We start from the raw sequence: 1,153,433 nt of genomic DNA, 5'->3' as shown, positions 1-1,153,433 counted from the left end.
ACACGAGCCAATTGATAACGAGCAAGCAGAGTTGCACAAACGGCCATCCGTGAACCTTCCCTATTCCAAGCAAATGTCGCACGCTGGTGAAATGATCACAGTTCGTCGCATTTGACAGTTCTAAAGGACGCTGACACGGATCATTATGATTAATGTGGAGTTCTTCCTGAGTGTGGAGAGTCACTAATGTCAAAAATATACTATTTAAGACGAAAAAAACCACTATCTTTCCGTGCTCTGTCCAGTAGCATCATTTTCTAGCGTCCGCAAGTCCACTCACTATCTCCAAATGACGAAATGACAGTACGCAAACTCAAATGGCAGTCGCGAACTACAAACAAAAATGACAATCGATAAATAAACCCATAGCAACTGTAATATCAACATGCAAGATAAAAACACTATGGAATTATGCACCAACCTAATATTTCTTCTTCTACCGCATTCTTTTGTCACTGCGGTAACGTTGCCAAAATATTTGACGCCAGTGGGGTTGTGCTCTCTAAAGTGTGCGCTTATCTCGCGCGCCGTCCAATTACTCCCCGGCTACATTAACCACTTCTGTTGTACCACACAGCACCACGGTCCTGTGTTGTCCCGTGTATCTAATTAATTCCGTTTATCTCTGATCGCCAGTTTAATGGTTGTGCTAACATCAAATAATTGCACTTAACTCTCCGTTCTGTGCATCAGTTTCAATATAATATTATAGAGGGATGGATCGCTTTAATCCACCGAATTATTCCAGGTAGCTGCACAATTTCATTGCGGAAAACGTAGTACAGACAGTATTGAATAGTGGTTGAAAAACGCCACAGTATTAAACTATAATAGAACTTTCGGTACGGAACACATACGCACACATTAAATATATACTAATAAAAGAGCAGTGAAATCATCCATAAATAGATTGTTTGTGATAGGAACCTATTGTCGAATCCTTTGATGTGCCTCAAATCTCTACTTTATCTGCCGGCCGGGGTGGCCGAGCGGTTCTAGGCGCTACAGTCTGGAACCGCGTGACCGCTACGGTCGCAGGTTCGAATCCTGCCTCGGGCATGGATGTGTGTGATGTCCTTAGGTTAGTTAGGTTTAAGTAGTTCTAAGTTCTAGGGGGCTGATGACCTCAGAAGTTAAGTCCCATAGTGCTCAGAGCCATTTTTTTCTACTTTATCGTGTCCGAGCGAGTTTTCAGCCATTATCTCTAATGCTCGTTATATCTTCTGAAACATTCGGCCCTGTATTGGTCGATGACAATAACTCATCGTTTCCTAGACGTAGATCTTTGAGGGTTCACCTCTGATACTACAATGTAATGAGTGTGCCATATTCTGCAGCTCACCTAAATCGCAGAAAATGTCGCTTTCAGTAGGTAGCTCCCCCCTTGTGCTGTTCAAACTTGTGCAGCCTTGCAAACATGTTACACATTGCATAATCTATTACCATTCTTACATTTTTTATCTTCTTCTCTCCGCTTGCTTCATCATCATACAGGCACTTCCTACAAAAATGTTAATACCTTACGATAAACTGATTTACCTCGAGGAATAACGTTAGTTATACATACATACATATGGCAGCGTCTAATGCACCTCTCTTGCTGTCGACAATTCTCTGCGATTCGATCCAAGAATTTAGATGAACTATGCGTGACTGTGGCTAAATGCATTTTGAACACCAGTTAATTTAAAGTATAAACGAAAATATCGATTTTCTTATATCTGAGAGAACACAAAGTATATTGAAAATTTAAAATCTAAGAATACTTTCTCTTTTCTCGTTGTTGTTGTTGTCTTCATTCCACAGACTGGTTTGATGCAGCTCTCCATCCTACTCTATCCTGTGCAAACTTCTTCATCACCCAATACCTACTGCAACCTACATCCTTCTGAATCTGTTTAGTGTATTCATCTCTTGGTGTTTCCTCGATAGCATATTGAAATCACATCCACTGTATTACATAGTGCGTTAACCTGTCCTTCCGTTTCGCGGCGCTAAACTCACCTTTGTACCTCTGTGCAGTAACAGGATTCTGCCACACGCGAATGACCCAGTAAACCTCAGTATTCTCGTACAGTGAGGTATCTCCCCACACTAGTATCCCATTTCCACAACCTTCCTCCCACACCACTGTCTTCATTTTCCTTTCAGAAGGGTGTCCCGTAGTTTTAATATGGCAGCTAAATTTTGGACTCTTCTGTGACGTACAGACTCTCTCTTGTATTGTGGTCTTTTGAATTCAATACAACTCATTGTGCAGTCAAGTTTTTATGCACGCAACTGAGCAGAACACGTAATTCTGGGCGTCTGAAACAAAGGCTTACTGCTCTGACTCTCCGATACAATGTTTGTCTGGTAGAACTACACCTTATACAGCTGTACCCTGTAGAGACGCTGTTAGACTCCATAGCACCTTTCAGGTAGGGTAACGGTGCTTCTGTATAGAGGTTGCACATGGCCGAATGTAGTGACCTAAGACCAATATTTTCTGTTTCCCCAAACCATCGGGAAAAAAACATGAAATGGTACTGTGGTACACCCCACGTTATTTTCACGTGCTTCAATGAATCCTTGGATTCTATTCAGCAAAACGAGTTTCGTAACACAACCTTGAGACTTCAAATCACAATTTTCACTGGCTTCTACTTTCCTCTCAACAGGAATCCTGACACCGCCAAAATAGTGTAACACTCAGAAGACGTGATTGGATTACTATGCTACTTAGTTCATCCACACACCTTCGATAGATACGTAAATGATTAGGGTTGTAGATCACTGTGAGAAGTAGAGTGGACACAAGAGCGCATTGTTATTGCTCGTGTTAGTGTTGTTACCAGGCCTGGTAAAGGCATCTACAGTATCAGGTGCTGAGTGATCGCACTGAACGATACGGAGAAGCAACGTACTCGTGTGAGACAGAGTTATCGCAACTTGACAGTTTGAAAGGAGAGCGATTGTGGGTCTCCATTTGGCCAGCTGGTCGAATCGTGCCGCATTCAGGTTTGTGGGGCATGCGGATGTGACAGACGCCTGATGGTGGACTGAATGGGGACGTGAAGGAAGACACATTCGTCGTCAAAGCTCCGGCCAACTACATCAGATTAGCAAAAGCAAGGGTAGCCGTCTTGTGCAGTGAGGACATCTCAATCCCCTCACAACTGCACCTGCCATCCAAGAACAACCAGGCAAATGCCTTTGAAAGGGTACAGCCCACTTCCTTCCCCACCCTTCCCTAATCCAATGGTACCGATGGCCTCGCTGTATGGTCCCCTCCGCCAAATCAACCAACCAACCTAGAACATGTATGGGACCAGCTCGAACGTCAACTCCATGCCAGTTCCAATATCCAGGATGTCAGGGACCACTCGCAGGTGTTGTGGCCCAGCTTGCATCAGGAGAGGCTACAATGACTTTATGGTGCCCTTCCCAACCGAAAGAGTGCGTGAGTCCAGGTCAGAGGGGATGCAACGCCATACTGATAAGTGGATCCTCAATACCAAGTTTGTAAATTCAACTCGATGTTGTGAGCACTGAAATGAAATTACATACCCTCTCAAACAGTGACGTTTCATTTCGTTTCCACCCACTCTGGGTTCCTCACTTTTTTGTCATTCATTGTAGATATAATTCGCTACTGTCAGCCAGGTGTTCTCATTTCGATACAGATCGCATCATTCCCCATTTTGAAGAGCTCTTGATGCTCAATTATAACATTTATGCAACTTCTTATGTTTCAATTTTTTCCTTATTATGCTTAATTTGGAGGACAACGGTGCATATCAGAGCCGCGAATTAACTACATCTAGATCTACATTTACGTGTTCAGGGTAGTCCATTGATCGCGACCGGGCCAAATATCTCACGAAATAAGCATCAAACGAAAAAACCACAAAGAACGAAACTTGTCTAGCATGAAGGGGGAAACCAGATGGCGCTATGGTTGGCCCTCTATATGGCGCAGCCATAGGTCTAACGGATATCAACTGCGTTTTTTTAAATAGGAACCCCCACATTTTATTACATATTCGTGTAGTACGTTAAGAAATATGAATGTTTTTGTTAGACCACTTTTTTCGCTTTGTGATAGATGGCGCTGTAATAGACAAACATATGGCTCACAATTTTAGACAAACAGGTGGTAACAGGTAGGTTTTTAAAATAAAAATACATAACGTAGGTACGTTTGAACATTTTATTTCGGTTGTTCCAATGTGATACATGTACCTTTGTGAACTTATCATTTCTGAGGACGCATGCTGTTACAGCGGGATTACCTGTAAATACCACATTAATGCAATAAATGCTCAAAATGATGTCCGTCAACCTCAATGTATTTGGCATTACGTGTAACGACATTCCTCTCAACAGCGAGTTGTTCGCCTTCCGTGATGTTCGCACATGCATTGACAATGCGCTGACGCATGTTTTCAGGCGTTGTCGGTGGATCTCGATATCAAATATCCTTCAACTTTTCCCACAGAAAGAAATCCAGGGACGTCAGATCCGCTGAACATGCGGGCCATGGTATGTATGGTGCTTCGACGACCAATCCACCTGCCGTGAGATGTGCTATTCAATACCCCTTCAACCACACGCGAGCTATGTGCCGGACATCCATCATGTTGGAAGTACATCGCCATTCTGTCATGGAGTGAAACATCTTGTAGTAACGTCGGTAGAACATTACGTAGGAAATTAGGATACACTGCACCATTTAGTTTGCCGTCGATAAAATGGGGGCCAAATATCCTTCCTCCCATAATGCCGCACCATACATTAACCCGTCAAGGTCGCTGCTGATGTTCCACTTGTCGCAGCCTTCGTGGATTTTCTGTTGCCCAATAGTGCGTATTATGCGGGTTTACGTTACCGCTGTTGGTGAATGACGCTTCGTCGCTAAATAGAACGCGTGCAAAAAATCTGCCATCGTCCCGTAATTTCTCTTGGGCCCAGTGGCAGAACTGTTCACGACGTTCCAAGTCGTCGCCATGCAATTCCCAGTGCATAGAAATATGGTTCAGGTGCAATCGATGATGATGTAGCATTCTCAACACCGACGTTTCTGATATTCCGATTCTCGCGCAATTTGTCTGCTACTGATGTGCGGATTAGCCGCGACAGCAGCTAAAACACCTACTTGGGCATCATCATGTGTTGCAGGTCGAGGTTGACGTTTCACATGTGGCTGAACACTTCCTGTTTCCTTAAATAACATAACTATCGGTCAAACTGTCCGGACACTTGGAAGATGTCGTCCAGGATACCGAGTCGCATACATAGCACACGACCGTGGGGCATTTTGATCACAATAGCCATACATGAACACAATATCGACCTTTTCCGCAGTTGGTAAACAGTCCATTTTAACACGGGAATTGTATCACGAAGCAAAGACCGTCCGCACTGGCGGAATGTTACGTGATATCACGTACTTATACGTTTGTGACTATTACAGCGCCATGTATCACAAAGCGCAAAAAGTGGTCCAACTAAAACATTCATATTTCTTTACGTGCTACACGAATATGTAATAAATATGGGGGTTCCTATTTTAAAAAAAACAACGCAGTTGACATCCGTTTGACCTATGGCAGCGCTATGTAGTGGGCCAACCATAGCGTCATCTGGTTTCTCCCTTCAAGCTAGACGAGTTTCGTTTTTGGTAGTTTTTTCGTTTGATGATTATTTCGTGAGATATTTGGCCCTGTCACTATCAATGGACCGACCTGTATAGTTCGCAAGCCACTGTGTGGTGTAAGGCGCAGTGTATCCTGTACCACTGTTATTCATATCCTGCCCCGTTCCAATCCAACAAACAGAGTGAGGGAAACTTGTCTATTCGCCTCCATACGAGACCTAAGTTATTTTATCGTCGTAGTCCCTAAGCTAAATTTACATTGACGGCAGTATACCCATTCTACAGTCATCTTCAAATGCTAGTTCTCATAATTTGCACCGCATCCGTACGAGACCTAACTTATCTTCGTAGACCTTAAGCGAAATGCATGTTGGTGGCAGGAGAGACGTTCTAGTAATTTGCACCGCCACTGCATTCCACGTTCTTCTTATTAAGCAGTACTCGTACATAAGAATAAGAAACGAAGTCACTGAGTACCGTAATCGACTACATGATGATAAAATCTCAAGACAACAAAGCTAAACTCGAAGATCCACCATGTCCTTTCCATCCCCGTGGAAATTTTCAGTACGGGAAGTCATTAACATGCAAATTCCAATGCGACTGTGAACCACCGTGCTAGAAGACCAGATTTTGCTGAAGGAGAAGAAGTTGAGGGACAGCAGATTCCTCAGCTATGTCCATATAACTGTGAAGAAAAATGGTCTGACTATACCGTCTTTCATCAGCGCACACCACACATTAATCTTTTTGCCGTCACTCACATACTTCGGAAAAATGTGGAGTTTGTCCAAATCCCAGATGCGAGTGCTCCACTCATTAACTTTCCCACTTGCATTGAGCTTACTTTATCCGAGAAAACAACATTTTCTATACAGTTGAGGTTTTCCCCAGTGCAGTCCAGTGCAGTCTCTGCGCTGCAAACAAAACAAAAGAAATCATTTAGACATATATTGATACCAATCTCTTTGAGTTGCTTAACATATCGCAGAATTTCAACAGCAAATTCGTGGCGAAGCTAAAAGTCGTTTCGCTTCAGTGATTTCACAAATTGAACTTTGCGAGCATACAGGAGAAGTCTTTGTAGGTAGCATCTTGTGAACTGTTGAGGAGGGACTGTCAGCTCCCACGATACTCGGAGAAAAGACTCTGATGGGCTTCTTAGGAAGCACTTCCGATCTCCTCTACCATCTCACCAGATACGTGTTTTAAACCACAACCTTACTGTTCGTTTACACATCCAGTAGCTGGAAGTATGTCATATCAAACCTTAATCGTGTTAATGCCCAGCTGCACGCTTTGCAATTCACGTTTGAAATTTCTGTTGTCAATGGGTGATTTCGTTTGTACATATCACACCACACATTGGGCTCTCTCTTGAGGTGTCTTCATTTCTGGAAATTATTTGTTACCCAAAACAAAACAAAAAAATGGAAATTTGTGGTAAGTTCCTATGGGACCAAACTGCTGAGGTCATAGGTCCCTAGGCTTATACATTATTTAATCTAACTTAAACTAATTTACGCTTAGGACAACACACACAACCATGCCTGAGGGAGGACTCTAACCTCCGATGGGGGGAGCAGCGCGAACCGTAGCAAGGCGCCTGAGACCGAGTAGCTACCCCGCGCGACAAACAAAACAAAAAATCATTTAAACATATATGTATACGAAACTTGTTGAGTTGCTTAACATATCCCACAAACCGCAGCTATCCCTGGCTCATATATATTTTTAAAACCGCATTTGGGAATCAAGAAGGTTTCAGGTGGACACATTGTACCCTAATGTAATTAATTTTTTTGGCTCATTCGTTCCTGAATCGAGACAATACAATGAATTACGGTAATGAATATCAAAAAATTGCATACAAACCCTCGGTGCTTGGGCATGGCTTTATTGTTAGAGGTCCGTTCATGTATTTTTAACCGTGTTTCTTCTCTGTGTGTTAAATCTGACTTCGTGGGAGTAAAAGCAGCACCCGAAGACGACGGTTGATGGCGCTGGACGAGTTTTTGCTTAAAAGTACGGAACCTTTTGCCATGGCAAGTCACCCAACAGTCTTACAATGACTTAAGATACAAAATAAAACATACATAGGTCAGTAATAACAGTATATTCTGAAATAAAAACACAGTTTAAAGTACACTTACATTATGGAATTACGAATTGATTGCAATTCGTGAATAAATGAAATAATGTAGTGTTAATGGCGGTGTGCCACATACGTCCGATCTGGACAAGACCTACAAAACAAAAGGTGACTCTTAGTCTAATGATATGACGATCAAAAATCTTGAAACGTTTCCAGCGGCTGCGTACAGTACTTTTACAGCCGTGGACTATATCTATGGCCCAAATTATTTTTTTATTTCGTTACTTATAATTACGTTTTCTGCTAGTAAAAGCTCAGCATGCAAATGTGCCTTTAAACTACTGTAACATGGATACTGCCGATCTTTCCCTGAGGGCTGTTCAGTCACGCAGAACACTGAAAAGTTGTTTTACATTTATCAGCATTAGTATATTCAGTTGTATTTCTACTCATTAATACAGAAACTTGAATCCGGGGGGATATGGACTTGCGTCGAACAAGGTGTTACTCGAATTAGGAAATTGTAAATTACAGAGAGAAGTTGGTCCATCGCGAGAGGATGATGTGTGTGGGAAGTTAATAAATTGCCGCGGCAGTCATTTAGCGTGTTAGAGCGTTCCGAGCGAACGCCGCGGGTGATCCATCAACACTGGAGCACCGCTTCCGACACTCCGCGGTTCCGTGCCCGTGACGTCACGCCCGCCTGCCCGTTCCGGAAGCGCTGCCCCTGCTGCCTGGATCGATGCCCTCTGTCCGCCCGCTTCCGATATCTGGAGCAGAAGATTGCCATCATATTTGCGTGAGAGGGCTTACATCGCCCTCGTGACTGCCCTGTCCGGGCAGAAACACGCTTTCCGCAATATGTGCGAAGACTCCGTCAGCAAACCTAGCCAGGAGATTTCTCCAGACTGCCAAAAGAGATCAGGGTAAACTTTCATCAACCACATATTACAGTCCGAACAGAATATTTGTTTGGTGTGCCTGCCGCCAGCTTTTCTCCTCCTGCCTTCTTTTGTTTGTTTCTGCTCTATCTCTCAACTACCCAAACGTCTTATTCACACTAGTGTGGTCAAACATACAACCGAATGGTGGGTTTACTACAGGATAAACGGAAACTGCAATGTTGATTTAAATTTGCTTTAGATTAAAAAAAAAAACAATATGATCACACCACAGTTTTCTGGTTAGATTTTTGTGTTATATTAACAGAATGTAAGGAAGGCCGTAAGGGTTTATATTTCTCGTGGTAACACAGTATTCGGATATAGAAAAATTTTGATTTTGGGCTTATCTGTAATTTTCCTTTTCATTTTGTTATTAAGGGGGGTAAGACGTCAAACGGTCCGATTTGGAGCAGGAGAGGCACCACAGAACATTTTAATTTCCACTGTCTATACTTTTACAAATAAATTCATAAAACTTTGAAAGCATGATCAGTAAGGATTCAGGATTCATACCCATAGCAGTGGAAGCTCAAACAAGTAACAAAATACATTTTTTTTACATGTGAAATTTCATCATTGTTCCACTTGCTACTGGCTGCATTTGTTGCTATAGGTACACTTTTCTTCCTACGTAAGAGAGATTCTTCGATGAATTTTGCACAGCATACAAACTATAGTTACATGTGTATGAAACTCTAGAGTTTATTTAATTTATGAAAAAATGAATGAAATGATACATTTTAAACTTCATGTTTACAAAAAACTCAAATTTTATAGTTAATTATCTCAATTTTTACCACAGTTTTTAATAGATTTGGAAAATTCTAGAGTTTCATACACCTGTAAGTTTTGCTTGTATGCTGTGCAAAATTAATCGAAGAATCTCTCTTACTTAGGAAGAAAAGTGTACCTATAGAAACAAATGCAGCCACTAGTAAGTGAAAAAAGGATGAAATTTCACATGTAAAAAAAAGGTATTTTGCTACGTTTTTGAGCTTCCACTGCTATGAGTGTGAGTCCTCAATCCTTCCTTCGTGCTGACAAAGTTTTATGAATTTATTTGTGAAAGTATAGACAGTAGAAATTAAAATGTCCCGTAGTGCCTCTGCTGCTCCAAGTCGGCCCGTTTGACGTCCTGCTCCCCGTAAGTAGTCATCAAGCACAAGCAGCTCAAGAGTTATGCATAGCTGATTAATTACAGGAAGAAGAAAGTATGCTATGTTTCCCAGTCACGCTTTAGTATTTACAATCAAGCTGGTACAGTGATATTGTCTTCAATAGCCCCCTTCATTAATGTTGTAGTCCATAATTTATAAACAGACTAGCGAATCCGGCAATGCTTCGCAATTGTTAAATATGTGTGGGCACTGGATGTACGTCCTAATCTCATCCTCCCCCCTCTCCCTGTATGCCTATCCTCCTTCCACCTCCCTTTGTGCGCCACCTTCTCCTCTTCCTAACTCTCTTGCGGTTGCTTCCTCGCTTCCCGAGCACGGGATCCCGGGTTAGATTCCCGGCGGGATCAGGAATTTTCACCTGCCTCTAGGTGACTGGGTGTTTTGTGCTGCCCTCATCATTTCATCATCATTCATGAAAGTGGAGAGATTGGAGTAGGTAATGGTTGGGAATTTGTACGGGCGCTGATAACCGCGCAGTTGAGCGCCCCACAAACCAAGCATCATGATCTTCCTAAATCTATCCATCACCTTCCTTCCGCTCTCTACACATTTATTACCCCACACTCTGTCAATCCATTTCCACTTCCCGTATCTTATCAGTCCATACACTCCTCCCCCTTCTTTATATTCAATTATTCACCATTCTCAGTCCACTTCTTCCTCCTCCTCTTCTGTTCTTATTGACCTAGATTGGCAACAGAAGTCAAAATGGATGGGTGTACCGGGTGGACTCATTAGCACACTGTATACGTGAGAGACCTTTCCACCTGCTGGATCTGTGGGGATAGTAGCTTCAATGGCCGGCATGTGTGGCCGAGCGGTTCTAGGTGCTTTAGTCTGGAACCGCGCGACCGCTACGGTCGTAGGTTTGAATCCTGCCTCGGGCATGGATGCGTGTGATGTCTTTAGGTTAGTTAGGTTTAAATAGTTCTAGGTTCTAGGAGACTGATGACCTAAGATGTTAAGTCCCATAGTGCTCAGAGCCATTTGAACCAGTACCTTTAGTGACAGTATTTCGCGTGGTTTTAATCTACGTACGTGTAGGATTATGAACTGAACAATAAACACAATTTTCCTGTTTTCTATTAAAATGACTCGAAAAGATTAACATGTTCTTTCTCGCAGCCAGTTCAACAGAAGTGCTTATTGTATAGTTCATAGTTCTCACACGATTGGCCCATCAGAGGCGTCTAGTCTCTGACAGTTTAATTTACTTGACAATAATATAGATGGTATGCGTCCCGTATACGCCAACCGATAATATAATGTCTCAGTGGCGGCATTTTCTCTGCAGATATAAATCAAGAAATGAGGTGAACACACTGAGTCAGCATGCACTGTCATCAACTCGATCTGTTGAACGCATTGCAGATGTGATAGTCATCAGTAACACTCTGAAAAATCGTTTTCAGTTGTATTCATTTTTTCGCAAAATATGAATATTCAATGCGAAATTTGTTGTTGTTATGAAAACATGCGACAGTAGAACTGTCAAACTGAACGTTACATTTTTTTAATGAAAACACGTGACAGCAAAACTGCCAGGCCGACCGTCACATTTCCTCATTAAGATTTTCAGACGAAAATTCCATCCAAATTTCCTACTTTTCCAGTGGATTTCCCAAAAACCTTCTTTCATACAAATCTTGTCCTCCCAATTACGAATACAACCAGAAAAAATCAGCCACGTCTGTCGATCCGTTCTTAAGTGATGATCTTTCATACATGCGGCAGTTCATTTTCATTTATATGGATGTACTGTACTTCACGACTACGATTAGAGTCGAGACAGTTTTGATATTGCAGAAAATCTCAAACGCATTTTACTAAGGATGTGTGCGTAAAGCGCCCTAAACATTCTTTTCGTCGTAATACTCAATCCAACGAATTGTACCGATTCGATGCAGATCATCATTCCTCACGTCTTTCTACCGTCTTCTTCATTTCCGAGTAGAGCTACAGCCGATATCTTTTATAACTTTATCTATATTCTTCAGGCATGATGTTCCTCTAGCTTTTTTCCACTGATACATTTTTGATTTACGGGCCCCATCACGTGTGAGTAGATGCCCAATAATCTGTACTCTTATTTTACAGTTGTGTTCCATAAACTCTTCTTCTGTCCCACAGTTATAACGGCTTAGTGAATACAAGAACAAAATGTACTTTTGTCCTATGTTTTCCCTGTAACATCTGTATGAAAATCTTATAACCTTTTGCATTCAGATGCAGAGAGCCGAAATGAAAATGACAGTTTTTCCTTATTATATCCGTTGTTCCTAATGTAGTGCCGGCCGCGGCGGCCGTGCGGTTCTAGGCGCTGCAGTTCGGAACCGCGGGACTACTACGGTCGCAGGTTCGAATCCTGCCTCGGGCATGGATGTGTGTGATGTCCTTAGGTCAGTTAGGTTTAAGTAGTTCTAAGTTCTAGGGGACTGATGACCTAAGATGTTAAGTCCCACAGTGCTCAGAGCCATTTGAACCATTTGAGCCTAATGTAGTATCTCGGCGACGTACGTCGGAGAGCTATTGTGGTTCGTCAAATGTAGAGATCCGGTTGTTCCCGGACTGGTTGCTAGATAAGCTTGTATAGCTCAGCAAGTAATAAAGGAAGTTCATGGTCTGACGTCCTATAAACGATGAGTTCGTAATATATGGACCATAAACTACGATATAGGATGTTTTCTTCTAAAAGAAGCAATTGCGACATACGGCTTAAACGATTTATGAAAACACTGATAAAGGTCACTTAATAAATGATTCTTTCGCTTTCAATGTTCTCTATTTTCCAAAGATGTAAACATGATTGATGCATGAATAGAACCGCAAACTCATCGAGTTTGCATAGTGGCCACCAGCTGGCGTTACGAATGCAGTGTCTTGGGAGAATGGCCAAGTAAGCAAAGAAAGAAATTTTATTTATTGGAATACGAGAGATGTTTATCTTTTACAATAGGGAAGTGTGCATTCGGAAGGAATTGTCGAAAATGACAGCCATGTAATCAGAGTACCGTGCGTTGGTATCGACAATTTAGGAGCACTGTTTGACTTTTCAGATCGACCGAGGGTGCCAGATGTAACAATGCTGTGGCCGAAGGAAAGTTTCCTACGAAGTCCGAACAAATCAATGGTCAGCTCAAGCCAAGAACTTAGGATACCGCAAGAGACTGTGTGTAAGATTTTGCGGTGGCGTTTACATTTCAAACCCCACTGTCTGTGGCTCTGGGCAAGAGCTGAAACGTAAGATTATGCCCGGCGCTTTCAATTTTGCATTACAAAGCGTGAAGATCTTGAGGATAAACATTTCGCCTCCAACTGGTATTCAGTGACGAAGCAACCTTCCGTGTTCCCAGAAATACAAATGAGGATAAATGAGCCAAATTCTCCGAAAGGTTATTTTTTTGCTTTGCAAGGTCACAGACCACTCCGTATAGGCCACTATGCGTCTGTAACAAGACTGTGACGGGTATCCCTCACATTGATATCTTGCAGTCGTGGTTAGTTCCACATCTGACTGCTGAGTATTAAAACTGGATTGGACGCAGCAGTGAATTTGATGTTGCTCTGTTTCCTTGGCCCCCAGGTCGCCTGACCTAACATCATGTGACTTCTTCGTTTGGGGGCGCATTAAAGATCGTGTTTACGTACCCCCAATGCCAAGAACACTTGAATCGCTCTGGTAATATACATAAATGATCTGGCGGAGATGGTCAGCAGCAATTTGTGCGGGAAAGTGTCGTCGTTGAGTGACTACAGGAAGATACAAGATGACTGAGACTGAATTTCTAGTTAGAGTGATGAATGACAGCTTGCTCTAAAAGTAGAAAAAAGTAAGTAAAATCAGACATAATGTTCCAGTTCAGCATTAATAGTGTGCTGCTCATCCAGTGATGTCGATTAAATATTTAGGCGTAACGTTGCCAAACGATATGAAATGGAATGCGCATGTAAGGATTGTAGTAAGGAAGGCGAATGGTGGACTTCTGTCTACTGGGAAAATTTTAGGGAAGCCTGGTTCACCTGCAAAGGAGGCCGCATACAGGACACTAGAGCGACCCATTATTGAGTACTGTTAGAGTGTCAGAGATCCACCCCAGGTCGGATTAAAGGAAGACATCGGATTCTATATTTGTAGCAGCAGGTTCAAACAACGCGTAAGTATTACGGAGATGCTTCGGGAAATGAAATGGGAATCCCAGGAGGGAAGGCGAGAAACACTGCTGAGAAAATTAAAGAACCGGCATTAGACTGCGACGTACCGTCGCCAACGTACGTTTCGCGTACGGACCACAAAGGTACGCTAAGAGAAACTGGGGCCCGTACGGAAGTATATAGATAGTGATTTTTCCCTCGGTCTGTTTGCGAGTGGGATAGGACTGGAAATGCTTAATGGTAGGACGGGGTACCCTCCGTCTCGAACGGTGTGGTGTTTTTTTGCGGAACTTGTATGTAGATGTAGATGTAGAAAACATCAGTGCTGCTGTAATGACCATTGACAAGATGTTGCTACGTAAGGTATGGAACGAACTGGACCACAGCAAAAAAATGGTTCAAATGGCTCTGAGCACTATGGGACTTTACATCTGAGGTCATGAGTCCCCTAGAACTTAGAACTACTTAAACCTAACTAACCTAAGGACATCACACACATCCATGCCCGAGGCAGCATTCGAACCTGCGACCGTAGCGGCCACGCGATTCCAGACTGAAGCGCCTAGAACCGCTCGGCCACACCGGCCGGCACCACAGCATGGACATTTGTCGTGTGACAAGAGGGGCACTCAGAGGACATTGGTAGAGTACAAATTGTCAACTTGGTGAGTTTACGGTCCTATTCACGTCTGAATCGTATTCGTAAATGAAATAGTTTAGAGAATTTAGAGCTTTAAAAACGAAAGATTCATTTGCAGTAGCCCTGTATTTTCCTTAAATATTCTAAACTTTTGTGGTCAACTTTCCGAATGGCTAGTCTTGTCTGCTAGAGTGCTAACTAGTGTAACCTTCCGAAGACTTTTAGCTGTTATTGTAGCGTAGCCTATACATTTGAAAATACTAATAAAATTACCATTTAACACTTTTGAGCACTTCTTTTTCTCATACAAATTTTTAATAGAAGTTAACCTTGTGTAAAATCCGTTTGATTATTCCAAAGGGTATCGTTGTGATACGGAACATAAAGTGGTTTTCAGGGGAGTCGTTATACGGGGTGAAGAGAAACTCACGCACTCGGACTTCGCAGCGTGATTCCCTACATAATGGAAACAGAAAAACGTCTCTGACAAAATTTCGTCCTGCGCATATTTCGGTTAGTAAATGGACGCTAAAGACTAGCAATGTGGCAACACTGTAATCACGTGTACGGTAACTACATCTGTAAGGATATAATACAAGTGCTGTGCAGCTGGACCAGGGGATAGAGTTTTGGGTAGGTATTCTGGGTAGAGGCTTCTTTATTTTATATGCTAAAAGTAGATTGCGTGGTAAGGTACATGGCGTCTTAATCGTCATACGGAGATTACAGTGGGTCTTCTACAAAACATTCGCTGTCACCTATTATGAACGCAGAAATGGAAGTACAATCGTTTTCACTGGCCAGCTTTTGGAAATGCTTTTTGCACGTCGTGGACGCGAATTGTTTCGCGCCACAGCATGTAATTGATTATAAACCTGTTTTCTGTGTACCCTCCCCCAATGGTCCCATCGAAATTGTTTGCAAAGCACTTCGCTAGCCCTACGTAGGGCTCTAACGAAATGTAGAGGTCCTGCACCTGGCAAGAAAAATGTAGATGTAGGTGTAGAAAACATCAGTGCTGCTGTAATGACCATTGACAAGATGTTGCTGCGTAAGGTATGGAACGAACTTGACCACAGCAAAAAAATGGTTCAAATGGCTCTGAGCACTATGGGACTTAACATCTGAGGTCATGAGTCCCCTAGGATAACTAACCTAGGGACATCACACACATCCATGCCCGAGGGGCATGCCCGACGGGACGGTTAGGAGAGGGTACACACAAAACAAGTTTGTAATCTCGTAAATGCAGAGATGTGAATCAATTCGCACCCACGACGTGTAAAAGTCTTCTTTAAAAGCTGACCATTGAAAACGATTGTATTTCCATTTCTGTGTTCATAGCATGTAATTGAAAATGATTTATAGAAGACCCACAGTAATGGCTATGTGACGATTAAGATACCAGATACCGGACGACGTAGGTTACTTTTAGCAAATAAAAAGAACTAAACCTCGACCTAGAATGGAACCTCGATCTTCTGTGTGATAACCCGAAACATTGTCCAGTGCACCAACCGCACAGCACTGCTCTCTTTACCGAACAAATACTAATCGTACATGTGATTACAGTGCTGGCAGATCGTCAATATTTAACGTGCACTTACTGCGCGAACTATGTGCTGGACGAAATTTCGTGACAAACGTTTTTGTATTGCCAGTATATATGGAATCGCGCTGCGAAGTCCGAGTGCGCGAATTATAAGGAATTAATTACTTTCCGACGCGCTCCAATGCTTATACTATCTGTCGTTTGGAAGACTCTGTATAGTCCACTAAACCGCAGTGCCAGTATGTTCAGCTGGTCCAGGTACTGTACGATTACTTTTTAACGCCCACGCTAAAATATTTCAAAGAATTATTCTTTTTTTTTTTTGGATATCCGACATTTAAATTCAAAAGAACAAGACTTTAATCATTCGTTGTCTTAATACCAGTGTACACTACTAAGAAAGACGAGCCCAATAGGCTACTCGTAGGGTACTTTGTTTTACCAAGCATATATTTTAGTTTCACTTGTCACTTCCGTACTTATACTTACTTTCCTCCGTCTGATCACAGTAGAAGCAACACGTAAGCTTTGTGTACTGTCCCCTAACGTAGTAGGAAGTTAAAAATTAATTATGTAACAGCGTTTAGCCAGCTCTGTGGCCGAGCAGTTCTAGGCGCTTCAGTCTGGTACCGCGCGACCGCTGCGGTTCGAATCCTGCCTCGATCGTGGATGTGTGTGGTGTTCTTATGTTAGTTAGGTTTAAGTATTTTTAAGTTCTAGGGGACTGATGACCTCAGATGTTAAGTCCCATAGTGCTCAGAGCCATTTGAACAATTTAACAGCGTTTAATTTCATAGTACCATGTGAAATACCTTATAGAATAACATTTTTGGATTACATATGCTTTTTATGATTATCGGAGGCCGTCTTCAAAGGGTTGGAGCTGGATTGTCCAGTGACCAAACAATTCGAGTTTCAATTGTGCTCCGTCGTTAATCATTCTGACAATAGGAAAACAACTTATCTTCGTCAACTTTGGAGCCATATTACATTAATTTATGCATATTTCATGAATTTTATTAAACTTCCACGATCGAGAGTGAATGAACAAAGACTACAGGTAACGAAATGCATTAGCCTGAAACGTTATTATTATATTTTTAATGTCGATAGGAATAACCATTACCGATTTAAAAAAATAAAAACCTTTTTAACTCAGTAAAGAATTCTTATAAAAGGCATTGATGCCGTTTATACGCATAAAGGGCATTCTCATAGTCGTTGAAGTTCGCCTTCTTGACGAGACAAAATACGCAAGCGAAACCTCTAAAGCATTCGCATTTTTCAGTATCGTTTAGCTGGAAGATTGTTCCTTTCAGAAACTTTCTCCATTGAGGGGGCCCCATTTCAAAACCAATACAGACTCACTTTGAGTATTTTCTTTCTGTAAATGAATACTAATATCTATAGAATTCTGTTGCCAGTTCTGAAGGGACAAATTTGGAGAACAGTCCTTTTCATTGAATGTGAAATCGTTATCGATTTGTTCTTAAGAGAATTCAAGTGGGATATAAATGAAACTTGCAAGACTTTTAATATTAATCACATTTCCAACCACAAAAAAAGCAGCTACTCAAATAGAAATGATGCTCACTGGGCGCTGTGTGTAGCACGCAGCTAGGAAGATAAATAGCAGTTCCCACGCAGTGTTTGGGTATAGTTGACGTAAGGTAAGTTCTCCACTAAGTTTATCGTTGTGCGTAAATATGGTGCATTTTAAGAGAGAAAGTCTGTGAATATTCTCCCGTAAACGGCTTTACTATCGCATAAAACGTTAGCACTGAAACACGCTGAACTCACTGGCATTGTCAGCCTCATTAAAACTGTTCGTTTCAAAATGTTATCTTTCGTACGAGAACTGCATAAAACTGTTACTTTTGTCCCGTGTGACATGACCAAAACAATGATAACTCTCCGAGGCACACAAATTTATTCCGGTTACCACAGGATCCTGGCCACTGCCGACCACCACCTCGCTCACACATATGGATAACAGTATTAGCTGTGAATTATTGTAGGTCATTTCATTATAACGGGCACACCACCGCAAGGCTATATTTAATGTCACTTTCATTACACGCAGTAGTGTATTTGTAGGAGAAACAGACCATAATTTATGAACAATAGGAAACTTTGACTATAGACGACTCAGTCATCTGGTGACACAGTCGCGAGATCTATCCTATCAACAGTTTTAACGATAAACGTAGAACCCAGTGCAGAACTATCTTTGATGCAGTTGCATAGCTTGTAGTAGATAATGTAACTGTTCCCTGTCCCGGTGTCTTCAATTTTTTTTTTTTTTGAAGACATCATAGGCAAGCTTCCTGGCCCGACCTATTACTGCACGTAAATATGTCAAAACCCAAAGTTATCCTTTACTGGAAGCTGCATATGGACGGCCAAGCTGGATAAACTGCAAGTAAGTGTAAATACTATCAGTCTGTCTTTGATGCTTCGCTGTTTGTGAAGAAGTCGGCTAACCTCGTATTTTCCATAGCTGACGTGTTGTCTCCATGGGATATTTCTTCGTAGGACACGGCTTCGAAAATTAATATTTTGATAGTGAAATTTGCTGTGCGTTTTGAGTTTGCCACTATAGCCACTGTAAAAGTGTTCCAAGTCTTTAATGGAAAAGGATAACACCTTATCTATTTGATCATTTTGTTGTCAATCCCTTGAGCCATTATTTCCATTATATGAACTGTGGAGTTGTCATTAGGGAAGGAGCATACGCTCGCTATGTTTCAAGAATGGGGAAGGAAATCGGCCGCGTCCTTTTAAGGAAATCAGCGTGGCGTTTGCCTGGAGTGATTTTCCGTACCAAAAGCAGCTACGCTAAAGACTTTGTCTTCGTCCTTTCGGTTTGTATCTTCGTCGATTTTTCGTCTCTGGTTCTGTGTGGATGTCGCATGACATCTTTGAAATTCCATCGATGAGGACCACAGTGAGTGGCCAAAGCCCTGATTAAACACGTTGAGCTACCGTGCCGGCAACAATCTGTCCATCGTGAGAGCCAGTCGAAATAAATAAATATAATGATTGCGGAACTGAGAATACTGTTTCGAACACCACAAACGTTAAACATAACTTCATTACTTCCAAGCTCAATTTTTTTTAGAGCAAATTAATGTTTCCCAGAACAAGATTATAAATTTTATCGCTAATATTTACTTACATGAAAACAAATAGTCTGTTTAACCATGAGTGGGAAGTATTCGCATCACTCTTGGTGGCTGATGACTCACCCGATAGAGATGAGAAAAGAACTCCGTACACTCGCTTTAAATTCGCCATCAGATCCTGTGACGTCTTCTCAGAACTCGCCGTAGCCGTGTGCCCGTGGACTCGACGAGTGAGTCAGTTGTCGGCTGCAAGTGGACTCGACTCTAAGGCAGGAGGTGAGTATACGAGTCCGCAAGTATAAGCACGGAGAGGCAGTTTTCCTTTAAACTGTAAATTACTATCCATTTATTTCACACCATCATGATTTCGGCTTTATAGACATTCTCAATTGCAAGTTGAAATATTACAAATCTCCGACATGCCTAATTGACAGAAGCATGTTATAAGCCACTGTTCGGTTAGCAGTGAATATTTTTCTGTTCATTCGTGTATATACATATACAGAACTTTTTCGAAGACTGCAGTACATTTATTTTAATATCTAATATCTATTCAGAGAATACATAACAATTACGTTGACGTACACACACAGTCGAGGTGTTAACGAGTCAGTAACGCCAATATCAGAAAAATGACGTGAGGATTCAATACTCTCTCTAAATGGTTATTAATTATTAAAATAAATTACATAAATGGATGATAACCTACACAACTCCACTTTATATAGATATTGCTTCCTTTTTGTTGAAAGGATGTAACAGTGGCGATGCTTTGTGTGCAGTTTTCGGATGACCTAGCGTCCTTATGACTGAAGTGGAAGAAACGAGAATGTAACAATTGTGTTCGCATTGAGCGAAATTTGTATGTTCTACGGTTGAAGCGTGAACTATCGCATGAAAGCTATTCCAGATACAACTCCTCCTCTAATGCAACACATGTTCAGTTGTGTACTTTGTATCAGTTAATTTTCGTGTTACACCCGCCACAGTCTCACAAATTACAACTTCGTTAAAGGTCATCTGATCGCGACAATCTGTCACTTCGCCTTGTCAGTGTGCTACCTTACAGCAGCAAAATACTGTACTCAGCTTCCACCCTACCAGTAAGTCACGACTAGCCTTACACTCCTGCACGCTTCAGTAATAGAGAACAATTGGACGACAATGAAGCCGCCGCAGCGCCACAGTTCTCGGACTCGTTATACTCGCGAAACTGCAGCGGCAGAGAAGGAAGCCCATTAGCATGTTACAGCGACGCCTTTATTTGTGAAGAATGCAAAAAAATAGCGCTGAGTACTATGTGACTTATCTTCTGTGGTCATCAGTCCCCTAGAACTTAGAGCTACTTAAACCCAACTAACCTAAGGACATCACAGACATCCATGTCCGAGGCAGAATTCGAACCTGCGACCGTAGCGGCCGCGAGGTTCCAGACTGTAGCGCATAGCACCGCTGGGCCACTCAGGCCGGCTGTGAAGAATGCAGCCCGAACGTTTGTAAGTTTACTGTAAAATTACTAACGCATGTTTGTGTGTGTCTAGTTGGTATCTGAAAAATTGGTAAAACTTATTTTGATATCGGAATACGTAAAATTCAGTGCAGGGCCATATAACTTTGTTAAAACTTAATTCTGAAGGGAAACAAGTGAAACTCACGCCACGCGATGAGAAATCCAGACTAGCCGGCAAGTGAATCAATTCGCCTGCGAGAAAGTAATCCGTTTTTCGACAGCCTATAGAAGGTAGAAAATGGCAATGCCTTAGCCGAGCTGTTATTTGTACTCAGGTCATCCGTGTGAATGACTGTTCAACATGATTCTTGCAGCACGACGCGAATTAACACACTCGGAACGCGGAATGATAGTTGGGGCTAGACGCATGAGATACTCCATTTCGCCAATCATTAGGGGATTCAGTGTTCCGCGATCCACAGTATCAAGAGTGTGCCCAGAATACCAAATATCAGGTATTACCTCTCATCACGGACAAGGCACTGGCCGACGGCCTCCACTTAACGACCGATTTCAGCGGTGTTTGCATAGAGTTGTCAGTGTTAACTGACAGGCAACACTGCATGAAATAGGAGTAGACATCGAAAATGTTCAAATGTGTGAGAAATCTTATGGGACTTAACTGCTAAGGTCATCAGTCCCTAAGCTCACACACTACTTAAGCTAAATTATCCGAAGGACAAACAGACACACCCATGCCCGAGGGATGACTCGAACCTCCGCCGGGAGCAGCCCAACAGTCCATGACTGCAGCGCCTCAGACCGCTCGGCCTAATCCAGCGCGACAGAGTAGACATCAATGTGCCACGTACGACTAACGTATCCGGTTAGGGTAGTGTGGCGAATGTGGCATTAAAGGTCACAGACGACCGACGAGAGTGTCTTTGCTAACAGCACGACATGGCTCACAGCGTCTCTCGTGGCTTCGTGACCATATCGGTAGGACATTGGACGAATGGAAAACCGTGGCCTGCTCATATGAGTCACGATTTCAGTTGGCAAGAGTTGATAGTAGGGTTGAGTGTGGCGCAGGTTCCACGAAGCCATGGACACAATGTTTCAACAAGGCACTGAATAACCTAGTGGTGGCTCCATAGTGCCGTGAGCTGTGCTTATATTGAATGATCTGCTTCCTCTGGTCCAACTCAACCGATAATTAACTGGAAATAGTTACGTTCGGCTACTCGCATCCATTCATCATGTTCCCAAACAACGATGTAATATTTATGAATGACAAAGCGCCGTTTCCCCGTCCAACAACTGTCCGCAAGTGGTTTGAAGAATGTTGTTGACAATGCATGTTAACGGCTGGGTAACCGTAGCCCTCGTCCTTGGACCTAAAGTCGATAAAGTTGCAGGGCTAGAAAATTTTAACAGCAGTGACGTCATCACTTATCGCACATTTCACATCGCAGAGACCATCCAACGCTTTGAGAACTATTTCATTATTCTTAGTTTGTAGTAAAATCCTAACATCCCAGCAGTTGGAGGTGAGCCGCCAGCAGTGGTATATATATGACTTTTGAACATTATTAAGGTAAATACATTGTTTGTTCTCTATTAAAATCTTTCATTTGCTAACTATGCCTATCAGTAGTTAGTGCCTTCAGTAGTAAGAATCTTATATTTAGCTGGCAGTATTGGTGCTCGCTGTATTGCAGTAGTTCGAGTAATGAAGATTTTTGTGAGGTAAGTGATTCATGAAAGGTAAACGTTATTGTTAGTCAGGGCCATTCTTTTGTAGGGATTATTAAAAGTCAGATTGCGTTGCGCTAAAAATATTGTGTGTCAGTTTAGTGATAATCAGAATAAGTAAAGAGAGAAATGTCTGAATACGTTGAGTTTTGCTCAGCAGCTTGAAAATCAAATAACGTAGGGCAGGGCTTCCCAACGTGTGGTCCGCCGACCCCTTAGGGTTATTGAATAAAAATGTGAAAATGAAATTCATCACAATTTCTTTTTCGTGTCAAAAACATGTGTACTTTTACTTCAGGTCGTATTCCCAAACTGCCTTTGCGGTTCCTAAGTGAGAACGCATACACAGTTTAGTGCCGGGGAATGCCGCTTCTCTGATCGACTGTTTCTCAATAATACGAGGCTCGTTTGTGTGGCAGCTCGCGGCGGTAGATGTGCTGAAACCTTTTACGCATGCGCGGAGCGAGCTTTGTCGACCAATCACAGCGCTCGCTGGCACGTATGCGGCCCCAGGCGTCATTATATCGATTTTTTAGCTTCAAGTTTTTTTCATTCATCTCTAAACCAAAGAGGGGGGTGTCATTGGGACCATGGAACGCATTAAGAAGCTTTCAGTTCCCATGGGTTTCGCTCTGAAATTTAAAGTTACTGTGCTCTTGACTGACTAGGGTTCCGCCATGGATTTTCGACTGAAGAAGAGGTCCACCAGCTGAAAAGAGTGGGAAGCCCTGGCGTAGGGGTTTATCAGCACAGTAATTCATTTATTTTTGTAAGGGGACGTTTCACAGTGACCGGGTGCAGCACGAGACGACGGTCAGTGACTTGCACCGTTGGCCCCCTCGTCTCCTGCTTCAGCTCTCCGCGGACTTTTTTTTTTATGGCTGCCACTAAAACCGGCGCCCGCTGCCAGTTCGGGCAGCGACAAGTCCCGGAAGATCAAAGTTTCAGTGTCGCGGCGAGTTCCGGCCGCCTCCGCTGGTGTCGCTGTCCTCCGCAGCGTGAATCCTGCGAGAGCGCCGCAGGTCTTAAAATTCGGCCCGCCAGGACCACTGCGGCTGCTGCATCGCTAAGCGGCTCGCGCGCCGCGCGCCGTGACGCCGTCTCGCGTTCCACCTGCCCCGTCGCAGACACTGCCCGCCGCTGCTCGCTTTCCTTCTGTCCGTCTGTCCGTCCTCTCTGACGGCTGCCGCGACCCTCCCAGCCAGGATCTGTCCCCTGAGTTACGGCGACACTGGTCGCGTAATTTAATTCCGCGGCGGAAGTGTGTGCGCCCTGGGGCCCAGTGCCGCCATGAAAAATGTAACGCGTGCGGCAGGTAGAGCACACCGCGGCGCTGGGGCTGCGCCGGTGATTTCTCGCCCGGCTGCGGCAGTAATTCTGCTTACCGGGAATAACGAGTGGCCCTCGCGGCCGGGTCGAGCGCCACGCCCACGCCCGCCTCCACGGCACTCCTTTATATCTGCAGGTGGCGCGCACTGATTCCTGCCCGGAGCTGTCAGAGCGCAGGGCAGCTTCCTACCTCCACTATTATCAGTCCCTGTTGCTCCATGGTGCACAGCAGATTCACATCACGCCAGCTAACCGAGGTACGTAAAGGGAGATGAAAATGTAAAACTCGTGAGGGACTGGAATGTGATAGTAGGGCAACGAGTAGGAGAAAGGGTTACCGGAGAATACAGGTTTGGTAGTAGAAATGACAGAGGAGACACGCTGACTGAGTTCTACAATAGATTTCAGTTAGCAATAGCGAATACTCTGTTTCAGAATCAGAAGAGAACGAGGTGTATTGGGAAAAGGACGGCAGATACGGGAAAACGCCTATTACACTACCGGCCATTAAATTTGCTGCACCATGAAGATGACGTGCTACAGACGCGAAATCTAACCAGCAGGAAGAAGATGCTGTGATATACAGATGATTAGCTTTTCAGAGCATTTGTAAGTTGGCTGTTCAGGTTTTTATGTTGGTAACGTCACGTAGCGCTATGTATGAAAATCACGGACTGTGCTTTGTGCAGTCTGTGGCTGGTTTGCATTGTTGGAATTTGCTATTGTAGTGTTGGGCTGTTGGATGTGAACAGCGCGTAGCGTTGCGCAGTTGGTGGTGAGCCGCCAGCAGTGGTGGATGTAGGGAGAGAGATGGCAGAATTTTGAGAGCGGACTATTTGGACGTGTGTCCATCAGAGACAGTAAATTTGTAAGACTGGATGTCATGAACTGCTATATATATTATGACTTTTGAACACCATTAAAGTAAATACATTGTTTGTTCTCTATCAAAATCTTTCATTTGCTAACTATGCCTATCGCTAGTTAGTGACTTCAATAGTTAGAATCGTTTATTTAGCTGATGGCGCTCGCTGTATTGCAGTAGTTCGAGTAATGAAGATTGTTGTGAGGTAAGTGATTCATGAAAGGTATAGGTTATTGGTAGTCAGTGCCATTCTTTTGTAGGGATTATTGAAAGTCAGATTGCGTTGCGCTAAAAATATTGTGTGTCAGTTTAGTGTTGATCAGAAAAGGTAAAGAGCGAAATGTCTGAGAACGTTCAGTTCTGCTCAGCTGTTTGAAAATCAAATAATGTAAGAGGATTATCAGCACAGTAATTCATTAATTTTTCTAAGGGGACATTTCATACATTCACACAACGTTGGAGCCGGTGCAACATCTACAGCGTGCTGACATGAGGAAAGTTTCCAGCCGATTTCTCACACACAAACAGCAGTTGACCGCCGTTGCCTGGTGAAACGTTGTTGTGTTGCCTCGTCCAAGGGGGAGAAATGCGTACCATCACGTTTCCGACTTTGATAAAGGTCGGATTGCAGCCTATCGCGACTGCGGTTTATCGTATCGCGGCATTGCTGCTCGCATTGGTCGAGATCCAATGACTGTTAGCAGAATGTGGAATCGGTGGGTTCAGGAGGGTAATACGGAACGCCGTGCTGGATCCCAACGGCCTCGTATCGCTAGCAATCGAGATGACAGGCATCTTAACCGCATGGCTGTAACGGATCGTGCAGCCACGTCTCGATCCCTGAGTCAACAGATGGGGACGTTTGCAAGACAACAACCATCTGCACGAACAGTTCGACGACGTTTGCAGCAGCATGGACTATCAGTTCGGAGACCGTCGCTGCGGTTACCCTCGACGCAGGCAGGAGCGCCTCCGATGCTGTACTCAACGACGAATCTGGGTGCACGAATGGCAAAACGTCATTTTTTGGGATGAATCCAGGTTCTGTTTACAGCATCATGATGGTCGCATCAGTGTTTGGCGACATCGCGGTGAACGCACATTGGAAGCGTGTATTCGTCATCGCCATACTGGCGTATCACCAGTCGTGATGGTATGGGGTGCCATTGGTTACATGTCTCGGTCACCTCTTGTTCGCATTGACGACACTTTGATCAGTGGACGTTACATTTCAGATGTGTTACGACCTGTGGCTCTACCCTTCATTCGATCCCTGTGAAACCCTACATTTCAGGAGGATAATGCACGATCGCATGTTTCAGGTCCTATACGGGCCTTTCTGGATACAGAAAATGTTCTACTGCTGCCCTGTCCAGCACATTCTTCAGATCTCTTACCAATTGAAAACGTCTGGTCAATGGTTGCCGAGCAACTGGCTCGTCACGATACGCCAGTCACTACTCTTGATGAACTGTGGTATCGTGTTGAAGCTGCATGGGCAGCTGTACCTCTACACACCATCCAAGCTCTGTTTGATTCAATGCCCAAGCGTATCAAAAACGTTATTACGGCCAGAGATGGTTGTTCTGGGTACTGATTTCTCAGGATGTATGCACCCTAATTGCGTGAAAATGTAATCACATGTCAGTTCTAGTATAATATATTTGTCCAATGAATACCCGTTTATCATCTGCATTTCTTCTTGGTGTAGCAATTTTAATGGCCAGTAGTACAGATTACATCATGGTTATTCAAAGATCCCGAAATCATATACTGGATTGTAAGGCTTACCCAGGAGCTGAAACAGACTCAGATCGCTCTGTAGAGCGATGAAAAACAGGCTGAAGTGTGGCTAGTCGTTAAGGATCAGTGCACAAGGAAGTGCTATACCGAAGTACTAAGGAATGAAGGCACACACTTGAAGATCTCTAAGGCTATAGGTACAGCGATAAGGAGTAGCTCATTAGGCAGTTCAGTTGAAGAGGAATGGACATCTCTAAAAAGGGTATTCACAGAAGTATGAAAGAAAAACATAGGTAGGAATAACTGCGAAAAAACCATGGGTAACAGGAGACATACTTCAGTTGATAGATGAAAGAGGGAAGTAAAAAATTTTCAGGGAACTTTAAGAAGACACAAATACAAGTCACTTAGGAATGAAATAAATAGGAAGTATGGGGGCGCTAAGACGATTTGGCTGCATGAAAAATGTGAAGAAATCGAAAAAAAAAGATTGTTGGAAGGACTAACTTTGCATAAAGGAAAGTAAAAGTAACCTTCGGTGACGTTAAAAAACTAGGGTGTTAACATTACGAGCGCAACGGGAATTCCACTGTTAATTGCTGAGGAGAGAGCAAATAAGTGGTAAGAATGCATTGAAAACCTCTATGAAGATCTATATGATGTGATAGAAGAGGAAGCAAGAGTTGATTTAGAAGAAATAGGGGATCCAGTATTAGAATCAAAATTTAAAAGAGTTCACAAAGACTTAAGATCAAATAAGCAGAATAGAGAGATAACTTTTCATCAGAAATTCTAATATCTTTTGGGGATGTGGCATCAAAACGACGATTTACGCTCTGTGTAGAATATATGAGTCTACCGATATACCATGAGACTCTCGGAAAACTATCATCCACACACTTCCGAAGACCTCAAGAGTTGACAAGTCCGAGAGTTACCGCACACTCAGCTTAAAAGATCATACATCCAATTTTATGACAAACAAATATACAGATGAATGGAAAAGATAATTGAGGATGTCTTAGACGACGATCAGTCTGGCTTTGGGAAAGATAAAGACACAAGAGAGACAGTTCTGAGTTTTCGGTTGACAATGGGACCAATACTAAAGAAAAATCAGTACTCTTTCATAGAATTTGTTGACCTGGAAAAAGCATTCGACAATGTAAAATGGTGCAAGATGTTCGAAATTCAGAGAAAAATAGGGGAAAGTTATAGAGAAAGTCGGGTAATCTGCAATATGTACAAGAATAAAAAGGGGATTAATAAGAGTGGAAGAACAAGAACGAAATGCTCGGATTAAAAAGGTGTCAGACAGGGATGTAGTATTTCGTCCCAACTCTTTTTATCTATATATTGAAGAAGCAATGACGGAAATGAAAGAAAGGTCCAAGGCTGGAAAATTTGGAAATTTGTCATAAGGTCTTATCGGACCAAACTGCTGAGGTCATCGGTCCCTAAGCTTACACATTACTTAATCTAACTTAAATTAACTTACACTAATAACAACACACACAACCATGCCCGAGGGAGGACTCTTACCTCCGACGGCGGTGAGCCGAGCGGACCATGACAAGGTGCCTTGGACAATGCGGCTACCCTGCGCGGATTACAAGCGTGGAATTAAAATTCAAGGTGAAAGGTTATCAATGATAAGATTCACTGATGACATTGCTATCCTCAGTGATAGTGAAGAATGGTTACACGCTCTGCTGAATGGAATGAACAGTGTAATGAGTACAGAATATGGACTGAGAGTAAATCGAAGAAAGACTAAAGTAATGAGAAGTAGCAGAAATGAGCGATAAGGATTGATGAGGTTAAGGACTCCTACCTAGGCAGTGAAATAACCTGTGGCGAACGCAACAAGGAGGACATAAAAGGCAGACTAGCACTAGCAAAAAGGGCATTCCTGGCAAGAGAAGTCTACTGGTATGACACAATGACCTCCATTTGAGGAAGAAATTTCTGAAAATATATGTTTGGATCTCACACTGTATATTATTGAAACATGGACTATGGGAAAACCGGAACAGAAGAGAATCAAAGCATTTGAGATGTGGTGCTACAGCAGATGTTAAAAATTAGGTGCGCTGAGAAGGTAAGGAATGAGGAGGGTGTCCCAGGATCGGCGGGGCAATAATATGGGGAAAACACTGACACGAAGAAGGGACAAGTTGGTAGGACATCTGTTAAAACATCAGGGAGTGACTTCCATAATACTAGAGGGAGCTGTAGATGGGGAAAAACTATACAGGAAGACAGAGATTGGAATAAATCCAGCAAATAAATGGGGACATAGGTTGCAAGTGCTGCTCTCAGATGAAAAAAAAGTTGCCACAGAAGAGGAAATCGTCGCGGGCACCACCAAACTAGTCAGAACACTGATGACTCAAAAGGCCCTAAAATGAAACAGCTGCTGTTCTCGATTTGATGTCGTTTACATCCCACAGACGTTCACATCAGTGGCCGATAACTATGAACTGGCTCCTCTAGAATACCGTAAAAGTGATGATGTGTCTGCAACCATCAACTACCAACTCAGATGGGATCGTATTTACGATTGGAGTTCACCCCCTCAGCGTCAGTTAAGCCCTGGAGATTGTGTTCTGAATCACAGAAACTGGCTGCAATATAATAACATCAAAACGGCGGCTGCAAATGTTGCTTTTTTTTACATCTCATGGGCACAGTCAAATAAAATTTATTACAAGACATCGTATTCGACTTTGACTTTATAAATTAATTAATTCATAATTGAAAATTCAGGCTTTTGTGTCATTTTCATGTGGTACTGCAACAGATTTTGCTTCAGCCCCTGTCATATTTCAAAATCCTCTAGGATGTATACATTTCATCATCTATTTTCTCTTCATTGTCATTTCATTCACCTCGCTCGATATGGGTTGGTGGTGATCTGTCATAGGATATATGTCACCGCTCTTCAACCATATGGGAGTAGAAGGTTTCAAATATTTTATAAAATTTGACGCAGCGATGGACAAAATGAATGTTGGGCGTATTGAAAGGTATAGATTCGGTTGCATAATTTAAAATATAAAAGGCGGATTTATTGGTTGAGTAAGACACTGACACTGATGAAATGGCAAAAGAATGTTTCAAAAAAGATAAAATACAGAGGAATGTTAATAAAGTAAAAAGCTGGTGTGTTGACTGATTAAGTTAGAGACAGACATAAGTGAAGTGACGAATGGGAGTAGATTAACACGGAGAGGGATATCCTGTGAACGTAGCAGTTTGGGTAATTTGTAGGAGGGCGTTGGTGTGGGCGGATGTTTGGGTTGATTTGGTTGATTTGGTGGAAGAGACCAAACAGCGAGGTCATCGGTCTCATTGGATTAGGGAAGGATGGGGAAGGAAGTCGGCAGTGCCCTTTTTAAAGGAACCATCCCAGCATTTGTCTGAAGCGATTTAGGGAAATCACGGAAAACCTATATCAGGATGGTTTTCCGTGATTTCCCTAAATCGCTTCAGGCAAATGCTGGGATGGTTCCTTTAAAAGGGCGGAAGTTTGGACGAGGATTTCTGGAGAGTGAATTGGGATACCGTTGCAGACGAAGCCTTATGGGTGGGTGGAGAGGAGTGCAGAGGAGGGGAACCCAGACCGGGAGACGTGGGGTGGGTTCTGTTTAGATCTGATAGGATGAGAATCGAACAGTCTCTCTCTGTTTGTCGGAACCAAACACACCGGGTCTGCTACCTGGGGCGTGACTTTGGATTGGACAGTCCACAATTTTTGGAGGGAAGCAACGGTATTTCTCATGCCTGGGAAGCGACAGTAGGTAACTTCCTCTTTGATGGGCGGACAGAAAGGCGAATTTCACGCTCAACCACCCTCAGGAGGAACCTGTGACGACCTCTGGCACCACGCCTTTGTCAAGTATATTAGCTCCAGAAATTATCCACACGATGCATTTAGGGACTCAGGATCATTTCCGCGTAAACCAGCTGCCACCTAGGAGGGCCTCGTTCTTTGCTATTGATATACCGTGAAAAGCCGTCTGCTGACCTTATGGTACTGCCAATCCGTCCAGACCCTCTGCTTTCTGGCGAGCAATCGTATACTTGCCACTCCCAGCAGAGTTTACCAAACTCACACAATTAATATTGCATAATCACGACAGAGCTGAAACAAAGTCGCAAAGCAATATGTGACAGTCACCTCAGAAAATGTATTTGCACATGAGGATACTATGGCACCAGAGTCTTGATCTCATGTCACATTGGCAGATAAAAGTAAACCACTCCTGCAATTGAAGAAAATAAAAGGAAATGATTGCTCATTCCGTCTATGACGGAATACATACTAATCTGCATGTAAGTAATTTCGTATGGCATGAGTGGCTGGAAGCCCCTCAAAAGCGATTTTCAGCTGCCTGTTTGCAGGTTCATTCAACTGGACGCTACTTCATCGACTTGAGCGCCTGTAACACTTCCCAGTAAATCTACTAGGGAAAAGGGACCTATAGTTTAACGGGGAATCAGAACCACGTGTCGCTGCTAGCATATCTTCAGGTCACAGGGAGGTGAAGGTTAGCTCAAAGGCAGGCTGAGGAATTACGGTGTCTGACCAGATTTCGATCCCGGGACCTTAAGGTCTCCCCTCTCTAGGGCTGCACTTTACCAACAAACCAGTCCGCCCCGATAGCTGAGTGGTCAGCGCGGCGGAATGCCACGCGAAGGGGCCTGGGTTCGATTCCCGGCTGGGTCGGAGGTTTTCTCCGTTCAGGGATTGGATGTTGTGCTCTCATCATCATCATCTCATCCCATCGACACGCAAGTCGCCGAAATGGCGTCAACTAAAAATACTTGCAACTGGCGACCGTTCTACCCGACGGGAGGCCCTAGCCCCACGACATTTCATTTCACCAACAAACCACCAAGCACAACTAAACTGGCCACTGAATACGTAGCGCAAACATCCCTTTCCTGTCTCATATATGTATATATCCCTAATCCATCGCGTGACAAATAGACGCTCGTGATAGATGAAAGGGTTAGGTTGCTCCATCTTGCAAAGGAGGATACTATAATTGATATAAGTAAATGTGTCTAACGTAAATTGTAGGATCCAAAAACGTATTTTAAGTCCTTTGGGAGGCTTCAGAAAAGAAGAATCATCACGAATCCATGAAATCTCAGCAAGTGAAGACCGTACGGAATTATGGCGTACAGAACCCAATAATTCTAACTAGACGGCGAATCTCTATGGAAACGAAAGTATCATCCTCAGGTAAGTGCAGCGTATCCGCAAGAATTTCAGTTTTAGAGATACCACATGTAATCAACAGCACTATTAATCTGTTTTCTACCAGGAACATCTGTAATGTATAAATGCAGGTTGAAGTGACAAATGAAAGTTTATACCAAGGCCGGGATTCGAAACAAGACTCCTGTTCACTAGGCAGGTCCGCTCCGCTAACCACTACACCACCCTGGCACAGTGGCTTTTCACAACTGCACGGACTAGCCTAGCACGTCTTCCTCTTCAATCTAAATGCCCAGTCACTCTTCATCCCACATGATATATCCCCTGAACTCGAATAAGCATTTCAGAGGCTTTTCAGCTGTATTGGAATAACACCTCAGCATGGAATAGAACGGGCACTGTGCCTGAAAGGCTGGCATAGATGCTTCTATCAAATGAAACTGTGTGGTTCCAGAGTTCTTTTCGAGTTTCAAAAATATATGACATATATAAGCAGACTGACGCGAGAAATACGTCTGAAGAGAATCTGCTATGCTGTTTGAGTATAGGGGGAATACCAAGCGGGCTGAGGCGTGAATGGGAATTTGGATTGAGGAGGGAGTCGTGGTAGGGTAGTCCGTGAAACTGTCCAAAGCCACTGTTATGTCTTATACTTCTGTGACAGTGCAACTTTTGTAGGAAGAAAAAAATTCCTTTGCAGTTTTTAGGAAGATATAAAGCAGCTGAAATTCCAATAAGCTCGGATTCTGTTGTAGCCATTTGCTGCAAACAGCATTCGCGCATTATTTCGCAGAACATTTGCCACCGAAAGCTCACAACACCTAATGCTGCAACTGCACTGTTGATAAGTTTTTCTCGTTGATCTAATGGCACTGTGGGTCACCTAAGCAATACAGAGTAAGTAAGGTGTCCGATGTGTACGAAATTCCGATGGTCGATCGTTGGGCACATACATGGTGTAACAGGTTTACTCTCTCTTACCAGTTAGGTATGGCGAGTTGTTATTTTGCGGACAATATTTGGTTTGCTACATTTGCTGATGAGCATTAATCAGGTACTACTGCTAACTCAGTAAGTGCATTTTCAAAATTTAATATTTGGTTACTATGGTCTGTCATTACTAAGCTACTAAACTCCCAAGTATGTGTTAGCTAGAAATGTTTCAGAAAGAGGCTTACGGGGCTATCTTTCCAATTTAATTCCTCTTAACCTTCTGCAGAGGTTATTGCTGTGTAGGTATATAAGAAAAGCTTTGGTGAAGTCTAAAGTGTTCAATGTTTCGAATAAGAAGAGTAGTATCTGGCAGTGATTGACAGTAACTCATGGAATAGCAGATGAAAAAGAGTTTACCAAAGGTAACGTAAGTAACCGAAAAAATAGGCACAAAGTTACAGTCAGACATGAAGTATCAACTCACCAAACATATTCACATTATCGTCATTTAGTTGAATATGTCAAGCTACAAGTACCTGATAATGTACAAATGGTCTTCGATAGCCCTGTGATGTAACACTGTTTATAGGCATAATTCTCGTGGATTAGTCGTCACTTAAAATGTTAACATTTCACATATATGAATAAAGGAAACCCACTGACGATGGCACAAAGATGTTGAAATATGTTTGGCTCTACATGAAAGAACAGTGTTTTCCACGACTAAAAACACGGCCAGTGTGAGAGCAGCAAATCTAAATGATGAATAAAAGTTTTGTTTTCGTTATCAGTCTGTTGAAAATTAAGACTCTTTCCAGCTGCCGCTGTTTGTAGCTCTTCCCGTTACTTCATTCGTGTTTCAGTTTTGCCTCTAAAGTGTTCAATAATCTCTTTGCATCTGTCAGCTGAGAAACATTAAGAATTTTAATGAAAAGCATTGCAGCGTACTCAGATTTTCTTTGATTATTCCGCAGCGAGTAGTCTCAAAGTTCTACACCACAGTAGTCGAACTCCCTTCAAAACTTGCCAATTCGTAACAGACTTCAGACAACGTAGTTAATTAAGAAAGTCCTTGAAACTTGCTTGCTACCCGGCTGTCGGTCCCCTGAAATATTTAGCTTACTTTCACAGCAACCAAAACCATCCACATGATGCACTGTTATTTAGAGTGTAGCGAATGGAGACTAGTTTATTCTCTCACAACACTCTGAAAGATATCCATGTATTAATATTCATTGGCTGTGGGTATACTGGCAGCTATTTGTCGTTACTCCACATTTTATTTATTTCTAAACTCTAAAATTGTTATTATAGGAGAACAGCAAAAAGGTTCCGTTCAGGGGTGTTGCTTCAATGTATATGCGACGTAGCACGACTCCGACGTGGGTATACAAGCACCGACATATAGGCAAGGGATTAGTCTGGCATTCGTGTTTTTCCGACATGGGTGCAGTAACTGCGGAAACACGAACTACAGCGAATTTATTACCAAAAGTGTCAAAACAGGTCAAACGGGCTGTTAATTTTTCTAGGCTGCCGCAGGACCAACACCGGAAAACATCCACGAGAGAATGACGAATGTGTTATGGATAGTGCAACTGTCGAAAAACACCGTTGTGGAATGGGGTGCCAAGTTCGTGTGATGAAACTTCCTGGCATATTAAAACTCCAGGAGTGCTAGTTCTGCAAGGTCCGCAGAAGAGCTTCTGTAAAGTTTGGAAGGTAGGAGACGAGGTACTGGCATAATTGAAGCTGTGAGGACGGCTCGTGAGTCGTGCTTAGGTAGCTCAGATGGTAGAGTACTTGCCCGTGAAAGGCAAAGGTCCTGAGTGGAAGTCTCGGTCGGGCACACAGTTTAAAATCTGCCAGGAAGTATCATATCAGCGCCCACTCCGCTGCAGAGTGAAAATTTCATTCTGGAGTTTCCGTGATGGTACTTCATGGTAACGCACGTCCCCGTATCACAAATGTTGTAATGCGGAAGTTACGCCAGCACAAGGGGGAGAGACAACAGCAACCCCCCTATAGTCTGGATCTCTCCCCATGCGATTATCACGTCGTCGGTCCGTTAAAAAAGACATTGTAGGGTCGACGATTCCTGCCAGACGAGGATGTGCAGTAGGCACTTATGGACTTCTTCACGCAGCAGGACAAGTTGTTTTACCAAACGGTTGTCTCCAACCTGATGCCTCAGTGGGATGATTGTCTGAGTGCTCATGGCGATTTTGCCTGATTGACAGTGGACTGTACGGCCTTTGAACGGAAACTTTTTAATCGCCCCTTATATTTATACTATAAAAACTTTCCTAAACATATACACAAATGTGCCAATATTAAACTGTACAGTGCATCACAGGGAATGTTATTTCGTTCTATGCTTAGTCATATGACGTAGTGTCATTAATTTCTAATGCAATGACATAGGATGTTTTCCATAATTGGGCCTCATTAATTACAATTTTAGTTAAATGCTTCATAGCTTGTTGCGTTTCTGGCACCCTAATATCTTATTTCGAGCCTGTGACAATGGGGAAGTGAAAACTTCTCTAAGTACGATTCACTAGAGCCAAGGGCAGCTTTATTTGGACTTATAATTAAAGCATATAGAACTGTCAGGTCAACTAAAAATGCATTTTACACACTACATAGTTGATCTGTTTTCGTAACCACGACCCAGTGGGCAGTTATATTTGTCACAAATAATCGACGGAACCTTTGTTCCACCAATAGTGAAATAATTTTATCACGCATTCTAAAGAGCTTTGTCCCATACTAGTAGCCCTATCAATACTGCAATCATGCACTGCAAACACCATTCACTATTTTGAAATGACGCATTTTACCATTTTCCTCTCACTTAAGTTCCTTCTGTGCATCGTGGTTTGGCATGAAATGCTCTTAATATTTATAAACACATATTCTGTTTCATGTATCATTTTCGCACTAACTTTTATGACGTACAAATATGAAACTAATGCCAACGAAGAAATGATGTAGTCAAGATGCGCCATCTGTTGATAGTGTTTACCTAACAGGCACAAAAGGCCGTGCCGAACATTCCATTTTAAGTTATGTCCATGTTAGGTCATCATATCTAGTTCCTGCTGCTTTTTTGTTTAACTTCATGGTTATCCTGACGATTTTTGACGTACTTATGAAATAAATTTCCTTTACGTCTATGGTTACAAATGTTTTGTCATCAGACTATCGGTTTGTGTCTGTAATTACCATCTTCAGATCCGCAGCAAAATATGAGAAAAAGATAAATACACTAGCTGATTGTTCTTCCCTTCCCGGCCCTCTTCGGCGCGCCCCCCCGCCCGTCTCTCCACTCCCCCTCTCTTCCGCCCTTTCCTCCCTCCCTCCCTCCCTACCCCATCTCCTTGCGCCTGGTAGATCCTCCGTTTTGTTCATCGTCATCAATGTGCTACGTCAGTGTTGTGTTTGGTGCTGTTCTCCTGTGCGCCGAGAGGTATGATTTTAACTGTGTGCTGGACTTGAACATTGTGTTACTGTCAGTGATTTTTATGTGCTACGCTCTCCGTCGATACTTTTATGATCCTGTCATACTTCGCCTTGTGTTCATTTAATTGTCCCAGTGTGTGATTTTATGTGTGCGTTACCTTTTTACGGTTTTTATCTCCATTTTAGAGTCGCCTCTTTTTTCTATTGTCTTCCATAATGTTTCCCACTTTTTTATATCTATGCACTCCGTATTTTCTCCATTATGCTATTTTTAAATGTCTTCGATTGCATGTTCTGTCTTTCGGCTGAAGAGCAGCGCATATGCTGCTGCCAGCCCGCCCCGATGGGGAATTGAAATACAATAAGGGAAAAAAAGCTCATGTCTACAGCTTAAAACAGTAAAATAGAGCATAATGAAAAGAACTACTGACATACATGTGCGTCTGTTGGCATAACTGGGCATACCTGTTTTATAAAAACATGTCCTAATGTACTGGAGCCATTGTGGCATCGTCAAATGGTAAACACAAAATCAGCACCAGCATCGTCAAATATATATATATATATATATATATATATATATATATATATATATATATATATATATAACGGCATATGCAAGAGTCCCCTTTTCAGCAGCACTACTGTCCAAAAAACCTGCCGTACAATAGCCACAAAATGTTTGTGTTGCAAGTTCACCAGATGTCGCTATTGCAGGTATACACATGTTCTTTAATGATTAAATGAACAACGTAAAATAAAGAGTGATACAGTCGGTAAAGTCTGCAATGGGCTTACAAGGTGTAAGAGGCATTACAGTAAAAAAAAAGGGATGAAATAAAACACGATAAAAGCTAGAGTGTTAAAACGGGGAAGAGTTAAGAGACAGTAATTGACATACGCTCAAGTCACAATATTATAAATAATGACATAAATAATAAACAGATATTAGAGTGCACAGAATATTATAAAAACTACAGAATAAGTAGCTAACCAAGCCACAATGAAAGAAAACAGACTGCCTCGCATAATCAGCACCCTCTGTTAGCATTAAAGCCAGAACGCCGCATAGGCGAGAAGTGGTAAGAGGAACATAACCGCTAGAGGGCCCCTCGTACCCTGCGGCACGCCGTTGCAAGAGAAGAATGATGAAAGTCCGTACAAGCGCAATAAGCGTATTATGCAAAGAGAGAAGGAACAAGGGGGGGGGGGGAGAAGCGAAACTCAATAAAGGAGGAATCGAAACTCAATAAAGGAAAAATAAATGAATAAAGTTGTGTTTTGTCAAACAAAGCAACGTAGGTAATGAACACGAAGCCTCTCAGCATTTAAGCAGTGTTATGGGTTTTGTTGTTTTAAGACTTATGAATGTCAAGCTGCTTTAACAAATTAACAGCACGGCCTTTTTGCGTCCTGTGGCGAGTAAGCATTCTATTGTCAATGTTTCATATAGAATGACCAGTGTCGGATAAGTGCTGTCTCAAAGCAGTCTTGTTCTGTGGCTGTGTATATTTTTAATCGTTAAGTTAAAAGAGCGGCTCGTTTCACCGATGTTAATAATTGTCACACTTACTGCAATGAATACTTTATACTCCAGAGGCATCAAATTTGTCGTACGTCCCTTTTATTTTATGTTTACTCGTAGTTTTAAGGTGTTGTTAAGCTGAAAGCCACATCTGATATCGGATTTCTTAAAAAAATTCTAATTATAGGGACATTTTGCCGTTACATTTCACAGCAATGGCTTTCGTTTCTTCCTTACTGGTTCTATTTTCTGTGTAAGTATATATGTGTGTGTGTGTGTGTGTGTGTGCCTGATGGTTGTTATACGTTTCTTTAGCCTACTGTAAGGGCGCGTGAAGTCAATTACAGAATAGCCGTTAGCTACTGCAATATGCTCTAATATGCTCAGTTCTTTACGTTCTTCGCTTTCAGCCAAAGGTAGACGACGGAGCTGGTGAATCATGGAGATGAAGAAGGTCTTTTTATATCGGGGAGGTTGACATGAACTGACATTGATGATACTGTATGTACAAGTAGGTTTTCTGAAAAGCTTATGTTTGTTGTCATCTTTCCTAATAGTAAGGCCAAGGTAGTTAATGGAGCTCTCTTTTTTAACTTCAGTAGTAAAAGTTATTTTTGGGTGCATGGTACCTGTTGCTTGGGCAAATGCTTTGACTTCGCTGGTGTCGCCTTCAATCAGTAATAAATTGTCGTCAACGTACCGTTTATAATAAATCGTTTTATCTTAGAGCTGTGGAAACTAGGCAAAAAATATCTGCTAAAGAACCACCAAGACCATTACCCATTCCAAGCACGTCTTTTTGATAATATATTTTGTCAATGAAGTTGAAAAAATTGTAAGTTAAGACAAATTCTAGAAATTCAATTAGTTCTATACACTCTGCAGTACTAACCTTGTTATGGGATAGGAGATTACTTCTGATAATGTCAATAGTTGCTTTTACTGGGACATTACTGTTGAGGTTTCTTACATTCAAGGATGCTAATGTCGCATTATTTGGTATATGTATGCCCTAGATAACACAACACAAACACGTATGTCTCTCCGCGCGATCTCTGATTTCCCTCATTTTATTACAATGATCTTTTCTCCCTTTGTAGGTCGGCTTCAAACATATATTTGCGCATTCGGAGGAGAAATTTGATGCAACCAGTGACTCCTAAAAACCAGCCCTACCAAAACTCAGGAAATAATTATAAGTCGAACCACCAGCAGTGTCCGTCCTAACGACTTTTGCCTTATCGTTTACGACCGTCCTGTCCAGTTAACTAATACACTAAAATCCCTGGGACTATCAAGTCACATCTACTAACCATTCAACAGAAAGCCCATAGTAGAAAAAATTACTAAAACTGCTAAGTAGCCTAACATGGCGATTACACACTTCCACAACCCTCCAAACCTGTAAAGCTCTGACCCGGCCCATCCTCTGTTATGTCAATGTGGCACGTACTTTGGCTCCTCCCTCCTTTAATCAGGCGCTACAAATCCTCGAGCGGCATGCAGTCAGCCAAGCCTTTCGGATCCGCTTACCTTTCCTCTCCCACATCCTCTAACGGCTTATAAAATTCCCCTGCCTACACTTCCATCTTGAACATCTCCAAATATCCTACGTTACCCGTAAACTCGACATTACCAACCCCCTAATTTACTCGCTGTCCACCGATCCCGGTACTCTGCCGCGCTTCTACCACCATATTCCCCCAACATTACACCTCCGCACCCTCCACATGCTCCCCAACGAAACTGTATTCGCATTCTCTTACGTGACCATAAAATCCGCCTTGATGTATACCCGTCCTACTAGATATAGAACATTCCTACCAACAACCCTTGTCAGGGCTCCTTTCCCTCCAATCCTTTCCCCCCACTTCCTAAGTCTGGGTTCGGAACCGCATCCCTCTCAACTCTTTCCCCATACCGCCTTCAAACACCCACCCACAAAACCCCCTCCAGTGCGCTACATTTAAATGCTCCATTCCCATGATACCCTCCACTCAACTAGGTATCTAATTTAGCCACTCACCACGTCGGTCTTTCCGTTTTACCTTATGCAACTGCCTATCTGTTTTTATATATTCGTGTGCGACACTCAGTTTCCATTCATCTGCGTCTATATTTTAATTAATCACCAAATTAATGTGTTATATTTTAAATTATGCAACTGACGATCCTTTTTTTAGTGCACATGACGTTAATTTTCGTCAATCGCCATGTCCAACTTTTATTTACGTTTTTAAAGTTTTGTTCTCATGTGGCTGAAGAGCGGTAACTAGTGTTCTCTGGCAGTCCACAGCTTGTCCATGAACGGCGGTGGATGGGGGAGGATGAAATAACAATAAAGAAAAAATGTAAACCATGTAACTTTATATTTATTACTGTATTTTTATCAGGTCATATGAAGATGGGCTGAGCTAATGGCGAATAAGATAAACGAGTCTAAAAATGTTCATGGTAAAAAAAAAAAAAAAAAATCCGCTCATTTGTAAAATACTTTATTCATCGAAATCTTTCAAGAAAGAAGTCGCTATACACTACCACGGTTTCAGGGTCTTAGCCCTATCATCAGGTGTTTCTGAAATTTAGCAGTTGTAGGACGTCATGTCCATGCCCTAACCACTAGCAGCCAAACATATACCGTAAGTGGGCATCAAACAACATTCAAAGTTGTTGAAGGTATTTTGCGATGACTTCAACAAATCTCATTTGTTTTTGTCGAAAAACTCGGGCTATTCTGTCGTCTCAATGCATGGAGGCTTGTCGATATCTTAGTTGTTCATTGATTTCTGATCGCGACGAATTGCATGTGGATGTTATGATGAGGTCAGGTCATCCATATTTTCACATGTAGATCTTGACATCTTGAGTGTACTCGTGCATGTGTCTCGCATTTCCTGTGCATGATGAGGGTAAGATTACCATTGTTCCAATGTCGTCAATGTTTCCGTCATTTATGATTACGACTCGAAGATGCATTTATTCTTCCGTGCATAGTTTCTTCTGATTCAGTCTTATGTAAAGCATGCGTTTCGTTTCTATTTTTTATTTCATATCTACCAGCAATTTTTGGAATAAACTGAAAGTGTTGTGAGAGTAATTTTATGTTCCATTGTCTCTGATCATTAAACGGTAACCATAGAACTTCTTGGAAGTGACTTTTTTGTTTGTCTCTAGACATGTTTCAGGTTGGACTTGTTTCATACTGAAATCATATCCGTCCTTTCCGTGCTGAAATATTAATGGATATTGGAGGCTATCATTAGAATGGTGTGTTTCTCCAATACGTTGCACTCCTCCTCTTTTCCCTTGTACAATTCTGTCACGGCTTGTGATTTCATTGTTCTCGATTCCGATGGCGACTTCGTCTATCTGCGGTTTATTAAATCGCCTTTCGTGTTCTCCAGGTGGTCTTTTGTCAGTTGGAATTATAATTTAATAGTTATTAGAAATTGTTCGGTCTAGTGCTTTTTTGAATATGTAAATCAGTTGACTGTGTTTGTGTAATATCCTTTGTACATCTTCGATTACTTCTCGTCTCAATCCAGTGATATTTTTGCATCGTTAATCAGTGTCTGTTTCTTCATTTCCGATGAAATACACTTGCAGAAATTTGTGGTCTTTGTTGGGTAGTGGTAGTAATAACCCCATGTTGTGATAAATTTGTCCTTGGATGGAAGAAACATTACCGATTTCGTCTCTGTTAGTAGTGATCGAAGTGACACCGAAAGAAGTCATTTAGAAGCAGGCGTTGCACGCAACAGAATACTGGTGATTCTCTAGTAAAGTCTCTCGCGTTGCAAAATTTTCAAATGTTTTCCATTTTTACTGATTACGACGTGTTATATTCTTATCCCTGATCGTAGTTGTTACGTTGTACTGTTTACTTGTCCTCTTCCGCATTTCTCGAAGGGCGACATTTTCGTGGACGCCTTGAGTTGTCAGTCTTTTTGTCAAGATTGTGTCGCTATCCTTGAGTCTTCAGTCAGTTAATTTCGTTGCTCTTCGATTTCTCTTCTTCTCACGGTGCTGACTGTCATTCATTGGGAACTGAAACTTGCTTCGCGGTCTTCGCCTGTTTCGTTTTTTCGCTCTTCTTTTTGTTTTCTCGTTTTGCATTAGAACTTCCAAGATCTCCTCCCCTTTTACCTTTGGCCATTGTCTAAAATATAAATCAAATCAACTTTTTACTAACAAATACATTTTGTACACTTTACACATTTTATTTTCGATTTATATTCAGTCCCTCTATCACTTTGACTAGTCACACTTCACTGTTGGTTTTTATTCACTCACTGCACTACTTTTTCGGTTCTTCCCTTCGTCATCGATAAGAAATTGACGGTCGAACTCACGACGGGTCTTGATCTACACAACTGGCCATTAAAATTGCTACACCTAGAAGAAATGCAGATGATAAACGGGTATTCATTGGACAAATATATAATACTAGAACTGACATTTGATTACAGTTTCACGCAATTAGGGTGCATACATCCTGAGAAATCAGTACCCAGAACAACCACCTCTGGCCGCAATAACGGCCTGGGCATTGAGTCAAACAGAGCTTGGATGGAGCGTACAGGTCCAAGTGCCCATGCAACTTTAACACGATACCACAGTGCATCAAGAGTAGTGACTGGCGTATTGTGACGAGCCAGTTGCTCGACCACCATTGACCAGACGTTTTCAGTTGGTGAGAGATCTGGAGAATGTGCTGGCCAGGGCTGCAATCGAACATTTTCTGTATCCAGAAAGGCCCGTACAGGACCTGAAACATGTGGTCGTGCATTATCCTGCTGAAATGTAGGGTTTCGCAAAGATCTAATGAAGGGTAGAGCCACGGGTCAAAACACGTCTGAAATGTAACATCCACTGTTCAAAGTGCAGTCAATGCGAACAAGAGATGACCGAGACGTGTAAACAATGGTATCCCATAGCATCACACCGGATGATACCCCAGTATGGCGATGACGAATACACGCTTCCAATGTGCGTTCACCGCGCTGTCGCCAAACATGGATGCGACCATCATGATGCTGTAAACAGAACCTGGACTCATCCGAAAAAATGGCGTTTTGCCATTCGTGCACCCAGGTTCGTCGTTGAGTACACCATCGCAGGCGCTCCTGTCTGTGATGCAGCGTCAAGGGTAACCGCAGACATGGTCTCCGAGCTGATAGTCCATGCTGCTGCAAGCGTCATCGAACTGTTGGTGCAGATGGTTGTTGTCTTGCAAACGTCCCCATCTGTTGACTCAGGGATCGGGACGTGGCTGCACTATCCGTTACAGCCATGCGGATAAGATGCCTGTCATCTCGACTGCTAGTGATACGAGGCCATTGGGATCCAGCACGGCGTTCCGTATTGCCCTCCTGAACCCACCGATTCCATATTCTGCTAACAGTCATTGGTTCAAAATGGTTCAAACGGCTCTGAGCACTGTGGGACTCAACTTCTGAGATCGTTAGTCCCCTAGAACTTAGAACTAGTTAAACCGAACTAACGTAAGGATATCACACACATCCATGCCCGAGGCAGGATTCGAACCTGCGACCGTAGCGGTCTCGCGGTTCCAGACTACAGCGCCTAGAACCGCACGACCACTTCGGCCGGCGAACAGTCATTGGATTTCGACCAACGCGAGGAGCAATGTTGCGATACGATAAACCGCAATCGTGATAGGCTACAATCCGACCTTTATCAAAGTCGGAAACGTTATGGTACACATTTCTCCTCCTTACACGAGGTATCACAACAACGTTTCACCAGGCAACGCCGGTCAACTGCTGTTTGTGTATGCGAAATCGGTTGGAAACTTTCCTCATGTCAGCACGTTGTAGGTGTCGCCACCGGCGCCAACCTTGTGTAATTGCTCTGAAAAGCTATTCATTTGCTTTTCTTCTTCCTGTCGGTTAAATTTCGCGTCTGTAGCACGTCACCTTCCAGTGGGTAGTCCCAGAAGTGGTTAATCCCAGAATATACCAAAAAGGCTACGAATGATCCACAATGTTTCACAACGTTCCAAAATATTCGAGAATGTTCTGTAATGTTCCACAATGATCTGTGATGTTCCAGATGTTCCCAAACATTCTGGAATCTTCCCGAATGTTCTAGACTATTTCCGAACGTTCGAGAACATCCCATATCATTGTGGAACACTCCGGAACGTTTTGGAATGTTGCGGAATGCTTTCAAATGTTCTCGAATACTCTCGAATGTTCTGGAATGTTCTAGAAATTTGTAGAGGGCGAAACTTCCCAGCCCTCGTATCTTCAAAAGCAGACCTTCCGGTAAAAAAGCGAACTTCTTCATGCATGGGGGATAGAGGGCTACCACACCATACAACTCCCTTGATCGTACCGGGACACGTCCCACAGTTATAGCGGCACGCACCTTGTCCTCTTACTTTTATGGTATTATTGAATGGTAAAACCTCGCTTAGAGTAGTGCATCAATACATCCTACGCAGAGCATCTGGCATAACAAGTCAATTGAATGTTGGCCGTTGTTCACATTATGGGAAAAATATCCCAATGATGTAAGACTCGTCCTTAGTGCGCTGTTTTCGCTGCCGGCCGTGCAGAGGCGGTGGAACTGGAGTACTAGGCTGTTGGTGCTCTCCGTCAGCGCCCGCACCCGAGCCGCTCTTCGTTATTTCGCCCTTCCTCGCCTGCTCCGTCTTTCCGTCATCGCTGCTGCAGCAGCAGCACTCACGTAGAACTAAAATTAGGCACCGTGCCGGTTGCTTATCGAGCAGCGCGCACCATTTCCCAGACGCTTAATTAAATCGGGTTTCAGCGGCTGAATTTATCGCGTCTATTCTTGTGTCGACACGGCGTGTCTACTTTACTCACGGGGCGCATCAACAACACGTTACTCCATGAATTCTTTCGAAGTGACTTACTACAATTCTTGTTCTCTTCCGCCTCGAAGTTTTTTGTGTTTTCTCTGTCCGACCTCAATTCTTCTCCAACACTGAGTGGAAAATAAAAAAAATAGCATAATTTATAGGAGCGTTTGACGAAAGACTTCGACGCAATTTGAAGGGAGCAAGGTTTATTGGAATAAGTGCCTGATTCTGTTGCGAAGAAGGGCTGAATGATGTATCAGGATGTGTGGTAATCTTATATAGAATCGCCTATAGTGTCTTCTTCTACGATAAAGACAGATGGGGCCGTGAGGATAGATTGGTCGATATTTCACAGTAGGTATGGATTCCGGACATATCGATACTTGAACTTTCCTTCTTGATTTAACCAATACTATACATTTGACTTTTTTGGATCATGTGTACAAAGATAATACCTTTTTAGGTTGAGCATAGTATTCTCAGCTAACGCCACTCCTACTACTCTCTTGTTTATATCCTTTTGACCACTTCTGCAAACATTCCATCTTGCCTTCACCAGACTCGTTAAGTGCTGTACGGCGTCCTCACTTGCAGAGCATTCTTGTAAACTGTGAGGCAAGTTACAGTTACTCAGCTGTAAATGGAACAAGGCAGGTAAAAATTCTCTCTATTCAGGTTGTATTATCCCGGATACGACGGCCACCGCTATCAGTATGTGTATCCCGCTCCCTTCAAGAAAGCCATGGTATGTGGATTGGACTAAAGTAGACGGCACATTCTGCCACAGAATATATGTCACAGACTTCCCATCTTGACCTTGTGACTCAAGAAAGGAATATTCGTTTCGTGCTATTGCTACCATCATAAGAAAGTCACTATTCGTATCTGGAAATATTAATTACCTACTGTTTCGCTATCAACCTCATCATCGCCGACGTTTAAGAGACGACATTGTGCGCATACAGAATGGTATGAAACCGTATGAAAAGCTTGTAAGAGTGTTGCAGTGTCGGTTGTGCTGAGAAATAATAAGAGAAAATTCTAGACATTGAACGTTTCCGTGTTATTTAGCGCTGAAGTTAGTTCAAATGGTTCTGAGCACTATGGGACTTAACATTGGAGGTCATGAGTCCCCTAGAACTTAGAACTACTTAAACCTAACTAACCTAGGACATCACACACATCCATGCCCGAGGCAGGATTCGAACCTGCGACCGTAGCGGTCGCGCAGTTCCAGACTCAAGCGGCTAGAACCCCTCGGCCACTCCGGCCGGCGCCATGTCAGTCAATCAGGCGTTGCGCGCGCAAATTCGACTGACCCACAAGAGCAGGTGTCGCCGAATGTATTCTTTGTTTGGTTTCCTAAAACCGAAGAAGAAAGCTATATAAAAACTGGACATGCGACGGTAGTAAGACAGAACTCGATCTAAAGGCGGAGCAGTCTCGTACGTTATGATGTACGCTATGAAAGCAAGCCTCCGCTGTGTTTTCGAGCGGCTCTAGGCGCTTCAGTCTGGTTAGTTAGGTTCAAGTAGTTCTAAGTTCTAGGGGACTGATGGCCTGAGATGTTAAGTCCCATAGTGCTCAGAGCCATTTGAACCATCTGAAAGCAACTGACACTAATTGTATCTAGCAGGCCGCTCGAAACGAACTGAGTGGCTACCTTCAGGGATAATTAACTCAGAAATTTCGCAATCTATCGAACTATTTCACTAACAGTTATTGGTCATTACAACCTACGCTGCAACCCCCTGACAAGCTTTTCAGACTGTTTCTGATCTGACTGTATAATAGAGAACTTTTCCATAATGAGAGTCTGTTCAGTGTGCTCCATAAACCCTTATTCTACTTCTTTTTTGTTAAGTCGTCAGCTGTAACGAATGAGTAATACGCCACTGGTTGCTTGTTATGTGCATCAAACGCCAAAAGAAAAAAATATTATAGAGTAAAGGAGATAACTAACACGGAATAATATGTTCCTCACTCTTAAATCAAATGTTGAAATACGACCATAACAGTCAAGAAAAACCTGTTTTGGAGGAACACTTATTATCTTAAAAATTGAAACAAATTGTTAGTCATTCAAAACGAAACGAAGCAGCAATTGTAAAATGAATATCGCTAAACGCATCTTACGCCATTGACTACGAAAGAAGATTTCGTCCCTATATGATCTCTGAGGTCCCAAAACCGCCGCTAGAGGGGCTTTCGTGTACGGTCACGTGACCACCGAGCAAGCCATTGCACACGTCGACCACCCACTGAAAACAGAGCAATGGAGACTTTAAAAGAAGTGCAAAGCAGTGTAGTGCGTTTCCCTACAGCGGAAGGAGCGCGGGGTACGCAAATTCATCGAAGAATGCCCCAAGTGTGCGGGAGAGCAGTGACTTCAGGTGCGATTCAGACGGTCAGTCCGGCCTCTGGGGGAATGGCTGCCGTCGTAACTGACGAGTCTTCAGTAATGACCTACTGGACAATGGTGCTGGTAATGCGGTGTGGCGCTCCACATCGTGGGCAATCGGCCAAACGACATCAGCCCTTCCTTGAATCGATAGTACCACACCTTCAACTTTGCAACGGGCAAGCTGTTCCTTCGTGCACTTGTGACGTTCTATGATGAAATGATGAAATTCCTTTCGTCGCACTCCGATCTCTGTCAGGAAACGAACTCCATCCCTTTGCTCTCCTTTTGAATCCTCCATTTCTCTGTTTTCAGCAAGACTGGGTGCAACAGACGATCGAAGCGTGCACGTTTCCGCGCTGTAGTCTCGTAACTATGGGCCCACGTCCCTCTAGCGGCGAGTCTAGGGCAACAGCGCTCTTACAGGGACCACATGTTCATCCGTAGGCATTGTAATTACGATCCCTTAGCGGTTTTCATTTTACGGTCACCAGCTCGTTTATTTTTGAACGGCCATGAGACATTGCAACGTGCACTTTCTGTAGTATATTTCAAAGCCGAATTTGCAAATACCAAGAAATAATATTTATTTCACCATATCCGTTTGGTTTTTTTCCTATGAAACATCGTCAGCCCTTGCACTTTTGTCCGCTTTCCGCTTTCATATGTTAAGTGTTTCCTCTGTACACATTTGCCATATATTCGTCCGTTTGGCACTAGTACCTTTGGCCTAGTTTCAATTTGGCTGGCAACAGTACAGGTATCCTGATGTGAAACACACAGACATACGTTAACCCAGGACGACATAAATAAACACTAGCGGTGCAATGTTTTGTCATGTTTTACGTCAGGAAATGGGTAGTACTGCGAGCCAAAACAACATTAAGTTAAAACACTGGTACCATACAAGTAAATACCTGGAAAATATTCGTGCAAGAAACATGTGCAGATGTGAGCGGAAATAAGATAAAAATGCAATTACTGGCGATGTTTTTAACGAACAGAACGAAACGCATGTGGCAAAATTAATAACCCGTGCTAATAGATGCAAAGACGGATTCCGTAATTGTACAGCGACTACCCATAATTGCTCAGACAATTGAATACTTTAGTTAACTATTCATGTGCATGGCTGCAGTCCATATATACCAAATCCTTCCCTTTTGTGCTGACGGAGAATTGTGATTTGCAGAGAAGAGAGTGTTCTTGGATCTCCTTGAAGACAGTCTGATATGATCGCCCAAAGAAAAGAAAAAGAAAAAAGAAAAAAATCCACCAGATGTGAATTACCGGAGCTACCGGAGACAGAATTCTGAGAGTACATGCAGAGAATGAAAAATGTCTTGGACCCCACACCCACGTCTCTAGCCAGCATGAATAGGTTGTCGATTGTAGCTTCTAAATTAGTCTGTTTTACTTCTAATAATTATTTTAAGGCTTTGGCTGGTACGAAGATCTTTATAATCCTCTTGCTAGCTTCCTTTCCTTAATTTAGCTTTTGGCTCTTCCACGATGGCAGGCGCACCTGCAGTGTGAACAATCAGTCAAATATAGTACTGTTCCGACGAAAAATTTCCCGATTTTTCATTTCTTTGCCATTTCCTGGCCACTGAAGCCATACAAACATACTCTGGCAATATCGTGCTGGAAATTTTAAGGACGGACATAGAGCAAAATGCATTTTGTACGCAAACATACATATCTCCAAAAATATTGCAGCTAAAATTGTAAAACTTGAGATTACTGTGTATAACATAAAGCTTGATACAATGTGCAATTTTTATTTGAAAATGCGCATCGACAAACATTTTATAAGAATTTGAAATTGTAATTACAATTCTCTCTATAATGTACCTTTTCTTGTAAACTAATCAAGCAATAAGACTGAAATTTCACAGTTTACATCTGCATAAAGGCTAATAACACGTGTGTGACAGATTTTTGCTTAAGTTCATAGCTGCATTGAAATTAATTTTTCAGTTTTTTGTTACCCGGAAGTGCCCTACTTTTCTCATATTTTAAAGGAGAACTTTCCTCACACAAAAGATAACGGAAAAGTGCTGCACAGGATTATTTAGCAACTAATTCTTGAGGACTATGCCAAATTTCAAGATGCTAGCTCTTATAATTCCTGAGAAAAAGTCAGTTTATGGCAGTCCACACAGTTTTTATTTCAATTGTTGACGATATTGCTATACCTCTCGTGACTAACGCTGCCCATACCACAATCTTTATTCTCTTCCTTGCCCTCCTAGAGTAATCTCTTCTCCTACATCCTTTGCCTAGCCAATTTTTCATTTTTCCTTCTACTGCCTGAGCTTTGTCCAGTGACGCTTCATCGATGCTTCTGAGTATCTTCAGTGTAAATGCACCTAGACGGAAGCCTAGTCGCTGCAGGCACTTAATTCTACCTATATTTCCACTACTGAGCACTAGACAGGCATCATATGCATTTATTTTCACAACAATCGCGGACACAAATACTGCTTTCGACAACGCCAATTCTGTCACTGTCATCATACAGCATAATGCCCTTTGATCCGCAGTTACCACATGCACATGAAACATTAATCACATGGGCAAGTATATCTTAGTCAGTTAACCTAAATCCACTGGAAAACTCGTCTTTGTCACTGTACACAGCATCATTAGTTCCTTCACTAATTTTCTTCTTCTATGAACTTAGTGACCTTATCAAAAATTGCTCTCCACCCTTAGAATCAGCGTATGTAACACTGTTATTTAAATTTTCTGTACCTTCTACACGTGAAATTCGACATTTACTCACATTTTTAATATAAGTCCACTGTAATGATCCATTTCGAGCAAAACAGGTTGATGTACGCAAAACTAAAAACCGAAAAGTTTGTAGCAGTAACTATTCAAATAAAATCACGTTGTAAACAAAGGAAAAAGCTAAGATAATGTTTCTCACAGCCTTCTAGACTTATCAGCAGTTCGTTTCGATTGTGGGATTGCAGCTTAGAAAGGCGGGGTTGGCAGGCGCAGATGCCCAAATACTGTTTTAAAATGTATTCTTAGCAGTAATTTGCTTATGAAACTTCGCGATGTTATTCTTGAAGAATCGGTCTAATTATTTACGCAATAAAAATACGGAATTTTATCGCAATTTTGGCTGCATTTGCCCTTAAAGGCGCGGAACTCACGAATACAGAATAGTTTCATAGGGACGATCAATATGTGCTGAGTCGCAAGACAATCACTTACCCGTTAACTTCCTCAGTCCTCATGTAGCATACATACTACATCCTACTTTTATTTTCTTTTTTGTAGCTCGGAGAATAAACAAATTCCAGTGTCCCTGATTGTACCATTTGCTCTACACCGTCTGCTTCCTGTAAATCGCCTGTTTTTCTTTCTGCATGTTCCCAGCAGGTGGAAAAATCTGCTTGAAAAAAAGTTACTTTCTGTTTGTATTTAATAATTTTTGATCATAATGTGTTAAGAATAGGTTGTAATTTACTAATGTACCTTGCTGTTTTGAATAAACTATTGTTTATTTCATCACAGCTATACAGCGATATATTTTTTCGACGTAACGCTGACACTATATTCGGCAACGATCTATACTTTCACCTTGGGGGGGGGGGGGAGGGGGGGGGCGGTTTTTTTCGTAATTTTACGGTGTCTGAAATTATGTCAGTTATTTTCCCGCATAGATCCTACAAATTTGTCGAATCACACTAATTTTTAAACTTAGTATTTGAGTTTTCATTTGTCCGAGCATAATACACTGACTACCAAGATAATCTCTTCATTCATAAGATATAAGCTCATGATTAAGGAGGTTAACAGATGGACCTATGCTGTTTTAAATTTTATTTGTCCTTTATTACGCAACTCGGTAGAATTTTTCCTTTCTTGTAATTTACTCCGAACTTCCGATTTTGTTTTTTATTTTGCAGTAGAAATCGTATTTAAATTTAGTAAGTACACATCCGGACAGTCAATACCAATAGCTGATCAAAGGGGTAATGTTACCCTCGAAGACGTTTTGGCTAAACAGCTGATTCACGAACCATCATGTACCACGCTCTTACGGAAGGAGAGATTCGTCGACATTGTTTATCACAGACTCACAAAGGCGGTCCATATTACGTACAAGACGGTCCGCATCCCCACTGGAGACTGTAAGATAGTGCCGCAAGCTGTGCAGATGTATGATACCGTTATCTTTAAGCGCTCCCTGGGTAGTGTATGGGCACACCTGTTGCACAAGCAGCGCTATAGAAATATTCTGAAACGAGTGCAGCTAAGGCTGGCCTGATCTTAAAATTGATCTCTTCCTCTCCTCAAGTGTCGATCCCTCATGGCAGGAACCGCTAATAAAGGACCATAGCCCAATTAAAAATTGGCAGCTGAATCACTCTTAATTTCATAGCTATAAAACCTTACTGCTGCCGCAAACTTCTGTCGCTTCTGTAGCCCTTTGGGGAAAGCTGTGTGCTTCATTTTTTTGTGAGTCGCTTAAACTTTGTTCTGTCTGTACTGTAACTGACGTCGCCCAGTGTTTTTGAGAAGGGGACAAGAAACTTTACCGGGCTAGCCTGGGAAATGGTACTTAGGAAAGCTGTTGCATTGAAACAACTGTCACTGTTATGGAATACGAACAACGCTTCTGCTCTAATTAGACTTGCCCTGATGGCTGTAACAGCCCAGCCAGACTGTATTCGGATGTGTACAACACCAGCCACACGTAGAACAGTTCTAAAGCTCACCGGACGCCTCTAAGATTGCGCTCTATCGTCGCTTCATCGTCGCTGCATCTGTTGTGATTTTAAGAAAATAGGGGATACTTTTCAGTAAAAGATATTTGAATTTTGTGTAACGCATGCCATATTTTATTGGGTGCTTTAAATCTTGCCACAACACAGTTAACACACACACAAATTATTGCACACCACAGTTAACACACGCACAAATTATTACACGCCATGTCACTCGTGTATATCAGTATTTGTCACTCGTGAATAATAATTTTGACCATAGATCATAACCAGGTAATTAACACCAATATGTTCTAAAAATTTTTCTGAGTACGGATTTGTGTATTCAGGTAACATTTTGGGAACATCAGCTGTAATAATTTTGTTCCAAACAGAGGAAAAATTATACATAAATAGTAATTAGATTAGCATTCAGAGACAGAGACTGAAAAGAGTGACAGAAGAAGCGTAATGTTTTGATTATACCAGAGCTGTTGATTTGTTAGGCTTGCATGTGTTACATATTACAACTAAGTAAATGTTGAAATAGTACGTTGCAAAGGAATTAAGGATATTTAGGTAGCTATAGTTTTATTAATATAAACAGATATGTGCAATAACATTCTGACATAGGATACAAACTGTTGGTTTTGGATGGATCTGCTGTATTTTGTGAGTTAGGTAAGTTAACGGTTCATTTGGAAAATGTCAAAGAAACATAAAAATAACTAGATAATTAATAGTAAATTTAAAGGGACGATGGAGATAATATGTGTGTGTGTGTGTGTGTGTGTGTGTGTGTGTGTGTTTGTGTGTGTGTATTCCAGCAATTCAGATATAGACGGTATGATGCTGATTTTTGTGTTGCTACCATGGACTTTTGTTTCATGCAAGTGGGTGGTATTGCTGACGTGTGGTATCATTTGTTTTTTAATACTGCCATGTATTCCTTGACTCTCATCTCATACGATCTACCTGCCTGGCCCACGTAGAAAAAGTCACAACCCCAAAAGTCACGTAGTTGGTTCCTTGTGTAGTTGTTCTGAGGTAACTTATGTCCTATCCTCCCGTCATTGGTGAAAGATACGTTTATGCCTTTTCGTTCGAAGGCACTGGCAATCTGGCGTTAAATATTACAAAGTAACACGTCACGGAACACGCATATGTCACATTAATACAAATAAATCCTCTTGATGATGCAGGTTTAAGCCTCTGAAAAGTGTAGTGGAAATAAATTATACAGTATCTCCTAACACTAAACTTGGTCTTTGCAATCGAATGAATTTCATCAATAAATGTTTTGACAAGTGAACAGATTTCTGCCTACAGAACGAACCTTTCGACTTCTCTCGGCTGCGAACTCCACCCGACTCTAACAGCTACCAATATAGGGCTTCCTTATCGTGCATTTCGACCAATACCAGCCAAGGGAAATCCTCGCTACATTCTATGGTAGCGAGGACGCTATTTACAAGTGGATCTTGACGACGTAACTTGTGGTCTAGAGGCCACCAAAATATTGTATCCATACAGTAGTTCCAGTAACATACCGCACAATATTACGGTTTATTAGGTGCAGTGTGGTAGAAATTTTACACACACATTCATTGTAGGTGGTTCTAGCAGCTCCGTATAGCAGTTTTCACATTAGTCCAGTGAACTGCTGTAGCGTACTGTTGGTCGCAAGGTAGTCTACTAACGTTAGTCGTTGCCAATAGGTCCTATCCCAACCCTATTTTTTTAGGATTTAGTCATCGATCTTCATCGAACCCTGGTTAACTCTGGTGAATGGGGAAAAAGAGAACGACATTGTAACAGTTGTACGAAGGCGTGCTGAAAAATATTCCTCCCGAATTTTTTATTCTGATCTCAATATAGGCTGAGGTATTACATGTCCTGTATATTACTCCTGTATATTACAGGTGAATGGCCTGAGGACTTTTTGACAACAGTAATGATTCCATTACCGAAAAAACAAGGACCCAATAAATGCAATGAGCACAGGACAATCAGCCTCATTTTACATGCAGCCATAGTGATGTTAAGAATAATTAATGAGAGACTTCAAACAGTAATGGAGGTAGAATTTTGTCGAAGAGCAGTTTGGCTTAAGACGGAATACGGGCACCAGAGATGCAGTAGGGCTGCTACGAATCTTGGGAGAAAGAAAAGGCGTTTGACAATGTGGCTTGGGACAAGCTGGGGACTATAATGAGGAAAAAGAGAGTGGAACGGAAAACCAGAATACTTGTAAACTTATTATATCTCAATCAAAAAGCCTCAGTTACAGTGAGAGGAGAAAGTATAAACTGGATTGGACTAGGAAAAGGAGTAAGACAAGGATGCTGTCTACCCTTTTCAACCTCTGCTTGGAAAATATGATTGACCAATGTTCATTAGATGACAAAGGAGTAGAAATTGGAGGGAGAAGAGCAGTGTGTGGGGGGTTTGTTGATGACATGGTCCTTCTGGCCACAGGGGAAAAGAATTACACGATTTTCTAGACACCATTAAAGCTAACGGAAAAATTACGGAATGAAAATTAACACAAAGGAAACAAAAGTATTGGCGCTAGGACGAAATAAAGAAATAAAAATTATGCTAAATGGAGAAATATTAGAACAGGTGCAAAATTTTAAGTATGTTGGAAGCAGGGTAGAAACCGACTGGAAGTGCAGCACAGAAATTAAAACAAGGACAGCAGTGAAAAGAGGCATTTTATAAGAAAAGGAGAATTTTCGGCAGCAATGTGGACAGAGAACTAAGACTCATAAGATGTTTTGTATGGAGTGGTCTTCTGTGTGGCGCTGAAACATGGAAGAAAGACGGTGAAAGGCTGGAGGCTTTTGAGATGTGGACATGGTGGAGGATGGAAAGAATAAGTTGGATGGACAGAGTAAAAAATGAAGAGGTACTGAGAAGAGTGGGAGAGAAAAGACAGTTACTAGATGTAATAAAATAAAGAAAAAGGAATTGGATTGGGCATATATTAAGAAAGAATGACGGTCTGATAAAAACAGTTTTAGAACGTTATTTAGAAGGCAAATGGAATCGAGTAATGAAGGGATTTCAGATACTGGATAACGTGATGGACGGTACAGCATACAGCAGCCTTAAGAAGGAAGCAATGGATCGCAGAAAATGGAGAGGCAAAGGACCTGCTAATGTTGCATGATGATGATGATGATAATGATATTACTCGGCCGAATTTTCCCCCTTCGCTGAGGTGAGTTGAAACCTCTGCCTAATTGTAGCCTGTAACATGGCGGTGTGCAACGCACTGCGTGAGAAACAGCGGGCTGTAATCGAATTATGAATTTGTGAAGTTAGTTCACACGTGGAGTCTCTCTCCTTCAGCATGACAGTACCTACCCATAACACACGAGCGCTCCGACATCTGGAACAAGCCGACTCCTCGGATACAAAGACATCGATCATCCTCGATAGAGTCTCCATCCGATTTTCATCTGTTTCCAAAACTTATAAAACGCCTTCGAGGACTTCACTTTGATAGAGATGAAGCGCAGCAAGCAGAGGAGAGTCTATGACTCCATCAATAAAGTCATAAATTCTACAGTGACGGCATCAACAAACTGGTCTCTCGTTGGGAGAAATGTGTTCGTCGCCAGAGTGAAAGAAATAATTAGACATGAAGACTGAAGACGTAGCATGTTAATTAAGTTAGTTTCATTTATAAAGATTTACGAGCTATAGCATGAAATATGCAGAGGTATTGCTCTTCAGCACGGCCTCGAACTCTGTCGGACTATCAAATAAGTTTTCGCTTAAGTGAAGAAGTTGACGCTTTAAATGCAGGTGTCAGGCTTTACACCTAAGGCGAGGATTAAAAAGGAATGCTTCATCTTCTGCTTCTCTCTTAACGCTTAACATTGTTGAGAAAGGCAAAGAGCGTAATTAATTACAAGCGTCACGACTTCGCAAGGTGTAAACAGCGCCTTCCTTTGGGTGCGAAAAGCTCGCCATTACTTCCACGGCTCTTTTTACCGCCCTAGCTAACTCTCCAAAACAGGAGCTGCTTACTTTAAATGCTTGCTCTAAATGAGCACTAATCCCTTGAGTACTCTTTGCATGCACGATTAGAGTGTTCAGCCTATTTTATAATTCTCAGGAAAATAAGACTTCCGGCAGTCTCTGACACTGGACGTACATAGGAAGATTTCCAGTCCGAATTATTTTCCTAATCAACTTCCTTTTCGACTCACTTTATATAGAATATGAGCTAATGTTCCTCCCAAACAACAATGCAATAAGGAAAGCACTGAATTTTTATGCCTGTACATCAGCGTATGCATGATTGCAGAATAATAAATGTGTAATAAACGTTGGCAACCTACGTTGCTGCTCACAGTATTCTCTTTCATACTTTCTATTCTGTCGCACGGGATCCGTTATATACTTCATTTTATCTTTGTGGCTTCATGCTATTTGTATCGTTACAGACATGAGTTAACCCAAGGTGGTAACGACATGTGCACCATTTACCTGAGGATCATGTCTGTTATCGTAACTTCATAGGCGGAGATCGGGAATTAGTTTAGCTTTTGCCTAAACTGGTATGGAAGACCGCCTAAAAATCACTATAAGAGAGTCCGGTGTAGCAGACCAACATTTTCTAACTCGACACGCATATTAGAAGCGAGTCTGGTTCACCTTCCTGCCTCGCTACACTAGAGTTGCAAATCTACTGTAGGCTGCCGTAGTTTATCATAATTAAGCGTGGACTAAGACAGTTTTTCTAGTATCTTTGGTCAAACAAGGACGTAGACGTGTTACCTGTAAGTTGGGTGTGTTGCATACCTATCAGGCGTTATCTCGTAAAGATCGCTTTGTTTACTTATACGATCACTGTGTTACCAGACTCCCAAGAAACCGGAAGCGGTGAACTGTCTAGGAACTAGTTGAGGATGTATACAGGGCCAGGTAATCTATGGATCGTAGTTGTTCTACATAGCTATCCTCTTGTCTGTTACATAAATGTAAACAGCACTTACAACAAAACTGAAATGATCAGTGTGTCTAATTTAAGTTTCATTCGAAAATTGTAGATATTGAACGTAAAGTATATACATATACAGGGTTATTACAAATGATTGAAGCGATTTCACAGCTCTACAATAACTTTATTATTTGAGAATTTTCACAATGCTTTGCACACACATACAAAAACTCAAAAGGTTTTTTTAGGCATTCACAAATGTTCGATATGTGCCCCTTTAGTGATTAGGCAGACATCAAGCCGATAATCAAGTTCCTCCCACACTCGGCGCAGCATGTCCCCATCAATGAGTTCGAAAGCATCGTTGATGCGAGCTCGCAGTTCTGGCACGTTTCTGGGTAGAGGAGGTTTAAACACTGAATCTTTCGCATAACTCCACAGAAAGAAATCGCATGGGGTTAAGTCGGGAGAGCGTGGAGGCCATGATATGAATTGCTGATCATGATCTCCACCACGACCGATCCATCGGTTTTCCAATCTCCTGTTTAAGAAATGCCGAACATCATGATGGAAGTGCGGTGGAGCACCATCCTGTTGAAACATGAAGTCGGCGCTGTCGGTCTAGAGTTGTGGCATGAGCCAATTTCCGCGGGCTACGCGTGAAACTTGCCCGCACGCGTTCAACCGTTTCTTCGCTCACTGCAGGCCGACCCGTTGATTTCCCCTTACAGAGGCATCCAGAATCTTTAAACTGCGCATACCATCGCCGAATGGAGTTAGCAGTTGGTGGATCTTTGTTGAACTTCGTCCTGAAGTGTCGTTGCACTGTTACGACTGACTGATGTGAGTGCATTTCAAGCACGACATACGCTTTCTCGGCTCCTGTCGCCATCTTGTCTCACTGCGCTCTCGAGCGCTCTGGCGGCAGAAACCTGAAGTGCGGCTTCAGCCGAACAAAACTTTATGAGTTTTTCTATGTATCTGTAGTGTGTCGTGACCATATGCCAATGAATGGAGCTACAGTGAATTTATGAAATCGCTTCATTAGGGCAACGGAATGCCTATAAGTGATATGAATCCGGATAAAGTTGGCTCCAAGGCGAGCCATGACTGTTTTAAAACTTGTGAGTACACAGCTCTCATTGAATATTTGGCGCTTTAAGATAGTACACATCTATTCCCAAGACATTGTGATTCTGTGGTGCCTTAATTTCTTGCACAGATCACTTTGAAATACATCTCTATTGATGCGAAACTGGTAACAGCTTTTCAATAAAAGTATTTTGACAGCCAGTGTGGAAGACTGCATTCAATAGTGAGAAAAGCGCCTACTGTGTAGTGGGGACTTGCGCCCTACCAAAACTACGGTTCGATAATCTTGATATTCTATAATGGGGTAATAAATAGTAGGATCACGGGTAGTATTAGTAGCAGTGGCAGAGGTGTTTATGCATGTTAACTTTTTTGCATCAGAAGTAATTACTTTGGTTACATCAAAGCGCAGAACCTACGCGGTCAACTAATTTTTATTACTTATAAAATGCAGTTTATAATTTTTATGGAACGAAATACACAATGAACTAACACTGAATGACCTACGGTTCTAATTCTGTGCAAAACAAACAAAACAAATAGAAGTTGTCGGCTTCTAGTTTCGCTCTTACTTGTACATTTCAGTTTCTTCCTCTGCCACTGCTACTAATACCACCCGTGATCCTACTATTTATTACCCCATTATAGAATATCAAGATTATCGAACCGTAGTTTTGGTAGGGCGCAAGTCCCCACTACACAGTAGGCGCTTTTCTCACTATTGAATGCAGTCTTCCACACTGGATGTCAAAATACTTGTATTGAAAAGCTGTTACCAGTTTCGCATCAATAGAGATGTATTTCAAAGTGATCTGTACAAGAAATTAAGGCACCACAGAATCACAATGTCTTGGGAATAGATGTGTACTATCTTAAAGCGCCAAATATTCAATGAGAGCTGTGTACTCACAAGTTTTAAAACAGTTACGGCTCGCCTTGGAGCTAACTTTATCCGAATTCATATCACTTATAGGCATTCCGTTGCCCTAATAATTTTCATCACTCACTACCGTTTTTAGCCTGCTATCTGCTTCTATCTTGACCATGAAGCAATCACTTTTCCGCGCCATGTCTACTTAAAAAAGCTGGCGATTACACAGCTCTCACGGACTATACGGTGTTTTGTGGTATTAAACATCTGTTCTCAACCTACTCAAATTTTGTAATGTCTTAATCTCTCGAACAGATCACCTGAAGTTGGCATGTCTCTTGAAGCGAAACAGATAGCGACTTATTAACAAAAGCATTTTAACAATAAGTGCGGAAGATTTCATTCACTATGTGGAATTATGACTACGCTTACCTGACCTATAAAGCAATATGCTCGCACTGAGGGGATACGACACACTACGCGAATCAAAATGTGGTGGAGCGCTTTGAAATGTTGTTGAAACTACTCATTGGTTCACACTGGGGCTACAGCAATCCAGCACTGACGCGGTCTTCAGTCGTATTGCTTGGCGCTACACGTGCTGGAGGAAGAGGAGATTAGCGTTTAACGTCTCATCGACAACGAGGTCATTGGAGACGGAGCACAAGCTCGGGATAGGGAAGGATGTGGACGGAAATCGGCCGTGCCCTTTCAAAGGAACCATCCCAGCATTTGCATTAAGCGATTTAGGTAATTTAAATCGGGCCGGTTGGACGCGGGTTTGAACCGTAGTCCTCCCGAAAGTGAGTCCAGTGTGCTAAACATTGCACCACCTAGCTCTGTAACACCTATTCCCGATTGATCCACGAAACTGTATTGGATGAAGCAGTTCTACATCCGTCTCTGTTGTTAGTTCCTTAGTAACACATTTACATTTACTTAAAAACTGAAAAACCATTTCTTTGGGATTCACGCTTAGTCACCGTCACGTAGTCTTTCTCATTCGATTTTGAGGAAATTATTGGGTAAAAAATGATTTTTTTTGCGTTTTACAGCCTGATGACTATCTGGTTTTACTTTCGGTATTGTACAAGATTATTGTGATATTTTGAACTATAGTAAAGCGCAGCGCTTATTTGGAAAAGTAAAAAATGGTGGTTGCTAGCCATTTTATGTCTGGTGCATTTTAGGTCATACAACGCTGAGTACCAGATGCAGCTAACATACTGAAATTGTTTTTATCGCTGGAAGGAAAGCCATACGTCTTTCCAATCTTGGATGAATACGAGACATATGTGGAGCTTCTCCACGGCGAGGCTGACAGCGATATGCCACATGCGAAGCTATTACTGCCTGCTCTGGCTTGTGGCTTGTCGTAATGCTCCTCTGGGAATACGAGTGTGACTCACATGATTGTCAGCGCTGAATGACCTGTAGGGCTGTCCATGAATCAGTAAGAGTACGAGGCGGGTGAAGATCTCTTCTGAACAGCACGTTACAAGGCATCCTCAATAATGTTCATGTCTGAGGAGTATGGTGGCCAGCGGTAGTGTTTAAACTCAGGGCAGTGTTCCTACAGCAACTCTTCAGCAATTCTGGACGTGTGGGGTGTCGCACTGTCTTGCTGGAATTGCCCAAGTCCGTCGGAATACACAGTGGACATGAATGGATGCAGGTGATCAGACACGATGCTTACGTACGTGTCACCTGCCAGAGTCGTGTCTAGACGTATCAGGGGTCCCATGTCACTCCAACTGCACACGTCCCACACCATTACCGAGCCTCCACCAGGTTGAACAGCCCCCTGCTGACATGCAGGGTCCATGGATTCATGAGGTTCTCTCCATACCCGTACATGTCCATTCACTCGATACAATTTGAAACGAGACTCGTCCAACCAGGCAACATGTTTCCAGTCATCAACAGTCCTAAGTCGGTGTTGACGGGCCCAGGAGAGGCGTAAAGCTTTGTGTCGTGCAGTTATCAACAGTACACAAGTGGGCCTTCGGCTCCGAAAGAACTTATCGATGATGTTTCATTGAATGATTTGCACGCTGACATTTACTGATTGCCCAGCACTGAATTCTGCAGCAATGTGCGGAAGGGTTGCCCTTCTGTCAAGCTGAACGATTCGCTTCAGTCGTGGTTGGTACCATTCTTGCAGGATCTTTTCCCGGCCTAAGCGATGTCGGAGATTAGATGTTTTACCAGAGTCCCGATATTCAAGGTACACTCGTGAAACGATCGTACACGAAAATCCCCACTTCGTTGCTACTTCGGAGATGCTGTGTCCCATCGCTCGTGCGCCAACTATAGCACCACGTTCAAAGTCATTTAAATCTTGATAACCTGCCATCGCAGCAGCAGCAACCGATCTAACAGCTGTGCCAGACACTTGTCTTAAATAGGCATTACCGACCGCTGAGTCGTATTCAGCCTGTTTTCATATCTCTGTATTTGAATACGCATGCCTATACCAATTTCTTTGGCGCTACAGTGTAAAACCATCGTGTCTGTTTGTGTGTTTATACTCATACACCATAACCTACAAAAATACTACACGTCATCACATTATCACAGGCAGCTTGATCGTGGCGTGGCGCAACATAAATGTCATGTTCCATCAAATTTGGGTAACAGAAATATAAATTTTTGTCCAAAATCGTCCGCTCAGCTTAGAAGTTCGGATGTTTAGTCACCCGAGTGTAGTACCAATACGCTACACCAAAGATCCAATAGATGATGTAACTTGTCTCTCGAAGTTGGAGACAGATGTCGCTTCGGGAGGTTACTTTAGTGCCAGACTAAATCATTGCAGTTATTTCTTTATGAACACGAACTAACAGCGAATTTACTTTGCTATGATATACGGATTTTCTGATTTCGCTTTGTGTATTAATAACGTAATGACAATGCTTTGATTGTTTCGGTAGGTTTCAGTTGAAACGTATTTAGTAATTTCGGTTTGTAATTTGGCTGCCTATTTTTTACATTTCGATTTAGTTTTGTTTACATAAAAAGTGAAAATAAAACGCTCCAGTATTTCTAAATACACCAAAGCTGCTAAAAGACAAAGGACTATACGGCCTCAAGGATCGAATGAAGCGAGACTTGGTGCAGTTCGACAATATCAGACTTTATCTCACTGTTTGCCAACTACTCATGAAAGCGAGGTGCGGCGTAAGTCTGATTGAGAGCGTCATTCATCATCTTGCTCCTCAGAACCCTTCACTCACAGAGACTTAAGGTTATTTTTCTCCGACGTAGTACCACAGAAGCGGAAATTCTGATGGGAAGTGGCAGAGGCGAGAGAGGTTTAATACCCGTATCGCACTAACACCTTCACTTTAAACGTGTACAATTCCCTCTGAACTTATGAGCATACACAAAGCGTGGCTCTCTTCCGTTTTAGTGAAACAAGCAAGCTCTACGTTCGTGCCCCCAGTCATACTACTTCAAACATTGGATAAAAAGAAATTTTGTCAGCCAAAAATAAATTCAATGTGTATGAAGTCTCTTCAGTGGTTTGGTCTGCCTTGTGGCGGGTCCATGTACGATACTTCACCACCCCTTCCAGTCCTATGCATTCCTCACTGACACTGTCCGTTAGAGGGTACCTTTTTCGTTATCTACCTGCCTTTCCCTTTATAATGCCTCGCATGTATCAGCCATAATCGCCCGGTGGTCTAGCAATAAGGCCCATGACCGGAAACCGAAAGGCCATGGGATTGATTCTGAGTCGGGCCACGGAAATTTTCAGTCTGTCCTTAATCTATCAGCACTCACTGACGTGGACAGTCGCCAGAGACAATACATGTTTTAGATTTAACGTTAAATCGTTGGTTCACTTTCCCCAGTTGAATAATTGGTATACGTTAGGGACACGCAAGTCGCTGAAGTGGCGTCCGGTGGAAAGACGTGCACTCATCCATTGGGATACTCGAAATTATTGTTATCATGACGTCAGCTACTTGATGAAGTAAGTTCTCTCGTTTCAAGATGTGGCCTAAAACCTACATTCTTCCTACTTGTGTAAGAGATTTCTGTCAGTTAGTCAGCTGAAGTATAGGACATGATTTATAAATTTATTTCGGATTTTAGGCACGTAATTCGTTGGAATCGATACAATTATTCTTAAAAATCGATGAATATATACTCACTATACAGTATACAGGTTATGAAAACGAGTTATACAAACAGAAAACAGGCAACATTGTCTTTCAAAACTGTTGTACGTACTTTGGTACCAGCAGCTGCTGCGTGCACCAACAAACTGTAGCCAACAATTGAACACCTACCTAATGGATATAGCAAAACCTTTCGACTTGATCATGATGTCGGAGAGGTCTGGTGTGGACACCACATGTCAATGCTCACATTTTGGATCAATCTTGATACATGGCCCCTCTGCCATCATGCACGGTCGACAGAGATGCTCACAGCTGAGACCGAAGTGGGTGTATCTAAGGCGAGACATTTCAGATTTCACTATGCGTGAATTCGAACAAACGAATGTACGTGGCTGAGATAACGGTATCTGCATCTATGCTTCAAGCGTCCAATGGAAATACGTAAGGATGCAATGGTACTTGCATTAGATTGGTGGTTTGGTATTCCATTGGTTCTAGAGGACATGATTCCTTAATGGTTCACATGGTAGACAGGAAAGAAGGATCCTTTATTGTATGATTATATGATAGCGGAACAAACACTGGTAGCAGTTACTTCTGTAAAATATCTGGGAGTATGCGTGCGGAACGATTTGAAGTGGAATGATCATATAAAATTAATTGTTGGTAAGGCGGGTACCAGGTTGAGATTCATTGGGAGAGTGCTTAGAAAATGTAGTCCATCAACAAAGGAGGTGGCTTACAAAACACTCGTTCGACCTACACTTGAGTATTGCTCATCAGTGTGGGATCCGTACCAGATCGGTCTGACGGAGGAGATAGAGAAGATCCAAAGAAGAGCGGCGCGTTTCGTCACAGGGTTATTTGGTAACCGTGATAGCGTTACGGAGATGTTTAATAAACTCAAGTGGCAGACTCTGCAAGAGAGGCGCTCTGCATCGCGGTGTAGCTTGCTCGCCAGGTTTCGAGAGGGTGCGTTTCTGGATGAGGTATCGAATATATTGCTTCCCCCTACTTATACCTCCCGAGGAGATCACGAATGTAAAATTAGATTAGAGCGCGCACGGAGGCTTTCAGACAGTCGTTCTTCCCGCGAACCATACGCGACTGGAACAGGAAAGGGAGGTAATGACAGTGGCACGTAAAGTGCCCTCCGCCACACACCGTTGGGTGGCTTGCGGAGTATCAATGTAGATGTAGATGTAGAAAAATTTTTCAGCATAGAGGACGTCGATTTTCATTCTCTCTTTTAGATGCATTTTGATTACCCACTATCTAAAAGATCATGAGGTACCATATAGGGGTCTGAAGATGGTCTGGTGTAATACCGAGATTCTGTACAAATACCTGTAAAATAATACCTGTAAAAACAGGTATTACTTAAAGACGTGGTAAAATCTCTCATCCCATGACCTACCAGAAGATGGTAGCATTGAGACGCTACGGAAAGCGGTTGAAGGACAGTGAAACCACTAGGAGCCGATCTCATAACAGAACCTGGAGGACGGAGGCTTATCCGCTCTGTAAAGAGAGATGAGAGGTGATCTGTGGCAAATACGACTATATAGTACAATGTTGGTGCCGGCCGTTGTGGCCGAGCTGTTCTAGGCGCTTCAGTCTGGAACCACGCTGCTGCTACGGTCGCAGCATGGATGTGTGAGATGTCCTTAAATTAGTTAGGTTTAAGTAGTTATAAGTCTAGGGGACTGATGACCTCACGTATTAAGTCACATAGTGTTCACAGCCATTTGAACTAATACAATGTTTCTGAGCACACAATTCAGTGTATTTTTGAACATGAGGCACCACACCGCAAGCGCAGTCCCCAAGGAGCAGTATTATACTAAGGGGAACATACACCCGGACTTCTGTTCAAATGGCTCTGAGCACTATGGGACTCAACATCTTAGGTCATAAGTCCCCTAGAACTTAGAACTACTTACACCTAACTAACCTAAGGACATCACACACACCCATGCCCGAGGCAGGATTCGAACCTGCGACCGTAGCAGTCCCGCGGTTTCGGACTGCAGCGCCAGAACCGCTAGACCACCGCGGCCGGCCCGGAATTCTGTGAAACCCATTGTAGTAACCAGTGGCAACTTAAAAGCTGTGCAAGACGTGAAAATTATGACAGACCATCTACATCCTGCCGTATTTAATGCCTTCGAACAAGACTGTTTCGTTGTTAATACTTAGCCTAATGCTTCCATGATGATGTCAATTGTTCTCATCCAAATTATTGTACACCCTGAAGGGTTATTGTATTCCACGTGCATTCCGTGGCTAAACTGATTCCATTTGCTGACGGTCCGCGCCCGGTAGCTGAATGGTCAGCGCGACAGAACGTCAATCCTAAGGATCCGGGTTCGATTCCCGGCTGGGGCGAAGATTTTCTCCGCTCAGGGACTGGGTGTTGTGTTGTCCTAATCATCATGATTTCATCCAAATCGACGCGCAAGTCACAGAAGTGGCGTCAAATCGAAAGATTTGCACCCGGCGAACAGTCGCCGGCACAGTAACTCAGCGCGTTCGGTCAGAGGGTTAGCTGCCCTCTGTAATAAAAAAAACCGAGTTAATCGATCAACGACGAACTTAAACGGGTGTCTTGCGACGTCCGCACCGAGCAGATACAACGAACAAAAATGAGACTACAAAAAAAAAAAAAAAATAAATAAATAAATAAATTAATTAATTAAATAAAATAAAAAAAACGGTCTACGCGACGGGAGGCCGTAGTCACACGACATTTACATTTTATTTGCTGACGAAGGCTAGTTAGTGCCACCGTAACTGTTTAATTACTTCGAAGCTCTCAGCATTTTCACGCGCGTCCTACAGTGACCACATGCAGTAGAAGTGTGTGGTATCTTGCATGACAGTCGTGACAACATTAGCTGAACATACAAATAGGATGTTCCAGGTCACATATCCATCCACGGGCAGCCGGGTGAGCATGGAGAAAGGTGGGCAGGGGTGGACAAATGGCAGACTAGTGGAAGGTCTTGCAGCAGAGCTACAGCATATGAAATCGAAATTCATCCGCAGAGCGCCCATGGGCTAGGGTGACCAAGCACCTCGAGCATATGCAGAATGCGTGCAACACGGCCATGTGGTGGCATGTCTACACTACCTGAACGTGCCCACGAGTGTGATGAGCTATGAGAAGGCTACCCTTGCCCCATGGGCCAGTGGTGGTATAGCCTTAGTAAATGAATGTAATTTAGTGAAACGGAATCCCAGCAAAATACAACCCAAAAAGGATAACAAATAACTAAATTTTATTTATAATAAATATAGAGTATAGTAGGCAGAATAAGTGATTAAATTTGTGGATGATTTTAGGTATAGTCGATGTGGAACTTATAACAAAATTTGCTGCTAAAATCTGGCACATCTCGCAAAAACAACAACTGCTTCAACTCCATGCAACAGTTCATCAGTGACAATGGGTGGCTAAAATTGGTTTGTTGGTCTCTCTGCAACCCATGACCAATTGTTTTCGATAGATGAGAGACCTGGAGTATGTGATGTTCCCGGCGCAGGGTGACCAGTCTGTGGCCTAACACTATCTTGTTGGAAAACAATGTCATAGAAGTCTCGTAGCCAGGGTACAGCAGCCAGCCCTAACGACTCAGAAACTGAAAATCTGCTGTCCAAGTTACCAGCTGTGCGAACAAGAGGTAAAAATGCTACGTATTTACTTGAACCATGTAAAATCACGTCAGATTATGGGCTACTCAACTAATATGATGATGGCGAATCTAATTTGACGACATTCGTTCTCCACGGAGCCTCTGCACAGACATGATTCCATCCTGGTGCTGTAAGCAGAACCAGATTTCATCTAAAAAGACAGAAAGATGTCACTCCTTTATCTAGTGTCGTCTTTGGCGCCCATTACTCTGCCGCATCAAGGTAACCTGAAACAATGGTCGTCATGCTGACAATCCGTGACACGCAGTACATCGTCACATTGTTCGTGTGTATACTTTCTTGGTGCGATCACGAGGGTACTATATTTGGATCGTACTGGTTAGTGTGGTATTACGTGAAGACGTATTTGTACCACTCTCAGGTGTACACTTCGTATACTGATATGAGAATGATACTCTAATACCCTTGCACAACATGGCTACACAGTTTTTTTTTTCTTCGTTGATGTTTGTACCTCACGCTTTAGCCGGTTCGTCGGATGGCGTGCGGCGGGGTGGGTTGAACACTCATTATCCTGCGAACAATACTATCACTTAAACAATCAGTCAACCTACCTAGATAGGTTACAGGTTATCTGCCCCTTCACTCTGCGATGGTAGATACTGATTTAGCCAACAAATGCAGCGTTGTCGAAAATTCGACTAAATATCTACTACGCAAAGTCCACATAACTACAGCTCATGGATAGTAGCTGAAAGTTAAACTATCGATCGTTCGGTATTCTTGCATGATTCGTTTGGAAAAAAAGCCTAAAATTTCCTTTAAGGTGATTTATTGTCTTTAAAACACGGAAAATGGCTATCAAGTCCGTATTTGATATCGCGACATCAGTTATCCAATCTTACTCTCTGTCTCTGTTAAAATTTCACACCCGAAAGCAGCCAGAAGATATTTAGTCCGATCCGATGTTTTGAACGTCCTAAACAGTCACTGACCAAGAAATACGTGCGAGGCAGCTCATTCAGTCGTTCAGTAAGCTTCTGGTAAAGAAGTGATCGCCATAATGTCTCGTAATCTGCTCCAAATACACCACGCGGAGTTTACGTACGACATGAAACGTTCAAACGCGAATATCACCTAAAATAAATCTCTCACAAAGCTCAAACTTTCATAAAATACTCAGTACTACAGTCGAATTTGGTCAATGACACGTGAACCGAGTTTCTTCATTTTGGTGCAAATTTGATCAGCGCGGATTATCATACATAGGTGTTTACCAGAAGACGGCTCGTTAGCGAATGTGTCGACTCTCGGAGCTAAGGCACAAACCCCTCTGCAAACGTGCGGGAAATGCTGAATTGCTATTGGCTGGTATATTAAGCAGCCAGTCAGATCATCTCGAGCACTTCTATAATCCCTGCATTTCTAATGTCACCCAATCAGATTTCCGCAAGTGATTTAGACTAGAAATCTCGCAATTCCGAAACTAAATAAAATTTAATGAAAACAGTATGCGATTCTTTTCCACAAAATGAATTACTAACAGATTTGATACTCAACGCCCCATCTGGATGACTTTTTACAAAATCAAGCTCACTCGGACGTACGTCACAAGTTCCCCCACTGCACAAAAACATTCTCACGCATACATTTACATAATTTTAATAAAATATCGCATTCTCACCTAACGTATGCCCTCCAGTCACTCTCTCAGTCTGTTAAAATCACACAACCAAAACACGACGAAATATAATTTTTAAAAAGACTTTTAATTACGTCAAAATCTGCGGTAATGAAACTAATGAAAAGTCCAGAAAATTAGAGTATATGAACCTATCCTCTTTTATGTAGTTTCAGTTTATACTATATGTGAACACATTACAGTCCCTAACTCAGTTTCACAATGCTAGCACGATTAATATGTATTTTCGGTAAGAAGTTATATTTCCTAAAGTATTGCAGTTTTTTTTTTTTTTTTTTTTACAATCGTATTGACCAACAAGGATCACGTTAACAGCATCAGTTCCTCTTCTTCCTTTGTTGTTGTTTCCTATTTTTCCAGTATTCCCTCATTTTCTCCCCATGAAGTCTCTTCTTTTTTTCTGTCCATGTTGTTCCCGATTTTTTATTTCTTCTGCTTTGAAAGCCTTCCAAATTTAGCATTTTGTTTTTAAAACGGTTTCTTTCTGCTATTTCTGATTCTTTGATGTTGTTTCTTTCAATATCTTTTCTTACTTCTGTAATCCATGCTATTATCGATTTCTTCTTCCAGAAATATAGGAGTATTTGTTTTGTTAGTCTATTTCCATCCATTCGGTAGAGATGTCCAAAAAAGGTTAATCTTCGTTCGGCCATTACTTCAGATATTTTCTCTATATTTTTGTAGATCTCCTCATTACTTCTTATTTTCGAACCATCTGCAGTTTTCATTGCACCCTTTATTTTTCTAATAATCCTTCTTTCCAGTACCTCTAATTTGTACATCTTATAGTTCATCGTTAGGCATTCAGATCCATATAAACATTCTGGTCGTACCATTGTGGTGTAGTGTCTTAGTTTTGTTTTTCTAGATATACATTTCTTGTTGTAGATATTTTTGGTCAAACCATATGAAGTTATTGATTTGAAATTTTAACAGTATGAATACGTTATACATAGAATTTGGTATATTGAGTATGAAAAAGATCGATTAATATTTAATAGTACTTCTTCGGATTCATAGAGAGTATGTGCAATGTATTGCACGCAGTAAGTACCCGGCTCATTGTGCACAGTAGCCAGCGTCAGTTGTGCCACAGTGAGAACCAAAATCTGCTCTCCTCCCGACTCCACGGCAAGCTATACTTTCAATGCAAGATGACAACTCGTAATAATTTGCTACGTTACAGGCGTTGTAGGTAGCCAAGTGTAATACATTTCTCTGCAGAACTTTAGGAAGAGATAGGTTAAGTTACATAACATATTAATAACTCAATGGAAATGAATGAAAGTGCAGGAGCATGTTGCGAAAGGCTTGTACAGAAAGCTGGAAGTCGGTTGGCGCAAGGTCGGCGTGACTGTAGTATCGAATGAGGCTTGGCTAGAACACAATGCCGTCGCCGGCCAAGGCGTGCCAAATTTCACGCGAGCCGGGTATGCTGGCCACTGTTCGCCTGTCTTGGCTTTGCTTAATCGTTTCCGGAAGTACTTGCTATAGCTCGAAAGTGCGTTTAATGCTGCACTGGAGCATTCTTAAGTCGGCACAACTCACTTCATTTCGACAAAATCGTGGTGTCAGCACTTTGTATCCTTTGCTGTTTGTTCATGGTATAGTGGACGGTCGTAGGTCAACGTCTGTACAAAATGAGACGAGTCTAGGGATCTATCGTCACAAGCCTTTAAAACGAATAGAAATGGCGGAAGTCAGGAATGAGAATTTTCTGTATTTGTTACACAGTTGCATGAGCCATGGGAACTGCAAATTTGCTATGAAACAATATTACAGTATCATGCAGAAAAAATTTAAAGATTTAGTTGTCAATGAAAGACCAAGAAATTACAACGATATACAGACGGGTTCGTTGTTCACTACATCAAGAAGCACTTTGTGATGAATTTGCAGGCATCCAGCACATGAAGAAATTGATGGTATGAAAACCAAAATTTCTGAAGTAGAATGTATTGTTCCACAACTCGCTATTGTTGAATTTATGGAGGAAAAAGTGGACAAGAACGAAAATTAGAACATCCCGAGTTGACTGCAAGCCTCGGATTTTAAGGGTTTTTGATTGCACGCTGCTCACAGTAAGACACTAAAAAGTACAATACAACTTCTTTCTGATTTGACGTTAACGCATTCAAAAAGAAAATCGCATTACAGAAGCGACACATCTGACAAAAACGGACAATTTCACTAAACTTATTGTCATTAAGGAAAACGCCAAGTCTGTATAGTTCATTGTGGCCTTGGAAGAATTAAAAGGATAGCTTCCTAAACGTTTAGGGACACTGTCAATATTAAATCTGTTTTCGAGCGTTCGCAGTTTCAGTTGAAAGCGCCCCTGTACATGTGCAGATGTTAGTGAGTGAACTGCACGGTAGATACCCTTTTAATGATGGTTTGCACAAGATAATAATTATATTATGTCTTCAGCGCACCAAAAATAAAATAAAAATAATACTGAAAACTTCTTTTGTTTGCGATCTGTTTTGTTGAGAAATGTCAAACATAAAACCAAGTCATATGCCGTGTTACTACAATGCAATTTAAATGCAGCGCGTTCTCGGTTTCTCCCCGCATATGCTCAGACAGTGTGTTGTGACGTGGCGGTAAGGGAAACGTGCAGCGAGGTTGAGCGCTTTGGCTCTCAAGCCAGGGCATGGCCCACGAGCCAAAATTTTGGCTTCTCTAGTATCTCTTCTCCTATCCTATTACATTCATACAATTACCCAGTTTTTAACACATTACAACGCAGCCTATTGGGGAAATAACAGTGTTTTATTATGTCTCTGTGTCCTTCTGGAATAGTGTTAACTATTCCAGAAGGACACAGAGACACTCGGTTTTAAAATAAAAGTTGTAACTACACATATGTTTCCTGCTCATGAAGTGTGTTGTACATGCTCAGACAGTTGATGCTCCTTAAATTTAATGTAAGTTTTTGCCAAAATTACATAATGACAATTTGCTCACGTAAGATTAAAAATTATGTATTAATATTGTTTTTGTAGTTACAGATAATAACACCATCGTTTAAATATGATTATTTCCATTGTTCTTCATGGTCTCAGACAAAAACTTCCACATAATTCTGAGTTTCTAAGGTAGGTAGCTTGTAGGGCATAAAACAGTATTTTATTAGATTGACTGTCTTTCAGGACAATATTCACTATTTCTTACCATATAAGTTTGTTGCTGACATCATAAATGTTTGATGCTTGTAGAGAATAGAATACAAACATCAACATTAGAATGGTTATAATTCAAATGCATGTTGTCTGTTAACAATATGTAATGAAATTAACAGATGTAAGCTAAAACTATTATGCCGTAATAGTTTGTGTATGACTGTGAGTAATTATACCTTCATGCAGAATCTAATTTTAGCACAAGAATTTTAATCTGATCTTACAACCAGCAGGTTTGACAACTTGTAACAGATAGTATACGACTAATGCTGTTATGTTTTATATACACTGGTACAGTTTTTGTCAATTTTTATATGTGACTAAGTGCATCTGAAGATTTTACTAGTAATTCTGAAGTACAAAATGAATTAAAAAATTGAAAACCGTCCTTGCAGCCAGAGGGAAATATTTGTACAATTGGAGATCATCACACTGCTGTGGTTTCACCGTTTACTATGATGAAAGTCAAAAGATGGATGTAGTTAAGGTGCAGAATTTCACTACGTTTGAAGGATATGCATCGGACAGGGAGTATCTGGTCGTTTGCACAATACAAAAAACAAAACAAAAAAAAATACACATAGAAAGTGGACTTCACTTTTAATCCGATGATAGCATAGGCCACATAGGGTATAGCAGATGAGCGATTATGGTTTCAACGTCGTCTGCCAACAGGTAGTGTAGTGGAATAACTATCACAGCCCCATCTGTGTGTTCCCTTTAATAGGGAACACTGCCCGCCCCTAGTAGCTGAGTGGTCAGGGCGACAGAATGTTAATCCTAAGGGCCCGGGTTCGCTTCCCGGCTGGATATGAGATTTTCTCCGCTCAGGGACTAGGTGTTGTGTTGTCCTAATCATCATCATTTCATCCCCATCGAGGCGCAAGTCGCCGAAGTGGCGTCAAGTCGAAAGACTTGCACCCGGCGAACTGTGTACCCGACGGGAGGCCCTAGTCACACGACATTTCTTAATAGGGAATACTGACAGCTAGAAGGATCACTTTCTGGGAGGAGGTGGACAGCATATTATTTCCCCTCATATACGTCTCGCACAGTAACCATGAAGAGAGAATTTGAGTAATTACAGCCAATCCATTGGCTAACCAAGAGTCATTTCCCCACGCTCTGTTCGTGAGTGGAACAGCGTTGGAGCCCTCAGTTAGTGGCAAAAAAAGTACCCTCCACCACACGCCATTAGGTTGCTTGCAGAGCATGTTGTAGATGTGGTGCAAACATGTGAAGCAAGCAGGCAACCACGCCATGGAAACGCACTTGTGCTTCACGCAGCCAACTGATCGAACTTGAAAGGCCTTCAGAGTGACGGGGTGGTCCTTTCGGAGAACTGCCAGACATGTTGGACGTGCTGCGTCAGTTGTGCAACGATGCTGCTACCGGTAGTCACATGAACATTCTCTCACCCACAGATAAGGGTCCGGGTGTCCACACAGCACAGACGCCGCGAGGGTCGTCGTACTGTAAGGGCGGCAGTGACCGTACAGCTTCCACAGCACAGATAAGAGGGCCAGACTAGTGAATATGAACCGTTGCAAACCGCTTATTAGCAGTGCGTTTACGGGCACGCACATCCTTAGCCCTGGCCTCGTGGGGTGCATTCATCCAAGACACACTGGCTCCGCCCCCATGCTTTTTGGCCTAGGGTGCGACGAGCTACAACTATCGTTCATCTTTGGTGTTTCTAGAGACGCAAGCGAGCGCTCGGTACATGTAGAATGTTGTTACATCAGTTCGTTAGCCGTTCTTGCAACAGGAAGGTGATGTGTTGTTTGAACAGGACAATGCTCGCAGACACACTGCCAGTGTAACTCAATGTGCTCTGAAAGGCGTGCGGCAACTTCTCTGGACGTGTCTCCAGTCGAACACGAGTGAAATATGATGGGATGAGAAGTGATTTGTGCGACTCGTCAGACAACACTTGCAGAAGTACGTTAACACGTCGAGGAAGCGTGGCATAACATATCCCAGGACAGTATTCGACGTCTGTACGATCAGCTGGATGCCATTTTCAGCGCTTGCAAATGCCACCCGTGGATGTTTCTGCATGGGTGCATATCCAGTGCCTCAGAACCGCTTGTGCTATTGTCCTGTAAATGTAATAATTTCATGTACTCAGTATGCACCGTTGCATCAATAAATCTTGAGTGAACTGGAAACCTCTAAAAGTTTACAAGTATTACTGTTGAATAAACTGCAATGTAGATTGTCGTTTATGGAAGCAGATAGCAGGTGAGAATTCTCTATTTTGGTCCCGGCGTATGTGCTGCTAAATTTCACTTCCGACAGCGGGAAAGAATGCACTTTTTTTGTGGGAGTTCAATTTTTTGTCATCTGAAGAAGACCGTAAGATAATATTTTTCGCAAACTCGCAGCTGTGATAAAAATGTTTTTTCGAGTTTTGAAAGGGTCAAAGTTTTCGTAATTCAACAATTTTACGCCATTCTGAGACTCTTAGCTAAAAAACTATTGAAAGCAAAATTCTCAAATAAAACTAAAAATGAAGGTAAGATCATATTTATTTTTGTAATTTAAATGTAATGTATGTTTCATCAGGTATATTTTTTCCGAAAAACACAATTTTAAGTGCTATGAAAATTATGTGATATTGTTTAGCATTTAATTTAAAAACAGCACGAGCAAATTTTGTATTGATATATTCAGTAGAGAGCTACAGAAAAATTAAACGAAAATTCAAACAATGGCAAAATCTATTATTCTTTTCGGGAGTTGTCGACAACCTGCTGTTTGTTTTACAGCAATCCAGCCCAAATATTTACTTTTTAAATTTTCTTTTTCACTTTTCAGATATGGTGCTCCATAAAAGTAAAAACTCAGATCAATGTGCAATAAAAATAGGTTCAAGCCTATGTCAGATAAATCTTTATAGAAACTGGGTTTGTGCGCAACACACGAATGAAAGCTTTTCAAAAAATATGTTAATTATTATTACGCTTCTGTTTCACAGCTTCACCAACAACAGACGTTCAGTTATTCAGTTTCAGAATGAAAAGTAGTTCACTGAAATCCGTCATAAGGTTATTGAGTTACACGGCAGATAAATTGTCGGTTCGGAAAACAAACCAAACGTCACTGAATTTTAATTCGAATACTAGCAATCCCTCAAGAGATACATTCATGAAAGTTTTACTATTTAAAAGAATTTTTATATGTAAAAATTATCAATTATTTAAAAAAAAAACAGGAGGTCAGTTTTCTCATTTTTCGTCTGATTTGAAATGGAATACCTCGTATGTGGCTACTCCATAGGGATGGTAACAGATTGCGACGACGATATTTTTCCTCTAGAGTCTAGATTATCATTGGTTATTTTCCTGTATGATAATTACATCGATGTTATGCTTCAACGATATCTTTTGTAGCATTTGGTATTTAGTTCCAGTAATACGTTCAACCTTCAATTAACGTAATATAGGGCCACGTTTTGTAGATGTTTGGCAGCGAAAAGGGCTTTTGACGTTTTGTTGGGTCTTCCCTTCTCAGTCCGTTTCATCTTTTTCGTATACCCAGGAGACTGTCCGAAAGCCAGTCAGGTTGCTTCCCAGGAGTCATGTGTAGGTGCATTGATGTTAACGCCTATGGACACGAACCAAGATTGTCTCCCAGGATGTAAATCGAACAACGTATGTAGGGCCCAATATTTCTGATCCCCCACTGTCACAGATGAAGCTTACTGAAAGACTCAGCTCCATGAGGTAGAAAGACAATGACATGGCGAAATGTGAAACCTCCCGTCATAATTCATCAGCGATATACTTTTAACGCGCGCCCCTAAAATATCTGATATTTACGTTCTGTGGATGGAGGACGGAAATTGCATTCTTGTGCCGCTTCTACGCGGAATTTAAATTAAACGGGGCTAACGTAAATATTTCTGTGACGGAGCCGGTGTCACTGTCCCCAATATGGAGCGCAGTCCAATAAACATTTTATTTTGAACTCGTAGCTCTACGCTGACAGCAAAAAAGGAATGAATTAATTTTATCATTGTGCTGTTTTATCTTCGTTGACCTGGGAGCTTAATATTCTTTTTTTCACGGCGTGCACGTACTGCTTCTGCTCTTAACTCCTCAGCCGAAGTTTTCGTACAAGAAAATCTCGTCGTTATGTGTTTTATGTGCAAGTCCTTAATCGAAATTTATAAAGAATTTATGACAAAACTAGGTAGCTGCGTGCCGCTATTTCCTTCTTTGTCGATTTTTATCACTATATCTTAATTAACTCTCCAGAGGAGGCTTTAATCTATAACTCGATTACCTGCTCGAGTCATATAATTACCCAACTTAATCTAAATTTTGTCACTTTTTCATTATGGGGAAACATGTCGCAACTGCTGATAATTACCGGTACTCTATAAATTAATTTTGTCGCTGTCTAACTTTAGCTCTTCCCGTGAATCTTGTCTTTCCAGGAAATTAAGCACCAGCACCTTTACATGACGTCGGCTGAAAAATCAAAGCACCATTATCTCCATTAATCTTTCCAAGGCAAAACTTTTCAATCAAGTAACACAACTAACTAGCTCTCCGATAGGGCTAATACCGTCCCCTGCGTAATACTTACTTTTTCGGAATCATTAGAGCCAAACAGGACAGCGAGAGTATTACACAGAATCACTTTTAATACCATCTGGAGAGATAGCAGCGACTGTGATATCTCTGTGGAAGACGTTTGACATATCTTTGCAAAGTAAAAAAATAATGTCCATTTTCCTTCTTATATCATATTAGCAGGCCTCTATTGGAAATAAAGGAAGAAAAAAATTTAGTATGGACTGCACGGCACATGATGGAGGCTATAAAGTTATAGTACAGTTATTCCATTCACATCCAGCAAATAAATCAGCACGTATTTCTTTATGTGCTCGAAACAAGTTGATTCAATCATCGTGATCTTTGAATAACAAGTGTGCAGGAAGGATTAGCGTGTCCTGGACTTCTCTGTAAAATGTAGCTGGCAAAATTTCAAGTCTTGTCCTTTCGAAATGCCATTTTAAATTCTTACTTTCTCCCAGTGGAATGTTTAAGTGTGAATTGCACTTGTGTTGTTTTGATCATTAATTTCGTATGTTGTAGTTCAGTAACACTTTCATTTCTTTGTGTACACCGATAAACATTCCAGCCGAGTAGCTTAAGTTAAAGGTTGGCTAATGACAAAGCGAACGGGAGAAAGAAAAACCTTTTGAACTTGGTGGTTGTAGCTTTTTGCCTCATTTAATGACAGCATACGTCTTCTGAGTAGACTACCATTTCACAGCCCTAGGTCAAACCGATTTCCTAACTTTTGAGAGAAGTGGGTTCATGGCACGTTAAGGAGTCACATATGTGGAAGGCGTAACACATTAAAGCAAGAAACAGTTTCAGATACTACTTGCTTGATGGAATCACCCATAAATAAATTAACGAGATCGGCGTTATAAATTGTTAGTAGCAGTAAGGGTATGAAACTACTGAATCCGTTCGAGTTAAATAACACCTGTTTCAGTTAAATAAGGTAAGTAATATCCTATTTCTGCCGTTGTCCCAACACATTTTCCCTCGTCTTTGTAATCTGTCTTCGAAACCTGTAAAATGTATTTAATTCACTTTGCTAACCATTTAGCACACTATGCATCATATAAATATCAATCTGATGGAGATTAAAATCTCTTGTCGTCTTCCCCTGTTTTTACTACAAAGTTCGGCAGTTGTGTTTTTCGGATCCTACGATTTGCAGTTTTGCAAATGTATATTATAATATAAAAAGTTAGTGTCACTTCTCCGCTGTTTGCTCACAACAAACACCGATCGACACGTTTCGTCTTACCTAGTACGGGCAGCAACAGTGCACGACCACATGTTACTGCACGAACACGTGCCTTTTGGTGTCACAGGATGTTAACCCTTTGCTCGGCTCGCCAGATCATCAGACTTGTAGCGAAAATTTGTGGAATATGGTGGACCGATGGGTGCAGCACTTTGACCCAATACCAACCACCACGGATGAACTTTGGAGCCAGGTGAATACAGCATGGCTGGTTATACCACAGGACGCCTTTCGAGTCTTACACGCGTCGATGCTATCACGCGCTAAATAAGTTATCAGAGTCCATGGCGGACCCGGTCCGGCTAGGCAACAGCACCAACGTTGTAACGAATTGACTGAAATCCTTATCATTTCTGCAAAACATACTAATCTACATGTCCTGTGAATGTGAGTGTATTGTTTCTAGTCGTTCGGAGTGTTCTGTTTTTTTTCTGAACATGAGTGTACTTCACTAAGATAGTCCCTCACACATGTTATCTAATACTTGTGTGTCAATAAATATTGGATAAGTCAGGCCAACAGTAAAGCACAGATTGGAAACCACGAATTTCGTATGCCCAGGTATTTAGAACTAAGGTATGACGAACGAATTAAATCATGCAATTAAAAGAAATTACATTTTGCAGTATGTAACATCTAAATTTACTTTAAATGTGATACAATATTAGTTTGCCAACGACATAAATTCTAATTGACAAAAGTTGGCTAGCGTCGGTTTTGTATTTACGACTGATTTTGTGCGTGATACTCATTAGAGAAGTGAATGCCATAGAATCTGAAGCACAACAAGATCTGAATGAATTCCACTATTAATATCAGAGGAGCAAATAACTTTCTTTCCACTTCCAAACTCAAACAAATTATCGTACACACAAACACTACAAATGCCTTCAAACCTTAAGTTTTCGATCATAATTCATATCTGTGTTATGTTTTTTTTTTTCACGACCAGAATATTGTCTCAACGCTTGACGTATTATTAAGCTTCGCCAATGTACCCGTTTTTTTTCGGCACGTTTGTCTTGACCATTGTTTTTCCAATTTCAGGTAAGCGTGGCAATGAGCAGCAGTGCCCTCGTGCAGCACGCGAAAGAGTGATCATGGGCGCCGTTGTGGAGCTTTTTCAGTGGCCACACAGATTCAGCAAGAAAAGGTAAAGTTGAAGACCTTATTCTGTTCTTTCTCGGCGGGAGCTATTCTACAGTGCGATCTTGTCATCACAAATGTCGAAAGAGGAAGAACATCAGACATGTCTTTTAGCATTTCTAAATATACGGACTTACAGATGTACAGGTTATAAGAGATGTTAGGCATCTTTTTATTTCTAGAGTTACTTAAGTTTATTTATAGCTTATTTATGACTGTAACGTCATCGACGCCACCATCTACATCTTTACTCCCGTGTAATAACCTCCTCACTCCAGAGCTTATAATCAGTAAATGAAAAGCTTGTAACAGTGGTCAATGTGTTGTTCTGGGACAAAAGACTAAAATACGAAATGCAAAAAAAACAAGAAAAAAAACAAAAAAAACAAAAAAACTGGAGATTATCCTATAAATTAGGTCATACAGCTTATGGGCTACATCAGGACTCAGATATGTTTTTTGTCTTAGTAATGATATGACTGTCGTGAACTCCTGCGATAAATTGTATTCATCAACTTAAAACTGAAATACATAAGTATTTTGATGTAATTAGCACTAAACATTATTTCATTATTATATTTTCCTTCCTTAAGGCCAGAAGCATAATATATATGTGTAATAACAACATGATTATTAGAGTAGATGCACCAAATAACTGTTTATAATAAGTAAACTTTATTTACGACGGACTGTTTCGGTTTTTTCGCCATTTTCAATTACTAGCAATGACAATTTTGGTGAGAACAGTTATGGATGCCATTGTCATTTATATTAAAGTGGCTGTGTTGTACTTACGTCTAGATTGATGTGACATCCATATTACATCGTTAGTGGACTGTTTTATAACTGTCACTGCCTTAATAAGATGGTAAATGACGTGAGGATGTGGAAAACAAAATGTTAATAACAGCGTGACAGCAGTCTGACACATCCACTCATACGACGCTCTATGTTTACAAAGACTGTGTATATGAACAGCGATATTATTTTATCAACTAAAATTTGTGACGATTGTCTTTCGTTGTTGCATATGTTACTTCCGATTTACCCATTTTCGTGTTCAAAAGTTGAATAAAGTGTTTGAGATAGTACTTGTGTCTAAATTCTGTATGTTAGTTTAATAGTTCTTGTGGGTGTTTTCTCTGGTACATATACACTCCTGGAAATTGAAATAAGAACACCGTGAATTCATATATAGAGGGCTAACCTTTGGATGAACTGTTAGATCTTTGATATACACGGTCGTGCAAATAAAAGTGACCTGGAGAACAGAGTTCCAGGATACAAAGAAACACAGCAGTTGAAAGGAAATACGGAACAAACCTGACTATAACAGATGTTGAAAGTGACCACCATTCATCGCTTGGGACTTCTGGGCCCTGGTGCAAGTTGCTGATGGTAGATCGAAGCTGATCTGCTGGAACTGCTGTAGTCTCATCCGAAATGTTCTGCTGCATTTCTTGAAGCTTGTGAGGGTTGTCGACATACAACTTAGGATTGAGGGCTCCGTACACGAACTAATCGCACACTGACAGATCAGGTGACCTGGGTGGGCAGTTAGGGCCGTAACCAAGCTGACCTCTGCTAACAACTTTGTCCGGCGTGAAGAGTGTGTAAAAGTGTCCCAGAGTTCGGCCGGCTGTGTGGGCAGTTGCTCCATCCTGTTGGAAGTAACTGTAGGTCCTTTCCTCCTCCGTTAATGATGCCACAAATGGTCCGGGTCACTTTTATTTGCCTCACTATCTACACTCCTGAAAATTGAAATAAGAACACCGTGAATTCATTGTCCCAGGAAGGGGAAACTTTATGGACACATTCCTGGGGTCAGATACATCACATGATCACACTGACAGAACCACAGGCACATAGACACAGGCAACAGAGCATGCACAATGTCGGCACTAGTACAGTGTATATCCACATTTCGCAGCAATGCAGGCTGCTATTCTCCCATGGAGACGATCGTAGAGATGCTGAATGTAGTCCTGTGGAACGGCTTGCCATGCCATTTCCACCTGGCGCCTCAGTTGGACCAGCGTTAGTGCTGGACGTGCAGACCGCGTGAAACGACGCTTCATCCAGTCCCAAACATGCTCAATGGGGGACAGATCCGGAGATCTTGCTGGCCAGGGTAGTTGACTTACACCTTCTAGAGCACGTTGGGTGGCACGGGATACATGCGGACGTGCATTGTCCTGTTGGAACAGCAAGTTCCCTTGCCGGTCTAGGAATGGTAGAACGATGGGTTCGATGACGGTTTGGATGTACCGTGCACTATTCAGTGTCCCCTCGACGATCACCAGAGGTGTACGGCCAGTGTAGGAGATCGCTCCCCACACCATGATGCCGGGTGTTGGCCCTGTGTGCCTCGGTCGTATGCAGTCCTGATTGTGGCGCTCACCTGCACGGCGCCAAACACGCATACGACCATCATTGGCACCAAGGCAGAAGCGACTCCCATCGCTGAAGACGACACGTCTCCATTCGTCCCTCCATTCACGCCTGTCGCGACACCTTTGGAGGCGGGCTGCACGATGTTGGGGCGTGAGCGGAAGACGGCCTAACGGTGTGCGGGACCGTAGCCCAGGTTCATGGAGACGGTTGCGAATGGTCCTCGCCGATACCCCAGGAGCAACAGTGTCCCTAATTTGCTGGGAAGTGGCGGTGCGGTCCCCTACGGCACTGCGTAGGATCCTACGGTCTTGGCGTGCATCCGTGCGTCGCTGCGGTCCGGTCCCAGGTCGACGGGCACGTGCACCTTCCGCCGACCACTGGCGACAACATCGATGTACTGTGGAGACCTCACGCCCCACGTGTTGAGCAATTCGGCGATACGTCCACCCGGCCTCCCGCATGCCCACTATACGCCCTCGCTCAAAGTCCGTCAACTGCACATACGGTTCACGTCCACGCTGTCTCGGCATGCTACCAGTGTTAAAGACTGCGATGGAGCTCCGTATGCCACGGCAAACTGGCTGACACTGACGGCGGCGGTGCACAAATGCTGCGCAGCTAGCGCCATTAGACGGCCAACACCGCGGTTCCTGGTGTGTCCGCTGTGCCGTGCGTGTGATCATTGCTTGTACAGCCCTCTCGCAGTGTCCGGAGCAAGTATGGTGGGTCTGACACACCGGTGTCAATGTGTTCTTTTTTCCATTTCCAGGAGTGTACATTTGTAATTGTTCAAAGACGTTCACTGCAAAATCTTTTAGTATCCTGTGCAGAATCTGTAGAGCATTTTAGATCCCAACAGCAGTGTGGTTTAGATTTTTCAAGAGTAGCAAGAAGCTCGACTGATCAGATTCCCTGTCTCTAATGTGTCCTTATATCTCACCTTAAAATTTCTTCCTGTTCGGCCGAAATAAAAGCTATTAGAGCTGCCACATTGATTTTATATATGCCTGGGTTATCATATCTCGATATTCTAGTGCTTACGAAACGTAATTTTATTGAAAGGTTGTTATTGGTTCGATAGACTAGTTAAATATTTGTGGCTTTAAAAAGTGGAGTAATTCTGTTAGAGATTTTATCGAGGTAGACTGCTGGTACGTATCTTATTTTCTGAGTCGACATTGTTTCTCGACTGATGCATATCCCGCTATGTATAATGTTATGCTATGGTGTTTTACATTTGTGGTATTATTTTGCGATTATGTTGGGGTCAAAATAATTTATGTAGGCTATATAACGAAGTATGTTAAGCTCTTTTTGAATTGCTGGATTTTCTAAAGGTAGGTTACTTAATCTATTAATCACTGAATGAGAAAATGCTAGCTTATGAGCCATTAGATGACAGGAATTGGTATTTATCATATTGTCAGAAGTGGTATAATTTCTACAGATATCAAATGTGTGGCGATTATTATTTTTGCCTATTATGAGGTTTAGATAGTTAATTGTGTTGCTTTTCTCAGTTTCGATAGTGAATTTAATATTAGGCTGTAGTTGGTCGAGTTTTTCGAGGATATTTTTGATATCTACGTGGCTGCCATCTACCTACATGACGGTATCGTACACGCACCATCAATAGTATGTAATTTGGTTGAGTTAAAGAATTTCTGTTCAAGAGATTTTAGGGAAGAGTCAACTAAAGTGTCTGCTACGCTATTATCCATGGCTACTCATTTCACTTCGGTAGTGTATAAATTTTGCTGTTAAATTATTATATTTGAAATACAATCTTGAAATTCTTCATCTGAGAGGATCTCAAAAACTAAGTTATACGTTATTACGGCAGGCCAACTAGCATTTATTCATTGCTCCGCTACACTTCATAGTAACGCAGATGAAGGATATTATTTTTCAGCATAGTCACCAAGTCTTTGTAAATAACGGACGGGAACGTTATACATTACGTTCTATTCCTCGAAGACAAAATCCGCTCCATCGTCACAGTGTCATTCGAGACGAAAATCGCCAGGAAATGGGCGACTACTGCGAATCACTTCCTCGATAGCCAAAATATTGTTGTTTGCGGTCGATGTCGACGTCATTGGCCGCCTTTACCGATCAGCATAGTCCACGACGATGCGTATTTGGTCAGCTGGCATCATTCCCCCACGTCTTGACGCGAAATTACGTTTAATCCATTTACTGTCAGAGTCTAATTTCGACGTTTTGCCCATTATAATCACATTTCGGAGTGCGTTTCCAGTTGCCGCGCAGTTTCAGTCCCATCCTGTGATGCACGTGTTATCGGTACCGTTGCAGAACAGTGTCTGCGGGACACCCAGAACACGTGTTCGTCTGACATGCATCACACTTTCTGTGCAATTATCTTAGCGTGGGAGTAAACTCATAACTTAGTTTTTCACATTACAACGAAAGTGCTCCATTCAAATATTTCTTACAGAATTTCAAAAAGCAGTTCCTTTTTCTTGTGAAACAAAGGTATACACTGAAGCACCAAAGATACTGGACAGGTATGCGTATTCAAATACACAGATACGTAAAGTGGCAGAATGCAGTACTGCGGTCAGCAACGCCTATATGAGACAACAAGTGTCTGGCGCACTTCTTAGATCGGTTGGTTACTGCTGCTACAGCCGCAGGTTATCAAGATTTAAGTGAGTTTGAACTTGGTGTTATAGTCGGCGCACGAGCGATGGGACACGGCATCTCCGAGGTAGCGATGAAGTGGGGAATTTCCCATACGACCATTTCACGAATGTACCGTGAAACATCAATTTTCCGACATCGCTGTGGTAGGAAAAAGATCGTACAAGAATGGGTCCAACGACAACTGAAGAGAATCGTTCAACGTGGCAGAAGCGCAACCCTTCCGCAGATTGCTGCACATTTCAATTCTGGGCCATCAACAAGTATCAGCGTGGGAACTATTTAACGAAACATCATCGATATAGTCTTTCGGAGCCGAAGCCTACATGTTCACCCCTGATGACTGCACGACACAAAGCCTGGGCCCGTTAACACCGACGTTGGACTGTTGATGTTGCATGTTGCATTGTCGTACGAGGCTCGTTTCAAATTGTATCGAGCGGATGGACGTCTACAGTTAAAGAGACAACCTCATGAATCCATAGACCCTGCATGTCGGCAGGGGACCGCTCAAGCTGATGGAGACTTTAATGGTATGGAGTGTGTGGAGTGGGAGTGATTTGAGACCTCTCATACGTCTAGATACGACTCTGACAAGTGACTCGTACGTAAGCATCCTGTCTGATCACCATAATCCATTCATGTCCATTGTGCACTCCGACGGACTTGGGAAAATCCAGCAGGACAATGCAACACCCCCAAACGTCCAGAATTGCTACAGAGTGGCTCCAGGAACACCCTTCTGACTTTAAACACTTCCGCTGGCCCCCAAACTCACCAGAAATGTACCTTATTGAACGTATCTGGGGTACCTTGCAACGCGCTGTTCGGAAGTGGTCTCCACCCCGTCGCACTCTTACGGATTTATGGGCAGCCCTTCAGTACTCAATGTGTCAGTTCCCTCCATCACTACCTCAGACATTAGTCGAGTCCTTGCCACGTCGTGTTGCAGCACTTCTGCGTGCTCGCGGAGGCCCTACACGATATTAGGCAGGAGTACTAGTGTCTTTGGGTCTTCAGTGTATCTTGCTGTTAGTGTACAGCATATATGTGAAACCCTTACATGCAGGCAACCCATATCTGAAACGACTTCTCTTATTTTTATTCATGGCGTGGAACATCCATGCTGGCACAGGCTATGACTTTCCAATGCGTTTCCTCATTCGAAATGCATCGTCTTTGTCATGATATTCCACGTCTTTTTCTTCACCCTTTTCATCTTCTTGTATTCTCTCTTCTGAGTGTGAAATTTAGGTCGTGGCCGAATGTGGCTAAATCGAAATAAATGGATCGCCGTATCGTTGTGAGGAAATAATCACTTTATTCGACAGCATTGGGCATATCAGCATGTTACATTCTACTGTAAACGCCTTCTAGTTCAAAGTTACATGGTGCCAGGATCAAGAGGACACAGAACTTCATGAGCTTTACATATGCCATACTAGTAATTATGTATTTGATGATAATTGCTCGTTGATAGTAGTTTATTTTAACGCACTAGGTTCAGGCGTTCGTTCATCATCCAGGGTATCTATAATACAAAAGACATACAAATTACTTTAAATACATTTTTGACAGCATATATAGATTTTTTATGAAAATGTCATTTTTCATGTCATTATAATTTGACTTGCCTTATATGTACAGCTTTTTTAGAGAGTACCAAAGACGATGTTTCGTAATAATAATACAATAATAGGGTTATACGATTTATATATGCATACTAGCTTAGCGCCTGCTACTTCGCTCTCGTTGACTGTATGAGCTGAAAAGCTGTTTTCCTTTTGTTGTTTTTCTGTAATCGAGTTTCTATATTGTTCACAAATTGCAACACATTCTAAGCTTTTCATGCTAACTAAGGCCATATCAGCATGGTCTTTTTCGAATATTCTTCTGACCAAAATACGATTCTGGTAGCTGGAGTCCAAAGCTGTTACTAATCATACCTTTTGCGTTCTTTTGGAGATGTTTCTGAAGCAACTTTCGTTCTCTGACAAATGTTTCTTTACCTCTAAGCAAGAAGTGAAATACCAATTCCATAAATTTAGCATAATTTTTTTAACGTAACGAAACATTTTCTTAAAAAGAATCCCCTATTGTACTAGCTTAGGGCCTGAGCTTCCAGAAACACTGAAACACGTATTTTTTTTTAATTTCTAACCGAGAAGCCAAATACCAATTGTCACAGATGTAGCGTTAAAATCCTTTAGTAGTTGTTTATTAATTGTTAATTTAAAAAAGCTTTCACCCACTATTTTACCCCTTTAGTGTTCCAAAAAATCATAAAACACATATTTTTAATTTTTTTTTTTTACGGAGAAGTCAACTACCTGTGTTCACGGATGTAGCCTTAAAATACTTTAGTAGTTCTTTACTAAAGATATAATTTCAAAAATTGCTTTCACCTGCTACCTCACCCTATAGTGTTAAATTTCCAAAAATGTTCATACTCGTATATCCTTATTTCTAACCGAGAACCCAAATACTAATTTTCGTAGGCCTAGCTTTGAAATTTCCTTAATAGCTACTTTTTCAAAAAATTCTTCGTCTCTTAGGGTTAGAATTTCGAAAAATCCCTACAGTGTAATATCGACATTTTCTCCATATTTCAAGTTTGTATTCTTAGTGGTCAGTCAGTCACTCAGAGGATTGCCTTTTATGTATAGAGATACATGCAATAAGCGTAAAAAGTTTTTTTTTATGAAGATGCGCAATAGGCGTAAAAAGTTTTTTTTTATGAAGATGCGCAGTTGACAACTGGCAACTGCTGTACATGCAAAGATCCATGGAGGTTAATATGCACATTACTTCAAAGTTTTTTGTCTCACGTATCAAATGTGTTTGTTATATAAAGAACACTACTAAAATTTTCAACATAAAAGACAAAGCTACAACGAAGACAATCATGCTGATTGATGGCCCCGTGACGGCTAAAGAACATTTGCTTGAAACAATTTCTAATTTGCATTTGGACAAACAGTTATTTAGGGTGGTCAAGATAAATGGGACACGATGTATAGCATAGAAATTCACAGATGCAGTGGGGGTCAGGCTGAAATACATAAAGATAAGCTGTATAACTATAGAGGTTTTAACCACAGGAAGAGCCTCGTCTAGCAGTATCAGACGTTCGTCTCCAGAGCAACAGGAATCTTCAGGTGGAAGTGAGTACGAACCATCTCGAGTCAAACTGTCAGGCCAGTATATTACAAGATATTGCTGACAACTTGCTGGAGAGCATGTATGAAGACTGTTACTGTTGTGGCTTCAACTTCTATAGCAGTGTTATATCCTGCAGAAGTATATCAGAAGTGGTATTAGATTATGTGACGACCAGAACATGAGCTCGAATGTTTTTGGCTTGTTATATCGATATTTCGTTTCTTTGCTCCTTGGGACTTCAATTGGTGTTCACTCAAACTTCTCTCGTGATAAGACGCGCAGTTTTCAACACCAGTGGCTCATACAGCGGTTTGATGCGTTAATGGATTTATATTGTCAAATTGTAAATACGACACAGACCAAATCTGAAAGGGGGGTCGACAGTTAAGTACAACAGGTAGCAATGGAAGCACTTTTATCACGAACACCGAAGTACAGACAGAGCAGAACTGAAGTCCTGGACGGATTGCGCAGCTTTTTATAGAAACATCGAGTATTCCGGAATATGCAAGCAGAAAAATAAGACTACTCTACATTACATGTAGCAGAGCTCGCCGCTATATTGTAAGGCATATTTTCGTGCTGTTCACAGCGCTCGCCGCCACGCATTGCCGTTCTGAGCAAAGAAAGATGGAAGTGAAACGAAGGAAGTGTGGCCAACCGAAAAGATAAGAGACTCAGGTGATTATGCTAATAAGTGTTTAGGGTGCTAAACGGTGAGTTCGTCAGCGCCCTTGCTTGAAGTAGATAGAGACGATGACGGTGAAAATCTGTCACAAAGTAACAACAAAATTGAAAACCAATTTCTATCTGCACGCAAGTGAGATTTATAAAAGGCCAAACACAAAATTTAGAAGAAACATAGCAGAATTACTGGGTAAAATCAACGATAAAATACCAGTACAGGTACTGGCAAAAAGGAGAGAGACGACTTTGGCCTGGTCACTACTTAGAAATAATGGGTGGCCGAGCATATATGCGGCACATAAAAATTTTGAAGAGAATATTTTGGGTAGAAATCCTGGCGTCGCATAAAGTTTTAAAACACGAACCGCACTCGCCTCATTATCAGTTAAAATACGGGGTAGGACGTGTGGGAGACCCAGATTTGCCCTCAGGTCATAATATAAAAAACACTCAGCTAAGATTATCCATTACGGATATTTTAGAATCCGTGACTGTCATCTGAATGTTAATAAGTTACATAAAACTGTAACCAGTCTCCTCTTTCATTAATTATGTTTTATTCCCTGAACCGGTTTCCGGACCTTTCCAGGTTAATCTTCAGATGGTTTCTGGAGGTTTTATTTTTCAGGAGGTTTATTATTTCTAGTATAACGTTGGGTGCTGGCTCTGTGACAAGAAGATGGAACACACTTTAATGTAACGCCATGACTACTGGTTATCTGCCAGTATGGACGTAAATTTAGTTTTTCACTTACCGCGATAATACAGGCGGCTTTTTCTGTCAGTGTCCATCCGTCTGCTTCCATTTTGATAGCCAGTTGGTATATTACTACCTGCACTTTTACACAATCTATATTAATTTACACTCTGGCAGAGTGTGTAAAGGTGTCTGAAGTGATATACCAACTGGTCATCAAACCGGAAGCAGACAGATGGACACTAATGGAAGAAAGCCACCCATACTGCCGCAGTAACTAAAAAAGTAAATTTAGATCCATATCGACAGATAAACAATAGTCATGGCGCTACATTAAAGCGTGTTCCATCTTCTCGTCATAGAGCCAGCACACAGCTTTATGCAAGAAATAATGACGTAACCTCCAGAAACCATCTGAAGATGAACTTGTAAAGGTTCGAAAACCGGTTCATGGAATAAAGGATAATTATTGACAAAAGTGACTGGTTGCATTTTAATGTAACTTATTTACACACTCAGTTCAAAACTGGTTCAAATGGCTCTGAGCACTATGGGACTTAACATCGGAGGTCATCAGTTACCTAGAACTTAGAACTAGTTAAACCTAACTAACCTAAGGGCAACACACACATCCACGCCCGAGGCAGGATTCGAACCTGCGGTCGTAGCGGTCGAGCGGTTCCAGACTGAAGCATCTAGAACCGCTCGGATACACCGGCCGGCCACACTCAGCTGAAATATGTTACATCGACAGCTGCGTTTCACACCTGTGAAACAGTAAGGGATCGTTGTGATGTTAGAGAAATCGATGTGTCAATGGGCAATGTCCCACTCTACAAAGTCTTGTTAGGGCTACTTCTACGGGTCGTCGTGGCCGAAAAGGGATAAGCCACGGTCGCACTGAATGTTTCACTGAAAACAGCTGCATTCCACGAAAGCCGTTCCTTAAATTCAGTTTAGTGAACCGTGCCTCGTTCCTTCGTGAGCGACCCATATAGTCCACATACCGGTCGCCCGAAGCTCTGTGCTCTTTCGTTTTGTGTAAGCAGTCCTCTTGCTGCACCAGCGAAACTTGGAGGAAGAGTCCCTCTCCAGCTACAAGTCCAGGGCCAGCAGAAAGCTACTGGTCGCAAGATATGCGGGCGGTCCCTTGGCCACACAGCCGCCTGGCCTGCGAACCTGCCCCGCCTGCGGGACAGCGATAACCGCACAATACGGACAGCCTCCGTCCGGGGGCACCACCACCACCACCAGCAGCAGCAGCAGCAGCAGTAGCCAGCCCCTGCAAGGCGGGGATCCGCAGCTGTCGCCCTTTGATCAACTTGGCCCTGCCTCGAGTCTCGGCAGAGCAGCCGCCCCCAGCCGCCCCCAGTCGTATTTCCCCCAGGCAGCCAGAGTCCAAGAAAGACGAGCCGGCCCCCGCGGCGAACGCCCCCGCCAAGCGGCCACATCAAAGTCTGGCTGCCAGCCGCGTGCGACGGCTCACCCTACAGCCCGGCTGCTTTGCTGTGCGATCAGCTCATTTCCTCTGGAAAGTCGGACTGACTGGTCTAATGTTCTCAGATACACGCGGCAAAGTTTTCTTGATGTGGAAACTGGAAGTTGATTCCCACTAAGCAACATTTTCGGCCAGTAACCTATTTAGGAGGAGTAAAAGGAATGAGGATTGGAGTTTTGCTTCCAGACGTCCTCAGAGAATGAGCGCTGGCTCTGTAGGAAACTTCCCTGCAGCGTATCCAGGGAAACCACTGTTAATTTTAAGTGCGATAGAAAAAACCACTTGAAGAGCAATGTCAGTAGCGCAGACTTTACCTGGAGAGGTAATCCGGTGAGGCTTCTGTAGGTGTCGGCTCAGTTTCAGAAAGAATTTATTAAACAACAGAAAAATAATAACAAAACAGAGCTTAATATTAAGAACGGAAGCACTTGTTAATGTTCTGTAAAGTTTATTTGGTGACCATATTTCTATCGACTTCTCATGCCATCTTCTGTGACCACTGAAATGTCACAAACACAGACGAACATGATGTGCTACTTACACAGATATTATTTGTACAAAAGAAACAAAATGACAACGTATATACATAGGGAAACGTTACAATAACTACATTAACGAAAAAAGAAGATGTTACAATGTTTCTACATTATGTGATCAAAAGTTACCAGACACCTGGCTGAAAAGTACTTACAACTTTGTGGCGCCCTCCATCGGTAATGCTGGAATATGGTGTTGGCCCACCCTTAGCGTTGATAACAGCTTGCACTCTCGCAGGCATACGGTCATGCGGGCGCTGGAATGTTTCTTGGGGAATGGCAGCCCATTCTTCACGGAGTGCAGCACTGAGCAGAGGTATCAATGCCTGGTACGAAGTCGGCGTTCCAAAACTTCCCAAAGGTCTGTAAGATTCAGATCATGACTCTGTGCCGGCCAGTCCATTACAGCGATGATACTGTCGTGTAACCACTCCGCCACATGCCGTGCATTATGAACAAGTGCTCGATCGTGTTGAAAGATGCAGTCGCCATCCCCGAAGTGCTCTTCAACAGTGGGAAGCAAGAAGGTGCTTAAAACATCAATTTAAACCTGTGCTGCCATAATTCTACGCAAAAAAACAAGGGGTGCGAGCCCCCTCCGTAAAAAACACTATCACACCATAGCACCACCGCCTCCGAATTTTACTGTTGGCATTGCAAACGCTGGCAGATGATGTTCACCCGGCATTCGCCATACCCACACCCTGCCATTGCATCGCCACATTGTGTACCGTGATTCGTCACTCCCACACCGTTTTTCCACTGTTCAATCGTCCAATGCTTCACCAAGCGAGGTGTCGTTTGGCATTTACCGGCGTGATGTGTGGCTTATAAGCAGCCGCTCGGCCATGAAATACAGATTTTCTCACCTCCCGCCTAACTGTCATAGTACTTGCAGTGGATGCTGATGCAGTTTGGAATTCCTATCAGATGGTCTGGATAGATGTCTGCCTGTTACACATTACAACCCTCTTCAACAGTCGGCGGCCTCTGTCAGTCAACAGACGAGGTCGGCCTGTACGCTTTTGTGATGTACGTGTCCTTCACGTTTCCACTTCACTATCACATCAGAAACAGTGGACCTAGGGATGTTTAGGAGAGTGGAAATCTCGCTCACAGACAAGTGACACCCGATCGTCTGACCGCGTTCGAAGTCCATGATTTCCGCGGAGCGCCCCATTCTGCTTTCTCATGATGTCTAATGACTACTGAGATCGATGATATGGAGTACCTGACAGTAGGTAGCAGCACAATGCACCTATAATGAAAGACGTATGTTTTTTTTGGGAATCCAGATACTCTTTTATCACATAGAGTATGTGGAGATACATTTAACAAATAAATTTAGTTTTTGCAACAAAAACTTAATTTAACATGGGGGAACTTGCAAATTGAGTCTGATCATTTAGTAGTAGGCTGGACATCCGTGTCACGTATTTATTGGTTCAAATGGTTCAAGTGGCTCTGAGCACTATGGGACTTAGCTTCTGAAGTGATCAGTCCCCTAGAACTAACTAACCTAAGGACATCACACACATCCATGCCCGAGGCAGGATTCGAATCTGTGACCGTAGCAGTCGCGCGGTTCCAGACTGTAGCGCCTAGAACCGCTCAGCCACTCCGGCCGGCCCACGTATTTGTTGTTTTCCAGTATTTCCGGTAAGGTCATCTTTCTGCTTTTCGTGGAGGAAGGTGAAATTTCACATTCCACTTCCCATGACTAGTTTCCTGCTAAAAGATGATCGGTAAGGTTCGATTATTTCTTCCTTAATCACCAGCTTCTCTCATATTCACGTAGGCTAATTTCCACAGCGCTGTCTAACTGACGTTTGCAACTGTTTCTATATGCAGCACTCTGTCCCAATGGTTGCAATTTGTCTTTACTGTTCAATAAAAATTTTGATATATTACTGGTATTATAAAGAGAAGGTTTGTAGCTGCGATACTTTTACTTTTTTGCAAGACCGTCTGAAATCTTGTTAATACATGAACTTTTGCGCCCAGCTTTGTTATTACATTGTAATTTCTGTGGGACAGCATACAGAAGTGGTGAATTTTATTTATCTTTTATTTACGTAGAATATTATCAATCAAAGCGGAGCTGGAAGTGATTAATTTGATGGTTTGTAGTACTGTTTCAAAGACTGATTCGGATAATGGAACTCGTATCAGGTGGTGCACAGTTGAATGGAAAGCCGCGTATTTGTGTCTGTGTGGATGCTGGGAGCTTCCAGGGATAACTTATCAGTAGCTACTTTTTTTCCTGTGAATGCTAAATACCTGTTATCTTGTACTAAATTCATCTTATTTCTCATTATCCGTTAAATGTATCTCCACATAAAAACGTTGTTTAGCCCCTTTTTTAGCTGATGTAATTATTGTAATGTTTTCATATGAAAACACTTCATCAATTTGGATCTTCTGGACAAGTAATGTCTGTATAAGTCAGACATAATTTTTTACCTGTGTTTGCGACATTTAGTTGTCACTTGAAAGATGGCGTGAAAAGCCGAAAGACGGTCTGTGACCAAATAAAATTAATTTTGGAGGACATTAGGAAGTGTTATCCTTTCTATGTTATTATAATTTTTTGCCAGGTACTGACGACGGAAAATTCTGTTAACGTATAAACAAGCTTAATTTATAGCTTGAATTCAAGCTGAAAAAGGGAATAACAACATAAAACATCTTTAGCACAATGAAAACAAAATTACAAAGGTTATCGCTACATCAGACAGAATCGGGCCTACAACAGTAACATTGTGCAAAGTCTCTCCCCTGGTCACAGGCAGGAAAATGACAAATTAGGTTCAGCAATTAACTATAGGATAAAGAACTACAAGACAGGTAATGAAGACTGCTTACATTAGCACTAAGCCGGTTATAGTTCTGTTGCCAGTCCCATCACTAAACAGCCACTAACACATAGCTAACCATCTACACGACTATATATACAAATTTGTCAGTACAGTTCCCTTTGCAGTATGACAAACAAAATAGTTCAGTCGAACAGAGCCAAATAGCAAGACAGTTTTCGGTAAAACGTCATACAGAAATCAGTCAATCTCACAGTGTAACAAGATGACCTTTAGAGGGTCATGTACAAAATCAGTCATGCTCAGTGCACGCGAATTGCAATATCAGTGTAGATTTCACTTCTTAGGAAAACCACACAACACACTGCACTGTACCCATGAATATTTGGTGGGAAATTATTTACTGATCATTCGATGCATCCAGTACACAGGCTGTACCCTCTACTGTACAGTATGTTCCAGCACTAGCCCTTTCAAAGTACGGCTGTCGTCCACTAAGGCACCCAGTTAGTGTTCCTCTTGTGAGCTGGAAGCCGCTGTTGTCTGCACCTTCACAGGAATCGCCGAACTCTTCCCCAGCGAAAGACACCAGCTGGATTGTTTGTGTCCAGGCAGCGAAATTAAAAAGCAAGGGTGCTAACATTAAGAGTGTAATAGGAATTCCACATAATTTTTTACCTGTGTTTGTGACATTTAGTTGTTACTCGAAGATGGCGTGAAAAGCAGAAAGCCGGTCTGTGACCAAATAAAATTAATTTTGCAGAACATTAGGAAGTGTTTTTCCTTTCTATATTATAATAATCTTCTGCCAGGTACTGACGGAAAATTCTGTTAATGTATAAACAAACTTAACTTACAGCTTGAATTCAGGCTGGAAAAGGGATTGACGGAGGACATCGAAAGGGTGCAAAAAAGGGCAGCCCGTTTTGTATTATCACGTAATAGGGGAGAGAGTGTGGCAGATATGATACGCGAGTTGGGATGGAAGTCATTAAAGCAAAGACGTTTTTCGTCGCGGCGAGATCTATTTACGAAATTTCAGTCACCAACTTTCTCTTCCGAATGCGAAAATAGTTTGGTGAGCCCAACCTACATAGGTAGGAATGATCATCAAAATAAAATAAGAGAAATCAGAGCTCGAACAGAAAGGTTTAGGTGTTCGCTTTTCCCGCGCGCTGTTCGGGAGTGGAATGGAAGAGAGATAGTATGATTGTGGTTCGATGAACCCTCTGCCAAGCACTTAAATGTGAATTGCAGAGTAGTCATGTAGATGTTGATGTAAATGCAGAGGAGAGAACTGGCAAGCGGAAGGAGTATACTGAAAGCCTCTACGAGGGGGAAGGATTATATGATGTGACAGAAGAAACAGGAGTCTACGGGGAAGAGATAGGGGATCCAGTATTAAAATATGGATTTAAAGAGATTTGGAAGACTTAGCATCAAATAAGACAGAAGGGATAGATAACATCCCTTCGGAATTTTCAAAATCATTTGGGGGAAGAGACAATAAAACAAATATTCATGTCGATGTGCAGAATGCTCTAGTCTGGCGATATAGCATCTGACTTTAAGAAAAACATCACCCACACAATTCCGAAGATTACTAGAGCCAAGAAGTGCAACAATTGCTGCACATTAAGCTTAACAGCTCATGCATGGAAGTTCCTGACAGGAATACTATATAGAAGAATGGAAAAGTAAACTGAGGAACTGTGAGATGATGATGAGTCTGGCTTTAGGAAGGACAATTCTGACGTTGAGGCTGATAACAGAAGAAAGACTGAGGAAAAATCAAGATACGTTCGCAGGATTTGTCGACCTGGAGCCGGCCGCTGTGGCCGAGTGGTTCTAGGCGCTTCAGTCCGGAACCACGCGGCTGCTACGATCGCAGATTCGAATCCTGCGTCGGGCATGGAAGTGTGTGATGTCCTTATGTTAGTTAGGTTTACGTAGGGGACTGATGATCTCAGATGTAAGTTCCATAGTGCTTACAGTAATTTGAACCATTTGTCGACCTGGGAAAAGCGTTCGCTAATGTCAAACTGCGCAAAATGTTCGAAATTCTGAGAAAATTAGGGATAAGCCTTAGGGGAGGACGGGTAACATACGGCGTGCAGAAGAGCCAAGAGGGATCAATAAGAGTGGAAGACCAAGAGCGATGTGCTCGGATTAAAAAGAATGTGGTACAGGAATACAGCCTGTCGCCCCTACTTTCTATTCTGTACAACGAAGAAGCAATGACGGAAATAAAAGACCGTTTCAAGAATGGAATTAAAATTCAAGGTGAAAGGCAACTAATGATGAGATTCACTGATGACGTTGATGTTCTCAGTGAAATTGAAGAAGACTTACACGATAAGCTGAATGGAATGAACACTCTAATGACTACAGTATATGGATTCAGAATAAATCGGAGAATGGCGAAGATATGGGAACAGCGAGAAACTTAACACTGGTCACAAAGTTGATGAAATTAAAAAATCCTGCTACCTAGGCACCAAAATAACCCATGGCGGATGGAGCAAGGAGGACATCAAAATCAGAGTAGCGCTGGCGAGAAGGGCGTTCCTGGCCAAGAGAAGACTGCCAGTATCAACAGATTTCCGAGAATATACGTTTGGAGCACAGCAATGAATGGTAGTGAAACATGGACTATAGGAGAAAAGGAAAAGAAGAGAATCGAAGCATTTCGTATATTTTGCTGGAGTCGAATACTGAAAAGTAGGTGGAATGATAAGGTAAGGAATGGGGGCGTTCTTCTCAGAATCGGCGAGGAAATGTATATATGGGAAACACTGACAAGAATAATGGATAGGATGATAGAAAATCTGTTAAAGACATCACGGAATTAACATCGAGGGTACAAGAGCGAGCAGCAGAATGAAAAACTGTGGTGTAAGACAGTGAGTGGAATACATCATGCAACGTGGGTTGAAGTGCTACTCTGAGATGAAGAGGTTGGCACAGGAGAGGAATTTGTGGTGAGCCGCAACGAATTAGAAGAGTGATACAAAAGTTTTATTCGTGGATCAGGCATTCTTCACTTGTGAGGTTGTTTTGATCTTCTGATGACTTTATTAGTCGATACACGACAGCGTCACCTGCAAACAACCGAAGACGGCTGCTCAGATTGTCTCCCAAATCGTTTATATAGATAAGGAACAGCTGAATTCAGCAAGCTGTCATCTGCGGATGGCATTCTGTGAATAGTTCTATCAGCAACAGGAAGTCAATACGCACTGTGCGCACCATTAGTATGACGCTAACTCGCATATCACCCGCGACTGTGGATATCAAGTTCGCTTTTGTATCAAGGTCTGGGCCGGAATATTGGGAAATAGGAATTTGGGTCCCTACTTGATGCTTGACCGCTTGACTGCACGGAGGAATCATGCATTCCACTCAATTTATTTGCCTGACGCACTGGAAGATGTTCCACTTCATGTTCGGCAGGGGTTATGGTTCCAACATGATGGTGCACCTCCAGACTTCGGTATTAGTGTGCCACGGTATTTAGAAAGAACATATCCAGGAAAATGGCTCGGACGTCCAGCGTCATATCATGGCCTCCGTTGTCCCATGCAACATTTGTACCACAAACTTTTCAGCTACTAACATACTTTCGGAGTTAGTATAGGTGGCAATAGTTAGTGACTCACCCTGTATATTTTGATAGTCGCAAAACCATTCATTAAAACCTGTACGCAAACTGTCCGTGTATGTATTGACCTTGGAAAAAATAGGTGTGCTTGAAAACCCAGCGATAGCGGAATCTAACCTCGGCCGGACAACGGATTTTTCAGTCTTCGTTTTTACCTAGCCTTCACCGCTCAAGTATGTGACGAGGCGCCAGAAACAACAAGTGGTTCGGATTCCTTCTTAACTATAGGTGTCGTTTTGCTGGTAGCATGACTCTGGTAGATTAGGGGCACGCAAGTCACCGAAGTGGCATCCAATAGAAAGAGTTGCACCAGGCCATTGAGCCACTCGAAATTAATACTATTGTTATTATCTATGTACATAATTAAGTTTGTACGAAAGCCTCACAGCGCGATTTCTACTCGCACTTGTCCTGTTCTTGTTTTTAGCGTAATACAGGTTTTCTCTGAAACTACGTATCCCAGAGCAATGAAATTCTAACAGTCAGTTGTGTTAGTACATGAGCATGAGGCGACATTTTTTAAAAATTCTAGCTGTGTTAGTAAAAGGACCATATCACTTTTGGAGGGTACTGTCTGGCTTTACTAAAATTACAGGTTCGAATCCTGCCTCGGGCATGGATGTTTGTGATGTCCTTAGGTTAGTTAGGTTTCAGTAGTTCTAAGTTCTAGGGGACTGATGACCTTAGAAGTTAAGTCCCATAGTGCTCAGAGCCATTTGAACATTTTTGAACTAAAATGACAGGGACAGAAACAGCACAATAAACGCAGTCAAGGTGCTGGCAACAGGGGGTTAAGAACACCGTTCTTTTGACTCCCTGAGTGAATCTAATAAAATAAAATCAATGTTGCGAACTGCGCAGGCGTGGAAAGAGGGAGGTGTCACGGCGTCTGCTTACATCCAAGTTAGCCTACTTCTACCGAGCCCAAAGCAATTATAGCAATGCAATTTGTGATGTCGTGTGTTCTTAATCTTTATCTTGTTGTTTCTTTTGTTTTCGTGTTACACTGTATAGCACGCACGAGGGAATGTCATTTTTGCTACTAGAATTCATCCACGAGACACACGAAATATCTGAAAGCAAAAATAGTATCAACGTTTTACCGTACCTGACCAAGGAAAATGTCTACGCTATGTCTAAATATGAACGTAAACAGACAAATGATTTTCACTGGAAATTATTTCAACGGTGAAAAACTGAGATTTGTTCTACAAGAAAAAATATGTTCGAGGTTTCTTGCAAAGGAAAAAGTACGAACGTCCCCTCACCGATTTGATTCATAATGGTAGAGTGTACACGACACGACACAACTCTCTACCGTTTTCGAGAAAATCGAGTTTGATAATTTTGGGCGTGGTTATATACGTCGTATGCAACGGCCTTGCCGCAGTGTATACACCGGTTCCCGTCAGATCACCGAAGTTAAGCGCTGTCGGGCGTGGCCGGCACTTGGATGGGTGACCATCCAGGCTGCCATGCGTTGTTGACTTTTTCGAGGTGTACTCAGCCTCGTGATGCCAATTGAGGAGCTACTCGACCGAATAGTAGCGGCTCTGGTCAAAGAAACCATCATAACGACCGGGAGAGCGGTGTGCTGATCAAACGCCCCTCCTAACCGCATCCTCATCTGAGGATGACACGGCGGTCGGAGGGTCCCGGTGGGCTGCATGTGGTCTGAAGATGGAGTGCTTTATATACGTCGTATGGTCGCTAGGATTCAAGCAGTACACAGCTGAACGAGTAAGCACTTTGCTTCATAAGCACGAGGTGTGTGGAGAGAATTTTTTTTTCCTCATTTCCGCGTAATTCTATCAATACAAATGCATTGTACGTCAGGAAATTACTGATAAACGAGAACCGTTTATGAATGTAAACCAAGTTGGTTTAGTAATACACACATTGAAAAAGCCATGCACATGCAAAACTTCGGCTGTAATAAAAAGTGCTGTAAGTTGCATTAATTATTGTATTCCATATTTCTGTGATCTATATCGTCCTGAGTCATGCAGTGACCCATAGGCTACACTTACATTTTTCGTAAACGTACATACGATAATATACATACAGTGACTATATGGATTTGACTGAAAGATATTGTGTATCTTGTTTTTACTTCCAGTCTCCTCAAGGAATTCTTTTCTCCGTTTTTCTGGAAAAATATAATGAAAATAATAAATATGTAATTAAATATTGATAATTTCAGAGTCGTAGTAAACCTGTTGTTAGAATTACTTGGCAATAAAAGAAAAAGAAGGGCTGGTAGGAAGGTTCAATCCAAAGACCTCGAGCTTTAGAAATTAAACCCCTTAGTCGCTCGGCTGCGAATTCCTTGAATACAAGCTACCACGCAAAGTAGAAATAGGTGAGGGGAAGTTCCTACCGTCCCCTTGTTAGCACTTAAAAACAAAATAAAATACAGAGAATAAAGTGGCCTTATCTGCTGCCTTCCAACTATTGTTTGCTGTGTTTGTAGGGGTCATTTTGTCTCGCAAGTAAACATAGATGTTTTGTAATCATTGGTCGACACTTTTTCGACTCACTCTTTCCGTAAAAACTTGTCAAAACATCCACTATGAATAATGTTTTCGTGGCTGTTGTTGGTTGTCCCTAAATTCTGTTAGAATTTTTCGAATTTATCATAAAATGGATGGTTCCCCATAATTTCATTTTCGCTGTTCGACTGTGAAACCGCACAGCAGAAAGCTCACGCAACGCTTGCTATTTGGTCGCCGACATGTAAGCGAAAACGGCCACTCGTGAAAGGCGAGATTCATTACAGGAATTAAACGCCACACGCGCTGTGTCAGACTCAGTTGCCTTAGTCGATTGAGACAAGATCTGGTGTTTGCACCCAAATCTTCCTGCTGTCTTCAGTCCCCATACTGGCGCGATTATTAACCGCTGTAGTTCAAAAATTGGCTCTGAGCACTATGGGACTTAACTGCTGAGGTCATCAGTCCCCTAGAACTTAGAACTACTTAAACCTAGCTAACCTAAGGACATCACACACATCCATGCCCGAGGCAGGATTCGAACCTGCGACCGTAGCAGTAGCGCGGTTCCAGACTGTAGTGCCTAGAACCGTTCGGTCACTCCGGCCGGCAACCGCTGTAGTGAACGGAAACTGAACCGTAGCGCTTGGTTCCGAGCTTACACTCCCCTCAAGCTGAGCTGCAACCTTACCGGATGTACTGTACATTACGAGCTGACGTCACGCGGGAAGCGGCCAAAAGTCAGGCAGCCGGCGCCCCTGGAAGGTCGTTATGGCTGTGGTGGCTACGCGGCCCGGAAATGGAGGATAGCCCAGGCACGTCGCACAGGAAACTAACCTGCTTTAATATGTATGCGGCGCTGCGGGCAGCACAGGCTCTCCATACGCGGAGCGAGGGACCGACAACCGTTTCCCAGCGGAGGAGGCAGTTAACAATGCGTTTCAAGTACAGCGTACGGCAGCGGCTGGAGCACTGCGCTCCACATGTGTTCGTGGCACTGGCGAGTAAAATCTGATGCCTGAGTAAATACGCTTATATCTGTGGCGGATCCTGTATGCAATGACCAACGCGATACGAGAGAAGGTTGACTAAAAGTATGGCAGTAACATTCACATTCGCTTCTTGCTCAGCTCGTGGAGAATGTTGATGTAGGTTAGACAACTGTAGTATAAGAAAATGACGCACCACGAAGGACTTAAGCAAACTTTTTTATTCCTACAGGTATTGACGGAAGATATAAAATTGTAAACTTTGGTAGCCGATGGGTGAATGTGTGACGCCGTAGCACAGTTTCGCCATGCAGTTCGCAAGGGCAGTCTACAGGGGACATGTTGATACCAGGGCATACAGTCTTCACTGAATTTTATTCGGTGTACTCAGTTGGACATTAACTATGCTTCGAAGACAGGTGCGTAAATAATATACGCATATGTAAGCAACTGAGAGAGGACATGCAGCTTAGTTCAAAGAAGTCGGCTAGAGTACTCGGCGAACCGCTGGACATTTGAGTAGGAACGATGGAACTACTCGACGGTGCTTGCAGGAATGGGTGAACCGTGGCTGAACACAGCGCCAGGAAGGAAGGTGTACACCTAGAGAGACGACAGAACGAGAGAAGCGAGCAGTTGTCAGCGTGACACTCAGATTCCCGGATAAATCATTATCGATCGGATGTGCAACTAGTGTTTCAGTGACCACAAGTACCATTAATAGGTCGCTCACAGAGAGAGGCTTAGCTCATGGCACCCCTTCCGCCGACTACCATTGACCTCTGTACACCAAAAAGCCCGTCTGCAGAGATGTTGACCACATTCGGCCTGGAATTGCATTGACTGTATGCCTCAGGAGGACATCCAACAACAGTGTCAGTGAGAGCTAAGCCAAATAACTACTTGCATAAGGGCCAGAGGTGGACCAACGCGTTAATAACCTTAAAGAAATCATCAGTTTTTTACGTAATTGTAAACATTTGTTTGTCTGTAATTGTGCATCAGAGCGGAGCTACCGATTTCCTTCCTGTTCAGATAATTCAATAGTAGTGCGTCAATTTTTTTTTTTTTTTTTTTTTTTTAATTCGTGAGAATAAAGGCCACAGCAATGTGTGCAGGTGAAGTGCAAGGTGATTTGTTGTTGTGTCTTCAGTCCTGAGACTGGTTTGATACAGCTTTCCATGCTACTCTATCCTGTGCAAGCCTCTTCATCTCCCAGTACCTACTGCAGCCTACATCCTTCTGAATCTGCTTAGTGTATCCATCTCTTGGTCTCCCTCTACGATGTTTACCCTCCACGCTGCTCTCCAATGCTGAATTTGTGATCCCTTGATGCCTCAGAACATATCCTACCAACCTATCCCTTCTTCTAGTCAAGTTGTTCCACAAACTTCTCCCCAATCCTATTCAATACCTCCTCATTAGTCATGTGATCTACCCATTTAATCTTCAGCATTCTTCGGTAGCACCACATTTAGAAAGCATTCTCTTCTTGTCCAAACAATTTATCGTCCATGTTTCACTTCCATACATGGCTACACTCCATACAAATACTTTCAGAGACGACTTCCTGACACTTAAATCTATACTCGATGTTAACAAATTTCCCTTTTTCGGAAACGCTTTCCTTGCCATTGTCAGTCTACATTTTATATCCTCTCTACTTCGGCCATCATCAGTTATTTTTCTCCCCAAATAGCTAAACTCCTTTACTACTTTAAGTGTCTCATTTCCTAATCTAATTCCCTCAGCATCACCCGACTTAATTCTACTACATTCCATTATCCTCGTTTTTCTTTTGTTGATGTTCATCTTATGTCCTCCTTTCAAGACACTGTCCATTCCGTTAAACTGCTCTTCCAAGTCCTTTGCTGTCTCTGACAGAATTACAATGTCATCGGCGAACCTCAAAGTTTTTATTTCGTCTCCGTGAATTTTAACACCTACTCCGAGTTTTTCTTATGTTTCCTTTACTGCTTGCTCAATATACAGATTGAATAACATCGGGGAGAAGCTACAACTCTGTCTCACTCCCTTCCCAACCACTCCTTCCCTTTCATGCCCCTCGACTCTGACAACTGCCATCTGGTTTCTGTACAAATTGTAAATAGCCTTTCGCTCTCTGTATTTCACCCCTGCCGCCTTCAGAATTTGAAAGAGAGTGTTCCAGTCAACATTGTCAAAAGCTTTCTCTAAGTCAACAAATGCCAGAAATGTAGGTTTGTCTTTCCTTAATCTATTTTCTAAGATAAGTCGTAGGGTCGGCATTGCCTCACGTGTTCCAACATTTCTGCGGAATCCAAACTGATCTTCCCCGAGGTCGGCTTCTACCAGTTTTTCCATTCGTCTGTAAAGAATTCTCATTAGTATTTTGCAACTATGACTTATTAAACTGATAGTTCGGTAATTTTCACATCTGTCAACACCTGCTTTCTTTGGGATTGGAATTATTATATTCTTCTTGAAGTCTGAGGGTATTTCGCCTGTCTCATACATCTTACTCAGCAGATGGTAGAGTTTTGTCAGGACTGGCTCTCCCAAGGCCGTCAGTAGTTCAAATGGGATGTTGTCTACTCCCGGGGCCTTGTTTCGACTCAGGTCTTTCAGTGCTCTGTCAAACTCTTCACACAGTATCGTATCTTCCATTTCATCTTCATCTACATCCTCTTCCATTTCCATAATATTGTCCTCAAGGTGATTTAATGGTATTAAATTGTCACCCAATGGCACCACAATTCCTCCCAACGCCACAGCGGACGTGTCACACAGTGGGAAGATCGCCACATCCCCGCTTACTCTCATTTCACCTATTCTCTGTACGATGGACGTCAGAATCGCGACACCCAGCATTGAAATCGCGCGGTCTGCAGAGACACCACGGATCAGAATTGACACGAAAGGCCTCAGGAGGTGGGATAGAAGGGGTAAATGAAACCACCGTTTCCACTGAGCCGTTAATTCCCACACATTTCGTGGTCGAAACTAACACTTCGCAGTCCGATCAGCAAAAGGACTACGTTCTTAACATTGTCTGACACGTGCAGGCACCCTCCGGACAATTCAACCCTTCTATATGGACATCGTGGGACTTAAACCCCAATGAAAGTAATCTGATCTCTTTGTGACGCGACCGAAATTTTTTCTCTGGTGCATAGGGTGAATCATTCGAGCAAACGGCAACTTGATCCCAAGCAGCAAAGCGATTTTATGCTATTTCAAACCCCCCCCTTTTCGGGGCCCCCTGTGACCCATCCACGGGTGGGATTGGGTGGGGGGCTGGGGTTGGAGTGGTGGTAGAATCGAAAAATACATGAATCAAACGGCGATTGTTGTAGGCACCTTTGAGCCAAAGTAGTAACTTCTGCATTGCAATGGGAGTCTATAACAGGGTTTCAAAAAATTGACCCTTTAACTCTGTTGTGTGTTTGATATCGAATAAAATGCCAGCATTAGCTGTACTTTTCTTATTATTTTAAAAACCGTGAGTGGTTTCAATATCTAATGCCATTAGCAGTGCTGTATGTCAAATGTCCAGCGAGCACAAAGAACAATTTTTGTCCTCACTGGATGTTTGTCGTATATCACTGGATGATGGACTTCCGGACCAAAACTGTGATTTTTTAAGATTAGATGTGTAACGGGTGCTTTCATTTTATTAAAAAATTATAGTACTCATGTGTTATGTGTACGTCACTAGGAGCGTAAAAACGCAGGCTTGTGATTATACACTCCTGGAAATGGAAAAAAGAACACATTGACACCGGTGTGTCAGACCCACCATACTTGCTCCGGACACTGCGAGAGGGCTGTACAAGCAATGATCACACGCGCGGCACAGCGGACACACCAGGAACCGCGGTGTTGGCCGTCGAATGGCGTTAGCTGCGCAGCATTTGTGCACCGCCGCCGTCAGTGTCAGCCAGTTTGCCGTGGCATACGGAGCTCCATCGCAGTCTTTAACACTGGTAGCATGCCGCGACAGCGTGGACGTGAACCGTATGTGCAGTTGACGGACTTTGAGCGAGGGCGTATAGTGGGCATGCGGGAGGCCGGGTGGACGTACCGCCGAATTGCTCAACACGTGGGGCATGAGGTCTCCACAGTACATCGATGTTGTCGCCAGTGGTCGGCGGAAGGTGCACGTGCCCGTCGACCTGGGACCGGACCACAGCGACGCACGGATGCACGCCAAGACCGTAGGATCCTACACAGTGCCGTAGGGGACCGCACCGCCACTTCCCAGCAAATTAGGGACACTGTTGCTCCTGGGGTATCGGCGAGGACCATTCGCAACCGTCTCCATGAAGCTGGGCTACGGTCCCGCACACCGTTAGGCCGTCTTCCGCTCACGCCCCAACATCGTGCAGCCCGCCTCCAGTGGTGTCGCGACAGGCGTGAATGGAGGGATGAATGGAGACATGTCGTCTTCAGCGATGAGAGTCGCTTCTGCCTTGGTGCCAATGATGGTCGTATGCGTGTTTGGCGCCGTTCAGGTGAGCGCCACAATCAGGACTGCATACGACCGAGGCACACAGGGCCAACACCCGGCATCATGGTGTGGGGAGCGATCTCCTACACTGGCCGTACACCACTGGTGATCGTCGAGGGGACACTGAATAGTGCACGGTACATCCAAACCGTCATCGAACCCATCGTTCTACCATTCCTAGACCGGCAAGGGAACTTGCTGTTCCAACAGGACAATGCACGTCCGCATGTATCCCGTGCCACCCAACGTGCTCTAGAAGGTGTAAGTCAACTACCCTGGCCAGCAAGATCTCCGGATCTGTCCCCCATTGAGCATGTTTGGGACTGGATGAAGCGTCGTCTCACGCGGTCTGCACGTCCAGCACGAACGCTGGTCCAACTGAGGCGCCAGGTGGAAATGGCATGGCAAGCCGTTCCACAGGACTACATCCAGCATCTCTACGATCGTCTCCATGGGAGAATAGCAGCCTGCATTGCTGCGAAAGGTGGATATACACTGTACTAGTGCCGACATTGTGCATGCTCTGTTGCCTGTGTCTATGTGCCTGTGGTTCTGTCAGTGTGATCATGTGATGTATCTGACCCCAGGAATGTGTCAATAAAGTTTCCCCTTCCTGGGACAATGAATTCACGGTGTTCTTATTTCAATTTCCAGGAGTGTATATCACATACTGAAGATGTAATGAGCTGTAATTTGTTAAGCTTAAGGCCACTGAAAGCCAGCAGTGGCAATCCAAGACAGGAAATCAGAGACACAATGCAGAGAGCAGGCAAAAGTGGTAGTTTCTAGATCACCAGAGGGCAACAGTAATGCCAGAGCTTTGCGAAATGCGGACGTTCTGAAGTTTCACTTCAGAGAATTAATTAGTAACTCCACCCGCCGAATAGACACTGTTCTAAGGCGTCGTAGCAGAAGATAGTCACAAAAGACACGCCTTAGCAGAAGCAGTTAGCTTGATACTTGCTCCTCACAACTGCAAAGACAGTGACTGTACACTTCTCAGAATGCTACATCAGCGGTACCCCTGGACGGGGCCAAATGATGTAACATATGTGGAGCACTGTTGTTGCTGGCCATAAGAGGAAGGTCAGTCACATTTAACTTTTAGCTGAACGCTGCTACGACCAAACTTGAAGTTTATTACTGTAAAGTTCAGAAACATTCCTGTTTATCAAGTAGGAGAAGGGGAGAATCCAGAATGTGGTTGCTCAGAGGCGCCCTAGAGGTGCAGGGCCACTCGTCTGAGTGGCTCAAGCCTTTAAAGTTCAGATGGATTTATTGGCCAACTATAGCAAGGGAGATATAGTGCGTCGTCACAGTTGATGGGATCTTCCGTCTGTGCTTGGAGGAAAGTTGGGGGCAATCATACATCCTCGCTTAACAAGTATTGGTGTGGAATGGTTAGGAATAGATTCTTTACCAGTGTAAGCTGACAGCATTATCAGATAAGCAAACATTTATCTTGCAGTTCATCTGTAACAATAGTTACAGAATAAAATTATTGTGTTCTTCCAGTGTGTCTGAAGGGACAGACCAAGGTCCCTGTGTACCCTTTACGAATAAGTTTGAGACTGAAATGGTCAAGGAATCAAGGATTGTGAAGTGTGAGTGACGAGTGAGCCCACCATTAAAAGAGAAAAAATCACAGCTTTATTTAACATAACAATTTGTATAATGCACACACTGGTAAAGTGAGCACATTTTATTGTTCAATCAAGCAAATGGAAATAATTACTAAACTGCCTACAATACAACAAGTACTATTAACATGAAAAAGGTGCCAATAAAAACATGTGTTAGTGTACCACCCAAATAAATATTTAAAATTATCACTAATTAAGCCAGCAACTCAACATCAAAATTGATTTAAAACCCCAAAGATATAAGGGTACAATTTGACATTAGATTATTTAAAAGGCAGCCAGTAGTTGGACCAGAAGTCACTGATATTAATTAAAAGAAGCTAATAAAAAGATAGTTTAGCTTTAAAAAACCTTAAGAAACCAAAGACGAAATTGAAAAATGTAATATCAAAATTTATTTTGCAAATGTCAACAGTTAGACCAAACACTGTACCGTCTCATGGATTGGAATTTGGTGCAAAGAGACTTAAAAAGCGGGAGATTAAATTTGAACCAGACCTTACGCTGATGAAGAACAGCAAGGCCTCGACCTGAAGACATTGCCTACAATGTGGCATTTACATTCTATGTCGGTTACAACAGGTTGTCCCACTAGTTTTGCGCGTTTGCAATTAAAGCAGTTTAGTTTTAAAGCTCCAAAACAGAAGAAAACTTTACCACTCATACAACAGCAACTTAAAAGAATTAAATGTCATCTAAGAGAGGAATAAGTTTAGCATCTTTCCTATCACTTAAAATATAAATGAATTTCGCAAATGAGTAATCAGTTAATAGATGGTCACTATGGCTGAATCTCACAAATTTAACCGAGTACAAGCACATGGGGTTAAGGGTCAAGCATCCTTTGACAGATTACCGTCAAGGAGCATAATAGTTACAAACGAAACACACCTAATCTACCACTCGCAGTGCCACTGTAATTTTGAATTAAAGGAAACATGAAAATTTGTTGCACCCGAACTCCCACAATAACCAAAACAGTAAGTCCGCGCTCCTTTATCTCACCTCAGTTATTTCGCAGTACAGCAGTCAGGAGCCCACCATTATAAGATAGTAATGCCTGTCGCACAGCCTAGTAGCAGGTACATCTCGATGAAGTATTTCGCGTGGAGGAATTGAAACCTGGATCATCAGCATTGACTAATCCACAACAGATGTGGAGATGGCTTGGAAGAAGAGATGATTTTTACATTTTGAAATTACGTGACGTTGTCAGTGTCGTAGGAGGCGATCTCTAAATACGAGTGTGGTGTTGTAGATTTCTTCACGAAAACTTTCTATTAGCCAAGACTGCAAGGAAGGGTACATCGATTATTAGTTTCACCCAGTTAAATGGCCACCTTTAAATCACATAATAGAAAACAGTGTCTACACCGGATACATGGTGATTCAACTGCCCGTATCGATGGATATTATCCGTCCACAATTCCTTCAAATACTGCACGCTACATTTTCGTATTCTTTCGCTTGCTGTATGCAAACTACCAGTCCAACGGATAAAATGAACCCTACCTTGTAGTAGAAAATTTACACTACTGGCCGTTAAAATAGCTACACCACGAAGGTGACATAAGCGAAATTTAAAAGACAGGAAGGAAATGCTGTGATATGCAAATAATTAGCTTTTCATAGCATTCACACAAGGTTGGCGCCAGTGGCGACACCTACAACGTGCTGTCATGAGGAAAGTTTCCAAGCGATTTTTTCATACACAAACAGCATTTGACCGGCGTTGCCTGGTGAAACGTTGTTGTGATGCCTCGTGTAAGGAGAAGAAATGCGTAACATCACGTTTCCGATTCTGATAAAGGTCGGATTGTAGACTTTCGCGATTGCGGTTTATCGTATCGCCACATTGCTGATCGCGTTGGTCGAAATCCAATGACTGTTAGCAGAATATGGAATCTGTGGGTTCAGGAGGGTAATACGGAACGCCGTGCTGGATCCCAACGGCCTCGTATCACTAGCAGTCGAGATGACAGGCATCTTATCCGCATGGCTGTAACGGATCGTGCAGCCACGTCTCGATCCCTGAGTCAACAGATGGGGACGTTTGCAAGACAACAACCATCTGCACGAACAGTTCGACGACGTTTATAGCAGCATGGACTGTCAGCTCGGAGACCATGACTGCGGTTACCCTTGACGCTGCATGGTGTACTCAACGACGAACCTGGGTGAACGAATGGCAAAACGTCATTTTGTCGGATGAATCCAGGTTCTGTTTACAGCATCATGATGGTCGCATCCGTGTTTGGCGACATCGCGGTGAACGCACATTGGACGCGTGTATTCGTCATGGCCATACTGGCGTATCACCCGGCGTGATGGTACGGGGTGCTATTGGTTACACGTCTTGCTCACCTCTTGTTCGCATTGACGGCACTTTGAACAGTGGTCGTTACATTTCAGATGTGTTACGACCTGTGGCTCTACCTTTCATTCGAACCCTGCGAAACCCTACATTTCAGCAGGATAATGCACGACCGCATGTTGCAGGTCTGGTACGGGCCTCTCTGGATACAGAAAATGTTCGACTGCTGCCCTGGCCAGCACATTCTCCAGGTCTCTCACCAACTGAAAATATCTGGTCAATGGTGGCCGAGCAACTGGCTTGTCACAATACGCCAGTCGCTACTCTTGATTAATTGTGATATCGTGTTGAAGCTGCATGGGCAGCTGTACCGGTACGCGCCATCCAAGCTCTGTTTGACTCAGTGCCCAGGCGTATCAAGGCCGTTATTACGGCCAGAGGTGGTTGTTCTGGGTACTGATTTCTCAGGATCTATGCACCCAAATTGCGTGAAAATGTAATCACTTGTGAGTTCTAGTATAATATATTTGTCCAATGAATACCCGTTTATCATCTGCATTTCTTGTTGGTGTAGCAGTTTTAATGGCCAGTAGTGTAATAGTGTGTGTACTGTGATATGATTTCACCCAAGGGGATGGTTTTCAAATGATTCAAGGAAACGTACAAAATTGAGAATAGCCCGAAATCTGTGACGTCCTCTTCATTTACCTGTAGGACTAACAGTTTCCACGAAGCAAGTGGGAGAATATGAAAATCTTGTGCGTGGTTTTTGAAGGCACTGTGGGTTGCATAAAACCCTTCGTTAGGGGCAGCTGAATCTCTTTCTGTTATGTGGTGTGAAGATGGGCATTTAATTGGCGGGAAATGACTGTATATTTATACAGCTGGATCAGGGTGAAACGAACGACAACAAGGAAAATGGGAAGCGCATACAGTTCAGTTTCGCTTTTATTCCGGATGGAACCACCAGCGATGCTTCCGAAAGAATAACACAGCAGCGCGAGCCGGAAACAAAACACGGACACTCTTGCGCTCCGTAACTAGATAGTGGCTGCGGTGTCGTTTGCAGGCCGCGCTCAGTTGTAAACGCGGCTCCGCTGGGCGGACGCTAATGCCAGCAAAACAACTCAATAAATTTCAGATTACGGATGAAGCGAGCGCCCGGGGTAAGCCGATCCGAAAGCGTCCCCTCGCGGGCCTGTCATAGCCTTTTAATTATCATCCAGCTTCATTAGAACTTAACGACGGCTGTTAATCAAGTCGGCGGATAATCCGCTCAACTCCCGTCCGGTGCCGGTACGCTGTCGCTCCCCGGAACTCCAACTGGACGTGTGACAGCGGCCGACACTCTAGGGTCGCTGCAAAGTGACTGAGTGCTCCAAGCGTCCACTCACCCCTCATTTTTCTGCCGGAGTCTTCCTTTCTCAAAAAAAAAAAAAAAAAAAAAAAATTGTAGCGTCATAGTTAATTTTTTAGGATTCGACTACTGTAGAGGGGTATCGTCTGTGAGTGGCGACAGTATGGGATCCATTATTCACATCTTCTGGCCCCATTATAAACATGGAACATTTTTCTCTCCACCTTTCATGCTAGAACTGCTGGTTGACAGATATAGTGGGTGGTAGAATGGGGTATCTGAGATTAGGATGCTGGCAGTCACCACCAACGAGGAATATCAGTAAGGCGGTGAGTGATGGATGGTAGATGTCTGTAGTGTCGGCAATAAAACATCACTGATAAACCACACACTTATTACTCTTCACAACAGTAGTCGTGTTGACGTCGAGCAAGGCAAATGACAGCAGTAAGTTAGCTGTACACAGCTGCTGCGGCAGGCGGTGTGGTCAACACGTGGCTCGGCGATGTCGCGCAGGTGAGGAAACGGTGACGCCAGTGGCAAGCCAAGGCCACTGACACCAGTACTTCAACGCCCCACTGCGGCAGCTCGTCCTGCCTAGAGGTGGCCAAGCAGCCTTGGATGACGCACGGCTTGCCGGGCAGATCACCACAGCAGACATTGCTGCAAGCAGCCACGAGTATTCCTGCCCAAACGATGGCATATGAGTGGTTGCACAACCCTTTACGAGTGCCAGGAACCTCCAAGGTGGAAGTCTGGCAACAGCTAGAGTAGGACCCGAAGTGGTCCAGCGAGTGGAGGGCTCAAAGTTCACAACGTCGGATGTGCCATCAGACATGGGGCTGCAGCTGACAGTGGCCGAATCTCGACAGAGGGCTGGCTGAGCCGCAGAAGTCTCGCAACAGCTAGAGTATGACCCCAAGTGGTCCAGCGAGTGGAGGGCTCAAAGTTCACAACGTCGGATGTGCCATCAGCCGTGGGGCTGCAGCTGACAGTGGCCGAATCTCGACAGAGGGCTGGCTGAGCCGCGGAAGTCTGGTAACAGCTGAAGCAGGACCCCAAGTGGTCCAGCGAGTGGAGGGCTCAAAGTTAACAACGTCGAATGTACCATCAGCCGTGGGTCTGCAGCTAAAAGTGGCGGAATCTCGCCAGAGGGCTGGCTAATCCGCGGAAGTCTGGCAACAGCTAGAGTATGACCCGAAGTGGTCCAGCGAGCGGAGGGCTCAAAGTTCACAACGTCGGATGTACCATCAGCAGTGGGGCTGTAGCTGGCAGCTGGCGGCCGGCCGAAGTAGCCGTGCGGTTAAAGGCGCTGCAGTCTGGAACCGCAAGACCGCTACGGTCGCAGGTTCGAATCCTGCCTCGGGCATGGATGTTTGTGATGTCCTTAGGTTAGTTAGGTTTAACTAGTTCTAAGTTCTAGGGGACTAATGACCTCAGCAGTTGAGTCCCATAGTGCTCAGAGCCATTTGAACCATTTGGCAGCTGGCAGGGCTGGTTGAGCCATCTAAACTCATAGACATATAAACGAAGGTCCATCCTCAGGACTGGTGCCCAGCGGGCTGCAGTACCTTTGATTAAACAGACCAGTATTTATACAGTATTCGCACATCACATTCCCGTTTTGTTACTACTTCTTGTATTATTACGTAAGTGGTGCAGGAAATTTATGCCAAAACTTATTAACAGCTTAATTAATAAATCACTATTAAAATTATACTACCAATTCAATTAAAATTGCAAGCTACACATGAAAATATGAATATAGCTGAAATAAACATGAACTTAATAAGTATTTCTTCATGTTATTTCTATACCGTGGTGAAACCTGTACGTAATTTTTTTGTGAGTCGAGTTCCCTTCCTGACCTCCAGAGCACGATGGCCACTTGGTTATAATATTAAATGTGTAGTAAAACTGTTTTCCAGCAAACGCCAGAGTCCCTGGCACGTATGCACTGAGCGGCAGCGCTGTTTGGGATAGAACTTGGTGTCCCAGTGACAAATACAGCAGGGCGCAGAAGGGAGAACTCGGCAACTTATGAAGTCATACTGTGAGTAGCAGTGAGAAGAGCGCCATCTAAAAAAGATAGGGAGCTGCAAGAGGATGGGATAGCATGAGACACTCGGAGCCGGAGTAACCTGATGGCCTGAAAGGAGGTTAGCATTAACTGAAGTGCAAGATTTGTAAGAAAAGCCCAGGATTGTCTCACCACAATTATTTTCGTGATGGGAACGGGAATTCACGAATGTCTATGTGCAGCCGCTATCATTGGCCGAAACGTGAAACCAACCATACAGTGGGAGAGAATTTTTGCTTCCTTCCCCAGTGTATGACAGAAATGTGCGTTACTGGTTACTCACAGCAGATTCTTAAATAAGAGGGAAATTGCTAATATTTTTTTACGAACTTTTCGGTGGATGGAACTTGTAAGATCCACAATGATTGGCTAACATCATAAGGCAGATGCTAAGGGTTTTGTTTCGAGTCTGATTTTTGCTTTTCTGAATTAATTCACCCTTCCAGCTAGTTGAACTAGACATCTGTTTAGGCAAGGGATCTAACTACTTATATGTAATTTTCTGGGACTTTCCTTTAATTTGTTACCTGATTTAGGAGTCAGCGGCAGTTTTTGAGGAGCCAGCTATTGTACATCATTATTATCATTTACTTTCCAATTCTATCCACCTGTCCCAATATGTTAATGTGTATGTTTAACAGTTCGCTTGAACCACTGTGTACTTAATAACTACTTGTGTTATCTATTCATTGCTTGTAGTCCACTCATTTTAGCAACTAATAGGACATTATGATGAACTTTTGTTTTCCTCCACAGCAAATATCTGTGTGAGATATGATACCCATATGTCATGTGTAACTGGGCTTCCTCTATTGATTCAAGAATCACGTAATTATCTGCTGTGCAACTTTCGCTTAATTGGGGTAGAAGCTTGTAATGGGACATCCTTTTTTAAAATAACCTTTTTTTTTAAAAAATAGAAATAACCGATACCATTTATCCTATCGATTCTTATACAGGTGAACATTACCTCAGCTGTTTAAGTAAAAAATTTCATATGATTTTGCATACGATGTATTATATTTCAGACTAAAATGTATAAAAAGAAATTGATTTGTTACACTTTGTATGTACAATTAAAATTCTTCTTCTTTTGGAAATACTTGAAATTAAGAAATTTCTGTCATATTTAAAATTCATATTATCAATTGCACAATGTATTGCGAATTATTAGATTTATTTCTGGACTCATTTACAAAACAATGATATATTTTGGCGAAGACTCTTCTTTTGTCAAGAAAGTGTGTAGACTCTTTTGCTATGTAAATTCTTTGGAATATTATGAGTCCTGCAGAATGGAAGGAGTAGTAGGCATGCCTCTGATGGATACAGACGAATTTCTAATATTGTCAGCAACAATGTGAATTTATGTTCTGAATTGGAAATTGTAAAGGCTGTGTGATATAGAAGAATTGGATAATATAACAGGAAATGGTCAGTTATTTAGTCACCTGGAACCCAGTAAGTCTAAATGTCAGTGCAAGAATGTACCCCTAGACGCAAGACTTGGAGCCAACAACAAGAAGATAAAATTAAGATAAGTAAAGAGTTTTTCTTTTGTATATCGTACGTCTCTCGGAGATTTTGGAAATAATGAAGAGACTAAGAGAAATTTAGTGGTTATGTGTAGAAGGGTAAGATTACAAGCTGAAGCAATGAATTAAGCTTATCCACTTATCGAGCATTAAGTTGACAAGCGTATGTCTCAGGGAAAATGTAATTCCATTTCGTTCAGTTATTAATATAACGATATGACGTGTTATCTGTTCACTGTGAAGGTCACCAGGTACAGATCTTAACAGTATTGCAGGTGTATGTTTAAAGTTCAACTGTAGTCCCACGTAATCCACGACAAATCTATGTCTCGGAAGTGAAATAGCCAGCCTGTCGCTCCTGTAATGGCTCTGCCATCCTGCTGCGCCACTGATATTTCCAATTCCGCTGCACACTGCGATGTGGTAACCACTTGGCGTTTTTCAGCAGCAGTCCCTCTGCAATAACCTCCCATCAGTTATGGTTCTATACGCTCATGCCGCTCCCTGTGTTAGCCTTGGCAGATGTCTTAATTTTTACTTAGCTGCATCTGATTAATTACTCGCAGGGCAAAAATAAAAACTATTTCTTGTTGCTTCAGCGACGATGTTGAAACATCGTTGCAGGTAGTTACACCATAAATGTTGCAGATTAGGTGAGACATTTATTACTTTTGGCACATTAGTGAAAAGTAATTACACATTAGCGTAACAGTTCACAAGCTAAAGATTCATACATGCATGCTTATGATGAAACATTGTCAGTAAATATTTAGAATGTTGCTATGATTTAAAAGTTGAATGTTGTAATGGTACAGTTTCCATTCATTTTTCTAGTCTCCAATATAATGTTAATTTCAAATGCGGAAAAGAGTTTAGTAGATCATAAACTGTTGTTGAAAGATGGGTGAAGGGCAATAAGTGTAAAAAATCTTTGGTTAATAATTTTAAAAACTTGTTCTTCAAATTCACTGATGAAGCGCTTACTTAATTAAATCGCCATCTGAAGCTAAGAAAAACTTTCAGTCTTTGTTTTACCATTCAATGTTCAGTTATTTGATTAATGGCTCACGTAGGGGCCGTAAAATTTTTTATGTACTTGAATGATATAATTAAGGGCCCCGGTTATGATTTTTACACTGGTAGCGTAATGGTTCCTGAGGATTTTATTTTAAACGCTATGCTGCTGTTGTTCACCCTTGCAAAATTATAAAACTAAATTACACACTACAGTTAATCTTCTGAATCGCTTCTGGGGGAACTTAATGCAAGCTGGATATCCTAATTAGCGAGAAATGTTATTATTATTACTAGCAAATTTTGCAATTGTTTGCAGATGCTAAATACAGGATGTCTATAATTAAAGTTCCAGGTCCAGAACGCTGTAGGAAGAAAACTGCTCAGAATGACATCAGAATTGAAAAGCGTATTTTTGTCGCAGGGGAAAACGTCATGGAAAGAGAAAAACATTAATCGAAAATTAGCGTTGTAAGCGTCATAATATGCACACCAACAGACGCGCGAAATACTGCTGTTCTCATTTGGCGACCCAGACGCCCAACATGAGTGTCCCCATGAAGATCCGAGAGCTGCTGATAAAAAACTTTTACAAGAAAGGTGACTGTGCACCATTGGCGTTGCAGAATATCCGGACACTCGAAGGTGTGAAAGAAGGCACTGGTCCGACGTATGCTGAGGGTCTGGAGACATTGGTTATAACATGCGAAAAGACAGGTTATTTCGAAGTGCTTTGCTGCAGGGGGAGAAAAGGAGTTGATCGGGCGTCTGTCGAAGATGTGGCCACAGCATTACAGGGGGGTCGCGGGGTGGTGTGCAAATATGCAGCGCACGGGAAATGATCCGTACGTTGGATGTGCCTGCGAGCACCATGCATAAAATCGTACTAAGCATCCTGCATTGCAATCCACATAAAACACTGAACAACAAATTTGAAGTGAAAGTGTGTAAATTGCATGATTTTGAGTTAGTTATGTTTACTTCAGTATAAAATGTTATAAAATCACCATCTTCATAAACACTTAGCTCCAGTTTTTTAAAAAATTAATCTACAATTTTGTATACAGAACTCAATAAATAAATATGCATTCATGTTCCAAGATTCATCATAACAAATTTTAAGTGAATAATTACTTGAATTATGTTATGTGTTATGCACTGATAAATTTCAGTTCCATTCTGGAGGTACCAAAGTAAAATAATAAGAAAAAATGAAGATAATATTACATGAATGAAAATCTTTTGTAAGTATACTTTGTACCAGAACTATGCAAACAACAAAAGAAAATATATAAATTAACAGGCCACAAACGTATATAAGGATTACAGATGTTGAATATTCGTGTCTACAGTATGTACAACTACCTATTTTGTTCAGAGATAAATTCAGAAGATGACCGTTTTCGCTTGGCTTGAGGTTACCCAGGAACATCCCTTATGACAATCCAGCAGTAATCTGCTAAAATAGTAGGATTCCACTTTTCGCCATACCTTTTCTCAAATGTGACAATATCTTGATGAAATCGCTCCCCCTGTTTCATCACTTACTGCACCACAATCGTTGGGGAAGAAGTCAAGATGACTATGTAATAAATGCATTTTCAATGACATGTTACAACCAACTTTTTCATAAGATGACAACATGTTATCTACAATTTCCTTGTAATTAATTGCGCGTTTGTTCCCTAATAATTGTAAACAGACAGTCTTAAAACTCTCCCTTGTATGATTCCATGAAAAGTATGACCTCCAAAAAGCTCTCGAATCTGTGGGCCTACAAAGATACACTGCAAAGAGCTTTGAACGTCCTTTCCCATGCATCCAATTCCTGAGGTTGCTGACACAAGTGTTGCAGATCACGTAGGGAGCCCTGATCACCTATTTTGCACCCAAAATAACAACTGTACGTTTTTTTATCAATGGAGTTATTTGCTGCTTTTGTGAAGCAGATGTCACTTCTCCACACACACGCAGCAGAATGTGACAGCACTGGTAACACAAACTTGTGGCATTTTTGTACACTTCAATAACAGTCAACTTGAACAACTGGCAGTTAATTTCGAAACAAATGTAAAAAAATTAATACATGCGTTAATAAAGTCATTGAAGTTGAAGAGGAGGGAGACAAAAAGAATCACTAAAATAGGTATCAAAATGTTTATATCCAAAATACAGCACACCAGTAAGACCAGGGATAATCACATCATCCAGTGTTACTAGTTATTATGAATTTGACAAACCATCATAATAATTGATTCTAAACTTAATATAAAACCCCGTATGTAATTATCTCATCGTAATAAAACAGTGTAAAATGAAAACTAGAGCTAATTTTGAAATGCGTTTGTGATATTTGTGATTAGCACCTTAGAATTGATAGGAATTGGCTATTTTCATTCGATTTAGATTTTCATTGTTGCACAGTGAAGTCAACCATGTTCAGAAGTTGCTTCCTGCTGACCTGTAAGCAAGAGAAACGTTCGCTCTGGAATTTCTTGCTCGCATGGAAGTGAACAATGAATGACCCTGGAGCATTCTGTGGAGAGGCGAAGGCGATTTCCATCTTCAAGAAATCCGGATGCAGATCAACTGGTACCACTTCATTTTTTAAAGATGACTTTGTGGTGCGGGTTGACTTCATCGTTTATCGTAGGGCCATGGTTTTCGAGATGAGCCTGCAGGTCCGGTTACGTGTACCATCAGTGGTAAACGATGTGAGAGTCTCTTGTGCACCAACGTCGTTCCAACCCTTCAACAGCGTGGATGTGTCGGTAGCATCATTTTTGTGGAAGATGGCGCTCTTCCGTACATTTAACAGCCAGTAAAGCAGCTGCTGCAAAGGCATTTTGGAAATGCTAGAAATATCAGCCGTCATTTCCCTACTGCCTGGCCATCCCAATCACCTGACCTCAATCCGTGTGGCTCCTGGCTGTATAGTTACCTGAAAGATGTGTTCAGTACTCCAATTACTAACGTAGCTGAAATGAATGCGACCATTGCGCAAAGCACTCTGAATGTGACTCTCGAGACATTCCGACTTGTTGCGGAACATACTGCTTCTCGATTTCAACTACTGACAAAAAACGGTGAACTGCGTACTGATGACGTCGTGCGCCAGTCTCAAGACATCTACAAACTGATGTCATTTGCTTTCTATGCGGTTTTTAGCTCCAGGATATTTAAAACCCAATGTCATTTTGCTTTTTATGTGTCTTTTGACCCCATAGCCATTACAAAGCGATGTCAGTGCGCCTATATGCAATTTGTTCCTCAGGACAATTAAAAACATATGTAGCCCATTCGACGTGGTATTACTTTGCCATGGTGGATGGGCTTATCTAGCTAACAGTGCACTTGTGCATTCATGCACATTAAACAGTACGGATGGTGTAACGTGCAATTCCAGCAATAGACATCGTACTGCGATTATTTTACATCTGCAGCTGACCCCATTTACGTCAAGACGATTACAGCCCGATCTGTTGATGAACTTTTTTCTTTTCCATGGCGTTTGCCCCTGCGTCAGTAATATGGTGTTCAAATGTTAAGTCATTCTGAGCAGTTGTTCTCTTCCTACTGCATTTTAAAACTGGAACTTTAATTGTGGACTTCCAGTATGTACAGAAATTTATAAACTTCCTAATCCCCTTCTCCACCCTTTCTCTGTTAATTTTCCTCTCCTCCTCTATCTGTCCGGCTCCTCAGGCTCGTCTCCTCTCTCTGTCCGTCAAAACCTCTCACTCTCTCTCTGCATCTCCTCCTGTCCTTCCCTTTGTCCATCTTCTCATACACCTTTCTATGCCTATTCCGCCCACCACCCCCTTCTCTATCCATCTACTTCCCTCTCCCACTCTGACCTTCAGTCTTGTTTATTATTATTATCAATTCAGATTCCGCAATGGTATTCCAGTGATGATCTCATAAGCCACAAATTTAACTTTTCTGTTTTCTGCGAAAAGCGACTGTGAGGAAGGAAACAATATAGCACATTGTTGTATATTCAGCTTTTACTTAAAAAGTTTAAGTAATGAGGAGGAATATGTATGGAAGAAACAATTTTTACAAAAGTTTAAATGCCATTTTATGGTATTAAACATTAACGCGAGTAGGAAACCAAAACCACATTTACTCACAGAAGACCGAAGTAAGCATTTTATTTCACGCAGTCGGTTTTAAAAGAAAAGCTAAACACCTTAGTTTAAAGCCATACATAGGCTCTGTCCATGTGAATGATTATTGCGGTGTCCTGTAAGAATTTGAACTAAATTAGCCCAGACCTTTTCGAGATTTTTGTTAACAGCTTTTCCCTATTATATAGTGTATAATTTATAATACACTTACATATTATATACATATTTAAACATATACAGCCTAAATCCGTCCATCCGAACGTTTATTGGAATAATGTGTAAAAATTTGAAGTTAATCTAAGAAGTTTTCGAGATTTGTGGTAACACTCTATTTTTACCAGTACAAATGTTGTAACTGCAATTTTAAAATGCGCAGCAAAGCTTTAAAACATAACATTTTAAGAAGTCTAAATTTCAAGTTCCCCCTCCCAACCCCCCCCCCCCCCTGCCCCCCTCCCCCCCCCCCACGCTTTTACACGCTCTTACGCTCTTGTTCTGGAACCACTTTTTTTTTTTTTTTTTTTTTTTTTCAAATGAAGCACGGTTTCCCGTAAGTTTTGGTAAACGATTCCCCTGTTATGTTAAATGTGTATTTTTATGTTATAAGATGGCCCACTAGTAGGAATATGAAAACGCACGCGTATTCGGATGCAACGTTGTTACAAAATTTCGAAGAAATCGGGCTGAACTTTAAGATTCAAAACTTTAAGATTTACATCAAACGAACAGTTACATTTTTATTTATATACATGGACGTCAGTAATATTGGATTTGTAAAAAGGAGTGTGAAGAGAAGGACGGAATATCTGTTTAAGTTTATCCATTATGGTTGCTTAAAAACCCGTGGATATTTACTCAATATAAACAGAGAAAACAGCAACCTATCACTTTTTTGAAATAGTAAGCTCTATGTAACCTCACGTCCACAACCTGAGGATGAGCTTGAAAAGTTTCGAAAACCGGTTCGTGGAACATATACCTACTACAAAATATAGACTGATTGCAGTTTTCTGAATTTACGTAACGAAGATAAGGCTTTAATTTTCCATCAACGATGGCGTCATTAGAGATGGACCACAGGTTCAGGCTTGGGAAGGATCGTCGATCTCTTTTCAGATAAACCGTCCGTGCGAGAAGTGCCACAACGAAACAGGTAAATATTTTAGTCTGTTGCTATGCTCCCTTCTCTGTATTTGGTATTCTGGAACCGGATAACGTAATTGCGTGCAACGTCGTGAAGACGTTTGTTTCAATTCTGCGGGGGGCCGGCCGCGGTGGTCTCGCGGTTCTAGGCGCGCAGTCCGGAACCGCGCGACTGCTACGGTCGCAGGTTCGAATCCTGCCTCGGGCATGGATGTGTGTGATGTCCTTAGGTTAGTTCGGTTTAAGTAGTTCTAAGTTCTAGGGGACTGATGACCACAGCTGTTAAGTCCCATAGTGCTCAGAGCCAATTCTGCGGGGTGAACTGGAATTCCACCATCAAAATTTCCGATGTTTCTCACGGCTACTTTCTGACTGTTTTGATATGAGAGGCTCATCGTCTCCGAAGACTTGTTGTAGGGCAAACCTTCAGCTAGAGGGCGTCAACGATAAATGTTTACGACCCACCGCTGTGGTGGCGGTGAAATCCGGACGAACAATTTGATATGAAACACCTTTGGGCTACCTAGCCGGGAAACTACCACATACTGGCCTACAAAAAAACCTCATATAGAGCTGCTACGTGTCGCACGAGATTCTGAATATCCTGTCGCCTATTATACTACAAGCTTAGGCCGTCAAATTCTGGATTTTTTTTTATTCCGTTAACAGTAGTAATTTAAACTTTCCCGTGAAGGTAATGAAAGAAGGAAAGTCTTTTGTAAACATTATGTAAAAACAAATTACATTTACAATTCGATCTAACAGTATCATTCAAAGGCACTGTATCGTGGTAAAGAGGCATAGGAATAAGACGAAATAATGGATTTTCTGACGCTGTTTAAAGAAACAAAAGATTGAGGCAAAATTAATGCAGACGTTAACTCTAAATTTTGTAAGTACTAGAATCAGGTGCGTATCAGTAGTGCTAGAAAAAGTAGTGTTCTTCAAACTGCAAATTGTAAGATTGCCTAAGCTGATGGCGTAAGAAGGCGAGAGGATTTAGTCTCACGTGGCGCTCATGCGCTGAGTATTACGTGGCATGCCTAGGGCCATTTGGGGTTGTTTCCCGGCATGTCAATTCATAATAAACCCGTATCAAACATTGGAGTCTTGTTGCGTTATTCCGTAGTTTGCGTTGTACGTATTGGTCATTGCATTTTACATGCTTTTTTACAGCTGTGGAGATATTCTCACAGAGTATCAAATAGTATATATTACGTTCTTCCATTGCAACGAGCCAACGGAGACCACGTGTCCGTAATTCCAATATACTCAGTAAACAACCGTGAACAAACTTCGAATTTCTCTCTTTGAATTGTTAGTTAACCCCGTACATGTTGTAGTTCGCGTATCATTGAAGTCGACACAGCAGTACTGCCAACGTTATCACTCAACCCTGACTCGTTTCACCTCAGCTCCGAGTAAACCTCTGACAACCTCACGAAGTTGTCCCCACAGGTACAGCAGCCCTACTATTTTCGAGATAGTTCCCAGTTTCTCTTAAACCTGAGACACGCTGGGTGTTGATGACTCCGTTTTAGACGCAGTAAGAAGACATCGCTGTGACAATAACTCGCGACATCCTGGCAGTCTATTCAATTTTTGCAGTTTGCAAAACGTAACGGCTTCTTCATAGCTTCCATCCTCAAGCCCGCAAGCCAGAAATGCTAAGCAAAAGGCTTCCCCTGAAACAGCTCGTAGCATGTTGAAATGCGGACTGTGCAGTCATTTTAATCTTACACTGTAAATGTGCAGACTCTGACGTTTCAGCCGAATTGTATCTGTGGTTCGACGCGGTGAGATTCATATCGAGTACAGTTTCTCTGGCTACAACGGTTCCTATTTTTTACGTTCTCATTTAGAGTGTAGCAAGCGCTTTAATTTCGTTTCTCCCTCTATTTTCTTCGTCCATCTGCTTTGCGGCTCCCCATAGAAATGACGGTGGAATAAATTCGAACTGATGCCGCGCTAAACAAATCGGAAAATGTATGCATTTTTATTCTTTTTAGTGAGACTGGTGCGGACTGACCTACATTGTCAAAGAAAAAAGATTCCAAGCGCTTCCTTCAGCAACTCTGGAAACACGTTATAATATCGCAAATTTTTTTAATCACGCTGTTAATGTTATTTCCGACCCTGTTTCGAAGTCCTTTTGTTAACGCAGATGAAATCCACTGCTGGAAGCAATCACCACCAACCTAGCTCACTGTGCAATACGTTTATGTGTAGAAGGATGAAAACTAATATCGGTGATCACGTGAACACCACAAGGCTTTGCTGGAGCGGATTTTGGACGATCAGCTTAGACAGTCGGTTTATCGTAAACATACCCATACCGAACAATATTTCAACGAACATAGCTCCTATAATCCTCCCTATCCTCCCGAAAGGATAACTGTGTTTAACACTCTTTCACTTTCAGTTGAAGCAAATCGTAAGAGAATCATCGCGGCACCGAATAAAGTTATGTAAGGTGTTAGGCAAATCCAACACCTTCCATGAAAACCCTGAAATGATAAGCAAATCCTGTAGTATGTCACATAGCTCCAAATAAATCGTGACATTAAATTTACCAAAGTAATACGAGTAACGAGTGAGCAAATGGAATACCACAGACTAACACAAGAATGCCTAAATGCATGTCGTACCTTCCCACCGTGAGACAGACGCAGTTCCGAGGGGAGAAACGAGACCAGAAGCCGAGAGCAGAACCGTGTTAAGCTAAAGGCCCTACGAAAGGGACGGACACTCACGTTGCCAGCTAACCGTTAGGACCACCCCCAGCCCATGTTAAAAGCTAGAGCCCTCCAGAAGAACAGTATAGATCTTACGATAACACAAAAAGGGCCACACCCAACCGCAAGTTTTAGCGTGAGACTTTTTCGCGTCTCCGTTACGTCAGGACCACGCCCAGCCCATGTTAAAAGATAGAGCCCTCCAGAAGAAAAGTATAGATCTTACAACACTAAAAGAACCACACCAGCGGCAAGTTTTAGCGTGAGACTTTTTCGCGTCTCTGTTACGATGCAAACTTTAAAAACATTGCCCCACCACGAAAAGTATAACGTTTCTCATTGGATAGACAGAATTTTTGTAGGTGGAGCTTAAGGTTACCATTGAGACTGGTCAGATGAAAACACAGCCAGATAGTTTTTTAAACCAATTTCGGTAAATTGTAGGCAGGAGAAGTTAGGAGAGAGTTGCTTCCGAGACGGCGAGGTGAGCGGAGCTGTGCTGACCGCCGCCCCTTGACGAACACCGACAAGGTAATGAACGCACACGATGCCGCATAACAGCGCATAAAGCTTCACTCAGAACTGCAGAAGTCTCATCTGTTACACCCCCTTTTTGCGTAATACTAGTATCGATCGTCAATTAAAGCTCATGGTGTTCACATTTGCCACTTGAAGTAAAAATCTGAAACGCGATGATTTTTCTGTTATATAGTTATTGAGAAGCCAGATCAGCCACTGTAATTTACGACAAGTTAGATAAGTAATTAAAGATAATTGAGGGTCACTGTAGACCATTTTGATAGTTTTCTCTTTTGTGAAACTTAATTTAAACCTAGATTATAGATGTCATCCTTCGATCCATTGTAGAACTTGGAAACCCACTCAGGGAATATTCGTTCACATTTTTGTTGAACGCAGTTGGTTTTTACCATCCTGTATTAAAACATTTCCTTTTATCAATAGTGCAATTTATAAACAATGTTTTGTGAGTAGAATAAAATTTCCAATGGTAAACTTAACTGCTTTTTCGACGTTATTTTACTAGCTAACTAAAATTAGGAAAGCCTTGAACCCCTTTCACTAAATTTAGCTAGTATTAAGATTCTTTTACAGGGAGTGCAGTGGAGCTGACGCTGAAACCATTAAGTATTTGGTCATATCATCGCTAGTCTCACTGAACTCTTCTGAATTCTACATGTCATGTGTGGTCTGGCGTCTCCTTACCAGCAACAGGTCCCAGGTTAAAACTAGTCAATTCCCTAAAAAACACGCTCAGAGCGTCGTTGCGCGAAAGTGGTAGGGAGACACGATATAGAACAAACAGACACCACGCAGAATGTTAGAGTTATATAGCCTCGATCTAAGTTAAAGGAGTCCCATACTGAGAAATGAGCGCAGGGGAGCAAGTGCAGAAATCACGCAAGGCCGTTCTGTGAAAGGTACAAGTCAAGATGGTTTGCCATTACCTTCCTCCGACCTGTTATATAGTGTCAAGTGTATATATGTTTTGGGTAGATGACTATGATGTGTACTTGCACACTGATCAGCCAGAACATTATGACAGCGTATGTCATAACTGGTATATCCACCTCTGGCACGGATAACAGCTGTGACCATCGTAGAATGGAAGCAGTGTGGCCTTGGTAGGTCCCCAGAGGGAGATGGTACCACACTCGCACGCACAGGTAACCTAATTCCCGTAAATTCCGGGGAGAGGGCTGATGATCTCTGACGCCATGTTCAATCACCTCCCAATGTGTTCCACCGAGTTCAGATATGGCGAGTTTGGGCGCTAGCACATCAATTGGAACTAGCCACTGTGTTTCTCGAACCACTCCATCACAATCCTGTTCTTGTGATATGGCGCATTATCCTGCTGAAAAATGCCACAGCCATCAGGAAACATGATCGTCAAGAAGGGATGTATGTGGTCTGCAACGAGTGTACGATACACCTTGGCCGTCATGGTACCTTGCATAAGCTCCTCTGGACCCATGGATACCAATGTGAATGTTCTCCAGAGCATAATGGAGCCCCCGCCAGGTTGTCTCTGTCCCGCACCACGAGTGTCAAGGAGCTGTATCCCCCTGAAGAATGGATTTCGCGCACTCATATTGGCATGATAAAGAAGGTATCAGGAGTCGTCAGGCCATGCAACGCTGTGCTGCTGCGCCAACGTCCAGTATCGATGGTCACGTGCCCATTTCAGTCGTAAATGCTGATGTCATGGTGTTAACATTGGCACTCACAAGGATCTTCGGTTGCGGAGACTCATCGTTAGGAGTGTTTGGTGCACTGTGTGTTCAGACATGCATGTACTCTGCACATCATTAAATTCTGGTGTTAATTCTGCCACATTTCGCTGCCGGTCCTGTTTTACCAGCCTACCCACCCTACAACGTTCGACATCTGTAATGGGGAGGGGGGGGGGAGGGAGGCCGCTCAATCATATGACTTCTGGACGTGGTTTCACCTTGATTTTGCCACGTATTGAAGACACTCACCATACCACTCCTCGAACACGCAACAAGTCGTACAATTTCTGAAATGATCGTTGTGAGCCTCTGGGCCGTCGCAATCTGCCCTCGGTGAAACAGGCACGTCTTCCCCATTCTACATACGGGCAGCCTGGTCATTGATACTGCATGCACTGGGTGTGTGTCTGACTAGCAGTCATTCCTCGCCAGGTGACGATGATACAGCCTGGATGGTTTGACATCGATAATAAGTTTGTAATCATCATGGTTTGAATGAGCAGTGCACAGTGTCTTAACGGAAATGGATTAAACCCGTATTTTGGAGGCCTAAGAAAATCCGAAATGTATTGAAGGGTAGTAATGGGCTCAAAACCTATGCAGTTTCACTATTTCGTGCGAATGTGGCAATCATTATACGAGACATTCTGTTCGAATCACTTATCAGCGATACATCGAACAACTGTGGCACATCAAGTGCAAAAATTTAGAAAATTCTGCTCTTGCCAAACACAGACCAACAACTAAGCCCAGAATCCTGTTTTAACAGGCAGAGAGTCAAGTGTAGGTTCAGAGTACTGTAACTCAGTCATTTAAGAAGCTGTGTAAATTACAATTCGTGTCAACATCTCTAATGTAGATACGGTCTCAGCAATCAGCAATGGGTAGAAGTGACCACTTAATGTCAAGAGATTGTACGGGGTTGCTTCTAGGATTATGCATCGTATTAGAAACAAGGACGCCACAGATGACGTTTCATTCTTGGCGCCAATGTAATGTGTGGTCGCAGATAGCACTGCAACATTATTTATAGCTGTGTGGTTACGCTACTTCTTCGAGAGTCCGCTGCTTTCGGGACGAACCTAAGAAATTTGTGTTGTCTGTCTGTCAATAAGTCGTTTTCTTCTAGTGAACTTAAAATGTTCAACGTGGTATATGTTTCAAGTTGCTACTGTATATAGTTATAAGTCATATGTGTCTGTAACTCTACGGATTACTCTTGTTTCCGTTGACCAGTACTGGTGCAGCTTTCCAGTCTTTAGGTACTGTAAATAAGCTATTTTGTCGGCTATTGTGTCAGCATTCTCTGTCTAACTGGTATACATCCCGGACCAGAAGACTTGACTTTATAAAGTTATTTAAGCTGCTTCACTACACCAAGGATATCTACTCCAGTTGCTGATCTTGGCAGCTGTCTTTGATTCGCATTTTGGGATATTTTCGTCGTCTGGTTTGGTGGAGGAACTTCGGAAAACTGTGTTTAGTAACTCTACCGTAGTGGCACTGTTATCGGTGATCTTATCATCGGTATCACGCAGTACAGATATTGATTGTGTCTTAGTCCGGGCTAAGTTTCAAGCGTCAGTAAAACATAAGACAACACAACCATATGACAAGTTAACTATGAAAACAGCCCTGAGAAGTAGACCTATGAATGCAGGTGCTCATATTTCATCCTAGGACCGATCGAGACTAGCCTCACGCTGCCAGTAGTCCGTTACAGGAATGCTGATGTTTCTAAAAATATCGAGAATTCGATATTACGTACTATACTATATCATTACCGGCCCTCGAAATCTTGAAGGAAGGAGTCTATACATCCATATATTGTCCGCCCCCGGTAGCTGAGTGGTCAGCGCTACAGAATGTCAATCTAAAGGACCCGCGTTGGATTCCCGGCTGCGTCGCAGATTTTTCTCCACTCAGGGACTGGGTGTTGTGTTTTCCTAATCATCATCATTTCATCCCCATCGACGTGCAAGTCGTCGAAGTGGCGTCAAATCGAAAGACTTGCAACCGGCGAACGGTCTACCCGACGGGAGGCCCTAGTCACACGACATTTACGTGTATATATCGACGAAAAAATGTCGACGTACTGATCTATAAAAATATCGGCTGCACATTGTAAATATACTGCCGGTCTTAGAGCTTCACATCAACAAGCTAGCAGCCCGCCTATCCCCCTCAGAGCAAGAAGGGAAAGGGATTTTCCGATAGGCCCGTCGTTCGGTTTCATCACATACCGGATTTGTTGGGAACACTTCATGTCGACTTCCCTCTCTCTTTCATGCTGCCAACGCAGGCTACATAGCAGTTGTAGTGTCAAAATTGCGTACTGCAACAAAACGTTGCAGTTTCTGTTGGTGGCACTGAGCGCCGATTACCTCAGCGGTTCCCTTCACACGTCTCCGTCCCCCGCAAAGACCAATTTTGTCTTTTAGACTTTTGATCGTCATTTTCAGCAGCTGTTTTTCCAAGAATGCCGATGTGAAGAAACAGCACTCTATTTGCGTTAAAAATGGTTTTTTAACGCGTCCGGTGCGCTATTTCTTCACATCGGAAATCTTGTTATTCCATTCACATCCCCATCCCCCAGTGCAATCGGACATTTTCTTTTGTGCCACCTATACCTGCTTCACACAGTCAAAGAGAAAGACTGGACGTGATGAAAGCTCAAAAGTAGTAATACTGCTTCACACAGAGAAAGTAAATGTATGTTCTCCTACAACTTCAAATATTTACCGAAAATTGCGGAACGAAATGTAATACAAAATAAAAATATCGGCACTCGATACGGCCATTCTGATGTCAATATATCTGTGAAGATGTATATCGATTTGTGTCTATATCGATATGTGTAGTAGAGGATGTCGATATATCGACATTTTACCAACAGCCCTAGTCCAGTACAGCACGCGGAGAGGAGAACCCACCCTCTTGGAAGGCCGGCTGGCAGCCATGTCCCTACACAGCTGCCTGCGTCGCATGCGATTCCACTCAGCCCGCCTCGCGGCCTACAAACCCCTGGGTAGCTGACGAGACGCACGCCAGCTGACGCCGCAACGCCTGCTGCCTCCCGCTCGCCGCTCCGGACTCACAAACAAATTAATTCGGGGAGGAACCGTGCAGGCGTGCCAACTTTCACTCGGCTCTCGTTTTCCATTCGGCCGAGCAGCCGTCCGACTGCACCCTCCTCCCCCCCTCCTCCCCCCTCCCCCAATAGTCGGTCGGCAGACTTTCCCCAGGAGAACCGCTGCTCCGGACGGGAGACTTGGAAAGGTACCAAAGCGAACTCGGCTCCAATCTTGCGGGCCCGCCAGGTCGTTACCGTTCATTTATTTCCCCATTAGCGAGTTTGCGTGAAGGAAGACGGAGGTGGTCGCTGCATTCCTGCGCGTCGGGACAATGGCCATTGTCTTAGGGGAGTGTTCACTGATGTACTGTTGTCACTGTTGCTATTTTTCTTCGTTTTTTGTTGCTTTAATCATCATTATCGTCTCCAAATGACCCACTTGAACTGAGAGTCTACTATAATTCTGAAAAAAATTGATTTATTGCATCTCAAATCATACAAAACACTTTGTAACTGTGCAGAGTTAAGTCCCTGATATTTTATTGTTCTCTCTCTGTGTTGTTTCAAGTTCCACTGCAGTTAATCAGTAGGCAACACAACACGTGCGTACCTTAATGGCAAATGTCTGATGCATTAGTACGTGCTGATATATACAGGAGCACATCAACATAAATTAATCACCACAATTTAGTTAAGCATGTACATATTCTCACAAATACGAGGGCCGTTCAGAAAGTAACCTCCGGTTGATTTAAAAAAATACACCAAGTTAAATAAAAATATTTTAATATATACATCTTACAACTACATCTTTGCACTATTTTTCTACATAGTCTCCATAGCGATTGAGGCACTTATCGTATCTCTTCACAAGCTTTGAAATTCCTTCTGCATAAAAATCACCCGCTTGTGCCTGGAGCCAGCCTGTGACCGCATCTTTGAGCTCTTCCTCGTCATCAAACCGCTGTGACCCGAGCCATTTCTTCAAATGCATGAAGAGGTGATAATCACTTGGTGCCAGGTATGGGCTGTAAGGTGGATGGTTGATAACGTCCCACTTGAAGGACTCAAGAAGGGCCGTTGTTCTGCGAGCAGAGTGAGGACGGGCGTTATCGTGCAAAAAAACGATACCGGAAGTCAGCATACCACGGCGTTTGTTCTGTATAGCCCGTCGTAACTTTTTTATTGTTTCACAGTACACGTCTTGATTAATGGTCGTACCACGTTCCATGAATTCAACCAATAACACCCCTTTGGCATCCCAAAACACCGTTGCCAACAGTTTTCTGGCAGAAAAATCTTGCGAGGCTTTTCTTGGTTTGGTAGGCGAATTTGAATGTGCCCACATCTTTGATTGTTCTTTTGTCTCAGGGTTCACGTACTTAATCCAGGTTTCGTCACCGGTCACGATTCTGTTTAACAATGGTTCTCCTTCGTCCTTATAACGTGACAGAAAGTCTAATGCAGAGGCCATTCTTTGAGTTTTGTGGTGGTCGGTAAGAATTTTGGGCACCCATCGTGCACAGAACTTACGGTAACCCAATCTTGCTGTCACTATCTCGTACAAGAGAGTCTTAGAAATCTGTGGAAAACCAGTAGACAACTCCGACATTGAGAAACGTCGATTTTCACGAACTTTTTGCATCAACTGTCTGAACGAGTTCGTCAGTCACCAATGATGGTCTACCACTCCTCTCTTCATCATGAACGTTTTCTCGTCCACTTTTAAATAAACGTACCCATTCACGGACAACTCCTTCACTCATAACTCTTGGTCCGTACACGGCACAAAGCTCACGATGAATAGCTGCTGCAGAATATCCTTTGGCTGTAAAAAACCTTATGGCAGCACGCGCTTCACATTTGGCGGGGTTTTCTATTGCAGCACACATTTCAAACTGCCACAAAAACTAAACTAGCGCAGGTACGACGTTCACTCGACCACGGCTTGATGCCGACTGACCTGTTGAGTGCGTGAACGCACAGATGGCGTCGCTACTCCCCCCACAACCCGCACTGTGACCAATCGTAGGTTACTTTCTGAACCGCCCTCGTATATACAAAAAAAATTATTTTTGTCTGCATCATTGTCACAGAACTAAATTAAAATACGAGTACGAGGGTAAGTCCTTAAGAATCTGCAACCAAGTCTTATAATTTATTACAACAAGAGTACAAAAATGTTTTATCACATTCTTCGATCATACTCACCCTGCTTTTCAGTGCAGTGTTCCACCACTGCACAAGCATTCCACTGAAAAAAAAAGTTTTTCGTTACACTGCTTCCTTGACCTATTGATCAGAGCTGAGCTGATGGCCTGTAAAGCATCGTTATGTGAACCTTCTCCAGTGATGACTCGATTGACAAACGTTTCAACATTGTTGGCATGGCGATGCAGTAGGTGGTGACAGATTTTCAGCACAGTTACGCTGGTGATCTTCATTGAGCTGTTTTTGAACCCATCTCACACATACTATTCAGGATGTTTCCGTAGCAGCGTGCAAAAATTTAGGAGGACGTAGAGGATGCTCCACTGAAGACTTTGAGGTAGGTAACCTGGGCTTGAAGAAGCCATCTTAAGGAGATAATAGGAATAAAATCACATTACTGTTACTTTTTATTTACATTTTTTACTGCAAATACCATCATTGACATAGTGAACGTACCATTTGTACTGTATCTCACAGAATGTGTTGAATCTGAAGGTCATCAACATCAGTGCCAGCATGAAATCGGCGAACAAGATTCTGACCTTCAGTCTGGAACCGCGCGACCGCTACAGTTGCAGGTTCGAATCCTTCCTCGGGCATGGATGTGTGTGATGTCCTTAGGTTAGTTAGGTTTAAGTAGTTCTAGGGGGCTGATGACTTCCGCTGTTAAGTCCCATAGTGCTCAGAGCCATATGAACCATTTGAAGATTCTGACGTGTCCTGACAAATATCCCTGGAGTGTTTAAAATCACATCACAGGCAGCTCCAATTCTGTGAACTAATTCCAACTCCGTATCCATTGGGGTCTCACAAGCAAGTGACTTTAAATATCCCCATAGAAAATAAACAAGACGATTCAGGTCAGGTGACCTCACAGGCCGTGGTGTACCGACAGCTCCTTCCAATCCAGCGACTAGGGAATACAGGATAGAGTTGGTTGTGGACATCCACACCGAAGTGAGGCGGTGCCCTTTCATGTTGTATTCACTTCCTCTCACGAACAGCCACGGGTACGTTCTCCAACGACTTAGGCAGAACTCCTTGCGCGAACTTCATGTGCAGGTGGCCATTCAGCTGGCTCGTCGTTCTTATGTCCTTGTAGGAAATAAATAATGTACATGCCAATAAATAGCACAGTACGTCCAAAGTTGTACTCATGTTAGTTGTAAATAAGTTGGAAAACAGTAATGTTAGGCACAGCAGTACACAAGTTTGCTTCCATACCTCCTTGAGCTGGCTTCACCGACCCCAAGTTCGCTACCTCAAATTATTCAGTGGAGCATCCTCAATGTCCTGTTAAATTTCTGCACGCTCTTACGGAAGCATCCTGTATGCAGCTTGTGCCTGTTATGGATGATTTCATATGTACAACCATGACTAATCTGCATATGGTTTGCCACACCATTAACAGTCTTTCATTTGTTATTCAGTATCGAGGCGCGGGCTTGTTCAATATTGGCATCAATTGGGCTGCAGCTGAGTGCACCACTGTTTCATCCATCATGCTCGTTCGGCCACTTCTGAAGTGTGTTGTCCATGGGAAACACTTCACTGTCACAAAACGTAGTACCCATATTGTGATAAAAGACTTTTATCAATCACCGCTCCTGGCACATCTTCAGACGACAGAAAACAGGTTACAGAACAGTGTTCTTTTATAGTGCATACAGAGATTGGGGTGACCATTTTTATATTGTAATAGCGCAAAGAAGACTGATGTCATAACTCTGCAATCAGCCACAGGCAAAGGCAAGGTTCCACCTAGCAGCTGGTGAGCACACAAAGCTGTATAGATAACATACCGACAGTTAGAGTGAAACTCCAGATATTTATTGACTTACCTTTGTGGCTCAAACTACTCATCCCGACCAAGGTCTCAGGGAGCTGTCCCTCTGTGGTCAATCGAATACTTAAACTGGAAATCGACTCCAATACATCCCCAATTGGAATCCTCTCAGCCCAGATACCAGCCTGAAGCGTTGAGAAACAATTTTGTAGCAAAAGAAGCCCTCAGTCAGATTCTGCCAAATTTCCATTCGGATTTAATGCTTACATTTTAACCATTAAACCCAGGGAATATTTCAAGTGGAAAGTATACAGGGCGCTCAGATCTGGACAAATGAACCTTTATTTAGAAAAGCAAATTTATTAAAACAAAATACAAATGAAAATGAAAATCTATTTACATACAAGCAGTGGTATCAATGAAGAGTAACATTGGTCGATGTAACCCGCTTCAACCGCACAGCGCTATCCATATTCACAAATGCCTCGTCTTTTTGGTAACTCTTTCGACTACGCTCCTAACATAATAGTCGAGGTGGTTCCAATCCGGGATATTCGGTGCCAGAACTGCTTTGACCAGAAGTTTTCAAGTCTCTGTATGTCCATCCCTTCATGGATGATTGTGGGACTCGGCTATTCGATAGAGGATGTCAAATTAAACACCTTCCAGCAGTCTAGTTTGCAAAGTTATTTTATTTGGCTATAAGTTTCAGCAATTTACTACGTCATCTTCAGGCTCCTGACCGACGAATAGGAAGATTCCACCTCGGTTCTGATCAAGACAGTGCCCAGAAATACTGGTATTATTAGGCTTCTGCTTGCTATAGCCTGAAGATAGCTTAGTAAATCACCGAAACTGGTAGCCACATAAAATAAGTTTGGAAACTAGATGGTTGAAGGTTGTTTAATTTGACATTGTTATCAGAGAGCCGGTTCTGGACTAAAGGGCTCGTAAGAGGTCGTCCTCTGCATCCCACGCATTGTTCGCTCGATGGCATTCAATACTGACGTCAATGTCCTCAGTAGTTGCTGCGCGTTCTCCGGAATCGGCGCCTGAGACTTTTCGATGACTGCCGCTGTTCGTGACAGGCGTTCCCTCGGATAAGGTTTCCTCAACGGGTTAGCAGAACCTTCCCCAGACTTCTCCGAAGTATTATACTTGGCCGCAATATCTTAAAAATTTGATCTCAGGTACACGAAGAATCGAACTATTTCAGTGGGCGGGAAATTCCAATTGAAATTTGTCCGCATTTAAGAGCCGCAGACTGTATGAATAGACGTCTAATGTGGCAGACCAACTGAAGGAAAACGTACTCTCGAGAACTGACACAACCGATGTTACAAATCTGTGTAAAGGGAGTTGAAATACGATTTTAAGAGCTCAAAAATGCGTAGAGAAACAGGGCTCCTATTTTTAGTGTGTACTGCAATTTTTAAATTATTATTATTGTTGGAATTATTAGAGGTGTTATCTGATTTTGAAAAAAATTATGATTTCCTATGAACGTACGTGCGTATTATTGAAACGGCACTGGTATTAACTTGGGCACACTGTACTACTGTATCCTGCATCTTACCGGCGGTGATGACGTAGACACGGGTGAAAGACAGGTATGGGGCTTTTTTCTGGCAGCCGTAAAGGCAGCGGCAGCACGGACATTGTTCACACCCGCTGACTGCCGGTCCGGGATGGAGTGAGAAAGCAGGAGGGAAGTGGCGCGCAAACGGCGGGGGAAATAAAGAGCAGAAACAAAGGGCCGAGTGGCGGTATCTGCGCGGCTAATGGCCGGCGAGGCGCTCTGAGTGCCGTCATTATGGGCTGCCAGTGCCCGGCTAACACTAACGACTCACCGCTGCCTGCAGACTAGCAATGCCTGTCCCAGCCTCCCGTGCCAGGGACGTCGTAGAAGGGCGGGGCACCTGCGGCGCTCTCCAGCACATCCGGGAGCGCCGCCTTAAGGTGCGAACCGAGCAGCTCGTGAGCCGACTGCGAGCACGTTGTTCGAAAGTGTGTACGTTCCTCGTGAGCAGCTCGTGAGAGACTGGGCCCGGTTCTTTGGCTGTCAAATTTTTCGGCGAGCACCAAGGGTTGCTAAGACACAGTGGTGGCGACACACTAGCGTGCTCACAATTGGGCACACGGTCGCGAGCAATTTTACTCACAGCATGCTAAGCGGAGGCTCTGCGCATCGGGTTCAGTTCCCCGAGGCCGTTCGTGAGCATGTCGCTCACAAGTGTATAAGGACTTTCACGTCCTAGTGTCTGCCTGCTACAAATGCGACGCGGCCGATATGTCATACATCGCCACTAGTAAGTACTAGAAGAAACATTTCCATATGTGTTCTTATACAATTATCATGCACGGTCCAGCCACAGTAATGTGATCACCGCCAGTGTCGACTTCAGCGCGCAGTAATCACTCAGAGCGTGTGGCAGCACTAGCAGTGGAGTATATATAAAGCATGCTGGATGCTGGGGGGGGGGGGGGGGGGGGAGGGTTGGATGCAGACAACAGTGCAGTCTTTGTAATGTGGAGTGATTTTTCTGACATTCACAAGAACATGAACTTTAGATTTCAGGCCAAGGTTGGAAGCATTTCCGTGTCAGATAAGTTTGTAAACTGTTCGCGAAGCAGTGTTAATACCGTGTATGGCAAAATGCTACATCTAAATCTGGTGCCGAGGCAACTGTGGTGGACCAGAGGTTATGGATGATATGTGTGAATGGCGTCTGCGAAGAAGTGAAGGGGGCAATAGACATGCAAGTACTGAGCAGCTGATTGCTCAGATGAACCAAGAGGCTACCAAGAGCGTCTCCTCAACGACCGTTCAGCATATGTTGCTGCGTATGGGCTTTCGCAGCAGGCGCCTGTTTCTTGCACTCATGCTGACTGCTGTTCATTTGGAAGCATGGCTAGAATTTGCCCACAAGTGCAGCAACAGGAGGTCCACTGGGTGGCCTCAGGTGACCTTTCCAGATGAATCACATTTTACGTTCCCTTGTACAGAGATGGTCGTTGGCATGTACGGCATGAAACGTCTGAAAGCAAACACACTGCAAGCGTTTAAAGGTGTGTCCACACTCCGTCCTTGGCCGAGACGCACCAGACTGGACCAGTGCACACCTGGATACCAAACCCATTGCTTTCAATACCGGGGTCACACTGGCGGTCGCACTGCATAGGCACCGTTCATAATGTTTATTCACCTCTGTCACTGTACCCTATTCGGCAGCAGCTATCGCTGTCAATGAAAAATAGTCCTTTTTTAAATTAAAAGACAAATTCCTTAACGTTTTAGTGGCGGAACAATTACAAGCATTAGTGATATACCAAAATAATTCCACCTTTGTGTGCTATCATTTAATGGAAAGCTTTCCCTGATATCTTGAACAGGTTATAATACGTTAGTATAGTTCGTGTTACATGAACCACTGTGAGTACTGTTCTTGCATAGATCAAGTGTGTGTGTGTGTGTGTGTGTGTGTGTGTGTGTGTGTGTGTGTGTGTATGTATGTGGCACGCCCCCCTCCCCTTCACAAGCATAAAAAATTAAATTTATGTGTGTGTGTGTGTGTGTGTGTGTGTGTATGTATGTATGTGGCACGCCCCCCTCCCCTTCACACACACACACACACACACACACACACACACACACACACACATAAATTTAATTTTTTATGCTTTCATGAATGCTATGCCTGATGGGATACATAAGCGAGGGAAAAGCATCCCAACCAGATGGCAAAGCGTGGTAAAGTGAGGCAGCAGCACATTAGCATAAACTTTTCTCTGTGACATATTGTCGCAAAGGCCTTACTTTAACGGATGTAGAACAACATACATATGAATTTAAGCTGTGTCCACCTGTTTGGAATCAGAGATAGAGCAAAACCCACAATTTTCAGCAATTTTCAGACTATGGAAAGAAGTGCATTTCAGATTGTAGACTCGAATGTAAATTATCACCCTTTGTAATTAGTTTTGTTTCATTTATATTGGACCGATACGCAGATATAATAAATTAGTAAATATTGTGAACCTCAAAATTATTGTTTAAGAGTTGTGGAATATATTTTAAGTTGTATTTGTAAATAAATATTCAAAAAACGAGATTCCGACTTCCTTTGCATATCAGCATTGTGACAAAATTGTTCAGCTTTAACGTTGCATCCTACCTGTCGATGGCTATATTAAAATGGCAAACGCACTTGGTTATGTGATGATGCATATCAATGGATGTTTCAGTTTTCTTCAGTGGTTTCCATGCATCTATCACTACGCCGAATGTGCAACGGACAACCTTTCTAGCTCTGGCATGCGTATTATTCGACACTCTGTTCTCGTTGTTCAAACGTATGCAAGGAAAAGGTCTTAACAGCATCTCTACAAATGGTTAAGTATCATGTTCCAGAATGACATATGGTGCTTCATGCCACATTTCTTGAAGTTCTCCATCGGTAAGCCTCTTCCTCTAAACACATTATTTGAACAACTTTCCATCGGAGTGATTACTGTAGACTCCGACATTTATGACTAAAAGTGTATCACCAACAGTTGCTTGGAGCGTAATTTAATAATATCATTTGTATTTGTAGAAATTGTTGCAGGAATCACTGGATTTGTAAGTATTTTTAGTACAGATATCACATGCAATTTAGGAAATCCTTTCTCCCATGCATTTGACTGTCAGTTTCTGTAAATAAGGAAGCACTCGGCGTTTCTAAAAGAAAAGGGGTGAGTGATTACCATATATCCATTCAGTCTTCTTTCACCACCAATGACACAACTGGATTTATATCGGGTAAGATGATGCTAGAGCATGACAGGATGTCCAAGTGGACAGACAAGTGAGATACAACTTGGTAAACTTGCTACTCGAACATGACGACATGAAAAGCTTTTTAACAGTTTTCATTACTTGTTCTAACAGGTATTTATTTAACCTAGTTTTCATACTTCTCTAGCAGTTGGGAACTAAAAAGCCTATTTCCTTACGCAGTTTTAATACTCTTTTAGTCCGCCTCTGGTAGCTGAGTGGTCAGCGCGACGGAATGTCATACCTAACGGTTCGGGTTCGATTCCCGGTGGAGTCGGAGATTTTCTCCGCTCAGGGACTGGGTGTTGTGTTGTCTTTATCATCATCATTTCATCCCCATCGACATGCAAGTCTCCGAAGTGGCGTCAACTCGAAAGATTTGCACCAGGTGAACGGTCAACCCGACGGGAGGCCATAGCCACACAGAATTTCCATTTCCATTACTCTTTCAGATAAAACAGCGAAATCTAAATGAAAACACCTTAGAGACAGCTATAGAGAAGAGCTGAAGAAACTTCGTAAGGTGAGATCAGGATATCCAGGAAAAAGATCACGGAAACGCAATTCCACTTGGCCTAGCTTTCACCTCATTCATTTTTAAAAATATGATATTTTAATTCTATAAGCAGAGGAAGTTCATTGTCATCAGAAATACACTCCTGGAAATGGAAAAAAGAACACATTGACACCGGTGTGTCAGACCCACCATACTTGCTCCGGACACTGCGAGAGGGCTGTACGAGCAATGATCACACGCACGGCACAGCGGACACACCAGGAACCGTGGTGTTGGCCGTCGAATGGCGCTAGCTGCGCAGCATTTGTGCACCGCCGCCGTCAGTGTCAGCCAGTTTGCCGTGGCATACGGAGCTCCATCGCAGTCTTTAACACTGGTAGCATGCCGCGACAGCGTGGACGTGAACCGTATGTGCAGTTGACGGACTTTGAGCGAGGGCGTATAGTGGGCATGCGGGAGGGCGGGTGGACGTACCGCCTAATTGCTCAACACGTGGGGCGTGAGGTCTCCACAGTACATCGATGTTGTCGCCAGTGGTCGGCGGAAGGTGCACGTGCCCGTCGACCTGGGACCGGACCGCAGCGACGCACGGATGCACGCCAAGACCGTAGGATCCTACGCAGTGCCGTAGGGGACCGCACCGCCACTTCCCAGCAAATTAGGGACACTGTTGCTCCTGGGGTATCGGCTAGGACCATTCGCAACCGTCTCCATGAAGCTGGGCTACGGTCCCGCACACCGTTAGGCCGTCTTCCGCTCACGCCCCAACATCGTGCAGCCCGCCTCCAGTGGTGTCGCGACAGGCGTGAATGGAGGGACGAATGGAGACGTGTCGTCTTCAGCGATGAGAGTCGCTTCTGCCTTGGTGCCAATGATGGTCGTATGCGTGTTTGGCGCCGTGCAGGTGAGTGCCACAATCAGGACTGCATACGACCGAGGCACACAGGGCCAACACCCGGCATCATGGTGTGGGGAGCGATCTCCTACACTGGCCGTATACCACTGGTGATCGTCGAGGGGACACTGAATAGTGCACGGTACATCCAAACCGTCATCGAAACCATCGTTCTACCATTCCTAGACCGGCAAGGGAACTTGCTGTTCCAACAGGACAATGCACGTCCGCATGTATCCCGTGCCACCCAACGTGCTCTAGAAGGTGTAAGCCAACTACCCTGGCCAGCAAGATCTCCGGATCTGTCCCCCATTGAGCATGTTTGGGACTGGATGAAGCGTCGTCTCACGCGGCCTACACGTCCAGCACGAACGCTGGTCCAACTGAGGCGCCAGGTGGAAATGGCATGGCAAGCCGTTCCACAGGACTACATCCAGCATCTCTACGATCGTCTCCATGCGAGAATAGCAGCCTGCATTGCTGCGAAAGGTGGATATACACTGTACTAGTGCCGACATTGTGCATGCTCTGTTGCCTGTGTCTAAGTGCCTGTTGTTCTGTCATTGTGATCATGTGATGTATCTGACCCCAGGAATGTGTCAATGAAGTTTCCCCTTCCTGGGACAATGAATTCACGGTGTTCTTATTTCAATTTCTAGGAGTGTACAATCCACGAGCCAAGCTGAATTGCTCAATAATTTTCTCCCTTCGATCTCTCTGGACTACATGATGAAGGAGATCAGTTTGAGATGTCATCATTAGCTGAAGTTGATGAACGCCCGCAAGGGCTAAGTACAGCATCACTAACAGAAAAGAAGAAAAGTAGTGGGCAAAATTCTGAAGAAGAATTTCTAAGGCCCGAAAAGGACAAATTAGTTGTAATGAAGCCACGCCAAGACATCTCCTATACTAACGATTCTTATCATCTCTTGCTGAGTCTCAGGAGTGCAATAAACTCCCTTCCAGTTCAGAGGCAAATGTTTGCAAAACTTAAAATTCAAGAGCTTGTGTATTACGAAATAGAGGCAGTGAGCCCACTACGAAGTTCTTCGAAAAAGTGAATGGGTACAAATTCAACTTACTCCGTCATTATAAACAACTTTGCTTCTTGGATTATTCTCCTTTGAAAATAGTTCTGTTTCTAAATTTTTGTGTTGAATGTTCTACAGCTGTTACGGAAATCTATTCTTGTCCTTTCTGCAATATGAATAAAAGTTTTTCATGGGAAGCTTTTTAGTTCTTGACGTAAAGAAAAGACTCTCCTAAATGTCAATCGATATCCACGGTGTGAGTCCGCACCCAATACACATTTCTTATGTGCTTCAGAATTCGACTAGTCATTATAATGTGAAAACAAAAGCAATAGGTCCATGAAACCATTACGATGTAAGATGACTATGGTTGGATGGCTGATAAACACTTCTGGGTTTACCTGTGTTATCTTCGACCTCAGCTGCTAAAGAGTGAGGATTCATTACAGTTGGGACCAAGTAAGGGCACAAACAACTACACGGACTCAGAAACATTGACACACCATTCTTCTTTAAACTGGTTTGAACTGCATGAGAATTTAACGCATCAAGTGACAGTAATTCATTTACCTGTGCTGTTTGGGGCAACGCTGAATGGCGTACTTTTATTTCATTTAAAGCAGAAAAATGGAAATGCAAGCATCTTATGAACAAAGAGAACTTGATAATTTTGTCATGGAATGATCGTGACAACGTCCATTGAAATGCAGTTATACTTAGAGTTGCTTCCATTACATTAATTTTCTAAGATGAATAGTAAATAAATTCGTAGCAACTATGAACACTTATTCGAAAGTCTAGACGGGGCAGATCTAAAGCATGAAATTTTGAGCACCTTATGGTACTACACACTGCCAGAAGTATAAAAGCGAATATATCGAAAATGAACATCTTGTGTATTAGTTAAAATGGGACATACAAACAACTATAAATTTAATTATTCTTTCTACCATCTGCTTTTTCCATCTCCAACTAAAAAGGCATTAAGCAGAATATTGGAATCTTACGTTATAGTCCAACCACAGCAAAGCCTCATCCTAATATATTCTTGTCTTCTATTTCTAAAGACAAAACGTTCGTTCTTCTAATTGTATGGCGTGGACCACAAATAGTTGTACCCCCATCGCTGACGGGAATATCGGTACATATTTGGATTTTTCTAGACATTGATCTTTAAAATAACAACAGGGACAGATACTAACAAATGGTTCAAATGGCTCTAAGCACTATCGGACTCAACATCTGAGATTATCAGTCTCCTAGACTTAGAACTACTTAAACCTAACTAACCTAAGGACACCACACACATCCACGCCCAAGGCAGGATTCTAACCTGCGACCGTAGCAACGCGGTTCCGGACTGATGCACCTAGAACCGCTCTGCCACAGCGGCCGGCAACAGAAGCTAGTCCAGCACTGATATATCATAATTTATTTTCTATGCTGCAATGTTCGCCACCACGCTAAGCCAAGCTAAACCAGCACGAACTCGGTAGGCTTGTGATGGCGGCATCGACGCCACTAAATAACTTGCATTTAGTTGTGAATGGAGACATCTGTCAGTGTCACAAGCATTTCAAAACCTTTTTTGTTGTTTTAGTTATATTTCATTCGCAATGATGTATGGTCTAAAACGTATCTGAGAGTAAGCTAACGATTGCCCGGCGCGCATTGTGAGTGCAGCCTTGGGGATTGTTTTAGTGGCATTCCTTGGATGATTTCTTCATTCAGGAAGGCACAATGTAATACCTATCTATCTGTTTATCTATCTATCAAGGCATCAATCCTTGGGGACTGTGTCCACTGCTATATGCCGTGTGTTTTTATTTGCATAATGGACTGGAGAAGACTGCAAGCAGGAGAAATGCAATTTCTCAGAGCAGTTAAGGGAAAAACAAGAATGGGCAGAGTAAGGAATGTAGAGATTAGAAGGACCTTAAACAAGGAAGTATGAGACAAGAAATTGAAAAAAAGAGATTAAGATGGTATGGGCATGTTAAGAGGATGCATGGGCAGAGACTCCCCAAAATTATGGAAGAACTAAAGATGGATGGGAAAAGACCTAGAGGGCGCCCAAGGACACGGTGGAAAATGGGAGTGAGATTAAGAATATCTATGGAAAGGAGAGGTGTGACGTGGCAGCAAGTGGAGGAAGTAAAGTGGTGGGAGGACCGAGCCAAATGGAGAGGACTCGTCAGCATCCAGACCCGGAAGTAGCTGGAGTGGGATCCGGATATAGATAGATGCCATTTGCAACATGCCACATAATTCGCACTATACGTACATAGTTCGAGGAGCGTCAGAAGGAGTTTGCCGTACTGCCATCACCAGCAAACTCCCTGGATATAAACTCAAGCAAGAATCTGTGGGACGAAATTGATCAGGCAGTTCGTGCCGTGGATCCTCAACCGAGAAACATAACGCTGCTGGCCACGGCACTTGTCGCAACGTGGCTCCACATCGTTGTCGGTACCTTCCAAAACCTCACTAGCGCTCTTCCTGCACATCAGCGCTGCAGAAGATTGTTATTGGGCTTTTGGAAAGTGGTCACAATAATGTGACATGACCGGTGTATAATATGCAGAAGAAGATGCAAATGTACAAATATCAGTGGTCTCTATCCCTGCATTGTCTTCTTAGCCACCCAGGTCCCCTCCCCGCCATCTTCCTCAACGACCTATACAACTAGCAGATGAAGAGCGGGAACGGAAGACTGTCCAAACTTCTTCATACAAGGTCACAGAGCGAAGTGGCGCAAACGCACTAGACTCGTATTCTGGGAGAGCCAGATGGATGAAACGCCCGTCCCTTCATTCAATTTAGGTTGGTTTCGCTAAACTGGCGATTGTCGAGATGGTTCCTCTGAATGGTCACAGCTGATTTCCTTAACATAATATCCCAATCCGAACTTGTGTTCATTTCTAAATGACCACTTTCCACCCGAATTGATGCAATGGTAAAATCATAGACTCGTTTGTGGTAGAACGATGGTTGATGCCTCGTCCGTCCATCCTGTGTTAGGTATCGTGTGATTTTAGTGAATCGGTGAAAGAAAATGCCGGGAAGATTGATTTGAAAGGGCCCTGTTGGATTGCTTAGGGCTTGCTGTCCGACTTTAATTACCTCATCGTCACTGGGCAGCGTAAATCTAAACTTCCGTCTTCCTCTGTAATGATGCAGTTGTCAACGGGACGTTTTCAAATGGTTCAAATGGCTCTAAGCACTGTGATACTTAACATCTGAGGTCATCAGTCCCCTAGACTTAGAACTACTTAACCCTAACTAACCTAAGGACATCGCACACATCCATGCTCGAGGCGGGATTCGAACCTGCGACCGTAGCAGCAGCGCGGTTCCAGACTGAAGCGTCTAGAACCGCTCGACCACAGCGGCCGGTTAGACGTTTTCCTTCCTATGTCGTTCATATTAGGCCGAAATTGTGTAATATTACTATAATTGTATTTACAGGAGATAAGTATTGGTGTTTATAAAGGAACCCATTTGACATGATTTGAAAAAAACACTATGTGCATGGTATACTGATCAGGGCACTTAACGCACTGTGTGGCAGTAGCCTGCATAATCCTGAACTGGTATGTGCCTGATTTACGGTAATCGCCAAGCAGCGGTATGCTCCTTCACGCCTGTGTCATCACTCCAACACAATTAATTGTACCAGCGCGACCTCTGCAAAAAATTAACCGTTCCTTCCGATATCGGAAAAGTTCGGCGGTGGCCTCTGCGCATTTTCGCCGCTACTAGTAGCATGACTGTAAGTACCTTAACGTTGCTATGCTACGTTTCTGTTGGTTTTATTAACAATTCTGCACTCCAAAGTACAAAAGATGTGTCTTAGCTCGATACACATGAGGAATGTAGGACCTGCATAGTGTAAAAACAAACTCGTGATTGTGTATTGGAGAAAAATCAAGTGACTGAAGAAAGTAAGATGTCCGTTTGCATTCTCGGTCAAACTTTCTCCAATGAACAACTGTCTCTTCAGATCTAGGGTACTGATTACTTTGTGGAAACCAAGCCTGTTGTGGACCTTTTCAACATCGAACGTAGCGTGAGTGTCGCTTGGTTTGCTCCACAATCGCTTTAAATAAACGTGTAGGCACTACGCCATGAGGGGGTCGCAGTTGCATGTGCCTAAACATCACCACCCACCTTGCAGGAAATGTTCTACCATGTGACTTAACAATTTGCCACAGATTAACTACTACCAGGTGCATCCGTTGCATGTAATAGCTATGCAGTGCCTGAGACCCGAAGTGGAAAAATTTATTTTTTTTTTGCTTAGTGCGTGAAACATTTCGTTGGTGTCTTACGGACAAATGAACCGATATGCCCAAAAGTCATTGAATGGCGCTACAGAAAACAAAGAAACTATATTAGGACTGAGCGGGGTGCTATTTTGAGCATGTTTCACATTCTTCAGAGTTCCAGTGAAATATCTCAAGCTCCTTATGCTTCAAATGGCTCTGAGCAGTATGGGACTTAACATTTAAGGTCATCAGTCCCCTAGAACTTAGAACTACTTAAACCTAACTAACCTAGGTACATCACACACATCCACGCCCGAGGCAGGATTCGAACCTGCGACCGTAGCCGTCGCGTGTTCCAGACTGAAGCGCCTAGAACCGCTCGGCCACACCGACGGCCAAGCTCCTTATGCATGTGTCAGTCTTTCCTACGTGCAGCTGAAGTGTAGAAGCCAAGTACCGGCCCAGTATCTACATTTGTTAGTGGAACTTGCAATCGGCCTTAATGGTAGAGCATCTTTATCGATTTTTGGTAAACCATACAGCCGAGGTGGTAGAGCATCTGTGTTGTGAGGATCCACTGAAAATTTGGCGAGAGAGATGGCGTCTTGATTAACCGATTCATATTCCAGGTCTGAGACAGAAGCCAACAGGCAACATGTCAACAAGAGCCACGGAGGCCTTAGCGTCAGTGGCCTCCGGTTGAGAACCGTTGCGTTGATAAATATATTTAATTTACTAGACCAGCGAGTTAAATACACGAAAATCATATAAATAAAAACTACATCTCCTTAGTGAAGCAGTTCCATATCAATTATTCTTAGGGAAACTGAAGAATTGTTTTATTCTTTTACGCTTAGAACCTACTATTTCTCTTGTTGCCAAAGAATTTCGAGTGCATCATGGATGAAATATGTTGGAGCGTGCGCTGATTTTCCTGAGAACGGTGTCGTAAATCCGTTGCGCCCTCTCCTGAGGTAGTCTGGTCCACAGCTGTTGTAACTGGTCCTTGATATCCTGTATACTGGCGCTCGGACGGAATCCACGTTCGCGCTTGTAGAGGAGCAACGTCGCCTTGAAATATGGCACCAAAATACTGTCGCATGAGAGGTAATACATGAGTAAACAGAATATCCGTGATGTACCGCCGTGCCGTTGGATTTCCTTCAAATAGTAGCTCCCATGACCTGAGGTCATACCCGATGGCTCGCAATACAATAATGCCATGAGTAACACCGCTTTACAACTTCAAAACACTGTAAGAATGGGAGTTCTCCCCAGTTCGTCACCATATTCCACGGATACGGTCATCCAGGGTAGTACAGAACTGCGATTCATCGTTTAACACAGTGGGACGGCATTCATCAGCAATCTATGCTTACCAGTGACGGCACCAACCCAAACGAAGCCGTTTCTGTTGTAGAGTTAACGGTAGCCTATGTATGGGACATGAATTCCCCATCCTGGCTCCTGCCAGTCGCCAACTAATGGTTATACATGATGAAGAATGTTCTTGTGAGTGCATTAATTGTTCTTGGGTGGCAAACCGATATATTACACTGCTGGCCATTAAAATTGCTACACAACGAAGATGACGTGCTACAGACGCGAAATTTAACCGACAGGAAGAACATGCTGTGATATGCAAATTATTAGCTTTTCAGAGCATTCACACAAGGTTGGCGCCGGTGGCGACACCTACAACGTGCTGACATGACGAAAGTTTCCAACCCATTTCTCATACACAAACAGCAGTTGACCGGCTTTGCCTGGTAAAACCTTGTTGTGATGCCTCGTGTCAGGAGGAGAAATGCATACCATCACGTTTCAGGAGGGTAATACGGAACGCCGTGCTGGATCCCAACGACCTCGTATCATTAGCAGTCGAGATGACAACCATCTTATCCTCATGGCTGTAACGGATCATGCAGCCACGTCTCGATCCCTGAGTCAACAGGTGGGGACGTTTGCAAGACAACCATCTGCCCGAACAGTTGGAGGACACTTGCAGCAGCATGGGCTATCAGCTCGGAGACCATGGCTGCTGTTACCCTTGACGCTGCATCACAAACAGGAGAGCCTGCGGTGGTGTACTCAACGACGAACCAGGGTGCACAAATGGCGAAACGTCATTTTTTCGGATGATCCAGGTTCTTTTTACAGAATCATGATGGTCGCATCCGTGTTTGGCGACATCGCGGTGAACGCACATTGGAAGCGTGTATTCGTCATCGCCATACTGGCGTATCACCCGGCGTGATGGTATGGGGTGCCATTGGTTACACGTCTCAGTCATCTCTCGTTCGCATTGACGGCACTTTCAACAGTGGACGTTACATTTCAGATGTGTTACGACCCGTGGTTTTACCCTTCATTCGATCCCTGCGAAACCCTACATTTCAGCAGGATAATGCATGACCGCATGTTGCAGGTCCTGTACGGGCCTTTCTGGATACAGAAAATGTTCGACTGCTGCCCTGGCCAACACACATGTTAGTTCTAGTATAATATATTTGTCGAATTAATATCCGTTTATCATCTGCATTTCTTCTTGGCGTAGCAATTTTAATGGCCAGTAGTGTATTCTAATTATTCTCGTATCAGTGACATACATACCGCACACAGTTATGACTGTATTACTTTTTATCTACAACTTGGCCACTTCCAATCTATTTTCTGTTGGTTGGTCAACTTCTTCTTCCGTGCAGGTGGCTGGAAACAGTCAGTATTGAAGCATATGATGAACAGTCAGGCCTTCTTCGAATTGAGAATCAATATAATCATGATCAGGGTAGCCCTGTCTTGCCAATTTCCGGTCCTGAGACAGGTGCCAACATGCGCTATGCCAACAGGTTCCACGAAAGCCTTAACAGTTTTGTTGGGATGTGATGTAAGTAATGAGTCATTCCTCCATTAGCCCTTACCCTGATCTGCCAATTACAGATCTCACTCTATTCAGGGACTTCAAAGTTATCCATTTCTCATCATGTTCAGAAACTCTTTTCCAGCCAGCTCTACTCAGGGACTTCAGAGTTGTCCATTTCTCGTTATAGCTATGATGTTAAGTTTCAGAAACACTTTTCCAGCCAGCTGAATGTAGTTCGTACGCCTCTACAGTTGTAACCTGAATTCTTCAGCATTGGTTCTAGCTGCTGTCTATGCTCTGAGAAAACTCGTTGGTCTCAGTCGTTATGGGTGCAGTTCTTGAACATACCGAGGATGGCTTATCTCCTGCTCCATTGTCTTTCTGTCCTCATTCGTGGCTATTTCTCTTTGAACCGGTGGTGGTGTTATTTCTGCGAGGTAGTAAAGCCTGACCACCCCAGTGTGACCCGTCCAGTTTCTGTAAAAGAAACGTTTGGCTTGCAGTTCTCGCAGTGCTTCCTGAAAGTAAGAAATCTGTAAAGTGTCACTCCTACATATTTTTGGAGGTTCAGAGTGTTCCAGGCATTTGACTATACTATCACTAATTGGCGACTAAGCTCTCTGTTACTCAAATGGGAAGCCTATGTGAAGAAAAAACAACGTGTTTAGAGTACAATATGGCGATCATCCTTCCTGGTGGTTACATGCAGTCTCCCGGAATGGTGACGACAAGTGTACCTTCCCCCATGTTCCCAAGCAGTCCAACATCGGGCCACTACCACTAAAATCTGGTTATTGCACGATTCGCCCAGCCGACCAAATAAGAACTTACAATGAGGCCCCACCAATCTGAATACTACACGATCCGATCTGCTGGCCAAGTGGAGACTCACATTGAGACCGCTTTCAGACTCTGCCAGGTACTGATATCGCTTTCTCACAGGAATACGCAGAATCTCCGTGTCCTTCACAATGAACACTCAGCATTTGATGCTGTTCATGCCCTTCATATACATCACCAGGCCTTGTAACATAACTTAACACGAAGGACACGAGCGTACTCGTATTATATTACAGAGAATTGCAACTCTACATCATTCACATATCCACGGATGGTATGAACGCGTACGAAATTACATTGGCATCTGACGACGCAATCTGGGTGCTTCACTTTTTTATCACGCAATGTATATCAGAAAATGAGTGCCACGCGGAGTAGCCGCGCGGTCTGGGGCGTCTTGCCACGGTTCGCGTGGCTCCCCCCGTGAGTGATTCGTGTCCTCCCTCGGGCACGGCTGTGTGTGTGTTGTCCTTAGCGTAAGTTAGTTCAAGTTAGATTAAGAAATGTGTAAGCCTAGGGACCGATGACCTCAGCAGTTTGGTCCCATAGGAACTCAAAACAATTTTCCAAATTAAAAAAAAAGAGTGAATGAAACAGTAGGTGGAGCAAATGACTTGACTGTGCAACGCCGATAATGGAAGATGTTCGCTGCAGTAGTTACGTTGTGATGTAAAAGTTAGCATTGCTTAGGGAACAATGCAAGACAGCGCAAAACTATCGAAAAAGTCAGATTTATAAAAACGGATACCGGTATGTTCTGTATTTACAAGAGATAAACGTTTGTAAAAGCAACTTTGACCCGGTGAATTCAAACCACATTACTAGTTTTCATTTCGATGGAGCAATGAACGATAAAGGACTTATAAAGAACGTCTTTAAACTCATTCTGCCCGAATAACTCCCGTAAACGCCCTGTGAACAGGACAATGTCCGTGTATATTCTTCCTGAGATTTCTGATGAGCTATTCAACACGTCAACTACGCTGATCAAGTCATTCACAAGTCCGACACTTCACCGAAGTGGGTAGTGAAGGACTATTGCTGGGACTGGTCTGCATTACCACCAAAGTCTCTCAACAAATACACGTGTGTAATGCGGTACACAGTCTCGCAAGATGACAACCGAAAACATCTGTGCAAGAGTATAGGTACGCATAATAGCAGACAAGGCTATATAACGTACAGATACTGTTGTTATAAACACGCTTCCTGAGTTACATGGACCTGTGCATGCTGTCATACAGAACAAAGAATTTGTATGCTATGCGAGTACAGCTTCGTTTATTTGGGACCGTTGTATCATTGTGTTCGTTTTCCACTTAGCTCCGGCATACGAGGGAGGAAGCAGTATGCTTCTAGATCCGTCTTTTAGCTTCAGTTCTCGTAATTTTAGTTATAACCCTCCATGTTTAATGTGAAGTATATCACGCGGCTTGACCAGCGAGTTTTTAACGTTTCTATGTCATGCTTATCCAGGCTTAAAAGCTAAAAAGATACGTGATTAATTGGTTACTCTTTGTAAGAGTATCTTTTCTTTTGTTACCTAACGTAAGCACCGTTTGTCAGTTTGTGGCAAATAGCAGTAAGATTAGATTTTTATTTTTCGATAGTGTTATTCGCAGACGAATCACACTTCATTGCTTTTCGGCTAATGACTCTGAGTTCTTTTCACACTAGTAGATTCTTGTCTTTAAGCCTTACGTTGCTGCCGTGAATTTGCCTCGTTATTTCGTGTTATATTTCAGTGCTGTATCGTTGATAGATCAGTCAAACATTATGTGCTCTTTTAGCCTCCTCACACGCATAACTCCGTATTTCATCCTTTAGTAGGTAATTTCCAATGTTGGCAGAATGTGCTGATTACCTTTAGGTCTTTTTCGTTTCGCAACAATTTTCTAACAACTTGATCTACTTGTATAGCACAACGTCAACCGCTAACAGTACACCACCGTTGTTACTAGCGCTTCTGAAACATATCCCCAATGATAAAATAGACTGAGGTCTGTTAGCTTAGAAATATGTAATTGTATACTTAGTCCGATATTCTAAAGTGCGTATTTTGTTTATAACACAACGTGAAGAATTTACCGTAAGACCTTTGTTACTAATTTAAAAAACATCTGTTTTGATTTGCAACAAAATAAATGCACTGGTATCCCCTTTCCAACTTGCTGGCTGTGTTGTTGACAGAATTAAGACAACTGAACTACCTGACTTTGTATTAGATGTATTAAATGCATTCTTCTGGTTTAGAGGAGACATTAGACTTTTCCCTTGTACGGAATGCTGCAACTTGCCGATGCAAATGTGAATCCCGCAATACTCACATATTTAGTGAGGTTCATATGATTTCTGATTTCTGTCTCAGTTAATCTGTTAACGCCGTAAGCTCATACATGCAAGAATTCAACGCAGACTCTACTAATTCCAACTCAGCTGTATATGATCACAAGTCGATATTATTTACAGACTCAGCAGAAACTTGATGATATGTGGTAATTATATTTTTCTTCCTTTTATAACTCGCTGATTTCTTTTTCTAATGGAATTTGATAGCTTTTGAGAAATAAAGTTCAGTGACAGAGATTTACGTACACAGTGAAATGTAACTCAACCGATAATAACATGGGAACAGGTTAAATGTCAATCCGAAAAGGCGTATATTTCCGTTTGAAACTGATGTAATTTCTTCAACATCCTGGTAGGAAAATAGCTCACTGGATTGCCCTCTGACTTCCATGCCTATTAGTTAGTAAATATTTTCGTAGTGCTCGTATCCAGAACAACTAGCGTTAAACTAAGGAAATGATATATGTCAGCCGGCCGGGGTGGCCAAGCGGTTCTAGGCGCTACAGTCTGGAACGGCGCGACCGCTACTGTCGCAGGTTCGAATCCTGCCTCGGGCATGGATGTGTGTGATGTCCTTAGGTTAGTTAGGTTTAAGTAGTTCTGAGTTCTAGGGGACTGATGACCTCAGCAGTTAAGTCCCATAGTGCTCAGAGCCATTTGAATCATTTGATATATGTCACACTCACTTTACATTAGTTTACAGTGTGGATACTGCGAACATATATGTTGTCAGTTTCCAAATTACGAACGAAACCGAAAATTTTTGTTACGACGTTTTTTTCGTAAATACTGCCAAGCCTCAGTGTTTTACTACTTGCAAACGGACGGTATTCGTAAAGCTGCCTACATTACGTTCTGGACACAGTGAATGAGACAAGAATTAGGATCCAGCACAGGCCAATGATTCAACATTCGAAGATTAGATTTTGGCATTTATTACCTAATGATACTTAGTGCTGCCTAACTGCACAGATTTGACTGCGAAAATTAATTTACAGAAAAGTAACAAACTTTACTTAAGTTTGTAATATTTTCTCGTTTTTTTTGTGTATTTGGCCTCAGTTATCGTTTACAATATATACCGCATTGTTACATTGGAAATTCAGGTTCATTTATTCTGTGATGGCCCCAAAGCCTTGTCTATGGGAACGGCTACACCTCGCAAAAATACTGCTGGCGCTTTGGCGCTTATAGTTTCTAAAGAACCACCGCTTCATTGTTGCCGATAGACGTGGGAGGCCGATCTGGGACGCACCATCCATCATCCGCCCAACTGATAGGTCCCGGGCGCCTGTCTCACTTAAAGCCCACGCCCGCCACCTCCTGACCTCATTGATCAGCTTTCCAAACACACCGGCTTCCATGGCGGGACCTATCCTGTAGCTACCGGCGCTGTTGATCGACGAGATGGGCATTGAAGCACTGCGGTGGTGGTTGGTGAAAGTCAAATTATGCTTAAAATTGTGAAATAAGAGACGAGATGACTTCAGTACATTTCCAATAACGTCATTTCGTCGTATATATTGGCCTTCGATGATGGCAAAGGTTTGCAAAAGAGATGTCTTTGACGTTGGTAAATGGTAGAGAGTTTGACATATTCATAGGCCACAGTAAACACACTATAAAATGAAGTAACATATTTCCCAATCGGTCGAGGACAAAGAACGCGTAAAATACAGCAGCAGTTGTAACCAAGGACGTTTGTACATATTGAACGTTTTTTAACCGCTGATCCAGAATATCGAGATAAAGGATGTTGTGACTTAGCAAGACAGCCAAGTCACAACGAGAGGAAGCCGAAAGGCACGCGTTAAGCTCACGCAGATTGGCGTGAGGTCTGGAACAGTTAAAAGGAAATGAGAACTTAGAAAATGGACGCAGTTGCTGTAATACTTAACTTTAATCCACATTTGTAGAACATCGCTGTTGATGATACATGCTTCACAATATTAATTATCAAAGCTATGGCGCCTTGCTAGGTCGTAGCAAATGTAGCTGAAGGCTATGCTAACTATCGTCTCGGAAATGAGAGTGTATTTGTCAGTGAACCATTGCTATGAACGTCGGCTGTACAACTGGGGCGAGTGCCAGTGCGTCTCTCTAGACCTGCCGTGTGGAGGCGCTCGGTCTGCTATCACTGACAGTGGCGACACGCGGGTCCGACGTATACTAACGGACCGCGGCCGATTTAAAGGCTACCACCTAGCAAGTGTGGTGTCTGGCGGTGACACCACAATGGAAATGGAGAATTTTGTAATAAAATTGTGGAATATGTCTTGTTACATTACTTTTATTTTGTAAAGGATGAGCCAGACAATAAGGGATTTTACTTTATTCTATGAACCTCCAACCGGTAACTTCATTTTTCCATTGCGGCCAAGCCAGTGTTAGCTGCCTGTAAATTCTTCCGTCCCACGGTCTAGTGACAGGAAGTCAGCACCGAGGAAGGGCACCTTGTTCACGCGCCTCTCTCATGTGCTGACGCGGTAACGCCAGCCCAGGCGTCGCTTAGCAGGCAACGCTCTGGAAGGTTCCATGCCGCCCACACGGTTTGCTCGGTCCTGACCAATCAGGGCGGAGGAAGCCGCGTGGTGCGTCGAACATACCCGGCCGCCCGTCGCCGGGCCCGCTCTCTTGTATTCTTGCTCACCCGCGAGTCGGATGCGCGCCCTGTAGCATCGAACATCTCCCGCTTCTCCCGGTGCTGCGGCACTGTGGACTTAGTTTTGGCAGACAACAACTTTCGATAGCTTCGCGAACAATGTTCGCTAAATTATAAGCTCTGGCTCACCCTCACCTCCCTAGGCCTATGTATCCCCTTTCGACATGTTTTAGCCAATAAATGGCCTTTCTCTAAAAATTACCCTATTATTCCACAACGCCCACCGCCTGCCCATACCCGCCATCCTGTACAACTGGTGTCAGAAGTGGGATTGAGTTCCCGTAGTGACTTTGTCGCTACACTAAATTTTTCCCGGCAAAACGCCGTACACTTCGCGCATGGAATGCGCCAACCGGCCGCCACGTTTGCTGCACGTGGGCCGTGGCTGCGCCAGTGAACACGCACAGGGCGCGCGCTGCAGCGAGGCAGCCCACGCTAGTCAGCCATGTGACCGGACGCCGCCCCGGTGCCCGCCGCCTGAGTTCGAGGGGCCTGCGCTGCGCTGCCCTGCGCTGCGCGACCGGCCGGGCCGCCGTCACCCGCCATCCTGCACAATTTATATATGTGTTTATTGGAAATGGTTTTAAAACGTCAAGTGCTCCTACGGATTTGAACCAGTCGTTAAAAGGCGACTGCCCGTTTCGCACGCTGGTTAGTTGGCATTTCACACATTTACCAGTCTTCTCTCTACGATATTGCACTGCCAGTATTATTCCGAATTACGATACAAAGCTAGTTCGGACATGCATGCATGTCTTTTATCTGGTGGATATGTTTACCTTTTCTCGAGTCCATCTGTTGCTGTTTATACTATTTATTCTTTTATTTAACTTTATGGCTTTCATTGGACCACTTTAGTCAATTATACAAAGTTGCAAACATGTTGTTATACAGGGATACAATTTGGCTCAACAATAACTTAATATGATATTTAGGTAATATAATTATTAGAGTCTATTCTTATATGAAAGGTGTTTTGCCCTTCTGTCTGCCCAATATTTCTTCATTCTTTCAGATATTTTCTTTCTTTCTTCATCTGAGACCACTCTTCCAGTACTCCTTTTATTGATTTTCATTTGTAGTCTGGTTTGCGGGTCTTGCAGTATTCTGGTTTTCTCTGTCTTGTTTTGTACGTCATCTACTGTAATTTGGAGTACTTTTATATCTTCCTTAATTTCTGTGATCGATTTAATGTCGCTCTTGCTATTCCACAATTTTTGCATTATTTTTTACTAATTCTATTTTCTGGAGTTCTCATCAGATGTCCAAAGAATGAGATTCGTTTGTACCTGATCGTGCTCATGACTGGTTCTATTTTCTTATATACTGTTTCATTTGATACTATTCTCCAATGTCCATTTATTTTATACTGTTTATTTATGCATGTCCTAATTATTCTTCTTTCTATTTTTAGTATTCTGTCAATTTCTGCTGTATTAGTAGTTTTGAAGATAGTTTCAGCTGCATACGTTATTTCTGGTGGTTTAACTGTTTTATAGTGTTTTAATTTTGCATCTATAGATAGGCTTTTTTGTTGAATGTAGTTTTGGTAATGTAATTTGCGTAGTTCAGTTTTTTTATTCTCTTCTGCGATGATGGCTTCTCATTTAGACTGTATGTTATTATTTCGCCTAAATATTTAAATTTATCAACAATTTTGATTTCCTGTTCTCCTATTGTAATTTTGTTTGCAAGTGGTGGATCACTTAGCATAATCTCCGTTTTTTCAAGTGGTGTTCTAAGGCCTACTTTCTCTGCTATTTCTTGTAGTGATTTCACTTGTTGCCTGGCTTCTTGAACGGTGTTGGCTAGGAGAGCAAGATCATCAGCGAATCCCAAGCAGTTTAAGCTAATATCATCTTTTGCCTTTCCAGTTCTTATCATCTTTGGATTGTCCTTGTACCATTCTGTCATTATGTACTCTAGTGCACAGCTGAACAGTAATGGTGATAGGCAGTCACCTTGCCATAAGCCTGTTTTTATGAGGAATGGTTCCGAAATTTCTCCTCTAAACTTCGCTTTTGATTTGGTGTTGGTTAGAGTGAGTCGTATTATTTTAATTAGTTTTGGATGGAGTCCTAGATTTCTTAACATTTTTAATACCGTAGGTCTGTGGAGACAGTCATATGCCTTCTTAAAATCTACAAATGTTATTGCCAGAGGTTTGTTCCGTTTGTTGTTGTATGCCATAATCAATTTTAAACAAATTATGTGCTCTGCACAGCTTCTCCATGGTCTGAAACCTCCCTGATATTCCCCTAACTCCTGTTCTAATTGCTCCTTGATTCTTTCATATAGGATCTTGGATAGAATTTTGTATGTGCAATCTAGGAGAGAGATTCCTCTGTAGTTGTGTGGGTTGCTCTATCTCCCTTTTTGTGTGGTTGGTGGATGATAGCTGTGGTCCAATGTTCGGGGAATCGTTCTGTTACCCAGATTTTTGTTAGAGCCATGTGTAAGGAGGTCTTGACTGTGTTACTTGCAAATTTCCACATTTCAACAAAAATCTGATCTTCTCCACATGTCTTATAATATTTTTGTTCTTTAAGAATTTTTTCTACTTCTTGGAACGTTGGAGGGTCTAGTTTGTTAGGTTTGGTTTTTATTGGGGTATTTATGTTGATTTGTAAGGGTTCTTTGGGTTCCTCGCAATTCAGAAGTTTGTTAAATGCTTTTGCAATGATTTCTGCATTTTCCTTGTCACTGTGTGTCAGTCTTCTATCTTCATCTTTCAGTATTAGTGTAGGGGCCTCATACTGTTGTAGTTGTTTCCCAAACATTTTACAGTAGTTCCTGGAGTTGTATTTATGATAATTACCTTCTATAGAGTTCATAATATCTTTATGGAATCCTCTCTTGAGTGAATTTTTTTGTTTCAATTTTTAGGTTAATGGCATTTTCTTCAGTTTTATGTGTTTGAAACTTTAGCCATGCTTGGTGTCTATCTTCATGGAATTTGTCACATTCTGATGTACACCATGCATGTTTCCTTCGTGGGTTCAAGGGAGCTAGATTCACTGCCTCTTTTTTTAAAATTAGGCACTAGTTGTTCTAGATCATCTGTTAATTTGATGGTTTGTGTTTTTTGTTGGTATTTATTATTTTTAATTACCAAGGTATGGGTCAAACCCCCTTTTTATTTTATTACTTTTTCCGGTCATCTTCTTTAGCAAAGTGAATTTGATTTTAATTTTAACTATATAATGGTCTGAGCCCCTGTCTACTCCTCTCAGTTCTTTAACAGTGTGGATGTCCTTATGAAAATGTTTGTCCATGCAGACATGGTCTAGCTGCCACTCCTCCTTCCTCCAGTCTGGATGTTTCCATGTTTTAAGTTTACTTGGCTTCCTCTTAAAGTATGTTGATTTAGATATAAGGTTGTGTTCTCTGCAGAGTTCTACAAGTCTTTGACCGTTTTTGTTCGTAAATTTATGTAGACTCCATTTTCCAATTATATCTTTATGTTTCCTTTCGTTTCCCAACTGAGCATTGAAATCTCCCAATAAGATTTTTACATTATTTTTATTTACTCTGTTCACAGTTTGTTCTAGAATGTCCCAAAATTTATCTACCGCTTCCTTTGTTTTTGTTAGACAATTTTTCTCATTTGTTGTATAGGTTTTATTTATTGCTTTAAAGCTTAGAGTCGCAGTTCTTGGTGATATTGCTTGGAAATCCGTTACTGAATCTATTATTTTTATGTTTACTAAAAACCCTGTTCCAAACTGGGGACATTGTTTCATTACACTATTATCATTCTGCGTACTGTTTAGTCTTATATTCGAAACTTTGTCAGTCGCTCTGCTCTAGTTTCCTCTCTACACAGTTCCTTCCGGCGCTAGTGAACTGTCACTGGCTGTAGAGGTCTAAGTCTTCATGGTAAGAATGATGCTCAAAGTGTGCCCATGTGTCCAGCCCAGTTGACAGTTCCAGTTTTACAAACAATGTAACGATATTTGATTTAATCACCTTCGTCGGTGAGGCAAGTATGCACATAAGAGCGCTAATTTCTGAAAGTGACGAAGAGCCTTACTTTAAAACTGAATTAGAAACAGTCTTAACGGTATAAAATATTGGTTGACATTAGTAATCAGTTTCGGTAAACCTTTGCCCATCTTCAAACATGGTAACGGCATAATGGCAGGCGGTGGCGCTGAGCGAAACAGTTATCGTGGCTCTACGAACGTCATCTGACAACAAAGAACGGCGGATCTTGTTTTCCATCATATTTTATCAGTCGACGGCTTAACCATGACTCCATTTTTTGGGTTCTTACAGGTATTTACCTAAGCCAACCAGAATGAGGCTTTCATCATGTCCGATGAGAAATAGCGTATTTAATTTATTTTAATAATCTTGTGAGTTGGTTGATAAACAGATTTTTCCCCTTCCGGTCGAAGTAACCGATCATACCGACATGAACCCCTTTCATTCCCTTTATTATTATTAATGTCTAAAAGGATCATACCCACGACGCACTGATCATGACTAATACCCTTCAGTCCCTTCCCAGTGCGTAGAGTTTATCATTGTACATCTGAGTTGGATGGGGCTATCTGCATATCGAAAGAGTTTACTCGATTCAGATTAAAGGCACAGTATATGTTTAGCCTCATCCCAGCAGCGCCTTGGAAATGTTATATTTAATTTAGAAAAGGTAATTTTCCTGACTTTAAATACTATGTATAGGGAACACTGGCTTCATTGATAATAGGGAGATCTTTGTAGTGTCAGTCAGTCAAAGATTCGGAAATCTGGTGAGCATGTGATACTTTTTGTTCGCTAAACTGCGTCGCATACAAACTCTCATGTGCGTATTAGGCTTATTCCCTAATACAATTTTACCAACAAGAAATGATGGAACGACTGTTACACATTCGTCGAAGTTCATTTTATTTACTAGTTATTGATTTTTTTCCCTTTTCACATCTGTTATTTTAACAGTCACACTGTCATAAGACAGGTCATTCGTTGTAACAACAACCAACCAATTCTTAACTTTGACTACGTTAAGAGTGTAGACGATGTCGTGAATTGGCGTACGCAGACAATAATTATATGGACAATAATTAGTTCATGTTCAGGTTGCTCTACACTACGATAGGTGGACAATTTCAGACTCTTAATCGCGCAACAACTGAGTTACGTAAAGGTTAGTTACCAGCAAAATGTTAAAGTACTACTGTTACATACAGTGGCCAAATTAATTGCGTGGTCGACTAAAAGGAGAACAGCAGTTACATAAACAGTTTGACAGTTGACTTCAGGGACAGAGGGACAGGTTAGCACACTGTCATGATTCTAATGGATGTCAGTATGAATCTCGACGTTTCACACCAACAGCGACAAGGCTAATGTGCCCACCAGTCCCCTAGACTTAGAACTACGAAAACCCAAGTAACCTAAGGACATCACACACATCAATGCCCGAGGCAGGATTCGAACCTGCGACCGTAGCAAAATGTAGTCAAAAATACGTGTTTAAAGCCGGCGGTAAGCATAAAATGTCGTCTGAAATTAAACTGAATGGTTTTTCAGAAAATTATTTTCGACAGTTAATTCGGGAGCCCATTCAAAGTTTAGATAGTTGCGAAAACATACATAACTTCTTAGCAATAAATACTCCTTGAGCAAAGGGGGAGCATAATGACCGATGCATTGATTAGTGACCACAAGGATCCTGTAGTGAGACTAATATCGTAACATCGAAATCTACCAAATATAACCGAAAATACATCTATATAAAAAAGCAGATAAAGTTAGCTGTAGGCGTTTCCATAAAACAGTCTTCACTCCTTCACGTCTGACTATGTGAGCCTAGACCAGATGTGGTTTGAATTCAGAATATGGTATCGACGGCATGAGAGAGATATTTACTAAATAAATTATAAGCCATAGTACTGATCTCCATGGTACAAAAAATAGTCAAAACACTGCTCCATAAGCAACGAAGAAAGCATGACAAATCTAAAAGAACGCAAAATCCACAGGATTGGCGAAGTTTAACAGAAACTCGAATTTAGCGCGAACTTCAATGCGACATCCATTAAATAGTTTCCACAACTGAACTCTCGGAATCTGGCAGAAAACCCAAAGAGATTCTTGTTACATGTAAAGTATATCAGCGGCAAGATGCAATCAATACCTCCCCTGCGCCATATCAATATTGATATAACTGATGACAGTACCACTAAAGCAGAGTTACTACTTCACCAAAGAAGACGAAGCAAATATTCCAGAATGCGAATAAAGAACAACTACCAACATGAGGAATTTAGAAGCAGTTTGTATCTCTTACTAAAGACAAGACCTCCGGTCCAGATTGTATACCAGGCAGTTTCTTTCAGAGTACACAGATACAATTGGTCCATACTTAACAATCATATATAATCACTCGCTCGTCGAAGGAGTCGCACTTAAAGTCTGGAAAGTTGTAGAACGAGCACACGAATAACCAATAACGGAAAGAGGAGCAGTCAAATGAATTACACACACGTATCACTTACTTCGACCCACAGTAGGAATTTAGAACATATGCCATGTTCAAAAATTATGCATTACCTCGAAGAAAACTGTCTATTGACAATATTGATAATATCGGTCCTGTGAAACACAACTAGCTCTCTACACTCACGAACTAATGAATACTATCGACAGGAGATCTAAAAATTGATTCCATGTTTATAAATTTCGAGAAGGCTTTTGCCACCGTTCCTCAAAAGATAATTCTAATCAAATTGCGTGCCTATGGAGCATCGCCTCAGTTGTGTGACTAGATTCGTGAGTTCTTATCATGGAGGTTAAGTTTCGTAGTAACTAACGGAAAGTCATCGACTATAACAGAAGTAATACCTGACGTTCCCTAAGGAAGTGTTATAGACCCTCTGCTATTACGGATTTACATAAACGATGTAGGACGCAATCTAAGGAGCCCTCTTAGATTGTTTACAGAGGACGTTGTTGCTTCCCGTCTTGTAAAGTCACAGAAGATCAAAATAAATTGCAGAATGATTTACACAAGATATCTGTATGGTGCGAAAAGTGACAGTTGACTCTACATAATGAAAACTGTGATGACATCCACCTGAGTATTACAAGAAATCCTAAAAGTTTCGATTACACGATAAATCACACAAATTTAATGGCTGTAACTTCAACGATATACATAGGGATTACAATTACGAGTAACTTAAATTGGAACTATCACATATGTGACGTCGAGGGGAAAGTAAACTAATGACTGAGCTTTATTCACAGAAGACTAATAAGATGCAAAAGGTCTGGTAAAGAGACTGCTTAGACCACGCTTGTCCGCCCTCTTCCGGAGTACTGCTCTGTGGTGTGAGAACTGCAAATAGCAGGACCTTCTCATGAAATTTCAATCACCAACTTTTTCCTCCGTATGCGAAAATATTTTGTTGGCTCCCACCTACTTAGGATGAAATGATGGTGATAAAATAAGGTAAATCAGAGCTAGTACAGAAAGATTTAGGAGCTTTATTTTTCTTCGCGGACCGTTATAGAGTGCAACGGTGGAGAAAGAGCTTGAAGATTGTTGGATGAACCCTCTGCCGGGTAATTAATTGCGAATTAAAGGGTAATCATGTAGATGTAGATGTAGGTTAGTGAAACGAGACACACACACTGCAGACAGGAAACAGAAGAGGACAAGGACAAACGTCCTCGCTGACAACGAGGCGCTAAGTGCTTCCCCACAACCATGACAACAAACCAACAAATCCTAGACACGAGCTAGGAGAGTAACCATGTGATAAGCAAGGTAGTTATCGAGCAGCCCTGGTACTGCCAAGCTGGATCTGACAAAACGAAGCGCGAGCGCTGAACAGACCATCTGTGCACTGTGCGGGTGCATGGAACGCTATTGGCCGCCATATTCACTGTGCGGCCGCAGTGACAACCAGAAGCCCATCTCCTTGGCGGGAATACAACCACCGCGACGCCTGACCCAGAGTCTCTCTTGTGCGGTCCGAGGTTAGTAGGCTATATGCCAGCAGTGGATTTCACTCTCTCCCTTATCTGATTATCATACAATTCAGAAATGACACTGCACTACACGCACACCCGTTTTAGTCATCTACACTTGTCAGATATACTTAACATGCGCGACTCACACTTCGCGAAGGAAAGATACCAATGTGCACGAAGTGTAAGGAAAACCTTTCCAATTAGGCTGGTGAACCTACCACTCTGACAGTCCCAACCAAGCATGCCACACAACTTTAATCTGCTTTTTACCTGTGCACCTCAGGAGCTTCCAGCTTGTTCATCATCATCATCAGATGTTAAAGGCCACGCCATCCTTCTCTGTCTCTGGCCATTTGCACCATTTGGTTGTTGTTGCTGCAGTACATTCCACTAATAACACACTGTAACACAGATGTTATGAACATGCATCTTGACCTTACCCCCGGAATTTTTCCCTCCAAAATGTTTTCTATTATGTGATTATGTCGAACATCATGTGCAGTTAATTTAGTTTTCTTCTCTGTATCATCCTGATTAATGTACTTTTCACTTTAAATTTATGATTATAGTTGTAGTCGTAGGTAAAAATACGAGGGCTAGTAGAAATCCTTGGGTAACAGAAGAAAAATTGAATTTAATTGATGAAAGGAGAAAGTATAAAAATGCAGTAAATGAAGCGGGCAAAAAGGAATACAAACGTCTCAAAAATGAGATCGACAGGAAGTGCAAAATAGCTAAGCAGGGACGGCTAGAGGACAAATGTAAGGATGTAGAGGCTTATCTCACTAGGGGTAAGATAGATACTGCCTACAGGAAAATTAAAGAGACCTTTGGAGATAAGAGAACGACTTGTATGAATATCAAGAGCTCAGATGGAAACCCAGTTCTAAGCAAAGAAGGGAAAGCAGAAAGGTGGAAGGAGTATATAGAGGGTCTATACAAGGGCGATGTGCTTGAGGACAATATTATGGAAATGGAAGAGGATGTAGATGAAGATGAAATGGGAGATACGATACTGCGTGAAGAGTTTGACACAGCACTGAAAGATCTGAGTCGAAACAAGGCCCCCGGAGTAGACAACATTCCATTGGAACTACTGACGGCCTTCGGAGAGCCAGTCCTGACAAAACTCTACCATCTGGTGAGCAAGATGTATGAAACAGGCGAAATTCCCTCAGACTTAAAGAAGAATATGATAATTCCAATCCCAAAGAAAGCAGGTGTTGACAGATGTGAAAATTACCGAACTATCAGTTTAATAAGTCACAGCTGCAAAATACAAACACGAATTCTTTACAGACGAATGGAAAAACTAGAAGAAGCCAACCTCGGGGAAGATCAGTTTGGATTCCGTAGAAACACTGGAACACGTGAGGCAATACTGAACTTACGACTTATCTTAGAAGAAAGATTAAGGAAAGGCAAACCTACGTTTCTAGCATTTGTAGACGTAGAGAAAGCTATTGACAATGTTGATTGGAATACTCTCTTTCAAATTCTAAAGGTGGCAGGGGTAAAATACAGAGAGCGAAAGGCTATTTACAATTTGTACAGAAACCAGATGGCAGTTATAAGAGTCGAGGGGCATGAAAGGGAAGCAGTGGTTGGGAAAGGAGTAAGACAGGGTTGTAGCCTCTACCCGATGTTGTTCAATCTGTATATGGAGCAAACAGTAAAGGAAACAAAAGAAAAATTCGGAGTAGGTATTAAAATTCATGGAGAAGAAATAAAAACTTTGAGGTTCGCCGATGACATTGTAATTCTGTCAGAGACAGCAAAGGACTTGGAAGAGCAGTTGAATGGAATGGATAGCGTCTTGAAAGGAGGATATAAGATGAACATCAACAAAAGCAAAACGAGGATAATGGAATGTAGTCGAATTAAGTCGGGTGATGCTGAGGGAATTAGATTAGGAAATGAGACACTTAAAGTAGTAAAGGAGTTTTGCTATTTGGGGAGCAAAATAACTGATGATGGTCGAAGTAGAAAGGATATAAAATGTAGACCGGTAATGGCAAGGAAAGCTTTTCTGAAGAAGAGAAATTTGTTAACATCGAGTATAGATTTAAGTGTCAGGAAGTCATTTCTGAAAGTATTTGTATGGAGTGTAGCCATGTATGGAAGTGAAACATGGACGATAAATAGTTTGGACAAGAAGAGAATAGAAGCATTCGAAATGTGGTGCAAAAGAAGAACGCTGAAGATTAGATGGGTAGATCACATAACTAATGAGGAAGTATTGAACAGGATTGGGGAGAAGAGAAGTTTGTGGCACAACTTGACCAGAAGACGGGATCGGTTGGTAGGCATCAAGGGATCACCAATTTAGTATTGGAGGGCAGCGTGGAGGGTAAAAATCGTAAAGGGAGACCAAGAGATTAATACACTAAGCAGATTCAGAAGGATGTAGGTTGTAGTAGGTACTTGGAAGCTTGCACAGGATAGAGTAGCATGGAGGGCTGCATCAAACCAGTCTCAGGACTGAAGACCACAGCAGCAGCAGCAGTTGATTTCAGTTCAGAATGTTTCTGACTCTGTTCCCCACACATACGTCTCTACGGTTTCTAATTTTTTCTTTGCTTGTTTCTTCAGAGTCCATCCTTCACAAATATAGCTTAAAATGATACAAAGAAATTTTTCTATTAGTTTCTTTCTTGTTGCTATATTACAGTGGTCGTCTGCTGGTAAATTATTTACATTTCTGAATGTCTGTTTGTGGCCGAGCGGTTCTAGGCGCTACATTCCGGAACCGCGCGACCGCTACGGTCGCAAGTCCGAATCCTGCCTCTGGCATGGATGTGTGTGCTGTCCATAGGTTAGTTAGGTTTGAGTAGTCCTACGTTCTAGGGGACTGATGACCTCAGAAGTTAAGTCCCATAGTGCTCTGAGCCATTTGAGCCATTTTGAATGTCTGTTTTAGTCACTAAAATTTTTCGTTTATTCCCATTATACTTTCGTTATCATTTGTTATTGTACTAGCCGAGCAACGAAATATATTTACTTACTTTAGAATTTTGTTTCCCATCTTAATTTTCCCTTATTTGTCTGTTCAGATTATATGCCACCATTATTGTTCAAATGGTTCAAATGGCTCTGAGCAGTATGGGACTTAACATCTATGGTCATCAGTCCCCTAGAACTTAGAACTACTTAAACCTAACTAACCTAAGGACATCACACAACACCCAGTCATCACGAGGCAGAGAAAATTCCTGACCCCGCCGGGAACCACCATTATTGTAGTATAGTTGGTGTTTATTATAAATTTGTGGTTAACCACTGGAACTATTTCAAGTAGAGTTCGGACGCATACTGAATGCTATCAGCACTGTGGAGCAGGGAGGGGGGGTGGGGAATTGGGGAGGGCTAGAACCACATAGCCTCTTTAGGAGCGGAGATGTAGGCAATAAAGTGTTTCATGACCCTGAAAAATAGGCTGTTCTGCATGGCGGGCATGTAGTGTGGATGTGTATGCATATGGCTAGACAAAGAGAGCGGGTGGAGGGGGGAAATGAATAGTGGGAGAGATGAAGGATAAGATGGATAAAAGAAAGATAGAGGAGGAGCTGAACAGACAGAGAGGGAAGAGGAGGCGATGGACAGATAGAGGGGTATGGGGGTGATGGTCAGAGAGAGAAGGAGCAAAGGGATGGGCAGCGAGAGAAAGGGAAGGAGGTGATGGATAGAGAGAGAGGGGAGGAGCCATATTTTGGAGGTGACATTACCAGGTGTTTAAGAGGTTACACATGCAAGTGTGGACACACAGATTTTGGGAAGAGGGTGGAGGTGGAGGGGTTGGGTAAAGAGAGAGGGGGGTAAATGAATAGTCAAAGAGGGTGGAGAGATGAACAGAGGAACAGTGGGATTAGAAGGAGAAGGAGGAGTAGGAGGGGGGAGTCACAGGTGGGTGTAGGAGATGAATGGAGAGGACCTGAAGGAGATGAGGAAGGAGGGGGGCAAGGATCGGTTGAAGATAGGTTCAGGATAAGATGCATAATGAATGGGGGGGAGAAGGAGACGATCAGAGACAGGACGAGGAGTAGCTGCTGGGTAGAGAGAGGGGTGAGGCTAGGGAGGTGCAACAGACAGTTACAACGTTAGAGCGGAAGTGGGGAGGTGAAAAAGGAAGAACGATGGGAAGGAGATGTACATATGGGGGGAACAAAGATTTGGTTGGAGAGAGGGGTGGGGGAGATGGACAAAACGAGGGGTGTGATAAGGCGAAGAGACAGAGGGATAAGGGGGAGGTGATGGAGAGGGAGAGGTGGGATGATAATTTGGACAGAGGAACCGGGAGGAAGAGGTGGTCACAGAGACGGGAAGGAAGAAGACGTTTGACTTACAGGAGAGTTTCCTCGGACACCTTTCCTTATCCTGGCCTCTTTCTTAATGCCCTAGATATCTATTTCTGTAACCTGGCTGCTGTGCAGACAGAGAATCAATCTACCACCCACAATATCGACAGCTGATGTGTTTTCCTGCTGAACCCAGTTATTCGTAGTAACGTCATTCACACTGACATTATAGATTACCTGGTTCCTCGATCTTCTCCTTCCTGAAACCAAATTGGTCCTCTCGCAGATGTTGGTAAATTTATCTCTTGGTCTTTCCTTAAAAATGCTGAGCGGAACTTTTAAAGCTTGAGTTATCAATATCATGCTTCTGTAATTTTAACCATTGCTGGTAGTTCCATACTTAGGTATCGTATTTGTTTTTGTTAACACCATTGTTAGTTGTACAGTGAAGACTACTTGGCTGGCCGGCCGCGGTGAAAGAAATTGTTTCATTCCTAACGTTTCGTCCAGAGATGCGCTGTAATCTTCTGAAGTGTCCATAGTTACAATGAGTGACGCCAGCTTACCGGAAACAGGAGCACCTGTGAAGAACGTCAGAGCACCTCTGGACAAAATGTTAGGAATTTGCAGAGTTTCGTGGACCACACCCATACAATCTAGAAGGTTCTCCCACTGTTAAAGTTTCATTCTCGTCGCAAGCACAGAGAAATTTGAACAATTGGTCCTTCGCCTTATCCCCAGCTTAGTTTAAAAACTGCACAGGAATTTAATCTGTACAAGTAACTCTGTTGTTATTAAAGTAGTTATTGTGAATCAGAGATAGAAAATTTCATAAGCAACATACTTTGTACCGTTTCTCCTCGGCGAGCAGCACAGCGAATGAAGATGCAGTGAAGATGGTCTCGCTTGCATTCGACAGGCGGTGTAGGGCCGCCACGCAATCGCCGCGCGGCTGCGTTTACTGCCTCGGCTCGCTCTGCACTGGCAACCGAACGCACTCGCTGTGACGCCAATTCGATACGCTGCTGGCACAAAGGACGCCGCTGTATCAAATCGCGTTTGGGCGCACCAGAGGGGCGCCTGTAAGAGGAGCCGATTCTCTACGCATCGTGTCGCCTGGGCCACAGGCAAAATGGCGAGCGGCCTGTGGTTCGGGGACGGTGCTACGTGACCCTGCCGCAGTGGGACGAGTTTCACTCAATTACAGCGTGCTGCCGTCGAGATAAATGGAGTTCAGTGCAGCGTTAGTGAACGGTAGTTCGTGCAGCATCCCTTTAGAAATACGTTATACCCCAGCTCCTCTTTACTCAGTTTTAATTTTGGTAGCTACCTGTTTATAGAATGACTTGTGGTGGTTTGTAAGTCATTCTCACCCTGCACACCCTGATGCAGAAGTGATATCGGGAGTAGCTTAAGGTAGAAGCGACAGGGCCATTGCTGTTCACATTATACACTGAAGCACCAAAGAAACTGATATAGGCATGAATATCAAATACAGCGATATGTAAACAGGCAACGTCTATATAACACAACAAGTATCTGGCTCAGTTGTTAGATCGGTAACTGCTGCTACAATGGCAGGTTATCATGATTTAAGTGAGTTTAAATGTGTTGTTACAGTCCGCGCACGAGCGATGGGACACAGAAGCTCCGAGGTAGCGATGAAGAGGAGATTTTGCCGTACGACCATCTCGCGAGTGTACCGTGAATATCAGGGATCGGGTGAAACATCAAATCTCTAACATCGCTGCGGCCGGAGAAGGATCCTGCAAGAACGGTGCCAACGACGACTGAACAGAATCGTTCAACGTGACAGAAAAGCAACCCTTCCGCAAATAGCTTCAGATTTCAATGCTGGGCCATCAACAAGTGTCAGCGATGCGAACCATTCAATGAAACATCATCGATATGGGATTTCGGAGACAAGGCCCACTCGTGTATCCTTGATGACTGCATGACACAAAGCTTTACTCTTCGCCTGGGCCCGTCAACATCGATATTGGACTGTTGATAACTGGAAACAGTCGGACGAGTCTGGTTTCAAATTGTTTCGAGCGGATGGACGTGTACGGGTGTGGACCCTGCATGTCAGCAAAGGACTGTTAAATTTGGTGGGGGCTCTGTAATGGTGTGGTGGTCTACAGTCAGAGTGGTATGTAAGCCCTGATACTATATACGACCCTGAACAGGTGACACGTACGTAAGCGTCCTGAATGATCACCTGCATGCATTGATATCCATTGTGCATTCCTACGGACTTGGGCAATTCCAGCAGGACAATGCGACACTCCACACGTCCAGAATTGCTATAGAGTGGCTCCAGGAACAGTCTTCTGAATTTAAGCACTTCTGCTGGCCACAAATCTCCCCAGACGTGAACGTTATTGAGTATGTGTGGGATGCCTTGCACCGTGCTGTTCGGAAGAGATCTCCACCCCTTCAAACTCTTACGAAATTGTTTAAAGCCCTGTAGAATTCATGGTGTCAGTTTCATCCAACAGTACTACAGACATTAATCGAGTCCATGCCGTGTCGTGTTGCAGCACTTCTGCGTGCTCGCGGGGCCCTACACGGTATTATGAAGTTGTACCAGTTTCTTTGGCTCTTCAGTGTATACAGGGAGTCTCAAACCTTTTGTGTCAAATTGAAACTGGTGACAGTGGGTCGACAAAGGATTATATTGGGACGGGTATCCAATGGTCGGAAAAGCATATTTATTGTGTTATAGGCGAACACAGCATACACCACATAACAACAATGTAGCTCACAGTAATTGTTTACAGAGACGACTGCTATTGTCAATGTTCCTGCGAGATGTGTTGCCACAGTTGTTTGAGACTACACCCCCTGTGGTCCGCGAAAGGATGTGATTTCAGCACGACAGTGCACGAGCCCACTTCCTTCTTAATTTCCGCGGGCACCTAAACAACACGTATCGTCATCGGTGGAATGGAAAGGGAGGCCCTCCCCATGGCTTGTACGATCACCGGAATTCAACTCTCTGGACTTTTTCCTCTGTGGTTAAGTCAAGTCGTTGGTGTATGACACCCCCGTAGAAGGCCGGCCGAAGTAGTCGAGCGGTTCTAGGCGCTACAGTCTGGAACCGCGCGACCGCTACGGACGTAAGTTCGAATCCTGCCTCGGGCATGGATGTGTGTAATGTGCTTAGGTTAGTTAGGTTTAAGTAGTTCTAAGTTCTAGGGAACTGATGACCTCAGAAGCTAAGTCCCATAGTGCTCAGAGCCATTTGAACCAACCCTCGTAGAACAGGATGAAGACTTTCTTGCTAGGGTTCCAGCTGTCTATCTCGTGTTGGAAAAGTCACCAGGAATCATTGAGAAAAGGCGGCTGAACTTCATGCGCCTTTAGCATGCATCCATTGAGACTGGCGGTCGTCGCTTTGGTCAATTACTATGAGCTACGTTATTGTTATGCGGTTTATGCTGTGTATGTCCATAATACAATGAATTTGTATTTCCGTCCATTGTTTTTCCATCTCAGTATAATCGGTAGTGGACCCACTATCACCTGTTTCAATTTTACCCAAAAGGCTTGAGACACCCTGTAGATGCACTGACATTTGTCTTGGTTGTTATCAATGTTTTCATTTTATTAAAAATACACGCTTCAACACGTTTCGACGATAGCCGTCATCAAAATCACTTTTAAATCTCGATATGCTGTGTTTCGACAGTTCACACGTACCATTACCATCACAGAACATGTGGACTGATGCAGTGTATCGAGATTTAAATGTGATTCTGAAGATGGCTATAGCCTAAACGCGTTGAGGTGTATACTTTTGATAAATAAATCTACTGATAGCGAACAAGGCGGACAGTTCTACAAAATAGTAATAATGATCGGGGCTCGTACAGTAACTTTATTTAATATGTGGACAGAAATGGGAATAGGTAGAGCAAACTTTGTAGTGATGTTTATTAAATAATGGATATTAAAATACTAAACTTTCATTCGATTCATAACTCATTTCCACCATCAGAGTGGAGTTTGACGACAACAGGTGAATTTATGGCGAATTGATTTCGGACGGTTGTCAGTCTTCCTTAGAGTATGTTCATACAGAGACACAAGTAAACAAATATTTCCAACCTTGCACAACCGAAATTCGTCAATCCAGTGCGAATACAAACCTATGACTGACTCATTTACAGTGTCATGTCGTATATCTTTTCCCATAAAACGTTTAGAAACATCTGCTGCCTGTGAAGGTTGCTTCACCGCTTTTTGTGACCATTATTCATGATCTCCATCCATTGACATCAGTTTCGCAATTAATCCTCTGGGTATGTGATGCTGAGTGACGGGTGAGAGCAGCGTCGCGAATGATTTTTTTATTTTTAAGTGCGTCGAGTAATACAAAAATGTCCACCTGTTTCTCGTTTTTCTATCGCTCAGCACTGGATGCATTCTTCATACACCCACTTTCGATTTAATTTAATACTATGAGGGAAATACTCACTGACTAAAACGTGCTCCGAAACGTGTTGAAAGCTGTTAAATCACTATGCGATAACACTAAAATTTGTGTAAGCGAGAAGTTATAGACTGTAAACCACGGACTAAAGCAAGTGCGGGGTCTCTCACCAATAAATAAACGTAAATTTATCAATGAAGTTCTAGAAGAATGAAATTCTAAAAACCGGAAGAAAGTAAATTCATTACCAATATTTTATTTGCAGACGAGCAGTTTCTCCTGCAAGATAGTGAAGAAAATGTGTTTCAAATGAATAACTCTTTACAAAACTGTCAAATAGCTCTATCTGTAAATAAAGCATAAGTCATAGCAGTGGAATGGAAAGACATAATAAGAGCAAAAAGAGATGTAAACAATAACAGAACACGTAAAATCGTTTAAGGGTTTCACGACAGAGGTACCAACATACAAAACTTACTTAGATGTGGTTCAAAGTATATAGAAATATAATGCTGTTGGTTCAAATGGCTCTGAGCACGATGCGACTTAACTTCTGAGGTCATCAGTCGCTAGAACTTAGAACTAATTAAACATAGCTAACCTAAGGACAATACACACATCCATGCCCGAGGCAGGATTCGAACCTTCGACCGTAGCGGTCGCTCGGTTCCAGACTATAGCGCCTAGAACCGCACGGCCACTCCGGTCGGCAATATAATGCTGTAAATTGTTGTATATGTAGTTATCTTGTTAAAAAACTAGAAAAGCTAACTAAGATTACACAGTGTGGTGGCTAGACCAGCACTGATGTGTGGTAGTGAAAAGTGGAACTAAAAACTGGATCCTACGACAAAACGATAAACTAAGAATTGAAGCAGCATAGATGAGGTTTCTGAAGTCACTTCTTGGACTAACGCTACGAGAGTGTAAAGTGAAGGTGTCAGACAACAACTAGAAGTAGACACACCAATGATAAAACACATTAGACACACCAAAAAATTTTGGACCATCATCAAAACCCGCCAACTGAGCGCCCGACGTGGCAAGTATTACATTTCAACCAGACTGGAGGACAGGATACAGGACGCCCAAAGAAGAGATGGAGACGACATTTTGTTGAATTCCCTGGAACGGGTCAGCGCTTACCTCTTTAAATGGAAGAGGAAAAAGAAGAAGAAGAAGGAGACGTAAGGGGGAATAAAAAAATCTGGTGTAACTGAAGCGCTAGGAGGTTTATGTTCTTAATGCCCTGTTGTCTGGCGACGTTTGTGTCGAAACGTGCAATGGCAAAAGAACTGGTCGCCTACTGACGTGATACGATCAGTAAGAGTAGTGTTTACCATTTCCCTGTCGATAGATCTCCGCTGCTAGACAGAGCTGCACGAGTTTGTCCGGATGTCGTTTAGCGGTGATGACCATCGTCAAAGCAGCGAGTCCGAGCGAGCACGGTGTAATCGCTGGATGTGAAAGCTGCGCGCGCGGGACTGGCTCCCGCTAATGACCGCCTAACTGCGCTGCAGCTTTTCACAACACCTACGACATTAATTTCGGCATCCAGCACCCTCGCAGAGCTGCAGCAGTTTACAGTTAATTACATCCAGCGCAACTTTTTCTTCGCGCCCGCGCGAATTAATCACCAGTGTTGTCCCAATCATTCGCACTCGTCGAAATCCCTAATGGCCGCGCCGACGTGAACACTGCATCAACACAAACCGTGGGCGGCGATCATGTTAACGGGCCCACATAATATGGCCGCTGTTTATCAGATACTCGTCAGCGCAGATTACAGCCGCAGATCACTCCAGCGGCGATGGCTGTTTCCGCGTATCATTTGGTCACACAACTGCAGCTGTTCACAGAAAGCCGACTTACACCAATGAGCCACAATATTATGACCACCTATCTACGATGGTCACTCCAAAAGGAATGCACACTATTTTTTTTTAAATCCCTCTTTTATTCTTCATGTTTGAAAGTTTTACAGTGTGTAGATACATCCTTTAAGAACAATATTTTCATTTCTCCACATAATTTGCATCCCTCTCAACTGCCTTACGCCATTTTGGAACCAGCGCCTGTATACCCGCACGGTAAAAGTCTGGACCAACCTGTTGGAGCCACTGTTTGGCAGCGTGCACAAGGGAATCATCATCTTCAAACCTTGTTCCACGAAGAGAATCTGTCAGTATCCCAAAGAGATGATAGTCACATGGAGCCAGGTCAGGACTGTAAGAAGGATGTTTCAGTGTTGTCCATCCGAGTTTTGTGATCGCTTCCATGGTTTTTTGACTGACATGTGGCCGTGCATTGTCGTGCAACATCAAAACATCCTGTTTTTGCCGATGTGGTCGAACACGACTCAGTCGAGCTTGAAGTTTCTTCAGTGTCGCCACATATGCATAAGAATTTGTGGTGCTTCCGCTTGGCATGGTGTCCACAAGCAAGAGTCCTTCAGAATCGAAAAACACCGTAGCCATACCTTTTCCAGTAGAAGATGTGGTTTTGAAATTTTTTTTTCTTCGCTGAATTTGCATGATGCCGCTGCATTGATTGCCTCTTCGTCTCTGGTGCAAAATGATGGAGCCATGTTTCATCACCTGTCACAATTCTTCCAAGAAATTCATCTCCACCATTCTCGTACTGTTCCAAAAGTTCGCTGCATACCGTTTTTCTTCTTTCTTTGTGAGCCACTGTAAACATCCTGGGAGCCCACCTGGCACAAACCTTTTCTAATGCCAACAATTTCAGTATCCTGCAAACACTTCCCTCCCCTATCCCAACGTAGCCTGACAATTTGTTCACTCTGATGCATCTGTCAGCAGCCACCAATTCGTTAACTCTCTGCACATTGTCTGGAGTGAGTGCAGTACGACGCCTGCCGCTGCGAGGACAATCCTCAATATTTCCGTGCCCGCTTTCATCATGTAATCTGCTTGCCCACCGACTAACTGTACTGCTATCGACAGCAGCATCTCCATACACCTTTTTCAACCTCTTGTGGATGTTTCCCGCTGTCTCGTTTTCACATCACAGGAATTCTATGACAGCAGGTTGCTTCTGACGAACGTCAAGTGCAGCAGCCATATTGAAGATATGCTGTGACGGCGCCAGTCACGGCAACAGGTTGAACTAAGTTTGAAAACATGCGGGAAGGATGTATCTACACACTGTGAAACCTTCACACATGCAGAATGAAAACTGTATTTTTACAAAAATAGTGAGAATTTCTTTTGGAGTGACCATCGTAATAACTTGATGTTCCACCTTTCAAACACAGTACCACAGCGATTCTGCTTGGCATGGATTCTACAAGTCCTTGATAGGGTTCCAAAATTATGTGGCATCAGATGTCTACCTAGAGGTCAAGCAATTCCCGCAAATTACTGGTGGTGGTTTACGGGCACGCAGCTGGAGCCCCATATGTGTTTCAGTGGTGTAAACTAGGCAGATGTGAGTTCACTATGATGCCCCTTAAACCACTGTAGCTGGATTCTGACCTTGCAAAATGGACGGTTATTTTGCTGGAGAATGTCATCGCCATAGGGGGAAACGTCAAGCATGAAACGATGCAGGTGGTCCTCAATAATGTTTACACAGTTCACTGCTGTCATGAAGCCTTCGATGACAACCACAGATCCTACGGAAGCCCAATTCAATGTACCCTCCAGCATAATTGCCCTCTACGGCCTGCATCTGTGGCGCGGTGTATGCTTCGTGCAGCCATTCACTTGGATGACCAGCCACCTGGTATAACAAATGCGATTCATATGACAAGTGACAGGTTTCTACTAATCCACGTGATGCTCTGTCCACTGCAATCATAACTGATGATGTCGTTGGGTCAACTCAGGATCACGTAGTGGTCATCTGATGTGGAGCTCCATATTCGACACTGGCTTTTGAACAGTGTACTCCGAGAGTGCCTGCACAAGCCTTGTACTCTGCCTTGAGATCCACCACAGATCACCACGTACCTGGATGACAATGTTAGTTTACCATCCTTCAACCACTTTCCATAGATCCTCACGACAGCAGTACGGCACAAAGTGACCATTTTCGCCGTTCCTAAGATTCTCATTTCCAGAAGCAGCTCCACAACAATGCAGCCTTTGTCAAAACCGCTTATACGAGTGGATTCATCTACATCTACATCTACATTGATACTCCGCAAGCCACCCAACGGTGTGTGGCGGAGGGCACTTCACGTGCTACTGTCATTACCTCCCTTTCCTGTTCCAGTCGCGTATGGTTCGCGGGAAGAACGACTGTCTGAAAGCCTCCGTGCTCGCTCTAATCTCTCTAATTTTACATTCGTGATCTCCTCGGGAGGTATAAGTAGGGGGAAGCAATATATTCGATACCTCATCCAGAAACGCACCCTCTCGAAACCTGGCGAGCAAGTTACACCGCGATGCAGAGCGCCTCTCTTGCAGAGTCTGCCACTTGAGTTTATTAAACATCTCCGTAACGCTATCACGGTTACCAAATAACCCGGTAACGAAACGCGCCGCTCTTCTTTGGATCTTCTCTATCTCTTCCGTCAACCCGACCTGGTACGGATCCCACACTGATGAGCAATACTCAAGTATAGGTCGAACGAGTGTTTTGTAAGCCACCTCCTTTGTTGATGGACTACATTTTCTAAGCACTCTCCCAATGAATCTCAACCTGGTACCCGCCTTACCAACAATTAATTTTATATGATCATTCGACTTCAAATCATTCCGCACGCATACTCCCAGATATTTTACAGACGTAACTGCTACCAGTGTTTGTTCCGCTATCATATAATCGTACAATAAAGGATCCTTCTTTCTATGTATTCGCAATACATTACATTTGTCTATGTTATGGGTCAGTTGCCACTCCCTGCACCGCATTTGCGGCCCGCATCTTCTATATAGTGACTGCCCATTCATCTCTCTCCCCCTTAAATTGTTTCTTTAGTGCATCACGTGCCCGCAACACAACCAGGAGGCATTCAACCTCGCGGTGGGCAATGATCATAAATTTTTTGGCTCATCGGTGTACGCCTTCTTTGGTTGCTATTCCTGACCGAATTGACGCAGCTAATACCCAGCAGATGTGGGAGGAAGTCGGAGCCATGTTATTTGGCGTTTATCGTTTAACCTCCTACAGTCTTCAAAAACCTATGCATATCATCGTCAGCCTACCAATAAATTTAATCTCGTGTGAAGTTTGTTGTGAAGAAAAGGGCACAATTTCAGAATGAAATGATCGTATGGCATTGTTGGCTGGGAGGCCCCATGCGGGGAAGTTCGGCCGCCTTATTGCAAGTCCTTTTAGTTGACGCCACTTCGGCGACTTGTGAGCCAGTGGTGATTAAATGATGATGAAGAACACACTACACTTAGTCATCACGAGGCAGAGAAAATCCCTGACCCATCCGGGAATCGAACACGGGACCCCGTGCGCGCGAAGCGAGAACGCTACCGCAAGACCACGAGCTGCGGACAATTTCAGAATAATAGTAGAGATCAGAAAACTAAAAATTGGAAAAAAATAGCTAGCGCTGTTAATAGCCCTTGCATAGAAAGGAGACACGAAAATAAGCAGCCGGAGAAAATGCAAAACATTTAAGGACTCTTTTCCTCGGAATCAGGGTATAAAACACTGTGTGTGTGTGTGTGTCTTGATTTTGTTACGTGAGAGTGACCCAATGAATAAGTCACATAAATTTCTCACCTGTAGGTATGTAGATTGCGACAGTACACGTCGCGTGGAGGTAGCCGATACACAGTATTTCGCGGGCAATGGTTAATAATCTGCAGTCAGATGAAGATGACAGGTGTGCTATGACTGTGTACCCAGTTAAGACAACGCTATTTTTATAAGCCGAGGAATGTCTGCAGAGTGCTTCCATAGACAAATCCGTGCTCTACCTGCATTACATGGAGATTTGTGTTCAACCTTATACATGAATTCAGCAAAGGACAAGAAAAAGTGACAAACAAGGAGCGTCCTGACCGACCTGTTTACCCAGCGATGGAACTTTGTTTCCATGTCTAGAGGTAATTTGCTACCCCCAAAGCGGGTTGCAGCAATTTAATTAACCAATTAAGATTATTGTATCCCGAAAGGCCACTCGGTAGATGTGGACGATGCCAAAATAATTCTACGCTGCGGACTTCTAACGCCTTGTCGAACGATGGGATAAGTGCTTAAGTTCACAAGTGGTGTATGTTGAAAATGAAAATAAATTTCTGGCTTATACATGCTGCTCTGATATTTCTACCCAATTTTGCGACTTATTTATTGACTCACCCTCGCATAAATTATTTTTACGTAGACGTGGATTTAGGATTCACATACATTTCGGACTGGTTTGTTCGTTTACTCTACAGTTTGGAATATACGTAATCTTCTTTAAATAGCTGTGGTTATTGAAATAATTTGCAAAACAAGATGGGAAAACGAGGTGGCGCACCACAGAAAGATTACGTCTGTACGTTAGATAACATCAGACGCAAAACAACAGCACATATCCTTTCAAGAAGGATACAGCGTTTTTTGAGAAGATATAAAGATACTGGATGCGAAGTTCCGAGTAAAGGGGAAGGAGAACTGGAGGCTATTGATGATGTCATGCTCTGATGGAGGAGATGATCTATGTAGTGATGGAATATGAAATTGAGAATAATACAGCAATAAAATAACTGAAGAAAGCATCAGTTCACATACATAGGAAACGATTTTACACCAGATAACTGAAAATATGTACAATCATGCGGATTAACGAATTTTTCTGTAGGAACATAGTGATAGTGGATTCAAATATTGATGTGGATTTAAATACTGATGTGCAACAGATGAAGTAGTGCTTGAAAATACCCGCCTGAAACACAATTTTTAAATTTTGTGTCACCCACTCCTTTTAAAACGTAATCTGAGTACATGACTGGTATAATTTCACTATCAATCTCCTGACAATATTTCCTTCATATACAATATTTTGCCTTTACTCATAAATGAATATCAAAGCAGTCAAGATTTTTATGAGATTTTCGCACGAAGAAACGACCTACATCGCGTCACAGTAAATATAGGGCATCCTCACAGTAAGTTTAAAGAAGACAAAATTACGTTCAATGTATTTAGTGCTTTCTAACTGGATATGAATTTGTATAACACCCTTTATTGTACGAAGCATGCTTGCAATGAAACTTCAGGCTGGAGAAGCTAACTACTCTACGTAAGAAGCATTAATCACACTGGTCATTTACAACATATTCAGGATCAGCGCACGTATCGAATTTCTCTGCAGCTTATATTAACATTATTCATGCTGTAATATGCATAAAATGTAATAACTGTGTAATCTCCCGATGGCAGATCGTGTAAACACTTATTCTGATGAAACTGGATCATACTCAGCTGAGTGTGCTGACTTCGGTTATGACCTTAGACAAAGAGTAAATGAGCACGTGAGAGCTGACCAAGACAGCATGACAAATTGTGAATGATTTCTAAATGAGAAATAATTAATAAGAAATAGATAAAGTGGTTGATCATTACTCAAGAAACACACTCGATATTCCGACAATAATTACAGAAATCCTCCACGGGTTCACGTGCGCACAATGATCACAAATTATCCATATGAGAACAAGACGAACCACCATATAATTCCTAATTCTTCTAGTAATAATAAATAACCGAGATAGTAATGTGAGTCACGACCTTTATTCGCAGATGAGTTAATGGGAGATAGATGTTGATATGGGTCTAAGTCTTTCGCTCTGAACAACAGATTTAGCTTCGCTCGCAAAGAAAGCACATCTATGAAGCTGGGAAGTAAGTAGAATACTACGCCAAAAAGTGCGAGCGCCCAACGTTATCACCACAAATTCTTGTGGGTTGGAGCGTAGAAGTGGCCGGCGAAGTGAATTTTAGACGAAGTCGACGAGTTTGCACCAGAAGAATCATGAAAGCGCAGGCATCAGCCACTCTATGCGTCTAGCTCCAGCGATACCGAAAACACATGGCTCTTTGTCTCACCTTGCACAAATGCGCCTCCAAAGTACAGCTTAAGGATGCGCTTGTGCAATGCGGGCAAAGACTGTGGAACTCCTAGCTGATGGAACTTGGGTATAGTGTCTTTGCATATTACCAGGAACGTCCTACCTCACGTAAATACAAATGACGTGGAAACGTTTTCTTAGAAATACTATTCAGCTTGGAATGTAAATCACGGAAAGTCTAGAGAATAATGAACTGAAGGATAGCTAAAAATTAAGTGGATATATAATTAATGAGACTTCAGGAAACTAAATAGAATAGGCGAGGAAAGATGCTGTGGGAATACGCTTTTCGAATGGAGGGACTGACTGTTAAAGGGACGGTGTTGTGTGATGGCCTTAGGTTAGTTAGGTTTAAGTAGTTCTAAGTTCTAGGGGACTGATGACCATAGATGTTAAGTCCCATAGTGCTCAGAGCCATTTGAACCATTTGTTAATGGGACATCCGTTACGGTATCTAGCGATAGTTCAGTTTTCACTTGAGGAAGCTCTAGATAGATATAAAGGCAGGCAAATTACACTGTAGGGGAATTTGGTTGTAATTTCCACGCTGGAACGCAAAGATTAAACAAAGAAGGAAAACTTGAGACGATGTTAGCAGACCAGTGAACGGTGAAAAAAGTGAAAACATTAGCAGTTGCCAATGAAGCTGTCGCACGCTGTTTCCATACTAACAAGGAAACGGCACAACCGTGGGGTCGGGCATTTGTCCGCAATTTTGTGTGGTGAAAGAGGACCCCTAACACATCACGTGGTTAAAATATTAGGACGCACTACTCGGAAAATCCCGGGAAAAATCGATCCTAAGTTTTTTAGGTGCCTTATGAGTATAAAATGTTAGTACACTGCCGAGCCGCCGACTGGCCTAGGTCTAATCGATCAACAAGGAACTTGAACGGATGTCTTACGAATATTTATTGAATAAAAAATTATTTTCTTTTTGTCCAACAACACAATTCATGGCGATGGTTTTTCCATTTTTCATTGTAAAGTATACGTGGAGAAACATTGCCTTTTTAATCAGAATAACAAAGTCTATTGGAAAACATTCAATTTTTATAGATATAATAATTATAAACAAGAACCCCAGTGGAAATTATCATGAAAACAAACAAAGCAATAATTTTTCCGACATCTTGCGCAACATACACTCCTGGAAATGGAAAAAAGAACACATTGACACCGGTGTGTCAGACCCACCATACTTGCTCCGGACACTGCGAGAGGGCTGTACAAGCAATGATCACACGCACGGCACAGCGGACACACCAGGAACCGCGGTGTTGGCCGTCGAATGGCGCTAGCTGCGCAGCATTTGTGCACCGCCGCCGTCAGTGTCAGCCAGTTTGCCGTGGCATACGGAGCTCCACCGAAGTCTTTAACACTGGTAGCATGCCGCGACAGCGTGGACGTGAACCGTATGTGCAGTTGACGGACTTTGAGCGAGGGCGTATAGTGGGCATGCGGGAGGCCGGGTGGACGTACCGCCGAATTGCTCAACACGTGGGGCGTGAGGTCTCCACAGTACATCGATGTTGTCGCCAGTGGTCGGCGGAAGGTGCACGTGCCCGTCGACCTGGGACCGGACCGCAGCGACGCACGGATGCACGCCAAGACCGTAGGATCCTACGCAGTGCCGTAGGGGACCGCACCGCCACTTCCCAGCAAATTAGGGACACTGTTGCTCCTGGGGTATCGGCGAGGACCATTCGCAACCGTCTCATTGAAGCTGGGCTACGGTCCCGCACACCGTTAGGCCGTCTTCCGCTCACGCCCCAACATCGTGCAGCCCGCCTCCAGTGGTGTCGCGACAGGCGTGTATGGAGGGACGAATGGAGACGTGTCGTCTTCAGCGATGAGAGTCGCTTCTGCCTTGGTGCCAATGATGGTCGTATGCGTGTTTGGCGCCGTGCAGGTGAGTGCCACAATCAGGACTGCATACGACCGAGGCACACAGGGCCAACACCCGGCATCATGGTGTGGGGAGCGATCTCCTACACTGGCCGTACACCACTGGTGATCGTCGAGGGGACACTGAATAGTGCACGGTACATCCAAACCGTCATCGAACCCATCGTTCTACCATTCCTAGACCGGCAAGGGAACTTGCTGTTCCAACAGGACAATGCACGTCCGAATGTATCCCGTGCCACCCAACGTGCTCTAGAAGGTGTAAGTCAACTACCCTGGCCAGCAAGATCTCCGGATCTGTCGCCCATTGAGCATGTTTGGGACTGGATGAAGCGTCGTCTCACGCGGTCTGCGCGTCCAGCACGAACGCTGGTCCAACTGAGGCGCCAGGTGGAAATGGCATGGCAAGCCGTTCCACAGGACTACATCCAGCATCTCTACGATCGTCTCCATGGGAGAATAGCAGCCTGCATTGCTGCGAAAGGTGGATATACACTGTACTAGTGCCGACATTGTGCATGCTCTGTTGCCTGTGTCTATGTGCCTGTGGTTCTGTCAGTGTGATCATGTGATGTATCTGACCCCAGGAATGTGTCAATAAAGTTTCCCCTTCCTGGGACAATGAATTCACGGTGTTCTTATTTCAAATTCCAGGAGTGTATAAAAGCAGATTTTTTAAAATCAGAGCGCGTTTGCAATAAATCTGTACAAAAACATGCCCCATTAACATTTACGAAAATTTTTCGAGTTTCTGACAATTTTGCCGCAAACCAGTCTTAGTGAATTATGTCTAGGAATATTGGTGACGATAATTGATGCTGAATTATAGAAGGAATTTTTGTACAATCTTCCCGGGAATTAATTTCACGATTCTCCTGTAACAATGCACTGCAATTTTGCAAACAACAGAAGAAAAAATAAAGTGCCGGAATAGGAATCGAACCCAAGACCTTTAGCGTAAGGGTCCGAGCGCTAACTGCGTAGGCCAAACGGCGGCTAGGTAGTTGACTAACATTTTATACTCCTAAGACTCCTAAGAAGTTTTGGGTCGATTTTTCTCGGGATTTTCCGAGTAGTGCGTCGTAATATTTTAACCACGTGAGGTTTTAGGGGTCCTCTTTCACCACACGAAACTGCGGACAAACCCCGACCCCACGGTCGTGCCGTCTCCTTGTAAGAGAAGATGCTGTCTGAAAAGCGTTGGAATTCGATTACACTACCATCGAAACAGACGCTGTCACGAAGAAACCTACAGTGTAGTCGCGGTGCAACTAGCAACTGAGAGGAAACTATTTTAATGCTACCCGACATATCATGAGCACATTTCTGGCAAAATTTCCATAACTGTCACTAAATTTCAGTAAATTCTTATTTCAAGGGATTAAATTCACTATCCTACCAGACGTGTCGTGATGCAAGTGCTCATTTCTGAAACTCTTACAACTACTTTCGCCACATTACAGTGGTAAATTATTTATAATTTCATTTGAATTTACAGTACAGTGAAGCATGTAATAAATAACACTTTCGCATCAAAACCAACTACAACATAAGAATCTGAACAGTAAATCCTATTATTGAACAAGATGTTCCTTTCCTAGTTCGTTATAGTTATATTTTTCACAGCTACAAAGTCCTGTTGGTAGAAATAGACAGCTTTGTGCAGTTACCAATCCACGTACACCTTCGTAGACACTATAACGTTTATTTAAGGAAATCGAAATTCGTCTCCCATCGACTAAGGGGACGGAGGAGGATGTTTGTCTTCTCAACAAAGAGCTGTGGTCCCTTTTCTCCTATTCTTCGCAGGCTTTCTTTAAGCTATCAGGAATTCCACTTTTTCTTAAGAAAACAGCCCAGTGTTTGGAGTCGTCTTATGGCCGAGAAGACGTGCCCATTTCCGGATAACTTGGGTGGGCCGCCATTGTGATCTTGGGAGGGGCGCAGAGCATTAAGGCTTTGCTGCCGTTCTGTGCTTATGAAATGAAAATAAGCGGAATCTTAATCCCAGTCTGTCGTCTCTCTACGTGGCTGCTGTGGAAGAAGATTCTCCTCGGGCACCACAGTGACAGGGCTTTTGTTATTCATTGTTAGTTCTACAATACAGATTTGTAACCTCTTTAGGTTATAACATTTTTCGTTGCATAATATGCAGAGATGACAGAATGCAGCTTCATATTCGTTTCCTATTTCGTATGATGTGTCTAGAGGGATCATTTTACCTCCAGATACATTCCAGTGCAGACCAGCGTCACCTTACGTGCGAATTAGGCCTTACCTGTTACGCTTACTCATAGAGATCAGTCTAAGTCCTTCAGTTTGCTTTTGGGTCTCCCTATATTTCTTCATTATGTCCGTTTATATTTCTACAGTTTGTTAATCTATCGTCTTCCATCCTAAGGATGTTCCCTCCCCATTTCCTTCAGTATTCTCGTTTTTATTACATTATTATGTTACTTTTTTGTCTGTCTGTCTGTTTGGTAAAAATATTTCAATTGAATTTCATATAACTTTCTGTTGAGCTAGATACCTGAAATTTTATACACAGCTCAGAACTGGATGACAAAGCAATATTAACTTGCTTGCTTGTTCGTCTGCTCTGTACGGGTTGGGATGGGTTGAAAAAGTTTGGCCAACACCTGAGAACTCGGCTGCCCTGCAGGACTGGCGCATTGTGTGTATAGTATTGCAATGCACTTGAGGTGATATGTGAGTGCATGAGATGGATATCGCTTCCCTGTCTGTCTGTCTGCCGGCCGAAGTGGCCGTGCGGTTAAAGGCGCTGCAGTCTGGAACCGCAAGACCGCTACGGTCGCAGGTTCGAATCCTGCCTCGGGCATGGATGTTTGTGATGTGCTTAGGTTAGTTCGGTTTAACTAGTTCTAAGTTCTAGGGGACTAATGACCTCAGCAGTTGAGTCCCATAGTGCTCAGAGCCATTTTTTGAACCCTGTCTGTCTGATACAGATTTTTCAATTGATATCAAATTAACTTCTCGATGAGCAAGGGTCTTGAAAGCTTAAACGTAGTTCATAAACGGATGACAATGCAATATTAAATCACTTTATTGTCTGGTGTGTGGCGGAAGCTACTTCGTGTACCACTGCCATGTGCCACTTTACCTGTTCCAGTCACAAATAGTTAGTGGGAAGAGAGTTTGCTGGTAATGCACCAAGTGAGGTCGAATCTATCTAGTTTTCACCTTTGCAGTCTTTCTGTAAGATATCCTTCTGTAAGATATCCTTAAAGAGGATGGTTGACTCAGGTGCAGAGAAACTGAAATAAATCCGAAATTTACCGCATGTTACTGTTAGAATCTCATCGAAGTGTTTGAAGTCAACTGAAAAATTTCGCACATAAGAGATTATAAGGCAGAAATTGTTATTTAAATAAAATATAATTTTTAATACACAACGCTTTTGAATCGTAATAAGAAGCACAAAATAATATCTCCTACACAAACACAAATTCCTAAACCTCTACAGATATTACTAAAGATATGTGTTATTGTGAATTTTTAATAGCAATGAAAATACTTGTAAGGTCTAAACTGAAAAATGTGGGGCACTTGCAGTAGTTAATAGTAAGAGATGAACTATTCATACACCAGTGAGAAATTCACGTTGTAATAAGGAGCTGAATTATTCGTGCATCAATGGTGTACTGCCTGTGCTCTACAACTTTTCGTTTTAAACTGGGAGTGACAGTGCTTTGTAATATCTAAGAAATCTACCTTTCCTTACGTTCCTCTGAAAGGTTCGTCTAACAGTGCCCTTATTGAATAACCTCCATCTAATGTCGGAAAATAAATTTCGAATTACGTGTTATATTGCACTGTAATTATTTAAAATTTGTTTGCTTGGTGTTTGTTTACTTGTTCTACAATATTTGGTTAATTGCAATTTTGGATATATGTTTTTGATTTTTGTCATAACATGCTGTACCTTTGTTTGTGTTTGATATCTGCCAATTATAAAAAGACAGGTTCTTGGTAGTAGATATGCTATTCATTGTACATTATTCTCTATCTGGTAACTTTAATTACCTGGTCACTTGCAAATAGCTGCATCAATATAGAGTCCGGATTTTTAAGATTAGAAGAGTGAAATGGTAGTTCATTATTCGTTCCATAATGATTACATAAGGCAGTAATTTGGACTTAACCTTATGTACATTTTGACACACCTGTCTTGTGATGACAGTAAACTGTTACGAGAGTGCCCAATGGATTTAGGTAGCCTTTGTAAGGATACGCAATAAAGTTATTTCGTTACGCAGTCTGCAGAGTAGTATGATGTAGATATAAACTAACTGGGTGAAAGTGTACGTAGTTAGTGGATAATGGGGTTGAAGGTGTCGAGTTTGCCAATAGAGTAGGATGTACGAAGGTATTCAACCATATCGCAATATATTGTTTTGCTGAAGGTCTAATTTGGGGGGAAAGTAAAGGGATGCCCAAGGCAAGCGGAGTGCACGACGTTCAAACAATTGGAGAGAGTGGTGGAACTCTTGTTGAGTATGCCGGGGAGGAAGTGTTAGAATGCTGACTGAGCAGGTGTTCAGAATACGGTGAAAGGGCACAGGATGGGACGGACCAGGTTTTTCTAACCTCATAAAGATCAGGGGTTGATCCATTTGATAACAAATATTAATTTGTCGCTGCGTGAGAATTTTACTCATAACCTAATTTCAAATACTCGGCGCTGTTAAAATTAGGACCCATATAAGTGTTATCAAATCATTTTTTCTGCAGATCTTATTTCACAGCTGACATATCTTCCCCCATCACATATACAAACATATCATAAATGTAATTCCATTGACACAAGCACAGTCTTTGTGCCAGATTGAAAAGTTTTCACCTCCTAATCGTTGTTGTGACAAGACAATTTTGTTCTATACATTTTGTAATTTTTTTCCTGTATGAGGAACAGGTACTACCATTCCGTTGAACATTGGAAATCATTGAACGCTGCCCTTCGACAGTTCTGCACGACGCTCCACAGTGGCAACTGAGACGTTCGAGGAACGTCTCTGCCTGTCGCTGTCACAGAAGGCTTGCTGTCAGTGCTGTTTGGCTGGTGTTATCTGTGGCCAAGGCTTTTGACAAGTTGCTCCATTGCAAGGTGTTAACGGAGGTACGAGTATATGGAATAAGTTCACAGGTATGCGAGTGGTTCGAAGACTTCTTAAATAATAGAACCTGGTATATTGTCCACGACGACGAGTGTTCATCAGAAAGGAGGGTATCGTCAGAAGTGCCCCAGAGAAGTGTGATAGGACCGCTGTTGCTCTTTATATACATAAATGAATTGACGGACAGGAAGAGCAGCAATTATCGATTGTTTTCTGATGGTGCCGTGGTGTATAGTAAGATGTTGAAGTTGAGTGACTCTAGGGAGATACAACACGACTTAGACAAAATTTCTAGTTTATATGATGAATGACGGCTAGCCTTAAATGGGGAAAAATGTAAGTTAATGTTGATAAATAGGAAGATCTAACCTATAATGTTCGGATACAGTCTTAGTAGTGTCCTGTTTGACATAGTCAATTCGTTTAAATATCTGAGCGTAACGTTGCAAAGCGATACCAGACGCAACGAGAACTGTGGTTGGGAAAGCAATTGGAGAATTTTAGGAATGAGTGGTTCACCTGTAAAGGAAACCGCTTGTATGACGCTGGTGCGACCTATCCTCGAGTACTGCTCGAGGGTTTGGGATCCGTACCAGGTCGGATTGAAGGAAGACATCGAACCAATTCAGAGGTGGACTGCTAGATTTGCTACCGGTATGTTTCAACAACACGCCGGTGTTATCGATATGCTTCGGGAACTCAAATGGGAATCCTTGGAGCGAAGGCAACTTTCATTTCGAGAAACATTTTTGAGAAAATTTATAGAAGCGACGTTCGAAGCTGATTGCGGAACGATTCTATTGCCGCCTACATACATTGCGCGTAAGGACCACGAAAATAAGATCGGAGAAATTAGGGCGCATACGAAGGCATAAAAACAATAGTTTTTCCCTCGCTCTATTTACTTGTGGAACAGGAATGAAACGACAAGCAGCGGTGCAGGGTTCCCTCCGCCATACACCGTATGGAGGCTTGCGGAGTATATATGTAGGTGTAAATGATGTGGAGCAGCGTCGGCTGGTGCGGAGTCTCGGCAAGCAGTTTGCTTGGCATTGAGAAGTAAACGCACTGTCTGTTGGAGTGGGCCGGCGAGCAGACTGTGTACCGCAGTTTCGGAGGTGCGACCGCTGAGAGACTTGGACAGTACCGAGTTACAGGAAACGAGAGCAGGCTCTCAGTCTGTTTCCCTTTCTCGCTGATGTGTACACGCCCTGGTGGATGCTGTGCATGTCACGCTCCTATAAGGGATGGATGCGGAAGTGACTTGATCATGCTTAGCGTGGTACCCAGTGGTGCTCGCAGCAGAACAAACACCGCCACGCCAGTGATCACCGTGGTTGGTTATCATCTGTTCGTAGTTCTTCCCCATACGGTCCGCTTTATTGGTGTACAATGACACAGCAGTGTGAGGGGGGCGTAAAGTGTGGTTCCTCAGTATATGAGAGACTTATTGGCAGACGTTATCGTTGATCACTATTAGCATGGGAAAATGGATATGAGAGAATGGCATCGGTGGCTGGGAGGCCCCTATTCGGGGAAGTTCGGCCGCCAAGTGCAAGTTTTGTTTCATTCGACGCCACACTGGGTGACTTGCGCCGCGGTGTTGAGAATAAAATGATGATGAGGACAACACAACACCCAGTCCATTAGCGGAGAAAATCTTCAACTCAGACGGGAATCGAACCAGGGCCCACTTGTCTGGGGGGGCGAGCACGTTACCACCGAGCTAAGCAGACGGACACTATTAGGATGACATCACTTGGCAGACATTATGACTGATCAGTGTAGCCGGCCGCTGTGGCCGAGCGGTTCTAGAAGCTTCAGTCCGGAACCGCACGACCGCTTCGGTCGCAGGGTCGAATCCTGCCTCGGGCGTGGATGTGTGATGTCCTTAGGTTAGTTAGGTTTTAGGTAGTTCTAAGTTCTAGGGGACTGATGACCTCAGATGTTAAGTCCCATAGTGCTCAGAGCCATTTGAGCCGTTTGATCAGTGTATGAGTGACATTGTTTTGACTGTCATCGTGATTAGCTGCGCCGTTGTCCTTTTAATTGTGTCCCCACTGCCAAGTTTGTGCCATTCGTTGGGTTGAGTTAATGTTGCCTCCTCGCGTGAGCTTGTGTCCTTGTATTTTAGTGCATTGGTCTCTGATATAAGTGAAGGGTTTGTTTTGAGCACCGAGTTTCTTTCCTGTTCACCCCCTGTTTTCAAATTACGTTACTCTTGTTTTTTGTTTACATACGCCTGTGGTTTTGTCTCTTTTAAGTTACGGAAAGAACTCTGGCGTTTCACTGAGAGGCTAATTATTGAAGCTTTACACCATCTGATTGTTTTTAAATATTTATTGCGCTGCTAGCGCCGAAAAAATGGCTCTGAGCACTATGGGATTCAACTGCTGAGGTCATTAGTCCCCTAGAACTTAGAACTAGTTAAACCTAACTAACCTAAAGACATCACAAACATCCATGCCCGAGGCAGGATTCGAACCTGCGACCGTAGCGGTCTTACGGTTCCAGACTGCAGCGCCTTTAACCGCACGGCCACTTCGGCCGGCCGCTAGCGCCGAGATGTGAAACTGTTGATCTAAGGTTGCCATCATTTATGTGTAAAATGATTGGCACAATGTCTGTTTATACATTGTCTGTATATTACATTACAATGTTCTTCAGACAAGCATGCATATCTGAAGGACATCGTAATGTGACATACAGACACTCTATAAACACAGACATTGAGCAATTTATTGCCATATATGTCTTTACAGTCTGAAACGACGGTAAGAAACATTTTTATCTCTCTATGTGGGAATCACAGAGTGCGACAGCAGAGCACATGGGATATATAGGAGATATGGAAGTTTGGGTCGGTCCAAGAGGCGTGCACGAATAGCGCAAGTGTTTAAGGTGCCCACTCGGGATGAGGGTGGAATATGGGTTCGAGTCCTGGTCCAGTACAAATTTTCATGCGTCGCTACTAAAAATGTTTGGCTGACGTCAAACCACATCCGCAGTATGCGCATCCATTTTGTAATTGTGAAAAGTGTAGTGCGCCAGTGGCACCAAGGTTATTTCAAGAGTTCAGTGTGTGGCAAGGTAATTGATTTATAATTGTCATGTATATTTTGGAGATGCCTCTGTCGAAGATATATTTTTAAAAAAATTGTTTGCTTGCAAATGACTTTCGTAATTCTTAAGCAGGAAGTACCATTGGCTGCAAACTTCCTGTTACATTACTTTTAAGTGCTTGCCGTGACATTTTTTATTAGATTATCCATCAGCATTCAGTTTTGCTATCACTTTGGTGAACAATTACGTCTTAATAATTCGAATGTGACATAGTATCGTTCCTGAAAGATTACATAAAAATATTTTTATTGGTACCTGTTATAACACGAAATATTTGTTTTCATATTTACAAAATGAGAAACAGTATGCTGATTGCTTTTCCTGGTGTAGGTGAAACGAAGCAGAAATTACGGTAATTGGGAGCGAATAATTTATTAACGAACTCTTTTTCGATATAAAAAACAAATCAAATTGTAAGTCTCTTTAATTACCGGCCGATGATTATGCTTTACTTCAATAAAGCGAAACGTTTCTGGTGAGAAAAACAGGCATTCTTTTGCAGCTGTAACTGCGGAACAGAAATACCATCATAAATATGTTTTTACGTTGGTTAGTACCTCCAAGTACACGTGGCAAGAGCAAACCATTAATGCTTATTTTCCGCTGAGCAGCAGGTCAGGTCTTGAAGCAGTGATATGTGATCGTAAAACTGATAGTTCTATATTGACACGCGTAGTCCACTTACTAGAGCAGTTGCCGTCATCCAGAAATCATCAGGTCGTATGGTTTGTGGCGCGACTGTGAGAAGAGTGTTCGATGCAGCGAAGAAACAACGTAGACACTGATGTGTGTGTATATGAAGGAACCACATATATCAATATCAATGAAATTCACCAACAACCGTGTAACTGAAGATGTTATTTTACTGTATTTTGAAGGCTACTAGTTTCAGCATTTCACTATGCCATCTTCACGCCCCATATGCATCTATCCAAATAAACGAAAATGTCATGTAGAGCTATAAATATCTGGAACTCGTGAATTCAATCGTTAGACTAATGATACATTTGAAGACTTGATAGTAACTCAAGTCCTCTAATGAAGCGCTAGTCTAACGATTGAATTTACGACACCCAGTGATTTATGGCTGTTTACGACACTTTCGTTTATTTGCTGAGAAGCATATGGGGTCTGAAGATGGCATACTGAAATACTTAAACTGGTAGCCTTCAAAATAAAATAACATCTTGAGTTACACAGGTATTGGTGAGCTTCATTGGCACTGAAAATTAGTTAACCAGCCGATTTTCTCTGTCCATGATGGGCCAAGAGAGATATAAAAATACACTACTGGCCATTAAAATTGCTACACCAAGAAGAAATGCAGATGATAAACGGATATTCATTGAACAAATGTATTATACTAGAACTGACATGTGATTACATTTTCACGCAATTTGGGTGCATAGTTCCCGAGGAATCAGTACCCAGAACAACCACCTCTGGCCGTAATAACGGCCTTGATGTGCCTGAGCATTGACTCAAACAGAGCTTGGATGGAGGTACAGCTGCCCATGCAGCTTCAACATGATACCACAGTTCGTCAAGAGTAGTCACTGGCATATTGTGACGAGCCAGTTGCTCGGCCACCATTGACCAGACGTTTCAAATTGGTGAGAGATCTGGAGAATGTGCTGGCCATGGCAGCAGTCGAACATTTTCTGTATCCAGAAAGGCCCGTATAGGACCTGCAACATGCCGTCGTGCATTATCCTGCTGAAATGAAGGGTTTCGCAGGGATCGAGGGCTCTGAGCACTATGGGACATAACATCTACGGTCATGAGTCCCCTAGAACTTAGAACTACTTAAACCTAACTAACCTAAGGACAGCACACAACACCCAGCCATCACGAGGCAGAGAAAATCCCTGACCCCGCTGGGAATCGAACCCGGGAACCAGGGCGTGGGAAGCGAGAACGCTACCGCACGACCACGAGATGCGAGCACAGGGGTCGAATGAAGGGTAGAACCACGGGTCGTAACACATCTTAAATGTAACGTCCACTGTTCAGAGTGCCGTCAATGCGAGCAAGAGGTGACCGAGACGTGTAACCAATGGCACCCCGTACCATCACACCGGGTGATACGCCAGTATGGCGATGACGCTTCCAATGTGCGTTCACCGCGATGTCGCCAAACACGGATGAGACCATCATGATGCTGTAAACAGAACCTGGATTCAACTGAAAAAATTGCGTTTTCCCATTCGTGCACCCAGGTTCGTCGTTGAGTACACCATCGCAGGCGCTCCTGTCTGTGATGCAGCGTCAAGGATAACCGCAGACATGGTCTCCGAGCTGATAGTCCATGCTGTTGCAAACGTCGTCGAACTGTTCGTGCAGATGGTTGTTGTCTTGCAAACGTCCCCATCTGCTGACCCAGGGATCGAGACGGGGCTGCACGATCCGTTACAGTCGATAAGATGCCTGTGATTTCGACTGCTAGTGATACGAGGCCGTTGGGATCCAGCACGGCGCTCCGATTTACCCTCCTGAACCCACCGATTCTATATTCTGCTAACAGTCATTGGATCTCGACCAACGCGAGCAGTAATGTCGCGATACGATAAACAGCAATCGCGATAGGCTACAATCCGACCCTTATCAAAGTCGGAAACGTGATGGTACGCATTTCTCCTCCTTACACGAGGCATCACAACAACGTTTCACCAGGCAACGTCGGTCAAATGCTGTTAGTGTATGAGAAATCGGTTTGAAAAGTTCCTCATGTCAGCACGTTGTAGGTGTCGCCACCTGGCGCCAACCTTGTGTGAATACTCTGAAAAGCTAATCATTTGCATATCTCAGCATCGTCATCGAGTCGGTTAAATTTCGCGTAATCTTCGTAGTGTAGCAATATTAATGGCCAGTAGTGTATCTGTTCTTATGCTTGCTACACCCGGTACATCTAGAGACTGAGCGTGTTGTGATCGTGTATAGCTGATGGCTCTTACAATGGAGCCTAAAGTTCAGATTGTGTTTTTACTAATAAACTAGAACCAACGCTCGTCTCCCTGTCGGCCACGCCCCCTGCCGGCACACAACCCCTCGCCATCCCCGTCGCACCTTACCGTGTTTTCTCCTCGACGCCTGCGCCTCCTGTGCCAGGCCGTAGCGCCGACTTAATTAGTTCCAGGCGGCCGCGTCTCCCAGTTCAATATAGCCGGAAAGAACTTAATTAATATCGTCCTCCCCACATTCGTACGGCACGGGGAGGGACGCAGAAGCGAAAGCAGCGCCGAACGGAAAACACGGTGGGTTCCTTCCTGCTCTTTTTTTTTTTTACCTATCTACGAGCTGGTAAAAACGTTAAAGGCGAGCCAACAGGGGAGCTCCTTTGCGGAGTTTCCGAACCTCGAGTGATTCTGGCACTGTTCCAGTGGCAATCCTCTCCCCGTGGAGGAATGAGAGGAAAGTAGACCGTCTGGGTTATAACAGACTGTTCCCTTGTCAGATTTCTGAGGCCCCATTTTTTCGAGATAACGAAGGAGTTTCGGTCGCCCAAGTTGCTGAAGATCAATGTATGCTTTTTAATAGATCTCTTATCTCCATTAAATTGTGAAAAATCACGCTGGTGAAATATGTCACTGTTAATTCTTTTCTACGTATCCACTTAATTCCTAGTTTCAGTTCAACATTTAATTACATTCATGTCCTTAGGGCCTAGTTGATCGAAGTTTGAGCTTTTGTACGTCACTGGTCTCTTTTAGATACTTTTCTTCCTCTATTCCGAATGGTAGACAAGATTGCTCGATGCCAATCACTTTGTACAGCCCCGTCCTTCTCAGCCAGTACTAGCCGAGGTGGGAGGTGACTTAAAGAGTCTCCATTAGGAATATTTTGAAGGGCTTTTCCAGATTCAGCTTTTCTCTTACAGCCAAGGGAGAGTTGCCGAGAAACCGCGAGCAAATTACAAATAATTTCTGGGAAAGTTGTCGCATCAAAAAGTATACGAGCGCTCTTACGTAGTGTTATGTTCACCACTAGACTTCACGAGACAAATCCATGCTAAATGCGTTCTGAGTGTTACATTTGCTTTTATTTCGGTTTTAACTACTATATGTAGAAGAAATTTAAATCACCTGGTACAATATCCTTTCCCCAAGTTAATTGCAATACTGTACTAATTCTCTCATGAATGAATGTGTATTGTACTGGGTGACTGAGCAGATAAAAAAATGAAAAAAAGAAACAAGAATATTATGAATGTTTGTGATTTTAATTGCAGGACTTTACCTAACAAAAGTCTTGTAGATTCTCTGAAAATAATAATAATTGTAATTATTAATTTTATGCCTCCTCATTTGATGGTGGAAAAATTCTTCTTCCGAATATCTATGATGTCGATCCCAGGACTCGACAGCTACGGCGCTCTACGATTTAGTATTGATGGTTCTGTACAACTCAAAGAAAAGCTAGAGGGGAATGAAAATGGCAGCAGATCGTTAATCGTTGTAGCGAGAATAAATCCACTTCCAGGCTACTGAATGTTACATTTGAGAAAAGACGGTAATGTCGCTCGTCGCTAGTTTTGATCCACGTTGTTATAAATTCGATACAGGCTCTTGAAATTGTTTCCGCCACATCATGTAAATCTTGCTAGTACAACTTAAAATAGATAATGTCCAATGTGAAATGCCGGGTTTTAAAAAGAATGAATTCTACCATTTCCTGTTTTGTTGTATTTGACGATGATTATATTCGCCGTTTATTCATCAAGATGATCACTTTCGAATTACAATGGTTTTTAATACTTCCACCTTTTCTATATAGACACCAAACATTAAAGTCAGAATTCTGATTGCAGGAGCGAACTATTCCTTTCATACAACAATATATACCTCTCTCTACTCCCCTAGGAGGACAACACAAAGCAAACAAAAATTAGAAATGGCATCCAAGTCGGCTAACAAAGCCACAGATATAATGTACAACAGTCTCTTTTTAGCATCGCTGCTGCCACTCGCAGCCACTGTATCTTTCAGTGTCAATATTTTTAGCAACCATATTTTTGTTTATTTCCACAAAAAAAGAACAAAATGATTAATGTAGAAGAAAATACAAGTATAATAACGTACATCATCTCTCTTTCAGGAATACGGGAGAAAAAAACTTTTTTTTCATTTAGATGGAATTGTTTAAGAAGAGAATGAGATTTTCACTCTGCAGCGGAGTGTGCGCTGATATGAAACTTCCTGGCAGATTAAAACTGTGTGCCCGACCGAGACTCGAACTCGGGACCTTTGCCTTTCGCGGGCAAGTGCTCTACCAACTTTTTTTTTAATCTCATTTTGTTCGCTTTGTCTGCTCGGGGCGGACGCCGTAAGGCATCCATTTATGTTCGCTGTTGATCGATTGACTCAGTTTTTTTATTACAGAGGGCAGGTAACCCTCTGACCGAACACGCTGAGCTACCGTGCCGGCTGACCAACTGAGCTACCGAAGCACGACTCACGCCCGGTACTCACAGCTGTACTTCTGCCAGTATCTCGTCTCTTACCTTCCAAACTTTACAGAAGCTCCTCTGCAAGGTTCGCAGAGGAGCTTCTGTAAAGTTTGGAAGGTAGGAGACGAGATACTGGCAGAAGTAAAGCTGTGAGTACCGGGCGTGAGTCGTGCTTCGGTAGCTCAGTTGGTAGAGCACTTGCCCGCGAAAGGCAAAGGTCCCGAGTTCGAGTCTCGGTCGGGCACACAGTTTTAATCTGCCAGGAAGTTTCATATCAGCGCACACTCCGCTGCAGAGTGAAAATCTCATTCTGGAAACATCCCCCAGGCTGTGGCTAAGCCATGTCTCCGCTGTATCCTTTCTTTCAGGAGTGCCAGTTCTGCAAGGTTCGCAGAGGAGCTTCTGTAAAGTTTGGAAGGTAGGAGACGAGATACTGGCAGAAGTAAAGCTGTGAGTACCGGGCGTGAGTCGTGCTTCGGTAGCTCAGTTGGTAGAGCACTTGCCCGCGAAAGGCAAAGGTCCCGAGTTCGAGTCTCGGTCGGGCACGCAGTTTTAATCTGCCAGGAAGTTTCATGTTTAAGAAGAATTTATTTTAATTATTTCATTAATTCAACTGAGGAAGCAATTGTTCATTTAATCCAGAAACGATTACGGTTTGATGAAAAATCAAGCATTCAGTTTATTGAAATTTTTCTATCTGTTAATCAAAACAATGCTTTGTACGCTGCGTTCAAGAAAAGCAATTGCTGCGAATCAGATGGAGTTTGTGTGTAAAACAGCTACAAACTTTGCCGACTTGCTACAGGAGCCTCTGCAGCAAAGGTAACTGTCCGCTAACAACTGAGTGTGAAATACTTTCCACTGCTTTTCAGAAAACATCGCTAACGCATTTTTAATCCACATGCCAACTGCCTCCAACCAAAAATAAGAACGAAAGTGCTGCTCTTCTCAAATATTTAAATGAGAAGAAAGAAGACACAGTCCACTTTGAAAATTGTTTGGAAGAGTTGTAGAAAGCATCACCACAAGAGACATGTTGATCAAATACCGTGGCTATGACTGTGAAAAAATTTCGCTCACTTCTCATTACAACTAACATTGGAGTTTCCCGAATCGCCACAGAGATAGAAGTGTTAAATGAAGACAGTCAATGCGGCTCTAGTTCGATAACGCTGGATTATAAAGAATTTTACGCTACATCCCTGCTCCCATCAGCACAATCGAGTCCACCAATGACATGCTTACAACACTTCTTAGTGATAACCAAACTTTTCATCCCAGGTCCTATTCTACATAAATCAAAAGCTATGCATATTGGGAAAGGGTAAATCTGAAGTAGGCTTTGAATTTCTCCTCGCCGTCCACTAAGTGGCTGATCATCTGTAAGATTAACACAACGTCATAACTTTCGGTTGAAAAACACATTGCTGACCTCTCTTCTGCGCTTCGCCTAAGTCTGAAGCGAAAACTCCTGTTTCCAATTTCTTTATTTTGGCTTTGGGTTACAAGCACCAAACAGCCAACAATGGTTATAAAGTGCCAATCAAGCGTAATGGCAAAAAAAAGAATAGCACAAAATTAAGAAGTCAGCGTACAAACACACATTTAAAGTAAAATAAAGGCTCAATTAAACAAATACCAGACAACCGGTGGCAGTTGTACGAATGACACTGGACCAGAATTATAAACAACAATATACAGCAACATTGTGAAAAATATGCGTATGCCCTTATAGTAAAAGACAAAACATTAAAGGGCAAACGCCGTACATCATGAAATAAGTACAACAATAGCTGAAGAACAAAATTTCAAATAATATCAGATAGCAGTGTAGAAGTGTAGCATACAGACAGACAGACGTAAAATAAAAGAAAAACCCGAAATGACAAACACAATACAATCAACGGTATGTATAATGGTGCCAGCAGAACAGTGACATAAAGTACACACGAGAGCAATAATGAAAATTTAATGTGCAAGTAGAGGTTTGTGCGCAAATTAAAATACAAAACAAAAAAATCCTCTTCTTCGTTTTTCACAGCTATCAGCAAACTCATGTGTTCTCTTTCTTCCTCCAATGCGATACAACAGTGCTTCACAGTACATTATAAAGTTTGGAGGGTAAGTAATCTATGAGGAAGGATCATGAGTCGTACTTATGTAGCTCGGTCTCAGGAGTAGCAAATCCAACGGTTCCAACTTCGTGTCCCGGTCCGGCGTACAGCTCTAATCTGCCTTGAAGAGAGATTCATTGGGTGTGTGAAATCTTATGGGACTTAACTGCTAAGGTCATCAGTCCCTAAGCTTACACACTACTTAACCTAAATTATCCTAAGCACCAACACACACACCCATGCCCGAAGGAGGACTCGAACCTCCGCCGAGACCAGCCGCACAGTCCAGGACTGCAGCACCCTCGACTGCTCGGCTAATCCCGCGCGGCCAGAGGTTCATTATATTCGCAGTTGGGTTAAATTAACTACACGTCGAACTATCTTCCCAGTCAACATTTGTTCCTCCATGAGATGCACAGCGCAGTGGACAATGGCGCTCAGGTTGATGCCGTGTACCTTGATTTCAGTAAGACATTTGACACCGTCCTTCACTGCCGTTTAATGAAGAAAATATGAGCTTACGGAGTATCGGAGCAGACCTATGATTGGATTCAAAACTTGCTTGCAGTTAGAACTCAGCACGTGGCTCTTAACGGAACTAAATCGACAGATGTAAAGGTAACATCCGGAGTAACACAGGGAAGCGTGATAGGATCGTTGCTGTTTACAGTAGATATAAATGATCCAGTAGAAACCGTCGGATACTCTGTAAGGCTATTCGCAGGTGATGCAGTTGTCTATACCAAAATAGCAACGCCAGAAGATAGTAAGAACTTGCAGAACGACCTGAAGAGAATTGACGAATCGTGCAGGCTCTGGCAGTTGATCCTGAACGTAAATAAATGTAGCATACTGCGCATACATAGGAAAAGAAATCCACTGCTGAACAGCTACACCATTGACGACAAACAGCTGGACACAGCGTCTGCCGTAAAATATCTAGGCGTGACTATCCAGAGGGACCTTAAGTGGAGTGGCCATATAAAACAGATAGGATTATAGTGGGAAAATCAGACACCAGACTCAGCTTCATCGGAAGAATCTTAAGGAAATGTAACTCATACACGAAAGAAGTGGCTTATAAGGTGCTTGTTCACCTGATTCTTTAGTATTGTTCATCTATCTGAGATCCCTATCACGTAGGACTGATAGTGGAGATAGAGAAAATCCAACGAATAGCGGCGCGTTTCGTCACGGGATCGCTTAGGTGGCGAGAGAGCGTTACGGAGATGCTACTCAAACTCCACTGGCAGATGCTCAAGAGAGGCGTTATGCATCACGGAGAATTTACTATTGAAATATCGGGACAGCGCTTTTCAGAAGTAGTCGGACAAAATATTACTTCCCGCCACATACATCCCGCTTACTGACCACGAGGAGAAAATTCGAGAAATTAGAGCCAATACAGATGCTTACCGACAATCATTCTTCCCACGTATTATTCGCGAGTGGAACAGGGTAGGAGGGATCAGATAGTGGTACCGAAAGTACCCTCCGCCACACACCATTAGGTGCCTTGCGGAGTATGAGGTAGATGTAGATGTAGAAATATTCAATATGTTTGCGATTTACTTTTCTGGGAAAACACAAGTGTGTGTCGTATTAAGTATTCTGTCCCTGCTGACGCAAAACACTGTGTTCCGCTGTAGCGGTGAAGAATTTGTGCTTCTAGGAACATCCGGCTGAAGGATAAGGGTCGACATTTTCACTGGAACCTTCTCGAGTACTCACTCTACAGTCCAGGCGTCGTACGCTGCAACTACTAACTTTTCTTGCACTTAAAACAATGTATTGGCAGACAGCCTTCTGTAGATGACAGGGAGCTCAGAAAAGCCTTTGTCATGTAGCTCAGTTCCCAAGCGGAGAACTTCAGTTCAGAGGGGCAGAAGAAACTAGTGGTTAGAAGCGACCGGCGATTCCGTTGGAAAGATGGAAGTTGAATTTGATTTTCAGAAATGTACATCATCACTGAAAGTTTTTGTAAAGAACAAAGTTTTTGATAAGACTGAACTGTGCTTAGTTTTCAGGACGTCTCGTACCCATGTGTCTGAAGGCGCTACCTTGATAGGGATGCAAATCATCTCAAAATTTATAAAAAATTCATTTTACCTTCCCTTTAGTAGTTAAATTTCATTTTCATGTAATATGGTCATAGGGGGTGGAAATGAGACTATTTAGTCAAATTTTACATTTCGTTCGTTCCCTGAAACTGAATTGGTTTTCATGTATATTGAGTGTATGTTTATTTTTCCAGATTGTGGTTTACTCTAAAAATTTAATATGTTGGAGAAGATCAATTACCTTGATGAAAGCTGACGAGGATATGTAATAAAATGTAATTTTTCTCCAAGTTTTATGGTTCTGACGTATTTTATTGCTGTCTGTAATAAAGTTAGATAATAATATTTGGCATCCTGTTTCATGAAACGTTCACAGGTGCAAATATAAACTCGTCCGAAGAACTTTCACGCCTGATCGATTTCATTGCAGAGAATTGCGGTTAACCTTGATTGATGAGACAGGCCTTTTCGCGATACATGGTCCAACATTTACAAAATAGTCCCCACACGCATTCGAGGAGCAGTTAGCGTGCGAGTAGCGATCGACCATTCGGCTGCCATGGGCGAGGGATCCCAACTCACGAGAAAGGTTGGAGCACTTTCGCGGAGAGGAGAACAAATGTATCATCCTTAACCGAAATGGGACCACTTCCACAAGATTCTGAAGCGAAATGCCCCGCCGATGGAAGAGAGGGAATTGGTATTGATGCCTACCTTGGACGTTCTTCAGCCCTTCTCACCAACACAGTACGTCAGTCGAACTCAAGGGGGCTTGCTGAATAGTAGCGGCTCCGGATTTCTTGTCTGGAAACGCTAAAGCTATTTAAATGAAGCAAACTTTATCAACAAACTGTGTCTTTATTCTTCAGTCATTGTTAGTCATTTGTGGACGTGGGACAGCGGCTGGTCAAATATTTAACAAAGAAATCCACCAAACAGCCGTGCAATTAAGAAGCTATTTTATTTTATTTTCGCTACCAATTTCGGCATTTCATCACGTCATCTTCAGGCCCCATACACACCTCTCGAAAATAACTAGATAACTCACGACATCCAGAAACATATGACTCCAGTATGCCAATATCGACTATTTTTGAGAGGTGCATATGGGGCCTGACCGTGGCAAAATGAATTAGCGAAACTGGTAGAGAAAAAATAAAATAATGTCTTAATTGCACTGCTGTTTTGCGAATTTATTTGAAAAAACTTTATTCTTCATGTATACATATTTTTTCCTGAACGCCGGCCGAAGTGGCCGTGCGGTTAAAGGCGCTGCAGTCCGGAACCGCAAGACCGCTACGGTCGCAGGTTCGAATCCTGCCTCGGGCATGGATGTTTGTGATGTCCTTAGGTTAGTTAGGTTTAACTAGTTCTAAGTTCTAGGGGACTAATGACCTCAGCAGTTGAGTCCCATAGTGCTCAGAGCCATTTGAACCATTTATTCCTGAACATAGTCACCTTGACGACAAACACATTTCTCTCAACGAGAGTCCAGTTCGTTGATACAGTCACTGTAGAATGTTTGACGTTGTTGACGGAGCCACAACTTCACCTCTGCTTGTACCGCTTCATAACTATCAGAGCGAAGTTCTAGAAGGTGTTCTTTAAATTCTGGAAACCGATGAAAACGTGATGGGGCCAAGTGGGGAATGTATGGAGGATGATCGATGACAGTGAACCAAAGGCCTGAGATTCTTGCACAAATCTCAGCGGTCGTATGTGGTCTGGCATTGACATGCTGTAGGAGAGGGAGTCCATGTGTGGACAAAAGCTTCATATTCGTGCTTCGTTTCCTGAGGGGTTTGCAGTACCTTGCAGAGTTAATGGTTGTGCCCTCAGGCATGAATTCCCAGTGATCCACACCTTGATCATCCCAGAACACCGTGATTTTTTCCGCATGCGAAGGTTTTGCTGCTGTTGGGATGCTCTCGAACTTTTTTGTGATCGATGATGGTTTGTGGCGGAGCTCCATTGATGCTCTCTCCTTTTCTGGGTCAAAATGGTGAACTCAGCACCAACAACCCAGTGTTGGAAGTAACTGATGTCGATACAATCATCGCTATACGCAACTTTCATTCTTCTATGGATTTTAATTGGAGGTACATTTTCTGCCGTTAGTAGTAATTAGATACCTTGGAGTACACACTGACGAACGACTAGCGTCAGTGAACACATACGACTAATAACGAACAAATCCGAATGTATGCTTCACAAACTAGCGACATTAAATTCGACACGATACGGACTACCACTCACACACATAAGAATGTACCACTGCGAGTCGGTATTCAGATTTGTAGCTAGTACATGCACACGTGAATAGGATCACTGTTATGCAGGGACAGAGGAGTGTGCTTGCTACTTAGAGTATCCGAGGCGTTTGGCACCACACCAGTCGATTCGGTGTATGTGGTACCCGAAATCGTTATAACCATCAGATATCGGCCTCAACAAACTGGTTGAAGGTGGGTAGACCTGAGAGTGTGTTGCAGATCACTGGGCAGCACTTATAAGATTGGCGCCAAATAAAACGTTACCGTGTGAACACTTGGCAAAAAGAGTGGGACGAGAGTGATAAGGGTAGTCGAATCAATGCATTTTTCCCCAGTAGCAGGGAGCGGTTGCGGTTGCGCCATGTCAACCCCAACCAGGGCATGGTTCATTTTGTGACTGGACATGGCCCTTACAACACGTAGTTGCAGCGCATGTCTCTTTCAGAAAGCAATCGTTGCACATGTGGTAAAATTGGTTCCCCAGAACACTTCCTTTTCGAATGCATTAGATACAAGCACCTACGTGACAACAGAACACATAACGGAAACAACACTATACGATGCACTAGGAACGCAGATACATGGACACAGCTGAAAGCAATCGCCAACAACATTTCAAAAGCAGAACATGACTTATACAAACAGACTTATAAATACAGGGCTATTACAAATGATTGAAGCGATTTCATAAATTTACTGTAGCTCCATTCATTGACATATGGTCACGACACACTACAGATACGTAGAAAAACTCATAAAGTTTTGTTTGGCTGAAGCCGCACTTCAGGTTTCTGCCGCCAGAGCGCTCGAGAGCGAAGTGAGACAAAATGGCGACAGGAGCCGAGAAAGCGTACGTCGTGCTTGAAATGCACTCACATCAGTCAGTCATAACAGTGCAACGACACTTCAATACGAAGTTCAACAAAGATCCACCAACTGCTAACTCCATTCGGCGATGGTATGCGCAGTTTAAAGCTTCTGGATGCCTCTGTAAGGGGATATCAACGGGTCTGCCTGCAGTGAGCGAAGAAACGGTTGAACGCGTGCGGGCAAGTTTCACGCGTAGCCCGCGGAAGTCGACGAATAAAGCAAACAGGGAGCTAAACGTACCACAGAATGGTGCTCCACCGCACTTCCATCACGATGTTCGGCATTTCTTAAACAGGAGATTGGAAAACCGATGGATCGGTCGTGGTGGAGATCATGATCAGCAATTCATGTCATGTCCTCCACGCTCTCCCGACTTAACCCCATGCAATTTCTTTCTGTGGGGTTATGTGAAAGATTCAGTGTTTAAACCTTCTCTACCAAGAAACGTACCAGAACTGCGAGCTCGCATCAACGATGCTTTCGAACTCATTGATGGGGACATGCTGCGCCGAGTGTGGGAGGAACTTGATTATCGGCTTAATGTCTGCCGAATCACTAAAGGGGCACATGTCGAACATTTGTGAATGCCTAAAAAAACTTTTTGAGTTTTTGTATGTGTGTGCAAAGCATTGTGAAAATATCTCAAATAATAAAGTTATTGTAGAGCTGTGAAAACGCTTCAATCATTTGTAATAACCCTGTACAGAAAGTGATGAGGACGAAGACAGGACGACATAGATAGCTCGATTAGCTGCAGTACTGACGATAATACCAGTGATAGTAACAACACTGACATAACGTAGGCACACAAAATATGCGTAACATAAAACACGTAACATGCATAACTATCTGCTTGAACGTTAATCTAAAATTGTAATTTATATGTTGTTATGAATGAATCTAATTAAAAGTGCAAGTAATTAGAAAAGTCCGTGGATGGATACTGTTGTAGAATCCACGTAAAACCTCTACCTAACACCGTTAAGTACTTACCTAAATGAACACATCATTGTAAATGCAAAAATTTGAATGTAATAAATTTTTTTTAAAAGTAAGAAAGCAAAACTAAACAGCGTAAATACACAACAGAAACAGATCGTACATATTACGCAATTGTGCAAATTTAATGTGTCCAGTACTCGAAAAAATTCTAGATTTATTCTACAAAAATGCTTTTGCAAGATAAATAATAGGTTACTGGTGTCTGTTATTTCTCCTACAGCTATGTAGGAAAAGTAAATAACTTTATTACATTATACTGAGACAGAAAATTGTTCCAAAGACATTCAGAATTTATTTACTAAATAATCTAGTAGTAGCAGTAGTTGTTGTCGCTATGCAACCTAAAAAACGTCAACTCACGCAGCACTCTTACCAAACAACACCGACATAGATCAGATCCACATGGCTGAAGAAATTGAGTTTTCACGAAGAGGGATGTTCATGCCGGTAACATGAACATTGTGGGGCTGTACCTAAAGGTAGCTTGCTCCCATGCTAGATCCTAGGCTTATGGAAGTGGATTAACTGTAAAAGTGCAATGCTATTAACGACAACAACAGCTGAAATTAGCATCAAGAAGCTAATGTACACGGGTTTCCAAATTTTCCGGCTTCAAAGACGAGAGCAATCACGAGGCCTATATATTGCTATATAAACTAAGTCATCAACAAGAGAGGTGAATCTGTAATAGAATTCAAACTATACTTGCACCAACAAAATGACAAATTATCAGAAAAAACTGTAAAAAGGAACAGTTTGTCCTATGTACCAAGTTTTGCATGGGTAGTTTCAATTGCTAGCATTTTAATGCGATCGAAAATCACGTTAGTCTATTCTTCTTACATTTATCTTTGCCTATTTCTATATTTATTCCCTTCTTCTGGGCTATGCTTCACCATGTTAAACTGTTAACAATTGCTGAATGCTACAGCATATATCCTACTAACTTAACTTTCTTTTTATAGAAAAAGAGTCTTCTAAAGAACTCCAGTCCAATCAGTTCTTTTAGTATCTCTCGGTGTTGTAACTCGTATGTCAGTGCTGCTCTGCAGTAGCATACTTCGAATACTTCCTGTTACTTTATCTACAGTTTTCTTACCACTAATTCATCATAGAACATTGCATTTATGCCAACGCTCACCTGCTTTTCGTGTGTTATATGCTTTGGTTATCATGCGTGATCTGACTTCACAAAGAAGACGTATAATTTAAGCTATTGAATATTTTCCTTTCTGTCGCACATCGTCACTTTATTCTTAGCTCCGTCAATAAGTATTCGAAATTAAAATCTCTACAGGAACCTGCTGCCAAATTTCATGCATAGTAGAGGAGGATTTAGTGCATGGATTCGCTCCAAATTGACAGAAAAGTTTTGCTACGAGCTTCATCTTAATTAAATTTCTTGCGGCAAAAGTTAGTAGAGATTCATGCGTCTGTGAAAAGATATATGCGCGGAGCATGCAACAACTACCACCGTCATACCATAGCAAAAGATCTGGACGAAAACCTGAGAAAATTCTGGTCCCACATAAAATCACTAAGTTGATCTAAGCCTTCCGTTCAGTCACTCATTGTCCAGTCTGGTATGACAGTTGGAGGTAACAAAAAGAAAGCCGGAGTTTTCTGTCGCACAGAGTCCCGTATGGGCGTTCTAGTAACAACCATCCATGGCGTAGAGAAACAACTGAAAGAGTTGAAAAGGAACCAATCGCCAAGTCAAGACTGAGTTCTAATTAGATTTTACGGAGATTACTCTACGGGACTGGCTCCTTAATTGGGTTGAATTTATCGCGAATCTCTCGCTCAGCGCAAAATCCGATTCGACTACAAAAAACTTCAGGTGACTGCTTTATGTAAGAAGGGTAAAAGAACGCACCCACTAAATTACAGACCAACATCCCATATCTGTAAAAATGTAGTCCCCTATTGGCCACTCTCGATCGAGGTTTATTTTTATGGTGTGAGTTAAAACATTTTGTTAAGTGATATCGATGGCGTGAGTAGAACAAGTGAAAGTGTTTTATGCAGAAATTTCCACGGTATAGCGGTTGTTTGCTGAAGAATTCTTCACCCCGTACTGAGCTCGAGTACAATAAACTTTCTTGAGACGAGAAGCTTATGTCCCCGAATCAGCATGGTTGTAGAAAGCATCGATCGTGCGAAATTCAAGTTTGCCGTTCTATTACATGGCATATTGCAAACTATGGATGACGGGAAACAGGCAGAATCCATATTTCCAGATTTCCGGAGACCATTTGACGCGGTGCCCCTTGCAGGTTGTTAACAAACGTACGACCATGTGGAATAGGTTCACAGATATGTGACTCAAAGATTTCACAATTCATAGAACCCAATGTGTTGTCTTCGACGAGGAGTGTCCATCAACGGTATCGTCAGGCATGTCGCAGGGGAAGTGTATTACAACCTATATACATGTACGCTCACTCTAATAAATTAAGGATAATGCTGATACATGGTGAAACAACGCTCTGTTGGGCGGTATGTGTGCTTAAATCACCTCGGCGTATGACCATGCGGTGCATTTGACCTGCGATTGTCGCACGGTGGCGCTGTCAGCATTCCGCATACGCAGAGGTGTGTTGGTGCATGTCAGAGTACGGTGCAGCGAGTAGGTGTGCAGACGTTTTCAAACGTGCTAATGGTGACTGTGTGTTGAAAATGGCTCAAAGAACACATATTGATGACGTTATGAGGGGTAGAATACTAGGGCGACTGGAGGCAGGTCAAACACAGCAGGTCGTAGCACGGGCCTTCCGTGTGCCACAAAGTATGATCTCAAGATTATGGCAACGATTCCAACGGATAGGAAACGTGTCCAAGCACTACAGTACGGAACGTCCACAGTGTACGACACCACAAGAAGACCGATATCTCACCATCAGTGGCCGCAGACGGCCACGGAGTACTGCAGGTAGCCTCGCTCGGGACCTTATCGCAGCCACTGGAACAGTTGTCCCCAGACACACAGTCTACAGTCGACTATACAGAGACAGTTTATTCGTCCGGAGACCTGCAAGGTACAATCCACTGACCCCTGGTCACAGGAGAGCCCGTAAAGCCTGGCATCAAGAACACAGTACGCGGTCACTGGAACAGTGGTCCCCGACTATGTTCACAGACGAGACCAGATATAGTCTCAACAGAGATTCTCGCTGGGTTTTCATCTGGCGTGAACCTGGAACCAGATACCAACCCCTTGATAGGGACCTGTATGGAGATCGTGGTTTGATGGTGTGTGGTGGGATTATGATTGGTGCACGTACACCCCCAAATGTCTTTGACAGAGGAACTGTAACAGGTCAGTTGTATCGGGCCGTCATTTTGCACCAGTATGTCCGCCTTTTCAGGAGTGATGGATGGTGCTGATGGATGATAACGCACGGCCCCACCGAACTGCCTTCGTGTAGGAGTACCTTGAAACAGAAGATACCTGTGTACGAGTGCGTAGTGATCATATCGCATACTGATGTCGGGGTACATGAGCAGGAAACAGTGGCGTTTTGTAGCACATGTGTTTCGGGACGGTTTTCTCAACTTATCACCAATACCGTGTGCTTAACAGATCTGTCTCGTGTGTGTACCCAATGTGACTATGCTATTAGCACCAGTTTTGTGTAGCGCCACGTTGTGTTGCACCACATTCTGCTATTATCCTTAATTTATGAGCATGAGTGTATATTATACTATATAAATGATGTGGCGAACAACTCGGGCCCCAATCTGTGGTTGCTGATGATGGTGTGATGAGCAGAAAGGTGTCGAAGATGAATTAACGTAGGGTGATACAATATGACTTAGGCAAAATTTGTAATTGTTTTAACCAACGGCAGTTGGCTCCAAGTGTAGTGTAAGTCAGTGATTTTGAGAAAGAAAAACAAATCCGTAATGTTTGATACAGCATTAGTAGTGTCCTGCTTACACAGACAGGACGTTTAAATATCTGGTCGTAATGTTGCAAAGCAATATGGAATGGAGCGAGTATGCGAGTGAAAATTGTTGCATGGACGGCAAATGGTCGACTTCGGTTTATTGGGAGAATTTAACAGAGTGTGGTTCATCTGTGAAGGGGAGCAAATGTAGGGCGCTAGTGCGACCTACTCCTGAGTGCTGCTGGAGTGTTAGGGATCCGCAGCAGCTCGGGCGGGCTGTTAGATTTGTTACCGGTAGGTTCCAGCAACACGTAAATGTTGCGGAAATGCCTTGGGAACCCAAATATGGATCCCTGGAGGGAACGCCACGTTCTTGTCGAGGAACACTGCTGAGAAAATCTAGAGAAACAGCTTCTGAAGCTGACTGCAGAACGATCCTACTGTCGCCAACATCCGTCTAGCCTAATGAACACGAAGTTAAGATACAAGAAACTAGGTCTCATACGGGAGCATATTGATAGTCGTTTTTCTCTCGCTCTATCTGCGAGCGGAACATGAAGATAAACGACTAGTACTGGTACGGGGTACCCTTCTCCACCCACCGTACGGTGGCTTGCGGAGTATGTAGAAGTAAATACAGATGACACTTATGATAATCTAGTACAGTGTGACAAGTATGTATTGATTGTGGAAAATTGATCAAGAATATAATTTATCATATCCTCTGTCCTTCAACTACCATAACTGTAATTGAGAGTATATCGTTGTTATGACTCAGTTTAATAAATTCTAACTTTAACAGTGGACTTTCACGGTTGAGTGTACATCGTAATTTTAAGTGTAACACTTCTGTTTTCAGGAAACAATTCCCATAAGAGTACGCCGTTAATTTCTTGTGTGTGCAAGTTCGTTTCATTTTCGAAGAATAAGATAAAGAAATAAAGAATCATTTTCACATTCACTTTCAGAAATCGTCGTAAATTTCATTTACTGCATTTCTTCGTTGCTCACATAACCAGCGATGCTTATTAAACAGAGATTCAATAAATTCGATGGATCGTTACGATATAAAAGTGCTGGTTACGTAATAAACGGTTTTATCTCACACCGTAAAAGTAAATTTCGATCGAGAGTGGCCAAGACGAGACTACATTTCTACAGATACGCATGGCATTCAGTATTCATTTATTTACTTTATTATTAGATCATAATTACAGTAGAAAACGTGATTTAGCCGGAGATTTCTTACTACGATGGACGGCTGTGAACATCGTAGGTACTGTATTTGATGACACGGATAACTCGCCCCGTGCGAAGTACAGCCTTCAGCACTCGCCATGATTTCGATACGTAAATGTAACAAATAAAAACCAAAACAAGACGTTTCTGTTTATATTAAAAATTACTATAGTGATAAACCCGTTAAATTACTATTAATAGTACCACACATCAGGTAGCATCTCAATTGTTGCTTAGCGACGTAGCGCCGTACAGAAACGTCACTCTTAACAAATCAGAATTTCTTGAGAAATATGTGCTCTCTGGTCGGTGGCTACTATTTGCTGGACTGTCAAGGATCCAGCTTTCCACACAGGTTCTATGTTCATAGTTCTTCCAAGAGTTTGAAATCAAATTCCTTCAACAACAATAACTTTGTTAGCACATAATCTGTCCGGCAGCAAAAGGTCTGATGTCGAAGGGTGAGTCGGGAGAGCTCGGTCATCAGTCCCCCAACGAGGGGCTCTAGGGAAATAGCATACAGGAGAGCAGAGAGGGAGCACCATTACTGAATTGAACGGCGGATGGGTACTGATTCTGCCAAACGTCCATTGACTAGGACTCGTAAACTGACACTGCTCTAAAGGCACAAGAGGACGTCGATGAATAGAGGTGGGATGCCCATGTGGGCTGCCATTGAAAACAGGAAATGGTGGTGCACTTTATCAAAGCGCTATCGAAATCTGTAGCAACGACCACTGCATGGAGTCTGCAGGTCGCCACCATCACAGTTAAGTGGCAGCATTCTCCTCGGGCAGTCTGCATGTTAACCTGTCCCACAGGCAGCGTTGGCTCTATAGAGAGGACATGAGGCTGTATCGTCCGGAGACGGGTCGCTGGTAAACGGGCGAAGGTCTTACAATCTGCTTTGTGTAGGTTGAGCGGTCTGTAGTTCGTGACCGTCAGAACTGCGGGCTGCTTTATGGCCAAAATGATGATGTCCTCAACAAAAGTGGGTAGGACTGCTTGGTCAGATGGCATCATTTCTTGGAACTTAGTCGTCCTTCGCGTTGCCGTCAGTCCCCAGATGGCTTGGTAAAATTCAGTCGGTAAGCCGTCGATGCCAGGCGATCAGTTAACTGCACCCTCATCGACTGCGTCGTCAACTTCACCTCGTGTGACCGCCACTGTTTAAGTATCTGCCTCTGTGTGGGCGAGGGTGCGTGTGACGCAGTGCAAGTTGGAGTCGTCAGCGGCGGCGTAGGCATCTTCTTCCCCGTGAGTATATCGACAGTGTTCGACGAACGCATTAACGATGTTATTCCGATTGGGCACTTGCAGGTCTTAAGACGTGACCAGAGTTTCGACGAGCTGTCGACGACGCCGTCGCTCGTCGGACACTATATGATGCATGGATGGAAGCTGCAATCCCGCCTGATCACGGCGCTGCGTCCATATCACCACACTGTGCAATTTATGGCATTCCAGCGCTATTATACTAGCCTTAGTTCTTTGTCATTCCGACTGGTTGTCTGGGGTTGGCGACTGCGGGCCCAGATCTCGGAGGATAGCATGCAAAAGTTGACAGTGCTGTGAAGCCATTCGGCCAAGTCCTTCCCGTATCCGACCAGTGTCCTCCAGATTACTGGTTTGACGCAGTCCATCCACCATTTCAGCGTCGAGCGGTATCTGGGATGATGTTGTTCGCCAGTTGCCCATGTTCTGTTGACTTGCTGGCGAGATGCAGAGTCGTGTAGATGAGAAGTATTCTGTTTCCACAGCCCACAGCAGTACCATACGGACTTTGGGTGAAGGAGGAACGTGCAGATGTTGGTTGGTTGGTTTAAAGGCGGGAGAAGGGACCAAACTACGAGGTCATCGGTCCCTTTTTCCTAATACAACAATGCCACAAGTGTGGGAATAAAACGGATGAAGCATATAACACAAAACGGAGAGAAAGAAAAAGCCAAAGGAACGAGGGGAAGGCGACGAACACTAAAAGGAACAAAAGAGGACAAGAAAAAAAACAGATTACGCTAGAAACAGAAGAGATTAAAATATGAAAGCAGATTACAGTGGCTGGCCAACCACGAAAATAAAAAGGGAAAGCCAGCCACGCTCAACACATTAAAACCTCCACCCTAAAAGCACTAGGGTGGAGGACACAGAGGGACAAAAGACACGCGCTAAAACCTACATAGAAGTATAAAACCCACTCTCATGGATAAAACGTAAAGCTAAAGCTGCTGTGGAGGCATTGTCACCCAACACTGAAAGCAGGGTGCTGGGGAAGGAAAAGTCTGCCGCAGAGCGGCTAAAAGTGGGCAGTCCAGTAAGAGGGGGACAACTGTCATTTGGGAGCCACAGCGACACTCAGGTGGGTGCTCGCGACGGAGTAGGTAAACATGCGTTAGCCACGTACAGCCAATGCGGAGCCGGCATAGGACAACTGATTCCCTGCGAGAGGCCTGCTTGGAAGACTTCCACACATTCATAGTCTTCTTAATGACACGCAGTTTGTTGTGTGTGCTCTTATGCCATTCTGTCTCCCAAAGCTGGAAAACCCTGCGGTGTTAGAAGGAACGCAGGTCAGCTTCGGAGATACCTATCTCTAGAAGTGGTTTCCGAGTCGCCTGTTTGGCCAGCATGTCGGCAAGTTCGTTGCCCGGGATTCCGACGTGTCCTGGAGTCCACACAAACACCACGGAACGGCGGGACTGCTCCAGGACTCCTGAATGGAATCTATCAGATGGTGGCGAGGGTAGTACTGGTCGATATCTTGTAGGCTGCTCAATGAGTCAGTACACAGGAGAAATGAATCGCCAGGGCATGAGCGGTACTCAAGAGCACGATATATGGCCACCAGCTCTGCAGTGAAAACACTGCAGCCAACTGGCAAGGAGTGCTGCTCAATGCGTCCTCCATGAACATATGCCAAGCCTACGTGACCATCAGCCATTGAGACGTCGGTGTAAACCACTTCAGAGCCCCAGAACACGTCAAGAATCGAGAGGAAGTGACAGCGGAGAGCGGCGGGGTTAAAGGAGTCCTTAGGGCCATGCAAAAGGTCCAGACGAAGCTGCGGCCGAGGCGTACACCATGTAGGAGTACGTGAAAGGACCTCAAGTAAAGGTGGTAAAGGAAAGGAGAAAAGGGACGGCACGCGAGCCGCAATCGTTAGCCCCGATCTGGGCCGCCGATGCGGGAGATGGACTACCGCGGGTGGGAAAAGGGGTAAGCACAGTTATGAGAACAGGTCATCGGCTAGCGTTCAGCATCCTGTATTGCAGATATAAGATTCCATGAGACATATACCCTATGTAGATAGCTTGCAGAACGACTGATAAGAAGGGATGGCTAGAACAGTCACCATCTTGGACTTCCGAGGCACATAGTATGGTGTGGAACCTCATCTTTCGGGAGCAGAACACACTTAAAATCACCTCCTAGCAGACATTGTTTTTATCGCCTCATAATAAAACTGGGCCTACTCATATCGTGGTTTTGCACCCGATGAGGTGTATACGCTAATGAAGCATGTTCTCATGGCAGTGAGTGCCATGCCCCGAGCTAATGGAAGAATGGTGACATCGGCGACATGAATTCCTTCAGGGACGTACATGGGCACTCCATGGCCCGTGGGATCACGTGCGGAGGTGTGGACAGTACAGCCATTGATATCTGGGAGATTGGCCAAGTGAACTTCCTGCAGGAGAGCTAAATCAATATCAGAAGCTCAGTTAGTCTGCTGCTTTCGCCATTCAGTGGATGTAGTTGGTGTTGATTGTTGATATCCAATAGGGCTCTGGGCCCACTGCTGGAGGCTAATCCAGAGCGGCATCAGGAGAAGGACGTGGGTGTCACAGTGGAACGTATGGTTCAAGTGAGAGACCGATCAGTGGAATGACGCCGACGACGCAGGATCTCGTAACGGTTCCTCGTCCTCGACCTTCTCTTCGTGCTACGCCATGGAGGCGGGCACTGGTGTATCGTCCATTTTCGAAGATGGACTAGTGGTTTCGTGTTGTAGTTTTGACTGAAATACGTCCATTAATGACTTCGGTTCTCTCACGGTGCGTTTGGGGACGGACACAGGCACACTGGTGGAGGTCGCCGACCTCACACCGTCTTCTTCGGCGGTGGCGGTTAGTGGGCGTCGTTAGGGTCGACGGCGGCCTCTCCTCTTGTCCGGAGACGTTTCGGCGCCTTCTCTTTTGACCTTTCGGAAAACATTGCTTCCCTATGCGTCCTTCCGTGTCCGACAACGGCAGGGATTCGCATCTCACCCGGCAAGAAGGCCGCTGTAGGGACAACGAGCGAGTCGGTCTCCACCCTGTTGCCGAAGGTTGTGTTCTACAGCGTGGGAGTGGGATCGACGGCTGGGCAAGGCAGCGAGTTGTCCGAGGCGCGCTACGTTGGGGCCTGGCTCAGTTGTGACGTCCTGTCATCGTTGCGAGATAGCAGGAGAAGCAAGAGCAGCTACGTGGTTCACTGTAGCACCGCAGCTGGCGACGCTAGTGGTCCATCGGAAGTTGCCTAATGTGCCGTTGTAGGTATTCGGATTTAAGGTGCCTTTCTTTGCTGCTCCCGGAACATGTACGAGGCTGGCCGTCATTTATAATTATTTCATGGCACCCGATCTATAGGTAAGCCGGCCTCTGTGGCCGAGTGGTTCTGTGCTCTTCAGTCTGGAACCGCGCGACGGCTACAGTCACAGGTTCGAATTCTACCTTGGGTATGGATGTGTGTGATGTCCCTAGGTTAGTTAGGTGTAAGTAGTTCTAAGTTCTAGGGGAGTGATGACCTCAGATGTTAAGTTCCATAGTGCTCAGAGCCATTTGAATCATTTGAACCGATCTATAGGTAGGACGCAGCGTAGTTTCGAAGATAGATTGTGATCTGTCGGACGTCGTTTAGGAAAGGATATGCCCTAAAATGCGCCTATTTCTCTGCAGTATGGCCTGGACTGTGTGCCATATGGTCGGAGTGCCACAACGATTTCCTCTCTTATATTTAAGAACAGCAATTCGTAATTACCTTTGGTAGTACGCGACATTGGCGTCAGCGTAACGGAGGCGGAGCCCCTGTGAGGTCTCAAGTAGGATGCGTTCGCACGCCGCTTCGTTACTGATTTTAACATAGATCGTCCTGTTCACGATCGACCAGTGTATTCCTGTGTTGTTGGTAGCCGAGATCTTGACCTCAATGCACAGGAAAAGCTCCACCTCGAGAGCTTCGGGTCGGGCGTAGTCGTTGATGGAAATAAATCGTTGTGTAGATTTATGGTAACTGTTCGCTATGTATCGTAGACGCTAAGCCGGCACGTAGGCAACGCCCATCAGAATGTAAAGAAGGAGCACTCTCACTCCACACACGGAAATATTAGCGTGTCCGCTCTGTTGCCCTGGCAAATGCTGACTGACCAAACCCCGAAACTGTCCGATGTTGCTCGAACAGTCCACGGGTGTAGTGCCTGTCCATAGTGTCCAACGGGCTCAGTGTTTCGGCAATCAGACATGTCGCCATCGTCAGGTGCGCTAACGAACTGAGATCCTGACGACGACCGGCCGTCTTAAATCCCCTCCTCATGCAAGGCGTTCTCTCCGCGGTCCGTGCCCGCGGCCGCGCGTCGGCGGTCGCTGAGACGCTGGCGTCGGCGTCTGTGGTGGCGTCGGTGTAATTGCTTCGTCCGCACTGATCGCCCGATCGGTTGCTTTGCTGAACGTCTTTTTACTTAGACTCAGTGCTGGTTCCCATGCGTTGGTGAGGCTATAGCCGCAATCTCGATTGATGAGTCCGTCCATGGTACGTATTTCGATAGCCTCTCTAACGACTCTGTCCCAGTATTTAGATATTTGTGATAAGACCCTGGAAAGTTGGTAGTTCATTTCGTGATTTTCGGACAAACAGTGCTCTGCGACCGCCGACTTGTTAGGGTACATAAATCGAGTGTGCCTCTGATGTTCTCGTCAACGATCTTCGATATTGCGCACTGTCTGTCCAATATCAGTCTTCCCACACTGACACGGAATCTGGTATATGCCGACCTTCGGCAAACCGAGATCGTCTTTGACACTTACCCACAATGCTGTGTTTTATTGGGTGGGCAAAAGACAGTCTCTACTCGGTGTTTCCTCAATATTCGTCCTATTTTACCCGATAGTGCGCCAGTATGCGATGTATAGGCAGTGGCTATCTCTTCCTCCGTGACTTCTTCCGTCTCCACACGTTGTACCGTAGAGGTGGGGCGGAGAGCGCTTCTGATCTGCCATTCCGAGTACCCGTTTTTCCGGAATACAGTTTTGAGGTGTTCCAGCTCATGGGGCAGACTCTCAATGTCAGAGATGGTGCGCGCCCTGTACTCCAGTGCTTTTAGCAGCCCATTCCTCAGTGAAGGGTGGTGGCAGCTATCAGAATGCAAATACAGGTCGGTGTGCGTTTTCTTCTGTGTACCCGTGGCCCAGGGTTCCATTCGCTCTTCTTTCGACCATGACGTCCAGAAATGGTAATCTTCCTTTTTCTGCGGTCTCCATAGTGATTTTGATGTCCGGATGTATGGAGTTCAGGTGTGTAAGGAAGTCTAGGAGCTTCCCCCTTCCTTGGGGCCAGATCACGAACTTGTCATCCACATAACGGAGAAAACAAGTAGGTTTCCATTTGGATGTCGCCAAAGCCTCCTCCTCGAAGTATTCCATATAGCAATTTGCGACGACAGGCGAGAGTGGGCTCCCCATTGCAACTCCGATCTTGGTGTTAACCGACCGCCGCCAAAGATTTAGAAGTCCCGATGACATGTTTTGTGCAGCTTGCACAGCGGAGGAGTGGGCACCACTTTCTTTATTTAGAAAAAAAGATCACAGTGGCCACATTATGTCACCATCCGACCGTAGTTACGTTACCTACTAATAAATCGCTTGCTGAGCTTGTTATAATAACAAAAAGATGTTGTATAACAAACACTTTAGTATATGTAAGGTGAGGAGATACAGCAGTATCTTTGTATAAATTATATATACCAATATTTGTCATCTTCATACACTGAAGAAAAAAAATGGCATCGTGAAGAGGGAATTGTGCTGCATAAAGGAAAGTTGGTAGGCGTGTTTCTACATCAGAAAGATGATATATATTTAAATTTCGCTCCATTCACATAAGAGTGGCGCTGCTAGCGTCACTGTGACGTTGAAAATCAGGTTTGCTTGAAATCCTGTAACGGTCGTGAGCGTGAGTTAGCTTTGAGATTGGACATGGTGACTCGATGTTAGTGAAGAATGCCGTAAAGGCGCCAAACACGCCTTTATCGACACCTCACTGGTTTGAACGCCGCCCTGTAATGGGGCTACTCGAAGCTGCGTATTTCTTCTGCGGTCCTGGAGAAAGACTTGAGAGGAATGTAGCCACTGTAAACGTTTGCTGGCAACAGTAGTCGCGAGAACAAATGGTTGCAAGAAGGCTGGCTTCCGTACGGCCACGTGGCGCAACCGAGAGGTAGAGTATGCCTGTGGCGTAATGTAATGCATCTGCGGCAGCAATTTGAGCAGCAGCTGGCATCACTGTGACTCGACGAAGTGTTACAAATCGATTATTTGAAAAACAGATCCGAACCAGACGCCATGTAACACGCTTTCTCCTGACCCCAAAAGCACCGCCACTTGCGACTTCAATGGTGTTAAGCGAGAGCTCATTGGAAGACACGTGAAAGGCTGTTGTGTTTTCTGATGGAAGTTGGTTCTACCTCGATGACAGTGATGAGCATGTTCTGGTCAGAAGGCAACGAGCTGTGGGCCTCTAGGTAACCTGTAAGCGTGCTAGATACGCTGGATCTCCACCTGGAGTTACAGTATAAGGTGCGATTTCTTATGACATCGAGCGCACTCTCTTGGCTATGCAGCGCGTCCTGACTGCAAATTTGTACGTCATTCCTGCGAATTGACCTGTTGTGCTGCCACTCATGAACAGCGTTCTGGAGAGTAACACATTGCCTTGACCTATTCGATCACCAGATCTGTCTCCAGGCGAGCACGTGTGGGACATCATAGGACGACATCTCCAGCGTCATCGGGAAACAGCATTAACCGTCCCTGTACTGAACGAGCAAGTGAAATAGGCATGGGACTTCATCCCACAAACTGACACCCGGCACCTTTACGACATAATGCACCTCCTTTTGCACGCTTCCATTCAACATTCTGGCGGTTACACCGGTTTTTAATGTACCAGTTCCACTGGCTTATCTCCCGCTTACATTAACCCGTGATCTTGCAATGTTAATCATTAACGTATGTTACCTATTTAAGCAAATTTCCGAAATTTCATTACCTGAAATAAATTACCTTTTGGTGTTGTGATTTTTTCCCTTGAGTGTATATTACTTACTCCCCTTTTTTATGAAGTTAAGAGTTGGTTAGTGTCTCTAATGCCATACATTCTACACTCTTTTAGCTGTTTTGGCTATTTTTGTAATGTTGTTAACTCCGGTCTTTAAAGCTGTGAATGCACTTCCGACACTTGTGACCGTCGCCAAGTGCTCTAGTGCTCTGCTATTGTGATTACTTCGCAGTACGGTGACAAAAGTCACATTGTGTATGAAGTCTTAACATGCTGGTATGCAGGCATGGCCGTGTTGGCAAGATTATTTTTATTACATACGCTTGTTAACATGAAATTTTCTGGCAGATTAAAACTGTGTGCTGGACCGAGACTCGAATTCGGGACCTTTGCCTTTCGCGGGCAAATGTCTACCATCTGAGCTACCCAAGCACGAGTCATGCCCAATCCTCACAGCTTTACTTCCGCCAGTACCTCGTCTCCTACTTTCCAAACTTCACAGAAGCTCTCAGGCACACAGTTTTAATCTGCCAGGAAGTTTCACATCAGCGCCCACTCCGCTGCAGAGTGAAAATCTCATTCTGGAAACATCTCCCAGGCTTTGGCTAAGCCATGTCTCCGCAATATCCTTTCTTTCAGGCGTGCTAGTTCTGCAAGGTTCGCAGGAGAGCTTCTGTATAGTTTGAAATGTAGAAGACGAGGTACTGGTAGAAGTAAAGCTGTGGACGGGGCGTGAGTCGTGCTTGGGTAGCTCAGATGGTAGAGCACTTGCCCGCGAAAGGCAAAGGTACCGAGTTCGAGTCTGAGCCCAGCACACAGTTTTAATCAGCAAGGAAGTTTCATACCAGCGCGCACTCCGCTGCAGAGTGAAAATCTCAACCTGTTAACATGTTCACACTCAGTTCTGTTTATCTACATTACGTTTAACACGTCTACACGAGTGGCCGCACTATATAGTATAATCTTACATAATATAATATACAGTGCACATTGATTTACATTTTTCTGTAATAAAACAGATGTGAAAGTGGTCATCACAGAAGGAAATCGACAGTAAATTGATATATGTTCGTGGTGAAGCACTGGGATTAAGGAGATTTAAAATCAGTATTCCTTAGCTCGCTATGTGTCTTCAATATTCACGGCAGTGAAATTCATCCACGAATACTTTGTTCCTCTATCTATACTCGGTTCATTTTCGATACTTCTGCTTGCACAGGTAACGGGCCTACTCTGTGATAGTAAACATTATAATTTTGACCGTCTGTGTAAAGTTCCAGAAAAATGTGACTCAGTTCTGAGATAAAATAAAAATCATAATAGACTGCATCTAGGTTTATTAATATGTCTACAGGAACGAAAACGGAATTCCTTTGCCATGTATGGTGTGCCACAACGTGCCAAGAGAAAAAACTCTTGCGTACCTTCGCTGTTTTGAATGCTTTGCTTGTGCACATTTTTCTGTCACACAACCATTTTTTCGCTGGAATACCGTTATTATTCTTGTGGCCGAATTCCTTGTCGCCCTCGAGTCTCCTCATCAGGACCACTAAAATTAAATGTAAAGTCTTGCGTCTGGAAGACAGAATGTCTGTGGGGTAGCAAAGTTATTTCACCAGAGGAAAAGATAAAAGCGTAATGATCCAATTACTCGTTTTCGTCTGTGCCTGCGGGTGTTTTAAAAGTTCTCCGACTTCCTAATCCAAGACGCTGTCTGCTTCCCTGCGGAAGTTGTCCGAAACTTCCTGCGCGAGACAGAAAGATTTTTACATCTCTAGCTACATCTTTCCCAATACATTTAAAAGCTGGGAAGTGACTGCGGAAATTTCAAACGAGCATGTTTTTCGCCATTTGTTATGAAGTCGTGGTATAGCGTCTTGCGTCGGATGTTTCCACAGATAGCGATCAAACGGACACTACAGCCTTAATTTATATTCTGTTTATAGAATAAACTATCTGACTAAAACTATACGGACAAACCTGTGTAATGCAGAATCCGCCACTAGATGTCACGTGAGGCAGACATACCAGTATGGAGTGAGGCGTGGAGAGTTGTGTTTTGTCAGTGCAGAAGCAGTGACTGTAAAATAGGCCGGTCAGAAGATATCAGTGACTTCAAATGTGAGCGAAACATCGGACGTCATTTGAGCAACAAACCTGTCACATTCGTTCCAATCATTTAAAGCTACCGAAGGCGACTTTTGGTGATGCAAACGTAAAGTGGAAAAACGATAGTATAATCACAGCAAAACACAGGCCGGACAGACCTCCAACACAGAGGGCAGAGACTGTCGAACATTACAGAGGTTGGCTGTAAGTTGCAACACTACAATTAATATTGTTTATAACTTATACTGATTAATCCTGCATAATGCCAAGTGTAATTCTTTATTATGAAATGTCTTTGATCTACTGTAAAGGTGTGGAAAGGTAATGTGACATGTTTGCTCTTTATAAGTTAAGCTCTTTGTATTATTTGGAGGGAAGTGGTTTTTAATTATGGATATGTGTGTTGACTTCTTAATATGTTTAAATAATGAGAAGTAGTTCTCCTGTACAACGGAAGTGAGTTGGCGTGCTAGGAAAAGGTGGATGTGGCGCTCAGTCTGGGTGGCAAGTGAGAGAGCACAGATTCGGTAGCAAGTAACTGACGACTAAACAGCCCTGGTGCCCAGTGAAACTTACAGTACTGTAGATGGAGTGGAATGGCCTCTTATTTAATAGGCGGCTGTAAAATTGAGCTCTCGATTTGGGAAAAGATCTAAAAAGGATATTAACAACGCTTAGAAGAGGTAAATACACTCCTGGAAATTGAAATAAGAACACCGTGAATTCATTGTCCCAGGAAGGGGAAACTTTATTGACACATTCCTGGGGTCAGATACATCACATGATCACACTGACGGAACCACAGGCACATAGACACAGGCAACAGAGCATGCACAATGTCGGCACTAGTACAGTGTATATCCACCTTTCGCAGCAATGCAGGCTGCTATTCTCCCATGGAGACGATCATAGAGATGCTGGATGTAGTCCTGTGGAACGGCTTGCCATGCCATTTCCACCTGGCGCCTCAGTTGGACCAGCGTTCGTGCTGGACGTGCAGACCGCGTGAGACGACGCTTCATCCAGTCCCAAACATCCTCAATGGGGGACAGATCCGGAGATCTTGCTGGCCAGGGTAGTTGACTTACACCTTCTAGAGCACGTTGGGTGGCACGGGATACATGCAGACGTGCATTGTCCTGTTGGAACAGCAAGTTCCCTTGCCGGTCTAGGAATGGTAGAACGATGGGTTCGATGACAGTTTGGATGTACCGTGCACTATTCAGTGTCCCCTCGACGATCACCAGTGGTGTACGGCCAGTGTAGGAGATCGCTCCCCACACCATGATGCCGGGTGTTGGCCCTGTGTGCCTCGGTCGTATGCAGTCCTGATTGTGGCGCTCACCTGCACGGTGCCAAACACGCATACGACCATCATTGGCACCAAGGCAGAAGCGACTCTCATCGCTGAAGACGACACGTCTCCATTCGTCCCTCCTTTCACGCCTGTCGCGACACCACTGGCGGCGGGCTGCACGATGTTGGGACGTGAGCAGAAGACGGCCTAACGGTGTGCGGGACCGTAGCTCAGCTTCATTGAGACGGTTGCGAATGGTCCTCGCCGATACCCCAGGAGCAACAGTGTCCCTAATTTGCTGGGAAGTGGCGGTGCGGTCCCCTACGGCACTGCGTAGGATCCTACGGTCTTGGCGTGCATCCGTGCGTCGCTGCGGTCCGGTCCCAGGTCGACGGGCACGTGCACCTTCCGCCGACCACTGGCGACAACATCGATGTACTGTGGAGACCTCACGCTCCACGTGTTGAGCAATTCGGTGGTACGTCCACCCGGCCTCCCGCATGCCCACTATACGCCCTCGCTCAAAGTCCGTCAACTGCACATACGGTTCACGTCCACGCTGTCGCGGCATGCTACCAGTGTTAAAGACTGCGATGGAGCTCCGTATGCCACGGCAAACTGGCTGACACTGACGGCGGCGGTGAACAAATGCTGCGCAGCTAGCGCCATTCGACGGCCAACACCGCGGTTCCTGGTGTGTCCGCTGTGCCGTGCGTGTGATCATTGCTTGTACAGCCCTCTCGCAGTGTCCGGAGCAAGTATGGTGGGTCTGACACACCGGTGTCAATGTGTTCTTTTTTCCATTTCCAGGAGTGTAGAATCAATTATTGCCAATGGAAAGACCACCAAGCCGCTACATGCTCGCCACCATGATTGCGCAACCACTTCGTCACACATATGAAAGGTCAGAACTGTATTACTGTATGAACCAGTAATGTTGTGTTTGGTTCTGTGAAAATATAATACTAATGTTGAAAATGTGTGTGAACAATGTGTCCATCCTATGCACTTATCCAAGTAGGATCATCTCCTTTAAGTGATGAAATCCGAGAGTGCCCTTTGTATAAAAAGTGTTAACGGTTTTACAGTGCATTTTATTGATGTGTGGCAAAGTTATGCCAGTACTCATCGTGTGCAGGGTAAAATTTACTTGTTTTTCATATGTGTAAAATAGTCAATTTATGTTTGAGTATTTTCAAACTTAACTAGAAAATGAAATTGAATATCAGTTTAGGAGAGAGTATTACTTAGAAAACAAAAGTGTTCTAAAGTTTGTTGCTTTAAAGTTGTTTTCATAACTATTTGCTTTACGGGAGGTATCAAAACACTTTGTCTTGAGGTTGTTTGAAGTAAAATTTTACTGGAGATTATCTCCGATTTGTAGAGGTGATTGTCAGGGTAAAGAGTGTTAAATTAGTAGAAACTTAATGATCTCAGATGCAAGAGTAACCCAATTCTATCTTAATGCTACATAATTCAGTTTTGTTGCTACAATGAAAGTGATAGTTGGTGGGACCATAGTTCTATGCCATCATAACAAAATGGATACGTCAGATTAGTAGGTTTCTGGCTAACGATTTTTGAAGTGATTAGAGACAAGCACAGGCAGAAAGTTCGTGTACTGTGTCTCCTTATTGCTTTTGTATAGTAAGTGCTAGTATTAATTGTACTTGACTATTATCATATGCTGTCTGGTCTTGTGTGGGTTGTGAAGAGCAAATTTAAGCTATATTAGTTAAAGACAAGAGTAAAGATTAAAATAAACAAGAAAAGGGCTCATTTGCAAATCTTGTGACTGCTTAACTGCTCAAGTGATAACTATTGCTAACCACTGTGTAATTTGTCCATTGGGTGTGTTCACTGCACTTTACAGAACAGTATTTAATGAAAGTTCGTTTTGAATTAGTAAAAATAGATTTTTTATAAATGATGCTTTTACATTATTATACCTAATTAGGTTGGCGACAATATAACTATTTCAATTAACAGTGATCAGTTACTGTTACTTTTTGCAAAATTATTTTCTTCCTGCAAACAACCTACAGCTATTCTTACGAAATGATGGTTCGATACCAATTTTTCCCGTAAGCTCGGTCAGTTTTCTAAACTCCTCTCAGAGGGTAACATTTACTGCAAGTTTAGGCCATATTTGGCAGGTTTACTACCGCAGTACTGTTATACGTGGCTGCCTTGTGACAGAAATAAACCTTGTCGTCATTAGGTTAAACTGCATACCGGTATAATAAGCAGAGCAGTAGTGCTTTAAAGTGAGCACATGAAATCAGCGTAAGGAGTCACTCGTGGTTTCCAAAATTCTGCTAACAATCCACTTAGCTCATTGGCTGCTCATAGGCAGTTAAAAAGAATTATGTACAATGCAGGAGCAGCACTCCGTAAGACTCACATGTCTTTAGTCTGTGCGAAGCGACACTTGAAGTGATCTAATAAGTGATCTCTTTGGACTACGGATGGCTGAAAACGAGTCTTTGGTGTCATGAGTACTGGTATGGCCTGTACGTCTGATGGTACGGTTCGGGATTGACGAATGCCTGGAGAATGGTAACGCCCGTCAAGTGTTGTCCCGACGGTGAATCATGGAGACAGCGGCGTCTCTAGTTGTAATATGGCGCTCAAGAAAACGCTACACGCGGCAGGATATGAACACATTTTGCACATTATGTACTGCTTACAGTAGAGGAACACTTCGAAAATGATGATTGTTTGTATCAGCTGACAGTACACTCTCTCAAAAAGCAGCAGCTGTGAGGACAGTGACATTCCTGAAATTGACTGCCGTACCCAAAGTCCCACCTGAACTCAAGCAACGTCTTTAAGATGAGTTTGAATGTTGAATTCGTTCCAGACCCCAGCGTGCGATATCTATTCCTTCTGTGGTTTTTTGAGGAAGAACAGGCACCCATTCCACCACACACATTAAGACACCTCACTGAAAGTGCCGTCAGCGGAGTTCTGGCTGTCGTAATGGCGAAAGGTGTTCACACCCCATGTTAATGTCCACTAATAAGTGTCCGGATCAGATGATGATCAGATGCTGAACGGATGGTGTGTGTCCGACTGGGAGAATTTCATACTACCCATATTTTGAGTTATGACTTGGGGGGATTCAGTAATTCATTTCGACTTGGAAATCTTAGGGGATACTTGCAAGTGTGTGTTACCACATCCTCATGTTGTGTATAAAACCAACTTTTCGGCCAATGTTGTATGTGATCTGAACGAGGATGATGTCTTCATAGCCAGCGGTTTATGTGAGCAGAGATGAAACTCATTGAGAGTAAGTGCTCACTGTGCAGCCAGAACAGAAATAAATGACTTGAGGCTATCGACTGGTATATTAGAGACACTGCCCAACACATCTGTGCAAAGTTTCATCGGATTTTCACTGTGGTATCGATTTCGCACCCCATCGGACCTTACTTTCCGAAAAAAATGGTTCAAATGGCTCTGAGCACTATGGGACTTAACACGTGAGGTCATCAGTCCCCTATAACTTAGAACCACTTAAACCTAACCTAAGGACATCACACACATCCATGCCAGAGGCAGGATTCGAACCTGCAACAGTAGCAGTCGCGCGGTTCCAGACCGCTCAGCCACGGCGTACGGCCTTACTTTCCGAACAGCCCCCGTTCATACAATAGTTATTAATATTCAACATCTTTATTCTTCATGCCTAGATATTTACAGTCCTCTGTCGCTAGAGGGCTTCGTATTATAGCGTGTAACATGGCACTGTGTAATGTAACAATTTCGATGCTGAGAAACAGCGTGTTGTAATCGAATTTCTAATTCGAACCTTCTTTCACACATGGAGTCTCCTCTACTTCATCAAGACATAGCCAGACGACACATGAGTGCTGCGACATCTGCAACAATTCGACACCTTGGGTTCGTTGTCACCGATCATCCTCCATACAGTCCCGACTTGGTCTCATCCGATTTTCATCTGTTTGCAAAACGGAAAGAACACGTTCGAGCACTTCACTTTGATAGTGACAAAACGCTGCCAGCCGTGATGAAATGATGTCTGTGTTAACAAAGTCAAACACTCTATAGTGACAGTGTCAAAAAACTGGTCTCTCGTCTGGAGAAATATGTTCATCGCCACGATGTTTATCTAAGTTATCTTATAATGTTTATCTAAATTATTTAGTATTTGAATAATGTAGGACATGTTGTTTCTTTGTTCTTGCTATAAACAAATAAAATTAACAGCTATATCATTTCTGCTCGTAAAGACAGGGTAGCAAGGAATTCTAGACGCCAAGATAGGGAAATCAGCATGAGCCTTATAAATTCCAGTACATATTGCGATGTGTGTTCACATCAGTGGAAAATGGAACTACTGTTCCAAACATCTGGAAAATAAAGAAAAGCATACATTTAGTGTTGAAGTTAAAGTACTATTGAACGCTTTTGCCATGCTGAAAAGCCACTAGTTGAAAAGTTCCGTTATTTATCTTTTTATGAAGTGGTCTAGAGCGTTAGGCATCATTTGGGATAAGAAACAGAAAGGGTTATGAGCTATACTAAGAAGCACGTCAATGACGTATCTGCAAAAACTGGAGACAATCAAAAGAATTCAGCTAATTAGGAAGCAAAATTCTACAAGAAAATCTAACCAGGGAAAGTGTGACAACTATATTGGTACTGGTGAAAAAATTTGTTCTAGATTAGAGTTTTACTACGATCAAATGCTGACTTGTCGTAGATGAAGTACCTACAATTATATATCGAGAATTCTGCGAAGAACAATTTGATTTTCTTCTAAATATTTTGAGAGTTATGGTATTACCATTATTGTGAAGGACAACTTGAAATCTGAATTGAATGTAGTAAGGTGCACTTGTTTTATTGAGCCTGCAGTGATGAGTTCAGGAAAATTTACCAATTTCCGTTGTGCATTAAGCGAAACCTATATGGCATCTGACACCTTATAAGATTGAGAAACATAAAATTGTTGAGATGTAGAATAAAACTTTTATCATTATTTTGCGAAAAACCAGATTTTTGTTGACCTTCACAGTCACACTTTAACCGGTATCAACATTTTTTGCAGCTTTGTACATACTACAATAGACGATTTCAGTCTGTTTACTCTCAGCGAGGTTAAACATTGCAAAATTTCAGTACGAAGTTAGAGGTTCATAGGATTATCTATTGACATTAACTTAAATATGAATTAAATAAATTTACACTACACTAAATGCAATTTTTGCCAACAGAGATATTAACTCATGTATAAGTTATGGTTTCCTAAGATTCTACTAGTAGATATTAACTTCAATGTCTTTAATAATTATTGTTAAATTAGTATTTGCCTACAATGGAGCCACAAAGAACAGATATATTATGCTTACGACATTCAGTGCTGCAAATCAGAGAGTAACACCGCAAAACAGAATTCCAATGTTCCATCGAGTATTTTGATTCAGAAGTACCAGAAAGTCTCAGAAGACGCTGACTGCAATTCAGGAACGCTATCAGAAAGTTATGAACAAATTTAACAGAAATATAGATTACATGCAGCGAGATAAGGATTACTTCTATTTCTGTCATTTTTGGTTGCAATTTGTACCACCTGGTTACCGATCTCTGCATCACGTAACAGGTACCGACTTGGACAAAAAAGCTGCAGATATTTTATGCCACTACATGGATATTTACTTGAATTAAAAACAGGGAAATTTTGTATCTTTACTGTTACTAAGCTTTCCTCTTTCACTGAAATCAGATCATCTGCTTTTGGTTTGTGATAATGCATATCTAAATACTAATTTTACCAACTCACTCAATCCACTTTTTGTGCTGTCTGGAAACAGGACAATCGTATCAATGCCGTTAATTACTTTTTATAAAAATTTTCCTGTGTTGTGGCGCCATAACAAAGAAAACACTTGTCACGAAACAAATGTCAACATTAAATCTATATATTGCCAAAAAAAATAAGTTTGAACCCTAGTCATACTTAAATTCTTTTGAATTTCATATTGCCTGTTTTGGTTTACAAGACTTTCCAGAAACCAAGACAGCTACTTTACATACATTAAAAATTTGAAATACTATTAAAACAACCAGATCTTAAAAGTGGTGTGATGCATGTGTCTGCTTATCGACCTCGTGTAACACTTTTGTACCTGCGAGACTTCAGCTTCTTCGACCAATTGCCGTAGAAGGTACAATATTATCCATCTCTCATATCAACTCTGCTCTCAGCTGACTCTTCTGGACTTAGAAGGCGCCAGGGAATATGACAGTGGTGGTTGCATACCCAAATACTTACATCTAGCAAGAGGGAGAAAGTTCAGAGAGGGAGAAATGTAGTATAAGTTATTGTACATGTGAACATTCATTTCTTTGCTATCAAATTCATTTCTGGTGTAGGCAAGGAAAAATCCTTGTTTACTCAAGGTTTTCTTTGCTCCTGATAAAAAGTAAGTCACCCGTTCACGCTAGGTATTATCATTATTGGTCTGTTATGAAAGAAAATTACTTAATTACATATATTTTATTAGAAGGACTATAGTGATTCTTGGCAGCATATCAAATTACTTAACTGTGGGCAAATATACAGGCTTGTTCAGCTGCCTCTACCTATGGGGCTTATATAACACACAATGCCTTCAGAAACCATGTGCGTGAGTCTCCTTTTCTCCCGTCCATTACTTCCAAACTGTTAGTCGAACAGAAAAAAATGAACAGGACCTTTTGGAAGAAATTTAATTTGCTTTAACTTTGTACTACAATGCGTTTCGCTGGAGGCCACGCTTTTCGTGTTCATGAGAAACATGACTGAAGATAAATATCTTTGAAGGTCACTTTTCTTGAGTGATTCGAGAACTACAGCCTTTAACGAAAATGAATCCCAGTATAAAATTTAATTGCATTAAATTTCTTACAAAAAGATCCTGTTCATTTTTTCTATGGGACTAACAGTTTGTGTGTAGCGAGGAAAAGAATATGAAAATTTTGCGTGTGATATTTGAAGGTGTTGCGGGTTGCATTAAAACTATAGGTAGTGACAGCCGATTCACCCTGTGATTTATGACTTACCTTCACCTTTCTATTGTTTTAATTTGTTGATTTGTTCCTCTGTAGTTTCTAGATGCTCACAGCATGGATTTCAAATTGATTGGTCACATTTACACATGTCACAACACATAACGTTTCTTGCTGTGCACTGCACATGATCTTACTTTCATGCTATTAGGGCTAGCTAAAGGATGGTGGGAGCTGTATAAGGTTAAAGCAGAGTGCGCTGTGCGCTATTGGGGTAGGGGTTGGAGGAGGGATGCGTGGTAAAATTCAAAAGAAGAAACTTATCATACCTACTTGATAAACGTAGCTGAAGTAGTAAATGAGGAAGACTGGCTACAGATATGACCAACATGGTATTATACAGTTAAATAGAGTTTAAAATTCAAGTTATTACACGGCGATCATGGTAGTGAGTTGAGGACTGCCAAGTACAAGTAACAAGTTTACCGAAACGTGAGCTGACGGCACCGTGGTTTGAAAGAATTACAGTTTGTCATTCTGAGATACAGCTACATGGATTTAGATGGTTTTATCAGAAAAAGTGACACAACCTGAGCTGGAGTAGAAGCACCTACATACACATTCCTGCAGTTTTTCATGTCAGTGTATGTTGTGCAAGTGCCTTCACCCTTGCATGACTTCCGCGAAAAACGTTCACTTAGACCTGCTTACTGTTTTCAAGCCATAGTCCCTTCTTATAAGTTTAACACCCCCCCTCCTCCCCCCCTCCACCAATACTTCCTTCCGTTACTAGACTGACAGTTGCTAGACGTCCCATGATTTGTCCCAGTCAACCAATTCCTTCTTTTAGACAACTTGTGCTGCAAGTTACTTTCAATCACTTCGTTTCAGTACCTCTTCATAATTTATTCTATGTACCCACATAATTTTCAACATTCTCCCGTAGCATTACATTTAAAAAGTTTCTGCTCTCTTCCTATCTGCACTGCTCATCGCCCACGTTTCACTTCCGTACAAACAACTGCAGGAAGAACTTCCTAGCAACCACCCTTTTTTTATTTTCGATGATAAAATATTTCTCTTTTACTGGAATGGTTTTCTTGTTATGCCAGTCTGCATTTTATATCCTCCCTCCTTTGATCATTTATTTATCTGACCAAATAGCGGAACTCACAGACAACTTTTAGTGTGTTAGTTCCTAAACTAATTCCATCCCCTGATTCAGTTCGAGTCATTTCCATTACATTGTTTTACTTCGGTTGATATTCACTTGGTTTCTATACCAGTAGCAGATAAATTTCCGCTTTCAGTGATTCACAGCCGCTAATTTCAGAAGTCCGAAGTGTGTGTTCCAGTCAACAATGTTAAAAGCTTTGTCTAAATCTTCAAATGCTGTAAATTAAGGTATTTTTTCAGTCTCTCCTCTAAGATAAGTCGGAGGGTCATGACAGGCCTGCATGGTTTTTTACATTTCATGGACCGAACCTCATCCTGCATGTCATGCCAACAGATTTTTCTATTCATCTGTAAGTAGTTCTTGTCAGTATTTTGTAACCACAATATCTGATGGTTTGGTAATATTTACACCTGTCCTGTGCTTACCCTCTTTGGAATAGAAACTATTACATGCTTCATATTTTAACTAATCTCCTTTGAAATGGAATGTATGTAAAGTTAGATAAAATAATGACAGATACAGAACAAAAAGATTCACCAGTCTGGTAAAATGACTGTTAAACAGGAAGGAGAATCTGAAAGTCTTAGTTTGGTGTAGGCCACCAAGTTTGCTTACGTTTTGCCTTAAGATGCCTAAAGCGCTATGCTGTACACCGTTACAAGACTCATTACGAAAGTATTTGCTGCTATATTAGCTGTGAGAGGATGCTGAAATTTTCAAGACAAATTGTTTGAGCTGAGTAACATAGTTTCCTCTCGTGTGCCGCCTCGCGCAGAACAATTTGTTACCCTGCAGCTCGGGCATCGGAGCGTTATTAACTTGCCCGCAACCGTTAGTTCACCAGGCCCCCACAAGAGGGTGCGATAGCTCGTGTCGCTCACGAGAAGCTGATGCTATCACTTTCGCGAGGTCACCAATTTCCACACTATCTCTCTTTGCAACTGATTCTCCCACCAGCCTATAGGCAAACGCATAACCTCATGTAACTCTAGTTTTCTGCCGTTCCTCACATAATTTCCTTCCAAAAATTTTTCAACTAAAGTTTCGAAAAAAATAATTTGAAACCTGCTTTCTGCCAGGCGTTCTGCCATACTACACGCAGTATACGTGGTGATTTGTAAGCCGATGTGAGTAGAGCACTCAGAAAGCAGTTTTAGCACATTAACTCAATTAACTGTTATGTTTGGTCTGTGATGTCTTCTTGTTCTACCTCATGAGCAGATCACTTGCCGGATATTACGCCAACGGTCTTTCCGTTTAAGAGACTATCAGGAAAGCCTAGTCTGCAGCCGTTTAGCTCATATTTTGCTGGGAGTATTTCAACTGCCTGTCAGTCTCCTGAGAAGCTTGAATGAGTACGAGAATCAATCGCGCGTCTTTATGGAATTTTTTGTCATCATGACGGCAAAAATTTGGAGCAGAGGCTATAAAGAAACAGTTCTGTATAGTAGGAGCACTTATACTGAACAGTACTGTATGATATATGCATTTGCTTTACCTAACAAATTGTTCCACAACTGTTCAATTTGCTTTGTATCTTTTTATGATTTAATCCTTGCAGTGGTATATCAAAGTGGTAAAACCACCATCAGCGGCTGACTGAGTCACGTCTGCATTGGAATTCCATCTGCCACAGTTTGAGACGTATTATATTTCTAACAAATAAATATGTTACGACACAATCACCAATTGCGTCTCGACTTTTAACCGAAAAAAAAAATTATATTACTTATAAGTAACACTAGGAATTAAAATAAGCTACCTAGCTTTTTCACATCATTTGAAATAATTCAGGATATCTTACAGAAAGAGTTACTTAAGTAAATGTTCTGGCAAGAATAGCCAAAAAAAATGGTCGCAGTTATGTCAGTTTTAAGAGTCAATGCGAAAAATAATGCACCACAATCATAGACAAAACATAAAGAGTTAGGATATTCAAATAAATTGTAGAAACTATAAAACAGAACCATGAAGCAGGATATGCAGTAGCTGTAAGAATTATTTAATTGGAAAGATTATATGGTTTAAGTAAAAAATCTACAATAATAAATGTATCTACATAAATATAAAACTAAAACCTATACGACAAACGTAAGATCTAAACGTTTATATGCATATGAATGTATATAAACCGAACAGAGGTACTTGGGTCAGGAATTATTCGGAAAATCTAGGGTGCAGTAGACACTAAAGATACGAGAAGTAATGAGCTTTACCAAAACTTACAGAAAACATCAGAAGTAATGACAGAGAGAAGTTAAACTTCTGCGGACACCTCTTTTGAATGAATGACAACAGAGTATTTATATAAATGCTGCCGTATTCTGGAGAAAGAATGTAACAATAGCGTAGGTTCCCAAAACAATTAAAAATAACTGGGAACAACAGCATCAGTTAATCGTATACAACACAAAATCTATTTTAAGAATATAACACTAATTTAGAAGGCTTCCAACGCAGAAAATAGAAGCAATCCGGAAAAATATTAACAGAAGAATGGTAACTACTAAACAAGAAATAAAAAAAGATGAAAGATGAATTCATTGAGTAAAAATGCAATGCTGAACCACTAGACAAGATCTCTAAACAAATGCAACATTGTCTGCAGAGTTCATGCGACCACTTCATTTCATATCTGCACCTCATTTGCAAACGGATATACGTTACTGGACCAAGCAAAATCATCAACATGGAGTATTTAAAATGGTACAGTAAATTAAGCAACAGCTGTCGCAAACTGTGTCACAACGTATCAGTGAATAACTGTTGTGAGATTCTGGTAGGTGACACGAAGGCACCACTTTAGCGTAGCAGCTGTCAGCTACAGTGAAACTGCAGCAACTGCTATGTTATGAGAGGAAGAAAACCCTAGCACCATACCATGCGTCCCCTACACCTGTTGCGTAAGTGCATCACTGACAATAACTATTGGTCAACGACTCTTGAGACCTGTAAGTGACACACCAAATGTCATTTTGCAGTGTGTGGGGTTTAAACTGCTGGTTACGTAAGGTCCAGTTGAGGAATTACTCTACTGTGTGGGCTTCTATTTGTTCTAAAAAGAGTTGGTATAAGAAATATGAGGTATATGAATGATATACAGATAGATAGAGAAAGCGGAGAGAGAGAGAGAGAGAGAGAGAGAGAGAGAGAGAGAGAGAGAGAGAGAGAGACGACAACGGTTGACTATAGAAAAAGTGTCAACACATCTGTATTTCTGTGTCATATTCAGGAACAGAATAAGATGAATTACGAATAATAGTGATAAACATTCCCATCCAAAATAAACGAATAAGTGAAAATATCACGTAAGTCAGTTATGAATCAAGAATGAAACTAATTTGCGTAAGTATAACCTCAGTGCAGTAGACCTAGTGGGCGTGTGGATTAAAATGTTACTTCTTTAACGGTTACGTTAATTGGACAACTTGACTTTTAATTCTTATTTCCTACTCCCATTTCCCACTACTGGATTCCAGCTAGCAGCGCCACGTGAGTACTCCCCAGCCTTTGGCTTACAAAATGAAAGTAAGGATAATAGGTTGAGACGGTGATGACAATGTCACGTGACGTTTTTAGCGATTGGCCTTTCCTCCGCCACGAAGACGTTAATGAGGGTAGAACATCTTCTAGGTGAGGAATTTGTGGAACGTACCTGAGAGGATCTTATGTGAAATAGGACTTGGGGTACGTATCGGGAAGGTAACGTATTATCGGGACATAGAGAGCAGGATCTAAGTTGGGATGAAGAGGGCGGTCTTGTGCCTTAATACTGGTAGGGAAAGGCACAACAGACTACAGTTTATAGTGTAGGTAAATCTCAGGCATTATTTCATGGTCTCGTAGATAGTAAAAATCGGCTTGACTTTTGTGGAACATATGGAAAGACACAACTCTTTACACCAGGTAATGAAGTTATCAAGACAGGACTGCGGAGTACACAGGGATGAATGGAGTGTTGAATGAACTGTAAGGAAGCGGTGTTGTCAGCGTATTGCTGTATAAAACCCTAGAGCCGAGAACTTTGGGGAGACTAGTTGCAAAATTAAGATAACCGCAGGACAGTTGCTTAGTCCACAATCTTTTATTGAGTACACGACCGGTTACTGAATAGTTGAAGTTTCATCATTTGTTGCATAAAATAAAGTCACTTAATCACCTGAGGCCATCCTCACCCCAATTTTGTCATGGATCCAAATGTTCCGTGTCAAAACAGGAAATGAAACAAAAATTCCATAACAGTTAATGATCTTGAAATTCAGGTCAATCCTACCTTTAAGAGAATTTTATTTGGTCTTAAGTTTCAGAAAGGCGACTCAAAAGTTATCTAAGAACAGGAACAGTTGAGTTACAAATTACATTGACGAAATTTGACGTTGGTACTGTGAGAGGTACCAAATGAAAGGTAGATTCCATGGAAAATAAAGCACCAGGATATCCTGATCTGCAATCAGCTTGTGAATATTAAGATGTAGAACCAAAATACAAACTAGAATTAAATCAGCAAATCATGTTGCATACCTGAAACACAGGAAAACAATCGTGGCTTGTGAAAACTTGCATGTACTTAGAATCAGGAAAGTGTGCAAACTAGCCCTGATGGTGGCCGACTTCTCATACCTCCAATGGTCCATCCCCAAATGCCAAAAAAGGTACTACCTCCTGCCGCACTTCCAACTTTTCAGAAATTCATTGCAGAGGGGACTACTCAAAGCTATTGCCAATGTGACATGCAAGGAAAGAAAACTAAGGGAATGGACAGCAAACTTCCCACTTTTTGTGTACAAGATGCACGTTTTACCATTACGAGCTTGGCACTGGGCTTAAGCGGTGTTACGTTGAGATTGGATAATGTGCACCATGTGCTAGGTGGCTGAACACGTCATTGGATAACGAAAATTTTTAAAGCTAAACAGAACCAACACAGATTCCATGCTAGCTGAGCGGTACTGCGGTCTCCAAGCTTATGAAGTTAACACAGAAAGATAAGACTGTGGTTCTTCGATTACCCTGTGCCCTGAGGGGATGCAAGGCGAACATGGTATTCAGTGTCCAGCACAAGGGTAGGCGCCGCCAGTGTTCACACATAAGCGGATTGGAATGGCGACAGTCTTGCTTCTGGAAAGATTTCTCAACACTCCAGAGTGGTGTGCTTGACCTAATGAGACTCACAGGCTGCCCTCTGCTAACAAAGGAGACTTGAGACCGTACCTGGACGCACCTGAAATGCTAGGACTGCTCAAAGCTTGCTCTCAAAATACATTTTTCCAGTTTCCAAACATGTTATGGCAAAACAGTGGCCAAACAGTGAATTAGTATCGCAGGTTGGAACGTGACAGCCGTGTCACAATATCAAGTATTCAAAATGTGCACCTTGACCACTGATGTAAGCTGTAAAGCGATTTCAGCTAGAAGATACTGCATGCTGAATTGTATCTGGTCCTAAAACTGTATTATGATCAATACCATGTATTTGGGACTTACCGGTGTTTCCATTCCGACGTCTTCTCATACTGTTACACAAAGAGAAAATTCCAGATGTGTTAGCACATAGGCTGGCTGTTAGCATTCAGCCCTTTTTGTGTTTCGTGAACAACTGATCTAACTATCTCCAAGTGTTGTGTTAAGATGATACATAATTCTATGTGCTAAATGATTGGCACATCTGTCATGTTCGTATAAACCAAGGTTTTTGATACAAAAGCGATTTATCATTTGATGCCTCACCCTTCCCTTCCGCCGACCCCACCACTGCTCTCCCTATCCTTCACTCCCCTCCACTCCAACTTTCAGGCAGTAGTTATCATTTCTGTGGCTATTGGTAAGACCTCTAAAAGTGCATCTAATTAGAATGATAATGGAAGAGGGATATATTCTCTTTTAAAATAATTACTTCATGAACCTCATTCCGTAACAGACTTAAATTTCTGAACTTTATTCCAGTGCTAACTGCTAAAAGAAGAATTAGCTCAAATCTTGTTTGATGCTGCCTATTCATCAAATATGGGGTGTCTAGGAAACTTGCTTTCTCGGATCGCTAGGCAAACAATTCACACAAATCGTATTAATGAGTTTCATTACGAAAAATAAAAGACAATAACTAACTTTGGGAATTACATAGATGTGTGGAAAGAAAAGGGTGACATCCGAAATAAACAAGCGTCTTCAGTATAACAATTCTAGTGATGTGTCGACAGAAGTGCCGACACAGTGTTATTTGAGGGGGCCGATATGCACGCTATAAGCTCACGCAGAATATCTTGAAGTCTGAAACAGGACGCTCAATTAATGCTATAAAGAAAAGTACGTTGCTTTTGGAATACTTAACTTTAATCCATCCTTGTTGTATACATCGTTCTTGTTGAGACATGTTTTAGACGATAATTATCAATTGCTATGTAAGGCTAATGAGCGATGCTTCGTCAGTGTAGTCGCTAGCAAAGTCGTCCGTACAACTGGGGCGAGTGCTATTCCGTATCTCGAGACCTGCCTTGTGGTGGCGCTCGGTCTGCGATCACACAGTGGCGACACGCGGGTCCGACATGTACTAATGGACCGCGGCCGATTTAAAGCTCTACCACCTAGCAAGTGTGGTGTCTGGCGGTGACACCACATCTAGTACATGTGAAGTAATGAGCTTTGACTTCTATCCAGGTCGCTGTCTTGACGCTTCTCCTAGGACTGCTGTTCAACTGGCTAAGACCAGTCGGGCGCGGCGCTTATGTCCTCTGCGCATAGAGGCCGCTGCTGTTGCGTTGTCGTCATGGAGAGGGGTCGGTCAGCGTGCAATTGGCTGACGTCTTCTTCACAGCCCTCTCTGGTCCATCGTTCCCAACTGGGGTGCCGGCGCTTGACTTTACGCCGTAACATATCTGTTTGTCGTAATTTACTGAAAGCAGAAAGAACTAGATCTATTGAATAGCTTATAGGTTCAGTAAAAAGGCGCTATTTATTCAGTGGGGCAAACGAAAGAAAACATAAAATTTCATCTTGCAGTCATCACTTTTCCCATTATTTGCGTGACTTAGTCTGTGAAATGTGGGCCAATTCTCTCGATCCGTCCAGTTCAACCGTTACCATAGTGTAGCATAGTTCCGCTTGTTTTTTAGGACTACAAGTTTCGAGAACACAACACCCGAAACTGTTTGCAGCAAACACTTGCACTGGAACTGTACGTACTCGGGAGCCTGTCAGGCGGGGTTGCGCTACCGGTGCCTTCACGATGTCGGAGAGCCAATAAATTCTGCAGCGCCCTGCCAATTAGGGCCAGAGGCAACGAACAGGAGCGGCGCAAAAAGAGGTGTGTCATCCGCTTGTGTGTGTGTGTGTGTGTGTGTGGGGGGGGGGGGGGGGGGGGTGCCTGTTATTCTCTTTCCGCTCTCCGGCGCGCAGTGCTTCTCTGCCAGCGCATAAAGATCCGTATGTCTCGCACGTTCACCGGATATAAAAGCACCCAGCGGTACCCGCAGGAGTGACGTATAACCATGATTTATGGCAGCTGCAGGTCTGGCTGTCGGGCCATATGTACGTTTCTCATGTTGACGGCCGTCTGCTTTTAAGCTTCTAGGTAGTGAAGAGTAGCCTCACGCTTTCGTACTAAGGTCAGAGGGCAACTGTGGGATCCTTTTTATTTTCTTCCAGTACATCGCGCGTGTCACTAAGGTACTTTGATGGAAGTCTCACCGCTAAAAACTTTTTACAAGCAGAGAACTGTTGAAGTTTCCGTAATGATTAGCTAAATGTTTTGTACCAGATTTTTTTTGTATCTACGCTAATTTGTAATGTTCAGTGTCATTAAATGCAAATTTTTCGGTAGTCTAGAAGTGTAATTGAAATGGACATAGATAATAGGGTAAAAACAGTTCATGCAGACCGGTTTACCTCGATGAAACTAACGGGCGAGCTGGGGTAGACGTTGAGAAACAGACAGCGCATTCTACAGTACCGCTGTTCAAACGACTTGCAGCCATTCTGTATTACGCTGTCCGTTTTCTCCCTTGCGTCAGCTAACGCCAGGGTGGCTCCTATGACAAGAACGCGGCTGACTTTCTTTCCTTTACTTTCTCAGACTAAGGCCGTCTTCATATGGATCGTGAATTCGAACGTCAACGATGAGCGTGCCGAGTTCAGAATTCTGCTGGACGCTCAGAAGCGATGCGGCATATGCATACGTCGAGTGTATCAACGTTGTATACACGATCGCAGTGCGCACCAGTGGCAGTTTTCTGGCTCGCAGGTGACGCAGTTTGTGTATGAAATGGACAGGCGTAAATTACTACGATACTGCTATCAAAATACACATTTTCTTCTATGTCCTTAGGCTAGCCACGTTATTCTGTCTGTAAGATAGGGAGATAAAACTTCAATATCTATGAAGATATTATAAGACAAATAGGAAAGTTCCATATACAGTCAGTATATTACAAACAGTGAGATAAATATTTAGAATAGTTTTACACGTAAGATAAAAATTATTTCACCCTTCTCACTTTTGAGTAAGACCGTGAGATCATTCTTATCTGACAGCTGATTCAGTTTCGTAGCAGAATCTTTAGAACATGTGAAATACAAGTCTAAACAAAAAGTGCAAAATACCTTACTAAAAGTACAGCAAGGTCTCTTGTAGATAAACCCAATAGAACAGAAACCCTCCTGAGAGACAGAGAGAATATGAAGGCTTTAATCACAGATATGTTACTAAGAGACTTTTAATGATAAGAAATCATACGTAGAAAAATGTGTTTTTGATTGATCTTCAACGTGTCTTTGTGTTGAAATGGCGTGTTTCCATAACAGGTAAGTTACAATTCCAGAATTCTTTTGTCACCAGTATGATTCCTGACATTTTATCACAAAAATGTGTACCAATAAAAGATGGATCTCGGACAGATTAATTTGCTGGTGCTTTGAAACGGCATACATCTGTAAAACGGAAGTTATAATGTAGGCCACACCAAATTTGGTCTTCAACTAAAACCCAACATGGCATCTCCCAGCTGTTGTGGCGTTCGCTGTGTTTTTCAGTGGTTTGGTATTTAACTAATTTGTAAATGAAAATGATAATCTTATTTTATTACATTGAGTAATTACTAAATAAAATTTCTCCCGGCTAAAGAATTGGTCAAGTTGGTAAAGAGCTCCAACTTAACGTCGTGTTAAAGTGTTGTCTGTAAGTTGTGTAAGTGTCACTAAATCACAGTTCATACAACAGATTCTATACAACTATGGATTATGATGGAAACAGTTATCTTCAGCAAAATGATCGTTAAAACCACCGAACATCAGCCGCGCACATCACTGACGTATGTTACCTGAAACAATATTCTTCGCAACTCGTGCGTAATTAATTTCGGCTCCATACATCAGCTAGAAAAGTTTGTTATAACGTTCGTGCTATGAGCAGTGTTTTTTAAGAACCAATCTGATTCGAATCATTTTCATTCAAATGAGTTCGGGACCACCGGTGCACATTTATTTTCACACATTTGTATTACGTTCAGAATTTATGTCTGCAGAGTTGCGAAATTTGAATTTGCCGCTGAGACAATTGTTGACATGGCGGCAGACAATTAATAGAGACTTTCTATTGTTAGACCAAATAAGTATTTTAACTGCTTATTAAACTTAACAGAAACTCTACTTTCGTATTGTGCACTATTTAGACTTCACCAAGCAAACATTTGATTTGTTTCTAAGGAAAACACAGACAAAAACGCGATACAAATCGCTATCATCAATGGCTGCGCTCCTTGCAGCGGAAAGAAACAATTAACACAGATAATGCTTACTGAGAGAGGAATTACAGTTACAAATAATTATTCACTCATGTTTATAATAATAATGAACTCATTTTTCAAGTAATAATTAACAAATAATTACAATTTCTTAACAGACCTCAGTTTGATATGCGTCTTGCGTGCTGAACCTACAAAAGCCAACAAACAAAGGTAAAAACAAAGGAAGACAAACGCAGATCATAAAAGCACTTTACAATTATCATTGTCTTTGTATGATACACATCGATATGTCCAATTACATCATAAAATATTACATAAATAATTAATATTTATCATCTTTTTTATGTTGAATAGATAATGTTTATAATTGTGAGAGGCATAATTTCATCTCGTTGCACTGTAGCTAAAATTTATCTCGTGGATGTTACACTGTGTACTTAAAAAGAGCTGGCGTGATGTGACGCTGGAAGCGCTCTTCCACCTCACTGCTCTACGTTCAAACGCATGTTTAGAATACCTGCCATGCCTGACATTACTCTACAGCTATGGAAAGACTCCCCAATGTGCTTTAGCGACGGTATGACGTCAGAAACGAAATGGTTCAAATGGCTCTGAGCACTATGATGGGACTTAAATTCTGAGGTCATCAGTCCCCTAGAACTTAGAAGTACTGAAACCTAACTAACCTAAGGACGTCACACACATCCATGCCCGAGGCAGGATTCGAACCTGCGACCGTAGCGGTCGCGCGGTTCCAGATTGTAGCGCCTAGAACCTGTCGGCCACATTGGCTGCGTCAGAAACGAGCACGCTCAACGTTGATCTTAGAATGTGCGGTCCGTGTGACGCAGGCTTAACGACATCGTGATCGACATCAAGCCGTTCCCTAGAATTTCTGTTTTCATTGCAACTGTTGTATCCACAGACCCAACCAACCAACCAACTCGCTCACGCGCGCCCTAACATCGCTGGCCACTGTTCCTGTCGCGGCCGTCGGCGACTCAGGGCGTTAACGCCGACGGAAGAGGTCGCTCCATGGCTGAGCTCGGGTCCGCAGCGCCCTCTGCCTTTTGCATATAAGGAGGAGCGCTGGCCCCGAGACGGACAGTCTGTTGTCGATTGTCTATTGCTAGCCTTTCGTAGAGCTTATAGCGAAGCCATTGCGGTGTGATATTTGCTATTGTATTCGACCAGGCTCAGTTCACGGATTACTCTTGGATATTACTTGGACTTGTATTGCTGCTGCACGTTTCGTCAGAAGTAAAGATAAGTTATCTCCTCAATGTAGCTGGCGCAATTCTTGTCATCAATTATTTTTCGGCCAACAGGCATAGCTACATCCTGGTCACTACCCACACTTTATACAATTTGTGGCGGCTGCCCCAAAAGTACCACCGAGGACCTTGGGTTTGGGAGCCGTCACAAAAGCAACAGTGTAAGTTATGGCATGAAGCGACTTGAGGGCAGCAAATACAGTAACAGAATTCGATTTATGGCTTACTGGAAACGTGGGAGAGTTGGCAGTGTACCAAGAAACTGAACAGAGCTATTATGGTGTAATGGGCTGCAGTGAATTACAGGGTGGGTGGTGGAGGAGCCGTTCCTCTTCTGTGTTAGAACAGTGCTCGGCACTCCCACCTATGGGCTGCAGAGGGGCGGACGACGACAACGGGAATCCATCTGAGGTGAAGATGGCTGCAGCCCGAGAGACAGAGCTCGGGAGAACCCTTTATTGTCCACCGGCTAGATCAGATAAACGTGCGCGCCCTCGTGCGTGGGCGTAGCCTGTTATCGACCTTCGTGTCGTCATATCGGCGTAGTGGCAGCAGACTCCCTAAAGGTTATGCAGGTTTGTGGAAGCTAGCGTCCTGAGAAGGTGCTGATTGCGCGGTCCCTCCCGCCGGAGGTTGAAATCCTCCCTCGGGCATGGGTGTGTGTGTTGTTCTTAGCATAAGTTAGTATAAGGTAATGTAAGTAGTGTGTAAGTCTAGGGACCGATGACCTCAGCAGTCTGGTCCGTTAGGAAACCACACACCTACTTTGAAGGTGCTAATTGAGAGTGGCACTGTTGGCGAACAGCTGCTGCTAGTACTGCATTCCTGCAGCCCGGGGTAACTGTGCTTAGCGCAGCCAGCAGAGTGTAGGCGGGGACGGCGGCGTGGAGGAAGTGGGGCACAGTGGTGCAAAGTCCGTACCTCAGTAACAGGTGGCAGGCTGATGATGGTAGTGACCGTCCAGCAGCTTAGTGGCTATCTGGTTATGGCCAAAGTCTTGAACTTGTTCCGTAGCTCGCTCGGCACTTACGAATAGTAACTCATTCGGTGACAGCTTGTTTGGCTCTCTGCCGACGAAGGCATACATCGGCGGATGGCGCGATGCTGCCTTGACAAGTCGTTTCGAGCGCCTTGCCACATGATGAGGTGTTATAGTGGAAGAGTGTGGAAGGTAAGCCTTCCATAGTGCATGGAATAAAATAATCAGTGAGAGCTTACCATAAGCGGAAAATAATACATCCACTAGTGAAGGTGAACCATCACTGTACTCGGCTAGGGATAATGCACAGTAGCTTATTATTCACTAATGAAGATGTACCATCGCTCCTCCTGGGTTATTAACAGTGCGTCCAACAATTCTGCCACGCATCAGCGTGAATCTACTTGTCTTCAGCTGGTTATGTTATACAGGAGTGCAATTGTGGTAGAGAAAAGTGCAGTTACGGTTTACAGTAGTGCAGCTGTGGTTGACAGTAATGCAGTTACGGTTCACATCAGTGCTGCTATGGTTGAATCAGTGAAGTTCTACGATCATCACAGAGTGGAACGGGGATATCTCAGTTATAATTCTGTCTTCATGGACAGAGAAAAGTACGAATCACTTATTACCAAGGCTAAATCACTCAAACCTGGACGAAAGAGGGATGGCAACGACTACAAGTTTTTGAAGATGTATGAAGTCCTAGAAGTGAATGGAGTAACCAAATTGATACAATCTGTAACTGAAGAAGGCAAGATTAAATATTATGTTTATGGTGAAGAACTGTATGATATTCTGCATGATGCTCATGTAACGACTGACCAGGGTGGATGCGACCAAATGTGGAAATGATGATACGCTTGAAGTCAAAGTTGTGTAATATAACATACAGAGAAGTCCAAATTTATGTTGTTTACAAAAGCAAAAAAGGTCAGAGAAAAGGAATAGTAGTGAAGCCAATGCTGCTCAAGGAGCTAAATTCCTGATGTCAAGTTGATCTCATCAACTTCCAATCACAACCACATGTAGATTACAAATTCGTTATGGTTTATCAGGACCACCTCACTAAATTCGTTGTTCTCAGGGCACTGATGTCCAAAACAGCTACGAGGTATGCGATAACACTGTATTGTAGTCTAACAATGATAGAGAGTTCGTTAACAAAATAATGAGCAGCTTAATTGAACTTTGGACCAATTTTAAGATTGACGCGGTACACCTTGACAGACTCAGAGCCAAGGGAGCGTAAGGGGAGCAAATTAAGACAGAAAATATGATAACTTCAAGGATGGGGGAACACAACACCGCGGAGTGGAGCCGTCCATTAATACTTGTGCAGCTAATGAACAATAACGCTGTACATTTTGGAATTAAAAGATCTCCGTACGAAGCGATGTTTGGCTGCCCTGCTAAACATGGTTTGTCTTCAAGAAGTTTACCTCCTGAAGCATTGATGAATGTTCACTCTGAGTATGACCTTGAAAATATAATTAATCAGGTGAGAGTTAGCAGTGAGACAGGGACTGAAACGTTGCAAGATAGTGATCTCAGTAAATATCCATTGCAAGAGGATAACACACCAACAAGAACAGAAGTTGACAACAGAGAGAAAGAAAGACTACTGCCTGATTGATTTAGAGTAGTCAACTCGTGGTATTTTCTTGGCGACGTGTCACTACATCCGTATCGCAATAACAGGAACGAAATAGCGCCGAGGTTCTCTTTAAGCATTAGGACGGCCCTGGTCCCTTTCGACCTGACTAAATCATATCCCCCATCCTGTTCATAGCGGTTTTCACTTCTCCATCCACAAAAAAAAAAAGCCACTGTATGATTTGTGTTGGAAGATGTTTGACATGACTCCCTTCATCCTTCTCCCTCCAACAACCTCCCTCCATCTTAGCCCCCTCCTCCTTCCCTGTTTGTTCGCAGATGATAATCTCAGCATGGCTCGAATGTCTCTTTTTCCGCTTCCCCTGCCCACTAAACGAAGTGCTATTTGGAGAAACTAACATCTTTGTTGAAACGTAGTGAAACGAGCAATCTATGATTTTTGAAATTAAGGTTGTAGACCGTGCACAATATATTTCTTGTAGAGTTTTCTGCTGGAGTTTGTCGACCTTCTCTTACCGTGTCTGGGCAAACCGGTGACGAAGTACTTAACTCACCTTTCGGTATGATTTGTCTCTTCCGCTCTACAAGCCTTCTCTAGCTTACCATGTCTGCAAGTGTACGTTTGCTGGTTCACGTTCCGGTAACAACTGCATTGAGAAGCAAGTCTGTGAACCGACTCCATCTTCAAGATCTTAAGAGCTTAGTTTAAATCATATTTCCCTATCCTTAAACAGCATGCGAACAGTGCCATGTACTTTACTACAACATCTGTTCCATAAGCGTGACCTTAACGCTACTTACCAAAAAGAATATTTACACCTTTGTCTTACCTAAATCTCTAACCCTACCTCTCATTCTCTCTCTCTATTTTATTTTTTGATAGTTGCCACATAATCGTTGTTTAGTTTCATTGCACGTAGTCCGTGGAAACCTCTTCATCCCCGACGACTTACTGCAAGCTATAAAACTTTGAATCTGCTGCATCCATCTCTTGGTCATTGGCATATACGACAAAAATGGGCACTTGGCCATCGGCACTGGACGTTGCCGCAGTGGTTGAGCGTTGCATGAGCTGATGAAACCCTATATCTTCTTCATCATGCCGATGGGATGACTCGAACCCGTCGTCTTCCAAGGGAATAGCTCGTTGGCCCCTGTACTGCCGAACGGATACGAGCTGGCGGCGGCTCCATTATGCTATGGGGAACATTCACGTGGGCATCCATGGGTCCAGTGGAGCTCGTGCAAGACAGCATGACGGCCAAGGAGTATTGTACACTGGTTGCAGACCACGTACAGCCCTTCATGACGATCATGTTTTCGTATGGCAGTGGCATTTTTAAACAGAATAATTCGCCGTTTCACAAGGCCAGGAGTGTGAAGAACATAATTGCGAGATCCAATTGATATGCTGCCCCTCCCCCCTCCCCCCAACTCGCCAGATCTCAGCCCGATCGAACACATCTGGGATGCCATTGAAACGTGGCGTCAGAGCTCATCTCCCCCCTCCCAGGTATTTACTGCAATTAGGTGACCTGTGTGTGCAGATGTGGTGCCAAGTGCCTCCAGCAAACTACCAAGACCTCATTGCTTCCAAGCCACGATGCATCGCCGATGTTATCGGTGCTAAAGGCGGACATACCGGCGATTAGGTATGTGGTCATAATGTTGTGGCTGATAAATGCAGCTACAACAGCAGAGCAGGGGCAGACAGGCTACAAGAGGCCAAGTGTACAAGTGAACGGTTCCTGAGTAACTTATTCGTTTAAAATTATACACCATGGAGTACGTTCGAGGGACCTCTTCACCTGAGTGCTGGTCGCATTTTGGCGCGTGTTTATTGTTATTATCTTAACAAGTGTCACACATTTCAGCACCTCGGATACCGATACTTACTCTGTAATAATTAAAGGAAGATACTTATCTCATTTAATTTTTGATATAATACTTGGTTTAAAAGTATTAAAACTTTACGGGTAAATTTTACATCTTCATTTACGTTGGGAAAAAGTAAGAAGAGTTATCAATAACTTCAGCTAGATGCATAATTGTACTTACAAAGTTTCAGCATATTAGCATTAGCCGTTAATTATCTAATTAAACTCGCAAGATGTAGGGTAAGAGAAAGCGACCATTCCTCAGCTCATAATCCGTTATTTCATTTGAAGCTCCCCTCCACCACTTGATCGTCAAGTTTGAACGTGTTCAGTTCGTTAAAAAGAGATCTCCTACATGGCTAAAAGTGCTTCCATGAAGAATTCGATGTTTCCTTTGACAGGGGGGGGGGGGGGTGTTCTCTCCATCCTATCCGGGGGGGATGAGAACGCCAAGCTTAATACCTGCCGATGGATCATTACCAGAGGTTCTACAGCTTTATAGTTGAAAATTACTCTTAACAGAAACTCTTATATCCAGCTTGCATCTTGCGAGCTTTCCAGTCTTCGTCACCACTACCAACAACATCGACCAACTAAATACGAAATGCGAAATGCAGACGTGAACGGGAAAACAGCCACTGACAATGCACTTACAGAGGAGTGTACTGAACGCCTACTTGATGAAGAGAATTTTTGTATCAACCTCTGAAATGTGCTGGACACTTTCGGAGAAAAATGGGAACGTTACATTTGCAAGTATGTTTCAGTTAGCATCGACATTTGGAGTACAGATTCTTAGAATAGTCCCTGTGAGACACTGTGGCGGACGTGTGGTATGCTGTGACGCACCCAGCGATTTTCAAGCAGTCACGGCGCTGGCAGTTGAGAGACCACGCCTGCGAGTAGCTTTCAAACGCACACTTGTTCGCTGACGCTGACCATGGTTGAACGTTTAGGCTAGAGTACGAAGAAGTAAGAAGCGACAGCACGTCGGCAATATTTGTGAGAATGTATCATTTCTTTGCGATTATTCGAAGTGCCTGCTCATATGCAAGGTTTCCTATTCATTCGTTCGTTTAGTGTTTGTATCGTGATACCTATGCTTGCCATTTTAATGACATTGCGTTTATTTGTGATTTCAGTAACCCTGAAACTGATTATGGATCCAGCATTTTACGTGGAACATCATACAGTCAGTTGAGTCACTCTCTCATCAATATAGCTCATTTTCTGGCTTTCTTGATATTGTATTTAGATCGAAAGTTGTGACTTGTTATCTGCTGCGAGGTCGTTGGCCATAACATCATGAAACGACACAAATACAAGTCGTAGTCCAAGGGGAAATCGAAACAACTCCGTCTGGATAATAAACGGATATATAACCACACAAGGCGGCGAGTAAAATGCTGATCCTTTCCTCTGAATTTTCAAATAATTGATCGTGGAGTTTGGCCACTGTCCGAAATGAAAACTCCATCACATTGAGAACAACAACTCAGGTATGCGACAGGTTATTTTTGTTACTTGTCTGTCACCTAACCCTGAAAAAGTTTTAGAACAATTAAGTGTTCTTAAAATTTAAATGAAGCCTGAGCGTAACAGAGTTTTAGTTGCTCTTTGTCATGAACAAAATTCACATAAAATTGACAGAGAGCGAAGTTCTTTAAAATCTCATCGGAACTTAGGCAAAATAACGATAACACTATGCAGAGATACCATGTTATATGGAAGACTGTATGCAGAAAAAGCAACAGATTTCCTGTTTTGGGCAGTTTGTTAATTCACAGTTAACGAGTCAAAGAGAGACATGAGACTCTAATCAAATCGGAAGCATAGCTCGAGTGGCAGAACAAGTAACTTGCGAGCTTTTCGGAATATGGATCGTGCTACTACAATGGAGGCACATTGCTCCAAAATCAGCTAGAGTGCACCGAATAGCACTAGATATTGGCCAGAAGATGCATCGCCGAATCTTCAAAAACCTCAAATGCTAAGTTTCCAAAAGGATTTTGAGTGGAGGGAACGGGTCATTGTTGTTGCCAATATAACACACTAGAATATCTCTTATTTCACGAAAAACGTGAAATGCAGCTGAAAATGCCCACTCTTGGTGTACAAAAAGAGCATTAAGAAACAAAAGGTTGGTACCTACCTGGAGCTGCGTCTCATCGATTCGTAAGCCTCTTCACACCTAATATGGTGTCAGTGGCTGCCTCATTCGATTGGATGCACCAACTTTTGGCCCAAAAGCAACGGAGTTCCTCACGCCTGTTGGGCAGCACCATGATGTCCCATTCTTCCATGTTCATACAGAAAAGGCATAGGTCGTGATCAGTTGTTGCCCGAGGAGGGCAATGACAGCAGAGCAGTCTCTGCCCTCATTGACGACAGGTACCGACTCTACCAAACAAAAGGCACCAGGTGGGTCGTGGCCTCACTTTCGCGAAAATGCACTGCTCCCTGGGGAGATTTGTCGCTCTAAATTAAATTGACCACGTTCTGACGACAAAGAGGAACTGACACTACACCGGGAGGGCACTATGCTAGTGAGAAATGTGCGAAGCTTTTTGCCTGGGCACACATGTCCAATGCACTCAATTATATATCAATGAACTAGCGGTAAGGTACTAAAGAGTGACAGTCATGTCCCATGATGTTTCGGGTCACTGATGGTACTTTCAATTCATATGCATTTGTTTTTCGGAAGCCAGTTGGATTGCTTCGCATGTTTGGTTGATTTAGAAAACTATTATACAGTCTTTTTCTCGTACTATAGCATGTTTCTCATTTCAACTTTCCTTGGTCATATATTCAATGTTAATGTAAGTTGTGGTGTGTGCTTTGTCTGCCGTCATTTCGTGGTCATGTACTGCTAGGTGCCATCTTCGTCTACCAAAGTCCACCTGCTTAGATGGTGGTAAGGTGCTGGCCTCCCATGCAAGCGTGCTCGGGTTAGATTCCCGGCCGGGTTGGAGATTTTCTCCGCTCGGCTACTGGGTGTTGTGTTGTCCTCATCATCATTTCATCCTCACCACCGGCGCGCAAGTCGCCCAATGTGGCGTCGACTGAAATAAGACCTGCACTTGGCGGCCGAACTTCCTCGGAAGTGGCCTCCCGGCCAACGATGCCATACGCTCATTTCCATTTTATCTACCAAACTTTTGCACGTGACGAAGCTAAATAAGTATCTTACTGTTGCAATAGTTCCCCCTATTTATAGTAATAAAATTCCAGTACTTCGCATGAAATTCATCTGTGAAGGTAGGTCTTAACGAAGGTCGCTAGATGAAGAAATACTTTAGCTGATTCCTTAAAGTGTATATGTTCATGTTTCACAAACTAAATTATAAAGTGTTAGAACATTGTGTCCAGTATTCTTTAACAGGCAAGCATTTTCAACTCTTTCGAGCTGCACATTATTTATTTGATTTTGAGACGTATTTATAGCAATTATTCGCTTTTCATGATTGACTATTGCAGTTACAGAGAAAGGCCTTGGTTCCCATTGCACTGTGTTTGGCTACAAGTGAGTCACTAATACACGTTAATAATTTTGACAGGATCTACAACAGAGTTTCATATTTATTGTTGTTCAGTTGTTCCTACTGAGTCTACATTCATCAAGCTGCACGATTTAGGTAGATGTGAGATACCCATTTAAATACCTTTTTTATTCTTGAATTAAGATAGTGTTACAAACCTAATTAGTTAAATAACGAATTTAATGTTAACAAGACATACTTTCTCCGTATCAGAGCTCAATGGTTCTGTCTGTACTAGTTCAAATGGTTCAAATGGCTCTGAGCGCTATGAGACTTAACTCCTGAGGTCATCAGTCCCCTAGAACTTAGAACTACTTAAGCCTAACTAACCTAAGGACATCACAAACATCCATGCCCAAGGCAGGATTCGAACCTCCGACCTTAGCGGTCGCGCGGTTCCTGACTGTAGTGCCTAGAACCATTCGGCCACCCCGGCCGGCGTCTGTACTGGTAGTTCAGTTACTAAATGCAACATAATCTTTAGGAAGTATATTGTTTGCATCAAAATGAAGGTGTTATAATTCTGCAGCTACAAACATTAATATTTACATGCATGCATCCGAAAATTCTTAACTTTTCCTTTATAACTGGACGAAAACAACGCATCATTCTGTTTACTCGTTTTCGATATATTTTCGTTTACCTATATCAGGTCCCTCGTCCATAATGCTGTAATCTGTAACCGACGATATACTCTAAACGTTTATGGAAAGAGTCTGTTATCAACTGGACAGGACATTAAAATGAATTCGAAATGCTCACTGAATTACTGACTGTATCATCCAACGCTAGCAGCAGTTTCGTATTGCCCGTCACTCTTCTCCTCCTCCTCCTCCTCTTCAGCCATCGCTTCATGTCCGACCTGTCACGCTGTCAGGTACACGGCGGACGAGTCCGCTGGAACCGGACACGCTTTCCGACCTCTGGAGCGCCTGCCATCGACCGGCCGCGCGATGTCATGTCGCACAGAGGGAGGAGTACAGAGGCAGGGAGGGTGGAAAAATGCCGCCGTGGATTAGCGGCGCCAGGTGACGCAGCGTGGTGACGTCACCAGGTACAGGCCGCGTCCGTTGCGAACCGCCCGCTGGTCCGCTCCGACCTGCGACATCCAACGCTAATTTGACACGGCGGGCAGCTGCGCTGTCGGCGGGAGCTGCCGCAACTACATCAGCACACAAACGTGTGTCTAAAAAGTTCACTTCGCCGTAATGCAGCTTCAGTTACAAAGCCTGTTAGACTCACGGGTCAGTCCAATATTTAACGCAATCCACTATATAGTATCTGATCAAAAGTGTCCATACACCCCATTTAATGCGAAACTGAACACTGGATGTAATGAGAGGCCCACACGCCAATAGAAAAGGAGCGGGGAATATTCTGTTATCATAAGAGAAGCACAAAGAGCAGAATAGGTCAGTCAGCAGAGCTCAGTTACGTCGAACCGTACTCCTGTCAAACGATTTCACCTGAGTAACAAATCCATCAGAGACATTTCAAACCTTCTAAAGCTGCCCAAGTACACTGTTGGTGATGTTACTTCGAAGCGGTAACGGAAAGTAACAACCACAGCTGAAACAAAAGCGACTGACCTCATGAACTGACAAACAGTAACAACCTAGCAACTAAGAGGGTGATTGCAAAAAATGGCATGAAATCAGCAGGGGGAATGACTCATGGCTTCGAAAGTGCTTATAGCATTCCAGGTTGCACATTGTGCGTAATAAGTTAAAAAAAGGGCTACAATGTGTAAGCGTACTGTCATATCGCTGGCTTAGTTGTGGAATATCTTTGCGGGCAGCCGCGTCTGCAGAGTCGAGCATGAGACACGAAACTGTTACGTTGTGTTATGGGTAGCTGTGCATGTGAGAGGCATTGTTACTATGGAAGTTGAAATGTTGCTACAAGTGATATTACAGTAAAGTGATGAAATATGAAAGTGATTCAGAGGAAAGTGTGTCAAGACGTAATTAAAAATGAACAGTGCCGCTGATAACGTATTTGTGTATCCTCTCGTTGCCTGTCGCACAGCATCAATCATCCGCGCCGTGTTCGATCTCTCAGAATGAACTAATATGAATCAGTAGAAATTAGTTACCATAAAATAGTGCAATCAAGTGCCACTGTCTTGTAACGAGCATGAGAACATGCATTCGGTCATCGCGTTTCCGCATCATCAACAATCTACCGCGCCGCGACGGTTACGCACGCTCGTACAATTGAGAACTGTGAACAGTAAATTAACTTTATGAGCAGTCTTATACTATTACTAGTGTCAAGTAGGACTGGAACCAGATATCTGTATGTGTGGCGAGCCTAAGAACATCCGTATGATCATTCAGCTTCCGCATCATAAACAATCACTCGCGTCGTGTCGGTTACGGATACACTCGTCCAAGTGATATTGTGGATAGAGAATCATCAATATTGTTAATTGGGATAAACATCTACGACTTAGATTGTCGCCGGCCGCGGTGGTCGTGCGGTTCTAGCGCTGCAGTCCGGAACCGCGGGACTGCTACGGTCGCAGGTTCGAATCCTGCCTCGGGCATGGATGTGTGTGATGTCCTTAGGTTAGTTAGGTTTAAGTAGTTCTAAGTTCTAGGGGACTGATGACCTAAGATGTTAAGTTCCCTAGTGCTCACAGCCATTTGAACCATTTTTGAACTTAGATTGTAAACAGTGCAACCTGTGATTTTCATGTCGTCTAAGAATATAGATGTTAATACCAGACGTAGGACAGTGTTGTGCTTAACGTTGAGTGGCTCCCCTAAACCCGCTTGCATGTTTAGATAAATAATTTCAGGCAAGACAGCAGCAGTGTGGAGCAGAACAATACGATCGCCGCGGGATTATCAGGTACGTGGTGTGGACCGGGCGCACGATCAAGAAGTGGTCGAAACGACAACCAATTAAGGACCCTCGTCATTTGTACTCCTGGGCGTGTTACAAATGGTCGAGCAGAGCCTCATAGCCCAACCATTTCTGTTGTACATAAAATATATTCGCAGTTACGAGTATCGGCAACCATCAGCTGTATAATGGAATGACGACGATTAAAATTTTTACCGGACCGGGACGCGAACCCGGATTCCCCGGTTCGCCTTACCGTTAGCTTATCAGAGCACGACTCACAATCGGACCCAGACTTCCATACGTCGTCATCTATGTGTCTGCCACCTGTACTCGTACATCCATTATGTACATCCTAGTGCATGAGGGACATTTCACTTGAAAGTTGGTTGCCCAGTGTCGGCATATTAACACGATATTGCAGTGCCTGTTTGACTCCAAATTAGGATGCAAAGTTGCTTCAGAGATGCATGCTGTCGTGTCCCACTGACGAGTCCTGATAGGGAGTGGAAGGACTGCAAGAATATCAAAGAACTTACTTGGCAGGAGGTCTTGAGGTCTTCGTCTGCCTTCTGTGGGATTCCTCCACTGAAAAGAGGGCTGTAGGGTGAGTTAGAATATGGAACTCAGCTAGGATCTCAGGGTACACTTGATGCAATCATAAACCATTGTATGAGGATATGTACACTGGAAGCATCCCTGTCACATCCGTTTTATAAACAGTTCTATATACAAAGTGTACTAACTGCCTTCTTAGTAGTGTTGCTTCTCATAGATCCTTAAGTCTCAATATAGCAGAAGCGGGCACACCAGACTAAGTGTTGACTACATGGAAATGGTTCTAAGTCCTCTCTTGGTTACGCAGCACTGCACTACAATCTCACAGCATTATAACTACAGCTAAGCCATATCTGACCGACTGCCCAGCTGCTCTATCACTGCCATCAATCCCCTAACACTATGGTGGCTAGCCTTTTTATAGGCGGTAGTGCACCTGGAACCACTTGTTTTAGAAGTTTCCAGTACTCTCGAGCATTGCGTGTGTGTCACGCGGCAGCATGTGATACCTACGTGACGAACAGTCCGTACTCCACTATGTTCGCTGTGTCCAAGGGTTGCGGCTTGTAACGGCTCTCGAGCCTCGTGATGCAGCAAAGTCCGCTCTTGTTAGCAGAGTAAACATTACATATAAGCTACGTCTAGTCTCGTCCGCCTCGCTGCTAGCAAGAATTTCCAAGCCTACATCTTACTTGATTTTTAACCCTGTTTTCTATCATTCGCGACAATGAATGTAGGAAGAAGCAGGCTCTGCGGTGGCTACAGCCGTTATGCAATACATTAAATGTATTTTCAGTTTCAACGAGACAATCGTCAGCTGCATAATGGAATGACGACAACGAAAACTTGTGCTGGACATTGAATCGAACCCGGATTTTCCGTTTATCGCGAGCGGTCGCCTTACTATTAGGCTATGCGAGAACGACTGATGACCACATCCTAACTTCCATCTGTCGTCAACAATGTGTTTACAAACTGTACTTGTATATCCATTGCGTATATTCTCGAAACACGGCATTGCAGCGCCTGTTTTATTGCAAATTACGATGCGATGTTTCTTCAGACGTGCTTGGATGTCCGAAGGAACACTACATCGTAATTTGGAATAACACAGGAACTGCAATACCGTACTCATTTTCGTGGTCAGTGCTAATCAGCTCTTGAGGCGGTGTAAAGTGCGGCCTTACTAGGCAGTGGATGAATGGAAACGAGTCATTTGGAGTGCTGAATCACGTAACATACTCCGATGGAAGGATTTGGGTTTGCGGAATGCCTGGAGAACATTACTTGCCATCAAATGTACTGGTTTTACGGTGTTGGGGTGTTTTTCTTGGTTAGGGTGTGGTCTCCCTATTGAGCATAAGAAAACGCTAAATGCGGATGGCTATGGGCACATTTAACATAATTGTTTACCGTGTACAATTGAACAACAGTTCGGAGACGGTGACTGCATTAGCACGGTAATGCACCCTTTCACAAATCGGCATCGGTGAGTCATTGATTTGTTACAGTAACATTTCCGAAATGGACTGCCCTGCACGTTGTCTCGACTTAAACCAAATCAAACACATTTGGGATGAGTTACTACTCTAATTTCGCTCCAGTAATCCAGTAATTTTGCAGCAAACGTTTATCAATCATTTCTGGGAGGAAATCGTTCTTCGATGTTGTATGTCTAAGGATCGCTAGTTCTTCGATAATTTCGTTTTGTTCCAGTGGAAGACTGATTAGTTTGTGAATCATAGAATGGAAAAATGCCTTAATGTTGGTTGGGGGGTGGCACAAATTATTTTTAATAGCGTTATCAGAGCAAGTGGGCTTACTATAGATGCCAAATTTATGAGCCACATTCTCGTTCCCTATAGCCAGATCTAAAAATTTAATAGCGTTTAGTTTTTCTGACTCCATGGCGAACTAAATCTTAGTGTGCATACTGTTGAGTTGTGCTAACATATGTGCATGTCACCGACTGATCATCTAAACAGCACTAACGTGACATCAGTGTATCAACGGTAGTATTCACTTTTGTTAGCTGTGGTGGTAATGCCTTGAAGAACCGACTTTCGCGATGGTTAACACAAATATCAGCAAGTGTAACTGCTATACAACTATCGAATGTTCGAATGTGTGTGATATCTTATGGGACTTAACTGCTAAGGTCATCAGTCCCTAAGCTTACATACTACTTAACCTAAATTATCTAAGGACAAACACACACACCCATGCCCGAGGGAGGACTCAACCCTCCGCCGGGACCAGCCGCACAGTCAATGACTGCAGCGTCTTAGATCGCTCGGCTAATCCCGCTCGACTATACAACTATCCATGGCAATGGCATCTGTATGTGAAAAAATTTCGTCATTGAACTTGAAATAGTTAGAGGAGAGTATTATACACTATAAGCTAATGATCTTATTAATTTCTTGTACACTGATTTTCTTGTGTTGCAGAAGATTGCCGGCCAGTGTGGCCGAGCGGTTCTAGGCGCTTCAGTCTGGAACCGCGCGACTGCTACGGCCGCAGGTTCGAATCCTGCCTCGGGCATGGATGTGTGTGATCTCCTTAGGTTAGTTAGGTTTAAGTAGTTCTAAGTTCTAGGGGACTGATGGCCTCAGATGTTAAGTCCCATAGTGCTCAGAGCCATTTGAACCATTTTTTTGCAGAAGATTCTGTTCAATGATTTCAATATTGTCTTGAATCATAAAATGAATAAATAAATTTACTATGTCAAAGGATGTATGAATAGAGATGTCTTCAATTTTGGCTGTTAGTTCAAGTGAATTTTTATCAGCGTAGTTTTCCCAGAAAACGTAATGTTATTTAAGTTGTGTATTTAAATTTCTTGCTAACTTTATAGGCAGGACTGTCTGTATAATTATAAATTGGACGAACTGGAATACCACTTGCATAGATCTTGGATTGAGCACGTAAGTTAGGGGTGAGAGAGTTCATAACCAAAATACGCTTTACATCCTTTTCAGAAAAAAATAAAATCTCACTTCCGCGCTTTGTTTATTGGATCATCATTTAACTTTACAATATCATTGGCAGAAAAGATATCGTTTACGTTGCTGACGCAATCGTCTCGACTGATAACGACCAGACTAATCCCTTTATCTGTACTGAGAGCGATAGCATGTTCTCAATTAATTTCTTGTTAATTTCGCGAACTGTCTGGTCTTCCTTGCTTGGGGTGGTCGTTGTTTTCTCTATCTTGGATTATCTGAACAGCGATAATTTTTATAAATTTAATTGTCGTTCTATTTCGTTATGAGAATTGTAAAAGGGCCATGTCTAAGGCAATTTTAGTTTTGGAAGTTATATACCTAACCGTGCTACCTTTCTTATTTGGGACTACATTATACTTTAGACAGTTATTTAAAATCTCCATCTGAGTTTTGGTAGAAAGAAAGTCAGTCAAATTAGAACCTCTGTCAAAAAATTCAAAATTACATTCATAATTCGTGCATTGTGGTGCATTTGGTTCCTGTTGGCTCTTCAACCTATTAAATTTCCTAGAATGTCTCAACAGCATTTCTTCGCTACATAATTATGTATGAGCGTAAACATAATGTCGAAACCGTAAGAAGTGAGTAGTTCGTTTATTTTTCTTTTTTCTTTTCTTTTTTGATTCATATGTCCTCTGACTGGTTTGATGCCACCCGCCACGTATTCCTCTCCTGTGCTAACGTCTTCGTCTTAGAGTAGCGCTTGCAACCTACATCCTCAATTATTTGCTGTATGTATTCCAATCTCTGTCGTCTACAGTTTTTGTCCTCTTTAGTTTCCTCTAGTGTAATGAAAGCTATTCCCTGATGTCTTATCCTATCGCCCTATCCCTTCTTCCACTTGCTAATGTCCCACGCACGAGGTATTGTTTCCTATTTAGTTCGACCTGCTGTCTCGACTTGTCACGTATTTCACATTTGATACAGAGGTCTTCTCTACACATTCTGATATATCAAACACCACAGGATTTAGAGCCTGTTTCCACGCGAACATATTCAGGAATCGCTTTTGATTGTAGGCACTCCCTGTTGGAGTGGACACTTTCTGTAATGTTAGCCATTTTTTCCTCGTAGACGCGGATACATTCACAGGCTACCCATTACCTTGCTGAGAAATGAATCCAGAACTTCAGTGTAGCCGGGTCTCCAGCCCTCGTTGCTTTTTAAAATGAAATAATTCCACTTTTACGTATTAAAACATAATTTATTGCGACTTTAATTTCGACACGTTGTCATTTTCAAGCATTCTGAAAACAATTAGCCGTCAAATATAATACACGTAATTATAATTTGACAAACACTTAAAGTGAGCATTTTAAAGCTACTTTCGTGGAATGTTGTAAGGCACTCAATAATATAAAGCTGTGAAATGCTGTGGAAGGTAAGCTGTATGAAGTGTTGTGCATTAATCAGCTGTTCCATAGACAATATTCGTTACCGATTCCGTGAAATAAAGATGTAAACACTGAAGTTTAAATTTTATGTAGTAGGCGTGATAACTGGACCACAAAAGCGGCAGAGATGTAAACATAAAAAGAGTGTAAGCTATGGAGTGCAAAGATGGTAATATGGGGGTCGATGAAATGCGGTTTGTTATATGTATGCGTATAAAAGAGAAAAATGGCTCTGAGCACTATGGGACTCAACTGCTGAGGTCATTAGTCCCCTAGAACTTAGAACTAGTTAAACCTAACTAACCTAAGGACATCACAAACATCCATGCCCGAGGCAGGATTCGAACCTGCGACCGTAGCGGTCTTGCGGTTCCAGACTGAAGCGCCTTTAACCGCACGGCCACTTCGGCCGGCTATAAAAGAGAAAAGTGACGGAATTAAGTTAGGAAAAAAAAAGGTTCAAATGGCTCTGAGCACTATGGGACTTAACATCTGTGGTCATCAGTCCCCTAGAACTTAGAACTACTTAAACCTAGCTAACCTAAGGACATCACACACATCCATGCTCGAGGCTGGATTCGAACCTGCGACCGTAGCAGTCGCGCGGTTCCGGACTGAAGAACCTAGAACCGCTTGGCCACCGCGGCCGGCAATTAAGTTGTGAAACAAAAACGGATTCTACAAGTGATCAGAATATAGATATTAAAAGTAGGTAAAAAGATGAAGTGACTGTCGGGTCAATATATTAAATGAGACAGATATGGCAGATTACAGTTTATTTAGTTGATGGGTGATAAAGTGTATGAGTATGGAGCGGGGCAGAGTACTGATGGATAGCGGCTCTTCTATAACGCTCGAGGAGCGCTGACAGTCACTGTAGTGCCTTGGAGTTTTACACTAATGCTTGATGAAACCCAAACAAAGAAACAGCGAATATTTTACACAGTTCGATGCTACACTCGACTTTCTAGCCTGGAGCTCGTGTTGAAAAATGCTTGTGATTCTGAGTATCCACTGCGGATCCAGCGCTAGGAGCACTATTTGGTTTCCCCGGCGACGATCCCCTACGTCGCAATACAGCGACGCCACTGTAGCGTGCGACTGTAGCGGCGACAGTCCCGCGGCTATAAAAACACGTTAGTGCTGTCCTGGTCCGCTTCATTTCTCGCGGGTCTCGGCCACGGATATTTTCCGGTCCAGACAGGTAACACGCCCGGCGGTTGCGTGCTCCGCATACGCCTCCGGCGACCATATAACACAGCCCATTCGGGCCTCGGTGGTTCCATAGCGTCACCGCCGTGGGAATCGCACGCATGCATTCACTGCAAGAGGCTCTCTGCGTCGATTTCAATGGCTGTGTCGATTGGCGCACTCACTCCGGTCGTGTTCGTTTGGCTGAACGATACTGGCCGTAACGCTGCTCAGACTAATCGATTCGAGAGTTCCTCGTTAACGCGAGGAGAGTCTAACGTTGTTCGCTGCTAAATCGGGTGAAGAGAGACTGCAGAAATTATCGGCACTAACCAGCACGTTTTTCTCTTTTACTCCCTCTCGTCATTTTTGCCCCCGATGAATTTGAAATTCTTTTCGGAGGAACGATGGGCTGTTCATATTCGGCGATCGGCCATACATTGGAGTTTCCCTGTGAAGAGGTTCGCAAATTTTAAATCATTAGATGTCCACTTATTGTTCACTAATTGGAAGCAGAACTTTAGACTGGACAACATCCACCTCCTCTGCAGCATCCATGTTTAAATATTCTACAAGGCAATCGATATAGAAAGAGGGGCTTTCCTGACATAGCTGCACTGTATTCACCAAGCACATTTGGTGTCGGACATATAAATCTGGCAGGAAGGGAACCTCCTCGCCACTGAACGTTCTTGCTCTTACGAGCGAGCTTCCTTTGACGCATCAACTATACAGCCTTGTCACAGGGGCAAATAGGGTTATTCTACAGCTACTTGAATGGAGTATGATGATTTTGGAGCGTGAGACTGCGAGCCTGGCAGACCTGTTAAATGTGGTTGCAGTTGTACCCAATGTTTGACTTGTATCTCTCCTTGCCTGCTGCATAATATACGGTGTTTGAGAAGTGATGGTCAATAATTTACACATGGAAAGTACAGGTCAAAAGTAGCTAAAAAGCTCCAATAAATATGGGTCCACAAATCAACCAAGCCGCACGGAATGGCCGCGCGGTCTAGGGCACCATGTCACAGAGCGTGCGGCCCCTCCCGGCGGAGGTTCGAGTCCTCCCTCGGGCATGGGTGAGCGTATTGTTCTTAGCGTAAGTTAGTTTAAGTAGTGTGTAAGTATAGGGACCGATGACCTCAGAAGTTTGGTCTGTTAGGAATTCACACACATTTGAACATTTTGAATTCAACCACTGTCGAGGTACAACACATTTTCTGTTGCTTTTCATCGGTGTCCAGGAACACGTGACATCTTTAAACGTTAGAGTAGGTGTCATAAATGTTGTCCATGTATCTAAATGCAACACTGATCTCATCTCTGATATGAGTAGCGAATCTGCTGAGGTAGTCGTGGGGAATTCTGTAAACGCTGGAAGGCTGTTTCATTTCGCAAGCGTAATTCAGTGTTCAGGCATTGATTCAGTGGGACATCGTCATGAACACCTGGAAGTACAGTCCACAGAAACTGCATGTAATGTTGTCCGGTTAGGAAGTCTGCAATGTTGAGGGCTTACACTGGCTGAAGATGATACGGACAGAATATTTGCCGATGTAAAATCCACCATACACTGCTATGGCTCAGGATACGCTCTTGGTTATGTTATATATTTTATTTCTAATTTTTCAGCATGAATTTTTCTTTTGTTAGAGCATGATTCTTTCTCTCAGGGATATTATCTTTTCTTATCACTTTTACTTACGTGCACAAGTAAATATGAAATGGGTTCTTGAAGGGCCGCTGTTATTCATGTACCAACTTTAGATTTTGAACGTGATGACTAAAATATAATTGCCGTTAACTGAATTGAATGAAATGTTGTTAATTTATATTTACTGATTGCAAAGCAAGGCTCGAGAGAATTTCGATTGTTGCCGTGGAGCGGCCAAGATAAGACTATCTGAACTCATGGAATCTGTATAATTTAAAAAATGAACTTTAACGTAAATTAATTATCTGTTGCAATTTAAAAAGGTTCTTACAACGAAATCTGTCGCATGTACAGTTACTGTTAACACTTTGAAAAATAAATTAATACTTCGGCACGTAACAGCCGACCAGAGGCTGAATCGGAAGATGAGGTTCCCGCAGCTCAAATTACTGAAAAAAATGCTTATTAAAAATAATTAACCACTGCGACCATTTGAGGTTACAACTTTTACAAAGAAATTAATTTTGTTGTAACAATAATTAGTTTATTTTAGCAGAATACCGAATAACTTTATAAAGTATGTGTAGCCACTCATGACTGCCTTCCGTATGACGAAACAAAACAGTGTGAGTACCATAAGAACGTCCTTTCTCCTCGGACGTACAATCGCGTCTCTTAACGATCATTTTTTATTTTCATGTATTTTAAATAAAGATGCTACTTTGAAATTATCGCTGGATATCAGTTGTTTCAAGAACATTAACTGTATCTTTTATACTAATTATGTTCATAAAATACGTTATAGTGTGAGAACTCCCAGCGGTGAGGCGCTGATGTAATCGGCTAAATGTACGCCTGTGTGGATGACTGCAAAGAGGAAAAGATTATTCATACAATCGTACACCCTCAAGTGCACTGCCATTCGCTTCGCTATACATGAAGCACATTTCAGTGTACTCTTCTGTGGTGTAGGCTCTGTCTTTGGTGAGTTTACGTCCGTAACTGATTGTGAAGCCCGTACGGCACGCTGCACGGAGGGGGAAAGGGAAGTAGTTGCGCATGCGTAAACAAACCGATAGTCGGTTTGAGATACCAAAGTAAATACCTCGGTTTCCAGGGGAGTTTACAGTAGGTTCCCAACTCGAATTAATGTTATACCTCGGCAACTTACGGTCCCACGTTTACTGGAGCTGTTGGCTACTTTTAGCCTGTAGTTTCCATGTGTGAATTATTGACCAACACTTCTGGAACACCCATTATAGCCGTGATCGGCTACCGTAGTTGATGCTGGTCGACCACCCCCTGTCGTCTGTCCAGCAGTACTTGTTGTTTGGAACACTCCGCATCTACGGAAGCAATGCTGTGAGAAATAGTGAATCCTCAGCTACTCTCGTCGCCCTTCTTTCAGTTTCCCGATGGATACACCGCGTGCAAGTTCTTCCAAATATAGTGTCCGTGTCTTACTGCTTATAATGAACATGATCACAGTGCACCGTAATTGCTCACCGCCTGGCACACAGACAGCCATTCCCCGTTCCTTCAGATGCCTCGTGTTGCGCGGACAGCCCCATCTGAGGCTAAGCGCAAATTGAGACTCGTATAGCACGTGAGACCCGACGCGACACTACAGCGCGACACGGACGTTCCGCACATGTCGCGCGGTTCGAACGCATATTGAGACGCATACACGTATTGGCACGCGCAGCTTGACGGCGCTCTGCGCTGACGGAAACGAAGCGCGGGCACACTGTAATCCTTCTCAAGCAATTTTACAGAAACTACTCAGTAAAAATATTTCATTTTTACCTTGCTTGTAGCGTTATATGTCAGCTTCGTGTCGAAGTGCCCATCATCTCGCTAATGGTCATACTTATTATGGTATACATATTTCAGTAAGACTCTACGCAAAATTATGAAAAATAGGGGTCGCTATGATTTTGCGTTTGGTGCTTATTACATCATATGTTGCTGCGTACGATATTTAGCTAACATGTTCAATTTTTGTTTAGACTTGGGAGGAGGTCTCTGCCTGCCTCCGATCTTGAGAAAATGGATCCTCACTTCCGATTTCACGTCCGTGAGAATGAAATACTCGCAACACCTCTCATATCTCCTAAAGCGCTCGAGACATCGAAACGAAAGTTTGGCGGACGATAGCACACAAGGAGAGTATTTTGCCAATGCGTAAACACACGGTACTTTCTTATCTATGGCGATATATTAGTACTTATAATTCCCGTTTTAGTTTTTCACTCCAGTGACTATTTTTGTAAGAGTTATCGACAGCTTTCGAAACAAGAGTTTCCTACTATGAAAATAAACATGAAATTTTTTCTCTTATGTTACTGCAAATCGACACTATGAGTTTTTTCGTAAGCTATTGAGCTCTGTGATTGCCAATTACTTGAAACTTCCTGGCAGATTAAAACTGTGTGCCGGACCGAGACTCGAACTCAGGACCTTTGCCTTTCGCGGGAAAATGCTCTACCATCTAAGTTACCCAAGCACGACTGACGCCCCGTCCTCACAGCTTCACTTCTGCCCGTACCTCGTCTCCTACGTTCCAAACCTTCCAAGGTTCGCAGGAGAGCTTCTGTAAAGTTTGGAAGGTAGGAGACGAGGTACTGGCAGAAGAGAAGCTGTGAGGACGGGGCGTGAGTCGTACTTTGGTAGCTCAGATGGTAGAGCACTTGCCCGCGTAAGGTAAAGGTCCCGAGTTCGAGTCTCAGCCTGCACGCTGTTTTAATCTGCCAGGAAGTTTCAGCGTATTAGCTTATATCACTGGAAAATGCGTGTCAAGTGCCCCATCGTGCACGAAAAATATAATGGAACTTACTGCCATTAATAAGTGCTTGAAATTTAAAGGAAGTTTACACTGTTTCAGTATAAGTTTTGATGACTAAAATCTTTAAGTCGTGTTTTCTCAAGTACCTTCTTCTTGAGTTGTGTCACTGTTCTTGCGGTATGGGACCACAAATTCATATCATTGTCGGTCTAGTCGCATTTCGTCAGATACGTTTGTATGGTGATGCAAAGCAGGTACCTATAACCACCACACAACCTAAAGAGTCGAATCTGAGAGAAGACCTAACGTGCAGCGGTTTTCCTGAAGAGTTTCTGTTAGCAGTTTTCTGCTCAAGTAAGTACAACGGAATATGTTAGCCGCGAGTGCGCTGGTCTGCACAGTGATTAGAACTGACACCTCACAGAAACCTTGCATCGCTATAAACGTTAGGTTCTACCTAGCTAACGAGATTCTGCCAACACCATCTCTCTCTCTCTTTGCGATATTGGTAGCTGAACCTCATAATAAAACGTCAAGCATAAGAACAGTTATCAGTCCAAAACATGAATCCTCAGACTCGATGTCTCGTCTCATACGAAAATTATGTAACATAAGTCACGGGAGCTGAAAGGGAATGCCAAGCGAATTTATCGGAGCAGTCAAGGACCACGTACAGAAGCAAACGCACTATCACAAGATGGCGAAATGTTTGCATTGATGTTGCCGAATCTAAGCTCTGCTAGGGGCAGATGTGTAGCGAGATACTTGTCACGCTCGTCTCATACGGAGTCTCAGAGTGGACACGCGAGCGAGTTTGGTTTTTAAGCTGCGTAATTTTCTGCTGTTTTCTATTGCCACTTTTCAGACTATAAATATTTAAGGAACTCGGATTTGTCCTAGAACTCCAAATTTTTTGAAGCTCTCCGCCGTGGAAGGGCACTGTTAACGCCGATGTTACTCGTATATACACGCCTTCGGCCTGGAAGCTCGTTGACTGGAGTAGAACTGCCTTGAGTGGCGGGTCCCGATTAGAACTGAGCCCATGGGAGCAGCGAAGATGTGTGTAGAGACGCCATGGACAGCGGCGGGATAGCAACCTGACATCACCCGCCATACTGCTCGACAACCAGATGTTATTGTCTGTGGTGCCATTTCATTTCAAGGAAGGACCACTTTGGTTGTCATTCGCGGCACCCTTACAGCACAGCGGTATGTCGAAGATATCCTGCACCCCGTTTTGTTGCCCTTCATGACAAGCCACCCTGGGCTTACATTTCAGCAACATAATGGCGTCTTAGACAAACACTAGCTTGGCCAACTAGGTCGCCAGATCTCTCGCCACATGAGAACGAGGGGAGCATTATGGGCAAAATCCTCCAACCAGTTCGGAGCTCTGACGATCTAACGAGCAGATTGGATAGAATCTGGCGCGATGTCCCTCAGAAGGGCAGCCAACTGCTCTGTCGGTCGAGGCCAAGCCGAATAACGTCTTGAATAAGGGCCAGTGGTGGACCAATGGGTTATTCATTGCTTAGTTTGTAAAGCTCTTTCTGTTCAATAAATCATACTAATTTTCTGAAATTGTATTTACTTGTTTGTACAGGTACATCAGATCTGTTGATTTCCGTCCCAATCGGATAATTCCATTCTATTGTGTCTTGTTTTCTATCTTAGAGTGTCATTTCAGAGCGGATGGCGAAGCAAGTGTTATTAAATTTCCACTCATGCAGCGTATGGCATGTGAAACACATAGATATACTCTCCTGGAAATTGAAATAAGAACACCGTGAATTCATTGTCCCAGGAAGGGGAAACTTTATTGACACATTCCTGGGGACAGATACATCACATGATCACACTGACAGAACCACAGGCACATAGACACAGGCAACAGAGCATGCACAATGTCGGCACTAGTACAGTGTATATCCACCTTTCGCAGCAATGCAGGCTGCTATTCTCCCATGGAGACGATCGTACAGATGCTGGATGTAGTCCTGTGGAACGGCTTGCCATGCCATTTCCACCTGGCGCCTCAGTTGGACCAGCGTTCGTGCTGGACGTGCAGACCGCGTGAGACGACGCTTCATCCAGTCCCAAACATGCTCAATGGGGGACAGATCCGGAGATCTTGCTGGCCAGGGTAGTTGACGTACACCTCCTAGAGCACGTTGGGTGGCACGGGATACATGCGGACGTGCATTGTCCTGTTGGAACAGCAAGTTCCCTTGCCGGTCTAGGAATGGTAGAACGATGGGTTCGATGACGGTTTGGATGTACCGTGCACTATTCAGTGTCCCCTCGACGATCACCAGTGGTGTACGGCCAGTGTAGGAGATCGCTCCCCACACCATGATGCCGGGTGTTGGCCCTGTGTGCCTCGGTCGTATGCAGTCCTGATTGTGGCGCTCACCTGCACGGCGCCAAACACGCATACGACCATCATTGGCACCAAGACAGAAGCGACTCTCATCGCTGAAGACGACACGTCTCCATTCGTCCCTCCATTCACGCCTGTCGCGACACCACTGGAGGCGGGCTGCACGATGTTGGGGCGTGAGCGGAAGACGGCCTAACGGTGTGCGGGACCGTAGCCCAGCTTCATGGAGACGGTTGCGAATGGTCCTCGCCGATACCCCAGGAGCAACAGTGTCCCTAATTTGCTGGGAAGTGGCGGTGCGGTCCCCTACGGCACTGCGTAGGATCCTACGGTCTTGGCGCGCATCCGTGCGTCGCTGCGGTCCGGTCCCAGGTCGACGGGCACGTGCACCTTCCGCCGACCACTGGCGACAACATCGATGTACTGTGGAGACCTCACGCCCCACGTGTTGAGCAATTCGGCGGTACGTCCACCCGGCCTCCCGCATGCCCACTATACGCCCTCGCTCAAAGTCCGTCAACTGCACAAACGGTTCACGGTCACGCTGTCGCGGCATGCTACCAGTGTTAAAGACTGCAATGGAGCTCCGTATGCCACGGCAAACTGGCTGACACTGACGGCGGCGGTGCACAAATGCTGCGCAGCTAGCGCCATTCGACGGCCAACACCGCGGTTCCTGGTATGGCCGCTGTGCCGTGCGTGTGATCATTGCTTGTACAGCCCTCTCGCAGTGTCCGGAGCAAGTATGGTGGGTCTGACACACCGGTGTCAATGTGTTCTTTTTTCCACTTCCAGGAGTGTATTTAAGGAACTCGGATTTGTCCTAGAACTCCAAATTTTTTGAAGCTCTCCGCCGTGGAAGGGCACTGTTAACGCCGATGTTACTCGTATATACACGCCTTCGGCCTGGAAGCTCGTTGACTGGAGTAGAACTGCCTTGAGTGGCGGGTCCCGATTAGAACTGAGCCCATGGGAGCAGCGAAGATGTGTGTAGAGACGCCATGGACAGCGGCGGGATAGCAACCTGACATCACCCGCCATACTGCTCGACAACCAGATGTTATTGTCTGTGGTGCCATTTCATTTCAAGGAAGGACCACTTTGGTTGTCATTCGCGGCACCCTTACAGCACAGCGGTATGTCGAAGATATCCTGCACCCCGTTTTGTTGCCCTTCATGACAAGCCACCCTGGGCTTACATTTCAGCAACATAATGGCGTCTTAGACAAACACTAGCTTGGCCAACTAGGTCGCCAGATCTCTCGCCACATGAGAACGAGTGGAGCATTATGGGCAAAATCCTCCAACCAGTTCGGAGCTCTGACAATCTAACGAGCAATTTGGATAGAATCTGGCGCGATGTCCCTCAGAAGGGCAGCCAACTGCTCTGTTGGTCGAGGCCAAGCCGAATAACGTCTTGAATAAGAGCCAGTGTTGGACCAATGGGTTATTCATTGCTTAGTTTGTAAAGCTCTTTCTGTTCAATAAATCATACTAATTTTCTGAAATTGTATTTACTTGTTTGTACAGGTACATCAGATCTGTTGATTTCCGTCCCAATCGGATAATTCCTTTCTATTGTGTCTTGTTTTCTATCTTAGAGTGTCATTTCAGAGCGGATGGCGAAGCAAGTGTTATTAAATTTCCACTCATGCAGCGTATGGCATGTGAAACACATAGATATACACTCCTGGAAATTGAAATAAGAACACCGTGAATTCATTGTCCCAGGAAGGGGAACTTTATTGACACATTCCTGGGGTCAGATACATCACATGATCACACTGACAGAACCACAGGCACATAGACACAGGCAACAGAGCATGCACAATGTCGGCACTAGTACAGTGTATATCCACCTTTCGCAGCAATGCAGGCTGCTATTCTCCCATGGAGACGATCGTAGAGATGCTGTATGTAGTCCTGTGGAACGGCTTGCCATGCCATTTCCACCTGGCGCCTCAGTTGGACCAGCGTTCGTGCTGGACGTGCAGACCGCGTGAGACGACGCTTCATCCAGTCCCAAACATGCTCAATGGGGGACAGATCCGGAGATCTTGCTGGCCAGGGTAGTTGACGTACTCCTTCTAGGGCACGTTGGGTGGCACGGGATACATGCGGACGTGCATTGTCCTGTTGGAACAGCAAGTTCCCTTGCCGGTCTAGGAATGGTAGAACGATGGGTTCGATGACGGTTTGGATGTACCGTGCACTATTCAGTGTCCCCTCGACGATCACCAGTGGTGTACGGCCAGTGTAGGAGATCGCTCCCCACACCATGATGCCGGGTGTTAGCCCTGTGTGCCTCGGTCGTATGCAGTCCTGATTGTGGCGCTCACCTGCACGGCGCCAAACGCGCATACGACCATCATTGGCACCAAGGCAGAAGCGACTCTCATCGCTGAAGACGACACGTCTCCATTCGTCCCTCCATTCACGCCTGTCGCGACACCACTGGAGGCGGGCTGCACGATGTTGGGGCGTGAGCGGAAGACGGCCTAACGGTGTGCGGGACCGTAGCCCAGCTTCATGGAGACGGTTGCGAATGGTCCTCGCCGATACCCCAGGAGCAACAGTGTCCCTAATTTGCTGGGAAGTGGCGGTGCGGTCCCCTACGGCACTGCGTAGGATCCTACGGTCTTGGCGCGCATCCGTGCGTCGCTGCGGTCCGGTCCCAGGTCGACGGGCACGTGCACCTTCCGCCGACCACTGGCGACAACATCGATGTACTGTGGAGACCTCACGCCCCACGTGTTGAGCAATTCGGCGGTACGTCCACCCGGCCTCCCGCATGCCCACTATACGCCCTCGCTCAAAGTCCGTCAACTGCACATACGGTTCACGTCCACGCTGTCGCGGCATGCTACCAATGTTAAAGACTGCGATGGAGCTCCGTATGCCACGGCAAACTGGCTGACACTGACGGCGGCGGTGCACAAATGCTGCGCAGCTAGCGCCATTCGACGGCCAACACCGCGGTTCCTGGTGTGGCCGCTGTGCCGTGCGTGTGATCATTGCTTGTACAGCCCTCTCGCAGTGTCCGGAGCAAGTATGGTGGGTCTGACACACCGGTGTCAATGTGTTCTTTTTTCCATTTCCAGGAGTGTATAATTTTCCATAATGATTACGATTTATCCAAAATACAAAAGAATAAGACACTTACATTAAAAGAAGCAAAAAAATCCTTATTTCAGTGGGCTAAAATGCAATCGGAATTTATCCTTGGCCACACATCACGAAACAGTCAGGTATCATTAGTATCCTCGTGAGATATCGTTAGCATCCTTGCTAGTGGACACCACGATGGTGACAGACGAGCTGGTGTGTGTAGCGCAGTGGGATAGTGTGAAAACCTGCCCTCGAGGCGGCACGTGACACATAGTGTAAGAGACCCGCCGGCGTATGTTTTTATCTTCTGTCTATAGCAGGTCGCGCGGGCGAGTGCGTACTCGGAGTTCGACCGGCGTAAACCTCACCGAAGGCATCGTGCCGTGTGTCATAGAGTCCTTCACCGTTAGTCGTCCGCGCCAGAGGCCCGCTCAGTTTTTCCTGTGTTCGTCGCTATGTGGGTGCGGACACTCAGCTTGCCAGCGAGTGCGTTTCTCTCTCCCGTCTGCCCTGATGTACCCGTGACAATCTTATAGTGAAGTGGCTTTGTCACGCCTGTGATGGTGCTGAAACATAAAACACTTTGCACTTCGAAATCGACAGTGTGTACGTACAGTCGTGTGTCACATGTGCAGTTGCACGACTACCACGAGACTGCAGAAGCAAGTTGGTGGGGGTTGAAGCACGAAGAAAAGCAGTGAACTAATTAAAATTGATACCACGTAGTAATCAGTTTTATTGAGGCTTCAGAGTAGCGGAAGATGAAAATTATGTTCATTACACAGAAACTAAATAGTAGATACGGGCAGTGTGTAATTTAGTGGCTTCAGATGTTTGATGTTTTTCATTTCGAGATTCATCCGTATGATGCATACTAACTATCCTATTCATTACTTTCGTAAGGTTTCACACTATTTTGTCCCTAAACAAGTAAAAGTACCTCAATCCATGTTACTGATTGTTCCTTCGAATCCTTCCAGCAGCGTTTTCGTGTGTTGTTGGTAGGTATTCGTAAAGCAGATCACTATTCCTGCTTCCACGATGTTTTGGCTCGAACTCCCCAGAAGGATTAGGAATTGTATTCGAAATCGAATGTCTCAAGTGAAACACACGCTTGATTACACGAAACTGTCATTTGAGTTTTGGTACCTTAGTAATTAAAAGCAAGAACCAATATAATTTATCTTTGGCATAACTCATCAAAAGAACAGCAGAACACAATTATCGAACACATTCTTCCATTTATATTGTAACACTGTGTGATCACGGTTTGCCTAAGGCAAACCGTGATCACACAGTCCCAATCGTGTAGCTATGCGTAGCAGTGTCAGAGCCAGTAGTACAAATTTGGCTGTTGAGTAATATCCTGCGACGCTAATACATCTGTGGTCATGAAGTTAAATCAGCAGAAACTGTGGCAGAGTTCTGCCTGTGTCAACGGTCTCTCGTTGTCGTTCTTCTTTTTTGGAGACTCGTCTTGCCCCGAATATGAGACGCCGAGGTAAACGTGCTTATTCTGCGTGGCGAAACATCCAACAGCCCATTCTTCCAAATTCACTGCTCACAGGCATGTGTACCAAATACTGGTTGGAAAGCTCTTGCGAGTGAACGAGATAATTAATAATACTACCAAAAATTAATAATGAATAGAGGCTATCGCATTATGGTTGAAAATAGAAATAAATAAAAGTAAGCTCCCTGTTCAGCTGGCGCAGTGAAAATATTTTCATAACATTTTGTTACTGAATTCATTTGTGGCACTTTGCGGGAAAAAAGAATCAATTGAAGTGATGTACATCGACAGTCCAAAGAGATCTAAACCAGCAACAATCCTTGAACTTAGGTCACGAGACGAACATGGCGCCACGGAGAAAATACGACACTGCTTCGTTTAGCTCCCTGCCATTTCTCTTGCCGTAGTTGATGCAGGAATGAAAACCAGCTAAAATTTATGTTTGGTATGACCTTGAGACGTGGTGCTACAGATCAGTGTTGAAAATTAGGTGGAATGATAACGAAAGGAATCAGGAGGTTCTCCACGAATCGGCGAGGAAAGGAATACATGGAAAGCTCTGCCAAGAAGAAGGAACAGGATGATGGAACATCTGTTCAGACGGCAGGGAATAACGTCCATGGTGCCGGCCAGAGTGGTCGAGCGGTTCTGGGCGCTAGAGTCTGGAACCGCGCGACCGCTGAGGCCGCAGGTTCGAATCCTGCCTCTGGGATGGATGTGTGTGATGTCCTTAGGTTAGTTAGGTTTAAGTAGTTCTAAGTTCTAGGGGACTGATGACCTCAGAAGTTAAGTCTCATAGTGCTCAGAGCCATTTGAACCATTTGAACGTCCATGGTACTAGATGGGGCTGTAGAGGGAAAAAACTATAGACAGAGGTTGGGATACGTCCAACAATTAATTTTAGGCCTTTAGCTTGCTGGTGCTATGTTGAGATGTAAAGGTTAGAACAGCAGAGCAATTCGTGGTGGTCCGCATCAAACTAGTCAGAAGACTGATGACAAAAAATGAATTTCCTACTGTCGAAAAAATGCATTTACAGATTCGATGTCGTATAAACGCGATGAACATTCTGATTGGTCACAAACTACATAATTAATTTAGAACCATACCTACGTCTTGCATATTTGTGTAATTCAATACTAACCATATTGAAAATGGTCTTATGCCTCCGTTGCTGTTTAGTATGAAATGCTGATCGTAGATATTTTTCGTTGTGGTTGGCAGGAGAGCCCACCGTGTTACTAGAGGAGGCCGAAATGCACGCGTTTTAGCTCACGCTGGCTGGCGTGAGGTCTGGAACAGGACACGGAAATTATAATTTAGAAAAACGGACGTAGCTGGTGGAATACTTAACTTTAATCCATTAATGATGAACGTCGCTCTTGACGGTACATGAGTCACAATATCAATAGTAACTGAATATGGCGCGTTGCTAGGTCGTTGCAAATGGCGTAGCTGAAGGCTATGCTAAACTGTCGTCTCGGCAAATGAGAGCGTATTTTGTCAGTGAACCATCGCTAGCAAATTCGGTTGTACAACTGGGGCGAGTGCTAGGAAGTCTCTCTAGACCTGCCGTGTGGCGGCGCTCGGTCTGCAATCACTGACAGTGGCGACGCGCGGGTCCGACGTATACTAACGGACCGCGGCCGATTTAAAGGCTACCACCTAGCAAGTGTGGTGTCTGGCGGTGACACCACATTCCTCCCCCGCAAATCGGTGTACGGTTGTGGTGTTGACGTATGCGACGAGGTGGGGAGCCTAACAACAGGCGAGGCTGTGCCACCCGCACCCTGCTATTCGGACCGCGGGGTAGGAAACGCCTGGAAACCTGCTCCAGGGTGCACGCCAACATGCGGTGTATCTGCCTGTAGAGAGACAGGAGGGGCCGAAGGATCGACCTCGATCGCGCCGCGGCACCCGACGGTCGAAGACGATATATGGTCCGGAGTGGGCAAGAGGTCCATGTCGGAGAACAACTGGTCACGGGAAGCGAGCGGCGGCGCGTGACCCAGGGAGGCGGCCGACGGTTGCAGTGACGCGTCCACTGTGGACGTGTCGGCGGGGGAACAGGTGGCGGCGGCGGTGGTGGCGGCGCTTCGCCATGGGGTAAAATGGAAGGCAGCGTCGGTAACATCTGCGGCTGAGGCGAGCCAGTAGATGGGTCCCCAGGGCGCTGACTGGACGGCACCGTCGCTGAAAGCAGACGGGGAGCGGTAGATCCCGTGCGATGACAGAGGCGCAGCTGATTGAGATGCCGGCGCACCTGACCAGAGGCCCCCAAAATCAGATACACAGCGCGTCCGAGGCAGCGAAGATTGCGCCCTTCGAGTCAACGCCGTGAACCTTGGTAGTGGCGGTAGTAGACAACGTCGCCTGGGACAAAAGCAGGTGTCTGCCACTGCACAGGAACCTGATGCAGCGGACGTAGCAAAGACATCAAGGTTCTATGAGGGCTACCGTGGAGCAACTCAGCCGGTGAGCGACCATCTCGGGGCTGAGAGCGATACGAGGACAAAAAGAGCAATAACGCGTCCTCCCGAGAAGGCGACTCTTGTAACTTCAACATCTGTGAATTGAATGTCCTGGCCAATCGTTCAGCGGCACAGTTTGACTTTGGCGAAAACGGCCCGGACGTCAGATGTTGAATACCATTGGCCTTGCCGATTGACTGAAATTTTGCGGACATGAATTGCGGGCCATTGACGGAAACAATAGTCTGTGGAAGACCTTCAATGCAAAAGATAGTAGATAACGCTTGGATGGTGGCAGATGACGTCGTGGAAGACATCCGGACAACAAAAGAAAAATTACTGAAAGAATGTACCACAACCAACCATCCAGCAATCCAGAATGGACCAGCAAAATCGATGTGTAAGCGTTGCGAAGGGGAAGTGGCTTTTGGCCACGCAAAGAATTTCTGGGGTGGTGCTGATTGTTGTTCGGCACACACCATGCAAGAAGAGCACATATTCGTAATTGCGGCATCGATTCCAAAACAAGTACAGTGCTGACGAGCAAGTTGTTTCGTTCTCACTATACCCCAATGACCTTGGTGGAGGAGCTGTAAGATTGAGGACTGTAACGAACGTGGGACCACGACCCTGGACTGATCATTATCAGAACGCAAGAGCAAAACACCACGTCGAACAAAAAGTCTCTCCTTGTGGGCAAAAAATCGGCGAACCAACGGGTCCCCGATTCGTAACTTTGACAAGGGCCAAGCGTAGCAACAAAACGCAGAACGGTAGCAAGGACAGGGTCAGCAGCTGTGGCTTTAGCTACACTACGAAAATCAATCGGAAACGATTCGACCACGTCATCAGTTTCCGCATCAATGAACATGCAATCAAGTTCGGAGGAATCGAATGCCCTATCCGCAGCAACAGGCAAGTGGGACAACGCATTGGCGTTTCCGTGCTTAGCAGTGGACCCCTACAAGATATCGTAGCGGTACTGCGAGAGGAAAATAGACCAGCGAATGAATTTCTGCGCTGTACGTGGAGGTACAGGCTTCTTTGGATGAAAAAGCGATGTCAAAGGTATGTGGTCTGTGATTATGGTAAAGTGAAGACCATACAAGAAATCATGAAACTTTGTAACACCAAATACGAGAGCCAATGCTTCTTTCTCGATCTATGAATAATTTATTTGCACAGACGAGAGCAGTTTGGACGCAAAGGCAATAGGGCGATCGTGCGATTCATCTTTGTGCGCAAGCACAGCACCGATCCCGAAATCCGATGCATCCACCATCAACAAAAGGGGCTTCTGGGGATCGAATGGAAAGTAACGCCGATTTCAACTGGCGAAAGGCGCGTTCGCATTCCGTCGTCCAGACGAACGGAACACCTTTATGGCGTAAGCGATGAAGCGGAGCTGAAATGGAGGAGGCATGTGGCACATATCTGTTATAGTAATTTATTTTTCCCAGGACACTCTGTAGCTGCTTCAAATTCTGCGGCGAAGGCAAGTCTTGTATGGCACGAAGGTGCGTGGGACTGGGATGTATGCCTTGGGCATTGAGTACATGTTCCAGGTGTGGCAAGTCATTAGCAAAAAACACACATTTGTCCTTCCGCAAGTGAAGACAATTTTGTCGCAAGACCTGTAATAATGTTCTGAGATTGGCAAAATATTCTTCTTCTGTCTTTCCGGAGATCACAATATCGTCCAGATAATTTGCTGCAGTAGGGTCCGACGCACAAACAGCTTGTAGATATTGCTGAAACAATGCAGGGGCAGATGCACACCCGAATGGCAGTCGTTTGAATTGATACAACCCAAGATGCGTGTTAACCACCAAAACGTGCTGGGATTCTTCGTCCATCGGTATTTGCAAGTACACTGTAAGGTGTCAGGCAAATACAATACCCTCCATGAAAACCCTGACATGATAAGCAAATCCAGTAGTATGTCACATAGCTCCGAATAAATCGTGACATTAAATTAACCAAAGTAATACGAGTAACGAGTGGGCAAATGGAATACCACAGACTAACACAAGAATGCCTAAATGCATGTCATACCTTCCCACCGAGAGTCCGACGCAGTTCTGAGGGGAGAAACGAGAACAGAAGCCGAGAGTAGAACCGTGTTAAGCTGGAAGGCCCTACGATAAGGGACGGACACCCACGTCGCCAGCTAACCGCTAGGACCACCCCAGATGCAAGTTTTAGCGTGAGACTTTTTCGCATCTCTGTTACGTCAGGACCACCCCCCAGCCCATGTTAAAAGCTCGAGCCCTCCAGAAGAACAGTATGGATCTTACGATAACACAAAAAGGGCCACCCCAACCACAAGTTTTAGCGTGAGACTTTTTCGCATCTCTGTTACGTCAGAACCACCCCCCCCCCCCCCCCCAGCACATGTTAAAACATGGAGCCCTCCAGAAGAACAGTATAGATATTATGATAACACTAAAAGGACCACACCAGCTGCAAGTTTTAGCGTGAGACTTTTTCGCGTCTCTGTTACGTTGCAAACTTTAAAAACATTGCCCCACCACGAAAAGGATAACGTTTCTGATTGCATAGACAGAATTTTTGTAAGCGGAGCTTAAGGTTAACATTGAGACCCTGATTGGTCAGATGAAAACACAGCCAGATAGTTTTTTTTAAACCAACTTCGGTAAATTGTAGTAAGGAGAAGTTAGGACAGTTGCTTCCGAGACGGCGAGGTGAGTGGAGCTGTGCTGCCCGCCGCCCCTTGACGAACACCAACAAGGTAATGAATGCACATGATGCCGCATAACAGCACATAAAGCTTCACTCAGAACTGCAGAAGTCTCATCTGTTACACCCCCATTTTGCGTAATACTAGTGTCGATTGTTAATTAAAGCTCATGGTGTTCACATTTGCCACTTGAAGTACAAATCTGATACGCGATGATTTTTCTGTTATATAGTTATTGAGAAGCCAGATCAGCCACTGTAATTTACGACAAGTTAGATTAGTAATTAAAGATAATTGAGGGTCACTGTAGACCATTTTGATAGTTTTCTCTCTTGTGAAACTTAATTTAAACCTAAATTATAGATGTGATATGGCATAGGTCATCCTTTGATCCATTGTAGAACTTGGAAACCCACTCAGGGAATATTCGTTCACTTTTTTGTTGAACGCAGTTGGGTTTTAGCTTCCTGTATTACAACATTTCTTTTTATCGATAGTGCAATTTATAAACAATGTTTTGTGAGTAGAATAAAATTTCCAATGGTAAACATAACTGCTTTTTCGACGTTATTTTACCAGCTAACTAGAAATAGGAAAGCTTGAACCCCTTCCACTAAATTTAGTTAGTATTAAGATTCTTTTACAGGGAGTGCAGTGGAGCTGACACTGAAATCATTAGGTATTTGGTTATATCATCGCTAGTCTCACTGAACTCTTTTGAACTCTACATGTCATGTGTGGTCTGGCGTCTCCTTACCAGCAACAGGTCCCAGGTTCATACTAGTCAATTCCCTAAAAAACACACTCAGAGCATCATTGTGCAAAAATGGTAGGGAGACACGATATAGAACATGAGACACCACGCAGAATGTTAGAACGCATCTGCAAGGTCCAACCTCGAAAAATATTTACCCGGGCACAGTTTGTCAAAAAGATCTTCCGGGTGGGGTAAAGGAAAAGTTGCAATCACTAGTTGTGGATTCACTGTTGCCTTGAAGTCCACACAAAGTCTCAATTTTCCCAAAGGTTGTGGCAAAATTACTAAGGGTGATGCCCAGAGAGAAGCATGCAGCCGTTCAATTACACCTTGTGATTCCAAATCATGTAATGTTTTTGCTGCCTCATCATGCAATGCGTGGGGAACATTGCGCACTCTGAAAAATTTCGGTTGCGCCTTTACTTTCAGTTCCAAATGTCCTTTATATTTCTTAGTGCAACCAAGGCCCGGTGCAAAAATGTCCGCAAATTCTTCACATAGACGAGAAACACTGTCGGAAGGCACGGTCTGGTTCACTGATAGGACCTGATTTACTATAGACAAGTTAAACAACTGAAATAAATCGAAACCAAAGAAGTTCACTGCAGAAGAAGAACGAAGGACGTCAAATGACACAAGTTTTGTTTGTCCTTTGTATGTTGCAAGATGGCTGCACTGTCCTAACTCTGTGATCTCTTGACCTGAATAACTAGTTAACATTTGCGGCATGGAACCGACGTATGCCCAGCAGTTTGTAAGTGTCTTGATTGATCAGTTGAACTGCAGCCCCAGTATCGAGCTGGAAAGGTATCACTTTGCTGTTAATATCGAAGTCCACAAAAAGTTTATTGTCCTGCTGACGACAAGAGCGACTGTCTCGTGCTACCTGAACTGACACTGGTATAAAATCACTTGCGACATGATGGGAGTTCCGGCGATGTTGGCGCACACTATTTGTGGGACGAACACAGTCACTGTTAGAGAGAGTGGCACTGGGCGGAATGGAATGAACTACATGAATTTCCATGGGCGAAGTTTCGCAAGCCTGAGTATCCTTTGTTCGATTCCAGCGCGAAGCAAAGGGCCTGGAATGGTCTTGAGCTTCCAATCTGAGCTTTTTCTGGCAAACACTCTGAACATGTTCTTTTTTATTAGAATAAAAGCTAATAGGTTGGCGTGACGGGCAATTCTCATGCGAATGTCTAGTAGCGCACTGCGGGCAGGATTTGAGCACTGCATTTGCTTGCCGGCGCGGCACACATGGCTAAGAGCCTGGCGGCAGTGGCGCGGCCGGGCGCAAAGGGCTGTTTACTGCTCCGTGCAGCTCGCCCGGAGGGCCGGTTAACCTGACACACGGCTGGTGAAGTTTCAAATTATTCCTGAGCAAAGTCTATGTGTGTCCTGCCGATCCAATATGACCATCACTTGTTGAAGGGAGGGATTGACTAGTTTCAAAATCTATTCCCTTATACGAACATCAGAAACGTTCTGTGCAATTGCATCACGTACCATAGTATCTGAATAAGGTAGTCCACATTAACACCCAAAAGCACAATCCCTAGTAAGGCCTTGCAAGGTTGCAACCCTCTCCCGATTGGTCTGACCAGCTGTACGTTTTGTACGAAAGAAGGTATACCTTTTCGCAACTACATTGACTGATTCTTTGAAATATGCATCTAATGCAGACAAAATTTCTTCGTAGGACAGAGTTGCTACGTCGTGTCGGGGAAATAATTTGACTATCACATGGTACGTTTGCGTCGACCGATGATAAGAGATAAGGCTGCCGCTCGTAACCTTGAATTCTGTAGGCGGCGAGATGGAATCCAAATTGGCGTGACCACTCCGTCCAGCTTTCCAGTGCAGCATCAAAAGGTCGAAAAGTTGGTGCAACTGCGTGTTGTGGCTATGGGAGCGGTGGAGCGGTTGTTTCGCATCATTTTGCATCGCACGTTGACCCTGGACGAGCTGTCCAAGGGCATCCAGTAAGGCCTGCGTCTGCTGATTCTGTAAGCGATAAAACTTGGACAGTACATCAGTACATCTGGAGATTGTGGCAAAGCCATTACACAAGTAAATCAGGGCAATATCGATAAGAACGCGGTTTTCCCTCGTCGCCAATGTTGTGGTTGGCAGCGAGCCCACCGTGTTACTAGAGGAGGCCGAAATGCACGCGTTTTAGCTCACGCAGGCTGGCGTGACGTCTGGAACAGGATACGGAAATTAGAATTTAGAAAAACGGACGTAGCTGGTGGAATACTTAACTTTAATCCATTAATGATGAACGTCGCTCTTGACGGTACATGATTCACAATATTAATAGTAACTGAATATGGTGCCTTGCTAGGTCGTTGCAAATGACGTAGCTGAAGGCTATGCTAAACTATCGTCTCGGCAAATGAGAGCGTATTTTGTCAGTGAACCATCGCTAGCAAATTCGGTTGTACAACTGGGGCGAGTGCTAGGAAGTCTCTCTAGACCTGCCGTGTGGCGGCGCTCGGTCTGCAATCACTGACAGTGGCGACACGCGGGTCCGACGTATACTAACGGACCACGGCCGATTTAAAGGCTACCACCTAGCAAGTGTGGTTTCTGGCGGTGACACCACATTTTTTAAAGGCTACCACCTAGCAAATGTGGTGTCTGGCGGTGACACCACATTTTTTATGAAGCATCATTCAACAACAGTAAATAATACTATCCTATGTGATGGTCGTTAGATGGTGCTATTGACAAACGGCGATGGAGAACATCGCCGCCGCGGATATTGCTGCCGGGTGCCAGCAAATGAGCCACGGAGTGTATCGTCACATGTGTCATTCAGAGGCAGTCTGCCCAGAAATCTGTTACAGATAGGTTATTGGGCGGAAATGTTACTACCGGAATCCGAGAAGGTGAGCTACATGGTAGCTGTGCTACCATTACACTCATGACCTCAACATTCAGAGTATTATCAGCGTGTCCATGTTATTCGCTCCATGTCGCGATCAGCACGGACTAAAAATTCTGCGGCTGTCGGCTACTGGCCTGGTTTTATGTCAAAGTGTCTTCATAAAGCTAAATACGTGAACATAATTTGGGAGTGGCAAATGAGGAAAATCGGGGAAGATTAGTTTAATTTAAGAACGTTGCAAGACAGTGCTTCAGATTTTTCCCATTGTTTAACTTGTATCCCAGGGGAACATAGACGGTAGTGAAACAGAAGAAAACGGCAAGAGAATAAAAGTAACCCGCGTGCTTCAAAGACGGTTTTCTCTTTCTTGCTAAACGTAAATGAAAACTATAAAAAACAACTGAGTGCAAGTCCAACTTAGCACTGACTCTAGGATAACCATTACCAAGATTGAAGTGTGGGGACGAAAATTACCTGTATGGGAGAAAAATTGTAGGACAGCATCATGTAGGTGCGATTGTGTAAACGCTGTTTATTTTTGTATTTAAAACTGTAAACTAATGTCGTGTTACCACAGGAGTCGAGAGTGTACTATTCGCTGATGACGTAAGCATGGCAAACGCACTAATACCGCTGCTGGAGTAGCTCGTTTGGAACACAGGTAGCTCGTATGTCAAACACCAAGCTTGCTTCTGCCTTCTTGTTGCTGACTCATGTTGCACTGCTTCCGCGGTCTGGAGTTGAGTCAAACTTGGAAAATTACGACCAGTCTATTTGAATGAACACGAATTGTTCCCTTAAACACCCCTGCTCCTGTGTGGTAGCTAATGAAAGGCTTGATAATTGTTTTAGTGAAAGTGCTATGTCTGCTTTTGTTAGGCTAACTGGCCGCTCTCGCTGTCTCCTGGTTACAACTACGCTCTACAAATTACAGAACTCGAGTTTCTAATGTATTTGCTACTTCAGGGCGTAATTGTTCACTGCTGCATGTCCCGTATTGCATTACAGAAAAGCAATGTATATATATTACCAAACTGAAGGCCATCGCTGCCATTTTCCCGTCTGTATGTGAAGATTAATCTCAGGAACTACTGCAGAGATTTTGATAAGATTGTCATGAAAAGATAGACTGAATCACGAGGAAGGTTTGTGTACGAGGCCTGGCTATAAAATAACTAGACTGATACTGCCGCAGAGTAAGTAAGCATGCACGAAAGGTGAACACTAGTAGCTGTGAAGTGTGAATTCTTCTTGGCCAAATATGGGATTCCTGATGCATGTAGACAGGTCAGTACGACTGTGGCCTTCGTTTGCGTAAAATCTGATATTTTGTTTTGCTGTAATTTTAAAAATGTAAAAACAGAGCAACGTAGGTAATCTGCTTCAGTATGATCGTTGGTTGAGTATTTGATCGATTACTGAAACTGTAGGAATTTGCAAATAATGCGTAAGTCAAATTATACTTAACGAATTTAACGTGAGAGAAGTGTGAACGAATCTCGTGCAGAAAATTCTAAAGATCCAAAAATAGAATATCGTGGAAATGTTTATACTGACACTTTGACTACCACTGAAAATGTTCCTAATTTCTTGGAAAGAGTGATAACATGTGACGCATCTTGACTTTTCACTTATGATCCAGAACTATGCGCTAGCCTATGCATTGGAAGGACCCAGCTTCACCGAGAGCGGAAAAAGCTCAAATGAGCAAATCAAGATTCAAAGCGATGATGAGTTTTTTTTTCTATATGCGTAGAATTGTGTATCTTCGTTGGGTATCCTGTAGGTTAAACTATTAATCAGCCTTACCACCTTGAGGTTCTTGCTCAGCTCTGTGAGAAATCAAGAAACAAAAAACCCGAATTGTTTATCCCAGTGCTAAACCACCCACCTCATTCTCCTGACCTAGCACCATGCGAGTTTTATCTATTCCCGAAGGTTAGCTGTGCATTAAAAGGAACAAGGTTTCAGTCCGATGAAGCAGTGGAATAAAAAACGGCATGCGTCATCAAATATCTCACAGAGGAAGAATTCCAGACTGTCTCCATCTATGGATAATTCGCATGGATCGATATGGGGATGAGGATGGGAGAATATTGAGGGTGGCAATAACTGAAACTGTATATTTTTGAAATAAAATAATTTACTGCAATAGCCCGTTATTTTTTAGCCACATCTCGTGGATGTTTTATACCGCTACACTACACAGGTTGTCCTACTATAGATACTCAGTGCTATCCGCGTGAAAATGGGATGGGCAGCCAGTGTAAAAAAGAAACCATAATACAACTTTTGTAGAATGTAGGAATATAGCAATGATACGCGTGGCCAGACCGTCTAACATACGAGACAATATTTCCTGGTGTCTAAATATTGAAAACAAATTAATGTACTTATGTAAATAACACAATTTTTAGATATAAAATGTCTATATGATAGGGAGAGAGAGAGAGAGAGACAGACAGACAGACAGACAAAAAGACAGACAGAGAGAGAGAGCTCGCATTATCTCTGTAAATGTGAAGAATTTATAACCAATCTTGGAACATACCACTTACAATAAAGACGTGGGAATAATACAACCATAGCACCCTCTGTTTGTGGGAGTGGGGGTACGAAGGTAGAACTCTTTAAATAATGTGAACCGAACTTCGTAAATATACGACTTACAATCTGGAAAAATGTACTTGCAGTAAGACTCCACTATATTACTGTCGAATACATAGTTTTCGAGAGCTTCTGCGACAACTGATGCCAATCCCAAGAATGATGATATGTGAAGCATGACCATCAATCGTTTGAAGGACTTTTAAGCAAAATTGGGTACCATGTAGAAAAACAAAGTAAGGTATTGTCGCAAAGGTAACAGCTCATGTGTCATATCGTGGTATCCTGTGTGATTCAGTTTGCTGCGGAAACCATCAGACCGAGGTCTGCTTTATACTGCACAAACTCAATCGACACTCACCTTTATCTTCATATCTGTGCCCTATCGGGCATCAGACGCACCCATCACTCTGCATAACGCATGTAAAGCATAGCAGCAAGTACTTGGGCAACGCCAAGGTCACGACTAGGCTCCCAACATAGAATAAAAAATGGTTAATCAATCAAACAATGGTATTATTAAATCTCAGTCAGTCGATATAAATACACCGTGTTTCCCTACGGCAAGATTTTATACAGCTCACTACACCTTCAAAAAACCACGTGCAAGGTTTTCGTATTCTCTCACTTACTACATGCAGTCTATTAGTCTTACAGAAATAATTAACAGGAACGTTTCGTAGGAAATTTAATGCAATTGAATCTTTTGCTGAGATACGTTTCGGCCGGCCGGAGTGACCGAGCGGTTCAAGGCGCTTCAGTCTGGAACCGCGCGACCGCTACGCTCGCAGGTTCGAATCCTGCCTCGGGCATGGATGTGTGTCGTCCTTAGGTTAGCTAGGTTTAAGTAGTTCTAACTTCTAGGGGACTGAGGTTCTCAGATATTAAGTCCCATAGTGCTCAGAGCCATTTTTGGATACGTTTCCTCTGGAGGCCGCGGTTTTCAAGTTATTCATGAAAAACGCGTTTAAATGTAACTTTTGTACGTCTTTCTCGAATAATTCTAAAAGTATTACCTGTAACGAAAACGCATAAAAGTACAAAATTTAAGTACCACATAAGTTTCCTATTCAAAGGTCCTGTTCATTTTTTCTTTAGTACTGACAGTTTGCATGTAGTGAGCGAGAGAATATGAAAATCATTAAAGGCATTGCAGGATGCATAAAACCCAGCTGTAGGGGCAGCTCAATCACCGTGTATAGTACATTTACCCAACTAAATTCCCTTATACGCTGTTGCTTTTATAGTATAATATTATGTACACTAGCAAGACTAGGCCATGAATCACACAGTAAAGTTTCCTATGATGGGAGAAGTACTCTGACAAAATTGGTTGGCAAGATTGCATCATTGATCTACCACAACGTATTACGAATCGCAGTCTTGTATTAAACATCTCTGTGGAAATGCTTCAGTGTTGCTACAGCACTGGAGACGACTATTGTTGCCAGTCACGTAACTTAGGTATCACCAGCGTTGTCGGCTCTTATTTAAAGACGACCTTGAAGAAAAAGCAAAGTAAACGAAATGCAACATCTCCCTGAGTTAATGAGATACAAACCTGTGACGCCTCCGTCAGTGGGCTGCTAGCCCTAACGAGCAAACTGTCTAGAGGGAGCAGCGTCGTCTCCTAATCACCGCGCAGTACCGTTATGCCAGCGAAGCAGGTGCTTCTACGTCCCATCCCGTAATTCATGCTTTCAGTAAAATTTATAATGTACTGCGGGACTAAATTCTAATGTGTTTGGGAGGGAGACAACGTCTCTTTACCTATTTATCTTGAACTGAACTAAAACTTAACTCAATAAATATGTTATGCAAGGCTTGAATGAAGGCTTATGATTCGTGAACTCAATGGTGAAAACTGATGTTTTTAGGTGCACAGGCCATGGTACGCCTTTGTACTACCAAGTGAAACTACTTGAATCCAGATACCTTTTCAAGCCTCAAATACCTATATGTCTATGTGCAGACTGAAGAGACGAATGAAAATTTGTACCAAGGCCGGGATTCGAACCAGGGCCTCCCTCTCACTGCACAGATGCGCTAATTACTACAACACTCTGACACAGTAGCTTCGCACAACTGCACACACTACCCCATCACGCCATGCCTCGTCAATCGAATTCCCATTACGCCTCAGCCCACTTGGTATTCCCATATAGTTTAATTTGATAAAACCACATATGCCTGTATTTCATGCAGGATCCCCCGTTTCGTTCGCTGATGGTGCTATTCTAGTATAGTTGGGGAGCCTCTGCAACGCTGCTCGAGTTTAGGGGTAACGTCAAGTGGGTTCAGGTGAGATTGGATTGAGGAGGGAGGCAAGTTAGAGTAGCCCGTGCAGTGATGCCAAGCCACTGGTGCATGATGGCATAATGGTTAACACGTCTCCTTTGTGAATAGAAGATCCGGGCTCGAATCCCGACCTTCGTACAAATGTTCTTCATTCGGCTAATACACATCATTGTAGCACCCTTTGTAAGTAGGCTGTTTAGGTTTTTATATTGGTAACGCCACGTAGCGCTCAGTATGAAAATCACTGGCTGTGCTGTGTGCAGTCTGTGGCTAGTTTGCATTGTTGTCTGCCATTGTAGTCTTGGGCAGCTGGATGTTAACAGCGCGTAGCGTTGCGCAGTTGGAGGTGAGCCGCCAGCAGTGGTGGATGTGGGGAGAGAGATGGCGGAGTTTTGAAATTTGTAAGACTGGATGTCATGAACTGCTATATATATTATGACTATTAAGGTAAATACATCATTTGTTCTCTATCAACATCTTTCATTTGCTAACTATGCCTATCAGTAGTTAGTGCCTTCTGTAGTTTGAATCTTTTATTTAGCTGGCAGTAGTGGCGCTCGCTGTATTGCAGTAGTTCGAGTAACCAAGATTTTTGTGAGGTAAGCGATTTGTGAAACGCATAGGTTAATGTTAGTCAGGGCCATTTTTTTTTCGTAGGGATTTTTGAAAGTCAGATTACGTTGCGCTAAAAATATTGTGTGTCGGTTTAAGCACAGTCTTGTATAATTGTTCTAAGGGGACGTTTCATATGTCGACCCTTAGCCGAGGATACCTCTCTGGAATCTTCTGATTTTTTCTTGTAGTTTGTGTAATTAGTGTAGATTTTGTTTATTGCTAGCGCGTAATTGTAGAGAGAATCTCCTTTGTAGTTGCAGTCTTTCATTGTTGTACAGTAAAACAGGTGTGGCACGCATGTAAATTTGCACCAAGTATTTCGCAGCTTGCAATTAACTAGATATTATTTTCAGCGCTATGTTAATGTGTTCTCTTATTTTCTGTGTTATCGTGTGAAATATTGTGACAATAATGGCGTGTGAAAAACGTAACACTAGGCTCCAAAGTAAACAGAGAAATAATAGTGACGACGAGCGTAGCTTACCAGCACCACTGTGTAATGAATTAACAGACATTCAAAGTAGTAATTTGGTAACTGTGCATAGGGAAATGGATCAGGCGTCAAATAATGGTGTAGACAGTGAAACAGGTAGTGAACAGGGAAGCATTATCGATCGATCGGCAACAGCTCGCCTCAAGAATCGCGAATGACAGAACACAATATTGCAAATACTGTAGACTCAGGTTTTGGGTTCGCACCGTTTTCTCAAATGAGTCAAGACACATTTTCCGCTTGTCAAAGTGTGAATGTTGCCGGTGCAAATTCACTTCCGAAAAGCACTCAGGAATATGTTTCAGACACCAGTGCATTGTTATTACAATTAATGCAACAAATGGAACTAAATCTTCAAAAGTTAGACACAATGGAACAACACCAGAGACGAACACAGCAACAGTTAGACGCAATGGAACAAATTCGTCATACCACGCTTGAACAAACACGTGAAGATTTAACTACTGAGTTACATAAAATCGAATCGAAATGTCAAAACGTCTGTAACGACGTAAAAATACAAATTTGTGAGCATTTTCAACCTATTTTTTCGCGGCATGAAAATGCATTACAAAATCACGAAGCAGCCATAAAAGAACTGCAAATTATTGTTCATGAAAATCATGAGACCTTGCAAGCTAAAATTGACTCAGTTGCAACTATGGATTCGGTTACGCAACTTGCAAAATCTCAGGAAAACTTAAAGGACACAGTAGAATGACACATGGAGGAAATTAGTTCATTATCAGAGAAAGTAGTTGAACTTTCGGATCAGCTAAATAATTTATCTACGAAGGTAGATGATAATCTGAATGACACAAAACCGGTAGTCTTTAATGACACAGAAGAGTGCAAACAAATTAAGAAATTCAAACAAAATCAGAATCAAATTAATGCGCAACAGCAAAGAGAAATCCGGGAAGTACAAGATCAGCTGACACAAGCAATACAAAAATTACATATTTCAGAGGACACTCGCACTCCAACACGGGAAGAGGGACTTAGAAATACGGAACAGCCACAAAATAATAACTCAGGGCACTTCGGAAATTATGAAAGAAATTGGCAAGGTACACCGAATTTTGAGATGGAACCGCCGAAACGACGTAACAATGACCGACACGTCATTCGCCGACATGATGATTTTGACTATAAGCTGTTCTTTACTACACGTAAATTCAAAACATTTAAGAATTCTGGCAACGACATTCATCCACAAGCATGGCTCCATCAATTCTCTTACTGTTTTCCTCCCAACTGGTCATTAGAGCACAGATTAGAATTTATGTGTGGCTACTTAGAGAATGAACCAGCTGCAAGAATGCGATCGGTCATTCACGATTGTCACAGTGAAGGAGAATTTTACCATGCCTTCCTCTCAGCATATTGGCCTCAAGCTACGCAAGACCGAATAAAACATAGCATCATGATGATGAAACACTTTGAACAATCTGAATCTTGTCAAATATTTTGAAGACATGTTGCATAAGAATCAATATCTTTCAAACCCATACGGCCCTTCAGAACTCATCCACATTTGCTTAATGAAATTGCCTGAACATTTAAGAAATATTATTTTGGCAGGACGTTGCAAAGACGACATTGAAGCTTTTCAGGGACTCTTACAAGAATTAGAAATTGACACTGATAATTGCGGAACACGAAAACAGGAACACAACAATTATAGGTCACATCCGTCGCAATTCCGCGATGAAAGAAATGATAACTGGACACGACAAGGCTATTCTCACAACACAAATCGTGACCAAAACAGACACCACCCGTATGATAACCGTTGGCAGAGTAGTAATAACTACAGGGAAATATCACCTCTCTGCGGTAATGACTATCACAGAGACAATCAGAGAAACAGACAATATGGGAACCAAAATAAATATTATCAAGGGAGACAGAATAACTTAAGACGCAACACTTCAGCGCGCAGTTACGATTCAGGAAGAAAATCTCCACCACATGACCGACAAGAAAGAAATTATGAAATCAACCGACGTGACGACAGACGAGATAATCATAACGACAGACCTGAATTTCATCAGAACTGGCTGGATTCAAACAGAGCAGGGCACTTTTGACAACGTGAATTTGTAGAAGCTAGGTCTCCTAATCCCAATAACGACGCGCGCCAACAAAGGAACAGACAATGACTTGCACCGCAGGCAGCCGCGTGCGCCGGCTGGCTCAGAGAAAAATAACATAGACGCTAACCTTGAGAAAAATTTTAGCATTCCTCACCGACGTATACCGCATGATAATTCCGTTGAAGCTGAACCTCTGCATAGTAGGAAGAGTAAAGGCTTGCAACACATTTCACATGTAAAACCGTTTATTGAAAGATAATCTGCTTTTTAAATTTAGTCTTTACTATAAAATTTTTCACTTCACGTTACTAGTACTCTTTGTCACACTTAGAAACTGTTAACATGTAACTATGTTTTAAAATAAATTATCCCGTCTATAACCTAGGGAACATTTTTAGACAGTAATTACGAATGCATTGTTATAGTGAACAGACGACACAGTGTTATTGTGTGTGTACATTCTTGCTTGTTAGTGGCACGATTACGTAACGACCATAAGGCTCACATACTTAGAACATATACCAGTAATGCTAATGAGATTTTACTGCAACATTTTGGTTTACTTGAAAATACATTATGGATTTAAAGTGTTTTCTGAGAGATACCAGATGACACAGTGGTTAGTTTATTTGATAGGTATATCACGACGCTACTAATGTGTGACACAATTTACATTGTTGCTTTTGCGGTGTATTTGTTTTATTTCTGCACAGTTTTTCTGAATTCTTCTGGAAAGTAAAACATGTTTTAGTAGTAACTTTTGTAGTATAGCTACAAGGAGACAGCCTTTTCCGTGGCACAACAATAAGTTACAGCACAGTACTTTCTTCATCACAGCAATGAGCGTAATAACTACGATATCTATACACAAAGCATTTCACTTTTGGTTATCATGAGGTAAGTACATTGACTTCTGCAGAACTTAGCTTTCGGAGGACGATAACTACGACACTTCCACAGAGATTATGTTGCAACAAGACGCACAGTTTAGCGCTACCAGTACACGTATTTGTGTGATTAATTTTATACTTAAAACATTTATTTTTAAAGATATTTGAAGTACAATGATACAAGCGTTTTCCGTGATACATTTCATTCCATTGCTGTAATCTGTAACACCTGAGGGTATAATTACATTAATCCTCAGGGGGGTACACGCTTACTTTGTGTACCATGTGTGTGGCAAGCACAAGGAGCCCTAGCTAATATGGTATTTGCTTATACAACTTTACACATCGGTACCATATTTCCCCAACACAGAATTACACAGCTACCTGATTATTTAACAGAGAAACAAACATTATTTTACTACGGCAGTGACAGATGTTTGCGCAATTACAAAGTTGGATAATTTCACACTTATGAAATTGTATTTTGTCTGTACTTTGTGAACTGTTCATATTTTTTTGGAACCATTCTGAACCTATGAGAGCTTTGAATGATGTATTTGGTATGGGATCATGATTTTAAAGTATGTTTGAGGTAGATGACACTATTGAAATGAGCAGAGAATTTTTTTTAGGTTTTGAAATTATTGGAGGAAGTTACGACGATTTTGAGAGTTGACTGAGGTGTTATGATATTATTACGATGACTGTGTATTATGCTGTTGCGGTATGTTTATGATCAATAAGCTGATGCTATATGAGTTATTTGAGTATGCTACGTATCTGTTATGATAAAATATTGAAGAAGTGTCGACGAATAAGGTAAGGATTAATGAGTAGTGGTTAGGGATTCTGGTTTGTGAAAAAGGTTGTTGGAAACCAAGAATCGTACTTTAAGAGTTATGAAATGTATGTAAATGTGTGAATGTATTACAATGCTGACGAAAATTTTTTGGACTCTGTTATGTCAATAGGATTTTGTTTCTACAGATTTGTAACGCAAATTCTTGACCTGTGAAATATTTTTATATGAGACTGTCACTGTAGCGGAAACTGCTGTCGTAAATATTTCCGTAAGAAAGTTAAGTGACCACCTGCACGTAATGCGTCGTGGGCACCCAGCTGTGTGAGACGCCTGGAGAAAAAGCCATTAATGTGTGCCTTTTCAGAGGCACAGGTAGAAAAAAAAGGGAGGCCATTATCCTCACTATTGACATTTCTTTGTAGAAAGCATCGCAAATACGACACGCTCACACTTGAAAACATATGATTATACTGTGGAGCTCTTAATTTATGATATTTACTAAAATGCCTAAAGAAACGATGAGAAACATTCACGGCTATTGTCTTGCTAGTTGAGAGAAATGCCATATGGCTTGCTTTATGTATCTATTTACTCATTTTGTTTAATATCTAGTTTCTAGCTGCACTGCAGCATCAGTTAAAATAAAATTTAATAGATGTACTAATATAAATATTTTATGCCTACAGATCCAATAAATAATTTTATGATCTATTAAAAAAAACGAAGGAGCATAAAAAGACATTTCCCTTCACAGGAATTGCATACGGAATTTTCTTTTCAACTAATTGGTAATATTTTTGGTAGAATAACTCCTTGCGATGCACCATTTTAATTACATAGACATTAAGATGTGAATATACATTTCCCTTGTCTGCATTGTTGTATTTAATGTAATATTTTTTCTGCTTGAGCTATGTCATGTTTAGATATAAGTTATTTCATTTGCTGCTGCTGTTTGCCAGACATAGTGATACTGAATTTGACTTTGTGTTACTCTGCTAAGCCAGTTTACTACTGATTTATTTTTCTTGTTTGCTGCTCATTGCCTTATATTAGTTGTAATATTGTTGCTTACTTTGCCAATTTGTATTTTTTTTGTCCTTGCTGTTTGTGTTAATTTGTTATGTGCTGCTGCATTGCCTCGTCCCTTGGTATATATATCTGAGCTCAGTAGATTTAAGTTAGCTTAAGAGGGGGTAGGCTATATGAGAGAACGAGTTGTGATGAATTGGAAGAAATGCATTGAGAAACTATAAGAAAATGGGTTGGGCAAAAGAAGAATTTTGAAAGAGGATGTGAACAAAAAAGTAGGGTTTAGGGACAACAGGTTAGGTAGGATTTTCTTGAAAATAAATGATGAGGTAAGATAATGGAAAATAAATAATGAGGTAAGAAATATGTGAACATATAAATACAGAAAGCATGCTTGGATAGGATTGTTTTGGTGGAAACAAATGTTGAAATAAGATGAAAGATCTATCGAATGAAGTTTTGGGTTGGACTGCAGTACCAAATGTTACACTGAAAACAAACCCTGCACTTTCTTCTTGTGTTATTCTGCTATGTGTTTGTGTACCCTTGCTTATTTGTGTTTTTCCTGTCTTTATGTGTTTAGCTGATGAGAGTTATGTTGTAGAATTTTTCTAATACTATGTTATTTACTTTGTAAAGATGTTTAGACATTATTTATCTGTTCTGTTTTGTTGCTCATGTGTGAAGTTGATGTTTCAAAAGTTATTCTGATCTTTTATGTATATACTTATGTCATAATTCCTGTAACACTGATGTATATGTTATTTCGATTCTTTTGTAAAGCCTGTACTACAAATGTTATCTGTATTGTAATGTTCTTTAATGATGTATTTTGTACCTTTGTAATTGTATTCTTATGTTGTAATTGACACCAGTTCATCATATTATTAACTTTTAAGATACATTTCACTGCACATGTTTCTGTTGGTCATAGTATATGGACAATATGTGAGAAGTAGGGACTGATAGTGTTTGCACGTGTGTTAATAATTCAGTAAGGGACTGCATAACAGCATTGCTGGTTCTAAGGACATTTCAAACTAATTTTTTTGAGTGGACAAGTGGTGGTTTATGGACTTGCTATATTCTCTGCAAGACTCTTCGATGGTGATTGTGCACCTGCACAGTCGCAACAGATGGCTGCTGGCCATCTCTACAAGGACTACAGTGGATCTACACCTTTGATGATCCACCAATACCATTATTTCTACAAGGACTGCAGTGGGTCTACACCTTTGATGACCCACCAATACCATAATTTCTACAAGGACTGCAGTGGATCTGCACCTCTGGTGGCCCACCAATACAGTAATCTCTAACAGGACTACAGTGGGTCTGCTCTGTGATGACCTACCTACCAATATTCTTCAACTTCGACTGACTCTGCTGTGAGTTTGCTCTGTTGTGGGTCATTAGCTGTCTGCATGTCAAGAGTCAGCACTGTCTTTCCATTGGAAGTACAACACTACTGCTTTAAGATTGCATGGAATTCCACTACTTCCGTGTGCATTATCTTTTACTGTTCAGACTTTGAGAAAAAAAACCACTGCAATCTTACTGTAATGAATGATCAGGACTGTCTTTATGGACTGTGAGAAAATTTTAGCTTTTGACCAACATTGTATCGATAAGTGTGTGCATTTGATATCTTTGTTATTGTAATTATGAAAAAAATTTTCAAATCTGTATTGGCCACTGCCCAAAACAATTTGTAAAATTTTTTGTGGGGAGCATGGGGGCTATGTAAGTAGGCTGTTTATGTTTTTATATTGGTAACGCCACGTAGCGCTCTGTATGAAAATCACTGGCTGTGCTATGTGCAGTCTGTGGCTAGTTTGCATTGTTGTCTGCCATTGTAGTCTTGGGCAGCTGGATGTTAACAGCGCGTAGCGTTGCGCAGTTGGAGGTGAGCCGCCAGCAGTGGTGGATGTGGGGAGAGAGATGGCGGAGTTTTGAAATTTGTAAGACTGGATGTCATGAACTGCTGTATATATTATGACTATTAAGGTAAATACATCATTTGTTCTCTATCAAAATCTTCCATTTGCTAACTATGCCTATCAGTAGTTAGTGCCTTCTGTAGTTTGAATCTTTTATTTAGCTGGCAGTAGTGGCGCTCGATGTATTGCAGTATTTCGAGTAACCAAGATTTTTGTGAGGTAAGCGATTTGTGAAACGCATAGGTTAATGTTAGTCAGGGCCATTTTTTTTTCGTAGGGATTTTTGAAAGTCAGATTACGTTGCGCTAAAAATATTGTGTGTCGGTTTAAGCACAGTCTTGTACAATTTTTCAAAAAGGGGACGTTTCACTTTTTCTGAATGGCGAGTAACGGTCTTTCTTGGCGCCAGCATATTTGTATCCCCCAATTACGAACTGTGTCTTTGCCTCAAAATCATTAGGTTCCATACATATGACTGGTCATTACTTTCTCTTCCTCTAGTAGAGTTCACATGATTTCTGAGGGCCACAACAGTACCTGACATTAAAACTAGCTTTCTCCTTTGAATAAGGGGCGTTGAAAAAGAAATAAACCCGAGTCTGGAATGTCAAACCGGTGACAGGAGGGTAATATCGTGGCTTGAGTGACGAGGTGTGGTTCCGGCCAGAGAGTGGAAGTTCACAGCCCATCGCTTGAGGGCACGCGTGCACGTCACGTGACTATTCAGGGCTAGCAGCAGCATGAATCAACCGTCCAACGCTGCCAATCGCATTGCAAACAGTGACATGGAGGCGTCAAAAGAAGAGCAAAGAGGTGTTGTTCGTTTTCTGACAGCGAAAGGAGTAGGAGGAAAGGACATTCTTCGAGGGATGTCACAAATGTACGACGAACACTGCATGTCCCTTGCAAGGGTCAAGGCGTGACACAAGCGCTTCAGGGAAGGAGGGTTATCATTAGCCGCTGAGGCACAGTCTGGAGCACCACACTGCATTACCGATGACAGTGTCCAGCTGGTGGATGCACTCATTACCCTGGACCGCCGAGTGACAGTGAAACCCATAGCCGCAGTGGTCGGATTGAGGGTCGGAAGTGTTCACGCCATCATGAAGGATCGACTGCGCATGCGTGAAGTGTGGGCCCAGAGGGTGCCCCACGTCTTCAATCACACCAGGAACCATGTCGAATGGCCCACTGTCTTGCTCATCAGCAGCGGTGTGCTTGGGAAGGCCTTGCGTTCCTGGCACGAGTAGTGGCTGGTGATGAGTCATAGTGTCATCAGTACGAACCAGAATCAGAAAGACAAAGTCTCCAGTGGAAGCATCCATGGTCACCACAACCAAAAAGCCAATCCCATCCACACGAGTGCAGGAAAGGTTATGCTGACGTTCTCCTTTGACCAAGATGCTCCCCTTCTGATTCACTTCCTGCAGCACGTGACAACTGTGAATGCCCAGTGTTACCCGCAGACCTTGACCACCCTTCGCCAAACAATCAAATCAAAACGACCAGCCAATCTCACCCATGGAGTCATTCTGTTCCACGACACAAATGGCCAACACAGTTGTGGCACTCCTGCAGAAATTCGAGTGGGAGTTTCTCGTCCACCCTCCATACAGTCCGGTCCTATCTCCCTCTATTTACTCCATTTTTGGTCCCATTAAAAAGGCTCTGAGGGGCAAACGATTCACCTCGGACGACGACGTTCAGCTGTACGTGCAGAACTGGTTAACATTGCAACCCTGGAAATTTTATGACACAGCCATTCACCGCCTTGTGTCACAGTTGGACAAGTGTCTGAATAGCCAGGGTCAGTACTTCTAACATACAAGTACTGGTTTCTGTGATTACGCCTCCGGATCGTTTCTTTTTGAACGCCCCTTATAAATCTTTCGTTTCATTACAGTGGGCAAGGCAGCTCTAGCCGTTATTAGTAGGGATGGCACAACTGGAACACGTAAACTTTGCGCTGGAAAGACACCGCTGAAACCTAAGAGATGGGGTGTGAGTGCGATCTGTAAAAAATAAAAAAAATAAAATAAAAAAATCCGTTAGAATCACATCTGTAGCTTTCGTGGTTGATGTGCTTTAATTCTGATTCCTGTGTAATATAGGACAATATAACACTTATATACAATTTTCAGTGTCCCATTAGAGGATATTTTGAAAAATATTTTTTTATTCAGAAATGTCCCACTGAGTGCACTTAGTGAACTGACAACAATTGACTAAATTTTCGCATTTTGAGACTCTAAAAAGCGATCTGTTTAATTGTTAAAAATCCATTCAGCAGTGAATATCGTATAAAATGGTTCTTTTTAATTTGACTTTTTTAAGACAACCGGTTTCAACAGACTATGGTGTCATCTTGAGGTCTTAAGATCTTAAAATGAACATGTTTTAAAACGAAACATTTTAAAACCCGAAGATGACAGCATAGTCTTTTTAAACCGGTTGTCTTAAGTAAAAGAAATATTATGCGATCTTGGCTGCTGAATAATTGTTATTGTGTTTGACTCATATGACCAAACATCAAAAACAATATCTCTTTACGAGAGCAACATGTCGAAATTGTCGTCTAGCGCCCATCTTGGTTACTTAAAATCAACTGTTTAACAATTTGGTAGGCGATTTAAACTGTCCAAAGAGGGTTCTAGCCAACTATTTGGCTTACTATTTGGGTGACAAGATACTGGTTGTGATGATGATCCACAAGAGCCGAAACCGGTAAGCTGTCAAAAGTCCAATGAATGCCATCAAGACATTTTTGAATTTAAAGGGAACAATTTGTATGCCAATAAAGATAGAGTGGGCCACTTGTGTAAAGAATTATTAATTGAGGCGTTCTCAGCAAAGCCTTCCGGACGCCGACACCCAGACAAACCGCATTACTCTCTCAAAAATCAGCTCGAGTGTTGCTCTCCATATGTGCTGCGTGTTATAGACCGTGGTCGTTAACAGCACACTCGAATTTCTCACGCACAAAGGCTGGCGTTATTTGCGTGTTCTCCGCTCGCTCGCTCGCTCACACGCACGCACGCACGCACGCACGCACACACACACACACACACACACACACACAAAACACATTGCAGTAGCTGTGGCACTGTCAGAGAGAATCACGGCAAAGCGGCGGTGGAGCCGCCTGAATTTTGTACGACGTGTTCGGCATTCGGGCCATCGGGTATGTATAGAATACGCTTCCGAGCGAGCCTCTGTTTACCCCGGCTTGCATCTACTAACACGTAGCCGCGCGTGCATTAGGTGATTGCACGGACGCCAGCGCTTGCCGGAGATCTAGAACAATTCTTCATCCGTCGAGTGGGTAGATGAATCTCAAGTACGAGCGAATGCGGCGTTTCATCTGAGCTGAACGGGACCTCTTGTTCCCTGTATGAGGAGAAGAGATCTTCCTTTTCATTCGCAAAAGCTGTCACGGATTGCAATATTAGCGATACCGTTCTACACTAATGTGCAAAGTCAAAGCAACAAACATTTGTTTCTGGGTCCTGTGTCTAATTCACGATATAATCATAGACACGGCCAACAGATGTCCGTACGATCGTGTTCTGCAGGAAGGCGGCATACCGGTCAACGGACAACCATACCAACGATGGCGTCAGGGCACCTGTCAAAAGGGGAAGCGTTTGATCGCTATGTACACACAGTCACAGACGGCACAATATGGCACAAAGAAGACGCCTACTCTCTCTGCGGTGGATGGCCGTAGGTGGAATGAATGCATGACAGTCGCAAACTGATGTACCCCTATGGCTTGATGTTAATCGTTCTGTTGGTTTTCGGATGTGGCGAGAGTTTATGAAGACCGAAACTGTATCCCGAAGACTAGGATAGGGCCGACCACTTGCGGCATCAGAAAGAGAGGACCGTTTTTGACTGTAAGTGCACGACCATATTAGTACGTACGGCAACTGGCATCTGACGTCGCAGAATCCACTGCAAGTATTGTATCGAGGCAAACGGAGTACAGAAAGCTTCGGCGGAGTAATCTTTACTGTTGGAAACCTGCTGTGTGTGTACTTCTGACGCGTCTTCACAGAAGGAATGTCTAGATTGGAGTCGTCAACATGCGACCTGGACGGTCGAACAATGGGGCAGTGACGTTTTTACAGATGAGTCCTCATTTGGTTTAGTAAGTGATTCACGACGGATTCGCATCTGGAGGAACGTGGAACATGATTTCTGGACCTAATAATTGTGGAGAGAGACCGTTATTAAAGAGGATCCCTAATGGTGAGAGCAGGGATTCTGTTGACCAGTCGAACATCTCTTAATGTAATTTTACTGTTGACCTGGAAAGATTTAAGTGCTGTCAGGTATCAGGACGACATCTTGGAAGCTCATGTGCCGTTTTTGCGAGGTGCTGTGAGCACAGACTTCGTATCGCCGGCCGCTGTGGCCGAGCGGTTCGAGGTGCTTCACTCCGGAACCACGCTGCTGCTACGGTCGCAGGTTCGAATCCTACCTTGGGGATTGATGTGTGTGATGTCCTTAGGTTAGTTAGGTTTTAGTAGTCCTAAGTCTAGGGGACTGATGACCTCAGATGTTAAGTCCCATAGTGCTTACAGCCATTTGAACCATTTGAATAGATTTCGTATCGATAAAAAATAATGCTCGACCTCGTAGATGTAGATGTTTTCTTGGAAACGAAAGTACTGCATGAATGGTGTGGCCTGCTCGCTCTTCCGATTTGAATCTAATAGAGTACTTGTGGGGTAAACTAGGGAGACGGTTGGCATCACCTCAGCATCCACTACACAATTCCAACAATTGCGAGCAGTTCTGCAGGAAAAATGAGTATTAATGTCTCAACGTGAGACTGATCACATCATTCACAGTACGTCCCGTCATTGGCAGGTATGCATTGCTGACAGAGGTGGTCACACCCCATACTGAGAACATTCATATTGCAGTTGTTTGTATTCTTTACATTGTCTCTACTTTACTATCACCTTTTTATACTTTTCTGTGACAAAATAAACGCTACCTCGCAAAATTTCTGTTTGTTCCCTTAATTTGGGGTACCAGTGTATTTCGCTCTTACTCGCTGGAGAAACATGTTTATTGTGTATATGTTCTAAAGCTCTCCTCGTGTATGCGCTGATTCCAAGGTTCTCGGCAGTATTGCCGGATCCAGCCGTCGAAGGCCCACGATATTTCTGTGAACAACATATCTGCCATCATCAGGCTATGCTTATTGAATGAAGTATCTACTGCGTGCTGACTGTATTTATAAGTGCCGGTCCAGATTTCGGGCCTCGCCAACCCCGGACTGCGTTCCGTGGAGGTAGTGGTGCTGGGGGCGGGAATTGCGACTGCGATGGTGAAGGGGAGGGGGGGGGGGAGGAGGGAGGGACAGTCTCACGAGTAGAAAACAGTGAGTCCCATAATACGATATCCCAGAAACTTCGCTCAATGGAAGAGGTGCCGAAGTAAATAAACATATGTCTCGGCTTATGCGTGGATACTTGACCATTTATGAGGAAACAACTCTAAAAGTTTCAGCTCGCGATAAACTGAGGCCAAGTGGTCGCACAGTGTGTAGCGTAGCGCCTCTCACTTCTGCGTCCACTGTTAGAAACCTTAACTTTTTTTAATTTGTCTACATATGTACGTACATGGTTACTACACAACTGTTTCTTATAAAAGTAGGGGATGCAAGGACTTTACGTTAATTGTGAAATTACAACTGTGTTTCACAATAAGTGTCATATATTCATTATATTATATATGTGAGTACGGTATTTTCATGGGTTACAAACATTGTAAATACTTATATTTTTATATTTCATTTCCGTATCAGTTCTTAATTCTTGTATTTTACTCATATGTATACTCTCCAGAAAGATTTTGTGCACTGACTTGGATGATACTGATCACAGAAATATTTTTAACGCAGAATTCCACCACGAGCATCAAGCGAAGACAGGTTTACCACAGCGCCAGTTCATGAATCTCTTAACATAGCTGAAGTTTTCACACGTTGGCGACGTATTCATATCAAATCACGCATAACGGATCGGCATTCCAAAAGCTGGCGCATGCAGTTGATTATGAATCAGGATACACTAGAAGAATTTCAACGGAAACAATTTCAAATAATTTTTCCATTCTATAATTTTTATTTTTCACTTCATTCACCAGACAGAATTAGCAAACGAATAAGGAGATTGTTATTTCAATATACGCTGGAAAACATTCCTGTAGAAACGGTCGAATACCTACGGATGACCGAGACAAGTGTTCACTTATGTCGAGCCCTCTTCCATTGAGTGACGTTTCTGGGAAATCGTGTTATGCCGCTTGCCATGTTTTCCTCGTCAGTTGAATTCCGCCCCGTCTCTATCGCATATAGCGTTCGGATGTCACGGTTCTGCTTTGGTGAAGCTTAGCATTGGCTATAATGCCTTGCTCAATTAGAAACTTGTGTCCCTGTTGATTAAATTATCAGTCACACGAATTTAGCTTGCTTATTTCAAAAAGGACTCCCAAAATTTATCGCTGGTAACCAGAACTATCGTTTGCTGGTAATTCATTTTCAACGCAGTTTTCTGCAATTACAGATTTATTTGGCTGCAGTAAATGAGTGTGGCACTGATGTTCAGTACATCGATCTTCAACTTCTCGGTCACTTGTCAAACACAAGCTTTTCCGCATTCATGTCGAACTTGATACACCCCTTCTTTTTTAAGACCCAGGTCGTGTTTCACTGTTCCTAATTAAGAATGTATTTTGTTTGGCGGGCGGAAAACAGCTGTTTCGTAGTCTTTCCCAGTAGTCTTCCAATTTTTGACAATCCGTTGCCGGCGAACGGTATAAAAGCGGCCTTTTTGTCGTCCTCTTTCGTATTTTCGTCCTTCATGTCGTTTTTGGGGCTCTTGTGTAGCATGGGAAGCCTGTATTTATCGGTTGTTGTATCCATCCTTGCGGGAGATTGATTCCAGACGCAGCAACTCCGCCGTCAGAGTATCTTCACAAATACGTGTTTGGGTCGATGAGTATCTAACTGAATACAGAGCCTTATCCTGGAGGCAGATGTTCAGCAGAAACGAAAGTAACATAGAGTGTGTTCAAGGAATCGTAATAGAACATCTAATATTCCCAGTACATAAAGACGATTTACGAGGGCATGGTTAAAAGTAATGTCTCCGGACTTTATATGTGAAAATTCCCAAACCTTTTTTAAATAAAAGAAACATTATTAAACGTGTACATCTTTATTTCTCATGTCTACACATTTATTTTTCAACATAGTCAATTTGCCGATGAACATACGCTATGTGATCAAAAGTATCCGAACACCCGCAAAAAACATACGTTTTTGATATTAGGTGGAGTGTGCTGCCACCTAGTGCCAGGTACTCCATATCAGCGACCTCAGTAGGCATCATGAGAGAGAAGAATGGGGCCCTCCTCAGAACTCATGGACTTGAAACGTGGTCAAGTGATTGGGTGTCACTTGTGTCATACGTCAGTACGCGAGATTTCCGCACCCCTAAACATACCTAGGTCCACTGTTTCCAGTACCATAGTGAAGTGGAGACGTGAAGGGACACGTACAGTACAAAAGCGTGCAGGGCGACAGCGTCTGTTGACTGACAGAAACCGCCAACAATTGAAGAGGGTCGTAATGTGTAATAGGCAGACATTTATCCAAACCATCACACACGAACTCCAAGCTGCATCAGGATTCAGTGCAAGTACTATGACAGTTAGACGGGAGGTGAGAAAAACTAGGATTTCATGGTCCAGCGGTTCCTCATAATTCACACATCACGCCGGTAAATGCGGAACGACGCCTGGCTTGGTGTAAGGAGTGTAAACATTGGACGATTGAACAGTGTAAAAACGTTGTGTGGAGTGACGAATCACGGTACACAGTGTGGCGATCCGATGGCAGGTAGTCGGTATGGCACATGCCCGGTGAACGTCATCTGCCAGCGTGAGTAGTGCCAATAGTAAAATTCGGAGGCGGTGGTGCTGTGGTGTGGTCGTGTTCTTCATGGAGGGGGCTTGCACCCCTTGTTGTTTTCCGTGGCACTATCACAGCACAGGCCTAAATTGATCTCTTAAACACGTTCTTGCTTCCCACTATTGAAGAGAAATTCGGGGATGGTGATTGCTTCTTTCAACACAATCGAGCACACGACAATAACATCCCTGTGATGGACTGGCCTGCACAAAGTCCTGACCTGAATCCTATGGAACAACTTTGGGGTGTTTTGGAACGCCGACTTCGTTCCAGGCTTCACGGACCGACATCGATACCTCTCCTCTGTGTAGCACTCCATGAAGAATGGGCTGCCATACCCCAAGAAACCTTCCAGCACCTGACTGAACGTATGCCTGCGAGAGTGGAAGCTGTTATCAAGCCTAAGTATGGGCCAACACCACATTGAATACCAGCATCACCGATGGATGGCGAAACGAACTTGGACATCATTTTCAGCCAGGTGTCTGGATGCTTTTGGTCACATAGTGTATTTCTCCCAATGATAGACCAATTTGCTGATACCATCAATGAACATATTTCTCCCAGCGATAGACCAGTTTGCTGATACTGTCACTGTAGAATTACTTCTTGCCGCAGCCACAACCTAACCTCTTTTTGCGCCGCTTCATCACTATCAAAGTGAAGTCCTCGAAAGTGGTCATTAAGTTATGGAAATAGATGAAAATCGGATGGGACAAAGTTGGGACTGTACGGAGCGTGATAGGTGGCAGTGAACCCAGGTCTTAAAAAGTTCAGGGTTAGAGATGAGAAAACACTGACGATGTTCCTTTGAGGAACAGTTCAGTTTTACCCATTCATCATTCTTTTCCTACCTTATTGGGTATGCTACATGGAATTTAGATTGATATCCAGAAAAATATCTAGAAGGCACAAGTGTTACTTCTGCATCATAAATTCGTTGATTGCCTTTTGTAGACAAGTTGTCTACTTCGAATTCCTAAGCTGAATACGACCTTAAAAAGTACCACATTAGTCTGCTGATGTGACGGGCCAGTGACCGCAAGCCAGATGCAGGGAGAGAGAGAAGAGAGGCCAGAACTGGCTGAGCAGAATTATGGATTAGAAAACCAGTTTATAGCCCAGTGCAGACCGCCACAGCCGCCATTAACTTTCGAAAGAAGTTCGTAATCGTAGCAAATACAGTGTCTTTGTTCTCAGATAGTTTTCAGAAAGTATTATATGCTCGTGTATGCTTCACTAACATGAAATAACTGAAAGTAGCTGAAAACTGCCGATCCAAGTTTAACAGGTATGGGTGTGGAAATTAGCAACACATCAAAGTGTCATACTACCAGTATGGAAATTGAGGATTTATTTCGAAAAATCACGACTTCTGACGCAGAAGCAGAGAAACAGCGTACTTAAATTAGAAGCTTTGTATCAGCAACGGGGCCAACGACGTAAATATGGCCGGAGATCGTCAAAATTTCCTAAGTGAAAATAAACAAAACCCTTTCCTTTCAAAACATTCCCGACGTAGCACACATCATTGCCTTGAAGATCTTTACAGTCGAAAATGACAGCTTCTTTGATCAGTCACCAACTGGTAAGAGTACCAAGCTTCATGCGTTATTTGAGAAAGAGAATTACTGAGCGAGCACAGGCAGCCACTGACAGACAAGTAAGAAACAAATCTGAAATTCAGTAAATCATTAAACACATATAAATGCACTCAAAATATAAATTTTACACAAATGTGTTTAAAAGCACCTAATAAATAATTTACAAACGGAAGACTTTATCGGAGAGTAAGTTTGCTTAAAATGAAATGTGATTCCTTCGTCATATTACATGGTAAGTAAATAGTAGGTTTATAGGTTGTATTATTAAAGTTGATGCAGCATTACCGTATTAATAACCAAGTTGAAATTTAAAATGATTTGATAAAAAGCTACTTCTGAAAGAGATTTTTTGAGATTAAAAACAAATATATTTAGGCCATTCTATGATTTTCTTAAATGGAGAAACACGTGGTCTCCTTTTCTCACTAAGCCAAAATCATGCACAAGTCGTATTTTGTGCAAAGAAATGAAACTATGGGGTACCGCAAAGGAAAAGCCAAACTTTAAAAAGAAGAGCCTCCATAACCGTAATGTTTTAATTTTGGGATGATTGCGGAAATTGCAAGTTTCATGTAAACTTTCTCACACTACAATTAGAAAAACTATTAAAAGTGTTTTCAAATAACTTCCGGGAATTCAGCCAGGTAACACTTTCAGCGACCGCCGATATTTCGGCGGGAGAACACCCCGCCATTTTAAAGGCAAACTGCAACGGACAGGCGGCGTACATGCAAATTTAATACCTCGGTTCTCGGACCCAAGCAGGAAAGATAACACACACACACTGAACACTAGTGCCACCAAAGATGGCCAAAGTCGGAGCTATCGATAGTGAGACTATGAATTCGCAGGTGAGGTAGCATTGAGTCTGTCCCTCTGTTTCTTGACAAGGGAGAGAGCCGGATTCCAAACAGAGTTTAAACAGAAACCTCCATCCCTGTTAACAAGGTTGCTCGCTAATTTAATCTCAACTGCCTCCCGAATCACACTGTCCCAATAGCTGGACGTGCATGCCAATATCTCGGTGTTATTATACAACATGGAGTGACCAGTATCCAAGCAATGTTCGGCAATAGCAGATCTATTTGGCTGCTGTAATCGTGTGTGCCGTTTATGCTCAGTACATCTGTCCTCCACGGTCCTTATAGTTTGACCAATATATGTCATGCCGCAGCTACAAGGGACACGATATACACCCGCCTTACGCAGTCCAAGATCATCCTTAACGGAACTCAAAAGTGCTCTAATTTTAGATGGAGGTCGGAAAACACATTTCACAGCGTATTTCCGTAAAATACGACCGATCTTATTGGACGTGTTTCCTACGTAAGGCAAGAAGGCAGTAGACTTAGGTGTTGACTCAGAATTATCATCAATCACCTGATGTACAGTTGGTCGATAGCGAAGAGCACGTTCACTCTGTCTATCACTGTAACCATTTTGACGAAATGTAACTTCAAGATGGGACAGCTCAGCTGGCAAAGTCTCAGCGTCAGAAACGATATGTGCCCTGTGTACCAAGGTACGAAGTACCCCTTCACGCTGAGCCGAATGGTGACAACTATTAGCTTGTAAGTACAAGTCGGTGTGAGTACGTTTCCTGTAGACTGCATGTCCCAACGATCCATCATCCTTCCTCCTAACCAACACGTCGAGAAAGGGAAGGCAACCATACGCCAGGAGAAACTCAGGTCTCATATTAAAAGTGTGTTCTAGACTTGTTCAAATCGACGAAGAGATAAGAAGATTATTCGTCAGTGTCCTGAAAAATATTTATTTACTACATGTAACTTAATATTTATTTTTAAGTTACATAATTACAAAAACGTTTAACTCGAACAAGTGACTATACAAAAAGAACGAAAGCAGCCGAGGCGGGAATGAGGAACTAATAAACTAGACTGGGGCTGGCCAAAGTGAACTGGGAACGACCGCCGTGAACTGTGGAAGACCGCTCCAGAGAATGAGACCGACCACGACCTAAGTGAACGGTGAACGACCGTGTCTTAAAAGACTTTCCTCTGTCTTTTCGTTCACTTTATTGAAACATTCCTTTGAAAGTGCTCACTTGTGAATGACGCACCTCTGCAGGGTGTTACAAAAAGGTACGGCCAAACTTACAGGAAACATTCCTCACACACAAATAAAGAAAAGATGTTATGTGGACATGTGTCTGGAAACGCTTAATTTCCATTTTAGAGCTCATTTTAGTTTGTTCTTCCACTTACGCTCAATGGAGCATGTTATCATGATTTCATACGGGATACTCTACCTGTGCTGCTAGAACACGTGCCTTTACAAGTACGACACAACATGTGGTTCATGCACGATGGAGCTCCTGGACATCTCAGTCGAAGTGTTCGTACGCTTCTCAACAACAGATTCGATGACCGATGGATTGGTAGAAGCGGACCAATTCCATGTTCTCCACGCTCTCCTGACTTTCATTTATGGGGGCATTTGAAAGCTCTTGTCTACACAACCCCGGTACGAAATGTACAGACTCTTCGTGCTCGTATTGTGGACGGCTGTGATACAATACGCCATTCTCCAGGGCTGCATCAGCGCATCAGGGATTTCATGCGACGGAGGGTGGATGCATGTATCCTCGTTAACGGATGACATTTTGAACACTTCCTGTAACAAAGTGTTTGAAGTCACGCTGGTACGTTCTGTTGCTGTGTGTTTCCGTTCCATGATTAATGTGATTTGAAGAGAAGTAATAAAATGAGCTCTAACATGGAAAGTAAGCGTTTCCGGACACATGTCCACATAACATATTTTCTTTCTTTGTGTGTGAGGAATGTTTCCTGAAAGTTTGGCCGTACCTTTTTGTAACACCCTGCATATCAGAAGTCGAAGCGCTTGTCTGTAGTCTGGCAATGTCTTGATGAAGGAGAGTGTGCCCCGTGTCTGGACGAACTCTTCTATTTCGAAACCCGATTAGAGTACACAGTTTCTGACGCATTGTCATACTTAAGTTACACACTGCCATGTTACACGCTACAATAAGGCGTTCTGTAGTGGCAAAGGGTTGCAAATATGTAGACAAGCAGAAGAAAGATGCAGAATGTTAATGATTTTTGCTTTCTTTAGAAAGCCTTAAGAGAGTTTTTACGGAAAAAAGTTCGGTGGTATTACTTTTCAGCACATCCTCGTAGAAGTTCAGTTTCCATCGCTCAGTTCTACAAAGAACAGGACAGTCAATCGACAGCTTTGCTACGAAATACCCTACGCCATATACTACACAGAGACTGAGGAGTACAATGCCTGTCATAAATAAGAAAGAGGACCGACGTGGGTTACAGCACACTAGACGCAAAATCGTTCCTGCAACCATAACGTCAAGTCATCATGGCTGGAGATTTTGCTGGCATTATGTTTTATTTTCTTGCCCTTTCATGTAGCCCATATCTTTGTGAAGCGTAATTCATACACTTCAGTTGTTGACTTGTTATGATTTTCACTCACTTATACGCTACTAACATCAGTGTTCGGATATTTGTTTAAATTTATCACACATCTACATACAGGCCTTCAACGTTTTTCGTAATTGATTGGGGATAAAGCCTTAATCATGTTTTCCCAAACGACAGTGCTAATCCTCTGCCATTATTATCAGTGCTAGTCAACTTTCTGGGTTCTATTATTTTTCTACACGGTATAGAGTTAAACGATTGTTCAAATAACAGTACAAAAGACACCAGCAATTATTCTTCTAACAGGGATCCAAAGGATGTATAAATTATTTGAAGGACTTCATTTTGTGCTTATGGCTCTAAACGTTTTTATCCTGCTACTGTAAATTAGCAGTCACTTCATTGTAAACCGTCTAGTGACATACAATACAACGTATCAGAAAGAACAATAGTGCGCACAACAAACTTGTCAATGTGTTAATATCCACCTACTTACAAATATTCGGTACCATGTCACGGCATAGACGTGAGTTATCAGTAATGGTGTCATAGTTAAATACGTTGCAATTAATGTCACAGATTAAACTGCATGTGAGTAAGAACGATGTTAGTCCGCAGCTCGTGGTCGTGCGGTAGCGTTCTCGCTTCCCACGTCCGGGTTCCCGGGTTCGATTCCCGGCGGGGTCAGGGATTTTCTCTGCCTCGTGATGACTGGGTGTTGTGTGATGTCCTTAAATTAGTTAGGTTTAAGTAGTTCTAAGTTCTAGGGGACTGATGACCATAGATGTTAAGTCCCATAGAGCTAAGAGCCATTTGAACCAAGATCGATGTTACAGCACAAGGACTAGTTATAATGGAGGCAACAGCTGCAATCAGTGAGAGAACTGATCTAATGATAAAACTTGTCCAATTCAAATGAAGGGTGATATACAGTGAGGATATACAAAGTGGAGCGAAGTTAACGGCTATCGACATTCGCCCCTCACAGATTAACTTGTCAGTAGTATAGTATCGATGTTCAAAGTATGTACGACGCTGTGATATCACACTATCATTTACTCTTCGTATACTTCACAATATTATTCTTCGTACTATTCGGGGAAATATTATTTCTTATAAATTAGTGGCGTTCATTTTCATATCAAAAATGAAAATGGAACTCGTTCTGACAAACCTAACATTTCACAAAGAATGAAAGAACAATGTATGTCTGTTTGTACATAACCGATTTTTATCCAGAAACTGAAAATCTGTTCTAGTACCACAAAATTATGCTCCTTACCGCATTACCGCAAAAGAGGAACAAATTAAAAAAGTTATAGTAAGAACTTTCTAAGTGCCATATGAGGAAACTGTCTGGTTCTAAGTACCGACAAGAATGTTTACAAAAACTGGTTTTCTATAAAGCACTGTAAATAACGATATTTACTTACAAAAATAACACTATTACCGATTTCGAATATACAGATTAATTTTGTTTCTGATTTTCACGTTTATATTGTATTTGTTATTGCTTTTTAGTTGTTGCCTGTTTTTCCCCAACAACTGATGGAAGCAACAACATATTTAATACAAACGTGAAAAACAGTACGAAAATCAAACCGTCGGTTCGATATCGGTAACAGCGCTCCTTGCGTAAATAAATACCATTATTAACAGTGCTTGGTTGTTGTTTTCTTCCTTTGCACTAGTATATTGTATTTTTTACACAGCCAGGGTCTCAAAAATGTCAGGTTTCGCGAATACAGCGGAAATAGAATTTTTGTTCCAGAGTCCATTAATACTGAGGATCTACGTCCTGTTGTGTGATAGTACAAATAGAAAAATACAGCATTAAGCATTCAGTTGGTAGATCTGTAGTCAACAAAAGCCTCTTATCATATCTTTTAACTTTTGGATCTCCTGAGGAAAGCAGATCTTGGCGCATGGGCCATGTCCTATCTACTAACGCATGTTTGAAAGGCTTTCTCCGTTGTCTGGCACCTGCAATAAGATTAGGGATATGCAGCAGAGTACCGGAAACAGAGCTGTACTGAAAATTCGTTTTGTGAAAAAAATGGTAGTGTGAAAGTTTTCAATTTGCAGTTTTCTTATTTTCATTGTATTTATAAAATGTATAAATTTCTTAAAGCTATTACCGAAATGTACTTCTTAGAATAATCTTCGTGGAGCATTTTATTCTTTTAAATTTCGTGCTAGCAGATGATTTAATCGGCAACGAAAAGGTGCAAAAATGAAGTTCGGTTGTGCGTTGTAACACATATCGGAAGCACAGACCTTAAAAATTTCACGACGAAAGGTTCTCCTTCAGCTTGTTGTAACACACATTCTTTCTGTGAAGCTGAGGAGAACGATCAGCGAGAAGGAAAGGAAACCACTCCGAGTCCGTGAACAAGGCTGCTGGCACCATCTGTACCGATCGCCCCGGCTGGAATTCCAACCTTTTACGCTATTATGCAAAGTGGTGGCTGATTGAGGAATCTAAATCCCGTTAACACCGAAGTCGTTGTGTTGGCGTGGAACGGGGTTGGAGAGACGGAGGTTGGGGTGAGCGAAGGCAGATACCGCCTCTGCAGCAGAATAAAGGGGAGTGGGAGAGCAGTTAAGCATTGTCTTAATCACAAAGCCTCACTGTAATTGGCAGTGGGCTGGAATACTGACTAAGCAATAAATGCTCAGTAGGATTCCACAGTTGGGAATGCCCTTGACTCTCGATTAAGATTCGCTACGGATTTCAGCTTGTTGTAAATTCCATTCGATTTTCATCGGATTCGGAGATTTGGAACATGAAACACAGAGATACTCTTGAGCAGAGTGGCTGTATAGACACATTATGATTCTAAACCTTTATAAATTAACTGTAGGAAGAAAAAGTTAGTTTGTAAGAACACATTCGATGACTCCTGCGACATTCGCTGCAGTGCATAGTTGCTAATACAACTGAACTACCCTACTAAACATCTTTAACTTGTCGAACCTTCAACTTGGATAGATATTTATAACTTCTTTGATGCGCTCAGATGGATGATTTTAAGGTTGAAAGCTCGCGAAATGCAGTGTTTGAGTGCTGATCTCTGGCAGTCTTGATTTACAACAAATGATGGAGGTAAGTCTAACATACAAAATATAATTATGTTTCATAAATTCTTGTAATAGTTAGGACTTTTCAACCTGTGAATAATGGTGGTTTAAACATAGCATACACGTATGTTTCTGATTGCTGATAGCTGGCGTCAAATTAATCTTTCACTTACGACAATTCGGCTCTACAGATACTGACATACAAATCATGTTTACAAGAAAAATGCCGCGCGGGTTTAGCCGAGCGGTCTAGGGCGCTGCAGTCATGGACGGTGCGGCTGTTCCCGGCGGAGGTTCGAGTTCTCCCTCGGGCATGGGTGTGTGTGTTTGTCCTTAGGATAATTTAGGTTAAGTAGTGTGTAAGCTTAGGGACTGATGACCTTAGCACTTACGTCCCTTAAGATTTCACACACATTTGATCATTTGAACAAGGAAAATAATCGGTACTAATGTAAAGTCGATTACCTTGACGATACACTTCCCGGCGGAGATGAAGAAACTTCATTTCTCACGACCATTTGAGGAAGTGGGAAAACTTCGCATCTTTAGTGCATACCTTGAGAAAATCCCCAGAAACTACTATAATTTTCTGTTTAGTGTATTAGGAACTTACTGCTTGAAAACCAACGATGATAAAAGGTCACTCTCGTAAGTGTTTTTTTGTCTTTTTCTTCAGACTCTATTATGTGTCGGTCACCTTCTTTCTTTGACCTCGAAGGAACCGGTACTATTTAATCACCATAACAATTTTCTTGCATTATTATGCGAGTGGGCGATACCATCAATTTTGAATTTGTAAACCAGGTAATAACTTCGTGTTTTCTTTATTTAAGTGTGAAAAAGCGAAAAGCGCGACAATCGAAAGCGTTATTACGGGAGATAATCCAGCGGCAGTTCTGGAGGCACTGACTCGCGTTATTTCACTTTTCAATCTTTCACTCTCTGGAAAAAAGTTGCAGGTGGGTGAATGTAGAACTTTCAAACCGTACTCAACCAAATGTGGTTTGGACAAATGTGTTTTAAATCGGGTGCATTTGAGATATGTAATTCCGCCATTCGTTTAATTTCCAAGGGAAAACTCCAAAAAAGTTTGGTTGGAATAGGAGAGATATTTAATTTTTAATTTTCGTGTACAATGTGGTAACAAAAGTCATGGGATAGCACCTAATATAGAGTCGTACTTTCTTTTGCTCGGCGTAATGCAGCAACTGGACGTGACATGGACTCAACAAGTCTTTGTAAGTACCGTGCAGAAATATTGAGCCAGGTCGCCTCTATAGCCGTCCATCATCGTGAAATTGTACAGTGTTTTGTACAGGAACTGACCTCTCGATTATGTCCCACACATGTTCAGTGGGTGTCATGTCGAGCGATCGGGATGGCCAAATTACTCGCTCGAATTGTCCAAATATTCTTCAAATAACCAGAAAAAATTGCTGCCTGGTGGCACAACCCATTGTCATCCATAAAAATTCCATCGTTGGATGGCTACAAATCGTCCCCGAGTAGCCGGTTCACTTGGACCAGAGAACCTAGACCATTCAATGTAACACAGCCCACACCATTTACGGAGCCACCATCTGCATGCACAATGCCTTGTTGACATCTTGGGTCAATGGCTTCGTGGGGTTTGCTCCACAACAGAGCCCTGCCATCAACTCTTACCAACTGAAATTGGGACTCATATGACCAGGCCACAGTTTTACAGTCGTTTAGGATCCAACCGCTATGGTCACGAGCCCAGGAAAGGCGCTGCAGGCGACATCGCACTCTTAGCAAAGGCACTCGCGTTGATCGTCTGCTGCCGTATCCCATTAACGCCAAATTCCGCTCATTCTGCTAAAGGATATATCCTTCGTACATCCCACAGTGATTTCCGCAGTGTTGTTTGTCTGTTAGCAACGAAAACTCTACGCAAACGCCGCTGCTCTCGGTCGTTAAGTGAAGATCGTTAGTCACTGCGTTTTCTGTGGTGAGAGACAATGCCTATTATGTGTACACTCTTGACACTGCGGATCTCGGAATATCAAATTCCCTAACAACCAGCAAAATGGAATGTCCCATGCGTCAACTCCAACTACCGTTTCGCGTTCAAAGTCTGTTAATTCTCATAGTGCAGTCATAATAGAGCTGGCAACGTTTTCACATGGATCACCTGAGCACAAATGACAACTCCGCAGATGTAATGCCCTTTTGTACCTTGAGCACGCGGTGTTACCGCGATCTGTATCTGTGGCATGTCGCTATCGAATGACTTCTGTCACGACATTATATAAATCCGAAACCTGCCCTGCAGAACCCATATAAGCTTTTGAGACTGTTCCTGGCCACCCTACATATTCGCATTTATAAAAAGTGATAAATTAGGATACTGAAGTCAGATATGTAAATAACAAGAAAAAGTTAGTTGGAATTTCAGTAAATTGATGATGCTGTGAAACGTCCCCTTATAAAAATTATAAATGACTGTGCTAGTAAACTTGTAAGTAGGCTGTTTAGGTTTTTATGATGGTAACGCTTGGTAGCGCTCTGTATGAAAATCACTGACTGTGCTGTGTGCAGCCAGTGATTTTCACACAGAGCGCTATGTGGCGTTACCATCATAAAAATCTAAGCAGCTTACTTACAGCAGTTTCATTAAATTAAGTGAAATAATCAGCGTAACTGGTCGTTACTGTATCATGCGCCTGCTTGTATCTAGCCCGTACTCCCTGATTTCGAGTTTCCGCTCACAAGGGGACCATCAGACATGTTTAATCACGGGTTTTTATTACTCTAAAGTAAGTTGTAGAGTGACCTGTCCTGAGTACCTGATTTGCGGCTTTTCATGCAACGGCCGCTAGTTTCCCGAGAAAAACGCCGTTAAAGTTTCAATCGTTCTCTTCTATACATGTAACGTTCGTCGTACTTCTACCGACAGAGCGCAGCGCAGCGGGTAGGATTCACGGTTACCACTCTGACTGTAGGGGGCTCAGATCCTGACGGTGTACCTTTTTTTTCAATTTCATCGTACAGACCATCATTAAACATTATATGGCATGAAAGACTGTCATTTTCACCATAGGAGTTTTATTATTAAATCTGTCAGTACAGAAAACTTTTTTGAAATGTGTATCACGTTTGTTATACAACAGATTACAGCATAGCTTTACTTGCTATCGCTTGCCGTGCTTGCTCTGCAAGAACAGAATTGCCGATGGTATATGTCGAGAAGAATATAAACGATCAGTTTGCTGATAAACCAGAAAACTAAACTTCGTCCGGACAGGCCTTGGAAGGCCCAACGGTACCGACTAACCGCCGTGTCCTCCTCATCCGATAGGCGTCACTAAATGTGAATATGGAGGGACGGGTAGTCACCACACAGCTGTCCCGGGCCTTGTTAGGTTTCGTGGCAGGAGCCGCTACTTTTCAATGAAGTAGCTCCTCAGCTGAAGTCACACAGGCCGCGAGCACCACGCTTGCCAACAGTGCTCGGCAGACTGGAGCAGTCACCCATCCAAATGCAAAACCAAGTCCGATAGCGGATAACTTCGGTGAACTGAAGGGAGCACTCGCTTCCACAGCGGCAAGGCCGTTGCGGTTTTGGTATAACGCTTCTGTAAAATCCGTGTGCCTGCAGAACGGCGACATTCATTAAATGTGAGTGGTACGCAATGAATGTGGGCTTCCGTTGCTTCTTCGACAAATACAGTCCGGAATTGTATTCTAGTACAGCAAGTGACGCGAGCGATAGCGAGTAAGACGATTTGGTAGCATACTTGCCAACAAACGGAACACACATTTCTAGAAAGTTAGCCGTAATGACTGATTTATCAACGAAATTACTACTGCGAAAATGACTATTTCTGAATAATTTTGTTTGGAATATGCTATTTGATGATATTCTGCACGAAGAAATTTTAAAAAATAAATGCACGGGGAGAATTTGAACCCGTACCTTCAGCATGGTAGCCGCAACCTTAGACATTGCGCTACTCTCGTCTAGTCGAAAGAGTACTAAAGTTATAGGTATGGGACGCGTGCATAAATCTTCGCCCGCATCTCGTGGTCGTGCGGTAGCGTTCTCGCTTCCCACGCCGGGGTTCCCGGGTTCGATTCCCGGCGGGGTCAGGGATTTTCTCTGCCTCGTGATGGCTGGGTGTTGTGTGCTGTCCTTAGGTTAGTTAGGTTTAAGTAGTTCTAAGTTCTAGGGGACTTATGACCACAGCAGTTGAGTCCCATAGTGCTCAGAGCCATTTGAACCATTTGAACCATAAATCTTCAACATCGATTTTCTTGGACTCTAGTGGCCTTCGCATCAAAGGCCATTGGCGAGGTACTTAGGACAGACCCTCCTACAACACACCTAAGCCTCATCAAAATCCTGGATTAGGTCTGGCGGTCCCCTTGTCATATTTACGTTTATTGGAAAAACTCGGTTTAAAACTTACATCTATTGAAGTGTCGATTAACTATTTTAGGCTTGTCCACGAATCTACTGAACTTTATAAACCATTCAGCCACTCGCTGGTAATTTGAGTAACAAATAAATACTACTATTATCAGGTACGACTAGACAGTTCATAATGTTTATCTCAGTGTCAACAACTTCCTACAAATACGAAGGAACTGCAGACTCTACTTGACGTCGTCTTTAAGGGGAGATACAAGACACTTGGTATTGAGCGTCTATAAAGGCAAATTTTGGCGACACATGACCGACATGTATATTATTACAGGGTACTCTGGCCCCATAGCTATGTGCTCACTATGCCCCTTAGCACTGATTTGAAATCAAATCGCTCTCCAACGACAAGGGGACGGAAACAAATGATAGAATCGGTCAGATAAATACGATGCGCATTCCTATGGTAATGCGAGAGCTCGAAATGTGTTAGAGGAGTTGGACCTACACATAATACGTATACAGGAATTATGTTCTAGAAACAGGGCACTACCCCACATGCCAGTTACAGCACACATCGTGACATCAGGTCAACATCGAATGGCCGCGACTTTGGTGTCAGATAAGGACATAATAATGACAAAGGTACATCAACTCTGTGATGAAATCGCTGTGACAACAGAAATAACGATTTCCTTTAGAAACTCTTACATAACTAATCAAATTTTCAATATAGTCAAGAGATACAACCACACATAAAAAACATAGAAACAGCAATGCTGGGTCGGCACGACAGACACTTTTTTCTGATGGATGAAAATGTGAGATCTAAACTGTGACATAGCAGAGGAACGGACGAAAGATAGTTCTGCCTTCAGGAAACTATACAAGAACTCAACCTTCATGTCACAAAAAGGTCACTCAGCCCACCTATGTCCCAAAATCGTGCAGGTGCGGCAACAAATATCGATATCGCCCTCGCAAACTCGTAAGTCAGTGACCACATTGCCAACTGGAAAGTCTGTGATGAACTTACAACATATGATCATAATCTCATTTACTTCACAATTACAAACTCAGATAATGACTTAGACGCTAACATCCAGTCCGAGCGACTGTGCAAACTACGGAGAAATTTTAAGGGCAGAATTCAAGATACAACCATAGCAAGGTAGTGGATTTGATGTTGGCGCAAAAGCAGTTGAATTAGTTCGAGCGCTGCGGATGGCCTAAGACAAGACGACCCCAGCATTTGTTAGGATGACAAAAGGGTGTAATATTCACTATACTCCCGAGCCCTGCTGTCCTTAAGCCGTAGAGCAAATCAGGCAAAGAGATACTACCAAAGACCTTTAGGGGAAACAGAACGACAAAGAAGGCTAAGTAGCTATCGACACAAAAACCAACATGAAGAACTACTTCACCAAACAAGAACAGAAAAATGGGGGGCATACCTTAAGGATAAATGGTAGCAGATGTTGGGGGTTTTCCCAAAAACAAATCCCAAAGATCCGACGGCACGATGATGACAGACTGAAAAACATCAGAGCAGCACCTACTGAGAACGTTTCAGACGATACAACGATGGAAGACACAAGGATCCATAAGCACCTTCGCTCAGCATTACTAGAGCAGCGTGTGAATAACAGTGTTGATTCCATTTGCCCAAGAGGAAGTGAGACTGGCAATAATGAATTAGAGAAGAATAAAGCACCAGGACCTGATATAATAGTGACATGTATGTTGCATGAATTAGTGTCATATGTAACAGTGTTATTAAACCAATATCTTTTGCAGGTTCGGATGCGCAGAATCTGGCAAATTTCGAATATCGTTATACTGTAAAACGGGGTAGACAAAGAACCAAGAGAAACGAAGTTTTGCAGGCTGATTTGCTTGGCAAATGCTCTAGCCAAAGTACTGGAAGAGCTTGTGCGCCGTCACGTGAGGGACCACAAAGAGTTAGTAGGCATGAGCCCCTCCCATTACTGTTTCAGGATAAGGAAATCCACCGAGGATGCGGTCAATCGCGTAATGGAGACTGTGAATACCTCAGACGACAAGTACACCATAGCCGTAACGATTGATATTCGTCCAGAGTTTGGTAATTTGTGGTGGCCTGCCCTGTTCAAAAGACTGAGAACGATAGACTTTCTAGAGTGTCTCTATAACAGTTTACGAGATCATTGCACAGGCTGGTACAATTAGAATGTCCTGGAAAGAAAATTGTGAAATATATCACCAAAGGCTACCCACCGGTCTTTGTTTGTGGTCCAGAGTTCTAGGATGTTGCCATAGAGCCATTGCAGAACCAACTTCAGAGTTTAACAAACACTAGAAGCTGCAATACCAACGCAAACAATCTGCTGATTAAAGTGTGTGCTAACACAACCGCTAATTAGAAGGAAACATTATAGGTAGTTCCTGAAAGACTAGAAAGGAAACTAAGGTAGCAGCGTGCAAAACAGTCTACATGTTACTAAAGGGAACATTATAAAAAATGAAAAGAGTGTCAGAATAAATTACGAACCTGTGAAGAGAAAAGAAGTATCAAACTTCATTGGAATTAAAATAGAAAACGCAAAGCTTTATTGCACCTGTAGAAATAGATTGCCAAAGAGGTGTTAAAATCCTGAATAAAATAGCAACAATTGGCCACAGAATTTTAGCTGCCACTAAGTGAGATAAGAACGTACCACAACGCAATCTTACTCGCTCTTGTGGATTATGTGTCGAGCGTTTGGGCTCATAGAGCCGCAAAAGTAAGGACAACGTGGGCTATATGGCGAATACAGAAGAGTGTACTCCTTCGCCTAACCGGAGCCTATAGAACAACAGCCGGCCGAAGTGGCCGTGCGGTTCTAGGCGCTGCAGTCTGGAACCGCGAGACCGCTACGATCGCAGGTTCGAATCCTGCCACGGACATGGATGTGTGTGGTGTCCTTAGGTTAGTTAGGTTTAACTAGTTCTAAGTTATAGGGGACTAATGACCTCAGAAGTTGAGTCCCATAGTGCTCAGAGCTATTTGAACCATTTAGCCATAGAACAACATCGACTGAGGTGCTGCTGGTGATTTTAGGCTCGCTACCTCTAGATCTAGCAGTAAGAAAGAGAGGTGCATAATATTGGCTCAAAAAGAGCTAATATGAGAAGGTAAAGGAGATAATGCGTAACGAATAAGGAAATAAAAGCATGCATTGATAGAGAATGTCAAGAAATCTGGGACAGTGCAGAAACATGAAGGAGAACCTTTTACTTCCATCCTAATATAAAAGAAAGAACAAGAATGAAATACTTCCTTCCGACCAAGGTAGCTATAAACTACCAGTCGTGACACAGCCCGGATCCGAGCTACTTCTAAAAATACGACAGCGTACCACAGACAGTTGTGAATGTGAAGCAATCACACCCCGGATCACATATTCTGAGAGCGTGCCGTCAGACAAGATGTTGTAGACCAGGAGAGGAACCAATTCGAAAATGCAGTAGTCTGTAATATAATGAGAAATGAACTCTGGCATAAGCTAAACTCGCTTACGGCTAAGATATGAGATTATAAACTGCAAGCCTACATGGGTGAGAGACAGCCAAAAAGAGGCCGTGCACCATCATAACGAGACACGCCACGGCGGAACACCCACCTGCCACAACCGTCTGGAAGCAGTGACGAGACGAGCCTCAGGGAGGCCCAGGAAGGACAGGTTTCTCCCAGTCTCTACGCGTTGGGTGGTACAGCAGCATAGCCGCTGTGAATCCTGAGTTATGCCCCAGCGCGCCGGGGCTAACCATCGAGACAAGTGAGAGACCCAGCTGGGATCTAGTACCAAGTACAGTAGTCTCGTGTAGTATTGTGTAGTGTATCCCCGTATAGTACAGTGCTGTAACAATATAGTCGAATATTATGTATTACAAAATTTGTGATTTGCAAATGTCGCATAGTGTAATAGACCGCTGGTGTGTGCCTTCTGGATTCAGGATGAACAGATAACTGTGCGCCAGATGGCCACATGGTAGCGTGCACGCCTTTCCTAGTTTTTATTACATTTTATTTTTGTTTTAATGTAGTGTAAAATTTGGTCTGTTTTTTTTATACATGGATAATAAACTAAAATAAAAGGCAAATAAATAAGTAAAATACACTTAGACAATGAACAGAGTGACAATTATTGAACTATATGGGGAAAAAACGTAAATTAGTTACAAACTACGGAGTGAGCATAATTCATTCAACATGTAAATGTGACTACAGCTATTCGGGTATAGGTTATGGCGTGTTCGATATGCCTGCCATCACTAGCGATGTTGTGGCGCAGGCGAATAGCGAAATTCTGCATGACCCGCTGACGTGTTGGAACATCGATGCTGTCGATGACCTCCTAATGGCTGTTTTCCGCTCAGCAATGGTTTTATGGTTATTGCTGCACACATTGCCGTTAATAGCCTCACATAAAGCAGTCGAATGTGTTCAGATCCGGAGAACATGGTGGCCAATCGAGACCCATGCCAGTGGCCTCTGGGTGCCCCAGAGCCAGAATGCCGTCCCAAAAGTGCACCTCTAGGACTTCAATCACTCTCCTGCTTCGATGGGGTGGAGCTCCATCTTGTATTAACCACATCTTGTCGAAATCTGGGACAGTTTGGATAATGGGTATGAAATCATCTTCCAAAACCTTCACGTACCATTTGGTAGTCGCCGTGCCATCAAGGAATATTGCACCGATTATTCCATGACTGGACGTTGCACTCCACACAGTCACCTATTGTGGGTGAAGAGACTTCTCGATTGCGAAACGCGGATTCTCAGTCCCCCAAAAGCGCCAATTTTGCTTATTTACGAACCCAACTAAATGAAAGTGGGTTTCGTTACTAAACCAAACCACGCACGCATATACTAATTTACATCATGCCCCGCAGCCAACCGTGCAGTTTGAAGCACCTAACCCAAACAGGTCTGAAGTTATGACGATTTTACTCCATATCATCATCATCATCATCATCATCATCATCATTTAAGACTGGTTATGGCTTTCAGCGTTCAGTCTGGAGCATAGCCCTCTTATAAGATTCCTCCATGATCCCCTATTCAGTGCTAACATTGGTGCCTCTTCTGACGTTAAACCTGTTACTTCAAAATCATTCTTAACCGAATCCAGGTACCTTCTCCTTGGTCTGCCCCGACTCCTCCTACCCTCTACTGCTGAACCCATGAGTCTCTTGGGTAACCTTGCTTCTCCCATGCGTGTAACATAACCCCACCATCTAAGCCTGTTCGCCCTGACTGCTACATCTATAGAGTTCATTCCCAGTTTTCCTTTGATTTCCCCATTGTGGACACGCTCCTGCCATTGTTCCCATCTACTAGTACCTGCAATCATCCTAGCTACTTTCATATCCGTAACCTCAACCTTGTTGATAAGGTAACCTGAATCCACGCAGCTTTCGCTCCCATACAACAAAGTTGGTCGAAAGATTGAACGGTGCACAGATAACTTTGTCTTGGTACTGACTTCCTTCTTGCAGAAGAGAGTAGATCGTAGCTGAGCGCTCACTGCAATAGCTTTGCTACACCTCGCTTCCAGTTCTTTCACTATGTTGCCATCCTGTGAGAATATGGATCCTAAGTACTTGAAACCGTCCACCTGTTCTAACTTTGTTCCTCCTATTTGGCACTCAATCCGTTTATATATCTTTCTCACTGACATTACTTTCGTTTTGGAGATGCTAATCTTCATACCATAGTCCTTACATTTCTGATCTAGCTCTAAAATATTACTTTGCAAACTTTCAATCGAATCTGCCATCACAACTAAGTCATCTGTATATGCAAGACTGCTTATTTTGTGTTCACATATCTTAATCTCACCCCGCCAGGCTATTGTTTTCAACATATGATCCATAAATAATATGAACAACAGTGGAGACAGGTTGCAGCCTTGTCTTACCCCTGAAACCACTCTGAACCATGAACTCAATTTACCGTTAACTCTAACTGCTGCCTTCATATAGTTCAGTAATTGTGACCTTGTAGAAGATCTGATTTGTGAACACATCTCTTCCTCCGGACTGCAGTAAGCGCTAACCAAGAGAGTAATAGTCACTTAGGATGTACTACTCTCGCCTTCGAAACCGTTAGGAAGTCATATTTACCACTGAAGAAGGGGATGGAATCAAAGCCGATCCAAAATAATAAAATCTTAAAAATAAATTCGGGACATACGATGTAGCTTTCAATTATTATGAATTACCCAACATCCTAATACCGTCTCTAAAGACAGGTTTTGTCTCTAAGTTAATCACTTAACCCCCTCGAGATTTAATTGGGTTTAGATGCCGCATTTCGCCGATTTCGCTGCGGGAGCGGTACATCGTTCGACCCAATTCCTTTAAGTGGTCGTCTGCGTTGGTGCAGGCTGTCACGTTCGGCTGTACACCTGTCCTCCCCCCCCCCCCCCCACTCTCCCTCTCCCCCGAACACAGCATCCAAGCAACACCTCCTACCCCTTTCCAGACGCGGGAGTTTCATTCTCACCCCCGTGTTCCCCACCCACAGCCTCCAACACCTCGACCAGAACTACTCACACCTTCTCGCCGACACAAGCCCCCCCTTCGTTCCGACAAATGGACCGTGTGTTGCATAATTCATCGGCACGATTCCAGGTCGAAGCTAACTTAATTTGGGGTCCACCAGCGCGCCGCCGTGCTGCGACGTGCCGAAGCTACACACACACACACACACACACACACACTCACACACACACACACACACTCACTCACTCACTCACTCACACACACACATACACACACACACACACACACACACACACACTGAAATAAAGAGGAGGCAAGAATTGAGGATTTCTTCAGGACTCCCCCCATCTGTCCTTTCTGCTCCACCGACGACGTTACAAAAGTTTACTGCTTTTATTTCTACAGTCTTTCTCGGAATCGTTGAATTACTGACTCACAGATGAAGTTCACTTTGCTGTTAAACTGTGGACCAAAATATACTCCGAATGTATGTAGTTCGATTACGAATGACACTTTCATTGGGAACGTTTAAAAAATGGCTCTGAGCATTATGGGACTTAACATCTATCGTCATGAGTCCCCTAGAACTTAGAACTACTTAAACCTAACTAACCTAAGGACAGTACACAACACCCAGTCATCACGAGGCAGAGAAAATCCCCGACCCCAGGGAACGTTGAAACAAAACCGTTTTTGACAGGGGAATTAGACAGACAACCAGTTGCAATAAATGGTGGTTTCCATTTAAGATTTAGCATGGTTTCACCGGATAAAACCTTCTTTCTCAGAAGGTTAACAAATCGACATACAATGCGATAACATAACTTACAACCAAAACATCAAGTACTAATATTAGGCATGAAAGAGAAAGTACCACCTGAAACAAGTGTAGGCACGTCACAAGCAACATGACATACACCAACATAGGACCAGTAGTACTCACAAACTTTGCATTAGCAAACGGTCAGAATAGCGATCTCCACATGAAATGTGTCAGCATCGCTCGCTACGTCCATATATGAAAGTTAAGGCCATTGTTTTAATGTATGTGCAGCTTGTGTCTCTCTACAAGTTTTCAGTTAAAATGTAACTGTTTCCTACCTACATAATAAAGGGTAAGCCGTCATTAACGTTTTATTTAGCTACCTGTGGGAGCATAAACCGCATGAAATTCTCATCTTCGTGGTCACGGAAGGCCAACAACTTCATTCTAGAAAATTTCTCTTCGTAATCCATTTTTAAAAGTTATTTGAGGTACTCTTTGTTTTCGAACAGAAAAATCTGGTAGATCCAGTGCAGGATTGACGAAATTGCTTCACTTCTTCGTCAAATGCTTTGTCAGTTACAATCACTATATTCCTCTGATAGGCACGGACCGTATACGGTGCGGGTCAGGAGGAACGGCACATGCTTTGAGGAGTGATATTATTGGTTATTCTTGACAAAAAACTGCTAATGAACGTATGGCCTTTTCTTAACCGTATCCGGCATACACTTGTTTGATTTAAACAGCACTCAAATGCGAATACAATAAAAGCGACATTAAGCTACGTGAGGAGGCACTTACTATTGATGGTCCAGCTGTTTTATGTAACCAACTTAATGGGATACGGTATCTTGATTTCCTTCAAAATTTGTTACCTGAATGCTCGGAGGATATTCCTTGCCGGCCGCGGTGGTCTAGCGGTTCTGGCGCTGCAGTCCGGAACCGCGGGACTGCTACGGTCGCAGGTTCGAATCCTGCCTCGGGCATGGATGTGTGTGATGTCCTTAGGTTAGTTAGGTTTAAGTAGTTCAAGTTCTAGGGTACTTATGACCTAAGATGTTGAGTCCCATAGTGCTCAGAGCCATTTGAACCATTTTTTAGGATATTCCTTTGGCAACACGACTACGTATGTACTTTCAGGACGACGGAGCCTCTGCAGATTCCGTACGGCCAGCGATACATTACCTCACTGAAACGTACCCTAGTCATAGGATCGGTCACTGAATTGTCACCCGATCTTACTACTTAGGATACTGTTTGTGGGGTTGGCTTAAGAGCCAAGTCTGCAGGCGCAGAGTGGTGACGAAGGAGTGTTTTCTCGCTCTTATTTTACACGCGTGTGCTCAAGTAAAGCAACGCATGAATGAGATCGGATAAACACAGCAGCTTTCTAAAACAGCTCAAAGTGCATTGCAGTTGACAGTGGACTTTTTGAATATCTACTGTGAGTCAATGTACACAATTAATTACTGGACCACAATGTTTCATTTATCATCATTCGCATTTGTCCTGTTCCGCATTATTTTCAGAATCGCGACAAAAATAAAACACCTACAGCCGTCCTTACGATTTTTTTTTTTTTGTCGCTACCAGTTTCGACGCTTCATTGCGTCATCTGCAGGCTGTTTTGATGCGGTACAGGTTGATACGATACCCATGAATAACCCATCAGTTGCAGATAATCTCTCACTAGTCTGCTTTACTTTCTGTCCGATGCTATTGTCTCCTCTTATTCTCAGTTGGGCGTAGCTGGCAGTGACGCCTTCACAGACACATCTCTTGTTGAAGTTGAGGGCTCTATCTCTATCTCTATCTCTCTCTCTCTCTCTCTCTTTCTATCTCTCTCTCTCTCTCTCTCTCTCACACACACACACACACACAACACATACATACGTACATACACATATACACCCCAAACTTCAAATTTAGTGGTAACCAACAAGCCGTTGACATTCGCTAATAATCAACCTAGCGAACCGAAGCATCCAGTTTCCTTTGTCACCTACCGTATGCCAAATCAATGTTTCCTATTGTTTCAGGTAAGCTGCGATGAGTGGTCAACTTCACAGCTCACTACGTCACGTTTTCCTGATGGCCTTCATTCCCAATATGGGAATAATTCAGCAACAAGGATTCACGGTAAGCTGACGTCATTCTGTGGCTGCAACACATTTAGTCTAAGTAATGAATGACGATGGCTTTCAGTATGGTGCCCGTAGTTTCCACGACAGGGCGCGTTCTGGTATACCGTGAAATTCTACGTACCTGGACTGTATTTGCCCTTACACTGACGCCACAACAGTATTGGAATAACGTAAGGTGTTGATGTTTATCGCGGCAGTTTATGCAACGTGAATTGTATTTCAGTATCACAGAATCGCATATCCCCACTGTTTCTTTTCCGTATTACTTTGAACACACTTGAGCATGCGCTGACTGATCATTAAACAAGTAATCTACCTGCTACTACCTGTTCGGGAAGAGCGATTACTTTTCGCATTTCGAATGGTGACACCACCTGACACATTTTAAATCACTGTCTACATACAGAGGTGCTGTTGTTTTGTGGAGTCAACCAGTCGGCCCATTTTGTTTCCTTAAAAACTGTGATCTATTGGCACTATTCCCTCTGTGAAAGAGCAAACCAAATGTTCTCACCTTCTCTTAGTGATGCATTTTACTCTATCCATTTCTCAATTAGTCACATCAATCTCTTTTCCCCTATCTACTCTACAGTCAAGGGTATCCGGACGTATCTATGTAATGGACAGTGGATGATTAGAAGCGAGTAATTTCGAGTGATGCATCGAACTATACCCTGCAGCAATCCAGTGGAAGCGTTTCAGTTCAGAAAATGCCGGGAGAAACTCACCTGCCTTAGGTGTAATGCCAACAGTGAAGTACGGAGTTGGTGGTGTCGCAGTATTAGGGTGTTAGCCGTGGTTAGGGTGCGGCCCCGTTGCTGCGTTTAAGAAAACGCTAAATGTGGAAGATATGAACACATTTTACAGCATTCTGTACTCCTTGTAGCAGATGAACAGTTCATAGTCGATAATTATATCAGTGCGACAATGCACCCTGGCATAAGGAAGCAGCAGCGATGCAACAGTAGGAGAACAATAGCATTCGTGAAACAGATTGACCTATCAACAATCCTGTTCCGTATCCAATGGAACATCTTTCCAATGCATTACAAAGTCCACTTCCCTCCAGACCCCACCATACTACATCACTACCTTGTCTGGTTTCGGGTTTGTGGTAGAACTGTGTGCCATTCATCCGTAGACATTCCGACACCTCATTGGAAATGTGCCCAACACATTTCAAACCATCATAATCATATTAATGTTCATGATTAGGTGTCTGGATGTGTTTGAGTAAATAGTCTACATTACATGTTTTTTATAATGTTCTACTTCTTCGCATTCCACCTCTGTCTCACATCGATTGTTGCTAGTCGTTATAGTTTTAATGCATCGCCTTGTAGCTTACCTTTGTAATTGTACTTGTCGTGAATGAATATAAACTCTGATTGTCCTGTTGTGTTTGTCTTATAGTATTTTCCGTACGTTGCATTCTATATTCGATGGACTTTATTAAATGCGTGTCGTAACGAATATGATGTGTGTGGAATGTCTGTTTAAAGGTATGGAGTGTATAGGCTTTATCTCGCCACACTAAATAAACCAATAAGTAAATAAATTCAGTGTACTATATTGTCTTATTGATTAGGCGTAAAAAGGAACGTACTTTTAAAAGCTTTGTTATGAAAAAAGTTTTTTTTTCCTTTTTTTTGTGGCGCATCGTGCGTGCACGCTAGCTCACGCTCGCGGGAGTCTCTGTCTCTGTCTCCCCCCCCCCCCCCTCTCTCTCTCTCTCTCTCTCTCTCTCTCTCTCTCCCCCTCTCTCCCCCCCCCCCCTCTCTCTCTCTCTCTCTCTCTCTCTCTCTCTGTGTGTGTGTGTGTGTGTGTGTGTGTTTGTGAGAGAGTGAGTGAGTGAGTGAAATTTAGAGGGAGAAAGAGTACAGGAAGCTTTGCTTTCATCGTGTGTAAATTAGACTGCTTACGACCAAAGATATCATGTGAATCAGGGACTTCCGCGAATGCACCCAAAACAGTCTTGTCTACGTGGTTGTGACGTGAATAACGGTGATCCATATCCTGCTTAGGCATCAGGAAATTCATGTTGAAACCAGTGCAGTTGTGATTCGCACTATATTGCTACCATTCAAACCTCAAAAGGTTTAGACATGGAATTTGTTAATTTCTATATCAATGATCACCTGTAAGGTTGTTACATTCCTTGGTTCATTTTACGCTGTAACCATATAAAAACCTACAGTAAACGCGTCTGATGATGGGCAGTTTTGGCCTTCACTTTATTCATTGTGCGTTAATATTATTCTCACGGTGTTTTATTTCTCTAAAACCTTTAGTGCATGTTTATGTATAGGTAGGAGCAAAATCTAGATCGACGGTGACAATGTCAGTGAATGTCGAACATCAAGTGAATGCACACTCTTTAAATGCTTTATTCCAAAAGCGCAGAGTGGTAATTCCTGCCACTCTAGGGCTAGCAAGGAAATACGATAGGCCACTTCCTACCAACGAAAAAAAAAAAAAAAATCTTACATGCTACATACCTTCTCTAAGTACTTCAGGTGCCTTTTCTTTCTTTCTTTTTTAATTTCTGGAGTCTATAGTGTACAACGCTCAGATTTAAGATGGTAAAAGACACACATTTGCTGTCTAAACTTTTCCACATACTCTTAGATGAGGACAGAGCTAACACACAATCGCAGGGAAATGTTTACAAATAAACGGTTTATTAGGGCCTATCAACAATTTTTTATCCGTTTGGTAGATTATACTACTAAAAATGAATGAAGCAATCCACACAAAAAGTTAAAAATAAAACTATTGGAAGTTGTGATTTTCGTATTTAACCGCAATAATTAAAAAATTGTGCTGTCGTGGGTTACCACTTCTTTCTCCCGACTCCTTCAATTGTCGGGCCATTAACTATTTCTGCTGTATCTCTTCTAAGGAGTTTTATTGTTTTCCAGGCACCTACTACTTTGGTACCTCACGTACACCTATAGATATTTTGTCCCACATCACATGCTTTGCTCTTGAAATTTCCTTTTTAACACCCCAGTTGCATCTTTCATAGCACTTCCTACCCTCCTGTGTACCTAATCATTCTCGTATAGTTGTTGCTTCTCTTCCACAATTTCCTTAATACCAATTGGCCACTATTACGGATCCATATTCTTAGAACTGCCCTTCATTTTCAAGGACTCGCACGCGGCACTGTGAATGCATTCTTTTATCTCATTCTACATTTCTGCTACCGTGGGCTCACTGGTGTCAAATGTTATTTAGTTTACTGCCCAATCTTGTCTTGTATACGAAATTCACAGAATATTGCTGTCAATCCCCCCCATGAACCATGGACCTTGCCGTTGCGGGGGGGGGGGGGGGGGGGGGGGGGGGGAGGCTTGCGTGCCTCAGCGATACAGATAGCCTTACCGTAGGTGCAACCACAACGGAGGGGTATCTGTTGAGAGGCCAGACAAACGTGTGGTTCCTGAAGAGGGGCAGCAGCCTTTTCAGTAGTTGCAGGGGCAACAGTCTGGATGATTGACTGATGTGGCCCTGTAACGCTAACCAAAACGGCCTTGCTGTGCTGGTACTGCGAAAGGTTGAAAGCAAGGGGAAACTACAGCCGTAATTTTTCCCGAGGGCATGCAGCTTTACTAAGCAGGGATGGCTAGAGGACAAATGTCTTATCTCACTAGGGGTAAGATACGAGTAGATACTGTCTACAGGAAAATTAAAGAGACCTTTGAAGAAAAGAGAACCACTTGTATAAATATCAAGAGCTCAGATGGAAACCCAGTTCTAAGCAAAGAAGGGAAAGCAGGAAGGTGGAAGGAGTATATAGAGAGTCTATACAAGGGCGATGTATTTGAGGACAATACTATGGAAATGGAAGAGGATGTAGATGAAGATGAAATGGGAGAAGAGTTTGACAGAGCACTGAAAGACCTGAGTCGAAACAAGGCCCAGGGAGTAGAAAATATTCCATTAGAACTATTGACGGCCTTGGGAGAGCCAGTCGTGACAAAACTCTACCATCTGGTGAGCAAGATGTATGAGACAGGGGAAATACCCTCAGACTTCAAGAACAATGTAATAATTCCAATCCCAAAGAAAGCATGTGTTGACAGATGCGAAAATTACCGAACTATCAGCTTAATAAGTCACGGCTGCAAAATACTAACGCGAATTCTTTACAGACGAATGGAAAAACTAGTAGAAGCCGACCTCAGGGGAAGATCAGTTTGGATTCCGTAGAAATATTGGAACATGTGAGGCAATACTGACCCTACGACTCATCTTGGAAGCTAGATTAAAGAAAGGCAAACCTACGTTTCTAGCATTTGTAGACTTAGAGAATGCTTTTGACAATGTTGACTGGAATACTCTCTTTCAATTTCTGAAGGTGGCAGGGGTAAAATACGGGGAACAAAAGGCTATTTACAATTTGTACAGAAACCAAAAGACAGTTATAAGAGTTGAGGGGCATGAAAGGGAAGCAGTGGTTGGGAAGGGAGTGAGACAGGTTTGTAGCCTCTCCCCGATGTTATTCAATCTGTATATTGAGTAAGCAGTGGAGGAAACAAAAGAAAAATTCGGAGCAGGTATTATAATCCATGGAGAAGAAGTAAAAACCTTGAGATTCGCCGATGACATTGTAATTCTGTCAGAGACAGCAAAGGACTTGGAAGAGCAGTTGAACGGAATGGATAGCGTCTTGAAAGGAGGATATAAGATGAACATCAACAAAAGCAAAACGAGCATTATGGAATGTAGTCCAATTCAGTCGGGAGATGCTCAGGGTATTAGATTGGGAAATGAGACACTTAAAGTAGTAAAGGAGTTTTGCTATTTGGGGAGCAAAATAGCTGCTGAAGGTCGAAGTAGAGAGGGTATAATATGTAGACTGGCAATGGCAAGGAAAGCGTTTCTGAAGAAGAGAAATTTGTTAACATCGAGTATTGATTTAAGTGTCAGGAAGTCGTTTCTGAAAGTATTTGTATGGAGCGTAGCCATGTATGGAAGTGAAACATGGTCGATAAATAGTTTGGAAAGGAAGAGAGTAGAAGCCTTCGACATGTGGTGCTACTGAAGAATGCTGAAGATTAGATGGGTAGATCAAGTAACTAATGAGGAGGTATTGAATAGGATTGGGGAGAGAAGTAGCTTGTGGCACAACTTGACTAGAAGAAGGGATCGATTGGTAGGACATGTTATGAGACATCAAGGGATCACCAATTTAGCATAGGAGGGCAGCGTGGAGCGTAAAAATCGTAGAGGGAGACCAAGAGATGAATACACCCAGCAGATTCAGAAGGATGTAGGTTGCAGTAGGTACTGGGAGATGAAGAAACTTGCACAGGACAGAGTAGCATGGAGAGCTGCATCGAACCAGTCTCAGGACTGAAGATCACAACAACAACAACAACATTGCTGTATATTTCCCAAATTATATGTGGGTACTTCGGATGCATCACTTTCTCTTCCTCTTACCGTGGGTTTTACTTTCCTATAGTCTACAACAAATTTTGTTTTGACTATAAAAAGGTCTGCCCCACATTCTGCATTTCTATAGACTCTTGTCCCTTGTGTCTCTAGCTCTGAATTTTGCGGTTGTATTTTGTAGTCTATTATGGCTCTCAAATTCGTTTCAGGCTACATCCAGATATATTTATGCGTTTCTTTGTGTGGAATGCACATGTTCCGTATGGTGTCACCGCCAGACACCACACTTGCTAGGTGCTAGCCATTAAATCGGTCGCGGTCCGTTAGTATACGTCGGACCCACGTGTCGCCACTATCAGTGATTTGCAGACGGACCGCCGCCACACGGCAGGTCTAGTCTGGAGAGATTCCCTAGCATTCGCCCCAGTTGTACAGCCGACTTTGCTAGCGATGGTTCACTGTCTACATACGCTCTCATTTGCAGAGACGACAGTTTAGCATAGTCTTCAGCTACGTCATTTGCTACGACCTAGCAAGTGGCCATATTCTTCAAGAATGTATTCTGAACAGAGAATATTGTGATTCATGTACCGTCAAGAGCGACGTTCATCATTAATGGATTAAAGTTAAGTATCAAACTAATTACGTCCGCTTTCTGAATTCTAATTCCTTGTCATGTTCCAGACCTTACATTAGTATAGTCCGTCCCTCCATACGCCAGCCTGCGTGAGCTAAAACGCGTGCATTTCGGCCTTCTCTAGTAACACGGTGTTGGCTCTTCTGCCAACACAACATTCCGTATCCTTAATGAGTGCGCTCCAAAAAATCAACAAACCTTTTTCGCCTTTCAGTTTCCTCTCTACATCATCCCATGACCTCCTCACACTTTTTTTCTCTTTCCTGTAGCCGGCCACTGTGGCCGAGCGGTTCTAGGCTCTTCAGTCCGAAACCGCGCTGCTGCTACTGTCGCAGGTTCTAATCCTGCTTCGGGCATGGATGCGTGTGATGTCCTTAGGTTAGTCAGGTTAAAGTAGTTCTAAGTCTAGGGGACTGATGACCTCAGTTGTTAAGTCCCATAGTGCTTAGAGCCATTTGAATCTTCCTGTGCGGACATAAAAGTCTCCATAAGGCGTCTCTCTTTCCGTGGATTAATGCCACTTACAACATCTGTCAAATCTTTATAAAATTCTGCCGGCCTAACTGGCCGAGCGGTTTTAGGCGCTACAGTCTGGAACAGCACGACCGATACCGTCGCAGGTTCGAATCCTGCCTCGGGCATGGATGTGTGTGATGTCCTTAGGTTAGTTAGGTTTAAGTAGTTCTAAGTTCTAGGAGGCTGATGACCTCAGCAGTTGAGTCCCATAGCGCTCAGAGCCATTTGAACCATTTTTTTTAATAAAATTCGTCTTTGATTATGTTATCAGCGTCATTAGTATGTGCTAACATACCACCTATTACTATCTCTTATCCACTCTTCTTCAATCCTAAGGACATTTCTTCACGCTACCCTTCAGTTTCCGATGTACTCTTCCGATGTGCTCTTTCACATTTACTTACTTCGTTATAAAAATTGAAATACTGAAGAACCCTTTTATTATCTTTAGCAATTACTTTTGTCCTGTTCCATCACCAGTGTCTGTTTTCATTCTTTCCAATTTTTTGAAAGATCATTTCTTTCGGGTTCAGACTTTGAATTTTTCAAGTTTATCTCCATTTCTTTCCCTGAGTCTTTTATCCTAGATTTAATCCTGTTTCCAAGGTTTAAAGCTTACAATTTTGGTAGGGAGTAATAGTTTTCGAGGTGATGGGTTAAAATATGTTTATTGAACCTGAATAGCAGTTTCTTGAGGCACTGTTCCGCTAGTATCTCACCCAAAACTAGATCAGACAATTTACATTACCTATAAATATTAGCTCCCTTTGTGTAGAACGCACATTTAAACATAATGAGTTTCACTTCCATTTTGACAGTTTTAATACCTTTCTAAAGCAACTCCAGAGAGGTATTAAAACTTTTTAGTAACAAAAACTGTGGGAGTACTGCGTACAAAATTTTACAGTACATGTATCAGAATTTTGTTGGCTACATTGGACGCCAAAATATATTGTTATTGTATTGACGTGATGCAAGGATATTAATTGTTCACAATTCATATAAAAATTACTTACTTCTGGTACTGTGCTTCGATCTGCGGGAGATGCTTCGTTTAACTTTATAACTACCTTCCGCACTCAAAATCTTTAGTTTTACTTAAGCGCGGCAGCTGTTCCGGTGATAGCTATTGTCCTAACGATAGTTTAGGTATTAAGTGCTCAGAAACCAAAATCACAGAAAGAGAAATCTGTGGTCAGGTCTGTGCTTTGTTTACAAAAAAGTAAACAAAACTGTAGCGTGTATAGCACATATCTGAAGTTGCAACTGATATGAATAATGTTTTGAAATGTTGGTTTGCCACAGTTTACACTGTAATTTTTATGTACTGATTCCCCTTGATGAGAAAAACGGCACTACGCTCACTCAACGGAATTATCTGTAACGCTGAATTAATGCAAGGTCTCCAAAATCGCCCACTTACGACTGTATGTCTAATTCAAGCCAGTCCACTCTTTAGAAAGTTTGGTTTAAAAATAACGGCAGGGAGATCCTGCTTCAATAGTCTATGATTTTGTATCACGCAATATTTGACAGCCTAATCCCAAGTACAGATTGTCACAGGGTATACGACAGTATTTGCTCAAAAAGATTCCACTGTGTACAGCAGGATTCTTGTAACATTTGCCTATTAATAATTTAACATTGAGAACCACTAACTTACAGTTTCAGTTAGAAAACTTTACGTTACAGCAGGGTTCTGAGTTTGCAGTAATCTACAATTATGAATGTGTTTTGAAGGAAGAATATATTACTGTTTTCTGTAGCCGAAAGCAACGCAACGACCTTTCTTGAACGCCTTCTGAATGGCGCATTACATTTAGAGACAGCATCAAAAACCTTGTTTTACAAACAAGCAGGACAAAGGGACGCGTGAGAGGCGTAAGTTGTTTCACGATATACTAAGATCGTATGTTACGTAATAGAATACTGTTCAGCTGCGTCCTTTTTCCGAGGCCCACGAGAAACACTGGCGACGGGACATACCTCACAGCACGTCACTCTATAGTTCTTACCAGACCAGGTGCAGCGATCGTCTCCAGCAGCAAGCGAATGACTATTTGAAACCTTTTTATTAATTTGCAGTGGTGCATTTAAATAGACTCAAGCTCTCGGTTACATAATTATGACAACGTTAAGGATTTTTGTTGAGGGAGTGTTCATTGATATACTTATGTTCCGCCTGGCTCCGGAAGTAGCTTAGCGTTCGCAGTGTATGGCGGACAAGGATATTAGTGTGACGTGACAAGTTGATGCGGGGTCCGTATCTGACCCCGGCATTCGGTCATTTCGCCTTGTCATACTACTATAAAACAGCAAGTCATCTGCTAATCTTCCGCACTAGCAGTAAGTCACGACTAGCCTTCCACCCCTGCATGCTTCAGTGAGAGACAACATGTCGACGAATATGACCCGACTGGGGTGCCGCAGTTCCGAGACTCGTCATACTCGTGAACTACGGAGGGAACGAAGGATGCCCGTCAGCCCTGAAGTATTAACGGCGCCTGATCCCTAAACTATGCAACCCGCAACGTAACAGTCCTACTCGCTCCGTTTCTGATCTCTACCGGAAACCCAGATCGTGTGCTATCTTGTGATTATGTGTAAGTCTTGTTGCGCGATGGCCTTAGTGTGGGATGACGTGTATCTTATTTTCTGAAGTCTCTACATACTTGAAATGGATAAAGCAATACGTTTCGTCCATACATAATTTCTATAAAGCATATTATCGTTTGAAATATTTGTTACAAAATCTACATCTGTGCTCAGAAAACCATTGTGACTTGCCAGTGCTACTGTCTCCTCCCGATTGATCCACGTAAGGAATGCGGGAGAGATGACACCTTAAAGGCAAGTGTTCGCACTGTAATTATTCTAATTTTATCGTCGCCCATATGGGTGTGACGGCAAGGTAGCTGTAGTAAATTTCTTGAAACTTCTGATAAATACCGTGATGGATCCTGCTATAAGGCCAAGGCACATTACGTGGCACGTGATTGTCATATTAGGTCTGCCAGAATGACAATGACTTATGTTCTTCAATCTCGGACTGTTATAGCGTGATGCTTGAGAAAGTGATCTACGGATGAATGAAACTGCTACTACTGCTGCTACTAAGTCTGCTTCTACTACCACGACTACTACATCTAAGTAGACTTTTGTGAGTGGTTGCCGAGTACCTTAAAGCGTCTTTCACATCACCATTTCCGCCGCTCTCTGCACTGACTCAAACTAAATGTGAAAATTTGTTTTGCTTTCTTTTTGTGCATGCTACATCCCCTGTTAGTTCTAGAAGAACACTCAACAAAAATGGTAACCTTTTCCTTGCATGCAGGTTTATTGTGTTCAGTATTGCAATATATAGTATTGCTCACTTCACTTTTGGCTACAAAACCCCATTTTTCAATATAACCTCCGTTCAATTAGACGGCCTTACGCTACCTTACTGGGAGGGCCTTTATGCTCACATGGCTCAAATGGCTCTATGCACTATGGGCCGTAACAGCTGAGGTCATCAGTCCCCTAGACTTAGAGCTGCTTGACCCTAACTAACCTAAGGAGATCACACACATCCATGCCCGAGGCAGGATTCGAACCTGCGACCGTAGCAGCAGTCCGGTTCCAGACTGAAGTGTCTAGAACCACTAGGCCACAGCGGCCGGCTATTCCAACTTGGCACCACTCTGCAGGCTGACGCTGGAGCCAACGTCTTGTTGAATCAGTATCCTCTCCATTATCCACGTGAGGTGCATCCTTCATTGTGTCACACTGATGGAAGTTGGAAGGTGCGAGATCCAGGCTATAGGGGCACACATTTTTGAGTACTCCAGTTGGTGGACGAGTGTGTCAACACGACCAATACAGACGTCCAGCTGTGCAGCGGGGTGTTTGTGATCCACATATCACCTCGGATGAGAGTGTCTGCACGTTCTAACTCTGCAGGACTCACAGCTGTGTGCAGTCGGTCGGCTCTGGGGATATCGGACAGGTTTACACGGCCTTGTTGCGATGATGACAAACGTCTCGCCCAACGACTTACCGTGCTTTTGTTGGCAGGTCTCCATAGACATTCTGACAGTGGCTGCGAATATCTGTGATGCTCTGGCCTTCCGACAAAATGACAGCTCTCTGCTTGGATCGAAAGTCGTTTTCAGACGCCATTTTGTACGTGACGTATAGCACCACCACTTATCAAAACTATACAGGCTTAAGCGAAAACAATCCACGATATCCCACAACAGATTCGGCCTTTTCTCAACCAAAATTGGCCGAGAAAAGAGATGTTGCGTAAACTGAAGGCGAAGACAGGAGAAAGCAAAAGAAACGAAAGGAATTAATGATATCAGCTGCATCGGAACATTTTTGCGGAATCAGCAGCGACGAGTGAAAAATGTGTGCCAGAGCGTAACTCGAACCAGGTACCTTCTGCTTACAGGGCAGTTGCGTTAACCACCGCGACACCCGGACACAGTGTTTTTCGCAAATGCGCCGACTATCTCGGCACGATCCGCGGCCACCTTGCATCCCACCTACACACATAACACATAGGAAATACATACCACAGCTGCGGATTTCAGGTGGTGTCTGTTCCTTCAAAAATGTCCGAAGGGACGGACAGCATGCATTCATTCATAAAAAGTGTTGCTTTACTTACTGAACGTCCCTCGTCTAAGTTACAGGTCCGACACGTCTAGGCTGTATTCTGTAAGTCACATCAGCGTACTGTACGAGTGACTTTATTTTCATATTATCCTACCAATGAATTGAAGTTTGCCACTCACTTTCGCTACACGTAAGATACAGGGTAACATGTTTTTCGCACGTTGTCAAGTGCATGTACCTGGACACTTGTCCTCCCTGTACTTATCAAAAGCATTACGTTTGAAAGCAGACTTGACTAAGAGCAACTTGAGATATTTGCAGGTTCAACCGCTCTTACACGTCACGAGGTAGCGTTAGTGGATGAGGAATAGCCTAAGTTCCGTGACGCCACAGCAAGGAATTTTACGTTCCACAGCATTCTCTAGTGTGAAAGAGTCAATAAGACAAGTCAGATTTTTGCTTCGTTGAGAGGAACGCAGCTAGTCAGATGAAAGATCTCATTCAACACCACAAGTAGGAGTTGGAAGACACCATACTGAATTTCACCATTTTCAGGAAAAGTCCATATTTGGCGGACTTTATAATATAACGTACGTTCTTTGAATGTATGCTGTTTGAAAGGGACAACACATTGTGGATCCCTCAAAAACACATAGTCAGTGGTAAGATTTCTCGTAGTAAACTGATGGGAATATTGGCGCTTAAAATATTTTCGTAATTTGTTTTCGCATTATAACTTGCGTGTTATGGAAGTCTGCTGTTTCAAGCCAACGGTACTTTGAAGGATTATCTTCGAATGGGTGATGGTATCCAAATGACATGGACGAAAACATGTTTTGTTGCGCTCTCTAGCAACCAGTGTCGAGCTCTGAAATGACGGCCATACGTACCACTATCATTTCATAGAAGGGACATAACTCTTTATTTTCGAATGCACATCCTCTGATATGACGTCATCCGATCCGACACTGACACCCCGTACTGACTATTTATCATATAACTTACATTACTCTTTGCGTGCCATCATTTGCCATATAGTCTCGCATCAATATCCTGAACCGTTTCTGAAACATTACGATTGTTACGACCCCAAGATTCCGACGTGCATGTAGGAAAATAGTCGAGTCGTTCTTGACCATCCGCTGACTCACAGCACCAGGTCAGAATTTTTCTTTCAGCACTACGTGAAAATCATTGTGCAGGTATACAGGGTGTATCAAAAAGGATGGCGCAAACTTACACGGCTGAAAGTACACGATAATAGAAGCACAAATGTCCCAGTAAACACGAGTCCGCAAACGAGCCGCTTGCGAAATAATCACGACTATATGGTTCCAAGCCGCCAATGACATCATTGTAGACATCGTCCTAGTTAGTACACATTAATTTGAAATTCAGACTTTACTGTTGGGTTGTACGTCGCAAATAGTTCCCATTTTACTTATGGAGTACTTGTTAAAGGAGGTGTTCGAAGTGTTTACCCTGCATCTGGATGCAATACTGTGCTCGTCTCTGCAGTGAATTTCAAATCATTTCGAAAACCCCTCCTGGATCATTCCGGAATCCTTGACAAACATGTACAGCTGTCTGCTCCAGTTCTTCAGTCATGTTAACGGGTATGCTGTACAATTTGATTCTGAGGTGACCCCAGGCACAAAAAGCCAAAGGATTTAGATCAGGTGATCTTGGAGGCCAAGGTACAGGGCCGCGTTGACCTATCCATCTTTGGCCGTATCTGCACGTTACATGCCGTCTCACACAAGCAGCAAAATGTGCCGGAGCTCTATCATGCGTGTACCACAAGCTCTGACGTTGCTGAAGGGGAACATCCTCAAGCAATCCTGAAAGATGTCGCCACCGAAAGCTAAGGTACCTCCGTCCATTAAATTGTGATGGAAGAATGTGTGGCCCAATGACTTGATCGCCTAGTACCGCTAACCACACATTCAGTGAGAAACGTTGCTCATGTGGTTACTCATGAACAGCATTTGGTATTATTTCAAACCACACGTGTGTATTATGACAGTTAAACACACCATCGTGTGTGAATTCTGCTTCATCTGTAAATAAAATGTTACATGTGAAACGAGGGTCGACTACAGCCTGTTGTTGCGGCCACTGACAAAACATCACTCTAGGAACAAAGTGCGCATCATTGAGACATTGAACTCGTTGGAGGTGGTAAGGGTACAGTACACTGCGATGTAAAATTCTCCATACACTATTGTGGCTTAGTACAGGCACTTGTGTGGCAAATTCTTCTCGTCGAGGTTCCTGGAGAGCGTTGTATTGCTTCCAACACCATATCCTCAACCTGAGGCGCAACGCGAGCAGCCCTACTTCCTGCTCTGCCATGAGCAAAACTCCGTGTTCTCTCAGGTGCTGACGGGCCCTTGTAGGTGTTCGACTTTCGGGGTGTCTTCGAACAGGATATGTTTCTTGGTACAAGCGTGAAACCTCCCGTGTATTGCCTTTAGCCCTACCGTACATGAAATGCATATCCGCATACTCTTCGTTAGTGTACGGTTCCATTGTAACTACAACACAGCACACGTGGAACTTCTCAGACTCGTCGGATAACCTTTGAGACTGTGTACTGTATTCGTCCTGTACGTTCTGCGTGTATGGTGTGATTCCAGCTCTACCTCTCGGCAATGTTCCGTTGCGTAAACAACGAACATAGTACGGCCTCAAATGCGCAGGGGGGAAACCGGACGATGTCACAAACAACTCCGCCAGTGGCGGCGTGGAATCATACAGTCCTAATTATCTCGCTAGCGGCTTGTTTGCGGACCCGTGTTTACTGGGACATTTGTGTTTCTATTATCGTGTACTTTCAGCCGTGTAAGTTTGCGCCATCCTCTTTGATACACCCTGTAGAGTATGAATGATTTTCAAGGAGCAGTTGACATATCGGCAGCTCAGCCAGTGATCAACACAGTGAAGTTGTAATCGTGATTTAAGAGGATAAAGTTCTAGGTTTAAGCTATTCCTTTATTGTTAATTAATGAGAAATGTTCTTAGCTTGCAAGAAACTGATGGAGGCACTACACATACGCCACAGAAGAGGCATTATCCGGTTTGAAATTGTAATGAAACTATTATTTTATTTATGAACTACAACACTTTTTTTGAAAAGAAAGTTAATGCAGTGCTTTCCGCGACCGACACCCTCAGAGTTAAGAGAAGCAGAAACTAGACTAAACACCTACCTAACCGCGTTAGTTTGCAGAGTATCCATGAAACGTAGATATACGTGTGTCGCTAAAGATTGTGGGAATAAATCGCTGAAGACGCAAAACTCAGAGAAGACGGACTCTGTAGAAGTGAGGGAGCTGGAACATAACAAAACAAACAACCAAACAAAACTAGAGTCGTACAAAGGTTTTTACTTTACTGAGATCTGTAGAAAAAATTTTTTCAACGTTTTGCACCAATTTTCTGGAGTGTAACCAGAATATACAAAAAAAATGGATTTCTATCCAAGAAGCTAGCTGATGGAGGCACAAAAGGCGAGATCATGGTTGTTGTCCTGTAAGGAGAGGTGGGAGGCCTTAAACGAACAAAAAATAAAAAGCGGTCATGTGCATTGACTGCCAGTTTCTTGGGTCAGGTTATATTCTGGCCACTACCATGATTATATTTTTTATTTTATTTCATTCTATGCTTCGTTAAACTATTAATTATAAAATTTATCCGTTTGACTGCTCTAGATGTGCTCTCTGCATTTCGTGCTGAGAGTGACTTTACTGTCGCTGTAATGCTCCCCTAATGTTAGTACCTGTGCTGAGAGGTGGGTTTCCAGCCGCTGTGAAATACTTCTCATCCCACTCTTAGAAAACTATTCAATGAAAAAATATGACTGTGGACGTGTTGCAAGTTGATATCTTCGGCTGATAAAGGACTGAATTTCTTTTCGGTATTCATCATAGTTGCTCTGCTTCATCAAATTAGTAAACTGCACGAATTTTTGGAGTTTACAGAGGTAAAATCACATTTCTAAAGTTTGCGTATTGTTGATTTTAGGCTACACATTACTGCGTATGAAATGTAGACAAGACTTACGAATTTTATTTAAAATTGAGAGCACAGCGATATCTGACATGGTTGTCGAATTATTGGTGTTTATATCCAGCAGACGGTCATGCACCAACTATTTTAATCCCTGTACAGGTAATCATACGGTCATAACAATATTCATATATCAGAAACGGTTCAAGATATTGCAGCGAGGATTTTTGTAAACGGTAGCACGCAAAGAGACACATGTGTTATACGACAAATACTAAGAACTTTTTTATTCACTGAGATATGGGAGCAATTCTTCCGCAACAGTGAGAGTGTCAGTGCAATGTGATGCGTAAGCACGTCAATAGAGCCTAAGTACTTTAAAGATTTAAGTATAGAATATGAGGTATTCTTTGGCAGTGATCCTTTTAAGACTCCCATGGCCCAGTCTTGAAGCACATAATTTCTTCGGCGTGGGTTCGATTGCAGCTGCTACCATTGTTTTCTTTTCCATGTTCCTATATTCCTCGCAAGGCTAAACGATTGATTATGAAATTTATATATATTTAAATAGTTATATAAGTAAAAGTAGTATGTTCCACTTAGTTACAAATACTGCCCTTGCAAGTCAAATGGCTAAAGACCGCCACACTGTAGAACCCTGGTAATTTTTTTTTGCGATCCGCCACTGTGTGTGATGCACCAGTTCGTTTCTAAGCGTGCACCAGCCTCGCTATAAACCACGTATGGGGTGCTTGACGACGAGGAACGCGTCGCGTATGAGGACGCCTGTAGGGGGACCAGGCACATCTAGGCAGGCGCCCTGGGCGAAACGTCCCCAGCGCCCGCCTGGTTTGCAGCGGCTGCTGGCCCACCGCGCTCCGCCGCCCCCGCAAGGCGGGTCGGGGCCCGCGGCGCGAATTTGGCAGCCAATCCGGCTCCACTATGCGCCGCCGCGCCGCGCCGCGCCGCGGCTGACGTAATTTCCTGACGCAGATGAGGCCGCGCGGCCCGCCTGAAGCTTCTCGATTTCTGCCATTCAGCCGCGCCCGGCAAGGATCCCAAATATCCGAAATTTTGCGGCAATATCCGACCTCGAGCTACGCGTCTCTCGCCCTCGCCCCTTTCACACTCTACCTACACACAGCAGAACTGTCTGTCTGTGTGCTGTCGTATTGTTTTGTATCACCACAACGGTGTTCACTGATAGCTAGCAAACATTTAGACCCCACGTCACTCTCACTACCGCAAGGCGGAAGTGATACATCATCGCTGACATTTCGTTGACGCCCTATTGCAACAAATTTATGTACTTCAAGCTTCTTCTCCTGTCAAGTGAAAATCACGATAAACGCAGTTTTAGGCTGGATCGCTGTAGATGTGTTGAAAGGCTATCACACCTTTCACAGCTCTAAGTGCAAGTTGAAATAAATTTTGAACAGGTTTCACGCAGAATTTTGTACCAAACTAGCTGTCCTCAGGCGCGCGTCGCTACCCCTTGGTGTAGGTAAATGAAAAACAGAGAAAAGGGAAAGTACACGTGTCTTATATATATGGGAATTTGATAAGGGAATTTGTCTCTGTCCATCTCTTCCTCCTCCTGTGTCTGTCCTTCACCTCCCCCACCATCGTCTTTGTTCATCTGCTCCACCCCTCTTACTTCATCTCCTCCTCCGCTCTCTCTGTCCGTCATCTCCTCATTCCTTTCGTTGCCTGCCTTACCCCTCTATCTCCATATCCTCCCTCTTCCGTCTCTCCCCCCACCCCCGGCTGTCTGACCATCACCTCTTCCCCCTTTTCTATGTCCATCCTCTCTTGCCCCACTCACTTCATCTCTTTCTATCCCTTCTCTTTGTCCATTTGCCCCTTTCCGTTTAATATATCCGTCTTGTCCCACCCCTCTGTCCATCTCCTCTTTCTCCCATCTCTACGTTTTTTGTATAATGTTATTGAAAATTCAGATTCTGCAGGTAGTATCATCATCATAAGCCAATTAACCATAAATACAGGCCGGCCGGGTTGGCTGAGCGGTTCTAGGCGCTACAGTCTCGAACCGAGCGACCGCTACGGTCGCAGGTTTGAATCCTGTCTCGGGCATGGATGAGTGTGATGTCCTTAGGTTAGTTAGGTTTAAGTAGTTCTAAGTTCTAGGGGACTGATGACCACAGCAGTTACGTCCCATAGTGCTCAGAGCCATAAATACAGCTTTCCTGTTTGCTAATGATGTTTCACTATATATCTTCCCGAATGTTGGTTCAGTATTGTGTAAAAAATTGAAGTAAATCGAGTAGGAAATATTCGGACTCTTTTGTAATATCGTTTCCCCTTTACACGAGTGTTGTTCGGAAAGTAAGGAACGATCGGTCGCGAAATGGAAACCACAATGAAAATTAAAACCGTTTTCTTTGCACATTTAGTTACACCTACTTCTCTACATAGTAGCCGCTCCGACTTAAGACATTTGTCGAAGCGTTAGACCAAATTTCCAACACCATCGTCATAGAAGGCAGCCCCCTGTGCTTTCAGATAATTCTCTACGCTGGTCTATAGCGCGTAGCCTGCACCCAAGTGTTGTCTTTGTATCCAGCGTTTAATGTGAACAGAGATGATACTCAGGACCAGCCAATTAGGGCTGTTTTGTGGGTGATCGAACACTCCCCATCGGAAAGGCTGCAGGAGCACCTTCACTGCCCCTGCAGAGTGCGGCTGAGAATTTCCATGAAGAAAGAAGTGCGTGAAAGTTGTGTTAGGTGGGCTGCATTCATTAAGGCGAAGCCTCTCAGCGGGCCCTCCTACTTGGCGGGAGACATCGTTATTGTAGGCACTTTTACTTGCTCACAGTGGGCTCATAACTGAAAAGAACTTGTAACGGAACTGAAATGATGGTGGGCTGACAGTAATTTGGAGCCCGCGCGTCGGAAACGGGCGCGCTGGTGTGAGACTGCCAGGGAGTGCACCCTGATGCCATCTATTGGCGAAACTGGGAATTAGCGCTGTCTCAGACAATGCACAGAGCTCTCGGAGTCAAATGTATTCTTTTCCTTGGTAATAATAAGTTATTACTGTATGATTTAATGTTATAAGGCGCTAGTAGTAGATTATTATGACTGGTATGAACTCCAGGGTAATAAATATAAATATTCTTAAATACTAAATGATTTCGGTGAAAAAGTGGTAGGGGAACGCCCCCACTCTTGGTGATACGAGCGTAGCTAGAGGTAGCTGGAGACACAGGGACTGAACAATGGAATGGCCTGGAGAGTGTTGACGTGACAGGACGTGCGTAACTGTGCTCACGCAAAAGTGTTTGTGCAACCGCGAAGAGGCGAATATCGTCGCCATTTGTGGAGTAGAATGCGACGAATGGTGGTCGAAGCCGTCTCTATGCCACTGGGGCTGATTGTAAGAGTTCCTGCGCCCAGATTTCATGGCGGACGTGCAGTAGCTTATACGAGTGCTACAGCTCGTAGTTCCAGCCGCCATTAAGGGCATGAGGCGTGAAGAGCTGCGTTAGCCACATGCATCCCACCACCAGCACCGACACGTCTACCCAAGGCAAGACTGCTTGAAATTGTTAAGTCGAACTTTGTATACATGTAAAAGGAGAATACCAGTTTTATTTTGTGCAAGTGCAGAGGACAGAATATAGTAATGAGCAAAATTACGACGCATGTTGTTCATTGTAAAGTGTAGTAACCTGAAACATAGTGTAGTGAAATCAGACTGAGGCCACCATCGCCTCTTTCATTTACAATTCTTTTGGTTGTAGAATACTTTAGCGTTTAAGAATGTAGAAAAGAGCAATGGTCACACCAGAATGAGTCGCCTATTTATAGTTACCTTTCAAGTAAAGTCACTTAACTAATTCTATAGCAATTGTCTAAAGAGTAATATCCAAAATCATTAAATAAGTTGAAGGATAGGATTTTGTTAACCTAAGTTGCATAAATTGTCATGGTAGTAATTACCAAGCCAACTCACAGAAATTGAGAGAGTATTTGCTTTGTAGAATCACCTAGAATGATCAGAAATAGTAATATTCAGAATTAAGTTTAAAATTCAACTCAAGCCGTTTCACTTTGAAACGAGCCAAAAAATTGATTTATTCTTTTGCTCCTTCAGAGCTGGCGACCGTAGTTATAAGTATTTTCAGGAGGATTCGACGGTAAGTCTGCTGCTCTCGTCGTGCTGATAGGATTATCTACTGCTGTTAGCAGTGGTGATTGGGTACATAAGCTCACTACCAAGTTAAGTGGGTCAGGTAGGCAGTGTTACCGTGTGAACTGTAGGGCACTGTAGGCCGTGGATCGAACCCGTTCAATCATCACAGCTCTTTGAGAAATAGTCCGGTTAGGAGTGTACTAATCCAATAGGTAAATACTGGCGAGTAACGGAAAAAAATGTATACGCAAGTGAATTTAGCAAGGTCCATGTAGCACCTAGTTAATGTGGTGTAATGGCGAGGGTAGGAGTGGAGTAAAAGTGAGCTGAGCTTGTGGCAGCTGTGCTGTCTTCAAAGATTAATAACGCCAGAATTCACTACTAACTCTTACCATTAGGGCTGAGCTATTTACGGTTAAAATACGTAGCAGTAAGCGCAAAGGCGTGACAGCTACAAGTCCGTATTGGCTTTATACATACGGAAATAGGAAGCGGGTCATTCTGTCAGTGGAGGGGTTAAAACAACGGAGTCACTTGAGAACATACCCTATTTACTGATGGAAAGATTCGGCGGTTCGGTCGCATGTGGCGACCGTGACAGGACTTATCAAGTTTGTAGAATAATGGCTGCAATAAAAGTGTTTTATATAAACTTGTAGTTTCAAGAAAATTTTAAATTTAAAATTCTGTTGTAGACATATATACCACAATTGGTAAGTTCAAGACGACAACCTGCAAAGCAGCAAAAGAAAGTCCAATAGTAGGAGTTAAACAAGTAATACTTGGTTTAATAAAAATTTCTATTAGGCACGAAATACAGCAGCATAAGATGGAGTCGAATAGTAACAAGCAAGACGAAAACATTACAAGGTCAGACCCAGAATTAGGGACCATAGATACTGTTGTAGGGTTGTAAAATCCTATAGATGAATCCACACCCACAAAACAGGAGGAACGGGAAGTGAAACCAAAGGTAGTGAAAAGTGAACCCAATGTATCTGTGGATGCAAGTCACAAGGGAGAGGATATGGAATTAACAAGTTTGTTAAATAGTATGATGGCGCAAATTCGAGAAGGGAATGCTAGTTTGAAAGCAGAAATGGCTAGTCATATATCCCAACTGGATGAAAACCTATCTGGTAAAATAAAAGCCAATTTAGATATTTTGAATACGCAAAGCCAACGTATCACAGAGGTAAACAAATCAGTAAATAGCATTAGGGCTGAAATAACAAATGTTCAGAGATAAGTCACAGAAATAGAGAAAAGATTTGATACCGAAATTCAGAAAATAGAGAAATCAGTGGAACCTTTGGTTAGTGAAAAATTAGAACCGATAATTGAAAGTAAATTACAGGTGATAGTACCAGTTGTAAAGAAAGAGATTGTTAAAGAAACGGCAGCTGATATTGAAGCACTGCGCAATACCATGTTGAGTTTTGGTGCATGTGTGCAGGAGCAGGAAAATACACTGCGTAATGAGATAAAATTGTTAAGTCAGCAAGTTCAGAATCAGACGTTTCTTAACTGTAGTGGTATCCCATTGGTAATGCAAAAATCGGAAATACTGAGTAGGGAGGAAAAATACGATCCTCAAAAGAAACAAGGTGGGTGGCATCCAATGGATTTTATAAAAAATTGTGAACGTGTCTTACCAACAGACATGTCGGATAAAGAAAAAATTAATTTAGTAATAGACGCTTTAGCAGGTCATGCTAAACGTTGGGGATTGAATTTGGATATCAACAATTTGAAGTTTACAGGCTTCAAAGAAAAGTTCCTTGAGGAATTCTGGGGCACACAACAGAGGGATAGGTTGTGGAGAGAATTCGTCGTCGCCAGAATGCCAGAACATGGGCGTGGGCTCATGAAAGAATACTGTGAAGGATGGTTCAAGCGTTTGGAGTATCTTAAAGATCGTAGATCAGAATCGGAGATAGTGTGGGAGTTGTGGAAAAAGCTACCTGACGATGCAAAGCGTTATGTAGGAGGCACTCATCGAACATTCGATGAATTTTTAGAAAAAATCGAGAATGAAGATAGGTGGCGTGAAACTAGAGAGTTTCGAGGTTTCAGAAATCAGAATGGAATAGTAAAAGGTGGTAGGAATGAACCGCAAATTAACATGATGAGAGGAAGAGGTCGAGGAGGTAACTCTCAGCGAGGGAGAGGACACTATCAGGGAAACGGGATGCATTATCAAAATCAGGAAAACTAAATACCGCGCAGGTCAAGGGCCTAACGTGCGCGGAAAGAAAGAAATGGCCCAAATATAGGGAAGATCGGAGTAGTCAGTACTGTAGTAGGATAGTACGTCGTTCGCCTGAAGAGCAGTTACATAAACGAAACTTTGCGAAGTATAATGCAGGGATACAAACAGAGGAGAGAGAGCAGGGAGGAATTATTAAGGGAAATGAAGTAGGAAAAGAATATCGGTCGGATGTGAAGGCTCACGTGAATGAAATAAGTACAATTCGAGGTCAGAGTGACGAATTGATGAAGGAAGAGTCAGAGAAGGCGTTGTTTGTCGGTAGGGATGGCAACTGTGCAGAGAGGCAGGGGCAAGGTAGGAGTGATGTGACTTATGGTAAAAGGTTCGTACGAATAGTTGACGAATCGCATCGAGAAGTAATTAAAGAGGAAAGGGTGGATAAGAAAAAGGGGCATAGTGCAGAGACGCATGCCGATTCAGAAATTACCTCGTATGCAGAATATGTACATCAGCTCAAAAGCCAGCCAGCACAATTAGAAAGATCTTCAACTCAAGTGATTAATTTGGACCCGAATATGACAGTGTTAGAGAGCCATACCGATTATGATGTGTACTTAGTGACAGCAAGAGTACATGACTGTGATGAAGATTCTTTTAGAGAAATTAGAGAAAGTGTATCTAACCAAGAGAAAGAGTGTTGTGATCCCTGTAGTACTGAAGCAAATGAGTTGAGTGAGACTGGAATTCCATTAGTAGGGGAAAATAATGAAAGTAAGAGTGGCGAATGCACTATCCAACAAAGGGAAAGTAGAGAAATGGATTATAATTTGCAAGAATTATTTGAATCCGAAGAAGGTCATAGTTCTAAGGAGGAGGAATTATCGTCAGAATCATCAGAAAGCATCCAGGGAGAAAAAGAAGTAGAGGAAGTTTCCGATTCTGCAACCGAGAGTTCAAGCATGACAGATTCGAATGAGAACGAGATGGCATTAAAGAGCCTAGACGAAGGACTATTGGAAAAAGTGGTGAAAGAATTTAGGATGAAAAGGAGAAAGAAACCTCCAGATGGAATGGTCAGTATAAAAACCGGAAAAATAATATGGAAGACTTGGCGGTGGAAAAGGATTTATTATGGGAAGATAAAGAAAGTATGAAAGAGGACAATAGGATGCAAACAATCCTACCCATTAATATCTGTGGATACGATTTATATGTATTGTTGGATACGGGTGCTCAAATAAGTGCTATTTCGCACGCATTTTTTGAGATGATCAAAGAGCAACGAGGAGTAGTCATGATGCCAGTAACAGGTGTTAAAGTGATAGGGGCGACAGGGAAATGTAGTAAACCTGTTAAACATCAAGTGATGATGGAATTTAAGATAAAAAACAAGCTATTTTCGAATGCATTTTTAGTAGTTCCAGAGCTCATTGCCGAGATCATTTTAGGCATTGACTGGTTAATAAAACAGAAAGTAATTATAGATTGTGACAAAGGGATAATAGTTTGTAAAGTTGATAGTGCGGTATTAGAAATACCATTTGAATCATCTAGAGTAATGGAAGAGAACCAGCTGAGATGGGTAGAATTTAGAGATGATCATGATTCAGGAATAGGTCAAAAATTCGATTGGTGTCTGGTGAGGCAGATAGTTGAAGATGGAAATAAGGAGACACTCCTTCGAAATGTAGTGAATAAAACGGAAGGACTATCTGATGACCAAAGGGAGGATCTATGGCAAATTCTGAAAGAAAATCAGGAGGTATTTTCAGACAAACCGGGACGAGTGATAAATTATGAGTATTGCATGGAGGTAGAGGAGCATGAACCTTTCTTTAAACCACCATATAATGTACCCTTGTCTAAGAAAGAAGCAGTTCAAAAAGAAATAGATAAAATGGTTTCATGTGGGGTCATTGAACGGAGTTCTAGCCCATATAATAACCCACTGGTGATAGTAGGTAAGAAGGATGGAAGTGTACGAATAGTGATAGATGCTCGTACTCTGAATAAAGTAGTGAAGAGGGAGTTGGATCGTCCAGAGAACATAGATAATTTATTGCAGAAGTTTAATGGTGTAAAGTACATGACTAGTTTAGACCTAACTGCAGGATACTGGCAAATCCCATTAAGTGAGGAGTCTAGGAAGTACACGGCATTTTTATTCAATGGCAAATGCTACCATTTCACAGTGGTACCATTTGGCCTAAATACTTCCGTTTCAGTGTTCATTCGGGCTTTAGACAAAATTTTAGGGAGTGAACTTAGTTCGCTAATCACGGTTTATGTAGATGATCTGTTAATTGCTACAAGGACATGGGAAGAGCACATGGAGTTATGCGACAAGGTGTTCAAAGCTATAATTAAAGGAGGAATGACACTGAACCTGAAAAAATGCGAGTTTGTGAAGAAAGAAATAAAGTTTTTAGGTCACATAGTAACACCAGAGGGAATTGAAAAGGATCCCGATAAAGTCAAAGCAATAAGAAATTTTCCGGCTCCCAAGAACAAAAAACAACTAAAGTCGTTTATAGGACTTTGTTCCTTTTATCGTAAGTATGTGGATGATCAGGTGTTCGATAGCCCACATCTGAACAACCTACTTAAGAAGAACAGTGTGTATATATGGACTGAGGAATGTGAAACAGCATTCAACCGGCTAAAAGACAATTTGGCTAAAAACATAAAGTTATGGCACCCTGACCTGTGTGAACCATTCCACATGGCAACAGATAGTTCAGATTATGGATTGGGAGTATCCATATTTCAGGAGGTAATGATAGACGGGGAAAAAACTCATAGACAAATAGCATTTGCGAGTAGAACCATGTCTAAGTACGAAAGAAACTATACGGTTTCAGAGAAGGAGGCTTTAGCTATAGTATGGGGTTTTAGGAAATTTCAACTTTTCTTATGGGGACATAAGACTGTGGTCCATACAGACCACAAAGCTTTAATATTTTTGAAGGACTGCAGATTGTTACATAACAGGTTGACCAGATGGGCGCTGTTTTTACAACAATTTGATATAGAGATCAAGTATGTTAAAGGGAAAGAACATGCAGTACCGGATGCTTTGTCGAGATTACCGGAAGGATGTGAGACACTAGAAAGTGTAAAGAATAGGGAAGATGTTTTTGAGGTGAATTACTTCAAAAAAGCGGAAGGAAGAGAAAAAATTAGGGAAATATGTCGGAATATGCGAAGATATCAAAGTGATGATGATGCACTCAAGTCGGTAAAGGTCAAGTTTGACAATCCGGACGCAACTAACATAAGGGCTTCATATAAAATACACAAAGGTGTACTGTATCTTCAAAGATTAAATAATCCAGGGAAGTGGAGAGTATGTTGGCCGGAACAACACACTGAAGTGCTGATAGATTATGTTCACTTGGCATATGGCCATTGTGGTGCACGGAAGTGTACCGATAAGTTAGATGAATGCATTACCTTTAACAACATGGCACGAAGGGTAGCACAGAGGATAAGATCTTGTGATCTATGCCAAAAGGCGAAAGTAACAAATGCAACTAATCAAGGGCCCATGCAATCAATAAAACCTGATGAAGTATTAGAAATAGTAGCAGTAGATATCTTTGGACCATTACCGAAAACCATGGGGGGTTTTGTGTACATATTTGTAGCAGTTGAACTTTTCTCAAAGTATATAAAGCTATATCCCTTGAGAAAAGCTACTGCCAGAGCTGTGTATGGTAAAATGGTGTGTGATTATTTTGTGAAAGTAGGGAAGCCAAAAAGAATACTATCAGATAATGGTGTTCAGTTTTGCTCAAAAATGTGGAAGGATGGGATAACTGAGAAACAGGTAGAAGTGGTACATATCTCAGCTTATCACCCATCAAGCAATCCGGCAGAAAGATATATGCGTGAGATAGGTCGGTTATTTAGGACGTACTGCCATAGTAACCACAAGAAGTGGGGCATGTATGTGAGTGAATTCGAAGAAATCATGAATTCATTAACAAACGAGAGCACTGGATTTACTCCAGAAGAAATCCTGAAAAAGACGAGAAGTAAAAGTCTAGTAGAAGACCTACTAGAATTTCCAGATAGAGTTGAATTAGATTATGATAGTAAAAAGAACTTAGTAAAAGACAAGATGAGAAAACAAGCAGATGCGAGAATTCGTCGTCATGACGAAAAAGTAAGGAATCCTAAATTCAAAATAGGTGATCTCGTTCTTGTAAAAACACATGAAAAGTCAAGTGTAATTAATAATGAGATCAGCAAATTTAAATATATATATAATGGACCATTTAAAATAGTGTCCATACCCAATGTGAACGCTTATTATTTAGAGTACCCATTAACAGGCAAACGCCTGGGAGTAAGAAACATAGTGGATCTCAAAAGGTATGAACCACGAATTCTACCAGATTGAAATTAAATATATAAATAAATATTAAAGTAAACCAATATGTAAATAGTTTTGTTTCGTTTGTTCTATGTGAAAGGTAAATGTTCACTGAAATATGTTGCAGTATTCTAATGAAACTTCTAGTTTAAGTAGAGACTAAACAGACTGGGAAAGACTGAGCTTCTAAGAAAGCCTTAATAGATGTGTAAATAAGTGTTGTGGAAGAGGTAGAAAAGTGAGGAGGTAAAGTGAAAAGGACGGGCTATAAAGTAATAGGCGCATAACGTGTGTTTTACTTGCCTGAGATAAAAGAAGTGTATTTAAAATTTTTGTAAAAAACATGTTTAAAGTGTACTGTGTTTAGATGTAAGAAAATTGTAAAGAATATATGTAAATCATTTATGTAATGTTTAGCAGGAAAGATAGAAAGAATTGGTGTTTAATTTTAAATAAGTAATATAAGTACCGAGGTGTATCAGTAAGAAAGGGAAAACCCTTGGTAAAAAGCTTAACGAACATTTCAGATTCATTATAGGAGAGACTTCTTATTGAATTATCACTGTTAGATACTTCAATAAGAAGTGGGGCATGTGTAACGGAACTGAAATGATGGTGGGCTGACAGTAATTTGGAGCCCGCGCGTCGGAAACGGGCGCGCTGGTGTGAGACTGCCAGGGAGTGCACCCTGATGCCATCTATTGGCGAAACTGGGAATTAGCGCTGTCTCAGACAATGCACAGAGCTCTCGGAGTCAAATGTATTCTTTTTCTTGGTAATAATAAGTTATTACTGTATGATTTAATGTTATAAGGCGCTAGTAGTAAATTATTATGACTGGTATGAACTCCAGGGTAATAAATATAAATATTCTTAAATACTAAATGATTTCGGTGAAAAAGTGGTAGGGGAACGCCCCCACTCTTGGTGATACGAGCGTAGCTAGAGGTAGCTGGAGACACAGGGACTGAACAATGGAATGGCCTGGAGAGTGTTGACGTGACAGGACGTGCGTAACTGTGCTCACGCAAAAGTGTTTGTGCAACCGCGAAGAGGCGAATATCGTCGCCGTTTGTGGAGTAGAATGCGACGAATGGTGGTCGAAGCCGTCTCTATGCCACTGGGGCTGATTGTAAGAGTTCCTGCGCCCAGATTTCATGGCGGACGTGCAGTAGCTTATACGAGTGCTACAGCTCGTAGTTCCAGCCGCCATTAAGGGCATGAGGCGTGAAGAGCTGCGTTAGCCACATGCATCCCACCACCAGCACCGACACGTCTACCCAAGGCAAGACTGCTTGAAATTGTTAAGTCGAACTTTGTATACATGTAAAAGGAGAATACCAGTTTTATTTTGTGCAAGTGCAGAGGACAGAATATAGTAATGAGCAAAATTACGACGCATGTTGTTCATTGTAAAGTGTAGTAACCTGAAACATAGTGTAGTGAAATCAGACTGAGGCCACCATCGCCTCTTTCATTTACAATTCTTTTGGTTGTAGAATACTTTAGCGTTTAAGACTGTAGAAAAGAGCAATGGTCACACCAGAATGAGTCGCCTATTTATAGTTACCTTTCAAGTAAAGTCACTTAACTAATTCTATAGCAATTGTCTAAAGAGTAATATCCAAAATCATTAAATAAGTTGAAGGATAGGATTTTGTTAACCTAAGTTGCATAAATTGTCATGGTAGTAATTACCAAGCCAACTCACAGAAATTGAGAGAGTATTTGCTTTGTAGAATCACCTAGAATGATCAGAAATAGTAATATTCAGAATTAAGTTTAAAATTCAACTCAAGCCGTTTCACTTTGAAACGAGCCAAAAAATTGATTTATTCTTTTGCTCCTTCAGAGCTGGCGACCGTAGTTATAAGTATTTTCAGGAGGATTCGACGGTAAGTCTGCTGCTCTCGTCGTGCTGATAGGATTATCTACTGCTGTTAGCAGTGGTGATTGGGTACATAAGCTCACTACCAAGTTAAGTGGGTCAGGTAGGCAGTGTTACCGTGTGAACTGTAGGGCACTGTAGGCCGTGGATCGAACCCGTTCAATCATCACAGCTCTTTGAGAAATAGTCCGGTTAGGAGTGTACTAATCCAATAGGTAAATACTGGCGAGTAACGGAAAAAAATGTATACGCAAGTGAATTTAGCAAGGTCCATGTAGCACCTAGTTAATGTGGTGTAATGGCGAGGGTAGGAGTGGAGTAAAAGTGAGCTGAGCTTGTGGCAGCTGTGCTGTCTTCAAAGATTAATAACGCCAGAATTCACTACTAACTCTTACCATTAGGGCTGAGCTATTTACGGTTAAAATACGTAGCAGTAAGCGCAAAGGCGTGACAGCTACAAGTCCGTATTGGCTTTATACATACGGAAATAGGAAGCGGGTCATTCTGTCAGTGGAGGGGTTAAAACAACGGAGTCACTTGAGAACATACCCTATTTACTGATGGGAAGATTCGGCGGTTCGGTCGCAAACTCCTTGATGTGATCGACGGGCTTACTAGAGACACTGCACAAAACGGCTGTGAAAAGTCTCATTGGATTTTCACAGTGGTTTACATTTCGCGACCGATCGTTCCTCACTTTCCGAATAGCCCTCGTACATTACATCTTTATTATATGTATTACAAAGAAGATATATAAGAACACGGACGTATTTGAATGGAACTTTGTGTCAAAATTTCGGAACAATCGATCTAGAACGTTTGGAGATTTTAGATTTTGAACAAAAGAAATTTTACATGTTTATTTATACGGATTTCCAGATGTGGAACCCTCGCGATTGCACTATGAATTGTATACTATAGATAATAGCGTAGTAGACTTTTGACAACCGCTATGAGGTCTTTTTTGTAATGTATTTCTAACTTCCATAAATTAAATTTTACGTATACAAGCTGCCTAAACGTAGATCAAATGTCTAATTTTCCTTTTCGGCCCAATTCGTGCAACCCGCACGTGCTTGCCATCAGTTGTAGACATCGGTACAAAATTACAAAACACTGAGCTGTGGTGGACCTGAAAATGATCACTGCAACTCCAATTGCGATACGGCGTCCTTCAATGATTAGTGAAATATCTTAAGAAAGAGAGTAGGTGTATGGGATCACGTACATTTTTCCGGCGTAATGTTTGTCACGCGTAAGCGGCCGGATTTCATCGTCCTGGCGACACGATATTTCTACTGTCCAGCTGGCCACCATCTTCACGTGAGACTGCAGTTCCACAATCACACCGGAACTGAGGTAACATCAGGAGCGGCAGCTCCTTTACTTTCCAGAAAGAGGCCGGTGCAAGTGCGCGATAAGCGAAAGGATCGCCCTTTGTGAAGCGAAGGCTTGCAGCGTCGCCGACGGTAGAAATTAACAAAAAAAATGCAGCAGGTCGGAAACCTGACCTTTGTGGTTTTATATCTGAGAAAAAGGATGTCACATCTCCCTCAAAGGAAAACCTTTATCGCTATTAATAATGTTATCGGGTAATCTTATTTTCATTTAATGATACATTTTTTTGAGAAACTGACGGTGTGGCCATGGGTAGTCCTATTTCCCCTGTCGTCGCCAAATCTTTTCATGGAATAATTTGATGATACTGCATTCCGGGCTTTTTATTTTAAATACGCATGTTCTTGGAGGTAAGTGGATGATATTTTCATCGTTTGGCACCATGGAATGGAAACTCTTCATCTGTTTTAGGTCATTTGGACCACCTTCATCCACACATCAAGTTGTCTATTGAAATTGCAAAATGATGGCAAATCACTTTTGTTAGATGTTTCAGTACATAAAAACGAAAACAGAAATTTGGGACACAGCGTTTACCGGAAACCTACAAATACGGACCTCTACCTCCATGCTACGAGTTGTCACCCACGGCATCAACGCATGGGAGATTTACGTACAATGATCAAGATAGTTTATGCTTTTTCGGATTCCGATAATTTGACTCGGCAACTGGATTATCTTAAGGTCGCCTTCAGGCAAAGTGGATATACTGATCATCTAAGCAAGATGTGACCAAAAATAAAACAACGGTCTGGTTTTCAATTTGGACCTCGATGTGAAACAATAATGGACACTTTTAGATCATAATACAAACGAACAGACATAGACACTGTGGCAGTGCAGAATGAGGAACAGTTTAAGAAAGTGAACTGTAAATAGTGCCGCGCAGGATATACTGCAGAATGCCAAAAACTGCCAAGTGTAGATGTGCAACGAAGCCTTTCGATACCAACCGCTGCTAGCAAGGGGGGAAGGACCAGAAAATTTACAGAATCACTGTAAGTAACTTGAAGACCAACTTTATAAAGAAAACACCATTTTTGACCTAAAAAAAATAAAAATGTAGAAACGTATGTATCCAATTTACAGAATGGTTCATAAATAAAAGCAAAATATGTCTGGTGTAATTATTTTTAGTTAGACTGCAGTCAGCTCAAAACGGATAACCTATAGAAACAGACTTTTAAATCAGTTGCTGTTTTGACCTTTACGGGGATTACTTCACCGAAAATTTCAAGAATCCTCAGAAAGTATGATACTGAATGTTTCCTTTTGCCTTTTGCCAAAACTGGAGCCCTTCTTGGATCAGTTAAAGATGATTGGGATTCAGGAAACCTAGGGTATATAAAATTTCCTGTTATTGCGGAAAGGCTTGCTTTGGACAGACTATTCGTACTTTTCATGACTGACGTGTGGACACACGTTTGCGCCAACCACAAAAATCTGCCGTCGCTAAACGTTGTCTCAATCAAGGGCATAAGATGTCATTTACAGATACACAAACTACTGCTCCAGCTTACCGTTACTGGGATTGTGTACTTAAGAACTCCCCCGAAAAATGTTATTCGATGACGTTATTAATAGAGATAAAGTTTATCCTTTAAGCAAGATGTGACCAGATATAAAATAATAACGGTCTGGTATTCACCTGCTGCATCTTAATTTGCGACTCGTCGCTTTTGATAGTTTCTACCGCCCGTGGCCCAGTCACCTTTCTGTTTGAAGAGGGCAGCCCTTTCGCTGTGTAAGTGTAAGCTTAGGGACTGATGACCTTAGCAGTTAAGTCCCGTAAGATTTCACACACATTTGAACGTTTTTTTTCTAGTACCGCTCTTCTAGTCTGAGTCTACTAGTGCGCGTTTTCTACTGTGCCGAGGCTGGCAGGAGGGGCGCTTATATTCTCTTCGGTTGACGTCGTTTCACAGCCTTCTCTGCGATTACGTTTCTGAACTTCGTGCCGGCGCTTGTTGTTACGGTGGGGAGCAGAAAAAAATACGCGATTTGCCTTGGGACGTCGTAGAATTACCGCTTCAGCCCCTATAGTTTCATAAAGAACTAATACGTGTCAGCGCTATAAGTAGCGATCAAAATGGCGTCCTTAATGAAGGCATTTTCCAAGCAGAGAACTGACATTGAGTTTCTTGTGGCGGAAAACGAGAGCATCTTACATATTCAAAGGCGCTTGCAGAATGTATTTGGAGACCTGACAGGGGAAAAAAGCCCGGTAAGTTGTTGGGCGAGCAGCCTGTTATCAACGCCCCAAGGTAGCTGAAACCTCACCGATCTCCGCGTGACGGCCGGCCACACACACCCTCGGGAAATAGGAAGAAACGACTTCAATGGGTTCATCGCCACAGAAATACAAACTAAATTTTTCATTTACATGACAACATAAGGGCTCACACAAGTCTAGGCACCCGAGAGGAGCTTATAAAACTGATTGGGACTGTTCTTCCTCAGCCATCCTACAATACGGATTTCGCAGCTTCTGACTTCTGTCTGTTTGGCTTAATTAATTATGCACTCTGCGGGAAGCAGTACGTGGGTGATGGAGAAATTGTAAATGCAGCAAGATGTTCCCTCAGACATCGTCCTCTAGAATGGTGCATTGAGGGATCAGAGGCTCCCCGCCACAGGGTGGCACACGACCATCGCATTGGAAGGAAATTATCTTGAAAATTCCGCTTTGTAGCTGAACCAGTGCGGGATAACACAGTGCATTGGAATCCGGAATAAAATCAACCTCAGATGGTAGAACCCGCGAAAGGCAAAGTTCCCGAGTTCGAGTCTCGGTCGGGCACACAGTTTTAATCTGCCAGGAAGTTTCAAAATCAACCTGGTTTCGGAAAAAAATGTGTTGCATTACTTACTGTTGAACGGCCCTGGTAGATAACCACTACAACCGTAGCTGAAAATCGCACATAACTTAACCACCAGATAACATTTTACAGTGAAACCTATGAAACTGTCTCTATTCATTTTACGAGAGGAAAAGCGCGCGCGCGCGCGCGTGCGTGCGTGCGTGCGTGTGTGTGTGTGTGTGTGTGTGTGTGTCAGAGAGAGAAAGAGAGAGAGAGAGAGAGAGAGAGAGAGAGAGGGAATCGTGAGCCCATTCTACTCATACATGGAAAAACGGTAACTGGGTGTCACCACCCAAGAGTGCACTTGTATTCTAATAGCTCACAAAAAGCAACAAAGTCTGTTGACAAAACATCAAACACATCGTGTGCGGAATTACTTTGAATTAACATATTTGAAAGTATACTTGAAACACGAGAACTACTCTATAGAGCCAAAGAAACTGGTACACCTGCATAATATCATTTACGGCCCTCTCGAGCGCTAAGAAGTGCCGCAACACGACGTGGCATGGACTTGACTAATGTCTGAAGCAGTGCTGGAGGGAACTGACATCATAAATCCTGCAGGGCTGTTCATAAATCTGTGAGAGTGCGAGGGAGTTGAGATCTCTTCTGAACAGCAAGTTGTAAGGCATTCCATATATGCTCAATTGTGTTCATGTGTGGGGAGTCTGGTGGCCAGCGGAAGTGTCTAAACTCAGAAGAGTAATCCTGGACCCACTCTGTAGCTATTCTGGACATGTCGGGGTGACGCATTGTCCTGCTAGAATAGCCTAAGTCCGTCGGAATCCACTATGGACATCAATGGATGCAGGTATTCAGACAGGATGCTTACTACGTGACAGCTGTCAGAGTCGTATTAGAAGTATCAGGTGTTTCATAAACTGCACAAGCCCCACACCATTAGAGAGCCTCCCCTAGCTCTAACACTGCCCTTCTGACATGCAGGGTCCATGGACTCATGAGGTCGTCTCCATACCCATACACGTCCATCTGCTCGATACAGTTTGAAACGAGACTCGTCTGACCAGGCAACATGTTTCCAGTCATCAACAGTGGAATTTCAGTGCTGACGGGCCCAGGCAAGGCGTAAAGCTTTGTGTCGTGCGGTTATCAAAGGTACACATGTGAGACTTCGGCTCCGAAAGCCCATATCGATGATTTTTCTTTCAATGTTTCGCACGCCATCTCTTTTTGATGGCCCAGTACTGAAATCTGCTGCAATTTACGGAAGGGCTGCACTTCCGTCACGTTGAACGATTCTCTTCATTAGTCGTTAGTCCCGCTCTTTCAGGGTGTTTTACCAGCCGCAGCGATGTCGGGGATTTGATGTTATACTAGATTCCTGATATTCACGCTACACTCGTGAAATGGTCGTACGGGAAAATTCACACTTCATCTCTACCTTGGAGGTGCTGTGTCCCATCGCTCGTGTGGCGACTGTAACACCTCGTTCAAACTCACTTAAATCTTGATAACCTGTCATTGTAGCAGCATGCGATCTAACAACTGCGCCAGACACTTGTCTTATGTAGGCGTTGCCGACCCCAGTGCCGTATTCTACCTGATTACATATCTCTGTATTTGAAAATATATTCCTACCTTTGGCGCTTCAGTGTATGAACGGATCGCGAATGAATGGCGTAGCCAGCACCTGCAGGAAGTGCAGCTTTACTCATTTGTACTAAACAGCATTCTGGAGTGTTGAAACAGTGCCATCTTCCTCCAGAACGTGTAAACTTCACCGAAGTACGACTTCGAAGCAAATGTGTAACTTAATAGTTCAGAGCATGTCGGTGCAACCGAAGTTGGCGCCCTGGCTCTCAATTTGCTCGCACAGGCCGAAGTTCCTGACCTCACTAACAGTGGGAGCCCGCCATAGTTCGCTCTCCCGTACAGCAGAACTTGACACTGTGAAACAAAGGCGAAAATAAATGAACCTCTATTTCGGCTTAGGTGCCGACACTCAATAGTTTTGCAGAACATTACAGTCGGACTTGCAACGCGACTTCAACAGTTCATTCGCGCACCATAAGATCAAGTGATATGTTAGTGCACTGGATAAGGGCACATTTTAAAAATTTCTCTCCTCGTGTTGAACTCCACTGTTACGGTTTGTGTTTCTTTGTGTGGAAGCATGTCACACCAATATTTTTGGTGACATCGTGAAGTACAGTGGAATTATTGACAAAAGAAATAAGATTTTATCATTACAAACACTATTTAATCTTATATAATTAACAGCAACTGCCAACTAAAAATTGAAAAGCGCGTAGTATTTAAATTTTTACATTGATTTTTACTTTTACCCTTCAAGACAACCACTACATTCATAAGACCGTCCAAAACATAAAAATGCGGAAGATCACTAGCAACGTGCGATGCCACGGCAGTCACTTACTTGCGTGAATGTCATTAGGAAAACAACTTTGCGATTGGTACAAATATTGCGGTAAACCACGTACATTGAAGCATTTTCTCGAAAGTTGGAGCCTGCAACTGATTATTTATCAAGATGTGCATTTTCACCGCATCGCTTCTACTTGTGATTTCCCTCTACCGTGCGATGAGAGTAGGACACTTCTGTAACCGGCGAATTTAGTTCTTCACGTGTCTCTAAAAGTATACGTCACAGCGTTTACAAAATGGCGTGCACTTGGGCGGAATTGCTGTTAATTAACATGTCGGTATTCCAATGTCATCGACAAGGAGCATATCATACGAAGAGAGATAGTATCGTCCACCCCATGAGTCAGTGATACACAGAAACGGCTTACATTTTACTTAGGATTGCAATACTTTCTCGAGAAACTGATGACAGATTTCTTTTGTTAGCTTTCCTGAGTTTTTAGCTGTCGGATACACATTCTGAAGTTGTTCCATTATCTATTTTAAGACTCCGGGACCAAATTTGCCACTTACTTGTTTGAGAGAAATGAAAGTGTTAATCCATGTCAATTGTGTTGATAGATTCTATTTTTAATAAAATTTTTATTCTTCATTTCTTTTGCCATTAATATCATAGTACTTCACGATACTGTAAAAATAATTATGTCACATGCATTCGCGACACAAAAGAAACCAAACAAAAAACAAACCATTAGACTAGATTCAAACACAGGGCGCAAAATTTCGAATCTGTACTATCAGCAGTTGGTTTTATGCAGCACCTGAGTAGTCTGATGAAGTCGTGTCGAAATTTTGTCATCACTTTATCGAAAGCTACTGCCTGTTGGCAGCTACCCCATAATAGGTATCCCTTTATTTTCATCCTTCTGTCACCCTGCAAATTTGCCACTGAATCAGAGGGCGAGTCGGCCAGTGTGGCCGAGTGGTTCTAGGCGCTACATACTGTCTGGAACCGCGCGACCGCTACTGTCGCAGGTTCGAATCCTGCCTCGGGCATGGATGTGTGTGATGTCCTTAGGTTAGTTAGGTTTAAGTAGTTTTAAGTTCTACGGGACTTATGACTTCAGAACTTAAGTCCCATAGTACTCAGAGCCATTTGAACATTTTCGACTCGCGAGGCACGCCGTACTTCGCAAACAAGTGACCCGCGCTCTTACCGAGCGTATGACGTTATGAAACAGGGCGAACCTCGTGGCTTCGACGTGCTCTGCATTTAGGTTTCATACTAAGAAGTCGTTAGTATTCTCCTGCCTGTAGAGCTTAACATTCATTTTGCTCGCTTGCAAGACAGCGAATTGAACAAGTCCGCGTAACGCTTCGTGTCGGTGGGTTAACGACCGCTGCGTGTGGCTTTTAGGTGGCTTTACGTATTCGTTTACGTAAATGCCTCGTAAAATATGATACGTAAACAGTTGAAAACATTAAGACACACAACAAAACTGACACTATTCTGAGTTAGATGTCGCACGCGGCTATCATCCCTTAAGTTAACTGACGGCGTACCGAATGGAAGGGAATCTGGCCATACAGATACAATACAATAAATTTGGAATCATTATCAAGTAGGCATGACAACAGAGACAGAATGAATCCAGAGATACTCTGCTAGGACCGTAACAGTTTGGTGTCAACCATTTAAAAGTGTAACACAAATCCTGTAGAAAAAGCTAATCTTACAAGAAAGTGCGACGTGGAGCCCCGTTGAGTAAGTTTAAAGAACATGTGATTTTGCTACCGTCTTGTACCTACACCTAATACGTCTGCATGCGTGCTCCGCAAGCCAGCGAGTGGTGCGTGGCGGAGGGTACCCTGTACCATTACTAGCCATCTCCTTTCCTCTTTCATACGCAGATAGAGCCAGGAACAAAGTACTGTCTATATGCCTTCGCATGGTCCGTAATATCCCTTATATCACCTGCGTGGTCCTTACGCGAAACGTAAGTCGGCGGCAGAGGAACAGTTCTGCGGTCAGTTTCAAATGCCTGAATAATGTTCCTTGAAAAGATCGTCACCTTCGCCTTCACTCCAGGGATTCCAGTTTGAGTTCACAAAGCTTCTTCTTAGTTCTTGCGTGTTGTTCGATCCTACCAGTAGCATATCTACATCCCACCTCTAAATTGGTTCGAAGTCTTCTTTTAATCCGAGCTGGTGTGGATCCCAAACACTCGAGTAGCAGTCAAGGACACACCGTAGTTGCGTCCCATAAGCGGCCTCCTTTACAGTTGAACCACATTTTCTTAAAATTTTCCCATCAAACCAAAGTCCACTGTTTACCTTCCCTGCTACAATTCTAACACCTTCGTTCCTTTTCATATCGCTTTACACCGTTACACACAGGTATTTAAACTACGTGACATTGCCAAACAGGACACTACTAATGCTGTGTTCGAACATTGTTGAGTTTCTTTCTCATACTCATCCCCATTAACTTACATTTTTCCACATTTAGAGCTATCTGCCACTTATCATACCTACGGGAAATGCTTAAGTTATTTTGTATCCTCCTATAGTAACACAACGACGACACATTCTCGTACACGACAGCATCAGAAATCTGAGTGAACTCTTCGTCGATGGAATCTGAGACATGTCATGCATCATCCACACAGAACCACCACGACGAAGAAACTGACAAGGGAACCTCCCCATCGCACCCCCCTCAGATTTAGTTATACGTTGGCACAGTGGATAGGCCTTGAAAAACCGAACACAAATCAATCGAGAAAACAGGACGAAGTTATGTGGAACTATGAAAAAAATAAGCAAAATATACAAACTGAGTAGTCCATGCGCAAGATAGGCTCTGGAGGACCGTGGTCCCGTGGTTAGCGTGAGCAGCTGCGGAGCGAGAGGTCTGTCATTCAAGTCTTCCCTCGAGTGAAAAGTTTAATTTTTTATTTTCAGACAATTATTATCTGTCCGTCCGTCCGTCCGACGCGAGGTAACTGCGCCGTAGTATGGGGACGCTACACCTAAATAAACATCGAAACACACGACGCTAGTCGACTACAGCGCAAAAACGTTAAAAAAATATGTTTTGACAGAGCACAGGGAAAACTGCGACTGTGAAACTGTTGCATTCATTTGATGCAGCATATGTGACAAACTTACGTTTTCATCACTTTTTTGGGAGTGATTATCACATCCACAAGAAAACCTAAATCGGGAAAGGTAGAAGAATCTTTTTACCCATTCGCCAAGTGTACAAGTTAGGTGTGTCGACAACATATTCCTGTCATGTGACGCACATGCCGTCACCAGTGTCGTATAGTATATATCAGACGTGTTTTCCTGTAAAGGAATCGGTTGACCTATGACCTTGCGATCAAATGTTTTCGGTTCCCATTGGAGAGGCACGTCCTTTCGCCTACTAATCGCGCAGTTATGCGGTGCGGTCGCAATACACAGACACTAAACTTATTACAGTGAACAGAGACGTCAATGAACGAACGGACAGATCATAACTTTGCAAAAATAAAGAAAGTAAACTTTTCACTCGAGGGAAGACTAGAACGAGGACCTCTCGCCCCGCAGCTGCTCACGCTAACCACGGGACCACGACGCCCCTGAGCTCAGATTAACCTTGGTGTTGTCTGTCTTGCGCATGGACTACTCAGTTTGTATATTTTGCTTATTTTTGTCATAGTTTCACACAACGTCTTCCTGTTTTCTAGACTGATCTGTGTTCAGTTTTTCAAGGCCTATCCACTGAGCCAACTTATAACTAAATCTGAGGGGGTGCGATGGGGAGGTTCCCTTGTGAGCGGAAGAAAGTGGCAAATTGCCAGACTATACATCCAAATGTCTGTGGTTCGATACCCGGTCAATACCAGATTTTTGTGCGTCATCTATCTCTTGCTTCACCTATGGAAATCTTTGTTGATGTGAAAAATGCGTGTTAAACCGTGGTTCGAAATTCACGTTAAACGGTATGTTGCCCTACAACTGGCTGTGTCAGTTCGAAGGAAGGCTGTAACATATCAACTCCAGTAGACCATGCGCGGTAAAACACTGTAGTCTTCAAAAACAGTCTTCGGATCGATGACTGCTTTACATAACTGTATGCTTCCGTGCTGGCCGTAATTTCTCTCATCTTGGTGCTTCTTAAGTGAAATGTACGATAGCGGCAGTACATTCTATTGCCACCGTCGTCTGCAGTCAGTTTCAAATTCCAACTCTCTAAATTTTCTCAACAGTGTTCCGCGGAAAGAAAGTCGTCTTCCCTTCAGGGATTCCCACTTGTGTTCACGAAGCATCTCCGTAATGCTGCCAGCCCCCCTGTGAATTGCTTCGATGTCTTACTTTAACACGAACTGGTGGGTTTCCAAAATACTCATGCACTGCTCAAGAATTGGTCGCACTAGAGTTTCACACGCGGTCTCCCTAACAGATCAGGCACAGTTTCCTACAACTCTGTCAGCAAAGCGAAATCGACCATTCACGTTCCTCAATACAATCCTTACATGGTCGTTTCATTTCATATCTCTTCTCAACATTATGCCTACATATTTCACCTGACTGACTGTGTCAAGTAGTACACTACTAATGTTCAGTTCTAGCATTGTGTGATAGTTTTTCTAGTCATCTGCATTAACTTACATTTTTCTACATTTTGGGCTAGCTGTCGTTCACCACACCAACTAGAAACTTAGTCTTCATCATCTTGTCTTTCTCTGCAGCCACTCCAGACTGACATTTTCCTTACACAGCGGAATCATCATCAGCAATCATGGCAGACTGCTGTTCACCACGTCCCCAGATCATTTATGTACTCGTACATAGAGAATAAGAGCAGCCCTGTCACACTTACTGAGGACGATCCTGACGATACGCCTGTCTCTGATAAACTCACGCCGTCAAGCACAACGTAATGTGTTCTAGCCTTCGAGCCACTTAAATATGTGGGAACATATTCCGTATGCTCGCACCTTAATTAATAGTCAGGTGTGGGGCATCGTGTCAGACTCTTTCCAAAAATTTTGTACGTTACACTACCCTTGTATATCAACAAGTCGTGAAGTAACTAGTGTGTGTATTCTTGACCTGCAGGTAACCGGTTTTATCGTTTGATCTTTTAGACATTCTACGCAAAACCGTTATCTTACAAAAGTTTGAGTTCGCAGCAGAGTTACCAGTTCCTTCACACGATATTTCGACAACTTCCCTTGTTGTCTTCGTCAGCTGTTGAGAGCTGATTTCGTTCCTCGCTGTTCGAACAAACTGTGAGTGGGCCAATCTGAACACTGTTTGGTTGGAGTCCAAACAGGGAGAAACGAAAGCGTACCTCCATTCATGAAGAACACAATGCTAGGCTAGTTGTCGATATGTCATGGAAAGAGAAAACGAAACTCAGTTGCTAACCACAAAATGTTTAAACGCTTTTTATTATTTTTGGTGGAGTTTTATGGTCATCTACGGAATTAGAGGTAACCAATCAGAAGTTCGTACCTTCTGGATTCAAGACATAAACAATGGGACGGTGACGTTGTGGTGAAGCCGAAGTTTCAAATAGCATATACATTCTGTCAAAGAACACTTCCACTCATCACAATACAGTTCTCATTATAGTATTTCAGTTCCCTTCAATGTCTTACTATGTAGCTTACAATTCTTTCACTTACCGCTTGTACTCTCGACAGTTTAAGTACTTATCTGATAGTTATTCTCTCGTCTGTCAATGTTAATCACTGTCAGTTTTTTTCCATTCCATTTTCTTTCATTGTTCTCTAACTGAATTAATTGTTCGCAATTTCAGTGCAAAGCCCTTCTTTTCTTCTGATACGCGTATTATTCAGTTCATTCACTAGCTCATAGTTTCGGCCTAAAGGACAGGACATTTGTAGAGCCGTTGCTTACGTGTCTTATTCATATTCTGCAGGAATAATTCAAGTTTTCGTTGCTATTATCTTCCGGCTGTCCGTGGCCGCTGACTTACTATTACTTCGGCATTTTGTCCCGCACTTAGCTCGTGTTTCCTTTGCTTCGTTTTGGAGGCAGTTTCAACTTTGGTACTGGCTGCGTTGCAAAAAACCATACGAGTTCTATATGAAAACCACTTCCCCATTTTGTTCCTATTTCCGATGAAACAGCTGGTTAGGCATAATAGGAAATTCCTCCAGGACCGAAAGCAATAGTATTCGTTACGTGTTACAGGAAAGTATCCATTTCGGCGGAAAAAATACAGACTGGTATATATTTTCGCTCGTATAATACAGCCTGTTAAGTATGGGGGCAGAAATTTTAACCTTCAAGAAGCTGCCCACAAAATATCGTCGCAGTACCACAGAGACACAGCACTTGTCGCAATATCAACAAATAACCTCTGTTCTGCTCTGAAGTAAAGAATAGTCATCTAAAGTATTTGTGGAGTTCCAACGTGAATTCATGCTGTAAATTATTGGAGCTGTTCAGTGAACGAATTTCTATCTCGTCGGCAACATAATGAGTTGTGGAAGACCTTCAGAATTGAATGAGTTACCAACCACATTGTATTCAGAAGCTCAAACTAAAGTGCAAAGTAATTTCTGTTCCAATTTTCCAGTGAATAGCCACCCAAAAGTTGAGTCTGCGGAGACGTAGTACTGCCCACGTGCTTCCTGCTCCAGCGACTAGCTTTCGAACTGGAAATAACTGGCATCTCTAACAGCCCGAAAGGGAACAGTAGGGTTCAGTGCTTTGATTCTCTACCCTCCATTCTTAGCGTATTTACTATTAAAACTCGACAATTTATTTCTGAAACTGGTGGGAAAGGTAATATTTTACCAGTTCTTGAAGGTGCTTGGTAATAAATAAAAACATTTTTATGATAAAAATATAGAGAAAAGGATTGGGGAAAATTTTTCACGATATTAGTACGTATAAGTGTGTAGACAGAATCCGGTTGAAACACCTAGATTATTTCGATAGGCAGTTCTAGATGGGAGCATGTATGTTGACTTTAAGATTATTTTGAGCTGAAGTAGTACGAGGGCTGTTCGGAAAGTAAGGTCCGATGGGGTGCGAAATGGAAACCACAGTGACAATCCGATGAAACTTTGGATACATGTGTTGCGCAGTGTCTCTAGTATGCCTGTCGATAGCTTCTCGTATTCTTTTCAGTTCTGAGCGTACAGTAAGAGCGGAAAGACTAGAGAGCAGAGCCTCTCGCCAAGTATGAGGGCCTGGTGAAAGATTTCGCCTGATGTCATACAGCCCACATAACGTAACTACCATGCGTTTTCTTTTACATGACAATTCTCAGCCGCTCTCTGCAGGGGCAATGAAGAAGCTCCTGCAGCGATTTCGATAGGAAGTATTGATCCACCCACAATACAGCCGGCAATTGGCTCCTCCTGAGTTTCACCTCTGCTCACGTGAACCGCTGGCTATGGAGACAACACTCTGGCACAGTCAACGAACTGAAGACCAGCGTAGAGAATTGGCTTGAGGCGACGACAGTGATGGAAAGTTGGTAGAACGCTTAGAGAAAGGTCTAAGTCAGAGCGGAGACTGTGTAGAGAAGTAGCTGTAGGTTGTAGCTAACTGCTGCAAATAAATTGTTTTTGATTTTCACAATGTTTTCGATCTCCCGACTGATTGGACCCAACTTTCCGTGTAGCCCTCGTGATTAGGCTTCACAACATACAGTATTAGAAAACAGATAAGTTAAAATATTATTCTGAAGCAGTGTGTGTAATTATTTCTCTTCTTTCATTATATGTTAAAATAATGTGCTCCGAAATCATGTTAGAGAGAACTGAGCTCAATTGTAATATAGCGAATCAGAAAAATACCATAATCGCTTATCTAACTAACTTACAGCTTATAACGTTACACAAAGAACGTTATGTAATCAGAGAAATAAAGACAATGGAGTGGAAAAATAAATAAGACAATGTAAAACTAATGCGAAAGCATTAACATATTTAAATATCGTTTAGTTTCACCTTGTTAAATACAGAAAGGATTTCAAGTTGACCTTTCAGTACAGATTTTTTCTTCATATAACTCGTGCTCTCCAATGTGGGCATATGGAATCTCTCTCTCTCTCTCCCTCCCTCCCTCCTCCATCCTCCCACTCCCTCCAAGCCAAGCGAGGTAGCGCAGTAGTTAAGACATTGGACTCGCCATCTACAGGACGAAGGTTCAAATCCCTGTACAGCTGTATAGATTTAGGCTTCCCGAGGATTTCCTAAAACGCTTCAAGGAAATGACGGATAGTCCCTCTGAAAGGGCACTGTGGATTTCCTTCTCCGACCTTCCTCTCTAATTTGAGCTTGTGCTCCATCTCTGATGACATCTTTGCGGACGGTACGTTAAAAACTTATATTTCTTTCTTTTCTTTCTTTCCATACAGTGCAACATACGAGGAGAATCCGGAAAGTAAGGTACGATTGGTAGCGAAAGGGAAGTCACAGTTAAAATAAAAGTATTTTATTTGCAACAGTTTGTTATATCTTCCAGCTACATAGTCACAGCCCCGATTTAGACATGAAGCTTTCTAATCCTCTCGTCACAGAAGGCAGCCGCTCGTGCTTTCCGCCACATCTCTGCGCTGGTCAGCAGCTCGTTGTCTGTGCCAACATACTGTCTTCATAGCCAGCTGTTCATGTGAGCAGAGATGAACGTCAAAAGGAGCCAAATCCGGGCTTAATGGTGGGTAATCTAACACTTCCTACCGAAGACGCTGCAGGGGCGTCCTTATTGCAGCTGCAGTGTGCTGCCGATAATTGTCATGAAGAAGGAAATACTAGACAGGTACGTTATGTGGGGTTGCGTGAAATCAGGCGCAACCTCGCAGTGTGCACCCATATTGGTGAGAGATATTACTGCTGTAGGCAACTTTACGCGCTCACCCGTGCTCATAACTGAACAGAGCGACGTGACGCGATCGACAGGCATTCTAGAGCCACCGCAAAACACTTTTGAGCAAAGCTTCATTGGATTTTCGCTGTAGTTTTCCATTTCGCGACCTATAGAAACTTACATTTCGAATAGTCCCCGTATAAGAGCAATAAATGAAAACGACAGAGATGGATAGAAGTAATTGCTATAACTGTTAATACTTTTATTCCGCTTGTCGTCAAGGTTGTTTCAACTACACTGCAGAAATTTTACTAGGAAACCCTTACACATCCTCTATAGAGTCTCGATCTCTCTCCATGATTTCTGTATTTTTGGAGCCCTGAATAAAGACATTAGTGGCTATCGATTTGCTTTGAATGAAGAGTTGCTGGGTACAATCATTGTTTCGTAGGCAATAGCAAACATTTTTCCATAATGACATCGATCGTATTATCTCACAGTGCAATAAATGTATTAAGAGTTATGGCAGTTAATTTTGGAATAATTAACAGTTCACATACAATTTTACACCTAGCTCGTTTTAATTTGACTGCACCTTATAGCTCCAATCAACTACAAACCAGTTAATTACCCTCAAAACTGAACTGAAATTCGATACTCAGACAACCTACACGTTATTAAAAATGACAAATCTATAGCATTCCAAAAGCAAAGGGTCATGTAGTGTTAATCTCCCAGCGAGGAGAACACAGGCTGCAAATTCGTGGGTAAGGTACCCATATATTAGGTGCAGCAGTGGTTGATGAAACTGTAGTCACCATTTCTCAGGGTCAGTCCATTTACTCAGTTGGCCAAAGGCTCACTATTAAATCAAAAACAATCAATCTTTTTTCCTGGAAATGTAAACGGAAATAAGAGACTGAGCTCTGGAAGTTGCTTCAGTAATAAGTACATATTTTCGACAAGATTAGATTGTATTTTGATTGTCCAAAAGTCACTCAAGATTTTCACGCCACCTGTAGTTACTAGTAACTGTTGGTCATAAGTGTACTTCGCTGCGAATACCGTGATTCGTTGTTCCGCTCGTAATAGTGTGGAAGGTAAACATAACGAGCACTACTGTATACGAGCAGTTGCAGCGACAAGGTCCTACTCCTTTGTGTTTGTAATGAATTTTCCCCCTCTCTCCTTCCCCCACTTTTCCTCCTCCCCTCTCGCTCTCTCTCTGCACTCATTCCAATAACTGAAATACTGCAGATTATAAATAATTTGTTCTAATGGACAGAGTCGATACGTGACGCATTATGAATGTGTATACATATTTAATATATCTCTTACTATTTCGGGTCTGTGCCTTTGTCCGTGATAAGCCGTACGAGGAAGAGGTCCAAACATTAAAAGACAATGCAAGTATTATATATGGCCAAACCCTGACTGTCCAGTTTTTCTGTACATACCGATTCTGTCGGTTAAGGGCATAAATGGTATTATTTGGAAAGAACGGAGTTCTGTTACGTCGTCCAATAGAAACAAATCATATTTCATCTTGCTACACCGCTTGTTTCCTGAGTCCAACAGCCGATTTCCCTCCAATTCTAGATTATTTCCGTAGTCGATATCTCGCTTGTAAGGCTTGTAATGGCCTTGTAATATCACATCAAAGAGGAGGCTAATAGGTGCTCTATCAAAGTTGAACAAACTATTGACTTTAAATCTTACACAGGGCGATATTAACGCACTATGTCTTTATATATTTGTCAGACACAGTTTTCTGAGAATTAAACTGAAAACATCCTCAATTCGATGCTTCCGTCTAAAGATTCGAGAGCAAGGCTAATTTCGGAGTTAAAAATTGCGTCCTCTCACTGCTCACCCAATGTGGATTCGGCCTTGCACCACTATCTGCTTTCCTGATATACCGTCTTAGAAAGAAGATGAAAGAAGTAAACAAACGGTAATGGTACGTACTCGAATTTAATCAGCCGATACAGAAGGAATTAGGAAATGGGATGCAAGAAGAAGTAGATTAACTTTACTATTTCTGCAGAAAAATAGCAATGGCTGAATTAAAAATGGTATAAAATTTATACAGGTAACAGCAAGAAAAGGATTTCCAAAAAACGGAAATCTGTTCACATCTTAAATAAACTGAAGTCTTACGAATTTTTTTCTGAAAGTATTGGTATGGAATGTGGCTACATACAGAAGTGAAACGTGGACACCAACTAGTTCAGGCAAGGAGACAATTGAAAAGTTTGAATTCTCATCCAAGAAGAGCATGCGACCCAACTCCTTATCGGTCCAATCTACTGGGGAGCGTGTAATTGCGTGCATTGTTGTCCCGATAAATGTGGTTGCAATTCCACTCGCTTGTTGACGTGAGTCCATTGTTGACTGTTGGACAATGTAGCGGTGATCACTTGCCATAATTGACCGTCGCCGACCACTCTTGTCCCTCGAGCAGTAGTGCCTGTGGTTCTGAACGCACACCACGTGCGCGAAACAATACGAGGGAATATCAAACTTCTGGGCTACACTCGTTACACTTAGACCTCCTTCTATTCCCCGATAGTTCTTCCTTGTTTGAATTCATCCGAATAGCGTCTCCTGGAAATGTAAAGAGGGATACCACCACAGTGCACCGCCACTGCTCGCTGATTGGCTCACACTACCTTTTCCTGTTCCTTCAACTACCCAATGTTGCAGGACAAGTCCCACTTGGAGCTACGGTCAAGCTGATCCTGTGCCATATGACATCAAGCTTTCTGGGCCCGAATGGAGACGTGCGGCAACGTACTCGCTCACTGCCGTTCATTTAGACCGACTAGTTCACACCTTAAAGTACTTTCCCTATTTCAGAGCATTGCATTTTAACCATGTTGCCTTCAGAATTTCAGAGATTATCAGCATAATAACAACACCAGAATGTTGTCTATTTTGATACTGGTGAGACATGCCAGTATCTGTCAGGTATGCAGAGAACTTTGATTTACTTTGGAGTTTAGGTATTCCTTCGAGGCACATGTAGCGTTTCGCCTGAGGAAATTCTGCGGGAAGTTCCCTCACAGTTTTGTCTGAATAAGCTGTGTATTTGCCACAGAGGCTAGGCGGCCGTCAATAGGCAGGTGCTCCACCCCAACCCGGTGGACGTCCGGCCTAACGATTGGTCCACGCCTGGCCGTGGCTCGCCGCGGCGGTGGTAGCGGTCGGGTCCGCTTTGAATTATTAACCTGCTCGTTACGGGCGCGCGAACCGTTTGGAAGTTTCGCGGCAAGATGAATGGCTGCTGCTGCAGGTAATTAATCGAGCGAGGAATCCGCCGCCTAGCCGTGTTCCACTGTCACGGCCGAATGACAGCGTCCTGTGCAACGGGGGTCTGAGGCCATTACTGCAAATGTATCGCACGTGCGCCTGGTACACCTTCAGTAGAACAGGTCCCTCCACCAGTGTTACCCCATTTTAGCGAAGCCATTTCGGTCTCATTTAACGGCATCCCCATGCCGTTTAGTGTCCACTATATTCTCGGTATCATTCGCCTCACAGTGGACATTTCCTTAGTTTGGAATTCTACACTGCCCGATAAAAACAGTGGAGAAGCCAGAAGATGTGGTCCGATGTCGGTGTGACATTGCACACTTACACATCGGCGGGGCGTATGCTGATCGTAGTTTTCATTCCTAGTGACAGGTACAACGACCATCCCTGGTGCGTTAATGTTCTTCCTGCATAGTGTTATTACCAGTTCTGGTAGGGTATTTAAGGCTTGAAGTGTCGAGTGATCACTGCGAAGGAGACGGAGATTTCACGTACTTGTATGAGACAGCAGCTGCCAGAATTAGAAAAAGACCTCATGGGTGCCTGCATTGCTGGTAGAATCCACAGCATTTGGATGTGACAGTGACCCGATGTTGGACCACATGGGACCATGAGTGGAGGTATAATCGTCGTCAGGATGGCGGTCGAGCGCGTCTGATCCCTGCCATATCGTGCTGAAAGTACATTGTAACCTCTTCACATCTGCCCCTACTCCCTGGAATATTCTGTGTCATCGTCCACCATTGGCGGAGACGAGTAACATTGATGGTTGGGAATTAGTGTAAATTAGTGTACCATCCGTAGGCTGCCGTTAACAGTCCAACACAACGGTAGCGTCTGGAGTGGTGCTATGACCTGGAATTAATGAATGGCGTCACATTGTTTTCAGCGACGAATATCTGTCGTGGAGTACGCCAGATGACAATCAGCGAGTATGGCGGCTAACTGAAGACAGGACCCGTTCTCCCAATGTTTAGAAGAGGTACAGTGCTGTTCCTCCTGGTGTCGTGCTGTGGGGAGCCACCAGGTACGACTTCGAGTCTCTGCTTGTGCTAAGCATCTCTAATGGCACAACGTTACGTCACAGATATTCTGCGTACTCGTGTCTTAGCTGTCATCGTTGTGCCAATTTTCAGCAGAAAAATGCATATTCACACACGGCACTACTCTCTATGAACTGCAGTTGGATACTGACGTACTTCTACGGTCAGCAAGACCACCAGATCGTTCACCGATAGAAAATGGGTGGAACCAGTTCGGACGTCAGATCCGTCCCAGTATCATTATCCAAGATACCAACGTCCAGGTACAACAGAGCAGGTGTGGACCAACTTGACTGAGGAGAAGATACAACGGCTTTATGTATCCATTCCCAGCAGAATCACTGCATGCACCTGGGCGGAGGGAGTGTAACGCCGTACGGATAAATGGGTTCGGTTTTCTACTCAACGAAATAACATCATCATACACTCTCAACCCGTGAAGTTTCCTTTCATTTCCTCCTTCCCTTCTGAATCCTTCACTTTTGTCAGGCAGTGTATTTAGGCTGTGGTCCCACTTACGTGATTAGACGATATTTTCGACTACCAAACGACAGACTTACACTTCGTTCTTAGTACTGGAAAAGAGGTTTTCATGCTGTGGTAAATGAAACGGACTTCTCTTAGGCACTTAAAAAAAACTGCACAGTACTTTGAGCCTGAGGTTCCATACTCCACATAAGTTGCCAGAAGAGAGGTTGTTCATCAGAACCCCTTCAGTAGCACACCCTTAAGGCTGAAGTTTTGTATTATTTCTCATAGAGCCGGCCGCGGTGGACGAGCGGTTCTAGACGCTTCAGTCCGGAACCTCGTGACTGCTACGGTAGCAGGTTCGAATCCTGCCTCGGGCATGGATGTGTTTGATGTCTTTAGGTTAGTTAGGTTTAAGTAGTTCTAAGTTCTAGGGGACTGGTGACACCGATTTTTCGTACTGAAAGAACCATATTACATTTTTCTAGAACGAGTTTAAGACACTGGATTCGCATTTAGATGGATCGGGGTTTGAATCCCCTTCTGGCCGTCCAGATTTAGGTTTCTCTTGGATTGTCTAAACTAAATAACACAATTCCGGGAAGGTTACTTTGCGAAAGAAGTGGACATTTTCCTTCGACATTCTTCCCAAATCTCAGCTAGAGCTTCGTCATAGATGGTACATTTTAGAACTCTTCCATTCTCTACGTTGACATACCAAAAATTCCCCTTTCGTTAATGTCAGACCTTCGACTGATTTAAAATGATCTCCCTACGTCATTCCCCCTTAACGAATCTTTAACACTACACATTTGTGTCAAACACTATTCTCGACGTACTGTTCCAGAGACTACTCTTAGATATCCACAAGAATGTGTCTACCCATTTTTTCTCTTATTGGTGAACCTTTGGTTAAGACTACCCAAATTTCAAGCAAAATTCTTTTTAGATGATTTGGTCATTCACTTCTACATGGGCGTTGGTGAAACACCTTGAAAGAGATAGGGTTCAGTTGGTTCAGTTTCAGTAAACTGTGGCCTCTGCTATTGAAGTGCAATTAAGGTGATACGAGACATGTAGATGTTGATGACGTCGCGATGGGAACCGAAGAAGCCCAATCAGGAGCGAGATGCAGATAGCCAATGAGGTTCTACTTCCTCATTTATTTCGCACAGTAAACAAATCTGCGTTCTGCCAGAGCATTCAGCGATAGAGATATATGAGATAACGTAAGTTTGACGCAAACGTGATCGCTGCTCGTTTCACTAGCAACAACATATTCTGAAAATACAGTAAAGCTTTTTTGGGAAGCAAGACGCAAATATAACTGCTGCTTGTTTCACATGCAGTAATTTAAGTTGGGCTGTTAGTTTCGTGCATAACCACATCATCGAAAATAAACATATTGTTAGAAAATAGTGAGGATTTTTGACAGGCAATCTCCATTATAAGGCTGAAGCCTAACCGCATACTCAGACATTGTAACATAATCATAACAAAGTGAAAATTATTTGTACTCGGCTGTTTGGTTGTAGGCTACTCACATACCCGTAAATCACACTGTAATCGTAAGAAACAGTGAATTAACTTGCACAAGTACTTTTGGAAACTGAAGCTAAGGTACTAGCTTCATGCACAACGACACGCAACTTCAAGCTACATCAAGTAACAAAAGAGTGCAAAAGGAAACGGAAAGAAGAACACAAATTTAATGCATACTGATACGTCTTTGTTACTGTTTGAAATGAAAAGAACAACATATGTAGCTCCTAAGAAAAATAAAAGTAACAAGCAAAGAAAATAAGGAAACAAGGAAACTTCACATTCGATTTTAAATCATTTTGAAAGCCTGAAGGAAGGTCATAAATTATCATGGATACAACGCGTTCTCCACGTGTATTCGATGAAGTGTGATTCGAATACTTTTTACACTTATAAGGTCTGCGAAAAGATTTTTGATGGCAGACCGTGTTCCCTCAGTCCATTTGGTGGGGACACCAGTCGCTGGGTCTTTGAATGGAGGCTATGGTTTATCGACAGATAAACAGAGCCATCAGTGACCAGGCAGGTGTAAGAAAAGAGATTGAAACGACAATGCTTTCTGGAAGTACGTAGTTCTTCAGAACTCTCATAAGGATACGTTTCGTTCTCCTTGGTACTACTTCAAACAAGTATTTACTGCTGCCTCTTTCCATTCCACCTGCCAACGACGTACCTTTCTGTATGAAATTTCCGGATTACAAATTTCGATTCTTCTGTCTCAATGACTTTCCATGAAGCACAGAGAATACCTCCAAACCTAGCATAGCCTAAAACATACACCTCTCTGTAGAAAGTCTCCAGTATAACAGTGTGTGTTTGGCCCAATATAATTCCGATGCTATAAAAGTATTAGAACACTTGCTTATCTATAAAACTGTCAGTCTAAAAATGTCACCGGTCGGTGTGGCCGAGCGGTTCTAGGCGCTTCAGTCTGGAACCGCGCGACCGTTACGGTCACGGGTTCGAATCCTGCCTCGGGCATGGATGTGTGTGATGTCCTTAGGTTAGTTAGTTTTAAGTAGTGCCAAGTTCTAGGGGACTGGTGACCTCAGATGTTAAGTCTCATGGTGCTCAGAGCTATTTGAAGCATTTCTAAAAATGTCACCTGCTAAGAGTCGTTTGCGAAAACCAACCATTTTGTCGTATACTGACACGATACATATAATATCCTTCTTATCAACAACACCACTTAAGTGCATGTGAATAATATCATCTACTAACAAGCGTCTGCGAAGAACATTTTTTACATACTCTTTTCGTACTCAGTAGGCCCTGCTGAAACACCACTGTGAAACTTCGTCACGTTAATGAAACGGTGCCAATGTGAGTTACTATCATTCACAAAAACTCCAAAAACGTGTCCACAAAATAAAGAACACACAGACAAATACGTGAATAACTAAACAAACTCAAAATCCAAAACAACCAACTAAACATACTGCATCATCGCGAGGAAAATAAAATATACGCTAACCTCATTTACGAAACGAAGGAAATAAAAATTATAATTCATAATAGTTATCTAAATTTCGCTCTTGGTTCGCCGTCTTCGTTTCTCATGCTTCCTCACGCCGTTACCAATACTAGCACGTCGCACAGAAAGCGCCGACACTGCAACTGCACTTTAACCCCTCTCTGGCACGTAGTCACCATCAACACTTCCTGATATCCTCACTCACTCTATAATACACCCCCCCCACCCCCCCGGGGGGATGACTCTAATTTAACTCGATGTACTTTTGCATTGTCTAGTCGTGTTTTCCTCATGCCGCGCGAGCCGTGCCGGCTCACAACCAACGACGCAAACATTTTCTGTACATCTCTTATAGAATTCTACTGAGGTAGATAGTAGCTTTACCGATCATTAACTCTGATACTGTTTACTGCTGCGGCAGCATCACTTACCGGCTGAAGAGCACTGCGCCTTTAGCGAGCGCGACGTTCGATCACTGACAAGCGTACGGACGTAGGCTAAGCGTTTCTGTGGATACGCCTGCCAACTAGAATCAATTGTTGATACTGCACAGGCACTTGTTTTAACAACTTTCGCTTTCAGCCACAGGCTGGACGAATCCGCTACAGATACAGGTGCGCAAGGCTCAAAGCGATGGACGCCATTCAGAAGCCGAGATTGATAGCAACAAATATGAGGCGTCCAATGAGGATATTCAACCATCGACCCGAAACCGGTGACAATGTTGTCGGCGTCCCTTCCCTCCACCACCTCCCGCCTCCACACAGCGGGCTTTGTCGGCGTGACACATCCAAATGTTGATTGCAGTAAGGTTGCGACCTTTTTTCTGAAAAGAGAACAGACTTTAAAACGGCCGAGACAGTTCACTCTCGCGCAATTTGCTCCCAAATTAAACGACTTAACGGACTGATGACTACAAGGAAGTTGCACATGACGCAAGCACCTGAAACTCACGATTGTGTGCGACCGAATCAGCATCTTCAGTTGTAGCTTTCACAACTGCTACATATAAACTTTGCAATCCGAGTACGGTGCATGGTGGAGGAGTCTTCGTCCTATTCTCTTTACTTACGCAGGGAGGAAAAATTATTGAGCTTCAGTAGTTGGAGGATTCTTCGTCCTATTCTCTTTACTTACGCAGGGAGGAAAAATTATTGTGCTTCAGTAGGTGGAGGATTCTTCGTCCTATTCTCTTTCACTTACGCAGCGAGGAGAAATTACTACGCTTCAGCACGTATCCTACCACCTCTTAGACCGAGCGAGGTTCAATCCCGCGTCCGGCCATCCTGATTTTGGTTTTCCGTGATTTCCCTAAAATCGCTCCAGGCAGATGCCGGGATGGTTTCTTTGAAAGGGCACGGCCGACTTCCTTCCCCATCCTTCCCTAATCCGATGAGACCGATGACCTCGCTGTTTGGTCTCTTCCACCAAACAACCCAACCCAACCCTACCCCCTCTTATATGGTTCGATCGTGGCAGCAGAACTGTTGTTCAGTATTCTTGCAAAATCAGTGCTGTAGGTTTTTACGATATGGTTCGACAAGAAGAACGTCAGTGTTCCTAAGACTCCCGAGTAAGTATTCCGTGCCACTTCTTTCGGTACTACGCTCAGGTCTCGTTGGTCAGGAAACCAGAAGAAGTGATGGGGTCTCAAGGTTATGAGTTCCTCACCAGCTCCGACTCTGTAGTTGCTGTAAATGCAATGATACATTGTGATCTGTGCGCCTCCTCCTATCGATACCTGATGATAGTCATTGCATCATGATGATCATTGCCGCAGGCGGGTAGGAGGCAAGCGAAGGAAGGTCTAAAATTGGCAGAGGGTTGCTGATGCACATACACTGGCGATTTCATGTGCACAGCAGGACTGTGTTGAACATGGCGAAGCTTCGTTTGTTAATCCTAGCCGGTGCGTCTTATTCTGTGAGACAGCCGTTTTGATTGTACTGTCCCTGGCCATGCATTAGCGATATTAGAAGTATTTCTGTTGAACACTGTTTTAATTGACATTTCTCGTAGTGTAACCAGTTTCTGGTTAGTTTCCCGAAGTCTATCAAAGTAAACTACGAGCGAACTAGGCACTCACGCTATGTAAACTGACGATATTTGTGCCTTCGGATTAACAGGTCCAGTGTACTGTCAAACACAGCTTAACTAATAATTTTTCTTGGCGCATATTTCGTGTTTTAATGTCAATTGAGTAGTTATATTTCTCATATATTCAAGTGTACGTCATGTGTTTAATTTTCCCTCTGCATTTTATAGTCAAGTGGCCCATTGGTGCTACTGGTTTTTGTAACTTCTGTGGTACAAACACGCACACACACACACACACACACACACACACACACACACACATATATATATATATATATATATATATATATATATATATATATATATATATATATATATGTGTGAATTTGGCCAGCTATGGACCGCATACAACTTAAGACTTATGGTGTTTCTTTTTCTTCCGTTCTTCCAGTACTTCTTCATTTTCTCTCCAACTGCTCGTCTCTGGTCATCTGCCCACACTCTATTGGGTCGAGGTTTTGGCTCGTCTTCTTCATAGTTTGCGGTTTGTATCGGTAGCCTGAAATGATTCCTGTCACATATTATTTCTTCTGTAATACCTGTTTTGTTGGCATCTTTCTTTAGTGCTTCTATCCATCCTACAGTTTTTTTCAGCTTACTAACGTAATTAAAAATTTTCTTTGTAATCCGTATTTCTTCCATTCTTTTTAAATATCCATAAAATTTTAGACGCCTCTTCCTCATTGTATCTGTGAACTTTTCTGTATTTTTGTATAAGTCTTCATTTCTCCTTTTAATCCACCTATTTTCCTTGTTTTTCTCAGAACCTAGAATTTTTCTTAGTATTTTTCCCTCTCTTTTTTTTGTGTTCTCTTAATTTGCCTGCCTTATTCAGTGTTAGGCACTCTGATCCATACCTTGCTTATGTCCTAATAACTGAATTATAATGTTTAATCTTCACTAGTATGGATATTGATTTCTTCTTGTAGTACTTTTGTGTTAATTTATATGCAAACTCTAACTTTTTTATTCTTTATTTATTTGTTGTGTTATGCAGTCCATTGGCTTGGATCCACTCCTCCAGGTATTTGAATCTATCAACTCTCTTAATTTTTCCATACTTTGTTTTCATAAACTTTTCTGTATTATGTTTGTGTTCTATATACTCAGTATTTTCATCTGATATTTTTAGCCCAGTCTTTTCAGCAATCTCGTGTAACAGATGAAGCATAACTGTTGTGTCTGTTCGGTTTTCAGTTATCAATGCCATATCATCCGCAAAGGCTTAACATTTCACTTCAAATTTCTTCTTTCCTTGGCCCATGCTTATACCCTTTGTGCCTCTGTTTTTTTTTTCTATTATGCTTTCCCATGTTTTTAATATTTGATCTAAAACCAAGTTAAAGAGAATTGTAGACAGTCCGTCTCCTTGTCGAACTCCTGTTTTGATTTTGAATGGTTCAGAAATTTCGCCTTGAAACTTAATTCTTGATGTTGTATCTGTTAGCCTTTGTTCAACAAGTCTTCTGGTGTTTTCATCTATCCCCGATTCATAAAGTATCTGGAATAGTGTTTGTCTGTCAAATTAGTCGTAGGCCTTCTTGAAGTCTTATGGACACAACCGAGCTTGTTAGTTTGTTAACTGGGTGCCCTCGCTAGAGGGGAACTAATTATGAATTTCTATTTCTATTGGAAGCGGCCTGTCTATAAGCCTTGCCAGTAACCAAGTATTTAAATCTGTAGTTGAGATGTGTTACTTTAACCTGTTATGGGTTTCAAAACTATTTTGATAAGAGCATATGCTTAGCTCAAGCTGTTACTTTACTAGCGAAGATCGTTAAAATAATTTTTAATTATTTTAAGTCCCTGATTGGTTCAGAGCGCTTTATTTAAATTGTATTAAATTAACTGAAATACGTATTTTAAAAGTATGTGCGAAATTTCATTTGTATGAAAACCTCACTCACCTGGAGCCCAGTACCTATCGCTGTTCTGCTCCATGCAGCTTCTACCTAAGTACTCATCTGACACAGGACGCTGTCGCTCTCCTACAGAGACGGCAAGAAGAGATGCTGTTCTGTTGTGCATCTAAGACATGACCGTGTAACGCACTTCATTGAACTAAGAAAAACTGCTCTTGAAGCAACGTCAAAAATGTAATAACCTTAATAACCGTAGAGCAGCCATGGCATCGGCGAAACACATGAAGAAGTCCAAACAGAAATGGAGTTCAGTTAATAAACAGTTCGACAGAAGTAGCCAAAGTAAGAACGAATTCCTTGTGCCATGTGAATACAATTTAACTGTAGTGAACAGACTGGAGCTTCAGCTTTTTTGTGGTGCTAGAAACAGTAACATTTCTGCTCTTCAAACAGATGATTTAAAAACACATAGACACACGTTTAAGAATTTTAAAATACAGTAAAACTGATTTCCTTTTCTTATTGTAAAAACTCATATTAAGATAATTTGGGTGGTACAACAGCGGTTTACATGGTGATGGTGACTGTGATGGTGATGGCAATGGTAATGGCAATGTGATAGCGATAAGGACAGTGATGATGATAATGATGATGCTAATTCTGTCAAGTTATTCAATGTCAGCACACGAGCGTCACCTTGTGTGGCTGTGAGGTAGATGGATGACACTGGAGTGCGAAGCGGTGGTAAAGTGGAGGTTGGAAAAGGAAGGAGCGAGCGTGACTCAGCAGGCAGGGAAGGATACTGGAGATTTGATGTGAGCAACGGATGCACGTACCAGGTATATAGTTGGTAAGATGGTTAAGATTTCTGAGTCAGAATGGGCGAGACTATACAAGTTTCTGTGGGATAGATTATCGAGGAGGGGAGTGAAAGTGGACGTGCTGATATGGACATGCCAGCAGCCTAGGATTTTTGAGGACTGTGGAGACAGTGGAGTTCTGATTTCCGAGTTTGTGGGATCTATAGTCAGAGCAATTATGCTAGTTCCATTCTGCTACTAGAGGAAGTGCCTCGGAGGGCGCGAGATGTAAATATATGGTAAATAAAGTGGAGTGATAGGCGTTCAAGGATTTCTGAGGCATGGTGAAATTTTGTGTGTCTGGAGGTCAAGGTGAGAACTGGTTGGACAAGGCTTTTGCAGATGAGGAAGACAGCTAAAGGATGCAATCCAAATGTAAGACTATAAGTAGTGATAACAATTATTTTAGTTTGTTGTTACTTTTGGCTGGATGGCTTGGACTGTTAGTCCAGTATATGTTACTCCGTTAGTGAGACGGATGGGATGGTCAGGTTTGTTGAGGTGGACATCAGATAGACGGAAGCTACAGGAAGTACTTCCTTTGGTTAATTATGAGGTACCAGAGGTTATCGCAGAAAGTAAAGCTGAGATGGATCTACGGAGACCCCTGAGAAACTTGGATGGTAGGATACAGAGCGAGAAAAGGAGAGTTGGCCGTGTTTGTGCGACAGTGTTGTTCGGGTGATGACGTCGTTTGACAAAACGTTTCTCGATACGACGTCGAGCGTGACGCTTAGAGAAGCTCTGTGATAGTACCTGTATCAACACTATCCATATTGGTGATAGCGGAAACCGAAGCAGCAGATAGAGGGGCAGAATCTTTGCTGTATATTGCCATGTCCCCTCGGAGACTACTCTAACGCAGAAAGTGAAGTACGAGTGGTACAAATAGTGGGAAGTTGTAACACACACAATTCTGTGCTCAAGTGCTAAAAGCAATCACTGGCCTGTTTTATTTATTTGACGTCCTGTATTGTATAGGACAAGTGGCCACAAATGAAGCTGACGGACTGGCGCTTTTCCTTCCTTTCTCATAGGAGGGTCAAAGTAGTTACCGACTCCCTTCGTGTAGGACACTAATAAGTGTCAAAAGCACATTTCCTCTGGTAAGAAGACCCACCGAAATCTAGAGCCGGTGCGGTAGCTCTCACGGTGCGCTGTACTAGCCAACTTTAATTTAATGAGTTTCATGCGCTGATAAGCTCAAGAACCTGGCCTACCGATTTTTGACGTTGGTACCACGAGTGTAACAAAACTGCGAATCTCCTGTACTGTAAGTTTCTAGGCGTGGCATTTACTCGTAAGAGGTATATAAATCTTCGTTTTATAAACCAAACGTCTGTTTCTTGTTGCTGTCTGTCCTGATTTATGTTCCAGATGCGTTTCGCCTTTTGGATTAAGACGTTTTGAGGGGATGTTATATTGAGTGATACAGTTCTGTTATTACATGCGGTACTTATACATCAAGAAACAGTTCACAGCTGTTCGTGTTTCCGACCGAAACCTGTGTTTCCTGCCATGTGGACATGAGCTAGAGGTCTCACTGTCGATTCCCTTACAAAAAACACCATTTTATGTCGCAATCTTCTAGTTTCTTAATGTTGCTAGTGGTATTCTACACAAGTTAGTTTACGAAATATGAAAGCAACAAAAAGATCTACATCAAGACATCATACTGTCTACGTAGCTCTGCATATAATTAGGATCACTGTGCCCCCAGGCGCTACTCTGGCTTCTGTTGAACAGTTGCCTTGCAGTACAGCGTACTGTATTATCTTAGTCTAAACATCTTCGGGCCAAACACGTACTTGATAAGACATCTATGTGACGGAATCTTGTACATCAATTTAAAATATAGTACAGTGACACACACCATTCGAGAGCCCAAGTAAACGGAATCTATCCATACACTTTATCTACTATTTTCAAGATACCATCCGTGAATAACTCGAGCTGTATTTGCCTGCCGCTGTGGCCGAGCTGCTCTAGGCGCTTCAGTCTGGAACCACGCGACCGCTACGGTCACAGGTTCGAATCCTGCCTCGGACATGGATGTCCTTAGGTTAATTATGTTTAAGTGGTTCTAAGTTCTAGGGGACTAATGACCTCAGATGTTAAGTCCCATAGTGGTAAGAGCCATTTGAACTACTTTTTCTTAGAGCTATATTTCAGATGAATGAATTTTCAATTCAGTGTTTCAGTGTTTCAGTAGAAAAAGTAATCCGCGAGTGTTTCAGCTTAACATATACTCTAGAACCCTACAACATAGAGACCTTAACAATATCGATATGTAATCGGTGCATGTTTTCTTCGAATCGTTTTGTAAACAGGAGTGGCTAGTAATGTTTCCCTATTACGTGGGACAATCCCTGCACGAGTGATTTTCAATAAATATGAAACAGGAAATCAAGTAACTCCGTAGCGTTTTTAACACAAAATCCGTTCAGTCTGTGGCGTTTGTATTTTTTGACTGATGACTGGGTATTTAATTTATTCCATGTATCTTTGTATTGTTGATTCTAGCACAAATAAAGAAAACCAGGACTAACGAGGATTAGATGTTAAATCCCTACTTCCCGTAGAAGTCATGAAAGACACAAAAATAGTTCGTCTGAAACGGTTACAGGAAAGGAAGCAGCTTTGGCCAATTTAAGCAGACATTCCGCTGCTGACCGGAGCTGGTATATGGAAAAACTGATCTGTATCCAGAACATGTAATTGAATTACGTTCATTGCGAGAACGAATCCATTGTACAGGTCATTGAGCCTCCTTAAGCCTATCCGATAGTCATCTTATATGCAGTAAATTCTGATTGGTTGGTAAATGAGCTGCAAGGATTTATACTACATCCAGAAACAAGAGATACCCTCTGACGTCAAAACGAGATATCTTCATCTCCATGAATTTCAGGCGTCTAACAGACGCAGGTAAATCTGCCACGAACACATATAGTTGCTGTTGTGACTTAGCAAGACAGCCAAGTCACAACGAGAGGAAGCCGAAAGGCACGCGTACGCTCACGCAGATTGGCGTGAGGTCTGGAACAGTTAAAAGGAAATGAGAACTTAGAAAATGGACGCAGTTGCTGTAATACTTAACTTTAATCCACATTTGTAGAACATCGCTCTTGATGATACATGCTTCACAATATTAATTATCAAAGCTATGGCGCCTTGCTAGGTCGTAGCCAATGACTTAGCTGAAGGCTATTCTAACTATCGTCTCGGCAAATGAGAGCGTATTTGTCAGTGTGGCTTCGCTAGCAAAGTCTGCTGTACAACTGGGGCGAGTACTAGTAAGTCTCTCTAGACCTGCCGTGTGGTGGCGCTCGGCCTGCTATCACTGGCAGTGGCAAGATGTGAAAAGATGTATGCACGGAAGCATACAATTAGTACCACCGTCACCCCATATCAAAAGATCTAACAGAGACCCCGAGAAAATTCTGGTATTACATAAAATCACCTAAGCGTGTCTAAGGCTTCCATTCAGTCCCTTGTTGGCCAGTCTGCAAAAACGAAAGCCGAAGTTGTAAATTTCACGTTCAAGAAATCGTTCACACAGGAGAATCGTACAAAGATACCGTCTTTTGACCATCGGACAGACTCCCATATGGACGACATAGTAATAAGCATGCTTGGCGTAGAAAAACAACTGAAAGAGTAGAATGCAAATAAATCACCAGGTACGAATGAAATCCCAGTTCCATTTTACAAAGAGTACTCCGTGGCATTGGCCGCTTCCCCAGCTTACATTTATCATGAATCCTCCGCCCAGCACAAAGCCGCAAACGACTAGTATTTCTAGATTTTCGGAAAGCATTTGACAAGGTGCCCCAATGCGGGCTGTTAACGAAGGAATAACCATATGGAAGACTTCACAGATATGTGAATGTCTCAAAAATTTCTTAAATAATAGAACCCAGTATGTTGTCCTCGACGGCTAGTGTTCATCAGAGACAAGGGTATCGTCAGGAGTGCTCCATGTAACTGTGATAGTAGCGCTGTTGTTCTCCAGGTACATAAACGATTTGGTGGACAGGGTGGGCAGCTATCAACGGTTGTTTGCTGATGATGCCGTGGTGTATGGTACGGTGTGACTGTTGAAAGATACAGGACGACGTAGACAATATTTCCAGTTGGTGTGATGAATTGCAGCTAGCCCTAAATGTGGAAAAATGTTAGTTAATGGGAATGAGTAGGAAGATCAAACGTGTAATGTTAGAATGCAGTATTACTAATGTCCTGCTTGACTTGGTCAAGTCGTTTAAGTATCTGAGCCTAACGTTGGAAAGTGACATGAAGTGCAACGAACATGTGAGAACTGTGAATGGTCGACTTGGGGAAATTTTAGAGAAGAGTGGTTCACCTGTAAAGGAAACCGCATATAGGAGGCTGGTGCGGCCTATTCTTGAGTACTGCTCGTGTGTTTGGGATCCGTACCAGGTCGGATTGAAGGAAGACATCGAAGCGATTCAGAGGCGGACTGCTAGATTCGCTAACGGTACGTTCGGACAACACGTAAGTGTTACAGAGATGATTCGCGAGCTCAAATGGGAAACCTTGGAGGAATGCGACGTTCTTTTCGAGAAACGCTACTGAGAAAATTTAGAGAAACGGCTTCTGAGGCTCATTGCCCAACGATTCTAGTGCCGCCAACATACATTGCGCGTCAGCAATACGAAGATAAGATGCGAGACATTAGGGCTCGTAAGAAGGCGTAGAGACAGTCTCTCCCCTCGCTCTATTTGCGAGTGGAACAGGACAGGAAATGACAAGTAATGGTACGGGTTAACCTCCGCTACGCCCCGTACGGTGGCTTGCGGAGTACTTATGTAGATGTAGCTGTAGATGTAGACCTACACCTGGCGTTATGGTCTGAAGTGCACTGTCGTGGGTGTCCCCTTGCACCCTACCTGCAAATTTGTACGACATTCTCGTGATTCGTCCTGTTGTGCTGCAATTAATAAACAGCATACTAAGGGTAGTTTTCCTATAGGATAACGAATGCCCATTTACCACTGTTGTAAAGCAACATGCTTTACATGGTGTCGACATGTTGCCTCGGCTTGTTCGACCACCAGCTCAGTCACCAGTCGAGTACGTATGGGACATCATTAGACGGCAACTACAGCACCGATCGTAGCCAGCATTATCCGTCGTTGTATTCTCCGACCTAGTGTAACACGCACGGAACTCTATACCAAAAATTAACATCCAGCACCTGTATGACACAGCGAACGCATGTTTTAATGCCTACATGCAACGTTATGGCGGTTGGGCCGGTAATTAATGTACCAGCATTTCATATATGCAATGGCTTTTCTGGCTATTACATTAACCTGCTACTTTGCAACATTAATCAATTAAGTATGATAACTAGACAAATGTATTCCTCAAATTTCATGAATCTGTATTAATTATTTCTTGGTTTTAGGATCTTTTGCTGACAGTGTACTAAAAAAGAAGAAACGGTTCTTCACCTCAGAAGACAGTGGCTAAAAACCTTCGAAAAAATTAGATCGACGTCATATTTTTGAGAGTACGGCTACCCATCTACCCACAGTTTCGTCGATGTTCCTTTCCTGACACGAAGTGACGGAATTATGTAGTAAATGATCGTGTCGGTTCAAAAATGGATCATATGGCTCTAAACACTACAGGACTTAACATCTGAGGTCGTCAGTCCCCTAGGTTTAGAACTACTTGAACGTAACTTACCTAAGGACATCACACAAATCCATGCCCGAGGCAGGATTCGAACCTGCGACCATAGCAGCAGCGCAGTTCCGGACTGAAGCGCCTAGGTCCTCTCGGCCACAACGGCCGGCGATCGTGCCGGTGGCGCAGTGGTTAAGACAATGGATTCTCATTCGGGTGTACTTTATGCATCCTACATTGGCAACACTCTCAACCGAATTTTCTTCTTAGTACATACTCTATACCACTGTGTTATATGTTTTCTCCCGGCATATTTTTTTTCTGACAACCATGAAAACATGTTACCTATGCATATTTATTTACTGTCGCCCCTACTGGCATGTGATTTTCGGTATATCAACACCGTAACATATATAAAACTGTGCGATCTGTAGTTTTACTGGGATTTGTTCGATTTGTATGTTTATTTCAAACCTTCTTAATTCCAACGCAAAAGAGCCAACTTCTCCGATGAATGTGTTAACAAAAGTATTCTAGTATCCTCCTTTCCTTTTTCCATCGTCTACTGTTTTTCAACATTTTGTTGTACGTCGAATGAAAGATCTAAGGAGATACGTAGTTGAAACGAGGATTAGTTTAGCCTGTTTCTTTCACTTTCTGTATTTCAGCCTTCCTCAGGTGTTTCATTTGAAGATCATCGTGTTCTTTCCTCCCATTTTACTCTAATTTATGTTCCTTGCGCTTAAATTTTACCGGGTTAATGTCGCTAAAACATCTACTTTCTTTAATTTTCACCCAATTTGTTATTTATATCGCCTTTAGAGATGTTCCATTTAAATATACAGTTAATCTCACATCAGTGTTGTTAACTCTGGATTGAAAGAAAATCTTACAGTATATTCAGATTGTTGATTTGATCCCTATTTCCTCTTTCTTTCTTTTCTTAAGATTCATTCCTGTAAGATTTTTCCGATGCGTTTCAAACTTTTATTTAATGTTGTTCTTATTTTACATCATTTTATTTTATGAAACACAAGCGTTTATAAAATCTTACATATTTCCAGTTTTGTGCACATGCTCGTTATGTGAACGAGAACGGTCTGAAAAGTTGTAATTCCAAAGAGTGTTAGACCTTTTAATCGTATTTCCCGGCAAGTATTGCAGTGCTGATGTACGCGAGTCAGACCTAATCAGGGGTAATATGTACTTTGTTTTCTTTACGGCAGTAGTGCATACCACTTGTCTGAAACAGCTGGAAGGGCTGAGTTTGAAATTACAGATCAGCTCTGCACCGTTAATTTCGTATACTGCTGCCTACCTCTGAAACTTCGTGAACTACCCCACAATAATGGACAGAATAACCATTATCTCTGCTCGCAACGCTCGTATATTCAGCTTAAGACCCGTAAACTCTCGGGTGACAATGGCTGCAGATACGCGTTCGTGTCGTACAACAGGGCGAAAGCAAAAAGCAGCCTCGCTGTCGTGGTGAGACCCAGCTTGGAACCCTTGTTTCGTTTCGTCCGCCATCTCCATCCGCAATACGGCGAACTCGCTGAATTTACGCTAACGACTGCCGGAGCCACACGCGGCCGGCTCCTGGTAACACAGCAAGTTTGACGACGTGCTAAGTAATTGGCTAGCAGCGGCGGCGGCGGCGGCGGCGGTGCCCCAGCGATGACGGTACCCCAGGGGGGCCTCCCGCCGGAGTAATTTCTGGTTAGCGCGGAGCCACTAATTATTTGGAAACAACTGAACGCCGCTCCCGTGTACGCCTGAGCTCACTTGTCATAAGAAGGTACTATGTAGGTGACTGCGACTGAATTCCATCACGATTTTTCTGGTTTACGGAGAGGACGTTAAGAAGAGGAGGACGATTGCAGCAAGCATTATGTTCAAAGAAAAGAAATAGAATCTGTTTTCGTGTCAACGAACTAGAAAGTATGCAAGATCTAAACTGGAGAGAATGGAGTGGGTGGAGGGTAGGCGAGAGAGCTGTCGTTAGTTTCACGGAGAATCCTGAAATAGTTTTAATATTTCACGACTTCATGACTCTGTGTACACTTTCCAGTAATCGGCGTGTGGCTGGTGCTTCTTGAGACGGTGTAAGATGATGAGATTAATTGAAAATATGATAACTATGAAATAATAAAACGTATAAGTCGTCCACGGTAGACTGTAATGCGATGTTTACTTGATCGTGCTATTAACTAATTTCGGTTAATCGTCATTGTCAAGCACCTTGGTATCATCTCCTCCAGAAGACAGTTCTTATACAATCGTATACCTTTGTTCAACCAATTACAGAATCCCATACCGTACTATACAAAGAATAACTATGAAACTGGCTGTCAGCTTGACTTGTTCCCCTAATGAGCTGGCGATGTTAAAACTCAGTGCAGTTCTACTGTCGTCCATACGGCGGACGGCATCAGACTCCATCACCTCTAGCTGACGTTTCAGTATTCCGATTGATAGTAAAAAAAGACAAGAAAGAGACAGAAAGGAAAAATGAAGATATCTGGTAAAATGTTGCACATGATATCCAAGAAGAATATCGGTTAGCGTAGAAAAATGAAACCACGAAACTGCCGAGAATTGCTGCAGATCAAGACACAATTAAACATGGAACCTATTACGGACTTTCTAATGGATATTTTAACCACACAATTAATAGATAGTGCACCGAGAGATTCTTGAAATACTAATAGTCATGGGAATTGAGAAGATCGGCCCAGGCATAGGCAGTTCAGATTGCTATTCCGGAACCTTGATGTGTTCCTTGGACTTTGGTTCACGCGCTGGCACCGTCATTATTACCGATCAGCACGTACCCAATGTTTACTGGCCGTACTGTAAAGAGTCGCGCGATTAATATAGCATGCAAGGGTCATGAACACCCGTGCATGATGGCGGCATCTCACTAGCTGATGGCGTCCCTCGTCACTTTCATGTACGAAGACCCAAGGAAACTCGTATACCTGTGAAGACAGTGGCTGCGGCCCGTAGGCTGAAAGACCTGGAATAGCGAGTCTATACGAAAACGGCATGTGCCGTGTATCCCTCCACCGCTGGTGAAAAAGGACTGAATTTCAAACTAACGGCAACCTTTTTCTTCCCAGGATACACCATATTGTAAAAATTTTCTATTAATTAAATTAATCTCTTTATGAACCAGGAGTCCTGTGATTAGGCGGGACTACAGTGGTCCCTCATTGCTGATAAAAATTCATTTGATATGATTTATTCAGAATCTAATTAAAATGACTTTTTAACTAGTGGGCCAGTTCGACCGTGACCTATATCAATCGACTCGTTACTTGGAAACAAAGCTGAATCTGTAATCAAAGGTATTAATTAAATTTTATTTGGCCCCGCTTCCCTTGCCGGAGAGCTAGAACAGGAGCTGTCATACTTCCAAAGGCTTTGTGGCTAAGTAGCACAATATATCAGCGCTACAAGTGTCCGCTACACATAATGCTCCTACAAGTATCCATTACATGTGCTCCTACAAGTGTCCATTACACATCCTGCTCCTACAAGTGTCCTCTACATATCTTGCTCCTGTAAGTGTCCATTGCATATCTTGGTCTTACAAGTGTCCATTACATATCTTGCCTTCCTTCGAACTGATACTGAACCGATATGTCTGTTTCCGAAGACTTTTTTTCCTAGGGTTGAGATAGCAACAGTCCTCCCTCACCATATGTTGAGAATTTCCTTGTCAACGAAGCTTCCTAGCGACAGTCTTTTGGCAGCAGTGTGTCCATCCCACACTTTGGGATCACTCTTGTGAGCCTAGTGTTTCCATTTGTTGTTACTTCGCTTACTCTCCACTGACGATGGGGCGTCAGAAAGTAAATGAGAAATTGTCACATCATGCCAAGTAGCTTTTATTGAATGGTATACTGCATTTCAATGTGACACAGATACATTACGCCATTTTTCAACTTAGTCGCCAAATTTCTGCAAACAACAGTCAGAACATTCTACAGTCGTTCAAATCCTCGACGAAAGAAATCCATTCCTTAGTCACTCAGGCACTGGGGAACCGCTGTGTGAACGACGTCGTCATTGTAAAATCTCTTTCACATTTTCTTCGAGCTAGCTGATAATTTTGGGAATCGCAAGGTGCAAGATCTGCACTGTAGGTGGATGACTCCAACCCTCCTACTCAAACCGCTGAGTACAAGCAAAGCCTCTATTGTGCACGCAGTGCGGGTTGTCTCATTTATCTGCGTGAGAACAATGCTTTTGCATAATTTTGCATCCCCCTTCTTCGCTATTGTGTTGTGCAGCGATATCAGTGTTGCACGTTGTGAATCGGCATTGACGGGTGTGCTCGTCACTGTAAACTCTGTGTACAGGTTCACAGTCGAATAAAATGATGACTGTGACCTCCCTGCAGATGGCGCGACTTTAAATTTCTTCCGTGGAGGGGTGAAGCCGTGTGTCCATTCCATTGAGCTCCCTTTGTTGCAGGAGTGCAATGATGGACACAAGTCACATCGTCCCTAATGACACAACTTACGAAATCACTGGCTTACCCGGAGTAATGTTCAGAGAAGTCCAGAAATGACACGGATCTTACAATTCTGCGGGCGAATGATACTAATCCCAAAACGCTGTGCGAGCACAGTTACCGATACTGCAGGCTACATCGGACGATGTAGTGACCCCTGCCTATTGAGACGCGCATCTGTTGAGCAATGGCTGCAACAGTCAGAGAGTGGATCTTTTGTGTCATCATGTTGTCACTGTAGGCTTGTACCATGGGAAGCCAGGAGACGATATTGTTTGCTGGTTGGTAACGTCCTTCTATAACACAAATGCACGCATATTTTAAAAGAGTTATTTATTAACATAAACAGGAAGCTACATAAGATAGTCCAGGTGTTGTGGTATAAGCTCTCCATAATAGTCCACGTTAGCCCCACTGCTGGTGAATTACAAGTCCAGCTATGTACACTACCCTGGTCACTGGGTACTGACTGACTCTGAGCTACAGGCTGAGCCAACTGCGACAACGACTCCCACTAAGCTGCGACTGATGACTTGACTCGTTGACGCACTGGATGACTGACAGGGTCCGACTGCCCCTCCTGACCGCGGCGACGGTCTAAGTACTGGCGGCCGAGAGGACTCTGGATGCGCGTTTCTTGCGAGTCTGTTTTTGGCCTCTCTCCTCCCAGGCACGTTGCCTGCGCCTACTATCGATCTTCTTGCAACCTCTTTGCCGCTGGCGGCAGCTTACGTAATCCCAGTATCTATTTCTCGATTACCTGCACATTGTCTGTGCTTTATGTCGATGGCCTTCCTTCACGATCAGCCACGTCCGTGTGGTCGTCGTCGAATTATGGGCACAATTTCATCACAGCTGCACGCGACATTGCATTTGGTAGCTATACCGACAGAATTTAGTGGTGAATCTGTGCGCAGTAAACGTTTTGCCGACAAGAAACGTACAGTTCCGCGCACTTCAACTTTGGAGAACATTTCCAGTTGCCGTGCCACTTCGTTACTACACTGCGAAGACCGATGGCCCTGTCGTCTGTACCATAGTGTAACTGTATCTGCAGGAAACCTGCAACGTACAGTTCTCCAGCCAAAGCACCACTCATGCTGAGCAATAGACTAAGCCAGCAACGATATGAGTACCTTATTTTCTGAAGTTCTGGCATGTGATATGGGCGTTTTCCTTAAATTAAAATTAAAAAGCAACCGGCCTCCCTTATAAATGCTATTTATTAAGATAAAATAGAGTCCTACTGCTGTCGAACAGACAGGTTCATCTTTTGACGGTTGATCATATTTAAAATTTCATTAGTCTTTAGCGTTATGTTATCTAATTGTGTTGAAGGTTCCTTGAGATGACAGTTCCATTGAAAACCCAATTACAATTTCAGTGACAGATGGTACCATGTCTTTTACTATATCTGATTTACAAAATAACATAGAAACTTGACATTTTAACTAAAAGTGGGGAGAACATCGACGAAAACGTTTAACTTTTCAGATAAGAAGTAAAATGATTTCCTACGTCAAATTCATTGCTGTAAGCGGTTACTTTGAGTAAACATTGATTTTCAATCATCCAATGACTATATTTTATCAAAACTAGACATGATTGTCTCAATGGGAACTCCGCGATCGTTCATTAAATAAAATATGGCGTTTCAGTCTTCGATCGCTATTCTATAGGGATCGAAGACTATATTTTACAAACAAATCGTCCTATCACGTCTGGTGGCATCCATGTTCAGATAACCGAATATCTGCTAGACACCGACCGTGGTCTGACTCTCAAAGAAGTCGCAGAAGATGTTGGAGTGTAAATTGTTTCGCTTCATGAAATTTTAACTGAAAACTGGTGGTGCTGCCACTTTTAGCAAGCTTTAGTTCCCTGTTTGGTGGTGGAAAGGGAGAGGGAACTCTGAGCGAGGGTAGAAGTGGAATTCAGTGAAGACTGTAATGACGACGAAACGTCCATGCAGAGGAACGTCTTAGGAGATGTACAACATATCAGTTTACCACTCATCACCTCATACAGTTGGGCTTAGTGTTGTAGTTGTAAAATCGCGTACCTAGAAACCGAGAAGTCACGTGGTCGAATCACGGTCGGACCACGGAAACTGTCAGTCTCCCTTTCATCCAGTCTTCACTTCTCAACTACGTGAGGAGTCGGCAGCAATGACACATGGTTGAAATTCCACGTTAAACTGTAAGTCCTTCTTCCCTGGTTGGGTAGATGGTATACACCCAAGCTGCCGAATTGACTTCCGGTCGAAAGACTTGCACCTGCCCACTGAGCCACGCAAAATTATCATCACCCAGTATGACGCCAAAAGGGTATGAGCGAATCCATGTCCGATAGGTTTCTGCCTCAATAACCGACAGAGGATGAACAGAAATATGGAAACACCTAAAACGCAACACATTACCATATAGAAAACGATATATGACATCAGATGCCATTCAAAACAGTTCCCAATCGTCTCGAGGAGACTAAATACAAGTTCTGTATGGTTTTCAAGGATATATTGTACCATTCTTACCGCAAAATCGTGGCACGTTCAGGTAAAGTTTATGGAAGTGAACAGCGATCAACCACCAAAGTAGGGCACCAAGGCTCCATAAAACTGAGACGTCGTGAGTGCTGTGGCCAGGGGAGATGTGACAACTCATCCTTGTGCTCACAAAACCAGTCCTGGACGATGCGAGTTGTGTGAACAGGGTCCTTTTTATATTGGAACAGACATATAAACCATGAACAAATATGATATCATGGTATGGACTTGATCAGCCACAATGTTCACATAACCCTTGACGGTAATGCGACCTTACAGAGTAGCCATACTGCCCATGGAATATCACGATATGGCTGCCCGAATTTTCACATAGGGTAAATCAGGGTGATATGGTGAACAAAAAATCTGGGCCTCGTAAAAGACAATAAATTTTTTGTTGAAACAAAATAAAAACACTCTCCTTTCACAAAATACATAAGGAACCCATTAACAGTACCACATCCTCTTTAAGGCACTACAAAAGTTAAAAAAATACTCATTTTTATCAATTTCATCATTTCACCCATATACATGGGTGAAAGGGCGAATGCCCTTTGGGTGAAATGGTGAACTTACTTCCCCTGCTTTTTGCCACATACGTCACACATAGATTCATATTTTGAACAGTCTTCATGCAGCCAACGTTGGCAGCTAATACATTTGATCCAATCCACTTCCTTTTTAGTGCAACTGAACAGCTCATTGCACCCTACACAACAACACTCTTCATCATCCGCGTCGTAATCATCGTCTTGCAATTGAATATCCAGCGACGAGTCGGATTTGGTGTCAGTTGTAGACGCTTTTCGTTTCTTGGTAGTCTCTTTGGTTTCGGTTTTTCCTTTGGTTACGGTTTTTCCTTTGGTTACGGTTTTTCCTTTGGTTACGGTTTCTCCTTTGGTCCTCTTTTTAGCATTTGCTCTACTCTTCACTGATTCATTTTGTCGTTTTCTGTGTCGCAGGTTGTCGATGTTTTCTGGAGAAGTCGATACCTCAGTTAAAACTCGGGACTTCTTCCTTGCAGATGCAACTTTATCTAGGATAGGCATCGGCTAAATATGGTCCAAGAGTTTCCCAGGGGTTATTTGAGATTCTTCTGTTGCCACTGTAGAGGTCACATGTGTTGCTTCTGATGAAGAATGCATGTTTTCCTGTGGATTTTCCGCCCGTTGCTAACAGTCCAGTTGTGGTGAAGCTTGTGTGTGTTCAAGTCCCTGATCGTTATCTACGGCTTCAGTTGCTTCTTCCGAGGGATTAGGTATCTCCTGCCAGTGCGAACAACTTGGTCGAGGTGAAGTAGGTCTGTTTTCATGTCGTTCGTTGTTTTCCTGACGTTGATCAGAAGCTGATGTTAAAAACGCGTATTCGGGGATGACATCAGGATTAAATGGGATGATTCGTGTGCTTCTGGACCCTGATATTGCATTCTCTGTCGTCGCTGCTTGTACCTACGTCTTTGTAAGCAGTCCTCCGAACACTAGTCTGGAAAATTTTCTATTTGGATTCATTTTAATGTACGAATTGCAAGCATTGTAATAATAGGATTTTAGAGCTTTAAAAAATGCTCTGTCTAACGGCTGCAGATAGTGTGTGGTGGGCTTGGTAGACAGAGCAAAATTATGTTTTTTTCTTCTGCAAACTCTAATCTATCCACGCTGCTGCAATGAGGGCTATGTCCATCCAAAATAAGCACGACTGTTCCCTCAGGCTTCCTCGGTGCAAAATGGTTCCTTAGCCACAAACAAAAAATATCAGTTGTTACGTACGCCGACTTTTGTGACATGAAAATCGTGGAACCCTGCGGCATACCGTCCTTCTACGCGGCCTTTTAATTTTTTCCCTTCAAAACGCAAGCTGGGGGTATAAACATGCCCTCTCCATTGCAGCAAGCGATTACAGATATGGTTTCACCCTTCTCACCTGATGTTATCGCTGGAACGCTCTTAGACCAATTTGCTGCCAACACGTGGTCTATTATTCAGCTGAAGTCCGGACTCATCTACGTTGAATATATTTCCCGGCTTATCAAGGAGGTTATGCCCTACCATGATTTTCTGCAGCAATGAAAAATAGTCTGAAACGTTTTTCGTACTTAAACCCCTTGACTGTGCTTGTGGAACTCCTTCCGATTTGCTGACTGAGAGTTCCGGATTTCTTTTTAAGAATAAATGTAGCCAGTCCATTCCAGTAATTTTATTTTCTCGCTTAAATTTGTGATGTTGGTTATATTTCTCAGCTAGTTTATATGCCATGCCACGTACTTCTGTCCTTGTTGGTGCAAATCCGAAGTTTTGTAATTTTATGATATGTTTTATCAACTTTTTCTCACATTCTTGTGTTAGTACAGGCGGTCCACCCAAAGGTTTTTTCGTAAAGCACCCGTTTGCTAATCGTCTCTTCAGCGTTGACCATGGAACGTGAAACTCCTTTGAGGCTTTATTCAGGTTCACTCCATTTTACACTGCTTTTACGGCATCGTTAAGTTGCTCCTCTGTCCAATCAGCACTGCTGGATCCTTTTTGTCTTTTGTAAAATGTAGGCATCTTTGCATGGAAGAATGGCGGTAATTAGAACATTTACTTTTTTAATCACTGACAAACCAAACTGTACTCCCAAAAAAAAAAAAAAAATAAAAATAAAAAAAAAAACTAATTTTTAAATTAACGATTGTATTGAGACGTCGGATAAAACAGAATATTACTCGCGCGTGGTATAGGAGACGCTAACATCTCATGACTTGTCAAAAACCCTGGTTGGGATGTACCTAAATAAAAGCTTTACACTTTACACATAAGAGAAGTTCAAATGGCTCTGAGCACTATGGGACTTAACATCTATGGTCATCAGTCCCCTAGAACTTAGAACTACTTAAACCTAACTAACCTAAGGACATCACACAACACCCAGTCATCACGAGGCAGAGAAAATCCCTAACCCCGCCGGGAATCGAACCCGGGAACCCGGGCGCGGGAAGCGAGAACGCTACCTCACGACCACGAGCTGCGGACATATAAGAGAAGTCCTTCACCGTATCACCCCTACCCGAGTTCACCATTTCTCCCATTTGCTATGGGTGAAACGGTGAATAGCACGGCAAGAAGGTCAAAACACTAGACGCAACGATATCTAGATTATGTAGTACAGAAGCAGTATAAGAAGGCAGAATATATCAAAAAATTCCCCGCGGACTACGCTACCTGAAGTAACATCTACAAATGCATGCAGCATATAAAAATTATTTAGTATCGAAAACAGTTTTGTAAAAAGTACTTACGGTTTTTAAAACGTAAGTGCACACTGCACAGATGATCAGAGACTGTTGGCATGCAGACTTACAGAGACATCTGTTTAACCAGTAAAGAATGAAGTGGGATTTTCTCTGCCTCGTGATGAATGGGTGTTGTGTGATGTCCTTGGGTTAGTTAGGTTTAAGTAGTTCTAAGTTCTAGGGGACTGATGACCATAGATGTTAAGTCCCATAGTGCTCAGAGCCATTTGAAGCCATTTTTTTGAAGAATGAAAGCAATTCACCATTTCACCCGATTCACCATATCATCCTGACTTACCCTAAACCGAGCCATGTTTCACTCTTGGACGCAAACTATGTCAGAAGTTAAAAAAAGTGTGAAACAAAACTCATCCGACCAAGTGAGTTTCTTCCATTGCTCCACAGTCGTAGTCTTAAGGGTTCGGCATCACAGTTTCCTGTTACGGACATCTGCGTCAGTGATGGAGAGTTGCCAGCCCGCGGTAGCCGTGCGGTTCTAGGCACTTCAGTCCGGAACCGCGTGACTGCTACGGTCGCAGGTTCAAATCCTGCCTCGGGCATGGATGTGTGTGATGTCCTTAGGTTAGTTAGGTTTAAGTAGTTCTAAGTTCTAGGGGACTGATGACCTCAGATGTTGAGTCCCATAGTGCTCAGAGCCATTTTTGATGGAGTGTTTTGAAACTCCTTCTCTCCGTGTAAGACCCTTGCTTATGGAGTTCGCTTTGAGTAGTTTTGGTGCTGACAGGAATCGCAAGTGCGATGTTCTGTTCTTCAGTGACTTTTTCAACTGTCGTCACCTCGTTTCTCGTCACAGGTATCTTCAGCTACCGTCCGTCATATTCACTCAGTACACGCTTTCGTCCGCGCTGAGACAGCGGATGACGTTTTTGTCTTGAAACACAAAACATTTCAGCTAACTTGGTTACGAAATCATCCATCATGCTAGCGTCAACAATTTATACACCTTCGAATTCACTTATCTCTTACAAAATGAGCTAATCAGCTACACAGAACATTGTTTTTTTTCCACTACTGCAACTAGCAACGTATTTAAGACAGTACGCGGTAATGGCCTATTACAACAGCGCAACTTGCTTGGCTTACCCGTGGTGTTATCATATTTCTGTCCAGTCCCTCTGTGTGTCTATATTCGTCACTTGTCTGCGTTCCCCCAGGAGGGTGTCGCGCTGAGATTATTTGGCGGCGTGTTGTGCGATAACTGAATGTGACTGGCAAATGCAGTCTCCCCGTCCTAGATCACGTGCAGTTGATTGGCTGAGTATTGGACGTAACCCGGTGTCGACGAGCGATGAGACATAAACTTTATGACTATTTCGGGGAATAATTAGGAAGACACAGTGTGCAGGGAGGAAACCATGAACATCGACCCATCCATTCTTAACAGCGAGAATTGAAACATTATGTACGTATATTGTCAGTAATACTGTAACACAGTTCTGTACTATATGAAATTTGTTCTCATTTCTTCAGCTAAAAGATATATTTCTTTACTTATTGATTTAGCGAATGGTATGGTACATAATATAATTAAGTGCATACATGTAATCGACAATACATGAATTAAAAATGGAAGTACGTGAAACAACTACAGCCGAATTCGCAGCGCTTGTCAGTGAAGGCTGTCGAGGCGCTCTCCTCAACTATATCATTTAAGGTTTGCATATCAGCGCTACAGCCGCACTTTGGAAAAATTCGTTATCCCCATCTGTATAGCAAGTGAACACATAGTCAGTTTATTCTTTCTGTATTTAGAGTATCCCAGATTTTTTAAGGCTTGTCGAATCCACGTGGTGTCATAGAGAGCCAAAGCACATTTTGGAAGATGTGGGTCCCTGTTTTGTCCACTCCTCTATCCAGCGATCACTTCGGCTGAATCCATTTTCATCCAGAATCGTTGCACAGCTTAGAGGTGGATTTCTAGAGCGCTGTCAGGTTCTTTCACTGTCAAGGACGTAACGAAGTGCATACGATGACAAATGTGATGCGATGTAATAAACTAACCTTCTAATGTTTTTACTGGTGTATTTTGGTTCTTTAATCCTGTAACTGCCCACTTTTCTTTACACAGGACAAGTCCGGATGAGTTTTATGCTAAAGAAAAAAGTGGTTCAACTCTCCCGGGCTTACCCTATCCAAATTTATGACTTAGCCCCTCAGAATTAAATAAATATATGTGTACATTTATGCTCAGTATTATACAGACACCCCTCCTACATTGCACTAAATAGTTAACCAAATACGCAGTTAAGTTTTCAACGTTTCAACGTTTAAGTATTGACACAGACACGATTCAATCTAGAAGAGAGATTCAAATACTTTATTCTATCTTGTAAGTGGTCGTAATGGGAGCTGCTTATCGTGTTAATTAGATGTACGCACAGTGGTGTCGTTTATACGATGCAATCAAATCACTGCCCTTCAAAATAATCGTCAAGAAATCCATTATCTATGAAATGAAACAGGATTCACAGTTAAGTCAGTTCATTACGTTAAAATGTATGGTTTGACAAACGTTGGCAATGATACTCTAATGCCTTGGCACCAGTTCACAAGGTATCTGGAATGTGATTCAAATAAACGCACGTAAGGATCAAAGAATTACATTCACGAAAGTCGTACCATGATTGGCGAAGGGTTAGTGCTTAAAAATTGAAAGCGCGACTGAAGGATTTGCGTTTGCGTTCCAGAGTAGAAATCAAATTGAACCTATAGCTACAGAAAGGTATTCAAAGTGAAGCTCGAAATTACTGAATCGCAGTAAAAATTGACCGATTTTTCCCAATAGCTCGTCCCTCTGTTGTGGCCATATCTCTCCGTATTAATCTGCTGGCGGAGGCTGAAGTGGGTGCGAAATCAGTCATCGTTTTCGTACCAACTACTTGCAGCTGCGCATATGTCCAAGTAAGCTGGAAAAATGCCTAAGTCGCCAGCTTATCAAGTCTGCTCAAGGAGGTGACTAGCTGCAGAGAGACTTAGCTATGGAGAGGCATGGCATGGCTGACGAGTAATTCTGTGCCGTCTGCTTCCTACACGGGAGACTTCTGTCTCTGCGTTTTCCCGTTGTCATGTAACTTTAACTGGCTGAACGATAGATATTCCGAGTGCCAACTAGTTTAAAGTTGTCTTAAAAGGCGCTGGTCTCATTCTCTTACTCTGATTATAGGCATTTAATCAGCACAAGCAGCCTAACCTTGCTGCTGAAAAACTGTGTTCTGCTGTCTTTGTGTCTATGCCTGTAGCCAGTGATGATAGACGTCTGTAAGCACATCCATGTTTCTCACCTCTAAATTATTTATGTTACTAGATCATAGCAGTTTTCACATAGCTTCAAACATTTTGTGTTCAGAGCCTGACCTCGGTGGTGGTGTCCCGTGACTTCAAAGGCATCATAAACAGTGTTGTTACACACTGCACCCTCAGAAGTTTTCTGCAGCGGTGCGTGTATTTCTAAGAAGTCCTTCTTTCTAGCATTATGTCCACAAAAGCGTTTTTCCGGGTCTCTGTCAAAAACGACACGTACTCCCCTACCACAAACAGCTCGTTAAAACCAGGGTCCAGTGTCCCAGCACAGTGAGAGATACGGTCTGCTTTGTGACATTGAGGGTCTCGCGCTGAGGGTCATCTTCCTTAAAGTCCAAACGCCTGACGTTCTGCTTGTGCAGGTGTCTGAGTCTCTTCCGGGAATTCTATTGGGGCAGTCCCCCTGTCAGCTATTATGACATGGTGCGCGTCCTCTCGCTCACTGCCTAGTGCAAGATGCTTTCGTAGTGGCTTCGTATTTATTTGAACATGTAGTTCAATAAGAAAATGTAAACGTAATCTACTTTAGTTAAGTACGGGAAGTCACTTACATTATTTACCTGTGGGGATTAATTTTTCCGATTTGCTTTATGTTTAATGCTAGTTTTATGTCAGTTGCGGGACGGTTTGGGTAAAGCAGTTACATCACAGTCTAAATGTCAATAGATACTTCTAATTTCTAGTTCCGTAGCCACAGAGCGACTGCCTATTCAGTTCTGTTATTACTAAACTTTTGTGCCAAACATCACATGTTTGTCCTCTATTATTTAGTTTTATGTTGAGGGAATCGCAGCTGAAGTAATCCATGCTTCTGAAATAAACCCTTTCAGCTGGATGCGAACTTTTACAGGACCACGACGGGCCTCATGACGTCGGATCACATCTTCAGGTGTACATCCATAAGATAGGAAACGTATAATCGACATTATTTTATAAAACACCAGGTACCTGTCATCATAATCTATGCTCTAGGGCAATAAGTATGAAATGCTCCTTCCCTTATCTGGGCTTAAATGTTTTACTAACGTTCTGATATTTCATATTGATATCGTAGGGCGTAGATTAATAAGTTAGGTACCTATTTTTCTCATAATCTCGATTGTACGTTTCCTATCTTGTAGATGTACACCTGAAGCTACGATATAACATCACGAAACTGGTCGTGTTCCCTTAAAATTTCATATACAGCTGAAAGAGGTTTATTTCTGAAACATGAACAGTATCATTCAACCTGCCCCTCAAATCTCGCACCCTGTGACTTTCACCTATTACATAATTTGATATGTGTGCTGAAAAGAACCGTTTCGACATCATTAACGAAGTTAAGGAGAATTCGTAAAGAGCATTTAAGGACATCCAAAGAGAATTTAATGTAGAGACAAACACCCACATTTCATGTGTTATTTGGTTTATTATTAGTAGTATCGCTCTGACCACGAGAGCATCTTCAAAGGTTAACCACCCAATGGCCACATGTCAGCAGGTCAGAAGTACTCTCAGCAGCGTTATGAAACAATAAGTTTGACGCTGAAAACCCCGGTTGGTTGCTCTCTCTCAGCACAGGATGCAGTACAATGGGTTACGTAGCAGCAGGAACTCGACTTTCGTGGAATGCGTAGGGCTCAAGTAAATGGTAAGTACATTCTTTATTTAGCAAGGTGCTCGTTCAGTGCTTGGAGGGGAGTTGCCACAAGAGTGTTGTAAGTTGGATGTGGTACGTTTGCTGGTTCAAACTATAGCTCTGAGCATTTGATGTGTTACCATCTCTGAGTACGTGGAGATGCTTTCGTTGGCACACCCTAACTGGTAATAAACAAGCAAATAATATGCTATCCGTGAAGATCTGCCTGTGGATTAATACGTAAGGGCCACTGTGATCCCTTGGAGACGGCACATGCATTTACTAAATTACAAAATAAGTTTACCACGAACGCGTGGGTGAGCGGAAACACCGCTGGAACAAGCGTTTCTATAGAGAACTGAGACTACTGTGTTTGTAGGAGATAAAGCTCCAATATCTGAAAAGAGAATTAAAATGGCATTACAAATGTCTATTATTTTTGAGTAGACCCCGTAATATCACCAGTATCCATCCTCATCAGCCATTTTACAGGCCAGAAAGATTTTCCTTAATGGACACATTAACAATTATGTCGATTCCTACACTCATTCAGGAACGCTGAATTACACAGCGAAAAAATTAGCACTTTATCGAAGGATATTCGCCAAAATTTGATGATAAAAGTTATTCGCAATCAACTTACCGTTATATGCTGTTGACAGCTAGACTATTGTCCAAAAATATCGTGTTCCACAGAAACACAAGCCCTTACACCACCACCCGCACTTATTAAAACAATTGAATTTTCAGACGTTGGAACACAATGAATACGAACTTCCAACATGCTGGCGCAGTTATGGTTCAGCAGCCTCTGTTAACCAGTACAAAGAAAAACCAGCCAAAGTCAAGAATTTCACTTTTTTTTATTCACTCGATGACTACTTTCGGGCCGGGATCCATTTTAAAATCATCCTACAGGGCAGAAAATCAAATTTACACTCATATTCAATACAAGTATTACCAAATTTTTAAGCACACTCCAAAAATACAGAACATGTCATTTCAAAGCTTACGCAAGACAGTCAAAAAAGATTTCTCCGAAAAATGTAACAACCATGTCAATAATGTGCAAAGGAACCGTTATAGCGCATACAGATAACTGGCAGTCCACTGCTTTAGCTGCCGCAAGGAAAGCTCGGGAAGGATCCGCCCTATCAGTATATAGGAAACATTTTGTATTTATCAAAAGGTTTTGCAACCATCAAAAATACAACGATTAATACGATAACCGAACAAGTCAACAATAAAATTAATGCTTCTGAAATCTTTACCAAAAGCAGTCAAATACTTAAAATCACTGAACGGTAAAACATAGCATCACCACAAAAGGCCCGAGTTACACAGTTTTACGCCATGTCGGCACGTACAAACCATGAAATGTGAACGAAAACACTAGCATTAAAAGAAACCATAAGAATAGGAGATTAGAAAATCTCCATTATTTCCAGTCTTTTAAAAGAATAAAAACTTCATGATAACAAACTTTACAAAATATGTGAAGATGAAAATACTTTTTATAACGTGTCACGGGTAAAAACAGACATTAAACCACAAAACTGTCGTTCACAAAGCACCAAAAACGTATTTGCAATCCTCATGGAAGACATATCATAAACACAGTCAAGGGTGTAGCGTCCCAATTTGGTTGTAGGGGGAGGAAGGAGATGAGGTAGTGTGGGAGGAAGGACGGAGGGCTGGGAAATGGGGAGGGGGAGGGGGATGGAGCGTGAGGATGAAGCAGCACAAAAAGGGGGTAGGGTCATCAGGGGGGAAACATGTCAAGAACATAAGTAATATATTATCAAAAGTAATAAAAGGAAATGACTGCAATTGGACTGGAAACGACTGATCGTTATTTTTATAATAAAAGAAATTGGAAGTACCATATTCAACAGAGAAATCGTAAACGTAAGTGAATAAAAAGAAATTAAACTTCCTGGCAGATTAAAACAGTGTGCATTACCGAGACTCGAACTCGGTAGAGCACTGTTAGAGCACTTGCCCGCGGAAGGCAATGGTCCCGAGTTCAAGTCTCGATTCGGCACACAGTTTTAATCTGCCAGGAAGTTGCATATCAGCGCACACTCCGCTGCAGAGTGAAAATCTCATTCTAAAAAGAAATGAACTTGGCAACTAGGGTGGTTTTTCGTTGCACTGACAATGAGTACGTCACAGACCACACCCTTTCTACTCCCCTCCAACCCCTCTCTCCATCTAAGAACGATCAGTTTAGAGCACTGCAACATACTTCTAGGGAGAACTGCGTACGCATCCAACAAAAAAATTCTTCTTCGAGGAAATACGTAAATTCTGAAGCACCAGCTTGGGCAGCGAATAAGGAGAAAGCCCAAGTGCAAAACTGACGTACCAACATTTATGTACAAACACTCTTCTTTAAGTAATTGCCCTCGTACATTGACCGAATGTGCCAGCATTTCAGGTCCAGTTCTCATGAGTAGGTATAAAATTGAGTCTAATGACCTCTAACGAACGTAATCATCTTTCTACAAAATACTAAGGAAGCCTGCCTTCCACTGATTAATTACAACCTGGTAGTTCGTAAGAGGCTACGACCCTTGTTTTACACCCGGAAATATTACGTCTTTATATCAAATATCACATTTAATAATAAAAGCAATCTGAGTAAGATAATTCAAGTTTCAAAGCCACAGGGCCTTTCTCAAAATTAAACGGATTAAAAAAAATGCTTGGTAACCAGAGTTAACCAAGACAAAACTCTAATTATAATTCTAAATTTAGATTTCATGCATCTACTAACTGTATATGCAAATATATTTTATCTTATAGACCCAATTTTTGATGGAGGGAAATGGTTTCGCCATTTGTGGCCTACACTACCGAATAACCTGAGAATCCCTGCTCTTGTGTGACAACAAAAATTGTCACGATGTTTTTGTCTCCAGGCTCGATGACTCCGTCTTCACTATTAGCAGCTCGTGGCCTTGTGATTAGCTCTCAAATGGCTCTGAGCACTATGGGACTCAACTTCTGAGGTCATTAGTCCCCTAGAACTTAGAACTAGCTAAACCTAACTAACCTAAGGACATCACACACATCCATGCCAGAGGCAGTATTAGAACCTGCGACCGTAGCGGTCTCGCGGTTCCAGACTGCAGCGCCTAGAACCGCACGGCCACTTCGACCGGCTTGTGATTAGCATTGGTGGCTCTCGATCATGGGGCCCCGGGCTCGATGTCCATCCGGCTCGATGATTTTCTTTCCTCGGGATTGGATACGTGTGTGTATGTTGTCTTCATCACCGTCGATCCATGAGTCGCTGATTTGACGTCACATAAAGAAAAGAAAGAAAGAAAGAAAGAAACTTGCGCGAGGTAGCCAAAATTCCCCGTAAGCGAACTCCCGGCCAAAAAATACCATACGCACATTTAATATTAGTCTCCAGTAGGACAGATACTTACTTGAGTGACTGAAATTCATACTTGGTACACAATGCGGAAAAAAAGTAATTAATGTAGAGTAATTATATTTCAGAAATACGTGTGTCTAATTAACATATTTCAGTGATTCACACTGCAACGTCACTGGTTAATGTGAGCGCGAGATAATCCATTGCAAATGTGAAATGTTGGTACATTAATCACAGGTAAAACCTCCAGACTGTCGAATGCAAGCACACAAACATATATACATTTATACTAAGATGGTATCTGTTCTTTCCGACATGTCCGAAAGAACAGATACCATCGGTGACCGTGCAGCTCGTTAGAATGAAGTTAATATGAAATGTACACCCTTAGCTGTTTACAGGCGTTGACATACGACAACGGGGACAGATGATAATGTGTGCCCCGACCGGGACTCGAATACGGGATCGCCTGCTTACATGGCAGACACTCTATCCATCTGAGCCACCGAGGACACAGAGGATAGCGCGACTGCAGGGCTTTATCTCTGGCACGCATCCCGCGAAACCCACATTATCAACGTATTGTCCCGCACTACATTCGTAGTGCCACCGCCCATTATACTCATTACTCCCGGGTTCGAGTCCCGGTCGTAGCACACATTTTCATCTGTCCCAGTTGACGTATGTCAACGCTTGTAAACACCTAAGGGTGTTCATTTCTTTGTAATATATACATTTATTTGTGAAGGTGCCGGATGTCAGTTTGTGGGACAGAGTTCCATACTTGATCAACGTCTTCGGCCAATACAGGGAGGGTTAGTGCCGTTTGTGAGTGACGTTGGAGTTGTTGCTCGACGATGTCCCAATATGTGCTCGACTGGGGACAGATATGGTGACCGAGCAGGCCAAGGCAACTTGCCCACAGTCTGTAAGGACATGTTGGGTTTTAACAGCGGTTTATGGCCGATCGTTATCCTGTTGGAAAACACCTCTTGGAACGCTGTTCATTAATGACAGCGTAACAAGTTTTATCAGCAGATTTGCTATCGGCGTGCGTGGGGTAACGACGAAAGTGCTCCTGCTGTTATACGAAATCGCACTGCAGACAGTAGCTCCAGGTGTAAATCAAGTGTATCAAGCACACAGTGAGGTTCGTTGCAGGCCCTCAACTGCTCATGCTTCTAACGAAAATTTGGCCATCACTGGCACCAAGGCAGAACCAGCTTTCATCAAAAACCTCACCTCCACCCTGCCCTCCACTGAGTACCCGCTTGACGTCACTGGAGTCGCAAACGGCGATAGTTGGGGGAAAGTGGAATGCACGCGACAGAGCTTCTGGGTCGGAGCCGCTTTTGAAGTAACCAGTTTGTAACAGTTCGTTGCGTCACTGTGATGCCAACTGCTGCTCACATTGCAGCTTCGGTTGCAATATGAAGCGTTGGAGTCATTCGCCGAACAATACGGTCTTCAATGTCGGCAGTGCCACGTAGCTGTCCAGTGTCTTCTTGCAACGGCATATCGTCGTGACCACCAATTGCTGCCAGCAATCATGTACAGTGGCTACATTCCTGGCAAGTCTTGATGTACAGTCACAGAAGGAAGATTCAGGTTTTCGTAGCCGTAATACATGACTTCGTTCAAACTCAGTGAGTTTTTGGTAATGGCATCTTTGTCGCCTTTGTGATGTCCTTAGGTTAGTTAGGTTTAAGTAGTTCTAAGTTCTAGGGGACTGATGACCTCAGGTGTTAAGTCCCATAGCGCTCAGAGCCATTTCAGCCAGTACCAGTTGATATCTAAGTCCTCATTTATTTGCTGTACGTATCCCAATCTCTGTCTTCGCTTACAGTTTTTGCTCTCTACAGCTCCCACTAGTGCCACGGAAGTTATTTCTTGATGTCTTAACAGGTCATCCAGCCCCTTCTTCTTGTCTGTGTTTTACCATATATTACTTTCCTCGCAGATTCTGCGGAGAACCTACTAATTGCTCACCTTTCATGGCCATCTAATTTTCAACAATTTCTGTAGCACCACACTTCAAAGGCTTCGATACTCTTCTGATCTGGTTCTCCCGCAATCCATGTCTCATTGCCGCACAGTGCTGTGCTCCGAGCTTACATCCTCAGAAATTTCTTCCCCAACACGTATTTTTGACACCACTAGACCTGTCTTGACATGGAATGCCATTTTTGCCAGTTGCTAGTCTCCTTTTTATGTCCTCCTTGCTTAGTCCATCATGGCTTATTTTTCTGCCTAGGTAGTAGAACGCCCTACCTTGATCTACATCGTGATCACCGATTATGAAGTTAATATCGCGCTCCTTTCAGCTACTTCTCATTACATTCGTCTTTCTGCGATTTACTCTCAATCAACATTCTGTACTCATTAGGCTCTTCATTCCAATCAACACATCCTGTAACTCTTCCTCACCTTAACTGATGTTAGCAATTTTTACGCTGATTACTTTTTACCTTTTACTTTATGCTCAATCTTGAAACTTTTACTTCCGTCGTTACTTCTTCCACACGTTGATTGAAGAACAGAGGCGAAAGACTACATCCCTGTATTATAACCTTTTTAATCTATGCACTACGTTCTTGGTCTCCCGCGCTTACTATTCCCTCTTGGTTCTTATACATATTATACACTAAAAAGCCAAAGAAACTGGTGCACCACCCTTATGTCGTATAGGGTGCCCCCCCACCCCCCCTCGAGCACGCAGAAGTGCCGAAACACGACGTGGCATGAACTGAACTAATGTCTGAAGTAGTACTTCAGTAAATCGACAACATGAATCCTGCAAGGCTGTCCATAAATCCGTAGCAGTACGTGGGGTGAACAGCACATTGCAAGTAATCCCGGATATGCTCAATAATATTCGTGTCTTGGGAGTTTAATGCCCAGCGGAAGTGTTTAAGCCCAGAAGGTTCCTAAGCCACTCTGTAGTAATTCTGAACGTAAGGGGTGTCGCATTGTGCTGTTGGAATTGCCCAAGTCCGTCGGAATACACAATGGACAAGAATGGATTAAGGTGATAAGACACCGTGCTTACGTACGTCTCACGTGTCAGAGTCGTATCTAAACGTATGAGCGGCTCCATACCACTCCAAATGTCCACGGCCCACACTATTACAGAGACTCAAGTGTTGACATGCAGGGTCCACGGATTTATGAGGGTCTCTCTATATCCGTACACGTCCATCCGTTCGATACAATTTGAAACGAGACTCGTCCGATCAGGTAACATGTTTCCAGTCATCAAAAGTCCAATAACCGCCCAGGCGAGGCGTAAAGCTTTGTGTCGTAGTCATCATGGGTACACGAGTGGGCCTTCAGCCCCGAAAGTCCATATCGATGATGTTTCATTGAGTGGTACGCACGCTGACGCTGTAGATGGCCCAGCATTGAAATCTGCAGCAATTTGCGGAAGGGTTGCACTTCTGTCAGTCGTCGTTGGTCCCGTTCTTGCACGATATTTTTCCGGCAGTAGCGACGTCGGAAATTTGATATTTCACTGAATGAGATTTACACTCTGTAACGGTTTGTGCACTGAGGACGGGGCGTGAGTCGTGCTTGGATATCTCAGATGGTGGAGCACGTGCCCACGAAAGGCAAAGACACCGAGTTCGAGTCACGGTCCGGAACACAGTTTTAATATGCCAGGAAGTTTCATATCAGCGCACACTCCGCTGCAGAGCGAAAATCTCATTCTGGAAACATCCCCCAGGCTCTGGCTAAGCCATGTCTCCGCAATATCCTTTCTTTCAGGAGTGCTAGCTCTGCAAGATTCGAAGGAGAGCTTCGTAAAGTTTGGAAGGTAGGAGACGAGGTACTGGCAGAAGTGAAACTGTGAGGACGGGGTGTGAGTCTTGCTTAGATAGGTCAGATGGTGGAGCACTTGCCCACGAAAGGCAAAGGTCCCGATGTCGAGTCTCGGTCCGGCACACAATTTTAATCTGCCAGGAAGTTTGATATTTTACTGATTTCCTGATTCTCGCTGTGCACTCGTGAAATGGTCGCACGGGAAAATGCCAAATTGATCGCTACCTCGGCGATGCTGTGTCCCATCGCTCGTTCAAACCCACTTGATGGCCCGCCGCTGTGCCAGCAGCAACCACTCTGACAACTGCTCCAGACACTTGTCTTCTACAGGCGTTGCCGTATTCTGGCTGTTTGTATATCTCTGTATTCGAATACGCCTGCCTATATCGGTGTCGTTGGCGCTTCAGTGTATATTACCCGTGTTTTTCTATAACCTACCCAGATTTTTCTCGGGATTTCGACCATCTTGCACCATTTGACACTGTCGAACGCTTTTTCCAGGTTGACAAATCCTATGAAGGTGTCTTTATTTTTCTTCAGTCTCACTTTCAGTATCAAACTCAGCGTTTGAACTACCTCTCTGGTGTCCTTACCCTTTCCAAAGTCACAGAAATTACAAATCTTTGTTCCTGACAAGTGTTTCTCGTAGCATGCGCGCACAAATATGCGTCATGGAAAGCGTTCTTGCCCAGCTAATGGCGTTTGTGCAGGGCACACTCCGAGGCGGATCTGCAGAGGAAGTGGTAGCTCAAACATACTATTGCAGGCCAGGCATAATGAACTCGAACGTTACATTCTTAGCCGTCTCGACTGCCGTCTCGCAGACCTCCGGTTGGAGAACTGGCACGGAAAGAGTGTTCCTCTCCATGAGACTGCACCTGCAGAGGCGCGTGGGCGGGTGGTCGAGGCTAAGCGAGATACACTGCCCCGGCTCCGGTTGCTCGGGGGCTAATGGGATTCGCCTGTAGCAGAGTCGACTGCTCTCAGAAGCTCCAGGCAGACCCAGGGCTAAATACTGTCTGCTGCCACGTAATCTGGACCTCTGCTTGAACCAAGGAAAAAACAGGTCGCTCTTAATTACAATGTCGACATTCTGACATACTGTTGATAACTCTGCATTCTATGATCTTGATAATGTAAGTCGAATACATCGGCGCGTCACAATAAAGCACGGTACAAGAATGTTACAAAAAGCTGCAAGCGAAAATTCTGTTTTTCAGAGGTCATTTTTCGGGTTCTGTTGATCACGGAGGTAAGGGGTCAAGTGTTTTGGATAGTCCTTCGCATGGCGATGATTTGCATACCAATCGCAAGAACGGGTATACTGCAGTACAGGATCAAAATTCAAATATTACACACTTCCTTTAGGCCAGAAAAATTAAGCAAATCAGTTGGTTCTTTTGCATTAGATGAGGACTAGGATGGATCATCGGCGGTTTATGAAACCACCATTTCTTCATAATCGGTTCCCGAAAAAACAATGAGTTTTCGGTCCGAAAAGTACGTATGATGCGGATGGTCGTTCCTGCTATTTCTGTTCATAGCAGATGGTCGAAGTATTTCCATATGTGGTGCATAGGATACTATCGGCGAATTTTGAAACAATTCTCTGTATCAGTATCCATTACCGAGATCTAGAGGTTCAAAGTTCCCACACTTATACACGTAATATCTGGTACGAGGCGCAAATGGAGTTTTAATGACATAGTGAACACATGGCAAAGGTTACAGGTTCATGAAAAGGTTTCTGAGGTCACCAGACTATTTTATGGGCCAGAATATTTTCACCAGTAAAACATAGTGATATACTATCCGTGAATAATTGGCACATCACGCACTTCCCCCGTATGTGATTTTCCGACACCAAAAATTACTAAATAAGTTCAATTGTTTATTGGATTATACAACTATTATCGTAATTTATGAAGGGATCCGCTGAAATTGCACGCCGTTAACTAAGTCACAAGAAAGGGGTGGTAGTCATCAGTGGACATTACTGTGTCAAGAAGCATTCGAGAAACTCAAGGAGATATTAATATCAGATCCTGTGTTATTATGCCCTGACTTTGAATAGAAACTATTGTTGAGTTATGGCTCCCACAATGCTTTTGGATGTATTCTGTCAGAGTCTTGACGATAAAGAACATCCGGTGCCATATGCCTCCAGACAATAGAATAAGGCTGTAACTGACCATTCGACAATTGAAAAAGATTTGTCAGCGGTTATTTTTGGAACCTCTTATTTTCGTTGCTATTTGTACTGTCGGTAATTCAAAATGATTACAGACCACACGAGTTCAAAATTTTTTTTAGGGCTGAAAGATTCAAGACGTCGATTAATGAGATGGTTATTAAAATTAAGTGAGTTTGACTATAAATTTCGTAAAGCAGAAGTTAAACATATGGTTGCTGATACCCTAAACAGCAAGACAGTAGCTTTACGCGTAGTAGTGTAAGCCATTCAGATTGGAGAAAGGCGCAGTCAGCTTACAGTTGTGTCAGTTGTTTCGAATGCAACCTCATTTTGAAATCAAAAAAGGCTTACTATGCTGATCTACAAAGTGCAGGCCTTGCTTTGTAGTTTCTGCTGTGCTGAGAGTGGGAGTATTACATCAAGCGCATGATCATACATTATCAGCTCACAGAGGGACAAGAATAATAGATGTATAGCTAAAAGATTATGGCGGAAATTGCGTCGCAGTGATTTACAACAGTATGTAAGAAACTGCATTCCCTGTGCACAAAGAGCAGATTGGAAGCATAGGAAAACTCAGTTATAGAGACAACCCGAAACCGAAAAACCATCTTAAATGCTAGGATTGATTGTCTTGGGACCTTTTAATAGACAACAAGCAGCTAAAACATATGTTCTCATGATGTTAGATTATTTTCTGCTGCATTTAGTTATGGTAACCGTCCCTATTGAGGAGGCGACTACAATAGCACAGGCAATGGTAAACTACTGGTTACCAGTTCTAGAGACCAGGAAACTAACTTTGATCGAAAATAGTGAAACATCTTTGTAACGTATTAATTTTCAGTTAATGACGTATTAGCCCATTCTATCCTCAAACAAATGGGCAGACAGAACGACTTCACCCCACTTTATCCAAAATGATAAGACATTATGTAAACGCACAACATTCAGATTAGGATGTATATTACGTTTTGTCACCAGTGCGCATAAGTCAACAGTTCATACTGGAAACGGCCTCTAGCCATACAAGGTAATATGTGGGCGAAAAATGACGTCACCTTTTCATCTGGTTCATGTAGTTGATCCACAGGGTGAACGAGTGAAAAATTTTCTGAAGAAATTGAGAGAAATTTGCTGTAGAGTGAAGTGGGTCAGCACAAAGCATTTGGAAAAGCATAAATGTATTGAACAATGGATGAGTAAGCTGCTACAATATAGAATAGGACAGTGGGTATTAAAAGGTAATTCCTATGCTCCAAAGGACTAAATGTAAATGTTTTTAAAGATACGTTCTGGACCTTACCAAGTTATCGAAATGACTTCGCCAGTCAGTGTGAAAGTATAGTAACCAACTAGAGCATATATAGTTCATGCACGCAGAGTTAAGCCGATTGGAGGTGAGGCTGATATACTGCCACAGATTCCTTCAACCACTGCGGAAAAATAATTGCCAAGGGGAAGGAACATCAGATAAACATAACTTATGCACTTAGGTCTAGCAATTAACGTAAACTTCATATGAAGTGCGCATGTGGTACCTGTTAGTTTCTTGGGTTAGTCTTAATTTTATTTGCTTATCGTGTTCTGAGCTTACTTACTTGGTATAAGGGAGGAAGGGGAATGACAGTACTTCCCTTTCTTTCAAGTGTCGTGCCAAGATGTGATCTGGAAAACTTTTTCTGTACATAGTAGTACTATTGCAGAGGAGACGTGATACGGTATCATCCTCTGCAGACTGCCGTTTTATTTGCTAGGCCATTGGATTTCCTACCAACGACTGAGAGATGGAGAGTCGCATTTACATTCAATATTCGAGAAATATTGAATGACGAGGGAAGGCTACACGATAGGTTTGCAGTGCTACAAAGACAAGCATCGAAGAAAGGATTACCGGGAGGGATGCGGAATGAGTATCAGTAATTAATATTCTCGCATGTGAAACTGAAGACTCAGTTGCAACAGTTAACAGAAAGAGTACCACAAATATTAATACTTAAAAATATAAGGCTGGTTTGACGCGGAACGGAAAGTATTGGTAACTGTGTTTGTAACAGCGGATGATGACGATGTCAGAGCTTTGAAGAGCACAGTTGGAAATGTATATGACTTAGTAGAAGATACAAAGGCAAAAGTAGGTTGACACACAACAAGCATAGAAAAAATGGATTACTCATTGTTAGTAAAACAGTATGGAAGTTAACAACAGAAATAGAACAATATGCGCGAAATGCCAGGAATGTCTTAAATAGTGTTCTAGAGAAAATAGAAACCTCGTTAAGCATACTAGATGAGAAAATGTTAAAAGCTACGTTGTTACGAACCTTTTAAGATAATAATACTTTGTGAATTTGGATCTCTGTTCATTTCCCAGATGTATTCCATTTAATTGGGTAGGGATGTATAGTGTAACAATGGTATTATGCGTTTATTCTCACTACTGGAAGTTGTGTTTTAATGTGCAATCCAGCAGACTGATTAGATGATACAGGGGTTGAGGATGTCGAAATTCCACCACGCTATTCATAGGTAATTGAGTGCAACGTTATTAAATTTTCATGGCATTATAAAATCACGAAGACACTTTCTAAAGGGAATACAACATGTCGTGCCTATAACCAGTAACAATACTGCTTTATTTTTATCCAGTATCTGATATAAGAGTGGGTACTGATCGAACTACGAGGGTTAACTGAAAAGTAATGCCTCTATCTTCGTAACTCTTCAACAGTTGCCAGCAATGGTGTGCAGCTGGTAATGGCTTGTTCCGTAGCTTCTTCTCTACAGCTTCAGTTGGCGGGAAGCCTTAGCATTGAACGATTGTGTTGTTACAGTCTAAAATATCGATCCCTGCGCAGACATTCGGTCAATGCGATTTAAGCAACTTGCAGTCATTGAATTCATGACAGTAGAAGGTGTCACCCCAAAGGAGATTTATCAGAGAATGAAAGCAGTTTATTGAAGTTCAAAGATGTTGAGACGGCAACATCTGACCTGCGTGACAAACAAAGAGTTGGACGTCCTGGGACAACAACCACCGAGTTTCACAAGCAAAATATTGACAGATTTATTGAGGACGATCGTGTTATCACTCAGAGAGAGATTGCAAGCACACTCGGCATTTCACAAGAACGTGTGGGTCACATTATTGCTTTACTTGGCTATCGGAAGATCTGTGCACGACGGGTACCACGGATGCTGACTCGTGAAATGAAAGTGCGCAGACTTGAAACTTGCCGGAAACTCCTCTCGCGTCACTTCCATCTGTTCCCGATAATGAAAGACGATGTGCGGGGACATCATTGTGCATCTGATGAAGACGTTGAGAGAGCTGTGAGACTGTGGTTGTGGAAACAGAGTGACGACTTCTTCCATGATGGCTTCACAAAATTTGTTCATCGTTGGCAGAAATGTATCCAGCTGTCTGATGACTATGTGGAAAAGTGAATATTGGTAATTAAAGAACACATTCTAAGGATTATTTCTGCGTTTTATTTATTAAAATATCCCCATCCAAACCCAGTTAACGAAAGTGGAGGCATTACTATTCATTCAACCCTCGTAGATTGTCCCGACCAAGAACAGGTACATCGCGGATGGGTCATGAAGTGCCATCGTAGAATTCGAAATGGGGCCGAGAACACTCCAACAGCCGGCCGAAGTGGCCGCGCGGTTCTGGCGCTGCAGTCTGGAACCGCGAGACCGCTACGGTCGCAGGTTCGAATCCTGCCTCGGGCATGGATGTGTGTGATGTCCTTAGGTTAGTTAGGTTTAAGTAGTTCTAAGTTCTAGGGGACTAATGACCTCAGCAGTTGAGTCCCATAGTGCTCAGAGCCATTTGAACAAATTTGAACACTCCAACAGCCAGCGCGAAATCACGTGGTGCTGGGTAACGGCCGTACTGCTCGCCGGAAACCCGCCGGAGCTTCAGGTCGCTGACATCGTCTCCTTGGCGTGCAATTACTGAAATGACTTGACGGATGTCAGCTAGATTACAGCATGCAATTGAATGAGCAACAGCCGAGGCTGGTGCCTAAGAACGGCGACTTGTAAGCATTGTGGATAATTGGTTGACCTCTAAAGATTTTTACTAGCGTCGAAGACACGTCACTGATTGCCAACAGCTATCCTTACTTCACAGAAAGGTGTCTCTGTTCGGCCCCTACGTACTATCATGGAACTTTAACTAACTTTGTTTTCTAGAACCTGCTTTATGGGGAACTATTACATGAATTCTCGAACTTCGCCAGCAGTTTGTAAATCGATGACGAATGCGAGCTCAGAATGTACTGTGAGGGGACAACTACAGTTTATTACTGAAATCTCAGCTTCTACGATGAACTTGATTGCTATCAACGTAATTCAAGCATTTTCTAGAATGTATTTAACACTGTAAAGTGTGTTTGTGTGTCATTCTATGCAGGCGTGTGTGTGTGTGTGTGTGTGCGTGTGTGTGTGTGTGTGTGTTTGCGTGCGTGTGTGTATGTAACTCAAGTGAACCAATATGCGACAGACAGCATTTAACTTGATAGAGTTATGCGATGCACTTGGTAACCTATGTGCACGTGCCTCCATGCCAATTTTTTGATAACAACTTAGCTTCGTCCATCAGCAATCTCCAATATAAAACTCACCTGAAGATCGTTGCTTGGTTGTCAGCCAAAATATCGTGGCCGACGTCGCCCAGATGCGATTTGCAAAAATATTGAAGCATGAAGCTGAAAGCAAGCCATATTTTTAAACTGAACGTGAGTATTCATATAAGATTATGGATCTGGTTTCTGCCCTGTAATATACCACAATGCACCGATCATGAGCCATTACAAACGCAGTCCAGCTACACATATGATGTTCTGTAGATGTCAAAACTTCACGTAGTGCAACGAAAAAGGTAGAGGTTATGCAGATATGACATAGCTGATCAGAACATTGTGAATCAGAACATTGACTACAAACATCATACTATACTGTATCTAAGTGTTATAAATTGTGCCTTATACGTTCAATTTGTGCAGGACGAATGTGCTGGTCATTTGTAGTGCAAACCGTCCAACAACCGGAAAACTGAGTGTTTGCGTGGTGGAAAAAAAGTTTCGATGACAGAGTCTCTGGCACCACGTGTCTGGAAGTGCTGCATTAATGTCACCGTATTGAAGTGCTGAAAAGCTCTTACGGAAGATAACCGCAAATGCTACTGATGTACGTATCGTAGCCCCTAAGCAAATTGTAATTCAGATGAGTGGAGCACATTGTATTGAGCGCATGTTAAGTATTCTCTTGTTGAGGTGTGGTAAACGTGGTGGAATCTTTGAACAAAGGGAAAGGTCCAAGACAAAATATTCACGAAACCCAAACGCTTAATAACTGTAGTAAAATGTTCCGTGAAAAACATAGATACGAGTATAGTCATATAGCAAATTGAAAAGTCTGATATCACCTTCGAACACTATCATACAAATCAGGGTGATTCTGTAATGATGTTACAAACTTTCATGTGTAGTGGAGAAGGGTAAATGCGTCAGTTTGAGGTGAGGCTTCCTGGTCTGGAAACGACGAAAATCTTTCTGATATCTCTGGCAATGGAGTAGCTAACATTTTAGGTTAGGGACAATTTATTTCTGGCCGTGGTCACGTGTTCCGCTAGCTGTTAGTGGCTCTCTTACACTTGGGAGGCCGTGAGCAATTTCCACAGAGAAAGATCCGACCGTCAAGCAAATATTATAGGTTTTAATTAGTGGTAACACCCTAGGTTGGTTCTGTGATGCTCTGAAACCTGTCTGACAGTTATTAAATTCTCATTCCAAGTGAAGGGGATTCTTACTTTACAAATATGTTAATGAATTGCGGATGTCCACAACATCAATACCCATGTAAACAAAAAAACAAAAACATACAACCTAGTAAACATAGGCTCTAAAATTCATACCTTAAGACCTATGAGCACTTGTTCACCTTCGCTACTGCGAAACACATCTTTTCTCGTGAACAAGTGCCCATCAAGGAACCACCCTACACGTTCAAAAATAAAGTTACACACTTCTGAAACGTGCTCACTCGAGTGAGAGATACTGTAAGTCGCTTTAGTCTACGGATGGTTAAGAAAGAAACGGAGACCGATTATGAGGCGTTCTGATGGCACCAGAAGTGAGAACAGTGGCGTTATGTTTTTCACAGTAAGTTACAAGCCAAAACGTTACTCGAAAAGGAATACGGTTCTAAGTAATCTCAACATACTCGAGACTTACAACCACATGAATGCAAACCGAAAGCTGACCACTTTCTACAGTCTCAGCAGATTGCTGGAAGTTGTTGGTCAGAAGCACCCACATCAAATGCACACGACAAGTGTTTACTTCACGTCTGCTCTATGCGCTGCCAGAGAAGAGAGTGCTTTGTTCTTACACAGCGCGAAGCAGCTAACTGAAATAATTACTGAATAAGAAATGAATTTTTAAATCCGAGTAAAGAGTATAAAATATTTTCTCCTGGCCCATACAGATTTCTAAGCCCAAACATATAGACCTGAAAACTTGTGATACTGAATTTTGTATAGTTGTGGAAATATATGTAAGAAATAAGACGAAAGACGCGTATAGCATGAAATAGATAATGGGAAAGAGGTGCCCTATTCATGTGGAAGTTAGTAATTTAAGTAATAATAAGCTGTTGTTCGTGCATCAGTTGCTTGTGCCCCACGTTCTTTTGTTTTATTTCTTACGAGTACCTTTATACCTATAAAAATTCACAACGGCAAATTTCAAGGTTATCCACATGGGGTTACAAATCTGTATCGGGCTAGGAGAAATTATTTTATATTTGTTAGCTTAATTTAAGAATGCAGTTCATTAAAAATACATTTTTATTTAAATAATTATTTTCTGCACTTGAGTATTGAGAGTGTGAAATTTTACAGTTGACTTCAAATAGTTTGACAAGATTACAACAGAGACATGTGGAAAATTTCAGTTTTATTTCGGTTTCTCTTCAGCTGACTCAACCGAAATTTAGCTTCCTTTCATGTATATCGCGCGAAAAGACAGTGGAGGTAAAAATTAGAGAATTCTGGCTTACACGGAAGCTTACAACAATCGTTCTTCCTGCGAACCATTCATGGCTGGACACTTGTGGAGTGGAAATGATAGAGGTACATAAAGTATCCGCCACTACAAAGCAGACAAAAGACCGAGCAAGCAATCCATTGTTGTCAAGTTCTCAACTATGTTACAAATTTCAAGACTCTAGCTTATTGGGAAATGACAATGGTGAAGAAAGTACCCTCCACTACACACCAGAAAGGAAATCTAGTTTTCCAAGTATTTAGCACTTCAGAGAGTTACTTTACAATCAATTGCAAAATTTGTACCAGATGCATAGACCGATAAGAAGGCAATATCCATCTCCTCTTTCCCCACATATTACTCTGCTTGAATACCACCTGCCAGACATTGAGATACTACCTGCACAACATTCTGGTCCTGCAGGACAGACGATGTATAAGGCATTGCCAAACTCCTCTATTCCTATCCCAAACCTCACTGACCATACCAGCTAGAAAATGAGTTAACATGACATCGTCGTCTGTTTCTAAGCTATATTAGAAGTTACAAGTCTCCAGTTAAGAGGGTGTTAGTTTAAAGTCGGTTGCAAAATTTGTACTGAACAGACAAACAGACAAGAAAGAGACTTAAAAAAAGTGGTGAAAAACGCGCCAAGGTGTTTAATTGGCCAGCACTATTCAAAGCTTTATCATCTGTCTAAGAATTGAAACTTCCTGGTAGATTAAAACTGTGCGCCGGACCGACACTCGAATTCGGGACCTTTGCCTTTCGCAGGCAAGTGCTCTACCAACTGAGCTACCCAAGCACGACTCACGCCCCGCCCTCACAGCTTTACTTCTGCCAGTACCTCGTCTCCTACCTTCCAAACTTTACAGAAGATCTCCTGCGAATCTTGCAGAACTAGCACTCCAGAAAGAAAGGATATTGAGGAGACATGGCTTAGCCACAGCCTGGGGGTTGTTTCTAGAATGAAATTTTCACTCTACAGCGGAGTGTGCGCTGATATTAAACTTCCTGGCAGATCAAAACTGTATGCCGGACCGAGACTCGTACTCGGGACCTTTGCCTAAAGCGGACAAGTGCTCTACCAACTGAGCTACCCAAGCACGACTCACGTCCCGTCCTCACAGCTTTACCTCTGCCGGTACCTCGTCTCCTACCTAAGGAGAATTACCTGCTCATCCGTGTTACAAAGATGTATGTATATTATCAGCAGACCAACTCGGTTAGTGACAGATCGATTGTCAGTTGTCAAGTGGCATTCGTGACATTTTTGTGCGCAAATATGAAAGATGCTCGCATTACTGTGGCCATCTTTCAAAAGTTTTGGTTCGTGTGCTGTCAGCAATCACCCACTGGCAGTTATTCCCTTACCTAATATTCTATCTTTATAACTCTTTTCTAAGACCAGCTATAAAATAAGAAGTACAGGCCTTCAGCCGTTGGTTACAGAAAATAGTGTAGCTATACTCTCTGGAGGAGTCCGTGCAGAGCCGGATGACACCGGTACGTCGGCAGCGCGCCTCTAGCGGCAGCAGGTCATCAGGCGGCCACAATTACACTGATGGCTGCTGGCGGCGCCGGCGCGGCTATTAATTACGGCGACGCTGGATGTGGACGCCGGAGACGATTACGCGCGCGCTCGCGCATGCACGCCTGGCGGAACACAGCTGGGCGCAGCGGACGCGGCGTCACGTTTCACGGTAGAGAGCGCCGCTCTCGCTTTGCGGCGTCGCCGGCGCCGCCGCACGCAGAGGACAAACGACGCCGCGCACAGGCGACGCCACGGCTGCCATTGCCGAGCGCTGCCTTTGAGGGCGCGCCGCAGGTGCAGCTGCTCGCACGGCACTCGCTGCTGTGGCCCCAAATACGCAGTTAGCAGTAGTGGTGAGAGATACTCTGTGACAATGGGTATCCCGCACGTTCTCGTGGAAGACATGTACAATCGCATTTTATTAGAGCTGTAAAGCTACTGTAAGCGACTGACTACCGTAAGCAATCGTAGACTGCTACAGATTTTCTAGCTGCTTTGGTCAGTGAATGTCGTACCTGCAATACCTGGATGTCGGGTGTGTTGCATATCTACTGGGCGTTACCTCATAACGATTGCTTTCTTTACATACACATTCAGTGTCTTACTGATTTCTCCAGAAACTGGATATGGCGATACGTCTTGAAACTCAGTTGGGATATACAGAGAGCCATGTAATATATGGATATTTTTACTGTATATAATTATCCTCCTCTCTGCCACATACGAATAAACAGTATTTGTAGCAAAACTGGAACTGTCGAGGTTTCATTCAAGGTTTATTCGTTGTTGATTTGTAATGTGAAACACAGTGATTTTGTAGTAAACATAAGGAAAACAATAAAGATTTATCACACAGTTCTAGAAAACGCAATTTCCTCAACAAAAGGGTAAATTAAAAAACGATGAAACAAAAATATATGAAACATCGCTTCTTTTCTTTGTCGAACTTGCATAAAGCAGGTATCTGTTATTCATTAAGAACTTATGCATTTATCAGTAATAAACTCTTACCTTTGATCATGATGAGGAACGTTCTACTGAGTACAAATTAACACAAAAAATGTTGTATCTTTTTGTGCCTGTAAACTGTACTTGTACCAACAGCATGACTAATCACCCTGGTTACATGGAAACGCCAAAGTACCTTAACTGACTAATTGTTATTACTCATCGAATGCCATTTATATTCTGTGAGGATATAAAATACACCATGGATTAACCATGGATTAACACTGCATGACGTTGCGGTTGTATTTCCCTGGAAAACAAACAACCAAACACACAAAACAATAAAAAGAAGTCGTCGACGCCCATTTTCTCTCTTACATCTTCATTTGTGTCTCTTTCCCTACCAATTCTACCAATACTTCGGATAACCATGCCATCTACTGCATTGTTTATGTAATGTACCAAAATTACTGAACTGTAGCACTGATAGAGTGGAACACTATATTTTGTCTTCCTTTTTATTCTTCTTCTCCTTCTTCACTTCATGTTTTAGTCTGCAAAACTCCTTGCGGGTAAACTGTTACCCTGATCCAAAAAATTAGTTTTAGCCACATACACCTTCAAAATCCAATCTATAATCAGTGCACAAAACTTCAGAGAATAAAGAAATTGATTTATGGTCCTAGGTACGGATCCTACAGTGCAGGATTTAAATGAAATTTTTTTTGTATGAATACATGTGTTAACAAAAAATATTTGCATTAAGACAGTATTTTTTTATATTAAGAACGTAATCAATCAGGTCGGATCCTGAAATAACGTGATATGTCGTACAAACTCTTTTTGTGAACTCTAAGTAGTTGATTTAGTGGTTTCCAGTGGTACTTGAACCTACAAGAAACATGCCACACTGGATGTAAAAGAAAAGATACAATTGGAGGTGAAGGTATTCGAAAGGAACTGAAAATTCACCCTATAAAAGGAAAAATCCAAAAATCTTTAAACAAAACGTGTAAAGAGATCCTGACCGACTGAGAAAGTGATGTGAATTGTGACAGACCACATTCAGTCAAGTGGGGGAATTGTAGAAGACGAATAAGATCTTTTATTTGTTTATTTAGATTATACGTTTACTATCTTCTCTTGCAGACATTTCCACTCTTTTTAGAACACTAATTTTTGTAGCCTGTATTCTACTTCCTTGCTGTGTTGTTCTCACCCATACTTCACTTCCATAAATAGGTGTTGTTGCTGGTATGGCTTTGTAAAAGCTGGGTATCTTTCCTCGCTTTATATTGCAGCTCTTTTATCGTGTTTGCAAGTATGTAAGTAAGTGTATTTAATTTTTAGTATACTTCATGGTTATACGCATGCATGATGTCGGATCCTATAGTTTTAAATTGTCCAACTTGCTCCAAGATTTTATTATTCAAGACTACTTTTTTCATGTTTGTTGTATGTCCTGAAATACAGTAACTTCCGTTTTAATTTACAGACAATTCTATTATAAGCCTATCTGCTGCATCTTATAGGCTACTATCAGAATGTCAGCTTCATTCGTTGCCGTGCATTGAGGATTGGACGATGTAAAAATACTCGTTTTCAATTTAACATTTTCCACTTAGTGATCGCTTCATCCCGATATATATTGAAGAGAGTCTTCGAAGTACATAATCCTAATACCCCACAGCTTGTGTACGTGACTATCAATATACACTCCTGGAAATTGAAATAAGAACACCGTGAATTCATTGTCCCAGGAAGGAGAAACTTTATTGACACATTCCTGGGGTCAGATACATCACATGATCACACTGACAGAACCACAGGCACATAGACACAGGCAACAGAGCATGCACAATGTCGGCACTAGTACAGTGTATATCCACCTTTCGCAGCAATGCAGGCTGCTATTCTCCCATGGAGACGATCGTAGAGATGCTGGATGTAGTCCTGTGGAACGGCTTGCCATGCCATTTCCACCTGGCGCCTCAGTTGGACCAGCGTTCGTGCTGGACGTGCAGACCGCGTGAGACGACGCTTCATCCAGTCCCAAACATGTCAATGGGGGACAGATCCGGAGATCTTGCTGGCCAGGGTAGTTGACTTACACCTTCTAGAGCACGTTGGGTGGCACGGGATACATGCGGACGTGCATTGTCCTGTTGGAACAGCAAGTTCCCTTGCCGGTCTAGGAATGGTAGAACGATGGGTTCGATGACGGTTTGGATGTACCGTGCACTATTCAGTGTCCCCTCGACGATCACCAGTGGTGTACGGCCAGTGTAGGAGATCGCTCCCCACACCATGATGCCGGGTGTTGGCCCTGTGTGCCTCGGTCGTATGCAGTCCTGATTGTGGCGCTCACCTGCACGGCGCCAAACACGCATACGACCATCATTGGCACCAAGGCAGAAGCGACTCTCATCGCTGAAGACGACACGTCTCCATTCGTCCCTCCATTCACGCCTGTCGCGACACCACTGGAGGCGGGCTGCACGATGTTGGGGCGTGAGCGGAAGACGGCCTAACGGTGTGCGGGACCGTAGCCCAGCTTCATGGAGACGGTTGCGAATGGTCCTCGCCGATACCCCAGGAGCAACAGTGTCCCTAATTTGCTGGGAAGTGGCGGTGCGGTCCCCTACGGCACTGCGTAGGATCCTACGGTCTTGGCGTGCATCCGTGCGTCGCTGCGGTCCGGTCCCAGGTCGACGGGCACGTGCACCTTCCGCCGACCACTGGCGATGTACTGTGGAGACCTCACGCCCCACGTGTTGAGCAATTCGGCGGTACGTCCACCCGGCCTCCCGCATGCCCACTATACGCCCTCGCTCAAAGTCCGTCAACTGCACATACGGTTCACGTCCACGCTGTCGCGGCATGCTACCAGTGTTAAAGACTGCGATGGAGCTCCGTATGCCACGGCAAACTGGCTGACACTGACGGCGGCGGTGCACAAATGCTGCGCAGCTAGCGCCATTCGACGGCCAACACCGCGGTTCCTGGTGTGTCCGCTGTGCCGTGCGTGTGATCATTGCTTGTACAGCCCTCTCGCAGTGTCCGGAGCAGGTATGGTGGGTCTGACACACCGGTGTCAATGTGTTCATTTTTCCATTTCCAGGAGTGTATTAGCATATTCACAACAATTTAGGTGTTTTTGTATAGCATCTTACTACTATTTATGAGATGAGTTACTTCGTTCAGACATTATATTCCATACCATTTTTCTGTTCGCATTATCAAATACCTTTTCAGAATCTAGAAAAGTAAAATGGGTTTTTCTACTGTGTTCTCATCACTTTTCTATAAATTTTTGTAATGTGAAAACATCGTTGATAATTGATCGTCCCTTCCTAAACCTGACTGTTCTCCAGATATCAGTTTCCCAAATATCTTTTAGTCTTGTATTCAAAATGTTTGCTTATTATTATAGGCTGAATCAAGGAGGCACATCCCTCTGTAGATATTACATTTACTTGCATCATTTTTTTTAAAGAGGTATTACTTCGGCTTTTAGCCAGTCTTTTGATACCTTGCTATCTTTCCATCGTTTATTAAATATGTGGAGAAGCTTTAGATACGTCCGGATCTAGAGGTGGAAGAGGGCAAACTGGGGCAATTTCAGAGGACGCCAAATTCATATTTTTGATGAAAAAAGCCTTGTTTCAGAAAGCGCCAAGCTTCCAGCTCACTTTGGTCTATCTGTTATTTACATGATTTTGAAACGCATCCCTGTTGATTATGAACATTTTTGAATACATTCTAAGTCGATATCTGAACGAATCATAAGTTTAGTTTTGAATGCGTGCGTAGTATAGGCCTACGTGGTCGCGTATACAAACGGTGATCCAATACTGTCAAATGTTTTTTATTCGAGTCTTTGAGTTGCAATAATGACTTTGTGGACGATGCGGCCTATTTTACACCTTATGTTAGATCTATATGACGACGCTACGCTGATAATATTTATATGTTTTAACGATGCCATTATGGCCGTATCACTTTAGGACATGGTGTAAAAAAGATCTGAGGATGGTCATTACGGACTGAAACCGGTCTTCACCTAAAGAATTCATATTGTGATCGAAGACTGGAATAAAAAACATTCTACGTGATTTTTCTTCCAGTGGATTCCCCGTCACATCTAGAAATAAAAACTTTTCGCGATGAGAAAAGGGGACGGGGCTACAAGAGCAGAGCCGAATACACCCGAAATGGTGAGTGCCAATCGCTGTTTGTTCATGTGTTTGACTGAGTGTGCCAATGATCAGCGTTGATATAATTATTTGCGAAATCAATTGATTCAGAATACCAGAATGGAAATAAATGTCTAACAGGCACAACAGGTAAGAAAGATGACGTATTGTCTTCTCGGTGTATGCAAGAGACTGAAATTTTGTCAGAAAATTTTTGCCATATCGCTACACAGCTAAGAGCCATATTACAGTCTCCGGTTAGCAGCCACTTAAGTCTAATTCTCGGAATAGCGCGGAAGACGTAATAACGGTTAACCGGAGAATAAAAGCGGGATTGCTAAATTGGTGATTCTGACGGGGCCAGTGAAGTTAACCGGAGAATAAGTTTTGACAATGGCAGAAACAGGTACAGAATTAATGATAAGATTGTTTGGTAGAACGAGGAAGAGAAGGAAAGGGGGAAATCACTCAAATTTTATGGAAGAATACAACGATTCCAAACTTATATAAAAAATTTCGTTCTACTACTTTTCGATCTCATGGTAGAGAAGCTGGAGCGTAAAATGAAACGTGAAACTATTTCCTAACAGAAAACGTTTTGCTTGTAGTAGGCCTAATAGGCGTCTGATATTGGGACTTCGTGTCGTGTAATTTTTGTAAATGAGATAGATGAAAACGACTATTTGCGCTAAAACAGTCTCTCTTATTTGGCGTGTGCATCAATTACTGCAATACTAGAAAGACCTGTACCGTTTTATTTCGCAGACAAAACAGACGTAATAAAAACGAGAAACCACACCAGTCTTGACTTCTATTCATATTAACAGATTTTCCAGTATTAGTTTACAACATTTCAATTTTTCATGTGGCAAAACGTTTGACGAACTTTGATGACGTAATAGATTCTTTCGATTAGAGAGAAAAAATGTTGGGACCTAAAGATTGAAGAAATGTGTATTCACTTGTTTGTTTCCTGTCCTTACTGCTTTTATGTCTCTTGTATTCAATTTTATATCACACAAAAGAGAAAGTTATTAACTAATAAATAAAGAGTGCATATCTTATACAGATTTGTTATTCTCTCGCTCACGAATAATCCCACCAGTATTCATTGTTTTTTTTAAGAAGGGTTGGATGTCTGGGCTGCCAATGTCAAGTTTTTGCCCCGGTTCCGAAATATCGTGGATGCGGGGTCGGCTTTAGTCATGGTAATAACAATCAATGTCTGGATAACAAGCCCGGACGATATTGTTCTTATCAAACTAACTCCTTAGTAAATTGTTCTCATCATCATACGTTGTATAGTAAAGCGAGAGCCATAATTTCGACTGTGACTCTGAAATTAATTCATCTCACGTATTTCTGGTTAGTTGTCTGAACCAAGGAAGTCCTTGGAGGCTGACGAAGCAGAACCGCAGCTCACTGCACCTTGTGTCGTACAGGCGTCTGTGTGAACTTTCGTGATTGACTGTGCCGCCCGCCACGCATAAATCGCTTGGTGATACCTGAAGATGCAGCTTTAGTCTTCTGAAACCAGTCGTGCTACAAAGAGATACAGAGTGACAATTATTGAACTACATGAAAAAAGAAAACATAACTTAGATTGAAACTATGGCGAGCACACACTTAATTCAACACGTAAACGTCACTACAGATGTTCGGATTTAAGTATGACTCGTCTGATCTGCCTGCCATCATTGGCGATGATGTGGCGCAGACGAGTAGCGAAATTTTGCATGACCCCCTGATGTGTCGGAACATCGATGCTGTCGATGACCTCCTCAGTGGCTGTTTTCAGATCAGCAATGGTTTTGGGGTTATTGCTGTACGCGTAGCCCCACAAAAAAGAGTCGCATGGGTTCATATCTGGAAAATATGGCGGCCAATTGAAGCCCATGCCAGTGGCCGCTAGGTACGGTAAAGCCAGAACGCGGTCCCCAAAGTGCTCCTTGAGGACATCAAACATTCTCCTGCTTCCATGGGGTCGAGTTCCGTCTAGTATTAACAACATCTTGTCGAAATCAGAATCAATTTGGATAATAGGTATGAAATCACCTTCTAAAACCTTCTCGTGCCTTTTGGTAGTCACCGTGCCATCAAGAAATATCGCAACCGATTATTCCGTGACTGGCCATTGCACACCACAAAGGCGCCCGTCGAGGGTGAAGAGACTTCTCCATCGCGAAATGAGGATTCTCAGTCCCCCAAATGCTCCAGTTTTGCTTATTGACAAACCCATCCAAATGAAAGTGAAATTTGTCGCTAAACCAAACCATATTCACATCAAAATTTTGTTCGTCAGTTCTGTGGACAACAGCGTTTGCGAAACATAACAGCTGTTCTACGGCCCTGCGGCTTAAAGGCTGATGGGTTTGAATTTCGCATGGGAAGAGATATAAGTCTGCAAGAACAATTTGTCGGAGTGTCTCCCAGTTGATTCCTACCTGTTGTGCAGCTCGTTTGATCGATTTTCGAGGGCCAGTTTGAAAAATAACGCGTGTCTGCTCGATCTCAGGCGTTTTCATCGTTTTTGGACGACCGACATTGCCACCACTGTCATCACGAATACTACCCGTTCTCCCAAATTTGCGAGTCAAATTCTTGATTGTTATGACACTAGCATCAGTTGTCTTCAGCTTGAACTCTGTTGTCAAGTTCCTTTGAGCCGCAGTTGGGCTTCACAAGCGCTTTAATGTGAAATTTTCACGTGCAAATGGCCGACAACAACCAGGCGCGTGGCCATTGGCATACTAGAGCTAGCAGCTAGAAGCGCAGTTTGAACGTCCTAATGGAAACCGTTCAGAAATTATGACGATTTTATTCCACAAAGATTAATAATTGGTATCCTATACATGATTTGCAACTGTAGCGGATGTTTAAATCATTCAACAAGATCCGCAGTTTCGGATGTTCTAGAAATCAGATTTAATGTCCCAATACAGTTATCACGGCAAATACTCTGCCACGAGCAAGAGAATTACACATTGAGCCTATTTCGCGGAACTTTACACGACGTATTCTTTTAACTGAACCAAGAAGTGATACCAAACAGTGACTGCATTTATTTTACCAACGATGTATCTGACATTGCACTGCCATATTTACTCTTAAAATTTAATTTTGACAGTACCCACCGGCCTAGCCGAGGTCGCTAACGAAGGCTTATACGATGGCACTCGACTTGACAGTAGGTCGATTCGAATCCTGGTGATAGACGAAATTTTTGCTGCCAGTATTTGGGCGTTAAAGGGAGGAGAGGTTGTGGCCTAATATTATTGATCACCAGCCTTTGGACCAGTATCCTGGACTAATTCTAATCCTCTCCACTGTGTCGAAGTGAGGGCTTGTGATACTGTTGATGCTGACATGTCAGCCTGATGGGCGGCCACCTTGGCTCAAGTCAGCAGGAGTAAGCTACGTGCTGGTGCTGAGTTTCGTCCTCTGCGTCCTCCCGTCATCATTACATCATCGTCGTCACACGACACAAAATGTAACACTACGCTACTCATCCATTACACTCAACTACGCTCTACAAATACGCATATGTCACAACTCTGACATATCCCTAAGGAAAGGGGCGTTAGTGCGCGGAGGAAGAAAGGCCCTTTCCGACAAATGACTGAACTTACCTTGTAGGATATCCACGCCACCAAAACCACACGATATTTAGATTTTTAATTTGGTAATTCCACAAAAAAATGAAATTGGAGAGTAAATTCAGTGACATCTTCGTACAATGTTACAGTACTCTGTAATCAAAGAAGAATACGTTTCCTTAAAGACAAAAATAGTAATCTCTAACCACGTTTATGACACAGAGAGTCATTTAATTATTTTATCCTATAGCAAACGAACGTTACCTTTACACACTATTTGTTGTACATGGCACTGTTACTGCCAGTGGTGCCAGCGCTAATTCAGGAAGAATTCTGCGTGTCTTCTTCTTTATAAACACTCCAACTGATCTACCGCAACATCCGAACCCACCAAAATAAAAGCATAATATATTTATCTAGAGAAATTAGATCAAAATTCGCTTGACGGGTGCCTAAGGGACTGCCTCCATTACCATGAACGTGCAGACGACAAGTGGTTTAAATTCAAGAAATAGTATCAACAACAGTAGAGACGTTTATACCAAATAAATAAAAGACAAAGCTGACCCACCGTAGCACACAAAACAGGTCGGAATACTGCTACAGAGGCAACGAGAAAAGCATGCCAAATTAAAAAGAATGAAAAATTCTCAAGACTGGCCAATTTTTACAGAACCTCGAAATACAGCAGGAAATCCAGTGCGAGATGTTTTTAGTAGTTTCTACAAAGAAACTCTGTCTCGAAAGCTGACAAGAAATTCAAAGATATTATGTTCGAATGTGAAGTACGCCAGCGACAAGACATAACCAATACCTTTGCTGCGAAATAGCGATGGCAGTGTTAGGCATGCCAGTGGCACTAAAGCAGAGTTACTAAGCACGATTTTCGTGATTCCTTAACCAAATAAAACGGAGAAAATATCCAAGAATTCGAATCTAGGACAGCTGCCAGCATGACTACTCAGAAGTAGATATCTCTTGCGTAGAAATGCAGCTTAAATCAAGAAAGATGGCAAGTCCTCCGGTTTTGATTGTATACAGAGTTATTATATCTTCATATTCTGAAAGGAATCTGATTATCACATTCCTTTCAGACTATGCCGGTATAATAGTTCTTTACTTAACAATCAAGTACAATTTACGAAAGATCAATACCTCACGACTGGAAAGTTGTGCAGGTCACACCAATACTCAAGAAAGGCAGAAGAGGTAGTCCGCTGAATTACAGACCCACAACACTGATGTCAATTTGCAGTAGGATTTCGAACACATAGGCTGTTATGAATCGCCACGAGGAAAATCATTTGTTGACACATAGCCAGCATGGATTCAGAAAATGTAGTTCTTGTGAAACACAGCTAGCACTTTATTCTCACGAAGTAATGAGTTCTACGGACAGGAAATCTCAAATTGATTCCACGTTTCTAGATTTCCAAAAGGTATTTATACCGTCATTCACAAGCGGATTCTTATAAACTTGCGTGCCTACGGAGTAGTCCGTCAGCTGTGCGATTAGATTCATTATTTCCTGTCAGGAAGGTCATAGATTGTGGTAACTGTCGCACATACATCAAATAAACCAGAAGTGAAATCGGGTGTTCCCCAGGAAAGTGTTGTACCCCATGTGCTGTTTGTAATCAATATAAACGGTTTACGAGACAGTCTAAGCAGCCCTCTTAGATTGTTTACAGATGATGTGCGATCTATTCATCAGAAGATCAAAACCAGTTGGAATATACCTAAGACATGATGGCTGTATGGCGCAAAAGTGGCAATTGTCTCTGACGAAAGAAAAGTGTGTGTTCGTCCATATGAATTGGAAATCGGACAAATCTGGAGGCTGTCAAATGAACGAAATGCTTAGGAAATAAAATTTCGAACATCTTAAATTGTTACGACAACATAGATAATGTTGCGCGGAAATCAAAGCAAAGACTGTTTTTTTCTGGCTGAACATTTTAGAAACATTCAATTCGATTAGTATTATCACTAAACAGGAGAGAGCGTGTCACGAGCTTATCAGTCATTAAAACAAAGCCGGTATTCGTTGCGGCGAGATCTATCCACTAAATTTCAATCACCAACGTATTTTTTTGACACCAACCTAAATAGAGAGAAATGATCATTGTAATAAAATAAGAGAAATAAGTGCTCGTTTTTATCACGTATTATTAGTGAGAATAACGGTATGGACACAACGTGTAAGTCGTTCGCTGAACCCACTGCCTAGGACATAAGAGTGAACTGCATAGTGATCATGTAGATGTACATGTTAGTTGTCAAATAACATTGGACATGAATTGGTTTCATTGACGTTATTGATAACTCCAATGAATCATAGGTACGTGGAAAGATGAAAGGGAGATAGTAACGGAAAATGATTGAAGAAACGAAATATTTCCCTTATACTAATACCGTGTTAAATAAATTCCTCATAGAAGTGCAGGTTCACGTTTATCTACACAGCTTGTCTGTTGAGAAGTACTGTTATCAGAATATTGAAATGACGCTGTACTGGTTCCTCTCCTTCTTTGCTCAACTGGTAAAAGATATCATTCTTAGATTTTACAGTTGAAGTCAATCGAAATAGAGGACGTTACAAGTCTAAATTTTGTCACTGTTACCAAGTTTTAAAACACATTGTGCACTAATCAATAAATGTGGGCGTATCTCAGTTGAGCACAGAGGTCAGCTACTGACCACCGTCCTTCATCTGATGGACCAAGCGCGGTAGTGTAGTGGTTAGTGCACTGGACTCGTATTCGGGAGGGCGACGTTTTATATCAAAATGGTTCAAATGGCTCTAAGCACTATGGGACTTAACATCTGAGGTCATCAGTCCCCTAGACTTAGAAACTACTTAAACCGAACTAGACTAAGAACATCACTTACATCCATGCCCGAGGCAGGATTCGAACCTGCGACCGTAGCAGCAGTGCGGTTCCGGACTGAAGTGCCTAGAACCGCTCAGCCACAACGGTCGGCACGTTTCAGATCCGCGTCCAGCCAATCATACTTAGGTTTTCCGTGATTTTTCCTAAATAGCTCCAGAGAAGGGGCGGAATGTTGCTCTGAAAGTGCACGGCCTTGAAAAATCCGAGATTGGTGCCCTAATCACCTCGATGTCGAGGGGACGTTAAACCCTAATTTTACTTCCTTCCTTACCCTTACGCACAAGTGTCTGCGCTTGTGTGATTCTGGAGTGCTACCGTTGCACAGAGCTTTGGCGAGAGCGACGCCTACAGTTTCCTGTCCTCACTTCATGTACAAGCAGGAGATGCATGTGAGGTTTTCTGGTGTCGAAACAAAGCTGAAGACTGCTGAGGGCATTGGTCAGCTTACAGTTGCACGTAATCACTCAATGTGCACACTTCTTCTCACGTGCAACCAAGGTTTGCTGAGGGCAGCAGTCGGCTAATGGCTACCTTCATGACGTTTGACACAAACATCCACTGTTTTCTCCAACATGTAATTCTTCCGCTTCAGGTTACGAATGCTTACGATTACATATACAATCCACAGCTATGACATTACCTCGTCAGAGAGTGTAGCGAGATATTCATTCACGAAAGATTCAAAGCAGTGCATTGGCAATAGCTGATATATGACCAAGTTGCCGTAAGTCGTGCTGTAACTACCATAACGTAAACATACATCGATGGTTAGCGTGCAGCTGAATGTAATTTATTATTGCCATCTAATAAGATCAAAATAGCACAAAACTCCGTAACAAACAAGGTTTATATTTTGGTGTGCACAAATATAATCAAAGTAGTACAAAAGTCACTAACTAACACAGCTGCATTATCACTTTATTAAACAACTATAGTACCCATATTTATATAAAAATATATATTTTTGTAATACAATAGACGCTGTATTACACATTACACCATAGTTGGATTTAACATATTGGTTTATGACACCATGATTTTCCATGTATCTGTGTAGCTAACGTCGGGCTATAGCTGAGGATGATTTATTTCTGATCGAAACTGGTTTTTTGGTATAGTTACGGTACGACTGTGTGAAAACCAAGATTTTTCTAAAAATGTCTGAAAGCTGTAAGTCATCGATTCTTCAAAATAATAAACATGATTTGCATGGTGTTGTGACAGACTTGTATTTTCTCCTCAAAATTTACCCATGAACCATATCATCCATTCATACGATAAATACAATATGGCTTCTTGAGTGACATCGGCTAAATGTGTGGATAAGGTTGACACTCGCTTGATGTGTCGCATGTGATGCATGAAGGTTCGAGATGTAAATCGTGAGTGATGTAACATACAGACATACGTATTGCATACTCTGAAAGAGTCTTCACAAATAAAGCAACTGCCATTAGCGTAGGATGCAATAGACAAAATGAGGCATGGAAATCGATGTCCACATTGTGCGTGTGGTGAACAATCAATAGCTCTTTGGTGTGACGTCATAAGCGCGTGACTGCGTGTGAGATCGCTCTCTAAGTTTTCATCTATTTTTAGGTTTCAGATATATATTTTAACTGTTTTTGTGATAATATTTACTATATAAGTGACTTATTAGTGGTTTCTTCATTCACCTCTGCATTTCTTGTGTTGTGGCCTGATATTTGTGAGTGTTTCGTATCGAGCAACTTAACCTCTTACCCGTGTTTACATTCCGCGCTGACCAGTTGCAGCTGTAGCGGCGCATCGAAAGCTAAGTACTAATTAATTGTTTGTGTATAGTAGTTTATTTAGGAACTTTAGTAGTCTTCAACCGGTGTTCTTGGTGTTTTCCGGTGAAATAACTTTAGAAGAAATTTTTGCGAACTGCTTTCAGTTTCGTTACTGTCATTAGACGTTTGATTTTCTTTCTGTGTTAGTATTTTGTTATATTCTCATTTGTTGTTGATTAATACTGTCAATAATAGTAGTTACTTCCCTTGTAGAGCAAGTTTGTCATTATTGTAGTCAGTTTTTAACATCTTCTTATTGTAGTAGCGGAACTTAGATAAAGTTGTTTTCTTGTTTCAATAATTGTAAAATTTTACCATGAGTGAGAAGTGTGGGCTTTGCCGTAGGTTCGTGAGTAGTGGATTGCGGTGTGAGACTTGTTCGAAGTATTTTCACTGGGGGGGAATGCAGTGGGGAAGCCAGTGGGCATTCTGGTGAGATCCTCTCCTGGAACTGCAGGTTATGTAGCAAGAGTAAGTTGATAGAGGAGCAGGAGCGTAAGATCTGTGCCCTTCAGGTGCAGTTGAAAAACGCACAGGAGGAGCTAGATAGGATGAGGAGGGAGAAGGGGGTTGGGGAATGGGAGCTGGCTGTTGGCAAGAGATCTGCTAGGAGAAGGAGATTTTCAGATAGTTTTACTATTGGTGTTTGTAATAGGTATGACCAACTGTCAGAGTCTAGTGGAGAGGAATCTCTAGTAGCTGTAGATGTAGGAAGTTTGCAGCAGACCTCAGCAGTTACGGTGGGTAGGACAGTTGCAAAGTCTAAGAGAAAGAAGAAGGTTCCGCTGTTAGGTAGTTCTCATGGTAGAGGTGTAGGCCAGCAGTTGCAGGAAGTTTTGGGGAGTGAGTACCAGGTCACCAGCATTGTGAAGCCTAATGCAGGATTGGCTCAGGTGACTTTTAACATAGGGGGGTTATGTAGGGATTTTACTAAAGAGGATCAGGTAGTGATTGTGGGTGGGGCTGGTAATAGTATTGATAGGGATGGGGAGTATGACATAGATGGTGACCTGGAAAAGATAGCCACTCAGACTGGCAACACGAATGTGCATTTCGTGGAACTGTTTCTGCGTCACGATCGGCCTCATCTTAATACAGCCGTCAGGCGTAATAACATGAGACTTGGGGGTGCGCTGATGACAGAAGGCATGAGTCACATTTCAGTGGTGTCGGTGGAGTCTATCAGTAGGACGGGTTTCACTAGACATGGCCTGCACCTCAACAGGTATGGGAAGGGGAGGTTGGCAAAACTTATAGGTGACAGCATAGGTGGGGGTGGTGGGATCACTCATGGGAAAATTCCGGTAGTTGTGGGTGTTAGAGCTGTACCTTTTTTAGATTGAAGTCAGCTGATAGGTATTCCTGCTTAAGGGAAGTCTCTCTAACAAAGAAACCACTTTCTACAAAGCTTGGGTATCCGATTAATGAGGGAATTAGTATATTTCATCAAAATATACAAGGTATTAGAGATAAAGTTAGTGAACTGCTTATAGATGTTGACTCTGAAATTATTGGTATATCTGAACACTTCTTAAATAAGGAGATAATTCAGAGGCTTCCTTTACCAGGATACAGGTTGGCTGGCAGCTTTTCTAGGAGCTCTTTGCGGTGTGGGGGAGTAGCCATGTAAGTGAAAAACGGTATCCCATTTGAGTCAATTGATGTTTCAAAGTACTGCACTGAAAAGGTGTTTGAATGTTGTGCAGGTGTGGTTAAATTTAGTGGAGCTAAACTTCTTACTGTTGTTATTTATAGATCCCCAGACTCCGATTTCACAACATTTTTGCTAAAGCTAGAGGAGGTTCTTGGTTCACTTTATAGGAAATACAAAAAGTTAGTTATATGTGGTGACTTCAATATTAATTGTATAAGTGATTGTGCAAGGAAAAGGATGCTGGTAGACCTCCTTAATTCATATAATCTTATGCAAACCGTATTCTTTCCAACGAGAGTGCAAGGGAACAGTAGAACAACCATAGACAATATTTTTGTTCATTCGTCATTATTAGAAGGGCATTCTGTTAGCAAAAAGGTGAATGGCCTTTCAGATCATGATGCACAAATTTTAAGTCTAAAAGTTTTTTGTGCTGCAACACATGTTAAATATAGTTACCAACGTTTTAGGAAAGCTGATCCAGTTGCTGTACAGACTTTTGTAAACCTTATCAAGGAACAAGAGTGGCAAGATGTTTATAGTGCTGATACAGTAGACGATAAATATAATGCTTTCCTCAAGACTTTTCTCGTGCTCTTTGAAAGTTGCTTTCCGTTAGAACGTTCAAAACAGGGTACTAGCACAAACAGGCAGCCTGGGTGGCTGACTAAAGGGATAAGAATATCTTGTAGAACAAAGTGGCAATTATATCAAAACGTTAGAAACAGTCAAAATCTGAATGCAGCAGCCCATTACAAACAGTATTGTAAGGTGCTTAAAAAAGTTATTAGGAAGGCAAAAAGTATGTGGTATGCAGATAGAATAGCTAAGTCTCAGGATAAAATTAAAACCATATGGTCAGTCGTAAAGGAAGTGGCTGGTCTGCAGAGACAGGTCGAGAATATAGAATCAGTGCGTAGTGGGGATGTCCGTGTTACTGATAAGTCGCATATATGTACAGTACTTAATAATCACTTTCTGAATATAGCAGGTGAACTAAATAGAAACCTAGTCCCAACAGGGAATCATATAGCGCTCTTAGAAAAAAGTGTTCCGAGACTGTTACCTGAAATGCTCCTCCATGATACTGACAAGAGGGAGATTGAGTTAATAATTAAATCACTAAAGACCAAGAACTCTCATGGATATGACGGGGTATCTAGCAGAATACTGAAGTATTGTTCCACGTATGTTAGCTCAGTACTTAGCCATATCTGTAACTTTTCCTTTAGGAGTGGTCGGTTTCCTGACCGATTAAAGTACTCGGTAGTGAAGCCACTTTATAAAAAGGGAGACAGGGATAATGTTGACAATTATAGACCTATTTCTATGCCATCGGTGTTTGCTAAAGTTATTGAGAGGGTTGTATATACAAGGTTACTGCAGCATTTAAATTCACATAATTTGCTGTCAAATGTACAGTTTGGTTTTAGAAACGGTTTAACAACTGAAAATGCTATAGTCTCTTTTCTCTGTGAGGTTTTGGACGGATTAAATAAAAGGTTGCGAACGTTAGGTGTTTTCTTTGATTTAACGAAGGCTTTTGACTGTGTTGACCACAAAATATTACTGCAGAAGTTGGAACATTATGGAGTGAGGGGAGTAGCTTACAATTGGTTCGCCTCCTACTTTAAGAACAGAAAGCAGAAGGTAATCCTCCGCAATATTGAGAGTGGTAATGATGTTCAGTCCCAATGGGGCACTGTTAAATGGGGCGTTCCCCAAGGGTCGGTGCTGGGGCCACTGCTGTTCCTTATTTATGTAAATGATATGCCTTCTAGTATTACAGGTGATTCAAAAATATTTCTGTTTGCTGATGACACCACCTTGGTAGTGAAGGATCTTGTGTGTAATATTGAAACATTATCAAATAATGTAGTTCATGATATAAGTTCGTGGCTTGTGGAAAATAATTTGATGCTAAATCACAGTAAGACTCAGTTTTTACAGTTTCTAACCCACAATTCAACAAGAACTGACATTTTAATCAGACAGGATGGGCATGTTATAAGCGAGACGGAACAGTTCAAGTTCCTAGGCATACAGATAGATAGTAAGCTGTTGTGGAAAGCCCATGTTCAGGATCTTGTTCAGAAACTAAATGCCACTTTATTTACCATTAGAACAGTATCTGAAATAAGTGACATTTCAACACGAAAAGTAGTATACTTCGCATATTTTCATACGCTTATGTCATATGGTATTATTTTTTGGGGTAATTCTTCTGATTCAAAAAGGGTATTTTTGGCTCAAAAACGGGCTGTTCGAGCTATGTATGGTGTAAGTTCGAAAACCTCTTGTCGACCCCTATTCAATAGTCTGGGAATTTTGACATTGCCCTCACAGTATGTATTTTCTTTAATGTCGTTTGTTGTTAGCAATATTAGCTTATTCCCAAGAGTTAGCAGCTTTCACTCAGTTAATACTCGGCAGAAATCAAATCTGCATGTGGAATGCACTTCCTTGACTCTTGTGCAGAAAGGAGTGCAGTATTCTGCTGCATCCATTTTCAATAAGCTACCACAAGAACTCAAAAATCTTAGCAGTAGCCCAAACACTTTTAAGTCTAAACTGAAGAGTTTCCTCATGGTTCACTCCTTCTATTCTGTCGAGGAGCTCCTGGAAGAGATACAAAATTAAGCAAATTCCAGTGTACATTTTTGATTTTCTTTATTTAAACTAACGACTTGTCGCCTGAATATGTTTCTTATATTTCATTTTATCTGCTTCTACAATCGTGTTATAATTTCATGTATTGACTCGTTCCATGACCATGGAGACTTCTCCTAAATGTGGTCCCACGGAACAATAAATAAATAAATAAATAAATAAATAAATTATTAGGCTATGCAAATCGAAACAGATGATAAATCGTAACTATGTGTATAAATTAATAAATACTTCCGTACTAATAGAAACCCAACACATTGTTGAAATATTTCTGATATTTGATTTTTCTATGCATAGTGGCGTAAGTCTCTTCCTCAGTTGTTATTCATAACAACCCATTCACGTTTTGCTTTGAGACGCTGGTGTTATGGTGCCTTCTAGAGAAAGCTTTCAATATCAGTATGGAGAGACGGTAATATGCGATGTTGAATATTTTCATCATATAGCCCAAGGTTTAATTCACATAGTTATATTCATAATCTTATATTTTCTGCCGTATTTTTTCTGTTTTTTAACCGATATTATGTAAATTACGTAATAACCAGGTATTTAACATTTCATTTACCCAAAGTAGGTACGTCCATTTAGAAGAATATAGCGTAATAGGCCTCTTTGTATAAAAAATAATACCTTACTGACGAGTAAAACGATTAATTCGGTATTGCTTGAACAAGTGGACGAATGCATATGTTCTCATCACCGTGTGTGGCTCTGATGCATTTATCATTCATGTTGAACAGCCCAGGACTAAATCATTCCTTGCCTACTGTAGTTCTGTTCATTCCCCGCACTAGCAAAAAATATTAATATGGAACTAACATCTCACAAGAAAACACAATTACTTATTTCTCCAAACACACTTCGGCATAGTATATCCCATTTTCTATGGTTACCTGTGTAACCTCCCCGGAAAAATGTAAGAAAATATAATTAAATGTAAATGGACATCGTGCTAAGTGTAACCTCCCCATGAAAATACTAAAGTGAAAAGAATTGAATAATATTGCAAATAGTGCCAAATGTTAGCTTCCCACAGTAATAAAAGTCAATGATAATAAAAATGTGCAAAAATGTTAAGTCACCACAAAATTAACGTTAAGATCAACCTGATAAATTTTATAGGGGCAGCTGCGCTGACCTTAGGCCCTGTGCAATAATTAATCTGACAAATTGCTTCTGGGAGGAAAAACATAGGAAGTATTGTTTCAATTGTAATGATCCTTTTCTTAAAAAAGATTGCTTTTGAAAACTAAATTATTATTGGGGCATTTCTTGAACAAATTAATTACAATTAACATACATTACATTATCAGATGTGCGCAATGTTGCTTCATTACCTTATTTAACAATATACCTTGTCCCAAACCTTGACCAGAGACCCATGTCGACCCCCGCCGACTCCTCACACACAACTCCGACTCGCAACTGAGTCCAGCACGCAACAGCTAACTCGCAACTGAACTCTCGCACAGTCAAGCGCAGACTAGCAACGATAAACAACTCTCTGGTCAGAGATTCTGTCATGCCTCGCCGTCGCTGCTACTGAATACATACGTGTTTCATAACCCTCCACTGGGAGGGCAAAAATTTGGCAGCGATGGTGAATCATTTGGACTTGCCATGAGCAACAAATTTTTCTTAACTAATTAACTTTACAATCACAGAATATACAGATGTAGAACATGAAGTAAATGTGGTGCACATGCACCGAGTACAAAACATATTAGACAATAACAAAATGTGAGTACAAAACATATGAATAAATGATATAAGTGAACACACACTGAAAAACTCTTTAGCATTTTTACAACAAATAAACATAATGGCAAAAAATCATGTTGACAAGTGACATAAGTGCACATGCACTGCAGTTCAGAACATATCAGCAAATCAAAATGTACATACAATGAGTAGTAATCATGTTAGAAAATAACAAAAGTGCACACGCACTGAAATTCAGAATATTTCAGCAAATCGAAAAAATGTATAGGCCATGAATATAAATCATGTTAGCAAAAATGATTTTCACTATGTTACAAGAAGTAGGATAGGAAAGGGAAGGATTGCATCATGGTTGTAGCACTTTAGGTTGCATGCAGCTGCACTGAAAGTCCATACCTTTCCACAGAAGTACAACACCAAGTGAGACAATCTGAAGTTCTTTTCCCAGAAGTATTTATCAGCGTAGCCAAGACACTGAAATGTCGTTGTAATATTCCATGTTATCATTTTGGCAGTACATCAGGTACACCAAACAGTGGGACCATAATAACGTCTCCATCACTCACGGTGGTGGACAGCATGTCGTGTCAACACCACGCTCTTACAAGGCACACCAAACGTAGAATTAGTGCAAAAACCAAATATAGTGCTCCATGATCAAGAGGATATACAGGACAAATGGATATTTCAGTAATTCAGGGTAGTTAGGTCAGAAGGTGAAGGACATTAAGTCACATACTAGTCTTCATTGGGAATTACATTAGTAGTTTGCGGCATTCATTGCCCAGTTATTGAACATTTCTGTACCATGTATGTAGTATTACAGAAAAATGTTCATTAATTGTTTTACAGACGACATTGGCACTCATTACAAATCATCAGAAGTCATTACTTAAAACAGGAGGTAGTTAATATTACAGAATAATGTTGAAAATTAATCATTGGTCAACCCAATACAGTAATCAGTAGCATCCATTTCCCAGTTACAAAGCATAATTAGTAGCATTCATTTCCTAGTTACAAACCATTATTAATTAATCATTGGTCATTTCAATGCAGTAATCAGTAGCATTCAGTATTCAAGTGACATATTATTGATAGCTGATCAGCATTACTCAGAACTCTCTTAAACTGGTATCATTATTTGGGACTGGTAATACATTTTTTGTTAGCAATGCATTCCTTTGGGTGATTATAGGGGAAAGAAAAAAAATTTGCTTTTGGGTTGTTGCTGTAAATGAAAATGTGTAACGTCATTCGTCATGAGTCCGCTGTTGCAAGATTATGAAACAAGTAGAGTATATGTGATCACATTCATAAATGACATAGATTTAATGAACAACTGCTTATAGCACATTGATTTCATACATAATTTCTCCTGCAAAAATATACAAAAAAGGGATTATTAAGCTGAAAGAAGAAATGCATTTTATGCTGAAAAGTAGTGAACTTCGAATTAACAGGTAGTGAAATGTGTATAAAAATGTGTTCCATAGCTGTCCTTTCCAAAACCTTCAGTCATTATACTATGCAATATAACACCTGCTATCAAAGCGAACTGCAACAAATACTTAAATAACTACATAGCATAAATACATAACTTCCACATTATCCTCATCTGTAAAGAAAAAACTTCATTATCCATCACTTCATTATCATAACTCCATTATTATCATCACCTGTAAAGAAAAACTTCATTATCCATAGTAGCACATTCTTCATCATTATTCATCAGCATTATTATCATCTGCAAAAAAATCATTTCATTACTCATTACACAGCTATTCCTTCTCTCTAGCATATTTCATCACTAAAACTAAGATGTGTAGTTCTCTCTGACAGCCTGCATCAATCGCCTTGTATTCTGAAAGAAAAAATTAGTTAAGACTGCTATTCTACGATGTGTATAGTATATTCTTGTTAATGCTTGTTAATCCTGATCCATTTACTCTTCTTCACGAGGTTTGCATCTTCTTTCGATCATTCCGAAGGTGAAATTCCCATTTCTGTTTAATTTCTTTCTTTCACGCATCATTTCTTTCTGAAATTGATGAACAGAGATTAATGTCTTGCATTTAAATCATATACTCATTAAATAATGACTGGTTTATGGTAACATAATTAAGCATACAGCATAGCATGACAGAAAACGTAATATGTGAAAAACTTATATAGTGTTCAGAGGCAAAAATGTACTCAGTGTATCACAATGTAACAGTAAAGTAGTCACGATGTTGAGATATCGTAAGGCAAAATGTCAAAGTCAACTGGTGTTTGCTATATCTTAACCATTTCATGGTGCATACAAACAAAACATGAAACAATCGTATATACATAAGAAAGACAAAAAATGTGATGTTCGTTGTGTTCAGCTTGTATGTTGTGTAGATAATAGAGGCGAGAATTAAAGACTTTAATGGAGAGAAAATTTAATAAAATTAATATGTCACTAGATAACATTGCATAATTATTTATAAGATACGTAAGTTTTTCTGGAAAAATGTGCACAGTCTGATATGTTACGACAAGAAGAGCGACCTGCTAACCTTACCTTGCCGAGCACTTGCAAGAAAAAATACGATAATCATCAGTAATTAGTCATGTGAATATAATAGCATAAGTGATAATAAAAATAAGTAAATGGCATCATAGTATGTTTAAATCATAAAGTTTCAATAAAGGGTTTAATATTGGATACATGGTGGTTGCCTTTACTTTTTCTGGTTCTCAGAGTTTCGACGTGTACAACATTGGGGTGAGGAATGCTGCGAATCCGATATGGACCTGCGTATAGAAGTTCAAATTTGCTGCACTTACCTTTTATTCTGCTGGATAAATAGTGTGTATGTACTAATATCTTCTGTCCAATGTGAAAGTCACGGCGTGTACAAACCTGTTTTTGCTGTCTGTTTTTGCGCTCTGCGGCACGTTTGATGTTGTTCAGCGCAATGTCAATTATTTCATGGTGTCGTAGTCGGCGAGATGTAGGAAAGGTTACTAATTCTGTAATTTTGTTAGGTGGTTCAACATTTTTCAGTATAACAAACGGAGAGAGCATAGTGGATTCATTTGGTATGGAATTAATTACATCTTGGAATGAGAATATGTGTGTGTCCCAATCAATATGTCTTTTGTGGCAGTATATTCTACACAGTTTACCAATTTCTTTCATTAATCGTTCACAAGGGTTCAAAGAAGCATGGTACCTGGATATATAGATCGGAGAAATGTTTCTAGTTCGTAACATACGTGACCAGATAGCAGAACGAAATTGTGATCCATTGTCAGAAATTGCTTTCAACACATGCCCTACATGAAATACACTCCTGGAAATTGAAATAAGAACACCGTGAATTCATTGTCCCAGGAAGGGGAAACTTTATTGACACATTCCTGGGGTCAGATACATCACATGATCACACTGACAGAACCACAGGCACATAGACACAGGCAACAGAGCATGCACAATGTCCGCACTAGTACAGTGTATATCCACCTTTCGCAGCAATGCAGGCTGCTATTCTCCCATGGAGACGATCGTAGAGATGCTGGATGTAGTCCTGTGGAACGGCTTGCCATGCCATTTCCACCTGGCGCCTCAGTTGGACCAGCGTTCGTGCTGGACGTGCAGACCGCGTGAGACGACGCTTCATCCAGTCCCAAACATGCTCAATGGGAGACAGATCCGGAGATCTTGCTGGCCAGGGTAGTTGACTTACACTTTCTAGAGCACGTTGGGTGGCACGGGATACATGTGGACGTGCATTGTCCTGTTGGAACAGCAAGTTCCCTTGCCGGTCTGGGAATGGTAGAACGATGGGTTCGATGACGGTTTGGATGTACCGTGCACTATTCAGTGTCCCCTCGACGATCACCAGTGGTGTACGGCCAGTGTAGGAGATCGCTCCCCACACCATGGTGCCGGGTGTTGGCCCTGTGTGCCTCGGTCGTATGCAGTCCTGATTGTGGCGCTCACCTGCACGGCGCCAAACACGCATACGACCATCATTGGCACCAAGGCAGAAGCGACTCTCATCGCTGAAGACGACACGTCTCCATTCGTCCCTCCATTCACGCCTGTCGCGACACCACTGGAGGCGGGCTGCACGATGTTGGGGCGTGAGCAAAAGACGGCCTAACGGTGTGCGGGACCGTAGCCCAGCTTCATGGAGACGGTTGCGAATGGTCCTCGCCGATACCCCAGGAGCAACAGTGTCCCTAATTTGCTGGGAAGTGGCGGTGCGGTCCCCTACGGCACTGCGTAGGATCCTACGGTCTTGGCGTGCATCCGTGCGTCGCTGCGGTCCGGTCCCAGGTCGACGGGCACGTGCACCTTCCGCCGACCACTGGCGACAACATCGATGTACTGTGGAGACCTCACGCCCCACGTGTTGAGCAATTCGGCGGTACGTCTACCCAGCCTCCCGCATGCCCACTATACGCCCTCGCTCAAAGTACGTCAACTGCACATACGGTTCACGTCCACGCTGTCGCGGCATGCTACCAGTGTTAAAGACTGCGATGGAGCTCCGTATGCCACGGCAAACTGGCTGACACTGACGGCGGTGGTGCACAAATGCTGCGCAGCTAGCGCCATTCGACGGCCAACACCGCGGTTCCTGGTGTGTCCGCTGTGCCGTGCGTGTGATCATTGCTTGTACAGCCCTCTCGCAGTGTCCGGAGCAAGTATGGTGGGTCTGACACACCGGTGTCAATGTGTTCTTTTTTCCATTTCCAGGAGTGTAGAAAATGCTTTACAAATGCTTTCGAAACGGGTTTAGCAGTAGCTTTGCGTAACAAATTTTGAAGTGAGTTCAACAGCGACAAAGATGTAGCAGAAAGATCTATTAGTTCTCGGAATTGGACCAATAATGTCTGCAGCGGCCATATGTCTCAATTTAACAGGTACAATTGGATGTAATGGAGGAATATGTGAAGTTGTGTCTGACTTAGCTTTCTGGCAGATTTTACATGACGCTAAAACTCGTCGTATACGTTCTCCATGTTGGTAAAATAACAGTTCTGTCTCAGTATAAGAAAACACTTTCTAGCTCCGTAATGTGCATAACTTAAATGAGTATACCATATTAATTTGTTAACCAGTTCGTCAGGAATGCATAATAACCAATTGTTGCTGTCAGGATGAGAACGGCGAAACAGAATGTCATTGCGTACAGTGTAATGGTTTCTAATCGTAACATTATTCTTATCTTGCCAAAGGTGTTTAATTTCTTTCCACACGTTGTCTTTATTTTGCTCTTTTGCTATGTCCTGTAATGACGACGAAATAAAATTTTCAAATGCAACTTGTTGAATGTACATGACGCTGAAATTTGCTTTGCAGAAGTTGGCTGCGATGTCTTGCTGATTGTTGCTGAGAGAACGAGATAGTGCATCTGCTATAACATTTTGTGTGCCGGGAATGTGAACAATTGTGAAATTAAATTCCTGTAAATAAAGCTTCCATCTGCTTAATCTATCGTGTGTGAATTTAGCTGAAAGTAAAAATTGTATCGCTCTGTGATGCTGTGTATACGGTGGTATGTCTGCCATAAAGAAAGTGCCTAAATCTCGTAAAAGCCCATACAACATATAATGTTTCTAGTTCTGTAACGGAATAATTTCGTTCAGCAGGTGACAGAATGCGACTTGCAAATGCGATGTTTTTAATTACTGTAGAACCGTCTTCCTCAATTTCCTAGAAAATATGTACGCCTAAAGCGGTGTTGGAACTGTCGGTGCCAATGGAAAAATTTCTGGTAAGATCTGGGTGCGATAAAAGTGGTGCATTCAACAAAGCATGTTTCAGGTTCATAAATTCAGAATGTGCTTGCTTATCCCAAGACCAAATAGTGTTTTTACCTGTCAATAAGCATAATCTAGGTGTGTCTATAGCAGAGTGATGAATAAATTTACGAAAAAAGTTAATTAAGCCCCAAAAACTGCGTAGTTGCTTCTTCTTTGTAGGAACAGTATTGTCACGTAGAGCTTGAAGTTTTTCCGAATCAGGCGCAATGCTTTCTGCTGAAATTACTTGTCCAAGAAATTTATAGAAGTTTTACCAAAATGCGATTTACTGAGGTTAACTGTGAGTCCTTGAGCATGAAAAGTTTGTAACAGTTGTTCTAGAATCAGATTGTGTTCAGTCCAGTTAGCTTCTGCAATAAGAATGTCGTCTACGTACGTCGTGATTCTGTCTTTAAGTTCTGTCGGAAGTATTGCGTTTAAACCGCGAATAAAAGCTGCTGAAGAAATAGTTAAGCAGAACGGTAATTTACAAAATTGATAACAGTCACCAAAACAGAGAAATGCTGTATACTTTCTGCAATTCTGATGGAGCTGAATTTGCCAAAATCCCGATTTCAGATCTAATGTAGAATAAATAGCAGTAACGTGAAATTTCTGTAGAAGTACCTCTAATGTCTGTGGTCGATCTGTTTCATTAATAATTATGTCATTGATGTGACGCGAATCAAGTACGAGGCGAAGTGAGCCATCTTTTTTCTTAACAATATGTAGCGGTTCAATTATTCCTTGGTCAAGCATAGCTTGCAATTCTTTTCTAACTTGTTCTCTGTGGATATATGGAATGGGATAATGCTTTGCTTTAAATGTGTCGTGTTGTTTGACTTGAAATTCATACATAAAACCGGACATAGTACCAGGAACATTGTCAAAAACTGGAGTTTGCTGTAAAAGAATTTTGTGAATTTTGTGTAGTTGCGTACGTTCGTTGTCTGCATTTGCACTGCTCTGTTTAACTTTATCAGAAATCATCTGCATTACGTCGTAGTCAGCTTCGTCTGGAGTGTTATAGTTATGTACATACGTATCCGTGAACAAAGTGGAATTACAGTCTATGTTACGTGATACGGAAATGACCTCTGTGCGATTAATTGTTTGCTCTTCCGCAGATAGTGAGTGCTGAAATTCTAAAGCCAATTGTACATTTTCATCCTTCAACATTAAATAGGAATTTTGAAAGTCAATAATGGCATCGTGTTGTACCAGAAAATTCGAACCTAAAATAATGTCTGTCGTCAATAACGGAATAGTCCAAAAATTTGAGTGAAATGTGTGACCTGCAATGCAAAATGATAAATGTGTCTGTAATTTAACGTCTACTCCTTTACTCGATACTGCTCCTTTTACTTTCGTTTTGCCTAATGGTAATGTAGGATAGGTATTCTCTTTGTTACACTCGTTGAAAGTTTCTTCATTTATAACTGACATGGGTGATCCGGAATCGGTTACTGCTGAAAATTTCGATGAACCAATTTTAATTTCGATGACAGGATGTGAAATGGTTTTCTGAACAACAGGTCTTTCCTGTAAAAGAGTGTCTCGGATGTCGTCAAAAGTAATAACATTTTCGTGAACAACTTTCTGCGAGACTAAAGTAGTGCTTGTGTTACTGGAAAATGCGACGTGTACAGTATCTACTCAGATTCTATCTGACGTGTTATTATTTTCTGGAGGATGTTGTGGCATTTCGATTATTTGAACTGTTCTGTTATTTCTTCCAGACGTATTACGCTCTGGATGATACCTACTGTCGGGTTCATTCATGGGAATATGTTGTTGCTGATCATTTTGCTGCTGGTAAGACCGACTGTTATTATACATACGCTGATAATTGTGCTCATTGTTTTTACGTCTGTCGTAATAGTCATTCCTATACGGTGCATTGCGATAGGAATTGAAATACTGTGTTTTCTGTACGTAGTTGTTCCTTTGCTGCCGTGCGTTACTATTTGTTGTACCAGGGACTATACGTCCACGCGGCGAAACATTAAAGTTAGGTTGACCTTGTGCATTACATTGTTGGTTAGGTATGCTAACCTGCTGGTTTTGTTGCTGTTGTTGTGAAAAACCTCTATTGTTACTAAAATTTGGTTCTTCTTGCTGATAATTTTCTCGATACTGATAATCAAAATTTTGTCTGCTATTAAAGTTCTGGTGGTTGTCGTTCCTAAAGCGTCTGTTACCTTTGCTATTGAAATTACGTGGTTGACCGTAATTACTGTAAGTTTGTTGGCCTTGGTTGTTATATGAAAAATTTTTGTTTACGAAGGAATAATCTGATTGCTGTACTTCCAAAAGCTGTAACAGATCCCTGAATGCCGAGATATTTTCTTTTTGCTGACCTGTTAAAAGTGACACTCTTAATGACCGTGGTAATTTAGAGATACATAATTGAATGAGTGCAGATTCACTATATGGCTCACTTAAATACTGGTTTTGTTGGACCTTATGTTCAAAAAATTGCGTCACACTGGGAAAATTGGAGTTCTCATAATTTGGCAAACTAATTAGTTGATCTTTAATTCCGCGCTGTGTCGTCTTCGACCAGTACGCTGATAGAAAAGCATTCTGAAATTCCTCTACTGAGTAGCATTGCCTCGCGATCGGTCTCATACGAGTTGCCGGTTCGCCTTCCAAAAAACTGCAAATAAATTCAAGTTTGTGTGTTACGGGCAAAGTCGGTCGAAGAGCAAAGCTAAATTGTTGTATCCAATCCAGTGGGTGAATCTGTGTTCTGTCATTTTTAAACACTTTAAATTTTCCCACTGACAGAAAATGTTTGTAATCAAAATTATCGTCTCTGTATGATGGAACAGTTTCAGGATTGTAAGAGAATCTATTTGTCTGTGTCTGTTCGGAATCTAAGTCCCGTACTCTCTGTATATGACCCAAATTATACGCGCTGCGTGAGTCTGAAAAATGTTCGTAAAGTGGCGTCTGCTGTGATGTGTTATTAACTGAAATATTTTTTATCTCTGTCACCTCTTTCTGTAAACTTGCCAATTTTCTACGCAATGTGTTATTAGATGAATCGATCTCATTGATTGTCTGTTGTAGATTTTGAAATTCAGGTGTTTGATTAAATGAAACCGGTGAGGTATCGTCTGATTTGCTGTCATTATTACTTTCAATAACGTCAATACAACTGTCCAATTCATCATATTTTTCAGTCAGTATTTTTACCTGATCATTGGTTTTAGTGTCAGAGGCATTAATCTGTTTTTGCATTTTATGTGTGGTTTCGTTCAGTTTTTTAACGTCAGCTTTGATGTCATCGGAATCCTGTGTTAGTTCTAATTGTTCGAGTCTGTCGGTCACTGTTTGAATATCTACTGTGTGTGTATCTGTTTTTGATTTAAGATCAGAAATTTCATCACGTAATTCTGTGTTCGACTGTTTGATGGTATTAATTTCATCGGACACTGCAGCAATATTGCTGTCCACGTATGTTTTTGCCTTCGCGAACAATTTACGTTTGTCTTCTTGTCTCTGTGCTGTGATTGTTTCCATTACTTGTCGTTTAATTTCATTTTGATACTGCATAAATTTTCGGAAACGCGTATCACTGTTTTGTATGTGGTGATTAAAACGTTCGTCAATCTGAGTGTTCTGTTGGTCGAATTTCGCGTCTATCTTTGCATCCATTGTGCGCGAAAGTTCTGCTGTCATTAGTTTAAACTCGTCGTGTAGTTGTGTAGCCTTTTCGGAGCATTGTTTACCGATTGTACTAATTTCGTCTCTGAGTGATTCTGTTGCAGCTGTTTGCATGTCCCTTAATTCTTGAGCAACAGACCTAATTTCTTCACTACTTTTTCTTGAACAAGCCTCAATTTCCTCGCGTAATTGTTCCTTAGTGTCATGACACTGCGCAGCAACGGCTCTAATCTGTTCACTAAGCTGTCTGGAATTGTTGTCTAATTTTTCATTTAACTATCTGGAATTGTTGTCTAATTTTTCATTTAACTGTCTGGAATTGTTGTCTAATTTTTCATTTAACTGTCTGGAATTGTTGTCTAATTTTTCATTTAACTGTCTGGAATTGTTGTCTAATTTTTCATTTAACTGTCTGGAATTGTTGTCTAATTTTTCATTTAACTGTCTGGAATTGTTGTCTAATTTTTCATTGAGCTGTTGTTTGAGATTTTCGTTATTTTCATTAAGCTGTTGTTTGAGATCTTCTTTAAATTGTTTGTTATTTTCACTAAATTGTTGTTGTAGCAACCTTGCCATAATTTGTTCAAAGTCAATATATTTCTATTCTCCGTGGTGTTTAGTGGTGTACCTGCAATTGTCACATTTTGTGTGACCATTTGGTCATTCTGTGACTCACAAAAAGGTTTGCTTATCGGATGTGCACTGTGCGTCACTACTTTGGAATTAAATAGATCTGTCGTGTTTTTGAGTATCCTGTTCACTTTCATTAGAAAAATTTTTCTGTTCGTCACGTAAATCCTGCAAACCAGATGTGTTAATCTGGGCAGCGCTCATTACAACAGAACGCCCCGCGTCATCGATTGTCGTCAAATCAACAGAGGACGTAACCGAGTTCGTTTGTTCATCATTAAGACAAAAATCATTGGAACGCACTGATTGTCAGTGAACGCAGGATTGTCATCATTACACTGCGTGTCACAAGTACTATCAGTGAAGTTGTTTAAGTCGGTAATTTCACTCATTATACTTCGCGATGCACTATTCACAGTCTTTCGCGGCATTTTTACAATAGTCACAATTATTCACAAAAGAAATAAGCACAATGCAAAAAGCAACAAACACAAATACAACAGAGAGCCACGAATTGCCGATGATCTGTGGAAAGAAAGTCATAAAATTAGTAAAAGCGTTGCGCCAAATGCTAATTATATTTAAGTAAATAAGAGCAGATATCTGATTACTTCTCAGAAGATTCCCAAAGAAATACGATCCTGGACCGGATGTCGCCAAATGTAACCTCCCCGCAAAAATGTAAGAAAATGTAATTAAATGTAAATGGACATCGTGCTAAGTGTAACCTCCCCGTTGAAATACTAAAGTGAAAAGAATTGAATAATATTGCAAATAGTGCCAAATGTTAGCTTCCCACAGTAATAAAAGTCAATGATAATAAAAATGTGCAAAAATGTTAAGTCCCCACAAAATTAACGTTAAGATCAACCTGATAAATTTTATAAGGGCAGCTGCGGTCTCTGGTCAAGGTTCGGGACAAGGTATATTGTTAAATAAGGTAATGAAGCAGCATTGCGCACATCTGATAATGTAATGCATGTTAACTGTAATTAATTTGTTCAAGAAATGCCCTAATAATAATTTTGTTTTCAAAGCAATCTTTTTTAAGAAAAGAATCATTACAATTGAAACAATATTTCCTATGCTTTTCCTCCCAGAATCAATTTGTCAGATTAATTATTGCACAGGGCCTAAGGACAGCGCAGCTGGCCTTATAAAATTTATCAGGTTGATCTTAACGTTAATTTTGACGACAATCGATGACGCGGGGCGTTCTGTTGTAATCAGCGCTGCCCAGATTAACACACCCGGTTTGCAGGATTTACGTGACGAACAGAAAATTTTTTATAATGAAAGTGAACAGGATACTCAAAACACGACAGATCCTCACACACAACTCCGATTCGCAACTGAGTCCAACTCACAACTGCTAACTCGCAACTGAACTCTCGCGCAGTCAAGTGCAGACTAGCAACGATATATACCTCATCCTGAATCGTGACCAGAGACCCCTGTCGACGCCCGCCAACTCCTCACACGACTACTGTCTCACGCGCGCTACTAGCACTGACCAGAGACCCATGTCGACCCCCCCCCCCCCCCCCCCCCGACTCCTCACACACAACTCCGACTCGCAACTGAGTCCAACACGCAACAGCTAACTCGCAACTGAACTCTCGCACAGTCAAGCGCAGACTAGCAACGATAAACAACTCTCTGGTCAGAGATTCTGTCATGCCTCGCCGTCGCTGCTACTGAATACATACATGTTTCACCTATTTGTTGCTACAAAAACAGAGGACCTAGTGATATTTATAGAAAAAAAGTATAAATACGTATGGATGACATTTCTTGATACTGAGGTCGTCTGCTCGGTAAGATTTTACTTCTCCACATTCCAATAATACTTCTTTGCATTCAAATACCACAGTACGTAAATGTTACTGTTATTTCCGCTTTGCTTTCTTAATCTCCTCATACACTTCTTTCATCATATGCTCGTAATTTCTGTCAAAGCTTCTTAACTTGTGCATTATTTAGTTATGTAGTATTTAGTTGGTTGTAATTCCACCATTTCTCACTTTACTTTAATGCCAATATAACCTGGTCTTGGTTAAAGACAGTTTGATCTCAGAAATGTCTCTTTGAAATTTATGTTGTACACGGCATACTTCTTGAAGGCTACCAGCATTCATTCTGGGGATACCATTTCTTGAAATGTTGTTTCTTCGCTCGCTCTCTTACTTAACGTGTTAACGGTAGCATCATAATTACTCCTACATGTATCTAGTTTTAAATCTGTATATTTATCACTCTTTATTCAGTTTAATATATGAAGCAGCATTTTCAAGAATCGTGCTGTCTTTAATGTTTTTTGTTTGTACCGAATCATTGCTTCATTGTTAGTTTTAAAGCTCCCAATATCGATTCAGTTGTTGAGATGTGTTGGAAGTGTTCTTTTACTTACAGCCTTGACACGTTCTCTGCGTAAAATGAAAATATTGGCTTTCGTTGGTAATCATATTCGAGTGAAGGCTACGATGTTCACAGAACAGAATGTTATTTATGTAGGTATTAAAAGCAGGGTCATACTGGATATCACTCTAGTATACATTAACTTACAATACATTCGTTACATTATGTTCTCAACACATTAAACAGTTAGTGTGTGTCTTTATGTGAAAACCGTATTGTTACCTTTTTTGTCTGTCGGAGAGTATCTGTAAATATTTTGTGACATTCATTTGCCCCTAACAGCACATGTATTTTCACTTACATCGCAATAATATACGAGAAAAGTATTGTTTCCTTTCTCCTCTCTCTGAGTCAGATTGTAATTATTTTGCCACAATTATGTACATTTAATAAGAGTATTGCAAAGATAAAAGGAAGCATTTAGCTTGTCACATGACAGGGCAGAGTTTATTGCCCCAGAGGATTCAGAATTGTGGCAGGAAATGCTCTGCGAACCGGCACACTCACGCTTGTTTGCGGAGGATATTTCGAAGCGCAACAAGCCAAAACGCTGGGCAAAGCGTTATTCCTCCGACACAAACAAGCAGAGCTGTTTATTTGCACGGACCGCCCCTACCCTGCCTGTGACGTACGCCCGAACAACGGCCGACCTGATTTCTGCTCAGCTGGAGGCCGAAGTCACGGACCCGTAACGTCGCAGGGATCGCATCACAGACCTGCTTCCGCGTTCTGAAGCTACGACCCGGCATTTGGTGTCACTTTAACACCAACCGCCAGGGATTAAGATTAGACGTTGTTGTCACCTTATATTTTTCGTTGTGGTAGCCATGACGAGATGTTAAAGTTGCAGCTCCGTATTAAAAGTAAAGTTTGTTCAACACACAGAGATAAAAACTGAGCTCCGTGTACTCGCTTTGAACTCACCAGCTGGTCCTACTGACGTCTTCTCTAATCCTGCCATCACAGTACATTTAGAAACTAGATTCGCAGGTATCCTCCGCTGTCCACTTAACCTAAAATTCGTCATTCGGGTCATTTGTCGGGTGCACGTGGAGAATACCAGCTCTGAAAGCATAGCGAGTAAATGGGTTAGCAACCATAGCAGACTACTAGCGACATTGCCGCTACGTAGGCAACCGTTGGGCGTGACGATTGTTACAAAGGGTCCTACCAATTACATGAGTGATCGGGGCACTTAATGTTTTCCATGTATACCTGTGCAAATATGTTATTGTTAATATACAGATACATAATGCATTTGTTTGTTTGTATTTGTATGTATGAATGCTTGTGTTTCTTTATATATCTGTGTAAGTACATATGTCTATGGATGAATAGACGTACAGGGTGTTCAAAATTCAGTTTCAAACATTGTGGAAAGAGAACAACTGCTCAGAATGACGTCAGATTTTATCAGCATATTATTGGAACAGGGGGAAACGTGATGGAATCAAAAAATTTAACTAAAGTCATATCAGTAGAAGGTGTAAGCCGCTTAACGTAAGTCGAGTCGGCTCCAAATGACAGATAAGTCGTAATAGGATGGCTGTGGTTTGAGCATATTAGACTGCCAACACTGTTCAAGATGTACTACAGAACAACTCATCAGTCAACAGTTCACCCTCTGTTAGTTAGACAATTCTATTCACGATGGCAAGGGCGTACCACATCGGATGGTTAAAACTGGTTTTTAATTGTGCTGGGGCCAAATACAGCATGAAAAGCAAAATGACATCGGTTTTTAATTGTCCTGGGGCCTAAAGTCGCATAAAAAGCCAAAATGACTTTGGTATCTAATTGTTGTGAAACATTTTTAATACGCTGTCCACCGTTTTCTGCCACCACAAGTTGAAATCGAGAAACAGCGTGTTCCACAATAGATCGGAGTGTCTCTGAAGTCACGTTCAGAATGCGTTTCGCTATGCGTGCTTTCAATTCAGCTACGTTCGTAATCCGAACACTGAACACAACATAGTTCAAATAACCTCACAGCCAAAAGTCACACGGAATAAAATCAGATTATTAGGGCTGCTAAACTGTTGGCAAATGACGACTAGTAGTTCTAGCATTTCCAAAACTCCTCTGCAGCAGCTGCTTCACTGGTTGATGAGCGTCATCTTTCATAGAAATGATCCTACCCACACATCCACGCGGCTGATGTTATCGAATGACGCTGGTAGGCAAAGAACTTCCATAGCATTTATCACTTAGGTACAGGTAACAGAATCTGCAGGATTCGTCTCCTCGAAACGATACGGCTCTACGGCAAATGTTGCCACCAACCAGCACCACACAGACAACTTCACAAAATTGAGTGGTAGCGTTCTGCGTATTGACATACGCTCTAACATTCTGCGTGGTGTCTGTTGTTCTATGTCGTGTCTCCCTACCACTTTCGCGCAACGACGCTCTGAGCGTGTTTTTTAGGGAATTGACTAGTTTGAACCTGGGACCTGTTGCTGGCAAGGAGACGCCAGACCACACATGACATGTAGAGTTCAGAAGAGTTCAGTGAGACTAGCGATGAGATAACCAAATACTTAATGGTCAGCTCCACTGCACACACTGTAAATAATCTTAATACTAACTAAATTTAGTGGAAGGGGTTCAAGGCTTTCCTATTTTTAGTTAGCTGGTAAAATAACGTCGAAAAAGCAGTTAAGTTTACCATTGGAAATTTTATTCTACTCACCAAACATTGTTTATAAATTGCACTATTGATAAAAGGAAATGTTTTAATACAGGATGGTAAAAACCGACTGCGTTCAACAAAAATGTGAACGAATATTCCCTGAATGGGTTTCCAAGTTCTACAATGGATCGAAGGATGACCTATGCCATATCACATCTATAATCTAGGTTTAAATTAAGTTTCACAAAAGAGAAACTATCAAAGTGGTCTGCAGCGACCCTCAATTATCTTTAATTACTTATCTAACTTGTCGTAAATTACAGTGGCTGATGTGGCTTCTCAATAACTATATAACAGAACAATCATCGCGTTTCAGATTTTAACTTATGTAGCAAATGTGAATACCATGAGCTTTAACTGACGATCGACAATAGTATTACACAAAACGGGGGTGTAACAGATCAGACTTCTGCAGTTCTGAGTGAAGCCTTATGCGCTCAAAAATGTGGCATCGCATGCGTTCATTACCTTGTCGGTGTTCGTCAGGGGGCGGCGGCCGGCGCAGCTCCATCCACCTCACCGTCTCGGAAGCAACTCCCTCCTAACTTCTCGTTACTACAATTTACTGAAGTTGGTTTAAAAAAAACTATCTGGCTGTGTTTTCATCTGACCAATCAGGGTCTCAATGTTAACCTTAAGCTCCGCCTACAAAAATTCTGTCTATCCAATGAGAAACGTTATACTTTTCGTGGTGGGGCAATGTTTTTAAAGTTTGCAACGTAACAGAGATGCGAAAAAGTCTCACGCTAAAACTTGCGGCTGGTGTGGCCCTGTTAGTGTTATCGTAAGATCTATACTGTTTTTCTGGAGGGCTCTAGCTTTTAACATGGGCTGGGGGGTGGTCCTGTTGGTTAGCTGGCAACGTGGGTGTCCGTTCCTTATCGTGGGGCCTTCTAGCATAACACAGTTCTGCTCTCGGCTTCTGTTCTCTTTTCTCCCCTCGGAACTGCGTCTGTCTCACGGTGGGAAGGTATGACATGCATTTAGGCATTCTTGTGTTAGTCTGTGGTATTCCATTTGCTCACTCGTTACTCGTATTACTTTGGTTAATTTAATGTCAGGATTTATTCGGAGCTATGTGACATACTGCCGGATTTGCTTATCATGTCGGGGTTTTCATGGAAGGTGTTGGATTTGCCTGACACCTTACAACGCTATGTGATCAAAAGTATCCGGACACCCGCAAAGACATACGTTTCTCATATTAGGTGCACTGTGTTCCCAGCTACCGCCACGTATTCCATATCAGCGACCTCAGTAGTATTAGGCATCGTGAGAGAACAGAATGGGGCGATCCGCGGAACTCACGGACTTCGAACGTGGTCACGTGATTGGGTGTCACTTGCGTCATACGTCTATACGTGAGATTTCCACATTCCTAAACATCCCTAGGTCCACTGTTTCCGATGTGATAATGAAGTCGAAACGTGAAGGGACACATACAGCACAAAAGGGTGCAGGCCGTCCTCGTCTGTTGACTGACAGAGACCGCCACAGTTGAAGAGGGTCATAAGGTGTAATAGGCAGACATTTATCCAGACCATCACAGAGGAATTCCAAACTGCACCAGGATGCACTGTAAGTACTATGGCATTTAGGACGGAGGTGAGAAAACTTGTATTCCATGTTCGAGTGGCTGCTCATAAGCCACACATCACGCCGTTAAAGCCTAACGACGCCTCGCTTGGTGTAGGGAGCATAAATATTGGATAACTGAACAGTGAACAACGTCGTGGGGAGTGACGAATCACGGTACACAAAGTGGCGATCCTATGGCGAGGTGTGAGCAAGGCGAATGCCTGCTGAACGTCCTCTGCCAGCGTGTGTCGTGCCAACATGTAAATTCTGAGGCGGTGATGTTATGGAGTGGTCGTGTTTTTCATGGAGAGGGCTTGAATCCCTTGTTTTTTTTTGGGTGGCACTATCACAGAACAGGCTACAGTGATGTTTTAAGCACCTTCTTGCTTCCCACTGTTGAAGAGATATTCGGGGATGGCGATTGCGTCTTTCAATACGATCGAGCACAGCCTATGGCCGAGTGGTTACACAACAATAACATCCCCTGTGATGGTTTGGCCTGCACAGAGTCCTGACCTGAAACCTATAGAACATCTTTGGAATGTGTTGGAACGCCGACTTTGTGCCAGGCCTCACCAACCGACATCGGTACCTCTCCTCAGTGCAGCACTCCGTGAAGAATGGGCCGCCATTCCCCAAGAAACCCTCCAGCACCTGACTGAACGTACGCCTGCGAGAGTGGAAGCTATGGGTGGACCAACAGCATATTGAATTCCAGCATTACTGATGGACGTCACCACGAACTTGTAAGTCATTTTCAGCCAGGTGTCCGGATACTTTTCATCTCATAGTGTATCTTTGGATACGTAAACTGGCTTCGTCTGTACACAGAATGTTCCACGGCCATTCATTGTCCGCTTTTTTGCGAACAAGAAATTCCAGGGCTAGCGTTTACCTTGTTGAGAGGGCAGGAGGAGGTGGCTGCTGAACATAGGTGATTCTGTAAGGGTAACAATGCAGAAAGTTTTGTAGGAGTTTAAACATCGTGCTCGCAGGTAAGTTCAATGTTCGGACAATTACACATGTCCTGCCTATTTACACACCACCGCATGATCCCTCCTGCAGTGCTATGATCACATTTTCGATAAATGTCATATCAACTTCTTTCCTCCCTCTGCCATACGGCATATCCAGACCCTTGGCAGACATCGGAGTGATGCCTCTTTCCATACCTATGAGAGTCGGGAACTTCTGCAGGACTACTGGCGCACAGTCACCTTTCTGATTAAAGAGATCTGCGAGCAGCACGCGAACCTGAATGGAGACAGTTATGTTGGGCACCTCTAACGCTGACTGAGGATCAGCCGTGTGCCTTGCTCCTGTAGGTGTGCTTATTCTGAGGCTTACAGCGTCATTTATTGGTCAAGAAAATTTTTTTGTTCCATGACATTCCAACCTGCGTTAATAATACAACATTCAAATTAGACTTCATTCTGAGCAGTGGTTCTATAGCAGTGGTTCTCTTTCAATTATGTTGATAGACACACACCTTCGACATGTTAACGAGTCTTTGATGATGGTACAAGGAAGCAGGGCATCAGAATGGTGACTAAATGGTGACTAATTATTAAAATAATTTTAGTCTTTGCAAATGTTACAGAAGTGAGTCTTAGGCCACACAACTGACTGCTAGCCCACAATCACACGTAGCCATTTCCAAAATAATACACCATTAGAGCACTTTTTGGTCACAGGGACATAACAGTAATAATGCACTGTGCCAGATTCTTTAAGCGAGCACTTATTTTTTCTCATGGTTGAGGAGGAAGAAGCAAGAATAGAATAATTTTAGTGATTCTGTACAAATTTCGTATGTTTTTATTCTGAAACATGTACTGCAGCATCGTACTTTTCCCAGACATCTCTCTTCCTCTAACGGACCACATTTGGAATTGTATACACTCCATCACTTAACACTCGTGTTGCCCTCTCCACAGTCTCAAAAAACAACGGCTTGGTTACAGGCCATCTTATCTTGAGAATCGATCATTTAGCCCTGCCAGTACTACTTTACAATAGCATAATCGTTCGGTCAACTACCGTCCTAAGTCGCAGATAGTCTCAGCTTTGAACTCTTAAGGGGGGAAGCGACTATTACACCATCTTTCTCACAATCGACATACCCACGAAACTCCAGCGGGAAAGCAGTAAATCGGAACAGCACTGAAATAACGGCAAAGTCTTGATTTTTAATGTATGTGAAACCTCAACGTAAGACTCCCGATCGCTCCATATCTAATATCTACTAACCAAATACATGACTAAAATGTTGCTACTACGTAAAGCAAAATGAATCTGTGAATCAAAATTAAGCAGCGAAATTATCGTCTAAGCTACCATTTTTCGGTAAATTTACATTAGCTGCAATTAATGTTGGTAACCATAAAACTCACGTACCTGCTCGTAAGCATCAAGACTTTTTGTTTCGTTTAGCGTATCTACTTACAGAACAAAACAAAACAATTAATCACTAGATACCCACAGCGATCATAGTATTTCAACCACGTAATTATCGCTCACGTCGTTGTAGTACAGCAATGAAAACAATTTACAAGAATATGAATAACAGCAAATTGACACACGTACTCTGACCGCAAGGGTTGCTGAATATGATGGAGGGCTGTTGATACCACTATTAACCAACCACTCACCTGTCCCATTCCGATGACCACTATGTGAAATATGTTGTTACATAAATCTACTCAGCATGATTTGATGAGTCCCATAAAACAGCATAAATTGAGATACACAGGTGAATACGGTCACATCCTAGGATAAATTTAAATCTAATTCCTTTCCCTTAGCTGCAGTGTGATTTGAACACACGCTATATGATTAGATAAGGCCTATTCTGTTTTCATCACGTTGTAAGGGACAGACAGTCTGCAGTTGGTTTATGTCATGTCAGCAACACCACGTAGTCACGTGTTTGTTTCTTCCAAAAATTAGAGCCATTCAATTATGGGTTGTTATTAAACGTGATTGCCCTTACGGGTTAGAGTTATTTCATTCCTGATTTGCTGCCTTCTGGTGAGTAAAGCCAGTGAGAATAATAAAATTTGTAGTACAATATCTATTATTTGAAAGTACTCAATTTTTTCATGTTGTTAATGGCCTGAACGGTGGTATAAGGGAGACATCTTCTTAGCGATTTCGGATCACTTTCCGTACCGTTTGTTTCCTTAGTAATTATTATTCCTAAGCATATTATACGTTTAAAAATCATTTTTGGATATTTGTACCATTTTGAGGTCTACATAATAAACGTCTTCTTGTGTTATACCTATGTGAAATAACACGGAGCCATTAAAAAAGAGGTCCTTGCAATGAAGTTCATCGCATTGTTGATAAAAACACCAAGACGAAAACTTTTCATTACAGTGCAGAGATCAAATATTAACTAATAATAGTCCTTGGAAAACTGTCAGATGATGTGTGCAACAGAACTTTTGTCTCAAAACTAATTCAGATATTTCTGTTTTCCTAATTGCACTTGATGAATACGAATAAAAGAAAATGCTGTTGCACCAGTTCTTCAAAATTAAAAGTATCCCAGAGATCATTAGATGTTTGATGAAAACTTATTACAGGTACCCATTTTTCATAAAATATTTTTAAGTAATTGTTATTTTTGGGTTGAGTTATAATATTTCCTTTATAAATGTACTGTTGTCTTTAAAGACCTATTTCCTGTCGGTTTAACCCCTTAAAAGCATTAAAAAGGAGTAAGAGTGCCACGAAGAGACGAGTAGGGAAAATCATAAAAAACTTATAAATATTGCAGTGTGTGGAAAACAAAAATTGCTCTTTGTTATAGCTACCTATATAATAGGTCCATTCAATGTCTTGGATACAAATACTAAATGAATTATTGTAGGTATGTTATTACGAAAACCCTCAAAAACTGTCCCACAAGATAGGGTTGATAAAGTTGTAGCGTCACTCTAGATGGAACTATAATATATGGTATTCACAAATGATGTGCTGCTAATTGTGTGCTGTTAATTGCGAGTGTCTTGGCACCAAACTCATAGTCTTCCTTTCTATTTCTCTATCACCAGTTTCATGTGTTGCTCCGATATACTGTCATCCAGCAGCACTACCATCAGATATTTACTTATTGTAGTAGCAGTACTTTAGTAGCAGGCTACTATCGTCTCCTCACTATTTTTGGTCGCTATCTTGCAAGTATCCGCATTTAAAATTTTGCATGTGGTGAGTCAAGCTTCCTCAAGACCTATACACAGTTTCCAACTGCAGTACTTGTTTTATTGTGTTAGGAAATTAACATAAGTGTATACCTATTTTGCAGTAGAATATTGAAAATCAAAGTTTCGTTGTTCCTGGAAGCTGTTAGATAGAAAACCTGCAACTGGACTATGAACAGTGAACAGGGATATCGATTTAGTAATACAGGCTATTTTTCATGTCATCTGTGGCTCTCGTCTGAAACTTAATTTTCCTAGTTTTTGGTGGCAGTCAGGTCGTCGATGTGTCTGTAGCTCGTAGTCTAGTGGCTAGCGTTGCGATCTCTGGATCACGGGGTCCTGGGTTCGGTTCCCGGACAGATTTGGGGATTTTTCCTTGCCCGGGGACTGGGTGTTTTCTCGTCAATTCATCACCATTCGTAGAAATGGCCGGATTGGACTGTGTAAGGATTGGGACTTTGTATGGGCACTGATGACCGCGCAGTTGAGCGCCCCGCAAACCAAACATCACATTGTGGACTAGTAGTAGTACTCGGTCCGGAGGAAAGTTGCTCAGGCAGAGTCAGAGAAAATAGCTGCAGTAAACAAAAGGCGTTCCACGACGATGCTGCAGTAGATTGTAGAGCAGGAGCATCGAATAAAGCTGTTCTCGAAGTGGAAATGGCCGGTGGCGAACATTCATTCCCGGAAAAGGAAAAAAAAAAAGGAAGATGTTGGCAAGGCCGGGCCTGCTGCTGAGAACGGTTCAGAATTTTTTTGCCACCGTTAATTAAGTGCTACTCCCGGGAGACGTGACTCCTGACAAAGTTCCCGCTATCCCCACGCGCGGCTAGTGTGCTCCAGGGCTCGGCCTGGCGCACTGCGGCGTGTATTTTGCGAACGAGCTGATTGGATCAGAGGCGCCGAGCGCCCTGTACGGCTGACGCAGCTTGTTAGGAGGCCGACAAACTGATTAGAGGCCGCGGTTCTGGTCCCGGAGCAGCCGCAGGGGCTGCGAAAGCCAGGCGTCTCCACCAGCACCCAAGCCACCTGCAGCCGCCGCCATTCCGTGGAATCACTGAAGCTTCCATTTCGCCCCTCTTAACTCTCTGGAATGTCAACAAAGCCCTAAGAAATATGTTATTTTCTCTGGTTCTGAGCTGTGTTCAATATTCGAGATGAAACATTTGCGTTACTAACTAAAATATATGTTCACTTCAAAACATTTATACACTCCTCAGCGCTCATCTAAGAGCGAATGATCAACACAGGTGCAAATAATCTTTTCTGAAAGCAACACTGGAGTCAACCTGCTGCTGAAAATGTTCCAAATGTTACAACACAAAGTGGTTCTTGACGTTAATACACCACCTTCAACGGAAAGAGAAATGAAATTCTCAATTTCAGAATGGACAACAATATTTCACTACTCTTTTTACCTAGGGACTAGGACGCCAGTCTTCATCAGTTAAAGGAGTAATGCACCCAGTTGTCACTTAATTTGCATGCCATACCATATAACACACTACTAGCCATAAGTGTTACTGAACAAACATGCTACAGCAATACATCTGTGACACTGTCTGTAAACTTGCTGATCAACTGAATGGCTTACATTTGTAATTGACATATTTAGATATAAACGTTGATCATGTGCAAACCCGCCAGGGTAGCCGAGAGCGCTAACGCGCTGCTTCCTGGACTCGGGCAGGCGCGCCGGACACGGATCGAATTCCACCGGCGGATTAACGACGAGGGCTGGTGTGCTGGCCAGCCTGGTTGTGGTTTTTAGGCGGTTTCCACATCCCTCTAGGTGAATACTAGGCTGGTCTCCACGTTCCGTCTCAGTTTCACGCGTCGGAGGATTTGAAAAACGTTCGCACTATTTCACGATTTACACTAGATGCAGATTGCTGGGGTACACTGATTCCATCCCTGGGGGTACGGGGTGGCGGCAGAAAGGGCGTCTGGCCACCCCTACAACTAATCTTCACAAATCTTTTGCAACCATGCTGACCCTGCGACCGCTGCGGGACTATGGCGTAAGTGAAAGAAAGAAAGAAAGTTGACCATGTGCAACTAAAACTGATCTCAATTTTAAAAAAACACATGCAAGCGAGATGTACAATATATGTGGGTCATAGCAGAATCGATGCAAACAGTTTTCAGGTCGATGCCTAGATTAACAAACAGAGAGAAATGTTTATGGTTAATTCCACAATTGCATCATATATATACACTCCTGGAAATTGAAATAAGAACACCGTGAATTCATTGTCCCAGGAAGGGGAAACTTTATTGACACATTCCTGGGGTCAGATACATCACATGATCACACTGACAGAACCACAGGCACATAGACACAGGCAACAGAGCATGCACAATGTCCGCACTAGTACAGTGTATATCCACCTTTCGCAGCAATGCAGGCTGCTATTCTCCCATGGAGACGATCGTAGAGATGCTGGATGTAGTCCTGTGGAACGGCTTGCCATGCCATTTCCACCTGGCGCCTCAGTTGGACCAGCATTCGTGCTGGACGTGCAGACCGCGTGAGACGACGCTTCATCCAGTCCCAAACATGCTCAATGGGGGACAGATCCGGAGAGCTTGCTGGCCAGGGTAGTTGACTTACACCTTCTAGAGCACGTTGGGTGGTACGGGATACATGCGGACGTGCATTGTCCTGTTGGAACAGCAAGTTCCCTTCCCGGTCTAGGAATGATAGAACGATGGGTTCGATGACGGTTTGGATGTACCGTGCACTATTCAGTGTCCCCTCGACGATCACCAGTGGTGTACGGCCAGTGTAGGAGATCGCTCCCCACACCATGATGCCGGGTGTTGGCCCTGTGTGCCTCGGTCGTATGCAGTCCTGATTGTGGCGCTCACCTGCACGGCGCCAAACACGCATACGACCATCATTGGCACCAAGGCAGAAGCGACTCTCATCGCTGAAGACGACACGTCTCCATTCGTCCCTCCATTCACGCCTGTCGCGACACCACTGGAGGCGGGCTGCACGATGTTGGGGCGTGAGCGGAAGACGGCCTAACGGTGTGCGGGACCGTAGCCCAGCTTCATGGAGACGGTTGCGAATGGTCCTCGCCGATACCTCAGGAGCAACAGTGTCCCTAATTTGCTGGTAAGTGGCGGTGCGGTCCCCTACGGCACTGCGTAGGATCCTACGGTCTTGGCGTGCATCCGTGCGTCGCTGCGGTCCGGTCCCAGGTTGACGGGCACGTGCACCTTCCGCCGACCACTGGCGACAACATCGATGTACTGTGGAGGCCTCACGCCCCACGTGATGAGCAATTCGGCGGTACGTCCACCCGGCCTCCCGCATGCCCACTATACGCCCTCGCTCAAAGTCCGTCAACTGCACATACGGTTCACGTCCACGCTGTCACGGCATGCTACCAGTGTTAAAGACTGCGATGGAGCTACGTATGCCACGGCAAACTGGCTGACACTGACGGCGGCGGTGCACAAATGCTGCGCAGCTAGCGCCATTCGACGGCCAACACCGCGGTTCCTGGTGTGTCCGCTGTGCCGTGCGTATGATCATTGCTTGTACAGCCCTCTCGCAGTGTCCGGAGCAAGTATGGTGGGTCTGACACACCGGTGTCAATGTGTTCTTTTTTCCATTTCCAGGAGTGTATTTTGAAATGTGATCTTGTTTCTTGGTTTGGAAAATACAGTTTATTTAAGTTTGTTGGTGTGAGTGGATGACAATACACTGAAAAAATCACAAACATTCAGTTCACAAAATATTCCTAAATAAAAACCAGAGCCAACAACAGTGTTTCAGCTAGAATTAAAAAACACTTAGAACAACATAAAAACGCACTGAAGATCTTAGGAAAAGGAAACTACATGCAGGTTACTCCAGCTGTACTCACCCTGCAGCACAAAACAAAAATCCAACATAGGAATTCCCACCTGACCCATGGGAGTCTCCATAAAAATCTGCACTAAATTTATGAGGACATATATTAAGATTACCACAAGAAGATTACAAAATACAAGAAGACAGAACTGTAATAAACCCCTGTAGCTAACAGATACATTAAATATATAAAAATTCCTGGGTCAGCAACAATTCTTCAATATAGAAAGCAAATTTTCCAACAGAACAGTATCGGATACACTACATGTAACAGAACAAAATCTTAAAGTCAACAGCCTACTCCTTGATGAACTTATCAATGAAACACCCAAATTATACAACTAACAACAAACTATTCCCAATTCTACAATGAATTTGGTTTACAAGAGAATGGATTGGATATTGGTTCCCCAGTTGCAGGTGCATTAGCAGATTCTTTTTGAATACTTCAGTAAATACTGCTGAACAGATTCGTTCCACGAAAATATTTGCAAAATTGTACTACATATTGTGCTGGATTAGATACGTGGATAACTTCCTCTTATTAATGATAAAGAGTCAACAAAGTTTTATCAGCTGCATACTGACATTAAAAAAATGAATGAAATAGTTAAAATTGCAACAGAAAGATAATATGACAACAAATGAAATTTTTAGGTACAACAATTATGTAACAAAATGACAAACATGTTAATCAGTGGCAACTTTTGTTGATTGTAGCAGATATAGATTTCGGTCACTGAGTGACCACATTCAGTTCTAGCAGTAATATGGGAAACAATTAGAATATAATCACATACACGTGAACACCAGAATAAAGTAATTGTATAAATATACATAGAAGTGGGTAATACACACCAGCAGATACAGTTAATGTGTCACAGCTGTTGTGTGGGATAGACCCTCTTGGACTATATATGACAAGAGTTCAAATTGCACAGAGGCCTTTATTAACTGCTGTTGTTAAATTTTGTAGAAATCAATGGATGTGAAATGTTTCGAGATACATTTATACACGATTGACTTTTCTGAAGCAATATGAATAGCTATTATGTACATATCAGTTCCTACTGAAACAAAGTAGTTCACATTAATACTACTGTGATTGTAAAGAATTTCCACTATCGTAACATTACTCATTGTCTTAGTCGCTTCTGTTATATATACACAAAAATGTATTTTATTAAATTAGCCATTTGTGTGATACTATAAATAACCAATTGTATGTATACAGTGCATTACTTTAACGTGACGCAAGTATAGCCATGAATGATGTACATTGAGGCCAGCTGTGAGATATCTGTAAACAGCAGCCTCAGTACAATCAGTAATCTTGACATGTATAGTCTACGAAGGACTATGACAAATAACAGCCCAATTTCATCTGCTGGTATGTACCACCAATTTATATGTAAATTTATGCAATTGTACCCAAGTCTCTGTGGACAATATTCGAGGCCACCGAGAGCTTCTTTGGAATGGAACAAAGTACAACTAGTTTTACAGCCACGAACAGATAAGCCTGATGCTTGGGATAGTGGCATGCCCTGTCGACTGTGTGTATGCTTGGCTCGCTGTTGCGTTTAATATGTTATTCGGAGCGGGATGTCGGGTGTCGGTTGGATCAGTGGAGACTGCCCTCTGTGGAAGTTCTTTCGGTTTGTTGCTTGGGCACCTACTTGTAATTCGATTTGTATCGTTAGGTAGAATCCTGTGTTCACTGTAACATCGGGTCTGTTTCCTGTGAGCTAGTTCTAATGTACTGAATACAAGGGAGACAGGTGGATTTGCTCAACCGACTGTAGTCACTGATCGGGGGGATGTTGATTTATGTTCGTACTTCCTGGTAATTGTGGTGAGCGTTCCATGATAGTCCCATCCGTTCTGGTTTAAGTCAACTTCCTGGTTATCCATTGTCGTTTGTAAAGCCCTTTTTGCGGAACTTTGATGTCATTTTAGTGCGAATTTGTGACAAAGTGGAGGCGTAGAGGTTTCTTCCTGGGTTTGGCCGCGCAAACTGGCGTCACATAAATTAATCAATACATAACATGATTTCAGCTTATAGCTCACTTTTTCCAAATTTTATATAGAGTCTTTTGGAGTTGTAATTTTCTATAAAATTGTTAATTAGTAGTTTATATGTTAGAGGATACGTGATACACATGTGGTTTATACTGTATGTGCCACTAAGAGAGTCTTGAATAAAAGAAATGGCCAATCCCAAGTTGATTGCTCTCTCTCTTGACTGTACAAAAGTGGTTGGCCAACAAAACCGAATGTTCTTCACAAACAAAAGAAAGAATTATGACCCTAGAAGAGCACTTCGTCTGCACGACCAACTGATTGTGTTTTGTGTAAGCTTTTCATCAGCCTGTTTACTTGGATTTGTTTGTTTTTCCAAATTACATACGAAATGCTTTACTTGCCAGTGGATACCAGATTTTAACTACCTGTTAATAGTTTCTGTATTTCCTAAAGCTTAAATTAGGAGTATGCTGTTGAACGCCACAATATTGATTTCATTAAACATCTTGTTAAGGCTTGGATTGACTGTCAAGATTTCAGAAAATTTTTCTTAAGATTCCGTTCGTACAGTTATTATCATACGTTAGCCAATTTTAGAGCTAGAGCTTTTGTAAATTCTGTCACCAGTTATCTTGGTTCCAGAGGAAAAAATCAATAGTAAATAAAATTCTGAATTGTCTTTGCTGAGATTTTTCGCATCTTTCTGAAATAACAATATAGTGGCTAATTTTCCATTAAATTTGTTAACATTATAGTCCAGAATCTTACCACTCAACACCAGCTTCCTGCTGCATGTCAAAAATGTTGTATAAAAGGTTGAAACCCAATGGTCTTGACACTAATACGTGTCGAATTTTCATACACGAGGGAGGAAGGCCTTGTAACATCACCAGACGAGAGAAAACGCTGGTTTTGGTATGACGGACGAGCAACTATGTTCTACGTACCAGGCTGTTCATATAAAATTTTGGCGTTCATGGTTTATCGAGCGATATTACGAAGTAAATGTTTCCAGTATGTCAGTATCCACACAGTAATGTCGAAAGAACAATTTTCAGTTACAGCGTTAAAAGGAGTGCAACACAATTCTACTAGGTAAGGACAAAGCGTTGACACATTTGAAGTTCTATATAAATTGATAGAACGGAAAAGTGACTCCCAATATAGGTTTAGTTACCGTACCAGCATTCTTTTAAAGTTCACGCCTGTTACAGTTGTTCCAGTGTACTGTGATTATGATGCGTTATTATTAGTGGCGTGATGATATATTTTCATCCCACCAACAGTGAGCATAAGGGATGCAGAAGAAGACGTGGAAATTTCTAAATTCATGGCTTTTCTGCCATACTTGGGAAGCCTATCGTCGAAAGTAGGACTGGTCCTCAAAAAACACAAACTGAATGTGATTTTTCGCCCTCTACCAAAGACAGCAACACTCCTGGGTTCCGTTAAAGATGATCCGGTGCTTCAGAAGCCTAGGGTTTACAAGGTACTTTGTCAGTGAGGCTCTTCATACATCGTAGAGACGAGACGTATAGTGCATGAGCGATGCACAGGGCACCGCGGCTGCACCCGGCTCTTACAGCCTAGAAAATCGGCAGTGGCACAGCAAGCTATTGACAGTGGACACTCTACAGTGTGCGATAACGTCAAAATGTTATCCTAGACTTCGCCTTTCTGGAACTCTGTAGTGAAAGTAGCAACTGATATTCGATTGGCGACGAATTTAATTAATAGAGCTAGCCGCTTCAGCTTGGACAATTCACAAAATCAGGCACTTTCGGCAACAAACTCACAAAGACGTCCCGATGGAGCAGCTCGCAGTGACACATTGACATTGCCGTGTGGATCGACGGGCAGGCACAGATCTAATTTCTTGTTAATGTATAGGTAGTACCTCTCTGCTCCCCCCCCCCCCCCCTCCCGTCCCCCAACAACGTATCTAGCGCCACGTGTATCTGAGGTAGTATGCACAGTGGAGCGATCCACAGGTTTAAAGGACGGATCAAGTGATGCAGCGTCAGTCACCTTGGCTCACTCTGAAGATGGCTGGACGGTAAACAGCCGAAACATTAGACGAAGAAGTGAAATTTATGAGGCTGCACCACCGAAATTTTGTTGAACAATTATAGCGCTGCGATAATATGATAATGCACATCAGTAAGAGAGCTCCATAAGCAGAGAATTACAGCGTGAGCTGGTACACCAAAACCCCTCATCAATGATGCCAATGCGCATACGTGAAAACGTGGTGACAAAGCCATAAAACCTGCACCATGTAGCAACGGAAGAAAGTATTTTGTTGGACGCTATTCCAAAGTTATGGCCGAGTTTAAGCCCAAAGAGAGAGACACAGATGGGGTTCGGGGATATTTGAGCAGCCATTTCGTGGTATTCCGTGAGTCCACAGCCACTCTGCAAGTTCGCATTACTGCCACGGATTATGCGCCCATTTTGGCTCATCTGAACCATCTCATCGGACAATGTTTGTTCCTCAATACTAATGTTATGTTCCCAGGAAACTGAGACCCAGTTCACTCAGCTATCATCGACTATAACTGACTTTTGACTAGGGGACTGAATTACGAATCCTTCCTAGGCACCACGGTCACCTGATCTCAATATTATTGAACCTTTATGGTCTACTTTGGAGAAAAGGATGGGTGATCGCTATCCACCTCCATCACTGTTTATTGCATCTACTATTATTTAGCAGGAAAAATGATACAAGATTTCCTTGAAAACCACGCAGGGCTCGTATTTATTCACTTCGAGATGCCCGAAGTTGTTTTGAATCAAAAAGGTTTCCCTAGGCCGAATTAGGCATGATAATGCTTTGCGATTTTGGTTCCCATTTTTTTGTTAATCCCCTGAATCTATCATCAATACGAACAAGTGATCGCGTTTTGAATTCTGTAAATATTCTTCATCGTCCTTTCAGAAGGACTAAACTGGTACACGGTCCTTAAAAATTGGTTATATGCTATTTGAAAGCAGCATATATCATGTGGCTAACTTGGCGTTCTGAAACAAAAACTAGAATGAAATGCAGTTGTAGTGTTCAAAATGAGTAATTGGGAGGCTTTAAATGAAAATGAGTGAAAGCCCGAAGGTGACAGTGGTGCATAGGAAATAAAATAATTTGACTGCCTGCTGAAATTATTCAAGTAATTTTTTCACGTTCACAAAGTTCAACTAACATTGTCGTGCAACTAATTTTGATGAGATTCTTACTGAAAGATCCACATAGAATTCAACTTTTTTTTCTTAACAGACTTCCACAACAGCTTTAACTACATGCAAAATGTTCCCATATTATACGTCGTTAACAATAAAATTCAAGATTTGAGCCTAAAATGTAAAAGTATCGACGACTTGGTACGGCTAATATCAGTTTAAGCAAAAAGAAACTTCATTACATGAATGACTCTTTTGTGCAACTACTCCAATGCGCAAAATAAGATGAACTGCTATAAGTACGGCATTTTCCTGCTACTATGTTCACAGTATAACTAAAAAATACCAGCGAGGTCGCTACAGACATTACACTCTGAAGTAGAAACAAAATATAGATTGTGTTGTGTGCGTCGATGCGTTGAGTCCAGCAGTAGCATATGACATTTTATGCTTCTCCAAAGTCCCCCTTAGCGCTCCAGTTAATCGAATCAGCAGTTTGCCTCCTTTCTGCGTCTGACGTCGTACTAAATGTGCATTAGCACGTTCTATTGTCAAATCCACCCACACTCTATACACGATGGAAATTTCAAAAAGCAGCAGAATATTAAACGTGATAACGTGTTAGATGCTGTATATGGTGCATAAAAAGTTATATTCCACTATGAGATTTGCGGAAAGCATTTGTAGTTTGATTTTATGCCACATTTTGTAAAGGAGAAGAGCACTGTATGTCCCACATTCTCAGTTTCCCGTTGAATTCCTTTTGCTTAAGACTGTTCTCCGCAGTTTCAAAATCCAATAAACTTTGCGTATTCCCCCTACTCCTGTAAATGGAAATAAGATGGACCGGCTTATTTGTGCCCTTCTGGCTTTAAGAAACCAATTTTTCCAGAACGAGCAGTATATCTGTAATATAAAACAGACTGCTGTTCATTGGGATATTAATTTCTGTCTTTGCTTTAGTCCGACACGCCTAGGGGGCCATACTTAGCGGTAATTGTGACAAGGAAATGTGTTATATACCATGAAATACTAGAAATACTAAATAATTATTTGTATCTGCTACTATTGCGACATCATTAGACACTGCGTGTAATTCTCCATAAACTTTGTTATTGTTATTTATCTGGTACTACAGTTAGAATAAGATGCTTCTTTTCAGTTTTAAAGCGTACGAAGTTGATTCGCAGTGTGGAATGTAGCGACGAGCAGTATTAGTTCAATCGCTGTGAACTATTAGAAATTACGTTAATGACGGGTGAGAAAATTTTACTCTGGTCGCGCTGGAAAGTGCTGCTTGCACCTGTGTCTACCAGCAAAAGCTCTAGTATCTTGCGTACGAGATTTCTTGTAATCCCGGCCTATTGAGCATTTCTATACGTATTGCTTCCAGCTTAGAACACAATACGTTACTTAAATTTGAAGGTTCCAAAGCCAAATAACTGTGAATTAAATAGTTATGTTCGATTTCAAAGATTGCACTAATAATATGCAAGACGACTGGTTTAAAAATTACAATTAGCTATACTAAGAGAAGCGGTTCCTTTACGTACATTTCACTATTTTTATCTAGTATCTTTCGTTTCAATTGACTGTAAGATTCGACATTATTAGAACGCTTCACCTGCATTGTAATGACGAAGAAAATGTTGGTAGGAGAATAATACAATTTTCTTTTAAAGTAGTACATTGCAGGACCTTTGTCAGGTATTTTTACGTGTATTGCTCTAGTAATAATTCAGTTGGTACTGGTTACAAACCCCGTTACTCTTCTTATCGATTTTAAACTAAATTTGTCCTGTCCCAACAGAAAAATACTAAAACTTCATCTAGTCTACTTTTTTGCCACCCCTTCGAGGCAATACCGACGCAGTTAGGTTCTAGACTCCACTTTCGGAGTCTCAGTGGTATAGAAGCCATCTTTATCGTTCCTTATGCTATCTGATGGCATCATTAATGCACCGTCTTCCTAAATAATGCCCTATAGATTACTAAATATAGTAATCATTCAGTATTGTATTTACTAAAAGCATTGGATCAAGGTCACTTCCTTTCCGATACACACATTTATTTAAAATAACAATGATGACATTTTTAAAGTAATAGGCAGGTTAAATATCAAAGAATAAATGTTCTCGAGGTTAGTTTTCCCACCTCCTCGAATTAAACTAGTGGTGTTGGGGAGACTGGGGGAATACCGATGTATCTCTCAATACTGATAACATCGTGAGTGGACGGTAGTGCTGCAGCATATAAGCAGGGTGCAGAGGCTATGAGCTTTTGTAAATGATAGTCTTATTAGGGGCTAAAAGGTAAAAGGTAAAAATCCCCTTTAGAGATAAGCTATTGTAAATGATAGTCTTATTAGGGGCTAAAAGGTAAAAGGTAAAAATCCTCTTTAGAGAGATGTTTTCACGCCTGAGCAAGAACAAGAACTAGTCATTCACGAGACTATCATGGGACAATTATTATTTAATGGCATTTCACTGGTTGATTTGGGCAAAGTGTCTATGAGCAGGCAGAAAAACTAAGCCTTCAGCCTCAAAAAATTAAAAGAATGGATCGAGAAGATTTGGTTTCTGGTTTTAAGATGAAAAGTCCTCAAGTAAGATTAAGAAAACCGACAGCAACAAATGTCAATAGATTATATCTTCCAATGAATCTGAAGTTGATTTGTTTTCTTTTCTAACTCGAACTTCATTGTCGGAAAACATTCTGTGCATTCATTTTGATACATGTTAAGATAATAAAGTGTATTACTTTCTTAGATCAGGAACTTTATTATCAGTATTTCATACTGTTGGTATTAAATTTTAAGGGTGTCGGTATTATCTAGGTTCTTGGGGCAATACCGATAGGTTACAGACTTGTGAAAAAGTTTATATAGCTCCCAAGGTATTCAACATTTTTCGATTTTTATGGTAGAGCTATGTACGTAACGCTCTTTGGTTACACAGAGTGCCATCAAATTTTCCATCGTTGTGACAGATTCCTAGTGTGGCTGGAAATGTGAGGTGGCATCCTCGACATTGCCTTAATAGTTTTCACACAATCTATTTTCACTTATAGATGTGCCTATTGTGGCGTGCGTTATTGCTGATGTACTTACTCAACATGCAATAATATTTCAAATGTAATTGCTAAAAAACACATCATAATATTGTGACGTCTCGTTTTCTCTCGGTTCGGTGGTGATGGTTGTCCCAGTCGAGATGCCGTGGAACGGCGTCCGTCGATCACGACAACGACAATCTGTAGCTATTGTAAAAACAAACTCCTCGAGCGGTTTGGTTATTTTTCAGATACTGTCTCTCAAAACTGATATCAACGTCTCGATGGGGCAGCACGCCGGTGTGTGTGCGCCGCACTTGCTTGTAATTAAAGCAATAGTGTTCGATGTCTACCCATCTTCTCCACTTATAAATATAGCGACTACACCATTCAATAACGTGATGACTGCTTTGATCTGAAACGATAACCTAAATTCCTTTGGGTGTTCGCGACAGACTTTTCAGTTTACGCCAACTTTTTGACTGTTGTTCTTATGCCCGGTTTGAGAATGGGTATTCAAACGTTGAAAATATAATGTCTTGAATCATCAGTCCATCACACAAGCCGATGTCACATGATGACTTTTGCGAGGATATTGAGTTGTTCATTATTATTCCGTCATCAAGGCGTCACTACGTCACGTATTCAACAAATACACGACGTAATTCCAGAGATAACATATCCTTGTGCAATGTTCAGAATGCGTCGTATTTAGGTGTAAACTTATTGCTGTTTACAGCTAAATTGTCACTAAATCGCTTTCCACTTTTATGTTATCCGAAAAATCAGTTCATGCCACAAATGCACTTTAAATGTCCATTAAATGATGCAGGCGACACGAAGAATTCAAATTGAATTAAAGTTTATTGTTCTTCGCAATTATTTGTCCGTACACTGAGCACACGCACCGATTTTTCATTCAGGGAATTGCGTCTGTTAGCATCAGCAATTCTGACTTTGACGATAGTTTCTGACAACACCGTGCAGTTATAAGTTCTTCGCGATTGCATTTATCTGTTGCCTACTCAAGTCTAATAATTTTTATATCGACGATCAGTCTCTTTCTGTGTACTTTGATGCTCGTGACTATTAAGTATCACGAAGGCTAAGTCCCATCACAAATCAGCAATCACACGAGTTATTTTTCTGTCACATATATCAACTATCTCGTTATCTGTCTAAACGGTAAAGATTAGTTTACTTCAGGCAGACTTCTGATTAGTACTTCCAACCGAGAACTTTTAATCTTCAGACCGGTTTTAAAACAATCTATTAGCGCTTAATATGCGTACTTCAATTGCAAGAGTACAACACAGAAGTGAACATCTCCATTGCCGAGTTCTTTGTAGTCACAGCGAACGTACAGCTCGATGCGGCTACAAATCTCTTCTAGGATAAATGTTATCTTTGGTCAATTTATGGTCTGGGCTTTAAGCTCCGTAAATAATATATTTTTTTTTAATTCTTTCTTTAAAGTTTCTGCTTCGTATCATATGGTATTCTTTCATTGAGTCATCGCTTTATGATAAACATTAGTATTTACACAACATTCTTGTTCATCAAATTGTAAAGAGTGTAAGTTTTCTTGTCAGTAGCTGTCATCATTGTCAGGATTTCTGACTTTTCTATTTCTTCTTGCAACAAAAGGGTGTTCATTATGGGCTCTATAATTTAGGTGTTACAATATTCGTAAACACTTCTTTTTAAATACACAAATGATTTGGCATACCAAACGAAACGGTAGTCATGAAGCTTATCATCTCCGAATAATCAAGTTACGACCATTAATCTTGTTGATTGTGTTAATCATTTTTTACATATTTATTCTTCAATGTGACATCAACGAAGGATTACTTGGAGACCCTGATTGTAGAAGTCTTTAGTTTTGCTCTTCAGGAATGTTCCTCTTCGAAAATCTACTGGTTTCTATTACGTAATTGCCTGCCAAGCAATAGTTTCCTCGTCCAAAGAAAGAGGAAGAAACCACTAGTGGCACTTTTAGGAGAACAGAGGAGGTGAGACAACCTTTGATCGCCCTGTAGCGCACCAACTATATTTGATCATAATTCCACAAAGAAACAGGAACGTAGCAGGTGCAGGTGCTGTGCTTGACGTCCTGGCACGTTAAGCGCTGTTGACAATTTTCTATTTGCTTTTACGGCAAAGGGTGGATGGGTGGGGACGGGTGGTGGAGCCAAGTTCCAGATCACCAGACTGTGCGCGAATGCCGTGTATTAAATTCCAAAGATTTCTGTGGTGCCTCACAGAGTAATGAAATGTGACACTATTTATGGACTGATGGTGATCTCTCCATTCACTGGGGCGTTAAACTCAGCTCCTTTTTCTGCTCTCCAAATGGAGTAAACTATGTGCTGAAACTGGGTTTCATCCTCTCCCTTCGCTCATAACCATACAACCCAAAAATGACACCACACCACACACATAGGCTCATGCCAGTCATCTACACGTATCAGACACATCTAACACAAATATCTCACACTTTGCCAAGGAAAGGTACCAGAGAGAGCGAAGGGTAGGAAAAACCCTTCATACTATTCCGAATCTGCCCCTTGTGGTCTCCCAGAACATCACGCCATATGACTCTGCTTTACCAGGTTACCTCGTGTAAACACAGAACTCAAAGTCCTAGCGGGTGTCCATTGGTTGGGATACTTGGTGTGTAAATTTCGTGCGGGCAGTGCTCTTACCATTGAGCTGTCCAGGCACAAATGATGACGCTCTGTTCACAGATTTATTTCTGCCACTACATCTGCCAAACTTCACAGAAGTTCTCGAGCATACCTTTCGCGTTCAATAATCCTAAAAGAATGGCCGGAAATTACCCAGCCGCAGCATAGGAACTGTTTACAGAATGGATCACTCACTCTGCTGTGCAGTATGCATTGTCTTGAACGTTCCTGCGTGCCGGACTGAGGTTGAAACCCGGAATCTTATCACTCGTGGATAATTCTCTTACCAGTTGAGAGCTATTGTCTCAGTAAGGGTTTTGTAAGAGCGTTGCTCACGGAAAAAGTATTCCCGGTTGAAGTGCCAATTGGGTTATATTTTTAACCGTAATTAGGTAACATACAGGGGACAGGCAAAATAATGTGAACAGTGGTAGTTGTTGGATATTTGTGTTTGACTTTCAACAACAAAGGTACAACACTGTCGCGTTGGACTGTACCTGTTCATTACGGACTAGGCATCAGTGCAGGTTATTTACAGGTGGTGCAGACTTCTAATTTGCATTCAGAGGCCGAGGTGGACGTACAATGAAAGACCTAACAGAGTTCGAAAGAGGGCAGATTGTTGGGGGGGGGGGGGGGGGAGGGGGCGAGAAGCTGGACCTAAAAGAGTTCCAAAGAGGGCAAATTGTTGGGGGCCTGATTAGCTGGAGCATCAACAACCAAGACAGCCAACTTATTGAACTTTCCAAGAGTAACTATTTCAACAGTCATGATAGTCTACAAAAATATGGAAAGACATCATCGTGATAACCTAATAGTGGGTGCAAATCAAAACTAAATGACAGAGATCGTTGTACGCTACACGAATTGTGTCGAAACAACAACAAACTACGGTTGCTAAAGTAACTGTAGAGCTCAGTAGCCATTTTAGGGATCCCGTATCTATCGACAATGCCCACCTATAAAGCGAATATTCATGGACGAGTTGCTATACCTAAACCATTAGTGACGACAACTAACGCAAAGAAGCGTAAAACATAATGTCAGGAGTATAAATCCTGGAAGGCTGATGAGTGGAAACACATCAATGGCCCAACAAGTCAACGTTATCGTTATTTCCAACATCGAGCCAGGCATACGACTGGAGAACGCCAAACGAAGCCTACAATCTTGATTGATTGATTCCACCAGTTAAGCATGGAGGTGTGAGTGCTATGGTGTGGGCAGCTATATAATGATACCATCATTACTCTCAAAGGTCTTATACAGGCAGTGATTATGTGAACATTGTAGGTGATCAAACAGTGGAAAATCCAGAACTGAAAGTAACAATATAATGAAAAGGAAAGTTGGCACTCACCATAGAGGGGAGATGCCAGGTCGCATAAAGGCACAACAGAAAGACTGGAGGCCTATGTGACATTTTGTTGTGCCTATCTGTGACTCAGCATCTCCACCTTTAGGTGATCAGGTGGACCCCATGATTCAAATGTTGTTCCCAATAATGATGCCATATTACAGGACGATAATACACCTATTCACATAGGCAGAACAGTACAGTCGTGGTATGAGGAGCATGTAACTGAACTGCAGTGTCTTCCCTGGCCAGCACAGTCCCCAAACTTGAACATAATCGAACCCTTGTGGACCGCATTGGAGTGCAGATCCCGGAGCAGATTTCCGTCTCTCTTGTCACTACAGAAGTTAGAAGAGGTTCTGATCGAAGAGTGGTATAACAGTCCACTGGAGGCTATATAATCATTATATGCCAGTATTCCAAGAAGAATTGCAGCTGTATTACGGCAAAATGGGAGCTAACCCTTATCAATGAACCACTCCCAAATGAGTACAGATGTTCCCATTATTTTGCCTACCCCCTGTAGCATGGAGACAGCGATTTGTACACTAGAATGTTGTAGATTAAAACATTTATTAGGCGAAGATAGTAGTGTAGAAAACAATGACTACTAGTTTCTACCGCTTAAACAGTATCTCAGATCAGGATACAAACATGTAGTGTCTAAATTGAGAGACTACGTGAGACACTATGTCATTATAGAGTTAACATCTATAAGGAAATGTCAATTTACAGTCCTATTTGTAGTACACGTATTTTCTTGATTCAGACACCGCATGTTTGCACCATTGCCGTTTAAACGCTTGAGACTAGTAATAACTATTTTCTACAATGCGATACTGGGAAAATAAAGGCTTTAATAAAATCTATAATATTCAAACAATTTGTAATGTTCTGAAGTTTAAGGACACTCCAATCCATAGTGAAAAATTCGTTCTGGGAAGTCCTAGTGTGTCGTTAAGGCATTATCCTCCGCATTCTCTCTTCCGTAGGTAGCAATTATGCAAGGTATTTTCACCATCCTCGTGGATTTTGAAAGTGGGTAAATGATACTGAAAGTTTCAAGTCCTGGATCGACGTGTGATTATTGCCGTAAAGTACTTGGTAGGAAGGTTACGAGAGACAGGCATGGTTACAGATTCAAGTGCCTGTTATTGCCAGTTTTGATATGTTAGTTAGTCATGTAACAGGAAGTTGCAAACTGAGCTTTTGTAGAAAATTGTTCTACATCCAAGTTGAGGCAGTTGTCACAGTAAATACACAAACTCGTCGTTTGACATATAAAGTTAAGAACTGTACCTTGGAGTTTCTCGTCTGTGATACAAGTTTAATATATATTAGAATACAGGCATTCATGGCCTGTTATTGGTATTATTTATTTATGTGCTTTACGCCGTCGTTCAAGGCATTATTCTTTGACTAGAGTTTCGTCTTCCAGTGCTGGAAGCGTCATCAGAGGTTTTAACGGCTCAGAAAGCAGCTACAGCTATCATTCTCGATTGTAACGTTTTTGAATTCCAGTAGAATATTCCTTCATAGGTCCATGACGATGTTGTGCCTTGAAAAACTTTTTTCACATTTGGCAACAGCTTACTATTTCGGAGTAATTTCTGCAGCAATGTCTGCTTTCTTAGTCGTTGAATCTGCTGATGATCTGTCTAGCAATTGAAAACCACATGCTAGCGATGGATTACTCTTTGGGACACAGATTAATGCCCACAGAATAAATACCAGCAATATAACATATTTTATGATTGCATTTTGAAACGATAGCAGTCACTTCTTGTGTGAAGCAGTCTTGTTCTGAAATAACAGAAATTATTTCGAAATAGTAAAGTGTTTCAAAATGTGAGAAAAATGTTCCAGGGTGCATGTATCTCTGAAGAATTATAGTAATGAATGGTTCAAATGGCTCTGAGCACTATGGGATTTAACATCTGTGGTCATCAGTCCCCTAGAACTTAGAACTACTTAAACCTAACTAACCTAAGGACATCACACACATCCATACCCTAGGCAGGATTCGAACATGTGACCGTAGCAGTCGCGCGGTTGCGGACTGAGCTCCTAGAACCGCTCGGCCACCGCGGCCGGCTATGGTACTGAAACTTACAATCGTTTCAGTTGAGAAAATCTTGTAAATACTGTATTTATTAGTGTATCTTTTACATTATTACTATAATACTATACTACACTATACTACAGTGATCAGTAAGTGAAATAAAATTAAGCATCAGTATTAACAACAACCAGTTACTAGTCAAATTCATTTTGAAAAAGAAGCTACATTAATTTTCATATTCAATTTGAATGAATTTAGATGTTAGTGAAACTCAGTTAATTTGGAAGTAACACACGTTCCATCGTAAAAATTCATCTACTTCAAGATAAAAGATGGTGCACAATTAGCGAAGTATGGTTCACCTATCCACACTTCAACTACTTTTCAAAATATACAGGTTTTCATTCACCATAAAATATACAATACCCCAAAACTAGCTTTAATATTTCATACAGTACTTAAATATGTAGAACTCGCACAAAACACGAACTCATTTCTCTCAACTGCAAAAACTGTAGAAGATGCTACAATATACTTTAATGTGCGTTGCTTTATGTGACTATAAAATCATTCACTAGATTTAAGAGCCGACAGTGGAACTTGTTCTTACATACACTATCCTCCAGGTGCAACACTCTCCCACAACACATAGCACTAAGACGAACGGCATTATAACACATCGTCCGCACCGCTCAAAAGAGGAAAAGAGACCCAAAGACGTGCTCGGTCTGACACGCGCTCGCACTGGCAGTATTCACGTACGTGACTGACAGCGGCTTTATCGCAGAAAGTCGACAAGAAGAGTTTGCAGGGCGGTAAACACGCCGCGCCCTTTCCAAATACGGCTTGTAAATGACGTACACGTCCCTTCCATCTGCCCGTGGCACCCTCTCCGGCCGGGATAAAAGCTCTCTCTCGGGCGGCACTTTTCGATCCGTGAATGCGTCGGACCCGATCCTCTGTTGACCGGCAGCGGCGGCGGCGGCGGCGGCGCTCTGCTGGAGGACTGCGTGCTCGTGACAAAGGGCCGGATCGAGTGTTTGTCGCGATGACCCAGGTCGAGCGGGCAGCTCCACGCCGGTCGATACTCGTTGAGTCGAGGGTGACAGGCGCCGCGCACGGCAGGCTAACCTGCCAGGGGCAGCCGCCGCGTCACCCGCCTCCCCTGACCCCTAGGCCACCCGCGATGCGATGCCCGAAGGGAATCCGCCCTACACAGCAGTCCAATCCAGCGAAGAAATATAGTAGCCGCTCTCTGGAACATTATGACCTTATGATCTCGCTACTTCACTCTATATACACTGCGTAACTTCGGACAAAGACAGAAGAATCTGGTGCTCTGTTTCAAGATTCTGTAGCCTAATTTAAATACTTTTCCCTTAACAGCAGTCAGCTTTCAAGTTGCGACAAAGTATCAACCATATCATAGCAAATTAGAGTTTTGCGCGGTTTCCTTAAGAGATACTTCCACACTCACAATACAGAAAGCAAACATAGAGCGTTTTTTGAGGCAATTGATAATGATGCAAAAGAAAGATTAATAATGGTGTCCATATTACAGCTATCATGAGTCGTTAACTGTACATATACTACCGGGTGATGAAAAAGTCAGTATAAATTTGAAAACTTAATAAACTACGGGATAATGTAGATAGAGACGTAAAAATTGACAGATATGCTTGGAATGGAATGGGGTTTTATTCGAACAAAGAAAAAAACACCCCATATTGCTAGACGCGTGAAAGATCTCTTGCGCGTGTCGTTTGGTGATGATCGTGTGCTCAGCCGCCACTTTCGTCATGCTTGGCCTCCCGGGTCCCCAGACCTCAGTCCGTGCGATTATTGGCTTTGGGGTTACCTGAAGTCACAAGTGTATCGTGAACGACCGTCATCTCTACGGATGCTCAAAGACAACATCCGACGCCAATGCCTCATCATAACTCCGGACATGCTTTACAGTGTGTTCACAACATTATTCCTCGACTACAGCTATTGTTGAGGAATGATGGTGGACATATTGAGCATATCCTGTAAAGAACATCATCTTTGCTTTGCCTTACTTTATTATGCTAGCTATTGCTATTCTGATCAGACGAAGCGCCATCTGTCGGACATTTTTTGAACGTTTATATTTTTTTGTTTCTAATAAAACCCCATGCCATTCCAAGCATGTGTGTCAATTTGTATCTCTCTATATACATTATTCCGTGATTTATTCAGTTTTCAAATTTATACTGCCTCTTTGATCACCCAGTACTTAGTTGGGAGCAATGCTTGCATTGAAAACTTCCTGGTAGCTTAAAGTTATATGACGAACCAGAACCCGAAACTCGAACCTTTGGAGTTGAGGTACTGGTAGATGTAAAGCTGTCGGTCATCCTGGATGGCCAAGACTATAGAGCGCTTACCCGTGAAAGGCGGAAGTATCAGTTTTGGGTCGCGGTAAGGCAGAGTGTTTCAAATATCCAGGAAGTTTCAAATAATGAACTGATCAAGACCCAAGAATGATAACGTGAAGTCAAGAGCCGACTATCCGCCGATGAGCATATTATCCTCAGTATCTAAATCCTTGTACTACACTGTTCATGCACAGCTGTCTGACTACCTCAGACGTCTAACATCGGCATAGATATCAATCATACTTCCATGAACTCAAAGTACAACAACTGAGTCAATCATAGTGACTGACGACATCGACTATGCCATGCACAAGCGTGAAGTGACCATTTTAACAATGATCGTTTTTAGTGGGACTTTTGAGGTTTCTTTTGGAAACGATATGTTTGTATTATGCGAACAGTACTACGCTCCGATCTCCGGCTGCCTGAAAAACATATTATTTATTTCCTGTGTTAGGTACTGAAAACCCGAGAAGTAAAGACCCTAAATAAAATCTTTATTTGGACTGATTACTAGTTTCAGCTAACGATCTATCCATCTTCAGATCATAAAACGTTCTTGATTAGTGTTGGTGCCATTAGGCTTTACATACCGTCAAAATATTTCTTAAAATGACAACATCCATGCAGGACATAGAAACAGCTTTTCATAGTTCGCGATCAGTGGAACTAAACGATGGTCCTACAACAAAGGCGTTACTGCTTGTGTCAGCTGTTAAGTGATCACGGCATAAAGCCTTTGTTTTACGACCATCATTCACTTACACAGGCCACGAATGACAAAACGTTGTTTTTGATTATGACTTCTTTGGATGCTGTCATTTTAAGAATTAAATTATTCGTTCTAAGATTATCCACCATAAACCTCGATGCAACTCATCATACTGTTATAAATTTTATTCCACATATCATCAGTCAGGTCATTCCATACCGCACTGATTCTCTCACAGCAGCGAACAGACTTTTACTAGCCTATACTACGAGACTCTACAACTCTCCCACCAGCCGCATGCTTCTTTGGATGCTGTCATTTTAAGAATTAAATTATTCGTTCTAAGATTATCCACCATAAACCTCGATGCAACTCATCATACTGTTATAAATTTTATTCCACTTATCATCAGTCAGGTCATTCCATTCCACACTGACCTCTCTCACAGCAGCGAACAGACTTTTAGTAGCCTATACTACGAGACTCTACAACTCTCCCACCAGCCGCATACAACAATGTCGACCCACATTCTTCTATTGTTAGACAAAAGATCTGCCATATGTAGCACAGCACTTAACAGAGATGCATACAATCTCATAATCGAAACTCGCACAACTCAACATGTGAGGATACTGAAATCACACGGTACCGTTGGAAGTACCATCTCCCTTCACAGTACTTAGCAGAAAATGGACGTATGTGTGGATGCTGCTGGTCATAGCGTCAAAACTCTTTTGTGAAAGATCTGTTTCTTATAATACACGACGCACCACGAAGGAATTATCTTATTGGGACAGAAATCGGTAGATGTCATGTGCGTGTACAGACAAACAAATGACTGAAGCTCAGAAGTATTGAATGATTTATTCAAGAGAAAGACATTCGCAATTTGAGCAAGTGAATAATGCGTTGGCTTACCTCTGGCTCATTCGGCTTGGCACTGTCTGATGGAATTGTGGGATGTCCTCTTGATGGTTACCGCACCAAATTTTGTCCAGTTGGCAAGTTTGTTGGAGGATCCCGTTCATAATTCAGCAAACGGTCTCTTTTGTGTGAAGATCCAGTGGTCTTGCTGTCCAATGTAATGTTTGGCAAGCAGTATAAATTTGCCCCCTGTGCGGGCGGGCATTATCTTGCTGAAACTTAAGCATAGGATGGCTTTCCATGTAGGGCAGCTATGGGACTGTACTGTAAGAATGCTGCGGATGACAACCAAAGGGTCCTGCTATGAAATGAAATGGCAGCCCACACAATAACTCCTCATTGTCGGGTATATAGCGGGTGGCAGTCAAGTTGTTACCCCACCACTGTCCAGGGCGTTTTCTGCCACATTTTCGCTAGTCATCGGATCTCAAATCGAAGTGAGACTCACTGCTGCTGCAGACAATAAGAGTCCCGTTTGAATGTGCCCGACACCAGTACAAACGGGAATTTGGTTGTACAGACGTCAATGGTAGCCGGTGCAAGGGTCGCTGTGATCTCAGCCCCCTTTCTGTGAGCAGTGTATTAATGGTCGTTGTGCTCATTGAAGCCAACGTTTCACGTCGGATACATGATAATGATAAATCTGGCTCTGAGTGGCTCTTTGACGATTGCTCAGTCCTCACGTTCTGTCGTCTCTGTAGGTCGACCACTTCCTTCATGATGCTGTGTTCAGTCGTGGTTCATCCATTCCGACCAACTTCGTCGAACAGTGGCATCGCCCTCATTCAAATGTCGAGCTAATTGGCGATTCCTTCATCCATTTTCTTTGAGCCCAACTACACTCCCTCTCTCGAATACTGATATGTAGGCATATTATTCGCACTCCAATCTGTGACTCATATTTACTGTCCAACCGAGTACTTGGAACAAAACTTCGTAAGACTTATGTCCTGGTATTGACATGTCTCCTGGTCACTATCCTTGCCAGCTGCAAGTTAAAATGGCGCCATTGCAGCACACATTCATCCATAGGCCGCCAAAGTTTACAGTTTTGCATGTTACGTCGATACCTGTATGGTTGAAATGGCTCCGAGCACTATGCGACTTAACTTCTGAGGTCAACAATAGCCTAGAACTTAGAACTAATTAAACCTAACAAACCTAAGGACATCACACACATCCATGCCCGAGGCATGATTCGAACCTGCGACCGCAGCGGTCGCTCGGTTCCAGACTGTTGCGCCTAGAACCGCACGGCCACTCCGGCCGGTGATACGTGTATGAATATAAATTTGTGACTTATAACTCCTTCGTGGCGTGCCGCTTTTTTTTTTTTTGTCTTAAAATGTATAATCCATTTACCTTGAGCCTTACCAATACAACTGTGGAATGACATTGTTCTCCCGTCATACCTGCAGTTAGGTCCATTACCACTCGTAGCGTGAAAAGCTTTCACTGTTACGCCTAGCCACCAGCGGGCATGTTACCGCGGCGCTACTACATCTCGCACTACCTGACAGGCCCTTTGTGTCTGCTGAATCTGCTCTCCCATCTCCCGCGCCGGTCTGCAAATGATTTATTAACGCCCAGCTCGGCGCATTGACACAACGTATCTAGCGGGTAACATCGCTCGCGCGTCGCCGGTCCATTAATTCCATAGACACGGAACCTGTTCTTCAATCGACTGACCAGACGCAGCAGACGCCCACGCGACGCGTGAAGGACGCACCTGAAATATACGTAATGAGCTCGATGCGACTGCCTGTCACAGAGGCGGCATTTAGCGCTCCAGGTGGGTAACTGTGCGTGCCGCAGCAGCGAGCGCAGCTCGGTGGGCGCGGACCGGCGTCCGCACAAAACCGCGGTTATCTGCGGGTAGCTGCGGGCGCCCGCCGAAGGCCCGCGCGGAGCGGAGCCGAGCGGAGCACAGCTCAGCCGAGCTGTGTGCGGGAGGTGGCTGCCGCGGCAGATATTACGGGCATTATCCGGCCTGCCTTTCTCCCGGCCCATTCTGTTTCAGCCTTCCTTTGTCGACAAAGCACAAAAACGGAGGGGATGGTGAAGAGCAGGGAGGGTTGGGGGATGTCCTGTCAGAGCTCCCAATGCAAGTACCGCCATTTTATCAGTGGGCCGCCGAATTCATTACCTCTTCCGCTGTGGTGGCCTAATGCGAATTAATTCCATCAATTTATCTTGCCTAGTGGCCACGTACTGAGCGACAGTCTTTGACAAAAATTGCTTTCTCACGTCTTTTTGTATTTTTTTAATCTTTCCTCATCTCCCTTAATGCTCCCTTTGCATTATTCTCGGGAATTAATGACTCCTTGTTCCTAAAACTTGCCTTTTCCCATTCTTCCATTTCTTTTTGTCATTATCTTCTCGAAGAAGCAGAAGCCTTAACATAACACAGTTCCACCTGAGTTCTAGCCGTAATGGGAAAGAAAGAGGAATACGGTGTTTAGGCGCCTCAGTCTCGAACCGCACGACCGGTACGGTCGCAGGTTCGGATCCTTCCTCCGGCATGGATGTGTGTGATGTCCTTAGCTAGGTTTAAGTAGTTCTAAGTTCTAGGGGACTGATGACCACTGCAGTTGAGCCCCATAGTGCTCAGGGCCATTTTTTGCAAGCCTTCGTATAGAGCTCTTCATACATACTCCACAACTAACCGTAGGCTGCATGACGGAGAGCACCTTCTACAACTGCTAGTCATTCGCTTTCGTGTTTCACTTGCAGATGAGGCGAGGGAAACACCTCTGTATATACGGCTAAATACGAGAACTAATTTATCTCGACTTTACTGTCCTTACAAGGAATGTACGTCGATATCAACAGAATCATTCTGTAGTCATCTACAAATGCCAGTTCTCAAATTGTTTTAATTGAGTTTCGAGCAAAGAACGACGCCTCCCCTCCAGGGTTTCCCATTTTGCGAAGCGTCTCCGTTATACTAGAGGGCTGGTCGAACCTACCGATAGCAACTGTAGCAGCCTGTCTTTGAATTTCTTCAGTGGATTCCTAAAATCCGACCTGGTGGGGATCTAAACACTCGAGTAGTTGCCAAGAAATTGTCGCACTAGTGGTCTACACGCAATCTCTTGTACAAATGAGCTGCAGTTCCCGAAAACTCTGCCGGCCTTGGTGGCCGAGTGGTTCTAGGCGCTACAGTCTGGAACCGCGCGACCACTACGGTCGCAGGTTCGAATCCTGCCTCGGGCATGAATGTGTGTGATGTCCTTAGGTTAGTTAGGTTTAAGTAGTTCTAAGTTCTAGGGGACTGATGACCTCAGCAGTTAAGTCAGATAGTGCTCACAGCCATTTGAATGATTTGAACATAAGCTCTCCCAATAACTCGAAGCCTACCATTCTCCTTCCCAATCACCGACCTTGCTCGGTCGTTCCATTTCATATTGCTTTGCAACGTTCCGATAGACATTTAAGCGCCCTGATTGTCGCAAGCACCACATCACAAATATTGTATTCGAAAATTTCAGAATTGGAGATGGAAATGCCGTGTGGTTAGGGCCTCCCGTCCGAAGGACCAGTCGCCTGGTGCAAGTCTTTCGAGCTGACGCCACTTGGGCGACTTGAGTGTCGATGGGGATGAAATGATGATGATAAGGACAACACAACTCCCAGTCCCTGAAAGGATAAAATCTCCGACCCAGCCGGGAGTCGAACCGAGCCGTTATGTATGACATTCCATCGCGCTGACCACTCAGCTACCAGATGCGGACATTTCAGAATTGTTTACCCAATTCATGTGCAGTACTTACGTTCTTTCACGCAAAACCCTCATTCATCACACCAAATAGCAATTATACCTCAGTCGACCACTACCCTCAAAGTCACAAAACAAAGTCACTTTCATGTACACTAGAGCGTCATCTGCAATCAGTTGACTCTGCTGATTACTCAGTCGATCAGATCATTTATACTGAGCGATCAAAAGTATCAGGACACCTGGCTGACAGCGACCTACAAATTCGTGGTGTCCTCTATCCCTAATGCTGACATTCAGTATGGTGTTGGCCAACACTTAGCTTTGATAACAGCTTCCACTTTCGCAGACAAACGTTCAGTCAGAGGGAAAAATGGTTGCCTATATGCCTCCGTATGAGCCCTAATCTATCTTATCTTTGTGGTCTTTCCGCGAAATGTAAGTTGGCGGCGGTAAAATTGCACTGCAGTCAGCCTCAAATGCTAGTTTTCTAAATTTCCTCAGTAGCGATTCACGAAAAGAATGCCTCCTTTCCTCTAGAGAGTCCCACCTGAGTTCCTGAAGCATTACCGTAACACTCGCGTGATGATGAAACCTACCATGAACAAATCTAGCAGCCCGCCTCTGAATTGTTTCTATGTCCTCCCTCAATCCGATCTGATTGTTGTTGTTGTTGTTGTTGTGGTCTACAGTCCTGAGACTGGTTTGATGCAGCTCTCCATGCTAATCTATCCAGTGGGAGCTGCTTCATCTCCCAGTTCCTACTGCAACCTACATCCTTCTGAATCTGATTAGTGTATTCATCTCTTGGTCTCCCTCTACGATTTTTACCCTCCACGCTGCCCTCCAATACTAAATTGGTGATCCCTTGATGCCTCAGGACATGTCCTACCAACCGATGCCTTCTTCTAGTCAAGTTGTGCCACAAACTTCTCTTCTCCCCAATCCTATTCAATACTTCCTCATTAGTTATGTGATCTACCCATCTAATCTTCAGTGTTCTTCTGTAGCACCACATTTCAAAAGCTTCTATTCTCTTCTTGTCCTAGCTATTTATCGTCCATGTTTCACTTCCATACATGGCTACACTCCATACAAATACTTTCAGAAACGACTTCCTGACACTTAAATCTATACTAGATCTTAACAAATTTCTCTTCTGCAGAAATGCTTTCCTCGCCATTGCCAGTCTACATTTTATATCCTCTCTACTTCGAACATCATCAGTTATTTTGCTCCCCAAATAGCAAAACTTCTTTACTACTTTAAGTGTCTCATTTCCTAATCTAATTCCCTCAGCATCACCCGACTTAATTCGACTACATTCCATTATCCTCGTTTTGTTTTTGTTGATGTTCATCTTATACCCTCCTTTCAAGACACTATCCATTCCATTCAACTGCTCTTCCAAGTCCTTTGCTGTCTCTGACAGAATTACAATGTCATCGGCGAACCACAAAGTTTTTATTTCTTCTCCATGGATTTTAATACCTACTCCGAATTTTTCTTTTGTTTCCTTCACTGTTTGCTCAATATACAGACTGAATAACATCGGGGAGAGACTACAACCCTGTCTCACTCCCTTCCCAACCAGTGCTTCCCTTTCATGTCCTTCGACTCTTATAACTGCCATCTGGTTTCCGTACAAATTGTAAATAGCCTTTCGCTCCCTGTATTTTACCCATGCCACCTTTAGAATTTGAAAGAGAGTATTCCAGTCAACATTGTCAAAAGCTTTCTCTAAGTCTACAAATGCTAGAAACGTAGGTTTGCCTTTCCTTAATCTAGCTTCTAAGATAAGTCGTAGGGTCAGTATTGCCTCACGTGTTCCAACATTTCTACGGAATCAAAACTGATCTTCCACGAGGACGGCTTCTACTAGTTTTTCCATTCGTCTGTAAAAAATCCGCGTTAGTATTTTGCAGCTGTGACTTATTAAACTGATAGTTCGGTAATTTTCGCATTTGTCAACACCTGCTTTCTTTGGGATTGGAATTATTATATTCTTCTTGAAGTCTGAGAGTATTTCGCCTGTTTCATACATCTTGCTCACCAGATGGTAGAGTTTTGTCAGGACTGGCTCTCCCAAGGCTGTCAGTAGTTCTAATGGAATGTTGTCTACTCCCAGGGCCTTGTTTCGACTCAGGTCTTTCAGTTCTCTGGCGGACCCTTCATGCAGTAGTATATCTCCCATTTCATCTTCATCTACATCCTCTTCCATTTCCATAATTTTGTCCTCAAGTACATCGCCCTTGCATAGACCCGCTATATACTCCTTCCACCTTTCTGCTTTCCCTTCCTTGCTTAGAACTGGGTTTCCACCTGAGCTTTTGATATTCATACAGTTGGTTCTCTTTTCTCTGAAGATCTCTTTGATTTTCCTGTAGGCTATATCTATCTTACCCCTCGTGAGATAAGCCTCTACATCCTTACATTTGTCCTCTACCCATCCCTGGTTAGCCATTTTGCACTTCCTGTCGATCTCATTTTTGAGACGTTTGTATTCCTTTTTGCCTGCTTCATTTACTGCATTTTTATATTTTCTCCTTTCATCAATTAAATTCAGTATATCTTCTGTTACCCAAGAATTTCTACCAGCCCTCATCTTTTTATCTACTTGATCCACTGCTGCCTTCACTACTTCATCCCTCAAAGCTACCCATTCTTCTTCTACTGTATTTCTTTCCCCCATTCCTGTCAATTGTTCCCTTATTTTCTCCCTGAGACTCTTGACAACCTCTGGTTCTTTCAGTTTATCCAGGTCACATCTCCTTAAATTCCCGCCTTTTTGCCGTTTCTTCAGTTTTAATCTACAGGTCATAACGAATAGATTGGGGTCAGAATCCAAATCTGCCCCTGGAAATGTCTTACAATTTAAAACCTGGTTCCTAAATCTCTGTCTTACCATTATATAATCTATCTGAAACCTCCAGGCTTCTTCCATGTATACAACTTTCTTTTATGATTCTTGAACGAAGTGTTAGCTATGATTAAGTTGTGCTCGGTGCAAAATTCTACCAGGCGGCTTCCTCTTTCATTTCTTACCCCAAATCCATATTCACCTACTACGTTTCCTTCTCTCCCTTTTCCTACTGCCGAATTCCAGTCACCCATGACTATTAAATTTTCGTCTCCCTTCACAATCTGAATAATGTCTTTTATTTCATCATACATTTCTTCAATTTCTTCGTCATCTGCAGAGCTAGTTGGCATATAAACTTGTAATACTGTAGTAGGCGTGGGCTTCGTATCTATCTTGGCCACAATAATGCGTTCACTATGCTGTTTGTAGGAGCTTACCTGCAATCCTGTTTTACTATTCATAATTCAACCTATTCCCGCATTACCCCTATTTGATTTTGTGTTTAAAACCCAGTACTCACCTGACCAGAAATCTTGTTCCTCCTTCCACCGAACTTCACTAATTCCCACTATATCGAACAGTAACCTATCCATTTCCCTTTTTAAATTTTCTAACCTACCTGCCCGATTAGGGGATCTGACATTCCACGCTCCGATCCGTAGAACGCCAGTTTTCTTTCTCCTAATAACGACATCCTCTTGAGTAGTCCCCGCCCGGAGATCCCAATGGGGGACCATTTTACCTGCGGAATATTTTACCCAAGAGGACCCAATCATCATTTAACTATACAGTAAAGCTGCATGCCCTTGGGAAAAATTACGGCCGTAATTTCCCCTTGCTTTCAGCCGTTCGCAGTACCAGAATAGCAAAGCCATTTTGGTTAATGTTACAAGGCCAGATCAGTCAATTATCCAGACTGTTGCCCTTGCAACTACTGAAAAAGCTGCTGCCCCTCTTCAGGAACCACACGTTTGTCTGGCCTCTCAACAGATACCCCTACGTTGTGGTTGCACTTACGTTACGACTATCTGTATCGCTCAGGCACGCAAGCCTCCCGACCAACGGCAAGGTCCATGGTTCATAGGGATCCCAAACGCTCGAGCAGTACTCAAAAATAGGTCGTATTAGTGTTTTATAAGCGGTCTCCTTTACAGATGAACCACATCTTCCCAAAATTATAACAATGAACCGAAGACGACTATCTGCCTTCCCCACAACTGCCATTACATGCTTGTCCCACTTCATATCACTCTGCAATGTTACGCCCAAATATTGAATCGACATGACTGTGTCATGCGCTACACTGCTGATGGAGTATTCAAAAATTACGGGATTCTTGTTCCTATTTATCTGCATTAATTTACATTTAGTTATATTTAGAGTTAGCTGCCATTCATTACGGCAATCACAAAACCTGTCCAAGTCTTCTTGTATCCTCCTACAGTCACTTAACGACGACACGTTCCCGTACACCACAGAATCATCAGAAAACAGCCGCACATTGCTATCCACCCTATCCAAAAGATCATTCATGTAGATAGAAAACAACAGCGGACATACCACACTTGCCTGGCGCACTCCAGATGATACCCTCACCTCCGATGAACACTCATCATTGAGGACAACGTACTGGGTTGTATTGTTTAAGAAGTCTTCGAGCCACTCACAGACTTGGGAACCAACGCATATGCTCGTACCTTAGTTAGGAGTCTGCAGTGGGGCACTGAGTCAAACGCTTTCCGGAAGTCAAATGGCATCCGTCTGATACCCTCCATCCATGGTTCGCTAGATATCATGTGAAATAAGGGCGAGTTGCGTTTCGCAGGAGCGATGCTTTCTAAAGTCGTGCTCATGCATGGAAATCAACTTCTCTGTCTCAAGGAAATTCATTATATTCGAACTCAGAATATGTTCGAGAATCCAGCAACAAACCGATGTTAAGGATATTGGTCTAATTTTGAGGAGCCCTCCTTCTACCCTTCTTATATACAGGCGTCACCTGCGCATTTTTCCGGTCACATGTAGGAAGTACCCGTGGTCTAGGGGTAGCGTCTTTGATTCATAATCAAAGACCTCTTCGGTCCCGGGTTCGATCCCCGCCACTGCCTAAATTTTGATAAATAACCAGCATTGGCGGCCGAAGACTTCCGGCATAAGAAGTCAGCCTCATTCTGCCGACGGCCTTGTCAAAGGGGGTGGAGGAGCGGATAGAGGTTCAGGGCACTCTCTTGTCCTAGGGGTGGGAAATTGCCCCTATAGGCGGAAGAACCAGCAATGATCAACGACATGAGGATGCAGAAGGCAATGGAAACCACTGCATTAAAGACACGTAACGTGTATCCACAGGACATGTGGCCTGTAATTGAAGAAGTGTCATGATGATCTCTCCATTGGCAAAAGATTCCGGAATAGTCCCCCATTCGGATCTCCGGGAGGGGACTGCCAAGGGGGAGGTTATCATGAGAAAAAGATTGAATAATCAACGAAAGGATAACGTTCTACGAGTCGGGGCGTGGAATGTCAGAAGCTTCAACGTGGTAGGGAAACTAGAAAATCTGAAAAGGGAAATGCAAAGGCTCAATCTAGATATAGTAGGGGTCAGTGAACTGAAGTGGAAGGAAGACAAGGATTTCTGGTCAGATGAGTACGGGGTTATTACAAATGATTGAAGCGATTTCACAGCTCTACAATAACTTTATTATTTGAGATATCTTCACAATGCTTTGCACACACATACAAAAACTCAAAAAGTTTTTTTAGGCATTCACAAATGTTCGATATGTGCTCCTTTAGTGATTCGGCAGACATCAAGCCGATAATCAAGTTCCTCCCATACTCGGCGCAGCATGTCCCCATCAATGAGTTCGAAAGTATCGTTGATGCGAGCTCGCAGTTCTGGCACGTTTCTTGGTAGAGGAGGTTTAAACACTGAATCTTTCACATAACCCCACAGAAACAAATCGCATGGGGTTAAGTCGGGAGAGCGTGGAGGCCATGACATAAATTGCTGATCATGATCTCCACCACGACCGATCCATCGGTTTTCCAATCCCCTGTTTAAGAAATGCCGAACATCATGATGGAAGTGCGGTGGTCTCCAGTTGTGGCATGAGCCAATTTTCCAGCATGTCCAGATACACGTGTCCTGTAACTTTTTTTTCGCAGAAGAAAAAGGGGCCGTAAACTTTAAACCGTGAGATTGCACAAAACACGTTGACTTTTGGTGAATTGCGAATTTGCTGCACGAATGCGTGAGGATTCTCTACCGCCCAGATTCGCACATTGTGTCTGTTTACTTCACCACTAAGAAAAAATGTTGCTTCATCACTGAAAACAAGTTTCGCACTGAACGCATCCTCTTCCATGAGCTGTAGCAACCGCGCCGAAAATTCAAAGCGTTTGACTTTGTCATCGGGTGTCAGGGCTTGTAGCAATTGTAAACGGTAAGGCTTCTGCTTTAGCCTTTTCCGTAAGATTTTCCAAACCGTCGACTGTGGTACGTTTAGCTCCCTGCTTGCTTTATTCGTCGACTTCCGCAGGCTACGCGTGAAACTTGCCCGCACGCGTTCAACCGTTTCTTCGCTCACTGCAGACCGACCCGTTGATTTCCCCTTACAGAGGCATCCAGAAGCTTTAAACTGCGCATACCATTGCCGAATGGAGTTAACAGTTGATGGATCTTTGTTGAACTTCGTCCTGAAGTGTCGTTGCACTGTTATGACTGACTGATGTGAGTGCATTTCAAGCACGACATACTCTTTCTCGGCTCCTGTCGGCATTTTGTCTCACTGCGCTCTCGAGCGCTCTGGCGGCAGAAACCTGAAGTGCGGCTTCAGCCGAACAAAACTTCATGAGTTTTTCTATGTATCTGTAGTGTGTCGTGACCATATGTCAATGAGTGGAGCTACAGTGAATTTATGAAATCGCTTCAATCATTTGTAATAGCCCTGTATCGGGTAATATCAACAGCAGCAGAAAATGGTATAACAGGTGTAGGATTCGTTATGAATAAGAAGGTAGGGCAGAGGGTGTGTTACTGTGAACAGTTCAGTGACCGGGTTGTTCTAATCAGAATTGACAGCAGAGCAACACCGACAACGATAGTTCAAGCTGAAGATGAACAGATAGAGAAAGTGTATGAGGATATTGAAAGGGCTGTGCAGTATGTAAGGGGGGACGAAAATCTAATAGTCATGGGTGACTGGAATGCAGTTGTAGGGGAAGGAGTAGAAGAAAAGGTTACAGGAGCATATGGGCTTGGGACAAGGAATGAAAGTGGAGAAAGACTGAGTTCTGTAACAAGTTTCAGCTAGTAATAGCGAATACCCTGTTCAAGAATCACAAGAGGAGGAGGTATACTTGGAAAAGGCCGGGAGATACGAGAAGATTTCAATTAGATTACATCATGGTCAGATAGAGATTCCGAAATCAGATACTGGACTGTAAGGCGTACCCAGGAGCTGATATAGACTCAGATCACAATATAGTAGTGATGAAGAGTAGGCTGAAGTTCCAGACATTAGTCAGGAAGAATCAATACGCAAAGAAGTGGGATATAGAAGTACTAAGGAATGACGAGATACGTTTGAAGTTCTCTAACGCTTTAGATACAGCAATAAGGAATAGTGCAGTAGGCAGTACAGTTGAAGAGGAATGGACATCTCTAAAAAGGGCCATCACAGAAGTTGGGAAGGAAAACATAGGTACAAAGAAGGTAGCTGCGAATTAACCATGGGTAACAGAAGATATACTTCAGTTGATTGATGAAAGGAGGAAGTACAAACGTGTTCCGGGAAAATCAGGAATACAGAAATACAAGTCGCTGAGGAATGAAATGAATAGGAAGTGCAGGGAAGCTAAGACGAAATGGCTGCAGGAAAAATGTGAAGACATCGAGAAAGATATGATTGTCAGAAGGACAGACTCAGCATACAGGAAAGTCAAAACAACCTTTGGTGACATTAAAAGCAACGGTGGTAACGTTAAGAGTGCAACGGGAATTCCACTGTAAAATGCAGAGGAGAGAGCAGATAGGTGGAAAGAATACATTGAAAGCCTCTATGAGCGTGAAGATTTGTCTGATGTGATAGAAGAAGAAACAGGAGTCAATTTAGAAGAGATAGGGGATCCAGTATTAGAATCGGAATTTAAAAGAGCTTTGGAGGAATTACGGTCAAATAAGGCAGATGGGATAGATAACATTCCATCAGAATTTCTAAAATTATTGGGGGAAGTGGCAACAAAACGACTATTCACGTTGGTGTGTAGAATATATGAGTCTGGCGACATACCATCTGACTTTCGGAAAAGCATCATCCACACAATTCCGAAGACGGCAAGAGCTGACAAGTGCGAGAATTATCGCACAATCAGCTTAACAGCTCATGCATCGAAGCTGCTTACAAGAATAATATATAGAAGAATGGAAAAGAAAATTGAGAATGCGCTAGGTGACGATCAGTTTGGCTTTAGGAAAAGTAAAGGGACGAGAGAGGCAATTCTGACGTTACGGCTAATAAAGGAAGCAAGGCTAAAGAAAAATCAAGACACTTTCATAGGATTTGTCGACCTGGAAAAAGCGTTCGACAATATAAAATGGTGCAAGCTGTTCGAGATTCTGAAAAAAGTAGGGGTAAGCTATAGGGAGAGACGGGTCATATACAATATGTACAACAACCAAGAGGGAATAATAAGAGTGGACGATCAAGAACGAAGTGCTCGTATTAAGAATGGTGTAAGACAAGGCTGTAGCCTTTCGCCCCTACTCTTCAATCTGTACATCGAGGAAGCAATGATGGAAATAAAAGAAAGGTTCAGGAGTGGAATTAAAATACAAGGTGAAAGGATATGAATGATACGATTCGCTGATGACATTGCTATCCTGAGTGAAAGTGAAGAAGAATTAAATGATTGCTGAACGGAATGAACAGTCTAATGAGTACACAGTGTGGTTTGAGAGTAAATCGGAGAAAGACGAAGGTAATGAGAAGTAGTAGAAATTAGAACAGCGAGAAACTTAACATCAGGATTGATGGTCACGAAGTCAATGAAGTTAAGGAATTCTGCTACCTAGGCAGTAAAATAACCAATGACGGACGGAGCAAGGAGGACATCAAAAGCAGACTCGCTATGGCAAAAAAGGCATTTCTGGCCAAGAGAAGTCTACTAATATTAAATACCGGCCTTAATTTGAGGAAGAAATTTCTGAGAATGTACGTCTGGACTACAGCATTGTATGGTGGTGAAACATGGACTGTGGGAAAACCGGAACAGAAGAGAATCGAAGCATTTAAGATGTGGTGCTATACACGAATGTTGAAAATTAGGTGGGCTGATAAGGTAAGGAATGAGGAGGTTCTACGCAGAATCGGAGAGGAAAGGAATATGTGGAAAACACTGATAAGGAGAAGGGACAGGATGACAGGACATCTGATAAGACATGAGGGAATGATTTCCATGATACTAGAGGGAGCTGTAGAGGGCAAAAACTGTAGAGGAAGACAGAGATTGGAATACGTCAAGCAAATAATTGAGGACGTAGGTTGCAAGTGCTACTCTGAGATGGAAAGGAATTCTTGACGGGCCGCATCAAACCAGTCAGTAGACTGATGACAAAAAAAAACGCAGTCATTTTTCCCTCGTTCTGTTTGGGAGTGGAACAGGGAGAGAAGATGCTAGTTGTGGTACGAGGTACTCTCCGCAACGCACCGTATGGTGCGGAGTATGTACGTAGATGTAGATGTAGAATAGGTGCTTGGTCGCCATCCTCGAATTGCTCTTTAACACTGGGAAGCAAGAAGGTGCTTAAAACATTAATGTAGGCCTGTGCTGTGATAGTACCACGCAAAACAACAAGGGGTGCAAGCCCCCTTCATCCAAAACACGACCACCACCGACCCCGAATTTTACCTGTTGGCACTACACACGCTGGCAGATGACGTTCAGCGGGCATTCGCCATACGGACACCGGATCGCCACATTGTGTATCGTGTTTCGTCACTCCACACGACGTTTTTATGTTTTTCCACTGTTCAGTTTCTAATGTTTACGCTCCGTACACCAAGGGAGGCGTCCATTGATGTCTGGCTTTTGAGCAGCCGCTCGGCCACGAAATATAAGTTTTCTCATCACCTGCCTAACTGTCATGGTGGATAATGATGCAGTTTGGAATTCCTGTGTGACGGTCCGGATACATGTCTGCCTATTACACATTACGACCCTCTTCAACTGCCGCCGGTCTCAGTCAGTCAACAGACGCGGTCGGCCTGTACGCTTTTGTGTTGTACGTGTCCCTCCACGTTTCCACTTCACTATCACATCGGAAACAGTGGACCTAGGGATGTTTAACAGTGTGGAAATCTCGCGTACAGACGAACGCGACACAACTAGCACCCAGTCACCTGACCACGTTCGAAGGCAGTGAGTTCCGTGGAGCGCTCCATCTGCTCTCTCACTATGTCTAATCACTACGGAGTTCGCTGATATCGATTACCAGGCAATAGGTGGCAGCACAATGCACGTAATATGAAAAACGTATGTTTTTGGGGGTGCCTGGATACTTTTGATCACATGGTCTATGTATATAGAGAACAAGAGCGGTCCTGAATGAGATTTTCACTCTGCAGCGGAGTGTGCGCTGATATGAAACTTCCTCGCAGATTAAAACTGTGTGCCGGATCGAGACTCGAACTCGGGACCTTTGCCTTTCGTGGGAAAGTCCTCAACCAACTGAGCTGGGTAGCTCAGTTGGTAGAGCACTTGCCCGCGAAAGGCCAAGGTCATTCTTCATTCAATCTCCTTCTTCTCGTGTCCTCTTGTTTCGCTTTTTTCTTCTTCCTCTTAAGCTTCAGACTATTTTGTATAACCGTTACCAAAATATTCATTGACAAATTTCTTTTATTACTAGTAGCTGCTAAGTAGTTGTGTGTAGACGAGAGTTGTGTAACATTTGATGCGTGGTATGACACAAGGTCTCATCTGCTGTGGCGTAAGATTTAGCTCATGAAATACTAAACTTCATCATTCGGAATCTACTAGTGATCCATTAGTCTTCCTGTCTCTTGTTTATGTCCATAGGAAGTCTTCGGAATGCTTAGCGTGTGCATTTATCTTCACTTGTGTCTCTTGATGGAGGAAGTGTTATCTGATAGTATACCATATGCCATTTTAGCCTCAAGGCTGTTTCTTTGTCGATAGTTTATTCAGTTCGTTTATTTATTATAACAGTTTTTGGATGATTCATATAGGTTACGGTTGTCATTTTCGCAGCAGCCCTCAACCGCTAGTATCACTCTTCTTTACGTGAAGAAACCACGACATTCATGTCACCATCGCAGACAAAGTAAATGACATGTGTCTAGACAACTAACTGTAATGCGACAGTACCTAAGTGACTGAGCAATTTCAGAGTACAATACTTTCTGCCTTTCTGTCTTAATGTGGTAGCACATACTTCAAGAGTATACAAGTCAATAGCACTTATGCGTAGGGATTGATAATTTACTTCTTAGAATAATCAGATCTAGCATTAATACCTCATACTTTGCCTCCACCTGTCCCTTGAATCAGTTCTGCAGGTAACACTATAAAATTAAGTTGTTGCTAAGCAGCGTGATTGTGAAATCACAGCACCAGTAAGTTCGATATGCCTTTACTGATTGAATTACAGTGTTCCAACACCTTCAACATACATATTACCTCCCTTAGCATTCAAGTAATCTCCAGAACATTTTTTTGCAAAAAAAATATATTCTACAGATCTTAATAAAGGGAGTACGACCCTGTTGAGGTCTAGTTAGGCTCTTAGTATTCACTTAGCACCAAACCGCACTGAAAAATAAACGTAATAACGTATGCACAGCAAGTAAATTTTCCTGGTGTCTACCTTGCAGCCTGTGCCGATTTAATAAGGCAGTCATTATTATTAACAAAGTGGGTCTCGAGAACAGTCTTCGCTTCATTCCGTTACTGTCCGGACTCTCATATATGCGGGGCAGGCAGTCCTTCACTGTAGTGCTCTCCCACGCCCCTTCAGCTGCTGGTGTAAACATCATGTGCTTAACGTCCACAGTCTCCTGGCGCCATGAGTGGGCATATTTGCTAACGACATTTATCTCCCATCATCATCATCATCATCATCATCATCATCAGTGTTCTGCGTAAAGGCAGGTTTTCACATGGTAGTTCTCCAGGCTGTCCGGTCTTCTGCCAGCCTCTTCAGGTCCGCATAATTTCCTCTTTCCCTTATGTCGCCCATCATCTTGTATCTCCTTCTTCATCACAGTCTTCTCCCACAAACCAATCCTTCCAAAGCATCTTCTAGCAATGTGCAATATGTCAAATCAAACTGAACCCTGATTTTCTACTAAATAAAACAATAAAACAAATACAGCCGGTTAGGCAGGAGAAATCGCAAGGTGTCTGCTACATACATACTAGGTCCTTAACATCTTAAACACCAACGCTCGTTTCCATTTATTTGTGCAGCCCCCTCTACACTGCACAGTGATGCTCTAACTCTTTGGTTCCAACTAAGCCGTTGTTCCAAACCTCATTTCGGGAAGTTATCAGAACCCTTGCTTAGTAAACAATAGAGAGGATATTCTGCGTCACCTCAGAGCGAAGTATCTTTGCACAGTGGTATATTTTCCTTTTTTATGCGACGCCACCCGATTAACCATCAGCGAAATCGTCAGAATAGCTTAGAGTTTCGTAAATGTTTCCCACTCACGTGATGACATAGTCAAATATATGTGCAGCCATAGCATTTTACCAAGTAAAGTTCCTAAAAACCGCTAAGAAAACCAAGGGTGTTTGCATAAAAGCTACAGTTGCTTTAAAACGCAGCTGTAATGTTTTGTTGTGGACTTATTTCAATAATACGTATGAGAATTTATATGACATCCAAATAAAGAAAAGTGGGTATGTATTTCACGAGTTCGTAATAATCCTTTGGAATGTGGTTTAATGCTTCATTATTAATCCGTAGTTGGAAGCATATTGGTATCAAACGAATTTTCTGATTTCACAGCGCTAAAAAATTCAACAAATCAAATGTGATACAAACAGGTTCCGTTTATTTAGACACACCCAGGCACACCGATCTTGTGATACATACTTATACGTGACAAAATTCATCCTTCAAACTCTCTTGAAAAGATGTATAGAACACACGCAATAACATGAACGAGAATTTTCACTTGCGTCGGCAGTAGCCGTTAACTACTGTCAGCTCAGCCAGAAAAACTTTACGGGTGTGACGGTCGTTTGATCACATATGCATAGAACGCGTCGACGCGACGGCAACTTCTACTTGGCCGTTCTGACTGAGCTTGTAGTCATTTCCCTTTCAGATGAATTAGAGCCAAGCCTGAATTATAAGCGGGAGCCATGTGGGGAGGTGAGGCTACCTAGTGGGGTGCCTTCTGCCGTGCGAAGTGTTTGGCGCAAAAGTTGGGCAGCCCAGTGACAGACGTTTCGGCGATAAACCATACGCCACGCTAGCGACTGAGATTTTGCCCAGTAATACGTTGACAAACTTTGTGTGTCCCATGTTTGTGTTTAGAACCTCTTTTCTTCGTACAATATCTGTTCAATTAATTTTTAACATATTTTATAGCGCCATATTTGAAATGGTTTCTATTTTTATTTTTCACTCGTTTTATGAATATACGTACAGATTAATTCACTGAATTTATGACACAATGTTTTTTTCTTCAATAGCGTGTTTTTAAAGACTAGAAAATTTTGTAAATTGTTATGGGAGAGAAAAATTTTTGAAAATAATTAAAGAAATTAAGACTTATATAATTCTCCTGGTGACATAAAGATCACACAGGTGGGCGAAGTATTGGCGTGTGAATGCAACAAAGCAATCAGACCAAATGAACTGGAACACGCCTATGGCATTACTGACTAGGAGAGCATTCGACCGCCTGGTGTAAGTCTTTTTATTTGACGACACTTCGGTGGATTTCTCGTCGATCATGATGAAACGACGATGAGGACAATACACACACACACACACACACACACACACACACAAACACACACACACACACACACACACAGACCCGAAAGGAGAAAATTCTTAACCCGGTCGGGAATCGAATCCGGAACCTCGTGTCGAGTGTCAGCAGAGCTAACCACAGGACCACGAGCTACTGACAGTCATCCCTGCGTTTGCCTCAAGTGGTTTATGGAAACTACGAGGATCGTAAAGCAACACACCATCTAGATAACACCAACGTTTGACTATAACAACTGTCCGGATACTCTGGTGAGCCAAAACATTATGACCACTTGCTTAATAATTTTTTTTGTCTTTGGAACGAAATACATCACTCATTCTGGGTATCTGGGTTCCGGCAGTTTGTTGGTAGGTTTGTGGAGGTTTGTGGCATTGGAACAGGTAATTTGTGTAAATAACGCGCCGCTGACTTGCGTACTGGGTGGTTTCACCCGATAGTAACCCAGATGTATTCTATAGGATTTAAACCAGGGTAATCTGGTTGCAGAGACATCAACGTGAGTGCACTATAATGATCCTCGAACTACTGTAGCACGGTTCTGGCTCCGAGACACGGTCATTTATACCGCTGATAGATGACATCGGTGTCGGGGAAGACGTCACACATGAAGGGATGCAGGTGGTTCGCAGCTGTCAGCGTGTCTTCGATTACCACCACAAGTCCCATGAAAGTGCAAGAGAATAATGCTGCTCCCCCCATCCTACGTTAGCGGCGGGCTACACGTTTTCAGCCACCGTTCATCTAGATGAAAGCGTTTATGGAGGTGACCATTGACCTTGCGTAACGGAGGTGCAATCCACCCGAAGAGCCGACGAGTTTCCGCTGATCGACGGTCAAGTCTCGATGGTGCCGTGTCCACTGCAACGTAACTGACGATGTCGTGGGTGAACACGTGACTCCGGAGCTCCATGTTCAGCAATGTACGACGAACGGTGTGCTTCGAAACACTTGTGCTTTCACCAGCATCGTGCTGTTTCGGCAGAGATGCCACAGATCATCATCTATCCTATTTTACAAAAGTAATGGTTCAAATGGCTCTAAACACTATGGGACTCAACATCTGAGGTCATCAGTCACCTAGACTTAGAATTACTTAAACCTAACTAGCCTAAAGACATCACACACATCACGGTTCCGGACTGAAGGGCCTATAACCGCTCGGCCACAGCGGCCGACCTATTTTACAGAGTAGGCAAACCTCAGAACCCCATGTTATCTGAAGAGTCGTGGATGCCCTACCATTTAGAGGCTCCGCTAATGTCACTGCCCTTCTGCCTCTTTCCGTAGATGCTCACGACAGTAGCACGTGACCATGTGGAAATGTGGAAAATCTTCTATTGGACAGACTTAACTAACCGTCCAAGAACGTTGCGTCGAACACGATCGTCATACACGCCTGGGGCAACCTGATAAATCAGTGGTAGTGGAGCATTGCCCGGGCATGGGGCATCGCACGTTTTACGAAAAGACCGAAATTATATCCCCATCGGCATCTTTCTGGAACTGTGTTGTTAAGGAGGCCATACTTACCGGTACGGCGGACAATCTCATCAACAGGGATGCAGTTTTTCAATTACTCATCACCTGGAATCCAAGCACTGGCTGCCATTAAATCAAAGCAGGGAAAAGAAGAATTTCCGATTCATGACTCGACGCAAAGCACTGCTGAGATTTCATTCTGTTTCAACCGCAGATGCGTCCGACAGCAGAGCTATTGTCCACAGCATACGCGCGGAAGACCTTTCTGCGGCTCCCAGCAAGAGGCACTAGGAAGCGCCGCTTTTCTCCAACTGCGGGCGTCTTCCACCGCGCGTGTATTGTCTGCTCTTTTCCTGTTAAGTTTCGACGCCGCCATGCGATTATCATCCGGCGCGTCTTTGCAGTAGTGACAGCAGCAACTACCACTACCTGAAGGTGTCGAGCAGTTGCATCGATGAAACATTGTGGGATTGCACAATACAATCCGGAGGCAAACCCGAGAAGTGTATTTGGAACAAATTCGTCCTGAAAGCCCGAAAGGTCACGTGAATTGATCTGTTTATTGGCAGTGACTGCAGATACGATATATAACGTTACTTCCACAACATAACTAGTAAATGTCATAATTGCTCATAGCTTTGAGGCAGAACATGTATATTGGTGACCAGTCTCTAAATTAATCTGGTTATAAATTGTTTCAATGACAAATAAACCTATAAACATTCCTATTGCTCATTGTGATCAACTGAAGTAAGACTCACTGTAGGAGGAAATTGTGTATTGCAGGATATTGCAAAAACAACTAATAAATTTGTTGCATTTTTGTGTACAAATGATCAGCTCTTACACGTGAAAGAATCGTCTATGAGAGGAAAATATTTGAAGACAGTAAAGCAAAGATGAACTGAAAAATGACGGACCAAACAACGTTTAATATTTAGATAACGCTACATCGGATTTAATATCACAGTTTCTGCATTTCCGCTCATGCGCAAGAGGAAAAGGATACATAGCAGTCAGATAGGTAAGTATCAGTCATAAGAGTATACTGTGTTATTGTGACACGTTTCATAGGCTAATAACATCATCTTCCGTTTATTTCTCGTGCGTGCTCATGATATTTTTGCTGTGAATCTAATAAGCTGATATAAGATGGACGCTATATCTGAACTAAAGGAAATCTAATTTTATATGAATAGGTCCAAAATTTCGAGATGCAGGGACTGTTTTCACTAACTCATGTGAAGAGCAGCCACAAAATACGCCGCACAGTCAGTCGTCTAAGTGTGGGTGGAAATATCTAAAAATTACTTTAGTGATAAGCGATAGTAAACACTGAAAATTTCAGGTAGTTGTTTCACGGTGGTCGAGCAGTTCTGGGGGCTTCAATCCGGAACCATTCTGCTGCTACGGTCGCAGGTTCGAATACTGCCTCGGGAATGGAAGTGTGTGATGTCCTTAGGTTAGTTAGTCTTCGTACATCCATATTTAAATTGGATGAAGGTGGGACACTGCTGGTATATTTTTTATAAAAAATGAAACTCCTCACCGGCGGAAGTGGCCGTGCGGTTAAAGGCGCTGCAGTCTGGAACCGCAAGACCGCTACGGTCGCATGTTCGAATCCTGCCTCGGGCATGGATGTTTGTGATGTCCTTAGGTTAGTTCGGTTTAACTAGTTCTAAGTTCTAGGGGACTAATGACCTCAGCAGTTGAGTCCCATAGTGCTCAGAGCCATTTGAACCATTTGAAACTCCTCAAGCAGTACGTAAGATTTTTGGTTATTCAGCTACTAGTTTCGAGGTTGCGTCAACGCCACCTTCAGGCCGGTACACTTTGATGAAATCAGTTGTGTGTGGCTGAGTACTAGAAGTCCGCGGTGAGAACAATACGTGTTCCACATGGTTAGTTATGTTTAAGCAGGTCTAAGTCTAGGGGACTGATGTCCTTAGATGTTAAGCCCCATTAATTCTTAGAGCCATCTGAAACATTTGCTTCTCGTTTGATTTCAGTAGCTGGAAGATTTCGACTATGTAACTTTCGACACATGAACGTCACGTTGAAGTATCTCTAAAATACTAGTGTGTACGTCTAATTAAAAAGATATAAAGCATTCAAACGCTTAATACCAATAACCTATTACAGATATGTGTTGCAGCTGTTTCACTGTAAACCTATAAAGTACTTATCTATTGCCACACAGCGACGTATTTTCAGTCTCATAATACTCAACTATTTAACACAGGCCATGTTTAACTACGTGGCAACAATGTACCCAAAACTGGGAGAATTTATTTTACTGAATAAACTAACAGGTTTTCTATCAATTATTAATCAGCAGACTCGTATGTAATCGTGTTATCGTCCATCAGTTATAAATTGAACGTATACTGAAACGATACGATTCGTTTTCACAGTTGCGTGGTAGCAGTTTACAGACTGACAAAGTCGGACTATAGAGAGCTGTCGCGAGTACTGTAACGCGCGATCTGATGTAGTGTACCGCCCTGTCCACGCAGTGAGTGTTTAGCAGGCAGCAAACAGTGATTCAAACTCGGGGCCGATACGAGCCGGCTGGCCGTTACACGAGCCGTTACCGTTTACCGAAACGTTCGTGGCTCATTTTCACGAGTCCTCCGTATAATCGTGACTTATTGAATAATTACACGAGGACAGTGCCCCGTAATGACGGCCGCTTGTCGACAAGGGCTGCCCGGGACCAAGTGTGCGCACCTCGGCTGCGTACTAGGCGCCTGTGTGTATGTGTGTGTGTTTATGTGTGTGTGCGTGTCAGGGACCACCCACAGCTGAGTACATAGTTGCCGTGATGGCTTCCTGCTAGATACTTACTATCTTAGTAGCGAACTAGCTCGTATGTGAACTCAGAAGGAAAAATATTACTCCCGTAAAGGAATTTAGATGATATAGATGCAACTGGCACTTGTGGGTCATGTGACCGTCCATCTGCAACGTAACTCATGGCTACGAAATTATTTGTATGTGCCAGAACTTTATATGTGATCAGAGCAGTACATTTATCTCACATACAGTAGTAACTTGACAGAATTGCAAATAGGAACACGTTTGGATGTCCCATGGCATACAGTGAAGTTACCCAGTTGTGTAAGTACCACCGCGGACTGCCCAACGTGTTCACAAAGATCGGAGTACGATTCGCAGCCGTATAAAACAGCGGAAGAAATGTGGTTGTAAAAAGATCCTAACTGACAGGGGCCGGAGGCGAGTGTCATTTCGTTCAAGTTTAAATTGGTTTCAGATCGACAGCAAGTGCTGCTGTCAGTGAATTTACATCCCAGCCAGCTCCCGACTGAACATTACGAACGGGACTGGATGCTTAAAGTCAGGTTCTTCGCACAGTCCACTCCCCGCAGCTGCACGTACAGCAATTGTCCAAACAATACATGTTACTTAAGAACAAGAGAATTAAAACCGCATTGAAGACGAACAACAGAGTGCTGTAGAAGATGAAGCATAGGATTAGCACAGGGGAGAGCTGGATGGGGAAGCCTGAAGTTTACGAAATAAATTGCCAGGATTGAGAAATGAAGTACGTGAGACAAACGTGAAGAAATTTTTAATTATGGTATGAAGAGATTACTAATGAGGAGTAAGGGCCATCGGAATTAGCGATGCCCCTCAAGAATGTGCAGTGTTCTTTAAGTAACAACACAGACAGCGTGATGGTCATTACAGTTTGGGCATAAAGGGCAGTTACTGTCAAATTTAGAGAACTCTGTGTTTAATACACATTGCTACATGGGTGTAGTACTGATTTTTTAAATAATTTTCTAGGATCTGGCACGTAACGTTCAAACAACTTACAATAGACAGTAGCATTGGTGGGGGCTGTAATATATTCACTATGGGATAGTATTATCTTTGGTAGCTGAAGGAGCTGCCTTTAGTTTATAACTGAGTCTTGCGAGAGTACGATGCGCCTGTACGAGACGTTCAATGAAGAACTTTTTTTTGACAATGCATGTTTCCTTCTGGCTTTCTAATTTTGACAGTGGCTAATGACGCAGAAACTTTTTAGGCTTTTTATACTACATGACATTATCTGTATTAACATAGCTGCCAGTATGTGCAGTAATCCGATGTACTGTTTTGTTTCCTTTTTTATAGCACTTCATAATGGGATAATGTAGCCCGGAAACACATTGCTGTAAATAATGACACGTTCGACAATGGTGCCTAACAGTGCCAGTATTGATTCTTCATTCGGACGATGGCTTCACAACACAGAAACTGGGCAGTAATGACTCGAGGCTTGCCATGTCGTTCAATGAGTCGTAGTTTTGCCTCTTTTCGAATGATGCAAGGCTTCCAGTGCTCCGAATTGGCCCAGTGAGAGAATTAACTCACGATATATGCAGAGTGTAGTTTGATAGTCCCAAAGTGTCGAATCATACGTGAATTGCTTCAGCTGATTGCGGGATACTTGCAGAAACTTACAGGCTCTCATCCTTACCGGACTGGAAGTTCCCGCGGCCTCATGGAACTCGAACGATGAAGGCCTCTAATATATGGAACGTCCTGTAAGTTTTTTAAACACGTTAAACGACAAAAAGTAAAGACTATTTTTCTCGAAATATCCACCGTCTGAATCCCCATATGCAAATAAACTACTTTACTGCCATTTAATTTATTCAAGTCTATTTACCCTAACCTTTCTAACTTATTTAACTGCAAATAAACTACTTTACTGCCATTTAATTTATTCAAGTCTATTTACCCTAACCTTTCTAACTTATTTAACTGTTATTACAACGTCTTCAGTAACCCAGTTGTCTTAACTTTCCCTAGGCATTTTTCCCCATTACTTGTCTTTTCAGTTACCTATTTCTTGGCGATGTAGTAGAGGTCCTACAAAAGTATTCCTTCTTCTGGCAGTCGGTTACTACAGACATCTCTACTCATCTTGTATTTTTAGACCTTTTTAGCATTTCGTGGGTTATCTACTTATTTAATTTTGTAACATTTTATTAATGCTTCACGGATAAAATTCTTCCATGACCCACCTATCCCTTCTACGAAATATGTGCTCCAGACATACACTTGCAGTGAGTTGTAGCTCAGTTTTATTTCAATATTTAATATCAGTATGTCATTAATGAAGATATTTCTCCATACCGGAATCATGTTCTTATGTCTTCCCTATTTCGACAATCTTCGTAATAATCTTTATCCTTTGATCGAAGTATCCCCCGATTTCTACAAGTACGTCATTCCCACTTATCATGTGAAGTCAGTTGTTTTCCCTTCCTACGACGCTTCATGACTTCCTTCATCTTTATCCACTTCTGCGCTCTAATTACGCTGTCTACTACGTTGAGCAGATCTGAGCCTTCCTTTAACGCTGCTGAAAGGGTTAAATCGACTTTTTAATTCTATCTGTTCCTTTCCAACTTTTATACTTTTCTCAAATTTCCGTTCTCGTCTTTTACTACTTTTCCTACACATGATAACTGTTTTACATTCTTAGAATGAAATTTGGAATGAAAAAGACCAGATATATATTCAATCTATTTTTATACTCAGATATTACTCTATATATGTGGTTATTATAATGTTTAATTACAGTCTGGGTATGGGTAATACAATCTCTTATATCCACAATAAATGTCATCAGAAACTGGCCCTTTTACCTGGTCTAGCTTTGAAATTTCGAGCACATATACGATTTAAAAGTGTGTGTGTAGAGAAAGTAGCACCCGTTTTTGGCAGAAGTATTTTCAGTGCTAAGGAACTCATGAACATGTCTCGTAAAGAGAAACCAAATACAGAGTATCTAGAGTAAAACGCGATGATTTCAGACTGGTAATATAAAACAATGCCTTTTTACCTAACTTAAGTGATCTCCAGTATTTTGTCGAAGTTCTTATTTCATCTCGAACACCACAGGAACTTTGTCACGGAATATAAGAAACTTGTCACTTCATCCTTTACTTCCTGCCAAGTATGAAGTTGATCGCTGTTAGCAACATTAGGATTTCACTTATGTGTGAGAATTAACTGCTCCCGGGTGCCTAACATTTCCATTATCAACGTTAACACAACAATAATAAAGGAGAGGCCAGTACAATTCATTATGCACCCACATCGACAAGCCTCGTGCCTCGGTAGTGTGTTTATATTTTGTGGCGTGCACTGCAGCTGCAGCGGATACAAGCTAAGTACTGACAAACTGATTTGTGCTCTTTAATACAGTTATTAAATTTAATAGATTTCAGCGGTGTTACATGCCCTTTGTGGCGAAATAACGACTTAATAAACTTTTGTAATCGTTCGCTCGCTGTGTTTTATAGATTTTTCAGTGTGTTTAAGTCGTTAGTAAATTTCGTGCTTCAGTTTTCAACTGACGTTTATTATTCTTTATAGTGAAATATTTCTTTAAAATTTTCATTTAGTCTTTTAACTTCGCTTAGTGTTACAGTGGTCGTTTTAATTTTTTGGCTTTAGCTAATAATTTTGTGAAGATTTGCTGGTATTGGTATCGGCTGTGTTGTAGTAGTATTAATACAAGTAGCTGCTTTCTTAGTAGGAAGAGAATTTCGAGACCATTATTGTTAGTTCTTAAATAGTTCTACTGGTGTAACTAACTTTGGTAACGTAGACGTATAGTTTTTTTCAGTAACTGTAAAATTTTTACCATCAGTGAAAAGTGTGGGCTCTGTCGTAGGTTTGTGAGTAGTGGATTACGGTGTGGGATTTGTTCAAAGTAGTTTCATTGGGGGGAATGCAGTGGGGAACCCAGTTGTCATTTTAGGGGGATCCTCTCCTGGGAATGTAGAATCTGTGGTAGAAACAAGTTAATAGAGGAACAGGAGCGTAAGATCTGTGCCCTTCAGGTGCAGTTACAATGCGCAAAGGAGGAACTAGATAGGTTGAAGAGGGTGAAGGGTGGTGGGGAATGGGAACTGGCAGTTGGCAAGAAGGTAGCTAGGAAGAGGAGATATTCAGACAGTTTTACTTTGCATACATGCAATAGATACGACCAACTGTCAGAGTTGAGTGGAGCGGAGCCTCGTGTAGCCATAGATGTAGGTAACTTGTAGCAGTCCTCAGCAATTAGGAGGCCTAGGTTAGTAGCAAAGTCTAGCAGAAAGAAGGTTCTGCTGCTAGGTAGTTCCCACGGTAGAGGTGTGGGCCAGCAGTAGCAGAAAGTGTTGGGGAGTGAGTACCATGTCACCAGCATTGTGAAGCCTAGTGCAGGATTGGTTCAGGTGACTGAAAGCATAGGGGAGTTATGTAAGAATTTTACGAAAGAGGATCAGGTAGTGATAGTGGGTGGAGCAGGGAACATTCTCGATAGGGACGGGGAATATTATGTCAGTGGTGACTTGGTTAAGATAGCTAATCAAACTGGTGGCACTAATGTGCATTTCGTGCAACTGTTTCAGTGTCATGATCGGCCTCACCTTAATGCGGCTCTGAGGCGCGTTAATGTGGGGCTTGGGAGGGCACTGATGGCGGAGGGCATGGATCACATGTCAGTGGTGCCAGTTGGGTCTATCAGTAGATGGTGTTTCACTAGGCATGGCCTGCACCTCAATAGGTATGGGAAGGGGAGGATGGCTAAGCTTATAGGTGACAGTGTAGTGGGCGGTGGTGGTGGTAGCGGTGTCACTCATGGAAAAATTACTGTAGTAGTTGGTGTTAGAGCTGCACCTTTTTTAGACTGAAGTCAGCTGGTAGGTATACCTGCTTAAAGGAAGTGCCTCTAAGGGCTCACCTCCAGAGGATGTTTCCAAGCAGAGAAGGAATTAGCATATTTCATCAAAATATAAGAAGAATGTGAGATAAAGTTAGTGAACCGCTAATAGATGTGAACTCTGAAATTATTGGTAAATCAGAGCACCACTTAAATAATTTGATAATTCCGAGGCTTCCTTTACCAGGCTACAGATTAACTGGCTGTTTCTCAAGGAGTTCCTTGCGGGGTGGGGGAGTGGCTCTGTATGTAAAAAAACAGTATTTCATTTGAGTCCATAGATGTATCACGACACTGCACTGAACAGATATTTGAAAGTTGTGCAGCATTAGTTGAATTTACTGAAACTAAACTTCTAATTGCTGTTGTTTATAGGTCTCATAACTCCGACATCAGAGCATTTTTGCTTAAGCTAGAGAGGGTTCTTGATTCACTTTGAAGGAAGTACCAGAAAGTAGTTATATGTGTATCTTCAATATTAATTTTGTACATGATTGTGCAAGAAAAAGGATGTTGGTAGATCTCCTAAATTCATATGATCTGATGGAAACTGTGTTTTTTCCAACTAGGGTGCAGGGGAACAGTAGCACAGTCATAGACAATATTTTTATTCATTCTTGATTACTAGATGGGCATTGTGTTAGCAAAAGGGCGAATGGCCTTTCAGACGACGATGCACAAATTTTAACACTAAAAGGTTTTTGTACTCAAACCAATGTCGTATTTAATTACAAACTACGTAGGAAAGTTAATCCAACAGCAATAGAGAGTTTTTCAAAACTTGTCAAAGAACAAGAGTGGCAAGATGTTTATAGTGCCGATAATATAGATGATAAGTACAATGCTTTCCATAACACATTTCTCATGCTTTTTGAGAGCTGCTTTCCATTAGAACATTCTAAACGGGGTACTAGCAGTAATGGACAGCCCGGTTGGCTGTCTAGTGGGATAAGGATATCATGTCGAACAAAGCAGGAATTATATCAAAATGTTAGAAGTAGTCACAATCAAGCTACGGTAGCCCATTACAAACAGTATTGTAAGGTGCTTAAAAATGTTATTAGCTAGGCAAAAAGTATGTGGTATGCAAATTGATCACATAAAGTCAGTTCACAGTAATTTCTGTTACTGATAAATCAGATATATGTACAGTATTTAACAACCGTTTTCTGAGCATTGCTGGTGAATTAAATAAAAATTTAGTTTCTACAGGAGATCATATACATTTCTTAGCAAATGCCTTTCCGAGATTGACGTCTGAAATACTTCTCTGTGATACAGACAAGAGGGAGATTGAGTCAATAGTTAAATCACTGAAGACTAAGGACTCTCATGGTTATGATGGAGTGTCTAGTAAAATATTAAAGTACTGTGCTGCACATATTAGCTATGTATTTAGCCATGTTTGAATGTTTTCCTTTAGGAATGCTCAGTTTCCTGAGCGATTATAGTTCTCAGTAGTAAAGCCGCTTTATAAAAAGGGAGAAAGGGATAATTTAGATAATTTTAGACCTATTTCTATGCCATCAGTGTTTGCAAAAGTTATCGAAAAGGCTGTGTACGTAAGGTTAATTGATCATTTTATATCACACGATTTGCCATCAAATGTACAGTTCGGGTTTAGAAGTCGTTTGACAACTGAAAATGCTATATTCTCTTTTCTCTGTGAGGTACTGGATGGGCTAAACAAAAATTTTCGAATGCTTGGCGTATTTTTTGATTTAACAAAGGCATTTGACTGTGTTGATCTCACAATATTGTTCCAGAAGTTGGATCATTACGGAATAAGAGGAGTAGCTCACAATTGGTTCAGCTCTTACTTCAGCAACAGGCAGCAAAAGGTCATTATTCACAATGTTGATTACGGCTGTGATGTGGGATCTGAGTGGGGTACTGTCTAGTGGGGGTTGCCCCAGGGATCAGTGTTGGGGCCGCTCCTGTTCCTTATTTATATAAATGATATGCCCTCTAGTATTATGGGTAACTCTAAAATATTTCTGTTTGCTGATGACACTTGCTTGGTAGTCAAGGATGTTGTGTGCAACATTAACTCGGTTTCAAGTAGTGCAGTACATGACCTCAGTTCATGGCTTGTAGAAAATAAACTGGCGTTAAATCACAGTAAGACTCAGTTTTTACAGTTTCTAACACACAATTCAACAAAACGTGACGTTTTAATCTCACAGAACGGGCATATGATTTGTGAAACTGAACAGTTCAAATTCCTAGGTGTTCAGATAGATAGTAAGCTGTCGTGGAAAGCCCACGTTCAGGATATTGTTCAAAGACTTAATACTGCCATTTTCACTATTCGAACGGTATCGAAAGTGAATGATACTTTGACACGTAAATTAGTCTACTTTACTTATTTTCATTCACTTACGTCGTATGGTATTATGATTTGGTGTAACTCTTCCCATTCTAGAAGGATATTTTTGGCTCAGAAACGGGCGGTTCGGGCAATAAGTGCTGTGAGTTCACGAACCTCTTGTCGACCTCTGTTCACGAGTCTGGGTATTTTGACACTGGCCTCTCAATATGTATATTCCTTATTGTCGCTTCTTGTTACCAATATTAGTTTATTTCCAACTATAAGCAGCTTTCACTCGTTTAATACGCGCCTAAAATCAAACCTCCATTTGGATCGGACTTCCTTAACTCATGTGCAAAAAGGTGTGCAGTATACTGCTGCATCCATTTTCAATAAGCTGCAACTCGAATTCAAAAATCTTAGCAGTAATCCACGCGCTTTCAAATCGAAACTGAAGAGTTTCCTTATCGGTCACTCCTCCTATTCTGTCGAGGAATTCCTTGAAAAATTAAGCTGATTCTCATTGTATTGCTGATAGCGTTTGCTTAAACTTATGGACTGATTTTCTTTCAGGTTCATGAACATTTATTTTTATCTGTTATTACTTTTATGTTGTAAGTTCATGTAGTGACACGTTCCATGACCTTGGAGATTTGCCCCTCAATTTGGTGCTACGGAACTTGACATGTAAATAAATAAATAAATAAATAAAGAGCATGGAAGTTAGTCTGCTGTGGCTTTAAAAACAATGTATCCCGCCATTCACATGTAAACAACAGAAAACCCTCAGAGTGGTCGAGTGAGAATGTACACTCCAAACGTTCTACTTTTCCGGAAGACGATAATAGGGTCTAGAAGATAGCCCAATGTGAGAAGTTCTAGCGAAAAATTGTCGAAACACGCAAATCATGTATTATCCGTAGCATTGAGGCTCCTTTCGTACTACTTTAAGTACATAAACAATGCAAACATTAAGAGTGATAACGGTGTTCACTTATCGCTGATGCTTCTGACAGAGAAAATACGCGTATACAACGTTTTTTGTTAATTTGTTACAGTACTTGATATATTAATAACATATACTGATGAGCCGAATATTATGACCACCGCGCATTATGACACTAAAGACCGCCTGGTGGCGTTGTGCGGACGTGACGCGGTAAGCAAAATGTATCGACTGAGTAGAGACGATTGGGGAATCATTCTAGCGACCACACTATCCACAAATGGAATAATCGAGTGACATAAATGACTTTGAAATAGCACAGATTGTTACGGCTAAGCGTTTGGGAATGGGAATCTCGAAACCACGATGCTGGTCAGCTGAACGTGTCCTTCTTCCGTGAGATTGAATGGAAAGTAATGGACGGACAGCGAAACGTCAAGGAGGCGACAAGGTATAATGGCCTCTATTTCTCATCATAAAACGTGAAGGTACAGGGGTAGCCCGCTTAATAAAGCAGGGCTGGTGGCCGACTATTGGAGATCTGGCTACAAAGTATCGGTTGTCTCAAGAAGAACGCCGGATTTGAAAAGCCCATTATTTTTATTTATTATTGTTGGCCACATTGTGTATATCTTTTGTAGTCAGTGATATGTGAGTTGATGTTTTATTTTCTGGATCAGTGTTTGTGGAGTATCGGTATGGAAAGATACGGAGTAGTGAGTACTGACTGTGAAAACTTTCTAAAAGAATGGTGGAAGTTTCACGGAAACTGCTCGGAAACTCCGTACTATTCTTAGACACAACACTCCAAATTATTACTCTTCGTAAGTTGATCTAGAATAAACTGTTCAATACTCGACATCAAAAGTCCTGGACACCCTCAAAGTGGTCAGAGTGGGATAAAAGTTGTTGTTGTGCGTGATTCTGTAACTACGTGTCCGGGAAAATTATGTCTCAGTCGTGGCCAAGAAATGTGCATGTGACCAGCAACAGTACACAGAATCTTAATAAAAGATTTGCACTTACATCCATACAGTTTTCAGTTAACACAGCTACTTTAACCAGTGGATCATGGAAAGCAATGGCATTTTGTGAATTGGATCTCTGAAAAGGAACGAAAGAGCCATGGTTTCATTTCCTAGAATGAAGCTCACTTCATTTTAAACGGCTTTATGGAAAAGTATAATTCCCGAGTATAGGGATCAGACCACCTAAGAGTAACTCACGAAAAGACATGTATCCTCAGAAAATTGCTGTATGGTGTGGGATTTGGAGTAAGGACTTAAGCGATCCGTAATTTTTTTAAGGCGCACAAGGAAGGGCTGTCACGGTCAATGGTGTTCGTTATCGTAAGAGGCTTACAGATTTTCTTTGGCCCCGTTTCGATCAAACGAACATAAAAAATTTGTGGTTACAACAATACTGCACAACTTGTTGCACTTCAGCAGACATCAGGTGAAAAATTCCTGGACAGATTAATCTCGTTACGAGGAGACCATAGCTCCCAATCTCGATTTTCTGGCCTTAGAGCATGTTACTTTTTCCTATGCTGGTTCGATAACTCACAAATTTACCTAAACAAACCCCGTAATCTGTTGGAACTCAGACAAGAACTTCGACGTGTCTTCGACGAATTTGATGGAGAAATGCATGAGCGGGTAACGGGTAATTTCATTGATCAAGCAATTGCACTTAGGGCTAGTAGGATTTGGGATGTCATGTCCCTGATAACGTGTTTCACGCTTAAGCGTCAACCTCTCCTCAAGAGAAATTTGTGTTTTGTTTCCTTCTTTCAGATAAGCGAATTCGATTTATAGAAGCCTCAATACTGGTGTTCTTTTTGAGACACCCTTTAAAATGCTGCTGCAGGCAAAAAGGTTTCGGAGTTCACCTTTCGGCACATATTGTTGAACATTGGGTTCCGAAGCGGACGACACCTGTGTGTTGGCATGTTACCCAACGACGTTGTCAATTACGATTTAGTGGACAAGAGATGATTGAGAGTGAAGCGGAGATCAGTAGAGATGAGTCGCCTGATCGGACAAATCAAGTTTCATTTTACAACAGATAAATGGTAGTATGATGCTCTTGTCCGGATATGCCGATATCCAAGCGATAGCTGTTCGTAACAGGCACCGCACCATGAACACAGGCCGGCAAGGGCAGTATTACGTTACGGAGAACGTTCACTGGGTTTCTACGGAAACTGCGGTGGTAACAGCATCGTGATAGCTGAGGCTCTCTTTCTGTAGGTGCCTACTCGACGGATGTCGGCGGTCCACATAGCGAGCTCTGGACATGACTTTGTAGCATGGAAGGTTTCTTCTGACGTGCAGTTACACCACCTCCGAATGTACTGCATCCACAAGTTCCTTCGTCTCCCAATAGATCTTTTCCCTCGCATTTTACTTTCATTGACGAGTTGTATTAACTGGTGTATTCCGCCTCTTATTATGTGTCCTAAATATTGTTTTCTCCTTTGCTTAATAGTCAACAATAGTTCCTTTTCGTCTTACATCCCGTAAGGAATTCTTCGTTTGAAATTTTCAGCACCCAGACGGCGATACAGATACATTGCAAATGTGTGAATTTCTTTCTCCAGATATTGGTCAGCGGTCCATGTTTCGCATCCGTAGAAATAAATAGAGAACAAATAGCAACTAATCGTTCGCCTTCACAGTTCCCGAACAAGATTCGATCTTATGAAAAGATGCTAATAAATTGTCTCCTGGCCTCTTATAATCTAGACATGATTTCTTTCTGTCCTTCACACTTCTCATTCATCACAGTGTCCACGTGCCACATGAAGGATATTTGTTCAATCGTATTTGCTTCTTTTGACAACGTTGCTTTGCTTCTTTTCTCAGACAAGGCTACAACTTTGGTCATAGAACTGTTGACTAACAGTACGAACTCTTCCTGCGCTGGAATAAGTTGTTTATCGTGCGTTGAAGGCAGGTAGATAATTTGCTATGAGAACAGTGTCATCTGTGTATCTAATATTGTTAATTATCTTCCAGTTCATAATGACCCCGTTACTTTACTTCACCTATTTGTTGCGAACCGCCTGCATCGTCTCATACTTGATTTCCTCCACGACTGCTATGGAATCGTTCAGCGCGAAAACTATCCGTGTCACAAAGCGACACTCTTGCTGCAATGAATTGAGCTGCATGGCAGTGAACTCACGTTTTTGGCTTTTCCATCATGATCACCTTATGTAAATCTGACAAAGTACTTGAGGGACGCTATGGAGCGACAGCTCCTCCGCTGCCACAAAACACATGTTTTTTAATTTAGGGATACCTGTACGTAGACTCTTGGTACCACCTACCTATGGAAACTTGTGGGATCCATGCCACGCAGAATCTCGGACGAGCAGGCTGTTAAGGAGGTGCTCGTAATGTTTTAGCTGTTACTGTATATCGATAAATGGCGTATTTTATTCTTACACTGCGAAAACAGAGCAGTTTTCAGAACAGACATCACACTCCAGCACAGTAACGTCTTCTTCTTAGTTACTGCAACGCTTCTCCACCGTAGCAGATAAGTAAAGGTGTAAACTAAATGCTATGTGCAAATCACATACACATCGCTCGTGTCTTACACATAAACGTGCAACTGAATTGGCTAAGTAAACGATAAATACCATCTCAGTAATATTAAGATCTAAAGGTTATCGCTTATTTTGCTATCTCTATTGTACATGCACTTCATAAAACGAACCAGTTGCTTCGCAAAAATAAATGTGAAAAGAGATAGGAAAAAAAAAACGGTAAATTTCTGATGTTAACATTGTGGGACGGAAATCTAACTATTGGTCATACATCACGACAGGAAACTTGAAGGGCGGGTGACAAATGAAATCGGCGATAATCTCAGAGAATGATATAAGAGAAAATGGTAATAGACGAGGACTATGTCAGCTTGACTGCTTAGAAATACTTTGTCAGCGAAAACTTATTGCCGAACTGATCCTGCCAAATTGACTGAAGAGCAGAATGCAGCACCCATAGGCCGAAATGCATCAGGAAAACTGCTGTTCTGAATTAAAAACAGAAATACTCTATGTGGAATGGTCTTAATCGTCTTACCACGTCTTTTTAAATCCGCAGTCAATACGTTGATCACTATTTCGCTCCAAACGTGGTGGGATTCTCTAAAAAATCGTAACACTAGGTAGAACTGTCAACGCTGATATCTACGAGCCGGGAATCAGTTGTTGCTACGCATCCAGTACGTTTAGCCAGTACCGAGCAGGGGTGGCCAATGGTGGCTGTAGTATGAAAACAGCCTACCTCCACTTGCTTTCCTCGTCCTCAACTACATGTGTACCTTGCTTAACATTTTATAAAGCATTCCGTAGCTGGACCAAACCACGATCGGGTAAAAATGCTAAAAATCATAAAAAAACAGTTTAGCTCGCTATTTCACATACTTATTTGTTAGCAACCGGTTTCGGCCCCTTCTTCAGGCCATCTTGAGGTTTTTCCCCGCTATTATGGCTGCTGGCGGCGACAGACGGAGCCAGATCCGTAGGATGTCACTGCTGCTTGTGCCATCCTTACTTCTACGGATCGCGCTCGGTTTGCTGCTACCAGCAGACATAATCGCGGGGAAAAGTCAAGATGGTCTGAGGAAAGGGCGGAAACCGGTTGATAACGAATAAAAACCTGAAAACGCGATCGAGACTGTTTTTCTTCGATTTTTACTCTGCCTAACTAGAACGTAGAAAGTATAGACGAACCACATCGATCCTCCAATCGCTTCCAAAATAGATCTTTGATGAAAATTTCCATTGACGTTACGTCCATTCCGAAAAGAGTACAGTTTCCAATACATTATAGGCAAATAAAGTTATTTTCTTTGTATGTCTTCTTCTTTTAGGGATATTGTTATCAATATTTCGACTAACTACTCACAAAGAAGTCGATTCAACTGGTAATTTCGGATGTAGATGCAAATCAGTTGAGACTCTGGACTATAATTCGCAGAGAACTTGTGCTAAAACATATGTTCATATTTTTCTCCGGGTTTGGTTCCTCCTGCTTTCCACAAATCATTAGAAGGCCACTGCTGATCTCTTGCTCAATGCTTCTCAAATGTGCTTACTTCTCAGGGTCTACCGACATCGCTGATGACGAGACATAAATCTCTAACATCGGTCTGTCTTAAACTCACGAGCAGTGACCGTAATTAAGATGATGGGAAGCCGAATGTAGGACTCATCTTATGTACGACAATCATCCCGAAACTGTCGGAGAGTTTACAGAAGACGTTCACTGGCTTCAAGCAGGAGATACACGACCGGTAGGTCAATTGCATCTCACAGAGTCCTTGCTCGTTAATTTGCTGAATGTGTAGGACTTCTCATTCATTGTGTCAAATTAATTCTGCTGCGTGTCACAGGGTCCTTGCTGGTTGGCGGGTACTCCTTTCCTTTAGTTAGGTGTTTACAAGGACGGAACGAGGTGGGGCATGGCTATAATGTATTTCCCAACACCCTTCTCCACGTCCCGATGTACGAATGCTGGCGGAACGGAGGATGGGGAACAAGAGTTCTTGCTGAGCGAGCAGCGAATCTCATTAAATATTAATGTCCTTGGTTCGCTTTTAGCGGCTGGGTGGCGTGCCGGGTCTCGGCTGGTACACAAACAACGCGCTCCCAACTTAACGGCAAAACTCCAAGCGCACAACTCCCAAGTTTCGGCTGCGCTGGCATGCGGGCCTCCAAACACGCCCACCCCACTAAGTCAGTGTTTCACAAGCCAACGCCCTCGCCCGTGATGCGAACGGCATCAGCCGCCAATAGTTCTCACACGAGTAACTAAACTGATGAAGCTGCAGCTAAGCCATCTGTATTAAGTACGCATTGAAAATAATAAATCTGAAAGTAACAAACGTACGACGATACAGATTCTGCATTTCGTTTAATGAAAAAATTTTGAAGGACACAGAAACTATGAAGGATACCAACGTATAAAAATACAAACGATGTCCCACGTATAGCCTACATTTGTCTCAAAACTACCAGATATGAATATTGTCTAATTTTTTTTACACAGTGTCTATAGTGTTTCACGTGAATGGTGAGATAATTCCTGCCTTAAAATTCACGGCCATCAACTAGTTTCCTGGATTATATATCTTGCCCGTCTAGAGGAGATCTGGAAAAAAAATGGAAACATTCAAGATCGATAATGAAGTATCTATTTTGATGACCAGTTTCCTAAGATTGTCTACCCATCCTCGAATCTGCACGGACCCAATTAGACTCACGCGGTAATGATTCTACAAAAGATGTAACCAAATACAGTTGGCATGTCCGTACGTATGGACAAGTTACATACCTCCAACTCAACATATCATAAATCTCTGTCAACTGTGCTTTATATTGTATCACATCACAAATGAATGTGTAAGTATCGTGGAACACACAGTATGTCGGCATGTCATAATTTAAATAAATGTATGTACAAAACATAATGATGCATCTGGACTTGGGTATCACATCTTATATTTACTGGGAATAATGCGAATTCCACAAAACATTTTACCTTAATGATTTTAGTAACTTATTAAAATTTTCACTTTGTCTATGATGTTAATCTCTACAATTAATCCCCTTATCAGCGTCTGTCCCCCGCCTAAAATTGAACCTAAACATCAAATAACACAGTACAGTGTTCTTATGTAACAGTTAGCACAAAATTATAAATGCATACTATTCCGTCAAGAATGGAATTTAAGTAATCAACAGATTTCTCTCTGAATGTTCCGTTGCACACAAAACCTTGGAAATAAGATATATATTTCGACGTATGTTACTTTGTATGAAAAATTATTAGCTTGACTGCTCACTATATTGCGTCGCGTAACGGTTGTGTGTTCCAGCTACATGTCATTACGACTGTTTTAAGAGCGACTTTCAATATAGCAATAGTTTTATAAAATTGTCCGGTCAGTACCACTGGCGTCCCTGATTTGATTGGGCTTCGGAAAAGAATGACAACTATTCTGAGAGCCTTTTTAATTATTATATTAACAACTTCTTGTTACTGTACAGGTTTCTTAATTACTACGGTAACAATTATTTGTATAGTATAATTATGACTTGACTTATGTAAAACCAAATCATAAATTTCACTATTTTAGTCATATCTGACCAGCTTAGGATGAGTGTCCTGTTTACTTGCGTTGTAGTCTGTATTCAAATGTCGTATGAACATGAACACCCGCAGCCGGGACATTAATCTCATGTTTTGTATACACTGTTATTTTCATTACAGCTTGCCGACTTCTAGTGTATTCAACGATCTTTACACATGCATTTCTGATATCACATAATACAAAGCGCAGATGTCGGAGACTATATGACTTGCAAAGCTGAAGGTAAGTAACTTTTCCCTGAATATGGATATACCAACTGTAACTTGTTACAACTTTTGTAAAATTATTACCCTGTCCACCTGGTTCCGCCCTTGCAAATCCGAAGATGGTAAAGCACTCTTAACGAAACCAGTCATATGAATAAATACGTCACTAGCGATTTTGGCTATCTGGAGTCTTTCCAGAGTTTGTAGCTTCTTAGACTTTGTCCATCTAATATGCAGTTCCAAATCTGAGAAGTGTTAGTTCAGTTTACGTTGAAGAATACTGAAATCAGAGGGAACTTCGAGAAGTACGCTACATGTTGTGATCACAGGCCAAGCAACTTTTATTCAGTGCTGCACTACAATCCAACGCAACACGGTTGCATGACACTAATTTTCAACGTAATCACCAAGTCTCTATAAATAACATTCTAAACGTCCTGCTAATCATTCAGTTGCTCGACGATAGAAATTCTTTCCTTGGACAGGCTGCCACACGAGAACCGCTGCTTGAGCGTCTTGTCGTCTGTCGTCCATTGGATGGCCTTAACTCCCGATGAGAATCGCCCACATCTCTCAGGCCTTCATCAAATTACTGCCACGATTTGACTACTGTTGGACGAGACACTGCGTTTGAACCTACACCGCCAGAATTGCACTTGGGATTTGTGTGTAATTAGGACTTTTTGCCGACGAGTGTATTGTTGCTGCGAGTACTTCAACCTTGGAGTACACACTGTGACGCACATATTAACTGGACCACAACTGTACTGTTTCTGCAAGAAATCCAGAATGTGAACTTTCTTGTTACCATGCGTCAGTCTTGCTGCGCAATGATCTAAGCGTGGGACTACAGTAACGTAATTTTTGAAGTCTCCTCGTTATGGCCCGCTAACCTTCTCTGTAGAAACCGAAAATGTTAGGCAGTGCTTCTTTTTCCATGCGACTGTAATTCAGATGAGTGTTCTTAGTGTCTTAGACGCGTGTGCTGTTGGTTGCACTGTGCCGTGGCAGTGTGTGGATACCAAGATCGACACCAAATCGATGGCCGAAAAGGCAGTAGGAAGCGAACCTTAATGCTGCAAGTAACACGAACGCAACTCAGTAACAATGGACAGTGCAACATGAATCTTACCCAACGACGGAGACTGCAGAATATTTTCGACTCAAATCCAGGTTCAGAAAATCGATGCACGAGCTGCGATCGACCCGCTTGGCTAACCTCCTAATGCCACGTGTTTGCCGTGATCCATTAAGTCGATGTCACCAAATGTGGAACAATGCACCGTGAAAATAATATCACGTAGTCTGGAGTCAGGTCTCTAGACAGGCAAAATGTTAGAGAGAGGCAGAGAGACAAAGAAAGAAAGAGAGAGAGAGAGAGAATGGAGACATGGGACAGGACTGGAGAAGGACCTATCAAGATGGTAAAATTTATTCCTATTTTATTTTAAGTTGAAATTTATATTTTAATCGATAGTTCAATGAACACAGTTACGTTGTTTGTATCTCGCGAGTGGTTTTGCTGGTTTATATTTTCTGAAAAATGAACGAAAAGGATGATTGGTGAGTTGACCCTTCATAATAAGCTTGAACTGAAGGGGTGAACTCTGATCGCCCCTTGACGTAATTCAATGAATTACAAAAAAAAATTTGAAAAAGGAAATGTCACACCCCATTGGAATAATGATCAACGAACAGTACTCGTATTTCAAGGGAGCTGGGTTCGATAAGCAATTTGGTCATAATGGAATAAGGAACTTCCTGGCAGACTAAAACTGTCTGTCGGGCCGAGACTCGAACTCGAGACCTTTGTCTTTCGCAGGCAAGTGCTCTAGCGTCTGAGCTTAGCTCAAATTGTAGAGCACTGCCCGAGAATGGCAAAGCTCCCGAGTTGGAGTCTCGGTCCGGCACACAGTTTTAATCTGCCATGAAGTTTCATATCAGCGCACACTCCGCTGCAGAGCGAAAATCTCATTCCGGAAAGATCCCCCAGGCTGTGGATAAGCCATGCCTCAACAATATCCGTTCTTCCAGGAATGCTAGTTCTGCAAGTTTTGCAGGAGAGCTTCCGTGAAGTTTCGAAAGTAGGTAACGAGGTACTGGCGGAAGTGAAGCTGTTCTGGTAGTCATGTGTAACGACTGATGAGGGGACAGCGAAGTAGAAGGACGCAAAGGAGTAAAAGAGCTTTTGTTTCGATATGAGCAAAGATTCTGTTCTTTTAACAAATTTGTTACACATTTTCGTTTTCAGTAAAATATGATAATCGCAACATCCGAGTCCAGTAACGATAGTTGCTCTACTATTTGCATAGCTCAGTGCTTAAATTTATTATTATAGTATCTTAAATTGTAGTACTCCTTTCAGCACACCAATTCCAATACTGTATACTGTCGAAAAGTCAGTCGTGGTAATCGTGTTGAATACAGTGAATTTTTCTGAACTGTTTACACTGTTGATCAAAATATCTACCACAATCATTTTCGTGTTACTTGAAACTATATTTGAAAGAAGAAGCCTTTATTACTAGCTAACTCCTTGTTGTCCTAGGTTATTTCAGAGGCGTTGCATGTTTCATTATGATGCCACATCCATCCACTTAAGACTAGTTAGTTACGTTACTAGTTAATAAAGCGGAGAAAGCGTTTTCGATGTCAGCCTTAAACGGTACGAACATGAAGGAAGAAAGAGCTCATGTCCTGAAAGACGGGAACTTTCCCTTAAGAACGTTTAACATTCAAGAAGTTTGTACGTGACCAGCTTTTAACTGAACTCGAATACTGTCTTGTAACATACAACAGGGCTGTTAATTATCAGAATCCAAACAGATGGTGAAAATATTATTTTATGTCTTATCTCTAGAGTTCTTTGCGTGTTTGAAAAGAAAATAAACAGACGAATGACCTTTCTGCTGTCCAAAAATTAAGGTTTCCTCTTCAAATACTCTCCCTTCGTATGTAGACAAGGTGGGAAAACAAGATATGGGACTGTTCAAAATAACTGTCATCCATTTGTTTCCGTCTCGCTGAATGTGAGGCGGCCTGTGTACGATACGTGATTGATGATCGTTGCTAAGCGTGTAGGTGAATTTATTCTCGTGCCGAATTTTTCATTGTGAATTACTGTCGTACTTGTGGCCAGCAACGCATCTTCCTGTGTGCGTTTCGGATGTTGGTATTGCGTTTTCGATTTGTCAGCCGCTTGTCGCGCTTTCGGGGACTGGAAGCGTTGCCTGTTGTAGTCAACAGCGGCGGCGATAAATCTCGGCAGGTTACGTCCGTGACGTATCTGGCGGCCAACGCTGTTTGTCTCCCGCTCGCTGTTCCGGTACGTAATAGTTTCCCACAGCCGGAGGGGAGTTCCCGTGTCTTGGCGATCGTGACTGTTATTCAGCTCCAAATATTAATGTTTCTGACAGTAAACTCATAAGTGGTACTGAAAGTTAGGAACGAAAGTGCTCGTCTTCTCGAACGGTAACCGTTTAATACGTGTCCAAATTGTTCGACAAAAGCTACTCTACGTATGTTTTTGGAATAATATTCGATATTTGTGTGCTATACTTGAAAGGAGAAAGACGCAGCACAATCTAATGGAGCAATAAATGATTGTAGAGAAGACACTGATCGAGCAAGATGTTTCCACATATTCTTGGTGAGGTGCTGTAACTCGGCAGGTACTGTGAAATCGATACAGCTGCAAAACCAATAATTTGTCAGAACTTTAAATATTATAAGTTCGAAAGGTGACACAAACCCAGTGTAACTGATACGAAGACCCAGTCTTTAGACTATAACACTATAATAGTTCTTTCATAATTGCCGAATTATACAATATCATTTAAAAACCTTAAGAAATAAAGGTTACAATAACAGTTAAACTACCACAATGGTCGATTTGGCTTGAGGCATAAACTGAAGGCTAAAATTCATGACACAAGCCCATTATAGAGATGCTACTTAACGTTTTCCTTGTTCTTCCCTATAGTAACAATATGGTCCATTGAAAATAGCAGATATTTAACTATATTTACAGAGATGGTGGGACAATCGGGAGCAAAATAAGATGCGTAACTATTTTCAAAATGAGTTCCATGAAAGAATTTAGCTACAATGGTTCAAATGGCTCTAAGAACTATGGGACTTAACATCTGAGGTCATCAGTCCCCTAGACTTAGAACTACTTAAACCTAACTAACCTAAGGACATCACACACATCCATGCCCGAGGCAGGATTCGAATCTGCGACCGTAACAAGAATTTTAGTTACCTTGCGTTAGAGATTTTCAATTTTTAACTTTGAATAACAACTACTCTGTTACTGCTCTACTGCTTTTTATTTATTTCGAACTAATTTTCGGAACCAACTGACTAGCGTTTGGAAAGGACGCGGGTTCTTAGGTAACCAAACATTACAGGTGAAGATTCAGTCACTTGCATAGAGGGTTCTGTATCAACCTTGTTTCTCAGCATTGAAATTACACTTTAAACAATGGATAATATTAAGCAAAATAAATAATTAAACTACACAATATTACAGGTTAAATGGATTTTTTTTTACAATGTAAAACTGTTTGTATCTCAATATAAGTTGCTATTACTCAGCTATGGCATCATAAACATATATCCTGTAATAATGTTAGATTGTATGTTCTAAATATTGTGGTAATACTGTCCATTGGCTACAGTTTAGTTTACAATGTAAAAACATGTTTGTTGAACAACATAAATGAAAAGTACTCAGTTCAACAGTATCTTAGAAAAAAAGGATACATCTAACCTTTAATATGGTGTAGTTTACTTATTTATTGTGCCTAACATTTCCCAGTGTGTAGAAAGTTATTTCGCCGCGCGGGATTAGCCGAGCGGTCTTAGGCGCTGCGGTCATGGACTGTGCGGCTGGTTCCGGCGGAGGTTCGATTCCTCCCTCGGGCATGTGTGTGTGTGTGTGTTTGTCCTTAGGGTACTTTAGGTTAAGTAGTGTGTAAGCTTAGGCACTGATGGCCCATGCAGTCAAGTCCCATAAGATTTCACACACGATTTTAGAGAGTAATTTCAACATTAAGAAACAAGTTTGACACACAACACTCTATGGAAGTGACCGTATCTCCACCTTTCATGTTTGGTTACATAAGAACCAGCGTCCTTTCCAGACGCTAGTCAGTTGTTTCCCGAAGATGGCCTAATAAGCCGAAAACTTTTTCGAAATAAACAAAAATCAGTAGAACAAAAACAGTGTACTTGTTATTAAACCTTAAACATGGAATTGTTTTAAAAGAAATGTAGGAAGAATCCATAAATAGGAGTTTTTTATATTTATTTACAAATGTCCGTCTTAATCGGACATTGGAACACAATTAACAATAACCGATTTCGCTTACTGTCGGCACCGGATCATCAGCAGCATTCTCATACAAGCTGCATGTGATATAATTTGTACATTCAGGTAGAGCACTCTTAATGATCTGATGAAGGCAACCAGCCAAAACCGGTCCTGGTGAATTGTGTTACAATGTGCCCCTGAAACGGATATTTATGAACAACCAGGGGACGTCTACGAAACTTTCGCACTTCCATAGTTTTAAATATTGATAGTATTGAGAATATTTAAAAATGAACTGAGCGACCCAAAAACTAAAAAAACGCCAAATCTAAAAGAACGCAAAATCCCAAGATTGGCGATGTTTTACAGCAGATAGAAATTTAGTGCAGACTTCAATGCGAGATGCTTACAAGTAATTTCTATAACGAAACTTTGTCTCGAAACCTGTCAGAAAATCGAAAGAGATTCTGGTAGTATAAAAAGTACGCTAGCGGCAGCAGCAGAAATACTGCTAAAGGAGAGTTGCTAAACACAGCCTTCTTAAATTTCTTTGCCAAAGAAGGCGAAGTAAATATTCCGTCATTTGAGTGAAGAACAGCTGCCAACCTGCCAAACTGGGTAACTTAGAAGTCGATATCCTTGGAGTTATGAAGCAACTTAAATCACTTAATAAAAGCAAGTTTTCCGGTCCAGACTGTATACCAGTTAAGTTTCTTTCAGAGTACTCTGATGCAATAGCTCCATACTTATCGATCGTATACAATCGCTCGTTCGACCTAAGCCGGCCGATGTGGCCGAGCGATTCTAGGCGCTTCAGTCTGGAACCACGCGAGCGCTACGGTCGCAGGTTCGAATCCTGCCTCGGGCATGGATGTGTGTGATGTCCTTAGATTAGTTAGGTTTAAGTAGTTCTAAGTTCTATGGGACTGATGATCTCAGCAGTTAAGTCCCATAGCACTCAGAGCCTTTTTGAGCCATTCGACAAAAGATCCGTATCAAAAGACTGGAAAGTTGAACACGTCACACCAATATTCAAGAAAGGCAATAGGAGTAATCCACTAAATTACAGGCCCATATCATTAACGTCCATTCGCTGCAGGATTTTGGAACATATAATGCGCTCAAACATCGTGAATTACCTTGAAGAGAACAGTCTATTGACACACAGTCAATACGATTTAGAAAACATCGTTCTTGTGAAACACACCTAACCCTTTTCTTACACGAAGTACTGGGTGCGATCGAAAAAGGCTTCCAAATTGATTCCGTATTTATAGATTTCCCGAAGGCTTTTGACGCTGTATTTCACAATCGGCTTGTAGTGGAATTGCATGCTTATGGAGTGTCGTCTCATGCCAGAGAGGTCACAGTCCGTAGTAACTGACGGAAAGTCACCGAGTAATACAGAACTGGCTTCTGGCGTTCCCCAAGGTAGTGTTATGGGCCCTCTGCTGTTCACTATCTATATAAACGATTTAGCAGAAAATTTTAGCAGCCTTCTTAGGTTATTTGCAGATGATGCTGTCGTTTACCGTCTAGCAACGTCATCAGAAGATCGAAACAAACTGAAAAACGAATTAGAAGATATCTGTTTGGTTCGAAAATTGGAAATCAATTTTAAATAATTAAAAGTGTGAGGTCATCCAAATGAATGCTAAAGGAATCTTTTAAGCTGTGGTTACGCGATGAATGAATCAAATCTAAATGCTGTAAATTCAACTAAATATCCAGAAATTACAATTACGAACAACTTAAATAGGAAAGAACCCACAGAAAACATTGTGGAGAAAGCTACCCAAAGACTGCGATTTTTTGGTAGAACTCTTACAAGACACAAAAAAATCTACTAAAGACTCTGCCTATACTACGCTTGCCCGTCCTGCGCGGGGTGGGATCCTTACCAGATAGGATTAGCGGAGTACATCGAGGAAGTTCACAGAAGAGCAGCACGTTTTCTGTTATCGAGAAACAGGGGAGAGAATGCCACAGACGTGATAAAGGATTTGGGATGGATATCCTTTAATCAAAGGCGTTTCTGGTTGCGGCACATCTTCTCACGAAATTTCAATCACCAACTTACTCCTATGATTGGGAAAACATTTTGTTAACGCGGACCTACATGAGGATAAACGATCATCATATTAAAATAAGCGAATCAGAACTCGCGCCGAAAGTTGTATGTGCTTGTTTCCTCCGCGCGCTGTTCGGGGGACGAATAATAGAGAAGTATTGTGAAGGTGGTCCAAAGAACCCTCTGCCTGGCACTTAAGTGTGATTTGTAGAGTATCCTTGTAGTTGCAGATGTATATGTAGACGAATTTATGATACCCCCTTGTATATATACTTCTATGGACCCAAAGATGTATTTTGCATTCGGAATGTTTCTCCCGACTTGTACTACGTGCATATAACCTATAACTATGTCCGCAGCTCGTGGTCTTGTGGTAGCGTTCTCGCTTCCCGCGCGCGGGGTCCCGGCGGGTTCGATTCCCGGTCAGGGATTTTCTCTGCCTCGTGATGACTGGGTGTTGTGTGTTCTTCATCATCATTTCATCATCACTGACGAGCAAAGTCGCCGAAGTAGCGTCACCTAAAAAGAACTTGCAATACGGCGGGGCCTCCCGGCCAACAATGCCATACGATCATCATCGTCATCACCTGTAACCATAACTCGACAAAGATTTCCAGTTACAGCAAGCACTTTACGGCCTAATAGCAATTGGATAACAGCATCTCAAAGTCACTGTGATAAATATGTTTGTCGTTCCGGAACGTATATTTGTTTAGAAAAGTCAGCTTGATCAATGGGCAGAGATAATAGACTGCTGCAGTTGTCACGGTTATTCTCTATGATAAAGATGTATGCAAATTATCTAGTTAATAATTACTTCGAAGCTCGGAATCTATGACGCCGTTTTGCCTGTGATGCTTAAAATTATCTTTCACTTTAAAAATTTCCACGAATAGTAAGTTTTAGCGCAAAATCAGTATGTAATGTCTGAATCCGGTTGAAAGATTTTTGTAAGGATACCTCATTCTTCCATGTACGATTAGTGCGTGTAGACAAAAAAGGATGTTGACTTGAGAAATAATATATAGTGAAGCGCCAAAGAAACTGGTATAACACGGAAGCGCCAAAGAAAGTGATATACGGAAGCGTGTACCAATACAGAGATATGTAAACAGACAGAATAGGCGCTGCGGTCGGAAACGCCTACATAACACAACAAGTGTTTGGTGCAGTTGTTAGATCGGTTACTGCTACTAAAATAGCAAGTTGTCAAAATTTAAGTGAGGTTGAACGTGATGTTACAGTCGGCGCACGAGCCAAGGGACACAGCATCTCCGAGGTAGCGATGCAGTGAGTTTTCCGGTACGACCATTTCACGAGTGTGCCGTGAATGCCAGGAATCCAGTAAAACATCAAATCTCCGACATCGCTGCGACCGGAAAAAGATCCTGCAAGAATGGGAACAGCGACGACTGAAGAGAATAGTTCAACGTGACAGAAGAGTAACCCTTCTGAAAATTGCTGCAGATGAATGCTGGGCCATCAACAGGTGTCAGCGTGAGAATCGTTCAAAGAGTCATCATCGATACGGGCTTTCGGAGCCGAAAGTCTACTCGTGTACCCTTGACGACTGCACGACTCAAAGCTTTACGCCTCGCCTAGGCCCGTCAACACCGACATTGGACTGTTGATGACTGAAAACATGTTGCCTGGTAGGACGAGTCTCGTTCCAAATTGCGTCGAGCGGATGGACGTGTACGTTTATGGAGACAGCCTCACGAATGCATGGGACACGTATGTCAGTAGGGGTCTGTCCAAGCTGGTGGAGGCACTGTAATGGTGTGGGGCGTGTGCAGTTGGAGTGATATGGGACCCTTGACACGTCTAGGTACGACTCTTGCAGACGACACGTACGTCAGCACCTTCTGCGATTCCTGCACCCATTCATGTCCATTGTGCATTCCGATGAACCTGGGCAATTCCTGAAGGACAAAGTGACACCCCACACCTTCAGAATTACTAAAGAGTGGCTCTAGGAACACTATTCTGAGTTTAAACACTTCCGCCGGCCACCCAAGGTCCCGGAAATGAACAATATCGAGCATATCTTGGCCGGCCGGTTTGGCCGAGTGGTTCTAGGCGCTTCAGTCTGGAACAGTGCAACCGCTACGGTCACAGGTTCGAATCCTGCCTCGGGTATGGTTGTGTGTGATGTCCTTAGATTAGTTAGATTGAAGTAGTTCTAAGTTCTGGGGGACTGATGACCTCAGATGTTAAGTCCCACAGTGCTCAGAGCCATTGGAACCATATTTGAGCATATCTGGGCTTCCTCGAAACGTGCAGTTCAGAAGAGATCTCCACCCCGTCGTACTCTTACGAATTTGTGGACAGCCCTGCAGGATTCATTGCGTCAGTTCCCTCCAGCATTATTTTAGACATTAGTCGAGTCCATGCCAAGTCGTGTCGCAGCGCTTCTGCGTGAGTGTGGGGGCCCTACACGATATTACGCAGGTGTACCAGTTTCTTTGGCTCTTCAGTGTAAAGAATGTGCCAAACATGAACGTATATTCATCTCCTTTCTAGACACTATTTCTCCAATTGATTGTTTTCTATACTGTCCCAACCATGCACCTCTTCGATCAGGAGCAGAGATGAGTTATGTGTTTACAGTTTTTGCAGTTAAAACTTCTTGCTCTTCGAAGTGGACCTCGATTTTGGACGATTTTCTGTAAGAGGTGATGTTCTTATCGCCTAAGTGACTAGTCACAGTTGAGAACCCAACTTTAGAGTTTTAAATCTAGCCTTACCGCTCTCCTCCATCACATATTCTACAGTAGTTATCCTGAAAGTATTTTTGAACTAGAACTGAAGAGGAAAGGATAAGGTGAAAAATGACATGGCCTGAATCAATTGTCTGTTAATACAGTAGAGTGTTCTGCAACATCCTCAAAACACAGAACTAAAATGTAGATCGAATATCGAATCTGGAGCCCTGTCTTTGACGCTCAATGTCCTTATCAAATGTTCCGCTTGTCTCACTGCCCATTTACAGCAGAAGAACGTCTGTGAAATTTCGTAATTATGTGAGAAGTAGTCATGGTTAGAATCTTTTATCATGGGCGTTTCTCGATTTTGGAAACCTTAATTGCTAAGTGCATTACTGAGGTTCCAGTATCAGTTTAGTATGAGAGACCATAATATATATCTAGCTGGCACTTGGTATTTTCAAGGAGAACTAGGGTAGGATACTCCAACTAGTGATCTTTAATATAATCGCTCATCGATAACCACAAAGTAAAGTGTTAATTACACTGCCAGACAAACATTTTATTTCAGTCATTACAATACTGAGTAAAATTTACAAAGAAATTGGTGGTATTGGCATATTTATCAGTGTGACGTTGCCCCCACTCTTTCCTGGATGAATACGCTGAATCGTCTGTGAATGGTGTCATGAAGCCTTTGTATCCTCTCCAGAGGCAGTCTGCCCCACAACTTGTGTTTCATATGCTGGATACTGGCGGTGGGAAGAAATTGACTCCCAAGGCGACCCCACTTATCGTCTGTCGAGGATAGATGTGGGAGTCTTGCTGGCCACAGAAGTAACCTCAGTATCACGCACACAGTTCCTAGAGACGTGTGCCATGTGTAGACGAGCATTGTCCTGTTGAAAACTAGCAGCAGGATGCTTTCGCATGAGAGGTAACTCAAGAGGACGACGGATGTCCGTGACGTTTCGTTGTGCCCTGTGCACTATACGGCGATCCTGGCTTGTAGGGTCCATAGCCCATTAGCAGGCTCTGCCACCCTGGACACTCCCTACCCGAGCCTCTTATGATGCGAAGATCTGGCGGTCACCGTCAAGCACTGATTTCCCACCAGCTGCTACTGAGTGGAGAGTCTATAGTGTTAAACATGGAGCACCTTTCGATTAAGCGGTTTTTGATTTCAAAAATTTCGGTTTTTCTTAATCTTCTCTAGCAAAGAAAGCAATCTGGTTCAACACAACTGATAAGAAATATTCACGTATAAGCGCAGTAATAGGTGTTGCATCACGCCCCCCACTGTGCCTACAAGAACATATTGCTTTTTCCAGTTCTGGCACTATATAGATTTTGAACTGTTTCCTTACACCATAAGTTTGCAAGTACGACGAGGATGCTTGCCACAAAATCCGACACCGTTCTTAACAAATTCACCAAGGGCACTGACGGATAACGCATGCTGCTTCCTAGGCTGTCACGAAAGTACGTCAAATCCATTAATGCAGATTAATGCGAATTAGTTGACCTCAGATGTCTGAAGGCTGAACAAGATATTCGTTCAGCACTTTCATTACGACGTATCCCCCGACAAAGGCCTACGATGAAATCTTAATAGTATTAAGCTGTGTATATGAAAATTTATTTATTCCAGTTACTATTAAAAAGTGATTTACCTAGCGAAAACTAAAATTTAACTTATCTAAGCAGGTAATATTGGATTACTTTATTACTGATAGTGGCATAAGACAATAACTATTATACACACAAAGATTTATGTTCCTTTTCGTACGAAGCAGCTAGTATGTTGACAATATGGGCAGGCAACTGTGCTTTCTCATTGTTTTCCCCTTCATGTGGGGTGCTAATAGCTTTGTGAGCGAATTTTTCCACACTAAAACTGCTATTCTGTCCACGTCTTTGTCGCTAGATGAAGGTACCGAAATAAACAAGTTTTCAAAGTTCTGTTCATAATGATGTCTTTTTCAGCCGTTTTACATTAATCTGATGTTAGTGTCTGCATTCTTTATGATACTCTTTATTTTCATACTACGTAAGTCGCTCAGCTGCATGCTCATGTTACATTCCTCGCTCTTTAGTTTTTGTAGTCTCCATGATATAGTTTTTTGTGGCTTTAGTTCTGCTTGAAACCCAGCTCCCATGAATTCATTTAAAGGTGCATATTATAACAACTACACCCCAACAGAACAAACAGTCCTGTCACGGGAAAAGCCACTTATAACACTACTGCTCTGCTTGTTATACCGGCATGCAGTTTACCTACTGACGACAAGGTTTATTTCTGTCACAAGACAGCCACGTCCAACACTATTGCGGTAGTAAATTTGCCAAATATGGCCAAAGCTTGCAGTAAATGTTACCCTCTGAGAGGAGTTTAGAAAACTGACCGAGTTTGCCTAACGGAAAATTGGTATCGAAATTAAATTTCGTAGGAATAGCTGTAGTTAACAGAAAGAAAATAACTTTGCAAAAAGTAACAGATACTCATTACTGTTAAATGAAATAGTTATACGGTCGCCAGCATAATTGGACATAATAACGTAGAATCATTATTTATAAAGAACCTATTTTTACTAATTCAAAACGAACTTTCATTAAATACTGTGCTGTGAAGTGCAATGAACACACCCAAATGGGAAAATTACACAGTGGTTAGCAGCAGTTGTCACTTTAGCAGTTAAGCAGTCACATGATTTGCAAATGAGCCCTTTTTCTTGTTTACTTTCATCATTACTTTTGCCTTTAACTAATATAGCTTAAACTTGCCCTTCACAACCCACATCGACCAGTTAGTACATGAGTTAGCACATTATAATAGTCAAGTACAATTAATATACACGTTTACTATACAAAAGCAGTAAGGGGACACATTACACAAACTTTCTACCTTCGCTTCCCAATAATCACTTCAAGAATCATTAACCAGAAACCTACTAATCTGACTTATCCTCTTTATTATGATTGAAAAGAAGTGTGGCCTCACAAACTACCAGTTTCATTGTAACAACCAAAACTACACGGCATTATCTAGTATTAAGGTAGAATTGGGTTACTCTTTCGTTTGAGACGATTAATTTTGTACTATTTTAACACTCTTTACCCTGACAAAACCTCTTCAAAATCAGAGATAATCTCCAGTAAACTTTTACTTCAAACAACCTCAAGACAAAGTGTCTTATGATGCCACTTGTGAAACTAGTAGTTTTTGGAAACAACTTTAAGGCAACAAACATTAGAACACTTTTGTTTTCCAAGTAATACTCTTTCCTAAACTGACATCCAAGTTCATTTTCTAGTTAATTTTCGAAATACTCAAACATAAATAGTCTCTTTTATATGTATGAAAAAGCAAGTAGATTTTACCCTGTACCTTAAGAGTACTGGCATAACTTTGCCACACATCAATAAAATGGACTGTAAAACTGTTAATGTTTTTTTATGCAAAGGACACTCTCGGATTTCATCACTTTTAGGAGAGGATCCTACTTGGATAAGTTCTTAGGAAGGACATATTGTTCAAACATATTTTGAACATTAGGATTATATTTTCACAGAACTAAACACAAGATTACTGGTTCATATAGTCATACAGTTCTGACCTTTCGTATGTGTGACGAAGTGGTTGCTCAATCGTGGTGGCGAGCATTTTGCGGCTAGGTGTTCTTTCCATTGGCAGTAATTAGCTCTATTTACCTCTTCTTGGCGTTGTTAATATCATTTTTAGAGCTTTTCACAAATCGAGAGCACCATTTTACAGCCGCGTATTAAATCCGAGGCCATTCCATTCCAATTGCAATAATGTAAGTCTCACTCAGCACCTGCGCTGTTTATTCATCAGTTACTTGTTACCGACTGCCTACTGACTCTCTCGCTTGTCGCCCAGACTGCGCGCCACATCCACCTATTCCTAGCGCGCCAACTCACTTCCGTTGCAGAGGGAACTGCTTTGGCTTTCTCTTTATACAATACAAAGTCCCTATGTAGGAACCAGCTATTACATAGTTGCCAGAAACATATATTAAAAAATCTCTTTATTTAAACATATTAAGAAGTTGAGATAAATATACATAATTAAATACCATTTCCCTCCAAATAATAAAAAGAATATAACTTGCAAAGAGTAAACATGCAACACTACCTTTCCACTTCTTTACAGTAGATCAAAGACATTTCATAATAAAGAATATATACTTGACATTATGTAGGATTAATCAGTACATGTTATAAAAAATATTGATTGTAATGTTACACTTTGTGCGGTCTTATTGTGTAGAGCTTGTACTTCTCTTACGTTTACGGCATACCGGACTATTGGGAGGTGGAACCCCAATGCCAGTAACAGATGAACATGTCGCGAGTAAATTGCTTACTGGCAGGTGAGTGGTAATCACGACAGCACGTCGCTAGTTAAATGGTTCAAATGGCTCTGAGCACTATGGGACTTAACATCTGTGGTCATCAGTCCCCTAGAACTTAGAACTACTTAAACCTAACTAACCTAAGGACATCACATACATTCATGCCCGAGGCAGGATTCGAACCTGCGACCGTAGCAGTCGCGCGGTTCCGGACTGAGCGCCTAGAACCGCTAGACCACCGTGGCCGGCCGTCGCTAATTAATCTACTCTGGCCGTGGTATTCAGTATTAGGGTTTCCGAGGTAAACAGTGTCTAGGGTGGGTACTGAATATCGCGCTGAAGCGACGTTTCCTCCATAATCCACATTCACAATTATGTGTTGAACAGACGTCACGTCACATATACAGAACCATACGGTAAGCAAGATCGCCACCGACATGAGTATATGGCATCTGCAGTCTATTACGACCAGTACTGAAGGAAGACAAACAAATCGCATGGGTCTTAGAAGCATGGGTCTTAGAAGCCGATTACCGACTCTTGTCACAGTGTGTTCACACGAATTTTGGCGCACTAATTGTACTCTGTTGTCATTTCTTCCCATGCGTATATTATTTTCTAGCTGACGAATAGGAACTTAAGAAGTACTAGCATACGATAATTTTAGAATGCTACGTACCTATTTCATTTGACTTATAATGTTTCATCTTTGATCGTTTCAGGATCTACGAGTTTGTAGCGATGATTCACCACCTGTATTGCGACATGAGCTATCGCCAGAATCTGTCTGCAGTGTCTCATGAAGTTAGCACGCTTAACGCTTCTGATGGTAGTCCTACAGTGGTCTCTCCCTTTCGTTCATAAACAGTTCTGGGGAGAGAATCCGCAGTTGATTTCACTCTGTCATCTCCCTTGTCGTAAGGAACGGGTCAGTGCAGTAGTCGAGACTCTGCAGTCGCAGTCTGTCCCAGGAGTTGGTAAACTGAGCGATGGACCTTAACAGCATGGGGTGGCTTGCGCACCTTAGCGATACAGACAGCCGTATACAGTAGAGGCAACCACCTCTGTGGAGAGGCCAGAGAAACACATGGTCCCTGAAGGGGGCAGCAGTCTTTTCATTAGTTGTAGTGGCAACTGTTTGCGACACTGGCTATTCTGGTCCTATTTGTAAAATTGAAACTTTCGTGCACGGAAATGTCACAGTTAATAAAATATTCGGAGCCTTATGGCATGGTCGAATGGATTTCGCATCTAAAGCCAACATTTCCTACCCATCTGTGGAGGACATCTTTAAAGAGTATCGTAGCTTCTCTGAGTGTCAGATTCACACCCTGGCTCAATACTGACTGCAGGAAACTTCCGTGTACGCGTACTGCCGCGCAGTGGTTAGCTACCACACGTTTTGAATACTGGAGCGCCATTGGCCGTTGTCGACTGCCGTCGTCCGCTGCTCCATGGTAGAAGACTGGAGCACACCTGCTTCAGAACCTCAGTCCGGAAGTCATTCACTTTCACGCCCTCCTCCTTCCTACTGAAATTCCTGCGGTGTTTTACAATCTCTATAGCCTTCCTGTATAATCTTTATTGGTATCCGTTGGTGGCTGCCATTAATAGAGTCCTATCAAAATATATGGTGGTCTCCTGGCTGCAAGCAAATACCCATTACAGCTGATCTGTCAGTCTCCTCCCTTCTGCATTTGCCCTTGTACTTTTATAATCGTTTTGTGGCCGATAGTTTTTGTAGCACCATCGTACACTTCTCCGTAGCTACCCGGAATCCTACAAATTCCTGCTTTTACCAGCAGCTGGCTAGCATTCTTGGCCAATTTTAGGTGATTTGGCATCTACGGCGGGGGTTTGTAGATTACAGGGATGTTTCGTTGTTTTAAAGATTTTTCCTATGCGAGCGGTAACGTCCTCACTGAAAGACACCAAAACTATCAATTTCACATGCGCTTGTGCACCTCTATCACTTCTGCTCGATTGTCTTAACGCTCTTTTTGCCGCAGCGCACGAATAATCATTCTTGAGCAATTCACTGTGAGATGTTTTAATTCTGCGTCCATCAGATCTGGTTCGCAGATGTTCCTTGCTCTGTCCGCCAACGTTTCTATGGTGCCTCGCTTTTGCTGTATGCCGGCCGAAGTGGCCGTGCGGTTAAAGGCGCTGCAGTCTGGAACCGCAAGACCGCTGCGGTCGCAGGTTCGAATCCTGCCTCGGGCATGGATGTTTGTGATGTCCTTAGGTTAATTAGGTTTAACTAGTTCTAAGTTCTAGGGGACTAATGACCTCAGCAGTTGAGTCCCATAGTGCTCAGAGCCATTTGAACCATTTTTTTTTTTGCTGTATGTGATGATTTCTATCATGGTGTTGGTAACTCTATGTATGTGTGTGTGTGTGTGTGTGTGTGTGTGTGTGTGTGAGGAAGATACCTTTGTTTTGTCGAGGTAAACTTCTCAACAGGGTTAATCCAAAGATTCAGTTTACCCTGAAGGAAGAGGCAAGCGAAGGTTAAATTTTCCTCTATAACGTGCTAGTTTTCGAAAAAGATGATGATAGGTTAAGCCACACTGTTTACGGGAAACTCAAGCACACAGACCGTTGCCTGCGCAGGAATTCGAATCGTCACCTGCACCAAAAGCGACGCAGCATAACAACATTGGAGGACAGAGCAAGAAACATTTGCGAACCAGAGCTGCTTGACGCAGAATTAAAATACTTTATCAATGCATTGCTCAAGAATTGTTTTTCGTCCTGTGATGTATAAAAGACCGTTAATATCACCGTGCAGAAACCAGGGAGACGCGCAAGTGTCTGTGATATTGAAGGTTTGCTTTCAAATGTGTGTGAATTGCTAAGGGACCAAACTGCTTAGGTCATCGGTCCTTAGAGTTACACACTACTTAAACTAACTTATGCTAAGAACAATACACACATCCATGCCCGAGGGAGGACTCGAACCTCCGGCGGGAGAGGCCGCACAGCCCGTGACATAACGCCTCAAACAGCGCGGCCACTCCGGGCGGCTCAATTGAAAATTTTCCTGCCTTTCATTAAGTACGATACTGACCGCATAGGAAAAAACGGAACACCGCGGTAATCTACAAAACCCCGCGGAGGGTCAAAGATCACCTAAAATTGGTCAAGGATGCGCGCCAAGCTCTCCATAAAGTAGGGATTTATAGGATTCCGTGTATTTGTGTGATGTTTGCGTGGGTACAAGAAAAATAACTCTCAAAAAACAGCTAGAAGAGTACGAGGGCAATTTTAGAAGGGGGAATGACAGATCAGCTGTTGCAGACTTGTATGCAGCCAGGAGACCACGTCATTGACTTTGCTAGGACTGATGTCCTGGCACTCACAAATGGATACCATGCAAGGATATGCTGAGGGGTGTAGAGACTACAAAACTCCACGTATTTCAGTAGGAAGGAGAATGGCGTGAAATCCAGTGACATGATACCGGTGCTGAAGAAGATGTGTACCTGTGGTCTACCATGGGGTGACAGCAACAGCCACCGACAACGGCCAGTTGCGTTCGGCTACTCAGAACACGTGTAGTCACCCTACTACGAAGTATCACGGAATATTGCTGCAGTCAGTAGCGAGGTAGAGTGTGAATCGGACACTCAAAAGAAGCAGCGATCCTCCTTGAAAGTGACCTCCACAGATGGGGAAATCCATTAGACCACAGCATAACAGTCCGGAACATTTTATTGATTATGATCTGGTCCTGTAAAATTAGCCAACAAGGCCCTGCCTGCTTTTGCTGTGAACGGCTGATGGCAAGGGGTAACTACGACCGTTATTTTTTTCTGAGGTCATGTGACGTAATGATGACGGTATCCTCTTGTATAAAATACTCCGGAGGTAAATTAGTCCTCCAATGACGTCTTTATCAAGAAAAAGAAAGCTGGCATCCAGTAGGATGGAGCATGCAGTTTTAGATTCCTTAATTCCGATGGTAGGCTAGAGAATTTTAAAAGAGAATGCTTAGTTTGAAGTTAGGTGTAGTGGAATTTAGTGAGGCGCACTGGCAGGATGGACAAGACTTCTGGTCAGAACAGTAGAGGGGTATCAACACAATGTCAAATATGAGTAATGCGAAATTGGGCCTCAATGGATACGAAAATAGGACTGTGGGTAAGCTTTTGCGAACACGGCTTTCAAGGGAAACTAAAACGGAAATGTATAAAATCCAACGAGTGTTTCTAAACGGACTTCAGACATGATCAAGGAGATGGAGAAGAAGCTCGTTCTTGTTGTTGCTGTTGTCTTGGTCTTCAGATCGAAGCTGCTTTGATGCAGCTCTCCACACTACTCTGTGTAAAGCTTGAAATACATCCGTTAGTTTTTCAGTTTCTATTAATTGTTCTTACTTTGATTACAAATGTGTTCAAGAATATGAAAGAGTAACAGAAATAACAGTACTGAGACGTAGATGTGGGTGTTAGATTGGTAGAGTCCACACTTAGGCGGGTAAAGTGTTCCTTCGCTCCGACTGTTAATGTGAACCGTAGATGCGATTTTGTAGTTTGCGTCAGATCAGTTGATATTTATAGCCTCTGCGATGGTTTTTCAATTGATTAACTGCGCATTGTTAATTTTACCTCATGTGCTGAATTTGTCTATGTGTGCTCAATTCCAATTGATTCGGTGGAGTTGTATGACTTTTTTTTACTATGCGGTTGATGGAGTGCTTCACACTCAAGGATTTTCATCGGAGTTTGTACCTCAGTTTATACTAATTCGCGTTTTATATTTTTGTCCAGTACTACTTTTTTCTTTGCTATGACCATGCGCTTGTGTGAATGGGGTTGTTCAAAGTTTCTGGCTAGTCCAATCCTTTTAATTCAGCTTTCCAAACAGTCAAAATTATTCTTTTTGAGAGTGCTATCCCCTCCAGTAAATTTTGTTCGAGTAATTTCAAAATTAATCACGGTTTCTTTGTTAGCCGCGGTCACATGTGGTAAACAGTGGTTCACAGTCACTCATGTCTCCTTCCAAGCTCCGTCACCACTTCTTGCTTTTAAGATCAAATATCCTTGCATTGACTAACTTCTTGGCATTCTATTCGTGTTCTGTTTCGTGAATTTCCTTAGGTATCTTTGTTAATCCGGAACACGTGGAGCATTCTCGCAGAAAAACATTTTCAAAATTCCTACCGTGGATATGGAGATTACTCCTGCGAATTTGCAAGCGATTTAATGTACAGTGTGATTTTGCTATTTTGTTACGGCGGAGGAGGAAGTAATTGCTCATTACAGAGCCAATAGCATGCTATTTGCCCCTTTTTGGATACCTGTACTGCGTTCAAAGCATGGTCGATGCAATTATTTCTGCTCTATAGTGCAAGTAGATTCGAGGGTGCCCAATTTAGGCAATGATTTCGCTCTTATCCCGCGGGACCCACTCATAAGTGTTCCAAAATCTGTTTCACGCAATTTTAATAATCTTTTATCTGTAGTTATGCTATTTGAATGTAAGGTTCATGTGTGTATAATTTCTATGTGTTCTATGTGTGCTAGAACTGTGACAAACAAAATGGCTAATTAATCAGAACTTTACTATTATCAAATCTGTAGTTGGATATTCCTTCACCTGATATTAACTAATTTTACAAAACTGGCACCCATTACTGAATTAAGAGAACGTCTTCCATTTTTAATCTGTTGCACAAACTTAAATTTTAATTGATGTATTTGAATGTGCTGGGAGTGTTCTGGACGCTGGGAAGTCTAGTACGCATGAGACATTAAAGACATCAAGTTTCTTCAACTCATGCGCAGTCTCTTGCAAAACTCTTCATCTCCGCTTAATCATCTCAGTCTACGTTCATCTTTATCTGTTTACTGTAGTGCAACCGTGGTCTCCCTCAATAACTGTTGCCTCCCCATCCCCCTCGCCCAGACTTCCCTATTTACCGACACGATTACTTCTTGACGCCTCAGGATATCTCTTATCAGTGGACCATTTCTCTTAGATAAGTTGTGATGTAAATTTTGTTTCTTTCCATTACGATTCAGTATGCCTTCGTTAGTTAAATGGCATATAACCATCTGTTATAGGCATTTTTCTGAGTGGCCAGAATTCTTCTCGTCTGAACTGTGTAACGTCTCCGTCGGAAACCTTTCATGTAGTTTTTCTCGGATTAAATGTTGTTTTTAAATAATGTTGGCAGCTCGAATTATCGGTGCGTTTCGTGGCCAAACCACTGAGAAAACTGAGCCGTTGGACATACTTATCTAATGATAAATTAACTGAACGATGCAGACAAACTGTGTTCTGTACCTCTGTAACGTATTCATATAGGCAAATTATAATTCCATGCAAGCTCTCGATACTGTATACGTTATTCGTATTTTGTGCTTTCACATTTCCGTTCTTTCCTTACCGTTTTGGCGAAAGAGTATTTGAATGTGCATGTCTATTTAGTATTTCGGTAGTAGTTAGTAGCGTGGCACTTCAGTGTCTACTGTAGAAACAGGGTGGCAAACTTAGTGGGTTCATGTAAAGCAAAGAGGTGTATGCTCTCTAATTGGTCTTTAGACTGCCCTTAGGTTCGTGGCGATAGTGACCCCAGTGGTCTGCTCCACCTACCGGGAGATTCGTTCGGGGAGCATCAAAAACATTTGGCTGATAGTGGTTTGTGAGCCTGCATCCTATTAAGAGCAAGACTAGGGATTCCGTCTTAGAGAGAGAGCTGGTGGTAGTTTCAGAAATATATTTAATGGTTTATTCAGGCTTAACTAAGTTTTCCTGAATTACCTTGTCTTACGAGAGCTTGTGGTGTGGAAACGTTTTCCACCGCGATATGCCAAGCTTGTGATACTTTGGTTTCCATTAAGTGACAATGTGCGGGTGAATGTACTCGTGTGAAAATGTAGTTTTCATTTATTATCGTAAATTCATTTCAGTTTCAGTTTTATGAGTAACTTCATTTTGCATGGCACAACTTGTAGTCTTAAATTCTTTGTGTGTGCTATCAATACAATCCGGTTCTATGTGAGCTAGTGTGATAGTAAATATTCAGTGTCATCAAATGTTTTCGTGTGGTTTTATTGAGCTTGATTTTCCAGTACTTGCTTCACTCGTATAGGCCACGTGCACAGGCGAGTCCGTTGCGCACTCTGTTCATCATAATTACCGTTTGCTACTTTCCTTAGCAGTGCATTTGGAGCATTTATCAATTAATTCATCTTATGAACACTCAGAAAGTTAGCGAGCGTTTCATTTTATTAAATCTCGCACTCGCGTGATTGTGTTGCGAGCAGACATGCTTGGTGTGTGTGTAATACGTGCCATTTTATTTTACTGTAACGTTAATGTATTGGAAGGCACGAACCTCGTGGTCTTCAGTGTGAGCTTAGGGTGCGTGTGAGTTTATCCTATCCTTACCGCATTTTGCATGAATTATATTCAAATCCAACATACTGTTCGTTAGAATGATACCAATAGGTAAGTACAGGTAACAGTAACTTTCAGCTAATTCATCTTCTTATACAGTGTCTGAAATTGTTTCTTACTGTGACTGGAGTCTACACCTTTTCATGTTTCTAAGTGATAATTTAGGAGAGTGTGTCGGGGTTTTTCTTCCTATTACCTTTCACTTGATAACAATATAACTTCATGAAGGAACTAATTTTCATTGATTAGCTGATGAAAGCAATTAGGGATATATAATGAAAGTGGATCAAATCAGTAATTAATTCATTTTTAATAATTAAATTTTCCGAACTTATTTGGGAGTGGAGGGGGGGGGGGGGGCAGTGAGCCTAAATAATTAATTAAATGCTGAACGCTGAACGAGCTCAGCAGATCTCAGTGTTTCACAATATATATTTCCTTTCCCGGTGTACTCCGGTGTGACACGTGCTATTTAACTATCGCTGTCGTTTCAGTATCTCATGAGGGATATACTCTCAGAAAAACTTTTTTCTTGCTTCTGTGCGTGTGCATTTCTTAATCTCCTTACTATGGCCATTGTTATTTTACTGCACAAATAGGTAAGCAACCCACCTCCGAGGAACCGTATGACATTACATTATCAAGTCAGCAGGCAGATACATGGACATATTAGAGTGGAAGATAAGCGGAAACGAATCAAAAATTGAGAGCTTGAGGAAATGAGTAGAGCACAGGACACAACAACCATTAACTTGGTGTGAACATGTAATACTACGGAAAGAAGAAACTGTAAAAGAAGAGTTGGCACGTATAGAAAAAGTGCAAGACAAACACGGCTGTAGATAACATCAGAGAAGACTCTGCTAAGTTAGTAATAGAAAAAGAAGAAGAAGAAGTAGTAGAAGAAGAAGAAACTACACTACACTCAGAGAAATGTATTGAGGAGGTTCACTGATGAGCTTACGAACTGAGGTTTGAGTGAAGATGGTAATTTGACAGTAAGTGGCTTCCTTAAATCTCGTCAGGCAAATGGTTGGATGGTCATTTTGAATCAGCTGTTCCAGATTTCCACCCCATTCTTCTTCAGTACATGTAATGTTCCACCTCTGTCGACGAGAGATAAACTTCTTCCCTTCTTCACTCTCAGTCGCTAACAATACGAACCTAATACCACAATCAGTACGCGTCGGTATGTTAATCTATGCTACACAGTTTGACTTGAAACACAACCCTCATACTCCGTGCTGTAATAACGATCACATATGAAGAACGAAAACCTTCCTAACTAGTCGCAAGTTTCACCTCACCGTTCCCTCTCGTCCCACCATCAGAAATGACATAATATTTTAATTGATTTCCAACAAATTTTATATTTTCCTATACGGAGCAATGCGTTCATATATACAGCGTACTGCGTATTAGCAGCTAGCTCACAACTAGTTGAGATCTACTGATCGTAGCCTATTACAGCGGTTTTTCCAAAAGTATTACCACCACTGAAAATTAGTCTCGAAGCACAGAAAAAGGGTAGAAGTGCATCCCGTTTGTTCGGTGCCAGCAGCGTGCGATAAAGCTGCATATAGTGGCATATTTAATTTGAATCAGTGAAAAATTTAAGCGTCTATGGCAAATTCTATTACCTATACCGACCGCTTGCCCACAGCGCTCGCTCTGCTATTAGCAACTTGTAGAAAATTACACATTTATGTATTTTCACAGGGATTGGACGTTGATACAAAAAGCAACATGAGCGTAATAATAAACCCGAAGTGAAATAAAGCCGCAACTGTTTATATAGCGCATTATTGTTTCTATTCCTTTTTCTCTGACGGCCTTTGGCACACGTGTGTGACCCCGCGGAATGTACATTTTGCATGTGAGTTGGCATTTTCGTTCTGCTGAGTTGCTGATAAGTTGGCAAATGCCTAGGTTCTCTTTGGCTCTCGTGCAGTTTGAAAAGCTGCTATAGAGGGACAATGCGTGCGATAAAGTTCCAACAGCGAATAGAAAATTAGTTGTTAATCCAGGCATATTAATTACAAGAGCAAAATAAATACAAAACGCCTACGCATAACTTACGACAGAGGAAAAGGGATGATCCCCTGGCGATGTTACAGACTTTCACGGATGACGGAGAAGATTAAATGTACCAATTTGAAGTAAGGCACCATACTCCGGTAACTACCGAGCGAAAATCGACTTAATTTCCCCCTTACCCTCGCGCAGCCCTCAAACACAGGGCCCCAACTTCCGAATCCTCATCTTAACGTACGGAAGTCCCTCTGAATACATTCCAGTAACCTCAGCTAATTTCAACTGATGATGGACAGGTAACGACGCTAGTAAATTGGTGTCAGAGACACCGAAAATTCTAAGTCAGCGGTACAGTAATAACGAATTCCATTTACCCCGCACAAGTTTCACAAGATGCTACATTTACAACAGTTGTTCAAAACACCGTCCCTCAGCGACACTTCAGTTACGACATCGTCGCACAAAAGTTTGTTGTACCCGTTCTAACAACCCCGTTGTCATCTGAACAGTGTCGCAGACGGCGAGAATTCTTGACAAGAGATCCTCTTCAGTCGCAGCCGGTATCTCATACAGAGGACTTTTCACATGGACTCACAAGAAGACATCGGCTGAGCTGCAGTCAGGTGAAGGTGCTGGCCACGAAACAGGACCACCTTTGTCTATCGGCTTTGCAGAGAATGTCTGACCAAGGTGTTCACGAATCCTCAGTGCAATGTGAGATGGGACTCCATCGTGTTGGAACCACATCCGTTGTCGAATAACAAGTGGCGTATGGTCCAGGAATCCATATAGTATGTCTCTGATGAACACTGCATACTGGTGCCCTTAAGCGGGGAAACGGACACAGCACGTAATCACTGATTATGTCTGTCCACACGTTGACTGATAACCTGTGTTAATGGCTCTTCACAACTGTAGCGTGAAGATTCTCCTCGGCCCACAACGTAACTATCTGGTGAAACAGGCTTCATGTGTGAAAAATACATACACAGGAAATTGAGGATCAGTATAAGGAACAATGCCTGAACTTCACCAGAGGTCCGAAAACAGCAGCCGTCAACGCTTGAACTTTATTTGGATGGTGGGAGCGTAGCTGCTTTGCCGTAATACTCACCACACAATTCTCGAATACTGACTGCAGGTGCCTAGTCCACTCAAGAAAGCACTGTATCTTCTAAATCAAGAGTCCGTGTAGTTCCTCTCCTCCTAATTAATATTGTGTTATCAATTGCCCTGTTTCATTTAATCGTTGGAACAGTCTCGGAAACATGGTAAAACTGGATGTTTTCTACTCAGATATTTGGTCCTGTACTGCCATTTCTTTTCCCTGCTGCTTCCATTTGCTTGCACATACACAAAAATCATATCTTCAAGTTCCTTAGAGGGTACAGGTCCCTTTGTTCAGGGCTGATCGACGCTAGTAAGTCAACCTGTAAACACAGCCTGCAGTCTACAAGAAAATTGACGTTTGAAGCCTCCAATGCTCACGTCAGTACGCATTACGCCATCTGCATTGGCTTAGTAGAGCTTTTATCCCAACCGCTACACACAAGTGCTCGATGTGACAGCCCACCCTTATACAGTCTTAGCAACAATAGCACCGGTACATATATTCCACTGTCAGAGGTATCAGAACGATTTTTGATTATAGCTTTTGACTCGGTCGTTTCCGGACCAAGCTCCCGTACACGAAATTGATGCATTCATCCTTCTCCATCATTCCTGAAAGTTTCTAACCTCATCACCTTGTTTGCACTGTGTCTCTAAAATATTAATCTGACTTCAGAGAAATTCTCAAAGAATGGAGATAGAAACCGCAGGTAAATTTTAAACTACGCAGCGACACTAAAACCTTACTTCGGCACCAATTGTAAGAAGCCTGTTTATGCAGTGACCGCCAGGGATCTCCCTGATGCGGCTACTACATAATTCCGACATCATGAGGAAAATTTCACTCACCACAGGGCTAGCTCCTGCATGTAAGAACATTTCTTAATAAGGAGTAAGCCCCCCTCGCCCTATTCTTTAAAGACTCGAGGTACCATGTGCAATACAGCCTCAGACGATTACCTCACAAGTGAGTTAATGTGTTAAAATACTTAATGTTAAGTGTATAAGCGAAAATATGTTTATAAAAGGAATGAAATTACAATTAAAGTTAGTTGGAAGCCATGAAGTGCTTTGGATGAGTGAAGCCTGCTTAATATGGGCTCCGTTTTAAGCAAACGCTAGTTTCTCACACATTTCAATGTTCATGGCGTAATATCTCCTGAACTTTGTGTCGCACAGTAATGTAATTTTGCAAGTATACTGTGTGATATATGCGGATCCAGTCTGAAAAATGTGTTGCGAGTAGAGGTACCCCAAAAGTAATAATAAATTAAAATGTTATGGCTGAAGCTGAAGCTCTACGGCTTAAACATCGTTTTCATCATTTTGGTGTCGCGGAGGGGGGCGGGGGGGGGGGGGGGGGGGCGGGGGAAGGTTTCAGCACGAATATTCTACTTACAGCATTGAAATCATGTGTCACGTTGAACGATTACCTTCTCCGCTGCTGTTTTTCTTGTCACTCTTTCAATCTATGTCAGAGGGTGCCAGTTGCGTGTGTGCCAAGGCATCTCAATTACACGCTCCTTATCCGCTTGGTTCAATACTCGGAAGGATTCATTGAAAGGGGACCGGTCCGAAGTTAATATCCGATTGAGTAGGAGAACGTAATATTTCAAACGTATAACGCGGGGGAGGGCTTATGCAACCAAGTGGGCAAGTAATTAATTTCCACGCTCTAACATGATCTATATTCTCTGTTTTTGTTAATTTTCATTCCCGCCGGATTATCATGACTTCATTGGCTTGGTTCAAATGGCTCTGAGAACTAATCGACTTAACATCTGAGGTCATCAGTCCCCTAGAACTTAGCACAACTTAAACCTAACTAGCCTAAGGACATCTCACACATCCATGCCCGAGGCAGGATTCGAACCTGCGACCGTAGCAGTCGCGCGGTTCCAGACTGAAGCGCTTAGAACCGCTCGGCCACACCAGCCGGCTCATGACTTCATTAACAACATTGTTCTCTACACGGGATGGGGGTGTTGTGATCAGTCACTGAATCCATGAAATTAAATTCATATGATATTTTTTGTATTATTTACCCGCAAGCTTTAAAAATATTATGACCATCTCTTTTACCCGCTACTTAAGTCACCTCACAACTGCAATTAACAAAGGAAGGACGAATAAATTCTATCTTATTTAGCACTGAAGGTGCCCATATTATCAGAAATCTATTCAACACTCCTTCGCACTGAGGGTGCTTATACTATCAGAAATCCGAATCGTTATGAATTAATGAACCGCGCTTCGATTCCTCAACGGTCACTCACTCCATTATTTTCAGCACCGTTCCCTTAGTCAAAATTATGGGGACGATTTTTGGCGAGAAAACTGGGGAACAAAGCACACACAAACCTCTCTCGTATACATACAAAAAAAAAAAAAAAACAATTTCCTAAAAATAAAACATCGTATAATATTTGGAACACGCAAATTGTTTACAGCACACGCAAACATCCTCACCTTAACTATTCTCAGTAACGAACTGTTAGCTCGCTGGTGGTGCAATTCGACATCACGTGAGTGATCGATACCAACGGTCAATTTTTTGAACTCACTTCATTGTTCGTTCTTGTTTTCAGTCTGTACAATTGTTCACAAGCACAACCTATTATTTTACATTTAGTTAGGACGTGAAGCATCGTCTAGGTTGCAGCTTGCAAATGGGGGTTACTCTTGAATCAAGAGTTACGTGCACAAAATTATTGAATTTGCTGAAAAAAATTACGCCACACGCTTAGAGCCTTAAATAACTCACACAAAACACTCACATATCCCAGCAGGTTTCACACGGAATCATCGTCTAAATTTCTCATCGGCAGTTACGACCACGTGTTAATCTAACTAGGCGTGGTGAGGTCCCATTTTACTTTAGTAAGACCAATGAGAAATTTAAAATCGCAAAACGCTACTGCTAAAAGTGAAACTGTATGATTTTTTATACTATTGCTGCTCTCACGTGCTGAAGGAACTAACTGTCTGCATTACTACAAATGGATAACGTGAGCCCCCCATGCTCTCCTCTGGAAAAGAAGCCGTAACTGAAAATTCTAATTTTTACAGGCAAAATTTTTTTTTTTAAAAAAGATGGTTGTAACGACATACTAACTACTTCCATCCTGAAAAAGAGCAGATTAATGTAGTAAATTATACATCATCCCATATGAAGCTGGCGACTTCGAGGAGGAGAAGAAACCAGATGGCTCAACATAACCATGGGTTTTGATATAGACTGTTGCTTCGAGTTGGTGTAAAAGGAATCCCAGACACTATTAGTAAGCCATAAATGTTTAAAGAAATTCATGTTGAAGTAAATTGAACCCAACTGCATTTTAAAACAAGTAATTGATGAAAACAGGGCTGTTGTAAAGCAACCCAATTATTTAAATTTAAAACATCTTAAATATGGCTACTAGCACCATAAGTGTCTTATTGAAGAGCAGGAATATAAGGGAACGTAGACGTCAAGTGCTTGTGTTTAGCAGCAAGAATCTTTCAGCCATTAGGATACAAACACTTCGCATTTTGTCAGCGCAAGTAATCGGTGAGGAGACTGAAATCTGTTTCTTTTCTGCGTTTCCGAGGCCTTCCAGTCCTTTTGTTCAAAACCTCAGCCTTGCAAACGCTACCCTATTTCATCGCTGGATTCAGCTTCGTTACTTTTTCACTCGCCTAGTGTAGTCCCAGTTTTCTTTGTAATTTTGCCTTTCTTTTCTTCAAGGCATCTCTATTTCTTGAATGTTTTCTAGGTTTTTCACAGGCACGGAATCATAGTCACCGTCAGCCATGGTGTCAACACTGAAATTTGAGACTGCAAGTGCGTGTAATTGACGTAACGTTACCCCCTTCTCGGAATGCAAAACTGCGATTCAGAGATGTTCTGAACCCCTTTCTTTTTGGACAGTGGAAGATTAAACGATAGTAATTATACATATATATTGTTGAATTTTAAATAAATAGTAGTAATATCTAACTATATCAATAACTCACTTTTAACAATTTGTAGGTTAGCTCCCTCTCGCAATGAAGCAAACAATTGTTCCTAGTGAAACTGTCAGGAGTGGGTTTGAAAGACGTTTTCTGAAAAAATTACAACAGCTGAAATGAAGCAGCATCCGACAGGGGTTTGCAACTTTCCTTCGGAGAAGACGAATCAGTCTGCTGGCAAAGCAACTGGGAAAGGAACAACCTGGGTGCAACATACACACTTCTCTGCATGCCAGAATGTTTCACAGTTTTCACAGACAAGCCAGTCGCTGGCGGAAATGCTTAAGAACCCTAGTCGAAGTCTTTTTTAAATTGTAGTTACACCTTCTGTTATCATTAATGTAAAATCTGTAATACAGGGTGAGCACAAAATCCTGCCCTGATTATAACAATAATAATCGTTTGACATAATAATTTACATTTGATGCCGTTATATAAGTTAGTGTTACAATTTTTTTTAGACCACTTACGTTTGTTAACCTCAGCGCGTGATCCCTTTGTAGTTCGGAGAATGTCGAGGCGGTATTCCAGTTCCCGACAGGTGTTTCGTAACATGTGTTCTGTCACAGTACCCACAGCAGCTTGTATCCTAGCCCTCAGTTCGTCGACGTAGCAACTGGTGTGACGAAGAATCTGTCCTTCATATAGCCCCAGAAATAAAAAGTCAAGGGGCGTAATGTCTGGACAGCGGGGTGGTCAGGGTGTTGGACCGTTGCTTCCAATCCACCGATCCGGAAATGTTTCATCCAGGAAATCACGCACTATCAAAGCCCAGTGGTGGGTGCTCCATCTTTCTGGAAAAGTACCCATGGTTGATATTCTTCTAACTGTGGGGCTATGAATTGTTGCAAAACGCCTAAGTAAATATTAGTGGTAATGGATTTTTCCGCTAAGATAAACGATTCAAAAACCTTCTTATGCATGAGGCAGCACCAAACATCCACTTTTTCGCTGTCTCGCTGTAACTGTACAGTAGCACGTGGAGACTCTGAACTCCATATACGGACATTATGCCTATTTACCATTCCACTGACATGAAAAGTGGATTCATCGGTAAAGCATATGCGATTTAAGTAATCGTTAGCGCCATAAATCCTCTTGAAAATCTCAGTCGCAAATTCAGCACGTGTCAGCAAATCATTCGGTAGCAAGGCCACCACGATTTGCACTTTGTAAGTACGCAACCTAAGCGTTTAATGAATTGCTTGCAGTGTTTGAAGTTCACGAGATGCTTGACGAGTTGATTTAGATGGACTCCGCTCAAACGATTGCCGAACACGATCAACAGTTGCATCACTGACACGAGGCTTGCCACTTCGAGGACGATCTTCAACGCTGCCTGCTTCGTTAAACTTCACGTACCATTGCTTTACTGATATAACGTCAGGAAGGCTGCGTCCATAAGAAGCCTGAAATTTACACTGAACACAGATGGGTGATTGCGTTTCGTGAAACCAAAGCACACATTGCGCTTACTCCTGCTTCTACGCCACTTCGCCAGCAACTAACATGACCTAACAGACAGCGTCGGTTTGGGGAGCACTAGCGCCATCTATTTGTCACAACAACTAGTAGCACTAACCTATGTAACGGCATATAATTTAACTTATTATGTCAATCGGTTATTCTGTTATAAATTTTTATAATCAGGGCAAGGCTTTGTGCTCACCCTGTACATCACAGAGTGAGTATTGTGCTTGAAAAAAACTTCAGAATGAAGTGCAAATAACATTTTAAACAGTAACATATACAGCTGGTTTTCTTGATCCGAAACTTCAATATGTGGACCTTAAAGTGTCAATCTACGTGCCCTGTTTTTGTCTGCCACCACCTCGAAAAGGCCTACGACAGTGTCTGGCATCCCGGTCTCCTGTTTAAACTCCAGACCCACGCCCTTCCTATCAACTATGTCAGACTGATTGCCTCCTTCCCCTCCTGCCGCCCCTCCTACGTTACCATCCATAACGCCGATTCCCGCACCTTCTGCCCCTGTGCAGGTGTGCCCCAGGGATCTGTCCTCTCCCCTCTCCTCTACCCCCCCTCCACCAGTACACCTCCTGCAGTATGCCGATGACACCACATTCCTTGACCTCGCTCCTACCCTCCAACACTCCCAATGCCTTCTCCAGAATCACCTTGACCTCTTTGCTGCATGGTGTAACCAGTGTCTCCAGTAAATCAATCCTTCCAAGACCCAGGCAATCATTGTAGATCGTACCACTCGCTCCTTGCGCATCATTGATTTCTCCCTTACCATCTGCCTCCATGTTGACCGCCTCTGCCCCACCCTCACCTACCTTGGGCTCACCATTGACCGTCACCTCACCTGGATCCCTCATCTCCACTCTATCCAATCCAAAGCTCACAGCCACCTCTGACTCCTCAAACTCCTCTCTGGCTGGACATGGGAGTTGAACCCCTCTACCATCCTCTACACCTAAGAATCCTTAATCCGTCCCATCCTCTGTTACTCCAGTCCCACCTGGATATCCGCCCCTCTCCCCCCAAATTATATAAGTCCCTCCAGATCCTCAAGTGCCATGCACTCCGCCTCGCCTTCTGTATACGCCTTCCATCCCTGACATAGATCCTCTACGGCCTGATTCCTTACCCCATCTGCTCCTATTCCTCGAACATATCTGCATACTCTACACCTCCCCGTGCATTGATCCCCCTAATGCCCTCGTTGCTCCTCTCCTCTCCAACCCCCGCCCTCTGCCGCACCTTCACTGCTGTGTCCCCCCTTCCCTCCATCTCTACACCCTTCATCTCCTTTCACAAGGTGGCTTCTGTCAACTCCCCCTCCCAGATGATACCATCTCCCCCTCCATTTATCCCTCCTATCAACTCTGATCCTCACCTCCCCCTCCTTTCCTCTGTCCTTTCCCCGGGCTCCCTCTTCCCACTTCCATCCTGTTTCTTCCCCACCTACCCTCTCCTGGCCTCCCATCTCTCCCCTCAGTCATTTTTTCTCTCCCCTCTACTGCCTTTACAACTCCTCCTCACATCCACCCCCCCTTTTCCGTTTCCTCTCCCTTCATCGGTTCCTCCTCTTTCCCTCATAAGTCTGGGTCCCCCCCCCCCACCCCACCCCTCCACCCACATCTGCCGCTGTTTCACCTGTATAGTGCTGTTTTACGTGAGTGTTCAGTGTTGTGCGTTCCCTGTCAGCGCTGTGAACAGCCACCATACTGTCACTGGTTGTATTTTTCATCTCATGCGAACAGAAACCAGACTGACGAATTGCTTTTGTAATTGTGCCTGTCTACTTATTGAGTGTCTTCATCTGTATCCTCACCACAGTGTTTTTATATTTTAAATTCCGTAACTTTCCACCATTTTACAGTTTTTTTATAATGTCACCGTTTTACGGCCTTTTTTCTTCTTTATTTATTTTCTCATTATGTTTTTTACCGCTCTTCGGGGGGGGGGGGGGGGGGGAATCGAAACGAAATCAAGGGAAAAAAACTACGTGCCCTGTGGGGAGTGATAGAGGAAGGTTTGGGAGGATAGCTTCTGTGTTATACAGTGAGGATTATGGTCTGGACGCTATCACGTTGGCCTTGTCCTGTAGTAACTGACGACCGATTTACTGCACTCCGTTACAAACTGCTACAGTCCACGCAGCCCCTCTGTCATCAACACGTAGCTGCCCACGATAATTGACTCTGGCGGCAATGGCTTTCCCCAAACGGAGATAGACCCTAGATACGAAATGCCAGTCGCAAAGCCTAGGGGCTACATCATCTCTGAGATGTAATGAACCAAGCTTGATGCAACTGTGATCAACCTGCCATCAGACGCGCAGATACCGTTGACATAGGCGCCGCCGGGCACACTCTAGTACAAATTACGACAATATCCCACCAGCACAGAAAGTTCTAACTCAGTTGTCCACAAATACCGACATTGATATAATTTTTATAGATGTAGAATAATGACATTATAGCTGTACCAGATGTTGTTGTTTCTGTTGCTGTTGTTATTGTTGGGTTCAGCCATAAACCGGTTTCGTAGACTTCTGCAACTCAGTCTACCTTGTGTAAACATTTCTATCCTTGCAAAACTGCTGCATCCAACTTCCACTTGGACACATTTGTTGTAGTCAAGAGTAGATCTCCTTCTACAATTTCTACCCTCCCACACTTCCCCTCCATTGCCAATCTGAAGATTCCTTGATGCCAGAGGATATGTCTTCTCAACCCATCACTTCTTTCACCATATACTTCTTGACAACCTAATTCGATTCGACATCACTTCTTTTGTTATAATCAGCACGGCTCTATAGCAACACGTCTGAAAAGCTTCCACTCTCTTTCTGTGTGACCTGAGTATCGTCAACGTTTCCTTCGCATCCAAGGCTAAGCGCAGCATAAAACATCAAAAATGACTTCCTAATACATCAACCACTGTTCTATGTTAAATAATTTCTCTTTGGAAATGCATTTCTTGGTATAACCGGTATTCGTTTTATATCCTCTCTCCTTCACCCATCGCAAGCTGTTTGGTTACTCAAATAGCAAAGCTTATAAGCTATTTTAGTGACCCATTTAGTATTCCCTCACCATTACCCTTATTTGCTTCTGTTGATATTCATCTTATATTTTGTCTGTACACTAGTCTTTCCTAAAAGAAAACATTTTCCATGGTGGACTGTATAAATTTCAGTTTATATGCTATAGACTAATTTCCTCTACGGACCCTATAGACATTGTCAAGCAACATACGAACTATCTTTATGCAACGTGCCGCAACAGATGTGATGTACACACTAGTCCGTCGATCCACCCGCGAAACCGCTCGTAAGTGTTAATATGATGTACCTCGAATATAAAAATAAAATATATACTAGTAATGCAAGATGTAGGAATCAGGTGAAATACCCTCAGACTTCAAGAAGAGTATAATAATTTCAATCTCAAGGAAAGCAGTTATTAACAAGTGTGAAAATTACTGAACTATCAGTTTAATAAGTCACGGCTGCAAAATACTAACACAAATTCTTTACAGACGAATGGAAAAACTTGTAGCAGCTGACCTCGGGGAAGATCAGTTTGGATTCCGTAGAAATGTTGGAACACGTGAGGAAATACTGACCCTACGACTTACCTTAGAAGATAGATTAAGGAAAGGTACACCTACGTTTCTAGCATTCGTACACTTAGAGAAAGCTTTTGACAATGTTGTCTGGAATACTCTCTTTCAAATTCTGAAGGTGGCAGGGGTAAAATACAGGAAGCGAAAGGCTATTTACCATTTGTACTGGAACCAGATGGCAGTTATAAGCGTCGAGGGGCATGAAAGGGAAGCAGTGGTTGGAAAGGGAGTTAAACAGGGTTGTAGCCTATCCCCGATGTTATTCACCCTGTATATTCAGCAAGCTGTAAAGGAAACAAAAGAGAAATTCGGAGTAGGAATTAAAATCCATGGAGAAGAAATAAAAACTTTGAGGTTTGCCGATGACATTGTAATTCTGTCAAAGAAAAAAAAGGACCTGAAAAAGTAGTTGAACCGAATTGACAGTGTCTTGAAAGGAGGATATAAAATGAACGTCAAAAACAGCAAAACGAGACTAATGGAATGTAGTCAAATTAAATCAGGTTATGATGAGGGATCTATATTAGGGAAGGACACACTTAAAGTAGTAAATGAGTTTTGATATTTAGGAAGCAAAATAACTGATGAAAGGTGAAATAGGTAGGACATAAATTGTAGACTGTCTATAGCAAGGAAAGCGTTTCTGAAGAAGAGAATTTTGTTAACATAGAGTATAGTTCTAGGTGTCAAGAAGTCTTTTCTGAAAGTACTTGTATAGAGCGTAGCCACGTATGGAAGTGAAACATGGACGATAAATACTTTAGATAAGAAGAGAATAGAAGCTTTCGAAAAGTGGTGCTACAGAAGAATCCTGAAGATTAGATTGGTAGATCACGTAACTAATGAGGAGGTACTGAACAGCATTGGGGAGAAGAGGAATTTGTGGCACAATTTGACTAGAAGAATGTGTCGGTTGGTAGGACTTGTTCTGAGGCGTCAAGGGATCACCAATTTAGTATGGAGGGTACAAATCGTAGAGGGAGACCAAGAGATGAAGCAGATTCAAAAGGATATAGGCTGTATTAGTTATTTGGAGATGAAAAAGTTTGCACAGGATAGAGTAGCATGGAGAGCTGCATCAAACCTTTCTCTGGACTAAAGACCGCAATAATATTTAATGCATCAGAATTTTTATGTGAAATCTCTAAAATCTTTGTTTTATTTAAAGACTTTATTAAGATTTTACAGCTCTATACCCCACTTGTACATAGCTTCCTGAACGTGGTTACCCTGGATTTCTCCCAACGAGAGACCAGATAGTTGATACCGTCACTGTAGGATGTCTGACTTTGTTGACAGAGCCGCAACCTGCTAGCACCGCTTCATCACTGTCAAAGTGAAGTCCTCGAAGGTGTTCTTTAACTTTTCTAAACTCAATCACAGCACCCTGTTTCTCAAGCACCCACATACTTAGGACTAAACATCGCCATTTTACACGTTATAGTTTGGAGTCATCTAACGGCAGAGGTTTGCAAATGTGTGGGCATGAAGAGTAAAGATGTATAATATTAAGAAAGTTTCTTTTATGTTAAAAGCCTTAAGAGTTTTTACGTAAAAATGCGGAAACATTACATTTAAGCACGCCGTCAGAGTAAACGTGGAAGGACCACGTAGATTATAGTTAAAGCATGTATGGAGTAAAGTGGACTTCAGTGGTGCGATGTCAGATACGTACCGAAGGTGAATTGTCGGAAGTTTGCAGAAGGAAATTATAAATTATCTGTCCATATTTATGTGACGATTCACGTGTGGACTGATGGATTAATTTATATCACATCTATTATGGCATGTTGGATAGAGATAATCTGTGTGTTACTTAATAATTATTAACGACAAATTAACGTACGCTGTCCTCTTTTGGAAAATTCATTTTAGAACCTAGTTTACTGACATTGCCCTTTCCGTCAGCTAATTTTCCGTGTACTTCTATGTTTCTGATTGAATCATAATAACGTCGGCAAACCTCGACGTTTTCTTTCTTCTCCCTGAATATTCCAGTCTCAAATTTTTTCTTGGTTTCCTTTAATGCATGCTTAATACAAGGATTCTGTAACATCGACGATAAATCATAGTCTCATCTGACCAATTTCTGAGTCACTGCATCCCTTTCACGTCCTTTGACTCTTTTAACAGCAGTCTTGACTCTGTGCAAGCTTTAAATAATCTTTCGCTCGCCGGCATTTTATCACTATCACCTCCAAAACTTCAAACAGCGTAATGCAGTCAAAATCATCAAACCTTTCCTGTAAATCTACAAATTATATAAAGGTAGATTTGCCTTTTTTTAATCTATCTTCTAAGAAAACCCGTGTGTTTCTACATTTCTCTGGAGCCCGAACTAATCATCGTTAGTGACGATTGAGTAGAATTTACACCCGTCATCACCTCCTCTATCTTTAATTTGGATTCTCCCATTTATCTTGAATTCCAAGACTATTACACTTGCCTAATATAGTTTGCTCGCTGGGTGAAATAGTTTTGCATTGATTGACTCTTCCGTCAGTTCTTGGTAGAATATCTGACATGTTATGAATGAAACACAACACTATCGTAATATTCTACAATATTTATTATTTGGCACACGAATGGGTTTTCGGCTGTTGTGCCATCAACAGGTACAAAGATAAGTATGTGGTGCAGTGAAATTTTGTTGATTAAAAGATTTTAAACTAGTATCCCTTTCCAGGAATGAAAAAATATTTATGTTAGAAGTAAGAATAAAAGAACAGGGTATCAAAATAGGATTATGTATCCAACCGGTTGCAGACTACTCTCTGGTACATTGCCATAGGTTTCGACACATACTACTGGTGTATTCATGAGAATGAAATTTTGATAAATCGTAAAATTACATTGCCAAAAAGCAATGGTCCGATTTTAGAGTAGTTATGCTCACGTCAAAAATAAAATACAATAAAATGTTTAAGTTTTACAAGAGAACAGCTGATCTAAAATCAGATCATTGCTTTTTCGCAATGTAATTTTACATTTATCAAAATTTCATTCTGATGAACACACCCTTATTAGCTGCCGATACCCAGGTCAATGTACGAAACAGTAATTTGCAACCGGTTGTCTGTATAAACCCATGTTGAAACTAGTATACTGTTGCCGAGTAACAGCCATGTTTAAACTGTAAAGCAAGAGGGTTTATTTCAGTGTAAATACGGTGTGAGATTATTCAATTAAGACAAAATATATGACACATTTACTAATGAACTTCAGTCAAATTATAACAGTTGTACACAGAAGAAAATAAATGAATAATAAACTTTGTTCATGTATTCTAAAGCTGTGGCTGAACAAAGTAATGTCTTAAATAGGTCCCAAATTACAACCAGACAAGGTGTAGTAGTGCTAAGCAGGTGAGTGAAGCAGCTGTGATTCTAGATAATAAAATTTTTTTAACGCAGCGATAGAAATCAACTGAAAATAGGAATGGAGAACTGGGTAAGAGGGGTTATTTACAAATTGGCCTAGATGGGATTACAGTAGTACCTGCTATTAAAAATGGGGAGTAAGGGAACTGTGTCTGGCCATTCAGCACTAAGCTTGGGTTGGTGAACACGAGTTTATTAATTTCCAATATTGCGAGATAATTCACTTTCTCTCTCCGGATGTGGTGTAATACTTCGGGTTTCAACTTCTAACTACGGCATCCTTCACGCAGATGGTCTGCAAAGGTGGAGTCTCCTTCTCTAAGTTTCCAAAATCTGTGGTGTTCCTTCAAGCACATCCATATTACCCTCTCATACTGTCCTACATAGAATTAGCCGCGGTTTCATATGATTTTATGTATTCCACTCTCTTCGGAAGCTACAGTGCTATCTTTACCATTAGGTAAAATGTGTCCAACAGTATTGTGCACAGAAAATTATGTTTTTGCGATCCTGGGTTTAAGTTTTCTGGCTACATCCAGTGAGACTTTTTCTAAGAATGGAACTGCGCACCATTTATTGCATTGCTGAGGTGGCGAGTCAAGGACAGGGTAAAGATGAGAGTATATCGGTTGTTTCTGCTTTTTGTGAACTATGGAGTCTACCATGGTAGGGGGATAGCCGTTTTTTGGTACTATTTGTTTGATTGCATGTAATTCCATTTGGAAGGTATCTTCACTCGTGTTGGTGGATATTAGGTGATGCACCCCAGAATGAAAGGCAGCATGTTTGTGTGTCACTGGGTGTTGAGAATTTTCCGTTATTATTATATCTGTGGTCGTAGTTTTCCTATAAATCTTGGAAGCATGAATAGTTATTGTCTTTGTTCTCCTGTGGTTGATACCCTGTACCTCATTTTTCCGTAAATAAAACAGGGCTCTAAAGGATAACTCCCAGGTGCAGAAAAATTCCTGTGCACCAAAGCGGAGAGAGAAAATTTTTGGTTTCTCATATGCTGACGACACTATAACCAGGATCATAAACTATTCTTTCTTCGAAAATTTTGAAGCCACCCCCAACTCTTGTACTACAACAAAACTGGAAGAAGGCTTTGGTTTCTATGTGTATTTATTGTTGAGTTACCTATACATATGAAACACTGTTATGTAGTTAATTATAACTATCAAAATAAAAATTATACTTATTAATAACAGTATTCACTATTTTTACTATGCATTTACAGTGCATTTACCGTTTCCGGTATTCTAAGATTCGATATTTGTTCTTGTGATTAACCACATTGCCTTCCTGGTGGCTCCCATCCCATAATCCCTCGTGGAAAACTAATTATCTGACATCCTTTTCGTATGTCCATACTGTAAGAATTGCTGTTCTTCACAAAATCAATTATCGAACTAATCTAACTCGTGACGTCCACTTTCTTCCTGATGACACCATTTCTGACCGTTTCCTTCCTGGATATTCCTGCAGAAATTCTTCAGAATCCCATCGCATTTGCTATCAGTTACTTCATTAAATGACAAGTAACGGTCATTACTTCTGATGTATATGTCATTATGATTACAATAATTGTTTTTAATAATTTTCCTTTTGTTTCTTTTCTAGTCTGACCGCATAACACATCTTTTAACTTTGCAATAGTGAACTTGGAAGTATTTATTATTGAATTAGTTTTCTTATCCTCTTTACTCTGTTCTGCGATTTTTACTTCTAGATGTTTGCACCCTTCTGTCAAACCTTGATTTGTTCCTCCTGTTGACATGTTCTTCTTTATAGTAGTAATAGCACACATTAAAATAACTGTAGTATTAATTTCTTTACCATATTTTAAACCGCGTTTAACACCACCAGAAGCAGTAGAGATAATGGCTGAGTGGAAGACTGAACTAACAGTCACAGTAAGTGGTAAGTGTTAAGGAAGAGCAAACTGGCTCGATAGTAGAGGGCACAGTAAGTAAGCGTAAAGCGTGAGGGAAAGGTACGGAACTGAGAGGGGAGGGGTGGGGTGGGGATAATGACGGGAGTGGAATGTAGGGAAATTATAGCTACTATGATAAAAGTAGGGCCATTAGCACTCTTTCGATGCTGAAAGAAGTTAATTCGGCTTCTTAACGCAGAAAATTTTAATAAGTTTAGTGTTTAGGTGGTATCGAGAGGATGTTTCTGTGCTGAGATCATTTCTGCTACATTTTTCAGACCGTGGAGTTGAAGGTAGGTAAGAGAAAGTGCGCTGACTATGCAGAGAGTAAAGCACACAGTGGCTGTTGTCGTCACGACGCTGATCTGCACGTAGCCTTGATACAACCATGTTTAGCCAGCTTTAATAATCTATGGCTGGAAAAAACAACCTTCACAACTGTATCGCATTCACATTGTGGATGCTGCTAGGTTTTCTCATTGAACATTGATTAATTACTAAAGCGGTCTTGCCCCTGACCCCCAGTTGGCAGTTATACTTGGTCTCACCTTATAATCTGCCTTTGTCTTGATCGTGGGTGCCAAGGGACTCCGTTTCGTCTAGCAGAGGTTTTTTAGAGCTGAAAAGATCATTTATAGGAAGCAACAGATTAATTCTACAGACCAAGATGTTGTTCCAAAATAAATAGATAAATAAAATAACAATTAAATGTTGGGTAATAATAGAATAAAAATGGTTACTCCACCCGTAATTAAATCAGATGTGGTATGGAAATGTGTTTGTGAAGGTCAAGATAAATAAAAGAGGTAACTCTGACAGAAACGAGCGTCTGAATAGCTCATACAGCGCCTCTTTAGAGAGAGAGAGTGCAAATGGTTAGCAGCCGAGAGAACTGAGGTGACTGAAGTTCAGAGAGGAGCAGCACAAATTCCCCATAGCGAAATCATGCTCAGCTTTGCCACGCCTACTGATCAGATGCTGATGGCTGCATCACTATAAAATCTCCACCGAAATACTCTTAGCGTTATAACCGACCAAAGCTGCACTAACACGAAATGCGCAGTCCATGGATACTACCAAACACAGGAAGCGTGCACACAGGAAACAAAATGGTGGGGACACCCGCGCAGGTGCCGATAACGACGTGCTACAAGCAAGGACTGCGATCGACTGCGATGTCGAGCACGTCTTTGGGAACTTTTGGTAACGTGGACGCCGTACCACACCACGAGATGTCCAGGAGAACGAAGACCCCGTGACCAACCTAACGGAGTGGCAGTTACGATTTGTTCTGGCCAGTGAGGGAAAGCCTTACCGCTCAGAGGTTGGGGATACTGGAGTGGCGGTAGGTATGAGAAGGACTGGGACGATCTGAGTACCTCTTCGCCAGGAAGCAGCCACGACATGAATTTCACACTAACGGATCAGTCAGAATTTATGGATTTTGTAAAAATTAATATTCTAACAGGTCATATTTTTATAGTTTTTCATTTACGCTACCAGTTTCGACTTCTCAATAGAATCATCTTCAGGCCCTGTAGCATGAACGACAGATGAATCAAGACGTAAATTTTAGAACAGGGAAGCAATATTTCCGCCTGGTTTCCGATGAACACTTCACGAGCGATCTTGTTACCTGTCATTCAAGCTACAGGGCAAGAAGACGACTATACTGTGGAGTGGAAACTTGTAGCCAAAATAAAAAAAATTATAAAAATAACGGCTGCTGGGATAGTATTTTTACAATTCATCGAACAGCAGCAGTCCCACACCGCATAATTTGAAGATGGAGCTTTTTGTGGATTTTCACCAACTTGAAAAGCATCAGGAATAATGAATCTGGGGTTCAGAAAATTATTCCGCTTCTATGAGACTCCAATCCCCTCGGTTAGGCACGCCTACGGTGGTCTCTAACTGTCGGGGAAAATTGGTTTAATATCATTTATCATCATCATCATATTCATCATCATCATCATCATTTAAGACTGATTATGCCTTTCTGGAGCATAGTCCCCTTATAAAATTTCTCCATGATCCCCTATTCAGTGCTAACATTGATGCCTCTTCTTATGTTAAGCCTATGACTTCAAAATCATTCTTTACCGAATCCAGGTACCTTCTCCTTGGTCTACCCCGACTCCTCCTACCCTCTACTGCTGAGGGTAACGTTGTGCGTGTAACATGACACCATCATCTAAGCCTGCTCGCCCTGACTGCTACATATATAGAGTTCATTCCCAGTTTTTCTTTGACTTCCTCATTGTGGACACCCTCCTGCCATTGTTCCCATCTACTAGTACCTGCAATCATCCTAGCCACTTTCATATCCGTAACCTCAACCTTATTGATAAGGTAACCTGAATCCACCCAGCTTTCGCTCCCATACAACAAAGTTGGTCGAAAGATTGAACGGTGCACAGATAACTTAGTCTTAGTAATGAGTTCCTTGTTGCAGAAGAGAGTAAATATCATTTATTTAATAATTAATTTCGCCGACTTTTCAAAATAGTAATCAGATTGTCCCATGACCTACGTCAACCAATCCATAATCTTAAATCAATTCGAATCTGCGATCGTAATTGAAAGTCGTTCCTTTTGCACGCCTTGTGGCAAATTTTTGAAATGTCTCTGCCCTACAACGTGCACATCATATATGACAGTTCTTGAAGAATGGCATCACTACAATAAAGAATTGGGAGTACTAGTTACTCTACAAGATTTTTTATAAGCAGAAGTGCATATGTGTGTTTGTGTGTGTGTGTTCAAAAATGGTTCAAATGGCTCTGAGGACTATGGGACTTAACATCTATGGTCATCAGTCCCCTAGAACTTAGAACCACTTAAACCTAACTAACCTAAGGACATCACACAACACCCAGTCATCACGAGGCAGAGAAAACCCCTGACCCTGCCGGGAATCAAACCCGGGAACTCGGGCGTGGGAAGCGAGAACGCTACCCCACGACCACGAGCTGCGGACGTGTGTGTGTGTGTGTGTGTGTGTGTGTGTGTGTGTGTGTGTGTGTGTGTACCGGGTGGCTAGAATTAAACTTTCCCTACTTAACACATCAGGACACAGAAACTAACTACCGTACCAGTACCAAACTTGGTAGCTTTAATATCAAGGGCATTGGAAAGAGAAATAATGCAGAATCAATTCAGCTGAAATATTTTTAATGTGCTGCTACGGCTCATCATGCCATTATATACCGGTACCATTACTGTTACAAAAGGGGCTCAATATGGCGCCCATCAGTGTTCAAAGAGTCTGAAAGCACAGGATTACATTCTGCACAGTAGAACGGAGCATGTTCATAGATATGCTGACGACTGATATGCTGCGCTTGAGATGAGCACATGTTCCCCTGGCAAACCCTGTCCAGATCCACAAACAGAAATCACAGGGAGTGAGATCAGATGATCGGGCAAGCATTTGGAAACGATCGGCTGATAATTCAATCGTTTCCAAATGTGGTTTGGAGAAGGGGGTGAGCTTCACGAGCGATGTTCTGCGCACGAAAACTGTTGTATTCAATGCGTCTCTCAGCTGTACGGGAGGTATGACAGCTGGCGAAGACTATCGCAGTAACGCTGACCAGTCACACTGCGCGTCTTTGGTCCTTGAGCGCCGAACTTCTCAAAAGGAATGATGAATGATGATCGTGGCCATGAAACCACACCATACGGTGATACGTTCACCACACAGAGAACGTAGCGCACAGTGACTGGAGTGAAGGTCCCCACACTCGGCAATTCCGTGTGATCAGCTCAGGCGTCAGAGAAAAGTGAGCTTCGTCTGTCCATAGGATGGTCCAGGGCCAACCCTCGTCAACTTCAAGCTTTGCGAGAAAGTGGAGAGGGAAGTCAACACGTCGTTGTGCGTCCTGTGGTGCAGGCTGCTGTACGATATGGATCTTGTACGGAAACCATTTGAGGATGGTTCGGAGCACCTTCCGTACAGTGAAACGCGGGGTGTTCAACTGTCGTGACACATAATGCGCACTGCCTGATGATCGGGAATTGCGGACAGCGTTGTCTGCCCTAGCAACAGCGATTTCGTCAGCCTCTTGTGGTGCAACCGGTCGTCGGCCTTTTCACTGAGCGACGCCCGGCACTGCTGTCGAGTCGAACTTCTTAGTCACGCTCCGCACATCAGGCGGAGAAAGAGGACCCTTCCGTAATCCTTTCAGCCGGAGATATTCTCGATTAGCAGCATTTCTGTTGTTTTGATAATAGAAGTCCACCAATAATGACCTGCTCCTTTTGTCCAACCTCAAGTTGACACGTCAACAACTGCACTCTGGCTGGTCAGGTGTGTGAGATTATGAATCACGATTAGTGATCATGGCACTTAGTATCCATGGTAGTGTAACGTCACAATAGGTTTCGTTACATTGTTAAAATCAGTGTTATGGTACTATCAGCTGATAGAAATTATCAGCGTAACTTCAATTACTTTACATAATTAATGAACAGTGAATCTTTGTCCATAGTTAAATGAAAATTCAAAGCAGATTTAGTGAAATGTGTATTCAAAAGATTGATAAGAAGTAACTTCGTAAATTTGTCTAATGTTGGTTAAAATAAAATTAACTTTGTTTTTCGAAGTAATTTCCGTTCTCGGCTTGCTCATTTAAACCATACCTAAGAAAGGAGAATCGTATCAATCACGCTGCCCCTTTATTAAAATTATTGGCACAAGACTAGATTCGTGCAGGATGTAGTTTTCTCTGACTATCCCCAAAATTACAATTGCGTTATCCGTTGCGACTTCAAATTCAATCGATAAGATTGTATTCTGAACTTTGATGGGCCTAAACATCAATTCTAAACCGGGCAGAATGGTCAGGGAAGGTTATGCTGCCGAGAGAGAAAAAGTGTGCATAAGATCCTTCCCCACAGCAGGATTATATAAAAATGAATGGAAGTAATCCCTGCTGATAAAATTAAGCAAACTCTCTTCTCAGCCTGCCACAGACAGCGAGAATTAACGACATTTACGATCTAAATACCAGTCGTTGGGAGCTTGCAGTAGGAACTGGACGGTGGCGCTGGGAAATCATGCACCCCATACCCTGTTCATTAATGCTACCACGTTTGGTACTTGTACAGTAATTATTTTCCGTCTTATGATGTGTTGAATATGGAAAATTTAATTATAACCACACACACACATACACACACATATTTACAGGGTGTTACAAAAAGGTACGGCCAAACTTTCAGGAAACATTCCTCACACACAAAGAAAGAAAATACGTTATGTGGACATGTGTCCGGAAACGCTTACTTTCCATGTTAGAGATCATTTTATTACTTCTCTTCAAATGACATTAATCATGGAATGGAAACACACAGCAACAGAACGTACCAGCGTGACTTCAAACACTTTGTTACAGGAAATGTTCAAAATGTCCTCCGTTAGCGAGGATACATGCATCCACCCTCTGTCGCATGGAATCCCTGATGCGCTGATGCAGTCCTGGGGAATGGGGTATAGTATCACAGCCGTCCACAATACCAGCACGAAGAGTCTCTACATTTGGTACCGGGGTTGCGTAGACAATGAAAGTCAAGAGGGTTGAGGTCAGGAGATCGTGGAGGCCATGGAATTGGTCCGCCTCTACCAATCCATCGGTCACCGAATCTGTTGTTGAGAAGCGTACGAACACTTCGACTGAAATGTGCAGGAGCTCCATCGTGCATGAACCACATGTTGTGTCGTACTCGTAAAGGCACATGTTCTAGCAGCACAGGTAGAGTGTCTCGTATGAAATCATGATAACGTGCTCCTTTGAGCGTAGGTGGAAGAACATGGGGCCCAATCAAGACATCACCAACAATGACTGCCCATACGTTCACAGAAAATCTGTGTTGATGACGTGATTGCACAATTGCACGCGGATTCTCGTCAGCCCTCACATGTTGATTATGAAAATCTACAAATTGATCACGTTGGAATCAAGCCTCATCCTTAAAGAGAACATTTGCACTGAAATGAGGATTGACACATTGTTGGATGAACCATTCACAGAAGTGTACCCGTGGAGGCCAATCAGCTGCTGATAGTGCCTGCACACGCTGTACATGGTACGGAAACAACTGGTTCTCCCGTAGCAGTCTCCGTACAGTGACATGGTCAACGTTACCTTGTACAGCAGCAAGTTCTCTGACGCTGACATTAGGATAATCGTCAAATGCATGAAGAATTGCCTCGTCCATTGCAGGTGTCCTCGTCGTTCTACGTCTTCCCCAGTCGCGAGTCATAGGCTGGAATGTTCCGTGCTCCCTAAGACGCCGATCAATTGTTTCGAACGTCTTCCTGTCGGGACACCTTCGTTCTGGAAATCTGTCTCGATACAAACGTACCGCGCCACGGTTATTGCCCCGTGCTAATCCATACATCAAATGGGCATCTGCCAACTCCGCATTTGTAAACATTGCACTTACTGCAAAACCACGTTCGTGATGTACACTAAGCTGTTGATGCTACGTACTGATGTGCTTGATGCTAGTACTATAGAGCAATGAGTCGCATGTCAACACAAGCACCGAAGTCAGCATTACCTTCCTTCAACTGGGCCAACTGGCGGTGAATCGAGGAAGTACAGTACATACTGACGAAACTAAAACGAGCTCTAATATGGAAATCAAGCGTTTCCGGACACATGTCCCCATAACATCTTTTCTCTATTTGTGTGTGAGGAATGTTTCCTGAAAGTTTGGCCGTACCTTTTTGTAACACCATATATATATATATATATATATATATATATATATATATGTGTGTGTGTGTGTGTGTGTGTAGTAATTGTAGGAGGGTGATATCTATTTGGTTTTATTTGGTTTGTTATGTCAGGTAGGTAAACACGAGGCAGACACAGAGTCATATTTATATTCAAGAGCGAGTAATATCGTAGATTGCTACCCTTTTAACAAGATATCGTAAAAAATGAAATCGCACACAGAACTTTAAAAAGGGAACTGACTCCTTAACATTTACATTACCGTACTTCACTCACACTAGCTACGTATTAGGAGCGTCTCCTAGGAAACCGAGTGGAATTTGCTTCGCTGTGCGCAAGCCCTAATACGCTGATGTGCCAGATGTGTGCAGAGTTCCCAGAGAGAGCCGGAGTCCTTTGCAGGGCTGCGTAATAATTTCCCGGTGGCGCGTTAGACGTCCCAGGTGATGGCAGCACGTCCTGTGTCTCGGAGCGTCAGCTCGCTCGAGATGCGTCGGCGGCAGGGCATCTGGCAAGCGCTTGGGATTAGCACCGGCTGCACCCGATAGCCTGCAAACCGCCGCGGGGCCTGTTATCGACTCGGCCCCGTGTTCGCACACGCACGCACACACACGCACACACAGGGGCAGGCCGCGTCTCGCTCTGCCCTGCTCTTCGCCCTTCCCTCGCCTCATTACACCGATCGCTGGCAGCGGCGGAGCAGGTAGCCTTTCGGGACGCTCGTCCGCCTTCGCTGCCCCCCCCCCTTTCCTCCCTCGCCCTTTCCTCCCCCTCCCCAGGCCTTCAAGCGCACAGCATACTTGCAGATAAGCTCTGGAGCGGCGCCGATTCCCCCGAGTCGGACGAGCTTCTCGCTGCCAAATGCCGAAATCACGTTGCTCCTCGTCTAGCGAGAGCTACACTAGTCTCTGGGGAATGCAGGTTGAGAAGTGAAACAGCTCTCTCCCCCCGAAGACCCTCACCCCTGCAGTCCGCGCCTAACGAAAGCCCCACCGTTGTTGCTTTTGCGAACTCGGCAGTCCGCCAATAAATTATTACGAAGCACTCTACGCAGCTACAGCCGATATCTCGCCTGCCGTAATTCATGAATTTTAAATTTCGTGTTAATGACTTACTCATTTCCATGGTGTTGATTATTCATCTGCAGATAACCTACCTAGCCCAGTAACTCTTTTTCTTCATCAACTCATCAGTCTGTCGAATGTTTTGATGCTGTTCTGCACCTTATGCCAACTTGCACTGTCTCCTTCCCTCTCCCTAATCTATTACTCTGTAAATCAGTATGGTAACGCGAATATGGTGGCAGCGCCGTCGATTTTGCAGCGGAGGAAGCTATTAGACTGTTGGTATAATATCGATATATCACTATTCGTTCCAGAGAAACATCGGTATTTACTGGCGATATCTTTTTCATGTATACATCGGTATCGAAATGGCAACATTGTATTATATTTTTTCGCAATTTTTGATAATTATTTGAAGCTGTTATTTTGAAATACGTAGTAGAACGTAATTTTACTTTCACTATGTGAAGTGGTCTTACTATTTTTTGAATATTAATGACGTCCAATATTTCTCTTTGACTGTGTGAAGCAAGTATAAATGGCACAAATAAGAAGTCCGTTTGCACTTGGAGGGGGTGTGGGGGGTTGCTGTGGGACTGGAACAACAAGATCTCCAATGTGAAGAAGCAGCACACGAGTTGCGTAAAAAAATAAAAAAAAAATTAAGCTACTAGTGTGCTATTTCTTCACAGCAGCGTTCTTCAAAAACAGTTCCTGAAACAGATGAACAAACATCTGAATGACAAGACTGGTCTTTGCGGTGGGCGGAGATTTGTGAGGAGAAATGTTGACGTAATCGGCACTTGGCGCTGCCAACAGAAACTGAAACGTTTAACATCACCTCGAAATGTTGACAGTACACTTCCTAGGCCGCTGACGTCTCCAGAAATGTAAAATCAGGGAAGTCGACATGAAGTTGTTTCAGACAAATCCCATATGTGACGAAACCGGATGATATACCTTTTTATTGTTCCACTTACCTGCAGTTAAAATTGTTACCAAAGAGGTTAACATCAAGCGTAAACGTGCATTGTTTTCCTTTCAGTTCTAGCTCTAAGGGGGATAAGCAGGCTGCTAGCTTGGTGATGTGCAAAATATCTCAAAATAAATCAATACTTAAATATACAGATATAAAACTAGTTGTATGTTTACAATGTACAGTCGAATTTCTCTTTTTTTTTTTTTTTTTTTTTTTTTTTTGTTTTTGCCGTTTCTTCGGTATTTTTTCTGTCCTTATATCGATATAGCAATAAATGTGTCGATATATGAAGTGCCGATAATGATATCTTTTTAAATATCGATACCTCGGATTCACAATATTTATAAAAACATCAACAGACCTATTGACTGTAGTACTCTTAGAAGCGGAGCATTGTCACACCCTACACGCCTTTAAGCGCCACCGAATGAGTTGCCCATTTAGAATAAGAACAGAAACAGAACGTACAACTTATCTCGCAGCTGGCGTTCACGATATTTCACTGATAGTACCCGTAACACTTCATTCCCCTCAGATGGCGCTATTTGCCACAGCTGTGTTGGTAAATTCATGATCTGGTGTTTCACTCACAGATGATAATGCCGACTGTTTGTTCCAATCTATGACGACTGATTTGGTTTCTCGTTCACCACAGTATCTCTTCCACAGTAGTCATATCACAATTTTTAGCTTCATACACGGTCTTTCAAACAATGGTTCAAATGGCTCTGAGCACTATGGGACTCAACATCTTAGGTCATAAGTCCCCTATAACTTAGAACTACTTAAACCTAACTAACCTAAGGACATCACACACACCCATGCCCGAGGCAGGATTCGAACCTGCGACCGTAGCAGTCCCGCGGTTCCGGACTGCAGCGCCAGAACCGCTAGACCACGGTCTTTCAAGTCTTCTAATGTCACAAGAGGAAATGTTAATATCACAGCTGCAAAAGCAAACTGGCCGCTTGGCTGAAGTTCACGGATTCAATTCCCAGCTATCGCTTCAGATTCATTTCTCGGGGGTGGATCTGGAAGGAGATCCACTCTGCCTTGTGAGGTCAACTGAGAAGCTAATTCAATATGAAAGCAACGAAGCTGACGCTCAAGCCCCCGAAGTAGCGTAACGTCAAAAAAGTGGTACCAGACTCAATGTGTTTCGTTATTAGCAGCAAATGCATCAGCCGTTACTTTTCCTGCTTAGAGAGTGAGACGCTTGACGCCTTACGACAGTGGATCTTATTCCTTGGAAAATTCCATAACGGGTCTATGGGACTTAGGTCTAGATGTTACGGTGGCAGTAGATAGGGACCCACTTTGAAACAAAATTGCAACACTGGAATACAGACGATAAGTTGGAGCTCCTTAGTGCCGGAAGTGCATCTTCCTTTGTTCCCTACTTATTTTTAACTGCTTTCTGTCCGTTATTACATTTCAGTCCGAATCTTCACCACTATTGTCATAGAGGACAAATAACCTCGAAACGAAACTCATCTTTTACAGCAATGAACCGTTGCCTGACAATGTTGTTTGGCAATACTCGTCATACACTGTCAGTTTTCAACATTTATTCACAGTGTAGTGTATATGAAAAATAAATAATGACTCTAAGCAGGCACCATTTAAAATAAAATCCTTCAGAGTCGAGCAGTTTTCCTCAGAGTTTCTTTACTAGTCAAGAAGTCCAGTTTTGTGTAACGAAAGCAGAGTAGTGTTTTCAGACATGGTTGTCTTTGTATTGTTCATAACACCACAGAAATTGTGGTTTATAGTCTGATTACAATTACTTATTCGTAGACACTTTCAAGTATTGGATCTGTTTACCTTCAGTTACAGTGCTCAACATCACCCATGAACTGTTAGCCTTTACCAAACTACCACAACAGATGGTCAGTTCATTTCCGTTTCCATGTCCTGCTTTCTTGCTTTCTTCCCTGATGTAGTTGGATCCCAAATCCTGAGTTTGGCTAATTTATTTCATATCTGAGGAGGTGAGAAGCCAAGGGGTATAAATGAGATTTTCGGAAAAAAATGAGTTCAGTGCAGAAATGGATACCTAATATATGTAAAATTATGGTGCCAAGAGGTACAAGTGTATCTCTGTCTGGTACTGCAATATGGCGGCAGAAAAGTTAAGTACTTGCAGAAACGGGTGCATTGTTTCGCGGCCAAGGGGTATATGTGAAGCAGCAATAATGGTGGTGCATGTGTGTGTAAATTCAGTGCTACTGTTACGAAGTGAAGTTCGTTGTTTCATTGCATATAAGTGATAAAACAAACTTCATTTACTGTCTTTCATCAATAAATACGAATATTAATATTATATTTATTGCAAATTGGACATAAAATACGAGAGAGTACAGTAACTATGACATTTCCAGAACGGGACTTTTCTGACAGCTCCGAAGGTGAGTAATTAATTACACCATTAATACTGTTGCCTCGTGTTTAAATGACACACTTCAAAAATACGTATATTTTATATTTAAAGTGAAAAGTATTGTAGATACTGACTCCAGGGAGAACTCTAGTGATGAAGGTAATTTTCTATAATTGATGCAATATCAGCAGTAAACTAAGTTACAGTTTGTAAAAATTTTCATGGCAGAGTAACTTCTTTCTTCTGACCGATATTTCTCGGTGGAAGTCAGAGCGCATTGTGTGTTTTCTGCTTGCAGACGGTGCCAAACGTAGTAAGCAACTGATTATAAGTGCTACGAAGGATTTATTCTTTAATTCCCCATTCATTAACACTATTCAGAACTGCATTACTTTGACAGTGAATATCTGTGTAAAATTATGCTTTCATGAAGCATTGTTACTGCCGTGCATCGTTAATTTCTATCATAGTGAATTATTAATGTTACGTTAACAGTACTACACAGAATTGTCTCCCCTCATTTTTCCTCACCCCCACAGCCATGTTGGTGCATTTTCTTGTTCACATTTTCGCCTTGCTGTCCAGAAAAGTTTCACAAGCTGTGTATTTACCATCAGCCATGTTGGTGCACTTTCTTGTTCACATTTTCGCCTTGCTGTCCAGAAAAGTTTCACAAGCTGTGTATTTACCATTGATCAACAGATAATGATAAATCAAAACAACTTTCATTACCTGAAAAAGTAAAACTAACCAGGTTAACGTACTGCTCCATGCTTCTTCATTTCAGACGAAAACGAGGGGTCTCATGAAAGAGAGGTAAACAGTGGAGGGCACAAAGCTTCTAAGAGAGTAAAGCATGTCGGGACAAAAAATCACTAAGGACTCATTTATTAAAAAGAGTAGTATCATCTACAAAACGTAATGAAGGCAAAGAATATGTGGATCGCAAAGGAAAGTTGCACAATGAAAGAAAGGTTAGAGTGTACAATCACAACTGCCGATTCAAGTGCAATCGAAACATCAGTCAACAAACAAGACAGGAAGTATTTAATAAATATTGGAGTCTTGGTAATTGGGACTTGCAGACGTCCTTCTTATACTCTTCTGTTACTGTCAGTGAGCCAAATAGAAGGAAAGGAACTGCTACAAAAAGAAAATCTATTAGTTGCCGATATTCTCTCCAGGGTAAAACAGTTTGCAAAGCGTTCTTTTTGAGGACCCTAGATGTGTCTAACAAGAGAGTAACAAACATGGTACAAAAGAAAACCACTTCAACTACTCCCTTATTTCGCCTAAGGACAAGCGAGCCCATAAAATCGCTGGAAATAAGATTCATGAAGCTAAATTAGGTCTTATAAAGGAGCACATCAAAAGTTTTCCAAAGTACAGTAGCCACTATTCACGCCAAAAAGCACCTAATAAGAAGTATCTGGCAGGAAACCTCAACCTCAAGAAAATGTATCGGCTTTATAAGGAAGTTTTGTGAAGAAAAAGAAGCAGAGCCAGTACGGGAAATCTTTTACCGCCATGTTTTTAACACATGCGTTAATCTTAGCTTTTACAGGCCATATACAGACACATGTGCTACGTGTGACAAGCTGCAAAGTACCATTGATCATGGATTGCTTGACGAAAAACATTGTGCTCTTGTTGAAAAGGAATTCCATCTACGGAAAGAAGAAAGTGCTCGGAAACAAGTGGTGGATGCAAAAAATCTGGTTGCTAAAGAAGCTCGGCATGTGGCTGTATGTTTTGACTTACATAAAATGCTCAAAGCACCAGTTCTGACATGTTCACAAGCTCATTACTGTCGACAATTGCGGACTTATAATTTGTGTGTACATGATTTGGGTACAGGAAAAGCCTTCATGTTTATGTGGCACGAGGGTCAAGCTTCACGAGGATGTAAAGAGATAATGTCTTGCCTACTGAAATTTATTAACAGTTTGCCACCAACCATCACGCATCTCACTGCATTTAGTGACAATGCAGGAGGACCAAACAAAAGTCAACGCATAGAGAAATTTTGGCTCTATATAGTCAACAACACTTACATTCAAACCGTTGACCATAAGTTTCTACTATCTGGCCATTCATTTAATGATTGTGACAGAAACTTTGGAATTATTGAGTGCAGTAGAAAACTTTCAAAAAGCGGTATATACGTTCCTCAAGACTGGATTAATGTAATGACCAAGGCGTCAAGACGTTTTGAGTTAGTGAAAATGGGAGACAAGGATTTTGTCACACTAGACGTGATTGAAACATTTTTCTAAAATCTGTAAAGGGAATTCAAAAAATGCAGTGGTTGCACTTAAAAAAAGATGAACCATGGACATTGTTTTACAGATGTACCTTCAATGAAGGTTTTTAATTCTACACCTACAGTATGACAGTAAAAAGCATTGGAAGACATGTTCGGATACTCCCAAGACCAACTCATAGAACAACTCCGCCAAAAACTAAGGAAGAAAAGTACAAAGGCTTACTGAACCTTCTACCATTTGTGCCTCCTGTGCATCGCAGTTTTTACACAGAACTCAGTTCTGCAGTCCATCCACAAGAGGAAAGAAATCGATTAATCCTGCAGAGGGAAGCCACAAGAGAAACTAATAAGTGTCATCCCTTGTCAGCAGCATGTGCAGCACACCATCTAGAACAGTCGATAACAGAGAGTGATAACTCTGAAGGTGAAAATGACAATATTTTTGACAGTGATACAGATTAAGAATGCAATAACAGCAGAAAATTTTTATAGTTTATTCCATTACTTTCCTTAATTTTTTTTTAATCAGAAGGAAAGATTAGGCATTTTCAGTTTTTCTATAATTTGCAAAGGAACATTTTTCTAGATTTTTTCAACATTAATTACTACTGTATTTAATGTGCATTATATATTATGATTCATAATATATTAAATAATTTGAAAATTCTTTAAATATTTCTTTGAGATCATACCTTTCTAACTCTTCCTTGGAAGCCTAGGGGTACAAGTGATAAGTGTCATCAAATTACCAATGACTAGTGTTAAATGAATAATTTTTTTGCTGTAGATATATGAGGGAGATAAACATAAAACTATATCTTCAAATGATATGCAATAATGTTTTCTATATTTATGTCCTAGAATTAACTATTCAACTTTAACTTTAAACTTGATTATCTCACTTATACCCCTTGGCCTCTCACGTCCTCATTTCATCAGACACGAGAAGCACACGAAAACAACAAACACACACACACACACACACACACACACACACACAAACACGGTAACGAAATGTGCACGTTTCATACACAGCATTAGCCGAATATGACTGGATCCTTACGCACAAGACGCGAAGCGGCTTCGTATATTTCAGTTGTAATCATCTCAGAGATCGGCATACAGTAGGTAGCATTCATAGGACACTGCATGACGCCAAACTTTCTGAGGGCAACAAATCGTATCGCGTCTGGTTCTGAACAATAAATAAAATAATGTCATGACAAGTGGTGGTGTTATAGTCCTCACATACAGAATGAGTTCGAATTTCATCATATGATAAAAATTCTTTTATTTTTATCGCTTTATCCAAATGACTTTCATGTAATTTTGTCCATCATGATCAATGTATTTGGAAAGCCTACAACTTTGTCATTCATGATTTAAATAATGAAAAACTGCAGCAGTTACTAACATTCATGCTTAGCACAACGTGTTTCAAGACTCATTCTCATTCCCAAGCGCATTTGTTTACATAAACATTTTTTTATGATTTTTGCATGTGTGATTTTCTGCCTGTCTTGCGCTGTAGTTCTTTTTTTCTTACTTTACGGTACCAAAAGAACAACTAAATTTTATGAGAGGCTGAAAAATCACACATTGAGACTTAACAAAAATATGATTGTGTAAACAAATATACATGAAAATAAGGATAAACTCTCGAAACATGTGCTAAGCACGAAAAAATTAATAACTGGTGTAGTTTTTCATTATTTAAATAATGAACTTGATTATCATTTTTATATATTTTTTATTGTTAATCCTCTGTCGTGTCATTTTCATCTTGGTATTGACCTTTCATTTGCTCTGTTTTTTCGTTCCTACCTCTTTTATCGATGGGAACCTGCCTGTGTTGCCTAAAGCCTGTAACCGAGTGCCAAACAGGACTATTCATCGCTTGATAACCCGTCAGGTCCTGTATCCAGTGTGAGGCTAGTTTGAGTTAACCAATGAAAGATCCGTACCTAAAGACTGGAAAATTGCTGAGGTGACACCAATATGCAAAAAGGGAAGTGGGAGTAACCTGCTGAATTATAGGCCCATATCACCAATGTCGATTTGCAGAAGGGTTTTGGAACATATACTGTGTTAGAACATTATGAAGTACTATTTATGGACACACAGTCAGCACGGATTCATAAAATATGGTTCTTGTGGAACACAACTAGCTCCTTATACTCATGAAGTAATGAGTGCTATCGACGGGGGATGTCAAATTGATTCCATATTTTTAGATTTCCAGAAGGCTTTCGAAATCGTTCCTCACACGCGTCTTCTAACCAAACTACATGCCTATGGAATATCACCTCAGTTGTACGACTGGATTCGTGATTTTCTGTCAGAAAGGTCACAGTTCATAGTAATAGACGGAAAATCATTGAGGAAAACAGAAGTAATATCCGACATTCCCCAAGGAAGTGCTATAGGCACTCTGTTGTTCCTGATATATATTAACGACATAGGAGACAATCTGAGTAACCATCTTAGATTGTTAGCAGATGATGCTGAAATTTTTCGTCTTGTAAAGTCATCAGTTGATCTAAACGAATTTCCAAATGTTTGAGATAAGATATCTGTTTGATGCGAAAAGTGGTGGTGGTGGTGATGGGAGAGGGGGGCGGGGGTTAATTGACCTTGAATAAAGAAAAGTTTGAAGTTATTCACATGAGTACTAAAAGAAATCCGTTAAATTTCGATTAGCGATAAGTCACACAAAACTGAAGGCTGTAAAATCAGCTAAATACTTAGGAATTACAATTACAAATAACCTGAATTGGAATGATCACATAGATCATGTTGTGGGTAGAGCGAACCATAGACTGCGATTCATTGGCAGAACAGTTGGAAGGTGCAACAGGTCTACCAAAGAGACCGCTTACACCATTTTTGTCTGCCCTATTCTGGAATATTGCTGTGCATTAAGGAATCTGTATCAGGTCGGACTGATGGATGACATCGAAAAAGTTCAAAGAAGGGCAGCTTGTTTTGTATAATCGCGAAATAGGGGAGATAGTGGCACAGACATTATATGTGAATTGGAGTGTCAATCATTAAAACAAAGACGTTTTTCGTTGCAACGGGCTCTTATCATCAAATTTCAAGTACCAGTTTTCTCCTCCGATTACGAAAAAATTCTGTTGGCACTATCCTACACAGGGAGAAATGATCATCTCGATAAAATAAGAAAAATCAGGGCTCGCACAGCAAAATTGAAGTGCTCTTTTTTCCCGCACGCAGTTCGAGAGTAAAACGGTAGAGAGACAGATTGAAGTTGGTTCATTGAACGCTGTGCCAAGCACGCTATTGTGAATAGCAGAGTAATCACCTAGACGTAGACGCAGACGAAAGCGAGAAATTAATTCGCTTTTAGCATTGAAACTGTAACTTTCCTGCCTTTTGTTTGCTAATAGAGGTCAGTTGTAATCACAGTGCACAAAGCGGGCGTGATTACTAGTTCTGCTGCAGGTTGTTGACTGTCCTTTTGTCAGATACATTGCGCATCACGAGGTTGTGACTAGGCTAGGACATGAGTGTATATTCAGGGCTACAAATCCCGTCGTCTGCCACATTTCAATCGCTGATCACTTCGTTCCCATTATATCTAACGGCAGCCGCTTCCAACACTGCTAGACATTACACGTAACAGCACTTCAGCACTTACGAAATAAATCAACGTTTTTGCGCGTCACCCTTAACCGAGCTGCAGCCGATGTGGCAACACTGTAGTGGCAAGAGAGAGACGTCAACTGGCAGTTAATTTTAACCCTCCGTTACTCCCGGGATAATTCCTGACATGGTTACTCGCTACAATGACACATGTCAGCCACAAAATAAACGGTCACACTCTGAACTGTGTATATGAATGATTTTGGAACTGCTTTATTCAACTCTAAATATAATACATTTAATACACAAATACAGTAAGGTAACCACCAGGTGATAAATATTTTTGGCGACTGTTCTTAAATAGCTCCAATAGCCTACATCTAGACAGCAGCCAACTTGTTATTTTCTCCGCAAACGCCTTTATCAAGGATACTATCAAACCTGAGACGTCTCACGTGCAGCCTGAACCTGTTTCTACTCATGCACAACTAGCATGATACAATTCCGTTGACATTTGGTTTCTCCCATAACTTTGATAAACTATTTGTAGAGCGCCTCGGAGATCCCCACAGATGTTAAAAACCAGTAAAACTCTCACCCCTAAAACATGTTTCTTTAGCATCCGTTTCCATAGAAAATTTACCAGGAACTTCATTGTTGTAAAAATTAGTTCACTTTACAATAATGGGTATTATATTTTCATTCAAAAATAACGTTGTTATCTGTATTTCTGTCTTTGTTACACAAGCTTCATTCTTCGGTCCAGGTAAATGAGTAATAACACTAAAAGCTCTTATAGTAACAGCAATACAATATTTAATACTTTTCCTTCATTTAGCTATTGCATTTTTGAAGTCATCCTCGTAAATTACTTCTCCCTGTGATTCAAATCTGTCATTTTCTGACGCTTCTTGTTCTGTTCCTGTATCATGACATCTTTCATATACGCAATCTTTACTGTCTTAGCAAATCCAGTGTAAGCATAGCCACACATAAGAATCTCTACTAAACTCGATCCTTGGCTTTTTACCTTTGACATAAGTTCCACAAACTAAAAGTGTAGACAATATTTACATTTCGTAGGTAAGTGTTACAAGTAAAAAGAAAATTGCCTTTCATTAGTGTAGTTATGACTGAAATTACGTACACAGAAACTGGACTGAATCTAGGAAAGTAGTAAAGTAACAAAATACTATTTAGTTTCTGATCGGAGCACCAGTGCTCGCCCGGATGACGAGTGTCTTCCAGGCTACAATAATTTTTCACAAACAACACTCGCTGCTTAGCTGAAAGCCAACGATGGCTGAAACAAACGGATGGGGTGTTAACGGAATGGTTCTGAAAATTACACGAACTCAAGTCATCACACAGAGATAAAATACAGCGGGAAAGTCACGTTCATGCTGAGTGTCAACCGCGCGAGCGACGAAGGGATAACTGGGCTGTAGCGATAAGTTTATCTGTACCATTAGTGAATTTTTTTGCGTGCATTATTCTTCTTCTGCTTCTGGAGAGATACTTGATTCCTGCTCCACTCGACATCATGTCCCTCCTTCCGCAATCTGCACACCATAGTTGAACTTTGTGTTGTCAACATTTGCTTACACATTTCATCACCTTCTCTTTGTCAGTAAAATTGAGGACTTTCACAGAAACTTGTCGTGGCTTCCGTGTTGTAACACACCCTTCTGCTTATAATGTTTCTGGCTGGGATATTGAGAGCTCATGGGCTGTTTAAGACGAGGAGAAAGGCTATACATTTCGCTTTCTGATTTTTACTAGCACCTTTCGTAAAAAAATTTCAAATTCATGTGCCCCTAAGGAACTATTTAAGAGTAAAGAATCTTTATTACGAATATAATAGTAGGTATGCTACAGAGAGAAATTCAAGTATTAAACCGAGTGCACGTCAGGCTGACGGAGAAGCCGAATAACAGTCAGAGCAGAAGTCGGAACAGAAGTACAGAACTTCTGCTGGCGCGCCGTGTTACTTGCCACGTGAATGTAACCATTTTGCCAACGCAAGCAGTTACACTGCTGATACAAAGCAATGTTTTCTTTTGTGCTAGGTTACTACTATGGCTTCGCTGGGGTGCACACGAAATTTTAAACCCTCCCAACCCGCTTCCCCTGGACACACACACACACACACACACACACACACACACACACACACACACACACACATAAAGAAATCACATTCTATAAGACCACAAGATCTGGGAGGTCAGTTCACTTCACTGGTGGGAAAAAAATCGCTCTTCCAGGTCCATTATTGCCTCCGATGTGTGCCAGGTTGAGCAATCTTCAGCATTCACACCATACAGTTCAAATCACAGAACGCTTTTAAATATACTATGGCGGCGATAGCCGCCCTCGGTTGATGCTTTTCCGGTGCCATTTTAGAGGAGGTACAACCCACTTTTGCTTACAACCCAAATGCCGTACCAAACAGTCACTCGTGGATATAATGGCTTCCCCACAATTGCTCGAGGACCTTTCTACAGTTTTGTTTGTCCACGAAGCCATGCGAAAGGAAGTGCGCCTCGAGAGTGAAATTCTTTTCCTTCATGAAATTGTTTTCCGCTGTTGGTTTTCCTAGCACCTAATGGGAAACTGCTTGGCGCTCTTGTGTCAGTCAGATTTCTCAGGCACAAAGGTGCTCACTCCTTTCAGAATTCGTCACGTGTTGCTTCTGGAAATATTCAGCGTTGTTGTGAACGTCGGCGACTTGACTGCAACGAACTTACAGTAACGTTATTCGCCACGAGGTTTCTCCGCAAAACTACAAACGAACAGTCATTTTTTTCCAGTTTAGCAATCAGTCTCACCATAGTCGGCTTATTTTGTGCATTGCTTTGACCAAACATTCCACAGAGTTTGTGAACAGTCTCTGGGCACCATTAATCACATTTACAATACATTTTTGCTAAGACTACAAGCTATTTTGCCGTGAAGCGCACGATTACTACTAACCGCAAAAGATGAAAATCGGGCAACTTACATTACTATTATTTTAACAGAAGAGAAACGCTGACATTTCAAAGTTTGCTTCCGTTATGAGACAGGCTTTACTACTCTTCGAAACCTTTGACGTTGCTTTGTTTATCATTACGCTATCTTCTGTGCCGAGTAAGCTGTCCAATAGTCATTATTTTCAACAGGCATTGCACTCTTTCCTTACGTTCCGCGAGACTGAGTGGTTACTTACCCAAATTTAAGGAAGAGTTTTAACAGATGCCTCATACACATACCGCCTACATCTTACTAAGTTGTGTGCAACTGTTCTCAATCACGCAAGAGACTGGACAACCAAAACAAAAGATCGAGATGGATCACTCTATCTTCACTTTCCGATAACATTAACGGCTAATAACGAAGTTCAGACCTTTAAAAAATTAATGTAGACAAACATAGATTTTTCTAGTAATACTGTATACGATCGACGTTTTTGTAGTTTTCCGACATAAATATGAAAGTAGCCTATCAAGCAGCGACGCAACAATCAATGAAAATTAAATTTAGATTCATTTGAAACATAGTACACTGAGCCACGGACTTAATTTGAAAATGAGAGAGTTCGTGGGCGTTCACGCGAACTTCTCGGGGACCTCTCTGCTGGATATATGATATACATTCTGGAAATCGTCACCTGTGAGGTATTTAAAAATGACGGTGGAGGCTGGCGATGAGTATGATGGGTTACGGATTATGTACATCCGTATGTATGTATGTATGTAGGTACGTTTGTATGTACTTATAAATCGATTTTGGGAGATCCACCAATGGGCTCTTCGGTATTTATTTATCTGTACTTACTTAGTCCGACCAGATTAGGGCCTTAAGACACTCCTTTATATTGGACCATGAGTAACACATACCAACAGATATTACGAACTATTCTCAAATTCTATGCATACTTGTGGTTCAGTTTCGTACATCTGAGAAATTGCTATGAGAACAGTCATAATTACCTACATAAATATGCAATAAAAATAGTATAAAATAATAATAATAATAAATAGTGTTAAAATAACTATAATAATGATTAGTTTAACACATTAGAAACTGTATTTAGGACCATCACAATTATGAAATCTTACTATGTAATTTACTTGTTTCTTCTGAAACGATGTTTGAACATATTTTTAAAATTATATCCATATTTTGCAGCTGTGAACGCGGCTATATTCAATACAAGCGTATTTTTTCGTATTTTATTAAATTGCAGGATGAAGCTAATGTATGACCCGAAATATGTTAGAACTATTTAAAATATACCCGAACAAAGTCAAGAAAGCCTGAATCTGTGTTACGTGAACAGACAGATTTCCCTAGCCCTAGTTATTTTAGTAATTTTAAAGACTTATAATTTGGAAATTTGTGGTAAGGTCATATGGGACCAAACTGCTAAGGTCATCGGTCCCCAAGCCTACACACTACTTAATCTAACGCTGTGGACAATATACACACCCATGCCCGAGGGAGGACTCGAACCTCCGATGGGGGACCGAGCGAGGTGGCGCAGTGGTTAGCACACTGGACTCGCATTCGGGAGGACGACGGTTCAATCCCGTCTCCGGCCATCCTGATTTAGGTTTTCCGTGATTTCCCTAAAATCGTTTCAGGCAAATACCGGGATGGTTCCTTTGAAAGGGCACGGCCGATTTCCTTCCCAATCCTTCCCTAACCCGAGCTTGCGCTCCGTCTCTAATGACCTCGTTGTCGACGGGACGTTAAACACTAACCACCACCACCACCACCTCCGATGGGGGGAGCCACAGGGACCGTGACTAGGCGCCTCAGATTTCGCGGCTGCCCCACGCGGCTTAAAGACTTATTTTAAATTTGCATCTTGCATATGTCAGCCTCTTAAAGCTCTAATCTCTGACAGCATGTGATGAAATTCATTTTTGTTCACATCTGTGGAGTATTTTTAAAATATGTGAACAAATGTGCGCCTTGAGTGATGTGATGTGCGACGACAGAATGAATAAATCATCGTAAGCTTACCTCAAACTTTGTCATTTCTTCGGTACGTTTTTCACTGTGTTTCCACTGCTACTTATAAATGTTTTTTACTCGATTCACGAAATACAAATCCTAACATCTATCTTTCTCATAACAGGTAAACACGTTTCATCTCACTCAAGAGAGAATTTAAATTATGTGTTAGACGATTAGCACCTGAACGTGGACCCATTGGATCCGAAATTCATCGTGAAATTTAATAAAACACGAAATAAATTGTGACTAAACGTGTTTTTATTTCAACTTCATGAGTTTGATGGTTGGTTAATACCCGCAAGCAGGTCACAGGGCCCTACGTGTTTTGATATCTTTTGCAACATCCTACTTATGTGAGGCAGGCTTTTGAGCAGCGACAGTCGTCATCACGAGACAGATATCACTACTTAATGTGGAGAAACAGATGCGTGTCGCAATTGCCAAACTTGTGCCGAAATTGAAGAACAGACGTTGAAGAAACAAATTCATCTTTCAAACAAATTCCGTTGCAAGAAGAAGAGGTAATGTAATTAAAAGTTGATTCAATTGTGTTATACCAACAGTTAATAGAGAAATAAATATTTACTTTATATTGGAGGACATTATGATAGCTGCGACTGTGGATAAATACAAATTAAACAGTTTTCTGAGTCAGTCAATTGTTTATTTTGCCACTACGCATTTCAGTGATTCACACCATCATCTTCAGGTAAAGAATTGTTAATTTACATACCTGGCGTTGGTGAAGAGTGCAGATGTCTTTTCACAATAGCAGACCAACCTAGATAGGTTACGTTGCGTCTTTTGCTACTGATTAAATTGTTTTACAGAAAGGGCAGTTTTGAGGTTAAAAACAGAATTTCTGAGTGAATTGTATTTACAGGGACGGTATAGCTGTCAAAGTTCTGCATGCTGCTGCCTGTTTTGTGTCCTCACCACTGTACATTATGTTTACACTGTTGCTCCTTAGACGTAGTGCATGTGTTATGTAGAAACCATTTAATATTTTTCTTTATGTCCATTGCAAGCAAACATACCTGTAACATGTACAGCGTCTTAGAAGTGACAGTCTAAGCAAAATTTACTGTGGAGGGGACACATAATAGGCAGAAATATACAGACATTTTACGCTACCTGCCCTGTAAGTACAATTTTCTGTCAGAAACTGATGTTTTTATCTTCAAAAGTCCCGTATCTAAATATAAAATTTTAATCATTAGCAAAAGACACTATATAACGTACGCTGCCATTGTTCTGCTAGTGTGAAAAGACGTCTGAACTGTTCACTGACACCAACTATGTAAATAAACAATTCTCTACACCAAGATTTTGGTGAGAACCGTCGATACTCGTAGTGGTAAAATAAATAAGTCAGTGACGCCGATAACGGTTATGTTTGTGCTACAGTTTCAATGAGTGGAAGGGCTAACATGAAGTGGGTGTGACATTCATTTAAGACAAAATCCATTTATTACAATATTAAAAGCAACAAACGTTTCTTAAAATAACTTTAAAATCCCACCTAACAATTTGTATGTCAGAGTTTTCAGCATTCCTAGCAAAGTTTATTGTGATGATCCCTCACACAGTAATAATGATAATAATTAATTTGAAATATTTCAGATAATTTCTCGCACACTAATATCCATAATAAGACTTAGTTTCGTAATGCTTAATTATAATACGACAGAATTTCCAATACTCACTTCCAGCCAAAAGAAAGGCTGATATAAATTTATGACTTAGTTTTGGAAGCTAGCACACATAAATGATTTTGGGAACGCAACCCTTTTACAGCGGAAAAATTGTAACTGAGTAGCAGGTAGGTGTATACTCAATTTATGAGGAACATGCCTGGATAACCATTCTGGAAGGTACTCAGATAACACTGCCTGTCTAATTTACCAAATGAGAAAAAATTACAACTCAACACCGTTCACAGTTATCAAAATGAGTTGTTCAAAAAAATGGCCCTGAGCACAATGGGACTTAACATCCGAGGTCATCAGTCCCCTAGACGCAGAACTATTTAAACCTAACTAAGCTAAGGACATCACACACATCCATGCCCGAGGCAGGATTCGAACCTGCAACCGCAGCAGCAGCGCGGTTCTGAAGCGCCTAGAACCACTCGGCCACAGCGGCCGGCAAAATAAGTTATTCCACAGTAACTTCTAGGATGGACAACCCACACAACATTACTTGCTTCGTGATTAACATCGGCCTATTCTTTCATGCCATAAACAGAGCGGCGACCGCACAGACGCAACGGCCCCGTCGTTTAGTGGCGCCCAACAAACTTAAACTTCAGCAACAAATGTTCTTGTCACCACGGGCACCAACTAGCACCCAATGACTGGGTGATGGTGACGGCCACCGTCACCGGTACAGGCCAAGTGGACAAGCTGCGTCGGTGTAGCGAACGAAGTACTGCAGGGAGAGCGAAGCAAAGTTGGCCCTTCCAGGTTCCAGACTCCATCTTGACAGCAGCTCCCGCGATCTGTCTGGTAAGCCGCAGCTGCAACTATGCGGCGATACACTCGGCGCTGCAGCGAGTTCTGATTTCTTTTCAAAACTTAAGTTGATTTACTCCACACTCCCCGTAGGAAGTACTCCATAGGATACGCAGGAGTTTATATTCTTGTCAAGGAAGCCGTGGACCCAGAAAGTATGGTAACCACTCTGACCGTCACCATCGTCTCATAACCCTACATCGATTTATTAATTATGAAGAAAGTTTTGACTGCTGGCCACATTTTGGCACGCTGAGATAGTAATATACTGCAGAGAGAGATAGTAACGTTAGAATCTCAATGAATAGTTTTCATAGTACTCATGATTTATTGTCCTTTGTTGTTCAAAGTTGTAGGTTCGTAAAGTATTCCGATATACAACTTCTTATACTCGTCTAGAGGATGCTCAGCTTCTTTTTGCTAAATAGTGTGAATACTGGTGAAATTTCTGTTGTTGAATAAATACATTTTTAGTCATTTCACTTCACAATACAAATTAACATCAACCACCATGCTAACACAAGGAACACACAACTTGTACTCCTACTCGCACTCCAAACTGGTACTGAGCATGAACATAGTTTTACTTATAACAACATGTAGCATAGAAATTACTATCATAAGTATATACCGGGTGATCAAAATGTCAGTATAAATTTGGAAACTTAATAAAACACGGAATAATGTAGATAGAGAGGTAAAAATTGACACACATGCTTGGAATGTCATGGGGTTTTATTAGAACCAAAAAAAGAATCAAAGTTCACAAAATGTCCGACAGATGGCGCCGGAGAGCAAAACGTCAGTAACTGCTACCATGACGGGTGAAAGGTACGCCTATATGTTACAGAATCGCATCATCCCCAGCCTGGCTGATAAACATCTGCTGGAACGTACGATGTTTATGCAGGATGGCGCTCCACCCCATATTGCTAGACGCGTGAAAGATCTCTTTCGCCCGTCGTTTGGTGATGATCGTGTGCTCAGCCGCCACTTTCATCATGCTTGGCCTCCCAGGTCCCCAGACCTCAGTCCGTGCGATTATTGACCTTGGGGTTACCTCAAGTCGCAAGCGTATCGTGATCAACCGACAAATCTAGGGATGCTGAAAGACAACATCCGACGCCAATGCCTCACCATAACTCCGGGCATGCTTTACAGTGCTGTTCACAACATTATTCCTCGACTACAGCTATTGTTGAGGAATGGTGATGGACATATTGAGCATTTCCTGTAAAGAACATCATCTTGGCTTTGTCTTACTTTGTTATGCTATTTATTGCTATTCTGATCAGATGAAACGCCATCTGTCGGACATTTTTTGACTTTTGTATTTTTTTGGTTCTAAGAAAAACCCCATGTCATTCCAAGCATGTGTGTCAATTTTTACGTCTCTATCTACATTATTACGTGACTTCTTCAGTTTTCAAATTTATATTGACTTTTTGATCACCCGGTATATTCGTGCAGAAATCCTCTTTGATACATACATCAACTACATATGATTGTTTATCATTCCTTATATTTTTATGAAGTCCATATTCATCATCGCAATTACATGAAGTGTATGTATACACTAAAGCGCCAAAGAAACTGGCACAGGCATGCCTATCCAAATACAGATAGCCGGCTGGAGTGGCCGTGCGGTTATAGGCGCTACAGTCTGGAACCGCGTGACCGCTACGGTCGCAGGTTCGAATCCTGCCTCGGGCATGGATGTGTGTGATGTTCTTAGGTTAGTTAGGTTTAAGTAGTTCTAAGTTCTAGGGGACTGATGACCACAGTAGTTAAGTCCCATAGTGCTCAGAGCCATTTGAACCAAATACAGATATATGTAAACAGGTAGAATACGACGCTGCGGTTGGCAACGCGTATATAAGACCACAAGTGTTTGGCGCGGTTGTTAGACCGGTTACTGCTGCGACAATGGCAGGATATCAAGATTTGAGTGAGCGTGAACGTGGTGATATTGTCAGCGCACGAGCGATGGGGCACAGCACCTCCGAGGTTGCGATGAAGTGGGGATTTTACCGTACGACCGTTTGGCGTGAGAATAGTGAACATCCGGAATCCGGTAAAACATCAAAACTCCGACAGCGCTGCGGCCGGAAGGAGAACAACGACGACGGAAGAGAATCGTTCAACGTGACATAAGTGCAACACTTCCGCAGATTACTGCAGATTTCAATGCTGGGCCTTCAACAAGTGTCTACGTGCGAACCATTCAACGAAACATCATCGATATGAGTTTTGGGACACGTAGGCCCACTCGTGTACCCTTGATGACTGCACAAGACGAAGCTTTCACAGCCTTAACTGGGCCCGTCAATACCGACGTTGGACTGTTGTTGACTGGAAACATCCGGCCATACGAGTCTCGTTTCAAATTGCATCGAGTGGATTGACGTTTACAGATACGGAGAGAACCTCATGAATCCAAGTCAGCAGTGGACTGTTCAAGCTGGTGGAGGTTGTCTAATAGTGTTGGGCGTGTGAAGTTGTAATGATACATCTAGATGCGATATAAAAAACGCTTGTGCAAAGTGTATGGAGCATCTGTCATTTGGCATTTACCGGCGTGATGTGTGGCTTATGAGCAACCGCTCGACCATGAAATCCAACTTTTCTCACCTCCTGTCATAGTACTTGCATTGGACCCTGATGCAGTGTGGAGTTCCTGTGTGATTGTCTGGATAGATGTCTGCCTATTACACATAACGACCCTCTTCAACTGTCGGTGGTCTCTGTTAGTCAATAGCCGGCTGTGGTGGCCGAGCGGTCTTAGGCGCTTCAGTCTTGAACCGCGCGACCGCTACGGTCGCAGGTTAGAAGCCTGCCTCGGGCATGGATTGTATGATGTCCTTAGGTTGATTAGGTTTAAGTAGTTCTACGGGACTGATGACCTCAGATGTTAAGTCCCATAGTGCTCAGTGCCATTTGAACCATTTGAGCTTAACCATCTAGTCTGATTACATGTCCATTCTGCATTCCGTGCAGGGTTCATGTTGTTGATTCACTCCAGCACTACTCCAGACATCAGTCGAGTCCATGCCATTTCTTGTTGCGGAACTTCTGCGTGTTCGCGGAGACCCTATACGGTGTTAGGCAGGTGTACCAGTTTCTTTTGCTCTTCAATGAATGTTGACGTTAATAGATTTTCGTATGTCTATATAGTAATGCATATTTGGGTTTTGAGTCTTCAACTTGAGAATCTGTCATTTCATATGATCCAAGATTGGTTAGTATATTTATCTCATCCTAACCAATTTCATTACTCCAGTGCTATAAAGTTTAATTAGGCAATAAAACTTGTTGAGTTCAGTTGCTGATATCCAATATTATTGACACAGGAAGGTGGTGAGTAGCTTGTCTACTATCACCCTTGCTACCTGCTCGGGTATTCAAGTCTCTTGAGGGAGCTCCCACATCGGCACGGGCGTTCCGATGTGGTGTAAGAGGAAGCATGATCCAGAGCATATCTGCTGGGCCCCGGAAGCCGTGGGCAAGAAACTGCTTCGCTCTCGCTCCCACGGCATGCACTGCTGCGCAGCACAGAGCGGGGTCGAGTGCGGCTTGCACGCTCCCGACCCGTCGCCTAGCGTCGCTTTAATATCGGCTCGCGGCGCGCGCGATCCTGCGTGGCCGCAGACGCGCCGGAATGGCGGCAACCCGGCGCGCAGGCGGGGTCCACAGCCGCCTGCCTACCCACCTGTCACTCGCACGCTCGCCTCGCCGCGAGAACTTCACTGGTCGCCTCTGTTCTGCTGCTGGCACTTCGCGTCTTCCACAGTATATTAAACCGGATATTTCGGTACGAAATTCTACGGTATAAAAGTGTCACATATCTCTAGGTCGAGAGACAGAAGGAAGACTACAGGAGCAGTACAGAGTGTCCACTAGAGATCGGTAACGGAGTGATTACGAATATAATGTTGGGGGTTGCGTATATCTGAAATAAAGGCGTCGCTTGCGATGGGGTGGTAAATAAAGAGCACTTGCAGAGTTTACACTATTGCGCATATACAAATGCTAGTTAAAAAGTGTTAGTGCAAATTTTGGCTCTCACGTAAGTCTCAGGGGATGATTTCCACACTTGGTGCATTAGTTCACTGTTCCGCACCCGCGCATTAGTTGTTGTTGTTGTTGTTGCTGTTGTTGTGGTCATCAGTCCTGAGACTGGTTTGATGCATCTCTCCATGCTACTCGATCCTGTGCGAGCTTCTTCATCTCCCAGGACCTACTGCAACCTACATCCTTCTGAATCTGTTTAGTGTACTCATCCCTTGGTCTCCCTCTACGATTTTTACCCTCCATTCTGCCCTCCAGTACTAAATTGGTGACCCCTTGATGCCTCAAAACATGTCCTACCAACCGATCCCTTCTTCTAGTCACTTTGTGCCACAAACTCCTCTTCTCCCCAATCCTATTCTATACCTCCCCATTAGTTATGTGATCTACCCATCTAATCTTCAGCATTGTTCTGTAGCACCACATTTCTAAAGCTTCTATTCTCTTCTTGTCTAAACTATTTATCGTCCATGTTTCACTTCCATACGTGGCTACACTCCATATATATACTTTCAGAAACGACTTCCTGACACTTAAATCAATACTCGATGTTAACAAATTTCTCTTCTTCAGAAACGCTCTCCTTGCCATTGCCAGTCTACATTTTATATCCTCTCTACTTCGACCATCATTAGTTATTTTGCTCCCCAAATAGCAAAACTCGTTTACTACTATGTCTCATTTCCTAATCTAATTCCCTCAGCATCACCCGACTTGCCGGTGGGGGGGGAGGCTTGCGTACCTCAACGATACAGATACCCGTACCGTAGGTGCAACCACAACGGAGGGGTGTCTATTGAGAGGCCAGACAAACGTGTGGTTCCTGAAGAGGGGCAGCAGCCTTTTCAGTAGTTGCAGGGGCAACAGTCTGGATGATTGACTGATCTGGCCATGTAACAATAAACCAAAACGGCTATACTGTTACGATACTGCGAACGGCTGAAAGCAAAAGGAAACTACAGCCGTAATTTTTCCCGAGGGCATGCAGCTTTACAGCAGCAGCGCTTTAGTTACAGTTTTTGAATTATTTATTCACTCATACATCAGTACACTTTATGCTAGGGAACAAAAATTTGGCGATTATTATAGCAAAATCAGTTTTTCACGACTCAGTCCAATCACTATTTATTGGCGTTGTCCTTTTCTTTCACACAATGAAATTAGCACTGGTGGGCCGGTTCACAGTTTTACTCTAATAATAATTTGATTCCGAGCCTCCAGTAGCAGTAATGTAGGCTACTATAAACGAAAATTACTTACTCAGTTCGAACAGAACCACAAGTCCCACCGTGCTCTTTGTTCTAGCAGTTTTGGTGCGAAATCACAGATCGCCACATGTTCACTTACGACGATGTGTACCACGTAATTCGTACTCACACAAATGATCGTAGCACTTCCAGTTCACCAAATATATGCATGCACACTTGCACTATTAAACAATACTCTTTGTCGAAAGAAATCGGCGCGAAAAAAATTCTTACTCAAACGACCACATGGACCACCCAAAAGTGGGGCTTGCTCGCCACCCACAGGCTCCCCGACTGGCGAACGACTCACAAACGACTGACCCCTGGCCAAGATCGCCACTCGCCTATATAGGCTCGAATGTCCATCCCCCCTGATTATTTAAGTACCAATCTCCCCAGTTAAGGTCACAAATTTTGATACGTACATCCCTCGACAGAAATAAGTGCATCATCGGAACCGCACGAAAAAGTACATCTCGTTTACTATGTTACATTAATTTCTAGGATTATCCTATCGCCGGTAAATCAAGTTTTAGTTTGTGCAAAATTTCGCCACTTAGCGCAAATTTGTTTGTTGACATCTGTACTGCAAAGCTTTAACATAGGACTGCATATAGCACCATTTTTAGACGTAATCTATACGATCTACACATTGCACTGCTCAAAATCTTCACATATATAATAATTAATTAATTATGGGCGATAAATGTTAATAATAATTTGCAGACAATGAAAACTATTGCAAGTTAAGTGTGTAGTATAACTTAACTAGTTTAAAATACGTGTGATACCACCCAAAATATTACATAGTGCCTTTCTTTACGTCATGAATTTTCTATTGAATATCATAAATATTTTTCCATCAAACTTTGTTCATTGCACTTTATAGGCTTAATTATTTATAAATCTTAACGTATGACTACGGCACTCGATCCGTTACGACGAAACGTTTTTAATGAGCTCGCCCATCTCTGTAAGTTGTTATTTACTATTTTCATTAATCATACAGTATTCGTGATATTAACCGATTTTGAGGTTACTATAATTTTTGCGTCTCGTGACGTGAAATAAAGATCGATCTTTCAGAAGGTACATATTGCCGACTACAATCCACTGCCGCATCGCTCTTCACCGTAAGTTACATAGTTTTCGCGTAATGCGCGAAAAACCAAACAATGCCCCAAGCTACGGGTCACGTGCTGACGGAGGCGTTCCACTGACCGTTGCAAAATCTCGCACGGGCGCGCCACGCGCTTCCGCGAATGGCACACAATGTCACGCGCTCGCTCTCCACAAAGCAATCCTTGTATACTTGATCTATTCATCTAGTAACGGGAGTTTGTACCGTCACACGCTGTTACGTGGCTGTTGTAACGGATCGCTGTAATTCCGGAAGTAGACGAATCTGTGACAGTCGCCCTGCTGTCGCTTCCTGCTCTTCAACACGTTCTCTCTTACTGACGCTTGCAGGAGTGCTTGTAGTGACTTACTATGACCAGTTATCGGGATCAGATGACTTCTAAAATTTTTTGTGAGACTGCAAAGGATGTAAGACGAAAATTGAGTGATGTGGTGTTTAAAAATACGGGCATTGCGACGCGGTGTTGCAGGAAGCATGAAGCCAGAGCAGAACGCCAGAAAATAATGCACTGCATTTTTTTCTCAGCCGAAAACAATACTACGAATGCGAGGCGTTACGCATGTATTGTTTGAAGTTTCCTGAGTGAGCGCGCCAAGTTTCCGTCCTTCCGACAGATAGCGTAGCTGCATGACATTTTCAAATTGTGTCTATAGGTGATGTGCGTTACAAGCAACGTGTCGTCACTGACTTTCTCTCTGCAGAGAAAGAAACTCTGGGGAATATTAACAAACGCTTGTGGAAAGTCTATGGAGCATCTGCCGTCGACAGAAGTGCAGTTAGTCGCTGAGCAGCGAGGGTGAAATCATCAGAAGGCGGCTCGGCGAAGCTCCATGATTTGCAGCGGTCGGGGAGGCCATCCACGGTTGTCACATCTGACATGTTCCGGCGAGCTAATGTTGTCATTCGCCAGTAAGGGATGAGATTCTTGGAAGGCACTTTGAGGACGATGAGGAGGTGATTCACACTGTCACACTGTGAAGCACTGGTTCCACCACCCAGACAGGGATTGGTACCGACAGGGCATACACGCCCTTGTTTCGCGCTGGATGAAGGTCATTGAACGGGACGGAGATTACTCTGAAAAAAGGGTGTGTAGATAAAACACTATTCTTTCGTGTGTGTAATTCTCGTTATGTTCAATAAAGTATTGTTGAAGAAGCAAATACGGTGCATTACTTTCTGGGCAACTCTCGTACGAATGTGTCTAAGGCCTAACCCTTGAGTGGTGTTTACTTGTACATGTGCAGTGTCTTTGTTTTAACTTGAGACAACTAACTACCTCGGAAACGACTCATCGCACTAAAAACAGGTCTGCGTGAAAAGTTAACATTAGTAAAGGGAATATCTGTCTTCGCTACAACTGGACACTTACTAACCACCCCTACTGCTTGGACGGGGCCAACTTTGTATTTTGAAATGGTTGTGTGGTGTCACCGCTAGACACCACACTTGCTAGGTGGTAGTTTTAAATCGGCCGCGGTCCATTAGTACATGTCGGACCCGCGTGTCGCCACTGTGTGATCGCAGACCGTGCGCCACCACAAGGCAGGTCTAGAGATACGGAAGAGCACTCGCCCTAGTTATACGGACGACGTAGCTAGCGATGCACACTGTCGAAGCCTCGCTCATTTGCAGGGCAGATAGTTAGAATAGCCTTCAGCTAAGTCAATGGCTACGACCTAGCAAGGCGCCATTAGTAACATTGCATGTATCTACAGAGTCTCACTTGTATCGTCAAGAGCGATGTACCACAAGTATGGATTAAAGTTAAGTATTCCAGAAGCTACGTACTTTTCTTTATAGCATTCATTACGTATCCTGTTTCAGACCTCACGCCCATCTGCGTGAGCTTAGCGCGTGCCTTTCGGCTACTTCCGTGGCGTGGCTGTCTTGCTACGCCACAACTGGTTGCACCTGTTTTTAATCCTTATTTGAATTCTACGCAAAAAACACGTACGGTTTGCCCAAATCACTGTTTTTCACTCCTGGTTGATGGTTCTGTAACCAACAAATATCAAGTGGGCCTGTTTTTGTAGTTAAGAACCGATGTATTTGATTCAACATTTCATTTAAGATGTAAATGTAAACCTTTGTACTCTAACAATTGATATTTAGGGTCAATATTTACTTTAGTGTTGAAAATTTGATTAGGTGGTAGAAAGTTGTCTGCCGTTTCAGTGTCTGCTTAGAACCCACGTTTAGTGTGATCCAGGAACAACAACGTAGTTGTAATAGTTTTCTGTTCCCATCCAGGCGCTTGATATCGGTGGGACACCTTGCGTCTCACAATTGTAGTATTTAATTTCACTGTCCTGTTGTCTCTCACTATTGAGGTGTTTGATTTCGGTGAGCGTCCATTGCAGCTGCGCCTGTCACCAATACTTCATGGACATTTTCCCTTATCACAAAGGCCGCGGTCTGAATTCCGGCGATATTTGGTGTTAATGGGCTGTGGCAGCAGACGACTAAGGCGAGTGCCTTTGCTAACAGCACAATATCTCCTGCAGCACCTCTACTGGGCTCGAGATCATATCGGGTGGACCTTAGACGACTGTAACACCTTTCCTGGTCGGGCGAGTCCCAGTTTCAGTTGGTAAGAGCTGTCGGTAGCGTTCGAGTGAGGCGCAGCCCCCACGAGCCATGGACTCAAGTTGCCAACAAACCACCGTGCAAGACGGTGGTAGAACCATAATAGTGTGGGGTGTGTTTACATGGAATGGACTGGGCTCATTTATCCAGCTGAACCCGTGATTGACTACTTAGACCATTAGCAGCTATTCATGAAAAAAAAATGGTTCAAATGGCTCTGAGCGCTATGGGACTTAATATCTGAGCTCACCAGTCCCCTAGAACTTAGACCTACTTATACCTAACTAACCTAAGGACATCACACACATTCATGCCCGACGCAGGATTCGAACCTGCGACAGTAGAAACAGCGCGGTTCCGGACTCAAGAACCTAGAACCGCGCGGCCACCGCGGCCGGCTATTCATGGACTTCATGTTCCCTAACAACGATGGAATTTTTATGGATGAAAATGCACTATGTTCCTAGGATACAATTTTTCGTAGGACTTACTGGACAATTCGAGCGAATGATTTAGTAGCAAAAATTGCTCGACATGAATCCAATAGAAAGTATGTGGGACATAATAGAGAGGTTAGCCACTATAAAATCCTACACTGGCAAAACTTTTGCAGTTATAGACGGCTGTAGAGGCAGCATGGTTCAATATTTCTGCAGGGGACTTCCAACGACTTGTTGAGTCCACGCCACCTCGAGTTGCTGCACTACTCTGGGCAAAACGAGGTCCGACACGATATTAGGAGATATCTTTTGTCATCTCAGTGTCCATCATGAACAGCAAGGATCCCCTGACACACTATTTCTGTGGTTTCACTTAATCATTTTAAGAGAGATCTCGTTAGAGTTCCTTCTACAAGTTCACAGGTAAATTAATACATGCGTAATCAAATTATACTGATACAAGGAAAAAGTTTTACATTATATAGCTGTAGTCAGAAGGAGAAAATATAAAAATGCAGTAAATGGAGCAGGCAAAAAGAAATACAAACGTCTCAAAAATGAGATCGACAGGAAGTGCAAAACGACTAAGCAGGGACAAACGTAAGGATGTAGAGGCTTATCTCACTAGGGGTAAGGTAGATACTGCCTACAGGAGAAATAAAGAGACGTTTGGAGAAAACAGGACGACTTGCATGAATATCAAGGGAAAGCAGAAAGGTGGAATGAGTATATAGAGGGTCTATACAAGGACGATGTTCTTGAGGACAATATTATAGAAATGAAAGAAAATGTAGATGAACATGAAATGGGAGATATGATACTGCGTGAAGAGTTTGACAGAGCACTGAAAAATCTAAGTCGAAATAAGGCCTCGGGAGAAGACAACATTCCATTAGAACTACTAACAGCCTTGAGAGAGCCAGTCCTGATAAACCTCTACCATCTGGTGCACAAGATGTATGAGACAGGCGAAATACCCTCAGAATTCAAGAAGAATATAATAATTCCAATATCAAAGAAAGCAGGTGTTGGCAGATGTGAAAATGACCGGACTATCGGTTTAATAAGTCATGGCTGCAAAATACTAACGCGAGTTCTTTACAGACGAATGGAAAAACTAGCAGAAGCAGACCTCGAGGAAGATCAGTTTGGATATCGTAGAAATGTTGGAACACGTGAGGGAATACTGACCCTACGACTTATCTTAGAAGAAAGATTAAGGAAAGGAAAACCTACATTTCTAGACTTAGAGAAATCTTTTGACATTGTTGACTGGAATACTCTCTTTCCAATCCTGAAGGTGGCAGGTGTAAAATACAGGGAGCGAAAGGTCTATTTACAATTTGTACGGAAACCAGATGGCAGTTATAAGAGTCGAGGGACATGAAAGGGAAACAGTGGTTGGGAAGGGAGTGAGACAGGTTTGTAGCCTCTCCCCGATGTTATTCAATCTGTATATTGAGCAAGCAGTAAAGGAAACAAAAGAAAATTCGGAGTAGGTATTAAAATCCAGGGAGAAGAAATAAAAGCTTTGAGGTTCGCCGATGACATTGCAATTCCGTCAGAGATAGCAAAAGACTTGGAAGAGCAGTGTCTTGAAAGGAGGATATAAGATGAACATCAACAAAAGCAAAAGGAGGATAATGGAATGTAGTTGAATTAAGTCGGGTGAGGCTGAGGAAATTAGATTAGCAAATGAGACACTTAAAGTAGTAAAGGAGTTTTGCTATTTGGGGAGCAAAATAACTGATGATGGTCGAAGTAGAGAGGATATAAAATATAGATTGGCAATGGCAAGGAAATCGTTTCTGAAGAAGAGAAATTTGTTAACATCGAGTATAGATGCAAGTGTCAGGTAGTCGTTTCTGAAAGTATTTGTATGGAGTGTAGCCACCTATGGAAGTGAAACATGGACGAGGGAGACCAAGAGATGAATACACGAAGCAGATTCAGAGGGGTGTAGGTTGCAGTAGGTACTGGGAGATGAAGAAGCTTGCACAGGATAGAGTAGCATGGGGAGCTGCATCAAACCAGACTCAGGACTGAAGACGACAATAGTAACAACAACAGTTGTAGTCAGCTCTCAAACGTTCAGGATATGTTACTTAAGTCACGGTGTCTAATGATTAAACTTCTGTTCCATTTGTAACCGGTATCCAATATCAGAATATGTGACCCTCACAGAAATCGATACACTCTTGCATTCGTTGTTGCACAGCATCCAACCCTTGCTCTGTGAGTGACATATCATGGAACTTGTCTTACCAGTCGAGGTCTGTATTTCCTTGAAGGTTTTCCTGATTTGAACTGCAGTTTGAAATGTTGCATTATTCTACTGAAATATGCCATTTGGTAACCTGGCCATAGAGACAGTGACAAAGGGGTTTGGCATTCTTGCTAGAACCTGGCGGGTATTCAGCCTCCCTGCCACAATTACCGAACAGTCATGTTGTCAAATCCATTTTCTCCAGCACCACGGTTCTGTGAGAGTTACAGGTTGTGATAAGAGCTTCTTCCTGTAATTTTTTCCCTATGGGCACGGTGGTGTACACCAAGACACGACTAAAACAAATGCCTTCAATATATCTCCATTTACACCATGTAAGACTCACAGGTCTGTAGCATGGTGTGGGTGGTAAACCAATAGCCTACTCCTGGACGTTCTTAGAGACACTCTGCCTATAAATCATCACAGACTTCACTTGTTGTCATCCGTCTATTCACTCCAGCGAATTCAGCAGTCTATGATATTCTCGTGGTGTTGTCCTTTTGGAGCGATCCATATCTATTGTTGTTGCCACACTGTTGTTGGGAGTCCTTCTTCTCACCATTCGTTCTGGAGTCATTTCACTACGCGATTGTCTGTTCGATCTGTTGTTATGTTGATTCTGTCCTTCCTCATGACAGTGATTCAGTCTGTTTCGAAGTCTGAAAGATGGTGATAAGCTGCACATTCGTGTTCAGGGCGTGCTGTGCTTTGACAGTCTGGAACTGCCAAGTCGAGTGCAGGAGTGGCTGGCTGCCAGCCCCACCCATTGTCGGTGATCTGTGGGTAGGCTCCTGGGAAGCAGATACTGGGCTAATGTGTGGTTGGTGCCGATTGGCACTGGCAGATACCCAGTGTCTCGGTGGCTAGGAGGGCTTTAGCTTAACCCTCAGCCTACCAAAGTTGTAGCCCCAGCAGGAGATGCTGTCAGGGTGATAGTGGAACAGTAGTGAACTCAGCTGGAAGGTGGGTGGCAATGCATGCCAGATGACATGCGATAATGCTGCACCATCATAATGTGGAAAGCGTTCTTTTTATGGAATTATGCCTTTCCAGGGATGCGTCAGCCACTGAATGAGAGGAACTGTCTGTAACTGGAATGTGGCCAGTTTCATCTGTAGGCAAGATGGAAATACAGGTGCATCGGCTAGTGCAGACTCTCAGACACAGTCAGGCAGCAGACGAAGAAGACGAAACGCTCTTTGCTGGAGCGCGTTGAGGTTCAAATGGCTCTGAGCACTATGGGACTTAACATCTATGGTCATCAGTCCCCTAGAACTTAGAACTACTTAAACCTAACTAACCTAAGGACGTCACACAACACCCAGTCATCACGAGGCAGAGAAAATCCCTGACCCCGCCGGGAATCGAACCCGGGAATCCGGGCGTGGGAGTGCGTTGAGGACCAGCCGATCTATGTATGAAGTCACCGAGGTGCGACCGCTAGGCCACGTCAGTATTGCCGACCCTGTGGCAATGGGGGCTGTCTGTTTGTTATCTGCTCGCTGCTGTATATGCAGAGCAGCGTATGGATGGGTTGTGCACAGTGTGACGGTAGAAACCCCGTTACTAGATGGATGTTTCTAGTATGCAAGGATTCCTTTAAGGAGAGCGAGCGCGCGATATTGTGCGCCATTCGCGGAAGCGCGTGGTGCGCCCGCGCGAGATTTCCAACTGTCGGTGGGACGCCTCCGTCACCGGGCGGCTACGTAGCACGCAGCTTGGGGCACTGTTTGGTTTTTCGCGCATTACGCGAAAACTATGTAACTTACGGTGAAGAGCGATGCGGCAGTGGATTGTGGTCAGCAATATGCACGTTCTGAAAGATCGATCATTATTTCAAGTCACGAGACGCAAAAAAGTATAGTAACCTCAAAATCGGTTAATATCACGAATACCGAAAAATTAAGAAAAATAGTAAATAACAACTTACAGTGATGAGCGAACACTCATTAAAAACGCTTCGTCATAGCGGGTCGAGTGCCGTAGTCATATGTTAAGATTCATAAATAATTAAGCCCGTAAAGAGCAATAAACAAAGTTTGAGGGAAAATTGTTTATAAAATTCAACAGAAAATTCATGACGTAAAGAACGGCACTGTATAATATATTGGATGACATCACACGTATTTTAAACTAGTTAGGTTATACTACACACTTAACTTGCAATAGTTTTCATTGTTTACAAATTATTATTAACATTTATCGCCCATAATTAATTAATTATTATAGATATGAAAATTTTGAGCAGCGCAATGTGTAGATCGCTGTAGATTACGTTGTGAAAACGGTGCTATATGCAGTACTATGTTAAAGCTTTGCAGTACAGATGTCAACAAACAAATTTGCGCTAAGTGGCGAAATTTTGCACAAACTTACGAGCGATAGAATAATCCTAGAAATTAATGTAAAACAGTAAATGAGATGTACTTTTTAGCACGGTTCCGATAGTGTACTTACTTTTGTCGAGGGATGTATGTATCAAAATTTGTAGCCTTAACTTGTGAGATTGGTACTTGCATAAGCACGGGGAGGTTGACGTCCGAGCCTATATAAGTGAGAATCCATCTTGGCCAGGGGTGAGTCGTTGGTCAGTCGTTTTGGAGGGTGGGTGGCGAGCAAGCCGACTTGAGGGTGGCCCATGTGGTCGTCTGAGAACTGTTTCTCGCTCCGATTTATTTCGACAAAGTGTATTGTTCAATAGTGCAAGTGTGCAAGCATTTGCTTGGTGAACTGCAAGTGCTACGATTATTCATGTGAGTACGATTTACGAGGTATACATCGTCGTAAGTGAACATGTGGCGATCTGTGATTCTGCCCCAAAACTGTTGGGACAAAGAGAACAGTGGGACTTGTGAATCTGTATGAACCGGCTGAATAACTTAAGATTATATCAGCCTAAATTACTGCTATTGGGGACTCAGAGTCAAATTATTATAAAAGTAAAACTGTAAACCGTCTCAAGAATGCTAATTTTATTGTGTGAAAGAATGGGACAACGCCAAAAAATAGTGATTGAACTGTGCCGTGAAAAACTGATATTGCTATAATAATCGCCGAATTTTTGTTCACTAGCATAAACTGTACTCATGTCTGAGTGAATAATTAATTCAAAAACTATAACAAATGCGCGGGTGTGGAAGTGTACTAATGCACCAAGTGTGGAAATCATTCCGTGAGACTCAGGTGAGAGCCAAAATTTACAATAACATTTTTTAACCAACATTTGTATACGCACATTCGTGTGAACTCTGCAACCGCACTTCTTCTTCATTATTTACCGCCTCGTCGCAACAGATACGCAACAAATCCAGGCTGTGGGCTGTGTATAGAGTGAGATGCCGGATAGACGTTGCAGTGTTATACAGTAAGAAAGTTTAGGCACTCTGCTTGCCATCTCATCTCTGCCCTGTTAGAAGTGCAGCACGCTAGCTCATTCGATGCTTGTTTTTTTCGAATGGATGTAGAAGTGCTGGGCACACATCAGCACGGTTTTGCGGCTGTGGCTGCAAGAGGACCAATGGCCAGCATGCCATCGAACTGCTAAGTGAAATGATACGTTCGCTGTGGTTCACAGAGCGTCTCTTTCTATCTTTACTGCAGTGTGAGAGTAAAGCAATATGTTGTGTTCCTAGTGTGTGGGCTAAGTGTGTTTAAATCCCGTTGCGTGCCAGCCATAATGTTGCTCTGTTTACTGTCTCACTGCTTGAGAAGCATTGTGCTTTGACGATGTACAAGCAGCATCGTTTCAAGTTGTATGTGTACTTCGGCATTGTCATTGCCGGTAGCATCATTTAGGTCATTTAGTGTCAAGTACTGCGTCGCGTTAGTGTTCTCCTCTATTGAGAATTCGAGTCTAGTTAAACTAATATGTGAGTGTACTTGTATCTAGCACAAGTGTGGTGCTTACTTAGATGACAAGAATTTTCCTCGTGCCTCCACTATTAATTTAATGTCTGGATTGCCTTTTCTGCAATATGTATTCCTTCAAGTAACGTAACCAAATATGATGGCCGTGATTTCCCTAAATCGCTCCAGGCAAATGCCGCGATGGTTCCTTTGAAAGGGCATGGCTGACTTCCTTCCCCGTCCTTTCGTAATCTGATGAGACCGATCACCTTCAGTGACATTAAAAATAAGGGTGATAATTCTAAGAGTGCAACGGGAATTCCACTGCTAAATGCAGAGAAGAGAGTGGGTAGGTGGAGAGAATACATTGAGTCTCATAAATGAGGGGGATGATTTGCCTGATATGATAGAAAAAGAAACAGGAATCGATTTAGAGGAGACAATATTAGAATTTAAAAGAGCTTTGCGGGAGTTAAGTTCTAATAAGAAAGAAGGGATAGATAACATTCCATCTGAATTTCTAATATCACTGGGGGAAGTGGCAACAAACCGTCTATTCACGTTGGTGTGTAGAATGTATGAGTCTGGTGACATACCATCTAACTTTCGAAAAAGCATCATCCACACAGTTCTGAAGACGGCAAGAGCTGACAAGTGCGAGAATTATCGCACAATCAGCTTAACAACTCATGCATCCAAGTTGATTCGAAGAATAATATACAGAAGAATGGTAAAGAAAGTTCAGGATGCGCCTGATGACGATCAGTTTGGCTTTAGGAAAGGTAAAGGCACGAGAGAGACAATTCTGACGTTGCGGTTAATAGTGGAATCAAGACTAAAGAAAAATCATGAGACGTTCATAGGATTTATCGACCTGGAAAAAGCGTTCGACAATGTAAAATGGAACAAGATGTTCGAAATTCTGAAAATAATAGGCGTAAGCTATAGGGAGAGACGGGTCATATAGAACATGTACAACAGCCAAGAAGGAATAATGAGAGTGGATGACCAAGAACGAAGTGCTCGTATTGAAAAGGTTGTAAGACAAGGCTGTAACCTTTCGCCCCTACTGTTCATTCCGTACATCGAGGATGCAATGATGGAAGTAAACGAAAGTTTCAGGAGTGGAATTAAAATTCAAGGTTAAAGGATATCAATGATTTGATTCACTGATGACATTGCTGTCCTGTGTGAAAGCGAGGAAGAATTACATGATCTACTGAACGGAATGAACAGTCTAATGAATGCAGAGTATGGATTGAGAGTAAATCGAAGGAAGACGAAGGTAGTCAGAAGTAGTAGAAATGAGAATAACGAGAAATTAACAACAGAATTGATGGTTACGAAGTAGATGAAGTTAAGGAATTCTGCTACCGTGGCAGAAAAATAATCAGACGGACGGAGCAAGGAGGGCATCAAAAGGAGACTAGCACTGGAAAAATGGGTATTCCTGGCCAAGAGAAGTCTACTAATATCAAATATCGACCTTAATTTGACTAAGAAATTTCTGAGAATGTACGTCTGGAGTACAGCATTGTATGGCAGTGTAACATGGACTGTGGGAAAACCGGAACAAGAGAATCGAAGCATTTGCGATGTGGTGCTACAGAATGTTGCAAATTATGTGGACTGATAAGGTACGGAACGAGGAGGTCCTGCGCAGAATCGTAGAGGAAAGAAATATGTGGAAAACACTGATAAGAAGAACGGACAGGCTGATTGGACATTTGTTAGACATGAGGGAATGACTTTCACCGTACTAGACGGAGCTGTAGAGGACAAAAACTGTAGAAGAAGACAGGGACTGGAATACATCCAGCAAATAATTGAGGACGTATGTTGCACGTGCTACTCTGTGATGGAGAGGTTAGCGCAAGTGAGGAATTCGTGGCGGGCCGCATCAAAGCAGTCAGAAGAGTGATGGGAATAAAATAATAATAATAATTATAAACGGCAGGAAATAATTTCAACATAAATAATGAAGTATCGAATTTCACTGACATCCTTAATGAATTATACAATGAACAGTCTCCTTTAAAAACAGTAAGTGCAGGGAGGAAAACTGCAACATTACTTACAGAGGACCTCAAAGGCCGGTTGAATGTCAGAGACGGGACACACAGGCCTTACGAACGGTACCCGGCTTCTAATAACTATCTTTCCTACAAAGAATTACGCAGCCGAGATGGTCATTCTGTGAGAAATACAAAACTTACGTATGCTCATTAGCTAACTGAGGACCTTTGCAGATCCGAAGTCTATGAATAGCGAAATCAAAATCGTAATTCTATTGAGGATCTAGCTACTTCCCCATGCCGATATCCTTGTTTGATGAACGCAAAAGAATGGAAACCATTGACTCCCTTAAGGTATAAGTGATTGGTACAAACGAGAAATTTTTTCCTCAGACGATAAGTCCGTTGCAAGTATAGTGTCCTGCAGCTGGCGAACGTATAAGCACAACGGGCTTCCTGACCGTATTAGGGATTACCGTCTGCTGATAAATATTTTTAGTTTGTACCAACCACTGATACCTTCAGAATCCTTGGCACCCTTATGCGTTGATTCACTACTGAATATCGGACATTTTCAATCATTCTCTGATACGCAGCCTCTTCCCAACATCCGGGAAGCACGGAGTCTTAAACCACGCAAAACAACATGGGTGCAAGCACCCTCCATGAAAAACACAACCACACCATAACACCACCACCTCAGAACTTTACTTTTGGCACTACACACGCTGGCAGACGACGTTCTCCGGGCATTCCCCATACCCACATCCTGTCATCGGATAGCCACATTGTGTACCGTGATTCGCCACTCTACACAACGTTTCTCCACTGTTCAATCATCCAATGTTTCAGTGGTTAGACACTGGACTCGCATTCGGAAGGACGACGGTTCACTCCCGCGTCCGGCCATCCTGATTTAGGTTTTCTGTGATTTCCCTAAATCACTCCAGGCAAATGCCGGGATGGTTCCTCTGAAAGGGCACGGCCGACTTCCTTCCCCATCCTTCCCTAATCCGATGAGACCGATGACCACGCTGTCTGGTCTCCTTCCCCAAACCAACCAACCATCCAATGTTTACGCTCCTTACACCAATCAAGGCGTCGTTTGGCATTTACCGTGCGTGATGTGTGGCTTATGATCAGCCTCTCGACCATGAAATCCAAGTTTTCTCACCTCCCGCCTTACTGTCATAGTACCTGCATTGGACCCTGATGCAGTTTGGAGTTCCTGTGTGATAGTCTGTCGGCGGTCTCTGTCAGTCAATAGAAGAGGTTGGCCTGTACGCTTTTGTGCTATATGTGTCCTTTCACATTTCCACTTCACTATCACATCGGAAACAGTGGACCTAGTAATGTTTAGGAGTGTGGAAATCTCGCATACAGACACTTGTGACACCCAGTCACCTGACCACGATCGAAGTCCGTGAGTTCTGCGGAGCGCCACGATGTCTAATGACTACTGAGAATGCTGATAGGGGATACCTGGCAGTAGGTGGCATCATAATGCACCTAATATAAAAAACGTATGCTTCTTTGGGGTGTCCGGGTACTTTTGATCGCACAGTGTACAAGCCAAAGACTACATATGACTATGAATATCTGTAATAAGTAAAATTTTTGTGTAGTTAAAACATACGACAAAAGAGTGGAGCATTACAATGAGGTGCAAGGTTTTCTGTCGTAAGGTATGTACAACTGTGAACATGAACAAGACAAAAAGCCTAAATGCCACATCTTGGCGCTTCGTGGTATAAAGACATATTGGCTGTGACAAAGTTACTGATGTATGGATCTGGATTGCAACGGATGATGGTGCTGATATGTACCACCAGATGGCTATTTGCATTGCCTGACGTCAATTACAACCAATTAAATGTGATTTTGGTTATCTGTCCTGTAGGATGATTTGAAAATAGATTCCGATCCGGAACTAGTCATCACGTTAATAAAAATGAAAAACATTTGCAGCTTCGACTGTTTATCCGTTGTACTGATTAACACAAATTGCTATCCTGCGATTATTACAGCATGCAGGAATTGTGCATTTATGGGAGTTGTTATTTTATAGCATATTGCACAGTCTTCATGCGACAGACGCGGGTATGCATCATATGAAGAGGCTACCACTGCCTGGTTTTATGGGTATGTGATTTTTGTCACTGAGATGTTGTGTATGACCTAGTATACTTATTTTTCAACTGTAAGCCTGTATGTTATCAGGAGAAAGAAAACTGGCATTCTACGGATCGGAGCGTGGAATGTCAGATCCCTTAATCGGGCAGGTAGGTTAGAAAATTTAAATAGGGAAATGGATAGGTTAAAGTTAGATATAGTGGGAATTAGTGAAGTTCGGTGGCAGGAGGAACAAGACTTTTGGTCAGGTGATTACAGGGTTATAAATACAAAATCAAATAGGGGTAATGCAGGAGTAGGTTTAATAAGGAATAAAAAAATAGGAGTGCGGGTTAGCTACTACAAACAGCATAGTGAACGCATTATTGTGGCCAAGATAGACACAAGGCCCATGCCTACTACAGTAGTATGCCAACTAGCTCTGCAGATGATGAAGAAATTGATGAAATGTATGACGAGATAAAAGAAATTATTCAGGTAGTGAAGGGAGACGAAAATTTAATAGTCATGGGTGACTGGAATTCGTCAGTAGGAAAAGGGAGAGAAGGAAATATAGTAGGTGAATATGGATTGGGGGGAAGAAATGAAAGAGGAAGCCGCCTTGTAGAATTTTGCACAGAGCATAACTTAACCATAGCTAACACTTGGTTCAAGAATCATGAAAGAAGGTTGTATACCTGGAAGAATCCTGGAGATACTAAAAGGTATCAGATAGATTACATAATGGTAAGACAGAGATTTAGGAACCAGGTTTTAAATTGTAAGACATTTCCAGGGGCAGATGTGGATTCTGACCACAATCTAGTGGTTATGAACTGCAGATTGAAACTGAAGAAACTGCAAAAAGGCGGGAATTTAAGGAGATGGGACCTGGCTAAACTGAAAGAACCAGAGGTTGTAGAGAGTTTCAGGGAGAGCATAAGGGAACAACTGACAGGAATGGGGGAAAGAAATACAGTAGAAGAAGAATGGGAAGCTGTGAGGGATGAAGTAGTGAAGGCAGCAGAGGATCAAGTAGGTAAAAAGACGAGGGCTAATAGAAATCCTTGGGTAACAGAAGAAATATTGAATTTAATTGATGAAAGGAGAAAATATAAAAATGCAGTAAATGAAGCAGGCAAAAAGGAATACATACGTCTCAAAAATGAGATTGACAGGAAGTGCAAAATGGCTAAGCAGGGATGGCTAGAGGACAAATGTAAGGATGTAGAGGCTTGTCTCACTAGGGGTAAGATAGATACTACCTACAGAAAAATTAAAGAGACCTTTGGAGAGAAGAGAACCACTTGTATGAATATCAAGAGCTCAGATGGCAACCCAGTTCTAAGCAAAGAAGGGAAGGCAGAAAGGTGGAAGGAGTATATAGAGGGTTTATACAAGGGCGATGTACTTGAGGACAATATTATGGAAATGGAAGAGGATGTAGATGAAGATGAAATGGGAGATAAGATACTGCATGAAGAGTTTGACAGAGCACTGAAAGACCTGAGTCGAAACAAGGCCCCGGGAGTAGACAACATTCCATTAGAACTACTGATGACCTTGGGAGAGCCAGTCATGACAAAACTCTACCATCTGGTGCGCAAGATGTTTGAGACAGGCGAAATACCCACAGACTTCAAGAAGAATATAATAATTCCAATCCCAAAGAAAGCAGGTGTTGACAGATGTGAAAATTACCGAACTATCAGTTTAATAAGTCACAGCTGCAAAATACTAACGCGAATTCTTTACAGACGAATGGAAAAACTGGTAGAAGCGGACCTCGGGGAGGATCAGTTTGGATTCCGTAGAAATGTTGGAACACGTGAGGCAATACTAACCTTACGACTTATCTTAGAAGAAAGATTAAGAAAAGGCAAACCTACGTTTCTAGCGTTTGTAGACTTAGAGAAAGCTTTTGACAACGTTAACTGGAATACTCTCTTTCAAATTCTGAAGGTGGTAGGGGTAAAATACAGGGACCGAAAGGCTATTTACAATTTGTACAGAAACCAGATGGCAGTTATAAGAGTCGAGGGGCATGAAAGGGAAGCAGTGGTTGGGAAAGGAGTGAGACAGGGTTGTAGCCTTTCCCTGATGTTATTCAATCTGTATATTGAGCAAGCAGTGAAGGAAACAAAAGAAAAATTCGGAGTAGGTATTAAAATTCATGGAGAAGAAGTAAAAACTTTGAGGTTTGCCGATGACATTGTAATTCTGTCAGAGACAGCAAAGGACTTGGAAGAGCAGTTGAACGGAATGGACAGTGTCTTGAAAGGAGGATATAAGACGAACATCAACAAAAACAAAACGAGGATAATGGAATGTAGTCAAATTAAATCGGGGGATGCTGAGGGGATTAGATTAGGATATGAGACACTTAAAGTAGTAAAGGAGTTTTGCTATTTAGGGAGTAAAATAACTGATGATGGTCGAAGTAGAGAGGATATAAAATGTAGACTGGCAATGGCAAGGAAATCGTTTCTGAAGAAGAGAAATTTGTTAACATCGAGTATAGATTTAAGTGTCAGGAAGTCGTTTCTGAAAGTATTTGTATGGAGTCTACCCATGTATGGAAGTGCAACATGGACGATAAATAATTTAGACAAGAAGAGAATAGAAGCTTTCGAAATGTGGTGCTAAAGAAGAACGCTGAAGATTAGATGGGTAGATCACATAACTAATGAGGAGGTATTGAATAGAATTGGGGAGAAGAGGAGTTAGTGGCACAACTTGACCAGGAGAAGGGATCGGTTGGTAGGACATGTTCTGAGGCATCAAGGGATCACCAATTTAGTACTGGAGGGCAGAGTGGAGGGTAAAAATCGTAGAGGGAGACCAAGAGAAGAATACACTAAGCATATTCAGAAGGATGTAGGCTGCAGTGAGTACTGGGAGACGAAGAAGCTTGCACAGGGTAGAGTAGCATGGACAGCTGCATCAAACCAGTCTCAGGACTGAAGACTACAACAACAACAACAACAAGCCTGTAACCCCGCTATATTTTCGTTTTATAGATCCGAGGATGGCATTAGATATTGCTGGTAATCCCAGAATTGTGTTGATACAGAGACCTTTGTCAAATCGGTTGGTTTTCCAAAGAAGACTATAATAATTTCGTTCATACATTAATTCATTTCGTATAGGCCATCTTTGGGCCCCGTTGTTTCAGATGTCTTGTTCTACGTGTTCTGATGTTTGCCCTGTGCTCCCGCATTCGTTCTCGGCGTTGCTCCTTCTTCTCCTGGCTCCAACCCTTTCTTGTTTTTAGTTTTGGCTTTCTTTGGAAACCCTGCCACGCCATAAGTTTCTCGTTGAGTGGGACACGCTCCCCGATGTAATCATGGGTGATCCCGACATCAAAATCTTTCACCACCACTGTGAACCAGGCCCATTAGCTTTTCTTCTCCTGGAAGTAGGTGATCATATGATTTGTGAGTCTCCCAGGGCTCATTGGGGTCATATGTCCATAAAACATAATCCTTGTTTTCCGGATGGTATCGATTATCTTCTCTATGTGGGAATACAGTTCATGGTTATGACGTCTTCTAAATTCCCCATTCTCTTTAATGGGACCTAAGATCGTTCTCAAAATCTTCCTTTCCTTTTTCTCCAGTTTTTCGATTAGGCCTTTTTCGTTCATTACTAGGCATTCAGAAGCGTGCAAGACCTCGGGACGGGTAACACTGCAGTAACGCCTTAACTTTGCATTGAACGATACTGATCTTTTGTTGTGGATGTTTTTGGTTAAATTAAATGCCATTTCCATTTTGTTCATGCGTGATATGAAGGCGTCTTTCTCTAATAAGGTAGCTATTATCCGTTCTCCGAGATATTTAAACTTTTCAACTCGCTTTATTTTGCCTTGACCCACTACAAGCTCCCTTGGTGGTGAACTTATGTTCCTTATAAACTCGGCTTTGTCAAATGAAATATGCCGTCCACCCTTCTGTGCTTGTACGTTAAGCTCATTAATCTCTCTCTAAGCTGTTTCCATGGAGTCAGAAAAAACTGGAAGATCGTCTGCAAAAGCGACAGTCGATCTCAAGATTTTGTTTCTTGTAACCCAGTCTGACACAATTTTAATTCCTTGGTTTTCCAGTTCTTTGCTCTACTCACGAATCACCTTCCCGATGGTACAGTTAAAGGGCAGAGGTGAGAGTCCATCTCTTTGTCTCACTCCAGTCTGTATTTCAAAAGCTTCTGGTGTTTCTCCCCTAAATTTCACTTTCGAGGTTGTGTTGTTAGTGTTTGCTGGATTATCGCTTTGGTCTTCTTGTCCGGGCCAAGTTCTTATAAAAATCTGATCGGGATTTTACGATCAATCGAGTCGTATGCCTTTCTGAAATCCACAAAGGTCACAACAAAATTTTTATTCCTGTGTTTCAGGTACGAAAGGATGGATTTGAGGTTCATTATCTGTTCGACGCATGACCGCCCCTTCCTGAAACCTCCTTGATACTCTCCCCGCTGTAGGTGTAGCTGTTCTTCTGTCCTAGTTTGCAGAGCTTCCGACAGAATTTTATAGGTCGTTGATATGAGAGAGATACCACGCTAGTTATTTACATCTTTTCTGTCACCTTTCTTACGAAGAGAATGAATTAGAGCAGAATTCCAGTCATGTGGGAGTCTTTCAGTTTCCCAAATCTGGCTGAGAATTTCTGTTGGTTTATCTACTGCCTTATTCCCTGCATACTTCCAAAGCTCAGCAGTTATAGACTCTTCCCCTGGTGCTTTGTTGTTTATAAGCGAGTGAATAATTAGATTGATTTCCTCTTTCGTGGGTGGTGATGAATTTGGGTGCACTTCTACATAGTCGATAAACGAAAATGTAGAGTATGGAGGTTCACAATTGAGAAGAGCTGTAAAGTAGTTCGCTGATATCTGGCAGTTGTCTTTATCATTGGGAGCTAGCTTCCCGTTTGGAGCTTTGAAGTGTAGGCTTGGAGGATTGAACTTTGTGAGATTAGTCTTAAAAGTTCTATAAAAGTTCCATGTGTTTGTCTTCTGGAAGTCTTTTTCAATTTGTGCCAACTGCATTGTCTCAAATAAAAACTTCACTCTCCATATGATCTTTGCAGCGTGTTTTCTAGCATCCAGGGGGTTAGTTTTGTTAGCTTCATTTTTCTTGGCATTCCATCTCTGCCATACATGCTGTCTTTGCTTCACTGCTGCCTCACAATCACTGTCCCACAAAGCATGCTTCTTCTGTTTCAGAAGCGGAACAGTTTCCTGACTGTTCTGACCAGGGCTTGTTGCAATTCTTCCCAGAACTCTGGATCTAAGGATTCAAGTTTACGACGGAATTCTCGATTGGACATTGATTTCATGACTAGGTTAAAAGCTTTACACAAGTCCATGAGTCTCTCTCCATTGCGGTTGGTTCTTTTATGTGCTGGGTAATTTCCAGCAATGTCTTGGAGTTTTCTCTCCTTGCCAAGTTGCGCATTGATATCTCCAACCAGGATGGTGATGTGTTTGCCTGAGTTGTTGGATAGCAGGTCTTCCAGTTATTTCCAAAATTCATCTGTTCCTTTCTGATCTCTCTTGTTTGCCTATTTGGTAGGTGCGTGAACATTCACAATACTGTAAACTTTGTTTATGCTTCGGAAAGAAATAGTAGATACTCGGATATTTGGTGAGCTCAAGTCTATGATAGAATCTAGAATTTTCTTGTTGACTCTAAACCGCGTGCCAAGAAGAGTAACAGTTTTGCAACGCGTTTGCCAGTTTTACCTTTAAATATTCTGTAGCCCTCTGACTCAAAGGTATGTTCATCTGTGAATCTTGTTTCTTGAATCGCTGTAATTAGTATCTTATGTTGCTGCCTGGTATCTGTAAGTTTTTTTAGTTTACCAGCCTTCAAAGGTGAGCTGGCATTAAAAGTGGCAAAGTAATTTAGGCATTTGTAATCATCTTTGCAGGAGTTTCAGATACCTCCAAGCCTGTTGGTGCACGCTTCGTAGACTCCGAAGGCCTGCATGCGTCGACCAAGGCGACGTTGGACTGGATACCACCTGGGGTAGTAGCATTTGTTGAGCTTTCTTCCATGCTTTTGTCAGTTGGAAAACTATGTTTTCGGTTCGACGATGTTTCGCACCGACCAAGATCCTGGCAAGGTTGTGAGCCTTGGAGCCCCCAGCATTGATCAGCTCGCCGACCCAGCTTCCCGATGGGATTGGTTACCCATCCTTCTGCTGGGTTGCTCGGCTTTACAGGGGCATCTCTTGTAGGTTACGTGCTGGAGCTGGAGTGAAAGAGGCTAGTTGGATGATCTTGCTGAATCCAATATATAATGGTTGCAGGTGACAGGCAATGACTCGTTCCGCTCTCATTGGCCCAGAGTCGCAAGGATCCCTCCCAGGTTGATTCCTGGGACCGACTATAATAAATTATTATTAAAAACTTTTTCCAGTTCATTTCTGGTTTGGTACAGCAACCAGTATGTGTGATACGAAGAAACAAGGAATCTTGGTTGCACTGTTAAAACTTAAAGATTGGTTCTTGCTATCAGATTTTGCACCGATTTACGTCTGTTTTTCATACAGGGTGCCATATAGTTAACACTAGCAGTTTTTATAGTTGAAGTGACTATAAATTATTTTCCATGTTTTATTTGCATTCATCAGCATTCGACTGAAGTGTATTTTACGATTTAGATGGCGCACTTGCTTGGCATCCTCACATAGCATTTATACTGTCAGTCAGTACTGACAGCATTGCACGATCACGTGCATCATGGGGAGTGGGGAGATTCAGGTATGCACAGTTTTGTTGGCAATAATATTGCTTTTGACGCTCAAAATTGGTATTCGGAGTTCATCTATGTACTTTATGCTTTCCCATTACGACAATGTGTTTTTTATATACTGTTGTTTTTCCTTTTTATTTATCCTGATTCTGACTATTAATATAAGCATTTTATTAGCAATTTTATAACACTAGGTATGTATAATAACTGTCATGGTATGTTGGTATCACAAGATTTAGCAAATGAACACTGTCGTAGCTCAAAGTCTGCAGGCGCCATCTGCCGAGGGCTCCGTGTACTAGTCTTTCGTATGCATTGCGTTACGTGTAGCTAGAATATGCACTACACCTCCGGCATGTTTATGATGTTAAGACTCTGGGCCTCATCCCGTCTGGTTTGCAATGGACTGCGCCACATGCCGTAATAAGTGTAATCTGATGCTTCTGTTTTATTTCTAATGTGGGTCATGAATTTATGGAAAAACAAGTTACATATTTTTAAAAAATACTTTTCCATTATCTTCTGTTTTATTTTAATTTATAGAACACCATGCAGTATTTTTAAAGCTTTGACAGGATGCATCTGCCTACTCGGATATTTTGTGCACGGTATCCGTTGTACCCATCACTATGAAATATCAGTAAGTTATTTTACACCCAAGTTTAGAAAAAAAAAGAATACCTAGAGATAAGATGTTCACATCCACAGGACGTGTACATTAGTACTTTCTGTAGAAATGATTAGCATTTCAGTCCCCTGGGTTCAGCACACCTCCTGTTTTCAAGTAGGCATAGAGTCCGCCATGGGCCCTGATAACTGGTTCCATGTCTGATGGCATCGACGCATATAAGGCTCGAATGTTGCCCTTTGCCATAGTCATCCATGATGCATTCACCTGGTTCCAAAGTTCAGCTGCGGTGGTTGACTTGGATCACAGCGCTGCAACCGTCTTTTCGCCACATTCCACACATTTTCGATTGGTGACATATGTGGTGATTTGTCGGGCCAGGGCAACATGTGATCGCGAATTGCCTTGCGGAAATATGGCATCTGGTGTGTTTTGCAGAAAGTCTATGGCTACGGTCTCAAGATCCATTAACTTAGGTCACACTAGTCTCAGGATCCTCGACACGCATCTTCTGTGATTTGTGGCTGTACCCAGTAGCACCCCGTACCATAAGGTCATGAGATGGCGTTGTATGTTTTGTGTGAATACAGTCACTGTGATGCCACTCACCTTGTCTGCGGTGAACCTAAATGCGGTCATCTTTTTCAAACAAACAGAACCTGGATTCGTCCGAAAGCACTATATGATGGAATTCCAGTCCCCCGTGACGTCGTTCCATACATTAGTGCCATTTAGCACGTTTCTGCACATTCTTCTAAGATAGGCGGAGAAGTGAATGACGCGCACGTAAGCAATGCCGTAATAAACGGCAAAGGAATTTCACCTCAGAAAGTGTACGATGTGTTGCGCTGTTCCACCGTTGCGCCACAGCTGCGGAGGAATGCAAATCTGCCCTGCAATACCATTTGGAAGAGGTGTCGATCTGGGCGGTGTGACCTGACCCGTCTCGTCGTGTTTTACGGCTTTCCGTGAATCATTCTACCATACCCGTAGCACTGCCGAAACATTTCGTCCCACACGCGCAGCAATGTCCCAGATGGATGGATCACATGCAACCAATGCGACCTCTTTCGAACTCACTGATTTGACGGTATGGTTCGCGCATACATCTACGAGGCATCGTGCGTGTCTGCTCAAGTCACTCTGGTCCATTACCTTCGGTTTATAGCGACAACCAGAGCACAGGCACATTTTACCGGTAGGTAGAGCTGCGCCGCGATATCGATGTTGACCTTGAACCCGCCGGCCGACATGATTCAAATGCTTATTATTTCAGCAGAACATACCAATCATGTGCGCCTTACCTCTAGTCGTCCAAGTACTTCTGTTTTTTTTTTTAATTTTTTGTTTTTTTTTTGTTTTTGGGTACATGGTGATACGCCCGCTAAACCCTCTGGGCAGACTAGGTAATAGGATTGTGGAAAGGGCAAAATAGGTTGAGGTCAGTTTCATCTTCTAATTGTAATTTAATAACTTTTACAGCCAAAGCGGCACGTAGCCGGACTTTTACCGAATGCAACTCTTTCACGGCTGATGGTCTCCAAACAAGAAATCTTCACAAATAAACAAGATAAAAAGACAATTAAGATTACAATAAAATAATTAAAAAACATCACAGCAAAATAGATAGAACAAACATATGCAAGGTGCAATACAAATTTCTGTAGGCCACAATCAAATTTCAAGATTTCAGAATATATTACCATACACCTTTAATGGCAGAAGGCCAGAATGTTTAAAAACAAGAGATCTTAAAAATCAACAAAATAAAAATGCAATTAGAGAGACAAATAAAATAAATTAAAGCATATCACGGCTAAGTGGAAAGCCTCACGGCAAAGCAGATAGAACAAACGTATACAAGGTGTAATACCAACGGCTGAAGGCCACAATTAGATTTCAAAATTTAAAAATATGTTACCATAATCTTTAAAGGCAGAAGGCCGCAATGTTTAAGCTTGAAAGGTAAACTTAAGAATTAATTTTGTAAAATTTTTAAGAAAAAAGAAAAAAATTATCATAAGCCTTAAATTTTAAGTAGCTGAAAACATATAATTAAAAACCGGTGGCAGTCAGAAGCCTCCAGGGAGGTTGGTCTGACCTCGTGCGCTTAAGCGAGACAGGTGATGAGCCCAACTACACTTGATCCATCGAAACCCAACCAGTGGACAGCCACGGACCGACCGACACAACGACTTGCTTCTCATCAATCAGTACATGACAACTCAAACCGAAAAGGTTACAAACTTGATAATCCACAATGGAGTATATATTAGCTGTCAAAATTACACACCTTGTTGGACAGCGACAACAGGTGAGGAAAGGACGCTGCCTGAAATTACGTTGGTGGTCAGGGCAGGTAACTGGAACACTAATGGCCACAAGGCAGAAAATTCCGCTAGTGCACTCGAATTGTAGTCAACCAAAATAGTTAATTGCACCGCATGGTGACTAAATTTCAGCAGTAGAAACACTGGGTGTTGCTCACAGGAAAACCTCCCCAACAACAAACCACCGAAACGAACCACCACAACATGAATGGACGTGGCTTCGGTAGTTGAAACCACTATTCAAGTTTGACGTCCTGGGTAGGTGAACCACGAAGCTGGTAGCGACTGGACAGCTCCACACACGCTCCGACACTGCGCATGGGCTACCAGCGGCCCCTGCCGAGTGCACCGCTCAGAGATGACTTCCCTCGTCGGCAACAACCGAACGACTGCCTGCTGGTCCGTCCGCGACTGCACTGTTGGTGCGTCTCCAACTCACTTCCAGACAGGCGACCGCGGAAATGCTGGCACGGACCCAACCATGCAGAGGAAACATGTCCACTGCCTAAGCGACATCCCTGCACCAGGAAAGGGCCTGCCCAAATTTCACACGATGGTAATTGAAGGGGCCCAGAAGCGCTCAGAGTACCAGTTACACGTCGCCTATTGAGACGGCCGACCTCTGAGAGCCAGTATGCCGACAACATTTAAAATAACGAGTCAACTATACACACAACCTGACAAACACTTGCACGAAGACCTGAACGATACTCAACAGTAACTAAGCACACACGAAGACAAATCGGGAGTCGATGCACACACACACACACAGCCGACTTATGAACGGTGGGCGAGCCAAAACGCGCCGTCCAGTTGGACGACCGACCGACGATCCACGAAGACCGTGGCCCGGCTCAAGTGATGCGTGGCGACAACGGTCGGGCGAGCCATGTCGACGCAGACCACACTGCTGCTCCAACCCCACTGCACTAGTGCCGCATTGCAACTCCCCGACTGGCAGGTCCGGACTGCGCTCCAGACGCGTTTCAACAGTCTGGCCGACCCGAACTCGCAACCCGAACTCGCTTACGACAGACAACGACCGGGAAGTAATAGCAGTCGAGCAAAGATACTACGAGAGGGGATATATCGATACGCGTTGCTAGCGCCGGTCACGGTCAGCAAAGCACCAACTCAGTAGTAATTCAAATTAACGTAGTGAGGTGGAAGTACGTTAAAACAGGGTGTAAAATACATGATGGCGGGAACACGAGCCACTCACGGCTCACATGTGTGTGTATTTTCATGATAATCCAATCTAACTATATGGGATCATAACACTATGATGATATTTTCTGTTTCTCCCGTAGGACAAACCGATGATGCCTAAATAAAGGTGAAATTCGTCGTTGCCAAATAATAAAATATCTTAACACTGTAACCATTATTGCTTATTTCTTCATATATCTTATCGCTATTATCATCATTATTAGTGTCTATTATCATTATTACCATTACTCCTGTGAATACTTGTTGTAGTACCGTTTGCATATATGTAAGGCTCACCGGCCACTTGACCATCTTCTTCTTCTGTGCGAATGCACAAACAGTGCCCGAACTCTTACGGGAATCGGCAACGCGCCGCGAGTAATGAGTATAATGGGCGGGGGCACTACGAATGTAGTGTGGAACAATACGTGGAGAACGTGGGTTTCGCGGGAGGCGTGCCAGAGATAAAGCCCTGTAGTCGCGCTATCCTCTGTGTCCTCGGTGGCTCAGATGGATGCCGGCACGGCACCTCAGGGTGTCTGGTCAGAGGGTTAGCTGCCCCCTGTAACAAAAAAACTGAGTTCAACAACGAACTAAAACAGGTGTGTTACGACGTCCGCCCCGAGCAGATATAACGAACGAAAGCAAACAAAATTAGATTTAAAAAAAAAAAAAAAAAAAAGAAAAAAAGGATTGACAGAGCGTCTGCCATGCAAGCAGGAGGTCTCGGGTTCGAGTCCCGGTCGGGGCACACATTTTCATCTGTCCCCGTTGACGTATGTCAACGCCTGTAAGCAGCTAAGGGTGTTCATTTCACTGTAATTTCGTTTGCATGTGTTGTTCGTCTTTATGGCTCTGAGCACTATGGGACTCAACTGCTGAGGTCATTAGACCCCTAGAACTTAGAACTAGTTAAACCTAACTAACCTAAAGACATCACAAACATCCATGCCTGAGGCAGGATTCGAACCTGCGACCGTAGCGGTCTTGCGGTTCCAGACTGCAGCGCCTTTAACCGCACGGCCACTTCGGCCGGCTCGTCTTTATGATTTTGTAATATCTTTGATATGCTTTGTACCGGTCAGGACAAATAACAATAAACAAACAGTTACACAGATAAGGAAATAATGCAATATCACTTCCACTGTGTTTGCTCGAAGTTCACGGTCTTTATCACCAACTGTTCTTTAAACTGTAATTGTCGCACTCACTTGCGAGTGCGTAACTATGTGTGGTGTCTATTCACGTGACCGTTATCCTGCAGGTGACGGCGGACATCACCCGTCCGAAGGCACCAAAGGCGTGAACGGGTGCACTGGAGGCGGCGTGGGGGCGGCGCCGGCCGCCGTGGCGGCTGCGGGGGCGGTGGCGGGCGCCGCGGCGCCTTCGGCAGGCCGCCGCGCCTCCGACGGCGAGCAGCGCCGCATGGTGGACATCACGCGCGACAAGCCCATCAAGGTGACGGTGCGAGTCGTCGTGCCCGTCCGGGACCACCCAAAGGTCAGTGACGCACTCCGCCTGACATTACACTGCGCCCACTCCAGGGCAGCTTGCGACACCGGCGCGCGCAAACCACGAACTAGCCTGTCTCTGCTCACCTCGGGCTGATGTAGCCATTTCCTTCTCAGAGAGCACCAGCTCTCCTACTGCCACATTTATGTCTTTCTAGGTAGTATACCCTGATCAAATAACGAAGATTACAAGTGACACAAGTGATATTGCTCGAGAAAATGATCTAAGTGAACGTTTGGAAAGCTGAAGTGTGGATCTCTTTCGATTAAAAGAAGCACAAGCGATTTCCTACGTAATGCCATAGTCAGTGATGATAAAGCTAAATATCAATTTGTGCAATTTATTTGGACTGTTGAGCTCCGTGGCCGTAAATAATGATATTTTACTATAAAAATACAGCGACTAGCCACATTTTTAAATGCATTTTATTCATGCCAATATGTATTTCGGGTTTGCACCCATCTTTAGCGGACAAATTAGATGTATCTTCAGTTTCTACAGTGGTAAAATATCGACAGCAGTTTGGATGTTGCAGCTGGCCTGTGCAAAAGCAACGATTCCAATCATTTACTTCAATTTCGCGAGTTTAAAGTTACGCACTATCAGTTGTTCATTTTACTTACATTCTCCTCTCCTTGTTTTTTCTTGGCCTTTCTTCTTTTTTGTAAGAGCACAACAAAACTGTCAGTCGACCACATGGCGGATAACGCAGAGCGCCTGTGTAAAATACGTGACAAAAAAGTGTTTCTGCTCTTACAAAATAATAACAGCAGGGAACCTTCACCTTGCTGTACTCGCTGGTCAGTGTGTCTACTGTCGCCTGATAAACAAAGTAAGAGCCTACAGAATATCAGACCAGCTGGATTGAAGAGTTTTTAGCAAACAGAACACAGCACGCTGTTCTCAATGGAGAGAAGTCAACAAACGTTAAAGTAACCTCTGGCATGCCACAGGGGAGTATTATGGAAACATCGCTTTTCACAATATATATAAATGATCTAGTAGATAGTGTCGGAATTTCCATGCGACTTTTCGCGGATTATGCTGTAGTATACAGAGAAGTTGCAGCATTAGAAAATTGCAGCGAAATTCAGGAAGATCTGCAGCGGGTAGGCACTTGGTGCAGGGAGTCGCAACTGACCCTTAATATAGACAAATGTAATGTATTGCTAATACATAGAAAGAAGGATACTTTATTGTATGATTATATGAGAGAGGAACAAACACTGGTAGCAGTTACTTCTGTAAAATATCTGGAAGTATGCTTACGGAACGATTTGAAGTCGAATGATCATATAAAATTAATTGTTGGTAAGGCGGGTGCCAGGTTGAGATTCAATGGGAGAGTCCTTAGAAAATGTAGTCCATCAGGAAAGGAGGTGGCTTACAAAATACTCGTTCGACCTACACTTGAGTATTGCTCATCAGTGTGGGATCCGTACCAGGTCGGGTTGACAGAGGAGATAGAGAAGATCAAAAGAAGGGCGGCGCGTTTCGTCACAGGGTTATTTGGTAAGCGTGATAGCGTTACGGAGATGTTTAGCAAACTCAAGTGGCAGACTCTGCAAGACAGGTGCTCTGCATCGCGGTGTATGTTGCTGTCCAGGTCTCGAGAGGATGCGTTTCTGGATGAGGTATCGAATATACTGCTGCCCCCTACTTATACCTCCCGAGGAGATCACGAATGTAAAATTAGAGAGTTTTGAGCGCGCATGGAGGCTTTCCGGCAGTCGTTGTTCCCACGAACCACACGCGACTGGAACAGAAAAGGGAGGTAATGACAGTGGCACGTAAAGTTCCCTCCGCCACACATCGTCGAGTGGCTTGCGGAGTATAAATGTAGATGTAGATGTAGATGTAATGTGTTCAGTCTGACCGGGTTGCCTCCAGACGAGTCTCCGACGATTGTCTGGTTGAAGACATGTGCTACACGCATCGGTGAAGAGAACGTGATGCCATTCCTGAGCGGTCCATTCGGCAAGTTGTTGGACCCATCTGTACCGGACTGCCTGGTGTCGTGGTTGCAAAGATGGACCTCACCGTGGACGTCGGGAGTGAAGTTGTGCATCATGCACCCTATCGCGGACAGTTTGCGTCATGTGGCTGTACGAAAAGCATTATTCAACATGGTGGCGTTGCTTTCAGGGTTCTTCCGAGCCATAATCCGTAGGTAGCGGTCATCAAATGCCGTAGTATGCCTTGGGCGGCCTGAGCAAGGCATGTCACAGACTGTTCCTGTCTCTCTGAGTCTCCTCCATGTCCGGAAAACATCGCTTTCGTTCTCTCCGAGACGCCTGGACACTCCCCTTGTTGAGAGCCCTTCCTGGCACAAAGTTAACATGCGGACGCGATCCAACCGCGACACTGACCGTCTAGGCATGGGTGAACTACAGATAACACGATCCATGTACCTCCTTCCTGTTGAAATGACTGGAAATGATCGGCTGTCGGATCCCCTCCGTCTAATAGTCGCTGCTCATGCATGGTTGTTTACCTCTTTGGGCGGATTTAGTGACATATCTGAACAGTGAAAGGGACTGTGTCTGTGATACAATATCCGCAGTCAACATCTATCTTGAGGAGTTCTGGGAACCATGGTGATGGAAAACCTTTTTTTTTATGAGTTGTATAAATTAAATGGGGGGCATAAAGAAAATTACTGGTATTTTTAATGTAGGCTCAGATAATTTTTTAACTAGAGCAATAGCCTAATGTGTACGTATGCTTTTGTGAGAACTTATGGTAATACTTAATGCATGTGTTAATACTGGTTGTACATATTAGGGCCCTATGTCACACTTTCATCTCAGAGTTGTACTTGAAACATAGTCTTCAGTTGTTTACTGGATGTATTCCAATCATTAATGTCGTTGGTATGCACAACACTAACGTAAATGATAAGAATACTTCTTCTGGTTAACTGTACCCAAGCGTTGAACCGTTATTAGTAACATTCGAGTCAGTAATCCCTGTTTTTGACAAGCAGGAGCGATGGCACGTATTTTTGTTATTTCTTTTAACATCGCCTGAATCCTCTGTTTCCCCATCGGAACGTCTTCCAATGTACATTCAGACTAATGATTTTACGTAATCAGTGAATAAAACTAGACATGTTATTGACACTGTGTTTCTCCAGTAATTATTCTATTGTTATCATCTATACATATCCTAAGAAATGGCGATTTCTTTCGACATTTGAATTTTGAGAATGGACGTATTTCAGAGTTTGAGTTCCCAGATTCATTGTCTCTAAGCCTGAGACGTTCACACAAACAAACTTTTAACTATCTTGATAGCTGCTGTTATTCTCATGTGCGGTTGAGATTGTTCGATCACGGACTGATGCTGACGGCCCCGTTAGTATACTTAACAGCGAAACGATCGTCACTCCACAGATACCTAGCTCCACGTGGTTCCATGCTGTCTGCCTGTTATATACAAAAGACTATGTGGAGCTAATTAGCCACGTGCTCTGGCGCATAGTGAAAGAGCCGCCGTCTGCGGAAGACACCCCTCCACTCTGTGTGTGTGTGTGTGTGTGTGTGTGTGTGCAAACGTCGAGAGGGGCTATACGGCAACGGAGCTCCGAGCCGTCAAAGTGACAGGAACACGTGAAAGGCGGCGCTGTAGGACGCTTTTGGCGCGCAGGAAACTTACGTTTACGATGGAGAAGGGGCGAAATTCCAACGTGGAAGACGAAATAGGGGAGTTTCAATGGCTGCTGGAAAGGACAGCCAGAGACGGTGTGAAGTATGAACACACCACAGTGTTCAAGACAGATCCATACCTACTGCGACACAGCAAATACTGCATTATGAAGATAAAGTATCTTCTATTCTTATACGAATAAAGCACAGTTTCCACATAAATTATTTCTGGGACGTTGTAACGTACCTACCACGAATAAAGTCAATGTTCGTCTGTGAAAATGGATTCGATAAGCAACCTGAACTATACGTAATCGGAATCTAACCTTCTTAACACAGTGTGCGTGTTGTATTAGTCAGTTTCACGGTCATTTAAGCCCCCAACAGATCGTTGCATGAAAAACGTAAAGCTAACATTTAGATAAGCTATCTGACTGCGTATTTGAGTAAGAATTTATAAGTGATACAGAATCTGGCTTCTGAAACGGAATTCACTGGATGTGGCATTTTGTGCTATGTCAGTGTCTTTGCTTTGGCTCTCAGTTTTGCACTCACTTCTTTATATGACTGTCTTTTCCAAAGTGGTTTACAGTAATTCGCAGCGGCATGCAGCGGCAGCGGTTAAAGATTATTGTTACTAAGAATGAATTTAATAAAAAGGAGTTGGGATGGGTCCTGTTAACTACGAAATCGCTTTTAAGAAGGGATTTCATAAATTAAGTCTATTTAAAAACTTGAGAAATCATCATTACAATTATGAATAGTGGCGAAATGCCTGACAATGAGCTTATGAGTATCAATACTGGCTGAGTGCCAGATTAACAAGTTATTTCAAATTCGAAGTTACACAAACATTTCATAACCACAGCATATTTATGAAATAGATGTGGAGAATAATTACTATTATTTTGGCGATAAGACGGTTTCTTAAACTGACAAGCAAAACATGCGATTATTGCAAACTCGGTCTAACAATCACGAGCCTAACCGTGCAGTTGCGCTTTACGCTATGCTTGCGAATTTTACCTTGAACTCCAACTTCAAGCGTAGTTAAGCCATCTACATCTCTCCTGGCCATATAAATAAATCAGGGCTTGAGTGTGGTAAGATCACCGACGTCAGGGCAGCTGTGACACGTCTTTTGTTCAAATGGTTCAAATGGCTCTGAGCATTATGGGACTTAACAACTGAGGTCATCAGTCCCCTAGTTTGTTGGTACCACTGATTTGATGGAGTTTAATGCACTATCCAGCGAGACTCCAACTGAATTAATGTTGTAGTAGTGATGGTTCTCTGCCAACCATTTTGGTGATTCGATATCAAGTTCGTAATACGGTGTTGTACATTGAAGAATGTAACTTCCAGAGGCAAACACTGTTCCATCATCGCACAGCATTTGGAATGCTAAGCCCTTAGGAACAAATTCATTCGCACATGTCTTGAAGCCTTGACAGTCGAAGATTACAGTATAAATCTTGTAAGAAGGTTACACACACAAACTTGCTGCTGCTGCTCGTAGATGTCGACGTTATCGGTTCAGAGGACATGATGTGCTGTGCTCCAAATCACCCCCCTTATGTACTGAAATTCGAGTACAGCCGGTTAAAACAGCTCCTGTTATCAACACGTGTAGGGCAACCTTTTGCTGGCGTGGGTGTTTGCCCAGATAATTGTCCTAAAAGGAAAAATTATCTCAGCGGGACAAGGACCGCCGCCATCGCGACCTTGGGACCCCGGGGGCCCCTTTTTTTTTATCAGTTCCTGACCCTACCCTCATGAATCGAAACATGATGCGTCGCGTCGTTTCATGATTCGAGGGTCAGCAGCTGATAAACCTAACTAACCTAAGAACACCGCACATATCCATGCCCAAGGCAGGATTCGAACCTGCGACCGTAGCGGTCAGGCGGTTCCAGACTGAAACGCCTAGAACCGCTCGGGCACAGCGGCTGGCTCGTCTTTCCGAGATCTCGACCAACACTACGGAAATTTTACCCTCGCAGGTAGACCTCGTCTCACAACAATGCTTATAATCGCGCTCCCATGTTTCGCCCTCAGATTGTTACTATCGATATCTCAGTGCTTATTTATTTCCATAGAGAATCGCAGAATCTTACAAAGTGCAAAGAGTGCCTTAAGTTGGCTGTATTGTTTGCGATACTCAATGTAATATTTAATCCATGTAATGGAGAATTCTGACACACTTCTTACAACGTGAGTGCCGAAAGAATGACAAATTGTTAAACAACCTCCTTAATTCATTACTGATTTATTAAGTATAAATACACTCCTGGAAATTGAAATAAGAACACCGTGAATTCATTGTCCCAGGAAGGGGAAACTTTATTGACACATTCCTGGGGTCAGATACATCACATGATCACACTGACAGAACCACAGGCACATAGACACAGGCAACAGAGCATGCACAATGTCGGCACTAGTACAGTGTATATCCACCTTTCGCAGCAATGCAGGCTGCTATTATCCCATGGAGACGATCGTAGAGATGCTGGATGTAGTCCTGTGGAACGGCTTGCCATGCCATTTCCACCTGGCGCCTCAGTTGGACCAGCGTTCGTGCTGGACGTGCAGACCGCGTGAGACGACGCTTCATCCAGTCCCAAACATGCTCAATGGGGGACAGATCCGGAGATCTTGCTGGCCAGGGTAGTTGACTTACACCTCCTAGAGCACGTTGGGTGGCATGGGATACATGCGGACGTGCATTGTCCTGTTGGAACAGCAAGTTCCCTTGCCGGTCTAGGAATGGTAGAACGACGGGTTCGATGACGGTTTGGATGTACCGTGCACTATTCAGTGTCCCCTCGACGATCACCAGTGGTGTACGGCCAGTGTAGGAGATCGCTCCCCACACCATGATGCCGGGTGTTGGCCCTGTGTGCCTCGGTCGTATGCAGTCCTGATTGTGGCGCTCACCTGCACGGCGCCAAACACGCATACGACCATCATTGGCACCAAGGCAGAAGCGACTCTCATCGCTGAAGACGACACGTCTCCATTCGTCCCTCCATTCACGCCTGTCGCGACACCACTGGAGGCGGGCTGCACGATGTTGGGGCGTGAGCGGAAGACGGCCTAACGGTGTGCGGGACCGTAGCCCAGCTTCATGGAGACGGTTGCGAATGGTCCTCGCCGATACCCCAGGAGCAACAGTGCCCCTAATTTGCTGGGAAGTGGCGATGCGGTCCCCTACGGCACTGCGTAGGATCCTACGGTCTTGGCGTGCATCCGTGCGTCGCTGCGGTCCGGTCCCAGGTCGACGGGCACGTGCACCTTCCGCCGACCACTGGCGACAACATCGATGTACTGTGGAGACCTGACGCCCCACGTGTTGAGCAATTCGGCGGTACGTCCACCCGGCCTCCCGCATGCCCACTATACGCCCTCGCTCAAAGTCCGTCAACTGCACATACGGTTCACGTCCACGCTGTCGCGGCATGCTACCAGTGTTAAAGACTGCGATGGAGCTCCGTATGCCACGGCAAACTGGCTGACACTGACGGCGGCGGTGCACAAATGCTGCGCAGCTAGCGCCATTCGACGGCCAACACCGCGGTTCCTGGTGTGTCCGCTGTGCCGTGCGTGTGATCATTGCTTGTACAGCCCTCTCGCAGTGTCCGGAGCAAGTTTGGTGAGTCTGACACACCGGTGTCAATGTGTTCTTTTTTCCATTTCCAGGAGTGTATAACCAATAGGCTGAATGAATAAAGAGAACGACCCACCGCAGGCCAGTCGCCAAAGAAATTTATTTCAAACGACTAGTTTAGGTGCAGCACTCACGCAACTTTCAAGTTCACTATAAACCGGAACAGTACTTTCACTCTTTGGCCCATCTGTCTTAGAACTCACGTAATGCTAGTTGTCGTGGACCGCATACATCAGGAGTGTATACTCTAAGACATATGTTGAGAGTGGGGAGAACACGTATAGACGCCTGATATATACAATCCACAACTAGTATTGCACGCGGTGTACGACACATGGGCCAAAGAACGAAAGCACAATTGTGCTTTATAGTGGGCCTGAAGAAGGCGTAAGTGTTACGCCGAAACGAGTCGTTTGAAATAAATTTCATAGGCGACAGGGCTGTGTTGATTCGTTTTCTTTATTTTTTATCAGTAACCGCTTTTCCACCTCGTGCTTGGATGGAACTATGCAGACCGACTGAATGGTAGACACTCAGGACTGTTTTCAAGTGTAATTATAGACAGTGTAATTATAATCAGAGTACTGACTAGCATAAAATTTCACAATAATTACATTACCTTCGATCTGGAGTCATACAAGACACTGCTATACACAAACAAGAAATAAAAATCGGTAGCTGTGGTGAAGTTGCATCGTGAAGAGATGTTGAAATTGATCTGTTTTTATATGTAACCTCATCATTTCATTATGGACCTAATGGAGTATCGAAAACATTCGAAAATGATGGAAGGTAGATTACAGTGAAGTGTATCAGAAGAAAGAATAAATACGCGGTTGATTTAATAAAACTGCCGAGGAAAATACTTGTAATACTGGCACGGAACCCACCCTTCGTAAAGAACGGGAAAGCAGCCAGTCATAATATAATATGAAAACTGTGGTTTCGATGAACCAGTCGGCTTCTTTGATATGTATGCGCATGTGCATCTCCCGTATCTTCCGTCGTGAGTACTTTGCTGGGTCATTACGTCTGAGTGAAACCAGTTGAATGCAACATAATATAGCAGTTCGTATTCATTGTCGAGTTCTGCAAAGTACATTTCGTGTAAAACGTGTGCGGAACAATTTGCGTAAGAGTGTTAGACTGGGATGGTTTGCCAAAACCTCCAACAAAGCCTGCAGTGCAAATACGTAACTGTATCGATGCCAACGGTGGTCATTTGCGGCATCGAGATTAAAAAATGGTTCAAATGGCTCTGAACACTATGGGACTTAACATCTGAGGTCATCAGTCCCCTAGACTTAGAACTACTTAAGCCTAACTAACCTAAGGACATCACACACATCCATGCCCGAGGCACGATTGGAACCTGCGACCGTAGCAGTCGCGCGGTTCCGGACTGAAGCGCCTAGAACCGCTCGGCCACAATGGCCGGCATCAAGAGTCAACCCAGTGTCAGTCATACTGCAAGTATTTTCCAAGTCAGCTTTATTTTGCCTACCCTGTGAAATACGGGGATATGCATTCGAAGCCAAACAAGACAACGCACCACAAAGGAAGTATCGGAATTGGCGGACGTGTACAGTCGAACAAATGATTACAATTTCAGAAAAAATTGGATGATTTTTTCAGCAGAAACAGCTTCACAAACTGAGCAAGTCGTTAACAAATTTACCCACCTTCGGTCATTATTTAAGCAGATATAGGGCTTGGCATCGGTTGATAGTGTTGTTGAAATCTACTGAGGGATATCGTGCCAAATTCTGTTCAAATAGCGCTTCCGATCGTCAAAATCCCGAACTGGTTGGAGGGCCCTTCCCATGTGGCTCGAAATGATCAGAATTCGCAGACATCCGGTTACCTTGCTGGGCAAGTTGGGGTTTGGAAGGCACTAAGGTAGGCAATAAAAACTCGTACAGTATACTGGCGGACGTTATCTTGCTGAAATGTAAGCCCAGGATGGCTAGCAATGAGCGCAGCGAAACTGGGCGTAGAATATTGCTGGCGTACCGCTATGCTATAAGAGGCCGCTGATGAGAACTAAAGGGGTTCTGCTTTGAAATGAAGTGGCTCACCAGATCATCACGCCCGGTTGTCGGGCCGTATGGCGAGTGACGGTAAGTTTGGCATCCCATCACTGTCTGTGACGTCTCTAGAGACGTTTGCTGATTGGAATGCCATTGACAGGAGCAGAACTGTCTTCTGTAATGAGTGCTGCCTCGAACGTAGCCGCGGTGACTGGTGAAGACGTGTCTGGAGGCGCCCCGGACAGCCTCAGTTAATGCTAAACCGAATAATTGCTTGCACCACGGTTAGAGGTAAACCAACGCGTTACTGACTTTCTGAATTTGTGAAGCTCTTTCCGTTGAATAAGTCATCTAATTTTTCTGAAATTGTGATCGTTTGTTTGTCTGTACATCAACACGGCGTTTACTGATTTCCGTCCATTCGGATAATTACTTCCTGATGTCTTTTTTATTTTTTTTTTTATTGTACTAGAATCTTTGATGCCGATTAAATTTCAGGTTTTTTTTAAGTTAATGAGGCAAAATGGCTTATACGTTATCATCCATTTGCAGCGGAATTATGGTATGGCTTTAGCACTGTGAAGCGTCATTTCCAATCAGTATGAAAGCCTGTTTGCAACTGTGCTTTTAGATCTGCCGTGACAAAGTAGATGTTTAGTAATATATCTTCGACAGTTGATGTTTATAGCACTCAAGTTTAATTTAGGTTCATTTTGCCGCATTCAAATAATGATCGTGGGATGCTAAGTTTTTGTGCTGTATTATGACACGTGTTGTAATGGAATTATTTTGTAGCACTAACGGAGCTACTTCCGGTGGTGATTTATGTCACGTTTCGGTAAAATATTACATGTCATAAATCACTCAAGATCTTTTTCACTTTGTACCGATTCTGATAACTAAGAACTTCTAACGAAACTTTAGATGACCAAAATAATTTTGTACGTTATCTGCAAGAGACAAGTATTATAATATTATGTGACTGTTTGCACTTCGCTCCACACACTGTTTGAGGAGTTGTGCAATAGGTAGTTGGCCGTGGATATGCTTACTCGATCAGTAATTCCATAGTTCCTGGCAAGACGGGTTCCATAGCACCTTAACCGCCGATTTTGAGCCTGTACAACATAGATGAGAGAAATATCTATACCCTGCTGGTTTTAGCAATTCTTTCTTTTGTTAGTATAGCACGACGCCGTAGAGTGCATTATTATTCGACCGATAGACACTGAGGTGTAATCGTTCAAATGGCTCTAAGCACTATGGGACTTGGCATCTGAGGTAATGAGTCACCTAGTCTTAGAACTACTTAAACCTAACAAACCTATGGACATCACACACACCCACGCCGGAGGTAGGATTGGAACCTGCAACCGTAGCAGCAGCAGCGCGGTTTCGGGCTGAAGCACCTAGAACCCCTCTGCCACAGCGGCCGACCACTGAGGTGACAAATGTACGAGATAGCGATATGCACTTATACAGATGGCGGTAATATCGCGTACACAAGTTTGCAGAGGGGTAGTGCATTGGACAAGCTGACATTTCTACTTAGGTGATTCATGCGCAAAGGTTCCCACGTTATTATTGACGCACAACGGGAATTCATATCAAATGTTCAGATGTATCTGAATTCCTAAGTGACCAAACTGCTGATGTCATCACTCCCTAGACTTTAACACTACTTAAACTAACTTATGTAAGAAGTACGCACACACCCATGCCCGAGGGAGGACTCGAACCTCGGGTGGGAGGGGCCGCGCTCTCCTTGATATGACCCCCTAACCGCGTGGCTACAACGGGAATTAAGAGACTTTGAACGCGGAGTGGTAATTGGACCTAGTCGCAGGGGACATTCCATTTCGGAAATGGTTCAGGAATTCAATATTTTGAGATCCACAGTGTCAGGAGTGTGCCGAGAATGCCACATTTCAGGCATTACCTCTCGCTACAGACAACTCAGTGGCCGACGGCCTTTCCTCACCGACCGAGAGCAGTTAAGTTTGCGTAGGGTTGTCAGTCCAAACAGACAAGCAGTTCTGTGTGAAATCTGCAACATACGGTACGCCGAACGTGTCCGTTAGGACAGTGCGGAGAGATTTGGCAACAATGGGCAACGGCAACAGACGACTGACGCTAGAGCCTTCGCTAACAGCACGTCGGCGGCTGTAGCGCCTCCCCTGAGGGTCGTGACCATATCGCTTGGACCATGGACGATGTAAAACAGTGGCGTGGTCAGATGAGTCCCGATTTCATTTGGTAAGAACTGATGCCAGAGTTCGAGTGTGGTGTAGACCCCACGGAGCCATGGATCCAAGTTGTCAACAAGGCACTGTGCGAGCTGGTTGTCGTGGTCCCAAATGGTGTGGGCCGCATTTACATGGAATGAACTGGGTTCTCAGGTCCATTGTGAACGATTCATTGACTGGCAATGGCTATGTTCAGCTACCTGGAGGTCATTTACAGCTATTCATGAACTTCATGTTCCCCAGCAACGATAGAAATTTTTTGGATGACAATGTGCCATGTCACCGTGCCACAAATGGTTCAAATGGCTCTGAGTACTATAGGTCTTAACATCTGAGGTTATCAGCCCCTACAACTTAGAACCACTTAAACCTAACTAACCTAAGGACATCACACACATCCATTCCCGAGGCAGGATTCGAACCTTCGACCGTAGCATGTCACGCGGTTCCGCACTGAAGCGCCTAGAACCGCTCGGCCACCGCGGCCGGGTGAGCACGCCACAACTGTTCGCGATTGGTTTGAAGAACATTATGGGTAATGAGCGAATTATTTGACCACCCACAACATATGGCCTGAATTCCATCGCATATTTATGATACATTACAGAGAGATCAATTCCGGCAGAAAACCCTGTACCGGCGACAATTTCGCAATTATAGGTGGCCATGGAGGCAGCATGGCTCACTGCATCAGAAAGGAGGTTGCAACGACTTCTTGTGTCCATGCTACGTCGAGTTGCTGCATATGCCGGGAGAAACTTTTGTCGCCTGTGTATCTAGTCTCGATTACATTTTTCAGATAAGGAAATGCTACATTTAGCGAATGAACTTATTGGGGGGGGGGGGGGGGGGGGGAGGCCCTTACCAATTCCTTCGCTTATAAAACTATGTGAACGAAGGTGGCTGAACGTGTAGAAACTAAGGACTAACATTTAAAAACAAACGTTAACGCAACGTCGGTAGGTAAGGCAAGTGGTGGTACAATATAATGTCTCTTTCCGCCTCAGTCTGTCGTTGAGTGCAGAAAATGGTACTGCGTTGAACGGCTTCCGTTTAAAGCGAAGCCTAAGCGGAAAATTGAGCACCCTTATATCCTGCACAATTTGTACACCCTTAAGGTCTCGCATTCTCCTCTCCCTCCTTCCCTCTCTCTCTCTCTCTTTCTCTCTCTCTCTCCCTCTCCCTCTCGCGCTCTCTCTCTCTCTCTCTCTCTCTCTCTCTCTCTCTCTCTCTCTCTCTCTCACGCACACACACATACACACACACACACACACACGCGCGCGCGCGTGCGCGCAGAAACACAATGGAGCGGCCTCACGTCGAATTTGGCAACCAAATCTCGAGAATGGTGCCTCCATTATTTCAATGTCGGAGCGAAATTAGATTTCCGTTGTAGTCGGGACTCACGCCAAACCAGGTTTACGTTCGAGTATCCGGCCCAAGGGTCGCCGTGGAAATGAGCTTTGGCCGCGACACCGACGCGAAATTGGACGAGCTGACGCCGGAGGATCGAAGAACATGCAGACTGGCTGAGGGGATCGGAAGGTCATCAAAAACGACCCCCTACGCAGCGCCACGATAGCTAATGCGCTATCTCATTAGGTTGTTTGATCACTTCAGACGATTTTAACGCCTCACATACAACATAGCGATAAGTCCTACTGTGATAATAATTACAATCAGTAACTAGACATGAGTTCCAGTAATAATACAATTTAGGTACGCATCCGACGTGGAACAGCAAGATTGGCATCTACTGTTAAGAGATTCGTTATTGGTTTCAAATTAACCAGGATTTATCATGGAGTCTAAACCTCCCGGTTTTCCGTGCAAAAGCTAGTGTAACTGATTGTTGTGTGCGTTTCTGTGCCGGCCGCGGTGGCCGTGCGGTTCTGGTACTGCAGTCCGGAGCCGCGGGAGTGCTACAGTCGCAGGTTCGAATCCTGCCTCGGGCATGGGTGTGTGTGACGTCCTTAGGTTAGTTAGGGTTAAGTAGTTCTAAGTTCTAGGAGACTTATGACCTGAGATGTTGAGTCCCATAGTGCTCAGAGCCATTTGAACCATTTGAGTTTCTGTGACTATACTGAAGTTCATCTTATAGTCTAGTGAAGCAGGATCCCCTCTAATGCTACTTTTACTACAAATGGCTGTGTTCACGTGAACGTTTACTCACAGAAAAATGATCCTTCAAATCAAGGCAAAATGGGACAGAAAAAGGAGTGGCAATCTGACGCATGAGTACAGGAATGAGCATAAGCGTGCTTGTACGCAATCTTGAAATAAATAACATTTAGAATTATAAGAAACAAAGAAATTTCTTCCCCAAGAATCCACAAATTAAACACATTTCGACTATAGCCATTAATAGTACGCGCTAAATGTCAGTAAGTCCCCACATTGGCTTTGGAATAATACAGTAGGGCGAGGTCGGATATATAAACGGACTATACAGCCTAACGTATGTGTCAAAATTAACTACTCTCGCAGTTCTTCACCAATGAATACATTCCTACTATTTCCTGGCTGGTCAAAGCCAGTTAGCTTAACGGTGAAATTCGTCATGCATTTATCACAGATAAATAGCGGAAAATACCACAAACACCCACGAGACCTTTGTTTAAACATACAAACAGAGAAGACTGTAAGCACACCTTTAAATACGTAGTAAAGGGCAAAGAAGACGTGACGTAGGAAATTAAGTATCACTTCAGAAATTTTCAGGATATGTCACACAAGTGAACACCGCAAATATAAAAGCTACGACAAATGAAAGCGCTCGCAGTATATTAGCAGTAAAATTACTTTCGGTGTGAGTAATTACTAACAGTGACTTAAAACATCTGCAAGTATTTACTATGTCACACATGTAAGGGAAATGATAGATCGTAGACGGACATGTGAGTTCAGTTAAAATAGTTATTATTTGTTATCTGAATCTGTTTTTCCAACAGATTACGAAAGAAGAGCTCACTGACAGAATATCCAATGAAAAAACACATAGCTGTCTGGAAAGAAACGTGTCTCCATCGCTCCTTCCCGACCCAAACCATCCTGCGACAGTTTCGTCCCTAAAGGGTTCAGATGGCTATAAGAACTATCGGACTTAACGTCTGAGGTCATCAATCCCCTAGGCTTGGAATAGCTGTCTGGAAGAAACGTGTCTCCATCGCCCCTTCCCAAACCAACCCCTCCTGCGACAGCTTGGTCCCTAAAGGGTTCAGATGGCTCTAAGCACTATGGGACTTAACATCTGAGGTCTTCAATTCCCTAGACTTGGAACTACTTAAACCTAAGTTCAGATGTCTCTGAGCACTAAGGGAATTTACATCTGAGGTCTTCAATCCCCTAGACTTAGAACTACTTAAACCTAAGTTCAAATGTCTCTAAGCACTATGGGACTTAACATCTGAGGTCATCAGTCCCCTAGACTTACAACTACTTAAACCCAACTAACCTATGACGTCACACACATCCATGCCCGAGGCAGGATTCGAACCTGCGACCGTAAAAGCAGCGCGGTTCCGGACTGAAGCGCCTAGAACTGCTCGGCCACAGCAGCCGTCTGCTTGGTCCCTATTAGAAACTGCAACAGTAGTGATGCTGTTGGTATGACCACCTGTATAACGTTGTAGTATAATATGCATTACTTACCATCTTCTTGTTAGCTAATGTACCTGAAGTCGACGACTTAAAACAAGCGTACTTCGCACAGAGAATGTACTTCACTACAATTAGCAAACCTATCTCTTCACCGCTCATACGTCGAAGCTTTCATGCTATTTTCCGAGATATGTGTACGACGAGACACACATTTTTACTTCTAGCACACAACACATGCTATGCGTCAAAATCAGTATATTTAGTAATCCTATCTCTTTGCCGTCCAAACGTCGTAGCTGTTATACTACACTGTCCAGACACATTAATGTGAGCAGATATCCGAAGCCTTAATAATCCACCTTTGCAGCATGGACCACTGAGAGAATGACTGCAGGAAGGTAGTCAGTAAGGTCCTGAAAGGAACGGACGGGAATATGGAACCTCGCCGACTACCGTAACGTAGTCAGGTGCGCTAGGTTTCTAGGTTGGGGATCCATGGTGCGGGCAGCCAGATGGAGGTGGTGTCACAGATTCTCGATCGAGTATGAATCCGGGGAACTGCGTGGCCAAAGGGCTATGGTAAACACGCCATGGTGCTCTTCGAGCCACGGACGTAGATTGCGAGCTATATTATACGTTGAATTTACTCCTGGTACATACCACTATGCCGACGAGAAATAAACTGCATGTTAGAGTGGACATGATCCTCAAGGCTAGAAGCATACTTACGATGATCCATTGTGTCTTCCAGAATAACGGGCTCAAGGAGGTAAAGCATAAAATGTGATTCATCTGAAAACTCCACGTACTGACACTGTGCACGTCCAGTTGCGGTATTGATGTGAAAATTCCAGCCTCCGTCGCCGATGAACAATAATCGGCATGGATGCATGAACCAGGTGCTGCTGCAAAGGCCCACATTCAGCAACATTCACTGAGCGGTCGTTGAGAAGACACTGCTGGTGTGTTCCTTGCTTCATCAGGTCGGTCAGTAAACCTGCAGCTGCACGTCTATTGACCCGTATACGCCTCCATAGCCTTTGATCACCATTACGACCAATGGTGTCCACAATTGCCTCGGCGCTGGATATCGCCATACGCGGTATACTTTAACTACTGAGGCACGGGGACAATTTACTAATTTAGCCTATGGAAAATGCTTCCACCCTTCACCCGAAAGACAAGGATAATGTCATTTTCAACGACAGACGAATCACACCGTTTCTAGAATTGCGACAACGACTGTACAACTTTCCGCATGCCCCAATCCACCTCCCCGTCCATGAAACGCTTTATGCTCCCTTCACTGCTAGTGCTGCCAACTGCCGCCCGTGAGTGCATTATTACACATTGACTTGAAAATAGGCGTTGGTCACGTTGATGTGTCTGGGTCATGTCTTCTCTGAGATATTAATCCATGACGAGAAGCCCATAAATAGATTTATTCTTTTGGTTCATAGCCCGTGTTGTTCGTCAAAAACAGCTCATATAGCTGCTGCTACATGCAACCTGTTCCCTCACTTACTAGCGGGAAAAGGTGTTCAAAATGGCTCTGAGCACTATGGGACTTAACTTCTAAGGTCATCAGTCCCCTAGAACTTAGAACTACTTAAACCTAACTAACCTAAGGACATTACACACACCCATGCCCGAGGCAGGATTCTGACCTGCGACCGTAGTGGTCGCGCGGTTCCAGACTGTAGCGCCTAGAACCGCTCGGCCACCGCGGCCAGCGGGAAAAGGTGTCTGAGGATTTCAGCTCATATTGTTATCGATTCACACTGCTATTTCTCAATACAGTACTATGACCTCAGAATTCTGAAATAACTACAGTACAAAATATTAAACTTTTCTTTACTGATACGAAATTTAGGTATCACACAAAACAAAGACATGCACGTACATGTATATAATAATTTTTGTGGCAGTTGGCAACACTGTCGCAGAAATAAAGTGAAACAGTTCTGCTACCCCAGTTCCGAGAAAATATTTCGGGAGGTTTCCTTGCTTGCTAGGTGAATGCCACAAATGGAAATATCGATCCAGTTGGTATTCCCTTTGGCCCACTCCACCATACTGCATTAATTGACTGAAAAGAACGAAGTTCTACAACGGCTGACCCTGCTCTCAAGAAAAGGAAATGGAACCTAAAACAGTCAGTCCATAGACGACAAGGACGTTATGTAGAAGCAACAGTACGTGAACGTTAATTGTGCTGATTAAGAGGCACATCACTTTCCTGGCGAAGATGTGGCAGTAGCACTTTAATAATAACCAGTGAAATGTTCTGGATACTGGCTATTTTGCCCTGGAGGAACACCAGATGTGACCGTGAGTAGTAACTGATACCTCTGTCTCCCCCACTCCTTTAAACCTGGGATGACACCTGTGTGCCTTTGACGAATGTACTCTTCAATAGACAGGTCCCCAGGTCCACGCCATACACGTGCATTTTCATCATTGGTTTACAGACAGAAACTACTCTCATAAGACAACAGCATGTTATTCACTGCCCAGTCAACTCTCACGACACCAGAGTAGCGAGCCTTGGCGGAGGCTGGCTATCAGTGATAGCGTGGCCAGAAACACACCTGGTCTTAATCCTGTTGCAAGCAGAGGGTTACCAATGGTTCCTGATGACACAACAGGTGCTACGTGCGCCAGGATTTCGCCCCCAGATGATGTTGGCTCTGCCACCGCAGCTCGCATAACGCGTCTGTCTTGACGTGCGGCTGCACTTCACCTGCCCCACAGGTGGAGAACGTGCCACGTACGTTGAAAGCAGCGACACTCCTCCGATACATGGTGCCCATTATGTGTAGCTATCGTAGCTATCCGTCGTTCATCCCGGTTCCTGCAAACCGCAAAAGCGATCTCGTTGGAATGGCTGAAGCTGTTCAATAGGGGTACATGCTCAGTGGTGGGGCATGGTTTTCCCCCAAAGTGAATGTTGCAAATAATGTTCACTTCTAAACTGAGCACAGTTACTGCATGCAAAGTCAAAATGGAGGGTGCACAGGCAGGCCTTCTGAGAGCCATCTCATTAACACTATAGCCCCTCATTATGCTTGTACTATAGACTGGTGTCACCGAACATAGTTCACGAGGGTGATGCAATTTTTGTGGCAGTGTATTTATTGGTTTATAGTGGTGTGTAGAATTGCTATGAGGCGATTTTATAACGACCTTTTCACTAGCAGTATTAAAAGGATACGGTAGGCAGTAAAATTAACGTGTACTCAGGGATAAGTACGTCTGTTCTTGATATAAAGCAAAGAAGATTGCAGTGGCACCACATCGACGAATTTCTGAGTGTGTTAGCGGCTTATGACGCAGCAACACCTAGGTCATCACCGTCTGTACGAAAATTAGAAGGGACGAAAGTGGATAAACAGTCCAAAGTGACATAAAACAAGTGAAACTAAGTCTGACTCATATACAGTAACTCATTCTCAACCACGTCAACGTTTCCAGCACAATCATACTATCTCACATATGGAAAGAAGGGTAAAATTGGTCAGATATTCTGAAATCTGCAATTACAGCAAAAGTAATACAAAATTCAAATTTAAAAAAATTACCTAGAGAAGTTTGACTGGCACGTTACAAAATCATGAATGTACCAGCTATCCGATAACATATTAAAAACTTCTCCCTCGTATTATAGGGATAAGTAAGATATTTCACAAAACCAAAAAAGTAGTAACACGTACGTTTCACTATCATCCAAAATACAGGGCCAATAAGTCGGTAAATTAAGTACTACCTTTTACCTGAATATATAGGTTGTATCATAATTAATCGCGTAAACACGTACAGCTGAAAGTACATGATACTAGAAACAAAATAGTCTCAGGAAACATACGGTCGAAAATGCATGCCTTAAGAGGTACGAGCAATTTTTCATCTTCGATACTGGGAAGCAAATCTCTTCTACTGCAAGCTCTTTGCTTTCCATATTTTGGGAATCGATAATATGGACCAAAACAGGAAAAAAAGTCCAGTAAACACGTGCTCTAAAATGCATACCTTAAGAGCTATGAGCATTTGTTCAAAAGCTCTCCGCAGGAGACAGTTTATAACAGGTAGGAGCAAGGCAGGAGAGCTTCTGTCAAGTTTGGAAGGTAGGAGACGAGGTACTGGCAGAAGTAAAGCTGTGAGGACGGAGCGTGAGTCGTGCTTGGGTAGCTCAGTTGGTAGAGCACTTGCCCGCGAAAGGCAAAGGTCCGAAGTTCGAGTCTCGGTCCGGCACACAGTTTTAATCTGCCAGGAAGTTTCAACATCTCTTTGGTTCCCTCCGTAGGTACGGCCGCTAACGCACAAATGTGCGTTGGCCCTCGACTCTGGAGGTACACTGCTTCGAATCCTGGTGGCATATGAAACTGTCACTGCCAGTATTTGGCCGACAAGGAAAGGAACCGTGGTGGCGTAAATTTTCTGATCTTCAGTCCTTGCGCGAATGTCCTGGATTAAATTCCAAACCTCTCCAGTGTCCCATGAAGTGAGGGGTTGTGACACTGTCCATGGTGACCCTTCCATCAGATGGGGACGTGAGGCTTGGTGACCACCTTGGTAATTTTAGACAGTAGGCTATCTTCCTACGTCGGGATACACCCTGTCCTTGCCCTTCATCTGTAACAACACAAATCCATCACTACTCTATACAGACATTCATCACAGTCATCCACACGACACAGATAACTCCTTGACAGTTTATAACAGGTAGGAGCAAGGCAATGGCAAACTATCTCTTTTAGGAGTTTGCCGTGAGCGGCGGTACAGGATTCCTGCATCGGCTTCCCCTACCCTCATTCCATGAGCATGTCAGTATTTATTATTATTATTATTACTATTATCTTGGGTTTAGTACTGTAAAATCACTGTGGATGACATTAGGTATTAAATATGAGATTACTGCACCATCAGTGAGATACTTTAGATGTAAATATTGATAATTAATGGAAGGACATAAAAAAGAAAACAGCTCTAGAAAATCTGAGGCAGCACATAAACATTATTGAAATTACGGTTGGAGTGAGACTGCAAGAGAGGATGGACCGAAGCCCGAACAAGACCGCTACGGTCGCAGGTTCGAATCCTGCCTCGGGCATGGATGTGTGTGATGTCCTTAGGTTAGTTAGGTTTAACTAGTTCTAAGTTCTAGGGGACTAATGACCTCAGCAGTTGAGTCCCATAGTGCTCAGAGCCACTTTTGAACAAAAATAGATTTTCCGCCAAAGGAATTTTAGAAGCAATAAATGGTCCTGTCATTCCTCTTTTCCGCATAGAACATCGTAAACAACTGGTTGTCTTTCCCCTAACTGCTTTTATCGTACCACGATGAGTTGCCGCGCGGTTTGAGGAGCCATCCACGGATTGCGCGACCCCTCCCGCCGGAGCTTCGAGTCCTCCCTCGGGCTTGGGGATGTTTGCTGCTCTTAGATAAGTTGGTTTAAGTTGTGTGTAAGTGTAGGAACCGATGACCTCAGCAGTTTGGTCCCTTAGGAAGTCACACACATTTTTGCTTTTATCTGATATTTCAGACTGCTAGATAATAATCTGAACAGAATGGGTGTCGTTTTTACGCACGACATTTAAAGACAGAAATTTTCCTCATTTTATTCTTTCTACATATTCTGCCATTTAACCAAGTGACATACCGGAGACATTTTATTAAAAATTACATGACTAACCATTCCGCTTGCATCAAATCGTATTCCTGTTCTTTCTTCCGCCTTCATTTTTTCGCCCTGAGAAAAACTTATCAGTTCATCTTTGTTAATGGAACAATTTGGGAGAATAATTTGCAACTCTGCGAGGTAAAAACTTCTGCGGCGGGCATTAGAGTCTTTGCGGACGGAGATAAAACGTCGAACGTCCCGGCGGTCTCCGCCTCAAGTTCTAATTGAATGCGCCTCATTACGCAAATTAGAGCAGTCGGTGATCACCGAGCGAAGGCGAGGCGGCGTGGGACCGGCCGTTGAACGGACGGCAGGAAGGGGAGGGGGGTCTGACAACTGTCTTACAGTAGCGGCTGCCAGCTGATAAGCCACAGCCGAGGTCTCAAGCAGCAGGCAGTGGGGGCTCACGAAGTATTCTCCCTGTGTTTTACAGATGCAGCTCGCATCCAACTGCGGTAATTTGATTATACTTCCGTTGTAAAAAGAGTCCTGAAATAATCCAAGTCGCGTTTATTTGTTCTTGGTGATTGGGTTTGGGCAAACACTCTTTTGGCCAAAAGTCTACTAGATATCAGAAACGGGCCGAGTACGAGTCAAATGTTGCGTATTAAATACTTTAAAACTCTAGACACACCTGTTACGTTAGAGCTATATCACCTTCCATCCTTCTCGCTGTAGTTCAGCAAGTGTTACAAGTCTGAGGATAGTGACATTGAAACGGTTCAGTAGTTTCCGCTCTATAAGCAGCAGGTTTCGCTGCTCGCTCGCACCGCAAATAGAAACAGAGGCGGCTCCGCAGCCAATTTTATTACACGACGCGGCCGGCCGCGGGTGCAACAGAACCCATGTGGACGGTTGGAAAGAAATGTGTCAGGCTTCATAATACGTATTTATATGTGTCGTGTATTTTGCATTTCTTGTACGTGGATGTGACTCTGCGCATGGACTTTCCTAATCCTCCTCACATCTTTCCGTAAAGCGTGGCCAAGTCTTTGTTGAAAAGTAGTTCTGTAGTATAGTAGTGTCAACCTTACTCCTGGCTAGGGGATCAGAGAGACAGCACAGGCAGGTAAAAGTCAAAAACTTTACAGTGTCACAAGATTTGGGGTGGAGAGGTTGGTCACGGCCAAGTGGTTCGACCACCCCCTCCACCGGGGCCCAGGAAGATCTCCGGGTGCCCGCCATATTCCTGGGGGTCTTACAGAAGACGGGTAAGTGAGCAGACGTGCCCTCAGTGCGTCTGTCTCAATGTTCACGCATGGAAGAGAGGTATTTGAATATTTGTACTAATTATTTTGTTTCCAGCTTCGGATTGTGTAAGGTAATGAATGTGCTCGTTTAATTCCGGAAATTTGACCCCCTGTGTTAAAGTATCTTGTCCCCAGTTTGCCCGTTATCCTCCTCACATAGTGAATGTCCTATGTAAACTATTTGGAGACTTTGGTGGTATACATTTGGCCAACGCAATTCCGTCTTACCCGTAGAAATGTGCGCGCATATTAGTATATAATACACCCGAGCTATAAGTTGTAAAATTGTATTATCTGTAAACTGAAACAATTGGTGCTATCGCTGTAAAGTCGAGTGATAATGTTTAAAATAAATACGTAATCAACTGTCATCAATCTTCAACATACCTTAAAAATCACAAAGAAGTCAAGTTAAAGCAATTTATTTAAAATAAAAGCTATAGAATGCAGAAACCCACACACGAGCGTGTGAGCCGTCCAGCCCCTTGCCTAGTTTCGTACAGAAAGAACACGCTCTCTAGGTAGCACTCTCAAGCTCCTCCCCCCAGTTATCCGTTGCGCAGTTTAGATTCAGGGCTTGACATCAACTTTCATCTGGAGTCCCTAGGCAAGGAGGTACGACGGTAAACTTTCAACATGATCTCGCTTATGTAAAGTAGCACTGACAATGCGAAATGAACAATTTTCGATGTCATGTGGCCTTTAACGAAGCTGTGTTTTGTGAGACTGTGGACAATGTAAGAGGCAAGTGAAGTGATGCGTGTACTCAATTTCAGACCTGTTCAATCAGAGAGAGAGTTATGTCCACAGTAAAATCCATGCTCCAGTCGACGCTTCATGCGAAATACAAACGAATTTCGCCCAGTGCAAACAAAGTGGTTGAACTCTTGTTTATGCCGCCCCACAATGATAAAAAAAGTGCTCCTTCAAACGAAAACTAGGCACCGAGCAATGCCACTGTTGTTTCCTCGGAGTCTTTCGCATTGGCATGCTTCAACAAAATCTTCTCGGTTTGCAAGCCGCGTCATTTCGAATAAAACATTCGAGTTTTCGACAGCTGGCCCCGCCATCGTCATCAGGAGTCGCAGTCACTGGCTGCCCGGCTGGCACGGTAATTTGCTTCTGTAGAGGTAACGGCGGTGACTCGAAACTTCTAGAGAGGGCTGGAGTGGCGCATGTACGGAAGGCGAGGTGGGCAAGTGCTGGTGGCTCCAACCCATTGAGTCACGAGACATGGCGCCAACCATTTAGAAAAATCGCTTCATCTTCATGTCAAGTTTTCTTGCGCTGTCGTCACAGACTTGGTAACATGCCGAAAGTATATCTGTGTCAACGTAATTGTTAGACAATCTCTGTATATTAAATATTAAAATAAATTTTCAGAAGTCTTCGAATACGTTTTACGCATATTCCTTTTGCATTTACACATACATATATGCGCTGATATACAGGGTGGCCCATTGATAGTGACTGGGCCAAATATCACACGAAATAAGCATCAAACCAAAAAACTACAAAGAACGAAACTCGTCTAGCTTGAAGGGGGATACCAGATGGCGCTATGGTTGGCCCGCTAGATGACGTTGCCATAGGTCAAACGGATATCAGCTGCGTTTTTTTTTAAATAGGAACCCCCATTTTTATTACATATTCGAGTGGTACGTAAAGAAATTTGAATAATTTAGTTGGACCACTTTTTTCGCTTTGTGATAGATGGAGCTGTAATAGTCACAAACGTATATGTACGTGGTAACACGTAACATTCCGCCAGTGCGTACGGTATTTGCTTCGTGAAACACTACCCGTGTTAAAACTGACAGTCTACCAATTGCGGAAAAGGTCGGTATCGTGTTGATGTATGGCTATTATGATCAAAATGCACAACGGGCGTGTGCTGTGTATGCTGCTCGGTATCCTGGATGACATCATCCAAGTCTCCGGACCGTTCGCCGGATAGTTACGTTATTTAAGGTGTTCCGCCACATGTGAAAAGTCAACCACGACCTGCAACAAATGACGATGCCCAAGTAGGTGTTTTAGCTGCTGTCTCGGCTAAGTTGCACATCAGTAGCAGACAAATTGCGCGAGAATCGGGAATCCCAAAAACGTCGGTGTTGAGAATGCTACATCAATATCGACTGCACCCGTACCATATTTCTATGCACCAGGAATTACATTGCGACGGCTTTGAACGTCGTGTACAGTTCTGACACTGGGCACAAGAGAAATTACGGGACGATGACAGATTTTAGCGACGAAGCGTCATTCACCAACAGCGGTAACGTAAACCGGCATAATATGCATTATTGGGCAACGGAAAATCCACGATGGCTGCGACAAGTGGAACATCTGCGACCTTGGCGGGTTAATGTATGGTGCGGCATTATGGGAGGAAGGATAATCGGCCCCATTTTATCGATGGCAATTGAAATGGTGCAATGTATGCTGATTTCTTACGTAATGTTCTACCGATGTTACTACAAGATGTTTCACTGCATGACAGAATGACGATGTACTTCCAACGTGATGGATGACCAGCACATAGCTCGCGTGCGGTTGAAGCGGTATTAAATAGCATATTTCATGACGGGTGGATTGGTGATCGAAGCACCATACCATGGCCCGCACGTTCACCGGATCTGACGTCCCCGGATTTCTTTCTGTGGGGAAAGTTGAAGGATATTTGCTGTCGTGATCCACCGACAACGCATGACAACATGCGTCAGTGCATAGTTAATGCATGTGCGAACATTACGGAAGGCGAACTACTCGCTATTGAGAGGAACGTCGTTACACGTATTGCGAAATGCGTTGAGGATGACGGACATTATTGCATTAATGTGTTATTTACAGGTAATCAGCATGCGTTCTCAGAAATGATAAGTTCACAAAGGTACATGTACCACATTGGAACAACCGAAATAAAATGTTCAAACGTACCTACGTTCTGTATTTTAATTTAAAAAACCCACCTGTTACAAACTGTTCGCCTAAAATTGTGAGCCATATGTTTGTGACTATTACAGCGCCATCTGTCACAAAGTGAAAAAAGTGGTCCAACTAAAATAGTCATATTTCTTTACGTACTACACGAATATGTAATAAAAAATGGGTGTTCCTATTTAAAAAAAAACGCAGTTGATATCCGTTTGAACTATGGCAGCGCCTTCTAGCGGACCAACCATAGCGCCATCTGGTTTCCCCGTTCAAGCTAGACAAATATCGTTATTTTTAGTTTTTTCGTTTTACTCTTATTTCGTGAGATATGTGGCACTGTCATTATCAATGGACCACCCTGTATACAGAGTGTTCAGAATATAAGGGCGTATATTTCTATTCATGACTAAGGGCAATGTAGTGAACAACATTACGTCAGTATTTATTTCATTTGCAGGCTAATGATTATAGTTATTATGAATAGTACGTTTTCAGATTGGTTAGTACCTCCAAGTAAGTGAGGCACAAGGATACCATTAATATTGAGGTGTAGATGAGAAATGGAAAGTCTGCACTGCCAGGTGTAGTCCACTTCATGGATCTGTTATTGCAGTGCAGAGAATATCGGGCAATAAATTTGGTTATCTGTTTGTGGAAAGATATTAAGTGCAGAGACAAAACAGCTATCACCCTGATGTAGGTGCATATTAAAGTACCAGTGATCACAATGTCTGCATCTGTACGCGTAACACACTGTACATACACTCTTTATATAAACATGTACACTAACGTGGCGAAAGTCATCGGATACCTCCTAATGTAGTAATGGACCGTCTTTTGTCGAGTGTAGTGCAGCAGCTCGACATGGCGTGGACTCAAGAAATCGATGCACGTCCACTGCAGGTATACTATTGGCCGTTAAAATTGCTACACCAAGAAGAAATGCAGATGACAAACGGGTATTCTTTGGACAAATATATTATACTGGAACTCACATGTGATTACATTTTCACGCAGTTTGGGTGCATAGAACCTGAGAAATCAGTACCCAGAACAACCATCACTGGCCGTAATAACGGCCTTGATACGCCTGGGCGGAACCGCGTGACTGCTACGGTCGCAGGTTCGAATCCTGCCTCGGGCATGGATGTGTGTGATGTCTTTAGGTTAGTTAGGTTTAAGTAGTTCTGCGTCTAGGGGACTGATGACCACAGATGTTAACTCCCATAGTGCTCAGAGCCATTTGAACCATTTGATACGCCTGGGCATTGGGTCAAACAGAGCTTGGATGGCGTGTGCAGGTACAGCTGCCCATGCAGCTTCCAACACGATACCACAGTTCATGAAGAGTAGTGACTGGCGTATTGTGACGAGCCATTTGCTCGGCCACCATTGACCAGACGTTTTCAATTGGTGAGAGATGTGGAGAACGTGCTGGCCAGGGCAGCAGTCGAACATTTTCTACATCCAGAAAGGCCCGTGCAGGACCTGCAACATGCGGTCGTGCATTATCCTGCTGAAATGTAGGGTTTTGAAGGGTCGAATAAAGGGTAGAGCCACGGGTCGTAACATACCTGAAATGTAACGTCCAACGCGAGCAGCAATGTCGCGATACGATAAACCGCAATCGCGATAGGCTACAATCCGACCTTTATCAATGTCGGAAACGTGGTGGTAAGCATTTCTCCTCCTTACACGAGGCATCACAACAACTTTTCACCAGGCAACGCAGGTCAACTGCTGTTTGTGCATGAGAAATCGGTTGGAAACTTTCCTCATGTCAGCACGTTGTAGGTGTCGCCACCGGTGCCAACCTTGTGTGAATGCTCAGAAAAGCTAATCATTTGCATATCACAGCATCCTCTTCCTGTCGGTTAAATTTCGCGTCTGTAGCACGTCATCTACGTGGTGTAGCAATTTTAATGGTCAGTAGTGTATCTTGAGCCGTGCTGTCTCTTCAGCCGTCCATCATTGCAAAAGTGTTGCCAGTGCAGAATTTTATTCACGAACTAGCCTCTCGATTATGTCCCATATATGTGCGTTGGGATTCATGTAGGACAATCTTGGTGGTCAAATGATTCACTTTAATTGTACAGAATGTTCTTCACATCAGTCGCGAACAACTTTGGCCCAGTGCATTGTCATCCATAAAAATTCCATCGTCGTTTGGGAACCTCCCACACTTTGCACAGTGTCTTGTTGACAACTTCGGTCCATGGCTACGTTGAGTCTACGCCACACTTTTACCTACCATCAGCTCTTGCCAACTGACATCGTGACTAGTCTGACCAAGCCACGGGTGTCCAGTCGTCTAGGAGCCAAACGATATGATCACGAGACCAGGAGCGGCGCTGCAGGCGATGTCGTCCTGTTTGCAAAGGCACTCATGTCGTTCGACTGCTACCACAGCCCATCAATGCGAAACATTGTCCTAACGGATACGTCCGTCGAACGTTCGACATTGATTTCTGCAGTTATTTCACGCAGAACTGTTTGTCTGATAGCACTGACAACTGTACGCAAACGCCGCTGCCGTCGCCTAGTACTTTGTCCCTGAGGTAATGCCTGAAATTTGATATTCTCAGCACACTCTTGATTAAGCGAGATTCGGAATATTGAATTCCTTATCGTTTCCGAAATCGAATGTCCCATGCGTCTAGCTCCAACCACCATTCTGCGTTCACAGTTTGTTAACTTCCGCCGTGTGTGCACGATCTCGTCGGAAATCGTTACGAACCTGTGTACAAATGACAGCTTCGCCACACCATTGTACTGTCGTTTTATATCTTGTGTACGCGAACTATCGTCATCTGTAAATGTTTCTATCCCATGATTTTTATCGCTTCAGGGTGAAGCGAAATTCGCGCACTCGGGCTTCGCATCACGATTCCTCACATGCCAGCGATAAAAAAAATGTGTGTCTCAAAATTTCCTCTGACGAGTACATCCGGCAGAAAAAAGACGTTAAAGAGTGGCAATATGGCAACACTGTAACTACATATACACTAAGTGTATCTGTCAGGCCAGGGTAGTCGTGCTGAACAGTTCGTGCAGTAGATAGAGTTCTGGTTATCATACAGGAGGTCAAGGGTTCGATCCTGTGTTGGAGCGCATTTATTTAATTTGCTTATTTCATTCTGACATTTCATACTGTAATATACACCGTTTCTTAGGTCATATGTATCCTAAATTTACAATACTTTGTAACGCTGAACATAACGAATTCGTGGATATACAAATAACAAATAGACATCAAATATTACGACCCTAGACCCGTGAAGAAAGTGGAATAGACCTGATGTGATAAATGCATGATGTGTATTTTACAGTATGAAATGTCAGGATTAAATCAGCAAATTAAGAAATGCGCCCCAACCCAGGATCGAACCCTCGACCTTCTGCATGCTAACCCAAAACTCTATCTACTGCACCAACTATACAGCACGACTGATCTGTGCTGTCAGATATACGTACCGTACACGTGCTTGCATTGTTGCCAGATTGCCACTCTTTATTATCCTTTTTCTGCCGGATGTACTCTCTGTACGAAATTTTGAAACACACATTTTTTTATCGCTGGCATGTGAGGAGTCGCGCTGTGAGGCACAAGTGCGCGAATTTCGCTTCACCCTGTATATATATTACTCTTACAGTAACACACACGTACACACACACACACACACACACACATATATATATATATATATATATATATATATATATATATATATGGTTCAAATGGCTCTGAGCACTATGGGACTTAGCTTCTGTGGTCATGAGTCCACTAGAACTTAGAACTACTTAAACCTAATTAACCTAAGGACATCACACACATCCATGCCCGAGGCAGGATTCGAACCTACGACCGTAGCGGTCGAACGGTTCCAGACTGTAGCGCCTAGAACCACTCGGCCGCCCCGGCCGGCTTATATATATATATATATATATATATATATATATATATATATATATATATATATATGTGTGTGTGTGTGTGTGTGTGTGTGTGTTTATTCAGGTATAGATGCAGATATTTTTGTATATGGCACCGCAATACGTCAATACGTGCGTAAATCAGTATGTTGTGTGATTCTTACATGTGTCCCAAAAACGTGAACCAAACGTCATGACAGGATGTTTTTTGCATGGTCGTAACTGCATCATAGAGTGAACTACAACTATACATATAGACTAACAGTTTCGCATCCGTGCGTCCACACTTCAACACCTGACCTGCTGACCAGAGGAAAATAGACAGTAATGGCTTGCACTTTCCACCTGTAGTTGAAGATACTAACCAACCTAAGGGGGATGACCTGTAATAACTATTAGTCTGCAAATGACGTAAATGCTTATGCAGTGTTGTTCAGTACACCGTCCTCAGTCATTAGTAGAAATATCTGCACTTGGTGCCCCTGTCTCCCAGTGTGATTTGATTTTCACTGTTCAGTGATAGTTACTGACTTGATGTATAATAATCGTCATGTCCAAAGACTGCATATGTAGCAGTAATGCTGTCAGTCCATTGTTAAACTTGCGAAAACTATTTTCTATGATGGACCAGTCTGCTTGTACCCGACTGCAGAATAAGTATTCATTTAAATAGGGAGTGGCGGAGACTCAGGAGCCGTGTATTCGTGTATACAGAGGCAGTGATTTCGGAGATGACGTAACAGGAGTCACTGGCGAGCTTAAAGCGACTAAGCGGAGCCCATTTCTGTTTCACATGGATGTGTGTGAAATGAAGCTCAAAGGACAAAACGTTAGTCATCCACCTTAAGCAGCACACTGTTTGGAGGTATGTGGACGGTACGGAGCTGGCACAATGCGATCATGTGACGCACCCTCGCTGACACTCTGCGGTTTGTTAGGATGTTCGTGTCAGTCGCTTGTATAGAATCAGAGTAAGACGGGTAGACGTTGAGGCGTGCCAGAACGGCAGAAAGGTTCTATCGTGTTTGGACGTGCCTGTGACCACTGGTTCCCTACTCGTTTTTTCTTGGCAATTATCCTGTCTAGTACGGGGCCTATTTTCTCAGAATTTCGTACTACATTATTTAACTGTGTGGGTGCCTCAGTCATCAAGGTGCCGGCCGTTGTGACCGAGCGGTTCTAGGCGCTTCAGTCCGGAACCGCGCTGCTGCTACTGTCGCGGGTTCGAATCCTGCCTCGGGCATGGATGTGTGTGATGTTCTTAGGTTAGTTAGGTTTAAGTAGTTCTAAGTCTTGGGGACTGATGACCTCAGATGTTGAGTCTCATAGTGGTTAGAGCCATTTGAGCCATTTGAGTCATAAAGGTAGCCAACAAGAGGCAAGGTCTCTCCGCCGTCTGTCTGTGGATCGTTTAGATCGCCTGTGACTCGTTTAAGCCATCAAAACTTAGCGAACTCGTCATCAGTGAGGGTTCGCGATCGTTACCTTAACTGTCTCCATATCTCTCTTCTTTATTTCCATATGATCTGTTTCCCGCCACCTGCCCAGTTTGAGGACTATTGCAAGAAATTTAAATTGTAGATGGTTCAAATTATAAGTGGTTCGATATTAATGTTTAGAAAGCTTAAAAATTCTTAAGAAATTAGTTACAATAGGCCTGAAACATAGACTGATTGTTCCTTCTGTTCTTGGTAGAATATTTTGTACATTATGAATGGAAACGCGCTCAACGCTGGTTTAAAATTTTACAGTATTTATTATTTATTTCAGAATCTGGTTTTCGACTGTTACGCTGTCGTCAGGTAGGAAGATAAGGTACGATGATGGCGTAACAGCCGAAAACCTGTTCGTCAAATAAATAATAAATATTGTAGAACAGTAGAGTATTTGAGGAACATACCACTTGTTATAGGTAGAGCACCCGCCGAATACGGAATTCGAGACGGCAGAGGAAAATTCAGCGTGGCGCAATGTTCGGCGTACCGCAGTAGAAACTCCCTCTACGATCGTCAAAGCTGACGAAGAGATGATATTTTTGGAATTTTCTAAAGTTCCTTTTAAACATTTTGACAATACTAAACCCCTGATTTACGTTTTACTTGTTATGGAAAGAGGAGAAGACTTTTTAAAGCTCTTTAAAAGATTTTAATAATAATATCCTCATCTATGTTTCATATGTTGAATTAGGAACATCTTTTATGTATTCAGGCTTTTGTATGTCCATCCTTTTAGCAGGAGGTCTCTAGGGCGACGTCAGTTTACTATCGTGGCAAATAAAAACACCTACAGCTGTCCTTATGATTTTATTTTATTTTGTCACTAGCAGTTTCAACGCTTCAGTGCGTCATCTCCAGGCTGATTCTATGCGGTACAGGTTGATATGATCCCCATGTATAACACATTAGTTGCCAGCATTATTGGATATGCAGATATGTGTCAGCACTCTAACCATCAACTGCAGTAACTGAGGCAGTCGATGGTTGGAGTGCTGACACATTATCTGCGTATCCAGTAATGTTGGCAACTGATGTGTTATGCATGGGGATTATATCAACCTGTGCCGCATCAAAAACAGGCTGAAGATGACGCACTGAAGCGTTGAAACTGATAGCTACGAAATAGAATAAAATCACAAGGACGGCTGTAGGTGTTTTTATTTGTCACGATTCTATGTATTCTGTCAATTCACCGGGAACATTTTTGGTAGCTACAAACTTTGCACCAGTTAGTAGCCTTTCAAAAATAATTATAAATTTTTTGAAAAAGGTTGTAAATTCTTTAAAAATACCTTACTGCTGTCAAATTCCACCTCATTGCTTTATGCTAGACTTAGTATGATTTTTCATGAATTACATCAGTCCACTCTGTACCGATAGAGGACGTTTTCCAGCGCTGTGGGTGTTGCACCAATGAAGTCTCCTCAAAAAAAAAATTTAAAGCCGTAATAAATAGTTATGACAGTGAATTTTCAGTTCCATATTCGACAGGTGCTCTATATCTGTAGCTAATGGTATGTTGCCTTACTGCTGTATTGTAACTAGTTTCTTAAGAATTTTGAACCTTTCTGAACATAATTCTTATAGCGTATGTAATTTGAACCAATTGTAATTCCAATTTTTGTAATAGTTTTGAAGATGGCCACCAGGCCTGAAGCTGGTCATGTGGAAGTAAAGAAAAGCGACCTGCAGTCGGAATTTGGAGAGTTTTGTAATCGTTTAAGCATTTATTCTGCGTCTTATTGTATTTTAACTGTCTGTTCATCATATTTTATGAGGTTTGATTTGGGGACCAGCCCAGTATTTGGGTAAAAGAGCGTGGGAAACCACCTAAGAGCGCACCGTGATATCTAGAGTGTATTTCACATATTATGCATACTTCACGTGACTGTGCAAGTAACACTTTCTTCCTCATTGAAGAGTTGCGCCAGAATATCGTGGAATAAGATATTAGTGAATGAAATAAAAATAGTGAGTGAATTTTTTGACGTTTCATGATCAAAATATGCTGTCAGCCTAATCCAAAACTTGCAAAGCTTAAACGTTTAAAAACAATCATCGATTTAAACAGGAAAAAATTTACAGAATTTTTATCATGTACTATTTTCCCTATGTGTTGTTTATAGCGGTGTGGCCACATCTTGGACATTATGGAACTGCGTGCCCTCGCTTATTAATCCGCCACACGAAATCGGTTCGTGTCTCTCCCAGCACCCTGTCTCGAAAGCTAAACCTCGGCGCTTTACGCTGTACGTGCGGGTCACGTGCCCAACACTACACTGTCAGCTGAAGTTGCCCGAGTATTTTGGTGTACCAACTCTGACAGTCCAAAGTTTCTAAAGGGAATGGTATACTATTCGCAGTCACGTGAACTCCGCGTCAAAACGATGAATGTCGAAAGACCCCAATCGACAGTCCCGCCTAGGCAATAACAATCGGTGTCAATCCCGGTAGCAGTTGCTTCTGTTACTGACTACAGGTCCATCTAACCAGTTTCCGAGCAAACACTGCGAACGGACTGCCGTCAAATGGACATTTCGAGCCGAGTAACTCGCCAGTAGCTCTAGCCTAAGGCAGCACCAAAAGCCGCATGTATTCAGTGAACCAAGCAATACCGAAGGTTTACAGTAATTAACTGTAGGTATCTAGTGTGAGCCAACGAGTCACCATTTCGCCTCTTTTCAAATTATTAGCGGCGTCGAATGCATTGACTGCCAACTTAGGCATTTGACCTGCATTGAGTGGCCGGTGTAATTAACACTCTCAGTAGCGGGCCAATACTTGTCCATTCCACAGAACCAAGGCAATTTTAGGAGTGTGCAAAATGTTGTATCTTGGAAAATATCTTACAGATATAGATTAACACTATTTTAAGCCCATTTTGTCTTCTTTAATATGTTACTGAACAAACTCTTGTCCGCTATAACATGGGCAAATTTCGTTATCATACAAAGTCTTACATTCGTATAGGTAGAGTATATATGTATGTAAATGCATAACTAGCAGTACTGAATATCGAATTTAAACATAATCACACTTTCTATATGGATTTCTACTAGAATTTCGTATGAAATATTTCAAAACAGTGTTTCATACACAACGCCACACAACAGAATTCGCAGCGATAACATGTTCTCTTGCGAGATGCTTTTCCACTTTCTTCCTTTGATTTCGAAGAACAAACCTTACATACACGGGATAAATGTTGCAGGAAATGTCTCTGTGTCAGTCGGTCTACAGGTCCGTTTTTTTTTATTTGGAGCTGTTGTCAAGATCGATAATGAAATCATTTATTGTCATTTTCTTGGTCTGAAGTAAGCTGTGTAACCAAAATATATTCGATACTCCTAGTAAGAGAAAATGAAGAAACAGTTTCCGCCACTATTTTACAGGTCTGTACCCCATCATATTTTACTGTAGTAGCCATCAAAGACACCTGTGTCGTCCATATAATCGTCACTATCTAGAGCACTGACAATGTCTGCGGAATTCAGCAACTCGTCAATTAATTCATCAGATAAACCACGGCGCACCATTTATCTTATATAGAATATCATTAATGGGCCCTATCCGCTGGCGAAAACAATTACTCATAACGAACGAAATACCACGAAAACAAGACGCTTATTCACGCTATATATCCGTGCATCTAATAAATAAAGGTATAAGCATCGTATATCGATAGTGAGAGGTGTGAAAACAACGAGCAGCGCTTTTTAATCAGCAAAATACGCTGACCCGTAGAACCAAATGACTCGGAAGTAAGAGCAGCCTGTAGAATCCACGGGTTCGGCGTTGAGAGAGTTAAGGTTAGAGGTGGTTACGTGATGTTTTGGTGGTACTTTCCGTACCATGACATATCCACTCATTAAGATTACCGTCAACTAGAACGAAAAAGTTTAGTTCAATATTTGCGTGACCAAGTATTGCACTTTCTTCTATATCTTCAAGATAAGGATGCTGTGTACACTTCCGTCTGCCAAGGTGACACCTCTCTTGTTTACAGATCTGCACGAACGTGTTCCAGCTCTGACCCATGCACCATTTCGCACTCCGAATGGTCCGATAAATCACGCGATCTTAGATACATGCAAAATCAAATGGAAGTACATGGTATCTTCTCAAGTCTTAAACATCTATGACGCATATATGCAGACTGAAGTGACGAATGAAAATCTGCACCAACGCGAGGAGTCGAACCCAGGTCTCGTGTTCACTAGGTAGATGCATAACCACTACGCCATCCTGGCACAGTGGCTTTACACAGCTGCCTGCCTCGTCAGTTAGAATTAGTTCGATGCTCAGATGCTGTTCCAATATGGTTGGGGAGCTCTGCAATGGTGTTCGATTTTAGTGGGCACACCAAGTGAGTTGAGGCATGAATGGGAATTTAGACTGAGGGAGAAGGTTTGCTCTGGGTAGTAGTACAAAGCCACTGCACCTGGGTGGTGAAGTGGTTAGTGTGCCTTCTTAGTGAGTAGGGGATCTGGTTTCGAATCCCGGCTTTCATGAAAGTTTTCATATGTCGCTTCAGTCACCATTTATACATCGTAGAAGTTAGAGACTTGAAAAGGTATCTAAAAGCACATAGTTCAATTTGATTGAAGTACCTACTCCTGAGTTACAGGCAGGATCCCCATTTCGTTTGATACCGTGGCGCTATTCCAGTACAGTTGGAGAGCGTCTGCAATGGTGTTCAAGTGTACGGAAAATACCAAGTGGCCTGAGATGTAAATGGGAATTTTGACTGAGGAGAGAGACGTGTTGGGGTATTCCATGCAGTTGTGCAAGGCCACTATAGCAGAGTGGCGTAGAGGTTAGCCCAAGTGGCGAGTAAGCAAGAGTCAAGAGTTCAAAGCTCGGCCTTCGTTCATAATTTCATTCTTCACTTCAGTCTGTGTATATACATCCTATACGAAATGTTCCAAATAGTCTCGAACTGTGAGTGAAACGTAGAAATCTACTTAGCCGCAGTTCAATAGTTCTATGAGTTCTGATCACTACCAGTAAGTTGCCACAGATGAATATTCCGTGTATATGCAATAACTGTTCTTATTATTAATATTAATCGAATTAATTACGAAGTCTTAATTTACAAATCTTGTAAATTGTAAGTCAGTGGAGGCGTGGACTTACGTCGAGTTTGCTTGCTTTACGCCATTGAGATTTACGAAATTTGGTTACATGCTTCTTCTTCCGCCATAACTACTTCCCATTTTTGACCGTGAATCCGTGAATACAATATTGATTTTATCGGACTTCCTCTTCAGATGCAGGCAGCTACAGTGACATGGCATTAGCATAATGAGCGGAAGAAAAGAAAACTTTCTGGTTTTGCACTAAAAAAAACTCTCATACTTCATAACTTCATTCTTTCATAAAAATTATTATTCAGGTAACACAATGTCCACTACACACTTCTCACAAGAATACGTCTTCTCCCCACGAGAACTGAACACAAAGACTTCTAAAAAAATGACAAAAAATTGAATGGAGTTTCCATCACTTGTCATTCGCCTTCTGGCGTAGCAAAATATATCTTTTCCGACACTTACAGCGGTCGCGCTAGTGATTATTATCATTGGTTTTAAATTTTTGAAGTAGCTTTTTGGGGCTTTTCCTTATGTACCGATACACGTACCCAAACAAACTTCTGGTCTCACTTCTTCCCCAAACTAAGCCAGAAGCATTGCACTTGGTATGACTCTTGCAGATAAATTATTGACAGGTGCGCTCACAGTCTTCGGTAAGAGAATCATTTTCTTTAAATCATGCATTATAACATTCAGTACTTGTTTTATCGTTTTTTTAAACATGACGTTAACAAAACTGATATTATGGTAACACAATCACTATTACTACATAATCGGTTTACGTCACTGATACATTTCTTTGTAGTGTAGCCGCCTAAACAACACGTATCAACAAACCAAAGACAACAGATATAAACGTACGGAGGATACACCTGTAGACCGTTCCTTATTAGTGTTCATATACACCTGTCAGTTTCAGAGACGAAATGGATGCACCCTTGATCTTATTCCAGAATGGCTTAATATATCGCAGGAGTGCATTTACTAAGTTACAGAAAAATTCTGGCTGTAAAACTTTTTCTTCTCATTCAGCAAGTTCTTTGACTAATGAACTTCGTGCAAATACGGGAGCGTACTGAGAAATCATGCCCCCGAATGTTTTACGAGAAAACTTATTTTCTGAAATAAAACAAACTTCGTCAACATTGTTCGTCATTATTCTTCAAGTCTCCATATTTTTTCCTCATCATAGTTCCCCACGCGACGAACACATTTTTCCTAAGGAAGGGCCAGTTTGTTGACACCGTCACTGTATCGTGACTTTATTGACGGAGCCACAACCTCATCTCCGCTTGCGCCGCTTCATCACTATCAAAGTGAAGACCTGGAAGGTGTTTTTCAAGTTCTGGAAACAAATGAAAATCGTATGGTACCAAGCTGGGACCCTATGGGGGATGATCGACGACTGTGAACCAAAGGCGTCACCTTGTTGCAGATGTCGCAGCGTTCGTGTGTCGTCTGGCGTTGTCATGCTGAAGTAGAGGGTGCTCCACGTGTGGACAAAGTTTCCTGTTGTTAGATACTCGATCACGGCACGTTGTTTTTCACGCACCAAACGTACTTACGTTACACACCGCCATGTTAGCCGCTGTAATTGTGTGCCCTCTAGCCAAAGAGGGTTGCAGCTTGCGTAAGTGAAACGGTACAGTCGACAAAGTAATATGCATGACATGTAATACCCCTGCCGATATTCAGCACAGAATCTACAAACCGGAAGCATTACTCTTCAGCACCCTCTCGTAATTTTCAAGCACTTTAAACAACACGAATTTTTTGAAACTACCCTGGCGGGTTAAAACTGTGTGCCGGACCGAGACTCGAACTATGGACCTTCACCGTTCGCGTGCAAGTGCTCGACCAACTGAGCTCCCCAAGCACGACTCAGCTCCGTCCTCACAGCTTCCGCGAGAACCTTGTCTCCTACCTTCCAAACTTTACAGAAGCTCTCCTGCGAGCCTTGCGTGAGTCGTGCTTGGGTAGCTCAGATGGTAGAGCACTTGCCCGCGGAAGGCAAAGGTCCAGAGTTCGAGTCTCGGTCCAGCACACAGTTTTAATCTGCCAGGAAGATTCATATCGGCGCACACACCGCTGCAGAGTGAAAATCTCATTCTGGACATTGTATAGAGGGGTCTTAGTTGTTTGTTTATACTCTTGATAAGTTGACAACACTGAGAATATTGGTGACATTTCGTTACACTAGATACCAGTCAGCAACATCAGGATATTTATTTTACAAAACTAAATGGTACCAAGTAAACAGGCACATCATTATTAAGTGCTGCCAAAACAGTTGCATTACTATGGACGTAGAATATCGTTTAACCGAACTCTGGAAAGTATAAATAAAGAAACTTGGACGGATTCTTGACTGTCTTTTGATAATCAGTCTCTTTCGTCCCATAGACGTTGTGTCTAAAAGCGCTTACTTACCTTTAACGCAAAGAGGCTACACATTTTCGTTTCATCAGCTTTCTGACTTAGATTTCTATAAGTCATTTCAGTCGAATGCCAGAGTGTTTTCCTTTACACATCCATAACGAATTTTTTTCAGTTTTTTTTTCTTTTTTTACCGTGTCCTGCCGTAGACTGATTCTGAATCATATATACGAGTATTGTGATGAAGACTAACGAACAAACGTCTGCACTTAAAAATGTGAGGAAGAAGAAAAATGTAAAAGAAAGAAGAAATCTGGGAAATGTTTTACTGTATTATAGAAAATGGGCAGTTAGTGAAATTAGAAAAACACAGTACATGCAGTTCTGCATGCCACACCACTAGAAATAATTCATAGAGGACAAATGATACTCTTCATCATTCAGTGATTAAATTTATCAATCTGTCTAAATATCTAGGCTCTGAAACTTTTTCTTTAGGTTAAGAGCAGTCTTTCCAAGCGAAATGTCGATAACGTGACTTACTTTTCTGATTGCACTCACTACTGCCTTCAGTGAAGACGAATGCACAATGGCGTGTAACAGGGCTGGTATCTGATGTCCTTTCTATATACTCTAGTTAACTGCTCTTTAAACAGTTACACTTGCTTACCAAGCCTCGCAGTAAATTTAATCCTCAGTACAATTTGGTGAAAAAAAATCCATGTTTTATAACGACAGTAACTGATAATTATAATACTATAAGCGAAAATTACTTAATTTATCACGCAGCAATACAAAGGATGTTTCAGAAGTGATGGTCAATAGTTCAAACGTGGAAAGTACAGGCCAAAAGTAGCTAAAAGCTCCAATAAACATGGGCCCGAAAACCAACCGTTGCGAGGTATTACATTAATTCGAGTTGGAACCAACTCTAAATGCTCCTGGATACCGCGTTATTTGCGCTGGCACCTCAAGGTTTGGAATCGACTGTCCTTTTGTTTACGCATGCTCAACTAAGTCCCGTTCCCGTCCGTGCTCTGTGCCGTACCGGCCTCACAATCAGTTACGGACATGAAGGCACCATGGACAGAGGTTACACCAACGAAGAATACGCTGAGATGCACTTCATATATGGCAAAGCGAATGGCAGTCCCCTTGAGGCTGCACGACTGTATGACGAAGTGTTTTCTCTCCGCAGGTAGCCCCACAGCCGTACATCAAGCCGGTTACATCAGCGCCTTAGAGAAATGGGGAGTTTTGCACACATGTACGAGAAGTTCGAACCACATCTGTAACACTCGTTGTTGAGGAAAGGGCGTTACACATTGTACACGAACATCCGAGTGCTTCAACAAGTAGGATTGCTACCAAAGAGAGTGTCCTGAGTCACTATAATGTGTTAGGGATTTTACAGCGGGAAGAACTCTATCCACATCATCTCCATCGAGTGGAAGCCCTCAAAGTTTTGTTCATAGACATGCTATAGAGGAGCCTCAGCGGTTTGTTTATGCTCCTGATAAGTTGACAGCACTCAGAGTATTGGTGATATTACGTGACACTGGATATCATTCGATAACATTAGGTCATTTATTTTACAAAACTGAATGGTACCAAGTAAATAGGCACAACATTACCAAGTGCTGCCAAAACAGTTACATTACTATGGACGTAGAATATCATTTAACCGAGCTTTAGAACGCATAAATAAAGACACTTGGGCGGAATCTTGACTAGAGAGAATTCCTGCTAGAGAGAATTTCTGACAATGGCTACAACAAGAATGTACCCTGAATCCCATGTTTATAACCAGTATCCTGTACACCGGAGAGGCCAAATTTACCCGTAACGGTATTTGTCACTGTTGTAACTCTCACGGTTGGGCTGATATCAATCCTAATGCAGCACGTGTATCACGACATCAGCAGCGTTATTCGTTGAACGTCTGAGCAGGACTGATCGGAGACCGCATAATTGGACCACGCTTCCTAGCACCCAGAGACTAACCGGACAGCGGTACATGATGATGTCACACTGAACCAACGCCTTAACATGTGGTTCAAGCATGACGATCCTCCAGCACTTTTTCATTTACTAGTACGCCGGCTTGTAACTCGGACGTATGGTCAACATTGGATAGGTAGAGGAGGGCCTGTGCCATGACGTCCAACGTCTACGGGTTTATACACATGAATTTCTGTGTGTGGGGTAATGTCCAAAGCCTGGTCTAAGCTATCGAGGTCAGGTGAAGCTGACTGAAGCAGCCTTCCTGCACTTACAGAATCTCCCTGGACTGCCTGACAACTTTCGCAACTCATTTCAGTGACGGGTTCAATGTTGCACTCGTATGCACACATACTTTAACGTTAGAGATGCCATGTGGTTCTAGACACTGATGAACCGAAAAATAAAATGTGTTGTTTCTTGACAATGGTTGATTTTTGGGCCCATGTTTATTTGAGTTTTTAGCTACTTTTGGCGTATATTTTCTATGTGTGAATTATTGACGATCAATTGTGAAACACCATCTAACTGAGTTTGAACGAGGTCGTCTTATAGGGCTGCGAGAAGCTGGATGTTCATAATGAGATATTGCGGAATGTCAACAGTGTACCTGATCACTGGCAACAGTGGTCACGAAAACATACGGTCACAAGAAGACCCTATGTGGACAAGTTGAAAGATTCTATTCATTACATGATGGTCACATTGAACGACATGTATAGAAGTAACACACGCACATTCCTTCTTTCTTGATCTCATTGTAAGTGAAGAGGTTTGCTCGTTTCGACAGAAATGACATGTGACAAGCTCTGACATTTTTCTACTGTCGAATGTAAGGTAACAAATGTGTAAAAAAGGTGGGTGAGTCAAGCTCCCTCCGCTGCAGACAATACAGTGCTGATAAACATTGGGCTATAATGAAATTAAAATTACGTGCAGGTGGCCAGCTTAAATACTCTATTCTATGGATGGGGGTTCTAGAGGGTTACCTTAACGGGATTTCGTAGATTATGAAGCATAACGCCATATAAGATTCCACATTGTATGTATGTGTATCTATTTATGTTCCGCGTCTCCCCCTAAACCAAATTTGGTACACATATAAAAATCACTGTCGGAGTAAGAATCATCTACCATCAAAGGGGCAGTGCTGGGGGTGAAAAAGAAGGGTATCCCACGACGTGCGAGTATGCAGATTTTATCCATCCAGTATCTGAGAATGACAGCAGGTAATGACTTGCAACATACTTTATGTACAATTTAAAACGTTAACGAAACGTTTTGTCGCTGGCGACTCCCACAAAATGAGGAAAGGCAAAATGAGTTCATCGCTTATTACATTTTCGCTGCTGACGAAGTAAAACTACCCTATGAAGAATGACGTTTCAGTTCATTACTTCTTCACTACTAACTCTATCCGTGACACATTTTGTAGACGCTTTTCACATACATCACTGAATGCACATGCAAAATTATGTCGTAGTACGACATACAGTTCAGGACATGTGACGTCATGGATTCTGAGACGTACGAAAAACTGTCACATTCTCCATGACGGTTAACTTTGCTACTTACTGTATTCACAACACATTTCTTAGGGAGCACCACATATGCCACTTATTGTACCTACAGAAATACACTCCTGGAAATTGAAATAAGAACACCGTGAATTCATTGTCCCAGGAAGGGTAAACTTTATTGACACATTCCTGGGGTCAGATACATCACATGATCACACTGACAGAACCACAGGCACATAGACACAGGCAACAGAGCATGCACAATGTCGGCACTAGTACAGTGTATATCCACCTTTCGCAGCAATGCAGGCTGCTATTCTCCCATGGAGACGATCGTAGAGACGCTGGATGTAGTCCTGTGGAACGGCTTGCCATGCCATTTCCACCTGGCGCCTCAGTTGGACCAGCGTTCGTGCTGGACGTCCAGACCGCGTGAGACGACGCTTCATCCAGTCCCAAACATGCTCAATGGGGGACAGATCCGGAGATCTTGCTGGCCAGGGTAGTTGACTTACACCTTCTAGAGCACGTTGGGTGGCACGGGTACATGCGGACGTGCATTGTCCTGTTGGAACAGCAAGTTCCCTTGCCGGTCTAGTAATGGTAGAACGATGGGTTCGATGACGGTTTGGATGTACCGTGCACTATTCAGTGTCCCCTCGACGATCACCAGTGGTGTACGGCCAGTGTAGGAGATCGCTCCCCACACCATGATGCCGGGTGTTGGCCCTGTGTGCCTCGGTCGTATGCAGTCCTGATTGTGGCGCTCACATGCACGGCGCCAAACACGCATACGACCATCATTGGCACCAAGGCAGAAGCGACTCTCATCGCTGAAGACGACACGTCTCCATTCGTCCCTCCATTCACGCCTGTCGCGACACCACTGGAGGCGGGCTGCACGATGTTGGGGCGTGAGCGGAAGACGGCCTAACGGTGTGCGGGACCGTAGCCCAGCTTCATGGAGACGGTTGCGAATGGTCCTCGCCGATACCCCAGGAGCAACAGTGTCCCTAATTTGCTGGGAAGTGGCGGTGCGGTCCCCTACGGCACTGCGTAGGATCCTACGGTCTTGGCGTGCATCCGTGCGTCGTTGCGGTCCGGTCCCAGCTCGACGGGCACGTGCACCTTCCGCCGACCACTGGTGACAACATCGATGTACTGTGGAGACCTCACGCCCCACGTGTTGAGCAATTCGGCGGTACGTCCAACCGGCCTCCCGCATGCCCACTATACGCCCTCGCTCAAAGTCCGTCAACTGCACATACGGTTCACGTCCACGCTGTCGCGGCGTGCTACCAGTGTTAAAGACTGCGATGGGGCTCCGTATGCCATGGCAAAGTGGCTGACACTGACGGCGGCGGTGCACAAATGCTGCGCAGCTAGCGCCATTTGACGGCCAACACCGCTGTTCCTGGTGTGTCCGCTGTGCCGTGCGTGTGATCATTGCTTGTACAGGCCTCTCGCAGTGTCCGGAGCAAGTATGGTGGGTCTGACACACCGGTGTCAATGTGTTCTTTTTTCCATTTCCAGGAGTGTATATGACTGTACTGCACTTAGTTCTAGGGATATGACGCCATAAACATTGATACCTAGAGACACAGGTGAAATACATGTGCAAATACGTTTGAAATATGTTCAATATAAGTTGCATGTACCTATGACGGCAAAGCTACAGGCGAAAATCTCCTAAACTTCTTTACTAATTTCAACCAAATTTGGTGCACATTTTACTTAATGCCTGGAAATAATTAAGGTGGGGGTAAGAGACAGCAACATGCTTTCAGGGTGGAGATGATAACGTAGGGACTGAAGGAGGAGAGAAGGAGATGGACAGACTGAAAGGGGGTAGTAGGACATGGAAAGAGGTAGAGGAAGAGGAGGAGGTGTACAGAGAGACGACGAGGGAGAAATGGACAGAGAAAAGGAAAAGGAGGACATGGGCAGAGAGAAGTGAAAGAGTGAGGGGAGGAGGAGGAGGAGGACAAGCCGGAGGAGGAGGGGAGGAGGAGGAGAGGGAGAGAGAGAGAGAGAGAGTGAGAGAGAGAGAGAGAGAGAGAGAGAGAGAGAGGAAGGGAAGGAGGAAACGGACAGAAAGAGGGGGATGGAGAAGATTGGGTGAAAGAGTGAGGGGAGGAGGAGGAGGAGGAGGAGCAGGAGGAGGGGAGGTGAAAGAGTGAGGGGAGGAGGAGGAGGAGGAGGAGCAGGAGGAGGAGGAGGAGGAGAGGGAGAGAGAGAGAGAGAGAGAGAGAGAGAGAGAGAGAGAGAGAGAGAGGAAGGGAAGGAGGAAACGGACAGAAAGAGGGGGATGGAGAAGATTGGAATAAACATATACCCAGTCAACGACGGGTACTCCGCTAGAATGATAATAAAGTAATGCAATGAAATCGAAAGCGAAAGGATTCCAGAAGAGAAGCGTTATGGAATGTTTTCATCAGCCTGACAGATGTGTGTGGCAGATGAACTTCAGGTGCTATGGAATAACTGGAAAATATGGAATACCGTGAAACCTCATTCGTCGAGTGCTGCTCCAAATAGGAGTTTCATAAGCAGAGTGTTCCCGTGATGTTCCGTGTAGCGAGTACAGTTCGTCTTCAGACATGGTGTGAGTTACGGATCAGAAAATGTGTTTCCGTGGTGTGACAAAATATTTGGGCTTAAGCTCTCAAAAACATGAAACAATTATTTAAAATTTACACTAACGATTAAAACTATGCAATTTGTTAAGCAAAACATTGATAGATCGTTATGTATTGCTCGATATTTGGCTGGGATGCAGTTGGTTGTGTTGATATGTTGTAAACCAAGGATGGCTTGCTGGACAATAAGGTATTGGTATTCCGCAAAACCCACGTTGACGAGGCATGTGCTGAGAACTAATGATAAGTTTGTGTCTTATGCAAATAGAGGAATGTATGACGAATCACCCCTGTTACAAAATTGATAATTTCTCCAGGAATTTCTTTTGAACTTAATAAACGTAACAGTTTTATTGCTGAATCAAGGTATTTTCCATGTTTCTGACAGATAATTATTCTTTTGAGAGTTTAATTTAAGAGAAATCTCTGAATTGTATTTTGTATACGCAATGTATGTTTCTTCCCAAATTTATTTGGTGATTTGAATTTTTACAACCCTGCTCCACATTTCCTAAGATTAAAACTATGCCATTATTAAGAAAAATAGTGATAAATTTTTATGTATTGCTTGATATTTGGCTGGGATGCAGTTGGTTGTGTTGTTATGTTGTAAAACGAAGGATGGCATGCCGGGTAATAAGGTATTGGTATTCCGCAAAACCCGCGTTGACTGCGCATGTGCTCAGAACGAATGTTAAGTTTGTGTCTTATGCAAATAGAGGAATGTATGACGAATCACCCCTGTTACAAAATTGATAATTTCTCCAGGAATTTGTTTTGAACTTAATAAACGTAACAGTTTTATTGCTGAATCAAGTTATTTTCCCTGTTTCTGACAGTTCATTCTTCTGAGAGTTTAATTTAAGAGAAATATCAGAATTGTATTTTGTATGCATAACGTACGTTTCTTCCCAAATTTATTTGGTGATTTGCGTTTTTACAACCCTACTCCACATTTCCTGGCAGTTCCATATTAGCCTCCAAGTGCACCTCCTGTTTAAATCTTTTTTAGGTGGTATGTTTCTCTTTTTAATTTCATTAAGAGAAATTGTGTCTGAGACCGAAGAATGAGTTGAAGTTGGTGATACAACTACGAAAGTAAATAGTATTCCATGATGCTCGAACATCATACCTCGAAGCTGGAGGAACAAAGTTTGAAACGATAGAAATTAGAATTTTTGTGGTGAGTGGAAGTTTAGATTTTCGAGATAATATATGTGTTGCGGTAAAGAAAGAAGTACATGATTGTGGCGTAATAGTTGTAAGAACGTTGGGTCCAGATGGAGACTAGGCCACAGATTTACGCGGGCTGTTCACCTTGTAAGAGCGGCTTTGATCTTGTATTGGAAAGAAAGCTGCGCTGCGCCGGACAACCCACTAAAACATGCAGTAATGACGGAACACACAGAGGCACAGACAGGCTCGTTGCCTGGCCGCGAGGGACTAGCGGGTGTATAACAAGCGGCAGAGCGACACTGCCGTATCTATGCAGAGAGGCTTTCAGTAACGAGCCGACTTGTGCACCGCCGGTTTGGGTTCCCCAGAGCTCTGCGGCCGTAATCAGGCCATTGAGACCCCGCGACACGTGTTCCCCGAAGCGGGGGCGGACACGAGGTCCTGGCTGACTCTGCTCCCGCGCCTCTTCAGGCACTGTTGAACACGCGCCACGCTATTCGTAGGGTGGCTCCAGGGGCTCGGGGGGCGGGGGTGGTCGGCCTTATTATTTCCGACTCACGGATAAAATATGGAGCTCCATTAGTTTCTAATGGGCCCCGTACTACTTCACGTACAATTTAAAAAGCTCTGCATGGCTAGTACATTCTTTTTCATTTACTTCAGTCTCTTGCAACGTGTTTGAAATTGTCTATTTCTGTACTCTACGATACACTATGACGTGTATTTCTTCTCTTTTTACATCTGCACCTACACATATATTCTGCATTGTGCTGTATAGTGAATGGCGATGGGTATTTCGTACCATTATAAATGATTTTTGTTCTAATTCTGTCGCGCTTTGAGCGTGTCTAACATTAATGTTGACATGCCTCTGTGCTCTAATCTCTCTTATCATGATGTGAAAACCCAAATGAGAGATGGCGGTGTATGTCCTGTGGACAGTTTTTCTTTCGTGCTATAAGTTTGCCGTATTGAAATGATATACGGGGTGTAAATTTTAAGTTGACAAACCAGAATAATTCGAAAAATAAGCTTCACACAAAAAAAATGTGTAGACTCCAAAGTTGATTACTTTCGAGGGGGACATATGCTGGTGCTAAAATTAGCCCGGCACCCCAGCCGCCTGGGGGTGGGGCGGGAGGCAACTTTTAAAATTTAAAATGGGAACCACCATTTTTAATTTCAGAATCAGATTCTACATAAAAGACTACGTACATTTTGTCTTCAACATTTGTTTTGATTCTTGGTAGTTGGAGCTGTAATTCAAGAAAATCCATGTTCTCATTTTTGCGAGGAAAAATAAAAAGTACTTATTTACTTCGTAGGATGTTTGGTTAGTTCGTTAGCTAGTCAGATGATTTGTTGGATAATTTAAAGTTGTGTGGCCCCGTGACCACGAAACAAGCAAAACTTATCCGAATCTGCGGATAAAATTAATATTTGGGTCAACATTTGTAAAGCTCTAATTCCCCTCCCTCAAACCCCACCCTACAGGGAGAGAGGGAGAGTTTTAGTTTCAGCGAATCAAAATTTACGAAGTAAATAAGTATTTTTTATTTATGCGTAACCATTTTCCACGCAAAAATGAGAACAAGGATTTTCTTGAATTACAGCGCCAACTACCAAGAATCAAAACAAACGTTTAAGACTAAATGTACGTAATTTTTTAAGTAGAATCTGATTATGCAATAAAAATAGGGGTTCCCATTTGAACTTTTAAAGTTGCCTACCACCCCACCCTCAGTGGGCTGGGGTGGCTGGCTAATTTTAACACCAACAGATGTTTCCCTCCAAAATAATCAGCTTTGTATTCTACACATCTTTTTGTGTGAAGCTTATTTTTCGATTTGTTCTGGTTTGTCAACTTAAAATTTACACCCTGTATATTGCCTGTCGCTGGTTTCTTGTCGGGAGATGGAAACAATCTCACCTGATAATCTATCCTGAACAGTGGGTAAATCGTCTACAGCAGAGGACTATGGCGTGGATAAACAACTTAATTAGTGAGGACGACAGAAGAAAAAAACAGCAGAACAGTAACAGACAATGAACTGAAATTAAATCAAATAAATTCACGATAAAAACGCTAAAATCAGAGGAAATATTGACACAAAAAATGGAGTTTAGCAACCCACAATTCTGAGCTATATGTCAAGCTGCAGAGGTGCTGTAGGGAGAGAGATAAATATGCTTGAAACTAATGAATAACGATAAACAACATTCCCCAGAGAGATTGATAATCGGAAATATTGAGGTGAGTTTGAGGAAATCAGAACTACGATACAAAGCAGTTAGTCATGAGGAGACATTTAATACGAATACGCAATTGAAGATGCCTCACATTTACTGTTTTCATCCTCAACTAGTAACGTCATTTGAATGCGCTTTAGACGGGAGTGAGGTCAACATAACGCTCTCCCAATCGTAGGATTTGAAGACATCGTGTCGCTTCTTCTCATTCAAATAGCTCCTCACTCGGCAACACGAGGCTAAGTGGACCCCAGTCCAGTCCTCACATCAAGGAAAACTCCCTGGCAGTACACTGGATCGAACACGGGTCGTATGCTTGGCACTCAGCAACACTGTCCACTCAGCTCGTAGGTGGCCATATTTGTGTAAGGAAGTAATTTTTTTTTAATTCGTCTGAGAGCAAATGCGCTCGGGATTGCAACAGTACACCTAAGCACCACAATATCTCACTCCTGCAGAGTAGAGAGGTGTGAACAATATTCTAGCAGTCCCAAGCAGGCTGATTATACGCTTTCAGTGATCCAACCTCCTCACGTTCAACATTGCTAATGGTAGGCGTCGGCGGATAGTATCGGTTACTGTGGCCATTGGGATGATAACAAAACTGAGCACTTACTAGACAATCTGCAGCAATTTTTACTTCACCTCTGCCTGGTTTTCCGCGACTTTGATGATCGTCTGGTTAGAACTGATTCTCGTAGTCGCAAAAACGTTCAACAGACGGGTGATAAGTGTTTAACATCTACATCTACATCTACATCTACATCTACATCTACATTGATACTCCGCAAGCCACCCAACGGTGTGTGTCGGAGGGCACTTTACGTGCCACTGTCATTACCTCCCTTTCCCGTTCCAGTCGCGTATGGTTCGCGGGAAGAACGACTGTCTGAAAGCCTCCGTGCGCGCTCTAATCTCTCTAATTTTACATTCGTGATCTCCTCGGGAGGTATAAGTAGGGGGAAGCAATATATTCGATACCTCATCCAGAAACGCACCCTCTCGAAACCTGGCGAGCAAGCTACACCGCGATGCAGAGCGCCTCTCTTGCAGAGTCTGCCACTTGAGTTTATTAAACATCTCCGTAACGCTATCACGGTTACCAAATAACCCTGTGACGAAACGCGCCGCTCTTCTTTGGATCTTCTCTATCTCCTCCGTCAGACCGATCTGGTACGGATCCCACACTGATGAGCAATACTCAAGTATAGGTCCTGTCGATGACGGAGGGCTATGGAGTGGGGTACTTCCCCAGTTAGTGCCACTGCTTCACGACCTACTTACTAGCCTGCTTAGACCGGAAGTAGATGTTTGTGTTTGTTGGATGTTCATGTTACACGTGCACCACCTGATTGAAAGTAAACGGACACATGTTAGCGCACAGTAGTGTGGGGTGTACTCACGCTTCATCTTTACGACAGCTTGAAGTCCGTTTGGTACACGTTCACCTGAGATTTCTGAATGTCTGTCAAGAGTGGTGCCAGACTCTCCCTCATGAGCCGAAACAAAGAGGGCGTTGATGTTGGGTGCTGCGGTCTAGAGCGAAGTCGCCGTTCAGGTTCATCCCAAATGTGTTTCGTTGAGTTGAGACTGGGGTTCCACGCAGGCCATTCCATTTCACGGATGTTATTGTCCACAAACCAGTGCTTCATATTTGCTGCTTTTTGACCTGGTGCATATTCATGGTGACACAAACAAGCGGCACCAACTGTTTGTGTATTGTACGAAGTACACAACGGCGTAAAACATCCTTCAGCATTTAGCGGTTTCTTAGCTGCAAAAAGGAGAGAACGTCCCAACCACGAGAATCACACCTACACCGTAATTCCACCTCCTTCGTACTTCATTGCTGGCAGTCCACATGACGGCAGGTAATGATCTCCAGGAATTTGCCAAACTTAAACCATTCCTACCAAATGGCGCGGTGATTCATTACTCTAAATCAGTTTCCAGTCATCCACTGTTCAGTGGCGTCACCCTTTACACCAACACAAATCCGGTTTAGCATTCATACACTACTGGCCACTAAAATTGCTACACCAAGAAGAAATGCAGATGATAAACGGGTATTCAGTGGACAAATATATTATACTAGAACCGACACGTGATTACATTTTCACGCAATTTGGGTGCATAGATCCTGAGAAATCAGTATCCACAACATCCACCTCTGGCCGTAATAACGGCCTTGATACGCCAGGGCATTGAGTCAAACAGAGCTTGGAAGGCGTGTACAGGTACAGCTGCCTATGCAGCTTCAACACGATACCACAGTTCATCAAGAGTGGTGACTGGCGTATTGTGACGAGCCAGTTGCTCGACCACCATTGACCAGATGTTTTCAGTTGGTGAGAGATCTGGAGAATGTGCTGGCCAGGACAGCAGTCGAACATTTTCTATATCCCGAAAGGCCAGTACAGGACCTGCAACATGCGGTCGTGCATTATGCTGCTGAAATGTAGGGTCTCGTTGGGATCGAATGAATGGTAGAGCCACGGGTCGTAACACATCTGAAATGTAATGTCCACTGTCCAAAGTGCCGTCAATGCGAATAAGAAGTGACCGAGACGTGTAACCAATGGCACCCCATACCATCACGCCGGATGATACGCCAGTATGGCGGTGACGAATACACGCTTCCAATGTGCGTTCACCGCGATGTCGTCAAACACGGATGCGACCATCATGATTCTGTAAACAGGATCTGGATTCATCCGAAAAAAATGACGTTTTACCATTCGTGCACCCAGGTTCGTCGTTGAGTACACCATCGCTGGCGCTCCTGTCTGTGATGCAGCGTCAAGGGTAACCGCAGCCACGGTCTCCGAGCTGATAGTCCATGCTGCTGCAAACGTCGTCGAACTGTTCGTGCAGATGGTTGTTGTCTTGCAAACGTCCCCATCTGTTGACTCAGGGATCGAGACGTGGCTGCACGATCCGTTACAGCCATGCGGATAAGATGCCTGTCATCTCGACTGCTACTGATACGAGGCCGTTGGGATCCAGCACGGCGTTCCGTATTTCCCTCCTGAACCCACCGATCCCATATTCTGCTAAGAGTCATTGTATCTCGACCAACGCGAGCAGCAATGTCGCGATACGATAAACCGCAATCGCGATAGGCTACAACCCGACCTTTATCCTCACACGAGGCATCACAACAACGTTTTACCAAGCAACGCCGGTAAACTGCTGTTTGTGTATGAGAAATCGGTTGGAAACTTTCCTCGTGTCAACACGTTGTAGGTGTCGCCACCGGCGGCAACCTTGTGTGAATGTTCTGAAAAGCTAATCATTTGCATATCACAGCATCTTCTTCCCTTCGGATAAATTTCGCGTCGGTAGCACGTCATCTTCGTGGTGTAGCAATTTTAATGGCTAGGAGTGTAGTAACGTGTGGATTATGAGAAGCGGCACATCCGGCGTACCCCATTCTTTTTTACTGCTAGATCAGCATCATTGTGCTAGCTGGTAACATAATCTACACGTGAATCCTTCTACTGATCTCATCGACATTTTACAACCCGTTCTGCAATGGTCATTGATTCCTGCCCGTCAGTATATGATGTCTACCTGGTATAGATTTAGCTGTGATTTCTCCTTCTCGTCCCCATTTTACAATCACATCAGACAACCAACAGTCGACATATGCTGCTTTAGAAGAGTTCAAATGTCCGTGATGAATACGTTACTTGAGTGACATTCAACGACGTTTGAGGTCACTGAGTTCTCTTGTCTGTCCAACTCTTTATTTACTGCTTCTCTTAGGACAACGCAGTAATTCCTGTCTCCTCTTACACTAGTTGGTCCACATATCGCGACATCTGTTCGTCATATCAGCATTACAAAGAGTTCTACCCACCTTTTTGATTAGATAATGTATCTCACTGTTCAGCTTCGTTGAGTTTCCGCCGTCAGACACGTCGGAACACAAGCAGTTACATTCGTCTTCCACTAAATTCTATTTCCTGGTATCTGCCGCCAGTCAGCCATCACTGATCGACAGTGAGCCCTCATGGGTTCCGAATCTCCTCCCTTTCTTTGGTTTACCTAGTAGTCTTCTATCACGAGCAGTAAAATTCTTGAATTTGGAAGGCCACCGATGTTGACCCATACGAGCAAACATGATATGGCCATACAAGAATCTGGCTTGCATCAGATTTTCTGTATTTGGTGTGCTGTAGATTCCATCCAACAACGGCCTTGTAACAATGGTAATACAGGTTCCCGTCAGATAACCGAAGTTAAGTGCTGTCGGACGTGGATGGGTGACCTTTCGGCTCTTCCGCTGTCGGCAAGCAGGATGCACTCAGTCTTTGTGAGGCCAGTTCAGGAGCTACTTGATGGATTATTAGCGGCTCCGGTCACAAAAACTGACAACGGTCGTGATAGCAGTGTACTGGCCATATGCCCTTCCATATCCTCATCTCGTGATGTCTGTCAGCTGAAAATGATGCAGTGGTCGGTGGGACAGTCGGGCCTTCCCAGACCTGTTGAGACAGATTCTAGTTTAGATTCCATTCAGCTCACAATTATTACGGATCCTCCATTCTACGGTAAACTCCTGTACTTGGCCTTAGAACTTCTTTAAAACTCTCTTCTCAAAAACAAGAAAAATATTATTCTTATTATGAAAACTCCAACATTCATAGCCGTACAGGCCAACCGGTTGGATCAGTGTCTCAATTCCTTGGCGGACTGCGCTAGTTAGAAACCTGATTGAGACTGAGGTACCACATATTTGAGATCTGGATCCTTGCTTTGATTTCTGCATCCCATGATGCATCCCTTGTAAAGATCATCTAGAGACAATTAAAATTATGAACACTTTGGTGGGATCGGGTTCCGACTGTCAGCGGTTTGGTTGGGTCCCTTGAATAGGCCAGAGATCCGCTCATCACCAGATATTCGGTCTTCGATTAATTCACAGGGAAATTAATCTCGCTCGCTGCCGCCTCCATGTCGTCGCTCATCCACATCAGTTCTTCCTTTGATCCGGACAACATGGCCACGTCGTTGGCAAATGAGAGTCAGCGGAATACTGTGTGCCACAGTAGTTAGGATTTTGTATTAGCGACAAAGAATTTGTCTGAGGTGGGTTCAAAACTCTATAGTATAAGAGTTTAGGACTGAGGGCGTTGCGGATGTTGACATTCGCAAGGTGTCAGTGCTAAAAAACAGTTTACTGCACCGTATTTCACAGCACCATCCTGCATGTTATTCATAACAGATTGAGACCACTCGCAACGGTAGCCGAAATCTTGATCAGTGCCGCCACATGACAATGTTATCACATGGCACATGATTTTTATTGACAACGAGAATGTAATTTTAGACCCAATACCCTACAGAAGGATTAATTACAAATGCTGAGATTTTTAACCAGAAGGAGCTGGTTCACTGATTACTACATGCTAACCGTGTATACTTTCGTATACGTTAGCCTATTAGTTCGCAAATACTGAACATGGATCTCGGACATCGTCGACAAGAGCATTCATTTACATACCTAGAAATCTAATGCTGCTAATAGCGAGACCATATGCTAAATTAAATGACCTTTTATTTCTCGATATATATCACTGTTAAATAATTCACTCTCAGATATTCATGACTGTTGTTAGTGAAATGAAACTGGGTTTTACGAATCTATTTACTGCAAAATACAGGGTATTCTTTCTTTCGTTGGAATCTATGGGCCATTTTCCACGGCTATTAATTTATTTTTGAAAATCCAGGTAGACACTACAGATGCACTCTACGACGTTCTGAAAAGCTCGTAACTCTTGTTCAAGCAGTGACCTATTCATCGGTTATGTGCGGTAAAAGTCTTAGAGCAATATCTAAAGAACGCGTATTTCATCAGTTATTTGTAGCTCTTTCTTAGACCGTTAAACGTCACTCCCTCAACCAGTACTTCTGTAACACGCGTTTCTGTGAGCAACACTAACAGAAATAAATTCATCTGTCTAAAGATAATAAACGCCTGAAAATATAGAGTGTCATCCAAACATATACTGTGCAACACAAGACACAAGTTTGTTTCAAAAAGGGAACAAATTGTGGCGAAAACTTCGACTCTGGGAGAGGGCAGTACAGAAAATCAAGACTAATCATGGCCCTCAGCAAAAATGCTCGCAACCAGTAAGCGCTGTATACTTTACACGGAAAAAACGATGCAGAAAACGTGTTTTGGTTGCGGCACGAAACATTTTTTCTTTATTACACGTATGGTAACAGTATTCAAAACCTCTGACGAATATATTACACGTAGTTTACTGTGGAATATCTTTTTAAAAGCAGAACAAGGAACGGAGAAGTTTATCCTCAGAGAAACGGACATAATGTGCACGTCCTAATGTGAGTGCGGTGAGAGCATGGTGTAACAACAGGTGTTACTAGTCACAAATTTTCTAGTAGTCTAGGAAACGACAAGTGTTGAGCTATTATGGTAGAGGTTGGAGTAAAAATCGTCGACAGTAGATGCATTTCAGCCACGACTGGTTTTTTTTCCGAGTAGTCCTGGAAAAAAATCAGTAAGGCATGGTAGACGGACTATACTCTACAGAAGGCTACTAATTTCACATAATCCCGGCGGTTACATATAAGAATACCTCGTGTCCTGCAATAATATCGTATGGTCTTGTGCCACTTTTACGCATTTGCAGCCATGACAGATATTCTGTAGCAGCAGGGAGGGAGTTTCTTATGGAGGCAGCCACTTTTGAATGTGTGAAAAATAGGTGATTTTTGTAAGTAAAGGAAAAGTAATCTTAGATATCATGATATAGTTTTCTTCTCTCCAATTTTGTCTTTACTAAATAGTTGTTGTGCACGCATCAGATGCTGCCTGTAACTGCTGCACCAGGTAGGACGAGCTCTTGCAGCTGGAACATTGGTCATCGGCGGTAATTCTCGAAATCCTCCAATTGAACTTGTAACAAAGTAATTTTGAGTAAGTGATTTACAATATGCTTTCTATCAGCGTAGATAAGGTAACTGAAAAATATTTCGTTCAAATAAAATAGTGAAGTGTTGAAACAAATGTAATTTTCTTCGTCCACAAAATCGACGCTAAAGCGTGCACCGAAAGTAGAAGGAATACCGGCATCAAATTCCGATCAAAATTGTGTGTACCGATCTTACGCTTACCACCAATTTGAAAAATGCGGTTTCAAGAAAAGCGTGTTTAAAGTCTTGGGTTACATTTTCTAGTAGTTAAGCTAAACAAGCCGCGCGGGATTAACCCAGCGGTCTAGGGCACTGCAGTCATGGACTGTGCGGATGGTCCCGGCGGAGGTTCGAGTCCTCCCTCGGGCATGGTTGTTTGTGTTTGTCCTTAGGATAATTTAGGTTTAGTAATGTGTAAGCTTAAGGACTGATGACCTTAGCAGTTAAGTCCCGTAAGATTTCACGCACATTTGAACATTTTAAGTTAAACATACGTACTCAGCGATTCCTGGACCAGACAGCATTCGAAAAGGAGTTCCTCCTCCATTTTCCCTTTTTGGTCCAGCTTGGCAGCTCTTTGGCAGCTTCTGTCATCTGCTGCTCTGCCCTCTCGATACACTTTTCCTCCGCTTTTTTCGAAGAATCCGTAACAGGCTGGTGCGATCTCGAGTTCGAGCATGTTTAAATTTCCATAGTGCCTTTTGCGCCAAAGTTGAAACTACACGTCAACTGTTTTTCCCCATGTGGATGTTTTTCGCAGGCATTTTTTGACAACTCGCCTTGTAATTCGATAAGGGAGTTTCTGGCGAGTTTTGGATTTTACGCCAAAGAAAAAATCGATTACTAGGAATTTCGTTGAAAGAGGAAGAGTGGTGGGGAGCAGTGACAGAAAAAAATTATTTGTTGAACCTTAATTTACACAATGAGCGTCTAGTTGTGCATCTCATACTTTTTTACTTTTTGTGAACTATGTATGAATATCGACGGTAGCTACAAATTCCAGATGCTATTCCCAGATCCTCACATGGCCTTGGACTGCAGCTGTGTGGGTTGTCACAGTGAAATGTATCGCTTACCTCATTGGAATCCTCCTCCTGGTCACACCGCTTCTCTCCCCTCCAAACCTTCCCGCAATTCTCATTATTCTGAACGATTTTTAAATCTTTCTTAGTATGACCATGCTCTGTTTCCCTATCTTCCGAAAGAAGTAGGGTTCAAATTAAATGACTAACGCTCAGTCTCTTACTCAAACCGAGAAACAAGAGGCTGCCTTAACACAATCGTCTTAAGTTCATCATTAGATAATCTTTGAAAGAAGTGTCTAGATCTCGGTTTCAAAATGGCTCTGAGCACTATAGGACTTAACTTCTGAGGTCATCAGTCCCCTAGAACTTAGAACTACTTAAACCTAACTAACCTAAGGACATCACACACATCCATGCCCGAGGCAGGATTCGAACCTGCGACCGTTGCGGTCGCGCGGTTCCAGACTGAAGCGCGTAGAACCGCTCGGCTACCCCGGCCGGCCATGTCGGTTTCACTACCTGTGTTCCGCGGTACACTGGTGTTCCGTGGGAAGTGAATAATTTCTCCGCGAAAAACAATTAATAGCGTCTACACCCACATCTACATGATTACTCTACAATCATACCTTAGTATCTAGCAGAGGGTTTATGGTACCATCTTGAAGCTGTTTCTGTGCTATTCTATTCTTGAAAAGCGCTGGAGAAACGAGAAATTAAATCTTTAGTGTGAACTGCGATTTCTCTTATTTTATCACGATGATCATTTCTCTCTATGTAAGTGGGTGTCAATAGAATATTTTTATAATCAGAGGAGAAAGTTGGTGATTGAAATTTCACGCTGATTGCGGTAGTTTTTCGATGTATTGATGATACAATTTTCTTTTCAAATTTTGTATTGAAGGCTGTGTTAGTAGTTGCAATTTGAAACAAGTATCTGTTGAATGAAACAAGTTTGTCTCATTTTTAAAAGTATTATTAAACCTGAAAATAATCAAGGTGTTCCGTCTCTGTTAGTTAGAACGGTTCTGCGAATAGACTAGGACTGTCTAGCGTCTTTTCCACTGGGACAGACCTGTGAGGTGGTGAGGCAGGTGGGAAAGGAGCCGCCGAGTGACAACTACAGAAGGCGTACTTGGCGCTCTATGGCGAGTAACAGCGTACTGGGGGCAAAATGTTCAATTCCTTAAGTGAAATGTGATGTTGTGCTGCTGTAAGTCATTGACCGTCACAGCATGTTCTGATGTTGCAGAACCGAAATTGTATGTAATAAAATGGTATGCGAATTTTAGACAGCTAATACGAAGCAGAATTGTCACTGGCACAGATACTTCGTGCTGTTGCCGGCGGTTGGTAGGAGTTGTGTTGATGGGCATCGTGTTGTTACTTGATTTTTAGTAAACTGTCCGGTTTAGTAGTGACGGGTAGTTTCACGGTTTCTGAAGCTCTACTAACGACGCGGCAAGTTGCTGTACTTGAGTGCTGTATTGAACTACCGTCGTACGTGTTGTTATGTACGGATCTTCGACCTGTCCCGTGCGAACAGGGTGCTTGGAGGAAGAAGACCTCAGTATTACGTGTGAGGGACTGTTGGTTCTTCATCAGTTTGATGCATGGCATATTTGCAAATGTTCTCTCTCAGAGGCACGATTACGGAATTATACCGAACGCACCGTTTCATCAGTTAAAAAACCGCTGAATAAACTACGGCCAGTAGAACGAAAAGCCAGTCCAAGTTTCAAATTTTTACTTTTTATTCATTCGCTGACTAGTTTCCGGCCGAGACCCATTTTCAAATGATTATAACAAAGTCGAAAATGGCATTTCCGAAGATTTCAATGAATATTTACAGTGCATACAGGAGTCATTGCGTCGGTGAACATCCTTGTGGGGCACAGCTTTCGTGGGATGTATCACGGACTGTGATAAACCCGAGGACCAGGAAATGAAACCTGGTGTCACAGAAAGTTGCAGAAAACTGGGAAATTAGTAGAAACGGCGAAGAAAGAAATATGTGGATACGCCAAAGAGATTGTGGCAGGTTGTTTAAGAGATTTGTCAAGTAAATAGCATATGTGGCATTAGAAAATACCGTAGATGACAAAAACAGTAAAGATATCAGAGACTAGAATATATCCAACAACTAACCAAAGTCGCTGGATGTTAAGTGCTGCTCTGAGATTGAATGATTGGCGCTGGACAGAGTGACGTGTTCAGCTGCATCAGATCAGTAGGAAGACTTAAAAGAACCTTCCCCCCCCCCCCCCCCCCCCCCCCCCACACCAACACACACAGATATATCCCTGTAGCAGTTTGTATTTTAAAGCAGGAAAACTGAAATTTAGGACTGAATGTGTCTTGTGAGAAACAGACATAGAAGGCTCAGATTAGTGGGGTTCACACGTTGAATGTCCACAGAAGAATTATTAGCAAACGGAATGATCCTTGAAGAATGGAGAACTGCCCTAGCTGGCGAGACACTGCAGATGAAACCGAGAACGCCTTGAGCAATTTTTCAAATCTGACGAGTCGGTTTATTTACGAAGTCAAGATGGAGTCGACGTCAGTATTACGCAAGGAATCTTGCCTAGAAACCTGGCTGACAAGTGCATTATGTGTGGCCCAAAAAATCAGACATCAAGCGGGCCGTACTTGCGTCATTTCAAGAATCATTAATTTTTTAATAGTGCCTGTGGTAACGTCAGGTTTGAGTATAGCAGAAGAAAAATAAATTCAGGAGCGTGCTGTCAGATAGGTGCAGGTGATTCGAGAGGGTAAACTGACTCCAAGTCAGATTAAAGAAATTAATTATCTGAAAAAGTAAGCCAACAAGTTCCAGGTACAAAGGTTAATTTACGACCCTTGACCATGCTTTCAAAAATTGTAAAATTGTATTCTTCAGAAGTACATGGACAAGTAAAATCACATATTAGAGACAACAAACATATTAGCAAAGAAACTCATGCCACGTATCATGTTACCTGAATGAGTGTATTTGCTCTGAAATTTGTTGTCGCCTGTTTGTGATTTTACGTGTGGACGTACTTCTGAAGGAGACATTTTTACAGTTGTTGAAACCAGAGTCAAAGATTGTTAATGAGCATTTACACTTGAACTTCTTGGCAGAGTTTCTCAAATCATTCATTTACATTCGCCGTTTCGAAGCAGCAGCTGTTTTCAGTTTTTTTTGTTAAAAAAAGCTTCAGCAGGAGACGACAATCTATTCTATAAACTTTGTTGAAAACGGTAAACGGACCGGCTACTGCAATATCACTCAGTTTATATAAAAATATTGTCGGTATAGCAACAAATAATCATGAGTTAATAACGAGCATCAGAATCGATTCAGGGATTAGTGAACACAGGGTTGTCGTGGCGAGATTGAATACTGTAATCCCAAAATCCTCGAAAAATAATTGAAAAATATACCTATTCAAGAAAACGGATAAAAATTCACTTGACGCTTTCCTGTTCATTTTTGGAACACAACCTACGACCAGCTTGGAGAAAGAAGTGGTGACACTGTCTGCAGGACCTGACCATCATTTTGCAGGACAATGCTCAAGCACGTACAGTGCAAGCTGTTGCTGATTTGTTCGACTGATAGGGCTGCTAACTGCTATACCACATAGTGCACTCGCCTGCCTTAAGCCCTCGTGAGTTCAACTAGATTTCTAAACTGAAGGAAACACTTCACGGCATTCCCTTCAGAACTGCTACAGATTTGTCGGGCAATAGACCACAACACAACTGACACAGCTAAGGGTATCCTACGACTTCCACATCGCTGTCAACGGGTTATACACAACGCTGGTGACTAGTTTGAAGGTCAGTAAAACTTTGAAACAAGTATCTATTTTGTACAAGCTGTAAATAAATAGTTGCCATTATTAAAGTTCCTACCCTGGTATAAATCTGAAGGTGTGACCACAAACCCTCTGCCAAGCACTTAAATGTGAACTGCACACTAGTCACATAGATGTAAGCTATAGAGTGGTCTTTTACCCCCTCTCCTCATCCTTCTCAAACCCGTAGGCCTGAACAAAGAGTATCTCTCTTTGTCGTTCGTGAATGCCGCTTCCCCTTGTGCTGCACCAAACTACCCTGTTGTCATACTGATGCACGCAAATTTTAAAAAAATGGATCACGTCTTCTTTTTCTTTCATTTGCTACAGTATTGACGATATTGTCTGAATAGTGAATTTTGACTAGGAGCGATGGGTATGCCTATGATCTTTTAAGATTGCTGCACCTAATGATGCGGCTTTAAGCATCGAAACCGGTCGTGTGTTAATAACAACCATTTTAACATCTGTAAACGGAGTTCTTCCTAACATCATTCCTTTCTATAGCTGCTGTTGCCCGGAATACAAAATAGTTTGTCTTAAAATATTATTGTCTCCATAAGAAAAATACACTCTCAAGAAGCTGTTAACGTTCGTTGTTGTTTCTGGCTCTGTCGCATGCGACATGATTAACGATTTGACTGCTCTACAGCAATAACAAGAAGCTGCCATAACACAGGTCTCTAATCCATATTTAGACAGCCTAAGACAAAAATGTCTAATGGTAGTGTCTGTGAGGCCATGTGTTCGATTTCCGTCACTACTTTCACTTTGAACAAAATCATTAACAGTGGTGGCTCCCCACACAAGGAGCAACCCTCATTCTGCCAATGGCCTTGTCGAAAAATTAGGAAGGGCGACTGGACGTTCAGGACAGCCTCTTGCACGCTGGGTGGAAAGCTGCCCTTAAAGGCGGAGGACTTAGGGAGAAATTTTATGTATTTAAGCTGTAACATTTCCGGAGGCACAAAAAAAACATAGAGAAAAATATTTTACGCAAGAGGCTGCGTGCAAAGTGTTCTGAATTCTTGTATATTTTCAGTGCTCGCATGAATTTTTTATTTGCTGACAACTGAAGGAATTGCAATTTTTTTAAGGAGGCTACGCACTTTTCTTCACAGACATTTGAGAGCCATTGGAAAGACGAGAATCCTGTTATGCTTGTTACCGTTCGCAGTCAAACATTTCGCAAAGGGTTGCGGAGAATGGGACGAATAAAATGGCTGAAACTCTCGCGACAGATCAGGTTACTCATCGATCCTTGTGGTTTGCGTGTTCTGTGCCGGCAATATTCGCTTTCACGTTTAACACACTTCACGCTTCTTTCCACAAAAACTCTTACAGTAGACCGTACCAAGTCTCTCAACTCTATGTTCTACATTTAGACGACTCTCGAATGCTACTTTGTTTTCAGATTGCTGCAGTATATGAGTAGGACGCCATCTACGAACACGAAAATGCAGACAGAATCATGTTTGTATACTGTTCTGTGACGGAAACCTGATTCTCATACCTTAGCACTTGCAGCCTCCGTTCTCAATTACCTAACGGATTTATTCCAAGCCGGCCGTTGTGGCCGAGCTGTTCTAGGCTCTTCAGTCTGGAACCGCACGACCGCTACTGTCGCAGGTTCGAATCCTGCCTCGGGCATGGATGTGTGTGATATCCTTAGGTTAGTTAGGTTTAAGTAGTTCTAAGTTATAGGGGACTGATGACCTCAGATGTTAAGTCCCATAGTGCTCAGAGCCATTTGAACCATTTATTCCAATCTCTGTTTGCGTCTACAGTTTTTCCCCTGGAAGTACTTCCTTTCCTCTACGTAGTAACACATGTCAAATCACCTTGTCCGATTATTTTGTTTACAATGTAACAGAATTCCCTTAACTTCGGCAACTTCCTGGTCTCCGGTTATGATGTTTAGTTTATCGTTAATCTCAAATCTATTACCCATCATTTCTTTTGTCTTCCTTCTTCTTAACTCTCAGTCCAAATTCTTTGTTCATTTCGCCATTCTGTTTTCTTCACTTTCACTGAGGATAGTTATGTCACTAGAGAAACTTATCACTGATAATCTTTTCCCTGAATTTTAATTACATTCTTGAACCTTTCTTTCATTTCCGTCAGCATCTTCACAATACATAGGTTGAACAGTGGGGGGAGGGGGGGGGGGGGGGCGAAAGACTGAATCCACGTCATACACCCAATTTCAATCGGGGAACTTCCTTTTTGTTCTTCCAGTGTTACTGTTCTCCTACTCTTCCGAAATTTCAGGGGTTAATGATGAAATTTCTTTCTTTGGTTTTGATGTCAGTATGAATATGTGCTACATTTGGGCACCTAGTTACAGTCGTGTAGTCCACCATATCCATCCGCCAGTATTAGTGCCTATAAACTCTTTTTTAAAAAGTTCCTTTCTGCCTTATCAGCATCGCTGTTTTTGATATCGGTTGCATTCCACTACCACATTGCCAAGTTAGGGGTACTTGCCAGTGCGCTGACGCATAACTTCATCCTGCGAAGATAAGAAGAATAACAGCCGTGACTCTAAAAGAGTGACGTTACATTTTATTACATGTCATTACGGCTCGGCCGGTGTTGTGCGACTCCGTCGAAGAAGAGGATGCAGCTCTCTAGATTTTGACAGACCCGGAGTGTGGAAACTCAGAGATCTAAAGTCAGTCAGGCAGCTAATAACGGAGACTCCGGGCTGCGGTCGCAGTATTTGTGTGCAGACGAATAACATATTGGAGTGTGTAATAATTGAGTATAATAATTATGTGTTACTTATGGTTGTTCATTTAGGAACCAGGTTTTAAATTGTAAGACATTTCCAGGGGCAGATGTGGATTCTGACCACAATATATTGGTTATGAACTGCAGATTGAAACTGAAGAAACTGCAAAAAGGTGGGGAGTTTCAGGGAGAGCATAAGGGAACAATTGACAGGAATGGGGGAAAGAAATACAGTAGAAGAAGAATGGGTAGCTCTGAGGGATGAAGTAGTGAAGGCAGCAGAGGATCAAGTAGGTAAATAGACGAGGGCTAATAGAAATCCGTGGGTAACAGAAGAAATATTGAATTTAACTGATGAAAGGAGAAAATATAAAAATGCAGTAAATGAAGCAGGCAAAAAGGAATACAAACGTCTGAAAAATGAGATCGACAGGAAGTGCAAAATGGCTAAGCAGGGATGGCTAGAGGACAAATGTAAGGATGTAGAGGCTTGTCTCACTAGGGGTAAGATAGATACTGCCTGCAGGAAAATTAAAGAGACCTTTGGAGAGAAGAGAACCACTTGTATGAATATCAAGAGCTCAGATGGCAACCCATTTCTAAGCAAAGAAGGGAAGGCAGAAAGGTGGAAGGAGTATATAGAGGGTTTATACAAGGGCGATGTACTTGACGACAATATTATGGAAATGAAAGAGGATGTAGATGAAGATGAAATGGGAGATACGATGCTGCGTGAAGAGTTTGACAGAGCAACGAAAGACCTGAGTCGAAACAAGGCCCCGGGAGTAGACAACATTCCATTAGAACTACTGATGGCCTTGGGAGAGCCAGTCATGACAAAACTCTTCCATCTGGTGAGCAAGATGTATGAGACAGGCGAAATACCCACAGACTTCAAGAAGAATATAATAATTCCAATCCCAAAGAAAGCAGGTGTTGACAGATGTGAAAATTACCGAACTATCAGTTTAATAAGTCACAGCTGCAAAATACTAACGCGAATTCTTTACAGACGAATGGAAAAACTAGTAGAAGCGGACGTCGGGGAAGATCAGTTTGGATTACGTAGAAATGTTGGAACACGTGAGGCAATACTAACCTTACGACTTATCTTAGAAGAAAGATTAAGAAAAGGCAAACCTACGTTTCTAGCATTTGTAGATTTAGAGAAAGCTTTTGACAACGTTAACTGGAATACTCTCTTTCAAATTCTGAAGGTGGCAGGGGTCAAATACAAGGAGCGAAAGGCTATTTACAATTTGTACAGAAACCAGATGGCAGTTATAAGAGTCGAGGGCATGAAAGGGAAGCAGTGGTTGGGAAAGGAGTGAGAAAGGGTTGTAGCCTCTCCCCGATGTTATTCAATCTGTATATTGAGCAAGCAGTAAAGGAAAAAAAAGAAAAATTCCGAGCAGATATTAAAATTCATGGAGAAGAAGTAAAAACTTTGAGGTTCGCCGATGACATTGTAATTCTGTCAGAGACAGCAAAGGACTTGGAAGAGCAGTTGAACGGAATGGATAGTGTCTTGAAAGGAGGATATAAGATGAACATCAACAAAAGCAAAACAAGGATAATGGAATGTAGTCAAATTAAATCGGGTGATGCTGAGGGGATTAGATTAGGAAATGAGACACTTAAAGTAGTAAAGGAGTTTTGCTACTTAGGGAGTAAAATAACTGATGATGGTCGACGTAGAGAGGATATAAAATGTAGACTGGCAATGGCAAGGAAATCGTTTCTGAAGAAGAGAAATTTGTTAACATCGAGTATAGATTTAAGTGTCAGGAAGTCGTTTCTGAAAGTATTTGTATGGAGTGTAGCCATGTATGGAAGTGAAACATGGACGATAACCAGTATGGACAAGAAGAGAATAGAAGCTTTCGAAATGTTGTGCTACAGAAGAATGCTGAAGATAAGGTGGGTAGATCACGTAACTAATGAGGAGGTATTGAATAGGATTGGGGAGAAGAGAAGTTTGTGGCACAAATTGACTAGAAAAAGGGATCGGTTGGTAGGACATGTTTTGAGGCATCAAGGGATCACAAATTTAGCATTGGAGGGCAGCGTGGAGGGTAAAAATCGTAGAGGGAGACCAAGAGATCAATACACTAAGCAGATTCAGAAGGATGTAGGTTGCAGTAGGTACTGGGAGATGAAGAGGCTTGCACAGGATAGAGTAGCATGGAGAGCTGCATCAAACCAGTCCCACGACTGAAGACCACAACAACAACAAGGTTGTTCAAAAGTACGTAAAAACTTAATATACGCTACTGGCCATTAAAATTGCTACACCAAGAAGAAATGCAGATATTAACCCGGTATTCATCGGACAAATATATTATACTAGAACTGACATGTCATTACATTTTCACGGAATTTTGGTGCATTGATCCTGAGAAATCAGTACCGAGTACAACAACCTCTAGCCGTAATAACGGCCTTGATACGCCTGGGCATGCAGCTTCAACACGATACTACAGTTCATCAAGAGTAGTGACTGGCGTATTGTGACGAGCCAGTTGCTCAGCCACCATTGACCAGATGTTTTCAATTGGTGAGAGATCTGGAGAATGTGCTGGCCAGGGCAGCAGTCGAACATTTTCTGTACCCAGACTCGTACAGACACTGCAACATGCGGTCGTGCATTATCCTGCTGAAATGTAGGGTTTCGCAGGGATCGAATGAGGGATAGAGCCATGGGTCGTAACACATCTGAAATCTAACGTCCACTGTTCAAAGTTCCGTCAATGCGAACAAGAGGAGACCGAGACGTGTAACCAATGGCACCCCATACCATCACGCCGGGTGATACGCCAGTATGGCGGTGACGAATACACGCTTCCAATGTGCGTTCACCAGGATGTCGCCAAACACGGATGCTACCATCATGATGCTGAAACAGAACCTGGATTCGTCCGAAAAAATGACGTTTTCAATTCGTGCACCGAGGTTCATCGTCGAGTACACCATCGCAGGCGCTCCTGTCTGTGATGCAACGTCAAAGGTAATCGCAGCCATGGTCGCCGAGCTGATAGTCCATGCTGCTGCAAATGTCGTCGAACTGTTCGTACAAATTTTTGTTGTCTTGCAAACGTCCCCATCTGTTGACTCAGGGATCGAGACGTGGCTGCAAGATCCGTTACAGCCATGCGGATAAGATGCCTGTCATCTCGACTGCTACTGATACGAGGCCGTTTGGATCCAGCACGGCGTCCCGTATTACCCTCCTGAACCCAAAGTTTCCTTATTCTGCCGACAATCATTGGATCTCGACCAACGGGAGCAGCAATGTTGCGATATGATAAACCGCAATCGCGGTAGGCTGCAATCTGACCTTTATCAAAGGCGGAAACTTGATGGTACGCATTTCTCCCCATTACAAGAAGCATCACAACAACGTTTCACCAGGCAACGCCGGTCAACTGCTGTTTGTGTATGAGAAATGCGTTGGAAACGTTCCTCATGTCAGCACGTTGTAGGTGTCGCCACCGGCGCCAATCTTGCGTGAATTCTCTGAAAAGCTAATCATTTGCATTTCACAGCATCTTCTTCCTGTCATTCGGAAGCGGCAGCAGTTGAACAAGGAAGGCCGGCACGTGTGTGACATTGGTCACGCCCTCCGGAGTGGCCGTGCGGTTCTAGGCGTTACAGTCTGGAGCCGAGCGACCGCTACGGTAGCAGGTTCGAATCCTGCCTCGGGCATGGATGTGTATCATGTCCTTAGGTTAGTTACGTTTAAGTAGTTATAAGTTCTAAGGTACTGATGACCTGAGAAGTTAAGTCCCTTAGTGCTCAGAGCTATTTGAACCATTTTTTGACATTGGTCTCGTTTCTGCCCGACGTGGGAACCATAGATCAATGACCGAGCAGTCAGTCGCCGCCCTAGAAATTTCGCGACATTGGCAAAAACACCGAATAAATACCTCCGACAAACGGGCGTGAGGTGGACCTTTGGAGAGGTCTTTTGAGGGGCGAAAGAAGACACGAAGAAACGGACGTCATACTTGGCTACAACAATACAGGCGCTACAGCTCTCTACAGAAGCTGTTGGTACCGCGCCAATAGGTCAACGCCGAGGACGCCATTCTGGATGTTATCAGAAAGAAGTTCGTGTGTTATTTACCCAGGTGGCTGGTGAGGGCGAAGGGACTGCAACCTCACCAAATGGGCCACCTGTGAACTTAGAGGCGGATGACCTCCGCCAGAAAATGCCGAAACTGAGGCACGCTGGTTCGACTCCCGTAGCCGCTTGTTAATAATGCAACGAGCGAATTCACGAGGAGAAGGCCGCGCCGCTGCCGCAGAGGCTCACGGGTACGGTACTCAATGGAAGAATACGCCATCGACGTGCAACTGCAACACGAGCCGACGCCGCATCAGCTGCCACCGGAATCTGCACTCTACGACTCCGCCGCTCCGCAGCCGCGAGGAATTGAGCGAGTTAAAACACAATGTATTAGCCTGTTTGTTTGTAGGGTCTTATGTCGCAATAAATGACTGTTGGTGGAACCACTAATGTTTCACTCACACCTCACCCACTGCGCCAAGGGAAGAGCCCACTCCACCGTCCACAAAATGCCACTTCGTTCCCGCCACCCCTAACAAACTAATGATCTTTGTTCCCCTGTGCCACTGACGCTCAATATCTAGACTCACTAAACCCTGATCCGCTACAATAGATAAGGACAGCTATGTCCTTGCAAGAAGGAAACATCGGAATCAGAAATAAATATACTGTTTTATACGCACGTGAATTTACAGATCTTCGTAACAGTTTCTAAAACGTTAGTACAGTATCACATGAATGCTGAAATGAAAACCATCGAAGAGTGTTTTCATTTGATCTTGACAACAGTGCTATGCACACCCGCAACACATACATTCTGCAGAGACGTTTATTGTAAAAAAAATTGGCTCGTAATGTAAACAGCACTATACCAACAAGTGACAGTATGTAGTAGGCTTAGCACAGTTGTCAAATTAAGTACTGAGAGTTCTCGGTTTTCAATGTTGTTAGTTCGTTTCAGCCGCCGGTAAATTTCTGTCCTAAACACCTGCAAAAGTTCTTAAAACGCCCTCAATACTTTAAAACTAATTACAATAGCGAAATCAGCAGACAAAAACAGCTTAGTTTAATGTGCCACACTTATTGATTGTGTTGTTACTGAACAGTTCTCTCCCATAAATACTGTACATAACACTTTCGTAAATTTATAATTAAAAATTTAGACGGTATGGCTGGCATGCCATATTCAGTAGTGTGTGTCCAAAGGAACTATTACATTCGTTCTAGATTAACTGTGTGTAGTAATGGGTCATATAATACTTGCAGTGAGATGGGTCCATCAGCGGGTGAAGTGATGGGGAAATAGTCAAACAGCCTATGAGGAAGCAATATAGCGAGATGGTTGATGTTTGGAGGTGCGGATCGAGTGAAACTGCTTTGTGTGATACTCCCAGGATAGAAGATGCTACCGCCCGTTGGCGTTTAATTTATGTAAAAAAAAAAAAAAAAAAAAAACAAAAAAAAAAAACCTTGAAACTTTAACAGTGTTTTGATAATGAACAATTCATAAACCGGTTCTAGGCGCTGCAGTCTGGAACCGCGAGACCGCTCCGGTCGCAGGTTCGAATCCTGCCTCGGGCATGGATGTGTGTGATGTCCTTAGGTTAGTTAGGCTTAACTAGTACTAAGTTCTAGGGGACTAATGACCTCAGAAGTTGAGTCCCATAGTGCTCAGAGCCATTTGAACCATTTCATAAACTTTTAGTGATAGAACTATGAGGAATTTTAGTTCTTTGTGGCGTACTCAAAACATTGCGTTCATATTAATATATGCCAATCCATTTAAAGCTACAAACTAAAATAAATGCGTTAAAATATATAAGGTTTTTTCGGTGAAAGTAATATACAGAATATCACTTGCTCGAAAGAACTCTATTAATTTCAGACAGTGAAATTTTTGAATGCTAACACTTCTAATTCAGCGATGAAATGTTACGCGTGGGTGTGGTCTACCCTAAAACAGAACAGCCCACTCTTTGTCATTGCTCAAAACACCTTGCACTGACGCCCGTTGCACCAAACTGTGTATTAATAAGGGGCAATAGCGTCGCAACTCGTCAGTTGGTCGACATTGTCTATATTCGTGGAAGGTCTGGATCTACAACATTAAATTTCATGCTTAACTGACGAATGTAATGAGTCAGTCCATGAGTCACTCTGTGGTTTAGCGAGTCATTACGGCCGCGCGGGGTAGCCGTCACGGTCCGCGGTCCGCGCGGATCCCCCCGTCCGAGGTTCGAGTCCTCCCTCGGGCATGGGTGTGTGTGTCGTCCTTAGCGTAACTTTAAGTTAGATTGAATAGTGTGTAAGCTTAGGGACCGATGACATCAGAAGTTTGGTCCCATAAGACCTTATCACAAATTTAAATTTTATCACATTACGTAATATGTCCGACATAATCTTGATAATACTAATTACTTCAATGAATGTAACGCCATCTTCTGGTGGAGTATGCGGCTGCGACTGTTCAGTGTTCAATAAAACAATACCAATCGCCGTTATATAGGTTTATTTCTAGGCAACCAATTTCGACGTCACACTACGTCACCTTCAGACCAAAACTGCTCCAATCCAGTAACCTTCGTGTAAGAAATTGATTTGCTGCCCGTAATAGCTATTACGAGACATGTTAAAGGCACTGATATATCAGTAATACGAAGGTTTCTGGATTGGAGCAGTTTTGGCCGGAAGATGACGTTGTGTATCGTCGAAACTGGTTGCCTATAAATGAACCTATATAACCGCGATTCCTATTGTTTTTAATGAATTACTTCAATATTCGTACTGAAAAATTACATTATACTGTGATCCATTCCGGTGTTTGAAATTTTCTAAAGTGCTCCATTGTACCATTTCTATGAAAATGAGGTTGTTGTTGAAATGCCGGACTTCAGTGACGTAGACGTCAGACAAAAATATACAAATACCAAAGACACAGCGCATTAGGAATCCCATTGGTATTCAAAGCAGCTTCAATTCGTCTCGTAAAGGATAAATTCAGTTCATTTGTGCTTTTGAAGGTAATGTGCTGACTGTGGTTGCCAGGGAACATGTGACACATTATTCTCGTACTCGAAAAATTAGTCTGTGGATGGAGACAATATCGTCTTGGAATGCAGCCATTGGGGAACAAATGTTGTACCATGGGATGGATCTGACCACCCGCGACCTTGCGGAGTAACCATGGAGCCCAAGACATGACAAGATACGGCTGTCCAAATCATCACTGGACCCCCCCCCCCCCCCATATTTCACTCCTCGGACGTAAGCTGTATCAGAAGTTCAAATCAGTGTGAAACAAGACTCATTCTATCAAATTAATTTCTTCCATGCTCCACAGTCCATGAATTGTGGCTTTAGTACCACGTTTCCCTATAACGGAAAATTTGCATCACTGATTCCAGAAGGAGATTTTCACTATGTAGCTGAGTGTGCGCTGATATGAAACTTCCTGACAGATTAAAACTGTGTGCCTGACCGAGACTCGAACTCGGGACCTTTGCCTTTCGCGGGCAAGTGCTCTGCCATCTGAGCTACCCAAGCACGACTCACGCCCCGTCTTCGCAGCTTTACTTCTGCCTGTACCTCGTCCCCTACCTTCCAAACCTTACAGGAGCTGTCCTGCGAACCCTGCAGAACTAGCACTCCTGAAGGAAAGGATATTGCGGAGACATGGCTTAGCCACAGCATGGGGGATGTTTCCAGAATGAGATTTTCACTCTGCAGCGGAGTGTGCGCTGATATGAAACTTCCTGGCAGAATAAAACTGTGTGCCGGACCGAGACTCGAACTCGGGACCTTTGCCTTTCAGGGGCAAGTGCTGTGCATCACTGATGTTTCGATCTGCAATTCCAGGTCGCCCTGCAATTTCCAGTGAATGAAGCTTTGTTGGTGTTGTTTGGTTGCTGACAGGGTTCGCGAGTGCGACATTCAGCTCTGGAGTGACCTTTTCAGCTGTCACCCCCGTATGTTTCGTCATAATCTTCTTCAATGACCGTCCGTCACGATCGCTCAACACACTCTTCCGACTGCGTCGTGACTCACAGGATGATGGTTTTCCGTTTTTCCTGTATGCGACATCAATCTTGGGTACCACTCCTCTTGGAACACCAAACACTCTTACAAAAACTTTTCCTACTTTTGAATTCACTTCGCTCCGCTCTAATACGAGTACACACCGAGTACACTGGATGCGGTGAACATCCGCGACTGAGGAACATATTTGTCGAATGAAACTCCGTTTCAGTTCATAGCAATTTGTTCAGTTTATTCCACGACCGGTTTCGGAGCTTAAAGCTTCATCTTCAGGTGTTACCAACACAAAAATAGGAAGGACCAGTAACGTGCAAGTACTATGAGGTTAACAGTCTAAAATGAGAGCTACATTCATGGACAGTGATGTATTCACATAATTACGGAAACATAAAATAATTTACTGCTATTTACTTTGGCTCCCCAACTCACTGGGTCCTAAGTCAGAGACTTTCGCAGCCAGCTGTCATCTGGACCGTCGGCGCTAGTCACTTCCGTGTCGTGCTGTCCTAGCGAGGGCTGTGTTTGCTGATCATACGCGTGAGTTGAGTAACACATTTATTTACATTACCGTCCGGAACCATCCCCAAAATTATCATTTTTGTTGCAGTCCCATGTGTTTGTTTGACGTGGGTGTGATCCCCAGCGACTCACTGTACCGACCGCCAAACATTTATGATTTCATAATTATGTCATGCTCATATAGTAGACTCATGTACGAAAAAAAGAAGAACAGACAACTTTGAACGACTAGAGATAGGACGTTCATAGTGTCGCGTAGAAGAAGGTGTAATTAGATGAATTACGAACACTAACTTCACTTAACGAATGATTATTCAGCACTTGCACATACAAGAGCGTGGAACGAACTGCCTCCGGCCAGAACACATACGATATGTGTACAGTTACAGAACATTACAGTACAATGAATCTTGAAATTTGTGGATACTTCTAGAATGAACTAGAATCGAATATAGAAATTAAAATTTTACAGTGCAGGTGAGTGTTGAGCTCACAGTCCTCCATGCAACTGTCTAGTATCATAACCACTATACCACAGTGGCTGTGGTGCTCGACTTCTTCTGCGACATTATTTACAGGACTTGTAAATTAGTATGTACTGCAGAAATGATTAACATTTGAACCATGTCGGTCCACGGTTTCAAGATCGACATCTAAAACGTGGCGGCCGGCTGGTGTGGCCGAGTGGTTCTAGGCGCTTCAGTCTGGAACCGCGCTACCTCTACGGTCGCAGGTTCGAATCCTGCCTCGGAAATGGATGTGTGTGATGTCCTTAGGTTAGTTAGGTTTAAGTAGTTCTAAGTTCTAGGGGACTGATGACCTCACATGTTAAGTCCTATAGTCCTCAGAGCCATTTTTCTAAATCGTGGCGCGACACCAATTACCGGTAAAACGTGCCTGCGACTCTTGTTGCCACTATAAACAGAAACTAATGGATCAGTGTGACTTGAACAGACGTGCAGAATGCCTCGCAGACGTAGGCGCGACCCATACCGTCAAATCAGTGAGTTTGACAGAGGACGCATTATTGGCATGGAATAATGTGATGAAGCCATCTGGGAAACTGCTGCTAGTGTGGGACGAAGTGTTTCGGGAGTGTTTGTCGAATGGTTCACGGAAGGCCGTAAAACACGACGAGATGGGTCAGGTCGCACCATCCAAATCATGCCCCGAGAAGTTGGACACCTCGTCCGAATAGCATTCCAGAACAGATCTGCGTCCTCCTCGGATGTGGTCCTCCTGGGCTCTTGCGCAACCCTGGAACAGTGAAACACAACGTACACTATTATGGGTGACAGTCAAAAAATTCAAATGGCTCTGAGCACTATGGGACTTGACTTCTGAGGTCATCAGTGCCCTAGAACCTAGAACTACTTAAACCTAACTAACCTAAGGACATCACACACATCCATGCCCGAGGCAGGATTCGAACCTGCGACCGTAGCGGTCGCGCGACTCCAGACTGTAGCGCTTAGAGCCGCTTGGCCACTCCGGCCGGCTGGGTGACAGTCAGTCGCCGTTTATTACGTCATGGGTTACGTGCGCTTCTTCCACTTCTCCGCCTACCTTTCACGAATGTACAGAAACATGCCAGACGGCAACGGAGTGTCACTGAGGGAACGACATTAGATAATGTTTTATGATGAAACCAGTTTCTGTTTAAATGATAATTAATTTAGACTCTCAGCTGCCGACAGGTGTTGTTGATATACCTCGATGGGGACAGCTGAAAATGTGTGCCCTGACCGGGACTCGAATCCGGGATTACTTGCTTACATGGCAGACGCTCTATCTATCTGAGCCACCGAGGACACAGACGAATAGCGCGACTGCAAGGACTTATCCCTTGCACACTTCCCGTGAGACCCACATTCCCAACTGTCCACAATCTACATACGTAGGTTCTGTTTGTTTGAGAAAAGATGGCGGCATTTTGGTTAGTCGCAGACAGGGGAAGCGGCATCACAGTGACTGCATTCGCACAAGACATACAGCTCCAACTCAAGGGCTTATGGTGTGGTGTGATTCTGTGTACAGCCACAGAAAGCAGATGGTGCGTGTCGTGGGCACTGCAATCAGTGTGACGTACGTGAATGACGTCTTGCGACCGCGACCCGTAGCCATATCCTTTCAGTAAGACATCCCAGACGCCATTTTCCAGCAAGACAATGCACGACCACATGTTGCTGCACGAACATGTGCCTTCTTGGTGTAACAGGATGTCAGCCTTTTGCCCTGGTCCCCAAACGTAAATGTGCGGAACTAGGTGAAACTAAGGGTGCGGCACTGTGACCCAATGCCGATCACGACAGACGAAGTCTGGAACCAAGTGAATGCAGCATGAATGGCTATACCGCAGGACGCCTTTCTCGCCTTATACCCGCCTATGCCATCATGCACAGAACCAGTTATCAGGGGTCAATGGCGGGCCCTTCATCAGGACACATACTGAACCGAGGTGACTGAAATGCTAATCATTTCTGCACAATATAATAATGTACATATCCCGTGGATACGAACGTCCTATCTGTAGTCGTTCAAGGTGGTGTATTTTTTATGAACATGAGTGTACATGTTCTGTGATTATGAACGTCCTGTCTCTAGTCTTCCAAAGTTTTTTTTTTTTTCTGAACATGAGGGTACTTGTAAGTTGTTAGCTGTGGCACCTGAAGATGAAGACTTAAATTTTGAAACCGGTCGAGGAATAAACCACAGAAGTTACTAGCAACTGAAGCCGACTTTTGTTCCATATATACACAGAACGGTGTTTAGAACTCCGCTCTCATAACAATGTACTGACGACATGGCACAGGTACCGTTTACGGTCAAATACAACAGTGAAAACCGCCAGCTGTCTTTCATCTGCATTAATGTTAAAGCATACATTTATGCTTTGTTTCGGTAGCTTTTTCCAACCCATTTGTGTAGACACAAGTTACGCTCGACCACCTACAATCGCAGTCCCCGCCGCACAGCCACGTAGGAGAGTGAGACAAAGTCGCCGGAGACAGAGAGGGCACGGAGCGAGAATTTATGGCGCCAAAGTTCTGCACAAAGCGGACGCAGCAGCAGCTGGAGCGCAGCGTGGGGGTGGTGGCCGTCCGCCCCCTGGTCACGTTTCAGTGACAATGGAGCGTCCAGCGCGCTATTAGGCGGCACCTCGGGCGTCGCGGCGCGCTCAGTGGCCGTGCCAGGCGTTGCCAAGAGACGCCGTCTTCCACTCGGCGCCGCTTTGCAGGCCAGCAGCAAGTGTCTCTCCTGGCCAGTGCCGGCGACAACCCGAGAGGCGGCGTGGCACTCGGGGGTTTGCTGTGTCTACATTTCATAAACACATTATGCACAGAAATACCTAGTAGATACTGTCGAAAATTCCATGCGGCTTTTCGCGGTGATGCTGCAGTATACAGAGAAGTTGCAGCATTAGAAAATTGTAGCGAAATGCAGGAAGATCTGCAGCGGATAGGCACTTGGCGTACGGAGTGGCAACTGACCTTTAACATAGACAAATGTAATGTATTGCGAATACATAGAAAGAAGGATCCTTTATTGTATGATTATATGATAGCAGAACAAACACTGGTAGCAGTTACTTCTGTAAAATATCTGGGAGTATGCGTGCGGAACGAGTTGAAGTGGAATGATCATATAAAATTAATTGTTGGTAAGGCGGGTACCAGATTGAGATTCATTGAGAGAGTCCTTAGAAAATGTAGTCCATCAACAAAGGAGGTGGCTTACAAAACACTCATTCGACCTATACTTGAGTATTGCTCATCAGTGTGGGATCCGTACCAGATCGGGTTGACGGAGGAGATAGAGAAGATCCAAAGAAGAGCGGCGCTTTTCGTCACAGGGTTATTTGGTAACCGTGATAGCGTTACGGAGATGTTTAGCAAATTCAAGTGGCAGACTCTGCAAGAGAGGCGCTCTGCATCGCGGTGTAGCTTGCTGTCCAGGTTTCGAGAGGGTGCGTTTCTGGATGAGGTAGCGAATATATTGCTTCCTCCTACTTATACCTCCCGAGGAGATCACGAATGTAAAATTAGAGAGTTTCGAGCGCGCACGGACGCTTTCCGGCAGTCGTTGTTTCCGCGAACCATAGGCGACTGGAACAGAAAAGGGAGGAAATGACAGTGACACGTAAAGTGCCCTCCGCCACACACCGTTGGGTGGCTTGCGGAGTATAAATGTAGATGTAGATGTAGATGTACAGCTAATACAAGCGAAAATCATTACATCCAAGGAAAATTCCATAGGTGAAGGCAAGGTCCGTCGTTTCGACGCTCGGCTTTTGTGACCGAGCGGTTCTAGGCGCTTCAGTCTAGAACCGAGCGACTGCTACGGTCGCAGGTTCGAATCCTGCCTCGGGTATGGATGTGTGTGATGTCCTTAAGTTAGTTAGGTTTAAGTAGTTCTAAGTTCTAGGCGACTGATGACCTCAGATGTTAAGTCCCATAATGTTCAGGGCCATTTGAACGTGCATAGGGGCTTCATTTAAAATGCAACAATTTTAGTAGCTGTGTGTCCGGTTACGAAGTCTCGTAACCGGTTGGCCCTGACCTGTATTAGTACGCAATCTGACTGCATAAAATAACAATAAAGAATGAAAGGAAATTTCCGTTAACACAATTGATTAATTAACTCCTCTGCAACTATAAAAGCTACGAAACAACAAAGCACAAGTGCAACTGTTCTGTGTGTGGTTGTGTGATTCAACGGCTCGGCACGGTTCTTCCTCAATACGACAAGATATTTTAAACACAATTTACAATGAAGTGATTGAAAAACCAGAAATACTATAATTGCGCATAGAAACCAGAATTACAAGTCTAATACATGAACACGAGCCAGATGCTTTGTTGACTGAACCTGTGAGCAAAAGGCATTGTCGTTAAGGAAATGTGAATTAAATTTTTTTTTGTTACCTCCACATATATTGACGAAAAATACACTGTGATCATTGCAACACCATCCATCTATACATTACACCAACCGAACAGCATCTACTGTATCGCCCAACAGAACAACAGCTGCACACGACATGCTCTCACTAGTATTGCTCCCGACATCCTCTCCACAAGCACTGCCCACGGCAACCTCTGAACTACTACTGCCCAGTGGAGGCGGCGGAATAATAATAATCTTTGGCGCAACCTCTGACGCTGTGACTCAGTGTAGCCACCTTTCAAACGTTTCGAGGCTTCCCTCCCGCTTATGGTACAGTTCAAGGGAAACTGTACGGTGCTCACAAACATACAACATAACATCACACGTACAATATGTAGAACTACAAATAGATACACTCCTGGTTCAAATGGCTCTGAGCACTATGGGACTCAACTGCTGAGGTCATTAGTCCCCTAGAACTTAGAACTAGTTAAACCTAACTAACCTAAGGACATCACAAACATCCATGCCCGAAGCAGGATTCGAACCTGCGACCGTAGCGGTCTTGCGGCTCCAGACTGCAGCGCCTTTAACCGCACGGCCACTTCGGCCGGCTACACTCCTGGAAATTGAAATAAGAACACCGTGAATTCATTGTCCCAGGAAGGGTAAACTTTATTGACACATTCCTGGGGTCAGATACATCACATGATCACACTGACAGAACCACAGGCACATAGACACAGGCAACAGAGCATGCACAATGTCGGCACTAGTACAGTGTATATCCACCTTTCGCAGCAATGCAGGCTGCTATTCTCCCATGGAGACGATCGTAGAGATGCTGGATGTAGTTCTGTGGAACGGCTTGCCATGCCATTTCCACCTGGCACCTCAGTTGGACCAGCGTTCGTGCTGGACGTGAAGACCGCGTGTGACGACGCTTCATCCAGTCCCAAACATGCTCAATGGGGGACAGATCCGGAGATCTTGCTGGCCAGGGTAGTTGACTTACACCTTCTAACCTTCTAGAGCACGTTGGGTGCCACGGGATACATGCGGACGTGCATTGTCCTGTTGGAACAACAAGTTCCCTTGCCGGTCTAGGAATGGTAGAACGATGGGTTCGATGACGGTTTGGATGTACCGCGCACTATTCAGTGTCCCCTCGACGATCACCAGTGGTGTATGGCCAGTGTAGGAGATCGCTCCCCACACCATGATGCCGGGTGTTGGCCCTGTGTGCCTTGGTCGTATGCAGTCCTGATTGTGGCGCTCACCTGCACGGCGCCAAACACGCATACGACCATCATTGGCACCAAGGCAGAAGCGACTCTCATCGCTGAAGACGACACGTCTCCATTCGTCCCTCCATTCACGCCTGTCGCGACACCACTGGAGGCGGGCTGCACGATGTTGGGGCGTGAGCGGAAGACGGCCTAACGGTGTGCGGGACCGTAGCCCAGCTTCATGGAGACGGTTGCGAATGGTCCTCGCCGATACCCCAGGAGCAACAGTGTCCCTAATTTGCTGGGAAGTGGCGGTGCGGTCCCCTACGGCACTGCGTAGGATCCTACGGTCTTGGCGTGCATCCGTGCGTCGCTGCGGTCCGGTCCCAGGTCGGCGGGCACGTGCACCTTCCGCCGACCACTGGGGACAACATCGATGTACTGTGGAGACCTCACGCCCCACGTGTTGAGCAATTCGGAGGTACGTCCACCCGGCCTCCCGCATGCCCACTATACGCCCTCGCTCAAAGTCCGTCAACTGCACATACGGTTCACGTCCACGCTGTCGCGGCATGCTACCAGTGTTAAAGACTGCGATAGAGCTCCGTATGCCACGGCAAACTGGCTGACACTGACGGCGGCGGTGCACAAATGCTGCGCAGCTAGCGCCATTCGACGGCCAACACCGCGGTTCCGGTGTGTCCGCTGTGCCGTGGGTGTGATCATTGCTTGTACAGCCCTCTCGCAGTGTCCGGAGCAAGTATGGTGGGTCTGACACACCGGTGTCAATGTGTTCTTTTTTCCATTTCCAGGAGTGTATAACAACACAAATAGTGCAACATATGTGTCCAATATAAGAACTTAAAATGTAACAAGTAATACTGATTCTTAGACAGTAGAGAAATACACACAGAGTCACATCTAAATCTACATCTACATCTACGTCGATACTCCGCAAGCCACCATACGGTGCGTGGCGGAGGGTACCGTGTAACACTACTTGTCATTTTGTTTCCTGTTCCAATAGGAAACAGAGCGAGGGAAAAACGACTGTATATGCCTTCGAATGAACCCTAATTTCTCGTATCTTAGCTTCGTGGTCCTTACAGTTAATGCGTGTTGGCGGCAGTAGAGTCGTTCGGCAGTCAGCTTCAAATGTCTGTTCTCTAAATCTTCTTAATAGTGTTTCTCTAAAAGAATGTCGCCTTCCCTCCAGGTATTCCCATTTAAGTTACCGAAGCATCTCCGTGACACTTACGTGTTGTTCGAATCTACTGACAACAAATGTAGCAGTTCGCCTCTGAATTGCTTCGATGACTACCTTTAATCCGACGTGGTTCGTACCCAAACACTCGAGCAGCACTCAATAACACATCAGCGTCCTATATACGGTCTCCTTTACTTTTTCGTAAAATTCTCCCAATAGACCGAAGTTGACCACACGCTTTCCGTACCACAGTTCTCACATGCTCTTTCGTTGCATATCGCCTTGCAACGTTTTGCCCAGATATTTAAACGACTTGACACTGTCAAGCAGGACACTAACAATATCTTATCTGAACATTACAGCTTTGATGTTCATACTCATCCGCATTAACTTACTTTTTTCCACATTTAGAGCTAGCTGTTATTCGTTACACCAACTGGAAATTTTGTCTAAGTCGTCTAGTGGCTTCCTGCAGTCACTCAACTTCGTCACCTTAGCTTACACCACAGTAACATCAGCAGACACCGGCATACTGCTTCCCACCCTGTCCGCCAAATCATTTATGTATATAGAGAACAACAGGGGGCCTATCACACTTCCCTGGGGTATTCCTGACGAGACCCATGTCTCTGACGAACACTCGCCGTCGAGCACAACACACTGTGTTCTCTTACTTAAGAAGTCTTCCAGCTTTTCACATATCTGTGAACATATTCCATATTCTCGTACCTTCGTCAACAGCCTGCAATGGGGCACCGCGTCAAATGCTTTCTGGAAATCTAGAAATATGGAACCTACCTGTTGCCATTCATCGGTAGCTCGAAGATTATCATGTGAGAAAAGGGCACGAGTGATGCTTTCTAAAACTACGCTGATTCGTGGACATAAGCTTCTCAGTCTCAAGAAAGTTTGTTGTAACAGAAGTGAGAATGAGTTCAAGGATTCTCCAGTAAACCAAAGTTATGAATATTGGTCTGTGATTTTGCGGTTCTAATTTAAACTAACCTACGCAAAGGACAACACACACACCCATGTCCAAAGGAGGACTCGAACCTGCGACGGGAGGAGCCACGCGAACCGTGACTGGACGCCCAAGACCACGGGGGTCCGTTCTTTTACCCTTCTTGTATACTGGAGTTGCCTGCTCTTTTCTCCAGTCATTCAGGGCTTTGTGAAATACACGTATGCTGTATTTCATTTAATAATGTAAGAAGACATAACTTTGCACGCTGCTTCAGGTGGGAAGGCACAGTGTTTCTGACGTGACCCTTCCACCTAGTAACAACACGAACCGTAATTTATAAGTTGTATTTGGTCTGAACAGTAAAATAAACTGGCAGATCGTCACTTTCCCATCTTTCTATTATTTCCTTCTGCATTACTAAGACTTACTATTTCCAAACTCTGTTTCCGACAACTAATTTAATTTTCCTTGTAAATCCTTGTTATTACCCTCGTGTTATTGTTCAAAACAAATATTGCTATTAATGTGGAACAATGCAAACGTAAAATTTTGTAGTGTACGACCTGATTTTCAAAATGTCAGGCAGCAGGTTTTTAAATATGCTACAAATGAAACGAAATTAAATGTTGTTGTGTTCTTCAGTACGTAGACTGGTTTGTTGCAGTTCTCCGCATTATTGTTACTTGTGCAGACCTCTTCATCTCAGAATATCTCCTGTATCCTACATTTATTAGAACTTTTTTACTGTCTTCATCAGCTCTAGAATTTTTAATCCACATGTTGCCCTCCATCACCAAACTGACGATTCTTTCACGTCTTATAATGTGTTCAATCAATCGATTGCTTCCTTTAGACAATTTTTGGCGTATGTTTCTTTTTTCCCCACTTCGAGTCAGTACCTCCTTATTATTTACCTTTTTTGGTCGTTAACTTTCAGCTATAGCACCATATTTAAAAATATTTCATTGTCTTGTTGCCTGAACTTCATGTCATCTACGTTTCACTCCCATACAAGACTACACTCCAGACTTTCAGAAAACACTTCCTAACACTTAAATTCATATTCAGTGTTAACAAATTCTATTTTCAGATATGGATTTCGTGCTATAGGCTGTCTGCATTTTATATCTTCTCTACTTCGGATATAGTTAGTTATTTTTATGCCCCAAAAAAATAACTCATCTGTCGTTTTTAGTGTCTCATATTCTAATCGAATTACTTCGGCATCATTTGACTTAAGTCAACGACATTACATTACCCTTGTTTTACTTTTGCTAACGTTTATCTTACAGTCTGTTTTCAAGACAGTAACCGTTTAGATCGACCGCTCTTCCAAGTCCCTTTTTCGTATCTGACTTAATTCAGTGTCATCCGGAAACCTAAGAGTTTTATTTCTTCTCCCAGAACTTTAATTCCCTTTCCATATTTCTTCTTAGTTTCATTTACCGCTTGCTTAATAGGCAAATTGAATTACATTGGGGATGCTCTACAACACTGTCTCACTCCCTTCTCAATCAGCGCTTTCCTTTCAAGTAAGTTCACTTTTATTACTGTAGTCTATTTTACGTACAACTTTTAATAACTTTTCCTGTCTTGTATTGGGTCCCTACAAACATCATAATTTCAATGAGTGTTTCCCAGTCAACATTCTCAAAGCTTTTCCTAAGTTTACAAATGCAAGAAACGTAGGTTTGCCTTTCTTGAACTTATGTTTTAAGATAATTCGTAGGGTTAGTTGTGTCCCATGTGACCTTGCATTTCTCTGGAACACAAACTGATCACTATGAGGTCGTTCTACCAGTTTTTCCATTCTTCTGTACATAATTCGCAACAGTACTTCGCATGAATTAATTATTAAACTATTTGTTCTGTAATATTTCACCTTTCAACTCTCGCCTTCTTAAGAATTTCGATTATTATTCTACTTTAAAAGGACTTAAGTTCATATCTTTTACTAATTCTTGAATAAAGATTTACAAAAGGGAGGCATTTTGTCGAAGGAGAATTACGAAATAACTTAGATCAAGTTTTACTCACTTGTTATAATTGGTTAGATCCGCATTAGTCTACCTTCAGAATTTACATTGTAAGCAAGCGAAACAGAAAGTTAGTTATTCCCCATCATTTGAACTGTATGAAAGGTACAAGTACGTAAACGTACCAGGTTATGTAAAATAGGGGAATGTTGGTACTATCGGCTTCAGAAGGTCATCAACGTTAAAATTGAGAATACACGAGAAGCCCCAACACTGCAAGTCACAGACAGTGTGTCAGATGCTTCGCTGCACTATTATGATAGAATGGTGCGGCAGAATCATTTTCCACTTTGGTTTTAGTTTGTGCACCTGTTTTTTTCCTTAATGCAGTCCTTAGGTCTTTGACCACATACCATGATTATTAACTGAATCTTCCATCAGTTCTTAGTAGAACAACATTATAATAAATGAAAAGCGCTAGCATGCCTTTGTAGTACAGTATTAATTTATTAATGGCAACAGATCTATAAACATCCTAGATCTTGCCACAGACACATTGTTTTAGAATCGAAATAAAAACTGCAACTACAGAGACAGTATTACGGTCTTGCTAACAACACTCCATTGCTCACAAACATGTAGCTTTCCACTCAATGGTACACCGTTTCATATCTGCCCAATGTCCACAGACGGTTTTAAAACAAAGTTAGATACAATAAAATTTATTGCCACAGCCAATGGCTAAAATCTAGCCCTGACTGACCAAGTCTTGCTTAGGAAATAAAAACTGCTACCATTTCCGCTGGCAGTGCATTACCACATCTATGAGGGGTATCACTGATTGTAGCAAAAACGCTGAAATCCACCAAGTATAGGATTTCCTACTATGTTAAAAACACCACAGACCATTGTATTTTTAATAACAAAGGTTAGACCCAGTTATTAGCCAACATAGGGGTATACAAAATTATCTGTTCTGATTGTGATAAGTCTTACACACGTCAGTCAGGTAGAGATATAGCAACTAGGCTGGCTGAACAGGAGCGCAGCTGGTTCAAAATGGTTCAAATGGCTCTGAGCACTATGGGATTTAACTTCTGAGGTCATCAGTCCCCTAGAACTTAGAACTACTTAAACCTAACTAACCTAAGGACATCACACACATCCATGCCCGAGGCAGAATTCGAACCTGCGACCGTAGAGGTCGCGCGGTTCCAGACTGTAGCGCCTAGAACCGCTCGGCCACACCGGCCGGCACACAGCTGGAGGTTGTAGAATTCTGACTCCACAGTTGCTGAGCATGTACTGAGTGAGGGCCACAACTACCAGCCAGAATTACATGTCCTTCACTTAGCAAACAAATGACAAAACTCAATCTGCTGTAAGCCCTGGAAAAACATTTTGTGCACAGTCCAGATTTAATCTTAAATGACCAGACACACCTTAATACTGCCTGTCTTCTAAGCTTCATATAATCCAATCATTTCTTCATTACTTCCCACACCATCTGTTCCTTCATGTTTCCCCATTATCCTGTATTTATTTAGTTCTTTAATTTTATTGAAATTGCAAATGTAATCCATATGGTGTGTAGTTACAGTTGTGAAGTCTTTCTTGTAACTGGTGCTTGTATTACTTTCCATATTTAATGACTCTTGAAGTGGTCTCATCAAGTACTGTTTTTATTTTACTCAGTTTATTTATTTAATGCGAGCTATTACAAAGGACAGTTTTTGAATGTAGTGTTAATGTTTTATCTGTTTGTTCCTTTTATATTGTACATCGTTCTTCTTTTCACTTTTTTTACTTTTTAAAATGCAGTACCACCAGACTATCAAACATGTCATTTACTGTATGTTCCCTCACGTTGCTGCAGTTTCCTGAATTTATTCATTTCTGTTTATCTTATTAATATTGCTTAAGTCTTCATATATTCTGTAATTACAATTCGTAATTCTTTCGTTTAATTGATTTGTGTATCACTCTCCAGTTATATAACTCTTGAAGCAAGCTTGTCAAGTACTAATTTTATTATATTGGTTTTGTTTATTAATATAAGTTGTTATGCAGGCATGTTTTTCCGGTTTTGTGTTGAAGTTTCATCCTGTTTATCCCCTTTATATTTTTTATTGTTCAACTTTTTTATTTTTTCGTTGCATTACCATCGCACTGTCCAAGATGTGATTTACTGTGTGTGTTTGTGTGTGTGTGTGTGTGTGTGTGTGTGTGTGTGTGTGTGTATGTTTGTGTGTGTGTGTGTGTGTGTGTGCGTGCGTGCGTGCGTGTGTGCTTCAATCTTTCCCAATGTCGTTTACAAACATGGTGACTTCTTCGGCGACAATAATCAGTAAATGACTAATAATGGCCTTGTTGGCCGATGACCTGTTAACACAATAAATTAATGCTGTCAAACAAAAGCAAACTAGCACTTTTCATTTATTACGTATGGCTATGTTTATTCAGTCTCTGGCGCCAATGTGTAGGTTCTTTTGATGTTTTTCTCACCCACTCTTGGGCACTGGTGAAGTAAGCGATTAATAATGGCCCTTTTTCATTGGAAAAGAGCTCTCTGCCGTGACGTTCTACTCTCCCTACATTTCGCGCTTGCTATACATAGTCGTTTCTTTCTATCATGAATGTACATGTTCTTAAGTATATCGTGCATAGGTGTCAGAAGAACACCAGAAGCATGTCAGCTGCGGAAATCCAGGTATTCCCCTCTCCTTAAGGTCTGTAGTTCAGGCTTTTATATCACGCATAACGATTTTAAATGGCTGAGATGTGCTATATTAGACGCTGAGATCTCTGTCAGTATTACCAGAATTTTTTCCGTATGAAGATGGAAAAGCATCAGCAGCGACCTAACGTAACGATATGTCGCTTATGGGGAAGGCGAACGCCCGTCTCCGGTTTCTTGGGAGAGTTCTAGGAAAATGTAGTTCATTTATAATTGAAAAGTGTACTGAACACTTGTGCGACATATTCTCGAGTACTGCTGGAGTGATTGGGATCCCCAGAAAGCCTTATGAAAGGAGGACAGTGAAGGAATTCAATGATGTGCTACTAGATTTGTTACCGGTGGTTTCTATCAACACTTGAGTATACGGAAATGTTCCACGTGCTGGAACGGAAATCTGTGGAGAGAAGAAGATGTTCCTTTTTCGAGCAGCTATATAGGATTTGCGACAGAATGCAATACGATCCTACTGCCACCAACGTACATCCACGTAAGGACCACGAAGACAAGACAAGAGGAATCAGGGCTCGTAAAGAACAATACAGTCATCCTCGTACCATTTGCTAATGTAGCAGGAAGGGAAACGACTTGTCACGATACAAGGTACTCTTCACGCATCGTATAGTGACCTGCGAAGTACGTATGTAGTTGTAGGCCACTATACGATGCATGTAGCTGTAGACTGATAGCATCTGTGCATTATTATCGGGAGTAGTTATTTTAGCTTGAAACTATTCGATTCGTCCGTGACCAACGAACGTGAGTACATCACAAAGTACGTAACAACCTGCTGCACACCAAAACTGTAGCCGAGCACTATGGCAATCAAAATAGTATAACGCTGAGGTACATAAGTTCACTTTCCCATGTTTGTCTGCTGACAGCTACTAACAAAGTTGCTGTATGCCTAAGAAACGACAGCAAAAACAGAGAAAATATGGCGGAAATATGGGCAACAAACACAAAAAAAACTGTGACTTAAAGTAAATAAGGTGTTAAGGAACTAGTCGCAGACCACAATGTCAGCAACCGAACGATAGATTTGTAATGACATTTTATAAAGCTTATACCCTGAAGAGACAAAACACCTTGTACACAAGCCTAATATCGTGTAGGACCTCCTCGAGCACCCGGAAGTACAGCAACGCGACGTGTCATAGACTCGACTAATGTCTGAAATAGCGCTGGAAGGAAATGATACCATGAATGCTGTAGGGTTGTCCACAAATCCGTGAGAATACGAGGAGAGGAGATCTCTTCTGAACAGCACGTTGCAAGGCATCTCAGATATGCTCAATAATGTTCGTGTGGGAGGGAGTCTGGTAGCCAATGGAGGTGTTTCAACTGAGAAGAGTGCTCCTGGGGCCACTCTGTAGCAATTCTGTACGTGTGGGGTGTCGCACTGTCCTGCTGGAATTGCCCAAATCCGTCGGAATACACAGTGGGCGTGAATGGATGCAGGTGATCAGACAGGATGCTTACGTACGAGTCACATTCCAAAGTCGTATCTAAACGTACCAGGGGTCCCATATCAATCCAACAGCACACACTCCACACCATTACAGAGCCTCCACCATGTTGAACAGTCCCCCGCTGACGTGCAGGGTCCATGGATTCATGAGGTTGTCTCCAGGTACCATTACATGTCCATCTGCTCAAAACAATTTGAAACGAAACTCGTCCCACCAGGCAACATGTTTCCAGTCATGAGCAGTCCAATGTCGGTGTTGACGGGCCCAGGCGAGGCGGAAGCTATGTGTCGTGCAGTCATCAAAGATACACAAGTGGGCCATCGGCTCGGAAAACACATATCGATAATGTTTAATTGAAATGGTTCGCGCGCTGACACTTGTTGATTGTCCAGCATTAACACCTGCACCAATTTGTGTAAGGGTTGTGTTTCGGTCGTGTTGAACGATTCTCTTCAATCGTTGTTGGTCCTATTCTTGCAGGATCTTTTTCTGGCCACAGCGAAGTCCGAGATTTGATGTTTTACCGGATTCTTCATATTCACACTACAGTTGTGACATCCCTAATTCATCGCTACCTCGCAGATGTCGTGTTACATCGGTCTTGCGCGGACTATAAAACCGCGTCCAAACTCACTTATATCTTGATAACCTATCATTGTAACAGCAGTAGCCGATCTAACGACTGCGCCAGACACTTGTCTTATATAGACATTGCAGACCGCAGCGTCGTGTGCTTTCTCTCTACATATCTCTATAATTGAATACACATGCTTATACCAGTTTCTGTGACGCTTCATTGTAACTATACAATAATTTGCGTGTTTCGGTATTAAAGAAACTACTGGTGGTGGCGATATTGTCGCTAAAACTAGTTTTGGAATAAATAAATAAAAAAAACAGTGTTTAGTATCAAGGCGGAACCACAATCCAATATTATTATCTGGGATGCTGGGCTGAACCTTTGAGTACTAGGCTCGTTTCGAGTACTAGAAAGAGTGCAAAATACGATTTCCTTATTCGATAGTGATAATTTAATAAAGATAATAAAAGCTTTATACGTGGAAATAATACCCTTCATTTGGCTAGAAGCATTTGCGTACCGTGCTGTGCTTCTATACACGAAAGATCGAAGTAAAATACTGGTAGAACTTGATTTTTGCTTTATTTCTTTCACTCCGTCGCTGTGTGTGCAAACGTCTGTGGGAAATAAAGGATTTCCGCGCCAATCTGTCGAGACCTCCGGCTACGGAACCAATACGTCAGGGTGGCCGACTCCGGCGGCGTCATATCTGTAGCTGACGCCAGCAGACATCAGACAGACGGCGCCTGCGCAGTCAGGGTGCGCGGTGACAAATGCCGCCGCTGATGCCGGCTTGCCGCAGGCAGAGGCGGGTGCGACGCGCAGCTGCGTAGCCCTTTCTTTCGGCTCCGCGAAAAGAGTTCGTCACATCCTCTGCGTCTCATCATTCAATAGCCGTTTCTGTTCCGTGGCGGTACGTATAAAACGAAGGAAATTTTCAGTATCTCCACAGAACCAGGCCCAATATGTGCATTCCCATCCAGATACACTTCTAAATGGATTCTTAGGTGTGTTAAAAGGATGTCTTTGTTTCGATAAGTTTTCTCTCTGATCAGATTAGACTGCCACAGTTTCCTCCCCTGTGATGATCTCTTGTTACTAGAGTGGCACCTGCAGCAAACACAATCGATTATTTGATGGATGTATCGCAAACGTTGCCCTACACTCGTGTCTTACCACTTTTACTGTCGTTCTGTAACTTCAGGTTTGTGCTACCTACTCGGTGCTTTCGCTGACAGTTCATCAGACAACCTCCTCAATCGTTATTTTCTCACTCCACTAAATAATGCCTTTTTTCGCTTTGGCACTGTCAGTAGCACAGTCTTTTAGTTCACACTATCAGCTGATTTTGGTAATGTACCATTTTTAAGTCTCTCGAAGTTTGCAGTTTTACTGTATCACCTTTTTGGGGTGTATGCAATGAACGTCTTTCATATACACTGCTGGAGCCGCTTTCAGAGAGGTGACTGAATATCTGTGGAGGACATCCGAAACCAGGGAAGGGACTCATTTTGGACTCTGGAGTGTGAATCGGTGTTCAAACTTATCCCAGAGGTGTTCCATAAGGTTCAATTCGGCAGTTGAGGCAGGTCAGGCCATTTAAGGTGTGTTACTGTCCACACAAAACTGTCTCACAGATGCTGCCTTATAGAAGTGTGGATTTCCGTGCCCATACCAACATCCATGGACTCCAAACTGTTACTCTGACGTACACAGGACATAATGTCCTAGAAGTATTCACATCCTCCCACATTCAGCGTCTGCTTAAGTGGGGTAGGACGTCAGACGGGCCGATTTTGAGGAGGAGGGGCACCACACGACATTTTAATTTCCACTGTCTATACTTTTACAAATAAATCCATAAAACTTCGTCACCATGACGACGAAGGATTCAGGATTCACACTCATAGTAGTGGAAGTTCAAAAACATAAAAAGATAATTTTTTACATGTGAAATTTCATAATTTTTTCACTTACTATAGGCTGCATTTGTTGCTATAGGTACACTTTTCTTCACAAGGAAGAGAGATTCTTCGATGAATTTTGCACAGCACACAAGCCATACTTACAGATGTATGAAACTCTAGAATTTATGTAACTTATGACAAACTGAATGATCTGCTACATTTTAAACTTCGTGTTTAGAAAAAAAAACTTAAATTTTGTAGTCAGTTATCTCAATTTTTACGACAGTTTTTAGGAGATTTAGAAAATTCTAGAGTTTCATACACCTGTAAGTATGATTTGTATGCTGTGAAAAATTCATCAAAGAATCTCTTTCACTTATAAATAAAGTGTGCCTGTAGCAAGAAATGCAGGTAATAGTAAGCGAAAAAAATTATAAAATTTCACAAGTATAAAAATTTATTTTGTTCTGTTTTTGAACTGGCACTGCTATGAGTGTGAATCCTGAAATCTTCCTGGTCATGCTGACAAAGTTTTATAAATTTGTTTGTAAAAGTATAGACAGTGGAAATTAATATGTCCTGTAGTGCCTCTCTTGCTCCATGTCGGACCGTCTGACGACCTACCCCCGTTAAGTGCAGTAAGGATGCTATCCCTAAGCACGAAAAGCATCGACATACTTTAACACCTCCTCCTGTGCAGTTCACTGCTGACACTCCGCATGGTGGCAGGTGACTTTCACTTGGCATTCGGCAGACCCCCAAACCGTTCCATCCGATTGCCATAGGATAAACGTGATTCATTCCTCCAGATCTACCGTTTCGAGTCATTCGCTGTCCAGTGCCGTCGCTCTTTACATAACCTCAAGCTTCGCTTAGCACTCATTACAGAAATATGGGGCCTATGCGGAGTTGCTCGTCCATTTTACCACATTCCTTTTATCTCTTTACCTGGACTACTGGTAGAACTTTAGAGCTCACGAGTGATTCAGGCTACTGATTGTTGGCCGGCCGTGGTGGCCAAGCGGTTAAAGGCGCTACAGTCTGGAGCCGCGCGGCCGCTACGGCCGCAGGTTCGAATCCTGCCTCGGGCATGGATGTGTGTGATGTTCTTAGGTTAGTTAGGTTTAAGTAGTTCTAAGTTCTAGGGGACTGATGACCTTAGAAGTTAAGTCCCATAGTGCTCAGAGCCATTTGAACCATTTTACTGATTGTTTTTTATTTTTTAGAAAAGCCCTACGCATTGCCCGACGGTATTTTCTGTCAGTGCATGAGATCTGCCTACTCTTGGTTTGGCTGTTGTCTTTCCTTCATATTTCCACTGCATAATAACATCACCAACAGTCGACTAGAGCAGCTTCAGATGGTTTGAAGCGTCCCTGACGAATCTGTTACTCAGGCAACAAGCAATGACTGATTCACAATCCCTCCTCTTTGTGTACTGGTGGGTCTACGTCTCATGACAACTAGTTGTCAAACCCGCGATGCGTAGAGGTGCCCAGATTGATTCGGTCGGATAGTGTCGCACTCACACAATGTGACTGTGTAAAATTACTAGGAGCAACCATTTCACAGCGGCACAGCACAGAAATCAGCTGATCGTGTGAAATAAGTGTCTGTCATCATAATACAGGAGATGTGGAAAATAGGTCTAATGAATTCCGTTTACTATTTTTTTTAAATGTATTGCAGCATTTTACATTTTGTGATGTTTTCAGTCTCGTACTAAATTAAATTGCATATTCCATCGTACAGAGTGAAGCTTATTGAACTACGTGAAGAAAACGTAAATTAGTTACAAACTTTATTCAACATGTAAACTTCACTACACATATTCAGATTTAGGTTATGACATGTTCGATATTCCTGCCATCATTGGCGGTGATGTGGTGCAGACGAATAGTGACATTCTCCATGACCCGCTGAAGTGTTGGAACATCGATGCTGTCGATTAATTCCTCAATGGCTGTTTTCAGCTCAGTAATAGTTTTGGAGTTATTGCTGTACTACTTCTCTTTACTATAGATCCACAAAAAGGAGTCGCATGTGTTCAGATCCGGAGAATACGACGGCCAATCGAGGCCCCTGCCAGTAACCCCTCGGTACTCCAGAGCCAGAATGCGGTCCCCAAAATGCTCCTCAAGGATGTCAAATACTGTCTTTCTTCGATGGAGTCGAGCTTCGTCTTGCATGAACCACATCTTGTCGAAATCAGGGTGACTTTGGATAATGGGAATGAAATCATCTTCCAAAACCTTCACGTACGTTTCGGTAGTTATCGTGCCATCAAGGAATATCGCACTGATTATTTCTGACTGGACGCTGCTTGCCACGCAGTCACCCGTTGAGTGAGAAGAGACGTCCCGATCACGAAATTTTGCTTTTTGACGAACCTGTCCGAATGAAAGTAGGCTTAGTGGCTAAACCAAACAACAATGCGCACACTAATTCCCATCATACCCTGCAGCCAACCGTGCAGTTTGGACTTACTAACGCAAGCCGTTCAGAAATTATGACGATGTTTTTCATATAGTTCAACAATTATCACCTTGTGTGTTCCGAAAATAGACTAGTTATTTTGTTGACTGAGAAAAGTTGTGTGTTAGTGAACTTTTTGTCTTATCATCCTCCCTAAGGTCTTCAGCAATTCACTGTACTCTTCATCCATTCAGGTTACCACATATATTTTATCTCTTCTTCGTAAATCTGATATCCGTTCCTTACGCTCAAAATGCCACACGATTTTTCAAGTTGTCTTTTCTGACATTCGCCTCAAGGAAATCAGTTTTTCTTATATGGTTCCTTTCTATGTTATACATTCAGCAAGTGTATCTATTGATTTTCAGGTGTCTTTTCTATTATCATCGATTTTTCCAGAAAAGATGTCTACCTGTACACACTATATGCTTTTTATCGTGCGCTACTGTATGTAATTACAAATATAATCCGATTTTGCTGATACTACCGGCGGTTCTAAATTTTCCGCCTCCCATTACAGTGCACAAATTTGGCCTTTAAACACATGTTTATGGGAAAGAAAATGTTTGACTGCACATTACTTACTATATATAACATATATGCGTTGTTCCTGTAATATAATTATATTCGAAGTAGATTTGTGACCTGGCGTAGATTAACTGGCGTAGATTCCATAGGGCTCCATCACTTGTGAGCGTTTGCGTAGGTAGAAATTTACGAGAATAAAAGTGAAAGATTTCTCTGGACGGTACAACGATAAGTTTCAATATACAGCTGCCACTTTTTAGTTGCCTTAACGAGGAGGAAGAAATGATTGAGGTGAAGACGGATCAACAGTCAATAACACATGAAGAATATGGGGCAGAACACTATCTGAGTAGATTAAGACAGGGAAACAGAATTGGCCATGACTTCAAAGAAGAAACTTTCCCAGCATTCGGCAGAAATTAAATTAAAGAATTTACTATAAAATTAATTGTTGAGCGACGGGAGCTTCAAATGGGTCCTCACAAATGGAAGTTTATTATTCAGCAGGAAAGTTAATTTTTATATTACGAGGGTTATTCCAAAAGTAAGGTCCGATTGATTGCCAAATTGAAACCACAGTGAACATCAGAAATGTTTTACTTGTAACAGTTAGCTACACCTTTCAGCTACTTCTCTACGTAGTCGCCGTTCTGACTTAGACTTTTGTCATAGCGTTGTACCAACTTTTCAATAGCCTCATCATAGATGGCAGCCGCCAGTGCTTTCCGCCAATTCTCCACGCTGGCCTACACCTCGTTGTCTGTGTCAAAATGTTGTCTTCAAAGACAGCGGTTCATGTGACCAGAGATGAAACTCAGGGGGAGACAATTGCGGACTGTATTGTGGGTAATCTAACATTTCCATTTGAAAACGATGCAGGAGCATCTTCATTGCCCCTGCAGAATGCGGCTGAGAATTGTCGTGAAGACGAAACAGCACGACAGTTATGTAATGTTGGCTGCATAGCTTCAGGCGATATTTCTCACCAGGCCCTCGTACTTGGCGGCAGACACTATTTTCTAGACATCTTTACGCACTCACTGCGAGCTCAGAAATGAGAAGAGCGACGTGATGCTAACTGGGGTTATACTAGAGACACTACCCAACACATCTGTGCAAAGCTTTATCGGATTTTCATAGTCGTTTCCATTTCGCGACCGATCGGACCTTACTTTTGGAATAACCCTCGTATTATTTTATTTGTAATGTGTCGTATTAATTATTCTTTTCTCTTAAGGTCCATCCTCGCGGACTTTAGCTTCGGTGTTGTATACTTCTGCAAATATGCCCGTTTATCGATATCCGATTTCCTCCGGTGTACTTAGCGGCTATTCCTCATAATATATCGACTATTTTGAGAATACGAAGACAATTTAATACAAGGAGGCTGGAAAAAAGTTAGTAACACAATCGATATTTAAATGACCGCGTGCATTAAAACAGTATGTTAAATAGTGAATGCTTTTTCATATGTAGAAACATGCAAGAACCACCACATTACGAGGAACAAGAGGGTTTCCGTAATTAAAGTTCCAATTTCTAAAAGCTGTAGAAAGAGAAGGATTGCTCATAATGACAAATTTGAACATAGGGGGAAACGTCTCGGGAAAAAAAACACGAACATTTAACCAACAGATGGTGCTGTAAGCGTCTGAGCTTAAACGGGGTCGGCTACAAGTGACACGTGAATTACAGTACGACGGCTATGGTTTGTGTTGCTTGTTACACCAAACCGTTACAGTCAATGTGCATGACCGCACAAGTTCGGCAGTCAACAGTTGCGGCACTGTTAGCTACGTAATCCCATCCAACGAGCCACGATCGTACACATTGGATGGGAAAACCGATTTTTAACTGAGGCCAAAATCAGCGTGAAAGGCGAAATGACATCGGTTTGTAACTGTCGCGAGACTCGCGCAAGGCATGTGCAGTATGCTGTCTATCGTTTTCTACCACAAGTTGAAATCGAGAAACAGCATGTTCCACAACAGATATGAGTGTCTCGGGGGTGACATTCGGAATGCGTTGCGCAACACGTGCCTTCAGTTCAGATGCCGAACACAGCGTCTTTCAAATAACCATCAGATAGGAGTCACATGGATTAAGATCAGGTGATGTGGAAGGCCAGGAAAGGCCTCAGGAGCATCCGCTTCATTGGCTCTGTGATGTGCAGAGGAGCACCATCTTGGTAAAAATGACGCTACCCACACATCCACACTGTTGAAGGGGTGGAATGATGTTGGTACGCGAAGACCCTCATAGCGTCTGCGAGTGACAATACAGGTAACAGGACCCGCAGGAATCGTCTCATTGAAAGAATATGGTCCCACGATAAACGACGCAGTCAACCTGCAACTTGCAGTAACCTTTGCGGAATGAAGTGTTACCAGTAGATGTGATCGCGCATTTTCCATTGCCCATCTCCTATAATCCTCGGAGATGCAACGGGTTTCATCTCTCCACAGAATGTACCATCATCATTCATTCTCCTCTTCCATAGGAGCAAGAAATTCCAGAGCGAACGTTTGTCTCATTGGCGGGTCACCAGGAAGCAGCTCCTGATCATGGATGATTTTGTAGGGGTAGAAATGGAGGTCGTTCGTGGATTTTATGCAATGTGCTCGCAGGCATGTCCAACATTCGAGCAATTCCACGTTCATTGCATATTTGCTCACCACCGCTCTATCCCTCCTGGAATGCTGTCGCCACATCTTTGATGGACGTCGGATCAAATGCTTTCCTGCCTCTGTAACACTGCACTTCAAAAAAACTCTTTTTTTTCGAATCTTGTAATGATTTTCTCCACAGCCATGGCAGATGTCGGAAAAATGCATTTTTTCATACCCTTGAGTGTCTATAATATCGGCGCGGCTACTGGCCCACAGTCACAGTTCTGGTAAAAGTGCTTAACCAGCAGCGCGCGATCCTTCGTGGAAACAGTAATGTTGGGCCCATCGGACGCACAATGAGGGACAGCCGTGTGACGTGCGTTCGTCATCGTGTATATTGATACTTACAGCGCCACCTATCAGTCAAATTTTCGTTAAATATTTGTTTTTGTTCAATGACGTTACCCCTGCATAAATACTATGCTGTTTCTTATTTGACGTCATACTGAGTGTGGTTCTCTTTCTATAGCTTCTAAAACAGAAGCTTTAACAATGGACACGTCATATAACATGATGAAATTTGCCGCAGTACAATGGTGGAAAGCTTCATCGTTGAATTTGCTTACGAATTTTAAAAGTGTGACGAAGAAGAAGTCCAGCAATGATCTAGAAACCTTTTTAAGACTAGTTCTCGCGCTTTCAACACAAAAAGGAAACGGTTGATTATGAGATACGATGTGGTACCGGAGGAAATGTACATTACAAAGGTAACAGTGAACGTCATCATTTTCATAAAATCGGACGAACTGTTCCAAATCTGTGCGCAGAAACTTGAAGGGAAGTAAAGTTTATCACAAATGGTAACCGTTTGAGATTCCTTGATTTGTTTGTGACCAAGATCTATTGTAAAAACCCTTATTACAAGGGAAGAAAGATGGTGCTTCGAACTGTCTGGAGGCTGGGAATTGTCACCATTGTATTGTAGTCACCATTTAATTGAAGACTAGTACGTTAAATCAGTCTCGTAAATGGGTTTCGATAACGGCTAGTTCACACCAATCCAATTACTTCTACTCGTTAAATCGCGAGTAACGCAGAATCACTACTGATCCGAAGAACAGCTAGTCAGCAAGCGTGCGTTCAGATACGGTTTAGTTTGTGATTGACAGCCTACTACTGTGGAGTGTGTTCTGCTAGTTTATTCTTAATGCGAGACATGCAGATAATTAAAGGTGGAGCAATGTTTTACCTATTAAGATTAGGAAGAAGAGATCAAGTTTAAAAGAAGAAAACAAAACTGAACAACATAGAAATTAGGAGATAAAGGTATTGTTAAAAGAAATTTCCATGTAGACACATTCTTCTTAGAACTCTCGTAGCTGTATAGTCCAAATAATGCTTTTTCTCTCTAACAACGTTCAAAAGTTGCTTAAGTCTTGCATTTAAAAAAAGCTCGATATGTAGTCCAACGTACTGTTACTCATTTACAGGAAGTTTGTGCAAAAAGGAAGGGCGTTCTACAGTTTTGTAATTGGACGCGTTTTATTGTTAATGATACCTCTCTTTCGACTATGTGATGGACAATTCACATTCGATAAGTACTCGTGTCCCTCATACATGGTAAAATACTTGTCCGTCTTCATTACTCCATTCAACGACATCAAAATCCATCTTATCCGTACAGCGAAATAAAACCATCACTAATAGGCTCTAACAGGTGGACGTATGTAGTCACGCGTCACTGTTCAGTGAGTTGAGATCCGAAAAGCTTATTTACCATGTTATTTACTAGACTGAGACAGCGAAAACAATTTAATAAGGCATTCAAACAATAAAGTTTGTCTGACACAGCGTCTAAAATGAAATTAATGGGAGAAAAATCTCACTCGTTCGAAATAAACAAAGGTGTACGGCAAGGTCGTGGCCTACCTGCAATTCTTTTTAGTCGTGTTGTGGAAGAAACAGTAATAATTTGAAATGCCAAACTGAATGAATATAAGACTTTACCAATAAGGTTGGGAAGAGGAGACAAAAGACTGGAATAAACTGTCATGTAATTGTAGATGACTTTCTCACACTTTCTAAAGATATGTGATCTGCTGTAATGTCAATTAATCCCTTAGAGAAAATGAAAAGGTGAGCTCGCTCAAGAGTTTCTGCAGAAAAATCCTATTTTTTTACACGGATATTAAGAATGCACAGAAGTTTCTAAGAACAGATTTTGGTAAAATTCAAAGGTTTAAAAAGTTAAATATATTGGGAATATAATCCAAGAAAACTGTTTGGAAAAGGCCGCTTAGAGAAAAGGATACGTAAAATGGCGGCTGCACATAGATCCAGCTAATCGTTCAGACTCTGAAGGCCCGAGAGACGTCAATCGACAGCCTTGTCATCCTTTGACATTCGCCGTCATGTGCATGCGATTTGCAGGAGCATGTGGTCATCACATCGCAGTCCCGACTGTTTTTCCGACTTACCAGACCTCGGCACCGTTACTTCTCATTCATGTAGATCCTCAGTTGTCATCACTACGTTAAACGCATCCCGTACCAGTCCTCTCACCAATATCTTGGTATAGTACCTGGAATCGAACTCGGATCCCTCGCATGATAGCCGTCTACTGTGACTACTCAGAGTACGAAGGCAGTCAAATGGCATATAGAATAACTAAAGATATTTGAAACAAATAATGCCTGTCTAAAAACGCACAAATGGGGCTTTATAAATACTAGAAATGGGAAATTTTAGGAAAATATTAGGCCCACGAAATGTTATGGAAAATTGGAAATTACGATGTACTGAAGAAATTGTTCGAAACATAGAAAACATATGAAAAGTAATGAGAATAGGAATACTGGCTTTTTTTGGGCATTTACATCGAATGGAAGACAGTAGAGGCACCTAAAAGAGCTTTGAATATCAGTGGAATAAGAAGTGAACAACTAGATGGATTTCTGAAGTTAAAAAAGTTTTAGAGATAAGTAATAAAACAGTTGAAGGAATAACTGACAGAGAAGTGTTTACAGAAAAGGTATTGAATTTGGTTCAAATGGCTCTGAGCACTATGGGACTTAACGTCTATGGTCATCAGTCCCCTGGAACTTAGAACTACTTAAACCTAACTAACCTAAGGACATCACACAACACCCAGCCATCATGAGGCAGAGAAAATCTCTGACGCCGGCGGGGATCGAACCCGGCAACCCGGGTGCGGGAAGCGATAACGCTACCGCACGACCAAGAGCTGCGGACTATTGAATTTGGAAGGCTTGCAAAGTAGATCAACGAAAAATCCTGATCAGAGTTGGTCATAAGATAGGAAGAAAAGACGTAAGGAAAAGATGAAGGAGGGCTGGAAGAAAGTAAGAGAACAGTGGATCAGGAATCGAAGTTGGAACGTGACTCTTAGACTGCCCATCTTAGAAGAAAAGATATATCTGAGTACCTACTGCATTACTGGTGAAATTTGAAGTGGTTCTCATGGTCTCATGTTTAAATTGTTTACTGTACACTAAAGTCTTTCTCTCATCGCGTTCTCCAGCCTGACGTCGATACCACCTGCAAAGATGGAGGCGTCACATGTTTGCCGTGGCGTTGCAGCGCTTTCCCTGCGACATAAAATCTGAGACGCGCTTCATGGAGGCCATCAGGGACCGGCGCTTCGGCGCGGCCGTAAACCTGCGTGACGTCTCCAGACGCCCCTCGTAACGCCGGCAAGAGTGCTTGCTGTCTCTGGGTGCGGCGCTGGCACAGCCAAACACAGCGATCAATGCGTTCCAACAGTCACCTGGCCCAAATGTTCAAAACTACATTTTATTTTATGGGAGGAACTTGAAACAGAAAGACGGATTTGACAACAGCTTCCCCAGCTTGGACCATTTCATTCATGAGATCAATCGTTTCGCTATCGTCATCATCATCATCATCGTCGTCGTCGTCGTCGTCGTCGTTGTCGTGGTATCTTCATCATCAAGAATTTGAGCTGCGTTGCTGAGTAAATGACTTCTCTAAAATTTTCCATGAGCGTCGGCGCTGTTGCTACGATATGTTTACTAATGCCATCTGCCCACTAGGCAATAGATTGTGATCTCCGTCTTTTGTTATCTTTTGGAATCCAGTAAAGAACAACCTTAACAATCAAAGTATAGAACAAAATACATACACTGATTAATGTCCATGCCCCAACAAATTACAAACACACGAAAGATAAGGAAGGAACGGAAATATTTTGGGAAGAGCTGGACCAAATGATATCAGACATCTCTGACATCTGTACTAAAATCTTGCTTGGAAATTTCAACAGAATAATTGGGTTCAGATGGTTCAAATGGCTCTAACCACTATGGGACTCATCTGACGTCATCAGTCCCCTAGAACTTAGAACTACTTAAACCTAAGTAACTTAAGGACATCACACACATCCATACCCGAGGCAAGATTCAAACCTACGACCGTAGCGGTCGCGCGGTTCCACACTGAAGCGCCTAGAACCGCTCGGCCACTGTGGCCGGCTAAAAAATTCGGAAAGAAAGAAAATATCACACTGTTCTTGGTAAATGGCCGGCTCATAAACTGACAAACAGGAATGGTCAAAGACTAATTGAACCTTGCATAGATCATGGACTTATTCTTGAAACTGAAAGATTTAAGAGAAGACCGCACAAGTTAATGGCCTGGAAACGCCGCAATGTTAAAATGGGGAAATGTCAAATAGGCCATGTCGCAATGGATAAACAGTACCACAAGGAAATCTGTAACGTCAAAGTTCTTCGTGGGGTGGACACCGATTCAGATCATTACATTTCAAAAATAAAAATTAAGTTAACCACAAGAAATAAAAACAAGCCGTCAAAATGCACTATGAGGAGAAAATATGACCCTATCTATTTAGTAAATAATGTTTTGTATTCAGAGAGATCCAAAACACTTCCAAGCGACGAACTGGGATAAATTATTGATTAACTGAAAACATTGCCGAAGAGATTGCCCCTCTCAGAACGAGAAAGAAACATGACTGATGGAATGAAGAATGTGATAAATCAATACAGAAAAGGCATAAAGCATGGCTGAATGACCAAAAACTGAAAATTCGCGAAAAGAGCTAACCATTGCCAGGAGACGAAGTCCAGGGAATCAGAAGAATCAAAAGAGACCATCGAAATTTAATAGGGGAATCATTCAAACAACATAAAACAAGAGGCTATTCACGACATTCAGAAAATATTAGTCAAAGTATACTCCATTCACAGTATGATGAAATATAAAAATGGAAAAATAGCGCACAATAATCAAGACAATGCCAACATTCTAGCTGATTACTTCAAAGAATTACTAAATGCCGAGGAACCAAAAGAATACCTAGATTTCGAACCACATGCAGAAAACCAAACACATCCTGAGAAGATTACACCACCCCATCTCAGTGAAGTGGTCGACGCAACTAGGTGGCTCAAGACCTACAAAGCAGCAGGGGAGAATCAACTGGTCGCAGAGCTGTGGAAGAACGCAAATAAACAAACACTTCGGAACCTCCTTAAGTACATAGTAGGCATCTGGAATTCTGAAAAAAAAAATTACGGAAGAGCGGTATACAGCTATAATTCACCCATTACACAGAAAGGGTGATTTATCGGAGCCAAACAACTATCGGTGGATTTCGCTGCTTGATGTCACATATAATATCTTGTCTAGAATTATCTGTACAATAATTCAGGAACAACTCGACCTAGAACTTGGAGAATATCAAGGAGGATTTCATCCTGGAAGAAGCTGTTCAGATCAAATTATCAGCCTTAAATGGATCATGAAACATCAAAGGGTGAGAAAAAAGAAGTTGGTCACCACTTTTGTCGACTTCAAGAAAGCATATGACAGTATCTATCGTGAGTAATTATTTAAAAATATCGCGGAATTTGGATTGCACCTGAAACTCGTTAAGAATACGAAATCAAAAGTTAAATTCTGATGAGAACAATCTGAATGTCGTTTCAAAAGACAGAAATGATGCCATCCCTCAAGGTTGAAACACCAGCCATTATACTGAATGATAACAAACAAATTAAAATTGTAAATAAATTCAAATATCTTGGAGAGGTTATAAGTTGGAATTGAAAGGAGGAAATGTCAGTAGAAAGCAGAACAACTAAACTGAAACAAGCGCAACGTATCACCTGGCCAACGCACAAGAAGAAACGTCTCTTGATAAATGCATAACTCAGACACTATCACTCTGCTATCAAACCTGAAGCAACCTATGCCTGTGAAACACCGTTCAAGATGAACACCAAATCAACCACAGACAAAGTACAGAAGGCAGACAGAAGAATTCTTAGAACAAGTATAAACAAAAAAATACCTAGTAGAGAGCCAGTGGCGACTATTACCTAACGAAATTGTATTCCAGGAATATGAGTCATTAATTGACACAATGCGGAAAAGGAGGCTTGCTTTTTATCTGCCACATTTCCAGACTACCAGAAACCAGGCTACTGAAACAACTGTTCACCTACTTTTGGAAAAGTAAGACCACGAACAACTGGTTCAAAGAAGTTCAAGATGATTTAGACGAGTTAGGCTTGACAATGCAACAAATTGAAGGCAGAAAAGAGAAGAATATCCTGAAACACAATGACACGAGATATATAATATAGACATTTACACGCAAAAAAAAAAAAAAAAAAAAAAAAAAACTGATGATGAAAGGGCAGCCAGGTCGGAAAGGATGGAGAAAGTTTGGGAGCAGAAAAGGAAAGCCAAACCTACAACTGGTATTAAGACTTAAATGTATATGGATTGAATAAAGTGCTCCAATGTGGGCGTAATATATGTAAATAAATAAATAACTTCTTAGTGTATCGATCACCCACTCGCCTGGCTACGAGACACGCCAATTTACAACACATTTCATTATAGTTCAATTACATTTTCCACCTGAATCCCTCCCCATATTCGTTTGTCTGTTCTCCTGTGACTCAGAGTAATTTTAGTTTCTATCTACCAATCGCAGCTAATCCGTCAGTTTGTGGATCTTGTATTACTGTCGGAAACCGAAACTGGTAGCTCAGATGATTGTAAACGGAACTTTTTCTCATGCACCGCAAGATTACTTATGAAATATCATCTCATCTTTACCAAACCCACTCCAGATTTTTTTGTGCTGCTGTAAATCCTGTCATTGTCTTCTACTGCCGTAAATACAAAAAGTCTTCAACTGATCCTAAGACTTCAAAGTTATTTGTACTGTTTTCATGCTGAGAATCTTATATTCAGACTTACTTAGGAACTCCATCATTTGGATGTTATAGACATTCTTCGTTTCAGTGTTTGCAAACATCATTTAGAACGAATTTCTGCCATATGAAAGACGCATTTCACCTGTGTTTGTTTTATACATACATCTTTCAGCAGTTTTTGTGCTACCTTCAGTGAGGTTTTTTTGCACTGGCAGGGTTTAATGTGCCATTCTTTGAACATTGTACTACGGCTTCTGCTGCTGATGTCTACTATTGTACTCGAAGCGTTTAAACACTTATTTTGTTGTTTATTACCCAGGGGAACAATTTGCAACTTAATTTCTGTTGACTTCGATTCTTAGGCTGTTTTAGAGGTAAATGGACATGCTGATTCCAAAACTGTAATTAGTTTGTTTCCTATCACATCAAGTTTTGTTTCTACAGTTGTTGCGCATGCGATTACGCTTCTGACGGGTAACTTGCTGCACTCTGTCGGCGAACCTTAAACCAGTGACGACTGGTTCAATCCCAATAGGCCATTCAGTTTTCTTGCATGAAAAATAAGAAGACATAACACTGACGTGTTGCAATATAACTTGCACAAATGGATCATCTGTGTTGACCTTAAAATGGTTTTTTTTTTCCTTCTTGACAAGCAACGCGGATATACCAAGTATCCGTGTTTTCTGTGTATGTGGGACAGCAGAGCCAGTGAGAAGCATTGAATGCAGTCAAAGTGGCCGCCAAGATCTGACCTGAAATCTGGTGATCCAAACATTGTAAACCATCCACTTGTCGACAGAGAAAACTTTATATTCCCGCCTTTGCATATAAAACTAGGTCTCATGAAGCAAACTTATTAGAGCTCTGTCAACTGAAAGGGACTGTTTTAAGTACATCGTCTCGGCATTTCTTAGCTTGTCATATGAGAAGATGAAGGCTGATGTCTTTGATGGGCCACAGATTCGGCAACTTATTAAAGATGAACGTTTCACAGAAACAATGACCGAATTTGAAAAGAATGCTTGGTTGGCATTCAAAAGTAATGTCAAGGACTTTCTAGGAAATACACGAGCCAAGAATTACGTCGATATTGTTGAACAACTCTTAGGGAGCTTTAAAAAGCTTGGCTGTAACATGAGTATCAAACTGCTTTTCTTACGTAGCCACCTTACTAACTTTCCAGAAAATCTTGGTGCTGTTAGCGATGAACAGGGTAAGCGATTCCACCAAGATTTGAAGATAACTGAAGCAAGGAGCAAGGTAGATGGGATATCAGTATGATGGCTGCCTACTGTTGGAGCATCGAGCGAGAAAGTCACCAGATGGAACATGAAAAGTTATAAGCGAAAATTTGTACCTTAATATGTTCGTTCTTATTATTTGTATAAACACAATGTAACTTTGAATATTATAATAAACTTTGAATGAATAAAATATTCTAATATTCTACTACGTTTGGTTAGTACCCCCTTTATTTTCCTCTGTATGCCCAGTTTTAATCAATTTTAGGGTAAAGAGAGAGTATGCTGTAGCTTAAAATCTTTACTTGATAGAGAAAAACTGTTAACAGTTTTGAATTCAGAGGCCAAAAATTAGTTAAGAACAAGTCGCAGATCTAGGACAACTAAATGGCTGTTCCCCAGTGTTATCGTTGGTCTAACAGTTATACACGCTTGTTTTCTTGTTTAGTCACGAGAACGTAAAGTCCTGCCTTCATTTTATATTTTGCTTGTTATTGTACGAGAGGAGTTCATGAAGCCAATTACACGCTATTATAGCCGGTTAAATAACTTTTATTTAATATTGCACTACATTTCAAAGTGACGCAGATCAGCGACACTACTTTTCAGGTCAGCAAGTTTCTATAAACAACGGTCGGAACTTCCTACCGATCGTTCAATTGCTCGGCAACAGAAATGCACGCCTCAGTCACAACCATTCGAGCACTCGAGAAACACTGTGCGAACGCTCTCATTGTTCGTGAATTCCCTCGCAGATGTTCTTTGAAGTTACCGAAAAGTTGGAAGTCGTATAGTGCAAGATCGAGCATTCTCGATCAGCATAACCCAAGTCTGCTGCGTTAATCAAATTGTTGGCCACTATTCGTTATGGCGGGCCGCCACTTTGCATTCGGCCCACTTGGCGCCAGAATATGGCGGTGGATCTGTGTGCAGTTTATATGTTTTGCCAGAGGAATCGTACTGTCCCCGTACTTCGACTTTGTAGTACGTTCACAGTGGCACACCATTTCAGTTATACACTGTAATGCACCTGTTGTCCGTACCACAGCGGAAATGAATTGGCGGGAATCCCGCAACATGTACTCTATTCTGACAAACCGTCACTCCCGTTGGACAATTGTCTTAACGTGGGACGACATGCTTAAGTTTATTTCTAAAGTCCCAATGCAGTTATAAAATCACATTAGCTGAAAGCTGAACCTTCTTGTTATAAAATTAAATACGGGGTGTGCAGGAATAATTCAGCCAATTTCATAAGATTTTCCTAGCATACGAACGAAGTTAGACGCTTGGGTTGAGTTTTACTTACGCTTCGAACCTAAAACTTTACTTTGGTATCAATTGTAAGTTGCCGATTCACGTGGTTAACGATCGATATCTCCCAGGTGGAGCCACCTCGCATGTTTGTAGATGACGCTGTGTGTCGAGAAACTGCTAACACAGCCACATTAGGCGTTTTGCGTTCTCTGTTTCACCAGCAGCTGCTCACTGAGCAGAGAAGGTACCGGTATCGCAGTGCACTGTTGTTCCACAAGGTCGCCTGACCTCACGGTAAGTGATTCTCTTTTGTGACGGTTTGTGAAAGGCTCAGTCTACGTGTCTCCCCTTCCAGTATCTTGGGGTGAAGTACAACGCTGCAAAGCAATGGCAGCAAGTGCAGTAGTTTCAGAGATGCTCGCAAAAGTATGGAACTGCACTGCACAGCACAATTAGAAAGTCACTTTTTCTAAATCCTGTAAGTATCTCCTTTCGTGACAAGGATGTTTGAAATTTGGCTCAAAGATACCTACAGAACTCCTCTGTAACAGTTCAAAGTTGTGGCGCCCAGCGGCGTCTCCCTAGATCTCGCTTGAAACAGCAAAGTGTCGATACATGCATGTGTCGATGCCCTGCTTTTGCACCTTTACAGATGAAGGTTGTAGGTACCTTTGAGCCAAGCCTCAAACCCTGGCCTCGCAGTGAGACAAAATTACGATATTTCTAAAAAGAGTCCCTTTAACTGTGTCACGCAGTGTATTTTGATTATTATCTCGATATTTGTCGTGTGTCCGAGCAGAGCAGATTAAACATTTACAAAATGTTAATGAAGACTTTGATCTCAAACGTAAAGTAATTGAAAGTGTAGCTCGAGGCTGATAATGGAGGCAGGTAGAAGATATACTCCTGTAAAATTGTAAGGCTGCATAGGAAATAAAGCTTTTTAGTCCTTTGGCTACGTTAAAATTCATCCCATGTTTCTATCCTCAATCATGAAGAATATTTGTCCTGTGAAATCGTATTGATAATCCTGTAGCACACTATACAACAACATGGGAATACTTTAGGCACCAGAGAAGCAGTTCTGAAGGTGCGTTTACTAAGGGAAGGAAGACTGAAGAAAAATCAAGACACGCTCGTAGAATGTCTCGACGTAGAAAAAACGTTCGGCAATGTAAAATGGTCCAAGATGTTCGAAATTCTGAGAAAAATAGGCTACGCTGCATTGAAACACCACTAATACGCATTGTCTCCGAGAACCAGTACTGAGCGATGCGACTGGAAGACAAAGTAGGGAGCAACAAAGGGATGCACTCTTCCGCCCCTACTTTTCAGTCTATACATCGAAGAAGCAATGACGGAAATAATAGTTGAAGACCGGGATTAAAATTCGAGATTAAAGTGTACCAATGAGAAGATTCGCTGATGACATTGCCATCATCAGTGAAACTGAAGAAGAATTACAGTTCATGTTAAAAGGAATGGTCAGTGTAATGAACACACAATATGGGTCGAGAGTAAAACGAAGAAACGCAGAACTAATGAGAAGAAGCAAAAATGAGAATAGCCATTAGTTGACATAAAAATTGGTGATGACGACGAAGTTACGGAATTCCGTTACCTGAGAATCAAGGTAACCCGTAAGGGACAAAGCAAGACGGCCTTAAAATGCAGGCAACCACAGGAACGTGGGCATTTCTCGCCAAGGGAAATGTATTGGTATCGAACATAGCTCCTAAATTGAGGAAGAAATTTCTGATAACGTATGTTTGAAGCACAGTGTTGTAGGTAGTGAAACATGGACCATGGGAAAACCAAAACGGAAGAGAACCGAAGCATTGGAGATACGATGCTGCAGAAGACTGTTGAAAATTAGATGGACTGATAAGGTTAGTAATAAGGAGGTTCTTCGCAGTGAAACGTCCCCTTTGAACAATTTTATAAATGACAGTTCTAGAAAACCTGTACCTTATTTGATTTTCAAACAGCTGAGCAAAGCTGAACGTACTCAGACATTCACTAAACTGACACACAATAGTTTTAGCGCAACGCAATCTGACTTTCAATAATCCCTACAAAAGAATGGCCCTGACTAACAATAACCTATGCGTTTCACAAATCGCTTATCTCACAAAAATCTTGGTTACTCGAACTACTGCAATACAGCAAGCGCCACTACTGCCAGCTAAATAAAAGATTCAAACTACGGAAGGCACTAACTACTGATAGGCATAGTTAGCAAATGAAAGATTTTGATAGAGAACAAACAATGTATTTACCTTAATAGTCATCCAGTCTTGCAAATTTACTCTTTCTGATGGACACACGTCCAGATCGTCCGCTCTCAAAATTCTGCCATCTCTCTCCCCATATCCACCACTGCTGGCGCCTCACCTCCAACTGCGCAACGCTACGCGCTGTTAACATCCAGCTGCCGCTGCCCAACACTACAATGGCAGACAACAATGCAAACTAGCCACAGACTGCACACAGCACAGCCAGTGATTTTCCTACAGAGCGCTACGTAACGTTGCCAATAAGAAAACATAAACAGCCTACTTACAGCAGGGTCGACGAAGGAAGGAATACTTGGAAAAATCACTGATTATCAACGCTGGGTTAAGCCAGTCTCTTTTTTATCAGGATATTTCTTAATATTATTGCATCTCATTGTGCAGCTATTGATGTTTCAAATATTGCATAATACTTACAGTTGAAGAGACCGCATTTTCAAATGATATATCCTGGGTGGGGCTGCCCTGAATACAAAGTGTTCTCTATATATTGGTAACCCTGAGGAGAAGAAAGGACAGGACGATAGGACATATGTTAAAACATTAGGTGATAACCTCCATAATACTAGTGGGAGCTCTAGAGGGCGAAAACTGTAGAGGAAGACAGGGTCTGGAATGCATGCAGCAAATAATTGGCGGCGTAGGGTGCAAGGTGTGTTCTGAGACGAATAGAATAGCAGGACAGCGCAGGAGAGAAAGTCATCGCAGGTCGCATCACACCAGTGCGAAGACAGATGTCAAAAAAAAAACAAAAAAAAAAAAAAGTGTCAAATCAGCGTAGAGGAGTAGAAGATGTGAGAAACTGTATAAAATATTCTAAGATAAACATTATCAGAATACAAACAGTAACAGCGTTACTTGAGACAATGTAATAAACCTATTAATTATGAAAATAAAATAAATTTCGTAAATGAGTCCGGGATGATTGTGGATTTTTGAGAATAAATCCATCTAGATAGCTTAATACATTTTCAAGGTTATAACGACATTTAGGCTACTCACATCGTCAGATGAAAGATTAGCAAACGTAAAATAATGTCCATTGTCAGAATGAATAAAACCTATGACATAAGTTTCGTTGAATCCAACAACGAATACTTTTTAGTTTATTTTTTCCGATTGTGGCAGTAGCTGAAACGCCACTATCAACAAAGAAAAGCACCGAAGGATCAATCGCGAGACTGAATGCCGCCTCGTGGAATTGTAGTCAGGCGATTCAGTAATGAAAGTATATAAGCGGAACAGACATGAGCGAGGAATCATTGTAGTGTTGATATGCATCGCGAACGGCCGAATCCACTTGACACAAGAGACTTGATAAAGAGCAGATGGTTACGACTTGGCACTGAGGAGCGGTCGGCTGCTCGCGTGTTACTGTCATCATGTATGGAAAATGGCTGACGGGCAGTGAAACCACAATTAGGAGACAAGATGACGGACGATCACGACTCATAACAGATCGTTGAGGTCGGAGGCTTTCCCAGTCTGTAAAAGTAGGATAGATGACTGAAAACATGCTCCGTGTCATGGACGCAGCTTTGGGGAGGAGGTTGTTGGTGGGTGGGGGAGGAGGGTGGGTGTGGGAGCAGTATTATCTAATGGAGTACATTCACTTAGACATCCAAGGGACCACTGTAGTAATTAAATGAACCATGACAGCTGCGGACGAGGTGAAATTGCGGATCACCTGCATCTCGTCTAGCTTGATGCATTCCCCGACAGCGATGACATGTTCTAGCAGGATAACTAACCACGTCATAAGATGAAATCGTGCAACAGTGTTTTGAGGATCATGATAGTGAACAAGTATTGTTCGTTTGGCCACCAACTTCCCCTGATCTAGATCAAATGGAACACCTCTGTGACAATATCGGACGCCTGCCTTGCGCCTACAAACAATTGACTGGTAATTTACCGGAATTTCGTGACTTGTGCGTAGGCATGTGGTGCCAATTACCTTTAGGAACCGACCGAGGACTTACCGAACCCAGTCCACCCAGAACCACTGATGTACTGCTATTATGATGATGATGAAGATGTCTGATTTGTAGAGCGCTCAACTGCGCTGTCATCAGCACCCGTACGCGGTCGCAATTCATACACAGCCCAATTTTTCTACACGGTCCATTCTAGCCACTGTCACAAATGATGATGATGATGATGATGAAATCATGAAGACAACACAAACACCCAGTCCTCAGGCAGAGAAAATCCCCAACCCGGCCGGGAATATGCTGCTATTATAAACAACGCTCTATCAAGCTGATAAGCATATTGTTTTGGGTCACGAGCGTATCTTAAGCGACCTAGGCGCCTTTGTTCACAAAACTCCCACAAATAATAGCCGAACGCCCATAATGATGTCATACAGTATGCCGAAAAACAAAAATGAATAAAAGGCATAAGGCGGCCAGACTGGACTCGTTTAATTAAGTTCCACTTGGGAGGTTAAAAGAGACCATGACTCTTGTTTAATGAACTGAAATGTTACCCCTTTATATCAAATCTGAACTACATGCGAGTAAACGCAGTCTGACTCAGTTTATTAAAGTTGTAGAGTGGCCAGGAATTCCGCAAAGGGCAAAGGCATAGAAAGAGGAGTTAACCAGAATTAACCAAGACAAAAGTGTAATTAGATTCCCTGCTGTATCACTCACACATTTACTAACTACATAGGGAAAAAAATTATCTTATAGGTAAAATTTATGCAGCGGAAATGTTTTTGGGATCTGTACCCCGCGATACTAATAATCCGCAAAACTCTGAACTTGTGTGGTACCAGAAATTATCTCGATGACTTCGTCTCCCCTGATACGTGTTTCTAAGTTCCACAGCCACATAGACTTCTCTGCATAGTTGAAATTTGGATTTGTTGATAAAGCAAGCTACTTCGCCCCAGCTTTGAATCCAGTTAAATGAAGTGGGTACATTTTAAGAACGTTGTCCTTGAGTGAACACATGTGGATGCAAGAAACACATGAAAAAATTCATTAAAGACAGACCCGCCAGGAGGAATATTCGTTCCTAAGGGCACAACTGTACGCAAATCTATCAATATCCAGGTATAGGATAATGTAATTCGTGTGTAAATATAATTCAAGGGACCACGTGCCTTTACATTCCCATTGGGGATACAACGCACAAATCAAAATCGAAGTGTACTGTTATTAAATCCTTGAAATTTGTCTTCCGACTGTGTGGCCGAGCGGTTCTAGGCACTACAGTCTGGAACCGCGCGACAGCTACGGTCGCAGGTTCGAATTCTGCCTCGGGTATGGATGTGTGTAATGTCCTTAGGTTAGTTAAGTTTAAGTAGTTCTAAGCTCTAGGGGACTGATGACTTCCGCTGTTACGTCCCATAGGGCTCAGAGCCATTTGAACCATTTGTCTTCCGAGTGGAAGAGCATTGAGATAAATCACTTCAAACCTCGGATGACTAAATTAGAAACTGACATTGATCACCTATAACCGTAACTCCATCCAAAAAGACCGCCGTATCGTCCTCAGCCGACAGGAGTCACTGGATGCGGAGATGGAGGGCCATACGGTCAGCGCACCGCTCTCCCGGCCATTGTCGGTTTTCGCGGTCAGTGCCACTACTTCTCATTTAAGCAGCTCCTCAACTGGCCTCATAAACGCTGAGTGCACCCCACTTTGCCACAGCGCTCGATAGACCCGGACGGTCACCTATCTGAGTGTTAGCCAAGCCCAACAGCGCTTAACTTCGGTACTCTACAGGGAACCAATGCTACTACTGCAGCAGGGCCGTAGGAATACTGGTCCCTATGTCTCATAAAAAAGTAGAAAGCACGAACAAATACGTAACATTCAACATGCCAAATATGACTGTAAAATATATTGTGAACAAAAACTTAATTTTGCGTGATCAGAAAGGTCAAGTAATTTAGAATCATCCAAGTGCAGCACAAATGTGAAACCAGTAGTAATCCCACAATAATGCAGCACGAAGTAGCCTCAGCAGGCCCGTTCCACTGTAAAGAGTCAAAGCGTGTATACAGCGAGGAAAAGACCCACATATCAAGCCCGATCATGGTAGCAGAAAAAAAATCTGTGTGCCTTTGTGTGCTGGCCACGAGGCCTCCCAGAACGAACACTACCCATTAGCTTTCCTACTGTCCAGCTCCAGTCAAAATTTGCACGATCTGTCAAGACGTACCTGGCAGAGATTTACTGCTCTAGCAGACAGGAAGCAACAAAACTTTGAGGCTGGAAAGTGACTCCTAGAAAACAAGATGTTCCCCGTAAAATCAGACGCATTTCAAGGCGTAAATATTACGAAGTGCCTTTATTTCAACGTTTTTGCTGACTCTGATGGACGTCGCGGAAGCCTCGCTGTTCTAGCTATAGCTTTGCTCTTCTACTTGCTGTCAGGGACGTGGCGAGGGGTTGCGAGAGGAGAGCGCACGCAACGGCCGGCAGAGCTCTGGTGCGTCCGGAGGGCCACCTCTCAACGAGGATTACCACCCCCACATTTGCATGCGACGCACGCTCGTGAAATGTTGGAGTGGCACGCCCAGCTTTCAGCGAGCAGAAGGAGCAGCCTGGTCAGCTCACTCCTTCCTGCCGGAAGAAAAAGGTCCGAGGGCCGGTGGGACGGGGGGAGGGGGTGAGGGAGCGAGGTAGTAACAGGGGGGCGGGGAGAAGGGTGAATGTTATTCCAGAAAGCTACAGCGCAGGAAGCAGACAAGAAGGCCAGAATGCCCGGCAATATTTGCGACCGGCCTCCGGCCGTCACGTTTGCCAACAACACACCCGGCTGGCGGGGGCCGAAATTGCGATCGGCGTCGCTTCGTAGGCCACTCAGCGTCAGGGGTCTCACAATAAGTTCCGCCCGCCCGTGAGAGTGCGTGAGGGTCCGCTTTTTCAGTACAGCTCGTCGGTTGTGATGACGGGGGTACGGAAACCGACTGTGGCAGAGTGCTTACGCGTCTTCTCGACGATGAACGCCATACGCGCGCCACGTTTGTGCTACACTGCGTGTTTTCCCCAATACCATGTTGAAGCAAAGGCATAGTAGGATGTTCTGACCTCCGTGAAACACGCACTGAGTTTTGATGGTCGTTCTTTCAGAAAGGGTAACTGATCTACATTGTGAAGATGATGTGACACTAGAAAAAATCCTAATTGTAAAACTGGTAACAGGAATTGTCGTTGTCACTGATTTTGAAACAAAACTGACTGTATACTATAAAGAGCAGAGGTGGCCAAACATTCGCCATACGAGGCGTGGTCTGGTATCGTGTCTCTCTTGCCTGGCTGCACATTTCCCCCACCGCCAAAGCACGCTGTGTGAGCATGAGGAGGGGGGGGGGGGGGAGGAGAGGGAGAAACTGAGTTCGGACCACATTTAGATCGCAACTCGGTCGCACTGCATACGATTTGTTTTTATATCTCGTAATTCTCAACAATATAGATCACAAAGAGAAAACCAAAATTTCGGTATTATTCTATTATCTTTTGGCACACCAAAGACGTAATAACATTTTTACCTGGTGTAAACTGTCCGCATACAGACGGCTGCACGCAATTTCACATATTTTAGCACTCATGTTGCCTTGTAGTCATGACTTACTTAATTCCATAATCGAAAAAAGCCTTTCGTACACTATATATGGATATAGATATAAATAACACAACACATTCGTTTACTCTACCAGTTTTGGTTCAAAAAATGCAGAATTTGTTACGGGACATTGTGGAGTATCCCTTCCTCAACTCCTTTAGTTCCATGAAGTGCCAATAGGTGGCGGTAAGATAAGTAGCCTTCAAAGTGGCGTCTGTAACGGAAGTGCGTTCTAGGGAAAGAGCTGCCAATCAGTTCCTTTTGGCGAAAAGCAAGAGCGTCGCCGATATTTATAGACACTTGCTATATGTCTGCGGACGCCTAACTGAATAAAAGCACACTGAGTCGTGGGGTGAGGCACCTTTAATCATTGCAACAACGTCGTGCAGAAACATGGGTTCATCACTTCGAACTGGAAACAAAAGGGCAATTCATGGAGAGGTGACACACCAAGTCCCGCCCGAAGAAAATATTCAAAGCCGCTCCCTTAGCCAGTAAAATCGTGGAGACGGTCTTCTTTCACTTTGGTGGAGCTACTCTGTTTGATGTCCTCCCTCATGGTGCAACGATCAACTCTGAAGTGTACTGTTCTACGCTCAGGAAGTTGAAGAAACGACTTCAGCGTGTTCTTCGACACAAAAATACAAACGAAATGACAATCCAAGTCTTCGCACCCGATAGACGCTCACAAAACATCATTCGACTGCTGTTCCTTATGCATCCTAGAGCTTGAATCTCAAACCTTCCCGCTTCCATCTGTTTGGTCCAATGCACACCGCAAGAAGTAGAACGTAGAAGATGGGGAGCTTATTCATGCAGTAAGACGTTGGCTTCGACGTCGACCATTAGAGTGTTAGCATGGAACCATACACATCTTGTCAGTAAGATGGCATAAGGCCGTAGCACTGAACGGAAATTATGTTGAAAAATAGAGCTTTATTGCCAGAAGAGTGGGTAATAATACAATGTATTGGAATCACGAATAAAACAAAGCTAATTACAGAAAAATATGCGTTGCATTAGTTATTTAAAGGCAGTCGTATTTTAGCACGTTTCCAACTTCTTCACGGAGACCTGGAAACTGTTGTCAAGGAAAGCAACGTAGACGTCTTGGATAGCTTTAATGTAAAAGAACTTCATAAATGGGAATTACACTGCAGATCATATGTTGAAACTGCACATGCACAGCGCGCTTTCAACTGAAATGGAAAATGGGTTTGAAAGCACTTCGAAAATAGATGTAAGAGTGGTAGCGTCTGCAAAACGTTTAGAAAACTATCCACGTAATTCTTTCAACTCCGTAAAGACATCTTCAAAACTAGCATTTTCTATAACGCCAGAGAGCTTAGGGTAACGGACTGTGTTCGAATTTATCCCTTCGACAATGTGACTTTCTTTTTAAACGTATTTCCATTAAACCAAAAATAAGTTGTTCCTCAGCTTTCTGTGATTTACTGTGAGCAGTGTGCCGTCAAGTCCACGTAAAATGCGAGACTTGCAACCCCTTTCTGAAATTCTAATTTCCGTTCCTGCTTACCTTTTTGCTTCGTAACGTCAACAATAGTCGGTTTAAATAAAAGAAAATTTTACTAGGCATGCCCCTTTACTTAACCAATGTATTTTGCATACATATAAAGTTTCTGTACTCTTCGTTCAGTCCATCGAAAACTGTTCCAAATGACAATGTGGTAATGCTTGTGACTTCAGAAAATTAATTATTCGTGTCACAAGTTTCATCAAGACAGAATGTCAATCACACACTATTCAGCCATCTAATTCGCAAAGTGTTATTTTATTGTGCAACCAGCTTCGGCGATATCTTACCCGATCTTCAGGGTCCATGACCGACGTATAGGAAGATTCCAACCTCAATTCCGGTTAAAACAGGAGCCGTCATTCAGGGACTGTTATCTGCAAAATTTGGATACAGCGATCACTTCAAACATCATCTGCCGACCGGAACCGAGTGGGCCGTGGCGACTGGCGGTGTTCTACTTGCATCGCTGATATCGATATTCGGCTGTCTTGCTACCTTTGACTGCCCCCCCCCCCCCCCCCTTCCGGGTGAAAGTGTGACGAGAGTCTCCGGTCGGCCGGATGTACGGTGCTGACCATTGGGCACCTTGACGTCCAAAATTGTGGTGGGTGCACCGTCTCACGCTGAACAGCTTCCCAGCTCGTAATTTGCAAGCTCCAAGTTACGTATGACTTTTATTCTGTGTTCAACTAAGAAGATTGTTGAAACTTATTGTGGCATGGGTAGCTGCCGGAGATGGTTCTGAACTTGGCTCCACAGTGGCTATTTTAAGAAGGCTGATGTTCCTCATTCCGTTTCTCATCATCAGTGGAGTGTGCGTTTTAAGTAGTTTTCATGCAAATTTTAACTTGTTTTAGGACATACTGACCGCTTTGGGACTGGTTGCGGTTGTGAGCGCGCCCGGCAGCCAGAGATAATGGTTTAACCATTTGTCGCGGCAGGATTTGGTATGTTTATTTAATGTTGAAAGTGCCTTAAGGCAACTGGAAGTGATCTCTAAGTTTCCTGCTAATTTACTGGGAGACGGGTAATGTTAGAGCATTGCTCCACAAGAATTTGGGGGCAACCTTACTATATATTCCAGTGTGGCTGTGATTTGACCTTGTTTTCATTGCCATCTATTTGTGCGGCAGGCCATTTGTTAAATCTGCTCGTTTCTTGGCGTCGGTGCGGTTATGTATTCTTGTCAGGACCGCTCATTGTGAGGCCGGTCGGACTATATATAAATATATGCCGCCTCCTAGTGAGCCTGTGCACAGTCAATGGGGAGTGACCGCTCGTATTTCCAGCCGGCCGTAGCGTTATTGCTTCCAAATACTGCCGTGGGCCTTAACGCTGTTCTCTAAAGTTAAGTGCAATTTGGGAATCATTCTGAGTCATTATGTCCGTTAGTTAAGTGAGACCACTTTGTTAATATTAGCAGTTCAGTTTTATTACCACCCATATTCAGGAAATTCTTCCTCCTGCCTTGCCAGCAAGACAAACGTTCCTTCTGGAATTTCTTGCTCAATTGAAAGTGGAGAATGAATGGTGAGGGAACATTCTGTGAATAGGCGAAGCCCATCCCATTTCCAAGGATTTGTCAATACGCAGAATTACAGAATATGGGTAATGGAAAATTCACACGCACATCAGCTGGTAACACTTCATTCGAAATGGTAAAGGTGTGATGTGGGTTTGCGGCATCTTTTATCGTAGGGCCATATTTTTTCAATGAGACGAGTCCTGCGGCTCCTGTTACCTGTACTGTCATTCGCAAACGCTATGAGAGTCTTCGCCTACTAACGTCATTCCACCCCTTCAACATTGTGGATGTGTGGGTAGCATCATTTCTACCCAAGATGGTGCTCTACACATCCAGAACCAATGAAGCGGCGCAAAATATGATTCTTATTCGTTTTTATGTAACTCAGTTAAAGTGAAGATTTGTATATTGCATCATTAAATGCCCGAATTGAAGTTTATAATAAAATCTGCTTTCAGTCAAATTACAACTGTAAAACAATTGGTAGAGCACTTGCCCGCGAAAGGCAAAGGTTCCGAGTTCGAGTCTCGAACCGGCACACAGTTTTAATCTGCCAGGAAGTTTCATATCAGCGCACACTCCGCTGCAGAGTGAAGATCTCATTCTGGAATCAGAAGCTTGTCCATCACCAGTGATGCCGGGCTTCCTATTTCCTTTAAACAACTGTGGTGAGATTGTAATTTTTGATTTTCTAAAGAATTGAGTAGTACCACGGTTCATCGAGGTTGGAATCTTTCTACTGTTCGGTCAGTGGGTCTGAAGAGGCGTAATGTATCGCCGATGCTCGTAGCCCAACAAAATAACACTTTGGAAATTAGACGGCTAAAAGATGTTTGATTTTCCATTCTGTTCTCTACAGCCCAGGTCCCACAACCATGGTGGACTTACAGGGTTTCATCAAGTGTTGTATGCACGCGAATTTAGTGCAAACGTGCTTCTTCATGTACAGAAGGATGACTCCCGTTTGTCGATCGCTGTAATTTTGTACTCTTTAGTCCTGACTTAATCCTTGAGTTATTTGTGCTTAGAGTTGCAATGTCGTTCCATAACAAATCTTTTGTACCCATGGATTATGCGACTGTATAGTAGATATTGAGAATTATTATTATCATCTTCTGTCATTCCCATTCATTTTTGAAGAATTGTGGCGATAGATTTCTGGAGTGGCTCTTTTTGCGCAAACAGCATCTGGTCCTGTGAAGCACGATAAATTAGGGCAGGGTAACCAGCGGTGACACCTCGATTCTGTCGAACTGAACAACATCATGAGGACCGAGAGTGCTCTACAGCAATATCTAAATGAAACTTTGCGTTGTGCCGAGCAGTTTCGAGACGGATCGAGCATCGACCTGCATGCACTCCAAACATCATGCTCGGGTATAGTTTGGCACGCCATGGCCGACCCTGAGACAGATGTAGTGGGTATGTGGAAACGTACTATGGTTCCTAAATTGCGGTAACAAATAGAGATATAGACACCACAAAAATGGTAAGACTTTCGTCGCCAGTTGTTGGGAAACTACTGGCTGGCTTCAGGTTCTTCGGCCGACAATGTTTGATAATTTTTCTGACGTTTCGCAAGCACGAGCGCCTGTCATAGTCAAAGCTCCACCACTAGCAATGGAAGGCGAAGCTATCACAATGCTAGCCACTCGTGCTGGCGAAACATCAGAAAAATCGTCAGACAAACGTCAGCCAAGAAAGCAAGACAGAAGCCAACAGATAGGGCACTGTTTTTATTTTGCACTGCAAAGCGGTAGCTTGCATTTAAGTGTGAGGGGAAGTGAGTGAGCCTCCATCCAGCCAAGAGTGCGTAGGCAGCTATAGCTAAGTGTCTGGTGGACGCCCTAGTCCAAGTGACTCGTTATGTTTAACTGGTACTTTACTTTGAAATATCAACCGTCATTCATTTCGCTAATTAACAGCCACATACTAGAGATCTTGTATACCACAAAGAGGTATTCCTCCAAAGGAGCTGCTCTATATGCAGATTACCCAGGGCGGGCAAAGCACTGGCTAGCATGTGTGAACGAATTACAAGCAGCTGCGGTCCAAGTACAGCGTCAGTCAGCAAACACAGTCATAAGACAGAGCTGTGTGCAAACAGACCAGCCTGAGACACTTCATAAATGGCAAGCATTATTTATTCGCTGTTATCTTCTAGTTTGTTATCCAGGTTCTAACACAGACCAAAATGTTGCACATAATTTATTAGCGTCAGAACGGTGCACGAAATTTATCAGCATCAAAATTCAAAACTGCTAATGTTTCTTAGTACTGTGATATCCAGCGAAAGAAAGTAAAATAAGTAGATAATAACTGACATAGACCACTAACTAATGGCGTTTATGTAAGAGATAGACAGGGTAAATTGTGTTGTATAGAGACTCCCAAAATTTCTCCTCTTTACCAGAAGAGGCAGAATGGTATTTTGTATAGTTGGTGCCTCACAATTTGTAAATATTTCTAAGAGGTCGTGTTTCAGATCACAAGTTTTGATCAAACGTTCATCATAAAGTACCGCCAATTTATTTACATCAGCCTTTATGGTAACTTCCTTACTGCGGCGTCAAAAATAAAATTAGAACATTCTAAGAAATTGAAGATATGACAAGGGAACTTAAAAGTAACACAATACCTGGCCAAGATAATTTTGTTACAGAATTATACAAGCACTCTAGCGATAATATGATTGCATGCCCAAAGAAAAAAGAGTTAAAGAAATCTGGGAAATAAACACCGTGGCCAGCTAGACGGATATTTGCAATAATGAATTCCATACATAAAAAGCGAGAACAAACATATTGTGGCAACAATGGAGGAATTTCCCTCTTAACGGTACCGTTGAAGGCAATTTTAAGCAGAGCTGAAAGAATACTTGGTCCACAGTAAGGGGAGTATCAAGGAGGAATCAAGAACAGCAGGCAATGAGTAGGACAAGGCGTAAACTTAAAGCACATCTTAGATGTGATGACATTTTAAAATTGTATTCAAATTTTTAAGACTGTTTAGAACAAATAAAAAATAAAGAAATAATTAAAACAACTTCATGTAGCACATAAAAAGTAGAATTTATGGAAGAAGTGTCAGAAAATATTGAAACAGTGTCACGAGTAAGACAATGAGGTAGCTTGTCGCCCTTACATTTTAACTGTGCTTTAGAGAAAGTGGTTAGAGATTGTAGCAAAGCGATAATACTACAAGAAGTCCTAGGAAGAAAGCCAAAGGAGATCACTGTTGACTGTCAAGAACTTGGAGGTGGCGTTTATTATACACTCACTTTCAAATGCGTGAGAACATTGCAGAACTAAAACTTCAAGCAGCAGAAGTAGGATTACTAATAACATTTGGAAAAACACAGTTCATGACAAACATCAGTAGTGCACTTAAAAAGCTTCATAACTAACAACGCAATATTTAAAGTGGACTGTTTTAAATATCTATAAGAATGGATATCAGACAGTGTGAAGCAACAAAATACAGCAATACAGGCTAGAGTACATAAAATACAGAGGGCCTTTCCAATAACAAGAAACATATACGCTACAAAATGTTTTCACTAACAAAACATTATCCCGTAATATAAAGCAGTTGTCAGACCAGGAGCCCTCTCTGCTATGCAGACTATTAAACTGATTGCGATAGGAGAGCCTGAAAAATTAGAATAACACTGACAAGTGCGAGCTGCGCTTCCGCTCTGAAGTACACTACAAATTTAAATGTGTACATAGATAGTTTCATCTTCTGGTTTTGATGAGTGAGTCTGCATAAAAATAGGTGACATTAATGGCTGTATATTTTGATTACATTGACTTAGAAGCTTAAATTTCGTACACGGGTAAGGGACTGTAGACCCTAGCATTTGATATAACTCTCAACTTGTTACCTTTAGCCATTCTTAATAAAACGGTTACTAACAGACCGGCAGGCTCTCAGCAAAGTCACCCAATTAGCGTTCCGTTTTTATCGACTGAGATACAGAGTCCTAAAAACTGAAAGAAGGAAAATGTTAGAAACCAAAGCAGCTGTAAATTATGATATAGATTAAGATCTTAAAACTGGAATGTTAATGATTTCATGCGAGATAGTTTATCAAAATTCTGAGATTCTTAATCACATGGCTGAGAGACGTAGGAAGAGATATCGAAAATGTGGGAGTCGGGGTGGACACAATAAGAAAGAGCACTTCTTAAAGAAGCATAGGAAGGGCAGGCTTTCACGCAGCGAATGAAATCAGGAAATGGAAGAAAGCAGACACAAGAACAAAAGGATCAATATTGTCGTAGAATGAAAGATGTGTGCGGGCAAAGGAAACAGTAGTTGAAAACAAAGACACAGAAAATTCCATCACACCATCCAAAACGGTTATTCGAAATAAAAGAAGTAACCATCCCTCATACATTTTAAGAGTGGCGTTCAATAAATAATGTAACACATTTTTTTTCTGAAAGTAGGTTGGTTTTACTCAGGATTCCAGTACAACGCATTACTCGCCACTATTTTGCATACAAAACCTTGTTTCTCGGCAGAACAACCGTTTACTGCGATGGCTTTACGCCACCATTCAGGGAGGGCCTATATGTTGGCAGGCTACCGTTCTACTGGTCGACTTCGGAGCCAACGTCTTTCTGCATCCCTAACCTCCCCATCGTCCACGTTCTGCTTCCCGAGGTGTGCCTTACGCCGAACAGATGGACGACCGAAGAAACCAGAATCGAGCTGTAAAGTGGATGAAGGAAAACAGTCCAATGAAGTTTTGTGGACTCCTGACGGATGCGCAGTCTTATGTGTTCATGGAGAAGGAGGAGATCTTTTGCATTTTTGTGGCGACGAAAATGGAAATTTGTGGTAACTTCCTATGGGACCAAACTGCTGAGGTTATCGGTCGCTAGGCTCACACAGTACTTAATCTAACTTGAACTAAATTACGCTAAGGACAACACACTCACCCATGCCAAAGGGAGTACTCGAACCTCCGACAGCAGGGTGGGGGGGGGGAGGGGGGGAAGCCACAAGAACCGTGTCAAGGCGCCCCAGACCGCGCGGCTACTCCGTTGAAGTCGTTTCTCCAATTCGCTGAGGATAAAACACTTGAGAGTCGATAGATGCACCATGTGGGAGGACATCAAACAGAATAACTCCTTCAGAGTGGTAGAAGAACGACGCCATGGTTTTACCGGCTGAGGGAGCGGGTTTGTACTTTTTCTTCGGAGGAGAGATGGTATGGCGCCATTCCCTGGATCACAGTTCTGTTTCCATTTCGAAGTGATGTACCAATGTTTCGTCACCTGTGACGATGATAAACAGACGACTGAGTCCATAAGCGTCGAAACGCGCAAGCAATTCAGCACGGATGGTCCTTCGTTGCTTTTAATGGTCTTCTGTTAGGCGGTGCACGAGTGCGTCAGCATTACTAACAGAGACATTCAGATGAGCAGCGAGGTGTTTGATTGTAATCCGTCAGTCACCTGGAATGAGGGTGTCTCCACGTTCCATCACTGCAGAAATCACACCTGTGTGCGGCCGGTTTGTATGTAGGAGATGAGACAGGTCTGCGCGAACTTGCTGCAACGGTGACAGGCGCCTCGCCCGACGACTCACTGTGCTTTTGTTCACTGCCAGGCCGCCGCAGACATTCAGCGAGCGCCCTCAAATATCTGAGATGCTGTGGTTTTCCGCCAAAAGGCACTCAGTGACGTTACAGTTACCACAGCTTTTAGGCCACGTATTGTGCCATCAAGTACTGCTCTCCATGAATATATAGGGGTTGAAGCGTGGATATTCCACGATGTTCCACAACAAATATCACACTTTTTAAGGGGCTCCGGAACGCCCTATACTTGCAATCTTAAAATAACGCTTATAAATTACATCTTTCCTCACAAAGTATTTGAGGTAGGAAGTTGAACTTTGTACAGATTATTTATTGGAATATGGGCTACAACTTAACACAGGGATTTTACAAAATTTTAGTTCAGTTATTAAAGATGATTTTTTTTCAATTGTAATGAAAATTCACAACATTTTTTTGCAATTTTTTATTTATATATTCAAAAATATACAGTTTTTTGGAAAAAGGCTGTGTTAAATTATGCAGAAGGTACTGTGTAACATTTACTGAACGTTTGAAACAAATATGTTTGGAAGATGCTTAGAAAACATGTAATTAGTATGAGAAAATAAAAGTTTTGGGAATCGAGCGACAAAGTTTGGATTAACTTTTTAGTGCATTCCAGGTCCATAGGATGGATTATCTTCATCCTCTGCAAACTCCTCCTCCAGCTTCCTCTTGCTCCTCCTCCTGTTTACTCTTGCTTGTATTTCTAGACTCTTTACAGCCCTGTCTGCAGCCCGAAGGCGTTCCTTGTCTAAAGCAAGCATTGCTCGTTGTTGTGTTCGTAGATTTTGCTACCATTTTCTTCAGTTGCAGTTACTGCAACACTGTTCCAAACGTGGTCATGTATGAACACTTATCACATTTCAGTTGTATTTCACTAGCAAGTCCTACGTGCTTTATTATGGAGAGTTCCAGACCAACTTCACTACAATGAATACATCTTACACAGTTTGAAAAAATTCCTTTGAGAACCGACATATCAAATATTTCATTCACATCCGATTCGCCCATAAAACATTCATAGTTTTCACTCATTGAACCAAGCTTCTTCTGTGAAGTATTTTCTTTCCCACTTTGACTGCTACGGGTAGGTGTACTTGAGAGGTTAGGTTCACTCACTTGGTTATCGTCTTTATTGTTTACAGTAATAACACATACCTTTGGCTTTCCAACATTTCTCCTTTTCTTAAAAGCCTTCAGAGGATTTCTAATAACTTTACTTTTACTCATTATTATACTTCAACAAAACAGAGACTCAAGAAACAGAATTAATTACGAATATTTTCGAGATAAGGACAGAGTAAATAAACATGAAACAATCGACAATCACACGAGCGATATATATTGAACCATCACAGGTTAGCCACAACTCATACTTTATCTCACATCACTAAAATGTACCTGATGAACACGGACGTTAATAATAACACCATTTGACAGCAGTTTAACAGCGCCACAGTGGGTCACGCCCATGTAGAACACATTTCAAAATAAAATTTAAAAATAGTTGTAGTCTTCGGAATTGAATAAATTATATATCTATTAAAAGGTAATAGTCTGCGGATTCAGAAAACGCAAAAAAGTAAAAATTTAACTTTTCATGATTTTGAGCCTTTCCGGAGCCCCTTAACCGAAATTGGCCGAAAAACATTACTTATTGAACGTCTCCAGTACAATTCACGGTAGTTTCAGTGACGCAGTGTATAGTGTTTCTGAAATTTCACCTTATTTAGAGGAAAAGCGGATGATGATGACTGCGATGTTATACGACGCTCGGAATAAGCAGAATCGTGTAATCTACTTGTGTGGCCAGTAGCGCAGCGCAGGTTGGCGGTACCCATGATGCTTCAGCTCGACTCCGGGTGCAGATTCGTTGGCCGCCTCCACCTGTGCCGGCGGCCGCACGCAGAGAGCAATTCCTGTGCAAATTGTGGTCGCGTGCAGAATACAGATTCTGTTTTCGGGCAGTCTCGGGGATTATCCGCCGCCAGCCATCAGCATGCGCGCCCGCGGTACGCCGCAGGGCGACCGCAACGCTGGCCTAGCTGGCTGGCTGGCTGGCTAACTCTCCCGCTTCTGGAACAGCTGTAGCGGATTCCGAGCAGCCGCCGGCCCGCTAGGGAGTTCCGGCGCCGAGACTGCTTTCTACTGTGCGTGCTGTGACGGCGCTACAGCTCACGGCTTTCCGCTGCGTCTACAGTTACTCTCTTCCTAATTTTACGAGTAATAACCGTAACAAAGAATAAAGGAAGAAGAGCAAAACAAAATTGTCATAATTAAACTGAGAAAATTCCGTAACTGGATAAGGGATTACTGTATTAACTACTACGTGATACACATGAAAGCGGTCACTACATTCAAATTGTACACCACTGGCCATTAAAATTGCTACACCAAGAAGAAATGCAGATGATCTAAATATATTATACTAGAACTGACATGTGATTACATTTGCATAGATCCTGAGAAATCAGTTCCCAGAACAACCACTTCTGGCCGTAATAACAGCCTTGATACGCCTGGGCATTGAGTCAAACAGAGCTTGGATGGCGTGTACAGGTACAGCTGCCAATGCAGCTTCAACACGATACCACAGTTCATCAAGAGTAGTGACTGGCGTATTGTGACGAGCCAGTTGCTCGGCCACCATTGACCAGACGTTTTCAATTGGTGAGAGGTCTGGAGAATGTGCTGGCCAGGGCAGCATTTTCTGTATCCAGAAATGCCCGTACAGGACCTTGCAACATGCGGTCGTGCATTATCCTGCTGAAATGTAGTGTTTCGCATTGATCGAATGAACGGTAGAGCCACGGGTCGTAACAGATCTGAAATGTAACGTCCACTGTTCAAACTGCTGTCAGTGCGAACAAGAGGTGACCGAGACGTGTAACCAATGGCACTCCATACCATCACGCCGGCTGATACGCCAGTATGACGAATACACGTTTCCAATGTGCGTTCACCGCGATGTAGCCAAACACGGATGCGACCATCATGATGATGTAAACAGAACCTGGATTCGACCGAAAAAATGACGTTTTGCCATTCGTGCAACCAGGTTCGCCGTTGAGTACAACTTCGCAGGCGCTCCTGTCTGGGATGCAGCAACATCAATGGTAACCGCAGCCATGGTCTCCGAGCTGATAGTCCATGCTGCTGCAAACGTCGTCGAACTGTTCGTGCAGATGGTTGTTGTCTTGCAAACGTCCCAATCTGTTGACTCAGGGATCTAGACGTGGCTGCACGATCCGTTACAGCCATGCGGATAAGATGCCTGTCATCTCGACTGCTAGTGATATGAGGCCGTTGGGATCCAGCACGGCGTTCCGTATTACCCTCCAGAAACCCCTCGATTCCATATTCTGCTAACAGTCATTGGATCTCGACCCACGCGAGCAGTAATGTCGCGCTACGATAAACCGCAATCGAGATAGGCTACGATCCGACCTTTATCAAAGTCGGAAACGTGATGGTACGCATTTCTCCTCCTTACACGAGGCATCACAAAAACGTTTCACCAGGCAACCCCGGTCAACTGCTGTTTGTATATGAGAAATCGGTAGGAAACTTTCCTCATGTCTGCTCGTTGTAGGTGTCACCACCGGCGCCAACATTGTGTGAATGCTCTGAAGAGCTAATCATTTGCGTATCACAGCATCTTCTTCCTGTCGGTTAAATTTTGCGTCTGTAGCACGTCATCTTCGTGGTGTAGCAATTTTAATGTCCAGTAGTGTAGCATGTGAGTGCATAAGACATTGTGACTCCGGTTTTTAATACCCCACACCTTTGCATGAAATCTGACTCATAAATTAAGATATCGCTATCTGGCTACTTTTAGTGAATATGCTGTACTGAAGCAACTTCTCATAGCACAACGGAATAGGCTAATTGAAGGAACATCAAACACAGGGCCAGCCACGGCATGCCATATACCAGGCATGCAGGATCTGCCTGCCAAAGCTCGGCCTGCCTCAGCTTTGCTCGGTCCTTTACGCAAGTTCCCTAAAAAGCTCGAAATTTAATATTTCGGTAGTCACAACTCTCTTCAGTTCGGCAGATTCGCCATGTCAGCACTGCTTACTATTGGCTGTTCGTTCATGGTATGAAGGACGTTCACAGGTCCAGCTGCTTTTTGCACACAAAAATGAATTCTAACGATCTGTCCTTTAAAAAATGAATGGGAATGACCGACAAGTGGAATGAAATTCTCAATATATATTACGCAATCTAATAAGGGATAGTTACAGTAAATATGTATGAAACGGCATCAAAGTTCCGTGCAAAAATAATGGTTCCACCATTTTCAAGGATAATCTGATGTTGCTGCATTTCTAAGCTTTCTCTGCAGATTCACTTCAAACCAAGAGCTGGAGTCACTGTTTTTGCAGGTTGGCACCACGTTGTAACTGCATCACCGTGCAGTTCCTTTTATTACGTATGAGGCATAGTGCATCGATACTTTGCATTTGGTCAATATTACTACTTCATTCTATTCATTTGACTTACTTTACAATTTTATCGCAAGACACACATGCTTCCTTACCATGGGTTTCACACCATGGCCTAAGTAAACTTAACTTCTCACATAGGGTATAATTACGTTACATGTGTGTTACATTGTGGTTAACCTTGCACAAGATGAATCACTTGGTTTCGCTAGCAACACGACGAGCTTATTTTGCGTGTATGGCTCTACAGTTCCATACTGCTATACACGTCCGCTCTGTATTCAGTTTAAGTCCAATTGGATTGCATTAATTCCGAAATAGTATGACTACTATTTCAGCATTACGATCCCTAGGCATCAGTTTTTGTCAGTCAATGATCGTAGCTTTATATTCTCAACCACAGTATACTAACATGTTTGTTGGATATCCTCTAGCACCTACTTCAACCTAAGCTATTAAGCATTTCCTTTATTATACTTACAGACTTTTTATTACAAAATGAAGAGAAACTTGCAATATTTCATTTCAAATTGTTGCCTCTCATCTAGGCTTACCTAAATGGTTATACTGTATGTCATTCTTTGTCTGTCCCACTAGTGTAATGATTACAGTTCGTCATACTCATGTATTATTTCTTTTTAAGATGGTTGTAAACTGGTCACAGCTGGAGAGTTATACGATCTAACACAAAGTTGAAAGTTGCCACTAATCTTGGCTCCTTTCAATGATTCTTTTATGTCATTTATTACATGTTTGTCTATTGTAGTGTGGCTACATTTGGTAATACTAATGCAAAATTTTATTTAATGATAGCTGTAAAGTTATTCCTTCTCAGCTTTATTTTATCTTTTATCTGCATCGGTTTCATGTTTATATTGTACCACACCATTTATGGGTTGCAAATGTGTTACGTCCTGGTTGTTGAACAAAGACTACCTTTGTAATATTGTTCACAATGTTACCTGACGACGCTCATTTCATGCTCGCATTATATGAGTTTCGCTTCCATAAAAGCAGCATAAATGTATTTTTGTCAATTCGTTCATGAAGTTCTGACACGTAATTAAACTCAATGCATAAAGGTTTGTAAAGCTTCTTTTTGACTTGCTTCCTGTGGTTAATGCTAGTGCCAAATACTAGCCTTATTTTACTTCTTTAATAGCTTAATCGTCGCAATTGTTTTGCACAGGTTCTATTCCAATAGACAATGGCACGGTCAAATATGTCTACGTGAGATGAGATCTGTATTTTATCCAGTCTATGTGCTCACTTTCGTGAACTTTGTGCTAGAGGTTGATTTTAATGTAAGTACGATAATAACTGAAATTTCTGTACAGTGGAATACTTAGATGCATACTGACGTTATTACGTACATATTTGCCATCGTTAGTTTTCTAGTACACTTCATTCCACGATTTCAGTCTGATGACGATATAAACGCTTAATAAAATATTGTGAGATCAAGACCCTTCTATATTTCAAAGTTGTGCCAAATCTGGATGGTCGCGTGCCTCTACCCTCGGTGTATTTCTCCATCAAGTGATGGTCAAAGAACTTAAAGATTTAGTTGAGAATTAAACAGCGAAAAATTACAAAGTTCACTCCTCTCTTAGCGATAATCTTATCATATTTGGGTTTCCAGATTCTGCCTCAGAATCACAACGCATCACCACAGAGAAATAAGAAAGGTCAAGAGTAGCTTAACTACTGACACAAAGGTAAAACCTCGGTTCCCAGCGCATTACCTTGTTCGTTAACACAATACACAAACACAACACACAACGCCGGAAAAAAATCTCAACACCAGGAAATAAATAATACGAAGTCATCAAATTTCGGAAATAAATTTAGCTGGATAACATGCCGGGTGCTTATGATTAAACTTACCCAATTTAATACGTTATAACATGGAAAATAATTATCGTACGAGTACCAGACTTGGCAGCATTAATGTCCAGTGTATGGGATGCATGATCTCCATGCGTTACAGCGCCACCGTCGAATTCCAAATACGGCCACCAGGTACCGTGATCAGTAATCGTGATTCATAGTCTCACACACCCGATCTGTTGCATAGCTCTTGTTGATGTGTCAGCGTGAGCTTAGACAAAAGGAGATGGGCATTATTGGTGAAGCTCTATTACCAAAACAACAGTAATGCTGCAGCTGCACTTCGAGAATACCGCTGGCTGAAAGGATTACGGAAGTGTCCTCTTTCTCCACCTGCTGTGCAGAGCATGATGAAGAACTTCGAATCAACTGGAGAACTGGATGTCCCGCTGGGTAGAGGCTGACAATCGGTTGCACCACAGGTGGTTCGTGAAATCGCTGTTGCTATGGCAGACAACACTTCGCGCAGTTCCCTATCAGGCAGACAGAGCGCTGGCTGTGTCACAACACTTGAACATCCCATGGTCCACTGTACGGAATGCGTTTCGAATCATTCACAAATGGTAACCGCACAAGATCCATATCGTGCAATAGCTTGCACCATAGGACGCTCAACGACGTGTTGATTTCGCTCTCCATTTTCTCGCAAGGATTGAAGTTGACGAGAGCTGGCCCTGGACCATCCTATGGAGAGTCTAAGCTTATTTTTTCTGACGGGTGAGTAAACACACAGAACTGCCGAGACCTCCAGTCACTATGAATAAAGTTCCTCTGTATGGTGAACGTGTCACCGTATGGTGGGCTTCACGGCTACGTTCGTCGTTGGCTCACTCTTTTTTCAATAGGTTGGCTCTCAAGGACCAAAGACGTGCGCTGTGTCTGGCGAAAAATAATGTCATACTCGCCCTATAGGAGAAGAACGCATTGAACTCAACAGTTACCGTTTCACTAGGGCCCCCATCTCACATCGCTCGTGAGGTTCACCTGCTTCTCCGAAACACATTTGGAAACTATGGAATTATCATCCGATCGTTTCCAAATGCATGGTCAGAACAATCACCTGATCTCACTTCCTGTGATCCTGGTTGTGGGACCACCTGAAGGACAGTGTTTACCAGGGTAACATTCACACACGTAGTGATCTGAAGCGCGGTATATCAAGAGAGGTAGCCAGCATACCTGTGGACATGCCTCGTTCTGCTGTGCCGGATGTAATCCTGTGCTTTCAGACTCCACTGGACAGTGATGTGCACCATACTGAGCTCCGTTTGCAGTAGTGGTGCCGGTATGTAATGGTATGATGTACCGTAGCAGCACATTAAAAGGGTTTCAGCTTAATTGATTGTACATTATTTCTCTTCCCCATCTCCCTGAAATTAGTGCTACCAAGTTTGGTACTCGTACTGCAATTAGTTTCCTTGTTATAACGTGTTAAATAGGGAATGTTTAACTATAACCATCCGGTATTTAAGTGATTAACGTTGCAAATTCACAGGTTAATGGAAGCATGAGATAAGCCTTTCAATATGTGGAATCCTGGTACAATAATAAGCGGTGTATCTGGCAGAATGTTAAATGAAAGGATGAAAACGTGCATGCATGGTGTCGTACAGGTGCCGGATGTCAGTTTGTGGGATAGAGTTCCATGCCTGCAGCATTTGATCGGTCAATTCAGGGACGGCTACTGCCGGTTGTTGATGACGCTGGAGTTGTCGTTCCACGATATCTTATACATACTCGACTGGAAACAGATCGGGTGATGCGGTAGACCAGGGAAATAGTCGACACAATGTCGAGCATGTTGGGCTACAATATTGTTTTGTAGCAGAGCGTTATCCTGCTGGACACACTCACAGTAATTTCATACAAATAATGTGTTGGCTGTGTGGTTTCGTTGTCTGAGCTTGCACACGTGAGTACAAGTTGCGTTTGCGTGAATGTGTGTGTGTGTGTGTGTGTGTGTGTGTGTGTGTGTGTGTGTGCGCGTATGTGTGTCTGTTGTTGAAAAATGCCTTAATGGCCGAAAGCTATAATTGTGTGAATCTTCTTGTTATGCCTATAGTGACTCTGCATCTCCGCTATATGGGGAGTAGCAACTTTTCTTCTCTAATATCGTTACAGTCCATCCAGGATTTTCCATTGTTAAATAATATGTTATGTATATTTGCCACATCTGGTCGAGGTCTTCTTTTATGTCACTTATCCTCAGCCATACGGTGTCAATTTTTTTCAGATGGCGCATAATGCGTGTGCACTGTCAGTCAGAATTTGTTGTAGGTATTACAGAAATATGCTGATCGTCACGGTTTTTACCTCCCCCCCTCTCCCCCCCTCCCCAACGATTGAAACGTAATTTATTCTGTCGGGAAGGAGTCTAACGAGAATAAAACTTATGGATTGGATATCAGTGTCAGTGTCGGACGTTATCGAATAATTTTAGATGTGACGCCTTCTCACTCTTCCTCCGCACTGCTTGGGGTGATGGTGTATATTGGTAATCAGAAACCTTCACGGTCGTGCACGCAACAACTCAACAGTCTTCGCAACCGGATGAATGGTACAGGAACGCACTGTGGACGAGCAAACAAAGATTCCAAAAATGGTTCAAATGGCTCTGAGCACTATGAAACTTAACCTCTGAGGTCATCAGTCCCCTAGAACTTAGAACTACTTAAACCTAACTAACCTAAGTACATCACACACATCCATGCCCGAGGCGGGATTCGAACCTGCGACCGTAGCGGTCGCGTGGTTCCAGACTGAAGCGCCTAGAACCGCTCGGCCACCAACGGCCAGCTGCCCACAACACAAAACTATTTGAAACAAATTTTAATTTTTATGTGCTAGATACATACACAAAAACCTTCCACTTGAATCAGTCTACGAGTTAGTGAAACACGTGTCAAAACGCATACAACAGCTTCTGACATTAGTCTTCACACACAGCCAGAAAAATGCAGCTGGAGAGGGGGAGGGAGCGGATAGTAGGTTTAATTTATAATAAATAAAAGATTACATTGCTTTTGGTAGTATTTCCGATTATTTATTTGTATAAAAATTGATCAGAGGATATGTGTTATTTTTAAAATAAGAATGAAATAGTGTTAGAAATGTTAAATATTACTTTTCATGATTGCTATGAGGACACCAGGGTTTAACAGTAATACAAAATTACGACGAAGGCCGCGAAAATGTTGAAAATACAGTTTCCTGAACACCACTGTATATCATTGGCTAAAATACATCCGGAGGTACGCATGAAACACATCCGGAATTGTCCTAAACGCATTCTCTGCAAATTGTTTCGAGCAGTCAGTTTATCAGCCCACTCGTACAGTAAACGGTTGTGAAAACACACTTGACTTCATAGCAACAAATAATCCAGAGCTAATAACGACATGCCGGCCGGAGTGGCCGAGCGTTTCTAGGCGCTACAGTCTGGAACCGCGCGACCGCTATGGTCGCAGGTTCGAATCCTACCTCGGGATTGGATGTGTGTGATGTCCTTAGGTTAGTTAGGTTTAAGTACTTCTAAGTTCGAGGGGACTTATGACCTCAGAAGTTAAGTCTCATAGTGCTCAGAGCCATTTGTTTTGTTTTAATAACGTAATAACGAGCATCAAAAAGGACATACGGATTAGTGAACACAGGAAAGTCGTAGCGATGCTGAATATTTAAACTCCGAAATCCATCAAAAATAAACAAAAAACTTGTCTATTCGAAAAAGCAGATAAAAATTCTCTTCACACATTCCTGAGAGACAGTCTCCACCCCTTTCAAGTTAACAATGTAAGTGTAGGCCAGATGTGGCTTTAATTCAAAGGAAAAGTATCGACACCAATTTAGAGATTCGTACCAAATACACAGATGTAGAAAGTATGGTTCCTGGGAAACACAACTAGCACTTTACTCACACTCAGTGTTGAGTGCAATTGACAAGAGATTTCACATTTATTACGTATTTCTAGATTTGCAAAGGGCTTTTGACACCGTAACTCATAGGCGGCTTGTAACCAAATTGGGTGCTTACGGAATATCGTCTCAGTTAAGTGACTGGATTCGTGATTTGCTGTCACAGAGGCCAGAGTTGGTAGTAACTGAGGAAAAGTCACCGAGTAAAACGGGAGTGATTTCTGGCGTTCCCCATGGTTGTGTTATAGGCCCTCTGCTGTTCTTTGTCTATATAAACGATTTAGGAGGAAATCTGAGCAGTTGTCTTAAGTTGTTTGCAGGTGACGCTGTCGTTTATCGTCTAGTAAATCATCAGAAGGTCAAAACAAACTGCAAAGCGATTTAGAAAAGTTATTTGTATGGTGCGAAAATTGGTATTTGATCCTAAATAATGAAAACTGCGAGCTCATCCACGTGAGTGCTGAAAGGGACCCATTACACTTCGGTTACACGATAAATCGATCAAGCCTTAAGGCCGTAAATTCAACTACATTACGTAGGAATTACAATTATGAACAACTTAAATAGGAAAGAGCACGTAGAAAATTTTGTGGGAAAGATGAACCAAGATCTGTGATTCAGTGGCACAACACTTTGCAAAATGCAACAGATCTGCTAAAAAGACTGCCTAAACTGCGCTTGTTCGTCCTATTTTGTACTAATGCTGGGTGGTGTGGAATCCTTACCAGATGGATTAACGAAGTACATCGAGAATGTTCAAAGAAGAGCAGCACGTTTTGTACTATCGAGAAATAGGGGAGAGAGTGTCACGAACATGATACAAGATTTGGTGCGGAGATCATTAAAAAAGTCGTTTCTCGTAGCAGCGGGACCTTCTGACGAAATTTCAGTGAACAGCTTTCTCCTCTGAATGGGAAAAGATTGTTTTGACGGCGACCTACATAGGGAAAAATGATCATCATAATAAGATAAGGGAAGTCAGAGCTCGCATGGAAAGATACGCGTGTTCGTTTTCTTCACGCGATCTGCTCGAGTGTAAAATAACAGCCAGTTATTGTGAAGCTGGCTCGATTAATTCTCTGCCAGTCATTTAAGTGTGACTTGCAGAGTATCCATGTAGGTCTAGACCATCAGCCGATGAAATCGCGGAAAAAGTGAAATAAATTGTTACGAACGATCGCCGAATCATTATCAGAGAAGTCACTGATGATGGCGGCGTATCAAGTATCCGGTCCTACGATTTTTTCGGATGTCCTGGGTGAGAAACTTGTGACAGTAAAATTTATTCCAAAATTATTGCATTCACTGCTGTTTTCGTTTGAAATTCAAGTTGCTCAGGAGTAGACAGATGAAGACACTAACGACGTAGAGCTGCTGAAACGTGTTGTAACAAGTGGCAAACATGAGTTATAAATATGACGTTGAAATTAAAAATCAGTCGTTTCAGTGGAAGCAATCTGGTTCGTCAACATTGAAGAAAGCTCGTGAAGTTTGGTCAAAGATTATTATTCTCAAGGTATTATTCGATTCTAATAGCCCAGTACACTATTAGTTCCAGCCACAATGTCGAGCGATCAGTGACGGTTACTGCTTGGAACAATCGCAACGCCGTTTGAGAGGTGAAATCCGAAAATGCGTCCACATTGTTGGCGACGCAAAATGGTTCAAATGGCCCTGATCATTATCGGACTTAACATCTGAGGTCATCAGTCCCCCAGAACTTATGACTACTTAAAACTAACTAACCTAAGGACATCAGATACATCCATGCACGAGACAGGATTCGAACCTGCGACCGTAGCGGTCGCGCGGGTTTTGGCGAAGCACTTCGTGACTTTTCATCACTATTGTCCATGTACTCACGCTACGTTCATTGTTTGTACATCTGTAGGAAAGGAAATGCTGCAGTGATGTACCAGCATCCATATTTTCCATACGAGATTGCATACGAGTTTCTTCTGTTCCTACAGTTGCCGGTTCGAATCCTGCCTCGGGCATGGATGTGTGTGATGTCCTTAGGTTAGTTAGGTTTAAGTAGTTCTAAGTTCAAGGGGACTGATCACCTCAGATGTTAAGTCCCATAGTGCTCAGAGCCATCTGAACCATTTTCTTCTTCTGTTCCCAAAAACAATAAAATCTGAGAAGGCAGTTGCTTTACAAGTGTGGATGAGATTAAAAACCAATCGATCAGAGAGTTAACTCGTGTGTGAAAGATTGTATATCCAGAAAGAGAGCTAAGTTCAAAAAATGGTTCAAATGGCTCTGAGCACTATGGGACTTAACATCTGTGGTCATCAGTCCCCTAGAACTTAGAACTACTTAAACCTAACTAACCTAAGGACATCACACACATCCATGCCCGAGGCAGGATTCGAACCTGCGACCGTAGCAGTCGCGCGGTTCCGGACTGAGCGCCTTAACCGCGAGACCACCGCGGCCGGCAAGAGAGCTAAGATAAATGTATATGTAGTGGTGCTATTTTAAAGAGGATAACATTGATGTAGCAAATCAATAAAATTATTTGAAAAGTAAAGGTTTCCCCTAATTTTCTGAACACATCTCGTTCATTTTTTCGCTCTAATTAGGCGTTTAATTTCTATGCAAAGCGAACCTTAGAGGATTCCTGGTATTAAGACATTACAATGTCACAGCACCTTTATATGTAACGAATAGTGCATCTACATGAATCACGAAAGAGCTTAATAACACGGTCACAGAATACTTGTATGAAATATCTGCATCATGATTTCCACACGTATTTCTGTGGAGGCTGCATGTCGTGTTACTCTCGTAAAAACTTAAGATCAACGAAACCTAGGTAAGTTAAAGCACTTAATTCACATATGAATAAACACCACATCTATCACAGTTTTATTGCTAGAAATTATGCGTCTAGTTATAGAAAACGAGAAAACAGAGTGCATCGGATTAGCTGTTCGCAATTTAAATCTAAACCTCTGCTTCAAATATTTCAAACAGCATAAACTTCACTACGTACATACTTTGCGATCACAATTGTGCAACTGACGCTGAAGAGTATGCTTTACAAGGAGGGTATAACAAGAAGGGCCGTAGCAGGTTACAAGTAGCGGGTAGAATTCAGGAGCAGAGTGTAGCTGTCTCTTGAAAGGAAAGCGTTCTGGGTCCGGCTTTGCACGCTCGGTAAAAGTGCCGTGTGTGCCACACCAAGGCGTACCTTATGAATATGTAAACGGCCGACTTAATTCGGCGTTTCTGGCACGTTACTTGAATAATAGAGAGAATTATTTATACGTGCTGCTCCCGCTACCCTACACTCCACTTACGTGTGTGTTTATGCACGTGTACTTGAGCGCCCAAGAGCGACTCTCTAAACGTGTGTGTGTGAGTGTGTGTGTGTGTGTGTGTGTGAGAGAGAGAGAGAGAGAGAGAGAGAGCTCTCCCTGAGTTCGTCCCTTGACGACAGAAAATATGTAGTACGTGTCGTATTCGCTTAGGTTTAACATATGAATTGAGACTGAGCTCCATTTCATTATGCGCCAAATGCGAATGGAAGAAGCACCTAAGCTGAAGAGCAACACGATGAGAGAAACACGGAATGACAAGGAGACAGTGAATTTTTCGTACCTGCCTTTCCACGTTTAAAAAGATGAAAATCGATAACAATATTTTTGAGGAACTTTTTCGAGAAACTAGTTTCCGTACAGATGCTTATCTGGTAACGTCTATAATTCTTCAGATTTTAGTGAGGAATTGTGAGGTGGAAAGTAAAAGAAGGTTAAAACGAAGAAGCTTTTACTGACGAGAAGCCGTTACGAACTTAACGTTAGATACAACCGGACCAGGTGGCGCAAAAATTGAACCACTCATATTGAAAGTGTACTGATACCGATCGCTCCAAGTTTCCATCGAATAGTACTCTTAAGTTAAAATTGAAAAGATGGCACCAAAACATAATTTTTTATTAAAAATAATAAAAAATCAGGACGGGCAACCGGCCTAATGAACCTAGCTCGTCTCCATGTGTAGTGAAGTTTCAAGCACACATATATGTAGCGAATAATAAGAAAAAATTTCCGAAAAGAAACAGAGTCACTACAAGTGACTATACGTATTATGAAACTGCATAACTGGCTCAAGTGGCACTGTGCACTATGGGACTTAACTTCCGAGGTCATCAGTCCTCTAGACCTTTGAACTACATAAACCTAACTAACCTATGCACGAGAGCATACAGTGAATTTCAAGTCAGAAGGTACAAAACACGTGGAGTTAGACTGGAATGGTTCAAATGGCTCTGAACACTATGGGACTCAATTTTTGAGGTCATCAGTCCCCTAGAACTTAGAACTACTTAAACCTAACCAACCTAAGGACATCACACAAATCCATGCCCGAGGCAGGATTCGAACCTGCGACCGTAGCGGCCTACACTGGAATGAAGACACAGCCAAATATATCCGCTGAATCTTGATACGACTTGTTAATGGCGTCTAAGGCCAAACTTGGTAATCGTGATGAGCATACCAATTTTAATATTTGATGTATAGTTCCCAATGAACCCCAGTTTTGACCTTAAGTGCGCTGGCACGGTAGCTCAGCGTGTTTGGTCAGAGTGCTGGCTGGCCTCTGTAATAAAAAAACTGAGTGAGAAGATCAACAACGAACTTCAACGGATGTCATGTGATGTGCGCTACAACGGAATACAACGAACTATAACGAACGAAATGAAAAAAAAGTGCACAGAGTCTAAGGAGCCGAAAGTAAAGAAGTAATGAAGACTAGATGTGCTTACTGCAACCAGTCACAAAGTTTGAAGATTGTCGATTTTATAACATTAATTGATCAGCTGTGCGTTTAGACACACTGCTGCTCATCTTCAGGCATAAAGGAAAACAGAAGACGTGAAAGAAGGCTACAGTTTTGAAAATTGGACTACCATAGCCAGCGGTATCTTTAGACCACGATTTATTAAAACTACGCCTTATAATAAATATGGTCATGATCGAATAATCAATGTCAAACTCAGTTCGACTTCAGGAATATAAAAGGGAATAGTCGAAGTAGCGACAGGTATAGTTTGAATACTTGAATATCAAATACCAATCAGTCTTAGGAAACAGTCAAAACCACAGAGTAAATAATTGTTGAACTTATAGCTGTACGCAGTGAAACAGTACCGTGACCATTATTGTTATAAAAATTCTTTAAAGTTAAAATACTTAACTGCTGATAACCTCGGTCCAGATCATTTGAAAACTTACCTGATTCAAAAGATTACATTTGTACGAGCTATTATGAAGTACTGATAGGGCCAGCATCGTACTCTGTGCAGATTATTTCGTAGAGACATGAACATACAAAAACTGCAGAAAATAATTATCACACCGCAATTCTACGTTGAGGAACCAGCGACGGAACTTACGTTTACACCTGAAACTCATACAAGCAAAAACGGGATATTTATTACTATTAATACGGGAAAGAAATATATCAGCTAAGTTACTTCACTACTTGAATTACTTGTAAGCAATGAATCGTCGAGAAGGTGACGGTTGCACAGCGTGTGTGCAAGATGGAATCCTTCATAGATTTATATAAATATGTAGAAAATAAGGGGGAGAAACATAAATGAGTAACAGGCAAATGAAGTACATGTAGTGCCTTCAGATCAAACAGCAGCAATCCAGGTGCAATTTACACTGGAGATGCAAAGAAACTGGTACACCTGCCTAATATCGTGTGGACCCCCGCGAGCACGCAGTAATGCCGTAACACTGCGTGGCATGGACTCGACTAATGCTGGAGGGAATTGACATCATTAAGCCTGCAGGGCTGTCCATAAATCCGTAAGAGTACGAGGGGATGGAGATCTCTTCCGAACAGCACGTTGCAAGGCATCACAGATATGCTCAATAACGTTCATGTACGCGGAGTTTGGTAGCCAGCGAAAGTGTTTAAACACATAAAAGTGTTCCTGGAGCCACTCTTTAGTAATTCTGGACATGTGTGGTGTCGCATTATCCTGCTGGAATTGCCCAAGTCCGTAGCAATGCGCAATGAACATGAATGGATGCAGGTTATCAGACAGGATGCCTACGTACGTGTCACCTGTCAGAGTCATATCTAGGCGTATCAGAGATCCCAAACCATTCCAACGGCACAGGACTCACGATATTACAGGACCTCCACCAGCTTGAAAAGTCCCCTGCTGACATGCAAGATCCAAGGTTTTATGTGGCTGTCTCCAAGCCCGTACACGTCCATCCGCTGGATACAATTTGAAACGAGACTCGTCGACCAGGCAACATGTTTCGAGTCGTCAACAGTCCAATGTCAGTGTCGACGGGCCCAGGCGAGGCGTAAAGCGTTCTGTCGTGCAGTCGTCAAAGGTACACAAGTGGCCCTTCGACTCCGAAAGCCCATATCAATGTGTTTCGTTGAATAGTTCGCACGCTGACACTTGTTGATGGGACAGCATTGAAATTTGCAGCAATTTGCGCAAGGGTTGCACTGCTGTCACGCTGAACGATTCTCTTCACTCGTCGTTGGTCCTGTTCTTAAAGGATCTTCTTCCGGACGCAGCGACGGCGGAGATTAGATGTTTTACGGGATTTCAGATGTTCACGGACAGTCGCGAAATGGTAGTACAGGAAAATCCCCACTTCATCGCTATCTCGTAGATACTGTGTCCCATCGCTCGTGCGCCGACTATAACTACACGTTCAAGCTCACTTAAATCTTGCCGGCCGGAGTGGCCGAGCGGTTTTAGGCGCTACAGTCTGGAACCGCGCGACTGCTACGGTAGCAGGTTCGAATCCTGCCTCGGGCATGGATGTGTGTGATGTTCTTAGGTTAGTTAGGTTTCAGTAGTTCTACGTTCTAGTGGACTGATGACCACAGCAGTTAAGTCCCATAGTGCTCAGAGCCATTTGAACCATTTGAACTTAAATCTTGATAACCTGCCATTGTGGCAATAACTGATCTAACATCTGCGCCAGACACTTGCCGACCGCAGCGCCGTATTCTGCCTGTTTACGTATCTCTGCATTTAAATACGCATGCCTATAGCAGTTTCCTTTTCGCTTCAGTGTATAATAAACGTGAGACAAAGTCTAAACTCTACCAAACGCAAACATTCAAATTTTGTCTACTGAACAAGGTGGCGCCGTGGTTAGCATAAGGATCCACATTTCAGATGATGACGGTTCAAAACCGCGTCCGGCCATCCTTATTTAGGTTTGCCATGATATCCCTACATCGCTTCAGGCAAATGCCGAGATGGTATTTTTGAAAGAGCAAGGCCGCTTTCCTTCCCCAACCATCCCTCATCCAGGATTGTGCTCTGTCTCTAGTGACCTCGTTGTCGACGGGACGTTTAACGCTATTCTCCCCTCCTCCTCCTCAAGTTTTGTTCGCATGAGATCCGCCAAAGTACAGAACAACTTAAAGTGTAAGACAGAATGACACAACTGCGTGCATAATATTTCTGACACAGTGACTACAACACGATCCAAAACCCAGCTTCCAGCTTACAAAGACCCTGAACCTCTGTAATATCTCGCGCATAAAAATTGGCTTACGTTCAAGATTGATCACAAGTTGAGCGCGCAAAATGATAGCAAAGGAAACGTATTATACGAATATTACACGAATGAAGAGATTCAAGGAAGCGAGACTAATGTTAAACGTTCCGTCGACAACGAGTCATTGGAGACGGTGCACGAGGTCGAATGGGGAAGGAAATCGGCCGTGCCCTTCAAAGGAACCATCCCATTTGCCAGAACCGATTTACGAAAATCACGGAAAACCTAAATCAGGATGGCCGGACGCGGGTTTGAACCACCATCCTTCCGAAGGCGAGTCCTGTGTGCTAACAACTGAAATGATTCAAATCCTTAGTTATTAGTAAGTACTGAAACAATGTCACCAAATCTCTGATCTGCTGACATCACTTCTGAACTGCCACCATTCTTTACTCGACGACTCGGAACAAAGTATGATTTTAAGTTACTTAGAAGTGTGGACCAGATAACCACCCAGCTCTCACATGCATCTGCAGCTCAGGGATGAGTGCGGCTCATCATAATGCCGGTTCTATTCCCGGTTCTATTACCGCGTGGACGAAAGCCTCATGAGACCAGTTGACTAGCTACTTGAATGGGTAGTAGTGGTTCCAAACTCAAGACAGCCGATGAAGAACGTTAGAGCGGTGTTCTTCCTGACATCTCTCTATACCACATCCAGTGACCCCATTGGCAGTCGGTCGGTCTTGAATGGTCCATCACGTCCAGAACGCGGAATATCGCTGTACTGCTAAGGCAGACGCCAGTCTCAGATTCACTGATAGAATTGGGCGAATGAACTTAGATTACATAGATCGATTACGACATTATGGAGTGTTCTTGACTTTTCTTTATGTGTTTGACTCTGACATAAATTACAGAGAATACATAGGGATGAGTGGAAAGATATTTTGCACAGGTTGTCTATCCAGTTTATCATTTGGAATTTTTCCCTAAATTATTTTCTTTGGTTTGAATGACGTAGAGTTCTCCAGTGGACAGGCGTGGGCAGTTGCGAACACATTCAACTTGGAGACGGATGGTGCATTTATTCATTTACAACTGTTTACTACACAAGTCTCTTGCCCATGTCTGGTGCGCTTCAAACCCATGGTTCTCAGTCCACAACGCCTCTGTAGATCGTTACGCCGTGTGTGGTCCTTTACCACGGCTACCTTCAGTGACGAGTGTTTCTGGGTAACAGTACGAAGCTGCGTTAGACGCTGCCGTAGTGGTAGTTTGCTACGATAATGATAGAAAATGAAGATGAGGTACCATACTCCGAGGAGCGTAGGGGACCGTGGGAGACGGGCACCGCTGTACTTGGCAAGTTCCTAGCGGAGATGGTTTCCCATTGCCTTCCTCCTTCCGTAATGGGGATGAATGATGATGATGACGACGACATAATAACAGCCAGTCATCACGAGGCAGGAAAAATACCTGACCCCGACGGGAATCGAACCAGGGACCCCGTGCGTGGGAAGCGAGAACGCTACCGTAAGACCACGTGCTGCGGACGATGAAGAAATGAATTAAAATCAGTGCCTCGTCCGGCCGGGCTTGATCCATGCCTACTGCTTCTTAAACACCACTGTAGCAGCATTTTTTTTGATGTCACAGTCAGCTACAGGTTGGAGGAGACAAGATGGGCAGGGGTTGAGTCCCGAAGCCTGGTCACAATGCCTCCCCCTTCCCGCTGCCGTGCTGCACTCTCCCATTGTTCATATCAATTTTACTTATTTATTTATTTCATTCTTTTGTGCATATATATCCAGAGGGAAAACGAATTAAAACAAGTCTACCCATCCGGATTCTTGGGAATCCAGCAACGTTGGATGGCAGACGGTCCGAATACAAGGTGTAGGAGCGTCATTTTTCATTCAGAATCGGGCGGACACCTGCCGCGTCGAGAACGCATCACCTTAATGGAAGCGTGGTAAAAACGCTGTTAAGATAATTGACAAAATACGCGCTATAACGGGAACTGCGCCCAACCTCCGCATGTGCAGTCTGCAATTATCGCCAAAAATCAAGACGCGAGTGATGGGCATCTCCAAATAGATATGCCAAAGTCCTGCCATTTATCCGGAGAACCGCCCTATACTTGGTTGCAGGAAAATATTTCACCACAGGGTAAAGAGAGGACTTGGGGTCAATAACATGCGGCGGCACTCGTAGAAAACACGCGACCATTTGTCGCCCCAACAGCCGGATATCCGCAATGGCTACACAGTAGAATCTGTGATGATCATCGTCGACACTATGACGCGCGCTGCAGAGGGGAGAGTCCATTAATCCCGTGGCATGGAGCCGCTGTTTAGTTGGATACTTCCCACAGGTCTCATGATACCAAGCCGATCTCATATGCGTCGGAGAGAAGCTGTGATGAATTTGGCTCCAAATCACAGTTTGCTGCAACAACGGGCATTTGCGTTCTACGACGTTGCAGGCGACACCAAGCAGGAAAAGGATGCAGAAATCCTTCACCCACGGCAGGCGCGTTCGTGGGAGTTCAGCGCGAGCATAACTGAATTCTACAATGAAGGCCGTGATGTGTGCAAACGTCGGCCCGATGCTACCGACCAGGACCGGCGGGGAGAGGGATACTGTCACTAGGACGACAAGTAAGTGGTGCGTAATGGAGGCCTCGACACTGGGCCATTGTTTGTGCATCGTGGTCACGTAAAGTGCTGCCGCACGGTAGCGGACGTTAGTAAGATCACGCCCTCCTGCACGCGGGGGCCGAGTGAGTGTGTTACAGCGTACGTACTTTGAAGATGGACCTAGCAGCCGGAAAATATCTGAATGGCACTTGGATACAACGTCCTACTGAAATCAGCAGCGGTAGAATCTGCGCAGTATGGATCAGTCTGGACGCAAATAGGCATTGATGCAGGCAACACGTTGCAAAGAATCGAGGCGACGCAGGTCAACTGTGATTGATCACCATACGGGTAATTCTCAAAAGTAGACGAAAGTTGACCGCCGCTGTACGGCGCGTTGACGACGTAAAGGCGATCCCAAGATAGCAGAGATGTTGAATACAGGGCAGGTGTGCCAGAACTTCCGGGGGTAGACTGCGACCAGTGGATTTGGGCGTATTCATCACACTTCCGGCCAATCTCCCATGAGCCGTGACGGTGTGGAGGATCGGTGCGACCTCCTCCCGAGAACGTGAGAGCAGCAGGATGTCATATGCGTCTGCACGATATCAGAAGGCGTAACCACCTATGGAGAGTCCAGACAACTGCATCGTCAGCAGGCTTATGAGCAGCTCCAGTGCCACTGCATGACGGTACATGGGCGGGGGCAGCCTTGTCGGATCGACTGTTGAATCGGTATCGGACCCGTCACACGCCCATTGACCTGGACCAGCGAGAGCGTGCTGCTTAAGAGCCGCCGAAAGACGACGATGAATCGGACAGGGGATTCCATCCGCCGGCCGGAGTGGCCGTGCGGTTCTGGGCGCTACAGTCTGGAGCCGAGCGACCGCTCCGGTCGCAGGTTCGAATCCTGCCTCGGGCATGGATGTGTGTGATGTCCTTAGGTTAGTTAGGTTTAATTAGTTCTAAGTTCTAGGCGACTGATGACCTCAGAAGTTAAGTCGCATAGTGCCCAGAGCCATTTGAACCATTTGGATTCCATCCGTTATAAGACAGAATAGAGGAAGACTTGGGGCATCCTATCAAACGCTCTGTTAAAATCTACGGTAACAATCTTCTCTGCCAGATCAGTCACGTCACGACAGTTTCCAGTTGCTGTCTGGACGTTAATTGTGCCACCTAGCGTAGTTTGAGCGATGGAGACTACACGTGGTGTCTCCAGAACGCAACCAATAACCGCGCTAAAATCTTGTAATCATTCTTTTATGAGGTGATAGGGAGTTGGTGACCCCCTACTAATTTCAGGTGTCGGATTATGAACGGGAACAATATTGCCCTCGACAAAGGCTGGCTGAATCGCAGCAGAAGTGATCAGTTCATTGTACATCTACGTCCATCGTACAGACATGAGACCACAAAACGCACAACAAAATTCAGTAGGCAGTCCGTCAATGCCTGATGACTTGCACAGCGCTCCCCTGAAGACAGCGGTAGTGGCCTCGTCGGAAGCGAAGGGTTCCGTTAACGTAACCCCCTTCTCAAGTTTGTGGGTGCGCGGAACGCCCACGGCTTTAGGTTCGTAGCCCAGGACAACCCCATCATCGGCACGTTGGACTCGGCAATAATGTTCGACAAAGCAATCGACTTTGACCGCTTGGAAAGTGACCAGCTGCGCACGGTGACCTACGAGTACGGTGACCACGTTTTTGCTGCTTTGTCTGCGATCGTGCACAATATGATGCGTGGAAGCATTCTCCCGCCACACCACATCAAGTAAGCGGGCACGCACCACAGCACCCCCCCTCCCCCGCAGTTCCCAGGGAGTAATCGCAATCATGCTGCGTTCAGTTTGTACTTCCGGGGAAGATGGCTGGTCCTAAAGGTTACAGTGGGCGCTGAAGTAGAAGTTGTAAGTAGGCTGTTAAGGTTTTTATGTTGGTAACGCCACGTAGCGCTCTGTATGAAAATCACTGATTGTGCTGTGTGCAGTCTGTGGCTGGTTGGCATTGTTGAAATGTTCGCTATTGTAGTGTTGGGCAGTTGGATGTGAACAGCGCATAGCGTTGCGCAGTTGGAGGTGAGCCGCCAGCGGTGGTGGATGTGGGGAGAGACATGGCAGAATTTTAAGAGCGGCCGATCTGGACGTGTGTCCGCCAGAAAGAGTAAATTTGTAATGCTGGATATTATAAACTGATATATATATATATATACATATATATATATATATATATATATATATATATATATATATAATGACTTTTGAACACTATTAAGGTAAATACATTGTTTGTTCTCTATCAGAATCTTTCATTTGCTAACTATGCCTATCAGTAGTTAGTGCCTTCAGTAGTTAGAATCTTTTATTTATCTGGCAGTAGTGGCGCTCGCTGTACTGCAACAGTTCGAGTAACGATGATTTTTGTGAGGTAAGTGATTCGTGAAAGGTATATGTTAATGTTAGTCAGGGCCATTCTTTTGTAGAGATTATTGAAAGTCAGATTGCGTTGCTCTAAAAAATATTGTGTGTAGGTTTAGTGTTCATCAGAATAAGTAAAGAGAGAAATGTCTGAGTACGTTCAGTTCTGCTCAGCTGTTTGTAAATCAAATAACGTAGGAGGTTTATCAGCACAGTCATTCATAAATTTTTCTAAGGGGACGTTTCAAATTCGATAGTGTGATGTGCCAAGCGGCCACCTCCTCGCTTTTAGTGATGATTGTGCCCCGGAGCACCCGTTTGGCATGATTCAGCCACCAGTCTACGACGAATGCGTAGGATCGGAGACGCTGTTCGCATCTTTTCCACGTCTCACTGATAGGTTGGTGACAATAAGGAACCTGCAGGTGCTGAGCCTTAAGTTTACATGATACTCGACTCCTCCATTCGAGAGCACAGCTGCACAGACTAGTGTAGTCGAATGCGATTCCTAACAAGAACTTCAATTCACACTTTCAGCCTATTTTCTGCTTCTGCCTATGCCCATTACGTACAAAGCTGGGGTGCTATTCCATTACCTGAGAGCCTCACCAATACTGAAGATTTAGGAAGGGGGAAGTAGGCCGAAGGAGTGAAATGAATGTTGTGTTAGGATGGACGTTGGACTACAATAGTCCATGGAGTTATATTTTCGAAAGTGCTACAGTGCTGTAATGGCTAACACATCTGCCTACCAAGCAGCAGACCAGGGTCATGGCACAAATTTTAATTCATTTCCTTAGCTTCTATTATATGGTAGATAAAGTTGTGACTCATATGCGTCCAGGACAATTTAATAATGTAAGATCCATGGTAGCACTTCGCAACGGCCTTGCAGCAGCGGATACGCCGGTTCCCGTGAGATCACTGAATTTAAGTATTGTCGAGCGTGGCCGGCACTTGGATGGGTTAACACCCAGGCCGCCATGCGTTGTTGCCATTTTCTGGGTGCACTCAGCCTCGTGATGCCAATTGAGGAGCCACTCGACCGAATAGTAGCGGCTCCGGTTAAAGAAAACCATCATAACGACCAGGAGAGCAGTGTCCTGACCACACGCCCCTCCAATCCGCATCCTCAACTAAGGATGACACGGCGATCGAATGGTCCAGAAGGGGCCACTTGCGGTCTGATGCATGGTAGGACTTAGTTTCATAATTGCTTGCGAAAGAGCAGTTGCTTTCCTCTCTTTGAAATTTTACTGCTTGGATATCAAAATCTGTACATTAATTCTAAATTTCCAGGGCTGCCAATCACTCCGCATTATATCTCTCCCAATTCTAAAACCGTCGCGTGGGATACGACGTTGATAAGTCATTAAATTGGGCAAGCAGTCACGTTGCGAATAAGGGCAGGAAAGCTTCCTCGGAAATCTGAGGCCCACCAGAAGGGCCCCAACTTCGCCCGTACAGTGGAATGAATGAAGTTTAGTCCCGCTCTTGAACCTTTCTTTTATTTCACTCCTTGTATCCTCGATGTACAGATGAATAATGGAAGCAAAAGACTGCATCCACCTCTTACACCCTTTTCAATTTGTGAACTCTTTTCTTCGTCCTCCACTCCTACTGTTCCCTCTTGGTTTTCACACATATTGCACATTACCCGTCATTCCCTATAGCTTATTCTTATTTCGCTCAGAATTTCGAACATCTTGAACCATTTCACATTGTCGATTTTTCTTCAGTCTTAGTCCCATTATTATCCAGCGCAACATGGAAATGATCTCTCCGGTGTTTTCACCTTTTCTACAGCCAAACTGATCGTCATCCAACTGATCTTAAATTCTCTTTTCCGTTCTTTTATATACTACTACTGTCAGCAGCTTGGATGCGTGAGATAGTTTTCGCAGATATCTGCCCTTGCTGTCTTTGAAATTTTCTGATTGTGCGATAATTCTCGCAATTCTCGGCTCTGGCAATCTCGGAATTGTGTGGATGATGTCTTTCCGAAAGTCTGATGGGACGCTGCCCATCTCATAGATTCTACAGGCCAACCTGGAAAGTCGTCTGCTTGACATTTTCCCCAATGATTTTGGAATATCTGGTGGAATGTTATCTTCCCCTACTGCTTTACTTGATCACAAGTCTTTCAGAGCTATATTAAATACTGAGTCTAATACTGAATGTCTTTCTTATCGAGTCCAGTTTCTTCTATCATCAGGCAAGTTCTTCCCCTCATAAAGGACTCCAGTATAGTCTTTCCACCCATTAGCTCTTTCATGTGTGACTAACTGTGGAACTCACATTGTACTCTTAATCTTGTCGCTATTGCTTTCAATTTCACTGAAGACTGTCTTTTCTCTCGCTTGTCTGATTAAGTCTTTCTGAAGATGATTTCTTTTACGATTTGTTCACATATTTCCTGCAGCCATTTTGGCCTGGCTTCCTTTGAAGCGTGGAACACCGATTCTTACTACTGAAAAATTTCAAAAAGAAATTCAGCGTCCTGGCGAGGCTCACACTACATCCGAACGTTTTGCTTGGGCTCTGACTAAGCGAAGGCAACACACATTCTTAACATTCTCGGGCAAGAGACCCATAAGAAAAGATGGAAAATATTACTTCTGAATAATCATCTCTCCCATCGTGCATATTTATCATAACGGTTAAATTACGCGACTTCTGTTGGATGCTAATGGAATCCTTCTATCGATGTACCTTATTGAAATTTAACATTAATGGACACTGATGATGGTGGTGAACTGTGTACGTTCTATCACACGAACATTGGTTTCTTTGTAGTAGTAATGGAGTTACGAATACAATAAGCAAGTCACATAGGCTAATTATTATCAATGGATAACATAGCGGCATCCACCAAAAACCTCAAAAGAAGTCCCAGATAATTTCATCAAAATAATTGGACGAAATACGTAAGGTAATTACTATTATAGACTGGAGACTGCGTCGTGAGATATTCAGACTCGGTGGACCACAAAATCCCGTTTCCCGCAGACCGCCGACGCATCGCAGCGCTTTTTAAACTGGGCTCTGTTGACAGAGTCCAGCCGAGCGTTTTAAATGGCTGTGGGTCGTGGGAGGGGAGGTGGGGAGAGGGGGCGGGGTTGAGGTTCGGCTGGCCGCGGAATTCGCTGCCATGGCGCTGGCACGAGTGTGGGTGTGGACGCAGCGGCGGGCAGCGAAAGGTGCGACGCTTCGGCGCCTCATCAGCTGCGCAAATACTGCCGAACGCTGCGAGTGTCGGGGCGCGCGTGTAGCCGACTCTGAAACGGACCGTTTGCTTTGGGAGTGACTCTGACAGACAGCTGGCGGAGTAAGAGTATTCTTCCGCTGTTGAAGGATCGAGATGCAGCCTGACATGATCTTGGGTACTTACCCTCAGACAAACACACAACCACACATACGGACAGTCGATAAATTAACGGAGTTAAATCACAGGACATTAACTTAAATTCAAGTAGATTTGGGGTATACGGTGGCGGTTGTAGTGAGCATTTGCAAATACGCAAGCAGTGGAAAAAATATATCTGTAGCAATTTACAAAGAATTCCGAGCTACAACTAGTGCTGGAGAGAGTTGTGTATTACTACTCCATCTTTACTGGTACATGAATGAAAAGGAATTGAGGAGCTGAGGACAGCAGTGGAGAAAATAGTGTTGTGTAGATGTATTGTTTGAACTTCTTAAACCTTGTGTCCTATAAGTGCTGATAAGTGGACTTCATGTGAAGATGATCCTGATGGAAGTCTGTGTCTGATTATTTGCTACACACGTTTCAATAATCCTCTTTCTTTCTCCACCTCCCATTACCTTGCCCTATCTCACTAGCCATGTCTCAGACTCCCTAAAACTATCTCTTTACCCTATCTCCCTCTCCTATTTCACTTTATATCTCCCTGTCTCTTTCTCTCACTATATTTCCCTATCTTCCACTCCACATCTCCCTATGTCCTATACCTACCTCCCTCTTCCTAACTCCCATTGTCTCTGTCTATTTCCCTCCCTCTATCTATATATCCCTATCCCTACCTCTCTGTCCCTGTCTCCCTCCCACTATTTTCCCTCTTCTTCCTTCCTTCTGCCTCTCTGTATCGTCCTCTCCCTGTTTCTCTATCTCCATCTGTCTCATCCATTTATTGCATCTCTCTACCTCTATCTCCCTCTCCTCTTCCCTCTCTCTCTATCTCCCTCTTACTCTCATTCTCACTCTCACTCTCTATCTCACTCTCACCCACCATCCTCTCCACTCTCTCCCATCCTCTGACTTTCCCCTCCTACCTCTACTCTCCCTCTCACTCTACATTTCCATCTGCCACATCCTCTCCATCACCCTGATTCTCTCCACACTTCCCATACTGTACCAATTACTTCATATTCCTCCGGATAATTGTCTACACATGTTGTTTCTATTATCAAGTATGATGTAATCTGTGGATGACATGAATTGTATTATCAAATGTTAGTTTTGTAGGAACATATCTCACTTCAGTGACTTGGTAATGTATGCTCTCAGGGAAGGTGAATTTGTTACTTTATATGAAAAAACCACTCTCTCTAAAAGATAATTTGTTATGTGCTAGACTAGTATTAGATCACAACACCATTCATTCAAAGAAAATACTGACTGTAGCTTTTAAGCAAAAGTGGATCAAGGTCAAACAGGCTTTGGAAATTAGATTCTCGATATAATCAGAGGAAAAGGAAAGCAGGAATATGTAACTTATGGAGGACTAGATCAATTGCTTGCGATGTTAGCATGTATACCTGAACTGTCGTTGTTGGTGTTGGTTTGCTATCAATTTTGATAAGTACAACACTATTACTGAACTGTTCGCACTAACACACTCTCTGCCCTACCTATTCATAACGAATCCTACTCCCATTACACCATTCTATGCTGCTGTTGATCTCACCCCATAATCACCTGACAAGAAATCCTTGTCTGATTACCACTTCACATCACTGATCCCTATTACATCCAGCTGCAGCCTTCGCGTTTCCCTTTCCAGATTTTCTACATTCCCTACCCGAATGGGGGACTATTCCGGAATCTTTTGCCAATGGAGTCATCATTATGGCACTTTTTCAGTTACAGGCCACATGTCCTGTGGATACGCGTTATGTGTCTTTAATGCAGTAGTTTCCTTTGCCTTCTGCATCCTCATACGGTTGGTGATTCTTTCATCTTTAGGAGCAGTTTCCCACCACAAGGACAAGAGAGAGCCCTGAAACTCTGTCTCCTCCTCCCTATTTTTTGACAATGTCGTTGGCAGAATGAGGGTGTCTTCAGCCGCCAGTGCTCGAGTATTAATCAAAATTTAAGAGGTGGCGGGTTTCGAGCATTGTACCCATGACGTTTTGATTACTAATCAAAGACGCTACCCCAACACCACGTAAAGAGAGATGAAAATGACATTTTCACAGGGGACTAGAATATAGTTGTAGGGTAGAGAGCAGAAGATAAGGTTACAGGACAATATGGGCTCGAGACAAGGAATGACAGACGAGTAAGACTAATTGAGTTCTGCAATAAATTTCAGCTAGTAACAGCGAATGCTCCGTTCAAGAATCACATACGGAGGAGGCATACTAGGAAAAAGCCAGGTGATAAGGAAAGATCTCAGTTAGATAACGACATTGTCAGACAGATTCCGACATCAGATACTGAATTGGAACATTTACCCAGGAGCAATTATAGACTCAGATGAAAATGTAGTAGAGATGAAGAGCAGCTGAAGTTAAAGAAATTAGTCAGGAATAATCAACACGCAAAGAAGTTGAATACAGAAGTGCTATGGAATGACGAGATACGCTTGAAGTTCTCTAAGGCTTTAGATACAGCAATAAGGAATAGCTCATTAGACAGTACAGTTGAAGAGGAATGGACGTCAAAAAAAAAAAAAAAAAAAAAAAAAAAAGAAAGGGCAATCACAGAAGATGGAAAGAAAAACATTGGTACGAAGAAGGTAGCTGCGAAGAAACCATGGTTAACAGAAGAAATGCTTCAGCTGATCGAAGAAAGAAGGTAGTAGAAAATGATCAGGGAAATTCAGGAATACAAAAATAAATTGAGAAATGAAATAAATATTACGTGCAGGGAAGCCACGATGGAATGGCTGCAAGAAAAATGTGGAGAAGTAGAAAAAGAAATGACAGTCGGAAGGACTCACTCAGCATATAGGAAAGTGAAAATAACCTTCGGTAAAATTATAAGCAAGGGTAATAACATTGAAAATGCAACGGGAATTCCGCTGTTAAAGGAGGAGGAGAGAGCGGATAGGTGGTAAGAGTACATTGAAGGCCTCTGTGAGGGGAAAATTTGTCTGATGTGATAAAAGCAGAAATAGAAGCGGATTTAGAAGGGATGGGTAATCCAGTATTAGAATCAGAATTTAAGAGAGCTTTGGAGTACTTAAGATCAAATACTGCAGAAGGGATAGATAATATTCCATCAAAATTTCTAAAATCATTGGGGAAGTGGCAACAAAATGACTATTCACGGTGGCATGTAATTTCGGAAAAATATCATCCACACAATTCCGAAGACTTCCAGAGCTGCCAAGTACGAGAGTTATCACACAATGAGCTTAATAGCTCATGCATCCAAGTTGTATGACGATTAGTTTGGCTTTAGAAATGGTAAAGGCGCCAGAAAGGCCATTCTGACGTTGCGGTTAATAACGGAAGCGAGACTCACGAAAAATAAGGAGAATTTCATAAGATTTGTCGACCAGAAAAAGCGTTCGACAATGTAAACTGGTGAAAGATGTTCGACATTCTAAGAAAATAGGGTTAAGCTATAGGGAAAGGCGGGTATTATACAATTTGTACAAGAGCCAAGAGGGAATAATTAGAATGAACGACCAAGAACCAACTTCTCGGATTAGAAAGGGTATCAGACAGAGATGTACTGTTTCTCCCCTACTCTTCGATGTCTACATCGAAGAAGGATGATGGATATACATGAAAGATTCAGGAGCGGAATTAAAATTCAGTGTGAAAGGATATCAGTTATACTGTTAGCTGATGGCATTGCTATCCTGAGTCCAGTGAAGAAGAATTGTATGATCTACTGAATGGAATGAACAATCTATTGAGGAGAATATTGACTGAGAGTAAATCGAAGAAAGACGAAAGTAATGACAAGTAGCAGAAATGAAAACAGCGAGAAACGTAACATCAGGATTGATGGACACGTTTTAGATGAAGTTAAGGAATTCTACTACCTAGGCAATAAAAGATACAATGACAGCAAGGAGGACATCAAAAGCAGTCTAGCACTGGCAGAAAGGGCATTCCTGGCCAAGCCTTCTGGTACCAAACATGGGCCTTAATTTTAGGGAGATGTTTGTGGCAATGTTTGCCTGGAGCACAGCGTTGTTCGGTAGTGAAACATGGGCTGTGGGGAAACCGGAAAAGAGGAGAATCGAAGCATTTGAGATGTGGCACTGCAGACGAATGTTGAAACTTGGGTGAACTAATAAGGCAAAGCCGGCCGGAGTGGCCGTGCGGTTCTAGGCGCTACAGTCTGGAGCCGAGCGACCGCTACGGTTGCAGGTTCGAATCATGCCTCGGGCATGGATGTGTGTGATGTCATTAGGTTAGTTAGGTTTAATTAGTTCTAAGTTCTAGGAGACTGATGACCTCAAAAGTCAAGTCGCATATGTTCAGAGCCATTTGAACCAATTAATAAGGTAAGAAATCAGGAGGTTCTGCACAGAATTGGAGAGGAAGGAAATGTGTGGAAAACACTGACAAGGAGAAGAGACAGGATAACAGGACATCTGTTAAGAGATGAGGGAACGAATTTCATGGTACTAGAGGCAGCTTCAGAGGGAAAAAACTGTAGAGGAAGACAGGGACTGGAATACATCCAGCAAATAAAGGAGGACGTAGGTTGCAAGTGCTATTCAGAAATAAAGAGGTTGGCACAGGAGACGAATTCGTTCCAATTCACATCAAACGAGTCAGAAGACTGATTACTGAGAAAAAAAAGTAGATCACTTTCACGAATGTGAGCAGAGTGATCTTTCCACACTAACCGTCTTACCTTTCTTCTCGAATTACTCAGGGAACCACTTCGGAAAGCATAATTTGAATGTCACAGCTGCTGAGTAAGTGCACACAGTCTTAACCATTGGACCACCTAGTTACTTTTAACAGAACGTAAAGGAATAAATTTTTGGGTACTTCTCGTCTTACTGAAGAATCTCACACTTGCTAGTTTCGTGTTCTGTAATAAATACCCAGTCTCTGTCCTCGTTCAAATTACATACATGTGAGGCCGCAAACAGTAGGTTTCATCCTTGTGAGGGTTTCATCTTTCTGAGCTTTACATCTTTCTGAGTTCTACATTAATATATCTCTCCCAGTTACTTTGTCAATTTATTGTTGGATGCATGCTTGTTTCTATATTTTTCCAGCCACCTAATAGTACTAGTAATGTAGATCTGTTGGAAAGAGCGAGTCCAGTGCGGTGTATATTGCACGTTATACTGCAAAGCCCATCATTGATGTCTATGTGAGCAGGTTCCTAGGCATGAGTTAGGTAAGTGGAGCCCATATTTAATATCACTATTTACAGGAAAGTTCTGTTTCGTTCAAAACTAAACTCCGGAAATTTTGCTGGCTCATTTCTCATGTGGATGTACACTACTTTCTGTACGAGTCGCAGGTTTTTCACACCTGTTGTGATAATCTTCCCTTATTTCATACGTATGGGACAATCACTCCACCAATACCTTTGTCGTAGGAGTCACTATCCAAGTCTCTCACGCACTGGTAGCTCTCATAGCTCTGTTACCGTGTAATCCGTGTGGAAACTTAGTTCTCTACTGTTTTCGATAACCGTTATCTGCGGGGGTTTGCAGGTTCAGTTCACGTTACAATGCCGACAGTCCCACCTAATACTTCATAGCAGAAGCATTGGCAGTTAATGCGATTACGGCCCCGGTGAACCTTGTGATACAAAAAGAGTCTCTCATGTGTGTGTGTATGTGCGTGTGCGTGTGTGTGTGTGTGTGTGTGTGTGTGTGTGTTTGTGAGTGAGCAGCGTTGGCGGCCTGCTATCGACAGGATATTACCCGCACCTCGCGGGGTAAAAGCTAAAAATAAACGCCATCACCCCCCTCCCCCCCCCCCTCCCCTGCAGGCGACATCGTGTAAACGCAAAATGTCATCCGCCCATCAGCGAGCGACACGTGTTCCCAGCGACGACCCAAAACCGCAAATATTTATCCCTGCCGCGGGGTCTGCAGCGACATTTATGCGAAACCACAGAAGTAGTGAGTGCAACATTGCGCCGAACCGCAAGCGAGGGGAAAAGAGTGCAAATGAAAATGGAAAAGAAGAATCCGAATTTGAAATGGTCCTCACGGCGGGGTCCAATGATTTTCAGTGCTTCGGATTTGAACTGTTTATGGGGATGAGCTCGGCTCTCGGTCAGATAGCGTCGACGCGTTTGTAATAGAATTTCTGGCGGCCGAATACGAAAATTTGCGAGCGTATGAATCATGTACACAGAGTCGATGCTCCGGGTGCATGTGGGATTCACAAGATAGCATTTGTTTTGGTGCTGATACAATGATTAGCTGACAATACGAGCGCGGAGGGGAGTGGAGTGGGACAGCAGTGAGCCGCGCTGGCGCAACCCTTACCAGTTAATGCAGCTTCACAAGCAAACCTTCTCAACAAAACTTGTTGCCTACTCTGCAGGAAACGTAAAAGAATTAAGTTATATAGTGAGAAAGCACCAAGGAATTTCGCTACTATGTAAAAAATATTTTCCATATTTATCCAAACATATTATTAAAAATGGTTATGCATAAACACACACACACACACACACACAAATATATAGCACTTCGCGCCCTAAACCAGTGGACCGATTTTAACCAAACTTGGTACACGCCTTGCTTTATGTCAGGCAACAATAGTTGTTGGGGAAAGAACCACCTGTTTATCAAAGTTCAGGAGATATGACACCATAAACAATAAGGCGTGCAGCCTGGACAATTCAAAGAATGTGTCCAGTATAATATGACTATAATTGCGACACGAGCAGTCTTGAAGCAGAGCGTATACTCCTGTACGCCTGGTTGGTTAGGAAGGAGTTGAAGTTTGTGATGTCTGAAGATGGGTGTAATCCCGAAACTCGTAACATGTTCCAATAAATGAGTCACCTCATGACTGCAATTGTACAGCATTGGTTGCCAATTATTAACATAAGAATGATCGCAGGCCTCAGACGGGATTTTATGTCCTGTATATCATACAGTAACTACACTCAAGTCACCACGATTTATGACGGTCTCCTGGATATTACAAAATGGTTCTTAAGGAGGGTAGGACGTCAAACGGGCCGACTTGGAGCAGGAGAGGCATCACAGGACATTTTAATTTCCAGAGTCTATACTTTTACAAATAAATTCATAAAACTGTGTCAGCATCACCAGGAAGGATTCAGGATTCACGCTCATTGCACTGGAAGTTCGAAAACATAACAAAATATTTTTTACATGTGAAATTTGAAAAATTTATTCACTTATTAATAGCTGCATTTGTTGCTATAGGTACACTTTTCTTCATAAGTTAGAGAGATTCTTCGATGAATTTTGCACAGCATACATACCATACTTACAGGTGTACGAAACTAATTTATTAAAAAACGAATGATCTGTTGTATTTTAAACTTCGTGTTTAGAAAAAACACAAATTTTGTAATTAATTACCTCAATTTCTACCACAGTTTTTAATAGATTTGGAAAATTCCAGAGTTTCATACACCTTTAAGTATGGTTCGCATGCTGTGCAAAATTAATCGATCCATCTCTCTTACTTATGAAGAAACGTGTACTTATAGCAACACATGCTGCCATCAGTAAGTGAAAAAGATGATGAAATTTCACATGCCAAAAAAAATTACTTCGTTATGTTTTCGAACTTCCACTGCTATGAGTGTGAATTCTGAATCCTTCCCGGTCATGGTGACAAAGTTTTATGAATTTATTTGTAAAAGTATAGACAGTGTAAATTCAAATGTCCTGTGGTGCCTTTCCTGCTCCAAGTCGGCCCGTTTGATGTCCTACCCCCCCTTAACAGAATTCGTAATCACCCAGTGGTGCATGCTCTGCAACGTGCTGTCGTGCTGGCGACAGGGCTGGTAAGAAGTTATTGTCAAACGGCGTTCCATTCCTCCAGCATCGCCGTTGATAACTACTGGACTGCGATTGGTAGATGTGTACGTGCTGCAGTACGTCTCTCCAAAGCATCCCAGCCGTGCTGGATGCGATCTGAGTCGAGTTAACGAGTAGGCCAGTCTATTCCTCTCCTTCAGATTCACTGCTCTTAATCCGCACCCTCTCCCGAGAAGGGCAGGCGACCCCACTCGTTGTTGCTCCAATCCATGTGCTCTCGGAAACCTCACAGATAGTGGCGTCGATGTCCGGCAGTCAGTGGCACACAAAGTAGTGGTCGCCTGTCAAAGAAACCTCCCACTTCCAGTCGCCGTTCCACTGTGGAGCTTGAGATTGCCTGCCTTTCAGTCCTGTTAATGTGATGGCAATTGAATCCGCTGTTTAACTTGGGTCCCTTCTTGCCCGATGCACAACGTAGTCTTCATCTGATGCTGTAGCTGAACGTGGTTCCCACTTCGTTTCCTTCGAGCAGTAGGGTCCGTGGTTCAAAACGCTTTGCATTCTCTACGGCCTCGCGTCGTGGGGCCAGCCCCATCTGGCGCTGATGCCACGTTGGCATCGCGCCAGCTTTCAGTGTGCGACTGTGAGATATTCGACACCATACTGCCGCCGTTTCATTCATTTTCACCGAGTTGTTGTTGTATGTTACGCTGCTTAGCTATTTCGTTCTTCATTTTATTCAGCAGTGAAATTTGTCTCTTGTGATGGATATGGAAGAGAGTGGATGCAAAGAGATGCGTGCTCTCATTTTTACGAGGGTTATTAGGAAACTAAGAAGCGTTGGGTCGCGTAATGGAAACCACAGAGAAAATGCGCAGGTGTGTTGGGCAGTGTCTCTAGTATGCCTGTCGATCGCATTATGTTATTCTTTTTAGTTCTGAGCACACAGGGAGCGCATAAAGATACCTAGGACAGTAGTATCTCCCGACAAGTACGAGAGCCTGGTGAGAAATTTCGCCTGAAGCTATGCAACCAACATTACATAACTGTCGTGCATTTTCTTCTTCAATAAAAATCTCAGCTGCATTCTGCAGAGGCAATGAAGGTGCTCCTGCATCGATTACAATTGGAAATGTTTGATTACCGACAATACAGCTGGTAATTGTCTCCCTCTGAGTCTCATCTCTGCTCACATGAACCGCTGGCTATGAAGACAACATTTGGGCACAGTCAACGAGCTGTAGGCCAGCGTAGAGAACTGGCGGAAAGCACTGGCGGCTACCTTTAATAAGAAGGGTATGGGAAAGTTGGTACAACGCTACGAAAAACGTCTAGGTCGGATCGGCGACTATGGAGATAAGTAACTGGAAGTTGTAGCTAACTGTTGCAAATACAACAGTTTTGATTTTCGCTGTGGTTTCCATTACATGACCTATGGTTCCTTACTTTCCGAATAGCCCTCGTATATCACCATCGACGTCATCATCACCACCTCATGGAGGCTGCTGCGACTAATCCGGAAATCATACGTTCTTCGGACGTCTGATACTTTGATGTCTACTGTGCTTGTAGTTCATGGCGATTCTAGACAGACGATCTTGCAGCATTCTTTGGAATTCGTCACCCCAATTGACAGTATATTCTTTTTATTTCTTTTTTCTAATTCGAAAAACCGCAGTTCTTGTTTTATTTCTGTGTTTCGTAATTCGTCCATCAATTTGCACCCTTAGATTACGCTGAGATATTTCATCTCAGCCGAAGTAATTTTCATGCTTTCTTCCTTCGAAACTAACCAAGTCTCACTTCCATATAATAATATCAGTACCGCCATTGTTTCATAAGTCTTCAGTTTAGTCTTTTCTCTGGTTTTATATTCCAGAGTTCTATGAATTGATCCGCATAGTTATCTGTTTAAAACTGAAAGATTTTGTTTCAATGTCGCGACGTGTAAATCGGGATATTTTACATCCAAGACAGTTAAAGGTGGATACCTTCTTGAATATTTTGCCATTTATCTCATGTTTTTTACAGAAATGATATACGTGGAGATATTATCAGTGCATGTTCTTCTGTACTTCTTAAAATGCATAGACCCCTTCGAAATATATCTGTTGTTTGTTGTACAAAAAAACATTGTGTGTATACAAAATAAAATTTTACCCATACCACCTCAAGGGCACTGTATCACCCTTAAAAATTTGTTTTCTACCTTACTATAACATTTATGCATAGATAGTAAAATGTTGGGGGAAACAACAACCTTGTCTAACTCCTTCACTTGTTTCTACTGGTACTGTTACTTTCTTCCTCGTGTTAGTAAACACAGTAGCGTTTCGATACAAATTCATAATGGCTTTTACTAAATTATGTGACAAGCCATACCTGATCAAAGTTTCACAGAGCACGCCTACGTTCAGACTGTCAAATGTCTTTTGAAAATCGATGAAAACGATGTGAGTTTTCAAACGAAATAACATTCTTTTCTTAATCATTTGTTTCACTACGAATACAGCACCTATTGTAGAGCGGCCAAGTCTAAGCCCCATATGTCAATCGCTGATGACAGTGTCGTGTCTATGATCTTAAACCCACTATTGATAATTCCGGCGTATATTTTACAGACACTGTCGAGCGAACTCATGACTCAGGAGATGCTTGAGTGGGGCATGTAAGAAGCTTCCTCCACATTTCCAACACTCCGTATCAGTTCCGTCTATTCCTGCTACATTTTCCGTTTTTATGCCTTTGGCTGTGTCGATAACCGACTCGAGAGATGTCTAATCCAAGACGTTTATCGCTACGTATCTCTCTCATGGAGTTCTTATCCTCACAGCAAAGATTTCCATAGTGTGCCAGAATTCCTCGTTTACGGCATTTTCATTTATCTCCTATGTCGGTGTTTTTTCTCTTTGCAAGATTTCATTTAGTAGTTGTTGACAAAGTAGTTAAATGCTGTCTTGTTGTAACAAATAAATTTTATGAACTTTTTCCTGCTGACCTTAATTAAATTATTCTCTTCCAACTAACATAAATCGTCCTACACATCAGAAGACAGTGGTCTGACCTTATACCATAAACTCTGTATACTTGTCCGCCTATTTTATTATTTCTAATAACGTTATTAATTTCTGACCCAAAACCTCTTGAAAACCATGTGTATTTGTGCATATCCTCTTTCGTAAAGAAAGTACTCTGTACTTTCACTAAGTTAAAACCTACAAAATCTCTTATCATCTGTCCATTATTGTTACTGATCCATTCTCCACAAAAAAATTGCTCAACTAAACGGTGCGTCTCACATGTTTTTGGTATGAACCATGTTAACTGTTCAGTTACAAAATATTTGTGTTAATAAAAGGACACAGAAAGAGATTTATTCACACACACACAACGAAAAATTTCTACTACCTGTAGAATGAAGTTCACATGAGATCTTGTTTTGCAATATCTTTTACTTTGATTTTCGTTAATAATAATCCAAACCATCACAGAATACATGGATGAAGTATCTTACTCAGTAGACATACTGTAAATAACTTTGCACGCTGTTTTTGTGTCTGTTTGACTCCAGTTTTTAACCACTTCTATTGACACACCACCTCGAGGCCTCTTCATTTTCCACGTATCTTTTGCCTCCTTTCTACCTATGACACATTTTGAGGTCCGCGTAAGTACTTTATAATTGTCCAATTGGTCTGGATCGATATGATCTTCCCTCCTTAAGATGCTGAAATTGTAATCCGGTATACCCTCTGATGCATGAATATATTCTCATTCCACATTTTTGATCTGTTTACTTAGTAAGACCCTTTCTTTCAGCTTTTTGTTTACTGCAAGTGTACTATGTTTTTTATTTAGGTATTGTTAAGTGGTTTAGGGTCATACATCCAGTACTGTTACTTTCTGGGAAAAAACCTGTATATAACATCCGGGAGTGGGAGAGATACATGACAAAAGTGTAAATTGTTGAGATCATTCAGACGTGATGGGTACAACAAAGATCACAGCAAGTTCTGTGCTAGCGCTGAGTGAAGCGGGCTTCGCAAGAGGATCATGGTATAACTTTTTGACAACGTTACTCTTTTCCTATGACGCTTTAGTTAATAGAGAGTTGGTATGTGGTTTCCTGTGCGCCTGAGCACGCCTTACGGCACGGTGTGTTGAGCGCTAAGTTGTCACTGTTACAGGCTGTACTCAGGGCATCACAGCTATTCAGACAGGCATTCCAGAAACTCATTTTCTTGGCGCTGTCAGTTGATTTACGAAACTCGGGGTTGTTTTGTGATCAAATAGACTTTACGAGGTCAAGTGGTGTTTAAGGATGTTTGGAGGAGATGGGTAGTAATTTAACTTTAAGGTGGTTCTTTGCAGGAAACAACCATTACCGCATTGTAAATGAGTCTTTTAGGACTTAGATAATGCGTTTAAAGTTTCATTATAAACTAGCATTCAAAGCAACAGAGACATTCTCGTGTAACACTTCATTAATTTTGTCAATGATTATACGGAAGCGTTAATGTAATCATTAATGACCATTTGAAAAATAAACTCCTAGAAGAAGAACGGGATAAAATACGCATGACAACATACGAGGATTGGAACTTAAATAGTGGCAACTCTTTATTCACAACCGATACAAAAGAGTTACATGTTTTCACCTGTTACTGTCCTTCAAAGTAGTTACCAGCGTTGTGTAGGACCCGTTGCCAGCGATGTGGAAGGCCTAGTATACCGTTAGCGGAGCCTATTCTGTTGATGGTGCGAATGGAGTGGTCTAAAGTTATGGTGATTCTCGTGTACGAATAAAAAAAAAAATGGCTCTGAACACTATGAGACATAACTTCTGAGGCCATCAGTCCCCTAGAACTTAGAACTACTTAAACCTAACTAACTGAAGGACATCCATGCCCGAGGCATGATTCGAATCTGCGACCGTAGCGGTTTCGCGGTTCCAGACTGTAGCACCTAGAACCGCTCGGCCACTCCGGCCGGCTCGTGTACGACTGTGATGGTGTTATCCTAACGCATTTTGTTCCTCCACGGCAGACCGTCAGTGCAAAGTATTACTGTTCGTTTTTGGAGCATCACCTGCAACCAGCTTTGTGAAAGAAGCGGCGACAGTTTCTGAGCAACCCACCCATCATTTTGTACGACAATGCGCGGGCGCATACAGCGCAAGCTGTGGCTGCTCTGTTCGGTCGATGGGACTGGGAAGTACTGTACCATCCACCATACTCCACGGACTTAAGTCCTTGTGACACTTATTTGATTCCCAAGATGAAGGCATTCGATTCAGAACTGTTCCAGAGATTCGATGGGCAGTAGACCGCTCCATTCGCACCATCAACAGAACATGCTCTGCTAACGGTATACTACGCATTCCACATCGATGGCAACGGGTTCTACAAAACGCTGGTGTCTACTTTGAAGAACAGTAACAGATGCAAACACGTAACTCCTTTGTATTGGCTGTGAATAAATAGTTGCCACTATTTAAGTCCCAATCCTCCTATTTGTCTTTTCGGTTCAACAATTTAACACCCAGACCTGTAAAGTTGTAACTTCTACGAGTGCAAGAAGGCTGTGTATTGCTTATAACGTTACTCAGACCCAGTTTCTCCGATGCTAAGAAACATGTAGGGCGAAAAGTTTCCTACAGCGAAGTCGTTCTGCGTCGAGTTTTTCAGCATCCCCGGATTTCATAACCACGCATTGAAGACCCTTAGGAATCAAACGTATTAAAGTCCTGAAATTTTTTGCTATTTTCACTCAATGATATCGTACGGAATCATTTTCTGGTGGTGATTCATCACTCAGAAACGCACAGATGATAGCAGTAAGAATAATATGTGATGTTCACCCACGGGCATCACGTAAGCACTTCTTGAAGGAACTAGGCATTTTGACTGCGCCGTCACAATACATACTTTCGCTAATGAAATTCATCATAAATAAACCATCACTATTTGAGAAGAACACTTTTCTACATACCTACAAGCTAGAGGGCAAAATGACCTTTATTACTCGTTGTTAAAGCTGTCAGTGGCTCAGAGAGGCGTTCAAATAGCAGCAATAAAAATTTTCGTCATTTGCGAATAACATAAAATTTCGGAAGATAGTGGGGCAAGATTTAAATCTAATTTAAAATCATTTCTCCCGGAAAATTTCTTCTATTCCAGTGATGAATTTCTATTTAAAAACTGGTAGCCGGTACGTTGAAAAACTTGTTTCTAATTTAGTTTTTTCATTGCAGTTCCACGAGTATAAATAAAATGATAATGTGTTCACTAATGTTAACTCTTACCATTATACATGTCATGTAAACTAAGTCGTTCCGCATCATTTCGATAAAAGTATCCTGCAAATTATTTACAGAACGTATTAGTATCTATCTAACTAGCCAGTTGTTACGTTGTCTTTCTGTATCTCTGTATCGATCCACTGTTTTACACAACCGTACTGATTTTAGGATTCTTCCATATTTTGTGCTTAAAACACGCCCCAAAAGCTTCAGGTTTCTTTCACCAACGACTTTCTGCAGGGTTCGTACGACAGCTCTTCTCAGCACATCATGATTTGAAAGTTGGTCGCGGTAACTTATCTTTAAAACTCGCCTCAAGCATTGGCCAAAAACATTGAGCTTATATGCTGATTTTACTGACTTTTCCATGTATCAAGTTATGTCGTTAGGATAAACACATTTTTAAAAAATGCATGTTATTCCTTACGAATGGGTGCACGCTTAAAGTCGAATTGTTGAGTCATAGCAATACTGCAAATGTACCATGTATGAATTGGCTAAATTCTTTACGAATGGATATATATTTGAAAACGAATTGTTGAGTCATAACAGTGCTGCAGATGTGCCATGTATAAATTAATAAAATTACCCCACCTCCCCTTTTTAATAAACCTCCAGACATGTCTCAATTTAGTCAGTGCGTCGATAGAAGATTGCTTAACATGCGTACAATATGACTGGCTTTGTTTTTCCGTCTGGGATTTACGGAATTTGAGACAACACCTCCTCGGATTATCTAAGTGAGTCGTTGTGCAACATTTCTTCCTACCTATTCTGCCGCAAGACTCTCCTAGTTGACGTAGTGTCAACGCCATCGAACTCTCTGGAACGTGCTATTGTATATTCGTTAATTTCTAAGCGAAGAAAGTGAGAAGCTATAGTAGTTGAAATAACGTATTTGGGCGTCCGCATGATGCGTTTATTTACGAAAACACGGTTGTCTGTCAATAATGAAACAATGCATCACTTTTAACTCAAAACTAGCTATTTTTTGAGAGCTTGGCATTACGACGAAACTACATCGAAAGGCTATGGCGATCATGGTGCGTAGTCTAGATCTTGTACTTACAATCGTGGAGTGTGGTAGCTATTCCTACAATTTCGTTCTCTTAAACATAATTCGTCTGTTTATTGAAACGACTGCTTTCCCGCGTTGTAAACTTGTTGAAAGAAAAGCTTATGGCCAGTAGCCTCCTCATAATGCCTCGAATGGAAAAAAGTGGTTTACGTTAGTAAATATTTACTACATGAATGCGTGGTTCAAAAAATGTTCAGATGTGTGTGAAATCTTATGGAACTTAACTGCTAAGGTCATCAGTCCCTAAGCTTACACACTACTTATCCTAAGGACATACACACATACCCTTGCCTGAGGGAGGACTCGAACCTCCGCCGGGTCCAGCCGCACAGTCCATGACTGCAGCGCCCTAGGAATGCGTGGAGTTTGCCCTTTCGGAGATGACAGAAAGAACAGACACCACGCAGAATCCGCAGCTGTGAAACATTACATGTGGGTTGAAGGGGTTCACTGCTGTCAGCTGCAGCGGGACATTACACGCAATCAGCGGTGACGAGCGAAAATGAGCATCGGACCAGAATTCGAGCACGGGATCTCCTGCTACCTAGGCACATGCGTTAACCACTGCACCATTCGGGACACACAGCGTTATCGAAACTGCGCAGACTATGTCGCCAGGCCACACAGCCGACACATGCTCACACCGAATGTCACATATCCGCAGTCTCTGTCCATTATACTCACAGTTCCCAACTCTGAGATTCCCACACGAGATCGGACGTATTTATGCCTCGCACTGAAGAAGGTGGATACATTGTCCAGCTAGGCGTATAGATTATATGAAATCATGTCCGGAAGAACAGTCACCATGCATTCGTAGAATAGATACACCTAGCTGGGCAATGGATCCACATTCTTGAGTGCGGATGCACAAAAATACGTCCGACTATGGGAACCTCAGAGTAGCGAACTGTGAGTGTAATGGACACGGACTGCGGATACGTGGGACCCGGTGGGAATGTGGCCCGGCCATGACACGTACCGAGATAATATGCGCAGATGCGATAACGCTGGCCGCCCGAGGTGGCCGCGGTGTTCTAGGCGCTACAGTCTGGAACCGGGCGACCGCTACGGTCGCAGGTTTGAATCCTGCCTCGGACATGGATGTGTGTGATGTCCTTAGGTTAGTTAGGTTTAAGTAGTTCTAAGTTCTAGGACACTGATGACCTTAGAAGTTAAGTCCCATAGTGCTCAGAGCCATTTTTTGCGATAACGCTGTGTCCCGGATGGTGCAATGGTTACCGCACCTCCCTAGTAACCAGGAGATTCCTGGGTTCGAAACCCATTCCGGGTACAAGTTTTCGCTCGTCGCTGCTGATTCCACGTAATGTGTCGCGACGGCTGGCAGCAGTGAATCCCTTCAATTTAAATACTTACTAAACAAAACTACTTGCCTTGCGTCAGAGTGACTGTAGTTTACCCACGTATAATGCGCTGGCGTAACTGTCTTTGTCACGGTTAGCCACAACAGCTCAGCCCACCATCTACTTGCAACTCTGGATGTTCTAGTGGCTACTTTAGCCAGTGTGGGAACTGAACGCTTACTCGCTGCTGTGCGTTCAGCGATGCTGCCTGAGCTTATTGGTTCAAATGGTTCAAACGGCTCTGAGCACTATCGGACTTAACATATGAAGTCATCAGTCACCTAGAATTTAGAACTACTTAAACCTAACTAACCTAATGACATCACACACATCCATGCCCGATGCAGGATTCGAAACTGCTACCGTACCAGTCGCGCGGTTTCGGACTGGAGCGCCTAGAACCGCTCGGCCACAGCGGACTGTGGTGTCACCGCCAGACACCACACTTGTTAGGTGGTAGCTTAAATCGATCGCGGTCCGTTTAGTACATGTCGGACCCGCGTGTCGCCACTGTGTGATCGCAGACCGAGCGCCACCACAAGGCAGGTCTCGAGATACGGAATAGCACTCGCCCCAGTTGTACGACGACTTTGCTAGCGACTACACTGACGAAGCCTTTCTCTCATTTGCCGAGAGACAGTTAGAATAGCCTTCAGCTAAGTCCATGGCTACGACCTAGCAAGGCACCATTAGCCTTACATAGTTTGATAGTTATCGTATGAAATGTCTCATCAAGAATGCTGTATTCACATGAAGGAATAACAGTTAAGTATTCGAGGAGCTGCATACTTTTCTTATTAGCATTCACTACTTATCCTGTTCCAGAATTCACGCCCGTCTGCGTTAGATAGCGTGCATTTCGGCCTCCTCTATCTACAAGGTGTTGGCACATTTGCCAACACATCACGGACCTTATTGGATTCTACTAATATCTGTAAACTCGATATGAAGTGTTAATCTGGAAAATAAACAAATGAAATGTAATCTGAAAGTGAGGGGTACCTAACAGATTCCAAGGTCTACTTGACATTTGTCGGTGAAAATGCAGATGCTGAGGAAAAGAAGCCTTGCTTCAAAGAAAAACTACAAACATCGCCTGAAGTAGTCACGCTATAGTTACGTCGTATTCGATACGATGATTCTAGCATTGGTGTCGTGCCGATGAACGCCATGTATTCGCCGGGCTAGAGGAGCAAAATATCAAAATTTATAGACTAAAAATCATTTCCTTGCAGAGTTAACATGGTAAAAAGAGGAGCTGCAACATATGTAAAGATTGAACATAAAGTCAAAGATATTGAAAAAGTAGGTTTTGTGTAGGTCAGAAATAAGAAATATCTGCCTGTGATCTGTTACTGTAATTGTCACCAATTCCGCTGTAGGAAACATCCAGCTATTTATGAAAAATTAATTTGTTATGATTAGGAAGGTAGGGCAGAGGGTGTGTTACTGTGAACAGTTCAGTGACCAGGTTATTCTAATTAGAATCGACAGCAGACCAACACCGACAACGATAGTTCAGGTATACATGCCGACGTCGCAAGCTGAAGATGAACGGATAGAGAAAGTGTATGAGGATATTGAAAGGGTAATGCAGTATGTAAGGCGGGACGAAAATCTAATAGTCATGGGGGACTGGAATGCAGTTGTAGGGGAAGGAGTAGAAGAAAAGGTTACAGGAGAATATGGGCTTGGGACAAGGAATGAAAGAGGAGAAAGACTAATTGAGTTCTGTAACAAGTTTCAGCTAGTAATAGCGAATACACTGTTCAAGAATCACAAGAGGAGGAGGTACACTTGGAAAAGGCCGGGAGATACGGGAAGAGTTCAATTAGATTACGTCATGGTCAGACACAGATTCCGAAATCAGATACTGGATTGTAAGGCGTACCCAGGAGCAGATATAGACTCAGATCACAATATAGTAGTGATGAAGAGTAGGCTGAAAATCAAGACATTAGTCAGGGAGAATCAATATGCAAAGAAGTGGGATACGGAAGTACTAAGGAATGACGAGATACGTTTGAAGTTATCTAATGCTATAGATACAGCAATAAGGAATAGCGCAGTAGGCAGTACAGTTGAAGAGGAATGGACATCTCTAAAAAGGGCCATCACAGAAGTTGGGAAGGAAAACATAGGTACAAAGAAGGTAGCTGCGAAGAAACCATGGGTAACAGAAGAAATACTTCAGTTGACTGATGAAAGGAGGAAGTACAAACATGTTCCGGGAAAATCAGGAATACAGAAATACAAGTCGCTGAGGAATGAAATAAATAGGAAGTGCAGGGAAGCTAAGACGAAATGGCGGCAGGAAAAATGTGAAGACATCGAAAAAGATATGATTGTCGGAAGGACAGACTCAGCATACAGGAAAATCAAAACAACCTTTGGTGACATTAAAAGCAACGGTGGTAACATTAAGAGTGCAACGGGAATTCCACTGTTAAATGCAGAGGAGAGAGCAGATAGGTGGAAAGAATACATTGAAAACCTCTATGAGGGTAAAGATTAGTCTGATGTGATAGAAGAAGAAACAGGAGTCGATTTAGAAGAGATAGGGGATCCAGCATTAGAATCGGAATTCAAAAGAGCTTTGGAGGACTTACGATCAAATAAGGCAGAAGGGATAGATAACATTCCATCAGAATTTCTTAAATCATGGGGGGAAGTGGCAACAAAACGATTATTCACGTTGGTGTGTAGAATATATGAGTCTGGCGACATACCATCTGACTTTCGGAAAAGCGTCATCCACACAATTCCGAAGACGGCTAGAGCTGACAAATGCGAGAATTATCGCACAATCAGCTTAACAGCTCATGCATGGAAGCTGCTTACAAGAATAATATACAGAAGAATGGAAAAGAAAATTGAGAATGCGCTAGGTAACGATCAGTTTGGCTTTAAGAAAAGTAAAGGGACGCGAGAGGCAATTCTGTCGTTACGGCTGATAATCGAAGCAAGGCTAAAGAAAAATCAAGACACTTTCATAGGATTTGTCGACCTGGAAAAAGCGTTCGACAATATAAAATGGTGCAAGCTGTTCGAGATTCTGAAAAAAGTAGGGGTAAGCTGTAGGGAGAGACGGGTCATATACAATATGTACAACAACCAAGAGGGAATAATAAGAGTGGACGATCAAGAACGAAGTGCTCGTATTAAGAATGGTGTAAGACAAGGCTGTAGCCTTTCGCCCCTACTCTTCAATCTGTACATCGAGGAAGCAATGATGGAAATTAAAGAAAGGTTCAGGAGTGGAATTAAAATACAAGGTGAAAGGATATCAATGATACGATTCGCTGATGACATTGCTATCCTGAGTGAAAGTGAAGAAGAATAAGTGATCTGATGAACGGAATGAACAGTCTAATGAGTACACAGTATAGTTTGAGAGTAAATCGGAGAAAGACGAAGGTAATGAGAAGTAGTAGAAATGAGAACAGCGAGAAACTTAACATCAGGATTGATGGTCACGAAGTCAATGAAGTTAAGGAATTCTGCTACCTAGGCAGTAAAATAACCAATGACGGACGGAGCAAGGAGGACATCAAAAGCAGACTCGCTATGGCAAAATAGGCGTTTCTGGCCAAGAGAAGTCTACTATTATCAAATACCGGCCTTAATTTGAGGAAGAAATTTCTGAGGATGTACGTCTGGACTGTGGGAAAACCGGAACAGAAGAGAATCGAAGCATTTGAGATGTGGTGCTAAAGACGAATGTTGAAAATTAGGTGGACTGATAAGGCAAGGAATGAGGAGGTTCTATGCAGAATCGGAGAGGAAAAGAATATGTGGAAAACACTGATAAGGAGAAGGGACAGGATGATAGGACATCTGCTAAAACATGAGGGAATGACTATCGTGGTACTAGAGGGAGCTGTAGAGGGCAAAAACTGTAGAGGAAGACAGAGATTGGAATACGTCAAGCAAATAATTGAGGACGTAGGTTGCAAGTGCTACTCTGAGATGAAGAGGTTAGCACAGGAACGGAATTCGTGGCGGGCCGCATCAAACCAGTCAGTAGACTGATGACAAAAAAAAATAAAATGTCATAACCGCTGTAGTCCCCGCAGTGCCTGTTGTTCTGGGCTCACATGCATGTCCAAAGGAACTTTGCATCGTAACTCAGAATAACATAGGGAATGCAATATAGTATCGTATAATTCTGTAATCAAGGCCACTTCCGCTATTTTGTCCTCACCTTTCTCCAACCTAAGTTTCAGCTCTGTCTTTAATGACTTTTTCGCTGACTGTACGAAAGGGATATTTTACCATAAATGACAATTTAAAAGAAATCTCTACAGTCATAGTTATTGAGGTATAGATCTGAACTTTTACACATGAGTTGAAAAAAGTGAAACTGCAACGTCAGAATACCAGTATAGCAAAGATCCAGGATTAGTATTTTGCCATAAATGCTAATTTTTACGGTTCTTCATCTCCTTTTTAATTTGAAAATTTTGTTCTAGGTTACGAAGAGGATTGTGAACTACAATCATTAATCTTTATTTAAAATTTCCTTATTTACAAAATTTTAAATTTTGCAAAATCAAATTTAAGTATTTTTTTGCTAACATGCAATCCTATACGCGGGATTTACTTAAATAATATTACGCTTCTTTAGTTGCAATGACACAGCAGCATGTTTCAAACAGCTCTTAAAAAATTCCATGACACTAACTCGTCCTTTTTGAGAAAATAATTTTATAGGGCAAAAAATGTAAAACCCAGAACATGCAGTTTAAAGATTTATTTAGAACAGACAGATTTCAGTTATGAATATTTAGGAGGGATTTCCAGTTCCAGGCATTTCTTGACGACCAGAGAAACAACTCCCGAAAATCTTAATTGGGACCGAGGGATGACCTATTTTCAGATCATTTCTGAAATAGTTTTGTCCATCGTTTTAGACGAACATGTGTGTGACAGCGACAAGAGTGACGTTTCTTATTTGGCGCCATTGTAGTCTACCTCTGCAGTGGACACTGCTACATCATTGCATCTGTGTGATTCCGTTACTTCATCAATGGTCAGTTTCTTTTCTGAAAAGGACAACGACGGGTATCATCGAAAACGCAGACCTGCATGGCGAATTAACGCTGCAAGTGAATCGGGAACAGTCAGTAGTATACGACCACATTTCGATCAGACTCATCACTCTCACTAATTGCGCGGCTATCGCTCTAGACAGCAGCACCAACTTCGGTGGTGGGAGGACTGAACCACTGGGGCAGCAGCAAGTGCCGGAGCTGTGAGAGGTTCCCGCACGGCGTTTGGCGCAACTGTGGACGCAGGGTTGACCCTGACGCTCGGAGCCGACACCTGTTGCTCCGGATATTTATGTCTTAACGGCTGAAGTGTTTTGTTCCGGAGCACCGCTACGCGCCGCTCTGAATAACTGCAAGACTGCAGATTCGCAGCACAGACGTATGCGACCGTTTCCGGGACTTAATCTGATGCTCCGAGACACTTTTATTATCTGTGCAAAGCTGTAGCTTGTATGGTTGATACATCATCACGCGAGGGAGTGGGACAATATCATCTGCGTGACTCTGGGAGCAAGGACACGGATATCATAACTAACATCACCGAAAGGAAAAGCTTTTATGTTTTGAATATGTATTACCTTTTTCTTCTCCTCTCAAGAGGTTTTTTTTATTTTTTTTTTTTTTTTTTTTTTTTTTTTTTTTTTACGACTACTAGTACTACTACTACTACCACCACTTTCTTTTCTGTCTACTTGGAGTTCATGCATGGCGTGACATACACTAGCTGCTCTTAATACCTGGACACCTCTCTATTTTCTGTTTTTGAGTCATCAGACTTCTGACTCTTCATCTCAGAGCAGCACTTGCAATCCACGTCCTCAGTTATTGGCTGGTCGTATCCCAATCTCTGTCTGCCTCTGCTATTTTGCCCTGTACAGCTCCCTCTACTACCATGGAAGTCATTCTCCTTTTCGTTGTCTGTATTTTCCACACATTCCTTTCCTCTTGGATTCTCCTCCTTATTTCTTACCTTATCAGTCCACCTGATTTTCAACTTTCATCTGCAGCATCATATCTCAAATGCTTCGATTTTCTTCTGGTCCAGTTTTACCACTGTCCTTGTTTCACTGCCGTACAATACCGTTGGCCGTTGAGGCCTGGAGTGGTGAAGATCTAACGCTTCCCAAAGGCGATGCATTGGGATCACGTCGAGACTCTGGACAGGTCGGTCCTTTTCAAGAATGCTGTAATCCACAGACCTTCGCTTCAAATATGCTACTTTATGCCACAGTGTACTGTCGTAATGTTGCTCTACTGAATTCAGTAGACAAGCCTGTAAAAGATAGTCTTTTTCTTAAAATAATAATAAGGAAACCACACCAAAACCACTAAAAAGCACTCCTGCCATCCTCCTCTGTACTTCACTGTTGACATTATACATCATGGTTCTCCCAGAACTCGCCTAAACCAAACCATTCCATTAAACTGTTATAGGTTATAGCTGATTCATCATTTCAAAATATTCGTTTCCAGCCATACATTATCCAGTGGCGTCGCTCTACACAAAACCTCAAGCGTTGATTAGCATTGACTTCAGAAATGTGTGGGTAGGAACTTCCTGGATTGGGTAGCTCAGACGCTAGAGCACTTGACCGCGAAACCCAAAGGTCCCGAGTTCAAGTCTCTGTCAGGCACACAGCTTTAATCTACCAGGAAGTTCCAGATCAGCGCATTAAGAACTGCTAAAGCACTGAAGCTCATTCTTTTAACGCCCCACTGAAGCCCATTCCTTTTAACTCCCTATACACAATCGGTGTTCCAACTGGTGTGATGGTAACACTTTTGGCACTCACGTGGAGTTCCTTCCGCTGATTTCATGTTTTTTTTTTTTTTTTTTTTTTTTTTTTACAACTACCCACCGTAATCGCGTTTTCACGTCACCATCAGTGACGCTTCTGAAGAGTATATATGTCGCAGATGGATTAGTTCCTTAGGTCACAACGGATGACTACACAACGTTCGAGGTCGCTCAGATCTCCCCACCGACGAACACTGCCGTTACTGCTTGTCTACTGACTGTACGTGAGTCCCTGCCTCTCCACACACTGGCGGACCCGTTTCTCTTGACAACTTCTGGTCTATATAACATCACATGGGGGTGTCTCGATAGGTTTGATCAGATAGTGCATCTATCCTTGCTGATGAAGTGACCAGATCGGATTTTTCGAAATCCGGCTGAAGTGCATTTCACCCAGCCTGGAGATGATTGGTCAGCCTTTCCATAATACGTCGAAGAGCTTTGTAATTTGGGAATCATTAGGCTGACTTAAGTGTAGTATTTTATGGCCCCTGTCAGAAGTAAACTTACAAAGAATCACACAGGAAGCTTGTTTTTACAGAAATGTTATTACAGGAGCAGAAAACGGTCAGTGATGACAGGTAGATAGGTCTAAATACATGCTCGATGTCCTGTGGCTTTTTGTACCCGGTGGATGTAAAGCAGTCAGCTATTACCGCTCACAGGTGTAGCAGGCGTGTCCTTGTCGCTGGAGGCGGTGTTTTAAGAGTTTGCGCACCTCAAATAGCTGACGCTCGCTAATCAACATAGTTGCCCTTCCGATACGGAAGAGTCACAGAAATTCGGAAGTGCATGCACCTGTGCGGAGATGGAATTATGTTAAACTATTTGGTGTTTTCGAGACGAGCATTGGGATTTAGTGACCGTACATGTACTCGGTATGAAGTGGCCTACGTCATAGAGTGGATCCGTTAGTTAGCTGGATTAAGTTACTTTTATTAAAGTAATGAACTGGTGAAGTCTGAGTGAAGATAATAAATTGGATTTGTTTCTGTGGAATCTCAAAGTGTAGCGTTTATGTGTGACTTTTTCTTTACTATTTCTTATCTCCGGAGATTATCAGCTAAAGGTGCTTGGCGCCCAAGCGTTGTAGGGACTGCGACCATTGTACGTTTGCCTGTCCACTTGTCGTGTCTCTGACTCTTTCTGAAGACTCAGAAAGAGGGCGCAAATAATTCATTTCCTACCGTGGACAAGTTTAACCATACGTAATAAATTACATTGCAACGAGTTTGGACGACTCAGTACACCATCTTTAGGCCTTAAGTGACGCTCAGAACGTGAACCATAACTGGTCAACATTTATGAACTGTCTACCGTAGAATACTACGTAATTGATGCTTGTAGACATAACATTGCTGTTACAGTATCTTACAGAAGCCAGTTCATAGACGTTGTCTACTTACGCGTTCGTGTATACGATCGGAGTTCATCTCCTCAGAGTAAGCAGGTGCCTGAAGATGCTGTACTGAGTCACCGAAACTGGTTCCAACATAATAAAAAACTTCAGAACTACGGCTGCAGGTGTTTCGTTTTATCACGTAAGAGAACTGCTGAAGTCCCACGTACCATCGAATCCAAGGATGGACATGAAAAAAAAATTAACTCTGTCTCGCACATCAGACCAAGACTGGGATTGACAGCATATCAGTGCTGAGAATTTCACCAGGTGCTCCAGTAAACACTTCCTGGTAACTCTTTCGAGCATGAGGCAAAAGATTACGATCCGTTTGACAAAATCTTAAACAATTTGTGAAGAAAAGATGTGATGTTGGTTTGAGCACAATGGGATAACTTTAAAAAATCACCCAAGAACTACGAGGAAGAAATATTAAATCATGTATATTTGTAAGACTGTATATTGTACAAAACTTCACTAAGGTCGTCACTATATTCGTGCTTACCAAACCATAAATTGGCCAGCAAGGTCGCTGGATCTCTCCACAACGGAGAACGTTTGGAGCAAAATGGACAAGGCCCATAGTGTAGAAAAACTAAATAACGTCAGTTGCTCTGCTTGTGAGATCAAAATTGGCCTCAGACAGATCACTCACAGGAAATTTGCAGTACTACGAGACTGGGATCACGTTACTGATGTACTTTTCGTATACTGATCTTCCGACGACATAATAGCGTATTTGCGTACAGTTAGTCTGTACGCTTCCATTGATATTATTGAAAGACTATTCATAAACCCTTATATTGACAGCTTGGCTGCTCAACGATCGACATATACACTCCGAAAGCCACCTATACCTCTTAAACAATCTTATGATGAGTGGTGGATGGTGCATTGTGTACGACTATCACTTCCCCCTTTCGCTGTTCCAGTCGCGAATGGGTAGCGGGAGATCTGATTGCTGGTAAGCATCTGTGTGTGCTCCAGTTTCTCTAATTTGACCTTCAAGGTCTTTTCTCGACGTATAAGTAAGAGGAAGCAATATATTTGTGGTCTGTTCTAGAAATGCGCTCTTAAAACGACTGCGGCTGGGCTTGGCTAAGCATCTCCGTGATTCTTCTGTGATAGTAAATGAACCTGTAGCGAAATTCGCTGCACTTATTTGGATCCTTTCTATTTCTTCTACCACTCCTATCTGGTAAGGATCCCACACTGATTAGCAGTATTCGAGTATCAGTCAAATGATGGTTTTGCAAGCTACCGCCTTTGTGGTGGACTACATTTCCTGCCGAGTCTGCTAATAGATCTGTCTCACATCAGCCTTACCTGCGATTACATTTTTGTGGTTGTTCCACTTTAAATCTTTGCGCACTCATACTCCTAGATATTTCATGGATGTGACTGCTTCCAGTTTTGTTCTCCGATCGTTTAATCATACAACAGTGGGTCTTTCTACTTGTTTAAGCGCAATACCTTTTATTTCTTTATGTTGAGAGTCAATTGCCATACACTGCACCAAACGATGATCCTCTGCAGATCTTCCTGCATTACGCAAAAATATTCTAGCACTGTAATTTCTTTGTATGGAAGAGCACCATCCACGAAGAGCCTCTTCGAACCCTCGATGTTATCCACTAGACCATACAGGGTGTCTCAAAACGTTTGTGTCAAGTGATAGTGAGTCCACAACTGAGCATATTCGGACAGGCTACACATGGTTGGAATTTCATATTTACTTATGGACATAAAAAGCGTACACCGCATTACAACCACATAACAGTCACCTTTGATGGTATTTTCAACAGCCGCATAAACGATGTCTGGAGGGAGGACAATCCCCGTGTCATCCAAATCGGTCGCTAGCAGCAACGATTCTCTGTCAACATACGGGCGAGCATTGTCAAAGATCACCAAATAGGACCTCATTTGCACCTTCCTCTTTCGGCTGGCCGACGTTTCCTGTGCTCCCACAGTTCTTGCAGATGTACGCCTTTTAGTCCGTGAAAGGATGAGGTTTCAACACGGCGGTGCACCTGCCCACTTTGATGATAACGTCCGCGAGCACCTGAGCAACATGCAGCCTCGTCTCTGGACTGGAAGTGGAGGTCCCGTTCGGTGGCTAGCGCGATCACCGGATCTCACACCTATGGACATTCTTCTCTGGGCTTACGTCAAGACGTTGGTGTATCAAAACCCTGTGAAAACCTGCTTGCTAGGGTCGAGGCTGCCTGTCTCCTGGTACAATACCAGGGATGTTTGAGGGCGTGCTTCAGAACTTCAAGCGGTGTTGTCATGCATGCACTGAGACTGGCGGTTGTTACTTTGGACAGTTATTATGAGTTACGTCTTTGTTATGCGGTGTACAATGTCTACTCATAACATAATTAATATGATTTTCCGATCACTGGTTCCTTGTCTCAATTATCCGGTTTAGGGCCCACTATTGCTACCTTTGATTTGACCCAAAAGCTTCGAGACACTCTCTATATTGTGAGGAGTAATGGTCCCATAGAACTTCCTTGGGGTAGACGGGAAATTATTTCTACGTGTGAAGATTTTTCTTCGTTGAGCATCACATTGTGTGTTCCGTTTGTTAGAAACACGGCTGTTCTGATATTCCGCACCCTCTTATTTTGTTCACTAGGCAGCAGGAGGCAACTGCGTCGATCCCCTTCCGGAAGTCAAAGGACACGGTGTCACCGATATCTGTTTGATTTCTAGATCTCGTGAAGGAACAGTGTTAGCTGGATTTGCCGCGATCGCTGTTTTAGGAACCCACGAAAATTGCTACACGGGAGATTTTCGTCTCCAGAAGTATCACATTACGCGAGCATGAAACATGTTCTAGGTTCTGAAACAGTCCAACGTCGTATATTTAGGTCTACAGGTTTGTGCAGGTCTATAGTTACTTATGCCGATAGCTGTCACTTTCGCGTTAATACGGCGATCTAAAAGAGTGGAAAATAGTGCTAGACGCAGTTTCCATTTTAGACGATCTCTATTACTGTTCCAAGTTCAGTGACCATAGCTGTATAATTAAAATTCAGTTGCCGCGTAGATGAAAGATCATCACCTGAGAATGATTTGACTGATTTGGTTGTTTTTGTGTTCCTTATTCTCAGGGCAGGGATTAAATGGAAGAAAATTTCTGGAAACTCCACAGGAAAAGTCGGAACTTAAAATCAGTTGTGAAATATCACCACTTGGGAACGGATCAACTGATTTTGTTGATTTTTCTTTTTGTGTTTTGTGTTCGAATTTGTTAATGGTAGTGATATTGTTGATATGAAAAAAATAAAGTGTATCTGAGTTCAGTTTGAGACTACTCTTGTCACATGTTTTCATAGTAAAAAAATCGATTTGACAGTTACATATATAAAATATAGCGGAGCACCAAGGGAACTGGTATAGGCATGCGTGTTCAAATACAGACATATAGGCCTATAAACAGGCAGAATACGGCGCATCGGTCGGCAACGACTGTATAAGAGAACAAGTGTCTGACGCAGTTCGCTGGTTCAAATGGCTCTAAGCGCTATGGGACTTAACTTCTGAAGTCATCAGTCCCCTAGCACTTAGAACTAATTATACCTAACTAACCTAAGGACATCACATACATCAATGCCCGAGGCAGGATTCGAACCTTCGACCGTAGCGGTCGCGCGGTTCCAGACTGTAGCGCCTAGAACCGCTCGGCCTCACCGGCCGGCGCAGTTCTTAGATCGGTTACTACTGCTATGATGGCAGGTGCTCAAGATTTAAGTGAGTCTGAACATGGTGTTATAGTTGACATGGGACACAGCGTCTCCGAGGTAGAGATGAAGTATTGATTTTCCATTACGACCGTTTCATGGGTGTACCGTGAATATCAGGAAACCGGTAAAACATCAAATCTGTGACAACGCTGCGGCCAGAAAAAGATCCTGTAAGAACGGGATCAACGACGACTGAAGAGAATCGTTCAACGTGATAGGAGTGCCAGCCTTCCGCAAATTGGTGTAGTTTTCAATGGTGGGCCATCAACAAGTGTCAGCGTGGTGTCATATCTCTTTGACAACTCCTTCTACACCATGAATGAGTTTTTGATTAATAATAGATAAATATGTAGGTACAATATATGCCATTTAAGGAAAGGGGGCCGCGCGGGATTAGCCGAGCGGTCAGGGGCGCTGCAGTCATGGACCGTGCGGCTGGTCCCGGCGGAGGTTCGAGTCCTCCCTCAGGCATGGGTGTGTGTATTTGTCCTTACTATAATTTAGGGTAAATAGTGTGTAAGCTTAGCAGTTAAGCAGTTAGCAGTAACTTAGCAGTTAGGTCCCATAAGATTTCACACACATTTCAATATTTTTGAATAAAAGGGGTAGGTAAAAAATTTAAGCTTCAAAAAAAGAGACTTGATTCATTTGTGCATTTCTTATGCAATTGACTCGTTCCACATCACAACGGGTACCGTGAGATTGATCAATGGAAGAACTAACTAACTAACTAACGAACTAACTGCGAACCATTCACCGAAACACAATCGATATGGGCTTTCGGAGCAGAAAGCCCACTCGTGTACTCTCGATGACTGCACGACACAAAGCCTTACGCCTGTAAACACCGATACTCTACTGCCAATGACTGGAAACATGTTGCCTGGTCGGACGAGTCTCGTATCAGATTGGATCGAGCGGATGGACGTGTACCGGTAATGGAGACAACCTCACGAATCCATGGACCCTGCACGTCGGTATACCACATAACATAGCGAACCCCCCGAGCCTCGCATGTGTACTCTGCTTGAAATTAGTCGGCATCAGGAATTTCAGGTCCGCAGTTGTGACGTTTCCGCGACATCAACTGTCTTCAGGCAGTCGCCACATTGCTCCCTCTCCACATCGATAAAGTAATATGGTCTCTTATATTACAAAATGAAAAACAAAATGTGAAATTTACGCATGGTACATACTTCGGTGGTTTCCTTACAATTTCTAAAATCTGATCCCAGTTTTAATTAGGGTCAATGCTCATATTGTCTTGAAAACTATTGAACTCACTGAAATAGCTTTTTCTCCTTCACTATCAAAATATATAAGTCAACGTATATTTCCAAGATTGCGTATCGGATAGTGTTTAATATGTTCATGCAGTGATGTTAATGTTTACCTCGTAACAGGTATGAATCCGCAAATCTCCAACAAAAATCAAGTAGAAGTATAGAAACTGACGTATAGTATCGAACTATATAGTTCCTGTAAGCAAATCACAATTACTTTTTGATATTAATTACTGCCATAGTTTCGTTTGTCTTGAAGTATATGGTATTTTAGAGTCCGTAAAAGTTTCTTACTTCAGAACTGTTGGGCACAGTGGTTTGTGCTGCTGAAGTGGCAACACAGTGGCAGCTGCTAATGCCAGTACAGCTCCCACTGGCGTATTGCTGACGGATGCTGTCAATCCCACTAGCTGATGATGATGATGATGATGATGTTTGGTTTGTTGGGCGCTCAACTGCGCGGTTATCAGCGCCCGCACAAATTCCCAACTATTGTTCTGTCCAATCTCGCCACTTTCATGAATGATGATGAAATGATGAGGACAACGCAAATACCCAGTCATCTCGAGGCAGGTGAAAATCCCTGACCCCGCCAGGAATCGAACCCGGAATCCCAGTAACTGTCATACGCCAACTACATCATATCGAACTAAACAACCATGAAAGACTGGTCGTTAACATCTGATAATTCCACGTAGAATTTTTGTTTCGCAACAAATAAGCAGTCTCCCATTTAATCCGTGCACGCAAATTAACAATTCTACTGTAAAAACTGCAAAAATTCACTCCATGAACTTAGTGTGACTGCCTATTGCCTGCGTACATTTATTGTTTCTGGTATATTTAAGCAAACGAAGCTCCAAATTAACCAGCGTAGCAGTTATTTCATAGCAAGTATCATTGACTGTGATGTGCGTGCGAAAAATACATTGTTATACAGATTTTATGTAGTTTTCTTGCGTGATTGTAAGGGAGATTTCACTTTAAATACATTCGGCGCAATTATTATCCAAAATTGAGATTTTATGAATCTTGCAAGAGATTCGAGAATTATAGCGGTTAAACTTGTCTAACACAGAAACAATATTTTCCCACTGTAGTACAATGGAAATTCGCTGATTATTTAAATCGAATTACTATAGCAGTGCCCCTTCTTGTATTAGTGTTGTATTGTTGGGAGAACTCCCATGTGGCGTTGTTGTTTCGTGTAGCACATACATTGTTGAGAATCACCATCACAGTTACATTTCGTTACTTGAAAAATCTCTGGCAGAGAATAGCGTCTCTTTGAAAGGTCGCAGATGTGTCTGTATTCTTGAGGAGTCAGCAGCGATTCTCACAATTGGGACATAGTCGTACATGACACCTGTCGCTGTAATCGCCAACCGCACGGTAGGAAAACTCTGGACACAAACCAGCAAGATGATGTTTTGGCGCGTAAGCGATGATTGCCTACAGTTAATATTAAACTATTGGCATTGAGTGATAGAGTTGTTGTATGTCCTCCTGCGGCATATCATGCCACATTCTATACAATTGACGCTCTAGACCCTTAAAATCCCAAAGTGGTTGGAAAGCCTTGCCTATCAAGCCCCTAACGTTCTCAATTGGGGTGCTGTCCGGTGACTTTTCTTGCCAAGGTACGGTTTGTAAAGCTTGAAAACGATTAATAGAAAATCTCATCGTTTGCGGGCTGGCATTATCTGGCTTCAGTTACAGTATGGCAACTAAAATTCTACATATTTTTAAAACTAGTTATGTAACGTGTGGGCGATTAATCCATACTTCGTCAGCCACACATCATACTGTAGCATGAAACAGCTGGTCAGTTACCAACTGAATTTGTGACATTTGCAAATTAACAGAGTTTCGTTAACGTCTTAACAGTAGTAGCTGTCTCGAAAATAGGAATTTGTGTTAGTTCACAACAGTTTCAATTTCAAAGTCTGTTTAATTTTTACGTACTTATAGATTATACTTCTTCGTTAATTTATTGATAATACTTCTACTTACTGATCATTGCTGTGTGGAAGGGTATTAATGTAACAGAAAAACGACTAGTTACAGTAATGCCAAGTTTTTCTCGATTGCAACGCCTTTAAATTTCAGTACAATATTCATTCCAAAGTACATGAGTCGTTGTACCTTGCAAAATGTTTTCTCATGTGGAAGAAACTTAATTTTCCGCAGTAATGTTCAGGAAAGTCTACAGTACATAAAAAGAGAAAGTCATTATTTAAAAGAATAAATATTAAACTTCTGTTATAGGCCAGGCTAGAAACGGAAGTGTCAAGTTACCATTGTAGAGCACTCTCCCCTAATATGCCAATTGTGAAAATGGAGACACGTGTTTCTAGTTCAAATACCCTACTAATTCAGTAATTAACTGGGAGACAAAAATATATCGAAGATGTTTTCGTGGTATTTAGGATTATTCAAATGGTTCAAATGGTTCTGAGCACTATGGGACTTAACAGCTATGGTCATCAGTCCCCTAGAACTTAGAACTACTTATACCTAACTAACCTAACGACATCACACAACACTCAGCCATGTTAGGATTATTAAAACCAACTCAATAAGCTATAACAAACTGCAAAATTACACTTGTCGTATTATTTACCAAGTGGTGTACAAGTACGCAATGTATGAAAATTAGATGAAAAGAAAAAACCATACAGACGAGAATACCTTGAACAGTGTTAAATCATCCCGTATGCTGATATCAGAGATGGATAATTCAAACACGGATACTACACGGTGAGTAAATAAATTACAGAGCGAGTTGCTATATTTTCAACCCTGTACTAGTTAGGAAATTCAGAAGTCTGGTAATATGTAAAGTATGTCAATGAAACAGCTTTTCTGTGTTCCAGCCATGTTCGCCATTCTAATTAGAGCTCTGCGGACATTTTCAGCGAAGAATAATTATCTACAGTTGCCTTTGTTAGGCTGCGAAGGGAATTGCGACATACAATTCCCCGACCCCAGGAAAGACTTTTTGTCGGAAACACGAAATCCTTAACTCGGCAAGCTGCGGGCAATGTACTGGGAAATTAAATACTTTACGGAATAATGTAGGTATAGAGATAAAAACTGACACACATGCTTGAAATGACATGGGGTATTGTTGAAACTGAAAAAAAGTGTACGAAATTACAACAGATGGCAGATCATATGATACAAAAGCACTAATTACCATACCAATTAAGTTTCAGCAGAGATAGTGTTATTTATAACAAATGCTCAGCATGCTGGCTGTCATCCCTATGGAATAGCTCTAGTCGGGTGAAAATTTTATGAACGGCACTGTACAGCATTATGTATGCTAATAAATTGCCGTCAGATGTCGTCTTTTAGCATCCGTAATGAAGCGGGACGATTGCGGTAGACTTGAGACTTCACGTAACCCCACAACCAATAATCACACTGTTTGAGGTTTGGCGACCTGGCAATCCAGACATGAAGTTGCGGCTCGGCAAATGATCTTCACCAAACAATTTGGGCAAGAGATCTTCCACACGTGTAACATTATGGAATGGAGGGCCATCCTGCATAAAATTGGTAGCTTCCAGTAGGCCTTTGTCACCCACACTGGATTGCTAGGTACGGAACACAGGCAACTGCTAGAACCGCAGTTGGACAACGAAATGCAGTCATTTAGTTCCACTTTGATACACACAGAGGGTTTATGGACAAAGATCAAACAGATTGTAAACAGTCTTCTGAAGAAGTACATGCTTAATAAGAGGATTAGGATGAGGAAAGATCCCAACTTCGTTTATCAGTGAAATTCGGAAAACGCTAAGGAGGAAAAGGCTATTGCACTCTCACTTCAAAAGAGAACGCGCAACTAACGACAAGCAAAGGTTATTAGAGATCCGTGTTCCTGAATGATGGGCGAAGCATACAACAACTACCACCGTCGTACCTTATGAAAAGAACTATAGACCTATATCTCTAACGTCGATCAGTTGTAGAATTTTGGAATACGTATTATGTTCGACTATAATGACTTTTCTGGAGACTAGAAATCTATTCTGTAGGAATCAGCATGGGTTTCGAAAAAGACGATCGTGTGAAACCCAGCTCGCACTATTCGTCCACGAGACTCAGAGGACCATAGACACGGGTTCCGAGGTAGATGCCGCGTTTCTTGACTTCCGCAAGACGTTTGATACAGTTCCCCACAGTTGGTTAAGGAACAAATTAAGAGCACATGAACTATCAGACCAATCGTAATTGGGTTGAAGGGTTCCTAGATTTCAGAACGCAGGATGTCATTCTCAACGGAGAGAAGTCTTCCGAAGTAAGAGTTATTTCAGGTGTGCCGCACGGGAGTGTCGTAGGACCGTTGCTATTCATACTATATAAATGACCTTGTGGATAACGTCGGCAGTTCACTGAGGCTTTTTGCGGATGATGCTGTAGTATATCGAGAAGTTATAACAATGGAAAATTGTACTGAAATGCAGGAGGATCTGCAACGAACTGACGCATGGTGCAGGGAATGGCAATTGAATATCAATGTAGGCAAGTGTAATGTGCTGCAAATACATAGAAAGAAAGATCATTTATCATTTAGCTACAATATAGCAGGTCAGCAACTGGAAGCATTTAATTCCATAAATTATCTGGGAGTACGCATTAGGAGTGATTTAAAATGGAATGACCACATAAAATTAATCGTCGGTAAAGCAGATGCCAGACTGAGATTCATTGGAAGAATCCTAAGGAAATGCAGTCCGAAAACAAAGGAATTAGGTTACAGTACACTTGTTCGCCCACTGCTTGAATACTGCTCACCGGTGTGGGATCCGTTCCAAATAGGGTTGATAGAAGAGATAGAGAAGATCCAACGGAGAGTAGCGCGCTTCGTTACAGGATTATTTAGTAATCACGAAAGCTTACGGAGATGATAGATAAACTCCAGTGGAAGACTCTCTAAGAGAGACGCTCAGTAGCTCGGTACGGGCTTTTGTTGAAGTTTCGACAACATACCTTCACCGAGCAGTCAAGCAGTATGTTGCTCCCTTCTATGTATATCTCGCGAAGAGACCATGAGGACAAAATCAGAGAGAGCCCACACAAAGGCATACCGACAATCTTTCTTTCCACGAACTATACGGGACTGGAATAGAAGGGAAATCCGATAGAGGTACTCAAGGTACCCTCCGCCTCACACCGTCTGGTGGCTTGCGGAGTATGGGTGTAGATGAGTAGAGAAGATCTGGCCTAGAACGCGAGAAAATTCTGTTCCTATGTAAAATCGCTAATCCTGTCCAAAGCTTTCACCCAGCGTGATGTACCAGTTGAAGGTAGCAAAACGAAGGTCGAAGTATTAAATTCCGCCTTTAATAAATCGTTTGACCATAGCACAGAATCTTGAGTCGATTTCATAGTAATGAGCATCCCTGACGTAGAGAAATAGCTAACGACTTGAAAACCAGCAAGTGGCCAGGAGCGGATAGACCACAGTTCAGTTCTACAATGGGTACTCTATGGCATAGACTTCTCACTTAGCTTGCATTTATGGCGAACGTCTCGCACAACGTAAGGTTCCAAGTGAATGGAAAAAAGCACCAGTGACTGCAAAAAAAAAAAAAAAAGACACGTGACTGCTGTATATCAGAAAAGTTAATGAACGGGCCCGCTAAATTACAGATCAATATCCTTAACATCGCTTTGGTGCAGAATTCCAGAACATATTCTGAATTCGAACTTTACAGATTTCCTTGAGACCGAAAAGATTCTGTCCACTAATAAGCAAAACTTTAGAAAGCCTCGCCCTTGTGAGACTCGGCTTGTCGTTTCTAAATTCATATCCTGAAAAGTATGAATGAAGGGCAGCAAGCATGTTCTATATTCCTAGATTTCGGAAAAGCATTTGACGCGGTACCCAATCAGACTTAACGAAGGTACGAGCATACGGAAAAGTTTCCCAGATTTCTTAATTTAAAGAAGTAAGTATGTTGACCTCGACGGCGATTGTTCATCAGCGACAGGTGTATCGTCAGAAGTGGCCCGTGGAAGTGCGATAAGACCGCTATTATTTTCTAAGTACATAAATGACCTGGTGGACAGTGTGGGCTGCAATCTGCGGTTGTTTGCTGATGATGCTGTAGTGTACGGGAAGTTGTCGAATTCGGTAGCATGACACAAGATGACTTGGACAAAATTTCTAGATGGTGTGATGTATGACAGTTGCCTCAAAATGTAGAAAATGTAAGTTAATGGCGATGAGTAGAAAATCAAACCTGTAACGTTGGAAAACAGCATTGGTAGCGTCCAGCTTGTCACATTAATGTGCTTTAAAAATCTGAGCGTTAAAAATGCATGTAAAATGGAACGCGCATGTGGTGTGGTTCAAGAGGCGGGTTGCTAAATTAGTTACTGGGAATTTAGAAGTACGCGCATGTCTTACGGAGATGCTTCTGGAACTCAAATGAAAGTCCCTGGAGGGAAGGAGATATTCTTTCCGAGGAGCACTATTGAGAAAATTTAGAGAACCGGCAGTTGAAGCTGACTGTAGAACGATCCTACTACCACCAATATACATTTCGCGCAAAGACCATGCACGAAAGATACGAAGAATGAGGCCTCATACGGAGGCATACAGACATTCGTGTTTGCCTCTCTGTGTTTGCGAGTGGAACAGGAAAGGAAATGACTAGTAGTCGTACGGGATACCGTCCCCCACGTGCAGTGCTGAAGCTTTCGCAATTGGTGTGTATACATAAATGCAGGTGTCAATCTCTAAAGTAGCACCCTGCATTTCTCAAAGAAAAAAGATACGAGCACGACTGATGTAATTCCATACCAAACAGTGACTTTTCCGGTATGCAGTGGGATTCCCACGACAGTTCTAGGATTTTCGGTAGCCGAAAATCTACAGTTACGGGTGTTGACCGACCGTCAGAGTACGAAATGGGCTTAGTCGGCCCACAAACCATTAGATAAATAATCGTCATCTTCCACATTTTTTGAAGTCCTCCACCGCAAATGCTCTTCCCATCACAGAATCAGTGACTGACAGTTCATGCTCACTCTGGATTTTGTACGGATAGCATTGGAGGGTATGTCTTAGTGCACTGCAAACAGAAATCCGCGGAATGTGGGTGCGGCTTCACGAGTGCTGACTCCACCATGCGGAAATGAAGTCGTTGCAGACTTCATTTCTTCCTGAAATGTCCGAGCAACAGTAGCACTTGAGTGTGACAGTCCATTACGGGCCGATCATCTAATCGAACTTCGAAATCATTTTATTCACAGGACGTTTACCCTATCGAATACTCTTCTTATGATAATAGATGCGTAGAAGACACTTAAGCTTCACTAACAGTGCCTTTTCTGGTTCAAGTCAACATGTCCCAATTACTGGCGCATCTGACTCCCTTTTCCATCAGTTTTGTTATTTCAGTTCCCCACAAAGTGGGCGCGATCGCAGCGGTTACAAACAGTCCCTGGGCCAAATGGTACATAAACAGTGTTTAAAGATGATTAAAATGTATAAAAGAGGACAATAACATATGATTTAGGAAAACTACATTGGTGGGCGATGTATATGATTTCTACATAAAAACAAACGACAATATATGAGGTTTTTGTAAAATACACGTAGATGGGAAGTATTGATGGTTTTTATAACTTGTTTGAGTTAGTTAAACTATAGTCACTGATGAATGTGAATGATACCGTGGTGTAATGGTGATGGTAGGCGACACATCTAAATAATTTTCACGATGAGGGTACGTCGATAAGTATGATAATGGAACCCGGTAGGCCAGCAGGTAGCGAATAGAGTTCAGCAAGAGGATTAAGGGAGAAGGACAAAGCCGAAGGATAGTGTGAGGTATAGAGTTGTGACTAGGTTTGGAAAGTGGGATATCGCTACAGATTTCATTGTTTGGGAGTGGGTTAAAATTTCGACGGGATATGACGGACAAAGCATGAACGTGCAGGGAAGGTGGAATATGGATGTAGTGGCACAGCAGGGTAGCTGGATTGTTTATTAGAGGGTGGGAAATCGCGTGCTAGGACTGAGTTTTCGATTAATGTACCCCATTCGAAGGTACCATAGGAAGAGAAGGAGGTGTGGGAAGAGGATGAATTGATTAAAGATGTGAGTTGGAGAAGTTAGGCGAATGGGGAAGGTGAGGAACGTTGGCGAAGGCTACGATAAGGCGGATGAGGGATTTATAGGTGAGGATAATGGTAGAAGGATATCCCACATGCGGCCCGTAAGTAGCTTCAGTAGTTTTAGTCTGCTTCGGTTTTTGTGTTGGATGGTAAAAAACGTGCGTACCATCCTAGGTTTTCGTCGAGAGTTAATCCTAAATATTTTTCTGTGTTAGCGAGACAGTCGTTTCGTTGTAGATGGAGAGATGTTAATATGGATGATGGAAACGCCGAGTGGTACAACTGAAGATGGCAGTGCGGCTTTTCTGTGGATTTACTTAAAGTTTCCACGTATTATACCACTCGACTAGAAGAATCAGGTGGAGCTGGAGGGAGGCATGGAAGGATTGAAGTGTGTGGTGAGTGCCTAGGTGGATGGTTTCGTGAGCATATTTGCAGGATGTAACAGAGGGGTTAAAGCACAGAGCTTGAGGCACACTTATTTGGGGGACGAAATATGTGGTAGCAGGCGTGGTTGATTATGATGTGTGTAGTAGGGATGCCAGTTACAGCCCAAACAACCGGTTTTCAGTTATAACTCTTTCTGACCATCACTTTCACCTGACTGTAAAACCGCTCAGGATAACCGGTTTCTCAAATAACCAATTTCTTATCGTTATAATTTCCAACAGTAAATGTAGTCGTTGAACAAGATTTGAATAATTCTAAGACTCTCTCCCAGGTTTGTGTTATACGTTTCAAAATAAGTGGAATAAAAGAGGTAAGTAAAAGAAAACGTAGTCTGTTCACCATTAGCTGCCTTTCTCGAGAGGTAATGAGTGCCTGAATACCACTGATTCTAATTTTTTAAAATCTTCTTTCAAAAATAACTTTGTAATCGAGGATCATATGACTATTTGGGCATTACGAATAGTCAGTACCAAAGTGTGAAAACTTAAGTTGTGGAATTCTGCTTTTGTGTTAAGGTGTCTATTTCCTAGGACCACAAATACGTAAAGGCATAAATAGAAACAGGCAGGAGATCAGGTGCTTTCTATTTTTTTAAAAAAAGCCATGAGTGAATTGTTAAGTTTTTAATTTTCTGCTGTTGCCATAACTTCTCCTCTCTTATTACTTCACATTAAAGGCACACAAGTAACAATAAGTTGTGTAAAATTTGTAGCATTTTTTTTATTTCGAAACGAAAACCAATTTTTAGTTCCATTTGTATCTTTACTTTTTAGTGGGAGGTCGAACACAACTGTTTTTTTGCTGACAATACTAGAAATACTCTTTCAGACAATCGAATGAATAATTTAAATAGTAGTCAAAATATAACACTTACCAGGAAGAACTACGTGACAACAGTTAAAACTTCAGTAATGAATTAATCGACTGGGTACTATTTATTGTTCAGTCTGTTGAGGAATAACCATTCTGTAGTGTGTTGATCTCTAATTTGTCTCCATCAGAAACAGTACTATTCAAAGACGATACAAATATTGGAGAGGCACAGGACATACTATCGAACTCCATTCCTTCTGGAAAAAAAAAGGTTTTTAAAAAAAAGATCCATAGCATCTCTGCTGCGGACAATTGTTATTTCGGTTTTGTGCCCGGTTATCATTGCAAAACAGATGTACCTGTTATAACAGAGACTAAAGAAATACCGTTTATTGAGAACTAAAAAACCGGCATCAGTTTTAACTGGTCTGCTTTTCCCGTCCATAATATGTAGGACTGTGTTGAAGGAAGGATACTGTAAGGCATAGATAGTTAACTGGGGGTGTGTAGATTTGTAGTGGACTCCCTCTTACACTGCAGCTCATTTTAGACATAATTCTCAAGCGGCGTCACTGACGTGCCACTGTCCGATGCCGTCTGTTGGCCGGATTTCGCACTCGACTTCGCTTTCAATAAAACCCCAAGTCATTTCCATGAATTACTGCATTTTCAAATGTTAAAGGTCACCCTGTGCTCCTCGCACCGCGCCATCGTCGCCCACAGTAGAAGCGGCCGCCCGGCTAGCCGGCAAGGTTGCCACTTTTTCGCGCGGCCCATATAATTCGTAAGGGCCAAACGGCCGCGCCATATATAAATGTTGCCATCGCGGGCGGGTCATTAGTTACAACGGAAAATTGCCGCACTTGGGGAAACCAGAGGCAGAGATAACGGGGCTGTAAATCAGAGGTCGTCGCGAAGCAATAGCCGCTAGCTGGGGGGAGCTGCTTGGGGTCGGGTTTATGGGGGTGGGTGGGTCAAGCTCCACAAGATGCCGATCTAGTCAGCTGCTGGCAATGTAGGTGTTACAGCGCAGCTGTGACTGCATGTGTAACGTAAAACTGTTTCAAAAGAAATGTCATTTTGCCGATAGAAATTTAGTGATCAAATAATTATTTTCTTTTGCTTTTTGCAGTAGAAGTCACGAGGTATTAAATGCTCAGAAATACCGAATTAAAATACAGAGTCAAGGGATATGATTCGCAGATGATATTGCTTCCCTCAGTGAAAGTGAAAAAGATTTACACAATTTGCTGAATGAAATTAACAGTCTCTTGAGTACAGAATATAGATTGGGTGAAAATCGGAGAAGGACTACAGTAATGAGAAGTACCAAAAATGACATCAGCGAGAAACCTAATATCAGGCTTTGTAATCAGAAAGTAGACGAAGCTAAAGAATTCTTCTACCTAGGCAGAAAAATAGCGCGTGACAGCCGGAGCAAGGAGGATATAAAAAGTAGATTAACACTGGCAAAAAGGGCATCCCGCATCAAGACAAGTATACTAATGTCAAATTTCTGAGAATATGCGTTTGGAGCACAGAATTGTATGGTAGTGAAACACGGACTGTGGGGTAATCGCAACAGAGGAGAATCAAAGCTTTTGTGATGTGGTGCTACAGAAGAATGTGAAAATTACGATATGGCACCGCCTGTGTTATTCCGAATTGCGATGCTATGTTCCTTTGGACATGTATGCACGTCCAAAGGTACGCCATAGCGGCGACTACAGCCGGCAAGAAATACATTCACTACTGCGAATATGAACAACCATCGGGGTAGAAAAGAAAAAGAGAATGAAAATTTTTGCCCGACCGGGACTCGAACCTGGATTGCCTGTTTATCTCGAGTGGTTACCTCACCATTAGGCTAACCAAGCACAACTCACAGTCACACATTTCATACGTCTTCAGCCATTTTTAGACAACTTGTACACGTACATCTATAATGTATACTCCTGTAGAAGTGAGACATTTTACTTGAAATTCACTTGCCCGATGTCGGCAGATAAATACGATATTGCAGTGCCTGTCTTATTTCGAATTACGATATCCAAGGAACACTACATCGTAATTCGGAGTAACACAGGCACTGTAATATCGTATTTATCCGCTGATATCGGGCAATATATTTTCAAGTAAAATGTCTCACCTCTACACGAATATACATAATGGATGAACGAGTACAGCCTGTCGACAAACGGTTGACGACGTATGTAAGTTTGGGCTTTGCCATGAGTCGAGGTCAGTTATGTTAATGGTAAGGCGACCGTTCGCTATAAGTGGGAAGTCCTGGAGCGAGTCCGAGTTCGGCACAAATTTTCCTTGTCGTCTTTCCATGCTACAGTTGATGGTTGTCCATATTTACAATTGCGAATACGTTTCATGTTGAAAATTAGGTGGACTGATAAGGTAAGGAATGACGAGGTTGCCTGGAGAATCTGCGAAGAAACGGGTATGTGGAAAACACTGACAAGAAGGGGAGTCACAACGATAGGAAGTGTATTAAGACACCATGGAATAACTTCCAAGGTACTGGAAGGAGTTGTAGAGGGTAGGAAAGATGGTAAACGCTGCAGTGAAAAACAAAGATTGGAATAAATCCAGCAAATAATGGATACTTAGATAGATTATATAATGGTAAGACAGAGATTTAGGAACCAGGTTTTAAATTGTAAGACATTTCCAGGGGCAGATGTGGACTCTGACCACAATCTATTGGTTATGACCTGTAGATTAAAACTGAAGAAACTGCAAAAAGGTGGGAATTTAAGGAGATGGGACCTGGATAAACTAAAAGAACCAGAGGTTGTACAGAGATTCAGGGAGAGCATAAGGGAGCAATTGACAGGAATGGGGGAAATAAATACAGTAGAAGAAGAATGGGTAGCTTTGAGGGATGAAGTAGTGAAGGCAGCAGCGGATCAAGTAGGTAAAAAGACGAGGGCTAGTAGAAATCCTTGGGTAAAAGAAGAAATATTGAATTTAATTGATGAAAGGAGAAAATATAAAAAAGGCAGTAAGTGAAACAGGCAAAAAGGAATACAAACGTCTCGAAAATGAGATCGACAGGAAGTGCAAAATGGCTAAGCAGGGATGGCTAGAGCACAAATGTAAGGATGTAGAGGCCTATCTCACTAGGGGTAAGATAGATACCGCCTACAGGAAAATTAAAGAGACCTTTGGAGATAAGAGAACAACTTGTATGAATATCAAGAGCTCAGATGGAAATCCAGTTCTAAGCAAAGAAGGGAAAGCAGAAAGGTGGAAGGAGTATATAGAGGGTCTATACAAGGGCGATGTACTTGAGGACAATATTACGGAAATGGAAGAGGATGTAGATGAAGATGAAATGGGAGATATGATACTGCGTGAAGAGTTTGACAGAGCACTGAAAGACCTGAGTCGAAACAAGGCCCCCGGAGTAGACAATATTCCATTGGAACTACTGACGGCCGTGGGAGAGCCAGTTCTGACAAAACTCTACCATCTGGTGAGCAAGATGTATGAAACAGGCGAAATACCCTCAGACTTCAAGAAGAATACAATAATTCCAATCCCAAAGAAAGCAGGTGTTGACAGATGTGAAAATTACCGAACTATCAGCTTAATAAGTCACAGCTGCAAAATACTAACACGAATTCTTTACAGACGAATGGAAAAACTGGTAGAAGCGGACCTCGGGGAAGATCAGTTTGGATTCCGTAGAAATGTTGGAACACGTGAGGCAATACTAACCTTACGACTTATCTTAGAAGAAAGATTAAGAAAAGGCAAACCTACGTTTCTAGCATTTGTAGACTTAGAGAAAGCTTTTGACAACGTTAACTGGAATACTCTCTTTCAAATTCTGAAGGTGGCAGGGGTAAAATACAGGGAGCGAAAGGCTATTTACAATTTGTACAGAAACCAGATGGCAGTTATAGGAGTCGAGGGGCATGAAAGGGAAGCAGTGGTTGGGAAAGGAGTGAGACAGGGTTGTAGCCTCTCCCCGATGTTATTCAATCTGTATATTGAGCAAGCAGTAAAGGAAACAAAAGAAAAATTCGGAGTAGGTATTAAAATTCATGGAGAATAAGTAAAAACTATGAGGTTCGCCGATGACATTGTAATTCTGTCAGAGACAGCAAAGGACTTGGAAGAGCAGTTGAACGGAATGCACAGTGTCTTGAAAGGAGGATATAAGATGAACATCAACAAAAGCAAAACAAGGATAATGGAATGTAGTCAAATTAAATCGGGTGATGCTGAGGGGATTAGATTAGGAAATGAGACACTTAAAGTAGTAAAGGAGTTTTGCTATTTAGGGAGTAAAATAACTGATGATTGTCGAAGTAGAGAGGATATAAAATGTAGACTGGCAATGGCAAGGAAATCGTTTCTGAAGAAGAGAAATTTGTTAACATCGAGTATAGATTTAAGTGTCAGGAAGTCGTTTCTGAAAGTATTTGTATGGAGTGTAGCCATGTATTGAAGTGAAACATGGACGATAACCAGTTTGGACAAGAAGAGAATAGAAGCTTTTGAAATGTGGTGCTACAGAAGAATGCTGAAGATAAGGTGGATAGATCACGTAACTAATGAGGAGGTATTGAATAGGATTGGGGAGAAGAGAAGTTTGTGGCACAACTTGACTAGAAGAAGGGATCGGTTGGTAGGACATGTTTTGAGGCATCAAGGGATCACAAATTTAGCATTGGAGGGCAGCGTGGAGGGTAAAAATCGTAGAGGGAGACCAAGAGATCAATACACTAAGCAGATTCAGAAGGATGTAGGTTGCAGTAGGTACAGGGAGATGAAGAAGCTTGCACAGGATAGAATAGCATGGAGAGCTGCATCAAACCAGTCTCAGGACTGAAGACCACAACAACAACAACAACGACAACCTCTTGAATTCGTGGACCCTGCGTGTCAGCAGTGGACTGTTCAAGTTGGTGGCGGCTCTGTAATGTTGTGGGGCGTGTGCAGTTGGAGTGATATGCGATCCCTGATACTTTTATTTACGACTCTGAGAGGTGACACGTACGTAAGTATCCTGTCTAATCACCTGCATCCATTCATGTCCATTGTGTGTTCCGACGAACTTAAGCTATTTGAGCAGGACAGTGCGACACCCTACACGCCCCGAATTGCTACAGAGTGGCTCCAGGAACATTTTTCAGAGTTTAAACACTGCCGCTGGCCACCTGACTCTCCAGACATGAATATTATTGAGTATATCTGGGATGCCTTGCAAAGTGCTGTACAGAAGAGATCTCCATCCCCTCGTACTCTTACGGATTTATGGACAACCCTGCAGGATTCGTGGTGTCAATTCCCTCCAGGACTACTTCAAAGAATAGCCTAGTTCATGCCACGCCTGTTGCGGCACTTCTGCGTACTGGAGGGGGCCCTACAAGATATTAGGCAGGCATACCAGTTTCTTTGGCTCTTCACTGCAGCCGGCTGATGTGGCCCCTACGGTCGCAGGTTCGAATCCTGCCCCGGGCATGGATGTGTGTGATGTCCTTAGGTTAGTTAGGTTTAAGTAGTTCTAAGTTCTAGGGGACTGATGACCTTAGATATTAAGTCCCATAGTACGCAGAGCCATTCTTCAGTGTATATCATATCAAACGTTAAGCAATGTCAACTCGCTGTTACTATTAAAAAACGTGTAGGTCAGATGCTTTATTTTGATATTTAGGTGCAAACTACTTTTCTTGAAAAGTGTCTGACTGCATATTTGCAATTATTTGGGAATTGGCCTTTATAACAATACGATTCACAAACGAGACGTAGGCAGGGAAAAATGTTTACAGACCGAGGTAGGGAAACATGTTTACGGTACATGGCCGTGTATCTGCGGTGTATGTGTGTGATCAGATCAGAAATTATTCTTTCCGCCGTTCCAAAATTTCTGCTGGAACACTGGGCAAGTCGTGTGCGTTTCAGATGATGACGGTGTTCAGTTTTACGATCTCCAACGCAGCGGATGCAGAGACCCTAAAATAGCGGTGCCTAATTAGCACTACTGGCGGTCTTGCTTTACGTAGATTTTGTATTGTATTAGCAATACCAAGGAGAAACAATAATGATACACGCATATGGAAGTATGTAAAAGAAACTTTTTTTATCCTACGTGCTCGTTACGTAATGTTGAGTATTAGTCGCAGTCTCTCCGTCGGCCGGTGAGCCCGAGCGATTCTAGGCGCTACAGACTGGAACCGCGCCACCGCTATGGTCGCAAATTCGAATCCTGGCTCGGGCATGGATGTCTGTCATGTCCCTAAGTTAGTGTAAGTAGTTCTAAGTTCTAGGGGACTGATCACCTCAGAAGTCCCATAGTGCTCAGAGCCATTTGAACCATTTGCAGTTTCTCCTAAGTTTCGTGGAAGAACACAGTTTATCTGTAATGCGACTAATTGATTTGTCGCTTTTATGCAAAGAAGCTATCTTTCTCATACAAGCGAAGTGAGTATAGTAAAAAAAAAAAAAAAAAAAAAAAAAAAAAAAAAAAAGAACTTGACATTTATTATCCAATGGGCACGAAAACGAAATTTTTTCACCTATTCTGACCAGTGCATGGATCGTGTTCATGCCATTTATTGTTGGTGTAGCGGCACCACAGTTTAAGATAGGGAAGTTAGATTTGGTGCAACATTTCGGAGCGCACAAGTTACAGCCAGGTGCGGGCTGGATTGCAGTAAGTTACGCTGACCAGCGGTTGCGAATTGGAATGGAGGCGACAGGGGCCATCGAACCGTTGAAAAGAGTAAAAAACACAGCGGTTCGTATGGCGCAAGCTATAGGCAGAAGGGGCCCACTGGCGCTACCGTGGCGTGGAGCGTACATGACACGGAGTGATGCATTAGCGAAACAGAGGCGCGCAGCTGAGTACAAATAGGTGTTGTTTTCTAACGAGATTCAGTTGAAGTGTGGCAGCTCTGCTGGACGGCGGGATGTGTCATACTGCCGGGCTACACGCTGCAACAGATGGGGCGACAGTGTCCCAGTACACGGCGCGTCGTTGGTTCGACCCTCTGCGGCCGACGCGGGGTACACAGCCAGCCAGGGTGGACCACTCTTTGGCTCGCTACCGGGGCCAGTCTTCTCGTCTCCCGACACACGCCGTGGACTTACAAGGCAAGGGCCGCAGTTGAAGACGCCGAATCGGGGGCGGTCGTTGCCGCCGCGTTCCCAGCTACGCCAGCTGAGGAAGAAGCAGCAGCGGGGCAGGCCTACAGCTCCCGGCGGAGCAGCGCGGAGTCAACGGGGATAGTGGTCGCTGAGTCGGCTGCTGACACAGCCATCCTGACGTAATCGAAAATCTACAGCTGGCGAACAAGGCTGGCACAACACGGCATTGCGGTGCAGAGGTCGCTGGGGCAGTGGCCTCAGCAATGCGGGCCCTGTGACGTGGACCGAGATGAACGAAGCTCTGTAGAAGAAACGAACAAATCATTTGAAAAGCTCGGACGAGTTTTAATACGGCACCTCCTGGCACCCATCCACTACATTTGGTGTCAATACGTCACATCTGGCCTCTGATACCACAACATTGGTCATCTTCTATTACGGTACAGCCACCTCGTTTTCTTACTCCATTTACTGGTATCACAAACTTCATGTCTTACTTTTCCATGAGCGGCACCAGCAGCGCATATCGATAAGTGCACTGTCGCACCATCTCTGGAGCAACCGATAGTATTACTGGGTCGCCGTGTGTCTGGCATTCAGTTGGAGATGGACCAGCAGTGCAGTCGGAACGCAGCAGCATTGAAGTCGGGGACGGTGAGTCGCCGACAGCCAGTGCTCGCCGACCGCTGGCGACACACATGAACTGTCCGACGGAGGGAGATCAGAGTGGAGCGACTGTTCGTTGGTCGTTCAGTTGGTCGTCTCTTCGGCCGACGTATATTTGGTCCTCTCACCGTTTCCGGGCCTAGGTAGTTGGCTGGTTGGCCTGGAGCAGCGAGGAAGTCTCCGTGGCGCGTGTCTGGCCAGGGGCCGCTGGCGGCGTCCACGCTCGGTCAGAGTTTGAGGGGCTGTACCCATTGCTATGAGGTCCATGGGTCACCGATCCTCGATACGAAAAAATAGTTCAAATGGCTCTGAGCCCTGTTGTTGTTGTTGTGGTCTTCAGTCCTGAGACTGGTTTGATGCAGCTCTCCACGCGACTCTATCCTGTGCGAGCTGCTTCATCTCCCAGTAACAACTGCAACCTAAATCCTTCTGAATCTGCTTAGTGTATTCATCTCTTGGTCTCCCTCTACGATTTTTACCCTCCACGTTCCCCTCCAATACTAAATTGGTGATCCCTTGATGCCTCAGAACATGTCCTACCAACCGATCTCTTCTTCTAGTCAAGTTGTGCCACAAATTTCTCTTCTCTCCAATCCTATTCAATACCTCCTCATTAGTTATGTGATCTACCCATCTAATCTAAAGCATTCTTCTGTAGCACCACATTTCAAAAGCCTCTATTCTCTTCTTGTCCAAACTATTTATCGTCCATGTTTCACTTCCATACATGGCAACACTCCATACAAATACTTTCAGAAACGACTTCCTGACATTTAAATCTACACTCGATGTTAACAAATTTCTCCTCTTCAGAAACGCTTTCCTTCCCATTGCTAGTCTACATTTTATATCCTATCTACTTCGATCATCATCAGTTATTTTGCTCCCCAAATAGCAAAACTCCTTCACTACTTTAAGTGTCTCATTTCCTAATCTAATTCCCTCAGCATCACCCGACTTAATTGGACTACATTCCATTATCCTCATTTTACTTTTGTTGATGTTTATCTTATATCCTCCTTTCAAGACACTATCCATTCCGTTCAACTGCTCTACCAAGTCCTTTGCTGTCTCTGACAGAATTACAATGTAATCGGCGAACCTCAAAGTTTTAATTTCTTCTCCATGGATTTTAATACCTACTCCGAATTTTTCTTTTGTTTCCTTCACTGCTTGCTCAATATACAGATTGAATAACATCGGGGAGAGGCTACAACCCTGTCTCACTCCCTTCCCAACCACTGCTTCCCTTTCATGCCCCTCGACTCTTATAACTGCCATCTGGTTTCTGTACAAGTTGTAAATAGCATTTCGCTCCCTGTATTTTGCCCTTGCCACCTTCAGAATTTGAAAGAGAGTATTCCAGTCAACATTGTCAAAAGCTTCCTCTAAGTCTACAAATGCTAGAAACGTAGGTTTGCCTTTCCTTAATCTAGCTTCTAAGATAAGTCGGAGGGTCAATATTGCCTCACGTGTTCCTATATTTCTACGGAATCCAGACTGATCTTCCCCGAGGTCGGATTCTACTAGTTTTTCCATTCGTCTGTAAAGAATTCGTGTTAGAATTTTGCAGCCGTGACTTATTAAACTGATAGTTCGGTAATTTTCACATCTGTCAACACCTGCTTTCTTTGGGATTGGAATTATTGTATTCTTCTTGAAGTCTGAGGGTATTTCGCCTGTCTCATATATCTTGCTCACCAGATGGTAGATTTTAGTCAGGACTGGCTCTCCCAAGGCTGTCAGTAGTTCTAATGGAAAGTTGTCTACTCCCAGGGCCTTGTTTCGACTCAGGTCTCTCAGTGCTCTATCAAACTCTTTACGCAGTATCATATCTCCCATTTCATCTTCATCTACTTCCTCTTCCATTTCCATAATATTGTCCTCAAGTACATCGCCCTTGTATAGACCCTCTATATACTCCTTCCACCTTTCTGCTTTCCCTTCTTTGCTTAGAACTGGATTTCCATCTGAGCACTTGATATTCATACAAGTGGTTCTCTTTTCTCCAAAGGTCTCTTTAATTTTCCTGTAGGCAGTGTCTATCTCACCCCTGGTGAGACAATCTTCTACTTCCTTACATTTGTCCTCTAGCCATCCCTGCTTAGCCATTTTGCACTTCCTGTCGATCTCATTTTTGAGACGTTTGTATTCCATTTTGCCTGCTTCACTTACTGCATTTTTTATATTTTCTCCTTTGATCAATTAAGTTCAATATTTCTTTTGTTACCCAAGGATTTCTACTAGCACTCGTCTTTTTACCTACTTTATCCTCTGCTGCCTTCACTGCTTCATTCCTCAAAGCTACCCATTCTTCTTCTACTATATTTCTTTCCCCCATTCCTGTCAATTGTTCCCTTATGCTCTCCTTGAAACTCTGTACAACCTCTGGTTTAGTCAGTTTATCCACGTCCCAGTTCCTTAAATTCCCGCCTTTTTGCAGTTTCTTCAGTTTTAATCTACAGTTCATAAACAATAGATTGTGGTCAGAGTCCACATCTGCCCCTGGAAACGTCTTACAATTTAAAACCTTGTTCCTAAATCTCTGTCTTACCATTAGATAACCTAACTCAAACCTGTCAGTATCTCCAGGCTTCTTCCATGTATACAACCTTCTTTTATGATTCCTGAACCATGTGTTAGCTATGATTAAGTTATGCTCTGTGCAAAATTCTACCAGACGCCTTCCTCTTTCATTTCTTAGCCCCAATCCATATTCACCTACTATGTTTCCTTCTCTCCCTTTTCCTACACTCGAATTCCAGTCACCCATGACTATTAAATTTTCGTCTCCCTTCACTATCTGAATAATTTCTTTTATTTCATCATACATTTCTTCAATTTCTTCGTCATCTGCAGAGCTAGTTGGCATATAAACTTGTACTACTGTGGTAGGCGTGGGCTTCATGTCTGTCTTGGCCACAATAATGCGTTCACTATGCTGTTTGTAGTAGCTTACCCGCACTCCTATTTTCCTATTCATTATTAAACCTACTCCTCCATTCCCCCGTTTTGATTTTGTATTTATAATCCTGTATTCGCCTGACCAAAAGTCTTGTTCCTCCTGCCACCGAACTTCACTAATTTCCACTATATCTAACTTTAACCTAACCATTTCCCTTTTTAAATTTTCTAACCTACCTGCCCGATTAAGGGATCTGACATTCCACGCTCCGATCCGTAGAACGCCAGTTTTCTTTCTCCTGATAACGACGTCCTCCTGAGTAGTCCCCGCCCGGAGTTCCGAATGGGGGACTATTTTACCGCCGGAACATTTTACCCAAGAGGACACCATCATCATTTAACCATACAGTAAAGCTGCATGCCCTCGGGAAAAATTACGGCTGTAGTTTCCCCTTGCTTTCAGCCGTTCGCAGTACCAGCACAGCAGGGCCGTTTTGATTAGTGTTACAAGGCCAGATCAATCATCCAGACTGTTGCCCCTGCAACTACTGAAAAGGCTGCTGCCCCTCTTCTAGAACCACACGTTTGTCTGGCCTCTCAACAGATATATCGCTGAGGCACGCAAGCCTCCCCACCACCGGCAAGGTCCATGGTTCATGAGGGTAGGCTCTGAGCACTAGGGGACTTAAAATTTGATGTCATCAGTCCCCTAGAACTTAGAACTACTTGAACGTAAGTAACCTAAAAACATCACACACATCCATGCCCGAGGCAGAATTCGAACCTGCAACCGTAGCGGTCGCGCGTTTCGAGACTGTAGCGCCTAGAACCACTCTGCCACACCGGCCGGCGTTCCAGGGCACGAAAGTTGAGTCTTTACTTAATCTACCAGCCAGCCCCAACTGTTCAGATTCTGTCGTTTGTATTTGGTTGTGGGCCGCTGTGATATTACCACGAGCAACAACGTGTGTTTTCAAGTTGGCGAAATTCTAACCGTCCTCCTGTGGAGTTTAACTCAACTTGATTATTTTTGAATCGAAGTGCACCAGCGGAATCTTCTGCCTCGTGGCAGTTAACGTTCAGGTTACTTGCCCTGGCCGTTGACGTAAATTCCGGCGGTGTATTTTCTTTGTCGTGTTATGGCTGTCCAGCACGGCGTGTAGTTTGACAGCTGAGTGTATAATTCGTTGTGGGCGGCGATACCTTCTGCGTTGTTCCATTGAACTCCCTGTTGTGTTCTGGTTGGGGGGAGCGGAAGTTATTATGTCGCTTGGTCCGTTGATTGTCTATCGGTTGGGTTTCCGTCAGATTGAGAATTGTTGGGTCGACTGTCTGTCTCACGTAAGCGAGCGTTAGTGTTTGAATTCCAGGCCGACCCTTGGAAACTTCTGGCCGCCGTTTGATGTATTGCCTTTTCTTATTTGTCCTTGTTGTTTGTTTATGTATGGCTTCTAGTCGATTTTAAATTAAGGTTGTTCAGCCCTTAAGGCGTGAGATTGTTTGGGCCTTCAGCCTAATTTTAGAGACATGTTTTAAGATGAGGCCTTCGGTCTTTTAATATTGTGATTCTTCTTTTTGACTCTTAAGTGATTGGCCTTCGGCCGGCTTTAAATTAACTAATTTAGAGAAATGTTTTAAGATAAGGCCTTCTCCCTTTCATAATTCAAATTCTTGTTTTTGAGTCTTAAATAAATGGCCTTCAGCCGGTTTTAAATTAAAGTTGTTTTGCCCTTAAGGCGTGAGATTGAATGGCGCATTTAGCCGGGAATTCAGTTCTAAAATTAATGTTTTGCTTGCTCTGTTTTTAATATTTTCTTTACTTTTGTAATCTTTGTCAAATGAATAAAGTAGTATGTTCGAGTGCAACTGACAGCCACTCATTTCAGTTACTTTCCACAAATTAAACTATCTGTCCTGTCCTGCCGGTACAGCAGGGGATCTCATATACGTCAGGAAATCTGTTTCAGTAACTTAAATGTAACTTTTTATTCAAGCTAAATGTCGTTTACTCGAAGTTTCGCGCTCTTACTAGTAACAGATCGTGCTGTCACTGAAAGTTGTTCATGACTTTCTCATGGCAGATAGGACTCTACATCTAGATGTTAGAACACTGTTTGGGAATCTGTTAGGAACACTATACATGTAAATATGAAAATTCAAAATGGTTCAAATGGCTCTGAGCACGATGGGACTTAACTACTGAGGTCATCAGTCCCCTAGAACTTCGAACTACTTAAACCTAACTAACCTAAGGACATCACACACATCCATGCCCGAGGCAGGATTCGAACCTGCGACCGTAGCGGTCACGCGGTTCCAAACTGACGCGCTTAGAACCGCACGGCCACACCGGCCGGCTAAATATGAAAATTAACCTCTTTGCGGTGACAGAATCCCAGTTCGATGAAAATTTCGATAATGTTCACCAATGAATTACCTACCTGACATTTAATTAAAACAAATATTGCTAGAGAGATTCTCTGGAAAAATACAGTTAATTATGTCATGTCATTGTTCCCTAGAGATAAATTATGATCATAATGGAAATAGATTAGTCGTAAAAATAAACTCAGTAATCAATGAGTTGTAGCAGGAAAGAGGGCATAGGTGGGGGAGCGTTATTTATGTATCAGCGTAAGCCACGTTAAATTTGAGAGGTGAAACTTTAACGGGACATAATCTGGATCTAATCGTCGATGAGCTACTTCACTGGACAACTTACGGCCCATAGTATAAAGGAAGACAACCTTTCCTCCACAGGTGCTACAAAAGCTATAAATATTTGTTCTACCATATTACAGTATCAGTCAGAGTTCATAGTAATTTGAGCTGCCTCCATTATGCTTGAAATGAAATGGATAGGGGTTAAATTGTTTGGGAAGATACGGCGTTACGACTTTAGACTGTCATGTGGGTGTAATGACGCAAGAGATAGTTACATTCATCTCAGTAACCTTCACACATTCTGCTGCCTTATCTAGAGCTACAGAGAAAGTTACTCAGCCGAAAATAGCTTTGAAAAACTATCAATGATTGGCTGTTTTCCCCAGGCTGTATCATCTTCACTTTCAAGTAGCTGAAAGTTAGTTATACTTTTTGGGGTTAGGTTCTCCAATACTTGAATTACGTGCCATAAATACAAAACGACGTATATTCCCCGAATATAATCAGATCAATCGTACGAATGGCAACTATTTTTCTCGGTGCACTGTTCAGGAATTTATATTTAAAGTTCTGCTGCAGTTTCATATGCGATGATCTCACTGTCAGCTCTTGCATCGAACTCACAACATTGTTACAAAATTCTGCTACAGTCATTTCAGTCTACATTTCACTCCAAGACCAGTATGCGATTAAGCACGCCAAAAACGCTACTTTGTCCTTTACGTATCTGCTAAGCGACTTCTGTGTGACACGTGAGGTTACGACATGTAATACGTAAGACAAATCTAACTTCATCGAAATAGCTTATTAGAACCATCATTAAAATCGGTTGTCACAAATATGTCCACTTCAGACCATTCACGACCTCTTTGTTTTCATCAGAACACATTTTCACAACATTTTAAGAAAAGCGTTGTAGCCACAGCATACAGACTTCTGTGTTGGTGATTCGACTGCGACTCAAGACCGTAGTCCGCGTTGTAAATTTCCTAACCCAACATCGCGGGAACACGCACTTCTCTCATTGATTAATTCTAATGACGCCCAATGAGAGCTGTATCTATTCTCACGTAACTAAGAAAAGCCCCTAACAGACCAGGTATACCTTTGACATGTAATTTGCGATAACTGTCAAAATATTATTTCCAAACCTCCAAATACATTCATTATAACCATACCTTTACTTATCTTATGGACTGGTCCGGCTTAAAGTTACTGCTTCGCCTGTATAACTACCCGCTGTTTTCACATATTTCCTTTCACTCATCGTATGTGACTCATTCCACTCTTGCATAATTTTATTTCATACAAACCCCTCCTTTCTAATTACTAACAAATTCAACATTTTGCCTATCACACATTCTAATGGAATGTAAACTGTAATTTATTTTTAACTACTGAAAATTTTACAAAATGAAGAACAACCGCTTTAGGTTACAATCTTGATTTCATGTCAGTGCACTATCTTTCTGAGAGCTGGGAGCTCACCTTCAGGTGCTTTGACAGTCTACATCGATTTATTTCAGATTTAGGTTCATTGTGGTCCTGGTAAGATTACAATGATATATTACGAGTGACATATTGTGAATATATATTACAAAATTAAGATAAACTGAAAAATAACTTACTGTTTCCAGTAGTGGATACACGGCTTTGAATCTCAGTGTGAGTAATATGTTTATGTACATATATACACGTTTCATTCTACAGCACATTTGTAAACACCGGTCAAAACCAGTCAAATAATTTCAACTGTAAACACTGCATTTCTCCAAATATACAGGTGTCAATGAAAGTACACTCCTGGAAATGGAAAAAAGAACACATTGACACCGGTGTGTCAGACCCACCTTACTTGCTCCGGACACTGCGAGAGGGCTGTACAAGCAATGATCACACGCACGGCACAGCGGACACACCAGGAAACGCGGTGTTGGCCGTCGAATGGCGCTAGCTGCGCAGCATTTGTGCACCGCCGCCGTCAGTGTGAGCCAGTTTGCCGTGGCATACGGAGCTCCATCGCAGTCTTTAACACTGGTAGCATGCCGCGACAGCGTGGACGTGAACCGTATGTGCAGTTGACGGACTTTGAGCGAGGGCGTATAGTGGGCATGCGGGAGGCCGGGTGGACGTACCGCCGAATTGCTCAACACGTGGGGCGTGAGGTCTCCACAGTACATCGATGTTGTCGCCAGTGGTCGACGGAAGGTGCACGTGCCCGTCGACCTGGGACCGGACCGCAGCGACGCACGGATGCACGCCAAGACCGTAGGATCCTACGCAGTGCCGTAGGGGACCGCACCGCCACTTCCCAGCAAATTAGGGACACTGTTGCTCCTGGGGTATCGGCGAGGACCATTCGCAACCGTCTCCATGAAGCTGGGCTACGGTCCCGCACACCGTTAGGCCGTCTTCCGCTCACGCCCCAACATCGTGCAGCCCGCCTCCAGTGGTGTCGCGACAGGCGTGAATGGAGGGACGAATGGAGACGGGTCGTCTTCAGCGATGAGAGTCGCTTCTGCCTTGGTGCCAATGGTGGTCGTATGCGTGTTTGGCGCCGTGCAGGTGAGCGCCACAATCAGGACTGCATACGACCGAGACACAGGGCCAACACCCAGCATCATGGTGTGGGGAGCGATCTCCTACACTGGCCGTACACCACTGGTGATCGTCGAGGGGACACTGAATAGTGCACGGTACATCCAAACCGTCATCGAACCCATCGTTCTACCATTCCTAGACTGGCAAGGGAACTTGCTGTTCCAACAGGACAATGCACGTCCGCATGTATCCCGTGCCACCCAACGTGCTCTAGAAGGTGTAAGTCAACTACCCTGGCCAGCAAGATCTCCGGATCTGTCCCCCATTGAGCATGTTTGGGACTGGATGAAGCGTCGTCTCACGCGGTCTGCACGTCCAGCACGAACGCTGGTCCAACTGAGGCGTCAGGTGGAAATGGCATGGCAAGCCGTTCCACAGGACTACATCCAGCATCTCTACGATCGTCTCCATGGGAGAATAGCAGCCTGCATTGCTGCGAAAGGTGGATATACACTGTACTAGTGCCGACATTGTGCATGCTCTGTTGCCTGTGTCTATGTGCCTGTGGTTCTGTCAGTGTGATCATGTGATGTATCTGACCCCAGGAATGTGTCAATAAAGTTTCCCCTTCCTGGGACAATGAATTCACGGTGTTCTTATTTCAATTTCCAGGAGTGTACAAAGCTACCACAATATTAGTTATACATGATGCCATTTACAAAGCAAATATGTGTGAAATGTCAGATGTGGATGTATGTTATCAAATGATTGCAATATTAAATATTCGTTCCTTTAGGCAAAAGTAAACTTTAAAAATTACAAAAAACCTACGGCTGCTCAAATCTATTTAAAGAGAGCTTCTCATATGAGGTTTTCTTATTGCCCTTACCACGTATATGTGCTATGGGTAACTAGTTTCGACAGGGCTAAGCCACCGTCTCCAGTTCCAAAGAGTACAGGTTATGAAATAATGCTAAGCGATAAACAGCAGTTTTGTATTCGAGCCATCGTAATGGACTCATAACGAAAAGAGATACAACATTAAAAAATACAGCTGCGTCTTCATGGCAAGAGAGAGCAATATAAAAACGTGGTAGTCAAATGTATATCTAAGAACGATTTTTATATTTAAAAAAAAGTGTGTGACCACAACAATGGAACGGAAAATTTACTAATTAACGAATAAGACAGAGAATCAACTGACAAGGTATTTATACTTAACAACAGTAGAATACATAACCGGTTAGTCATACATCAAACCTTGAGTTACCTGATGTTTGATTAAAGAATGGATAAACAGAAGGTTTGACTGCATTAAAACGTTAAAATGTCCTTCTTCGACTTTTCTGTAATTTTTTCACTCTTTCGTATCATATTTTCCGTAATTTTCTTCGAGTAGTTCACATAACTGATGAGGACGTATTGAATAGAATTGAGGAGAAGAGGAGTTTGTGGCACAACTTGACAGGAAGAAGCGACCGGTTGGTAGGACAAATTCTGAGGCATCAAGGGATCTCAAATTTAGCATTGGAGGGCAGCGTGGAGGGTAAAACCGTAGAAGGTGACCAAGAGATGAATACACTAAGAAGATTCAGAAGGATGTAGGTTGCAGTAAGTACTGGGAGATGAAGAAGCTTGCACAGGATAGGGTAGCATGGAGAGCTGCATCAAACCAGTCTCTGGACTGAAGACCACAACAACAACCACAGCTTCGCAAAATGCAAAGTAATAACATCTAATCTTCTAATAACAGAAAGACACATTTCGCATTATCTCACTCGAGAGGAGAAATGAGTATTATGTATCAAAACGATTTGCACGTGACGTTCGAAATTTATCGCGTTACTTAATAAAAGCCGATAAAATAGTGACTGAGTGACTGAAGGTCTTATAATTCACATTTACTGTGTACTAAATATAGCGACGTTCACAACTGCGAAATATGGATATATATAAACAGAATTTACATTTGCTTCCCATAAACCACCGTTGTCGTTTCTTTCCTTGTTACACCGTACTATTGCTGTGCATTACACACAGAGCCAACGAAACTGGTTCACCTGCCTAATATCGTGCACGTTCCCCGCGAGCATGCAGAGGTGTCGCAACACGACCTGGCATGGACTCGACTACTGTCTGAAGTAGTGCTGGAGGGAACTGACACCATGAATCCTGCAGAGCTGTCCATAAATGCGTAAGAGGACGAGGGGCTGGAGATCTCCTCTGAACAGCCCGTTGCAAGGCAACACAGATATGCTCAATAACATTCGTGTCTCGAGAATTTGGTGGCCAGCGGAAGCGCTTAAACTCAAAAGACTGTTCCTGAAGCCACTGTGTAGCAATTATTGAGCCAGCTTGAACAAGCCCTGCTGACATGAATGGTCTATGGATTCATGAGGTTGCCTCCATACCTGTACAAGTCCATCCATTCGATGCAATTCGAAAAGAGACTTGTCAGACCAGGAAACATGTTTCTAGTCATCAACAGTCCAATGTCGATGTTGACGGGCCTAGGTGAGGCGTAAAGCTTTGTGTCGTGCAGTCATCCACGAGTGGGCCTTCAGCTTCAAATGCCCATATCGATGATGTTTCGTTGAATGTTTCGCACGCTGACACTTACTGATGATCCAGCACTGAAATCTGCAGTATTTTGCGAAAGGGTTGCACTTCTGTCACGTTGTACGATTCTCTTCAGTTGCCCTAGGTCCCGTTCTTGTAGGATCATTTTACGGCCGCAGCGATGTCGGACATTTGATGTTTTACCGGTTTTCTTATAGTCACGGCACACTCGTATGGGAAAATTCGCATTTCATCGCTACCTCGGAGACGCTGTTACCCATCGCTCGTGCGCCGGCTATAACACCACGTTCAAACTCACTTAAATCTTGATAACCCGCCATTGTACCAGCAGTGACCGATCTAACAACTGCGCCAGATACGTTTTTTCTTATAAAGGCGTTGTTGACCGCAGAGCCGTGTTCTGCCTATTTACATATGTCTGTATTTGAATACACATGGCTATATCAGTTTCTTTGGCGCTCATTAACCAAATGGACAAAATTATTAAAGGAAACGTGGACAAAAAACATCAAATACAGGGTGCCTAGAAATTAAGTATCTATTTTGTAGAAATGATGATGGTACTTCCAATGTTTGTTGTTATCGATTTATTAGTGATTACTTTCAACATATTCACCATCAATGTCACGACACACTTCCCATTTCCCAGCAGTGGCGCGAAACACATTCTGAAGCATTACTGGTGCTATGGCAGCAGCAGGTGGTGTAATGCGTTTGCTGAGGTCCTGCAGCGTGATAATGTGTCGGGTGAACAGACATGCTTTGATAAATGCCTACACAAGAAAGTCCATCGACTTCAATGAAATGTGCTGCCTACGGCAAGGGGCCTGCGTGTCAAACCCATCTCCCTGGCAACTCTTGTTTCAGGAACATGTGAACATCTAAAGCATAACGACGTGGTACCCCATCTTCCTGGATGTAAACAGTATCCAGACGACCATCCTGGATAAACTGTGGCAACAGAAAATATGTGAGAATGTCTAGGTACATTGCTCCATTTATGGATTTTTCAGCAATGAGAAACAGTCTGTAAACATTGCAGACGTGATGCCCAGACAGATTTCGGAGAGTCTCGCATCATTTCAAAATGTTCCAGTCGTTGTGTGTTAGCCCAGGTAAGACAGTTATGCCTGTTAACCTTTCCACAAATGTGGAAGGTCGCTTCATCGCTGAATAAGATGTGATTCAGAATTCTGCTCTCATAATGTGCAACGAGCACGTCATTGCACATGGCTACACGCTCTGCAAAATCTTCTTCATGCAGATGGTGGAGAACCCGCAGGTGGTACGGCCTTCCGTAGCGATGAAAGCGGAATGTTCAGTTCCACTGGCGGACTACGCACCGATTTGGGACTCCTTCCAACGGATGTCCGGATGGCTACAATCTGTTCATTGGAGGTTGACGGCCTTCATTAATCTGGCTCCGTTGCCAGCGATCCAGTGCGCTTGAACTTGTTTACCAATGCGTGAATTGTTTTATCAGTGGGACCACTGTGATGGAATTTGAGGTGAAATCTCATCCGAATGTAAATGTGTGATGGCCTCTGAAGCCTCCAATTCACAACAGCCACATTCTCTTCTACGTTAAACATCACGCACAGTCACCTTATAAATAATGAAACACATGTTAGCATGAGATTAATGCATGATATCAGTTAAGAACGTACACGCAAATACCTTAAATGTACCAGTAATGATCTACCATATATAACCTACTCATAAAGTACGTATTTCTACAAAATATGTACTTAGCGTCTGAACACTCTGTACAACGTACCTAAACTAAGTTTCTTTCACAGAACACTACGTTAACATTAATAATCTATTGCTACCTGAGATACAAGTGATGTGCACATTTTCAGTATGAAGTACGAACTGGGGATTAGGTGACCTAGTTTCGCATGCCGTGGTGTGTGCGTTGAAGTTTGGCTTTGAGGAAACGAGAGGGCCCAGTCTCTGGTCATGAAAGACGCTCCTCTACGGCAGCGGAGTCCGGCACTTGCTTATCTGGATTACCCCGTTGCCGTCTCGCTCCACCATCCACTACCTATTTATCTTGCTAAGTTGTGTGGACCCCTTATTCATTGCATACCAGAGCGTGTCCCATTTAGTACCAACCCTCTTATCATTCTACGCTGGAAGTACGTCCCATCGTAAAGTCCTCTCTAAATTTTAGAAAATGGAATACCTATAAAAGTAATTCCAAAATATTCCCTGAATAGAAAATGACCTCTCATAAACAATGTTTAGTCCCATGAATGAACTAGTAACGCTATCTGATAGCCAAAGTGATGGAAAATGACAGACAAGTAAGCCTTACTTCGCGAAACAATTTACAATGGGTACAGCAAAAGGAAACTAAATTGATGTGAACCTAAATGGTCGTAACACACTTCTGATTTTTTGTGAAAGCAAGTAAAATACAGGGCTTACAGCAATCGGCTTGTGGAACCATACTGTTTTAATAGCAGACAAACGCAATACATCAAACATTCACACTTTTATCGAAATAAGAAACTACGACCCTGCCACATTCGTCAAACTCCGTGACCCACCTTTTGTGCTGAAAAATCATGCAGAAAGAGTGAAGTAAAATGTTCACAGTTCGTAATAATTCTAGAAAGTTACTACCACCGTTGACACGCTGTGTTGAGTGAAATGGTACTAACTAGTGAGAGTAATCCCGTGGTATTTCTTATAAGTAGGGAACTGATGGCGAGGAAAGACGATTGATTTGAAAGATATGTGGATCAGTATAAATCCATACATAAGGGACTTTCAATAAGTAATGCAACACATATTTTTTATCGGCCTGTTTCGGTTGAAGAAGAGCAGAGTTTGCTATGGGCCGTCATGGAGTATTCCCGCTTCAGCTCCTGTAGTTTTATAAAGTTACTGACACGTGGTGACACTATACGTAGCTGTCAATGTGACGTATGTAACAGAGGTGCGTTCCAAGCAGAGAGCTGTTATTGTGTTTGTTTTGACGAAAAATCAGGACATCGCAGATATTTATACGCGCTTGTAGAGAGTCTACCGAGACCTGGTAGGGAACGAAAGCACGCTGGGTCATTGGGTGTGATGTATGTCACTTTTGCAAGAAGGTAGCGCAAAGCGGTCCGATCTCCCTCGTGGCTGCCGTCCGCACACAGCCGTGACTCCTGCAGTGTTGGAACCTGCGGACACTCTCATTCGTGGTGACAGACGGATCACAATCAAAAACATCGCTGCACAACAAGATGTCTCTTTGGTAGTGCTAACACACTCGTCCACCAGCTGAGGTTCTCAAAAGGGTGTGCCCACTGAGTTCTCGCCGACTAACAGACCATCAAGAGCAACGAAGGACCGCCTGTGCGGAGTTGATTGCGTGTTACGAGGCTGACGGTGTCCTTCGTTTTCTTTTCCTTTCTTTAACATCTTCGCCGGCGAAGAAACATGGGTTCATCACCTCGAACCAGAAACAAAACGGCAGTCCATAGAGTGGCGCCATAACAACTGTCCTCGGAAGAAAAAGTTCAATGCCGCACCCACAGCCGGCAATGGACTCTGAAAGGGTTATTCTGTTTAATGTCACCCCTCAAGTGCAATGATCTAGCTCAGAAGATCACTGATCTACCCTCAAGAAACTGAAGAGACGGCTTCATCAAACTCGACGCCACAAAAATGCAAACGAACTTTTCTTTCTCCATGACAACGCAAGGCCTCAAACAAGTTTGTGCACTCAATAGGTCAGAAATCTTCATTGGACTGTTGTTTCTCATCTACCCTACAGCTCGAATCTCGTACCCTCCGACTTCCGTCTGTTTGGCCCAATGGAGAATTCACTCCGTCGGGAGCTGTACGTGGATGTTGGGGAGCTTGTTTATGCAGTAAGACGTTATCTCCGACATCGACCAGTAGAGGCTGTGGTGTCACCGCCAGACACCACACTTGCTAGGTGGTAGCCTTTAAATCGGCCGCGGTCCGTTAGTATACGTCGGACCCGCGTGTCGCCACTATCAGTGATTGCAGACCGAGCGCCGCCACACGGCAGGTCTAGTCTAGAGAGACTCCCTAGCACTCGCCCCAGTTATACAGCTGTCTTTGCTAGTGAAGGTTAACTGTCTTCATACCTCTCACTTACAGAGACGACAGTTTAACATAGACTTCAGCTACGTCATTTGCTACGACCTAGCAAGGTGTCATATTCTTCAAGAATGTATTCTGAACAGATAATATTGTGAATCATGTACCGTCAAGAGCGAAGTTCATCATTAATGGATTAAAGTTAAGTATCAAACTAATTACGTTCGCTTTCTGAATTCTAATTCCTTGTCATGTTCCACATCTTACGTCAGTACAGCCCTTCCCTCCTCACGCCAGCCTGCGTGAGCTAAAACGCGTGCATTTCGGCCTCCACTAGTAACACGGTGTTGGCTCTTCTGCCAACACAACAGAGGCAAACAAGCCCTCCCACTAAGAAGATGTAAGGCCGTCACATCTAATGGAGACTACGTTGAAAAATAGGGTTTTGTAGCCAGAATACTGGGGAATAATACTGAGTGTTGTAATCATGAATGAAACGAACTTGCTTTCAGAAAAAAGTGTTGCATTATTTATTAACGCTCCTCATAACTGTCTCAATTAATAGTTAAGCCACAATATCACGTGCGACATTAGTGTTCAGAAAACACTGTGCACGAAGTTTTCGAACCGTGACAAAGCCGGTCGGAGTGGCCTAGCGGTTCTAGGCGCTACAGTCTGGAACCGCGCGACCACTACGGTCGCAGGTTCGAATTCTGCCTCGGGCATGGATATGTGTGATGTCCTTAGGTTAGTTAGGTTTAAGTAGTTCTAAGATCTAGGGGACTCATGACCATAGATGTTAAGTCCCATAGTGCTCAGAGCCATTTTGAACCGTGACAAAATGGAGGAAAGCAAAAGCGATACACAGTGAAAAACGATGAAAATATATCATGGGTGGAGAATTTAAATGTTCTACCATTCGGATGGATTATTAGCAAAAAAAATCTGTAATCTGGTATCGAAACCTGGTCGGCTTGTCTCGAAGTGGAAGAAATACTTTAAAATCACTAAAATGTCAGTAATAGTCTCCACCTTGAACGTCGCGACGCGAACCGAGAAATTAAGTGCCCATGAACCACACGGTCTGTGTAAAAGATTGATAAATGTGCAGAGCCAAACTGTTCCGCACCACATTATCGTACCGCTAACAGCCAACGGCTACATCGGATTGACATAACAAAGTCTCACGCCTGATTCGTCAGAGTTACTGTGTTTTACAAGATATGGGTGATATAGCTCGATAGCGACTTCCACTACTTACACACAGGCGCATTCCGACTTGTATTGTTTGCAAAGGAAACCTCCACAAAAGTTTTGTGACAAGGTCTGTGAGCTCACGACTAGCTTTGGGCTCTCGGATGCTCAGTAGCAGTGTTTCGCGCCAGAACAGTGATCGTGGCTTCGAACGTCTGCACAAGCTACTCACAATAACGTGCGAGTCCTACCCAGTGTGTGTAAAATGCGACGCAGATGTGCTTCTACCCTCTAATCTGACCAGTGTGTTCCTAGTTGCTGATCTCTCTTCACGCAGCAGTGCTAATTAGTGAAGTTACGCAACGGTTTTGCATAACACGATATTGGCTAAAGGGCTCTAAGCCCTGTAAACCGAGTGAGGTGTCTCTGAATTCTCTGCATCCCTTTCCTAACTCATGGGATTTAATAAGTTTGGGAGAAAAGTTTTGAATTATGGTATTCAGAATTTACTTCATAACACCTTTGGAGATTACAAATGGGAAACATTTACGAATCTCAATCTCATCTTAGTTCATATATGATAGTTCACACCAGTGATCATCATTATTAGCTGGTAAATTTTGGAGACAAATAAGTGTTTCAGTCAGGATATGGAGCCATCTTCTCATACTTACAGACGCTCGAAGTTGTACTATAGGTAAGCAGTGACTGTACTGCCAGGAACTGACACTGAATGAAGACAACTGTCTTACTGGGACTGAAAGACCGTTTTGGAATCTGCCGCTTTTATTCCAGAGAACTAATAGTTGGGCTTATTCATCCGTGATAAGTTGCTGCAGTAATACGTCCTTGCCATGAGCAGCGTCGGCGCCGATAGCTGAATGGTCAGCGTGATGGACTGCTGTCCTAAGGGTCCCGGGTTCGATTCCCGGGTGGATCGGGAATTTTCTCCGATCAGGGACTGGGTGTTGTGTTGTCTCCCTCATCATTTCATCCCCATCCAGCGCGCAGGTCGCCCAATGTGGCGTCGAATGTAATAAGACCTGCACCAAGGCGGCCGGACCTGCTCCGTAAGGGGCCTCCCGGCCAATGAAGCCAAACGCTGATTTCCATTTACATGAGCAGCGCCGGCTGGTGTCGAACCGCAGAACTGGAGTTGGCCTTACGTCACAGACTGTCTTGTGTGCCCCACTGATATCCTCCACCACCGTTGGGACGCTGCACGCCTGCTCACTTCCGCATACCATGTCCGAATGTTAAAAGTCCCTTCTTTTCCATACCCCAAGTCCGAATGTTAACGCTCTCCATTATACGACAACCATCTATCAACCACCAGCGCTGCCTTCTGGTCTGTTACCATTAGCCTGCTACTGTTGTTTCCCTTTGCAGTACTGTCTGTAGCTGCTGGTGAGTCTTCCGGGTTGAAGGATTGACTTTGGCTACTGGAAATTATCTTGTAATTTTCGACATAATGTCTTTAGTCTCTGTGATTCCAGATAAGGAAGTTAAGTTCTACATTGGTTGGATGAAGAGTAGTGGCAACACTGTTTTAATTCATACCAGACTTTACTGACAGACGTTCGCCTATTACATGCCCTCAATATAATCGCCCCGCGTCTCGATCACCTTCTCTCACACAGATGAAAGACTTCGTACACTGTCAGTGCGTCCATGTCTGTCGATGACTAGCAAGCACCGCCCTATGGCAGTGATTATATGTTCTTAGGTGTTGTAGCACAGGACACGGAAAGGTTCCTTCATTCTGGCGAAAGGATCGTAATCACGTTGACTCATAGCGGATGAATACGGTGGATGAATGAGTATCTCTCTCTCTCTCTCTCTCTCTCTCTCTCTCTCTCTCTCTCTAGTACGCAGGAGATCCTGCACGGCGTTGGCGTGTGGCGCCGTGGACTGCCATGAAGGGTGATGTAATGCAGTCCATCCACGATCCACATGCAGGTTATTAGTCATTTTGTCCGTGGGGGGTCATTCTGGATGGGGCCGCTCTTGAATGACGTCGATGTCATCCTGTAACACTTTAACCCATTTCGCCACTGTACGATACGGCAATGCTGCATCACCACAAACCTCACGCAATCCTTGAAAGCAATATTGTGCGCAATGACCATGTGCCACTTCTTTCTTAACCCAAGCATGTCATTCGTGTTTCCTAAAAATACAGTTAGGGCGCTTGAACTGGCCTCTCGCACTTTCAGATAGCACACACTGCAACTGATTCAAACTCAATCGTCGCCGCTCACTGCACTACCGCAACTGACCTCCTGCCACCAGTTACAGCTAATGCGCGCGCTATTTGACCCACATCCTTCGTGATATAGCTTAGTTGCCAATACTTTTTATGCAACCCAAGTATATAACAGATGAATTTCTATGAGCTTTGGCTGCTCACTCTACACACTACCTTACTTACATTCGTTTACAGTGGGACGATGAATTTTGTTTTGGTTGCATGGTAAAATAGCTTTAGAAATCTAAAAAAATACACACAAAAATCAAGTTTACCGTGGAAATAGTAAATGGCAGCGGAATATTCTTCTCTGATGTTTTAGCCAAACGACAACTATAAAACACACATTTGGAACCAACCAATTATTTTCTCTTTTTTAAAAAATATTATTTTTTCAGGTCGGAAATATTTTACAGAAATGACATCAGACGTGTTTTTATAATTATTAAGGAAACATGTAAAGCATTCCAATCAGAAGAAAAATACTCGCTCTCCTCTGTCGGCATGCGGGGTATATAAAATCGTGTGGAAGTGTGGTAAGCTGTACACCGGAACTATCAAGAGAAGTGTGAATACACAGTTGAAGGAACTTAATGTCTTTTCCGACTGAAAAACAGAGAAATCAACTGTACAACCGAGCATGCTTTCCAGTCAGGAAATCATGAAGTTAAATTTTGTGAACCCAAAAACGACGAACTATTATCCACGGGTGTATAGAGAAGCTGTCGAAATATATAGACACAGGGATTAATTTAAGTGAAAAGAATGAAATCAACTAAATGTAGTAACACATGGACAGAATTTTAAATTTGGCAGATGGCAAGCAATAGCTGCGTTTTATCTGTGACAAGAATTATCTCGTCCGATAACGTGTAAACTTGACCACGCTCCCTTTTCCATAACATTTTTGTTGTTCTCGGACGTCTGATCCGACAGTCGATAAGATAACGTGGAACCATATGCACCGTCGAAGATCTCCAGAGAAACTCTGAACGAAACATTAGGGAAGGGAAATTTTCGTGGACCACGACCGTACAGTGCTAAATAGTCTTTAGCAGATAATAAATACAGCCGGTTATGAAAGACTTTGTGGGGGAAGTTGGCGCCGTGGCTAGTTAGCAGTGTTGAAGAGAGATCTGTTTTAAAACTATGTGATATATTATTAACTGTATGAAATTCATGTAACAACACTAATTAATATTGACAAAGGACAACAATATTACCAAACTCTTACTCTCACAAATGTCAAATAAGTGATAAACATGATACCTCATTAATAATGATTCTAAACTATGCGCGACTGCAGTGCCACTAAATGAAAATATTACCTTCATTCTTCTTAATACTTTTTTCCAATCTCATTACATCTCATCCCATTCTAAGCCACTAATCAAATCTTTCTCTTCTTTGTCACAGTATTAAAACACAAACCAATTTACTTAAAGGCAAATACACTTAAATTTAGGTCTATGTTGCCGTGAATTCTCTGCGCGGCGTCTATCTCACTACTCCTTCAACGATAGAACTCCCGTGCACCTCGCTGCCAAGTATCGATGACAAAAACAAGCACATCTTCCAGCGACAAAGCTACTCTGACCAAAGACTGCGCGCGAATAGTAATCGATTCAGAATTCTCTCTTAGCATTTGAGAAATATCCAAAGTATGCACAAAGTACGGAAACGCAAATAACAAACTCCCAACAGACGTTTTTCTATGTTACCTAGACATATGAATTCACGAAATTTCATTACTCTAAATTATTTACTTTTGGCATTGCGATTTTATTGCCGTCAGTGTAATTTTCGTGCTCTAGTAAACGTTACTGGCACTTAAAATCGCACAGACGCTTACTAAATGGACGAGCAACGAACAACGTATTATGAATCAATAAGAAAACTTTAAACTCGTGGTCCTACACCTTCATTGTATGATCAGTATTGTCTGCGCCCTCATTTGTCTCCAGTGCTTGTTGCCACTAATGTTCTTGTAGCTGAAATAAGCTTCTGATTCGCAGATCGTGTTACCTATTCTTAGACCTCCTTTCCCGACACCTGCAAGGACTGAGTACTGCAACCCGAACCCGGGACTCCAGTCGCCGCCCCTGGTGACACAGGGCTCGTTATTGTCGATAAGGGTGGTCAGCCGAGTGGTCGCCGCCGCGACCGCGGAGTCCCTGGAAACTGGAGGCGCGGCCGCCTCCGCCTCCGCCGTCGTTACGGCGAGGGAGGCAGCACGAAGGCGAAACCAGGCGTCTGGGGGAGCGGCGTGCGGCCCGCCTCATAGCTAACGACACGTTGCCACGGCCAAGTTTCCCCATTAGGGCCCAGCTGGTCCGCCGCACATCTGCCAGCGGCAAAGCACCGGCATATGTGTGTGTGTGTGTGTATGTGTGTGTGTGTTCGCGTATGTGTCAGGAGAAGATGGGGGCGCAGAACTGAAACCAGCACCTCGTGTCCTGGTTTCCTCAAGAGAGGACGAGTGCGTGGATCCAACAAATCTCCATCACACTGGATTAGTGGTCTCCTTTAGGGGTTATGTCTCGTCGAATATGGAATAGAACATCCTAAGGTGTACAATCAAAAATGATTCGATCATGGATTATCGGTCACTCTTAAGTATTTTTAAAAAGATTTCTTTCACTGTGTAACCTCCAAGCAAACAATCTAGGTTATACTTGAGCATTGCCTTTATGAATATTAATAAAAAGACACACTGGCATAACCAGTCACATTTTTGAGCCATATCTTTCAGAGGATTCTTGGTATGAGGGTAATCCCAAAATTTAGCTATTTTACGATATAATCACCTTTTCTGTCGATGCATTTTTGTAGACGCTGTGGCAATTTCTGTATGTCCACGTCATAACAGCTCACCGCCATGCTGTTCAGAAAGTTATGAACCTCTTCTTTCACCTCGTCGTCGGAGCTGAATCGCTTTCCGGCCAAATATTGGTTCAAATGGCACTGAGTACTATGGGACTTAACATCTGAGGTCATTAGTCCCCTAGAACTTAGAACTACTCAAATCAACTAACCTAAGGACATCAAAAACATCCATGCCAGAGGCAGGATTCGAACCTGCGACCGTAGTGGTCGGGCGGTTCCAGACTGAAGCGCCTAGAACCACTCCGGCCGGCATTTGCCAAATGTTGTTTTAACCTAGGGAACAGGTGATAGTCACTGGGCCCCAAGTCATCGCTATAGGGTTGGTGGGTTATTATGTTCCACTGAAACAGTTGTAGGAGAGCAACGGTTTGCCGAGCGATGAGTGGGCGAGCGTTGTCATGGAGAATGAGTACGCCCTTGCTCAACATTCCTCTTCTCCGGTTCTGCATTGCCCGTTTGAGTTTTTTCAGAGTCTCACAGTACCTGTCAGCGTTAATTGTGGTCCCAGCGATTCAGTTCCGACGACGAGGTGAAAGAAGAGGTTCATAACTTTCTGAACAACATGGCGGCGAGCTGGTACGACATGGGCATACAAAAACTGCCACTTCGTCTACAAAAATGCATAGACTGAAGTGGTGATTATATCGTAAAATAGCTAAATGTTCAAGCTGTAAACTGATGTAAACCATTGCAGAAATAAGCCGGTCTATGTACTTATAAAATATAGGAGACTTTACTTTTGGGATTACCCTCGTACTTCATCAGGTCGACTTGTCAATGAATACGGCAAAGATGTATCCGTCTATGCAGAGTTCTACGTGACCAAATAGTTATTGGTGGGATTCCCCTTATAGAAATGTGTCTCCGGTTTCATTTATATGAATATTTGATTCTGGATATGAAAATGCGCTATTCTGAAACTTTCCTGGCACATTAAAACTGGGTCCCGAACTTGACGTTCCAACAATTCCGGCAAAGTGAAACGGAGCGTCCATGAATATCTCACTCAACCAATAGCTTCTTCCTTGCCACACGAGAAGGTAAATATAGTTTTTACTGTTGGCTTAGGGATTCGTACTTCGCCATATATGTTAATTTAAACCTAGTGGAATGGAATAAAAGAAAAGCTGTTGAACTTTGGAAGCATTCAGTTTCAGGGTAGAAAAGTTGATACGGTACAGGAATGGAGAGACTCAGCTTTCACAGGAAACTGATTAACTCCACTTTGCATTCTGTCACATGACAAAAATTCTTTTAGTTATCTTGAAACGTTTTGAGATTTGAGGTCTGTTACGAATATTTTACTACCACTCTATCGTTTTCACACAAAATCGGACAATCATTTTTCTTGAGACTGATGATAGATATAGATTTCGTGTCAGGTTAAAGAAAAATGCAATATGTTAGCTCCATTTCGTACACAGAAATACCTAATCTAACATGTACGAAATGGAAACTTGTAGCAACCTCTATTTTTCATTGCAATTGAATTTCGCGCAGTACCTTATTCACTACAGCAATAACTCAATAAGTATAACGTTACCATAACGATACGCAGTCGTCACAAAGCTGATGGAAGAGGCTGTGAGATGTGTGAGAATAATTATTATAACCAAATAGTTTCTTTAAATGCAGTTGAGAAATGTTGCAGTGGACCGTACGTCACCATAGTCAAAGTAGAGAGAGGACATTCCATTCATAGCACACGAAGCACACTGCAAACTAAGGCGTGCCGGCCGCAGTGATCGAGCGGTTCTAGGCCCTTCAGTTTGAACCGTGAGACAGCTACGATCGCAGGTTCGAATCCTGCCTCGGACATGGATGTGTGTGATGACCTTAGGTTAGGTAAGTAGTTCTAAGTTCTAGGGGACTGATGACCTCAGATGTTAAGTCCCATAGTGCTCAGAGCCATTTGAACCTTATTTGAAACTAAGGCGTACTCCCTCCCTGACCCCCTCCCACAACCCTTCAGAACAGAGTGGAAGACTCGCCTAGCGACATTGCACAGTCCAAGTTATCTTGGGCAACGTCTACCAGCCTTCCAGCGCCTACAGACATTCATCAGACCTAGGAGAGACCATTGGAACTCCATCCCATTCGCAACGACTGTACGTGGGGACAGAAGCTTCAACGAATAGGCCACGTTCAAACGAGCAATGGCTGCTTCTCATTAGTTAGCATCTTGTGGATTTTATTTCATTGATTGAAGAATATTGATATCAATCCGAAATTTTGGGTGGTAGTAAAATATTCGTAACAGACCTCAAATCTCAAAACGTTTCGAGATAAGTAAAAGAATTTTTGTCATGTGACAGAATGCAAAGTGGAATTAATCAGTTTCCTGTGAAAGCTGAGTCTCTCCATTCCTGTACCGTATCAACTTTTCTACCCTGAAACTGAATGCTTCCAAAGTTCAACAGCTTTTCTAGGGGACTGATGATCTCAGAAGTTAATTCCCATAGTGCTCAGAGCCATTTGAACCATTTTTATACCAGTTTCACCAGCGATATTGTTTCACCATGAATTTTTATCTGTTCGTTTCATTTCTGTCATCGCTTCTTCTACGTATAGAGTGAAGAGTAGGGGCAAAACACTGCGTCCTTGTCTTACATCATTTTTAATCCGAGTACTTCGTTCTTGTTGCTCCTTACACATACTAAAATCACCTGCCTTTTTGAGAATTTATGACGTTTCTATTGGTCGAAAAAACTATAGAATTCTGTTTCCTTGCTTAGAGTGTCAAGCGCAACGTCAGAACTACCTCTTTGTCACCTTTACCTTCTGAAAGCCATACCGATCGTCATGTAACAGATCCTCAGTTTTCTTTCCATTCGTATGTAGGTTGTTCTTGTCAGTACCCTAGATGCGATGTTATGCTGATTGTGCGATAATTCTCTTACTTATCTTCCCTTTCTGTCTTCGGTATAGAGAGGTTTCTCTTCTTCAAAAATTCTTACAGTATGTCTCCAATCGCGTAGATTCCACACATCGTCTTTAACGATCCGTTGGTTGCCGCTTCTCCGAACAGTTTTATAAACTCTGAAGGAATATTATCTACGCCTCCTGCCATACTTGATCGTGTCTTTCAAAGCCCTGTCAAACTGTAATGCTGGCTGTCATCGGTCTTCCAAATCTGCTTCCGTTTCCTCTGTCAGCAGACAATGCTCCGCTCTCCCCTCTTTATTTAAAAGTAGAATTCCGCGTGCAATCTTGAAGTTGTAACTTTCGCCTGTGCATTTAGTTTTACCGAAGGCTGTTTTGTCTTTTCTATACGCTGAATCAGTCCATCGGCCGACCCAATATTTTTTTAAAATTATTCACACACTTCTGCTTTCACTTCGCCTAAGCTTCCACACACTTTTTATTCATTTGATTCCTAAGCGACTTACGTTGCTTTATTCCTACCCTTTCCTGAAATTTTTTGTACTTCCTTCTTTCGTCAGTATACTGAAACATTTCTTATGCTACCCCTGATAACTGAGTTTGTCTGTCCCATATCCGTGGCTACCCTATTTTTAGGATGCCCACTTCTCTTCAGGTGATCTCTCTACTGGGGCTGGATTTCATTAACGCACTATCTACAGTCTCAGAGAACTTCAAACGCACATGCTTATTCCTTAGTACCCAAGTATGTCACTTCTTTCCAGCTGGTTAATCCTGATGAAACTTCTTAAATTTACTAATTAGTGGTCTCAGCCTATATCAGCTCCTGGTAGCGCCTTGAAACCCAATATATAGTTTAGGAAACTCTTTGTCATGATGATGTAGTCCAACTGGTATCTTCCTGTGTGTGCAGGCCTTTTTCAAGCACAAATGAAATGTTGCAAGCCATCTGACTTGCCTGCTTCCATTTATGTGCTAAATTCATCTGCCCCTTGTCACGAATGGAAACTGGCAGGATACTTTAGTTTCATCTTAGTTAATGCGTCATGACGCAATTCAGTGCTGGGGAATGTATTTTATAAAACTGTAGTGTTTGTCGGTCGAGGCCTCTAGCAACACGAAAACTGCTCAGTTCGCACAGAGCTCTGATAGTGACACGGGAAACCACACGGCATTCAGAGGCTTTGTTCCTGCTTAAGCGTGTCAAGGTTTCACCTAAGAGGGCTCACCGAACTCCGCTGTCAGACAACCCAAGACAGGGTTTGTGGTATTCGGCACGATTCAGCTCTGTAGAATGCTGAGGGCGGTAGTCTCAAGTGCTGATTGCCACCTAATAATTTAGGGTAAGAAATCATAAGTCGTGGAGTATCTCGACTTACGCGGTTGGAAGAGGAATTTCGTCACGTTGTTTAGGCTTCTGGAAATTCAGAAGCGTCCAAACAACGCTCTGATTCGTCCATCGCCTTCTGCTGTCAGACGGAAATTTCCATAGAAAACTGGCGAAGAAGATGTGCTCTGACTGGACAGCGTCCAGGGGCAGTCTGTAGCGGGAGTTTGCTGAACGTGCCAGTTTTCATGCTGTAGGCGGAAACTAACATGGTTAGAGGTTCGGGCCGGAAAGATGGGACCAGCAGAGTAGGGAGCTGGGACATGTGATGATAGACGCTCTTAGTTTGGATGTGGAAGGTGAAAGATCGAGAACTCTGATTTCAGAACTTCATGGTGTCCGATTCCTGACGAGCGAGATGCTGGTTCTTCACCCGCTACCACGCACGGCAGACTTATCGCCACAGTACACTAGTGAGACTGTGTATCAGCAACGACGGTGGGTGGGAGCTGATGTTTGCAAATGGACGTACCGTTGTCGCTATGCCGGTAAACCCGGTTCCTGTGATAGTATCGCTTTTATTTATTATACAGTCAACTACTGGAGAATCTAAAACATTTGGTGGGTTGCTTACGTATCGGTGATTGAATGTGCAGCTGGGATACGGTAGCACGCCCTCCAATTGCTTCATACCGATATTGCAATCGCTTTTTCTAATAATCATGTCACTCATTCCTACGCCATGTCATTGCTTTTAACATAATAAAATACTTATTTAATTTCATTTCCATTTCATTTGAAGTAACTCACAGTTTCCGTCAATTAATAATTATTTTTAATCTTCGGTTAAGTAAAAAAGGATAGTAATTCCGCATCTTGTGAATCCATGTTAGGTTCATTCTCTAGATAGCGATACCGTTGCGCAATTAAAATTTAACATTGGGTCAGAAGTGGTGTGTGACGGAGTCAGGGCAGTTCCATCGTTCCGGTACGATTTCACATCCAAACAGCGCGGGACTTTGCACACCTTGCGATTTTTAAACAGTGTATTCCCTCTTACTAGCTCAAACTTATTGCAGAACTCAAGTAATTTTCCTCTTCTCTCACTCCGTTACTGTGCCAGTATCCTCTCGTATTGCAGTGACATCTTATTCTCCTACTACCACCCTCCATTCCCCTACTATAATTAGATTATCGTCTCCTTTATGTAGTGGATTAGACGTATAGTGCCCTCATACACTATCTCTATCTCGTTATTTTCCGGTTTTTACCTCGGCATGTGTTGCTGAACTACTACTGTTGTCGTTGTTTTGCTGTCGATTCTGATAAGATTAACCCTATAACTGAACTATTTAATGTACTTTACTCTTTGACCTATTTTGCTGTTAATAATAAATTCGCTTACTGTTTTTCTGTTGATGCTATCGTATTTTGATCCGACTAGAAACCGATGCTTCCTTTCATTTAACTTCAGTGACGTCTATTTTATCTAGATTGAGCTTTTATATTCTCCTTTTCAGGTTTTCTACCTTCATTATCGGATTCAGACTTCTGACGTTCCACTCTCTGACTCATACGTTATTCTTGGTTATTCAATCTTTTTCTCATGGTCACCTTCCCCTTGGCTGTCCCTTTCCGGATTGATCTAAAATCTTTTACAAATGGATAAATTATCATGACACAATAATTGTCTATAATGCAGTGGATTCCAATACGTTCTGTATCCTCATGCTGCCAATCACCGCCAACTGTTCCACCTTTTAGGTACAGATTTCCACTTCAAGGCACAGAGGGTGCTATGGCTTCTCCATCCTCTTGATGTAGCCGCTGGCAGAACGACGGTTACTATTTACGCTGAAGTCTTCGACCACCATCGCTGATAATTTTTATTCAAAACGTAAGCAGTGGCTGCGAGCACACCTTGGAATCAGGTCGCTTTGGCTACTAGTCAATGATTTTTTGAAGTCCATTCTTGTGATTAGAGGTCTGAGGGACTTCGACCGTTAATTTACGTAATAAAATGGAACACTTACAGCCGTCCTTAGGATGTAATTTATTGTATGGATCCCAGTTTCTGTGTTTCAATGCGTAGTCTTCAGGTCTTATCTGACGCTGAGGGGGTTAACACCATCGGTATACATGATTAATCAGTGGCCAACATTTATAACCGGTTTTCGCAGACTACCTGTAACAGCGATGTTGTTCCTTGAACCATCAACTGTCTCTCTTGGAGAAAACATCCAAGAGCGGTGTTAACAACTTAGTGACAGCTAAGGCCTGAAGATGGTGTACTAAAGGACCGAAATTGGCAGCATTATAATAGATGACATCGCAAGGACGGCTGTAGGTGTAGCATTTTATTATTGTCAATGATGCTTTGCCTAGACCACGGTCTGGCATCAGACTGAGAGGTCAAAAATAATTTACATTACTTTTAATTTACAACAGTTATTTTCCGAAACACAGTTATTATTGATACAAGCAAATTAAAGAGACTGAAATTGCAGGAAGATTCGCTTAACATCTTTAAGCTCATTTTTCAAGTTGACTTAGTAAATAGTTTGTCTAATTAATTTATTTACATTTTGTAATAACTTGAAACTTCTTTGTACTCTCAGTCGTTGGATAAACGTGACTAACTCTACAATTTTACCTTCATTGTTTTACTCACATATTGTAGAACATGATTCAAATTTTGTCCGGGAAGGCATTCATTTAATATTTGTTAGTGTTTTTGAATATCTTCATAATTCCTCAACTCTGCTACTTCCTGAAGAGGACAAAGTCATTAGTGTTTAATCTGTTTTAGTGCGTTGTTATATCCCAACCTTTTGTATGCATATTATGATTCTGCCGTAAAAGGAATTTTTGTCGAGGACAGAAACGGGAAAAATAGAGAAGAAGAAGACTTGTGACTTGCCTTCCGTCGAAATTTTCTTGTTTCTCTGCCACGAGTTGTCTTTTCCTTTCCTTATTATCCACTGTGCAGTGTGAAACTGTTAACAAAGCCAAAACAAGACTTGCAATATTCTTTTAAGTCGAGCAGTAACCGAGTGTCTAACACGAATCGCAGCTATAGGCCGCCACCCTTTCTGTCTAGCGCAGGGAACCGGTGTCGGGGAAATTTAATTTGTTCTTTATCCCCCTTCCCAGTGTAGCTGAGACTGCGAATGTCTTTGCCATGCAAATCGTGGTTCCGCATAAATTTCTAATGAACACCGCTTCACGGCAGCACCCGCGCCTTTAATGCAGTGATAAGAACCAACTTTCACATGCCATTCCACGGCTTCTGATGGAGCAATTGAGAAGCTGAGGAAATTTCGGTGCAGTTAATTCGGTTACACGAGTTATTAACTGTTTTAAAGACTAGACAGTAGACCAAAACTCTTCTGTGGATTGTCAAAACTCGAATAACACAATTAGCGCAGCGTATTTTAAGGTTGCGTACCTGAAAAGGAGAAATATCGATTCCCCTATAGAAAATAAGTTGGCCACTACATACGTCAGCAGTACTTCCTCGTATCTCTACGAAATAGGATAAAATTAAGGCGCAAAATTTTTGATGATAAATTAAGTCCGTAAAAGTAGTCCATAATAATATTTGATTGAAACATCCTCTGGGATTTAATGAAGTTCAATAAGCATTCTTCAACTTGCAGAAAGTGCTACACAGTTTAATATAAATTGTTGGAGAAATACTAATTTTCCTATTGTCTCGTCATAAATATACATAAAATCCTGAAATCTAGCTGTTACAATACTGTTGTTGAACACTTACACTACAAATACCTATACTGTCTAGTGGGATCTTTTAGATTTTCATAAGCAAAATCCGTACTTGCACACTACTACTATGTTACTGTAGGACTTATTTTCTGAAGAAGTCTGTAATGATTGTGCGTTGGTTTGCTTGGTGATCGCGATGGACATCAAACGGAATGTCCAAAGAAAGTGGTGAAATACACACACTCACTGACGGATGTGAATCGATGCCTGAATAAAAGTAAACAATAGAGAGACGGCAAGGCTTTCTTGATTTTTCGTTTCTCGTGAACATCCACACGCCATTTGAATTTATGACACCGTTTACAAATATTGTGATCAAACACGACGCAAAAAGAAACAGTTTTATCATGCAGATACCACGCTTATCTGCGCTGCAGTTTTTGGTATCATCTTTTATACCGCTATTGCTTGGTTCTGCCGAACGATACGATCTAGTGTGAAATTCGGCTGCCTTTCTACTCTGTCACTCGATATATTTGCAGATTGCAGTAACTGTATATCCGTTCTGATTCATGAACACAGCATTAAATATGAAACCCGACTGTCTTGAGCTGTCGCAAATTTTAGACAGCAGAGGTGCTGCAAGTAGGGGTAAACAATCTGAACCATTAGGAAGAAATTTCGAACAAAATAGAAAATTATCATAGCAACAGCAAAGCCACCGCAATGTATTCCCTGCAAGCTGCACGATATAAGGTAGGACAGTAGTCTTGAAACATATATGGTGATATGACGTGCGTGTGAATTGTACGAGGAAGGACTCTGCTACAGCGCGGTAAAATCAGGCGTGTAATAGTAGTCGATACTCACATCACCTTGAAAGTCTGTCACTACTTTAGATTTTAACCTGTGAGTTCACAGTACAGTACGATCCTGGTTTTAAAGCTCTGAAGCATTCCCTGTTAATGAAATATGATGCGAAAGTGAAGAAAAATGCGACTCGGCGACCTCTATTTTATGTACTGTCTTCAGGCTACAAGAGGCCCATCGGAACCATCAGACCGAAGTGTCATCCGCATTGAGGATGCGGATAGGAGGGGCGTGTGGTCAGCACACCGCTCTCCTGGTCGTTATGATGCTTTTCTTGACCGGAGCCACTCAATTGGCATCACGAGGCTGAGTGCACCCCGAAAAATGGCCACAGCGCATGACGGCCTGGATGGTCACCCATCCAAGTGCCGACCACGCCCGATAGCGCTTAACTTCGGTGATCTCACGGGAACCGGTGTATCCACTGCGACAAGGCCGTTGCCGCTGTAGTTAATGGGATCTTCCTTATTGCGCCGCGGAATGATTAATGTGGATTTAACATAAGCTAAAACAAGATAATTTGAACAATAAAGTAATACAGGTGGCTTTTCACACAATGTCCTGTTACCCATAATAAACTGAAATGAGCTTATCTAAAAGCAAATTAATGGCGTCATCCACGCTACAACCAAGCGCCTCGGCGACACAACGCAACAAGCAAGTGACTTGCTAGCTGAAATTTTCATTTGAGATAAGAAAGAACCACCAGTGTTCAAGGCATTTAATTCTTTTTCGTCTTTAAATGTAACGAAACAAAACACAGTTCGTTTGTGAACGAAGTATTAAGTCAACACGTTTAAGAATGCGAATAAAGATAAGAGGAGTGAAACATAACTTCGTAAGAATCACAAACAAACGGATACTAAATATGTACACTGAGGTGACAGACGTCCTCGGAACCCCATAATTTCGTTTCGGATCTCGTTTTGTCCGGAGTAGGGCAGAAGCTCGATGTCGGATGGACTCAGAAAATCGTTGAAGTCCCCTACAGAAATTATGAACCATTCCGTCTCAACAGCCCTCCATAATTCCGAAAGTGTTGCCGGTGTAGCATTTTTTGCACGAACGGACCTGTCAATTTCGTTCCATAAATGTTCGCTGGGATTCATTTCAAGTGATTTGAGTGGCCAAATCATTCGCTCGAATTGTTCAAAATTTTCTTCTACCCAAACGTGAACAATTTCTGGACTGGTAACAAGGTGCATGATCATGGGGACATGAAGTTTATGAATGGCTTCAAATAGTCTCCAGGTAGCCGAAAATAATCATTTTCAGACAATGATAGGTTCAGTTTGAACAGAATTCCCAACCCATTCCACGTGAATGCCCGTTCTGACTCAAGACCACTTCGGTAAATATGAAGTGCAACTGTTCTGTGTTGTCGCCAATTTTAGACAGCAGAGTTGCTGTAAGTAGGGGCAAACAATCTGAACGATTAGGATGAAATTTCGAACAAAATAGAAAATTATCCTATCAACAGCAAAGCCACCGCAACCAACGATTACGGAACCACCACCAGCTACCTCAGCGCCTTGTTGACAACTTGGGTTCAAAAATGGTTCAAATGGCTCTGAGCACTATGGGACCTAACTTCTGAGGTCATCAGTCCTCTAGAACTTAGAACTACTTAAACCTAACTAACCTAAGGATATCACACACATTCATCCCCGAGGCAGGATTCGAACCTGCGACCGTAGCGGTCGCGCGGCTCCAGACTGTAGCGCCTAGAACCGCTCGGCCACTCCGGCTGGCGACAACTTGAGTCCATGGCTTCTTGGGGTCTGTGCCACACTCGAACCGGTGACACAGCTCTTGCCAACTGGTATTGGGACTCATGTGACCTGGTCAGGGTTTTCCAGCCGTTTAGGCTCCAACCGATATGGTCACGAGCACAGGAGAGGCGCTCCAGGCGGTACGTGCTGTTAGCAAAGACACTAGCGTTGTTCGTCTGCTAGCATACCCCATTAACGCCAGATTTCGTCACGCTACCCTAACTGATACGTTCGTCTTGGGTCCAACGTTGATTTCTGTACATTTTTCATGTAATGTTGCTTGTCTGTTAGCACTGACCACTCTACGCAAACGCAGCTTATAACGTTCTTTAAATTAAGGCCGTTGCTGGTGGTGGGAAGAAATACCTAAATTTGATATTCTCAACGCAGTATTGACATTTTAGATCTCGGATACTGAATTCACTAACGATTTCCGAAATAAAATATCTGCTGCGTCTGGTTCCAACTACCATTCCGCGTTCAAAGTCTGTCAGTTCCCGTCGTGTGGCCATCATCATATCGGAAACCATTTAACATGAATTATCGCTGAAGCAATACCTTTTTATATGTTTTGAACACGCTACTACCGCCGACTGCATGTGTACATATCGCTATCTCTTGTCTTTAGTCACGTTAGTGTATCTATATATGGATTAGAAAATGAATAGCAGATCTCCTGTCTCACATGCATGTACCCTTCAGCGGACCCACTGGTTTTTTCTAACAGTAAGAATAAAACTCGTCTGAAATTGCTCGACGCGTTCCTGAGCTAAACTTCCATGGCTAAGTTGCATTGTAAGGCCATTGTTTTTTTAACAAATAATTATGAATTCTGCGAGCAGGGAGCAACTCCTAGCGGCCACACTTTTTCAGTAGCTGATGCTGCAGCTGCCAACACAGAATGCTGATGGTGTCCTTACAGTATCCGTTATTTGCGTTTATCACAGATTTATTACGTGTTGACATCTCTTGACGGGGATGCTTTATTTACTAGTTCAGGAAGACAGATATGTCCCCTTTTGTTTGCTTCTCGGGTCTTTCACCTAAATACTACTACCAACACTGTTGTTTGTTATCATAATGATGTCACCGATAGTGCAGTTTGTCTGTACTATAATATCTGATGATGATGAACATCGACTGAAACCGGTTGTAAAATAAATAAAAAGACTTAAGTTAAAAGACTGTTGCGAAGCATACATATAAAATTTCGAGAATCCACGAATACACGACAACCTCATAACTGTAGTTCTCGTAGGGAATGTGAAGAAAGTATGGGACTACTTCCAGCGTACAGACAGACGTTTAAGCAATCAATCCTCCGACTATTCATAATTGAATGTTGTGGGAAGACATTCTAGTAAGTAGAAACCCTTTGAGAGACACGAGAAAGTAGATATTTTATTTATTTGATCTTATCTGATCAGTGCGTCAGGCCTTCTTTTACATCGGGCCAGGGTTTCACTCTTACAGTACTTTTTAGCGTTTCGTACCTCCCTCAATAAAAACGGACCCCTTGCGGGATCACTTTATTGTTCTTCTGTCCCTCTGTCCGACCGTTAACAACCATTTTTCTCGGGAGCGTATAGACGTGTTGTTATTGTCGTTGTTGTGGTCTTCAGTCCAGAGACTGGTTTGATGCAGCTCTCCATGTTATCCTGTGCAAGCTTCTTCATCTCCCAGTGCCTACTGCAACCTACATCCTTCTGAATCTCCTTAGTGTTTTCATCTCTTGGACTCTCTCTACGATTGTTACCCTCCACGCTGCCCTCCAACACTAAATTGATGATACCTTGATGCCTCAGAACATGTCCTACGAACGGATACCTTCTTCAAGTCATGTTTTGAAACAAATTTCTCTTCTCCCTAATTCTATACAGTACCTCCTCATTAGTTATGTAATCTACCCATCTAATCTTCAGCATTCTTCTGTAGCGTCACATTTCCTAAGCTTCTATTCTCTTCTTGTCAGACCTATTTATCGTCCATGTTTCACTTCCATACATGGCTACACTCAATACAAATACTTTCAGATACGACTTCCTGACACTTAAGTCTATACTCGATGTCAACAAATTTCTCTTCTTTAGAAACGCTTTCCTTGCCATTGGCAGTCGACATTTTATATCCTCTCTACTTCGACCATCATCAGTTATTTTGCTTCCCAAATAGCAAAACTAATCTACTACTTTAAGTGTCTCATTTCTTAATCTAATTTCCTCAGCATCACCCGATTTAATTCGACTACATTCCATTATCCTAGTTTTGCTTTAGTTGATGTTCATTTTATACCCTCCATTCAAGACACTGTCCATTTCGTTCAACTGCTCTTCCAGGTCCTTTGCTGTCTCTGACAGAATTACAATGTCATCGGCAAAACTAAAAATTTTTATTCCATCTCCATGGATTTTAATTCCTTTTCTGATTTTTTCTTTTGTTTTATTTACTGCTTCCTCAATATACAGATTGAATAACCTCAGGGATAGGCTACAAACCTGTCTCACTCCCTCCCCAACCACTGCCTCCCATTCGCACTCCTCAACTCCTATAACTGCCATCTGGTTTCCGTACAAACTGTAAATAGCCTTTCGCTTCCTGTATTTTACCCCTGTCACCTTAAGGATTTGAAAGAGGGTACTCCATTCAACATTGTCATAAGCTTTCTCTAAGTCTACAAATGGTAGCAAAGTAGGTTTGTCTTTCCTTAACCTATCTTCTAAGATAAGTCGTAGGGCCAGTAATGCCTCACGTGTTCCAACGTTTCTACGGAATCCAAACTGATCTTCCCCGAGGTCGGCTTCTACCAGTTTTTCCATTCGTCTCTAAACAATTAGTGTTAGTATTTTGCAGCCGTGACTTATTAAACGGATAGTTTTTAATTTTCACATCTGTCACCACCTATTTTCTTTGAGATTGGAATTATTATGGTTGAAACGGCTCTAAGCGCTATGGGACTTAACATCTGAGGTCATCAGTCCCCTAGACTTAGAACTGCTTAAACCCAGTTAACCCAAGGACATCACATACATCCATGCCCGAGGCAGGATTCGAACCTGCGACCGTAGCAGCAGCGCGGTTCCAGACTGAAATGCCCAGAGAAGTCTGATGGTATTTCACCTGTCTCACACATCTTGCTCACCAAATGGTAGAGTTTTGCCAGGGCTGCTTCTCCCAAGGCTATCAGTAGTTCTAATGAAATGTTGTCTACTCTCGGGGAGTTTATCCGACTTAGGTCTTTTAGTGCTCTGTCAAACTATTCACAAAGTATCATATCTCCCATTTCATATTCATCTACAACCGATATCACTTCCATACTATTGTCCTCAAGTACATCGCCCTTGTATAGACCCTCTATATACTCCTTCCAACGTTCTGCTTTCCCTTCTTTGCTTAGAATTGGGATTCTATCTGAGCTCTTGGTATTGATTCTAGTGGTTCTCTTTTCGCTATAGGTCTCTTTAATCTTCCTGTGGGCAGTACCTATCTTGCCCCTAGTGATATATGCCTCTACATCCTTACATATGTCCTCTATCCATCCCAGCTTAGCCATTTTGCACTTCCTGTCGACCTAATGTTTGAGACGTTTGTATTCCTTTTTGCCTGCTTCATTTACTGTAGTTTTATATTCACTCCTTTCATCAACTGAATTCAATATTTCTTCTGTTACCCAAGGCTTTCTACTAGCGCTCGTCTTTTTACCTACTTGATCCTCTGCTGCCTTCACCATTTCACCTCTCAAAGCTTCCCGTTCTTCTTCTGCATTATTTCTTTCCCCAGTTCTTGTCAGTCGTTCCCTAATGCTCTCTCTGAAACTCTCTACAACCTTTGGTTCTGTCAGTTTATCCAGGTCCCATCTCCTTAAATCCACACCTTTCTGCGGTTTTAATCTACAGTAAATAACCAATATATTGTGGTCAGAGTCCGCGTCTGCCCCTGGAAATGACTTACAATCTACAATCTGGTGCTAAATCTCTGTCTTACCAATATATAGTCTATCTGAAATCTTCCAGTGTCTCCAAGCCTCTTCCATGTATACAACCTTCTTTCACGATTCTTGAACCAAGTGTTAGCTATGATTAAGTTATGCTCCGCGCAAATTTCTGCAAAGCGGCTCCCTCTTTTATTCCTTACCTCCAGTCCATATTCACCTACTACTTTTCCTTCTCTTCCTTATCCTACTATCGAATTCCAGTCACCCATGACTATTAAATTTTCGTCTCCATCTGAATAAGTTCCTTTATCTCATCATACATGTCATCATTCTCTTTGTCATCTGTGGAGCTAGTTGTACTACTTGGTGGGTGTGGGCTTCGTGTCTATCTTTGCTACAATAATGCGTTCACTATGCTGTTTGTAGTAGCTTACCCGTGCTCCTGTTATTATTTATTCGTTATTAAACCTACTCCCGCAGTACAACTATTAGATTTTGTGTTTATAACCCAGTATTCACCTGACCAGAAGTCTTGTTCCTCCTGCCACCGAACTTCACTTATTCCCACTATAACCAGCTTTAACCTGTCCATTTCCCTTTTTAAATTTTCTAACCTACCTGCCCGATTAAGGGATCTGGCATTCCACGCTCCGATCTGTAGAACTCCCGTTACCGACGTCCTCCTGCGTAGTCCCAGCCCGGGGATCCGAATGGGGGACTGTCTTACCTCCAGAATATTTTACCGAAGAGGACGCAGTCATCATTTAACCATACAGTAAAGTTGCATGCCCCGGGGGAAAATTAACTCCTTGCTTTCAGCCGTTCGCAGTACCAGCACAGCAAGGCCGTTATGGTTAATGATACACGTCCAGATCAGTCAATCATTCAGACCGTTGCCCCAGCAACTACTGAAAAGGCTGCTGTCCGTCGTCAGTAGCCACTCGTTTGTCTGGCCTCTCAACAGATACCTACGGTACGGCTATCTGTATCGCTGAGGCACACAAGCCTCCCCACCAACGGCTAGGTCCATGGTTCATGGGCAAGGGGACGTATGAAGTTGAAATTTATGTCAGATATTAAGGCCTACGGACCCTTGACGGTGTAAAGAATTGAAGCTGCTACGTCAACGCATTCAAAATATACTGCCATTTAATTCACATATTTTGATACTCGCACACTCACTCATAAATACCTTCAGGGTAGTACCCGTTCACCCATAACTATGAAATTTGGCAAGAAGCAACGTTTCAAAGCAGAGATCAAGGAAAATCCGTAAAGTGATGATTTGTAACAATATCAGAAGATAACAGTATTTTTGTCTGTCGTTTGTTATCCGTCTGCTTGCCTATCCATCTGTTAAGACCCTTCCTTTACAAGAACAAGCAGATGTATCAAGATGAAATTTACACTATGTGATCAAAAGTATCCGGACACCCACAAAACCATACGTTTTTCATATTAGGTGCATTTCGCTACCACCTACTGCCAGGTACTCCATATCAGCGACCTCAGTGGCCATTAGACATCGTGAGAAAGCAGAATAGGGCGCCGCGCGAAATTCACGGACTTCGAACGTGGTCAGGTGATTGGTTGTCACTTCTGTCTTATGTCTGTACGTGAAATTAACACGCTCCTAAACATCCATAGGTGCACTGTTTCCGATTTGATAGGGAAGTGGAAACGCGAAGGGACACGTACAGAACAAAAGCGTACAGACCGAGCTCGTCTACTGACTGACAGAGACCGCCGACAGTTCAAGAGGGTCGTAAGATGTAATAGGCAGATATCTATCGAGACCATGACACAGGAATTCCAAACTGCATAAGGATCCACTGCAAGTACTACAACAGTTAGGCGGGAGGTGAAAAAAGTTGGATTTCATGGTCGAGCGGCTGCTCATAAGCCACACATCACGCCGGTAAATGCCAAACTACGCCTCGCTTGGTGTAAGGAGCGTAAACATTGGACGATTGAACAATGGAAAAACGTTGTGTGGAGTGATGAATCACGGTACACAAGGCGATCCAATGGCAGAGTGTGGGTATGGCGAGTGCCCGTGAACGTCAGCTGCCAGGGTGTGTAGTGGCAACAGTAAAATTCGGAGGCGGTGTTGTTATGGTGTGTTCGTGTTATTCATAGGGAGGGGCTTGAACCCCTTGTTGTTTTGTGTGGAACTATAACAGCACAGGCCTACAATGATGTTTTAAGTATCATCTTGCTTCCCACTGTTGAAGAGCAATTCGGGGATGGCGATTGCACCTTTCAACACGATCGAGTACTGTTCATAATGCGAGTCCTGTGGCGGTGTAGTTACACGACAATTACATCTCTGTAGTGGACTGGCCTGCACAGAGTCCTGACCTGAATCCTACAGAACAACTTTGGAATTTTTGGAACTCCGACTTCGTGCCAGGCCTCACCGACCGATATCGATACCTCTACTCAGTGCAGCACTCCGTGAAGAATTGGCTGCCATTGCCCAAGAATCTTTCCAGCACCTGATTGAATGTATTCCTGCGAGAGTGGAAGCTGTCATGAAGGCTAAGGGTGGGCCAACACCATATTAAATTCCAGCATTACTGGTGGAGAACGCTACGAACTTGTAAGTCATTTTAAGCCAGGTGTCCGGATACTTTTGATCACATAGTGAATGTCACTAAGGTCTATCTATGGTCCCTTGATGATTCAAAAAACTGCAGCTTCGAAAACAATGCAGTCAAAATGTACGACCATTAATATCACGTATTTTGATACTCGCAGAATCACTATAGGATATTTCTCGTTGACCTAGAATCCTGACAGCTGTTAAAGAGTAGGTTTTTGAGTACAGCTAAAGGCTAAAATCTGAAAATTTTTAATTTGTAGTTGTAACAAAAAAAATATTCGTTTACCATTTGTCATCCAACTTCAGACTTGAAATAGAAAAACATACTGGTAGTACCTTTACTACTGATGTTGCTGCCATTAATAGCGATAGCAGTAATAATAACAATAAAAATTATAATGGCGATCATAACAATAAGGATAGTGGTCGATACAAGGAGAATTTTTAGGTGGACAAGATAGATGTTTCCCGCTGTAGCGAGTTCTAGGGAAAGGAAAATTAAAGAGCCCGTGTCAGCTAAGAATACTGGGAAGTGGGGATATACAAGATTAACGAGAGCGCACAGCGGCAATGGTAATGCTTATTGTTGCTTTAGATATGTCATTAACTGTCTTATAAAACTGGAGACGCTATTCATTTCTCTAATACAATGCGGGAGAGAATCCCTGCTACTAAGGACGACATCAAAGAAGTGCCTGGACGATGGAGGAGGACAAAAAGAATTTATCTTCAGTTTCAACAGCAGTTGTATTTAAATTCCTTAAAGCGTTGGTTAATGGTCCTGTCAACAACTGCAGTGTTTATTAGACGACCAATTTCGAACTCTCTCAGGTTCATTTTCAAGTCTGGCCTACTGATGCTGCCTTGACAGTACCTGATCTTAATTATAAACATTGAGTAGCAAGACATGCTCCATAAATGTAAGCAATATGAATGGCACAGTCCACATATGCGCCTTGCCAAGTCAAAATCACAGGCATATGTGCATTGTGGCGTACATCCAGCTAACATTTATAGACGATGTGTTTCCATTCAATGTTTATTATTAAAATCAGGCTGTTTCAGTGCAGTATCAGTAGGACAAGCTTGAAAATGAATCTGTAAGGTTCTGAAACCAGTCGCCTAATAAAAACTGCACCTGTTGACAGAATCGTTAATAAACGCTTTAAGCAAAAACGGATTTTTCTCTGACAGGAATTAGTGTTTCTGCCGTGCTGTTCAAACAAGAGAGTTAAGGTCGTGGAGAGATATGGGGGACAGTGTTCGTTCATAAAACGGTAGAGAAGACAGGGAAATCTCTACGCCTCCCTGCACGCAGCCACGATAGCTGTACATATTATGTTACCTTGAAAAAGAAGGTTTATTTTCTGGCGTAGCAGTTTTATGTACCGTTGCAACAGAAGTGTTGAAAAAAACATACGTTTTTCACTACTGCACAGGTAGGCTAATGTTTTAATTTTGTTTTACTACAAAACGACGAAGTTTCTGCAGCGAGTTCGTTTGTAAGTTAATAGCAGGAACATTTATTCGTTTAAGCGAATCTCTCTCTGTAATACTGTTTCTGGTCTCTCACACGTTTCGATCGTAGAGTGTACGGTGAATTCCTGAACAGTACTTGGCAATATTTCTCGCCTCCAATAAAGCAGTTGAATTCCAGGATAGGAAAACCTACTGCGAATTTATTGAAAGGTTCTAAATCAATCGTCACTTCTTCTAGCTGTCAGATTCGCTGGAGAAAATTTGGTTGTTTCATTTACCTGCTCACTTATACGATTATAGACAAAACAGTTTTACTACTCGAGGGCCTGACGTAACTCGTTATTCCCCATTAGCAGACTAAGAAGCTTACGACATTCTGGACAGCATGTGGCCGCCACTGCTGGTTAATAGCGGAATAGGCAATGAGTGTTTCAGATACAACACAGTGGCAATCTGGCGACCATAACGCGATGGCCGTCGTAAAAGCCCTGTCGGGGACATTAAAATTTAGAAGCAAAGTTTCCACGAGAGGCAGGTGTCATTAGCTTCATATAGCCTCGATATGACGCACATGTAACGTAAACTGAAAAAAAATGCGTGGGCGGCTGAAGGGAAGGGTAATGGTCGACGCTAAACATGGCGGTAAAGTAATAAAGCAACTAACGGACGCGCGCGAACGACGTCGTCAGTACGAAATATGCCGGCGACCAGTTTGAGGTCGACTCGTAAAGCAGAAAGCTGGCGCGTAGTTTAGAATGCGGAGACTGCTAGTGAACAACCGAATATTTCCTTCCAGCATTTTCATCGCGCAACAGTGTGGAAGTTAAATTTCTAATGAAACACAGATTAGTGGAATAACAGATGAGAAAGTCCACGGAAAATAACTTCTATCTGAAAAACAAAAAATGGTTCAAATGACTCTGAACACTATGGGACTTAACATCCGAGGTCATCAGTCCCCTAGAACTTAGAACTAATTAAACCTAACCAACCTAAGGACATCACACATATCCATGCCCGAGGCAGGATTCGAACTTGCCACCATAGCATCAGCGCGGTTCCGGACTGAAGCCCCTCGAACCGCTCGGCCACAATGGCCGCCTCCGGAAAACCCATGCACCTTACTTGACAAAGGGGAGATTGAGTCATTAATTAAATCGCTGAAAACTAAGGACTCTCGTGGGTATGATTGGGTATCTAGAAAATACCAAAGCTGTTTAAGTTAGTTCAGTACTTATCCGAATTTGTAATATGTCGTTTTGGAACGATTAAAACACTCAGTACTGATGAAAATTAGGAAATGATAGTATAGATCCATTTTAGAAATTAAATTTCACGACACATATTCATTATAAGGAGCATCAGCTGTATTTTATCAGCTAATGGCATTGTTTTGGTCTTCCACTCGAGAACTGGTTCGACGCAACTGTCCCTGGCACTCCATCCTGTGCAAGGTCCTTCAACGCTGGGTAAGTACTGTAAATTACATCAATTCAATAATGGTAATATGTATTCAAGCCTTGGTCTGCTCTACAATTCTCATCCCAAAACTTCCTTCCAGTACTAAGTTGGTGATCCCTTGATGTGTCAGAATGTGCCCTATACCCCGATTCCTTCATTCAGTCAAGTTGTGCCTCAAATTTACTTTCGCCCCAATTCTCTTCAGTGCCTCAGTGCCTTACATGATCTATCCATCCAATCTTCACCATTATTCTTTAGCGTGACGTATCAAAAGTTTATTGTTCTTGTTGTAGGGGAAGGTTTATCACCCTAATTTGACTTACATACTAGGCAATAATCGAAATTTGACTTTTGAACTTCTTAAGACTCAAATTATATTCGACGTTAACAAATTTCTCTTTTTCAATAACACCTTTCTTGCTATTGAAAAACTGTATTTTAAGTCCTCTCTACTTCGACAACCATCAGTTATTTGGTTACCCAAATAGAAAAAGTCACCTACTACCATTTGTGTGTGACCCAGTTCCTTCAGCATTACCTGATTTAATCCGACTACGAGTACATTACATTTTCCTAGTTTTATTTTTGTTGATGTTCACCTTACATCTTCTTAAATAGATACTACCCATTGTATGTCTTATTGTCCGTTGGCTTTCGTCTCAGAATCTTTGGACGAGGTTTCTTTAATAATTTTTCTGACTTTTCGACAGAACAAGTGACTGGCACTGTCAGTGATTCATCCGAAACGGGAAATTACTCTATATCTCTACCGGCTAAAAGTCTGCAGTGCAGTAATCATGTATTCTTTTACCACAGGGGCTTCTTATTTCTTGGCAAAACTGTTATCATTGTGAATTTCAATTACTTCCATGAACTAACAGTCATAATAGATCTTCTCCACAGTGGAAATCTCTGTGTCAGCGAATTTAATTATGTGATCTTCTCACATAACGCGCACTTCGCACTTTGCTTTCCCTACCTTGCACATGTTACGAGCATATTAATGATGCTTTGTTTCTGGTTTGGGTGATGATTTGAAAATTTCGACCAGGTGCTGCTCCATGTTTATCGGTTTTCAGTAGGCCTTATGACCCACGTTCTCAACATTTGTTGTAATCACCACATCTAGAAAGGATAGCTCTTCATGTCAACCTTCATAGCAAATTTAATGTAGGCTATTCAGTTGTTTCAGGAAGTTACAGCACTGTTTATCGCCATTGCTTCACATGACAAAGATGTCATTAAAGTATCTGTACCATACCATCAATTTACAACTACACTACCGATTATTTGAAATATTTTGTGAATAAATTGGCAACCACCTTCTAGCTGTACACAGAAACCACCTTTTCACGTAAAGTAGCGGGTAATGAAGACCCGCATGAATCATATTGGTGGTGTCCTGTGGGAAACAGGAACTTATATGGTGCAGAGGGTCATGTAGTGGTGCCTTGGTAAAACAGGAGCAACCTCAAAGCTTACTAAGCTGTCGCTAGATCCAAGTTTTACTTTCTTCAGTTTATCAGTGAAATATTCTGAGTTCCTTATGTATGTGTTGGTCTTTCTCATATGCGGTTCGTCCATGAGCACTTATGATTGGTCATATTAGTACACTATCCTTGTGCATTTTTGGCATTACATGGAGTCCTCTGCACATACATAAACGGTGAAGATGGCTTAGTTAATCGAGAGACTTTCCATATGATCCATTGTGTCGATGCAAGCCTAGCTTTCAGATGACATCAGATCTAGTCAGTGATGCACCTCCTACTCATACGCTTTGTTCCTCATTGCAATGGCCTCATTTCCCTGATCATCAGGCAGGATCAACATTCTCTTGTCGGCGATAAGGACGTTCATAGCATATAAGACCGTTTCTCTTATTGAAAGCTAGTAGTTTTGTTAAATGCAGTATTCCAGCAGTTTCAGTGTATATTTCCTCTTCTCGCCCCCCCTCCCGCCCAACCCTCTCACACAGAAGGGTCCAGACAGCCGCCTCAGCAGTAGCAATCAATGATATCCCCTGTAGATAAATTTTAGGCAGTATAGCAATATTCCTTCCTTTTTGAAGGACAGACAGCTCCTTAGAAGTAAGTGGTCATTCGTCACTGTGGATGACATATCGGGAATTGACTTGATCGACCTGCTTCCCGCATCTATAAAACCTTTTCTTCTGTCGTTTCGTGACTGAGTCGAGTCTGCTTTGTATGCTCCTGAAAGTGCTGACATCGGGCTCGTCCCGGTCATCTCAGTGCATACTGCAACTCAATAGACAGAAAATGTGCAAAAGTTGCTCATCCGTTTTTGCCAAAAAAGAAAATGGTTCAAATGGCTCTGAGCACTATGGGACTTAACTTCTGAGGTCATCAGTCCCCTAGAACGTAGAACTACTTAAACCTAACTAACCTAAGGACATCACACACATCCATGCCCGAGGCAGGATTCAAACCTGCGACCGTAGCGGTCGCGCGGTTCCAGACTGTAGCGCCTAGAACCGCCTGGCTACCCCGGCCGGCGTTTTGCCAAGCCTCTCACTACTGCTTAAAAAAACTAAAGCTCGTTGCATCCTATCGTAGACAGAAAGCGCCTGGGCTATGATGAATAGGCGCAAACATTTCAGTAAATCTGGTTTGTAACCTTCATCCCAGAGCCGATATATAAAAGCAAAACCGGACAGTAAACACATTTTCTTATTTTACGGTAGGTCAAAGTGCTTTACAAAATTGAAATCTCCTCTCTGTGAAGACGGAATGCTTTGTACATGTCCTGGTGCCATTACAGAACGTAAGAAGTGCTTTGCCCACGGTTAAGTAGCGTAGTGATGAGGTAGATAAGGACCTTCTGTGTAAAGCGACGGTTTTGGAAGCTTATGTCCCAGTGGCGGTTCCAGACTGGGGAGCAATATATAATGTCCTGAAAAGAAGAATTAATTATTTAGTAGTATAGGAACTCATCGGATGCAAAAAGACTACACAACAAAATTTGGAATGACAGAATTATAATTGCAGGCCTTTCATTGAAAATGTGTAAGTTCAGTGGCGGTATGCAAGCCATTATTTGCATCTTGAAAAGGGAGAACATCATTTCGACTAGCATTTACCGGCATTGCCTTTAGTACTCCTGCTAGAGATATTGGCTAGGCAATCTTTTTCTAGCGGACAGAAACGAGACGACGATTCGTCCATTCCACGTCGACGCTGGAGCTACAGTGTCCGTTCCGGAGACAGCCACTGGGGCCTCGACAAACAGCGTAGTAATTTACGCCAATTGGCCATTTTGTGACAGCATAACTGGAGAGAATTCATGTACATATAAAAATTGGTGTAGTATGATGAAACGTTTCATCATGTATTTTAACTATACTTTAGCTTTTTGTCATATGTTTCGTGCCCTTTAGTATTGTATATTGTTACACTTGGTAACTGTGAAAAAAAACGTTAATTTAGTCGTGGCTCCAAATTGAAATAATTAATGTGACCGTAAAATTTGTTCTCATATTTGTGCATTGCTTAGAGCACGCACAGTTAATCAGAATCTTGTGTTTTATTTGTATTGCCACCCTGTTTCACATTTTAATTAACTCACTGTTGAAAATGACATTTAACGCGCATCATTTCCCTCGTGTGCGAGTACAGAACCAAAAGTAATGAATCGCAGCATTCCACAGAAGTTCTATGGAGAAGTCAGCCATCATTATATCATTTGAAACTAGTGTTCACCTTCTCCATTTCTTCCAACTACATTAAAATACATAAAGTATACATAATTAAGTATGAATAGTTTCTGCATACAATTTTAGACTGAACAGCGGAGATTAAATCATTGGTTTCCTATGCTATTCATTTCGTGTACTAAATGAAGGTGTAAATGACTGTAGTGTGTCTCGGCATCAGCCCTTATTTCTCTTAACTTACTTTATGATACAGCGTATCGACGTAACGACAACTATAAGACCACATGAGACTATCTTTACCAAATCCCGTACTCTGCGGAAAAATTATCCTAGAACGTAGCACTTGCGAAGGCAATAAGGAGTGAAACTAATGAAAGCAATAAACATAGCCAAAAACCAATTTCCGCCTCCTTCAAACAATAGCACGAATGGTTAATACAAACACCTTATGCTGCGATTGCTTCAAGAGGTGGTATTGTTGAGTAACGCTGATGCTTCGGAATCGGACGCTTAGCTCAAAATTACTTAATGTTCAAAATGAATCAGACGACAGTGACGCTTATGGCGACATTGAGTGAAATAAAGCCTATAAGGTGACGGAATGTATGCTCGAGTTACCTGTTATAACCCCCTTGAAAATTCGTCTGGTAGTTTTGCCGGTTAGTGTGCTCAAAGAAACGGACGGATACGAGTATTTTAAATAAAATTTTAAACCACGATATCATGTTTCTGTGATCCTACTTTGATGAAATATTTCCTGTACTGAGCCCCAAGCTAAGCTCTAGTTACCAGAGAAAACTTCATGAAAATTCGTCAAGTAGTTTTTAAGAAACGTATTCGTACATAGAGACAAGACAGTTTAGCTGATTTAGTGTTAGCGTAGATTGTGATGGCAATAGTAGCAACATGCATAGACTTACGAAGTCCGGAGTCGTGCCTTGACACGTAACAGACGAAGTTTTACAGAGTGGATAACATATATTAATCAAAATAAGTTTAAAAGTAAAAAGTTTTAATGCCAAGACCGCAATTTTCCTATCACAATTGAAATTCAATTAAAAGTTTCGGTTTCTATCTGCAAAAATGTTCAGATCTGTAACACATGTTGGAGTCATAGCCTAAGCAAATTATGTAAAGTAAAGTAGAAAAAAACTGTTCAATACCTGAGCAGAAGTAACAGGGAACTCATTCTAGAAGTAGAAGTGAACATTTGATAAAAACATCTTAAAGTATAGTTTAAACTACTTTTACTCCTAGAATGGGTTCCTCGTTATTTTTTGTCGTGAGTTATGCAATTCTGTGCAGTAGAGTGTTTTTGAAATCTGCTTGATTGTACATAATTTACTACATGTGTTACGCATCTGAAGATGGTTCCAGACAGCAACCGAAAGTAGTTATCGAACTTTAACTGTGATAGGAAATTTTCGTCGTTGGCATTAAGAGTTTTTAATTAAAAAAAAAGTTTAATAAATCACATTAAGATTGCCGTAGCCCAATTTCTCCCCAACCACGTCAGGCTTCACTGGATTACATGTATTCTGCAGCACCCTCAAGGGTAGTGTTCAGCGGCCCCAGTGTATAACATGTGCATACAGAGGGGCTGTAGTGTCTAACAATACCACCACTTGCAAAGTAGGTTAGAAATCAGATTAATAATGTTGCTCACGCAGCATATGTTCGCTTTATCGGGCAACAACAAAGTTATTGACTGTGGATGTTATCGTCAGAATGGAAATAATGAAGTCACTGTAAAAAAGTAATTAATTTTGGCACTTATCTTGAATGGAATCCCACGTACATTTCGTCGAAGTTGTTATGGCTCATCTTGTTGATTCTAGGGTGATTCCACTTTGACAGCTAGAAGGTCCAGATCTGTATTTTAGCAATATTTGAAGACCTAACGAATGCGTTTTTCAGGAAATTCTTACTGATCAAACAATCCCAGATCAGAACAGTGGTATGGTAGAAATAATTTTTGACTTGGTGTTCACGATCCACATTTTTATTAAAATTCCTGTAAATTCACATATATTTCTTCTTAACTATCACATAATCAAGAAAACAGTTTTGTATCAATCTTCATATATTTAATTTCCACTTTAACCAAACACAAGACCTTACTGTTCTTTTACAAAGCGAAATAACAACTTAACTTCTGCAAAGTGAAACAAAGACTGCTCTGTGCGCATTCGCGTCAAAAACAGTTGCAAGTAAGTCAAAGATTATGACAGTCTCACGGAAATGAATACACACAAGAACGATATCACTGTAATATATCGATACATCGGAGTACCTATACTTTAATAAAATCAAATTGAATATTGCCACAAAAATATGTCTGTTACTTCGCAGAAAAGTAGTACGATATTACTGGTATCGAGAACTGGGGTTGGAGTGCCGTAATGGTCACGTAAACAAAGAACCATTACGAGTGGTAGCAGTTCGTTTGGCATAGGGAGCTTGATCAGCTGGCACACTGGAGACCTGTTTGACTCTGCGGGCAGTAATTGTACTGAGTTTGTAAGTGAACAGGGTGTGTAGCATTCATTCTAGGGTCTAAACATGCCCAACAACGAGTACGTAATCTTCCAGAACAACTTTAGCCATTTGGACAGGGTTGCGTTAGGCGCCTGCGGGAAGCTAGTTGGACGTATAAGGGGTTGCTACACATGTTGGGCACAATATATCGGTGGTGTGTGGCTGCATTCAACAGTGGTATATGGAACATCTCTGGACTCGTAGACTAGGTTCTGGACGTCTATGTAGTACAGCCATACACCAAGAACGTTGCATTGTGAAAGCAGCAGTGGCCGACAGAAAATTATCCAGGAAGCAGATATAGGCACATGTAGCACCTGATGGGACACCGAGGAATATTATGAACCGTCTGCTTGCAGCAAGAGAAAGATTACTTGAGTCTCTGACCATGGTAACACAGACAGTACGACATTGCCAAACACGGCAACCTGGTCTCGTAAAAGATCGCAAAATGGAATGGCAGTCTGTAGTCTTCACTGATGAAAGCGGTTTCTGTTTGTATGCGAGTGATGGACGTAAATGTGTACGGCGTATACCCGTTGAGTGGACTCTTCGTGAGTGTATTCGCCCACCACACACACGTCCCACCCCAGACTCCGTGGTGTGGCGAAGCATCAGTTACAACCCACGGTCACTTTTGCTGTTTCTGTACGGTAAGGCAACTAGGTCCCGCTACATTCTACTGGCTGTTATCCACGTATTACTGCCATTTCGACAGGATGTGCTTCTTCAGCAGGACAATGCATGTCCACATATGACTGTTGCGACGCAACCCGCTCGTCATAATCTTCAACAGTTGACCTGGCCAGCTAGATCCCTCGCCAACTGGACACGTATGAGACATCGTTAATCGAGAACTTACTAATTCTTCCTTCACCTGCTAGAACCTTTGCCGAACTGCTACAACAGATGTGAGGTGCTTGGAACACCTTATCGCAGCATGCCATGTGCCACCTTTGCGATTGTTTGCATTACCAAGTCGAGGCTACCATGTGTGCTGATAGGACTGTTTTGGCGGCGTTTACTGTAACGTGTATGTTTCATTTGGTTTAAAGTTGTAGTCGTATATTGCTACAGTTATAATGTACCTGTCACAGAACTTGTCAATAAATTTGCCTTGTCCTTGAGGGTTTATATTTTTTTCGACACTATAGTATTGTTACTTGGGTAAAGGATGCACAGTACAGGGTTGAGAAGACCTGAAGTCTTTTTGAGAAGGGCAAGATGCGTAGAACGTGCATGGAACATAAATAAAATAGCTATGCATAGGTGAGATTTGTTTATCCTTTTGTTTTGCTGTGGGTTAAAATCAATATCATTTAACTTCAGTTCCTTTTATTATGCCTACTATGCTACGATAAGCAAGTAATTTTATAGCTGTAGTATGCTACCAATTAACTATGTGTATTTAACGACCTGTGAAACAGATTCAAGAAAGCGTATTTTCAACGACCAGCAGTAATCAAATAGAAATGGATGAAAACCAGCAGCATCAGTCTTCTTCACATAAAAAGAATGCAGAGTGATTTTTTTTGGGTCCCATTGTGCTACTGACTGCTCTTGAGTTGCCTTGTAACTGGTATCGTAATCTTGCGATGCAGATTTGCTGCTCACATAAAGACGGGAAAGCTTAAACTTAACCTACAGCTCCAAATAATTTAGTGTTTTGCGATCTGCGATGCTTACAAATTATAACTGCACCTGCTAAAAGGGTCTCAAGGTGTGATAATTCTCGAATAAAACAGAAATCCTTCATAATGAATACGGACAATCTGTATTATCAAGGCGGTGTGCAAAAGTACGTGTAATTATGATACTGAGACAATCAACCATCCTTGCCTGTGTCAAAGTCAACTTCATTGCTCAGTACCGATTCATCGAGTGCCAATACTCGACACACACACACACACACACACACACACACACACACACACACAAACCCGCACAAACAGAAACCAGCACAGTTTTAGGAAACAGCTGTCATGCGAAACACAGCTGGCCCTCTTTGTGCATGATATACAACAGGCTCTAGATACCGGCTCCCAGGTTGATGCCATATTTCTAGACTTTCGAAAGGCGTTTGACTCAGTTCCGCACTGTCGCTTGCTACAAAAAGTGTGTACTTACGGTCTGTCCGATGACATATGTGGTTGGATAGAAAGTTTTCTAACACACTGGAAGCAGTATGTCGTCCTGAACGGGGTGAATTCAACAAAAACAAGCGTAACTTTAGGTGTGCCCTAGGACAGCGTAATAGGTTCTCTGCTTTTTACAACTTACATAAACGATCTGGTTGATGGTATTGACAGCAGCCTAAAACTGTTTGCCAATGATGCTGTAGTCTACAGGAAAGTGGTATCACACGAAAGTTGTGAACAAATCAATGAGGATTTGCAGAAAATAAATGCATGGTGTAATGACTGGCATGTATATCTCAATATCAGTAAGTGTAAACCACTGCGTATAACAAGGCGAATATCCCCATTAATGTGTGAGTACAAAGTAAATGATCAGTCTTTTGAAGCTGTAACGTCCTTCAAGTATCTGGGTGTGACTATTCGAAATGATCTCAAATGGAATGATCAGATAACGCAAGTAACGGGTAACGCGAACTCTGGATTGCGGTTTGTTGGTAGCATCCTGAAGCGATGCAGTCCTTCAACAAAGGAAATAGCTTACAATATGTTAGTTTGTCCAGTCTTGGAGTATTGTTCGTCTGTAAGGCTGTCAATTCAACTAAGTACCTGGGTGTTAAAATTACGAACAACTTCAGTTGGAAAGACCACATAGATAATATTGTAGGGAAGGCGAGCCAAAGGTTGCGTTTCATTGGCAGGACACTTAGAAGATGCAACAAGTCCACTAAAGAGAGAGCTTACACTACACTCGTTCGTCCTCTGTCAGAATATTGCTGCGCGGTGTGGGATCCTTACCAGGTGGGATTGATGGAGGACATCGAAAGGGTGCAAAAAAGGGCAGCTCGTTTTGTATTATCACGTATTAAGGGAGAGAGTGTGGTAGATATGATACGCGAGTTGGGATGGAAGTCATTAAAGCAAAGACGTTTTTCGTCGCGGCGAGATCTATTTACGAAATTTCACTCACCAACTTTCTCTTCCGAATGCGAAAATATTTTGTTGAGCCCAACCTACATAGGTAGGAATGATCATCAAAATAAAATAAGAGAAATCAGAGCTCGAACAGAAAGGTTTAGGTGTTCGTTTTTCCCGCGCGCTGTTCGGGAGTGGAATGGTAGAGAGATAGTATGATTGTGGTTCGATGAACCCTCTGCCAAGCACTTAAATGTGACTTGCAGAGTAATCATGTAGATGTAGATGTAGATATAGATGTAGAATTGACCCTTACCAGTTGGGTCTGATTCAAGAGACTGAGAAGGTCCAAAGAAGAGCGGCAAGATTCGTGACTGGTACATTTAGCCATTGCGAGATCATTTCAAATCTCATAGAAAGTTTGAAGTGGGACACCCTTGCAGATAGACGGCGCGCTGAACAGAAGGGGCTGCTCACTAAATTCCGAAATCAGATCTTCACGGAGGATGTTGAGCATATATTATTACCACCAGTTTTCAAATCACGCAATGATCAACATTCAAAGATAAGGGAAATAAGAGCTCATACTGAGGCATTCAGACAGTCGTTTTTCCCTTGCGTGATCTGCGAGTGGAACAGAGGGGGTGTGGTGTGCGTACTGAAAGACCTTCGGTACACACACCATCAGATTATTTGATTTGTCACTCTAACGAAGTAGGCGAGTCTCAGCAATATATCTCGTGGTCTTATCGTGGTTTGTTTATCTTCTGCCATTCGGTCAGGCGATAGAAATGCCACTTGCATGCTTAGAGTAGCAGATTGACGGTGACCAACTTTAAACAGAACTTGATTAATTTTCACACACATTTATTAAAATAATAAAAAGCATAGACATTACGTAACTTGATTCTGGATGCTATTTACAATTGCAATCTGAAGTTCCTTTGGTCTTGGTACGTTAATCTTATTCTCACATATCTCTGATACTTGACAAAGTGTCTATACATTTATCTTCATGGCTATGTACAGGAATATGATAATCTTATTAGGCGCAGACGGAAACATGACTATAGACTGGCACAGACTAATGTAGACTGGTACAGACCAATGCAGACTGACTAATCGGAGGACTGTACACTCGTTATAATACCTCGTGCGTTCATGTATCACTGCACGAGTGTGATCCATGAGGAGAAAAGGATCTACGTTAGCAGCAATCTCATTGGCTGCGTTACATATTAATATGCGGATCGGCGGAAGCAGAATTTGATCCGTCTCTAAGGCAGCGCCATCTCGTAGTGTGGAGATGGACGAGCGCTGCGCCTGCGCTGTTGTGCTTAGCGGGGCGCGCTCTTGAGGGAAAGTTGTGTACGCGCTGACTACATGGAACTATGTACACAACAGGGGGGAAATATGAGACTGGCGCGAATTGTGCCCTCCGCCACACACCGCTTGGTGGCTAGCGGAGTATATATGTAGATGTATGTAGAAACGTGTTATTTACATGACAGCTGAAACAACTAAAAATGAAGGAAGCTCTTTCTCCATTTCCCCGTTAATACAGAGAGGCTGTTCTCCAAGCCGCTCGGGTCCAACATTTTACTCAAATTCAACTAGGACATCATGGCCGATAACTAAATTTCTCTGCCCAGTACCAGTCTCCAGAGTAGAAAGCTCTGTCGCTCCCCTCTGAATCTACTGCTCTCTTGGTGCTGCTGAAATATTCACAGCCTTGTCGTGGCTAGCTGACGGCGGTTCCCGAAATAATCGCTGCAGCCCGCATTGAGAGTCTGTGCTGCCCGCGCTATGGAGTCGGGTGGATGGGGTGATGCGGACCACCGCTGGCATGGCCGGGGCCGGGGAGCGGGGGGGGGGGAGGCAGGGAGGAGGGTGTGCGCCTTCGCCGGCGACCACAAAGGGCGGCGGTTCCGCTCGGTTTATGCGGCACGGATCCGAGTAATTGATTCAGCTCGCTCGTTGAATCACTCCTGCAGGCGTCAAGGCAGACCGCGGGTCGGTGCCTGTCGGGAATTGCAAATGCAGCCCCGAGCGTCTCACGGGCGTCGGAAGGCAGCTAGCTGGATAGTCAGTCACCCCTGTGGTAACGGTCTGCTGTCTGGTCATAAGCATGAAAACAATGCCTTAAATGTGATGAAGGTGACTGTCGACATCCTAGGTAAGAGACTGGGCTGTTAGAGTGTAGATCACTGAGGTCAAAATTCTGTGGTAAGATTGGCTTCACGCAGTGAGAGAGGCAGCGGGAGGATGCCTATTAGCTCCTTCTAATTCGAGGAGTTGATGGAAACAAACTATTTTGCTGCCTAGTATTATTTAATTATTCGAAATGAATTTTTCGTCATTCATTTGTGTACTCTCGCGTCCGTCGGCCGTCGTAATTTCATTTATTATTTATTGGTATTGTTTATTGTTGCCGACTTACCTGGTGGGCTTTAATGAAACTGATATTTCATTTAGTATTGATTTAGAATTAAATGCTTTTGTGAAGTTCTCATTTTTTAACAATTTAATCTTCAGTATAAATTATTTTTTACGTTAATGAACGTTAGACTCACTGAATCTTAAAGCATGAACATATAAGTTGAACAATGGAATAAACTTTTCATATTAATTTCCTCGGCTAGTTCATTTTAAAGCAAAATATCTTTAGTTATTAAATACCATTGCGGCCCACACACTCGCGAGAGTATTTTTTCTTACCTCCCTTAACCATTGCATTGTAGTCGGAGTCCTGGCTCTGGCTCTCGGCTGTTGTACTGAAAATAAAATCTTAAAGCTACGTATTTGCTTCATGGTCGGGCAGCTCTGGAGAAAAATGTATATTATGTTATTAGCGGGCGAGTTTTTCGCATCCGCTAAATTTTAAAAGTTAATATCGCCACGTAATATCGTCGTTGGCTGCATAGACCGCGGCGATCATTGCACTGTAAATTATTCGAATGCAGGTTAATTAAAGGAAGGCGGACATGAAATCGGGATCACCTCTTACCAATTAAAATTTAACAATAATATTAAATCAATATATTATCTGCTTAATTAGTACAAATATGCTTAAATTTGCCAGCTCTCGCAAGATGTCCGTCTACACGCAATCGAGACAAGAGAAGAAGTGAAGACGACTAAAAAATTAACAAAAGAGAATATCTTGTCGTCTCTTTAGATCATTATGTTATATTTCTTTGCCCTCGAAACTTCCACAGAGAAATTATTACGATACGGATACATGAAAAAGAAATATATATTATTCAATTTTTAAATGTCTCTTCTTTATAAATACTGTTTTTTTAAGTCTTTTCTTATTATTTCGCTGGGGACCCTATAGTACTATAAACGCAATGCGGAGTCCCCCTCCACGTTGCTGATTCGTGGCCAGGTTCTCATTATCATCTCATTATCATCAACATCATCAACAACATGCAAGTCGACGAAGTGGAGTCAAATAAAAAGACATGCACCAGGCAGCTGAACATTCCCAGATCGGAACTCGTGACCAATAACGACGTACGAGCATTTCAACGTAATTCGAAGCACGGACATGGCGAAGTGCATAAAAAATCGGAAATTCTTCACCCTTCACATCCATGAATATAGATCGCAGATTTTGACAGAAAGTTCTATGTCATTGTTGGCTTTGAGACCCTGAAGGGTAGGTTGATCAGCTAATCGCAAAGCGTTTTATTTCTCAATGAACATTGGCTCCTGTCGTTGTGCTGCATGAGAGTTTCCTGGAGACTTGAGTCGCAACATTATCTTCGATAAAGGTAGAAGGCGAAGTAATGAATTAAAATTTATGTCTAGGTCAGGACATGAACCCAGGCCTCCTGCTCTTTAGCCAGATATGCTAAGGGCTACATCACTGTGGCACCTTCGTTATAACAGCTGCACGGACTAATCTAGGCCAATGATATCCATAACACAAACTTCAATTCACACCTTCTGCCCATTTTCCACTTTTTAAATCGTCAGGGCTGGAGAGGTTATACGATACTGGAATAGCATTCCAGCTTAGCATGTAATGATTAAAGAAGGGGAAAATGGGCTGAAGGCGTGAATTGAGGTTTGCGTTATGGAGGGCACAGGACTAAAGCAGTAGTGGTTCTCACACATGCATAGTAGGTCTTATCACAAATTTTAATTCATTACTTTAGCTTCCATCCTTACAATTTGTATGTGTTTAGTGTATAAGACGATAAAGGGTGTGTATATATGTTTCTATGTTTCTGGTGTATGAGCATGAAATAAAAAAAAGAGTGAAAACTACTGTCGACCCTTCATCTACTCACCTCCAATAACTCCAAGGGGGCACTAAGCTTTTGCTGATGACATCGCTATATGTGGAGAAACTGAATTGTAGGTTCAAAGGAGACAGGATTACTGGAATACAGAATTTAATGAACTTAAGAATTCAATGAAGGTGAGTAGGTCATCCACAATCAGAGAAATCATACTGGAAGGAGAGAAGGTTGATTGTGTAAAAAGTTTCATCTGTCTCGATAGTGTCATATCAGGTGACACAAGTGTCAAACTAGAAGTTTCAAACAGAGCAGCGAAAGGATACAGCTTTCTCCACCAAGTACAAAACCTAATCTGAGACTAAACACTCCCTTTAAGAGCAAAACAGACCACGTATGAAAACTGCCGATCATATGGCTTGGAGATCTGTGTCTTAAATAAAAGAGAAGAGATTCAGATGCTGGCATATGAAATAAATTTCCGTAAGTTTTACCAACAAAAAAAAGCCTAGAGACAGTTAGGAATCAATATGTAAGGAGGGACAGGCGGGTGACTGGCTATGGAGGAAAGAATAAGCGCTGCAAGATTGAACTGGTTAGGTGATGTGAAACGACTGCATGTGACTCGAGCTCCAAGTCAGTCTTTGTAGATGGAGGTACTAGGAAAATGACCGATTGGGTGGCGTAGGATGTGATGGAAAGACTAGGTTAATGAAGATCTCAGAAGGGAAGGAGGAACTTGGGACGCAGTGGAGACAGAAAAGCTAAACCAATACTGCAGATAATGGGGGCATATCGTTCACAAAGCTCCTGCCTGGCTCTAATTCTTCTGCCTGATTTGACGTAGCACTTGCACCCAACATCTTAGATTATTTCTTCGGTTTATTCCAATTTCTATCTTCCCTGCAGTTATTAACGCCTATAGTCTCCTCCAGTGCCATGAAAACTGTTCTCTGATGTCTTAACAGTTGTCTTGTCATCGTGTAGCTTTCTTTTCGGTGGTCCCCACACGATACCCTCTTCATCGATTTTTCTCTATCAATAGAAAACCTAATTTTCAATATTCTTCTACGGCATCACATCTAGGACGCTTCAATCCTCTTCTTTTCCAGTGTTCCCACCATCCATAATTTACCTCTACACAATCCTGTGCTCAAACTGTACATTCTCAGAAATGTTATCAGCGAATCTTATTATTCATTCACACCTAATTTTAATCAATCTCTTTCAACATTCTTTCATTTCTATCAGTGTTTCTTCGACGTACAGATTTAACAGTAGGTTGAAAGACCACTTCCTTGTCTTACACCCTTCATAATAGGCTTTTGGTCTTACGTTCCTATTATCCTCTATTGGTTCTTTTACATATTTTTTACCACCCGTCTTCGTCTACAGCTTACTCCTAATTTTCTCAGAATTTTGAACACCTGGTACCATTTTATATTGTGGACCAATCCAATAAATGTGCACTGATGTTTTTTTAAGTCTTGTTTCCATTACCAAGCGCTGCATCAACACTACCTTTCTGGTGATTCTATAAAACTGCACTTCGATTTTCTTTTCCTTTCTTCTGCATGGCTGGATGAATGTTCAGCTGGTGTTGTGATAGTTCTCGCACCTTTGCTCTCTACGGGGTTGTGTGGATAGGATATGTCCGGAAGTCTGATGGTATCTCTCGATACTGATATATTCTACACACCAACCTGAATAGTCGTTCGACTGCCACTTCCCCGAATAATACTATAAATCCCAAAATAATGTTATTGTGGCCTGGCTATTGCAAATCTTTTAAAGCTCTGTTGAAGTTTGACAGTAATATTGGGTTCGCTATCCTTCCATATCGACGCCAATTTCTTTCCCTGTCAGCTCATCAGACAAGTACTCCCAATCGTAGAGGCCTTCACTGTGGTCTTTCCATTTAACATTTTTGTACTTCCTTTTTCCGTCGATCAGTTGATGTATTTCTTCTGTTCCAATTTTTCTTTGCAGTGTCTGTCCAGCTGCTCTGAGTGCCATATTTACATATGTCTGTTTTTCTTCAGCCCACGGCCTTGCCGCAGTGGTAACACCGGTTCCCTTGAGATCACAGAAATTAAGCCCCGTCGGGCTAGGCTAGCAATTGGATGGGTGACCATCTGGTCTGCCGAGTGCTGTTCGCAAGTGGGATGCACTCAGCCCTTGTGAGGCAAACTGAGGAGCCACTGTATTGAGAAGTGGCGGCTCCGATCTCGTAAATTGACATACGACCGGGAGAACTGTGTGCTGAACACATGCCCCTCCATATTCGCATCCAGTGACGCCTGTGGTCAGAGGACGACATGACGGCCGGTCGGTGCCGTTGGGCCTTTCTGACCTGTTCGGGGGAAGCTTAGGGTTTAGTTTTATTCTTCTTCACTATATCAGCCTCCTGTGGTACTTCGTATCACAGTATCTACAGCCTTACAGGACTTCAAACACATTCCATTATTCCTCAGTATCTCTGTTCATTGCAAATTGATTATTCCGGAAGATCCCTTAAACTACTCTTCATCATCATAAAATTGTTGTCTGATTGTATATAAGCTCGTGGGCACGCCTGGGAGTCCAATATCAGATTTCAGAATCTCTATCCGATCAAGATGTAATGCAGATAGTATTTACTCGCGTCTACGATCCTGTTCGAAATACATCTCCTCCATTGGTGATTTTTGGACAGCGTATACGCTACTTCTAACTGAAATACTAAACTGATTATTTAATCCAAATTATCGGCGGAAAGTCTTTTGATTGGAAACTGTACTTCTCTCCTTCCCTTCCCGGCCAAATACTGGTAGCTTTTTCCACCAGCTGGATTCGAAGGAGCTACCTCAAAGAGGAGTGCTAATTGACACGGGCGCGTCAATGTCTTCGGTAACAGACGTGAGTTCTGACTTTTATACACTTAATAGATACATGCCGAAATCAACTGATAATGAGTTACGAAATAAAGGAAGCTTCGCTGTATTAATGCAAGTTGCAGAAGATGAAAAAATTGAACTTAGCTCCTAAATTTCAGCTGCAGTTATAGAACAACATAAAAAGAAATTAATAATCTATGGAGTGTTTCATTCGCTTAGAACTATTGTCACAACTCGTTGGATGGAAGCTGCAGGTATTGTTTCTCGGACAAATCGTGTCCTATGCACAGACTTAAACATGGAACATCTTGGGGAGCCATATTAGAGAAGTGCACGCATGTGCATTCTCAAGTTAATAGAGCGCATATCGATGATATTGGAGAACAAATTGGGCCGAATGGTGTTATAAACGTACCTGCCAGTGTTCAGTAAATCGTCAGCGAATAGCAGACGTATGAATGAATGACCATGCCGCGGTACGGCAGAATGAAATTTCTCGCATATCTAGCCGCGTCACGTGGTTGTATATACACGAGCTTTCGGCGGAGCTCTACTTGGCCATTGCCAAATAGTAACTGACTGCCGTGTCGATGTCGGCTTCGTATTCATATACCCGTGCGACCGTGTATGATGTCATTGACGTTCATCGCATCGCCGCATAAGGCCATGTTACCGTCACACCAAGGCAGCGCTCGCTTTAAGATCGCGACGGCCGGGATCAACGCTGTATTTACTTGTGGACCGCCATCTTTATTCAGGATGTTACGAAGCTACCCAGTAGCTGCTACGTGTACATCAATACTCCACATGCCATCTGACTGTGTGTGTGGCGCAGCGTACTTCTGGTACCACTAACTAATCCCCACTTCCCTGTTCCACTCACGAATGTCGCGTGAGAAGAATGATTGTTGATAAGTATCTTTATAAACTCCAATTCCTCGAATTTTTTAGTTGTCTGTGGGAGAAACTGATAGGTTGTCCGACTCTTCCCGGAAAGTGCTCTCTCGAAATTTCGACAGTAAACCTCTCCGTGATGCACAATGCCTGTCTTGTAGCTTCTGCCACAGAAGTTTGTTCAGCATCTCTCTAACGGTCTCGCGCCAGCTAATTGGTCTAGTAATGAAACGCGGCGCTCTTTGTTGGATCTTCTCTATCTTTTCTATCAGCCCTGCCGGGTAATCGTCTCAAACTGATGAACAATACTCAAGGATCGATGTAAAAAGAGGCCTGTAAACGACGTCTTTCGTGGATGAGTTCCATTTCCTTAAGATTCTTCCTACAAATCTCAATCTGGCATCTGGTTTTTCTACAAATTGCTTTGTGTGGTAATTCCACTTAAGGTCACTCTGGAGAGTAGTTCCTCGATATTTTACGGCAGATACTATTCTCAGCAATCTGTCACCAATTGCGTTATTTTACAGCAGTGGAATTCTTTTCCTTTGTATGCAGGATATGTTACATGTATCTCAGGGTCAACTGCGAGAGGCTGCTCCATTCATCAATCTTCTGTAGGTCATATTGCAAATGGGTACTGTCTTCTGGCTTTCCTACTTTCTTGTCGACAACCGCATCATCTGCGAACAGTCTTAAAGAGCTTCCGATGCTTTCTACTTGATCGTTTATAAACATTGTAAGCAATTACGGTACTATGGCACTTCTTTGGGATACTCCGGAAGTTACTTTTACATCTGTCGATTTTGTTCCGTTAAAAGCGACATGTCTGCCAGAAACTCCTGAATACAGTCGCATACCCGGTCCGATACTCGTAAGCTCGTAATCTTTTAACTAGACGGCGGACCGCGACGGTGTCAAACGCTTTCCTCAAGTCAAGGTACACGGAGTCATCTTTAGCACGGTTGTTTAGAGCGATATGGATGTCAAGCAGGAACACAGCAAGGTGAGTTTCGCAAGACCACTATTTGCGGAATTATTGTTTTTTATAGAGAAGATTTCCATTCTTCAAAAACGTTACAATACTTTAGCACAAAACATGTTTCGCAATTCCACAACAGTTTAACGACAGTGATACAGGCTTACAAATATGTGAATCTGTCCTACGACCCTCCTTGAACACGGGAGTGACCGGTGCTTTTTATCAATCTCTAGATAATCTTCGTTGCTCCAGCGCACTACGATAGAGCGATGCTAGAAGGGGAGCAAGATCTATCGCGTAATTATTCTAGAACGTTCAGGTATCTCATCTGGTCCTCATGCCTTTCCACTACTAATCGATTGTATCTCCCTACCGTGACCTAATCTCTCAGTATTAGCCATTTTGCTGTTCTTGCAATGAAACACGATGAAACAATTTCAGAATAGGTCGGCCGGTGTGGCCGAGCGGTTCTAGGCGCTTTAGTCTGGAACCGCGCGACCGCTACGGTCGCACGTTCGAATCCTGCGTCGGGCATGGATGTGTGTGATGTCCTTAGGTTAGTTAGGTTTAAGTAGTTCTAAGTTCTAGGGGACTGATGACCTCAGATGTTAAGTCCCATAGTGCTCAGAGCCATTTGAACCATTTGTGTTTCAGATAACCATGCTCAGTATTTCGGCTTTTTTTTTTTTTTTTTACTTTATTGTTATTTTAAAACCTGTACAACAGGCAGGCTGTCAGCAGCACACTACGCTGCTCTTCAGCCATAGAATAGGCAAAGAAACAACAGAAAGAATACACATAAGTTACAGAACGGTGGGCAATAGAACAGGAGACACATAGAGACAAACATGGAGCCATTCACACTCGTCGATAATCCACACTGCTAACTGATGAGACGACGCACAAACACTGAAGATGACGATGGCACTGGTGAACGATGGAGTGTGACGGTGAACACTGAACACTAAACACGACGGCACACCCGAAACACTGAGGGCGGTGACCTCTAGCGCGTGAATGTCCACTTAGCGTGTGCGAGTCCGGGGACCTGCCAAGAGAGGGACAGGGGTGAGGTGGGGGAGAGGGGAGAAAAAGGATGCCATTGGCTGAGGAGATGGGGGCAAGAGGAGAGGGACAGGTGATGGGAGGCCCGGGGGAGGAGGGGGGAGAAAAAGAGGAGGGAGGGAAAAGGGAGAGAAGGGAGGGAGGGTGCCCTGAGGAGCAAGCACAGGAGGAGGGCGGGAGGATCAAAGTTGGTAGGAGGGGTAGATAGAGGGGAGGAGGACATCATCAGGGAGGGGGAGCTGGCGGAAGCCACATTGAGAGAGGGTAAGGAGGGTGGAGAGATGGAGACCGGGTGGGACGTGCGAATACAGGCGCAGCAGCGGGCGGGGTTGGGAGAGGATCGGGGAGACGAGCGGGTGAGGAGGATCGAGTTTGTGGGAGGTGTACAGGAGCTGTATCCTTTCAAGGAAAAGGAGGAGGTGCGGGAAGGGGATGAGATCGTACAGGAGCCGCGTGGGGGAGGGGAGGCGGATGCGATAGGCGAGGCGGAGAGCATGACATTCAAGGATTTGGAGGGATTTATAAAAGGTAGGGGGGGCAGAGATCCAAGCCGGATGGGCATAACAAAGGATAGGGCGGATGAGGGACTTATAGGTGTGGAGGATGGTGGAGGGGTCCAGACCCCACATACGGCCGGAGAGGAGCTTGAGGAGACTGAGTTGGAAGTGTGTCTTGGCTTGGATTGTCCGGAGGTGGGGAGTCCAGGAGAGGCGACGGTCGAGGGTGACGCCAAGGTACGTAAGGGTGGGAATGAGGGCGATAGGACAGCCATAGATGGTGAGATAGAAATCAAGGAGGCGGAAGGAAGGGGTGGTCTTGCCTACAATGATCGCCTGGGTTTTGGAGGGATTGACCTTGAGCAACCACTGGTTGCACCAAGCGGTGAACTGGTTAAGATGGGATTGGAGAAGGTGTTGGGAGCGCTGTACGGTGGGGGCAAGGGCAAGGAAGGCGGTGTCATCGGCAAACTGGAGAAGGTGGACTGGGGCTGACGGCGGCGGCATGTCCGCCGTGTACAAAAGGTACAGAAGGGGGGAGAGGACGGAGCCTCGGGGCACACCGGCAGAGGGGAAAAAGGTGTAGGAATCGGTGTTATGGATGGTGACATAGGAAGGACGGCGGGAGAGAAAGGAGCCGATCAGACGGACGTAGTTAATGGGAAGGGCGGAGGTTTGGAGCTTGAAGAGGAGACCGGAATGCCATACGCGGTCATATGCACGTTCGAGGTCCAGGGAGAGGAAGATTGCGGAGCGACGGGAATTAAGCTGTTCGGAAAGGAGATGAGTGAGGTGAAGGAGAAGGTCGTCGGAAGAGAAGGACGGCCGAAAGCCACGCTGGGTAATGGGAAGGAGGCGGTGCTGGCGGAGATGCTGGTGGATGCGTCGGGTGAGGATAGATTCCAGGACCTTGCTGAAGACCGAGGTAAGGCTGATGGGACGGTAGGAGGAGACGGCGGACGGCGGTTTGCCAGGTTTAAGGAACATGAGGATACGGGAGGTTTTCCACAGGTCGGGGCAGTAACCGGTGGACAGGACTACATTGTAGAGCCTGGCCAGGGTGGAGAGGAAAGAGACGGGAGCTTCACGAAGGTGACGGTAGGTGACACGATCGTGACCAGGAGCAGTGTTGCGTTTTGTGCGGAGTGTATCAATGAGATCCTGTGTAGTGATAGGGGCATTGAGTTCCGTGTGTGCAATGTTGACCAAGTACTGGAAACCAGGAGCGAGGGGAGGGACAGAGGTGTCAGTTCGATCGCGGATATCCGGGAAGAGGGAGTAATCGAACTGGGGATCATCGGGGATGGAAAATACATCGGAGAGGTAAGAGGCAAAGTGATTGGCCTTACTAAGGGAGTCAGGGAAAGGGTGATCATAATGGAGAAGAGGATAACTGGGGGAGGGTTTAGTTCCGGTAAGGCGACGGAAGGCCGACCAGTACTTGGACGAGTTGATTGGTAGGGTAGCATTTAAACGGGTGCATGTCTGTCGCCAGTCCCGGCGTTTCTTAGCCGCGAGCAAATTACGAATGTGTCGCTGGAGTTGCCGGTGGCGTCGTAGTGTGTCCGGGTCACGCGTGCGGAGGAAGGCAAGGTAGAGACGACGTGATTCACGGAGGAGGAGAACGGCCTGTGGGGGTAAGGAAGGACGGTGGGGGTGGATGGCGACAGTAGGGACGTGGGCCTCCACGGCCTCAGACAAGGTCTGCTGGAGAAAGGAGGCGGCATGGGTGACATCGTCAGGGTGGAGTATTTCGGCTTTCGCCGTCTTATCTTCTATTTTGGTGCCTGTTAGCTTTTGTGACAATTGAGTTGTTTAATGGCTCATGAAGAATATATCAAATACTGAAAGAGAACAGATAGTTGATGTAGAAAAGACCTCATTTTTCATTATAATATCCGGGGTGGTCCATTGATCGTGACCGGGCCAAATATCTCACGAAATAAGCGTCAAACGAAAAACTTACAAAGAAATAAACTTCTCCAGCTTGAACGGGGAAACCAGATGGCGCTATGGTTGGCCCGCTAGATGGCGCTGCCATTGGTCAAACGGAATTCAACTGCGTTTCGTAAAATAGGAACACCCAATTTTATATTACGTATTCGTGTAGTACGTAAAGAAATATGAATGTTTTAGTTGGACCACATTTTTCGCTTTGTGATAGATGGCGCTGTAATAGACACAAACGTATAAGTACGTGGTATCACGTATCATTCCGCCAGTGCGGACGGTATTTGCTTCGTGATACATTAAATGTGTTAAAATGGACCGTTTACCAATTGCGGTAAAGGTCGATGCCATGTTGATGTATAGCTATTGTGATCAAAATCCGCAACGGGCTTGAGCTATGTATGCTGCTCGATATCATGGACGACAATATCCAAGTGTCCGGGACGTTCGCCGGATAGTTACATTATTTAAGGAAACAGGAAGTGTTCAGCCACGTGTGAAACGTCAGCCACGACCTGCAACAGAAGATGATGCCCAAGTAGGTGTTCTAGCTGCTGTCGCGGCTAATCCCCACATCACTAGCAGACAAATTGCGCGAGTATCGGGAATCTCAAAATCGTCGGTGTTGAGAATGCTACACCAACATCGATTGCACGCGTACCATATTTCTATGCACCAGGAATTGCATGGCGACGACTTTGAACGTCGTGTACAGTTCTGCCACTGGGCACAAGAGAAATTATTGGATGATGACAGATTTCTTGCACGCGTTCTATTTAGCAATGAAGTCTCATTCACCAACAGCGGTAACATAAACCGGCATAATATGCACTATTGGGCAACGGAAAATCCACAATGGCTGCTACAAGAGGAACATCAGCGAGCTTGGCGGGTTAATGTATGGTGCGGCATTATGGGAGGAGGGATAATTGACCCCAATTTTATCTAGGGCAATCGTAATGGTGCAATGTATGCTGATTTAAAAAAAGTGGTTCAAATGGCTCTGAGCACTATGGGACTTAACTTCTGAGGTCAACAGTCCCCTGTAACTACTTATTCCTAACTAACCTAAGGACATCACACACATTCCTGTCCGAGGCAGGATTCGAACCTGCGTCCGTAGCGGTCGTGCAGTTCCAGACTGTAGCGCCTAGAACCGCTCGGCCATCCCGGGCGGCTGCTGATTTCCTACGTAATGTTCTACCGATGTTTTTACAATATGTTTCACTGCATGACAGAATGACGATGTACTTCCAACATGATGGATGTGCGGTTGTTGCGGTATTGAATAGCATATTTCATGACAGGTGGATTGGTCGTCCAAGCACCATACCATGGCCCGCACGTTCACCGGATTTGACGTCCACGGATTTCTGTCTGTGGGGAAAGTTGAAGGATATTTGCTATCGTGATCCACCGACAACGCCTGACAACATGCGTCAGCGCATTGTCAGTGCATGTGCGAACATTACGGAAGGCGAACTACTCGCTGTTGAGAGCAATGTCGTTACACGCATTGCCAAATGCATTGAGGTTGAAGGACATAATTTTGAGCATTTATTGCATTAATGTGGTATTTACTGGTAATCTCAGAAATGTTAAGTTCACAAAGGTACATGTATCAAATTGGAACAACCCAACCATAATGTTCAAACGTACGTTGTGTATTTTAATTTAAAAACCTACCTATTACCGACTGTTCATTTAAAATCGTGAGCCATATATTTGTGGCTATTACAGCGCCATCTACCATAAAGTGAAAAAAGTGGGCCAAATAAAACAATCATATTCCTTTACGTACCACACGAATATGTAGTAAAAAATGGGGATTTCTATTTTTAAAAACGCAGTTGATATCCGGTTGACGAATGGCAGCGACATCTAGCGGGCCAACCATAGCGCCATCTGGTTTCCCCCTTCAAGCTAGACAAGTTTAGTTCTTTGTAGTTTCTTCGTTTGACGCTTATTTCGAGAGATATTTGGCCCGGACACGATCAATGGACCACCCTGTACACTGAAGGGCCAAAAGAACCGTTACACCTTCTTAATATCTTGTAGGGCCCCGCGAGCAAGCAGAAGCGCCGCAGCTCGACATGTCATGGACTCAACTAATGTCTGAAGTAGTGCTGGAGGGAACTGATACCATGAATCCTGCAGGGCTGTCCATAAATCCGTAAAAGCACGAGGTTCTGAAGATCTCTTCTTAACATCACGTCAGCACGTTACAAGGCAGCCCAGATATGCTCAGTAATGTTCATGTCTGGGGACTTTGGTGGCCAGTGGATGTGTTTAAACTCGGAAGAGTGTTCCCGGAGCTACGCTGTAGCAATTCTGGACTTGTGGGGTCTCGTATAGTCCGGCTGGAATTGCCCAAGTCCGTCGGAATACACAATGAACATGATTGAATGCAGTCTTTGTTGGTCAATCATGGGCACAGGTCACGGGACTCTTGCAGCAATCTGCAAAGGGGTGCACTTCAGTCGCTTAGAACAATTCTCTTCAGTCGTCGTTGGTCCCGTTCTTGCATGACCTTTTTCGGGCCACAGCGATGTCGGAGATTTGATGTTTTACCGGATTTTTGACATTCACAGTACACTCGTGAAGTGGTCGTACCGGAAAATCCACACTTTATCGCTACCTCGGAGATGCTGTGTCCCATCCCTCGTGCGTCTGCAGTAACACGACGTTCAAACTCACTTAAATCTTGATAACCTGCCCTTGTAGGAGCAATAAACAATCTTGGCGCTTCAGTGTAGAACTCGTTAGACAGACACGGGTCGTCTGAAAAACTGCCCACCACAAGTGGCTGGACAGGACTATCAGGGTGAGAGGGTACAGAAAACCAGAGCACATGCCAGAGACCTTCTTGAACAATTAAAGATGATCAGTTCAGCGTCTTAACAACAGTAACACACGAATAATGCAACACTTCAGAATAACAGTGTTACTGTATTGTTCAGTTCACTATACGATTCTTTGTACAATTATAATTCTGTAGACATTTTTTAGTTTAGATGTATAAGAATGTTGTTCCAGATAACAGCTAACGCCAAATTCCTTAGTCAGCGTAATTGCAGACGTCCCTAATATCCGTCGTATTCAGTCATGAGCACGGACTCCCCGACATAATTCTGTCCACACCGCTCCAGAAGACTGTCCTTGAAGAAAACGTCAAGCACCCAGAATATGTAATGAGACAGCAGTTCCTACATGTAGATACCAACGGCTGGTACGTGAAATATTATAGTTGCGATTCTCTGTGGCTGGTAGAATAGTGCCCAGAGTGCATTATTGTCGTCATGTTTAGTGCTATCACATCTAGTGTTGCCATTTTTAGTGGCATGTTCAGTTTTGTTGTCAGGACTTGATGGGTATATGAGGGGTGTGATCAGCGCCTGATGTTGAGTGATCACTGTCGAGGGCACCAAGACGTCACGTACTCGTGTGAAACAGCGTTGTCAGCACTTGAAAGAGAGGTAAAGGAGCCTCATTGCGTGTCTCCAATTGGCTGACTGCTTGACGAATATCGACATTGTTGGGGTATTTGAATGTGCAGTTGCTGGATAGTGGATTGCATGGGAAAGTGAGGGCAGTAATGATTGTCATGAAGGTTCAGATAAATTACGTATGACAGTCTTAGACCGAACCAACTCCGTCCCAGTACCTGGATATCAAGAACCACTTACAACAGATTTTCGGCAACTTATCTCAGGGGAATATACATCACCTTTATGACACTCTCCTCAAACAAATCACTGCATGCATCCAGACCAGAGAGAGCTCGACGTCATACTGATACGAGGGTCACTCCAAAACAAATGTACACTATTTTTGTAAAAATATAATTTTCCTTCTGCATGTGTGAAAGTCTTACAGTGTGTATATACATCCTTCCCGCTTGTTTTCAAATTTAGTTTAACCTATTCCCGTGATTGGTGCCGTCACAGCATGTCTTCAAGATGGCTGCTACACTTGATGTTCGTCAGAAGCAACGTGCTGTCATAGAATTCCTGTGCTGTGAAAACGAGACAGTGGGAAACATCCACAAGAGGTTGAGAAAGGTGTATGGAGATGCTGCTGTTGATCACAGCACAGTTAGTCGGTGGGCAAACAGGTTACGTGATGAAAGCGGGCACGGCAATATTGAGGATCGTCCTCGCAGCGGCAGGCCTCGTACTGCACACACTCCAGACAATGTGCAGAGAGTTAACGAATTGGTGACTGCTGACAGATGCTTCACAGTGAACGAATTGTCACGCTACGTTGGGATACGGGAAGGAAGTGTTTGCAGAATACTGAAAGTGTTAGCGTTAAAAAAGGTTTGTGCCAGCTGGGATCCCAGGATGTTGACAGTGGCTCACAAAGAAACAAGAAAAACGGTATGCAGCGAACATTTCGAACAGTACGAGAATGGTGGAGATGAATTTCTTGGAAGAATTGTGACACGTGATGAAACATGGCTCCATTATTTTTCACCAGAGACGAAGAAGCAATCAATGGAGTGGCATCATGCAAATTCACCCAAGAAAAAAATTCAAAACCACACCTTCTGCTGGAAAAGTTATGGCTACGGTGTTTTTCGACTCCGAAGGACTCTTGCTTGTGGACATCATGACAAGTGGAACCACCATAAATTCTGATCCATATGTGACGATACTGAAGAAACCTCAAGCTCGACTGAGTCGTGTTCGACCAAATCGGCAAAAGCAGGATATTTTGCTGTTGCACGACAATGCACGGCCACATGTCAGTCAAAAAACCATGGAAGCGATCACAAAACTCGAGTGGACAACACTGAAACACCCGCCGTACAGTGCTGACCTGGCTCCATGTGACTATCATCTCTTTGGGAAACTGAAAGGCCCTCTTCATGGAACAAGGTTTGAAGATGATGACTCCCTTGTGCACGCTGCCAAACAGTGGCTCCAGCAGGTTGGTCCAGAATTTTATCGTGTGGGAATATAGGCGCTGGTGCCAAGATGACGTAAGGCAGATGAGGGGGATGGAAATTGTGTGGACAAATGAAAATATTGTTCTTAAAGGATGTGTCTACACATTGTAAAACTTTCAAACATGTAGACTAGAAGATGGATTTAAAAAAAAAATAGTGCGCATTTCTTTTGGAGTGACCCTCGAAAATGGACTCATAGTGTCAACTTCTTCGTGAATTTAACTCGATTTTGTAAACACTGAAATTGCATGGCATAGCTTCTCAATCAATGAAGTTTCATTCGGCTTCTCAACTCCTTTTGGGTGCTCCACTTTTTTTTGCGAGGCAGGGTATATTGTAGACCTTAGAAACCGAAGCATTTACAAAATAGTATTTACTAGAAAATAGAGTACCGTAATTTTTACGGAGAGTATCAGAAACCCAGATTCCCACTCGCCAGTCTATTTGGAATCTCACTCCACACTGACCAGTAGTTACAAATTCCAGGTAATTATACTGCTTTTTTAGCGCACGAAACTTCCGCGTCCAGCTATACTGTAGTACTAAAATGATGTTTTTATAGAGCAGTTGGTGCGGAATGATGATGATGACGACGACGACGATGAGGATGGCTGTGCTGGCAGGCAGGCCTTTCCCGTTACTCTGCCTTAGAGAAACGCCAGAAATATGTGACCACGCCTGGACAGCGTGTTGTTTGACACAGCTGGCTTCCCATTTCGCGTCACCACTCTGCGGGATTCATTATTCAGTCTTATTTTTTCTGGTACGCGTGTTACGGACGTATGAGATGCGCAGATATCGGACATTTTTATCCACCAAACGATATGACTACTGCGACCTAAATAATGTTGCCCTATTGTGATTGAATTCATAGAAACGCTTGTATAACGCTTAACTGGCAGCAGGAAATGAAAAATTTTCTGCTGTTTCAATTAGACTGACCTAATTGCCTGACAGTACCACAAATGTCACAGCTGAAGCTTACCTATAAAGCTTTTGCAGAATCGAAACGAACACGGGTAATTTTGCGGGGCAGAAATTGGAACATTAATGTAACTTGCAGTATATGTTGCATGAGTGCTATCCTCTCCACACTAGCTATGAGAACTTGCAGTTAAACCAACAGCTAAGTAGATCATGCGTACATAAAGCCAGCAAAGAAAATATTGTATTACACTTTTGGAAGTAGCAAATTACTCAAATTGAGATGATAACTCAACATATATTCCCGTAACCTTTGAAATTATTTTTAAGAGAAATATTAAAATGAGCTGTCCCCATTAATAATTCCAACAGTAAATCACTTAGTCTGACAACAATTGCAAACTAAATACAGTCATGGGTTTTGCTATCAGTGTAACCTATATTTGTTATTGGTAAAGATCGTACGAATTCTGCATTATTATGTTAACATAAAACCAGCGAGAAGTCATCATTATAAATACACCTGAACTTGCAAAGTTATCAGAAGATATTCCAGTGCAGTAATAGCCATCCGAAATAATTACTGGGATGTTTTTAGACAAAGCTGAACGATTTATTGCTGACTCAGCGACAATGTTCCTTCTCGACATTGTTAGCTTTGCCTTTTCTCAAGTAAGCCCGATATCAGTTAACGAAGTTTGTTTCATAGAAGGCGTTGTAAAATTTATAACACCAGAAATATCAGTCTAGAATTCAGTCGAGTAACCACGGCTCTCGTGTCGTTCTGATGATTTTAACGCAGTAATTCATAGCTTACTCACAATAACAAAACCCATAACGCAGTCGCAACAACTTGGACCACGCTCTAGAACCGTTCGCTACGGAATGAGTTACCTTTCATTGAGTAAAAATCGTATAGTCAATATCCTCGAACCTTATATGGAAACGGAAACATTGTTTCCCTTTGTCAGTGTTGTTTTTGTTGCAGTGGTCTTCACTCCATAGACGGGTCTCGGAAAGCTTTCCAGGACATCCTGCCCTGTGTAAGCCCGTTAATCTATGTAGGTTGCAGCTAAATTCTAGACCTGCTTACCTGTTTGCTGGAGTTGCGACTTGGTGACTCCATAAAATTTTTATCAACCCCCCCCCCCCTCTTCAGGATTCCTTAAAATGTGCTATAAACCGATCCCTTCTTTTAGTCAACTGCGAAATATTTTTCTGTTTTACCCAGTGCGATTCAGTACCTATACATTTGTTATCCGATCTACCCTGGAAACTGGACACGTATTCTTGAGGATGACGGTTCAAACCCGCTCCCGCCCATTCTGATTTAGGCTTTCCGTGATTTCCCTAAATCGCTTCAGGCATATGCCGGAATGGTTCCTTTGAAAGGGCACGGCCTACTTCCTTCCCCATCCTTCCTCAATCCGATGGGACGATGACCTCGCTGTTTGATCCCCACCGCCAAATCAACAAGCCAACCAACCTAACAGGGTAATCTCAGTTGATCCATTACGACCAACGGACATCGGCTGGTACGTACCTTTCAATAAACTTTTCCCAGCAGCCTTACACTTTAAGGTATTTCATTTTTTTCTGAAAGCAAGCAGTTTCGGAAATTCATTTTTCCATCTTCATGGCCCATACGCAGACGCACTGTGGAGGTGCTTCATACGAAGACGTGCCCGCAACTATCACCTCTTCGTATGAAGCATCTGCACTACGATTGGAATAAACGATATCCAGTTTTTTGGGGGCTATACGATAAGTTCGTTGATTTGAATAAAGCATATGGGACCTGAAGATGGCAAAATGAATAGCCGAAACTGGTTGCTTTCAGAATAAAATGAAATATCTTAATCTGTGCAGCTGTTGGTAAAGTTTATTGATGTTGAAAAGTAACTGGGAAATTGTCAACAATCTTCTCTAGTACTATATTTAAAAGATCCTTTTGTATACTGCTTATTGCCTACTTTACACTTCCGTATTAGGTTTCATTCAAGAAAAATACTAACTAATGTCAAACGCCATTCGGAATGCTAGGAAGAGAGTATCTGCCTCTTTCTAACTAGTTATCAGCACCTGCCATTTTCGGGATAAAGTTTGTGTGCTAAAAGAATGTTTTCCCAGTGGTAGGTTTTTCATAAGCCCAATATGGTTTTTTAAGGAAAACTACTTTTCCTCCAAGAAAGCCATGATGTCAGAGCTTTCAGTATGCTCTGGAGGCCTGCAACTGGTGTCAGAAATATTTCACAGTAATTGTGTGCATCTTTCCTTTTACATTTGTGATACACGTAGGTGATTTGAGTTCTTCTCCTATTTTGCCAAGCAGGAATATTCGCTGTGTGATCACGTTTACTCGAATACCAGTCTTTTGAGAGTGTACACTGCACTTAAACTCTGGATGGGAATTAGAACGGCATGCAAGGATTTATTTTAAAAATAGATTTTAGTTTTAGCTGTCTTTTGTTCTCAGTTTCAACATCAGATTACATGGAAAAATCCTTTACCTGATGCTACATAGGATCAAAATTACAAAGGAATTATTGAAATATATTTCTAGAGCAGAGGTTCCCAACCTATTGGTAATTACCCGTGGCAGGTAACATGAAATTTTCTGAGGGTTACAAACAAAAGGGTTTCATTATGTTGCACTCTTGAATCTAAATTGTGTTTTACAACACTAGTGTTTTGTAAGATTGTTCGATTTTTATTTCACACACGAGTATTAACCTGTGCGACAATGTGGTGGAGGTTACAGCTTGTATAACGAACTTATAAACGTCTTCCTCAAGCAGACCACACACTGCAAACGTATTTTGCACCACGTAGCTTCTTTGTTCACTTCACATCAATAAACGAATCTAAGTGACAGTACAACAGTGACAATGCAGTAGCTACTACACGGCTGTCGGGTCTAAAAAGTATTATTATTGGTATTGTTACTAGAGGTAATGGTAAGACACAAAGCGTTGGCACTCATTACTCTTCCGATTTCTGCCATTTCAGAAGTAAGGAGTCCAGCAATAAAGTGGTTTACAACCACTGATTACAGTGCATACGTTTTAACTTGGTTGATCTTAAATGAAGTGCAAAGTCTGGGTGAAGCAAGGATCACTAGGGACAGGAGTAGTGTCTTTCTATAAATAAAAGCTGTTAGAAATGAGAAATACCAACTGTCTCACTAACTCGTAAGTTCATGGTTTCATAAAAGACTTACAAAAATTTATCTTTCATCATTTTAAGAATTGAAGTGTTCAAAGAAAATCATTTTTCATTCCGAAGCTTTGTTAGACGCTAATATTGATGATAGAGCTGGAGTATGTGTTGGAGAGGAGGGTAATAGTAAATATCTGTTTTCACTCTGGGGTAATGATCTGAGAAAAAAGGTGTCCTAGATGATCTGAATCTGTAAATAGCATATGGCTTCATACATGGGTTGGTTGACATTTAATTTTCTTTATCAGTTTCGCTTTACACTTCTACGTAGGTACAGTTTAGCTATGTTTTCTCTAACCATCTCCAAATGGAATAGTTTAACTGGAGTTTGACTTTTCTACTTTCTACTTTACATTGTTTCTACTTGTTGGTATTTATCTAGAGAGTTCATTGTGATGTGTTGGAGATGTGTAGGAACTTTAATGTTGTAACTGTACAAGGTGCTCGCAAATTCCCTTTACAAACTTATTAGACATGTAGAGGGGAGGGGAGGAGGAGGGAGTACATAATATTTTTAATAGCGGCTTCAATTAAGATGCGTAACGCGTCCTCATCTACTGGTCGTTTTCACTTTAACTATAAGTGCGGTGTCTGTTCTTTCGGACGGCCACTGACCTTTTCAGAGCAGCTGAACAAAAGGCTCTAACCGTTAAGGGAAGCAGCAGAAAGCCACAAGTTATAAGGATAATCTAATGGGCAAGGAGCACTACTTTAGTAGTGTAAGTTGGAGAACTTGAGTTTGACGTGAGGTGTGTTAGGGCTGGTCCGTGCAAAAGTGGAAATTTGTCGTAAGTTCCCATGGGACCGAAGTGTTGAGGTCATCGGTCTCTAGGCCTCCACACTACTTAACCTAACTTAAACTAAATTACGCTAAGGACTCACACCCATGCCCGTGGGAGGGCTCGAAGTTCCACCGGAGGGGGGGGGGGGGGGGGGGAGCCGCGTGAACCGTGCAAGGAGCCCAAGACCGCGCGGCTACACCGCCCAGCTAGCCCGCGCAGTTGAGCTGCCCACTGTGCTCGTATTGCACACGCTCAGCGCATCTGTCTAGTAAGGAGAAGACCCCAGTTCGAACCCTGGTTCGGTGCAAATATTCAGCTTTCCTCATTGATTTAAGTCAGTCCCCACCGGCAATAAATGTCATTAATTTCTTTGTCTTGTGAATGACGTAACTGGTCACTGAACATACCTGATGTGTGACAGTCTCATAATTCGAAATATAAAAATTTCCGAAAACATCTTAACACAGCATTCTCTTCTTCTTTATAATGTGGAGTCAGAAGCCTAGACATCTCCCACTATTTCCTGTAGCCCCGTGTTGCCACAATTTTCTCCTGTACCTGGTAGCGTGTCTGTTTGTTAGGAGTCCCGACTTATCCAAACATCTCGTTATCAGCCTAAACGTCGCACATGCACACACACACAACCCAGGCACGCACGCACGCACGCACACACACACACACACACACACACACACACACACACACACACACACACATACGTACTTACATATCAAACGTTAATGCACTGGACTTAGTATGTATAGATACTGAACTTACTTTGATTGCATTTCCATTCCTTTTCCCAGTGCCTCTCAGAGGGTTGATTGAACCATCTTCAAGCTAATTTTCTACCGTTCCACTCTCTAACATCTTGTGGGAAAAAGGAGCACCTAAATCTTTCCGTGCGAAAGCTGATATGTTTCATTTTATTACAATAATATTTTCTCCCCATATAGGAGGATAGGAGGATAGGAGGATAGGAGGATGTCACCAAAATACTCTTTCATTTCAGGAGAAAGCCGGTGATGGAAATTTCGAAAAAAGTTATGATCGCAAAGATCATTGCCACCCTAGCTCCCGTATCACATCCGTAACACCCTCTTTCCCGTTTCACGATAGTGCAAAGCGAGCTCCCTTTTTTAAACTGTTTCAACGACCTCCGTCAATCCAATCTGGTGCAGGTCCCACGCCGTGCAGCGATACTCTAGGAGAAGAAGAAGGACAAGCTTATTGTAGGCAATATCTTTAATAGACCTATTGCATCTCCTAAGTATTCTGCCGATGAAACGCAGACTTTGGTTGCTTTAGCCAAAACATTATCTTTGTGACTTCTCTAGCTTAAGTTGTAATCCCTAAGTGTTTGTTTATACTGGCAGCCTTTAGGTTTGTGTGATTTACAGTATAGCCCAAATCTAGTGGGTTTCTTCTATTACTCATGTGGAAGCCTTCACTCTTTGCATTATTTGGAGTCAGTTGGCACTTTTCGCATCATACAGATATCTTGCCTAAATCTTTTTGCAGTTGGTTTTTATCTTCTGATGACTTTAGGAGAAAATGATTCCATATCTCCAAAGCATCTGAAACAGCTGCTCAGATTTTCTCCTAAATCGCTTATATAGATTAGGATAGCGCCAACAACTCTGCCTTGGGTAACGCCAGAAAATACTTTTGGTTTACTCGATGACTTTCCGGCAGTTACTAATTGCTGTGACTTTCATAACAGGAAATCAGAGATCTCGTCGCACAACTGAGATGGCACTGTTTAGGCACGCCGTCTGATTAGAAGCCGCTTATGAGGAAGGGTGTCAAAAGCCTTCTGGAAATCTGGAAATACTGAATTTATTAGAGAGCTCCTGTCGACAGCACTCACTACTTTGTGCGAGAAAAAGTTAGTTCTATTTCGAAAGAACGATGTTCCAAAATTCTACTGCAAATCGACGTCAATGCGGGTGGTATGTAATTCAGCGGATTATTGCTATTTCCTTCCTTGAGTATTGGTGTGATGTGTCCAGTTTGCAGCCTATAGGCAAGGATCTTTCGTCGAGGGAACGGTTGCATTTGATTTTTAAGTACGTAGCTATTTCCATACACTCTCTCTCATCTACTGCCTTATAAATGTACACTGTTCTTCATATCCCTCCTCGTCCTTAACGCTTATGTCGGCACATCATGACAGAAACACACGTTCCCATCACAATAAAATCCTCTCTGTTTCACTGCATCGCTCAGTCACCTTCTCCAAGTCCTTTACAGTAGCGGGAACCCGACTCTGGAATAACCTCCCTTGTAATGTTAGAGAACTTAAAAACATGTCCGGCTTCAAAAAACAGTTAATGACGTATCCACTTAAGCAACAGTAATGCCTTCCTCCGTACACGAATGCACTTCACCTCATTACTTCCCTCTTTCCCCCTCCTTAAATCTCCCTCCCCTGAAACTCGCTGTACTAGTAAACATCTACTTTACAAACCAATACATTAATGTACATCTGCACAAATCTTCATTACTATTGCCAATTTTTCTCATGTTTATCATTATTATTTGATTTTTTTACTGTTACTATTATTGCTTTTATCATAATTTGTATGTATAGCACCTGTTGTAAAAATACTGCCAGTACTTACTTTATGAGGTCTTAGTCATTATTCTTTATTCATATTGTGACTAGAGTAATCTAATCTTCTTATTTAAAGTATTTTCATGATGTAACTCTGATGTGTGAAATGCTGCATGTGTGAAACACTGGTCCGATGTAAGAGAGGTCCTGATGGCCCAAATCTGATCAGGTTAAATAAATAAATAAATAAATTATATCAGCAAACTCTGAAACTAACGTAATTGGTATACAATGTGGACCAGTTTTCGTGCCATATCAAGTGATTTAAGCTACATCGCAACATCTGATTTACTTCTGTTGCTGGCTGTTCTTGATTCTAACTCTGGAACATTTACTTTGTCTCCCTCGACGAAAGAATTCGAGAAACGGTTTCGAGTAATTCCGCTTAAGTGGGACTGTTGTCGTTAACGTTATCATTGCTATCGCGTAGTGGAGATATTGATTCTCTAGAAGTTTCTTCGCGGATAACAACTCCTGATACTGCTGCCAACCAAGCTTTAGTGCACTTTATTTCCAGACAGACCACAATGATCTACGCACATGTCGTCGCTGAGAAGTTTCGCGTGCCTCGTGGAAGGCTTAAAGTATTAAGCACCCTCTCGTGGCAGGACGAGCGAAAACAAATGGTCAGCGGAGGAGCAGGGTAACAAAAACAAATGTGTTGGTGGACGGCGCAAGCTGCTCAGACGAAAGGACGGGGAATTAAATTTTTTTGCGAGTGGCAATGAATGGGACGAGCAGCAGCCTCGGGTAATTTATCTTAGTTTTTTCTTCACTGCTGCCATCTCACACTGCCTTTCTGCCGATTTCACCTTTCATCGAACAATACAGCAGATTCATTGCATCCCTGTTTGTGGGCCAAAAATAAATGTCACGTATTGCTATCCAACATTTCGTTCCTAATCTTCCTTATAACTCTACTGTATGTCATTCCATTTTACGAAAGTTTTGCGATCCCTCGTTTCTTCCCGGATTTTGCCGAGGACTTTTACGGGTACTGTAGCGCGATTCAGTCAATTTGCAGACTGCTGAGATGCTGCAACTCATAAGAAAGATAACTTAGTTGCCAGTTAAAAAGAAAAATGTGAGACAGTAGTTATGGATAAATGCTTGAAATTACGTTAAAGCTTCATTTCATCTTAAAAAAAGTGAGATGCACAAAATTAATAGTTCCTTTTCTCTGATCTAATCTCACAGCGTTGTAGTAAGTGTAAGGCTGGAAGACAGGCCGCCGCACTAAATGGGTTAAAGAAATGGACGCAGCTTATTGTCACCGTTGATTTATTCGCTTGAAACAAAGAAAGAAGTCAGAATCGAGATTAAAAAATAAAGGGGAAGGTGCCACTGTTATGTTTCTTTCTTACTGCAGCACGTAGGAGACCGGTTTAATGAAATTGTTAGTTCCCTTGGCATGTTGTTGTTGTTGTGGTCTTCAGTCCTGAGACTGGTTTGATGCAGCTCTCCATGCTACTCTATCCTGTGCAAGTTTCTTCATCTCCCAGTACCTACTGCAGCCTACATCCTTCTGAATCTGCTTAGTGTATTCATCTCTTGGTCTCCCTCTACTATTTTTACCCTCCACGCTGCCCTCCAGTACCAAATTGGTGATCCCTTGATGCCTCAGAACATGTCCTACCAACCGATGCCTTCTTCTAGTCAAGTTGTGCCACAAACTCCTCTTCTCCCCAATTCTATTCAATACCTCCTCATTAGTTATGTGATCTACCCATCTAATCTTCAGCATTCTTCTGTAGCACCACATTTCGAAAGCTTCTATTCACTTCTTGTCTAAACTATTTATCGTCCATGCTTCAGTTCCATACATGGCTACACTCCATACAAATACTTACAGAAACGACTTCCTGATCTTAACTCAATACTCGATGTTAACAAATTTCTCTTCTTCAGAAACGCTTTCCTTGCCATTGCCAGTCTACATTTTATATCCTCTCTACTTCGACCATCATCAGTTATTTTGCTCCCCAAATAGCAAAACTCCTTTACTACTTTGTCTCATTTCCTAATCTAATTCCCTCAGCATCACCCGACTTAATTCGACTACATTCCATTATCCTCGTTTCGCTTTTGTTGATGTTCATCTTATACCCTCCTTGCAAGATACTGTCTATTCCGTTCAACTGTTCTTCCAAGTCCTTTGCTGTCTCTGACAGAATTACAATGTCATCGGCAAACCTCAAAGTTTTTATTTCTTCTCCATGGATTTTAATACCTACTCCGAACTTTTCTTTTGTTTCCTTTACTGCTTGCTCAATATAAAGATTGAATAGCATCGGGGAGAGGCTACAATCCTGTCTCACTCCCTTCCCAACCACTGCTTCCCTTTCATGTCCCTCGACTCTTATAACTGCCATCTGGTTTTTGTACAAATTGTAAATAGCCTTTCGCTCCCTGTATTTTACCCTGGCACCTTCAGAATTTGAAAGAGAGTATTCCAATCAACATTGTCAAAAACTTTCTCTAAGTCTACAAATGCTAGAAACGTAGGTTTGCCTTTTCTTAATCTTTCTTCTAAGATAAGTCGTAGGGTCAGTATTGCCTCACGTGTTCCAACATTTCTACGAAATCCAAACTGATCTTCCCCGAGGCCAGCTTCTACTAGTTTTTCCATTCGTCTGCAAAGAATTCGCGTTAGTATTTTGCAGCTGTGACTTATTAAACTGATAGTTCGGTAATTTTCACATCTGTCAACACCTGCTTTCTTTGGGATTGGAATTAGTACATTCTTCTTGAAGTCTGAGGAAATTTCGCCTGTCTCATACATCTTACTCACCTGATGGTAGAGTTTTGTTAGGCCTGGCTCTCCCAAGGCTGTCAGTAGTTCTAATGGAATGTTGTCTACTCCCGGGGCCTTGTTTTGACTGAGGTCTTTCAGTGCTCTGTCAAACTCTTCATGCAGTATCATATCTCCCATTTCATCTTCATCTACCTCCTCTTTCATTTCCATAATGTTGTCCCTTAGCATATCATGCGGATTCAAGGAAAACAAAACTAAGATGAAGGAACAATAGAAATGAGAATTCTGATACGAAAAAAAGTATAGGAATTACACTAAGTGAAGGAACAGCGGGAGAGAATGTTGTGCGTAGAGGAAACACATGGTGTTTTTGGCTAAATGGCTCTAAGCACTATGGGACTTAACATCTAAGGTTATCAGTTCCCTGGACTTAGAACTACTTAAACCTAACTAACTTAAGGACATCACACACATCCATGCCCTAGGCAGGATTCGAACCTGCGATCGTAGCAGCAGCGCGGTTCCGGACTGAAGCGCCTAGAACCGCTCTGCCATACCGGCCGGCATGGTGTTTTTAATTGGTACTTTAGTACTTCAGTCCAGTGATTGATTTTAGAATCGCATGAAGTAAAACTCACAAGAGACCCCCATAAGCAGTTTCTGGCATTTTCTACGGTTTTGGTTGTTGCTAACATGATGTTGTGTTTGGCGCAGCATTTATAAATATTCCGAGCTTTACACATTTAAGTGCTGTATAATCTATTAAAAGCTATTTGTAATATATTGTTAATTCTTAAGTTACGGAAGTTTATGGCAAGTAAAATTCTAAAATTTTTTGAAGTAATGACATAACATGTGGACGATAAACCCATACTTCCTCCGTCGTGCACCATCTTGTACTTTGAAACAGAAGACCTTTTACCGTGGAACAAATTAACTGAGTTTTGCTAATGTTTTAACAACTCTGCCTGTCTTGAAAATGGAAATTTATGTTAGTTTACAAAAGCTGCAGTTTCGAAATGTGTTTAAATTTTTAAATAGTTTTTGACAATACCTCTACTTAATTTGATTTTAATTTGTGATTATTGGTGTGTTGCGGAGTAATAAAGTAACAGACGCCTATATACAGTATTGACAAAAGTTGCATCGATTTTTAATTTCATTCCAATATTTTTTTGTTCTTGGATGCATGACTATGTTGCAAGTTCAAACACGTCTTTACATTTGGAAAAAACCTTAATTTTCCGAAGTAAATTCTGTAGTTTCAGAAAAAAAGTTAAAGTACATAAAAAGTGAGTGCCATAACTTTAAAAAATTAATTCTGTACCACAGAGCTAGCTAGAAGCGAATGCTTAGTAACTGTACCAAATGTACAACACTCTGCCACTGTAATTAAGTAAATAAGTAATAAAAAATAAAAAATAAGAAGATAACGTCTGGGACTAATTGTAACAGAACAACAAAGCTTTCTCATCAAAATTCTGTTACCAAAATGCCTGAAGCACAACATTTTATGGAAATGCTTTAGCCAGAACTTAAATTTCTAAAGAGAAAAACTAAAAGTTAGTATAATCTTCGACATGAAGAGGTACTGTAAGGGGTAGACGAATAAAATCACACAGTGAATCCTTATCAGAAGGAGAAATAATTAACAGCATACCTGTTTTTGATTCAAACACGGTACATGAAAATACAGTAGAGACGAGATGTTTGGAGAGCTCAAAAAACGCTAGAAAATGCAAAACGCTTTTAGGTTACTTAATTTCGATGATTGTCTATTATGGAAATACAATACAGTATCAAACTATCTATACCGAATCCAATGCCTCAGCCTCCCTGACGCTGGCAAGAATCGGATTTCTCAATAGTTAGAACATTTATTTTATTTACTGGCATTCCAGAGTAATCCAGTCAATGAAGGATAAGTAAGTGAAAAAATTCGTGTAGTCAAAAATTTTGTACAGTTGGGGTACAGGGGGGGGGGGGGGAGGGGTGGAAGGAGAGAAGTTGTAGGGACTGTGTAACGAACCACACAGAAAAAAATTCTACCCATGGAGTATAAGAATGGGTGGAATGGGGGTGGAGGTTAGATTTAAAGGACATTTTTCTACGTATTCTTTCTCATTCCTCGAAAGCCACGGCTTCTAGTAAAAATGTTTCCCAGTAAAAAATCAAATTGCATGAAATTTTCTACACAGAGAGCCCTAATCGTTTTTCCACTAGGACTAATAGCATCCTGCTGCAGGGGATGGAAAAATCACAGACTGTTCAAAGTAGTGTTTTAATGGTATAAAATTACTGTTTACTGTTGAATGAAACGGGTTAAGGACAAATATTAAACTTATCGCGTTCAAACGGTGTAGAACAGTATTAAGGAATAAACTGTGTTCTGAGAGGTGTATTAGAGCGGAGAGTGCGGGGGTGGAGGGCGTGAGAGAAAGTAAGTCACCGGATGTTGGTCATGCAGTTCCCTCCGTCATATGTCTTCAGACTGAAGAAGATTGATTGCCCTCTCTCTGTGCACGACTACGTCACAAGAACCAACTACAGGATGTTTCACAGAATTGCACCGACCCAATGTGCAGAGATACCTGAAGGCGTTTACTTTCCACACATTGCGTTAGCACTACGTGGAATACAATGTAAATTACGAATAACAGTACCGCACGAACAACATAGATACAGAATATGGGTAAAATCTCTGCACACTGTTCTGCACTGCTAGAGGGGAAATAGATGCTTCGTCATCCTGTACGCAGATGTAGTGTTCTTCCGGGAAATGCAGCATCGTCGCCGCGAGCGCTGCACGCTTTTCAGTTTACCGTGCCAACTATCTCTTCCCACCTTCTGCTGTCCAGTTCTGTTTTGTATATAGACAAAGTAACTTCACAGAACTTGTGTTTCTACAGAATGGCCCAGGAGGAATCGTTAATATTTCACCGATGTAACAGGCACAATCGTTCGAAGCAAAAAAGCTTATTAAACGTGGGTGGAGAGTTGCTGCCCATATGCTTCGCTTGAGTTTCTATTACAACTTCATTTAGCATCAACTATTTGTATTCATTGTAATGTTAACACAATTCTTGGACAATACTCCCCCCCCCCCCCCCCGGCTCTGTCGCTCTGTGCGGCCAGTGATTCATAAAGGGATCTGGGTAAGGTAGGTATAACTTTATGAAGTATCCTGCAGCGGACTTTTGTGACGTAGTGGACTATCGCCTTCCGTCACGAGGTATTCTCCATGGCCAGTCTCTTCAGCCTGTCACACCCCCAGAACACAATTTATCCCTCAACATGACTCTACTAGACTTGCATGTAGTACACACAATTAACACCCACTTCGTTCAACGACAAACCACAGATTTATACCCTTACGACATCATGTTTAATAACACTTTTCGACATGGGTTCTATTTCTGATATTAAAGTATGTGCTTCTAGACCATTTTACCGTGGGAAATTCAATATGTAAACAAAATATCGTTGTCAGGGATACTTTTTATGTAATATGTACATATATGTATATTCACAATTCATGGCAAACACAGAAACGTTATAGAGGAATACGGGTACGTTGCCGCATCCAGTAGTGATAGAACGTGATAATTTCTTGTGCAACAGCAGGTGGGAAGAATCAGACATCATTAGGTTATCCCCCGCCATACCTATGTCATTAAGACCATCTGAAACATCTCATTAACTCGATCGGCGACAGCCGGTCGCTGCCTCGGCAGTAAAGCTTCACGCCTCCTAGGGGCAAGTGCATCGAGTTTACAACAGTGGTGTTATCCGCAATTTGTGTCAGTCTTAACGAGTGGGTGTTTTGGCTGACAAGTAACTGTCTGTCATGTTTCCGAGCACGGTTGAATTTTTTAGTTCCTGTGTGTAAACTGATTGAGCCTGGTGCTGAAGGTAAAACGACTGCTTGTTTTTACACATCAGCGTTCCTCTAGTTCCCTACTATTAATTTAATACAGGTGTATTACCAAAGTGGTATTTTTAAATTTGCACAAATGCCAAGTCGTCGTGGATGTCGATATAAGCCGGACAACTTCTGCTACACTGTGGGAAGTTCACTTTCGCCAGAAATAGGAAGAAAATTTCTTCAGTCATAAAGAAAGCATACAAACACTACTTTGGAGTAGAGGTAGGAGACCAAGATAAAGAATGGGCACCACATTTCTGTTGTGCTACATGTTACTGCAAACTAATTCGGTGGTGGAAAGGTAAAGAGAATGTGGCGTTGTTTGCTGTTCCCATGGTGTGGAGGGAACCTAAGGACCATGTCACTGATTGTTATTTATGTCTAACAAAAATTCAGGGTTTTACAAACAAAAAGTCGAAGAGGCATATTGTTTACCCAAATCTCCCATCAGCGAGAATGCCAGTGCAGCATTCCGACAACCTTCCAGTACCTTCAAGAGCTCGAGGTCAAATTTCGAGTGACAGTGAAATAAGTAGTACTGAAGAAATCACAGATGATGATTCTTTATATCACTACACAAGTGAGTCATCGCCACATTTGTTAACACAGGCAGATTTAAATGATTTAGTACGTAATCTAGGACTAAGTAAACAAAAGGCGCAGCTGCTTGGTTCAAGATTACAAGAGTATAATCTACTGCACCAAAGTACTAAAATCAGTGTGTTCAGGCACAGAGAACATGCCTTTATTTCTTATTTTTCAACTGACGAAGCACTGACATTTTGCAATGACGTTGCTGGCCTGATGAAAGTGCTGAACTTCACTTATATTTCACAGGAGTGGAGACTTTTCATAGATGCATCGAAAACAAGTCTGAAGGGTGTTTTGCTCCATAACGAAAATAAAATACTCTCTGTTCCAGTAGCTTACGCTAGTTTGACAAAAGAGAATTACGAATTCGTACAAAGGATGCTAAATTCATTAAAATACAATGAACACAAATGGAAAATATGTGCAGATTTCAAGGTAATTGCTATGGTAATGGGAATGCAACAAGGCTACACAAAGTATGCCTGTTTTCTTTGCGAGTGTGATAGTCGAGACCTGAAATTCTCACTACGTGAAAAAGAAATGGCCAAGGCGAAGATGGAAAGTTGGCGAAAAGAATGTACAACGTGAAAGTCTGGTAGCTCCTCAATATATACTACCTGCACCGCTTCACATCAAACCTGGTCTCATGAAACAATTCGTGAAAGCCATGGATCCAACAGGCTGTGGGTTTGCATATCTAGCTACCAAATTCCCCCGTCTATCAGCTGCAAAAATAAAGGAAGGTGTATTTGTGGGCCCAGAAATCAGGGAGTTGCAGAAAGATGCAAATTTTGAGGCATGTTTAACTGATAAAGAAAAAACCGCATGGGACTGTTTCAAGATGGTGTCGGAAAACTTCCTCAGAAGAAGAAGAGTTACTAACTACAAAGCAGTGGTGAAGGATGTAATCAAAGCATATCAGGATTTGGGGTGCAATATGTCTTTGAAGGTACATATGATGGACTCTCATCTGGACTACTTCACAGAGAGTTGTAGTGACGTATCGGATGAACATGGGGAAAGATTCCATAAAGACATTTCTACCATAGAAAGGCGCTATGAAGGGAAGTGGGTACCTTCAATGTCAGCAGATTATTGCTGGAATATCATTCAAGAGAAGAAAGATTCACAGTACAAGAGAAGTTCGTGATGTGCATTACAAGGCAGTGGTTAATTGTTTGTCAATTTTCTGTAATTTCTCTTGTCAAACAAATGCTTCAAAGTGTATACACAAAGGTTACTGTGTTATATGTTAGATCCCACCCTCCATTAATGTGATGAACTTATAACATCATAAAGATGTGCATTCGTTTGTCGAATTTCACCTCACGTTTGCTGCACTATATCAGAAACTGAAAAGAGAAATAAAATTGCGATTACTCGTAAACTATCCCTGACAGAAAAAAACCAGAAACAGTTTTCAATTCAGCACTCAAAATACAACTAAGATCACAATATCTTTTATTAGAAATAGAAAAAAAGGTTTTTTTGTAGAATAGTGCAATGTGCAGTATTTCGATCCCCTGCGACGCAGAAACTGTTAGTCCTAGAAGAGAAATGAATAGGACCTTATCTGAAGGAAGTTTAATTCTGTTTACATATTCTCTAGTATTCCCTAGCAGCCACGGTTCTCGACATTTAAACTCCCCCCCCCCCCCCCCCCCCGCTCCACCACAACCCCCATACTCCCAGCCAACCGGCCAAGACTTTTTAGCACGTTGTTCATGTCATTACCCCCTTACTACAACACAAACTACAGCGATTGCCCGAATTATTTCACCCAATCACCCTGTTTGGGTCTTCGCTGATTGGGCTAAAAGATACAAGTCGTTATTTGCGAACGGCTATCCCTCTCACAAAATGCATTCAGTGTAATTCAGAGAATTAGAGACATATATTGTTGGCACGTTTCACTGCTGGTAACTGATTTCTCCAGTGAGAGCCTTTTGCAGGGAACATACAAAATAACGGCTTTATGAAAATCCATATCCATCTATGGGCTTGAAAAAAATCCGATATGTCTTTCGGTACCCTCTCGTTTATAAAGGTCATAAGGCGTCTGATATCTTGCAATGGTAAACTAAACGAATGTTTATTGAGTTTATTGCATATTTCTTTGCGTTTCTTGCTTCACGAAGAAAGTACAAAATTCCAAGAAAAACACAGATGGGAGCGACTAGCGTGTTCCGACTGTAAACGCCACTTTATCAAGTAAAGTAACACAATAGCGAAGGCTAACGCACCAAGCCCGGAACACGGCCTCACCTGACCTCGGAGTACCCCTCATGGTACTGAGTTTTATTCCTCTGCTTGGATATACGCAGTCTACCGCCTGTATAATTTTAGCCCTATGGTTTTGGGAAACCTGGCACTTACGGACGCACACACCACGTACCTACAGCTGTAGATGTTATAGTGTAAGTTTATAGACACCATTGATGCTAACGTAGTTTCTAATGCCTGTGCAAAAGGTGACATTTATCATTCTAAAAGATTACCGTACCTGCAACGGAAATTCCACTCCAGTCTCCGTCTGACTTCCTACGGACAACTGCACCATCAGTGGTAATGCCTAATAAACCCTATCAGAAACAGCCCACTTACGTTAATTTTTTAAGTTCTTCGGCTTGGGTTAGTAAAGTCTCCGCCTAGATGAAATAGCAGCTATAAGCTTGTGAACACAGTAAATTACCCCAAAATATAATTTAATATCCAGATACTTGGAGAGGCCATAGTACCAAGATCATTGCCTTAACTTAAAATTACGTAACGGTGTCCGGATAATCAGTGGTACTGTGCTTAGGACATAGTTAATGACCCTGACGATAACATATACGTCATTTCAGAATATTTCACACAATTTCTCAATACACAACGAATCTATATACACATGATTGGCGGTGTCTTGTAAAAAATAGTCTTAGAAACAGTATGTATTACGTGTCAATAGCTTTAGTAAATGAAATTCGGTTACATTTTCATAATAGATGAGCACATCTACATACATTTCCGAAACTGTAATAATGGATTCAGTTTACTAGTAGCCACATAAGTGAACAGTATGAGTGTAAGCCACGCACTTTTTACATAAATATTTTTATTGAAGAGAAATAAGAACAAGCAGTGTAGTAATGTTAAATCTTTATCACGACTCAGCAGTCACTATTACGTTTGAATTCTACTACTTGGAAATGTTCACTGTTTTATTAGCAAATTGTTGACTTAGTAACAAGTTTTTTATAACCGAGACGGGCTGACACTCATTTCACTTGAGAAAAGTTATTATTTCCATGGAAATATCTGGGAGTAGTAGTTAGAGAATTTTTAAAATTCCCATTCTCCCGAAATTTTTCCTACATGTTTAGACCACATTGTACAACACACTACGTTTCTTCTTCCCTATCAAATATAATTAGTTGCTAAGAAATATCGCATTTTAGTCGCACATTGACTTGCTGGAATCTGGGAACAATGTCACAACAACAATGGCTATGCATTCCAAACACTTTTAATGTTTCCTGCTTTCGTAATTATGCGATTGCTATTACTAAAGCACACACAGTATTAATTTTATGTTTGCAGTTACGCTTTGATGTTACACATAAAACCACATCAATCCTAAAATGATGAAGATTCACTACGTGATATATTTAATTCCACTTAGAGAATTCTGGGATAAGATGGGGGTGCAATTATTACAGCTATGTAAAGACCTATTGCAGGTGTTCTTGTGTTATTAAATTCTGCGTACCTGTAAGAGTGTCTACAGAAAACTGACCTCATTAAATTGCGTCTTACAGTCCGTAAAATTGTTTTTCAAACGTTATATGGCTATTTTAAGATGAAGTTAACAAGAGGAAAACCAACTTTGTGCAACGATTAATGTATGGGCGTTTCCACGTATAAATCAACTGACTACGAAATGCGTAAATTCCCCAGTAATGATGTAAATACTTTTCACACAAAGCTTACAATTATTTGATATTAGAAGAAACATTGAATGGATCCTGAGATACATCTGACTGATGTGAACATCTGGACGCCACTCTCCTTCAGAAACTAAAAATTTCATTGAAACACTCTGATCATAGTCTTGTTGCTGAATAAATGTGTGGCGACCTTGCAAGTACTTCGTAAGGAGTAAACACGTTTGATAAAGGCGCATGATCATGAAAAATCTCTACTGCAGCTCAGTCTGCAAGCTGCGCCATTACAAGGCATACTAAATGCACACATACAAAAAAGTCTTGCATCGACTCGGTTCCAAGAGCTCCGGAAACTGTACAGAAAATTGAAATAGAGATCAACATCATTTCCGCCCTTTTTATTGCTCATGAAAGCCACACATTACATACCACCATACAGCGAGACCTTCAGAGGTGGTGGTCGAGATTTTTCTAACCACCGGCATCTCTAATACCCACTGCAATGATGCATGCCTGTATTCGTCGTGGCATACCATCCACAGGTTCATCAAGGCACTATTGGTCCAGATTGTACCACTCCTCAACGGCGATTCGGTGAATATCCTTCAGAGTGGCTGGTGGGTCACGTCGTCCATAAACAGCCCTTTTCAAACAATCCCAGGCATGATCGATAAGGTTCACGCCTAGAGAACATGCTGGTCACTCTAGTCGAGCGATGTCGTTATTATGAAGGAACTCGTTGACAAGACGTGCACGAAAGGGGCGCGAATTGTCTCCCATGAAGACGAATTCCTCGCCAATATGCTGCAGATACGGTTGCACTATCGGTCGGAGGATGGCATTCACGTATCGTACAGCCGTCGCGGCGCCTTCCATGACCACCAGCGGCATACGTCGACCCCACATAATGCCACCCCAAACATCAGGGAACCTCCACCTTGCTGAACTCTCTGGCTAGTGTGTCTAAGGTGATGACCCTGACCGAGTTGCCTCCAAACATGTCTCCGACGATTGTCTTGTTGAAGGCATAAGCGGCACTCATGAAGAGAACGTGACGCCAGTCCTGAGCGGTCGATTCGGCATGCTGTTGGGCCCATCTGTACCGCGCTGCATGGTGTCGTGGTTGCAAAGATGGACCTCGCCATGGACATCGTGGGTGAATCTGCGCATCTTGCAGCCTATTGCGCACAGTTTGAGTCTTAACACGATGTCCTGTGGCTGCTCGAAAAGCATTTGACATGGTGGCGTTTATATACAAAGTATTAAAGATACCTACAAATACATCAAAAATCTTTCTATGAATGAAGAAGTGATTTACACAGTTCGCCTTTGATTATGGTGTGCTGTAGAGAAGCAGATTTCTTTCTCGCGAAAATAGAGACAATACTTTACACTATAATGCAGGTTGAACCCTATTACTCAAAACGCCCAGTACAGACGTGGATTCCTTGCACTGAAGTAATACGCTGGGCTGCGCTAGGCAGTGCGTTACCTCGTAACAAGAATAAGCAGGAAGCGAATCTCATTCCAAGTTGGCATATCAGTCTTCACCACCGGGAATGAGCCAGCATAAAGCTTGCACGTACAGACCAAGGCAGCAACCGCCAGATAGCCTCTTCTCCCGACTTCCACGCTGTGACTCCCTATCACTAGCGACCAACCTAGTTAAAGAATACGTTTTTCTCATTCTAATGTCGACAACCACATACTGGCCGACACTTCTCTGATCTCCCGTTGGTCGAGACACTGTTCGGCAAAGTATGTCGTCCAAATGACTCATCTCGACTGATGAAAGACTGTTTTCAATTACGACATAGACTACTGGGCAAAGAGTATGTTAGCAAAAGTGACCGCGAGTTAGCATTCACAGAAAATGACAAAAGCTGAAAGCCGACACGTGTGACAACAAACTTTCACTACGTTCACAATGGTACCATATCACATTGCAGAGAAATATGGCATCTTAGTTGCATACTGACACGCGGAAATTTGGAAAAAATGTCACAAAAACATTGGCTATGAATATCATATACATTGAATCTTTACTGCTTTCTTAAGTGTACGATAGATATTACTAAAATACACATAATATTAATCTTAGCTTGGCAGTTACGCTTCGATGCTGCGTATGTCGTGTGGCTAGGGCCTCCCGTCGGGTAGACCGTTCGGCGGGTGCACGTCTTTCGATTTGACGCCACTTCGGCGAATTGCGCATCGATGGGGATAAAATGATGATGATTAGTCCAACACAACACCCAGTCCCTGAGCGGAGAAAACCTCCGACTCAGCCAGGAATCGAACCCGGGCCCTTCGGATTGACATTCTGTCACGCTGACCACTCAGCTAACGGGGACGGACGATGATACATATAAAGTCACAGCATTCCTAAAAGGATGAGGATTCACTATGTGGTATATTAAATATCGCTTAGAGAACCCTGGAATAAGGCGATGGTTTCAATAATCTTCACGTTCAACAGCCTTGGACAGAATGCTTTCCACGCACATTTAATGTGAAAAATGTCAAACAACAGTTCCATTGCAACGAGCAACATCTGTCACGCGGAAAAATACAGTATGTACCACAATTAATGAAGTAAATGCATACAGTTGAAAGTACACGATGCTATTAGCAGAAAAGTCTGAGTGAAGATAGGTCTGAAAACGATGTAATTGCACGTTTGTGGTTCCCAGCCGCTAATGCCGTGATTTTGAATAAATACTGCATTCTGGTCCGTCTATCTTTACATTTTAGAGGCGTGTAATTGTAAACAGAATGGATACGACAGTACAGCACACAGTCAGATTGCCAGAAATGCCACTTGTTTACAGAGCGTAATTAGTGATGTAAGATTGTTGGTGGAGACATGGAACATTACAGTAAGGTGTACGCAGATGCGCATTTCATGTGTGGCTCGCTTGTAAAGATATTCTGCCCAAAGGCACCTCACGAGTCGAGCTTTTGCGAGAATATATACACTCCTGGAAATTGAAATAAGAACACCGTGAATTCATTGTCCCAGGAAGGGGAAACTTTATTGACACATTCCTGGGGTCAGATACATCACATGATCACACTGACAGAACCACAGGCACATAGACACAGGCAACAGAGCATGCACAATGTCGGCACTGGTACAGTGTATATCCACCTTTCGCAGCAATGCAGGCTGCTATTCTCCCATGGAGACGATCGTAGAGATGCTGGGTGTAGTTCTGTGGAACGGCTTGCCATGCCATTTCCACCTGGCGCCTCAGTTGGACCAGCGTTCGTGCTGGACGTGCAGACCGCGTGAGACGACGCTTCATCCAGTCCCAAACATGCTCAATGGGGGACAGATCCGGAGATCTTGCTGGCCAGGGTAGTTGACTTACACCTTCTAGAGCACGTTGGGTGGCACGGGATACATGCGGACGTGCATTGTCCTGTTGGAACAGCAAGTTCCCTTGCCGGTCTAGGAATGGTAGAACGATGGGTTCGATGACGGTTTGGATGTACCGTGCACTATTCAGTGTCCCCTCGACGATCACCAGTGGTGTACGGCCAGTGTAGGAGATCGCTCCCCACACCATGATGCCGGGTGTTGGCCCTGTGTGCCTCGGTCGTATGCAGTCCTGATTGTGGCGCCCACCTGCACGGCGCCAAACACGCATACGACCATCATTGGCACCAAGGCAGAAGCGACTCTCATCGCTGAAGACGACACGTCTTCATTCGTCCCTCCATTCACGCCTGTCGCGACACCACTGGAGGTGGGCTGCACGATGTTGGGGCGTGAGCGGAAGACGGCCTAACGGTGTGCGGGACCGTAGCCCAGCTTCATGGAGATGGTTGCGAATGGTCCTCGCCGATACCCCAGGAGCAAAAGTGTCCCTAATTTGCTGGGAAGTGGCGGTGCGGTCCCCTACGGCACTGCGTAGGATCCTACGGTCTTGGCGTGCATCCGTGCGTCGCTGCGGTCCGGTCCCAGGTCGACGGGCACGTGCACCTTCCGCCGACCACTGGCGACAACATCGATGTACTGTGGAGACCTCACGCCCCACGTGTTGAGCAATTCGGCGGTACGTCCACCCGGCCTCCCGCATGCCCACTATACGCACTCGCTCAAAGTCCGTCAACTGCACATACGGTTCACGTCCACGCTGTCGCGGCACGCTACCAGTGTTAAAGACTGCGATGGAGCTCCGTATGCCACGGCAAACTGGCTGACACTGACGGCGGCGGTGCACAAATGCTGCGCAGCTAGCGCCATTCGACGGCCAACACCGCGGTTCCTGGTGTGTCCGCTGTGCCGTGCGTGTGATCATTGCTTGTACAGCCCTCTCGCAGTGTCCGGAGCAAGTATGGTGGGTCTGACACACCGGTGTCAATGTGTTCTTTTTTCCATTTCCAGGAGTGTATAAAGTGAGGTGACCAAAGATCCATTCTTTCATTGTGGATGTACGCCAAGCCGAATCTCTAGCGGGGGTCCTAAACAGCGAGAGAGGGGTTAATGGATGGGTGACGCTACGGTAGTAGTATTAACAGGACGGGAATTTAGATGGAATGGGAAGCGTGCTGGGATGGCACAGGCGATAAGGTGACGCCTCTTGTCAAGCTATAGATCCATGTTCGAGTCCCAGACAGTGCAAATTTTCACCTTCGGCGCAAACAGAGCTGATGTCTTTGAAAACCTCTGAATACAGAATGAGATTTTCACCCTGCAGCGGAGTGTGTGCTGATATGAAACTTCCTGGCAGATTAAAGTGTGTGCCGGACCGAGACTCGAACTCGGGCCTTTGCCTTTCGTGGGCTACTTGGCCTACCAACTGAGCTACCCAAGCACTAATCACGACGCGTCCTCACAGGACGTAGGAAAGTAGGAGACGAGGTACTGGCAAAATTGAAGCTATGAGGACGGGTCGTGAGTCGTGCTTGGGTAGCTCAGATGGTAGTTCTCAACAGAGGTGCTCTCCCAGTGAAGTACTGAGGAGAGACTTGTTCCTCGCTCTTTGAGTACACGTATGAGCGCACACGCTCTCGTTATGTGTTCTCGCTCCAAGAGCAACAACAGAATGGCCCCTCTCCACGTCAGACGTGAAGGGGTATATCTTTCGGTCTCCTCCATTACTCCTTCAGCTCAAGGCGTCAGGAATATAGTCTGCCAATCAGCAATGCTCTTCTAAAATGGGAGAATGGCGTTTCGTTTAAGGCGACCAATCCGGAAATCTGTAGCATCGGCGTTTGGCGTTTACTGTCTCCCTGTGAAAACCTTTGAAACTGCGTGCTATGTTTGTAAAGAATGTGTAGGCTGGGCGCTCCCATACAATGTAGCAGAAATTGCTTTTAAGCCCAACACGGGCTCGTTCTCCCCTTTCACTCCGGCAAATGCTGTCCGCTCGCCACCGATGGTCGCTGTCTGACGTAGATAGGCTGAATCGTCCTCTGAAGGGATCGGCCTCTCTACATGCGGTCCACCTCTCCCAAACTAAAACCTCTTGTGACCGTCATGTCTTGAATGTGTGTGTGTACGCCAGCCTCGAGTATCTCAACCCCAGCGCGCACTTGTTATTTGCGTATTGTTTACATGAATTCATACAACATTGACTTTATCTTATCGAGTTTGGGTTTGAATGAAGCGTGTTGATGTGCGGAATATGACCTAGGAAGCCGTTTGTCGCGATGACCGCGAGGTCCCGCCATGGACGGACCAGGCGCTGTGGGGCCAGCTGCCGTGAAGTCTGGGCATCAGTCCCCGGTGGTGCCTGTGACGAAGACCTCGCTGCGGCCGGTCCTGCTGGAAGTTCTTGCTGTAGTTAGTTAGCCATAGTGGCGACCGAACTTGGGCCGACCTCCAGAGCTGAAGTGGACATCTGGCGGCGAACGGGTGACTCCTGCGAGCTGGAGCAGACTTCCAGAATCGTCACCTACGAAGATTGAACATTTGGACACGGACCACGTCCGTCCTCAGATCCTAACTGCTTCCTAATGGCTTCTGTCTGTTGCTACCTGCACTACACTATTTACATCCGGCAGGAGGACGTTTTATAGCCTCGGTGGTAGCTTTTTGTTATTACTCACACAGTATATTGCAGCACAACTTAGCGTGCTGGCCTCACTTCTCCTTACTCAGCACTCTCCAGGCTTCGCTCAGCGCTCGGTCTGTGTGCGTCCTTGCGTCAGCCAGTTGGTAGACTGCTGTTGTCAGCAAGGCTATCTGTGCGTGCTCTACTTCGCAATGGCTCGGTCGCTGGCGTGCCTCTATTTCACTATTCTCCACTGCATGAAGCAACGCTTACTACATGTGGCCGCAACTATACAAACAACTGGGTTTGGAGAGGAAGCGTGGACTACTGGCGTTGGCGTCACATTTTGTTTAGCGATGGAGTTGCTGCAACGCTCCGGACGATCATCGTCGTCGAGCATGGCGGCGACTTGGGGAGAAATCGCATTCTTCCAGTGGTTTTGATAGGTATAGTGTGGAGACCCAACGAGTATGACTTCATGTCACCACTGGTGGGGACTGGGGGAACTATGACGATACACAGCGGTATGTCACAGACATGTTGCATTGTCATGTGTTACTTGTCAATCAAAACTATCTTGTCGCTAGTTTTCAACAGGACGATTCGCTAATTCTCAGCATGATGAAATACGTTGCCAGCAAGACCTCCAGTTCAGTCTCCGATACAATCTATGTGGTAGTAGGTTGAACCTCAACTTTCCCGCATTGCCAATATTTGTTATATCAAGGAACTGTGATACCAGTTTGGGCCAGTTTGCCTCAGGAATGGATACAACGACTTTATGACCCCCTTCTTAACAAATCAGAACATACATCCATACTGAGAAATGGGCTCATACTGCCAAATTATTCGCAAATTTGACTGTGTTTTGTAATCATTGAAATAATTCTAGGTACCCTCTCATCGCATGGAATTGTATTTCGTTTCTTTCTCCCTTCTGTGCGCTTCATTCTTATGTCAGACCTAAAGGTGTCTGGTCGTACAAGAAGGAATAGCAGTATTTTAGCCTGACCACGTTACAAGGTTGTTTTTTCTACATTTTTAAATTACTGTCATCTAGAACAGTGATTCCCAACCTGGGGGTAAAATGAAATTTCCTAAGGGGTAAAAAAGATTCTAATCTTTTTCAGTTACGAAACTAACTCATTTTCAAACGATCATTACTATTATCGCAATTATGTAGGACAAATATTGATTATATCAGTCACCAACAATTAAATTTTCTCAATTAGTAGCATTAATGTGATGGAGGTTATAGGTCCCTCACATAGTCCACCCACTACTCACATATGTTATGCTTTGTCCCGTAATAAATGCTGCACAACTCAAGAAAATGTCTTCTCCAAGTTGTAGATAGTACCTGCAGTAGTCGAGAAATTGCTTAACTACTTGTTTCGAGACAGATAAATGAAATAATTGACAGCACGACACAGCAGAAACTACACAAGGGTTACCATAGTTCTGTAAGCATTTTTATTGTTATTATTATTAGTAGTAATAGTAGTAGTACTATTAGTATTAGTGGCTGTGGTCAGAAACAAAGAATTAACAGCCTGAAGTCTTTCATTTTCTGACACTGTGATTTACGAATAGTGCATATAGTACACAAATCTGAACTTGTTCGATTTTAAGTGAGTTTTGCAGCATGCAGGTCAAGTTACTGCCGCAATGGAGAGTAGTAATGCAAGGGAAGCATGTTTTGCGACAAGTGTGCACCCTCGCTGTGGATAGTTAGTTTTTTCTTCTGCAAGGTAGTCGTGGATATCATTTGGGATGCACCATGAATTCCTTCGACATTCATTCTAAATCCCCCCCCCCCCCCCCCCTCTACCAGTACACACACACACACGAACACACACACACACACACACACACACACACACACACACACTAACTATCATTTTATTTAATCATTTTAGAAATAAAAGTGTCCCAACAAAAGTCTTTCATTCTATAGTTTAGTTACGTGCTAAAGTTGGTGATATTGTGGGGATGGCGGAGGAGGGGGGGGGGGGGGGTTGGCGGTAACAGATGGTGGTACTACCTAATGTCTGATTGCACTAAGACTCAGGGGTAATTATTTAAGAAAGGTTAGGCACCACTGATCTAGAAGGTAGTCCAGAGAATACAAAAATTTTCAGTACAATTTCAGCCTTTTCTCGCGGAGTGCACCTATTTAACTTCTTCTACTGACTGAATGAGGGAATTTCTAGCGATGCCGGCGGGACCAGGGAAATAAAACGACGTCGAGATGAAACAACGTTCGGTGAGCGACTGGTGGACACAATATGGGTCTCAAGAGAAGCCACTACCAACCGCTGCAAGCTCCAGATACGAACTACAATGGCTGACACAGAAATGTCACGACCTTCGGGTAAATATGAAAATGTCAAATCACTCGCGCATCCTATTAACCCAATTGCAGAAAGTATCACGCGTCTTGATCAGTATGATAATCTTGAGAATTTTAGCACGCTATACTGAAACAAATTGATAGAAGAGACTAATGGATCCAAGCGGGTAGGTGACTGTCCTACGCCTGAGATCCATGTGATCTGATGAACTGTGTGTACTTTCATTTCGACTTCGATGAGAAACTGAATATACGCCCGCAAAGAATGAGAATTTTTGCTATGCATAACCGTCATATAGGGCTGATAAATTCTGGGACTTCTAGCTCCGTGGGGAATTTTCTCTGTTTCGTACAAGGTATTAGAGTTGAGTTTTTCATTCAGAAATTGTCGTCATATTGCATGCAAGTTTACTGCTTTGATTTCTACTGTAGCTATCCCCATACTCATTTTACTGTGTATTGTCGAAAATATTTACGTCCTCCAACTAGCTGTGAAATACTTGGATTTCATCTTGAATTTGTCTTAGAAATATAGCCTAAATGATACCGCCAGTCATTGAATATCAAAATGATACTCTCGTAATGAGAGTCATAAAAATTTATAGGATGGAATGAAGGACGTACGCCACAGAAAATTTTCTTTGTAATACATTGCTTCAACTAGCATTTCATTGTCGGAACTTGTTTGCTGACCTACATGTAGCATGTGTCTTCTATTTTCTGCTTTGCTATAACACTCCTGTAAACCGTTTCGAGCGAGGACTAAATTTGTTACACTTGTGTTGTCGGATGTCACAGACTGAACACAAGAGAAAACATTCGTCGTTCAGCCATGTGGTGTATTAATGAGAGCGGGCTCAAATCTGCGATGGGTATGCAAAGCTTCTGTATTCAGCGTCACAATTCAGTATTCATGGAATAATGTAATATACTAATAACAGCAATAGATAAAAAACAAAACGCACCTTAAAACTGAGAGTTACCAAAATCAATGTCACAGGTGACATGCGAAACGAAAATCAGGGCTGCAAGGTAAATTCAGAAATTCTCAACTCAGTATTCAAAATGTAACGTTACAAAGCAAGGTACGGAGGTACAGTCTGATTCTCGCACCATCCAAAGATAACTGATACAGTGTCAATGTCAGTGAAGCTGAGAAACAGCTGAGATCGCTAAAGTTAAACGAGGCTCCTGGGCTTGATAGACTACTTGTTAGTCCCTCTAAAGAATGTTCAGTTGAGCTACCATCGATTTAACCATAACGTAGACAACGGAAGAAAAATCTGTACCCTTTCGTTGGAAGGGAGTGCATGTCGCACGCGTCGACAAGAACCGTATACCCGAAGTAGAAGTGATCCAAACACCTATCGTCTGTTGCAAAATCCTAGAACATAGTCTGAGCTCCATTACAAAGATGTATGTCGAACGCAGTGGCCTCCATCATACAGCCAGTACGGACTCTGAAGAAAAATCTCTTATGAGAAAATCAACACGCGCTTTTCTCACACGACACTGTGAAAACTCTGGCTTAAGGTAGTTCTGACTTCCGCAAAGTATTTGTTTCGGTATTGAACTAACGCTTACTAACAAGAGTTCGATCATATGGAGTATCGTATAGAAATATGTGACCGGGTATGGTATCTGATAGGGGGGCGCACCATGTGAATTTGGATGAAAAGTCGTAGACAGAAGTAGAAGGAGTAGAAGAAAGATGTGACATATGGAAGTCTGTGGGAACTCTTGCTTACTCTGTTATATATTATCGACTTTGCATACAATACTAACAATAGCTTCAGGTTTTTGTTTTTTTGTTTTTTTGCAGATAATCTACTATGTGAGAAAAGATGAACAAAAATAACTTGATGTTGTTAAGATTTCAACGTGATGTAACTGGTGGCAACTTGCTATAAATGTCGAGAAATGTGAGACTGCACGCTTCACAAAACGTAGAAAAAGAATATCCTATAAATATCAGTGATTCACAATTCGAAACAGTCAACTAATACAGACACTTCGGTGCAACACCAACTAGGGGCATAACTTTTTTTCTTTGGCACCCGCAATGCAAAATATGTCTTCTAATGACATGATTATTACGAATTTTAGGCAGATACACTGCTCCTTAACTGGTTTTTATAGTATAAATTATTCACAACGAGCCCACTTCGTCATATTGCCATCATGAGGTGCTCTTCAATGTAATATTGTTGCTGCCATGTCCTACCTTTTCTAGATACACATCTCCAGTTGACATTTAAGGGTAAACTAATAACTCTAAAATAGACAGGGCATGGCAGCGACGATATTACTTGTAAGAGCACCTCATGATGGCAGTATGACGAAATGGGTTCAATGCGAATAATTTATAAAATAAAAACCATTTAAAGAGCAGTGTAGCTGCCTGAACTTCGTAATAAACTACGAGGGGTTTTCCATACTGGTTTACGCTCATTTTTTTCTGTAATTCATGGTGCACCGTTTGACTCATCACTACAGTTCCATGTATGCAGTACGTTGCTCTAAGCGTAGATGGCAGGACGATTACTAGAAGTGTAATTCCTGCACAGTCGAGCGATTTTTCCCAGCTACTGTCATTACGAGAACTGATATCGTGGAGAGTGGTCGTAGTGGACAGTACCGGACGAAGTGGTTTCTGTGGGTGTAAGGTGTAAACACTGCGGATATCCACAGGTGATTGGTGGCAGTGTGTGGAGAGTGTGCGCCCTCGCGATGTTGCTCTGGTAACGCGACAACGCTCGTCCACACACTAGTCGGAAAACTAAAATAGCCATCTCTGAAATGGGTTCTCGGTACTACCACATCCTTACTTGGCCCCATTAACCTCTGTAGCCCCATCTCGAACCACATTCCTGGAGTCCGTCGCACCCATCGTAGGACAGGTTCTCGCAGTTCCTGGGAGTCTGCGAAATGTTATCCTCGCAGAGGACCCTGCACACCTTACCCCGAATATGTGAGATCAGAAGGGGCCAGCTGAGAAAAATACTGTGGGTATAAAAGTATCTGGATCCTCATTTCAGCGATGGGTGTCGTCGTTTTCCGGCTTGATGTGGACGAACGTTATCGTGTTGAAAGAGTACTTTTCGTGACAGTGAGCATTGTAGACGTACTACCACCAACCGCCTGCGAACGTCTGCAGCGTTTACACTCACCTTTCACAGAAATCAAGTTGTTCGTGATCACACTCCATGTTGTGCGCTCACATAATGACAGCAACTGGGAAAATGGGCTGTACTGTGCAGGGATTACACTTTTCGTTATGGTACTGCCACCCATGGTTAGGCCAAAATACTGCTTGCAACTGTGATGATGAGTCATATGGTTTACCGCGAATTATGGAAAAAGAAAAAAATGGAATACACTTCGTCGTGTTAATATGAAATGAAATGGTCACATTGGCTCAGTTGTTGCAGCGTGGCAGAATGCAGTTCATTGGCAGTATACTGGGAAAATGCAATAATTCTACAACGGAAACTGCCTAAAAAAATATTGTGCTTCCCCTCTGAGAATATTGCTCAAGGCCATAGGCTAATACCAAATAGGATTAACATTAGATACTGTGGGCATACAAAGAAGGGGAGCACGAATGGGCACGCTTTATTTTTTTCCATTAGAGTCTTCATTACAGTTGCAAGACTGTTGTACCTTATCTAAGCGTAGGTGGCAGGACAATCTCTAGAGGTTTTAACATTTTAATGTTCGGATAGTAAGTTGCCGTCTCTTTATCTAAGAATAGATGATGAATGCAGCTAGCCTCTATCTCTGTGTATTGTCTTGTCTGTATAGACGTGTATCTGTTGCCTTTAAGATCCTTTCACCTTCACACATTAATCTATACAGTAAAGTAAGGCCCTCCCAGTTCTTGGCTGATCCGTGATAAGACAGGCGAAAAATTAGACTAAGGGAGGATTATTAAAATTATCTCTATTTTCATTCGCTCTCTCTCTTTCTCTCCTTTATCTATGTACAGTTTTTATTATAATATTTCATTACGTGAAATCAGCCAAATAGGATCTTTGGTGGAGTCCTTCGTTTTGGTAGTCAGCGGCTGGCTAGCTGTAAGAGATCTTTAATTTTATTATTACTGTTAAACACTGCAGTCAGTCGGGAGAATCAATCGTTTGGACAATTTGTTCCTTTTACGAAAGATTGCGAATTCCAGATGTGTACGAAGCCTTTTTGGACGAATTAACACAGATTCAGTGATTGCAGGCTCTCTTCGACACAGCTGAAACTTCTCCACTAATTACAGGGCCAACGTGATCACCAAATGATTCAGAAAAAACTCATTCGTTCATTCACTCCAGTACAAAAAAGTCACAAACCTTATTTATGGAGGAAATTGTGTATTAAATCCATCTCCATTACATGTCCAGATCTCCGGTGATTCCACGCCTTAATTATTTTCCTTTTACAGTCTCTTTCTCTTCAAACAAACCGCTAGCGGCAAAAATGTTAATTGGCTCGCTTTAGCGAGAAGAAAAGCAGAATATGTATCTCTCAGAAACACGTCAATCCCTCAACAGATACTCCAGAAGCTGTCCGAGTTACCACTCTAACAACCATGGAGAATACATATATGCATTCCTGTTATTTCAAAGAATAAACGCACTAGAAAATACTTTGGCCTCGTCGAGCTGTCACCGCATATATTACGAGGAAATCAGATCAGATAACTTTTCCAAAGTGAATGAATGTGGATGGTTTGATTGAAAATGATTAATTGGTGCGTGGTAGAGGGTATTTTCTGTGGGGACATTACAAGGTGTAATCTCTGGACAGTACAGCCCATTTACCCACAGAAATTCTGCCTATAAAGTTTCTAGAACCTATGTTAATAAGGAATCTACGAAATACTACGTGTCGTTGTCAACAGGCAGAAGATCAGACAGGGCGCACAGGCGAATTTGAACTTTCTTCCTGAACTGCATTTGTGATTTAAGAAATAAACCTTTGCATGTGGAACAATGATAACTATCCACTTCCGTGTAGTTCGCTGTTGTTTCTAGGGTATGTATATGTGGATGTAGATGGAGATAAGAGACACTTTGCAGTGAAAGTATCTGACGAATGTAAAAAACGTCCACACAGTGATTAAACTAGTGACGCTCGAAGTTAGGTAAATTATCAGTATTTGAAGACAACTGAACAAACAGTTTAGATGCTTTCATCGTGCTCTCTGCGATGAGACGACGAAAACAAGCATAGTGAATGATAAAACAATTTTCACCTCGACGTATGCACGAAGAGAATAGAGTAGAAAATCTCAGCTATTAGTATGAAACACCCACCTCCATCCACTGTAGAGAGATGCATATATGTAGATGCAAAAACAGATGGCCCGTTGTCACCAGCGCATGCCGGGCGCCACACACAGAAGCCGCCACTGCCACAACACGCTACTGTTTATTGGCGGTGTGGCAACATGGAGCACTATACCAACAGTGGGGTTGGCGCTGACTGGGAAACTGGCTCGCCATTGACCTCATCGGAGCAGCGGCGTGATATTGCCCGTTGCGAGAGAAATTCCCTAAACTAATTTAATCAGACAGCAGAGAAGATAATGTCCACTAAACAATGCGCCGGTAAATGAAAAAACAAATGATTTCGATATACCGTTAGACCTGTCGTTGAGGCAGTCCTTGGAAACTGGATGAGCTGCAGACAAGAGATTAGGGTTTCGCAAGGGCACCAAACCGGTGGATAGTACCAGAAAATCTTTTTAGTGTTTTTCATGGACCCACTGGCTCAAGTCCGACATAACTTAACGAACGGAGACTCCCAGGGGAAGCGAAGACAAGATTAGTCATCTTCAAACTGTGAAATTTTTCAGAGATGGAAAGGGTTTAGGCAAACATATTCTGACTTTGTGCATCTTGCAGTTACGTTGAAACGAAACACACATTTAGATGACAACCTCCATTCAAACAGTCTTATCAACCCGGAAGCTATAAATGCTCACTGTTTTAAAGACCTTGCCGAGATTAGTGAAGGAATTATTTCATAGTGTTAATGTTCGGTAAAATTTTATGCTGTAGAGTAGCAGTTCTCTCTGGCGAACAATTAAGCAAAACTCCCTTAAGTCAGCACCTCTAAACTCATGGAGTATTTCTTTGCGAGAGATGCAGTTGACTAGATGTCAAAATATATATCCATTTTCCTTAGTTGGATCAAACGTAGGTTGTATGCGATTAGTAGCCTTAGAGCATACGGTACAAATTCTATAATTTTTTTTTCGAAACATAGCACGTCTTGCAAGAACTACACGACAAACAGTAAGGTTAAAGTACCAGAAATTAAAAATTTTTCCTATCCCTGGTACGAAGATGTACAGAAAAAAAGGACCATGAAGCATCGCAAATCATTTTTCCCGTTTGGTGTGAACAAGTCGGCAATCAAAAGTACTTTACTTTGTTTGGTGTTCTGGCGTATGAAACACATCGTAGAAAAATCTGAGTTTAAAGTATCTCTTCTTACTGCTTTGTAGGCATTATCGAAATTATGCAATGTTCCTATGGGTACACAAGTGTACAACTACCCACTCTAGTTGACAATGCCTGATAGAGGTCCTCGTTTTGAAACTCTCTCCAGAATGAAGACAATTGAAGATTTGAATCGATACGAAAAGTTATCTCCATTCAGGAAATGTCGATGAAGAAACCGAATCTCTGTGTCTGACACAGACTGCCACAGAACTTCCCCCACGAGATATTACGGATGACATCAAGAGAGTAGCAGCAGATATGGCCAGATAGTTTAGGACCCTACGCAGGCTCTGAGCTTGAGACGTCGCACCAGCTTAAGGTGTTTTTGTTAACTAAAGGTCATTTAACTTATAACTTAATTACCAGTATAATTGCTTTACATTCTGAAACTACATGTACAAAAAGCACATACATTTTTGTTATTTTTTTTTTGTTAAAGTACTTAATACACAACTTGATCGTAAACTTCCGATCCACTTCCAAAAATAATGGATGCATTTGTAAAATACATCATTGTAATTCAGTTCTATGATAACGTGGACTTTTTCTTTTCAGGATAATCTATAGCGATGCACACGATATAAGAACGTGTGGTTATTGCAAGCGTGGGGTTGTGTGATTTCCCTTAGGCAGAGGTGCAACAGAAGTTGTCTCTAATTCCAAAAGCCAATACCAAGAAGAGCAAACATTCTGTTACTTGTCAGTAAGTTCCAAAGAAGTGGAAACGTTGCTCATGAACCACGAGCGAGTTAGTCAGAGAAGCAATCGAAAGAAGTCTAACTGCATCAACTCGTTTTTAACACAAACGAATATGAAAGTTTTACACTTTGCACTAAAGAAAAATGTGTACCACCATCAGGCGCTCTGTTGGACCACAAAGGTTACACAACTCAGTAAACTGCATGTTACGATTTGATAGAAACTGTGTACAACAAACTCTTTATGCATCTCATTTTGTTTGTTGACGAATCCACATTCGACATCTGCACAAAATGTAAGAATCATAACCGCATATGGGATAACGAGTCACTTCACGCCATCACTGAATGCCAAAGAGCAGTTTCTGGAACCTCAGTCTCAGTAAGAAGGCATTTCTGACACTGTTGAAGTCCATAGGATTAGGCGACCTACTTATTTCTTAATATATAGAATAATATAGCTGGAAGTACGATTAAACGTTGTGAGGTTTATAAAGTTACATTATTCTTTGATTATAAATGCGCTGAGGGCCCGAATTCCTTGCTGTTTAATGCTCTTTTCAAATCAAATGGTAACAAGGGATTCTGCGTGAGCTGAAGTCTCTTAATGCAGTTAAAAAGTTGATTAAGAATGTACTACCTAGCCGGCGTTGTGCTGAAGACACGATGTGCACTGTGGTGTCAGCAAGTTGTCTGGTTAGCAAACAGCATTTAGCTTACTTGTACGACTAGTTTTCACTGCCGCAGTTACGACCACTATATACTCGTTGCACTACTATCACGCTCTGTTTTACTCTTGAAACAAACTGCAAAGCCACTGTGCCAATTCTAAATACTGTAAGTTGTGGCACAATAGCTATAGTCTTCAATTTGCTGCATTAATCTCCACTCAATGACGATCTGGAGGGCAAAGCTAAATACGAAACTCAAAATTCCTGTACATGTCTTCCTCGACGTATGTTACTACTTGCTACAGCATCCAGTGACGTTGGAACCACTGAAAACTAGGTGTGGTTTTGCACGCCATAAGACATGGACACTGTATTGAATTTCTTCATCTAAATGAAAACACACGGAGTTAATTCACCCGTTAGAACTAAATTGTTATTCAGTAATACATACAACACGCAAACTGAAGAGAACTTGGGAGCAAAATAAAGAAATATTACCACAAATAATACTGCACGTAATGGTGACCTATTAGCGCCCGTTGCTGGCACAATTACACATGAAAAGAATACTTTAATCTGTTGTTGTTACACTGGGCTTTGCTGTGCACCTTGCTGCCGATTGCTACACTCTTCCCAAGCTGTGGTATTGTTTGGGTATGGGTACATTACTCGCTGTAATAGCAAGCAGTCGATCCTCCTCCAACAGCAAAGCTTACAAAAAAGCCATGCGTCGTCCAACTTGTACAATAGCGTGTAAATCGCACCATTGTTAAAAAAAGTGTGAGAAATCTTATGGGACTTAACTTCTAAGGTCATCAGTCCCTAAGCTTACACACTACTTAACCTAAATTATCCTAAGGACAAACACACACACCCATGCCCGAGGGAGGACTCGAACCTCCGCCGGGACCAGCCGCACAGTCCATGACTGCAGCGCCTTAGTCGCACCATTGGTTGAACATGATACAATAACAGTTGTCGTCGACACACAGCTTTCCTGGGTTGTAAACCATTATCAGTAGCAATGATAAACACGCTGCCAGAGGCTCAGAAGTTTTAGTTCGCAGAAGTTTACTTGTTAACAACACGGACTCGCAGCACCTTGTTCGTACTGCTTCTCTGATAAAGTCGCATTGCCGTGTCATACTTTCCGCCAGAATACTCCGCGCCAACGCCTCCACTTCTGTTACAGACGGAGTTACCCGTATAACACACAACAATGACAAGGGATTTCAAATTGTGTCCGTATTTCTAAATTTCCGGAAGGCTTTTAACACTGTGCCACACAAGCGGCTTGTAGTGAAATCGCTTGCTTATGGAATATCTTTTCAGTTGTATGACTGAATTCGTGATTTCCTGTCAGGGAGGTCACAGTTCGTGGTAACTGACGGAAAGTCATCGAGTAAAAGAGAAATGATATCTAATGTTTCCCAAATTAGCGTTATAGGGCCTCCGCTCTTCCTGATACACGTAAACGATTTAGAAGACAGTGTGAGCAGCCGTGTTATGTTGTTTGCAGATGATTCTGTCGTTTATCGTCTAGTGAAGTCATCAGAAGATGAAAACGAATTCCAAAGGATTTAGAAAAGATACCTGTATGGTGCGAAAAGTTGGCAGTTGATCCTAAATAACGAAAAGTGTGTGATCCCTCAGATGAATTCAAAAACGAATCCTTTAAACGTCGTTTACAAAATGATTCAGTCAAGTAAATTCAACTTAATACCTATGAACTACAAAAAAAAAAAAAAAAAAAAAAAAAAAACTTTAATTGGAATAACCCTTTGAAAGTTTTAGTCCGGAAGTCTACGTGTTACTGGCAGAACACTCAGAAAATATAACAGTTCTAGTAAAGAGACTGCCAACACTACGCTTGTCCGTCCTCTTTTGGGGTACCGCTGCGCGGTCTAGGACTCTTTCCAGAAAGGATTAATGGAGTGCATCGAGAAAGTTCAAAGAAGAGCAGCACGTTTCGTACTATCGTGAAATAGGGTAGAGAGTATCACAGACATGATGCAGGACATCATGACTGTGGACATCATTAAAACAAAGGCTATAATCGTTGCGGCGGAATCTTCTCACTTAGTTTCAGTCAGCATGTTTCTACTACGAATGCAAAAATATCTCGTTAACCCCGATCAATATAGGGAGAAACGATCATCATAATAAAATAAGGCAAATCAATGCTCGCACAGTTCGAGAGTGAGGTAATAGAGAATTATTGTGAAGGTGGTTCGATGAACCCTCTGCCAGCCACTTAAGTGTTATTTGCAGAGTATCCATGTAGATGTAGATATACACCATGTGATCAAAAGTATCTGGAGACCCCAAAAACGTACGTTTTTCATAGTAGGTGCATTGTGCTGCCACCTACTGCGAGGTACTCTATATCAGCGACCTCGGTAGTCATTAGACATCGTGAGAGAGCATAAAGGGGCGCTCCGCGGAACTCACGGACTTCGAACGTGGTCAGGTGATTGGGTGTCAGTTACGTCATACGTCTGTACGTGAGATTTCCACACTCCTAAACATCCCTAGGTGCATTATTTCCAATGTGATAGTTAAGTGGAAACGTGAAGGGACACGTACAGCACAAAAGCGTACAGGTCGACCTAGTGTATAGACTGACAGAGATCGCCGCCAGTTGAAGAGAGTCGCCATATGTAATAGACAGATATTTATCCTGACCATCACACAGGAATTCCATACTGCATCAGGATCCACTGCAATTACTATAACAGTTAGGCGAGAGGTGAGAAAACTTGCATTTCATGATCGAGTGGCTGCTCGTAAGCCACATATCAAGCCGGTAAATGCCAAACGACTCCTCACTTGATGTAAGGAGTGTAAACATTGGAGGATTGAACAGTCGAAAAGCGTTGTGTGGAGTGACGAATCACGGCACACAATGTGGCGATCCGATGGCAGGGTGTGGTTATGGGGAATGCCCGGTGAACGTCATCTGCAGCATGTAGTGCCAACAGTAAAATTCGGAGGCGATGGTGTTATGGTGTAGTCGAGTTTTTCATAGAGGGGTCTTGCAACCCCTGTTGTTTTGTGTGGCACTATCACAGCACAGGGCTACATTGATGTTTTAAGCACCTTCTCGCTTCCCACTGATGAAGAGCAATTCGGAGTTGGCGATTGCGTACTTCAATACGATCGGGCTCCTGTTCATAATGTACCGCCTGTGACGAAGTGGTTACATGACAATAACATCCCTGTAATGGACTGGCCTGCACAGAGTCCTGAGCTGAAACCTATAGAACACCTTTGGGATGTTTTAGAACGCCGACCTCATGCCAGCCTCACCGACCGACATCGATACCTCTCCTCTGTGCAGCACTCCGTGAAGAATAGGCTGCCATTCCCCAAGAAACCTTTCAGCACCTGATTGAACGTATGCCTGATGCCTGAGAGAGTGGAAGCTGTAATCAAGGCTAAGGGTGGGCCAACACCTTATTGAATTCCAGAATTACCGATGAAGGGTGCCACGAATTTGTAAGTCATTTTTAGCCAGGTGTTCGGATACTTTTTATCACTTAGTGTAGATCATTGCTTTAAGCCAAGTTCTCCGAATATATTTAATGATGCAGTTAATTAATGATATTGTTTCCACATTTTCCAATATTATTACAAGTATCTGTTTGTACACAACCTACGAATAAATCTATTAGTTCCAGTATTTAGCCACTAGTTGACATTACTCAGTAGGCGCTTTGCTGATCTATGTTTCCTACGCCCAGCTGCCGGAAGATGGCGATAGCTTGCTCTAGTGCGATTCATTTTTTATACAGGTAGATGTCAGGAGCATACACGGCACTCCTCCTTGCGTCCGCAGCTCGGAAGAGTTGCCACTACTCAAAGTTTTACTTACCCCTTCTTGTGACATTTACTATAATATGACATTGTCGTGTTACAAAACATCTCAGCAACGAAATGCAATTACGTCATTAGAAAAACTATAATATTTAGTCTACCCACCATATCCACAACGTAATATATGAACCTGACACATGTTAGGATATATTCAGAGACAAGAGCTGAAAGTAACTCCACAGCGATGGTCTGTGTGATTTTTTAATGATGAATACTTCAATTGCAAATTTACCAAGCACTGTATATCCACCTCTAAATTCTCTACTAGTCTGTCTGAAATTTTCCCAGTAGGATTCGTTGCACTACCAGCACCGGTAGTAAAAGACGAAAATAAGTCCGTCGAGCATGGAGAGAAACATTTTCTTTACTACGGAATTCATATTCCCGTGGTTCACGGCCATCTGTGTCTTGCCGAACTGTAGTAATTTTTACTGTGAAACGGTATTACGAGACTTTGGGCTGCATAGGTACAGCTGCGCAAGACGTGGCGTCAACGATGCCTAAATCGTCTGAACTCGCACTTCGCGCGAAGTTTGCCTTGCCGCGTGTAAATTTGTACAGTCGGCGTTGCGCCTGGGGAGTCGGCTACCCGGCAAACGAGTGCGCGCGTCAAGCTAACGGGTCGCCAGGCCGAACACCTGTTGGAACAGCGCAGGCGCAACCCGTAATTGGGCGCCGTGATAAGTAATATTTATTTCCGCTTAGTGCGCGCTCGCGCGCGGCCAGAAGCGCAAGAAAATTAAGCCGGCGCCGTATTTCGCTGCTAACGAGATGCTTCGGCCCCAGTTTATGCGTGGGCCCGCCACCCTATTGCTGGCCTGAGGGGAGACTCCGAGGGCCACAGCGCTGCACAAATATTGCTCAGTTGGCATCGCCAGTAGTTTATGGCTTCCAGACGAAGGAGTCCGCTGGTAATACGGAAACAACATCAACAACCGTTCGTCTGCATCTACATCTACATGTAAGGTGTTACTCCTAAGAGTCGTCGAGTGCTTTTTTTCTGCATTCCGACAGAGATTTGTAATTACCTTTTTTGTTATGTATAGCTGGAGCGATCCCAAATAGATAGTACTCGTCACGTCTCCCATGCGACTCCCAGTGTGGACGGAAATCGTCGGTTTGTTTTCCCACAGGGGCAAATAGATTTTTGAATCGGAACTTCGATATTTTGTTTACTTTCCTGTAAGAATTTGTAGCCTTTCCCATCGATACCAGAAAATTTGAAGTAAGTTCCAAATTTTCAGTTTCTTCAATTTGAAGAATTTATTACGCAGAAACTGCATTTGTTGTCAGTTATGCCTCGAAGAACGTTAACGGGCTGGACTGACAGACAAAGAAGTAGAGAGGGACATTTTCTGCGTAAACGAGGTGACGGGTATAATGAGGACACTGATAATTATACTGTAATTGTTGTTTTGAAATATATATTAAAATGTGCACCGGACGTGACACCAAATAATTTTGAGAGCTATAACAGCGATTAGATGAATTTATAATGAAGATTTTTTAATGAATAACAATTCGTACCAGAGATTGCTTTACATGATACAACGGCATTCACGTTGTGTTGTCAAGAGGGAAAATTTAATTTGCTGTCATTAAAATAAAAATTTCTTTTTCAACACACTGCATAAAGGACCCACTCCAAGTGATCGAACAATTAACGGTAAATCATAGAATTACTTCAATAAATACGTATGGCCGAATTTCGACTATAGGTGATAGTAGTCGTAATTAATAGCGAAAATAGTTACGGCTGAAGTGTACGATAACAGAAGCTAAAACGTTTTAGTAAATATGGGTCTGCAAAAGAGCCATTTGAGTGATGTAAGGGGCAGTAAAATCTAAACGAGGCAGATGGAAAAAGGTAAGTAAACTGTTTATTGTTTCAAACACAATCGCCGTAATTGTTATCGTTACATTTATCACACTGTGAGACAAAATGGTCAGTGCCTTCATGGGAAAATGTTTGTGGCTGCCAACCAAACCATGATGGTTCCCAGGTATGCACCCCTCCTCACACGAAGCAAATCGACGTCCATGACTCTTCCTTCAGGGTTAATAACATACGAAAACGGCATGGGGAGAGATCGGTATTATACGGTTTATGTGTAAGAGTTTCGCAGCGAAACTACTGCACCATAGTCGAAACGACACACACGCCAGGTCCGGAAAAGCTATGATGAACTCTTTCCTTGGCTGTAACGGCCAGCTGTCCATTGCCTCTCTGGAACAAGGCACCGCAATTAGTGCACAGCAGTCTACAGCGTGCGACGATGGATCCGGACAAAATTCAATTTGAATTGCCCGTCATATGGTAGTTCCGCCGGAGGTCGCAATTGGCGTCCTTGAAGGCTATAAGCACCTAGTAAACAGTCAGAACCTCATAATGGCGAAGATGTTCCGGTCAAGTGCGGAGTACGACCGAAGAGCCGCGATTATCGGAAGTTTTCGCGCTGGGTATTCACCACCGAAATAATTTGATTCTTCGGGTACACGCGATCAACTGTTACGATATTGCGGCTAAGTATGATGGTTCCTGGAAGTCTGGGGTTCACGTCCTAGCTATTGTGTCCAGTGCGGGTGACATCATGCCGCCACATTTCTTTGAAGAGGACGAACTTCCACAAAAGAAGTTTATCTGCAAGTTTTGACGTATGTCGTGAAGTCAAGAATGCTAACTGAGTCCTCGGGGAGACAATACGTCTTAAACAGGACGGTGCACTGACTCATACGAGCTATTTAGTCCAAAACTGGCTCTAGGATATCGTTGACATGTTCTGGTCAGTGGAGTTCTGGCCCTAGAATAGCCCGTATTTGAACCGCCTCGACTACCATGTTTGGAGGGTAGTCGAGAGAGTTCCAATAAGACGAAGGCAACCTAATGTCGCATCTCTTTGCTCTGCCATCACAGCAGCATTCGCAAGTATGGACAGCGCTGTTTTAAAGAATGCGTGTCATCTCTTGGGGGCGAGATTAGAGGCGATCACTGCGGCTGAAGAGAGTTAATGTTGCTCTTGAAAGATACCACAACTTATATGTAAAAGAATTTTCGTTTGTGTTTTGTTTCAATAAATTCGCTTTTAACAAAAAGTTTCATTTGTCCGGATCTAAGCGCCGCACATTTTACAGAAAATTCGAAAAATGTATGAAGTAAAAACGTCCAGAAATTAACATGGACGGCATCAGACTATTGCAAAATCAATGGCCGACACTTGTTACCCATACAATTCTGATCCGTCCCTGTGCGATTTCCATATTTCGGAAGCCATGAAGAAAATATATTTGTGGTCGCCGATTTGCTTCGGAAGAAGAGGTGCACGTCTGAATACAATCATTGTTTGTAGGCAACCGCAAACATTTTTCCTTGTAGGCATTGACAGTCTTGACTGATAGTAGGATAAATATATCTACTGTTAAGGTGACCGCATTTGAAATAATAAAGAGTTTAGTTACCTTTCTTTCCACCTGTCTAGTTTTCATCTGACTACCTCCTATATTTGGGAATACACTACCGATCATTAAAATTGCTACAGACGCGAAATTTAACCGACAGGAAGAATATGCTGTGATATGCAAATGTTTAGCTTTTCAGAACATTCACACAAAGTTGGCGCCGGTGGATACAGCTACAACGTGCTGACATGAGGAAAGTTTCCAACCGATTTCTCATACACAAACAGCAATTGACCAGTGCTGCCTGGTGAAACGTTGTTGTGATGCCTCGTGAATGGAGGAGAAATGCGTACCATCACGTTTCCGACTTTGATGAAGGTCGGATTGTAGCCTATCGCGATTGCGGTTTATCGTATCAAGACATTTCTGCTCGCGTTGGTCGAGATCCAATGAGTGTCTGCAGAATATGGAATCGGTGGGTTCAGGAAGGTAATACGGAACGCCGTGCTGGATCCCAACGGTCTCGTATCACTAGCAGACGAGATGACAGGCATCTTATCTGCCTGGCCGTAACGGATCCTGCAGCCACGTCTAGATCCCTGAGTCAACAGATGGGGACGTTTGCAAGACAACATCCATCTGCACGAACAGTTCGACGACGTTTGCAGCAGCATGGACTATCAGTTCGGAGACCATAGCTGCGGTTACCCTTGACGCAACATCACAGACAGGGACGCCTGCGACGGTGTACTCAACGACGAACCTGGGTGCACGAATGGCAAAATGTCATTTTTTCGGATGAATCCAGGTTCTGTTTACAGCATCATGATGGTCGCATCCGTGTTTGGCGACATCGCGGTGAACGCACATTCGAAGCGTGTAGTCGTCATCGCCGTACTGGCGTATCACCCGGCGTGATGGTATGGTGTGCCATTGGTTACACGTCTCGGTCACCTCTTGTTCACATTGACGGCACTTTGAACAGCGGACGTTACATTTCAGATGTGTTACCACCCATGGCTCTACCCTTCATTCGATCGCTGCGAAACCCTTCATATTAGCAGGATAATGCACGACCGCATGTTGCAGGTCCTGTACAGGCCTTTCTGGATACAGAAAATAATCGACTGCTGCCCTGGACAGCACATTCTCCAGATCGCTCACCAATTGAAAACGTCTGGTCAATGGTGGCCGCGCAATTGGCTCGTCAGAATACGCCAGTCACTACACTTGATGAACTGTGGTATCGTGTTGAAGCTGCATGGGCTGTTGTACCTGTACACGCCATCCAAGTTGTTTGACTCAATGCCCAGGCGTATCAACGCCGTTATTACGGCCAGAAATGGTTGTTCTAGGTACTGATTTCTCAAGATCTATGCACCTAAATTGCGTGAAAATGTAATAACATGTCAGTTCTAGTATAATATATCTGTCCAACGAATACGCGTTTATCATCTGCATTTCTTTTTGGTGTAGCAATTTTAATGGCCAGTCGTGTATGTGAATACGTAATCTGCTTTGCTGGATGCGGATTTGAATCGAACTGGAGATGGCTAGTATGTAAAGTCACTTTGTAAGAACTACTGTCTTCCGTGAAACGAGCAGAATCGGTGGCGCTCTGGATGCGTGCCTTCCCATCTTTAAGTCGTGCGGTTGGCAGGCCGGCACGCAGGGCCTCCGCCTGGCGGTCGTTTGCTGCCGCCGGGACACGGTCTCGCCGCACATCATCGTAAACGCCACGGCAGGCGGGATCCGCGGAATGAATGCCTCAGCGCCAGGCCAGGCGCCACCAGATGCGCCATGAATAAACCCACCAGCACGCTTGCCGACGCCAGACACGTCCCGCGGCTAGCGGCTGGCGATGGCTGCCCGGTTTTACGACGCCATGCACATCCAATTACATTCCCATCCCACAGAGACGGCTGACAATGTCGAAAGCGAGGAAGCGGTCGTAAATTCCGACAAGCTCAGTCAATCTATACGTGGTGCGGGGGCTGCGCCTGTTCGTACAGCAGAGCGTGAAGAAAACAAGATTTGTTGCATTTTAATGCACCTCAAGTGACATCAGTGCACTGAAAACGGAGGAGCCTGTTCCACACTGCGAACCACGGCCAGAAATAAAGAGTAAGGGAGAGTACTGTACGAGTACTGTTATTTAAGTAGGTACCGTTTTGAAATTAAAAAAGACGTGCTAAGATATCGCAATAATTTTATATTTACATGAAAGCCTGTACCTTAATCTACTTTTCTACACAATTTCCCTCAATATTGAAGCACTGGCCATAACGTTGTACCAGTTTTTGAATACCCTCCATATAGATGTCTGCCGTCTGACTTGTTAACCACTGCACCACCGCTGTTTTGACTTCGTCATCGTCTTGAAGACGCTGAACGCCCAGGTGTTTCTTCAAGTGCAGGAACGGATGGTAGTCACTGGGCGCAAGGTCGGGGCTGTACGGAGGATGATCTAGAGTTTCCCATCGAAAAGATGTGATGAGATCTTTCGTCTGATTCGCCACATGCGGACGGGCATTGTCTTGCAGCAAAACGATGCCCTTGCTCAAATTGCCACATCTTTTGTTCTGAATTGAACGGCGCAGATTGTGCAGTGTCGTACAGTAAGCTGCTGCATTGATTGTCTCATTACGAGGCAGAAATTTCACATGCAGTACTCCTTTTCTGTCCCGAAAAACTGTGCATATGATTTTCCGGGCAGAAATTGTTTACTTAAACTTCACATTTCTGGATGAATCTGAATGCCGCCATTCCATGGACTGTTGTTTTGATTCTGGTGTGACGTAGGCCACCCATGTTTCATCGCCCATAACAATTTGGCTTAAGAAATCATCACTGTCGCTGTGGTAACGCTCAAGGAACGTGAATGCACTGACTAAACGTTTGGTTTTGTGCACATCCGTCAACATTTTCGGTACCCAACGTGCGCACAATTTTCGGTAATGCAAGTGCTCAGTCACAGTGCCATACAAAACACTACGAGAAACTAGGAAAGTCGTCCCGCAAGGAGGAAATCGTAAAGTGTCTGTTTTCTCTCACCTTATTGTCCACGTCCTGAACCAAACTTTCATTAACGACCGAAGGACGCCCACTCTGTTGTTCATCATGCAAATTTGTGCGGCTATCTTTGAATGCTCTCACCAACTTCCTCGCCATTCCATCATTCATAATGTTTTCTCCGTAAACTGAACAGATCTCACGATGAATATCGATCGCTTTTAGGCCTTATGCACTAAGAAATCTTATAACAAACAACCCGTACATCACAGTCGGCGGGACTCACGATTATAGGAGGCATCTTGAACACTCAGTACACGACGTAAACAAAGAGGAATCAGACTGTAATGGCTTCAGTGCGTAGACAACAGATTTAGGTACCCAGCGCGCATACACAGAACGCCGACCGCAGCGCTGCGGCGGCGGTGTGACAAAACGGTACTTACATAAAAAACACGCCTCGCATCTTGGTACACTTTTTAAGACTTCCACCTTTTGCCAGCCCTGTAATAGAAGTTTAATACATTCCCATGTTGTTGTTGTGTTCTTCAGTCCGAAGACTGGTTTGATGCAGCTCTTCACGCTACCCAGTACTGTGCAAGTATCTTCATCTCCGAATAACTACTGCAACTCCCATCCTTCTGAATGTGCTTATTGATTCATCTCTTGTTCTCCCTCTACAATTTTGACCTCAAACACTTCCCTCCACAACTAAATGGCCCATCCCTTGATGTTTCTGAGCGCCTCCTATCAACCGATCCCTTCTTCTAGTCAGGTTACACTGCAAAATTTTTGTCCCCTCAGTTCTGTTCATTACCTCCTCGTTAGTTATGTGATATACAAAACAAATCTCCAGAATTCTTCTGTAACACAGGTTTCAAAATCTTCTATTCTTTCCTTTTCTGCATTGTTAATCGTCTATGTTTCACTTCATTACATAGCTATACTCCATATAACTACTTTCAGAGAAGACTTCCTGACGCTTAAATCAATATTCGCTGAAAACAAATTTCTTTTCTTCTGAAACACTTATCTTACCGTTGGGAGTCTATAAATACATCCACTCTGCTTCGGCCGTCATCAGTTATTTTGCTGTCCTAATAATAAAACTCATATCCTACCTCAAATGTCTCGTTTCCTTCTGTAATTCCTTCAGAAGCACCTGATTTGATTCAACAACATTCCGTTTTCTTTGTTTTCCTTTGTTCATGTTCACTTTATGTTCTTCTTTCAAGGTAATTTTCACTCCATTCCGCAGCACCTCCAAGTTTTTGTTGCCTGTGATACAATTACAAAGTCATGGGTAAACCTTAGAAGTTATATATATATATATATATATATATATATATATATATATATATATATATATATAAAGTATAGTATCGTGGAAATTATTCCCCGATGTCTTAACAGATGTCCTATCATCCTGTCACTTCTTCTTGGTAGTGCTTTCCATATGTTCCTTTCTGAGTAGAGACTCCTCATCTCTTACCTTAGGTGATTTTCAACGTTCTTCTGTAGCACCACAATTCAAGAGATTCGATTCTCTTCTGTTCCGTTTGTACCACAGTCCATGTGTCACTGCCATACATTACTGTGCTCGAAAAAGTACATTCTCAGAATTTTTTCCCTTAAATTATCTTTGATAGTAGCAGACTTCTCTTGACCAGAAATTGCCTTTCTACCAATTCTAGCCTGCGTCTTATATCCCCCTTGCTCCGTCCGCTATGGTTATTTTGCTGCCGAGATAGAAGAATGCTTTAACTTCGTATGCCTTGAGATCCTTAAGATTCTCGCTGTTATCATTTTTGCTACTTCTCATTACATTCGTCTTTCTCCTATTTACTCTCAATCCACATTCTGTACTCATTACACTGTTTCCTTTTATTTCCGTCGTTGGGTCTTCGATGTATAGACAGAACAGCAGTTGCGAAAGGCCTCGTCAGTGTCTTACACCCTTTAAATCTGAGCACTTAGTTCTTGGTCTGCAATAGAGGTTTCACATATTTTCTCCTTCAGTTTTTAAATGATGTCATTCACTTTTTAAGTGCTGCAGTCTTTTTCTACAGTTACAAAAATTATTCCGGATAATTCAGACCTTTCCTAACCGGTCGCAGCCGGCCGAAGTGGCCGTGCGGTTCTGGGCGCTGCAGTCTGGAACCGCGAGACCGCTACGGTCGCAGGTTCGAATCCTGCCTCGGGCACGAATGTGTGTGATGTCCTTAGGTTAGTTAGGTTTAACTAGTTCTAAGTTCTAGGGGACTAATGACCTCAGAAGTTGAGTCCCATAGTGCTCAGTGCCATTTGAACCATTTAACCGGTCGCAGGTTCGAATCCTGCCTCGGGCATGGATGTGTGTAATGTCCTTAGGTTAGTTAGGCCTACGTAGTTCTAATTCCGGGGGACTGATGACCTCAGATGATAAGTCCCTTAGTGCTTAGAGCCTTTCCTAATGTGTAAACGTATTGCCAGGTCCACCTTGGTCATATACGTGCGAACAAATATTCTACTGAAATTAAAAAGTTTTGTAATCAAGAATATCCTGCAAATATTTTATGTTATCATGTATCTGTTACATTGTTACTCTACGCCACGGCAAAAACCAAGGAGCTAAATCAAATTAAGTAGTTGTGGTATCAAAAAGCAGTTACAAGTTAAATGCATTCTGCAATAGGAGCAACTGGAAATGAAAGCAAATTTCCGTTTTCGATACGGGGAAAGTGATGAATACATTAAAGGAACTCATGTCATTTGCAAGTATTATATGTTGCAGAGTATATGAACTTCCGTTTCAAGGTACAAGAAGGTGCACGACTGACGATATATATCTTAAATGTCCACATATTTTATAAATAGCTCTAAAAATATATAACATTTTACCTGCTCAAAATCTTTTGAATAGTTCTGGGGTACTCAGCCGTATACCGCCGTCTAAAAGGCGTCATGTTTCGGCATGCTGATTTCTAGCCATCTTCAGGCGTTCCTAATGACTGGGTGATATCTAGTGGGCGGGTCCAATTCCAAATAAGGAAGCTGCACTTCTATCGAATTAATATTACGATGGTTGTATTGTGAGACACTGTAAAACATTGGTTAATACTTTGCTTAATGCATATTCATGATTTAGTGAACAGATACAACAAACGAAAGTTTGCAGCTACGATTGTCCTAAGATATCCACATACGTACATTCTACTCCTCTAACTGCGCCACTGCACCAAACAGATGTCTCCCATTCGAGAGGACCACCTGAATATGGAAGGAAGTCTGTTTGCCGAAATATCACTCCTTTTAGACGACGCCACATTGCTGAATACCCGAGAACTATTCAAGATTTTCCTACATCAAGGAGAATCCTATAATCACACATCGAAGCTCATTTTCTTCCCTCGCACACCGCCCCACAACTTGCTGGCGTAGTAACGAATTATGGCCCTGTTAACAAGGCAACTGTTGATGCTGGAGTATAACATAAACCAATTAACTCTTGAATAAAAGGAAGGCCAGTACACATTATAGCTAGGAAAGAATTAATGAAAATTTGGTTGCATTTCAGGTCCAAGACGGAACAGTAAAGATAAACTTCTACCACTTTGTTATTATAATGATTGTATCGTGAGTCACTGTAAGATGTTGCTTATTACTTTATGAAATGCGTATTCATTACTCTGGGGGAAGATACTACCGACGAAAGCTCCTAGATGCGATTGTCCTAAGATATTCCCATTTGTGGACGCTATTAATGTAACTACGTATATTTGCCAAGACATGTAAATGATTTATATGCTAAGTCATGTATACACATATAGCTAAGCGTCGTTAATTCATCCACTGAATGCCGTCGCCCTTTCATAGAACCTAATATTCAGTCTGACTGGGGACGCTCTTGGAACACGTCCGTTACCTCTCAAGATGCAGTTAACGGTCAGTTCCTGTCGAATGGTTTGTGTAGCAGCCACGATGCCTCCAAATGTTCGATTTCGGACTGGGCCAACGGGCGTTCGCAAAATTCCCCACCACAAGCGACGTCTCTTTCAAGACGTACATATCCTTTAACCCTTTGAGCCCTAGTGGTTTCCACTCAAACCTCAATTTCATTCATTTTGCTCTGCAGCACCTCCGCCTTCTCCATGAACCACTGATGTTACAAAAGCACGGATTCACAAATTTCGTAGAACTGGTGGTTCATGGTACTTCAAAACAAAATGAATGAAACTGTTGTCTGAGGCGGAAAGCACCGGTGCTCAATACCTGAATGCTTTTTGTCTTTCTTCTTTTTTTCTTGTGTTGCACCAGATCGCTCACTGTGCTCTTGTGCTAATTGCTTCTAATTTATGAACTCGCGATTTAGTACAATGGTCTGGTCCTACGGTTGCGCTGTCTGTTTGAAAAATTTCGTTTCTGCCGAGGGACTGGGTGAAGGGGAAAACTGCCGAGCGATCCAGCAACGCCTGTCGCTGTTTCTAGAAACACAGCTCTGGAATGGGACATTATGGCGCCTGCCGGGAACTGTTCGCGCCAGACCGGCGCCACCACTGGTTGCCCTGTACTCCCAAAGCACACACAATGATCTCGTTATCTCTCAGTCGTACTCATTCTCCGTACACTTTGTGAGCCGTGAGATGAACTTTCTCATAGGTCCGTCACAGAGCCTCCTGCTGCCTCTTTGCCCCTGTGTTTGACGGCATTCTGGACTTCATTCGCAGTATAAAATATGTTCACAGCTATAAATCAGAAGGTGACATATCAAGTATGTTAGCAGAGTGTTTGGTGATGTCTCAGTTGTATGAATCCAAGTGTAGCTTTGTAGTGTTGGCCATATGGGGACGTACATTGTCAACCAACAAGCAGACTCCCTTGGTTAACATTCCCCTTCGTATGTTCTCTATAGGGCACCATAGATCCACAGTACCGCGCAATATTAATTGCTTAATGGAACGAGGAGAAGGAGACCACGATTTTTCCGATCGAAACAACGGTTTTGAAATTTTTCACTGATGCCGAGGAGGTGTGTTGCCAGTCCATCCACTGTCCGTTAGTCTCAGAGATATAGTAAGCAACCACCGTTTCATAGTAGCAATAGAGTCAAAGAATCGTTTAACTTCCTTCTCGAAGCGCTCAATGAATTCCAATGGAGATGCGATTCTGTTGATTTTGTGAACTATTTGGGAATCTTCTCGCACAAATTAGCAGCACTGCGTAATGAAGGAAGAGCTGTAGTATTTCAGTGACAGTAAAACAATCAAAAATCATGCAGAAGCTGATTCATGAATCAGAACATGGAGTACAAGACAGCACACTGGATGAGAAACAAACAGAGCAGGGATTGTTCATGGATGTTTCTTACTATACATTGTTATTGCTAAATATCACAGTATAGATTTTCTCAGATGTAGATGTTGTCTTGTAGGTTAAGAGAAGACGATGCTCCTTTACACGTTACTTGAGTTACTTTTACTTTGTACAATATATTAACAGCACACCGCATCAAAACTTAGTTACCCCCGGTACTATTGCGCTATTATCGTGTAACTCCACCCTAGATAATGGTCTCAATTCGTTGAGTCCACTAGCTTCTTCAGTTAAGTCATGTCCAACCGAAACCAGTAAGTGAGAATTTTATGCTGTAGAGCAATAAGTCTGCTTTCATCTTGAATCCCTGACATTTTCTGTGGTATTTAGATCAAGTGAATTAGCGGACCAGTCGAGATGTGATAGGGTACATGTGTGTTCATCAAACCTGACTGTATGCAAGCAGATGAATGAATTCCTGGCCAGGGTCGAGCTATAAATGGCTTCTGTGAATTCTGGATTTGCTATGTGATAAAATGGAGAAGTCGGAGGTCTGCTCAGACGTTCCGTAATTCATTACTCATTCAGGCTCGCCACCCAACTCTGTTGGGAAAATTTAATTATAACAGAGGAATTAATTCATTCACATCAACTGCAAAGATCCTATTGTTTTCATCAAATTATGAGCTGAAATCAAATTAAACATGTAACAATAGGTAAGGCCTTGACATAAACTCCCAGTGAAAGACATGAAAATATGAGGCCTGCAAGAAGTTCTGTACTTCCGAAATGCCACCACCATTATTCTGAAGAGGAGAGGGGGGCGACTCCGTTGGGAAAGAGTTATTACACTCTATGTGACACTATTTTCATAAAAAATAATTTAAACACGGCATAAGAAATACAACAAAAGTGTGCCGTTGCCAGTATTTAATCAGTGACATCGTTTCAACAAAAGACATGCTAGATACTAAGGGATATCGGCAGGAGAAATCATACAAAATTAAAGGAACGACAATATAAATGCAGATACGCACACCAGGTAACACTAAAAGAACACAGATCAAATGAAGTTAGTCGTTCAACACGTAGGCCCTAACTAATGACAAAGAGACACGTGTCTCCCAATGTAGTAACCTTCCAGTAAGCAAAATAGCTCAAAGTGTCCTCACACAAAGGAAATCTGTGCGAAAAGGACAGAAGGCAAAGTCACGAAATTGCCAAGAAAATTGAAAAAAATTCAATTAGAACAAGAGAAAAAATTCATTAACATAAGACTACAATCACATGAGCATTCACACTTGGGGGAAACGATTCTATTGAAACCTCCGAATTTCGTGATGGAATGAATTTCCATACCACAGTTCCTCGCAGAACAAAAAAACTTAATAAAATCTGTAAACAACACTATTGCCTATTCTGCATATATTATGAAACATAATTCTGAATCATATGCTGTAAAAGCAAATCAGTTAAAATTCTTTAGACTGCCTGACGACTTACATAACGTTATTCTAAACTGAAGTCCCAAATGCCAGGCTACAGTCCACACTCACAAACCGCCCAGTGCCTAGTGCTCAAGTCCGTCCTCAGAACGACGAAAGCCACGCGGGGTAGCTAAGCGGTCTCAGGCGCCTTGTCACGGTCCGCGCGGTTCCCTCCGTCGGAGGTTCGAGTCCTTCCTCGGGCATGGGTGTGTGTGTTGTCCATAGCTTAAGTTAGCTGAAGCTAGATTAATTAGTGTACAAGCATAGGGACCGATGATCGAAGCAGTTTGGTCCCATAAGATATTACCACAAATTTGCATATTTATTTAGAACGACCAAACTCTCGAGGTAGCAGGAATTGACCATAGGGTCCCTTACGCCACCAACCTAATTGTGGTCGGATTACTACTTAGAGGGCACAAACTTCTTTGCCTTGCCTGATCACATTAAGCTGGCCACATTGTGACTATAGCAGTGAGCGTGGTGCTGCCCTACTACCAACGAAATAAAAAAGTAAACAAAAATTCACTCACTCTTTCACACGGAGGATAATGGAAAAAAGGAAATGTACAAGCACAAAATATATCAAATGTGACTTGAATTGTGGGGGAACATAAATATGCATATGTAAATCCTTTTAGAGAGATGCATCGTTCATTAAATTTAGCATGAAATAAACTTGTCCCATTGCTCACTTTTATCGCCGCTTGCTCCAAAAAACGCACCGAGAATTCGAGGTGCGAATATTTAATGGAAATATTATCTAACAGAAGAGGGGCTACGTGAAACACTTCTGAGACAAACGATTCAAGACTTGAGAACTATGCTGTTGTCATCTTGAAAGATTAGAATGTCGACAGAATCTTCATCGTTAACACGTAGAAGAATGAACAGCACTTGGTTGCTGAGAATATTGTAATAAATATGTTCAGGGTAACCTGGAAGTATGGGATTCAGTCACGGTTTATAAACATGACAGAATCAGGTAACAGTTCTACACCCAATACAGGGACCAGAAGCGACGAATCTGCTCTTAAGAGCGTGACAAATACTCTGTCAGGTGAGATTATGACTTGCCGGGAACAGGGATAACGAAAAGTGAGCAGTGGGAAAAAAGTCACCGTTAGCATACTCATACATCACAGGATAAGTACCGTAACTGGCACAAGAATTAAGGGCGTGTCATTGTTTTTACCACTGCCCTCTGCGCTACTGAGAAATAAAATCGGTGACGACAGCGGAGAAATACCACCGTGCGACTCATTTTTTTTTTTTTTTTTTTTGCGACGCTTCGTCGTTGTCGAACCGGTGCAGGCGTTGGCTCCACTGGAGGAGCGCGTCCACGGGAAAGAAGAATGCTGCGAGTGGACAGACGCGCCCCGCTGACAAATGAAGGGATTACGCGAGTCGGGCGGGCGATTACCGGCGACATATTGGTGCGCGCCTCTGGCAGTTGGCAGACCTGCGACGGGGGGGATTAGGCTCTTTGTGTGTGGGCTGCGGAGGCGACAGCGCTGACACAGCGCGGACAATTGCCACGCGGGGCGGGCAGGCGTGCCAACATCACAGGCGCCGGCCCTTCGATTTCGTCGCGCCATCGCCGGCTGGAGCCCTTTGTCCATTAGACGCAACACGCTACAAACGGTGTTTCAGGCAGTTAATGTGTATATGAATGTAACTGACATGCACGAAAGTAATCGTGCAATTGCATCTCACTAAAGTCTTGATTGCTCATTGTGACCCATCAGACACTTCGTGTGGAAACGTTCCAAAAGCTATATAATGGCAATTTCCGCTTTGTACGTATCGAAAGCGGCTTATCTGGAGCTGTAAACGACTGTGACATTAAATGCTAATATCTCTGAGCAGTGAACTGTATAGGAAGTAATACATGTGAGAGACAATATGACGCCAGGTTCACCTCTGACAGCCATAGTGGATTTACCGTTGAATAACCTTAGTGAAAAGCGGTATGGTATTAACTACGATTTGGGATCTATTTTAATGAATTTTTTGCTAGTCGCCATCGTTAGCAGTTCCATTTGTTAGAGGGAAGATCCATTTTACACTGCCTAATTGTGTTCGCCAGAGGAGGCAGACAGCACTGGTTTCCAGCATATTTCACCTGAACGGAGATGAATACCAAAAATACCAAAGAAGAAAAAGTTAATGCATTCTGCTCCTCACTCATTGCAGGGTATGGAACCTGTAGCTCATGAAGCTCATAGCAGAAATTCTAACCGTAGGGACGAAACAGAAGGTACACGTAAATGTTGTTACTTGTTTTGTTCATGACATAAACCAGAATCTTAGCTTTCTACAGGGATCTAGTGCTAAGGTAAAAATAGTGATTTCGTTAAAATCTCTTAGATCCAATAATGAGATTTCTTTAAAAAATACACTACGAATTTCTTTCCACATAATTGTCCTCTTAGAACGTTTACTCTAATGACCTCGTCTTTAACTTGACGTTAAACAACAATTTCCAATACGTTTTGGCAAGACAGTTGGTACGATTCGAGGACTGGTTAGTTACACCTTTTTTTATTGGGGGGTTGTACTTCTCTGCGTTTTTTAGACCTGGATTATACATGTTGTTCATTATAATTGAAGGAACTGATATATTTCAAAAACTACACATCGGGCCAAAAAAAACGTTATAATTCGTATTTATTTGTCTCGGAGTGGGACATCCAATGATTCCACACTCTATCCCCCACCCTATCCCGTGTGTGGGTGACGGGAGCAACTTTGAAATCTTCAGCGGCAATCCCCGACTCTTATTGCGGATTGCGATTCTATGGAAATATCTATATACGTTTTGTCTGAAGAATTTTCTTCGTTTCACCAAAGATGGCGCTGTAGTCGGAGAAATAGCATTGGATACACAATCGCAATTCACGACATGCTGCTCAAAGGCCCTTGAACATGCAATGGCACATGGGGTCCATCCTCCGCCCTGCCAGGGCCATTACTTCACAACCTATAAATGGAAACCCCATTCGCTTCGCTGTATTCTTCTGACATATCGAACAGGGGACTACTCGACGCGCAACTCTGGCGGTGGCTCGAGGCGAACGCTACTATACTTTTCATTAGAGTGAATGTTCAACCGTAGAGCCCCCAACTTCACTACACTTAGTGATCCGCTTTTCAAGTGACTGTACACAGGACAGAAGCATATCTGCGGGAATGTCAGCACAGGCGTTTCGATGCGGTCGACCATGTCTTCACGGGCTGTTGGCACTTGCTGTTACACCTTATCTTTTAGATATCCCCATAGAAACAATTCCGCCATCTTCTAATCCGGAACCTACTGGGCCAATTAATGGGACCACCTCTGTCGATCCACCGACAATGTAAACAAAGTCTAATAGCGTAATGCGCTGGACAACCGTCATGCAGAAACCATATACGTTGTAGAACATCCAGGTTAACATACTGCAGTGGTACAGGTAGTTTCTGTTCCAAAAAACGTTCGATATTTGCGTTCATTCAAGGTGCCGGTGATAAAATACGGACCAATGAGTTTCTTCCGTAGGAGGCTTCATCATACGTTAACCATGCTTTGATTTGTGAATTTAGATTCATCGGAAAATAGTACCTCGGCAAAGAACCTGGGGGTAGTTTGCATTTGTTGATTTGCCCATTCACAAAACACAACCCGGTTATGGAAACCAGCGTCATGAAGCTCTTCATGCAGTGACACGTCGTACGGATGATACTTACGAAGATGCAGTATTGTGACAATACTACCTGTGGACATGCCGGAATGATGTGTAGCCGGCCCCTGTGGCCGAGCGGTTCTAGGCGCTTCAGTCCGGAACCGCGCAGCTGCTACGGTAGCAGGTTCGAATCCTGCCTCGGGCATGGATGGGTGTGCTGTCCTAAGGTTAATTAGGTTTAAGTAGTTCTAAGTCTTGGGGACTGATGACAGATGTAAAGCCCCTTAGTGGCTCTGAGCACTATGGGACGTAACATCTGAGGTCATCAGTCCCCTAGAACTTAGAACCACTTAAACCTAACTAACCTGAGGACATTACACACATCCATGCCCGAAGCAGGATTCGAGCCTGCGACCGTAGCGGTCACGCGGTTCCAGACTGTAGCACCAGAACCGCTCGGCCACTCCGGCCAAAGCCCCATAGTGCTTAGATCCATTTGAACAAATGCGGTGTATTATCCGCGGGTTATGGTGCACTGCCGCTAGTACAGCTATTTCATTAGCTTCTCGTGTAACGCATGTGCTTCGCTTCCTTTCCCCGATTCCAGCGCTGCCATCAGACATAGAGGCGTTCAAAACTTCGTAAAAGAATGAACGAGAATGAGCATTCTCTGGAGAACGCTCGGCATTCAAGGCAACAGTAGCTTCAATATTTCTCTTACATTCTCCGTAAATCGGGATCATTTCTGCTTTTTCCATCTTTGCACGCAAAATTCGTCGTCCACTTTCACGACATTTCTCGAAATGATAGGTAGGTGTGCAGGCAATAAACAATGCGCAAGTATTGTAATGTTTACAGCTGTTATCTGTTCTACTTCCGCACGGTATGTGAGCTCTGGTCACAGAGTACTGCCTGTTATGATACGTTGTAGTTTTTTACATTGCCACTGTGCGCGTCTAGTACCCCCACGTCGATATGTCGGAGAAATACAACGTTGCGAATGGGCTTTCCAGTTGGAAGTTACGAAATACTGGCCTGTCATACCCTCGCAGCAAAGAGGTGGGGTCTCACTTGGTTATTCAAGGGCCATTGAGCTGCATGTCTGTGACAAAATAAAGAAAATGTTTCAGAGAAAGCGTACATAGATTTTGGCGCAGAATCGTAATTTGCGATAGAAAACGGGGCTTCCCATTGAAGATTACAAACTTGCCACCCTACTTTAGCAGGGTGACACATTCAATATCTGTTTAAAAGGGTGCAGAAGTAATTATTACGACAGTTCTACGGAGAATATATAGGAGAAATAACTTTACGCTGTACTGGAAGTGAAGCCAAATTTCAAAAGCAGCATTTTTTCTCCATGTTTTATATCAGACATAAAACTAAAAGAAAATTGTGCAAAAATTCTCTCAGATTTCCAGTCTCTTCAAGTGATTTATAATTTACGAGCTTGCCGAGTGGCCCTCGGCCATGGTAAAGTTATGACTGTTGCTCACTCCAGTACCATACACTACGTGATCTAAAATATCCGGACACCTGGCTGAAAAGTTCGGAACGCTCTCCACCGATAATGAAGGAATTCAGTATGGTGCTGGCCCAACATTAGCCTTGGTGACAGCTTGCACTCTCGCATGCATATGTTCAGTCCGGTGCTGGAAGCTTTCTTGACGAATGGCAGCCATTCTTTACGGAGTGCTGCACTGCGGAGAGCTATCGACGTCGGTCGGTGAGGACTGCACGAAGTCGGCTTTCCAAAACATCCCAAAGATGTTCCATAGGATTCATGTCAGGACTCTCTGCAGGCCAGTTCATTACAGGGATGTTATTGTCGTGTAACCACTGCGCCGCAGGCCGTGCGATATGAACAGGTGCTAGACCGTGTTCACAGATGCGGTCACCATTCCCGAATTGCTCTTCAACAGTGGGAAGCAAGAAGGTGCTTCAAATAGCAACGTAGGCCTGTGCTGTGATAACGCCACGCAGAAAAATAATGGATGCAAGCCTCCTCCGTGAATAACACGGCCACACCATAATACCACCGTCTCCGAATTTTACTGTTTGCCTGCAAACGCTGGCAGAAGACGTACGCCGGGCATTCGCCATACCCACACCCTGCCATCGGGCCTTCATATTGTGTACCGTGATTCGTCACTCCACACAACGTTTCTCCACTGTTCATTCGTCCAATATTTACGCTTTTACACCTAGCGAGGCGTCGTTTGGCCTTTACGGGCGTGATTTGTAGCATATGAGCAGCCGCTCGACCATGAAATCCAAGTTTTTTTTTACCTCCAGTCTAACTACCATAGTACATGCAGTGGACCATGATGCAGTTTGGAATTCCTGTGGCATGGTCTGCATAGATGTCTGCCTATTACACATTACGACTCTTTTCAACTGTGGGCGGTCTCTGTCAGTCAACAGACGAGGTCGGCCTGTACACTTTTGTGCTGTACGACTCCCTTCACGTTTCCATTTCACTATCACATCACAAACAGTGGACCTAGGGATGCTTAGGAGTGTGGTAATTTCGCGTACAGACGTTTGACACAAATCAGACCCAATCACCTGACCACGTTCGAAGTCCGTGAGTTCCGCAGAGCGCCCCACTGTGCTCTCTCACGATATCTAATGAGTACTGAGGTCACTTATATGGAGTACCGGGCAGTAGGTGGCAGTAAAATCCAACTAATATGAAAAACGTATGTTTTTCGGGGTGTCCGGATACTTTTGATCACTTAGTGTATATGGTATTATTTTCGTTGCGGGCTTGCCGCGCCCGCTTCAACCTTAAGATGGCCGGATTGCAAGCTATGCAGGCCGCCGACTTTACTGAGGATGTTGCCCATTACCTCCAGTTATAGCCAACCTGTTCATGAAGTACTCTGAGACGTCGTTCTGGACAAAGCTTCTGCAAAGCCTAGTTGGTTTTATCGCTACGTCGACGACATACTCTTTGTCAGGTCTCATGGACGTGATAACCTGCGAGAAAACTTGAACCACATCAGCAGTATCCGTGAGAACAACAAGTTCAAAAAAAAAGTTCAAATGTGAGTGACATCTTATGGGACTTAACTGCTAAGGTTATCAGTTGCTAAGCTTACACACTACTTAATCTAAATTATCCTAAGGAGGTAGAGGTGGATGGTGCTTTGCCGTTTCTTGACGTCTTCCTAAGTCGTAGGATGTCTCAGCTCACAGTGTTTACCGGAAACCCACCCACACGAACCAATATCTGCGTGCTACCAGCTACTACCGCCCTTCGCAGAAACGCTCTGTTCTGAGGACATTGGTACACCTAGCGGACGCCGTTTCAGACGCTGAGCCACTTACCATAAGTATTCAATGAAAACGGCTACAACAACCGCCAGTTTTCGCAAGAAAAGTTGCCGCAGAAACGTAAGCAGAAGGCTTCCGAGGAATACGCGAAGAAGCTTGCGTCTTTGCCGTTCCGTATCCCGATAACAGGAAAGATTAGTCGGCTCCTATAGAGGCATGAAATAGTTTCAGTCTTCAGAGCTACAGCAAAAATTCGATGCCTCTGAAAGAAGATGTAAACCTCATAACGCCAGGAGTATATAAAATACTGTGTGGGTGTAGATAGTTTTAGATTGGACAGACTGGGAATACTGTTGAAAAGCGCCGAGTAGAACACGAGAGATCTTTTCGGCCACGGTTTCGCGAGAAATCAGCTCTAGCAGTATATGCTCTACAAACGGACTCTGTATTGCATTCGTCGAGAGATCGATTATTACACAGCCGAATCATTTCTGGAATAGCGTCATAAAAGAATCGATCGACATAAACATTTCTGACAACATCCGCAATAGACGGTGGCCTGCAGCTAAACGTGACTTGGGACCCGGCCATCAGAAGATTGAAGCAGGCACGGCAAGCCTGCAACGAAAATATTACAGTACAGGGTGGTCCATTGATAGTGACCGGGCCAAATATCTCACGAAATAAGTATAAAAAGAAAAAACTACAAAGAACGAAACTCGTCTAGCTTGAAAGGGGAAACCAGATGGCGCTATGGTTGGCCCGCTAGATGGCGATGCCATAGGTCAAACGGATATCAACTGCGTTTTTTTAAATAGGAACCCCCATTTTTATTACATATTCGTGTAGTACGTAAAGAAATATGAATCTTTTAGTAGGACCACTTTTTTCGCTTTGTGATAGATGGCGCTGTAATAGTCACAAAAGTATAAGTACGTGGTATCACGTAACATTCCGCCAGTGCGGACGGTATTTGCTTCGTGACACATTACCCGTGTTAAAATAAACCGTTTACCATTTGCGGAAAAGGTCTATATCGTATTGATGTATGGCTATTGTGATCAAAATACCCAACGGGCGTGTGCTATCTACATCTACATCTACATGATAACTCTGTAATTCACATTTAAGTGCTTGGCAGAGGGTTCATCGAACCACAATCACACTATCTCCCTACCATTTCACTCCCGAACAGCGCGCGGAGAAAACGAACACCTAAACCTTTCTGTTCGAGCTCTGATTTCTCTTATTTTATTTTGATGATCATTCCTACCTATGTAGGTTGGGCTCAACAAAATATTTTCGCATTCGGAAGAGAAAGTTGGTGACTGAAATTTCGTAAATAGATCTCGCCGCGACGAAAAACGTCTTTGCTTTAATGACCTCCATCCCAACTCGCGTATCATATCTGCCACACTCTCTCCCCTATTACGCGATAATAGATAACGAGCTGCCCTTTTTTGCACCCTTTCGATGTCCTCCGTCAATCCCACCTGGTAAGGATCCCACACCGCGCAGCAATATTCTAACACAGGACGAACGAGTGTAGTGTAAGCTGTCTCTTTAGTGGACTTGTTGCATCTTCTAAGTGTCCTGCCAATGAAACGCAACCTTTGGCTCGTCTTTCCCACAATATTATCTATGTGGTATTTCCAACTGAAGTTGTTCGTGATTTTTACACCCTGGTACTTAGTTGAATTGACAGCCTTGAGAATTGTACTATTTATCGAGTAATCGAAATCCAACGGATATATTTTGGAACTCATGTGGATCACCTCACACTTATCGTTATTTAGCGTCAACTACCACCTGCCACAACATACAGCAATCTTTTCTAAATCGCTTTGCAACTGGTACTGGTCTTCGGATGACCTTACTAGACGGTAAATTACAGCATCATCTGCGAACAACCTAAGAGCTATGTGTGCTGCTCGGTATCCTGGACGAAATCATCCAAGTCTCCGGACCGTTCGCCGGATAGTTACGTTATTTAAGGAAACAGGAAGTGTTCAGCCACATGTGAAACGTCAGCCACGACCTGCAACAAATGATGATGCCCAAGTAGGTGTTTAGCTGCTGTCGCAGCTAATCTGCACATCAGTAGTAGACAAATTGCTCGAGAATCGGGATTCTCAAAAACGTCGGTGTTGAGAATGCTACATCAACATCGATTGCACCCGTACCATATTTCTATGCACCAGGAATTGCATGGCGACGACTTTGAACGTCGTGTACAATTCTGCCACTGGGCACAAGAGAAATTACGGGACGATGACAGATTTTTTGCACGCGTTCTATTTAGCGACGAAGCGTCATTCACCAACATCGGTAACGTAAACCGGCATAATATGCACTATTGGCCAACGGAAAATCCACGATGGCTGCGACAAGTGGAGCATCAGCGACCTTGGCTGGTTAATGTATGGTGCGGCATTATGGGAAGAAGGATAACTGGCCCCCATTTTATCGATGACATTCTAAATGGTGGAATGTATGCTGATTTCCTACGTAATGTTCTACCGATGTTATTACAATATGTTTCACTGCATGACAGAATGGCGATGTACTTCCAACATGATGGATGTCCGGCACATAGCTCGCGTGCGGTTGAAGCGGTATTGAATAGCATATTTCATGAGATGTGGATTGGTCGTCGAAGCACTATACCATGGGCCGCACGTTCACCGGATCTGACGTCCCATGATTCCTTCCTGACAACATGCGTCAGCGCATTGTCAATGCTTGTGCGAACATTACGGAAGGCGAACTACTCGCTGTTTAGAGGAATGTCGTTACACGTATTGCCAAATGCACTGAGGTTGACGGACATCATTTTGAGCATTATGGCAATAATGTGGTATTTACAGGTAATCACTCTGTAATAGCATGCGTTCTCAGAAATGATAATTTCACAAAGTACATGTATCACATTGAAACAACCGAAATAAAGTGTTCAAACGTAGCTACGTTCTGTATTTTAATTTTAAAAACCTACCTGTTATCAACTGTTCGTCTAAAATTGTGAGCCATATGTTTGTTACTACTACACCGCCATCTATCACAAAGCGAAAAAAGTGGTCGAATTATACATTCATATTTCTTTACGTACTATAGGAATAAGTAATAAAAAGCGGGGTTTCCCACTTTAAAAAAAACGCAGTTGATATCCGTTTGACCTATGGCAGCGCCATCTAGCGGGCCAACCATATCGCCATCTGGTTTTCCCCTTCAAGCTAGACAAGTTTCGCTCTTTGCAGTTTTTTCGTTTGACTCTTATTTCGTGAGATATTTGGCTCGGTCACTATCAAAGGTCCACCCTGTATACGGCGCTGGGGGCGAACAACAGTGACGTCACTGGAGGCAGCGCAGCTGTATAAGAAGGGCAGCAGGAACCATTCGACAGTCACCACTTGACAACGGACGAGGAGTTCTGAGACGAAAGCTCGCGAGTTTCAAACCACGTGACGCGGCTGGAAGCCCGAGAGAATTTTCTCAATGAATATGGCCGCCAAACTATTCATTCGTATAAAAATGTGAAGCTAATTACAAGTACCCGTAACTGTGAAGATACATGAGTTGCGTACTGCCCATACAACATCGTCTTCACAAAGGAATTAGTCAGCCAATGCCATCTTCCTTTCCCGGCTGGAAGTCGGTTGCCTCCGCTGCTCGGCGCCCCGACAGGATAAACGCAAGGCACGCCCTCCAGCCATTACTCCGGGCGACGGCTCCAATTTCCAGCATAACGCCCTCTGTTACGACTGGGTCGTCGCCTAAGCGGACTGTAAAACGGTTAATAGCGCCCCTGCCTGCACCCACCCATCAGGATGCTGCCCGGAGCGGTCGCTGTAAGGAGGCCGCCGATGGTGCCATCTAGCTGCCACTTTTGGAAGCACGGACAGGGGTTCACTGGAGACTTTTCATTCCTTCAGCTGGATAGGTTGTTTGAGGTTACTTTGTCGCTCACATTTAGATCTTTCTAGTGTACTATACCTCATTTTAATATTTGGTAGTAAAACTTTTTTTCTATACTTATTTACAGCTACACACAAGGAACGCATGGTGCCTATAATTGGCACTGCAGCAATAAAATAATTAAGTATATTATCCACATTACCCACCGCAGATATCAAATGCAGATGAATGTCAGTACTATCGTACAATACACTCAGCACATCCGGGGAAAATGTGGTGTATATGGTTCAAATGGCTCTGAGCACTATGGGACTTAACTTATGAGGTCATCAGTCCCTTAGAACTTAGAACAACTTAAACCTAACTAACCTAAGGACATCACACACATCCATTCCCGAGGCAGGATTCGAACCTGTGACAGTAGCGGTCACGCGGTTCCAGACTATAGCGCCTAGAGCCGCTCGGCCACCCCGGCCGGCTGTGGTGTATATGTTCTGCACAAATGCTCCCTAAGTACAGGAACGAGAACTTGATATTTAGTGCCAGCGTGCATAAAACACACGCACCCGATTTTCCAGCGGATGTTGCTCTTCTCTCCTAGCGCTACCTGCTTCGAAGTTTCTTGTAATAATCATTATCTAACAGGGTGCGTGGATACTCACACAAACAATGCCAGCATAGTCTGGTGGAATTCATCATATTCTGTTAAACATAGACACATAGGGTTGGGCTGCACTGTTCACAATTAACATTGTTCCACAATCGACGTGGTCGGTATTTGCATAACAACCTCGTACTCCGCTGTGACGTACTAAATGTATTGTTGAAGCAATATTATTCAAGTGCTTGCAACACAGAACACATACGAACATAACTGTACAAAAGATGCCTCATAAGTATACGAAAGCCACAGTTCCAGTCAGTATTGAACAGTATCTTCATCCATCTCACAAGCATGCGCGAGACCGAATCGTTACAGGGATGTTTCAAAAGGTCGTGTGCGATATCCGAAAGTACTTCCGCTCATGATATTCAAACAATCCATATAAGTTCCTTTCACTTGGAACATGTAATGTAAGTCAATCCAGTCAACATTTATCATCCCGTAACCGTTCCAACGCGGCTCATTATTTAGCTCCCGACACGACACACGACAGTGAAAATCGTCACCTTTCAGATAAACATTCATACTGAGCCGTAAAAACTAATATGACTGTACAACTTGCCTGACAGACATTTTTAATTGCACCACAATAACTTCAGATGTGTGTTGCAACTCCGGCACCAGCATTGGACGACGCCCAACATACCAAGGGCCGGGCGAAGTGGCGCAGTGGTTCGCACACTGAACTCATATTCGATAGGACGACAGTTCAAACCCATGTAAGGCCATCCTGATTTAGGTTTTCCGTAATTTTCCTAAACCGTTTCCGGCAAATGCCGGGATGATTCCCTTGAAATGTCAGGCCGACTTCCTTCCCTGTCCTTCAGTAATCCGATGGGACCGACGACCTCGCTGTTTGGTCCCCTCCTACGAATCAACCAACCGACAACCAGCATCCCACGGTAACGAAGCAACAATTACTCATGCGCTCTGCACTTTCCAGGGAGGTGACTATCGATAGCGATACAACAGGACGCCTACCAATTCATCGATCATTGTAGGAGGAAAAGTAATACTCAAAGGAATGGAAAACAAAATTTAAGATCTTTTGATCACTTTGGCCTTAGAAATGGTAAAGGTACCAGAGAGGCATCTTTGATTTTAAACTTACAGGCAAGTCTTAAAAATAATCAAGAAACTTTCATAGCACTTTGTCAGCTTAGAAAAAAGTGTTCTGCAGCGTAAAATGGTGCGAAATGTGTGTAATCCATATGAAAAGTCTGGTAATGTACAATATACACAAGAAGTAGGAGGGAACAATAAGAGTGTAAGTTCGTGAGAAGGACCCGGACTAAAACAATGACGCGCATCCGACCTACTGTTCAACATGCCGATCAAAGAGACAAGAAGGAAATGAAAGAAATGAATGAGATTACAACGAAACAGCATGATAACAAGATATACTCAGTGAAAGTGGGGATGAATTACAGGACTTGCTGTTGGTTGAGATTATACTAAAGAGAGGCTAATGATGAGGAAATGAGGAGTACCACCAGTTAAATAAGCAATAAATCGCCTGTTGACTTCTGTCTCAGGGCCTTCGGTCAACGTTTGTTTCATAATTTTTCTGACGTTTCGCCGGCACGAGCGGCTGGAATCGTCAAAGTTTCACCCTCTATTCAGAATGAGATTTACACTCTGCAGCGGTATGCGCTGATATGAGACTTCCTGGCAGATTAAAATTGTGTACCGGACCAACACAGGAGAGCGTTTGTGAAATCTGGAAGTAAGAGACGACGTACTAGCAGAAGTAAAGCTGTGAGGACGGATCGTGGGTCGTTCTTGGGTATCTCAGATGATAGAGCACTTGCCCGCGAAAGGCAGAGGTCCCGAGTTCGAGTCTAGGTCCGGCACACATTTTAAATCTACCAGGGAGCTTCAGCGTCTATTGCTTGTGGTGGACTGGAGTAGAGCTCGTGGCCACAGATTATACGTACCTTGCACACCAGCATCTAAGGGCTTTCCCGTGGTCATTACCACTACGGTTCTCCACTTGCTACCTGCAACAATCGTTCGTTACAGCACGGGAATACAGAATCTGCTTACCTTGAGGCTTCCCTTTCCTTGTTGAAGTTATTGTCCTGTTCGTGTATTTTTATAATTGCCCTGGACAAGCCGCTGTGATAGCTCTTCTCTACAGCAAGAGCATCCGTGTCGGCATATTTTAGTCTACTATGTGCTCGGTCTCACACAGCGTGTGCTCCGCCACGGCCGATTTTTCCACCTACCGTAACTTGCAATTCTGCTTATGTTCGGCAATTCTGGTGTTGACTGAACGTCCAGTCACTCACACAGACTTTTCCACGTGTGTGTGGTATGCAGTACATTCTCGGCACTGCAACGAAAATTGTGTTTAACGTCCGTCGACATCGAGGTCATTAGAGACTCTCCTTTGCATATGTGAGACACTCTTTGATCGTCTTTGTTGGTTTATTAATAGTATCTGCGCTTTGTTTGCACAGTATACGGCGTAATCTGTCGGACGCTCTGAGAATGTATGGCAGAAAGGCCGTACATGATGTTTCTTTGTGCGATATGTCGCTTCGCCGAGTGTTGGATTCTTTGACACCTCTTATGTAAATGATGGAGTACCCATTGCTTCTCAGAACACTTTCCAGGTGTTACATCTCGTGTCTGAGGTGCTGCGTCTCACATATTCGTCTTGCTCGCAAGTAGGCAATCTGTCAACAAGTGGCCAATGGAGCCTTAACACTTTTTGCATATAAACAATAAACTTAATATGAACACTGAGACCATGTTGTAGACGAAGTTTAAGATTTCTGTTAACTCACTAAAACCGTCGTCAAACATTAAAAGTAGGCCTTGACTGAAGTAACATATTTCTGTCATGAGACGCCCTATAAGAACAAATGCTAACATAACGACAAAGAAAGAAATAGAATGAAAGTAGACGGAAAAAAATCGCGAACGCTGGCCTGTGCGGTAATCTAAGCCGATACGCTTGCTGGTGTTGGATAAAAAATTTTCACTGTCAGTATTTGGCCGGAAATAGGGGGAGGAGAGGTGGTGGCGTGAAGTTTGTGATCTCCAGTGTTTGCGCCAATGCCCTGGATTAAATTCCAAACCCGTCCCCAATGTCTCGTGAAGTAAGGGCATACAACACTTGACGGTGATCCGTACGTCGCATGGGTACGTCAATTTCCTTGGCTCCTCTGGTGCTACTCGAGAATGGCAAGGTATGAGCCGGCACCGGGCTTCTTCCTTTCTTCCTCTCCCTTCTCTCATCATCATCATCATCATCATCATCATCATACGACATGGGTATAACACTACACCACACTAATACCTATACGACACAACTTTCACATATCAGCTGGGGAACGGTCCAATGTACGCGGAGGAAGAACGTCCTTTCCGTTAGGTGGATGAACTCACATCCCGCTAAAAATATCATACAATGTATTCACTTTTTAAAGTACTACGAGGTGCATTCAAATTCTAAGGCCTCCGATTTTTTTTCTCCGGACTGGAAAGAGATAGAAACATGCGCATTGTTTTAAAATGAGGCCACGTTCATTGTCAATACGTCCCAGAGATGGCAGCACCGTACGGCAGATGGAATTTTACCGCCAGCGGCGAGAATGAGAACTGTTTTAAATACTTAAAATGGCGACGTTTTCCTTACTTGAATGGCGTGCAATCATTCGTTTTCTGCATTTGCGTGGTGTGAAACCAATTGAAATTCATCACCAGTTGAAGGAGACATGTGGTGATGGAGTTATGGATGTGTCGAAAGTGCGTTCGTGGGTGCGACAGTTTAATGAAGGCAGAACATCGTGTGACAACAAACCGAAACAACCTTGGGCTCGCACATGCCGGTCTGGTGACATGATCGAGAAAGTGGAGAGAATTGTTTTGGGGGATCGCTGAATGACTGTTGAACAGATCGCCCCCAGAGTTGGCATTTCTGTGGGTTCTGTGCACACAATCCGCCATGACAACCTGAAAATGCGAAAAGTGTCATCCAGGTGGGTGCCACGAATGCTGATGGACGACCACATGGCTGCCCGTGTGGCATGTGGCCAAGCAATGTTGACACGCAACGACAGCATGAATGGGACTTTCTTTTCGTTGGTTGTGACAATGGATGAGACGTGGGTGCCATTTTTAAATCCAGAAACAAAGCGCCAGTCAGCTCAATGGAAGCACACAGATTCACCGCCACAAAAAAAAAAAAAAAAAAAAAAAAATTCGGGTAACCACCAGTGCTGAAAAAATGACGGTGTCCATGTTCTGGGACAGCGAGGGCGTAATCCTTACCCATTGCGTTCCAAAGGGCACTATGGTAACAGGTGCATCCTACGAAAATGTTTTGAAGAACAAATTCCTTCCTGTACTGCAACAAAAACGTCCGGGAAGGGCTGCGTGTGTGCTGTTTCACCAAGACAATGCATCCGCACATCGAGCTAACGTTATGCAACAGTTTCTTCGTGATAACAACTTTGAAGCGATTCCTCATGCTCCCTACTCACCTGACCTGGCGCCTAGTGACTATTAGCTTTTTCCAACAATGAAAGACACTCTCCGTGGCCGCACATTCACCAGCCGTGCTGCTATTGCCTCAGCGATTTTCCAGTGGTCAAAACAGACTCCTAAAGAAGCCTTCGCCGCTGCCATGGAATCATGGCGTCAGTGTTGTGAAAAATATGTACGTCTGCAGGGAGATTACGTCGAGAAGTAACGCCAGTTCCATCTCGGGTGAGTAGTTAATTAGAAAAAAAATCGGAGGCCTTAGAACTTGAATGCACCTCGTATTATGCCACAGAGAGTTTATATCGCACTAAACATATTGCTCTTCGTGGTTTTTACGATTCCGTACTCAGTAGGTAAAGGCCTAACCCTTATACACTGAGGAGCCAAAGAAATTGATACACCGGCCTAATATCGTGTAGGGCCTCCGCAAGCACGCGGAAGTGCCGCAAAACGACGTGGCTTCGACTCTACTAATGTCTGACGTAGTGCTGTAGGGAACTGACACCATGTACTGTGCACGGCTATCCATAAACCCGTAAGAATAAGAGGGAGTGGAGATCTCTTCTGAGCAGCACTTTGCAAGGCATCTCAGAGATGCGCAATAATGTTCATGTCTGGGAAATTTGGCGGACAGCGGAAGTCTTTAAACACAGAAGAGTGTTCCTGCAGTCACTCTCTAGACGTGTGGGATGTCGCATTGTCCTGCTGGAAACGACCAAGTCCGTCGGAGTGCACAACAGACGTGATCAGACAGGATGTTTACGTACGTGTCACCTGTCACCTGTCAGAGTCATATCTACACGTATCAGGGGTCCCATATCACTCCAACTACACACGCCCCACACCATTACAGAGCCTCCACCAGCTTGAACAGTCCCTTGCTGATATGCAGGGTCCACGAATTCATGAGGTTTTCTCCAAAACCGCACAAGTCCATCGGTCGATACAACTTGAAATGAGACTCGTACGATCAGGCAGCATGTTCCTAGCCATCAATAGCCCCATTTCGGTGTTGAATGGCCCAGGCGAGACATAAAGCATTGTGTCGTGCAGTCAGCAGGGGTACACGAGTGGCCCTTCGGCTCCGAAAGCCCATCTCGACGATGTTTCGTTGAATGATTCGCACGCTGACACTTGTTGACGATCCAGCATTGAAATCTGCATCAGTTTGCGGAAGGGTTGCACTTTTGTCACGTTGAACGATTCTCTTCACTCGTCGTTGGTCCAATTCTTGCAGGATCTCTTTCCGGCCGCAGCGATGTCGTAGATTTGATGTTTTACCGGATTCCTGACATTCACGATACACACGGGGAATGGTCGAACGGGAAAATCCCCACTTCATTGCTACTTCGGAGAAGCTGTGTCCCATCACTCGTGCGCCGACTATAACGCCACGTTCAAACTCATTTAAATCTTGATAACCTGCCACTATTGCAGCAGCAACCAATCCAACAACTGCGCGGGACACTTGTTGTCTTATATAGGCGTTGACGACCGCAGCACCTATTCTGCCTGCTTACATATCTCTATATTTTGAAGACGCATGCCTGTGTCCGTTTCTTTGGTGTTTCATTGTACGATCCGACTGTTAAAAACACCTTTCCTCAGGAATGGATAGACATATGAAGTTGAAATGTATGTCACATATAAATGTCTACGTTCACTTGACGACGTAAAACTTTGAAGCTTCTAAGTCAATGCGATAAAAAGATACGGCCATTTATGTCACGTACTTTGATACTCGCAAACTCACTTATCAAAACCTTTAAGGTACGTCCTGTCGACCAAGGATCGTGAAATTTGGCAAGTAGCAAGGTTTCACACTACATCCAAAAATAGTTAATTTGTTATTACAACACACAAAATGTTTTTTGTTCATTTGTTATCTGTGCGTTTGTCCGTCCGTATGTTGAAACAGGTTAAGTCTCTAGTCCCTTGCTGGTGTAATAAATGTAAGCATCTAAGTCAATGCAATCAAACGATACTGCCATATATGTCACAAATTTTGATACACGCAAACTCACTCATCTATACGGTATTTCCCGTTGACTTAGAGTTACGAAATGTTGTCTAGTTTAGGCTTCATAGCACAGGTAAAGAAAAAAATCCAAAAATTGTTAATTTGTGATAATATCACACGAAAAAGATGTTTGTCATTTGTTATCCGACTATCTAGCTATCATTCTGTTGAGACCCCTTTTTCTCAGGAATGGGCAAGAGTATCGACATTGGTAACAGACAAAATATTCTTGATTTCTGGGATGGGTTAACTGTCTGTATATGTAGTTAAGTTTGTACGGAACCCTAGGTTACGAATTCTACTCACACTTATCCAGATTTTTTAGTTATTTGTTCTAACATTTTAATCTGAATATTTTGCTGTGGTTAGCTCTAATCCATGCACGTAACGTCTTTAAATTAACCATGAATGTTATTTTTTGTGAATGTGGCTGTTGACGATAGATGGTTATCGTCAGTAACGTAATTTAGATGTTTATGGTATCAAATATTATTAATGTAAGTTACACAAGTTAGTACTGTAAAAGTTATTCATTTTCTTCAGCGATTTGCTCCGTAATATCCATTGCTATTACAAAATTATTAATTATTTTTACAACTAATTATGAGTTCGTTCATTTAATTTACGATCCTTGTGTTGTCTTTTGCAGTTCAACTTCGTAGGGAAGCTACTGGGTCCTAAGGGCAACTCGTTGAAAAGGCTGCAGGAGGACACGATGACGAAAATGGCCATCTTAGGACGCGGCTCAATGCGGGATAAACATAAGGTAAGGCATACTCTACCCAACATATTCTTGCGGATTGCTGTTCCGCGACTCAGTGAACTATGTCTGTCTAAATGTAGAGATTATTTCAGACTAACTTTGGGAAGTGTTATCTCTGTATATGTATTTTGAGTTATATCCCTTGAGTAGCACTAAAGTGCTTGTTCCATACGTACATTGTTAGCTATTGTGAATTATTTTACCACCTACCGACATTAGAAAAGTGTGTTGGAATATTATCAAAATCTTTCAGAGTAACATTTGTAATAATAGGCTATTTCGTAATTACTGGATAGTAGACCACACATACTATGACTTCAGATCTCGACTACCTGCAGTGACATCGCTGTGTAGGAAGATTTTAAATTTTTAAATCTTTCTTCGTTGTACAATTCGTCTGCCCCTAACTGAATGGATTATGTACTCACCAGGGTAAGCCACTTAGGGCAGCCGTTCTAGTCCATTTAACGTAATCTGCTCGAAAAAGTAGGTCTATTCTGCATTTCATGTATCAGATAAGAAATGAAAGACACGCAAATGATTCGCTCCAGAACTGATATTAGTCTTGACCACTGTATCTACTAATCTGATGCTAGTGTTGCCCACTGTAATTATAGGACGTAGGGTCTGCCAGTTATGCAAAACACGGTTTTTCCAAGTTCCCAAATATGTTTCAGCACCACTGTGCCATCATCAGTGGATTTCCCTCTTTATTTAACCTGTAATTTGAACATCTTTAATAAATGATTACAACATTATGTGGATATTTAGTTCAAACAATAATTTGTTTCTTTTTATTAATACCTTTACTCTTGGTGTGTTTTAATTTTCAGGACCACTTGTGCATTATTTATTACAGGTAGCTTGCCATCTGCCACCAAACGATGTCGATGAGAAATTGTGTTGGGAGTTAACCTATCATCTAAACGTAATATAGTTTGCCCCGATATTTCGCGCCTATATTCGTTTTTACTTACGTTTTTGTGTGGCAAGCCCTTTTACTCTCAGCATAATGGTGAGGTGTTGTGATGCACACATAAATATAACACGTATTTTCACAAATAAGGACATAAAAGCGTTTTTCACTTCACCAATTAGTGGCTCCCTTGCTAACATATTTATGAACAACCTGCAGAATATTATATTCAGACGCATAATAAATCCAAAAAACTACAAAGTTATACACTGGTACAGTTATGTCGACGACATAATATGCCAGATTGATGAACCACATACACACGTAGAACAGCTACACTAATAAATAAACAACTTACACCCAAAAATGAATTTCACATTAGAAACAGAAAATAAGAACACACTGCATTTTCTATGTCTCACCATACCTAAAACAAACAACACAAACAACTTCACAATATGCAGGAAACCGACAACCACAAGCACCACCATTCACAACCTATCGAACCACCCATTAACACATAAGCAAGCAAACTTCATATTCCTGCTCCATAGATTACACAGAACACCCACGAACAAACAAAACTACACACAAGAGCTTAACACAATTAAACAAGTATCAGTAGAAAATGATTATGGTCCCCATATGGTATACAAGTTAAATAAAGAAAATACGTAAACACTATAAAAATCAACATACCAAACAGACACAAATACCCACCCAACATAGAACAACACAAAACACAAACAGTGACCACACACAAGACACAACAGAGCAACAACACACACAAACCGAAATGGCACATACTCACCTACAATAAAAATATTGTTCACAGAATAGGCAACATATTAAGGAAACAGGGACTCCAGATAGGATACAGGAAAGAAAACACAACACAGAAAAAAATCGGAACACAAGAAGCACCCACAGATAAATTTAAAAGATCAGGATATAGGAACTTACATGCAACACTTGCTAGTCAGTGTGTGTAGGACAAACATGCAGAAACTTCCAAACCATATATTCAGAACATCTCAGAGCTTTAAAGAGAAACAGATCCAATTGCACATTTGCTGACCACCTTATAGCCCACAGTCACCACCAAACTACAATAAAACAGGCTTAAGAATATTAAAACCCAGCCACTGCCTACACAGCAAACTCACCATTGAGGTGAGCTTGCTCATAAAGAAGGTAATAGCAGAAGGAAAACAGGTCATAAAGGAATACACTGCACTCTGCAAGGACACACTTTTAAACGCATTAAAGGAACTTTACAAAAAAGACAACACAAACAGGTAAAGTCTACACACACACACACAAAGATAAAATGTAAACAAAATGCAAATTTGGCGTCGAACTCACTGGTGAACAAATGAACAGTGACTGCACTGGAACGCACAACACCACAATTACATTGTGTTTTGGCGAAGAACAAAGTGCTTTCACGACCTTATTTGTGAAAATATGTGTTATATTTACGTGCGCATCACAACACCTCACCATGATGCTGAGAACAGAAGAGCTTGAAACACGAAAACGTTCGCAAAAACGAATATAGGGGCAAAATATCGCGACAAACTAAATTACGTTTAGATGATAGGTTAACTCCCAACAAAATTTCTCATCAACATTGTTTCGTTGCAGATGGCAAGCTACCCGTAATAAATAATGCACAAGTGGTCCTTAAAATAATGAACACCAAGTGTAACAGTATTAACATAAGGAAACAAATTATTGTTGGAACTAAATATCCACATAATTTTGTAGTCATTTACTAAAAACTTTCACATTACAGATTGAATATAAACTGAAACCCACAGATGAAGGCACAGTGGTCCTGAAACATGTTTGGGAACTTGGAAAAACTGTGTTTTGCGTAACTGGCGGACCCTACATCCTACAATTTTAACTGCAAACATGGTAAACACAAGGACCTGCAAATCCAACTGATGAATGTCTTGACCACTGTATTTATTAGTTGTATACTGGTTTATGCGTGTCGGCCTTTTGCCGTTTTCAGAGGCTAAAAACACTTATAGCGTATTCCTAGGAAAAACTAAACTTAATTTGTCAAACATGAATGCATATTATCTGGTCTACAGTACTTGACGATACTTGAGTGGTATCCCAACAGTTTGTGATATCTGGGAATCATGGAGGCCATTCAATAGTACCCTGTCCGCCAATCTATTCATCAAAGATTTCATTTAGAAAGTCTCTGTCAATACTTCCATAACCCAGGTGTGCTTCATCCTGTTACCATATCGTCTTTTCCTCGACTGGTTGCAGGTGTTCAAAAAGTGGACTATTTTCACTTCTAACAGCACTTCCTGGAGCAAATTTGAGTTTTTGAAGCAATTCCTTGAGACTTAGAAGGTGACTGCACAAAACAGTGAACAACAACATTAACACTCTCTCCTTTAGTAACAGACTTGGGCCTACCTGAACGACAGGAGCTCCACTACCGACCTAGTCTCTGTCAATATCAAATTTAAATAGCGAATGCGTTGTCGAGATATAGGCTCGACTTTTGGGAAACGTTCTACAAACAAATCACAAGCTCACTGTAATTATACTGTCATATTCCGACAATGTTTACAAAAAAATGCACGCTGTCCTGTGGTTAAGTTCTTATTCATTCTTTCTCAAATGGCAACAAACAACATAACTGACCTATGGTTACTGGCACTAGACAAGTTCAAATTAACTACCGCTAAACGAGGCAAAAAATGTAAGGGTTGCTAGTGGCAGATGATTTAAGGCACACCTTGTATATCACTTCCTCTGCATACAAAAAAAATGTTCAAATGTGTGTGAAATCTTGTGGGACTCAACTGCTAAGGTCATCAGTCCCTAAGCGCACGCACTCCTTAACCTAAACTATCCTAAGGACAAACACACACACCCATGCCCGAGGGAAGACTCGAACCTCCGCCGTGACCAACCGCACAGTCCATGACTGCAGCGCCTTAGACCGCTCGGCTAATCCCCCGCGGTCCTCCGCATACATGTCGCGAAAAGACCATGTGGGTAAAATTAGAGAAATTGGAGTTCACACGATAGCTTATCACCAATCATTCTTTCTGCGAACTATTCACGATGGGAACATGGAATGGGGATATATGACAATAATCCACAAAGTATTCCCCCCCACTCACCGTAAGGTGGCTTGCGGAGTATAGATTTAGATGTAGATCTTAATATGAAATTCAATAAAGCTGTACTAGTACACTCGTCATGCACCTTATATTTATTCAGAAGAACGGATCTTATACCCCTCTCAAGCTTTTTTGTGAGCCAAGCAGCCTATGCATCCAAGGGGTAGATATAATTTCATAATATGTAAAGTACCAATATTACTGAATAATTAGTACGCATGCATGCATAAACATATTCAGACACTGGATATATGCACTGCCTGCAAAGATGACATTGGTTTTGATCCGTTGACGTCATGTACCAGGGGTGGGCACGAGAGCTGCCCGTATGGTTGCCCGCGGACACCGTGCGCCGCGAGGGCAACGCCGAGCAGCTGTGAGGGCACGTAGTGCGGGTAGCAGAGCTGTGCGATGAGGCTGGCCGCTTGGGTATGCACACTGCACGGGGGCAACCGTGGCGCTGTGAGAGCGCTTCGCGCACTAAGCTGAGTATGGAAAAGCTAACGTACTTAGTGCAGGTGGAACACACATACGTCTGAGGGCGTTTCGCGCGTATGTGGCATTCGTGAACTCGGCACAGATATACGGTTATCAGGAAGCTAATCATATGTGGCGCAACATGCGTGTGTGGGACGGCAGTGTAAAACGTGCTTACCTGATGTTTGTGTCTCCTGTGCCATGCAACAGTTGGACATGTACGGATGAAACACAGTGTCGAACCATTGCAACACGTTCTACTTTCATAGCCACAAATAGGATACAGACGCATAGGATTCAGAAACGAAACACAATTGTGTTGTGTAGTTCAGACGAGGGGTACTACGTAAGAATAGGACATAGGCATTGCTTTACATCATCCTGGATGTTTTTACAATAATTTTGAACGAGCATCTCGATATTTGGTTTGAAATTACTGGTCATTAGGCGCACTGCACCAGTCAGACGAGCATCAGAAAGACTACTCCTAAGCTTCGATTTTGTCAGTTTCATTATAGAGAAAACCTTTTCGCACATGTATGTTGTTCCAAAAACATTGTAAACACGAGCAGCTATTTTAAATAACAATGGAAACTGTTCACGTGGGAAATATTTGTACAATCTTTCCAAGATTTCTGTAGTGCGAAATTTCTCCTTCAGCACACGATTGCATTAAAAGTCAGTGTGTTCCAACTGAATTTCAAAAGGCACATTTTCTACGTTAACTGCAAAAGGAGTCGCAAAAAGCTCGACATCGCATTCCAGTCAATTTAAATCCTGAAACATACTATCAAAAATGCCTTCGGGAGACTGTGGCACCGTTACAAACCCACTAAAATGGTCTTTGAACCTCTCTCGTTGTAAACCAGTGCAACGCTCGGGAAGTGTACACATGACATTTCTGACACTTGCTTTGCCCAAAAAATCAGTTTTCTCTTGAATGCCAAAATAGCGTCAAACACTTCGGTAATTGCCTTATTTCTACCTTGTAAAGCTACATTCACGCTATTCAGATGCTTGGTTACGTCACTTAAAAACACAAGGTCTAAAATCCACTGTGGGTCGTCCAGTTCTTTCACCGGTTTTCCTTTGCATCCATGAATAACGGTATATCTTTCCGTAAATTAAAAAATCGTTCTAAAACAACAGTTCGACTCAACCACCGTTCTTCATAAAAATATGGAACATCGCCGTATTCACGCTCGAGATGTGCCAGGAATGATTTGAATTGTCAGTGTCCCAAACCGTGCGATCTGGGAATGTTAACTGTTTTTATAACCACGTCCATGACGCCAACTAATTTGGCACATTTTGCTAGCAAATTAACACGGTAAAAATCGCAATGTATTGCTGGTAGCTCCTGCTGGACACCGACGGTTTTCAACTTTTTTCGTATCAAAGCAACGACACCAGATTTATATTCAATCACTGCAGGAGCCCCATCTGCTGCAATCGATGAAAGTCTGACCTGACATAGCTAGTATTTCTCTAATATATGTTCTACGCATGGAAATATATCGTCGACCGTTGTTGTGTAATGCATTGGCACTAAATCGAGGAGTTCCTCAATCACATTATACTGAGCATCAACTCCTCGCAAAAAGACTGTAAGTTGAGCAACATCACATAATCAGTGCTTTCAAACCAAATCTTTGATCCGGTTTCTCAATTGAGCTTCCACATCGTGCGCCATTTCTTCAATGCACCTGCAAACCGTTCTCCGTTAAAGAGGAACGGTTTCATAAGCAGGAAGACTTTCTGGGCACAAAATTGTTCCTGCAGCAACAAAAAAGTCTTTCACAAATTCTCCATCGCCGATGTGCGGTGCTGTTTTAGCTATTTTAAGAGCTACATCAGAGCTTACTGTCATCGCTGCATCGTTGTGGATGAATGAGGTTTCCGTCCTGTAAATACGTACAGGAGAACGTAAAAGTGACGGAAAATGCGCATAACATATTATTAATAAAAGTAATAATGTGAATCAATGTCACAATTATACACATATATAAGCAAGTCTTTCTCCTTTTTCTATTTCAGTTCAGTAAGTTTTGGTTTTCTTCCTTTATTGTTCAAACCGGCTCTATTCTTCTCGTGAAGCAGTTGCTAATGTCGCTTCACATTGTACTTCTTGCGTGAAGACAACGATGCATTGGAAATCAAACACTGAGGTTCGCTTTGCGTCCCAACAAAAAAGCACTCTTCTTCCTACTGTGCATTAAGGAGTATGGGTTCAAGGAACTTTCGTTTCAACGATTTTAACTCCTCCTGAGCCATTTTCCTCCCACTAGTTCTGTTTTATCACAAACACCGAACGTGATGTCTACACAGACAATAGAAACGACGGGAATTAAGCGGACCGAGTAGCTCCGCGCGATGCAGTGAGGTGCGTGGCTAGGCGAGTGGATGGTGGGGGTACTGCTGGCTGGCAGAGTAGGGGAGATGGTTCCAATAGCTCAGAGCACTATGGGACTGAACTTCTGAGGTTAACAGTCTCCTAGAACTTAGTACTACTTAAACCTAACTAACCTAAGAACATCACACACATCCACGCTCGAGGCAGGACTCGAACCTGCGACCGTAGCGGTCGCGCGGTTCCGGACTGTAGCGCCTAGAACCGCCCGGTCACTCCGGCCGGCCAAGAGTAGAGGAGAGCCGTGGGCAGACCTTGGGGGCATCTGCGAGCGCCCGCGCTCGCGAAACGGTATTTGTCCAGCCCTGTCATGTGCCATCTTCGGGTAAGTAGATATCCTCATAATGGTTTCAATGTCGTATGCCAACAGATAGTTATGGCGTAGGTAACAAAGAGCCGCCTGTGTCTATCCCTTAGTAAGAAATGCTCACAGGCAGAAAGTTCCGAGAGGTGCAAACGTGTAAAGCAAGCAGGCAACCATGCCACGGAGATATGTTCGTGCTTCGTACAGCCAACTGAGCGAGTTTGAAATGGGTCAAATTGGGGCCTTGCGAATGTCGGGATGGTCGTTTCGGAGAACTGAAAAACAAGTAGGACGTGCTGCGTCAGTGGTGCAACGACACTGGTATCTGTGGTCACGTGAACATTCCCACACCAGTAGACGAGGTTTTGGATATCGACATAGCACAGACGCCCGCAAGGATCGTCGTATTATACACTACTGGCCATTAAAATTGCTACACCAAGAAGATGACGTGCTGTAGACGCGAAATTTAACCGACAGAATGAAGATGCTGTGATATGCAAATGATTAGCTTTTCAGAGCATTCTCACAAGGTTGGTGCCGGTGGCGACACATACAACATGCTGACATGAGGAACGTTTCCAACCGATTTCTCATACAAAAACAGCAGTTGACCGGCGTTGCCTGGTGAAACGTTGTTGTGATGCCTCGTGTAAGGAGGAGAAATGCGTACCATCACGTTTCCGATTTTGATGAAGGTCGGATTGTAGCCTATCGCGATTGCGGTTTATCGTATCGCGACATCGCTGCTCGCGTTGGTCGAGATCCAATGACTGTTAGCAGAATATGGAATCGGTGGGTTCACGATGGTAATACGGAACGCCATGCTGGATCCCAACCGCCTCGTATCACTAGCAGTCGAGATTACATGCATCTTATCCCCATGGCTGCAACGGATTGTGCTGCCACGCCTCGATCCCTGAGTCAACAGATGGGGACGTTTGCAAGACAACAACCATCTGCACGAACAGTTCGACGATGTTTGCAGCAGCACGGACTATCAGCTCGGAGACCATGGCTGCGGTTACCCTTGACGCTGCGTCACCGACGGGAGCGCCTGCGATGGTGTACCACGAACCTGGGTGCACGAATGGCAAAACGTCATTTCTTCGGATGAATCCAGGTTCTGTTTACAGCATCATGATGGTCACATACTTGTTTGGCGACAACGCGGTGAACGCACATTGGAAGCGTGTATTCGTCTTCGCCACACTGGCGTATCACTCGGTGTGATGTTATGGGGTGCCATTGGTTACACGTCTCAGTCACCTCTTGTTGGCACATTGACGGCACTTTGAACAGTGGACGTTACATTTCAGATGTGTTACGACCCGTGGCTCTACCCTTCATTCGATCCCTGAGAAACCCTACATTTCAGCAGGATAATGCACGACCGCGTGTTGCAGGTTCTGTACGGGCCTTTCTGGATACAGAAAATGTTCGACTGCTGCCCTAGCCAGCACATTGTCCATATCTCTCACCAATTGGTCAATGGTGGCCGAGCATCTGGCTCGTCACATTACAGCAGTCACTACTCTCGATGAACTGTGGTATCGTGTTGAAGCTGCATGGGCAGCTGTGCCTCTACACGCCATCCAAGCTCTGTTTGACTCAATGCACGGGCGTATCAGGTCGTTATTACGGCCAGAGGTGGTTGTTCTTGGTACTGATTTCTCAGGATCTATGCACCCAAATGGGGTGAAAATGTAATCACACGTCAGTTCTAGTATAATATATTTGTCCGATGAATACCCGTTTATCATCTGCATTTCTTCTTGGTGTAGCAATTTTAATGGCCAGTAGGGGAACAGCAGCAGTGGCAGATAGTACAGCTACCACATCAAAAGTAAGAGAGCCTGTGAGCTTAGATCTGTCAACACGAACTGCTGCAAACCGGTTGTAACCAGTGGGACTACGGGCACGCGCACCTCTTGCATGTCTTCCACTCACGCCACAGCATCGACGTACCCGGCTCGACTGTTGCCGTTAGAGGATCACATGGAAGGTCGAATGGCGGGCCGTGGTCTTCAGCGATGAAATCAGTTTCTGCTCGCACGCAAGTGATGGTCGAATGCGCGTGCGACATAAGTCTGCTGAATGCTGTCCCGTAGACTGCATTCGTCCGAGACACTCTGGCCCCGGCCCCAGCCCCAGGCTTCACGTTCTGGGATGCGATAAGCTACAACTCTCGTTCATTTCTGGTGTTTCTAAAGGAGACGCTGACCATTGCTCACCCACGCATTGCCCTTGACACTCTACTTGCTCTGCAAGACGTGCAACGACTTCCCTGGCCACCATGATATCCAGACCTGTCTTCAGCCCAGCACAAGTAGGATATGACGGGACGAGAAGAGAATCGTGTGACTTTTCAATCGTAAACCAACATCTCTTACAGAACTACGTGTACATGACGAATAGACGTTGCATAATGTATCCCAGGACAGTGTTCACCATCTGTACGATCGACTGGATGCCAGAATCAGAGCCTACATTGCCACCTGTGCAGGCCACACCACATACTAACAAGGGTATGCGTGCGTCGATACCTGGTACCTCAAAACCGCTTGTGCTGTTGATCTGTAAAAGTAATCAAAAATGGTTCAAATGGCTCTGAGCACTATGGGACTTAACATCTGTGGTCATCAGTCCCCTAGAACTTAGAACTACTTAAACCTAACTAACCGAAGGACAGCACACACATCCATGCCCGAAGCAGGATTCGAACCTGCGACCGTAGCGGTCACGCGGTTCCAGACTGAAGCGCCTAGAACCGCACGGCCACACCGGCCGGCTGTAAATGTATTCACTTCATGTTCCCAATATGCACTGTTGCAGCAATAAATCTTGAGTGAATTGGAAACATTCATGTGGGGCAAATATTACGTTTATATGTTAGTATTTTTATAGTGGTACTGATCTCGTAGATCGACAAATTACACTATTTCATTTTAATGACAAAACACATACTGCATCTACATCTACTTCTACATGGTTACTCTACAATTCACACTTATGTGCCTGTCAGAGGGTTCATTGAACCATTTTCATACTATTAGTCTACCATCCCACTCTCGAATGGCATGTGGGAAAAAGGAACACCTAAATCTTTCCGTTCGAGATCTCATTTCTCTTATTTTATTATGATGAACATTTCTCCCTACGGATGGTGTCAAAAAAATATTTTCGTATTCGAAAGAGAATGTTGGTGATTGAAGTTTCGTAAACAGATCTCGCCGCAAAGGAAACCGCTTTTGTTTCAGCGACTGCCACCCCAGCTCGCGTATCATATCAGTGACACTCTCACCAATATTGTGCGATAACACGAAACAAGCTGCCCTTCTTTCCACTTTTTCGATGTCCTCCGTCAATCCTACCTGGTAAGGATTCCAGCAGAGGATGGACAAGTGTAATGTAGGCTGTCTCTTTAGTGGGTTTGTCGCAGTCTTCATTTCGCCTTCTCCACGATATTATTTATGTGGTCTTTCCAATTAAAGCTGCTCTAAATAGTAATTCCTAGGTATTTATTCGTATTGACAGCCCTTAGGTTTGTGCGATTTATCGTATAGCGGATTTCTTTTAGTACCCATGTGGATGACCTCGCACTTTTCTTTGTTTAGTGCCAATTGCCACTCTTCGCACCATACATAAATTCTCTATAGATCGTATTGTAATTGGAATTGATCGTCTGTTGATTTTAATATATGATAAATTACAGCGTCATCTGCAGACAATCTAAGGGGGCTGCTCAGATTATCACTTAGATCATTTATGTAAATCAGGAACAACAGAGGGCCTATGACACTACCTTGCGGAACGCCAGATATCACTTCTGTTCTACTCGATGGTTTACCGTCTAGTACGACAATCTGTGACCTCTCTGTGAGGAGATCACGAATCCAGTCACACAACTGAGACGATACTCCATATGCACCCAATTTGATTAATAGTTGCTTGTGAGGAACGGTATCAAAAGCCTTCTGGAACTGTAGGAATATGGAATCGATCTTAGATCCCTTATCAACAGCACTCATCACATCATGGGAATGAAGAGCTAGCTGTGTTGCACAAGAAAGATATTTTCTGAATGCGTGATGCTTATGTATCACTATGTCATTTTCTACAAGGTGATTCATAATGTTCGAGTACAGTATATGCTCCAAGATCCTACCGCAATTTGTCAACAGTGATATGCGTCTGTAATTCAATGGGTTATTCCTATTTCCTTTCTTGAATATTGGTGTGACCTGTGCTACTTTCCAATCTTTAGGATAAGACCTTTCGTCAAGTGAGCGGTTATATGTGACTGCTAAAAAAGGCGCTATTGTGTCTGCATACTCTGAAAGGAACCTGACTGGTGTACCGTCTGGACTGGAAGACTTTCCTTTCTTAAGTGATTTGAGTTCTTTCGCAACACCAAAGATATCTACTTTTATGTCACTCTTGCTAACAGCTGTTCTGGTTTCGAATTCTGGAATATCTACTTCGTCCTCATGACATTTGCAACGGAGGCCCTGTTATTATTTAGCAGTCTGTTTCAAGAATTTCCGCTGCAGCTGCATCTTACCTCATTGTAGGAGTTCGAGATAGTGTAGCGGGAACAGCGTGCGATGCAAGTACACGAAAGAGTGTCACAAGGAGCTGAATGACGAAACAGTTACCGAAACAACTGACGAAGAAATTCGAATTTCCAAGTGTTATATAGCCGATAACTTCGAAATACAGAGTATTTATAGGCAGACAGTTAGGACCGTATTGTCGAGTGTACAAAACACATAGAATTTCTTCAGTTTATGGAAGTAATTTCAAGGAACTGGACAAGTAGTTCGATTTAACGTGGAATCTGATTGATCGAGCCTCGAATTAGCATGAATGGACTGTATATCACTATGGCAGGCTCTACTGCGGACCGACGTCATATCCCATAAAATTCTCTCTAGCTTCCAGCCCAATCAAGTGGTTTAAACTCTACGAGCTTTCAGCCGAGTACTCCTCGGTAAAGTGGTAATTTTGTTTTAGTTGCTGCTACCGTCCTAATAGTACCCTGCTGCCTTCTGTGGCGTTCGCTCCTGCGCCATATAACGTAATGCTTTTGCTTCGCGCCCGCCACGCCTTCTTTGCCGTTCTGATAGCAGGGTCCCAAGCAGTGCTTAGGTGCAAGGCACCGTCTATATTGTAGGTGTTGTCAGAAATTTTTATCTCGATCACTTCTTTTATCACGCCATTCCACAAGCAAATGGTCCGTGTAATAACAGATGTCTCGTCGAATACAATATGACGTTCGTCTACTCTGGCACGGCATACTCTGCTACCGCTGATTTCTCAGGGTACAGAAGGCTAAAGCATGTCTCGTTTTCTACACAGCGCTTCTCAGTGGTTCACACAGTCTGTCTGACACAAACTTTCGACACGCACACGGCATTTTACAAACTCTTGGCTTTCTGAGGCGTACATCGCCTTTCACACGCGAAATTTTCGTTGGGACCCTGAATACCGAATCCATTTTACCCCGGTTTAGGAGCCGGGTGATCCTTCCTGTTGCTGAGCCACAGAATGGCAAAAACGAACGCATCTTCGAGGCCTCATGTGATTTCTGAAAGGTGGCTTGCGAAGTTTGGTGGTTGCTGTAGCCGTTTTCCTTGAATAACTCCCGTAAACGGCTCAGTTCCCTCGGCAAGTTTTCAGCATCTGAGACAGCTTCTGATAGATACACCAAGCTCCTCAGAACAGAACTATTCAGCGACGGATGGTGATAGCCGTTAGCGTGCAGATATCGGCCCTCGTGGATAGGTTTCCGGTGAACATTGTGACTGAGACACCCGTTTCCCAATTGTGGATAAGGACGTCAAGCAACGGCAAGGTACCATCTGTCTCTACAATGTGAACTTGATGTTGTCATGGACACTGTTGATCTGGTCCAAGAATTATCTCAGATTTTCCCGTCCATGTTACTAGACAACGAACATGTCGTAGACGTAAAGATAAAGGCAATTTGCTTTGGAGGAGCATTGTCCAGGGCGATATCCCCATGGTACTCCATAAAGAGGTTGTCTGTAACTAGAGTTAGAGGACTCACCATCGCGGCGCCGTCTGTCTGGTTAAAACATTCTCCATCACACAAAAAAAAGGTGATGTGAGAGTGTGTTTTAATAACTCGTCGAATAAGTGGGAGAGCAGAATATATAATCTTTTATGAGAAGGCGCTTGAATAATGACACCACGCCAAAGCTCACCATAATTGCTCCTTCTCCAAGACACGGACACCTAATTCGGCTGATTAATTACCAACTTTCAGAGTAAGGAGGCCGGCCATATGTTCTGCGATTCTGTAAGTCGGCGATTGAATGGTGCTGAAAATGAGACGTAGAGGTGTGTTCTTTTGGAATGTCGTACAATGAAGGTGTTGGAGGTGCGAGAGGGAGGAGATTTTTAATGGCATTCTCTGCCAGTGAGAATCTTCGACGTCTTCCTCATTATTCTGGACGTTGGGTCCCTTGGTAATTTTTCATAGGTACCCTCCTCCAGCATCAAAGGAATCTTCGGCTCGTTTCGTAATGAAGACTGCATTGCCCTTGTCAGTTGACAAGAGCGAGAAGAGAACCGAATAGAGTTCGTTAAGATCATTACGCTCAGCTCTTGTCATGTTCCAGGTTAGTGAGTTAGGTTTTGAAAGAATGCGGTTCGTCTCTCGACGAATTTCTTCTGCAGTTCCACTCGGTATATTGGGAACTGCTATTCCACACCACTTGTTTTGTCAGCGGAAGGGATACTCGGCGGCGATGGTCCAAAATTAAGTTCGTTCTTAAGAGCCGAAATGGCACCCGCGTCTATGTTCCTTGTCGTGATGTAGATTACGGCGCAATCTGTTGTTTTCCGTTTTGCACCATGCTTTTGCTGTGAAAGCCAGGTGAACTGCCCTTTTTACCTTTCCGTGGCTGTGTTCTATGATGACATTTATTGCGCTACTACATCTGCTTCGATCCATTCCCAATTCAAAGCTGACAGCGACTCGGTCAGTCGCAGATGGAAGGCCATTAACTCGCGTTCGTTTGTATCCAACTGCTTTCTCGTGTGATGTATCCTCTCTCGCGGTTGGGCGAAGCTGCCACGACGAAATACTCGCTTTGTTGCAGCAGCTTTCACACGGTAGCTCACGAAAGCAAAACATGTAATCGTCTTCTGTTCACTGCAGAGGTGTAGTAAGGCTAGAGCGTTTAATAAGGTAGCCTCTTTAACACACAACTTCCACGTAGAGGTAGCCTACGTAGAATACATACATATATAAACGTTCGTATAGGACGCCATACCTGATCCTCTGACGATATTTCCGAAGAGAAAACTTCAGATAAATAGGCTCATGATGCTAACGACAGTAAGTGCTTGAGTGTTTGAGTTCCTTCAGGAAACGCTATGCGATGATCCAGTTGGTTCGGCCACTGTCTAGATTTTCAAGAAATTGTATTCAACAAAGTGCAGGCACAGCGATCTAAATCAGATTTCACTCCATTTCCTGCCGCGGGTATCCAGTGTGATTGTCGTATTATAGATGGCGATTCAGACAAGCTGTTCACCTCAAACACTTCCGAAATTGTGGTTTAGACATGGTATTCACTCCGATATTTCCGGAAACAAGGTAGCTTTATTCTGTTTTCGACCTCATTAGTTGCGAGAAAGTATAAGTACTAACTATGTAACATGTAGCCTCTTTCATTGCTCTATTAATTATAGATATATCAGCACTGAATCTGCTTTTTCAAATGGAACTATCATAAGGTCTGCTGTTAACTATCGCAGTTTGATGAATTCAGTGACCTTCCTCTCTTATTGCTTACCAGTTTCAGAGTAAGTATAATACATAGAATTTCGAAGCTGTGTGTTTTGAACAGGTAGCCGTTTGCTGCTGTGTGCGTTTCAGTTCGCGATTTCACATCAAAAGAACATAGTACTTCACGTTGAGTAAGTTCTGTTGCACTGCTGCAATAGCGGCATAAAAGGGGAGCAGCGGAAATCTAGTTTTAATTTTGTTTGACCCTTTCACGTGTCTTGAGCCATGTTTACTTAGGTGACATAAATGTCTTTCACAAACCATGAAAAACAACGTACTCTAATTACTTATGGAGAATGCAGAAGGTACGAAGGTAAACAGCTGAGCTGTATGCCCAAATACCTCCCGACATATGGTGTCCGGCATGGATGACAATTCAGAGAATGTGCTGAATATTGTTATTAGAAAGGCACTGGCGTACCATGTGGAGGGTAGGGAACAAACTTTAATGAGTAGAGAGAACGAATTAGAGGTTCTGGCAACTGTTGCTCATAATTCACATTTTACCACCAAAGAAATAGCGTGTGACCAGCGTTGTTTGAATTCTGTGCTTAACACCTTCCACCTGTATCATGTGTTAGCTGACTCGCACATTAACCATCGAGAGTGCAGAAAGCGCATGAAACTCGACACTCGGTTCTCAACATCAGAATTATGGATGATTTCTTCAAAGAATTTACAAATGGTGAAGAGCTGAATATAAGAAATACACGGTCCACTCACGTTAATGATGTGACCATCTGTCATAAGGCTGAATAATCACCTTTTGAAACGCGAACGTGAAGAAGAAGAGTCAGTAATACTCTGGAATGCACCGAGAGGGACGGTAGAGCCATGATACCTCCAGTGGAGTGGCTAGTTACACTAGGTTTCTCACTTGAGGTTCTACGGCACAGAAAACCCTATCGGGATGGTCCCGCAGATTATCGGTGGGTTTCGTTCCGGGGAGTTTGGCAGCCAGGAGAATACGAACTCGTTCTGGTGCTCTTAGAAGCACGCACGTAGACTCCCAAGTATGTGACACGTTGCAATTCCTGCTAGTGGATGGCATCGTGCTCAGAAAAAAAAACTTCATGTATTGCTGGACGTGGTCCTCAAGGATAGACATGTACTTCTCTTGATGCAATTTACATTCTAGAATGACGAGATCGCCCAGAAAATGCCACAAAAACATTTCTCAGACCGTAGCACTCCCATCTGCACGCGCGTATACTCCCAGGTATGTGACACGTTGCAATTCCTGCTTGTGGATGGCATCGTGCTGAGAAAAAAACTGCATGTATTGGTGGACGTGTTCCTCAAGGATAGACATGTACTTCTCTTGATGCAATGTACCTTCTAAAATGACGAGATCGACCAGAAAATGCCACAAAAACATTTCTCAGGCCATAGCACTCCAACCTCCAGCATGGACTTTTCCGACGAGCCTTGCAGTGTCGTACACGCCAACGTCCATCTGTCTGATAGAGCACAAAACGTGATTCATCTGAAAAGACAGCATGTTGCCATTCCGTGTACGTCCAGTTGCTGTACCAAGATGAAAATTCCAGCCTTCGTCGCCAGTGAGCAGCAGCCAGTATGGGTGCACGGACCAGGGGCTGGTTGCAGAGGCCCATTCACAGCAACATTCGCTAAACAGTCGTGAAAGAGACGCTTTTGATAGCCCCTTTGGTTCATCTGGGTGATCAGTTGCTCAACACTTCCGCGTCTGTTCACCCATGTATATCTCCCCAGCCGTCGTTCACTCACGTAATATGTGGTCCGTGGTCCACAAGAGTTGCCTCGGCGCTGGTTTTGATGGCACCATTTTGCCATGCAAAGTACGCGAACAGTTTACATACTTAGAAAGAAATTTGCTTCAAATTCTAAATGTGGCCGGGGTAAAATACAGGGAGCGAAAGGCTATTTACAATTTGTATAGAAACCAGATGACAGTTATAAGAGTAGAGGGGCATCAAAGGGAAGCAGTGGTTGGGAAGGGAGTGAGACAGGGTTGTATCCTCTCCCCGATGTTATTCAATCTGTATATTGAGCAAGCAGTAAAGGAAATTAAAGAAAAATTTGGAGTAGGAATTAAAATCCATGGAGAAGATATAAAAACTTTGAGGTTTGCCGATGACATTGTAATTCCGTTAGAGACAGCCAAGGACTTGGAAGAGCAGTTAAATGGAATGAACAGTGTCTTGAGAGGAGGATTTAAGGTGAACATCAACACAAGCAAAACGAGGACAATGGAATGTAGTCGAATTAAGTCGGGTGATACTGAGGGAGTTAGATTAGGAAATGAGACACTTAAAGCAGTAAAGCAGTTTTGCTATTTGGGGAGCAAAATAACTGATGATGGTCGAAGTAGAGAGGATATAAAATGTAGACTGGCAATGGCAAGGAAAGCGTTTCTGAAGAAGAGAAATTTGTTAACATCGAGTATAGAGTTAAGTGTCAGGAAGATTTGTATGGAGTGTAGCCATGTACGGAAGTGAAACATGGACGATAAATAGTTTGGACAAGAAGAGAATACAAGCTTTCGAAATGTGGTGCTACAGAAGAATGCTGAAGATTAGATGGGTAGATCACATAACTAGTGAGGAGGTATTGAATAGAATTGGGGAGAAGAGGAGTTTGTGACACAACTTGACACGAAGAAGGGACCGGTTGGTAGGACATGTTCTGAGGCATCAAGGGCCACAAATTTAGCATTGGAGGGCAGCGTGGATGGTGAAAAATGTAGAGGGAGACTAAGAGATTAATACACAAGCAGATTCAGAAGGTTGTAGGTTACAGTAAGTACTGGGAGATGAACAAGCTTGCACAGGATAGAGTAGCATGGAGAACTGCATGAAACCAGTCTCATGACTGAAGACCATAACAACAGCGGAGTGTGCGCTGATATGAAACTTCCTGGCAGATTAAAACTGTGTGCTGGACTGAGACTGGAACTCGGGACCTTTGCCTTTCTTTGTTCTGCAAGGTGTACAGGAGAGCTTCTGCGAAGTTTGGAAGGTAGGAGACGAGGTACTGGTGGAATTAATGCTGTGAGGACGGGTCGTGAGTCGTGCTTCGGTAGCTCAGTTGGTAGAACACTTGCCCGCGAAAGGGAAAGGTCCCGGGTTCGAGTATCGGTCCGGCACACAGTTTTTATCTGCCAGTAAGTATCAGTTTACAAACTTAGTCGTATCGGAAATGCTTGCACCCTTAACTCGAAAGGCAATGATCGTGACCTTTTGGACGTCAGATAAATCTCTCCGTTTCCACATTACGACAACGAAAGCACTGTTGTTCACATCCCTCCGACATGCTTTATATGCCGTGCAATACTAGAACAGCCACCAGCCATCTGTGAGTGCTTATTGCACGTTAACGTCCAACATAGGTGGTGGCTATATTAATGCGAGTGGACCATGACTATGGTATTATGCTGATTAAAATTCACACTGGCTGAGGCAGGTTGAACGTCAGAGGCAGTGGTGTGTGAACATTTGGTGCAGGTTTGTGGGAGACAACGTGATTGGTTCTTCGTTCATTCAAGAAACTTTAACGAGTAAAACATATTCAACATTTCTCAAGGAAATGCTACTGGCTCTCCTGGGGGAAGTACCACTTGAAATACCACCATGTTGGGTGCTCAGCTCACTACTAATCTGTGGCTAGAGTGGGGCGTCTGTTGAGCGATGTAGCATACCCCTGAAATGCTATGGAGTCCATCTCCAGTGGCCTGCAGTGATAGATAACGCCCGACAAAGCCACTCAAATTAAAAGAAAACAAGGTCGCACAATGGTTAGCGGCTCAATGTAATTAAATTACCAGGAGTCACCCAGTTAAGCATAAAAATCGTGTACTGCACTTCAAATGGTTGAAATGGCTCTAAGCACTATGGGACTGAACATCTGGAGTCATCAGTCCCCTAGAATTAGAACTACTTGAACCTAACTAATCTAAGGACAGCACACACATCCATGCCCGAGGCAGGATCCAAACCCGCGACCGTAGCAGCAGCAGAGTGAAGCGCCAAGAACACAGCCGCCGGCCACTGCACTTCACTTGGATATTTTGGTAATGGGACCCATCAGACGACACAAATAACCGAAGGGCCACTACAAGAATTTGATTTACTGCTAAAAGACATCACGAACGTTTTATCCACTGCATCAAGCGTACAGTAAATTATCAAACGAACAAGGACTGAAAGAACATATTAAGGCCTAGGCAAAAATTGGTTTATATACTATAGTAATGATAGAATACAGTGTTCACAAGTATAACCAATGATTACGGTATAAGTTAATGAGTTTAGGAAAAGTTCTGCGAAAGTGTGAACAAATGCCAGTACTCTCACGTTAGTGTATAGTGGGTGCATTTAGCTCGCTGTGAAAAACAGACCAGGAAAACGAAACCCTGATGTGTAGACGTGTCTTCTATGATCCCCTGGGGAAAAGTGTCTTCTTACACTTGTCTACAAAATTGAGCTGGTTCTGCCAACAATACAATCTCACCAGGCGATTACAAGAGACGTGCGAGTTCCATCCAATGATAATTTAATAAACACTTTAATAAATTCCCTACCCTTTCTTATTCTGCTGTGGTTAACCAATGAATTATATTTCCGCATTGGAGCGGAGTAGAAGACAGAAAATCTCCCACAGTCTGCAACCGATTTCTAGTTATAGCCAATGAGGTGGCATCCACGAATGTGCTAACGGAAGTCTCCCCTACTACCAAACTAACTGCTATGAGATCTCCTAACTAAATTGTGAACAAATATTGCATCTGGGCCCCATCGGCCCTAACGTCTGGTGCCACACTGGCAGCATCGTATTTTCTCCTGTGCTTTAGGTTTGCTTCTTTGCTAAAAGAAATTCTTCTTGCTTCACGAACAGTGAAGCTTTATGACGATCTGTTCCCTCTTGCTACTTGCCGCTACTCTGTTTGGTTGCAGACCGAGCTTCCCTGTGTTTGCTTTCATCATAAACATCTCTACGACTTGTGCTGGTCCGCTAATCACTCACACCTTTCGCCAGCCGGCTAAAAGCCACAGACTACAGTACAGTGCAAGACTCCTTCAATACCTAACTAAAAAGAGATAGAGCTAATTGCAATTGCAGTCATGGGCATTTATTATCATTGCTTGCATTTTTATGCAGCGTTAGTGATTTTATTTGATGTAGTAGTCGGTAATGCACAGTGGAATATTAGACAGGTCACGGAACAGTTTTGGAACAAACTGCCACATAACACTAGGGAGGCGTTCTCCTGGTATGTGAATAGGACATGAATGCCTTATAAATTGACCAGCATGGCTACGCAGTTTGATGTTACTGCAAAAATTGCGACCAAAGTGGATTTATGACATCACATTGCTGCAAAATGTGCAATGATGCTGAAGGAATTTCTTCAGGCTATCCAGAAGTCCTTACGCCAGCGACTGCAAACGCGTGTTTCACTAGATGGTGGGCATTTCGAATAAATATGTTAAAGACATGTGTTCTTTTGCGATTTCCTTTTTGTTGTTGTCATTCGTGCAATATTGCTTTGTAAGTATATCTTGACGTTAAACTCATGACTTGAATATATGTTCGTAAGCTTCCATGGCCGGTGTCATTTTGAATAACATAATTTTGAGTCTTAGGTCGCGTCATTGTAAGATATTTTTAAAAAAATTAAATTGCAGCAGTTTCGATTAACTTTCGTGGTCCGCTGCAGGACGGTTCACTGCTGTACACTTGAAGTTATTATTTCTCTCTACCTGTTTTACAAATCCAGTCTATTTTTGATCGTTTTTTCAAGGCTGTGGCAGAAAAAAGAGCTGAACTGTTACCACAGCTAACCGGTGAAACATCATTAGATGACACGTTCTTTGCCTTCCAGTTGGTGCGTCGGTCATACCACACGAAGCCAAGTGTGATTAGTTTTAGTTTTAAGTTGAATGTACCTCCACTGTTCCAGTTCTGTAATAGACTCTCTTAGCTGCATTAAGTTGGAGCATCCCGTCAGCCTAACGGGGTACTAGCAGGTAACGATATGTCATTTTCCTGTAAAAACCTGAAATTAATTCCGATGTTGCTTAATTCGTGTGAGCGTGGAAACTGATTACACGCCATCTAATGACATTTAGGTGACAACCGAATCTACATCTACATCTATACTCCGCCAGCTATCTTACGGTGTATGACGGAAGGTAATTTATGAAACACTGTCAATTGCCCTTTTCCTGTTCCATTCGTGAATGGTTCGCGGGAAAAACGATTGCTGATGATTCTGCTTATGAGCTCGAATCACTCTGACTATATCTTCAGGATCTTTCTGCGAGATATTTGTAGGAATAATCAATATATTGGTTGACTTTTCTAAGAAAGTATGCTCCCGGAACTTTGACAGTATAAAGAACACTGTGTTTCAGAACGTCTCTCCTGCAACGTCCGCCATTGGAGTTCAGAGTATCTCCGTAACGCTTTTGCGGTTGCTAAATGAACCTGTAACGAAACATGCTGGTATTATTTCAATCTCCTATATTTTCACTATCAGCCCTATCTGCTGTAGACTTCTTAAACGATTAAGGAAATATCTTAGCTGAACATGTTAGCTGAAGCAGCCTGTGTACTAAGGTATGTTTGCCGCTTCTCCTGAAGACATGATGTTATAGGTGACTTTCTCCTCATAGTTCACTATCTTTTCGTGGAAAATTTTATCATCTGCTTAGTGATCTGGTGTTCCATGAAGCCATTGGTCTTCAAAATGTAGATAGAGAGGTAAAAATTGACACACATGCTTGGAACGACATGGGATTTTATTAGAACAAAAAAAAAAAAACACCCCATATTGCTAGACGCGCGAAAGATCTCTTGCGCGCGTCGTTTGGCGATGATCGTGTGCTCAGCCGCCACTTTCGTCAAGCTTGGCCTCCCAGGTCTCCAGACCTAAGTCCGTGCGATAATTGGCTTTGGGGCTACCTGAAGTCGCAAGTGTATGGTGATCGATCGACATCTCTAGAGATGCTGAAAGACAACATCCGACACCAATGCCTCACCATAACTCCGGACATGCTTTACAGTGCTGTTCACAACATTATTCCTCGACTACAGCTATTGTTGACGAATAATGGTGGACATATTGAGCATTTCCTGTGAAGAACATCATCTTTGGTTTGTCTTACTTTGTTATGCTAATTATTTCTATTCTGATCAGATGAAGCGCCATCTGTCGGACATTTTTGGAAAGTTTGTATTTTTTTGGTTCTAATAAACCCCCATGTCATTCCAAGCATGTGTGTCAATTTGTACCTCTCTATCTACATTATTCGGTGATTTATTCGGTTTTTAAATTTATACTGACTTTTTCATCATCCGGTATTTGAGGAAAAGTACCACCACATTCGTATCTCGAGAATGTGTTTGTTCTATCACACGACTAGTTTCCGCGGCACATTACCGCCTTTTTCAGGCCCTGTGCGCCAAATAACAATAAAAAATACCAATATTTGGAAACTGAACAACTGTAAGACAACAAGTACCATAATGTTATGTGTTCGTTGTTTATATTTGTTTAGTTTTCAGGTATTGGCATTGTGTTATTGTTATTTGCTAAACAAGTCCTGAGGATGGCGGTAATGTGCCGAAGAAACTAGACGTGTGGTAGAATAAAGACATTCTCGAGATACGGCTGTGATGGTGGTTTTTCTCATACAAACTTCTATAGAGTGGTTCTGTAAGCCATCAAACCGCATACTGCAGGCTGTAATGCTACCCGGCCCAATAGCTCGCAATGAAAGTTGAGTGGAGTTCCATTTACACAGCGCACAGTGCTAGCGGAGAAGGCAAAGCACGTTTCTCCTTTATGCTGGCTTCCTACATCCCAGGATCAGCATTTCGAAGCACCCAGTAGGGTATTCCTTATTTTCTCTTCCACGTCTGCTGGCATTTCCGGATTCACCCCGTGCACATCAACAAGTAGACGTTTGCAAATGCCCGACGGTACGCCGCGACGCGGACAAATCCTATCTGTCCGCTGCTGGCAGTGGCTGTCCGCTCGTTGCGCTGAGTAACGGCGGTCTGGCAGCTCGCCACCAAAACACACGCTATTAGTCGCGCCGCACGCCTGTCCGCAGGTAAACCGCGCCCTCTGGGAGAACAACATCGGCGGCCGGCGTGAGTGACGCTAAGTCCCCAGCGCGCCCAGTAAGCTTCCCAGCTGCTGCTCTGCGCCCCAGTCGGATTGTAGCTGAGAAGGCCCTCTCTGGTTGCTTTCATGTTTATGCAAACGAGAATTACTACCTGCTTCCGAGGTAGAAGCACCCAGAGAATGCTGTTTGCATCTTCTCTGCCTCTCCGCAAATTTTTGCTCTGTAATTTTGCACGGCGTTGAAGGCAGTCAGTTGCATATGGAAGACCAACAACATGATTCGTTCACATACACTCCCCCTGACACCTTAGGGTGTTTAGCAGAGAACAAAGCAGTTGCCAATAATGTTTTCCCCCTTACATGTTTCATTCGCAACTTACGCGTGCCAAGAACAACGGTCCTGATACTTCTTTCTAAAGGCACTAAGGAGCGGATGGTGATACGAAACACGACTGTTAGTATGTGACCCTATTGAAAATGAGTGGGAAAGTTTTAAGAAATCGAGAGGTTGAGACTCCTTAGCCTGGTCAGAGTATTCCGTAATTCGGAAATATCACTCTATTGGCAAATGCCGCTAACGTGGTGGAATATACACAGTCCAGCAGTCCAGTTACATTATTGTGACCACCGTCTATATTCAACGTCAACATGCAGTAACCACTCACAGAACGCACGTGGCAACACTAGCAGTGTAGAGTATAGAGAGGTTGTTGCAGAAGATGGTGGCCAGGAGGAGGGAGGGGGGGGGGGGGGTAGGGGTACGCAGAAAACCAGTGCATTAGTAGTCGCAGTGCGACAACAGAGTGATTTATTTGGATCGAAAAGGGCATCATCATTGCTTTTCGGCCAAGGCTGGAAGCAATTACGAAACGGCTAAGTTTGTAAAATGTTCGCGTAGCATCGTGGTTAAAGTACTCCTTGCATGGCGAAACTGATGCTGAGCAACCGTGGTCCACCACGACCCGTAGGTGACATTCCAGAGCTGTGAACGGGTGAATAGATGTGTAACTGTTGGGCAACCACCCGCCCAGGCGAGGCAAGGGACTACCAACATTTTCTCCTCAACGATCGTTCAGCGATCGTTGCTGTATAAGGAGACGTGCTGTATAAGTATAAGGAGAATAAAAGCATTCAAGATGTAGTGCTACAGATGAATGTTCAAATTATGTGGACTGATAAAGTGTAGAATGAGAAAGTTCCGTGCAGCATCGGAGAGGAAAGGAATATGTGGAAAACACTGACAGGGAGGAGGGACAGGATTATAAGACATCAAAGAATGAATGGCTTCGATGGTACTAGAGGGGCTGTAGAGGGCAAAACCTGTAGAGGAAAATGAGATTGGAAAACATGCCGCAAATAATTGAGGACGTAGGTTGCATTTGGTACTCTGAGATGAAGAGGAGAGGATTTCGTGGCGGGCCTCATTAAACGAGCCAGAAGACTAATGACTCAAAGAAAAAGAAAAAGGAAAAGAAAAAGAAAAAGAAAAAGGAGGTTCAAATGGTTCAAATGGCTCTGATCACTATGGTTCTTAACAGCTGAGGTCATCAGTCCCCTAGAACTTAGAACTACTTAAATCTAACTAACCTAAAGGCATCACACACATCCATGCCCGAGGCAGGATTCGAACCTGCGACCGTAGCGGTCGCGCGGTTCCAGACTGAAGCGCCTAGAACCACTCGGCCACCACAGCCGGCGAAAAAGGAGGTCCTCTGTAGCAGTTGCCTGATTTATGAATCGATGACTGCTCTTTATCGGCGACGGTGCTTCAGTACCGCAACCAGACGTCTATTGAGTAGCGACAGGTGCACTTTTCGGATGAATCACTTTTAATGCTCCATTGGTTAGATGGCCGCTGCCGTGTAGGAAGTGGAACGTCTGACAGCAGATACCCTGCAAGAATCGTCGGAAGGGTCAAAAAAAGGGGGCATTCCCTGGGTGATTTCGTAATTCTGCAAGGCACAACACAAGTAGGCGTCTATCCATGAAGACCATGTCCACCTAACATGCAGTTCGTCCTTCCTCGGTACTATCGCATCTGCCAGGGGGACAAGGCAACTTGTAACACAGCTCGCACTGTACTTGCGTGGTTCGAAGAGCACCGGGCTGATTTCATCATACTCCGCTGGCCACCAAACTCCGTGGATTTGAACCCAATGTAGAATCTGTGAAACCACTTTGAGCGTGCTGTTCACGACGTGGATCCGACATGGATCCAGCTGTGTACTTGCATGGTTCAAAGAGCACCGGGCTGATCTTACCACACTCCCCTGGCCACCAAACCCCGTGGATTTTAAACCAATGTAGAATCTGGTAAACCACTTTGAGCGTGCTGTTCACGACGTGGCTGCGACATGAATCCAGCTGTGTACTTGCATGGTTCAAAGAGCACCGGACTGATTTTGCCATACTCCCCTGGCGATCAAACCCCGTGGATTTGAAGCCAATCTAAAATCTGTGAAACCACTTTCAGTGTGCTGTTCACGACATAGATCCGACAAGGATCCAGCTGTGAACTTGCGTGGTTCAAAGAGCACCGGACTGATCTTTCCGCACTCCTCTGACCACCAAACCCCGTGGACTTGAAACCAGTCTACAATCTGCGAAACCACTTTGAGCGAGCTGTTCACAACGTGGATCCGACATAGATCCAGCTGTGTACTTGCATGGTTCAAAGAGCATCGGACTGTTTTTACCATACTCCCCTGGCCTCCAAACCCCGTGGATTTGAAACCAATCTAGAATCTGTGAAACCCCATTGAACATGCTGTTCAGGACGTGCATCTAACGTGGATCCAGCTGTGTACTTTCATGGTTCAAAGAGCACTGGGCTGATCTTACCATACTCCCCTGGCCACCAAACCCCATGGATTTGAAACCAATCTAGAATCTGTGAAACCACTTTGAGCGTGCTGTTCACTATGTGGATCCGACTTGGATCCAGCTGTGTACTTGCGTGGTTCAAAGAGCACCGGGCTGATCTTACCACACTCCCCTGGCCACCAAACACCGTGAATTTGAACCTGATCTATAATCAATGAAACCACTTTGAGCATGCTGTTCACGACGTAGATCCAACTGATAAACCTAGCGCGTATGGCCGCGGGTCTGCAGTCGATATACCTTCACATCTTCCATACCTCCATATCCTTGTCGGTACCTTCCATAACTTCACTAAAACTCCTCCTGCACATTTTGCAGCGTTCCGTGCTGAAAAAGGTGAACAATCAGGCTTTCGACACGTGCTCACATTAATGTGACTAGATGGTGTGTTTTAGTCCAGCACAGAAACAACCTGAACCAAAACTGGAGAATATAAGGCATGATTCAGACCAGTACGTTGACACGTTTGGTTGGTACATATTTACAAAGCTATATGTTGTGGTAATGGCGGAAGTTCACTAAAACATGAACTAGTTCTTAGGTGTGTTTACCCGTTGAGCCGATCATACAGCGAACAAAACGAGGGAGGAAGAAAATTCCCTCATCTTTCTCCACATCGCCCGTCTCTTTTGCGTAAGGGAACACTCTTAGGTATGGATTCCTTACATTCTGCCCCATGTTACTCCATTTCCATTCACTAGAAGGTAATAATGCTTAGACAGCATTGCTATCGAAAGATGTGCTTACCGCTTCTTCTCCTAGTGAACAAACGCATGTTTATTACAGTGAGGAATATTTTTCTGATTAAAAACAGTTATGTCTGTCTGTAAGCTGTCGTTCCCTGTCTACCATGTCAAGGTTCGCCAGGAACAGTGTGTGGGTGATATTCCAGGTTAAAATAGAGTTCCTCTTGCCCCTGTAGGATTACGTGGTTAGCTAAGGGACGGGAAAGTCACTGAAGGGGAATTCCTTTATTGCAAGCACATTTAAAGAAAGCAGAACCGAAGTCTCAGAGCACTCACAAGCACTGAAAATTAGTACCACATGGTAGTTATCGCGAAACACTTCGTGGAAGCAAGAAGGTAATACGCTTTAATTAAAGCGGTCTTGCTTGTAGCAGAAGATTTAGGTGGAGTGGGTTTAGGCTAGGGGACTATGTAACAGTGGGCTTATTTTAAATATCTTATCATAACATGAAACAGCATAAAAGTGATAACTTTTGCATTCGTTAGAAAATATCTTCCAACCTAAAATAAACAGTTTTGTGCCCAAATACAGATATCGCAATTTTTTTGTTTAAAATCGGCGCACTAATAAAACATTTCGAAAAATGAAGAAACTTCAGGACAGTTGCTACATCCACAATCTTTTATTGTGTATACACTACCGGTTTCGGAACAGTTAAAGTTCCATCATCTGGTATAAAAACTAAAATCACTTAATGAACTCAGGTTATCCTCAATCCTTTGTTGTCATGGAACCAACAGTTGAGAAAAGATATTCCAAACAATTACAGATATTTCTTAGATAGGTAACTTTACAGGGGGCTCTAACGAAAGAGTACTCGCATCAGCCATAATAACTGCACAAGCGTCCGCACAGAACTTACAGCTTCACATCATTCTTAGGATTCATCAACAGTTTTTTTGTCTGTTATTACTTTTCTGTTGGGTTTAATGTACTGACATGTCCCACGACCATGGAGATTTGCTGCTCAATTTAGTCCAACGCAACTAAACGTGTAAAATAATTAAAAACAAAAGAAAAGGACTGAATAACTGATACAAGCAACTGTCACTGAAAGATGTACCCAGTAATACCGCCAGCCTCCACCATCTACAAAACCAGTGCAAACGGACAACACAGCTACATAAGAACAAACACAGAAATTCACCGCAAGGCAGGATAGCTTGTAACTACCACACAGTGAGGAAATCAAGATCTGTTCGTGAGCAGTATGATCCCAATAGTATGAAATACGTCTGCAGCTCGTGGTCTCGCTGTCGCGTTCGCGCTTCCCGAGCACGGGGTCCCAGGTTCGATTCCCGGCGGGGTCAGGGATTTTCACCTGCCTCGAGATGACTGGGTGTTTGTGTTATCCTCATTAGCCGAGTGGTCTAGGGCGCTGCAGTCATGGACTGTGAGGCTGGTCCCGGCGAAGGTTCGAGTCCTCCTTCGGGCATGGGTGTGTGTGTTTGTCCTTAGGATAATTTAGGTTAAGTAGTGTGTTAGCTTAGGGACTGATGGCCTTAGCAGATAAGTCCCATAAGATTTCACACACATTTGAACATTTTTTTGTTGTTCTAATCATTTCATCATTATTCATTCAAGTAGCGAGATTGGACAGAGCAAAGGTTGGGAATTTGTACGGGCGCTGATAACCGCGCAGTTGAGCGCACCACAATCCAAAAATCATCATCATCAACTATGAAATACATCACGCCGAAGCAACTCAGTCCCACCATGCGACACGATAATTGACTTGATACAATTCTTAATGGCTTCACCGTGCTCCAAACCCCTTATATCTGACACAAACCTATTTCGGTGCACACCGCACTTCTATAATTTACTCTGCCGTAACCATTTGCTTCACGCTCACGGACAACGGTCACATAAGCACAAAACTATGTTCTCTGAACTGTTTTGCACCAACTAAACTCTCCACAGTTCCTTGTTTCTGACAGTGAGCTGCTGTCTTCTTTTGGACACTGGTAAAAGACAACGTCCACTCTTCCAGTAGACGAACTCTGCGTAACGCTGACCACGTCCTGCTTTGACTGTTGCGAGGCTGCGCACCACGCTGCCTAACTCCAAGGCGCTGTCCATCTCAGTGTCTCTTCCTTGCTGGCCGCCAATGAACTGTCTCGCTCCACCACACCTGCAGCTGACTGTGCCCCCCCCCCCCCCCCCTCTTGCTCAGCCACGCCAACAAAAGACAGGTGGGTAGTAGGTCAACAAGTCTCAGAATATGCCCCAGAACGTGTCCGCCGCCTCCACAGTGACCTCGGGTCACCACAGACAATGTGGCCTCTTCCGATCGTTAATGCGGTCTGTGTCCCGTGGCAACTCAGCCCGGACGACACACAAGAAAGTGTGTCACACACACCGTACAAGACCCCATCCGGCACTCCGCAACCTATAAGTTGTTGTCACAGCGACAACCGCTGCAGGACCAAGTCAGCGTCGCCTCTTCGGCTTGGTACTGTACATGATAACTGGCAGTAATGGTACTAAAGTTTATTGCATTCCACTTCCATCGTTTTAACTTAATCTCAAGCAGTTACGTGCGCTACTCCATAGCACTTGTGGCCGGCTCCCATGCCCTATTACGCTGAACTGGGGATGCCACCACAGTATTGCTGAGTGAGTGACACCAACTTTCTGCCACACAGTTGTGGGACCAGTAGCCGTCACGTGACGTACGCAAGAGGGTCGGCGATTCAGCGGCCGCAACAGCGGCTCCTTCTCTTTCCCGCCAGTTTCCTTAGCCTCTGGACGGGTCCACCAGTCCTTCCTTTTGAGGGCGAAATCCTCTTCCCGATCTATGTGCAGTTCACTCAGCGGCCGTTGCCACTTTCCGTGAATAGTGTATCCCTTGGTGGTAGTTCTTGGGAGCAAAAGCAATTTTTCTCTGAATCGTAGCATTTCTCATTTGACGTGTAGGGAACACCCTCGAATTTCCATCTAAGCTCCTGATACCATGCTGACCTTGTACAGTGCTGCAGAGACTTCCTTTAATTCCGGCACATCCCGAGCCAATACAGACAACCTCGGCTGTTGCACCAATGCCTGGTCGCTGGTGACGGGCCACATGATTCTTAGCTGCTTCCTCAGCAGACCCAAATGCTTAATACTAGCTTACGTTCTCAGCCTCGGAGCGGCGCTGTGACTGCCCCCGTGCTGCTGCCCGCACCGTATGGCGAGAACGGAGCATCTGACAAGTGCAGGTGTGACCACCGAAACCGGCAGGAGGAGAAGCGTGCAGCGAAATTTAATTTCGCGGCACGCGCTGTTCGAATAAAAGCTACTAAAGTTGTTTCGTTTGTTCAGTAACATCATAAAACGTGACTCCTCCACAACGAACATTTCTGCACGGGTGCAACATTGTAAAGAACACTGCACTAAGTAACTGAAATTTTCAGGTAGAGTTGGGAAGTGACAATTAGCTGTTGCTTTCTAACAACTCGAGGATCTCTTCGCTGAATCACATACACTTTTACGTTTCTTGTCAGCAAAACGTGAAAGTACATAGGATGAGTAAATGGAAAATACATAGGCCCAATCCAACGAATCGAGACAACGGTTATCAGATATCTGCCTTGATTTTAAGGCAAATTCCGACAATGGAAATCGCTTCATATTTATTCCCAACTCCCTTAGCAGCCGTTGCTCCGCTTACGTGCAGACTGTGTGGATGGCACAGCTTTTTTTTATTTTTTTTATTGAATTTCTGTTTCATAACCTCCATTGCTCATGTGTAAATCTACAAATTATAAAGGAGTTAGTGACCCTTTATATGGCTGCAAGTCTTTAAGCGTTTTAAATGTTCCAACTGGTCTAATATCGAGAGTTGAACAAAGAAAGATCCAAATCAGGTCCTATAGTTATTAGCAACTGTCTTACACCTGGTACTGTATTCACTGATCTCAAATGGACATTCCTGCAAGAGGAATCGCATTTAAACGCGGTATCTACATTGTCTTCAGTAATTATTACTTTGGACTCTCATTACAAATAAAATAATTGTATAAAAATATACTAGATCTATTGAAAAATTAATTTATTAAACATTCGCTTCTCCTAAGCAGTTCTGGCAATGCTGATTAGTTGTGGTGACAGTTAACTGGCTTCCTCTGATTTACTTCACAAATTGCTACACCGTCAAACTTCTTACGCTGATTAAGGCAATAGACGCATAGTCTTTTCCTAATATACTTCTGGTCAAAAAGCGATTCAGCTTTCATAATGAAATATTTTCATAAAATGTTTCATAATGTATTTCACCTCCTGGTTGTATTTACAAAAGCACTGAAAGACTTTTTTTTATTTCCAAGCGAAAAGTCAAATGCCGAATTTCAGTAACGTAGATTTAAAATGTTTTAATAATTCCTTAATAATTATTTAATACAAAAATAACTCACCGACTAATTCAACCTCTTTCTTATTTCTGAAAATACCAGTTTTCTTAGTCCTAACTTCAAATTGCTCTTAACAGTGGCGATACAAGGAAAAGACAACATTCATCCACCTTAGCGGTTTGGGCTGGGCAGTGATGAGTCAGTGAATGAGCCAGGGCATTTCCTTATATACACAGGGTGAGTCACCAACTATTGCCACCCGGAATAACTCCGAAAGTATGATAGGAGCTGAAACGTTTGGGGCAAATGTTGCATGGGACAACGGAGGCCATAATATGACGCTGGTTTTTTGTTGCTAGTTGGGGACGCTACAGAGATATGTAGGTGAACTATGTTTTTTTTTAGTTGGATACTGTAGTTTGGTACTTATTTTCTGATAGCGGCTATCGAGACTAATCCACTGATGCGTAACAGTAAGGTCTTTGAGGGTCAACGAAGGTCACAAAGGTGGCATGAACGTCCATTTGCAGAAGGTGTTCGAAGTGATGACCACTGGTATCAACTCAGTGCTGCAATCATCTTATCATGGATTGAGTGGTATTCCTTATCACATCGGCACTTATCGATGCACATGCTCTGATAATTCTCTCTCTCGCATATCTTCAGGTGTAGTTGGAATGTCTTTATAAACAACGTCTTTTTCGAATATCCGCAAGATAAAACGCAGAGTCGTCAAGTCTGGTGAAAGGGCCGGCCACGACACACGTCCTCCGGGTCCAATCCAACAATCTGTGAATTATCTCTGCAACTCATTTCTAGCCATCAGCGAAAATTGTGCCGGACACCCGTAGTGTTGATACCACATTCTGTTCCTTGTTTCTAAAGGTATTTCTTCTAATGACTCTCCTAATGGTTCTTGCACGAATGCGGTGTACTTCCTACCATTAAGATTTCCTTCGATGAAATAGGGGCCTATAATTCTGTCCTCCAGAACTCCACACCATACATTCACCGACCACGGTTTTTGGTGCGCAACTTGCCGCAGCCAACATGGATTTTCTGTAACCCAGTAAAGCATGTTAAGCAAATTATCATTTCCATGATTCGTGAATGTAGCCGCGTCAGTAAATGAAATCAAATTAATACATGTGCCATCCCTCTGAATCTGTAGTTGAGCCAATCGGCAGAATTCAATGCGACGCGTACAATCCGTACCAGTTAATTATTGGTGGAGACTGATTTGGTAAGGATGATATTCACGGCGATGCAGAACACGAACAACACTACTCTGGCTCATGTCAGATTGCCATGAGATTTGACCAAAATGGCTCTGAGCACTATGGGACTTAACATCTCTGGTCATCAGTCCCCTAGACTTAGAACTACTTAAACCTAAGGACATCACACACATCCATGCCCGAGGCAGGACTCGAACCTGCGACCGTAGTGGTCACGCGGTTCCGGACTGAAACGCCTAGAACCGCTCGGCCACCGCGGCCGGCTGAGATTTGACGCAAAATAACACAAGGATCTCAAAACACAGAGACAAGAGTAGCAATTTGCGTTTCCTCGTTAGTAACTTACAAGTAACCTTCCTCTGCCGGATATGTTTCCAGTGCGTTAAAAATCGAGTTGTTCTCAATTTCTTGATACACATATTTAAATGTACGGCGTGTAGGGTGAGTACGTTGAGGATATCTTTCAGCGTATAAATCTCTAGCTCTCACCGAATTTCGTCGGTATTCCCCGTAAATGAGAAGGAATACATCATTCACATTCGCCTGATTCGACGATACTAGTCGTATCGCTCCCATTATCGTTGTACTGCAAAACCGTCGAATGGTGTTTACATGTAATGGCACGTTAGATGGGTACGCCGTATCCGGCGAATATTTACTATTTGCACGATATACGACAGCAAGTATCAGAGTATGTTCTTCGATAAGTGCCGAAGTGATAAGGACTCAATCTATGATAAGAAAATTGCAGCACTGCATTGGTACCAATGGTCATCACTTCGAACACCTTCTGCAAATGGATGTTCATGCCACCTTTTTGAACTTCATTGACCTTCAAAGACCTTACTGTTACATTTCATTGGATTAGTCTCGATAGCCGTTATCAGAAAATAAGTACCAAACTATAATATCCGATTTAAGGAAACAAAGTTGATCTTCATATCTCTGACGCAATCCCACCTAGCACCAATAACGCAACAACATTTGTCCCTCAAACATTTCAGCTACTATCATACTAACTGAGTTATTCTGGGTGGCAATAGTTGTGACTCACTCTGTATAGAGATTGATAATCCCTCACTCACCATCTGATAACTTGCTGAAGTGAGCCGGAATCGAGCTTGACCAAACTTTCTCCAGGAACGTTCTCATTTACGAACGAGTCTGTTAAAGCACCCAGCAAAGCACGATACTAAAATAAATAATCTGGAAAATTGAACAAATTATATAAAAAATGATCGGATTACGCGTGTATACTTCAGAAGTGCAGCCAAACCGTCTTTTTTATGTTGAAAACAGGTCCGAGGTTGCAACCACGAATCTTTACAGAGTGATGGATTTCGCCACTAATTTCTAGTTGAGCTAGAATGATACACCATCGAATGAGGAATTAGGGATTAACCTTTAATTGATGAAGCCATTGTAGACGGCACCTAAAGTCGGATTGGTGAACTGGGAAGAATGAAATTGATCGTATCATTGTAAACAAAGGAAACAACCCATCATTTGCATCAAGTGGCTCAGCGAAACCTCGAAAAAGTGGATACCCGAACGGTGATTAGCTCGAATACAAGCAGAGTGCTTCAAGCACACGTCGTCTCAATCGATGACAAGAATCTATTGGCGATTTACGACCTTCGTGCGATAGAACGACAATATTGAGTCCTGTTTTTATGCCAAATCCTGAACTTATTTCAGCTATCGCAAAGTTGTTCCTCATCTTCACCTCACAAATTTGTAACAATACCAAACAGACCGCTGTTTTGACAGAGAAGAGGCGCTTACTGTATGGTTCAAATCTCTGTGCAGTCTTGCGTATTTAGATTTCCCTTGGTTGGTAGTTCACTGAAGCCGTTCCTCTGATCAAGAACGTACGGCTATATGTCGTCTGTACAGACACGTTGTATGGCTGCGGATGTTTGGAGTACCAAAATCATTCTTCCCTTTTCGTCGACGTTCGAGAATGCTACGCGAGTGGACTATTGCTGTAGGAATATGAACTCGAATGTCTCATTTTTCCCTCATCTTCTTGTCGCAATCTATATGTAAGAGGAATTAATAAGCACATGGAACTAAACATTAGTGACTCACATGAAAAGCCACGGCTAATATCGTGTAATACAGTATCTAGTCTTGAAAGTATCATCACTTCCTTCTCCTGTTCTACACCCACCAGAAGCGAGACATTGATGACTAGATCCTGCAGAGTTACCAAATAGCGAGGACGCTGATTCGTACCTTCCACATACCCATGTAAGTCCCAGATATTTTTCGTTGAAATGGGGTCTGCTGATTTAGCGGGCCAGTCGGTGTGTGACAAGCTGTCAGACTGTTTACTAAACCAGTAACGTTTTCCCGCATTGGGCAGCATAATCATCATAAAGACGTGGGCGAAATGGCAACTCATGGTCACTGAGAATGTCGAAACCAACATCCTGGTTCATGTTCACAGTAACCTGAATGAGTAGGTACAACAACCCAGTCTCCTTAGGCCGGCCGGAGTGGCAGAGCGGTTCTAGGCGCTACAGTCTGGAACTGCGCGACCGCTACGGTCGCAGGTTCGAATCCTGCCTCGGGCATGGATGTGTGTGACGTCCTTAGGTTAGTTAGGTTTAAGTAGTTCTAAGTTCTAGGGGACTGATGACCTCAGAAGTTAAGTTCCATAGTGCTCAGAGGTATTTGAACCAACCAGTCTCCTTAGAGTAACGTTCCCCGGTATATGGTTGTGACAAATTAGCCAGGCACGCGAGGGCTGTCGTTGTAAACGAACAACGTCAGACCCACCTGGCGGTAATGCTCTGGAGAGGACAGCCTTCATCTCTTGTATAAATAGTCTTCTCGGTGCAGTGGATCCGTTTGGTCGTGGCCTCGTTTAGTTGTGGTGCTGCAACTTTGAGAATCGTAGGAAAATCTGCAACTACTTGCAGTAAAGAACACGCAGTTATTGCTGCAAGGGATTTCATTTGTTGAGTGCTGTAATCACAACACAGAACATTCAGCATTACACACGATGTGTTGCAAAATATGGCATCTATTCCGATCAGCAGCTAACACTTGAAAACCGTGATGATGTGCAATTCCGCTTATTACAAACTCAAGGACACTCAAATCCGGCCCGCGCCTGAATCAAATTAATAACCCGAATTGCAAGTTGTGCACGGTGGCATGACCTGTGTGGCCAATCACCCAACTTCCCAATAATGCAATAATTAACACATTTCGCAAACTTTTTAACAACGACCTTTCATCCGCAACCATTCACTATGACCACCGCCATAGTATTTCTTAACAGTCGGTTACAGCCATAACCGATGCGACCGTCCACCTTGGACGTCGGCATCTAGCTCCCCTGCCGATGCAAGAGAGCTTCTGCCTCGAAATTTTTAGCCAAACACAGAAAAGAAAATTTCGTGCTATAATACGTGTAAATGGTCGAGCCTTGCTTGGCCAATAACATGTGACGATACTGTATCTTAGCGAGTTGTGACGACGTCACCTAGATGCCACCTTTGTCTTCTACCCACAGCGTAGATGTTGTGCAAAATGGCAAATGGTTCAAATGGCACTGAGCACTATGGGACTCAACTTCTGAGGTCATTAGTCCCCTAGAACTTAGAAATAGTTAAACCTAACTAACCTAAGAACATCACACACATCCATGCCCGAGGCAGGATTCGAACCTGCGACCGTAGCGGTCTCGCGATTCCAGACTGCAGCGCCTAGAACCGCATGGCCACTTCGGCTGGCAAATGGCACCATATTAAAATTTACCAGATGTTGATTTGATACAAGTATTAAATGGGCCCAAGTTAATCTGCAGAAAACAATCCTGATAGCTCATTAATTCACCTGTACCACGCCCTCTAAACACTGAGAGTTAAACGTCTCATTGTATCGTCACTGCATTTCATGCCTTGCATCATTTGCCAAGAAGCAAAGTCACTACTTGTTTACCCACGCAACACGCCTCCAGTCCACTACTGTCCAGCTTCTGTGTTTCTCGCCCGCTGAAGACGTACAACATTGCAGCGCTGACCCAGATACTAGTTGAGAAGGAAGTTTGGTGAAAAATAAAAAAAAGAAAAGAAAAGAAAAGAATAGAAACCGATCGTATGGCATTATTGGTTGGGAGACGCCATCTAGGGCTGTTCGGCCGTCCAGCACAAGTCTTTTTATTTGACATCACTTCGGCGACTTGCGTGTCAATTATGATGAAATGTTGATGATGGCAACGCAATACCCAGTCCCCGAGAACATAGCGGGCCCCTGCATGGCGGTCAGCTGCACTGACCACTCAGCTACTGAGGCGGAGTGCCGTCTCTGATCCCTTGTCGGTTACGATACATTTTATAACCATTGTTTCATGGTTCTGAGTGGTACACCATTTCCTGTACAGGTGTTAACAATCTGCGTGGAAACGTCAGAAAACAGAGAAACATCAATCAGTGTGTGTTCATAAGCTGTCCAGATACGGCAGCTCTTTTCTGCTATTATATTACGTCTCCACGTTTACTCATCGCAAGGCAACGATTCCATACACCAGCCGAGACCATGGAGTGGTCCATTAAAATGTAATCACCGCACGCCTCAAGGCATTTATCCGACTGGAAAATGAGACGATCAGTTCCTGTTTCATGGGAGGCAGTCCGCCTCCGGCGATACACAACCGCACCGACTCCTGCACTTCCTCGTCCGACTGAAACCGACGTCCAACGTGTGTCTTTCTCTCTATGTGGAAATCACACCATGAGACATCAGGGCCGTACAGAGGATGTTGCAGTGTTTCCCAAGCACATCGCTGAGTTATAGCCTTCGTCCGATTGGCAGTGTTGGGGCGAGCGTTATCGTGCAACAGGATGATTCCGTTCGACAGCATTCCTACAGCGAGAGAGCAAAAGGCGAAGCCATCTGTGGAAATATCCCACATCCTCCCGCCCCCGCCCCCCCCACCAAAAACTTCAAAGCTGTTTTGACACAATTCCGATAAGGTCATGATGACCGGCTTCTTCGACTGCAGGGCCCTCTGCACGTCGGATTCCTCGAGCACGGGACCACAATCAATACACAGCGCTATGAAGGCACTTTGCGATAAACGTCCAGGAATGCTGTCGGACGGGATCATCCTCTTACACTAAAACACCTTCCCCACAATCCAAATAGGACGCAAGGTACGCTTCAGAGATTTGGTTGGAAGCATTGAAACATCCTCCGTACAGTTGGGATAATTCACCGTGTGGTTTAAAATCTTTTGCGACGTGAAGACAAACATACGTTGACTGTTTCAGTCGGACGAGCAAGTGCAAGAGTGAGTGCGGCTGTGCATCTATCAGCGATCGACGGTGTTTACGAAACAGGAGCTGTTCGTCTCGTCAGCCAGTGGGATAAATGCCTTAATGCATGTGGTGATTACTTTCGAATGGAACCATTCCATAGTTCTGTTGGGCGGGTGTTCGGTTTTGATTTGACTTCCCCTTATAAACACTATTTCACAACCATGACTTCCATGAGAGTTGGAGGATTACATCACTTTCATTTGCCAGTTCTGTATCTTCTAGAGCGTCAGGCCTGGTTTTCTAGTGGTAGGGTGCCTGAGTAGAGACCGAGAGATCGCAGGATCGCACCCATGTTCGAACCACTAATATTTTCTGTCTCAATCATGTGAAACGTCGCTATGAGTGACACGTGTTTCGGATTCCACGTCATATTGTAGGCCTCACTTCACCGGCTGGGTAACCAGCGCTGGCCGCTGTGGCCGAGCGGTTCTAGGCGCTTCAGTCCGGAACCGTGGTGTTGTTACGGTCGTAGGTTCGAATCCTGCCTCGTGCGTGGATGTGTGTGATGCCCGTAAGTTAGTTAGGTTTAAATAGTTCTAAGTAAAGGGGACTGATGACCTCAGATGTTAAGTTCCATAATGCTTAGAGCCATTTGAACCATTTTTGATAACCGGCGTAGATTAAGGACACACAAGTCACTGAAGTGGCGTCCAGTATAAAGACCTGCTCATGACCACTGGGCCACACGGGATTAATCATCTACGCTCTAAAGTTACCAGTGCACTCTTTTAAGATTCTGGATAATGTTTTGTCAAGTGGGTTATGTTTCCCCCTCTCCGTGGAATTTACTTTTTAGAAATTCCAACACAGACCCGAATTTCGATGAGCATTATGCCGACGATATCACAGTTACTAAACAAACTTGTACATAAACTTATTAGAGCTTTTTGTGTTTTCTCTAGCTTTTCTCTTATGTGTACCAGATAATGCTCCCCTAGTGACAAGTAGTACTCACTATTTGGTCTAGTGGATGTCTTTGAAGCTACAGGGTGGTCATAGAGACTGTGTCATTTTCCAAGAAATAATGAGTGCATTTACATAATTTGGATGTATTTTTATTTTTAATCTACATATACGTTTTCAAAGTACTTTAACATGGCCCCATCAATTTCCAAACGTTGTTTCCATCATTTAAAAGCAGACTTTCATACATTCTGAAGCTTACCTTGTTAAATAGCCGACGCTGCATCCCAGATTCTATCTATTAGACCCTGGAGATTCCTTATCTTTGTTTTGTACGCCCTTGACTTCACACAACCCCAAGAAATCCAAGGACATCGAATCAGGTGGCCACATCGACCACAGTCTTACTGAAACTGACCCTGTACATCCTAGTTCTGTCTCTTAGATCCTAGAGATCCCTTACCTTTGTTTTGTACACCTTTGACTTTATGGAACCCCAAGAAATCCAAGGGCACCACATCAGATGGCCACCTTAACCCCAGTCTTACTGAAGCCGTATCTTTCCATCTGTTTGCGAATCTTCTATTTAGGTGCCAGTACCCCCTACCAATGTGAGTAAAATGACAGAGTGCTCTTTCCTGTTCGAACAAAAGTGTGCTAGCAATGCTTCATGAAGTGTGCTTCCAGTAACAGCTCCAACATGTTAAGGTAAATGTTCCCGGTGATTGACTCTTCAGCGAAAATGAAAGTTTCATAAATGATAGTCTTTGTGGACCAAAGCCACACATGCACTTTTTGTGTGTCTCTTTGCTGTTCGGTAGTAGCGTGAGATGTATCGCTACCTCATATGCGGCAGCTACGACTCTTAACTTTTCCGAAAATGTAAAATGTAGCCTCGTCAGTAAACAAAGTTTGATCCATGAAGTGTTTGTCGTGCGCAGCTTCTATCAGATCATTGCACGCTGCGTGACAAGTTGTTTCATCTTCGAAGCGTAATTTGTAAAGCACCTGAATGTGGTACACTTTTCTTCCTTAGAGTGAAGTATAAAACTTTCAAAATCGTTGATTTTGTCACGTCAAATCGACTAGTTAATACAATTCATTTTTTTAGATTGCTTCCCTCATTCACTGAACGATCTCTTGTGGTACTGGTGCTCTCCAGGAGCTTGATTCATCAGCAACTTTTCCAGTTTTCGTGGAACATTTTCATAAGTAACTGAATGCTACCTCTGGTTGGTGGTAGCTTGTGTAATTTCCAAGTCAACTCCCGTTGACACTGCAGATAAATTAAACCACGGAATCGCACAATAATGAGAACCACGTTCTTCTTGACTATCTCGAAAAAATTGCCTGCAGAAATAGATCACGATTAGGAGTTATATAAATGCATCCATTGCCGGCCGAAGTGGCCGTGCGGTTAAAGGCGCTGCAGTCTGGAACCGCAAGACCCCTACGGTCGCAGGTTCGAATCCTGCCTCGGGCATGGATGTTTGTGATGTCCTTAGGTTAGTTAGGTTTAACTAGTTCTAAGTTCTAGGGGACTAATGACCTCAGCAGTTGAGTCCCATAGTGCTCAGCGCCATTTGAACCAATGCATCCATTATTTCTCAGAAATTGTTCGAGACTTTTTTTTAATATGTATAACGTTAACTTGGCTTAACGTACAGCCAGCTTTAGGTAATCCTTCATGTGTAGATCATCATATTAAACATTCACTTCTTAGAAAATTTCTCAAATTAATCACAAAAGAGAAATACAGATATTTAAGCCTGAATTAAAATTTCTGTTCTCTCACTTCCGTTTTTCATAGGACTATACTGCCACAAGTACTTATTCCTTCGAGTGCAATGGATGGTGTAATTAACCGTCTGTGTATTGTCTTTCTATACAATAATTTCATTTTCTATTTGTCATACTAGTCCCTCGCTGCAGAAAGCTTAGCACTCCACTTGCTAATCACGGAAAACAATGCGAGACGTCAGAGAGACTAAGTACATAAACATTCAAATTCTCATTGATAACCGTTGATCTTTGATTACTGGAAAATGAAGGTGAATATCTATTAGCGGTCACTTTACTTGCTGATTAATTCACAAAAGTAATATTTCTGCTCACTGAATCGTAGTGTTCGAGCTTCAGGTGTCCTGGTGGTTACCGTAATTGTCCCAGCATATTGCCTGGCTGTGGACGCTGCACATTCCGCGTGTGGTTTATCGCCTTACTTCATCTTGATAATTATCCACCTGGGAGTGCTCCATCGTCGATACAGGCAACGGAGAAGTTATGGCCGGTCGGAGTTCCCGTTGTTGGGAGTGCAATACATCAGCAGATGGCCTGTCGCCTATAGCACCCGAATACTCCGCAATATGCTTCTTCGGTCATTGCCCTGCTACGCCGTACACAGTAAAGCCCTCTACTCTGGCCGATACCTGCGCGCTTTCGAATTGACCAGCTCAATGGAGCTTTAATGTCACGTCAGTTAAACCGATGAACGTAAATTTGAGGTAAAAGGCATTATGTTAGTTTACCTACTGAACAATAAAATGTGAGTTTTACTATAGAATAAAGCAAGAAACAAGCAGCATGTCGAAGCATTTAAGTTTTGGTGCCGGTGGAGAAAGCTGCCCATAAAATGGATCGAAAGAAGAACAAATGCGACGATTATTAACTCAAATATCTCCAGGCGCCTTTCTTCTCGTTTCTACCAGAAACCTCTTCTTTGGCCTTGTAAGAAGAGACGAAGAATATCTAGAGAAAGTAATCATGGAATGGAATATCGAGAGCGAGGGGTCTATGATAAGAGCAGCGAGCAGGTAGATGGATCAAATCAAGTTGATCTCCGATCCACATCTTGAGTATGCTCCAAGAGAAGCTGGTAACCGTCCGGGATCGAGACGAATTTATGAGGTCGCCAGTTAGCAAATACCACAAAGATTTGTGACGATGACTACAATGTAAGGCAGCTAAGGTCAGTTACCCCAGATCTGAAAGGGTAAATATATCCAGGCACATTTGTCCCTCACCTTCACCAAGCATTTTTTTTCACTTCTTCAGTTTCCGAATTATAGTATATACCCGTTTTAATGGAACTCTATGCTTTTGTTATGGCTGTGGAACGAGAGAACGCAGAGGATTTCAACGATGTAACATTCGTCGGACATTATCAAGTAGTAAATAGGTAACAGAATCACAACCCAAATGTTACCAACCACGCTTCTCGTGTACGGTTCATGTGTTTATTATTATGACTGTCACATCATGTGCTAAAAATGTTAACCTTGAGCACTGATACATGATGTAAAGTGAGTCAGAAATGACAAACTGTACATGGAACTACGTCTGAACTCTTCGCACTGCCGTGTTACGCTGGATATGACGTCGGTGTCTTTTGCTTGTACACCTCTACCTTTAACCGTTTACGATCTGACAGGACTTCAGAGCCAGACTTTAAAATAAAGAGTATAACATATTCATTTTCGTTAGTAGCCTGTCAGGGCTGTTGCACCCCATTTATTCTTAGTTTGGTACACTGTCAACATATCGCAGAACTCTTACGGATATATTATCTATGACTGTAGGGCAGTTTGAATCTCAACACTCGGAGAGCTCAAGTTATTCGGTTGCGCGTAATTGAGTGTGGGCCGTTGTTGCTCGGTTTTGAATGCTTATTGTGTCAATCTGGTCCTCATATTTTTCCCCAAACCCATGGTTAATCTATCATAATAACTGTTTTTGAGCACAAAAATTGAACGTTGTCGAATACAATATCCTATACTTGTAAGTCCACTCAGGTCTATTGCTTGATGTTTTTACATGATGGGCCGACGCAAGAAAATTAGAATATAAGGAGGTAATGGAGTTCAACAATAATATCTACCACTGCAATAAAATCTGAAACTGTGGATGACATGATGTACGCTCAGAAAAAACGGCAACTGAAAAATTCACAGAAAATATACCGCAATCAGCGACAATAATTCTTAAAAACATGCCATAACATACAAGAAATGAGGTAGTATGAAAGTATCCATAGAAAACTATACTAACCATATTTCAAAAAATGATAATGTGTTGTTGTATTTATATAACTATGCTATTTTCTGCATGTTTTAAAGAACACTCTGATGATGGTAACATTTGTCGTCGAAACTAGTTTGAGAAATAAGTAAGTAAGCAGATAACAAGGTGTTTTGCATGAAGGCGGACTCAAAATTCCGAAACTGTTGTTTTTCTATGCAAATGCGGACCAAATGGAAGGGATCCCAGATAAAGTTATTTGTAATTGAATTACTGTAAAAGCTTTCTAGATATGATACTGGTACACCAACAAAACTGCTAGTTCTGAAACACAACGTTTTCTTGAATAATTCGAACTCACCTATTTACAGCCCAGATAAACAAAAAAGGACGCCATGCCATATGCTATCGTCAACAGGATATTTTCACTTATTCTCCAATAGCTGAGAAATTCGATTTGAAGATTGCAGTGAAGTCTCCCAATTGTTTTAAGATCAAAAGAAGAAAGAAGGGGCCTTCACTTTCAAAGGAAATTTGAACCCTAAATCTTGGAGCTCATGGCCATGTGTTATTACTAACCGTGAAAAATAGGAAACAACGCTATTTACAATACAAAATGAGGACCTCATTCAGAGTGATCCAAATGTAAGGTGTTTTTATATGTCAGTGAGAGAGAAAATGTTTTTGATCAAAACTAGTTTCATGAAGTAATGTTTGTCGATGACTAGACCATTTGAAAAAAAGAATTAAATGACTACACATATACTGTCTCAAAAAATTGAAAACGGAGAGCCACGAACGCTATGATTCCTTTATGGGACTCCACAACACGGATCTTATGGGACAAATAAGACAGTGACATCAGTGTAGCTAACAATACTGGAAAGCCAATAAGATATCAATTGGCCCTTTAGGCATCACAGGAAGAAGGCACAAAAGAAATAAACAAGAAACAGTGATGAGGCATCTGAGGAAACAAACGATGAAAATTGTGTACCATTACAGGAAAGAAAACATAGTAAAGTTCGTAGTGATGATGTTATAATATTAAAAAAATTGTAAGAAAGGGACGAAAACAGGTAAAATTTAAGAAAACATTTATGAAACTGAAATATGATGCCAGTGCCTTATTTTTCCACCACATCTGTGCTGCTGTATGTTTATGATGGGAAAAAAGAAAAATAGTAACATTCTTTCTGTCTACGAAATAATGACTGCACAGTGCAAAATGGCTCTGAGCGCTATGGGACTTAACATCTGTGGTCATCAGTCTCCTAGAACTTAGAGCTACTTAAACCTAACTAACCTAAGGACATCACACACATCCATGCCCGAGGCAGGATTCGAATCTGCGACCGTAGCAGTCGCGCCGTTGTTTTTCTATGCAAATACGGACCAAATGGAAGGGATCCCAGATAAAGTTATTTGTAATTGAATTACTGTAAAAGCTTTCTAGATATGATACTGGCACACCAACAAAACTGCCAGTTCTGAAACACAACGTTTTCTTGAATAATTCGAACTCACCTATTTACAGCCCAGATAAACAAAAAAGGACGCCATGCCATATGCTATCGTCAACAGGATATTTTCACTTATTCTCCAATAGCTGAGAAATTCGATTTGAAGATTGCAGTGAAGTCTCCCAATTGTTTTAAGATCAAAAGAAGAAAGAAGGGGCCTTCACTTTCAAAGGAAATTTGAACCCTAAATCTTGGAGCTCATGGCCATGTGTTATTACTAACCGTGAAAAATAGGAAACAACGCTATTTACAATACAAAATGAGGACCTCATTCAGAGTGATCCAAACGTAAGGTGTTTTTATATGTCAGTGAGAGAGAAAATGTTTTGATCAAAACTAGTTTCATGAAGTAATGTTTGTCGATGATTAGACCATTTGAAAAAAAGAATTAAATGACTACATATATATATTTCTACAGTTTTATTTTCAATAGAAATTTTCTAGCCTGCAACAATGACTTAAAAAACTGAGAATAGTCAGGCCTTGAGAACAAATATTTAGGAAAGATTGATCCAAATGTTCTCTGAAGATAGTCTGTAACTATTTGGTAGCAACATTCGTCATGTTAGTAACACATCGATTGTCTAATGTCCAAGGGAATGCCTCCCAATAAAAACTTGTGTTAGTAACTGTACATACTGTTGGTTGTTGAGAGTTCAGTTAATATGACGTAGACAAATGATGCTTATCTTGAGAAACAATAAACATTGTCAGACAGAGGTCGTTGTACCCACTCATCTCTCTGTTAGTGTAGATTTACAGCTGATTGGTAGTGTATAGTGAGATGATTGATTTTCCCATAGCTTTCAATTTATGCTTCATCTGCACACAAAATCTGGCATACAAACGCCACTTAACGTTCCAGTTTTATAAGACATCAATCTGAGACCTACAACATATTCTGAATGTTATTACTATGAAGTTTTTAATGGAGGGAAATGCAGAGAGAATAAAATGCTTTGGGAAGGAGGAGACAGACGGCAGCGCCGTCGCCTGTAGTCTGCGAGTTGTGGATGCGGCGACAGACAAGTAATGCAGTCGCTTGGCAGAACTGCGCTAAGCGGGGTGTCTGGTAGCGCCTAGAACCGCTCGGCCTCCCCGGCCGGCTTATACATTGTTATGTCGCGCTGCTCTTCCATGACTTGGTGAGTCAGTGCTGCTTTCTAACACCGAATATTGTGCCAGGTGTATGAAGATTGAAGCTCTGATAACATCACATGATTACTGATTTGCGTTGCACTGTGCAGTCGCCGGCCGCGGTGGTCTAGCGGTTCTAGGCGCTCAGTCCGGAACGGCGCGACTGCTACGGTCGCAGATTCGAATCCTGCCTCGGGCATGGATGTGTGTGATGTCCTTAAGTTAGTTAGGTTTAAGTAGCTCTAAGTTCTAGGAGACTGATGACCACAGATGTTAAGTCCCATAGTGCTCAGAGCCATTTTGCACTGTGCAGTCATTATTTCGTAGACAGAAAGAATGTTACTATTTTTCTTTTTTCCCATCATAAACATACAGCAGCACAGATGTGGTGGAAAAATAAGGCACTGGCATCATATTTCAGTTTCATAAATGTTTTCTTAAATTTTACCTGTTTTCGTCCCTTTCTTACAATTTTTTTAATATTATAGCATCATCACTACGAACTTTACTATGTTTTCTTTCCTGTAATGGTACACAATTTTCATCGTTTGTTTCCTCAGATGCCTCATCACTGTTTCTTGTTTATTTCTTTTGTGCCTTCTTCCTGTGATGCCTAAAGGGCCAATTGATATCTTATTGGCTTTCCAGTATTGTTAGCTACACTGATGTCACTGTCTTATTTGTCCCATAAGATCCGTGTTGTGGAGTCCCATAAAGGAATCATAGCGTTCGTGGCTCTCCGTTTTCAATTTTTTGAGACAGTTGAGGCCGTACCTCATTAGTGTTTTCTTCTTTAATCTCTGGTAACCGTCTCATAAAAACTTTGATTTCTTCTTTATCACCTGTAAATGCCAATTATATTAGTTACATGTTTTCGTTTCTATCAGAATCTTGACTACAGGCGAAAGCAATCAGTCTTTGTGGTGAGCATGTCGTGTATCACCATCTAAAAAGCACCGAAGATTTTAAGAGTAAGACTGCTGCCAATATTTATGCTACCTTCTACTGAATAAGATTTCAGACATATTGAACAAGAATTTCAGCATAAATGGAATAGATCTAATTGCGTTGGCGACATAGACGGAAAACTTGTTCGCATAAAAGCACCAGAGATTAGTAGATCGCTGTGTGTGAAATCTTATGGGACTCAACTGCTAAGGTCATCAGTCCCTAAGCTTACACACTACGTAACCTAAATTATCCTAAGGACTAACACACACACCCATGCCCGAGGGAGGACTCGAACCTCCGCCGGGACTAGCCGAAGAATCTGAGGATGGTATATTTGAAACATCGGCTATGGAGAAGAAAACAGCAGCAAAAGAGTTTAGTATCCCTCCCGATTGGAGACGAAGCGTTTGCTCGTAGTGATTGTGTGGTGAAGTCTTATTCGTAACCATCCAAAGCAACTTGCTTGGCTTTTCTCTTTTTGGAGGATTCCTAAAAAGCAGAAGATTTGAAATCTCAGGCGAATTTATGGACTTCTTCATCACTGAATACAGTTCCATGGCTTGCAAAAAGGATGCCTTTAACACTGGATTGTAAATAACGATTTATATAAGACAAAAATATGTATTCTAGCTTAATATAATAATTGTTGTATACAACGCGCATAAGGATGTGTTCGTTAATAAATAACACCTTTAATATACTTGTTATATTTAACTACATTGTTACGACTTTCCAGACGTTATCTTCACTAAAATATTTATGTATTCTTTAAGCTCTGCGTCACAGATTACAGAATATTTTGGCATACTGTTAATTAACTTCTCATCATCAGAGCCTGAAAAAATCATTTTTACTGAATTTGGTATGTTTGACTAGTAAAAGCAGTCTGTGGCCGCTATGCAGCACGGCAGCAGCTGCACTACTGGTTACTGAGCGGAAGTGCAATCTGTCGCTGAAGCAGGTAAACGGCGGCAGACGACGCTGTGGCCGCGTCCCGTATGCTTCGCATTGCAGAGAATGGGAACCAGTGATGACGCGTTCGGTCTGTCAGTGAAGGCTGCCGTCTGCGTGTGTGTACGAAATCGCACCTTTAGAACACTTCAGACGCATTGTATCATTTCTTACTACTGTAGGATCCCTCTTCAGTCCAAGTTGATTCTACCTGATTATTCTCTCAAGCTTCAGCCTACACTTCACCACTAATAAATTGTGGTTTAAGTCTGCATATGCTTCTGAGTAGGCCTTCCATTCTAATAAACGATTTCTGAATCTCTGCCAGATCATAATGCAATAGAGAGCGAATATTTCCGCCTCTCCAGGCATTATACAAGTGCACCTCTTCCTCTCGTGATTTTTGAACAGTGTATTCGCCATTATTAGCTGAAATATATTGCAGGACTCAGTAAGTCTATTTTCTCGTGCCATGTTGATCTCTCCTCTGGAAAAATATTCCGTAATCGGTAAAATATTCCGTAATTAGGGTCCTCTGGAGGAGACTCTCTGAGGGAGAGGTAACCATGAGAGAACGTATGAGGGTAAAGCCATTACAGTTTCCGTACTAACAGGGGAGGCCACGACGGTCTGATCACGTATATAATTCCCACTTCGTACACTTTGAGTAGTCCATTAAGGCAACATAAAGTGCAAGTAGTAAGGTATACTACTTGAGCGGTTTTGAGACAATCACGAGAGGTGTTTCACGTGTCAGTGATGAACCCGTGCTGTACGACCCTGATCACGAGATGTTGGCAGTCGTATGGTTGGTTCCGCCTCGAGTGCCGAGCGGAAAGTTTGTTAGTTTATCACCTGACCCCGGCGTCGCACGTGCGTGTACAGTTTTTCCTCAGTCTTGTTTGTGTGTTCGCGAGTGCCGCATCATTGTTTGGTTCGTAGCGTTAGTTGTTGCGCGTGTCTGTCTGCAGCGACGTTCAAAAGAAATGTTTCCAATGGCTCTAAGCACTATGGGACTTAAAATCTGAGGTCATCAGTCCCATAGACTAATTAAACTTAACTAACCTGAGGACATCACACACATCCATACCCGAGGCACGATTAGAACCTGCGACCGTAGCAGCTGCGAGGTTCCGGACTGAAGCGCCTAGAATCGCTCGGACACAGCGGCCGTTCTGGTTTTCCCACAGTCCACGCTTCATTACCATAGAGTGCTACACTCAATAAGTACACTCGTAGAAATTTCTTCCTCTAATTTAGACGGATGTTTGATGCTAGTAGATTTCTCTTGGCTAGGAATGCCCTTTATTCGTTTGCTAGTCTGCTTTTGATGTCGTCCTTGCCCTGTCCGCAATGGTTATTTTACTGTATAATTAGCAGAATTCGTTAACTTCATCTACTTCGTGGCTGTCAATCCTGGTACTAAGTTCCTTGCTCTTCTCATTTCTGCTACTTCTCATTACTTTCGTATTCTTTCGATTTACTCTCAGTTCATATTCTGTACTCATTAGATTGTTCATTCCATTCAGCAGATCATGTAATTCTTCTCCACTTTCAGTCAGGATAGCAATGCCATCAGCGAATCATATCGAGGATATCATTTTAATTCCACTCCCGAACCTTTCTTTTATTTCCATCATTGCTTCTTCGATGTATAGATTGAAGAGTAGGGGCGAACGACTACATCCCTGTCTTATACCCTTTTTAATCCGATTACTTCGTTCTCGGCCGTCCACTCTTATTAATCCCTCTTCGCTCTTGTTCATATTCTATACTACCTGTCTCTCCCTGTAACTTACCCCTATTTTTCTCAGAATTTCGAACATTTTCTACCATTTTACACTGTCGAATGCTTCTTCCTGGTCGACAAATCCTATGAAAGTGTCTTATTTTCCTTTAGTCTTGCGTCCATTATCAACCGCAACATCAGAATTGCCTCTCTCGTGCCTTTACCTTTTCTTAAAGCCAAACTGAATGTCTTACAGCACATCTTCAATTTTCTTTTACAATCTTCTGTATAGTATTCTTGTCAGCAACTTGCATGCATGGGCTGTTAATCTGATTGTGCGGTGATTCTCGCACTTGTGAGCTCTCGCAGTCTTCGGGATTATGTGGTAATCAAAATCGATTATGAAGGCCACCGCTCAGCGCGATCCGCAGTTTGCACTGGGCTGTCGCTGGGAGGCCGGCCGGGGTGGGCGAGCGGTTCTAGACGCTTCAGTCTGGAACCGCGCGACCGCTACGGTTGCAGATTCGAATGCTGCCTCGGTCATGGATGTGTGTGATGTCCTTAGGTTAGTTAGGTTTAAGTAGCTCTAAGTTCTAGGGGACTGATGACCTCAGATGTTAAGTCCCATAGCGCTCAAAGCGATTTTTCTTTTGTCGCTGGGACGAGCGACAGGGGTGGCGCTGGTGGCTTAGCGGCCCGGCCGGCCCTGCGCTGTAGCATGGCGGTCTCGTACCGGGAAGACAGCCGGCGATAAATTCAGGCCGCCGACCAATAACCGCGCCGGCGGGAGAGAGGGAGGGTGCTGAGCGCGCCCCGGCGGAGGACGTGGCCATCGCGACGCGCCTGACGGAATGGCAATGGCCCGGAAACCTGTTACCGCCGCTATCCGCGCCCAGCCTTTCATTTCGGCCGCCCAAAAGAAGGGCAGGAATTCCGGCCGACAATGAGGACCCCCCCGCCCGCCACAGCCAAGAGATTGGTCGCTCCTTCTTCCACGTCCCCTGTAGTGACCGGCCGACTGATCCAGCGAGTGGCGTACGCTGTTGTCACTCCGTAATAGGTTATTTCTAGACATACATGTTGTTTCCAGAATGAGATTTTCACTCTGCAGCGGAGTGTGCGCTGATATGAAACTTCCTGGCAGATACGTGTTGTTGGTATATAATAGCTTCAAAGGGGAGAGGCGAGTAGGGGGCAATGAAATAACAAATAATCCTATTAAACATAGGTCTGGAAGCCAATGTTTCTCTCTGCACTACTTACTTCGACTCAGAGAATCAAACAGCCTGAGGAGTGACCGCAGCTCGTGGTCGTGCGGTAGCGCTATCGCTTCCCGCGCCCGGGTTCGATTCCCGGCGGGGTCAGGGATTTTCTCTGCCTCGTGATGACTGGGTGTCCTTAGGTTAGTGTGATGTCCTTAGGTTAGTTAGGTTTAAGTAGTCCTAAGTTCTAGGGGACTGATGACCATAGATGTTAAGTCCCATAGTGCTCAGAGCCATTTGAACCATTTTCGTTCGGAGCTTTCTCACATTTCTCACATTTATTGATTTCGTACCACAAATCAATATTAGTCGCCGAAAGATACGCGTGACTGAGGGAAAAGGACATAGAAATGCAAATGTTGAATAATCACCGAAAATTTCTGTCAAAAATACCCGACCATCCAGATATGTGCTGTCTGCGTAGCAATAGCGTGCTCGAGCTTGACTGAAAACCAAGGAACACAAAGTACTGATATATTCAATACTCTATTGAGGTTTCGCGATTGCTGGCGAATGACATCGAAATATGTCTGTAGGCTGAGAACGAGACAGACACCTTCAGGTGAGTTTTACAAATGGTTCAAATGGCTCTGAGCACTATGGGACTTAACATCTGAGGTCATCAGTCCCCTAGAACTTAGAACTTCTTAAACTTAACTAACCTAAGGACATCACACACATCCATGCCGAGGCAGGATTCGAACCTGCGACCGTAGCGGTCGCGCAGTTCCAGACTGAAGCGCCTAGAACTGCTCGGCCACACCGGCCGGCCTGTGAGTTTTACATTACAGAATGCGGGTCTCTAAGTGTACACCACAAACGCGTATAGATGTCTCATGTTCGTTGAGTTCAGTACAGTGTGATATTTCCAACCGTAGACTAGTTGGTTGCCAAAAGGGGCGCGTAATCGAGGGATGAGGAAATGGAAAGACAAACAGTAAAAAAACAGTAGAAATCACCTTCAAGACTACACGACCATCCGGATAAGTGATATTGATATAGCCACGAGGTAAACGAGTTTGAGTAAAAAGTAGCGAAAATTCAAAGAGGTATCAATATTCCAGGCGGATGACATCGAAATCGAGGTTGGATCCAGACAAGTTTCATACTGTTGAATGCTGGTCCTTGAGTTTATACCAAAATATGGTCATAAGTTCGTCCTCAGTCAAATTTAGCATCGAACGTCGCTCTAGCTGAAGCATGCAGATGCGTGTGACGCAATACTGTTGCAAGCCCGTCCTCTGTCCAGTTCTGGGGCCACGAAGTTAAACTTTACGGTCAGACTGATAGCAATTAAGTGTCGTAAAAAAATTCACTTTGGAATTAAACGAATTTCCAACAAAGTCTCCCATCAAGGCACTTTACACAGGAAGCATATCGCCGTGACCACGATTTTCGTAGGAGTAGAATCCATTGAATGACCCTACCTGAGTGAGGTGGAGTATCATTAGACAGATGATGCTAAACTCGACAGAGGGCTGTTATGCGTCCAAGTCCACGAGCATGTTTGGTATAAATGTAGCGGCGTGCTGCAGCAGCTTCTGTGTGCAACACACGTAAAAATGTGTCCCTGGTTGTCAGCCGAAATATCTTGGTAAGATGTCGACAACCAATCTGAAATATCAACTCCATGGGTCTGTTTACAAAAATGCTATTGATTCAGGTACACTATACGTCATGCAAAAACGAGACATTTTTGTTGTTGCAGTACTTACACGTGACGAAACCGTCCACTTGTCTAGCGGATTTATGAATCAGAATCCTATATAACTCCTCTCAGATGAACTGCAGGTACTAAGAGGCATTGCTGAGCCCCCAGCAAGAACTCTGGCAGACCTCTACACAGACACATCTGAGGCAGCAAATCGATAGAGAACAGGGCTCTCTTGTCCTGCCATGGAAAGAATGTGTCATAGTTGATAGTTCGATACTCAGAATCAACCAAAAGTTTTCTCAGGCAAAAGAATCAATCCAGGTTTGTCGCTGTTTTACAATGTGTATTTTCAGTTTCAGAACATTCCAGGTCAAATGTTTCCCGAACTGTTGTATCTGTTTTGTCTTACGGTAAAACTTTACATCTTCTTCTTCTTCTTCTTTTCTCAAGAAGGATTACGCCTTAGTGACCTGTTTAGGCTTCGCAAGATTTATTCTAATCCACTATTTGATCTTCTCATACATCATCTTCCCAGTGACTTGTATGTAGTTGCTGCTTTTGATACTCTTCTTTCACTTATACACAAGAGATGGTCTATACATATTTAATGAAATTGTATTCTGACGTAGAATGTTAATAACATTTATTTTGTGTAACATTTTTTAAGAGTTTTTACTTACAGAATTCGGATCCATTATCACACATTTTGCATTGGAGGGCAGCGTGGAGGGTAAAAATCGTAGAGGGAGACCAAGAGATGAATACACTAAGCAGATTCAGAAGGATGTAGATTGCAGTAAGTACTGGGAGATGAAGAAGATGGCACAGGATAGAGTAGCATGGAGAGCTGCATCAAACCAGTCTCAGGACTGAAGACAACAACAACAAAACAGTTTGCAGGACGCCCTTGTAATAAGTGACCAGTTTAAACCTAAGGCAAAAACATTTAATTGTGATGCACGATAATAAGACAAAGTAACCGGTAGAGGCAGTTTAATACAAAATAATCAGAGCTTTTCAAATCTGTTGGAGTCAATAACAGACCAAGCAAAAAGACCGTCTGTCTCTCAATGGAGACTGAAGACCGTTATATAGCACTAGACAGGCTGGACTGTAAGTTAAAGTAGGCTCCGCGGCAAAAGTGCACAGAACAAGCACTGTTCTGAAACGTGCTCACCAAGTACAGGTCGTTCTGGTTGAATAGTTGTGCCCCAAGTGGTCACTTGTACACCAGTCTCGCTCTGGCCGCGTCCTCCGACCCAATTATTCCTTCACCCCATGTGCAGCTGCCCACACGCGTCCTGTCCGCACACTCGGATGCTCCCCATGCTGACTTCCCGTGCTTAGTCACAAGCTGCTCTGAAGCCGCCCACCGACCACGTCCGCTCAGAGAGCAGTCGGCGCTCTTGTTAGCATCAGGAGCTTTCTTTCTTCACCAACAAAAAAAAACCTCCTCGAAACGAGCCCAGTATGTCCAAACAAGACTCGGAAGTCGCCACATACGCCGTCTCGGGTCCCACGCGTGAAGCCGTTGGTACGGTCCAGCAAAAGGATATAATAATGCTCAATGTTGATTAGAGCAGACAGGAACAACTAAAAAAAAGTGAAGCACTAGTATTCATGGTCTGATAGCGTAACTTTGTACAGGTCCACACAAGCGGCGAGTATGTAAATGATTGGAGCTGCAATTGCCTGGGATAGCTATAAAGATCAACAGAGTATATTAGTGTTGCTCGTGTTTAGTTTTGTAACAAGCCATGGTAGGTTATGTAAGAGGCATGAACTTCATCATTTGTTGAGAGATCACTGTGAAGTGTGATGACCTCAACCCACAGGAAAAATAGTTATCAAAATCTGAACTGTGAAGTCATCCAAAATTCTATTTGGAAAACCACACTCTTTGTTATACTTCTGAAATGGTCACGATCCCACTTTGTTTATGAACTGAAACTCTAATATTCACGAGAAACTGCTCTGAAATTAACATGAACCGTCAAAATTGTGTATATATTCTCTGAAACTTCAAAGACATCTAAGAAAATATCTGAAAGGAATTAGAAAAAATGACAAAATTTCGTGAATCACACACAATACTGTTAACAATCGCATGAACACTGGGGGGTTTCACCATACATCTACCGACTTTTGAGTATAACCAGTGTCTCTTAATACTACGACTCATAGCAATTAAATATAAGAAACTTTTATTACTGGGTAAACAGTCCGTACGTGATTTTTGACAGCTGACGTTTATAATACCCGCTTACGTCAGGAAATGCACCAATACGGGAATAGCAGCTGTTACGTTATTGGTCAGAACGTAAGCAATTATGGCGGTCGCCGTGATTTTCGCGCGAAGCCATATATCGCGACAAAATACTCTTATTAGTCACTGTCATATATCTAGTCGCATAACAATACATAGAACTACATAAAATAACTACAATAATTTGGACATGCAAGGAGAATTAGTTCTAATGAGAGGAAGAAGTTTATATTTACTGGTGCTTCAACAATGACTACCTGGCAACTTTTAATTCACTGATTGTAAATTTTATTTTCGTTAGCAGAAATCAAACATAAAGTAACAATGAATTTATTTAAATAGAGTCTGTAATTCGTATACTTTTAATAGAGAAAGAAAGTTTCTAGGTCAGGGGATAGCGTTCGGCGAAATCTCTTAACCTTTTGTTGCATGCGAAGCGTTGCGTTGGGCAGCACGATGTCGGCGGGTTACGATGATGAGAGCAGGATACAGGCAGTTCCGCTGGTTATTCTTCTCCGGCGAAAGGCAAATAAAGTTCCGGCACAGCTGTATCATTAACCCCGTGGTGATTAACAAACCACAAGACGCTAGTATACGACCGTTGTTGACATGTCCTCTCTTTCAAAGCACATGACGTAGTCATCGCTCCTTTTTACACTTTATGCACTGTCCGTGACTCTATAGTCCATAATTACACAGTTCGTCACATTCATATAGTCTTAGCCACAAATACACAGTTCATAGAATTGTTCTTGTGTGTAAAGCACACCGTAAACAATGTCCACTCTGTTCTCGCATTTCAAACTTCGACAACGTCACTGAAAGTCATTTATACTGCACAGTTAATTAAAGTCTTCACTTTCACGGCTTGATAGAATGTGATATACAACAGTTCCACCGCCCAAAACCAATACCAGCACAGCTCATTCGCATAAAAGCACAGTTCGTATCGGCCACAACAAAGTAATGTTAGCGGCACTTCCACAGTCCAGTTTATTTGCCCTTATCGTACGCTGGCGATGGCATTACATACCGCAGATGTAAAGAGAATTAACAATATGATAGTTCGGTATCACTGTCTACATCTACATCTACATCCATACTCCGCAAGCCACCTGACGGTGTGTGGCGGAGGGTACCCTGAGTACTTCTATCGGTTCTCCCTTCTATTCCAGTCTCGTATTGTTCGTGGAAAGAAGGATTGTCGGTATGCTTCTGCGTGTGCTCTAATCTCTCTGATTACAATTACGTATGCTTTTCATAAAACACAGTACTATTTTCCCGCGCACGCTTCACAGACACACCATCCACCATCCCCTCTACTACACAACAACCTTTCGACAATCGATATCGCTATCGCTGTGCCCTGTCTATAGATGTTATATCGTTATTCTGAATTACATAAATCTTCATAAATGTTATTCACTGCATTTTTCACAATTAATAATATTCCAAAAGAGAACTTTACAAACTTTACCACAGTTACAAAGCAAGAAACGTATTTATCCGTTGGCAAACGAAATAATCACAATTACATCTTTACATTTAAAAACCACAGTAGAATGTTACATAATCACAATTAGAAATGCCCATATGAACAAAAGAAAAAGAATAGAAATCGAAAGAAAATTACGATAAAAATTTTTATATGCGTAATTAGCAATGCCTTCACAGAAGGACACGGAAATGTCACGTGACCATATGAGGCAACATTATCAGCACCTGATCCAATTTGGAACAGACCTTACTGAGCGTCTCTACTTGGCCAACTAGTCGAATTATCCAGTACCCAGATTTGTTTTGGCATTTTATTGTGACAGTAACCCAGTGTAGGACTGCATGGTACCATGACGTCAGTCGTACTCGTCAAGATTCCGATCGACGAAATCTGACCACCACAAGGGAGGCTCTGGGTACTGCGCACCAAGCACGTCACAGCCCCTTCTCGTTTGTGGCTGTCACCTGAGAGCAAAATGAACTCCCTGAATCATCTGTGTCATCCTGCATCATTGGTTGCAGGCTAGCAGCAGCAGCACTAGCGAGTTGTCATCACATGTATTAGCTGCAGTTAACGACACAGGACAAGCGACTGTGTTTGGAGTGTTGCAACGAATGGGAAGCGTGGGCTGCTGATGAATGGTATTGCAATATGTTCGGCGACGAAACACGGTTCCGCACTACGCGAGATGAACATTTTCGGCCAGTTTCGTAGCACTTGGCTGCACGCTGTGGGGAAAACCGTCACATATGACTTCACGTCATGACTGGTAGTGGAGCGGTACACCACATATAATATCCTCATCCTTAGTAGCTGCCGGCCGCTGTGGTCTCGCGGTTCTAGGCGCGCAGTCCGGAACCGTGCGACCGCTACGGTCGCAGGTTCGAATCCTGCCTCGGGCATGGATGTGTGTGATGTCCTTAGGTTAGTTAGGTTTAAGTAGTTCCAAGTTCTAGGGGACTAATAACCACAGCAGTTGAGTCCCATAGTGCTCATAGCCATTTGAACCAGCCTTAGTAGCTAATGTGACAGTATCATCCTTTATCACTAATGTGACAATGCTCGTACACACACATGACAAGTGTTTCTATGAACTGTCTCCATGATGTTGAGGTACACCCAAGGCCTGCAAGATCCCCAATTCTGTTCCTGACAGAAAATGTTTGGGAGCAGCTTGAAGGTCATTTCTGTCCCAGTGCCAGTAATATGGATTTCAAGACCCAGTTACAAGAGCTGTTGCCCATGGTGCCCCAGGAGAGAATATAAAGTCTTTGTGATATCCTTCCCAACTGAAAAAGTTGAGTCATCCGTACCAGAAAGGTGCAGCTTCATACTAATAAGTGGGTTCATAAAACCATGTTCCGTGTAAAGCTGACTCGATTTTATAATAACCGAAATAACTTCAAATACGCTCCCAACTGCAACTGAGTTGCTAAATGAGTAACCAGCGTGGGGAACCCGGGTTCGATTCCCGGTAATGCAATAATTTTTCCTTGGTAGAAGTATTTGACCGGAGTACTCAGCCTCGTGATGCCAACTGAGAAGTAGCCACACGATGCATGCTATACCCAACAATTGCCGGGGTGGAGATGTCCTTATCGCAATCCCCTACGCACCACACCGGCATTACGCCACTGCCTAATGGATGACACGGTGGACGGTCGGGCTAGACTGACCCATCGGTGGCCTGAGCGACGGTGCTTTCTTTTACCTTTTTACGTTTCCTTACGTCCGCTCGAAGAGGTGAGAAAAATCATCGTTTCAGTCGCGTGTCTGTGAACCTAAACCGTATGAGACTGTCTTGGTTTTAGTCAAGGACGTGGTACAGAGCCGAGCGGATTTCTGAAATAAATGTAGGCGGATGTTACCTGCTGAGTTGTACCTATAGCTTGAGAGGTATTTGTCAATGAAACAAGCTTTATTCCGTTTCTTTTTCTGACAATCTAGTAATTCTCTGAGAGACAGTGACTTTCATCCAGGAAAGCCATAATGGTTGAGCTCAAAATATACTCTCAAGATATTGGAACGTCGGCAGTTGTGGTGTGTAACTGTATACAAAAACTGCTTCATTTTTTTTTTTTTTTTTTTTTTACAAGTTCGACCGACGTGCAGCCTTCTCCAGCCGCGTGAGACTGTTAACTGTGGAAAAGATTCTCAATAAATAACACCTAGGGAATTAGCTTATTTCACAGTCCAAGAGGTCACGGTGCCGTGTTCGCTATGACTAGTCTTAATCGTTTTCCAGTACCGAGGGTCATGAATACCGGACCTTTACATTTCACGAATAAATGTTGTATTGGATAAGCTGTCCAGTTACGAGTGACGAGGCCCGGATCGGCCTGGACAGCTCTGTCAATGCACGCGGAAGGCAAAGGTTCTGGCTTCGAGACCTGATCCTGCACACAGTTCTACTTTGTCAGGAAGGCTCAGAATCCAAAAATCAGGAGGGGGTATTTCAGTCCTTCCCCTTGTAGGGAAGCAGCCTACTCACGCTGTAGTAAATTCACATCAGTCTTTCCATTGTGTGCCAGCCAGTCTGCTGCAACTAGCTCTGACGTCATAAATGTTGCGCAATACCTTAAAAATCAAGCAAATGACCTAAAACTTTTCTAGCATGTCAGGAATAATACTAAATTAATGTGTGTTAAATATCAGTTCGATAACTTCAGCCATTTTCGAAATTTGGACGTTTTTCTAAAAAAATCATTGGCGCAACAGAAAAGAGCTAGAGACTTCAAAATTTATATTTAGATTCATCTTTCATAATGATTTAATAAAAACAGTACTTTGGATTTCACAAATTGAGATTTTAGTGGAAATTCATGATTTTCTGGTTTTCATCTCAAAACTGAAGGAAGCAAGATAGATTAAGTAGGCTAATAAATAAGGCTAAGATGTTTAGATTTAAACAGGTTGGAGGTCCGCTATGACTATGAAGATGTGAAAAGTTTCTTTTGAATACCTATAAAATTATAGCGATAGCGGATCTCAAAAGGGCCAGTTCAGAGCTCATCTACTGCGTGCAGTGTAATTTAATTAATTCCCTCGCCCAAAATATTTAACTTAGCCACGTCAAAATTTTATTGTCAATACTTACCTGCGTGCTGAATGCACATTTAAATTAAGAGCTTCATCGGCCATCAGCAAAAGAAGCTATAATTTATTATGTAACTTGAAGTGGTGCGTTACTAGCCCAGCGGCTAGTCGGGAGAGCCGATTTGATCAGGCGTTCCCTTAGCCGTCCGCACCGCGGCTTTATATATAAGAACGCTGCGCGAGGAAAGAAGGCCCCAGTTCTCTCCAGACGCTGAATAACACGCCATCTGTGTCGGGAGTCGCGTCGCATCGCTATCACTGCTACAAACAGCCTCGGGTGCCGTATTAAGTTACTAGAGATACGCGGAACCATGAAATCATTTCAAGTGAATTGTTAATTATGGGATGATTTTCATTATCTAGCTTCAGTTTGCGTAATGTCGTATTTTCACGTGCCGTCGCGGGACAGACATTCTACCAAATATTTAGCGTGGCGTTTGATGAAAAATTTTCATCAAATTATGGCAAGCATTCTTTTTTAACATTTAATTCGGACATTTATAGTTGCATCAGCGCATTAGACTCTGAACTGCTCTGTTAGTTAGGTTGTAGGGATACTTGTGTTTTTTATCAGTGAATTTCAGAATATACTCAACTATTTTGGAAAACCGTTTTTGATTAGAAATCCTGGACAATCTCCTAATTCCTCAGAGTTATAAGCTGCAGCTATAATGGTATTCTCAGATGAAGTGGGCACTAGGAACTCTAATTACAGGCTTCACGTTTTGTTAAATCACTTTCTGGGTGCTAAAAAGGAAATAGAGAGCCAGTGTTGAGAATGGCGAAAGACAGCATTAACAACATTCTAAAAGCCAGAAACTAATTCAACATGCAAGCATTTATACAGCAATTAGATTTTTTTACAAATTATTCGCCGCCCCACACCCTCATTGTTTTATTGTGGCACCATCATCTCTATCAGTCCGGGTATGCGGTTGCTAATGATGTTGTAACAAGTAATAAGATAACATTGATCGAGCGTCTCGAGGACTGCGCTTCTCTCACTTTTAGCTTCCAGTCTCCACGAAAGTACTTAGCGATAGTTTTAATCTACGCAGTGAACTGACGGGCTGGCAACAGGGAGTAATGATTAAGTATAATGAGGCACAAAAATGTGAAAATGAATGACGCTCTAGTAAATTACCTTAGTTTCGCCGGTGTTTTAAACAATTTCTTGCGACCGTGCGGCTGTCATGTTAAAAGATGAATCGTTCGGCAGCAGCGCAGGGCGCTCGGCGCCCCCCTCCCCCCATCCCTCCCACTGATGTATTGCACCGCAGCCGGGGCTGCCACGCACCCGTGCGAAGCGCGCATTTATCTTGCCGCCATCGAAAACTGTTTCACCGGCTCCGTAGTCACCGGCCAAAGTTTCGCCCGGTAGTGAAAGGAATTCGCCCAATATACCTCACTCCTTTCCCTTTTCTTGTGCCTAATGGAGTGACAGGTAATTGACAGGTTAAATCACTGACCTGTCACTTTTTGAGGTATACGTCGGCAGTCTGAAGTTCAGAATCTCGATACGTCTCACGTAATTACTAATATTTTCTCCAGATCACCTCCAACGTAACGAAAGTTAATCCTCTCCTTTCATTTATAATTTTCTTTATACAGGTTTAGCCTCTAGCGTTTTATGCAAGCTACCCCACATAAAGGGAACGCTCCTAATATTTCTTGAATGGTTCAGAATGTAGCAACGCAATGTGGTGGTTACTTAGATGTATAGGTAATAATCGGATTATTGCCGAGATCAGAAGAAAGTAGTATGGAAATTCAATTATGCAGCTAGAACGTATGGATGATGCTACTCGATATGCGAGGGAATGCACTACACATACATCTGCATTTACGTCCATATCTACATCCAAATCTACATCTACCTGTAATTCTTTTCTCTCCAAGCGCTTGTGAAGCGCGTGCCAAAGGGTACATCCCATTTTACCACATACTACGGTTTCTTCTCATTCCATTCGCGAATGGAGTGCGGAAAGACTGATCACTTAAACAGGTGTGTTTGCACTGGAGTGATACGTAGTGGTTTGTAGTATATCCCGAGATACCTCAATATTGCTCATTTTTGAAACTTGTAAGCTGGTGTCTATCTTGAAACGTGTGGCAGTTCAGCATTTCCAGTAAATCCGTGAGGCTCACCCATTGGTCAAACAAAATCTCTGACCATACGTACTGCACTTCATTGTTTGAGTTCAATATCCTGTATTAATTTTATTTGGCATGTATCCCTCACTTTAGAACAATATTCTAGTTTTGTTTGCACCAATATTTCTTAATCAGTCCCGCGAGTAGACAGCTTGCATTTTTCCAGTATCCTGCTAAAGAACCGAAGTATTTTACATTCTCTACCTACGACTGAAAGTATGTGATCATTCTGCTTCATGTCCCTACAAATGGTTATACCCGAGATTTGATACGAGCTGATTGATTCTAATTGTAATACATTGATTTTGTAGTCCTTGACACCTGTTTTATTTGCATGTTGAGTTCCATTATGGCCTGCCGTGCAATATTACAGTCCTATTCACTGAATGTGCTTTGCGTCAATTGTATAAATGTAGCAGAAAAAGAATCCATTACCACCGAAGTAGTTCCTACTATAAATTCGTTTGGTTGCACGCATCAACTATACAGAGCTCTCACATATGGGTATAGTCCCCAATGGAGGGAATGATAGGAAACATGATTTGATTAATTTCCAGTTTGGCAGCGACTGCTGACGAGCCCTGATACACTCGCCGAGTCGCTGTCCTGACGCCATCTAGAAGCACCCAAAAAAAAAAAGTGTGGTTATAATTAAGGTCCAGTGTGAGCTGTAATTACCGCATAGCAGCGAAGCTGGGTGGATATGCAAATGCGTTAATGCGATTTACGTTGGAAGAAGAAATTAGTTTTATTTTTGGCCACCATGTGAAATTCTGGCACTGTACAGTATTTTGCCGACGTCTCAGGCGCTCGTATTGAACAAACTGATTAGCTGGCTGTCAATAATAAAATCAACTTTAAGGCTTCTCACTTGTTAGACCTGTTCTGGCAACATTCCGTCCCTAACTCATCAAGTATGGAAACATTTCCTGCTTTCATGCACAGTGCTAGATTTGCAACTGGTGACCAAAATTGGGCCGCCTGGGGTGGCTGATCGGTTCTAGGCGCTACAGTCTGAGGCCGCGCGACCGCTCCGGTCGCAGGTTCGAATCCTGCCTCGGGCATGGATGTGTGTGATGTCCTTAGGTTAGTTAGGTTTAAGTAGATCTAAGTTCTAGGGGACTAATGACCTCAGAAGATAAGTTCCGTAGTGCTCAGAGCCATATGAACCATTTTGAAAGGACCAAAATTGGAACTAATTTTTTTACAGTGGAAATCGGTTCTGCTTTAACGCATTAGTGTATCTACTACGATTCGCTGTCATACGATAATTACAGCCCAGAATGGACCTCTGTCGGTAGCTACGCTTTAGTTATAACCACCCAGTGCTTTCTTAATGTGCTAAGTAGCTCCTGAGTAGAGCATATCCTCTTTTTGAATATGGATGTCCACTATGTATGTTGATACACCAACTTGGCAAACTATGTGAGTGGCTCAGTGAAACAGAGGGACAGCCAGAACACTCCAAGTCTGACAGGCATTTCTCTGAATTGGTCATAATATATGAGGACTAATCGGAAAGTAAGGTACGATTGGGTGCGAAATGGAAACTATAGTGGAAATCCGATGAAGCTTTGCTCAGACGTGTTAGCAGTGTCTCTAGCATATCTGTCGTTTGCGTTATGTCACTCTTTTTCAGTACTGAACGCGCAGTGAGCCTGGAAAATAATGTCTCCTGCCAAGTGTGTTGGCCTGGTGAGAGATTTCGCCTGATGTCATGCAGCCCACATAACACAACTGTCATGAGTTTCCTTCTTTATGGCAATTCTCGCAGTGTGTTCGACGTGAAGTGTTTGATCACCGGCTGTATAGCCCGTAATTGACTACCCCAGAGTTTCACCTCGGCTGGCATGAGCCGCTGGCTATGAAGAAAACATTTTGGCACAGAAAACAAGATGTGGACCAGCGTAGAGAATTGGCGAAAAGCATAAGCAGCTGCGTTCTACAATGCTAAGACAGATGTCTTAAGTCCGAACGGCGACTGTGGCGGAGAAGTAGCTGGAAGATGTACTAAATGTTGTGAATAAAACATTTTTTGATTTCATAGTGGATTCCATTTCACGACCGATTGGGCCTTATTTTCCAAATAGTCCTCGTAGCTCGATACGTGTTGTTTTACACTTCTACTGTGTGGTCCATCATTAATACCGATTTTAAACGAACTTTGCCTTTACAGTGTTTGTCTACCAGGTTTTAACGCCCTTATGTAACGTTTGGCATGCGTCAACAACCAGCCTTTTTATATACGCCAGTGTCCTTATACTCTCATTCCGAATGTCACGGTTATCCTAGTATGGACAACGCAGACTAGGGTTTCCGAATTTGCACGCAGCGAAGTCTTACAAAATGGCGTAGAGCTGTAGGCTTTGTCGTGGAATTATTCTTTACAGATGTTAAGATTTTGTATTATTTTAACAGGAGGAATTTTATTTTTCACTGCTGTAATAACTGATAGATTCGAGGCAACGAGGACTCCTCACACCACGGGTTCTATAAATAATCGAACTACCACGTTTATGACGTCATATGAACTTAATTACGTGTCGTAGAATGAAATCTTTCAGATACATGCAGCTGTGTACGTGGATACTCTCTGTAAACATGGTAGTAAAGAAGTGACGTCCACACCTCTATGATTAGTTTGCGGTTCACAGTTAAGTGCCCGGCAGAGGGTTCATCGAACCACCTTTTCGCTATTCCTCTACCGCTCACTCTCGAACAGCGCGTGCAATAAACGAAAACTTAAATCTTTCCGTGCGAGCTTAGATTTATTGTATTACGCTGATCATTTCTCCCTGTCCAGATTGGCACGAACTAAATATTTTCACATTCTTAGGGGAAAATTGTTGATTCAGATTTCATGGAGAGATCCTGCACTAACAGAAAACGCTTTTAATTATTGTCACCCCAATTCACGTCTTGTATCCCTGGCACTTTCTCCTCTATTTCACTATATGCCTGATAGTGAAAAATTAACAGCGAAACTGTAATAGCGTACTTTGCAAGTTGCTAAGGGTTCTCGTTCTCAAATACTGGATCAATATACTGTGGCAATTTGTGGGTGGAGAGTTACGCTACCTCAAGATATCTGTAGAGTTTGAATCTTTAATACTTACTTATTGTGGTAAGAGTAGGTCAGCATTGTAATTTTTTTAAATATTGAATGTTTGGAAGGGACATCCGGTATTACTGTCAAAGATGTTCTTGCATCTATTCCATGCGCTTGTAACCAAATATTTTCCAGTCAATTATGCACGGGCTTCATAAAAATTTAAAGCTCTCATTAACCCCGTAACTTTTTCATAAACTCCATCACAATTTATTCACATGTACTACCACAGGTCGCTAATAGAATTTGCATGAATAATTTATATTAGTGGCGGCAGGCCGTCGCCCGGTGTTACATCGGCGTTCCTCATACCTGGAAACTATAAAGGCATCACATGTCCCCCTTTTTGCTGATTTGCATCAGAATACGTTACGTGACTTTAAGGGATCTCTTCTACCTACCATTTCAGTTAGGTTTTTAGTTTTCTCGTAGTTGGGGCTTTTAACACTCTTACAGTGTAACAAAGTAGATTTTGGTTTTATATAATATGTTTGTAAGTTTGATAACAGAGTGAAATTGCAGTTACCAGCATTTGCCCCTTACCAATGTTTTTGCGATAGGTTGCCTTGCAAATATTAACTAGATTTATATAATCATGCCTCCCTTTTCAACAGCGATAGAATTTCTATTTCTATAGCATTCCATAAGAATAAACCAAATTTATTCTGGAAGAAATGCATTTCAGTGATGACTCGCTGCCACTAGGTCTTTATTTTAATAGTGTTTTATTAACCACTAATAGCTGGTTTAGAGCGACGTACATTCTGAAGCCTACCTCCAAACATTATAACACACCGAAATGGAATGGAAGTCAAAGTACAAAAGTCTCTACACCTGCATTGGATATAACTTTTTTTTAAAGAACGATGTCATTACTTCCCGTAAACGGGGATGCGTCATCCTCGTAAGTACTATGAGACAGAAATCACATTCGACGTACATTACACAAAGCATGGCCGACATTACATAATACCTAAAATATGATATGCTTTGAGTATTAGTGGGTACGACATCAACAGTATTAAAGCCACAAACAACGGAAAGACAAACCTTCTAACGGGTATCCACAAACCAGATATAAACACGTCAGTTAGCAGTCTCGCCACATGTGTACAAGTGTGTATGCACGTAAATTTGTAACGCTCTGTCGAACAAAATAGTGTCAAAAGGTGTTGGAGTACTACTGATAAACCTATCCAAAGTACATCTTTCGTCACACTTATAGCCGCATGTAATATAAGTGAGTAAATGGCATTACTACTTATACAACGGTGTCACACAAAAGCACTATTACTAAATCTTTACAGCTGTCAATTCATGAAGCGTAATCAGTGCATAAAAAATCTCTACTTTCATAGTATCACACTTCAAAATGAGTAACATGTTAGTAGAGACTGAAAATAATGCTTCAATTGCAAGGTTTATTTTTAATTTTTAAATTTTTTGTTTTTCAGTGCTTACACCGCTATCTGTTTCGGCCTATTACATGACCATCATCAGGTGTGATACCGAAAATAAACAATAGTTGAAACTGATAAAAAGTTTTAGATGCAGTAATACACATGAATAATCAGAAAAGAAATACCATATAACATTTGTAGGAAACCGCGGTCGGGCTAAGTGCTACGAAACGTAAGTTAGTGCCAAAGCGACACCAAACGATGCAATTAGAGTGAACACCACGACACTCAAATTTTGTGCTGCGACTCCGAGAGCCGCTATGGAGAGAGTATGACGTGATGCACCGCCAGCGAGCACAGAACAAGGAGCGGCATACGCTAGGAAGGAAGTAAACAGGTAAGCCATATTGGCAAAGGTACTGCCATCTGTTTAAGGTAAGAACAACGCGGGCCCAACTATCCGGCCGTTCTCAGTTTAAATTAGTTATTTACCTGCAAAAGGAAAAAAAAATTACAAAGAATTTGCACGAAATGTGTTAAGAATGTTATGAGCGCTAAAGCAATATATTAAAACAGGGTCAGTATAAAAATGTAATAAAATTCCTAACTGCCAGCCGGCGGCACAGAGCTTCCACATAAACTTTAAAACACAATGAATTTTTTTTTCTTTTCCAAGAATGGCATGCGAAGTTAAATTTAGCGGTGATGCACATGACGATGTTAATTAATATTAATGTGTAAATGAAACCGTACATACGTGTGTAGATCACAAAATTATTCTGAACACGTAAATTAACGTCAGTGACAACAATAAGATTCATCGTTGAGTCGTGGAAGTAGCCTACGTAAGTAAATAAAGACGAGATAAAGAAACATATGTTTCCTTAAATCGTCATAAAGCAGTCATAAAACAACTGAAATAAAGTCATAAAATTTTAACAAGGGTATGTAGTATAAATGTAAAGTGCTGTGAACTTAACATTTGTATGACATAAGCAGTGATATGAAAGATGAATATTATTACAAGGCACAAATATAGAACTATGTGTGTGTCACTGCACATGGCATTTGATATTCGAGCTTAAACAAAGGTTTAAGTTTATCTCGAATGTAGACCATGAAACTGAAGACTACCACAACAGCACATAAATAATAAATCATATTAGAAGCTACCCAAATGGTAAATAAATTCTAATTGAAGAAGTCGTAGGGTCAGTATTGCCTCACGTGTTCCGATATTTCTACGGAATCCAGACTGACCTTCCCCGAGGTCGGCTTCTACCATTTTTTCCATTCATCTATAAGGAATTCGCGTTAGTATTTTGCAGCCATGACTTATTAAACTAATAGTTCGGTAATTTTCATATCTGTCAACACCTACTTTCTTTGGGATTGGAATTATTATATTCTTCTTGAAGTCTGAGGGTATTTCGCCTGTCCCATACATTTTGCTCACCAGATGGTAGAGTTTTGTCAGGAATGGCTCTCCCAAGACTGTCAGTAACACTAATGGAATGATATTTACTCCCGGGGCTTTGTTTCGACTTAGGTCTTTCAGTGCTCTGTCAAACTCTTCATCTCCCATTTCATCTTCATCTACATCCTCTTCCATTCCACAATATTGCCCTCAAGTACATCGCCCTTTTATAGACCCTCTATATACTCCTTCCACCTTTCTGCTTTCGATTCTTTGCTTAGAACTGGGTGTCCATCTGAGTTCTTGATATTTATACAAGTGGTTCTCTTTTCTTCAAGGGTCTCTTTAATTTTCCTGTAGGCAGTATCTATCTTACCCCTAGTGAGATAAGCCTCTACATCCTTACATTTGTCCTCTAGCCGTGTCTACTAAGCCATTTTCCACTTCCTGTCGATCTCATTTGTCAGACGTTTGTATTCCTTTTTGCTTGCTTCATTTACTGCATTTTTATATTTTCTCCTTTCATCAATTAAATTCAATATTTCTTCTGTTACCCAAGGATTTCTAGTAGCCTTCGTCTTTTTACCTACTTGTTCCTCTGATGACTTCACTACTTCATCCATCAAAGCTACCCATGCTTCTTCTACTGTATTTCTTTCCCCCATTCCTGACAATTGTTCCCTTATGCTCTCCCTGAAACTCTTTATAACCTCTGGTTTAGTCAGTTTATCCAGGTCCCATCTCCCTAAATTCCCACCTTTTTGCAGCTTCTTCAGTTTTAATCTACAGTTCATAACCAATAGATTGTGGTCAGACTGAAAATATATCTGCTATTACCGAGTGTGGTAAGAAAATGGTGAATTGAGCGAATTATTTATCCGAAACATTTGATTGTAAATTATATCACCGTAATTCTTTTATCTCCTTACAAATTTTGTTGGAGTGGAAGAATTTCGTTTTAAAATGCTGCAGTAATAATGGCTAACGATAATACAGAAATACGGAACCACAAAAGGTTAGTTTAAGGGAAGCTATTAACGGACTGAATTCTATGCTTAAATTGGAAAATAACTGTTTTGCCCGTAAAGTCTAGCAGTTACTTAAACGGGTATAATAAAGATCAATGAAATAACACACATATTTTTTATGTCATGTGTATCATATTAGTTTTGTTGCTAATATTTTATGACTTACGCTGTTAGCATGAGAACTGTAATAGATATCGCTATCACATTATTTATGCAGTAGTATTTACAGTAACTGTTTCATCCAAAATAGCAACTTTATTTATTTACAATACCACAAGCAACACAGTTTGCATACAGTCGTGTTATTTCAACATGACACAGTTTACACACAAAATATGGCAAATGATGTGCACACGAAAATGTTAGAATAAGCATTTTTAAAGCTGATATTACGATAGGGATTGGTGGAGTATCTTGAACAGTAAATTAAATTCGATACGTATCGAGGTCATCACCATTAGATATGGTATTAGCTATGTTAGCATTCTTAGTGCACTGAGGATTTTAAGTAAACTGGTGTAGAAAACTCAAGAACGAGCTTTCATCTTGCAGTGTTACTTGGCAGTGGCACATAATACGAAAGTTGCTCTTGTCATTACATTTTGCAAATCATTGTAGCTTTATCATGCAAGAGATACTAATGTGCTTCGCCTAAGCGAACTTATAGCAGCGATATTGCGCTATGTTCGCTAAAACAACGAATAACCTGTTTTCTACAGAACATGGTGGAGTGTATATCGTGTCAACACTGCCGATTTTCTGCCCTATTACTCACGCGTGTTGAGTGACGGAAAAAATGACTGTCTGTGTGTGACACGTCTTTCACCGATGGAGTTGCTATGAGAACACAACCCAGGTAAATAATGTAGAACAAGCTGATTAGTACGTAAACGAACAACACCTCGTTCTTGGAAATTTTGTTACTACTTTGAGTCTCAACAATGAAAGCAAATAATGATTAAGTGATCGAAGACCAAACGAGCGACAAAATCGTTCAGGTTAATTCGGGATGTTCTCATATTAATAAGGCAAATGGTATTTAATTGGCGCAAGGCGCATGTCTGAAATCACTGTCGTAATCTCGATAGAGATTACAATCTAAACTCTGCACGACGATGGTTCCTAGCGAGGACTCTTATTAATGGTTGATCGTTAATGGGTTGCTGATACAGCCAGCGCCTGGGCCAGAGGAATTGGAGGAATGAATAATTCTTTTTTTTTTTTTTTTTTTCAAGACGTTAGCCAAAATTTCATCATGGAAGGCGATTCCGATTTCAAAGTGTAGCGTCGTGATATGATGCTGGGAATCACTTTAATAATACGTGACACCTTGTACCTGTACGATGAGAGAGCAACTGTCCAACCCAGCCGGCCGGGTGGCCGAACGGTTCTAGGCGCTACAGTATGGAACCGCGCGACCGATACGGTCGCAGGTTCGAAACCTGCCTCGGGCATGGATTCGTGTGATGTCCTTAGGTTAGTTAGGTTTAAGTGGTTCTAAGTTCTAGGGGACTGTTGACCTCAGAAGTTAAGTCCCATAGTGCTCAAAGCAATTTTTTTTTGTCCAACTTGGAGTGTGTGTGTTATGGACGGAGATCGCAGGACATCAGTCTTGCGGTGCAGCCTCGTCGTCAGTTTTACATACCGCTCCATGGTCGTGTCAAGACGGAGTTCTGCAATTGACAGTGCGAGGGTACCGACTGACACCCATTACCCACCTAACCGATCGAACAACTGCGCCAGACACTCGTTGTCTTAGACAGGCATTGCCGACCGGAGCGCCTTATTCTGCCTGTTTACATATCTCTGTATTTGAATACGCATGCCTATACCAGTTTCTTCGGCACTTCAGTTTATTTTCGCCTCTCAGATGTGTTTTTAGTTGTCTAAAAGAAGGAAATCGAACGGTGCAAGATCTGGACGGTGTGGCATGCGCTTCCAAACTTGTCATCGCAAACGCTGAAGCAAAACTTGTCTTGAATGCGCCATGTCAGTGTCACACTGTCGTGCACTAGAACTTTGCTCACTTTCGGCACTTCTTATACTTTAGGGCATAGCGCAGCGATGAGAGTGTTCACGGTACGAATGGCCATTAACTGTTGTACCATTTTCCACAAACTCTGCTAACTCAGGTCCTTCACAGTCGAATAAAACTGTATCCATTAGCTTCCCTGTTCACGGCGTAACTCTGCATTTCTTTCGCGGAGATGAGAACATGTGCCTCCGTCTTGTAGACGTGCGACATGCACGTGTGAAATGGTTGCGAGTTAACGAGCATTTCGCTCTCCCTTAAGCACATGGCCGAAAGAGTCAGCCTTTAGGAACTGAGAAACGAGCCCTGTCATCCAGGACCATGTGCCACAAAGAGCGCATATTCGCCACGAGTTGGGAAAATTAAGAGGCGTCTATTGTGCTGAATGAGTTCTAAGCGCTGTAGTGTGTGAGTTAGACGGACAAGTGAAACCCCGTAGAAGCCGTTTGCGGACAGGGAGACGTAGCAGTGTTAAATATGGCGGACCTAAGATCGGCCATAAAGCGTAACATTTATGAGAACTATTAAATTCTGTAGTAATTCAGGGAATGAAGCCACAGTAATTTTAATGTACCATCCTTCATAAATTTTCATGGTGATCCCAATAAAACGTGAATGTTGATCATATCTATAATAGTTTAGGAATCATCAAGGTTTTTCCGGTAGCGTTAGGACAGTAATCGACTTCCTTAGAATATTCTCCAGATTTTTACTGGATCAGCGCACTTTTATGTTCAGCAGCGATTTGTCTAGTGAAATATAGATAAACATCGCCAAACCACAAACGATAAATAGGAGTAGGCTACCCGAATTTTTTGAAATTTCACACATTATTTTTCTTCAGGAGCGATAGTGAGGAGATTACATCCACACATTTTACTAAAGTTCTACACATTCCTTCGTAGGCGAGGAGGCGCACGTTTTCGGGAGGGTGAAAGTTTGAATATTCCCCTTTCCGTCTAGCGCACTGCATTTCGAAGTGTTTGTGTCATCTGCAACTGCCTGGTCATAAAATCATGATCCTGTAGCAGGAAAGACATTTTCCTATATGACTGCTCACCACAAACACTCAATATGTATCTTCTGCAGGGTGGTCTTTCGCCACTGTGGGTTAGAAAGCGGAAATATGATGTTTCTATCTCTTTTCCAAAACGCAATCTAACTCTGAATACTGCTATGAACTACACTTACGTCTTAATTGCTTTGTCACTGATGATGCCCGTCAAAGTGTAACATGAAACTACGAGGGCTGTACCCAAAGTAAGGTCAGATGGGGTGCGGAACGAAAACCACAGTGAAAATCCGCTGAATCTTTGCACAGATGTCTCTAGTATGCCCGGAGGTCGCGTCACGTCGCTCTTTTCTGTTCTGAGCTCACGGTGAGCACGTAAAAATACTTAGAACAGTAGTGTTTCCGGCCAAGTGTGAGGGTCTGATGAGAGATTTCGCCTGATGTCATGCAGTCCACATAACATAACTGCCATACGTTTCCTTCCGCATGACAATTCTCGGCCGCGCTCTGAAGGGGCGATGACTATCCTCCTGCAACGTTTTCAATGCGATATGGTTGATTACCAACAATAGAGCCCGTAATTGACTCTCCCTGAGTTTCATCTCTTCTCACATGTATGGCTGGTCATGAAGACAACGTTTTGGCACAGACAAAGAGCTGTAGATCAGCTTAGAGAATTGGCAGAAAGTACAGGCGGCTGCCTTGTATGACGATGGTAATGGAAAGTTAATACAACGCTACAACATAGGTCTATATCGGAGGAACGACTCTGTAGAAAAGTATCTCGAAGGTGTAGCTAACTGTTGCAAATAAAACATTTTTGATTTTCGCAGTGGTATCTATTTTGCGACGGATCGGACCTTGCTTTCCGAATTGGCCTCGTGTAAGTAGCAGTAACGAACAGAGGAAAATTATCCTCACAACGATAAGCTGGAGCGACTAGCTTTACGTCAGGAACGGCGGTGAGGAGATTACACACAGACATTCTACTAGAGTTTTATGCAATTGCTTCGTAGACGAGGAGGCACCCATTTTCGAGAAGATGAGACTTTGCAAATTCTCCTTCCCGTCTGGCGCTCTGAATTCCGAAGTTCTTGTGTCATCTGCAACTGCCTGGTCTTAAATCATGACCCTGTGACAGGAAAGACATTTTCCTATATGAAGGCTGGCACCAAAGACTCAGGATGTATCTTCTGCGGCATGGTCTTTCGGCACTGTGGCTTAGAATGCGGAAATGCGACGTTTATATTTCCTTTCCAAATCGCCACATTGTCAATGATGATGCCGGTTGATAGCTCTAAATACACTTACGTGGAACTGGTTGCAATGACAGTCATATGTAAGTGTGGAGGTGACATTCTTTGGTGGGTGTCCCGACTGATTTTAGCCGGCCATGCATGAAGAAGTGCTACCTGTGTCTTCACGATCTCTTTCTTTCACTCTTATAAGACCGTGTCTCATGATTATATGAATTTATAGAGGTAGGGCTACGGCGATAGAGACGCGACGTCTTAATATTTGGTAACATCATTCCTATTCTGATAAACTGTTACTCTTTGAAAATATATTGATGTTTCTTATATCTCGTCGTCACACACCTAATGTGTTAAGGCGCTGTTAAAATAAATGCATGTCGCATATAAATACCCGTCTTTTGGCATTTATTGTTTTTTTGTTTTTTACTCGCTACCTATGTGAACGACTAGGTTATTTTCATGAGTCTATGGAATCTGCTCCATCAAAGCATCTTCGTAGACATCGGCCAGCATCAGTAGCACCACAGGACTCAACAGGCGAGGTAAGTCCACGTCAGATCAGTGGTCTCGGTCTGATAGCGTTCCTGAGCGAAAATATTTTTAGATTATCGGAAAGCGTTTGACACGGTGCCCCATAGCAGGCTGTTAAGGAATGTTCGACCAAATGGAATAGATTGACAGATATTTCAGTGGCTCGAAGACTTCTTGAGTTATAGAACGCAGTATGCTGTCCTCGACGGCGAGTGTCAATCAGAGACAAGGGTATCGTTAGGAGTGACCCAGCGAAGTGTGATATAATCACTGTAGTTCTCTATATACATAAATGATTTGGCAGACATGGTAGGCATAAATCTGCCATTGTTTGCTGATGCTGTGGTGTACGAGGCGTTGTTGAAGATGAGTGACTGTAGGAGGATACAAGATGAAAAATATCTGTTTGGTGTGATGAATGACAACTAGCTCTAAATTTAGAGAAATGTAAGTTAAGGCGGATGAATGGAAAAAAGTGAACACATAATAGTACTGTTCTGCTTCACACAATGACGTAGTTGAAATATCTAGGCGTAACGTTGCAAAGCGATATGAAACTCAACGAGGGTGCGAGGATTGTGGTAAGAAAGACGAATGGTCGGCTTCGGTTTATTAGGAGAGTTCTAGGAAAGTGTGGTTCATCTGTAAAGGAGACCGCGTATAGGGGCTAGTACGACCTATTCTTGAGTACTACTCTGGTGTCTGCGATCTGCGCCAGATGGGATTGAAGGAAGACAATCAAGCAATTCAGAGGCGGGCTGCCAGATCCGTTACTTTTAGGTTCGAACAATACGCAAGTTTACGTAGATGCTTCAGCAACTGAAATGGGAATCCCTGGAGCGAAGAACCAGCATTCGAAGCTGACTGAAGAACGATTCTGCTTTCTCCAACATACACTGCGCATAAGAACCACGAAGATAAGATACGAGGAATTAGGGCCAATACGGAAGCATACAGATAGTCTTTTCTCTCGTTTTCGCCTCGTTCTGTTTCGAGTGGGACAGCAAAATAAAAGACTAATAGTGGTACGGGGTACCCTCATCACGCACCGTAAGGTGGATTGCGGAGTATCAATGTAGATGTAGATGTAGATGGACGCTGTTGAGCCAAAACATTACGTCCACCTGGTTAAAAGATTGTTTTACCGTCTTTGGAACGAAATACAAAACTGATTCTGCGTATCAGGAATCCAACAGTTTGTTGGTAGGTTTGGGGAAGTATGTGGCATTAGATGTCTACACATAGGTCGTGTAACCCGCGTAAACAACGGGCGGCTGATTTGCGTACTCGATGATGGTGCCTGATAGCGACCCAGGTGGATTACATAGGATTTACATCACGCAAATTTGGTCGCCAGGACATCAACGTGAGTTCACTACCATGCTCCTCAAACCACGCTATTATGTGTCTGACTCCGAGACACGAACAGTTATACTGCTGAAATATGACATCGCCTTCGGGGAAGACATCAAGCATGAAGGGATGCAAGTGATTCGCAGCTGTCGGTGTGTCTTCGGTTAATACCACAGGTCAAATGCAAGCGCAGGAGAGTGTCTCCCAAAGGATAATACTGCTCCCACCAGTCTGCATCTGTGGCGTGCTGCATATTCCATCCGCCGTTCACCACAATGACGGCGTTTGAGGAGACGAGCAGCGAATTAGTGTAGCAAAAATGCGCTTCACCCGAAGAGCCGAAAAGTTTCCATGTATGGACGGTCGAATCTCAATGCTTCCGTGGCCACTGCAGTCGCAATTGAGGTTTGCGTTTCATCAAAATGCGAAACATATTGGGTGGTCTTCTGCGGAGCTCCATTTTCAACAATGTATGATGAACGATGTGCTCCGAAACATTTGTGCGTGCACCAGCAATGTGCTCTTTCGACAGACATGCCACATATCAGCATATGTCCACTTTATAGAGCAGACAAGCCTCCGAACCACACGCCGTGTGAAGGGTCGCTTGGCCGTAGTTTCACTGTCCTTCCACCTCTTTCCATGGATGTTCACGACAGTAGCACGTGAACATTCGACCAACTTCACCGTTTTCTAGATACTCGTTCATTGGCTCTGCGTAATAATAATTTGCCCTTTGTCTAAGTCGCTTATCTCAATCCATTTCCCCACCTGCAGCTCATATCTTCACCAGGATGGTACCTCGTTATCTTTGCTCGGCTTACGTACTTTCGTTAGTGCGTTAAGTGCCCACAACGCCGCCAGGCGGCATCCAACCCCGAGGAGGGCAGTACTCATAATATTTTGGCTGATCAGTGTATTTCCGCCTTTTAGCCAACGCTGCCGAAAGACGTTTCGCTTCCCATTGCCAGCATACGTCCTGAGTTTTTCGCGCCAGTAGTTATGCCTAAAACTGCCGTCCGTACTACAAAGTCTATATTCTGTGGCCAGATGCTGAAAGGCGACACGAACTGGGAACGCTGACTTTAACACCACTCGTCACAGTCGTAAATATAGTGAGGCGAATCGCTAGTAGCTCGTCATAATTTAGGAATTTTAATAGGGAGTGACTTTATCTAAGTCTTTCCGTAATACAAGTGCTATGTCGTGGCGTAACACAAACCGGTACTATCAAGATGCCAAGATACATGCCAGAGTATCTGACGCCAGAGATCATACTTAGAACTCCATTCCATGCTACAGAGACAGCCGACGGAAGGTGACTCGAACAATTTACAAAAGCAGAACTCCGACATAAACACCCTTCAAGTCAAAGCTCAGTTGAAAACAGGACCATTAAAGCTTTTTCCCTAAATCAGCTGCTCCATCATACTCCTTCACGCTGTATCCCGTCCCAAGCCAAAACAAAACACTGTGATTTCAATTGATGTGCAAACAAGAACACTGAGGTTAACTTCGAGGAAATTTTAGAAAATGCAGTTCTTGTATGTATGAGGTAACTTAAAAACCATTCTTTAAGTTTATTCCTGAGTACTTTCCTTATCGAATGGGCAAGTTTGAATGGAAGGCGGTTACTGTTTAATATTCAGACTTTATGTAAGTATTTGTCCTTTCATTTATTTCATACAACTGTATACATGAAAGTACGAGTACTCAGTAGAATCACTCATAGCAATGATCCACGCTGTAGCTTATGGTTCTTCACTATTATTCGGACGACAACAAGGAGAACTACTTCTGATTGAAACACCTACAAAACAGTAACATACCTAACGTGACGATTGTAAAAGTAAAACTGACCTGATATGCCGAAAACAATTAATAATAAAACAAATAACTAGATAACATGATAGTAATGCCAGTTATGCAAATTCCGTTTATATCGCGTATGGATGTTATGATTTTCAGTCCTGTCAACAGTTGGATACAGCTGTCCATTTCAGTTAACCTTGCGAATTTCTTTTGACCTCTGCCTAAGTACTGAATTTACATCCATCTTACCAGTCAAAAACAAGAACAGGTTCTCCGTCGCTTCCTACTCCACTCCGTAATTTCACTGCCCAACCGGCAGCAGCAGTTCGACATAGAACAAGGTAAATACGTTTGCCATTAGATGGCGCAAGTGACAATAGACCTATGACAATAGGAAAAATGTTATGTTACAACACTTATTAACAAGTATACATAATACGTAACTTGTCATATAACGGATTGTCTTGTGTCATAGACATACTGTCACTAGCGCCACCTACAGGTAAATAAGTTTACTTTGTGCCATGTCGAACTTCTTGTGTTAGTTTGGCCAACGTTGATGATATGGAATGGAGTAGAAGACGAGGCGATGCCCCAGGACTCTGTCCTCTCCCCCTCCTCTACCTCCTGTACACAGCAGATATGCCCCACCGCCCCTGCCCCCCCCCCCCCCCCGCCCCATCCAGTACACCTCCTGCAGTATGCCGATGACACCGCCTTCCTTGCCCTCGCTCCTCCACTTCAATGGTCCAAACGTCTTCTCCAGAATCACCCTGACCTTTTTGCCACAAGGTGTAACCATTGGCTCCTGAAAATAAATCCTTCCAAGACCCAGGCAATTATCGTAGGTTGTACCACTCGCTCTTTCTGGCTCCTTGATTTCTCCCTTACCATAAGTGCCTGTCCTGTCCACCTCTCCCCCATCCTCACCTACCTTGGCCTCACCATTGACTGTCACCTCACCTGGATCCCTCATATCCACTCCATCCAATCCAAAGTGCACAGCTACCCCCGACTCCTCAAACTCCTCTCTGACCGGACTTGGGAGTTGAACCCCTCTACCATACTCCACACTTATAAATCTTTAAATCATCCCATCCTCTATTATGCCAGTCCCGCCTGGATATCCGCAACTCCCCTCCCCCAAATTCTATAAGTCCCTCCAGATCATTGAGCGTCATGCAGTCTGGCTCGCCTTCCCCATACGCTCACAGTCCCACATGCGGATCCTCTACGACCTGATTCCTTTCCCCCATATGCTCCTTTTCCTTGAATATATTTGCGTCCTCTACACCTCCCACTGCCTTGATCCTCCTCATCCCCTGCTTGTTCCGGTCCTCTCCATTCCCCACCTTCTGCCACACCTTCACTGTTGTGTCCTCCCTACCCTCCACCTCCTCACCCTTCATTTCCTTTCCCATGGTGACTTCCATTGACTCCCCCTCCTGGATGATACGTTCTCTCCCTCCATTTATTCCTCCTGTCAACTTTGATCCTCACCTCCCCCTCCCTTCCTCTGTCCTTTCCCTGGGCTCCCTCTCCCCACTTTCATCCTGCTTTTTTCCCATTCCTACCCTCTCTCTTAACCCCTTCTCTCCCCCAAGCCGTTTTGCTCTCCCCTCCACTGTCTTTCCCAATCCTTCTCGCTTCTGCCCAGCGCCCCCTCTTTTCCATGGTCCTTCTGTCCATTTGGCTCCCCCCTTTTTTCTTTTCCTCTCCTCCCCTCCTTTTCTCCCTCATGGGTCCGGATCCTACCCCCCCCCCTTTCCCTCTGCCACCATATCGCATCTATAGTGCTGTTTCAAGTGAGTGTTCAGTGTCGTGCGTACCCTGTCAGTGTTGTGTCAGTGTTGTGTTGTTGTGTTTTTTATCTCGTGTGAACAGAAACCAGACTGTAGCCATGTTTTTTAATTGTGCCTGTCTATTTACCATGTGTTTTAATCAGCATCACCGACCGTATTTGTTTCTATACTTTGTTCGTATCTTTTTCTACATGTTTCAGTTTTTAACAGCCACCGTGTTATCGCCTGCTCTTGCTGTTCTCATATCTCCTGATTCTGTTTTCTTAACCCCTCGGTAGGCTGCAAAGCGGCGTATTGTGCTACTGCGCCGGCCGGGGTGGTCGAGCGGTTCTAGGCGCTACAGTCTGGAACTGCGCGACCGCTACGGTCGCAAGTTTGAATCCTGCCTCGGGCATGGATGTGTGTGATGTCCTTGGGTTAGTTAGGTTTAAGTAGTTCTAAGTTCTAGGGGATTGATGACCTCAGAAGTTGAGTCCCATAGTGCTCAGAGCCATTTGAACCATTTTTTTGTGCTGCTGCCAGCCCTCCCACCGCTCTGGAGGGGGGGGGGGGGGGGGGGGGAATGAATCGATATCCACCAAAAAAAAAAAAAGCGATCCGTTACTGTGTATTAAGCTTTACAGGTACCTTTCTCAGGTTCACTGTGTTGTTGCAATGTGTTGCAGCTCTCCATGCTAATCTATCCTGTGCGAGCATCTTCATCTCTGAATAACTGCTGCAACCTACATCTTTCTGAATCTGCTAACTGTGTTCATCTCTTGGCCTCCTTCTGCGACTTTTATCCCTCACACTTCCCTCCAATACCAAATTGGTGATCCCTTGATGTCCCAGAATTTGTCCGATCAACTGATCCCTTCTGTTGGTCAAGTTGTGCCAGAAATTTCTTGTCTCCCCAATTCTATTTAGTAGTTCCTCATTAGTTACGTGATCGACCCATCTATTTATTATTCAGCATTCTTCTGTAGCATAACATTTCAAAACTTCTCCTCCATGTTTCATTACCATACATGGTTACACTCCAGAGAAATACTTTCAAAAAAGACTTCCCAACACTTAAATCTACTTTTGCCGTTAAAAAATTTCTCTTCTTCAGAAACGCTTTTCTTGCCATTGCCAGTCTACATTTTGTATCTTCTCTACTTCGGCCTTCATGAGTTATTTCGCTGCAGAAATAGCAAAATTCATCTACTACTTTAATTGTCTGGTTTCCTAACCTCATTCTCTCAGCATCAACAAATTTAATTCGACTACATTCCATAAATCTTGTTTTGCTTTTGTTGATTTTAATCTTACATTCTCCTTTCAAGATGCTGTCCAATCCGTTCAACTGCTCTTCGAAGTTCTTTTCTGTCAGTGACACAATTACAAAATCTTCAGCAAACCTCAACGTTTTTATTTCTTCTCCCTGAACTTTAATTCCTACTCCAATTTTTTCCTTGGTTTGCGTTACTCCTTGTTCAATGTACATAATGAATACTATCAGGGATAGGCTACAACCCTACCTCATTCCCTTTTCATCCACTGCCTCCCTTTTATGACCTCGACTCTTTTAGAAGCCATCTGGTTTATGTACAAGCTGTAAATAGCTGTTCGCTCCCTGTATTCTTCGCCGGCCGGTGTGGCCGTGCGGTTAAAGGTGCTTCAGTCTGGAACCGCGTGACCGCTACGGTCGCAGGTTCGAATCCTGCCTCGGGCATGGATGTGTGTGATGTCCTTAGTTAGGTTTAAGTAGTTATAAGTTCTAGGGGACTTATGACCACAAATGTTGAGTCCCATAGTGCACAGAGCCATTTGAACCATTTGAACCTGTATTCTTCTCATACTTCCTACAGCATTTCAGAGAGTATTCAGTCGGCAGCAAGTACACGAAATAGTTCCTTGGTATATCGTGCAGTATGCTGAATGTGCCAGTAAGGAGCAATCGCCGCTATTTTGCGGTATGTCTCTATCTATCTCTGACTACGACAAATGGAACAGATTGTCTTGCCCGCCAATTTGTGGCAACACCGCCACATCCTCGCGGCCAGCGGCTGCCAGTAGGGTCTGGGAATAAGACGGACAGCGGGTCGTGTTATGGTAGCCATCAGACGCTGTTCCTCAGCGCCGCAGGGGCGGCCCCCGGCGCCCAGATAATCCCCAGGAGCAGTAAATCACGGCGCTTGTTCTGCTATCAGCTCCCCCAAGGAGGCGAACAGACGCCGTAATCCGCCGCAGCGCGCCATGAATTATACTGGCCCCAGTCGGCGGCGGGTTCACATCGCCTGACCAGTGCGCAGTCGGCGCGGACTGGATTTCCCCGATACGCTCAACAGTTGGCACAGTGGCGAGGGTCAGTAGTCTGCCGTTGCTTCGAAGACGCCTCAGAGCAACACCGACTCAAAGGAAGGCCTTGGCGCTTGTTCGTGACGTCACGTCAGCTAGTCACGGCCGGCGAACGCTAGGTGTGTTGCAGGCATACTCCCTGACACAGGAAAATGTGAAACTATTGGCGGTAGTTGACCAACACACTTTGTTCTGAGAGATTTCTGCAATCAATTAATCGTGCAATTCATTATACTTCTTAACAAATAGTGTACTCCTGAACTTAAATTTCCACCTGTTTTAAGGATTGACGTACAAAAACAACTTCATGGTCCAGCAGCAACAGAATTCGTGCTTCTTTACCTTATTTGTAAATCTGAGGAGGTTACGTTTGTACTGGGTTGCTTTTACAAGAAACTGTGAACATATTGGTACTCTTCTTTAGGTATTTTGGTTGGCTATGGGGTGAGGAGCACTGAATGTTAATGAAATATCTTGCGATTGTACACGTTGGGGGAAGGGGGTGGGGGACAGAAGAAGAGGCTAAAGAGAGATACTTGTTTTATCAAATAAATTTTTTTTATCTTATAAAGTTTCTCCTTTCAGTTGCAGGAGGGGAATATTTATCTTTTCTAATGTGCATGTTTAAAAAAGTTTAAGCTCAGCAGTATTTTCGATGTATGAAGCTATTTTGTTTCCTGTTTAGAATTCCTTTCGTTGAAAACGACTGTAATCTAATGACTGGCAACAGTTGGACATTTACACATGTAAATTAGTTCACATTTCCAGTGACGATGTCAAACGAAAATAAATAAATAAATAAAACAAAAGAGTTCATTGTAAGCGGGTTTGGGTAAGTTTAGATAGCAAAATGGATCGCGTAAATATAGTTACTTGAACGTAAAATTTCCGAAGCTTGTAATGGGGCAAATCGTCTTCTCATATTGATCTACGTTCGTTTCGACAGGATTCAGTAATACAGAACTATGATCTTCATCTGTAGCTTTACGATAGTAAGAAAATCTTTCATCTAAATAAAACTGCAGAATCCAAAACAATACCAAACATTTTGTCCAAAAATAAGAGATTTATAGTGATAAGCACGCCCAGGCGTTTCTGCCTGCAACACCGAGCGAGGTGGCGTAGTGGTTAGACACTGGACTCGCATTCGGAAGGACGACGGTTCAATCCCGCGTCCGCCCATCCTGATTTAGGTTTTCCGTGATTTCCCTAAATCACTCCAGGCAAATGGCGGGATGGTTCCTCTGAAAGGGCACGGCCCATTTCCTTCCCCATCCTTCCCTAATCCGATGAGACCGATGACCACGCTGTCTGGTCTCCTTCCCCAAACCAACCAACCAACCAACCTGCAACAGACCTGGCGTTCGCCGTGCCTAGCTGACGTGACGTCACCAACAAGCGCCGAGGCCTTCCTTTGAGTCGGTGTTGCTCAGAGTCTTTTGATGGAACTTTTATTTCCCTAAGCAGTGAAGCAGCAGTTGGAACTCGGTGAAAGTGTGTCACACGCTCTTACAATATCTCCACTGCCGTATTAACATTGCACGTATTTATGTTTTTGCGTATTAAGTTGGTTTTATGCTGTCTTCGTTGTCTCTTTCAGAGCATGACTGTTGGCACAGGCTTTATCAGTTCTTTGAAGTTGCCTTCAAAGTTCTGGTCTCCTTCCCCAATCAACCTAACCCAACCTTCAAAGTTCTGTTTCGATTATAAAAGTAGCTCATGCTTGTAAATAATGAGTGTTAACAAAGGTCTGTGTCTTCTGCATTTTTCATAGTAGACAAGAAAATTAATTCACTATGATAAACCGACTTACACAGATAAATAGCTCTCCAGAACTGTATAAACATGTCTCTCTTTTACAATAGGCCAAACATGTCACCATATTAGCACCGTCTGCATGAGAGTCCGCAGCTTGTGGTCTAGTGGCTAGCGTTGCTGCCACTGGATCGAGGAGTTCCGCGTTCGATTCCCCACCGGGTCGCGGATTTTTCTCTCCCACTGTTGTCCTCATCAGTTCATCATCATTCGGTAAGGTGGCGAGACTAGACAGTGAAAAGATTGGGAGTTTGCACTGGCGCTGATAACCAAGCAGTTTAGCGCTCCACAAATCACAAGACTCAATAACACGTCTTCCTGCGAAGTGCGAGTTTGAATGACAGGCAGACTGGAATTATAAGTAAAGAGTCTAAACATGTACGCCGGCCGGAGTGGCCGAGCGGTTGTAGGCGCTACAGTCTGGAACCGCGCGGCCGCTACGGTCGTAGGTTCGAATCCTGCCTCGGGCATGGATATGTGTGATGTTCTTGGGTTAGCGAGGTTTAAGTAGTTCTAAGTTCAGAAGTTAAGTCCCATAGTGCTCAGAGCCATTTTAACCATCTAAACATGTACATAGCGAGTTATGAACTATGACAGAACTTATTGAATAACATTATTGTAAGTAACTTTATGAAATTAATAACTTAAAATTTTTTTTGTTGATTATAAAATTGTTCATTGCATATCCAGTTAAAGCAGTAGTTCCTATTTTATGTCGCTTACGTAGAATCGAATTACACTCCTGGAAATGGAAAAAAGAACACATTGACACCAGTGTGTCAGACCCACCATACTTGCTCCGGACACTGCGAGAAGGCTGTACAAGCAATGATCAAACGCACGGCACAGCGGACACACCAGGAACCGCGGTGTTGGCCGTCGAATGGCGCTAGCTGCGCAGCATTTGTGCACCGCCGCCGTCAGTGTCAGCCAGTTTGCCGTGGCATACGGAGCTCCATCGCAGTCTTTAACACTGGTAGCATGCCGCGACAGCGTGGACGTGAACCGTATGTGCAGTTGACGGACTTTGAGCGAGGGCGTATAGTGGGCATGCGGGAGGCCGGGTGGACGTACCGCCGAATTGCTCAACACGTGGGGCGTGAGGTCTCCACAGTACATCGATGTTGTCGCCAGTGGTCGGCGGAAGGTGCACGTGCCCGTCGACCTGGGACCGGACCGCAGCGACGCACGGATGCACGCCAAGACCGTAGGATCCTACGCAGTGCCGTAGGGGACCGCACCGCCACTTCCCAGCAAATTAGGGACACTGTTGCTCCTGGGGTATCGGCGACGACCATTCGCAACCGTCCTGGGCTACGGTCCCGCACACCGTTAGGCCGTCTTCCGCTCACGCCCCAACATCGTGCAGCCCGCCTCCAGTGGTGTCGCGACAGGCGTGAATGGAGGGACGAATGGAGACGTGTCGTCTTCAGCGATGAGAGTCGCTTCTGCCTTGGTGCCAATGATGGTCGTATGCGTGTTTGGCGCCGTGCAGGTGAGCGCCACAATCAGGACTGCATACGACCGAGGCACACAGGGCCAACACCCGGCACCATGGTGTGGGGAGCGATCTCCTACACTGGCCGTACACCACTGGTGATCGTCGAGGGGACACTGAATAGTGCACGGTACATCCAAACCGTCAACGAACCCATCGTTCTACCATTCCTAGACCGGCAAAGGAACTTGCTGTGCCAACAGGACAATGCACGTCCGCATGTATCCCGTGCCACCCAACGTGCTCTAGAAGGTGTAAGTCAACTACCCTGGCCAGCAAGATCTCCGGATCTGTCCCCCATTGAGCATGTTTGGGACTGGATGAAGCGTCGTCTCACGCGGTCTGCACGTCCAGCACGAACGCTGGTCCAACTGAGGCGCCAGGTGGAAATGGCATGGCAAGCCGTTCCACAGGACTACATCCAGCAACTCTACGATCGTCTCCATAGGAGAATAGCAGCCTGCATTGCTGCGAAAGGTGGATATACACTGTACTAGTGCCGACATTGTGCATGCTCTGTTGCCTGTGTCTATGTGCCTGTGGTTCTGTCAGTGCGATCATGTGATGTATCTGACCCCAGGAATGTGTCAATAAAGTTTCCCCTTCCTGGGACAATGAATTCACGGTGTTCTTATTACAATTTCCAGGAGTGTATATACAGTTACTTTTTTTGTAAATGATGTGAATGATACGTTTTGACAACGTAACGTGCATTATGCTTGATTATAAGCTTAATTTTAGTTTGGTGGTATCCGATTCAAGTCCAGATCCTAATCTTATGCAGAGAAAGTTCTTACGATAGCTTGGGAATGACCAGGAACTGCACACCAGATAATTATGCTGGAAAAGGTTCTACCGAATATATGACAAATATTTTTCTGTAGTTTTGTCATATGATGACATGGCTGGAGACCGTGGTTGCTATTTGAAGACAAATTTTGATGCTGTTGAGACGGCAACCAACCACAAATTTACTTTCAGTTCCTTTATTTAAAGGGTACCGTTACCCGTTTCGAATCGTTATGACTCATCTTCAGACGGTTTCCATGCTTTCATTACAACATGTGGTGCGTCTTTTTACAGATTAATTGTCCTAAAATATAGATGGTAAATAATTATAACCACGCCACACAGATGATTGCTTAGATATTTTCATTGGATGTGACTTACGTGAAGTGCCGGTTTGGAGTGTTTGTTTTCATAACATTTATCCAACAGATCTGAATACATTCCCACTGCATTCTTATCGCTGCACACGTATATTTTTCTCACTGAACAGTTTATGTTTGTCACAGAGAAGTTTTCTAATACGCACCACATGTTTTGATACATACAAAGTGCTTACAAACATATGGGTGTCAAAGATGCTATGATATGTCGTACCGAGCGAGGTGGTGCAGTGGTTAGCACACTGGACTCGCATTCGGGAGGACGACGGTTCAATCCCGCGTCCGGCCATCCTGATTTAGGTTTTCCGTGATTTCCCTAAATCGCTCCAGGCAAATGCCGGGATGGTTCCTTTGAAAGGGCACGGCCGACATCCCGCCCCGTCCTTCCCTAAACCGATGAGACCGATGACCTCGCAGTTTGGTCTCTTTCCCCAAACAATCCAATCCTATGTCGTAACATTTGAAGATGTCCCATGTTTGGAAAAAGATCATATATTCACTTATGCAACTGTAACGTCTTTTACAGCAGTACAAAGAGACACTGCTTTTGTGAGTTTTAGAGCGAATACTGATATATTAATTATAAAGTTGTTCCATTTTTTGTACTGTATAGGTAAGACAGTACATTATTTATTTCCATTTAGCATCATAAGAATTGTAATAACATATAAATTTGTTACTTGATCTACAGATAAGCGTAGGATTATTATTTGCTTTGAAGGGTGGAAAATAAATTTTGGAAATTTTTCAGGAAAGGGGTGTTAACTAACTCGGTTTGTTCATTAAGGATATAGTCTGTCTAAAGTGTTCCGTGAGAAAAATTTACGTGTGCAACGATAATAATGCAGTAGGAATGTATTCACATCTGTTGAACAAATGTTATGAAAGTGTGGCATGCTTATAACTATGTATTATTTATATTTTAGGACAATTAATCTGTAAAAGAAAGCACCACATGTTGTAATGAAAGCATGAAAACCGTCTGAATATGAATCACAATGATTCGAAACCGGTAACGGTTCCCTTTGAATAAAGGAACTGAAAGAAAATTTCTGGTTGGTTGCTGTCTTAACACCATCAACATACGTCTTCAAATAATTTTCTATAGTATGACCAATCAATTCTTACCTTGTGGCGCCCCAGTTTACTGTAGGAACGGAAGACCATTTCCTCTGAATATCTTTTATGAGTGCAAATCAGTGACTTAATTAAATCCGTTGCACCTTCATCTCGACACATTTTGAAAGTACTACGGAGGTGTACATTCGCGAGGGGATCGTACGAATCTATTCTCATCGATTTGATTAATATTGAAAGGGTGTCTGGGACAGGGTTAGCCGGCCGAAGTGGCCGTGCGGTTAAAGGCGCTGCAGTCTGGAACCGCAAGACCGCTACGGTTGCAGGTTCGAATCCTGCCTCAGGCATGGATGTTTGTGATGTCCTTAGGTTAGTTAGGTTTAACTAGTTCTAAGTTCTAGGGGACTAATGACCTCAGCAGTTGAGTCCCATAGTGCTCAGAGCCATTTGAACCATTTTTGGGACAGGGTTATGGCTTCAACACATCTAAACAACAAGAAGCAACTCTCAACTGTTTTCGAGAAAGTCGAGTTTGGAAACTATAGGTGTTCTTGTATACTTTGCAGCGTAATTCATCTTCAAATAGTCCACAGTGTCTCTGTATCGAGGGTCGCGATCGATACTTTTTTTTACTTTTTCATTCCTACATAATTTCAACAACAGATTTATTAAGATCGTGCAAATCATCAATATTTAATCATTCGTTATTGTTTTCACAGTTTTTATCCTGAAAAAAATGAGAGAGATTTTTTCTTATGAAGATTAGAAATAAAAAAAGCGTACGTAAGAACTTTCAGTCTCATCAGTATAGGCCTTTATTTATGTTATTGTATTTACTTGTGCGACCAGTATAATATGTAACCTGCGAAGAACTGAATGAATCAGAATGATACTGATCGGAGGAACTTCGAAAAAATAGTTAATGCGATTTACAGCACATGTGATGAACGCGAAATTTTTGCATTTGCGTGGTTATGGTAGTATGTCTGTTGCAAAATAAACTATACGTAAACAAAGTTTTTTGTAAACCAAGTTTATTTTGCATACATAAACTGTTCTCGTTTGTCACACAATTTCGCGGCGTACCGTGTATATCGAAGCATATCATCGGATATCGGTGCAGATAGCAAAAAAAAAGGTTCATGCTGGCAGCGAGATTCGGACCATAGATCTGGACATTAGCGAACAAAGCTCTTACTCGCTTGGTTGCGGACTCCATCCATACTAGCGGCAAATACAGAGGTTACAAACAGGCCTAAAATTTTCAAATTCCATATTCTCCAAAACGGTTAAGAGTTGCGTCTGCTTGTTTAGATATGGTAAAGTCCGATACCCTACCAATACGAATTAAGTCAGTGAGGACGGTACCCTTTTTAGTCTTCTTTACATCTTGATAATGAATTTGAAACTAAATTCATAAGTTTCTCGGACGCCGCTTTGGACTTCTTCTCTTCCTACATTTCGTAAAAACCTTTTTTCTCTAAAGCTCTCCATCACATAAGGAAACCAAACATTAACGTTCAGTGTTTATGCGACAGCCATGAGACGTCATACGCCTCGCTGCACGAAATAGGATTTACATACACATACTTCCATTTTCTTGGAATTCTTATTGATGGTTCGCAACATCGGATATTCCTGTTAGCTGATCACAGCATCCATGCAATGAATGTAAAATTGTTGAATGGAAACTTAAACCTGATTTTTTTTCTGTTTAGGTGAGGATGAAACCCTGTCTCGATGGAGTCAGTTTCGATTCATGGGCCCATACTTAGTTGCAGCATTAAGTTTATTATGATTTTCATTGGTGAGCTTTACACTGGGAGTTTTTCCTTAAAAGTTTTTTTCTACACACAGAAGACACGTATCAGAGGGATGCATATCATAGCGACAACTCCGTGAATAACTACATAATAACATCTGTAAATGTAGCGATAAGTGTGTAACTGTAATTCTGCCCTTTCTTGTAAATTTTTCCCCCTTTAAGCATGAAAGTAAAAGGCATGAACGGATTTCACTTTTGTTAACGGGTTTACAGTATCTTCTAATCGTTTACTGTACACCAGAGGTGGCCAAGAATTCGGCTCAGAGTCATGATGCCTCCGATCACGTGCCATAGTACTCAGACTGAATGCACACTTCCCCCACCACCACGCCACACTGTCTGAGCTGTTGGAGGGGGAAGAGAGAAAAACTGCGAACGTGCCGCATTTATATGGCAATGCAGTCGCACTGCGTGCAGCTTAGTTACGTATGTCTCCACAACACGTATCACAAATGAAACAAATTTTCAGTATTCTTTAATTATCTTTGCACCAGCAGCTGGTAGAAAATGTTGTCATACGGATAGTTGCAGACAATTTCACAAATTTTCGCGTTCAGGTTGCCACGTAATTGTGACTTTCTTTAAAGTCAGTACCGCCATTAGACTGTTTCTTATTTGCAGGGTTACATTAACATGATCATGATTTCCGCTTCAAAGTGCCATTATCAAGTGTTTTAATGTTATACGGTGCCTAAGATGGCATACTGTCGTATTTAATATACACTATTAGACACATTGTCTAAGGGTCACTATTTCTTGACTCAAGTCAAGATGGTATATACTCAGTGGTAAAACAAAACAGTAGGCTTTTACCAGAAATATTGACCCATATACAATTTGTCTAATAGGGTATTTTAAATACGACAGTATGTCATCTTAGGCACTGCACAGCATTAAAACACTTGATAATGGCACTTTGAAGTGGAAATCATGATCGTGTAAATGTAACCCTGCAAATAAAAACAGTCTAATGGCGGTACTGACTTTAAAGAAATATATTATGCCTGTGGCGCCACATTATGAAAAAAAATTATTAATCGTGACTTGTTTAGTTGTATAATCGAGAAATTGTTCTTTCACACAAATATGTCGATCCAAACATTGCAGCACTGTTGCAACCTCGTCATCGTATCACGCAAACTCTACCTGAGGAAAACAAAGTAAACGTCCTACACCGTTTGATCATAAAAGAATCTTTGTTTAAAATGGGAAACACACTGCAGATCAGCCACTGACAATGGCACGTGCATGCGGGTGCTTTAAACTGGAACGGCAGACGTCTCGAAAAGAGCTCTAAATAGAATAGTAGCGTCCTCAAAACTTTTGGAAAACTATCTTCGTAATTCTTTCAAAGTCAGAACGAAGTTCCTCAGACATCGTGTTTTCTTTAACGCTACTAAGCTCAGAGAAATAAACGTTGTTTTTGTCAGAATTTGTCAGTTCCACAACGAGATTTTCTTTACAAATGTGTGCCCATCGCTGCGAAAATATGTTGTTTCTCATCTGCAGTGCCCTACTGTGGGCAGTGTGCTGTCAAGTACATTTAAAGCACGAAGTCTCCACTTCATGTGCGATGTTCCAACTGTCATCCTGCACCCCTTTTTAGTTTATAAGCTTACCAACAGCGGTTTTCAAATCTAAAAATCGTTCCAGGCGTGGCCCGTGACTTAACAAATGTACATCGCGGTAGTATGTTGTCTCCATACTCGTCATTCTGTTCTAGCGAAAACTGTTGCTACTGCCAGTGGAATAATGCTTGCGACTTCAGTAATTTTACTATTCGTAGCACCAGTGTCTTCACGTATTACATACCAACAAATTTAACAAAGAGTGCTTCTTGGTGTACAGATAGATGAATCCCGTCTATCAGTCGTTGTAAGGTTTTGCTCTTGCTCTTTCGACCAAATCTTCAAATTCTTTCTGTATGGTATTGTGATGTTTCAGCGGAAACTTGTAGTACACATCAGTTATGGGTAAACAGCGCTAACACGATTCTGCTGAAATGAAGAAACTTGTGCCGATCTAAACATGCCACAACACGGTCCTGAAAAATATCGCTCTTTACAAGGTACAACAGGTGCGCATGCAGTTTGGCACGCCGTGGCCGGGCCTGTTCTAGACCAATAGACGTGGTAATTGACTTAGTGTTCTCAAGTCAGTGAGGTGGCGCAAGGTCAGTACACGGACTCGCATTCGGGAGGACGACGGTTCAAATCCCCATACAATCACACAGATTCACGTTTTGCGTGACCTCTCTTAATTGTTCCAGGAAAATGCCGGGAAGGTACCCATGAAAAGGATGTGGCTTATTCCCTTCCCCCATCCTTCGTAATCCAAACATGCACCGCTTCTCTAATGAATGTGCCGTAAGCAGGACGTTAAATTATAACCTTTGTTCCTTTCTTTTCAATACTCGGGCAATACTCGGGGGTGGGGGGTTCAAATAGATGAGATAGAGACCTGGCATTTATTGTCTGCGGTATCCTTAGACAAAACAAGTGTAGTAATGGGATATTTGGTTTAACGACGCCTTAGGTGATTTCCTGTTCGACTTTTCTCTTACTTAAAGTGTACTCCATTTGTGCGTTAGATGTCAAACTATCTTCCTGTCACCTATGACAAGCTTTCGATGCATTCGTTGTTTACAAATGATTTGTGATACGAAAACAACACAGCAACGTCCAATGGTAACGCTAATTTCTTCCTCAGAAATTAGAACCTGTCTGGCATTCTCTTAATGTACGATGTAATATAAAGTTTCGAGATTGAACGTAGGGTGCCTTCCTCACAGGTACTGCCACGTCACATGAAAAGGTCTCCTCGGTTGGTGTCAGAACTCTTTACACAGCGCCGATTAACATTAAAGTTGTTTGTATTTAACTTTATCTTTATTTCTCTCCATACGTTTCCACTCCTAAAGACATTTTTAGTTTTTTGCAAAACGTAGAATGTGCTGCAGCATAGTGAACTATCGTTTTTGTTTTCATTTGCTCCGTTTGTAGGCTTGCCTAGCCCTTTATAATTTTTAATTTAACATATTGCCTGCCACTTTGTATTCTGTGAGCACACCATTAATCAATGACGCCAAGGCAACCTGAGATATATTTTAACATATTTTAGTCTACTAACAATAGAAATCTTCCCGTTATACACAAAGTGACGTACGTATATTACTGTTTTCTAAAAGTGCCATTTAGTAATCTCTACGTTCTATTTGATATTATTGCGTTAAAAGATTTTATTTATGGTGTTTATGATGCTTGAATAAAGCCTTCGTGTCTTTCTCTGCGGCCCATGACTCATTCTTACATTGACAAGGTAGCAACTGTTCTATAAAACATCATCTAAATGAGCTTTGTTTCTCACGTTCATATTTATTGTATCCCACATTTACTCAAAGTTCGTCCCTTTTGTTTTATACTAATATCAGACACGTCACTCAATACTGCAGCTTCTGAAATCACATTTAGCTAATCAGAAATAGTGATTTTCTTTCGTAATTTTTTACAGAATCCTTTAAGAAGTTAACATCCATTTTTCCCATTTATGATTACATTTACAGGATTTGTTACTCTGATAATCGTTCATAGAATAACCTATTCTAATACTTTTAATCTGGTCGCACAGGTGGATCTTGTAAAGTAGTAAGTACAATGTACGTAAATGCCCATCCAGCAAGACTCAGTCAGGTTTTGCAAAGTTTCCCCATTGTAGCTCATGTGTGGCAGCGGCTTTTTATTTATTTATTTATTTATGCAGCGACTACAGTTTTTAGACAGTCTCCGTAACCGATTGGTTAGTGTCGCTGAAGGTATCGTGCACTGTTCGGTATTCCTAACAACAGAGTCTGCGGCTCGTGGTCTTGCGGTAGCGTTCCCGCTTGCCGCGCACGGGGGTCCCGCGTTCGATTCCCGGCGGGGTCAGGGATTTTCTCTGCCTCGAGATGACAGGGTGTTGTGTGTCTTTCATCATCATTTCATCCCCATCGACGCGCAGGTCGCCGAAGTGGCGTCAACTTGAAAGACCTGCACCAGGCGAACGGTCTACCCGACGCGAGGCCCTAGCCACACGACATTCCATTTCATTTCTAACAACAGACACCAGACACGGACTGTTATTTTTGCATGTGAGCGAGGTGGCACAATGAGGAAACACTGGACTCGCGCTACGGGGGACGGCGTTTCAAATTCCCTTCCGGTCGCCTAAATTTTCGTTTCCCCTGAGGTTCCAAAATCTCTGCAGTACAGTCTGATTCAAAGAAAATTCGTTTGGATATGTTCGATATTTTAAAACAGCGAGTTGGAGCTGTTGCAGTGCCCAGGAATCTGCGCCCCGTGTACAATACTGTCTCATCTGGTTTAAGTCGGACCGGAACGCCGAACTGACGAGCTGAGTTCCCTATTGCTACTACCTGTTCCTCTGAACAGTCACAATTTATCGCAAATGATTACCTAAAATAACAGCGTTCGGCATTTTGTCACCATTCTCCTGCATTTCACATTTGTAAATTTCGCACTGTTTTTCTAGGATGACTGCCGTGAAACATATTCCTCAGTGACGTATAACCAGCTTTGCGAACGGGTGGCAGAGTAGCGCGTCTCTGCAATTACTGTGCGAATGAAATGCGAAGAGATTGTAAATTGCGTAGTAGAGGATCCCACATTCATTAAGATAGTTAAGTCCGTACAACGTTCCTTCATCCAGTATTCTTTACTGCCTTTTCTGTAAAAAATTAATTATGAGAATAAAATTCAACTTTGAATTAAGTCCTATGAAAGCTAGCTCTCTCTCTCTCCCTCTCTCTCTCTCTCTCTCTCTCTCTCTCTCTCTCTCTCTCTCTCTCTCTGTGTGTGTGTGTGTGTGTGCGTGTGTGTGTGTGTGTGTGTGTGTGTGTGTGTGTGTGTGAGTGTGTGTGTGTGTGTGTGTCTGCCCGTGAGCTGTGAGAGTGTTCGCTTGCTGATTATACGGAATGAGGGAGAGAGAGAGAGAGAGAGAGAGAGAGAGAGAGAGAGAGAGAGAAAGAGAAAGAGAACAGAATTCTCTACTGCCATGAATGCCCTTATTCTTCCTTGATATTTGCTTTTCGGACTCTGTTAATACACCTTTCCTAAAGTAGCTGAAAACGTTACTCGTTTTGTGCTCTTAACAGCATTAACTCACGTTTTCTTCCTTCTCCTTCTTCATCTTTAAAGCTCTACCTTTAGAGTACTCTTGCACAACAAATTAACAGAACCGTATCCCTTTTACGTCTATATTCCTTTATATTTGACTAACAGTTCTATTCTGGTTCTACTTAACATGAAGGTAAACATTTTATATGGGTACCTCCTACGCTTGTAGTTAATTCATTCTTCCGTCGCTGCTTAACAAAAATACTAACAGGAATTCATTACAGAAGAACGGAAAAATTGGTAGAAGCCGACCTTGGAGAAGATTAGTTTGGATTCCGAAGAAATGTAGGAACATGCGAGACAATACTGACAGCATGACATATCCGAGAACTTAGGTTAAAGAAAAGTAAACCTCCGTTTAGAGCGTTTGTAGACTTAGAGAAAGCTTTTGATAATGCTGATTGGAATATTCTCTTCGAAATTCAGAAGGTATCGGGGTAAAAAGAATGAAACGGAGCGATAGGTTATTTACGTCTTGTACAGAAAGCAGACGATAGCTACAAGATACGAGATGCATAGAAAAGAAGCAACGGCTGAGGAGGGAGTGAGACAGGACTGTAGAATTCCCCGATTTCATTGAATCTGTATGTTTTGCAAGCAGTAAAAGAGCCAAATGAAGATGTTTAGTAGGAATTTAAGTTCAGAGGCAAGAAATAAAAACGTAGAGGTTAGCCAATGGCTCTGTAAATCTGTCAGACACAGCAAAGGACGTGGAAAAGCAGTTGAACGGAATGGGCAGTGTCTGGAAAGAAGGAAATAAGGTGAAGATCAACAAAATCAAAACCAGGGTAATGGAAAGTGGTCGAATTTAATCAGGTGATGCTGAAGGAATTAGATAAACGAGGCACTTAAAATGGTGGATGAGTTGTGCTGTTTAGGCAACAAAATTATGATGGCCAAAGAAGGGACGATATAAAATACAGACTGGCAATGGTAGGAAGAGTGCTTCTGATGTTAAGGTAAATTTGTGTACATCTAATACAGATATAAATATCAGGGAATCTTTTCACGAAGTGTCTCTATGGAGTGAAGTCATGTATGGAAGTGAAACATGGACGATAAACAGTTAAGGTAGGAAGAGAATAGAAGTTTTTGAAATGTGGGGCTGCAAAATCATGATATCATGATGATGATTACATGACTATATTCCTAACTAATAAGGAGTAATTGAGCACAACTGGTTGGGGGGGGGGGGGGGGGAAAGAAATTTGCAATATAACCTGGCTAGAAGATGGGATCGGTTGGTAGAACGCATTCTGAAACGTCAAGGGACGCCAATTTAGTACAGGAATGAAGTGTGGGAAGAGTGTGTGTCTTTAGGGAGAGAGGGGGAGACAAAAATTGTAGAGGGAGACCAAGAGGTGAATACAGTAAGCAGATTCAGAAGGATGTAGGTTGCAGTAATTATTGGGAAATGAAGAGGCTTCTACAGGCTAGAGTAGCATGGAGAGTTGCATCAAGCGAGTCTTCTGACAGAACATCCACATCTTAGACCTATGTCAAGTAACGTCACTTCCTACATCTTATATGTGGAGAGCACCAAACTCATTCCAGTTGAGATTGCTTCTAGACTCTGTAGTGTATACACCCCACCAGCCAGCAATACGATTAATATCTCCCAAGTGATGACAAAGTCTATTCCCTGTTTTACGGTGGCTCGAACGTCCCCCATCCGATAACATGGTTGGGGGGGGGGGGGGGGATTGTGTTGGTTCAAATGGCTCTGAGCACTATGGGACCTTCTGAGGTTATCAGTCCCCTAGAACTTAGAACTACTTAAACCTAACTAACCTAAGGACATCACACACATCCATGCCGGAGGCAGGATTCGAACCTGAGACCGTAGCGGTCGCGCGGTTCCAGACTGTAGCGCCTAGAACCGCTCGTCCATACCGGCCGGTGGGTGATTGTGAGTTACGTTTTAGTATTGCTATTGGTGATCATAAATCAGGAGATAGCTACCGTGGAGTGCAAAAACTCTAGACGTCTGTCACATTCTGCCTCTCATGGACGGAGAAGTAAATCATACAGATTTCGTAATCGATCTGTGTATAATGGGAAGATTTTTGCTGCTAGTAGACTGGAATATGTTAAAGATGTCTCAGGATTTCTCGGCGTCATTGATTAATGATGTGGTCGTGGGTGTTACGACGACTGGCTGTTTCCATTATACGCATAATATTTTGGCGACCGAACCCGTCGTCTTCTTCAGGTGCTGCGAGTTTTGCTGTATGTGTACTCTCTGCCTTGACTGTAATCAGACTGTGCGCTATTGTTGGTCTCGCTTCGTTGTTTATAGCAAGAAGAGCACACATGAATCTAATTTTTGCATATGTATATGCAAACTGAAGCGGCGAATGAAACTTTGTACCACGGCCGGGATTCGAACCTTTGTTCATTAAGACAGTTGCACTAGTCATTACGCCACCGAGGCACAGTGGCTTTACGGCTTTACATAACTGACACTCTCTCTCTCTCTCTCTCTCTCTCTCTCTCTCTCTCTCTCTCACACACACACACACACACACACACACACACACACACATACACTACACTAACACGCCTCTATCCTCAGTCCAAATTCTCATTCACGCTTCCTTAACCCATTTGGTATTCTGCCTAATCTCCGTGGACTTCTTCAAAGCATAGTGATTAATGCATCTGCCTAGTGAGCAGGAGACCTGAGTTCGAATCCTGCCCTGGTAGAAAATATCATTCGTCACTTCAGTTTGCATACTTACATCACAGATGTCTGAGACTTGAAAACGTCTCTGGAATCATATAGTTTCATCTGATTAAAGCGGCTATGCCTGGGTTTCAGGCAGGGTCCCCATTTTCGTCCGATGCTGAAGTGCTACTCCAATACAGTTGGAGAGCTTCACCAACGCTGCTCGAGTTAAGCGGGGAATACCAAGTGGGCTGATGCGTGACAGGAATCTGGGTGAGGAGGGGGTGTGTGCTGGGGTAGTCAATGCAGACGCTCAAAACCACTGTCCCAGGGAGGCGTAGTGGTTAGCGCATCTGCTTGGTGAACACGAGACACAGTTTAGAACCCCAGCCTCGGTACAAATTTTCATTCGTCGCTTCAGTATTCACAAATACATCACAAACGTTTGAGAAGGTCTTTGGAGCTATACAGGTTGTTACAAAAAGGTACGGCTAAACTTTCAGTAAACATTCCTCACACACAAATAAAGAAAAGATGTTATATGGACATGTGTCCGGAAACGCTTAATTTCCACATTAGAGCTCATTTTAGTTTCGTCCACCTAGGCTCAATGGAGCACGTTATCATGATTTCATACGGGATACTCTACCTGTGCTGCTAGAACATGTGCCTTTACAAGTACGACACAACATGTGGTTCATGCACCATGGAGCTCCTGCACATTTCAGTCGAAGTGTTCGTACGCTTCTCAACAACAGATTTGGTGACCGGTGGATTGGTAGAGGCGGACCAATTCCATGGGCTCCACGCTCTCCTGACCTCAACCCTCTTGACTTTCATTTATGGGGGCATTTGAAAGCTCTTGTCTACGCAACCCCGGTACCAAATGTAGAGACTCTTCGTGCTCGTATTGTGGACGGCTGTGATACAATACGCCATTCTCCAGGGCTGCATCAGTGCATCAGGGATTCAATGCGACGGAGGGTGGATGCATGTATCCTCGCTAACGGAGGACATTTTGAACATTTCCTGTAACAAAATGTTTGAAGTCGCGCTGGTACGTTCTGTTGCTGTGTGTTTCCATTCCATGATTAATTTTATTTGAAGATAAGTAATAAAATGAGCTCTAACATGGAAAGTAAGGATTTCCCGACACATGTCCACATAACATATTTTCTTTCTTTGCGTGTGAGGAATGTTTCCTGAAAGTTTGGCCGTACCTTTTTGTAACACCCTGTATACTCGACTGGCCAATAAAATTGCTACACCACGAAGATGACATGCTACAGATGCGAAATTTAACCGACAGGAATAAGATTCTGTGATATGCAAATGATTAGCTATTCAGAGCATTCACACAAGCTTGGCGCCGGTGGCGACACCTACAACGTGCTGACATGAGGAAAGTTTCCAACGGATTTCTCATACACAAACAGCAGTTGACCGATGTTGTCGGGTCAAACGTTGTTGTGATGCCTCGTGTAAGGAGGAGAAATGCGTACCATCACGTTTCCGACTTTGATAAGGGTCGGACTGTACCCGTGCTGGACCCCAACGGCCTCGTATCACTAGCAGTCGAAATGACAGGCATCTTATCCGCATGGCTGTAACGGATCGTGCAGTCACGTCTCGATCCCCGAGTCAAAAGATGGGGACGTTTGCAAGACAACAACCATCTGTACGAAAAGTTCGATGACGTTTGTAGCAGTATGGCCTATCAGCTTGGAGACCGAGGCTGCGATTACCCTTGACGCTGCATCACCGACAGCAGCGCCTGCGATGGTGTACTCAACGACGATCCTGGGTGCACGAATGGTAAAACTTCATTTTTTTCGGATGAATCCAGGTTCTGTTTACAGCATCATGATGGTCGCATCCGTGTTTGGCGATATCGCGGTGAACGCACATTGGAAGCGTGTATTCGTCATTGCCATACTAGCTTATCACCCGGCGTGATCGTATGGGGTGCCATTGGTTACATATCTCGGTAACCGCTTGATCGCATTGACGGCACTTTGAACAGTGGACGTTACATTTCAGATGTGTTACGACCCGTGGGTCTACCATTCATTCGATCAATGCGAAAACCTACATTTCAGCAGGGTAATGCAAGACCGCATGTTGCAGGTCCTGTACGGGCCTTTCTGGATACAGAAAAAGTTCGACTGTTGCCCTGGCCAGCACATTCTCCAGATCTCTCACCAATTGAAAAGTCTGGTCAATGGTGGGCGAGCAACTGGCTCGTCAAATACGCCACTCACTAGTCTTGATGAACTGTGGTATCGTGTTGAAGCTGCATGGGCAGCTGTACCTGTACACGCCATCCAAGCTCTGTTTGACTCAATTCCCAGGCGTATCAAGGTCGTTATTACGGCCAGAGGTGCTTGTTCTGGGTACTGATTTCTCAGGATCTATGCACCCAAATTGCGTGAAAATGTAATCACGTGTCAGTTCTAGTATAATATATTTGTCCAATGAATACCCGTTTACCATCTTCATTTCTTCTTGATGTAGTAATTTTAATCGCCAGTAGTATAATTTCATCTGATTTTTTAATTTTTTAATGTTTATGATACGTGAAGTTCAGGACTCAGATATCAATCGGCCACAGGAGCTCGACTCAGCTCTTAAAAATTCTCGAGAAAATCGAGTGTGAAATTTTTGATCGTCTTTATTTTCCCATAGCAATGTAAATTTTTTGACAAGCGCTGTGGTTAAGTAATAAAGCATTCACGTGACATGTGGGCAGCTAGAGTTCGATTCCTGGCCAATGCAAAGTTTTAAACAACGCTTCATATATCACGATCATTGCCTTGAACCCTAAAATACATTCAGGAAGACAAAGTGTCAGTAGCACTCGACACTGCTAATCGAGGTTTCGGGTCCCGTTTCGGTCATCATTTTCGTCGTATTTTCGCCATTCACTTCGCATATCTATGCCATTCAATCATCAGATTCATAAAATATATGTTAAATAGCATATATCTATCATCAGTATAAAACACTCACGTCTTGTTATTTATTATAAAATATCACTCACAAAAAATAATTTTTCATTGGAGAAATAAATAATTAATTATTGATGTTTTGTCCGCCTGTTTAGCGGGACCGGGTTCGATTCCTAGCCGAGTTGGGGATTTTCTCCTCTCGTGGACTGGGTATTGTGTTGTCCACATCATCATTTCATCCTTATCACCGGCACGCAAGTTGCCCTGTGTGGCGACGACGGAAATAAGACTTGCACTCGGCAGCAGAAATTTCCCGGATGGGGCCTCCCGGCCAGCAATTCCATAGCTCATTTCCATTTTTATTTACTGATGTTTTATAAAAGGTTGTTAATAATGATAATTTAACTTAAAAAATTCTACAAACAGTTTTTTGTCTTTTATGTATTTTACTCTTCAAGCTCGTAGAATCTGTTTAAAACTTCAACACGCCCAGAACTCGAACTACGAGAAAGCCAAGACGACCGCAGGAAAATAATGTTTTTTATAGTGTTAAAAGCACTTGTAAAACATCAAAGTAGATTTTCTGGAGAATTTTTGAAAGTTGCTTCGAACTGCTTGGTGAATTTATATTCGAGCTCTGAACTTCATGCTCCATAAATGCAAGATAATACAAAAATATGATTGCATGTGGTCTCGACACCCACTTCGCTCTTTGATACTCTTATGTTTTCAAAAGTTCACACACATATTTCGTGAAACGTAAGGTCTCTCGGAGATTCGCAGCTCTGGTGGGTGTGATGGTAGGTGAGAGCATGATAAATTGAGTGCCGGAACTAACGCCTCGTTTAAACTGAAAACTCCGACCTTGTTTATTACGTTTTATGACATGTTTATGCCAGTACACTTTAATTATGATGTGGCAGAAACAAGGAGTTAGTACCACGAAACTATATTTCATTTCTTGATTATAGGCGTGACAGTGCAGGACGACAGTCTAACTGCTTGCTGGTATTGTCTGGTGTCTAGCTGATGTTCTTTGTCTCCTTACTCGACTGTTCTCATCGTTCGACTTTTCATCTTAGTTGAAGAGAACGAAATACACTGGACTCCATCTTTCAGTAAGATTTACTGATCTTTCCTGATACTGGATTAGCGGAATATGGATTATCGATTCTTGGCTTACCTTCTTCTGTCTCAGTCTCAACTTCTGAGAGAATTGTGTGTCCTCAGATAGGGAACCGATTTTCATTTATATGAAGCCCTGATCTCCCATTTCCCTTCACCTCGCCATAACAGATAATCATGTCACTAAACTCATCACATCCATACTCCGTACCGAGCGAGGTGGCGCAGTGGTTAGCACACTGGACTCGCATTCGGGAGGACGACGGTTCAATCCCGTTTCCGACCATCCTGATTTAGGTTTTCCGTGATTTCCCTAAATCGTTTCAGGCGAATGCCGAGATGGTTCCTTTGAAAGGGCACGGCCGATTTCCTTCACAATCCTTCCCTAACCCGAGCTTGCGCTCCGTCTCTAATGACCTCGTTGTCGACAGGACGTTAAACACTAACCACCACCACCATCCATACTCCGTGTTTCATTGAGTACTTCTTTTGAGTCCTCAGTCTTCTGGCTGGTTTGATTTGGCCCGCCACGATGTCCCCTCCAGCGCTAGTACGTGGTGCATTCAAGTTCTAAGGCCTCCGATTTTTTTTCTAATTAACTACTCACCCGAAATCGATGAAACTGGCGTTACTTCTCGACGTAATCTCCCTGCAGACGTACACATTTTTCACAACGCTGACGCCATGATTCCATGGCAGCGGCGAAGGCTTCTTTAGGAGTCTGGTTTGACCACTGGAAAATCTCTGAGGCAATAGCAGCACGGCTGGTGAATGTGCGGCCACGGAGAGTGTCTTTCATTGTTGGAAAAAGCCAAAAGTCACTAGGAGCCAGTTCAGGTGAGTAGGGAGCATGAGGAATCACTTCAAAGTTGTTATCACGAAGAAACTGTTGCGTGACGTTAGCTCGATGTGCGGGTGTTGTCTTCGTGAAACAGCACACGCGCAGCCCTTCCTAGACGTTTTTGTTGCAGTGCAGGAAGGAATTTGTTCTTCAAAACATTTTCGCAGGATGCATCTGTTACCGTAGTACCCTTTGAAACGCAATGGGTAAGGATTACGCCCTCGCTGTACCAGAACATGAACACCATCATTTTTTCAGCACTGGCGGTTACCCGAAATTTTTTTGGTGGCGGTGAATCTGTGTGCTTCCATTGAGCTGACTGGCGCTTTGTTTCTGGATTGAAAAATGGCATCCACGTCCCATCCATTGTCACAACTGACGAAAAGAAAGTCCCATTCATGCTGTCGTTGTGCGTCAACATTGCTTGGCAACATGCCACACGGGCAGCCATGTGGTCGTCCGTCAGCATTCGTGGCACCCACCTGGATGACACTTTTTGCATTTTCAGGTCGTCATGCAGGATTGTGTGCACAGAACCCACAGAAATGCCAGCTCTGGAGGCGATCTGTTCAACAGTCATTCGGCGATCCCACAAAACAATTCTCTCCACTTTCTCGATCATGTCGTCAGACCGGCTTGTGCGAGCCCGAGGTTGTTTCTGTTTGATGTTCACATGATGTTCTGCCTTCATTAAACTGTCGCACCCATGAACGCACTTTCGAAACATCCACAACTCCATCACCACATGTCTCCTTCAACTGTCGATGAATTTCAATTGGTTTCACACCACGCAAATTCAGAAAACGAACGATTGCACGCTGTGCAAGTAAGGAAAAACTCGCCATTTTAAGTATTTAAAACAGTTCTCATTCTCGCCGCTGGCGGTAAAATTCCATCTGCCGTACGGTGCTGCCATCTCTGGGATGCACTGACAATGAACGCGGCCTCATTTTAAAACAATGCGCATGTTTCTATCTCTTTCCAGTAGAAAATAAATCGGAGGCCTTAGAACTTGAATGCACCTCGTACATTCTTTCCAGAGTAGCCTTTGCACCCTGCGTCCTCAATTATTGGTCGGATGTATACCAATCTCTGTCTTCCCCTACAGCATCTCTAGTACCATGCATGCTATTCCCTGATATCTTAAGAGATGTCCCATCATCTTTCCCTTCATCTTATCAGTGTCCTCAAGATGTCCCTTTCCTCACCGATTTCTTGAAGAGTGTCCTTATTAATTTTCAACTTTCTTACATAGAATCACATCTCAAACGCTTCGAATCTCTTATGTTCCAGTTCTTCCAATCTCAATGATTCGCTATCATACAATACTCTGCTCCAAACGTACGTTCTCAAAAATCTCTAATTTATTTCGATGATCTTCCACTGTGAATTATAAACCGATCTTCGAACCTTTCATTTATTTCCGTCGTTGTTTCTTCCACTTACAGGTTGAACAGTCTTACACCTTCTTTAATCTCAGCTCCTCGTTCTCATTCAACCAATCTCTCTGTTCCCTCTTGGTTCTGGTGAACACTGTAATTCACCCATCTTTTCATTTAATATTGTGACTTACCATATGACCGTATATTGTTATTCTACAGTCTTGCTTCAGTTGTCAAGCGCATCATCGCTACTACCTCTCTGATGCCTTTGGCTTTCCTAACGCCAAACTAATAGTCATCCAAACGGATCCGAAATTTTCTCTTCCATTCTGCTGTATATTATTTTCTCAGCAGTTGTGATGCATGAGCTGTTAAACTAATTGTGCGATATTCTCGCCCTTACCTGTCACTACTTCGGACTTGTGTGTATGATATTTTTCCGAAAAGGTCATGGTACGTCGCCAGTCTCATACATCCTACATACTAGCTTGAATAGTCGATTATATGGCATTTCCCCCAAATATTTTAGAAACTCCTTCTTTTTAATTTGATCTCAAGTCTTTCAGAGTTCTATTAAATTCTGACTCTAGTACTAGATCATCAATGTCTTCCATAACAACTACAGTTTCGTCTTTTGTCGTGTCACGAGACAAGTCCTCCCTCATACAGGGCTTAATTGTACTCTTTCCACGTATACACCCCCTTTTCTGGATTTAACTGTGGAACCCCCATTGCACGCTTATAGTCACCACCCTTGCTTTCAATTTCACCGAAGGTAGTCTGCCATCCCAGTTTACGTACACAACTGGTAGCGTTCTTCTTCTTGTGCTAACTTTGTACTAGGATTTTTGAAGATGGAACACTTCCAAAACGCGTCACACACACATTGTGATCATTTAAGTCATTGTTCACTTGCTGTATGACTTTTTTGCGTCCTAGACATATTAACTACAGATCTATGCATATTTATAGAATGGTCGTCGGCCTCCAACGTGCCTTGATGTCACAGCTATATTTATCGTCGAAAGTTCCTTTCGCTTTTCTATATGCTTAGTCAGTCCTCCCAACCCCCATTCCTTTTTCGATGTTTTCACTTCTTTCCTGCTGCTATTTTGGCTTGGCTGCTCTGCACTTTCTATTTATTTCAATCCTAAGGGATTATATTGCTGTATCCTAGTCTTTCCCTGAATATTTCTGTACATCCGCCTTTCGGCGATTAACTGAACTATTTCTTCTCTTACTCCTGACTTCTTCAATTAACTTCCTTGTATCTATGTTTTTTTCTCCATCATCTCTGGCTGCGCTCTTTATAAATGTCCATTTGTTCGTAAAAACTCCCACCGAGTTTTCGTTATTGCAATATCTATAGTCTCAGAGAACTTCAAGTATATCTCTTCATTCCTCAATACTTTCGTATCCCACAACCTTCCACACTGATCCTTTTGTACGATTCTCTTAAACTTCAGTCTATTCTTCATCATTACTAAACTCATATCTGAGTCTGTATCTTGCACCTCGGTGAACATTAAAATGCAACATGTGATTTCGGAATCTCTGTCTGACCATATGTAAACCGACTGGCATCCTCTGGTGCCTCTGGGTTTTTCCGAGTATACCTCTTCGCCTTTTGGTTCTTGTACGGAGTGTCTGCTATTTTTGCTATTACTATCTGATATTTATTGCAGAACTGAACTAGTCTTTCTCCTCTCTCATACCTAGTGACAAGCCCATATTCCCCTGTAGCCCTTTCTTCTAATCTTCCTCCTACAACCATGACCATCTCCATTTAGATACTGAATTAACCTTTCAGTGTCCTCATGTTCCTTCTATATCTTTTCTTCTGCTTGCGGCGTCGGAACGTGTACCTGACCTACTGTTGTTGGTATTGGTTTCCTGCGTAACCTATTGAGAACCAACCTATCACTGAACTGTTCACAGTTACTGTCTGTCCTACCTTCCTATCCATAATGATTACTATTCCCGTTATACTATTTTCTGCTGCTGTTGATAATACCCTTTACTCATTGACCAGAAATCCTTATTCTTTTTTCATTTCACTTCACTGATCCCCACTATATCTAGACTGAGCCTTAGCATTGCCTTTTCCACAATTTCTAGCTTCCCCACCATGTTCAGAGTTCTGACATTCCACATTCCGACTCTTAAAACGTTTCCTTTCATTGGTTATTCAATCTTTTCCTCATGGTCATCGCCCCCCCCCCACCCCCCTCCTTGGCAGTCCCATCTTCGAGATCCTAATGGGAGACTAGTCCAAAATCTTTTAGCAATGGAGATATCATCATGAAAGCTTTTTCAATTACAGGCCACATGTCCTGTGGATACACAAGATGTGTCTTCAATGCATTGGTCCCTATTGCATTCTGCATTCTCATGCACTTGATCATTGATGATTATTCCGACTTTTAGGCGCAGTTCACCACCAAAATGGCAAGTCTCTTTCACAAATGGACTGGCTGAACGAGAGTGACTTCTTCCGCCATCGCTGATGATTTTTATTCAAAATTCAAGCAGTGTCAAGATCCGAACCCAGGACCCAGGACGTTTTGATTACTAGCCGAAGACGCTATCCTCGTTCACTTTTTTGTTTTCTTTTTTTTTCTTTAGCATAATTTCATGCCCCTCCCTCATATGTCCGGGTGATGGCTGGCAGTGGCACAGTTCTCCGCTCTTCAGCTGAGAGGCTTTACAGAAATACATTAAAAGAGGAACTCAAACATAAAAAGGGGAAAAAGGGGGACATAACAATATAGATAATGGAGATAATGGAAGTTAAAATTCACATTAACATGAGGACATGCACTGGGGGACAGTTAAAAAGTCGACATAAAGTTAAAAGGACACAGCTGCCAATTCGTGGGGCACTTAAAATACACTGGAGTCAAACACAAGTTAAAAGTGGGCCACAGTATAAAAAGCACACAGAGCCTGACACTCAATAAACCACTGGAAACGACAGAGCACTCACGAAGAATAAAAAATCACTGGGAGTGACATGCCAAGTGACGGGTGGCCGGAGAGGAGGGAAAAAAAAGAGTGGAGGAAGGTGTGATAGGGGGGTGGTGGGAGGGGGGTGGCTGGGGAAGAAGTAAGAGGAAAATTGGGGGCAAGAGACCGGTGGGGCAGGAGATGAAGAGGTAAGACAAGGCAGAAGGGATGCAGAGACAGACATGGGGGGGGGGGGGGGGTATGGGAAAGGCAGGGGGTGTAGGAAGGAGGAAAACCGCTCAGGGGGAGGGAAGGGAAGGGAAGGGGAGAGGGAGCCCTGAGGAGTAGGAGTAGGAAAGTGAGATTAGAGTTTGGTAGGAAGGGTAGATGTCATGTCTAAGCTCATCATCCAGGAGGGTTAGGTGCTGGAAGTTGCGGTAGGAAAGGAGGTGGAGGATGTGGATGTGTAGAGCGGTTCACTTTTTTGTATCTGTTTTTCTTTTTGTCATTTTTCGTCAGTGGTTCTGTGAACATAACGTCTTCCAGATTCCGTCGACGAGAATATCACTATATTCTCTATTAAGACTACGGTACAGCTCGATTTTGAGTACTAATAGCAAGAAAACCAGAATTCAGGACTAACAGGATGCTTAACACCGAAGATGCACGGTCTGAGTGACAGGACTGGTACAAATCCACGGAATAACAGCCTCACTGGGAGCTGAGCAACAGGTCGCTTTGTGGCAGTGCACGTCAGAGCACTGCGCAAAACTCATAAACGGGAGATCAATATGTATTTGTTCCTGAACAAAATATGATCGTCTTTGTGCGGTCTGCCATCCCTCAAAGTTTTTCGGTGACGTCCTGGAAACCGCCGTATAAACTACGAATATTCTATGTTCCAAATCGTATAACTGGTTCTCATTCAAAAATGGTTCAAATGGCTCTGAGCACTATGGGACTTAACATCTTAGGTCATCAGTCCCCTAGAACTTAGAACTACTTAAACCTAACTAACCTAAGGACATCACACACATCCATGCCCGAGGCAGGATTCGAACCTGCGACCGTAGCAGTCCCGCGGTTCCGGACTGCAGCGCCTAGAACCGCATGGCCACCGCGGCCGGCGGTTCTCATTTTTTTCGTTTATTATGTATTATGAAATCCCGAAGTTTCCTCATTATCATTTTGCCGTTATCAAGCTTTCCATATTGGGGTGGTCTCCAATCGCTATCCCCCAAACTTGTGGGATCACGGTTTTTTTTTTCTGAATAATCTTCCACTACTTGCATTCTGCCTCTAATGATCTCAATGTCGACGGAACATTAAACCCAGTCTTTCTTCTTACCTTCTAGATGTGTTGGTTTCCCTCAACAGTCGAACTTATCTCGCAATTCCTAAGAATGTGACAAGACGAAGGGTAGGGCGTTGTAAGATGGAGCGCTGTGGGATGTCTGGCTCATCAACCAGGACCTGTCCGACTTGCGAGACCCTGCCAGTAATTACACTACCGTCTGAATAGCTCTTTGTCTCATACGACCATACAGGCATCTCCACATGGAAGGACACTGTTTCTATGAGGTGCTGTAGAAGTTAGATAGGTATACTAGTATATAATAATTAACGTGAAACTTTTGTAATTCAAGTCATTCTTTATAGGACAACAATTTCAACTTATCAGTACTTCAATCTGTACTCACACTCGTCATTGGATATACAAAACTGTACTATGTGTCACTAAGGAACGCTTCCATTGAAAATTATTGAAGTTTAATCAAACACCGTGTAGCAGAATTATCATTTGTCGTCATATGTGAATGATTATTAATGATAAACACTTGAGGCTCATGTATTCGACGATTTTCCTACATAGATTGTTACTGCCTTATTTCCAGTGAATTACTTATCTAATATGACTTATGTCACTTTATGTATTCACAGTAATTAATGCGAATTTGTTTTGCTCAAGATTCTCTCCACGTCCCCTCGCAACACACCACCATGCTCCATTCTCAGATGTTACTGCCAAAGAAATGACACGCACTGTCATACCGAGAAACCAGCATTGTTGTCACCATAATCCCCAACTAAAGTCCGGCTACAGAAGGTACTGGCCGCCCGGTAGATATGATACCCTCGGACGCTGTACCAATCATTTGGTTGGGAAGCTGCAATGGCTGACCTTTATTATGTCGAAAGTGCGGATTGCCACAGCCACGCAGACCGCGCTAATCAGCTTTTCGACGCTGCCCTTAATAGCACAACGGAAATGATCGAGCTAAATTTCGACAGTGTAGCCGGCCACGTTTTCAAGTGATGACCTAATCCCTTTATACTACACTGAATGAACGTAAGTGTATTAGTTGAGAGTAATTAATTCTACATCTGGTATTCTGTGCTAATGGAATAAAATTCAATTTGCTGTCCAGCCTAAATGCAATAAAACTGTACTCAGATACTCGCCCTCTACCTTTACTTAAATGTGCTAATACCAGGATCAAGACAATTAAATAAACGTTATTTTCTGGCATTAAGTATAGTTGCCTCACGTGTATTTTGTTCACATAATGGAATAATAAGTATGGTTGCACGAAGGAATGAACTCAGTTACTTGAAATACACTGATGTGCTGAATCCATGCGACTCGCAAAATATTCTAAAGATACCAGACCCAAACGCATGTACACTGGCTGTAGAATTCGAATACCGGGCGGCCAATCAGAACAAAGCACACATGTAACAAGTTCGCACACACGCCGTATGATGGCGGTTTCCATATCTACTCACTTCAGAAAACTATTTGTCCACCACACGAGAATCATGGTAAATACACTGAATATATGGGGCTTGTGTGACCACTATTTTATGAATAACTGAATAACTGTTGGGAGGTATGTGGAGCAAACGCATTTACTTGTTGGTGCTGTTACAGCGACAATGTTGTCGTAGGTCGACTAATTGTAATGTTATGACTGGAAAAACATTTTATTTTGAAGACAAACCATGTACTACATTACTTTAACGACTGAGAGCCATATCCTAACCCAGGGGGAACAGCACAACAAGGATTAAGACTCTTGACAGTCTCGCGTTTAACAGTATTTTTCAAAATATTCGCTATTGTTGCACCTCACCTCGCTTCAGTATTCCTAGACAGTATGCAGATGATGAATCTCGTTGCTGTCATTTGGCAATTTCGTGTTCAAAATAATCTCGAGACCGGTTGTACACCTTTTGCAGGTGATTATAAGACTCCTGTAATGTCGCAGCCGGGGCCATGAGCTTGATGTAGTGGGATTGCAATTACAGGATGTGCACAATGTGAAATGCTTGGGACTGGCGTATTTCATGAGTACATTTCTCTCTGTATACAATGTCCTACTACATGGCACCGGCCCAACAGTTTCATTTGACTGAGTAATACGACACAGATCAAGACCGAGGCACACAATAGCAATGTCCACGAAATGCTCGGATTTGATATCGTGCGCCCGTATTGTTTCAACAGTGACCCATCGATTTGCTCCATTGCCGCCGCGAAAATTATCAGAGATCATCCACTGCCTTTGCACAGTTCAGACGGTGCGGTGCACACGTTAAAATAAATGTCTTTGCGCAAGAAAACCAATACACAAGCCGCGCATCACGTTCCTTGTGAGACCTGAGTCTCTCCTTGTGTATACTGCGATCAAGTAACTTAGGGAATGCAGCCGGGTGACGATGTCGACAACCACCGATGTTTGACAGGAGCAAACCCCGCCATTTTCAAGGCAAAACAGCAGAAATTAAGCGCTTTTTAAGGGAACTTAGAACCACGGTCTTCAGAGAAACGCTGGAAAGGTAACACTCGCATACACTATGAACACCAGTTCCTTCGCAAACCAAAGACGACCGACGTCAGAAGTTATCGATGGTGAAATTAATAATCGACAGCTGAGGTAGCATCAACTCTGTCCTTCTGTTTTTTGAGACGGCAGAGAGCAGGATTCCACGCATAATTTAAACAAAAACCACCATATCTGTTTACACGACGACTTGCTGATTTGATTTCAAAAGTTTCTTCAATAACGCTATCTCACTAGCTGGAATGGTGTGCCAGAATCTCCGTGCTGTTATATTCTGTAGGATGACCGGTGGCAAGACAATGTAACTGCGGATTTGCTCGGCTGTTGTAAGCGTTACAGCCACATACGCTCAATACTCCGGTCCTCCATAGTTCTGATAGTCTGGCCAATATATGGCATGCCACATCTGCAAGAAATACGGTAGACACTCGCCTCACGCAAATCACGAGCATCCCTCTCGGAACCTGAAAGAAGCCTGATCTTAAATAATAGTGGAAAAAACACTTCACTTTATATTTCCGCTAAATACGACTAATTTTGTTCGATATGCTCCCTGAGTAAGGCAAAATGGCCGTACTGTTTGGTTCCACATCGGTGTTATCGTCACTTACTCGGTGCACAGTGGGTCGATAGCGCAGCGCACGTCTGATCTGGCTGTCTCTATAACCATTCTGACGAACGGTGACTTCGAGATAGAGTAACACAGCTGACAAACGCTCAGGACCTGAGATGACATGGGTCCTGTGAACCAAGGTAGGAGGTACCACTTCACATTGAGATGGATGGTAAAAACTATCACCCTGCAGACACAAGTCAGTATAAGTTTGCTTCCTATACAGGGCATGTTCCAAGATACCATCTACCATCTTGACCCATCAAGGGAGGGAAGACAGCCATCATTTCCCATCTCCTTCATGAAACAAATATTCGCGTGGATTGAATTCAGATTTTCTAAAAAGTCGTTCAAATTCTCACTGCTATGAGGCTAAACAACAACACTATCGCCTACGTACCTGAAAAAGACACAAATTTCAAAGCCGCTGACTCCAAAGCACGTCCCTCGAAATCTTCTATAAACAAACTGGCAATAACAGGTGACAACGGGCATCCCACTGCTACTCCATCGCTTTTGCTCGTAGTCCCGATTATTGAATATGAAGTAAGTGGAAGTCAACACATGTCTCAGTAGGAACGTTAATTCTTCACCAAACTTAACTTCAGTCAACCATAACGAATAAGACAGAGAAACACGACGAGAAGAGAGACTACATTAAGACTTACCAAATATTAGAGTCATTCAAAAGCGTTCCCTCTAATCGACATAAGAAATACGCCGAGTTCTTAGTGTGGTACTCACGCCGACCTACTATAGGGCTCAACGGAGTAACAAGCAGTCCTGCTACAACATATGTCGGAACACCAATGCTACAGTCGCGCGAAGAGGAATCGCTACTATGTGGACCTCAGGGTGCCGTATAACCTAGAGGGACCAGCACGATAAGGATTAAGACCCTTGATATTCTCCTGCGATAAGGAACTTTTCATCAGGAGATTGTTAGTCTTTCTGTCAACACTTTTTGTGGGGTCTTCACCAATCTTGCCATGCGCTGAATCAGGCAGTAAACACTGCATTTTTTCAACACAATCCCGCTTGTACAAAACAACGGTAGCATTGCCCTCATCTGCAAGTAAATTAACAATTTCCGGATCAACTCTAAATCAAAGTAAAGCACCTGTCTCAGCTACTGTGATGTTACTCTTGAGTGGACGTGTGCCAGTCAAGAAACCCACACATGATTGTTACCAGGAGGGCTATTTGGAAGGTAAGGAATGATGGGTCACAAAATGGAAACCACAGTGAAAATCAAAACTGTTTTATTTGCAACGGTTAGCTACATCTTCCAGCAGCTTCTCTACACAGTTGACGCTCAGGCTTAGTCATCTGTCGTAGCGTTGTACCAACTTTTCGATACAGTTGTTAGTAGAAGACAGTGCTTTTCGTCAATATTCTACTCTGGATTGCAGCTCCTTGTCTGTGTCAAAATATTGTCTTCATAGACAGCGGTTCATTTGAGCAGAGATGAACCTCAGAGGTAGCCAATTACAGGCTGTATTGTGTGGATCAAACACTTCCAATCCAACACGCTGCAGGAGTATCTTCATTGCCCCTGCAGAGAGCGGCTGAGAATTGTCGTGTAGAACAAACCGCATGGCAGTTATGTTAAGTGGATTGCATAGCTTCAGGCGAACTCTTTCGCCAGGCCCTCGTACTTGGCGGGAGACGCTAATTTCTAGCCATCTTTACGTTCTCACTGTGACCTCAGAACTAAAAAGAGCGACATGATGCGATCGACAGGTGTACTGGATGCAGTACCCTACGCATCTGTGCAAGGCTTCATCAGATTTTCATTGCTTTTCCATTTCGCCACCGCTCATTCCTTACTTTCCGAATAACCCTCGTATATGGAAAGAAATATTATGGAAGTATGAGTCAATAACTTTCTATTGGAGTGCGGGTGCTGGACAGAGAAGGATGAGGGAAGACACATATAGGGGGAGGAGCAGAGAGCAAAGGGGTGGGGGCGGAGGCCGAGAAGGACAGAGAGTGGGGGAGGAGCAGGTTTACAGAGAGAGGGATACGAGGTGAAGGACAGAGAGGGGGAAGTGAAGAAGGTGGGCAGTTACGGTTGGGAGGAGAAGATGGGCTAAGAGAACGAGTAGGATGAGATGGAATGATGGAAGACTGGAATAAATACATACCCAGGCAATAATAAGTACTCAATAGTAACGAATGAAGGTAAATACTAAAAGCAAACCTTATTCGTATATGCGGCCTAGATCTGTACCTTCACACGCTGTGTTGCAGGAGGAGGAACTGCGGTGCTCGGGCGACCCCAAGTTCTCTCACCTGAGCGACGATCTGCACGTCGAGATCACGGCGTTCGCCCCGCCGGCAGAGGCGCACGCACGCATCGCATACGCTCTCGCCGAGGTGCGACGTTTCCTAGTACCGGTGAGTACATAGTCTTCTTAATAAGAAGTGAACTTTACTTCGGTGCTTGGCAGTGCTTGATAATTATATTAAAAAGGACGAGACATCCTAATGTTATGCAAAATTATATTTACAGTAGAGCGTCGATTATCCGAAGTAATTGGGGGACATGGGTGTCCGGAAAACTGGTATGTTCGGGTAATCGATCTGTACATGTTTATTTGCCAAAACGAAGTACTGTACAGTAAATTTATTCATAAAAACAGACATCTCTTTTAGTATTACAAAGTAACATACAAAGGCAACTTCAGTAGGAATATATAGTATGCGGCACAGTTTATTAAACTTCTTCACGTAGCAGCACACAAGCGGTCGTAACAGAGAACAGAAGGTGACTGTTTGCACCGTGAGAAGCTCTTCTTGGGGGCGCGCAATCCTTCAAACTGCGCGGAGCGGCACGCCTCAACTCTAAGCTGGTGCAGCTGTTGCTGTGAACAGCTTTGATACTGCCGCTACTTCTACTGCCAGTGCCAAGCCGACAGAAGTGTGCTGATTGCTGAAACACAGCGACTGGCGGCTTGGCCGGTGAGCAGCGCCTTGTGAAGGCCCCATTAGAAGCAATGTTCCGCCAGCGGTGGCCCAGTGCGGCGACTACTGTGGGAAACTTGGTTTGGGAGTGAGGGGGATGATGGACGGTAGGGTGGGAGAGTAACAGGTGCGAGCGAGTACACAGTTCGGTTAAGCGGTCGTTCGGTTGACCGACGTTCGGATAATCGACGCTCTACTGTATTTGGTTCCGAAGATGCTTTCGGCTTCTTAGGCCATCTTCAGGTGATAACTGAATGATTGAAACACAGATAAAAATGATGTAAACTTACACGGATGTTATTTGTACAGAAAATATAAAATTTATGTAGAGTGTTTACATTGCAAAACGTTTCATTTATTCTCACATATAAATAATTTGATTAACCAAAACGAAGAAATGGCGAGATAACAAAGTTTTTACGTGGAAATTGCAAGAACCCCCCACTCGTACTAAACCTCCAGAAATGTCTTAGTTTAGCCGGTGATTCCGTAGACGGTGGTACAAGGGACGTACAGTACAACTGGCCACGCTTTCCCGCCCGAGTTTTGCGATAATTAAGCCAGTCCGTCGTTGAATTGACTTAGTGAGCCGCCGCGTAGGAATTCTTCCTATCTGTTATGTGGAGATGCTCTCGTAGTTTTATTTCCTGTTGCAGAGCAGTAGCAGCGCTGCCGGATTCTGAAAATACAATCCTACTGTCTGTGTTTTACGTAATGAAGCGGGAAGAAATTCTTTGACCAAATAATTTTTTTTAGAAGGGATGCCATTGTGGTGCGGTTATTTAAGAAACACTGTACAATGAACTTGTGCACACTGATTGTAAGCCAACTACTAATGGTAAGAGAGCATGGTGTACCACATGACTAGATCGAAAGGCACCCTGTCGACAACTGAAGACTACAGTGCACAGTCTGTAATTAGAGCGTATGGTACAGTGCGTGTAAGACAGTACATCTGCGCATATGCCAAAATTATTCATTTATTTATTTATATCAACATTTCCTGGCATTTTAAAATTACGGAAAGGTAATATTTATGACGCGTGGACTCCTTCTAATCTCTTAGTGGCTAAACGCAGCTTGGGTTAGCAAATATTTATTAGTAACAATTACTTTATTCGCATCAGAATAAATATACTTTCCGTACGTATCTCTCTGCTGACGTCACAAGTGATTGATGCCTCGGTACCTGATCCCATTGGCTCTGCAGGCGCCAAATGGTCAATCGCCTCTGCTAGCCACAGTGGGAAACACCCGCTCGCTCTTTACTCCGTACTTATTGCAGTCCCGATACTTTCACTTCACGTATGTGGAATAGCGAAACTGGTAATAAAGTAAAATACGCTCTTAGCTGCTAATAAGGTGAACCATACTAGAAACATTTAACAACTGGTGGAAAAGAAGATGAATTTGGAATCTGAATCTGATATTTGGTACTTGATTTAACAAAGTGGAAAAATGAAACAGAGGCTGATCAATAAATACTAAGCTGTTATTCTGTGTCATACTTATGTTTACTTCTAGTATTCCCAGTAGGTTTATCTTTCTGCTTTTCTTAACAGAATGTAAAGCTTCACATTCTACGTCATGTGGATGGTGTTTTGTTAAAAGATGTTCAGAAAAAGTTGAACCGTTCGTCCTTAATGCTAGGTTCTCTCATATTCCGAAAACCTCATTGTCACAGCTCTGCCTGACTGACGAAGACATATTTTTTCACACTGCTTGTATGTGATGTCATACACAGAACTACGTGCCCAGGATTGCAGTTTTTCTTTACTACTGAATAAAATTTTGATATGGTATTGATGTTGTAAAATGCAGGTCTCCACCTGCGAGAGTTTTAATTTTTTTCAAGGTCATCTGAAATGTTGCCAATAAATCGGATTTTGCACTAGGATGCATAACTACTGACTGTTTGCTGCGCACCAGAGCACAGTACACAGTTTCTTTTCTTGCCGTACATTACCAGTCAGGGCAGAGCTATAAGCCATTGCTGGAAACGATATGTTTGGTCGTCTGCTCTTCTGTTTGAAAGGCTGATTCAGATAATGAAGGAAATAAGTTGTGTGGCCATTAAGTTCTGTTTCAGTTACCTTTTGATCATGTATTTTTATGTAAATTAAGCGATTCTTGTATTTTTTAGACTCCTGAAAAGACATTTTCTCCGGTTACTTTCCATGCTTGCGTGTAGCGCAGTGGTTAGCACACTGGACTCGCAATCGGGAGGACGACGGTTCAGACCCGCGTCCTGCCTGCTGACGTTTAGATCTTCCGTGATTTCTCTAAATCGCTAAAGGAAAATGTCGGGATGGTTCCTTTGAAAGGTGCACGGCCGTTTTCCTTCCCCATCCTTACCTAATCCGAGCTTGTGCTCCGTCTCTAAAGACCTCGTTTTCGAAGGGACGTTAAACACTAATCTCCTGTTCCTCCCGCGCTTGCGTTACTTCGAACTAAGACGTGGCTGCACCTAGTCATAATACCAAGTTATTCATAGATACGGCAGGGTTCATGGTTGGTTTTGACGCGTTATACGACGATAATTTTGTGTTTATGGGAAAGGCTGCACTAGTAGAGGGGTATAGTCGCGTTCCTGTCGAGGTAGCGCTTGTCGAATAGCTCATTCATAAATATTATTTATGGAGTGGCAATCAGAATCAAATTATGGATATATGGACAGTGCTAAGCATCCTTTAAGCTGAAGAAATGCTAATAATACGAATAACTCTGAAACAGGAACAGGGGAATTAATGGCTCTGAGCACTATGGGACTTAACATCTGAGATCATCAGTCCCCTAGAACTTAGCACTACTTAAACCCAACTAACATAAGGACATCATACGTATCCATGCCCGAGGCAGGATCCGAATCTGCGACCTTCTAAAGTGATTTATGTCCACGTGTGGATTCAGTTCACCATTTCATATCAGTTGTTGAAAATGGAGGAGTACGCCTCCTTCAGGTGAATTTTAATCGAAAACGAAGTATTTCTCGTAGAAAAAAATTTCGGAAGAAACACACTCATAACTATAAAGCTCCATAAATCCTGAAATTCTGCAAATAGTCTTTACTGTAGACTTCTGTTATTTCGCGACATGATTCATCGTTACAAGAGGAAGAAATCTTACAACATCGCTGTTAAAATTTGTAAACAATGAGTGTGTAAAGCTCAAATGCATGCTCTTGAGAGGATTACAGCACGAAGATGCAGAGGACTGCAGGGGTTTCGACATCATAGGTTTTGTGGCCAGTTGCTGGCAACCTAATGATGAAGCAAAGCCTCTGGAACTTAGTACATAAAAGAAAAATCTGAATATGTAGTACCTGTATAAGCTGCGTTTCATTTATGTTTTACAAAATGTACGTTAATATTGTCTATGGGTAAGCTTTAATACGTCAAAAACAAAACTTTGACAATACCAACGCCTTTGTGTCTGCCTCATTTTCCCTCTGCCTTCAATCAAACAATTAGCACATTGATTTTTCAGGAATGTTCACAGGACTGATGCTGAAATTTATAAAAATAAATGGTAACTTTATCTGTTTCGGTTTGTGTGCAAATAATGAAATGAGTCCGAACACTAGTAATCCAAAATAGTGGTCTTAAAAGAAAGGAAACCTTTCTAAGATACACTAATGACCCAACACATAATGTCCACTGTACACAGAGCGCTGGGTACATGATGCTGTAGAGAGCAGAGATGAATGGGAATTCGTTCTAGTGACGATACGAGCGAAATCCGCAGACATACGTAGGTGTGGTCCATGGCCTGAAAACGTACTTTGCGGAATGGGGGAAACTAGATTTCATGCTGACCCAACGACGGTGTCAATTATGACTGCAGTGGACGAGAGCCTATCAAGATTGGATCGTGGATCAATGGAAATTTGTTTCACCGGATGGACTTCGTGTCCGGATGCTTCGTTGTTCGGGTGAACAAATGTTCGAAATATGTACCACGTCACGGATGCAGGCCAGATGCATCCAGTATTATGGAATTGGAAATATTCACAAGCGTCTGAATGGGACCTGTGGAACTAGTCGAGAGCACTGTAATAGCTTTGGACTACATGAACATTATTGCAAACCACTTGCAACCTTTCATGATTTTGTACTGGTCACCCTTTGCGTTCATGATTTTAATGGTTGTAAGTTCTATGGAACCAAAATACTGAGGTCGTCGGTCCCTAAGCTTACACACTACTTAATCTAACTGAAACTAACTTAAGCTATGGGCAACACACACACCCATGCCCGAGGGAGGACTCGAACCTCTGACGGGACAGCGGTGCGAACCGTGACAAGGCGCCTGAGATCGCATGGTTACCCCACGCGGCTCATGATTTTTGTAGGCGTGGAAGTTGAGTAGGTTAGATTATGGCGCTACAAGAGCAGGAAATCGGGGTTATGGAGCTGGTGAGAGTGTGTTTCATGCGCCCGATAGCGTCAATTAAACAGCGTTGTCTGGAAGTATATTTTTGTTCGTTTCTGGCATGGTGAAAGGCGAACTGAGCCGCGCACTTGTGTGCGGTGAGGAATGTGGATCCTACACTCTAGAAGCAGCATGCCTTGCTGCAAGTCAGTATCCAACATCGACGTCGTGCAGGTAGTTGGACGGCAGTCCGCAGGCACATGCCTGCAGCAGTTCACCAATGGTGATTGTGGCATCCCCCAGGACTATCCAAGACGGATGCGTCCTCAAATGTGTACGAACGTTATACCACAAATGGTAAGTGTTGTGAGGATAGAAGCCTCCGACCATAATTTCCAACACTATGTACAGCCACGAAGGCGGTACCGCATAGAGCCAGGGATGCTGTACTCAGGCACCTCGTCCAACATATTAAAGACAGCAGCTGTCATTCACTTGGTACGCCTCTTCTCCAGAGGAAGGCTTAGCTCCCCTGTAACTGCTCTCAGCCACGGATGTGAGCAAACAGCTGTGGCAGGTTGGAGTGGCTCTGTCCCATCACAGCTATTTGACTTCTGGCTCGAAGGCGATGTCTTCACATGGGCTGCATGGAAGGCACCACACTTCACCTAATACGTTACCCTGTAACAAGAGAGACTTCCATGTCGTCGAAATCATAGATGAGAACGGGATGACCAGGCGCTGAAAGTGATGTTTCTGGAATGGGTTTTTTTAAGCCGGACATAACATCATCGCAGCAGGCCACTTTCCCTCTTTAACCGGAGATGTCAACTGTCTGTCAGTTTTCCCCACCTTGCATTTTCCATCTGCAATAGGATGCTATGGAGTGGCTGTGCTCATGTGTTACACGTTTGGAACTGTATTGCATGGCTCACGGATGGACGTATTGTGTGCTGTCACGCCGTACTGTTTGCTCTCCTCGCTTTCGGCTCGGCTCGGTGTGGCAATGCGCTGCGTGTGGCGCCCTGCCTACTCCAACACTGGCACTCACTGCGTGCCATAAATTCCAACTGCGACAAACCAGATGAACCGGACTTCGTTCTCTGCCAGATGCACTAAATAAGAATTTTGAAAACTTATACTTGCAGCCGGGAATTGGATCTGTAGTCCAGTGCTTTGTATTTTCACACGAGGCATTGGCGTCTTAAAGAAGGATAACTGTTGTTTCACAAGGCCAGAATCGTGCTACAAGGGTTTGAGAAGCCTGGTAGTGAACTCAGTCTTGGCCACCAGATTCGCCTGATCTGAACCCGATGCAACACATCCGAGGCGCTACAGGCGCCAGCTGTGTGTCCACAAACAACTCGCCCATAACTTCTGGGAATAGCGTGACCTTTGGGTAGATATCTGGTGCCACATACGTCTGGAACTCCACCAAGAGTTTGTCTAATCCATGACCCACAGAATCTGCTGGACTGCAGTACGAAGGCGGACCAATATTCTATTAAGCTGGTACGGTAGTTGCTGTTGAGGAGTGCCGAGCTAACATTAATACAGGCATATGTAAAAACGGATTTATTAACAACTAGCTCTCACTCGAAATTTATTAAAAATACTTTGTTCTACTCCTTTTATTTTTTTGTCGTTTTAAGGGGTGGCCGTTACAAGGCTTACTCTTAATTGATAATGTTTACATTGATTCAATATCATGGGTAAAATTACGGTGATATAGTAGCGTCAAATTTGAGCCCAAAGCAATTGTAACATAAATTAAAAGTTTCAACTTAGGTTCGATAAATATCTGTGATAAAAAATTAAAAATCCGAATGCTACTTTAAAGATGCTTGTAGTAACCCTTAAACAAATTTATAACAACAAACTTAGAGCAATTCGAAGCTGAAAACTGTATTCAGATAAATCAAATTTAGCAGAAGCACTTGAAATACACAACAACAAATTACAGCGGGGCCCCTTGTAACAGGTCTTGTACCCATCAGTTTTTCTCAGGATACAATTTAAATTTTGCTCATCTCTTGTATAAGAGTACCGAACAATTAAAAAACAAGTTTACGTGCAAAACTCCTTCAGATGGACGCCAAATTAACAGATATGAATTGTTCAATTAGAAAAGGTGATTACGTAACTCAAGAACAAACCTGTAGCGATAGAAGTAGTCCGCTGCTACCTCAGTGCGTTTACAGAGCCGTAATCTTGCAATCATCTTTTATTTCACATGTCAGTCTTGCGCACACTTCCTGGCAATACGTTACACACATCATTAAATTGGCATCATTAGACAGGAAACATAAAACTTAACCACTGGTCCCCCCCCCCCCTCCCTCGATGCATACAGAATAATGGTCCCCACTAGGACAAACTCAGTGACAACCTTGTAACATGAACAGTTAAAACAATCATATCACCAGTCACGAAATAGTGGAACTAAGGCGACCCACAAGGGCAGACTCAGCTACAGTATTGCAAGACGAACAACTAAAACACATAATTGGGCAAGTACTCAATAATTGAGTAACTTAATGTCATTTGAGTCCTCCAGTACTCTTGTGTAAACGGAACCAGGGTGCAACGACAGCATAGTAACGGCTGCACAGACCTCCAAGCATTGCTTTAACACCCGATGTCCTATGGGCAGCACCAGTATTCTGCAACCGCAAAACTCTTGCATGCAAAAAGGGAGCTCCTTTAGAAATTACAGCTTTCCAAACAGTGGCTCTCAACTACAACTAAGTCGCGCTATCAATCCAGGTGCGAACAACTCGTTTTCCGGCCCATAACCGGGCTGCTCCCAGCACGGGACCCCGCTCGCCATCTTCCTCTTGCCGCTTCTAACTCAAGACTCCCGTCGCTGCCCGTCAAACGCAGCCTCGCGGACCACAATCGCACCACAAGCCTCCCTGGCAAATAGATTCTACACAACCAGCGATTCTACCAGAGAGGCACGAAGTCAAAAAATACCAAAACTTCGCTGATGGTTTCGACGTAGGGCACATAAGCGTGTGGCCACAATGGTTTGTCTCGCCACTGTATTTCGGCAGGCGAGGTACCAAAGAGTTCTTTTCAGTTTTTAGAGTTTAGGTATTACGACTAGTTACTCCAGATACATTTATGCACACATACACGATCAGCACGTTACGGTTCTGGACTTCATACGCGAGTTGAGGAGACGTGGCAGAGAGTAACCTGAGCCACTGCACTGTCAACAATGGTCATTCGTCTCAAGGACTATATGCAATATATAGTTGTAGTGCTCGACTGCTGTTCAGCCAATGATTTTATGCAACGATAAGTTTAAATAAAAATTGATATATTCAGCGGCAAAAGATTTTCTCTTTACTGCACATCCGGAGATAGTTATGAAAAAAGAGAAATTGGAGCGATTTTGCAGATTATGTGCTCACTAATGTTAATGAATTAGTGGAGCGTCGCCTTCGAAGTAGGACCACTTAGTGTCCACAAACGCCTGCATTGGTTGTATCCACTTTGCGTTTCCTTTCAACTGTGTCTGCGCAGGAGCCCCGTAGCATCAGCACTGCACTCTTTCGCCAGATCTGTCAAAGTTAGCCCGCTTCCGACCTATGCGTTCTGTGATGGGGCGTGAACGCCTTGTCGCCTACCTGTGGTTTCATCGTCCTTCAACCACTTACCCTACACGCTCACGGCAGTAGCACGCGAGCAGTCGAACAGATTCGCTGTTCCTGCTCGTTCTCAAGCTCCAGGCCCTATCAGCCCTTTCTCAAAGTTGCTTATGTCAGATTGTTTTCCAATTTTCAGCCCTTAAAGTCGCTAGAATGATTCACGTGTCAGTATTTCCTTATCTCACCACGGGCCTGTAACGCAACCCGGTGTAATTCGTGCGCAAGATCCTAAGAGTTATATGTTATATTTCGCAATAGGAGAGCAAAGAATTCTTTTAACACTATTATATATTTACATTTTCCGGTTCAGTCATTAAATATTTTCATTATTAATAAGATCTACAACGTACGAGAGAATGGTGTATCAGTATTTAACTATTCTAGTCTGAAGAAAGTATTGACAGTGTGTTAATTTGTCAGTTGCTTGCCCTTCCCTTACATTCCTAACCGAACTGCCCTTACAGTAACGTAATAACAACATTCACATCTGTATCAGAATTTGATTTCGAATAGTTTCCTTCTGAACTTCTCGAGTTATCACTGCTCCCTTTCAGAAGTGTGATTAAATTTTCCACTCAGTCTTCCAGAAGGCCTTCATTGTTAGCTGTCTCTGTGAGGACATCTGTAGAGGTGTTCATTATTTGTTTGCAGGTCTCACTAGTCACTTCATTTACGGCTTCACTAAGGAGTTCATCAGCTTCAGAGATGGTGAACTTATTGTTGTTAGCAGCAATGTAAGTTTTTATTAGCACCCACGCAACTTCAATAGTACTGAAACGACAATGATGCGGAGGAAACAGAGATTTCGTGTCTTTTTCTTTTATGAAACAGTAGTTTCTTTCGTGGCATAATTTCCAGCTATTCAGCCTTCAATCTTCTTTGATTCACGTCTCGTCTTTCCAGCTACAGAACAGTTTCCTGTGTTCTTGATGCAAAAATGAACCATACGTGACCTTAACCGTAATAGTGGCTAATCGCCTAACGAGATTTGCTATGAGTCATGTTTGAAAGTGCTTCGGAAACACTACAGCACCCCTCGCTTCATGGTAATCACATATCTTCTTCGAACCAAACATTAACAAACACTTCGGCCGAAATCCGTCCGATGTACCCGCATATATTATAATTCGCTCCCTTTGAAAAGAGATTCTGCTAACTTGTCCGTTATAAATAAGTGGTTTATTTCAAGTTTAATCTAGCCACACAATGTTTGCGAATGTCACACCCATCATCCTCTGCAGAAAGCTGCACCGCAGTGCAGCGTCATCAGCTCTTTCCATTAAGATTTTTCGTCAGCTCATAACTGAATAGCTGACGGCTCTGTTGTTCAGTTAGGCATGTAATGGAAATTTGCTACCTCTAAAATTATAGACGTCTGAGGAGATACGAACAGTTCAGTCCGGCCGGCCGGGGTGGCCAAGCGGTTAAAGGCGCTACAGTCTGGAACCGCGTGACCGCTACGGTCGCAGGTACGAATCCTGCTTCGGGCATGGATGTGTGTGCTGTCTTTAGGTTAGTTAGGTTTAAGTAGTTCTAAGTTATAGGGGACTGATGACCTTAGAAGTTAAGTCCCATAGTGCTCAGAGCCATTTTTTTAGTTCAGTCCGTGTGGATTGTTCCCTTCTCTTTTAATGGTTATAAATATAACGGCGAATAACGTCTTACTGACAACTGTTTTTGATTTTAAATGAACACATCACCATTTGACTGATTGTTCTTTACTTAATTACGATCCAGGCTTCAGTCTTTCATGCCATTTTCAAGTTCAAAATGGTTCAAATGGCTCTGAGCACTATGGGACTTAATTTCTGAGGTCATCAGTCCCCTAGACCTTAGAACTACTTAAACCTAACTAACCTAAGGACATCACACACATCCAAGCCCGAAGCAGGATTCGAACCTGCGACCGTAGCGGTCGCGCGGTTCCAGACTGTAGTGCCTAGAACCGCTCGGCCACTCCAGCCGGCCCATTTTCAAGTGACTGAGTTTATGTAATTAACATATTTTGCAGGACATCAAGCTAAAAATGGCCATAAATTAAAGTGCTTTTGCTCACTTTCAAATTTGTCGCAGTCTTCTTTGCAACCTGAGTAAGAGGAAATGAAGGATCACCTTTTCTCTTGTCTTTCTCGAAATAGTCTCTCACTGAACACACACATCCGCGAGCTTGGCTGTGTAACGCGCTTTTCTTCCTCCACATCACTTCACGGGTTGGGATAGCGTCATTAGTCGCAATGCATATCGTTAGAGATGAAACAGAACTGCGTAAACACTTAAAACAACAAAAAAGAAAATACAAGCTATATTTCTAGCTAAGCAAATGGAAACGACAGAATTAGCTATGCGTAAGAAACTCACTGTTACCTTTCATACGCGCTCGCGTTAGTTTTGCAGCGCGGGAACGTGGCTCGTGCTGTCTGCACAAGCGCCGTCCTCCATTGGCCGGTTACGGAAGGTTGCTAGGCAACGAAACGACGCTGCTCAGCTGCCAGTACCAGAGACCGTAGTTTAATAATGTGAACAGGCCCTTTTCCTGTATCCCACCTCTTATACGTGTTAAACCGGCAAGTGAACATTGTTATTTACATTAGACCTTCCTCCATTTGTCTTACTAACCTACATCATTAACTTTTCTTCGCTCAGGAAGAAGTCTTGATACTTCGATTCTAGTCTTGTCCATGTGTAACATCATTATGCTCAACCACATTTATGGTCTCTAATCTTCTTTATTTTTAACCAACTGAGTTGTACCTAGAATTTTGGTCTGGGCGAAGACCTATGTGGTGTAAGAAATACACTCCCTGACTGGAACATGAAGCACCAAGAAGGCGATGAGGAATCGAAATGGAACCTCAAGGGTTGAGACAACATGTTATGTTCTTTCAGTGGTTACAAAATCGAGTCAAACTTACAAAGAACTTAGCACTGTGATCCCACTTATCAGTATGATGTAGCACCCCATCTGGTCTGGATGCAAGCACAGATTCAGTTGAGGTGGTTTCCACGAAGCCCTTGCATCATCTTTTGAGGCAAGATGGCCTACAACTCCTCCTTCACATCCAGGATACTGGCAGTGGAGTGTAATCGGCCTCTAAGCTAGTACCAAACATGTTCTATTGGAGGCCGATTAGGGTATCTTGTTGGACTCCGGAGTACCTCAGCATCACGCGGTTTATAGAGACACATACCATGGGTGGAGGAGCATTGCCCTCTTAAAAAATGCCCCACGATACGTCGTATGAAAGTGACACACGAGAATGTAGGATGTTTGTGACGTGCCGTTGTGCCGTCAGAGTTCCCTCAGTCACTACCAGCCATAACACAAAGTCATACCCGACGCCTAACCACTCCGTGACTCCAGGTGTAAAACCACTGTAGCTCCTCAGAACACTGTAAGATGCCACAATCACTGACGATCCGGCATAGTGAAGAACATAAATTCATCGCTGACCTCAGTTCCATCAGCAGTCCATACTTCCCTCTCACGGCACCACTTCAAATGCAGCCGTTTGTGTTGTGGTGTAAACGACTGTGCACTCCTGGGACGGTAACTGCCCAGTCCGGGTGATACTATTCTGCGACCAATGTTGCCTGATGACACATAATAGTGCGGGATATCAGTTACTTGTTGTTGGTTGGCAGGCGCAGATGTGAAAAGGTTAAGATGTGCCTGGTGCACAATAATGCGATCCTTCCTTGTAGAAGTCGCACGTGGTCGACCATAACCTTGACGGTGAGTATGCCAGCCCTCATGTGTCCATGCAGTCAACACCGGGCCACTGTTACAGCCGCATTCCCCACAAATATAATAGTACGATGTTACCAAATAGAGAACCACAATGAGGCCGCTCCCCAATTCTGTCAGGTGTTGATAATGGTGCCTCAAAAGGGAGCATGCGACATCTCCCTCTTCTTCACAGTGATCACTCCACATGTGACGCTCTTCGTGCCCATTACGTGTCCTACCAAGTCTGATAACAACACTAAACACGAACAATACTAATAGACCCTGATGGCCGTTCGATTAGCCTCAGAGAATTGCAACCATGATCATTCATATGCGCGCGGATGGTGTGTACGTGTACGAAGTGACACTGTCATCCAACCATTTTACCTCTTTTCTTTTCAGTCAGTGTAAATACCGAAATACCTTCGGAGGAGGAGGAGATTAATGTTTAACGTCTCATCGACAACGAGGTCAGTGGAGGCAGAGCACAAACTCGGATTAAGGAAGTGCGGAGAAGGAAATCGGCGGTGCCCTTTCAAAGGAAACATTGCGGCATTTGCCGGGAGTGATTTAAGGAAATCACGGAAAATCTAAATCAGGATGGCCTCACGGGTTTTAACCATCGTCCTCCCCAGTGCTAGTCCAGTGTGCTAACCACAGCGCCTCCTCGGTCGGTGAAAGAATTCCGATTGACTGTAGAGAAGGTCGTGACGGAGAAATTGAGGAAAGCAACCCTTCTCCGGAAACGTCATCCAACTACACTACAGAGCGTCATCGTTGTTGGCGATAATGTGAATCCTCAAGCAGCAAACGTGAGTCGAAACGCTGACACTCTACCATCACCGTGCTTAGATGTCTGCAGTCTTGCTGGGACAAGTGTAGACGCTATCATACGTCCGAAATACTGCCAGGTCTATTGCCACGTTTTCGGCCTGCGGGCTGTCAGCGTTGCTTTTCACTTAACAACCAAAAGGGTGGCCTAATTGTACGATTTTTCTCTGTGTCTTCAGTTCTCTTCAGCATCATTGCATGACGTTTCCACTTATGGTTGAATATCCTCCACTCGCACCTCAAGAGACACTCAACAACCTCATGAAACTTGTCAGTATAGTTCTGTTACACCCTATATACTAAGAAATCACACTAAGCGACCTGTGCGTTACAGACTGGGTGTTACTGGTCTCACAATGAAACTGATTTGACTTCCTTTTCCCGGATGCGTAATTCCATTAGACCTGTAACCAGAATTTGCAGGAGTAGAACCCTAATGTTCTACTGATCACACACTGATTAGCCAGAACATTATCGCCACCGCCCACCGCGAAGTTGGATGCCGCCTGATGGCGTTTAGGGCACGTGGCGCGGTAACAGAAGAATTTAAGCGGAGCAGACTTGGACCGGGGATCGCCCTAACGAAGACAGGGTCTGCGAATGGACAAATCCATTGAAATAAGCGACTTTGATAAAGGGCAGAATTTTACTAACCAGAGCCTGAGGAAGAGTATCTCGGAAACAGCGAAGCTGGTCGAATGTTCAAGTGCTACAGTCGTGAGCAACTACGGAGAGAGGTAGGACAGTGAAGGTACCACTTGGCGCCATATGGTTGGCAGTCCTAGACTCTTCACAGAACGTGGTTTTAGGAGGCTTTTCTGCTCTGTAAAGCAGGACAGATTGTGAAATGTGGCATCTCTGAGACGAAAGAGCGCAATGCTGGTGCAGGCACAAACATTTAAGAGCAAACCGTTTATCGTACGTCGTTGAACGTGGATCTCCGCAGCAGACCATACCTACATGTTCACATGCTGATCCAACGTTATCTTCAGTTACGATTGCAGCAGATACGGGACCATCGGGTTTCGACCGTCGACCAATGGAAATGTGTCGGCTCTTCGGGTAAACCACATTTTTGCTACATTAGGTCGACTGTCGTCTCCACAGACGCCATCATCGAGGTGAACGGTGGCTCAAAACATGCAGCGCGTTAAGGACGCAGGCGCGTGGGAGTAGTATAAAGCTGTGGGAGATATTCTCGTGGGACCTAAGGTAGAAATCGGATACATGGTGACAGCTACGAACTGCCTGCATCGCTTCAAGGTTGATGTCTTCCCCAATGGCGATGTCATCACTCAGCAATAAATTTGTCACTCTAGGAGAGCCAGAACCGTCGACAGTGGTTTGAGGAGCATTATAGTGATCTCATGTTGATGACGCGGCCACCAAATTCACCCGATGTAAATCCTATGGAACCCATCTGGGTCGCCATAGGGCGTACGCAAATCAGTGGCTCTTATTTACGCAAATTACATGGCATATTCGTAGACATTTAATGCCACATAACTCCACATACCTACCAACAAACTGTCGGGTCTCTGATACGCAGATTAAGTGATGTATTTCGTTCCAAATATGGACAGACAAGCTATTATGCAGATGGTCGTGGAGTTTCGTCTTATCATTATTCATGGGGCGTTTGTTAGGAGTGGGATTTTGTATGGTTCCATGGTATATCGGAATGCCAGCATGAAGCACATCCGTAAATTAGATACTTTACAATAAACCTGCATCCGAACTTGTCTTGGGACGATCAGATCAGTTCCTAACAATGGGCTCATATTTGAGGCGCTACATATGCCAGTTCATAGTAGGCGATAATGTCTCGCCAGAAAATATATGCTGGAAAGGATAGCATTTACGACTCATCCAGTACTTAAGAAACGTGAAACACTAAACAGTACCTTCCGCAACAGAATATTATATCGATCTTCAGACTTTTTTAGATGTTTTCAATGCATCTTTCAGAATGTATTAGAACAAGAAGAAGACATTCTGTGTATGAAGGGTCGTTTCTCCTATGCATATTATCTTCTCGCGTGCTTTATTTGGAATTTTGTGGATACATTGGGTTTAAACTTAATGTAATAACCAGCTGATATCTTCGTGCAAAAAGGAGCGAAGCTTAACACATCTACACGGTTGCGTCACTTTGAATCGTATAAGCTTCCTTCATCAGCCACCTCACGTATGGTAGAAGCAGTAGCAATCACGAAAGCTATTTAAGTACTCTTCAACGAAGAATCACGAAACTGTTGTAATTATTCCTTCTTCTAAAGGCATCCTTATTGCCACGGAGAGCAGAAATTAGGATAAATACTGCAATTAACTTTTTATTGACATAATTCAGGAAATAACAGAATGTTCACGAAGGAACGAATGTATTTATTTGCTTAGGATTAAAGCTCACGCAGGCACATTTATAACGAAACTGTAGACCTGCTTGTCAAGGAAGTTGCCATTACCGGAACCCCCCTAGATATCAAGTTACATTACAACGACTTATTACTTCAAATTAATACTGATGCCAGATTCCAGTAGGAAGAGGAAAGGAAAACATTATTAAACATATAACACGTCAGACTCAGTTGCAAATATACGTGTTATATATTTAATTATCAGAGTTGTGACGGCGCTGCACGATGTTAAAAATTCTAAAAAAGTTATTTGCAAATAAACGAAAATATTATAGGTGGATGCAACCCCACATACCCAGCTTACCGTGGTTTCACAACATGTCTGTACACCGCAGAGCTATCTCTGAAATCACATAATGACAATTAATCACGGCGGTTTTGCTTAAAATTTATTTCTCCTGCAACTAAGAAATTCTATGATTGCAACAGCTCAGATGTGGGGGACACTAATTACTGAGTCTTCGCCTGCGCGAGATACGGTCAACGTAGAGAACAATTCCATGAAGTACCTAATAATCTTATGAGTAGTATCAATTTTCTAATAAGAAACGATAGAGCAGTCCTCTGAACTACAGTGCTTAGAAATTAAATTCCTCTTGGTTTTCAGAATGGTGAAGATACAATGTTTGTTATTTTAATGAATCATGAACAGAGAAATTCCAATTTTACTTTTAGTTGCTAAAAAGTGCACATACGCTGAAGACCACACAAGCAATAAATGAATAAATAAATATTAATCTGTCAATATTGACCAAAATTTCGAAATGGCGTCTGCATAGTTTTCATGTTATCTTCATAAAAAAGTGTAATGCCTTACACCAACAAATAAAATATAAGCCGTCCAATTAAGAGAGCACTCTGGTCGTATTGGAGTGCCTTTATTCACTCTGGCACATAAAGCTGCACGTCTTCGTTGGGCCAAAGAGTACAGAAATTGGATATCAGCCGACTGGAGGCGTATATTGTGGGGCAATTGGTTGTGATTTTTCCATGTTTAAAATTACGCAAGGTCCCTTGTTTATAATTATGCAGGGTCGCTTTTTAAAATCACCGCCCAGCGTGGCTATGAAGCCGCGGAGTGTGACGGCTATAATCCAGGCCAGAGTTTGTTCTGTTTTGCTTTAGGTATTTGTTTCCGCACTATGACTAGGGACCACTTACTCAGGTTACCATGAATACGCACCGCGATGTTTATTTAAACATTCTCAGTGTCCATGGGCTGTACTGTCTTCTATATCTTCATGTTGAGTATGCTACGCGCATTCCCGTCTTTCAAGGTGACAACATCACACATTCATGTTTCGAGGAACACACAAACACTCCTTCGAACCTCGATTGGCCCGTCAAATCACCAGATCTCAGTCGCACAGAAAATGTCTTGGACCATTTGAAACAGCAGGTGAAATATATTATTGAACATTATTTATCACGCAGGGAACTAGTATACATATCAAGGCTAAGGGTGGGGTTACGTGGCGTCACGTCTGCAAGGGTTTATTAATTTTTTGTTCCGTTCCGTTCACTTGCTACGTGAATTTCAATACTAATTATGTTTAAAAATTAATTGGCACTAGCAATTGTATTGCGTTGTGAATTCCCTAAATAAAATTACGTCTGTATTTGACGAAGGTTTTTTCTCACAAGGTGACCACGCCAACCACTGATTTCGTCCCAATTTACGTCATACACATGGTTTTGCTGAAAATGAAATTCACATGAATGGGAGCAGCAGATGGACAAGCGTTTAGAAATATATTTTTGGCGCCAGTCGGGCTATGCATGACACATTTATGTTTACGTAATTCCCATGCAGCGGTTGGCGGAGCGGGAACAGTACAGAACGGTAATGTAACGCCATGTGGTCCAGGCCCTATGCGATAACCTTCTGTTATCTTCAGCTTTTACTTTACTTATACGGCACATGAACCAAAAGAACGCCCAATGTAGTGTATGTATTAATATTTTAATAAAAGTCCTGAAAAGGAAATGCTGTGAAAGATGTGGGTAGTAAATAAATTTCGAGGAAAGGATTTTACTTACAGCATCCGCAAGGGCTGTGTAAATAACGTTACAAGAAAGGAAGTGCACAGGACTTCGTATTCCGTTAGTCTCATTTCGACCTTCGAGCAGCCCACGGTTTTTTTTTTCTAAACGTTTGGCCGTCTGGACCTCCAATCTCAGTCACTTTAATTTTTGGTCATGTCCTACATACACCATAAATCTGGATGAAACTAGTGGTTGCGAGTAGGCATGGTCTCCTTGTCTGTTTTATATTTGACTTGATGTCTCAGGAACCGTGATCTCAGTTGGTATAACAAGTAGCTGACACTTCTACATCATTATATCTTGTTTACCATTAACTTTAGGAATTGTTAAGTCAATATAATTTAGGACGTTATTTTTCTCTATTTCTTAAGTAAATTGTATTTCTGCTGCGACCTCCCAGTTGTCTTCCTAATTCCCCTGAAATATGATTACTGCGCCATCGAAGTAAAGCATTCAGTTTCTAACGAATGGATTTTTTGCCGAAAAAGTTAATTTCCTAGTCATTCAGTAATGCAGTAATGTCAGCCAGTGTGTTACTCATAGCACAGAACCATAAGGTGCTGGTATATCGTGTCTTTAAACATGATAAAGATTAAAGGAAAATGCCGACCCAGAAACTCTGATAATTGTGTAACAGAAACTTCATTGGCTTTTTTGTATTTTAATAATTTATTTTTAATTACTACAATCTTGTTTTTAATCATGGTGCCCCAAAGCCTTTAGTTTGGTTAAAAAATCCGTAGCTGTTACTGATAAGGGAGAGGGGCTGGGGGTAAAAAAAGTGGAAGCTGTCAGGAAAAATTTATTTTCCAGCAATATTGCAAATTATTTTATCGATAACTGCTTAACACACAATTACAAAAACTTTTGATCAAAATATCAATATCTAACGTTTTCAAAATTACTTAAGAACATTGGAAAGTAGTAACAGAAAACGCTGTAGGCTTTTCAACACACAGTTCAATACACGATATAAGAATACGCAGAGGGCGATCAAAAGAACCAGCGCAATTTGTGTAATAATCACTATCCGCGCAGATGGCGAATTACTGCATTGAGACAATAAGACGTCCATAAAATTTTTAGTCCAGATACGTTCTTAACAACAAAACAATTAAACAACACGCAAACGAATTAAAAGGAAACCCAAGAACTGTGCAGCTGAAATCAGTAAGTTGAATGGAAGGCAGTATTAATCAATTACAACTGTGCAACGAACTCTATTTTTAAATAAATATACATGCAAGGCAAGTTGCTGAACTGTTGGATTGCTCAAATTACATAGCAGCCCACTTACAGCACTAATAAATTATGTTATGAACGTAACTAATAGAAAATATAACTAGTCACTAGTTCTTACGGCCTTTTTTTTACATGGCAGTAATACAAAAACAGGTGAAACGCCAAGTTTGGCAGAGAGCTGAATGCTAAATACGTTAAATAACAAGGACAAATAGCAAAATTAATTTTATATTCAACTACAAGGACGTCGAAAAATCAGTCACCATAAGTTGATTCTGCCCATTGCCGATAATTGAGAATCTACAGTGAACTACGTGACTCCCTTATCAGCTCTGGTAACATCAGGTAAACTGGGGTTGAATGACCGGCCAGCAAAGTCCTCAAAACGACCGTAAGTACAGGACAGAAAAATGTGACTAGTATTATAACAGATAAAACACCAAATTAAACGAAAGTTTAAAATGCACAATGTAAAACTGTACAGAATGAAGACGGAAAATCCGGGGAAGCACCTGCATGCAGTCAGTACACACAAGTCTTATTCACTCGACCCAGAAGAAAAGTAGTGCTGTCGGGATACCCGAACTTGAGCCGTTCGAGAACCGCTTAGAAACGTCTTGCTTGTCGGGGAAACTGCAACTGATGCGAATGAGTTCCTTGATTTGCGTGGACATTGTGGCCTGTGGCCGATGTCGAAGGCCTTCGCTCACCACCAGCTTCACCCACGTCCATCGTGGAATTGTTAGCACCATTTCACTGCAGCAGGACACGACAAACATTTAGTCCACATACTGCCAGAAGTTCACAGTGAATCTGTGTACTGTCCCACGTACTTCAACTCTTAGAGTACGTTTCCAGTTGCCACATCATTTCAAGTCGCACACAGTGGTGCATCTGTTGTCCATATAGCAGCAGAACCGTGTCTGTGGGACGTCCAGAACACGTGTTCTTTCATGACAATGCATCACTGTTACTGTGCAGTGATCTTAAAGTGGAGCGAAGTTCATAACTTACTCGTGAAAGTACCTATTTCTGTGGTACACCCTGCTACTTTTTTATGGAATTGCAAAAAGATTTCTGTTTTCTATGGAAGGAAGTTATTAGTTTGCATTTAGTGCACTGTTCAGGCACGAAACCGTTACGTCCAGTCAACTAACATCTGAGGCTACTTTTCTGCACTGTAGTCTTCATACAAGGTCGATTTATGACGTGGAACATGCTTGTTGTTGGTGATGGCCCAGGTTTTGGTGTGTGGAGCGTTTACTCATCTGAAATGCGTCACCTTTGACTTCACACGCCCCCTCTTCTTCTTCATTCTGTTCTTCTTCGTGTATGCTTCCTTGTGATTATGGAAATATAGATGCTTGCGGATGTAGATCGAGTGCTACACCGAAAAAACTGCGACGACTCGTTTTTGTGAGGCTATCACTTATTCGATAACTTAAAGCATATTAGCCCATTACAGCATTATATGGACAGATTACATATGAAAATTACAAAAAAAGTAGAAATTGCCTTTATTTCGTGGAGCCACGCTAAAACTGCGATAAACAGTTTTCTTCAGTCATATGCTGTAACGTACCGACAGCTTGCAGAAATGAAAACTGGTGACGAGCAGAAAGCAAATGGTGTAAAGAACACAATACAAACGGGACTGCATGTTTTATTAATTGTCTGAGGTAGAAAAAAGTAAAAGATGGATGTAGCATATTTACCATTTGCTGGTTGAGGAGGACGTGAATAAAGAGTGTCATACCAACAATTGATGTACAACATGAACAGGAGTCATTAAATAGGGTAGGATACGATGAATTTTTGGGTGTACATAGTGATGAAAACTTTAACTGGAAGAAACGTATTACTGAGCTTGTGGAGCGGTGCGGCCGCTTTTCTCTTCGTATAATTTCTAGTCTTGGAGACAAACGAATTAATCTCCTGACATATTTTGCATATTTCCGCTAAATAATTCGTATGAAATAATTTTCTGACTTAACTCATCACTTAGAAAATATTGAATGTGCAAGAGCGAGCAGGAACGAAAAAAACACTGAGGTGACAGAAGTCATGGGTTACATTCCCAGCGTAGGGCAGTAACTCGATGCGGCATGGACTCAACAAGTCGTTTCAGGTCCCCCGCAGAAATATTGAACCATGCTGCATCTTTCGACGTCGATGAATGCAAAACTGTTGCCGGCGCAAGATTTTGTGCACAACTGACTTCTCGATTATATCCCATAAATATTCGGTGGGCTTCATGTCATTAAATCTGACTGGCCAAATCATTCGGTCGAATTGTCCACAACGTTCTTCAAAGCAATCGCGAATAATTGTGGCCAGGTGACATGACATCGCTGTTTGGCAACATAAAGTCCATGAGTGGCGGCAGATGGTCTTCACGTAGCCGAACATACCAATCAATGTCCCGTCAGTGACAGTTCCAGTTATAGCAGAGGACCCATCCATTCCATGTAAACATAGCCCATACCGTTATGGAGCTGCCACCAGCTTGCACAGTACCTTTGTTGACAACTTGGGTCCATGGCGTCTTGGCGTCTGCTGCATACTGGAACCCTACCATCAGCTTTTACCAACTGATATCGGGATTCAGCTGACTTGGCCGCGGTTTTCCAGTCGTATAGGATCCAACCGATATGGTAACGAGCCCAGGAGAGGCGCTGCAGGTGATGTCGTGCTGTTAGCAAACGCATTCGTGTCGGTCGCCTGCTGCCATAGCCAATTAACGCCGAATTTCAACGCACCGACCTAACGGACAGGTTCCTCGTACGTCCCACATTTATTTGCGTGGTTATTTCACGCAGTGTTTCTTGTCTGTTAGCACTTCCCGTGCCCCTCCCCCCCGTTATCTGTCATTGTTTCCCACCATGTCACTTACTCCCACCCTTCCCGCCCACGCCTTTTTTTCACTTACAAGTGATGTACTTGTTATTTTATATATGACTTATTTCGTTTGTGTGGGAGAAGACCATTGTGTTCGGCGTATGCATAAGGTGCATCCTAATGCACCTGCAGCAGCAATTTGAGCAGCAGTTGGCACCACATTGACACAACGAACTGTTACAGATTGGTTACTTCCGGGACAGCTCTGTGCCAGACGCCATGAAACGCGCTTTCCACTGTCCAAAAACCACCGCCATTTGCGACTCCAGTGATGTCAAACGAGAGCTCGTTGGAGGTCAGGGTGGAGGTTTGTTGCGTTTTCTGATGAGAGCTGGTACTGCCTCTGTGACAGTCATGGACTTGTTTTGGTTAGAAGGAGGCCAGTTGAGGGCGTGCAGCCAACCTGTCTGCGTGCTAGACGCACTGGACCTACACCTTGAGTTATGGTGTGGGGTGCGATTTCACATGACTGCGGGAGCACTCTGGTGGTCATCCCACTCACCCTCACTGCAGAATTGTACGTTAGTCTAGTGATTCGACCTGTTGTGCTGCCATTGATGAACAGCATTCCATTGGATGTTTTCCAACAGGATAACACTCGCCCATGTACTGCTACTGTAACCCCACATGCTCTGCAGTGATGACATGTTGCCTTGGCCTGCTCGATAACCAGACCTTGTCTCCAATGGAGCACATATAGGACGTCATCGGACGACAACTCAAGCGTCATCCACAAACTGTATTATCAGTCCCTCTACTGCTGTATCAAGTGAAACAGACATGAAACCGCATCTCACCAACTGGCATTCAACAGCTCAACAACACAGAGCATGCACATTGCCATGAATGCGTTCAACCTTCTGGCAGTTACACCAGGTATTAATGTGCCAGCATTTCACATGTGTCATGTCTTGTCTCGCGCTTGCATTAACCAGTGATCTTGCAATGCTAATCACTTAAATATGTTACCTAGACAAACGTATTCCCAAACTTCCACTTCTGTAAATTAATTATTTTCTGGGGCTGCAATTTTTTTCCATCAGTGTATATCATGTCAATCGGTTTAGGCGTTAATCATTAATCCTTCTGAAGAAAACTTGTTTAAAAATTTCTAAACCTAGGTCAAATGGTTTTCAATAAACCCTGTACTGCTGCAACTGATTTGGCTGTTTTTCACCTTTTTCTTCACGAAAAGTACATTACAGTTGCTGCGTCCAGTAGTGTCCAATGTTTTAACATATATTCATTAATGTTAACACTAAATGTGTATATTCGCCATGTAAAGTAGCTCCTTCCACATAGTTTCGATAAAGGATCGTTCAAATGAGCTACGTAAATGTAAGTAATTGAACTGGACTGCACTGAAAAAACACCGTGTGGATCAGTATTTAGCCGGAAAGCAGAGTAGGCCGCCTCTTCGCAGCGGTGGCGACTGAAAGTGAGCGGCATTCGTGGCTCTCATTTGGCAGGCGGTGCGACGTATTGAGCTATTCGCGGGCAGGGCGGTTGGGGTGGAGGGGGTGGTGGAGGTGGGAGTGTGCGCCAGCAACAGGTGGAGCTAGCTGTCCCTGAGGGGCGCCGCCCCGGCCGCTCGCATTACCGGCTGCTGGCGCCATCAGCGCATCGAGGGCCATCGGGAGCGGCCCCCTGGGCGGTCCACCGGCTTCTCTGCTCAGGCTTCGAGGGGCAGCAACAGGCTGCAGTGGCACCAGGCGCGCCTTCGAGGACCGACCTGGGGTCGATACCGGGAAAGTCCCCGGTCCACCCTGGGCATTTACGACGATATCCTCTACAAGACCTTACGCTCATCAACTCTAGTGTCACCGAGCGAGGTGGCGCAGTGGTTACCACACTGGACTCGCATTCGGGAGGACGCCGGTTCAAACCCGCGTCCGGCTATCCTGATTTAGGTTTTTCTTGTTTTGCTTCAATCCCTTCAGGCAAGTGCCGGGATGGTTCCGATGGCTCTGAGCTCTATGGGGCTTAACATCTGAGGTCATCAGTCCCCTAGGACCTAGAACTGCTTAAGGGGGGTAGGACGTCAAACAGACCGACTTGGAGCAGGAGAGGCACCACAGGACATTTTAATTTCCACTGTCTATACTTTTACAAATAAATTCGTAAGACTTTTTCAGCATGACCAGGAAGGATTCAGAATTCACACTCACGGCAGTGGAAGTTTGAAAACATAACGAAGTAATTTTTTTTACATGTGAAATTTCATCATTTTTTTCACTTTCTAATGGCAGAATTTGTTGCTATAGGTACACTTTTCTTCATACGTAAGAGAGAGTCTTCGATGAATTTTTCACAGCACAGAAACCATACGTACAGGTGTATGAAACTCTAGAATTTTCCAATTCTATTAAAAACTGTGGTAAAAGTTGAGGTAATGAACTATAAAATTTGTGTTTTTTCTAAACATGAAGTTTAAAATATAACAGCTCATTCGTTTTTTCATAATTTAAATAAATTCTAGAGTTTCATACACCTGTAAGTATGGTATGTATGCTGGTCAAAATTTATCGAAGAATCTCTTTAACTTATGAAGAAAAAACTACCTATAGCAACAAATGCAGCGATTAGTAAGTGAAAAAATGATGAAATTTCATACTTAAAAAAATTATTTTGTTATGTTTTCGTACTTCCACTACATTTAGTGTGAATCCGGAATCCTTCCTGGTTATGCTGACAAAGTTTTATGAATTTATTTGTGAAAGTATAGACACTGGAAACTAAAATGTCCTGTGATGCCTCTCCTGCTACAAGTCGGTCCGTTTGACGTCCTACTCCTCTTAAACGTAACTAAGCTAACTACATCACACACATCCATGCCCGAGGCAGGATTCGAACCCTCGACCGTAGTGGTCGCGCGGTTCCAGACTGAAGCGCCTAGAACCTCTCGGCCAATGCTGGAATTGTTCCTTTGAGAGGCCACGGCCGACTTGTTTCTCCATATTTCCCTAATCTGATGGTACTGATGACCTCGCTGTCTGGTCCCGTCCCCCAAATCAATCAACTAACCCCAGTATCAACTACACTGACTGTAGTAGCTGCTATATCTGACTCATTCTCCCCCCCCCCCCCTCTCTCTCTCTCTCTCTCTCTCTCTCTCTCTTATTCTCGTTCCCAGTTATAACTTCAGTTGTCTGACTTGATGGAGAGCACACAGTACAAGTTGGTCCAGGTGTTGAGGGACAGATGTGTACTACACTCCATGCTAACAGAGACAGACATATCTACGCGCAGGAGGGGAAATGTAAGGGAAGAGGTACTGCAGTGTAGCAAAGGGTCAACGGGGTTACAGGCGGCAAATGCCATACATAATAAAATGTAACCGCTTTTACTCATATTCTACAGGCACAGCCATGTGAGACGTACAGTTCGTTTGTAAACAGTAGCTTCACTGTTTAGAAGTCCACAAACAATATGTGCAACTGCAGACACAATTACATATTAAAAGCACTATAGTTCATCGTTTCATATAATTCAACGGCTCCTTCACTCTCACTGTTTTCACACACAAAGAACATATATAAAATGCTCCACCCGACATCGCAATAGCCGTGTCTGTTTCATTTCCACTGCAGTGACAGTTGACTAACTTTCATCTTCACCATCTTCACTTGCGGAATAAGTATTGCTGTCCTCAGTTTTCCAGTCTGTGCCACTTCCCACATTTACGAAAATCTCCAGCGCTTGATCCTGTAAATCTTCACTTGAAATATACAGCTCTTCAGTTTTATTTACGAGCACACATAGATTCATCCAGACCTCTTTTCTTATACATGCAATTACTTCGTCTATAAGTATCTATAATTTGCCCGTTTTGAATGTCACATCACGTTCTGACAAGCCATTGTTGACTCTTCCCCATATCAGCCCTACAGGATTCAATTCTGGATAATGTGGAGGATATAATAACACACTACGTCCACGTTCAGTTAAAATACACCGAGGTGATAAAACCCATGGGCTACGTAAAATTATCATGTCAAACATCCTTTTGCCGCACATAGTTCAGGGCATGGCATGAACTCAACAGTCTCTGGAAGTGCCCTGCAGAAATATTAAGCCATACCGCCTCTATAATCGTCCATAATCTTAAAGTGTTGTCGGTGCAGGATTTTGTGCACGAACTGAACTTTCAACAATGTCCCATGAATGTTCGATGGATTCATACCAGGCGATGCGGATGGCCAAACCATTCCCTGGAATTGCCCGCAATGTTCTTCAAACCAATCGCGAACAATTTTTGTGCGGTGACATGACACAACGTTATCCACAAAAATTCCTTCCTTGTTTCGAAGCTAGAAGTCCATGAATGGCTGCAAATGGTCTCCAAGTAGCCGAACACGATCATTTTTAGTCAATGATCTGTTCACTTGGACCAGACGACCCACTACATTCCATGTAAACACAGCACTCATCATTATAGAGCCACCACCAACCTCCACAGTGCCTTGTAGACAACTTGGGTCCATGGCTTCGTGGAGATGCCGTGCTCGTAACAAAGGCACCTGCATCGGTCTTCTGCTGCTATAGCCCATCAATGTCAAATTTCGGCTCAATGTCCTAACGAGCACATTCGTCATCCGTTTCACATTTATTACTGCGGTTATTTTACTCAGTATTGCTCGTCTGTTCGCACTCACAAGTCTTCACAGACGACGCTGCTCTCGGTCGTTAAGTGAAGGCCATCGCCATGCGTTGTCCGTGGTGAGAGGTAATGTCTGAAATTTGGTATTCTCAGCTCACTCTGAAACGTGTTCGTATTTATTGAAAGTTGTTTTTGTGAGAATCAGGTTGGTATCGGAAAAGAGTGAAAATCTTATTGTGCTATCGAAATACCTAGATCTCTGTCCAGGCCAACAGAACCACGCGAAAATTTAATTTTGAACAGAAATATGTGGAGCTCACGCTACACGATGCGAAATACAGACTAGTCGGTACATCAAACAAGTCGTCTGCGAAAGAGCAATCCGGTTTCAATTAAATTTACATGTCCTATCTGACTCCAAAACAAAAGACCCATAGTAAAATGTAGGGCCTGAATATTTTAACCTCTACAAACAATCACTGTATCAGAAACTGTTACTGTAATTAGGAAGCAAACGAATATAAAATTTAGCGCATATGACTGTCTGATGAAACTGTATGAAAATTCATAAGATGGCACTTTACTGAAATCCTTTACTGTTATGAAGCCTCGGAACTCATACTGATATTTTCACAAAAACACTCTGACAGTCACCGTGCCTTACAGAGGACATGAACTTCGATGGCAACACTCGTCTGCTCTGCAGACTGTCACTGTTAGGAATATCATTATTACTATCCAAAACCAAATTTAATTTTCCGTTTGCGATGTGCAATGCTTCTCAGTAATTAAATCGTCATGTGTAACGCGAGCATGTAAGCACAGTCATTATAGTAAATGACAATAGGGAACTATTCTCAACGACTGATAAAAGAGAACAAAGACTACAAGTTAAGCCATGCTTCATTAAGCCATGACAATACATCATTTCATAAAGTCCTCACACCTACACAAATAGCCAAACTGTTTCTTAATAACTTTCTTGACACTTCTGTCAACTGTCAGAAAAGTCCACGTGCTTCACTATAACATTTCTACAGCAAACGTTCACCACACACAATGTTCTAACTATAAGAAACTACACAATTACAAATAAAAAGAGACTGAATTATCTTCAGAATTGTCTTTGGTAATTCTTGCACTCATATCATTTCCTCGAAATTTTTCTTCAAAACATTTTATTACAGAATCCCTCGTAAATAATGCTGCTTCCACTATGCAGCAGGCCAGCTTCTATCCATTTCAAACCAAGTACATAGCCAGAGAGTCAGACTGTCCAACACACCCTACTGGTACTCTATTCAAATGAAATAACTTCTCTGACCGACGTCTGTGGTCTCAAGAACAGACTTACAAACAATATGTTTATGTAGATAGTACAGAGGTTGAGTACATTTATTAGATTCGCAACTTTCTTTATGTGTATGGTCAAAACTTCCAGAAAATCCTCATGGCAGACAGGACAGCCTCCTATCATCACTCCTTCCCTGTTAAACAATAAATATGAGAGCTGATTCTGCTGAAGCAATAGCAGGAAGCACTCAAAAAATTCTCCAAAAGAACAAATATAAAATCAGAATACAAAAGCTGTGGTTACAAATAGATGGTGTGAATGGCTATGTATGCAAAATATTAGTGAACAGGTACAAAGTGATAAAAATATGGCACTCAAGTTGAAATACGAGTAGCAATACGTATACACAAACAAGTGTGCAAAGCCTCCAGTACCAAAACATTGTAAATACTTGTGATCAAACAGAAGACATGGAATAAGAAGATCCTTATTGCGGTAAATCAGTAATCTAGTTCAGTCAAATACCTTGGTTTAAATATATACAGCTTTTAGAATAAGGAAAAAGCATCACAAAGTCGCTTAAATTAGCTGTACAAATGTTTAGAAGAAACCTATAAGGAGAAGTACCTGTTGCTGTCACAACAGATGAATTAAGAAAGATACATACCTTTCATGCAACATGGTACAAAACTTTACAAATCAGTTCCAATCGTTTGTTCAGGTGTGTTCATCTTATCAATATAAATTAGTATTCCAATCAGTTCAAATAAAGTGTGAAAATACATCATCTTAGAAGTATTGCACATAACTTTACAAAGTAGTTACAATCATCTATTCAAATGTTTAAGAAAATCTTATGAAGACAAATGAATAATTCTTTCATTTGAAACAATGCTAGAAAGGTGTACACATTTACAGTATAGTACAAAAATGCTTAGAATTTCTGTTCAAAATTATTGAGAAAACTTATGGGGACAACGTCATGCAATAGGAGGAAAATAATATCACAGTAAAATGTCACATGCATCACTGTTTTGTCAAGCACACTCTTATCACAGTTGCACCAACATCGTAGTATGAACACATTTCTGTGGCAGACTCACGGAGATTAGTACTTTGCTTTCAGTTTCTCCTCTGGCAAACCACAGAGCTCAAAATAAGCATGAAATTCGGCCAGACTCAGGAAGGATGAAGTGTCCTGCCACATCCTCCACTGAAAACTCAGAAGCGGAAGACCTACAGTCACTGCTGTAGAATTACCGTAAAGAATGGCAGCTAACTCTAAATATAGATAAATGTAAATTAATGCAGATAAATAGGAAAAAGAATCCCGTAATGTTTGAATACTCCATTAGTAGTATAGCGCTTGACACAGTCACGTCGGTTAAATATTTGGGCGTAACATTGCAGAGCGATATGAAGTGGGACAAGCATGTAATGGCAGTTGTGGGGAAGGTGGATAGTCGTCTTCGGTTCATTGGTAGAATTTTGGGAAGATGTGGTTCATCTGTAAGGGAGACCGCTTATAAAACACTAATACGACTTATTCTTGAGAACTGCTCGAGCATTTGCGATCCCTATCAGGTCGGATTGGATTATCACGCGAGTGTTACGGAAATGCTTCAGGAACTCGGGTGGGAGACTCTAGAGGAAAGGAGGCGTCATTTTTGTGAATCGCTACTGAGGAAATTTAGAGAGCCACCATTTGAGGCTGACTGCTGTACAATTTTACTGCCACCAACTTATATTTCGCGGAAAGACCAGAAAGATAAGATAAGAGAGATTAGGGCTCCTACAGAGGCATATAGACAGTCATTTTTCTCTCGTTCTGTATGGGAGTGGAACAGGGAGAGAAGATGCTAGTTGTGGTACGAGGTACCCTCCGCCACGCACCGTATGGTGGATTGCGGAGTATATATACAGATGTGGATGTAAGCAGTGTTTCCACTGATCCATCTTTCATAAGCTAAGAAATGATATGACGCTACACTTAGCTCCATAGCAAATGGCATGAAGCCATCCAGCATGATTTATCCATTAAACTTTGTGTGCAGGTGTTTCCCAAGATCATCTCCCGGGTGCGTCCAGAATACATGAAACACATTTACAAAGAAATCAGATAACTAGTGACATCCATCTTAATACCATAATGAATTGCCTTGAAAAAACACGCAATTACATGCACATGTTCCCTATTCAAAACCCATATCTAATATATACAATAGAAATTATTATCTTATAACCTGGCTATCATATGAATCGCATGTATCACCTGTCAGTATAATTCTGATGTCTTTTAACAATGTTGCTTAAACAAGTACTCAGTTTCTCATCAGTCTGGCATTAAGTGTCAGTTTTAAATATGTATCTCCTTTTTTTTAAAAGTATCTCACATAAATGAAAGGAATTGCTTACATTTTCCTAAGTTACATGCATTTATCTATCTATCTCGCCAGAAAGGTAACTACCACATGTCTCATGTAAGGAGTAAGTATGGTGATTGCCAAAAAAGCTAATTATTGCAAACACGCTCATAAAATAGGAAACCTTATTAGAACACAATTGATGTCAGTCATTTGTCAGTTAACATCTTATACTACCGAAACAAGAATCTTAGTTGTAACATCATCTTAGCATCTGACAAATTCACGATAAAAGAATAACATGTTGAACATATTTTCATTAACAAACTGCAAGTTTCTGGAAAATCAACTATCAGATTTCACCCACAAATTACCTCAATAATCTGTTGAGTAAATTTCTCATAAAGACATACGTACAGAGCACAGTTCTGAACAAAAAAATGCTCATGTTAAATGTATTTTGGTCCTGTTTCCACTGCTTTGCAGTATACCTGAAAAGTTAATATTAAACCACATACAATATCATTTCTGAGACAGATAACTTCCTTCACCACTCTTTATGTACCCGAAATAACAATCCATAAAAACATCCACATACGTCACCGCTAATAAATTAACATCATTGTCTACTCCTCATAGTCTTCCTGAAATATTTATTTTAAAAAAAATATCTCTTCACTTAAATATATATCATAATTCAGGACACATTACTCCATCATCACCACTCAGTGTACGTACCATTTACATTATTTCATAACATCAGTATCTCATATCATCACACAAATACTGCTACATTATAGGCACATCATTTCTTAACTTCTGATATCAGTATTTTTTACATTAGTGTCATTCTTTACACTATGTCTAGTTTCTCACAATATTCATATTCAGCTTAAAATTAGCTTTCCTCAATTCTTGGATTCATGCCATCTCATTTTCCCAAATTTTTCTCAAAACATTTTATTACAAAATCTCTTTCGAATAATGCTGCCTCCGCTAGGCGTCAAGTCTGCTTCTACCCGTTTCAAACCAAGCACACAGCCATACTGTCCGGCACACTCTGCTGCTACTCTTTTCAAACGTAATTACATCTCAAATAAACATTTGTGATCTCAAGAAGAGACTTACAAAGAATATGGTTATATCAATACTACAGAGGTTGAGTACATTTATCAAATTCGCAGCTTCCTTTGCAGTTATGGTAAAAATTTCCTGAAAAGCCTCATTGCGAATAAGACAGCAGCCTTTCAGCTCCTGCTTCTGTGGATCTCGGAATACTGAGTTCCCTAACGATTTCTGAAAGGGAGTACCCCATACATCCTCTACTACGGTTTCGCGTTCAGAACCTGCTGATTCTCGTCATGCGACCCGGATATCATTTCTCTACTCGGGTAGTTTGATGTTCAAGCATCTGCCAGATGCTTATTGCGACAAGGGGCGTATCGTATAACGAGGAAAGTATGACGTAGTAGGTTAGCAATTAATATCTCCCTGATTCACTTTTTGTAATTGGACAGATTTAAATCTTACGTAAGTATTCCGTACACACCGCCCCTCCTGCCATCATCAGTGATAGATAATTCTGTCTCCTTCCGAAACAGTTTACGAAAAACCCAATGCTGTGCGACAAGTGTGAACATATTAATAGGTGCGTAAGGTGGTAGCGTTTTTGTTTTGCGTATTGGTATTCGAGTTGCTATGAATTTACTCACCAATTGTCATTTTTCATTCGTAGTTCACTGTTGCTATCTAAATTTACATCTTTTCATTATGTTATTTGGAGACAGTGTGTGGAGCTGTGGACGCTAGGAGAAGGAGTGGGAAATGGAGGAATCAGAACATTTCCGACTTATTCTTCTGTCTGGATTCAGTAGACAGGTGGCAGCGGAGGCAGCCAGAAACATTTGCGCCGTGTATGAGGATAATGCCATCGGAAAGAGCACAGCAAGAGAAGGGTTTCCTCTTTATATGGAAAATCGTTTTGACATTGGTGATTCTCTACGTTCAGGAAGACCTTAGGCCTGAGATAAGGATCGTTTAAACTCATTAATCCACAATGATCCACTTCAATGTACGCGAGATTTGGCGAATGTGATGAACTGTGATCATTCCACCATCGTGTGACATCTGCACGCAATGGGAAAGGTTCCAAATCTGGTGTGATTACCGCATGCTCTGAACCAAAATGACGAAAATCTGCGGGTGGCCATATAGGCACCTCTGCTTGCTCGTCACCAGTTGGCTCGTGAACAACACTGATCATGTCCATCATGTATCGTTGCGGGTGAAGATAAATGGTGCCTTTATGTTAACATAGGCAGAAGAAGCAATGGTTGAGCCCAAACGCAACAGCAACTGTCCGTACAATGATCTGAGCGCTGTCTCAAAAGATAATGATATGCATCTAGTGGAACAGCTACGATGTGGTATACTATGAATTGCTTGTTCGGAATGTAACCATCACTGCTGGCATTTACTGTCAACAAATAAGCCGTATTACAGACGCAGTTTAGGAACAACGACCAGAAAGACTGCGTGAAGTCATGCTATTCCACGACATTGCGCGCCCACAATCTACTAGACTGGCAAAAACGCTATAAAGCAGTTGGGTTGGTAAGTCATGAAGCACCTACACTATTCACCTGATCCTGAGCCCTCATATTTTCACCATTAACGCTCTCTATCGAACAGCCTTCAAGTACCTTCCAATCCAGATGATCATACACTCAGAACATTGGTCCTCGAGTTCTTCGCATATCGTATCGTGTGGATACATACTGTGTCTAAAATTTATTTATTTATTTACTTATTTGAAGCCAGGCGCTTAAATTGTGAAACGTAGCGTTTGCACTCTTAATGCCTGTCAGTTACCTTTGAAACACAACCTAATAATTATAACAATAATAATAATAATGTGCCAAGGAAACAACATGTCAAATACCATGGCTTTGTTTCATCTGTAGCTTCGAGTGCTAGGAAGATTAGGCGTAACATCTCGTGAACACCGTCGCCGCCAGAGGTGGACCATAGGCTCAGGCATGTGAAGGGTAGCAGAGAGAATCGGCCCCATCCTTTTCATGGGGACCATTACGGTATTACCCTTAGGCGAACGAATAAACCCATGGAAAATCTAAATATGAGTGGCTGGATGTGCGTTTGAACATTGGCTCCGTCAAATACTAATCCTCAGTCTCACCATTATTCGACTTAGGTTGGTTTCGGAGAGCAAATAGTAAGCTTTCTTCTCAGTATCTCATGCTATGACAGCTTTATTGTTTTCAGCTGCTTTTGTGAGAAGGTAACATACTCGTATAATAATATTTTAATAAGAGCAATTTTTTGTGGTTTGAAACATAGCGGTTTCTCTCTTTACTTACAAAATGTGCTATGGGCTATTAGAACTCGACTGCAGAAAAATTATACTCCAAAAGAGCACTCAGTAAGGCTTCATCGATTCACAATGCCGCCAACTGTAATCCTCGTTTCGTGTTTCGTTCCTCCGTTCCAAAAAGGTAGCACAGATGCCCCACATTAATTCGGAGATCGTTTGTCTTTGTAATGGATGTATGTAATATCTGGCAAAACTGTGGAGAAATTCAAAAGTTAAACAACCATAATGAATGAGGAGTGGAAGCGTATTGTCGTTACTGTTTATAGAAAAGGTTCTAGCCGTAGGAATTTGAGCGCAAATGAACTACCTGAACAAGCCCCAGTCTTGTCATGAACTGTATCGTTGAAACTATAAAGCACTCTGTCTTAAGGTGGTTTTCTTCTCTCCACTACAGTTTTCATCAACGACTCATGTATTACCAAGCTACTCTATCAGGATGGTTCACCGTTAAATTTATCACACACTTTCTTTTGTTGAATCGTTGAGGCTAAGTTTCATTCCTCACTCGATAAATCCATCTGAGCTCTAATAAACTTACATTACATCTCATTTCAAATTCATGAATTCATTTAATTTGATTTCTTCTCTATTGTATTTGTTAGATGATGAGCAACATTACAATTATAACTTTCAGCTAGCGATCTGTTCCGGATTCGCACGGGTAGCACTAACAAGAGAACATTCACAAGTGTCAGTAAACGATCGTGATGAAACTTCGTGGATGTGTATTGGGGGCAGAATAAAGCAATAAATAATTTTTATTTGTGTCCAATTTCGCTTTTAGGGTAAAATTCATCCTGAAAGTAATTTGGTATATTAGGTTTGGAGCAAACATGTCCGAAGCGATCACATATTAAAGATTTTTGTTATGTAAATGTTATTACGTAATTAAAATTTTTAAAAACTGTGTAATCGAATTTTGAAATCATTTGAAATTTTATAAAATATCCCACACCCCTTAATTCGTTTTGGAAGATAAAATTTTGTTACAACATAAATTAAAGAAGCTTTCAATTTACAAGCATCCATATACAATACAGCTGATTTCTGAAACACCACTTCTGGAAAATAAGCTGTACATAATGTGCTGTTAGTGTATTTTCAACATACCTAATTTAAATATTTGAACATTCATAATTAGTCTCGTTATTTATTTTATTTATATTTGAAATTACTATTTTACGTTTCTTTTCTTTTTAGTTAACTATTTGATATACATGTATTTCGTTAACTGAATATCACAAAGTAACTCATTATTATGATACTAAATTATTATAGTAATTATAATCTCTTAACTAAATGCTTCAATCATAACATTAAAGGATCGAAATTTCTTCGCATAATATACAAATGGAGAACACATATAATAGAAAATTCAGCAGGATTTCAATCTGACACGGATTACCTTCTAAATATAGTTATTTGTATGAGACATATTTCCATACATTGGTAAACTTTGTTGTAGAGAAATGGTTATATACTACTGACTGCAGTTTCGTTATACCTGTATTGTTTCTCAAGTGAAGACTAACATCATTAGCATTCACAACAACTAGATCAGAAAATTTTATCACAAAGTTCTTCCAATATCGAATGGCATAAACGTCTCACCACTGTACCTATGCCACCGAGCCCTTGGAGATCACTAGCTGAATAAGTTCCTTGTCTACGGGTATGATCATCAAAACGGTTTTTCACGCTGTCCACTCGCCTTTTCACAGTTTGGTAAGGAACTTATGGTGAGTTTCGATTGATAATTCGAGAAGCTCATTTTGAACCCCAAATATCCTAGTGAGAGCATCAAAATCTGGTGAACAAACGTGTGAACAGGTCAAAAGATATTTAAAAGATTTGAGGGACAAAAATCTGTATTACTGTTAGATCATCAGGCTGTCATTGTGAAAGAGCCATATAGAGCATTGTACGTGAGGACAAGGAGCTTGTTCAGCTGGTGATTCCAAAGGATCAACAGTGCTGGTACATTCGTGTGATATGTATAGCTTTCGGTGATGGAAGAACATTGTGAGAAGGTTTCAGGTCTACCTCTGCTGGATGATCATGATGTGACTCTTCACTTGAGAAACAATATAATTAGCTGCAGGCACTACTGTGCAGTCAGTTTTCTTCACCAAGGCTTATCAATGTCCTGAAATATGCCTGATACAAATCAAGGTATTTAGACGGTCATCTGTGACAATCTGAAAACCTACTCTTCTTTTTGTATTGTATTCGCCATCTTGTATATTATGCAAAGGAATTTTCTTCATTTTATGTGAATGGTGTAAGAAAACCTTACGTTTTAAGATTTTATCTACAGATTATTGTTATTGTAATGCTTATGTATCATAATAATGAGTCATCAGTTATTTTCCTTTAACAGAATACACGTATGTGAGATGGTAAACTAAAAAACAAAACAAAAAATCCAATGTAAAATAACAATTTGAAAGTTTTAAACAAATATAATAAAGTGAAGAACTAGATTAATAATGAATATTTAGATGTTTTAATTGGATATACTCTGACACCTTGTTTTCCAAAACAGCTTGTTTTCCAAAAATTCTATTTCAGAAACTATCTGTATTACACAATAATGCATGTAGCTTGAAAGCTTCTTTAATTCATGATGCAATAGAAGTTTTCATTTTTCAAAATTAGTTATTGGTGATGGGGTATTTTGCAAAATTCCAAATTATTATAATATATGAGTATGCAGTTTTCAAGAACGTTAATTACATATAAACTTCTATATGAGAAAGGTTTTTTATATATATCATCATTTAGAAGATGTTCCCTCCAAACCCAATAAGCTGAATTATCTTTTGGGGTGTGTTTTACCCCTTTATAGAGGATTTGGACACAAACAAGAGATACATATAGCATTATCTTTCTCCCTCTACACACTAGCCAGGTTTCATCAAGATCGTTTACTGACACTGGGGAATGTTCCCTTGTGAGTAACCATGGCCTGACAGCTTGTTGGGCATAGCGTTAATTTTTTTTGCAAGTCATTTCATAGATTTATGATTAAAATTGTGACACTAACGTTCAGAAGCTAAATATTTACCAGAAACAGTAGTTTAAATTCAACGACTGGAGCAGCACATGCCAGAAAAGTTCTCGGGATATTTGGGGTGAGTCTGTACATATAGACAGAAAAGGTGTCAGACACTTTAATTCATAGTTCAGTCAGTTGCACGAAATACATGTAAATTATATACACAGCCCTTTCTCGAGAATTCGTCCATCTATTAGTGAAACCAATACCAAAATCTGAATGGTGTCTACTGAAATTAGCCGTCACATCAAGGCAGAAAAGCATGGCAATGAACTTTATAATATGTAATAATAATAAATCTGTTTATGCTCTCCAGGTTTGAATCTTTTTTGCTTCCTAATTCATCTATCGTACCTTCAACCACACGTTTAAAACGGTGAACGTATCTACAGCATTCCTTTAATGTGTCCACAAGTTGCAGTAGAATGAGAACATTGGGGTGGTTCTGTAAGGTGACCTCACACACTGCAAATACTTACATGCTGTGATAGATGAGTTAAATATGACACACTTCTGATTATTTTCGACAGTTCACTGACAGCTCAAATTCAAGTCTTAAGGTTGACCTTTTAGTGGTAATAATTTTCCATCAGTAGCAGTACAATATATATTTTTTTACAATATATATATATATATATATATATATATATATATATATATATATATATATATATATGTATGTGTGTGTGTGTGTGTGTGTGTGTGTGTGTGTGTGTGTGTGTGTGTGTGTGTGTATGTGTGTGTGTGTGTGTATCCAAGTTTGAGAAATATCATGAGCAGACCAGTGGACTGTTTGGGATATTTTTAAATGATCAATACTGCAGTCCAGTGTGCCAATGAACGTAGTTTTCTATGCAAAATGGATAACTGTGTTTATAGAAGCTTTAAATTTATAGGATTCTATGTTCATTTAATTACGTCAAGACTTCCTTACTTTCAGTTTCGAAAAAGGAGTTTAAATTTGTATTAAAAGAGAAGAGTGAAATACACTGCACTGCAAAACATAAGGGGGAGGTAGATAAAGTAACATAATATGTTAACTATTAGGAGGAAATGAATGACCATGTGGAAGCATGTGGCCAGAGGTCTTCCAGTCGTGAACAGAAAGCTGGAGATCGCATGACTTGTGAGTAGCGTGACTATAAGGCCAAAAGGGACTGACCTCGCTTGATGAGGCAGTAGAAGGAATGGGAAAAATGTTAGACAACCAGCAAACAGTTATGGTGAGCTGTGGTGGTGTTCTTCGTTACAACATGCACTGCGACATTTGTATGACTTCACTTGGGAAAAATAAACGGGAACGTGGAAGAAGAACGAAGTGTGTGGGGTGCAGCCCAGAAATTTGGTATTATTCACATTATTGTTTCATGTGCATGGGAAGCATTCTGAACTACAGGCATTGTTGCCCAAACATGAGGAGGTGGTCCACCATGATAAACTACGGTTGCAGGTGACTGTTACATTGTGCAACAGGCAAGAAGGGATCTACATCACACAGTGGTGTAACTGCAACCACATTTAATAGGACTGTAAGGCACGCAGTCTCATTATCCACAGAGGCAAGGTAATTGCGTAGCCCTGCTCTCTTGGCCTAACGATCAGTATGTTGTGTTCCGTTTTTACTATGGGATAGTTTTTCCAAAACTGCTCTGTAAACGTATTAACAAACCATTATTCAGATAAGGGTACCCAGTCCATTCAAATGATTAAAAATGCATGAAAGCATGCGCACTGTCAAATCAAATATCAAAGACTTCAAGTACCCTGTTCCAATTAATTCTGTACAGTGACACGTCATTGCTGTAATGTTTTTCTGCTACTTGAGAAGGCTAGGTGGTTATGAGATGCAACAGTACCTCCGAGGGGAGAATGGTACACAGACCATAAAAATGTTTCTGCTGGAAGCCGGGACTCAGTCAGTTACGCACTGGGAAATGAGCACTGCTTTTCAACAGATGCGAGAACCCTCGGCTGTCGTTATGGGGTGGCAGACTTAAAGTGCACACCATTTTGTAAACTTCTATTGTGCAAGGAGCTGACAGAATGCCGTTTAGAAAAGGCAAGATCTGCAAGGGGAAGAGGAAAGCATGATTCAGTCAATGTATAACATACGTGCTGGGAGCAAAAGGAGGCGTAGATGATTACATTTTCTAAGGAGGTCCGTCGATGGCTTGTGACAATGAATGTCATAGCAGTGGTGGAGACTCAAAAACCAGGAGATACATAACTGAAAACGGAGCATTTCTCGTTATTTCATATGGGATCCCCAAACACATTGTTGTTGTTGTGATCTTTAGTCCAGAGACTGGTTTGATGCAGCTCTCAAAGCAACTCTATCCTGTTCAAGCTTCTTCATCTCTCAGTACCTACTGCAACCTACATCCCTCTGCATCTCTTTAGTGTATTCATCTCTTGGTCTCCCTCTACGATTTGTACCCTCCACGCTGCCCTCCAGTACTAAATTGGTGATCCCTTGATGCCTCAGAATATCTCCTGTCAAGCGATCCCTTCTTCTAGTCAAGTTGGACCACAAGTTTCTCTTCTCCCCATTTCTATACAATACCTCCTCATTAGTTATGTGATCTACCCATTTAATCTTCAGTATCCTTCTGTGGCACCACATTTCGAAAGTTTCTGTTCTCTTCTTGTCTAAACTATTCATCGTCACGTTTCACTGCCATGCATGGCTACTCTCCATAAAAAAACTTTCAGAAACTACTTCCTGACACTTAAATCCATACTCGATGTTAACAAATTTCTCTTATTCAGGAACGCTTTCCTTGCCATTGCCAGCCTACATTTTATATCCTCTCTACTTCGACCATCATCAGTTATTTTGCTCCCCAAATAGCAAAACTCATTTACTGCCTTAAGCTTCTGATTTCCTAGTCTAATTCTCTCAGAATCCCCCGATTTGATTCGACTACATTCTATTATCCTTGTTTTCTTGTTGATGTTCATTCTATATCTACCTTTCAAGACGCTGTCCATTCCGTTCAGCTGCTCTTCCAGGTCCTTTGCTGTCTCTGACAGAATTACAATGTCATCGAAGAACTTCAAAGTTTTTATTTCTTCTCCATGGATTTTAATACCTACTCCGAAATTTACTTTTGTTTCCTTTACTGCTTGCTCAATATACAGATTGAATAACATCGGGGATAGGCTACAAACCTGTCTCACTCCCTTCCCAACCACTGCTTCCCTTTCATGGCCCTCGACTCTTATAACTGCCATCTGGTATCTGTACAAATTGTAAATAGCCAAATAGCCTTTCGCTCCCTGTATTTTACCTTGCCACCTTCAGAATTTGAAAGAGAGTATTCCTGTCAACATTGTCAAAAGCTTTCTCTAAGCCTACAAATGCTTGAAACGTAGGTTTGCCTTTCCTTAATCTATTTTCTAAGATAAGTTGTAGGGTATTGCCTCACGTGTTCCATCATTTCTACGGAATCCAAATTGATCTTCCCCGAGGTCAGCTTCTACCAGTTTTTCCATTCGTCTGTAAAGCCGTAGCTTATTAAACTAATAGTTCGGTAATTTCTACATCTGTCAACACCTGCTTTCTTTGGTTTTGGAATTATTATATTCTTCTTGAAGTCTGAGAGTATTTCGCCTGTCTCATACATCTTGCTCACCAGATGGTAGAGTTTTGTCAGGACTGGCTGTCCCAAGGCCGTCAGTATTTCTAATGGAATGTTGTCTACTCTTGGGGCCTTGTTTCGTCTCAGGTCTTTCAGTGCTCTGTCAAACTCTTCAGGCAGTATCATATCTCCCATTCGATCTTCACCTACCGTCTCTTCCATTTCCATAATATTTTCCTCAAGTACATCGCCCTTGTATAGACCTCTATATACTCCTTCCACCTTTCTGCTTTCCCTTCTTTGCTTAGAACTGGGTTTCCATCTGAGCTCTTGATATACATGCAAGTGGTTCAATTTTCCCCAAAGGTCTCTTTATTTTTACTGTAGGCAGTATCTATCATTCCCCGAGTGATATACGCCTCTACATCCTTACATTTGTCCTCTAGCCATCCCTGATTAGCCATTTTGCACTTCCTATCGATCTAATTTTTGAGACGTTTGTATTCCTTTTTGCCTGCTTCATTTACTGTTTGTATTTTCTCCTTTCATCAATTAAATTCAATATCTCTTCTGTTGTCCAAGGATTTCTATTATCCCTCGTCTTTTCACCTATTTGATCCTCTGCTTTTTTCACTATTTCATCTCGCAAAACTATTCATTCTTCTTCTACTGTATTTCTTTCCCCCATTCTTCTGTCAATCGTTTCCTAATGCTCTCCCTGAAACTCTCTACAACCTATGGTTCTTTCAATTTATCCTGGTCCCATCCCCTTAAATTCCCACCTTTTTGCAGTTTCTTCAGATTCGCATATTTTCCTAGAAATCGAGGAGAGAAACTTTTTTGACTGCCACTTACGTAACCGTATGCAGTGCCAAACGAAAGTACCCCTGGCACAGCAACTTTGCCTTGGAAACAGAGAACCTGTGTTCGACACCCAGTTGCATTCTGCAGTTCTCCTTTTTATTTGTTTTCACATCGAAACTGGTAGGAATATGATGGTTAATAAGGTAAGATAACGAATACAGAAAAATACGAAGCAGGAAAATTAATTTATGAGGTGACTCACTTTAGAAAATAATAAAAATCGCAATCCTCGTTCTACGAAAATAATCCCAAGTACGATTGCTGCAAAGACGAGCATTCGACGCACATTTCAGCCTAAGGAAGAGCACTAACCCTATTGACAGATGGTAGCGTACATAAAATAACGCATTCGTACATAGCGCAGTATTCCGCATTCCATATGGAAACTGATGCCTAAAGTTTCCCGGTTATTATAAGAAACCGATAATTAATTTGTTGCTTGGAGCATAGAAGAGGTCGAAGGTTCAACCAATTCTTTTAAAAAAATGTTCACTTCACTTGTAAGAACATGAGAAATAAAAGAATTACATTTACGAATGTGTACTTCTCTTACTCGAAATCTGGGAAATAAAGATATTCAATTTTAAAAACTGATTCTGAGAACATTTTAAAACCATACGTGGCTGATGGGATGTTTTGTCTGATACTGGATTTCTGGGGTGGGCAAGCTAACTACTTCATCCGCAATTATATTAACTACTTCATCTGTGACAGCGTGTTGATGAAGAGGGTGAACTGACTTATACGGTGAATTAACAGCACCAAACTGTGTGCCAGTCATGTGAAGTTTAATTTTATGAACAAGTTAAAAACTTAATTTTGAGCTTCAAAGTTTCAGTCCGCTTATGAAACCCAGTGGCTATTGATAAAATTTTGTGGGGTTTCCAGCCGCGTCCAGTGGTTTAAAATCCACGAGCTTCCGGCCGAGTTCCCCTCAGCCATTGTCAAGTAGTGACTGTCGAATGATTGCTACTGCTGTCCTTATATAGCCGCTCTTTCTTCGGTGACGTCACTGGTGCTCGCTCCAGCGTCATATATGGTAATGTTTTCATTGCGCGCTTGCCACGCCCGCTTCAACTAAGCTGTGCTTAGCTCTAGGCCTTCGTCTTTATTGAGGGTGTTGTCAGAAATTTTAACTCGATCGCTTCTTTTATAACAGTCCCAAAAACTAGTAGTCCACGTAGTAACAGATGTCTCCGCAAATGCAATACGGTGTTCGTTTTGTAAAGCATGTTCGCCACCGCTGATTTCTCAGGATAACGTAGGCGAAAAAATTTCTCATGTTCTACACGGCACTGTTCAATAATACGTACTATCTGTCCGCTATGGAACTGTCCACATCCACAATGTATTTTATACACGCCTGGCGTTCTGAGTCAAACATCGTCCTCCACAGGCCTTATTAGGTGTCGAGTCTTAGCCGGTGACCTAAAAACCGCACCGATTTTATGCTTCTTGAGAAGCCAGCTAATTTTCCTGTTATTGAGCCACAGAACATCAAGAATGCAAGCTTCTTCAGTGCCCTCCTCGGAGGTCTTCTGCTTATGTTTCTTCGGCACGATGGCTTGCGAAATCTGGCGGTTGTTGTAGCCGTTTTCTTTGAAGACTTTCCGTAAATGGCTCAGTTCCTTCGGAAGACTTTCAGCGTCTGAAAAGGCTTCCGCTCAATGCACCAATGTCCTCAGAACAGAACTTCTCTGCGAAGGGTGGTGATAGTTGGTAGCAGGCAGATATCAGTCTGTGTGGGTGGGTTTCCGATAAACACTGTGGCTAAGACACCAATCTCTTTCCGTCTGACGAGGACGTCTAGAAAAGGCAACGCACCATCTGGCTCTACTTCCATCATGAATCTGATGTTATCATGGGTGCTGTTGATGTGGTTGAAAAATTCTCCCAGCTTCCACGCCCATGATGCCAGACAACGAATGTATCGTCGACGTAACGATAAAGAAACTATGCTTTGCAGGAGCCGTGTCCAGGGCGATGTTCTCAAAGTACTCCATGAAGAGGTTGGCTATAACTGGAGCTAATGGGCTCCCCGTCGCGATGCCGTTCGTTTGGTTAAAATAGTCTCCATCATACAGAAAATAAGATGATGTCAGAGCGTGCGTAAACAAATCCACAACAATGTCGTCAAACAACTGGGAGAGCAAATTTAAAGAGGCTTTGATACGAACCGCGTGAACGATGATGACACTTCATCAAACCTAACCATCATCTCTCCTTCTCCGAGATGCAAGTATTTAATTCGACAGATGAAGTCGGTCGTATGCTTGAAGTGGTGCTCACAATGAACAACGTGCGTCTTAAGGAGGCTGGTGGCCAGATGTAAAGCTAGAATCCACGTTAGTGATCCAATGGTGCTTAAGATGGGGAGTAGAGGAGTGTGCTCCCTATGAAACTTGGGAAGGCCATACCAACTCGGTGGACAAGGTACCTGAGGGATGAGCTTTTTAACGACATTCTCTTCCAGTGAAGACCGCTTTAGAGGCTCCAACGTCTTTCACATTATTCTGGATGTCGGGTCCCTTGAAAGTTTTCATACGTCTCCTCCCCCAGCACCAACCGGATATTTGCGTCATAGTCAGATCGTTCCATAATGACGGCTCCACTGCCTTGTCCACTGGTAAAACTGCGATGAGATGATCGTTGCGGAGCTCGTGAAGACCATTACGCTCAGCTCTTTTCAAGTTCTAGGTTGTTGGCTTGGAACTGAACAATCCATCGGATGCAATAACGATTCACGACACAATTAATGATGAACTTTAAGTACCGATTTTCCAGACAGTGTTATCGTATGAGTGGTATGCATCAAAATTAATTACGGAAAAATAAATATTTGTAAATGTAAACCAAATTTGTTTTTCCTCCGTATGAATTGCATAGTTTCAGGAAGAGTGCATCTATTAGATGTTCTCGGTGCTGTGAGTATATTTGCTTCATATGTTGGTATGACAAGTACCATTCACCTAGTTGTTCAAAGGAAACTGAGAACACGGAAAAGAGTGTGTGAAAGAGGGATTATAAGTCGACGAGGATTACATTTTCATTCTTTACTAAATCAAGCTATTTGAGAAATTTATTTGCCTAACTTGTTGTTTTTCCTTATTGATTTATTCATTTTATTAATCCTCTCATGCTCCCTAATTTCTAAACCAAAAAAACGCAAATTAAAGAAAACTGTTCAATGCAACTGGGAATCGAACACAAGGTCTGTTGGCTGCGACTGATACCATCCCCTAGCCTGCATTATTGTATTACTACTAGAGTTGCGTTAGGAGAAGGGAAATCAGTGCAACTGTTAAAAATTTCTCATTGATAGTGTACGGCAAGTGTACAGCTGTTGGCCACTGAGAATCCGGCGCTGGCAGAACCAGCTAGATTTTCTGGAGGTGAGGCGACAGAGACTTTATCTCAGATCTGCACCGGGAGAAGAGTACAGATCTGCACAGGCAGTTCGAGTGTCAGCAGAGTGGTGAGAATGGGCAGCATCTGCATATGTCGTGACGAGGGGACCCCCAAATTGTTTGTTCCAATTCAGAATTTCGTTTTCTAAATTAATCACTGCAGACAGGTGCACTCAATATGCGCTTAGGCGAGGGTACTGGTAATCGTCCATACTTTCCTTTGTCTTTTCTTCAGGTTAGCTACTTATTTAGCAATGACTGTCGATTCTCGTGTATTCAGTTTTTGTATCGTACCTATTTCAGATCCAGTGAAAATGTATTTCGTGCATATTTTTTGCACCGTTGTACACTTCTTGCCGGCCGATGTGGCCGAGCGGTTCTAGGCGCTTCAGTCTGGAACCGCGCGACCGCTCTTGTCGCAGGTTCGAATCCTGCCTCGGGCATGGTTGTGTGTGGTGTCCTTAGGTTAGTTAGGTTTACGTAGTTCTATGTTCTATGGGACTGATGACCTCAGATGTTAAGTCAGATGTTATGTCAGAGCCATTTGAGCCATTAGTACACTTCTGTAGTTATTTGTATTGTTTATTCAGTGGCTAGAATCATATTAATTCATCTAGCAATAAATCTGATTGTAATAGTGACTTTTAGTTATAGTGGTCTTTAGTTTAATTTAGTACCTTCATGGGAAGCTTTATAAATACACTCCTGGAAATGGAAAAAAGAACACATTGACACCGGTGTGTCAGACCCACCATACTTGCTCCGGACACTGCGAGAGGGCTGTACAAGCAATGATCACACGCACGGCACAGCGGACACACCAGGAACTGCGGTGTTGGCCGTCGAATGGCGCTAGCTGTGCAGCATTTGTGCACCGCCGCCGTCAGTGTCAGCCAGTTTGCCGTGGCATACGGAGCTCCATCGCAGTCTTTAACACTGGTAGCATGCCGCGACAGCGTGGACGTGAACCGTATGTGCAGTTGACGGACTTTGAGCGAGGGCGTATAGTGGGCATGCGGGAGGCCGGGTGGACGTACCGCCGAATTGCTCAACACGTGGGGCGTGAGGTCTCCACAGTACATCGATATTGTCGCCAGTGGTCGGCGGAAGGTGCACGTGCCCGTCGACCTGGGACCGGACCGCAGCGACGCACGGATGCACGCCAAGACCGTAGGATCCTACGCAGTGCCGTAGGGGACCGCACCGCCACTTCCCAGCAAATTAGGGACACTGTTGCTCCTGGGCTATCGGCGAGGACCATTCGCAACCGTCTCCATGAAGCTGGGCTACGATCCCGCACACCGTTAGGCCGTCTTCCGCTCACGCCCCAACATCGTGCAGCCCGCCTCCAGTGGTGTCGCGACAGCCGTGAATGGAGGGACGAATGGAGACGTGTCGTCTTCAGCGATGAAAGTCGCTTCTGCCTTGGTGCCAATGATGGTCGTATGCGTGTTTGGCGCCGTGCAGGTGAGCGTCACAATCAGGACTGCATACGACCGAGGCACACAGGGCCAACACCCGGCATCATGGTGTGGGGAGCGATCTCCTACACTGGCCGTACACCACTGATGATCGTCGAGGGGACACTGAATAGTGCACGGTACATCCAAACCGTCATCGAACCCATCGTTCTACCATTCCTAGACCGGCAAGGGAACTTGCTGTTCCAAGAGGACAATGCACGTCCGCATGTATCCCGTGCCACCCAACGTGCTCTAGAAGGTGTACGTCAACTACCCTGGCCAGCAAGATCTCCGGATCTGTCCCCCATTGAGCATGTTTGGGACTGGATGAAGCGTCGTCTCACGCGGTCTGCACGTCCAGCACGAACGCTGGTCCAACTGAGGCGCCAGGTGGAAATGGCATGGCAAGCCGTTCCACAGGACTACATCCAGCATCTCTACGATCGTCTCCATGGGAGAATAGCAGCCTGCATTGCTGCGAAAGGTGGATATACACTGTGCTAGTGCCGACATTGTGCATGCTCTGTTGCCTGTGTCTATGTGCCTATGGTTCTGTCAGTGTGATCATGTGATGTATCTGACCCCAGGAATGTGTCAATAAAGTTTCCCCTTCCTGGGACAATGAATTCACGGTGTTCTTATTTCAATTTCCAGGAGTGTAATTCAATGTGAGTTGTGGTATCCATATTGCACGTTCAGTGCAGATATTTAATTAGTTACACGTTGCGTGACTTTGCCTGTCTTTTCACAAGCTCTTAACGGCGACTGATCGGATCAGTATATGGGTTACCGGGTTCCGATCTCGTAGCATCTTAGTGTGTGCTCACAATTTGACACCCGCATATTTGCGCCACTGTTTGCAAAGATGCTAAAGGTAGAGGGGCTGGATAAACGAGGAGTAGGGTCGCACGCTCTTCTCGAATGAAAGGCGATGCAGTCCGAGCAGTGATGCTGGACGCACCCTCATATTACCCTGGAGAGGAACACATAGTTCACCCAGGAACATTGTCGAACTTAATCGTGTCGATGGTCCAGGGGTTATGGTGCGGGATGCATAGTGTAGCATAGGCGTGCTGACTGAAAAATTTTTAACATGGTATTCTCACCGATCAACGTTATTGTTCCACTGTACTTCTTCTCCACGTGTGTCGTTTCAGAGGTACGTTGGGCTCTATCTTCATTTTCGTGGATGACAATGCTTCACCGCATTGAACAGGGTAGGTGGAGCAGATCTTGGAAAGAGAGTAAATTCAGCTAATGGACTGGCCTTGTATCGTTCCCCCGACTTAAATCGGAATGAGCGCGTGTGGTATGCACAGCACCAAAGACATTACAGCCGTTGCCAACGGCGGTCTTGCACGAATGGAACGCCTTATCACTCCTTGCCTACCTAGTGGCCAGCTTGGGAGTGCGTTGCAGAGAATCCGCTGTTATCGGCGGTGATCTATTAAGAATCACCTCCCTCCTTTTGTACTGTCCAGGGGCCCATCAAAAGTCTCTGGTACTTCAAAGTAATTATCGTCTCTGAATGAAACTCATTGCCGTTCGTTTCATTAGGTATTTCCTTCAACGACCTCCTACACTACACTGTAGCAGTTCTTTCTATGTATGGCCTATGGTTCATCGAGTTACGTTACTCGACTGTGAGACATCTTACGAAAAATAATTTCGTCCTCAAGTTTTGCACCTTTGTCTACATATATACTTTTCAAAGAACCTTATGACGTGAGAAGGAGGCACTTTTAAACTTAGTGTGCTACAACGTGTTCATTGTAGCCTCATTTCGACACCAATTTTATATTCACGAATATACTGCGTTTAAAGCAATTTCAATCTACACCATAAATGAAAGGTGGAAATGTAGATTCCACTTTCCAGAAGAAACTTTTCCACTTACCTCGTATTAAATTTTAAAGTTACTGCATATGTCTTATACCTGCGCAGTGCCTGATTATTTACTCACCCTCGTACATTTTCACGCTTAATTGAAACTGAATTTTGAATTTATTAGCTACAGCAACATGCCATATCTGCGATGTTTCCACGGACAGTTGATGGAAAGCAAATAACGTTGTATTATTAATTTGCAGATACAGTGGTTCTGGAACTGAGAGAAAGCGTTACGTATGTTGACAGTTTCATTACGTATATTGCCCATTTTGAGGTGATAATGAATTTATTACCACCATTTGGATATGAACTGAGGCGGTGAACAAGAGGGGTATATATGAGCAGTGCACCAGTAAACGCTGGCTGCTGAAACAATCGTGCCTGTGTCACAGATACAACGAGCAGTCACTAAGTCTTACTTACCACTTCAGGAAAAAAATGTTTACTGTCTTGAAAATTGGTGATGGTGTTTGTCTTTCACTATATCATTACTTTTTTCAGTGCGAGACACTTTTGCTTACAATGGATGACTTTGCGAAGACACTGGCTGCAAAAGTTTGCATTTTGGCTGTAGAGAAAAAGTTCCACCTCAAAATCGCCTTGTCGTCCCTCTGGAAACGACTGCTATGTAATTGTTCTTCATTGGAAAAAAGAAGAAGAACACAATGTGATGCCGGGACAAAATTTGACAGCTCAAAGCAGCAGCGTGATCTCTGTCGCTGTCGTGAAGCACAGACACTACCCGCGTCAACTCCGTCTCCTGTACACCCGTCAGGATATTTACGAAACATGCTTTTGTAATGGTCTGCCCCTTACCAGCCTAATATGGTAGACCACATGATAACAGTTCCGGGAACCATATGTCATCTTGCTCTATGATGACTGGGGCTCCGACTTTTTCGGTGTTATTGAGCAGAGATGTTTCCACTGCTTGCTTGGCTCCTTTGTCTCTGGGTCACGATGAAACACACTTAGCAAGCATACAAGATGATCAGGCGGCTTCTGATATCATCTGGATCGGCCTGACAGGTCTGCCTCGGTTCGAGGATCTTATTGAATGGAGGTGACCATTCGCGGAACACACCGGCGGAGACCTTTAATATGTTCAGACTGCCGTACAAGAAATTCAAAACTGATCAATGATTGATTTTCGTACTTGCCATTCTCGCTTCGATTGTGTTACGCCGATAATCGTAGACGATGGCATTTACGACTTTTTTAATTCCCAATCCTTCGCAGTGAGATGGTCCGCCACTTCATTCCTCATCATCCAGATATGTGTGACAACAATGGAAGCTCCTCTGCCATTTAGTCACTATTTCATACAATAGTGCATTATAGTAGGAATTGCTGCAGCGTCCTTGCCCGTCTCATGGCAAAACTGAATTACCGCAATAGGTGCAGATACATTACCAGGGGAAATACTAAACTGATTGCACCCAGAAGAAGTAAGAAATAGTGAGGTTGTGAATTAAAAATATGAAAATTTCGAATGGTCAGAGAACTTCATGAGTACAGTAATGATACCTATACCAAAGAAATAAGGAACAAAGAAATGCATTGAAGTTGAACGATTAGCCTCATATTAAATGCAGTCAAATTTGTGTTGAGTATCATTCATAAAAGACTGGAAATCTGGTTGAAGAGCAGTTTGGTTGTTGTGGAAAAGAGGCGCAAGAGATGCAACAGGATTACTGCTTATTTTGGGAGAGAGGTTTGCTGAAAAGGGAAGAGACCTATATATGTGTTGTGCAGACTTGGGAAAGGCCTTTGATAATGTGGCTTGGGATAAGCTTGCAACTATAATGAAGAAAAAGAGGGTAGACAAGAAAACCAGATGACTTATAAAATCATTATGCACTGGTCTACTGAATTACAACAAGAAACGGAAATGTTGGAAGGTTGCGTTTATTTTGCCATAAACCATATAAACAGGCGAAGGTAATGTAGAAACAATGTAAAGAATACAGAACGTCAAAAACTACAACATGCATAACGGAAAGCAAAAATGTTCTTTTTTTCCAACTTAACAGACATGCACAAGCATTCCGACGGCTGGTTAGTATGCTCAGTGTTGGTTTTGGCCATCTTCGGCAACAATATAGACCTGACAACAATAGGGAATGCAGTAAATGACGTCATAAATCTCATGTTGAGGCAATAACGCCAATTCTCCTCGAAGAGCTGCTCGGAAGTCTTGGGAAGAGAGAGATTGGTGGATGGAGATGTAGTGTAACCCTTAGTGCACCCCAGATATGCTCTATGGGAAGAGCGAGGAGGTCAACACATGCGTGCCCTATCTTTCGTTTTCATCGTAACGTAACCACCCGTGCTCTCCGAGATCGAGCATTATCGTCCATTAATAAGAAGCCTAGGCCCACAGCACGTCATAAATCTCATGTTGAGGCAATAACGGCAATTCTCCTCGAAGAGCTGCTCGGAAGTCTTGGGAAGAGAGAGATTGGTGGATGGAGATGTAGTGTAACCCTTAGTGCACCCCAGATATGCTCTATGGGAAGAGCGAGGAGGTCAACACATGCGTGCCCTATCTATCGTTTTCATCGTAACGTAACCACCCGTGCTCTCCGAGATCGAGCATTATCGTCCATTAATAAGAAGCCTAGGCCCACAGCACCTAGCAGTAAACGCATATGAGGTCCCAAGATCTCATCACGATACCTGACAGCAATTAAAACTTCCCGATTCACCCGTACAATGTCATGACGATTTGTTCGAGAAGTCAACATAAGCCATGCTCACACTATTAGCGATCTTCCTCGATATCACTCCCTTTCCACAATGTTTGGGTCCAGAAATCGTGTTCCAAGGTCCCTCCAGATGCAAATCCATCGAGAATCACTCTCCAGATGAAATCGGATCTAATCTGTGAGGGGTACATTAACCCACTGTTCGTCCAGCCAGGTGACATGTGAACAATTCAGTTCTAAACGTTCCCCGCTATGACAACACATTAGGAATACCCACACAGCAGGTCTCCGAAAATAAAGGCCACACGTCCGGTAGATGCTAGGAAGTCAGTTTCCATTTACCGTGCAGTACTAAGGCGGTACCGTCGTAAACTTACAGAAAAATAACGGTCTTCTCTTTCTACTGTAACAAGTGGCGGAACTGCCTTAGTCTTCGTAATACAGTTTTGGTCTCTATAAACTGTTTCTACATCCGACTAACAGCAGAATGTTACACATTAAACCATCGGGCCACATCAACTTGCAGCTGTCCTGTTTTCATTCTTTCTGTGGCAATCCACCGCAGAGAACCTGGTAGGGTCTTCTCTGTGCCATAGTGCGCCGTCTGTAACGGTGTACACAACGTCTGTGGATGTGGCCCTACATGGCAAACACTACCCCTTTGATAGGCTGCCTGACGTCATCGTTGGTGTGGTTGTCCGTTGACCGAAATGGCCCCATCCGTGCAGAAAACGATCGCACGGACATCTACTGAAAGTTTCTGTGGTTGTATCAAGACACAGGACGGGAAAATAGCGGTTTGTTGCTTTAATTTTGGACGACAGTGTGAACAAATCAAAAAGCGTCAGTGAAAGCGAGAGAAGAATGTATCAACTGGATAAAACTAGGAAAAGGAGAAGGACAAGACTGTATGTCGCCTATCCTCTTGAGTTCGCAGTCAGAAAATATGATTGATCACTGATCACTAGATGACATGGGATTAAAATTGGAGGAAGAGGAGTGTGGTGTATGAAGTTTGCGGACGATGTGGTCCACGTAGCAGTAGGTCAAAATTAATTGCAGGACATATTCAGTATCATTCAAGCTAAAGGGAATATTCACGGAATGTAAATGAACACAAAGAAAACAAAAGCAATGGCACTGGGAGGATATAAAAAGGTATCGATAATGCTAAATGAAGAAGCATTACAAAGTGCGCGAAGCTTTAAATAGCTCAGAAGCAAGATAGGAACCAACTGGAAGAACAGCACAGAAATAAAAACCAGAATAGTGAAGGCAAAAGAGGCATTTTATAAGAAAAGGAGAATTTTCTGTTGGAATAAGGACAAAGATTTGATGAAAACTCTATAAAATATTTTGTATGAGGCATCGTCCTGTATAGTGCTGTAATGTGGACATTGAGGAAGAAAGACAGAGATTTTTGAAATGTGGGCACGGTGAAGTATGGAAAGAATAAACTGGATGGTTAGAATGAAAAATGAAGAGGTACTGAGAAGAGTGGAGGAGAAAAGACAGTTATCGGGTGTAATAAAAAGGAGGAAACGAAATGTGTCGTCCTATATAGTGCTGAAATGTGGACACTGAGGAAGAAAGATAGAGGCTTTTGAAATGTGGGCATGGTGGAGTATGGAAAGAATAAATTGGATGGTTAGAATGAAAAATAAAGAGGTACTTAGAAGAGTGGAGGAGCAAAGACAATTACTGGATGTAATAAAAAGAAGGAAAGGAAATGCGTCGTCCTGTATAGTGCTGAAATGTGGACACTGAGGAAGAAAGAGGCTTTTGAAATGTGGGCATGGTGGAGTGTGGAAAGAATAAATTAGATGGTTAGAATGAAAAAATAAACAGGTACTGAGAGGAGTGGAAGAGCGAAGACAATTACTGGATGTAATAAAAAGGAGGAAAGGAAATTGAATTGGACATGTATTAAGAGAGAAGGAGGGACTTATAAAAACCGTCTTAGATGGGTATCTGGAAGAAAAGAGAATGCAAGGAAGGAAGAGATTTCAGATTGCGGATGATGTGATGGAGAGCACCACATGCAATGGCACTAATGGGTCGCATAAAATGGAGACGTGAAGGACCTGCTAATGTAGCAGAAAAATGGTGATGATGGCTCTACCTTATCAGTGGACTACACAATTTTGTTTTGAGTTCTCTATCATTCTGTTGTGAAATTATGAAGCTAGAATTACAGTGTGTACTAGTAGTGCAAAATATGTTCTCAAATAATCAAATACATAAATTTACTTGTTTGAGGTGAAAACTGTAAATTTGACTAACCCTACCCGTTCCTTTGTTGCACTGACCGACTGTGTACGTAGGTGAGTCAGGGTGGGTGAGTGTGCGGGTGTTTACGCGCAGCAGGAAGTGACCCAGCAGCCGATAAGCTGGAGAGGGGGGAGAGAGACCGGTCGTGGTTATCCTGGTAACGGCGTGGCTGGCACAGACCGGAAATTAGGGTCGGCTTGCAGGTGAGGGAAAGCATAGCCACCAATTACGGCCAGGAGATTGAAGGGATGCGATGCGAGGCTTTCATGACACGGCGTGACTAGCTTGGTCAGAACACATCAGTGTCTTCTGTAGTGGTGATCCACGTAAGGAATAGTGTTCTTGACAGCAAGGAGGAATTTTCTCCTCACGTCTCAGATCTACCTCAACATCCATATTGTGGAAACCAGAGCAGGTTCTGCCCATTGTGTGACGTTACCAGGTTACTTCATACTCCAATCGCTTTCGGAGAGCAGGAGGAATAACTACTTAAAGAACTGGCCATGAGCCTCTTGCAGGTGAGGCAGCAAGTTAAATCTTTAGTAAGTTTTGTATTAACAGTTACGACAGGAAAACTATTAGCTGCTAATGATTCACCACGTGCATCAAGAGGGTGTCAGAAAATGAGTGTTCGGAAGATTCAGAGATCAGCCTTCTATGGGGTGTATGCAATACGTTTCACAAAATGGACATTGACGACATTCAAGAAATGTTCAAAACAAACCATTAACCTGCACCGTGAACGTCGAATGAAACATGGCGAGTAGCAGTGATCACAAGCGTTCGTACCATCAAGCTCGAAGACGAACTCCTTGGGAGTTACAAATCGTGCAGGACTTTCAAGTGGGTTGTTGTTGTTGTGGTCTTCAGTCCTGAGAATAGTTTGATGCAGCTCTCCGTGCTACTCTATCCCGTGCAAGCTTCTTCATCTCCCAGTAACTACTGCAACCTACATCCTTCTGAATCTGCTTAGTGTATTCATCTCTTGGTCTCCCTCTACCATTTTTACCCTCCACGCTGCCCTCCAATACTAAATTGGTGATCCCTTGCTGCCTCAGAACATGTCCTACCAACCGATCCATTCTTCTAGTCAAGTTGGGCCACAAATTTCTCTTCTCCCCAATCCTATTCAATACCTCATCAATAGTTATGTGATCTACCCATCTAATCTTCAGCATTCTTCTGTAGCACCACATTTCAAAAGCTTCTATTCTCTTCTTGTCCAAACGGTTCATCGTCCATGTTTCACTTCTATACATGGCTACACTCTATACAAATACTTTCAGAAACGAATTCATGACACTTAAATCTATACTCGATGTTAACAAATTTCTCTTCTTCAGAAACGCTTTCCTTGCCATTGCCAGTCTACATTTTATATCCTCTACTTCGACCATTATCACTTATTTTGCTCCCAAAATAGCAAAACTCCTTTACTACTTTAAGTGTCTCATTTCCTAATCTAATTCCTCAGAATCACCCGACTTAATTCAACTACATTCCATTATCCTCATCTTATATCCTCCTTTCCAGACACTATCCATTCCGTTCAACTGCTCTTCCAAGTCCTTTGCTGTCTCTGACAGAATTACAATGTCATCGGCGAACCTCAAAGTTTTTATTTCTTCATGTGGGTATCCACTCTTAAAGAATGCGTATAGAATCGAACAGGTGTAAATGGTTGATGAAGACTGATGGATTGTGACGGCATGCAACCGAATACGGAAGAGTCTTTCGTGGACCTTATCGCCTAACTGGCTATTCTTTAAGGCGCAACTGCAGATAGTGTGGTAATATGTGCTATAGGTGCGAAAAAACAAACATCAAGAGGCTGAATTCGTCCAGTGGCTGGAGGTAGTATGAACTGCAATGTCATACACCTTTCCGCAGGGGTGGCGTCATCTAAAGGAGAAAGATTTTTATACGCAAGCCGGGAACCGGCCTACTGGCCAAAAGCAGTGCTCATACCATAGTTGTTGTTCTCTTACACCGATGTTTCCTGTGACGTAAATTTACCCTACTGTCCTTGCAGGATCAAGCATACGAGAAAGAATTGTAGGTGGCAGAGCACCTCCAACTTCTCGCAGCACAACAGATGATTTTGCAGCCAATTTACTATCCATATTAACAGTCGGCATAATTTTATACGAATGCGCTAAGGCATTGATGTTACTTGATCTTGGTACAACTCCTTCGTACCTCTAATTTCCTGGGTTACTTTCATATGTATTTCCTCTTCAAATCCCGATTGGTCGGACCTGAACACAAATTCCTTACTGAACGATGGGTAAGTTTGTTTGTCTTATCTCTAATTTGTAGGGTCGATTTCACAGGTTTTCTGTGCATTGTCAAGTTGACATTTTGTTTGATATTTCGTTATCTTACGTCTTCCCACTCTATAGCACATTTTGAAGCTATGCAACCATCCATTGCTTCCCTTGAAATCATTGTAATCTATGTCATGCGCAATTTGATGTACATAACTTAGTATCATGCACATCCTGTAATTTATATCCAGAATTCTTGAAACGCGCAAACACCCGTTTTTGTACCAAGTGCGACTTGTCATCCCTTGAATATCCATACTTTTCCTTATGCAATCCACGGTTATATTACTGCGGACGTATTTGAAATCTGTTCTTATTTTTATGTACTATGCCGCGAATGATCTTCCAGTTACGAAATTATGTTTAGTACCCGCTCCCTGGACAACGATTGTCCTTTACTACGTTTCGCTGGAGACGGGATTTGTGACTCCCTGTCCGAGAAGCATAATGGACTCGATATATGTTTCAGTATCACTTCCACTTATTAAGCACGTATCGTTATCACTGTACTTATCATATACATTGTCCGCACAGTCGAGCGTGTATGACACTACCCATTCCAATGGATCATCTTGCAGAATCGTTAATATTTCATGTCCCAATTCCTTCTCACTCTGGGGTTCATTTCTGACGAAATGTCAATTTCGGCAACTCTTGCTGTAAATGGAACCCAATGTTTGATTTGTTTATCGTTGCCATTGCTCCGTTCTGTACCAACAACACTAGCTCTGTAGCACTGTTGAAAGTTATTCGTCGACTATGCACTTCAAACTACGCTCCGTAGTCTCATGCTGTTCTCACCATTGGATACTTAAAGCCCCGCCCCCTGTTGTCGTTAGCAGCCAATATTGTGCTTGCATGATAAGCAATACGTGGAGCGTCGTATGCTGCAAACATCATTGGCCTTTTGCGACCTTCGATTCATGAGATTCATTGTGAGTGTGCACTAAGCAACTAGTCTAACCTTACCTTCGCGGGAGCGATTCGTGGTGGGGTGCTGTACATTCGTATTTCACTGACTTAATGCTGCTTGAATGTAACTGGCTTTCGGAGGATAACTGATGACCTTCAAACATCTACCATATTTTTTCGGTATTCTCTTAGCGGTATCCGGTAGGTCAAACACATCTGTTACTATCTGTGCTGTCCTTTACATTCGTTCAGTATCATCTGTTAACACGTTCTGGCATGAGTCCTGGTCTTTTAGGCAATATTCTAGGTTGGATAGTGCAAGTGTTTCGTTAGCACTCCACTCTGCCGCCGAATTGTTGCATTTTCTTAACATTCTACCAATAAACCAATCTGCCATCTGATGTAATTCCGTTTCATAGCCCCACAAATTATTACATCAAAGAGCGACTTCAACTGTAGATCTGAGACCGATTGATACCATGAACACAAAAACTACGTTTTTACATTCTGTGATGGGCAAAATTTTACATTTCTGGATATTTAAAGCAATAACTAATCTTTGCACCACTTCGAAATCTTACCGAGCCCTGACTGCATATTTGTGCAGCTGCTTCCCAGATATATACTTCCTCTGCACAAAATCTGAGGTTCCGATTAATAGTGCCTGGCAGGTCAGTAATTTATGACGTAGAACGCATGTGACGGTTGCTATTTTGTTACATGTTACGTACTAAAACAACTGAAGTGAGAAATTTGTCTGTTGAATATGTAGCTCCTTTAATTTCATCTCGTTTAAATTGACACACAAATACAGTAACAGTTCCCTGCTAAAATTCTTCATTTTGCACTCTTTATCGCTATCGGTGATACGTCCAAATACGAGGTAACAATATAAGGAGTTAGTTCCTTCGTTGTCGCTTCTTAGAAAACATTTTGCTGAAACTGAACGTGTTCGCTATTCTCTTAAATCTCATGACGTGAAGGAAGTCCTAAAACTGCAACCACAGCCGGAAACATAAATTGCTCAATTTACTATTGGAAAATCGGTGATGGAAGGTGTGTGACACACTGAAGCACTGGAGAAGAAAGGGTACCATATGTTACATGGTGAATTATTTAACAGAGAGCTGTGAGAAACATGGCTGCCGTATTTCTTAACAGCTCTCAAAAAAACAGATGAAAGCAGTTCGTGGAAGCTGGTCGGATGTCAAAGAAAATTTCGATGCATTGGGGAACACGATAAGTGATGACTACTTCGCGACTGTTCCAGATCAAATGGAGGATATGTTCGAAAGAATGAACATTGATTGAAAAAGTTGATCTAAATCTTTCTTGTAAACAGGAGACTTTGCGAAATCAACAGAAGCGTAGATCTGAGGGACAAATCGAAGCAATATCCACTATGTAATCATCTGACTTCCATTTGCTCAAATGTGTACGTGCCATTTTTTAATCCTTTAAAGACGTTGTAGTAACCTTGGTGGTAATTTCGAAACTCTTCTTGATACCTACACTAAGAACAGCATTTACTGATTGGACAATGTACATTTACAGTGGTCACCTGGAAAAAATAAGTAATTTCTTTCACAATAGTACACAGCTTTCCCTCAAGGCAGCCATCCAGGCTGCTACATTATGAGGATATTATAATCACGTTTCAATATTCTGTTGTGTAACGTATCCAGAAATAATGTATGGGCTTTTTCTTACATTACGCAAAGTTTTTTCTACGACCTGGAATTATACTTTTCCATTAAGCTCGATGCAAAGAGTTCTCTTTGTTTGCGAAGTCAGTGATGCTGCTCATCTGTTTGGACACTTCGCCTGCTGTTGTATGTATCTCAGTGTCCCCAATCTGCTTTGTACTATGTGTTGTAACTGTTAAGAGAAGCAGCAACGACTAAATACAAACCAAATGTAAACGACAACTTGGAGATCGAGGAAAATGTGGAAACCGCCACAGACAGTAAATAGCCTAAAACAGAAAGTGAAGTCGACGATGTCTTAGGCTTACCAGGTCGAAATGCACCACATTATCACATTTTTGTCTACCTGAGCACGATAGTTTAACACACCTGACGAAAGTATTTGGCGATAACCGAATAATCGCTCATCTTATTGTGCAATTAAATAATTTAGATAGTGCAACACTAAATTTTCGCCATTGTTGAAGCTATGTAAAGCTTTCTTTTCATCCGTCTACACTGACGTCATCACAGAATGAAGACTGGGGCTAAGTAACCCACATTGTCATTGAAACCACGCTCTCAGCCGCAGTACTTATTATTTCTTTTTTTTACTAAGAGCAGAATCTAGACATCACGACATTATTAAGTAAGTCATAGTATCTGTAACACAAATAGTCCATATACAGCCAATAGGAGTTTCCTTTTGGGTGTATTTCTGCTACGTATTCAGAAACACGTTTTTGGAAATACATGAAATAAATATATGGTTATTTACGTGGCTCGTGTAAATTTGAAAAATACAGCATTGAATCGTAGTAGTAAATTAACGTGTGATACTTAGGTGCTAGAAAATTTAACGTGTTATAAACCTAATACCATTTTTAAGTCAAATTCTCTATGAAAAGATGACATTGTTCATGAAGGTGCTATGTTTAGATACAATGCAAAATAAAACTGGCCAGGTACGTGTAGAACTCGCGCACTGAGGGTCCTGTACAAACGTAATTAGGTAAATATGTAGTTCATCCATCCCTGGAGTCAAGAATCTCAATGATTTTTGCCTGTTATCGTCTATTACGCTTTTGACCGATGATGAATGTCATGTATGTTAAAATAACAAAAGATTTTTTATGTAATATCATTACAGTTTATCAAGATTCAGATATTTTTGCTTAACTTGTACTGTAAATCCTTACATCTTATCGAATTTCATAACTCTGGTTCAACGGGAAGTATTTTGTTGGTTTTGATGACTGAGCTTTCGAGTACCAATATACGTGGCATAAATGGGCATATCTTTTGATTGCATTGATTAGAAACTTCAAAATTTTACAACGCCAAGGGGACATAGATCTTAGTATGTGACATAAATTTGAACTTGATACACGAAACTGTTCCACAGGCTCTTAACATACCGACAGAAAAACAGACGGATAAAAAATGACAAAAAAATTTATAGTTACAAATTAACAATTTGCGAATTTTTTTCCTTTACTTTAACTTTGAAACTTTGCTTCTTTCCAAATTTCATGATACCAGGTCAAAGGTTCAAAATGGCTCTCAGCACTATGGGACTTAACATCTGAGGTCATCAGTCCCCTAGAACTTAGAACTACTTAAACCTAACTAACCTGAGGACATCACACACATCCATGCCCGAGGCAGGATTCGAACCTGCGACCGTAGCGGTCGCGCGGTTCCAGACTGAAGCGCCTAGATCCTCTCGGCCACAACGACCGGCTAGGTCAAAGGAAAGCAACATATATATTTTGATTAGTGCGTTTTCGAGTATCGAAGTATGTGACATAAATGGCTGTATCTTTTGATTGAAGTGACCGAGAAGCTTTAAGATTTTTACCTCCAAGGGAACCACAGATACTAATATGTGACGTAAATCTGAAGTTGATACGTCTTCCTGTTCTTGATAAAACGGGCTACTAACAGTCCGGAGAACAAACAGACAGACAGGCAGATGGATGTAATAGAGAATGGTCATATAAGTGTTCCGTTTTACAAATAACTCACGGAACCACAAAAAATGGGTTTCACTTGTTACAGATTACCACTAAAAAGTAATGGTCATGAAAACGTGATAACTTTCCTACTATGACAGGTTACGTTGACTGTTCCGTCCGTTCGTGGTAGAATATTTTATACGTTATGTATTATATTTATACATTCTACAATACAGCAGAGTATTACACCAGTGTCCTGTGTATTTGAATTCGTAAAACAGAGCTACTTTCAATGTTTAAAATCTGTTAGTACCTAAGATATGCCCATTTCAGCACACTTCTGTAGGGGACATTCTGAATAGAAAAAGTATATGGTGGATTCGTGGCGCGTGGATCTGGTAGAGAAACAACAAAACCACTTGCGAAGATCGCAGACCGAACATATAGATGTAATACTATTACAGAAAGTCCATTAGCAGCACGTTAACACGCTCCATCCATTCCTCACACAGAACGTGAATGAAAGGAACATCATCTGCCTTACAGGAAGGGCCAATGTAAGCAAGTGAGCGCGGGAGACAGTTTATCGGGGTATCTGCGAGTTGCTCGCCCGGCTTATGGCGGAAATCCTGGTCGCAACGGAGAATGTTTTATGTATGACCGAGCCGATACCGGCGACGCCTTGTCCACGGAGTGCGGCGAAGGGGGAGGGGGGAGGGAGGAGAGGTTGGTATTGGGAAGCGAGCGAGCGCCCGTTTCTCGGTGGTGCTTTTGTCGGCGATGGGAGCTGACACTTGCTAGAGGGAACTCAGTGGATCTATTCGTGTAGAGAGGAAATTTTCTTGACTTGGCTGAATACTTCTTCTTGTTAATCACGTTAAATCAATGTGACAATTTTGCGTATATTAGTACACGTGCTGCACAAGTAGTATTTTAACACTTAGACACATGATTATGAGCTTGCGGCGTTATTTGTGTGTCATCAGTTGACTTCATCCACGATCTGAAGTCTCTTCATCATTTGATCAAGTGTTTGTTTTCTACGATCAATAGGGTTAGAGGTTTCCTCAGTCACTTTCTCCTTGTCTGTAACTTCTAGACGAATGCGGTAACGTCACCCTCAGAATGCACAGATTACTTTTCGTTCTAACCAACTGTTGTTAATAGGAATGACCCTTGCAAACAGCTTGTGGTGTGTACAGGCAACTGCCTCAGGATGTCAGAACAAGCAGTTGTTTGGGAGACATGCCGCTAAGCGCTGACAATACACGTCAGATACACACAGGGAAACGCACACTATCTGATCAAACGTATCCGGGCAGGAACAGTTCGACCACTGTGCTTGTTTCTATCAGATGACAATGTAACCCTCATAAAACCCTGTTAGGCAAAGGTTTCTGGAAAATGACATTCTTTCAATGGACTGGACTGCGCAAAGTCACGACCTGAAGGCAATGGAACACCTCTAGAATCAGAGAATCTCTACAATGGTCCAGATCAACGTGACCAACATACTTTATCTGGTTGCGGGTCTTGGGGAATAATGAGCACATATTCCTTTACAGACTTTTGGACGCCTCAATAAAAGTTTCGCTATCATAGTTCAACCCGTGATAAAGGCGAAGGGTGGACACAACCCATTTTAATGAGCACTAATACATGAATATGACACATTCTGTCCGCAGCATATATCAAGTAGCTTTGTCAACTAAGCCTGATGTTTGCAAAGCTATGAACTTGTTTTGCTTGGTTCGTTACTGACACTTTTAGTATGTTTTGTTACCTAAGTGCTCTGTATAGTACCTCCACAAACTGTAAGTGTGATCTTGAGTGTGAAGTATGGCGCTTTATTTTTCTTCCATGCTGTTGTAAGCCACACAAAAGCAGCTCCATAAATATTGCTTCACGTGAAAAAAAAGGCACATAAAAATTCCATTACTTTGAGCACTACCAGACAGAACTGGATACTGCCGCCAATGAGACATTTCACCTTTCGTCCATCAGTCGCTTAAACAGCCTAAACATGGTAGCGGGCTTTCGGCTGAAAAACAAAACGGACTACTACACGAAGTTGTTACAGAATATGAATATTTGTTTGTTTACCCAATAATACACAAATACACGCTGATTAACAATTATGAATTCAGAAGTCTATAAAGTTATTACCGTTTGTACAATTACGCATTCAGAGGCGGGACCGAAAAAAAAAGAATTGTTATCTTACATCTCTTAAATTAATATTCTGTTGCCAGATGATTTACACCAGAGAACACAACGTGAACACAGGAGTTCGGTTTGACTACTATTAGTCAAGATGGGAGCTATTAAGGTGTATGTTTTGTACGCCAATGAAGACGATTTAAACAGTGGCACGTGATACTAAATGTGTTGTCTGATACGTTGGACGAGGTTGGTAATTTAGTGTTTTATTTCTAGCAACCTCATGACCATTCATAGTATGTTAGATCTCGACAGACAGAGACAGAACGGCTTTTTTGTGTTTTGTTTTTGAGAGTACAACTAATAAAACCTAATACGCTGACATATTGCAATCTGACGAATGACAAGCAGAGAGGCTGATTCTTATCACCCAGTATGTTTGTGACAGCTGCGATGTTATATTTACGGCCAAATGCCGAATGTAAATGTTCACCAACAGGACAAGTGATGCGTGAACCCATTACTTAAGGCTTTCACCTTTCTAGTTTTCTTGCAAAGAGAATATTAACAAAACCATCAGTACTTACTCACTTTTATAGTAACAGTCCGAAACGTACCACTATGGTTGAGCACGAAACTTAGTCGTGTATCTCTGAATATCGTTGCATCTATTTCCATAACTGAATTAAAAAAGCGCAATCACACACATCGTCTACATGAAAATGAACATGCAGCAGTGGTTGCCGGCTGAGCTACAGGAGTGTATTGTCACACCCAAACCAACCTGCCTGATTTGCAGAGTCAGTCCAGTTCGCGACTCGGCCTTCTGCAGAACTCACCTGTCTGACTTCACACCACAAGTTCTGACGTTGCACTGCTGCTGACGGCACACTCCTACTCTCCTGAATGACATAACAAACCAGGGAGGAGATTAGATGGCCAGCCAATAAGTGACGAAATGTGTCTGGTAAAAACAGATTGTATTGTTGAGGCGATGTGTCCTCCAGTTAAGATAGTATACATATTCTTTATATTCCACATCAAAGAGATATGTGCTTCATATCAGAATTCGAAGAACCCTCTCAGGAACCATTACTTAAGAGTAGTCGTCTACCCACAGTTAGTACACTTGTGAACTGGTGACATCAGTGGGAGATAGGATAACGAACATAACTCACATATTCAGCGATGCCTGTGCCAAAAAGACTGCTGCCAAGCGCGACTTTTTACATGAAACATCTGGATACTTACGACATTGATTAACTACATTTACTAATAGATTCCCCGCACTATTACTTTTCTCCACTCAATCGTGACAATATGGCCACAGAAATACCGATTATATACACAGCAAGATAGTGAGCTTGTCCCTTCTTACCAGTGCACCTGAGGCACATACCACAGCAGAACGAGAGATGCAGTTTTGATCTTAGCTAACTCCGTCTAAGTATGTAGTTAGTGCCACCACTCAAAATAAAACATTTGTGCATTTATGAGAGCCATTTCGCACACAACTGTACACAGTTTCACTTTACAACTTACGTGTCCTTGAGGTTGGTCCGCCTCCACTGGCAAGGTCTTCTCTCAGCTAATCCGTCACGATCTGCCTCAAATAAGGAGCACTACCCCTAACTACCCGTATTTACAAACTTCCTCTGCCTGTGACGTCAGACAAACTACATTTCAGAATATACGTAACTGAACTGCTTGTATTAACTCCTTGCTTGTCTTAATTCCGACTCATACACGCACTCGGAGCAACTCTTGCCAGAATTTTGGATGTATCTTCCGGCTCCATACCATATTTTTACTGACGGACTGATTCGTTTCTCCTATACTTCAAGGTCACGGACGAGTCAATTCCACCACTGCCAAGGATTGTCTCTCCCCTCAAACTCCGTCACACTTATCAGTTTAACCAGAAGTATTTTCACGTCAACCTTCTACTACATTCAAAACTATTGTTTTGTCCCTCTTCTGCAGAAGGTTCTTGCGACTTTTAGGCGCCTAGCATCTTTTACGATCGTTCTACTTCACCATGTGTGACAATGGTCAAATATATCTGCTTCACAACCATCTGAATTTTGTTGTTCAGTCCAGTTTAACACAACTAACAATCAAACCCGCTGTTGGGTTTAGATGTGGATTTCATCAGTAAACAGCAAAATTCCTGCTGTACATTTTAGTGTCTATTATTCAATAATTTATGTTTTTCCTCAACCTAAGAGATTACGTAAGATTATCTTGGGAAATGACCATGGATAAGGAAGCGATATGTCACTTCTACGTCTGCAGCTCAGAGGAAACTGAGGGTAAAAAAAAAAAAAAAAAAAAAAAAAAAAAAAAAAAAAAAAAAAAAAAAAAAAAAAAAAACAGCTAATATGCTCCACACAATCCCATTGATCCCTTATTGTGGAAGATTTTAAATAACGGCGTCTCAGTTCCGTATCATCTGTCATTTTCTCCGCAAATTTCTCGCTTACGAGATTCCAAATATGCAAAAACTGCCATCTGAGTGACACTGAAGGCTCTAAGTGTTCTCTTGAACAAAGGCCTAGACTGTGTTTGTCGACTGGAACAGACACTTTTTCCAGAAGAGAGAAAACGAGATTTATAAAATCTTCTCGGGTTGATAGCCCAATCAATGCCTCGTTCTCCGGCAATGTTTCAACAAGTTTCTCACCTGCCATCTTCGCCTGAAGATGGAAAATAAGAAACGTGCTGAAACGTTGACTTGGAGCGGCGCATTGACCCGACTGTCAACCTGAGAAGATTTTATCATCGAGATTCGCCGAGGAAGTCTGCATTCTCAGAAAAAAAGATTGTATACCTATCTTTAGAAAGGTTGTGAGACGTTTTGTACCTGGCAGACGTTGAGGGAGATATTACTTAATCTGCTATGCCCGTATTTATGCGTTTATTTTTGTACAATGGTCACTAGAGTTTCGAATATTTAGGCCGATTTTACGGTAGCCAACAATTGGTAACTGTAAGTGCTACATGAACTGTTGTATTAACTTGTACACTTTTGATTCGCCAATCTTATTTCACAGCTGTTCTTGCATGTAATAGTTCACTTATACAACCGTAGAATAGATTTACAAACTTTACCCTAGGATTCGTGCTAACATTACACGGCAGCGCTATCGCAGTTTTGTGTTCGACTACTTAAATACATGTTTGGTCCCTTCGACTTCTTACTCGTGTGACTAAGTGGCCTGTACCTTGGAGAGACTCCATCGTAACTTTCACTGCTGAGTGAGGTGTTGCAATGGACAGAACTGAATGGAATTACATTCGAGACGCCTTTCGAGACTGGAAAAGTTCCCCGGGCAAGAATCTCGCTGCCTGCGAAACTTCTCAGACTACATGGAGCATGTTAGAACCGATACAACAGAACCTTTTGCGATCATGTTTTAAACAACTGTTTAGCAGCTTGTGGCACTTATGCAGATAAGTGGAATTCATTGTTACTGTACTGGACAGGATTTTCCGTCTCCCTCTGACATCGAGTTACTCGCACTGTTACTCTACCGTCAGTAGGGGAAAATATCTGAGGGCATTTAGGAGACCCGCGGTGGGGGGGGGGGGGGTAATTCTGTACGTCATGATCGAGGTTCAGTTGTTGGGGCTTTTAGTTTGAGCACACCGTGGGATTAATGTGGAACGGGAGTAGAGTTTTCGTTTATACTTTTCGACTATATCCTTTCCGGACTAGGGTACCTTACCCCATATTGATAGACTAACCCTTCTCCATTACCCCTGAAAGTTTATGACATCATAACAGAACCATCCGGTATATCCAGATTTAGATATCTAAATGGTCTTCTTACATCGAGAATGGAAAATGCCGGAATGTGTTATTTTATTCATTTTTTCGTGAAGCACATGGAATGTTCCCTTCCCATTCAAGTACTATCCTAGTTTGTTCATAGCCTGTGTAATGGAGTAGGCGTAAACACGGAGATAAACATTAATCCTCCTTTCGTCACTTATATTTTTCAGTTGTGAACAACTAATGCTCTGGATCGACAACTAACTTTAGTGAGACAGGTTAAATTCTGATAATTTATGTCCCTCATTATTAGGCCTTATTTCATTAGATTTTTGAAACAGAAGTATATGAATAGCAGCTGAAAATAATCGTAAATGAAAATAAATTTGCGCAACAAATTAGAGCTATTAATTTTTCATATTTTCTGTTGCTTTAGGGTCATCTGATGTAACTGAATTCTTAAATTAGATTCCAATACACATATACAGAACAAAAAATTATAAAAGTAACTACTCTTGAGAAATGGTGTACATAGATTAAAAATTTTCTCATTACTCTGTTTATTCCGTATTATGTGAACAGCCTCGATGCCTTTGTATCGCCATTCAATGTGTGCAGTGTTGCTGCATAAACGATACTCATTAGTATTCCATCAATACAAGAACTGACACATTCATTTCCTGCACGTGCGCCTTAATTACTGTGCAAATTGTCCCATTCGCGCGGCGGAGTATTTCCACACTTCACGTTACGCAATAATGTTCACAGACATACCGCAGTTTTGTACATGGCACTCTATCATATTGCCAATGGCAGGTAATGGATCTTAAATGAGACGAAAATACACAGTAAATAGAACTCTTAACACTATGCGAAACAACTGCTTCCTGTGCCCGTACAGCCTATCTAATGCTGCGGCATCGAAATGTGAGATTTTGTTGACAGTGTATCCCCATGTCTTAGAGTTGTTACAGCTAGATAATTTACGCGGCATGCACGAGTTTTGTGAGGAGCTCCAACGTAGTCGAAATGAGTTTTATGTAACTGACTCTTACATTACGAGAAGTTAATTTAAGCATCATTCATTAGTCTCTTGCGGACAACCAGATATGTCCAAATGAATTTTTTCCCCGTGACTCATTTACGTTAGGAATTAATTAGAAATACATTTCTAGTCTGCATCCTAATAACAAGGGTTGATCCTGATATGTGCCTTCACGGAAAGAAAGCCGTACAGTGTAGCCGAGCGGTCTGAGGCGCCTTGTCACGGTCGACGCGTCTCCCCCCGTCGGAGGTTCGAGTCCTTCCTCGGGCATGGGTGTGTGTGTTGTCCTTAGCGTAAGTTAATTTAAGTTAGATTAAGTAGCGTGTAAGGTTAGGGACCGATGACCTCGCAGTTTGGTCCCGTAAGACCTTACCACAAATTTCAATTGCAATGGAAAGAAATAGCTACGCTACGGAAGATATGCGTCAATTCATATTCGTCAAATACTTGCAAGTATCTACGTCAATACTCCTCAAGCCACTGGACAGTGTGTGGCGGAGGGTACTTTTGGTACCACGAACTGATCATCGGTGCCCTGTTCCATTCGCGAATGTGCGTCGAAGGAATGTTTGTCGGCAGGTCTCTGTGTTAGCTCTAATCTCCCGAATTCTCTCGCTGTGGTCATTTCACGAGACGTATGAGGTAGGAAGTAATATTTTGTCTGGCTCTTCCTCAAAATTACCCTCTCGAAATTTCTGTAGTAAACTCTCCGTGACGCGCACGCCGCTGGAATTTGTTAAGCATCTCTGGAACACTCTCGCTCCAGCTAAACGATCCCATGACGAAACACGCCACTCTTCCTTGGACGTTTGCTGTTGGGAAGGATATTACCAGAATGAAAGTTATTGAGAGAACCCTAAAAAAACATAACTTACCGGTGAAGGGTATTGCATCCAAACCAATCGCACGTCCAGTCTTTCGACATAGTTTGAGGTAGGCTTGTGGCTCATACACAATTTCATTAACAAAAACTTGAAGCGATTCAAAACGTAGTTGTTCACTTGCGTAGGAGTTAATCTAAGTTGAGTGATACCATCACACACGTTCTCAGCAAACTCCATTAGAACAAGCTTCGAGGTAGTAGGTTAAGATACAAAACTACTATAAACATCCTTCACATTTTCCACCCCCAGTGAGTCGGGAGCTCGCAAAAATATCTTCGGGGAATGTGACCATGGTGCATTTTCCACCCCCAGTGAGTCGGGAGCCTGCAAAAATATCTTCGGGGAATGTGACGATGGTGGGGAATGCCGTGCGTAGGCTGACAAGGGAGGAGTGCGCCGATGGACAAGGTAGCAGGAGGTGAGAATGTTGTCACAATGCATGTGTATGGTTTATGTTTCACTTATGCGAGTAGTGCAGCAATAACAGCTGAGTTATAATGATAACAAATATAAAAATGATTTTGAATACCAGTTGTTTTTATTTTTGAGAGCGTCCCCTCCTCTACCAATTCATAACCAACGACGAAGAGCTATGTTTGTGATGTGAAGCAAAAACCTACAAGTAAGTGCATTTGGACCCTAGTTGGATGGTTGACAGTGATTTACATGCCTCACCTGTAGATATCACTCCACTTATTTTAACTCCTATGCAGTTGGACACCTGCTGCAGTAAAGGGTAGCTAAATGTACGATTTTAGTCGCCACTGCCAAAGGAGGCAACTGTGTCCCCTTACATTACGTTCCACTCCGAATTAAAAAGAAAAAAAAACTATCTAGCATATGTATTCCACATGGACCGTCAAAGCGTACACTGCCACAAGTTGACTGTCACCCATTCATTACAAAATTACGGTTTGGATTATACCTTAAGCTTTCATCTACATCTACATCTGCATGGATACTCTGCAAATCACATTTAAGTGCCTCGCAGAGGGTTCATCGAACCACCTTCACAATTCTCTATTATTCCAAACTCGTATAGCGCGCGGAAAGAATGAACACACATATCTTACATTACGAGCTCTGATTTCCCTTATTTTATCGTGGTGATCGTTCCGCCCTATGTAGGTCGGTGTCAATAAAATATTTTCGCATTTGGAGGAGAAAGTTGGTGATTGGAATTTCGTGATAAGATTCCGTCGCAACGAAAACCGCCTTTTTTCTAAATCCCGTATCATTTCTGTGACACTCTCTCCCATATTTCGCGAAAATATAAAACGTGCTGCCTTTCTTTGAACTTTTTGGATGTACTCCGTCAGTCCTACCTGGTAAGGATCCCACACCGCGCAGCAGTATTCTAAAATAGGACGGACAAGGGTAGTGTAGGCAGTCTTCTTAGTAGGTCTGTTACATTTTCTAAGTGTCCTGCCAATAAAACGCAGCTTTGGTGAGCCTTCCCCAGAACATTTTCTGTGTGTTCTTACCAATTTAAATTGTTCGTAATTGTAATACCTAGGTATTTAGTTGAATTTACGGCTTTCAGATTAGACTCATTTATCGTGTAACCGAAGTTTAACGAGTTCCTTTTAGTACTCATATGGATGACCTACACTTTTCCTTATTTAGGGTCAAGTGCCACTTTTCGCACCATTCAGATATCTTTTCTAAATCGTTTTGCAGATTGTTTTGGTCTTCTGATGACTTTATTAGTCGATAAACGACAGTGTCGTCTGCAAACAACAGATGACGGCTGTTCAGATTGTCTCCCAGATCGTTTATATAGATAAGGAACAGCATAGGGCCTATAACACTACCTTGGGAAATGCCTGAAATCACTTCTGTTTTACTCGATGACTTTCCGTCAATTACTACAAACTGTGACCTCTTTGACAGGAAATCGCAAATCCAGTCACATAACTGAGACGATATTCCATAAGCACGCATTTTTACTACGGGCCGCTTGTGTTGTACAGTGTCAAAAGCCTTCTGGAAATCCAGGAATACGGAATCGATCTGAAATCCATTGTCAATAGCACTTTCAATCCACAGCGTAAGATTTTACTCACTAGACGCCGAAACAACGATTTTTCTTTAACATTCACAAACAAAGTCAGAGTGGTCCACAACTACAACACAGAGATAGGGTGGAGGTTACCGCTGGGATATACGTCAAGTGATCAACAATGGCGGGTGTTCTGCACTGCAGGCTAGGCTGGCTGTGCTGAGATGACTTAGTGGTGTAAGAATCATCTGGGACTGGAAACATTGTCACTGGCTCCGTAAATTGCCAGACGTTGGATAATCGTTTCGTTTTGGCATAGTGTTGGCTGTTGCTCCAGCTCGTCTCCACGTGGGCGGCCTAGTAGGTCGGAACGACTCTCGAAAGCACAGAGCATTCAGGAGTGATGGGGGTTTTGTGCCGTTGACTTCACGTTTAGTTGTGGTACTGAGTATCACCAGCGACCTGAGAGGTGAGCAGGTTCTGGCGTCGAAGCCTCATGAAGTCCTTGGTATCAGCACCAAGTTAGCGGCCAAAGGTGCAGGCCCGGGTTCTCCGGCTCGCATTGAAGTGGATTCTAAGTAAGTTGGTCGCTGCTGCCCCCATCAATGCCGCATTTCGCTTGGGACGCTATCAGTGATAATGATTACCTACATGCGTCCACAGGGTGGTCCATTGATAGTGACCGGTTCAAATATCTCACGAAATAAGCATGAAACGAAAAAACTACAAAGAACGAAACTACTCTAGCTTGAAGGGGGAAACCAGATGGCGCTATGGTTGGCTCGCTAGATGGCGCTGCCATAGGTCAAACGGATATAAACTGCGTTTTTTAAAATAGGAACCGCCATATTTATTACATATTCGTGTAGTACGTAAAGAAATATGAATGTTTTAGTTGGACCACGTTTTGCACTTTGTGATAGATTGCGCTGTAATAGTCACAAACGTGTAAGTACGTGGTATCACGTAACATTCCGCCAGTGCGGACGGTTTTTGCTTCGTGATACATTACCCGTGTTAAAATGGACCGTTTACCAACTGCGGAAAAGGTTGATGTCGTGTTGATGTGTGGCTATTGTGATCAAAATGCCCAACAGGCGTGTGCTATGTATGCTGCTCGGTATCCTGGACGACATCATCCAAGTGTCCAGACCGTTCGCCGGATAGTTACGTTATTTAACGAAAAAGGAAGTGTTCAGCCACATGTGAAACGTCAACCACGACCTCCAACAAATGATGATGCCCAAGTAGGTGTTTTAGCTGTTGTCGCAGCTAATCCGCACATCAGTAGCAGACAAATTGCGTGAGAATCGGGAATCTAAAATACGTGGGTAATGAGAATGCTACATCTACATCGACTGCACCCGTACCATTTTTCTATGTACTAGGAATTGCATGGCGACGACTTTGAACGTCGTGTATAGTTCTGCCACTGGGCACAAGAGATGTTACGGGACGATGACAGATTTTTTGCACGCGTTCTATTTAGCGACGAAGCGTCATTCACCAACAGCGGCAACGTAAACCGGCATAATATGCACTATTGGGCAACGGAAAATCCACGATGGCTGCGACAAGTGGAACATCAACGACCTTGGCGGGTTAATTTATGGTGCGGCATTATGGGAGGAAGGATAATTGGCCCCCATTTTATCGATGGCAATCCAAATGGTGCAATGTATGCTGATTTCCCACGTAATGTTCTACCAATGTTACTACAATATGTTCCACTGCATGACAGAATGGCGATGTACTTGATGGATGTCCGGCACATAGCTCGCGTGCGGTTGAACCGGTATTGAATAGCACATTTCAAGACAGGTCGATTGGTCGTCGAAGAACGATACCATGGCCTGCACTTTCACTGCATCTGACGTCCCTGGATTTCTTTCTGTGGGGAAAGTTGAAGGATATTTGCTATCGTGATCCACCGACAGCGCCTGACAACATGCGTCAGGGCGTTGTCAATGCATGTGCGAACATTACGGAAGGCGAACTACTCGCTGTTGAAAGGAATGTCGTTACACGTATTGCCGAATGCATTGAGGTTGACAGACATCATTTTGACCATTTATTGCATTAACATGGTATTTACAGGTAATCACGCTGTAACAGCATGCGTTCTCAGAGATGATAAGTTCACAAAGGTACATGTATCACATTGGAACAACCAAAATAAAATGTTCAAACGTACCTACGCTCTGTATTTTAATTTAAAAAACCTACCTGTTGCCAATTGTTCGTCTATAATTGTGAGCCATATGTTTGTGGCTATTACAGCGTCATGTATCACAAAGCGAAAAAACTGGTCCAACTAAAACATTGATATTTCTTTACGTACTACAGGAATATGTAATAAGAAATGGGGGTTCCTATTTAAAAAAATGGAGTTGATATCCGTTTGACGTATGGCAGCGCCATCTAGCGGGCCAACCATTGCGCCATCTCGTTTCCCCCTTCAAGCTAGACAAGTTTCGTTCTTTGTAGTTTTTTCGTTTGACGCTTATTTCGTGAGATATTTGGCCCGGTCACGATCAATGAACCACCCTGTATAAACGCTCTGAGTGCTTTGCTGTGAAAGCTATTTAAGGTTTTCCACAGTTGTATTTTCTCTCTAACACTATGATCAGACAAACAACAGCTTCTGAGAACCATTTGTCGATGAAATACAACATTGTGTCTCTTTTACACAAAAAAGAAAAAAATCGAATTTTGCAGATTTTGATTGAAACCATTGCAGGTGACTGCTATATCTATAATTTTTGTATCAGTGCTTTGGCCATCAGTAATAACGTTGTGCCATCGTTCGTGTGAGTTAACGAAAGTTTGGTATTGCGACCTCCGTTATAACCCACGTGGCTCCAGAAATGTGTCGAGCTCTGTACATACACTAAGGAGCCACAACACTGACCACCTGCTTAATAGCATGTGTGTCTGTCTTTGGAACGGAATACATCACCGATTCTGCATATCAGAAATCCGACAGTTTGTTGGTAGGTTTGTGGAGGTATGTGTCATTAGATGCTTACGCACAGATCACGTAATTTGCGAAAATAACGGGCTGCTGATCTGCGTACGTGTTGATGGCACCCGACAGCGACCCAGATGGGTTAAGTGGGCGTTATATCTGGCGAAGCTATCGACCCGAGTTCACTGTAATACTAATCAAACCACTGTGGCGCGATTCTGGCTCCGAGACACTGACAGATACTCTGCTGAAAGATGATATCACCATTGGGAAAGGCACAAGCCTGAAGGGACGAAGGGTTTTCGCAGCTGTCAGCGTGTCTTCGATCACTAACACAGGGCCATCCAAGGGCAGGAGACTGTTTCCCATAGCATAATACTGGTCCCACCTGCCTGCGTCCGTGGCGCGCTGCACGTTTCGAGCCACCGTTCACTTCGATGACGACTTTTGTCTATACGACGATTGAAATAGTGTAGCAATCACGCGAACTGCTCGAAGAGCCGAGACGATTCCACTGAACTACGGTCGAATCCCGATGGTCACGTGTCCACTGCAATCGTAATTAACGATGTCGTTGGGTCAACGTGTGAACACCTAGGGGTGGTCTGCTGCGCAGCTCCATGTTCAATAGTGTACTATAAATGGTGTGCTTCGAAACAATTGTGAGTGCTCCAACATTGTGTTCTCTCGGCAGAGATGACACAGATCACCATCTGTCCTACTTTACAGAGCAGAAAAGCCTTCGAAACCCACCGCTGGGATACACGTCAAGTAATCAACAATAGCGAGTGTTCTCTTCTGCAGGCCAGGCTGGTTGTGCTGAGATGACTTAGTGGTGTAAGAATCATCTGGGACTGGAAACATTGTCACTGGCTCCGTAAGTTCCCAGACGTTGGATAATCGTTCGTTTTGGCATAGTGTTGGATGTTAAAATAGTGAAGAGTTGTGGGCGTTGAATCATGTAGTTCGTAGTGCTAGTTTAACTGTCGTTCTACCTCCTCCCGTCGATGTCACGAATGTAGCTCGTAAATATTCGGCCAGCGTCGCCGTTTTCGAGATACTCGCTGGCGTAATAATTATCTGCCCCTTCTCAGAGTTGTTTATTTCAATGGATTTCCTCATTTGGAGCACATATGTTCGCTAAGATGATCCCCCGTCCGTGTCTGCTCCTCCTATATACTTTTGTTACCATGTCACGTGCCGGCAACTCTACCAGGTGGTATTCAACGTCTCGGTGGGCAGTGGTCATAATGTTTTGGCTTATCAGTGTATATCCTCTGGCCACCTGCTGCTAGGGAGTATACCGGTATCTACTACAATGAGAAGAGCCTCGGACGGGTTACGGCCTGACTTTCAGAAGAGCTTTGGCAGATAAAAACTGTGTTCCTGGTAAATGCGTAAGTCTCCTTAAACGACCTGTATTACGGACCACAACCTAGTGTAAACTTTTGCAGAATCCATGATGTGCCTGTCTGGACACGGGGTGGCATTTTTTCCCCATCCTCGTTCTATATTTAATATACGACATGTCGATAAACACTCGCTGACTGGCAACCAGAAGATGCTCTGGCCATCAGCTGCAGCTGTATCATATTACAGGGTGCAGTGAGAGCCTCCGTAACCCCGTACCCGAGGTCACTATCGTACGCCTGGGCAGTGGCGATTGAGTAGGTGGTAGCCGGTTCGATTCCAGTTGGTGGGAGAAACTTCCAGTATCAGCGTTTACCAGCATTGAGAAAATAGGTTCGGACGTAAAATTTATGTTCACCAGACTTAGCATTAATTTCCCGGAGCTCCCGGGTTCCTCATTCTATCGGTATCATTGAGCACAAGAGTAAGACCCTAAAATATACACTGCCGCTACATCTACCTACAATCAACAACTGGACGTAAGACACACCCCACACACAGCTCATGGAAAGGGCTGTTAGGCAAACCCGTTCCGTTAAAGCGCTCAACCTACATTTCGGGATCTCCCAGGCAACAGTGCCTTAGCACTCTCAACTTTCCGAGCGTAAATGGGAGTCGCTGTTATATTTAATTACGTGCGTAGAACAAAAGCATTATTTTCCGTTTATGAGATCCGGAGAACCAACCAAACTGATATGTCAGCCTTTGTATATTGTATTTTATAACCAAAATTAAATAGAAACAGTGTCTGTCACCGCAGAATTTCCTCGGAACGCATTTGACTCGGGAGACATAAATCAGTATTCAGCTTATGGTTAGTGAGTGGATGGAATTTAGCACCATACTTAAACAAACAGATTTTCTTAGCTCCAAAGTCATTGCTAACGCCTCAGTGTCAATTGACGAATAATTCGTTTTGACCACCTTTAATATTTTGGGGGTTCAGGATATGGCTCAGTCACATCGCAGTTTTTCCGAGGTACATCTGTGCTAAAGCTGTTTCGAAAAGTCTGTGTAGATCAGATAATTCTCTGGTGTATATAGCCCGTCAGTCCAAAAAGTTTCGTGACTGAATTAATTTAAAAAAAGATTAAATATTGTAGTCTGAATGCTTCAGGTGTTGTACATAATCTCCCTCCTCTTGAGTAAGAAGCAAAGAACATTAGTATATTCAATATACACTCAAAAATCCTTGTTTTGGATGTTGTTTAACTTACAAATGGCTCGGAGCACTATGGGACTTAACATCTAAGGTCATCAGTCCCCTAGAACTTAGAACTACTTAAACCTAACTAACCTAAGGACATCACACACATCCATGCCCGAGGCAGGATTCGAACCTGCGAACGGAGCGGTCACGCGGTTCCAGACTGAAGCGCCTAGACCGCACGGCCACACCGGCCGGCGTTTAACTTACACCTCACTTTAGCTTACGTCATCAAATGGCTGACCCTTCATGTGAATTTCTGCACTTTGTCGTCCTGTACTAGGTTCGTCCTGATAAAACCAAGTTTCCCGGTAAAGAATTGTCCTTGGATTGCATTTCAGACAAAAAAATGGCTCTGAGCACTATGGGACTTAACATCTATGATCATCAGTCCCCTAGAACTTAGAACTACTTAAACCTAACAAACCTAAGGACATCACACAACACCCAGCCATCACGAGGCAGAGAAAATCCCTGACCCCGCCGGGAATCGAACCCGGGAACCCGGGCGTGGCAAGCGAGAACGCTACCGCACGACCACGAGATGCGGGCACATTTCAGACAAGATGCTGCTCGTGTCCATGAGTCTTTGTTTTTGTTCGGGATTCATGGTGTGCGGAACAAATTTTGTTCACACTTTTCTCTGCTTTAAAGCGTTCAGGAGAAAGTCTTAAACACTTGATTTAGAGATGTCGCTGCTTTGTGATCTGGGACTCAATAACGTTGACACAGTACGGCCGCATGTCCATTATTTACCAACCGCCTGCTCACTAGTCTAACGCACATCAGTTGTTTACAGTTGTTAGTTAACGTTACCATAGTTACTGCGCTGACGACGCTTCTGCGCCGGGAATGAAATGAATCTCGGAAATTTTGGACACTGCTATATTTTCGTGAATGCTGCGTATCTTAAATCAACATATATGGACTGGAGAGATGTGTCGCATTTATGTGACTGCTACTTCTTTCTTCCATAGGCGGTTAACTGGTAGGAAAGTTTTGCTGTGTTAGTTCAAAGATGAGAAAAATTTCCTACAGTAGTTGGCTTTAAGTAAAAAATATTGTACTTTCCGAAGTTTTCTCGCAGCAGGTAATTTTCCAGAACTCGCGTTTCTTTGTGCGCTTTAACCCTTCGCTGCGTAACACATGTCATCAATATGTTACACGACATTTAGAAAGTTTGTTTGAGTTTTCAGTTACTTTGCAACATACGGGAAATTTTTTTATAGGTCCTATGCACGTCGTTCTCTTGACGTCTCTGTGACGATAGCGTCGTCAATGCAGTTAACCTACTGGAGATACAGCTAGTCTACTGTTCCACACAATTCAGAAACGTAACTGAGGCATTGTCAACTCCCAGAGAAAGGCTATTACGTTGCTAAACTTGGAGGGCGTATAGATTTGCACAAACGTTTCAGTTTATACCTAACAGACGCTTTAAGAGTGCTACCTGTAATCCAGTATCGTCAGATGTCGGCTCCCTGACCTACTTTTACAGTCGCTACGTAGAGGAAGGTTTCCGGCAGGCTTTGGCATTCGTATTAGCAGTGTAGCACACTGGCCGGTTTTAATTGGTATAATTACGTTTTGTTCTTGTATTCTCTCAATCCCAGCCTTGAGCCTCCCGTGGTGAGTGAAGGTGATACTATGGCCCTGCAAATTCTAGAAGAATCTAATTTCTTCGGTATTATATGTGCTTGAGAGTTTAAGGCAGAATAATCAATGCACAATTCTTCTAGTGCAGTATAATGAACAGTGTCTGACAGTAGGTGTCTCTGTATCATTAACTTGAAAACGAAACGCTGAAAATACTTCTACTTGCAGAAATTTGCTCCCTTGCGGAAGATGGTACTAAGTGAAACTTCACTGTTTGCTTCAGAAGAGTCCAAAGTTTAGTAACTACCATTTCAGACATTTGTCACATACTGAGTATATAATTCTCAACTGGAATGAAAATGAAACATTAGTAATTAATCAGATACTTATATTGTAAAAGAAAAGTTATAACTTACTGACATTTATGTCATTAGGAAAATAAAATTTAAGCAAGCATAATATAAAAATTTATGAGCAGTTTGGCATCTCAGAAGAAAAGTCTTCCTCAAGGCCGCTTTTCACCCTGTATCTGAAATGTGAAGCATGGCGTGTTAAAGAATTGCATAATCTGCTGAAACAGGATCAAATGCCGTTGCAGTGCAATTGCCGTTTCTTGGAGTTGGTATTTAAAACTCTACTAACGTGTACCAAGAATTTCACAGCGCTACCTCTATGACGTCCCATTTTTAAATACGTAGCACGGCACTGGACTTTCTTTTTCTTTCAGGTGCTTGTTGAACTTCAACTGGCCAGAGAGTCAGTGTTTTATTTTGTTTTGATTCATTGCACAAGAACGGTTAGAGTAGAATTATAATGGCTCCATTGTATGAAGCAGTAGTAGGACCAGCAACTTGAAATCGCTGATCACACAATGGCGCCTGGTAACTGTTTGTATCGTCATGAACTACACATGGCACTTTTTATGTATTCCTTATAGTTAATTTTATCCAACTGTGTAGTCTATCGGCAATATAAGAAATTATTCGTAGTGAATGAATACACTATTTCAATTTATAATCCATGAATGTTCCTTGCCTGTATTATTGTTTGTCGCTGTTTATATTTTCCAGTATCTCTTATCTCGACTTCTGCGTCAATTGACCTTCTTCTAATTTAGTGATTATTACACCCACTTTGGTGCAACACACTCTTTATTACACAGAAAATATGAACACATTCGTATCAGGTAATAGTTCAGTACTCCAATCTGTGCCAGGTCGTCAATAATTCTATAACGCATCAAGAGAATCATCTACATATTCCAGAATCCTGCAAATCCATCAATAATGCGTGAAACAGCAATCCAAATGTAGTCCCTACGAAATTCAGTAAGCAGGTATGACACGAAAGCAAGATGTAAGTGGGGCAGGGACTTTTGCACAGCACTTTTCGAACTGTGTTGCAGGCACTCGCTGGTCGAGTTCTATCTGTGGCTTGTAACTGGCTGTGCCCATGTGACAGTCAGCTGTCGCCTCTTATCGACCGTTGGAGGAGTCGTTGATAGTGGACACTGCAGGCTATCGATCTCGCTGATAGATGACAAAGATATAGCAGAGATGAAACAGTTTCTTGCCTTTTACCTTAATAGTCATAATATATATAGCAGTTCATGACAAATTACAAAACTCCGCCATCTGTCTCCCCACATCCACCACTGCTGGCGGCTCACCTCCAACTGCGCAACGCTATGCGCTGTTCACATCCAGCTGTCGCTGTCCAACACTACAATGGCAGACAACAATGCAAACTAGACACAGACTGCACACAACACAGCCAGTGATTCTCACACAGAGCGCTACGTGGCGTTACGAATAAGAAACCTAAACAGCCTACTTACACTTAGAACTACTTAAACCTAACTAACCTAAGGATATCACACACATCCATGCCCGAGGTAGGATTCGAACCTGCGACCGTCGCGGTCGCGCGGTTCCAGGCTATAGTGCCTAGAACCGCTCGGCCAATCCGGCCGGCTACAGGCCGCCCCTAGTATTTGCTATGTGAATTTGTTACATAGTAGCTCATTAAATGTTACGAATAGTCAGGAAATTCTGCTGACAAACTGTCCCTAAGTTGCACCAATAGCACCCATTTGAACTAAGAGTATTATCCGCTGCAAATACCGGTAAAGAATGAGCTGAAGCAATTTGTAACGTAGGCATTGAATTCCAGCTCCTGTTATTGAAAAGGTTTCGTTTTTAGCGCGAAGATCAAAAGCGCGACCTGCAGTCTAGCGGCAGTAAGTTACCTGGGACAGTTAACGAGCTGACAGGTGAGCGCAACTACAATGTAATAGGCGCGACACGAAGCGCCGCTACGTAAATATGAAAGTTGGCACTGTACGGTCTGTTGTCATAGCAACTCTAAACCGGCGTTAGTTTATTGCAGCAGCGGCGCAGAAAGTGTCCAACGGTTAATTCGGCGTCACACCACGTTTTGCACTGGCCAGTTCTGCCTGCCGCGCCGACCGCGGGCGTAAATTTTTCACGGCTGGGCGAAGCGTAAACAGAACAATAGCAGCAGCAGTAACATGAGAGGGGGGAAAAAAGGACGACTAACGCAACGGCTAATAACACGGCGCAGAATGCGAGCACATATAACGAGCAGTACGCACCAAGTGGAACCTTACAGGTGCTGAAAATGATGTAGGAGCGCTCTCACCACGCCCGTGAGATGGCGGCGTTAATGGCGAGAAGGGTGGATAGCCACCATTACGCACCGTGCTGTCCGCAAGCCACAGGGCGGGCCAAAAGTATCTGTTGCGTTAATGAGTGGATGTAGGATATCATCGCAAAATTATTTTACGGCCCCTCAACGGAACATGACTTACCACCGAATTACTGCGTTGCTTTCTCGTAAATATATGTTTAAAGGTAATGACAGAAATATAATCCACATGATTTCTCAAAATTTGAGTATTCTAATTTTTTTATTTATTTTATTTTAATTTTCTTTTTTTCTTTTGTTCGTCGTAATTCTGACTGATTTAACTCGGACTGCCAGTGTCTTCTCCCCAAAGTAGTACGTACACTCAACTTCCAATCTCTCTCTGTCTCTTTGGAATTTTTTCCTTCCTTTATTAACACGAATTTTTTTCTTAATTTCTTAACTTACAGAGTGACACTTATTGAACTATATGAAAAAACGTGAATTATTATAAACACGAAACGTCACTAGATACTCAGATTTAGGTTATGACATGTTCGATATCTTTGCCACCGTTTGCGATGATGTAGCTCAGACGAGCAGCGAAATTCTGCATGACACGCTGAAGTGTCGGAATATCGATGCTGTCGATGTCCTTGCGAATGGCTGTTTTCAGCTCAGCAGCGTTTTTGAGGTTATTGCTGTACATCTTGTCTTCAATATAGCCTCACAAAAAGTAGTCGCATGTGTTCAGATGCGGAGAATATGGCGGCCAATCGAAGCTTATGCCAGTGACCTCTGGGTACCCCAGGGTGAGAATGCCGTTTGTAAAGTGCTCCTCCAGGACATCAGACACTCTTCTGCTTCGATAGGGTTGAGCTTCGTCTTGCATGAACCACATCGTATGGAAATTAGGGTCAGTCTGGATAGTGGGGATGAAAGCATATTGCAAAACATTCACATACCTTTCGGTAGTCACGTGTCGTCAAGGATTATCGCATCGATTATTCTGTGACTGCTCATTGCACACCAGACAGTCAAGAGAGTTCTCGATCGCGAAATGCGAATTCTTAGTCCCTCAAATGCGCCAGTTTTGCTTACTGACGAACTCATCCAACTGAAAGTGGACTAAACCAAACCATACTAATTACCATCATGCCTCGCGGCCAACCATGCGGTTTGAATGTCCTGACGCAAACAGTTCAAAAGTTATAACGATTTTATTTTGTATAGTTCGGTAACTGTCACCCTGTACATCATATAAACATATCCATTCGTCTGTTTAATGATGCCTACTCTACACAGAATTAACAAATTATTTATCTTATCAGTCCACTCAGTCCTAATTTTTATTCAATTCAGTATCTTAAACGCATTGATTTCCTCTCTTACGTTTTCCCAATGCCCTTTAATCACTTCTACGACGTAGTTCCTCATATATTTCTTTTATCAGGCTAATAGTCATGTTTGATAGTACTAGAATTCTCGTGGCGAGGAATACTCTCTTTGGATGCACTAATATGCATCTTATAACAACCTCAACTCATTATTTTGCCTGCAAGGTAACAGAATTGCTTCACTTTGTGTGTTACAAGATCCCCAATTTTATTTTTGCTGTTCTCATTTCTGCAGCTCCTTCCGCCTTCTTTTATTTATTTATTTACTAACCGAGGAACGAGGCGTTGCCCACTTATTTATTTATTCCAGTTTTCTATCTGTCCACCTCCTCTGCCTCTGACCCATCTCCATCTACCCTATCCCTCTCTTCATCTTCTCTTCCCTCCTCTCTCTCTCAATCTCTTGCTTCTCCCTCTCTCTAAGTGCCTCATTCTCCGTCCTCTCTGCACCCATGCTCTCTCTCTCTATCACCTTCCCTCCTTACTCTCTCTATCCATTCACCCCCCCCCCCCCAATCTCCCTTGTCCTGTCCATCACCTCGATCCCACCCTCCCACTGTTCATTTCCACCACGCCTTCCCTTTTCCACCTCCTCCAACTCCAGTCACTGACCATCTCCTTCTACCTCAGTCACTTTCCATCATTTCCTCCCACCTCCCTCTTTCAATCTGCTCCTCTCCTCTCTGTCAAACTGCTCCTTCCCCTCTATCCATCCTCTCTTCCTCTCTATTCCATCTCCTTCTCCCTCTCTTTGGAAATCTCCTCCTCCTCCACTCTGTGTCTATCTTCCCCTCCCCCTTTCCATGTTCATCTCTTTCCCTCCACTTTTTACGTCCAACTCCACCTCCCGATCTTCACTTTCTCTGTTCATTTTTTCCTCCCTCTCTGTTTGTTCATCTCTCTGCCTATCTCTTCCTCCCACTGCCTTAGTCCATCACCAACGCTTTCCTTTCTCTTTGAACTTCCTTCTCCTCCCATTCATACCTATCTCTTCTTTCCCCTTTCGCCTTCTGTCCAGTTCCTCATCCTCCCTTCTCTCACCACGTTATCACACTCAACCAAAGTAGGAGGCTAGTGGTGTAGTGGTCGGATTCTAACGAATATATGTACCAAATTTGACTGAAATTATTCCAGGGGGTTTAGGATGATCATTTTACCCATTGCTTTGCTCACATAGGCACATGTCAATCATATTTCAAACGTATGTAACATAGATTGAGATTTTCACTCTGCAGCGGAGTATGCGCTGATATGAAACTTTCCTGGCAGATTAAAACTGTGTGCCAGGCCAAGACTCGAACTCGGGACCGTTGCCTTTCGTGGCCTAGTGCTCTACCAACTGAGCTACTCATGCACGACTCACGCCCCGTCCTCACGGCTTTACTTCTGCCAGTAACTCGTCTCCTACCTTCCAAACTCTCCGCAATATCCTTTCTTTCAGGAGTGCTAGTTCTGCAAGGTTTGCAGGAGAGCTTCTGTAAAGTTTGGAAGGTAGGAGACGAGGTACTGGCAGAAGTAAAGCTGTGAGGACGGGGTGTGAGTCGTGCTTGGGTAGCTCAGATAGTAGAGCACTTGCCCGCAAAAGGCAAAAGTCCCGAGTTCGAGTCTCGGCTTGGCACACAGTTTTAATCTGCCAGGAAAGTTTCGTATGTAACATAGTTCACCCGTATTTGTACACATATTTCACCTGTACGTCTAGCGAATTCCGCTCTTTGGTTTCATTTTCACGCAACCTAATATTTGCGGTGCTCGTATCTACTGAACTATGTAATGTACAATGACGTACTTTTGGATATTCATCCAGTGATATAGCTGCGTACTATTTGCGAAATGTGTTGAGAATAGAACTGGTAGTCAAGAAGTGATAAGTTATAACATCATGCAGTTTTACTGCATGAACAGCATAAATGTAGTATCCGGCCAGTGTTTTTCCTTTCATCATTTTGTGGGAATCGTCAGCGAGAAAAAGTTTCGTAAAGGTTTGAAGTTATGTGTAAAATTCGCTGCAAGTATCTAAATGCACTCATTCGTGGGCTACATTGTTTTTTCAACTCCACCCCCACCCCTTTGATAGGTGAGTGGTTCTTACCGCACAACGATTCTTTCCAGATAGTAAATGATATGTGTACCAAGTTTGGTTGAGATCAGTCCTGTGGTTTAGAAGGAGACTTAAAACATGCATACAGACATACGTTTTTAGCACTTTTGTGGATTTTAGTCCACGACGCTACACACCTGATATACACTGGTTATTATGAAAGATAAAATAAACAATGGAATACATGAATAAAGAATGCAGAATAAAATCAAATAAAATAGGATTAAGTGTTGATTACAATAAGATAATAAAACAAAACAGAACATCACATCGCAACACATACATTGCTCAATTTGTACCTTCGTATTCAGAGGTTTAGATTGGCGACCCATTCAAGCCAGAGCGGTGTGGCGTTGAAGAAGTTAGCCACACTCCCCTGATGGGCACTTAGTCCTCAGTTCAGGGATGTTTTTTGGAAAGTTGCATTTGTCGCCCGACAGTCGCAACCATAGCTGGGTGGCTGCCCCACTTGTGGATATTCTGTTTGCATATTTCATTTCCCATTCGGAGTCTATCTGACATGGAAGTTCAAATCTCGTAGGCTTTTCTACAGCACTGATATGGCCACAGTTCACGTGCGAGGCACTATCACTTCAGCTCTCGCCCCATTTAGCATTCCTGTTAAAGTCAGCAGCTACAAGTTATTGGACCACTCTCAGAATAGATTTCGTAGAGCAAAGTCAAATTGTTTCTAAAACTGTAGTACTTTCGTGGATGGGAAGCAGAGGATTGTTCATTACTTTCGCGTATTCCTTCAGCAAAGCCTCTTGTCTCTGCAGAGAAGGTGGGGCTACATGGCTGAACTTTGTTAGCCAATATAGTGGGATAATCTTTATATACACAGCTGTAATTCTCACAGCAGGGTTGAAGTGGATGCCCAAGTACTTGACAAGCTCGCTGGTAAACCACACTAGTGCACAGTACTCACTTTAAGAGACGATTACAGAGGTTAGCAATGTTTCCGCTGATGCTCCCCAGCTAGTGCTGCAGAAACTCTGAGTAAGACTGTTGCGCAAACTCATATTATGGTTTCCTTTTCAACATGTCTTTTAGGGATATCATTTGCAGAAAATCTCGTTTAGATATCCTGAATTGTTCATGAGATATGAGAGCTCTTATGACCGCATGATTGTCTATGCGCAGGGAAGTGAATGGGCGCGTCCGCACGACCGTCTTTCGGATATAAAACCGAATAAATCTAGAATGAAACGAGATATACTCCTGCTCTCAATTATAAAAAAATAAATATATTTTAAATAAAAGTTCATATCTTATCTACAGTTGATTCTCTTTAGTATATGAGCTAAAATCAACAATATGTAGAGTTTAGGCAATTCGCTTTTACCTCTGGAAAATCTTTCAAATTTCTCGAACTTTTCTACTTAATTTGATGCAGCACAGTAATTGTAGCTTATAACGAAATGAAATTGATTAAGTTATTTAGCGAAGATATCAGATTGTAACATGTACAAAAAAACTCTCATCTTATGCTTTCTGAAAAATCGGATATCAAGTATTTCGTATCGACCAGAACGCTGTCTTTCAGCACAGATGACGTTTTACTTAATTGATGCAACGCAGTAAGTATGATGATTAACGAAAAACTATTCAGTTCTTCATCAAGTGGAGATATCAGACTGTAAGATGTACAGTAAATAAAACTTTTTCAGTTCACAGTTTTAGAAAAATCGGATGACAAGTATTTCGTATCGGCCGAAATGTTGTCTCTCAGTGTCAGCACAGGCACCAGCATATGGCGAGCAGTATAGCCATAACAAAAGCAACTTCAGCACGAAATCCAACGAGTTCGTCTGTAGCTGTGAACATGTTCAAAGAGTAATATATTGCAGAAGAAAAGGAGTATTTTCCCTTCGTCAGTCTCCTCAATTATTACAGTTTCCTTTCACCTACATCGATTTAACCTTTCAATGCTCTCACATACTGAATCTGTTTCTTCATCTTTTGCTAGTGACGATGATACACTACTGGCCATTAAAATTGCTACACCAAGAAGAAATGCAGATGATAAATGGGTATTTATTCGACAAATATATTATACTAGAACTGGCACGTGACTACACTTTCATGCAATTTGGGTGCATAGATCCAGAGAAATCAGTACCCAGAACAACCACCTCTGGCCGCAATAACGACCTTGATACACCTGGGCATTGAGTCAAACAGAGCTTGGATGGCGTGTACAGGTACAGCTGGCTATGGAGCTTCAACACGATATCACAGTTCATCAAGAGTAGTGAGTGGCGTATTGTGACGAGCCAGTTGCTCTGCCACCATTAACCAGACGTTTTCAATTGGTGCGAGATCCGGAGAATGTGGTGGCAAGGGCAGAAGTCGAAGATTTTCTGTATCCAGAAAGGCTCTTACAGGACCTGCAACATGCGGTCGTGCATTAGAAATGTAGGGTTTCGTAGGGATCGAATGAAGGGTAGAGCCACGGGTCGTCACACATCTGAAATGTAACGTCCACTGTTCAAAGTGCCGTCAATGCGATCAAGCGGTTACCGAGATGTGTAACCAATGGCACCCCATACGATCACGCCGGGTGATAAGCTAGTATGGCGATGACGAATACACACTTCCAATGTGCGCACCGCGATGTCGCCAAACACGGATGCGACCATCATGATGCTGTAAACAGAACCTGGATTCATCCGAAAAAATGACGTTTTGCCATTCGTGCAACCAGGTTCGTCGTTGAGTACACCATCGTAGGCGCTCCTGTCTCTGACGCAGCGTCAAGGGTAACCGCAGCCAGGGGCTCCGAGCTGATAGTCCCTGCTTCTGCAAACGACGTCGATCTGTTCATGCAGATGGTTGTTGTCTTGCAAACGTCCCCATCTGTTGACTCAGGGACCGAGACGTGGCTGCACGGTCCGTTACAGCCATGTGGATAAGATGCCTGTCATCTCGACTGCTAGTGATAGGAGGCCGTTGGGATGCGGCACGGCGTTCCGTATTACCCTCCTGAACCCACCGATTCCATATTCTGCTAACAGTCATTGGATCTAAACCAACGCGAGCAGCATTGTCGCGATACGATAAACCGCAATCACGATAGGCTAAAATCTGACCTTTATCAAACTCGGAAACGTGACGGTACGCATTTCTCCTCCTTACACGAGGCATCACAACAACGTTTCACCAGGCAACGCCGGTCTGTTTGTGTATGAGAAATCGGCTGGTAACTTTTCTGATGTGAGCACGTTGTAGCTGTCGCCACCGGTGCCAACCTTGTGAGAATGCTCTGAAAAGCTTCTTCTTCCTGTCGGTTAAATTTCACGTCTGTAGCACGTTATCTTCGTGGTGTAGCACTTTTAACGGCCAGTAGTGTATATATAAAATTATAGTCGTCGCCGTGTGCGGTCGCCTTGTCTGTAGCACTGTCATAAAGCGAAATGCATGTCGGAATGTCGTTGCCGTGTTGCAGGACTACAACGACGAGATCAGGCAGGAGCAGATGTGGGAGATGCAGATCCTGAACACGGCGATGCAGCGGCGGCCGCTGCTGGCGGCGGCGAGCCCGGCGTCTTCCGAGTCGCCCCCCGGCAGCCTGTCGCCCGGTAGCCCGCCCCCCGCGGCGGCGGCGCAGCCCGGGGGCCGCCACGTCGCCTCCCCGCCGCCCCCGCAGCAGCAGCCGGCGCCGCAGCAGCAGCCGCCGCCCCCGCAGCAGCAGCCGCCGCCGCCCCAGGTGTCTGCGCAGGCGCCGCTGCTGCACCCCGCGCTGCGCGGCCTCGAGCCCGCAGCCGCGGGCGTCGCGACGGGGGCGGCGGGCGTCGTCGCGGTGGCCGGCGGCGCGCAGGCGGCCGCGTCAGCCGCGGCGGCGGCGGCGGCGGCGGTGGTCGCCCAGCAACAGCAGCAGCAGCAGGCTGCCGCCGCCACAGCAGGTAGGCGCGCGGCGCGCCCAAAACCTCCAGCACGAGTTGTAATTAAACCGGCCGACTGATCGACTGCTCCACTGCTATGCACTGTTTCTCCTACTTAACAGCTTCAATTGTTACTCAGGGTTGGAATGTGTGTTCTTATAGGACAACTATCCAAGGATTTCCACCCAATAATATCCAAACAGCAGACTCTGTACACAATTTATTAAATTGCAAATACTAAACTCTTTTAAATAACAACAAATTCATATAACTTACAGAACTTAACAAATGGTTAAGAGAATGAGCTTTAAAAACAATAACGGCGGCTTACCACCATAAAATCAAAGAACCTTTTACCATAGAGCTTTTAGAATTTACCCAATAGACAAAATCCAATACTAAGTTAACTTGGCAATACAACTTAAGTTCATTTACAAAAACCTTAAGAATAGTAATGACACTAGGCACCATAAAATCGGAAAACATTAAGAGCAGTAATTAACTAAAAAATAACAATAATAGTGGCAACTTGGCACCATAAAATAAGAGAAATTTCTTGTGCAAGAAAAAAATAACAATGTTGCATTAAAAGATTTTACACCACAGACCAAGGTCCAATAATAAGTTAACTTGGCATTGCAATTTAAAATCATTTATATAAAAAACGTTGAGAAAGATAATGCCACTTGGCACCATAAAGTCAAAGAAGCGCAACACACAACCAGTAAATATAATAACAAAATAATAATTTGATACAACCCTAAGGCAAGTGCAACTCCCAACGCAATCACAAACGAGCGAGCTCTCAACACTTCGGAGACTTCCCACTAGAAACGGTCCCCGAAATAAACCCCTGAGAGCTCCCGGCCATGCCTCCCACAAGTGCCCATCACTTACTCACGTTGGTTATGTTCTATAACACACGATACATAATATCAACACAACATAAAATTCAAAAATCAAATAATAATTTAACATCCCGACAGCACATGATAACCATGGTGCCGTTACCTGGGGCGCTCTTAACAAGTGCCGGAAGCCAATACACAAAAGTCTTAATAAACATTTCTCGCTTCTTAAAAGAAAACAGTTAAAGCCAAGCGCACATGAATAGTCAAACTGTAACGTGCGCGTGGGGCACACGATACTCATTAAAGCCTGTACTATGGTAAGTGAGTGGGGTTCACCTTACGAGACAGGATTTTTGTATATATATTGACAGCGTGTACCTGAATGGTGGCAAATCAGACTTACACCCACTCTGTAATAACAATGATACGTCAAGCAAGTCCGAAATGAAACTACACGTCAGGACGGACGAAAAACAACACAGAAGATGCTACCAATTTGTTAATAATTCACTTGCCAGCCTAATTAGGCATTAACTGAGTTCCTTCCCTGTACAAGTTGGTGTATATTCATGCAAACCAACACGTAGTAACACTGCATAATACAGTAAATTTTAGAACCAGAAAATCTATTGAACTGATAGTTTCACGTTCTGTACTGATATGGAAAAACCATAAATACATAACACTACACTATAATGTATACTACAAAACTTCGTACTGTCTATTGATCTGATTAAAATCGGGCATAGGTTACCCTAGAAATAGTAATTTCGAGCCACAAACAAAATGTCAATTTCAATAAACATAAAACACTGATAACTTTTGGCTTTTATTTTGACTTTAACTTTTGCTGGTCAAATCAATTTAGAACACTTCAGAATTCAAATGAATAAAAAAAAAAGGGGGGGGAACCCTGAAACTGTTATGATCACTGTATAAAAAAAAATTGATTATTGAAATCATTATGCGCTCAAGATTTCCAATATATGAGTTACTACTCTTTTTATCTTATTTCCTGCTCATTTAAATACTATTATAGCTGTCTCGAAATAATTAAACTTCATTACTAAATCAATATCAAAGTTGTCTTCCAACTTTGTCAGACCTTCGTTATTCGTTTACTGGTTCATTAACAAAACAGTTCATTAAACACCATTCTTACATAGTTAGGTCTGCAGGTAATTACTATTGACACAAAATTTAATTTTTCATTTTGGGACACTCGGATTGCACAACATTTGGTAAGGACCCCATCAAGGTTAGTTGTGAGGAAAATTAAATGATGGGAAAGTTCTGGTAAAATTTAAGTTATTATTGCATAAGTCATTCTCTGGTCCATGCGAATATAGTACTAAAAGTTTCAACCTGCTTGTATCGACGAGGCCGTTGGCGGGCGGCGAGATGGCGAGGCACACAGCACACATACAACCGCAGCTATGGCTCTTGATGTATCAGCACTTTAATTCTTCTTAGCGTCGCAATATTTTTCCGTTTAGTGCCTATGGAATTTTGCCATGCTGTATGGGCGTTGGAACGGCATACCCGAGGCTCAATGAAACTACGTCTTGCAGGAGAGCCTCCTTGATCCAGAACGTGTTGCTCAGACCAATGCCAAACTCCAACTAACTACTGTTGAGCCCGTTGTGCCGTGCAGTGCCCTCGTGCATTTTCCCGCGCTCGCCTGCCATCCACCTTTTACTGCTCCCTTACAGACAGGGTATTCACCCGAGGTTTTGCATTCTACATATCCTAATACATTGCCTACGTATGGACCTGACGCACAATTACAATTTTAACATCTTACAACAGTCTCAACATTTGTTGCACTTCAATTCTATTACAATATTGTTTGACATTTTACATAAACATTAATATTCACATTAAAATTTGTTTACAGTTTTCTTAACACAATGACATGAAACAAAAAAGAAATGAAATCACAACATCGATTACACTAATTTATTGAAAAATCAGATGGAAAAAAAAATTACTTATATGTACAATAGTACAGCGTTGTTGTTGTTACACATGCCCCTGTTTCCAGTAAATTTCACTAAGTGCAAATTTGATGGGAACGCTGAACTTTATATTTATACAGTGGTTCTGAATCTTTGAGTGAATGTACCATCATACAGTTTTGTATCACTAAACTTACTTTCTCTTACATTATAGAGGTCTATGCTTTTTAATATATCGAGAACCTTTACCTATCATTTACTTAAGTGCCTTTGGCACAGTCCAACCTCCTATCACAACATTATTTAAATAGCAAATTACTTATAATTAAATTTCTCAGAGAAACGAATTCAAAATCTGAAACAAAAACACTTAACTACAAAGCATATACAAATACCTATATACACTATAAAACAATTTGTTGCTGCTTGCATTGAATGGCAGTCCATTTCCTTATATACTAATGAACACACAATTCTATTTAGGAATATTACTACACACATTTGCTGCCTATTATTCAGATTTGGGCAGTGCATTAGGCATCGTTTTATCACATTACTTGTACCACACTTACAGTTCTCCTTTGACTATTTATCTGCCCTCTTTGGTGTTTGACTGTCCTAGCTTTTATTTTGCTTGCAGCATTTACCCTTTCTTTTCAGCCCTTTTCTCCATACATCTTTACATTTATAGTACATTTGGTAATCTGAATCTCACATAAGTACATTAGCGCACTGACATTGGTATACATATATTTACAAAGATTTGTTACATTTAGAATAAAATAGTTTCAGTATAAGATACAGCACATTTGCTGCAGATTGCTTTCTGATTGTACTTAGGTCACTCACTCCTACGAACATACAGTTTCAGGTCCACAACGTTTCTTACACCTAAAGGTCTCTTGGATTTTGGGTAGATCAGGTAGTAAGCATTATTGTGTGGAATGTTCTGTATTATATACGGTCCATTATAAATATATTTAAATTTGGAAATTTCATGGTTCAGTTCACTAGATTTTTCGTGGGTTTTTAAAAGAACATAGTCCCCAATTTTAAATTTTGAAACTTTCAGGTGTTTATCATGCCTTTTAGATCTAGATTCAGCTTTCTGCTCTGCCCTTTTTCTGACTAATTCTTTCTTTTGACTCAACCCCAAGCTTGTACAAGGTGGAAACTCTAGTTTTTCCTCAATTAAACTTTTACTTCTGCTGCCTAACAAAATTTTCTTCCGGTGGGAACCCAGTAGATTCATGATGTAAGGTGTTCATGACTTTCTCAAAGTCTGACATAAATCTGCCCCAGACTCTAATTCATGCCCCTTCCTGTTTTTTCCACAACGCACCTTGGTCGACTGTGACATCGTCCCAAGATACGTTCTTGAATTATCAACCATTTATATCTGGTGGTTTCCTCGGTTTCTGGAGTTCAAAGTCTTTGCTTACTTCAACTCCTTGCAAAATAGACACTGAGTCGTCAGGTGGCTCTTTCTTTCTATGTTCAGTCTCAACATCTGGGTTCTGTTTTGAAACTTCGTCATCAGTAGATACAATATCGCAATTAGCTGTATTCCCATTATTTTCACTAGTACCGAAATACTCGTCATCTGAACTATCGTCAGAATCCGACCATTCTGGGTCGCTTTCAGGTTCTAACATAAAAGCTTTTCTGAGACAGGCACTAAGTTCTTCCTCCACATTTTCGTCAGATTTTGATTTTAACTCAATATCCTCTTTTGGCAAAACGACCTCATTATCAGCTTTACTCACATCCACTGTTACTTCATATTTAGTGTAATCCTCATGGACTTCAATTACTCTTGCCCCTTTCCCATGGTGCCTTTCGGTAACAGCTTGTACTATTGGCGGATCGTTAACAGAAGTTACTTCCTCGTCAACGCTTAGGATTTCATCCTCCAATTCCTTTCTATCTTTAACCTTCGTCCTATCGGCAGCACACGTACTTTGCGTGGCGCTATTTACTCTCTCCTCTTTAAATTCAGGCCACGTCATCTTATCGACGTCCCTACTATCTCCTTTTTCACTAATTAACCTCCTTGCCTCATATTCCTTCTTAAAATCCTGCCACTCACATTGCTTGAGGCCCTTGTACAGATCGTCGATCTGAACACGCCAATTAGTTACTTCTGCTAATTCATTCTCGCCATTTACTTCATTACTAGCACTGCTAACCGCACCTCTCTGTGTATCCACTGTTCCAACTACTATTTCCTTCGCCACGGAATTACCACACATAATGTATTCACCAGCTCTTACGGCAATGTTCGTACCTAATGCTGCCGCATTGCTAGCGGCTTCTCTCTGAACAGCTGTTCTGCTAGGCTGGGCCGTTGCCCTCTGATGCTCCACTCGCCTGTTAACATGTATCGCTCTGTGCGGCGAAGATGAGTCGTCTGCGCTCGCACCTGACGCTTGTTCCGCAACAACACATTGCATCGTTCCACGCCTGTCTCTAAGCTGTCTCATAACTTTACTGTCAGTCCGGTAACATTTCTTAAATCAGGGCCGGTATGTTCTGTCCGCTTCCGTTTGGCCCGCAACGTTCGCGGAAATCAGTTTCCCGCATCGTTATTATTTTGCGCGGTGTACCCTCTACCGCGACCTGGATAACTCCCTCTTCCAGTTCCTCTACCTCTCTGTATCACGTTCACACGAAACCCATCGCCGTCATTTCTCTCGTCATTATTAGGGTTATTCCTGTTACTAAAATTCTGATCATTGGCACGACTTTCGCGCCAGTGGTCTTCGTCTTCGACCCTTTCGAGAAACGCTTGGAAGCTATGATGATTGCTTCCCACATATCTCTTCGAATCTTCTGGAAGCTTTTTATATATCTCCCATATGATTTCAGAATCGGATCTTCTCCCTCTTAAATGTGTCAACTTTCGGTACCAATACTCGCAGAAATCTTTCAAAGAATTCCTGCCCCTGTTATCATGAAGTTTGGCCATGATAAACTCGCGCCACAAATGATCCTGTTTTTTTTCGGACCAGTATTCTTCTGTAAACTTTTGTTTAAACTCTTCGAACGTCATTAGTTCGGTATTCAAGTTAATTCCCCAGCGCTTAGCATCACCTGCTAAGGCGCTAATTACTACGTTTATCTTTTCCTGACCAGACAAGTGTTTAGGAAACATCCTCTCGCAATTTTTGATGAAATACAACGGATGCCATCCATTATGTTTCTTGGCGGGATCGAAGCGCTCCTCACCTTCCAACAGCTTCGTAAGTGGCGCCCCATTACAGACAACACCAGACCTATCTTTGAATTTACTCTCGAGATCGAAAATTTTGCCCTGAATTTTCGATGTATTTTGCTCACACTTTTGTACACATCCGGTAACTTTTTCGCCTAAATTTCTTTCAGTATCTGACACTACCTTTTCCAGCTGTGAGATTTCACGTTGGCATTCGTTTACGATCTCAGTTTTAAGACCGAAAACTTTTTCGTCTACTTTTGTTTCAACTAGAGGCTCTACTTTCTCTTGTATGTTGAGAATTTCAACATCAAACCTACTGTTAATGTTGTCAATTTCCCCCTGCATAGTATTCATATTTTTATTAATTGTGTCAATTTCAAACTTCATAGTATTTACTACAGAGCTTAAATAACCCACTTTTTGTTCTACCTGTTCTATTTGTTTACTAATTTTAATTCCTTGTTCTTCGATTTGTGCTTTAAGCTGACCAACTTGTGTTTTAAGCTGCTCATCAACGTGTGTTTTAAGCTGATCATTCTGTGTTTTAAGCTGCTCGTCAACGTGTCTTTTAAGCTGATCATTCTGTGTTTTGAGCTGCTCGTCAACGTGTCTTTTACGCTGATCATACTGTGTTTTGAGCTGCTCACCCTGTCCTGCAATTTGTTTGGTTAATCGTTCAAATAAGTCGTTCATGCTTAAAATTTTTACACCGTTTTGTTCTACGGAATCGGTGTGTTCCGATCCTACATCTAAATTTTCTTTCGGTTCTTTCTTTATCTGTGGTGAATCAAACATGTCAGTGGATTCGTTCATGTGCCCACTATCATCTACAAAGTCATCCTCTACTTCCTGTTTTATTTCTTGCTGTGTTTGAGGCGATCTCGACATTTCAATCTGTTCGTTAACATGTTCGTGGTATTGTATGTACGTCAATTGTCTACCGCTAACGCCATCTGTTATCTGGCCGCGTAAACTCCTGTCATTGCCAGCCGCATCTTTCATTACACTCGGCACATCTACTGTGTCTACGTTCTTGTCCATACTGAACGCAAATTACACCACACTATAGTACTTGACGTTCACTGCTATTTACTTTACTGAATAATATTGCAATTCGTGCCACTGAACATCCACTGCTCGGTATTCTCATTAGTGACCGACAACAACTGGACATCCTGTCACGGTCGCCACTTGTAACGTGCGCGTGGGGCACACGATACTCATTAAAGCCTGTACTATGGTAAGTGAGTGTGGTTCACCTTACGAGACAGAATTTTTGTACATATATTGACCGCATGTACCTGAATGGTGGCAAATCAGACTTACACCCACTCTGTAATAACAATGATACGTCAAGCAAGTCCGAAATGCAACTACACGTCAGGACAGACAAAAAACAACATAGAAGATGCTACCAATTTGTTAATAATACACTCGCCAGCCTAATTAGGCATTAACTGAGTTCCTTCCCTGTACAAGTTGGTGTATATTCATGCAAACCAACACGTAGTAACACTGCATAATATAGTAAATTTTGGAACCAGAAAATCTATTGAACTGATATTTTCACGTTCTGTACTGATATGGAAAAACCTTAGATACATAACACTACATTATAATGTATACTACAAAACTTCGTACTGTCTATTGATCTGATTAAAATCGGGCATATGTTACCCTAGAAATAGTAATTTTGAGCCACAAACAAAATGTCAATTTTAATAACGATAAAACACTGATAAATTTTGGCTTTTATATTGACTTTAACTTTTGGTGGTCAAATCAATTTAGAACACTTCAGAATTCAAATGAATAAAAAAAAGGGGGGGGGGAACCCTGAAACTGTTATGATCACTGTATAAAAAAAATTTATTATTGAAATCATTATGCGTTCAAGATTTCCAATATATGAGTTACTACTCTTTTTATTTTATTTCCTGCTCATTTAAATACTATTATAGCTGTCTCGAAATAATTAAACTTCATTACTAAATCAATATCAAAGTTATCTTCCAACTTTTTCAGACCTTCGTTATTCATTTACTGGTTCATTAACAAAACAGTTCATTAAACACCGTTCTTACATAGTTAGGTCTGCAGGTAATTATTATTATCACAAAATTAAATTTTTCATTTTGGGACACTCAGATTGCACAACATTTGGTAAGGACCCTATCAAGGTTAGTTGTGAGGATAATTAAATGATGGGAAAGTTCTGGTAAAATTTAAGTTATTATTGCATAAGTCATTCTCTGGTCCATGCGAATACAGTACTAAAAGTTTCAACCTGCTTGTATCGACGCGGCGGTTGGCGGGCGGCGAGATGGCGAGGCACACAGCACACATACAACCACAGCTATGGCTCTTGATGTATCAGCACTTTAATTCTTCTTAGCGTCGCAATACTATTCCGTTTAGTGCCTATGGAATTTTGCCATGCTGTATGGGCGTTGGAACGGCATACCCGAGGCTCAATGAAACTACGTCTTCCAGGAGAGCCTCCTCGATCCAGAACGTGTTGCTCAGACCAATGCCAAACTCCAACTAACTACCGCTGAGCCCGTTGTGCCGTGCAGTGCCCTCGTGCATTTTCCCGCGCTCGCCTGCCATCCACCTTTTACTGCTCCCTTACAGACAGGGTATTCACCCGAGGTTTTGCATTCTACATATCCTAATACATTGCCTACGTATGGACCAGACGCACAATTACAATTTTAACATCTTACAACAGTCTCAACATTTGTTACACTTCAATTCTATTACAATATTGTTTGACATTTTACATAAACATTAATATTCACATTAAAATTTGTTTACAGTTTTCTTAACACAATGACATGAAACAAAAAAGAAATGAAATCAGAACATCGATTACACTAATTTATTGAAAAATCAGATGGAAAAAAAATTTACTTATATGTACAATAGTACAGCGTTGTTGTCGATAAAAACCACAATCTTAGAAGCGCTTTAACGACACCAAACGCGATTATTCCACCAAGTTAAAAATAACACAGTGAGGTAAAATACAGAACATACCACTAAATGCTGTTACACAAACCAAATTGACGAGATCGTGTTGTTCAGGTCCCAGAAGACCACATATACCAAGCAGCAGTAGTTCACTATGCATATACTGTCCAAAACCTCCTTTCTTAGGCAGACTTTACCTAACACATTAAATGCCAAATATACCATACATCAACGCAACTCCGGGCAGGTAAAATGAACCACCTACGTGAATTCCTTCAAAAAGGAACAAACAGGCACCACCTAAGGTAACGCTCAGCAGACCGGGTGGGCAACGACCCACTCAGCGGGATAACCAAAAAATACTCCAGTTGAGCAAATAAATTAGTACCAACAAATATCGTAACGTGCCAGACACACACAGCAAAAACTTCCAACAACGCCGTCTCACATCAGAATGAAGTTCAGAGACCGCTGCTGGAGCTTCCAGCGGAAAATCTGACGAGCCAACCGAGCCCAAACCCTAACCTGGCAGACGACTCCAAAATTCAGCAACTAGTTGTCTCTGGGCCAGAGTATCACAGGACCCCACCGGACCTCCACATCAGACAGGCAGGCAGAACAAGTACGCTGACTCCAATTAATCACCACCGCATGGCCAGCACAGAGTCGAGTCGCCACCGCCCCAGACCACTCTGCTCATATTGCGAGGCACAACAACCTTAGGACTAGTCACCAGCAGGTCAGGCAGAGCGAACATCACATTCCGTGCAATACCCGGAAACCGACTACCCTCTCGCTTTCCGCCGGCCACCGCAAACACACGCCAGTGACGTAATAGCATATCACCACCGAAGCGCCACCCCCACCGGAACAGCGAACTATAATCGATTATAGCGCGCGCCAATACAAGGGTGTCAATAAACAACGGCAATTACAACTTGACGCTCTTCCTGGACCTTGAGGTAGAGTAAACTGTCCTTAAATATTTCACACATAGTGTCTCTATTTATAATACAGTGATCGGCACGGATAACAGCGGCAACTCGTCGTTGCATGGAAACAATGATGCCTCGGTAGGTCCCTGGAGTAGGATGGCACCACATCTGCTCACAAAAGTCAACTAATTCCCGTAAATTCCGGGAAGGGGGCGTTGAGCTCTGGTGCCACATACCAGATGTGTTCAATCGGATTCAGATGTGGCGAGTTTGGAAGGGGGAGGGGCAGCACATAAATTGGAACTCGCCACTGTGTTACTCGAACCTCTCCGTCACACTCCTAGTCTTGTAACATGGCGCAGTCTCTTGTTGAGAAATGCCACAGCCTCCAGGAAACATGATAGTCATGAAGAGGGCGTACATTCTCTGCAACCATGTGCGATTTATCTTGGTCGTCATGGTGCCTTGCATGAGCTCCACTGGACCCATGGATGCTCCACTTAGTGTTCTCCAGAGCATAATGAAACCGCATTCAGCTTGTCTTGGTCCCGAAGTACAGGTGGTCGAGGAGCTGTTCCCTTGGAAGGTGACAGACAGGCACTCTCCCATAGGCACGGTGAAGAAGGTATAGGGATTCATCAGACCATGTACGATGGTCGTAACTGACGCCGATATCGTGGTGTTAACACTGGCAACGCCCCCCCATGAACCATATCAAGGACGTTGCCGTTGGTGGGGAGGCTTGCGTGCCTCAGCGATACACATTGCTGTACCATTGGTGCAACCACAATGGAGGGGTATCTGTTGAGATGCCAGACAAACGTGTGGTTCCTGAAGAGGGGCAGCAGCCTTTTCAGTAGTTGCAGGGGCAACAGTCTGGATGATAGACTGATCTGGCCTTGCAACACTAACCAAACGGCCTTGCTGTGCTGGTGCTGTGAATGGCTGAAAGCAAGATGAAACTACAGACGTAATTTTTCCTGAGGGCTTGCAGCTTTACTGTATGGTTAAATAATGATGGCGTCCTCTTGGGTAAAATACTCCAGAGGTAGAATAGTCCCCGATTCGGATCTCCGGGCAGGGACTACTCAAGAAGACGTCGTTATCAGGCATCAGGGCATCACCAATTTAGTACTGGAGGGTGGCGTGGAGGGTAAAAATGGTAGAGGGAGGCCAAGAGATGAATACACTAATCAGATTCAGAAGGATGTAGGCTGCAGTAGGTACTGGGAGATGAAGAAGCTTGCACAGGGTAGGGTAGCATGGAGAGCTACGTCAAACCAGTCTCAGGACTGAAGACCACAACAACAACAACACTGGCACATGCCTGAGTCGTCGGCTTCGGCGGTCCATCGTAAAGAGTGTTCGGTGCACTGTCCAAAAACACTTGTATTCTGCCAAGCATTGAAGTCTAATGTTAGTTCCTCTATGGTTCGCCGCCTATCCTGTTTTATCAGTCTCGCCAGCCTATGACGTCTGACATTTGTAATCAAGGAATACCGCACGACGTCTCGACGTGGCTTCACCTTCGTTTCGTCTAGTGCTGAAGACACTCAACACATTACTCCACGAACACCCGATAAGCCGTGCAGTTTGTAAAGCGCTCGTGCCCAGCCTCTGGGCCATCCCAGTCTGCCCTCGATGAAACTAAGATATATGGCGTGCCTTCCCCATTCTACACACGGACAGCATGCTCACTGATACTGCATGCAACGTACGTGTGTCTGACTATCACTCATTCCTGGCCAGATGAGGTTGCAGTCACCTGGTCGGGTATATACCGATATTAGGTGGGTCGTAATAATTTCTTGGCTGAACAGTCTATGTTTGATTCGAGGGACGTTCCAAAAGTAAGTTCCGTCGTTGTTTTCGAAAGAGGATGTGGTATATTAGGAGACGCAAACACCTATAACTGTCTCATGACCTAATGAAGGAAGGAATGATAGAAGACTAACTTTAACGTCCCACCAACATTGGGGTCTTTACAGATGGCGTATAAGCTGGGATGGTGTCAAGGATGGCGAAGGTAATCGGCCGTGGCTTTTCAAAGGAACCATCCCGGATTGGCCTGGAGTGATTTATGGAAATGACTGGACCCGTATATCTGATTGGCCCGGCGTGGGTTATACTGTCGTCTCCCGCATGCGCGTCCAGTGTGCTAACCACTGACAATGCCAACACCATCACGACCACCGCACATTTATTGCACACCTCAGTCAGCTGGAGTCTCGCTCAGCTGGATCATTTAAAGCTTGCAGTTTGATTACTGGATACAGAATGCTGCCGAATCTTCGTTTTAAGGCCACAGAATACAAGGTTTGTATTAATGAACTTGTCGCTCGAATAAAACCTGCCACAAATACTCTCTTTCTTATTTGAAATAGTTTCTTGAAAACCCTTATCAAAAATTTTGTTTTTTTGTGCATAGTGTTTGAATCCTTTCAGCATTTTTCACTAATAGTTCTACCTCACAAATCAATGCATCGTTGTTTTGATCTACAAAAACTAATTAGGATAAAAGTTAAGTAAGGGGGCTGAACTGGAATAAAAGCACTTTAAGGAAATTTCACTTATTATCAAGCCACATGAGGGATATCACGATCCACAAGCCAAGTTTTATAGATATTAGAATGAAGGCCTAAAGTTTCAGAAGAAAACTAAAATCCAAACAAAGAACTGTGGCTTCATACGAAGGACGTAATAGACGCACAAAGTCTTAAGGAAAATACTAATCACACAAACTGCATTCTCTTTTGGTTGTGGTAAATGAATCTCGTCGTGAAACACAAACATTCTGAAGGCAGAAATAGTTTTAGCCGTTCACTTTGCATGAGAAATAATCACTGAAGAACGGAAAGAGACACCACGAATTGTACTTTGACAAAGGGAATTACAATTGAAAAATGGTAGCAATATAATCTGTTAACTCAGATGATCTCGAACAAAATTCAAGATTCTAGGCACATTGTCTTGATCCAAGTGTTGCAAGGCGTTTCTCTTTTGGATTCATTAACTTCTGTTCCAAATCAACCATTCAGATTATTTTTCAAGATTGGTATATTTGGCCTGTGTTTCCACAGCTCTTCTTCTGCTGAAAATCTTTAATAAGAATGTTATAATACGTGCGCAAGGTAAATAAATGAAGTCTTTTTACAATACCTTCTTCGGGTTTGGTTGTAAATAATGGCTCAGACCACTCTCCCTCTCTCTACCTGCCGTAGCGCGACTGACCATTGATGAACCCTTCCATTTCAGGAAATTGAGGAAAAAACCAGCCGATATTAGGTAATAAATGAATTTATCACGCCTAAATATTTCTTTGCGAAGTTGCCGTTTGGTACAATGACCTACAAGTCATAGGTCCATACAGCACATAGGTCCTCTGATATGTACGCACTCCAACTGCACACCATTATTGTATAGAATCTGAACGAATTAACGAGAGGCTAAGAAGATACTTTTTTTTAATTTTTTTATAAAATGGCCCTCGTTACCTGTGCGCGCGTGTGTGTGCGTGTGTGTGTGTGTGTGTGTGTGTGTGTGAGTGAGAGAGAGAGAGAGTGCGCGTCCCCACTTCAGAAGCAAGTATCTAACGTTGTTATACGTAAATCATGTTTGAAGTTGGCACGATCTATACAAATGGTTTTAATATTAAACTGATCAAATACAGTGTTATTTATATGAACACAATTCTAAATAGATATCTTTGAATTTCAAGCGAAGCTCACGGAAATGATGCATGTCGCTGTTGGCATCTATTCACGAAACGGTTACTTAATTTTTTACTGCATATCTTCAATCTTGGCACCATTTTCACATAATATACTTCGTGTTTTTTTACTCTGCATTGTTAGGCTAGGAAACGGGAGAGAGTTAGCGAGGAGGGTAGTAAGTACAACTGGGCTGGATACGTCATCTTGGGTTCTTTATTTACGTATTTATTTATTTATAGATACCATACAACCTTTGTAGCTTCACAAATACATTCTCACTAGGTATCTCATTTTACTACTATACTCTGACTGGAAGAGAAGGAACAGTGGGAGGTGGGACGCAGGGGGGGGGGGGGGGATAGTTGTAAAAGGGGCATAGGCTGATGATGTCATTGATCAGGATGATGACATCACTGATAAGAGCGGTAACATCACGATAAGGAAGGTCACACTTAAGGCGTCATTGGGGGGGGGGGGGGGGGGGGCAGGAGAGATCCCGCAGACATTCTACGGTGAAAGTGTTATTGAATCCCCAACGATATACCACTACTCTTGTTCCAAACATAAAATCAAAGATCTCAGAGATGACTAAGAGTATAGCGCTATAGCATCTACACTCCTGGAAATTGAAATAAGAACACCGTGAATTCATTGTCCCAGGAAGGGGAAACTTTATTGACACATTCCTGGGGTCAGATACATCACATGATCACACTGACAGAACCACAGGCACATAGACACAGGCAACAGAGCATGCACAATGTCGGCACTAGTACAGTGTATATCCACCTTTCGCAGCAATGCAGGCTGCTATTCTCCCATGGAGACGATCGCAGAGATGCTGGATGTAGTCCTGTGGAACGGCTTGCCATGCCATTTCCACCTGGCGCCTCAGTTGGACCAGCGTTCGTGCTGGACGTGCAGACCGCGTGAGACGACGCTTCATCCAGTCCCAAACATGCTCAATGGGGGACAGATCCGGAGATCTTGCTGGCCAGGGTAGTTGACTTACACCTTCTAGAGCACGTTGGGTGGCACGGGATACATGCGGACGTGCATTGTCCTGTTGGAACAGCAAGTTCCCTTGCCGGTCTAGGAATGGTAGAACGATGGGTTCGATGACGGTTTGGATGTACCGTGCACTATTCAGTGTCCCCTCGACGATCACCAGTGGTGTACGGCCAGTGTAGGAGATCGCTCCCCACACCATGATGCCGGGTGTTAGCCCTGTGTGCCTCGGTCGTATGCAGTCCTGATTGTGGCGCTCACCTGCACGGCGCCAAACACGCATACGACCATCATTGGCACCAAGGCAGAAGCGACTCTCATCGCTGAAGACGACACGTCTCCATTCGTCCCTCCATTCACGCCTGTCGCGACACCACTGGAGGCGGGCTGCACGATGTTGGGGCGTGAGCGGAAGACGGCCTAACGGTGTGCGGGACCGTAGCCCAGCTTCATGGAGACGGTTGCGAATGGTCCTCGCCGATACCCCAGGAGCAACAGTGTCCCTAATTTGCTGGGAAGTGGCGGTGCGGTCCCTTACGGCACTGCGTAGGATCCTACGGTCTTGGCGTGCATCCGTGCGTCGCTGCGGTCCGGTCCCAGGTCGACGGGCACGTGCACCTTCCGCCGACCACTGGCGACAACATCGATGTACTGTGGAGACCTCACGCCCCACGTGTTGAGCAATTCGGCGGTACGTCCACCCGGCCTCCCGCATGCCCACTATACGCCCTCGCTCAAAGTCCGTCAACTGCACATACGGTTCACGTCCACGCTGTCGCGGCATGCTACCAGTGTTAAAGACTGCGATGGAGCTCCGTATGCCACGGCAAACTGGCTGACACTGACGGCGGCGGTGCACAAATGCTGCGCAGCTAGCGCCATTCGACGGCCAACACCGCGGTTCCTGGTGTGTCCGCTGTGCCGTGCGTGTGATCATTGCTTGTACAGCCCTCTCGCAGTGTCCGGAGCAAGTATGGTGGGTTTCACACATCGGTGTCAATGTGTTCTTTTTTCCATTTCCAGGAGTGTATATTCCTACTAAGACTATGTCTCAATATGTTGCTCCTATACGAGAACTGGCTCACAGAGTCTGTTAAACGGTGAACTGTTAGAAGCATTCTAAAACTAGCAGATACTCGTCGACTAGCGACTACGGCTGGCTGACATCACAAGTAGAAAGATAGATACAGGTACTAGTGTCTGAAATGTAATATTAAGTCGTACACTGATGTGCTGCCTCCATAACGTTAGCGATACTTGCAGGGGATCTTCGTACACGAAGACCAACAGTTATAGAGTATCGCGGACCCAATTGCATTTAGCTAGGATTCATTAAAAGAAGTGTTCGATTACCAAGTATAGTAGACGAATGAAATTTCTGAAAATCTAAAGGCAAAATGAAATCAAAATATTTTGAAAACCATCAAAAATACATCGTTTAAGTACTGAATCAATTACGCTGACTGTTGTTGATAGGTTCCCAACAATCATAATATCCATTATAGAGAGATAACAACGGGATAATTAAGCGCTCTGACGCAAAAAATGATTCGCCCTTCCGACTGGGAACGCCATCACTGGATGACGGACGCGCTGCCCATTTTTTCCCAGCGACATGCCTTTGTTATCGCAGCCTGACCCGACGATTTCAATTAGGCGTTAAAGGAAATGGGTCGACTATTTCTCTCTCGCTCCATCACCGCGTTACATATGAATGAGCGGCCGTTCCCCTTAGCACCTTATGCAGTGCACGGAATATTTTTTTAAATGCGCAGTTA

At 42.7% G+C, this 1,153,433-nt stretch overlaps 1 protein-coding gene and 1 pseudogene across 1 annotated transcript; both read left to right on the top strand.

The window, feature by feature from the left end:
• Positions 1 to 97,661: 97,661 nt before the first annotated feature.
• LOC124620622 lies at positions 97,662 to 97,779 on the top strand (annotated as a pseudogene).
• Positions 97,780 to 607,570: 509,791 nt separating this feature from the next.
• LOC124620059 (KH domain-containing, RNA-binding, signal transduction-associated protein 2-like) lies at positions 607,571 to 1,137,080 on the top strand. The gene is made up of 4 exons (XM_047146727.1): positions 607,571 to 607,669; positions 939,012 to 939,128; positions 1,050,255 to 1,050,401; positions 1,136,565 to 1,137,080. Exons 1-4 carry the CDS (start codon positions 607,595 to 607,597, stop codon positions 1,137,078 to 1,137,080), a joined length of 855 nt encoding a protein of 284 aa, XP_047002683.1. The 5' UTR covers positions 607,571 to 607,594.
• Positions 1,137,081 to 1,153,433: the final 16,353 nt, after the last annotated feature.

This window comes from Schistocerca americana, chromosome 6 (assembly GCF_021461395.2).
Source record: "Schistocerca americana isolate TAMUIC-IGC-003095 chromosome 6, iqSchAmer2.1, whole genome shotgun sequence".
Taxonomy (NCBI): Eukaryota; Metazoa; Arthropoda; class Insecta; order Orthoptera; family Acrididae; genus Schistocerca; species Schistocerca americana.
Note: the sequence above shows the minus strand (reverse complement) of the source record. Positions and strands in the feature narration are given on the sequence as shown.

Excerpts from the sequence above, each read along its gene's own strand:
- LOC124620059 (XM_047146727.1), top strand. The coding sequence starts at position 607,595 with ATGGTGGACATCACGCGCGACAAGCCCATCAAGGTGACGGTGCGAGTC. Across the intron at positions 607,670-939,011 it reads CCGTCCGGGACCACCCAAAG|TTCAACTTCGTAGGGAAGCT; the intron begins GTCAGTGACGCA and ends TGTCTTTTGCAG. Across the intron at positions 939,129-1,050,254 it reads CAATGCGGGATAAACATAAG|GAGGAGGAACTGCGGTGCTC; the intron begins GTAAGGCATACT and ends GCTGTGTTGCAG.